Source organism: Talpa occidentalis, unplaced genomic scaffold, assembly GCF_014898055.3.
Source record: "Talpa occidentalis isolate TD23 unplaced genomic scaffold, MPIMG_talOcc4v2.1 talOcc4.11, whole genome shotgun sequence".
Taxonomy (NCBI): Eukaryota; Metazoa; Chordata; class Mammalia; order Eulipotyphla; family Talpidae; genus Talpa; species Talpa occidentalis.
Window position 1 is genome coordinate 46,990,826 of NW_023601104.1, and position 1,153,433 is coordinate 48,144,258.

The 1,153,433-nt window shown below is 37.0% G+C and overlaps 11 protein-coding genes, 1 long non-coding RNA gene, 1 other non-coding gene and 2 pseudogenes across 37 annotated transcripts in view; 8 read left to right on the plus strand and 7 right to left on the minus strand.

Annotated features, from left to right (window-relative positions):
• Window positions 1–344,426: 344,426 nt before the first annotated feature.
• Window positions 344,427–394,327, plus strand: G2E3 (G2/M-phase specific E3 ubiquitin protein ligase). Of its 6 annotated transcripts, none has more exons than XM_037503170.2 (17): window positions 344,427–344,527; window positions 350,284–350,371; window positions 351,095–351,200; window positions 356,549–356,589; window positions 363,301–363,398; window positions 365,519–365,620; window positions 368,124–368,248; window positions 369,507–369,672; window positions 375,581–375,687; window positions 376,628–376,744; window positions 379,690–379,814; window positions 379,918–380,050; window positions 382,270–382,577; window positions 384,079–384,260; window positions 388,198–388,370; window positions 392,208–392,398; window positions 393,767–394,327. In XM_037503170.2, exons 4-17 carry the CDS (start codon window positions 356,553–356,555, stop codon window positions 394,021–394,023), a joined length of 2,121 nt encoding a protein of 706 aa, XP_037359067.1. In that variant the 5' UTR covers window positions 344,427–344,527; window positions 350,284–350,371; window positions 351,095–351,200; window positions 356,549–356,552; the 3' UTR covers window positions 394,024–394,327. The 6 variants fall into 6 exon arrangements, with proteins under 6 accessions (XP_037359067.1, XP_037359069.1, XP_037359070.1 ...); XM_037503171.2 differs by lacking the exon at window positions 344,427–344,527 and adding an exon at window positions 344,743–344,884; XM_054689607.1 differs by lacking the exon at window positions 344,427–344,527 and adding an exon at window positions 344,901–345,041.
• Window positions 394,328–399,983: 5,656 nt separating this feature from the next.
• SCFD1 (sec1 family domain containing 1) lies at window positions 399,984–497,992 on the plus strand. 2 transcript variants are annotated; one of them, XM_037503174.2, is made up of 25 exons: window positions 399,984–400,072; window positions 404,846–404,916; window positions 406,864–406,952; window positions 407,414–407,504; window positions 410,967–411,089; window positions 412,283–412,370; window positions 416,061–416,150; window positions 422,409–422,464; window positions 426,821–426,906; window positions 429,777–429,876; window positions 442,059–442,198; window positions 445,511–445,601; window positions 446,003–446,076; window positions 446,724–446,805; window positions 461,270–461,366; window positions 467,542–467,612; window positions 470,168–470,247; window positions 473,504–473,566; window positions 475,529–475,604; window positions 478,997–479,050; window positions 485,992–486,044; window positions 487,924–487,957; window positions 489,766–489,831; window positions 496,174–496,242; window positions 497,924–497,992. In XM_037503174.2, exons 1-25 carry the CDS (start codon window positions 400,015–400,017, stop codon window positions 497,945–497,947), a joined length of 1,926 nt encoding a protein of 641 aa, XP_037359071.1. In that variant the 5' UTR covers window positions 399,984–400,014; the 3' UTR covers window positions 497,948–497,992. The 2 variants fall into 2 exon arrangements, with proteins under 2 accessions (XP_037359071.1, XP_054545595.1); XM_054689620.1 differs by lacking the exon at window positions 399,984–400,072 and adding an exon at window positions 400,541–400,603.
• LOC119238988 (uncharacterized) lies at window positions 485,586–581,320 on the minus strand. 2 transcript variants are annotated; one of them, XR_008549731.1, is made up of 9 exons: window positions 581,054–581,320; window positions 578,851–579,014; window positions 577,894–578,014; window positions 531,565–531,621; window positions 531,176–531,351; window positions 495,700–495,793; window positions 494,149–494,340; window positions 491,678–491,768; window positions 485,586–486,093 (listed from the first exon to the last, which is right to left on the minus strand). It is a non-coding gene; the product is annotated as an uncharacterized LOC119238988 (long non-coding RNA). The 2 variants fall into 2 exon arrangements; XR_005123722.2 differs by lacking the exon at window positions 531,176–531,351.
• LOC119238093 (60S ribosomal protein L7a-like) lies at window positions 498,527–523,055 on the plus strand (annotated as a pseudogene).
• On the minus strand, window positions 575,633–576,239 carry LOC119238987 (coiled-coil-helix-coiled-coil-helix domain-containing protein 2-like). The gene has a single exon (XM_037503175.2). The coding sequence runs from the start codon at window positions 576,204–576,206 to the stop codon at window positions 575,736–575,738; it is 471 nt and encodes a 156-aa protein (XP_037359072.1). The 5' UTR covers window positions 576,207–576,239; the 3' UTR covers window positions 575,633–575,735.
• A 2,995-nt stretch (window positions 581,321–584,315) lies between the features above and the next one.
• On the plus strand, window positions 584,316–596,999 carry COCH (cochlin). Its single transcript, XM_037503177.1, has 12 exons — window positions 584,316–584,342; window positions 584,660–584,718; window positions 584,797–584,850; window positions 586,989–587,145; window positions 587,911–588,044; window positions 588,562–588,624; window positions 589,244–589,288; window positions 589,388–589,535; window positions 592,752–592,855; window positions 593,544–593,770; window positions 593,922–594,438; window positions 596,474–596,999. The coding sequence occupies exons 2-12, from the start codon at window positions 584,682–584,684 to the stop codon at window positions 596,647–596,649; spliced, it is 1,662 nt and encodes a 553-aa protein (XP_037359074.1). The 5' UTR covers window positions 584,316–584,342; window positions 584,660–584,681; the 3' UTR covers window positions 596,650–596,999.
• Window positions 597,000–599,972: 2,973 nt separating this feature from the next.
• STRN3 (striatin 3) lies at window positions 599,973–683,306 on the minus strand. Of its 2 annotated transcripts, XM_054689666.1 has the most exons (17): window positions 683,010–683,306; window positions 651,231–651,334; window positions 650,742–650,815; window positions 645,644–645,725; window positions 641,679–641,852; window positions 640,613–640,742; window positions 637,908–638,049; window positions 632,886–632,996; window positions 621,351–621,484; window positions 619,890–620,065; window positions 619,659–619,706; window positions 619,257–619,378; window positions 611,630–611,797; window positions 610,057–610,197; window positions 605,363–605,470; window positions 602,051–602,137; window positions 599,973–601,930 (listed from the first exon to the last, which is right to left on the minus strand). In XM_054689666.1, the coding sequence occupies exons 1-17, from the start codon at window positions 683,289–683,291 to the stop codon at window positions 601,761–601,763; spliced, it is 2,253 nt and encodes a 750-aa protein (XP_054545641.1). In that variant the 5' UTR covers window positions 683,292–683,306; the 3' UTR covers window positions 599,973–601,760. The 2 variants fall into 2 exon arrangements, with proteins under 2 accessions (XP_054545641.1, XP_054545647.1); XM_054689672.1 differs by lacking the exon at window positions 632,886–632,996 and having other exon boundaries at window positions 599,975–601,930.
• AP4S1 (adaptor related protein complex 4 subunit sigma 1) lies at window positions 682,644–740,119 on the plus strand. Of its 4 annotated transcripts, none has more exons than XM_037503180.2 (6): window positions 682,651–682,907; window positions 697,621–697,828; window positions 701,726–701,812; window positions 702,721–702,789; window positions 706,738–706,819; window positions 714,152–715,968. In XM_037503180.2, exons 2-5 carry the CDS (start codon window positions 697,691–697,693, stop codon window positions 706,807–706,809), a joined length of 366 nt encoding a protein of 121 aa, XP_037359077.1. In that variant the 5' UTR covers window positions 682,651–682,907; window positions 697,621–697,690; the 3' UTR covers window positions 706,810–706,819; window positions 714,152–715,968. The 4 variants fall into 4 exon arrangements, with proteins under 4 accessions (XP_054545658.1, XP_037359077.1, XP_037359076.1 ...); XM_037503179.2 differs by lacking the exon at window positions 714,152–715,968 and adding an exon at window positions 708,935–708,960 and having other exon boundaries at window positions 682,656–682,907; XM_037503178.2 differs by lacking the exon at window positions 714,152–715,968 and adding an exon at window positions 715,978–718,860 and having other exon boundaries at window positions 682,680–682,907; window positions 706,738–706,749.
• Window positions 719,085–805,199, minus strand: HECTD1 (HECT domain E3 ubiquitin protein ligase 1). 5 transcript variants are annotated; one of them, XM_037503184.1, is made up of 43 exons: window positions 804,896–805,199; window positions 803,330–803,594; window positions 782,836–783,070; window positions 779,042–779,269; window positions 777,147–777,428; window positions 776,774–777,044; window positions 775,616–775,692; window positions 775,431–775,529; window positions 771,909–772,023; window positions 770,895–771,069; window positions 764,974–765,112; window positions 764,615–764,785; window positions 760,757–760,979; window positions 759,804–760,067; window positions 759,623–759,699; window positions 755,883–756,017; window positions 755,024–755,170; window positions 753,467–753,561; window positions 752,795–752,900; window positions 750,632–750,766; window positions 749,384–749,523; window positions 748,782–749,105; window positions 746,613–746,779; window positions 746,336–746,512; window positions 742,489–743,184; window positions 741,612–741,833; window positions 738,732–738,865; window positions 737,721–737,843; window positions 734,993–735,149; window positions 731,791–732,013; window positions 730,594–730,648; window positions 730,197–730,379; window positions 729,610–729,817; window positions 729,436–729,521; window positions 729,099–729,226; window positions 727,461–727,662; window positions 725,581–725,718; window positions 724,711–725,318; window positions 723,671–723,749; window positions 723,456–723,549; window positions 722,657–722,807; window positions 720,138–720,282; window positions 719,085–720,037 (listed from the first exon to the last, which is right to left on the minus strand). In XM_037503184.1, exons 2-43 carry the CDS (start codon window positions 803,467–803,469, stop codon window positions 719,900–719,902), a joined length of 7,692 nt encoding a protein of 2,563 aa, XP_037359081.1. In that variant the 5' UTR covers window positions 803,470–803,594; window positions 804,896–805,199; the 3' UTR covers window positions 719,085–719,899. The 5 variants fall into 5 exon arrangements, with proteins under 5 accessions (XP_037359081.1, XP_054545629.1, XP_037359079.1 ...); XM_054689654.1 differs by having other exon boundaries at window positions 738,738–738,865; window positions 742,489–743,325; XM_037503182.1 differs by having other exon boundaries at window positions 742,489–743,325.
• A 14,679-nt stretch (window positions 805,200–819,878) lies between these two features.
• LOC119238094 (60S ribosomal protein L6-like) lies at window positions 819,879–823,163 on the plus strand (annotated as a pseudogene).
• A 9,640-nt stretch (window positions 823,164–832,803) lies between these two features.
• HEATR5A (HEAT repeat containing 5A) lies at window positions 832,804–912,091 on the minus strand. Of its 6 annotated transcripts, none has more exons than XM_054689702.1 (38): window positions 912,010–912,091; window positions 904,196–904,364; window positions 899,401–899,601; window positions 897,379–897,590; window positions 896,347–896,455; window positions 891,820–891,969; window positions 890,968–891,142; window positions 884,549–884,706; window positions 883,072–883,327; window positions 882,164–882,319; window positions 880,341–880,591; window positions 878,776–878,887; window positions 875,974–876,126; window positions 874,406–874,505; window positions 871,336–871,445; window positions 870,826–870,989; window positions 870,565–870,740; window positions 869,840–869,945; window positions 869,059–869,249; window positions 867,453–867,612; window positions 864,343–864,532; window positions 862,717–862,886; window positions 859,713–859,739; window positions 857,496–857,634; window positions 854,474–854,653; window positions 852,515–852,754; window positions 850,765–850,946; window positions 849,153–849,221; window positions 847,721–847,900; window positions 845,526–845,748; window positions 843,301–843,549; window positions 841,606–841,733; window positions 839,962–840,109; window positions 838,855–839,127; window positions 836,883–837,107; window positions 835,258–835,409; window positions 834,592–834,805; window positions 832,804–834,296 (listed from the first exon to the last, which is right to left on the minus strand). In XM_054689702.1, exons 3-38 carry the CDS (start codon window positions 899,524–899,526, stop codon window positions 833,989–833,991), a joined length of 6,162 nt encoding a protein of 2,053 aa, XP_054545677.1. In that variant the 5' UTR covers window positions 899,527–899,601; window positions 904,196–904,364; window positions 912,010–912,091; the 3' UTR covers window positions 832,804–833,988. The 6 variants fall into 6 exon arrangements, with proteins under 6 accessions (XP_054545677.1, XP_054545664.1, XP_054545668.1 ...); XM_054689689.1 differs by having other exon boundaries at window positions 884,549–884,709; XM_054689693.1 differs by lacking the exon at window positions 912,010–912,091 and adding an exon at window positions 911,513–911,525 and having other exon boundaries at window positions 884,549–884,709.
• LOC119239659 (small nucleolar RNA SNORD78) lies at window positions 835,032–835,096 on the plus strand. Its single transcript, XR_005123937.1, has one exon. It is a non-coding gene; the product is annotated as a small nucleolar RNA SNORD78 (small nucleolar RNA).
• Window positions 912,092–935,095: 23,004 nt separating the features above from the next.
• DTD2 (D-aminoacyl-tRNA deacylase 2) lies at window positions 935,096–942,513 on the minus strand. Its single transcript, XM_037503189.2, has 3 exons — window positions 942,388–942,513; window positions 939,458–939,527; window positions 935,096–935,844 (listed from the first exon to the last, which is right to left on the minus strand). The coding sequence occupies exons 1-3, from the start codon at window positions 942,496–942,498 to the stop codon at window positions 935,519–935,521; spliced, it is 507 nt and encodes a 168-aa protein (XP_037359086.1). The 5' UTR covers window positions 942,499–942,513; the 3' UTR covers window positions 935,096–935,518.
• A 15,950-nt stretch (window positions 942,514–958,463) lies between these two features.
• Window positions 958,464–959,473, minus strand: GPR33 (G protein-coupled receptor 33). Its single transcript, XM_037501833.1, is given in 4 exon segments — window positions 958,464–959,225; window positions 959,228–959,295; window positions 959,298–959,428; window positions 959,430–959,473. Coding segments are annotated over 4 exon segments (1,005 nt in total).
• Window positions 959,474–1,023,435: 63,962 nt separating this feature from the next.
• Window positions 1,023,436–1,153,433, plus strand: part of NUBPL (NUBP iron-sulfur cluster assembly factor, mitochondrial) — a 235,721-nt gene continuing 105,723 nt past the window's right edge. For all 5 annotated transcript variants that reach the window (XR_008549746.1, XR_008549748.1, XR_008549747.1 and 2 more), the window contains exons 1-7: window positions 1,023,436–1,023,580; window positions 1,024,127–1,024,274; window positions 1,027,314–1,027,348; window positions 1,059,956–1,060,046; window positions 1,088,555–1,088,594; window positions 1,088,681–1,088,771; window positions 1,135,680–1,135,773. Coding sequence is in view for 2 of the 5 variants with exons in the window: in XM_037503190.2 (XP_037359087.1) it covers window positions 1,023,473–1,023,580; window positions 1,024,127–1,024,274; window positions 1,027,314–1,027,348; window positions 1,059,956–1,060,046; window positions 1,088,555–1,088,594; window positions 1,088,681–1,088,771; window positions 1,135,680–1,135,773 (607 nt within the window). In the remaining 3 variants the exon portion in view is untranslated. The remainder of the gene's footprint in view (window positions 1,023,581–1,024,126; window positions 1,024,275–1,027,313; window positions 1,027,349–1,059,955; window positions 1,060,047–1,088,554; window positions 1,088,595–1,088,680; window positions 1,088,772–1,135,679; window positions 1,135,774–1,153,433) is intronic.

The window sequence follows — 1,153,433 nt, forward strand, 5'->3', positions numbered from 1 at the left end:
TAATTTGCAGTAGTTGATATGCTTCTTTGGGAAACTCAGCTGAGTTTCTAATGAGTTAAAGTGCTTTGGCCCTTTTTTTCTTTTAAAGTTTTTTTTTTTTTTTTTTTTTTTTTTTTAATAGAGGCATGTTTTATTTATTTATTTATTTATTTTGTTTGTTTTTTTGTTTGTACATGCACTGGGTACAGTCAGAAGCGCGGGAGGTGAGAGAATTCACCAGAGCCAGAGCGGGGAGCAGAGCAGGCAGAAGGACCGAAGTACACTGCTGAGGGGAGCAGCGGGCGGCAGGAGAGGTCTGCGCGCCATGCGGGACCCTCCTCTGGTGGCCAGGGAGCAGCCAGGAATCGAACCGGCGCCGCAGAGGTCACCGGCAGCTTCGCAACCCAGCGCTCAACCGCTGCGCCACCAGGGAGGCCCATCTTTTAAAGTTTTTTTTAAAGATTTATTTATTTATGCATACAAGATCTGCGGTACAGGCCATAGATATGGGGGGTGAGAGGATCTACCAGAGACAGAATGGGGAACAGCACAGGCAGACTGACTGAAATACACTGCTGAGGGGAGCAGCAGGCGAGACAAGAGAGGTCTGCCTCACCATGTGGGTTTCTCCCTGGTCAGCCGGGAATCGAACTCATGCTGCAGAGGCTGTTGATTGCTTCATAGTGCAGTGCTTAACCCCTTGCGCCACCAGGGAGGCCCGGTCCTTTCTTTCTTGAATCCATGATGACCAGAACCATTTGCTGGAATTGAGAGATAAATTGACTACATTCGGCTTCTTTCTTTACTTTGTGGCCTAGACATATTTTTATTCTAACATGTTCCATAAAAAATTTGTATTGAGGGATACTTCATGATGAGGAAAATGAAATAAGTAAGTCCTGATTTTATTAAAATTATCCGCTGGTCAAGCCATCCACCACTACTTAGTACCTCCAATAACAGGGAGAATTTTTATGGTTTTCACCTCTTAGTTATGTTCACATTTTTGAAACATTTAGTACATCTGGTGCATTTCTTCTTCAGTAGTGCCCTAATTTCTCTCCTATATACTGTGACAGTGAGAGAATTCCGCATCGTTTCCTAGTGTTTCACTCCCTTGGGAAGTCTATCCCAGTCTACTCTATAAAATCTTGCCAGTCTTCTATTGCATGTCTCTGGACCCTGGCACCACTTCTGATTTAGTAATATCTAGTAATCACTAAAATATTTCCCCTTTCAATAATGTTCTCCTTTAAGTCAGGTGGCTATAGTCAATACTGACCTTCGCTGTCTCGTTTTCTTCTTCATCTCTCTCCAAAGATCTCATTCTTTCTCTTATATAAATATTTCTCCTTCTTGCATATTATAACCCCCTAGTTTCTGTTCTGACAATAAGACTGAAGTACACTCTGGCATCCACTAATTTTTTTCTTTTATGATCCCTAGAATTAGTGTCCTATGCCACCCTTTTAAATTCCCTAGTTCAAAATAATTTCAATGAGCAGTTTCTTTGCTTCATGTCCAAGAATATGCCTTCCCCCAAAAAAAGACTCCAATTTTTTGTAGTTTATCTTTTATTAAATTCCATCACACTTATAAGAGAAAATCCAGAATTTTGATCTCTGAATTCTAACCTACGGTCAGACTTTATACCTTTAACAATTCAACATCAGCTCAAGACCTTCTAGTAAAGGATAGACTCTGAAACTTTGGAGAAGCCACATGAATGCAAAATTATCCTTTCCCATTTCTTCTGTATGCTCCAAATGCATCATTTAAATGAATGAAATTCAGAGTATGTTCTCTATGCTGCATATGAGCCATGACAAAAGGAAGTCAAAGCTAAAAGTCAATACTCTTGAATAAGGATCTTAGGAGTAGTTGAAAGTCTTTCTCCCAAAAGTTTGCAGAAAACATAAAATAGGGCCTCCCTGGTGGCACAGCGGTTGAGCGCTGGGTTGCGAAGCTGCCCGCAGCCTCTCCAGCGCCGGTTCAATCCCCGGCTGCTCCCCGGCCACCAGAGGAGGGTCCCAGATGGCGCGCAGACCTCTCCTGCCGCCTGCTGCTCCCCTCAGCAGTGTACTTCGGTCCTTCTGCCTGCTCTGCTCCCCGCTCTGGCTCTGGTGAATTCTCTCACCCTCCTGTGCTTCTGACTGTACCCAGTGCTTGTATAAATAAATAAAAATAAATCATTAAAAAAAAAAGAAAACACATAAAATAGCTAATGAATGTTCTGCCTGCTCATATCTAAAAGGCATATTTCAATTTACCCTTTTCTTAAAATCATATTTTTATCTCCCCTGTACTAGCTTTCCACACACCTATAGCTGATCAGTCAATTTTAAAATGCCATTATTAAAGTATCACACAATCATAAAGCCTCAAGGTGCTGCCAGAAATTTTAATTTCAAGGCACTGTTTTGTTCCCTAACTGCTAGTCTGTCAATCTCTCAATGTTTTCAGCCAATGCACCATTTCCTAATAGTTCACTGAATTGAACTTACCTTGTAGATCACTGGCACCATTTACAATATGGAGAATGAGGTAAGAATGGATACCTTAAGAGAAGAGTAGGAGAAAGGGACTGAGCCAGCATGCCCAGTTCTGGAATACCAATTAGAATTCATTCTTGTCTCATTGGTGAAGAATGAGTGAAGGGGCAATAAGAGGTTGGTAGTGTTATTCTGTCTTTCCACATGAAGAAAATATGAACATGGAATAAGATTCCCAAAGCCAATAAAGTCTTGTAGAAACTGCATTAGCATAATAACATTAAAATTTTGAGATATGGTCAATGTTAATTTTTTAAAAAGGTTTTTTTTTTTGTAGTTTCTTCACATTAGGAATCTTAAAAAGTCTCTTTTTCTATGAAAACAGAAAGACATACTTTACTCCCTGGATGGACTGGGAGCCTGTCAGGATAGTGAGAGGGTCAGAAAAATATAAAAGCACAAAGAAGAGAAAAAGAAGAGAAGAGAAGAGAAGAGAAGAGAAGAGAAGAGAAGAGAAGAGAAGAGAAGAGAAGAGAAGAGAAGAGAAGAGAAGAGAAGAGAAGAGAAGAGAAGAGAAGAGAAGAGAAGAGAAGAGAAGAGAAGAGAAGAGAAGAGAAGAGAATGAAAGTCCAGAGAGGACATGGTGTCCTGGACTCCTAAAACTGACTAATATGGGAAAAGTAAAGACATGCTATCACCAACTTCTAGAATCGAGGAGTTCATAATGGCTTACTCTTGTAACTTTGGACTCCTCTGACCATAAGCTCCAAATTCACACTCACAACTGTGGACAGCAGTGATTGGGTTGTAACATCCATTTCACAGATCACAACTAGCACAAACTAGAGTAGATTAGATTAGAACAGAAAATATTAATGTGTAGCTCATGTAGTAAAGGTAAGTACTGTTTTGTGAAAATTTCATTTCAGTTTGATATTTATACATGTATGTACTGAGCCAAAAATACAAAATTAATTTTCCTGCTGTGACCTGTGGTCAAAATGTCTGAAAAACACTAGCTCATAGGACATATTCCTCTAAATGTCTTTCTGGCTCATCAAATCAAGGGAAAACATTTTACTTTCTTAGTCCCACAAAATCTCCTTGGGCTCCTGTAATATATAACCATTCACTTATTTCTGGAAAAGTGATAAAGTCATCATCATTTTCTCATAGCACAAATGCCTCTTGCACCTACAATACCATGTATGAGTAGTAGATACAGTTTTTTAGGGTCACCTGTATGCACTTTTATTTAATATATCTAATATATTAAGTATATAGTATAAATTGTTAAGTATGTACTAACATTTATGTGCCCATTTTCTTCCACCAGCTATATCATAAGTTCTTGGAGAGACAGTGTTTTTCTTTCACGTTTTTCCAAAGCTTAGCAGATACTGAGTTCCAAATAAATACACATTGAATGAATAAGTGAATGGATATTTGAAGGACAGCACATGAATCCAGTCAACTGTTAAATGATCCTATAAAATAAAGTTTTCCCCCATTAAATTCCTATTTATTCAAAACAATTTGAAAATCAAGTGCACCGATAAATTGATTATCCAAATTAAGTGAACTGCTATTTATGTTCCCAATATTTAACAATCTTCAAGCAATGTTCATACTTGACACTGTAATTATGTTGACTACACGTTCTTTGTTCTCTTATGGTTAATGAATTAATTCAGCTTACATAGATGGACATTGTTGACCACCTGTGTATGCAGGGTGCTGTGCTATATATTATAAGGCAAGAGAGCTAACGCATCCCCTCCTCTAAAGGAATTATTCTCCTATAAGCTCAGTGAAAATGGCTCTTCTCTTATTTTTTTTAAGTAAGATTCCAGTTAAAAGTTGCTTCAGTAGTGTAGATTCCAGATAATTGGCCTGTAGTGCACATTTTGCCTTTAGAAGTAAATGGAATCAACAAGAAGCCCTAAATTTCCAAGTAAGGAATTCCCTTTATCTATACAGACCTGATCTTGCACACTGCACACTGACATAAGATTATTGAAGAATCAATACTTAGCTGAACAATCAAATCCAGTGTACTTATTTATAACAACAGAATATTCACTATCGATAATGTCATATAACAGGTCCCTATTACATTCTGTCACTTTCTCAATCTCACAATTTCCAAAGCCTATGCTATCATGAATGCCACTAAGTTCACCCTGTGAGAAGTCCACATCTTCCAATTCCTTCCTTTTCTTCTATACTTCATTCCACAGCTGTGGTTAGCATATATTAACAATAAAATTACTATTTGTTTCATTTTTACTTTCAAAAACTCACCTGGAAGAGTTTTAATGGAGTCTACAGAAGAAGTGATGAAATTCAGAGAAAAACAAGCAGTCACTTAAGTGGAGAGTGGTGAATCCTTGCTATCTAGCTCAGTGTTTGGGAAGAAATAATGGTCTTCTTGTCCTGCATAGCATACTTTATTGAATGCTCTGATAAGAGAATATCTAATAAACAAGACACACACTTCCAGAAACTGTTAATTAACTCTTTTGGGCCTTTAGGCTATGAGTCAGCAAGTCAACATGGTTCCTACACAGTATGACACTCTTGAGAAATAAGAAGAATCACGAAGCTTCCAACAGTGATTAGCAAATTTAGTCATTTAGAACTCTGGCAACTGAACTGAATTACTACCCTAGAATGTTGTAGCAATTTATCTTTCCTGTAGAATTCAAATACTTTAAATCTGATTGACTCTACAGCATTCATACTTGGGAAAATCTTTTATTCATGCCTCCAAAGATGAAAGAGTAGACTAAAGAACCATTTTCAAGTCCAGTCAGAGAGGGCTAATGTTAGTCATCAGTTTGCACAAGCAACTATTTTTCTGGTAATGCCACTACCATGTAATTAGGTCTAATGTGACTCTCCCACACATACATATGCAAGGAAGGCTAGCTATAACCAAGAGTCCTGCCCACTCCTTTTTACTGGTTGAGAGAAAAGTGGGTTCATTCAAACAAGGGAAAATTCTTGAGAGATACATGACACAGCAGTTACATGGAGCCCTTGGAGTTTTCCTGTCAGTGTTCACATTCCAGTTCAGCAACATGAAAATATGATGGGATTGGTTTTGTAGATACCACTACCCTAAAATCTTCTCCCCAGCCCACTGAGCCAGAGGCTTTCACTGACCATTATGGAAGGAATGAAAAATAAAAGATCAGATTGTGAGTTTCTAATTTGTATAAAAGTAATAGCAGAAATAATCCTATATAATTCCAAATAAAGTTTTTGAAGAACTTTGTTTGAAAATTGGTTATTTGAGAATCAAAAATCCAAGCCCTTAAAAGAAATGGGCTTAAAGAATCTGCCAAAAACAATTCTTGGAAAGAAAATATATGAAGACCCGGACTCTCCTAAAAGACAGAGAAAATTAGAGAGATCAGGCTGATGATGAAATAGAGAAATGAAATGAAGTTACTTAGAAAAATGTTGAGAGGGCAGAAGGTAGAGATGTGATGAGGGTCCACACAAAAATTACCACACGTAGAACAACAGATTCAGTAATAAACATCCTATCCTTTGCCTGAAGAGAGTCCTCCATTGTCCCCCTCAGGGAGTTTAGTTCAAGCATGACTGTGCCTACCATTTTTTGTTCGGATTGGACTTCTCACAGATTGGCAGCATCAATGATAGTCACACTTTTTACTGGCAGTTCAGGGCTCCAAAAGACCAAGGTAGATGTCAGTCCTCTCAAGGCTAGGAGGGGAAATAGCATAGCATCACTTCTAACATAGTCTATTGATCAATTCAAAAGGACACAGTTCATTCAGATTCAAAGGAAGAGGAAATACATTGTACCTACTGAAGAGAGGAGTATCAAAACTTCAACCATCTATATTCTACCACATACCCTAAGGAGACATGATTGAACTCACAAATGAATATTAAGAAGGAACACTTGAAAATTTTTTAAGGTGATTGTTATTGAAAGGTAGAATAGTATGTGTAAAAGAACTTGGATGGGAACATAACATTTTCAAAACAAGGAAAAAGGTTAGGAGGGCGAGAACAAATGAATGAGAGAGCATTATTAAATGAAATATATGAAAAGGGAAAAATAATTTAATTTGTATGTTTTAAAAGTACTACTTTTACATAATTAGAAAACCCAAATTGTAATTTGCCCCAACACTCTGAATTCCTGATTCCTTAACACTTTTAACAATTTCTTTATATTCATTTCAATATAATAAGCTTGTATTAAAAATACTTAAAATGCCTAATTTTAGTATTTTCTTTGACTTCCTAATTTGAAAAAAATGAAGATTTAACTGCCTGAAAACATGCATCTACAGTTATCTTCCATCTTTCCCCAAACAGTTATATAACAATGATTTTTTAAATCAACAAACAACTATAAACCAGAGACACACTATGGGGGTGGGGAAGGGAAAGGAGTGACTGGGGTCAACATAAGGGTGGGTGCAATTGTGTGGGGAATATAAAAATAAAAACAAATTTAATTAATAAATAAATTAATAATTTCTTTAAATAAATAAATAATTTCTTTAAAAAAAACAATGATTTTTGAAATGTTTTAATTATTCCATAATGGTATTTAGAACTGACTTACATGTTATACTATTTTTATGCCTGTTTCTTTATGGCTTCTTGTTTTTATTTAAGTTATTAATTCTTTTATTGTTTACTTTACAAGGTACTGATTCTTATTTAAGTCCAAATTTCTTGGCAAATGCAGCAAATTCTCCTCATCAAAATATAATACATTATATCATATATCTTTAATCCTTTTTAAAAAATAATTTTTTGGAGCTATCCCTACTAAAGTTCTCTGACTTTCCACTACAGTCACACTGGTTGTAACTTAGCTGTGCTCCACAGAAGTCAGCACAGAACTCCCGTTCACCTCTTTTATTTGAAATTTCTTGTTACCACATTCTTTTATTGAATTCTTTGTTTTCCTTTTCTCTCTTAATGCATCATCACATTTTCATATACTTATTTCATATATTTGTTTTCTGAGATATGGTGCATAGAAGGTAAAAAAAAACAATTGTTTGATTTTTCCATGTAATAATTTATTCAAGATCAAAATTCAAGAATGTGTCTAATTTTCTTCTGAATTTAAAAAGCACTACTTACTTTTCTTTGAGATTTCAATATTATTATAGAGAATGTAAGTGTCATTAAAGAGGATCAATTTTTATATGACTTTTCTATTTCTCCAAAAACTTCTGCTTTATCATCTCTAGTATTTTGAAATGTGTGATACATTATGATGTGATCCTTTTCTAAACTTTCTGTTGGATTCTAGGTGAACTCTTCCCATTGGGAAATTCAAGATTTGGGATAAATTTGGGGGAATTTTATAATATTATTCTTCTGATAACTTATTTCTATAAATTAATTATGAGAATTCTTTTTTAGAGTGTCTGTTAATCAGAAATTCAAGTATTTTTGTTGTAGGAAAATTTCTTATATTGTTTTTTATTTTAAATAATTTCATACCTTTTTTCTGCATATTCCTTCTGGAACTTCTACACCTTGGACCTGGTTTGTCAAACATCTTGACTTATTTTCTCCCATTTCGATATTTTGATCTTGTTCTATTGACTGAGCTACTTCTACACTTTTAATCATTCAATCAGAATGTTTCATTTTTGGTATCTGTGATACTCAGAATAATTCCTTAACAAAAAGATATCCATGTTCTAATCCCTGAACATGCTAATAGGTTATGTTACGTGGCTAGGGCTTAAATTTATAGATGGAATAAGATTGTTAATTAGGGCCTCCCTGATGGCGCAGCGGGTTGAGCGCAGTGCTGTAAAGCTGTCCACAGCCTCTGCAGCACCACCAGTTCGATTCCTGGCCGGTCAGGGAAATTTCCATATGGCATGGCAGACCTCTCCTGTCTCGCCCACTGCTCCCCTCAGCAGTGTATTTTGGTCCTTCTGCCTGTTCTGCTCCCGGCTCTGTCTTGGGTGAATTCTCTCACCCTCTTGCGCCTCTGGCCTATACCCCAGTGCTTGTATAAATAATAAATAAATCTTTAAAAAAAAAGATTGTTAATTAATTAACTTTAAGATAGGGAGATTATCCTGGATTACAAGGCTGAGCCCAATGTAATTACAATGTGGAAGAAGAAGGCAGAGGAGTTAGAGCCAGAGTGATGCATGTGATAAAGACTCAACAAGTCACTGCTGATTTGAAGATGGAAGGGAGTCACAAGTCAAGGATTGCAGTCAACATCTAGATATTGGAAAAGTCAAGAAGACAATTCAGATCCTCCGTGGTGGCACAGGGCTTAAGTCTCAGCACTATCAAGCTATCACCAGCCACTGCAGCATGAGTTCAATCCCTGGCCAGGGAGCCAACCCACATGGCACAGCAGACCTCTCATGCCTCACCTGCTACTCCCCTCAGCAGTGTATTTTAGTAGATCTGCCTGTTCTGCTCCCCACTCTGCACCTCTGGCCAACACCCCAGTTCTTGTATGCATAAGTGAAATAAATATTTAAAAAAAAAAAAGAAAAAGAAATCAAATTCTCCCTACAGCCTCCAGAAAAGAACAATGCTCTACTTATCTCTTGATTTTAGCCCAGTGAGATTCATTGTAGAGTTCAGACTTTCAGAAGTATAAGATAATAAATTTGTGTTTTCTTCAACCACTAAATTTGTGATAATTTATTATAGCAGCAAGGGAAAACTAATGTTCTGTTCAGTTTCTAAAACCTTGCCTTGTTCTTGAATATTACCTTTTAATAGCAATCAGCATGGAACTTCTCTTCGGCATTTATTTGAATCTGCCTATTCTTAGAATAATTTACTTTATCTTTGAGGATAATAAATATGAAGTGTGATTTCTTCCATTATATGTAGTATTTCTTCTTTTTTCTCTGAAATCCTTTCTTTCATTCTTCTTGTTTCTTGTCTTTTTCTTTGTATATATTACAGTCTTTCCTTAAAAGTTATTGACTGTGAATTTATACTTAAGAGTAAGGCACTAAAGTGATCATTGGAAACTCTTCTTGCCAGGACAGGTTTATTGACCATTGGTTTTTACCAAAGCAGGTCATTCACTTCATTTCATCCAGATGCCAATGTCTGCATTGTTTTTCTCGTTATAGCTCAATAATCATGTAATTCTCTCCTCCTCCATGGGAAAAAGTGAGACAGGGTAGGATAAGATGCCAAGAATGTTACTCTAGGGAAGATTCTCCAATAGTAAACTGAAAAGTAGTAACACACATGTCCAATACAGAATTTCACTTAATTTACCTCATTCCTCAGCTATACTTTAGATCCACATCTCTTTGGTTTAACTTTGCACAAAAGTTGTCTTCTTGTAAGATGAGGGAATCTGTGACCCAAGTGTTCATCACATAGATTTTTTTAAATATCCTTCCCAGTTTCAGCCCCCACCCTGCCCTAGAGTATTCACCATTCTATATGTTTATAACACTGAATTTAGAAGTTCAAACTTGTTAGGTGTTGTGTTTTTGTTTTTTTTTTTAGTCCTCCCCCCGTGTGAGTAGATAGATTTCTACTTTCTCACTCTTCAAATTTATTTAACACCAATCCATCTGCTTCCCATCTTCCAAAATTTTATTGACATTTCTATCTGCTGTCATATCCTCTCCTGTGTGTCCTTGAAGCTTTATGCCTTCTAAAATGTATTTACTGATAGGTTGGGCAACTTATTTTCAAAAGAAGCGTATTTTCAATCTATCATGTATAATTGCAATTACTTTTGTGCTCTTTTATATTTCACACAATTTTATACAATGTACGTATATATTATTTTATAATCTCAAGAAACACAATAAATAATATTTTTAAAGAACTCACAGAATTGTAAACTATTGAAAATTTTAGGCCAACTCATTCTAAATTATTTATTTATACTGTTTCTTTACAATCTCCTTTTTTCTAACAATATTTTCAGGCATCTCTCATCTACATAGATGGCCCAATTATTCCATTTGATAATTAAAAAACATCTTATTAAAAGGTAAATACTATTTACATATAAGTTATTAACAATTCATACCTATTACATATGGGAAAACCAGTTTACAAAGTCAGAAACTCACAACTGAGCAAATTACACACTAAGACTAATGTATGTTTAGTACAAATTTATATACATTATATCCATGCTTTATAGAGGAGAAAATAGAGGATCAATTAGCTTAGGTACTCACCCCAAGTTTGTTATTCAAAAACTCATATACCTTCCATTGTGCCACTTACTTTTGTGGACCAGTGCCATTGTTTCAATAAGTAGTTATCTGAATATTCAACCAGGATTAACTATAGAAAAGCATTACAACAATTTTATGTCTTAGTTTTCTATTGGTAAAATGGGAAGCTAAAATACCTGTGTCCTTTTTTTCTTGTTTTCAGAATTTATATGAAATGGAGGTGCTATTAGTAAGACATTAAAAGATCAAAAGGGGGCTCTAGAATAATTTAGCATAATTTACTATAAAGAATTGTTCCCAGTTCAGGGTGCACCATGGTTTGGGCCCAGTCCAGCACAGGGAAGCCAGCAAACCTACCTTGTTGACAAAAGAACACCCATCCTGCATTTCACTGATATGTTTTAAGATTCAGCAGTTTCACTATTCTCTCAGCCTCTGTTATTAATAATGCTTAATTTTAATGGAAGAAGGGAGGATTTTGGTGTGGGTGGCTTGCTTCTTCTTTTTGTTGTTGTTAAATGTAGCAACAAACAATCAAATCAAAGGAAGAAGTATACAAAGAAAATGGGTCGTGAATAAACAAAAAGGTCAGGACTCATGTATTTAGTGCAATTTCGAGGGAACTATTAACTACACCATGATTGACAGATTTAACAGTACCTTCTGCTCTCTTTTGCCAGCCACTATGCAATTATTCCAGGTGTTGTAGTGGAATGACTCTATCAAATTTTATAGGATTAATCAGCATGTAAATGTTGGCAGGCTTCAGGCTTGGATCGGGACTTTCAGGTGCAGCACTTAGAACAGATGGAAAGAAACACTTCTTCATTTATTTTTAAAAAGGATTTATAAATTGACTATAGCTTTGCCCTGAGATAGAGGTCATTTCATGACAATTACCAATAACAATCTCTTTAAAGTATATCAAAAAATCATCTGTGTATTAAGAGGTAAAATGAATCTAGAATTTATAAGATGCATGAATATTACAATTCCATCTTTCCTCCTTGAAATCTGGGTAAATATTTTAAATATTACTTCTGTTGGTTTTAACTCCATCACATGCCATACATAATAAGTAAAAAGGATAAGCATAGGCTCTGATAAGTCCATCTGTCAAATATTTCTTTAGTGATGCCAAAGAGAAGTTCTTGAGGGATTTGAGACACTTTATGAAGCTCATTGTCTGATTACATAACTATTTGGCATAAACTCTTCTTCTCATGAACTTCCAATGGCTTCTAATTGTCTACAGCAGTGATTTTCAAATATTTCTTCTTGCCAAAGCAATTTAAGCACTCCATCAATTAACAGTCTCACTAGAGCAGGGCCGCATTACTGACGAGACATTGAGAGGGCAATGAAGTTTTAAAAAGCTCTTTTAGAAGTTTTTGGTACCCTCTCCTTTGACCCTAGTTTGATAAGCACTGACCTGTATATAAGATATGAATTTATATTACACAGACTTCTCAATTAAGCATTTATTCCTGCCCCTAATATCTTTCTACTCTTTCCCTTTCCAAGGCTTTCCCAGTTTGCAGGGTCTGGCTCAATCCCTTCTTCTCTAATATACTTTCCATAACCTCTCCCAAAATATGTCTTTGCATAATCTTTTTTTGTATCCCTTATTTGATCAACAAGATGGCAGATTCAAAACTCATTTAAAGTGAATGTATTATGTTCTGTAAATTCTGAGTTTATAGTCTGCCCTGATGAATTGATTTAGAAGCTTTACCATATTTATATGAAATACCTTTTTCATTCTTATTTTTGTTCTATTTTCTTTATCATTCTTAGTTAAGTAGTAATACGAGACCACTGGATTTCATTTCCTTGGAAGAAGTTGCTGTACCATTTTGGTCTAACACTCCATTAAATTTTGGTCTAACACTCCATTAAACGAGATTCAGAGCTGAAATGACTAAGTCTAACTAAGGACATTGTCCTTTTCCCACTAAAGATACTTATTCTATTTTATTAAAAGTTCTTTAAATCTTCTGTAAATTTATCAAGTAACTCCAGGTTTGCATATATGGTATTATCATTAGAATAAGCAATTGATTTAGCAAATCAATTTGAAAAACATTTATTTGGAGTATGTACTATATTATATGAAATACACTAGCAAATAAGAGTTTTTATCTTAAAGGACAAAAACCAGTAGCTAAAGCTGGAGATTAGATAGTTTTAAACTCCTTTATTCTAATAGAACATGGAGTCCAATAAGTTTTTTGATGAAAAGATAAACGAATGTAATATGATTTTTATTATTGTTATTGTGTCACCATTACCAAAAGGGGAAAAAATATCTCTCACATAGTACAATGTCACAAATATCTTCCCACATAAATCAATTTTTCTAACTGGACACAGCCTTGTGATGAACATTAAAAATTCAAATATTAATTCCAACAGATATGAGCATAATGATCCCAGAAAGTAAAAATAATAGGAGAACCCCTTAAAAGTGATCAAAATATGTATCCTGATTTTAGGTCTTAACATGAATTTTTAGGTGTTACAAAGAGTAAGACAGGTAAAATGATTCCAGTTAAAATTACTGTTTATAACCCTAGTAGTTCTCTTAACGTGTTGTATGAGCTTCAGATACCTTGGTAAAGGTAATACATAGAATTTCAATGTCTGGGCAATGTATAAAAACACAATTTTTAAGATTTGTGATTTAAAAGTACCTATATACCAACTTAAAATTACCTTTGAATATTATGCTGTCATCCATCTTTTCTCAGCTACATTTTAAAGTTCTGGTTCTACAACATTTAAAGAAGAGAGATGATGGTTTTAATATTAAACAAAACCTTCTCTGCTCATTTAAATGGCACTTACATTACTATATCAGAGACTGAGCTAGGCATAGCAACCAATCCAGGATTTGATTGTGTTTGAAAAGTAATCAAAATCCCAAAAGACACCAGAAAACTTTCCGAAGCCTTTCTAATTTGAACATAAGTTAAATTATTCATTTCTTCTTCTTGAGACATTCCTATCTTTGGACTGTAAAGCTCTAGTTAATTCTTAAAGAGTAACTCCCAGTTAATTGGTTAACTAACCATAGCCCACGGGTATAGTCTCTCATAACAAGCACATAAAAAAACAAAGGCGATACACAGCACAGTCAGAAGTGTCATGTTTTGTTAATCTTTCATCAGGCAATATTCTTAATGTGTATTTTTTCTAATATTTCAAGTTTAATGATCACTATGAGTGCCTTACTGGGTCCCTGCTGCACCCTGGGACAGGAAGGTGAGGCGTTATCAGAGTCCTCAAGCAAACAGCCATGAATTAGTCTGACCCCCTCATACCATTTCCTCCAGTTGTTCACTCCCATTCTAACTTCTCCGAAGCCAGCCAAATTCCCCCAAAGAAAATAAAAAGACTCTTCCTCCTTTCCAAAGCTAAGAAAATATCAACTTTCCAGTAGGAACCTCGTATATTTCTAGGCTTTTACCCCAGCAGATTCTCCAATATATTCCTTTACTAGATAGAAGTATGAATGCTTTTTAGAACATACAGATATCATTTGCAAAATACTTTTCATTACACAAACATGACCACACTGGAGAATTCTCCTCTCAGTCATCCTGTACAACACTGTTACCACATCCATCAGAGGGACAGGATTAAGATTTACCACAGAGTTTTCCCCTATGCCAATCCAGGTTCATAAAGAATGGTTTCCTCACAGACTTCTACAAAGTATGTTCCTATACTTGGAGGAAGATATCTCCATAGAAGAAATAAAGGATATCTTGTTACAGATAGAGACCATCTGCCTCTGAGCAACAATCATTCAGCTGAGAACTGACAGCGACTTGACTCAAAGCAGCCTGAGCTATTTCTACTGCCTAGTTAACAATGGGATAAGACCAAGTTTCCTTCAGCTTTTATTGTTTGCCCAGCTGAACTCCCACCAACATGCAACTTTCCTCTTTGTTTTATCTAATCAATTCACTCATTCACTCATTTCAGTGTGAAAATCCAACCTAATGTCTTTTCTGACCAGTTACTCAAGTTCAGGGATCATGCCTCCTATTTCTTCTTTTCCCCCAGTGGCAATTACCATATAACCATGTATCCTGGATGTGGTCTAGAATTGCTTCTACACTATTCAAATTGGCAGGGCCAGAAAGAAAGAGAGGTGGGAAACTTAAAACTTTATATTATAGACATTTTAAAAGAAAATATACTCAATGTAAAAGTTTTAAAATACATATTTTGGACTATTTCCTGATAAAAATTAAACTCCTTCTAACATTTAACTAGCTCCTTTCCAGCAATGCTATTCATGTAAAATCGTCTATAAACACTAGCTTATATCGCAGGAACAAATTGTGATAATTTTGAAAGAGATCAGACTGAATTTCATTTTATACTCACTGTGGCATTTTCCTTGTAATCTGGACCTTCACGTGTCTTCTAAAATTTCAAAATTCTTTTGGCAGTTTTAGTGTATATAATATTTCTTGCCAACTATAACCTATAAATTAGTTGTTTATTCTGGAAATCTTCCTTGCAAAGTAGCTTCCTTCTGTAAATTCCCATAATGTTAATAAAAGTTGTATATAAAAAGGGTACCATGATCATATAAGCCTTAATAACATCACTTAAATAAAACAAAGCAAAGTTACTCTATTACAGAACAACTTCCTAGTAGAACTTTAGTATGTTAAAGTACAGTGTAAATTACCAAGAAGAGGATATAAAGGGCAGCATTTCCCAGCGTCTCACAGTACTATTCAAGGAGCACATTTCAGGGCCAGAAAAATGCACGTGTGTGTACAAAAATGTCTCTTTGTCCAATGCCCTTTGTGGAGGAGTCTATGTTGTAGAAGCCCACATTCTGTTAAACACCAAAAGAGCTATTGCAAAAATTGTATTTGCCTGGATTACACCTGGAAAATATCTAGTATCCCTGGACAACATGTCTGCTTTATCCTTAGAAAACTTATTGAGAATTATTGACTAACTCTTAAGTACTTGAATAACATGAAGGTTCAGACTTTGAAAATTATTTCCAGCAAAAACAGCATTCAGTTCTCTCCTCCTCACTATCTACCTCATCCATCCATTCTTTAATTCTCTTCAAATTAAAGATGAAGAGAAGAATAGAGCATGCAAATGTCTTATATAATCCTGACAAAGGTAAATATGAAGAAAGGTTTAGAGACTGGATTGTCTGAAGCTCATGGAAGAGGTAAATGGAACTGAAGTTCTCATGCGTAGCTTGAGAATTAGAAGTTTTGCATCTCAAACTTTCTTTTTCAAATTTTTACTCTTATTTTCCCAAAGCAAATTAGACTTTTGTATAGATGCATAGCAAGTTATAAGATAAACCTTTTATTTTCCTCCAAACAAGACTACACCATCTAATGAGTTTCAATACTAATATTTATTTTTTTTTAAAAAAAGAAAAATTGAATAAAAGAAACTCATTTGATGTATTCTAGAGGCAAGAAAACACACTTCTTGTGAGTATTCACAGGATTTTTCATCAAATCAGTAGAAATATTTATGATAATAATCTTAGAGGAATATTCTTTAAACCCTCAAGCCATAATATCTTGTGATGATGCATCAAAAGCCTGTTGGAAACAAAAGTTTGGATTCAGAGTGGCATGTGGATACCTGTTTTTCTCAGCAAAATAATTCAGCCATTGTAATTATTTTTAACAGAATTGGGCTTCACACTGTGGGATAATGAGCTGGAAAATGTATTTGTTTTAAATAAAGGCATTTTCACACTACAAGAACACACAAACATCTACAAAACCCAAATGCACCCGTCCAGCGTGCCTGGTAAAAGAGCCAATTTGATGTTATTTCCAACTGTGTAGAAATAATTTGCTACAAATTCAGACTACAATGCAAACAGGTGCTTCTTGAAAGAAACCCCATGAGTCTGGAATTTCCAAGGACTGGGACAGCTGAGAAAAATGAAGACGTTCTTTTTTAATGGAACCCGAGCCTCTGGGGCTTATTTGAATACTGACTCCTTTAGGTTGCTCATCCGTGATCATAAGACTCATAAGGTTAGTCCCTCAAATTAACCTTCAGATATCAGCAGAGCTGTGGATTTGCCTTAGCAACACTAAGAAATCACATGTTACAGAGACTCTGTGAAAAAACGATTCCCAAACAAGCTACAGGAGGGAAGATAAAGGATCTCAGACACAATAACCTTCGCCCCAAATTCCAATGACTTACCGTTTGAATCAAGGAGACAAAGATGAAACCGAGAGACAGCAGTGTGGAAAGAACAGTAAGAATAATAAAGATGGAGCAGTTGTAAAGAGAAGGGATGGGACGAAAATCATCACTGTGGATTAATAAATTGATGTGAGCAGCAGATATAAAAGGTAAAAAGAATGCAGTTCAAAGAAAGAAATTAGAATTTATCATGTATTTTGAAGGAAAATTTGCAGGAATACAAAAATTATATAAGTGTACAACATTTATATATATATGTGTGGGACTCCCTGGTGGCGCAAGGGGTTAAGCACTGTACCATGAAGCAATTCGAAGCCTCTGCAGCACGAGTTTGATCCCCGGCCCACCAGGGAGCAACCCACATGGTGCAGCAGACCTCTCCTGTCTCTCCCGCTGCTCCCCTCAGCAATGTATTTCAGTCAGTCTGCCTGTTCTGTTCCCCACTCTTTTCCTGGTGAATCCTCTTACCTCCCATATCTCTGGCCTGTCCAGCTCTTGTATGCATAAATAAATAAATCTTTAAATAAATATATATATATATATATATACACACACAAGTGTGTGATTAGTAACTCCTGTTCAGTGTTAATAACGCTCGCGTAGATCTTTTTTTTAAAAGATTTATTTTATTTATATAAGAGCTGGGGTACAGGCCAGATGCAGAGGAGGGTGAGAGGATTCACCAGAGACAGAGTGGGGAACAGAACAGGCAGACTGACGAAATACACTGCTGAGAGGAGCAGCAGGCAAGACATGAGAGGTTTGCTTGCCATGTGGGTTGCTCCGAGGCCGGCAGGGATCGAACTGGCACTGCAGAAGCCTCAGACAGCTTCATAGTGCTGTGCTCTGCCGCCTGCGCCACCAGGGAGGCCCTCTCGTGTAGATCTTAATGTGCTGCTGTAATTTATTGGATTGTGAATGAGTTTCATGATTTTGGACCTTCTTTTGAGCAGTTTGGTTTTAAGATTCTGCCCTGACAATTCCAGTATGTGGGAGCTTCTTTATCCACCCCACCAAAACAATTTTAAGACACCATCTGGATGTTCTACAATTCAGTTCTCAACCTATCTACCTGGAGATGGCATCAGATCCACAGGCTAGGGTTCAGTTCTGCAAAACTTCCCCCACCACTTCATCCCCCATTTCAAACATCAATCTCAAATGAAAGTTATCAGTTGTGCTTCAGAATAACCAGGCTATTGATCAGGGGTTCCATTCACTGACCTACTCCATGGACTTTAACTTGCTAGAGTGGTTCACAGGATTCAGAAAAATTATATTCACTAGATTACAGGTTTACCATAAAAGGCTATAACTCAGAAACAACTAGATACAAGAAATGCAGAGGGCAGGGTATGAGGGAAGGGGCATTGAGTTTCCATGCCCTCTACAAGCATGCCCCTTTCTTCTTTTCTTCACTCACTCACCAACCAGAAGGCTCTCTGAGTCCTATCCTTTTAAGGTTTTGTGGAAGATTCCCAAGCATAGTTGATTAAATAGTTGATTAAAACACAAGTATAGCTGATTAAATGGTTGGCCATTTGTGATTGACTGAACTCAATATCCAGTTCCCCTTCCCTTCCAAAGAAGGGTGTGGTAGGATGAGGGGAGGTAATGAGGAGTGTTGGACTGAAAGTTACAATGCTCTAACAACTTGGTTGGATTCCATAGCAACCAGCCCCCATCCTTAGTTGACGTAAAAGGACAGTCCAAAAGTCACTTCATTAACACAAAGACAGTTCATATTGCTCTCCTCCCTTAGGAAATTCCAAGGGTTTTAGGACCTCTGTACTGGGGATAGGGTTAAAGATCAAAGATTTGACTGGTCTTAAAATCACAGTATCAGAGGTTTCCTTCTCCCAATCCTTTAAAAGACTCCTTTGCAACCAAACATTTACTCTGAAGTTCAAGACAAATTCACCAGTACAAACAGAACTTCTTTAGAATGCACCAGTGTGTCCTGATCAAATTCTCAACAAAGAGTTTCCAGGTAATAAATAATCCCAAGCAAGTACCTGAAAACATCCCAGACTTCTAAAATCCATTTACCACTGAAAAGGCAACGTGTTTTAGGACAGCCATTAGTACAGACCTGAGACTCACATAATCACATCAGTAATCCATAAACTGCCCAAGTGTCAAAACAAAGGTGAATTAAGTCACTGTAAGTGTCAAATATAGTGAGACCTTTTTCCTTTATTTTACATTATATACAAGATATACAAAAATGACCTTTACTAAAATAGCTTAATTTTAAGTTCTGGACCCATATATAGGAAGTAATTATGTTCCTTCTAGAATTGATGTTACTATTCTTTTGTTGATTCTTTTAAGGAAAGAAGTCATATTCAATAACACAGCACAGAGGTAGATAAAAATGTAAAATAAAGTATTTGAATTTTTTGCTACTGGGGAACCTGGCTTGAGTCAGACCCCTGCTTATCTGTAGGTTGCCAAGCAGAAACTTATAGGTAAAAATTAGCTGACTCAGCAATCCAGTGACTACAAGGAAAAAAAAGACATGTATTTGCCTCATGATTCTTTCAGGACACCCCTTACACGACAGCTTTCTGTCTGGAGACTTTCTGTTCACCAAGCATGAAGAGACAAATGAATTTAAGAACCTGTCCAAATGGCTCATAACAAATTACTGAAATAGAGACCACCTCCGTGTCTAATCCTTTAAAACCCCTCTACATCCTGACCCTGAAGTACATACCCACTGGTCTTGTACCTAAATCATGGTTCCTATTTTTGAATAAATGTCTTCTTGATTACACTACAGCCTGATTATTTCTTTCAGTTCTGTACTACTTGAATAAAGTTATCAGGATAGATTCTTCGTCATATCAACCTATCCTTGGAAAAAGTGCATTCACCTTTTATGGAACACAGAAAACAAGTTGTTCACTACTGACCCAGTTATCTTATTTTTTTTAAGATTTATTTATTTTTATATAAGAACTGGGGTACAGGCCAGAGGCAGAAAAGGAGGCAGAACAGGCAGACAACCAAAAACACTGCTGAGGGGAGCAGCGGGTGAGACAGTAGAGGTCTGCAGTGCCATGTGGATATCTCCCTGGCCAGCGGGGAATCGAGCCCATGCTGCAGAGGCTGCAGACAGCTTCACAGTGCTGTGCTCAACCTGCTGCACCATCGGGGAGGCCCTGCCCTAGTTATCTTATAATCCCAATAATTATAAGATTATTATCTTATAATCTTATAATCTCTGTCCAAGAAGAATGAGTCACATTATTAACATTCAAATCTTAGTGTTTTACTGAGATTCGTGATAGGTATGGGTTTAAAAATTTAGAGGTGAGGTGAATTGATTAGATGTGAATTTTTCCGTATTGTAACAAAAATCCCTGCTGGTAAATCAAGGAAGGAAAGAGGAGTCAGGATTCTGAATACCACTGGAAGTCTCAATGCAATTAAAGAGAGATTATAGAAAAGTGATAAGAAGTAACTATGTTCTTTGCAATATGTTGAGGAGTATGAATACTGACCACCTAATAATTCACAGTAAGTTTCTCACAAAGTTGTGTGACTTTATTTTGAACTAAAGAAGACAGCTTTCCTTATTTCCTATTTTTGGTTATTTAAATAAAAACATTGTATATGTTTTTTAATACTTAAGAATTTTTTTTCAGGTTTTTGCCTGTTACAATAAGGGATCATACACTTTACAAAACACAGAAATATCTTGTTCCTTTGGAAGAATGAATGACCTTGTACCTCAAAATATAAATCAACATTTCCTTGTATTTACTTCTCAGAGAATGAAGCACACAGTGAACTCTACCGCCTCATTCAGCAGTTAGAGTTTGTCCTTGACAAATAAAAAGTCCAAAAAGTGAGTTCCTACCCACAATATTAGAAAGGATTATATTTTAAGAAAACTGAGATATATATTCTGTTTATAAAATGGTTTAACTTGTCTGTTTAACAAATGGAATATTATTGTTTATGTATTTCTAGAAAATAGCATCTAAAGGGAAGCTAGACTCTATCTAAAACCTTCCAAAAAGGTGAAACTGATTCAGTAATTTTGGACTTTAATCTTTTTTGTAGCTATACTTTAGTATTTCAAAGTAGAATAATGCCTATTTCTATAATATTCACAGAGTACCATAAGGATAGAAAATAAAGAACACTTGAGATTCTATTCTTTCACTGAAGGAATAACATTCTAATTACTTTTTCTTCTGCAGATTTCTATTTTTAATTACAGAAGTAATATTAGAAAGTCTCCATAGAGGCATATGTTTTTTTAAAAAATACCATTTTACACACCCTTTACCCAAACTCTAATTCTCTCTTGAAAAGTAATTATTGGCCCATTGCCATTGTGGGGACCCGGTCTGTGACAGAGACCTAGACCACCCCAACCTCAGCATCCATTGATGGCTACAAAGGTAAATATAGGCTCAGGGTAAAGGGATGAAAAAAAAAATCTTATACACAAATGGGAACCAATGGAAAGCAGAGACAGCCAAACTTACATCCAATAAAATAGATTTCTAGCTGAAAAAAGGTAATAAGAGACAGGAATGGACACTATATAGTGATTAAGTGAACAATAACCAAGAAGACAGAACGCTCATCAATGTATACTCACCGAATGAAATAACACAAAAATATATAAAGCAATTACTATCAAATCTGAAAACACACATTGAGGGAAACACATTCATGGCAAGGGACTTCACCAATAGACAGATCAACTAGACATAAAATAAATAAGAACATAATAACTGTAAACAAAGTATTAGACCACATGGGCTTAATAGACACAGGGCACTGTGCCCCAAAAGAGCTGAATACACATTTTTCTCAAGTGTTCATGGAACCTTCTCCAGAATTGACCAGATATTGGGTCAAAATTCAAGCATCGTTACCAATACTTATAACAAATACTCTACTTTCCTACCTTTTTGCAATAAACTACCTACACTCCTTTTAAGGTTATTTCTCCACTTGGGCAGTACATCTAATCTTTCAAGGACATAATTCCAGAATACTTCCCTCTCTCTTATACCAGCATTTTTTTTTATTTTCCACTGTACCTTTCTCAACAACAAACATATATATATATATAATATATATATATGTCTCACATTTTTCAAAACACACACTTTTTCTTTATGAATTTGTCATGTAGCAATAGGTATTTAATACATAAATTAAACCTCTAAACTTACCAAAGCAAATATTAATTTCCATCATTTTAACAATGTTTATGGATTATTTGAGAATTGGGGGAAATGGAAGGAAAATCTAAACATACAGTGTTTGTTTTCAAAAGACTTAGAGATGGGAATAAAAACATCAGAACCAACATGGCTTTGAACTCACTGTTCTTGGAAGTTAGAGCAGCCAGGCTGGTGAGTAAAAATAATCAAGGCAATAATTGATTCTGGGCATCTTGCAAAGAGAGTGGAAGTGTGAGTTTAAATCCCAGAATTTATCCACAGTGAAAAAGAAGCCACCCTGAAATTTTTTAAATGGAAAGTGGCATGATCAAAATCCTTGACAGAAAAGTTAACCTCAACTTCAAATGAAATTAGATCGCTGATTACAATGCTAAGCAGTTACTACTGGAGCAAAGGAAAAACTAAGAATACCACTAATGGACAAAAACAGTAGAAAGAAAGGAGAAGTTTCAACCTGTGGTAGAAGAGGGTAGAAGTGAGAATCTTTCAGTTCCTTAAGCTTTTCAGACACATTAAACAAACTTTCTTTGTACTAATTACATTACCTTGTGGACTGAGATCTAGATGACTGGCACAACTGGCTTTTTCATTTTCTGAGTAATTTCCCCAAATTTATGAACTTTGAGAAGGCTTCAGTCCTGTGGCTTCAAGTCCGATCTCTGTTTAATTGATTCAGTTTATCATCTCACTTTTTCACTTGTCTAGTCTTTATACCGTAATGGCAAAAATGTGGAACTCACCCATTTCCTGGGTTTCCTCACCCCTTAAAATATATTAAATATTTCATATCCCTCTATCAGGCTTTAGAGTGTTAGGTAGGCTTTACTAAGGTTTAGGAAATGTTACAATATTTGATACCACAACAATGTAGTGTTAAACATTTGATAGTCCGTTCTTTAAAAATTCATTCAGCTAATCTATCCACTTGGGCTCCAGGTTCTTGCCTAAAATTGAGTTCTCACCATACTACCTTGCTTCTTTTTCTCTCCTTTTTCCACATCATTTTCCATTCCAAGCAATTTCAGGACATTTTTCCTAAGCAAAGATTGATTTCTCTCTCAGAGGAATTTCGATGTCAATTACTAGGTTAATTGGTATTTTACTTTGCTGCACTTGATTATTTGGTTGGTATATCACTTTCTTGATATTAAACAGGTAACACAAGTCAAAAGCTGAGAATTTTTATGTCCAGAAAGGGTGATGAGACATCATATAGTGTAGTAAGAACTCTACATGATACTACATAATGGGAATAAATCCAAATGCAAATATGCATACTAGATAGCATTGAAAGTAACATTACTCTGATGTTTGGCAATAAACAATATTAAGTGTTTTACCTTTCATGTATAAAGTATTTTTTTTATTTTTTATTTTTTTAAAGATTTATTTATTTATGCATACAAGAACTGGCATACAGGCCAGAGGTGTGGGGGGCGAGAGGATTCACCAGAGAAAGAGTGGGGAACAGAACAGGCAGACTGACTGAAATACACTGCGGAGGGGAGCAGCGCGAGACAGTTGCTGCACCATGTGAGCAGCTCCTTGGCTGGCCAGGGATCGAACTCATGCTGCAGAAGCTGCGGACAGCTTCATAGTGCTGTGCTTAACCACATGCGCCACCGGGAAGGCCCTATGAAGTATTTTAAAATAGCTACATAGCCATATTGATGAACAAAAGGTTTTTCTTTGTTTCTAACAGAATTCCAGCTAAATAAATTATTAAGATAAATCTAAATATCACTATTTTGTAGTAGTGAATGAAATCACTAAATCGGGGAATAACCATCAGTACATGAAACCACAAATGAAAGGTTGATGGAGAACTCAGATTATCACAATTCGAACTCTCTTATTAATGTCAGTATCACTAAAATTGGGCAAATAGCCATTACGTGTCTTCTAGGTTAAAAGATAAAGGCTAGCATATTCATGAAGATATTTTCATGTTTGAATTTGGGGAAAGATTAATTACTTCAAACTCTGATGTCATTATAAAATCATAACATGCTGAGTTACATTTATCTTACTTTCTAGTGTGTTCAAAATTACTGTTTTCATTCAAACAATACTCATGTAATACCTCCTATGTTATAGATAGAGAACCAGGATTCATGGATTCAAAAATGAAAGGATCCAAACTCCATTTTAAAGAGTTCACAATTGCATGAATGAACAAAATGCTCCCAACCAACACCAGAATAGGCAACTGCAACAATGAAGGCTATACAAGTTGTAACCTATTTCCCGGGGGGCTAACAGAGCAACCTTCAGAAAGGAGAGGATAACAAAGACCAGAAATAAATGATGAGCATCTCATAATTATACACCATTATACAAGGAATAACAAGTACAGAAACAAAAACAATAAGAAAATGCAGTGTATTCAGGAAATGACAAGTGGTATGGTTTGGCTATAATATAGGGTACCTGACGTGGTGAGAAAGGTTTTCTGGAGATAAAACATAAAGTTATTGGGGGCTAGATTGTTAAATATTTTGTGAATCATGTTAAAGATTTTAATTTTTATATAGACTTTGGTTTTCCATTGCCTTTCTTTAAGCAAAAGAATGTCAAAAATTAGCTTATGACTGAAATCAACACAGAAGACAATGGAAGATGGAATGGAGTTAGATGAGTAGAGGCAAGGGTCACTAGGTGACTGCTACAACTGATGATGAGAAGTCAAGTCAAACAGGAAAGGATGGATGGGAGATTTAGAAGATAGAAAAACTAACGTCCAAATTTTAAACAGAAACAAGGGAATGTGCCCTCTCTATGTTTATCAGTTCAAAAACTGTATTGAACATCTCTCCCAGAATTTCCTCAACTATCTGGTTGTTCTGATTACACAATAAGGATTCTTAGAACATTATTGATATGTCAATAATGCCTAGAAATGTGAATAAATAGGCCTGGGGTTCTAGAAGGTTCTTCTTTAGTCTCAGAAACATATTTTGTTTCAGAGTTTATGTACAGAATTAGAACCAGATTATTTATAGTCACATAGCATGAGGACAGAAGAGGAAAAAGGAAACCTGATGACAGGGATGTGGTGATATATGTTGGGATGTAACCTGCATTCTAATGGTAACTTTTAATAGTGCTCTTTTATAGCAGCACACTTATACCAGCTGTTGAGTGGATTTACTTAAATCCATTTTGGCCTGCGCACTTAGATACCATGTACCAATTTTAAGAATATTAATTAGGCCTGTAAATCATACAATATTCTGAAGCACATATCTTCAAAAGCAAGTACAAAGATCAAACGGATGGAAACTATATCTCACACCCAATGAATATTTGACTCTCTCTTAGTTCTTGAGTGCCTAAGGACTATTCAAGTCTGCATAATAAAACAAAACCATGCCTGATTGTAAAACACATTCATGAGCTTAGGGAACACACAATCGAATTGAAAGACAATAACCATACCTTCGTTTCCTGTAGGTAGTTTAACAATAAACATGGATATGTTTTCCCACCAGCTCTTCAACTGCTCCTATTCAGAAACACATGAAATTTTTTGCTTGTTTCTTCTTAGCTAATTCTATTGAACCAAGGATGATAAGCAACGCAGTTTTATAAGTAATATAAGTAATATCAAAATATCACTTAATGGTAAGAGAGGAGAATGAGAGTTAGGCAGGAAAAACTTAACAATGAAAGTGCTGAAGGGATAAAAGAAAAAGACTATATATATCTCCTCTTGAGTATAAATAATGCCCACAAGTTGGAGGCCAATGCCCACAAGTTCAAGTTCTGTAAAAAATCTATTCTGCTATAAGAAAAAGATAATATCCTGCCATTTACAACATGGATGGAATTACAGGGTATTATCCTGAGTGAAATAAGTCAGATGGAGAAAGAAAATTATTTCATGCATATGAAATAAATGGATAAAATAAAACAAAAATAAAATTTTAGACTGTAATGCCAATCAGTGGTTACCAGAAGGGAAGGGGTCAAAGGTCAGTGAATTGGGTTAAAGGGGTCAACTGTATGGTGCAGGACAGAATTGGACTTTTAGTCCTGAACTTAATGTAATAGATATATATGCTGAATTTATCGTTTGTATACCTGAGACTTCTTTAATGTCATGATGTAATGTTGTTTCAATAACAACATAAAATATAATTTTAAAGACTAATGTTAGAAACTTAAATTCCACAATAATTCAGGAAAAAGAAAAGAAAAAATTCCAAAGGAGAGATTTATCAGTGAGTCATTATGTTGGAAAACAACTGCAGAGAGTCAGCCAGATAAGAAAATGGTTATTACCTTAAAAGGAGACAATTAAAATAAAGTAAATTTTGAAGTACTTATTCTGCATGGCAAAACACCAACACAACACAAAGAATCAATACGCTGGGGCCACAGAAGCCTAATTTCAAACTTCCACTCTCCTACTTATCAGCAGGATGACTTGAAGCAAGTCATTTAATCCTCTAAACCCTGTGCTTATCTTTCACATGGAAACAAGAATATCCAGCTCAGGGCTGTGGGAAGAATTAGATTATATGGAGGTTAGGAAACATTTTGTGTGACTTCAGTGTGCTACTAAATGTAGTTCTGCAATGGGCACTAGTGGTGACTTGGTTACTTGGTATAATTGATAAGGTATGAATGAGTAAACTGTCTACAGAGGTAATTGAGAAAACTAAATGGAAAAATAAATTATATTAAAACATGAAAACAAAAGAAAAGTTTATATTTAGGATATAATAAGAAGTATGACATATAGGGCCTCCCTGGTTGCACAAGGGGTGAAGACGCAACCTGCCTGCTGCCTCTGCAGCATGAGTTCGATCCCTGGCCAGGCAGGGAGCAACCCACATGGCACAGCAGACCTCTCCTGTCTCCCCCGCAGCTGCCCTCAGCAGTGTCTTTCAGTAGATCTGCCTGTTCTGTTCCCCAGGCTGTCTCTGGTGAATCTTCTCACCACCCCCATACCTCTGGCCTGTACCCCAGCTCTTGTATGCATAAATAAATCTTTTAAAAAAAGTATGACATATAGTTAGTAAGAGCAAGTCAGCATTGTTTTGTGTGGATAAATTATCATTATTCCTCCAAGGCTATATTAAAAAAATGCTTTTTGCGGAGGTGCTCAGCACAATGTCAGATGCTGATATAGATAGCTTCTCAGTATGACCTGCCATGCATTTCTGAAGAGGTTAAGATGCCCAAGTCATTTCTCTTCATTTGTCCTTATTCTCTTACTCAATAAATGTTAAGTGAATGAATGTAAGAGTGAATCAATGATTTACTTGGATTAGAAGTCCACTTCCCACCCACCTTAATTCATGGAGTATAGTATTACACTATCAGTAAAATTACTGAACAAAGAAAGTCACAGTTCTTAGGCAGGGTATTTTTCAGAAGGCTACTCTGAATTAAATGAGCTCTATTTTACTTTGACCTGTTATTTAAATGTGCCATAAGCACATGCTGAAGTAGTGTCCAAAAGGCAAGCAACTTTCACTCTGTTTAATGGTTACCATTCATTATCCAAAGCTATTCCAACAGCAGAGAAAATCGTCCAGCCCTTGGTGACCTGAAAGTCCTCCAGAAATCAATTTGCATTTAGTAAAGCCCTGTCTCACAGAGCCTGCTTCTTTTCAAACCATCCCTTATGCTTTTTGTTTGTTTGATTGTTTGTTATGAATCTGATCCCTGTGAACATCTACAATGACTATCTGAAATATGGTAAAACTTCACTACAAGGTTCTTCACATTGCCAAATTTGGTTACATGGAATGTCAAATCACAGTATGTCACAACAGAGAAGGCATGTTAGGCAAGCCATTCCCTCCCACCATTGTTTTAATGAGACCCATATTTAAGGTGTTGATGATACAATGATCTCAAGATAGCTCCCTGTTGTCCAGAATTAATCAAGACACTGTCATTTCATGAGCAGGTGGCCTTCAATTTTGGTATTGCCAAAGACATTCCTAAACTCAGGCTCCCTATTTCCTAGCGCTAATCCTTAAAGGCAGTCCTAGAAGCAATTCTCACTTACTAGTGGGATCAATTTAGGAAAGTTACTTGGCCTCTTAGTGCCTCAGTTTCTTCAGCTGTAAATCAGAGATAATGATAGCACCCACCTTTGAGGATCGTGTTGGGAATTAAATGAATAAATACATATAATACCTTAGAGCAGGATTTGTTGCATTGTAAGAGTTCCAGAGGAAAACAGCTGTGAGGTATTTTAAATTTATTTTACTGTAGAGACACATTAGGATGTAGGACTATTGCCACTTGCACTTAATGAATTCTTTGGCTTTGAAGTGCAGCTTACTAGAAAGGTAAATGAATCAAACCATGTCTTCCATACCCTAAAAAGAACATGACAGAGAGGGATATGTATTTCCAGAAGAATCACAAGTATTTATTATCTGCATGGAAAGTAATATGCCACCAGGGAGCACTGACATTCTTTCACTTTATTCACATTAAAAGAACGTGATCTTCCAAACCACAAGCAATCTTACGCTTTAATATTGATGTCACAGCCCAGAACTGTGAAGGTGGATTTTGCATGAGTCTTAGATATTGGTTCCCAAAGCCTCCCATGTGGCTCTGAGAATTATATGCATTGATTGCTAAACATATAGATCTCAGGCCCCTTTTCTGAATATTTTCATTGAGGAAGTCTTCAGTTGAGGCTTAAAAATCTAGTAAATGTGAGACATAGTCCAGGTTTGAGAATTACCCCTTGCCAAACAGAACAAAAACATTTTTTCCATTGAAGAAGAAATAGACAATTTCTCTGAGAATATTAAACTTATTTTCTTCATTCAATTACAATAAGCCTTGGCTTATTGAATTTCTTCATCCTGTTCCAAAGGGACTACTCCTCCAAACTCTTCATCCTCAACTACATTCAATAGCATTTAATAGCAAGAAATCTAGCTTTCTTAGAGATTGTAGTGGATTCCATTACCTCCCTCTCCCTAATCTCAGTCCCTGGTTTTAGCAAGATAGACCCATCTCAGATTCGGGCATTGTTACGTGGAAGGTACTGAATGGGTCAAGCCAATCTGTGCATCCTGTCTTCTGGACCACAAGGATGATATGACTTTAATTTGGGCAAGTTGGTCTTAGAATGAGGCCAATACTGTGGCAAATCAAAAGCAGAGATAGAAAACTTCTGATTCACGTGATACCACTCAACAACTGGACTGGGTTTTGCCTCAACCTCACTTTACACGGAACATTTTACATATGTAAAGCAGAGGATTTCCTCTATTATTAAAATTGTCTGGAGTCACATTTGCTAGTCTTTGAAACCACAAGCATCTTCACCAACTGATAGTTTCATAATAGTTTAAAGCTCCATCATATCGATCTTGCTCTCAACATCACAGTCAGTCCTGTAACTCCAATGGAGACCTCTTTCCTGAACTCTGATCTCACATCTAATTGCTATTTGACATATATGATAAGATACTTAAAAGACCTCAAAGTTACAAAACTACTGACCTCCTTCTCCCTACTAGCTCAAAAACATGATCCAACTGAAGCCTTCTCCAACTCAGTTGATGGCAATTCCAGCTTTCAAGTTGCTCAGGTCAGAAGTTTGGAAAGCATCCTTGATTTCTGTCTTTTTCTTGTACTCTATATCCAAATTGTCAGTGAATTGCATCAGGGATTACCTTCAAAATGTACACAGAATTCAATGACTTCTCAAGAACTCAACTGCCTTTAACAAAATCCTTTAACAAAAGTTGGCAGTCAGAGGAGTCCTATACCCTCAGGAAGAGGCAAATCTTAGTCATTCTGAAGCACTCTTTTATTGTCTGAAAGCAGACTGTTCAAAAACAAAAAAAAATGGCTTTGTGGTAAATAAGGTGATGAATTTTAGAATGTAGCATCTGAGACAGGAAAGGTACATTTTTTAAAGCCACTAAACTTTTTTTTTTTTTGTCTTTTCCTTTGTCCTAGCATTACAGGTCTATGGTTATCTATATTCTTACCTAGCTTATTGTCTTGATTATACGTTAACCTCAGGGGCCTACTGACCCAAGAACTTCCTTCTCCAGTCCCCAAACTGGGAAAATCTCACTCCATATCCAATGAAGCATGAGGGTGAAGTCAAAAGAAACAAAGTGCAGCTCTCTTGTACACATAAAGAATAGACAGGAGCATGGTGTAGTGGAAAGAACACAGAACTAGATGTTAGTAAACCTGCTCCATCTCTTACTTAACTGGGCTAGCCCTGATAAATAATTTAACCTATATAAGTCCCCATTCCCTTATCTGTAAAGTAAGTATAATGTATCATTTTATTGTAAAATAGGAATAAAATAACACTTACCTAAACAAATTGATGACTATAAAATCAAAATAACTTATGGTAATAAACTGAAACATCTTACACAGATGTGAGAAAAAACTCTATTAAAAATGTTGTATAAGTAGCAGAAAGGACTCATTCTAATGATAGGGTTAAAATTCCGATCTTCATTCTTAATTCTCTCCTAAAATTTTCCATTACCTTGTATTTTATTTAAGCATATCTAAGAATGTCAAAATTGTATATTCATGTTTATCTGCTTTACTTGAGAGAGAAATTTCATGTTCCTCCATTATATGTTTTTATTTTTTTTTAGATTTATTTATTAATGCACGCAAGAACTGTACAGGCCAGAGGTGCAGGGGGTGAGAGGATTAACCAGAGACAGAGTGGGGAACAGAAAAGGCAGATCTACTGAAATACATTGCTGAGGGGAACAGCGGGCGAGATAGGAGAGGTCTGCGTTTAAAGCACACTATCTCTCATCAATCTTAGAGTACTCTCAGGGCACAGATCTGGTAGCCATTATTTGTATTGCATATTTGTATTGCATAGCCGTTATTTGTATTGCATGTATTGCATTATTTGTATTTTTATTGCATACAAAATTCCTCAAAAAATTTAAGCGACATCATCAAGGTAAGTAGATAATTAGTAGATAAGACTAGAAACAAACTATTGATTCCTGTCCCATCACTGTTCCTCCATTATTTACCTATCAATGTACCACATGTTTACCTAAAGCTGAATTTCATGTGATGATGTCTGCCTACAACTAAATTTTGTAAAGAATAAATAAATGTTCACTCTGGTTATTTCTACATTATCACCACCAAAGTCCACCACTTGTTCCTAACTATAGTATGTGTATGTGCAAGATGTATGTGTGTATGAATTTCAATTTGTCCAGGAAAGCAAAACATCAGCTATTTATGAGACAGAAAAACAGTCAGAAATCTGACTTCTGAGAGCAGCCACACATTCATTGTCTTTTGGGGATTTTAATTAAATTATTTAACTTAAGTTATGATTATGGTACCTTATTTCAAAATATAAATGTGATCATTGCAACATTTTTGAACTTTTAAAAGTCACTAAGCAGACTCTCAGAACTTCTCTTGTGGAATACACAATTCTAAATGATTAGCAAGCAGTCACATAACTAAACTAACAGAATCCACATTAACCACCTCTATGCAGTATCGTTTATCTCACAAATTGGTAGAATTAAATCATCCCATTAGAACATAGGAGAAGCATATTTTCCAGAAAATCAGAAGCTATTATATTCTTAAATTATTTATTAACTTGCCATGTTCCAAAAACTAATATTCAATATATCTAAAAGATAAGGTTGCTCTGGTTGTTTCCTTATATTAATATGTATTGCATTTACAATGGATGATATTACAACCTATGTACAATTTATTTTGAGAGAAGTGATAATTTAAGTTTTAATAGAATTTGTTAGAAAAACAGTCACTTCAAACAAATTTTAAATTTTCACTGTTTACAAAAAAAAATTCCTAATTTCTGATAAATTAGAAATTAGTCAGATGGGGTCTCCCCTGGTGGCGCAGCGGTTGAGCACTGGGCTGCGAAGCTGCCCGCAGCCTCTGCAGCGCTGGTTCAATCCCCGGCCACTGGCGAGTGTCCCACATGGTGCGCCAGACCTCTCCTGCCATGCCCACTGCTCCCCTCAGCACTGTATTTAGTCAGTCTGCCTGTTCTGTTCCCCGCTCTGGCTCTGGTGAATTCTCTCACCCTTCCGTGCTTCTGACTTTACCCGTGCTTGTATAAATAAATAAATAAATCTTTTTTTAAATTTTAAAAAATAATATAAAAAAGAAGTATATCTATGAATTAGGGCTTAATTAGGAAAACTGAACCCATCCTCAGTATTTTGACTAGAGAGAAACTCAATACAGAAATGCATATATGTGCACAACTCTTAGACGGTGTTGGAGAAATGAAAGTGGGGCCATTTTTCGGATATTCTGAAGTCAGGCGATCACAGGGAAGTTGCAGTTCATAACCTGAGCTGTCTGCAGCTCAGGTCTTTGGGTAATTTTCAGAAGTCCCAAAGTCAAAGAAAATCTTCACTGATTATCTTATTTAATACTTTGCTCTACGCATCTGTAGAAGGAAACTGCAAAGCAATGATGGATGTACTGTTAGTCAATTTGTTTAGAAAATCAAGTGGTAATACTAATAGAATCCTTTCAAATATAGGAAATTATGCATTGCCTAGCACTGTGGTCCCACTTCCCACAGATGTTTTTGGAAGTAATACATTCTGTGGAAAACTATACAACCTGATGTGACTTTGGCAATAAGTGAACTTGTATTATATTAAGGGGATAATCCTAAGTATTATCCAGAGTGGAGTCACAGATCTTGTCTCATCATGATCATTTGGAGTCAATCTATTCACCACTCATAAACATGTGCTCAATAGTTCCAGCGCTTGCTCATGTCAGTTTCATTTGAGGATCCTTTCTCAATCTGTTTTTCCCACATCTCATGATGTCTTTAATATCTCTCTACCTGGACCTTTTTGCCTTGACTACAAGCTTGACTTTGCTGTCTGTTCCAACATGCACAGAGATAAAATGCTGATGGCTCAATATTTTGTGTATGCCGTGCAAATTTATGTGTGACAAATCCATCAGGGACTGCAGGCAGGGGATGTGATAAAAATTCTCATTCCTTGAATCTACTAAAGCGGAAAAAGTACCAGAATGTGGCAAATAAGAGAAGCCGCAATAGTTAATTATCATGACACACAGCTCATCTGTAATTAATCCTTTTCTTCAGCAGGATTCTGCAACTGTAGCATAAAAAAAAAAAAAAAAAAAAAAACAGGTCAGATGATGCTTTAATTAAGGCTGTACAGTGTTGCTGCTTCTACAGCAACAAGAACTGTTTTTTGTCTATAGGTGTGTGTGAAGCACTACAAATATTTTCTTAACATCTTTACAGAGTGCTGTTTAAGCATCTTTGCTAGCATTATGTCTGGAGACAGACTGATTACAATTCAAAGGAGTTTTTCCGTTCTTCTCACACCCATCTTAGGAGCCACTAAAACAATCTAAATGTCATGCCAGTGGGAGGAGACACTCTCACCAAGAAGCTAGAAATGAAACATGAGGTGCCATTGCAAATGGGAATGGCACTGTCTTGAAATTTACAACCCTCTTAACCAGCTACCCAGGCTCAGATCAAGGGCATGTGGTGTACATTCACTTAACAAGATCTGACTGGCAGTGAATCCACTACTGTCATCTTGAAATATAGATCCCCAGCTGTGAGATTCAGTGGTGGAATTATATTGTGGGAAGGTGATACAAAAGGAAAATTTTAGAGTTGCCCTATTGTGTCTGCAATTCTTTTACAAATTATTACATGTAGTAAAGCTAGCAGTGTGACTTATCTAGATCTCATGGTAAAAAGGAGGGGGAGAGGCCTTCCTATGTTTACAAAGATATCACTATTGTCAAAGCAGAAAGTTGCACTGTGTGATAGGCAACTCTTTTCTGTGTTCTCATCTTCTTTGGTGAATGGCTGGTCATTTTGTCCAGGCTCACTACAATTAGAGTCACCTGAGTTATTCTCATACTAAAATCTGAGCAGTAATAAGTGTCACCTCCATGCCACATCAGCTTAGAATGGTTACGCATACACTATGTTATCTTTGTTTTGTTAGCCGGCTGAATTAAGAGGATCCATGGGAGTACTTCAAGACCCTAGAATTTTGTGTGGAAGACCCCCACCCATTCCACCACTGGACTAAGACTTCAGCAAGTTACCAATAATGTTTCCTGTAGTGCAGAGAAAAATGCTATGCACACACACTATGCCACAAAAATCTCACCAGATCCTGGCATTTAACCAGATGTCTTGCAAATACATATTACTTACTAATCACAGGAGAAAATAGGGAAATAATGTAAATACAAATAATGATATAGTACATATATGAGTCAGCATAGGTGCAGTGCTTTAACAACAACTTCCAAATTGCAGAGGCTTGGTTATTTGTCTCAGAATGCATAATAATAGGGAAGATACAGAAGCTATTTGGAAATCATCAGAGAAGCATAAAGCCATAAGATGTCCTTCAGCTCCTGCACTCACTCGATCCCACTAGGCCCTGTTCCCTACTGTGGCTGAAGTTGGTACTGGTACTTAACAACTAGCTTCGCCACTGAAAGTCAAATGAAGTTATGTTTCTTAGAAAACATACTGCCTCCATTTAGAGAGGCAGAATCCTAGCCACTAGACCATCAGGAAGTATGTGTCTCTATTTAGAAAACAGTGCAATTTTACCTTTCAAGAGATGAAGGTTATGTGGCCTGCTTAGTATTCACAGAACAAGACTCCCATGACTTTACCTTTTAGTCTTACAGTCCCAGCTTAATTGGACTCTGAAAGTTTAATGTAAGTAGTATATAAAAACTAGAAGGGAAAGCCCTGTTGCTAGCTTTCAACTGTTTCAGACCATGGAAATTGACTTTGACTTTTTTGTGAATATGTAAAGTCACCAGTATTTTGGCAAAGCTTACACTTCTGCTATACTGTGCCATATGACAGATGTGCCCACAAGTTCAGGCTCTCTGCTGCTAGAAACTACATGACAGTACTTTCTATAGTATGTCACTTAATTCCTATAGTAATTTCTATAGTATGGCCTGTACTATCTTAGTGTTAGGATAACATGAAGGTGGTAGCTGGTGAAAAGGAGATATGGGATATACTAGAAAGATTTTGTCATTTGTCATCATGACAGACACTAGAAGAAGAGTCCACTTGTGACCTACACACCTCTTCCTAACTCTTACTTGTTACCCATCCCCACGCACATTTTAATGGAGGGAGAGAAGGGGAAGAGACACAAAGCATGCAACATTTAACTGGTTCCACAAATTAAGACAGTCTTGAATTTTTTGTCTCCTTTTCATTATTACCAATAATAAAGCAAGTTCCCACACTTGGAATGAGTTATGCAAATATTCGGTGCTCTCTTTGTTGAAAAAATTCTTAGCAGCTGCTACTAGGACAGAATATAAGTAGCATCAGGTGTGTACTATTATACCCAGCTGAACAGCTGCAGCACTTACATTTAATTCCACCTGTTATACTTCACCCTTATCTCCCTGTAATAATAATGATTGCTGTATAAGGTTTCCATGAGGTTCTCTCGGGAAACCTTGACAATAATAATAAAGAATACATATATAGTCAAGAAAACACAGAGATCTAAAAAAATCTTATTCTAGGCAACGTTTTCTCAAATTCTCTTTGATCAAAGAGTGAACCAAGAGATCAGACTGCCTTTTTTTCTGTGCTGTTTATAGTCTAATGGGATGCTTGGAACTACAAAATAGAGTGGTGAAGGAAAAAGAAAAAACAAGATCCAAATACAGTAGTTCACATTTTAGATAATTACTCCTTAGAAAATAAAATCACTAATGTCATCCACCAATCAATAAACACTTTTGTTCTAGAATATGCTACAAAAAAAAAGGCAAGGACTGTAGGGTAAGTAAGGTATCAGGCTTTTCTACCCTCCTTCCATTAGGACTGATGATGGATCTGCAGTCCTGAATGCATGCCTGATGGCGGGCACCTGGAGTAGGGTGTGGGCATAGTAGGTGGATATACCTGGCCTGAGAGACTGAGCTTATAAGGGTGGTGTCACAGGGATGCCAGCGGAACAGCAGAGCCAGAGAGCAAAAGAGAGGCCATGAGAGAACAACGGAGAGCCCAGGAAGAGTGAAGACTTGCTGGGGGCTGGGTGCCCACCCCTCCTTTAACCTGCCTGCTCGACCATAGAAAACCTGCCCTGTTTCTTCCTGCCACTACAAGGACCCAGAACAGACAGCTGAACTGTTTCAGCTATGAACTGTTATTTGAAAAGATATTTTCAACATGAAAAAAAAATTCAGAGCATGTAACTCTAATAACAGGCAGAATTCACAAAGGTGAGAGATGGTTGTGGGCCAGCATAAACATATGAGTAGGTGTTTAAAGGGTAATTTTTAAGTTATCAAGAAGTAGTGACTTAGAGTTTCCGCAAGTTTTCTTCTAAGTCATGTGATCAGTCAATGGAACCATATCACTTAAGCTCAAAATTTAGCTCTATCAAAGCTCTATCAATGCTTTGATTCTCACTCTTTTCCCTTAAACAGTTCAACTCTGGGTATATTTCCAAAGGCATAGCTGATTATTTGCCAACTGAGGTAGAGTAGCATTTTCTGGCGCCTTAGAGATTCTCTGTTTATTTGGCTCTACAGACCTTTTAATTCTGTTGTTGTAGTCCCTAAAAAGAAATTCTCAAGTTTTTCCATGGTTGGTTTCACTAACTGTAAGGGGCAGGACAGGGCACAAGGCAGGTTTTCTGATCCCATGCAGATCGGGTAAAGGAGGAGTCAGAGTCCTCAGTAGTTTTGCAGGTTTTTTATTTGGGGTTCACCAGGCATATGGCAGGCAGGGGTGCTGGCTGGGGGGCTGCGAGGCTGGCAGGCCTCCCAGCCCCCAGCAAGTCTTCACTCTATTTGGGCTCTCCGGCGTTCTCTGCTTCTGCTTCGGCTTCTCCTTCAGGTTCTGCTGCTGCTGGCTGGGGCTGCTGGCATCACCCCGTGACGCCGCCCTTAAAAGCACAGTCTTAGCTCAGCTGAATCCCATCTACCTATGCCCACACCCTATTCCAGGTGCCCGCCATCAGGCATGCATTCAGGACAAGGATCCATCATCTATCCTGATGGCGGAAGGGCAGAAAAGCCTAACATTTTCTTTACCCTACAGTCCACCCCCTCAGGGTTTTCTGCCATACAGTCTATACATATATATATATACACACAATTTTCTAAGCAAACAAACAAAGCAGCCATGGCCCACAAAAGCAAATACATCGAATATAACAAAATACAATATAACAAAATACAACAGAACACAAATAAGTCCAGGCAGGGCACCAACCTAGTGCAAAAGACAATTATTGGTACCAGCAGATGAGCCACCAAATCTGCTGCCGAAGGCACTGCTCATACGAGGGAGGGGAATCACTCACGGCATCTACTATATCACACCAGGAGCCGTCAGGCTTCCTGGCCTTCTCTGGCTGTAGTCTCGGCTACAAGGCACACACCGCATCCACCCCCAGGATGCACTAGCTCTGGGATTGGCAATTTTATTCTGTTGCGGGTAATCGCCAACCCTTAGGGTTTCTGTCTGCAGTCTCTCCAACACTCGGCCTTCGTGGCCACCCATGCGACTCGCAGACCCCTGCACTCAGGCCAACCCACTGCACAAGCACATGGGTCGGGGATCAAAAATCTACATGCGGCTTGGGCTCCACCCCAAGCCACGTTCCCCACCCGTCCCCCAAGGACAGGTTCCTCAGCTCCTCACCCTCACTCAAGAATGAGCAGGGCATCACCCACAGGTGATTTTACGAGACTCACAGTTCTTCAGCATACCAAGGCTGCTTAACAGCCGCTCAGGGCTTCTCAACTTATCATCAGTACCAGCTTTTGCTTTCTTAGTTGGCTTTTCTCCTCCACCTGGCTGCTGGGCATACACAGGCTGCTTTTGGCCATATAGGCCCACTGGCCACCCCCAGATTCTCAAAAAAAAACATAACCTGCCAAGGTCCTCCGCCTTCTGGCAGGATTGTCAGTCCAGGTTTATCCGTCCATGTCCATTGGCCTCTCCCTGCGTCAGCAGCGGCCTGCTGCCTCAGGGGTCATTGGCTGGTCCTTTCCAGTGTCGTTGCCTGGTCCTTTCCGGTGTCGTTGGCTGGTCCTCTCGGGCATCTCCTCCATGCGAGGTCTCGTCCCACAGCTCCAGAACGAATCCACCTTCTGTGCCGCCATGGTGCCTCCAGCATCATCACAGTCAAACACAGTCTGTTCTCCTTAGTCCCTCCAGGTTTTCGGAGGGCTCCAATACCCGTCTACATGGATCTTGCCGACTTACGCCAATTGTAAGGGCAGGAACGGGCACAAGGCAGGTTTTCTGATCCCATGCAGATCGGGTAAAGGAGGAGTCAGAGTCCTCAGTAGTTTTGCAGGTTTTTTATTTGGGGTTCACCAGGCATATGGCAGGCAGGGGTGCTGGCTGGGGGGCTGCGAGGCTGGCAGGCCTCCCAGCCCCCAGCAAGTCTTCACTCTATTTGGGCTCTCCGGCGTTCTCTGCTTCTGCTTCGGCTTCTCCTTCAGGTTCTGCTGCTGCTGGCTGGGGCTGCTGGCATCACCCCGTGACGCCGCCCTTAAAAGCACAGTCTTAGCTCAGCTGAATCCCATCTACCTATGCCCACACCCTATTCCAGGTGCCCGCCATCAGGCATGCATTCAGGACAAGGATCCATCATCTATCCTGATGGCGGAAGGGCAGAAAAGCCTAACATTTTCTTTACCCTACACTAACACAACATGATAAAATACAGGCAAGCATCATAAAGATGATAAGAACCTAGGACACTGGAAGGAGGTTGCTGACCCTTGCCTCCTACTCTGGTTGCTGTATCCCATCCTGGGCATAAATTCCATGAATATACGGCCCTTGAGAAAGATTGATCCTTGAAGGTAAACACAGTTATAGAAAAGTCTTGGGGGATTTACTAGTAGACTCATATGCTGATCAGACATTAGAGCCAGTGAACCTGTACCTCAGACCTCACACTTTTCTGGCAGGATATGATTAAGAATGTACAATTGGGATCCTGCCCCTCCTTACTTTCCCAACACCCCGCAAAATAAAATTGCCTCTAACTTTAATTGTAATATAAATAAAGTTTGTTTTAGAATTTCCAACCCCTGAGATAAGTTTTTTCCTTTCTGCGTTCCTACTTTTTCTGTGTGGGGGTGAGAAAGTGACATTGCTGATGCTAAATAAAAGTTGACCAAGCCAGTAGGGACAAACTTTGGAGACTTTGTAATATACTTCAAATCCTACCATATAGATGGCAATATAATGCCTTCAGATAAGCCAATGTAGAGTAACTAAAAATATCGGGCTTTTCTGCCCTCCTGCCATTAGGATTAATGATGGATCTGCGGTCCTGAATGCATGCCTGATGGTGGGCACCTGGAGTAGGGTGTGGGCATAGGTAGATGGATTCACCTGGGCTAAGACTGGGCTAATAAAGGGGGGCATCACGGGGACGCTAGCAAAGAGAACAAAGGAACAGCAGAGCGAAACAGAGAGCGAAAGGAACAGAGAAGGCCATGAGAAAACTCCAGAGCCCAGAAAAGAGTGAAGACTTACCTGCTAGCCTCCCGGCCCCCCAGCACCACTCCCTGCCGGGTACCTGGTAATCCCAATAAAAGACTGCAAAAGCCACCAAGGGCTCTAGGACTCCTCCTTTTGCCCGTCTGCTCAAGTCCTAGAGATCCTGCTCTGTCCCCTCCTGCCACTACAGCCAACCATGAGCTTATGCACATAGAAAGCAACGAAAACTTGATTAATTTCTGTGTTGAAAGCTTGTAAAAAAAAAAAAAAACACTGAGTATTTAAATGATTCATTTCACTGCTTTGATGCTAAGTAAGAGGAAATCAACCTACTTTTCTATGGTCTTTGCTTCTGATTCACATCACAGACTGTCAGTTTCAGCCCTTGACTCTGACTGAGGCTATATCTAGTGTTTGCTCATCTCCTGGGTAATGTGATCCAATTTGGATAGTGGTTGTTTACAACTGCCCCTTTGTGACTAGCTAAAAAAGAGATGATGAACCTGTATCACTAAAATGGGCAATCAGCAGCCTCCAGAAATAAAGCAACGTTGACCTCTTTGTTGGTTTGAATGCACACTGAAACAGATAGCACCCCCTCCCAAAAGATAACATCTCCCCATCCCTGCTCATGCTCAAATACCCATAGTAGGATTACACTGGAATGTGCCAACACAGAAAGGCATGATTACACAGAATTTACAGATTGTTGAGAGAAGCAAGTAAACTGATATTATGTGATGATGAGCACTGTCCTGCAGCCATGAAACTCTAATTGAGGAATTTTGACTCATGTGAAACAACCAGAAACAATGCAAAATAATAAATAAATAAAAACAAGCTCCACATCATGTGGCAAGACTATACAATTAGAGCAACTCAGGGACAACTTTGATTACTAGATAAGATTTGAGCTAAGATCTGATTTTAAAATGGAGAGATATCTTTCTTTGGAAAGAAAGAGAAGCTGGCTTAGACTGGACCAAACAAGACCAATAGATGGAGACTCATTATTTTCATTCATTCCATCTGTTCATCAAATAAATGTGAAGCCACTATGTGTCAGGCAGTCTGTTTAGTGCTGAGTATACTGTATTGAGCAAAACATAGAAACCCAGGGGCAACAATAAAGGAAATGAGAGTGAAATTTAGGTGTATAAAATAAAAAAGGATATCTGAAAAATACCTTTCCCTACACCAGAAGAAGGCTATATGCCCGCTCTACAAAAAAGGTTATTGTTGGAAAGGACATTTGTCCAAGTTGTAAACAAGTAATAAAACAACAAGCCAAGATGGAATGTTCTTTCCTCATAGCATATATATATATATATATATAAAATATACACACATATATAATTCTATAGTATATATATATATATATTATTATTCCACAGTTAGTAGAATATTTACTCCTAAATGTCATTTACTAAATAATTACACAGCACTTGAATTCAAACTTTTGATCTAAATTTCACACAACTCTGAGATGAAAATGTTTTCAGAAGAGCTTGAGATGGTATAAAATATGAAGCATTTTCTTTGTAGTTGTATGGTATAGTAGAAAGAATTCAGGGATTGGAGTCAAAAGACTAACTTCAAGTCCCATTAGTACCATTTACTGGCTATGATCTTAGGCAAATCACCAATTGTTTCTTGAACTTGTGCTTGTGCACATGTGAAAAAATCCAACTGACAGGGTCACTGTGAGGTCCCAATGACATATCATGGCACAGAATAGATAACAAATGTTTTTGAGTGAAAGAAAGAGTAAAAAGAATTCTTTTGACAATCTTGATAGGACTTGTGCCCTGATTTCTCTTTCTAGGAGTAGTAATCTTTATTATAACCTGTTTAAGTGAAATTTACTATGTTTTTCAGCCTTGGAATAGTTTTTATTTTCTTCCTCTCTGCAGCATGCCAAATGGCCCTTACTGGAATCAAACCCATGCCCTTGGCATCTCAGACTATAGCTCATTCTAACCAAGAAAATGAATCCGCCTAACCAACAGAGGAAATGACTGCAGTATGCAGTGTGTAACTGAGCCCAATCCTATAGGCTAAGATGGAAGGCCCATTTTCTAAATTATGAGTGGATCTAAGAGAATGGAAAGGCGTGATTTGTGTCCCTTTTAAGGAAAACAGATATAATGAGTTCACACTTTCAGCTTCTACCCATCCAAACAGTGAGTTAGGAAACTACGAACAGTACTTCCTTCTAGAATCCCTTGTAACCAGACTTGCAGACATATCGTAGCCCTCACTTTCCTAAATTTTCACCTCTGTGTAATGCACACAGACATATGGGTAAATCAACAACAACCCTCAAGGAAGCTATAACCACCCAGCATGTACATTTTGCAGCTCCTTCAACTCGCTTTCCTTCCTGCCCATATCGGGTTTGAATGCCCGAATTTGTCACCTGGTATACAAAAATGCAGTCTAACACTGTATTTATTAGCAACCCCTTTCCCTTATGTTTAATTTATTGTTACATTTTTTAAATGTACAAACAGTTATACCAGTTTTATACACAAAACCACAGGTACCGTTTTGTATCTGTCAAAATTCCAGCAGCCTGTGGAGAGAGACAATTGAATAGGTGTCCTATGCTGCCATCTAGTGCTTTTGTTAAGACATGGGCTTGTACATGTTTCTGGAAATGAGGAAACAAAGGCAGCTCAAGGAGCCCAGATTCTGGAACAGCTACTGATATGCATTATTAAACAGATGCATTTATGACACTTGGACCATATTCCCTGGAACCAAGCAACTTAACTTGTTTTCACACAATGGCAGCTTACATCCCTGCTCTTGACTGGCAAAGCTCTGGCCTTCTACCCTGAAGGCACCTGGTTTAAATCCAAACTGACTGGGCAACAAAATGCCCTCTGAGCCTCTTTCTATGGCTCCCATCTGGCCAAGGATCTGCTGGCATGTGTCATCCTCCAGGAGAGACAGTTTGAACTAAATGCCTTGCCCATTACTTCAGTTTTGGGAGAAGGTACAAAGGAGTTGGGCAGCTTTAAAAAGAAAAAAAGTCATTTTCTTTAAAAATTGACTGAAACAGCAGCCATTTTCTTTCAGTGGCTAGAAGTAATGCTTCTGGATTTTCTCTTGCTTCTCAGCTTATATGATTTGTAGCACTGATGAGATCCTACATGCCTGGTCCCTCTATCAGGGAGTGTTCTTCGTGAGCTTAAAATGGATGGGAAACCGGGTCCCTAAGCAAATGTTTGAGTTGCCTAATCCTCCTGCATTTATCACAGGCCAAATCCGGGATGAGTGTTTGAGAATTCCTCTTCCCTCCAGTGCGAGAAGTGAAGTGCCCATGGGAGAGGGTATACCTCAGAGAGTCCCAACATTTTGATTTTGACTTTTATCAAGACTGTGCTTTGTATTTTTCAGAGGAGTGTTCTGTGCAGACGGCTAGTTTATTTTTCACCATGTGGTCTTTCTCCATTGCTGAACCCAGGGCAGTATTCTGCACCCCAGAATTGCTCGGTGTTAACTATTCATAAGTGAGCGATTTGGCCCTGACTATTCAAAAAAAAGGTTGCTGTAGTTGGAAGGGACAGATCTCTCTCTTTCTCTCTGATAGGAAAAAAACAGTACGCACGTGTGGGTGGGGAGGGAACCCTGTGTGTCAAAGCATCGTTTTCTTGTTCACTTGTTTGTTTACTTGTTTATTGTCTATCTCGCTGTACTCTACCCCTCACTAGAATGCGCACTGCACGAGAGCCAGAACATTGCTTAGATTCATGGATGTTGCCCGAGTGCTTTGCACAGTGACTGGCACATAGTAGACATTCAATACATATTTATTAAAGAAATAACTATTTTTTTATTAGGAAAAGAGGGTCCCTTTGGATTAACAGTTCCAAAAAGGAGTGGTCTGGTCCCTTCCAAAACAGCTTTGTGATTAGCTATGTTTTTCTCTGGGCCTTTTACTGCTCAGAATCCCTGCCAGGAAAGAAATGCTAAAGCTCCCATCTTTTAAATATGTAGATCCCTGACATTTGGTTGCTTCATGAATTTTGCATTGCATAATGACAAGTGTTTAATTTTATAAACTGCTCCTGTAATAGATCATTTTCAAGGAGAGGCATAATCTGGAAATGCAGTGTAAAGTGCTGTTGCCGAATTAGACAAATGTCTTCCCTGAGCCAGCGATCTTTTCCGTAGTAAATGTTTTCAAGCATTGACGGATTGGGAGCCATGGAAATAGTCTCAACACCCAGCTGGCTGACTGAGTCAGAAATGAGATGGTCCATGAATCCTTCTCTCTTCCAGACTGGTGTGTACCAACCCTCAGAATATCTCCAGAGTGAAGGAAACACAAACAATTGACTTGTTTCCTGAAGCGCAAATGGCCTTACCAAGTCTGATTTCTAATTCCTCTTGATCACCACAAAAATGATAGAGAGGTAGGGAAAAGAAATCATTATTTCTGAGTTCTAGAAAGAGGGAATTTAGTGTTTTATCATCTACGTTAAGCATCTATGCAATGCCACAAGCATGTGCTGGACTGAGGTTGTAATCAGAAAAGCCACGTGAATGTGTCAAGTTGTGGATAATTCATGCTTCATGGCCCACATTTCTGGTTGGCCCCAGAAAACTCACTGATCTTCTCTGTTCCTTAGTTTTCTTGTCCCCAAAATAGGTTTAATAGTATTAAATTTCTAACAAAATTCTGATTGAAAAAAAATTGAGATTAGTCTTCAAAAGATAGTGGTAACAAAAGCTATATGGCCTTAAAAATTGATATTGGCTTCATAAATTATATACAAAGATTGTTACAAGTATTTCCAAGACCACATTAACTGTGAAGGTACTGGGTAAGTTTAATACAAACAACTGAAGAGAAACTTTGGTGTGTCGAGGGTTAAAGATGCAAATTCATAACAAACATGGTCAATATATTTAATATTGTTTATAAAGAAAAGAGCTGTATCGGGGCCTCCCCTGGTGGCGCAGCAGTCGAGCGCTGGGCTGAGAAGCTGCCCGCAGCCTCTGCAGTGTCGGTTCGATCCCCGGCCACCGGCGAGGGTCCCACATGGCGCAACAGACCTCTCCTGCAGCGCCCGCTGCTCCCCTCAGCAGTGTATTTTGTCAGTCTGCCTGTTCTGTTCCTGCTCTGGCTCTGGTGAATTCTCTCACCCTCCCACGCTTCTGACTGTACCCAGTGCTAGTATAAATAAATAAATTAATCTTAAAAAAAAAAAAAAGAAAGAAAGAAAAGGAAAGGAAAGAGCTGTATCAAAAGAAATAGTTACCACAGTCAATCTTCAGGGAGATCTGTCAGTCAATAAGACAGACCTGTGTGGAAGACAGAATAGTGGGCAAGAATCAAGAGACCTGAATCTAGGTAAAACTATAGAGTGACTATGGCATCTCTGGCAAAAGAAATATTTTACATAGCTCAAGAAATATGCCCAATATCACACAGGTGGGATTTAAATTTCAGAAGTCAGATTCTAGAGTCACAACTTAACCATTATACCAAACTACTTCCTAACAAAATAATTTCTGGCCAATCACACTGAGTTCCTATACCTAAGTTTGGATTGAACTAGATAATCTCTAAAGACTTGGACACACATCAAATAAAGGGCTTATCTAGTATAGCATAACATACACACACACACACACACACACACACACATCCATCCATTCTTTCAGATCCGGTAGTCCCCATATTCTCTTCCCTGGTTGAGAGCACATCTTTGCCTACACAGTACTGAAAAGAGTTCCATAAACGGAATTGACCAGGAACAATTTGGACTCACCCATTTTGATATTCACTTGCTGCGTATGTGGATGGAAACTGATGCCATCTGGTTTTTACTGACTGTCCTCATTTCTAAGCAATTCTCCTCTTGTTTTGCTGATCCCCTGCCCCAATAACCAGAGCAGTTATTCCAAATATTGTCTGTTCCTTTTCACTGCCTAACCTGATTTACATTCCCTCCCCACCCCTCATCTCCAGAAGACAATCTTCATTTCTACATCTTGAAGTTGGTGTTCTGAGGACCCCTATTTTCATTTGGCAGAATTTATTTAAAATTTCACTATTTTTTTTCTCCTTCTGCCCATTTGAAAGGAAGTAGTTATCTTTCTTTTAAAAAACATTTCCTCTCTCTGTTCCATCTTACGGAAACTTGTTCTATTATTTCCCCTTCCTCTTACATTTTCCATTTTTAAAAATCTTCTTTCCACTTGCTAAGAACATACTCAAGTCAGGTACTGTAAGAAACCTGAACATGAACAAACATTGCTGAAGCTTCCTGCATGCTCTGGGTTGGACCATTAACATGCAATGTTTTATGTAGTACTCACAGCAACTTCAAAAGGTAAACCTTCTATTGGCAGGTTACGATGAAAAATAATGCTTAAAAACATTAAGTTACTTATTAAGATCATGTAGAAAATAGGAGGATGGTACCAGGATTTAAACCAAGTTTGACTCCAACTTAGATATTTTGTGCACCATATCTCACTTGTTTCTTAAAATAATTAAACCCGCCCATGCCACCAGGCTGTTTTACACTCTTTTTTGTCTTTCACTGTCAAACTTTAGTTAAATATGGCAAACATTTATTAAATGCTACTTAAGTGCAAATGGCCAAGCTATTGCTTCCTTGGGGGAAGACAAAGGAATAATCCTTATCTTTCAGCAGCTTGCAAGTTCATAAGGGTACCAGATATATAAATAACAATAAAATTAGGCAGAAGTCCTTAAAAAAGAGTTATTAGAACATCTGAGAATACAGATAAAGATCAATTAATCTAATTAAGAAGTGTCAGAGCAGATAATTTTATGATACTACTTTTTTAAGTGCACCTTGAAGCATTCAAACTGCTTCTTATTGACTTGCAATTCTGCCTTGGGAATATGTCTACTCCCCAATCCTTTACTTTTTATTCTCTCATTCCCAAACTATACTCCCACTCTTGCCTCAGAATTGGTCTCCCCAACTCCAGACTTTTCCACTCCAACATCCATCTTCTCTGCTGGATTGTCCTTCATTATGTCCAACTCAGATACACCTTCTGACCGTTGGTCCACTCCCTGCTGACCAATGAGTAGGATTGAAAAGATGAATCTGGTCCTCAATAATCATAGGTCTAGCCTATGGTGTTGTAACAAAGATGAATAAATGGGAAAAGATGTAAAAACCATAAATCTAAAGATAAGTTTCTATAAATCTTATTATATACCCTATAGTTGGGCTAGTGTCTGTTCCCTAAACCCACCTTTGACCTTAATTCCAGTTATCCCTGTTCCTATAATTCCTGTCTCCTCATTTCTAGCTCCAAAATTTTATACTATATATCTCTCAAAGCATCACCATAAAAGCCACAATCTTAAGAAAACATTTTCTGGGCCTCCCCTGGTGGCGCAGACGGTTGAACGCTGTGCTGTGAAGCTGTCCACAGCCTCTGCAGCGTGGGTTCGATCCCGGCTGGCTGGCGAGGGTCCCACATGGCGCTGCAGACCTCTACTGTCGCGACTGCTGCTCCCCTCAGCAGTGTATTTCATCAGTCTGCCTGTTCTGTTCCCTGCTCTGTCTCTGGTGAATCCTCTCACCCTCCCGCGCATCTGGCCTGTACCCCGGTTCTTGTATAAATAAATAAATAAATAAATCTTTTTTTAATCAATTTTATTTTTATATTCCCCATACAATTGCAACCCCCTTATTTTGACCCCAATCCCTCCCCTCCCCGCCCCCCACTCCCCATAGAGTGTCTCTGGTTCATAGTTGTTTGTTGATCTTGATTTTCACTTTCTTATAGTTATTCATTTTCCTGGTCCCTTATTTAAGTTTTCTAGATTCCTGCTATGAGTGAAGCCATTTGGTATTTTTCTTTTTCTTTATGACTTTTTTCACTGAGCATGATCCCTTCCAGCGCCATCCATGTTGCTGCAAATTGCATGTGTTTATCTTTTTTGAATGCTGAGTAATATTCCATGGTGTATATGTACCATATCTTCTTGATCCAGTCATCTATTTTTGGGCATTTGGGTTGTTTCCAAAGCTTAGCTATTGTAAACAGTGCTGCTATAAACATAGGGGTGCAGGTGTTCTTTGGAATTGATGTTTCTGTGTCCTAGGAGTGGAATTGCTGGATCATATGGAAGCTCTATGTTTAGTAGGTCAAGAAATCTCCACACAGCTCTCCATAGTAGTTGGACCAGTTTGCACTCCCACCAGCAGTGCAGGAGAGTTCCTTTTCTCCACAACCTCGCCAACATTTGTTGTTGCTAGTTTTTTTAATATGTGCCATTCTCACTGGTGTAAGATGGTATCTCATGGTAGTTTTGATTTGCATTTCCCTGGTTACAAGTGATGTTGAACATTTTTTCATATGCCTGTTGGCCATTTGCATTTCCTCTTCAGAGAAGTTTCTTTTTAGCTCTTCTGCCCATTTTTTGACTGGATTATTTTCTTTGTTGTTGCTGAGTCTCATCAGCTCTTTGCAGATTTTTGTGATCAGTCCTTTATCATTAGTGTTGTGTGCAAAAATGTTCTCCCAGTTGGTGGGGTTTCTCTTTGTTTTTGTTATTGTCTCTTTTGCTGTGCAGAAGCTCTTTAATTTGATGTAGTCCCAGCTATTGATCTTTGCCTTCACAATCACTGCTTTTGGTGATGTGTCTGTGAAGATGTCTTTGATGTGCATATCACGTAGTGTTTCGCCTATATTTCCTTCTATGTAATTAAATAAATAAATCTTTAAAAGAAAAAAAACATTTTCTGACTTCTCAATGAAAATGTCCTGAACATTCTCAGATCTTTAATTCCAAGTCTTCTAATGTATGTGTCACAATGAGCCAAGTATCATAGATAATTGATATACATATGTCATAGTTTCCCTGTTCAATTGTAAGCTAATGATCACTACATTCAGTGTTTTCTATAATGTAGGCACTCAAATACCTGTTGAATGAGAAACTATTTTTAAAAAATGGGAAGATTATATTGCTCTGTTTTGAAATAACTTCAAGAGAAACAAAGGGAGAAATTATTCATACCAGACCAGGGTTTAAAGGAGAGCATGAAGATGCAGGAGATACACATCTAGATAAATAGCACCACTGTGGTAACCATCATGGGGAGGGAAAAAATCAAATTTGTTCTGTCCAAGTCCTTTGCCTTCCCTTTTAATTCTTATTTTCAGTACCAACAAGCTACTAGATCACAATCATTAGATTTGCCATCTTTTCCCCAGAAATTCAGAATTCAAAAATAGAGGTTATTGTAATAATCAAAATGAGTAGCTGTAAAGCACACGTGTTTCTATTACTCCTCCTCAGTTCTCTCTCTCCCTCTGTGCTGTTTATCTCAAGTAACTAGGGGAGCTAGTTTAAGTGATATCGTGTTACAAACGGTTAAGTAGAATGATGCTGCTTTAAAGTTGGGCACAGGGAAATCTGGGAGCATGGTCAAAACCAAGGGCCTCTTTTGTTTGGTATAGTTTATGAAGTTCAGTCTGGCTGACCTCTCCAAGCTGATCATGACTCAAAAATCAGGCAGAAAGCCAGACGATCTCTGAGTTCTGACTCATGTAAACAGGGGACAGTGCCAAAGGCCTCCAGCCAGACCCAGGTGTGCAGGCTGCAGACCTGCATTCACTTCTCACTGACCCCTTGTTGGCATGATGTTACCTGTGGGTTCAACCATTACTACTGACATTACTGCACGGTGTTTGGAGAACAGGTAGTCAGACTCCTTTCCCCACTGTCACCTGGAATTCACATGAGGACTGAAAAGTGTGACTGATCATGTTAGGCAGTGGGGCCCACAATTCTAGCCAGGCTTTCTAGATTGAGCTCAGCTTTTATTACCTTATCACCCTTTGGCGAAAAATTTCAAAATGTTTCTCATAGGTCCCAATCTCACTTCTCTATTTTCTGGATTCCCTCCAACGAGTCACTCATATCTATAAAATGTTCTCCAGAAGTTTGTAAGAAAGTAAAGGATGGTGAGTTGATCTCATTTTCTGTTCATATTGTAAAAGTAAAATTTGATCTTAAAATGGATAAAACTTCACATCTGGAAACAAACTCAATGTAAAGAATAAAACTATTGTATAGGCTTCTTTATACTGACCTGGGCTGGCTCCCATTTTCCATACTCAAAAAAAAAAAAAAAAATCCCAATCCTCTTTTTGCCAGAAAGACCAGAATTAGGCCATAGGCAGTTTTAGAATAACTTTCTGGGTCCATGGATACAGCATTATGCTTGCCATCCTAACAGGGCAACAATTCCATCCACTTGTGTTATTGCAGAAGGTTTAAATATGTATGCCAGGTATGGAAGGGAAAGGGAATCAGAATCATTTTACTGAATCTAAGGTCAGTGGTCCTAAAACTGATAAACCCTGTATCTGCCAACTATCTGAGATACCTACCCTCTAAAATGTACTGCCCTAGAGTGCTGATTTGTGGGTCACCCACCCTCCTGGGCCTCTGACATTTCTAGGAATACTGATGGCAATTTTCTTTTGTCTAAACCTGGGGAAAAAGTCCCTGGAGAATATGTAATACCCATCTTGCTCTTTCTTCTATAAGTCAGCCCACCACTCCCTCTCCCTGTTTGGGAACTGTCAAAACCTAAGGACTTTAGTGTCTGGCTCTGCCTCCTCCCTCCTTTCTGAGGATTTTCTTCCACATGAAACACCAAAGCCATAAGTCATGGAGATCAGGCAGTTCTGAGCCTCCTGTAATCTCTTCATTGAAGGACTTTACGAAGTTGGAATTCACTCCAAATTACATTATTTAAGAATTTTAGTATCTCATATGGGGAGAAGAGAAGACTATAATTTATGCAGTTGGGCCCAGAGCACCTTTTCCTCTTAGACATTGTGACATAATATCTGAGTCCCAAGGTCTCATGAGATGGGGTTTGTGGACGCCATCCAGCCTGGCAGCACTGACTGAGGACACTTTGTCTTGGCTGTATGTGAAATAATTCAGGTACCCCTGGGGGTCGGTCTATTGAGTGCTCTCCCTTGATGTTTATCTGCTTATTCACATCTATTTCCTCCTACCCTGAAAAGGAATGAGTTACACTAAAAAAAATCATATAGTAAATCATGTTAGAATAATGAGTTAATTGGAGAAGGGATAAAAAATCAAGGACAGACAAATCAAATAAAGCCAGGAAAAAGATTAGTGTAGAGAATGCAGACCACGAATCATATAGCTCCTAGAAGTAGGCTACAAATTTGGCTGTAAGCTTGTGAGAAGCCAAACAAAGGAAAATAAAATATGATTGGTAGGGACCAGGATATAAAAATAACACAGTTGCCATAAAGAAGCCATGCTTTCCCTAGTAGTGCGTTCAGAGTGGAATGTCTTTCAGATGCACATAAAGAGAACACTGTGTAATGCAACAGACTTTGCAGTAACATTCCTGTGAGAAATAGAGCAAGTTTCAAGTGACCTTGTCCCCCAGCTTCCCTCAATCTAGAGAATGACATAATAGCAAAACACAGCTATCCAAAATCATTCTTGTATAACAAAAATAAATTAGTAAATAAATTTGGAAAAAATAATCTCCCGAGAGAGTAAAATAAAATGCTTGAGCTACCCAAGTCTCCTGTGGTTTGAATTGTTCTTATGGGGAAATATTTAAATATCATGAGAAATGACTAATCTGGAAATTCTGCAAGCCATTGTGTGTTACTACCATTTCTTTCAACGGAGTTTGATTAGAGTTGATTAACAGAGAGCTTGAGATATGTTTTTAGCAAGAATCTGAAAAGCTGGGCCTCCCTGGTGGCACAAGGGGTTAAGATGCAACTTATGAAGCTATCCGCAGCCACTGCAGCATGAGTTTAATCCCCGGCCAGCAAGGGAACAACCCACCTGGCACAGCAGACCTCCCCTGCCTCGCCCGCTGCTCCCCTCAGCTGTGTATTTCAGTCAATCTGCCTGTTCTGTACCCCATTCTGTCTCTGGTGAATCCTCTCACCACCCATACCTCTGGCCTGTACCCCAGTTCTTATATGCATAAAAAATAAATCTTTTTTAAAAATCTGAAAAGCCAATAATTGCTAACTAAAAACAGAGTCATCAGCTTTGGCCACCAACTCAGCAGGATAAAGGACCAGACCACATTTACTAAAGAAGGAGAAGGAGGAGGGGGTAAGGCAGGGAAGGAGGGAAGGGGGGGAAATGTGGTAGACAGACGGCCATAAGAAGATGAAGCAAGCAAGAGAAGCTGGAAATAAAATAATTGTGAATTAGATCTCTATGTCCTTAAACAAGCTCCTTAGATTCCCAAATCCTTGATTAATTCCATCTTCCACCAAGGAAATAAAACTTTTCATTTTCCATGGCTATGTTTTAAGAATGACTGCATTTTAATTTTAGGCATGCTGATATTTCAGGACATTTAAGGAAAGATATCTATAGCTCTTACATCTATTCAAGGTAATTTCAAGGTATTCTAGGTTCTTTCAGTATGAAAATGTTGAAGGTGCTATGTAAATGTAGGTTATTATTACAACTTAATGACATTCCCCTCAAGCAAAAACTCTAAAATCCACAAAGAGCAGAATGAATTCCACACACTTTTTATTATTTGGGGGCAATTAATTAACAAGCACACAAACAATTTACTCAATTACAGGAAGAGTAATACTATTAAAACATAAGAACCTAGAAATTCAATTGTGATTACTATCTTATCTGTGCCAAAGCAGGAAAGGAGAGCTGACCTCCCACATCCTATCCCCAGGATTCTTCCTCCCTCCCTCTACACATGCACACACATGTACACACGTACACACACACACCCCACGTACACACGCACACATACTCGAATGCAGGCATTTTAGGGGTTGCCATGTCCCCCAGGACACATAGGAACAAAGTCCATGTTAAGTTACGAATCAACATTTCCAGAAACACACTTTGTGAAACTACTGAAAGAAAATCACACTTGCTGCACACTGACCATTATCCACCGTCCTTCCCTACCAATGGTGCAAGAGGAGAGCAGACCATAAATATAAAATAACAAAATAAAATATTTTTAATGTATCAACTTCTATTTTACTTTGAAAAGCAGGAGCTTTTGAATCCAGTTTAGAATTATTTTTTTCTGGCATACAGCATATAATTGGGAAAGACATACCGGAATTACAGTAAACAGAGCAAAATAATCAGCCTTAGATGAACCACATGCCACAGTTAATCTATGTAGTAGATAATCAACCTTGGTAGAAAATGGAGTGCCGCCTCTGTTTGAGAACCTATGCAAAGTTATACAAAGACCTACAATCATATCAACATAAGTGGAAGTCAGTTATATACAGTTCAGTTCCATTTGAGTTTGTCTCTAAAATTGCAGTCTTTCTCCAAATATAGTTTTTCAAATGTGCTCATCACTGGTAACTTTTTCTCCCTCTATTTTGAATGTGTCTGTAATAACTGGAACTGGTTTGGTGGTCATCACATTAATCCAAGAATAAGAAACAAAAAGAATGATTCATTTCCTATTCTACAATTTTAAATACAAATTAACAAAAAAAAAAAGCTCCTCGAAATCTCCCTTATGGATTTCGATGGTTCAGAAATATGCAGAGCACTTGAAAGCAATAAAAGAAATAACCTAAGAAAATTAAGCAAAATGAATTTGCAATTAGTTTGTGAAATTGCGATAAATGCATTTTGAAAGCAAAGAGTAAAATGTAACTTTGTTCAGTATAATTTGAAATTGCCTTTTGTGCTTAATATAGTTCACTTATAATTAGATGAAGATTTTGTTCTGGTTTGAAACATTCAAAGTTCCATCTTGAGATTGCTATGTACTATGTACACAGAACTTTTCAGCAAGAAAGTCTGCTGCTGCTGCTGCCGCGTTTGCTTTGACAGCCTTTATCCTAGTTTTATAGAAATGAAAGAGTGAAAGAACACAGCTGGTTTGAACAATGGAGCATGTTCAACATTAGGCCAAACACTTTAGATATTGCAAAATATTGCAGGCTATATTTATAGCTCTTAGCCAGTTTTTGAAATTCATGCTGATACTGCCTTACTCCTGCTTATTGGACCAAATTGCCATTTAATAATTAAATTATCTTTTGGTTAAAATTTCTGCTTTCAAAGGCAATGATGCTGAGACTAACCTCTTAGCAATTTCAAAACAATGATGACTTTAAATGCTTTCTAAAATAAAGTATTTCAATATGTCTTTAAAATTCAAGATCATCTAGTTACCAAGGGAGTTTAAAAGACTTTTATGTTGATTTGCCTTATTTTTCCCCTAACAAAAAGGAATATCCGGCCTCTGATAACCTCCCTCCCACTCATGAAATTGTGCAATGACTCATATGCGAGCACCTTCCAGAAAACTGCCCAAGGGAAATCAGTGAACAGGCCTTCAGGTAATTGCCTATACTCTGTTTAAGCTTTCTCTTTCCATAGCAGTTGTTTTTAATAGAACTCTCTAGTTCTTTAATAAAATTATGTGACTTTGGAGAGTGCTAGCAGGGGCTCATATTTTTTCACATTAATAACATAAGACACATTAAGAAGAAGTGGATAGTGGTTATAAACTTTGTGACCACAAGCTGAACCAAAGTTTAGCAGGACAATGGAATTTCTACAGGTTTCTCAAATACCTGCAAGCTTCAAGGGTTAGTCACAATTCTACCCTATCCTTACAACCCAAAGTGAATGCCCCCTACATTTCTGCAGCATCTGTTTGTAAAACTCATTGTCATTTATCATCATTGCTGTTAGTGAAATCTTTGTGTACTTTTTACCTTCTGATGTAATAAGAATGTTAAGAAGGGCTAAAGAATAACTACTATGTGCCAAGCAATTTAATAAGTATTTTATATACATTTTTCCAGAAAAGTGGTTAGAAGGAAGAGTGTGAGTCTGGATTTCTATTATGTATTGATGCATAGCAATAAACCACCCAAACTTTTGGTAGCTTGTAATTTCTCACAGCCTGAAAATTGTGTAAGTAGTCTGTTAGGCTCATTGGTGACAGCTTGACTGGGGCTGGCAATACCAAAATGGTCTCACTTACATGTATTTAATTGATGCTGTCAATTGAACATCGAGTCCCCTCTAAATGGCCTCTTATTCTCCAGTGAGCTGACCTGGATGTCTTCACCTCATGGTAGTCTTGCCTTTCAAGACCATGAGAGGGAAGTGACATGGTCTGTTAGACCTAGGCTCCAGAACTCACACAATGTCACATGTACCCATGAACAGCTCAGATTCAAAGGAATAGAAAAATAAACTCCATCTCTTGAGAGGAGCAGCAACTTCATATTGCAAAGGTATGTGCACACAGAAAGGTATGATTCATTGGGAGACATTCTTACAATGATCCACCATATTATTAGATAAATCCTTCCTCTGAAACTTTCCACATGCGTGACTGTGAACAACGTGTTAACCTCTGAGTCTCAATTTCCTTATCTATGAATTTCCTTGAGGGTTTAAAAAGTATATTTTAGTCCTAATGTAGAGAACTATGAAATATGTATTAATATCTTCATTTTGCAGATGTGATATCGGAGGCTCAGGGAAATCAGGGCAGGAGTTTCTGTAAGGCTGAAGTTACTTTTTGAGGTCACACAACAAAATACATAGCACATTCAATACTCGAAGGATTTTCTAATTCTGGAGCCTGTATTCTTCCTAACATACTGTGTAGCTTCTTGTTAGTAAAAGAGAGTTTTTCTCGTGGTTGCATCTTATCAACCTTGGACAGTTGTTACTATAACTACCCAAGTAATATTTGTCAATTGAAGTATCAAGAGAACCTGATAAATTGCTGTTGACTTGTGAGTGAAATACTTACATAATACCTTTAAATCGATCCCCAGATATTCTGATTGTCCATGAAACAGCAGGTTTTGTTAAAGTCAGTCTTCCTACCCTATAAGAATAGTCAAACTCAGAAACAAAGAGGCTGCCACAGAGGACACTTTGTGAAAATTTGTGGTTCTTATACCTAACTACATGTAAGAATCACCTGGAAGCTTTTAAAAATCTCTTGGACAGGCTAGTTCAGTAAGAATTCAATAAGATTCAGTAAGAATCTCTGAGGATGCAAGGAAGACTCTTAGACCTGTAAATTTCTTTCAATGCCCCTGAGGCTGATCTGCAATATCAGCTGGATCTCTCTAGAACCTTTAAAAGAGCTAAGAGGTCAGTTCTATAGGAAGATAAAAACTCAAGAAGAAGACTAAAAACTTGAACCACCCAAAGCATATGAGTTAGGAACAAGTTGTGGCCTTAAATGTGAACTACAGAGAGCTGCTTTTTCTACTGCATTTACTCCCAGGAGTCACAGCAGTGAGTCAAACAGGAATTGAGTACCACCCATACACTTGGTGGTGGGTGGCAGGTGCGAGAAATGAGCCAGCAGCAGTGCACTAATAAGAGCTGTCGCTGATCTCAAAAAAAGCAGAAGACCATCAAGTTGTCTGCTCCCAAGGAAATAACTGAGCCTCAGACAAGAAGGACAATTGCCCTGGGTCCTGAACTCTGGCATTAGGTAGGAAAGGCTTATTAAACACAATACTTACTTCACTGAACTTTTCAAGGCATGAGATAACACTTTGTAATAAGTAAGTTGAAGGTTTACATGATCCATTTAAATCAAAAATACCTAGTGAATCTCATTTTTACTGTTTTATTACTTTGAAGATGTTAAGACCCATATCCTCTTTCTTTTCTTTTTATTTCCCATAGTACTTGATACACCTCCATACTATTGTTTCTGATGCTTTGAGAGACTTTCACCCACAGCCAACTTGATTTCCTTCCTTCATGATTCTTAACTTACTCTGCCTAGAGCAGAGTCATTTGAGTACTTATCTAACTCCCACTCTTCCCATTCCCAAATAAAGCACCCGGAGGGCAGGGGCTATATCTTTTTCATCTCAGAATCCTCCAACGTAACTGCCAAGGTGACAGGTACACAGGAAGCACTTGATAAATGTTTGTGGAATTGAAGTCTTCTGAAAGTGTTCAGAAACTAAAAGGAGAGTTGAATTCTTTGGGAATCCAATTGAACTTTAATCAAAAGAACTACTAAGTTTAGTTATTGATTGCTTTTTTTTTTTAAATGTGGATAAATTTTGTCTCTTCCTGGTCTGCAGGTTCCTCAGGAGCTAGAATATTCCTCATGACACACAATATTATATTTGACACATAGGACATTAAACAATATGTAATTAAAGAAGGAAACATCTATTACAAATAAACTAGGAAATGTTTCTACTCTTTCTACAAATCAATTATAAGAATCTATCAGAACATGGATAGTTTAGGACAGGATTCTAGACTATAGTTAGGACAGGGTTCTGACTATAGTTAGTTAGAGAAGGGGAAGACAAAAACATGCTAATTTATGTTTCCTCAGTTCCAAAGTTTGTTGAGAAAAATTAATAGTCATTTTTAAAACCTAATTTATTCCATACTTATTCATTCCAAAACTAAGGTCTTTAAATATTATCAGGGTTTACTCATCAGTATTGATGCTGTTGTTCACATAAGAGCATCATTACATCATTGACTCACTGATTGAGGGAGCAGCTTAGTTGAATTATTTCCCTGTTTCATTTAAGTGGGAGAAGCTGTGCACACCATTTCTATTTATTTATGCATACAGCATAATAATATGGCAATCCTAAAAATGATGAAATAGAGACATATTTTCAAGAGTGAAAATCTTTTTTAGAAAATAAAAAAAAATCCTCTCATGATAATTCATACTGAAACAGAGCTCAATAGCACACTGTTTTAAAAAGGACATTCTTCTTCCTCAAGAGCTCAAAATTAAGAATAAATTCATCTTATTACCAATATGTCTTTACAAATGTTCTTACCTCTACCTCAATTGTTTCTCATCTTCCATCCTCCTCTACCTTCAAGACCTAAATTAAATGCCACTTTTTCTATTAAATATCATTGACTTTTATTATCCATTCAAAAATAGTTGTTTCCTTGATGGTCTCATATCATGCTTTATACACTCTCATCATGATGATACATTAAAGTTATCCACCTATTCAACAAGCATAAAGTGACTTCTTATTTGTCAGGCATCATGTTTGGCATCAAGAATACAGAGAGTAAATTTAAAAAGAAGACAGAGAAGCCCAATGCTAGCTCATCCAATGATGTCATTATTTCTTTCTCTCTCTCTCTCTCTCTCTCTCTCTCTCTCATAGGCCATAGCCTTTCTAACATAACAAATGTCTGTTTCATCAGTTGAGTCATGGATAACACAGATATCACAACTTATCTTGCTGGGTTCCTTTTCTTCTCTGCTTTAAAGTCAACATTCCCCCTTCCCCTTTCCTCTGCTCCTCTTTTATGATCATTCCTGCTACATTTTCATCCCCTATGCATAAAATTGAGCTTATTATTTTCTCTATCCAAACATCTACTATCTCCCCAGACCTCCAAGATAGAAACATGGAGCCATCTTCAACTGTCCTCTTTCCCTGACATTGCATGTGTATGAAACAATTAAAAACCGGTGATTGCCTGCCTTAAATTACTACTGTAGTCATCCTCTTTCTCCATCTTCTATGGACTTTTCATCCTCTGCCTGGACTATTTCCAAAGCATTTCAACTGGTCACACTGATTGTAGGCCGTTCCCACACCAATTTGTGCCAGTTATCTCTCTAAAAGACAAGACCATTTCTGTCTCAATACCTTGCCTCTCATTAAAAGTTATTGATAGCTTTTCATTACCTTCCTAATAAGGTGCTAAGAAGTTCAAGCCCCTTATAGCATATAAGACTCTTTATGACCTAGCCTTAATTTTTGCCACGTTCTCTAAACTTACTGCCACTCACTCCCTCAACAACACACAATAAAAGAATCAGCATTACCCTTAGAAAATAATGATAGTGAAATATAAAAGGCTAAAATCTCACACACCATGTCCAGTTTTACTTAAGAAGCTAATATAAGGGATAAGAAATTTATCAAGCACTGTTCAAAGGAAAGTGATCTATTCCTTTAGTAACATGTATTCTAGTCACTATCACGAAACATAGAAAATAATGAGCATCATAAATTAAGTTGTGGCACCTGCTGAAAACTTTGCTTCCTCCCATGATACTCAGCTCCTACAGCAAATATTTTTATCATTTCTAGGACTGAATTGTGGAATTTTGAAACTAGAGGTAATACTAAAATAATCTAATCCAATGTCTTAACTTCTCAGATGAGAAGACTCAAGTACAGGATATTGAAAATTTTGTCCAAGTTTACACAAAGAATAAATATTTATTCCCTTCCCTCCTCCCAACAAAATAAGACAGCTTTATAACATTAGACAATAAGTTTGTTTATGCATTTTTCTTAAGAGCAAACTCATTCATATGCTATAGAGCCTCTGTTCTAATACCATTTCATATCTAAAACTCACTTCTTATTTTGCATTTTCAATTAGACACAAGGTGAAATGTCTCTTTATGGAAATCTTGACTCACTTTTACCTGTCGCTGTGGGTGTATTAAAGTATATGAAGTTATAAAAAGATATGAAATATGAATATAATCTAGTTTAATTATTTCTATCCTCCAAAGACTATGATTGCAGTTAGATGTCAGTGAAATCTCCAGTGGTTGAACTTCATGCTTAGAAAAATAGTGACTAGAAATAAAGGCTAAAGAAAAGGAGTTGATAAAGAGGACTAAAAAAGAACATTTATCCCCACCAAAAGAACATGTACTCATGATGGAAAAACTGTAGCTTCATATAGCATCAGAGTCAAAGATGATGACAGTATTTGGCAAAGTTAAGCCAAGCCAAGTTCAGTCAATTTATAGGCGAAAAAGCATTCAGAACATTTTTAATTGCTAACCTTACTTTTACTTCCTTTCAGTTCCTTTTCATTAGCCAGGGCACAAAACTCTTGGCAAGTAAATCACAACTGTACTTGAAACAAGATGGCCACTGAAATACAAATCTTAGAACAGGCCGGTGTTGATTGTCCTTCTAACTTTCAGGATGACTGATCTATATAAATATAATAATTTATAATTTTTGAAGCTGAGTTTTAAACATTCATATTTGCAGTCACCATTTTTGTTATGCTGATACATTTTGATCCCTGATTCTTCTATCTAAGCAATTAAAAACCAAAATTTTTTAAAACTCTGAATGGCCCATACTGTAGATAGTACCTTCTCTATCTCTGAGATTACTATGGATTGGAAAAGGAAGGGGAAATAAGGCTTCTGTCTATTTCCATTAGCTAAACAATTCTCCTGGACAAAGGTTTCTCAGGCATCGATCTCAATGTTGAAGGGTCTTTCTAGTATCTGCTTCCCGTGGTATTTCCCTTTCCTATGTTATATGGCTTGTCTTTCTTCTCTTTCATTTGCATCTTCTGGTTATGAGAATCTTTGCACTCACATTTACCACCATCCTCACCTTCCCAGTCAAGGCACAGGGCTGGAAGGATGATTTCACATACCATCTCACATAACCATTATATGCTAACACATGTGTGTAACAGCACTGAACCTATGCCCTGGCCAAGAAGGAAACTTGGTATATAAATCCATGTATATCCAAAGTATACAGTTAGGGGAGGGGAAGAGGGTGAGAAGCTATTAATTGAGCTGTAAACTTTGGAAGGAGCCTCATCTATCCAAATGTATTACTGACTCAAGAAAGCAACTGGTTGGAGTAAGAGAGAAATAATAAAATTACTTGAGACTCATATGCACACCCACAATTGACTTACCACCTCTTCTGTCATCACCAAAGCAAAATGAGTGTTCTTTCCTATCACTCTTGCCTGTCCCTTCTAGTACATTATTTATTAATTGACTTCTTTTGACTTATTTTTCACTTTAAGACTTCCCTACTTGTTTATTTTAGTCATTTCATAAGTATAAAAATTGCTGAATGGTTGACAATAAATAGCATAATGTTCCTGGATCATGTCCCTTTTTATGGATGATCTTGGTAAATGGAGTATCTAGAATGTTCCTCTCAATGTTCTTCTATGGCATCTATGCATGATACAGATCTTCTAGGCTAGAGCTAGTTGAGTGCAGACAGGGTCTAAATTCTATCATTGTGACCTCAAGTCATAATAGGATGTAAGGAAATAGGAAACTTAAGACAGAGTCTTTAGCATTATTCCCTCCAGTTTCATCCATGTTGTCCCAAGTGGTGAGAGTTTATCTTTTTTTATAGCTGAGTATTCCATCCATTGTGTTATGTGTGTATCACATATCCACTTGTCCGTCCTTGGGCACTTGGGGTGTTGTGTTGTTTCTAGCAAAATAAATCAAAAGGAGGAAGACATATAACAGATGGTATCACTTATAGGTAGAATACAGAGAAACAAAGGGTTAAACCAAACCAATAACAAACCCTAGAAATCTATCTGTAGAATTAACGCTACCAGAGGGGAAGGGGAAGGGTAGAGAACAAAATGTGGAGGGGGCCCAAAGAACTATGATGGAGCACTACAATACCTTGGTGGTTGGTGGGTGTGATAAAGTGACATATATCTGAAAAGGTATGATAGTATGCCTCTGAATCAGATAGTGCTGTATACCAATGTAGCTTTAATTAAAAAGAGAAGCTACATATATAGCTTTATATAATTCTTTTAAAGAAACCAAAAAAAAGAATTTTAACTGCCCCTCACCCAAGGATTCAATTCTTCTGAATGACCTCAGCTTTCCAAATCTCCAGGCTGTTTTTCTGAATTCACTTTTCTGTGAAGAATTTTTGAAACCAAAGCAATGGCAATGCATGCCAAGACCCTATTATTTGATCTTTTCTCTAATAGAAACTCAGGCTTACAATTAACCACAGTATAAAAGAATATTTAGTTTATTAAGTATATGGTCCTATTTTTAATAATAAAGAAAAAGAAATATTCTTCTGATTAGTCATTTCTGAAATGGATAAAATAGCATTTGCCTCATAAGATTGTGAAGTTTAAGAAAGATAATATATTTAAAGTGTTAGCACTTAGCATTGGTCCAACATATAAAATGTACTCTTACATCATGTATTGTTATTGGATCAGGGAATTTTGACAGTATTTGCTATCTATACATAGCAGAAATAATAGATTTCAATGGTTTATGCCTAAAACTCGGAATGAGCACATTGATAACTTCTCTATGGTGTCAAAATAATTAGGTGATTGACCTAATTTTTCATTTTTCAGAGAGTTAATGTGTTATTATGTAGACCCAGCCTTAGTGGACCATTGCTTCCAAAATAACTGAAGGATGAGCCTGCACACTTGACCTGCTTTCAGCCTTCCTGCTGAGAGTAACAGCAGAAAGCTTATTGTTGAGTTCATTTGGCATTTAGGCACTCATAAATATTAAAGAACTGCAATCCAATCACACTATCACTTCTCAACTTGTAAGTGAGTCTGTAGAGTTATTAGCTCCATGCTCAGTGACACAGAAGTTGTTTGGAAATTAAAGGGAGGCAAAGTTCCTCATTCTAATGCAGTTCAAATCCTCCATATTGTATAATGCTACAGCTTCCCTCACAGGGTTACTTTCTAAGGAGAATTTATTCCAAGATATAAGCTCTGTGGAGCACAAAATCTCTCTCTGGATAGTTTGTGTAAATTTGAACCTAAAAAAAAAAAAAAAGCTATAGTGAGAAGAGATCATATAAAGACTTCTTGATGTTTCTTATGACAATAATTTTCCCCTAATTCACAAAATTTGACTCTACTCTCCCACCTTCAGAAATGATAAAGATGGATAAGACTGGGAATGCTCATGGGAAACTGAATGGATAGCTTTACTGTCAAAAAAAAATGATGTAAGAAGATCTTTTGTGTTTCAAGAGTTGAGAAGGAAGGATTATCCAGTAACTGGGGGACTGAAGCAGACAAGTATTTCAGGCCCTTGGAAGGAATGGATGATTAGACTATTTCTGATACATTATATCTGGAATTGTGATGTCTTCCAAACACCTGTGTAAAGGATTGAAGAGCTGAGTTCTAAGAGCAGTGAGTGTGGGATGATCCAAGATGATCCTAGGCATTCTTAACTAAACATAGTCATTCTTCTTCTATTTCTTCTCCAAGATGACAACTTCCCTCCAAGAACTATGGGAGCTGGTGAAAGGATTTGGACCATAGAGATCAACACTACTGCAGTCTGTGTGGGACAGACTTGTTAATAACCATACTGGGTAGCACTTCAGGAACCAAACCCCAGGTTTATCCTGATTGAATACAGACACCTCAGTGAGGCTGTGTAAACACCCAAGAGTGGAGACAAAAGAGAAATTCAGGTTCTACTGAAGAAAAATAAGAGATATGACCATATCCCCCCCCAGAATTTTTGGAATAGTTCTCATGGGTTATGCTAGAACTACAATTTAGAGATAGCTCCAGCCATATCTTATACCACTGTTTCAATAGTTACTATAATTCATACCCATATGACTCTTATATGCTTCAGTTATATCTGGTTGATGCCCTACCTTCAAATCCCTGTTCCTGTCATTATAGAAGGAGCCCTCATTTAATCAGTTCTTCAAGTCAGGAATCTTGGTGTCAGCAATCAATCTTTATAACCAAAGGTAACCACGTCATTCCTTTACTACACTCTGACATCAGATGGCTGGTCAACCCAGTGAAGAGAACTTCACTTTCATTCAGTTCTGCACTCAGAGTTCCTGAGTCTAATTGTTGGGGCAGAGATATTTTCTGAGTAGTTTTGAGAGAAATTTTTAAGCAGCGTTTTGATTCAATTCAATCCAAAGAATTTAAATGAGTCACCATGCTTCATACACATCCTTGAAGGTGTTAATGGAATAAAGACAATATCAACAAATTAATTGTTTGGTCTTGAAACCAAGTTATTGATTTCTACTTGCACTACTAACCAAAAGTTTACTAAGATAACATCAACTTATTACAATCCTTAGTGTCTGCTCTAAACAATCATCATCTGTTTCTGTCCAGTGATGCAAATCAATCTGAGTCTTACCAGTCTCTTTCTATTTTTTGACTCCTAGACACATTCACTGTCTCTCTTTTCTCCTTTACTCTCTCTTCCTCATCCCCCACCCAAATCCTTGAATTATCATAAATTTTACTAAAAATAAAAGTGTTTTAAGAATACCTAATCTCTCTTCCCTCTTCCTTTCCCCAGGTGTTGGCATTGCCACCTGCCCATACTCCATACTCATCTCTAAGCACTTTCATGGGCTATCGAAGTATGTACTTAGGACAAATCTGGTTGGGTCTCATTGTAAGGTTTACTTCATAAGTTTTTAATATTTTGATGCTCCCAAGGAAATTTGCATTTTTAACAAGATGGTAAAATCTTAAGCAAAAGAAAGCAAGCTTTTATGGTAAATTTTCAAAAGCCACTGAGATATCAGAGGAGTCTTCCCAATATCTCTGAAAAACAATTTAATAATTAAAAAAAAACTTCTTAGTTTTTTCTAAGAGGCAACTGCTAACATTTCTTGGCCCTGATTTAGAGCCTATGCTGGAATTTGGGGGGATGAAGGCATTCTCTCACAAGAAGCAGAGATGGTGGTGCCCAGGAATCTCCAGAAGTAGCCGTAATTCTTCTGTAACATTCAAATACTTTACTGCCTGAAGGGTTTGGGAATGAAGTAGTTAATGCTCTTAAGTGCCCACCAAGTCAGAGTTAATGGGTCTTAACAGAAACTTGAGCAGGAGTCTAACCACCTGCAATCCACTGACCACTTTTCTGTGGAATCCTGGGTGGTCTGCCTAAACAGGTTTCCCCATGCCCTGGGGGACCTGAGATGCTAAGAATCCAGTTCAATAATGAAAAAAAAAAAAAAAAGAAAAGAAAAGAAAAGAAAGAATGGCTAATAGAGTTTCCTGTCCTCAGTTGGGAAGGGGGTTGGAGGAAGGAGGGAGGCAGCAGGGTGCTGGAAAAAAGCACAGCTGGTTATTAGATTGCAATGAGGATGGAAACCACTTACATTTTAGATTCTATATCATTCTAGTCACTGAAAAATGGAATTGAAGCCCACTCTTGACTAAACATGGCAAAGAGTAAGTTGCTCTGCTATTTTATCAAATTTTTAATAATTTGTTGATTTATCATTAAAGCCTTTTTAAAGCTCTGTGGTATTGTTTTCTCTATTATCTGAAGAGGTATAATAACTATTTAGTAGAAAATTTATATTTTTAAAGAAAAAGGAGATTGTATGTATAGACCATTTTACTGTACGTATTATGCATGTGTGTACGTGTGTACACACATGTATAAATAAACACAAACATAAAATATATATATTTTATATATATATAATAAACAGTTTATAAAACACTAATGAATTAATACCATGGTTTGACCAAATGAATTTCACAAGTTATTTCTCAGTTTACAGATATGGAATGGTGCACAGTATAACAATAGTGTAGGCTCTGTGGGAGGAATGAGAGGGTGAGGAATGATGAAGGCCTCCCTGAGCACACTCAGTCATTTCTCTAGAGCCTCCTCCAGTGCCCACCACTGAATCACATTTGTTTCTGACATTACAGCTGGCAATTTAAACAACCATGAAAGAAATTGTATGAGAAAGCTGACATTCCAGAAGTAAAATTTAAATCAGGTATCAAATTTAAGCAAGTGAGACATCTTAATGTATACATGTGTATGTGTGTTTGTGCTGGTTATCTGTATATTTGCATACACACACATGCAAGAGACATAGGTAGGAGTCAGTTTATTATTTAAAGAGCACGTATATTGAAGACAGAATTCAGACCTGATTCTGCTGCTAACCAGTTAATGAAGTAACTAGGCAATTCATGTCAACTTTAAATCTCCACTTACTCATCAATGAAATGAAGGAGTTAGATTTCTTCATGGTCCATTATAACTTTAAGATTTTTAAATATTTCTCTACAAAAAGTCATTATTAAGCAATCAGGAAGGACTCTTCTTTGATCTTACCACAATCCCATGATTACCTATGGAGGAATATCCTGGACTTTGGAGTTCATGGAGTCTATACAGTTGCATAGAGGGTAGAAGAAACTCCAGAGCCACTATCACAAAGTGCCTATTATGTCCTCAGGAGAGAGAACGTGGTATGTACTACAGACATCATATGCACTTGTTCTGTTAATTTTTCTTGCCTGTCTCCTGCTAAGACACAAGCTCTACAATGCAGTGAATATTTCACTGATGTGTCCCAAGTGCCTAGAATAGTGCTTAGTACATTGTGGTGCCTCATAAATATTTTTGGAATAATAACGAAATGTGGGATGGAGAAAGATTTACAAACAGTAAAGTCTCAATAACCCAGGATGCTCAAGATGCATTTCAACCTTCAGTTTCAAATGGAGGTTTCAAAGAAAATGGCTTCTACTGCCCCTGAAACACAGAGCATTCAGCTAAATAACCAGACCCTTCAGGAGTTTCTGAGAAGATTAAGACAAGGGGAAAAAGTCAGTTCCATATCCAAGGTTGCAAAGGCTGTTCCACATTCATCCAAACTCAAGCTCTCCTACACTGGTTTGTCAAATCCTTTATTTAAATATCTCATTATCTAAGACAATTTTGTACTTACTGTCATGAAGGCTTATGAAACCTGCAAACCTGTCTTGCTGGAACAGGTACAATTTAAGCCAGTGATTGTTCAAAAGAGAAAGGAAAGGTGAAGAATGGCACCATTGTGAAGATTTAGAGCAGGAAGGTAGACAGCCCTCGGAGCTAACCTCTGTTCTCAGGGTGTTTGTTTAGGCTCCTTAGACAATGCATGTAGCCTAAAGAAAGAGGGAGAAAAATTGCAAGTCTTCATGTATAATTTTTGTTGTTATATCTAAACTGATAGTTGAGGGCTAGGAGCTGAAACAATATTTTATAGAAGTATCATGTTGAAGTTTTTGCAGGTTTCAAAATATTTAAATATGTAAATTTCAATGGAGAGATGTTCAGATTTTTTGATAGTCTAATGATTTTAAGCATCTCATTTCTAGTCACACACTGACAAAAGATGTTCAGATTGCAGTGTGAGATGGTTTCTATGGTTACAGTTGTTTCCTAGCATTTTAGTGACATCTTTTGTGAGCATTGGCTGCTTCACTTATTTGTCACTAATGTATGTGTAGAACTATAGTTAATAGCCTTGGGCGGACAAAATTTTTTTTTCTGAATGGCTGTATTGTTTTTTAGCAGCATTTTTCAATAAGGTGACAATGCATTAGAATACTAATGGTATGTATGGTATTTTAAGATGTCAAGTTTTCAATAAAATGATAATGAAAATTTTGCATTTCATTTAATAGTTAAATATTCATGAATTTTCACAGCATGATGAACTGAGTGAAAAATAAAGAAACTGTATAATGTATAATACTAAACATCATAAATTAAGTTTCTTTTCATAGAAGCTATTCAAGAGTGTTTAATATATGGTTCTTCATGGGTTTAGACCAATCTGAGCTAAATTAAAGGCATCTAAAAAGGAAACTTGTTTAAACCAATTTAACATATTTTAACACAGCATGTTTACAATGTAACAATATAAAGGAAAATGACACATTACAAACAATATATACATTATATAAAAATTATGATGACTAAGTGGGGGATGTAATCAGCAGCAAGAATATTTGGAAGAAGTAAATTATGCAGTAGGAGATGGAGGCAAGCATGCAAGCAGAACCAGGTGACATAGCCATGAGTAATAGGATGACAGTAAGCAGCAGAAATTGAAAATCAAAAATTCTATCTAGTAATGATCTGTTTTGGGCATTAGGCTAATCTCTGAAGGACCTAGGGGGTAAACATCATGTCTCCCCTCTGGTCTTGGGCTGACGCAGTCTTAAAGCAAACGTTTGGGGGTGGAGGGGATTTTGCCCCAATATTAAAGGTTAAAAACTACCTCAAGGATCATTTTTTGACTGACAGCAGCACTCTATCTGACTACTCATTATAAAGGATACATCTATGGTGAGTATTGAAGATACTGTGTAAGGAGTAGAGCCACCAGAGAAGTGACTAATGCATACATAATTACTGACACTGTGATTTAGAAAACTGAGAAAGAAGCAGAGAGATAATGTCAATCACTGAATAGTCCACAACCTCTTCTGCCAACCTCCTGGCTAAGAATTATTCAGCTACTCTCTCCTGACTGGCTGGGTATTCTGTTGACCTCTACTAGGGCCATTTGATGGGACTGAGAGAACCATTAAGAATAAGAAGTGAAGGCAAATAATACTGAAGGCAAATGAAGACTAGAAGCAATACAAATCATAACTGATAGGTGCTGCTGATCTGACAATGTGGACTTAGGATGCAAATTTTTAATTTTATAGGTCAAGAGCATTGTCAGAGTATTGCTCAACCCAGACTGGTTAACTCGAGTTACCCAAGTATTATTGTCACTAATATCTTTAATGTCTAAAATATATGTTTAATAATATTTACAGATGGAACACAAAGATAATTCTTTCATAAAGTGTTTCACACATGAGAATGTTACTGCAAACTCTATTATCTAATTTAACATAATCCTTGATCAAACAAAATAGATGATCATTTTATGTATTAAGGTATTGAATGAAAATTAGTTGATAGAAGTAAAAAAACACAATTTCAGGATTCCTTAATTTTAATAGACTGCCAAAACCAAATTCATTTTAACATTGATTTTTTATAATAACACTCAGACTGGGTACATTTTGTTATTGGGTTTTCTGGCTCTACCACATAACTGTTGTACAACCTCACCTATCAAGCTCAGTTTCTTCATCTGTAAATGGGGATAACTGGGAGTATCTTAAACTTATATCCTTATATAAGGAGGGAATGTTGTGTAGATGAAATGAGATAAATACATGTGTAGCACTCAGCATGAAGCTTGTCAAACAGTAAGCACACAATAAATACTAGCCATCTTCATTGCCAGTATAATCAATGTTTATTCATTTAGAGGACACTAAATGTAGAACCAATAGCAAGATTATAGACCAGCAGAGAGAGATGCTAAATACTTTATTAGCACAAATATCATGAAACTGAGTATAGGTACAAATAGAGTCTTAATAGAGTCTCTTAAACTGGAGAAAATGTTCTGAACCAGAAGTCAGCAAAGTAAATTAGCTAATTTTCTGGTAATCAGCTCACTTACCCATCTAAGTAGGATGGTATTATTGATCTTTTCCTGGTCTAAACAGTGATGACTGTATCACTTTATGAAACCAGATCCTTAAAAAAGAATTTATAACAAAATCGGATAACTACTGTGTGACCCCACTTTTATGAGGTCCCTAGAATAGCTAAATTCATAGAGATAGAAATTAGAATAGTGGTTACCAGTGGCTGATGGAAGGGGGAATTTCCCTTTGAGATGATGAGATTTTTCTGGAGAGATATAGTGGTAATGTTTCCACAACAATGTGAATGTACTTAATGCCACACAAAGGCATGGTTAAAATGGTAAACTTTATGTCATGTATATGTTACCACATCTGTGTGTGTGTGTGTGTGTGTGTGTGTGTGTATCCAAGAGACATTTGAAGAAAATAGAATACATAGAGTTAATCCAGTAGATTAAGGTTAGAAAAATCATCCTTGTCCATAATTTTGGGCACTTAGTCAAATAGCATATTATGATTTTAGTATAAGTTTGCATGATGCCTGAGACTCTGATTTTGATTTTAAATATTATTTTATCAAAAAGTCCCTCATTAATTTTAGATAAACTCTTTTGGCTTCAGACTTAAGAATAAAACAATTACCTCACATCACTATCAAAACTGTCCACTTCAGTGCCTCAGGAAGTCTAATGAGACTATTGTGATCAGCACTCGTAGGAAGGCGATCTTCTTCTTTAGAATACATCAGTGTCTTACTCCAGAATAAGTGCAGAGAGCATTATCAAGACAAATTGTGGCTAATGCATTCTCCCTTATGCATTTCTAAGCTGATGACCAGCCCCATTAAATATCACCCTAAATGGCTTGGGAATGCTACCGAACATGAAAAAGAAGACATTTTCCTCCTGCATAAGTACAGCCAACACAAATGTCACCCAACATGAGACCTTCTCTGGCTTTTCTTCTTCATTCTGAGGTGGTTCTTGTATGTCTCAGGAGATGGGGAGCTAATATCCCAACTGCAGAGATTTCAAACAAGTAAAAGCTATGCATTATTAGCTAGGATTAGATCTACAGAAAATTTGATCTTTGGTTTCACGGCCTTATCCTTTCACCCAAAGTTACCCTGATTTCAAATAGCCCCATTTCTCTGTTTTATCAAGAAGTAGCAACAATCTACTACCACCACTGTTATTATGGCATTTCAATCAACTCATTTCATTGTGGTTTGAGAAAACACTTTGTTGAAACCCAAAGAAAAAACTGCCACGTTTCCATTCAGACATATGGCAGGGGAAAAAAGCTTAATAACCAGTAATCAGAGTCTGCCTTCTTTGGGTAGAATCCACTGTGGACAAAAACAATTTATGCTGCATTGGACAAAAATAGTTCATCGATGTTATTCTCCAAGAGATAGTAAAATAACTCCTTCTCATCTGAAATCCCAAAACTAAGGGGGAAAGAGTTCAGATAATGTTGGGATCGATAAAGTCACAAAAGCAGAGTCATGTAGGAAATACATCTTGAAATTACTATCTTGCTCTTTTTATCACAGAACTAACCAAAGAATAGTCAGGGCCATTATGAAGGGTAGTATTACAACAAGTTTTAGTTCAGGGAATCATCGAAATTAAAGACAACAAAAATATAATACATATCTACCTAGAGCAGTGATTGCAATGATCAACAATCTAAAGTGTTTTTCCCTTTCAGAAAATAGATCTCTGATTATTCCCCAATGCTTAAATAATTTAGAATAGCGAATCATCAAAATTTACCTTTTTAATATATTTTGAAATGACATTTGAATATGAATATATTTTACAGAAAATTAATTTAAGTAAATTAACAAGATTTCATTAAAGTCCAAATTCAGATAAAATTGATAGGTATCTTTTTCTTGAGACCATTTAATTCTCACGTCCAGAAGATTATCCTTGTGGTGCATGCCTTATCACTGCCACAGGCAAAAGTGTACATCTATCAAACTATCCTTTCTGCAAAGAGCATGTGTTTCACTATCAAAAGTTTTCTCTCCCTACACAGTGAATAGTGGGAGCTCTTATGTCAAATTTTAAAAAGTAAGTAATACTTGTTTCATTAGCAATATAATGATTCCTAAACTTTGTTGCCCATTAGAATGACTCAAAAAGACTTTCTAAAACCTCATGCCAATGAAATCAGAATGTCTGAGGGTGGAAGTTCAACAACATTTTTTTTTTTTTAACATTTTTTTTTTTAATTTTTTATTTTATTTATTTATACAAGCACTGGGTATAGTCAGAAGCGCGGGAGGGTGAGAGAATTCACCAGAGCCAGAGCGGGGAGCAGAGCAGGCAGAAGGACCGAAGCACACTGCTGAGGGGAGCAGCGGGCGGCAGGAGAGGTCTGCGCGCCATGTGGGACCCTCCCTCAGGTGGCGGGGGAGCAGCCGGGGATCAAACCGGCGCTGCAGAGGCTGCAGGCAGCTTCACAGCCCAGCGCTCAACCGCTGCGCCACCAGGGGAGGCCCTCAACAACATTTTTGAAAGATCCCTATGCAATTCCAAAGCACAATAAAATTTTGAAAGTACCAAGTATTCATTGGAAGTCAAAATTTGTTATTAATTATATGCCAATAAATCATCTCTTCATACCAATAATCAAGAGTTGGCAATATTTGGTTAGTTAGCATTATTTAATCTTTAATAAGCCTAGGAAAATCAATTCAAGGTGAAGTTTTCCATATAAATAATAAAAAGCATCTCTTTTATTATCATTTAAATAATATCATACTATGACCTTACTAAACACTTTCTTATTAAATATTTTATTTTTATGGTTTTATTTCTATCATAATTTTCCAAATGACGCTCATGTAAACTCTACATAGGGAAAAGTATATTCGCTTCTTACAGCAGATAAATTTTTCCAGGAAAGTTTGTACTTTATAAACGTGGCTTAGTTTTTCAATATGATTCAGCTTTGGTGACACAGGAGAAGATACAACCACACCCATTGTAGTCATTTATTTCTTTGTCTTCAGACTCCAAAAACCTAACTCCTATCTGGCAGCATTGTACTAAATCCTTATTTTGCACTGACCATTTGTTGATAATGCAAATATCTTTCCATTCAAAGCTCATATTCTTTATATTTTTATTAATGATTGACATCACCAGAGCATTTTTAAAAAGATTTATTTATTTATGCATACAAGAACTGGGATACAGGCCAGAGGTGTGGGGGGTGAAAGGATCCACCAGAGACAGAGTGAGGAACAGAACAGGCAGATTGACTGAAATACTCTGCTGAAGGGAGCAGGAGGTGAGACAGGAGAGGTCTGCTGCACCATGTGGGTCACTTCCCTGGCCAGGGATTGAACTCGTGCTGCAGTGGCTGCGGATAACTTCATAGGTTGCGTCTTTACCCCTTGTGCCATCAGGAGGCCCCCTCACCAGAGCATTTTTAAATCTATTTCCATCATCCATTAGTTTTTCCAAGAAAAGCAATTTCTATATTCTGATTGGAAAACTGAAATATCTACCAAGTAACCCTGCTTATTTTAACCATCCTCCTTAGACTTGTGTTTAACTAGCCCACTTCCTTGGCCTATATGCTACTGTGCCTTTTAAAGTATATATATTCAGAAATTCCAGTTCCTCACTCAGGGTTTCTGGGTTATGAAAAATTTTGGAAAAGGTAACTTTATTCAAAATACTTTTGTCACATAGGGTCTAGATGGTTTTTTTAGCTGGATATTTCCTGGTCTCTTTACTTTTCCCTGTCCAATAATTGATACATTCACAAACAATATAAACAGAAGGAAAATGAAATAGCCTCTTCAAAAATTCCTTAGATGTCATGAGAGATCATTAAAAACAGACATTAAAAATTTTAAATAGGGGCCTCCCTGGTGGCACAGGGGTTGAGACACAGCCTGTGAGGCTGTCTGCAGCCACTGCAGTGCAGATTCAATCCCTGGCCAGGGGGCTACCCACATGGCACAGCAGACCTCTCCTGACTCACCTGCTTGTTCCCCTCAGCAGTGTATCTCAGTCAGGCTGCCTGTTCTGTTCCCTACTCTGTCTCTGGTGAATCATTTCACCCCCCATCTCTGGCTGTATCCCAGTTCTTGTATGCATAAATAAATCTTTTTAAAAAATTAAATAGTAGGCTAACCAAGTTAATTCTTGCTCACATTGTGATTTCTGAATATATTTCTTGAAGCATATGTTTTAAGAGTTTGGGGTGTTTCCTTGAAGCTCAGAATATTATAGTTTCTAAGTCCCTACACAATACCTTATTCATGAACTATCCTACCATAATTCTAACTTGAGTTAACAATAAGTCAAGAAGTACTGAGTAAAAGTGCCTGGCACTGTGCAAGGAACTATGAAGAATGCAGAAGAAGAAGAAAAGCAGCCTGAAAATCACCCCTGGAATTTGTAACCTGGTTAAGGAAGGAAGATGTTATTAGTTATAAAGCACAACTATGGTTTGAACCACTGAGAAAGGAAAAACACGCAACTGATTAATTTTGACATGGCATCATATATGTCAAGATGCACTTTCACTTTAAGAAGCATTCTGGGGCCTCCCCGGTGGCGCAGCGGTTGAACGCTGGGTTGCAAAGCTGCCCGCAGCCTCTGCAGCGCCGGTTCGATCCCCCGGCTGCTCCCCCGCCACCGAAGGAGGGTCCCACATGGCGCACAGACTTCTCCTGCCGCCTGCTGCTCCCCTCAGCAGTGTACTTCGGTCCTTCTGCCTGCTCTGCTCCCTGCTCTGGCTCTGGTGAATTCTCTCACCCTCCCGCGCTTCTGACTGTACCCAGTGCTTGTACAAATAAATAAAAATAAATCTTTAAAAAAAAAAAAAAAAAAAGAAGCATTCTGATTTTAAAGATCTGAAAAATGCAAAATAAAGTGTATCTTAGTATCAGTGCAATAGGGTACATAGCTGTAACTATTAGGAAATAATATACAACAGTGCTAAATAAAGGAGCGCTTGTATAAACAGTGGTAAACAAAGGACTACTGCAAGAGAAACCATTACAACCTCTTGGATGGTTGTGGAATGACTAAAACTAAATGGAAACAAAAAGTCAAAAGCACTATAAAGTATAGAAGTTTCATATCATGTCCAGGAAGCAAATTCCTTCCATTTACTTTTAAGAAAGGTACATTAAATACCACACTCACATATGATCATTTCCATATCATACTTATCCTATTTCCAAAACATATTTCACTCCCTCCCCTTTTCTTCTTTCACACTTGCCACCACATTATTATTTTCCCTATCAAATCTCTCTAGGCAGTATCTAAATTAATCTTTACTATCCACAGCTCTGAGCACAATGATCCTAGCATTGTAGGGATGACAATAATGGCTAATCAGCAATGACTAAACTACTTAGCTTGGCATTCAAGGCCCTAGAAGATCTGACCCCAATATACATTATCTCCTACTCTTCCATTGCAATAGCAGTTCTCTTAACACATTTAGATCTAATTGACTCATCATATCAATGCTCTCTATTCCCTCAGTAAAACATGGCCTCTGTAAAACATGGATGATTAAATACTCTGAGCTGGCAAGTTATACAGTAAGTGTGCCTGTGCCCTTCTCCCACCAATTAGCTGTATGCCTGTCCAAACCTATTTATGCCAGTCTTGCTTATTCTTGCAATTATGTGATTTCATTAAATATGAAAACTGATAAAAATGAGTACAGAAAGAAAATTGTTTTTAGGAAAACTAAGTTACAGGCTCAGTTTAAAAGAAAAACCAAGAGGCCAATAAAAAATGGTGTTAAATTAGGACTGGGCAAGGCAGCTAAAACAGACTGTGAAAACAAACATTAAAAATCCTAGAAGGAAACCATACTCTGATTATTCTTAAGTGTCTTCCAGTTTCACTCCACTTTGAATCATATCAAATCTGGCATCAAATTGTGTGTTATGGATAGGAACTCCATTCAGTAGATTTGGCTACAAAAAAAAATTGGAAAATATATGTATGCCTAGACATTTTATGATAAAATAAAAGGTCTACAGTAACATTTTTAAATGTTTCCTCTACTGTTACACTTTTTGCACTAACTCCAGATTCCAATGCCAGAGGGGAAACCTGCACCTACCCAGGGATCTAACCAAATTTTAACCTCTTTCATGAAGAGAGCTTTCCCCACATTTCACTATTCAAATCTACCTGAGCCTCAAGAATCTGTGCAAATGCCCCAAACTCTGTGAAGTATTCCCTAAAGCCACCCTCAGACACCTGAGTTGTCTAATATCGTCTGCTGTGGGAACCTAGTCAAATGTATTAACCTTTTAGTCTCAATTACTTCCTTTGTAAAATGGAAATAATACTTTCTGCATAGGGTAGTTAAGGCATTTAATGCATAAAACACTATGCACAATGGTCACAATGTATATGGGTTCAATAAAGGAGAAACACCAATCTCCAACTACGTGTCTCTTTTGGATGCTTATAGTCCCTTGCTCTTCTTTCAAGATGCTTTTATTTTCTATTCTGTATTACAACAATTTCAGTACATGTCCTTCCCTCTCTATTAAACTACATATTCCGCCCCACGCCCACCCCCGGTGGCACAGCGGGTTGAGCTCAGTGCTGTGAAACTGTCCGCAGTCTCTGCGGCGTGGGTTCAATTCCCGGCTGGCCAGGGAGCTACCTATATGGTGTAGCAGAACTCTTCTGCCTCTCCCACTGCTCCCCTCAGCAGTGTTTTTGATCCATCTGCCTGTTCTGCTCCCTGCTCTGTCTCTGGTGATTTCTCTCGCCCTCCCACACCTCTGGCCTGTACCCCAGTTCTTGTATAAATAAATCTTAAAATATAAAAAATAACCTGCATATTCCTTCATTGCTAGCTACATAGCTGATAATTTATGTGATCATTTGCCTTGTAGTTAAATGAATAAATCATTAAATTAAATGTTACATGATAAATGAACTTCTGGTCAGATAAGTAAATAGATGTCTAGCAAATAAATAAGAAAAAGAAATAAGTCAGAGTATTTTGCATTTTTTTGCATTGAATTTCTACAAAATTACTCAATAGAATAGATAAAATGCTTAATTGTAGCATCTTAAAGATGGGTTCTTCCATATCTTCTTTTTGAATGACTTGATCTTTGTTTTCTTGTTGATTATGCTTTTCTCCTAAAAATGTTGACAGGCTAGATCACACCTGACAGCAGTCCTGGCAGCCACAGGAGAATTCCACTCTTTGCAATGCAACATTCTTTGAGAGGAAACTTTTGCCTGTTTTTTCCCCCAAAAGGATTGAAATTCTACATTCTTTTTAGTTGACAATTGACTGGAACATTTTGCAAATAAGTGCCAGGCCTCGATGAGGTGCAAAATACTGACTGTATTAGCTAGTTATTTAGAGAGATGTGAAGATGCTCTTGCCAACATACATTCAATTTAGGTTTTGGATGCTTTGCGTGATCTCCCATGCAGCACTTGTTTGAAAATGTTGGAATTTAATTTAAAAGTTTTCACATTTGTTTTTCGTTCTTATTTTTTAAAGTAGCAACAACTCTTTAGTTCTTTAGCGTATATTCTAGAGTTAATATTTACATATGTATGTTTACATATACATATGTAAAATATGAAGAAATAGGCTTACCGTGCTTTTCTATTCCTTTCCTCTCTTCTAATTTTTGTACTAAACTTAAACTTTCTCAGTCTTAGAATACTAAACTTGGAACTGCAGTGCTATTTCATAGAGATGACCTTTTTAGCTCTAAACACTTCTTGGATTAATTATGTGGATGCATATGAAATTTCATTATCAGATTATGATGTTGTTAAGGACACTGAAAAGCCTTTTATCTACCATGTGATGGCATAGAACCCACGTAAGTCATATATAACTAACACTTTCTTTTCAACTAGGATATAAGACTCTCTGTCCCTATCAAGGGACAAAACCCATTCCAAATTGTCACAAATTAATGTTCACAATAGTAACAACATCTTATATTTGTATATGCAGGAAACTTTTATTGCTTCTACTCTTCTAGTTGCAGATTTAGATACATATAGGTAAGTTTATCAAATAGTGGGCTAGCCTTAACTAAGACCTGATCATACGTTGTACAGAATAGGTACTACAATTATTTCATTATGACAAATGGGATCCCTGATCTAGGTTGGGACATGGGTGGAGGAAATCATTAGCAGGAGGGACAGAAGTTGGAAGAAGGGCAACAATAGGAACAAGGGCTAACTATAGTAGTCATAAAAGATCATAAAAAGCAAATTGTGGGCCAGACTGATTCAGAAATGCAATGGACAGCTTGCAGATGCCACTTGGCCTACTGTCTTCATACTGTTCTACTTTCATAAACTCAAAGGTATTTGAGTTTAGTATTTCTGCTAACTTTATATTCCCAAATTTATTAAATAACAAAGTCCTCCTCTTCCACACTCTGATGCTATTCCACTTTGTATGCGCTGTCTTCCAACTAGATTGTTAGCTCCTGATCATCCTCATACTGTCCTATATTCAGAAGAGAGTCTCAGTAAATATGTACTGGAAAGAAGGAGGGAAGAAAGGGAGGGAGAGAGATTTATTAAAGTCAATGGATTAAGTCATGTATTCCTGCTTAATTGATTTTTCCAGTTTATTGAGATAAAAGTAACATATTACATTGTGTAAGTTTAAGGTGTGCAACATACTGATGTGATTTGTGTATATATTGTGGATTGATAACCACAATCAATGTAATTAACATCTGTCACGTCACATAGTTACAATATGTTTTCTTTGTTATGAGAACTTTTAGGAAATTTTCTCAGTAAACTTTATAAAATATATAAAATATGTTACCTATAGTCTCCATGCTGTACAGTGCATGCCTAGAAGTTTATGTGTTCTGACCACTTCCCCCCAATGCCCCATTAATCTACTGTTTATGTATTGGTATATCAATGTATAAAGGATTCACGAGTTTTTATCTGCCCCTTTTTATTTCCCCTATCACTGAAATCCCTAATGGTGCAAATAATAAAAGCATTAGAGTTATGTTATGTCCTTAGAAAAAGACCATGATTTGAGTATGAAATAAAAACTTTGATTTGGGTAGGAAAGCTTTTCCTCTAGACCTTTTCCATGAGGACTAATTTGTTGTAAAATGATGAGCAGAGAACCTAAAGATCTGCAATAGAAAGTGGGTAGGTCCAGTGGGTGGGAAGCTCCATGGAAGGGTGAAGGGTACTGCAAGATACAGGATCAATATCTGATTACGCTCATTGAAAAATCACCAAAAGTATGACTGTAGCTGCTGAAGACAATTTTGAGTTGCTGATTTTGCCATCACCATTTTCTTTGGTGTACCTGGAGCCAAAAAATGTCAGTAATTTCTTCAGATACTCTAGGAAGTATAATGTAGGGACAGAATAAACATCAATCCTACTCTTGAGTGCTACTGAGAAATAATAGTAGGAGAAGAACCCCTGAAACACCATTAGGAATAATCATCTCCCCTTAGCCTCCTGACTAAATTTGCTAGGCCACCAAGAGGCAAGTTTTGGGAATATAAAAGCAGTGTTGGGGTAATGGTACAAGGAAACAAATGCTGTTAGACATTGAGATCTGCTGGGGTTGAAAGAATTCATGATTGGAAAAGTTACAATAATCAGAAAAAGAAAAGTGATAATTATGATGATGACTGTAGTGGTGGTGGTGGTTGTGATGATGTAGTAGTGATGATGATGATAATAAAAATGCTATGAATGGTTTGGTAAGGAGAAAGGAGCAACCAGCCAAGAGTGAGGATAACGGGGCACTAACTCAGCTCTATTATGCACCCACCCCATGACTTTAAACAAATCACTTAATTAATCTAAGACATTGCTTTTTCATATCTATGATGGGAAAATTAATACTATCCTATGTGCCTCTTGAGGCTGTTATATGGGCAAAGAAAAATATATATGAAATCACTCTGCACTTAGCAACATGCTTAAAAAATAAATGACGCAGAAATGCTCCATTGCCTTTGCCAACAGAGTCATCATGGTGATCTGCTGATCAGGTCAGTTACTTCCAGGTGGGATCATGTAACACAAAAGAGAGAAAGAAAGAAAACTCATATGTAATGGCTATTGAACTTGGGAGCTTTGTGTGAAATATGCAACCAAATATATGAAGTTTTAATAAGTGAAAGTTTTTTATTCAAAATTTAATGTAGCTCTTCTTATACAATTTTAAAAATAACATATTTTATGACAGTTGTATTTTCAAAGTGTTTTCTAAAATAATTGATCCACAACAGAAAATAAGTATTCTGCTTTATACTTAAGGATAAAAGGGGAAATATTATAGCTTAGAAGGACATGCTAACTAATCTTTTGAAAAATACAAATTTTAGTCTTTTGTTATTGTATGGCTCTGAGTGAGAATCTCAGCTTACCCAACTTCCAACTGATGATAGGAACTAGGTGATTTCCAAGGTCCTTCCCAACTCTAACATTTGATAATTTCCAAGAAGTTACCTATGCTTGTCCTGTTTCCAGATGGAGAGGACATCTAGTGGCAAACTTTTTTGAGCAAACCCTGCTGTGAACTCTGATGGCACTGGTTCTCCCAATATCAATGGGATGTGATAAACAGGGAATGAGGAAATGTGTTTTGAAAACTGAATATGATCTACATTAGAAAATTTTTGTTAACTCTCTTTTGTTATTCACAGGATGTAAATGTCAAAGCAAAAACTTGCAAACAGCATACAAATAGTTGGTTAAACTGAGAATTAGACATGAAACTGGCCACCCCTATTGAATGGGCTACCAAACACCAGCCAGGTCGTAGCTTGTGATCACAAAAGCTGAAGACAATCTACAATTAGGGGATAGCACTGGAGGTCAGCACCTATCACTGAAGACCAACTAGATGTCCTTGGTTTTATTCAGTGCAGTTTCCTGACCTGAGTAAATTCCTCTTTCTAAAGGTTGCATGCATAGCATGTTAGAAATTGCCATACAGAGTTCAAAGGCTTTAGGGTTGTTAAATAATTTTAGTCATTTATGCTGCAATCATTATCTTGATGTTGAAATACCCCTATGTATGATCCCATGTTGTTAGTCTGCCCCTCATAATTTGAAGCATTTTGTAATTGCATTCCATACAGTGGCCTTCCCCTTCATTAATCTTTCACACTCCTTTTAGTTGGTTTGGGAAATAAAAAAAATCTCCAGGGATGAAAGAATTCATGATTAGTTTCCATATATACCCATCTTACTTTCTACAATATACCTTTAGAAAAGGAAATCTCTTAATCTCCCCCCACAACTTCCTCTAATGTCTAACAGTTCTGTATCAGGAAATGCTTATATATAATTTCATTCTGTCTTGCATGAAAAAGGAACTTTATGTCTTAGTTACCCATATTCTATTATCAATGAAGACCCAAAAAGGTGCCACTGATTAAGGAGTTTGGCAGTTATTGGTCTCCATGGTCACCATCTCTCCCAGCACTATTCACACCATGTAACCCACGAATGTCCCTTTTTATGAATCTGAGCTTTGCACGTACTGTTCTTTCCAACTAGGATGGTCACCCATCCACCTACTCGCCTTCTCCTCTGAATCATCTGACTCACCTTATAATGTTTATTTATCTTATCTCCAACACCTGTCATAGTACCTGGAATAGAGAAAGTAGTCAAGAAATATTTAATAAATGGATAAATGCATCCATTTCAAACACTGGCCCCTCCCACTAGTTCTCTAAAACAATCTTTTTGCTTTCATATTAAAATTATGAAAATTTAATAAGCTCTTGATGACAATTTGGAAGCCTCACTAAGACCTCTCAGAAGGCACTTCTCTTGTGTTTCAGAATGTGTGTACTTTGCGTGACAGTCCAGATGTCAGCCTTTCCACATTTCCCCAGAATTACCTTGAGACGAATATGTCCCTCTTGTGTAGTTCCAAACCTTCTATCTGGGCAGGCAGCACTGTTGTTAGCTAACTGTCGGCATTACGCTGCTGTATTCATAAAGGATTGTCAGCACTGAGCAGTATTATTATGCGAGATCATTTGTTCATATAAAGACACATTAAACCTAGCAGTTGCTTTGTCTCTTGTCAAGGGAATTGTGTGCTGTTACATTAGAGATGAAAGTTTGCAATGTCAACCTGCTACTGCCGTTTATGCTACTCACTTTGGAAGAATAAACAATTCATGTGCTTTTCCTTCTTTTTATTCTCTGGTAACAACCTAACCACTATCAAACAGGACTATTACCAGTGTCAGAAAATTAATATCCCTAGGGGCAAGGGTCATTTCATACAAGTTTCTCTACTGAGGGTTTGTGTCCTGTGCTTTATTCTCCTTCCAGTGACTGGGGCAACACCACGCCCTGCTAAGAGGGTTCATACCACTCACCCCATGGGCTTCCAAACTAGTTTTCAGGATTTCCTGTTGTCTCATTTTACCAGGTTTCATATTAAATGCCCTCTCTAACACCAATTTCTTACTTGAGTTGCCACCCAATTGTTGTCAAAACTTTCAGAAACCTGATCTGTTGGCTAACATCACCCACACATGTAGGAGGTTCCCTTCGAGAACTGCACATCCCACATGGGCAGTCTGATTCCAAAGTCTAAGTCCTCCAAGTCAGCCTAATTCTGTAGATGTTAACTATACAATATCCTGAAACATGACATGTGATACGATTTGCTATATATTTCTATTTTTTTTTTAAAAAGGAAGAAAACAAGATTACCGAAAGAAAAACAAAATTCAGTTTTCTGCCTCTTTCCCCAAGATATTTCTCACACCCCTGCCCCATAAACCATTGTTTTGTTTTGTTTTGTTTTGTTTTATCTCTACCAGAAACCAAAATATCCAAGCCAGGCAAAAATAACAAGAACAAAAAGTTTAAAGAATCGAAGCTTTTGGGAAAGTTGGAGTTTCTGCAAGCCGAAGGTGTTAATATTAGCTTAATCATCGACCAGACTTACCTTTTTTTTTTTTTTTTTTTTGAGGCTTACTTTGGTAGCCTTTATTATTACTAAGAAATAGCACATTTTCAACACTATATTTTACCTCAGCAGGCCCCTTTCAACAATATATTATGGCTCTGTTATAAACTGTTCAAATTGCATTAATCACTTTCTCCAAGATGTAGGTTATAGCGGATAATACATTTTTAAGTTTGCTTTACTGCAAGACCTTTCTGACATAGGAGTAGCTTGTAAAGAGTCATCCCTTTCTATCCTGAGTCCAACATAGCAGCACATTTCACTTATTTTAACTATCTTTTGCTCCCTGTTGTACAATTACTTAGTGTTTTTTTTACACTTAGTCTCAAATTCCTGAAGGATTCAGGTAGTATAATAAACTTACTAGGCATCTTTCTGTCTATATCATCAATATATCAAATAAACAATGTGTCCATATAATTATTTTATTCGATTTTGGTTTTATTCACTGAGAGTTAGAATTTTACAGTTAAGAAATTCTTGCCTCCTCTTTAAGGACACATCTGACAGCAGGTGGCTTTCAAAGAGAAAAAAATGACATATAAGCCTATTTTTCTTGAAGTCAAATGGATCCTACTCTTTCACTCTTCTATAATATGACTCAATTAGAAAAATCTTAGGCAACGGGTATTTATTCTGTAAGTTAAAGTGCTTATGCTCTTGATCTAATGCTGATACACAAACTCATTTCAAATATCTGTAGTCTATAAATGTTTTGATTTTAATGAAGTTCTAGATCCAACACTTTATATTTTCTGAATAATTTTTAAATTTTCTATTTAAAAAACAATTTGAACATCTATCCTTTTAAAGTTATTTTTCTTAGTTTTTCACTTGAGCCCTCTGCTCTCTTTAAAAATATCTGTTACTTTTCAAAAAATCATTTCTTCTCTTTTCCCAGAACTACCATCATTTTTATGAGGAAAAAAACAATATTAATTGTCTACTCCTATCCCTCTCTTGTCAGTTACCGTGCCCAAGTCCTGTGAACTTGACTGATTTTGGATTGAATAATTGGAGCTTGCTCGGAGCACGGTACCTGGTTATGTTCTGTCTAGAAAGGGATTCCAAAGGCATTGTGTAAAGAAACAGAATAAGGAGTTGAATATATATGATGATAGAGAAAATGAACAATAATTATAATTAAAAAACTTAAAATTTTATGTAATGTCTCTAAAATAGAACATAGATATGAGCCATATTTCAACAGTTAAAAACACAAAGTGAGATGCTAGTATCTTAGTTTCTACAAATGGAGATGTTTATTAGGAAAACTTTAGAGAGCAATTTGAAAATACATGTTTCATTCAAATATTGCATGTACTTTGACTCAGTAAGTTTATCACTATAAAAGTACCATGCACATATACTAACACGGTATACAAAAATGTATGAATAATAGTTGTTGAATGATTGCTGAGCTCTAGCTCTAAAATCAGAGAGACTGGGCTGAAATCACAGTTCCATTATTTTCTAGATATGTGACATGGTACAAGCTATATAGCATGTCTATATTTCACTGTTTTGATCTGTAGTATTATATTGAGAAGTAATTGAAATCATGCCTATGAAGTGTGCAATAAAGTATCAGACATATGTATTTATGAATTATTATTCTTTGTCATGATGATATTATCATAAATGCTATGCATTATTTATTACAGCAAGAGATCTAAAAACAACCCCAACTATCTATCAGCTGAGGTATCAGTTAAACAAATACAGGTCCATTCAAATGAAATACAACATAGTATTAAAATAAATGAGATTAATCTGTATGGAAGTAGAGCCAAGATAGACTATTTAAAAAAATCAAGTTTTAATATTAGTAGTAGTACTCCATGTGTGGGAAAAAATATATTTTTACTAGTCTATGTCAAAAGGAGAAGAATATGAGCTAAAATATTTATAGTGATTATCTCTGGGGAGTGAAATAATGGGGCACTTTAATTTTTTATCTATCATAAATGTCTAATTTTTTTACAGTGAGCATGTATTTTGTTATTCCTAAAAAGATTATTTTTGAAAGAGTACAAATGAATTCAATATGTGATATAATCCTTCATACTGAATCCTCAAATCAAAAGAAAGAAAATAAAATGTGCATTCTTGCCAACTCTTAACAAAAAGAGTTGTTTCAAAACGAAATATTCAAGTATAAAAGGGAGCTTTTTTCCCCTTTGCTTTAGTTTACGCCTTTTGGCTTGTATTTGATCTACAGAGTATGTAGATCATGGAAAGAAAAACCCAATAGAGACGGATCTGTGCAAAATATATAGGAATATTGTTAAACAATTCAATATGAGTAGAGAGATCTAAATATTAAGCTAGCTAGCTACCATTTTCTGCATTTCAATTATTTATATGGGGGAATATCTAGATCATTTTCATCCTCAGATTTCTAGAATCTGAGCTCATGGAAAGTATTCACTAAATATTTATTAAATGAATGAGTGAGAGTAGAATCACTGACTGTTACAACTTTCAAAGCACTGGATTTACACGTCCTCTGTTGCCAGTTAGAAAAAATATGGGGTGGGGAAGGTGAAAAGAAATGAAACCCAGAGGATTTCCTGGGAAAGCAGGAGAGAGATCATAGAAAATTTAGAACTAGAAGACAACTATTTCTATGAGGAAATAATGCATCCTAGAGAAGCTAATTCTGACCCAGGTGGTCAGATTGCAGTGGCAAAATCAGGACTTAATGCATATCTTCCCATTCCAGTTCAATTTCCCTGCCTACCCAGGTAGTTACTGCTCACAAGAGTGTTATTACTTAGAGAAATTGACATATAGTCTTCCTTCCATAAAGAGAAGGAGGTGGTGGTTTATTCTCATCACATGATCAAAATAAGGCTACCTCGAGGCTGACTGATGTTTTCGTGTTAAATGTGCTTAAGAAAAAAATGAACAAGTAAGGCACAATGCTTTTTGAAAATATAATCCAGCTGAGTACATCATTAGGAATTTGGAAGCACGGTACTTTCTTCGAAGGGTTCTTAAGTTATCTTCTCCTGTCCATTAAAATTCCTTCCTACTCATTATTTAATGGTATTCCTTCTGCTTTAGGTATAGCAGCACCTATCACAGAGGAGATAAAATGTCAAAGAAAGGTAAATGGCCAGAAATGAAAGATTCAAGCAGAAGGAATGTACAGAAAAGGAGAAAGGCAACTCTGAGCAGTGGTAGGAATTCTACTTAGCAATATTTACTTAATGTGGTGGCAAATGTGAGCCTGACATAATACTTGAGGTTTTCAGGAAATCATATCAAACAACTGATATCTTATGACATCTGATATTTTCTCCCTAGATTCTAGCTCATCCAAAACTAAGCAAACAGAAGTGTGATTGATGTAACAGTATTATCTTTTACTTAATCCAGTCCCAGCTAAGTTTTTCCCTCTATTACCATGTTACACAAGGGCAACCCCACACTGGCAGTTGGTTGTTAATTACATTTGATGTGCAATAACACAAGAGAGCTAATTAACTTGCATCAAAAAAGCTTTATTTACTGTGACAAATTAAACAAACTCATAAAGTGTTCAGCCACAATGACTCTCAATTATCATGCAGTCCAAGTAATGTGGTGCAAACATATTCCCAGGCCTCTCTCAGGTATCACTTCAGTCTCGCAGCCCTTCTGCACATGTACAATTATAAATGAGTCTTTTTAATGAATAAAACTGAAAGTTAACTACTCTTTGTTTTGCTTTATTTTGTGTATGGGCATGCATGCATGTGTTGAGTATGTATGTGTTCTCTGAGGTACAGCTGAATATTTTGGTCATATTCAATTTCTTAATTTTTGCTTACTTCACAGTTCAACAGAGTTTTCCTAGATTTTAATCAGAGAACTTTTATAAAGTGAAAAGAGAAAAATACTCATCATTCCAAAGCCCTTGCTCAGTGCTAAGCACAGTTATCTAAAATTGGTCACCTTCATAGAAGTAGAGAATGAACAAAGTTCAAAGTCAGTAGAAGGAGGGAAATAATGAAAATCAGAATAGAAATAAACAAAAAAAGGAAACAAAAAATAAATACAAAAGATAAAGAAAGAGCTGGTTTCTTGGGGGAAAATCAACAAAATTAACAAACTTTTGGCCAGATTCATTAAGAAAAAAGGAGGAAAAGACTCAGATTAATCATAAATGAAAGAGGAGACACAGAAATGTAAAAGATCATAAAAGACTACTGTGAGCAGTTGCATACCAACAAACTGGACCACCTAGATGAAATGGATAAATTCCTTGAGCTATACAATCTCCCAAAACTGAGTCATGACAAAAAAGAAAATATTAATAGACCTATCACAAGTAAAGAAATTGCAAGAGTAATCAAAAGCATACCAAAAAGCAAAAGCCCAAAACCAGATGACTCAGTGGTAAATTCTACCAAACATTCAAAGAAAACCTAATACCCACCTTTCTCAAACTCTTCTGAATATATGAAAAGATGTAAACACTTTCTAAATCTTTTATGAGGCCAGCATAATAATAATACCAAAATTGGGACAACACAAGAAAGAAAATTACAGGTCAATTCCTCTGATAAGCCTAGATGCAAAAATCCTCAATAAAATATTAGCAATCTGAATTCAACAATACATTTAAAAAGGTCATACAACTATGACCTTTCAGGGATACAGGATGATTTAACCTACACAAATACATCAATGTGATTCATCAAATCAACAAAATGAAGGATTTCAAAAAATTATAATTTCAATAGATACAAAAAAGCATTTGATAAAATTCAGCATCCATTTATGATCCAAAGCTCAATAAAATTGATATAGAAGAAACATACCCAAAAGAGCAAAAGCCATCTATGACAAGCCCATAGCAACATCATACTCAATAAAGAAAAACTGAAGACTTTTCCTTTAAAATGAGGAACAAGACAAGGATGCTTACCCTTTCCATTATTACTTAACATAGTTTTGGAAGCCCTGGACAGAGCAATTAAACAAGAAAAATAAATAAAAGCTATCCAGTTTGGAAAGGAAAGAATAAACTGTCACAGTAGGAAAATACATAGAAAATTCTAGAGACTGCAAAAAAAACCCATTAGAAATATCAAACAAATATTGTAAAGCTACAGGTTTCCAAATCAGTATGCAAAACTCTTGTGTTTTCTACACAAACAATGAACCAGCAGGTAAAGAAATAAGGACAAAAATACCACTCACATGTATGGTATAAAAAGTATAAGGAATGTAAGAATAAGTTTTACCAAGGAAGTGACAAGCTTATAAGTTGAAAATTATAAAATACTGTTGAAAGAAATGGAAGACTACAGAAGAAATAAAAGATATTCCATGCTCATGGCTCAAAAGACGCACTATCACCAAAATTATCAATGACCTAAAATATTATATAGATTCAATGCAATCCCTATGAAGATCTCAATGACATTATTCACATAAGCAGAAGCAAAAATCCTAAAATTTATATGGAACCAAAAAGAACTAAAAATAATTTGAGGAAAAAAGAACAAAAATGGAATTATCATGCTCCCTGACTTCAAACTATACTACAAAGCTACTATAATCAAAACAGTATGGTATTGGAATAAAAACAGGCATACAGTATAATGGAATAGAATTGACAGCCCAGAAATAAAACTACACATATGTGGACAACAAATAAATGACAAAGGAATCAAGAGCATACAATGGAGAAAGGAGTGTCTTTTCAATAAGCAGTCCTGGGTAAAATGAACAGCAGCATATAAAATAATGAAGTAAGTTAGGACTATCTTTTAACATATGCTAAAATTAACTCAAAGTGAATTAAAGACTACAATATAAGCTGTAAAATCATAAAATACATTAAATGATATATAGCTAATAAGTTCTATGATTTTGGTCTTAGTGATGTCTTTGTGGATTTGTCTCCAAAGCAAGAATAACAAAAAAATATATAAACAAATGAAACTATAGCAAACTAAAAAGTTCCTGCACAGTGAAAGAAACAATAGAAACCATCATTAGAATAAAAAGACAGCCTACTGAATGGTACAAGATACTTTCAGAATATATTTGAAACAATGGGTTAACATCCAAAATGTAACAAATATAACAAATAACAACTCAAAACAACAACAAAAAAAACCATACAATCTGATTAAACAATGAATAGAGAATTTAAATAGACATTTCATCAACAAAGATATTCAGATGACCAACAGACACAAAAGATTTTCTAGATCATTTAATGTCAGGGAAAAGCAAATGAAAACCACAATGATGTGATTTCACCTCATGCCAGTTAGAATGGCTATTATCAAAATAAATAAGCTAATAAATGTTAGCTAGGATGTGGAGAAAAAGGAGTTCTCCATAAAGGAGTTCATCCATTGTTGGTGGAAATGTAAACTGGTGCTGCCACTATGGAAAACAGTATGAGATTCCTCAAAAAAATTAAAAATAGCAGTATCACATGGTCCAGTAATCCCACTTCAGGGTATTTACCCAAAAAACATTAAAGTACTAACTCAAAAAAACAAATGCACCCTTATATTCACTGAAGCACTATTTACAATAGCCAAGATATGGAAATGATCCAATTATAAAATGAAAGGATAAAGAAGACATGGTACATATAAACTATGGAATATTATACAGCCATAAAAAGACAATCTTGCCATTTGAAACAAATTGATGAACATTAAGGGGCTTATAGTAAGTGAAGTAAGTCAGGACAAAGACAAACACCATATGATTTCCCTTATTTGTGGAATATAAAGAAAACAAAAACAAACCTTTAGTCTCTGACAACAGAATGGTAGTTACCAGAAGGAAAGAACAGATGAAGGAATGGGTAAAAGGGACTAATTGGTTGGTAGTGGATGGTTACTAGATATTTGGCAATAGACAGAGCAATAAAATGTACTTTAAAATTGGTCCTCCCCTGGTGACGCAGCAGTTGAGTGGTGGGCTACGAAACTGCCCGCAGCCTCTGCAGCGCCAGTTCGATCCCCAGCCGCCGGCAAGGGTCCCACATGGTGCGACAGACCTCTCCTGTCACGCCCGCTGCTCCCCTCAGCAGTATATTTTGTCAGTCTGCCTATTCTGTTCCCTGCTCTGGTTCTGGTGAATTCTCTCACCCTCCCATGATTCTGACTGTACCCAGCGCTTATATAAATAAATAAATAAATCTTTTAAAAAAAAAAGTACTTGGAAATTATAGATACAATGCTGAAAACTAATGTTACCTCAACATTAAAAAAGTAAAATAAATAAAACTGGTCATCTTCAGACACTTCTAGCTCATGTTAACTCTTTAATAGAAACGTCAGTACTCCATGATGACTCAAACACAGGTGATACAAAACAGTTCCTTTCTCTAAGATTTGCTGCTGCAGCCAACAAAAAAAAGTAGAACTAAATGCCCTTGGAGCAAGTTTTCTTACTCTGCAAAAACTAGTTAAAATTTCTACTTTTCTTTGCAGAGTACAGCTTAAAATTCATTATCTGTGATAAATAATTACAAAAATACATTCTCTTTCTGTTTAATTTGTAATGTAATAATTTGAGGTTGGTAAAAGTAAAATGGAAGAAATACTGAACTTGAGACTGATAAATAACAACTAATTCAAGAAGTAAATAAGTGGCAGAACCAGGACTGTCTAACACAAAACCTTACACTCACTATTGTCAACAAAGTGGCTCTTGGCAATCACATTTCCTTATCTGAAAAATGTTGTAACATATGAGACATTGTTTATAAATGGGACTCACAGTAAATGAAACTGTAAACCACTGATATTATTATAAATACCTAATTGAATTCAACAAAAAGTTCACAATGAAAGTCTCCCAAGTGTCATCTTTCAATTATAGAGTTCCATATCTACAGGACAATAAATGATAAGGGGGAAAAAAATCTCTCTTAAAGAACGAAAGTTTTCCTTATCTACATGACAACTTAGAAGATCAGTGTATTTTATGGTAATTATTAGTCTAAGCACTTTGAGTAAAGATAAGAAGTACTGAGACCTAGGAACAAGGTCTAGGGAAGCTGCCTCTTCTATAACAATCCACTAGTATTTCTAAAAGTTTGCCACACTTGAGTTCTTCGTGGAGCCCCCCAAGAGAAATAAAAGCAAAAGACTGCCTTTGAGTTGATTCTCCTTTTAAAGTTAAACCAGAGAAGCCTTTAAAATTCAACTCAGGGGTCATGTTTGCTCATTTCCCATTAAACCTCAATGCATAAGGAAGTTATGCTTCCCAGAAATGGTTAGAAAGGCACTCTCAAGATAGGATATCAAAAAAGATAAACTCATGCAATTTGCAGCAACATGGATGGAGCTGGAAGGGATCATGCTCAGCGAAATAAGCCAGAAAGAAAAAAAAAAATACCGGATGGTCTCACTCATAGTAGGAATTTAGAAAACCTAAATAAGGGACCAGTAAAAAGACTAATTATAATAAAGTAAAAATCAAAATCAACAAGCAACTATAAACCAGAGACATCCTGGGGGGGAGGGGGGGAGGAGGGATTAGCATCAAAGCAAGGGGGGTGGGAATTGTATAGGGAATATAGCCAAAATGAAAATGCATACATTGTGCAAAAATGAAAAATGACATATATATATATATATATATATATATATAAAGAGACAGGATGTCCTGGTTCCTCACCCCTTACTTAACTCTTGACATTTATGAATATGCTACAGTTTGCAGACAAGGCCTAGAGTCACTTTGTTCCTGAAGGACTTTTATCCTTCTTTTTCCTAATCAGTGTTTTCATCTTCTGGACAGACATCAAGTTTGGGTGGGGGGTGGGGGGAAGGCTCCCAATAATTCATTGTATTTGGCAATAGCTCACAGTAGGGTCTGGTAAAGAAATCACAGTAGGATACACAGCTGAGTGTGGGCATAACAAAATGTCTTTTATTTACAGGAGCATAACCTGTAATATGCAATTTCAACATTGAGGCACACTGTAGTGAGTCTAAAAGACTGCTGACTCTCTAATGAAAACTTTGAGTGATTCCAAAGATCTAGGTTCTTGTGTAATGGGTGATTATTATGTACTAACAAGGCAACATGATTACTCCACCTCAGAATATTCATGTAACTCAATGGCACACTTCTACCTCTGTCAATATTTCCTGTTCAAGGCACTACAGTTCACAACTGTCGCATAGTCTCCTAATTGAAAAGATGACAAAAGACAGAACAGTTTGTTTTTCACTTATAGGTTTCCTTCAACAACTACATCTTATTTAAATGGTCCAAAGACCTACACTTCATAAGCAGAACCCATTGTGTCCGCCTCCACTAATTATAAGGTAAAAATGAAAACAGACTCAAAACATATAAAGCCTAAAATAAATCATTTATGCAAAGGGAGAGATACAACTAGTAATATTGAGAATCTTATAGGCAAGTCTACAAGGAACAATCTTATAGTTCTCTATCCCATCAGGAAAGATAGGCACATAAAAGGCTGACCAATTTATTATAAACAGGCCTTTTTATGCTAGACTGATTGCAGAGATGTTACTATAACGAAGAGTTCTGAAGAGGACATTAAAATACAGCCACAATGCCAAATGGAGTAGCTGATTTTTTTAGAGCTTTTTTTCAGGCTGAACATGACACTTCCTTCTGCGTATGGAAGTGTCTATGGGTGGCCATTAAATCAAACTGAGCAACTTACAAGCCTATTCATATTGACCAGAGTATGGTAGCTCATTTAACCAATTCTGCAAGTGCATATTGCAGAGATCTAGAGAGGATGTAAAGACCCTTCTAACACTCCTTGATTACAGTGCTCCCTGTGGGATGACAGGAATTATTCACCACCATCTTCACCCTCCATTTTGAATGTTAAGAAATTCTGAACCAAGCAAATGACAGTGCATTCCTTTCTGTTCTTTTCACTGAGATTGAAAGAAGTCAATCAAATCAATACAAATTTATAATTCCACCCCCTGAATTTTAGGGGCAAAATTAGAAGAAGACCCCCAAATCTCTAATTTTACCCCACTTCTTGCTAGGTCTTTATTATGAAGATGTTCCTTAAGTTGCAGTGGACATCCTACCTCTCTCAGGGTCAGGAACTAGAAAATACCTATATGACTTTGGCTTTTTTTAATTTCTAATTTTATTTTATTTTATTTTATTTTTAAAGATTTATTTATTTATTTATACAAGCACTACAGTCAGAAGTGTGGGAGGGTGAGAGAATTCACCAGAGCCAGAGGGGGAGCAGAGCAGGCAGACTGATGAAATACACTGCTGAGGGGAGCAGCGGGCGGCAGGAGAGGTCTGCGCGCCATGTGGGACCCTCGCCCAGCGGCTGGTGAACGAACCAGCGCTGCAGAGGCTGCGGGCAGCTTCACAACCCAGCACTCAACTGCTGCACTACCGGGGAGGCCCAATTTCTAATTTTACTACCACTTTTTGCTTTTTGTTTTAATGTTCAAATTATATTATCTTTTTATTGAGGTAATATTTGTTTGTATCATTGCATATGATTTAGGGGTATTGGTTAAAATCTCTTTAGATATGTTACCACACCATGCCCACCAGAAAAGTACCCACTATCCTTTACCACAGTCCATTTGGTCCCTAACCTCTTTGCACCCTACCCCACAGGACCCCTTCTGGGAGCAGCCTCAATTCTCCTGAATTTGACTTTTTTGACCATAAGATCCCACAAGGTTTTCCACTATTAATGAAGCAGGAGATGTTAATGTGCTTTTCTTTACAAAATTCAAAATTAGGGCCTCCCTGGTGGTGCAAGGGGTTAGGACACAACCTATGAAGATATCTGCAGCCACTGCAGCACGAGTTCGATACCTAGCCAGGGAGCTACCCACATGGCGCAGCATACCTCTCCTGACTCGCCCGCTGCTCCCCTGAGCAATGTATTTTGGTCAATCCTCCTGTTCTGCTCCCCACTCTGTCTCTGGTGAATCATTTCACCCCCCACCTCTGGCCTGTACTCCAGTTCTTGTATGCATAAATAAATAAATCTTTAAAAAAATCAAAATTAGTTGATTCTCCTAGTCTGAAACATGCTTTAGGATCAGAATTAAGGTCTCCTACCGCTCTCATTTTTTTTTTTTTTTATCTCAATGGGGTATGTTCTACCATTGCAAATTGGTTGTGACTCAGGAGAAGTCTTTGGAGTCTGCAGGGAAATAGGGAAATGTATTAGCTTGTCTGTTTTAAGAATATACTAGAAATTAGAAGTTTAATGGAAGATGGGAGCATAGTTTCTATCAAGGAACCACAGTGAAAAAAATACAAACTTGGTCCATGCCCATTGCCATTATTTAATTCATTCAAGGAAATGCTTTCTATTATTTTCAATAAAAGCCAAGTTTTCATACATAGAGAACTGATTTTTAAACACTTTATGAATGCAATAATCATCAATCTCAATTAATCAGGTAAAGAATTGATTGTTCTGGAGACTATTGTTTTTGTTTGGAAAAAAAAGAAGTATATTATAATGCTAAATTCTCCTATGAAGTTCCAGAACTGATTCTGAATGCAGTATGAAAACTGCTTGAGGAAAAAAATGTCATGCACACATACAAAATGTCTCCTTTCAAAAATACTAATCTATGACTTTATATACTTATTAAAAATTGGCCAGTGACCAGATTGCAAAATAGTTAACAACAAATAGCCACTTCTTCACACAAGAGTCATTAACAAAGTAAATACTGCATGTCAGCCAGCCATTGTGTTAGCTTGGGGATCCAAAGATGATTGATATGTATTTTCAAGAGGATTATAATATAGTGAAGAAAAAGCCATGAAAACAAACAATATCATAATGTGATTGATATGGGAGACAACGGTACAGAATATAGGGAGCAGAAAGGAAAGGGAGTGCTTAATAATAATATAATATTTTTACACAGTGTTTTCCATGTGCCAGACTCATCCTACATAAATTAATTCATTTAATCCTCATAGCAGCTATTATAACGTCAGCATTGTGTGTGAGAAAGAGTCAGGAATATCTGTCTATGAAATAATATTCAAGAGGAAACATGGTGATGAGTTAGCAAGACATAATTGAATCATAAATAGTACGTCATTAATAGTGAATAAAGTGCTGGGTAAAGAAGGGGTGGAAGCTGGGGTGAAATAGGAGAGATCTTATATCTATATTTGTATCTATATCTATATCTGAAGGGATCAGGTCATTGAGGGCTCTGGATGACACCAAAAGGGGGTTAAGATTATCATGTACATAAAGGAGAGCTGTTTGAGAATTCTGAACATTAATCTAAGCTACATACCACCTAACACAGCCAATCACCTAGTTGAGGTGGCTTTCAAAGACAAGGATAAGAATTAAGGCCTGAAATGATCCATCAAGGTATCAGCAAAATAGTGTAAGCTGCAATGCCTCCAAAACAAATGTTTTGCTTAAAAGGGCATGCTGAATATCTGGAATCGGCTCTCCCAAGATTGTGAAATAGTCCATTTAATTCTACTAAGAAAACCCTGTTATATAACCTTTGACTCAGTGTCAGCACTCCACTGAGGACCCTTAACCATGGGAACTAATTCCAGTCAGAACCAAAGCTTCTTTGTACAGTTAAATGAATAAATACATTTGAACCTAGGTGCTGACTTCTTATCAGTCTGTTGCTAAAATACCAAGAGTCATTTTAATGGGATTTCTAGTTAACGATTTTTTAATCTGTTATAACATTTAAATTAGACAAAATTCAGCTGTTTGAGTGCCCTCTGACAATATTTTTTCTCTCAGCTCCATGACTGTTTTATCACTCCATACTCACTTGACCTAATCTGTATCATCCTTCACTCTAAAATGTTTATACTGTTAAATGAATTTTTAATCTAACTTTTACAGCATTCAATTTCAGTTTCATCAGCCATCCACAGTGTAATATCTAATGTTTTAAAATAATCTAGACAGTTTAAAAAAACCGGGGGGAGGGGGTAGAATTGCCGTGTTATGAAGCAAATGATTAATTAAAGCAAATTAGATTCTGGCAGCTCTTGCTATCATTATCATGTGTTCCCCGACTAGACTAATAAATCTTTGTTGAGAATGTGTGCTTTCACAAGGTTCAAGAGTCACCTGGGAAAGGACATTATTGACTAATATTTTTGTATTGCTGTTAGTTTTATATTCTATTACCCTATGGAATAACAACTAATATTTTTCAAACATTTAGAGCGGATTCACAAGTCTGACTTTGCTCACTATAAAGAGGTAGGTTTGAGAAGGGGAAAAACTCAGCAATTTCTCTGTATATTTGTGTAAATTACAATTAACCAATATAGATAATATGTTGGCAAATGCTAGGAAATCTAAAATAAACAACACTAGGTGCGCCTGCTGCATAATACTGTCCTCGCTGTGGCACAGTCCCGGGATTTCAGCAGCTGCAAACGTTCTCTAAACCACACAGCACAGCTCTCTATTTCAGAGGTTTGCCTTCTTTCCTAGTAACTGGCACTTCCACATTGAGAAAAGTAACAATGCCGAGGCAAACAGCTCTCTAAATCCAACCAAATGCTGCTGCCATGCAAACTAGACAGACTTTGTGTTGTTTCTGAAGGCACAGAAGGGAGATATTGACAGCTATTTCAAGAAAGGGACCACATACTCGCCTTTATTTCGACTGCTCAAAGTGCTGTCACTTATATCAACCTTTAATAATTTTTTCTAAAATCAACTGTTGCATTTTTCAAACATATACTGTTTATTTCCTCACTCTTAGGTTTTAAAGTATAATTCCTATAATTTTCACATTTGCTTCACTTCAGTTTAGCCAGCTATGTCCTTTTTGCCCAAATCCAAGCAAATGCCAGTGTAAACTCTAAGCTCAGTTCTCTGTGATATGTAGTCCTTGCAAGTCGCATTGTCTTAAAACTTATCAGGAGAAGGGGCAGATTTATTAGAAATCTGTGATATTGTGTCAGAAACAAACAACAAAAAAAGTCTTACAGTAATAGCATAAATACCAGGAATAAATTTGCCTTGAGGTTTTTTAAATAAGGGGGAGGGTGAGAACATAATACCCGAAAGTGAAATTTTAGATTGTAACAAAAAATCACATGATATTAAACATTTATACAGGTGTTGAAACAATGTGCTCCATAAAACTCTGGATACAGAGTTTTAAATTAATATTTTCAGGTTTCTATATGTGTTTAACCTCTACCCCCATCCTACCTCTGTTAATTTCCACTTCTAAGGAATTAGGATATAGCTATCAAAAAAAACTAAGTAGACATTTAAATATGTACATACAGCATTCTTCCATTTGAAGCTATGATTATGAAGTTATGATTATGAAGATTATGAAGTTAGCTATGATTGCCCATCAAAGTAATTTCCTCTACCCGCTACCTCTGTTATCCTTCCACCCTCCATATTTGAACATGTTTCTCTTTTCTTTGGGTCTCCTTTTTATCTTTCTGCAGCACAGCTTCCTGGTGCCCTGGCAGACTAGAAAATAGCCTACAGTCTTGCTCAGTATGGCGGCACATGCCCATGGCCTGGGTGTTTTTCAGACAGTTTAAAAATGATCCAGTATTGCATGAGTTAAAAAAAATTCCCCCTGGAAAAGCTAATTATTGCATGCAGATACTTCTTTGTGTGATCAAGGAGGGGACAATTTAATAGGCTCTGTAATACAACCAAGAACAAAATTGCTTTAAAGGAAGTCTCTTGTTGAGTGACAACTCTGTTGCCTGAGCCAATTAGGTCCCAATAAAGAGTGTTGAATTGGCTCCTGCTTTCTCATTAATTATGTTCTGTCACAGACATGGGGCTTGATTTAGCAATTTTGTATTACATTAAGATACTGAAAGGCCGGGAACAAATGGCTCACTCTGATAATAGGCATTCTCTACACGGTGTGACATTTACTATCCAGCTGTCCGTAAGGCAGCCTAGCACTTCAGTTCAGGGGTTTATTTGTCATTGCTTCAAAGGGACACTCAGCTTTTCACAAAAAAAGAAACAGAGAGGCTAATAGATAGGACAAAATGTACTGCTGATATGCTTTATTAGAGATAGGATGCTAGGGTTTTGCTAACAAGCTCATCCGTTGGGACTCAGCCGAGTTTGCTGCCAATCATCCTACACACAAAGGCACACTAGTTAACAAGGAGAAATGAATTACAGACACTTATTCTGCCGGTGGGATCACAAATACACCAATCTGTGAAAGAGGCACAAACTCCAGAGACAAACTACATATTTGTCAATAACCTCCTAGAAAGAACCCTAGTAATTCTTTGAAGACCTTTGATTTAGCTTCGCTCTACAATACATGTATAGGAAATGTTTTCGTTACCATGACATTCTTTCTTTGTTATTTGTACAAATTTTCATCACATTAAAAACAGAAAACTGAGGAGGTCTGCAAATGTTTTAGTAGGTATCTATATACTACTTTTCATATCCCACCACAGGGAGCTGCTGCTTTAGTTATTTCATTAAGAAAAACAGAAAATTAAATCTTTAAACTTTAGGTAATCTATCAGTGCAATAGGAAATAATCTATAACTCAAAATCTTTCATGTATACCACTAAAAGAACAGGCTAGGAATGATGTGAATACCAAATCCCTCTGGTTAAATAACTAGAAGATTTTTTATTATAAATATGTGTACATATGTACCACTGTGTGTATATATATATATATATACACCTCTCTATAAAATCTTTATAGAATATGCACATATATACATACATACATGATTTCATAATACATAAGCATGAACCTAAATTAATGTCTCCATATATTAAATATAATCAAACATCTTATACATTCTATTCATCAAACTGAGCCAGATCTCCCACTGTAGCATTGATCAACATTTTGCCATTTCTATTATTTAAGCACTCTCTTGCAAACATATCATAGAGAATGGCCTACTGTTGATTATAAAAAACAGCCACCTCCAACACCAAGCTTACTTACTGACCACATGAGATTAATCAAATCTGAATATGTCATTTGCAGATTAATTACAAAATAGCTCTCTAAAATAGTTCCTAGAGACAGTGTACTGTTCACCTGATTGCAGGCTGCATCAATTCACTTAATTTATTCTTCCTACCATCTTGGATTATAGCAACTTGAAGATCAACTATGAGAGGTAAAAAAGATAAAAGTAATTTTACCAGACTTCCTTTCCTCAAATAGAAGCTCAAAGAAGATCTGTTAGGCTCAGTTTCAACTTCAAGGAGAGCCATCAGATCCATCCCTCTATCTCTCCAGCTTTTTACCTTTTCATGAGGCTCACAGCATCCTGTACATATTATTAAAGGTATAAAAGAAGTATGGTGGCCCCATAATTTCACTTGTTTCCTCAAAAATTCTCCCACTTGGACCCTCTGCCTCTTCCAATCACCTGTTCAGATTCCTCTGAATCTGAGATCCTAAAAAATCCCCTATCTTTGCTGACCTACTAATAATAATAGGGAAAGAAGATCATGAAGCAGGGATATAGGATGGTTATATGCTCCAATTGATGTGTAATGCATTCCTTTCTCGCTTTAGTCCTCATAGGCAGAAAAGAATAGGTAAAAAAAAAAACCCTTTAAAGGTATAGTATTTACCTAATGTAATCCCTAAATATTTTTTCTAGTTTCCAAGAACTATAAAAGAAAATTTTCATAGTGCATGCTCCAAATTCTCTCCTTTATTTTAAAGTAATTCCTTTATAAAATGGAAGAGGAGGGGAAAAAAAGAATATTATGTGAAAATACAGTGTTGATTTTTTCCCTCTCCACCCCCCCAAGAAAACATCATATACAAAAAAAGCACTTACACATTATTTTTCAACATCAATAATACCTATGAATTATATATTTTTAAAAAGCATGTGTTGAACACAGATCTGGTTGAAAGAGCTTAGAATCTAAGGGAACCATGAAATACTTTTTTGCTCTCTGAATGAAATATTTTTTGCTCATGTTTCTACTTTAGAAAAGCCTTTGCAATAAATAATATGCATAATAGAGGCAAGAATCATTTTATCCTCGCTTAGCAGGAGCTTTATCTTTGCTATTCAGGTACTCTATAAGGTTGAAATCTTTTCAAAAGGCTGAGCCCCCCTCAGGCTGAAGCAAAGGTATTTATATAGACATTAAGTATTTATGCAGCAATTTATATTTTCAAAGCCCTTTGTAACCATTCATTAGTTCATCCAAATAACTTCCTACTGAAGTATGTGAGTGCTTTGTTTCCCAGGCACAGAGAGTTGGGTTCTGGGAGGTGACTGACACATAGAACAGAGGCCTTAGGTCACACATAAAGAACAATTATATTTTAGAATGGATTTCCTAAAGGGTTTTGTAGAACCTTCTCTTCTTCAAATATTTAAAAATAGGTTGGACCCCTACTGAAATGCTTTAGTTATGACTTTGCTATGGTTTATCTACAAGCAGAGGAATTGAGCAGATTATTCCAGCATTGCAGCTCTAGCTTTATATACATTCTTGAGAAATTTATGCCTACAGGACAGCTCAGGAGGAAGCCAGAAATCAGAGGATAAAACTAATATCTTCACCTAGGGGGCTGAGTCTTGCTAACATGAAATATTATGAAGGGACAGTTGAGGGAACTGTGACTTTAAAGACATTTTCTTGGAAATTCACTCCCACAGCTATGCCAAGGCAGATGTAGAGAGCAGAGCCCAAGCTTACAATTGTGTTCATCTCCAAAGATCCCACACTGCATATGCATTAATTTCCTACTAATATGCTGATTCCATCTCTATTTCCTAGCTTAATTACTGCAGTAGTTTGATTCTAAAGATGGACTCCATAATTCCTTTCTTCCTTCTACGACCATGTGTTTTCTAGCATCTGGGTTGCCTGCAACTGCTTTCATCACTAGACAAGAATTAAGTGGTGGTGTACCAGCAATAGACCTTGAAGGGCTGGCGACTTCATCTTCCTCTCTCTTGGAATGCTCCCTCTTGGAGCACTCTTGTATGGAATCCTTGGCCTCCATCTAGGAAGTCCAAGTTCCGCTGCTAGAAAGAGAGACCACATGGAAAAGGACAGACGCACCAAAATGTGAGTGAAGAAACCACTTTGGATGTGCAGCTCTGTCAAATCTTCTGATGACTCCATCCCCCACTGCCATGTGGGTCTCAAATTAGACCACAGCAGACTACTCAATTGCCAGAACTGTGAGATCATAATAAATTGTTGTTGTAAGCCATGAAGTTATAAAAAGATTGTAAATAGATAACCAGAACAGCCACTGTCAATGTTGACTTCTCCATCTACCTATGTCCTCACAAAACTATGAGAGAAAGTTAGAGGTTGGTGGAACTAGGCTGAACTAGACAGATAAGGCTTTTGAGAATTGGCAACATGGTATAGAAGACTAGAGTTAGTCTTACAAAATGTTGGGCAAGGGCCTCCCCGGTGGCGCAGCGGTTGAGTGCTGGGTTGTGAAGCTGCCCGCAGCCTCTGCGGCGCCGGTTCGATCCCCGGCTGCTCCCCGGCCACCGGAGGAGGGTCCCACATGGCGCGCAGACCTCTCCTGCCGCCCGCTGCTCCCCTCAGCAGTGTACTTCGGTCCTTCTGCCTGCTCTGCTCCCCGCTCTGGCTCTGGTGAATTCTCTCACCCTCCCACGCTTCTGACTGTACCCAGTACATGTATAAACAAAATAAACAAACAAATAAAATAAATAAATAAAACATGCCTCTATAAAAAAAAAAAAAGGCAAAAAAAAAAAAATGTTGGGCAAGTTGGTTAACCTCTCCTAGTATCAATTTCATCTGTACAATGGAACTAATGATATTATCTCAAAGTATTATGAAGATCTAATAAGCTAAAGGGTGGTAAGCACCTAAGACAGTGTTCAGGCAGATCTTAAATTATTATTATTGAAGTGTTATTATCATCATTGCCATCATTGTCATTATTAGTACTGCCTAATCATGCTAGACTCCATTTCAAATATCTGATCAACCAGGGCTAATTGGACTGTAAGGAGACCAGTGACCTAATCATTGCCAGTCAGATTCTTGATACTTTCAAATAGGAAATGAGATTGAGAGAAGTCAATTGGCTTTTGTGTGCAGTTCTAATGAAGAGTATGTAGGGAGGGGGATAAAAGTGATCCAAATTCAACACTGTGGGCCAAGAACAGTGAAAATCATGAGAGAGAGAGAGAGACAGAGACAGAGAGACAGAGACAGAGAGACAGAGAGAGAGAGAGAGACTTTCCTAGAAACCCCTGTCTTCCCAAGTTCTTTTTCTTGCCTTTACCTGAGAGTCAGTTGTAACCTTTCACTTGGTTATATAAGATTCACCTATCTCCTTACAACATGGTCCCCTTTTCTCTTGAGCTAACTTAACTTGGTTCTGTCATACATCCAAAGAATCTAAACAAAAGAAGGATTGCAAGAGGCAGCTTCAGAAAGAACACTGTCAGTGACCAGAAAGAACACTATCAGAGACCTCCTTACACCAAAAAGCACACAGGATCCAGACTGAATCCACTGAAACAGTACCTAAACCTCATATATTCCCTGCTCTCTATCACAAAGGCTATCTTTTTTTCAAATGGCCCAATGGACTCTTTTTTTTTTTTGGTAACATTTATTGAGATATAATTTTTATTTAAAATTACTTATTTAAGGGTTTTTAGTATATCACCCTTAAAAGAACCTTCACATCCATTAACTGTCACTTTCTACTTTTCTCCCACCTCTACATCCCTCTGTCTTAAGCAATCACTATTTTACTCTTGACATTTAATATAAATGGAATTATACAATATGTGGCCTTTTGTGACTGGTTTCTTTCACTTATCATAACATTCCAAGGTTATTCCATGTTTTAACATATATCAATACTTCATTTGTTATCATTGATGAATAACTGTATGCATATTTCTCATTTTATTTATCCACTCATCAGCAAATGAACATTTGGGTTGCTTCCACTTTTTTGGCTATTATGAAAAATGATACTATAAAAACTCCCATACATGTTTTGTGTGGATGTATATTTTCACGTCTCTTCAGTATATATCTAGGAATAGAATTGCTGGATCATATGGTAACTCTATTTTTCAAAGTGGAGGCACTATTTTATATTCTCTCCATCAAAAAATGAGGGTTCAGATTTTTCCCCATCCTTTCCAACATTTGTTATTCTGCTTGTTTTAAATATAACCACATTAAGTTTTATGTATTTCCTTGATGTCTAATGATGTTGGAATCTATGATCATTTGTACATCTTCTTTGAAGCTATGACTATTCATCTCATTGGCTTATATTTTAATTAGGTTGTTAGTCTTTGGGTTGTTGAGTTGTACAAATCCTTCATATATTATAGTTATGAATCCCTTATTAAACATAAAATGCGAACATTTTCTCCCAATCATTGGATTGCCTTTTCACTTTCCTGATGGGATCCTTTTGCCAATATGACATTGTAGTTTTGTTGTAAGTTGAAATGAGAAAAAAAAAAGTGAGCAAAAAAAAAAAAAAACCAACAAAAAAAAGGTTGTTTAATGTTGATGAAGTTCAATTTATCTATTTTATGGCTCCTTATGCTCATGGTGTCATATTCAAGAAACCATTGACGAAACCAAAATCACAAATATTTACCTATTTTCTTCTATGAGTTTTATAGTTTTAACTCTACATACATATCTTTGATCCTTTTAAGTCCATTTTTTATTTGAAAATGAGGATTCAACTTCATTCTTTTGTATGTGGTATCCCGTTGTCTCAACATCAGTTTTTGAAAAGACTTTTCTTTGCCACATTGAATTGTTTTGGCATTCTTGTCAAAAACCAAGTGTATAAATGTCAGTGTTTATTTCTGGATTAATTCTGTTTCACTTATTTACAGGTCTATCCTTATGCCAATATCACATTGTAGTTTTGTTGTAAGTTGAAAATGAGAAATGTGACTCTTCCAACTTTGATTTTATTTTTCAATAGCAGTTAGCTATTCTAGGTTCCATGACTTTCCATATGAATTTTAGAATCAGTTTGTCAATTTTTGCAAAGAAATGAACTAGGGTTTGACAGAAAATATGTTAAAATATGTTAAATCTGTAAATCAATTTAGAAAAAAACTGCGGTCTTAACAGCACTAAAGCTTCTAGTTGATGAACAGGGGATCACTTTCCATTTATTGAGATCAACTTCAATTTCTTTTAACAAAGTTTTGTGGGCTTAAGAATTTGGTTTTGCCATAAAATACATAGAAGGTAATATAGGCGAAACACTACGTGATATGCACATCAAAGACATCTTTACAGACACATCACCCAAAGCAGTGATAGTGAAGGCAAAGATAAACAGCTGGGACTACATCAAATTAAAGAGCTTCTGCACAGCAAAAGAGACAATAACAAAAACAAAGAGAAACCCCACCGACTGGGAGAACATTTCTGCACACAATACTAATGATAAAGGACTGATCACAAAAATCTGCAAAAAGCTGATGAGACTCAGCACAAACAAAGAAAATAATCCAGTCAAAAAATGGGCAGAAGAGCTAAAAAGAAACTTCTCTGAAGAGGAAATGCAAATGGACAACAGGCATATGAAAAAATGTTCAACATCACTTGTCATCAGGGAAATGCAAATCAAAACTACCATGAGATACCATCTTATACCAGTGAGAATGGCACATATTAAAAAAACTAGCAACAACAAATGTTGGCGAGGGTGTGGAGAAAAAGGAACTCTCCTGCACTGTTGGTGGGAGTGCAAACTGGTCCAACCACTATGGGGAGCTGTGTGGAGATTTCTGGACCTACTAAACATAGAGCTTCCATATGATCCAGCAATTCCACTCCTAGGTATTTACCCAAAGGACACAGAAACATCAATTCCAAAGAGCACCTGCACCCCTATGTTTATAGCAGCACTGTTTACAATAGCTAAGCTTTGGAAACAACCCAAATGCCCAAAAAATAGATGACTGGGTCAAGAAGATGTGGTACATATACACCATGGAATATTACTCAGCATTCAAAAAAGAGAAACACATGCAATTTGCAGCAACATGGATGGCGCTGGAAGGGATCATGCTCAGCGAAAAAAGCCAGAAAGAAAAAGAAAAATACCGGATGGTCTCACTCATAGCAGGAATCTAGAAAACTTAAATAAGGGACCAGGAAAAAGAATAACTATAAGAAAGAAAATATCAAAATCAACAAACAACTATGAACAAGAGACACTCTATGGGGGGTGGGGGGGTGGGTAGGGGAGGGATTGGGGTAAAATAAGGGGATTGCAATTGTATGGGGAATATAAAAATAAAGTTTATTTTAAAAAAATAAAAATAAAAATAAAAATAATTTGGTTTTGCATTTGTTTTTGTTAAATGTATTCCTATTTATTTTTTATGCTTTTGTAAATGGAATTGCTTTCTTGATTTCTTTTTCAGATTATTGCAAAGATATAGACATATAATTTATTTTGTATATTGAGCTTGTATTCTGCAGCCTGACTGAGCTTATTAGTTTAATAGTATGCAGTGGATTGTTAGGATTTTCCATATACAAATTTACATCTTCTGAAAATTAAGATAGTTTAACTTTTTCCTTTTCTTTTTTTTTTAAAGATTTGTTTATTTATACAAGCATTGGGGTACAGGCCAGAGGTGTGGGAGGGTGAGAGAATTCACCAGAGACAGAGCAGGATGCAGAACAGGCAGAAAGACTGAAGTACACTGCTGAGGGGAGTGGTGGGCAAGACAGGAGAGGTCCGAAACCACGTGGGAATTGCCCTGGCTGGCCAGGAATCAAAATGGCGCTGCAGAGGCTGCAGACAGCTTCACAGCGCTCTCTCAACCCACTGCACCACCAGAGAGACCTAACTTTTTCCTTTTCAATGTGAATGCTTTTTTTGTTTCCATTTTCTTGCATAATTGCTTGGACTAGCACCTCAAATACAATGCCTAATAGACATAATAAGAACAGATGTCTTTGTCTTGTTCCTAATATTAGAGAAAGTAGTCTTTCATGATTAAGTACGCTGTTAGTTTTTGGTTTCCAATATCTTCTTGGCCACTAAATTTTCTTGATATCAAATATTCATGTATACAAATATGACTAAACATGCTAACATTTTATAGTCTTCAAAAGCTATTAGCCTTCCATATTCCACCATATTCAAATAGATACAACAGTAGCAATTTACATTGGGTTATAGGAAGAAGTATAAAGGAGTGAGTCTCATAAAATAGTCCTGGATATTCACTTAACTTTTAGCTCTATTTGACCCTCACTTTCCTACAAACTGAAGATACCAGCCCTAATACCTACTCCCATTTTGTAAGAATCACATGAGTAAATATGAAAAGCACTTTAGAAAATGTAACAGAAAATTCAGAGATTATTCCTCCTAAAATATATAAAGACATGTTCTCATGTAGATCTACCAAATATTGTTAAATAAATCAATTTATTTACTCCCTTTAATATATAAGTGATTATTCTGCATTATGGTTAAAGTAGGTATTTTTAGTTTCCATGCTAAATAAAAGAAAATTTTCTTTAAAACTTATTTTTAATGCAGAACTATAATTTACACTCAGCCTTTAAACATTTTTCTGCATCTTTTAAAAGATGAAAAATTTTACCTAAGTCAGGGGATATATTTTTAAATGACTCACCAATTAATTTTCACAACATATTTTTAGACTTGTTATTGCTAGAAACATGTCAGTTAAAAATCTTTTTCCCTGTTTCATCATTTGTAAATTCAGTAGATTAAAATGCATAACTATAAATCATTTCCAATAATAAAATTCACATTTTTCAAATTCAATGAAGAAGCCTACGTAAGGTTTATAAGCTGATGTGAACTTCTCTAAGTACTAATTCAAGTAGTTGTCTTCTATACTTCATTGCCTTTTCATTTCAATTTTTTTAAATTTGTTAAGTGGTGTTTTCAAAGTTTTTTTAGAAGTCAGCACAATTTTTGCCTTTGATATTACACAGATTACCTGCTTTCCAATATTTAATTATCTCTATCATTATAAAAAGTTTTCACCTAATGAAATTACTTAAACAATGTTGTATTAATAGAAAACATTATTCCAGGATTAATTCCCAGATGCCTTTGAAGTATACTTACCTGCATTTACCATAGTGCACACTACTGCCTTATAGCACTTTGATTTACTCAATAAATTATCAAAATGTGGGCCTATGTTGAATATTTGCATAAATTAGGAACTGTCAATATCACTTACTCTAAGAAACCATTTTGATATATCAGCCTAAATCCTACTCCTCTGACATATGTTTACACAGCTGCCTATTTTTCCCTTTACAGTAGTAAGTACCTAATTTCACACTTTGGGTAATAATATTAGTATCTGTCTACTCTCTAGATTACAGGCACATCGCTTCCCCCAGTACTTTGTATGGATGAATTAATGAAGTAATACATCATTATTGAAGTATAGTTCTTTACATTCCACTTATTTTCTTTTGTCCATCAATAATTAAATTTTGCAAGCTTCTCAATGGAAAAGGTTAGATATTATTTTTCTTTGGGCCCAACACAGAGCACAGTACTTAAGGATTAATTGAATAAAATAGAAGGGAGGGTGGAACATAGCTTTAGCTGAAAAGTCTTTGTCAAACCCCAAGTCTGCTAGAATAAGGCTACTTAGGATTGGGCAGGGCAAGGAAGGGAGTTCAGAGCTACTCCTACAAAAGCTTGGCCTCCAGATTCAACAATTTTCATATATACATCTGTCTTCCTACCTTGCTTCTGTCTTAATTTCTAGAATACAGCCCACCTTGGTTTGGTAATTTTTGGTTCCTCTCATCTGTCTAATTTGGCCCTTCTTGTTTACTAGAGACTAAACATCTTTCCATGGAAGAAGGTTTGACCAAGCTTCCTGGGCTCTAATTCTCTGTTGCCTCAGCCAGACAGTAATCATTGTAGTCATCTCCCAAGAAATCCTCCTGCTCAAATTTAATCATTCTGATTTGGCTCAAGAAAAAGTCCCCAGTACTTCCATCTTGTTTGCATATATAAAAATCATATTTAACTCAAATCCTACATATTATCTTAAAATCAGTTTAAGCAAATAATATGGGTTAGCAAGAGGCCCACTGTGACATTGTGCCCACTGAATAGCCTAGATTTACAACACAACCAGTGAAGCTACTTATTTCTTCCTGAGACTATGTGTCAATCTAAGTAATAACATCCAGGCAATAGTTGGTTAAGATAACTCATGTCCATTGACAGATTTACTTGTCATCCTAACTAAAGTCAAAAAAAAAAAAAAATGAAGGTACACACTTTAATTTTGAAAACATGTTATTTCAGAAATAAAAATGCTTTATTAAAATACAGAATTCCTTTATTAAAATAGGAATTCCATTATTAAAATAGGAATTCTGTACCAAATTATACTTTTGGTACATTTTCACTTAAAGTAAGTCAACAAATCACAAAATATTAATAGTAGTTAATTTGGGAAGAAGTGATTATAGTGGGGGAAAGGTTAAGAAAAACTGTCACTTTTTATTTTGTGCCTTTCTGATCACTTTGAAGTTTCCAACCATGTCTATCTACAACCTTTATTATTCTTAAATACTAGCAGGGATTATCTGGGTAGAGACAGTAGAGCATATTTTCAATATCTTCTTTATGTTTGTATTTGAGAAACAAATATTTGATTTCATAAAGAAGGCACAGACTTTTTGAATTAAGAATAGGAGCAAGTATGTCCTGGCCAATACAGAGCAAGTATGTACTGGCCAATTTAAAATATGTTTATTCACTGCCTAATGATCAAATATTGATGATCTAACTCAAAGTGTCCCATCAAATTGCTACAAAGCAGTCCCAGGCTTCAGTTAACAAAGAGGTCTCACTGAGAGGGATTTGCTTCACCCCTAGCTCTTTTGGCTTCAGGGAAGTAATTACTTTCTCAATAGTAAACACTGAGTCAAGTACTTGCTACGTTCTATTTATACAAATATGACTTGGTGTTAGCTCTTGCTCCCAAATTACCTTTAGTATTAATATAATGGAGGACAAAGATAAATATTTTTAAAAAGCTAAAATATTGTATGACAATCCATAGAATTCTATATAACTAAATATTTCATGTACAACACACCAAGGGTGCCCAGAGGAAGGAAGAATCATGGAAGATGACAGAGGATGTTTCATTGAAAAGATGTTGCCTAACATCTTATGATGAGGTCAGACAACAAACTATTTAACAGGGAAACTTTAAAATGAGCTACTGGGTCTCCCCGGTGGCGTAGCGGTTGAGCACTGGATTGCGAAGCTGCCCGCAGCCTCTGCAGCACAGGTTCGATCCCTAGCTGCTCCCCAGCCACCAGAGGAGGGTCCCACATGGTGCGCAGACCTCTCCTGCCGCCCGCTGCTCCCCTCAGCAGTGTACTTCGGTCCTTCTGCCTGCCTCCCGCGCTTCTGACTGTACCCAATGCTTGTATGTATAAATAAATAAATAAATAAATAAATAAATAAATAAATAAATAAATAAATATTAAAAATAAATTCTTTTAAATAAATAAATAAATAAATAAATAAATAAAATGAACTACCAAAACAGCATGACACTCAAAATCTTCCTCACCCTAGCCTTAAGCTGTTTTTAACTTCATCTCCCACTGCATAGGCTCATAAATACTACATTCCTGCCACATGAAAAAAGTCACCAAACATACTCCACATTTTCTTTTTTTTTTAAAGATTTATTTATTCATGCATATAAGAACTGGGTACAGGCCAGAGAGGATTCACTAAAGACAGAGTGGGGAGCAGAACAGGCAGATCCACTGAAATACACTGCTGAGGAGAGCAGCAGGCGAGACAGAAGAGGTCTACCACACCAGGTGGGTCACCTCCCTGGCCAACTCACTCGCTGGGGATCAAACTTGTGCTGCAATGGCTTCAGATAGCTTCATAGTGCTGTGTCTTAACCCCTTGCGCCACCAGGGAGGCCCCCACATTTTCACTGGGTTATTGTGCTGGTGCTCTTTCCTATGGGTTGAATGTCCAGTCATTGTTTTGTTTGCTTATTAAAATCTATTATTTTCTTAATTAATTTCATCTAAATGCTTCCCTGCCTGAAGCTGTCCATCTCTCCCTTCTTCCTCTGTCACCTATTTCATTTGCTATATACCAGTTGTTGTTTTAAATCCTTTATATGTATTGACTCATTTAATCCTCAAAACAACTATTTTATATAAGTACCAATACTGCTCCCATTACACAGATGATGTTAACTGTTAAATAACTTGCTCAAGATCATACAACAATAATGGCTTCAATTTGTGGAAAATCAATTGCTTTACACCACTGGTTTACTTTCTACTCATAACTATGTAGGAATTATCATAACTTTATCCATTTTAGAGGTCAGGGAATAGAAACCTCAAGAGATTAATAACAAGCTCCTGCTGTAATAAGAGGGTGGAACCAGGATTCAAACTCTGTCAATCACCCATCTCACTCCCACCACAGCTGTAACATTCTCTTTTTTACCCCACTTTCTAATCAGGCCCTTGGAAGAAAGAAATCCTCATTATATAGAGGCCCAGACATATTCTGGTGCCCAAAGATACTCAAATCTCATCCCCAGACCATGATTCTTGCCATCATACTGTCTTGTCTCCCTCAGAACCTAGAAGGAAACTGATAATTGATCACTCAAATTGTTAACATCCATTGTTAACCTTGACCTGCATGACTGCACTCTGGGTGTTCTTCAAGACAAGATACAGCCTCTTGGAAGAGAAGGTAGCAGATATGTGGCAGATGGCCAAGAATTTGCTATTTAGACATGCTCATACATATGTATATATAAGTACCAAATTAACCTATGGAGAATTGGGATACTTAATGCATGAATAATAGCCTACAGATTTCTAATAAAAATGAGTAAATGCAGCAATTGCTGAGCCAATATAAAATCTAAAATATGCCTAACAAATGGAAGAATAATAAATGATCATCTCCATATGCTTCCATTTCATGTGAGCTGAGCTGCAATTCTTACTGATTCTGTCATCCTATACAAACTTTTTAATGTTTTACCGCTCCTTCCTCTAAAATAATGATATTTAAACAATGGAAATTCTTGTAGTATTTCCAAGGAGAAGATAAACCTTGAATTATTTTATACATGAAAAAAGCTAAATAAAATAGCAGCGTTAAACTCTTAGAAGTTCTTTAAATCTTTTTCATCAGATTTTGCATGGAGATTGTACCTTATGGTGCATAGGAGTGGTATTTTGTTATTTGTCAGGGGAGTTGCTTGACACCTTAATATGTCTGTGGACTTGTTTTTAAAATGAACATATGATGAAGTGAGAATCGCTGAATCCCAGCTTCTCAAATACTGCCTAACATCACAATCCAGTTACTCGAATAATATGGATATGTGGTTAGGAGAATAAATGTCAAATTTTACTAGCATCTTAATTTTTCAAAGCACTTCACAGTTTATGAACTACTTTCACAAATATTGTTTCAATTTGATCATTACAACAACCCTACAGGGTAGGGAAAAGTAGGATTCATATTCCAATATTACATGTATGCATTGCATTGTACATTCAGATAGTGATTTCCCAGATTTACACAGCTAATATAGTGGCAAAGCCACTTGCAAATACTTTAAGCCAAGTTTGTTTCCACACACTGTTTATCTTTTGCATAACCATAAAGGATATTAGAAATCATACAATTTCAATTCCCACAAGTCATAGATGAAGAAACTGAGCCCCACAGAGATACAATGACTCAAGGATATTGACCAGTTAGTGGTAAAGTCCTAGAAGCCAAAATCTCCTGCTTTGGCAAGAGCAATTTTCATTAAACTATATTAACTCAATTGAAGGCATCCTATTATGAGAGAAAACAGAAAATGCTGATAATTTGGCTATTCATTGCCTCAGATTTCCTCCCTATGGATAACACTTTGGGTGTGACTACAAGTTTCTCATAGAGTCCTGCAGTATTTTGTTGTGCTTCTTGTAATGATGTGAAAGACCCAAGTACATTAGGAAAGAAACAGTCAGACCTACAACTAGCACTCCCATCAACACACCTACTACCGGACCCTCATGAAATTCTAGATCTTAGCAGTACCTCCACAATCTGCATTAATGCAGAGAGAGCTACTTCTTGAAGAGGTATGGCAGGAAGAAAGGTATGGCTTAATCTGGCAGGGGGCTTTTAAAAAGGCAACTTCTGATTGTATTTAGAGATCTCATGTCTCTACATAAACCCAACTGCCTATAATGAGCCTAGCTCTTCAACAAAGGTGCCTGGGCCCACGATCCCCACAAGTACTCTGCTCCCCAGTTAATTTGACACCCCTGTCCAGCATTGTGGGAATGAGACCACAGCCTGTCCTGTCTGACAAGATGGGTTGAGAGTCTCTGTCAACACCCATACTATTTTGTACCACAGACTAAAATACTTACAACATTATTCTTGGTGATTTTTCTACTATAGAAGTAAAACTCTGGGGTCTCCCTGGTGGTGCAGTGGTTGAGCGCTGGGTTGCAAGCTGCCCGAAGCTTCTGTAGCGCCGGTTCGATCCCCGGCTGCTCCACGGCCACCAGAGGAGGGTCCCACATGGCGCGCAGACCTCTCCTGCTGCCCACTGCTCCACTCAGCAGTGTACTTCGGTCCTTCTGCCTGCTCTGCATCCTGCTCTGGCTCTGGTGAATTCTCTCACCTTCCTACGCTTCTGACTGTACCCAGTGCTTGTATAAATAAATAAATAAATATTTTAAAAAAAATTCTCTTTAAAAAAAAAAAGTAAAACTCTGAAAATTTAATAAATGATTTCTTCAAAGTTATTGGCCTTTATAAAAGAGTCTTAGTCACTCTTCTGCACAGCATTCAAGAGAATGGGCTTTGGACTTAGACATTTGATTTAAATCCTAAATATTTCATTTATTAGGAATGGGATCTTAGACAAGTTTAGACTTCATTAAACCTCATCATCTATAAAAATAATAATAATAATCTGTTTTTCAAGATTATCAAGAGGATTAAATGAGATTATATGTATGCTATAAGCACAATACCTGGCATTGGATGAACATTCAATAAATAATAACTATTGTGATTTTTTTCTATAAAGAGTGTCTCATTTCACAAAGATATGATAATGTCTGCCTTTACAAATATGATGATTGAGGCTCAATATGCTCCCTGGGTAATTAATTGACATTTATTCATTCTTTCATTTGGCAAACACTGAAAAAGAACATACCATGTACTAAACTTTGTCATTTGCTATAATGACTAACACTCTCTCCACTCTCAATGGATTCGGAGGTAAATGGATATTTAATTGAATTATATACATCAATAAAAAATCCCTTGTACTTCTCTTCTATTCCTTATAAATGTATGCTTTCTCTGATGGCAGAGATGACATCTAACTTGTTCAGTATTAAGGAACCTACTCAATTCACTACCTGACACTCAGTAAGTATGTGCTAAATTGACTTGAATTAAATGGAATCATTCTTCCCAGGAAGCATTAGTATTTAGGATTAAAGTATTTAGATAATATTTTGAACTCTATAGCTTATTTTTTTAAGACTCATCATCTTTTTATTTCATTTTCTCAAACAAATACTTCTTTACGAAAGATAGGCATCAATATTATTATTATTCTGCATGCAATATATTAAGCCTATACAAAATTAAGTAGTAAAGTTAAATTAGTAACAAAACTGAGACTTCATTCTGGGGTACTGGGAAGTACAAATATTGTAATGACATACCGACCATCAACCAAATGACATTCTGAACTGGGTATGACATCAGTTACCTTTATGGTATTGGAGACTTAATTTGATATTACTGACATAGCAGGCAAAAGGAGCCTTTATTCAGAATTATGTGGCTATCTCACTGCAGTCTATGGATTCCTTTGTAAAGGACTTTTTCAGAAATGTGAATTATACAACAAAGAAATATTCCTGGCCATAAACTTACCCTTCAATTCCATCTCTTATAGGTCTTGAGCTTCTAAAAGTATCTTTACCTTGTCTGGTCAATAACAGAGATTGGAGAAATTTCAGACAAAAGTTCTGAGGCTAATAAACTATGAGATAATATTCTATTTTTAAACTTGTGGGTCCATAACACAACTTCTAGGAAAGGGACCATCCTCTATAATGACTATTTACATTAATCATTAGCCATAGTTCACAAACAATGCAATAATATGCAATAACAAAAGAATAAAAAACTAAAATCCAATGATAAAAGACTATAATTCTAATAGATATTCAGGACTTCCAGTGGCTAATTTCAAGTAGATGTCATCTGATTGCTTCTTAGTTTATTTATAAATGCAGAACTTTCAACTTCAACTCGTTAATCTTAATCTTACTAGCACAACTGCATAATATCTTTATGATTGTATTCTCTGCTTACTGTGCATTTAAGGCTAACTTCTGGATAACATAAAGTGGAACATAGGATTGAGCAGATGATCTTGCTGATTCTGGCAACACATTTCTCATTTTCATTGTAAATGGTGTAACAAAAGGTAGATATACATTCTAGTTACCTGGGGAAAGAGTTCCAGGAAGAAAATTCACAGCTGACTATTATTTTTTGTAATAAAAGAGATGTAAATGAGACAAGGGTAGACAGGATGAAGATCTGATTGGAACAAATTTCACAAAATACAGGCTTAACTTTTGGGGAAACTAGGCATCCTCTTCTGAAAAATTCTGATTCCTGGTTCTCTGCAATTTTCTGTCTTTGCCCTAGACTGCGGGCTTAAGTGAACCTGAAGACTTGAGGCCCGGGATCAAATTGTCAATGGGTTTGTAAATCATTACATTAAGGTGATATGTGAAGTAGAAAATTAATTTATAAACCTTTTTTATGAAATATTACGTCCAAACAAGCACAAATATTGTTGCACTTAGTCCCTGTAATCTGAAAATTGTGTTTCAAGGGACTAGACAATATGAACAAGCATTATAAAGCAAACAAATAGAATACTTTGAAGCAAAGAACAAATCAAATGCTTAATCCAACTGAGAACTTCTCCCAGAAGGATGCTTGACTTGATTTTAAATACATGTGAAGACATAAAGTTTATCAAGGTTTAGCAAAAACCACAGTAAATCCTCCTTATTATTTTATCCATAAGTCTGAATGCTAAATAATTCTAGAAAGGAATTAGAAATCAAAACATACATAGAAGTTCAATATAAAGTAATGTTAAAAGGCTGTTCTTCAAACAAGTGGCAATTATATCACAATTCTTTTTTTAATTTTTAAGGTGCATCAAACCTGTTAGTTTATCTCACTTGGTTTCTGGCTCGGAGTGAGTATTTCATTAATCCCAATAACATTAATAAATTCTAATAAGCATTAATTAAATATTGGAAACCTCTTTGCTAGATGCTTCAAGACACAGGACTATGACCTTCTTGAGAGCAAGAACAGGGTCTTATTTATTTAGTTGAGGAATAAAAATAGTAGAGAAACTAAATTACCATGCATGGTATAGACAGTGTGAGAAATGTAGAAAACAAATTGCTATGCTATTCAAAGCAGGGGAAAATCACCACTATTTGTGAAGACCAAAATAGGCATCGTTGAAGAGGCAGCACTTATATGAGCCCTGATGGATGGTGAGGATTTTGATGGGCACCGAGGCATGGTTAGGAATGACAAGAAGAGAAGCAAAAGAACATGGTAACTAAAGCATGAGCTCTGTCTGGATTCAAATTCAGGTATACTATTGATCAGCTGTGTGACTTACATAATGACATTTAAACTGCCTCACCCTGATTTCCCTATTTTAAAATATGCAAATAATAATGCATTTTTTCATAGGACAGTTGCAATAATTAATTCAATTATCATACACAAATTGCTTAGATTACTGCCATGAACATAGTTAAGTCTGATAAAAGAGTTTGCTATTATTCTCTGTAGAACAAAGGTATGGCTAAAAGAAAATGTGGAGAACACAAACAGAGAAGCAGTAAAAGTCAAAACTAGGGATAAATTATAGCCTATTGTGAAAAACATTGAATATCATAGAGGAGTTTACTCTAAATTATGTAGGTAGTAGGAAACCAATGGCATTTTGCTTTCATTTTGCTTTTAACTTGGGGACCAGATTAAATTAGAGTTGCACTTTTGGAGGATTAATCTGGCCTAAGACAGATTGGTGGTTTTGTAGACCAGATGTGAGGAAAAGCTTCTGCAGAAAGCAGATCGGAAATTTAAGAGACTTAGCTAGTTATATTTGGGGGAAAGCATGTCCTGAGCAAACTCCGCACAGGTTTGGTGGACTCCGCCCCCAGTCCAGATCAAAGCCATCAAGACACTGGGAGCTATAAATCCCATCATCACTGAAGGGAGGGTTGCTGGGACCTAAAGGTGGAGTTAAACAGCCAGGTTTGGTATAAAAGAAGACATGTGGGCCTTGGGGGACCTGTTGGCTTCTTGGCTCTTGGCTTGACTCTTAGCTTTTCACCGGCTCTCAGCATGCCATTGGGATTCCAGGTCAGTGGAAATGGTAAGGTGCATTCATCAATTTATCTCCCTCTCTTTCTCCCTGAGTTATTCATTTTTTCACTTTCCCTTCTTTTGCAAATAACCCCTTTATTTACCTTTTTATGTGTGCCTGCAGTTGAGATTTTTTATAAGTCCCTTTAAGCACAGGGGTGAGGACCCACAGTCAGGCAGCCCATTTCAAATCAGGGTTGCCCTGTAACAATTAGAGTAGCAGTGGTAAGAACAGAAAAGAGAGACAGATTCTCTCATTTGTTTATGACTAAAAATTAAATACTTAGATATTTTAAAAGGTTACTGATGACTCTGTTTCAAAATCTATGAGACTTTGATGTAATTAAATAAAATAGGAAAGGCAGGACAAGAAAGTTTCATGCAGTGACTATGATCAGCTTGCCTGTGGATATGCTGTGCTTAAGATAGCTAGAGGACATCCTACTGGTATATAAAATTATATATCTAAAGATGACAATGTGAAATTATTTGTACAGATATAATAGGTGAAGAAACTAGAGTAGATAAGACATTTGGGAAAGAGGGAAAAAGAAAGAGAAATGACTCTAAGACCAAGGACGACTAGAAAGCAGGCAGGGACAAAGTAAGGGCATGATAAGTAGACAAAATTACATGTGCAATCACCCAGCCCTACAGGCATCAGTTGTTCATCACTATTCTCTTTATCTTTATCTTAATTTCTTACCTTATTTCCCATGGGGACAATCCCATTTAACTGAAATCCTATAGCCTTAAGAGAAGAGAAATATTCTTCCTGAACTTGCTATGCTTTTCATGACTTTTTCTCACTGTGGAGAAGTCATAAATACCCTCCCTGAATGCAAGACTTGACTTAGTCTCAAGTACACTCTGAACCTATGAAAATTAAATTCTAGAAGCATCTCTCGTGTTTATGTTTATGCATATGCATATAAAGATGCTCTCTCTGACTTATTACCTGATCATGATGCTGATGATAATATCTAGAGAGCTATGCTTACATGTAACTCTTTGTATAGTCACTGCATGTTAACTCTTTAAAAAGGAAATATTTCCTATATTTTCTCTTCTTTTTGACATCAGAATGTTCCCACATCCCCAAAGCAGAATCTGTAGAATAAGGGGAACTTGAAAATGATAAAAATCCTTTTCCCCAAGGAAATCAAAACTGGGTATATCAGCTCCAAATTGGCATTTGTAGCCCCCAAATACTATCTCCTTCCCTCCACATAGTCAACTCTTTCTGACACATTGATTCCATTACATGGGCTTCCTATTAAACTTTCTCCAGACCCTATCAATGCCTATCTGCTGTCCCAGGCCACATGTCTTCAATATCTCACAACCTCAATATCTCTGCCCACAGCCCCAGAATTTATGCTGAGCTAACCACAAATTTTGTCTTTGTCCCTTCCCTTTTCTCCTTTTATCACCAGAAAGAGACCTTTCAGTTTAGTGTGCCTCTCAGATCATCTTATAAACAAAATTTGGTCCCATACCATTATCTTTGATCAGTTCTTAGCTATAAATTTTTCATTTACTTTTCTGTTTACTATTTCATATTAATTTAACTAGAATTTATCAAGCACCTAATGCTATAAACATTTATTATTTTCAAATATATTTCTTCTCTTTGGACCCTCTAATTTTGCTTTGAGAGAACTACTTCATTACCACTCCTAATAGAGGCAGATTGGATCGAGCCCCAGAGGTAGAATATGTGATCTGGGCGTGAGTATAGAATTTCCTAACCTGGAACCAAAACCATTTGTATAGGATTGAGCAAATGAACCAATATAGCCTAGTTGGGGCGGGGAGGCATCCAAGAAATTCTGTGGGAACCACAAAGAGACTCTCTTCTTAGAGACTAGGTGCTATGATGATAGTTGAAGTTCCTTGGGGTCACCCCTGAGGTTTTCAGGTAAATCAACCAATATATCATTCCTTTAAAAAGATGAATCTAAAAAGAAAAAAGAAAAAAAAGTAGACTGATATTCATAATAAGGTTTTTGCAGGAAAAATAATTGTACTATAATTCTATAGTCAATCTATAGTGTATGAAGATATTTTAAGCATGTACATATCTCTGAAATAAAGAATTTCATTACTAGAAAAAAAAAGATGAATCTAATTTAAGTTGGTTTTCTGCTACTTACAACCATTTCTACTGATGAATCTATATGGGTTAAAATGCAATCATAGATACAAATGAAATATAAGTGTTTCTGCCCACAAAGAACTCATAATATAACATATAAAATAGACATAAAGATCACAAATTATCATAAAGCAAGAACTAGAAGGTGCCTTGTACTCCAAGTTTGAGCTATTTCATTTTCCAGATGAAGAGGTTGGGATATATTCACATTCAAAGGATTTCCAATTGGTACCATTCCACCAGAAATATAAAAGTAAACACATAGATATGCTCCAAACTTGACAGGAGATTGCATTAACTTCAATAGAGTCACAATAGACAATAATTCAGCAAAGAATTCACATCTATGAATAACACTGAATGAAAAAAGTAAATCACAGAAGACTACATACAATTTATCATTTATAACAAAGTTCAAAAACAAGACAACTTTAGTTTTGAACAGTGGCAGTATCATAGCTAATGATATTTATCAAGGGCATGATTATTGCTAATACAAAAACAAGCAAACTTTAAAATTAAGTTATGGGTGAAAGTAAATGTGTTAAAATTATTTTTAAAACACAATTCAGGTTAGTTACCTGGGTGAAGAGTGGATAGTAGTCAAGGGTTTGCAATGAAGGAGTGACCCTACAGGGAGCTTCAATATTATTGGTAATATCCCACTGCTTAAAAGTAATGGTCCCTTTGGTGTCCCATTTATAATTCAGCTTTTTACAACTTACATATAATATATACTTTATGTAACAAATACTTTTTAGAAATATGCTATCTCCTTCTTATTTACTTTCCATATTTATTATTTATCACCAGACATGTTGACCCACATACTATTATGGTTTTAACAAGTCTTAGTATGATTAATTATCTGAGTGCATCGTCTAGATTTAATGCAACTATAACAGGAGAAGACTTTAAGTTCAAACTAACATATTTCCTTCTTGATTCTGTATTTCTACAACGCGATTTCTATTTCCAGGGTGATTTGATCTTTAATACTAAAAAGGGAATTCAGAAAATGATATGTATATCATTAATCCAAATATACATATAAACATCCCCAAAACACTGGTCCAAGAGTTCTAAAATTCCTCCCATAAAAACAATACAGGAACGATTTGATGATATCCACAGCTGCAGTTGTGTTGAACTCCTGGGTTTGTTGCATTTGAGTTTAATTATTTCTAATGAAATATCTCCCTGTGTTTGGCCCCAACTAAGGTGTAGGATCACTTGAGCTGCGCTGGCAAGTCTCAACTTGAACGCACAAGTGGCCTCTCTAGCCCACAGGCGTGCTGCCTGACACCTGGTTCAGGCAGACAGACAAAGATTAGGGTTTGTGGGTGTAACTCAGTTGTGTCTGACAACATCAGTCAATGCCAAGCTGTGGGGACAATTGTCAAAAATGTAGGTTCAGGTCTTGCTCAAGAATTAGCATTTCATCCCATTCAATCATGTTACCAAGTATCTACCACATACAAGGCACTCAACCAGGTGTTTGGAGTAATTAAAAGGATGAGACCTAGTTCCTGCTATGAGAAATTATTCCTAGGGTATATATTGGAGCACTGGTTCTCAAACTTTATTGTATCAGAATCACCTGGAAGTTCTGTTAAAACACAGTGTCCTGGGTCCTTCCATCAGAGTTTCTTTTTCAAAAGATCTGAGTTAGGGCTTGAGAATTTGCATTTTTCTTAAGTTATGCTGATGTTGCAGGTCCAGGAACCACATGAGACCAACTGTAAGGAATTATTTCAGAGGTCCAGGAAGTCTCTCAGTCATTGCAAAGTTGACTTGGAACAATTTTTCTTCCAAGTTTATAACAAATATATTCTTAGAATATTATTGGCATTAATAATTATAACAATAGTTATTATTGCTGACACTAATGCCAAGCAGAGATATTTATTTTATGTGCAGTGCTTCAATGGATTTTCATGGAAACTAAATCATGTTGGTATTATCATCTCCACTTTATAGATGAGGAAATTAAGGATTGGAGACGTTAAGAAACTTGCCTTAGACCAAGGTTTCTCAATATCAGCACTTGATATTTGGGGCTAAAAAATTCTCTGTTGGAAGGTGCTGTTCTGTGCATTTTAGCATACTTAGCATCATTTCTAACTTATATTCATTAGATTCCAGTAGATTCCAGTGTCCCCAGACATCCACTGTCCCCATCTATGGTTAAGAAACATTGCCCAAGAAAAATAGTTTTGGAAAATTCTAGCCATTTAGCATACTCATTTCAGAAGCATGGATTGTTAAAGCTGGAAAGAGATTATCTGAATGAATTAACTTACTTTGAGATCAGGAACTCATGGTCCATAGAGTAATTACCTGTTGTGGTAGAAATCATTTGGAATTGGGACGAATACTGGCTTCTACAATGCACAAACTTTTCTTCATTTTGCTGCCCCATTTATTCCAAAGAAATATTGCCAGCCCATGACAAATGTGTTTTATTCCCTGCCAGCAAATACTCAACAAATGACCTGGCTCCTTCTCATTGCATGCCACAGAATGAATGAGAAAACATAGTGGAATCCCTGAGGAAGTTTTATAAAAAGGGCAGGTCCAAACAGAACAAATTGATGGGAGCTGGAGACACTCATGTAAACCTGCCTGGGTCTGCCTTTCAAAAAGACAGCTATGATGGTGAAAATACAGAGTTTTCCCAATATAGAGAAATCTGGTAATCACATACAATTACAAAACCTATAAATGTTAGCAAGTTGAATCACTCATCCAACCAGTTTTCCTTGTCCACAGTGCAAATTGCAATAATTGGATGAAGACATCTGCACTATTTTAACCTGTCATGTTAAATATCTGTATTTTGTAACTCATCTTGATAGCTAATTTTCATGGAAATATGTGTTAATTGAGCAAAAAAAGACATCTTTAAGATGGTTATCATAAGATAATCACACCCTAGGGCATTATGAGGCAAGAGGTACTGCTCTGGAGCTGTGATTCTCCAAGGATATGATTATCACATGATAGCTGCCACACCTCCTGAAGCGCTACCTCTCTGGGCTGCTTCCATCTGACTCAGGTGGCTGGTATCCAGTCCCTCTGCTTCTCACAACATCTCATTCATCTCTTCCCAGGAGGCTGTGAGGTTTCTCAAAATTAGTACCTTAGGGCAAGAGACAGTCAAGAAAATAGTGCCCTTCAGAATAAGATGATCAAAGGGAAAGTTAAACATGGTTTTTTGGAAAAGAGACACACACACACACAGATTCAGATACTGTTTCAGTGACCATTCCTTCCAGACCCCAAATGGACACACCTACTCAGTATACCCTCATTCTTATATTGTTATCAGGTCATTGCCACCCAATCACCCTCTGCTTATAAAGTCTATCCCCTTTTTTTACATGAAAAAAAAAAAACCTTTGATTTTTATCTAGTCATGCACTGCCCATGTGTCTAGTCAAGCGTCAGGGTTTCATTGCCCTCCAAAGACTCTTGTTTAATACATTGCATTCTTCCAATTCTAAGAAAGTGATGCAAAAGACAATTTAATGGACTATCATCAAAAACATAAATTTGCAATGTTGTAAATGTCCTTTACTCAGTTATGACAATTAACTCCTGATATTTAAATCAGTCAATTTGTATACAAAAGATTTCGAAGTGTTAGCAGGTTATTTGGTTATATACTCTGACAAAAAGCAACAGATCTGCTCCACTGACAGTCACAGTAGGCTTAGAAGTTCTAAAATTAATGTATAAATCATAGCAATATTTCTTAAAAGTAGTACTACAGAAATCAATATGGAATGAAAACTACATTTTCTTTATTTGAGCCTTTCAATTTTTTTTTCAAATAAAGAGTTGCTATTATTACAATGTTTACTTTTGAATACATAAACTGTGAAATAATGGCAAAAACACTTGAAAAGTAGCCAGAAGATAAGAGGAAAAACTCTATCAACTGTATCCTAGATTTTCTTTTAAAAAATGTGAAGTGCTTTAAAGTCTGCTCTTTAAAACTCCAGTTAGAGAAAGGAAGGAGACTGTCAATCTGTGGTAATGTATAAAGATTTGAGGTGCTGATGCATTTTCCTGCTCTGAGTGCATGAAGTCTTCTTTGTTTCGGGTTTCCTTGGCAACCCTTCTCAAAGTGTATACAGGAAGAGCAGGTCCTAAATGGAGTCTGGTCTGAAGAGGGCCTTAAGTCCCCTATTTTTATTCCTTCAGAAGTAGGTGTGTGTAATGAAGGAGTTACAAGAAAGAAGAACACATTTTCCACGTTCATGGCTACCTACGGGAAAGTGAGCTAACAATGGTTTTTGAAAGACTGTTGTTTTCTTGGCTATGATACATCTAAGGAGACATGGGCTTCCTAGAAAATTCCTTTTAGAGACCATTTCCATTTTAGAGCTATCAATAGCCAAAGATGAGAAGGAGCTATTTGCTTTGGGGGATGGACGCTCTAACTCCAAGTGATTTCTCTTGATAGGAAATTTTCACGATGTTATCCTCAAGGACAAAAGCTTACCAGAATTGTAACAATTGACTTTCTCATTTATAAAGGCAAAACCTTGCTTAACTGTTGTGTATTTCTAAGGCCTCAACTTCCTAACCTCTCAGTGAGGCTTTAAATCTACTACATTACTGTAAATGTCACCAAAGCTTACACAGGACCAGACTCGATGACCTCTTCCTACACTTACCCTTCACTGCCTCTGCTTGATGGCCTTCTTAAAACTTTCTTCTTACTTGGCTTTGTAACTGCTGTTTTCTCATATATCATTTTCTTATCTTTGCTGACAGGTCAAGACTTGTTGGGATAAGGCAAGTGTAAGGGGCCAAATTTAAAGAAGGACCAAAAAATCTTGGTAATCAAAGAGATGATTCTTTAATGAAATATTTTTAATAAAAATTAAATGCAATAAAATTAATGAACAAAATATCAGAATTATAAGTAAAATGGGCCCCCTGATGGTTAGATTAAGTCATTTTATTAAATACTTACAGTTTCTTCTTTCCCTACTCCACAACACCATGCCCAAACCCTAAAATTCACATTCAGAATTCAATGGAGACTGTCTTCTTCAATTCATGTATTATGGGTTTTTCAATGCAAAAATTATGAGTTTTTTAGTCCCAAGAATTTGAGGGATTTAATACTGTATTTGAACTTATAATTTTCTTATTAATTTTTGTTCAAGTTGTTTTCTGTCTCTACCAGCAGTCCTATATCTTGTTGGGAGTTAATATTCTTGATGCTGTTCTTCTCTGATCATTGCTAGGTCCCCTAGTTTCCTTTGCCAAACTCTGACTCATTCTTAGACTACCTGCCCAAAGTTTGGGGTGTCCTAAATAGAAGCATTCTGTTTCCACAGATCCTCTCGAGCAATTAATTTGTCAATAGGCTTCCTGGTTATTGGAAGGAAGACTCCCCGTCTACTACACTCCCTCATGCAGTCAGGGCTAGAGTTCCCACAGACTCTAGAGTGTGGTGCATACAGTGACCTGCTTAACTTCCCCTCAGATTTTGGGAGCCAGTAAAGTCCGTTCCCTGGGGAGAAGGGAGCATTCTTTGTTAGGAGGTATTTCTTCATTATGATTTCTTACTTAGAGTGGAATTGGACAAGGGGCACTATCTATTCATACAAGCTCCATCTTTTCACAATTGAATAGGCATTCAAGTTTTTCAATCCCTGAAACATTTCTTTCCTCTTTTCTTATTTCAGTTAATGTCATTGGGATCTAGTATCACTGTTCTGGTGTAAAGTGTCAGTTATTTTTCATAGCTCCTTTTCCTTAATTTTTTTAATTGGGGTAATGTTGATTTAGAACACTGTATAGATTCAGAGATATAGGATTACACCTTTTCAGAAGTATGTTACCTCACCACACCCACCAACAAAGCACAGTTAATCCTCCACCATTGGGTCAGTCCCACACATACTTTGTTCTCCCTTCCAACTCGATCCCTCTGGTAGTCTCAGTTCAACAATCAGATTTCTAGGGTTTGTTACTGGTTTAGTTCTGTCGGACCCTTTGTTTTGTTTCTCTATATTCCACAAATAAGTGAGACTATCTGCTATTTGTCTTTCTCCTTCTGACTTATTTCACCCAGCATTATCCCCTCTAGTTCCATTCATGTTGTTGCAAATAGGAAGAGTTCATCATCTTTTTTTAATAGCTGACTACTATTCCACTGTCCTCCTCTTTCAATTTGTCTGAAAGAATTTTAGCTGCCATACCATTTTTCAAGGCTTCATTTCCTTCAGACTAAATTCTTATATCCACTTCATAACTTATTTCTTTCTAATTTATTCTTTATACTGTTGGCAGGTACTATATACTAAAGCACAATTGGGACTAAGTGGTTCCCATTATGTACTGAAATCAAATCATCCAAGATATTTTCCCATATAGTTTAATGAATTTATCACATATGTGCTCACACACATGCATACTCACACACATACAACTATACACATGCACACAGTTACTCCCCCGGGACATTTTTTTAGTTATGGTATATGTGTACATATGTATACATACACACTCAACAGATAATATAAAGACATTTCCATCTAAATGCAGAAATCATGTGGAGTTGCTTGTTTTGCCCTGCCTCTTAATCTGTCTTTGAAGAGTAGATATTATACCAGATCCAAAGATCCTATCAGCGCAAAAGGAAGTAGATCCACAGAGAAAAGTGCCATTCAAGATAAGGTTGAAATCACGTAAGCAACACATTTCAAGTCAATGTAAATAATCAGGCTTTAGGGAGAGGGGGCAGGAAAAAAAGCAAGTAAGAAGAAAAATAAGCTAAGGTATCTTGGCATTATACCTGTGGCTTCTTTAATCTGGTTTCTACCTAACTACAAACAATTCTCTTTAGAACTTCCCCTGAAAATAGTGAAGGATGGAGCCCAACAAGATAATTGTGAGAGTGGGCCTCCCCGGTGGCTCAGCGGTTGTGCGCTGGGCTGCGAAGCTGCCCACAGCCTTTGCAGCACTGGTTCGATCCCCGGCCACCGGGCAAGGATCCCACATGGCGCGCAGACCTCTCCTGCTGCTCCTGCCGCCCGCTGCTCCCCTCAGCAGTGTACTTCGGTCCTTCTGCCTGCTCTGCTCCCCGCTCTGGCTCTGGTGAATTCTCTCACCCTCCGTGCTTCTGACTGTACCCAGTGCTTGTATAAATAAACAAATCTTTAAAAAAAAAAAAAAAAGATAATTGTGAGAAAAAAATACAAAAGCACACAAATCCTTTAAAAATTTTCAATAAATCCATATTCTACCTTTAAAAAAGTGAATACTGGGCTAAGATTTAAAAAAGGGCTGTCCCAAAGAGCAAACTGCAAAACTAAACAGCTTAATCACCTCCACCCTCTGTATCCACCAAAAAATCCATGAAGTAAAGATATTATCTTTGGCCAATTTTTCCCACTGTAACTGCCCTTTCAGAATCACCTTCAAACACCGTGTCAGCATCCTTAAGGTTGAGAAACTTCTTCAGCTGCTCCCCCAGCACCCTCTGACCTGAGTACCAGCCCATCAAAACATTTAGCTGCTGTTCCCTTGGAATCCTGCACCTCTCCATTTGGCAATGTGTGAACAGGATCCACAAATTTTAATTCTTACACTGAGTGAGCAAAATATTTGAATCCACATAATGCATAAGATTCTTTCTAACAAGTTTTCTTATCAGATAACATAACACCTTGAGCCAATTAAACTATAACAAAAAGAGTTTTAGGAAGAGTTGTTAGCATTGGGAATTTCACATCTCAGGTGAAGGGTTTCTTGTTTGTTTCAGTTTCACAAATCCCACCAGAGTGTGGTCCAACATTAGCCCAGTGCATGTTCCCAGCAATATTCATTGTTTCATCCAGACTGAGAAATTGAAGCTGTCTCAAGTTCAATGCCACACTTCCATCAGTTCCTTCCAGTTAAACTGATTCACAATCAATTGTTCTAGATCTATGGTTAGTATCCATGTGCACAAGATACACAATTGATTCACAATCAATTGTTCTAGATCTATGGTTAGTATCCATGTGCACAAGATACCATGTGCACAAGATGGATGATCTGTGGATCATCATTGCTGAGCTGAATGGCTCACTAAGGGTCTATATTTCTTTTTAATTCTGGCCCCAGAGTGCTAGCCTAACAAAACCATGCATACACTGAGATGGAAAGGTCAGCAGACATTTAGTTTCTGCAAACTCATATGAAAACCAAAACTTTGGAGAACTAGGGGTTTGGAAAAATAACCCCTTTACTAATATTGCCTGAGACAGATTGTCTGTATAAGACTTAGATCTGACCCACTATAGAAGTGTAATATTGGGGCTTATCTAAAAAAACAATATGTATATCATAAATTCCTGCTTAAGAGGAGTTAATGTTGTGCTGATTTCTACAATACATGGCAGGAGTTAAAAGCACTTTGTACTGAGCAATCTACCTGTGGCAAAGAATTTAACCTCTCTGATTTCAGTTCCTCATTTGCCATTGCTATTAACTCTCCATGGGCCTGAAGGCGATCTCAGCCCTTTGTGTTAATTGAGGCTGCTGGAGGAATAGAACTACTGACCTTTTAGTTACAGAGAGCGATAGGCTGTGGTTCAATAATATGTTCCAGAATTAGAAATTGCTAATTAAACGTGAATCTGCAGAGGACAATAGAAGGGAAGGACAAAGTCAAAATTCCATTTTAGACATTTGGGAGGATCTGAACAACTAGGCAGCTTGTAAATAACTGACTAGTCACAGGAGACAGAATTCTGTGTTCTTTTATTTACCATCCATTGCTTAGTGCACCAGGCTGTTTTGATGAACATACAACTGATTATTCCTCTAAATTCACTCTAGCAGACATGACAGAGGATGATTCCAAAAGTACCATGAATGCATTTGTCAAGAAAGAAATGGGTTAATGTCAAGAAGCCACCGATTCTTTTGAATTCCAGTATCTAAATGGCTATTGTTCCTCTCAGCACAGAATTTTCTAGAAGACAAAACACACACTAAAGCTCTAAAAAAGAAAATATCCATTAAAGATACAAAGAAACTGGGACTCCACTAATGTAATATGAAAATTCAACTTGCAAGTAAGATGCCAGAGTTGGATTGATTGCTGTGTACAACAGTGACATGAATATAAAGACTCCCTAAGGTTAAATTGGGCTCCTGCATTGAAATTCTAATTAGAAATATGAGTGCCCCAACTCTGTGAAAGTACATGTGTGTTTAATTATTCTCCTTTTTCACCTTATCTCTTCCATTATTTTATACCCTTTCCCCTCCTCCTTTCTTGCTGTTCTCAAGCAATCCCTGCTCCTTACTTAATCTAAGTGTAGGGCCTTTCTTTAGGTTGGCATTAATTGACAAGCAGTGTTTAATTATTATTTTTCATGTCTGAAGAGAGCTAATATTAACTCTCCATGGGCCTGAAGGCGACCTCAGTCCCCTTGTTTCTTGTGGCACTGCTCAGCCTTCATCATTGGCATTTCTTTAGTCAGACAGACATGCTACATATTCTTCTTCATTTTAATAGTATATACCTATATTTGTATTAATTGAGGCTTCTGGGTACTTTACTCATCTTCTGCCATTGCATCTGTAAAATTAGCATTTTAGACAACAAAGATAACTCATCTTTACATGATTCAAGTGGTATATTGGAAAAAAAAAAGTGTCCTTGATTTTAACCTTGAGTCTTCTTAACACCAGGAATGTGCACTTATCAGATTGACATACTTATTTCACACCCACCCAGCACCTGATGTTGTTCTATATTTGATTAACTAAGAATTAGGAAACTCAAAGAATCTATAAATCATATGCTTATGTATTGGTGCTCTGAATTAAGACTGAGGACTCACATATTGCTTTACTGTATCAGGCATGCCAAATCTAACTAGTCGACCAGCACAATGGCCAACTTTATGAATAAAAGTTGGGAGAGACTCTTGATATTAAGCATGAGACAATGTGCCTTTCAAAAACAGACATTTTATTCTGTCTTCTTTATCATTTTATTGTTATCATGAATCTCAAGAGTAGATTTATTCAGGATATTTTCTGACTCAGAAAATAAAAGGCAAAGAAGGTCATGACCTGAAATCTGTGGCTTCTCCTAAACACTTCCAGGGTAAGAACAGGACCTGAATAACCACAGAGAAATGGCAAACAAAAGTTAACCCCAGTGAGTTACAGGTCAAATCCAATAATAACAGTTAAAATAGAACAGTGTCAAGGATTAGGTGTAGAGGAACAAGTAGGAATTCTAGGTACAGATCAACAGATGTTAAACTAGGAAATTCAGGTAAGAAAGGTCAAAAACCAGATGCAGGTTTCAAGATTCAGACTTCCAGGCATACTTATCTCCCCAGAGTCTCAAAGTCATAGATGGCATTTAGAAGTATCAGGACAAGCAGGGGGTGCCCAGAATTTAGAGTTAAAGAACCAGAATCCCAATTCTCGCTCTATCATATATAAAGTACATAACTTCTGGCAGAACGTATCTTTAAGGTTATTCTAAGAAGGATCTTTCTCATTATAATAGGACTAAATGAGAAATACATGGACATTTTAAATATTTTCTAAATTTTAATTTTTATTAACTTGAGACACATATTCCCTTAGAAGGAGAGGAAAATAAGACTTTGAGTAGTATTGCAGTGCAGCCACATATAGATTTAATGTGATCTTTATCTTTTGTTAGTTTTGCCATCTGTAGAACATTCAAAAAGAAACAACAAACTTTCAAAAACAAGCCATTCATAAACCAGGAACTTCTCACATATGTACTGTGATTGAAAGCCTTCGACCTATTATTTCCCATAAGGGGCAGAAACTTGGAAGGGATCCCATGTTGAATGTTCTTCTTTCAATCTAGACATATTAACTTGCCTTATTAGTCATCAAGTAAATAAATCACAAACTCGGTTTGTCTCTGCCAGGCTCTACATATACCAACTTGCATGCTAACAGCATCAAAGAAAACAGTAACTGTATTTTTCTTTAAAAACCAGTTGTTCTTAAAAGGTATTTCTGGACCTGCAACAGCAACATCATATGGAAACATCGCATGAAAATGAAAATTCCCAAGCCCTTCCCAGACCCACCGAATCAGAAACTCTGGAGGTGATCAGCAATCTGTGTGTTAAAAAGCCTTGCAGATGATGATGATTCTGATGTTGCTCCACAGAACTTTGAAAGCCACTGCATTAGATGGAGAACAGAAGTAACTCATAACACAGTGTTTTCATTTGTAGGTTATTAAGGGAACCTAACTAGCTTTAACAGGTTTTATTATAAATATCTGCAACTAAAAATCACAAACTAGGAAACGAATGACCAAGACAACATAGCACTTTAATTTGTTTTTTAGGCTTATTGTTTAAGGAAGTTCAATTTTCCACCCTTAATCTGAATAGATGAATGTCTTGGTCAAGTATAATTTCCTCTAATAGTTGAGTAATTCAAACACTCCCATAAAATTTGAGCATATTTTTATTTACTAAGGATTCTAATCAAGGTGGAAGCTCTTAAATTAGTCTTGGTAATAGAAATGTAAATTAAACTCAGTTCATTAATTTCAGCTACATGCTTCCTTGTTTGTCTTTTAATAGTATTTAAATCTAGCTATTATGTTAATACCTTGCTTGGTAAAGTTTACAATATATTTTAATAATATAGATGGTTGTAAAATCACAATTTAATGGGGTAGGACAAGAGAAAATAGATTTTCATAAAAAAATACAGGTTAGGACTTTTTTCTATATGATAATTAAAAGAAATCTTATTTGACCAATGATTGCCAAGAAAATGTCAATTTTTCTCCTTTTACCCATATTAACAAAGTCAGCAACACAAGTATCAACAGAGTATAAAAATCCTCCAAGAACCAATCAACCAAGTCTCCTTTCATAAATACTATATTTTAAAGTAATATGTAAAAATTAAGCTTTACTGCATCTATTAGAACATCATATATTTTGCAACACATTTAGGCATGAGGATAAGGACTCAGAGCTCTCTACTGTAGAATTTCTCCAGCCTACTTCACACGTCTGGGTCAATGGAAATGATGCCCAGATAGTACCTGAGGAAGTGCTGGATAAATATTTGCATAATGACTTCAAATTTCCTGAAAGTTGTTCATCAACAGTACTGATATTCAATGCAATCTTCCCACCACATACTCTAGTTTGTGAAGTTAAACATAAAAGCCACCAGAGCAAACACTCCTTGAACTTGTTCTCACCCATCCTCCTTGTGATAATATCTGGAACCCATATCAAGGTTTCCTTCTGTTTTCCTACTCCTCAACTCCCAATAGCATCCACCTAGGAAAGTCCAGCTGTGCCCTCCAGCCAGATTATCATTTTCTTGCCATTGAAATTGCAGCAGAATTTCTAGCTCTTTTTATCCCCTTACTTAAAATTTTGCTCCACACAGCTTGGCATGACTCTTCCTGCTAAGGGAAAGTTCTGTGTCTTCCCAATAAAAATTGGAAACCACAGAATAATATACCTAGCCTTAGGGGGTCTACTGATAAGAAAAATCTAGAATTTAACAGGTAAATCTTAGAATTATGGTATTAAGAAAAGGGGAGGGAGCTGCTAAACTTATGAGAATGCTATATATATCATGAATCATGTAGGTATAAAACTTAACATATCTAAATATTTTTTAAATAACTCTTTATAATAACATTTTATAATTACAGTGGGACCCTCTGCTGTGTGAATTATGGTGTATTCATGGTTAGTTGCATTGACTGCACTCAGCTTTTAGCCATGTGCCTAGCAACACACTGGGTATGAATTAATGTGCAATAATTCATCGCCTGTTGTGCCTTATTAAATATAGCATTGATTCAATTTTAGAACTGCAACATAATGACTCAAATATTTTTCAGAATGCTAAGTGCCCCATACGATTTTCATTTGAGCGCCTGTTTTCACATTTGCAACACTCACTAACAATAGTAATATTTTCCTACCGCAGAGAAAAAACATGCAAATGCCCACCAAAAAATAAAATCAAATACCAAAAGGAATTACCTCCTGAATGGCCCTGTTTCCCCCAATAAATGTCTCAAAAAACCTGCTTTAAATGGAGGGCAAAATACTTTTTTTATTATTTTTCGAGCGATTTGAAAAGCTACTTTCAAAAATTCTCAATTTCCTCATTCAACATTATCCTGTGATTCAAAGCAATATAGTAGTATGTCGTTTTAGAGGAAAAAGTCTCTAGCAGCAAGTCAGGAGAGCTGTGGCCCAGTTCTCATTCTGCCAACTTACTCTATACTTGCCAAAAAATTACATAATCACTCTGTGCCTCAGTTTCTTTACCTGAAAAATAAGTTCAGTACTCTTTTCTTATTTTTTATTTTCTTGTTATTGTGAGAATAAAACATGATAAATCTATGAAAACGATATATAAATATAAATTGGTATAAGCAATGCTTCTAGTTCCATTCTAAACACATTTTTAGCTAAAGAGATTTCATATCCACTGTATCTCACTGAAAAGTCTTAACAATACTATGAGTAGATAGGTAGGTAATATTAATCCCATTTCACAGCTGAGCTTCAGCTACAGAATGTTCTTCCTCTCAGTGGAAGATACACATGAAGTAGCAAAAGACCAAAGCTGAATAAAGTATAATTTCCAGTGTCACAGCTCTAGGACCTTACATCCATTGACAGAGAGAGAAAGAGACAAAATGACAGAAATAAGAACAGCAAAGTTAAACCCCAAATTTAATTTACAGTAGATAGGCAGACCAGATAATACATTTATGCCAGAAGGTTGAGCAACTACCTTGTCTCATAACGTCTGCTTGAGCCAGTGAGAAGCCTACACCACAACCTCATATAGCAGTTTTCAACTACATCACCATTCTATAAATAGTAGTATTTGGTCAGTCCAAATCTCATACTGCCATACTTATTTTAAACATCTTTCCATGTCTTCATTTTCAGAATTACATTTTTAAATGACTTTTATTTATTTTAAACAAATTAGAAGATCTATATTTTATTCATTACAGGACTTTCCTGATGTTACAAGCTCCATATTGTTTGTTATAGACCGTACTTCTTTAAGAATTCCAATATTCTCTAAACAACCCAAATGCCCAAAAATAGATGACTGGATCAAGAAGATGTGGTACATATATACCATGGAATATTACTCAGCATTCAAAAGAGATAAACACATGCAATTTGCAGCAACATGGATGGCACTGGAAGGGATCATGCTCAGCGAAATAAGCCAAAAAGAAAAAGAAAAATACCGGATGGTCTCACTCATAGCAGGAATCTAGAAAACTTAAATAAGGGACCAGGAAAATGAATATAAGAAAGTGAAAATCAAAATCAACAAAAAACTATGAACCAGAGACACTTTTTGGGGGGTGGGGGGCGGGAGGGGAAGGATTGGGGTCAGAATGGGGCGTTTGCAATTGTATGGGGGAATATAAAAATAAAATTTAATATTAAAAAAAAAAAAAAGAATTCCAATATTCTCTAAGGAATAATGTACAAAAAAAGTAGTGATAAAACCAGTATCTCACTTCTAGCTAATGCTTCTCACTGCCATTTCCAGCATGAAACCATCCCTGGTACCAACGCTGCAAAAACTTTAAAAATCTGACCCAAACAATTTAATTTCATTTGTTTCCTTTAGAGTAATTCAGAGCAGTTTTCTAACTCCAGCTTCATCATTACTAATATATGGAACTGGGAAAGTGACCCAGTCTCTATAAGAAAGTTATTTAATTGAAAATGGGGTCTAATAACAGTTTCTAAGTATAAAGTATGAGGATTCAATGGAATAGCCTATCTGAGCCACTAGAACATAGCCTGACACACAGTAAGTATTCAAAAGAACTGGCTAATATTGAGTTCTAGAAACTATTGCAGTTCAGCCTTCAGATAAGATATGGATCCAATGCCACTTGTCGTGGGCCAGATGTATCTCAAGATTCTTCTCTGAGCCTATATTACAGCTCCATAATTACAAATTTTATTAAATTTTGTAGTTTTCTGTTATGCTCCCAGTGTTCTATAATACAGTGCTCAATATGTGTCTATGATACAGTTCTCATTATGCCTTCACCAAATTACTTGTATATGTATCCCCTCCTCTACATAGTAAGCATGGGAGAGCAGCAAGGACAATGGACTTTCTTTCTATCCAGATCAAGGACTAAAATAATGTTATATTTTTATCTACCTTGGGTCCAAAAAAGGTCTGTTGAATTGTACTGAAGATAAATAATCTCAGTAATGTATTTGCTGTGAGATATAGGTTTCAGACACCGTAAAGGCAGGTATCCACTGTCAGCACTCACTCATGGTATCAAAGCAGATGTTTTAAACTAATGCAATTATTGCTTTCTGTTCTGAGTAGTTCCTGAGGTATGAGTGAAGGTCATTTCTGCACATAAAACACATTTGGAAAATTAAATGGCTAACCCAATTCAATCATAAGTGAATAGTTAGTGTTACTTTGGGTCAGGTTTTTTAGAATCCCAAAGATTCTTTTTCGTACTGGAAGGCAAAGGGTTAAGCTCTCCAGTATTCTTAACTGCCAATGACTTTACCACTCTTCCATGCAAAATAAAAGACCATTTAGCTTCCTTTTGCAATTATCACCTATTTGAATTCTGGTAACACTTATTTAGTTAGCAATCTATCTCTTTTCCCTGTTTTAAAAAAATAAATACCTGAGTTTATTTTTCTTTTATACATTGATATGAGGTAGTCATGATTTTGATCTTCCTTATCACAACAATGGGGCCTTACCGAGATGCAAGTCTTCTGAGGCCTGATCTCCTCTTTCCACAGATGATTAACCAGAGAAAGCAGGAAGACCTGAGAAGGCAGGCATTAGGCATGAGGAAGCTGGCCTTGTTTCTGAGTACTAAGATAGGTAGACTCCCTGCCCAGTCATAATGACAGAGAATATGGAACGCACAGTTGCAGAAGGGGTGATGACAACTCCTGAACAAGTGGATCTCCATTTTTTCTTTTATATGGAACTCTGCTATTTCTCCCACTTTCTTATTGATCTCATCAACCACGTATTTCATAACTACATCAAACTATAATTGCACTGATTTCTTTTCTTGTAGATCATGCCTATAAAGTTTCAGAAACAAGCAAGATAGACCAAACTGTAAATATATCCCTGTCTCAGTGAAACCCTTTTGCATGTAACATGGAAATTCAGCCATCATCACCCTGCCTCCCTAGAGAAGTGTGTACCCTATTCTTCAAAGTATCTAGAGTACATATTAGACAGAAGAGTTAGTGGCATTGCTAAAATACCCTGACAGAGGTGAATAGTCTTTACAGCTTTACACACACACACACACACACACACACACACACACACACACACACACACACTTTATCTCCACATAGATCTTTATTCATCAAAAAGCTTTTCCAGCCTTCTTTGTCAAGTGAGTCTCAGAGACCTTTTTTCCACCTCCATTGTAGCTGTTGCCATTCTCCTAAACTCCAAGTGGGCCACCAAGTCTATACCATTTCATGATTCTTTTGGAGGTTGTCCCACAGAGTTTCCAGAGGCAATGGAACATAATGGTTGTACTTGTGGACTCTGGAGCCAGATAGCTAGATCTAAATTATATCTCAATCACTTATAAACTATTTGTTTTGAAACGAGTTTCTTAATCTATCAATATTACAGTTCCCTCATTGAGGATGATATCAGTGTTGCAATATCAGGTTACTAAAATTTGAAATAAAGTATTACATACTAAGTACTTAGAAAGTATCTATCATATAATAAATGCTCAGTAAATGTGCACTTCTAATGATGTCCTATACTCTATCATTCCCACAACCTACTTGATATGACTCTGTTATTGGTTTTTTACTAATCTTAATTTAAAACTCAACCTCATAATTTCTTTATCTTGTGATATATTTCCAAGATATATTCCCCTTTTTTTCTTTTCAGTGTTCAAGATAATTCAGTTGAATAAACTTATGATGGAACAGGGGACAGAAACATGTAAATCTTCCCCAAAACCTTTATTTTCATACCTCACAGATTTATGATTTTCAGGATTAAATAGTACCTGATACATAACAGGTATAGAGACTAAAACAAATAAATTTGCTCACTTTTCTCATTGAACACACAATGATTAACCCCAGAAGGGAGAATTTTTTTTCCTTCTATCCTACTTACTCCAATCAATTCCTCTACCACAATGCTCAAAGAATATTCCAAACTGTCAAATGTGAGTTACTCATCTCCCCAAATAGGCTCAAAAACACAATATCATGTCCTATAATTCTTTGGATTATTTGAGTGTCATAAACTATAGAGCCTAATTCACTAATTCAACTGTAGACAGAGATGGGTCTCTTCCTTCTGAAGAATTAGAATGCTTTCTTTCCTGGGTTTCTAGCCACCAAAGTCTCCAGCTAATAATTTTGCCTCCATCCATACCTTACTGGTCTCTTCGTCAGATCTTCCCCCTCTATTCAAACACTAATTGGTGATGTGTCCAGCAACTTGGTACTTGGTATTCTTCCTCTTCCTGCATGATCACCTTCCATCCCATGGCTCCAAAGGCAGTCTATGCCTTCAAGACAGGCCTCTCCCTTGAGATCTAGACTTCTACATTCAACTGTACTCTCACCCTCTCTATTCAGATGTCAAGCATATATTTCAAATGAAACACATCCCAAACAGACCTCTTCATTTCCTCTTCAAACCTGTTCCTCCCCTAGACTTCCCACAAAATATATGAGAATACCATTCTCATAGTTACTGGGACATAAAACTAAGCCTCATCACTGATTCCTTACTTGCACATGCCCCACATCTTTATCAGTCAACAAGTTCTGTATATGTCCCAAATCTAAACTCTGCTACCAAACTAATCCAAGAAGCCATCATATCCTAACTAAACTTATGTAATGGCTTCCTAACTGGTTTCTGCAGTACCTTCTCTGGAACCCTAAGAGAAGTCCCAAGGGGAATGGAAGTCCCAAGGGGGAAGATATTTATCTTTTTTGTTCACTGCTTATCCTTGGCAACTAGAATAGAACCTGGCATGTGATAGGTACTTAACAAGTATTTGTTGAATGAATAATGACCTAATTAAATTATTCAATGAGCATCTACTTTATGCTTGACCATGTGCTGAGTTCTGGGAACATAACAAAAAATACAACAAATGTGGTGGCTTGTGCCTAGTGAGGAATGCAAACATTCACCTATATAAACATTAACCAAAATAACAGAGCTACATAGGGCCTCCCCTAGTGGTGCAGGCAGTTGAGCGCCATGCTGTGAAGTTGTCCACAGCCTCTGCAGCACCAGTTCAATCCCAGCCAGCCGGTGAGGGTCCCGCATGGCATGGCAGACCTCCCCTGTCGCACCCACTGCGTCCCTCCGCAGTGTATTTCATCAGTCTGCCTGTTCTGTTCCCCACTCTGCCTCTGGTGAATCCTTTCACCCTCCCACACATCTGGCCTGTACCCTGGTTCTTAAATAAAAATAAATTTAAAAAAATCTTTAATAAAAAAAAAGTTATTAAAAAAACAGAACTACATAGATATGATGGTTAATTTTATGTGTCATCTTGGTTGTGTCACTGTACCCAAATATTTGGTTAAACATTATTCCAGATGTTTCTGTGGGGGTGTTTTCTGGGTAAAATTAATATTAAAATCGGTGGCCTTTGAGCAAAGATTACCCTCCATCCCTTAGATGGACCTTATTTAATCAGCTGAAGGTCCTATTAGAACAAAGGCTAACCTCCCCCAAATAAGAAAGAATTTTGCCAACAGGCAGCCTTAAGATTTGGACTGCAGCACTGGCTCTTCCCTGGGTCTCCAGCCTGCCAGCCCATTCCATCAGATTTTGGATTTGCCAAGTCTCCAAAATTGTGTGAGTCAATTCCTTAAAATAAATCCATCTCTCTCTCTTGCTCTCCACTCTCTCAAAATATATGTGTGTGTGTGTGTGTGTATAGATATAGATATATATGCACACATATATATTTATACATGTATATACACAGACACACACCCTGTTGTTGTTAGGAGAACACCTCCTGTTGTTCTGGAGAACCCTGATAATACAATGGGGAAATGAAAGGTTATGGGGGCACACCTTAGGGAGTGTTCCTAACTTACCTTGGGAAAAGTGACGGCCTTCTGAGGAAATTACATTAGGGAAAGATTTACACCGTGGACAGATGTCAGACAGCAGCAGTATAAAGGGAAAGTCAAAACTATTCCAGGTATATAAGATAGCATTTTCAGTGACCTACAGTAAAAGAAGTACTTTCCAGGCACTAAGAAGTTCAGCATGAGGCAGTTGATCTCCCTTATGAGAGATGCAACCTAGATGTTTCATTTGGCAGCTGCATGCTCAGAAAGTCATGTATACTGTCACTTAGTCCCTCTCAGCAGAGGTCGCAGTCAGCCTGATCCAAAGAAAAACACCATAAATATTCATCTCTCCCGTTGGCAAAGTTCATGCCCTCCCTGTCTCCACACAGGGATCTAATCAGTGAAGTCTGACACAACTCCAGGCTGCAAACACTCAAGAAAACAGCAAAGTCCTCATGAGAAGAGACCTAATTCAGCCTCGGAGTAGTCCAGTCAGCAGTCACTCTGTTCTGAAACCTGTCAGACTGTGATGCTGCTCAAGGCTGTTGTTTTGACATTAGCTTGACACATTCACATGTCGCCCTCATTGTGTGAACTCCTACTCAGTGTTTTGTAATAACAGCAAAGGCATCAATATTTAAAAACAATCAAATGTATGTTTGGTTTAAATAGGCAGTTGAGCCACAATCACAAAGTCTCTATCTGTATTTGCCTGTAATATATTTTTTAAATTAACCATTCATATGGGAAATCTCTTATCTACATGAATTCACTATAGGACAGTAATTTAATGGATCCAGGTTCTACTGTCCTCTACTCATAACCCAAGTACTTTCCACTTTATACCCACTTCCATCATCACTTAAAAGACAACCTAAGATTCTCTAGATATATAACAAAACTGCTCATAAGGTACAAATTCCTTTTAAAGACATCCACTTTATCAAGTCAAAATGCTGAATTTATTCATTATTCTCTCTTCTGTTTGGCAAGTGTAGATGAGGACTTATACCAGGTGCCTGTGGAAGTGGCTGAAATGCCCCCCAGTCCCACCACATATATCCTCAGTCCCTTCCATTTCTTTCCTATGGTACATTTCTTTTTTGCCAAGAAACTGAGGCAAAAGGACTGGAAGTTACCCTATAGGCTTATGGGTATGTCCACCCACCTCAATGATGCCAGATATTACAAGTTTAATCCAATATTCTTTCTGAGTTGTCAATCCTGGAAACTTAAATAAAAGGTCAGCTAAACAACCAGTCTTGTTGGTTGCTTGAAAACAGTCTTTGAATCTTTAGACAAAACTTTTGACCTAGAACATACTCAAGAAATAGGTATACCCCCTGTATTCATCCTCACAGGTTGGTTGAAGTCCAAAGACCCTTTTAGAAAGTCCCCAGTGGCATAATATGGTTCTCTATATATCCTCAACCCTGGTAGACCCTAGAAAGTTCTCCCATCTTGTACTCTTAAATTTTGGCATTCCTCAAAGATTGAGTAAAGGAAGAAACAGGCATCTGTGAGTTACATTTAGTATTTTAAAAGCCTAATGGAAAACATACATATAACTAAAATAAACATAAATATACTTACCAGGTTTTCTTTGATTTTGTTTTGTTTAATTTTCATGGCATTATGTCAAATCAATAACACTGATTATCATGTCAATCAAAAATTCTGATTGGCAGTTATCCCTAGCTTATCCTAATAAACAAACAAACAAACAAAAAAACCAAAGCAATTATTACTTGATAAATGCTATTTGGTAAGTAAAGTAGTTAAGGCGTGAAGTCCCTGAGGGAAGAAAAAATTGTTTAAAAGACCTGTGAATGACAAAGGGAGGAGCCTTTGTCCTGATGGTACTTATATCTCCATCTGTCTACACAATCTCCCTGGATTCACTTCACTGGAAATGATCCAGAGTCAGGCCAAATGACTTAGGCACACACCAAGCTTGAATAAGACCTTCCTGGTCCCCATGTGCCTCCTCTCCACCACCTCCTACAAAGGCCAAGTATAGAGCAGGAGCTACCTGGACATCAAAGAAACAGATTTCAGAGACTAACCATGAGTATTCTCTCCAGAGTCAAAATACAGGAGTCCTTTGATGCTCTCCTTTAAAACATAGCTTCAGACTACATCGATGGCATGAAAGGTGAGAATTATGAGTCAGTCTCTGATTCAATTTTCCAAAGGAGACCTTGATGTAGACCCACTGTTAGAAATATCAAATACTGAAACAGAACATACACAGTGGTTGACTTACCTGAAAATATAAGAACTTAATTTTCCTTTCAGTGTTTGGTTTGCTTTAGCTACAGTTAACCACCTCATTCCTGTATTGTCTTAAATTTCACTAATAGTGAAAGTGAGCAGTGCTTTCTTTGAGTACATCTGTGAAGTCACCAAAGTGGGTCTTAATACCCTCAACCCTTTGTCCCAACTCTTTGACCTTAGGTGACCCATATTCTCCAGTTACATTGTTTCTCAACTGTGCTCCTAAAAATATATCCTAAAAACTCAATCATGTGAGGTTCTAAATGATAGATATGATTTAACCCGCTTCTCATCTTAGGGGTACTCTTCTCTAGACTGAAGCAGGGATCCAGATGCTTTTGAAAAGTGGAACTGAACAATCCTCTCCATTTTGCTAATGTTTATTTCCATGAATAACATTCATGGGAACTTTATAGAAGGTTCTTGGGGGAAGGGAGAAGAGAGTCATATGAGTTGATATAGGGATCTCCATGGACTCGAGCCTCACCTGCCTTCCTGCCATATAAATATAAAACCCAGCCTAGTGGCCTGATTTTGAGAACTTGTAAGAGAGAGGTTAATGTAAGAAACAGGAGTGTCTGTTTATCAAAGGCTGTGATAAAGAGTCACTATGCCAGCTCTGTCTTAGACCACAATCTGCAGGATCAGGCCAGCCCCCTCGGGAAGGGGAGTTGTACTGGCAAAGCAGCCTGGTTACAGAGGTCACCAGGTGAACGAAGATGTCCAGGCCCTTTGATGAGGAGACCAAATCATCTGAGCTAGGAGCACATATGAGAACCACCAAGCTCCAGAAATAACTAAAGAAGACTTGGATATGAGTAAGGTGTGGAACTGAAGATTATTGAAACTTAATTAACAATTACACTCAACAAAATTTCTTCCATAATTGTATAAATTAGGAGAAGTATTTATGAGAAACACTGGCCCATCTTACAGCTCAAGCTCACCCTTTTCAAGAAATCTTTCATTAATTGTGCCTTCCAAATAAAGTATATTATTAGTAGCATCATCACTATCATCATTCGCATTTATAGTTTCACCCTATTTTTCATATCTTTCTATTTTTCAGTCACTAGATGGTATGGCAGTAAGTGCCTTTGAATTTGGCATGTCACTTTCCTTATGCAGCATTTTAGTTGCCAGTAGCAAAGCTTGAACTTAAATAAAATAACTATGACTATATATTGGTCCTGCCCATTAATGCCAAATGAATGCACTGCTATATCAGTAAATAGCGAAGTCATTATGGAGTGTTACTCAAACCCTGACAAATGAGCCACTTGAGTCAGATTGTTCCACAATCTCAGTGCCTGCCTTTGCGTGTCATCTAGAAAGGTGATGCTTTGAAATCGTGTTAAAAATTTTATTCAGGGATATTCTCTTCACATTGTGTAGACAGGAAAATAGGAAGTCCTGCTTCTCCAGACTCCTGTTCAACCCCTGCAGTTTTCCTCACCTTAGATGATATATTCAAGTCTTTGATTCATTTTTTTCCATATTATAACCATCCCTTTCACAGCTGGGGTGAAAGGAAGGAGAGAAGAGTGTTAGATAGCTTCAGGGAAAGTCTTAATTTAAGAATTCAGAAACCTTTTAAAAGTGGCGTGCTAAGGTTTGGGGTTCTTTTCTTCCATTGTGTCCAAAAGGGGCTATGCCACTAACACTGGCCCCTTCTGTCCATCACGCCAAGAGAAATCTGGCCAGGTGCTAGTGTGGCTTGGCTAAAATTGAGCTGCTCACTGTGGTCTTATTACTATGATTATTCATTCAAAAATCATTGAACACTAGCAGGTATTATTTTATTTAATCCTTTCAGCAGCACTAAGAAAAGCAGGCAACATTACTAGCACCGACATTGCACAAGAGAAAAATGGGATCTTGGAGAGCATTAAAAAAAACTCATCTATAGTCCCACTGGCAGCATGAAGAATTTCAAACCTGAGTCTGCATGTCGCCAAGCCAGAATGCCACCCACATGTCAATGAAAGGCCACCAAGGGGAATCTCTGCATGAATTATATCAACATTTTATAGGGCATGAGGCAGAGGCTATGCTGTGGTAACATTACCCCATCCCCTGCATATCTGTGGGAAGCTGATCCAGGGCAAAGCACCCTTCCCTAACTAGATGGAATATGCTGCAGAAAATCTTTCTCCTGTTTAAGATCATTCAAATTCCCACCCACCCCTGCTTTGACATTGTACTTTGACAAAGGAAAGTAGCAACATGGCCAATGTTATCAAACATCAGTATAGCTTCTTTTTAAGACTGTGGTATCTGTCCTCTTGATTTGAAAGTCATTATAGAAAATCTGCCAAGTCAACCAGGAGAAACTTTACCACCAACAGAAATCAAACTTGCAGACAGACGTGTCTATATTCAGAACCCCTGCTCCCAAGCACTGGGCAAAGAAGAGAGAACTAAACTGTCAGGATATAAACATGTCTGTCTCCTGCCTACTCAAGTTGACAGGATTAATGCTCTATGCACAAAAGGCTGCCTTTTTATTTTTTATTTTATTTTTTAAACAGGGGCAGTAGAAGAAGCCAAATGAACAGCTAGACCAATGGATTCCAAATTGTGTTTCCGGGAGTCCTGGGGTTTCTGGGGATGTGTCACAAGATCATCGAAAATGAAGGAGGAGAGGAAGAAGTGAAAAGGGTGAAGGGCAAGCCTTTCTCCTGCGTCTTTAACCAGTGTAGTTTGTTTTTATCTATTTCTCACATTAGGTTTCTTTGAAAGATTTCACTCCCTTAATTTTTGAAGTCTACTTATTTAACTACAATTTTGCTTCTAAACATTTTGGTTTGATTTAAATCTGCAAGTTTTAAGCCTATTTTAGAACTCAACTAGATTTTGATTTTTTTTATTTTTGTAACTCCGAACTTTTATTTCAGAAATATTTGGCTGTAGAAATGAGTCAGACATCTCATTTTAACTGAGACATTTTGCCAAACAAAATGAAAAGAAAATATGAATATTCTTTCTTCTTGAAAGGGAATGTTGCTAAAAGGTCTGACTTTTTTGTTGTTGTTATAAGAAATTCTTGATGACTTGGGGGAAATATAACATTGGAAATGGGGAAAAGAGTAATACTCTGCCTCTATTAAAATTTTAATTTGCATTTTAAAAGATGTATTTAAATATCTCACCACTAAAAGTATTCTCTACAGTCTAGATCCATAACCTAGAAACCAATAAATCCAGAGGTAATGAAAATATGAACAGAGATTTCTGCCATGTTGAAAAATTCCCAAGTTCCAGTTTGGAATTTTGTCAGTTTTAAAATGCAAATTATTAGTAAAAGTTATCATCTTTGTACAACAATATGGGCCCCATTAAAAGGTTATTATCCTAAGACTTCAATTCACACTAATTGTAATTATTGCTCTAAGTTCCTTATGTACATTATCTTTAATATTTATGGTAATCTGAAAAGAGAAGTATTATTATGCCCATTCTACAGAGAAAAATGTTGGGACTCTATTATAAGTAAAATGACTTGCCTATTACCATTATAGCCAAATAAATAGTAGAACATGACTCTAAGTGCTTCCTTCTAACACATCACGTTGTGTCCCATGAGATTAGAAACCATATATCTACTAAGGGTATGACTTAGCATCACTCCTATTAAGCTCTTATATATGCCAGGCAGTGGGCAAGGCACTTTACTTCCCTTCCCTTTACATGCAGTCAAGTGCCTTGCCCAGTGCCTGCAATATAGTAATACTTCAAAATGGCATGAGATAAATACTGTAATTATCTCCATTTTATAAATTAGGAAACTAACTGAGGCTTACCATGATTAAACCATGTTACACATCTTGAAATACATTAAGCCAGATCTAAAGTTCAGATCTGTCGTATTCCAAAATATTTAAAAAAAAAAATTTATATTCCCAAAGGAAGAATTTTTCTCAAGGAACTATATGCCTAGTCTCCTGAAGCTTCCATTGTTTATAATTTTTATGAAACTCATCTTCTGAAATTGCCTTCTTAGAAATAATTTGTGAACCCACATAGAAAGAATTATCCCCTTAAATCCACTTTATAAAGAAACTATATTCCCCAATGACTCTGAACTATTAAATATATCAAATTTACTCTCAAATAATTATTTGACACCATTGAATATTACCCAGTGAATGTGCCCCTGACTTCAAAGCAACTCCAAAAATGTTCTGAATAATGAAAAAAAAATGTTCTGACTAATGATATCACCACTGGACTAAATGTATCATTTTACTGGGTGCCTATTATGAAGGAGTGACATTCACTTAGGTATATAATTTCTGCATTTTTTAAAAAATCATATCCCACAGTTCATGATTATCTCTTAGTGCCATTGTTCAACCAGCCTCCAGTCCCATTTCTACACTGTCTTTCCCCAGATATGTTTTCTACAACTTCCCCTACAAAATGATTAATTGAAGAAAGTCAGACATCTCTGTAGGAAAGGAAAATTAACCTACAAAATGGAATCAGTGGCAGTGATTCTTTGGGAGAATTCCTAAACACCGAAAATTTTCTTCATAACAACTCAGAAATTTTACCTTCCTTTTCTGAAAGAAGAAAAGTTTGATCTGACAAAATGGTCCCACATTACCCTGGAAAAGATAGAACACTTCCAGTACTAACCTCCATTTTGTGGAAACCTCAAAAGAACAAATAAAGCCTGTATACCTGTAGCTACTGAACATGTTGGTTAAAATCAGTATAACTTTGAAATTCCAAATCACTCATTGGATATCACTTTTGTGCTAAAATCCCACTAAGTTGGGGCGAGATTGGCATTTAAACAGATGTCAGCAGTGTTTTGGGAAATGTAAATTGAGGTACAGATGGTGACTGCTAGGGAGTTAAGAGCATCTGTGTTCTATGAAAAAAAAAACTATATTTGTGAAAAAAAAATTTTAAATAATAACTAAAACTCCCAACTTGATTTTGAAAGAAAACAAGAAAATATCCTCGTTGGATGGCACTGTTTGATAAGTTTCTTATCAAATCAAAGATGATTCCAATTTCTAGGTCCAGGACACAATTAGATTAAAAATGGGGAATTATATCCAAAATTAGAATTTCTACTCCAAAAGAACAACTATAGAACCTGAAAAAAGATTGTTGATTCCTTTATTTCAGTGAATTTTGTACCTTAATGCAAACTGTAAAGAAAATATAAGCTAACTACCATGCAGTGGTGGTGCCTAAGTCAAATTCTGGCACTTCTGCTTTGTACGTGACTTTAGGACATATTGTTTAACTTTTTTATGCCCAATTTCCTGATTTGTAAAACGAAGATAAAAATAATAGTGCCTGCCCTATTGGAGTACTGTGAGAATGAGAACTGTATGTAAAGGGCTTAGAAGTTCTACTGCACAATATCAATAAATACTATCAACAGCTATTATTATTACAGAGTTGCTTCCTAATTCTGGGAGATATACACAGGCCTGTATTACTTACTATCACCTCACTCCCATATTCTACCCCTGTCTTGACTTAGAATGAACACAACCTATAATTTTGGATCTCATGAACAAGTGAATCCATAGTTCACTCAGAGCATCAATGGTCTAGCAAAGAACATTTGTTTTCCTTTCTAATAGGTCTCTAGATATTTCCCATCAAAAGAATCAGCCACTCCCAACAGGAATACTTGCAGTTTTTAGGTTGGGCCCTTCTGCAAGATGCAGAAACCATTCCAGGTCACTGGGATAGTTCAAAAGGTTACATTCCCACTAGTGTGACTAGTGTCCTAGGGACCAAAGTGTGCTAAAACAGTTTTCCACTAAAAACATAACTGAAAACAAAAAGAGACTGAATCAAAAATCTCTCTAGTTTATGTATGGATTTGTTTGTTTGTTTCCCTTTAAGGATTCTTCATGCTAAACTTCTCATATTAATCCAGTTTTTCAATGAGTTTTCTCCTTCAAGGAAAATCAAGAAACCAAGAGGTAAATCAATTCAGTCAGATTAGGAAGCTATGTAGGAACCATATAGAAATCCAACTCCCAGGTTAGAGTTTAGAGTGCTTATACACCCTGCCTGATTGGAATGAGTTTATGAATTAGATCCTGTACACAAATGGATGCATTTAGCTTCGTTCACAGCACATCCGCAAACTCATTTACTGGATCCATAAGCACTTGTAAACATTGCTAATGGAGTTTGCTAAATGAATATTATAAACGTAATCCAAATGAGCTCTCCATGGAAATTGCAAATCATATGAAAAATATAGTGCATTTGGTTATAGCACATTTCAGTAACAGTATATTTTAGTTAATTGTGTTAGTATATTATACTTGGCTAAATGTCAGTACTGGCACCTAGAGAAAAAATTCATTCTTCCAACTTGCTTAATACTACTCAACCTAAAATCCTGACTCTTACATAGGCCATCAGTCAAAGGTTCTTTATTGCTAAGGCCCATCTTCCTGGTTGACACTGTATTCCTGAGGGGAAGGCAGAGCACTTGAAAAACAGTTTAAATTACTTTGGCTCCTGGGCATATCAATATAATTCCTGAAAAGTTTCCAAAACGTGCATTGGTGACCTGAAACAATTACTGCTACTTTCAATGGGATTGACCCAAAAGTTATGTTCTTTAATTAATAAAACAACAGTACATAGGAAGTTTTAACATATGGTAGCCTTTTTTCTTTTTCTCAAATATGGTCATGTTTCAACTATGTGTTCTATAATTTAGAGTTACTTTATTTGAATTCTGTACTCAATTTACTTTTGGTCAAGTACTTTGCTTGACTAAAGAAAGCACAAGCAAGCCAGAAATTGATACTTCCAAAGATTTTCTTTATCTTGATAATGACTTATTCAGGCATTAGAAAACAAAAATGCAACTCAAAAGTGAGAGCCTGATGCTTTTAAGAGTTCAGTTCTCTCAAAATGTAAACCTCGTTTTTTGTTTTTTGGAATGAGAGAACGAATATACAAGTGGACAATAGCAGACTAAATATAAAAATAGAACAATAACAATCTGAAGCAACTTACCCACAAAATCAACTCATTAACTGTAATAGCCAGCATCCTATTGGTCAGACTTACAGAAATCAGACTACTATCGCTAGCAACCATTCAGGGATCTAATAATCCCTGACAGTCAGTTCAAAATACCCAGTACTTGTTTAACAAATTTTAGTTCCCAGTTCCAAGGACCAACCAATCATTTAAGATGCCTCACTTCTAATTAGCCCACTTACAGTGTCTCCATGCTAACAGTTTTCAATAAGAACATATCTGAAGTCTTTTTTTTTTTTTTTTTTAAAGATTTATTTATTTATTTATACAAGCACTGGGTACAGTCAGAAACGCGGGAGGGTGAGAGAATTCACCAGAGCCAGAGCGGGGAGCAGAGCAGGCAGAAGAACCGAAGTACACTGCTGAGGGGAGCAGCGGGCGGCAGGAGAGGTCTGCGCGCCATGTGGGACCCTCCTCCTGTGGCCGGGGAGCAGCCAGGGATCGAACCGGCGCCGCAGAGGCCGCGGGCAGCTTCGCAACCCAGCGCTCAACCGCTGCGCCACCGGGGAGGCCCATATCTGAAGTCTTTTCTTTGTTTCACTGTAAAGTTTTCCCATTCCCTTGTCTGCTTTTAAATATTTGTCAAAACACAAATAAACAAGTGACTGACTCCCTTGCTATCGCAAATTTTGAAGAAATGAACTTTGCTTTTTCTCATTTGATTGGTCTTCATTTATTTCTACAAGGACAACCTAAATTATGTTTTTGAGTGTACGCAAGCAAAATTTGCCACCCCAAAAGATGTCTTTTTGGCAAAAGGTTGATTTCATGGGAGGTCCTCTGACGGCTGGTAAGAGGTTGCTTTTGAAAAAAAATTTACATGTAAATTTCTGTAAGGGTGTACACTGGAAAGCCCTTATCTTCTAATCTCTTTTCAAAGAAGATGGCAGAATTTAAAACTGCATAGCTTTATCTACTGTGCCTTCCTCCTATAACCTACCTAACTGATCTCCCCTGGAAGTCTTTCTGTCTTAGCTAAGCTACTTAAGATGGCATCTAAAACCATGCAGGCAAGTTATGCAGTCATGTTCTGTGTCTCCCATGTATACAAAATGCTACATGTTATTTTTACACTTTTTTAAATTTTTTCTCTCATCAATATACCTGATGTTTGTTTGGTTACTTGGCAGCCTAGAAGAACCCAGAGGGGTATCGGATGATTTCCTTTGTAACACAACATGAGACAAAACAAATCGTCAAGACACATTTCATTTTGTTTAAGGAAAAGACTGGGATTTATGTCCTGATGAAGGGTGTCCTTTGAAACATTAAAGGGTCTATAACATTCTGGAAGAAATTATTCCCAAGAACTACTGTCATATAAATAAACAAACTTCCCAGGTTAAAAAAAAAAAAGTATGATTCAAGCAAGAATAGACAATCATAAAGCTGATTTTTCAGTAACTAAGTTTTCTTGAGTCAAAATTCAGCCCAACTAGATTATTACTCTAGTTACTCATCACTAGATTCAGCTCTTTTTGAACTCATCCTGCACATGATTTTTCAGTTCATCCTTCAAAACAAATTCTAACAGTTGAGAGCTACATGTATACACAAACATAACTATGGAGATAGAAACCTTCCCACGTTCACTCTCCACCTCCTCAATATCCATGCAAACAAGTCCCCAGGAAACAAGAGAAGAGAATATGTGGTCTCACTTTTTCTTTTTTTAACTTCTTACGTTGTTTTATCTTTATCCCATTTTTTTCTTTTTTTAATGTGTATAGAGTTCTCAGGCTAAATGGAGACTGGAAAACAACAATAAAAACTTAACTTCTTTGGTTAATGTACTGAGAAAACAAAAATCAATAAATTATTAATATACTAACCAAAAGTCAATATAAAAGTTTTAGGAAAATAGGTCATTTTTTTTTACTCAGTTGTACCAAATAAAATGTTGGTGTTTGTGATTTCTGTTAGTTTAGGTTTTTGTTCTGATTTTAAAGGTATTTTCAGAATTATGTGGTAACCTGGAAGTGTATCATTATGAACACTAATTATCACTATATAAGTTAAAGCACAGACAAACATCATATTTGGCACAGATAAAAGCGGTTTTCCAAAGATAAGTTTTCATTTTTCCCAAAAATGCCACCAACTTATTCTACTTTGAACGTACTCAAGACACTATTTGAAGATAAAAATGTCTTGATTACCCACGTCTAGAAACTACAGTACAAAATGTGAGTGCTTATTTTCTCTTTAATGGGCATGCTTCAGATGCCACTGAGTCAAAATGCCTCTCTTTTATATCACTATAAGACTTTGCAACAGATTTTTAAATGTGACATAAAAATATTCCCTTCATAATGAAGCTTATCCTATATTTTATTTCTAATCAAATCAGTTCAGCTGGCCTTCAATGCATTTTCTGTTTCTTCCATTACATTTTTATGATGAGGTGACAAAACTCAACGTAATATTCTAGACAAGGATATGCTGTCAATTTATATAATGGCACCTTAATATTTTCTACATTATTCTCACTCTTCTTCCACTGACTTATTTTTAGCATTGTTGCACATTGAGCAAAGCTCATGATCTTTTTCTTGGAAGGTTATGGCTAATTCAATATCCATCACTGTGTATGATTAACTTAAATTGTTCTTTCAGATGTGCATCACCTCACACTTGCCTGTTTCAAATTTCATCTTCATCATATTGTCCAATTACCTAGTTTTGTTAAGTCTTGCTGAAGTACCTTGTGTTCCTTATTGGACTGAAAATTCAGGGTCATTGAATAATAGCACTCCTTTATTCACCTCAGCTTATAAATGGTTAATAAATATATCCAACAACAAAAATCTTCTCTGGTACAGATCTCAAGGGCATTCTGCTATTAACCTCATTCTGCATCTACAACTGGACCCAACCTGCATTCTCTCAAGGTTCTTTCCTGGTCTTTTTAGTCCTTGCTCTGACTTTTACCTCTAAGGGCTACAATGACAAAGTATTCTTACCAGGTGCTTTAAAGGTAATTTATAAAAAATGCCTGTATGGATTAAAAAAAAAAAAAAGCTCATATGCACTCCTGGCAGTCCTGTGATCAAAACTTAAATAGCAACAACCAGTGCACACAATATTACAGCCAAAGTTATGCTGATGAGTCATTTTATAATCTCCTTATTATCTTTTTATATTCTTCAAATATGAAATAGCATTATATCAAATAGTGTTATATATATCAAATAGTATTATATTTTATATTATCATATTATATTCCCCTTATTATCTTTCTTCCATTATAGAAAGAAATGCTTCTTACTTCCATTATAGAAATAAATGCTTCCATTCTCTTCCTTATTTATAAGCTCTCTGGGCTCCTCTTATTAGGGTTTTTATAGTATTTGGACCTAGCATCTGCCCACTCTGTGTCCTCATCTGTTTAAAGGAGTAACTGGATTTGACTTGAAAACTGACATTACTCTAAACTGGTTTAGAATTTATATAGACTACATTCTTTCTCTTTTTCTAGAAAAACAACGTATCCTAAAGAAAAGAATAAGGATTCAATGTCATGAGTGTAAAAAAGGAAAGGAAAAAACCTTTCCTTGAAAAAAAAAAAAAAAAAAGGTTTTACACTGTTGAATGATTCAATATGAGAGGTCAATACAAAATGCCTCCTTATGTACACTGGCCAAGCAAGGAACAAAACGTCTCTTAAATAACTGGTTATTCACTTCCAAGACAGATTTTGACTTATATGCAACTTTCTAAGAAGTCACCTTCAACCTCAAACAACAAGGGACATCTCTGCACATGTTTGGCTTCTATAGATATGAACTCTTAATGTAGGTTCAGTGTTTACTGCGACCTTGTCATGTGGACTGGGTAGATTTTTTGCACTATAGCCATACCTAACGTAACCCCATCTTGTGTCCTCCCACATAAATTCTAAAATGCCCCTCTAGAGCTCTAAATACATGGTATCTTATTTAATCCCACAACTTAACGTCTGAAATCACATAAATAAAGAGTGATCTATTCCATTAATCTTTGCAATTAAGCAAGAGATAAAAGAACTGAGTGGAAGAAGCAGTAATCCAGACAGGACATGGCATCCATTTCAAAACATGTCTTGTACTTTGAAACATCCTAAAATCGCTAATGATAAGTCACTTAATGGCACAAACTCTTTCCTCTTTGTCTCCTGAGTTTGTCATCTGGGTAAGCAAAGAAGCAATAAAAGGCTGCCCTTTTAAATTATAAAAGCAATGCAGGACAACAAAAGATAAAATAATAATGCTTTACAGGGCAAGGTTTATCCCATGGTTCTCAAATCCCCTCCCAAACCTAAAACTGAGAGTTCTGTTCCACAACCAGATAATATATAGATACAGAGTAATGTGTGCCTGCTACTTCAAAGCTGTGATGTGCTGTAAAATCTTCCTTACTTGTAGGTATATATGTATATCTATCTTGATGAGTGGTTAGGAGCAATATCCATTTACACGAACTAATCACCACTTCCAACATATAAAGTACTTTGGACTGTGCAAAGTAGAGAGAAAATCAAATCAAGCCAAGACTCCAAAAAAGGTGAATTTCTCAGAGATAGATAATAACTGGTGAGATTTATTGAAAGTGTTTTATTCTTATTTCCTTCACTGTCCAATGGTTCCAGGCATTTGGTTCAATAAGGAACTTCTTCATCAAGTTAAGTAAGCTTGTGTCCCCAGCTGGCCATTCATTTATTCATTCAACAAAGATTACTGACTGCCACTAAATGGCATTAATCATAATACACATTGTATAAATGTTTAAGCAGGTGTCAAAACTGAATAAAGGTCAACCCTCAGGTCCCACATTGTCACCCTAATTTTACTTTGACGTTTCTATGATTTCTAGTTATTCTGATGATTGTTACCACACAGAGAACAGTGGTCAGATATTTTCTTTTTTCCTTCTTGGGTTTTCCCTTTCCTTCTCCACCTGTTTTACAGAGCATGTAGTCATGCTAACCAAATCACCCAGAATGTAAACGGCAACAGCATGGAGAACATGTTTTGACTCTGGCTAAACCCCAAGAACTTGAACAGTCATTGAAGATATTCACACAAAAACCTGGCTGATGTCACCCATTCTTGGCATCAGGATCCCTGAAATTCAGTTCTAGTGAATTTCTATTTTCAAATCTACTTAGTGAAATGAAAATCTACTTAGTGCACCATCAGTACATTATTCTTTAATTATAAGATTCTATTGAGTTTCAGGTATAATCTCAAAGGGAGGGGCCCTCAGGGAAGAAACAAAATTCTAACTTAATAAATACATGTTGCTAAAGGGTCAGAAATTAGGAGGTGAATTCATTTTTGTTTTCCCTTTATAATGACATACATTAGTAGAAATGCTTCAGTTTATTTTTGCTTTTAATTTGAATTGGTGACATAAAAATAATTTGAATTATTGATACTACTAAACTATTGTTTCTTCTGAGACATAAGTTGTCACATTAAGATATTTTAATATTTTTTCTGATAACTCAGGAAATCTCTGGTACTTATAGTAGAATTCATGCCATTAATTCCTATCTATAATAGATTATTTTATCACATTTTATCATATTAATATGTGAAACTATAGCATTTTAATTTTACAAAATGTTTCTCCAATGTTTTCCAAACATGTATCCCTACCTGCAAAGTCCTAAAATTGCTCTACATATTAAAGCCACTATTTCCTCTTGATGAGGACTCTCAAAATCTCAAAGGGACACTCAAATTGTATTTGTCTCTTTATTTCTTGCCTAATCTCTGGTCATTTTTTTAATGTTTTGGCTCTTAAAAATTCACCTTGCTGAGTTTTTCTGGAGTCTTTTCAATTAAGTAACCTACATATTAGCCAGGACAGGATGAGGGAAGGTAATAGAGTACCTGCCCAAAAGTGTAGACTGGAGAGAAAGAGGAGTGAGGATGGAAGAAAAGTTATAAAAGGTTTATTATGGTGGTTTTGATGAGTAGTTAAGAATACTGACTTTATGCTTCTGGATTTGGTAGGGTTGTCTGACAAGAATGGTTGGGATCTGAGAAATTAGCCATTGGGTCTCTGGCATACTTCCTATCTATTACTGTATTCATGCAGAGTGCTAAAACAATATTGCTGAACACTTACTCACAATTCTCTCAATCTCCTTATTCCACTGATTCAATTTGGCAGCAAAAAGGATGAAGGAAGGAAGGATCACAGAACAGGGAGTGGCGGGGGGGGGGCAGAGAGAACATTACATGAATTAAAACCCTCATAAAAGGCCCTTTTATGATATCTTGAATTCTGTTATTCACTCCTTTAGAAATTTATTTTCAAATAAAGACATTCCACCTATTCCCCAGAACTTAGCACAAATCCTGGTGGAATCCAATATTGGGAAAATACAATATAAGGAAACATATAAAGTTTCTAATAGAAAATGAAATTGTAATAATATAAGTTATGTCAACAAGTTCTTCACACTGATACAGAAATATATTACCTTTCCTAAAGTTCTGTGAAACAGAGGCAAAACTCTTCCTCAAAACGACATAAAAAGTGAATGGTAACTACAGTTATTTGCGCCCAATTTTCCGACCAGCTGCGCCTTGTTGGAGTCCTGCCCTGCCCCTACTCGGGTCTTGGAATTGAGAAGGACTCCGCTTGCAGCCTGTTACCTAGAAACTAGATCAATGTCTTGAGTATCATAAAGGAGGCTAGTTTATAATCCTGTATTTGTGTCTCCAACACCCCTGGCTTTAGCATCTCATGGAAATCATCTCATGACAGCAGTGAAAAGAAATGAAGTAAAGATTTTCTCACTTCTTACTTCAGGCACCATGGAATGAGCTAAATACTCAACAGTTGGGCTGCAAAAATCAGTGATGATATACATAAGAACAAAAATAACTGCCAAAAAAAAAGGTGTTTATTAAAATGGACCCAACTCTAAATAATACTAAAGTTGCAAGAAAAAGAATAACCAAGACTATCTACAATATTTTCCTTTATACCTCACAGTGTGCAGAATGGGGTGACTGTCCTATTTCAAAGAGTCACTTACTAAAGAAGTCAAAAGTGATTATATAGTATGCCTGATAAAGAAGTCATAAACTGAGTCATTAAGTCCCCATATTTCAAAGGCCCCCAAATATCTGACCTAACCTCAAAAAAAAAAACTTTTTCAGAACAAGAATGGTATAAAATACACACAGAATGTGAATAACATTGACTAGGAAAAACAATATGACATTATTTAAATCCATCCGTTCAGACACTCATCCACAGAACTAGAATCATCTGAGCTCATTTTTTAATGGATACAAGAGTCTTGCATTTAAACTTCAATATATCATCAACTCGTCATTGTCTTTCAGGCTTTTAGGAATGAATTTCTAACATGTCCTCCTATTGAAATATTGTGATTTTGAATTAAAACAAAAGTCAGTACTATGTAAGATGTTTCAGTAGTGGTTACTTCCAACGCTCTGAAATTCTTGATAACTTGTTTGGGACATAAAGGTAGTGACCCAGTGCCCTGATTTTGGTCATCATTTCATAAAAAGCCAATTTAGTTACTTGATTTAAAGAAAAACATTCAAGTTTGAAGCCTGAATAGTAAATATTTCTATTCAAAGTGTGAACACAAACATGTTTTCTTAACAGTTTATCCACTGGGAAATATTTTTAGAGATGGGTGATACTGTTCTTGCTCTAAGTGCTCCTAGAGCAAAAAAAAAAAAAAAAAAAAAAAGTGTGTGATTTCTTTCAAACGCAAGGAAAAGCATTAATTGAAAAACCAGGTGCCAAGAACCTGACAAAATTAAACTATGCTTCCAGTGTCCTTTGTTTCCTGTTTCATCTTTGTGAGCCTGCCTGGGCTATGTTGAGTCCCTCCCCTGTTGTCTGTTTCACTGTATGTTGTACCACAGATAAGCCCAGAGCATCATACACAGAGGCCCAGAGTTATTTTAATTAATAAAAAACAGCATTCAAAAATTAAAAATCGGGACTTTAAAATGCAGAGTCGTAATACCAGGAAAGGTACCCTTTCTTTCTTTTGCTCTACCGGGTAAATTATAGTGGTTGTTGGTGTCCTATAATATGGAAAGTGGAAAATGCCAGAAATCAAAATAAAAATAAATCTTTATTATAAAAAACTCTTGTTGCTTGATGTGGGCCTGTATTTATATATACCTTTCATTTAGTATGACCTTTGCTGTGTCCTACAGGTTCTGGTATGTTATATCTTCATTTTCATTCACCTCTAGGCATTTTTTAATTTCTTCTTTTATTTCCTGGTTTATCCAAGGTCATCCAGTGGTGTGAATCTACACACTTTCCTGTTTTCTTTTTAAGGTTTTGTAGGGTAAGGTTAAAAGTATGGGCTTTTCTGCCCTCCTGCCATTAGGATAGATGACGGAACCCTGTGGTCCTGAATGCATGTCTGATGGCAGGCACCTGGAATAGGGTGTGGGCATAGGTAGATGGGATTCACCTGGGCTAAGACTGGGCTTTTAAGGGCAGCGTCACGGGGACACCAGCAGACGCCAGGAGAGAAGCAGAACCACGAGAGAAAGCAGAACGAAAGAGAAGGTCAAAGAGCCCAGAAAAAGTAAAGACTTGCCAGCCTCCCAGCCCCCCAGGACCCCTGCCTGCCATGAACCTGGTAAATTCCAATAAAAGCCTGAAAAGCCACTGAGGACTCCAAGGACTCTCTCCTCCTTCACTTGGTCTGCTGGATTAGAAAACCTGCAATGTGTCATTCCTGCCCTTACAGTTTATTGCTACTTTGATACCATTGTGATCAGAGAATATACTTGATATGATTTTGATCTTCATGAATTTAGTGACATTTGTATTGCATTCTATCTTAGAGAATCTTCTGTGTGCACTTGAGAAGAACGTGTATTCAGTTTTTGGGGTGTGTGGTGTCCTACATATGTCTGTTAAGCCCATGTGCTCTAATTCCTCATTTTAAGTGTTTCTTTGTTAATTTTCTATCTGGTTGATCTGCCCATTGGTGAAAGTGCATTGTTGAAGTCTCAACCAAGTGCACTGTTGAAGTCTTTTTAATCATTACAAAGTTTTTTCCTATACTTGCAGCATTTTCTTTCCGGAAATTTTGAACTCTATCTGACAGGAAGATAAGATCTGGAGCGTTGTTCCCTCCTTGTAGTGACATACTCCTTGAGGTCTCAAGTTGCTGTGTGTTATGGGCTTTGTATGAGTGTGGGGGGGTGGGGAGGGTCTGCCCATTTTACTTGTATAAAATCTCCAAGGTTATTCTATAATCTCCAATGTATCGAATTGGAAACTTCAGCAGAAGCTCAAGAAAGCACACTGCACAGAGGACAGGTACCACTACTGACTCCTCACACTGCCAACCAGCAACCAAGAAGTCCTTTGTTCACAGGCTCTGCTCACTGTGGTTACTTGTGGTCTCTGACTACATGCTCTGAATGCAGGTCCAAAGGTCTTGGTGGAGGAGGATGTGTGTGTACATTCTTCCCAAAGCCCATGGTCTAGAACCCTCCCAATCAAAAAGGACATGTAGGCAATAAGTCCTGAGGTGCTGCACTCTTAAGCCCTGCGCAGCAAAGCAGGCAACAGAAATAGCACCAGTTCTAGACCTGCCTTTGGTTACTTCCCCAAGGTGGGCACAAAGAAATTCACTAGATAGACAAAGTTCACTGTGGCTATTTGGACTTTCCTTTTACTTTCTAGGTATAGGCCAAGATGTATGTATGAAAAAACCCTTAGAACCATTCCTGGCACATAAGGGGCACTTAATAAGGTTTATCTCTCCTTGTCCTCCTTCTATGTTATTGGACAAGGAGCACACTCATGGCTTTAAAAGTAGATGGCATTTATTTACTTACTTTAATTTAGATAGTAATACCATTCTAGTGAATACTGAAACTCAAACATGGGTGGTCCCTATCAAAGATTTAATTGTGCTAGCTTTGCTTCATTCCACAAATTACTTACAACATCCCGTTTTTATGACATGATAGTATGACTTAAACTTGAACAATTCATGTATACAAGTGATGACATTTGGCTTCAATTACAGTTCTTGACCTAAGTCTTCTGTGTAAAATGCAGAATCAATCAGCTCTAGCCGAGTAGGTGAGTTGGTTATGATAGAGAAATTAGGTAATAAGGGAAAATTGGTTTTTTTATTTTATTTCTATATTCCCCATACAATTGCAACCCCCTTATTTTGACCCCACTCCCTCCTTTCCCTGCCCCCCCATAGTGTGTCTCTGGTTCATAGTTGTTTGTTGATTTTGATTTTTTCTTTCTTATAGTTATTCTTTTTCCTGATCCCTTATTTAGGTTTTCTAGATTCCTGCTATGAGTGAGACCATCCGGTATTTTTCTTTTTCTTTCTGGCTTATTTTGCTGAGCATGATCCCTTCCAGCTCCAACCATGTTGCTGAGAGCCATGGAAAATTGTTTTTTACTTCAAAATCTCAGGTAAACTAACCCAATTTCAGAGAGGATTACTTTGGTTCACAGGTCATATGTTGGACAGTCATGGTTTTTATAAAATCCTTGCTTAAGAATGTCTAATGTATTGTTGGCCCTGTTTTAAGCATATTCTTTGTCCTCTTAGCTCTGTGAGAGCCTGACACCTCCCTCTCTGTTCCATGCTGATTGGTATTTGGTCAGTTTTTTATCAGAGCTGACTTCCTGATAGCAGAGTTCTGAAATTACTTAAATTGGGCATTTGGGCTTTCTATAACAACATACATTTGGTCAGCCAGATTTTTATTGTTCAGACAATTTCTGATCTTACTTGATATTACACAAAGTCCTATAACAGGAAATTCCAGGGGTATAACACTGAGTAGAAACATAACCTGTTTTTATATACAAAATCATCCCAGTGAATGGGATGTATAGGTGACACTATGAGAAAAATGTATTTCCCCATCTTTAAATTGATAAAGGAGTACCATGTTGTTTCCTAGAAGATTATGGTCTAATAACTCAAAAATTTGTCTCCAGAATTATTTCTTTTTGGCTTTATCAAGTATCTCCCCCTACCTCCAGCTCAGCAACTGGGATTAAATCTTATCCTTTTACTGCCTCATATGATTTTTTTATTAATATATGTATACATGCATCATACTTACATATAGAAAACATATAAATAAAACACATTTTACATAGACATAGATGCATGTATTTATATATCATTAAATTTTACCATAAGAAACAGTGACACTTGCAGGAATTCAACTTAAATATGGCAAAATTGGTTTTCTAATTAAGTCACTGCATGTTGTTTTTCTCAGCAGCTCTGCTCTCACATGAATCCCTTCCTCTCCTAAATCCCACGCACCATCCATAGCTTGTTCCCTTCCTTCCCACTGTGCCATCCTTTATCAACCGGAGCAGTCAAATCAACCCTTGGAGTGTTCTTAAAAGCACCATATGCCCAACAGAAGAGCACTTGAATTACTCTGTATACAAGAACCTGCTGTACATCACAACAGATTATTAACAGAGACTAAAAACTAGGACATGATGTGATCTTTTAACCCATCAGAAACTGTCACAAGAGCACTCCTTGGTCCATTTATTCTATCTCTTAGAATCTCATTCTTACCAACTAAATTTAAGGACCTACAGGGTTCTTGGATGTCAATGATTTCTGACCTAAAGCTAGCTATTCTGCTGCTTTCTTTATAGACACCTCTTTTTGAAAAAGAGAGAGTAGATGTGAGCAAGCTGGCATCTCCATAATGAAGGGGGAAAAAAGGGAAAGCAAAGAAATTATTTTAGTAATTTATTCAGTGACTCTTTTTGTGGGGCTTCCCCCAAAAGAAAGAGGTAGTGACAGAGCAGAGATGATAAGTTTAAGAACTTCAAATAACATGTAAACTTTTAAAATCATAAATATTCCTGATAGATCTTTTGAGTTCAGTGACTTAGCTTTTATATTCAAGGCCTTTCCCTGACTGTGAACAATTTTCAGATTTTTCTGCTATTTTTTTTCTGACTTCCTCAGGCTTAAAAATTACATTCTCTTTTATGGGGACCTAATAGCCTAAGGAAGTCTGCATTTCATTCTCAAATTATTCTGGAGAGAAAAACTGGGGAGACTCCTTTCACCCTTGTGTGCCTCCAAAAAGTCACTTTGAAAGAATGCAGGAATGATAGGTCATATATGATAATGCTTGCCCTACAGACAAAGTATGTGATAAATGAGATTATATGGTAGAGCCTAATAAAATGTAGCTGGGTCTTGTGAAATGTAGCAGCGACACAATAATGTTTCTTCTCAACTGCTACATTTCACATGTGTGGACCCTTGAAGCAGCTTTTAAAGGAATGGTTGCACAGGTACACCAACATGGGGAGGAGTTTACTACAATGACAGCAATGATAGAATATTACAATTTTGGGCCTCGCTGGGTGGCACAGGGGCTAAAGACAGCGCTATCAAGCTGTCGCCAGCCACTGCAGCATGAGTTTGATCCCCGGCCAGCAGCCAGGCAGCAACCCACATGGCACAGCAGACCTCTCCTGCCTCGCCCACTGATAACCCTCAGCAGTGTATTTCAGTGGGTCCACCTGTTTGGCTCCCCACTCTGTCTCTAGTGAATCCTCTCACCCTCCGCACCTCTGGCTTACACCCAGTTCTTGCATTCATAAATAAATAAATCTTAAAAAAATTATAATTTTATGGGCATGTTCCTTATATACAAACATTTTTCCTAAAAAATAAATTTAATTTCACAGGAATGAATACTCTAGAGCGGCTATAATATTAACTGTAGTAGCTAAAGACATACTACACTTCAAGATACACTGAAACACACATATCATACATATCGTATAACTACCTCTCTGCTGGATATATAAAATTACAAAGGCAAATAGCAAAAGCAATCCTGAAAGAAATGAAGGGATCACATTATTTAGCTATCAACTATAATATAAAGCACAGCAATTAAACATTATGGTACTGGCATAAAAATATGGTATTGGCATAAAAATTTAAAACAATATGGTATTGACATAAAAACCCATTGGAGCAATGTAACAGAATCAAAATCCCACAAATAAATCCATGCAGTTGGCAATACTTAATTCACAATAAAGAGGCCAGGACCACACAATGGGGAAAGAAGAGTCTCCTTTAAAAAAATGTGCTAGGGAAAACTGGATAGCTACACATAAACGAATGAAGTGGAGTCACTCCCTGGCTCCCTGCATGAATGTATATTCAAAATAGGTTAAAGACTTATATGTAAAAACTGGAACAATAAATTATATAGAAGAAAACATTAGCAATATATTTCATGACATAGATGATAAAGACATTTTTTGGAGACTTAATCCCTATGGCAAGGAAATAAGAACAAAAATAAACAATTAGGGTTACCTCAAATTAAAAAGCTATTATGCAGCAAAAGAAAATGTAAGTAGATTAAAAAGACACCCCATTGAATGGGAGAAAATGTTTACACATTACACAATTGACAAGGGGTTAATATCCAAGATATAGATATAAAATATCACAATTTAAAAATAACAAAAACAAACAACCCAGTTAATAAGTGGGCAGCATATATGAAAAGACAACTGAGCAAAGAAGATATCCAGAAGGCCAACAGACACATGGAGAAATGTTCATTATTACTTTTAATAAGGAAAATGCAGGTTAAAACTACACTGACATACCATCTCACACCTATGATTCAATAGCACACATTAAAAAGATCCCCAACAAGTGCTGGAGAGCATGTGGAGAAAGACGAACCCTATTACAATTACACTGTTGGTAGGAATTTAAACTGGCACAGCCATTTTGGAAAGCAATTTGGGCTTACCTTATAAAACTAAAAATGAAAACACTGTGTGGTTCAGCAATACCACACTTGGGCATCTATCCAAAGAACAGGAAACCATCAACTCAAAAAATTACATGCTCTATAATGTTTATTGCAGCACTATTCACAAAAGCTATGTCTTGGAAACAATCTAAATGTCCACTGATAGAGACTGGATATAGAAGGTGTGGTATAGCCACACAATAGACTGACTCATGTAAGAAAAACAAAATGCTACCATTTATAGAAAAATGGAAGAAGATCAAGTGAATTATGTGAGTAAACCAAGTCATAATGACAGGAAAAATATTGGATTTTTTACATAACAGATGATTCCACAAAGCAAAACACTTACAAAAGTGAGTGGATACTAATAAATTAAATGATATTTCCAAGGTTAAAAGGAAGAAGGAGATAAGAATGGGCAAGGGATAGAAATGATGGTGATGGGAAAAACAAACTTTTCTAAGTCACTTTGTTTACTAGTACCCTATCTCATAAAAAGTTAAAAAGAGGAAAGTAATTTAACATTTAGCATATCAAATTATACTCCATGGGCATTTGTTTTCTAACATACCTTATTTGCTAGATACATTAAAAAACTCGGCTATGAATTATTAGTACTAACATTCCTCTAAGACGAATATTGCTCTTTCTTGATGTAAAAGAAAAAAATGTTATTGAGTTGAAAGGCCTAGGTTTAAGTCCCACTGTTCTACAACTGAAACATACCACTTAGCCATGCTGATCCTGTCACAATAGCTTATAGGGACATCTTGAGAATCAAATATTCTGTGGGGTGTCATACTAATTAAAGATGTTAGTGTATAAGGCTTTGGGTCCTTAAGAAAAGTTAGGTAACTTACCTACGAGGCCATAATGGATGAATTATATAGAGTCAAAATGCTTTCAAGGCTGTGCTTGTGTCTTTGGCATCCCACTGAATTAATATTTCCCTCCCTCAGGAGGAGATGTGTTCAGATTATAAGCATATTTTATGCCTACATGTAAAATACTTAGGTCATATATTCATAAGTATTTTATTTTCATTCTATATGGCAGCATTAATTGAACAAGCATAATAATCTGCCACATGGCATATACAGAGCTAGTCTCTATGAATTCAGGTAATAAATATGGATAGGAACTTTTTTGTGAGGGGGAATAACAGGATCAGCAGATGCAAAATTCTAAGTAATTCAGCAGATCAAGGTGCTCAAGATAAAATTATGTTTCTAAGCAATATGAATTGTTGATAAAGGAGAAAGTAAATATAAGAAGCTATTGTATCCTCTAAGCAAGTTAGGAAAACGTCTTATAAGCAGTTTAAATCTTCTCCTGCTTACAGCTTCTGTATATCTCTACATTAAGGTTCCTACAGGAAAAGAAAGAATAAGACACTGCCCAAGGATACACCTTTAGTAAGGTTCTAACTTTGTATGCTTTCCAGGCCTGAAAACTACATCTCTCAAGCTTCCTTGAAATCAGGATTTGGGCTACAAATTATGTTTCCCCAATTAAGTCACTACATAAGAACGAAAGGTGGCAAGCAAGGGCATGGTGGCAGGAGGTTTTAAGTCCACTAATCAGTTTCCAGTTTCCTGGGTGTCAAGAGGCAGCTTGCATCAGTGGCAGGAGCAGCCACATTCTGTGTTCCCCAGTCAATAGTTACCTGGATGTTGAGAGGCAGTAGTGGTGGTTTCCAGACCCCAGCTTCCTGATACCTGGGTTGCGGCTATAGCAGCACGTTCTGGAACTACAGAATTTCATTTGCAGCTCCCTGCTTCCTTCCATTCCTAAATGCAGCAGCATAACAGGGGCTCAGTTCTGTAGTATGCTGGGAGTCATTCCCAGAAGTCAGGTCTTGAGTCTGTTCTCCCAGTCTTCCAGCAATTTTATAAGTACCCAAGTACCTGTTTTACACACCTTTCTGAAAAAAACTAGAGCAGATTCTACTTTATGAACTAAATGCGCATGTTTTAAACTCAAATGCCTACTTCAATTAATTGGTAATGGCAGCCTAGAGCAAAGTCTTTAGAACTTTGAGACTGAGGTCTAACTCCATGGAAAAGATTTTCTTTTCTTGGCTGGAGGGCCTTACACATTCATTACCTTAATATACATCAGCTTCACTTAACAAATTGCTCTGTGGGTGTGTGTGGGTGTGTGTGTATGTATGAATAAATATTAAATGTGAAAAGAAAGGTAAAATTTCAAATTTTCATTTTTACTCAGAGATAGTGAATTAGGCATACCAAATTAAACAAAGATGGCATAGAGGAAAATGTTATTTATTCACAGAAATGCTAATTAAATCATATGCAAGTTACAATTTATACTCAAAATAGCAAAAGTTACTTCAATACAGTCCCACTAGTCTAAATCCAATCTTCAAGGATACAAAGGTCTGGCCATTTTGTTCTCTGAACTTGTTGAATTGCTCACTGCTTGAAATGATTTTAAAGGATTAGCTTAAAAGAAACTTTAAATCAAAAATCAAACTATTAGAAAAGAATACAACAACAACAAAAAATTCTCTGTTCCTGTTACTTTGTAATTATTTACCTTGATAAGGTAGGTTGGTGAGGGGTCTTTTCCATTCTGTAAGGCAATCATTTTTTTTCCTGAGAGTGTTAATACTTCAGTCATTTAAGCTTCCTAATTTGATGTTTTTGGTTAAGAAGGAAACCTTAAGTGAGGAAAGGAAATGCTGAGAGGAAATTACTTGAACAGAACTTAATAGTTTTGTGATATGAAGCTGTGATCACATTTTTTTCACAGTATGAGTCAGTCATATAAATGTTTGGTTTACTTAGTTTCTTAATTTGATATGAGACTAAACTCAGAAAACTTGTCAGAGAAAAATGTTATTTTTCACAAGTTAAACTATATTGATTTCATTATTAATATATATCTCATAATTGCAAGTGAAGCTGGTTTAAGAGGACTTTTGGTCAGCACAAAGCTCATATTTTTAAAGTATGTTTTTAAATGAATTACTGGCCTGTGTTATAATTTCAATAACCCTGGGTACTACATGGGGATTTGAAGATCATGGTTATAGTTACTATTAGTGTCAATAGAATGTAAGTAGGGTTCATTATAAAACTCTCTGGGGTTTTCTAAAGTGATTAGATTCTCCTTGTAATCCACAAAAAGGAAGTCTTCAAAAGATAACAATTCAATGAGATGAGATGGGAACCATCTGGTTCACTTGTAAATCACATTCTTACATTTTTGTGATATGTCATTACTGTTCTTTCCTATTAGTACCAGAGGATGAAATTCAGGGAGGTTGGTATTTACTCTTACCTTTTTCATAAAAATGTTAGCGTAGTCTCCAACCTAATGTCTGGCAAAGACCCCCAGCAAATCCAATTCCTCGAACCACCTTTCTTCATGCAATCAATCTGGTTTGTCCCCTGATAGTTTCAAGTTATGAAGAAATACCCAATACTAGTTTCTTTTCCTTTTAAGTTTTATATCAGTCTTTTTTAATTGTCTATTATCCACATATTATTCTCCTCAAGCATAAAGAATAGGTGGTAAACAAGTTGATATCTGGAAGGCTCCCATGACCAAGAATATCTCCAACTTAGGTGCTACAGCAATTTAAAAAAAAATCTACTATTAAGAAAACAAACAAATTTAGCTCCGGGTAGCAAATGCCAACCAATACTGCCCTGATCAACTTGTATCAATGCAAAAACCTAAGAAATCCAAAGATCCTGTGGGCACCTTTGAGTTATGGCATCCTGTTTTTAAATACAAAAACCCTTGGGAGGGGTAACACATAGAATGCCTATACCTTATAAGAAATTAGTTTGGTAAAATCTCTTTCCAGGTGGGTATAGGACAGCATAGGGTGAAGGACCTTTAGGGTCTCCTGAAGTTGTGGGAAAGAAGACAGTGCTTCATGTAAGTCAGATTTGATTTCTTTCTCCCTCAAAGGAATAAATATTCAAGTGAAATCTGTTTCTTATGTCAAGGGTGTGTTTCCCATGGAACTCAATTACCTAATTCTCCTTCTTTCCTCTTGTGAGGAGAATTCTTCAGGTTTCTCTCCACCCTACCAGACTCTAAGCACAACCCAGAAGCATGCTTGAAACAGTAAGCAAAGTAGGAAACGCCTGGGGTTTGGAGACAGAGGAAGCTGGGTTGGAATCTCAATTCTGTCACATAGCATATGATCTGGAGCAAGTTACTTAACTTCTCTGTTTCTTCTTCTCTGTAATGGAACTAATAATACCCACTTATAGAGGTTATGATAAGCAGAATAAGCACCCCCAAAGTTTGTACACACACCAAACCCAGAACCCGTGAATATGTCACTTTACATGGCAAAAGAGACTTTGTAGGGTATGGATTTCTACATGGGGAGAGTATCCAGACCCAATCTAATTACTTTGAGTCATTAAAAGTGTAGATCCTTTCCAGGTTGGGGTCATTATTGTGGAGCAAAAAACAGAAATGGCAGAATGAGAAGAACTCAATCTGCCATGCCTGGCTTTGAAGATGTAGGAAGCAGGGCATGTGACAAGGAATAACAGGCAGCCTTTGGGAAGTGGGAAGAGCAAGGAAACATTCTCCCTCTGAGGAGAGGAACACAGTTCTAGAGAGGAACACAGAACTGATGACACCTTGATTTTAGCCCAATGGTTCTGAGAGACAGAACAATTAGAATAAAAATATATATACTGCTGTAAGTTATTAAAGTTGTGCTCATGTGTTTCAGTGGTGATAAAAAGTCAGTAAAGAGGTATAAAAAATGTCTAAGTAGAGGACTTACCACAGAGGCTGGCATAGAGGAAACCCTAAACAAATATTAGTTTCCACCTACAATTTATCTGGGAAATTATGAGACAGACAGACAGACAGACAGACAGGAGGAAAAGAAGCAGCAGCAGCAACAGCAGCACATTCTATGTACCAGAAACCATGAGTTCTAGGACTCATGGAGTTTACAGCCTAATCAAAAGAACAAAGTAATTTTATATACTGGGGTAACCTTTCACTTATTATACACGCCACACACAAACAGACATTTGTATTTTTCAACTATTGTGCCACAGGCTTCCACACATTCTTCCTTATATACATTAGCAAGATTCACCAGCAGTTGCATATCTCTTAGTCTTTGACCTGCTGGCTTGGGGTGAGTTTGCTTCTGGAGAACTTTAAATGCAGAATATCAATGTTTTGTTCGGCACTCAGGAAGCAGATGAAAACTAAAAGTTACTGAAAATTCAGTCGTAATGTGCCAGCCTCTGATCATAACCATACAAAATCCAAAGGTCCAGCCAAAAAAACACCAGTGTGAGCACTGAAGGGTCACAGAGCAGAGAGACTCAAATCAACCTCTTTAAAGGGTTAGATGGAGATAAGAAAAAGAGGGGGAAAGTAACTTGCTGGCATGTCCCTTAACGGTTTCCTAGCTGGAACTATTAAGTTCAGATTCACAACACTAAGTGCAAGTGAGCCAGGGCATAAATTCAGGCTGTTCTTTTAAGAAAGGAAGCACTACAGAAGAGTCTGTGTAGACCAGCAGAGCCACCTGGCCTTGCCTTCCCAGCTCTAGTTTTCCCAAAGCACTTGCTATTTTATGTAATGAACTAAGGTTACTCAGACCTACAAAGGAGATGACGCAGTTCTCTGGCTGGCCCATGGGATATAACACTACTGGATACAGAACATTATCAGCCCACGCAAGGTGCTACAGGATTTTCTACCCTACCTACTCCTTATAAGATTAAAGTAATTCTGCTTCTACAAGTCAGATCCCCTTTCCAAAGGTAAGAATCCTACCCCAGACATGAGCATGTGAGAGTTAGTATCCCATGAAGTGCACTTAGAGAAAAATATTCTCACATTGTGGTGACCCTTAGAATTTTACTTTGCTTCCAAGTACCCCTTTCTGCTATATTTGAATCCCAGTGAATACAGAGACCTACTAGAGAGGTGCAGACTTTTTATTAGTGCATGGTCTCTAGTTAAATAGGCTATTAAGGGTTCTCAGAAAGGAAATTGCCAGTCTTACAAAGTGATGCTTGCCCTATAATTGTAGCATACCACTGTCTAGGAAAATCAAGCCACAATGTCACAGAAACCAATCATTTCACTCTGGAATGATTCTGGAAGTCTGTCAGTTTGGTGGAGCTCTCCTTGCTTCCTGCTTGTCTCTGTGTATACATACCTGTGTGATTTTTTTCTTAATGTTTACTGATATCAAGGCATTGGTATAAAAACAAGACTAACCGTGTACAATTTGGGCTTCTGGTTTCCCACATCTTCCCATCTCCCTGAGCAGCTGGCATAGCTGGAGAACTGTTTACTCCATGGCTTATTTCCCGCTTATCTTTGATGTCCCAGGATGTCAAAGGTTGTAAATTTAATATTGATTTTATAAAATAGTTTTACTCTAACATGTCAGTTATGATTAGCTTCAACCTGGAAGACGCTCAGTCAGTGATCTGGATTTGCACGCAATGTGGCTCCCAGCTCTCAAACTCTGAGTGAATGCTGTATTTATTAGAGTGGTGATGGTTTACAAAGGTCAGAACAGACCCCAACCCCCAGCTCTCTCTTTCTTCTAGTCACCAGCACCTGGGTCCTTACATTAAACTTGAAAAATCTAAGTAGATCACAGAAATGTATCACTTGCTGGCATGTCAACAGACAGAATAGTTTATAGATCACATTATACCCCAGTGGCTATAGCCAGAGAGAGGAATGAGAAGTCGTCCTTGGGTTTCTACCCCTCTCTTTTTTTTTCTCTCTCTCTTTTTTAAAGATTTATACTTATTAATTTGTGCATACAAGAACTGGGGTTTAGGCCACAGGTATCGAGGTGAGAGGATTCACCAGAGACAGAGTGAGGAGTAGTACAGGCTGATCCACTGAAATACTGCTGAGGTCCACCCCTCCCTTACTTCAGTCCCCTAATGCCCTCATGTTCCACCACCTGGACGGTGGCTATTATAATTATAGTAATAAAAGTTGGCATTTATGAACACTTTTCATGTGCTGATCACTTACTAAGCATCAAACCCTATACTAAGGGTTTGTCACGTAGCACATCATTTAATCGTCACATTACTCCTGTAAAGCATTTCATATTATCATTATTATTATTTAATACTGTCATTACTCCCATTTTACAAATGAAGGAACCAAGGAATGCCCATAATGACAATGATATGACTTTTGAAACTGGAATTCAACCCCATGCAGTCTGACCACCCCCCTCTTTCCAGAGCCCATATTCTTGTCCTCAATGCCATAACTGCCTCATCAGAAAACTGGGAAATGACATTAATGCTAAAGTGATACCTTTGGCTTAAGTTAATGTTCTCTGTCCTTATTTTTTTATATAAACTTATCTTGGGACAAAAGAATAGAAAACATCCCCAAATTCCATTTCCTTTCTTAAGAAGTAGACAACTAGTATGTTTATTCTCCTCTACCAGTCCTCTCTCCCTTCTCATATCCTGGAATAATTCCATTTTGGAAGATGAAGTTCAAGATGCTGACCACTTTGTGGAAGAAAGCTCTTTTCACCGTAGGTGCTGCAAAGGGACAACACGACCTTTTCACCCTGGAGAGTCTCAGCACACATATTTTAACATTGCAGAGGCTAATTCACCAAAAGGTTGACAGAGAGCACTTGGACACTTTATCTAATAAATTAATTACACTCCTTGAGCCTTACCTGTGTGCTGATATCCTCCATTTCTTCCCCAAGTTTGAGACAGATCAGGAAAGGATGTGTCTTGGATGCTTTTTCTGATACTTTCTATATTCCTTCTTCCTAGATATTAATAGAATAGATTAAGGCCAATTAAAAATAGTTGCAAATTCTCTGATATGACTCCCACCAAGAGGTGAGATCTCTATCCTATTGATGTTGGGCAGGCCCTATAACTGTTCTGACCAATAGAATACAGTGGAAATAATGATGAGCACACTTCTGGACCCAGGTAGTAAGATATTGGTAGCATCCATCTCTATTTATAGACCATGTGGGAAAAGTCTAACCACTGTAAGACCATATGGCAAGACCCTGAGACTACATGTAAGGGGAGAGGGGCCTAGTTGAGTCTGCCAAGGAACCAGATATGTGAAAAATTGTCTTGAACCCTCCACATCATTGCATATACCAGCTGAATGTCACCAAATTATGCCAATCACATAGAACAGAACTGCCAGAATTCATGAACCACAAAATTATGACATATAATAGATGGGGACTGTTTTTGCAGTAGTGGGTAAAGCAGTAGACAACAGGTACATTCACATAAGTGGATCACTTTTGTTTCTAAGGTTCCTGGACCTAATGCATGCCCTGATAGATGGAAGCCTGCTCTATCTAGTCCAATTCGACGCATTCAAACACAGGGAAGAGCATGCTACCTTCTCCAGATAACCAAATGCGTGACTTAAAATCATTTCTGCAAGACAACCAACCACTGATAATACTGTCCTGTGGAGCAAGCACTGTGTAACTGATTACACACTGTTAATGAAAGATTAATCCTTTACTATATTAGCATCTCATAATTCACAGAACACTTAGAACTTAAACTAAGCACATTGAGCTTTGCTTTGTGTTTCCTTATAATTTCCTCGGTTATTACATTATTTTCAACAATCAGAAGGTAAAAATGTCTTCACTTCAGAAGTTCATAGAAAGTCCTGCTCTCAGGCAGATGATAAAACACAGTTGTTGTAAGGCCTAACCATTATGGTGTAAGGTAGCTCTTTTAGTTAATAGCTTCCAAATAAAATATCATTCTTCTATTCAATTACATGGCTTCCAGGATTTTCAGAAGAATGACTAGAAATACTGATTTCTAGAAATTCCCCCTGTAAAGAGTTATTATACCTATGTAGCTTCCTACTTTTCCCCAATTTAAACATATTTCTGTACAGTGAAAATTTGGTCAGTTTTGAAATATTCCAGATTCAGAACTGAAGCAGTTTAGGACAGTGAGGCTGAGTCCATTAACGTAACTGTAAAGTTTTCAAGATTTTCAAAAATATATTGGATAAGGGCCTCCCCGGTGGCGCAGCGGTTGAGCGCTGGGTTGCGAAGCTGCCCACAGCCTCCTCGGCGCCGGTTCGATCCCCGGCTGCTCCCCGGCCCCGGAGGAGGATCCCACATGGTGCGCAGACCTCTCCTGCCACCCGCTGCTCCCCTCAGCAGTGTGCTTCGGTCCTTCTGCCTGTTCTGCTCCTCGCTCTGGCTCTGGTGAATTCTCTCACCCTCCCGCGCTTCTGACTATACCCAGTGCATGTATAAACAAAACAAACAAACAAATATAATAAATAAATAAATAAAAACATGCCTCTATAAAAAAAAAAAAAAAAAATATATTGGATAAAATCTACATATAAAAACTTTAAAACCATTTTCCAGTGAGTAAATGTTATTCAAGAAGTACTTCTTTTATGATAAAACAGTCTAAAGACACTAAATGTAGTCTATCTTCATCTATTTCATTTTATAAAATGTTTAATATTTCCTTTCTCCTAAAATCTTTCAAACTTAAGATGAATGATCTGACATAGTCTGCTTTAAAATAAGCAAGAAATTCTACAGATTCTTCTAGGTGTATGTGAAAAAAAAATTTTTTTAAGATACACGATACACAGGCTTTGGAGGGAGAAAGTCCTGGATTTAAGCGCCAGATTTGCCAAGTACTGGGCGTGTGCTTCGCGCAGAGTACTTCAAAAGCATTCTTTTTTTTTTTTTTTTTTAATTAATAAATTTTATTTTTATATTCCCCATCAGCACAGGCAGTATCTCTTAACCTGGGGAGCGCTGTGCTAAAACTAGGACTTCTGCGAGAACCCGGTACACATGGTCTCCCTCTTAATTTCTCTGGGCCTCCCTGCCCCTGCCAACATGAGACACCCACCTCCGGTGACTGTTGTAGGATAGGAAGGTGCCCCAGCGCGCACGCGGTGGAGAAGTTGGTGTGTACAGCAAGCTGTTATCGTTGCTATTGTCACAGCAAAGAGTAATTGTCCTTTGCATAAAAAGCCTGGTGATATTTTTCTGTCTCCAAGCCTGCTTTCTTTTCAGTCCTTTTTACTGGGGCCATGGCAGGCAAACAGCCCAGCAGGCCTGGACTCAGCACCCTGGCGCGCCAGCTTCCCAGCAGCCCAGGCCGCAGGGCAAGTGCGCGTGCGCAGTCTGCAGTCTCCACCCTGGTTTACCCTGAGGAGCGATTCTTCTTCGCTGCAGGGCACAGCAGTTGGAAGACAAAGGCGAGTTTTAAGGCTCCCTCCTTAAGGCTGAGCACACAGTACAGTCCCGGGACCCACAGCAGGCGCCCGTTCAAGTAAGCTCCTTTGTTGTTAACTTTCCGGCCATCTCTTTCACTTTCCACAGCTTCTCACCCCTGATCCTTGGACCACTTCGCTAACGAATTACATGCCACAAGTTCAAGAACTTTGCTATCCAGGGGAAACTGGGCCAAAATATTATCTTTCGAAGGAAATTGTTAACTAGACAGAATTGTGTTACTGGCTTATTTCACTGAGCATGATCCCTTCCAGCTCCATCCACGTTGCTGCAAACTGCATGTGTTTATCTTTTTGATTGCTGAGTAATATTCCATTGTGTATATGTACCACATCTTAGGAAAAAGACTAAGTATAATAAGGTAAAAATCAAAATTAACAAGCAACCAGAAACCAGAAACACACGGGATGGGGGGGAGAAGGGATTAGGGTCAAAATAAGGGGGATGGGAATTGTATGGGGAATATAACCAGGATGAAAATGCATACATTGTGCAAAAATGAGAAATGAGGTAAAAAATATATAAAATAAAAAATAAATAAATATTTGAGTATAAAAAAATGTGTTACTGGAGAGGTATATATATTTAACCATAAAATGAAATAGTATACAACCATTAAAAGGAAAGAAAATCGATCCAGTTAAGACATTTTCGTGACATATTTCATGACATTGTTCTCTTGAAAAGCAAGAGGCAGAGCAGTGTATGTGATTATTACATTAAAAAACAACTATAACCTCTCAAACTGTCCTATATCCATATATCAATATGGTTGTACAAAAATGTATATAAGCATTTCTTTTTAAATTATAGATAAGTAAAATTAAAAAATAAATTATATCTATAAACCTCAAAAATTATTAATAGTGTGTTAAACATGTGAAAACGGAAGGGAGGAGGTTAGTAAAACCAGAAAATGACATCCTCGAAAATCAAATCTATGATATGGTAATATTATTCTTTTCAGGTGTAATTGTTCAAATATGTGTACATGCCCATGACAGATGAAAGAAGAATAGTCACAAACGTCCAAATGGTAATCACCACTGGGATATGGGATTTCAGGTAGGCTTTTACTTTCTCACACTTGAGTTCATTTTTGCAAAAAAAAAAAAAGCATCGATTGATTATATAGTCAGAAAAACATTAAAACAATAAATAGCAAAACAAAACCAAAAAAAAAAAAGCAGCAGCAGCAGCAGTTTGGCATAGTGATAAAGAATACAGACTCTGAAACCAGACAACTACATTCATGTCATTGCTCTGTAACTTATGGTTGTGTGATTTTGACAGATTATTTCTCTGTGCTTCAGTTTCCCCATCTATAAATGGAGATAAAAAGAATATAGTCCCTACCTGATTGGGCTATTAAGAAAATTAAGTGGGAAATATAAACAAAGCTTTCAGAATGGTGCCTGGCAATAGTAAATGCAATTTTAAAAGTTTAGGTATTATTTTTTTTATAATTGATTCTAAAAAGAAAATTAGCCAGAAGGCTTAGAGAATACAGGCTTTAATTAGGCAGAGAGAAATGATGTCCCTCACTGTCATCATGGCTTTGATGACCATTCACACATAGCCACTCCATTCGTGTAGATAAGGGAACTTCTGCTTCCAGGAAGAAAGAAAAAAGAAAGAGAGAGGTAGGGAGAAAAGACTGGAAGAAAGGAGAGAGAGAGAAACGTAGGATAAGAATGAGGAAAGAGAGGGAAAAGGACACAAAATAGGCCACAGGTTCTAGTAAGATGCTGGTGAGACAAAGTAGGCAAATGTCCTCCTCCTCCCAGGCATTCAAATTGTCCAGAAGATTCTCTGCCCAGCTTCCTGGTCATCTCCATTTGTCAAGAAATATGCAAGTTCATGTTGGTGATTTTTTTTTTCCCATAATTGAGATGCAACTGTTAGTAAAGTTCGGTTTGGTGACATTCATGACACATTTCCTAGATACCAGATAAAAAAATACTTTTAATTAGTTATAAATGAGAATGTGTACACAATTCTGAAACTGCATCTTCATCAATGTTTGCTTCCAACTATGATACATGTGACTACAGTGCCAATTCTTATTAACTGTGCAGTGCAGTGTGCATGACTCATTTCCCCATATCTAGTCACAAAAATGCTTCTAATTAGCCATAAATGAAAATGTACACACAATATTTCCAATAGCCACTCTGTTCCTATCAAAGTTCACATCAGAGAAAACTTAAACTGTTGCCACTGAGCTGCCTGTCTCCCATTCCAGCAACTCTTATTTCAGAAATGCTTAGAAAATGGAATCTTTAGATCTTGCTAGGTAAACAGATCTGAGGTAGATTGATTTCAACCCAAGTCCTTTATTTGATATACATGTGCTCTTAAACCCACCTAAAATGCATACCATAGCCATTTCAAAGGCAGTGATAAAATTACTTGGTTAAATATTTTGGCTAGATTTCCTGTTTCCAGAGGTCTGGGCTTTGTGTTCTGTGGCTTCTGCATTTGCACATGGGACTCAGAACAGTATTAAATGGCACCGCATCTGCCAACCTCCATAAGAACTGTGCCCCACAAGGAAGGCCCAGGTACCATTGGCTTCTGTGAGCCACACGCACCAACGACTCCAAACCTCAATAACTGCCTTCAAATTCCCAGACCTTTAACTTTCTTCAGGAATCCAGGCTTTAAGCTTCTTAAGGTGATCACAGACCATTAAGTACCGCCCTCAGTTCAAAGTGTGGAAAATATAAAATCACTGTAGTGATTCAGATACTCTCCAAACTCAAGGCTGTGAAGCATTCTGACCTGCTCTTAGATTTCTGTATAATCTCTCCATCGTTTTATAACAGGCTGTATCTGTGCAAATGGCAATCTTTTACAAGTCATAAGGCCATGATTTGTGCATGGCATATCACAGTGAAAGGGGGGCTTTATGTGAGGGGAGGAAAAACAGTTCTGTTAAACTTTGCTTACTTTCACTACCTTTAAAAACTCATTAAATATGATTCTGTCTTTTACTTGCCCGAGTGTTTAAAACCCTTTTTAATGAAAAATTCTAATCCTATATAATCACACCATAAGTACTTTCTTTCTGTTCAAAGAGGAAACAGTGTTAAATTTTAATGCATACCTCTGGCAGGCTATAATAAAAGTGTTCAGTCTGTTTTAAATCCGATTAGTGTAACTGTTACAGATTAGAGAAAAATCCCAAGTGATTGGAGCAAGTGCCCAACTCAAGGAAACTATTTTAGGGTCCGGACCTGATCATGCCAGACCCAAAGGGAACATCAAGACTTTTGAGTTCAGCTTACCCAAAGTTTGTTGAGAAACTAATAAAATAAGGCCCTGTGCTAGCTATTACAGGGTTATAAAGATATGCATGCAGTTGGGAGGCAGGTAAAAACAGAATGCAACCCTGTATACGGTGACAGAGGGAAGAAAGGGAGAAATGGGGAAATGTGAGAGAATAAAAACTAAAATCACATCCTAAAGAGAGAATAGTTGAGATTTCTTAGAGGATATCACTTCTAAGAAAGCCCTTAAAGGATGGGGAGACTCTGCCAATGAGTACACACAGACATCCTCCTAAAGAGGGAAAGGGCATAACGTTTTTTTAAGAATTAAAGTTCATTTGTTCAAAACTTAGAAAAAGGGAGAGGAACTTGTCCTTGTCAAGGACTGCTATGTAACATCTACCAGGCACTGACATCTGTCTTAATTAGTCCCTGCAAGTACCCCAATGAACTGGGTATTATTATCTGCATTGTAGAGATGAGAAAAGTGAACCTAAGGGACTGTCAGACTTACCTGAGATCAAACAGCTAGCAAATGGTGACACTTGCTTGTCTTCATATTTAGTCTTAGAAACTCCTTGAATCACACCTTCCTTTTTTTTAGCCATCGCTAAGACCCCTCTTGTTAACAACTTCCTTGATGATGAGTTAGAAATGATATTGCTGGTCCCTGAATTCATAACATTCTGCAGTAAGTGGCACTTACTGTACCCTGGTTTTTACTGTTGTCTTTTCTCATGTATATATTTACCTCAATGCTTTATAATTGGTAGGTTCAGTTGTGTAGAGCGTGAAAAACCTTCTAAAGAGAAATGTGTGTGTGTATATATATATATTTATACCTATACACATGTTTATGTGTATGTGTATATATATATATATATATATATATAAAGTATATAGATTGAGACATATGAGAGACTGTTCTCCTGCCCTCCTCACTTTGCCTTCCTCCATAGTCTAAAATATGTAGAGGAAAGGGTATTTATCGAAACCCTAAGAGTATGTGACAGAATGTGTGAAGCACCAGTAATGAGTATTTCAAAAATATTCCATCCATAGTTCTAATTTCCACCCCATGTAAGGTAAGAACCATTAAACTAGCAGGATTCAAAACTAGGTAATTTGATATATCAGGTTTCAGCTCTGCTTCTTTGTGTGATCCTTACCCTCTCCTCTCCGAGACCCAATTTTATCATCTGTAAATTGAAAACCATTGTATCTACTCTACCTCCATTTTATTAGCATATTATGTGGATCAAATGAAAAATCTTATATAATGGTATGGTATCAACCCTTCTGAATTAGAAACACTTTGAAATAAGTGCATTTCCTACGTGATTGTACACAGTGGATATTTAGTAATAGGTGTTGATTCATAGATGGATTTCAATGTCTTTCCCTTGGGGAAATAGCATCCCCACCTAGAGGTCAAGGAAATTGTAATATTTTCTACCTGGAACATTTACCTCCAAATGCCTCCCCTACCTGACTACATTTTAATGACATTGTCTCCTTGAAAACCATGGCTGTGTGGTTCTTTTTGCTTCTGAAATGAGCTTTGTGCTCCATATAATCATTATTCACCAACCTCTTTCATGTTCTCCATTCTGTACCTCCAAACCTAGATGCTCACCTGTACCTCTTCAAATTCAAAAAGATGTAACTCTGCCTTAGATAAATTAATGATTACACTGGAGTAGAGTACACATTTTACCTTCAAAAAAAATTTTTGTTATGCGTGATAAGAAAAAAAATTAATTTCCTCATCTAAAAAAAGGACCAGGAAGGGGAAATGAAAGCCAAATGCAACCCCCACCCCACTCCCCCCAGTAAGAGAAAGAACTGCAAAAAAAAAAAAAAAGATTCATGAATGCAAGAAGAAATTAAAACAAACCTGCAGGCCCTCATAAATACAGCAATCAGGCAGCTCCATGCATGCATCCATATTTGAATTTTTATTTTACATGAAGTATTTTTGTATCTGCTTTGCCTAAATTTGGCCTCTTACCAAACCCTAATGACTCTACTTTATGTTAAGCTTTTCCAAGGATCTAAACTTAAAACTAGAAGGGGAAAAAAATCTGTTAATTTATCTTGCAGGAAAAGGTGTTATAATTTGAATGAAAAACAGCAAGCAGACAGATAAAAAAGAGCTGGCACAAAGCTCGGGCAATCAGTAACATTTTTTGTACCTGCAGGCTGAGAAATTGTCTCCAGTGTTGTATGATGTTATTACCATCACCTATATTCACTTGTACATTAGGTTCAAGCATAATTGTGTGAAGATTTGAATGTTCTCTACAAATTTACTATTTTATAATAAGCTCATAATGTTAAAACAGTATATGTGTTCACAGTGGTACTTACACTCTATTAAGCAAACAAATCAAATCATTTTCTTTGAAATGCTAAGTACCTACTTTGACCTTTCTGCAGACCCAGGTCAGTTCTGAAATGGCCCATTAGTAGTCTTATCTCTAACCTTTCTGCCTTTTATCCCATCCCTTAACAAAACTCACTGACCATATGACCTCAACATTTCAGAAACTCCCCTTGTCCTATTGAAGGGTTTAAGAGAGAGTGGAGCCACTATAAGCTATATGAATATTCATGGTAATCAAAATATGCCTAGGAACCAGAAGGCAGATATGGTATCTATCTAGTTCATAAATCTAGTTCAGAAAGTAAAATATAGGGCTTGGTAGAATGTGAGTGAATTAAAACAGTAGGAATATTAAAACCATGCACAAGCAAGAGGCAAAATCATTGACACAGGTAAATGCAAGTTTAGAGGTTTTGACATTGAGTTTAACATGAAAATAAAGAGAGGGTAGTGTTGCCAATTTTAGAAGGCCTGTTTGGTACTCTTATTTATTTTAAGAAATAATTTAATAGCATTTTAAAAAATGTGGGTACATTGTAAAAATAATTTCAAAAACACACAAAAGCAGGAAGAAAAAAAAATCTATGCTTCTATCTCTCAGAAATGGTCCTTGTTATTGATTTTAGATATTATTATTCCTGTATTCTTCTATGAATGCTTTAATGACTTAAGCTGTCATATACTGATTTTTAACTTACATTTTTTACTTATTGTCTTGTTAACATTTTTCCATGTTATTAAATATTCTCTAACTACAATATCACTTTAAAAGCTATATAGTATTCCACTAAGCAACACTGTTACCTATGGATAGACATTCAGATTGCCTCTGCAACACAATTAAGATGGTGATAAACTTGCAGCAGGTTCTTTTTGAATGCTAAAGCATATCCATCTGCATAACTCACAAGACATTTTGCAACCCTTAAAGCTTCTGACTCTTGTGAATTTAGTGACTCAGATTTTTCTATTTACTTACACTTAATTTTTAGGCTATATTACACACATGCACACACATGCAAACACAAATACAAACATACACACACACATTTTGCATCGAACTAAAAAACTCCCTCAAAATAACTGAATCTCCATCAATTAACATTCTGTTTTTGTATGTGTGCTTCATACATATTTGTTTCTGTATCATCATCTTTATAGTAAACATGAAATAATATACACATTTACGCACTGCACAAATACTTGCACCCAATCCAAAGACCCTTCTCATTTATTTATTGATTCTTTCAGCATTTATTGAACACCAATTGTATAAATTATACTGTACCATGCTGATGACAGAAATATTTAAGCAATTTGGATATGTTCTTACTGAAAAGCCAGAGCCACCAGGAAATGTTCATGTCTTTCCTGTATTTCCCTCAATCATCAGAAGCAATACTTAATTTATCTTAATAAGGTGTCACGCTAATTTTAAGTGGAAAGAGGACCTTTCCCAGCTTGTTGACCAGTTAATTAATAACAGGAAACTAATATCTCTCTTGACAGTAGTATAATTTGCACCAATTTGGCCCAAATCACCAGAATTTCCAGAAGTTCCTTGCATCTGTGGCCAAGATAACAGCAAATAGATACCAGTTATGCTGTTATACCAGTTAATTGATAAATGATGGGCAAGTGAACATGTATATCAACAGTCTTGCAGGGTCCCATCACCCTCCCTTGAAGTTTTAGGACCTGCCAATCAAGATCCATCCAGTAACTCATAGATCTTCATTCTAAACTCTGCTTCTCTATTACATCATTTCACTTTTTAATATGTCTGTATTTACCTTTTCAGTTTTTCACTAGCTCTAAACCTGAGACTGTACCCATTCTCTCTCCAACATTCAAACACCCATCAGGCTAAACAGTGGCCCTCTTCTAGTAAGTACTTGAAAGAGTACTCAAAGCCAGCCTCCTCAAAATCTTTCCTGATTGATTGAAAGGAAAAGCAGCTTTCCAGGGAGTTCCATCTCAACAGCATGCCATTCCCCATGGAAAGTGTATCTGGATATAGATAGTGTTGTTACATATGTATGAGAATATGTTTTACTTATTCACCTGCCTTTTTTCAGCCTGATTGTAAGCCCCTAAAGACTGAGAACATGTTTTCTCTCTATTCTGTAATGATCCCACCCCCACAGAGTCACACTGCTAAATGTTGGTACCACCTTTCTTCAGAGCAACTACAAGTAATTACAGAATTTTAACTGGCTATGTCTAACTGAGACTACAGATTTTCAGAAGTGGGAAGCAATGTTGGAAGTTACCTAGTCCATCACCTTCGCTTTTTTAAAGTGAAGGTAGTGTTTACTTCCTACCAGACACCCTGTAAACTCTTTTTTTGTGAATTATCTCATGTGATCCTCAGAGAAACTCGTAGAGTAAGAATGCTGAGTAATCACATTCTTGTGTGCACACCAAAACCCTCCTTATGCATTTTTACAATAAAGTATACATAAATGAATGAATAATAATATATCAATCTAGGATTAGGACCAGAATGAAACAGGAGAGACCCACAAGATGCAAAATTTAAAGAGCACTTGTCTCAGGGTTTGCATGTACCTCTTAAATTTTGCATTCTAATTGCCTTTGTTGACTCACTCTAGTCTCGGCCCTAACCCAAACCATATTTGCATGGCAGCTACCGCTCTGAATCTATTTATGTAGCTAATACAATCATATGAGCTAGGTGGCATTACCCTTAGTTACAAATGTGGAAATAGAGATTAATATGCCTAACATATCTGGCATTCCTGGTGGCACAAAGGGTTAAGCACAGCACTGTGAAGCTATGTGCAGACTCTGCAGTTCCATGCCCGGCTGGCCAGGGAGCTACCCACATGGCACAGCAGACCTCTCCTGTCTTGCCCACTGCTCCCTTCAGCAGTGTATTTCAGTCAGTCTGCCTGTTCTGTTCCCCACTCTGTCTCTGGTGAATCCTCTTACCCCCTGCACTTCTAGCCTCTACCCCAGTTCTTATATGCATAAATAAATAAATCTTTAAAAAAGTATGCCTAACATATCGTAATTAGTGAATGATAAAGATGGTATTCAAATCCAAGCATTCAAATCCAGATGGAGGTAGACAGACAATTGAATGAATATAAGAAAGAAGGAATGCATGGCTATCAAGCCCGTACTGGAAGTTCTAGGCAGAGCTAAACCCAGAATTCTGATTTTTCTGGCTCTCAATGTAGTACAGTCCCCCCAACACACACACCTCTGAGGATCAAGCTTTCTTTGATGCATTATCCAATTAAATGTGAGAAATTGTTGACTTCTCTTCAATTGTACAAATAATTTTTTAAAGCTGTTAAAACTTGAAGTGACACCTGTAAAAGATACCTGTCTGTAATTTCTAACATTAGTGAATGGTTTTTCTCCAATTATTTACTTTCCACAGATGAGTCAAAGTCAAATTTTCAAACTTTTAAACATTTTAGTTTTAAACTTATAGTTTTATAAACTATACGTACAATTATGAGCTTCTAGACTGCTCATTTTCTACCAAAATTCACAGACTCCAGTGTCTGCCTAGGTCTTTTCCTGGACTCTTCCTAGGTTGTTTCGCTGGCTCTGGCAATTTAACAGATTCTATATCCCAAAGAATAGGGATTAACTTCATAATGGGATATAATGCTTCACAGAATGTTGTTACTGTATCTTTCATGAAGCCTTTTTTTTTTTTTTTTGTTCTGCCTTAATGCTTTCTGCCCTTAGTAAAAATTTTGAATTACCTTGCTAGTTTATTTTACTTGCTTCTCAACAAGAATCAGGGGTCAGATAAATTCTGTCATTTTAGTTGCCATTGATACTCACTTAGTTTTTCACATTTCCTAATCTTCAATTCCTAGATACGAATCTGATTGGCTGAGATAATTTTTCCAGTCATGCCAACGTCTCCTATTATTTGCTGCCTGCTTCCTATGGACTGATTCCCTGTAAACTAACAGTCCATTTATAACCAAATTAGATGAGACCAGGGACAGGGTCTCATGAAAGAGAACTTGGCAGTTTAGGGCAGCTTCATATCAAATGGTACAAATTGAGAAAGCAAAATATATAAAGGCTAAGTGAGAAATCTTTTGTTGTTTATACTTTAATGGGTTATTTCTGAAACAATTTGAGGGTAGAGGGAGTCTCTGTGAATGAATTAGTAGTAAGTTGATATTTTTAAATTCTGTATTATCCTCTAAACAAAAACTAGAACAATGATAAAACTTTGAAAAATCAGAAAAACGTTGTCATCAAGAAAGTGTGGAAAAGGAATTCAGTATCAGCAACTGTTATGAATGGGTTAGAAAATGTGATGTGCTATATGCTTTAGCACTCAATATGAACAGGTAAACCCAATTTTAATCCTCTTAAGCATACATCTAAGAAATTCATGGACACATCTGACAAAATTTCACAGTTGGATGGATCATTTAATACATCAGGCATTTTATCTGAATACATTTGTTTCATGTCTTCTTAGAATTATAGTTTCTGAAGATAATACTTTGCTATTTATTTTAATATAATTTGTTTATGTATATTTTATATCATCGTTCATTTTTTGTACAATGTTTGCATTCTCCTCTTAAGTGTCATCTCCATAGAATTCCCACCACCAATTCACCTGTGCACCATCACCATAGTCCCCCGTGCTCTCCTTCCCCTTCCCTGTTTTGATACCTCTCCCTTCCCCATCTTCTCCCTCCCCCTCACCTGAAGAATGTCTCTGATTTATAGTTGCCTGTTAATGGGGGAGAGTGGTTGTCATTATTTTTTCCCCTGATCCCTTATTTGGTTCCCCTACATTCCTCATATAAGTGAAACCATCCAATATTTTTCTTTTTCCTTCAGACTTATTTCACTGAGCATAATCCTTTCTGGCTCCATCCATGTTGCTGCGAATGGCATGCGTTTATCTTTTTTGATTGCTGAGTAGTATCCCATTGTACTTTGCTATTTAAAATTAGATTTTTGCAGCATCTAACCCCACATATCAATTTAGGCAATAAATAGAATAGTATAAAATGTTCAGAAATATAAATATATGTACTTTTCATACTCTTTTTTATAATTTTCCTTTTTAGTCCATTTCACTATTTCAGGGAAAAAAACATGAACCCATATAGTATAATGAAACAAGTTTAGATCTTACAGCTAGATTGCTAAGTGGGGCTGATTTTGAACAAGCTTCTATGTGAATTTAGAAATTGTTTATCTGATTTAACCTTACAGATCTCATTTTGTAAATTTTTATAAGTATTATGTAGGAAGTATATAAATAATATATAATGCCAGCACTTGTCAGGCATTCTGTATGGTAACTTTTATTTTATGTATATTTTTGGACAGACAACTCATGGTGTAGGAAACATGACAAATTGACATAAAATCATAGAAATTCAATGTAAAATGTGGCCAGTATACACAAATCAAATATTGAAGGGTTAGAGATCAATCAGGATAGGCTAAATTAGGCTGAAGTATCAAATGAAAAACCCAGCTAGCAGGGGTTCAGCTTCAGCTACTCAGGGATGGGGCTGACTGAAGTACTAGCGTTCTAATAGCTTCTCCTTTGGAACATGCAGATTCCTTGGTCACTAGCAGGGTAAGAAGGTGTTTGAGGGCTTCTAATCACATTGTGAAGCACATATTGGTAAAGAAAAAAATATATATATATATATATCACTTCCACCTACAGCTACTTGCAAAATCTAGTGAACATGGCATCTTACTGCAAGATGGTGGAGAAATGTAATCTTTCCCTACACCTGGAAGGAAGAGTATGGGATGTGATGAGCACTACAAGACCCTACCACAAGACATTGTCTGTTTGTGCAAAAGAGTGTCAAAAAGGAAGCCTCCAGGTTTCGAAATAACTAAATGGCTATTACCCCAAATTGTTTTTATTCTATTTTTTAAAGGAACTGTAGAACTGAGTTTATAATTAAGACTTTTTGGAACCTTTTTTTTTTTAAGATTTATTTATTCATGCACACAAGAACCGGGATACAGGCCAGATGTGCGGGAGGGTGAGGGACTCACCAGAGACAGAGTGGGGAGCAGAACAGGCAAACGGACCAAAAACATTGCTGAGGGGAGCAGCGGGCGAGACAGGGGAGGTCTGCTGCGCCATGTGGGTTGCTCCCTGGCCAGCCGAGGATTGAACTCGTGCTGCAGAGGCTGCAGATTGCTTTATAGTGTGGTGCTTAACTCCTTGTGCCACCAGGGAGGCCCAGCCCTGGAATCATTTTTAAGAAATGTGTTTTATCCTCATGCTGACTTAGCACAGGTTAATTTGATCTGTTTGGGTATGGGGGAAAGCTTTATAAATAATCATTGCCAGAATTGCCCTAAATAGACCAAAATAAAGGAAGTTGTCTTCCAGAAAAGAACTTTGTACAACAAAGTGTTAAATGAAATACTACCAGGCAAATAAGGTAATGCTCTTTTGCTGTCTAGCACCACGTAAGATGCTAACTGAAAGAGTAAATAAAAACACTCAACGTGCATTTAACTTTCATAATTTACCTTCTGCAAGGTTGATTTAGAGTATGCAGAATATGCCACATTATTTAGGCTGTAAAAAGGAGCTGCTTTACACTACCTGCCATGTACAATTATAATAATCTGTCAGACAAATATAATTACAGAGTGTGATGTCTGTGAAGCCTTTGATTGTGTGGTATTGTCTGCTCTGCATTGTGGCACAGCATAAACAATTGTACTCTGTGGTAACTCTCAGCCAGGACTAATGCTCCACATTAGGAACGCCCCAGCAAACAGCACAGATGGTTGGATTGGGATTTGAGATTGTTGGCTTTGTTTGTTTGTTTTTTCCCCCAGGACTTTTCCAAGGGCAAACTTGACCACAATAAGCATTCTGCAATACAATGTGGTAGGTCTCCAAGATATTAATAAATTATAAAAGTGAATGGGGATGGAAATCTAATGCAGGGTGTAGTGAGTTAACAAGGACCAACCATTTTAGTGATGAAAATTAGGTTGAGAAAGGAATGCATGATCACTTTAATGATTATAAAAAATGAAGTGACATACCAAGAGTTTAAAAGATGAAGTTATTATTTTGTAGAATAAGTTGTAATCTGCTATTAGACTTTCATGCCAGCTGAAAAAATAGGAAAAGTAACTGTCATTGGAGTCTTTGCATAATGATATTTAGTTAAAAGGTATATTTAGGGGTATATTTGACTTCAACTTAGTTAGTGGTCTTGCCATACCATCAGTACTAAGATGGATCAGGGTACTTTTAATTTATTTTTCAATATAGATGATAGCATCACTATGATCCACATACCCAGAGACTTTGCTGTAGCACTTCTCTACAGGGGATACCTTTTTCTCTTTAAGATGAGACTTGGCTCAGTAGGTTTTAAGAGGTATTAATTTATCAAATTCTGTTCTGTTGTAATTCATGTGGTAGAGAAACCAATAACACTGAACCTAAGTAAATGGTCAGCAAAAAAGAAGGGTTTGGATTTGGCATTTTGTTTTCTATTAAATTACAAATCTCTTAACATTCTGATGATATCTGAACCAGCTCCAAAAGATCAAACAAATTTGCACTAATTTTGATCCTTTGAAGAACATTAATTTTCTGTTCCTTCTGGCCATATGTGAAAAGAATTCCAAAGGTGAGTTCTTATACTGCGGATACCTCTGGATTTATCCACCATTGAGAGGGAACATTATTTTCATAATGTTTCAATATTTGAGTCTTCTAGTATAAGTCCCAAGGAAGATAACAAAATAATCACAGAATCAAGAAATCTTTGCATTGGAAAGACCTCTGCCCAAGAAGAAATGGTTACTCCAACCTTTGGTTCCCACAATACCCTATATTTCTCATGGTTATTGCAAGAATAATATGCCTACTTCTATTGGTCTACAAATTCCTTGAGACCATAAATTATAGTTAACTCTTCTCTGCCTCCCTAATGCCTAAAACAGTGCCTAAGTTAACATGAATAGCTAAGTTGATAGATGAATAGATGAGGAAAAAGTACTTTATTATAATAGTGGCTGTCCTTTCCCTCCAGTCCATTTTGTGTTTGAAGAGTCAAGTGGTTTCAGAGAAGCTTTTATCTCTCATTCCGGGTGTGAAATACATAATCTAGATTAAACCAATTAGCACATTTCATCTAGTAACAGGTTTTGACTCTGCCTGGGTATGTGACTTAAGATTTCAGTTTAGAGTACAGTTCAGGATTATTTTTAGAAGGAAGATCAAAGATGTCCTTTTGGGGTATAAATGGATGTCCTTTTCTCGGTATAAGTGTGGAAACATGCATTCCTAAGAGATAATAACAGCCATCTCAGGACCATAAGGAGAGCAAGTCTTAGGAAGGAGCCAACATCAAGAAAGGTTTAGAGACAGAAACTGGAACCCTCATTTGAACTCAGTCTTACTTCTGGACTTTCAATTATAAAAAAAAAAAAAATTGGCCTATTTCATGTCAGTCTGAGTCAGATTTTTCTGTTTCTTACAACATGAAGCATCTTGATAAAATTGTGAATATCACTGTTGAACAGATGTGAGTTGAACAAATGCAATGTATTTCAGAAATATTGGCAAGCCCTAATGGAAGCCATTCTACAAACCAAAAATGATAAAAACTCCTAATATTCATTTCTCACAGGCTTACTTAAAGAAAATGCTGATTTGAAGTCTTGTATAGGAAATATATAGTTGACCCTGGGATATCTACTTATGTCTAAAGGCAAGAGAGTCCTCAAAAGTTATGTCAAAAAAGTTCCCACTAACCAAAGATGGGACACCTTGAGCATCTAAAAATAACAATTTTAGGACCTCCCTTGTGGCGCAAGGGGTTAAGCACTGCACTATGAAGCAATCCACAGTCTCTGCAGCACGAGTTCGATTCCTGGCTAGCCAGGGAGAAACCCACATGGCTCAACAGACCTATCCTGCCTCGCCCGCTGCTCCCCTCAGCAGTGTATTTCAATCAGTCTGCCTGTTCTGTTCCCCACTCTGTCTCTGGTGAATCCTCTCACCCCCCACCCACAGCTCTGGCCTGTACCCCAGCTCTTGTATGCATAAATAAATCTTAAAAAAAATAATTTCAGTGGATTGAAATTAATCAAATATGTTAAAATCCACACATTCAGAATGGTGCAAGAGGAAACAAACCTCACTGATCTTTGATAATATTAGGAGGCCACCTAAATAAAGAGAAACAAGCATTTAATTTGCCTTTCTGTCTGAGCTGTGCTCACAGATGTAATAGAGGTTAAGTTTCTCTCTATTGATATGTTCCAGCAAAAAGATGAGGAAAACTCCATGTTGCAAACTCTTAATGAAATAATGGACTTAGGTAATAAACATCAGCGGCTGCTAACATTCCCCCGAGTAGGGACAACCAGACATTATGAGCCTCTTGATGGAAATACACCATACCACCTATGAAGTACTCTTGCCAAATAATCAAACCTGAATCAGATCAAGCCTCTTAATCTGTCATAGGAAATAAAAAAAAAGATACGCAATCAACAGAATATGGGAAGCCCTATAGGGAAAATGACCTAATTTTCATAAACAAATCACAAGAAAAAAAGGGGGGATAACTTATAGATTAAAAGATTCTTAAGAATCCTAACTGCCCAATGTAATGTACCTTGTTGACATACTCATTTGAACAAACTGCTAAAAATAATGAGACAGTCAGAAAAATTTGTTCCTGACTGAATATTTGATGATGGCAAGCAATTAATTTCATAAGTATACTAATGGTGCCATTGTTATTTTAAAAAAGATTATCTTTTATAGATTCATACAGAAGTAATTACAGATACAAAGATATAGCATCTTTAATATACCAGAAATGGAAGAGAGGGAAAGTAAAGAAGAAATAAGATTGGCTGAGTTCATTGTTGAGTGCTGTGTAGGTGAGGGTTCATTATATTATTCTTTCTAATCTTGGGTCATATTTAAGATTTCCCACAATAAAAAAATTTAAGGGCCTCATTCTATAATAGTGCAACATTATGCACACGTGCCAGCCTAACTTGGTTTCATGTAAAAAAAGCCAGTCTTTTCAATTATGGTCTAATTTCTCCACATTCTAATTCACCCACATACCTAGCCACAGTTACCGATATCTGCATGCCTTCTTCCCAGACAATGGGCATTATCCCACACATGCACACTCATTCCTATGGAGGTGTCATAGCAAACCCATCATTCTCCCAGCCCACACACAAAGACTTCATTTTTATAGAAATGGTTTTCTTTCATTCATTCCCTTACACCTCTTTTCTACTTCTACCACAGTGTTCATTCTGACTCCCACATCTGTCTTTACAAAATGATCATACTTCCTAACTCATGCAAACAGTATATAGCCAGTTCTAAATTAAAAGAGTTCCACCTTTCTGCGGGCCTCTCTACATAATCTGGCTGAGTCTAAACCTCTTAAGTGAAATGCTCTCCTGGAAATGAAATCTGCTTTCTATGTTCGTCTATTTTATTTCAAACTCAATACAAAGCTATAGTCCCCAAAGAAAAGTTATGCTGGAGTTAGGTTCACACAATTTCCCTGAAATGTAATACGAGATTTAAACACAGATGATATGACTGGTTAATAAATGTCACCATTGAGTGGCTTTGTTCACCTAATAATATCATCCAGATCATTATAAACAAATTGAAGGGGTTCTTATGTGAAACAAACACGGCAGGACTTATTCCTGCGTAACACAAGACCGAGGCAGGGCAGCCAATCCTAACGGCCTGCGAGAAGGGGCAAGGCTGGCGTGCAGCTTTGTGGAATCCCGGGAGGATTTTATTTCCAAATATAAAATTCATGCCATGCTCACAGGCAGAACCTTAGAATAGTCATAATGATCTAATGGCAGCATTACTATGGAAGGCTGCTACTAATACTTTGAACTACTGCCGTTCTATACAGATCCAGGGATATGATTTCAAAGCTCATGTGGAATGAAGATTGCCCCAACTGAAAGCAATCCACCTGAGTAAAAAGGAAAGGAAAGAAAAGAAAAGGGCAGAATGCAACTGAAGCCCACAATTTGGGATTTCTAGGATGGGGAGGTCGGAGTTGGTTCTTTGATTGTGGGGTTTCTTTTATTATTGTTGTAGTTTGGGGAGGGAGTGGCAAAGAAAGAGAAAATGTCTCTAAATTAGAAGGCATTGCCTGCCTTTGACTTTTTGAATTACCTCTAACTTAAAGACTATAATATGTTTATTTTCCTCTTCCAAGAAGAGAGGGGTGGTAACTGCCTCCATCACCCTCATGCTCTCCTCCCGCTGCTCATGAGGGGATAAGAACTCATTGATGACAATCCCTTGTTGTCTGTCTGTCTTCAACTCTGATGGCAAAAAGAAGAGAAATAGCGTATTAACTGTGATGGAGCTGGAAACCCCTGTAAGTCCTGCCTAATAAATACCCAGGACCTGTTGGGCATGTCACTTGACATTTAGATGCCATGACTTGTTATATTTCTAGAAATCAAAGGAAAAATCATATCCTTTGCAAACAAGAAAACTACATAACATTTCAAATGCCAGTTAAATGCCATATTTATAGGTAACCTTCACTGTTTCAAAGCTAACCCTACAATTCTTTTGGAGAGAGATTCTAGCAGCTAACAGGCCTGTTAAACATCCACGCACACAACACACGCACACACACACGTCATTTTTAAGTGATGCCGAAATTTCCTTCTTTCAATAATTTGCAGTTGGAATTCATAATTTTAGCAGTATTTCTCACATATAATGCCAAATTTGGTAACACCCACTTAATGTGCATTGTAACATGTGTTTAAGATACATTGAGCTCTGTGGAGAAAAGGGGCTATAAAAAATCTAATAAATAAGTAGATGATTGACAAAGGATAATATTAGGAACTCATTTTTTAAACTTTATAAAAAATACATGCATGTGAGTTAATTTGCAGCTAGATCATTTCCTTGGCAGGTAATGTGTAGGGATCCCACATGCCCCAGATTTTAAGATTCTGGATTATGAAAAGAAAAAGCCCATGGTCCACAGAAGCTCATTCTGAGAATGGAATATTTCTCAACAAGAATTCAAGCAGAAATCCCAATTTTGGCCTTAAAAATGCATTTACTTATGCTATTTGGATTGTGAAAGAAGTTGAAATATAGAAAAAAAGTAGAGTTATAAAGGGCAGCTGAATTCAACCACATGGCCAAATTTGAATCAGCAAACTGACATTCTCTGAGATAACACACATTATGTCCTTTAAAATTAAAAAAGGAAAATAAGAGCCAAATATCATTACTCATTTGTTATTTTCTGAGCTGGTTCAACTCAAGAATGCATAATTTCTGGTTATAATGCAAACTAAGGAAGGATGGAAGCCAGATATAAACAACCTCTTCCTTCTGGAGTAAAATATATAGCTATCCAGGGATTTAATGTGATTATGAAAAGAGACCATACATTTTGAATCTTGGCTGCTACAAAACCTGACTTGGCAATCTATAGGTTGATCATCAGAGAGGTAAAGAAGCAAAGGTGAGTCTATGAGGACTGGTTAAGAAAAGGAAATAAGTATTCCATAAGAAAGCAAAAGTAGGTAAAAGTTTATCATAAGCAAAGTAGGCTGATGAGGGTATAGAAAAAGATGTCGCCAGTAAAACAGTGTAAGATTATTTAAGCTAGAGCATGACATTTGAAACTTCACATAGAAGGGTAAGTTTCTAATGCATTAGGCTTTGGGGTTTTATATATATATATATATATATATATATATATAGAGAGAGAGAGAGAGAGAGAGAGAGAGAGGACACTTTTTTCTCTCTCCTTTTTAATTTTTCTTTGGTGATTTTCTGACTGTTATTATTACCGAGATATACACACAAACATATATAGCAATTGATTAATTTGTTTTTTTTGTAGAGATACTTTATGTAATTCAATTCCATACCATCCTTTATACGTGGCATATGTAGAATGTTGCTTATATCAAAGTCATTTGTTACATTAATGTTGTTCTGATTGCTTAAATTTCCCTGTTTGCTAAGTTTGGAAACATTTAACATACTACCACACCACTGATGACTTGATTTTACAATTTCTGTTTTCTTATTCTAAAAATATAATATGATATATATATATTCCTAATTATAAGACGAGAGACAGCTACCCTGAGAATGTGAAAAAACAAGTTTGAGAACCAAGCCAATATACAGAGGATGAAAGGGTAGAAGGAAAACAGCTTGAATTATCATTGATATTACTGTGCTATAAATCAACCCAATAGTTGTCTGCTTCTCCTGAACCTCTTTTTATATAAGATCATAAAATCTTTTTATTATAGAGGCTACTTTTAAGTTCAGTATTCTGTTTTCTGCATCAGTACTAATACAGTAAGATTTGAGCTTTCCAAACCCTAATCCCTGAAAAACTTAGAGCATGAAGTTTATGCCAACAGATTTAGGGGTAAAGATCAAAACCAGCTAGATACAAAAGCTGATTCTTTGGGAAAAGGAGGAGTGGGGAAAAAGAGAGAAAACTAAGATATTAGAATTTTCTGATAAATACACAGTGAGAGTTGACAGGTAGTTAAGAGAGTTCATGCTTGATAGCCTTTATTTTATGTAAAAAGTAGAAGTTAGCATTCATTTTATAAGAGTAAGAGAAGCAGACCATGATTTTAAGAAGGGAAGTTATATGACCAGTTTGTATTTTAAAACAGTCTATCTGGTAGAGGTTCAAGGGATAAATTAAAGAGAGAAGATAAGAAAAGACTAGCAGCTGAGTGATCCATGGATTGATGATGGATTGATGCAATCATTCAGGGAAAAAAATCATGGAGGTCTGAATGAAGACAGTGAGAAGGTACTAAAACAACCCCGTAGATGTTTATAAGCCAATCATTGTACAAAATGACTATTTAGATATTGGCAAGGAGGAAGGGACAGGAAAAAGAATATGATGTCAAGGACTAACATTAGAAACCTCAGCTGAAAGGGAGATGTTTGGGGACAAGATAATGAGCTTAATTTTGAAAACATTAAATATAGATAAAGTTATTGAAAAAGTTATAGATTTAGACAGAAATTGATATACATATAGAAATCAATTGCATTTGTGGATCAGAGTTCAAGAGAGAGGTCTGACCTGAAAAGAGAAAGTGGGGAGAAATTTGCTCCCATAAAAATTGTTGTTGAAACAGCACATCTGTGAGATCAACTTATATGAGTGTAGGAAGATTTTTTGTGGTCTTTGTTTCTTGAAATTAATCAATTATTTTAATTAAAGTTACATGACTTACATTATTGTTGGTTTTTTGAAAGCACAGGATCCTCCCCCTCCGGTATCACCTTTGTTTTTAATACACTTCCTATAACTTACCAATTTGATGACCTTCACTCTCTTCAATGATTCCTAATTGTCTAGCCTACATTCATACTTTGAGTTAACATCATTTTCACTCATTTTGTGTTCAGAAGTCAGAGAAGCCCCAGAAAAATCACACACACCATGGAAACCAAGATCCATTATAAACATCATGAATCCATTAGTTATAGTTGAAGGTTTTAAGAAGGTTACAATGAAGGTTTTAAGACTACCAAATGAATAACTTAGTAGAAGGAAACGTAGTAAGAGTGAAAATCCCCTTTTGTCAGTTCTGACACTAGTCATATTGAACAAATTTATGTAATATCTTGTCACCAATTTTAGTATTTATTATGACTATGGTATAATGTTCTACTGTGTTCTTTACAGTCATCCTACATACACAGATACATATACACATGAGATTACCAAACATGTCTTTAACCCATTTGAATGCTTATACTATAAAGCACACATTTCCGTTTTTTCCTTACAGAAAGGCAAAGTTTTTCTTATAGTATCTCTCATAAATGACCTTAGTACTGACCCAAATATAACCTACTAATTACCCTCTGTGTACCTTCCAGGCCCTGATTAGTTGTATTTAGCATTTGTGTGAGACTGTGATTCTACTCTGGAAATCTTCCGTATAGCTTGTAATTCCCAGTGGAAAAAAAAATTGCTGTGACCTATACAGTTGGAGAAAAGAAAACACAGCTACACTTTTCCAAAAGCAGAACAAAGCAATGAAATAACATACCTTTCACTGGGGACTTGGTGTTATCTGAAACCCTATAATCCACATCCCATTCTGCTTCTTCAATAGGTTGGATGATTTCAGTGGGCGGGTTGGAGAACTAATCAATTTTGAAACAGCATCTGCAAAAATAGATAATGTTCATCTAAAGGGCAACGTAGTCATAAAACCCTATAGGGTGAGTAAATAAACACACAGGCTTTGTGTAAAGGGGTTCCCCTAGATGAAATGGCAATGTAGTACTGGCAGTGTGATATTCCATCAATACAATCAAAAGAATTTATCAAGCACCAATGTTAGGATGAACTATGTGATTAAACTGACATAGTTCCTGAACTCCTAGAATTTATAATGTTATCTAACTTCCACACCCACTATGGAACACTTAATAACCTAAAATTCATTGGTTCCACACTAACTTTTTCTCCCAAATTTCTTTTTCTCCTGTGCTTCCTATGCTAGGGAAGGAATCCAAGACACCCAAGATATGTCTCTCTCCTTCACTCCATGTATATAATTCATCTTTAAGACTTGTTGGTTCAACTTCCTAATTATGTCTTAATCATTCATTCCCTTTTCTTTCATCTCTATCCCCACTACTCTGTTCATTAAGAATGTTGTGATGGCAGTTGCCTGAATCCCCTTCTCTAGTTTATCCCCAACCTTCCCCTGGAGTGATCTAAATTTCAAGTATCAGTATGTTGTTCATCTGCTCAATATCCACAAATGCCTCCCAATTACCTATCTTGTTAAAAAAAAAAAAAAAACTCCACGTTTTATTTCTTGCTACTTCTATTCTCTTTTAAAGCCTCAACTCAAATATAACCTTTCTGTAAAGGATTCTCAGACTCATTCAGTCACTGAGCAAATATTTATTGAGCTCAAACTTCATGTTATGCATGGACTTGCACCAGAAATAGAGCAGTGATATAATTCTGACCTTACAAAGTTTGCAGTGGCAGGAAGTAATAGTGAAGTGTGATGAATACTGTGAGGAACTAACAGACCATAAGACAAATAAAGTCCAGTGACCCCAACATTTAAGATGTGAGTAGAAGATGAAAGATGTTCAAAGAACTAGATAGTAAGGTGGAAAAGAATGTGACACTTTGGAAAGCCAAAGACTTTGAAAAACAAAATATTTTGAAAAGAATGATTATGAGTATCAAATCCTACCAAATTGTCAAGCAAGTGGGTCTGAAGATTATCTTAGAATTAAGTGGGAGAAATTGAAAGTAATATTGGTGGGATGATAAAGGCAAAAGCCATCATGGAGTTGAGTGTGTTGAGGGGTAAGAAGCAAAGAAAAGGAGACAGCAAACAAAGATTTAACTGTAGTAGAAAAAAGTGGATTTGATAGTTGAGAGAAATTTTAGGTTTGAAAGAAATTCCCCCCCAAAGTCCCATGCAATTTATGGGACCTTCATAATAATAGCAGTTAATGTCTTGCATTGTTTGGCCTTCTGTTGAGCATTAGAAAGCTGGACACACATCCTTTCATCTTTATATCTCCAACTGTTAGGCTCAGGTAGAAATAAACACTCAATAAATACTGGCTTAAAGGCTGAATTATCAAACAAATGATAAACTCTAATCCCAGTATGAGGTTCATTCTTCAGTTCCCATCCTCCTTGACTTGTCTCCATATTCCTGTCAACTCCTCTTCCTGATTTGTAGCCACAAGTGTCCCACAGATTTCAGAACCTTGGACCCTTGCTCTGTCCTGTGTGTGTTCTTCTAGCCACTCTTTTTTTTTTTTAACAGTTTTTTTTTTTTTAAGATTTATTTATTTATTTATTTATTTATTTATACAAGCACTGGGTACAGTCAGATGCGCGGGAGGGTGAGAGAATTCATCAGAGCCAGAGCAGGGAGCAGAACAGGCAGAAGGACCGAAGAACACTGCTGAGGGGAGCAGCGGGCGGCAGGAGAGGTCTGCGTGCCATGTGGGACACTGCAGAGCCTGCGGGCAGCTTTGAACCCAGCACTCAACCGCTGCGCCACCGGGGAGGCCCATAGCCACTCTTAATATTTTCAGCAGTTAAATCCCAAATCTGTCCCTCAACCTTATAATTTTACTTTCTAGCTTACTTTAGAGCCATCAATGACTGTTCCACCAACATCTCAAACATAACATACATGCAGTTGCATTCATCACTATTCTCAGTTTAAGGCAACCCGTGCAACTTCCCTACTAAGGCTTTTTATCAAAAAGGAGTATTTGAGGGCTGTTCTGAATGTTGTGCTCCTCTCCTTGTTTTTTCAAATACAGTCACACATGATAAGATTCAAGTATAGACCTTTCCATCTTCACAAAGGATAACCTTTCCTTTCCCCTCCAAAACAGGTTGTTACTTTATTATTTGCTCCAACAAACTGTATACCAGATGTTTGTGTGACAAATTACAACTCTGAATTCTTAGCCCAGTGTTTTGTCTGAGGAGCAGACAAGCTTAGACCTGGCTATCTACTGTAAAATAACCTACAACATTCAATTATTTGTAATTTTTATTCACTTTTCTCAGTCTTTGATACTCTGGAGTGGTTAAGGTCTTAGAGTTATGGGCTTATACTAAATGATCTTAACATATGCATACTCTATATTATAATACCTCTGCAAAAAATGTAGATAATGGGAATATTCTCTCGACTGAGCAATACAAAATATCCATTAGAAGTATTTGCTTTTTATATGTGTGGCACCAGTTTTTAATAGGCAAGTCTCATGCCCTCTATGATAGATAATATAAAGACAAGCAATCTTTCATATACAATGTGATTTTTTAAGGATAATTTAAGATCATTTAGAATCAGTCATTGATTTTATTTTAGTTAAATGTTACCTAAAGAATTTTTAATGTAATAACATAATTATCTTTAAAGTACTGTTTTGAAATTTTTCTCAGTTATCTCAGTGTATGTATATTTTTCAGATAATTCATATTTAGAGGACACCCTAAGAAATAATCAGTGTTCAGTGGGGTCTTCATTAATACTTTTAGTTTCACATGTACTAACATTTTGCACACTACTCTGATCAGTTCTATTTAAGGGGAAAAAACTTTCCTTCTATGCTGGTTAGTTTATCTGAGACAAAGATGGAGTTGGAAATATAAGAGATAAGCCTGTGAAAAATACAGGAGTCTAAGCTGTTTTTGAATGCACCGTATTAAAGGTACAAGACATGCTGATTATCCAGATCAAAGAATTTGGGAAGGGGGAGTGAGAGGCTAAAGCCACCCATTGGCAACCATTAACTTAGTCACAGAGTGGTTGTTCAGTTAACACTAGCTTATTTGAAATTTAGTTGACCAATAGCAGAGTTAAACATACACAAGGTCACATGCTGTCTGTTCTATATCACAAAGTACTTTCTGAGCACTTTCGATTTAAAGAAGGCAGTCTAGGCACAGTTCATGGACTGAACCAGGAAGAGAGTCCACAGCCCTTGCCCTGCAATCCATGATCCTAACACAGTGCTTTCTCTCTCTCCTCCCCTCCCCCTGCTCCAAAGCTTGATATGTGTTGAATACACTCAGTAGTTCTCAACATGTTTTTTCCTTACAGTTCTTTATTAGCAACATTCATTTAGGTTTTGGACTCTTGTCAAATGTAATGTGAATGGAGACCAGATGCCTTTTCTGAACTCAACAGAACAAGAGGAGAGTCACAGAGCCCATCTTGCCACAATCAAAACTAGTGCTTACAACAACACCCACTGTTGGTGACAGGCTGTGTGGAACAGGGCCAGTGCTGATCTAGCAGTATATGCCAGCTCAATGAGTCAGAAAAATGTTTCAGATGTGCCAGGTTGTTCAGAAATTCCCATCGGTTCCTGGGCAGAATAATTGTTGTGTTCCCCCAAGAGCTAGGAATCAAGATGAGAAGCAACGTCCTTTGGATGGTGTGTGTCATTCACATCCCTTGCTGGCAGCAGAGGACCACTGCTTTTAAAAGGGTACCACAGACTTGCATGAAGGACTACAAAGGCTAGGGCTGCTGGCAGCAATTCAGAAATACAAGGATAGGGGAGAATCAATTGTGGGAAGGAATTCAAGGCGGACAAAAGGATTAACAGCAAAAAGATGCAGGGTGTAGGGGGACAGATGATTATCGTTTGCTGTGGGTTTAGCAACACTGACATGTTTTTATGAATATTTACAAGAACATTTGGAAGCTGTTTCTTTTGCCCACACAGCTTCCACCCCCAGCCCTCTTGGTAGGAACTGCACCATATTTAATAAGACTGGGAGTGGGAGGGGGAACCAGGTTCTCCTTGCCTCTAGGTTGCCGTCACCTTGCCTAGTTGCCAAGATTCTGGGGGGCAAATATAAGTAAAGGGAAGTTGAAACGAGAGGCCAGGCCTCATTTTCTCTGCCTGTAATAATAAGAAGCCTGTTTATTAAAGAGAATGAGAAGTGAAAGAAATGGTTGTCAAAAGACATGAAAGCAATGAAGTGAGAGTCTCAGAAGAAAGATCTATTTTGATGCCAATGTTCTTGCCTTCTTCATTAAAGGAATTTACTCACATCTCAGAGTCAAATGAATTGTCAACAAAGTCACATCAATACTCAGTTCTTATGAGTGTACTGATAAATCATTCCCTGTCCTTCCTGACACTGGCTCTCACGCCTCAGTCCACTTCCTTCTACCATCACCTTCATCAAAAGAGCCTTTTTCTTCCTTGATTTCTGAAGTTTTTATCCCCTTCAGCATTTCTTCAAGTGTATTTTGAAGCAGAAGATAGCCGCAGTCAAGAGCGCACTCTCTGAAACTACACTGCCTGCATTCTATTCCAAACCCTATCATTCTTTTTTCCTAACCTCTTTACTTTTTCAATTATATTTTTTATCAAGGTAATGATTTACAGCACTGTACATGATTTAGGGGTATAGGTGTACACCTCTTCATGTGTATGTGGCCGTACCACACCTACCACTGAAGAACCAATAATCCTCTACCATAGTACATTGGACCCCCTTCCCTCCTTTAGGGCCCCATACTCCACCTTCCCCTCTAGTAGCCTCAATTCTATAATCAGATTTCTAGTGTTTGTTTTTGATTTAGTTTTGACTGTTCCTTTGTTTTATTTCTCTGTATTCACTCTCATATGAGTGAAATCATCTGGTATGTGTCTGTCTCCTTCTGACTGATTTTGCTCAGCATAATCCCCTCCAATTCTATCCATGTTGCTACAGGTGGTAAGAGTTCATCTTTTTCATAGCTGAGTTGTATTCCATGTGTGTGAGTAGGTGGGTGTGCACGCACACGTAATACCTCTTCTTTATCCTCACATATGTAGTTGGATACTTAGGTGGTGCTTAGAATTCAGCTGTTATGAATTCAGCTACAGTGAACATAGGTGTGTGCATTTCCTTTCAAACTAGTGTTTTTGTATTCTTTGCCTAGGTACTTAGGAGTGGAATTGCTGGGTCACATGGTAGATTTATGTTGAATATTTTGAGAAACCTCTGTACTATTTCTCATAGAGATGTAACCAGTCTACCATCCCACCAAAAGTGTATGAGGGCTCTGTTTTCTCCACACTATCCCCAATATTTGTTTCTAGTCTTTTAATATGTGCCATTCTTACAAATATAAGAATGGTATCATAGGTGGTATCACATTGTGAGGTTTGATTTGCATTTACTTCCCTAATGATAAGTGATGGTGAGCATTTTTTTCATGTGCCTGTCAGCTAGCTGTGTCTTCTTTTGGGAATCCCTTGTTTAGATCTTCTGTGCATTTTTTGATTGAGTTATAGTTTTCTTGTCATTGACTTGTATAAGTTCTTTGTAGATTGTAGATACTAGCCCCTTGTCAGATAATGTGCATATATTTTCTCCCATTCAGTACATAGTCTTTTCATTTTAATGACAGTTTATTTTTCAATACAGAAGCTTTTTAGTGTAGTGCAGTCCCATTTATTTTTGCTTTTGTTTCTCTTGCAGTTGGAGTCATTTTCCCAAAGACATCCCTGAAAGAAGTGTCTCAGTGCCATGCCTATGTTTTCTTCTATGTATTTTATGGTTTCACATCTGACATTTAATCCTTTAATCCATTTTGAGTTAATTCATGTATATGGTATAACATAGTGGTCTGGCTTGAGTCATTTACTTATGGCTGTCCAGTTTTCCCAATGCTGTTTGTTGAAGAGACGTTGCTTTCTCCATTATACACTCTTGACTTCTTTTGTCATAAATTAACTATCTGAGTAAGTGTGGGTTTATTTCTGGACTCTAAATTCTATTCCAATTGTCTGTGTGTCCATTTTTATTCCACTGCCATGCTGTTTTGATTACCATAGTATTATAGTATATCTTAAAATCTGGGCATGTGATACCACCTTTCTTTTTCATCAGGATTACTTGGGCTATTTGTTGTATTTTGGGGTTACATAAAAATTTCAGTAATTTTTCTATTTCTATGAAGAAATGCTGTTGAAACTTTGGTAGGGATTGCATTGAATCTGTATATTGCTTTGGGTAAGATTACCTTCTTAACAATGTAAATTCTACCAATTTATGAGCAAGGAATATCTTTCCATTAAAAAATCTCAATATATTGGGCCTCCCTGGTGGCACAAGGGGTTAAGCACCACACTATGAAGCCATCCACAGCCTCTGCAGCATGAGTTTGATACCTGGCCGGCCATGGAACAACCCACATGGCACGGCAGACCTCTCCTGACTCCCCCACTGCTCCCCTCAGCAGTATATTTCAGTCAGTCTACCTGTTCTGTTCCCCACTGTCTCCGGTGAATCCTCTCACCCCCCCCCCATATCTCTGACCTTTACCCCAGCTCTTGTATGCATAAATAAATAAATCTTTTTTAAAAAATCTCAATATAATATATTCACCTATAAAATGGAGCTGATAATAGATAAGAATCAATGAACTACACCAAGAAAAGAATTTGGCATAATATAGGGGCACAAAAAATGTTATGATTATTATTATCATTTTAACTGCTACTGCAGATTATCCTTAACTTTCATACACTAACAATATTGCATATGACCCATGCTTTCATACATCATACCCTGGTACTCCTAAAATGTTAATTTCAAACTTTCAAACATTAACTCACTCACCACAATGTCTAGTTTCTCTGCACACTTAATAACCAGCTACTAAAAGAGGACAGGACATTTTATTCTGTGGTAGTATTAACCATTGGGACCATATGTGGAATTGATGAATCATGTTAAGGTCTATTTTTGTTTTTATTTTTTTAAGACTATCCATGCTGTTCTCCATAGTGGCTGCACTAATTATATTCCCACCAGCAGTACACAAGGGCATCTTTTTTCTCCACACCCTCACCAACACTTCTTTTTACCAGTCTTTTTCATGTGAGCCATTCCCACAGGTATTAGATGATATCTCATTGTGGTTTTCATTTGCATATCCATAATAAGGAATAATGGTGAGCATTTTATCAGGTAGTTTTTGACCATTTGTGTGTCCTCTTTGGTAAACTGTCTATTCAGCTCTAATGCTCATTTTTTTAATTGTGTTATTTCTTTTGTTGTTGCTGTTGTTGTTGAGGTGCATGAGCTTTTTATATACCATGAATATTAAGTCCTTGTTATTTTCTTCCCCCATTCTGTAAGCTCTCTTTATATTCTGTTAATAGTTTCTTTTGCTGTGAAGAAAACTTTTAATTTGTTGCAGTCCTAATTGTTTATTTTTGCCTTTCCTAAAGGCATTGCTAATAATTATAGTATAACTTTTATGATTTCTGGTCCTACATTCAAGTCTTTTATATATTTTAAGTTTATTTTTGTATTCAGAATTAGCAAGATATTTAGTTTTATTATTTTGCATTTGGCTGTCCAGTTGCCCAACACCATTTGTTAGAGAGATTTTCCTTTCTTGATTATATGGTTATGGCTTCTTTGTCATAGATTAAGTATCAGTGTATGTTTTTTTTCTGGTTTTTTGATTCTATTCCATTTATATGTGTGTCTATTTTATTCCAGTACCTCACTGTTTTATTTACTAGCACTTGGTAATACAGTTTGAAGCCAAGTAACATGATGCCATTAATACCATATCTGTAATTTGCATAAAAAATGCAAAAACATTCATTTAAAGAGATTTATGCACCCCTTTGCTTATTGTAACATTATTTACAAGAACCACAAATAACCTAAGTGTCCATCAACTGATGAATGCCTAATGAAAATATGGTATATATCCACAATATAATACTCCTCAGCTATTTAAAAAAAATGAAATCTTATATCAAACTAAAAAGCTTCTGTAAGCAAAGGGTAACCAAAATGAAGATACCCCACTGAATGGGAGAAAATATTTGTATACCATACATCTCATAAGGAACCAATATTGAAGATCTACAAAGAGCTCACAAAACCCAACAATAACAATCAACCCAATCAAAACATGATCAGGAGAACTAAATGGATACTTCTCAAAAAAGTAGCGCAAATCACCAACAAGCATATGAAAAAATGTTCATCATCACTTATTATTAGGGAAATGCAAATCAAAACCACAATGAGATACTACTTCATACCAGTGAGAATGGCCCATATTAGAGAAAGGAAAAAAAACAGAAACAAGTATTGGCAGGGATGTAGAGGAAAAAAAGAGCCTTCTTACACTGATGGTGGGGCTCTGCTTGAGCCACCATGAATGGTGTGTAGAGGTTACTCACAACACTGGAAATGGACCTACCATACATCCTGGCTATTCCACTCCTAGGAAGCTACACAACAAACACAAAAACACTAATTCAAAAGGAAGCCTGCACTCCTATGTTTATAATAGCCAAGCTATTTACAACAGTATTACAAAATCCAAGAGATGGAAACAATCTAAATGCCCCAAAACAGATGAATGGATCAAGAAGGTGCTGTAATTATACACAATGGAATGCTAGTGGTCAAAAAAAGATAGTCAAGCTATTTGCAACAAAATGGAATAATTGGAAGGGTTGACTCTAAGTAAAAAGTTGATCATAGATATCAGGCATCCAGGAGGGAAAGGAGAGGGGTGAAAATAGATGGGGGGGTGGGGAAGAGGGAGAGCGCCCATAATCCTACCATGTGGAACAACATGGATAGACCTAGAAGGCATTATGTTTAGTGAAATGAGCCAGACAGAGAAAGGTAAATACTCTGATTTCATTCATATATGGTATATAGAGAAAACAAACAAACAGATGAACTCAATTTAAAAATATAAACTTTTGGATTATAAGACCAATTAGTGGTTGACAGACATGATGAACGAAAGGGTTGGGTAAATGAGGTAAAAGAGCAAGTGTGGTGAAATATACAATTGGACTGTTAGCGGTGAACTCAATATAGTCTATACATGTACTGATTTTCAATGTTGTACACCTGAAACATATAATATTTATAAAACTGTTACTTTAATTAAAAAGAATTGAGCTCTATTTTCTCTCAATAGTGTTTTGTAGTTTTCAGTGGTCATTGTGCAAATTTTGTCAAATTTATGCCTCAGTGTTTCATATCTCTAATGCTACAATAAGAGGCAATTCCATGTTCATTTCATTTATGATCATTTACTTCTAGTAGATAGAAACAGAATTGTTTTTATATATTAACTTTTTATCTTACAATCTTTCTACTAGCTTTTTTATCAGTTCCATAGGATTTTGAATATGAATCATCATGTCATCTGTGAATACAGTTTTACTTCTCCCTTTTTAATTTGCATGTCTTTTCCCCCCTTAAGTTATTGTACTGACTAGAATTCCTGGTTCAGTGTTAAAAAGAACCAGTAAGAGGGCTGGGAATTTTAATTTAGATAGAACTTACAAGCTAGGAATTTTTCCAAATGTAAACTACTTAAAGGGGGCTGGAGAATCACAAATATGGCACCCATTCTTGGAGAGATGGGCAAAGAACAATGGAAGGAGAGTGAAAAAAACCAAAATAGTACAAAACATGTCCTCTAAATTGTTACCCACTTTGGGTCTTTTAACAGTAGATTAAGTAAATGGACCCAGTTAAGTGTTAAAAATATTTATCCTAAAGATAGGAAAGTAAACTGAACCACACACGTGAATTTACTCTTCCTTAGGAAAATTTAATATGTTTTTTAGGCATTTATGATAATGACTATTGATTCACTTTTTTACTTCTAATTAGATGACAATGAACAGTTTTCATTTTGTGCATAGAGAAAATAGCAGTGATTCATAGAATATTTACTATGTGTACATTTATATACATGTATGTATGTGTGTGTGTATGTATGTATATATACACATGTATATCATTCTTTGTCTGGTTTATCATTAGTCCAAGCCATTTTCATTAATCAGTAGCTTAATTCTTGCTATAGGCTCTATTTTGACTTATTTATATAACAATTTGATGCTAATTTTTTACCTTTTTAATATGCTGATAACCAAACCATTTTACATGGCTTTTATGGAAGCTAGATGAGTCATTCAATTCATTTTGATTTTGTTTGCATACTTGTTAGCTAACACATAAGTTTTGATTACAAATAACATATTTTGTGTAAAACAAAAAGAATTTTATCCATTGATTCATTGATAAACATACCATGCCAGTACATTCATTTAAGTTAGTGATTAGAGTTAGGTGAATAATAAAGTCAGAGCTAATATATGTGTTAACATGAAAAAACAAGAAAGGAGGAAATTGTCATGTATCTTGTCTAATTCACCCAAAATAATATTTTTAAATTTGCACCTACTAAATGGAACTACAATCTGGAAAAATGAGCCCAAAGGAGTTCAGTGTCTAAGCTTCTGATATTCAAACTGGCCAAAGCATATGAGAAAATTGGAGATTCACCAACGACATACAAGCCAGAACAGGTTGATCATGACTGTACTCCTCAGTGCTACAAGTGCACATACACTGTTTCTATGTAGTTTAACATTCTGATTAAAAATTTGTGTTGTTAATGGCTCCACCTCATAATATCCACAGAGAAGCCTTGATAGTGAGCAAATGATCAAAATCAACGTCAATGTGCAAAATAATTTAAGTCAAAATACACATGACCCAAGCCTTTTAGTCGGTAATGAGTTGTTTTAATCATTCCAAATTATACTTTAAAAAGTTATTCAAAATTCTGAGTGAATAAAATACCTTTTTCTTTCAAAATCTTTCTGATTTTGAAATTAGCTTGTCAAGGCCAAAATGATATATCATTACACACCTCCAGTATGACTGCTTTTCAAATACAAAATGCCTATAACAAAAATCGGATCTCCCTGATTAAATTAATACTAGGCTTTTGTGGAGAAAAATTTTTTAATAAAAGACATATTTTAAAATATAGTCACTTGCATCAAGCCAGACATTTTCTTTAAAATCAACACATTTCAAATAAAAGTATTCAAGTTTTATGTTCCTAAATGCAAATGAGTTTGGGTTTTTTTTATGTTATAGTTGTGCTCCCAAATTATAGGTGCATGAACATTGACCAGTTTAAAGGGTGATCCTAGACAAAACATTCATTATAGTCTCAGTGGTACTAAAAATAGGAAAGCAGTGTTCCTACTGACATTGAATCTTTGTCTAAACTACAATAGCCATGGGCATTCTAAGAATGTATTTCCCCAAGGTGGGGGAAACAGAAAATAGCTTGTCCTGGTCCTAATTGGCCTTGATCAAATCAAGTCTCTTACTTCTGCTGCTGCCCCAGCACAGTGCTTTATGCAGTCACAACTATTCATTAAGCAGACAGTCCTAGAGATAATTTTGTTGTAGTTATTTTATTTACCATATAAAGATAATGTAGGAAATAATAAGCACAATACAAAAAAATCAAAAAAGAATTGTGGAGGGAACCAGCTGATGAAGAAGTTTATTACAAAGTCTAGAAAAATACAAGTGCATACTCCTTAATATTAATTTTACATTTTAAGCGGTTTTCATTATGATACCTTAAAAAAGAAAACAATATGCGAACTATGTGCCTTTTTGTAAATCAAACTCTTCATGGGCAGGGGATGTTCACACCAAGAGCAGGAGTTTTATAAGCTAACAGAGAGAAAGAAAATAATAAGTATCCACAATCCTCTCACCAGAGATGACACTTGAGCTGGTTAATTTCTGTTTGCACTTCAGGGTCCAGTCTGCACAGTTCTCTGCCTTGTTCTGTACACCAGAGAAGACTGATTTCTAGGGATTGCATTTCCAGCTCACATACGGTGTGTCTTGAAGGAGATCAGAACAGGAAAAGAGCTTGGTAAGATCTTCCACAGCTTCAACTCTCTTCACTTTGGCGATTGTTTGCTGCTCTTACCTGACTAGGGCCTAGGCTTGGTAACACTGCCTTCTGTTGCTGGGCACCTTACCACCCCCTCTTAGCTCCTGTAACTCTGCCCACACCCCAGGAATTGTTCCTTCTTTTCTTCTTTCTATTCTTCATACTATTGGGTATCCTAATCTACCAGGAAGGTTGTTGTTTACATTTGTTATATTTCCATTCAGTGTTTTAAACATAGTCATTTAATCTGTTTTACACAGTATAATTCCCCCCATATTATTGAAAACTTTTTACAACTATCATGTATGCAACCTAATTCACTTCTTGTTGAACTACCCGTTTTCAATAACATAAATAATGCTGTAAAAACATCTTTGGTTTTAAATTATTGTTTGGATGCCTGATTCTTTCTGTGGGATGAATTCTTAGAATTTAATCACTGGATCAGAATGAGAAAACCTTCAAAAATTCTTGTTTTTACAGTTACCAACATAAGTACTCACCATGCCACATCTTTGACAGCACTGAGTATTAATACTTTTCATCTTTATTGATCTTATAAATGAAAAGGCATCTGTTTTTTCCACTTTTGTATTACTTTTATAAGGAGATATATATATTTTAGCAGTGGTTAATCTTTTCCTTTTTGTAAATAGTCTTGCTTGTATTCTTTGTTGTTTAAAATGCTTTATTTTGGAAATTTTTGAATATATTAAAAATGTAGAAACTGCTATGAAAAGTCTCCATGAATATATTACCCAGCTCTAGCAATCATCATTTACAATGCCTTTAGAAAATTCTTAGACAAAAAGGTGAAAAGCACAGACCAGGATTCTATAAAAAGTAATGTTTCCCCATTTCTGATGCCCAGACCCCAAAGCTGCTCACTCTCCATAAAATAGGCTGCTTTATAGACCACTCCCAGTTAATTCCCAACAGCCCTTGTTGCGTCAATAAGGTGCTCATATATAATTCATTCAAGGCAACCTGCTACCTAGGTGCCAAATCTAGGCTCAGCAATGAGGTCAAGATTTCTTTACTAAAGAGAACCAGGTTTTAAAGCAGAAACTGATTACTTTGCTCTGCTGCAGAATGCAGTGCAGGTAGGGTTACTAAAAAATGTCTTTTACCCCCTTTTTAATCTGAGTATGAAAAACAAAATTTGATCAGGAACTGAGACCCACAACTACTACACACCCCTCGAGCAATCCCTACCCTACCCTATATAGTACTGATGATAAAGGAAGAGGGTAGGGACAGGTCAGAAGAATAAAAAGCCACCCAATGGTGTCCTGGCTGGTCCTTGCCCTCCAGGTGGAGGCTGACAGCTTCTCAGGTGACTATAGAAGGTACTAGGCAGTAGAAATGGTGGGGAGCCAAGAGGGAAAAGAAAACTCTGGTTGAAAGGACTTTTTCCCTGTACCCCAGAGAGGAAGATATATCACAAGAATCAAATGGCCAACCAGACCCAGTAGTTCTCAGGTAAGGCCAGACTGAATGGAAAACTTTCTGATGCTAATTCTCTTTTCTTCGGATTCTTCTTTCCTCAGAGGGGAGAGAAGTGACCCCCAGGAGAGACAGAACTCACCAGATTCATTTACCTTGCCAGTTTTACTTATGACTTGTCTAATATACAATAACGAGACCATGAATCCTGTGAGGAGGATGGGAGGGGATCAGAATTTTTGGAAGCTACTAATGGAAACAGGCTAGAATGCTCTCCCCGAGGGCCTCAAGTTCAGGCTTGGGCAACCATTTCTCATTTTCTCCCCTGTGTCATCTTGGGCAATTACTTGGAAACCCACACCTCATAGGATGGTAAGGAGGGCTCAAGGAGAAAGTGCAAGTATTGTAACTGGCACAGGACCTAGGATGTAGGAATTGCTCCATAAATTGAAGCAGTTACCTGCTGTTTTATTGAACACAGAATTTATTCTTTGTACACAGACCTGGGATTTTCTTGTGTAGTCTGTTAGTTAGATACAGATGAACTGTTAGTGTTGATGTGAATGCTACTTTTCTTACCATTTCTGAAAAGGAGTGGAAATAAATCCAACAAAATACTCACTTACTCACACTTTATCACACTGGTCAGGCTATAATGGATGTCTCTTTCCCCCAGATGTGACCTTGAACTCTGAATCCCTGACTGGTGGCTTCTAGGCTCATACAAACAGAGAGGGAGGCAGAGCGGAGCATGAGGTCCAAAGCCTTTCCCAGATGGAAACAAGGTTGAAAGATTGTGACAATGCGAGGGAACAACTGGGAAAAATTCTATGACAACAGTTGTTTGCAAGGCTGTTTTATATAGAGACATTAGAGGTCCTGTATCCTTTGTTCCAACCTTTGCCTGCAGAAGGCAGAAGACCACCACAGTGTACAGCTGCTTGGAGGTAGTGATATTGGAGCAATCATAGAATGGCCTGTGAGTAGGCAGGTGCACTTGTGGTTTAGCACAATAACACTGTATTATTTTTTTATAATCCTAAGGGTAGATGGGCAGCTCTGCTAGTCTCTCTGGGGCTCACTCATGTGGCTTCAGCTAGTTTTATTCTATAGTCAGGCATAAGTTGCCTTAGAGTACATCCCAGGAATCTGTTTTAGTCAATTATCCAGGTAATGCTTATGTATACTAATGTTGGAAAAGTAGTGGCATTAGAACAAATGGATTTGAAGCACAATAAAACACATTTATGACCCAGTTTTCTTATCAGAAAAAAAATGCTAATAATATCTGCCTTGCCTACTTCAGCAGCCTGTTTTGAATATCAAGAGAAAATGTTGCATAGAAAAGCAGGCAATAAGATAATGATGACTATGGTAATGTCCACGATCACAAAATTTATTAGTAATAGAATCAAGACCAAAACAGCTGGCTTCCTGGTCTTAAACCTTTTCAAGGACAATCAGAATTGGATTAGCAGCTTTTCAGTATTTTCCAGATCTTCAGAACTACAGCAAACTGCAGTACTGATTACAAAGAACAAATAGTGGTATGTGATGCACTCCCAATAAAACAAAGAGCCCCTTTCCTCTCTTCTCTCATTTCTCAGTGGCACAGATCCCTCCATCCCCTAAACAAGCTCACCCATCAGGGCATGGTCGTCTTCCCTTCTTCATGGGAAAGAATTATTGAGTGGGAAGTGTTCAGGATGAGTGAGTGTTACTGGGGAGTGGGAGGTGGAGTGACAATCCTGGCCTAGATTGTGTTTTTCAAGTTTGATGCATGTCAGTGGAATGGCATCTACAGCCTGCTGAAGCTTTTGGAGAGTCAGAATTTGAGAGCTGGTGGGTGAGAAATTGCAATCTCTTCCTGATTATTCACCTCCTCCAACCTATATTTTTAATTCACCCACTCTTAATTCTAATCTTCCCTCCAAGAAATTTTCTAAAACTCAAAAGCCTGTTTTATCAGCTTCTTCAGCCTTCCTCAAACTCAGTTTAATGTAGAAAGAAGGTAGTAAAGTCTAGATAACCCCCTTTTCCTATTTAATTATAAACCCAGTTTTCCACCAAGTTGACAGGGGGAAAAAAAGAGATGTATCTAGGCATTTTTAAAAAACAACTCAACTTATAAAAAAAGAGGTAGCACAGACTTCTGGGTCCAAAGCCCAACACCATCCCTTACTGACCTTGAACACAACTCTCTTCTTCATTTACTATTCTGTGAAATGAGGTAATGATGTCATGTGGGTTATATCATGTAAAGATGTCATGTGGGTTATATGATGTAAAGACCTTAGAACATGCAGCTACCATTATAGATTTTGCCACATCTTACTTGTCCATACTAGATTACCACAAGTACCTATCAAGTCTCCTTCCCTTAGTCCTTCCTTGTATCTGATTCATCCTCCCATGATGCCCTTTTCAATCATCATTAAGTTTCCCTTCTCCTACCTTAAGGAATATATTACCTATTACACAAACTCTATACTTCTTGGCTTAGCATTGAAGACACTTCTCAACAGTTCCTTCCAACTCTTTTCAACCACATTACCCAATATGTCTATAAGAGGGTTTCTTAGGGCCTCCCCAGTGGTGCAGCAGGTTGAGCGCCACGCTGTGAAGCTATCCACAGCCTCTGCAGTGTGGGTTCGATCGCGGCTGGCCAGGGAAATACCCACATGGTGCGGCAGACCTCTCCTGCCTTGCCTGTTGCTCCCCTCCACTCTGTCTGCCTGTTCTGCTCCCCGCTCTGTCTCTGGTGAATTCTCTCACCCTCCCACGCCTCTGGCTTCTACCCCAGTTCTTGTATAAATAATCTTTAAAAAAAAAAAAGAGGGTTTCCTACCCACAGCAATAGTAACATTTGTCATGGGAAGCCATCCTGTACATTGTATGATGTTTAGCATCTAGATACCTGTAGCAACCTTTCAGTCATGAAACCACAAATGTCTCCAAAAATTGTTGAATATCCCCTGGCAGATAAAAAGGCCTCCCAGTTGAGAACCCATCACAGTCAGTAAAAGTCCTTTTAAGAATTTATTTGATTAAATTGGACCCATTCAAATAATCCAGGATAATCTCTCCATCTCAAGATTCTTAACCTTAATCACACTTGCCAATTTTCTTTTGCCATATAAGATAACATATTCACAGGCTCCAGAGATTAGAGACAATTAAGTTAAAATAAACAACCCATTGTTCTGCCTACTACAAAAAGTAAAAAAAAAAATGTGAATAATAGGTAAACCTGGATTATATTCACATTAATAATGTAATGTGAATTTCTGAACACATTTTCTCCCTCATCCTTTAGCTGAGCAGCACGATAACTCTTCATCCTCTGGACTTTCGGATGTTAACTGAATTTCTATAGACTTTTATGACCATCTGCTTTACTGACCAAGATATTTCATGACTTCACACTCTCTTCTCTGGCTTAGAATAATCAATATTTGAAACAGATGGGATGAAATCTTTTGAAGTTTTTTCATAAGTTTAGCAAAGGAAGTTAGAAAAATCTAGCAAACTTGTAATGCTACCTCCATATTAAGTATTAATATGTACACTATCTTTATATTAAGTATACATACCAGTAAGTGTTCTGATTACTTATATAAGTATACAAGAGGGTGGGAATGGTATGGGGACTATAACCAAGATGAAAGTGCATACATTGTACAAAAATGAAAAATGATATTAAAAATACATAAAATGATAATAAAAAAGTGTATAATAGGTGTTTAACTAAAAGTGGGCAATGAGCTTCGCTTAAGCACTAGTGCCTTAGAGATGACTGACAGCAGGGGAGGCAGGGCCACCACATAATGTGGTTTATCTTCAGCGCAAGGTACCCATGCTTTAACTCCAGTCCATTATCTTAGGACTAGCTATCCAGAAGAAGGGACCTTTTTTTAGATTTGCATAAAGGTGTCATATGAGATAATGGTGACCTGAACTGAATGGCATTTAGGAGGGATAAAATGAGCCCTTGGCAACTGTGTACAGGGGCACAGTTAATCATAGCTAGGACACTTGGAGAAGCTACACATATACTATCCAAATTACTCTAGTTCCCTGCTGGAAGAATATGGAACAGCCGGTAGAACAATATAGCCCCTACCCATAGCTATATAGCTGGAAATATGGCTAGGGCAAAGGCAAGTTCTGAAAAAGTCTCCAGCCTACCATGGTCTCTACCTTAGCATCTATCCTCCCATTCTATGGTTTGCCAGATATACCATGAATTGTTCATTGTAACTCTATGGTTGTCTTACCAACCAATATAGAGCATTACATACAGCAGCTTTTCTATCAGAGATACAAAAAATACTGGCTTAAATGAGAAGTGCCTCCCCAAGTTAGACTTCTGTCAAAGTAGACCTTACTTAAATCAATTATTGCTAAGCATCTCATCTTATTTAATATCAAAATATATTTGACTAATCTTAATATCAGCCAGTATGTAATTATACCAAGCCATCAAGTCCAGAGACATAGTTTAATAAATAATTTGTTGATATTATGATATATGATAATATAATGTTACTATGCTTCCAGACATTATGGCTACCCTGTAGATAAGTAGATAGAGAGGGAGAGAAAACGGGGGAGGGGGACAAAATAAGGCATTAGAAATCACCCAGCATAACCTTATATACAAAGATAAAATTCATCATCATCAAAAGAATTCTTTGAGATGCTTTTTGTTAAGCCCACAATTTGCTTGTTCCCATGCAAAAATGCACTATTCAAACACTGACAAACAATATCTAAGAATCCCTAGTAGAGATAATGCTATACCATTGGCTTGTCATTCATTTTAAGGACTTTTTATTGTAGAATAGGAAAGATCTGATAGAAATGATTATGGTTCTGTAGAAATATATATTTCAGTAAAATCACACATTTCTACAGATCCATACACTGAATGTCTGTTTCTTTTAGAAAATCAAATACAAATAAATGTTGTTGGAAAGAAATGTTATTGGAATTCATTTCCAAAATCTTTCTTTTCCTTTTGTATACATCTTAGAAAAAAGGAAATGAAATCTTTTACAGAGCAGTGAAGTGAGAGTTTATTCTACAACACTAAGATTTTGAGTAAAAGTACATTTTAGCTCAGTATGCGGTGGATAAATATGCAGGTCACAGATTGCCCACAGTTTACCTGATTAGGATTTACATGTTCCTATCAGTTTCTCCTCATTTATTTTGAGCATATCTCTATATATAATTCCACTATTCTCTGAATTTTCCAACCACCATGTCTTTGTACAGACTCTCCTCACTCTCTAGATCCTCCTTAACCCTTTATCCATCTGACAAGCTCACATTCATTAATTTAGTCCCAGAAAAATGCTGTCTCTTCTTATTTCCCTGGCCACACTCTCCTCATTCTCCCTCCTGTGACTGCAGAACTACTAACTTTCAATTCCTGTTTCCAAAGCATTTATATTGCCTGTATCTTGATGACAGCACCTATCACAATGAGTTGTTATTTGTGTGTATGTACATAGGCCACTCACCTCTAGGCAGAGCTTCTTTTTTTTTTTTTTTTTTTTTGCTTTTAATCCTTTTATTTATTTATTTATTTATTTTTTAATAATAAATTTTATTTTTATATTCCCCATACAATTGCAGCCCCCCCATTCTGACCCCAATCCCTCCCCTCCCACCCCGCCCCCCTAAAAGTGTCTCTGGTTCGTAGTTTTTTGTTGATTTTGATTTTCACTTTCTTATAGTTATTCGTTTTCCTGGTCCCTTATTTAAGTTTTCTAGATTCCTGCTATGAGTGAGACCATCCGGTATTTTTCTTTTTCTTTTTGGCTTATTTCGCTGAGCATGATCCCTTCCAGTGCCATCCATGTTGCTGCAAATTGCATGTGTTTATCTTTTTTGAATGCTGAGTAATATTCCATGGTATATATGTACACATCTTCTTGATCCAGTCATCTATTTTTGGGCATTTGGGCTGTTTCCAGCTTAACTATTGTAAACAGTGCTGCTATAAACATAGGGGTGCAGGTGTTCTTTGGAATTGATGTTTCTGTGTCCTTTGGGTAAATACCTAGGAGTGGAAATGCTGGATCATATGGAAGCTCTATGTTTAGTAGGTCCAGAAATCTCCACACAGCTCTCCACAGTGGTTGGACCAGTTTGCACTCCCACCAACAGTGCAGAAGAGTTCCTTTTTCTCCACACCCTCGCCAACATTTGTTGTTGCTAGTTTTTTTAATATGTGCCATTCTCACTGGTGTAAGATGGTATCTCATGGTAGTTTTGATTTGCATTTCCCTGATGACAAGTGATGTTGAACATTTTTTCATATGCCTGTTGGCCATTTGCATTTCCTCTTCAGAGAAGTTTCTTTTTAGCTCTTCTGCCCATTTTTTGACTGGATTCTTTTTTTGTTGTTGTTAAGTCTCATCAGCTCTTTGCAGATTTTTGTGATCAGTCCTTTATCATTAGTGTTGGGTACAAAAATGTTCTCCCAGGTGGTGGGGTTTCTCTTTGTTTTTGTTATTGTCTCTTTTGCTGTGCAGAAGCTCTTTAATTTGATGTAGTCCCAGCTGTTTATCTTCGCCTTCACTATCGCTGCTTTGGGTGATGTGTCTGTAAAGATGTCTTTGATGTGCAAATCACGTAGTGTTTCGCCTATATTTCCTTCTATATATTTTATGGTTTCAGGTCTTATGTCTAGTTCTTTAATCCATTTTGAGTTGATTTTTGTGTATGGTGTGAGGTAGTGGTCAAGCTTCATTCTTTTGCATGTAGCGACCCAGTTTTCCCAGCACCATTTATTGAACAAACTTTCTTTGCTCCAATGCATAGTCTTTGCTCCTTTGTCAAAGATTAGTTGACCATAAATCTGTGGGTTTATTTCTGGATTTTCTATTCGATTCCATTGGTCTGTATGTCTGTTCTTGTTCCAATACCATGCAGTTTTGATGATTATGGCTTTGTAGTATAGTTTGAAGTCTGGGAGTGTGATGCCTCCATTCCCTTCTTTTTTTTTCAGGAGAGCTTTGGCTATTCGGGGTTTTTTGTGATTCCATATGAATTTCATCAATAATTGTTCTATTTCTTTGAAGAATGACATTGAAATTTTGATTGGAATAGCATTGAATCTGTATATTGCTTTTGGAAGGATGGCCATTTTAATTATGTTTATTCTTCCAATCCATGAGCAGGGATGTCTTTCCATTTCTTTGTGTCTTCTTCTATTTCTTTTAACAGTGTTTTATAGTTTTCTTTGTATAGGTCCTTTACCTTTTTGTTAGATTTATTCCCAAATATTTGATTTTTTTGTTTCAATAAAAAAAGGGATGGTTTTTTTGATTTCTTCTTCTTCAGATTTATTGTTTGTGTATAGGAAGGCTACTGACTTTTGCGTGTTGATTTTGTATCCTGCCACTTTACTGAACTGATTGATGAGTTGAATTAGTTTTTCTGTGGACTTTTTGGGGTTCTCTATGTATATTATCATATCATCTGCAAATAGTGATAGTTTAACTTCTTCTTTTCCTATTTGGATTCCTTGGATGTCTTTCTCTTGTCTTATTGCTCTGGCTAGGACTTCCGGTATTATATTGAAAAGCAGTGGTGAGAGTGGACATCCTTGTCTTGTTCCAGATCTTAATGGAATTGCTTTCAGCTTTTCACCATTGAGAATGATACTGGCTGTTGGCTTCTCATAGATGGCCTTTATGATGTTGAGGTATGTTCCTTGTATCCCAAGAGTTTCAAGGGCTTTTATCATGAATGGGTGTTGCACTTTGTCGAAAGCTTTCTCAGCATCTATTGATATTATCATATGGTTTTTATATTTCTTTTTGTTGATGTGTTGGATAACGTTGATTGATTTTCAGATGTTAAACCATCCTTGTGTCCCTGGAATGAATCCTACTTGGTCGTGGTGAATTATCTTATGGATGCATTGTTGGATTCTGATAGCTAAAATTTTATTGAGGATTTTTGCATCAGTGTTCATTAGGGAGATTGGCCTGTAGTTTTCCTTTTTTGTGTTGTCCTTGTTTGGTTTTGGTATTAGTGTAATGTTGGCTTCATAGAACGTGTTTGGTATTGTCCCTTCCTTCTCAATTTTTTGGAAGAGTTTGTGAAGGATAGGCACTAATTCATCTCTGAATGTTTGGTAGAATTCATTTGTAAATCCATCAGGTCCCGGGCTTTTGTTTTTGGGGAGTTTTTTGATTACCATTTCAATTTCGCTGCTTGTAATTGGTCTGTTTAGGTGTTCTATTTCTTCTTTATCTAGCTTTGGGTGATTGTAGAGTTGTAGGAATTTGTCCATCTCCTCTAGATTGTTAAACTTGTTTCCATATAACTGTTCATAGTAGTTACTGATTATTCTTTTGATTTCTTCTGTGTCCGTTGTGATTTCTCCTCTTTCATTGATGATCCTGTTTATTTGTGCTTTCTCCCTTTTTTCCTTTGTGAGCCTGGCTAGGGGTTTGTCTATTTTATTGATTTTTTCAAAGAACCAGCTCTTGGTTTCATTGATCTTTTGGATTGTTTTTTTAGTTTCAATTTCATTTATTTCTGCTTTTGTTTTTATTATTTCTTTTCTTCTACTGGTTTTGGGGTTTTTTTGTTGTTCTTTTTCTAGATGTTTGAGCTTCGAGATTAGGTTGTTTTCTTTGAGTTCTTTCTTGTTTCTTGATGTGAGCTTCTATTGCTATATATTTTCCTCTTATTACTGCTTTTGCTGCATCCCATACATTTAGGATATTGGTGTCCTCCTTGTCGTTCAATTCAAAGAATTTTTTAATTTCTTCTTTGATCTCCTCATTAGTCCAGTGGTCTCCAGTAGTGTGGTTTTTAATCTCCATGAGGTAGGAAAGTTCCTTGCCTTCTTTTTATGGTTTATTTCTAGCTTGATGCCTTCATGGTCAGAAAAGACGGTTGATATGATTTCAATCTTGGTGTATCTGTTGATGTTTGTCTTGTGCCCAGTATGTGATCGATCCTGGAGAATGATCCGTGTGCGCTTGAGAAAAATGTGTACTCCGTTTTTTTGGGGTTTAGTGTTCTATAGATGTCTGTTAAGCCCAATTGCTCTAGGTCCTTATTTAGAGCTTTGGTTTCTTTACTTATTTTTTGTCTTGTTGATCTATCCATTGTTGATAGTGGTGTGTTGAAGTCTCCCACTACGTATGTGTTTTCTCTGATGTCTGTTTTCAGAGAGGATAACAGTTGTCTGATATATTTTGGTGCTCCTTCGTTTGGTGAGTATATGTTAATGAGTGTTATTTCTTCTTGAAGTATTGTCCCCTTGATCATAATGTAGTGACCATTGGGGTCTCTTTTTATCTTTTTGAGTTTGAAATCTGTTTTATCTGATATAAGTATAGCTGTTCCTGCTTTCTTTTTTGGTCCATTTGCTTGTAGGATTGTTTTCCATCCTTTAACTTTGAGCCTATTTTTATCTTTTGTAGCTAAATGTGTTTCCTGGAGACAGCAAATGGTTGGGTTTTGTTTCTTAATCCAGGCTGCAACTCTGTGTCTTTTTATTGAAGAGTTTAGTCCATTTACATTTAGAGTTAATATTGATATGTTAGCATCTGTATTTGCCATTGTGTTTGTCTTTCCTTTGATTTTATTATTTATTCTTTTAATATCTTTTTTTTTTTTGGCCTTCTTTCATTGTTATTCGTCCCTCTGAGGTTCTGGCTTTAGGACTCCTTGTAGTATTTTTTGGAGTGGGGGTTTAGTTGCAATGAAATTCCGGAGTTTCTGTTTGTCTGGGAAGGTCCATATTCTTTCTTCAAAGAGAAAGGAGAGCTTTGCGGGATAGAGAATTCTTGGTTGGCATCTGTTTTCTTGGAGTCTGTTGACTATGTCCTCCATTCTCTCCTTGCCCATAGTGTTTCTTCGGAGAAGTCTAATGTCAGCCTGATTGGCTTTCCTTTGAATGTTATCTGTTTCTTCCCTCTTGCCAGCTTCATTATTTTTTCCTTGTCCTGGATTCTTGGGAGCTTTACTATTATGTGTCTTGCTGTATTTTCCTTTCGTCGTGGAAGTTTGGTGTTCTTCTTGCTTCTTGTATATCAATTTTCAGCTCCTTCTTCACATTTGGGAAGTTCTCTTCAATTATCTCTTTGAATATTTTCTCTGTTCCTACATCTCTCTCCTCTCCTTCTGGTATTCCTATAACTCTTATATTTCCTTTCCTCATGGAGTCAGATAGTTCCCGAAGTCTTTCTTCATTCTTTTTCCTTCGTACTTCTCTTTCCTTTTCTGTTTTGGTTCTTTTTATTTCTGTGTCTTCAAGATTACTTATTCATTCTTCCATTTCGTCTATTCTGCTTTCATTGCTTTTCCCAGAATTCTTTAGTTCTTCCATTAATTCTTTGATCTCCTGCATTTCTTTTACTTCCCTCTTTAGGGACTCAATTTCATTCTTCTGACCATTGTTTTCCCTCTCTAGGGACTCAATTGCATTCTTCTGATCGTTGATTATTTTTCCCTTATCATTGTTTTCCTTTATGACTTCTGTCAGTTTTTTAATCACGGCAATTTTAAATTCTCTTTCTGGAAGGCTCAGAAGTTCTTCCAAGTTACTGTCGTTGCAATCTGGGGGCTGCTTTCCTTTTTGTGGTGTGCTTTTTCCCTGGGGAGTTGCTAGGTTGCGTGTGGTTCTTCTCCTCCCTACTGTCTGTTTTCTAATTTGCCTTATGCGTTGGGACACTGTGTAGTTGGGACTGGCCGGCATCTTGGGTGAGCTTCTCTGCTCTCCTCTGGTTCCTCCAGGAGTCATCTGTCAGTTTCAAGCAGTCTTTACTGGAGAAAGGTCCCTGTTCTAAAATGCCAATGTGGGGACACACTCCCCTGTGCGCCTGGTCTGCCCCGGCGGTGGGTTCCTGCTCCCCCTCTGGGCTTGGACTGCAGGCCAGAGGGGGTCTGGCGTGGGCGAACTTCCCCCGCTCACCTCTGGCTCCTGAGGAAGCCTTCTGCAGGTAGTCTTTACTGAAGAAATGTCCCTGTTCTAAGATGGTGATGTGGGACACACTCCCTGTGCGTCCGGACTCAGGCACACTCTTCTGCGCGCCTGGTCTGCCCCGGCTGTGGGTGCTCGCTCCCCTGTGGGCTCAGACTACTGGTCGGAAGGGGCCGGCGTGGGCTAACTCCCCAGCTGGCCACTGGCTCCTCTAGGCGCCTCTGCTGGCTTCAAGTCGCTAGGTGGCGCCAGAGATCTCTCCTGGAGCCCTTGGGGAGCTGATTTTCCACCCCGTGGGACAGGGAATAGAGCGGGAATGGTAGGGTAAGCCTCAACGGCTTTGGGGTGCTGTGTCTGCCTTGTGCCCCACCGTCGTGGGGAACCCACGCCCCTAGTTTCGTGCCCCGGGTGTCAGTTCCAAAGCCCTCAGTTCCAGGACTCAGGCTGTAGCCCAGTTCAGTGGCGCGGGAATGGCGCCTTTTGAATCCCGCTCCGTGCCTGGGCGCCTGGGCCTGCTCACTCAGTGAGGGCCTCCGCGCGTCTCCCCGCAAGCCTAGGTCGCAGGCGCAGGGACCTGGGCAGCTGCGATCTGGATCCGCGTTTGCTTTTCAACTGCACTGCTTTTCCGCGCGCGATCCCGATTTCCATCCGCACTTGGTTTTCCAGCGCGCCGCTGTTCCGCGCAATCCTGACCGCGATCCGCGCCTGTTTTTCCAGCGCGCCGCCTTTCCCTGCAAGCTTTCGGGGCGACCCAGGGCTGTGTGCTGGTACTGGTCTCCTCCCCGGGGGCGGGGCCTCTCTTCAATGGCGCCCGGAGCTGGTGCTGGTCTCCTCCCCGGGGGCGGGGTCTCTCTTCAATGGCGCCCGCCGTTCGCTCACCTCTGCGGCGGATCCTGCGGGGTTCTCCACAGCTCCCGTTCACAGGGTGTGGTGGCTGCAATAGTTCCTTTCCACTCACAGTCCCGCTTGCTGCGTCGTTTGTTCTTGTGGGCCGTTTTTGTTTGTTGTTTCCCTCCTCTCTGCCGGTCGGAGAGTGCCGCCTCTGTGGGCGGGGGAGGGGAGCAGGGTTCTGCGCTTTCCTCCCTTCTAGTCCTCTTTTATGGCCACTTTCTTCTTCGGGCAGTTTGCTGGCGTCACCCGTTTATCTTCCGTGTCCCGGTTCTCACTGGGACCTGCCGCTTTTCCTCCCTATTAACTTTTTTTAATGGGAGATCTTACTCGCAGCGTCTCCTCGCCGCCATGTTGCTCCGCCCCCCTTTAGGCAGAGCTTCTTGAAGTCTGAGTTTTATTCCTCATGTTTTCATAAGCCAGCACATCTCCTGGCATAGTCTGGTGAATTGATTGAACAGAAGAAACATGTAAGAGATGAACTTTCTTTTCCCTAAGATTATATCCATTTGAAAGAATGTAGAAATATCTTTACAAGACCAATAATGAGCTTAATGGTACTTAATATCAATTATGTTCAATCTTCAATTTTAGAAATAGCTTCAGATTTAGGGGTTTTTTTAACCAATGGCAGTTAAACAAAGATATTAAAGGAAATTTTATTGCAGGAATTGCTCAAATTAAAACAGGTTTGAGAACAAATCCAATTTAAAGACATGCCATTTACTTCTATTTACCTATAAGATATTTAAAATGGAACACATTGGGGCAGAATAAGAAAAGTCTCTATCTTTGAATCATGAGGAAGGCTTTTTTACAGCTTTACAAACAATGTGCTGCATTTGGTTGTTCAAAAGTGCAAATTATCTCAGATAATTCAACTGCCATAGATTGCTAACAGTGATGATCACTCAAATGAACCTATTTTGCATGGAAAGCTGTGATACTAATAGATTGGGAATAGACTTTCCAAGGTGGCACAGTTGGAATAATTTCCCTAGGTCTTTCTCCATATAACTCCATGCTCCCATTGTGATGGGCAGCAACTCAGTGCACCACTTGATGAGGAAGCTGTACCTCTTCCAATTAGGATTGTTCTGAGGTGTGAAGCAAAGATCTTTGCAATGAATTTGTGGATAAACTAGCACTCTATAATATTCTGATGAACTTTTGTAGTATAAAATAATAAAATTAGACTAAAGAACCAATCCAAAAATAATAGTATATCAATACCTTTTCATATCTTCAGGCTCTTTATTTTGTCTCTAAAACTCTGTCTTAAAGATCTTAATGCTGATGTTTCTAGCTGATCTCTGAGTCCTTGATGTGTGAAAACACTTGGGCTTCTTTGTGCAATTTGTTTGTCAAAGGATAAGTTCATTCTTCAGTTACCCTGAGGATCTTTAAGTAGGGCCTAATTTTTCTCTGGAGTCAAATTCTTCTCTCACTTGAATGGTTATGTGAGTATAGTTTTTATTTGAATAATCAAGAGATTATGTTTTCCTGCACTTTGAAAATAATGCATTCTGCTTTGAGTCATTTGTAAAACCAGGTTTGATTTTAGTGTAAACCCCATCAAGTTGCTCAGATGATGGGTTTGGGGGGAAAGAAAAGAACTGGACATGGAAGTTGGTCCTCCTTTTTTAAGCTATATAATCCTTGTTCAAAGAAAATCTTCCACGTGTGAAAAGAAAAGTTTTTTTAAAAAATATACAGCATTTGAGATGGGAAAGGATCCAGGATGCTCCAACCATCGTGTAGGTCCCACTTTATACCTTCTTCTGCTGCTGGGCTGTTTTATTGTCTGTCCATGAATACTTGATTGAGAATTGAAATGCCTTGTTTTTGGCCCTCTACATTTAAATACAAAGAACTTCCATTTCAAAAAGCACTTCTTATATAGAGAACAAGAGGATGGCGTAAAAGGATATAGAACACACAAGTATGTGCTGCTTTTATTTTCCATTATTTGAGTCTTAAACAAAATACTATTTTCCTTTTATACATAGTTTATTTTTTATTTTAATTTTATTTTTATATTCCCATACAATTGCAACCCCCTTATTTTGACCCCAATCATATACATAGTTTAACTCTCTGTAGAAATTTTGATCTTCTGAGACACTAAATCCCCTCGCCAGGTCATATGAGAAACAAAATAGAACCAAACAAAGATACATGTAGTCAGAAGATCATTGTGGAAGTCTGGCATCATTTTTATTACCATGGAAACTTTACTGAGTGTCCACCTCCTGAAACCAGCATTTAGCTATTGTTAAATGAAACTGGTGACATTAGCAGCACAGTGCTGATGTCCACAGTCGATTAAATTAATCCACATAAAAAGTCCTTTATGGAAGTGCATTTCTACTATCCACTGATGAGAAAGTTGGAGAATTTTTCACCACCTATGTAAAATGTAAGATTATCCCTAACAAACATTGTTTTTACCATCACAGAATAAATAATTCTCTCTAAGAGACAAGGGACATTATCCCTCCAACTGATATCCCTGGGCAATTGGTTTTCGCTGGAACCCAGAACTTGTTCAGGATCCCTAGACTTGTAAGCAAACTACACCTCCCAAGATTCCAGAAGTTAAATTGTAAAACTGCCATTGGCCGCCGAAGTGCCCCATCATCCTAAAAGCAGCTAAAGAAAAGCAAAGAGTCATACATGAGGAAATCTCCATAGAATTATCAGTGGGCTTTTCACCAGAAACTTTACAATTCAGAAGAGAATGGCATGGTAGATTCAGTGTTCTGAAAGAAAAAGACCTCCAACCAAAAATCCTCTACCCAGGTAGGCTAACACTCAGAACTGAAGGAAAAATAAAGAGATTTACAAACAAAGTTAAAGGAATGCATCCTCTAAGCTAGCCTTACAAGATATATTAAAGGGACTTTATAAAATGAAAAGAAGCTTAAAAGCAACAAGTCTCTAAAAATAGAAAATATGGGAAGGAGGAGTATAAAAATGGGAACTCATGTGAGGAGTTAAAGATTAACCTGCTTTCAGTTTGACATAGGTTGTAAGTGTAGAAGCATATATATAAATAACATGCTTTCAAATATGATGGATTGAATAAAGGACCTAATGAAAGAAATGGAAAATATTGCATCATAAAGTAACTGTTACATTGAAATGCATATAAAACTGAGTTTGCTATACTGGGTTTATAAGTGATAATTGATTGCAAATTATATTGACAGTTATTGAACATAATTATTCACCACAGGAACCATCCTTAATCAATTAATCAGGGCACAATTCAACTTCACGTCTTGCACGTGGCAACAACCAACCTTTTTTTTTTTTTTTTTTTTGCATTTTTCCCTTTACCTACTTTGTTTGCTGTTGTTGAGACATTTTAACTAATTAGATGTTAATTCTTAGCAATAAATGAAACCCTTAAGGTGCTTAAATAGTAAACTCCACAATAAAACCTGTTTATTGCAGAACATTTCCCTCAGACTCTCAATAAATCTCCAGAGATTACATCCAAAGATGGTTCCAAAGCCCTCCTCACTGATATTGGCCAGGAGAGGCATCTCCAAAGATTACTGTAGGACCAACTCTGTTGTATTCAAATTTTAAAGTATAGAAACCATGCTTTTTGAATTTTCATCTGCTCCAACAATGAAAAGGATAGGTAACATTAGACACACACTCACGATTCTGACCAGGTTGAGTGATGACTGAAAGCTTACAAAGTAAAATTTAGAAAGGAGAAAAGTCAAGTCTTGTTCTCAGTGTTAGTACAGAATCAAAGCCCACTAACAGGATGGTGAATATAAAGAGTAAGAGTGCACACATGAAAAGAGTCCAGCTGTTTCAGTTAACATCATATAATAGAAATCAACAGTGAAATATAACAAAAAATGCTGGTGAATAATTGGTCTGCGTGCATATCTGTAGAGTTCAGAGTAAGAAAAATGAAAGTCCTCTTGCTCTCTGTCCTGGTCAGACTCCAGACATAGTATTGTATTATCACCAGTGTTACAGCTTCAAAGGAAATTAAAATACTGAAATGTATATAACAAAGGATTGTAATTAGAGTATTGAAGCATTTCAACACCAGATCATGCAAAGAATGATGAGGGGAAAAAAGATATAGTATCTAAGGAGAGAAAAGTTAGGAGAGATAGGAAGATTGCCTTTAAAAATTTAAGTACAGGGCCTCCCCGGTGGCGCAGCGATTGAGCGCTGGGTTGCGAAGCTGCCCGCGGCCTCTTGCGGCAGCGGTTCGATCCCCGGCTGCTCCCTGGCCACCGGAGGAGGGTCCCACATGGCGCACAGACCTCTCCTGCCGCCCGCTGCTCCCCTCACCAGTGTAATTTGGTCCTTCTGCCTGCTCTGCTCCCCGCTCTGGCTCTGGTGAATTCTCTCACCCTCCCGCGCTTCTGACTGTACCCAGTGCATGTATAAACAAAACAAACAAACAAACAAATAAATAAATAAATAAAACATGCCTCTATTAAAAAAAAAAAAATTAAGTACCGGATGGTCTCACTCATAGCAGGAATTTAAAAAACGTAAATAAGGGACCAGGAAAAAGACTAATTGCAATAAAGTAAAAATCAAAATCAACAAGCAACTATAGACCAGAGACACACTACGGTGGTGGGCAGGGGAGGAGAAGAGGGATTAGGGTCAGAAAAAGGGGGTGGCAATTGTATGGGGAATATAACTAAAATGAAAATGCATACATTATGCAAAAATGAAAAATGATGTAAGAATTATATAAAATAAAATAATTCATTAAAAAAATTATAGAATTGGCTAGAAAAGGGCAAAGATGCATTCTGAGCAGCAACTACAAAAACATGGAGGGTTAATTGACAAAAATTTAAGGAAGGCAGTTGTCAGCTCATAGAAGCCCAAACGCTTGTCTCATGGACATGGTTCTCTGTTGTCCCCAGTCTATGACCTAAAGTGCATTCCAGCCTCACAGTTCTAGGATTCTGTAAAAGAAGAACAGATGTGTCAAATTTGTTATTACACTGAATTTTTTAAGTTCTTTCTTCTATTGAAAAATCAAGAACATCTTTGCAAAATAAAAATAGAATTTTATTATAGCAGTACAAACATTTTATGCCATTCTTTATAGTTTCAAAACTATGAATATCCAATCAAACTTCATAATTGCTTTCATAAATGCCTAATTAAACTATAAATATTATTAAATATACCCACGTACAATAAGGAATGGAAACATCTGCATGAAAAATGAAAAATTTAGACTAGCAGCTGGATATTTTACCTACACAATAATGCTAGACACCAAGATATTCAGAAACATCAAATGCTGATAGAATTTTGGCATGTCATCTGGATATTTGACTCTTCTACTTACATTTCAAATTTCTTCTTAGTTTTTTTCAGTTTCCTATTTTTTGATGGAAGTGTTTTATATACTTCACTGGATAGCATTGTTTAGTCAAAGATAAAACAGTTTCTCCTTTTCTGCCAGCTGTCCCATCTCTAATCCGATACCCTTCAGTTCTCTCTTCTACTGGAATATCAAATATGCAGGAAGACTCAAATAGGAGCTATTGGAACACACCACTATATCCCCCCTTTATAATTCGTGATGGCTATCAGAAAATCCAAACAGGGCCTCCTCTGGTGGTGCAGCGGTTGAGCGCTGGGTTGCGAAGCTGCCGCAGCCTCTGCAGCACCTGTTCGATCCCCGGCCACTGGGCGAGGGTCCCACATGGCGCGCAGACCTCTCCTGCTGCCCACTGCTCCCCTCAGCAGTGTACCTCATCGGTCTGCCTGTTCTGTTCCCCGCTCTGGCTCTGTTGAATTCTCTCACCCTCCCGCGCTTCTGACTGTACCTAGTGCTTATATAAATAAATAAATAAATATTAAAAAAGAAAAGAAAAGAAAATCCAAACAACCTGGCTCAGTACCCTTCACTGTGAAATGTTCTTCAAACTACCCCACCCCCACCATATTTCTATTTTAGATGCCAGTAAAAACATTTCTAATTCAGTATCTTCTTTGACCTCAGTTTCCAGCACACCAGTTCTCTTGACTTGCCTGATGACTTGTTTTCACTATACTTACAGTCAAAGTCATAATGATAAAAATAATAACTCCACCTTAATGAGCACATGTGTTCAACCATTACTTTAAGTGGTTTGTATAAATGAACTCCTTTACTATTCACAGAAACCATGAAACGGGTACTGTATGTTCGTTTTACAGAGGGGGACACTGATGCAAGGGAACTTAATAACTGCCCAAATTCTCATTCTCATAGATTGGTACCCTAGATCCTGAATACATATTCAGGTTTTCTAACTTGGGAGCCTCTCTGTCTTAACCACTATGCTAAATGCCTGAAAAATGCTAAAATTAGTCTTTTCTACTCTAGATATTTTGCCAAAATTCAAGTATTCTCAAACTCAAAGAAGATGGCTATAGTGGATTCCTTCCATGTTTTGAGAAGGATCTGAACCCTGCCTCTTCCTAGAAGCCTCTATCTACTTATCAGAAAAATTACATTTTGTCCTATTAGAGCAGTCCATCTGGCTTCCAAGCATTTGTCCCTTGCTTGTTCTCATTATAATACAAATGTAGCAGGTAACCTTGTCCATTTAAATGCATTTGTACTTTACAGAGGTTAATCTACATGAATGAAATCATTTATTCATTCATTCAACAAATATTTTCTTAGCCACTGTAGGCACTGATGACACAATAATGAATAACAGACAGAAATCTCTGCCCTCATAAAACTCACATTCTTATTGGAGAGATATGGTAAGCAAGATAAATAAATAAATTATGTGGTTTATTAAATGATGATGTGTTAATGAAAATATAAGGCATAGAAGAAAGAGATCCAATGTCAGGTAGAAGTATGAAATTTTAGATTATGGTGTTCAGGAAAGATGAACATGACTTTTAAATAACATCCTGAAGGAGTGAGGAATGCAGTCATGAGATGTGTAGGAAAGGAGGATTTAAGACAGAATAGCCTAAGGTGACAATATACCTGGTATGTTCCAGAAATAGCAGGAAATGATTGGGACTAGAGGGGAAAAAATAAGAAAGTGGCAGGAACTTGGTGGGAGCAGGTAAAAGGAGGGGAAGGGGTAGAAACAGAAGATAAGGGCATACAGGTAGAGGGAGCTGGGATGGAACGAGTTCTAATTATAAAGAGCCTTATGAGTTTATGAGTTTGGCTTTCATTTAAGTCAACTGGGAAGCAATTGAAGGGTTTTGAGCCAAGGAATGAAAGATCTGAAATATGTTCAAACTGGATCCTCTGGCTGCATATCAAGAACTGACAATGGTGGGTCAGGGGTAGAAACAAAGAGACTATATGGGAAGTTATCACCATAATTCAGGTGTGAGATAGGGGTGAGTTGCTCGAGGAGTAGCAATAGGGGAGATAAGAACTGATAGAATTCTGTATATGTTTTGAAAGTAGAGCTGATAAAATTTGCTGAAAGATGTGAGATATGAAAGAAATTCAGGAGAAAAAAAGAGTCAAGAAACACAAATTTTGGTCTGAACAAATAAAAAAGGGTTGATTAAAAACTCCTTGAAGAGAGAATCAGTGACACATATTCACTTAATACATAATGAATATAAATTTTAAAATAGTAAAATGAATTGAAATTCCTCTGGAAAGTGTTAAGTATGTGTAAAGCAAAAATAGGATAATATGAAGGTGTGTGATTAAAATATAGGATATTTCTCCATTTAAATATGACATTGATAGTGCCGTGTACCCAGTAAATAAAAAGAAGGCTTAATTCTTTCTACAGAGGTATTCAGATAGCAGATACTGAACACAGCATTAAATATTTGCCAGAAAATCTGATAGTCAGATTTTGATATTTATTAAGGACTTTCCATATTGAGTTTAATTAAGGATTTGATTATGAATTCTACCTTGAAGGCATGATTACTACTTATCTCTTCACTCTTGGGCCAAAGAGAATTACAGATGCTGAATCTCTCTCTACTGCATCTATGAAATAGTCATTAGTTTAAAAAGGCATCTCTTTCCTTAGTGTTGAAAATTGCCTAGAGAAATTTAACTCATTCAGCTTTTATAGTACCCTGTCTTGTAAGGAATACTGGGTATATTTTTAATATTATAACCAAGAAAATAGATGAATCATCACAACTAATTTTCTGATAAATATGCAATTGTCTTTTATTACCCCTTTATTATTACATATTAGGCATTTATTCCTGTTAATACTGTAAAATAATGGCGGGGAATAATGCTGCTTTTTTAACATTTTACTACTTACTTTCATAACTTAGGGCCTTTTCCTAGATTTCCCATTTCTAGTGTGTCAATGGAAAAACATCACTGTAGAATAGGAGACTCACTCTTTAAGGAACCCTATTGTTAGCTAACTATCTTGAGTATCATAAAGAGCTGGAGGGTGATTGCAGTCTATTTTAACTCCTAGAAACATATTAAATTTATAAGGAGTCATATGACTATTTAACAAGGAAGGAACTCCTGGAACATAAGTAGTGCCTCTTCTCTAAGGAATTGGAATACTAGAATATCTAAACTGGCAATGTATGATAGCTCCACAATCCCTACACTGCCTTTTTCTAATTGAACATTCCTACCCTATCTCTTCCCTCCTTCCCGCTCAGGACTTACATTATTAACCCCAGAAATATTTAGAAACTCTGGTTTCCCTTGAAGATGTATGAATGGTTAGAGAAGCAATAATCATACTGTACAGTCAAGTGGTAGGAGGGGGAAAAAATTAAGGATAAATACCTGTTTTTGCTCTTTCTTTGCAAATGATCGGAAAAAGTCACCCAAATGCTAATGAATTTTAAGACCATCATGTGAAATGAATGACCAAGAAAGCAGAGATTGAAATTGATTTAATCCCAACAATTACAGCAGATACAAATTTTCAAGTCCTGTATTCTGGTGTGTAAAAATATATCCTTTTTTTCTCTGTAACACCACACTTTATGCCTAGAAACCCTCCCTCAGTGGTATAATAGATGTGCAGGCTTAAATGTGCTCACAAGATGATTATGTTCATCTCTTCCTAGATCCACATTCAGTGACACCACATTGATAGTTTGAAATTGGCCATAGGGGTAATAATTTATACTATGGAAATCAGCAATTGTTAAGTTTGGTTTGGTGTTTTCCACCAGAGAGCCAGTTGTTAAATGTTTACCAGCATACTGTGTTCTCCCCTGTGATAGAAATGCAGTCCTAGTCAATTATGAATACGCTTTCTTCCCTTTCCTTTTCCCTGTAGGAACATTTGCATTCTAAAGTGCTTATAGATCATTCATGTATCTGGAAAAGAAATCTAGTCATTAACCAGAATCTGTCCACTATGGCATCTTCTGCAGTCATCATATAATTCCATCCTGTTCTCAACCAACATCCCCTCCCATATTAGCAACCATCAAGGTATCTACAACTCCACTCTCCCCTGTATTGTGTGGTCCAGTCTGCCTGCCACTATGCTCATCCAATAGTCTCGATTGGGAGGTTCCTTTACGTACTCTCCTTCTGCTAACTTCTGCTCACTTTTCTCAAGCAACAGAAAAAATGTGGCAATTCCAACATGCTACTCTTAGTCCGGGAAGTGCAAATTTTGACAGACTCTCTCAAACATTTTCAGGCCAGGTGTAACTTGTCACCATAGGCACTATATTGCTTCTACCACATCAGGGGTGTGGAAGAACTCTTGGCCTTGTCCTTTCTCACACACTCACCAAAAGATAAGGCACACATCTCCATTGCTCCTCATGTCAGGGGAGTTGATCTCTCTGCCCTGACACTCTGCTGAGGTTTCCTTCTCAGTGACCTGTTGTTTTCTGACTGTCTCTCTAACCCTCAACTATCTCTTACCCAGCCCAAAGAAAGTTTTTATTTTCCCCACAGGGTTGGGCAATCTGTAGGAGACAGGGCAAGGGAGCAGAAACCTAGCTTGTTAAGTATTTTTCCATACCTATCGTTTATATCAAGATCTTAACTCTGAGTATATTTGGCTTACAGATGACCTCCTTGGCTATGGATATAACCTCTTGTTTGATTAGGTGATGATGTTAGATATTCATTCCTGTTTCTTTCTCTTACCTTAAATCCTCAATATAAACATACCCATTTTTCAGGAAGGGAAAAAAGACAATGAATGTTATTTCATCTACCACCAGTGTAAAAATATAACATGAAAGTTTATCTCATCAGTTAAAATAGATACGAAAGGAAGGTTATTTCCTCTGATTTTTCTCTGACATGATTCTTGATCACTTTAGGTTTTATGCTTTATTCCCTTCTTTATGTTTATCCTTGAATTGTCATCTATTAGTGACAAATCCCCTCCATTTCAACAGTGTCCTTCATGCATGTAACCCATGGTAACTTGTTCCTACTGAACCATGGCCTAGTTTTAATCTTCACTCCTTTCTCAGGATTCCTGTTAGGAGCTATCATGTATTCAGATAATTTTTCAATCTCCACATTAATTGTTGATTTCTATAATATTCCTTTCAAAAAGACAGCCTCATCACAATGCTGGAAATAACTGTTTTCAGACATCTCTGTAATTGTCTTACACATAATAATAAATATAATTATAAGAATAATAACAATAAATTACAGTGCATCCATTTTGAGTATTAAAATTAGTAGAATCAGTTTTCCTACCAATATTCTTCTTTGAGAATCACTTTCAGAACTTAAAAACTGCAAATGTTTATTTTTATCAAAAAAAAGATAGGTAGTTTGCTAACTATATTTTATATCGGGAATAAATACAAATTTGTGAATGAGAGAAATGATTTACTGCCAATCATATGTCATTGTTTTAAAGGTAAATGCGAGAACTTTTCCTGAAACAAATTTAAATAAAATTAAAACCTACCTTCCTCTCTCTTAGGCAAACTCTTAAGTGTAAAAAATGAAAAGCAAGGGATTCACTTTCATCTGTATAAAAATATATGCTGAAAAAATTATTAAAAATAAGAGACTGTGTGTCCATGCTAAATGCCAAATGTTTGGTAGCAACAACAGAAAATGTAGACTATAAGAGGTTACAGAAGGAAAGGATCAATCTGGACTAAGACTATCCCTAAAACTTTCAGAAGGAAAGGAGACAGAATTTAAAATGGGTTTTTTAGGACAGGTAGGATTAGTTGTAGAGGAAATAGGAAGCATATTTTAGTGAGGAGAGTAGCATTAGCATGGAGAACATGCTGTGTTTTTAAAAAAAAGAGTGGGGCCTCCCCTGGTGGCGCAGCGGTTGAGCACTGGGTTGCAAGGCTGCCCGCAGCTTCTGCAGCGCCAGTTCGATCCCCAGCCACCGGCAAGGGTCCCACAAAAAAATAAATAAATAAATAAATAAATAAATAAATAAATAAATAAATAAAATAAAAAAGAGAGTGAATGCATCTAGTTAGGACAGATAAAATAGGTGACCCAGAAAGATAAGACAGGAGAACTAAGTGTAAACCTCAAATATACTAGCCAAAAAGTAAAAAGACAACCCACATAATGGAAGAAAATATTTGCAAATCATATGTCTGATAAAGGTCTAATATCAAGAATATATAAAGATTACTTACAACTTAATAGTGAAAACACAGATGCCCCAATTAAAAACTGAGGAAAATATTTGAATTGACATTTCTCAAATAAGATCTACAAATGGCCAATAAGCCCCTGAAAAGATGTTCACTATCATTATTCACTAGGGAAATGCAAACCAAAACCACAATGAGTTACTATTTCAAAGACACTAGGATGATTATAATTTTTTTTAAAAGACCATCACAAGTATGATAAGGAAATGAAGAAATCAGAACCATCATACATTACTAGTGGAAAACAGTGACAGTTCCTACAAAAGTTGTGTATGTACAACCATATGATCCAGCAATTCCATACCTAAATATGTACCCAAGAGAAATAAAAACCTGTGTTCACAAAAAACATTTTAAGTTCTTAAACAAAAAGGCACCCTACTAAATGGGAGAAAATATTTCTACATCATATATCTGATAAGGAGCTAGTATCCAAGATCTACAAAGAACTCGTATAACACAATAAAAAAAAAACAACTCAATCAAAAAATAAGTAGAAAATCTAAATAGATACTTTCTCCAAAGAAGACATACAAATGGCCAACAGGCACATAAAAAATTTTCAAATGCAAATCAAAACCAGAATGTGATAGCACCTCACTCCTATGAGAATGACCCATTGTTAAAAAACAAACAAACAAATAACAAATGTTATCTAGGGTTTCAAGACAAAGGAGCTCTGTTGGTGGGAATGTAGACTGCTCCAACCCCCATGGAAAACAATATGGAGGTTTCTCAAAATATTTAAAAGAGATATACCATATGATCAGCAATTCCACCACTTAGTATTTATCAAAGAATGCAAAAACACTAATTCAAAGGGACATATACCCTTCTGTGCTGATTGCAGCACTATTTACAATAACCAAGCTATGGAAACAACCTAAGTGTTCAAAAACAGATGAGTAGATCAGGAGTATGTGGTGTGTATACACAATAGAGTACTACTCACCTATTACAAAAGATAAATTCTTACCTTTTGCCACAACATGGGGAACTAGGTGGGAATTTGCTAAGCAAAGTAATTCAGAAGAAGAAGGACCAATACTAGATGTTGTAACTTATATCTGAAGTATAGAGAAACAAAGCTAAAGGTCAAACCCTAGAAAACTCAGATTGCTGGAAGGGGAGGGGGAGAATGGCGAATAAAGTGGGGAAGGAGCACAGTAGTCTATGGCAGTAGACTGAGTGATTTGGTGGTGGGTATGGTATGGTAAGAGCACCTGAAGGGGGAGATCCTATACCTCTAAAGCACAAACAACATTGTAAACTAATGTTCCCTCAATTTAAAAAAAAGGTATAAATACAAAATGGAATACTACTCAACTGTAAGAAATAGGAATTCTTGCTATTTGCAACAACATGGATAGAACTAAAGGGTATTGTGCTGTTTATTTATACTCAAGATAATAAATTTTAATTTGTGATAAAGATAACACCTTTTTCCTGTAATTGTTTGCTCCTCACCACTCTAAACACCCCTTCTTTACCTCCTGCTCCCTAAGTGAGAGATCTCTCCCCAAAGATGTATTTTTATCCTAAAAGGTATTGATGTTCTTACCCATGATTTCTATAGGACTTGAAATTCTTTCCCCAGCATCTCTTCACAGCTTCAGTGCCTCACTTTTTACTGTTGCACCAATGTACTGAAATGGCTGCTCAGTCTTAGTGTGACCAAAACTAAACAGACTTTCTTCTGTATTTTATCTATAGTGATCTCAATATCTTCACAACCACTCCAACTCAAGAATTAGAATAATACTTCCTTAACTTTTTTTTTGATCAAATCAGTTGCTACAATTTGTTGATTCTACATTCATATCTCTTGACTTCTATCCCTGTTGCCCTTGCACACTAAAAACAAACTAATGTTTGAAAATGTCTTTTCCAACTTTTCTATCTAAAAGTGATCTCTACCTTCTTTAAAAGCTTATCATGCTCTGTCTACACACTCACATTTTCAAGAATCCCAATAAAGTAGAGAATCTGTAGTCCTCTCTACTGGGAAGCTCTTGAAGTGAAGAAACAACACTAGAATATACTCTGCAGTTTAAAAATTTTACTACATTGCTTTGTACCCAACTATTGGAGTGTTGGAAAAGTCATGACACATAGAAAAAAATACATCATGATTTTTCCGACAAGCCGATAGTTGCTAAAGGAATTTAAGAAAGCTAGTGTGTACACACAGTAAGTCCTGTGTAACTACTTGTTCTATGAATAAATTTCACATTATCCTTCCCCGCCACCCCACAAGAACTTCTGTCTTAAATATTGCTAATAGTTTGCGACCAGAATTCAGATGATCCAAAAAAAGAAAATACTTATCACAGACAGGCTTCCTACTTACTTATATCCCGTGTGTGCAAATGAAAACCCATCTAGGGCCTCCCTCATGGCCCAGGCGGTTGAGCGCAGCTCTGTGAAGCTGTCCTCAGCCTCTGCAGAGTGGGCTCGCTTCCCAGCCGGCCAGGGAGATACCCACATGGCACAGCAAACCTCTCCTGTCTCGCGCTGCTCCCCTCAGCAGTGTATTTCAGTCAATCTGCCTGTTCTGTTTCCCGCTCAGTCTCTGGTGAATCCTCTCACCCCCCACACCTCCAGCCTGTCTTAGTGTGTATACATGAATAAATAAATCTTAAAAAAAAAAAAAAGAAAGAAAGGGGGGGTGGAAAGAAAGAAAGGGAAGGAAGGAGGGAGGGAGGGAAGGAAGGAAGGAAGGAAGGAAGGAAGGAAGGAAGGAAGGAAGGAAGGAAGGAAGGAAGGAAGGAAGGAAGGAAGGAAGGAAGGAAGGAAGGAAGGAAGGAAGGAAGGAAGGAAGGAAGGAAGGAAGGAAGGAAGGAAGGAGAAAGAGAGAGAAAGGGAGAAAGAGAGAGAGAAAGAGAGAGAAAGAAAGAGAGAAAGGGAGAGAGAGAGAAAGAGAGAAAGGGAGAGAGAGAGAAAGAGAAAGGGAGAGAGAGAGAAAGAGAGAAAGAAAGAGAGGAGGGAGGGAGGGAGGGAGGGAGGGAAGGAAGGAGGGAAGGAGGGAAGGAGGGAAGGAGGGAAGGAGGGAAGGAGGGAAGGAGGGAAGGAGGGAAGGAGGGAAGGAGGGAAGGAGGGAAGGAGGGAAGGAGGGAAGGAAGGAAGGAAGGAAGGAAGGAAGGAAGGAAGGAAGGAAGGAAGGAAGGAAGGAAGGAAGGAAGGAAGTCTAGACCAAACCAAGAATTCCCCTTCCCTCTGTTATTAGCATGACCATGAAGTTCTTCATCCACAGAGGAGATGCTATTGATCACCCTTACTGCAACGGGCGGGGTGTTGATCAGGATCAGATCAGACCTTTTGGCTCCTGGGGATCATCCTCTTACCCAGGCATCCCTTACATCCCTCTGCTTCTGTACATATCCGGTCCCTGCCTCTCATTCCAGTCCCTCAGACATATCATTCAATTCCCTGCCCTACTGGAAATTATTCCCTGGCCATAGGAACCACCACCAGTGACTTCAGTCCATAGCTCTCTAAGTCCTGTGGTCACAGAACAAGGGAAAGTGTTCCTTTTCCTCCTTGGGATGGGGAGAATGATCTGCTCTGACATTCTAAGGCATTCTGAATATATTTTCTCATAGAAATAATATTTAAAATAAAAATTACCTTCTGCATTTCAAATACATTTCACATGCTCACCAAGAAATTCAGTAACTTATGTTATAATGTCTTCATGGGAATATGGCTTCTGAATTTTAAACATGAACTTACAAATGAAACTAATGGTCAAATGGAATATTCATATATTGGGAACTTCATTTACACTTGAGTAACATTATTATTATCATTAGTATTTTTCCTCGTTGTATTATTATTCATTCTAAACTCTAGTCTATGTTTTGTTGCTATCAGTAGTTCAAGAGATTAAATCAGTGCAATCCAATAAAAGGTAAGACACAGTTTCCAAAATTTCATCTCTAAAAGTTAACTGGAAGGACCTTTTATTGGATTGCACTGATTTAATCTCTTGAACTACCGATAGCAACAAAACATAGACTAGAGTTTAGAATGAATAATAATACAACAAGGAAAAATAATGATAATAAAAATTTAGAGATGACATTTTGGAAACTGTGTCTTAGGATTTTTAGGGTTAAGAGAACAAATATTTAGGGTGAAACCCAAATGAGTACTTGATTTTCCAACTAACTTAATGTGTGAACTTTTATTGATATAGTTAGTTATGTTTTTAGTATTAAAATGAAGAGAACTTTTTAGCTACCCTTCAATCTGCTTCAGATTTCTCCCCATCACCTTAGGAAGATGTTATACTGCTGACGACTAGGTGTGATTTTGTCACATCAAAATACATATACACCTGTGCTTAAGACAGAAAGGTGATTGTGAATAAGACTCGCAGTTCGTAGGTACAGCAGGATGGTACAGAGCAGAAGGTTTGATAATGAGAAATTACAGTTTCCTGCAATTCTTGAGGACTGGAGGGAGGGAATTATTTGCTTTATGCTGGCAGCAATTTCCCTAAACCCTGTGAGATGACATAGCTCAAGCTGTTGCAAATGTAGACAGAGAAGCTACCAGCCACAGTTCTTGGTTGGAGCAAGATTCCCTGGGGCATGAAATATATTGAAAACCCTTCCTAAATAGGATTGATCACTTAATTTGACTGTTCTAGAGAAAAATCCTGCAAGGTCTACAATTTTTATCATTTGTTCACAGCTCTCTGGAAGCTTAATAATGACTTCTACCATATATGTATGTGTTTGTATGCATGTGTATTTTTGATTAGATAATTTAATTAGACATAATCCTAGATATAATGCAGTCAAAGCATTAGACACTACTTATCGAATCATCCTTAGCTTGGCTTTTACAATATGCGATCATAATCAGCAAGCTCTTCCTCTGAGGAAAAATTCACTCTTTTAAATGCATAATTATGTCATTTTTCCAAGATGGGTATGGAGATATCAACCATTGCCACCAATCTGCAAAACAAAACAACCAGCAGCATAAAGACAACCTTCATGTTTAAAAACAGAGACGTTGATAGCTGTTTTGTTAGCTGCACACTTTAGTTTGAGGGGTTAACTTTTGCCTCTCACTTACACTTTTTCTTTCATGAATGAGCAATTAATTACTTTGCTGCTGTCGCTGTTTCAGCGCTTCAATTTACAATAGCCTTTTGTTTTCTTGCAAACGAAAAGAGCTTTGAAGGATTTCAATCTTCAAAAACATGGAACACTTTCTTTCTCTTTATTTCTGAACACAAAAAAAGTGTCTATTCTTATGTATATTTAATAACAGGCTTCCAAAAGAACCTTATTGTGCACCTTAACATGATCTGATTGATTCTTGCAGCTAAGTCAAAGGAACCATACAAATCCTAGTTCTGGGAAACGTTTTCTATTTAAAAATTTTAAAGTGTAAACTTTATAATAAACTAGTAAAGAAAATGTAAATATGTTGTATTTCATTTTAAATACAGTTAAACGCAGCTTAAACAGAGCCAACTCTTTCCAGATGATACTGTGACTTGTATAATGAAGTACATCATCTTAAGTCACAGGAAGTTCAGTGCAGTTACAGTTTACAATTAAAGAGAAAATTCTGTATATCCTTGTTTAAATGTGTTTAGCTCTTAAAAACAAAGAAATGCATGTATATGTGTACACACACATGCTTATAAATACTCTTCATAGACAAAGGAAAACAATACTTGGGTATTACCTGATAGAATCAGTGGATATTGGGCCTCCCCGGTGGCGCAGCGGTTGAGCGCTGGGTTGCAAAGCTGCCCGCAGCCTCCGTGGCGCCGGTTCGATCCCTGGCTTCTCCCCGGCCACCGGAGGAGGGTCCCACATGGCGTGCAGACCTCTCCTGCCGCCTGCTGCTCCCCTCAGCAGTGTACCTCGGTCCTTCTGCCTGCTCTGCTCCCCGCTCTGGCTGTGGTGAATTCTGTCACCCTCCCGCGCTTCTGACTGTACCCAGTGCATGTATAAACAAAACAAACAAACAAACAAACAAATAAATAAAATAAAAAAAAATGCCTCTAAAAAAAAAAAAAAAAAAAGAATCAGTGGATATTGATAATATCTGAGCCAACAATCCCTAATATCTTTCCTTTATTCCTTAGAGATGTAGATAGGGCAATGAATTTGACTTACGTAATAAAACTTCAGTTGTCCAGAGTAGTTGCATAATTGAAATATCCTAGTTAATTTAATAGTCTGATTAATTTAGCACTAGCCAATATATATTTTGTTTTGTCCTATTAAATTAAAAATGTGAATAATTCAGTTCAACATAGAGAACAAATTCCACCATTGGTGAAGATGAACTAAATTTAGAAGTATCCTAGTCTTGCTATTTAAAATATCATAGTCCTAAGACAAGTTTTCATAATACTGGCGAGGGAATATGCTCATGGGTCTAGATACATACACACACACACACAAACACACACCCCACCAGTTGATAGAGTTAAACTCCAGCAAATTGAGAGTATAGTATAGTACTGCAACTTGTATTTTACAAGTACAGTATTTTGTGTTTTTAATGTTAGTGTCTTCTTCCTGTGCACTGGGGAACTTTATAAGGCATATTCCTTATCGCTTATGTCAAAATCAGAGTAAGACAGCAAGGTCAGGTGTATGCTTACTGATAACCCATTCGGCTTTTGTCTATGGTTATCAGAAACTGCTTTCACTCTGGTTGTCAAGATGACTGCTGTTAATGTCCTGGGCTTTGGGGATACCCTCAGTCACCCTTTATTCAATCAAATAGGGATTCAGAGTCAGTCTATTAAGTGATTCCTTGGTAAATATTGAGAACCAATTAAGACTGAGGTATGATTAGCTATCTGTACCATCATGAGATTCAGGGCCTCCCATGGAGACAGTGGGAAGTCAAGTGTCTATGTTCCATCTTGTGGGAAACTGGGAGAATTTGGTTAAAATTTTGGCCAGTAATCAACTTTATAATATTGCGTTTCTTCCTTAATAGGACTACACTGAAACACTCATATAAAATATAATGGTCCATTTGAAAATATCTGCTATCTCTTATAATTTTTTAATATCTTTATATAACCATAGAATAATATTTAACCAATTCCATAATGTTGGTTTTGGATAGTTCCCACTTTTACATTAATAAGCATCTCTGTCATGACTATTCCAGCAGTTATACTTTGAAGAGAGTAAAACTCAATGGTAAAGAGTGCCACCTTTGGTGCCCAGCAGACTGAGGTCCAGGTCCCATCACTTTCTAATGGTGCGATCCTGGATAAATCTCTTAACATCGCTAAGCTTTAGTTCCTTCATGTGTAAAAGGAACATCATTTCACCTAACTTTTAGAGCATTTTTGAGGGCACAATAAAAGTCCATGTAGACTTATAATTTGCTGGGAATTAATGGGAATTCATGTTGATTTGTTCTTAGCAAGATAATTATACTTATTTCCTTAAAATAAGTTTCTAGACATGGAATTATTTTGTCCATGAACATTTTTAAGATTCTAGATGCATGCTGCTTTGTTGCCCTCAAACTGCCAATTCCCAGTAGCAGTAGCAGTATATTGTAACTAGGTATGCATTTCTTTGTATTTAGAATTAACCTGCCAAGTCCTGAAGAGGAATCCTAGGTCTTATGTCATTCATCTCTTTTCTCTAGGTGCCTACCACAGGGACAGATACACAACACATGCTCCATCAATGTTTATTTAGTGAATATATTTTTTCCTCCTACATAAATAAGCACATCTATTTTTTTTAATGCACCACCTTTTCAGAGCCTACTCATTAATTCTGGAGAACATTGTTGGTAAATCGAATCAAGTAAGCAGCACAGTCAGTAGCAGTAGTTCTGCTTTCTACTTGTAGAGATTCATATTCAATAGGGTACCAGAAATCTGAATTTTTATTCACCACCCTCTGACCACTCCCATTCCTGACAGAGGTAATGCATGTATTCTGCTTTGATAGGCACTGGTGTCAGTAGTTTGTGCGTCATGGTTTCAGAACTATGACTAAAACATAACCAAGCAAAATGCCCTGTGACTAACACATAACCAAGCATGGTAGGAACTGAATTGGTCAGATTTTGACAGAAAGTAAAAACTGTGTTGTCACTCAGTCTCATTCTATTTGATCCGGAATGCCCACAGTGGGAATGGCCTTCAGAGAGGGTGCCAGCATCAAATCCCATGAAGGCAGAGTTAAGTAGCTTCTCAGTCCGTCACTTGCTGTCATTTTCTGGGCAGCCCAAAACCAAAGGATCCAGATGAAGTTTTGAAGAAGGTGGCCCTCAGAAGCTTCTTTAGGTCCAGAAAGATGCCTCAAGGGTCACCTGCAAGTCTGGAAACTAAGACTTAGAAGCCAATGCTTCTGAGAAAGAGGCATTCAAAGCGAAAAGACAATGATACCAGACAATGATACCAGACAACTACCAGTTCATGTAGTTTTGGCTTGTGTAGTTCTTGGTACATCTATATCAGCTCTTTTTAGAATGAATCCCAATTACCCAATGACACCAAGCATTAGATGAGAAAACAGATGCTATCATACATCACTTTTCTCTTCTTATGTAATATAAGAATAGGTTGTTAAGAGGATTACATTTGCAGAAAGCCTGTTACATAATGCAGGTGGTCAATCATTTTCCTCCTCTTTTACTTTCTTCCCTCACCCCATCCTTACTTCCAATCTCTTTCAGTGCCTTTGCTTTTTAAATAACTGACAAGAATTTGTTGAAATACGGAGTATACAGTAAAATATAAATCTTCATTCATAACCTCAATGCATTTACAATCTGATAGGAAAGGAAAAATAATACACGTGTAACAACTGGAGAACATGTTAACATAACTGTGTTTATTAAGTAATTCAATTTATTCAATTAGCTAAATTTTAACTTATTAAAAAGTATTTGTTCGATTATCCTTAAGTACAATAGCAATTCAGAAAAGGAGGAATTTCTAGGGAAGACCCTAAAGATTGGTCAGGGTTTAATCTTGGCTCTGAAATAAAAACATTTTATATGTTCCTTATTATGTGTCAATTATACTAAATTGATGGGTTTGTATTTTATATTTATCATTACTTGCTTCCTCTTTATGAACATACTATTTAGTTTGCACAGAGGCAAAGACATAAATGAGAACAGTGGCAACTCTGAAAAAAGAGAAATGTGGGGATTATAGCATGCATTATTCAGGCAAAACTGCTCTACAAATAAGCCCTTTTGACCCCCCAACATAACAGGTTTTTTCCATACTTTCCCATCTAAGTCAATTACAGTCTTTACCATACCACCTACACAATTCAAGTTTCTATCACTTACTGATAGAACAATACAAACCAAGTCTAAGAAGTAGTCTGTATAAAATCATGGCAGGTTATGTTCGGAATAAGGCAGTTTTTTTTTCAAGTTATAACCATGGAATTAACCTAAACCAAAAATTCCTTGAACTGTGAATGTTGCCAGGAGGAAGGAATGCAGTGAGTGTGAGATAGGAAAATAAACTGGTTTTGGTGACAGGTTACTAGAATTTGAGTTCATCCACTCACCACATCCATGCCACTTGGCTGTATGACTGTGGGTAAAATATTTAATTTTTATGCATTTGTATCCTCTGTTTAAATTGAAATTATAAAAATGCTTGTAGTACAAGATTTTTGTGATGATCAAGGGAAATAATGTAGTTGAATATCTTTGGAAATTATAAAGCATTATGGAAATATTGTTGCTGCTTTTATTACTATTTGGAGAACTAGGTATTCTTCTAACAGGATAATATATTTAGTTTTACTCAGAAAGAAATGATTCCTATAAAGTACATACTTCATCTTTCTTTAGGCATACTAACTAAACTTTAGCTCTGTAATCAAGTTTTTGCATTTAGCTCTTTTCCATATAAAGCTTATTTGTGATTCACAGTCAGATTCCTTTGCCTTATGAGGATGTTCAGAACACCTTTATCTATCCTGGAAAATAGTATTTCAGAAGCTGTTGCATTTTTCTCCAGACCTAAGTGCATTTTTTCATTTACCAAAGAAAGATTACATGGCCAGAAGAATTAGTCAATTGCTGCCTCTTTAAAAGACTTTCTTCTCTTCATCATTCCTGGCTTGTGTTAAAACCAGATGGTAAAACCAAGACTGGAACATCCTTTCGTGTCCAGAAGGAGGCCAGTCTGGCCAAACCATTGTCATTCTTGTCAGCCACCAGAGTCAAAAACATTTTTATAGTTAATCATCAGGAGTGCCTACTGGCTCTAACAGCCATTTATACAGTATTTGTCAGCATGAAGGTTCCATCCACACCACAGATGACGCCATGTCGGCACGAAATGTGTTCCACTATCCTTCAGCAATGAGCTGAGCAAATTTTCATGGCTGACTCCCAAAGCAAATGACAATATAAAATTTAGTGCTGGACTTCTTTTTCACCAATTTGTGTGGATATCAATACCTTTCATTTCTAAAAACTAGCCCCCTTACAGCAAGTTTGTCCTGGACACAGAAAGTTAACCAACAGCAAATTACTACAAATATTTTTAAATTAACCTACCTAAAATGAACTTTGTTTCAATAGATGAGAAGTTGCAGTCTTAAACTTTGAGGAGGGAGCCAGAGTAATTTTATAGAAAGAGCTCACCAGTAAAATCTTGCCTCAGTAATCAGTTATAGCAAGGAGACAGGGAATATGAAAATGATATGATTATAACAAATGCACTATGCTTTAGAGCTAAAATAGCAGCGTTTTAGTGGCCACAGAAAAGGAAGGCACTGAATAATAACAATTTAAAACATGTCAAGGAGGTGAGCTTATCAGACCTTGTATGCAGCTGATAGAAAATACTCAATTTTCAAGTACTATAAAGCAGCAAATCCGGATATCTGGAGAGGGACATCCAAAAGCAACTTCTCCACTTTGCAGTTGCAGCTTGTCACCGTATCAGAGGGACTCAGATGAATATTTCATGTGAAAGGTTCAAGTAGAAAAATTTGAAGGAGATGCCTAGGGCAGCAGAACTAAATTGCAATTATATACTACAGTATTGCAAGAGGATCTAACACAGATTTGACTTCTTTGTATGATGAAACTACATATTCAGGGTGCAAACCTTAGAAGCTTCAGGTCATAACTGATGAAGATTTGCAGAAACTAGAATCCATACTGAGGTTATTCTTCCTGCCATGATATCTACATCCATAGTGTTTATAATTCATAGTTTTTGCACAAAATAAAATAAAATAAAATTTGTTATTTGTTATGCTAAACCTATTATTCTCCAGTAATGGAAGTTAAGATTATTGATCAGGGCTAAGATGCAACCTATGAAGCTGTCTGCAGCCACTGCAGCACAAGTTCAATTCCTGACCAGGCAGGGAGCAACATACATGGTGCAGCAGACCTCTCCTGACTTGCCCCGCTGCTCCCCTCAGCAGTGTACTTCAATCTGTCTGCCTGTTCTGTTCCCCACTCTGTCTCTGGTGAATCCTCTCACACATACCCCCACACCACTGGCCTATACCCCAGCTCTTGCATGCATAAATAAATAAATCTTTCAAAAAAATCTTTTAAAAAAAAAAGATTTATTTATTTTATACAAGAACCGGGGTACAGACCAGATGCGCGGGAGGGTGAGAGGATTCACCAGAGCAGGGAACAGAACAGGCAGACTGATGAAATACACTGCTGAGGGGAGCAGCGGGCACGACAGGAGAGGTCTGTCTCTCCATGTGGGACCCTCGCCTGCTGGCCGGCTGGGATACCAACACTGCAGAGGCTGTGGACAGCTTCACAGCTTGGCACTCAACTGCCTGCACCACCAGGAGAAGCCCAAGAAAAAAAAAAGCATTATTGATCAAATGTATTTATTTACTTCCGGTTAGTTAGAGTTGAAATGTGACCATTAATCCTTTATTTTTTCCTTTAAAAATGTTTCAGAAATTATCTGAGATATATGGATGATGATGGAAGGTTACTGGTTTGATTTCATTCCTATCTTTTGGCAATTAATATTGGCTTTTTTCCCGTGCATAGTGCTTATATCAGTAATATACTCTTTGTTAATTTTAATTTGAATTTTTGTATTTGCATGATATAATAGCCATTAAAATGGACAGAGAGAATTTTAAATTAAACAATAGTCGGAAAACCTGAAAACTGTGAACAGATTAGCATGTGCTATTTAAGAGAGTAACAATCGAAACAAATATTTTAGAAAAAGACGAAAAGGAAAGACGAAATGTCATTTACTGCAAAATGGAAAGAGTTCAACAGAACTATTAGTAAAAAGCAAGTAAGAATGACAAAGACAAATACTGGACATTTACATAGAGGGCTACTGGACAAAGCAAAATACTTATGAAAATTAGCAGATGGTAATAAAGTGAGGATTTTGAAGTTAAGAGAGGGTGGGGAGGGAGAAAGGGTCAAAGTTGGAAAAAAGAAAAAGTAAAAGAACCTGAGAAACGTAGTCAGATTTTTGTTTACAAGCTGTTGTGTTATGCTTGTTGTCCCATGGTGAAGCATAAGAAAAATAATGTATCACATCTTAAAAAACCAAATACCACAGTAGAGAGCAATAACGTAGCAGACAGTACAGATTTCTTTCCAAGAGCCCAATGCCTAATTTAAATGTCTTTTGGTTGGCCAATCATTTTCATTCCCATGCCAGCATGATTGGAAACAAGCTTCCTCCAACCCCCCACTTCAGTTGTTAGCTGAGCCAATCAGCAAATCAAGACCAGTTTTGAACCTACAGAGTAAATAAGTTCATACATTTAAAGAAACATGACTCTCTAGCTGTCCTTTGTTAGATTAGAGATGCATTACTTCATTTCTCAAGGAAAAGTTACTTATTTTGCTTTCTGAAAGATAAAGTGAGCTTTAAACAGCTTTACAATAATTTAAATGTTCTGAAAAATCACCCCAATACTGAAAGATATTTCTACTCATTAATCAAGAAGCTAGTCATTTTGGGATGGAAGCTGTGTCAAGTTGAAAATTATTCAGGAAGGAATTTCAGGATTCTGACCTTCTTTTGCTCCATGTATTATATAAAAAGAGAGCTGAAAATCACCTGGCAATAATAATTTAGAAAAATTTAAACAGGGCTCCTGATAACAATTTTCTTCTCACATTTATATTAAGAAGCTAATAAAATATAGATTAAATAAAGCCAAAGCATCCATGTAAGCCTTTACTTGTTATGTAAGAAACCAGAATCTTATGTAATATGCATTTTCTAGCTAATTCTTCAAATTTTGAATGCTTTGTGTGATACCAAGGAATACTGAATAATGGGGTTTAAAATGTTTTTAGAAGCTGTTCGAATATGTGCAAAGCATTTGAGCTACTTTTATCAGTAGTTTGGTGACATCTAGTGGAAATAATGATTTGCAGCCTACAGGACTGAGAAGTTCAAATCCTATAGCAAAAAGAAATTATTTAGGACCAAGACCATTTATAAACAATTGAAGACATATCCCTTCCTTATGGCCCAAGTAACAGGTGTGAACAAATTTAGCTAATCCTTCTGAAGAATAATAACTTGACATTCATGTGAGTTACTGTAAAAAATTTTCTGATTATAAAATACATGTTCTTTGTAAAGAAATTGGAGTAGAGACACACAAGAAAACAAAAATTATCCATATTTTGGGGTGTGAACACCATTGATATTTTATATCTTTTCTTCCAGGTATACATATTTCAGCTGATTTTTTTCACTAAATTTAAATATTCTGAATTTACAACTTTATATCCTAATTTTTTAACATTATATCCTAATTTTTTAACATTCTAAGAACATTTTTTGCATGTTCTCAAGTATAAAAATAATTTTAACTATGAGAAGCAGAGAACTATAATATTACTTATTTTCAGAATAGGAAGCCATACGCCTATAATTTTGTGAATTGTATGAAGATTCGGGAATGATGTAAAACATGATTCTAATCAAGTTCTTTTATTAGTACAATTTGTATTTTTTTAAAGATTTATTAATTTATTTATGCATGCAAGAACTGGGAGCAGGCCAGAGGTATGGGGGACTTGTGTTATTCACCAGAGACAGAGTGGGGGGCAGAACAGTCAGATCTACTGAAATACACTACTAAGGGGAGCAGTGGGAGAGTCAGGAGAGGTCTGCTGTGCCATGTGGGTTAGCTCCCTGGCCCTGGATGAACTCATGCCACAGTGGCTGGCGATAGCTTGACAGTTCTGAGACTATAACCCCTGTGCCACCCTTGTGCCACCAGAGAAGACCCATATTAGTTCAGTTTTTAAAAAGACTATACTATCCAAAGAAATGTTAGATGTGCATTTTAGGTCAATAAAATTTTATTAAGAGGACTTAATTACAATATTACTAGACCCCAAGGTATTGAAAATGAGTGAGATCCAGTACCTTAGCAGTGAGACAAAAGTGATCTCAATGGGAAAAATGAAATGAAATTTCTAAATGATGAATTGTGATCAAGATATCGTAGTGCAACAAAGAGGAATTTATAATCTTTCAAAGAAAAGGAAATGGGAAAATCCTCCAAGAGGAGGACAGCTCTGCAGGACTTTAAAGAATGAATAAGGATGAAGGCTATTTTATATAGAAGAAAGCCTGGGCAAAGACAGAAAAGCATAGAATGGCTTGGCGTAGGTTGGTGTCCCTGGAGAAAGTCGTAATGACGGAAGAAGTGACTGGAGAGGTGAACAGAAGCAGATGGCTAGGAATCTTTATCATGGAGGTTATGAAAACCCACTAAAAGTTCTTTTTTAAGGACAGTAGCATGATTACATTAGCATTTTATAAAATCATGCTGACTGAAATGCGGAAAATGAATAGGAAGGGAGGAGACCAGCTAGTAGGCTGTCTCAACCGTTCACCAAGGAATAGCAGTGAGTTTAGACAAAAAATAGAGAGCTGGAGTTTCTTTAAAGGGGGTCAAATGTCTAAATTTAAATATGCTGGGTGAGGGAGACATAGATGCCAGGAATGACCCTGGTTTCTACTTTAGGTGACTGATACTTAAAATTTGCATTCAGATAATTAAAAGAAATTGTTTATGATTTTAAGATTATGCAGAGCAATATATTTTAGGATTGGAAAAATCCTTATTTATCTTAACATTATATATTAGGTAGCAGAAAAAGAGGTATTCACACCTTGTAAGACTGGTTCTGGTTATCAAATAGGTTTTCTTTAGCAGGTAGGTCAAGGAAAAAACCGTCAACACAAAAAAATATGTCTCCACACTCATTGAAAAAAAAATGCCTCCACTGTAAGCAGAGTGGTTAACATTTCCAATTGGCCTCGGTATAGTGCCAAGACTCAGGGGTGAGAGGAGTACTAAAGAGGCTAGACACATAATCAAGGAGACTCAAAAGAAAAACTAATGTTAGTTGTCATAGAAATTCATCTAGATAGCTTGGCATTAGAAAGAGTAAATGACCAGCTGAACTCTTTGGTCTTGAGAAGACATTTCTAAAATGTAAGGAACATCAAAATTATATCATTTGAAACTGTCTGCATTCCACTGTGCATATATTCAATACATCATACCTACAAAGTTCAGAAAGAACTGGGTCCCTGAATAATGGTCCACTAGTCATCTAACTTACTGTGTCAACAAGAACCATTGCCGTGTTGTGCCCTTGCTATGTGCTCAGTTCACCTGCTGCCAGGCAGCGGATGTTTCACCTACCACTGGTGGAGCGCTCACCTTGGGCTAAGTGCTTTACAAACATTATCCAGTTTAATCCTTTCAAAATCCTATGAGTTTAGCCCTATGATGCTTAGGGAGGTTAAGCCATTTACCCAGGGTCACCCAGCCAGTAAGTGGAGAAGCTCAGATTCAAATCCTAGTCTCCTCTAGCTCCAGAACGGGCCCTTAGTCATCATGCTGACCTTGCTCAGCACTCCTCTTTTTTTTTTTTTTTAATCAAATTCGCCTAAGTTTTATTGTTATTTCATGCTTCCTGAACAGGAACCATGCATCCACTAACTGAATTCTGCATATCAACATAGTTTCATTCCCATTTCAGACTTGTGGCTGCACAACTGACTTTTCAGTGTGCTCTTATTTTGTTTCAGAGCATACAGAGCTGGTGTGTGAGAGACAGGTGGTAGCCAGTTGCTATGGCAATTGACTGTGATTAATGATAAAGGATAATTATTGTAGCAAATTTCTGTTTAGCTTGAAAATCTAACTTGCCCCCTCCCCACAGGGGGCACAACCCTTTATACCTTCTCTACTCACAACAGCCCATCATCTTGCATAAGCTCTGCCTGGACCATTCCACTTTGCTGCAAAGAGCTAAGTAAAGCTTGACGCCTGAAAGATTTAAGAGACAGAAAAAGAGATGAGTCATAGAAAGAAAACTCAAAAGAAATAAAAGATATATGTTTCCCTCTATACAGACTGTCTAAACTTGTTTTTGCTTAATTAAAAATATGAAGAAAATAATCCCAAGTATTACACATTCCTGAACCATATTTAATTGTTGTTTAAATGGACACATGTGGTTAATTGCTAGATACTAAGACTGTAAGATCAAATAATATTTTTAAACTGACTTAGAAAACCATAATAAAAATGAAGATATCCCAGAACAAGTGATTCCAACAAATCTATACACTCAGTATTATTTACAAACCTTTCTTAGTCAGCTTATAGCCCTTGTGATGGGGAAGCTGTGTTTGGTATGTCAGAAGCAATGCAGAGTGAAAAACTCAGTACATTATAATTCAGTGTTCAATAAAAGTTTTAAAAGGACAATTTCTACCCATAGTACATTACAGACGACAGTAGATAAATATTATCATAAAAATAGATGCCAAAATACAAAACCTAGAAACTGGGAATCAACATAAAATCAAACACCTATTTAGTCTCTTGTTTCTTTCTCCCCCTAATCCGAGGCTCCAAATACTTTTCCTCTCTTTTAAGTTTCATTCTAAATGAAGCCCAAAATTGCTTGACACTCCACTGATGAATCTACAGGAATTGTTCTCACAAACAAGGAAGTCTAATGATAACACTGTAGTCTAAGGCCTGTTTCATAATTATCTTTTTCTTTTTTCACTCCAGTTCTCCCTTACACTTAACACACAGCCTAGAGACAAGTGGAAAAGCTTTGGATCTATTCTAAACATGAATATATATATATATGCTCGTCCTTGGAGATTAATGTGCCAAAATGTCTGGAATCCTATCCCCAAAGGCTCACCTGTTAACTAGGGTTGTGTTTTTCTGTTAAAACCTTTTGTGACCACAGAGTATCTGAGAGAGTTTGGGTGGGAAACAACCCAAGGGCTGACTCACCCGTACACAGCGTGCAACACTTAGATGGGAAGGGAAGAAGGTTCACCATTATTTGAATCATCAAATCTGTGATTGTGAGAGTCACAAAGATTCAAGCACCCTGGAACCTACAACTAAATGACTAGGTTCATAACCCAAAAGCAAACATCTCTTTCACTCAAAATAGGTTGATCCTTTTTCATTTTGAGAACCTGCAACTGACAGGAAGAAGATTGGAAGTTACATACAAAAAGTCATATGCAACTCATCTGTTGCATTTCTGTTCAGTGGTATAGCAAATTAAGGGCAGGAAATTTGGCAGCAGAAAAAAAAAATTGAGAACAGAGTGGAAGTGAAAAAGGAAAACAGAATAAACTGGATTTGAGTAGTTTTGGCTTGTAATCACATCCTTGTGCAGTTGGGCTGTTACTGCCCTAAAAAGTTGACTAGCTAATTTTTGGGTAGGAGGAAACTTTCATCTGTTTTGTTCCCTGATATATCCCAAACATCTCAAAAGGGCCTGGTAAATGACTAACTTTTGATGAATACTTGTTGACTATATGAATATTAGTTTAATATACGATTCACTTCATTTTATGCCATTTTAATACTTAAATCTTTCCATCTTTGTTTAAATTAAAGTAACCAACACTGCCTAGCAGAATATAAATTAGTACCTGGATCATAGTAGCAGTAATAATAAGAAGCAAATTAAATAAAATCAGGCTGAAAATTTAAGATATGGCCCTGACTGCCTAACCTACATCCAAGAAGTATTTAAGACTGAGGCTAGTTGTTTCACTCCTGGAATTCACTTTTGCTAGTTGAGACAAAAGGCACAGGTCTTGGGCCTCCCCTGGTGGCACAGGTGGTTGAGCGCAGCGCTGTGAAGCTGTCCGCAGCCTCTGCAGCACCGGTTTGCTCCCAGCCAGCGGGCAAGGATCCCACATGGCGTGGCAGACCTCTCCTGTCTCGCCCGCTGCTCCCCTCAGCAGTGTATTTCAGTCAGTCTGCCTGTTCTGTTCCCTGCTCTGTCTCTGGTGAATCCTCTCACCCTCCCATGAATCTGGCCTGTACCCCGGTTCTTGTGTAAAAAATAAATAAATAAATCTTAAAAAAAAAAAAAAAAAAGGCACAGGTCTTATTCCATAGTCCTTTCCCCATGGTCTCAGAAAAGATGTTCCATGAGGCCATGGGAGGGGGACTCAAAAAGCCCCCATCTATTGGTGAAAAAATTGGTGGGAAGAACAGAGGTCTGAAACCACCTCACATCTCCTAACTCTGCAACATTTAGAGACATTTAGAGTCGCCAGGAACTTGGGACTCTTTGTACACAATAATTGCTCCCTTCAGCTTCATTCCTCCCTTTTCTCATTGACAACATACTGACTTTGTCAAAGAAGAAAATCATATGTGAGTGTTCCTGTTTCTTAATTCACTTCCTCTCCCTCAACCTTAATCCTACTATAACATTAATTCTCAACCAGGGGCAAATTCTCCCCTGCCCTCCAGGATACATGGTAATGTCTGGACATATTTTTCATGGGACAACTAGGGGTGTACGGACTGCTCCAAGCATATAATGAGTAGAGGCCACATATTTACTTAACACCCTATAGTGTATAGGATAGCCCCCCACAAAACAAGGAATTATCTGACCCAAAATGTCAATAGTTTTGAAGTTGAGAAACAGTATTCTCCATTATGTGGCACTTACACTGTACCAGGTGCTATCGCTGAATGCTCTTTGAGTCTAATTTCAATCTACATAAGAATCTCTGAAGCAGACCTTATTATTCTCATTTTACAGATGCAAACAATGGAGACTTGCCAGGTTTAAGTAACTTGTCCCAAAGTTACATGGCCCATGAATGGCAGAACCCAGATCTACCTGATTCAGAAACCACACACTGCTGCCTCTTACAACTTGCCACCAAGGTGAGTTCAAACGCTCACTATCCCCTAGCAGATCATTTTGCTAACCATGCACACTGCTCACTCCCAGAAAGAAGCTCCAATTGGGGGCATGTTTAGATACTATCATTAGTTCACATTTTAAGTCATTCAAATAATAGTAATGGATACATTTGTGACCTTGATTTGTGCCAGGCACTGTTAATAAACACTTCACTTCCTATGTATTAATTAACACATTGAGTCCTCCAAACTATCATGTGAAGTAAGTACTAGTATTGTCCTCATTCACATAGGAAACTGAGGTTCAGAGAGGGAGACCACACAGTCAGGAAGGTACAGAGGTGAAATATGATTCCAAGAAATCATATTCCAGTTTCTAGAGTCCACCTTAACCATTACTCTGTTTTACCGACTATACTAACAGCTGAAGAAGCATCCACATGAGCCACTCGGTGGGCCTCAACCCCTGTTTCCTCACAGCCTGCCCTGCAGTCTTTGCTGCCTTCATTGTTCTTTGTTGAGCTGCCAAGACCTCAGTAGATCATGATACTGAAAGTGGGAAGATCAGAAACTAACTCCTCCCCAGTTTACTAGCCCCTGAAGGCAAACCAGCATCACCCTCACTTACTGCTTTGAAATTCTCTTTCATTGTTTGCATAAAATTTCCTTTTATTAAGTGTGGAATCCAAAAAGGTTTTCAAATAATTACTACAGTTAGTCTAAATTTAAAAAAGCTAAGAGGAAAACTGTTTGCAATTAGGATTTGCATAATTTCTTTAACACTGCCTAAGTTATCTACATTTGCAGTTAAAAGTAGGGCAGTATTTTGGGTGAAACAAAATGAAATCCATTTGCCAAGTTTGCCCTGACCTACGACATTTCTTTTAATTTAAAACACCTAAACTTATTATGGCAGCCCAGATAATTAGATACTTGACCACTTTTCAGAGAATATTTTTCAATAGCCTTGCTTATTATGTCTTAAGTGAACTTTATGAAAGCAGAAAGGTTAATTTATAGGCTTTCAAACATGAGTCAGGAGATCTTGTGAATCATTTTCCTCATATATGGCCCTCACTGTCTCACAAATTCCAGCAGAAGAACATTCAACTCTTCTCACTTAAAAAAAGCATATTTTATGGATACCTATATATAACTATAAATTAACGTAAATATATACATTGCCTGCTGCCAATTAGTATACATTTAGAAGCAGTGCCCAATAACCCTGATGATAAGTGAAAGTACATCAGTGATGAGACATCCCTAGGAAACGAATGGGAATCTCAGCAAGTATTTAACTTAAGAGTAGGTGGAGGAACTCATTACTGGCCTGGCTTGTTGCCTTATTCTGTTTGAAACCTTGATTAAAGAAATAACAAATGCTGAATGCTAATTAAACTGTTTGACCAATTTCAATAAACAAGTAGGTCTAATTTGGGGAGTGAAGAGAGAGGGATGAAACACTACAACTCTGCTATTCATTTTCCTACATCAGTTCTTTGATTCCTGCTACAAGGGTTCATGTCCCCAAAGTCCTCCAGATCAGCAGGGTAACTAAATCCAGGGTAAAAGAGAGGAAAATATGTCAACTTGGTGAAGCACCCTACGAGCTAGAGTTTGCAGTCCTCTCTGAGCAAGCAGCCTGTGATTGCGGCCTGTCCTGCTCCTAGACCCTCACCAAATAGGGCATGTTGTAAGTCAAGAAGAGTGTGTAGGGCCTCCTCTGGTGGCACAGCGGTTGAGCGCTGGGTTGCAAGGCTGCCCGCAGCCTCTGCAGCACCAGTTCAATCCCCGGCTACCGGTGAGGGTCCCACAAAAAAAAAAAAAAAAAAAAAGAAGAGTGTGTATAAGTATAAATAGTCTTTCCTGGCTTGAGCAGGCAATGCTATTCCTTTAGTTCAGTGCACACACAGCTTGGAGGCCAGTGTCCTGGGCATACCAGTTGTATCTCCACATAAAATGAGTGTCGGCAATACCCTAGTGTATAATATTGTCTATTAGACAGAGCATAAAGGCCTGCACTGTGTGTACATACCGTAGCCACACAGAAAACATTACCAAATGAGCCTGCTTTTAGCCCACTGCCTCATACAGTGGTAATTAAGGAGAACTGCTTTTTGATTTGCAACTATTTGCTGTTCTGCAGGAAAAACAGAGCTTAGACCATCTTGTTCCATTTGTTGTTGCCATGCTTAATCTTCTGATTCATGAGGAATTATTACACCCAACACCTATGGGGAATTTAATTGTTTGGCTCCTTTTCCTCTGGCAAGTATAATTATGGAGGAGGAGGATCTATAGATTAACATTTTTAAAAAGCTTCGTCCAAGAAAAAATAAATAAAAGGAGGTGGAGTTTTTTGTAAGACCTCGCATTGAATAACATCCAGGGTTGGAACAGTGCCAGTACTGAGCTTAATAGAAAACATCAATGCCTAAATGGGAGGTCAAATCAGGGCCACACAACCTAGAAGTTTGATCCCATCGCCATTAGCTTGGAGATCAGCACACCCCACCTACCCTATGATATTTCTAAATAATTGGGATACATTTTTGCATGTGTGGATGAAAATGTGAAATGACGTTGTTTTGAATGAATTAGAAATGGAAATGTTTTAAATCTGTTTCCATTGCTCATTAATGGTGAAGTTATATTTTTCTGCAACCATAAAGATGACTACAAGAGCTGCATTCCTCTAATAATTTAAAAGGCAGGAAAGTTGCCTTTTTCATATTTCATATTGTATCAATAAACTTTTGGGTGCTGCTGAGCAGTTGGCACGCAGACAGATAAAGAGGACTGTAGTAAGACACTGTAAGGGCTCCACCCATAGTCGTAGGACTGTTCCATTTCTGTAGCCAATATCTAGCTTCCAGTATCAGCAGTTCAATATCTGAAAACTTTTTATCGAACTGTAGAAAGTCATGCTGTTTATAATGGCAAGCCAGTGACTCTCAGAGCTGGTGAATAACTAGCCCAGTCCCCTCACCCCTCAGGTAGGATCTTTTGCAATATGTGTCTTAAACCCTTTGAGATCCAGAGTTTCACTATCGGATTAAGTTCCAATTGCCTGTGGTTGTAGTTGGCGTGATAGTTCCATTTCTTGACTGTCTTTCCTTTTAATCACTCACTACCTCTTTACAGATAGTCTCTGCATCTGGATTCCTTGTCTCAGGATCTACTTCTGGCGAACCCAAATAAATAAAAGTTTCTACATGAGAGGAAAGAAGAGGAGGTAAGGGGAGGGGTGGGGAAAGAAGGGCAAAGAGCTAGATTGATCACATAGTAAATGTAATTACGTGGCTCAGAGGTATCATATTTTAAGAAATGTGTTTTGTGTCTTTGTTTATGATTTCTTATCCCTGGGCAAGCCCATATTATAATCTATTGTATGCCTACTATGAGCCAGGCAATGACAGAGCAACAAATCAGAAAATTCCAGCTTCCATTCTAATATATAGAAAATCATTTACAAGTCTTGTGGTACTAAGTGTTGCATAAAAAATAAAACAGGATACCACAGACTGGCAGACTCATAGCAGAAATCTGTTTTCTCACAGTTCTGGAAGCTATATGTCCAAAAGCAAGATGCTATCAGGGTTGGTTTCATAGAGACATCTCTCCATTGTCCTTCTGTGAACATGGAGATAAACTTCTGTTGTCTGATCAAGACTTAAAGGTGATATAGAGTATAATTTACTCATATCAGTAAAAATGTATATCCCATTTTTATCATAGATATACCCTCTAATAACTAATGTAATTGTGTATAAAGTTTTCAGTTGATAACAGAAGATGATTTTAACTCTTAAAAGTCATGTTCTTAAACAGAAGCAAGAAGTAAAACATTGTGTGGGAATCCTAACCAACCCATAAGAGAGCAGCAGACCTTCAAAGCTGCCATGCCATGACCTGATGGGTTTCAGAGAACACAAATCTTTTAGAAGAAAAATTCCCATATTAATTGCTAAGCTGTTTTTAAGGGCTGCCTGCTCTCTCCAAAACATGGCTGGCTCTCCTTCAAACACTGTTCAACCTGACCAAATCAGGGGCTGTATATAGACCACACATATCAAAAAAAAAAAAAAAAAAAAAAAGGAAGAAAGAAAAAAGACAGTCCACGCCTTCAGTATAATTATATGGTACAAATAATAAAAGAGTTTTTGTTAACTACCAGCTCCTTTTGCAGACCCTATCAAATATCAGAGAGGGTATAATGCTGTAATTGCACCTATGAACCTGTGTAACATTTAGACAATGAGTTCCAAAGGTCAAGATACGTAATATATATCCAATATATTTCTCTGATGAGCCTAAGAAGTTTAATATGATATGAAATGAAACTAAAAGCAGAACATGTTTCTCTGTAAATGATATTAACTTCTTTCTCTATTACCCAATGCCAGAATATTGTTTATTTTGAAAGACTAGTATCAATTGCTTAATTAAAATTTTACTCTGATTACAAAAGAATTTTATTCAACATGTGTTTGGTTTAATTTTTAGTCAACAATAAGTGGTTCAAAATTTCAAGTATGTTTTTGTTTTTGATACTGAGATCAAACTTCAGTGATATTATCAAATACAAATTGCTTGGTCTTATCAGTAATTACCTCTTTAATGTTAGAAGACCCCTTAGTGTTCTATTTACAATTTTTCATCCAGTCTTTTGACTGTAAATCCCATCTGTATCCAGTCACTCACAAAACTACGTCTTCAGCATAGACCTCACTCCTGAACCTAGGATTCATATATCTGATTATCTATTTGAAGTCTCTACTTAGCAGTCTAATAACCATCTCGAGGACAACATCCCCAAAACTGAACTCCCAATTTTATCCCACCAAATCTGTTCCACCAACAGCCTTTCCCATCCCAGTTGATGACAGTGCCATCCGTCAATTGTCCAAACCAAAAATCTGTGAGTTCTCTCTTACTCCTTATTCTTTCCTTTTCTGTTCTTTTCCTTTTTCTTTCCTTTCTTTTTCTTTCAAACCACATTCAATCTCCCAGAAAGATGTATTGATTCTACCTTCAAAAGATATCTAGAATGCAAACTTTTCTTACCTTCTCTACTATTACCATCATGGTCCTGGATTATTTCAGTAGCATTTCAATGGGTTCTTCTGTTATACTTTTGAATCCTACCACCACTACCAAGTCTGTTTTCACTACCACAGCCAAAGGAAACCTTTTGAATATGTCAGATTAAGTCACTCATCTGTTCCTCTTCCTCTAAATAAAATATAAAATTCTAACATGGACTATAAGGCTCTAAGTGATAAGGTCTCTAATTTCTCTCTGACCAACTCTATTCCAATCACATTGGTCTCTTTGATGTTCTTCAAACAGGCCTGGCAAACTCTCTCATTTGGACTTTGGTACTATCTTCTACCAATAATACTCTTGCCTGATCCCTATGTGCAGATTTCCTTATCTCTTTCAATCCTTTGCTCAAATTGTTATAGGACAGGGAGAGGGGCAACCCAAACCCCACAAACCTGCCTATTTTAAATGGGTTCTGCCATCCGCCACATCAACACAAAACATAGGAGACTTTAATGGGAAGGAACTTTAATAAAACTAGGAAACAATACAGGAAAGGCAAAGAGTCTAGTTTCTAAATGAAGCACCCAAAGTTACCTATCCCCTCGTGGGTAAAAGTACATCCATATGGGAATGGCCCAGAGCAAGGCCCCAAAGCCTGCCACAAGTCTAAAGCATCTTCCAGTGGGGACCCACAGAAAAGGGTCAGAAACCACCAGACAAGCCCGGAAGGAAAAGAGCAAAATCAACATCAAGATAAAAGCTGCCATTGTCACCTCCCCACGGGTCTCACCCACATCTGTGTCACCCAGTCCACGACCAAAAGACAAGCGCAGTTTCTTCACGTGTCTCTAGGCTCCATGCGCCTCCTGTAGGTCTCCTTCTGGCTCCATCCTGCTTCCTTCCTTCCTCAGTCTCCTCTACAGCTTCTTCTCTCCCTGCTCAGCTCCACCCTCCCTTGGGTGGGGCAGGAAACCTGGAAACTCCCCCTTTCCTGGGAACCACCCTGTTACAAAATGTTATCTTAATGACTCCTGCTTTAACCCACCTGTTTAAGGTTGCAACTTGCTGCATCTTCCCTCACACCCTGATGCCCTTCACTCTGCTCTTTTCTCTTTCACCACCTCCTAAATATTATGAACTTTAATTATTTTTGTTTTCATTATTTTTCATCTTAGACTGTAAGGCCCATGAAGATAAGAGCTTTCTCTGTTTTGTTCACTGCTGTATCCAAACACCTAGAATAATACTCAGCATAGTTAATATTTCTGGAGCACCCTTCTATTAGCTAGTTGGTGTGCCTCCGGATTCTTGAATAGTTTAGTAAAGCTAACTAGATATTTAATAACAAATACATACATGCATGCATAGATATTTGTAGAATGGATACAGTGTCTTTCTTGATTTCTTTATCCAAATAGAGTTACTAGAGTTTTGTAATAAGAAAAATGAATCATCAAAGAAAAGGGACCACCCATGGAACTGCAAAATAATAATATGTAATAATAAAGTCAACGAAATGAATTTTGAATTTTAAAATGCCTACAATTTTATTTAATGATATGTTTGTGAGAAAAAATACCTAAATCTAAATAGATGAATATTCTTTCAGTTCAAGGATAGACAAGACTTGGATTTATAGTGCCTGGGTTATTTCTAACTCTGCCAAGGTGTAGGTGTTTTGTTCAGTGAATAAGCAAACAACTTCTGTACAGTGAACAGACGATCACAAGGCTTATGGCCCTGTTGGACATTATCTAATTATATATCTAGTCCAGCATTCTATTAAATTTCCTATTGGGACCTAGCTTCACTTACTGGCTCCCTCATTGAACCTATAAAATGAACAAAATCTTTGAAATGTTTTCATTTTAAATGTCCATGGGAGTTGTGATTAGCCTCTTTGAAAATTACATATTAATTTTAATGATCAGTTATCTTTTTCAGTATTTGGGAACTACTGCTAAATGACTCAAAGATGCAAGATTATTAGGGAGAACATACTAGAAGGCTGTATCAAGTTCATTAACAAAAAGATTCAATGTTGTAAAGATATCATTCTTCATAGGTTAATTCGTAAATTTATCTGGTGAATCTTCTCACCCCCTGCACCTCTGGCCTACACCCCAGTTCTTGTATGCATAAGTAAATAAATTAAAAAAAAAAGATAAAACATTTGTACTAGAAAAAAACTAGAATGATTGCTTCATATCCTTGAAGTAGGGAAAACCTTTCTAACTGTGACACAAAATCTACAAGTCCCTCCCCAAAATAATTGGTAAATTTGAGTCCTTTCCAACAGACCCAGGGTTTCCTCTTACAAGAGACTCCCCATCAACCTAGCTGATCTTTCTTGAAACTGAACTGCAGCCTGAAACTCTTACCCATTCTTCTGTTCTTTCCCCTTCCACAGATATCTGGTTCTCAGTAGACTGTAGTTAACCTTCTGAGTAGTGGGACATGAGGCAGATATGGAATCACTGGTGTTATTTTTGAATTGTACAAATGTATATTCAAAAGTTAATAAAAGTTCTCTAACAATTTTTTTAAGTATTTCCTACAACAGTATCACCTGTCCTGGGCCTCATTCCTGGTCCATTGGAAAGGTATATCTACTGAAGATTCAGGAATCTGTATTTATCATCCTGTATTTACAGGATGATAGTATTATTCATAGTTAAAGGAGTATAGTATAAACTATAAGATGAGCGTGAACTGGACCAAAATATAAACATTGTAAAGTGAACTGAAAGAACCAGAATGACCTTCATACTTAAACATCAAAAGTAAGTGATACAACTCATTGAAACAAAGAACATATGGATTAGAAACAAACAAAAAAACAGAAAGAAGGATCAAGCAGTCAAACACCTATTTTGAGTTTTTTTCCAGGACAGAGACATCATTATTCAAGGACTTCAGTTATTCTGGTTCCACTGAAAAAAGCAACACTGCCCTAAGAAGGATGGCTTAGATGTCTTCTTGCTACCATTAAGCATTCATGCTTATGCATTTATTTGATACAATGCCCACCAAGCAACTTTGTAATGATAATTTGGGTTCCCACATAGTTCTGCCTATAGGAAGAGAAAAATATTTTCTTTTTATTTTAAAATATTTATTATTTATTCGTGCATACAAGATCCAGGGTACAGGCTAGATGTGTGGGAGAGTAAGAGGATTCACCAGCGACAGAGCAGGAAACAGAACAGGCAGACCAACCTAAATACTGTGCTGAGCGGAGCAGCAGACAAGACAGGAAAGGTCTGTCTGCAGCATCATGTGGGTATCTCCCAGGCCAGCAGGGATCGAACCCATGCTGCAGAGGCTGCGGACAGCTTCACAGCGTTGTGCTCAACCACCAATGCCGCCAGAAAGGCATTTTCTAAAGAAAAACAGAACTATAAGAGCATGACAAACACCATTTTAACTCACAGTTTATTTTGTTCAACTTAAGCCATTCTTTTTACACACTATTTCTAGAAGTACCTGTATTTACTTTGTTGTCATTCTCCTCTAATTACTGACCTATGATATTCCAGTCAAATATTAACTCTATAAACTCCTTGTTTATAGTTTTATTGCCAACCCTATTTTGCTAAAATGATCAAAAAAAAATAGCAGGTCTTGTTAAACATAAATGCAGCAGACTTCAATTTCTATTACAGAATTTAAGTCCAGGTGGTTACTAGGGTATTAGAAGTATACCTTTAAAGAATACATTATTTTTAATTATCTGGTACCATTGTCATGAGGTCACAGAATTGTAGGCATTATTTTGGAGCATCTCTTTTCATGGAATTTTCTAAATCAAAGAATTAGTGACGTTTTACTATATGGTCTTCACCCTATTGATGACCCTTATTTACCCACTGCATTTGCTTGCAATAAATAGCTAATGGCCATTTTTCTGGTTGACTTTCCTGAGTAACTAGTAAGTTTTAGCTTCTCAACTTTAACTTTAAAGTCCAACTTTATAGCTTAAAAAATGGGTTTGCAGTACATTGCTCTTTGGCTCAACAAAAAATTATCTCATTCGTTGTTTTGGGGGGCCATTTACTCTGTATCTCTAGAGGCTTAAAATACCTTGTTTCCTCTACAGGCAAGTGAAGATAAAAATTATGTGCTTTACTGTATGATCAAACTTGGAAAAAGAGGAGGTAGAGAAGAGATATTTCAATATACTTTAAGTATGTTCTTCATTCTGAATTTCACCAGTGAAATCCATGTTAGAGGATAGAATTCATATGAAAGCACTGTTCTCATTATGTCTTCACTTTGTATGCAAGCTTCAGCTGTGTTACTTTTATTCCCATTTTCAGCAAGAATTCAAGAAAGAATGAAAGGATGGAAACTCAAATAGAATGACTAAACTGTAATACAAAGATAATGAACTCCAGTGCAACAGGACAGCAAATTAGGAAGCTGGGAAGTTGTTAGCCATAAAAAAGAAAAAAATAAAGAGCTTTATTTTCACACTTTTAAAGCATTCTTTGGAAACCAGGAAAACCTAGTGATACAGTTAACGAAGTTAGTCTTGGTGTAATTCTACTTTCAAAAGAAAGCCACGCTTATATTTTAAAACAACACTTATATTTTATGAACAGAGAAGAAGGGGAAGTGAGAGGAACATCAATATCTCCAAAAGCATAATGATAACAAACCAATCAGAAATAGTTTAAGGTCTCCATTCACCTCGTGCTTAGCACTTTACAAGACTGACAGAGACCTGGGTAGGAGCAGCAGTTAGTACCAGAGGGATTCATATGCTAAAATGAAACTCCTGATTCCAAACTGAAGGGAAAAAAACAGAATAAAACACAGACCACCCACCTACTCAGAAAACAACTTAGTTTTGTAACAGGGTGGTCCCCAGGAAAGGGGGAGGTTCCCTGCCCCACCCAAGGAAGGGTGGAGCTGAGCAGGGAGAGGAGAAGCTGCAGAAGAGACTGAGGGAGGAAGAAGGATGGAGCCAGGAGACATGTGAAGAAACTGTGCTTGTCTTTTGGTCGTGGACTGGGTGACACAGATGTGGGTGAGACCCGTGGGGAGGTGACCATGGCAGCTTTTATCTTGATTTTGATTTTGCTCTTTTCCTTCTGGGTTTGTCTGGTTGTTTCTGACCCTTTTCTATGGATCCCCACTGGAAGATGCTTTAGACTTGTGGCAGGCTTTGGGGCCTTGCTCTGGGCCATTCCCATATGGATGTACTTTTACCCACGAGGGGATGGGTAACTTTGGGTGCTTCATTTAGAAACTAGGCTCTTTGCCTTACCTGTATTGTTTCCTAGTTTTATTAAAGTTCCTTCCCATTAAAGTCTCCTATGTTTTGTGTTGATGCGGCGGATGGCAGAACCCATTTAGAATAGGCAGGTTTGCGGGGTTTGGGCTGCCCCTCTCCCTGTCCTATAACAGTTTGAATTCAGTTTCTTTTGTGCCCTTCTCTTAAGTAACTCACCTGGAATCTTAGAAAGGGTTGCCGTGAACTCATCCTAGGAGAAGTTTTCCTGCATAAGTCTTAATCTTCCAAGATACTAAATTAAGTCCAAGACTCTTCTGACTTAAGGGTATAATGATGCACTGGTAATTGATTATAAGTGGAGCATACCAAAACAATAGCAAACATACCAAGCTCTGGAATAGCCTTTTAAAGCTGCAAAATTCAATTAAGAGGTTGCGCTGAATATTCCAAGTGATTTTGAGCTCCCAAAGAATTTTCCTGAAGGAAAAAAAGCCTCAAAATCAAGATGATCTTAACACATACTTCAGCTAAGATTTTAAATCTGATCAAATACAGTTAATGAAGAAAATTACTTTTTATATTTTTCTTATTATCATGAAGGTGTTTTCAGAAAATTATTTGTGAAACTCCTTTTTTTTTTTGTTCTAACCCAGCAAGCTAAACATGTTCCATTTATTTTTAAATGAAGTGAAAATTAGCCAGGTGTGTTAGATAAGCTTTCTATACACAGGTCTAAATATTGACAAAGGGAAATGTGTCACTGGAAAAATCATCAGTCTGGCAATTATCACGTTAGCATGTTAAGTGGAAAAAGATGTGAAACTTCCAAATGTGTCAATACAGATTATTTCATTTCCACCAGCTATCAGCTATACTGTGAACATCAGTTCTTTATTGTAGATTGAACAAGCAGTTCAGCTAAAGAAATTTCTACTCTGTGCCTAAAAAAGTCACAGTCTGGTGTGAAATCACATATGTTTCTAGCTATTGCTTCAAATGACCTAAAAGAGAGGAAGGGAGTGCAAATGCTGGCAAACATAATTTTCTGTGTTGTTATTTTTTACAAGTGAGTCTAAGCTCCTCTCTCTCATTGGTTATGTGGATGTTCCCTGCTGTTCTCATTGGTCCCAAGCTCACAATCCATTCAGAAACTAGCAGCAGCACTTGCAAGGTCAGATTATATTACTATACTTAAGGGGCTGAAGAAACAGAGGATCTCAGTAATAATTCTCATTGCAAACTTCAGAACTGCACCTGATTAATTTTTGGTGTTACTGAGAAAGAATCGGGTATATGGTAAATATGGGTAATATGAAATGCTATCTTTATAACACTACATGATAAGACTCTGCTAGAGCATTCCTCAATGACATATTGGTCTCTTCTTTCCCCTTTTTCTATTTTTTACCCACATCATTCCTCTTTCTTTATGCTCAGTGGGATTTGCTTCATTTCTTACTGCTCATTGTGTTAGGGGGAAAAGGATGTCCTAAAGCTAATTCCATACAGGCTTTGTGGACTCCACCCCCACCCCAGGCCAAAGCAAAAGACACTGGGAACTCCAAATCCCATCACCACCAAAGGGAAGGTGGCTGGGACCTGAGGGTGGGGTTAAGCAGCCAGGTTAATATAAAAAGCAGACACGTGGGCTTTGGGGGATCCCCATTTTGGCTCTCCACCAGCTCGCAGCATCCGGACAGCTCTGAGAGTGACTTTGGGTTTCCAGGTCGGCGGATCGGGTAGGACGCATTAAAGACTTTATTTCCCTATTTTCTCCCTGAGTTGTACATTTTCCTTATTTCCTTTTCCCTTGTAAATAAACCTTTTATTAACCTTTTGTGTGTGCCTGTAGTGGAGTATTCTTAAGTCCCTTTTAAGCGCACAGGTGAGGACCCACAGCCAGGAACCCGTTCAATATCGGGGCTGCTCTATAACAGCTGATTCTCACTAACTAATCATGACTTGTCTCTGGCTTCACCAAACTCCCACATACTAACTTGTCAAACTCCCTAAAAACATGAAGTACCTTCTCTTGCCATTGATTTTTGGGTCGGGGACAGGGAGGGGGTTTGTGGGGTTTTTGTTTGTTTGTTTGTTTTTGCTATTTTCTAGATCCCTGCTTATTTCAAGTTCGTATTTGGTTACCCTAATAGTGTTTGCTTTGTAACCATTTACTTGCTCCTTAAGCTTATAAACTTGGCTTTGCCCTACTACTTTGCTGAAAGTTCTCTCTTAAAGGTCACCACTAAACTCCTCGAATCTAATGACACTAGATGAGCACTCATCTTTTTTTCCAGGTTGGACCCTATAGGTTCCTTTGTTCACGCTTTCTATTCCTTTTCACACTGATGCAATGCACTTATCTGACTGCCACTATTTCCTGTTTTTCCCACTTCCAGAAGTAAGAATCTCCATAATTCTGTTCTTAGCTTGGACCTAAATCATTTCCACAGCTTCAAGCTCACCTCTGTTGTGACAGCTTCAAAGCTTGCACTTCTGACTGAAAACTCTCACATATAAAATACAACCATTCCAAATATTTGCTGAGAATCTGTATCTTTATTCCTCCTCAAATTCAGTATATCCCAAAATAAATTCATCATCAACCTGCCTCTCCAACTAAAATTCCAGAACTAACCCTGTTAGTAGGACCATCAACGATTCAGGTCTGAATTCTGTCATCTTGGACTCTCAACTTCATTCTCCATTTTCTATAAATTACTTGAACGTGTGAATTCTTCCACTCTGATATATTTTCATCCAATGCCACCATTCTAGATAAAGTGTTTTTTTTTCTTTTGTCTGAACCAGTTATCCTCAAAGTGAACCAACACATCAAAATCACCTGGACACAAGTTAGAAATAAAAATTCTCAGACCCTCACCCTATGCCTGTTTAATCTGAAACTCTGGTGGTGATGCCAGCAATCTATGTTTTAAAAATGACTACAGCTGATTCTGAGGTACACAAAAATTTTGAGAGATCTGCCCTAGATTATTGTAGGTGACTTTTAACAGGCCTTTTTGTCTCCTTTTCCATACCCTCCACACATTATTACTCTAACAATTGGCTTTCTAAAGAATAACTGGTCATGCCACTTCCTTGATTAAAAAAACAGTAATATCATCAAATAAAAGCCAACTCTTTATTATAACATCAAAAGCCCTCCAGGAGATTTAAAGGAGGTATAATCAAACAGAAATTAAGTAACTAGATTTCTCTACTCTTTTTTTCCACTTTAACCAAGTGGGATCCTTCTACCATTTGCAGTTTCTTATTTGTTAGAAAGAACAGCTGAGTAAAACCAATACATGAGTTAAAGGAACCAAAATACTACCAAAATGCTATCGAAGTAAAAACCTCTGAGCTACAACAGATGCAAAAGAGAAATCTTATCTGAATTCTTTTATCTGACTAAAAAATGTTCTGTAAAACTTTAAAGAGTCAGCTCCTATAAATTGCTTTCCCATCTCCAAGGAGATTTTCAGTCTGTGAGGCAAGTGACCTTGAGAACCGGGACATTCCAAAAGACCTGGATAAACAAGTCTCATCAGAACCTTCCATCATTAAAAGTCTTAGCTTCTCCCCCTCTTCACCTAGCCCTTATTTGACTGCTACATAAACCTTTATCAAAAGTGTTCCAGGAAGTTAACCTCTCTATAAGAGAGAGGGTAATTATATTACTCCTACATGAGTAATAAACTTTTCTCCAGTAAATATATCATGTGTCAGTTAATTCACAGACCCTAAGAACTAGAACTTAAGGTGGTAGAAGAAAAGTTTTCCTTCCAACTGAGTGTTCATCTCATCCGTTGATTTTGGTCATTGGGGAGGATTATTATTGAAACCTAAAGCAAACTAATCTTAGAGCCAAAATTGTGAAAGTGATTTTAAGAAATCCTTGTGAATATTTACAGTGCTAATAATAAGGGTTTTATATCTATCTTAAGTTACCAGGAATGTGTTCAAGAATAAGTTTTAAAAACAGAAGCAAACTGTTCAAGAGAGAATAGACATTATAAAAGCCCTCTTAGCCAATGCAGTAGTTACTTCATAATTTCCTCTAAGTATCCATCCCTCAAAAACATAAGTCAGAAAATTAGAGATGCATGCCCCGTGGACTCCTCATTCACATATATAAATATTTGTCATTGTTCAAAGTATGCCCAAACTATTAAGGCCACATAATGGAACTTGTATACAAAGGAGAAAAAAGGTCCACAAACCCTGTCTCCCAAAGCAACTAAAAAACTGGACAATATTGGGCAAAACAATCATTTCAGTTCTCTGAAAATTGACTGCAGTCAAATAAAGGATATAAAGAATGTTGACTATTATAAGAAACATAGAGAACAGAGGTGCTGTTGCCCGGCACTTCTTGTCTCTTTCCCACCATCACCAGTTCTGTCAGTGATGTAGTTCTACTGGGGCAGGGCTGGTGGTTAAACGGTTACAATGGACAGAGGTAAATATTATATGATAATTAAGGGACCAATACATCAAGAAGAAATAACACCATCAATGTATATACAGCAAACAAGACCGCATCAAAATATGTAAGGCAAAAAGGAAACAATAACTGTAATCAAGGAATTAGACCACATAACTTTAATTGACATTTTTAGGGCACTGCACTCCCAAAAGCTGAGTACTCATTCTTCTCACATGCACATGGATCTGTTTTCAGGGTAGACCACATGTTGGGTCACAAAAAAGTAGTCAATAAATTCATGAAGATTAACATTATATCAAATATCTTCTCTCATCACAATGGTATCAAAATAGAAATATACCACAAAAAGAGAGGAAGAAATAGTGGAGACAAAACAACACACTACTGAATGATTATTGGGTAAATGAAGAAATTGAAGAAGCAATTAAAAAAAATACCAAGGCAAATGAAAATGAAGAGACAATGTACCAAAATCAATGGGATACAACAAAAACAATACTTAGAGGGACATATATATATATCAATACAGACCCACATCAAGAAATAAGAAACTCTTTCTCTCTCCCCATTTGGTGGCCATTTGGTGAATGCTTCTGGATGGAGGCATCCCACACCTAAGAGAGGAAGGTAGTGACTGCAAACAACATGAAAAGTTTGAGAGTTGGGCCTCCCTGGTGGTGCAAGGGGTTAAGCACCATATTATTAAGCAATCCACAGCCTCTGCAGCATGAGTTCGATCCCCAGCCGGCCTGGGAGCAACCCACATGGCGAGGTGGACCTTTCCTGTATTGCCCGCTGATCCCCTAAAGAGTGTGTTTCTGTCAGTCTGCCTGTTCTGTTTCCCGCTCTGTATCTGGTAAATCATCTCACCCCCCACATCTCTGGCCTGTTCCCCAGCTCTTGTATGCATGAATAAATAAAAAAAAATAAAAAAAAAAACTTGTGAGAGTTGATGAATTTTATGCTCCAACGTGTTATAAAAAGTGGAAAGTATGTACTGGTGTAGAAGCAGACTCTGAAAATGATTAGACAAGACAAAGCAAAAGTGGTCATCCTCTCCAACAATTGCCCAACCTTGAGGAAATCTCAAATATAGTACTTCATCATGTTAGTCAAAACTGGTGTACATAACTATAATGGCAATAATATTGAATTGAGCACAACTTGTAGAAAATAGAACAGAGTATGCACGGAGTATGCACACTGGCTGTTTTTGAGCCAGGTGATTCTGATATTATTAGAAACATACCAAAACAGATTGGTAAAAAGTAAATTATGAGAATTTTTCTCTAATAAAACTGGCCAGAGTTGTCTTAAAAAAAGAAAAGCAACAAGAAAGGTGCAACTAAATAATTTTACCTCTCACTTTAAGTAATTATAAAAAAAGAACAAACAAAACCAAAAGTAGAGGGGGAAAAATCATAAAAACTAGAGCAGAAATAAATAATACAGAATCAAAAAGACTGCCCGAAAGATTAATGAAACCAAAAGCTGATTCTTTGAAGAAGAAAAATTCAACAAAACAGACAAAATAGGTAAACCTCTAGCTTGACTCACAAAGAAAAAGGAGAAAATGCTAACAAATAAAATCAGAAACAGAAGAGAAGTTATAATACAAATCACAGAAATACAGAGAATCATACAGGATTACTATGAACATGTGTATTGCAGTTAATTGAATAGCCTGGATAAATTCTTAGAAATATACAAGCGTCTAAGACTGAATCAGGAAAAAATAGAAAACCAACAGACCAACTAGAAGCAAAGAAATTGAAATGATAATCAAAATCTCCCAAAAACAAATGTCCAGGGTCAGAGTTTTACTAGCAAGTTCTACTAAACCTTTAAAGACAAACTAATTCTATTCTTCATAAAAATCTTCCAAAAATGTGTACAAAATTCTACAAATTTGATAAATATTACTGAATTATACACTACAATGGGTGACTGTTACGGTATATAATTTGTATCTCACTAAAGCTATTTTGAAATAGTTATAAAACCCTGTAAAAAATACAGGGATGAAATCAACTACATAAATTAGGTACCCTAAGTTCTGTTCCACTGATTCTGCAAAAGTGTAAAAAATCATGTAGTTCAAGATTGAAAATAAATGTGAGAAAATTAATAACATTTTTGTTATAAATCAACCAGTAATGCCACTTTAGTTAATGCCATTGTTACCAAGTTACTTTTCTGTTTAAATGCTTAGCCAAGCTAGTTTATTCATCTCCATTCCCATATGGCTTTTCATCAGTTGGTAGAAAATTTTCTGGATTCAAATATTTTAGCCAATTAAGCCTTCCTTCTTTCTACTTATGATTATTTGGAAAGGATATCTAAAAAGATAGTCATCTTTCTCTGTGATAATCTTCTGGGAGCCTCTATATCTTTGTGCCTTTTTTTTTTATGTTCGCTTCTGTCCTACTGCTTCTTCTATCACCCAGCTTCAAATTTCTGAGACATGCTGCAGTCATTATACAATACATTATTGTGAGATCAGTGAAATAACCAGGAGTAACTACTTCCTACCCAGCTAACAGAAGTTCCTGGAAATATGGCTATGTATTCCAAATCCGCTCTGGTTCTAATTGTATTCTGTCGCCAGCTGGTTGTGGTTTTCTGTTTCACGTTAAACTTCAGTGAAAATGATTTTGAATTGTGTCTAACTGGAATGGACAAAAGAGTGACAGTGATTCCAAGAACACCCTAACTGACATCCGTTTCACCAGGCTGGTCTAAATAAATTGAGTAAAATGAATACTGAGAATGTAGGGATCTACCTTTTGTTTCCACTTCCCAACAAGAACTGCCTGGCTCTCTATCCAAGCATGCTCTTCCCTGCACCTTATATCCTTTCTTCCTCCTCAGTAGATAAGAATTTAGTCCTCAACTTGAGAAGGGGGACTATGATGGGGACAGGAGCCGGATACCAATTGTGATATATCTAATTTCATGTTATCAATTATAAAACTATAGAGTTTTACTAAGTCTAGAAATCAAAAGAGAATTTTGAATTAAGTACAGAAAAGTTACAGGATTCCAGTTCAATGTTAACATTGTGGTCATTGTGGTTGACTTAAGATAATTTGACTAAGTTAATCTAGGTAACCAATTTCTCATTTCAGTTATTGACTGGGAGTGAGCACATGATCCAATCTGGCAATTGCAATATAAAAGATGTTGGAGTGGGGGCTTCTGGAAAAGTATTCGTCATTTCCAAAAAAAGAGTGTCAAAGCAGACAGTTCCTCCCTTTCACCTGGAGGTTACTAGGTCTGGCTAGGAAGTTTGGAAATGTGAAGGCATCTTGTGATATAATGAAAACCAGTAACAAAGATTCTTTCCTTGACCAAAATTTAGTCAACCTCTTTTGAGCCTTCTGCCAGAATCGACTCAACCTTGGCCTTCCATCTCCATTCGTGTAGAGACCAATTTCAGTAATAATCATGCTAAGTCAGTTTAGCTAGAATCCCCTACCAAATTTGGTATCTTACAAAATTACTCATCTTCCAAGTAATGTCTGATTATCCTAGCCTGTCTTCAATAAGAATTCTGTTAGTTCAGTTTAGCAAGGAATTACTCTACCCTTTTAATCATTCTCCATTTACTAACCTCCCATCCTGCTTCTTGGCTTTTAAGTGTCCATTTTTCTTTGTGGTAGTCAGAATTGAGCTGATTTCTATAATAGGTCTTTTTTCCCATATTGAATTAGTTTCTGCTTAAAATATTCTCTTATTACTGTGACTGCTCCCCATAAGAAGGATCTAGGCCCTTAAAGACTTTTGTGAGCTGCTTATCATCAATAACCTCTGAGTCAGAAAGGGGTTGTTTTGTTTGTTGTGGTTTTTGTTGTTGTTTTGGTTTGGGTTTAATTTTTGTAAATTACTGCTAAAATATATTAACACAATGCTTTTGTGTGTCTGTTAAACCCAGGCTTTCAATCCTGGACTATAAAGATTTTTATAGGTTTAATTACTACCATTTCAAAAAAAAAAAAAAGGTAGCAAATTGAAGAAGAATAGGAAGAGGTGGTTTAAGTTGTAGGATGACTCTACTTAATTGTACGGCATCCTTTTTTCCCCGGTTTTTTTAAGAATAAGAACTGTATCTGCAAATGTTCTGAAATCAAGGGAAAACAAAAAAAAAATAAGCTTGCCTATAGCATTAGGGGTCCTGGACCCCAGGTTGAGGCATTTACCATTTCACATTATCTGACCAACCACACCCAGTGATCCCTGTGGGAAATTGCCACTGATCTTGGCCCAGCAAGGTGCCCAAGAAGATTCCCCTCCCACCCATTAGAACAGCACATAGCCCTTGAAGAATATGTTAAATGCATTGCCTTTGTAGAACATTTTACTTGCTACAGTACTTTCAAATCCATTAGCTAATTGCAATCTTCAAAACAGTGCAGTAAGGTAGACATTACCCCGATTTGACAAATGACAAGTGCAGAGTGCATGGAGAAGGTGAAAACATTTGCTTAAAATAACTCAACTAACTACACTATGAATAGTCCATAGCTTGAGATTGCTTGCTTAGAAAAGCAAATATTCCCTGATCCTGTTGAATAAGGGCTCTCTTCAGGATTTTCCAAAGATCAGAAGGACCACAATGTCTCTGAAAATACAGAGTTGCAGTGAGTTTATACATTTCCTACCTTTAACCTTTGCTGCAGTGAGTTTCTATTTTAGCCTTATCACTTTCTGTATTTCCACTGAAGGGGAGCAGAATATCCCATCCCAATATAAGCCTCTTTGGATAAGGACTATCTTTACTTGGTTATCTTTTTTAAAATATCAGACACAAAAGAAGCTCTGAAAACCAAGTAAAAGTTACCAGCCTTACCCTTGTTTACTGTGTTTTGCCTGGTAACCTCTCATAACAGACTCCTCCAACTCCCACAAAATCTTTTTTTTAATGTATTTATACATACAAGAACTGGGGCACAGGCCAGAGTTGTGGGGGGTAAGAGGATTCAACAGAGACAGAGTAGGGAACAGAACAGGCAGATCGACCAAAATACACTGCTGAGGGGAGCAGCGGGGATGAGTCAGGAGAGGTCTGCTGTACCATGTGGGTAGCTCCCTGGCCAGGGATCGAACTCATGCTGCAGTGGCTGCAGATAGCTTCGTAGGTTGCATCTTAATCCCATGCACCACCAGGGAGGCCCCTCACACACAATCTTTTGTCTTTATTTTTTTCTGGTTTTATTTTTTTATTTTATTTATTTTTTTTTTAGAGGCATGTTATTTATTTATTTGTTTATTTATTTGTTTGTTTTGTTTATACATGCACTGGGTACAGTCAGAAGCACGGGAGGGTGACAGAATTCACCAGAGCCAGAGCGGGGAGCAGAGCAGGCAGAAGGACCGAAGTACACTGCTGAGGGGAGCAGCGGGCGGCAGGAGAGATCTGCGCGCCATGTGGGACCCTCCTCCGGAGGCCGGGGAGCAGCCGGGGATCGAACCGGCGCTGCAGAGGCTGTGAGCAGCCTCGCAACCCAGCGCTCAACCGCTGCGCCACCGGGGAGGCCCATGCTATTTAAGGTGGTGACAGGTCATTTCAGAGAGTTACTCAGTTTTCCTGGCTCTTTCCCATTATATAAGAGGGATACATGTTATTAAACTTTGTTTTGTTTTTCTCTTGTTAACCTGTCTTTTTACAGGGGAGATGAGGAGAGTCTCATCCAAGACAAAAGAAAGGTAGAGGGAAAATGATTCCTGACACACCATCCTCTATTGCTTTTCATCCATTCATCATTCCATATGGCCTTTCGCCATGACCAAATAATACAGATACTCTAAGTTTAATGGAAATGTAGAAAGATACCACCTCCAACATCTTCCTTAATTTGATAATTTACTATAATGGTTGCAAAATTTAGGAAAACAGTTTACTTACTAGATTACCAGTTTATTTTGAAAGGATAAAACTCAGAAACAGCCAGAAGGAAGAGCTATATAGGACAAGGTATGTGGGAAGGGGCACAGAGCTCTATGCCTTCTCTAGGTACACAACCCTCCTAGCATGTGTTCAGCAACCCAGAGCCCCATATTTTAGAATTTAGTTGAAAACTTCATCACATGGGCTTGGTCATTTATTATCTCAGTACCTAGCCACTTTCCCTTGCTGGAGGATGAGAGGTACAATGAGTGTTACAAGCTACTTATCATAGCTTGATCTCTCTGGTAAATAACCACCATGCAGGAGCTTTGCAGGAGCCCACCAACTGTTGCCTCATAAGAACAAAAAGATTCCTATCTAGGAAATTCCAAGCTGTGCCAGAATCAGGTTCAAAGACAAATGTTGGAATATAAGATGCTCGTAACACCTTTATTGCTTGGGAAATCACAAAGCTTGTAGGAGCCCCAGCCAGGAGGGAGAGAAGGCCAAAATATTTATTTCTTACTGTCACAATATCACACACTTAAAAAAAAAAAAGCCTGTTGCCTGCTGTTGCCCTACCAAATTAAAAAAAAGGAAAAATTAAGTTGGTCTATACTTTTTAGAATGTTTAAAAATTTAGATCAAAAAGTAAATTTCTTAAAATAAAAATATATCAAAAAACTAAATAGCCAGTTTAAAAATATTTTGTTAAATTTAATCCTTTTTTAAAATTTTTTTTCATTCTTTACCATATTATAAATTTAACCCTTTTAAAGTTAGAGTTTATGTCAAACAGCTTATGTCCAAGTGCTAGGGAGGGGGAAAATGCTCTAAATCTATTCCTCCTTTGATTACCATTATAACACATATTTTTTTCCCCAGAATTTCTCTGAACCAGAAATAATAAAACTAGCAGTATGGATTAGTATATACTTTGCTACTTTTTGTGTAATAGAAGCCACTATCTGTTCATTCTTCAGTTACTGAAGGCAGGTATTGTGTATTTAAGAGTACTTTAGCTATGTTTTATTATAGTCACCCTATAAGAAATATTTTTCATATTCAATTATGCAAAGATTGTAATTGATTCACCCTGTCTTTTACATTGGGTATAATATACAAAGTGTTATAAAAAGAAATTGGCTAGGGAATTACCTTTGGAAATGAAAAGGTAAGGAAAGAACTAGTAAAATTTCTCAACAAAAACTTTGAATGGGAAGCTTTAGAAAGAGAGAGAAGACGAAGATTAAAAACACGATATGGTAGGGGCCTCTCCTGGTGGCACAGGCAATTGAGCGCAGTGCTGTGACGCTGTCTGCAGCCTCTGTAGCGCTGGTTCAATCCTGGCCAGCTGGCGAGGGTCTAACATGGAGCAGCAGACCTCTCCTGTCTCACCCGCTGCTCCCCTCAGCAGTGTATTGCAGTCAGTCTGCCTGTTCTGTTCCCCACTCTGTCTCTGGTGAATCCTCTCACCCTCCTGCGAATCTGGCCTGTACTCGGTTCTTATATAAATACATAAATAAATCTTTAAAAAAACAAACTATATGGTGGCACACGGAGTTAAGACGCAACCTATGAAGCTGTCTTCAGCCAATGCAGCATGAGTTCGATCCCCCGGCAGGGAGCTACCCACATGGCACAGCAGACTTCTGACTCACCTGCTTCTCCCCTTAGCAGTGTGTTTCAGTCAATCTGCCTGTTCTGTTTCCCACTCTGTATGTATAAATAAATAAATAAATAAAACATTTTTTTAAAGATTTATCCATTTATTCATACAGGAACTGGGGCACAGGCCAGAGGTGTGGGGGGTGAGAGGATTCACCAGAGACAGAGTAAGGAACAGAACAGGCAGATTGACTGAAACACAGTGCTGAAGGGAACAGCTGGCCAAGGCAGGAGAGGTCTGCTGTGCCACGTGGGCTGCTCCCTGGCTGGGGATCCAACTCATGCTGCAGCGGCGGTGGATGGCCTCACAGGTTGTGGCTCAACCTCTTGCGCCACCAGGGAGGCCCAATAAATAAATCTTTAAAAAAACACTATATGGTGGACAGAATATGATTTGCAAGTTACTAGAAAGCTGACTAGATGATTTCTGACACAATAGATTTTCTATTTCTATAAGATTCTAGACAAGTATGTAGACTCATAATCACTTTTAAAGTTTTATTTAAAGTGTTGTAGAAAATAAAAAGTAAAATAACCACTGCAATTTAGTAAATTTATAAAGAAGTTTCTTGAACATTTTTCAGAAAAATACTTTTCTATGATATTAAATAAAATATTTTAACTCTAATATCATAATTCTGTTTTTATATTTCCATAAGCATAATAGGAGTTTCTAACAAAAGAATTTGAAACAAATAGTACACCTTGAATACAGCCGAAGAAGGAAAACCCAAACCCTTTAAAAATTATAATCAATACCTTTAGAGAAAATACTTCCATTAAATTAGAATTGGAAGCATTGAAAAGGGGGACTTCTAAGAATATGCAGAGGATTGCTTTGGAATTAAGTCAAATCTTAAAATGTTAGTACTAGGATGAGGAAATAAAATTGAGTAAATCCCCAGGTATTACAGAAGGATCAGAGGAAATCAAAGGGAGGAAATTCTCAAAGATGTGACACAAACTTCCTCAGAACTGAAGAACATAAATTTCTAGAGAAAAACAGAGCCCATAATGACTGAAGGGTCTGACTAAGCTTCATTATATTGAAATTTCAAAATACCAGCATAAAGTAAAATATTGTTTATTAGCAGTATGAATCTAGAAAATAGTGTAGCAATGGCATCATTCTGAGGAAAAAAAATATTTTCAACTAAAAATTATATAAGTAGTTGCTCTCTCAATTAAAGGTAACATTAAATTAAAGCTAATTCAAGGGCCTCCCCGGTGGCGCAGCGGTTGAGCGCTGGGTTGCGAGGCTGCCCGCTGCCTCTGCGGCGCCGGTTCGATTCCCGGCTGCTCCCCGGCCACCGGAGGAGGGTCCCACATGGCGTGCAGACCTCTCCTGCCGCCCGCTGCTCCCCTCAGCAGTGTACTTCGGTCCTTCTGCCTGCTCTGCTCCCCGCTCTGGCCCTGGTGAACTCTCTCACCCTCCCGCGCTTCTGACTGTACCCAGTGCATGTACGAACAAACAAATAAATAAATAAATAAAACATGCCTCTATAAAAAAAAAAAAAAAAACCTTTAAAAAAAAAAAAAAAGCTAATTCAAGCATCTAAAACTAAAATTTTTGCCTCCTATACACTGTTTTCCAGGAAGTTACCAGAGGATATCCTTCAGCAACATGAGAGAGAAAGAGGAAGACATGTATTTTAGAAAACAAGGACTCTTAACACATGAGAACAATGAAAAGAAATTCAGTTTGACAGCCTAGAAAGCAACTACTCCAGGTGGAAACAATAGGGAAGATGATTTTTGTAGGTATGCTCTCAGAGCAGGAGGTTTTTTTTTAAATCTTTTAATTTACATTTTTATTAAGGAATATGTCAGACTCATATAAACAGCAGTATAATGAACCCTTACATACCCATCAGTTTCAGCAGTTATCATCATTCTGTGATTCTTGCCATCTATAGACCCACCTATTTTACCACCTGTTCTTAATTATAATTTTTAGGGAAAATTTGCATGAATTTAGATACACAGATCTTAGTTGTAAATTTTGACAATGGGTATATTCCAGTCACTTTCAAATTCCCCAGAAAGTTCCCCTGTGTCTCTTTCTAGTTGAGTTTCCAGTGTCAGTCAAGGTCGAGTCAGGAAATAGAATCTTGACAGTAATTTGAATAAATAACATTTATGCTAGTCTAATAATTATAATAAACTCTTTCTGTGATCATTTTTATTTGTTTTCTTATATTGTTGTTAATATTTGGACAGTATTTGATTTCTCCCCTCAGGTATGGTCCCTGTAGTTCTCCCACCACTACGGCACCCATGATCCATCCTTGTGCTCTTCCAGCCCATTTAAGCCCTCTCTCTCTCTCTCCCCCCTCCCCAGAGCAGAATTGGAACTCCCCAAGTGTTTAAAATTGTTTCTATATATATTTTTAAATTGTTCAGTATATAACAAAAAATATATAGTGATAAGTACATAGAAAATTAGAAAATTTTCAGAGAATTATTAACTATAGCTAAAATTTTTTTTTAAGATTTATTTATTTATACAAGAACCAGGGTACAGATCAGATGTGCAGGAGGATGAGAGGATTCACCAGAGACAGAGCAGGGAACAGAACAGGCAGACTGACTGCAATACACTGCTGAGGGGAGCAGCGGGCGAGACAGGAGAAGTCTGCCACGCCATGTGGGACCCTCACAAGCCGGCCAGTCGGGACCGAACCGGCGCTGCAAAGGCTGCAGACAGCTTCACAATGCTATGCTCAACTGCCTGTGCCACCAGGGGAGGCCCTATAGCTAAAATTTTTATTGCCTGAAAATGGAATCTACTTTTTCTGCGGTCAACAACAGTTTTATAAGATCATTACTATTGAATTAAATAAAAATAAAAATAAAAATTAAATAAAAATCATTATATAATTATGTGGCAAGTCGGAGAGGGAATGAAAGATGCAGAGGAAAGTAGAGAATAGTTAAAATGTCTGTTACCATCATAAGAAATCAGTAGATATTATTAAAACTGAAAAACTGATACTTACAGGAGGTAGGAAAGGTTAGATACTTATCATTTTATTATAAAACTGGGAGTTCAGTTTGGGGCATAGGGAGTGAGTTAATGTATCATCTTATTAAAAACATGGTTTAATTTTCTAAACAGTAATTAAACTATAGAAATGCCCCAATGTGGTAGTAAAAAGGGGGCAAGAAACCTAGAATGATTCCAGTTATTCAACTCCAAAAAACTGACCAAGTCTCTTTATTCCAGTTTCCTTATTTGAAGCCAGGGCTCTAAAAAATTTCTCTCAGTTTCACTCTTAAATGCTCATATCTGCCTCTTGCAGTCAGGCCATTTCTTATGTTTCCCTTGGATAATCAGAAAAGAAATCTCAATGAACAGCTTCTTCTCCAGGATCTTAAGTACTCAGAAATAAACATATTCTTCTCTGACACAAAGATTTTAGATGCTATAGACCTACAAGAAATAAAGATTACCAGGTATTAAAAACAATTCCATGCTCTGACAAGATTTTAAATGACTCACTAAGTTATGGAGATTTTAGGCAACAATTTATCCTGTTCTTAAATTTTAAAAGTAGTTGTCATAGCAACTCCTAGACACAGCATATGGTATGTCTGGTACCTCCAAGTTAACAGAGCAGATTCTTGATGAATTTTCCTTACAATATGTTGTGAACTTTTGTACTTTTTAGTGTTTCAGTGGGCAGTGTTATAAGGTGCTAGTATTCATTGATAATATCTATAAATCTTACAGTCAATTTTTAAGCATTTTTCATTTGCAAACAACAAACTTTCAAGGATTTCTTCATAACAAAGTGACTACAAACTTGTAGAAATAAATAAGCAAATGCAAAGGTAATCTTAAGTGAGTAAGAGTAAATAGAGAACAAATAATTTGGAAAATATTCTGCTCATTCATAGTGAAAAGAAGGAAAATGAAAGCTAGGTACTGTTTCTCCTTTTATCGAAATGGAGTTTGTATTAGTACTGCCATTCTATAAGTAACTTGGTTTTATAAATTCAAAGCTTGTAAGATATTCTTACCATTTGGCCTCAGAATTTTATTGCTATAGATCTGTCCTAAAGACAAGATTTTAAGAATACACAAAGATTTAAAAATAAAACGAAATATACAGATTTCTATGCAAAGATTTCTGAGAAGAAAGTTATTTATAAGAGTTAAGAATTAGAAATAATCTTAATATACAGTAAAAGGGATTTAAAATTAAAAGTTATGTAAACACTCTCCTCTTATTGGACATTTAGATTTGATGCAATGTTTTCGATTATAAATTTTGCTACAATTAGTTATGATATATTTTATTGCTATAAATTATAACACTATAAAATTTAGTAAATATATGTATATACTATATGTATAGATGTTAAATAAAAATGGGTTTTTAAGCATTTTGACAAAATGAAAAATCAATTTATAATGTATTTGCAATGCACTGAATGTATGCAATCATAGAAAAAAAGCAAAGGTTATATTCCATCACCACCCCCCGCCCCCGCCAAAAAAGTGACTGTGATGAGAATCCTAAACTGACTCTAGTGACTCATGCTCCCTACCCTCGAGTGCAAATGCCACTACTGACTTACCTCTAACTAGTAGAATATATGACAAAGCTAATGGATGCAATGTAACTCCTGTGATTGTATTACATTATATAAGACTCCAATTTAACAGACTAGAGGAATTTTATCCTGCTGTCTTTGAAAATTCAAACTGCCATATAGTAAAGAAATATGGACAGCCATTAGGAGCTATAAGCAATATTAGTCTGGAAGATAACCTCTGGTCAAGAAACAGCCAAGGGCCCCAAAACAAGCAACTGCAAAGAAGTGAATTTTACCAGCAACTTGCAGATCTTTCCCTAGATGAGCCTTCAGATGAGAACACAACCTAGCCAACACTTTGATTGCAGCCTGGTGAGATCCTGAATCTTACAACTTAGCTTTACTACTTAGAAATTTTGATCTCAATAACTATGACAATAGATGCTGTTATTTTAAACTAATAAATTTGAGGTAATTTATTATGCAGCATAGAAAACAAATAAAGTGTCTCTAGAAAGCAGCATATTTAACTAATTTTATTTCTTGTACCTTTCTAAATTTCCTAAAATTTTATAGTAAGAATTCCATTGCTTTTAAATGAAAAGATGTTATTTAAAAAAAAGTATCTTCTGCAAGTTTTTAACTGGTTTTGAATTTGGCAAAATAACAGTTTTAAAGTGTACAATGAAAATATAGCACTAAGATTACCCCAGATTTCTATTTTTTAAATTATCTTAACAGAAGATTTTATTTAAATCATAGACTGTTTCTGAAATTTTAAGCTTTCTATATTTAATAATGCCTGCTGGGAGAAAAAAAAAGAAATCATACTTTAAAATTTTTCTTTCCAATTTTGACCATGATTTAAAATGGAAAAAGTTATGTTGATTGTGGCTAAATGTTCTCATTTTTAGAGACCATTATGCACTTCAAATTCTCTGTTGGCATTTTAATTTCATCTTACAAAATAAATCCCAACTGACAACAGAATAAAGCAAATTCTAAGTCAACTAAGCGAAAAAGTGTCACCGCAAACAGAAAGAATTTTGCAAACTGATGCAACATTTCATATGGCTCCTGAACCTAAATTCCAAAGTTTCTCTGGGGAAAAAAATTATGTGCATGTGTGTATGCATGCATGCATGTTGTGGGTAAAAGTTAACAACTGCAACCATCTCCACAACTTACTGACTATGACATAATGTTATTATTCAATTGGGTACTTTAACATAATTTTATTATTGTAGAAAATTCTTGCTGAAGAAGTTAAAAATTGCAGTAACTAAAACTTGTTTCAGGAAATTCCCAAAATTCCAATTAACTGTTATTGGAATAAATACCCACTTCTCATGACAATCGTTAGCTTAATTAAGCTCCTACAGTGACTCCTTACTCTTCAGGATTTGTTTGAACTCCTTACCTTGCTATATCTGCTAATTAGAAAATATTACCTCATGAGTTTTGCCCAATCCTAATCAAGCACTAAAAGTTCTATCATAAACCCATAAAATTTTGTAAATATGCCACTCTTAGTCTCTCTTCTCAGAGATGTTACTAAGACTGTCAATTTAGTGATTCCCCCATACAACAGTAAACAAATTGTGCTTTGCTTTATTTACAGCCTTTTTTAATATTATTTCAGAGTCAATATTCAACAATCTTAGTGAATCCATCATCATACAATAGCGCCTCCAGAAGGAAACAGAGTACTCCTCAAAAGCCCTTTGAGTCTCTTCCTCAAAGTTTCCATGATGACAGTCTTAAGGTAGGTATACATGGGGTCCACTCTTTTCCGTGTAATTTCCCCAAATGTGAGTTTATTTTGATTTCTTGCAATATTAAACCCTTCCTAGAAATTCTTTGATTTATCTGATAAGATTGCAAAATTTTCATTCTTGGTGAAACCTAATTACTGAACACTAAATAATTACTTTGTCTTATCATTTTTCTGTTGTACATCTGTGAGAGAAAGTTCGTAGAGAAGAGGAAGGCGTAAGTCCATGATAAGACCATGCATTGAGCTAGCCTGTGGAAACGTAGTGGTGGAAGTGGACATCCTTGTTTTATAGCTTGTCTTAAAGGAACAGCCTTCAGTTTTACACCACTGAGTATGATGTTAGCTGTGTGTTTGTTATATATGGCCTTTATTATGTTCAGATATATTCCATCTATCCCCATTTTTAAGGGTTTTTTAATCATTAATAGATGAATTTTTTCAAATGCTTTTTCTGCATCTATTGATGTGATCATATGGTTTTTATCTTTTGTCATTGTAGTGAATTACATTGATTGATTTTTGGATATTAAACCATCCTTGCGCCCCGGGAATAAATTCCATATGGTCATGATGTATGATCCTTTTAATGGGTCCTTTGTACATACTATCTTTGATATCACTGCTTCCATGCCTTCTCCAGATTATTAAATCTCCTCCATCAATCATTTTACCTCCTACATATCTGTCATTTCCTTACTTAAAGATTCAATTTAATTTTAATTGTCATTGTTTTATTTCTTGGGTCATTCATTTGTTTTTCTGAGTTTTCTTCCAATTCGCTAAATTTCTTCATCATGGCAATTTTGAACTCTCTATCTAATAGGAAGATGAAATTTTCCTTATCTTTGTAGTTTATCTGATGTAGTTTGCTATATCAAATACTGGATTCTTGAAAGCTGTTCTTTCCTTGTGATGACATGTTCCCTTGAGGTCTCAAGGTGTCATAAGTTGTATTTTTCCATCTGCCCATTTTGCTGCTCTAGATTTCTGTATATGTTTTTATTTGAGTATCTGTAATAATAGCTTACAGATTTGTAGTACTACTGCTTTTCTAGCAAATGGTACTATGGCTTCGTTTTGTCTTTTAGCTTTTCCTAGCTTTCTAAGAATTTAGATGTGTGTCCTTTCCAGACATCCACAAATTCAAAAACCTGATTTTGCAGTTTATGAGTCAGGTGTTAGTCTGGAGGAGTCCAATCACTGCTGGGGAAGGGGCTGGTTCATGTTTGTGGTGCCACCATTATCCCTCTCCTTTCAGGTTCCAGACCAGGGTCTCTGCTTTTATGTACTCTCAATGGACTTCACAAGATCAGTACCAGACCTGAGATATGGGGAAGTGGCACAGAGTACTGTCTTTGTTCTTTTCACTAGGAATCTGGCCAACTGGGAACACCCGAGCTTTTCCATATGTATTTCCTCTCAGTCAAGGGTGTATGCTTCCACACTCTTCAACTCTCCCCTTCCCAGGGCTACTGTGGTTTGTATGGCAGCCTCTCTTCCTGGACCACAGCCTCCAGGAATTTTTCTCCACCTACCTCTTAATTAACAGAGCATGAATCTCATCATTTCTCTTCTGTTGTGTTCCATGCTGATCTCTGATGTCCAAGGTGTGTTCCAGTTTTGCCCTAAGATATGGTAGTCCCTGGGGTAATATGTCAAATCTGGGTTAATTTTGAGATTACTCTTCTGAGAGTAAAGCAAGGAACCTACTCTGATGTTGCATTCAAAAATTATTATTTTAAAAGAGCTTACCAGTACAATAAAAGTGAACATTGAAAGCTTACCAAAAATATGACCGGTATTAGCTCTTCAAATATCAACTCCATATTTGGGAAATAACACATATAAGCATGCTGTTTTGCTTCTTATTTAATCACATTGTGGTGTTTTGGCTAATCTAATTGTGAATTAAAATTTTAAAACAACTATAATTGTGAGTCATACATAAAATTAAGAGATTCTGTCTAAGCTCTCTTTGTTTCCCATTCCCTATAAATCTTTTTTAAAAAGGCTTGCTGACATCTGTCTGAAAACTAAGACTCTAGAATCAAAACTTTTGTTTTTCCATTTTTCAATATTGAAAGCCTATTGCTTTTATAAGTAAAATTTTTTTTATAAAAGAATCTTCCTTTGGAATTGACAAAGACCACGTAATTCTAACAGTCCATTGATCACAGATTTTATTTAAACCTGCTGCCACCACAAATCAATGCTAAGTGAGCAATAGGTAATGTTTTCCCATGCCCATATTTGATTTCCACAATTACATTCCATCCAAACCAATATTCACACATTGCAATGTACCTCTGTAAGAAAGGTCTTGCTCTTTTGTTTTGTTTTTTAAAGAGAACTCTCAGTATATATTCCACTCTATATAAATGATCTATAGCAAAACCATACAACAGCTTTAAACATAAAACATAACTTCCTTTAAAATGTAATTTGAAATTACTGTATTTGTTATCGATGTAAAATGCTAGTAGGATTACCTAAGGAAAATCTAGAGAAATATGTAACAAATAAATTAAATATTCTGTAGGTCTAATGACTGAAATATGATACATATAGAAAGCTAATTCTGTTCAGGATTCTTTCTTTAAATAGTTTCTGATTCCCATACTAATAGTTTGGATGATGATAAACCAAACAGTATTGAATTCCTCTTCTCTTGCCACCTGCCAATCTGGGTCTCTTTCAGAGTTGCCTACCTTGTGACTGACATCACCATCTTATCCAGGCTGGAAGTCGTCTGTGACTCCCCCTCCAAGTCCTGAGGGTTTGCCCTCTGGTTATCTCTCAAATCTGCCCAATACTGTCTGCTTCCACTGCAAGGGGTTAGCACCTTTAGCCTGGACTACTACTGGAATCCGTGATTCTTTCTTCAACACATTCTCCAAACTGCAATCAGATTTCCTTTTTCTGATTCCAATCTGCTATAACACCTTCCCATAACTTGCTGTCAAAAAATAAAAGGAAAACCATTTAAGCTAACAACTCAAAGCTAAATATTTCCTTGTCAGGCAAAGAAATACCTGTAAGTAAAGAAATTCACTGAAAGAGGAAAAAAATCACAAGTGCCAGAAAGGAGGAATTTATGATGTTCATACTAACTAAGGTTTAGTTAACATTTATGATAATCCACAATCCACATTATGTATTTTGTTAAATTATCATCTTCCAGTACTTACCATAGTTATAGTTAGGCACACATGACAAATTGCCCTACTATAACACAAGATAAATTAAACTCAAATTTATCTCTTAAATGACAACACCTTAGTCAAAATACCACTGGGTAGTTTCTAAACAATAGAAATTTGTTTCTCAGTTCTGTAGGGTAGAAGTCTGAAATCAGGGTGTCATCATTGTTGGATGAGGGCTCTCTTGGGGGTTGCATACTTCTCTCCTTGTATGCTTGCATAGTGAAGAGGCTAGGGAGTGCTGTGGGATCTTTTTTATAAAAGCACTTACCCCATTCATGAGGCTCTATCATTATGACCTAAGCTCCTCCTAAAAGTCCCTTCCTAATACCATCTTATTGGGCATTAGGTGTCAAAATATGAATTTGAGAGGGACATAGACATTCAGACCATAGCAGATAGTGAACAAGATAGCACTCAAAGGGAAATAGAAGAACTAAACAAAAATTTGGGAACTGTTTAAAAAATGGATGGTGGTACTGATTTAGCAGGCTAAGGAAAGCATAAACTTAAGCTTGTTGGTTCTTATTCTCTCCTCAGAACCCTTAAAAGACAGAAATTAGAAGCACCTGGAACTTTGGAAATGGTGTAATATATGTCTAAAGAATGAAAATGTTGACAGATAGAAAGGAATGAAATTCCCAGATCCTCTTCTGAAGGACCAAGGTGAGTTCCTTTCTCTCACTCTGGCATAAATTGCACTCTGGGAAGTTAAACCTTAAGAAGTCTGGTCTTGGGTCAGAAGGAATGGAGGCTGAGGATTTTCACAACCAAGAACTCTAGTGAGGGCCGCTGGCCTCTGATATGGTAGAAGGCACCCAGCAGTCAAGTCAATCATAACTTGAATAGGAATTTCACCCTCATCTCCTATGCAGAACTTCCCACAGGCTTCCATCCCTGTGCACACTGAGGCAGGGCAATTGGTGACAGGGGAAGCCCACAATGGGCCTTGTCCAGTGGTGGTTTTGACCTATTATCTCAGGGTCAGTCTGCTGCTGGCTGCCTACATTATGTCAGCTACTAAGACATGGAGGGCAGGTTCCACGTTAGCTGCCCCAAGAACCCCAACTCCCAAGATCCAGAGCCATGAACAGCCTTGAGGCAGGATTTCAACTCAGACATTGCAGATATAGAGAAAGTCAGTCACAATTTAACGCATGAAGACCATCCTATGGTTGTTAAGTTTGTTGGCGAGAAGGAGTCAGCAAAACTATAGGAGGACATGAAAGTGAAGGAGCACTTGAACGAGAACATTGCTAGTAGCCTCTGGAGCCCCAATCTGTGAACAGTCTCAGATCAGCAGTATCTCCATGGCTAGTGGGAGTATGAAGATGATCAGTTTCATAGAAAGGAAACTCCAAACTTCAACAGCTGTGAAACCAAGCTCATCACAAGCCACATCCAGAAGACAAAGCAGGATGCCTCTGGAAGCTTCTCATCCCCACTGATGATGTAGAAGCAGTGGAGAGAGCAGAGCCAGAGCCCGCCTCCCAAGTTAGTGCAGCTGCACATGCAGCTGACAGAAAGAGTCATTCAAGCACAGAAGATGGAGATTTTGTCCACCCTGGGTGAAGCTGGGGATGTTCTCATTCCTGCACAGAAAAACTAATCAAACAGTTTAGTAAAGTAGCAGGATATAAAATCAACACTCAAAAATCCTATTCACAAACAATAAATCTGAACAAGAAGAAATCAAGAAAAAGAAATCAAGAAAACTATCCCTTTTATTATTGAAACAAAAAAAAATCAAATACTTGGGAATAAACTTAACAAAAGAGGTAAAGGACCTATAAAAAGAAAATATAAAACACTGTTAAAAGAAATAGAAGAAGACACAAAGAAATAGAAAGACATCCCCTGCTCATGTATCAGAAGAATTAACATTATCAAAATGGCCATCCTACCAAAAGCAATTTACAGATTCAATGGTATTCCAATAAAAATTTCAATGACATTCTTCAAAGAAATGAAACAAATATTGATGAAATTCATATGGAGCCATCAAAACCCCCAAGTAAGAAAAAAAAAAAGAAGGAAATGGAGGTATCAGACTCCCAGACTTCAAGCTATACTACAAAGCCGTAATAATCAAAACTGCATGGTATTGGAACAAGAACAGACACATGGACCAATGGAACCAAGTAGAAAATCCAGAAATAGGGCCTCCCCGGTGGCACAGTGGTTGAGCGCTGGGTTGCGAAGCTGCCCACAGCCTCTGCAGCAAAGGTTCAATCCCCGGCTGCTCCCCGGCCACTGAAGGAGGGTCCTGCATGGCGCGCAGATCTCTCCTGCCGCCCGCTGCTCCCCTCAGCAGTGTACTTTGGTCTTTCTGCCTGCTCTGCTCCCCGCTCTGGCTCTGGTGAATTCTCTCACCCTCCCACACTTCTGACTGTACCCAGCGCTCATAAAATAAATAGATAAATAATTCTTTTAAAAAAAAAGAAAAAAAAGAAAATCCAGCAATAAATCCACAGATTTATGGTCAACTAATCTTTGACAAAGGAACAAAGAATATGCAATGGAACAAAGAAAGTTTGTTGAATAATTGGTGCTGGGAAAACTGGGTCGCTACATGCAAAAGAATGAAGCTTGACTACTACCTCACACCATGCCCAAAACCAACTCAAAATGGATTAAAGAACTAGACATAAGACCTGAAACCATAAAATATATAGAAGGAAATATAGGCAAAACACTACATGACATACACCTCAGTAACATCTTTAAAGACACATCACCCAAAGCAGTGACAGTGAAGGCAAAGATAAACAGCTGGGACTACATCAAATTAAAGAGCTTCTGCACAGCAAAAGAGACAATAACAAAAACAAAGAGAAACCCCATCGACTGGGAGAAAATTTTTGCACCCAACACTAATGATAAAGGATTGATCAAAAAAATCTATAAAGAGCTGACGAGACTCAAAAAAAAAAAAACAAAGAAAATAATTTAGTCAAAAAATGGGCAGAAGAGCTAAAAAGAAACTTCTCCAAAGAGGAAATGTAAATGGCCAACAGGCATATAAAAAACTGTTCACCATCACTTGTAATCAGGGAAATGCAAATCAAAACTACAATGAGATACCATCTTACACCAGTGAGAATGGCACATATTAAAAAAAACTAGCGGGCCTCCCCGGTGGCGCAGCAGTTGAGCGCTGGGTTGCGAGGCTGCCCGCAGCCTCTGCAGCGCTGGTTCGATCCCCGGCTGCTCCCCGGCCACCGGAGGAGGGTCCCACATGGCGCACAGACCTCTCCTGCTGCCCGCTGCTCCCCTCAGCAGTGTACTTCGGTCCTTCTGCCTGCTCTGCTCCCTGCTTTGGCTCTGGTGAATTCTCTCACCCTCCCGCACTTCTGACTGTACCCAGTGCTTGTATAAATAAATAAATAAATCTTTAAAAAAAATAAATAAAAATAAAAAAAACTAGCAACAACAAATGTCGGTGAGGATGTGGAGAAAAAGGAACTCTCTTGCACTGCTGGTGGGAGTGCAAACTGGTCCAACCATTATGGAGAGCTGTGTGGACGTTACTCTGTCTGCTAAAGATGGAGCTTCCATATGATCTAGCAATTCCACTCCTAGGTATTTATCCAAAGGACACAATTCCACTCCTAGGTATAATTCCAAAGGGCACCTGAACCCCTGTGTTTATAGCAGCACTGTTTACAATAGGTAAGCTTTGGAAACAACCCAAATGTCCAAAAATAGATGACTGGATCAAGATGTGGTACATATACACAATGGAATATTACTCAGCAATCAAAAAAGATAAACTCAGGCAATTTGCAGCAACATGAATAGAGCTGGAAGGGATCATGCTCAGTAAAATAAGCCAGAAAGAAAAAGAAAAATACCACATGGTCTCACTCATAGCAGAAAGTTAGAAAACCTAATAGGGGACCAGGAAAAAGACCAATTATGATAAGTAAAAATCAAAATCAACAAGCAACTATAAACCAGAGACACATTACAGTGACGGGAGGGAGAGAGAAGGGAGTAGGATCAAAACAAGGGTGGTGGGAATTGTATGGGGACTATAACCAAGATGAAAATGCATACACTGTGCAAAAATGAAAAATGATGTAAAAAATATATAAAATTTTTTAAAAATTTAAAAAAAGAAGGGGAAGGTTGATGTCCCTCAGCCCTTCAAACTGGAACACTTTGCCAGGGAATACTCTCAGCATTACAGGGAGTACTTAGATGGGGTGATCTTTCCAAATGGGAAAATTTCTCATTAAGGAAGACAGGAGAAGAGGTCTCCTGAAGTCTGAAGATGTGGACATAGAAAACCTTCCTGAAGCAGCACAAGCAGAAAGACCCTGCTGTTCCATGAGCTGGCGAAGAGCAAATTGCTTTCTATGGCTCTGCTGGAGGACTGCGTAGGCGAGGTGGTAGACACAGGTAAGTGTGATCTTTCCACTGAGATGCTGCAAGAGACCATTAGTACACTGCAGCAAGCCATGTTAAAGATTTCTCAGCAGAAGAAGCAGATTCTTGTGAAATCCCATGAAGTACCAACTCCAAGTTCGGCAAAAAATTACCAGGACCAAAAGGTCAAGGCGTCCATCTACCTTGTCAAGCTGCTCTGTCCCGCTGGGATGACTTCACATTTGTGAATGTCACCACAAGCTTCATCATTGTGGTCAGGAAGACAAGCTGAGCTGAAGGTTCTGAAAGACAGACAGGGGGCTTCTCCCAAAGTGACACTCCAACCCTGCACTTGGCAAAGTGAATGAACCTCACAAGAATTCAGTATAAGAGGAGCTGCAGGAGTGTGATGCTGATCACTACATCGTCCTGATTTGTGATGCTGGCTTCCAGTTCAGGGCACTTTTATTACTACTGGCCAGACACTGAAGAAATCCACAAATTAATTGGCACGAGACCAAAAAGCATCATCAAGAAAATGATGGAGGGCCTCCCCAGTGGCGCAGAGGGTTGAGCACTGCACTGTGAAGCTGTCCGCAGCCTTTGCAGCACGGGTTCGATTCCCAGCCAGCCAGGAAGAAACCCACATGGTGTGACAGACCTCTCCTGCCTTGTCCACTGCTCCCCTCAGCAATGTCTTCGATCCGTCTGCCTGCTCTGCTCCCCTCTCTGTCTCTGGTGAGTTCTCTCACCCTCCCGCGCCTCTGGCCTGTACCCCAGTTCTTGTATAAATAAATAAATAAATCTTTAAAAAAAAAGAAAATGATGGAAAATTTGTATAAATGCAACTCAAAACAAAAACAGTTCCACTTGATCCCAGCCAAAACCTGTGGTCAGTGTGTCCATAAACATTTGTGGCACCCCAGCCACCCATGGCATGAAAAAACAGGTTATAAATAATACCATCTGGGCTTACAGGATCCATATTTATTATTTTCATAACTTGCATATAAAGTTTGCAAAATTGCAGACTTTTTTCAAAGAGGCTTCTGGACAGCAAAAGAAAATCCTCCCTTAGCTATTCCCTCCCCATTGCAGGATGCAGGAGGCGGGGAGAACACTGGGTCGTTCTAACTCTCCTGTTATTGTCTCAGCTGACCTCAGAGGTTTTCATATGAGGGCTACATGGGAGTGAGATCTCTGGGTCATGGATTCCTTTTACTTAAAGTGTTCCTTTAGTATAAATCAAACATGATTTATTTTGTTTTCTTGCCTCTCACATCATCCTCTTATTCACATAACGTGACACCCCTCTTGTTGGCCAGTGATAATATGAGATTATAGGAATGAATTTAGATATGGGGTCAAGGTGTTTGAATACCTTTCAGAAATGAATTCATATTGGGGTAATCTTTCTCTTTTGAGAAATGATGTCTTTATTGATTGACATAGCCAATGTTTACATTCAATTCTAAAATTTCTTTAAAAAATCCTTGTCCCCCGATGATCAGAAAACATTTACTGAAATACAGGTTCACTAAAAGCTCTGAAATCTTCAAATCTGTCTTCTGCTAAAATAGCATTTACAAATATGGACATAATTCTTTCTGACCTATGATCATGAGGATTGTAAATGGTACTATTAACTAGCATTTCCAAAGGTTCCCCATCTTGCTTAGTATAAAATCTGAATTCCTTAAAAGACTCACAATACCCTGCACACTGTGATCTGTGCCATCTTTTTCAGCCTCAAAAACCCTGTACTCCCACTAACACAGAAGATTCACGGCAAGTGTTCTTCCCTGTGTTTGAAATGCTTTCCTTCCCACTCCTCTCATTAACACCTGTTCGTCTCTTAGGAAACAGAGAGGACATCTATCACCAAAGCATATCAGGTAGCCCTATTACATTTTGCATGACACCCCATACTTTCCCTTCATAGCAAATATATTTTGTAGATAACATGTGTGATGTAAAATTATTCATTTTATATGTGCCTCATTTACGACCCTGGAAATGCCACGAAAGCTGCACAATTGATGTTTTGCTTGTATAGTTTCCCCAACAGAGCATAGTTTGTAATGGCACTAAAATATTTGCTGAAAAACAAGTGACTTATTGTATAAATTAATAACTATTTTCAATGTGCTTGAAACTACAGCAATGAAAAAGTCATACAGGAGATATATTATCTTTGATAAAGAATAGAATAGAATAGAATCTTTGATATATGGCAACAGAATAAATGTGAAAGACAAAAGAAGGAAAAGTGAACCTTAGGTCTGTTATATAGGTTTATGCAACTAGGAAAGGTATAGGACCACTAAGATAAGTAAGAAAGTTGGAAAGAGGTATTATTTGGATAGAGAGATGGTGAATGTGGATTTAGACACGTTGAATCAGAGGAGCCAGTTCCATTTTCTTTGAAATTGCTAATATGTGATTGGTAATATAGGCATATAATTCTAAAAAGTGTCTGAGATTAGAGGTAAAGTTATTTTGGAGTTATTTTAGTGTTGTCAGATACTCTATTTACATATTTTTCCGGGAGATGTATGTTCTTTTTTTTAAAGATTTATTTATTTTTATACAAGAGCTGGGGTACAGGCTTGTGAGGCGCTGGAGGCGCAGGAGTGTGAGAGGATTCACCAGACAGAGAGGGGAGCAGAACAGGCAGACGACTGAAATACACTGCTGAGGGAAGCAGCGGGCACTACAGGAGAGGTCTGCCATGCCATGTGGGCATCTCCCTGGCTGGCCAGGAATCAAACCCACGCTGCAGAGGCTGTGGACAGCTTCACAGTGCAGCACTCAACCCCCTGCGCCCCGGGGGAGGCCCCAGATGTATACTCTTAGTGTATCCTACATTTACTTTTTGTAAGTCATCTCATACTTGTTCATCGATGGTCTTCCCCCACTCAACTGTAAATGCCATGAAGACAGTTTTGTTAGGAAGAGACTCACTAAACATACTACATTGTAAGGGATTCTGGGCACAGAGAAGTTAGGAAAGCTAGACTTCCGGTTGTTGAATGGAGAAATGTCCCTTTTCTCCAATGGCAGTGATGGCAGCCACACTAGAGAAATTTCCATTGCACAGCAACTTAGCATTGTCCCACCAATGTGACGAACAAATAAACTTAACTCACTCAGTTGGCTAGTAACAAGCTGTAGTTAAAATATGTGTTTCTCAAATACCTTCTCTTATTATTATTAAAACTACAACTTAGGACCTCCCCTGGTGGCTCAGGCAGTTGAGCTCAGCTCTGTGAAGCTGTCCACAGCCTCTGCAGCACCCGTTTGATCCTGGCAGGCCTGTGAGAATCCCATATGGCGTTCCTACAGAACTCTCCTGCCTTACCCGCTGCTCCCCTCAGCAGTGTGTTTCATTCAGTCTGCCTGTTCTATTCCCCTTCCCCCCTCTGTCTCTGGTGAATCCCCTCACTCTGCGCATCTGGCCTGTACCCTGGTTCTTGTATGCATGAATAAATAAATCTTAAAAAAAAAATAAAACTATGACTTATATTTCTGGTAATTATCCATCCCAACCTACCCTAATGTAAAACAGATTATCCTGCTATTTCAGGTATGCTGTGGATGTAAATTTGCCAATTTTTGAAAGTACTATAAAACTTTTGAGATAGAATTTGACCTAGATTCTGAAAGTATCCACCCAGATAGAGACTTACTGGTACCTTCCCTCTCTTATTCTTGTACCCAGAGATTTATGTCTCATCAAGGTCATTAACATTGGTTCTGAAGTTCAAGTAGTAGACTCTTTGGTTGTTATATAGATATGACTTAAAGAACTTCCCAGAAATTCCAAACATTGGCAAAAGTAGACTAACTTTATGATTAACACATCAGCTACTTACAGATAATATGACAACTAGGGCCTTATTTTTAAATAATTTAATTTGATGAAAATATATCCACATTATTTCCCTTTATTAATGTTTTTGCTTCTTGGCTTCAGTTCAGTTCACTGAAATATTTGCTTGAAGCACACAGGAATTTAACAAATATCTCCTAAAATGAACTGAAAAGTACATCATCATCCATTAATGGTAGATAAAGTGATATGGAGATTACCTTTAAACAAAAGTCTAAAATTTTTGTTAACCCGTTAACATTAATACAGTGTTGATCTACTTACTCTGGTTTTCTTTTTGTGAAGTGTGCTATATTGTGAAACCTAAAAAGCAATATTGAAAAAAACCTAAATTACATGCTTATATTTATATAAATTATGTAATTGTTCATATGGTGGATTATTACATAATATTACCAATTCATTAGTTACAATAAAATTCTTTTCCTAAGAGTTGTATAAAATACACATGGAATTACTACATTTTTAGTTTTTCCCCTATGGTATAAATCACTTTTCTCTGCCTAAGATGTCACTGTCTCTCCAGCAGGTTAATCCCAGGAGGCTTAGCAACTATAATTACTACATTTAAATATTCTACATATCTGTCAAGACTTAAAAGAATTCTGTGGTGTCAGTTTAAATATAAATATATATAATTCTAGTTAATCATCACTTAAGGCAGTTTTGAAAACCACATTACTTACTGTTGCAAATTTCAATGTTATAGTGCGTATGTTGTGTAGAATGCTATATTGCAACTCTCTCTATTGATTTATTGGTTAAGAAAATGTCCATACTGATTCTGCCAGGCATAAGTGTTCTCTTTATACAGAAAATACAGTTTCTCACTGAGGTAAACTTGTCAAGATCATTTCATCTAATCGTTGAAGAGAAAAGAACACCAGAAAAATCACTTTGTGCTTTACATAGAGCTCAAGTGAGGTTGGAAATCTCATATAAATACAGTATTTCAAGAAAATACTAGCAAAACATATTACAAGCTTTTCATTTGTTTCCCCTACTTCTAAAGAAAACCTTTATATTTACCAGTGACCATACTAACGGTCAATAGCTTCCATTCTTCTTTTGCCTTTTAATGTAAGTGCAGATTTTGTGCATTTTGTAATTTCATCTTATAAACAGCTTCAATGACCCTGCAATGAAAATCAAGCATTTTGATGGTATAGTAACTACACCTACATAATTTTACACTGGGATGGGTCATTGGGTTGCTATATTTACCTTCAAGTTAGATTTGTTCATGTGTCTGTATTTATTTATCCTACTTGAATAGCCCTTACAGTGAAGATAAAAGTATAATTATTTGTACAACAATGAAAGATTCAGGGTGCCAGAACCTAATATCCTAGTGCCCAGCAACCATAACTAGCACCAGTGAATAGCACTTCAAGGCTTTTAATCTCCATGACAACCTACCTTGCCGTTCTTCAATAAAATACCACTTTGCATGCATACAAACATATTCTTTATGCACACAGTCTACTTGTTAATAAATATCACTTGTACTGAACACCAAAAAAACCCTTCCTTTTAAATAACTCTGAGTTCTCCCTATAAAACTAATTAATTGAACTGAGAAGGAACTTAATTTATATCTTTACATCCATAGCACACCTACACAGTAAACCACCAAAAGACTTTTTGAAATAGATGTTGAAACTGATACCTTATTCATTGTGAAATGCTATGGAGACACTATCCCCAAACCCTCTTGGGTGTTGTGTCAATAATACTTTCTTGTGGTGAGTAGGTAATTTCACCTGAGATCTAGTGGTTGCTGATGTTCTACGATAAGGAAATAAATACTGCTGTAGACTTAGGATTTTTTGTTTATTCTACCAAATGTTGAATAATTTCTTAACTTTTAGGATAAGATTGATAAGTCTGTTGATTGTTCTGATTCTTGATTTCTTAGGGACACACTTTTGTTCATTTTGCTCCTCATTAGTTTTTACAATCAGGAATAGCTGAGGCAACACTAGAAGAGAAAACTAGGTGGTGATTTTCTCTGGCCACTTTACTGAATGGCCCTGGGTGGAAGATAAAGTAATAAAAAAAAGTTATATTTGAGATGGTCTGTTGATTTTGTTTATCCGTATCTCATTTTTTAACAGAAACAAAGTTGTGTTAATGCATAGAAGCTTACTTCTTTTTAGATAGTAGTCTAGGATGGTTCTGTGTAGATCAGAGGGCCATCAGAAGAGACAGATCTTAGAAATCAGAGAACCTGGTGCAATGTACAGGCCATTAAAAGCTCTGATCAAGATAGGACACAATTTCATTTTTAGGTGATGCTTTGCTTTCTTATGAAAATTATTTCTCCTTTCATGTCTCTGGCCCCTTTTTAAAATGACTCCTTTAATGTCTTACCTACTTAGCAGACTAAGGTACTCTTAAATATTTTACTGGCCACATAGAACTCTTTGTAGATTTGGGAGAAAATATTTTAATGTAATAATCCATATCTAAAGAAAACAACTTTAAAAAATAGACTCTCAGACATTCTATAGGAGAGGAGGAGGGTGAAGGATCAGGAGAGGGGTGGAAAGAGCACAAGGGACTATGGTGATGGTGCATGGGTGAATTGGGGGGAATTTCATGGGGAAATCATATGTTGTACAAAAATGAAGGATGATGTAATAAATATATATAAAAAATAGACTCTGTAGTCTTAAGTTTCCAAAAACTAAAATAATGTGGAAGCAAAACTTAGCCTTAACTCTTACTATCTAGGTAATTTCTGCCAAACATTTAATTAAAATGTCAATTCATTATTTTCTTTGAAGTTTACAAAAGAAACAATTAGAGAAACATTTTTTATAGGATAGCACATCTAGATTTTTTTCCTGAATTGACTGGTTATTTGAGCATTAAAAAAAAATACTTTGAAGTATACTAATTGTGACATAATAACAATGGCAGACTACCCATTTTTTTCCAGGATTATGAGAGTATAGCAAATAGGCAAACTTTATAACATCATAAATCTAGTGTTGTGAGGATTTGGGCAAGTGACTAACAATGGTGGCTTTTTTGCTTTCATGACTGCCTTTCCAACTTGTTTTTGACCTCCTTAAGATTCAGCACTGTGTGCCTCTCTAATGTTCTCTAATTTGCAAAAAGTGGCCACCACATAAAAAATACCTCATGCATGTCTGTTTAATCTAACCAAATTTAATTCCAAGTAAAATCACTTTCAAGCACAACATTCTAATCATTAGGTTCTAGCACATTTCTTATTTGGTATTGGGTTAGAAGTCTTCTGCATTTAGAAGATTTAAAATTGGTCCTCTTAAGCAATTTCCAGTCGCTTTGATTAGTACATTAAAGCTGAGTATCAACATTTCTATTTTTGTGTCTTTAAATATTGCTATGAATAGTAATAATGCATCCTCAGCAGTAGTAGTCTTTTTCACTGACACTATCATGGTGCGAAAAGCACTATAGTAAGACCCAGTAACTCTGAGAAGAAAAAAAAACATTTCTCCCACTACTTTTAAGTGAATACAATTCTTACAAAAATGTGTCCCTCAAAATAAGTTTTTATATGTACAAAATAAGGAAACCATAAAAATTCCCTTCTGCCTTCAAGAAAAATAAAATTAAACTTCCTTCCCTTCCCCCCCCAAAAAAGCATTCTATTATTTGAAAAGTCACCAAAGAAGACCTCAGATGATTAAATTTGTCATGCATTCTGATGATTCAAAACACATGCAACCCTTAGTGCAAGTGCCGCACAGCTAAAATGTAAACTTACCTTTTCTAGTTTAATCTCAATAAAGCTAGTAAAATTTCTTATGTAAGCAATAAAATAATTCGCAGGCCTCTTGTAGCCTTGTTTATGATGAGTAAAATAATTAAGATGACAATTGTTTTTCCCATCCCAAAATTCGCTCCCAACCAGCCAGTAGTTTAATGTTTACATTTCCAGTGTGTCATTCTACAAAATTACTCATGATTGGGTTTCAACAAAGTGATGAATGTGTAAAGGCAGCCCTGCCTCAATTCTTTTGTTTATGTAGTCTTTATGGCTTGTAGAGCCAACTGAACACTCTTTGAGCTCAAATGGAGATACTGGTTGCCTATGGGTAAGCCGACCCTAAAACTAAATCCCTGTTTTTTTAATGGTGCAAATGGTGTAAATGATTCTACCAACACTAAGTTGAAACTGTCAACCAGGAGGTCACCGAACAGGAAGTTTGGAAAAGATGCATATAATCTGCTCCCTTGAACTAGTAACAGCCAGATCTAGCATACCACAACTGGTTGCCAACTATTTCTTAGGAATTTTTTTCCTGATTATAAAAATAATTGGCACAGAAAACTGAAAATAATTAATAATAATAAGATGTGGAGAAAATAGCTTCTAGAATTCTAAAGGCCAGTAATAGTCATTTTTAATATGATATATGGTACTATGCCTACCACAAGAACACCTTGTATATAACTCTAGAATATGTGGGTTTATTTCAGTATACCTTTATAGAAACCACTGCTAGTGGGGATATCAGAAGAAAAAGAATTTGGAACTCAAGGGGAAAATAAAAGAAATTGGCTAAGACTTTATTAAGGATTTAGCAATGAATTCTTATATAGCCAGAAATGGAGGAAAATAAAATTGTAAATAGAACTGTATTCCTCCATCTGTTAGTTCAAGGAAACTAAGGATGACCAAGGAGCCTAAGGTCTGCATTTTTTTTACAAGATAGCATTAAGATGAACATCAGCTAATCTTGTATATTGATTTTAAAAAGATAAGTCCAGCTAGGCTAGCTTACTTAAACAATGATCACCCAAAGATTTTTCCATTTCAGATATCCAAATAACTGCATGTCTCTGACACCAGAAACATAATTCTAGAAGTGGGAGTTGACAGTTCTGAATCATCATATCACAAAGGCAGTAAGGTCAGAAAAATGTAATGCTTCTTATTATGCATATTATCTTCAACATAGCAAAACGAATTTGCAAGTATTTTGTCATAGAATGTAGAATGAAAAAGATATTGAAGATGATAATAAAAACTATATTACAAATTCAAGAAATATAAAATGGCATTGGCAATTGCCTTTTGGAGAATACTTACGTCTTCACTTTTTTTTAATAAATCTCAAAAAGATTTTCAAAGTATTATATAGAGTCAACATACTCACTCTCTATAACTCCAAATTATGGAGACTCTCAGAATCTTAATTTTTATATTTGAATGCTGCTTTTTTATAAATTTCTCTTAAAATATGTTCTTTGCTTTGATATGCTTTTATTAGTGAGATGATTCATTATGTAGTATCTTTCTACATAGTCTGATACTACCCAATTTTTTCAAATAAACATTTTTACTGAAGTATAACAGGCACAATAAAGAGTACATCAATCATAAGTGTCCAGTTCAGTGGTATATCATAAAGTAAGTACATACATATAAACAGTTCATCCTTATGCACTCATCCAGCCCCAGTGTCGACTCTCCTCCCAATGATAATCACCATCCTAAAAACAAACATCATAAATCAGTTTTGCCTTTTGAACTATAATATATATAACTGAATATATATAACTGTAGCCATTCACTGTGCATTTTTTCATGTGACTAGCTTTTCACTTGATATTTTTTGAGGAAGATCACTATTGAAGCACATAACAGTAACTTTTATTTTCATTGCTGTATAGTATTCATCTGAACATTTTCTATCACCACTTTTATCCAATATACATTTTATGTTTATTGTTTGCCTTTGCTTGAAATTTATTTCTGTCTTTTTTCTTGAAGTATCTCTTCCGGACAACATATAATTGGGTCTTGCTTTTTTAAATCAGTTTGACAGCTCTGCTTTTTATTTTAATTAATTCTAATATATTCTGTGTAGTCAAAACAATCTGCAAAACCTGGTATAGTATTATTTAACCCAATAATAATATTTTATGATTATATATTCAACCTAATATTTAATGTAATTACTCATTTGTATGGATTTAGACCCAACATTTTATTATTTGTTTTCTAGCTGTACTTGTATGTTTTGCATAGATATTTGTTTTCTAGTGGTTGATTTAAAGATATGGCTCCTTTATCTTATTTTAATTTTAGAGTCAATATTTACTACTTTAGTGGAATATGTAATCTTGCAACAGCATAGTTTCATTTACCTCCTAATCCTTTGTGCTATTGTTGTTATAAAAGACGACCAATACATAAAGCAATATTTAATTTTTGCTTTTAATAATGACTTTTTAAAAGAAAAATATATGGCTTTTTTATATTTACTCAAATATTTATTATTTCTAATGGTGCCCATCTGTTCCTGTACGTACAAGTTACAAAATCATGTCATTTCCTTTCAGCTAAAGAACTTTCTTTAGCATTTCTTATATTGCCATATTATGGTAGCACATTCTCCCAGTTTTTGTTTATCTTCAGATGTCTTTCAACTTCCTTTTTGAAGGATGGTTACTCTAGTTTTAGAATTCTTGCTGAGTTTTTCTTCCAATGCTTTTAGATGTTATTCCATTGTAAACTGACCTTCCAGTATTTCTCCCCCAAATTTCCAGCTTCTCTGCCAGCTTAGAACTCTGTCCTCCTATCTTGAACTAGTTACCTAGAGCCTGGTGCAAATTGACATTTACTCTGAGACAAAAAGATAATCACAAATCTCAGTGGCGGCAGTTCCTGTCTTTTAGTGACTACCTCCAGTAACTCAATGCTTTGTTGTTCTGAGGTACTTTCAAAGATTTGGTGAGTTTTACATATACTTTTATATAGTAAAAGTTCATATATATTATATTATAATCATTATAACCATTATATAATGATTATAATCATTATATATATTATATATATTCATATATATTATAATCATTATCTGCTGGAAGGTTATTTCTGGATAAATTAATCTGCCATTTCTAGAAGTCTAAATCTAATATATATTTTTAATGTTCTGGTTTTTATATCCTAAATCTTCTATCTTCTGACTTTTTGTGTGATATTTACTATGTGTGTGCTTATCTACCTGATGGATGTGTTCACTACATCTGTTTTGTATTTGGATTCAGAGCCTTTAATTTGACCTTCATATTTCTTTTGTGAAGGGTACATGTTCAGTCTTTTGATTCCCACTATTATTCTGTGTGGTCAGCGCAATCTGTAAAACCTAGTACAACATCATTAGAAAAAATAAATAAATCATTTTATACCATAAAGCCAAATTAAGTCTTAATGAATTCAACTTTTAACAGTATAATTTGAATAATATCTTGCTCATAGTTGATTTAAAATTCATTTCCTTGATTTTTCTCATTAATTTTTTTTATTCTTCATATACAAAAAATAATTTTAGGATTACTACAGAAATTTATGAATAAACATTGTGTTTCTCATTTTTAAATTTTGTTACAAGTGCATTCAATAGTGTTTTATAGTATTTGAGGAAAAAGTCCCCTTTTACACATATCACACTAAAGTTTGTTCAAGAAAGATTCAGCCAAAGTTTCTCCATTTATTCATTAAATATATCATAAGCATTAATTATATTTAAGGCATTGTGCAAAGCATAAGGAATACTAGGATAAATAACATTTCAATCATATCCTCCAAAGTCTCATAATGTATTATATTATTAAGAAAGGCAGAAACAATTAATGGAAGAGGTAACAATGTTTCCAAACATTTTATGAAAACTTTACTCTGATACAAAAAGCAGACAAGTACATCACAAAAAAAGAAAACTACAAACCAATATACCTGATGAACATAGATGCAAAAATCTTCAACAAAATCTTTTCAAAGCAAAGTAAAAAATACATTAAAAGATCAAAAAGTTGTATTTATTTACACAATGGAATATTACTCAGCAATCAAAAAGGCAAACTCATGCGGCAACATGGATGGAGCTGGAAGGGATTGTGCTAACCAAAAAAAGCCAAAGGAAAAAGATAAGTATTGAATAGTTTCGCATATATGTGAAATATAGAGAAACCAAACAAAAGGCTAAGAAAAAGACAAAGCTAGCGGGTCAACCATAGATCTGAGGCATACAGAAATGGATAAGAGTCAAATAGGAGAGAGAAGAATGCAAGGAAATATGGTATTAGTTCACAGGTGATATGGTGGTGGGAGAACTATGGGGTGTACACCTGAGGGGAGAAGCCACCTATTATACAATTTCTAAAATTAAAATTTAAAAAATACATTAAAAGGATCATACATCATAACCAAGTGATTTTTATTCTAGTGATGGAAGGATGGTCCATTATGTACAAATCAATCAATATAATTCACCACATCAACAAAAGGAAAGATAAAAATCATATGATTGTATCAGTAGATGCAGAGAAAATATTTGCAACATCCACAGTGCAGAGGGAACTATAGGGGATTATGCTAAGTGAAATAAATCTAGTGAAGGAAGACAAATACTTGATTATTTCACTAATATGTGGAATATAAAGAAACAAAACAAAGAAACACACAAAACTTAGCCAAAATAAACCCTAAAAATATATTGTACAATCGAAGCTGCTAAAGGGAAGGTTGGGGAGTCAGGAATAAAGGTAGGGGAACAGGCCCGGTAAGCCTGCGCGGAAAGTGGCGCGCCAGAAAAACAGACGAGGAGCGGGATTGCGCGGGGAAAGCGGCGCGGATTGCGCGGATCGGATCGCAGCTGCCCAGGTCCCGCGCCTGCGACCTAGGCTTGCGGGGAGACGACCTAGGCTTGCGGGGAGACACGCGGAGGCCCTCCCGGAGTGAGCAGGAACCAGGCGCCCAGGCAGGGGAGCAGGATTCAAAAGGCGCCATTCCCGCGCCACTGATCTGGGCTACAGCCCGCGTCCTGGAACTGAGGGCTTTGGAACCGAGACCCGGGGCACGAATTAGGGGCGTGGGTTCCCCACGACGGTGGGGCACAAGGCAGACACAGCACCCCAAAGCCGTTGAGGTGTACCCTACCATCCCTGCTCTGCTCCCTGTCCCACGGGGTGGAAAATCAGCTCCCCAAGGGCTAGGAGAGATCTCTGGCGCCACCTAGCGACTTGTAGCCAGCACAGGCTCCTGAAGGAGATAGTGGCCAGCTGGGGAGTTAGCCCACGCCGGGCCCCTTCCGACCAGTAGTCTGAGCCCACAGGGGAGCGAGCGCCCACAGCCAGGGCAGAGACCAGGCACGCAGAAGATGTGCCTGACACCGTACGCGCAGGGAGTGTGTCCCATCACCATTTTAGAACAGGGACATTTCTTCAGTAAAGACTACCTGCAGAAGGCTTCCTCAGGAGCCAGAGGTGAGCGGGGGAAGTTCGCCCATGCCAGACCCCCTCTGGCCTGCAGTCCAAGCCCAGAGGGGGAGCAGGAACCCACCGCTGGGGCAGACCAGGCGCACAGGGGAGTGTGTCCCCACATCGACATTTTAGGACAGGGACCTTTCTCCAATAAAGACTGCTTGAAACTGACAGATGACTCCTGGAGGAACCAGAGGGGAGCAGAAAAGCTCACCCAAGATGCCGGCCAGTCCCAACTACACAGTGTCCCAACGCATACGGCAAATTAGAAAACAGACAGTAGGGAGGAGAAGAACCACACGCAACCTAGCAACTCTCCAGAGAAAAAAGCACACCACAAAAAAGAAACCAGCCCCAGATTGCAACGACAGTAACTTGGAAGAACTTCTGAGCCTTCCAGAAAGAGAATTTAAATTGCCGTGATTAAAAAACTGACAGAAGTCATAAAGGAAACAATGATAAGGAAAAATAATCACGATCAGAAGAATGAAATTGAGTCCCTAAAGAGGGAAGTAAAAGAAATGCAGGAGATCAAAGAATTAGTGGAAGAACTAAAGAATTCTGGGAAAAGCAATGAAAGCAGAATTGATGAAATGGAAGAACGAATAAGTGCTCTTGAAGACACAGAATAAAAAGAACAAACAAAAGGAAGAGAAGTACGAAGGAAAAAATGAAGAAAGACTTCGGGAACTATCTGACTCCATGAGGAAAGGAAATATAAGAGTATAGGAATACCAGAAGGAGAGGAGAGAGAAGTAGGAAAGAGAAAATATTCAAAGAGATAATTGAAGAGAACTTCCCAAATGTGAAGAAGGAGCTGAAAATTGATATACAAGAAGCAAGAAGAACACCAAACTTCCACGACGAAAGAAAAAATACAGCAAGACACATAATAGTAAAGCTCCCAAGAATCCAGGACAAGGAAAAATAATGAAGCTGGCAAGAGGGAAGAAACAGATAACATTCAAAGGAAAGCCAATCAGGCTGACATCAGACTTCTCCGAAGAAACACTACGGGCAAGGAGAGAGTGGAGGGACATAGTCAACAGACTCCAAGAAAACAGATGCCAACCAAGAATACTCTATCCCGCAAAGCTCTCCTTCCTCTTTGAAGAAAGAATATGGACCTTCCCAGACAAACAGAAACTCCGAATTTCATTGCAACTAAACCCCCACTCCAAAAAATACTACAAGAAATCCTAAAGCCAGAACCTCAGAGGGACGAATAACAATGAAAGAAGGCAAAAAAAAAAAAAAAATTTATAAAAGAATAAATAAATAAAATCAAAGGAAAGACAAACACAATGGCAAATACAGATGTTAACATATCAATATTACTCCTAAATGTAAATGGACTAAACTCTTCAATAAAAAGACACAGAGTTGCAGCCTGGATTAAGAAACAAAACCCAACCTTTTGCTGTCTCCAGGAAACACATTTAGCTACAAAAGATAAAATAGGCTCAAAGTTAAAGGATGGAAAACAATACTACAAGCAAATGGACCAAAAAGAAAGCAGGAACAGCTATACTTATATCAGATAAACAGATTTCAAACTCAAAAAGATAAAAAGAGACCCCAATGGTCACTACATTATGATCAAGGGACAATATTTCAAGAAGAAATAACACTCATTAACATATACGCACCAAACGAAGGAGCACCAAAATATATCAGACAACTGTTGTCCTCTCTGAAAACAGACATCAGAGAAAACCATACGTAGTGGGAGACTTCAACACACCACTATCAACAATGGATAGATCAACAAGACAAAAAATAAGTAAAGAAACAAAAGCTCTAAATAAGGACCTAGAGCAATTGGGCTTAACAGACATCTATAGAACACTAAACCCCAAAAAAACGGAGTACACACATTTTTCTCAAGCGCACACGGATCATTCTCCAGGATCGATCACATACTGGGGCACAAGACAAACATCAACAGATACACCAAGATTAAATCATATCAACCATCTTTTCTGACCATGAAGGCATCAAACTAAAAATAACCATAAAAAGAAGGCAAGGAACTTTCCTACCTCATGGAGATTAAAAAACACACTACTGGAAGACCACTGGACTAATGAGGAGATCAAAGAGGAAATTAAAAAATTTTTTGAATTGAACGACAAGGAGGACACCAATATCCTAAATGTATGGGATGCAGCAAAAGCAGTAATAAGAGGAAATATATATAGCAATAGAAGCTCACATCAAGAAACAAGAAAGAACTCAAAGAAAAACCTAATCTTGAAGCTCAAAGATCTAGAAAAAGAACAACAAAAAAACCCCAAAACCAGTAGAAGAAAAGAAATATAAAAACAAAAGCAGAAATAAATGAAATTGAAACTAAAAAAACAATCCAAAAGATCAATGAACCAAGAGCTGGTTCTTTGAAAAAGAAAAAAATAAAGACAAACCCCTAGCCAGGCTCACAAAGGAAAAAAGGGAGAAAGCACAATAAACAGGATCATCAATGAAAGAGGAGAAATCACAACGGACACAGCAGAAATCAAAAGAATAATCAGTAACTACTATGAACAGTTATATGGAAACAAGTTTAACAATCTAGAGGAGATGGACAAATTCCTACAACTCTACAATCACCCAAAGCTAGATAAAGAAGAAATAGAACACCTAAACAGACCATTACAATTAGCGAAATTGAAATGGTAATTAAAAACCTCCCCAAAAACAAAAGCCCAGGACCTGATGGATTTACAAATGAATTCTACCAAACATTCAGAGATGAATTAGTGCCTATCCTTCACAAACTCTTCCAAAAAATTGAGAAGGAAGGGACAATACCAAACACGTTCTATGAAGCCACATATTACACTAATACCAAAACCGAACAAGGACAACACAAAAAAGGAAAACTACAGGCCAATCTCCCTAATGAACACTGATGCAAAAATCCTCAATAAAATTTAGCCATCAGAATCCAACAATGTATCCATAAGATAATTCACCACGACCAAGTAGGATTCATTCCAGGGGCACAAGGATGGTTTAACATCCGAAAATCAATCAACGTTATCCAACACATCAACAAAAAGAAATATAAAAACCATATGATAATATCAATAGATGCTGAGAAAGCTTTCGACAAAGTGCAACACCCATTCATGATAAACCCTTGAAATTCTTGGGATACAAGGAACATACCTCAACATCATAAAGGCCATCTATGACAAGCCAACAGCCAGTATCATTCTCAATGGTGAAAAGCTGAAAGCAATTCCATTAAGATCTGGAACAAGACAAGGATGTCCACTCTCACCACTGCTTTTCAATATAATACTGAAGTCCTAGCCAGGGCAATAAGACAAGAGAAAGACATCCAAGGAATCCAAATAGGAAAAGAAGAAGTCAAACTATCACTATTTGCAGACGATATGATATTATACATAGAGAACCCCAAAAACTCCACAGAAAAGCTAATTCAACTCATCAATCAGTTCAGTAAAGTGGCAGGATACAAAATCAACACGCAAAAGTCAGTAGCCTTCCTATACACAAACAATAAATCTGAAGAAGAAGAATCAAAAAAAATCCCTTTTGTTATTGAAACAAAAAAAATCAAATATTGGGAATCAATCTAACAAAAGAGGTAAAGGACCTATACAAAGAAAACTATAAAACACTGTTAAAGAAATAGAAGAAGACACAAAGAAATGGAGAGACATCCCCTGCTCGTGGATTGGAAGAATAAACATTATTAAAATGGCCATCCTTCCAAAAGCAATATACAGATTCAATGCTATTCCAATCAAAATTTCAATGTCATTCTACAAAGAAATAGAACAATTATTGATGAAATTCATATGGAATCACAAAAAACCCAAATAGCCAAAGCTCTCCTGAAAAAAAAGAAGGGAATGGAGGCATTACACTCCCAGACTTCAAACTATACTACAACAAAGCCATAATCATCAAAACTGCATGGTATTGGAACAAGAACAGACATACAGACCAATGGAATCGAATAGAAATCCAGAAATAAACCCACAGATTTATGGTCAACTAATCTTTGACAAAGGAGCAAAGACTATGCATTGGAGCAAAGAAAGTTTGTTCAATAAATGGTGCTGGGAAAACTGGGTCGCTACATGCAAAAGAATGAAGCTTGACCACTACCTCACACCATACACAAAAATCAACTCAAAATGGATTAAAGAACTAGACATAAGACCTGAAACCATAAAATATATAGAAAGAAATAGAGGCGAAACACTACGTGATTTGCACATCAAAGACATCTTTACAAACACATCACCCAAAGCAGTGATAGTGAAGGCAAAGATAAACAGCTGGGACTACATCAAATTAAAGAGCTTCTGCACAGCAAAAGAGACAATAACAAAAACAAAGAGAAACCCCACCAACTGGGAGAACATTTTTGCACCCAACACTAATGATAAGGACTGATCACAAAAATCTGCAAAGAGCTGATGAGACTCAACAACAACAAAGAAAATAATCCAGTCAAAAAATGGGCAGAAGAGCTAAAAAAACTTCTCTGAAGAGGAAATGCAAATGGCCAACAGGCATATGAAAAAATGTTCAACATCACTTGCCATCAGGGAAATGCAAATCAAAACTACCATGAGATACCATCTTACACCAGTGAGAATGGCACATATTAAAAAACTATCAACAACAATGCTGGCGAGGGTGTGGAGAAAAAGGAACTCTTCTACACTGTTGGTGGGAGTGCAAACTGGTCCAACCACTGTGGAAGCTGTGTGGAGATTTCTGGACCTACTAAACATAGAGCTTCCATATGATCCAGCAATTCCACTCCTAGGTATTTACCCAAAGGACACAGAAACATCAATTCCAAAGAACACCTGCACCCCTATGTTTATAGCAGCACTGTTTACAATAGCTAAGCTTTGGAACAACCCAAATGCCCAAAAATAGATGACTGGATCAAGAAGATGTGGTCCATATATACCATGGAATATTACTCAGCATTCAAAAAAAGATAAACACATGCAATTTGCAGCAACATGGATGGCGCTGGAAGGATCATGCTCAGCGAAATAAGCCAAAAAGAAAAAGAAAAATACCGGATGGTCTCACTCATAGCAGGAATCTAGAAAACTTAAATAAGGGACCAGGAAATTGAATAAACTATAAGAAAGTGAAAATCAAATCAACAAAAAACTATGAACCAGAGACACTTTTAGGGGGGTGGGGGCGGGAGGGGAGGGATTGGGGTCAGAATGGGGGGGCTGCAATTGTATGGGAATATAACAATAAAATTTATTATTAAAAAAAAAAAAAAAAAAAAAAAAAGATAAGTATAGCCGGGAGGGGAGGGATTGGGGTCAGAATGGGGCATGTGCAGTTGTATGGGGGAATATAAAATAAAATTTATTATTTAATAAAAAAAAAAATAAATAAAGGTAGGGGAACAATAGACTATGGTGTAGAATTATGAGTACTTTGGTGGTAGATGTGTTGTGGTAACATACATCTGATAATCATATACGGTACTGTATAGGTATTGTATATGTGTATATACAGCATTGTATATGTAAATCATAGGTATATATACACAGTATTATACATGTAAATCATATACAGTAATGTAACCCAATATTACCTCAATTTAAAAAAAATGCAATTTAAAATAAAATAATATAAAATGGATAATTCTTTTTAAATGACCACAAACTTCAATGAGTGTGACTGGTGATAAGCATAAGAAATGATAAATTCACAGGATGGATTTAATTCTGCTTAGCAAGATCTATAAAGTCTATATAAGGATCAACAGTTATGCATGATCTTCAAAGATAACTCTGTTTGCCAGAAGCATGAACTTGAGGGAAAGCATCTCAAATCCAGGGCACAACTAGTAATTTCTCATAAAAGACTAAGTGATCGAGAAAAGTAGAAGATGAGACTAGAAAAGTACACAGAGACCAAAAAAAAAAATCTTGTGACTTATGCTTGCATCTGAATTTTATTCTTTTTTGGCTAGAAAACACAAGTTTAATTAAAAAATAAGCAAAGTTAATATTTGTAACTTGAGAGTTGAAAATATTTCTGTGTTCCTCATTATTTCCAAATTACATTTAAAACCCAGTTGGAATTAAATTTGGGGGAAAAAGTCTTTGCATGTAAATTTGGGGAGACCTGACATATTTTTCTTTTTTTCTCTCTCTCTATATACATACATATATATAATGACTATACATGTATACACACATATATACATATGTATGTATATATATTTTTATATCATTGTTCATTTTTGTACAATGCATGCTTGCATGCTTTGTCTTCCCATAAAATTCCCACCACCAATTCATCCATGAACCATCACCATTTTTTTAAATTTTATTTTTATATTCCCCATACAATGCAACCCCCTTATTTTGACCCCAATCTCCCTTTTCCCCACCCCCCCATAGTGTGTCTTGGTTCATAGTTGTTTGTTGATTTTGATATTTTCTTTCTTATATTTATTCTTTTTCCTGGTCCCTTATTTAGGTTTTCTAGATTCCTGCTATGAGTGAGACCATCCGGTATTTTTCTTTTTCTTTCTGGCTTATTTCGCTGAGCATGATCCCTTCCAGCGCCATCCATGTTGCTGCAAATTGCATGTGTTTATCTTTTTTGAATGCTGAGTAATATTCCATCATGTATATGTACCACATCTTGATCCAGTCATCTATTTTTGGGCATTTGGGTTGTTTCCATAGCTTAGCTATTGTAAACAGTGCTGCTATAAACACATGGCGCAGGTGCTCTTTGGAATTAATGTTTCTGTGTCCTTTGGGTAAATACCTAGAAGTGGAATTGCTGGATCATATGGAAGCTCTATCTTTAGTAGGTGGCAGAATCTCCACACAGCTTTCCATAGTGGTTGGACCAGTTTGCACTCCCACCAGCAGTGCAGGAGAGTTCCTTTTTCTCCACATCCTCACCAACATTTGTTTTTGCTAGTTTTTTAATATGTGCCATTCTCACTGGTGTAAGATGGTATCTCATGGTAATTTTGATTTGCATTTCCCTGATTACAAGTGATGGTGAACATTTTTTTATATGCCTGTTGGCCATTTGTATTTCCTTTTTGGAGAAGTGTCTTTTTAGCTCTTCTGCCCATTTTTTGACTGTATTATTTTCTTTGTTTTTGTTGAGTCTCTTCAGCTCTTTGTAGATTTTTGTGATCAATCCTTTATCATTAGTGTTATGTGCAAAAATGTTCTCCCAGTCGGTGGGGTTTCTCTTAGTTTTTGTTATTGTCTCTTTTGCTGTGCAGAAGCTCTTAAATTTGATGTAGTCCCAGCTGTTTATCTTTGCCTTCACTGTCACTGCTTTGGGTGATATGACTGTAAAGATGTCTTTGAGGTGCATGTCATGTAGTGTTTTGCCTATATTTCCTTCTATACATTTTATGGTTCAGGTCTTATGTCTAGTTCTTTAATCCATTTTGAGTTGGTTTTTGTGTATGGTGTGAGGTAGTGGTCAAGTTTCATTCTTTTGCATGTAACGACCCAGTTTTCCCAGCACCATTTATTAAACAAACTTTCTTTGCCCCAGTGCATATTCTTTGCTCCTTTGTCAAAGATTGGTTGACCATAAATCAGTGGGTTTATTTCTGGGTTTTCTATTCGGTTCCATAACCATCACCATTTTTTGATGGAACGTCAGTGCAAGATTTTAAACAGAAATAACAATCAGATTTGAGTTTATGAAATACCACTCTGACTGTTGTGTTGATGATAGATTATATCAGAGGTAGGAAAACTTGTTTACAAAGGGCTACAAGTAAGTATTTTGGGTTTTGTGGACCATGCAGTCTCTGTCATAACTACTTAACTCAGTTGTTATAGGGGAAAAACATCCCTAGACAATAGGTAAAGGAATAGGAAGGCTATGTTCTGATACAATTTTATTTTCAAAAAAAAAAAAAAAAAAGCAAACCAGGCAGCAGATTGGATTTGGCCCATGAGCTGTATCATTTGCCAACACTGGATCAGATGATTGTCCCAAAGCAACAAGATCAGTTATGAAGTGACTGCAGTAGTCCACATGAATGATAATGAGTGTTTAATTGGAGCAGTGGAAATGAAATTGCAGAAATGGATACATCAGCAGATTCATTAAGAAAGTAGAAATGGCTGCATTTGGTGTCCAATTGAAGGTTGTGGCTGAGGCAAAAGGGCTCCAAACTTTATAGTTTATGGAGAAAGCATATTGCCAACAATAAAAATATTTAAAAATAGAAAATTAGGAGTTCAGTGATACAAAGACTTCACCAGATCATGAATTACAGACTTTTTTCAATTGTTGCGTTACACTAAGTATTTTTCATCACAAATTATGTAATAAAGACATTTTAATAGATAATTATATGTTTCTACTTAATCTGTGGGATAAGTTTGTAGTGGGAAATTAAAATCTGCTCACTTAAGTTGTATATGAGCTAACTCACCACTTCTGTATTAAGTTTCCTTAAAAAAATAGAAAACTTTAGGGTCTTGGTCTGTCTTATTCCTTGCAGACTGCTTGAAGTAAGGAAATTTCTGGCAGCTTCAAGTCTATGAAACACAATATGAAAACATTTTCTCATACACTTTCAAGACCCTGTTGACAAAAACGAGGTTGTTGGACCATACAAGTAACTCAGTGTGGCGATTCCTGGGTAACACACTTGATCTCTAACACTTTAGTAAGAATAAATATCAGATCATGTGACAGGGTGGTGTTTATGGTGTAAAAACACAGAAGACAAAACAGATGAAATAAAACCGCAGAAAATTAATCATTATCCTCATTATAGTGAACATTATAGTGAACGTAATATATGGAAGTCAGTTGTCAGTAACTGTTTGCAAAGTCAGTTGGTATTACATCCATTATCTTTTCTTCCCTTATCTTTTTCCTCTTTTTTTTTTTGTATTCTCCCTACTGTATCTTTTCTTATTCTTGTTCTGCCTTATTTCTTATTCCCAAACTTCCAAATTTTTAATTTTTAAGGCATCTTTATGCTGTTTTCCTTAGTGCTTACGTTAACTTACATTCCCATCAATAGTACACAAAGGCATCCTTTTCACTATAGCCTTGCTAATACTTGTCCTTTTTGTAGTAATCATTTTCGCAGATGTAAAGTGATATCTTGTGGTTTTGATATTCATTTCTCTAATGATGAGTGATACTAAGCACCTTTCCATGTATCTGTTGGCCATCTTTATGTCTTATGTGGAAAAATGTCTGTTCACAACATCTATCGATTTTTCAGTTGGATTACCTCATTTTTTTTTTTTTGCTATTGAGTTAGAGTTCTTTACATATTTTGGATATTAACCTCTTATCAAATATATGATTTGCGAATATTTTCTCCTATTCCTTTATTATCTAGAAGCTTTCTAGATTGATACAACCCAACTTTTTTTATTTTGTTACCTTTGCTTTTGATGTCAAATCAAAAAAGCCATTGTCAAGAAAAATGTCAGGTTGCTTACTAAGTTTTTGTCTAGAAGTTTAATGGTTTCAGGTATTCCATTCAAGTATTTAATCCATTCTGAGTTAATTTTTGTGTAGGGTATAAGATTGTGGTCCAGGTGTATTCTTTTGCTGACATCAAAACATCTTAAAAGAAAGAAAACCTTTCTCAGACTGAAAATGGTTTGCTGTCTGAGTTTTCCAGTTTTCCCAACACCATTTATTGAAGAGATTTTCCTTTCTCCTTGGTATATTATTGACTCTTTTGTTATAAATTGATTGACAATATGTGCATGGGCCTATTTATAGGCTCTGTATTGTTTTCTTTTGGTCTATACATTTTTATGCCAATTATATTTTTTATATTTTTTTTAGCTTTTTTTACAAACTATAGCTTTGTAATGTAGTTTGAAATCAGGGAACATGATGCTTGCAATTTTTTCTCTGCAAGACTTTGTCTATTCAGGGTCTTTCATGGTTGCTTAGAGATTTTAGGATCATTTTCCCAACTTTCTATGAAATAGAAATAGACACCTCTCCATGATCGTTTCTTCCCACAATTTTGGTTCATATTCTTTTGAATCTTTCTTCATGAAACAATGGTTTCGTAATATTCTCTACAAAAAGAATAGTACTGCTATAAATCTGTGCCCTAAATACAGGAACATGAAATAAGTTCTATCTCATGTAATTCTAAATAAAGAAAAAAATGAGTGACACATTTCTAATTGTCCCTGCTCTATTGCCAAATATATTGCTGATAGAAGAAAAATTCCATTTTTATTAGCATCAGTGAGCATCAAATCCTACAATTTCCCACCTGTGATGACTGAAATAATTTTCTACAGCTTAGTCCTAGTTTACATACTTTTAAGAGTATTTCTCCTGCACTGCTCACATATCACTACTGGTAGTCTATCATGACAATACCAAGCAGAGGAGGAACACTGCAGGCTTAAAGAGAAATGGCACTGAAGGACTATGAACAGTGCTTACTCATCTAATTAACATTTCAAAGAAAATTGATAGCAAGAAATTGTGCTGACCTGTGAATTTACTGAGAATAGGAGCAACACACTGCTTCTCAGACAGCAAACCATTTTCAGTCTGAGAAAGGTTTTCTTTCTTTTAAGGTGTTTTGATGTCAGCAAAATTGTGGAAAAACCATTAGTCTTCAGTATTTCCAGGTAATAACTTTTGCTTATATTCCTTTATTCCTTTGAAAAATCCTACTTTCAGGTAACAGTTAACCATTACTGCACACCAAACTCTAAATGACTAAGAAGAGAATTTCTCACTCTGTATCCCTTGGAACACTAGTTCCAGCAATATTGTGCTACATGAAATGACGCACACTCTTCTTTTAGGAGTCAAAAGACATATTAGTATGTTAAGGACTCTGCATTTTGCATAAATAAATCTTTTTAACCTTATTTAAACAAGTGTTTCCCAAATTGATATGACTGTGAAGCTACCTATCCCCCAGTCCTTTCCTGGCTATGATTATTGCCAGAATATTTCTTTCAAAATGACTTAAAAAAAAAGGATTTCCAAGAATAAAAATATACTTAGGGAAACATCAGTAAAGTTTCCATGAATTAAGGAAATGAGGAATTAAGGGTGTGGCATTTGTGAGTTTGTTTTGTTTTGTTTTGTTTTTTGTTTGTTTGTTTGTTTTTAGTGGAACTGGCATAGAACTAGTAATATTCTGTGGACCAGGTTTGGGAAATAACTTCTCCCAAAGAACTCTGAACCAAAGCTATGATACTTCAGACCTGGAATTTTGGTTGAATAGAGAGTAAGTCTTCTTATAGTTCATAAAATTACATCAGGTAGGCAATCATTTGTCATTATTCAGTATAAAGGCCCTGATCAAGTCCATTGCTGTGTCACTAATTCTCAAAGGATATGAATAATAATTCAGCCCATTGATTTCCCAGGCACAGGGAATGTACTTCAATGTAGCACACAGAAAACTATAGCAGATTGGATACGTTGTGAGCCACAGGCAAAATAGTCTAAGTTCAAGTACTTACTGAATTCTACTTGCCAGTTTTCATGGCATATGTGATATTTTTAGCTAATTAGTAAGTCATGAAATCCAGCAATAGTACGCATGTTATATAAGAAATATGCTACTGTATTGACAAAGATTCTCTCCTGAACCAAACCCTAATCAGTCTCCTTTGAGAAATCCTCTCACCTAAACTCCAATTTTGGACTTCTGTGTCTAGCTTCATATATCCTGCTTTTAGCAAACCCCTGTTAAGTAAGCTCAGTAAGAATCTCTACCTTCGATTTCTGATCTCTCACCCTATGTGCAAATTACTTATCCCCCACCCTCCCCAGGTAATACCTGATCACCCTGGCCTGACTTCAGCAAGAATCCTTTCAATTCAGTTTTGCCAGAATTCCCTTACCCCTGTTTACTCTTAGTGATTTTCCATCCACTGACCCTCACCCTGCTCCCTGACTATAAATCCCCTCTTATCAAGATGCTATATTTGGAATTGAGCCCAGTTCTATATTGAAGTCTCTCTTCCCATATTGCAATAGTTGTGGAATTTTTAAAAAATGGCTTCAAATACTGTCCCGCTCCAGTTTTTCTTTAACAATATGCAAACTTCAGTAATTAATTTGAAGTAGAAAGTAATGAACATTTGCATCAACTTGGAAAGGGTTTATTAAAAGTACTTGAGGATATTGAAAAACTAAACTGACAGTTTTAAAACACAAAGGCCTCTGTTTATCCATAAAACATACATATGATTGCCACCAGCAATTTTAAACTTCCTTTATGAGTGAACCTCTGTCTGCCCCTCTACAGAGTGAAAAGAGGGTTCAGATTCCAGGCCTACTCAGTTCTTGGCTCCTCTGCTAAAACTGCCAATTAGAGCACTTTGTCATATGGACATCTGTCCACTGGATTGAGACCAGCTCATTTCACAAAGCAGTTGTCAAATGGTATCAACTTTCTATGACAACCAGTATTGGATTCAAACCCATGCCCTTGGAGGTTGCGTGACTTCCTCTCCTATCCCTAAGGCTTTTAAATGCCCAGAATGTAGGCACACAAATTTTCAAAGCTAACTAATTATAAAATCAGATAGTCATCCTCATTTCCTTAATTCATGGAAATTTTACTGATGCTTGCATTTATTATAGAAGAATGATTCCCTAAGCATATTTTTATTCTTGGAAATCCTGGTGTTTTTTTTTAAGTTATTTTGAAAGAAATTTGTAAATTTAACATTGTGTCAATGACTGTTTTTTGGGGACCTACTACCAGTTAGGCAGTGCGAAAATACAACCAGTTTCCATTTGTTTTTTCCCTGAGCATATCTGCTGAAAAGCTGATAAATTCATTTCCTCTCTTCGCCAGAAAAATTCTTTTTTATTTTTAATTCAGTATAGTGCAAGGCAAGAGGAGCAAAAAAGTTTTTAGAGGGAAAGGTAATGTTTGAAGTTACATTAGTTTGAATGTAGTTTAGTTTCTCAACTATATATAATTACTTTGAAGGGGGAAATCATAAGAATAGCTTTATTGTTATATTTTTGCCAGTGGGTGTATGAAGTGATTTTAACTTACAGGTAATGATTATGTAATTGTATTGATACAGGGCATACCAAGCTTAGTGAATCATCCAGACTGACAAGAGGAGGTGTAAAAATTCTGCGGGCTTCTTTTCTGTTTCATATTCCTGCCTTTACAAAGGAGAGAAGTCTTTCTCTCAGGTTGGGGAAGGCGGTGGTAAGTGAAGCTCCAAGATCATAGATATAAATGCGTCAAGAGATGTGTCAATTTTTGTGATGTGATTTAAAAATTAATCGGGTGATGGTGAAACTACCCAGCACAAATGATGTCTGTATCATAAAAAATGCAATGCAGATGGCTGTCAGGAGCTACCTACCATTCAAAGATGAAGTTCTAAACTTTACAAAACTGAACTAAGATACAAATTAATTTCACTGATTTGTTCCATGTTGTTTGTACCTGTTTTACCTCCTTAGGACATATTTATTGCATAAACCCAACCATTTATTTGGACAGGAAAAGCAACACAAACTATAAAGGTCTAGTGGTAATGCTGTATTCTTAGGTAATTAAAATTTCTACTTTTGCAACCAAAGGCCCCTGCAGTCATAGCTGATTAAAAGTACAAAAATTTAGATCTGGAGAATAATTGTGCCAAAGACAATGCTTGACCAAATGTAATTAGCTGAATTTAGATAAATTCTCAATCTGGCTTTCTTTAACTTGAATAGAAAAAAATCACACACTTCATTGAACATGAATGGATTTGAAAATGAACATTTGAATTATATGTGAGGATATTTTCCCAGAATAATAGGCCTAAGATTTTTTGATGTGACAAAGTAGAAATTTGTTGACCTTAGAACTATATCAGCTTTCTGTTTTTACTCTCTAGTTCTATTTGCTGATTTTTGTTAATATTTATAATAATAGAAGTAGTAGGTGAGGGAAAGCAGGAGAATAACAGATCCATTTAAATCTTTACTCTTTGTTTTTTTCAGTGCTTCTTGTTCTTTTTCATAGGGATAATTAGAGATAAATGGTATAGTATTATATTTGCTCAGATAGCAATACAAAAATGCCTATTTCCATCATTTTCAGTAATAGACTTTCAAGCTATATTTTCCTCAAACTTGATCCTCATTATTCCGGTAATATTTAAGCTATTAATTTCTCCAGAGAGTGCTTTTTGAAAATGGTAAATTATAAGACAAATCCCAAAATTACATTTTCTTTAATTTACAGTATTGTTCAAGCTCTACTGTTAGCATAAATGAATAGTCTGAGCTGCAGCCTGAAATAAAGCCTTAAGCATTAAACAGTTGGCTTGGAAACAGAAACATTAAGAATATGATTGAAATTTTTTTACAGAAGATGAAATAACAGCATGCACAAAAGCTCATTTATGATAATTCTAACATTTCTGCTAGAGTTATAGAAAAGTAACAACATTTACCCAAAAAAAAGGAAGAAAGAAAGAAAGGTGAAGGGTTTCACTTTCTAACCAATTGCAATGATACCAATTTTACCCTTAGTAAAAAGTGATTTTCACAGTTATATAGATTCATTTTTTTCTAAGTTGAAAGTTTACCCTGTTGAAGGAACACAAAGAGCTTTTCAAAACAAAAGTCAACTAAAGCAGAAAGTTGTTGTGTTTGATGTCTAAAATGCACTCCTGCTATAAACATGTAAAAATAACAATAAATTCAGCTAAACTGCATGTTACATTAAGAGATATTGAATCTATAAAGACCTATAAACATCAGCAAATGTAGCTTATTTTATTATAAAATATATTAACTATGCTAATGGGTGATGAAATAGTAGGCAATTAAATCACTGAGTCAGTTTCATATCACATTAGTTATATCTGCTAGTTTTAGTTTTGTTTGCCCTTTTTAGGGATGGAGGCTGCAGAAAGGAAAATAGAAAATATTTTTTATAAAATTATGAAGACCAGTCTTCTTAACAATATTGATAATCTGATAAATTGCCAATGATAACCATCTGAGGCCTAAACAGGCACTTGTTATTCTTCAAATGGAAAGCTACAAATTCTTTCAGACTAAGAAAATCACTTCCTCCATCTAGTGGTAACTGATTGTAATTCTCCCAAATTCTAAAATACATTTCAACTTCTTAAAAATGTTATCTTGTTGTTATACCCAAGCTTGTATCTGAAAATTATATTTATGTGGGAAATTAAGCTAAGTTTTGCTACTTTTCTGAAAGATTTTCCTATAGTCTGAAAGAAGGTGGCATTACTATCTGCAGTAGTTCACCCTTGAGTCAAAAATGAGTAATAGGGGTTTCCTGGTGGTGCAAGGGGTTAAGCACAGAACTATGAAGCTATTCACAGACACTGCAGCACGAGTTCCATCCCCAACCAGGGAGCTAACCCACATGGCACAGCAGACCTCTCCTGTCTCACCTGCTACTCCCCTCAGCAGTGTATTTCAGTCAATCTGCCCGTTCGGTTCCCCACGCTGTCTCTGGTGAATCCTCTCACCCCACCACCCCCCCACGCCTCTGGCCTGTACCCCAGTTCTTGTATGCATAAATAAATAAAACTTTTTAAAAATGAGTAATAGTTCCAATTTACAATCAGTCAGGAAAACCTGATATACAGATATAAAAAGGTGAATAAAAGAGGACATGTATTAATTACCAAATGAATGATAATGGCAGATACTACATGAACTCTGAAGAAAATAGCTTTTTGTTGATAACTGTTGGTTGAAAAAGACTTCAAGGAATAAATGTAATTTAAATAGTCTTTAAAGAGATGGCAAGAATTATATAACCAGAAAAGACAGAAAGGCCTTTCAAGGTTTGGGAGTCAGGGAATAATTTACAGACAAATTTGGAGAAAAGAATGTATCTGGCTCTGGAATTTTGGGAAGACAATGGGTATACTCTTTCTCTGCAATGACTGAATCTAGGTGTGCAGTCAAGAGGAGTTAGTGTAGGATAGAAAGTTATTGTAGATTTGTTAGAGAGGTAATATAGAGTGTCTTGATGTCAAAATTAAAAGTTCAACCCCAGGAATTAATGATGGTGATATCCATACACCATCACCAATGGTGGTGAGCCATACATTGTTCATAATCGGCTTTGGTGTGTTCAAGAATTTCTTGAAATAGACAAATTTTTCTGTGTATTCGCATGTGTGCATTTCTATATGGAAATTGTCCCTAATTGTCATCAGATATTCACTGGGGTTCATTGCTTTATTAATAGGCAATTGCCAAAGATTTTAAGAAGCAAACTGACATTGAACTTTGGAAAGATTCATCTGACATTGGTGTGTAGGATAGTTTGATGTAGGTGGAGGGTTTACTGATATTTGGACTGATATATTCCCCCTAGCACAGACATATTGAGATATCTACTGCCCTGATTACATGGTGCTTTGTTCTTCCCTTTTCTGAGCACTTAATAATTTGTTATGAGATGTTGTATGTCTGAAATCAATTCTTTTAACAGAGGTATTTTTTTGAAGATTTATTTTTTCATACATACAAGAACTGGGGTACAGGCCAGATGTGTGGGAGGGTGAAAAGATTCTCCAAGGACAGAACAGGGAACAGAACAGGCAGACCGACTGAAATACACTGCTGAGGGGAGCAGTGGGTGAGACAGGAGAGGTCTGCCACACTACGTGGGTATCTCCCCGGCCGGCAGGGATCGAACCCACTATGCAGAGGCTGCAAACAGCTCCACAGTGCTGCGCTCAACTGCCTGCGTCACCAGGGAGGCCTAAAATCAATTCTATGATAATTTGTACACCCATGCAAGTGGGCCCTTCAAAAATACCCATGAGCTTGAAAAAAATTTAGGCATCTTTGTCAACTCTGATGTTCTTTCTAACTGCATTTATACTTGGGATTGAGACCTTATAATGACAATAATAATCATAAAAGTTTTCATTTGTTGAGGACTATATACCAAGCACCAAAGTAGTTACATTTGTTCACTGATTACTTATTGAGTGCTTATTATGTGCCAGGGAGGTTGTTAGTAATAATTCTTTGGATAATCCATGGTTAATGATATCTCTATAGTTTCACATATGAGGACACTGGAGTTTAAAAGTATTAAGTAACATTCCAGTAGTCATCTTGTGGATAGCTGGGACAGCTTTGATTTTAACCCATACCACTCTGATTCAGTGAGATGTGTCAGAGGTAGAACTGAAAAAGTATTTGGCCAGGATGCAAGATTTCTGAATGCCTGTTATCTTATTCTGCCATAGCTATAACTTTCCTTTCCCTTCTTTTCCTTGACCCTCCATCCAAACTGCCCTTACCCTCCTGGTACCCTTGCAAAATATCCAAGGGATATAGGCACAGAGCCCAAAACCTAGAGAATATGCCTTCTTTATTACTGTGAAACTTTTGTCCAATTGCAGGAACTGTAACAGGGTGGTCCCCAGGAAAGGGGGAGGTTCCCTGCCCCACCCAAGGGAGGGTGGAGCTAAGCAGGAAGAGAAGAAGCTGCAAGAAGAGACTGAGGAAGGAAGGAAGCAGAATGGAGCCAGGAGACCTGGAGGAGGCGCGTGGAGCCTAGAGACAAGTGAAGAAACTGCGCTTGTCTTTTGGTCGTGGACTGGGTGACACAGATGTGGGTGAGACCCGTGGGGAGGTGACAATGGCAGCTTTTATCTGGATGTTGATTTTGCTCTTTTCCTTCCGGGCTCGTCCGGTTGTTTGTGACCCTTTTCTGTGGGTCCCCACTGGAAGATGTTTTAGACTTGTGGCAGGCTTTGGGGCCTTGCTCTGGGCCGACCCCATATGGATGGAGTTTTACCCATATGGATGGGTAACTTTGGGTGCTTCATCTAGAAACTAGACTCTTTGCCTCACCTGTATTGTTTCCTAGTTTTATTAAAGTTCCTTCCCATTAAAGTCTCCTATGTTTTTGTGTTGATGCGGCGGATGGCAGAACCCATGTAGAATAGGCAGGTTTGCGGGGTTTTGGGCTGCCCCTCTCCCTGTCCTATAACAGATTTGGCGCGAAACTGTCATACTGGGCATTCATGGACAATGCTGCTGACTAATTGTTGCTTCTCTTACAAACATTGAAACCCTGAAAAAAAGACTGTCTACTAAGATTGCACCATGAGATCTCTGCCACCATAGATATGGTGGAATAAAAATTAAAAGGGGGGATTGTAACAGGGTGGTCCCCAGGAAAGGGGGAGGTTCCCTGCCCCACCCAAGGGAGGGTGGAGCTGAGCAGGAAGAGAAGAAGCTGCAAGAAGAGACTGAGGAAGGAAGGAAGTAGAATGGAGCCAGGAGACCTGGAGGAGGCGCGTGGAGCCTAGAGACAAGTGAAGAAACTGCGCTTGTCTTTTGGTCGTGGACTGGGTGACACAGATGTGGGTGAGACCCGTGGGGAGGTGACAATGGCAGCTTTTATCTGGATGTTGATTTTGCTCTTTTCCTTCCGGGCTTGTCCGGTTGTTTGTGACCCTTTTCTGTGGGTCCCCACTGGAAGATGTTTTAGACTTGTGGCAGGCTTTGGGGCCTTGCTCTGGGCCGACCCCATATGGATGGAGTTTTACCCACGAGGGGATGGGTAACTTTGGGTGCTTCATCTAGAAACTAGACTCTTTGCCTCACCTGTATTGTTTCCTAGTTTTTATTAAAGATCCTTCCCATTAAAGTCTCCTATGTTTTTGTGTTGATGCGGCGGATGGCAGAACCCATGTAGAATAGGCAGGTTTGCGGGGTTTTGGGCTGCCCCTCTCCCTGTCCTATAACAGAACTAGTAGCCAAGTTCCTTTTTATAGCTTGGGTTTCTCAAATAGTTTTCCTAAGAAACTATTTAAACGTTGTTAATTACTATGCCATATTAAGTATTTCATGACCAAAAATACCATAAAATGCTACATTATATATTTCTGGCCTACTGTTTTAAAAAAAAATCAACAGATTAAAAACTGAGAAAGTTCTGCAGGAAAAGAAAGATTGGATAAATCTGATTTAAAAAGTTTTTCTCAAATTCGTTTGACCAAGAACACTCTTATCATGAAACTCCTACTGATATATTGCAGAACCATACCCCACATTTAAAAAACTTTGGCTATCACAATGACAGACTTAAGCCATCTACAATGCTAAAAACAGACCCACGACAATGTTACATTGTATTGATGTAGCTTCTTCAGCACCTACAAAATAGAGTTTCTCTGACCCCAAACATTCCATGTGTTCACTTTTCCTATATAACAGACATTCAGTGTGGTACATAAAGAATATGGTTACAAGACTCACACTCACGAAGAATAACAAAACACTATTAAATTTCGGAATAAATGTGACCATTGCTTCAACCCTTTACAAACAATGCATCAATTGCTTGCTTAAAAACATTTCCCAAACAAAATCAATGCAATCAATTCCGAAAATATTAAGATCTAGACCCACATAATTCTGACCAACCATAATCTATAGCAGAGAAAAGAAGACAAGAAAAAAGAACAATTTCCATTTTACTGGGTTGCTAGTCAATTCATGCCCGTTGTCACAGAGTCCCCCAGTTGTGAACTTGTTTCTCTTGGAAGAAAGAACCTGCGAGGAAGTTAGCTGTGGCCATAGAATTCCACATCCTGAGCGTTGAGGGAGTAGATGGGAGATACATCATTTAGCATACTGCCGCACTACCTCTCCCAGAGAATACTTGAAACTTCTGTTTTCTTTCAAATTTGTAGAAATTTCATTTTGGGGGCCTCCCTGTTCACGCAAAGGGTTAAGACGCAACCTACGAAGCTGTCTGCAGCTGCTGCAGCACGAGTTCAATCCCAGGCCAGGGAGCTTCCCACATGGCGCAGCAGACCTCTCCAGACTTTCCCGATGCTCCCCTCAGCAGTGTACTTCAGTCAATCCACCTGTTCTGTTCCCCACTCTGTTTCTGGTGAATCCTCTCCCCCCACCCGTACCTCTGGCCTGTAACCTGGTTCTTGTATGCACAGATAAATAAATCTTTTTTAAAAAAAAAAGAAATTTCATTTTGGGCACCTCAACTCATAACATCTTTTCTAAAGCCCCATTCTCTACCTATTACCTATCCCACAAATTTAGAATCTCAAATTTTCTCTTTCCATTTCCCTTTGATTACTGCATTTCTGGCACCCAAGTCTAAAATGACAGTGGATTCCCACTTGAAAACCGCTTCCCTACAGTCTTTTGAACAAAGATCACCACATTTATAGCAGGCAATTCACAAAACCCTTAATCGCCTGCATTTCTTCATCCCAAACAAAATCCTGTGATGTTGATGACCTAGGGCTGCTAAGAGATGGCTACCCATGCCTTGTCTGAACTTTCTCACACCATTCCTTACATTGTCTATAGAGAAGTGTTATTGTTTTTGAAGTCTGTGGGTTTGGAGTGCGGGGCCCTGAGGTTCACTCTGGGAAAGCTTTCACCAGAGCTCCTTTTTCAGTGACATGCAGCGAGTTTCCCAGGGGAGTTTCTCCATGAGACAGAGACATTTGTTATATTTACAGGGTAGGTTTATTAGGGAAGGGATAAAACAGTTAAAGACACTTGCATAGACACAAACGGGCAGGAAGAGCTGCCCCAAAAGGGACAGGTTTGCTCAAAGAGGCCTGCATGGTTGCAAGCCGGTGGCCTTGACAGGTCACAGGCAGGCAGGAAGCTGCTGCCCTGCTGAGGGAGAGAGTTGGTGAAAAGATGCGCCTGCATAGTCACAGGTGGGCAGAAGGAGTGCTGCCCCCAGCCAGTGCAGAGACTGCACTGATAGAGTCTTCTGTTTGTGAGGGGCTCACTCATTGTAAACTGTCAGTTCCTTGCTAATTTTGGATAACTATGTAGAATTTGAAAGGGACCGAGATTCTACAATGGCCTCAATCTCCATATCTTTACCTTTGGGCCTGTGCTCTAGACAGAGCTGATACCTGCTTGGATGTTATGCTTTGTAATCTAGGCGTCGTGTCTGTGCCATCAGTGACTCGGGATACAAAGGATACTCCCATACTAGGGTTGTCCGTGCCTCAGGATACTAGTTTCTGCATCTGTGTTGATGGTTATGCTAATCTCTTCTGCCCCCACCTTCTTGTGTGAGCCAGGTTTCTGGTCTTGTGGTGCACCTCCTTTTCAGTGTTTTGTCTATTCTTGTCCTCCATCAGAAGCACCTTAGTCCCACATTTGCCTCACGTGAAAAGAATGATTCAACAGTTTTCTGAACTGGACCTACTGGTGGTGATCTATTTAAAGAGTCTAATGATATATGGTATCTATATGCTTGTTATATAATCTCGACCTGCATTGCTATTTTCAGTTGAAATCCATAACAGAAGTCATTTAGAAAAAACAGATACAAAAAATGGAAGAGAGGAACACAGAAAAAGCTTCATGTTTTCAAGTTTACTGGATTATTTGTCACGTTAGCTTGTAGAAACAAACATCTTTATGGTGAGAAACTCTAGAAGGGATTTGTCATGAGATTATTTTTTTTACCATTATTTGGTAACTTAATATTAGGAAACTGCTTTAATCTTTGTTTTGTAAAAAATACAAAAAGAGCTGATAAGGTTCTTAGCTTTAAAAGACATAGTCTCCCACCTTCCATAATTTATTTTGATACTTATATGTATCCCACAGTATTTGCTACTAACACTACATAATGAGTGGCAAGCTCAAAGTTACAATAAATTATGCATAATTTAGTCTTTGGAAGGTCTATAAATACAGTGTGAAGTGTTCAGCTTGTTACTTGATGCAACATCTGAAATCAGATTGCTTTGATGCAAATGTTTATCTCAACGTTATAATTGTGGCATGAATTCTTCTGAATTTATTTTGTTTGCAAAGAGCATTTTATTAATTAGTTACGCCAGTCTCAAGGGTATTATATTTTTTTAGAGACATCAGTGTCAAAACCTCTGCAAATATAAAATGACTCATTTTTAAAAGAAGAGAAGTTTTATTAAAAGATTTTTTAATACCATTTGGAGGACATAAGTACTAGACCCACTAGAAAATAAATTCCTAAAGGTTTTATTTTCCAAACATCTTTTAAGCATTGAAAAATTTAATTTTAGTGTTTATTGCTTCTCATTATCCCATGTTCTTTCTTTTGACAAAAATCAGAGTACAAGGATCTTATCTTTGGGTTCAGTTGTTATAAACTAAGATGACTCAATCACAGCTCAGCCAGGTTAGGCCTGCAGTGCTTTGCACAATGTTCTTAACCTCCATGTGTTCAGTCTCCTCATCTATAAAGTCATAGTTATCATGCTTGCTGGGACTATTGTAAAGATTGAATTAGTGTTAGGGGGAAAAGAATGTCCTAAAGCTAATTCCATACAGGCTTTGCGGACTCCACCCCCACCCCAGGCCAAAGCCAAAGACACTGGGAACTCCAAATCCCATCACCACCAAAGGGAAGGTGGCTGGGACCTGAGGGTGGGGTTAAGCAGCCAGATTGGTATAAAGCCAGACACGTGGGCTTTGGAGGGGTTCCCCCATTTTGACTCTCCGCCAGCTCGCAGCGTCTGGCCAGCTCTGAGAGTGCCTTTGGGTTTCCAGGTCGTCGGATCGGGTAGGACGCATTAAAGACTTTATTTCCCTATTTTCTCCCTGAGTTGTACATTTTCCTTATTTCCTTTTCCCTTGTAAATAAACCTTTTATTAACCTTTTGTGTATGCCTGTAGTGGAGTATTAATAAGTCCCTTTTAAGTGCGTGGGTGAGGACCCACAGCCAGGCAACCCGTTCAATATCGGGGCTGCCCTATAACATTAGTACTTATAAAGTACTTGTCTGGCACATAATAAATGCCCTAAAAATGTTAGATAATATTATTTCTAAAATATTTAGTGACTGATTTTCAATTCTACATTATTTAACTCCCTTTAGACATTGGCATTTCATAACCAGTCTCTTCCTTGGAATTTACTCTCCCCTTTATTTCTGTGATACATCTTGGTCCTGATTTTCCCTCCCACTTCTCTAATCTCTCCTTATAAGTCTTCTTACCTATAGCCTTGAATTCTTATGTCAGTGTTTCCATTTATACTTTCTTCAGACCTCTTATCTTCAATCTTAAAATATACCTTTTCTGGGCCTCCCTGGTGGCACAGCGGTTGAGCGCTGGGTTGCGAAGCTGCCTGCAGCCTCTGCAGCACCGGTTCGATCCCTGGCTGCTCCCTGGCCACCCCCCACCCGCGGCCACTGGAGGAGGGTCCCACATGGCACGCAGACCTCTCCTGCCGCCCGCTGCTCCCCTCAGCAGTGTACTTCGGTCCTTCTGCCTGCTCTGCTCCCCTCTCTGGCTCTGGTGAATTCTCTCACCCTCCCGCCCTTCTGACTGTACCCAGTGCTTGTATAAATAAATAAATAAAATAAATCTTTAAAATATACCTTTTCTCTGTATGATAAGCTTCCATTTTCTTGGCTACTTCTTATATACTAATGGCTTTTAAACTTGTGTTTTTGCCCTATACTCTCTTGATCTCTGGAGCCATGTATCAGTACTTCTAAAGCCTTAGCAATTTATGCCCAAAAGGCAATTCCCATTTAAATAAAATGTTTAATTATGAGGTTGAGGAGGAGCCCCAGACTATCTATAAAATTTTCTCTTCAGAAGGAAGAACTTCCTCTACCCTCTTAAGCTCAATGTTTGGGGCCCTATAAATTAAACTAACAAAACATAGAAAAGAGGTTTTTATTCACGAACATACATAGAAGTTCACAGAGATATGTGACTCAAAGAGATGATTACAATTTGGGGGCTTATATAACATATTAGTATGGAAAGGATAGAGGCATTTCTGGGAGAACAAATGACTTCTTAGAAGTGGGGGGGGGGTATTTAAGAAAAACAGAGTTTTTTTGAAAGATAAGTGGGCCCTTAGGAGAAGACATGAAAAATATTGTTACAGGGCAGGGAGAGGGGAACCCCAGACCCTGGAAACCTGCCTGCTCTAAATAGGTTCTGCCATCCGCCACATCAACACAAAACATATGAGACTTTAATGGGAAGGAACTTTAATACAATTAGGAAACAATACAGGAAAGGCAAAGAATCTAGTTTCTAAATCAAGCACCCAAAGTTACCCGTCTCCTCATGGGTAAAAGTCCACCCAAGCAGGATTGGCCCGGAACAAGGCCCCAAAGCCTGCCCCAAGTCTAAAGCATCTTCCAGTGGGGACTCACAGAAAAGGATCAGAAACCACCAGACAAGTCTGGAAGGAAAAGAATAAAATCAAAATCAAGACCAAAACTGCCACTGTCACCTCCCTGCAGGTCTCTCACCCACATCTGTTCAACCAGTCCACGACCAAAAGGCAAGTGCAGTTTCTTCATGTGTCTCTCGGCTCCATATGCCTCCTCCAGGGCACCTTCTGGCTCTCCATCCTGCTTCCTTCCTTCCTCAGTCTCCTCTGCAGCTTCTTCTCTCCCTGCTCAGCTTCACCCTCCTTTTTGGGTGGGGCAGGAAACCTGGAACCTCCCCCTTTCCTGGGGACCACCCTGTTACAATATGACAGTTTTGTGACTGACTTGGTGTGAGGCCAATTTCTCATAGGCAGGAAAGGAAGGTAAGAAGAGAAGAAGGGAAGGGACCAGAAAAGGGGAGGGAAGAAAAAGGGGAGGGAATTGCTCCCAGGCATGAGATTTAAGAAAAGTGAGTATTATTGGGAGGCTCTGCTTTTAGGCAGATAAGAGATTTCAGGAACTCAAAGCATTCAGCTTTAAATAACTTTCATGCCACAGTGGCTCATTCTGAATCTCTTCACTTCATAATTAACCCTTCTTTCTCTGCTTCCTCCCATACTTACCCTTGGAAAACCAAGCAACTGCAATTTTCAAGTAGAAAAGAACTGGGATATAGGACACTCTAACCTAGTGCTTCTATTGCTGCCAAGCTATGCTTGCTGTATTTGAATAGTTATGGATAATGATGATAATGATCATGACTATTAGGTGACATCTCCTAAGGTGGTCTTTGTATGCCCACTTGTCAAAATGTGGGAGATGTTCTAGGATAGTACAATGTATATAAGGAAAAAATTGTCACGTTGTCTAAAGTTGTGACTGCACATATGATGTGGCTAAGACTTGGGAAAGATTACAAAAGGGTAAAGTGATTACTGCAAGGACTGGTCATGCCAGTCAAGAGAGAAACAACCTTGGATACTGGCGAAGAAACATCTTAGCCCCAAGAAGGTCAGCAGTTGGGTAATATACCATAGATCTTTCTTTTTTTTTTTTTTTTTTATGAGGTCTAAGAACCTCTTCTTTTTTTTTTTTTTAATAGAGGCATGTTTTATTTATTTATTTGTTTGTTTGTTTGTTTTGTTTATACAAGCACTGGGTACAGTCAGAAGCACGGGAGGGTGAGAGAATTCACCAGAGCCAGAGCGAGGAGCAGAGCAGGCAGAAGGACCGAAGTACACTGCTGAGGGGAGCAGTGGGCGGCAGGAGAGGTCTGCGCGCCATGTGGGACCCTCCTCAGGTGGCCGGGGAGCAGCCGGGGATCGAACTGGCGCCGCAGAGGTCGCCGGCAGCTTCGCAACCCAGCGCTCAACCACTGTGCCACCGGGGAGGCCCTACCATAGATCTTTCTTAGGTCTTGTGTACAAGGCATTTTGACTAATTTTACCCATCCCCTCATGGACAAATACCCAGCAAAACAGGGTTGGCCCTAAGCAGGGCCACTGACACCTGAAAACTTGCAACAAATCTAAGGTAGACCTTTTGGTGGGGAACCACAAGAAAAGGATTAGGCAGATCTCAGAGAGCTGGGACCAAGAGAAACATTGAAAATACAAAATGCAGCAAATAAGACACCAGAAAGTCAGAACCACAGCTACCAATGCCTCTGCCAAGGACTAGGAGCAGCCTCCCCATGGGTTTTTTATCCACCTCTCTTCCAAGTGTCTCTACAAGTCTCTCCTCCACATGTGTTCTCCAAGTCTCCTTCCAAGCAGTCCCAGGGTGCAAGTCATGCCACAGAAGCAAGAGACTGGCCTACCTGCCTTTTGTCTTATATATATCAGCTCCACCACTAGTTCCCAGTAGCTCCCCTGCTCAGGAAGTCTGATTCATGACATAATGGCATATGTAAGCCAGGGTAGCTGCATGTAAGTGGGAATAGGGGAAATAGTGCCTCCTTTTTGTGAGGTGTATCTGTAACAGGCATAGAAGCATTGCACTTTTTCCCCATACCTTGCCCTGTGTATTTCTTTGGTCTGACGATTCCTGAGTTACATCCTTTTATAAGAAATCAGTAATCTAGTTAAGTAAACAGGCTTCCGGAGTTCTGTGTTCTCCTGTAGAAAATTAATCGAACCCAAGGAGGGGGTCATGGGATTCTCTTATTTATAAGCAGTAGGTCAGAATTACAGAATAAAACCTGGACTTTCAACTGGTGAAGTCCAAGGAAGAGATTGCTGGAACTTCTCATTTCTAGCCAGTCAGTGAGAAGCATGGGTGAACTGGTGATAAACCACTTTTTACTGGTGTCTAAAGTTGCTGGAGGGAGGGGATATGGGGTAGGAGAAATTGCAGTCTTGTGGAACTGAACCTTTAACCTGTGGAGCATGATGCTATCTATGGGTAAATGGTGTCATAATTAGTTTGAATAGTTGGTGTCTAAGAGTTATTTGGTGACATGGGAATATGACCTCCACCACCCACCCCTGTCTCTGTCGCACGCTCAATCTCTCTCTCTCTCTCTCTCTCTCTCTCTCTCTCTCTCTCTCTCTCTCTCTCACACACACACACACACACACACACACACACTGGAATTGAGTCCAGAACTTTCTTTTAGGTGTGCCAGAATGTTGTCCAGATGTGGACATCTCTTATGTCTCTTATATCTTCTTTTTTTTTTTAAAAAAAAAAAAAAGATTTATTTATTTATGCATACAAGAGCTGGGGTACAGGCCAGAGATGTGGGGGGTGAGAGGATTCACCAGAGACAGAGTGGGGAACAGAACAGGCAGACTGACAGAAGTACACTGCTGAGGGAAGCAGCAGGCGAGTCAGGAGAGGTCTACTGCGCCATGTGGGTTGCTCCCTGGCCAAACTCATGCTGCAGAGGCTGTGGATTGTTTCATAGTGGGTGCATAACCCCTTGCACCACAGGGAGGCCCTTCTTATATCCTCTTGGCTATAGGAAGGTGTACCTGGGAGCAATTGGTCTGAACTGTACCAAAGCTCTCATGTTTTCTACTTCACTTCTCTTTTGTCACCATCTGGAATTCCTTTGTGAGCCTTCTCAGCCATTCTGGCACACCTAAAAGAAACCCTGATAAATGGGAGGACAGCAGTTTGAGAATAAATGTGACCTTCTCTTTTGTCTCTCTACCAAGTATTCTAAGGCACATTCTACATTGTTCTAATCTCACCTGCCCCATCCTGGAGAAAGAAAATGTCATAGAAACTAAAGCTGAGAAAAATACCTAGATGAAGTAAGCAATGAAAATGGAGGAGAGAAAAGAAGTTCTGGCATTCTCTCAAGGCTATGCTAGTGTTTTATATATCTTTATATGCTTCTAATAGTTAGCTTATTGTAGCTGCTTAATATGTGCTGGGGGGAAAAATCAGTATATAGAGTACATAGGGTGAGAATAAAAGAATGTATTTCTGGCATATATGACTTTAAATCTTTATGGGAGATCTAATACATTAGCTGTCTAGAAAAATCTGCTTTAAAAATTTTATTTAAAATTGGTAACCTAGAAAAACACCATGTGTGGTATTTGGCTTCTAATCAGAATTTTTATTGAAGTAAATGTATTATTTCTTCTACAATGAAAATTTTTATTTACATCTCCCTGCAAGCAAAATGTTAGCAAGAGTTAGCAAGGGTTGATTGGAGGCAAGAAGATAGCAGGAGGGAAACTGAATGAATATGGCAAGGACTCTCCTCCTGCTGTTTTTACTATTTTCAAAAAGCAAATGAGGAAGTATGGAATTAATTTAGTGAAATGTTTAGTAGTTTTTAAAGAGCTTAGTTTCAATATAAAAACATTGACATGGGCTATTGATGTGAATTTACTTGAATAGATGGAAACAGTGAAACTTTATTCAAGAATATTATAAACAAATTTCATGAATATTTATTGCAAAATCTACCAAATTATAATTCTTTACAAGTGCTTTGTTCACCTAAAATTTCACTGTCATGAAGTCATTGCACAGTCAGAGTCTGGAACGCCTGGTATAAATATTTACTAAGTGAATTATAGTCAAGGGAGTTTTCCCACTAAGCCAACTCCCTCTGATACCACCAGGGTTTTCCCTTCTGTACCACCAAAACCAGAAGAACTCAGGGGCCCCATCCTCCAATAGAAAAGGAACTTACTACTAGTATTCTATAAAATAAGATGAAAGTGCTCATACAATCATGTCATTAAAAAGGCAAAGCATGTTTATTTGGGATCAAAGAATTGTAACTCAGAGAGCACAGGTTCCGGTTAGGAATCGAGTCCCCAGGAGGGATCTGGGTTGGAAAGTTTCTTACAAAGAGTAAAAGAAGGACAAGGTAATGGGAGATAAAGTAATATCAGGTGAAGGAGTCAAGGTAAAATGGTCAGGTGGAGAAGTCACAAAGTAAAAAGAGGTTAAAATTCTTGTTATCAGTCTTTAAAGCAGGACATTCTCCTTTTTCTTGGCTTCTTGAAATGTTGAAGGTTTAACTCCAACATCTTTTTCTGCACTGTCTCTCTGACTCTCTGACCTTATATATAGTGGCTCTAGAGATGTCAACTTTTTGTAAAGTGCATTAAATTAGGTGATTAACAAAGCCTTGGGGCAGTCTTGCATGTCCTGAGGAAGTAGCAAAGAGCTTTGGAAGGAATCAGGCATATATGCATCTGTTTCATTCTGTTATCTTTGTTTTGGCACCAATTACATACTTCTATTCTCTCAGGACCCAAATATTTAATCTTGAGACATTTAGCTAATATGTGAAAATAGTAAAATGTGTATTCATTTCTGCTAAAACAGAAATAATTTGGAAAAAAAAATGCTGTCAACATAGGTAAGAAGTTCAGGAAAGAAAGAAAAGTACAAAACTGAATGGATAAGTCAGAAAACCATAAAATATTAATGTTGGAAGTTGCTATAAAATAGTGGTCAGAAGAGTAAAAATGGTGGTGGTACAATGCAGAAGAGTAAAAAAGTCTTCACAAATCATTGGTTCATAAGTGAGAGAAAGGAAGAGAGGGAAGAAAGGAGGGAGGGAGGGAGGAAGGAGGAAGGGAGGAAGGAGGAGGGAGGGAGGGAGGAAGGGAAGAAGGAAGGAAGGAAGAAGAAGGAAGGGAAGGAAGAAGAAGGAAGGAAGAAGAAGAAGGAAGGAAGGAAGGAAGGAAGGAAGGAAGGAGGAAGGAAGGAAGGAAGAAGAAGGAAGGAAGGAAGGAAGGAAGGAAGGAAGGAAGGAAGGAAGGAAGGAAGGAAGGAAGGAAGGAAGGAAGGAAGAGTATAATGAAGAGTGACATTATTTCCAGGGTTTCTCTTTGTGGTAATCAAAATGTCCTAAAATGAGATTATGGTGATTTTTGAGCAAATCTGTAATTATCATTACACTGTACATCTAACATGGGTGAATTTTACATGTATAATTATATCTTAATAAAAATGATTTATAAAAGTTAAAAAGAAAAGTCTGATAAATTCAGGAGTTTGCCAAACACTGACAAGCTAGAGAACTGCATTGTTCTGATGGCTAGAAAGATGGGTGAACATTGAAGAGTTAATTGAGGATCTTGAAGAAATAGTGACTTTCAAAGATCGTCTCCCCCCTACTTGCACCAGATCTTTCCTTTGCTAGAAAGCTCTTATCACTCCTCCACCCACTCCCACCTTCATATTCACAAGACTGCTCCTCTAGATCATTTATATTTCTGGTTCATAAAACACTTCTCTGAATGCTTAATCTAGAATAGTCACCCATTCACTCTATATTTCCTATATATTATTACACACTATGTTTTAACTCTTGCATTGCAGCTTTAACTATCGGATGTGTTTATGACTTGAAAGTGTTTATTTATTTGAAAAATCAAAACCCTCAATACTCATAACTTATTTTCTACATAAATATGATTTTATTCTTCTGCTATCTTCACTAACAAAATTTTATTATTCCTCTGTCTTCTTTGACATTATTTTTTTTAGGAAACTATTGTCCAAAAAGATACATTGTAATTATTTAAAGTAGTTTTATTTATAATTTACATAGAATAAAATTCACCCATTCTAGATCTACAATGAGATGGCAGCTACTATATTTATAGACTTGTACCAATTCATTACATTCTAACTTTAGGACATTTTGATTACTCCAAAAAAAGAAAAGTTGTCCCCATTAGCAGTCACTCCCCATCTCTTCCTGACAGCCCTAGAAAACCACTAATCATTTTCTGTTTCTATAGATTGGCCTATTCTGAACATTTCCTATAAATGGAATCATGCAATATGTGATCTCTGTGTCTTATTTCTTTCACTGAATATAATGTTTTTGAGTCTCATCAATCTTTTAGCATGTATCAGCATTTCATTCCTTTGGATTGTTTAATAGTATTCCTTGTGTGACTATACTAATTTTTTTTCTCCATTCACCAGTTAATAGACATTTGGGATTGGGATATTTCTCCTGTAGGGTTATTAGTAACAGTGCTGCTATGAACATTTGTGTACAAGTCTCTATGTGAGCATATACTGTCATTATTTTTTTACAGAGATTCTTAAGACTAAATTAAAATTAGACTTGCTGCATCATATGGTTACTCTATGTTTAATACTGTAAGAAACTGCCAAACTGTGCTTTTAACCATTTAACATCTGCAGGAGCAATACATGAAGGTTCTGACTTGTCCACATTTGCCAACACTTTTTTTTTAACTGTCACAATTCTAGAGATTATATTTTATTTGACCTTTGGAGTTTTTAATTGGAATTTCCCTACTGTCTAATGAAATTGAGCTTTTATGTGCTTATTAGCCATTCAGTCCTTTGTCCTTTCATTCAGTTGCTTGTCTTCTTATTCTTGAATTATAAGTTCTTCTTTTATTTTAAAGATTTATTTATTAATGCATACAAGAACTGGGGTACAGGCCAGAGGTGCAGGAGATTTAAGAGAATTTACCAGAGACAGAGTGGGGAGCAGAACAGGTGGATCTATTGAAAAACACTGCTGAGGGGAGTGGGAGGCAAAACAGGAGAGGTCTGCTGTGCCATGTGGGTTGCTCCCTGGCCGGCCAGGTATTGAACTAGTGTTGCAGTGGCTGACAATAGCTTGATAGCCCTGTTCCTAACCCCTGCGCCACCAAGGAGGCTCCAGTAAGTTCTTAATATATTCTAGATCCAGGTCCCTTATCAAACTGTGTGATTTTCAAATATTATCATCCATCCTATGTGTTTATCTTCTACCTTTATTAGTGGTATCCTTTGAAGTGTAAATGTTTTTAATATAGATGAAGTTCAGTTTATTAGAATCTTTCTTTTATCATCTGTGCTTTGAATCTAAGAATTCATTAACTAACCCAAGTAATGTTATAAATTCCAATTTCTAATTGCTCTAATTGCTAGCATGTAAAAATACAATTAATTTCTGTGTTTTGACCCTATATTAAAAAACCTTGTTTAACTCATATTATCTCTAGTAGTTTGTAGGTTCTGCCAGAATTTTACATAGACATGTTATCTACAAATAAAGTTTTACCTATTCCTTTCCTCTATAAATGCCTTTATTTTCCTTTAAAGGTTTTGCTCTTAATATCAGTTTTTGTGCTTTTCATCATTTGTTTGTATTAATCTAACACGTGGCATATGAACTAACGAAAGCATATGTTCTAAATGAATCTTAAGTTTGTATACATTTTCCTTTGGGAGATGTCCAGTCTTCCTTTGCACCAGTTTCTTGCAATGAATCAGTTGTTTTCCTGAATAGCTGGACTCAATAATAGGGTAAATATTTAGATGGCAAACACCATAATATATCAAATAACTATAAATCTAAAATCTCCTGTGCTGTCGTCACTATGATAGATGATAATTGGGGTGCTTTTATAGGAGCTAGCTTCTATAACCAATTATTTACAGCAATAAAACTTCAGAGCACTCAAAGGATCAGACAGCATATAGTTAGAGGCTATGTTGCCACAGACTTTACAAATAAGACACAACAACTCTCTTTTGCTCTAAATCTTTCTATTACTCTAAAGCCTCTCAATGCTACAAATGACATTGCTTGATGCCAAACCATTAGTGATACCAAAAAGACTATCACACTATTTGACAGTTTCTGGGAGGTATGTTAACGGAAAACAGATCATTTAGTGGCCCTCAATGACTGGTATTGGTTTTGTGATACAAAAGCCTACTGGCCACTACCTGAAAACTGGGCAAGGATTAAGGTTACTTGGTAAAATGATGCCAAACATTAATCAGAGTTTATTTTAGACATCAGTGTCATCTCTTGGAAAAGAAATATTTAGGTAACAATTAAGCAAGGGAAAAAACCTAGAGCTTGATTAGATTCCCAAATCCTCTCTACTTAAGGGGGATTCTTAACTGATTTTGTTTCTCCTCAGTTCTCTAGAATACATGCTTTACAAAAGACCCAGAAAATTGGGAGGATTTTACACACTATGTTTCAGAGAATAGCAGAAGTGTTGTATAATGCCATCTGGACTATTGAACTCCTTGCCTAGGAGTAGGTTCATAAAATTGAACTTAGTGCTTCAGAATAGAGTCACATAGATATGATATTGGGCTCTCAAAGGGAAACTCGTGCTGTGTTAATGTGTGTATCATGTGTTTACATGCCTACATATATCTCTGCAATCTTTAAAGCTAAAAAAATGATCAAGGAGGCAAACAAAGAAATATGATATCTTCACAGTGGTGTAGGCTATTCTCTTGATTTAATTTTGGTACCCTTGATCCCTGGTGAGAAGTGAACTTTGAAGTCCAAACATGATCCTTGTCTTAGCATCTGTCTGTGATGCTATGTTCATGTATGTTTTTCCAGAGTGTTACATGATGCTGTAAAGCCAGTGTGCCATCAAATGATTCAATAAACAATGGTAGTAGAACAAAACAAAAACAACATTAACAACAACAGGGGGAAATGCAAATCAAAACTACCATGACATACCATCTCACACCAGTGAGAATGGCACATATTAAAAAAACTAGCAACAACAAATGTTGGCAAGGATGTGGAGAAAAAGGAACTCTCCTGCACTGTTGGTGGAAGTGCAAACTGGTCCAACCACTATGGAGAGCTGTGTGGAGATTTCTGGACCTACTAAACATAGAGCTTCCATATGATCCAGCAATTCCACTCCTAGGTATTTACCCAAAGGACACAGAAACATCAATTCCAAAGAGCACCTGCACCCCTATGTTTATAGCAGCACTGTTTACAATAGCTAAGCTTTGGAAACAACCCAAATACCCAAAAATAGATGACTGGATCAAGAAGATGTGGTACATATATACCATGGAATATTACTCAGCATTCAAAAAAGAGAAACACATGCAATTTGCAGCAACATGGATGGCGCTGGAAGGGATCATGCTCAGTGAAATAAGCCAGAAAGAAAAAGAAAAATACCGGATGGTCTCACTCATAGCAGGAATCTAGAAAACTTAAATAAGGGACCAGGAAAAAGAATAACTATAAGAAAGAAAATATCAAAATCAACAAACAACTATGAACAAGAGACATTCTATGGAGGGTGGGGGGTGGGGAGGGGAGGGATTGGGGTCAAAATAAGGGGATTGCAATTGTATGGGGACTATAAAAATAAAATTTATTTTAAAAAAATAATAAAGTTTAAAATTCTCAGATGTAAAAAAAAAAAAAACAACAACAGGGAATCTAGATATTTATAGAGATTGAAAAATTAAAACCCACTCCCAGAAATCTGTTCACAACTATGCCCCCTCAAATAAAATGGCCTATAGAGGTGAATTGTCTATTCTTCAGTTTAAATTGAAAATTACCACAAAGGGGGGAATATTGAGAACCACCTATATGCATCCAGTTTGCTGTCTGTACTAAGATGACTTCATTATTATGCTATCTTCATAATAACACCTAACTTTTCCACTGTCCTCTCCAACTTTATTTTACAATTTTAAAAATCTCTTGGGCAGAAAGGTGAATGTTGCAAAGGAACTTGCAACAACTAAACTTGCAGGAACTAAAATCAGACTCTTCAACTTAGTATCAAAAGTACTAACTGCTTTTTTCATTGAAGTACAATTGGTATAGCATGGTATTTGTTTCAAGTGTGAGACATAGTGATTTAACATTTGTACACACTGCAAAATTACATCAATGATAAGTCAGGTTACCATCTATCACCATAGAAAGTTACAAAGAATTTTTTCTTGTGAAGAGAACTTTCAGGGGGCCTCCCTGATGGCCCAGGGAGTAAAGTCTCAGCACTATCAAGCTATAGCTGCCCCTTGCCAGGTAGCTAACCCGAATGGCTCAGCAGACCTTTCCTGTATTGCCTGCTGCTCCCCTCAGCAGTGTGTCTCAGTAGATCCGCCTGTTCTGCTCCCCACTCTTTCTCGCTGGTGAATTCTCTCACCCCCTGCACCTCTGGCCCACACCCCAGTTTTTGTATGCATAAATAAATAAAATAAATATTATTTTAAAAAGAGAGAATTTTCAAGATTTACTCTTAGCAACTTTCAAATATACACTACTATTGAATATACTATTGAATATAATCAACATACAGCACATACATTGCATCCCCGTGACTTTATTTTGTAATTAGAAATTTGTACCTCTTAATCCCTATCATGCTTTTTGCCTACCCTCCAAAAACTCTGCCTTCTAGCAACCACAAATATGTTCTTTCTATCTATGTGTTTTGTTTCATTTTGTTTGCTCATTTGTTTGTTTTTTCAATTCTATCTGTAAGTAAAATCACATGGCATTTGTCTTCCTGTGACTTTTTTCACAGTGTAATACCTTCAGGGCTGATCCATGCTTTTGTAAATCGCAAGATACTATTCTTTTTTTCTGACTGAAAAATGTTCATTGTATACTGCCTTTTCTTCATCCAGTCATCCATTTATTGACACTTAAGTTCTTTCCATATCTTGATTGTTGTAAATAATACTGCAATGTATTTTTTTGAATTAGCATTTTCATTTTCTATAGATAAATAGCCTGAGGTAGCATTGCTGGAGCATATGCCAGTTTGTTTTTTTTTTAATTTTTTGAGCAACCTTCATATTGTTTTCCCATAGAAGGTTCACTAATTAGCATTTCCACCAACAAATCACAAGGGTTCCCTTTTCCATGGACTCACTAACACTTGTTATTTGTGTCTTTTTGAAAGTAGTCATTCTTAACAGGTATAATGTAAATATCTCACTGGGGTTTTGACTTGAATTTCCCAGATAATATTGAGCATCTTTTCATATGCCTGCCAGCCATCTGTATATCTTCTTTGGGGAAATATTTGTTGAAATCTTCTGCCAGTTTTTATTGAATTGTCTATTTTTGGTATTAAATTGTATTTGTTCTTCTTAAAAATATGATTTTCAAATAACTTCTCCCATTTAGTAAGTAGCTTTTATGTTTTGTTCAATGTTTTCTTTGCTCTGCAGAAGCTTTTTGGTTTGATGTAGTCCCATTTGTTTATTTTTGCTGTTGTTGCCCTTGTCTTTGGTGTTAAATCTGAAAACTCACAGTGAGGAATTAACTGCCTGTGCTTTCTTCCAAGGGTTTTATAGTTTCAGGTTTTGCATGGTAGTCTTTAATCCATTTTGAGTTAATTTTTTTGTATGGTGTAAAATAGTGTTCCAGTTTCATTCTTTTGCATGTGGCTATCCACTTTCCCCAACACCATTTATGAAAGAGACTGTCTTCTCCTTTGTATATTTCTGCCTCTTTTATCATAAGTTTATTGACCATATATTTGTGGGTTTCTTTCTGAGAAATACTTAATTACAACTACTCAGATCTCTTTTTAAAGCCCTTGATTTAAAATCTTTACCTTGCTGGGTCTCCCCTGGTGGCGCAGGCGGTTGAGCACCATGCTCTGCAGCGCCGATTCAATCCCGGCTGGTTGGCGAGGGTCCCACATGGCGCGGCAGACCTCTCCTGTCTCGCCCACTGCTCCCCTCAGCAGTGTATTTCATCACTCTGCCTGTTCTGTTCCTTGCTCTGTCTCTGGTGAATCCTCTCACCCTCCCGCACATCTGGCCTGTACCCCAGTTCTTATATAAATAAATAAATCTTTAAAAAAAAAATCTTTACCTTGCTTTGTCCACCAATCTTAAACTTTTATATTATCATTATTACCAAATCCTAACCAAGTCTTCCCACTTCTATTTAAGATTAACTTAACTTAAACACTAGAATTTCTTGCTCTCTCCCTTTAGTGATAGAATGAGGGCTCTGTCAAAGTTTTATTTTCCTTTATCAAGCTAGGAACAAATACTATTTTGTCAAGAAATTGGCATTATTTTGAAGGAAACTTTCAACAATTTGATTATAGATTTCTATTCCACTATTGTGTATGCTACTTGAGATTAGAGGCCTTGCTTTATTTGTTCATCACCAAATCTCCAATGGCTAGAATAGTTCCTACAGTATGGGGAACTCAATAAATATTTGTTAAGTGAAAGAATGAGTGTTAAAAGCATTAGAGGAACTGATAAAAATTGTCTACAGAAGTCAGTAAAGATGGAGGAAAGCATTAGCAAGTTGTAATCCTCATAAATTTGAACTGTTTCAACAAAGAAACTGCTGAATTACTTAATTTGTTTAATACAATTGTGAAACTATATCCCATACTACTGTATACATTATAGATTTATATACCCACTATACATGGAAATTAATAGGGATTTTAGGGAAGGTTTAGTTTGCTTAATCATAACCTTCTTTTTTTAAGTTTAGAACCTAATTCCCTTGCAAGATGTAATTCTACATACACACATTGAATTGTTCCTAAAAGAGAAGCATATTAAAGATTGGTCTTCTTCCTACTAAACATAGAGCTTCCATATGATCCAGCAATTCCACTCCTAGGTATTTACCCAAAGGACACAGAAACATCAATTCCAAAGAACACCTGCACCCCTATGTTTATAGCAGCACTGTTTACAATAGCTAAGCTTTGGAAACAACCCAAATGCCCAAAAATAGATGACTGGATCAAGAAGATGTGGTCCATATATACCATGGAATATTACTCAGCATTCAAAAAAGATAAACACATGCAATTTGCAGCAACATGGATGGCGCTGGAAGGGATCATGCTCAGCGAAATAAGCCAAAAAGAAAAAGAAAAATACCGGATGGTCTCACTCATAGCAGGAATCTAGAAAACTTAAATAAGGGACCAGGAAAACGAATAACTATAAGAAAGTGAAAATCAAAATCAACAAAAAACTATGAACCAGAGACACTTTTAGGGGGTGGGGGCGAGAGGGGAGGGATTGGGGTCAGAATGGGGGGGCTGCAATTGTATGGGGAATACAACAATAAAATTTATTATTAAAAAAAAAAAAATAAATAAAGATTGGTCTTCTTGTTACAGGGAACTTCATGAAAGGGGGAGGTGCTATTTCTCTACTAACATGCAGACACCTTTGATTACAAGTCCCAGTATACCATGAACTAGACTTCCTGGATGGGGGGCAGCTGGGAAGGAGAAAATTGGAACAAAGGGAAGAGGAGACACATGGGAGTAAACACATGGGGTAGAGGCATGTAAAAACACTTGGAAGAGTGTGGGAGAGAGGCATTGTGGGCAGGCTGCTCCTGGTCCTTGGTAGAGGCAATGCCAGCAGTTCACTTCTAGCTCTCCTGCTGCCCAAGCTCTCTGAAACTTGCTTAACCCACTTTCCTGTAGTTCCTTTCCAGAAAGTAACATAAACATATGGTAAGATTTCAGGCCCCAGCAGACCCACTTTAGACCAAACCTGTTTGGCTGGGGGCCAAACCTGTTTGCCCATGAGGGGATGGGTAATTTTTAGAGTTTATTGGAAAATTATTATTTGAAATCCTTTCTTTGCTCTCTGTGCACACCAATCCTATTAAAAATCTTTCATACTAAAAGTATGCTTCCCTGAACATTGTATGCAGGGATGGCTGGAACCCTTTATAGAGTATACACTCCTTAACAGTTTGGGGTCTCTGAATACCTCTCTGTCACATGCTAATATCCTTTATTAGCTCTTTCCAATTTGCAGGGGATAGTAAAATAACCTATCTTTTATGAAAGGATGCTCCTAAAGTGATGATGAAATACATTTATTGTCTTTTGGTATTCTTCCTTGTGTTAAGGGTTGAATTGTATGACCCTACAGAAGCTATGGTGGAGTACTAACTTCCCGTACTTCAGACTGTGACCTTATTTGGAGCTAGAATCTTTGCAGAAGTAATAAAGTTAAAATTAGGTCATTAGGGTGGATTCAAATCCAATATAACAAGTTCCCTAAAACAGGAGTGGCAGGTAGGTGAGGGACTGGATGCAGATTGAGAGAATGCCATTTGAAGATAAAGGCAAAGATATGTCCACAAACCAATTAATGCTGAAAATTACTAGCAAATCAGTAGAAGCTGGGCATAGTCATAGAACAGTCTTCCTCACACTTTAGGAGAAACGAACTGCCACACTTGATCTGAAACTTTTAGCCCACAGAATGGTGAGATAATAAATTTCTGTGGTTGAACTGTTTGTGATATTTTGTTAAACACAACATCAGTTTACTGACCTCTAAAATTCAAAACCTAGAAACTGTTCTTTAGAGATTATCTAATTACTCTTAAACTTCTTGCATTACTTTACGCTCTTAAACACTGTAGACACCAAAATATTTTGTTTATGTGACTTATATTAGAAATTATAATAGAGAAATTTTAATGTGTATATTTCATTTTAAAATAACAATAATATACCCATTACACTTTAATGTAGATATTTTTATTTTCCAAAACAAAAATATCTAGGGAGAAGTATGGAATTGCTTTATATTTATGCAAATCTCTTATATGTGACTTAATAAGTACAATTAGATTCTCATATCAGTTTTTCCATTCAATCTGTTGTAATATCACACCTTAGGTAGCCTCCAGGAAACTCCATTATACACTTGTGAGAGAATGCAAGTGAAAAAAAAAAGCAATCTTACTATTATGTAAATGATTTGACCTCAAGGACCACATTTCAAGAATTGCGGATTTAATTCAACCTTCAGGCTAGTGCCGGGACTCCTCTCTGTACTAACCTGACAAAGCCTTTACCAAAACCTTGCTGATATCTTAGGTCCTTTAACAAATTAACATCCTACAGTTCTATAGATGAGAAAACATATTTCTCATAAAAACCAACTATATGATTATCAGATTATTTTAGGTTACAGTTCTTATAGCTACTCTGATCTCTTAAGGGGTGTGTGGATTAAAATGTTGTCATGTAAAACAACAGATATTGTATGCAAACAAACTTTAAAAAATCCAGTTCTGCCTTCTGGGGTCTTGGTTAAATTGCTTAACTGCATGAAGTCCTAGTTTCACCATATATTTTCTTTTTCAGGATTAAGTAAATCAATGTTTTGATAGCTTTAGGTCAGTTTTTGGAATATTGAAAATATTGGATAAATGTGAGTTCCCTTACATTTTCGAAATCATATGTCTTTCATTATTTAATCTAATTTATTTACTATCCCCTGATTGCTCCTTTATGAAACTGCACACATTCACTTGGTATCTACTACTGTATAAATAATAAAAAAGATGTGAGCCACCTCTGAGATACCAAATTTGCTAAACCCAAACTGTTATAGAGCAGCCCCAATATTAAACGGGTTCCTGGCTGTGGGTCCTCACCCCCGCGCTTTAAAGGGACTTATTAATACTCTACTACAGACACACACAAAAGGTTAATAAAAGGTTTATTTACAAGAGAAAAGGAAATAAGGAAAATGTACAACTCAGGGAGAAAATAGGGAAATAAAGTCTTTAATGCGTCCTACCCGATCCGACGACCTGGAAACCCAAAGTCACTCTCAGAGCTGGCCGGACGAGAGCCAAAATGGGGAACCCCCCCCCCCCAAAGCCCATGTGTCTGCCTTTTATATCCACCTGGCTGCTTAACCCCACCCTCAGGTCCCAGCTACCTTCCCTTTGGTGGTGATAGGATTTGGAGTTTCCAGTGTCTTAGGCTTTGACCTGGGGTGGGGGTGGAGTCCACAAAGCCTGTATGGAATTAGCTTTGGGACATCCTTTTCCCCCTAACAAAACTATAAAAAAAAAAAAAAAAAAAAAAAAAAAAAAAAAAAGAACAGGTAGGGTTAGATAGCAAATATTGTTATTAGCTTACTGCAAGTTTTCGCTATACTTTCAGTTTATTAATTTAGGTTAAGTACACATATAACTTATTAAAGCTAATCCTTTAGCACTTTATTATGCTTTCACTAAAATGGATAAATTTTTCAGTTGGCCAAGGCAAAAAGTAGACAGCATGTCACTAAGAAATGTATCATTCACTCTGCAGGAAAGAGAAAAAGAGCAGGAGACTAAGGAAGGAAATGTGAGTATAATTACCATTATAAGTATCCTCTCATTTAAAATTCACTACAGGGCCTCCCCGGTGGCGCAGCGGTTGAGCGCTGGGTTGCGAAGCTTCCCGCAGCCTCTGCAGCGCCAGTTCGATCCCCGGCTGCTCCCCGGACACCGGAGGAGGGTCCCACATGGCGCGCAGACCTCTCCTGCCGCCCGCTGCTCCCCTCAGCAGTGTACTTCAGTCCTTCTGCCTGCTCTGCTCCCCGCTCTGGCTCTGGTGAATTCTCTCTCACCCTCCCGCGCTTCTGACTGTACCCAGTGCTTGTATCAATTAATCAATCAATCAATCAATCTGTATAAATAAATAAATAAATCTTTAAAAAAAAATAAAATAAAATAAAATTCACTACAAACCTATGAGGTAGTTATGGTTTATTTACATTTTATAAATGAATAGTGATATTCAGAGGGTTGGGCTCTTTCTTCCCACTTAGCTTGTAAGTATAGAGCTAATATTTAGAGCCAAGTCCATTTAGATCAAAAGTTTCAATATTGTACTACTATTTGACTCCTTAAGGAATTTAAGAACAGCCATAAGGTTCTAAGCAAAGAACTAAGCTAGTGCCTGCTCCCTAAATGGTAATGCTGTGTCCTAGACCTTTGTGAGAACTTGAAGTTTTCTTTCACCTCCATCAAGATATGCAGGTGAGAAGCTCATTATAACTGAATTGCTTTATCAACTCACTTGAGAAGTCATTTTCCTCAAGTATTCTGGGAGGGATTGAAAAATCAAAGTACACAAAAATAAACTGAAAACAGTTTTGATTGCCAGCAATTGTATCCAAGAATTTTTAAGATTCAGTTCAAACATGTTGTTCATTACTTGATTTATTCTGGGTGGAATTACCAATGTGTGTGACTGTATTTGGAGTAATACTCAACTGGAAAGAGGCTCTGATTTCTGTGTAAACACTTCAGGCCAAAAGACAGCAATTAAGAAAAACAATCCAGACAATCAATTGTTTGAAACACCAACCTGGAGAGGATGATTGTTGACATAAACATATTTTACCTTTGACCTGTATTAGAACACCATGTCTCCTATTGGCTATAAGCAAATTTTGAGCCCTTCTTGCTAAAATCATGCAGTTTCCCAGCAGGGACAGTTATCATTCCACAGCAGTGCTGTTAATATACATACTTATTATCCCAACAACTTGAAATAAGAGACCTGAGATTGCTCTTTTGGGTGGTGCTTCCTGCTGCCAGAAGGTGGTGTGTTTGACTTAAAAGACACTAAGGAGATTCAACTTGAATGCAGCAGAGGTTGCAGATAGCTTCACAGTGCTGTGCTTAACCACTTGCGCCAACGGAGAAGCCCAGGATCAAGAAATTCTGACTCATATGAAAGACAGAAAGTGTTAACAGAAATTCAGTGTCATTAACCTATGGAAGGATTGAGTAGGAACTATAAAGTACATTGCTGAAAAGTACAATTTAGTCCAACAATGTGTATTGATTCTATCAGTATTACTTTTAGCAGAATATTGTACTTTTTAAATTAAATAATATCATTTGTCATTTTCATTTGTATGTCTAGGGATTAAATAGCCCTCGTTTTTGAGGTACCAGTTTAGGAGGCAAAGCAACACAGCTTTGTGAAGCCTCTAAACTATTTCTTTTTTTTAAAATTTATTTTTAAGGTTTATTTTATTTATACAAGAACCAGGGTATAGGCCAGAGATGCAGGAGAGTGAGAAGATTCACCAGAGACAGAGTGGGGAGCAGAACAGGCAGTCGGACTGAAAGCACTGCTGAGGGGAGCAGCGGCGAGGTAGGAGAGGTCTGCCACACCATGTGGGATTCTCCCTGGCCGGCCAGGAATCGAACCCACGCTGTAGAGGCTGCAGACAGCGCTGCGCTCATCTCACTGTGCCACCGAGGAGGCCCCTTGGTTGTTTATTTCTAATGGGAATGCTTCAAAAAGCACTAGTCTATTTATTGATATATAGGAGAATCCCATAGTTGAGATTTCGTCAACAAACTACTTTCCAAAGGATTTGTAGCAGTGTATGCCCCCAGTAGATGAGACTTGGCCTTTTGCCACCATCACCTCCCAGTATTGGATATTAAAAATTGTTTTTATTTTGGCAATCCAAGAAAGGAAAATTATTTTAGAATTATGTAATAGTAAGATTTTTGTTTGTTAACCTTTAGTATTTAGTAATTTCCTTTTTTAATGAACTGCTAATCCACTTCTTTTGCCTACTTTTATAACTTTTTGAAAATATGGAGTTTCATTTTTTTAACCTTAGAGTTATTAGCCTTGTATCACATGTATTATAAATATTTTCTCAACGTTTTTCTTTTCTCTTTTAATTTTTTGTGGTGAATCTTGCCAAGTAAACATTTTAAACTTTACTAGTAGTGTTTTAGGAATGGAAAAGTTTTTCTTCTCTCCTCTTTTTCCACTACTTGAAGTTCTGCAAACTAAGCTGATAAAAGACAGATTAACAAGAGAAAAGCATAAAATTTTTCTTTAAAAATTTTACATGCATGGGACTCCACAGAAAAGAAGTGAAAACCAGAGAAATGGTTAGGTTTGAAGGCTTATATACAATTTTAACACAAGGTGATAAATTGTGAAGTGACTAGGCCAAGAAAGAAAAAGAGGTTTAGCTTCAGAAAGAGTAATTGATGGGAAGGTAGATATATAGGGGGAAAGGAATGATAGATAAGAGTTATTTAGTAAGATTCATCTTGGTGCCAACTCCCTTTCTGCCAATAAAGAGGTATTCACCCCATCCTGGTACAGGAGAGGGGAAGGGGAAACCTTCACTATGGGAGATTTATGCCTTGCTTTTAGTTAGAAGGGAGAAAGTAGACAGTTCTTTCTTTTACCTTTTCATTTACCTTCATCTCAAAATAATCTTTATGCCAAAGTGGCATGTTTTAGGTTGCCATATTCTTTTATTTTATGGCTTCTACGTCTCCCTCTTCAAGAAATGTCTTCTCGGCCTCCCTGGTGACACAGCGGGAGAGCACTGGGTTGTGAAGCTGCCCGCAGCCTCTGCAGCACTGGTTCAATCCCTGGCCAGCCAGCCAGGGTCCCACATGGCGCGCAGACCTCTCCTGCCGCCCACTGCTCCCCTCAGCAGTGTGTTTCATCAGTCTGCCTGCTCTATTCTCCCCTCTGGCTCTGGTGAATTCTCTCACCCTCCCGCTCTTCTGACTTTACTCAGTGCTTGTATAAATGAACAAATAAATAAATAAATAAATAAATAAATAAATAAATAAATAAATAAATCTTTAAAAAAAAAAAAAAAGTCTTCTACTCTAGCATCACAGTTATTCTTGTAATTTTTCTCCCAACACATTTGTTATAATTTTTATATTTCAATTTTTTATCCTTCTAGAATTTATTTTTGGCATATGGTGCAAGGTAAAGTTTTAACCTATATCTCCCAGAGCCAGTCATTGGTTTTTTGTTTTTTTTTTTTTTAAAGATTTATTTATTTATTTATTTATTATTTATTTATTTATTTATACAAGCACTGGGTACAGTCAGAAGCGCAGGAGGGTGAGAGAATTCACCAGAGCCAGAGCGGGGAGCCGAGCAGGCAGAAGGACTGAAACACACTGCTGAGGGGAGCAGCGGGCAGCAAGAGAGGTCTGAGCGCCATGTGGGACCCTCCTCCTGTGGCCGTGGAGCATCTGGGGATCGAACCAGCGCTGCTGAGTCTGCGGGCAGCTTTGCAACCCAGCGCTCAACCGCTGCGCCACCGGGGAGGCCCCAGTCATTGGTTTTTCTTGTACATTTATGAATGAAACCATTCCTTTCCCATTAAACTGAAATCCACTTTTTTATTAATTATTATAATATTAATATTCTATGTAAAGTTACATTTTTCTGGATTCCCTATGTATTTGTCTTCTTTTTTTATTTAAATATTTTATTTTATATAATTCTTACATCTTTTTTCATCTTTGCACAATGTATGCATTTTCATTTTGGTTATATTCCCCATACAATTGCATCTCCCCCCTTATTTTGACTCTAGTCCTTCCTTTCCCCGCCCCTCCCTCCCCCCTGTATTTGTCTTCATTTTATGCTAATACTTTTTTAACTTCTACTCTTTGAGCATAGATTTAGGTTGTTTTACTGTCTTTAGAGACAGATTGTGTACTCTCAACCTCTGCTAATCTTCTGAAATGTCTTAATTCTTACATATTCATCTTACATTTACAAATATTGAAATTGTTTATGTTGTCCTATTACACCTTTTAATATCAAATTATACCTCTCTTTAAAGTTTATTTCTAAGCATTTTGTTTTTGTCATTCATGTTGGTTAGGATAAAAACCTTTCAAAGTAAGTTCTAGACACTTTTCTGCCAAAGCACTTTGTATTGACTCCAGCATATGAGCAAATAACCACTGGTCCCAAGAGTTTTTGTTTTGTTTTCAGCTGCATATGGCGTGAATAAGAGGAAAACAGGGAAGACAGAAACTTACATTAGCTTTGATTCAAATTTCCAATGAATTTGGTTCTGTTAGTTCAGATTGTAATGTCTTTGTCATTTTTCTACAGTCTTCGCAGCATTTGTAAAGTGAAATATTAATGTCAATATATGTCACTTGATTTTAAAAAATGATTTGTTATCAAAATGTTCAGTCTGATGGCCAGATTTAAATACCTCCTATATTAAGTATTTTCTTCAAAAAGTTAAATCCATATGTACTTAGTCTTCTTGATTTAGTCAGTGGGTATTTATTGAAGATTTTCTTAGTCATGAAATGCATTCAAGCATTACTTGAATTCTGGATGTATTCAAATTTACCTATACTCAGTGTAAATAATGCAAATAATTTTAATATTTCACTCAATAAACACCAACCCAAGGGAATTTGTACAATTAAGGCTGGCTAATCATATGGGAAATGTCTATCCATGACTTTAAGAGGTCATCAACTGCTGTTGAGAAATTAGTCTTATTGGTCTGACATAGCAGAGTTGCTGGGTAATGATAACTTTGTCGACATTTTGATGTAAGACATTAAAGAACTTAATAAGTGTCCCCTAGAAAGAATGACTAAGGAAAACTCAGTGAATAAACATTTTTTAAAACTTACCTATATAGTTGTATAAAAAGATCATATAATTTAATATATCCCACTTATAAAAATAATATATATTTCATATAATATATATCAATAGATAATCACAGCTATGAGTTTCACATATCAATATAGAAAACATTTTTGTCATGTATTTTTTATTTGTGGGACTTTGCAAGGACAATTTGAGAATATTTTACTTTTGCTTGCTGACTAACCTGAGAATTCCTGTGAAGCATGAAACTTAATGGTGGGAAAATACCAAAAACTGTGAAAATCAGGAAAATATATAACATAGCTTCTGCCTTCCAGAAACTTGAAGGAACAATATAGAATAGGGCCATATTAGAAATGTGAGATGTGAAATAATTTATCATGAATGAAAAAATATGTGGTCATACCATTACTATGAAATTGTTAAGTGAATTAATGAAATGACAAACTATTCTATACATTTATTAAGCCTGATTTCAAATCCAGAGTATAGGGAATTTGTTTTCTTTTAAAACAATGAAAATTGGGCCTCCCCAGTGGCACAGCGGTTGAGCACTGGGTTGCGAAGCTACCCGCAGCCTCTGTAGCACCGGTTCAATCCCTGGCCACCAGCGAGGGTCCCGCATGGTGTGCAGACCTCTCCTGCTGCGCCCGCTGCTCCTCTCAGCAGTGTATTTCGTCAGTTGGCCTGTTCTGTTCCCCTCTCTGGCTCTGGTGAATTCTCTCACCCTCCTGCGCTTCTGACTGTACCCAGTGCTTGTATAAATAAATAAATAAATTTTTTTAAAATAAGTATATGTTAAAAAAAAATAAATAAAACAACGAAAATTGCAAGAGTAAAACATGCTTGTTGTTTTGAAAATTCAGCTGATTATAAAGTAAAAGTAAAAAGTCTCTTTTCATCCTCATTCACCAATGGAACTCCCAGAGACAACTCTTTATAGTTTGCCTATCCACTTCAGAAGTGTTATATGCCATATACATAATTTTAGAGGAGACCACATACAGTCCTTCCAAAACTGACCTTCATTTGAGTACCTACTAATTATTTTTAGCACTTGCACGTGGCAGTAATATTACTGCTAAAGTACAGTTTATTTAATCATTTCCTTATTGTTAGACTTTTAGGTTATTGTTTTCCACTGTTAAAAAACAGTACCTCATTTAGTAACTTTACACCCCCTTGTGTCCGCCGGTTGTCTGTAAAATTAATTCCTAGAAATGTAGTGAATCTTTAAAGCTGCAGTTTTGACCCAGACTGAAGTTGTTCTGTCGTGACTTAGTTTGTACTAATCAGTGTAGCTAAATCAGTGTTACTAGATGTTAAGATGCTCTGGTCTCAACGAGAAAGATGAAAGTTGTTTAGTTCCCCACACCCCTTTTTTTGGTTTTGTTTTTTGTTTTGTTTTGTTTTGTTTTGGAACATGTTCAGCTCTTCCTTTCCTTTCTTAAAGCTCCCAGCTACATCCCTTCAGAAGCTCAAGCTGTTTTGGATTAAGTATATATTGTGCGTCCTTCGTAAAGGAAAATGACTCTTGTCCTAAGAACCGCAGAGGAGAGGCAGCAATCTTGAAAAACGATCTTGTGTCACAGGGGAAAATATTTGCAGTTTTCTAACATTTATTCTCAAACATTTTATTGGGACCAGGAACTGGTCCGACTCCTCTTTTCAGTTTGTGGCTGGGCTGGACGAGGGTGATCTGTGGTCTTTTGTCCGCCTCAGACCGGAGAGGGGGAGAGGCTAAGTCTTGACTGTGCCGGGATAGAACTGAATTCAGGAAAACTCCGTGACCGAGCGAGTGACGGGGGTCGTTTTCTCTACCCGTCGTAGCTGTTGCTTATGAGAGGGTAACCGTGAGGGGTAAAAAAAAAAAAAGAAAGAAAGAAAGAAAAAGAAAAAAAGGGGAAAAAAAGGAAAAACAAAAGAAAAAAAAAAAAAAAGAAAGTCCCGGTTTTATTCTTCTCGTCCTTGAAGGAATGAACTTCAGCACGTCTCCGCCCACTTCAGAAACAAGAGTCACCCGACAGAAACAGAAACTCCGACCCGCGCCCGGGCTTCTCCGTGAACCTGAACGGGGGAGACAAAAGAAGCCGAAGCGCAGGGGAGACAGCCCTGAGCGAGCGCCCAGCGGGAGAGGAGCCGGGGCGCGCCGCGGGCCCCGCCTCTCAGGTGGTGGGGCCGGGCGCTCCTTCCGGGTTGCTGCGGAAGTGGCGAATTTGAATCCTGTGGCCGTTGGGTGGGGCGGCTCGCGGCTGGCGCGCGGCGCGGCGCTGAAGGGAGAAGTGACACGCTCGCTCGGGAACTTCTGCCCGCGCGCCTTGTGAGTGGATGCGGGGACGGGATGAGACGCTGCTCCAGCGGGAGCAGCGGGACCGTGGGGTGGGACTGGGGGTCGGGGGGCAGGATGACCTAGCGGGGGCTTGGTGCTGCCTTCGGGGGTGCCGGGGCGGGGCGTCGGGGCCGTGGGGGGGGGCGGGCGTGGGAAATCGGGGGTCCGGGAAGCGTTTCCCGGCTCCGCGCTGCCGGGGCACACGAGCCAGCCCCGAGTTGGGAGGGTCCCGAGGCCTGTCCTCCGGGATCTCTGACTTTCTGGTAATCACAGTCTAGTCTTTCGGCCAGTGTGGCTCAGATGTTGACGCTTCCGTCGTAAGATCTAATTGCGAAAGCGTTTCCACAGGTGAAGGAATTTTCCTTTCTTAAAGATGGAAGGTTGGGGGCGTTTAGAATGTGGAGGCGTTTAGAGGACTCCGTAGCCCCGGAGTCCTCTAAAGAGGAAGTCTTAGAGGACTTAATTACTCTGTACCGCAGAGCAGTGACAGTCTTTGAAATGCCTGGTGGGGATTTAAACTGAAATCTGAGTATCCTTTGTATTTAAAACCCGGATATTTTCTTTCACGGTTGACTTTTTTTCGTGCACCGCAAAAATCCGAGACTCTTGCTCTTTTAAACTGGCTGTAATAAAAGCACGATTCACAAGGGTCTTAGTTTGCTAACAATAGGGATAAGGTTTAGTTGGTTCCCCAGACCTGCAAAGTCCTTCTCAATCTGTTTACGGTTATTGTATCCAACCAGCGTCTTCATAATATTCCACCATTTTCTCAACCTGTGAGGGTCTGTCCATACTACCTCAGTTCTCCAAATCACTTTTTTATGCTTGCTTAGCCATCAACCTTTTTTATTTCACCTTAACATTTTACCCAGTGGGTTGTAAATACCTTCCTTAACTACTGCACACAGAGGGCTTCTGCTTGAGTGCAATTTAGTTATAAACATAGAACTAGACTGAGAAGCTTTTGCTTTATCTGCACTTCTTGGTACAGAACAGTGATTTTGCTCTGAAACTTCTGATCAACGAGTGCTTGTTATTTTAACAGTTTAACACACTGTATCTAGTCAATGCTGAAAAACATAAAATGCTGCTTTTTTCCTGGGTAGTGTAGTAGAGGGATTTCAGTGATTATACATAGTTTATAAATTTGACAAATATGGGTAAATAATTAAATCATTATGTTATAGAGCAACCCCGATATTAAACGGGTTCCTGGCTGTGGGTCCTCACCCCCGCGCTTTAAAGGGACTTATGAATACTCTACTACAGACACACACAAAAGGTTAATTTACAAGAGAAAAGGAAATAAGGAAAATGTACAACTCAGGGAGAAAATAGGGAAATAAAGTCTTTAATGCGTCCTACCCGATCCGACGACCTGGAAACCCAAAGTCACTCAGAGCTGGCCTGAAGCTGCTAGCTGGCGGAGAGCCAAAATGGGGGAGCCCCCCAAAGCCCACGTGTCTGCCTTTTGTATCCACCTGGCTGCTTAACCCCACCCTCAGGTCCCAGCCACCTTCCCTTTGGTGGTGATGGGATTTGGAGTTCCCAGTGTCTTTGGCTTTGACCTGGGGTAGGGGTGGAGTCCACAAAGCCTATATGGAATTTGCTTTGGGACATCCTTTTCCCCCTAACAATTAGTTCAGAAGACATTTCAAGTGGGAAAAGATTTAGTGATTTTTTTTTTAAAGTTACGTTTAATTTCCTCCTGGTGCATCTTTTTAATTAGAAGGATAATGTATGTTAGGCATGTTAAAAATTAACTTTATAGTAGAGAATTTAGCTTTATTTGTATGTGAGTTTGTTTCTACTTTCATTCAATTTCTAAGCAAATATTGGAGAATGAAAAACAGAAAAGCTTGTGTTTCCTTTTCAGTTTGAACAGTCAAGACTTTTATCTCACCTCGACCACAAATTTTTCTTTAAAAACCTGCTCAACAGAGTGGGAATGTCATTCTAAAAACCGGTGGGTATATGTACTCCCATCGCACACACTTTCTCCTGCAGTAGTCTAAGTATTTGAATCTGCTTAATATTTGATGAAAGCTAGACCATTCAAAGCCTCCCTGGTGGCACAATGGGCTAAGCACAGCACTGCGAAGCTATCAGCAGCTACTGCAGCATGAGTTCGATTCCTGGCTGACCAGGGAGCTACCCACATGGTGTGGCAGACCTTTCCTGTCTGGCCAGCTATTCCCCACTCTGTCTCTAGTAAATCCTCTCACCTCCCACACCTCTGGCCTGCACCTGAGTTTTTGTATGCATAAATAAATAAATCTTAAAAAAAGAAAAAGAAAGCTGGACCATTGCTTTTTTTGGATTTTGGAGTTGTGCTGGGATGACAATGGAATTATGGCAGAACAAGTAATGGCCTAGGGAGCTAATATGGGAGTGTAGAGGGCAGACACCAGTTTTCTGAGGACTAGTTATAAAATAAGTCAATATAAACTTGTAAATTTGTTGTTTCTGCTTTTTTGTTAAAACTATTTTTTAGAACAGATTTAGGTTCACAGCAAAATTGAGGGGGGAATTATAGGGAGTTCCATTACTCCTTGCCCCCACAAATGCATTGCCTCCATTATCAACATTCCCCACTAGAGTGGTACATTTGTTGACAATTAATGGACCTACCTGGAGATTTCATAATCACTTCATAATCATATACTTCATAATGATTTAAACTTCCTAGTTTTGATTTCTTTGCTCTTGGTGTCATACATTCTATAGATTTGGACAAATAATGATTATCCATCATTATTATATATAAAATATTTTCACTGTTTTAAAAATCCTGTGTTCAACCTTTTCCCCCTCATCCCTTTTGAAACCACAGATCTTTTTACTCCCTAATTTTGCCTTTTCCAGAATGTTATTTAGTTGCAGTCATACTCTATGTAGCCATTCAGATTGGCTTCTTTCATTTTAGTAATAATATTTAAGATTCTTCCATGTCTTTTCATGGCTTGATAACTTTTCTTTTTAGCATTAATACTCCGTTGTCTGGTGGTGCCACAGTTTTATCCATTTGCCTACTGAAGGACACCTTAGTTGCCTCCAGGTTTTGGCAGTTATGAATAAAGAGCCTATAAACATTCATGTTAAGATTTTGGTGTGGACATAAACTTTCAGTTCTTTTGGGTAAATGTCAAGGAGTATGATTATATTATCACTTGGTTGTATACAGTTCTTTTTATACATTGTTGGATTTGATTTACTAATTTTTTTTGTTCTATATTGATCTGTAGTTTTCTTTTGGTATTTTCGCATTCCAGTAATGCTGGCCTAATTGAATGAGTTAGGAAGCATTTTCTTCTCTCTTCTGAAAGAGATCATAGACTTGACATAATTTCTCCCCTAAATGTTTGGTAGAATTCAGCAGTGAAACCATCTGGGCCTGGAGTTTTCTGTTTTGAATTTTCATTCGTTTTGAGTTAATTTTTGCTTATGGTGCAAAGTAAGAGCCATCCTCATTCCTTTGCTTATAAGTACTCATTTGTCCCAAAATCATTCCCTGAAGAGACTATTCTTAACCCCATTAAATGGTCTTGGCACCCTTGTCAAAAACTAATTGATCATAAATGCATGGGTTTGTTTCTGGTCTCTTCTACTGCTAGGTATGCTGTCCTTTTCCCAGTACCACCCAGTTTTGAGTAATGTAAATTGTTTTGACTATTTTGAGCCCTTTGCAATTCCTTAAGAATTTTAGAATCAGGTTTTCCATTTCTGCCCTCAAAAAAGGCATTTGGTTTTGATAGGGATTGCTTCAAATTTGTAGATTACTTTGCTACCCAAACAGAATATTAAGTCTTCCCACCATAGACTCAGTATCTTTTCATTTAATTTAGATTCTCTCATTTCCTTTAGCAGTGTTTAGTAGTTTTCAGTGTACAAATCTTGTACCTCTTTAGCGACATTTATTCCTAAGTGATTTTGTTCTTTTTGATGTTATTGTCAATGGAATTGATTCCTCAATTTCCTTTATGGATTGTTCTTTACTGTTGTATAGAAATACAACTGATATGTGTGTGTTGATCTTGCATCCCACAACTTTGTGGAGTTTATGTATCAGTTCTAACAGTTTTGTGTGTGTGTGTGTGTATACAGGTGAATTCATTGGGGACATAAAAGACTCTGTCCCCTGAAAATACATTTTCTTCTTTCAATATGGATGCTTTTTATTTCTTTTCTAGCCTAATGATTCTGGCTAGAACTTCTAGTACAATGTTGGCTAGAAGTGGTACAAGTAGACAAGATCATTTTGCTCTAGTTCTTACGTGCTTTCCAGATCTTATTAATTTTCAGTCTTTCACCATCGAGTGTGATGCTAGCTGTGGGTTTTTAATAGATGCTTTTTATGTTGCTGAGGAAGTTCCCTTTCTGGTTGAGTGTTTTATCATGAAAAACTGTTGGACTTACAAATGTCTTTTTCTGCATAAATCAAAGTGTTAACAGGATGGTCCCCAGGAAAGGGGGAGGTTCAAGGTTTTCTGCCCCACCCAAAGAAGGGTGGAGCAAAAAAAAGAGAAGAGACTGAGGGAGGAAGGAAGCAGGATGGAGAGCCAGAAGGAGACCTGGTGGAGGCGCATGGAGCAGAGAGACACGTGAAGAAACTTGTGCTTGCCTTTTGGCCGTGGACTGTGTGAAACAGATGTGGGTGAGAGACCTGTGGGGAGGATAACAATGGCAGCTTTTATCTTTATTTTGATTTTCCTCTTTTCCTCCCAGACTTGTCTGGTTATTTCTGATCCTTTTCTGTGGGACCCTGCCGAAAGGTGCTTTAGACCTGTGGCAGGTTTTCGGGCCTTGCTCTGGGCCAATCCTGTTTGGGTGGACTTTTACCCGTGAGGGCACAGGTAACTGGGTGCTTGATTTATAAACTATATTCTTTGCCTTTCCTGTATTGTTTACTAATTGTATTAAAGTTCATTTTCATTAAAGTCTCATATGTTTTGTGTTGATGCGGCGGATGGCAGAACCTATGTAGAGCAGGCAGGTTTGCAGGGTCTGGGGTGCCCCTTTCTCTGCCCTGTAACAAAGGTAGACTTGTGGCCTTTTTCTGTTAATGCAATGTATTGCATTGATTTTCTTGTATTCTGGAATAAGTCCGACTTTATCATGGTATATTATTCTCTTCACAAGGATCTAGTTTGCTAGTATTTTATTGAGAATTTTTGCACCTATATTCTTCTTTTTTTTCCCCCCTAAGATTTATTTATTTATTTGTTTGTTTGTTTATTTATACAAGCACTGGGTACGTCAGAAGCGTGGGAGAGTGAGAGAATTCACCAGAACCAGAGCGGGGAACAGAACAGGCAGACTGACAAAATACACTGCTGAGGGGAGCAGCGGGCAGCAGGCGAGGTCTGCGCGCCATGTGGGACCCTCACCGGTGGCCGGGGATCGAACCGGTGCTGCAGAGGCTGCGGGCAGCTTCTCAGCCCAGTGCTCAACTGCTGCGCCATCAGGAGAGGCCCTGCACCTATATTCTTACGGGGTATTGATCTGTAGCTTTTCTGTGATGTCATTAGCTTGACTGGGGCTGGAGGCTTTTCTTCTAAAATTACCCATTCACATGACGGCAGGTAAGTGCCTTAATTATCTGCCAAGTTCCTCTCTAAGGATTATCTTGAAAGTCCTCATGAGATAGCAACTACCTTCCTTCAGCACAGGTGATTCATGATAAAGAAGAGTAAGGAGTAAGTCACAATGCCTTTTATGACTTATTCACACATTGTCATTTCTGCCAGACTTTTTGGTGGAAGGAAGTTACTGAGCACAGCCTGTCAAAAAGAGAGAACTCAGATTCCACCTTTTGAAGGAAGGAGTATCGAAGCTGTGAGTATCACTAACTGAAGATAAGTAATGAAAGAGACTCAGAATACCTCTTGACTATAGCTTTCTGGAACTCTTCATTAAATTGTTCATGATTTATAAAGAAAGAGAAGAAAACAGTTTGATATTATTTTGAAGACCAGGTCCATTGTTAAGACTTGGATTGTTATTAAGATAGGAACTTAACTTAACATTGTTTTCCTCCTTCCACACAGGAAGTCTTAAAATTCATGTACTAGAAGGAAAACAAATAACAAAATCCAAACATGATTTCAATTACTGTGGTACATAAAGAAACAAAACAAATGAACTAAATAAACCTTTAAGCTCTAAGATCAAATTAGTGATTTCCAGAAGGGAGAGAAGTGGGAAATATTATAAAATGGGCCAGTTTTACAGTGAAGTGGTGAGAAAAATGACTCAGTGGTGAGCATAATGTACTATAAACAGAGGTTGATTTATAATGGTGCATGCCTGAGACTTATACAGTGTAATAATCCAACGTTCAATTAAAACTTTTAATATGTGAAGTCATTTTTTTGATGAAGATTTATTTTGAAGAGTGTTTGAAATAAAGTGATCAACAGTCAGAATTTAGAAACACTTGAAACAAAACTTTCATTTCTAAATCTTGATTGTGGCATTTTTTCTAACTGCTAACCTTTACATTATATTAATGAGACACACATTTTTCTTTATCTTGTTGATGGATATATGGGTTTCCAGTTTGGAACTGTCACGAAGAGGGCTGCTGTGAACATTCTTGTATAAAGTTTTCTGCCTTGGATACATTCCTGTTTGTGAAATCCCAGCATCAAAAGCTTGGCGCATGGTGGGTATATGTTTAACTTTTAAGAAACTGCTGAAACTTAAAAATGATTATTCCAGTTTACATTACTGTCACCTCATGAGCTTGAATAACAACAAAAGGGAGATGTAGAGACAGGAAAGAAACCTGGGTGAAAAAATCTAACTTGACCTCCCACAGATGTACAGAGCTAAAGCTATGTCATCTGTTGTTTTACTTACCTAAAATGAAGTCAGACGTCCTTTATTTACCCCTTCATCAGGCTCCCCTTTTCTTGGGTGTAGGAGGTCAATGTCCCGTGGTTTTCTTCCAAGCTGATCATGGTGGGGTCATCATTTGTTGCGTCATGGGGCAGCAGCATTGGAAGCAATGCGTGATGAGAGAAAGAACACTGAAAGTCCAAGTGGAGAGAGGCCTAGAGGTGCCTACATATAAAAATTGGCAGTCTTAATCTGCGGGAAGACTCATATTTATTTAAAACCAGGTTCAGAGAAGATGGGCACGTACTTGGGGAAATGTAAAGGATAGGGGTGCATTACCGGGATGTGTTACAAGCTAGGGTGGCGTGACCTGGGCTCTTGCTTGGTGGGGGCGGGGCTCCATAGTTCCTGCTAATCAAAGCATACTATCTCTAATCCCTATTTTTACCTAACTTTATTTTTTTTCTTTTTAAAATTAATTTTAATCATTGTTCATTTTTTAAGCAATATTTGCTTCCCCCCACCCTCAGTTGTAGTCCCATAGAATTTCCTTCACCAGTGGACCCCATGCACCATCATCAGAGTCCCCTGTACTCATCCCTCCCTCCCTCTGATCCCTCGCCTTCCTCCTCCCCTGTAGGATGTGTCTGATTTATAATTGTCTGGTTTTGCTTTGTTGTGTTTTGTACTGTTATTATTTTTTTACACTGATGTCTTATTTGGTTCCCCTGTATTCCTCCTATAAGTGAAGCCATCTGATATTTTTCTTTTTCCTTCTGGCTTATTTTACTGAGCATAATTCCTTCTAGCTCTATCCACGTTGCTGCCAATGGCATGAGTTTATCTTTTTTGATTGCTGAATAATATTCCATTGTGTATATATGCCACATCTTGTTGATCCAGTCATCTATTTATGAGCATTTGGGTTGTTTCCAGGTTTCACCTATTGTAAATAGTGCTGCAATAAACATAGGGGAAAAGGTGTTGTTTTGAATCAATGTTTTTGTGTCCTTTAGGTAGATCCCTAGGAGTGGAATTGCTGGGTCATATGGTGGCTCCATTTTTAGTAGACTGAGGAACCTCTAGACAGCGTTCCATAATGGTTGGACCAGTTTGCACTCCCACCAGCAATGTAGGAGAGTTCCTTTTTCTCCACATCCTTGCCAATATTTGTTGTTGCTAGTTTTTTTTTTGATATGTGCCATTCTTACTGGGGTAAGATGGTATCTCAATGTGGTTTTGATTTGTATTTCCCTGATTATAAGGGTGTTGAGCGTTTTTTCATATGCCTGTTGGCCATTTGCATTTCCTCTTTGGAGAAGTGTCTTTTAAGTTCTTCTTTCTTGACTGGATTGTTTACTTTGTTTTTGTTGAGTCATATGAGTTCTTTGTATGTCTTTGTGATCAGTCTGTTATCTGTTGTATGGAGTATAAAAATTTTTTCCCAATCAGTAGAGTGTCTCTTTGTTTTGGTTAATGTCTCTTTTGCTGTACAGAAGCCTTTCAGTTTGATGTAATCCCAGGTGTTTATCTTTTCCTTGACTTTCTTTGTTTTGGGTGATACTTTCTGCTAATATTTACAGGCAAGGTAGTCTAGCTGATTTTGCTAATCTGACCATAATGTCTGCCTGCTGTTTTCAGCAGATAATGGTTTCCCAGTATGGTCCTCATACCAGGACTTTTGCCCTGGTGAGAGGCCCCCTGTCTGATTCTACATTTGAGCTTAACCAGCAGAAACCCTAGTCACCAAAACAATAGGCCTAATAACAAGGAGGGCTGGGACATTACCAGCAGTTGATGACAATTTCCCTGTTGTTTAGTGTTGGTAGTCTTTTTAATATATTGCTGTTATTGTGGGTTTGAAGTGTTCTTTTATAGTGGTTCAAATTTTTATTATCCTGATTACCAATGGTTTGAACATCTATTCGTGTGTTTGACCATTCATATATTTTCCTTTGTGAAATATCTGTGCATGTTTTTTGCTCATTTCTCTGTTGGATTGTTTGCTTAAAATTGTTGATTTGTAGGAATTTGCTATGTATTCTAGATACAAGTCTTTGTCAGGTACATTTTACAAATATTTTCTCCCAGGCTGTGCCATCTATATTCACTTTCTTGATGATATCTTTTGATGAGTAGAAGCTGTTAAATTTGAATATAAGTACAATTTATTTGCAAGGTGCAGTATAGATTAAGATTCATTTGAAATAGACAACAAATTCATGAGAAAGAAGCTAAGAATATACAATAGAATAAGAAAGTCTCTTCAATAAATGCTGGAAAAACTGAACAGCCACATGCCAAAGAATGAAACTGGATCACTGTCTTACAGCATATGCTGAAATTAATTCAAATGGATTACAGACTTGAATATAATACCTGAAGCCATAAAATACATAAAGGAAAACATAGGCGATAAGTTCTATTACATCAATCATAGTGATGTCCTATGGGTTTGTTTCCCATTGGCAAGAAAAACAAAAGGAAATACAAACAATTGGAGCTACATCAAACTAAGAAGCACTGTACATTAAAGTGAAGAGGAATTTTCATTTGAATTTTTATTATCCTAATTACCTACTGAATGGGAGAAGATATTTTGCAAACTATAAACCAGACAAGGGGGGGTTAATATCCAAAATATATAAACAACTCATGTAACTCAACAAAAAAACCCATATAACCCAATTAAAAATTCAGCAGAGGATCTAAATTGGCGTTTCACCAAAGAAGACATGTGGCCAAAGGACACATGAAAAGATGCTCTGTGTTGGGCCTCCCCTGGTGGTGCAGCGGTTGAGTGCTGGGCTGCGAAGCCAGTTCAATCCCCGGCCGCCGGGCTAGGGTCCCACATGGTGCGACAGACCTCTCTTGCCTCGCCCGCTGCTCCCCTCAGCAGTGTATTTCGTCAGTCTGCCTGTTCTGTTCCCTGCTCTGGCTCTGGTGAATTCTCTCACCCTCCTGCGCTTCTGACTGTACCCAGTGCTTGTATAAATAATACAAGCTTATCATAAGGGAAATGTGTTGCTTATCATAAGGGAAATGCAAGTCAAGAACACAGTGAGGACCTGCCTGGTGGTGCAAGGGCTTAAGCAGGGAGCTATCCACATGGTGCAGCAGACCTCTCCTGTCTCACCCGCTGCTCCCCTCAGCAGTGTATTTCAGTCAGACTGCCTGTTTTATTCCCCACTATGTCTCTGGTGAATCCTCTCACCACCCTGCACCTGTGGCCTGTACCCCAGTTCTTGTATGCATAAATAAATCTTTAAAAAAATGAGATTTCACTTCACACAAGTTAGAATGGCTAACAAGTCAAGAAATATTAAATGTTGGTAAGGATTTGGAGCACAAAGACCCCCCTAGTACATTGTTGGTAGGAATGTAGGTTGATGCAGACTATGGAAAACAGGTATGGAAGCTCCTCAAAAAAATTAAAAATAGAACTAATAGAACTACCATATAATCCAGTGATCCCTCTTCTGGGTATTTACTTGAAGAATATGAAACACTATTTCAAAAATATATATACACTCCTGTGTTCATTCTAGCCTTGTTGGAAATAACCCAAGTGTCCCATCATGGATGGTTGGATAAAGAAGATGTAGTTATACAATATATGCACAATGTAAAACTACTTGGCTATAAATAAAAAGAAATCTTGCTATTTGCGACAACATGGATAAACCTTGAGGGTATTTATCTATGTAAAATGAGTCAGAAAAAGGAAAAACAACAATTTCACTCATTTGTGGAATACAAAGGAAAAAAACTAAATGAGTAAAACAAAAATCTTTAGACTGTGACTACAGAAGGGTGGTTACAAAAGAGAAAGGTACGGGGTGGGGAACAGGTAGAAAGGGCTAACTGGTAAGGCTGTAGGTAGTTACTGGAGATTTGGTGGTAGGTATAGTGTGATTTTATACAGTTTTTGAGGTGAGAAACTGTACACTTGAAACCTGCATACTAATTTAAACTAATGTTAACAAAAAAAGGTCATTTGTTTTCCATATGGACATTTAGTTTTTCTAGCACCATTTTTTGAAAAGACCCCTTTTGCCTGTTGAATTGACTTAGCTATTTTTTAAAATTCAGTGACTGAAAAAGTGATCTACTGATGGGCTCTTTATTTTTGTTCTACTGGTCTGTGAATAAGAGTTTATTAATACTTAGAAAAACTATCTAAAATGCTTATTAAATATTGACACCTGGGAAAAACTTTTCCCATTCATGTTAGGATAGCATTTCTTGTGATCAACCTATAGCTGATGATATTTGAAGACTTTCAACTTGATCCTCCACATAGTCCTATGCTACTTTTTGTGTCATGTGAAATTGTTCACTTTTTAATGTTTATATGTAGAGATGAGAAAAGTCTCGTTTGGTACTGAGTTCGTAAGTGTGGGTTTTTTTTTTTGGTTTTGTTTTTAAGTAACATAGTTTTTTTTTATATATATCTTTTTTTTTTTTTTTATTTTTTTTTTTTTATAGAGGCATGTTTTTATTTATTTATTTGTTTGTTTGTTCGTTCGTTTTGTTTATACATGCACTGGGTACAGTCAGAAGCGCGGGAGGGTGAGAGAATTCACCAGAGCCAGAGCAGGGAGCAGAGCAGGCAGAAGGACCGAAGTACACTGCTGAGGGGAGCAGCGGGCGGCAGGAGAGGTCTGCGCGCCATGTGGGACCCTCCTCCGGTGGCCGGGGAGCAGCCGGGGATCGAACCGGCGCCGCAGAGGTCGCCGGCAGCTTTGCAACCCAGCGCTCAACCGCTGCGCCACCGGGGAGGCCCATTTTTTTTTTTTTTTATATATATCTTAAGAAGCTAGATAGACCATCCGATTATGCTCCAAGAGAAATGTCCTGGATCCTTGCTATGGGAAGGGGAAGAAGAGAAGATGTAGCCACATAAAAGTCGTGATTTTTTTTTAAATAATGAAAATTTAATAGAACCTTGCCCTGTCATTATTATTTTTATCATATCTATCAGTTCATTCAGCAGATACTTATTAGCACTGTACTGAATGACAAGGGCGTTTTACAGAGACATTAACTACTAAAGTAAGAAATTATTAAGTAGCTTATTTGTAAACATGTATTAACTAAATTTAATTAAAATTGTTACCTTGAGACTTTTAAACTTAAGATGGCTATATTGTCTGTTCTTATTTTTCCTAGTAAAATGAATGAAAAGAAACCTGATGACTTACAGAACCTAGGTAAGTAGTGACTTAAAATGTTTTCAAATGTAGCTTAAAATATTAGGATACTTTAGTCTTGATTTTGTTGTCCAAAACCTTTTTAGACTGTTGTACTATAGCAGTAATAGTTAATTCTCTGATGTATACTTAGTTCATCTATGCATATGATAAAATAAAACATTGTGTGTATTCACTCCAACAAAAATCTGCTTTAAAAGAGAACTGTTTACCAAATTTTAATTGTGGAAATGTGTATCAGGTGTGGCTTATTTGAATTAAACAGTATTAATAAATATAGTTTTTCACTTTTTTGTATAATTCTTTTCTTACAAAAGGAAAAATCAAGGTGAGAATATAAACAATACACAAAAGTTTGACATAAAAAGGAAAATTTAAATGCTCACCACAATCTTAATTAGATTAATTACTTTTAAATGCTGTTGCTTCATTTATTAGTTATAAACAGTATATATTGACTTACTATCATGGGTAGTGAGAAATTTCAAATTATTTTTTGTTCTGTCACTACTTCTCCTTCATTTACCCTTTTTAAGGTTTCATTTTATTCCCTCTAAAAATATTACACTGAATATTTTATCTCTTGACCATTACTAAATAGAGAACATCTGTTAACCACACATCATTCTGGATAAGATTTGTACTCTCAAACCTTCTACTTTGCTTTCCGACTTTTTACTTATAGACTTCTATGCTAATAGTTCTGAAACGTAATGGTTCATGGTTGTCTTCATGTGTTTGCCAAATGCAAGTACTACGGGTACTATTATTTTTTTTAACCTCAGATTGTACATATCCCATTTGTATTTTACCTGATTGATTCATTTTTTTACGAGTGTTTTTATTTCATTATTGTAATATAATCAGTGTCATTTACTATAGCAGAAGGTGTACCTAGTAAATACGATATTTTACTAAATTTTTAGAGTTAAAGTTAAAAAAAAAAAAAACAGCAAAAACAAATGAAAACAAAAGCAATCTACTTACAAAAACACACACCTGAAAACTAATCTGTTCTATATCCAGGTTCTCCATACTAAGGAAGAAAGGGAACAAATGGAAAGACACCTGTCAATAGCATATAGCAGATTGCACCTTCCTTCAGCATTAAATATGATGACACCTCTGTGTAGTCTCAGTGTAATTCTTTGTTCCACCCATGGCTGAAAGTATAGACACTAGAGTGAAGGAAATAAGATGGGAACTGCTGATCTAAGATGTTCAATAAGCAAATGATATTGCTGGAGTTAATATGGTCAGTTACTTTGGTGTAATATTTCCCCTAATATTTTAAAAGATTAGGGGAAGGGATTTTCATTTATGGCTTGTCTCGCAAAATTGGAGAGATGAGGGGCAGCTTTTAAGGGGACTATTTCAGTTAGTTATTAACTTATGCACTTTCTTTCCAATCCTGTATTCTAACTTGTGAGTAGTCTATTAAAAAATACAGTACCTTCCCAATATACAATATCCAGTGTTATTCTAAGTAAATAAAACTAGCTGCTGTAATAGATAAACTTTGAGGTTTTACTGTTTTAAGTTAATAAAAGCTTATTACTTATATTACATCCATTGTGGATTGATTAGAGGAGATGGGACAAAATGGAACTGTCTGTTGCATGTTGTCATCTATAGATTTAAGCATCTTCCATTTTGTATTGAATTATTACTTAGCAAATGATTTTCTCTTTGTTTTATTAGTATAGTTATACTAATAAATTAGATTTTCTATATATATCGACATCATAAAATGGAAAAGATTGATAATTATAATTAAACTAACATTTATTTAGTTTTAGCCTTGTTAATTATGTTATTATATACTATCTCATTTAATCCTCTTAAAGCATAATTTGAGGTAGAGACGATTGTCCTCATTTTTAAATTGAGGAAACAGAATCATAAAGTGTATATGTGACCTCTCCAAGGTTATAGAGTATAGAGCTGAGTTTTAATTCAGTTCTCCCTGACTCTACAATTTGCCTTTTAAGCATTATTAATTGTGGTAAAGTAGATAAAAATAGAATAAAATTTACCATTTTAGCTATTTGAAGTGTAAGCTTTGGAAATGGTATTTAGTGCATTCAGAGTGTCTAGCTTTAAAATGCTTTTATCACCCTAAAGTAAAACACTTTATATCCATTAGGCAGTTACTTCTCATTTCCACTGTTCTCAGACCCTGGAAGCCACCAATCTGCTTCTTAGTCTGTCTCTGAATTTACCTATTCTGGATAATGTAATCCTGTATATAAATGTAATCATAATTGTGCTTGGCTTCTTTTACTTCACATGTTTCTAAACTCAACTATATGGTAGCATGTGTCACTATGTCATTCTTTTTTATAGCTGAATTGTATTTTTTTACATGAGTATATATTGTATTTTGTTTATCTGTTCGTCCATCTCTTCGTGGATATTTGTTTTGTTTTGTTTTGTTTTTTACTATCTCTTTTTTTAATTAAGTTTCACAATTTCTTTTTTCTTTTTTTATTGCGGCAGTGGTGGTTTATAGCACTGTGTTTTAGAATACAGTTTCACGCTCTTCAAATGCACATTGCCATGCCATACCCACCAAAATGCTTATAATGCTCCGCCACAGTCCACTGGACAGACCCCTTCCATCCTTTGTCTTCCCCTTTCCTGGTCACCTCAGTTTTGCAGTTGAATTCTAAGGCATGTTTTGGTTTGGTTTTCCCATTTTGTTTTGTTCGTTGTAAGGAACTCTGCAACCATACCAAGGCCTGAGTCTTTTTTTTTTTTTTTTTTTTTTTTTTTTTTAAATTTTGTGCAGAAGAGCTGGGTGTAAGCCAACGGTTCAGGAATAAGGGAATTACCAGAGACAAAGTGGGAAGCAGAATAAGCTGAAATAATGCATCTAAGGGGAGCAGTGGGTGAGACAGGAGAGGTCTACTGCCCCATATGTGGGTTAGCTCTCTGACCTGGGACTGAACTCAGGCCAAGGCAGTGATAGTACTGAGATTTAACCCCTAGGCCACCAGGTGGCCCCCTGTTTTCTCTTTTTGGTTGTTTTGAAAAGTACATAAACATTAGTGTTCAAGTATTTGTTTGAATATTATTTTCAGTGCTTGGGTCTACCCAGGAGTGGAATTGTTGTTTCATATGGTAACTACTTAATTTTTTGAGTAACTGCCAGACTGTTTTCCAAAGTGTCCTACCATTTTACATTTCTACCAGCAGTACTTAGGGGTTCCGAGTCCTTGCCATCATTTGTTATTATCTGACATTTTGATTATAACCATCTTAGTGGTTTGAAGAGATAATTCGTTGTGGTTTTGATGTATATTTCCTTGATATGACTAGTGACATTAAGCATCTTTTGATTTTATTGGCTAGTTGTATGTCTTCTTTGGAGCCCATTTTAAAATTTGGTCATGTTTTTGTTGTTGAATTGTAAGACTTTCTTATAGATGCTATATATATATACCTTATCGGGTATATATTTTCCAAATACATTCTCCCAGTCTATAGATTGTCTTTTGACTATTGATAGTGACTTTTATTAATTTTTTTTATGTCATGATATCTGAAACACCATAGCTAAATCCAAGATTATCAATATTTTCCCCTATGTTTTCTTGAGTTTTTATAGTTTTGGCCCTTACATTTAGGTTTTTTAAAATCTGTTTGAATTAATTTTTATATATAGTGTGAGATAAGGGTTCATTTTTATTATCTTTCATATTGCTGTCCAGTTGTCCCAGTGCCACTTGTTAAAGACTGTTTTTTCCCCCATCGAATTGTCTTGGCCACCTGTTCAGAATTAGTTGACACAATTGTATGGGTTTATTTCTGTGCCCTTGTCCATTCATGTGTGTGTGTGTGTGTGTATATATATATATCTCTACCCTTATACCAACACAACACTTGATTTCTGTAGTTGTGTCGTAAGTTTTGAGTTTTCTCTTTTTTTCCTACGTGAGTAGTTACAGGCTTCTCAATTTTGATTTTTTTTTTTTTTTCAAAAGAACTTTGACTTTCATTGAGATTACAGTTTTTCTTCTCTGTTTTATCTCTAATCTTTATTTCCTTGCTCCTGCCAGCTTTGGGCTTAGTTTGCCCTGCCTCTAGTTCTTTAAGGTTAAGTTTGGGTAATTGATTTGTAATCTTTTTTCATGGAGGCTTGCATAGGCCTAAAGATCAGTCAGAAATGAAATCTTTTCTGGGTTTGCATTCAACACTAGGCATATGAATGCCCTATGCTTTTCAGTATTTGCAAGAGTTTTCAAAGCCTTTAATCTCAGGGGGCCTCCCTGGTGGTGCAAGGGGTTAAGCTTCCCACATGGCACAGCAGACCTCTCCTCTCCTGTCTCGCCTGCTACCCCCCTCAGCAGTGTATTTCAGTATATCTGCATGCTCTGCTCCCCACTCTATCTCTGGTGAATCCTCTCACCTCCCTCCCACCCCCAGCACCTCTGACCAGTACCCCACTTCTTGTATGCATAAATAAATAAATCTTTAAAAAAAAAAACAAAGCCTGTAGTCTCCCATGTATTCCCTTCTTCTAGCCTTTTCTTTTCAGGTCTTTTTGATCTTTCACTTGCTTACCCTGTCGGTTATACTTTGTTCAGGCTGCTGCAGCTATCAATAGTATATCTGTCTTAAATTGAAAAATGGTCCAGGTCCAGTCCTGAGGAAGTTCTGAGGAGGGTGAAACAAGGGCACATATCTGAGCGTATACTTCAGGGAGACTCCACACAAGTCAAAACAATCAAATTTCTTTGATAGCACGTCCATATTACCTTCTCTTGGACAATCCACACCAAGAGCTTGAACCACGGTACCTAAGTACATGGTTCAGCTGGAGAGTGAAGTATGGTAGGGTAGATTAAGTTAGGATGTCATAAAACTCTCATCAGAATTTACTTTTTTCTCATTAAACATTTTCCTAATTGTATTTTTAAAAATTAGATTTCAGTGTTTCTTAAAAAAAGTTGATTTCTGACTCTTTCTGGAAGCTTAATTATTGCTTTTTTTTTTTTTAAGATTTTTATTAGTTTATGCATACAAGAGCTGGGGTACAGGCCAGAGATGCGGGGGGTGAGAGGATCCACCAGAGACAGAATAGGCAAAGTGACTGAAATACACTGCTGAGGGGAGCAGTGGGCAAGACAGGAGAGCTCTGCTGCGCCATGTGGGTTTCTTCCTGGCCGGTTGGGGATCAAAATGCTGCAGAGGCTGCGGATTGCTTCATAGTGTGGTGCTTAACCTCTTGTGCCACAAGGGAGGCCCAATTATTGCTTTCTTGCAAGGATAGTTCTATTAGAGTTTCCTAACACATTATTTTCAGTAATGTTACTTTACAAGTTGCATTTTATTTTATTTTGGTAAATTTGCTTTAAAACATTCTATATGGTTTAGAGATAAAGGATCACCCTTCAGGTATATATTACTACACCACACCCACCACCAGGGCACCCATAGTCTGCTACTAATAGTCCTTTGGGCCCCCTTACCCCTTTCCTCTTGTACTCCCCGTCTGCCTCCAATAGTCTCAATTCTATAGTCATATTTCTTTTTTCTTTTTTTTTTAAGATTTTATTTATTTATTTATACAAGCACCGGGTGAAATCAGAAGTGCGGGAGGGTGAGAGAATTCACCAGAGCCAGAGAGGGGAGCAGAACAGTCAGACTGACGAAATACACTGCTCAGGGGAGCAGCTGGCACGGCAGGAGAGGTCTGCGCGCCATGTGGAACCCTCGCTGGTGGTTGGGGATCGAACCAGCACTGCAGAGGCTGCAGGCAGCCTCGCAGCCCAGTGCTCAACCGCTGCGCCTCCCGGGAGGCCCTGTAGTCATATTTCTAGGGCTTGTAATTGGTTTGGTTTTGTTGGACCCTTTGTTTTATTTCTGTATATTCCATCTGTGAGTGACACCATCTGGTATTTGTTTTTCTCCTTCTGATCATTTAGCATAACCCCCTTGGGACCCCCCTTCCATCCATGTTATCACAAATGGCAAAAGTTTATGTTGTTTATATAGCTGAGTAGTATTTTATTGTGTATGCATAGCATGTCTTAATCCACTCACCTGTCTTTGGGCACTTACATTGTTTCCATAGTTTGGCTATTATAAACAGTGCTGGTGCCATTTAAACTGCTCACTGGAATTCATCAAAGATTAAAGAGGGGAAAAAAGTGAAGTAACATTGTTTTAGATGTAGGTTTTAGGAGTTGCTTTTTCTGTTGCTTGTGTCTATACAAGCATCTTCTTTCCTTTTCCAAATAAGCCTGTTCTTTTAAGATGTTAAAAAAAAATGGTAGGTTTTAGGAACTTTCGGTTACTGACACAATATAGTGTGGTTTGTTCTCTCAAAAAGAGTTGAATACCTCAATTGAAAAAAGCATCAATATCATTTTTTTTTTTTTAGTTTTAAAAATTTTTTTTTTAAAGATATATTTATTTATTTATACAAGTACTGGGTACAGTCAGAAGCGCGGGAGGGCGAGAGAATTCACCAGAGCCAGAGCAGGGAGCAGAACAGGCAGACTGACGAAATACACTGCTGAGGGGAGCAGTGGGCGTGACAGGAGATGTCTGTGCGCCATATGGGACCCTCGCTTGGTGGCCGGGGATAGAACTGGTGCTGTAGAGGCTGCAGGCAGCCTCGCAAACCAGCGCTCAACCGCTGTGCCACCGGGGAGGCCCAGTTTTAAAAATATTTTTATAGCTATTTGCTTTTCTCACTGTTAGCTTGTGTCTTCTGTCGAAAAAATGATGACTGCCCTAATAAATATGGAGAAAAGAAAACTAATGAGAAATGGAATGTCACTGTACATTACTATTGTTTGGTGAGTATTATTTATAATTACAACCTAGAAATTTGGTATTCTTCTAAAAAGAATTAGAATTAGATCTTGGATGTTTTCTGAGAATTCGATAAATCATGTACTGGATCTCATTTTGTCAAAACATAAAAAATAAGACTTTTCATTTTTCAAATTGAAAGATTCTGAAATTACTTGGTATGTATAAAGACTCATCCTCATTACTATTTATTTTTGTCTAGTTCTTTTAGGGCCTAAGTGGAAAAACGAAGAAAATGGTTAGGTTTCTAAGGGAGTTGTTCTCTTTACCACTTTGTTTCCATTGTTGTTTAGTGATAAACTTGTTTGAAGGTTTAGGTTTAGAAGGAAAGTATTTTACTTTGCAGAGAACCTGGAATGAAAAATTCTAACTAAAAGTAATAAATATGTGTGGAGAAGGAAATACGTTAGTGAAATAGGTTAGTGTATGGATTACACAAAGGAAAAATTGATATCATACAAAGTCTTCCCTCCACCAACTTCTCACTTCAGTGAATCTGTGCCTTCAGATATTAGTGGCTACATTACAGCTTTAGGTTGGCAGAGTTACATTTAGTACATATTATTTCTTAACACTGTTATTTTATAACATTGTTATAAAACAAATTATTCTCAAATTTAGCATCTTAACCAGCATCTGTTATCTCAAATTCAGGGTCTGTTATCTCTAATTCATTGTCTTCCTGGGGTTACAATGGCAGTGTTATCCAGGATGTAGTCATCTGAAGGCTTACATGTACTGGAGGATATACCTCTATGGCTCACTCACGTAACTTATAACCTCAATTCATCCTTACAATTGCAGGAAGCCCCACTCAGTTCTTTACCTCCTAGGCACTTCTATAGGTCTGCTCACAGTATGGTGTCTGATCTCCAAGCAGGTGATAAGAGAGGAGGGGTAGAGGAGAAGGATAAATATACAAAGACAGGACAAATATGATGTAGTCTTCAGTCACATACTGCTTTACTGTTGCATTGATACTGTATGTTGAAAGTGAGTCATTATCTAGTCCTATACTCAAGTTGAGGGAGGCAATTAGAGCCCACCTCTTAAAGGAAGGAGTATCAGCACAGCTGTGGAAGTCTATTTTATTTTGTAGCACAAAAAAAAAAAAACTTCATTTTTAAAAAAAATTTCTTTTACTTTACATGCAGTGGAATTAGGAGGGGTTTTTTAATTAGTTGGTGGGTTATTAACTAATTGCTAAGTAAAATATATCATTTGTGATTTTCTTTGGGATATATTATATTGAGTAAAATAAGCCTCTTTAATCACACATTTGAAGCATTTTTTAATACTTGATGCTTTTAAATTACAATTACATCAAAATTTCCCTTGCATTGTCTTATTTTAGTAACATGTAAAAATTTAAAAAATAATAACCCTAGGCTCAACCCCTATAAAGATTCTATTCCTTGTGAACAGAAAAATATAGTAATAGAACTTAAGACCTGAAAGACTTAATTAAGAGACAATCAAAATCCAAAATTTTTGTGTTTAAGGAGAGAGACATTAAATTATTTGCTTAGGGCTTCAGAACGTTGGACACAGATTCTGATTTGTAAGCCATGATTTCTCATTCATGGTTCCATGCTTTTTCTTGATTGAGATACCCTTAACATATTTAAATTGAATTAAATATCTGATTTTTAAAACTCAGTTAGTCTTAGCTACAATGTAACAGGATTACCTATAAACATGCCTTTTATGACTCATAGTCCAGCTGGATTTAAAATTAGCTTGAAATATCACTGATAATCTGAATTACCTTCACAGTACTATATTTTTTAGTATTTTTCAGGATTTGCCACTCTTTTTCCTTGAAACTTATAAGTGTGTTTTATTTTCTTCTAAGATGTTTTTCTCCTTCCTATTTTCTAGAATAATTTAAGAAACTAGTAGTTATATGAGCTCTTAATATACAGTGTTCTCCACATCACAGAATGTGAGTAGCCTCTTACTTAAGCCATTAAATAGAGATGATGGATAAAGAGGTGCTTGAAAATTGAGTTTTTTTATGTCTGCTTTTCTTGGAATGTTATGTATTATTTTATTCCAAACAAGTTTCTTAGAGTTAATTTTCTAATTAAGACTATATTCATAGTTGATGTCAAGTGGAATTTGGCAAAGAGGTAAAGAAGAAGAAGGCGTTTATGGTTTTCTGATAGAAGACATCAGGAAAGAAGTGAATAGGGCTTCTAAACTGGTAAGTAAAATTTTACTCATTTTACAATAAGTACCATAAATATTGTTATTACTAGGTTAGTCCTTTCCATCAATTTCTCCATTAAAGTTTATAAGACTTTGATTTTACATTTTAATATATTGTCAAATATAGTGAATTTTAGAAAAACATCTTGTATTTTTATAACTGAAAGAGAGCTTAACTGACTCTGGATAATATATATGGCAGTAATGATTTCACTTTCTTATCTTATCCCAACCTATCCATCAGTTTTCCCACTCTTACTATCAGAATTATGGTCATACTTCCACCCTGCTGTTCTTCAAGCCCTCAATTTGAGTCAACACAGTCATACATCCTATTTTCATCCTAACACCTCAGTAGCTGGATTAGAACTATGCTTGAGGTGGAAATTACACAGGCCATACAGATTATAAATTTGTGATCTCCGTACCTCTCGTGACCCTTCTGTGGCATTGTATGTTTGGGTTCAATGTCTTTGCCTTTTTTCCAAATTAAATATTCTAAAATTTAACCCCTGTTTAATCAGTTGTAATTTGTGAATCTTCTGTATGACAGCTACTGTATTATATGCAAGGAAAAAATTATAGTTCTTCATATGGTTTGTGTAGAACTATTGAGAGAATGAGAAGGTTAGAAACAGGGAGTTCTGTTCAGAAAATGTCATGCTAGAATTAATGGTTTCCATAGTGGAGCAGTTTTGGATAGTAAGAGGATTCATCATTGTTCTACAGGAGATGAAGAGCATTGTCACAATTAGTTGTAGTTAAAGAAAGGTAATTCCATCAATGCAGAAGTTTAGAATAAAAAAAAATTAAATGCAGACAAAGGGGCCAAAGAATTTTGGTGACAGAATAGATACCGTTAGACTCAAAAGACCAGATTTTAAAATATGAAGATAGAATAGTGGCCTGTAGTCTGCAACTGAGAGCTAAAATAGTAATTTGTTTTATCCCCCTCTTTCCCCTCTCTACATCCCACTCATTACCAAGTAACATCCTTGGTAACTTCCTTACCAAGTCTGCAAATTAAGAATAGGAAAATAAGCAGCTTCATTTGAGAAATTGTATAAGGGAAGTATAAAAAGACCTTTATTTTAGTTGTGGCAAAGGAATGGAGGCAAATTATTTTTGAAGATGTTGAGGATGCAAGGGAATTGTTGAGAAAGTAGTGGATCCAGACATGAGGGAAAGCCTTGAGAAAGAGATAGGTTACAGTGGCATTTGTTTAAGGGTCTTGTGAGAATATTAGTATCAAAATTACTCAGCCTTCTGGATGACAGTGAACCCGTTGTAAATGATGGCCTTTAAAATCGCCCTTATGGTTTGGAAATAACATCTGAATCCTCTCTGAGTATATTTTGAGAATATTTGATCCTAAAGAGGTGTCTCCATTATGACCTTACTAGAATTCCATGTTAGTTTATTGGCACAGCCTCAGGCTGACAAGATACTCTAGGTCCTGGTGGAACTTAAGGGGTCTCAGCAGTTAAGACCATATAATCCTTTTATCAATGACTGTTATAATGGTTCTAAGATGTTTTAGATACTGCTCTACTTTTAGCAATGATTGATTCATCTAATAGTCTTTCTGTTTATATACTATTATTATATTTCAGTTAGTAGCTATAGTATTATATTCATTTCCTAGGATTGCCATAATACATTACCACAAACTGCATTGCTTGAAACAAATTCTCATGATTCTGGAGACAAGAATAAAAAAAAAAAAAAAAAAAGTTGTCAGGATTGATTCCTTCTGTTAAACTCTGAGGGAAAATCGATTCTATGCTTCTCTAAATTTCTGGTGACTCCTGACAACCTTTCACATTCTTTGGCTTGTGGCAGCATAATTCTATTCTATGCTTTCATTAATGCATGACTTTCCTCTCTCTCTTGGTCTAAAGTTTCCCTCCCCTTTATCATAGGACACCAGTCAGTTGAAATAGGGGCCACCCTAAATCCAGGATCATCTCATCTTGAAATACTTAATTTACTTAATCTACAATCTACAAAGACCTTATTTCCAAGCAAGGTTACATTCTTAGGTACCCAGAACTAGAACCTCAGCATAAATGTTGGGGGGCACTATTTAACCTATTATGAGTATAGAACACTTTCATTTGGTTTACAGTGGTATAGCTAATTTTTTTTACACATTACTTTTTTTAGTATTGTTTTGCTGTTCTCCTTGGTGAATACTTAGTAACTTACTATCAAGACTCAAATGAGAGTTTATGCATAGTTTATAAACCCTTCATATTAAAACATTTTATTTAACAAATAACAAGGAAAAGAAGCTTCATTCTCTGCATGTTAGATTAGAGATATTTATCAGAAATTCTTATAATAGAATCTTTGGTGTTGAACAATTTTTATGTCTAGCTGTTGTGTGATTAAAAAACAATTTGAGACTTCCACCAAGAAATATTCATAACACCTTGGTCATATGATAGTATTCAAATTTTGTATGTTATAATTCCTATTTTTATATTTTCTTCTAGAAATGCTCTATTTGCAGGAAAACTGGTGCTTCAATTGGATGTGTAGCACCTCGGTGTAAACGAAGTTATCATTTCCCGTGTGGACTTCAGAGGGAATGTATTTTCCAGTTCACTGGCAATTTTGCGTGAGTTAACTAACTATTGAATGTGAAAGATGGATGTTTAAGAAAAGTGGAAAATAGATACTATACCACGATAATATATAATTCCTTTGTAAATTTTCTTTTCAACACTGTGGAGTTTTTACATAAGAATTATGTAATGTCTCCCCTCCTTATAGAGTCATTTTTAAAAATTGCCTTGTTTAAAATGGACTTACCATTGAATCTTTAACTTTCATTCTAAAATGTGAGAGAGAACTGTTAATTTCTACCTTATATATTCTAAATTTATGTCACTCTTTAGGTTCAATAGTGCACTTTTCTTTCATGGGGTCATATGTATTTCTCATTGGGTAAATTGAAGGTATGTTAATTTGGTAGAATCCAAAAAATAAATAATATTCCCTGGGATGTCCCTAAAAATACTTACTTCCTGAGTACCACTTTAAACATCAAGATTTGGGGCTCCCCTGTGGTGCAGTGGTTGAGCGCTGGGCTGCGAAGCTGCCCACAGCCTCTGCAGCGCCAGTTCGATCCCTGGCTGCTCCCCGGCCGCCAGGCAAGGGTCCCACATGGCTCGCAGACCTCTCCTGCCCCCCGCTGCTCCCCTCAGCAGTGTACTTCAGTCCTTCTGCCTGCTCTGCTCCCCGCTCTGGCTCTGGTGAATTCTGTCACCCTCCCGCGCTTCTGACCTGTACCCAGTGCTTGTATTAATAAATAAATAATTTTTTAAAATAAATAAATAAATAAACATCAAGATTTTATGAGTTTCGGCATTTCGTATCATGAGTATTCTTTTTCTTTTAGTCATGTTCTTGACTTGTTTAATGGATTATCACCATGTGAGGAAACTACAGTTTAGAAAAAACAATTGGAAACAAATTTTTTGTTGATTAAGATGTAATTATTTGTATTTTACTGGTTATATCATGTATAACCAGTTATATGAACTAAAATACTAAGTTCCTTCAACTTTGTACAGTGTTGAGTACAGTGGTTTGTACTGTCCAATACTCTGTTGCTAACACACATGGGATTCTCAGCATAATATTACTGAAATTCTGTAAGGTAAGTCTTAGCACCAAAAGGTTCATATTTTAAAAGTCCAGCTCTTCTTGGTCATAGGTTGTGAGTCTGATTTATTTGTTAAGGTTTCAATCTTCTGTAAGTTAACAATGAAAGGGACATGAAAGAATTTTCTCTTAAAAATGTGAATTGTAATGCTAGCCTAGTAGTGCTTTGTAATTTGTTAGATGCTATTTTAAATAATTTATGTTTTTAGGTCATTTTGTTGGAGCCACCGACCTGTTCAAATAATTACATCTAATAATTATAGAGATTCCTTACCATGCACTATTTGCTTGGAATTTATTGAGCCTATTCCAACTTACAGCATATTACTAAGTCCTTGTTGTAAGAATGCTTGGTTTCATAGAGACTGTTTACAGGTAAGACTTGTTGCTTACTGATTTGAATTTTAAATGGAAAAGAATTGATCTGTGTATTTTAGCACTTATTACATTGTAACTTTTAAAAGTCATTAAAGTCATATTAATATATGCAATTACTATTTTAATGTGCACTTTATATTCTGTCTTTTAAATACATGTAAAATTTGTTGTTTTTACCTAGGTGTTTTGTTTGTGTTTCATAGTAAATAAATCACAGGTTTAAATCCCCTAATTCATTTACATGTTTAAGCTACCAAGATATATGAAATGATAATTTAACTCTCAGCTAAGGTATTTAAATGCTAAAAGAGACTTTTTTTAAAAAACTATGATGAAGACTTTATCTTAACTTCTTGACAGGGAACTGATTACTCTCTAATGAAATAAAAGTATTCATTGAGAGTCAAGGCAAACCTAGTGACAAGTTTTCAAGTAAATGATATATAAAATACAGGATTTTAAACATCATACTTTTTGATTCAGAAGATGCATGAAAACTTTCAAAAGACCCCAGTTATTAATAACCTCAGTTATGTAGTATGCATTGGTAAAAGTGCCAACTGATAGATTTACAGCTAATAACATGCCAAGTAAAAAAGGATTTGCTTAAGTTTAACTCTGGTGTTTAAAGCTTGGCTTTTATTGTTTAGTAAAATGAAATGTTATTATTGATTATAAATTATCAATGAAAGGAGCTTTTAAGGCTAGAGATAAGTAAACTCTCTTTGGTTTCATCAAAGTCTTGAGAAGCACTAACCATCAAAATAACAAGATTTCCTTAATTGATTACTTTCTATTCTTTAAATATGAGCATTGAACTATTATATTTAAGATTATTCAGTTAAAAGTAGCAGGATGGAACCTATTTTACTAGATATTAGAAATTCTGTTAGTTTTTACAAAGAAATGTTTCTAAAAGGGAATACAGAGCACAATTCATAAACAATGTAAAGTGTCATTTATACCTATAGAGGAAGAAATCATATCAGAATCTTTAAAAAGTGATTTATCTTAATTAAGGGATTGTATTTAAATGAATTTAATTGCTATGATATATATTGTTAATTTTGTAAAAGTATGTTATTTTGTAATAGTATATAACAATTTTTTTTTAATTTGTTGATGCATGATAAATACATTTGCCTTGTTTACATATTAATAGTCAAAGAAGTTCTCAAATTTGAGCTCAGGGCTTTTTTGTGAACACCCTGAAAATACCAAGTTTCTAATTCTGTCTTTGAAAAGTAGAAATAATATTACTAACAAAAAATGAATGTCTACTTTATGCATATATAACAATCAGAAACACATGGACACCTGTCTGTGATGTAAAAATTAATAAGCAGTTGTTACCTGAATAGAGAAGACAATGCTAATTCTTCAGTCATATTCTTTAAAGGAGCTCCAGAGATACTTGTATATTAGGATTTTAACTGAAATAGTAAATGTAGTCTAACCGGTCTAGGTTATTGTTAACAATACCTGAAGAAACCACTTTGAAAATCTTTGTATTTCATTAGTATAATAGAAGGAATAAACCTATGCAATAGTATGAGAATTATATGTGTCTAAGCAAATTTCATTATTTGCAACTACTACAAATGCTGTATATATTGGTATTTTGTGTGAATCAAAACTTTTCACTCCATATATCTACAGATTTATCATTATTATTATTCACTGTTGAATTTCCCCATCATTGCTGTGGTCTTATTGATATAGGAGCAGAACCAATCTACATTCTCTCCACTGATGTATTAGAGTTCCTTCACTTTCAAGTTATTTGAACCTGAATTTCTTTCTTCACTTCTTTCTACACCATCCACAAATCATTTCCTAAGTCTTATCATGTCTACATAGTAGCTATATTTTGTATATCTTTTTTTTGCTATGTTTTCTTTTTTTTTTTAATTAGGATTTTGGGGTTACATTTTTACTCTATATTATACTCACCTTCCACCAAACCACCCATGCCAGTATCCTATCTACTTCTATCCCCTGTTCCCTCCTCTGTTTCCCTCTGGTAACTAGAACATATTTTTCACTAAGTCTAAGATTTGTTTTCCTGTATTTTGCCAGTCTATGTTTATTGGTTATTTATATTTCACTGATAAGTGAAATCATCCAATATATGTCTTTCAGTTTCTGACTCACCTCAAGGTCTATCCACTTTGTCCCAAAAGGTACTACTTCATCATTTTTAATACCTTTCATTGTGTGGTATTGTATTGAGTATATATTCAACAAATTCTTTATCCATTATCTGTCAGCAGGCATTTAGTTTGGTTCCATGACTTGGCAATTGTGGCAGTTTACTGTACATATTTGTGTGGGTATATCTCTGGGCTTTCTGTTCTATGCCATTGGAATGAGTTTCTTTTTTTGTTCCAGTACTGTTGCTATATAGTTTAGCTTGAAGTCAGGGAGTGTTATTCCCTCTTGTTTTTTTTTCTTTTCTCTCATGATTGCTTTAGCAACTCAAATCCTGTTGCCATTTTATACAAATAATTGTTTGATTTCTTTGAAAACAGTCATTGGGATTTTAATAGGTATTGTGTTTAATCTGTAAATTTCTTGAAGTAATACGATTGTTTTAATGATATTTATTCGTCAGTCCTTGAACTTGGGACATTTTTCCATTTCTTGTGTCGTCTTCTATTTCCTTTAACAGAACCTTGTAGTTTTCAGTTCTTCACCTTTGTTGATTCCCCGCTATTTCGTTCTTTTTTCTATCTCTTTGCTAAAGAACTCTCTATTCCTGAATGTCCTTTCTAGGATTTTACACCTGCCTACCTGCCTTTGATTGATCTTCCAGTAGTTCATGTAGAATATTTAATATAAAAAAAATTTAATGTTTTTTCAAAATCTTTGGTAGGTTCTCTATTTCTGTATCCTTTAAATATGACCTGAAACTTTTGTTTTTCTCTTTTTCATCTTTGTTCAGACGTTCCTTATTTTCTAGGCATGTATATTGCCTTGTTTGGTTTTTGCGGTTGGGATATTGTGGATTTAGTTTTGTTTCTCCTTAGTTAGCCTTGATGTGAGGTGGAAGTGGGAAGAGAGTCTGGGGCTTAAATACTCAGTCTCAGTTTTGTTGAGAAGTGAAGTTTGTCACCTCTACCTTCTCTTCATTCTATAGCAAGCTCTGTTTGGTGCTTTGGTTGTCCTAACTTCCGACTCTGCCTTCCCACTCTGCCTCCCTGCTGCTCCATTCTGCCATGGATCATGATTCCTTGAAGCTTGAATCTCCTGGTGAGAGCGTCTAGATCTTGCCTACAGGGCTCATGCTCTAGGATTCAGTTGGGCATGACCAGCAGGGAGCTCCTGAGTGGGTTTTGTGCCCTGTTGGCCACCTATGGTCATATGCAATGGCTGTCATCACTGCTGCTGCCCCTCCAAGGGACCCTGGCTGTAAGTCCTGCCTGCCTGGTTAGTACTTTCCAAGAGAGTGGTAATGTTCTGTTATCAAATCCTCCTACTGCTGTTGGTCCTACTTTGAGCCCTGCCTGGCTCTGCCTGAAGACTCTGATCTCTTACATTGGGAGGGGGTTGGGAGGAGAGCTATCCTTGCCCACATTGCATCTCAGAACTCAGTGTCCCAGGCCAGACCTACACAGTATCTCAGCACTCTTTTTCTGAAAAGTTATGGTGAAAATCACTGTGCACTGGGAGTACCCTTTAGAGTCATCAGGCCCTACGTCTGCTGTCCCAGCCATACTCCCCATTGCCTGCTTTGTTTTTTCCCCCTGTAACATGCCACCAACTTTAGTGCTAGTTGTTCATTGGAAAGTCCTAGGACTTTGTTAGGGAACTTCTATATCTTCATTTGAGCAATTTTTTTTCAAGTTATTAGCGGAGGAAGTTATCCCAGCCTCTATTCTGCCATCAGCCGTCATGTTGGTCTTTCCTAATACCTTTTGCATTAAACCCTCTGCTTAGGGCCTCCCTGGTGGCGCAGTGGTTGAGCGCTGGGTTGTGAAGCTGCCCGCAGCCTCCACAGCGCCGGTTCGATCCCTGGCCACCAGCGAGGGTCCCACATGGTGCACAGACCTCTCCTGCCACCCACTGCTCCCCTCAGCTGTGTATTTCATCTGTCTGCCTGTTCTGTTCCCCTCTCTGGCTCTGGTGAATTCTCTCACCCTCCTGCGCTTCTGACTGTACCCAGTGCTTGTATAAATAAATAAATCTTTAAAAAAAAAAAGGGGGGGTGGACGACTCCCCTGTGGTGCAGCAGTTGAACGCTGGGTTGCGAAGCTGCCCTCAGCCTCTGCAACACTGGTTCGATCCCCGGACACTAGGTGAGGGTCCCACATGGCGCACAGACCTCTCCTGCCGCCCGCTGCTCCCCTCAGCAGTATACTTCGTCAGTCTGCCTGTTCTGTTCCCCGCTCTGGCTCTGATGAATTCTCTCACCCTCCCGCACTTCTGACTGTACCCAGTGCTTGTATAAATAAATAATAAATAAATCTTAAAAAAAATAAATAAACCCTCTGCTTAATTTAATTTCAGATACTTATTAAAGCTGTACTTTTATTGGAGCCTACTAACTTACTTTCTCCTGCATTCCTTATTCTTTATTAATTCTTCACACTACTGCCTTCGATTGACTTGTCTAGCCTTATAATTTAGTTCATTATGGCTAACATGTAACTCCTAAATATATTAGTTAGCTCCCTGATCACATTTGTGTTCTCTGGTCACTGAGACTTGATATATGCTATTCCCTTTTTTTTTTTTTTTCAATTTTCCTGGAAAACCCCTGTTCTTCCAAATATGGTGAGTTTTGACCTCACCATCTATGTGACATTTTATCAAGCTCTTTTATATATATATATATATATATATATATATATATATATATATATATAAGCTTAGTACTTCTTCCTCTCTCTTCCATATGTATACTTTTAAAAAAACTTTCATTGTCTAGATTATAATTGTATACTTGTATATATACCCAAGAATTCCTTGAAGTAGGATCTCAGTCATTTTATGTTTCTATTTTTTGTATAAAGTACAGTGTTTGGGACTATAAAGTAAGGTATACATACTTGTTAAATGAATGTGTCCTATTAATTTCTTTAATTAGGGATTAGCTACTCTTTCTGGTAAGTTTATATTTGTCTCCTTCTGAATACCCTCTTATAGCTTCCCTGATTGTATTTGCTGAAGCAGTTAGAATAGGTTTTATACTTCTCCCCTCTGTGGAAGAAAACTAATTTAGAGATTGAGTTAAAAGCAGAACTAAGGGGCCTCCCTGCTGGTGCAGTGGGTTAAGACACAACCAATGAGGCTGTCTGCAGCCACTGCAGCAAAAGTTCAATCCCTGGTCAGGGAGCTACCCACATTGGCACAGCAGACCTCTCCTGACTCGTCCACTGCTCCCCTCAGCAGTGTACTTAAGTCAATCCACCTGTCCTGCTCCCCACTTGGTATCTGGTGAATCCTTTCACCCTCCACAGCTGTGGCTTATACCCTATTTCTTAAATAAATAAATAAATCTTAAAAAAACAAAAAGCCAAAACTAAGGATACGTTGTATGTAACATTTAAATATCCTTCCTAGATAAGTAACTCAAAATTTTTATGTTTTGTTCATGCAGAGTTATAGGCAACACAATATTTGGGACCAGAAGTGACATTAGATACCAAAGATTAAGATATTGGAGGATAAATGTTTAAAAAAAAAAGTCAATTTGTAGGCTTAAATTTTTTCAAGCCATGGGTGGAAAAATCTCTAAATTTTATTAGTTAGATAACTTACTTTATCAAAGGTTGAGAACAACTTGCCTAGAAAATAAGTTTTCACAATATGTTAAGGAAAAATAGCACTTGTTTTGTTAGCGATATAATTTATAGCCTAATAGCCTGTTTGACTGTTAACAATTTTCTATTTTCCACTGTAGGTTCAAGCAATAAATGCAGGAATGTTTTTCTTTAGGTGCACAATATGCAATAATAGTGATATATTTCAGAAAGAAATGTTGAGAATGGGAATTCATATTCCTGAAAAGTGAGTAACATTTAGCCTTCTGACAAAAAGATGTTTTGGATATACGATTTTAAACAAAGGAAATAATCATTTGTGTCTTGATTGTGAACAGGGGGTAAGCAACCATTTCAAATAGAAACAGGTTAAACTAGCTCCATCTCCTGCCTCCTCTACTTCCCCAGATGGTCAGTTCTTTTTTTTTTTTAAATATTTTATTTTATTTAATTCTTACATCATTTTTCATTTTTGCACAATGTATGCATTTTCATTTTGGTTATATTCCCCATACAATTGCACCCCCCCCCTTATTTTGACCCTAGTCTTTCCTCCTCCCTCCCTTCCCCACCCTGTAGTGTGTCTCTGGTTTATAGTTGCTTGTTGATTTTGATTTTTACTTTGTATTAATTAGTCTTTTTCCTGGTCCCTTATTTAGGTTTTCTAAATTCCTCCTATGAGTGAGACCAGATGGTCAGTTCTTAAGAATAGGGACTTTGACTTAAATATCACATTTGTTGTTTCATAGTCTCTAATAAATACCTCAGTTGTATATAATAATTGATTGATTGATGCATAAGTATAGTAGACTTCAAAATGGTATGTATAAATTATCCAAGAGAATCAAGATGTGGTTTAAAATGTATGAGTCGAATTATCTTAATATTTAAAGATAAGAAATCCAGAAATAGTGATACTAAACTTGAAACACAAAAGTTAGAAGTGAAATACTGGGAAAAAAATAAAGCTTCCGAAAGTTTCTACTTAATTTTTCATTTAGAATTAAAAATTTATTGTGAGACTAACTATGGGACAAAAGACACTGATGGATTTATATCTTGATGAGGATGAATAATCATAAAGGAAACATTTTTTTTTCCCTAATTGAAAAGCTTCTATTTTTAGATTTCATTATCCTTTTGTTAATATTTTAGGTCAAAGTATATTTTATTTGCCTTATTTTCAGAGATGCATCCTGGGAATTAGAGGAAAATGCTTATCAAGAGCTTCTGCAGCACTATGAGCATTGTGATGTCCGAAGATGTCGTTGCAAAGAAGGACGAGACTATAATGCACCTGATAGGTATATCTAGAAGTTCAGTTGTGCTTAGTGTCCTTAACTTGAGCAGAGAAAGTAGGTTTCCTAACTAATTAAATGTATAGTTTTGCTTTTACTGTGTTTGAAGCTTTAATTTGAGATGAGGCATATTTATTAAGTGGATATTTACATTTGTTTACAGAGAAATTACCATCAACATAGTTGTAACTTACTTCTGTGACTTGTTTTCATGAGGCTCTATTTTCTAGAGCTGCATTGTCTTATATATATGGTAACCACTTGCTGCATGTGACTTGTGAGCACTTGAAAAGTGACTGTTCTAAATTGAGAGGTATTGTAGGCATAAAGTACACACACCAAAGACTTACAATATGTCTTAGTTTGCTAGACTACCATAACTAAATACCACAAACTAGTTGACTGAAACAATAAAAATTTGTTCCTCACAATCCTGGAGGATTAAAGGTATTTGGAGGTTAGGTTTCTACTGAAGCCGGTCTTCTTGGTATGCACATGGTCCCTGCTAGCTGTGTCCTTACATGATTGTCTATCCATCTGTGTCCCTATCTCATTTTCTCCTAAAGATAACAGTCACATTGTATTAGATTCCACCCATATGACCTCATTTTATTGAAATGATCACTTTCAAAGCTCTGTTTCGAAATACAATCATGTTTCAAGGTATTGGGAGTTAAGACTTCAACATAAGAATTTTGGAGGGATACAATTCAGCCCTTACCAATAAGAAGAAAGAATTTAAAATATATTGTTAATAATTTTTTGTAGTGATTACATGACAAGCAAAATGAAAATATTTTGGGGATATTCAAATTCATTTTACCTGTTTCTTTTACCTCTTTAAATCTGGTTACTAGAAAATTTTATCTTTATATGCATACCCACACATACACATTTATGATTTGCATTGAACTTCTACTAGATGGCACTGTTTTAGAGGCTACTTGAACTAAATTTAGTCTAGCGGTGTTTCTTTTCGATCACTCTACGGGGATTTGGCATTTAATTTTTTTAATTACTTTTGTAATCAAAGATATAAAATGTCAGTAGATATTGGCTCTAATCTTAATTAGCAGTCATTCTGTGCTTTGTATGTATACTATTGCTGTACACTATTGCTGTGTTGAATACTAGAAATCAAGAGTTTCTTCCATTTTTTAATAATGTGGAGTAAAAAGTAACATTTTTATCAAAATTTATGTAGGAAATTTCAGTAATTTTTAATCACAGTTATACAATCTTATTTAACATGGCAAACTGAAACTTAAAGTATAGAGCAGAATATCAGGAGCCTTGTTTCTCATGGTAAGCGATTTGGCTGGCTGAGGGGTACTACTTGTTGTGAAGACTCAGCTAAAGTCTTACCAACTTTGAAAGTATCCCCTCAGCAGCTCTTCCCACACTTGATTCCCCATTCTGGGTTGGGTTTTCTTCATTGTGTTTATTCAAATGTAGTTAATATTATTTATCTTTTCCATTAGACTAGAATTCTTTAAGGGCAGAGTCCTCATATAAGATGTCAAGAACGTGAACTCTTGCTTATGTTACTTTACTTGGCAGCACAGCTTATTCATTTGTAAACAATGGTAATACCATCTCAAGGGTTATAAGGAGGCAGATGGGCTCTTGTATATAAATATAGTTTGTAAAGAAAAAATATTCAAGTTCTGAGAAGCAGTGTATTCATTGTTACTGATATTTTCCAATTCATTTTATGCTTTTTAATATATGTTTTTTGTATACCACTGTTCATCCATTCAGTAGCTGCCAAACACTTTTTATTTTTCCAGTAACCTCTTGCCCTTGCTATCCCTTGCCATATTTCCTAGGACATGAATACCTGCTATCTAAATGTCTTCTTTCAATCTCATTCCCTGTCATCCTAGTGATAAAGGGGCAATTTAACTCTAACATAGCATGGTGTAGTAGTTAGGAGCATGGGTCTGAAGCCAGGTAAATAATTGGAAGCCTCACTCTGAGACTTACAGTGTACTTGTTTGAACAAATCAATTACCCCTTTATGCCTTCCTTTTTAAAATGAAGGTAACATTAATGTGGAGATTAAACCTTTCAAGTAAAGAGTGTATAATAAGCACTCATGTTAGCTGTTATCTTCATCACCAGTTGGCAAAACTTTCAGGGAAAGAGGGAGAAACCCACCAAAAAACACACCCACATATCCATGTTTTGAAGATTTACCCATACCTACCACAGGGAATGCTGTCCATACGCTCAGTGAGCCATATCCATTTCTACAGAGAAGGTATGCCATAACCAAATGAGGAAGAGCCTTCACACCCACACTCATACTCAGAAGTGTGACTATGTGCTGGCAGGTATCACATAATACAGTGGGAAAACATGGGGTCGGAAAAGAGGGGTGGGTAGTAGATAAGGGAAATGTGAATATGGGCCAAGTTTTAAGTCTGGATCCTGTTGAGCTGCACAATACTTGAAGTGTCTGAGCAAGCTTATTGTAGAAAGTACTTGCCTTGAAGAGGAAAGATAATATTTTTGGTAAGATAATGTATTTACTAAATGTTTCTTCTATACCAAACAAACTAACAGTAATCTCCCCATGAACATAGTTATCACCAAATATAAAAGAAAAAACATCTCCTGTTTAATCATATTATTTTTGATGTTTATATTCTTTGTGTGTGTATATATATGTTGATAGCATTTTAAGTATATGTAAGCATGTACATGCTTACATTTTAGGTATATGAAATTAGAGATTATTTAAAGGAGAATGTTACAAACATAATAAATGATGTAGAAAAAATACTTCAGGAAAAAAGTAATACAGTATCACAGCAGATTGTTTTCCCTCCTTTGATAAGAGTTGGTTGTGTGTATGAGGTGGAAATATGACCTGTAGTTGTGCTGGTGGTTGCAGTTAGAGCAAGCTAATACTAAATATAAACCTCTGCTTTTCTTAATCTCCTCAGCAAGTGGGAAATAAAGCGCTGTCAGTGTTGTGGTTCTAGCGGAACACATTTAGCCTGTTCCTCGCTACGATCATGGGAACAAAATTGGGAGTGTTTGGAATGTAGAGGTATTATCTACAATTCAGGTAATATTTTTAAATTTTGAATAAAATTTTAACTCAAGTGCTTATTATTTTAAAGTGTCTACCTGTATTTCTGTTATGCTAACATTGGGTTTTAAATCTGCAGGGAATTTCCAAAAAGCCAAAAAGCATTCTTTACCTGGTTCTAATAATGTGGGAATCACTGATTGTTTGTTGGAAGAATCGTCACCTAAGTTACCCAGACAGTCACCTGGATCCCAGCGTAAAGATCTGCTGAAGTGTGTATTTTGAATTAGGAAAAAATATAAAAATCTATTTTAAGAAAAATTTGATAGGAGGCGGCTATATCCACCTAGAACATTAGTTGATCTTGTAGTAATCTGAAGTATTTTGCAAACAGTAGGAACCAATACATGATCATGTTATCAATGTAACCAGCATTAATAAAAGAAAACAAAACAGGATGGATGGAATATAAAATAACAGACTGTTTTATAAATAGAAAGAATGTATATGAAATATTATCACAATGTTAATTTTTTCTTACAGGTCGTTTTTAAGATAGTTAAAAATACTAATAATGAAATGATTTATTAGTTTTAATTCCTAATCATTTATTTGTTTGATATGTTGTCTATGTTAGAGGTCTAAATGTCAGCTCTTTAGAAAGTCATACTTGCTAATAATATTGCATTAATGTATTTCCTTAAGATAGCAAAATATAGAACTTTCAAACTCAAACATTTAAAAGTAAAGCTAAGATTATAGCTTTACTATTTCAGGTATTTTTTCAACTGAAATAAAAATTTTTAAGTATATGTGGCTTTGCAAAGGAGTTCATAAAGCCTTGCTGTAGCCAATAGGGAAAAAACAGGCAAAAGTAGCATTAACTAAACATGATGACATGCCTTCTTGAATATCAAGTTAAAACTTAGAAAAATCGAGTGAATTTTTGTGAAAATATTTGATAGCTAGATTTGTAGAAATTTGTAGAAGTGGGATATGAAATACTTTTTAAAAAAGAATTGCTGTTTTAAGATACCCCTTGTTATAACTGAAAGTTTTCTTACAAATTTTTAATATTATTTTTAGTATTTAAAATGTTCACATTACTTTTAAATAATTTTAATATTTGGAATTCTAAAGATAATACACCAGAAAAATTTGATTCCTTGCTCCTGTTTTAATACGCTATCATATTTTAGAAGAATAGCATGGAGACGGGAGTAAGGATTCAATCCTCTATAGGAGGGTATATTTCTGAAGGATCACCTTCCAAAAGACAGGGTTTCCTTCAGTTTGAGTTAATGCAAGTAGGGAAATGATAATGTTAGAAGAAAAAATGATGTTAGTGTATGGCTTTGTAATGTCTACGGATTGGCCATTTTTCTACATCAACTATAAAATTTTCCTATGAACGTTGCCTCAAGTAGGGTTATTTTGAGTCAATTAATTCCAATTACAGTTGGAAAAATGGGAGGAGGAAGCATTTGAGTTAGTCCCTATACTCTCTTAGAGAACTTGTTTAGATACAGATTGTTAACCCACATGCCCAGAGGTTTTGATTCTGTTTATTGCTGTGGAACTCAAGAGTTTGCATTTCTAACAAATTTTCAGATGCTGCTGCTCTGATTTGGGATCCACTTTGAGAATGACTGGTATAAACTAAAAGATACTATTTAAAGAATTGTGAATTATGTTTAAAATATTAGCTCTATGCTTAACTTTATGATTAAAAATATATACTCTTTAAACTATCATTCTCCTCATATAGTAAGCAGAAGTAATATTGACTCTATTTTAAAAAGATCTAGTAGGGCCTCCCTGGTGGCGCAAGGGGGTTAAGAACCACACTCTGAAGCAATCCACAGCCACTGCAGCATGAGTTTGAGCCCCAGCTGGCCAGGGAACAACCCACATGGCGCAGCAGACCTCTCCTGACTCACCCACCCGCTGGCTCCCCTCAGCAGTGTACTTCGGTCAATCTGCCTGTTCTGTTCCCCACTCTGTCTCTGGTGAATCTTCTCACCCCTCATCTCTGGCCTGTACCCCAGCTCTTGTATGCATAAATAAATAAATCTTTAAAAAATTAAATTAAAAGATCTAGTAGACATAAAATAAGTTACAGTTAAGCAAGTATATGTTAGAGCCATTTGTGAGGAAGAGAATTTGAATCCATTTACACTAAATCCACTAAATTGCTCAAATTTGAACTGATCATTTATCAATCTTTTATAATATTAGGTAATTTTAATTTGGTCGGTGATTGGGAAGAGGGAATCAGTAATTTAGAAGCAAGGTTTTTAAATAATTGGGTTTGTTTCCAGTGACTGCCATTGTCTGCTTTTGGGTAGGAGTTGGAGAAGAACTTCATTCTTTTTAATTTTTTTATTTTCTGGTTTTTTTTTTTTTTTTTTTTTTTTTATTGACTGCAATTCCTGCGTGAAATAAAGAACTTTAAAGTACTTACCTCTGTGTTTAACTTCATGTTTTATAGGCAAGGCAACAAATTTAGAAGAGATATTTCAACTATATTAATAGAGTTAGGATTCCAAATTAAAAAGAGAGCTAAAAAATTATATATCAACAAAGACAATATCTGGAACAGTGCCTTAGAAGAATTCAGAAGTCAACAATTTAATCCCACATATGCAATTGAAGTAATATATGTTAATGAAAATAATAATTTTGGAAGAGAACATCCTGGTTCAAAGCAAGAATTCCTAAGTCTCTTAATGCAGCATCTTGAGAGCTCACCATTGTTTGAAGGGTCCTTGTCAAAGAACCTGTCTCTGAATTCTCAAGGTAATTAATTATTTTCCATACCATATGTAAATAAAAAGCTAGCTGGTTAGAATTGATACTCAATACCTGTGATAAAAATGTGTATTATCATTTCTTAATAAAATATTGATAAAGTCACAGGAAAGGGGAAATTTTAAAAAGTAAATTTTGTAGTGAAACATTTATTATTTAAAAATATCCTTATTCATAGCAGTATCCTCCTTGAAGTGATCCTATCATTAAGTGTAACTTCTTAAAAATGCATTTTTCTAATTTCATTTAAATAGAGTAACCATATGGGAAGGATAATAATCTGAACCCATGTTCAAATGTCTGGAATTTGAAGTTTGCATGTTTCTTTACAACCTAGCATTTTTTTATAACATAATTTTCTAATCCACATGTAAAAGTATTTTTAATGTACTCTTTAAGAATTTTTTACCCAATTATGTATATGATATTTTTCTGGCTTTACTATTGAAACAGAACTAATGGGATTAAAACCAGGCATCTCAAAAACTGGTTGATTTTAGCATTAATTTTTTTTTTTTTGGAACTTTTATACGAAAACTTTTTTGCTCTCCTAGAATATTCAACAGAGTGAGAAGATTTATTCCATTCTGTTTGAGTTTTCTTTTATATTCCCTAGAACTTTTTCACCATTGCCTGAAGCATCACTGAGATAATATACAATAAAATTCTATACTCTTTTAAAAAGAATTCCAAATAATCAATGATGTTGTCAGTTTTGCTGCAGTGAGGAGAGTATATGAATTTAAGTCACAAAATCTACATTCACTTTGAATACCTCTAGATCAGTAATTTTGCGTCCTTAGATTAACTACTTAGCTTTTCTGTATATCAATTTCTTCATTTGTAGAATGTAATATTATATGTAGTGTATTAAGATGATTAGTTCAAACATTGTGTTACTTATTAATAAAGAGATTTGAACAATCTTAACACCTATATAAACAGCTTAAAAATATTCATAGCCTTTGAACTACTAATATCATATGTAGCTTTATCCTAATCAAATACTCAGCTCTATACACAAGAATATTTGGATTTTGACCGTCACATTGTCTCATAGTTGAAAATGTTACTTAGTCAAGGTAGCCAGTAATAAGAAGGTGATTTATGTTATAGTACATTTGTAAATTAATCCTAATGAATGATTTTAGCTAATAGATTTGAATAAGAAAAAGCAGTAAGTGTGGAAAAATAGAAATCAAACTATGCGTGTAATTAGATATACACAAGAAAAATACACCAGAGTGTGTATACTGGTTATTATGGTGGTAGAATTATGGGTGACTTTTAAAACTATTTTCTGTATTTATACTTTTTCTATAATAGGTTATTATTTTGTATTAAAAATTTTTAAGTGAGGTTTATATTTTACATATGATTATAACTTATATGAATTAGTATTTTATATTTATATTGTGCTTAATTTACTACATATAATGGTTATTATAATAAAAGAATGTATTGAATGTATTTTTATCTGTATTTACAGCTCTGAAAGAGAATCTTTACTATGAAGCTGGCAAAATGCTTGCTGTTTCTTTGGTTCATGGCGGTCCTTCACCTGGTTTCTTCTCTAAAACCTTGTTTAACTGCCTTGTTTATGGACCAGAAAATACTCAGCCAATTTTAGATGATGTTTCAGACTTTGATGTGGCACAAATTATAATCAGGGTAAGAAATATACCTATTTATTAAGACATAGACTGCATTCTAGGTTTATTTGAATATATTTGATGATCGCCAATAAAATAATAGTGTTTGTAGGGTAGTTAAGGGGTGTGGCTATTTCTGCTTACCAGCCTAGTTATAGTCAGTTAAGAGGTAGATATAAAAGTCAAAAACTACAGATCAAAGTGCCAGGATCAATGCTGATAAAACCAATTGGAGAGTGTGACTTCAGTTGGTGGTCAGCCTAAAAATAGTTAACCATTTATTGAGCCCTACAATACACAGAATGAATACAAATTCATTGTGGGGCCATAATGAGATAAGTATCCTTATGATACCCTACTGATTGGGAAACAAACTGAGGAATGAAAGACATACAACTTTTCTTCCTTCCACCTCTCTAATACTTAAACATACCCTATCTCCTCTGAGTTAAGTAGGCAGGATAGTTTAAGGTTAAAAGCAAATAGATGTTCAGGAGTTAGATTTTACTTTGAAATAATTATCATCAACTGTGACCTCAGGCATGTTATTTAATCTTGTCAGGCCTCAGTTTCTAAACCACAAAGTAAGCACTTTGGGCCATAATAATCCCATTTATTTTGCCCAGATTTCTCATCCTAAAATGGCATTTTAAGTTGACCCTTCAATTCAACTTTTCGTTTTCTCGTTACCAGAAATATACTGTAGCTCAACTTCATTGTCTGTATTTTCTCTTTCCTATTCATTTCTTCTACTAAAGTCAGGTTTCTCAGCACCACTCTCCAAAATTAGCTAGTTTATGAGCTTATATACAGATAAAAATCTCCATATCCAAAGGCCTTTTATTCCTAATTCCACTCTACATTTATTTTATTATACTCTCCTCTTTTTAACTACTATCGTCTTTAATCCTTCTTTTTACCCCTGAAACTTAGGCATTTTTAAGTATAAGCTTAGACTATTTTAAGTTCCTGTTGTCCAATAGCTCTTATTCTATACATCTGGCAAACTTCCTTTTATCCATAGCCTTCCTGAATGACCAGACTTTTATTTTCACGTCCCTAGACTTAAAACCAGAAAAAAAATCTGGTTTTGTTAGTACATGGAACCCAAAGTGTTTATGACAAAACTAATGTTTCCCCAGAATTTTTTTAATTGCCTGATTTTCTTTCATGTTCAAAATAGTTCTTATTTCCAAATAATTCTGAAGAAGGGATTATTTTCATTCTTCCAGACTCCTTTTACTGATGTGAATCAAGTCACTGTGGCTTTTCTTCCACCGTTCCTTATATCTAGTGTGTCTATTATATCTAACTCAAATTATACCTAGGGTTTAGACAATTAAAATATTTTTCTAATCTTATTTAGAATGATTATTTGAGAAGTACAGTTTTTGACAACATTGTTTTCCTTCAGAATCCTCAGTAATTTCTCATGACTTAGTGTATAGAGTTAATGCAAGAGCATTAAATGCTCAGGATTTTAAGACTTCTCACACATCTCATGGCTTTATCTACTCCAGATTCTGGACTCCTATCCAGAAACTGATTATTCATTTAGCCAACAAATACTATGTTCCCTATACTGTTTTATTACTCCCTGACTCCTTGGAACTTATGTTACAGAGAGTAGGACAGAAGATAAAAAATACACAGTCATGTAGCAAATAACATTTCAGTCAGTGATGCATGGTGATTCCAAAATTCCTATGGCCTAATGAAGTTACATTGTCAAGACAATGACTATATTTTGGGGTAGGGGTTGACAAATTATGGCATGTTGAGCATTTTAGGCCAGCCACCTCAAAGATCTCTTTATTACTGCCTCTCTTGATAGCATCATTTTCTCTGTGTGTGATTTAATCTTGTGTTCTGTTCATCATGGCCTCTAAGCATGCAAAATACACTGCCACTGTTGCCAGTAAGAGGTCACATTGAGTGATTGACCTAGAAACAAAAAAAGTGAATAATGTTTAGGATAGTGAAAAATCAATGTTGATTATTGCTCACCAGTAAGGCATATCATTCTACCATACCCATAATCTTGAAGAAAAAGAGCGAAATGACAGAAGCTCTCAAAGGATGTACTTCATTGAAGCATCAAGAATAACAAAATTTTGAAAAAGGCCCGTTTCAGATATGGATTGAAGACCAGACACACAAGTTGTATTCCTCTCAGCACATGATGATCAACCAAAGCAGAAAGTTAGTATATTGAAGAAAAAGGCTGGATGTAACTATAATGTTGAAATCACTGATACCTCTGGGTGGTTTAAATGACTCAGGAAACATTTTATAGAATGTGAAAGTAAGTGGTGATTCTGCAAGTGCTGCTCATGTAAAGGTAGCTGAAAATTTTATGGAAACACTAACTCTTGATAAGCTAGCTGGTTGTGGAGGAAAATTACTTTTGTCAGAGCAAATCTTCAGTATGGATGAAATCTTCCTATTCTGGAAATAGATGTCTGAAGAGCTTTCATGGATAAAAAGGTTAAGTCAATGCCACGGTTTAAGGCTTGTAATAACGGGATAACAGCCTTGCTTAGGTGCAGTATTGCAAGCTGCAGATTAAACCCTTTGTGATTTAGCTTGCTGAAAATCCAAAGATCTTTGAGATTATTATCAATAAGTACAGACTGTGAGTAAATTATAAGAACAATGAAGTCATGGATGATCCAGTTTCATTCTCCAAGATGCACTCCTGATTGCTATGCCAGTGAAATATACAAGAACTGTTTGGAGAATAACATACATTTCAAGATTTTGTTTACTGTTGATAATGCTCCTGGACACCAATGAAATGATTGTTGTAACCCTGTCATTAAGTGAAAAAGCAAACAATAAGAAAAAGGAGGTAGATAATACTTGAGGTATAATGAGTTAAATAAAGACAATGACTATGTTTTGGGGTAGATGTTGACAAATGGCATGTAGTCCAAGCCTAGGCTACTGCCTCTTTTTGTAAATAAAATTTTATTGGAACACAATCACACCCATTCATTGCCTATCTGTGACTGCCTTCACACCACACTGGCAGAGTTGCACTGACAGATGCTGTATAGCTCACTAAGCATAAAATTCTATCTGACCTTTACAGAAATAGCTGCTGTTTTTCAAGTACAATTGTGAATGCACCATGTCATTTAGGGAATTGGATTCCTTCCTCTCCCTGTTGTGTAATGACTTAGGATATTGTCTTCACCTGTATAACTGATGCTTGCTGTTAAGTGAGAAAGCGGAAGTAGAGTGCAGGGAAGTTTGACACATTTTCACTCACAACTCTCAGTCACATGTGACTGCAGCCAGCTGCAAGGAATGTAAGTTATTTGCCCAGCTAAAACTTTTGAGTGGTGGGTTTGCAAGGATGAGGCAACATATTCCCAACTATTAGCCTCTCACAGATTTATAAAGTATTTTGTACAGGTTAGTCAGGGAAAACTCCTGAGCTGTCAGTAGAGCTCTGAAATGAATGCTAAAATCATGTAACTGGGAGAATTTTTGGAAAAAAATAGTAAGGAATTTTCTATTCAAATGGATGATTCAGTGCTTCCTATCTTTCTCTATAACTTCTTCCTGGCACATAAATGATCAAGTATTCCTTTGTTTATATATATATAGAAACATTTCCATATTTCTCTGAAATATACTTTTGATTTATCCATCTTTTAAGTCTCTGTGGGTATTCTTACTTCTTCATGAAATCTCAGGTCATAACGCTTGCCTCTCTAGTGTTTTATAACTGTTTTGTGTCAGTCATTTCCTTTTATGTAAATTATGTATGTAAATAATTTCCCTTTATGTAATAGTATTAAAGTGGCATTCTGGAAACAATTCTTGGCATACATTTACTCTACTCTTTTCAAGAATTGAGTATAAAGTAATTTTGTTGGAAATGTAAATGTTGTTCACATATGGTGAACATGTGAACATGTGAATTGAGGCTATTTTCTTCATTTCAGGTAAATACTGCAACAAATGTGGCTGACTTAAACTCCATAGTTAATGATTGCTATAACTACCTAGAACTAATTGGATGTCTAAGAATTATAACATCATTAAGTGATAAATATATGTTGGTAAAAGACATACTTTTTTACCATGTAATTAAGAGAGTCCAAGCACCCTTTGAAAGGTAAGTTGTTTTTATGTAAAATAATCTCTCAAATGACATGTTTAAAGTGTACTATGTGGGATATGTTTTAAAAAATATAAATGCTATTTTAAAATAATGCTTTAAAATTAACCTCTAAAAGATGATTATTATTCTGACCATTCCATACAGAGTGGAGAACTATTTGATGCTTAGGTAGGAAAGTAATCATTTTCTCAGTTGATAATTATTTTTCTAAATAATTTTTTTTTTAATTTTACCATTAGTAAACTATTGAATCTCTACGCATTCATTCCATTACTAGTGAGCATCTGTCTTCTGGGTAATAGGTAGTAAGCATTATTTGATCAACAAGGTAAGGCAGGTGTGATCCTTGCTCATCTTTAGGTTAGAATACCGATCTTAAAACTTGCTTGTATCTGTATACTCTTCCTTTTTAAAAAAAATAATGGGAAAAGTAAATGAAAATAGGTGGAATGATATAACTGTGTAATCACCATCCAGATGTTATGATTATGAACCTCTGACCAATCTTACTCATTATACCTTACCCTTGTTATTAAATCCAGTATTATTTTTTTAAGAAAATGCCAAACATTTTAAAGTTCTTTTTCAGTTTCATAATCATTAACCCATAGCCTTAGATATACTTAATATGTTCAAAACTGTTAAAATTGTAATCCTTACTGAAATTCTTTACTGTCTCATTGTTGACCAGTATCTTTATTATGTTTTGTGTACTTTTGATGTTAATACTAATAACTTTATTGTATATGGAATGACAAGGTATTTACTGTCCATTTTGTACATTCTGGCCCAAAATCTTTGTTTCTTTCAACGGAAAATGGGTTTTTCAAAGCCACAATCTGGATACGGGAATGCTCATTTTGCCATGTTTCTTTTCAGTAGCCCAAGAGTAGGAAATACAGTAGGGTTCTGTTTGGTTTTGATTTTTCAGCATAAAATACACAGTAAGTTTATGCTGATACATTTGTTTATTATATTGAGGGAACATTGGTTTACAACACTGCATATAATGCAGAGTTACACTCTTTATGTATGTTAACCAAACCATGCCTACCACTAGTGCACCCATAGTCTGCTACCAAATCCAAATAGCATGTCAATTAAAAGAACAAAGTGAAAAAAATAGAGAAGAGAACAAACTGAACAAGACAACAAAGTATTGTTACATTGATTTAAAATAGAAAACAAAGCAAAACATGAAATGTGGAAATCAATCAAATAGAAATATGATCAAATACTTCCATTTCTAGATGTTGTAGAGTGGACATACTCTCTCTGTTCTGTTAAAAACGCGATGTTATATGTAAAACAAACATAACACTTTGAAAGGTAGAGAGATGCAACATACAGTTGGGTATTTCAGAACCCAAGGAACAACATAATATATAGAAGAGGAAATCTAGTCATATAAAGGAAAAGTAGAAGAATTTGTCATCAGTAGACAGACCTAGTCTTAAAAAATTGTCATAGGAGGGCCTCTCCCACTGGCACAGTTGGATCCCCGGCTGCCGGCGAGGGTCCAACATGGCGCGGCAGACCACTCCTGTCTCGCCCACTGCTCCCCTCAGCAGTGTATTTCATCAGTCTGCCTGTTCTGTTCCCCACTCTGGCTCTGGTGAATTCTCTCATCCTCCCGTGCCTCTGACTGTACCCAGTGCTTGTAGAAATAAATAAATAAATCTTTTTAAAAAATTGTCATAGGAAGCTTGTGAAACAAGCAGATTATTAAAGATGGAATTTTGGAATATCAAGAAGGAAGAATAATAAGAATAAAAGCTTATTTCCTTCCCCTCTTCTGTTTCCTAAATATATTTGATGGTTGAGGCAAAAATTGTTAACATCTCTTCTTAAGTTGTTCACAATTATATAGAGAAAATATCTAAGAAATTACATTATGAATAGGGATGAACAAAGGCACTGAAAGGTAGTTAGTTAAGGTTTTCATACTTGATAAAATGTTGACACCAGTAGACAATTACATTCTTTAAAATCCACAACATAATGTTTCAAAATCTAAAAAACATTATAGGTACTCTCTGGTGGCCCAGGCGGTTGTATGCAGCACTGTGAAGCTGTCCACAGCCTCTGCAGTGCCGGTTCAATCTCCACCAGCCTCGGAGCAGCCCACATGGTGTGGCAGACCTCTCCTGTCTTTCCTGTCTCGCCTGCTGCTCCCCTCAACAATGTATTTCATTAGTCTACCTGTTCTGTTCCCTGCTCTGTCTCTGGTGAATCCTCTCACCCTCCTGCACACCTGGCCTGTATCCTGGTTCTTGTATAAATAAAATAAATATTTAAAAGAAATTTAAAAAATATCTAAAACATTATAAATAAAAATTGATTTAAAAGAAACCCACAGGAATTAAAAAAAAAAAAGAGGCAAACATGATTATGAAAGTGATTGTTAAATGCCAGTTGGAGAAAACAAGAGCTCTGTAAAGGTAATATGAGAATTTGCTCAAAGAGATTGAAAGCCTCATGAAAGTTAGAATAATAACACCCTTATATATAGTTAACTAATAAACATGAGAGTAGGGCAATACTATAGAAAGAAAATGCTGCTTGAGGAGTTTCTCAGGTTCATAGGACTAAATGAACCAAACTAGTATACTCTGATGAAACTAGTATATTCTGATGAGCAAAAAGACATTATTGGAAAAAGAAGGATCAGTTATATACAAAGCAGTTCTTCCCTTTAGATCATTGACAATAGCCAAGGTAATAACTTCACAGAACAGGTTATATTATCATGCAAGAGTGGGAAGGATATAGAGACATTGAATTGACTTTATGGTACCCAGTAGTCTCTTAGATGTTTTTCTGGGCTTGAGATGATAGTTTTACAGTGATGAACATACACCTGCTAAATAAAGCCATGGGAGAGGGAAAGGAAGAGAAGATACCTTGTTACTAATTCATGAGGAACAAACAGCAACATTTAAGCCAATGGAAAAGTAAAACCAGCATCAATGAAAAGTTCCAGCCAGAGAAATAAGGGGACGCCGGGAAACTGGTGCTGTAGAAAGAAGTCATTCGTAAACTTAGGTCTGTTTTTCTTTAGATGTAGATAAGAATTGAGGCAAAAATAATTGGAAATTAAGAAATAGTAGTGAATATAATTTTAGTAGGTTGTCTTGAAGGAAATGACGATGGGATTGATTTTTTTTCTCAAAGATGAGTAAGGTAAGCACCTTCTTTTAATAAAGCACTTCCGTTTAAATGCTCTCGAGGAAAAGCCAATAGAAAGGGAGATTAATCTATGTGGCAGAATACCTATGGAGGTGGCTAGGAAATCCAGAACACAGGTAAGGCTTATTGTGTCCAATAAATAAAAACGGTGCCTCCTTTGCCTGTTATTAAGAGTGTGCATTTTAAAATGTGTCTTTAATTGTACATTCAGTTTTGCTTATTTTCCCATTGGGACTCTGAGAAAGAATTTATATTTTTTTGTAAGTAGGGAAATCAGTTTTCTGGAATGTCTATTGAAAATATTTTATCACTCTTTGCAATCTGTAGACTTCATCTTTATAGTAACTAGCTGGAAGTGTAAAATACTTAAGATGGCTACTTCTTTCCTCTTAATTAAAAATTCTTAGCTTAATTTTTAAAAGATTCTATAGTCAAATTATGTAGGCATATAAAATTCATTTTATATTAATGTATTTACTTTTTATGGATTTGAAGGTATCATAGGGCATATAGTATATTCATATTTTTACACATTTTTCTCACATCTATGTATATATGGTAGTAAATTAGCTGGAAGTGTTAATTCCCTATAGTAATACCTAACGTGTGTGAATATTGGCTCATTATTTTTCTTCTCTTAAGTTTTAAGCAGGGTCTGAAAACTCTTGGAGTTTTGGAGAAAATTCAGACTTACCCAGAAGCTTTTTGTAGCATCTTCTGTCATAAACCTGAGAATCTTTCTGCAAAAATCCTTAGTGATCTTTTTACAGTACACACATTATCTGATGTACAGGTTTTGAGGTTTTGGAACAGTTACTTACAGGATGTTGAGGGTATGTAAATGTTTTATTTAACTGTCTTAGAATGTTTGCTTGAAGATATTTTGTTTCTTTGAGTTCCAATTTTTGATAGTAAGACTTCAGTCTCCTAACTCCATATTTACCAAAGAAAACTTATTTCAAAATAAGTCCATATGACTGAGTCAAAAATTATGAGGAAAGGTTATAAAGCTATACTGTATATTACAACTTTTTTCCCATAGATAATTTGAGGTATTATGAAATCTTCCTAGAAAACATTAAATATATGGATGATAGCCACAGCATAGAATTGCTTCAAAGCTTGTCATCTACAGGCATACCTCCTCTTAACTGCTCTACACTGTTACTGTGTTTTTGTAAGACCCTTCAGTGAAAAGATTGTAATTAGCTTAAGCCTCTGGTGATGGTTACCTTTTTTTAGCAATAAAATTTTTTTTAAGGATTTATTTATTTATGCATACAAGAGCTGGGGTACGAGCCAGAGGCATGGGGGGGTTGTGGTGAGAGGATACACCAGAGAGAGTGGGGAGCAGAACAGGCAGATTGACCGAATTACACTCTTTAGGGGAGCAGTGGGCAAGTCAGGAGAGGTCTCATGCACCATGTGGATTGCTCCCTGGCCGGCTGGGATCGAACACTTGCTGAAGAGGCCAGACAGCTTCATAGGTTGCGTCTTAACCCCTTGTGCCACCAGGGAGGCCCAGCAATAAAATTTTTTTAATTAATGCAGTGTACAATTTTTTAGAAGTAATGCTATTGTGCACTTAATAGACTACGGTTAGCATAGCTTTTATATATACTGGGAAACCAAAATGGTGGTGTGAGTCACTGTATTGCGATATTTGCTTTAGTGCAGCGGTAGAACCAAACCTGAAATATCTCTGAGGTATGCCTGTATTTGATCTTTTCCATTCTTAAATTGAATTATTCTTCATCCATTGTTAGGGCCAGTATAATATAAATTTATCACTGAGCTTTAGTCGTGTAAAGTCATTTGTTTAATTTTATGAGAAATTTTCAGTTGAAATTTTGTTTAGTTAGGGTAGTTGGTGGTTTTACACCATTAAGTTTTCTCTTTGTATTTGTTGAACTAGTTCATCAAATAGTGGTTATCTAGAAGTGGTTTTAAATTGCTTTTAATATTATAGCCCAAAAATAAGGAATCTCCAAATTCATTCAACTAAAAGATTTTATGTGTCCTACATTGAGATTCAAGTAAATGTTTGTTGAATGCAATGTTTTCTTTTCATAATCTGACTTAGTAATTTAGTTTGCCTATAAAGAAGGGAGTCTCTGTTTCCATTTTAGTTGGGGAGAGTTTATGGTTGTAGCAATATAAACCTTGGATTTCTTTTTCTCTTTTTTTAATAAATTTTTCAGATGGTAAATCTGTAACAACAATGGAAGATATTCTTATTTTTGCCACTGGTTGCAATTCCATTCCACCTGCTGGATTTAAACCCACTCCTTCAATTGAGTGCCTGCATATGGATTTTCCTGTTGGAAACAAGTGTAATAACTGTCTAGCTCTTCCAATCACCAATTCTTATAAAGAATTTCAAGAAAATATGGATTTTACCATAAAAAACACTCTAAGACTAGAAAAGGAATCAAGTTCTCACTACATTGGACATTAAAATGTTCAGACAGAGAGAGATGCTTCTTTAAAAGCTGCTATTGGTATTACTTCAGAAATCTGTCATCACTTTTGGACACAAGTGTTAGCTTCAGGCCCAATAAAATTCATGATGTGTATATATAAAGGAATGTTTTGGCCATGAAAGCTAAAAAAATTTTTAAGGATGTACCAGTCAAGATATTTTTCTATTTTCATAATATACATGCTTCATAAACCTCAATATAAGTACTTTCAGAATGACTGTACAGACTTTCTTCAAACATAAAAGCGTGGTATATATAGAAAAGAAGTTCTCATACTCAGAAGTTTTTATAAATTAGGATTAACTGTAGGCTATGCCACAATGATTTTTCTAGTTTTAATGCTATTTTCAAATTATTACTTTTAAAGCATTAAAAAGAAAAGCTAATTGCTGAATTCTGTAAATGAACAGCATATATTCTGGGGTATGTCTTATATGTATTCTTCTTGAGGATGATTGTTTAAAAAGTGTTTTGGTTATTGATTTATATGAAAATAGACTCGCACTGCAATTAGACTATGCCTAATGAGAAGTATTATGTAAAAAGCTGAATTGCACAAGTATTCTAGATTCTATGGACATTCTATAGCTTTAAAAACACTTCTGAGGTGGATAAAATAAATATAGTAGAAAATGCCTAAGAAAGTGTATTCTTTAAAACCTTGGCTTTGGTCATAGGATTTTTTTTTTCTATATCCCACGTGTATACCACACGTGGTAAACTACAGTATGTCTGGTCCCTAGTCATTTAGGTATCTGAATAATTTTTGGATTGCCATGTGGTACATTTGGCTATTTGTTATTTATTATCAAGATGGTTATAAGACAGGTAATCAGGCACCAATGCATTAATACCATTATCTGGGCTCTTGAAAGATACCTATTATTATATAAGTAGATACCTGTTATTATATAAGAAATATAGAAATATGTAAAAAAAAATGCAAGTGGCAGGAAAAATTCACTCTGATTCACCATGCAAAGATCTATATTTCTATGTATCCTGTAGATGCTTTACTTATATTTATTTTTTAACTATCAATGTTACTAAACGGCAATATCTAAAAACAGGAAGTCGTGTAATAACAACTTAAAGATATATGATCCCATAATCATGTTATTTACTGTTACAAAAGAAGAAATTGGAAAAAATCTGGTGTCCCTAATCAAATATAAATGAGTTTTCGTCAAAGTAGAGCATAGGAGAGATAAATCACTGAGAGGTAAATTGCTTGGTTTTAACCACATTTTTCCTGATACACAAAGCAAATGCCAGTTACTGTCATAGTCTCATCCACCACAGGAACACCCTTAAGTTATGGTTATTTAAAGAAAAATAACAAAACTGATTTGAGACGGATACTCTTTTAAGCCAAAGGCAAACTAATTACATAAACGTAGTATTATGTTATACTTTTTATACTGCAGACCCAACAAATTAAAATTCGTTTGAACTTCTAAATTTTTAACATTAAAGAAGGGCATTTCTTTGTCTTGTATGGAATTCTGTTAGATTATCAAAAGCAATTAAAGAATCAATTATTAAAATTAGTTTGAATATCTAATATGAACTTCAGACTCATCATGAAGCAACACTCACATTTTGTTTCAAATGTTTTGAAAATTAGGTATTTTATTTCTTAACCTAGTTGTAAAATTTTAAAAACTCAAACCAAAAAACCCAATGAGAGCTATTTTCTAGTTATTTGTAACTAATTTGTCTCAGCATTGTAATTAAAGCTGATGCACACACATTTATTTGAGGGAGTAAGGAGACAGCATATTTGAATTGGCTACAATTAAAAACAGTATTACAATTCATCTTTTCACTTATGTGTTAGGCAGGGCCTTTAGGATATGATGGTGTAAATAATAATTTAGGACATTCACATTTCAAATGAAGCATATATATTCATAATTGCAAAATGATTTTAAGAATATTCCAGTTGTATGAATTTTGGAGAAAATGTTATTTTCTGCAGTATTACTATGCTCAAATGGTTGGAATCATGATTGTTCTTTTTCTATTATAGCCAGTGTACAATTCTTATGACTTGATTTTAAAAAAGAAATATGCTGTAAACCTTTATCAATGTGTATATGTATTTTTAAAATGTTTGAATCATCTGAATGACAATAGTTTGTTTTTTCTTGCTCTCAATATCAAAGAAAATTATAAATTCACCTGCATTGCATCTCATGTTAATGATCTTGGGTTAGTTTTATATGCATTGCTTTTAAACAGTATTTAAACTTTTTTTGGTGTGGGCATCATCTGAGTTTTCTTCTGTTGTACTTAGTCATTTACTATTTTAATATTTAAGGTAAAGAATCTTTAAAATAACTCATTAGAAACCATCTTCAGGGCCTCCCCTGGTGGCGCAGCGGTTAAGTGCTGGGCTGCGAAGCTCCCCGCAGACTCTGTAGCGCTGGTTTGATCCCAGGCCTCCGGCGAGGGTCCCACTTGGCGTGCAGACCTCTCCTGCTGCGCCCACTGCTTCCCTGAGCAGTGTATTTCGTCAGTCTGCCTGCTCTGGCTCTGGTGAATTCTCTCACCCTCCGGCACTTCTGACTGTACCCAGTGCTTGTATGTATAAATAAATAAATCTTAAAAAAAGAAAAACCATCTTCATTTTTCACTTTGTAACAATTTCTGTATTATTAAAAAAAGGCTGTTTTGGGTTAAGTAAAAAAGCATTTTTCAAGAATTCACTTTTCTATTTTTATACCAGAACTTTTACATTTTCCCCTTAATTGTATGTAAACTATGGGAACTTTTTTTTACTCCATTCTGAATGCAAAGTAAAGGAGAATGTAAGGTTTGTCTGACATTGCCTTTCGTATTGGTATTAAATGAAATGATCAGAACAGGATTTTTTATAAACATGGTTTTATTATATAATATGCTTCATTGTGACTTAAAATCTATGAAATGATGTAGTTTTTATGCCTCAAGTTATACAATAAAAAGTTTTATATTTCAAGTAATGCAGTATAAGCAAGGCTTAAGAACACATTTGGTTTAATTGAATGTATATTACCTGTAGTTTAGGAAAATTCAGATTGCTTTGAATAGATAGTTTCCAAGTTCTGATTTTGACAGTTAGATTTTCTAATTCCCAAAAATATCATAGTACCTACTGTATGCCAGGTATTGTGCTAGGTGTAGTTTGGTATCACTGTTCCCCTTTTTTTTAAAAACCAAATGATGTAACCAAAATATGACTCTGAAAATGAAGTTTTCTAGATATTTATGCCACTGCATTTGAATGATTATATATATAAACTATGTAACTTGTTAGGATTTAACAAGGTTAAGAACCTGACAGAGCTAAATAAATACAAGACCCTTTGGTCCACATTGAGAGATTATATAAGCCAGTTACTGTCTTGGACCTGGGAATCAGTTTTAAATGAGCTGTTCCTAGGTATTATGTTAAAACTATTCCTTTTTTTATATAAAATAATTCCGGGGCCTCCCTAGTGGCACAGAGGGTTAAGTCTCAGCACTATGAAGCTATCTGAAGCCACTGCAGCACAAGTTCCATCCCCAGCCCGGGACCTAATCCACATGGCCCAGAAGACCCCCTGTCTTGCCTGCCTCTCCCTTCAGCTGTGTATTTCAGTAGATGCACTTGTTCTGCTCTCCATTCTGTCTCTGGGGAAACCTCTCAGCCCCCCCACACTTTTCACCTACATCCCAGTTCTTGGGTATGCATAAATAAATCTTTAAAAATGAAATAATAGTCCATAACAAGCCAAAAATATGGAAAGGTAGAGTCAAAAGATAATAACTAATAGTTAATCTGATTTAATAATAACCACCAGTCAACCTTAGAGGGACTCTACTGCCACTGTTCTTCTGTAGGACATGCTTTCTATACATTTATTGCCCACACTATTTCCACCAAGGACAGTTTTTACTTCATATGTACATACTGTGCATAATTGTTAAACATTGACAGTGTTTTAGTATGAGTAGTCAGGAAGGAATCTTATGATGGAGCTGAAATAGATGATAGATTTGCATTTGAAAATAGAAGTATCCAAATGACTAAAATTGGGCTCTCAGATGCTGGAAGGTGGGAAAGCTGTGTTTTATATTCCCTGGAGAGTAAAGTTAATTAGAACTTTCTCCTAAGGCAAGAAATGTTATTTTTGTTTAACTAGAACACACTCTGTCATTGATTCTTTGAAAATATTTATGATACGACCGAATAAAGCAGTAAATATTCCCGTTAATTTTTTAGTTACTGTCAATGAGAGATGATGCAATTCTTAATGGGAAATAGGTTCATAATCTTTTACTAAGCTCTATTTTCCCAACCCCCACCCCCTCCCAGTTTTCTACACCTTTCCTTGAATTTGACTTTAGATTCTACATGTAAATCTTACAGTAACTTTGTTATGCTTTGTGATGATCTAATATAACATGCTAATCTGTAACTATAGTTAACATACAAGTAGAACTTAAATGTTTTCACACACACAAAAAAATGAGAGGTGATGAATGTGATAGTTAACTAGGTGGGGGATTCTTTCACTGTATACAAAATTATAAGATATTTAAAGCGTGCATCATGATGACTTGGTGCATGATGCACGCTTTAAATGTCTTATAATTTTGTCAGCTGTACCTCAAGCTTAAAAGTAAATTGCACCAGGAAAGGAAAAAAATGTGGGTTTTAGGACGTTTTCCTACTGGCATTAAAAGAATTACCTGTTTTCAAGTTTAATAAACTTACTTGTGAGATAGAGAAGTTAGTGTTTTATTGTAGGATTTTGCTTTTTATGTAATTGTCGGGGTAGCAATTCATTTCTCCTTATTTTTTCATTTTTGAGGCACCATATTTCAGAATTTGGTGCAGTTTCAGAATGGACATTCGACAGCTAATAAAACTTCATCAGTAAACTTGAGCACAGGAAATGAGTTGTATCCATTTTTGACATTCAATAAAACATAAGCATTAGAAGTTATGACTATCTGAAACATTTATCATTATGAGACTTCAATTGTACATTAAAACACCAGCACTAAGGACTCCCTGGTGGTACAAGGGGTTAAGCACCGCACTATGAAGCAATTCGCAGCCTCTGCAGAACGAGTTCCATCCCAGGCCAGGGAGCAGCCCAAGAGGCGCAGCGGACCTCCTCGCCTGCTGCTCCCCTCAGCAGTGTATTTCTGTCAGTCTGCCTGTGTGTTCCCCGCTCCGTCTCTGGTGAATCCTCTCACCGCCCCCCGCCCCCACCCAGTATCTCTGGCCTGTGCCCCGGCTCTTGTATGCATAAATAAAATTTTTTTTTTTTAAAAGCACTATCCTCTCCCCCGCAATGTTTTGTAATTTTGCAATTGCATCAAGAAGGGAAATCCCAGTGCGCTCTTTTGCACCTCCCAGGCGCCTGTGACTGGTGGCAAAACACCATAAAGCTAGACCATTTTGCCAAACAATGAGATTGAGAAATCTACTTGATTAGGGCAACGTTGCAAAGTCGCCGGTTTCCCGGAAAAAGAAGATCGCTAAAGCACAGCAAACAAGAGGAAGCTAGCGTTTAAGTACCTACTTAGTCCCAGAAGTTTAATTTCCTTTAGTCCTGTGATAGTTACACCCCTAGAGTTTTCTCATCATTTAGTTAACTACCAAACATAAGTTCAATTTTTTGATAGGGTTATTAGAACTACACAATGCTCCTAAGAGCTCAACTTAAAAGCAGCTACTACTTGAAAACTGGCTTCATTCGATAGAATAAAATTACCGCAGCTGAAACACTGGCAGTTGATTGGACTTCACGTTCTCCGAGGACCTCAGATTTGAGTCTCCGAGTTATGCTCACAGATCGGAGGGCGTCCTCTTGGAGCGTCCGCGTCCCCATCGCAACCTCTTCCAGCCACGCCCCTCCAGGTTTTGCTTCCGGGGCGGTCGGGGCGGCCACGTCATCCACCGGCTCCGCTCGCCAGCCGGGCAGTGGATGGTGAGAGTCAACATGGCGGCACCTGCGGCAGCCAGTATTCGAGAGCGACAAACAGGTACCCCATTAGTTCCCTTCTTGAGGTTTTGTGCCCGCCTTGAGGACATGCTCATGCTGTGCTTGCCTTCACTGAGTCGCGTTGCGTGGAGCTCAGAGACGGTCTTCCAGGTGTTTAGTACAGTTTCCACAGCATCGACAGCCCCTCCCCTTTGAATTTTTAGGAAAGAGATGCCTTGTGCTAGACAACTCAGCCCCGTAAGTGTAGTGCAGGAGAATGGGTCTGAGCGGTGGGCCTGTTGCTAACGTCCTGTGCCTGTCGCTTTTCTACTGAACTCAAAAAACTCTCAGGAGAGATCTGGCAGCTTCCATTCGCCCCCTCCCCCTCTTTCTGGTGCCTCCTTTGAGTTCTGAGGGTTTGTTTCCTTGGGTTCTCTTTCACTTTTATTCTTGAGTCATTTTCGAATCTACCACCACAACTGGAAAAGTTTGGCTTTCTTGCTAAAGCAGTTTATCTTCTCTCGTTTAGACCTGTCTTTTGGGGGCCATCTGAAAAGAAATGCCTGATGGAATGGAATTGAAGAATAGCAAAGTAAATGAATAGCTTTTACATTTGAACAAATTAGTGTTTTTAAACTGTTATTTCATATTTAATGGAGCGCGATTATTGGCTTGCAGCGCAGTGAAATATGACTTAAAATACTTCTTTCCTTGAGCTCGATATTCTCTCTTAGGTATTTTTTTGCCTTATTTTTTTGTAAACTTATGATGAAAACTTGGCTTATACCTGTCAGCTGCAAACTTAATGGCTTACACCTGTTAGCTACAAACTAATGGTTTATACCTGTTTACTAATTATCTTGTAAGTTGCACACTTTTATTCTGAGGAACTAATAGAAATTAGCCATTCACAGTGGGCATACTTGGAAATTCTGTCTCATGTAATTGTGGTATTTTTGCATGTACATCCAATTAGAAAAGCAATTGGTTGCAATTAATATGACCTTCAGAAGGGATTTGGTTGCACTTAATACTTTTGAATTCAAGGGAAAAACAAAGATAGACTTCAATCTAATAATGACACACAATGCATGCTGAGTTGTGTTCTGCTTTTCCCATTAGATAATATAAGGTTATGGGCTTCCCCGCTGGCGCAGCGGGTTGAGCGCAGCGCTGTGAAGTTGTCCCGCAGCCTCTGCAGCGTGGGTTCGATTCCTGCTGGCCAGGGAGAAACCCACATGGCACAGCAGACCTCTGCTGTCTGGCCCACTGCTCCCCTCAGCATTGTATTCCATTTAATCAACCTGTTCTGCTCCCCACTCTGTCTCTGGTGAATTCTCTCACTCTCCCACGCCTCTGGCCTGTACCCCAGTTCTTGTGTAAATAAAAAATAAATCTTTAAAAAAAAAGATAAGTTATTAGGTGAATTCAGACATACCATAAAGTCTAAGGTTTGGGGAATATCTGCCATTTGTTTTATCAGTATAAGCAAATGGAAGCCCTATGTTTCCATATAGCATTGTTCTGCTAGCTGGATGAACTCAATGAATTAGTTCATACTACATATAAAAAAAAAAGCATCAAAGAAGACAGTACAAAGAAGCTTACTGAAAAATAACATTTTATGCTAGTAATTTTTATTTGCAGAAACTTTGTAGATTTCAATTTCTACTGAAATGAACTTCATTATAACAAGATTTCACATCATTCTAAATAGGTTATGCCATACTAATCATTTACCAAATTAGTACCTAGTTGAGTTCTGTCTTGTTTTCAGAGAAAGTTAAATCCCTTTATATGTGGTATGGTAGTAGAAGTAACCATTTCCCTAATGCCTATTGAGAATGTTTTGGGAAATAATAGTAACTTATTTGACAGAGAGAAATTTTATATATATATTTTTTCCTTTACCTGTTTGAAGACTCTTTATTCATCTCTGAAGTTACCTCAGAAGTCATCTCCACTGTGTTTCTTGGAACTCTCCTGTATTCTTAATTTTAGTTCAGCAAGCAGAATCTGTGTTATCTTTGTCCTTCATGCATGTTTCCTCTGCAGGTTCTTGCCCAACTCCCCCACTTCTCAATATTGGGGAGCTTCAGGTCAGCTGCTTGCTTCTTCTATTGCTCACATTTAGCCTCTTGCCTGTCGGTACGATCTATATCCTGATGATCCCCAAGAGTGTTTCTCTAGCGTGCACCTCTCCTCTGAATTGAGTCTACCCCATGCCAATTAATTGCAATTCAGTCCTTACAGTTGCTCAAGTCAAACATTTTGAAATTTTCTTGACTTTAGTCTTTCATGTCTCACTTCAGATCCAGCAGTAAATCGTGTTCTGAAAATAAGTCCAGGATTGAACCATTGTCACTGCTATCACCCAGGTCCAAGCTACTGTGAATTTCTACAGTAACCTATTTGTTCTCCTTGCCTTTACATCCCTGCTTCCCTTATTTTTATTCACACAGTACCCAAAGTGATCTTGTTACATATTTTTTCAAATCTTCCCATTTTGATAACCAAAGTAGTCTTAACAGTGGTCTCCAATGCTCTGTATGATCTGGTCCCCACTTGATTTTCTGACCTCACACTGTATTAGTCTCCCCTTTCTTTGAACAAACCAAAATGTTCCAACCTCAGAGCCTTTTTACTTTTTTCCTCTTTCTGAAATATTCCTTCAGATGTATCTGTATGTGTCATTATTTATTTACTCAAATGTTACCTCAAGAAGACTTTTCCTGATTATTTTATTTAAAATAACACATAACTCTCTTCCCCCACCCCTTTTTTTTCCTCTGTATCACTTATTGTGATCTCACATACTATGTTTTACTTAGTTTGTACTCTTTGTGTTCCAGTGAGAATGAAAGCTATTTGAGGATAGCTGATTTTATTAAGTTTGTTGTATTTGGTGCCAACAGCTAGATCAGTGACCACCTGTAGGATATGTGAAGTTGATCAGGCTTTTTGCGCCACTAGCCTCTGTGGCTATCACCTATGGCCTTGATAGTGCTAATGCAAGAGGTGCTTGGGAGCGTGGGCGCAGGGCACATGTGCCTGATTGTGGGCACCTGGAGCAAGGGTGTGCACGCATGCGCAGTTGTGCACACCTGAGCCTACAGTTCTGGGATATAAGGGTGGCATCACTCAGAGATGGGAGGATGGTTGCAGCAGGATGGCTATGAGAGGGTGAACTGCTTGACTACAGAGAAGCAAGACCGCGAGAGAACACCAGAGAGAGCCCAGAGGAAGAGTAAAGATTTCTAGGGGGCTGGAAGGCTCCATTGCCTGCCTCCCAGCTGGGCCTGTGCCTGCCTCCTAGCATGCCAGACCCCCTGCTTGGTATGCCTGAGTACCTGGTTCCTGGAGAGAGCATTAAAGCCTGTAAGAGCCACTGAGGGCCCTGGGACTCTCCTTTATCCATCTGCCCAAACACGTAGTGAATGTTGCCCCATGCATGCTGGCAAAACACCACCAAATGGGGCCTCCTTGGTGGCCTTGGGTCAGGTCTCAGTGCTATGGCTTCTAAGGCCTGAGTTTGATTCCCAGCCTGGAAGCTAACCCACATGGCACAACAGGTCTCTCCTGTGTCGCCCACTGCTCCTCTCAGCAGTGTATTTCCGTAGATATGTCTGTTCTGCTCCCCACTGTGGTGAATTCTCTCATCCCCTTCACAACCACCCCTCCCCTGCACCTCTGGCCTACACCCCAGTGTTATGCAAAAATTAATTTTACAAAATTTTTTTTAAAAAACATGGTAAACACTCACTGAACATTTGTTGAATGAATAATAAATTTAGTTGCCAGTATTTGTTTAGTAAATGAAGAAAACATTCCAGATAAGGGTAAAACTACTTGAACCAAATCTAGGATTATGGATAGGATGTTTAGTTCTAATAAAGAAATCTGATTTGTCATTTCAATTAAAAGCAATGATTTAAAGCCTTTGAGAGCTACTCTAGTAAAAGTAAAATTACGTTTTTATACATTCTCTGAATACAGGACATATAATTTATTAAATTCACTGTGTCAAAATACCTGTTAACAAGTTAGCCAGGTTTCAGAGTTGAGGGAATTCACCTGGACGGAGCTGAGAAGACCAATCTGGAAATACTGGCCTCTTTCACTTAGCTAATGCCTACCTCTGGAGAATGCAGTACACCTGGGCTCTCATGCAGTCCAGGCTATGGTTCTTTTCTAGCTGTCCTGTGTCAAGAGTGTGAACAGATTGCCCTAGAAACAAGATTTTCTTTTGAGCCTTGAAAGCCAGGATCTTGTCTGTTACCTGGAGGTGGAGGAAGAACTCTGCTAAAGCACAGTGGGAGAGTTAATTGTGGATCACTCTGTGTTGTGAATTGATGCACAAGTGGTTTGATATTCTTTAGTTCCCTGGAAGGAGAACTAAATCCAAATGCTTTTAAAAATTAACTAGGTAGAATTTAGATTTTCAATTCTTTAAAAATTTAGATCACCTAACTGGTACCTTCCCTTGAATATTCAATCATCTCAAAGTGATTATTTAAAAATACACATATATTATCATCTCAATAATAGTAGTATGGGATCATCAAGAGAAATGGAAAAGGCTTTTTTCTGAATATTTTTTACAGTTTTATGTAGTGACAGATGGCTATTGTATTTTAGAAAATCGCCCAAACACTTGCCAATTAGCTGTTGGTAAAATGGTCTTTTACAAAGCCTGATTCTTGTTCTACTTAGTCATTTGATCAGTTTTACTAGAGTTGATTTCTTCATTTTGTTAAATAATAAATGTTTGGGGGGGGTGAAATCCTAGGAAAAAATCAGTGGTAACATTTAATAAGACTATTTTAATTTTCAGTGGCTTTGAAGCGTATGTTGAATTTCAATGTGCCTCATGTTAAAAACAGCACTGGAGAACCAGTATGGAAGGTAAAAGTTTTTGTTTTAATGGGGACTGTTTTCTTCTTCTTAGTCCTTATTGATGGTAATTGGCAGGAATGTCTTTTTAATTCTGAATGGTAGCACATTCAATTGAAATGTATGAAGATTTTTTTTAATTTAATATGCATGAATTTAGTTGTAATGCATGAATATGTTATTTAACATCCTACTGGGCATATTTTTTATAAACATTTTGTGTAGTGAGCTAGGCAATGATAATTGTCATTTTAGGTGAGCCAGCTGATGTCTTGGGTGGGGCCTCACTGATAGGTCTTTCTTCTGGTTAATGTGGTGTTCCTTAGCTTTTGCAAGAAGAGAATTGTTTCTTGCAAGCTTGCTCAGAGTTAGTCAAAAGGACCAGTCCATTTTTAACAACTCATGAGAGAATGATCTATAAACCAAAATGTATGAGAAAAAAGCTGTCAGTAAAACTGTTAAATGGACAAGAAAGCAATCTATAATCTTTCTCCTTTTAGAAATGCTGAAGAATCTAAAAATTCCTATTTTGAGCACCTTCATTTTAAACTTTATGCTATTCTATCTTCAAAGAGATTATACAGTTTAAACATATTGGTTTACGATCATTTTATACTTGGCTGAAAACAAGTTAACTTGGTTAGAATTTCGGATGTTTTGAAAATTCTCATAAATTCTTTTAAGTCCTTTGAGTTTATGCTAAGATTAAAGTCATCTGTATTGAATTCATAATTTAAACTTCAGCATATCCCCTAATTCACCCCTTCCTACTTATTCATGGGCATCTTCTTATTACACTTACATAAATTGTATTTACTTTTTCTAAGGGCTATATATTTTAGCTTTGAAATTAAATAGCTTGAGAATTTCTTGTGATTTGAGTCAAATTCTTGACCTAGCATTTCTATATCACAAGATTAATAATATGATGTATTGAGATTTAAAAAGGAAAGATTTTTGTGTTCAATTTATAACCTCTTGTTAATTGAGCAGAAAGATTTTTGGCATTCAAGAAAGCCAATGTTTTTAAAACAGCATGTTTAAGGTGTTGTAAAACACACTTACTAGTTGAAATGTCTTTTTTATTTGCCTTAACTCTAAAACTGAATTTGAATTAGGAAACCCTGTTGGATTTCTTACCACATCTCAAAGGTGTCAGTTTTATTACTTTTAGAATGTAAGGAAGTGCATGTGACAGAATAAAGCTAATAGGTACTCATTAGGAACTTAAATTTAAAGTAAACATTTTTTAGGACGCTAAGCTGCTTAAATTAGAAAGTTTTCTTATAGCCATTGAACTTGTTACAAATTACTTTTGAGAGTGATGATTTTTACTTTTTCAGAAAGAACATATTTGAAATAAGCTGTGAAGTTTATATGAATGTGCTGTATGTTCTGACATGAAAATTTTATACTTTAATATGTTTTATTTAAAATAGAAAAAGTATTTGATAGGAAGAAATTTATGTAATTGTTAATTTGTTGTAGCCTAAGTAATAATGCTTTTAAGAATGAGTTACTGCATTGGTAAATAATGATATGAAATACTAAATTGAAGTAAGGTTAAGAATTGAGTATGTATGGGGCCTCCCTGGTGGCACAAGGGGTTAAGACGCAACCTGCAAAGCTATCCCACAGCCACTGCAGCATAAGTTCGATCCCTGGCCAGGGAGCTACCCGCATGGCACGGCAGACCTCTCTTGACTTGCCCTCTGCTCCCCTCAGCAGTGTATTTCAGTCAGTCTGCCTGTTCTGCTCCCCACTCTGTCTCTGGTGAATCCTTTCACCCCCCCCCACGCCTCTGGCCTGTACCCCAGTTCTTGTATGCAAAAATCTTTTAAGAAAAAAAAAACTGAGTATATATGATTTAATAAAATGTTCTTCAACATTGTCTTAGTATGAGTTCTCTATTTACTGTTGATTGATAGTTATATGTAAAGAATACATTTTGTGTACTAGGTGCTCATTTATGATCGATTTGGACAAGATATCATCTCTCCTCTGCTATCTGTAAAGGAACTAAGAGACATGGGCATCACTCTGCATCTGTGAGTTGTAGCTTATTTCTAATAGTGACATTTGTTTTCTCATGCATAATTAAAGATTTCATATACTTTTCATTTTAAAAATATATTTGATTTTATTTATGGTTAAATTTTTCTGTTGCTCTAAAGATTTTCAACTTCCTGTTTTCCTACTCTTTCTTCCTACTCACTTCCTCCCACCATATTTCTGTGAAAAATGGAGTAAAATTGATTTTGACTATACTTTAGTTCTCATTCAGGGAGAATATTAATAAAAGAGAATGTCTTACTCTAAGAAATAAAGATTAAAAAGATTAGGATTTTAATATTAACACTGGTAGGAGGAAGTTGGGTTAACTGATGAATCACAACAAAAAAGTCACTGTCCTTGAACTTGTGAACTGGTGTGAGAAATATTGCTTTAAATTATCTTTTCAGATAAGTGACTAAGAAAAAATGATTTTTATGTACTTTGTATCTTTTAGGCTTTTGCATTCTGATCGAGATCCTATTCCAGATGTTCCAGCAGTGTACTTTGTAATGCCAACTGAAGAAAATATTGACAGAATGTGCCAGGTAATGAGTTCTTATTTTCCTGACAAATGTGGCAACAAAATTAGAAAAAAAAAGCCATTCTTATGTTCAGTATGAACAATCACAAAGTCTTATTTTTCCACTTTGAATTTTGAGACTACCTTTGAATTTTAAATAACCTGAAAGAGTAAAAGTTTTTTGGCTGAAGAAGGATTATATTGATAAGATTGAGTGACTATAATAAAACAGAAAACCTAATTGTATTAGCTTTAAAATTAGGGATTTATTTTACTAAAAGATGGGAAGTCTGGGTGTAAGAAGGCCAAGTAAGTATAGCAACTCTGTAAGACAATTAAAGACTCCAGCTCCTTCTATATTTTTGATCTATCATCTTTGTCAGTTTTCACTCTTGTTTGTTGCTTCATAGATTCAAGGTGGTTTGTAGCTGCCACGTAGACCTCACATCTATGTTCACGGCAAGCATAAGCAGGAAATGCACAATGCCAATACTGACTGTTTATTTTGATCAGAAAGTTAAACTTTCTAGCAACTACCAGAAGTCTTACATCTGTGTCTCACTGGGTTAGGGAGACTGTAAAAGTTAATATATAGATAGTGTGTCACCATCCCAAACAGAGCTGGATTCTTTTAGCATTGAAAATTGGGGAACTAGACATTGGCTAGGTAGCTATTGTTGTCTGCTACAAGACACAAGTATCTTTACTTGAATACATATTGACTATTGTATCAAATTACTACTTAAATTATCAGGTTTGTATATTTTGTGTCCTATGAAGCTTAACGAAACCTCTATTCCTCTTAATCCTGCATAAACTTGGCAGTGCCCCTTTAAAGGGTTACTATTTTCCAATCCCTTCCTCTGTCATCTTTTTACAACAGCTTCATTGAAATATAGTTTGCATGCTATACAGTTTACTTATTTAGATTGTATAGAGTGTATAGTTCAGTGGCTTTCAACGTAAATAGAATTGTGCACCCATCACTGTAGTCAATTTTAAAACATTTTCATCACCTCCAAAGAAACCCTTTGGTGTCTTTAACTCTTAATCCCCAGTCCTCCCACCTCCTCCCCTACCCTACTTGTTTCTGTGTGTCTATTCTGGATATTATATATGAATAGAATCATATATTTTTTAATAGAATCATATATTTTGAATAGAATCATACTGTTTTATTTGTGTCTTCTAAGATTTTTAGAGTTTTGGCTCTTACATTTATGTCTTTGATCTTTAGTGTTAATTTTTACATATGACATGAGGTAGGTGTCCAGCTTCATTCTTTTGTGTGTGACTGTCCTGTGACTGACAAACAGCATTTGTCAAAGAGGATTTGTCAAAGAGGATTCTTATCTCCCAATGAATGGTCTTTGCAACTTTGTCAAAATTAGTTGACAGTAGATACATTAGTTTATTTCTGGAATTCAGATCTATTCCATTGATCCCTATGTCTGTTCTTATGCAAATACTACACTGTTTTGATTACTATTGCTTTCTGGCAGGTTTTGAAATTGGAAAGTTTAGACCAACTTTGTTCCGCTTTTTCAAAATTGTTTTGGTGTGATTAATGCAAAATAATTTAGGATTAGCTTGTCCATTTCTGTAAAGCGTCACCAGGGTTCTGATAGGAATTACATTGAATCTAGATCAATGTGGAGAGAATTGCCATCTTCACAATATTTTGTGACCCATGAACATGGGGTATCTTTCCATTTATTTAGATCTTTTCATTAGTGAGTTATAGTGTTCAGAGTCAAATTTTGTGTTTCTTTTGTTAAACTTATTCCTTCATAATTTTTTTCCTTCATAATTTTTAATCCTATTGTGAATGGAATTGTTTTCTTAATTTCACTGAGAGGATTTTTCATTTTCCATTTACACATAAGCAGTTGATTTTTATATATTGATCTTGTCGCCTACAACTTTGTTGAATTTCTGTGTCTTTTTGAAATGGCTCTATCATTCTTTGACTAATTTGGCATGGTAGGATGTTCCAGTCTTATCTTGTTCTTTCTCTATCCCAGCCCAAGATTCAACCATTTGTTTAAGGAGCTCTGGTTGCTTTTTATTTATTTATTTATTTTTAAAAAGATTTATTTATTTATTTATACAAGCAGTGGGTACAGTCAGAAGCGCGGGAGGGTGAGAGAATTCACCAGAGCCAGAGTGAGGAGCAGAGCAGGCAGAAGGAGCGAAGTACACTGCTGAGGGGAGCAGCGGGCGGCAGGAGAGGTCTGTGCACCACGCGGGACCCTCCTCCGGTGGCCTGGGAGCAGCCGGGGATCGAACTGGCGCTGCAGAGGCTGCGGACAGCTTCACAACCCAGCGCTCAACCGCTGTGCCACCGGGGAGGCCCTCTGGTTGCTTTTTATAGAGAATGATATTTAGAAGCAGTGTCTAGGCACCAAGTGTACCCATTGCTACTAAGGTGTCATGCTCTTATACCACCTTAATGAACTAGGAAGTGTATGCATGTACATATGTGATTGCACATATACTTATATATTTAACTCTATAAATCTCTGTATCCACCTCTAGATAGATTGAAAAGATAATCTCCAAAATAGTTTTAATTCAGAAATACAGGATTCATTCTAATTTTTCTTTTTGCCTTTATAAATTTGTCATTCCTTTCTCTGATGGTGAGAAGTATGGCTTCTGTTATCCTCAACATATTTATTTTCACCATCCTCTCAATCATCAACACCTTTAAACCAATCTCCCAACCTTTGTTCAACCACTGCCCTTTTCAGTCACTGTGCTCACAGGCTCTTAACACCTTAGTTTTTCACATTTTAACATCTCTGAAATCAGATGCATCTTAAAATTAATGATGTGTTAAGAAATTTTATTGACAGTGCTACTTTTTCTTAATGTTGCATAAAATAATGGTGCCTCTTACAATTGATTATATTTTAGTTTTGAGGAAATAATGGTATTTTTATTATTTGTTTGCCTAGAGTTTAATAAAAGAAAGAAGTTTAAGAATTTTCATAACTTTAAATTCTGCTACTCTTGCATGATTGAGAAGAAATGCATCTATAAGTGAGCACTGAAAATAATGACATTTCTGTGCACAGAGAAGGAAGTATTTGTTGTATTGTCACATGACCAAAGCAACAGATGGTGATGGTGTCGGCCAGATATAATAAATATTTCACTATATAAAAGAGCCACTTCTGGATATACTTAAGAAAAATGCCTATGTGCAGTGTTGTAAGATTTTATTGATAGCTTTAAATGTGACTGGATTGAGTAATGTTGATCATTTTATTTTAATTTAAATTAGCTAATTATTAAAATAAGTATTAGTTACATCTACTAAAACAAGTAACCAGTACTGTTTTTTTCTCTTGGGGTATTTTTGATTATCATTAATATAACCTTGTATTCTCCAAAATCTTATTCTTATAGTATCTAAGAGGTTTGTATTCTTGATCACCCTTTATACTATTCTGTAAAAGTGAAGTATTCATTGTATTTATAGGATCTTCGAAATCAACTCTATGAATCATATTATTTAAACTTTATTTCTGCCATTTCAAGAAGTAAACTGGAAGATATTGCAAATGCAGCATTAGCAGCTAGTGCAGTAGCACAAGTAGCCAAGGTAAGAAATTTTGATTAGCTGATTACATTTTGTTAATCTAAAATTTAATAGTATCCTATGACTTGTTAATTTTCATAAATGTCTAATTCACAAAGAACCAGAGCAACCTAAGAAATATTTAATCTTTTAGAAAGAGTTCTAATGTGAATTATCTTCAGTGTGAACTAGACAAAATAAACCAAAACTATTACTCAGTGAATTTGAAAGACAAAATAAAAAGCAGTATCAGTTTTGCTTTAGACTGGAATTTGCATAATTTTTGTATCTCAGCTGAGTTCAACGGTTGTCATAATATTGTACTCAAAACATGTTGACATTTGTTTAATCTGTAAATGCTTTAGTCACTATGCTATCTCCAGATCTTTCATTAGAGAAAATCCAAAAAGGCTATGTTGCACATTATAAGAAAAAAGGAATTAACAACAGGCTATACATCATTGTGATTTTTAAGTCAAATTGAGCTTAGTTATAAATAAATTTGTAAAATCTAGTCCTGATTATGACTCTGTGTACTCTGTGCTTTTTGAATTTGATCAAAAAAAATGAAAGTACCTATGAATGATGTAGGTCTAATAAAGGACTGAACAACCACGTATTTACTTACTATTTTTTCCCATTGATTTTTCTTTCTTAGATTTAAATGATCCACTGCTCCCTGTGATTAGTTTTTGAAGCTTGATGTTCTTCCTCTTTCAAAATTTATTGTTAATTTTGCATAAAATAATAGGAATGGTTTTCAAGTTGTTTTAAATTTAATGTATTTCAAGTAGTTTTCTCAATTTTTCAGTTGCTTGTGTTTCTAAAGAAACACTGTATAAAAAATTCATGGTGGGCAAACTTACTATGATTTCTTGGGAAAATGTGATGTTAAAGTGAATATAAAAAAATAAAATTCTGTTTTCTCCCTAAAATAGATATACAGTCCCATCCCAACCACGATTCAAGTTTTTATGTCTTCCAAACTTTTGTATTCTGAAAATGTTATTCTCTTCCTGACATTCACTGCCCAAAGACTTGTTTTTATTGATTTTTAATATTAACTCCTCATTCTTGCCCAATTAGGCAGTCTACATGGTATGATATTTTACTTATTGAATATAATTATAATTTTTTCCAATTTTACTACTGGAGATTAAATGTGCTTTATTATGGCTGTATTCTAAAACTAATTTATAATCCTGCTCTTTTTCTAGGTTTTTGATCAGTATCTCAATTTTATAACCTTGGAAGATGATATGTTTGTATTATGTAATCAAAATAAGGAGCTCGTTTCATATCGTGGTATGTAATGATAGGACTATTGTAATTGTTAAACAAGTGAATGGTATGAGATAAATAGTGAACACGTTTCAGTATACTCCAAAACCAGTTATCTGTACAGCAGTAGAGATGTAAAAGATTTTAGAAAGCACACAGAATGAAGTCTCAGACTGAATTGTCACATATAAGCAGTATTCAGTAAACCTGTAAGCTTACTGGAATACCAATTCTTTGCTCTTTTAGTTATCCCTAGAGCAACTTGCATGAAAGGTTCAGTCATAGCAAATACGACAGTGTTTTAGTAGTAGGAATCAGTTAATATTTTAGTACTTCCAGACCTCCCTGGTGGCGCAAGGGGTTGGGCACCGCACTGTGGAGCAATCTGCAGCCTCTGCAACATGAATTCAATCCCCGGCCGGTCAGGGAGCAACCCACATGGCGCAGCAGACCTCTCCTGACTTGCCTGCTGCTCCCCTCAGCAGTGTACTTTGGTCAATCTGCCTGTTCAGTTCCCCACTCTGTCTCTGGTGAATCCTCTCACACACACACACACACACACACACACACACACATATCTCTGGCCTGTACCCCAGCTCTTGTGTGCATAAATAAATTTATTTTAAAAAAAAATACATATTTTAGTACTTCTACCTTGGACAAGAACAAGTTATTTTGCTTCTCTGTTTTTACCCTCTCCATTTGTACAATGTGGACAGTAATACTATCTACCTCATAGAATTTTTGTGGTAATTGATTGGGTTTAATGTATGTAAAATACCTAGAAAATTCTCTGGCACATTATAAGAAATGTTATCAATGCTGCTCCTAGTGTTTAGTGACCGAGGACTAGGAAGGCCAGGTATTCTGTAGTGTGTTAACCTTGCTTTTATATAGAAATTTCTCTGCCCGAGATGCTGGTATCCAATTACAAAGCATTGGTATCCAATTATAAAGCAGTGGTCAGCTGCCTTAAAGAACATAACAATCTTTTGGTTTCACTGAGTTCCATAGCATACTTTCTTGTTGAAATTAAACAGTGTTCTTAAAAGAGTATATAAGTATTTGTTAAATTGCTATGCAAGAGATATTTACCAGTAGTTGTCTACTTATAATTAGTTGAGTTTTAAATTAATTAGCTACTTAATTGAATTACATATTTAAAACCTAGTTTCATTTAAATCTGTAAACTAAACTTAAAAATTTTATTTTATTAGTAAAATCAGTTACATAAAAACAAGCACCTTTACTTTTGTTTGATCAGTTAACTCAGACTTAATAGACTGAATTCCAATCATCCTCATTTTTTTTTTTTTTTTTAAAGCTCGGGTACAGGCCAGAAGCGTGGGAGGGTGAGAGGATTCACCAGAGGGAGCAGAACAGGCAGATGACAGAAATATACTGCTGAGGGGAGCAGTGGGCATGACAGGAGAGGTCTGCCACACCATTTGGGAATCTCCCTGGCCAGCCAGGAATTGAACCCTTATGGCAGAGGTTGTGGACAACTTCACAGTGCTGTGCTCAACCTGCTGCACCACCAGGGATGCCCCCAATCATCCTCATTTAATTAGCTTAGCAGATTTTAAATTCCTTTAAGCACTTTTTTTTTAAAGATTTTTTTTTTTTTAATACAATAGCTGGGTTACAGACCAGATTCACGGGAAGGTGAGAGGATTCACCAGAGACAGAGTGGGGAGCAGAACAGGCAGACAGACTGAAAGCACTGCTGAGGGGAGCAGTGGGCATAACAGGAGAGGTCTGCCATGCCATGTGGGAATCTCCCTGGCCAGCCGGGAATTGAACCCATGCTGCAGAGGCTGCGGACAACTTCACAGCGCTGTGCTCCACCCACTGCCACTGGGGAGGCTTCCTTTAAACACTTTAAATTGCTTCAGTATATTAAATTTTCTTAAGTACTTCACATACTAGAAAGAAGCAGATTTACAAATCCAGTAATTTAAATAATTCTGAAAAATTTATCAGTCTAGCTTTATTTTTCAAGTACTTATTAAATTTTATATCTCTCAACCCAAAAAAAGTCTAAAATTATTAATTTTAAAGTGTAACTCGATTCATTTTCCAGGTTATCAATAATGTAATTATAATAACAATAATCTATAAGCATTTATATTTACCCATGTGATTAATTGCCCGTATTCTCAATAGTATAATTATAATAGTATATTGCTTTTATAAGCATTTGTTATATAAACTCATTTACTCCTTAGAAAACTTTGTGATGTAAGCAGTATTATTTCCATTTTCCAGGTTAAGAAACAGGACATATTAAATAACTAGAAATAAGTTATGAAACCCAAGCACTCATTTAAGAGATAGTGCACTTAGCCATTATGTAATTTCATACCAAATTTCTCAAGTATTGTCAGTGCTTTAACTGACAATCTGAAACAGATTGTTCCTAAAAATAAGTATGTTAATGCCATGGTTTTGATTGGTATCACCTACTTTTTGTGGACTGGGAACTTACTCAATTGAAGAAGAGTTTTCTTGTTAGACTCATGAGACCCATCTCAGATTAATCAGATTGTTATCTCAGTAGAGTTGAGGTTATTATTGAATAGTTTAAGATTGGTAAGCCATTATATAATTACATAATTAGACCTCTCATTCAGAGGTGTGGGAACTAGGCTATAGGACCTAAGAACTGGAGACTTCTATATAGATTTTACCTGTAAAAGTGATTGACACAACCAAGTATTCCCCTGATTGGTCTCCTCTGAATAGTATTTTTATGCCATTTCTGTCATCTGATTTGATAGATGGCAGCCTGCAACATCAAGTGTTAGCGCGTTTCCCAGTCCAGATTCTGATTGCTTGGTTGAGTTCTTTGTTATTGTTTTATTTTCTGCATAGGCAATATTTTCTTTAAATATTTTGACATATCCAATTGGAGCGCCTTGTCTCTCATGCTAACACAAATTCTGTTGTTAAATTTAGTATTTTTCACATACATGATTGACAAATTAGAAATATATAATGTTTTAGATAACATAGACATTTGTTATTGGAACAAATAGTGAACATATACTTTGTCAAATTCTGGACCCTAGCTATTGTGAGAGATGAGATGAATAAGGTAAGATTTCTGACTGTCAGGGACAGTCTTCAAGGCAGTGTTTCTTAAAATGTAGCTGTATAAATCACCTGTCAAAATTTCAGATTTCTTAGAATTATTCCAAATACATTGAATTGAATCTGGGAAAAGGGCTAAGAAATTTTTTTTAAATAAAGTTTGGGAGCTTATATACAGTCAAAGAGAGCAGAAAATATAGGCAACTTATTATAATATAAATAAAATGATATGTAATATTGGTCTTGTCATAATTGATTTACTTTGTCCTGTGCTGGTGGTAGTCAGATAATAACATCAGTAGTTCTTTGAGGCCACCTACTATTTGTGAATAAAATTATGGAATACAGTATTTATTGTCCTATGTGCTCTGGCAAAACCTTCGTATAGCTTATGTCGTGAATTTTTTTTCTTACTACTCTTCATAGTACTGCTTTGATTACAATCTTTAATAGATACTTGTTCACATTAAAAAATGTTAAAGCATTAAAACTCTGATGTACAAAATAATCTTAGTATTACATATGTTATCAAACTATATTGATTGGAAGTTCAGTAATAATTTTAAGGGTTTAATTGAGAAGACTTGGTCACTTATTTCTTCTTCACCTTTGTTATTTTAGCCATTAACAGGCCGGATATCACAGACACAGAAATGGAAACTGTTATGGACACTATTGTTGACAGCCTCTTCTGTTTTTTTGTTACTTTGGGTAAGTTTTCACACCTTTCTGACTATTCAAAGGAAATTATTTAGCAACTGATTAGAATGACCCCCCTTTTTTAATCTGGATCTGTACAGACTTTTTGTCCAGAGTTGGCATAAAATCTAGATAGTACGCTATATAAGATCATAATTCTTCTAATAATTTGAGTTTTGTGTCTTTTAGTTATTCTTAAGTTAGTATTTAGCACATATATTGAGTTGTTTCTTTAAACATCTTTGGTAATGGTAACTTTTTTTTTTAAAGACTTATTTATTTATACATACAAGAACTGGGGTATAGGCCAGAGGTACGGGGAGTGAGAGGATTCACCAGAGACAGAGTCGGGAACAGAACATGCGGATTGACTGAAATACACTGCTGAGGGGATCAGTGGGCGAGTCAGGAGCAGTCTGCTGTGCCATGTGGGTAGCTTCCTAGCCAGGGATCAAACTAATGCTGTAGTGGCTGTGGATAGCTTCATAGATTGCATCCCAACCCCTAGTGCCACCAGGGAGGCCCAATTGTAACTTCTTTTTTTTTTTTAAGATATATTTATGCATACAAGAGCTTGGGTACAGGCCAGAGGTGTAAGGTATGAGAGGATTCACCAGAGCAGGAAACAGAACAGGCAGATCGACCGAAGTATACTGCTGAGGGGAGCAGCGGGCGAGGCAGGAGAGGTCTGCTGCACTATGTGGGTTGCTCCCTGGCTGGCCGGGGATCGAACTCGTGCCACAGTGACCCCAGACAGCTTCATAGATTGCGTCTTAACCCCTTGTGCCACCAGGGAGGCACCCCCAATTGTAACTTTCAATGTATTGTTTGATTGATTTGGTGACTTCACTTACATGCCTATTAATTTTCTTTTAATGTATTATTATGAAAATTTTCAAATACACTTCTAAGTAGAAGGATCTATGCCTTGTAACAAGGCTTACTCCCAAGACTCCAGAAAACACATTTATATATAATACTAATCTACTGTACTCTCAAGGTTTTAAAGCATAAAAATTTTATCTACACTGTGTTTAGTATCTAATGCTTTTAGTTTATGCTTTACTATTACACCTGTTTAGAAATATAATTGCACTTTTGAGAAAATTAAAGAGATACCATGCACAGTTTAAGATACAAACAAAATTTGAGGAGAATGTGTGTGCAGATTTTGAGATTTCCCTTCCAGAGATTTTTTCCCTTTAATTTACTGCCCTGAAATTTTGTGTTTGATTCCTCCACTCAGTAACTCTTCTGTTTTCTACTTAAGATCTTTTTCCTGTGTGCCAAGCAAACTTGAAAGTACCCTCACAAGGAAAACCGGTGGAAAGCATATCTTACCTTTCAAGTATATCTTTCCCAGAGTTTTACCCTCTTCCAGTTTCTGATGATTTTGATCACTCTCAGTTCCTTCTAATAAGGTTGTTTTTTGTTTTTAAGAAAGCACATGTATACAACTTTCAGTTGACAGACATATAGTTAATCTTTGTATCTTGCCATATTACATAATCTACAACATTTTGTAAGTACTGGGGTTATTATGGACATTAAAAGTTATTTTGCTTGATGATAGCTATGTTTTCAAGGAAGGGTAGACTGAAAAAGAGAAGTCTTAATAAAGACCACTATAGTGTTAATGCCGTCTTTATGTAGAGTGCCAGAAAGTGATTTTTTTTAAAAGGAGAATTTGAAATTAATGCCAATTTCACATGGGTTGATAACAAATTGTCAAGGAAAAACAAAATTAAGAAAAGTATAACATCCTATTTCCGAGTTTTTTCATGCCGTATATTGTACTTATTTAGATTATATGTAGAAATAACCTGAAAGCATCACATATATAATTTTTAATGGAGATTATTTTTTTAAAGATTTATTTATTTATGCATACAAGAGCTGGGGTACAGGCTAGAGGTGTAGGGGGTGAGAGGATTCACCAGAGACAGAGCCGGGAACAGAAAAGGCATATCAACTGAAGTACACTGCTGAGGGGAGCAGCAGGCGAGTCAGGAGAGGTCTGCTGCTCCATGTGGGTTGCTCCCTGGTAGGCCGGGGATCAAACTCATGCTGTAGAGGCTGCGGACAGCTTCAGAAGGTGCATCTTGACCCCTTATGCCACCAGGGAGGCCTAATGGAGATTATTTTGTGTAGTTGAAGTCGAGTATGTTAGCTTTGAGTGTTTCTTTTTTTTTTTTTTAAGTTTTATTTTTAATTTTTATTTGTTTGTTTATTTTTATTTATACAAGCACTGGGTACAGTCAGAAGCGCGGGAGGGTGAGAGAATTCACCAGAGCAAGAGTGGGGAGCAGAGCAGGCAGAAGGACCGAAGCACACTGCTGAGGGGAGCAGCGGGCGGCAGGAGAGGTCTGCGCGCCATGTGGGACCCTCCTCCGGTGGCCACGGAGCAGCCAGGGATCGAACCGGCGCTGCAGAGGCTGCGGACAGCTTCGCAACCCAGCGCTCAACCGCTCCGCCACTGGGGAGGCCCAGCTTTGTATGTTTCTGATATTTAAATTTTTATGACAAGGATATATAATAAATTTGCTATTAGAAGAAAACAAAGATTTTAAAAATCTCCTGATATTCCACATTTTTATTTTTGTAGTTGACCAAGCATTTTATATAAAGGATCTAAAATGCAAAATTTTAGCATATAAATATTGTTGTGTTCTTTGTTATATGCATTTTCGGACAATTAGATTTTTTTCTATTTTAGGATTTCAGTCATTTTTGAATGTATAAATGACATATTTTCGTTTCAGATACACAACATGATGATTTAATATTTGTATATTTTCAAAATGATCATCATAGCAAATTTAGTTAACACACATTGCCGTACATAGTAACAAAATTTCTTTTCTCATCATGCACACTTTCAAGATTTTAAGATTTCAAATATGCAGGACAATAATACTGTAATAATTATATAGTTAATAATACTAACTGTAGTCACCATACTGTTTATTACATGCCCATGACTTATTTTATAACTGGAAGTTAGTACCTTTTGACCGAGTTTCTTCTATTTCACCCATCTTCCCCAAGCCCCAACTTCCAACAACTGCTAATCTGTTTTCCGTATCCATGAGCTGATTTTTTTTCATTTTATTTTGGTTTTAGATTTCACATCTAAGGTGAGATCATAGAGTATTTGTCATTCTCTGATATTTCATTTAGCTAATGCCCCCAAGGTCTATCCATATTGTCTCAAGATGGCAAGATCTCATTCTTTTTGATGACTTCTATTTTTATACCACATCTTTTTGTCCATTTAATCCATCAATGGGCATTTTTGTTGTTTCCACATCTTAGCAGTTGTAAATAATGTGCAGTGGACATGGGAGTACATCTGTCTTTTCTCTTTTGTGCTTTTCTTTAGGTAAATACCAAGAAGTAGAATTGCCAAATCATGTGGTAGCTTTATTTTTCATTTTTTGAGCTCCTCTACACTATATTTTCCTTAGAAGGTGCTCCAACTTACATTCCCACCAACTGTGCACAAGAGTTTTCTCAATATTCCCACCATTTGTTTTTTCTTGGTTTTTTGATAATAGCCTATACTGACAGCTAGAAGGTGGTATCTTGTTCTGGTTTTTATTTGTATTTTCCTGATGATTAGTTATGTTGAGCATCTTTTCATATACCCATTGCCTGTTTTGTCTTCTTTAGAATAATATCCATGCAGATCTTCTGCCCATTTTTTAATAATTCGTTTGCTGTCAAGTTCTGAGTTCTTTATTTAGTAGCTCCTTATCAGATACATGATTTGTAAATATTTTCTCCCATTCAGTAGGTCCTCTTTTCATTTTGTTAATGGTTTCCTTTGTTGTCTAGAAGCGTCTTAGCTTGATATTGTTCCACATGTTTATTTTTGCTTTTGTTTCCTTTGCTTCCAGAGTCAGATCCAAAAAAACCATCACCAAGATTTACTGGCAAAGAGCTCTAGTGCCTATGTTTTTTTCTAGGGCTTTTATGGATTCAGGTCTTTCATTCAAAATTTTAATCCCTTATGACTTAATTTATGTGTATAGTGTAAAATAGTGTTCCAGGTTTATTCTTTTGCTTGTGTTTGTCCAGTTTTTCAAACACCATTTTTTTTTTCCTTTACCAAGGTAACATTGGTTTATAAAACACTATGTTTTATTTAGGAGAATAGGTTCACACCTCATTAGATATATTTTCTCACCCCATACATACCACCCAGCACCCCAGAACTTTATTAAACATAGAACATTGTGTCTTATTCTACCTTTGTTCCTACCCTCCTCTTCTAGTCATCTCAGTTCTGCAGTCATATTTCTAGGACTTATTTTGGTTTAGTTTTGTCTGTTCCTTTGTTGAGGGGTGGGGAGTTAATTGTGTTTTATTGTTTGTTTTCTCTATATTCCATATGAATGAAATCATCTGGTATTTACCTTTCTCCTTTTGACTGTTTCACTTAGCGTAATGCCCTCCAGTTTCAACTACATTGTCACAATGGGATGAGTTAATCTTTTTAATAGCCACGTATTATCCTATTGTGTAGATATACAACACCATCTTAATCCACAGTTCTATTCATGGACATTTAGGTTGTGTCCATAGCTTGGCTTTGTAAGTAATGCTTCAGTGAACATAGGAGTCCATATATAACTGTTCAAATTAGTGATTTTTTTAATTCAGGCAGATACCTAAGAGTGGAATTGTGGGATCAGAGGCAGATCTACTTTTAATATTTTGAGGAACCTCATACTGTTTTCCATTGGGAATGGACCAGTCTACATGTCCGCCAGCAGTGTATTGAGGGTTCCTTTTTTTCCATCTCCTCACCAAATTAGATGATTCTTTTATTTGAAAGATTACATTCTCACAGGAGTGAGGTGGTATCTCATTATGGTTTTTCATGTGCTATTGGCCATCTGATTGTCTTTAAAGAAGTGTCTTTTTAGCTCTCCTGCCCATTTTTTCATTGGATTCTTTGCTTGCTTTCTTGTTAAATTGTATGAGTTCTTTATAGATTTTGGGTATTGGTCCCTTTTCAGATGAATAATGTGTGGATACTTTTTCCTATGCAGTATCTTTTTTTAAAATGATTTCTTTCTCTATTCAGAAATTTGTTAGCCTGATGTAATCCCATTCATTTATTTTTTGCTTTTGTTTTCCTTGCTCTGGCACTTTTTATGAAAGTGTCTGTCCTCCATCATGTATATTCTTCACTCCTTTGTTGTAATGATAAAATTTATAGGCGTAAGAAAGAAAAATTAAGAGGTCTAGTAAGTTAAGGCCAGTTTTTTTTTTTAAATTTTATTTATTTATGCATACAAGAACTGGGTGCAGGCCAGAGGCACAGGAGTTTAGAGGGGGTGTGGGGGCGAGAGGATTTACCAGAGACAGTGCGGGAAATAGAACAGGTGGAACGACCGAAACACATTGCTGAGCGGAGCAGCAGGCGAGCCAGGAGAGGTCTGCTGCACCATGTGGGCAGCTCCCTGGCTGGCCTGGGATCGAACTTGCACTGCAGAGGCCAGGACAGCCTCATAGTGCTGTGCTTAACCCCTTGCGCCACCAGGGAGGCCCCAAATTAAAGCCAACTTTTAGGAACATTTTACGTTATGTGAAGAACCGGTTTTCTATTATCTTTAAATTTATATTTTTTAAAAAGACTATAATCCTTATTAACTTGGGAAAAAAAAAAAACACTACCAAACTTCTGAATTAGCTACGTAAGCTCTTTTCATTTTTTTTAAGTCAAATGAACGTGAACCCTGTGAATAAAAAGTAACTTGACTCTTTGACACTTCCTGTAAGGCATCAAAATGATGTTTTAGTCATTCCATTAAAAAATCTTGTCATAAACTAGCAGGCAACTATAAATCAGAGACATTCATCAGGGCAAGGGAGAGAGGGTGATTAAAACATGTGGGAAGAGCACAAGAGACTATGGTGATGGATCATGGGTGACTTAGTGGTAGGAATTTCATGGGGCTTACACCTCAGAGGAGAATGCAAACTGTACAAAAATGAATAATGATGTAAAATATATAGAGAGAAATATAAATAGAAAAAAAAATCTTGTCATACTCATTGGCCAACATCATATAAGAAGGTCTTTATGTCTCCCCAATGTTTATTTAAGGGAAAAGTCCATTTTTGAAATCTTGCTTATAACTCTTGATATTATAAATTCTTTTATTTGTAGCCTGAAATTTGATACATCTATTGTTCACTTTTTATAAGTATCTTAATTGCTAAGATCTGAAATTATTGCTAACATCTATTGTTAAATAGGTGCTGTTCCTATAATCAGATGTTCAAGAGGAACAGCAGCAGAAATGGTAGCTGTGGTGAGTTCACACAAATATCCATTGGGGATAAATAATATGTCAATTGATTTCTGTAAGTACTTCAGGTGGTTTTGTTAATATTTAGTGTGATTCCTATAGGTTATATAAAGTACAAAAGACAAATATTTTTATTTATTACTTTGGAATTATACCAAAAATAAAAAGTTATCACTGGGAATTTCTAGCATGATGACATAAAATGTTTTCTCTAATGTCCTCCTTCAGTCCTGTTTCTTTAGTAAAATGAATATTCCTTCTCTCTCTAAGAAGAGTGTAGACAAGTAGATTCCCCCCAGATCATTTAATACTTCATTTAGCAAATATTTATTAACAGTCATTATTTTGAAAATGGTATAGTGCATTTTGTCTTCCCACTGTATTGGAATAAAATAGTTTAAGTTGAGCATTTAAAAATTTGCTTCAAAATTAAAAAAATAATAAGAGAACTCCAGGAAGATGGTATCAGAATAATCTCCCTACTTTGCTCAGGGGAGAATGAACTGATAGTGCAGTTGGGGACTCGACACAGAGGATCCTGCAACATGGATCAAAACTGAAGTGCCTTGTGATAACCAGGGACCTACACTGACTGTGTGCAACAGAGGAGATGGCTGAAGAAATTCAACTCTGGGCAGCAAAAGCATGAGTGGGGGAGAGGCTTCTGCCAGGGTGGAAACCGTGGTCATTTATGCCTGCACTCGCCCAGAGACTGCAAAATTGCTCTAGTGGATGTAACCATGGGAGATAATTAGATACTGGGATGAACTAGGTGCAGGAAGGACCGCCAGTGAGGAAGACTATGCTTAGAAAGTCACAATTCCTCCCTACCTGTTTCCCCCAGTAGTGGGTGGATGAGGGGACTGCATGCATACAGTGAGACTGTGTTGGATCATGCCATGGCTCCGCTGAAAACTTAGTCCAGAAACTACAAAGATGCTGGTCTGATACCCAGAGAGGAGAACTAGCAACAGTAACAGCGGCTCAAGGCAGCTAACAACAGATTTGTTTTCCCTGACATACACCACCATCTACTGGAAAAGTGGGAGCTCTGCACCCTTAATATTTAGAAAGCAAATATGAGATGAAAAAACAAACTGCAACCTGAGTTCTCAGAAGAATACTGCACTACAGAAAGAGAATAAATCTCCAGAACCCAACCACAAAAATGTGGAAGATCTTTTCTTCTTATCAGGTAGAGTTCAAGTTTGCCCTGGTAAAGAAATTCAAAGAAATGGAAAAGAATACAGAAAAAAAAGCTCGTCAGAGATATACAAGAAAACTCAGAAAATAATTTAGTGTCCTGAGATACGAAATTAACAAACAGAAGGTCAAAATCTTTGAAGTTTTAAGTAAGAAAATAACGGATATGCAGGCTGTAAAATCAACAGAGATGATAAATTCTGGAGAAAGCACATTTTCTGAGGCCAACATTACCACAATAACAAAAGCAAACAAAGGCAACACACACACCCCCAAACCAATCTCCCTAATGAAGATAGACACAGAAATTCTCAACAAAATGTTAGCAAACTGAGTTAAACATGCATTAAAAGGATCATAAAACCATGACCAAGTGGGATTTATTCTGGGAAGATAAAAATGGTTCAACATCTGAAAATTATTGTAATTCACCACATCAACAAAAGAAAAGATAAAAATCATACTACTATACCAATAGATGCCCAAGAAAGCATTTGAAAAGATTTAACATCCATTTATGATATAAAAAACTGAAAAAACTGGGGATAGGTAGAACATACCTCAAAGGTAATAAAGGCCATATGACAAATCCACAGCTACGATCATTCTCAATGGTGAAAAAGCATTTCCACTAAGATTTGGGTCAAGACAAGGTTGACCATTTTCACCACTATTATTCAATATAGCATTGGAAGTACTAACTGGAGCAGTTAAGCAAGAGATGATTTTAAAGGAATCCAAATTGGAAGTGAAGTAAAGCTGTCGTTATTTGTAGATGATACAGTAATATATATAGAAACTGTAAAGATTCCACTAAAAGAACTAATTGAAGCAATCATTTCAGCAAATTGGCAGGTTACAAAATCAATACTCAAAAATCCGTTGCCTTCCTATATGCATACAATGAGCTAGAAGAGAAATCAAGAAAACACCATTTACAATGCATCAAAATGAATTACATACCTAGAGGTAAACTTAACACAGGAGGTAAAGGACCTGTACAAAGAAAACTCAGACATTATTAAAAGAAATAGAAGACACAAAGAAATGGAAAGAGATTGCCTGCTTAATGGATTGGAAGAATTAGCATTGTCAAAATGGCCTTCTCACCCAAAATAATATACAGACTCGATGCAATACTTATCAAAGTTTCAATAGCATTCTTCAAATAAATAGAGCAAACATCACTAACATTCATATGGAACCACAAAAGACTGCAAATATCCACAGCAATCCTGACAAAAATGAAGAATGGTGGCATCACATTTCCAGATTCCAAACTAATCTACAAAGCTGTATAATCAAACAGAATGGTACTGGAGCAAAAACAGACACACAGACCAATGGAATAAAATTGAGAGCCTAGAAATAAACTTCACCTGTATTGATAATATATGATAAAGTTGCTAAAAATATCCACCAGAGAGAGAGAAGCCTCTTCAACAAGTGGTGTTAGGAAAACAGGATCACTATCTCATATCACACATTGAAAACAACTCAAAATGGATCAAAGACCAGGCTATGAGACCTGAAACCATAAAATACATAGAGGAAGCTTAGGCAAAACTTTCCACAACATAGGCTTCAGAGATGTCTTTGTAGATTCATCTCCAACACCAAGGAAAACAAGAGAGAATATAAACAATTGAAACTGCATCAAACTAAAAAGCTTCTGCACAGAAAAAGAAATTTCCTAAAGCAAAAAGACACCCTACTGGATGTAGTCCATATGTCCAACAAGGGGCTAACATCTAAGATCTACAAAGAACTTGTGCAGCTCAACAAGGGGAAAAAACAGCCCAGTCAGAAAAAGGGCAGAAGAGCTGTATGTCTTCCAAAGAAGACATCCAGATGACCAACAGGCACATGAGAAAGTGCTCATCATCACTTATGGCCAAGGAAATGCAAATCACAACCACAATGAGATACCATCTCAAGTGACCCATATGGAAAAGACTGGCAACAACAAATATTGGCAAGGATGTAGAGAAATAGGATATCTCTTGCATTGTTGGTAGGAATGTAGTCTAGTCCAGTCTCTGTAGAAAACACTATGGGGGTTTCTCAAAATATTAAAAATGGATCTACCATATGAGCCATAGTTCCATTCCTGCGTGTATACCCAAAGAAGACAAAAACATCGATTCAAAGGGATATGTACACTCCTATGTTCATTTTAGTACTATCACAATAGCCAAGCTATAGAAAAAAGTCCCAAAACAGATGAGTGGATCAGGAAGATGTGGTATATATCACAATGGAATATTACTCAGTTTTTGTGTGTGTTTGTTTTTTTAATGTAGACTCTTGTTATTTGTGGCAACATAAACAGAAGTGGGAGGGATGGTGCCAAGTAAAATAAGTTAGGAGAAAGACAAACATCAGATGGTGTCATATATGTGGAAGATAGAGCAACAAAACAAAGGGTCAGGTAAAGCCAAACCAGTGACTAACCAAAGTCTGACTGTAGAACTGAGGCTACTAGAGACAAAGGGGAGAAGTGAGACTAAAGTAGAGAGGGAACACATTGGACTATGGTTTTGGACTATGGGTGTGGGTGTGATGTGGTAACAACCACCTGAAGGGGGACTTCCTATACCTGTAAAGCACAAACAACATTGTAAATCACTGTTACCACAATTAAAAAAAAAAAGTCAAATTAATAAGGGATAAAACAAAATGTAGAATTACTGTAAAAGGAAAGAGGGTAAGTGTTGTGGGAAGGTGAAGTAGGATACATTAATATTTTGGAGTATTATTAGCCCAAATGAATCATTGACTGGTGGAGAACTGCTTTCTATCACATATTCCATTTCTGCAGACACTTGCAGCTACCACTATACTAATGACGTCATTGGTACATCACAATCATGCTTCAGAAGTCAGGAGTGTGTCACTACTACAAAGGATTTTGTGTACATAAAATAAAAATAGTCAACAAACTGTGCTTGTCAGTGAAATCAGGCCAGAGTCACAGTAGAAAAGTCTTTAAAACCTAGTTATGATGATGTTATTAAAATAGTAAGAATTATAGAAGTACTAAAGAAAATAAAATTAGACATTAGAATGCTTTTTTGGAAAAAATTCAGTTTTTAAGTTATGGAATTTTATAAGTCCTATGAAAATAAAGAGGTCATCTAAAATTTGATTTTTCAGAAACTAGATAAGAAACTTCGGGAAAATCTCAGAGATGCAAGAAACAGTCTTTTTACAGGTGACACACTTGGAGCTGGCCAATTCAGGTATTGTTGGTTTTTATACTTAACAGAACTTGAAAATGAAACATTTGTAGAGTTTTTGGTTTTTATTTTTTATCGATAGAATACCCTTTACTTGTAATTGATATCTGTTTTTTTTTTTTTTTTTTTTTTTTTAAATATTAAATTTTATTTTTATATTCCCCCATACAATTGCAAACGCCCCATTCTGACCCCAATCCTTCCCCTCCCGCCCCCCACCCCCCAAAAAGTGTCTCTGGTTCATAGTTTTTTGTTGATTTTGATTTTCACTTTCTTATATTCATTTTCCTGGTCCCTTATTTAAGTTTTCTAGATTCCTGCTATGAGTGAGACCATCCGGTATTTTTCTTTTTCTTTTTGGCTTATTTCGCTGAGCATGATCCCTTCCAGTGCCATCCATGTTGCTGCAAATTGCATGTGTTTATCTTTTTTGAATGCTGAGTAATATTCCATGGTATATAGTACCACATCTTCTTGATCCAGTCATCTATTTTTGGGCATTTGGGTTGTTTCCAAAGCTTAGCTATTGTAAACAGTGCTGCTATAAACATAGGAGTGTAGGTGCTCTTTGGAATTGATGTTTCTGTGTCCTTTGGGTAAATACCTAGGAGTGGAATTGCTGGATCATATGGAAGCTCTATGTTTAGTAGGTCCAGAAATCGCCACACAGCTCTCCATAGTGGTTGGACCAGTTTGCACTCCCACCAACAGTGCACAAGAGTTCCTTTTTCTCCACATCCTCGCCAACATTTGTTGTTGCTAGTTTTTTTAACATGTGCCATTCTCACTGGTGTGAGGATATCTGTTTCTTTTTAATGAGGCTTATACTAATCAGAGTTTGACTCTTGATTTTTCTTGAAATAGAAATGGAATATTTTGTTTAAGTTGCCTTCTTATGATAGAAACTTCTGTTTTGCATTTTATCATCTTTAGGAGAAATTTTGTATTTTTGTGGCTGTAACAGTCAGAAGCCATGGCCTTTCAGTTATCACTAAGCCTCTTAGTAATGAAAAAAAAAAAAAATTAAGTGCCAAACTTCTGATGCTTCTATTTCTACCTATATTAAATAGTTTCCAAGTTTTCATTGAAATGCTTGTAATTTAAATTTGCAGAGCATTTGTCATCATTAGCATGTCTAGCATGAGTAGATAATGCCAAAGCTGACAGCTGTTTAATTATTATTGACTAGACATGCTAAAAAAAAAACCATATGTATAGTTTATAATATATGTATCTGTTGAACATTAAAAATAATAGTTTGGAGTTGAAGTCAAACACCCATATATGTGAAAATTACATATACTGAAATGGACAGTTTTGGAAAATTAATTTTTGTCCTCAGGCTTAGGTAAATTAAAAGGCAAAGCCTGTGAAAATGACCTTAGACAGTAAAGCTTCTGTCCACAAATAATAATTTTATGGTGATCTTCCATAAATTTCAAATCAATTTTTATGCCTCCTAGAGTTTATGTACTATTCCTCTAATTTGGCATTAATGCTAATAATGTGTTTCAATTATTTGGTCACTCTCTCAGCTCCCACATTATTTTAAGCTATTCTGTGATATGATTGCTGATCTTAAGTGTTCTTCAATATGTACTTCATTAAGTAGAGCAGAAATACTAAATTCTCACCTGATTTTTTTTTAAACAGTAGCAACCACTGTGCCACACCTTACTTAATAGTTGTTTTTTATAGTACTCTGACATAGGCTTTAAAAAACAATATAAAAACGCTTTTATTTGGATAGTTAAAAAAATTAATTTGGTGTCAACAATCTTGTTGAACTGTTGTTAAATACATTTTAACCTTATCGTGGGGTAGTAATCCTCAACTTGGAGCAATTTTGCCTTCAGTGAGACATTGGTAATATCTGGAGATATGTTTGATTGTCATAACTGGGTAGATGCAATGGGATACATTATAGGATGCTGCTAAAATCACATCCTACAATCCCCCATAACAAGACGATCTTGCCGAAAAAGTAATGCTGAGTTAAACCCTGCTGGAGACTGTCCTCCCTAGCCTTCCACATAGTTCTAGAATAATAAATGATAGGCAGCTGCCACACCTTTTTATTGCAGTCTTATAGTAAATACAGTTAGGAAATGCCACTGTCCTACACCCAATAGGATGTAATGAGTTACTAAAATGGTCAGAGATTTCTTGCAGGAGAAATTACAGTTAATATAATCAAATAGCACTGCCTTTAAGAATTGATGTGTACTACATAATGCCTCTAATGCATATAACTTGGAGACACATAACCAAATGACTTTGTGCCCAAATGCTTTAAGTGTTTTATCTTTCACTTCTGAATTATAATAATGGAGTTAAACAATATATGAAGTATCTGTTAAGTGATTAATATAACTTGGTACCATTATGGCATGTTTTAGCTTTATATTATAATGGGATAGGGTTTCTAGAACCTGCTTTTTTGACTATGTTTACAGATAAACATAATTTATGAAACATTTGTATAGATTTATAAGTCCTGCTTGCCTTTTCCCAGATGCTAAACAATGACTATTCCTTTTCTCACTTTTTTCCAAAATGTGAAATGGAAATCTCAGTAGAATCATCTTATTCTTTGACAACTAAGTATTAGGCTGTAAAAGTATTTGTATAGATTATTTCCCTTAAGAAAATTTCCTAAATAAGACTTAAAATCTAGCATTATACTCAGATAGTCTAAAGCACTATTCTTCTAATTATGCTAAAAGAAAATTTTTAGAGCCAGGTATTATAAAATGTCAATATTATTTTTCACATCACAATGACATATACTGGAAAGTTAGAAAAATTTAGATAGATATACTAGTATAAGCGTTTCGTAAATTTTTTTTAATTTTTTTTTTATATATTTACAGCTTCCAGCGGCCCTTATTAGTCCTTGTTGACAGAAACATAGATTTGGCAACTCCTTTACACCACACTTGGACATACCAAGCTTTGGTGCATGATGTACTGGTAAGAGGCTAAATATACCATTTATTAGTAAAATGTAGTAGCATTTAGTGATCACTTTAATATAAAATTAACATGATGACTACAGAAACACAGATGAGAAGAGTGGAACTGAGAAATAGAAAAATTGATGGATTTTAGTATCACCGGATGTGGATGCTAGATTTGGTGAAAGAATAGCAAAGCATTAAAGTTTGAAGTTATGGTGTTATGATTTTTAAAATATATAGGATTAAACAGTGATATTGTGAGCAGTGATGGGGAAAAAAGGAATGAAGGCAAATGAGTGACTTTTTTCATACTAAGTTCTGTATGGAGAAAAGCTATTTCTCCCTTTATGCTGTAAATCAAGTAAGTCTAATGATAAATAGTATTTTAATAAAACACTATGTTTTCTGAAATAATTCCGCATGTGTAATTTCATACGTAATACAAAAAATTCTGTCTGTGCAATACTCATTTACTAAATATTGTGTCTAGCATGTGATATACACAGATCAATAAGACACACCCCTGATCTTCAAAGGCAATGGGAAAAAATAGGTATACAAATAATTCCTGTACAGTACATTGTGTAATAAAACCAGAAAAATCCCTGTTTGATAAGTAGAAAAGCTGGGACACCAGAGTTAAAGGAATTGAACCTAAATTATTGGCTGTGCCAAGTCAAGCACTCTAACAACTCCCATCCTAAACCTCTAGGGATTATAGCATATAGTAATATAACTAAAGTTGTGGAAAATATCATATAGATAGTTGAGACATGCAATAGATGGTTTAGGCTTAACAATTTATTTCTTTAAAACTCAGATTTTAACTATGAAGTATTTCTCTAGATAAATCATGTTTCAGGATTACTGATCTTGTGATGTTTTGTATACTTCTCTATCTTGTGTTCTGTGCCATCCTAGACTCTGAGTGTCAAGGAAGTAGTAGTCAACTCTCATTCATTAGAGAGGGCAAAAGAATCAAGGAACTGTTGAATTAAATTCTGAGTAATAGAACTTGAAAACTCTTTTCTGAAGGTCAAGTGAGAGATTGGAAAGAGGAATTTAGTTCAACTAATGTTAATAATAAAGCAAATTAAATTCCTTTTTCCTGGAGCTTATATATTCTAGTAGGAGAGACAGGCAATAAATAAAATAAACAAAATACGTAACATTTCAGAAGGTGAAAAATACTCTGGAGGAAAATAAAGTAGGTAGTGGTGAACTGGTTTGCAATTTTAAAATAGGAAAGAACTCATATTAATAAAGATACATTTAAGGAGCGATCTAAAGGAGATAATCTGGTGAATTATGTAGCTATATGGGATTCCTGGCAGAAGGAATACATTATTCCTGACAGAAGGATGCCTAATAAGTTTCAAAGATTTCAAGGTGTCCAGACCAAAGTGATGCCAGGAGAATAACAAATGAAATTAAAACTATAGAATAAGACATAGGCCATTATAAGGCCTGTTGACTTCTAATTTAAGAGAAATGAGGAGCCACTTGCAGTTTTAAGTAAAAAAGTGACATCTGGTGCACATTGTAAAAGTATCAGTTTTGCTGCTGTGTTAAAAACAGACTCCTTGGGGGCATAGGAAGAGTCAAAGACATTAGGAGTCTAGGGCAGCTATCTCAGCAAGAGATGATAATATCTTATACTAGGATGGACGTGATTAGGGTCGTGATAATCTGTTGAATTTAGAATATAGGATTTGCTGATGAATTGGATATGGGCTCCAAGAGAACGAGAGGAGTTAAGGATGAATACAAGTTCAGGCCTTTGCAAATGGATAGACATTTATTGAGATGGCAGAGACATGGCAGGGGCAATGTTGAGGGAATGATCAGGTGTTGAATTTTGGATGTGTTAAATGTGGGATGCCTAATAAATATGCAAGTGTAGATAAATCAATATGAAGTTAGATATATGAGTCTGGAGTTTAGGAGAAAAATCTGGTCTAAAGAAGTAAATTTGGGAGTACTATCTATATGTATGGTATTTATAGCCAACAGATACGATGAAATCATCAAGGAAATTAGTATAGAAAAGATCTAGGGCCTCCCCGGTGGTGCAGTGGGTTGAGCGCATTGCTGTGAAGCTGTCCACAGCCTCTGCAATGTGGGTTCGATTCCCAGCTGGCCAGGGAGATACCCGTGTGGCACGGCAGACCTCCTCTCTTGCCTGCTGCTTCCCTCAGCAGTGCTTTCGATCCATCTGCTTGTTCTGATCCCCACTCTGTCTATGGTGAATCCTCTCACACTCCCACACCTCTGGCCTGTACCCCAGCTCTTGTATAAATAAATTAAAAATCTTTAAAAAAAAAAAAAAGAAGAAGAAAAGATCCAGGGATTTGAACTTTTGAGTAATTTCAACCTTTAGAGGTCAGAGACATGAATAGAAACTAACAATGAAGTATTTGGGAAGAAGCAACCAGTGAGATAAGAGAACTAGATCTGTGTTGTTTTGGAAGCCAGTGAATTAAATCTTTCAAAGAGGAGACAGCGATCAGCCCTTATAAATGCTGAGGCCTAAAAAGCACCATAGCATGTGACTGTGTCACGGTTATTAGTGACTTTGGTAAGACAAGCTTCTTACAGTGTGGCAAAACACTGGAAAGTTTGCCCATTGCATAGGGGCAAAACACTGAAGTGGATTGAAGAGAGGCAAGAGTGAATATATATAAATTAAAAGAGTTTTGCTGCATAAGAGAGCTGAGCAAAGGGATGATTGCTGGAGGGAGATCTCATGTCAGAAAAGATTTTTAAATGAGAAATTACTATATGTTTGTGTATTGGAATAAAAAAAAAGTCAATAATGAAAGTTATGCGGGTCTGTAGAAGGCATTCTAGAGTATAATGATTATAGACCAGAAATTTCTCAACTTTGGCATTCTTGACATTTTGGACTAGATGACTCATGTAGGGGTACTGTCCTATACGTTGTAGGATGTTTACAGCATGCCTGGCTTCTACCCTCTACAGGCCATTAGCACTACCTCATTTGTAGACAGCCAAAATATATTCACACATTGTCAAATATGCCCAGGCGGTAAAGAGGCAAAATTGCCTCTTAGGAACTACTGTTACAGGCTGTTAATAGAAATTTCAAAGCTGGAGTTGTTTTAGAGAAGACAAGTGAAGGACCCGTCTCAACCCCAGGTCCAATGCATGATATATGTGACAAGTTTTAAATAAACATGATTTTGCCATATGAGAAGGCTACAGGATATAGCCAGCAAGATAATATAGTGGATTAAGAGAAGATGTTCAGAATATGGTATTTTGATGATGACTAAATATGAGTTCCAGAGGGTATGACAGAAAGGAGTCACAGAAAGGAGTCAGGTGAAAATGAAAGATGAGATCTGAAGGGGGGTAGCATAAAGAGTCATGGAGGGAGAAATAGCCATGATGATATAGTGTTAATGGTTTCAAATTAGATTTGATTTTCAAATTAGACAGTTGGGTGGGGATAAGGGTTGAGGGTCTTAGAACAGCAGATTATAGATTATGATCTCTTTATTCCTGCCAGTGGTATGTGGGAAGCTGTATAGAGTACTGAGATACTGAGCTTTATCATTCCTGAACTCAAAGCATTCCTGGAAGAATTTAAAGTACATGATGCTTTGAGTGTTGGAGATAACACATATGTTCAAGTTATTTCAGTGTAAAAGAATCCAGTGCATTATGGGAAACATAACTTGGAACAGAGATTTCCCCAAAACCAAAGGAATACTGGTCCTTGAGATTTTCACTGAGTGAAATTTTGCAGAGCAAAATAAGAATAATTATTATTTACTACTCTTTGAAATGAAAATATCCTTTTAAAAATGCAAGATAGAGTAGATCGTTTGGTGTTTTGGGTTTTTTTTGTTTGTTTGTTTGCTCTAATCATCTTCATTTAACAGAAGAAAATGTTGGCAACCTTGTGTCTGTCTCTAAAGAATTTAATTCAGCGTTTATTATGTGCCTCCTCTGTACCAGACATTGTGCTAGTCACTGGAATACGAGAGGAACAAAGCAGATGTGATCCCTGCCTGTATGGAGGTATTATGGATCCCTTTGGACATTTGGGGGTTTTTTTTGTTATTATCATAAATAATACAGAAATACACATCTGTTATTTTTTAGGCTGGGTTCTCAGATCCCATATTATCCTTTAAGCAATCTTTTCTTAAGAGCATTGTTATTGGAATATGTAGAGTCCTTATGAATTTGTCTCTTTGGAAAGATAGGCTATAATAAGCCACACAATTTATGTTGATTTAAACCTGTTCATCAGTGTAGTTTCTAGATGTGTAAAAACTATAGTTGATATATCAAAAATTGTAAAGTTGCCATCTTTTGATTGTATAAGCTGCAGTTTTTGAAGTTTCTTCTAAGCTTTAAAAGTTATTAATTATACCTGTTATCTCCACAAGATGGTGTAAAAGTTCTAGCTAGGAAATGTTACGTTGAAATTGTAGCTTGCTTTTTGTATTAAATATCTTTGCCTGAAATTCTGGAACACTGATAATATTTATATATCAAACCTTAGAAACAACTGTTCAAATTCATGCAGCGTCCCTATTTGCCAGAAAGATGATTGTTGTCATTAAAATGAGAAATAGACTTTCTTGGTGAAAAACTTAGCGGTGTCCCTAATTAGAAAGTCATGTCTTTTTTTTAACTGTATCTTAGTTGTTGGAGAGGTGGATATGATTCTTCAATTACAATGAGTAGTTTCCCTCCAGCTAAGGGGTAGACATTTCATCTCACTGTGTTGTCTTTTTTTTTAAAAAAGAATAAGTTCTATATTTATTTATTTATTTGAATTTATTTTTTTAATTAATTAATTATTAATATATATTTTACAATATTGTTCATTTTGGTACAATGTTTGCTTTCTTTTCTCAGGTGTAGTCCCCATACAATTTCTTTTCTTTTTTTTTCTTTTTTTTTTTTTCATTTATATGGAGTACTTTATTTTTTTTTATTTTAATTTTTTTATTTTTATATTTCCCAAGCAATTGCAACCCCTTTATTTTGACCCCAATCCCTCCCCCCCGCCCCCCCCATAAAGTGTCTCTGGTTCATAGTTGTTTGTTGATTATGATTTTCACTTTCTTATAGATATTCATTTTCCTGGTCCCTTATTTAAATTTTCTAGATTCCTGCTATGAGTGAGACCATCCGGTATTTTTCTTTTTCTTTCTGGCTTATTTCGCTGAGCATGATCCCTTCCAGTGCCATCCATGTTGCTGCAAATTGCATGTGTTTATCTTTTTTGAATGCTGAGTAATATTTATTTATTTATTTATCCATACATACATACAAGCACTGGGTATAGTCAGAAGCACGGGAGGGTGAGAGAATTCACCAGAGCCAGGAGCAGAGCAGGCAGAAGGACCGAAGTACACTGCTGAAGGGAGCAGTAGGCAGCAGGAGAGGTCTGCCCAGCATGTGGGACCCTCCTCCGGTGGCTGGTGGCCAGGGAGCAGCCGGGGATCGAACTGGCGCCGCAGAGGCTGCGGGCAGATTCGCAACCCAGCGCTCAACTGCTGCGCCACCTGGGAGGCCCTCACTGTGTTGTCTTTTACTGGAACTTTATTTTTGAAAATATTATGTATCCTTTTTGTGCCTTTCACCTTCTACTACTGACTCTTATTTGAAATTTTAAATGAGTATTTATTTATGCTAATATGCATAGAGACTTTATAATATAGTTTATTTTTTTCTAGCCAAATTAATGTATACTTTTTAAAAAGTTATTAGAAAAGCATTTTAGAAGCAGTCATACTCTTTTTTTTTTTTAAAGATTTGTTTATTTATACAAGCACTGGGTACAGTCAGAAGCACAGGAGGGTAAGAGAATTCACCAGAGCCAGAGCGGGGAGCAGAACAGAAAGACTGATGAAGTACACTGCTGAGGGGAGCAGCGGGCCCAGCAGGAGAGATCTGCACGCCATGTGGAACCCTCGCCGGCGGCAGGGTATCAAACCGGTGCTGCAGAGGCTGCGGGCAGCTTCGCAGCCAAGCTCTCAACCGCTGCGCCACCAGGGAGGCCCAGCAGTCATATTCTTAAAGATGTATGCTTCCAGTGTCTCTGGTTTATAGTTGCTTGTTGATTTTGATTTTTACTTTATTACAATTAGTCTTTTTCCTGGTCCCTTATAAGGTTTATATTTTCTTATCTTTGCCTTGCCCTGTGGTTTCCTGATAATTAATGCCTAACTGTAGTTCAAAGTTACATGCTTTAAGATCAAGGTTGATCCTCCAGTCTTTATTAACAGAATTTCTAGAGCAACAGTGTATTGGACTAGGTTCAAGCACTTGTCTAAAAGTCAAATGTATAATGTAAACATTTACTCATTTAATACACAGATTGTTCAAAACTGAACAAACTAGTTATTTGTGGAAAGTCCCTACTTAAAGTGTGTAGGTTATGTAAAAATCCAGAAGACACTCTTTGTTTCATTCATTTTTTAAATGATTGCGGTTTTGTATATTTCTATATTACTGTTTCTGAACTTGGATTAAAATTTTGTTTATTCTAAGGGCAGAAAAGAGTATGTAGTATTTACTATTTTTAGTATATTTACTAATCTACCATTTCCCCCTTATGTCCTAGTTAAGATGTAAGATTTTGAGACATTTATGTTACCTCTATGATGGAGCATTTAGTTTCTTTTTCATAAATGATTCTTTAAAATATTCTCAATTAGATATTTCTTTGCTTTTTTTGTCTCTGCATAACTTTTTTTTTTTTTTTTTTTAAAGATTTATCTATTTATTTATACCAGCACTGGGTATAGTCAGAAGCATGGGAGGGTGAGAGAATTCACCAGAGCCAGAGCGGGGAGCAGAACAGGCAGAAGGACCGAAGTACACTGCCGAGGGGAGCAGCGGGCGGCAGGAGAGGTCTGCGCGCCATGTGGGACCCTTGCCCGGAGGTCGGGGATCGAACCGGCGCCGCAGAGGCTGAGGGCAGCTTCGCAACCCAGCGCTCAACCGCTGCACCACCGGGGAGGCCCTCTGCATAACTTTTTTTCCTTTTCTCATCATTAACCAAAGTTTAGTGTTTTCAATCAGTGCTGCATGACAGAAATACAAGCTGCAGATGTAATTTTAGATTCTAGTAGCTACATGAAAAAGAAACTAGTTTTATTTTTGTAATGTATTTTATATAACCCAAGATATTAGCATTTAAAGCATCAATTATTTTAAAGTGAGTTAAGCAAACAGAAATTAGTTTTTTCTCATATCAGGAAATCTGGCAGTAGGTAGGCAATTTCAGCATTGGATCAGTAGCTCAAGGTTTTCAAGGTTAATATCTTCTTTTTTAAATTATTTTAGATAATTCTTAAATCATTTTTCCTTTTTGTACAATGTATGCATTTTCATTTTAGTTATATTCCGCATATAATTCCCACCTGCCTTATTCTGACCCCAATCCCTCTTCTCCTCCCCTCTCCCCCCCCCCAGTGTGTCTCTGGTTTATAGTTGCTTGTTGATTTTGATTTTTACTTTATTACAATTAGTCTTTTTCCTGGTCCCTTATAAGGTTAATATCTTCTTATCTTTGCATTGCCCTGTGGTTTCCTGATAGCTGCTGGAGGAAAGCACTGGAGGCAATATTGTAAATATCTTATTGGCAGGAGCTGTGTAGAAGGGCATTCATAACTTTAAGAGTGACTAGAAAAGCAAAAGATGAATCTTTACAGTCTTGAGCATAGACACTAGTTAGGAGATGAAAGTTGAGATTGAGGGGGTAGATAGGCCACAAAAATTATCTTCAAGTATACAAATATTTGTCATATGAAAAGGAACTTTCCAGGTAATTAAAACCAATGAGCAGGACTTTCACAAGAGCAGTAATATCCAACTAAGGGCTAGGTAACAGAGCGATTGACTATTTCGGACACTAATGAACTAGTCTTAGAAATACTCAAATGAAAGGTGAATGACTTCTTGTGAAAAGTAACACATGAAGGATTCCTGATTGAAAAGGAGGTTGAATTAGAATGAAAGCAAAAAAATGACACTAGCTGTTTGCTAACAGTCTATAGTATTTCTCATCATTTGCAGGCACACTTGCTCATCATCTGTGGAGGTTTTCCAGTTCATAGTTCCTAGAGTTATAGGCAACTCTAGTAAGAGTGAACATGCTTATCAATGTGTCCCTGACATTGCAAAATTTGTATAGAATGCCTTGGCCTGAGTTAGGTTAGTTAGGTTGTCCTACACAGTATGAAACAACCTTCAATCATCAGTTTTGGGGTTTTGTTGTTTTTTTTTTTTTTTTTTTTTTTTTTTTATAGAGGCATGTTTTATTTATTTATTTTGTTTGTTTGTTTTGTTTTTGTTTATACATGCACTGGGTACAGTCAGAAGCGCGGGAGGGTGAGAGAATTCACCAGAGCCAGAGTGGGTAGCAGAGCAGGCAGAAGGACCGAAGTACACTGCTGAGGGGAGCAGCGGGCGGCAGGAGAGGTCTGCACGCCATGTGGGATCCTCCGCCGGTGGCCGGGGAGCAGCCGGGGATCGAACCGGCGCCGCAGAGGCCGCGGGCAGCTTCGCAACCCAGCGCTCAACCGCTGCGCCACTGGGGAGGCCCTGGTTGTTTTTTTTTTTAATCTTTTTGTTGTTGTTCATTGTATTTCTTTTTCCTTGTCCAATAATGCTACACAAGATGGGAACTCTGCTCAGCATAATCACAAATTCAGGGTGATGAGACCCCATCTCAGTGCATACTTTAATAATTTCTATGGCAAGGAGCAAACAATTGTGAGTTGTTTTTTCAATCCTGTATCATTGTTATGAATAAAATAATAATTTTATTAGGGAATATTTCCTATAAAAACACAAAGAGAATACTATATTGACTCTCTGTATGTTTTGTTCAGCTTCCCAGGCAGGTTATGTCTTAAGCATTTTATCCCAGGTGTTATATGATCTTCAAGTGTAAATACTTTAGCATGTATCTTAAAAAAAGAAACCACACATATTTATATCATACCTAGCAATTAATTATTCTTAAGTAATATCTAATACCAGTTAATTGTTTGATAGTCATTGTTTCCTAAATACATTCAAAGATGCATCTTTACAATGGGTTGTTCAAATAGGGATCTAAACAACATCCATACATTGCTTTGGTTGATATATCTTAAGTTTCTCAATTCTCAACAATTTTTCTCTTTCTAACTCCCATTACTGTTGCCTTTTTTTGGCTGAAGGAATTGGGTTGTTTTTCTAAAGAATCTTCCACATTTCTGCATATGGTTGATTGTAAGTTTGTGGGGTGCAAAATGACATGTTAGGGTCTCCCCTTGTGGCGCAGCGGTTGAGCACTGGGTTGCAAAGCTGCCCGCAGCCTCTGCAGTGCCGGGTTCGATCCCCGGCCGCCGGTGATGGTCCCACATGGCACACAGACCTCTCCTACCGCGCCCGCTGCTCCCCTCAGCAGTGTATTTCATCAGTCTGCCTGTTCTGTTCCCCACTCTGGCTCTGGTGAATTCTCTCACCCTTCCGTGCTTCTGACTGTACCCAGTGCTTGTATAAATAAATAAATAAATATTTTTTTAAAAAATGGCATGTTAGCATCAGTAGCATTTCCTATAAAACTAATGGATTTAGAGACTTCACTAGGTTTGACTCAGTTCTTTCCCAAAATAAAAGTTACTTTTATTTTCCTTGGCTTTTTCCCTTGCATAAATGTAAATCTTAGCTCTGCAGAAGTGTCACTTACATAATCCCAACACAATTTTGCTAACATTAATTCTGTTGGACTCTATTGGTGTGTTTTAACTTGTGAAAGGAAAACAAGACTGCTGAAGACTTGTTATCAAGGTATTTAGCACTACCAAATGGGATTTATTTATATCTGGTGATTTGGGGCACCATTGTCCAGTCTTCTAAGTCAGGAAAAAGTGACTGTCAATAGAGACAGATTGGAGCCTATCATGTTAAAACCAATTCCGTTGTCTTTTTTTTTTTTTTTTTTTTTTTAAGATTTATTGATTATACAAGCACTGGGTACAGTCAGAAGCGCGGAGGGTGAGAGAATTCACCAGAGCAGGGAGCAGAACAGGCAGAAGGACCGAAGTACACTGCTGAGGGGAGCAGCAGGTGGCAGGAGAGGTCTGCGCGCCATGTGGGATCCTCACTGGCGGCCAGGGATTGAACCGGCTCTGCAGAGGCTGTGGGCAGCTTCGCAACCCAGTGCTCAACTGCTGCGCCACTGGGGAGGCCCTAATTCTTTTGTCTTTTATTTGTATATAAATGGTTGGGTTTTGTAACACGATTGAGTTCAGCACAGAATGTTCTAATATCTCAATATTGAGATTCAAGTTATTTTTCCTTATTTGCCTGGCTATCATACAAATAATGAAAATGTTCTTGCTGCCCTTTTTTCCCTCAAAATACTAAACACCTTTTATTCCTTTATCATTTTGTATTTTCATTTAAGTATCCCATCAGTACTTCAGTAATAATATACTGTACTATTTTCAGAGCAGTAATTTTGCTAACAAATTATTTTTATTTTGGATGAGCTGTGTCATCTCCATGGAATTATGTCACTAGAAATACTAGTGAAGCTTAACTATTTAAAAATATTTCTCTTCTTCAGTATCTTTGTTAATTTTTAAAAGCAGATTTTCTCAGCTGTTTCTCTTACCATCTATTATTTTAAAAGGTTTTCTACAATTGTGTGTTATATTTACTTTCCTCCTATATGGATGATTTGTTCTGCAAAATGAGGTCATGTTATGGAGTTGAGAAAGTGAGAGGAATTAAATAAGGTTACTAGTATGTTTATCCTCTGGTAATATGAGGAGTCTGTATGGAATACATAATCGCAACAGGTTGAAATACAACATTGTATGCTGTTACCTTTCAAGTCTTGTTACCCCACTATTTCAGACATCTATATATTTTGTACTAAGGTTTTTATGTCATCGGGGAAAATGACGAGATAATTTATTATAAGGAATTTGAAAAACTTACAAGCTGTTTAAAGATCTAGACTGAGTAATGACTTTTACTGGGGAAATTACATTGTAATCAGCACAGGCTAGATAATTTCTCCATATACTTTCATTTCTTACTCATGATTCATTTAGTCACTTATTGATAACCATGTTTTTCTCTATAGCTCACTATTCTTCAGAGTAAAGTTCAATCATAAAATATTATTACATGAAGGAACCTACAGGTCTAATGCAAGGAGTAAGGGAAAGGATAGAAAAGTTCATCACTTTTTAAAAAAAAAAAAAATTTATTTTATTTGTTTATACAAGCACTGGGTACAGTCAGAAGCATGGGAGGGTGAGAAAATTCACCAGAGCCAGAGCGGGGAACAGAACAGGCAGACTGACGAAGGACACTGCTGAGGGGAGCAGTGGGCGGCAGGAGAGGTCTGCATGCCATGTGGGACCCTCGCCCAGCGGCCGAGGATTGAACTGGCACTGCAGAGGCTGCAGGCAGCTTCGCAACCCAGCGCTCAACCGCTGTGCCACCAGGGAGGCCCTTCATCACTTTTTCAATGTTTGTTTTTTGAGAAAGGGAAAAAAAATTAAATTTTGAGTGAGTAAAATTAGTTCTAGGCAGAAAAGTTTAGCAACTTTTAGTATAACTAGCTCTTAAAATTTATGTCAAAGGTAGTATTATTATAGCTTCTATTGTAATTTTTTAATACAATCCATCAATCTAGTAACATCTGAATGTTAAGGCTCTCCAAAAGTTTAAAATTATGTGAAAATTTTGTTACCAGAAACAACTAAATTTCAAGACATCTGGTCAAATAGTGCCAAATATGGATCTCTATGAGGTAGATGTACATGTACTAATAGAATAAAAGCTCAAAAAAATATTGAGAAAAGTAAGGTATAAAATATGCAAAATATAATTCTGTTCTTTATAATGAAAAGCATGTATATAATGACATGCAAAAATAGTTTTCTAGAAGGATGCACAAGAACTTTAATTTTTACATATTTGAAATTTTGATCGTATACATCTACTTGAATTAAAATACATAAGTAAAAGAATCAGTTGTATATAAGAAAACTTTGCCGGGCGATTTTTAAATTTTAGAGCTATATTTGTTTGGAAAAGAAAGCAAGAATCTATATTGATTATTTTCCTGGTTGTTTGAAATGTGTAGTTCTTACATTCAGAAAACTTAGTTAAAACAGTATTACTCTTTCCTAGGATTTTCACTTAAACAGAGTTAATCTGGAAGAATCTTCAGGAGTGGAAAATTCTCCAGCTGGTGCTAGACCAAAGAGAAAAAACAAGAAATCTTATGATTTAACTCCAGTTGATAAATTCTGGCAGAGACATAAAGGAAGGTAAGGAAGAAAAATATCAATAAGTAAGATTTGCCCCTTAGAAAAAAATGAAGATGTCACCTAACCTAATGCATTTAAGAAAAATGAGAAAGGGCATGTTGGTTTGTCTGTACAATGAGTAGGAGCTATAATTTGTCTAGAACTATGTACCTCTATTGCTTGATTTCTACATTGTGTTTTATTAGTTGTAGGGTCTGCTTTCCTTTTTAATATGATTTTTTTGGCATTCACATATAGTCTTTATAAATTTTATTTTCTCCCCTCTGACACTATAAGACCCTTCATGCCTTTGATTAAAAAGGGATCTTGTGATGGAAACACTGGAATGTCATTCTTTTTGTTCCATGCTTGTCTTCACACAAACTACTCTAGAGAGAGTAGTTAAGCCAGAAAACCAGAGATTTATTCGAAGTACATAGTAATTGCCCTTGCATTGCTATGTACCCTTAAATTTTAGGGTACTTCATGGGTTCAGTAACTTTTTAAAAAGTTATCCAGTGACCATATGGCCAAAGAAATCATTTTAAGCAAACAAAAAATCCTGAGATGACAGTGGCGAATCCTAACTGCTAGACCACCAGGGATCTTCATTACTCTGAGATGAAAAGAATATTACTCGTCAACAATTATGAAAATATATTATCAGTTTGACTATTTCAGGTGTTACTTTTTTATCCATGCCCATGTCTTTGATATGGATGTTCTTTTTTGGCCTAATTTATGTTCAAAGAGAACTAGGATATAGACCTGGTTCAACATGATAGGATATTTTTATGGTTTATATATATATATATATATATATATATATATATATATATATATATATATATAATTTGTTTTCAATCTAGAAAATTACATTGCTATAAAAAATAATTTGATTTTTTTTCTGCAGAGAAAATTTACTATCTTCCTTTTTCTAACTATGGCAATTTTAGATACTATTACCATTTATTTTATTTTATTTTTTAATTTTATTTATTTAAACAAGAACCGGGGTGCAGGCCAGATAACGCGGGAGAGTGAGAGGATTCACCAGAGACAGAGTGGGGAGCAGAACAGGCAGACTGACAAAATACACTGCTGAGGGGAGCAGCAGGCACGATAGGAGATGTCTGCTGCCTCATGTGGGACCCTCGCCAGCTGGCTGGGCGGGATCGAACCAGCACTGCAGAGGCTGCGGACAGCTTCACAGCATGGTGCTCAACCGCCGGCACCACTAGGGGAGGCCCTTCCATTTATTTTAAATAATTTCCTTCTCTTTGGAATTCCATACTCTACATTTCCTTCTAGAATGATAAAGTATAAAAACTTACATTTACATTGTTTATATAAAATGCAAAATATTGTGTTAATTTTTAAAATTGACAGTCTCAAATAGAAAAAAACATTAGAACAAACTCTTTAAATATAGAAATTTTTAAATATTATTCTATAACACATATTTAAGAACAGTCGGAGGGGTTAGTTGAATAGTAAGAACATTAAATTTTCATTTGTAAATAGGAATAGCCCTGAGCAGCCCTCATTCTGTTACACTACAATATATTATAGGCACAAAAACACGAAAGTAGCAGAGTTAAAAAAGTTATTAAAATTTCTCTGTACTTCAGTTACCTCATTAGTGGAAACATGGAGTTGATAATTTTCATTTTGCCCCATATCAGACAATTCTTGTGAAGATAAAATGAGATAATATAAAGAAGTAAATTGCCCAAAGTCATCCAGCTTTCACTGGTAAAACCCCTGGAATAGAACTCAGTTCTGGCAGGTCCCAAAGTCTGTTGTTACAGCTATTGATCATGTGTTTCTCAACAAGACTGTTGTCAGGATTAAATGATAGAATAGAGACAAATTCTTGGCAAACTATTTGGCACACAGTAAGCACTCAATAATGGTAAAGTTATTATTGTCCATTAACCCTGAGAACTGAAGCTACTGAATATTTTAAGGGTTGTCTCATTCAACTGGCACATTTGGCAGATGACAGTAGGACCCTGACAGGATAAAAGCTTGTCAATAAAGGTAATTAGATGGAACAAAGGTGTCTGACTCCCCAGTGCAATGTTGAGACCGCAGTGTTATTTTTTGCCAACATAGACTCTACTGGAGCTTCGGTTAGTGCTTACATTGTCATATAGAAGGGGACTGATTGTATTCCTCATAATCCTTTCAGCAACTTCTGTTAGTCTCCATTTGATGAAATGCATTGACCATCAGTAAAGTTTATCAAGGGTCAGAGCTGAGGAAGGGGAAAAGATTTTTGTTGCAGTGCTCATGAGACATGACCTTTTCTTTCTTAAAGGAAAAAAAATCTAGCCTCCCCTAACACTGTAGATAAAAAAATATTCATGTTAGGAACCATTTTATGGTCAACATAAATCCATCTAGAATTGTTGAAGATTAGTATGGCATGACACTTTTCTGTGTCAGCTGCTCAATTATTGTAGATCAGTTGTGTCTGAAGACTGTTAAATTATTGCTAAACTGTACTTGCCTAGAAGAAGGTATCATACTTAGACCAACAAAAATGTCTATATTCTGTTTTTACCACTATCCTAGAATACTGAGTTTACAGAGTCATAAGATTTGTTTTTCACAACTACTTGCATGTACTATTTTTAAAATGCCATCTTCATCATAATTGCATGAACTTTCTGACATTAAATGTTAATTTGGATGGTTATAATTGATGTTTAATATACCACAACTCCTGTATTTTTTAGGCACTTTAATATTTTACTTTTTCTTACAGCAAATCAGTGAAGAGAAAATGTGGTTAATGAAAAGAATAAAAACAAATTTTAGATTTGTTTAGATGTAAAAGTATTGAGATGTTCATTTTAAACAATATCTATAGCATAAATAGATGTCACAGAGACATGTACTTGTATTTCTGCTAAATGTTTTCTGCCTGTTACATATATGATATAATCAGATACTAAAAGTGCATTTAAGGGCCTCCCCAGTGGCGCAACGGTTGAGCGCTGGGTTGCGAAGCTGCCCGCAGCCTCTGCAGCACCGGTTCGATCCCCGGCTGCTCCCCGGCCACCAGAGGAGGGTCCCACATGGCGCGCAGACCTCTCCTGCCACCCGCTGCTCCCCTCAGCAGTGTACTTCGGTCCCTCTGCCTGTTCTGTTCTCCGCTCTGGCTCTGGTGAATTCTCTCACCCTCCCGCGCTTCTGACTACCCAGCACTTGTATAAATAAATAAATCTTTAAAAAAAAAAAAGTGCATTTAAAATAACAACGCTCACACAAAAATCTATCTTTTACTATCATGCTCATAGTTGCTCTCTTGTAATACTGTTTCAGTCCATTCCCAGAAGTTGCAGAATCAGTTCAGCAAGAACTAGAATCTTACAGAGCACAGGAAGATGAGGTCAAGCGACTTAAAAGCATTATGGTAAGATTCTGTTTGTTTTCTTAGAATTATATGGAAGCAGAAGGACGTCTAGAAAGAGAGAGATTAGCTTTCTTCCTCATAAAAACTCAAGGTCATTTATGACCAAAAAAAAATTCTCAACTTATATAAAATTTTTTTCAAAAAGAAATTACTGACAAAAGGAACAAATAATTTTAAGAATAATATGAAGTTAGGATTTGAGAAATTATGTGTATGACTTCATTTTAGATGTATATGTTCCAGGGTTTTTCATTCTACTATATTTTAACATCAAATTTCACCTCTATTTACTACTTCTTTACCTGCAGAAAGTCTCTGTGCCTATTAATTTATTTGAAAATGCCAACTCATCCCCTTTTTTCAGTAGAACTTTGTTACTTGTTCTTTTTTTCCCTTCCCAGGGACTAGAAGGGGAAGATGAAGGAGCCATAAGTATGCTTTCTGACAATACTGCTAAGTTAACTTCAGCTGTTAGGTAAGTAAGCAATATATCCTCTTTGAAGTCTTTCTGTTGATAAGATTTATTTTGGAAGTTAAAAAATGGGTTAGTGTTTTTAATAATAGGAAACAGTTGATTATTACTTTCAAGTTTAAAGTACTAAATCGTGATTTTTAGTACATCCAAACTGATTTTAGTTCATCTTTTATATATATCAAATCATTTGCTTCTTTCACTAGTCGAAGTTGTATAATGGGGATACTTTTGCCAAGATACTGTTAATGATAAAGTTACTAATTTTATCATTGCTATATTGTTTTACTGTAAATGTTAGGCAATTTCTTTTTGATACTTTAAATGCAGCTAGAGAGAAAACATTTAGAAATACAGGTGAAAAATCATATTTCCATTAATCTGATTTTATTCTAAACCTCCAAATTTTAAAATCAGAAAATGAAATGGTAGAAATGATATTTGGAAGGGCAGATTATAAGAAGCATTTCACCTTTATTACAGTTGTAAATTCTGTATGTGTTCAAGCCTATACATTAAATATAGTAGACAGTTTTTAATTTGTCACTTGGTCACTGTTTACTGTTCTAAGTTTCTTTAGTGTGGGTATTATTAAAAAACTGTCACTTTATCAGAAAATTTGTTAACTTTCAAATTTTTGATATTTATAGTTCTTTGCCAGAGCTTCTGGAAAAAAAAAGACTTATTGATCTACATACAAATGTTGCCACTGCCGTTTTAGAACATATAAAAGTAAGTTTTATACCTTGCACCCTGAAGTAGAGCTTGTATTCATGTAGATTTTATGCTTTGTAAAATGATTTCATATTTATTATCCCATTGAGCCCTCTTATGTAAAATGAAATAATTATTGACAGCAGCATTGTTAGCCTCATTTTTTGCAAATGAGAAAACTTAAGAACTAGTAGAGATTAGTAATTTGTCCAGAGTCATACCTAAAAGTAAATAGAAATTAAAATATCTGTTATTTATATTGTTGCACTACTTCAATACTGTCTCTACATATATTACTTTTTTTTTAAAGATTTATTTATACCTAAAAGAACTGGGGTGCAGGCCAGAGGTACGGGGGTGGGGAGGAGAGTGAGAGGATTCACCAGAGACAGAGTGGGAAACAGAATAGGCAGATGGACTGAAATACACTGCTGAGGGGAGCAGCAGGGTGAGTCAGGAGACAGGTGAGGTCTGCTGGGCCATGTAGATTAGCTCCCTGGCTGGGGATAGCTCTGTAGTGCTGAGACTTAACCCCTTGCGCCACCAGGGAGGCCCCAACATGTAGTACTCTTTTAACAGCATACGTGTATCTAACCATCAATAACACATATTTAGGTATTCCTTTTACTTAGTACAAGCTAAAATACCCATTAATAACATTACATCATTCTGTAATTTGGCTATGAACCATTTAGTTTGAGTCTATTAGCATTCAAAAGCTTCTTATTCTCTCTCTTTGTATTGTGATTTTGAAACAAATATGTGCGATCATCTGTTATCATAGTTCTTTTCTCTCATTACTTTATTATATAGTTATCCCATATTAACTTGATTAGTTCTTCACAGTTTTGCCTTCACTTATTCTCTAAACATGAAGCTGAATTCTGCTGGCAGATTGATCTTACATTAGGATGTGGTTATTACTGTCCCTTCATTCCATTTGAAAAAGCTTTGTAAATATGTTTGCTGCCTGTAAAATATGTTGATAAGGTCTTAGATTTGTGAAAAAGGACCTTAAACTTTTTTCTTTTTATTTCAAAAGTCATAGAGCATTAGACAGAAGCTAATATGATAGGAAATGATATTATGAAGCATAGAATTTAACCTGAAAATTTGTTACATTGACAACCTAATGTTTTTCTGTTCCACATATGATATTGATACTTGCCATTTTCATGTACCCACAGGAATAAAAACATAATTGTGCATATGTAGGCAAATTTACTGATATTTCCCTTAGATATGTAATATCTCTATAAAGTAGAAAATGGTGACTCAAATTTGTTTACCTGAGGTAATTTTCTCCTGTGGAGATAATATATATAAACAGGTGAAATATAAAAGAGAGCTATATTGAGAATTTCGTTGGGAAAGAAAAGGTTCTCTTTGCTTACAGGGCTAAATAGGAATACCAAATCTAAAATAAAAAGCTATGCAAAAATTTGTTGCACTAAGGCAAAATAAGTTTCTGGTTTACATCTGTTAAACTATAATTATGTAATAAGGATTTTATGAGCCATTAAACAAATTTTTTGAGTATTTTCGGAATGTCAGTATGCAAGGTGCTATATGTGAAATAAATAACAAAAACAAATTCTAAGAATTTGTGGCAATTGTTCATAGTCCTGTGTATGCTTTGAGATTTAAGCTGTTCTGTGGATTTGACAGTTTTTTTCATTGCAAGTTTTATTTCTTATATTTTACTTTCTAACCTCAGTTCCCACAATCGTAAAACCAGAAAAATGGCCAAATTCAACTCCTGCTACCTGAGTTGTGTATCCAAAATAACTAGTTGTTATACCTATAAGGTCACATGCACATACGGAGGAATAAAAATATAATCTCTAAATTAAAAATTTTTTTTAAAAATTTAAGATGGGAAGTCATTCAAAATTAATGACTTATTCGTGTCTTAAAAAGTGAATGAAATGAGGAATATAAGGGATTGCTGAATTCTGGAAGTAAGTATAGAACTGGAAAATGACTAATATAGCTATCTAATTAAAAATGTTTTATAGGGCAAAATTTGCTTATGAAATTCTTTATGATTCTTAATTATAATTTTGAAGTAATGATTTTGAGTTTTTCAGAATCTGTGCTAATAGAGTCCATCTGCCTTAGATTCAGTACTGTTTTAAGACTCGATCACTTGGCTGTATATAAAAGAAGCTATTCCAGAACTGCTGAGTGGTCAAGTATCTTATGCTAAGAAATTTTTTTTTTAAAGATTTATTTATTTTTATACAAGAGCTGGGGTACAGACCAGAGGCATGGGAGGGTGAGAGGATTCACCAGAGACAGAGCAGGGAGCAGAACAGGCAGATGACAGAAATACACTGCTGAGGGGAGCAGTGGACACGACAGGAGAGGTCTGCCACACCATGTGAGATTTTTGCCGGTGGGGATCGAACTGGCACTGCAGAGTGCTGGCTGCGGACAGCTTCGCAGTGCAGCGCTCACCAGGGAGGCCCATTATGCTAAGAAATTGATTTGTCAGTCAGGGTGTTAGGTGTTTATATGTAAAAACTATACATTTGGAGTCATTATTTTGCCTTAATTCAAAGAAGATACCCTTCCTAACAGAAGCTGATCTAATGAAACTGCTATAAAAGACATGTACTTTCAGAGGGAAAATAATATCAGATATAGGATACACTTTTTTTTTTCCCACTTAAAACAATAGAAATTTATTCTCTCACAGCTCTAGAGGCTACCAAAATCAAAGTGTTCACATGGCCATGTTCTCTTTGAAAGTTCTGGGGAAGAATTATTTCTTATCCCCTCTGGTGTTTGTAGGCTCCTCTTGGTTTTCCTTGGCTTGTGACACATCATTCTAATCTCCACATCCATCATCACAGCTTTTTCATAAAGTCCCTTCTTTTAACTCTGAATTTCTCTTTTTTATAAAGTTTTCTTTTTATTTATATATTTTTTAAGTCATTGTTCATTTTTAAACAGTTTGCTCTCACCCTCCCCCACCTCCCCACCCAGGTGTAGTCCCCACATAATGTCCTTCATCAGTGCACCCATGTACCATCACCACAGTCCCCTGTGCTGCTCCCTCCCTCCTCTGTTCCCTCTCCCTCCTCCTCCCCTGCAGGAGATCTCTGGTTTATAACTGTCTGTTGTTGTTTTGTTGTGTTGTGTTTTGTATTGTTACTATTTTTTTACACTGATGTCTTATTTGGTTCCCCTATATTCCTCCTATAAGTGAAACCATCCAGTATTTTTCTTTTTCCATCTGACTTATTTCACTGAGCATAATTCCTTCTAGCTCCATCCACGTTGCAGCGAATGGCATGAGTTTATCTTTTCTGATTGCTGAATAGTATTCCATTGTGTATATATGCCACATCTTCTTGATCCAGTCATCTATTTTTGGGCATTTGGGTTGTTTCCAGGTTTTACCTATTGTAAATAGTGCTGCAATAAACATAGGGGTAAAGGTGTTCTTTTGAATCAACTGTTTTTGTGTCCTTTAGGTTTATCCGTAGGAGTGGAACTGCTGGGTCTTTTGGTAGCTCCATTTTTAGTAGACTGAGGAACCTCCAGACAGCTTTCCATAGTGGTTGGACCAGTTTGCACTCCCATCAGCAATGTAGGAGAGTTCCTTTTTCTCCACATCCTTGCCAACATTTGTTGTTGCTAGTTTTTTTGATATGTGCCATTCTTACTGGTGTAAAGTGGTATCTCATTGTGGTTTTGATTTGCATCTCCCTGATTATACAGATGTAGAAAATTTTTTCATATGCCTCCTGGCCATTTGCATTTCCTCTTTGGAGAAGTGTCTTTTAAGTTCTTCTGCCCATTTCTTGACTGGATTGTTTACTTTGTTTTTGTTGAGTCCTGTGAGTTCTTTGCATATCTTTGTGATCAGTCCCTTATCAGCTGTATGGAGTACAAAAATTCCCCCCCCCCCATCAGTGGGGTGTCTCTTTGTTTTGGTTAATGTCTCTTTTGCTGTAGAGAAACTTTTCAGTTTGATGTAAAACCAGGTGTTTATCTTTTCCTTAACTTTCTTTGCTTTGGGTGATGAGTCTTTAAAGATGTTACTGAGATGTATGTCTTGTAGTGTTTTACCTATATTTTCTTCTCTATATTTTATGGTTGCAGGTCCTATGTCCAGATCTTTTATCCATTTTGAGTTGATTTTTGTGCATGGTGAGAGAGAGTGGTTTAGCTTCATACTTTTGCATGTGGTGGTGCAGTTTTCCCAGCACTTTATGGAACAAACTGTCCATGTTCCATTGCATATTCTTTGCTCTTTTGTCAAAGATTTGTTGTCCATATAAGTGAGGAGACACTCTTTTCTTACTGGTTGTTCTAATAAGCATAATATGCAAAGGTTTTTTTCAGATGATTGCTGCAGGAGCATATTTATCTTAAGCATTTACATATAAATTAGTTTGTGTATAATAAACCACATGCTTTTTAAGAGTTATCTTGATATAAGAAGTTCTGTTAGTATAGAAAAATTTAAATGTTTTTGTAATGTTTGACCATCTAGGTGTTCTCTCTTGTCAAAACTAGCTCACACTATTGTTTCTATTATCACTACTCCTACTAATAAAATTTCTTCTTGGCTTTCCATAATTGTTAAATTTCTGGTTTTATAATACTTTCAAGTGGCTTGTTTATCTGTGCCATTACTGCTATGCAGCTTCCTCTGGCTATAATGTTGTTATTAGAGAAGTATTTTTCTCCATGATCTGTTGGTATTTTCATCAGAGTTTATTGACTTTCTGAACTTTACTTCTTTGTAAACATTAATTTATCTAAATAGTAAATATTTTATTATTAACAAGAACATTATGACATTTTATGCAGAGATCTCAGAACAGTGCTCTAGATATTTGTCTTTTATTACAGTTTTTCATATTACTCCTTTGGAGAAATTTAGATTATAGCTGCTGCTTACGTTTTCCTTGCATCATTTTCTGGAGCAGACTATTAGATTAAATTGATTTCATTAGAAATCCTAACAACTATATGGTAAGCAATGTTTTGGTAGAAAGTTGAAAGTAGCACACCAGTTTGCAACTTAGCAGATATTATCACTTAAGTTTACTGATACTCTAAGAATTTTAGTGGCTGAGGTAGTTAACATTGGTCTAGTAGATTAAAGAATAAGTTGTGAATTGTCATTTATTTTGAGTAGCCCATCTTTATAGATATCTTTTTTACCAGTTTTCATCGTTAATATAAATATCCCTTTCTCCATCTTCTGATTGTTGCAGAATGGCTTCTACATAAGTAGTTTGTAGACATACTATATTTTAATTATTGTTAGCCCACTTATATAGTCAAAATGAATTAAGTAGACCTTAGATAGCATCAGGTAGCATCAGATACCCAAGAACATGGAAAGATACCTACATTTAAGTCACAGTAGGTAAAATACAGAAATGGTATTATGTGCTCACATCCTAGAGAAAGAACTCTATATCTGTATGCTCCATCCTGATGTAGTGGACAAAAAAAAAAAAAAGGCTGTTAATAAGCTATTGTACATTAAGACCTCAATGGTGTTAGATTCTCATTTTTGTTTTACTTGTTCTTGTGGAGAAAATTAACTTACATCTGAAGCCATCATTTGATGGAGTAAACATGTATTACCTAGGTCTACACTCAGAACAAGGTTTAACTCTTCCTAGCAATGCAAGGTTTTAACTACAAACCCCTCTTCCAGGAGACTAATTTTTTTTGGCTTTACTTCTTTATCTTTTTTTAGGATGAGAAAAGCTTACAAAATAAAGTAGAAACACTTATCTCCACTTTGTCCACACATCAAATTAACTAATGCTCTGTATTGCCGCTACAAAATCTGGAGGCTTACGGGCCACATTATTAACATGCTAACAACTATATGCTAGTATGAGTCACAAGTTGAATTTTTTGCTTACCAAGGAGTTATTTGTAATTTTCTATCCATGTTAATTCTATGAGTCATAAAACATAATTTCTGTAAAACTTAAGTTATACAGCTTTGAAAGACTAAATGAAGATGGAGGTTTAATTATTATTTAAATTAGTAGTTGGTAAAAAACCTGAAAGATTGGAAAATCTCAAATAATGCGATATTTAGGTTGCTTTACAAATACCTGTCTTTTGCTGTTGTTCCACTTTAAAGAAACCAAAACTAGAAATCATAAATAATCCCTTATTACCTGAGCTTTATGCAAGAAAGAAAAAATTTTCAGTCATCGAACCTCTAACTTAAAGAAAAGATCATGAACCCACATCAGGAATGACAATTGTGCATTTCATATCTTGAATTAAAAGATACTATTTAAAATGTGTATGTACAGTATGCATCTTTTTGATAATTCTTTTATTAGCCAACTTAATTAACTGGTCACTGCTCTCCTGATCACAGCAGGGAAAATACCTTTCTAGATTTAGAAATCAGAATTATTTTTGGCTGGATTTTGATTAATCTGTTAAAGCTTATCTCATGTACATGTACTTATGAACATTCTTTTTTTTTTTTTTTTAAACTTATGAGCATTCTTATAATGAATTGTTTTTTCTTTAAGGCAGGAAGACTGTATTCCATAGCAGAAAATCCCCATTGGACAACTATCACTATCTTTATCTCTTCTCAATCCAAATAAGATCAGTCATTATCAGAACTTGAAGAGCTTTCTTTAAACCAAGTGTAACCAAAGTTAGTTCTTGAATTATTGAAATTTCCTTTAAATTCTCGTTCACTATGCATACTTCAAGACTACTATCATATCTTAAAAAAAAAGAGTGCTGTGAAATTAACTTTCTCTCTATGCTCTCACTTCTTTGCCATCTGCCTCTGTGAAAATGAAACATTGCCATTAGCACAAAACAGTTTAATAAATTCACAAACGTTTTAAGTTCAAAGAAATAATGATTTCTCAAAATTCAGTGAGAAAGTAAACAACCCAAATATAAAATGGGGTAAAGATTTTGAATAGCAACTTGACTAAGAAAGATATAGTAGGTAAGTGAATTCAACGTCACTAATCATTTGAACAGTGCAAACTAAAACCACAATGAAATATTACTACACACCTATCAAAATGTCCAAAAGTAAAAAATTAATCATGGTACTTTTGCAGAAATGCAGAGAAACTAGTACTGCGGTAAATGAAGTAGAAATGTAAAATACTATATCCATTTTGGAAAATAGTTTCTCCATTTCTTAAAATGTTAAACACAAACATATGATCCGGCCATTCCACTCTTACCCAAGGTAAATGAAAGCATATATTCATTGTACTTGAATGTTCATAGTACTCTGTTATACCCCAAAACTAGAAGCAACATGAATGTCAATAAGTGAATTAGATGAACAAATACAGGTATATCCATATAGTGAAATATGCTTCAGCATGAAAGGAAGATTCTGTTGATACATACAACAGTATGGACAATTCTCAGAATAATTATATTGAGTGGAAGAATTATATTGAGTGGGAGAGTGAAGTACATGTTCTATGATTGCATTTGCATGAAAATTACAAAAATATAAGCTAATCTATGACAGAGGAGAGATCAATGATTGCCAGTGGACAGGGAGAAATAACTTGGAGGGTCGAGAGAGGCATTACAAAAAGGAAACTTTCATGGATGATAACTTATATATTCATTATCTGGATTGTATTCATGGTTTCATGGATGTATAGATATGTTAAAACTTAAATTCTCTGCACTGTAGAGTGGTTATATTTTAAGTGAAAAATTCAAACCAAGTTTAGTGCTCATCTATTTAAAATCAATCATTTTTCAGATTAGAAAACAGATTTTAGTTTAAGTCATTGAGAAAGCCAATGATGAATTTCAATAATGTGAATTTTTGGCATTTGTTTTAAAATGTCCCAGAATAGCAAGAAGTAGAATAGCCTGCATAATTTGTGAGTGGGTAAATTCAGGAAATTCTTACAGATTTTCTTCTTAAGGTAATTTTCAGTAGGATAAATGCAAAGACTAAATTCAGAATTAAGATAAAGAGTAAAATGTTTAAGAGGACAGATGGTTTTTTTTTTTTTAAGTAAATCTCTCATACTTGATTTATTTATACCTTGACTTGTTCTACAGAACTTGAGGTAGCTTACAACTCCTTATGGAGTTTTGTATTCTCAAGCATAGCATCCCTCAGATCATAATACTTGGCTGACTAGTACGAACATGTCAGTGGGTTTTTCCCCCCCCTTTAAAAGGGAAGGACACCCTTTTTGTGTGAACTTGTATATCAGGTAATATAACATAATAGATCTATTCTCCCATTTTAAAGAGGAAAATGAATCTTCTTCGTTAACCTAGTTAGAGGTTTATCAATTTTAGATTCTAGTGATTTTCTCTGTTGACGTCTTTCGAATTTCATTGATTTCTATTGTAATTTTCATTTCATTTTTTTATTTATTTTATTTATTTCATTTTTATTTTATTTATTTATTTCATTTTTTATTTATTTTTATCTTTTGCTTACCTTGGACTTAATTTGCTCCTCTTGGGTAGATCTTTTAAGAGTTTAGCACATTGGTGGTACAAATTAAATCTAAATACTTCTGAGATTTCATAAGATTACAATAGTACAAATGCCATGTAAACCTCTCTTTTCTGCAGAAATAGTAAAGATAAAGCAGTTTTTAGTATTTCATTGTAAGTTTGCTGATATTAGTATTTTTGATATTTGATTTGTCATCTATAAATATCACCTTATATACATTAAACTTGTTTATCACTTAGATCATTTTAGTCAAAATTTAAATGTTTTAGTAGGATCCAATATATAGAATAAATGTATAGGTTAAGTAGAGTTGTTTATTTTAAAGCAGATTTAAGGCAACAAACAATATGTACAAAAAAAATAAAAATTCATAATGAAATAAAATGCCCAGATTAGTTCCTGTATAGATAAGTACAATGGTAATTTTGAAATTTGGCTTTGAATTTTCTGGCAACCAAGATAAAAGAGAGAGTAAATGATTAAGTTTTAAAAAAACTTATCAGAAAATAGAATTTGTTTTTCATTCTAGGCAGTGTTCCTCAGTATCATATTACAAAAGGAATCCATTATATTGGCCATTACCTAGAATAAATTAAGTGATGTAATGTTGCAGTACCTTAATACTAGTTACATTTATGGATTACACATGGAAACTTTAATGAAAGTCTAGGGTGTATAGTATTAGAATATAACTTAATGAGGGCAGCTCTGCGAGTAAGGGAGTGGGGTCTAAATTTATAACCATCTAGTGTTTTGTTTTTTTTTAAAGATTTATTTATGTATGCAATAACTGGGGTACAGGCCAGAGGTGTGGGGGATGAGAAGATTCATCAGAGACAGAATGGGGAACAGAACAGGCAGATTGACCGAAGTACACTGCTGAGGGGAGCAGTGGGCAAGTCAGGAGAGGTCTGCTTTGCCATGTGGGTAGCTCCCTGGTTGTGGATCGAACTCCTGCTGCTGTGGCTGCGGATAGCTTCATAGGTTGCGTCTTAACCCCTTGCGCCACCAGGGAGGCCCCATCTAGTGGTTTTTCTTTAAGATTAGAATTCTTAGTATCAAGAGTGGAAAGGTTTTTATAGTCTTTTCCATAATAATGTCACTTTTTCCAATTGGACTTCTAATAAAATAAGCTAGATAGCAGAGAAGTGGAAGTTACATGCTGTGCTTTGGGTCTGGAATGCTAGAAATTTGGTGTTCTGGTTGAAAGAAAAATGCATATATTTGAAAATGAAATAATCAGATAGTAAGGTTGATAGTCTTTTGTTGTAACTGAAGATCCTAATCGGGTCTTATACCTTGATATTATACTCTCCCACCTCTACACAGAATGAGGAAGAGGCATAGGGATAAATTTTATTTGTGATTTCTGAGTCACTCAGGCATAGGAGCCAATGCTCCAGGAATATTTTCAACCACCTGTTACAGACCACCTTGACATATAATTTCATGAGTCATCTGTTTTTTGTGCAACATAATTTTTCAGATTGGCAAACCCACCAGTATGAAATGCAGTGAAATATACACCTAAATAAGAAAATTTATTAATGTGATATTTTGTTATATTGGGCAAAGCAGCTGAATATTGGAGAATTCCAGTTATCTTGCAGCGTATAAAGCAGATAATTATGAACAAGTTGTCACAATGAGTTTGTACTCTGGTGACACATACAGACCACATACTATTATAATACAGCATTATAGGGACTGACTTTCTGGAGGAAAGGATATCGAAGTATGCCCTGAATGATGAAGGAACTAAACGTGAAAGAAAAGAAAACAAGACTAGCTTACAAGTAATCTTCAATTTAAGTGTAAGTCATATCCTAAAAGTATAGTTAAAACTCATTTTAGCTTAGGAGAGAGTATACTGAAAAGTGAAAAGCCTGACTGTCTCCTGATGACTCTGAATATCGGGGGGAAAAAACACTGGAATTGTTTTTAAATTGGGTCCTCTCTTAGAAAGTCGTTTACAGAGATTTTTGAGAGATTATGCTCTGAGTTCCATGCATAGTCCTTTAGTTTTTTTGTTTGTTTGTTTTAAAAATTTATGAGCTGGGATACAGGCCAGAGATGCAGGGGAGGGGGGGGTGAGAGGATTCAGCAGAGACAGAGTGAGGTGCAGAACAGGCAGACTAACCGAAACACACTGCTGAGGGGAGCAGCAGGCAAGGCAGGAGAGGTCTACCTCACCATGTGGGTTGCTCCCTGACCAGCCGGGAATCGAACTTGTGCTGCAGAGGCTTTGGATTGCTTCATAGTGCGGTGCTTAACCCTTTGCTCCACCAGGGAGGCCCCATAGTCCTTTAGTTTTCAGCAGTATTTACTTCATACTCACTTTTTCTTGGTATTTATTAAAGCTTCCAAAATTGGCTTACTTTATACAATACTTTTTATATTGACATTACTTTGCTTTATGTTTTTAATTTATCTGTTGTCTATGTAACTATTGTTAATCAACTTGTATTCTCCTTTGCACACATATTACATAAGATATTCAGTCATTAGGGTTAAAAAACTTGTTTCTCCTATTTCCCCTTACTTCAAAAATTTGAGAAAGGACCTATAGATATTATACCTCTGGCCAACATAACCTTCTGCCACATATACATAAATTATGCTTACTACCAAAAAAATCAAATATGTACTAATGAAAAATATACTTTCTTTCATAAAGCATATTCACAAGAAGCAATAAATTATTCTTGAGGAATATATAATTTTCTCTACTCTTTATCTGTGGTGTACATTGGAGTCTGACCTGGATTTGAATCTCAACTTTCTACTACTACTCTCTGGTAACCTTGAATAAATTTACATTTCTGTGTGTATGTTTCTTCATCTTAAAATAGAACTAATAACCCCTAGCTCAGATTACTGTTTGGAGAATTAAATGAGATAATCTAAGTTAGTAATTGTTAAACACTATTCTCTGGAACACTAGAGCACAATAGAAACATTTAATGGGTCACTTGTATTTATGTTTAGGGTTCTGCAGATTTAGTTTGAGAAAGAGGGCCATGAAGTCCTCTGCTAAAAACATTTGAGAGTTATAGCTGTAAGTAAAGTGCCTTGTTCATAATAGGTTTGAACAGATAACTAGTTCTCTTATGCAAGTTGGAAAATACCTACTTAACTATTTTCCCTTCTGTGTTAGTATATTGAAATGCTAAGTTATTTTGCTTCATTGATAAAATACTCACATTCCATACAATTAACCTAGTTAAAAGTATACAGTTCAGTAGTTTTTAGTATATTCACAGAATTGTGAAATGATGTCATTTTGGAACATTATCATCTCAAAAGAAACTACCCATTAGCAATCAAACTAACTTGCTTTTGGATTGTTTACATTGCTCATTAAACATTAGAGTCTAAGTTAATACAGCAATAAAAGCAAAATAAGCCTGATATCGATACCTAAATAAATCAGTAAACCATGTTTCTTCACTAATGTATGCAGGTACAGATATTAGATTCTCATTGTGGCATTTAGCATACAGTTGACTACTAAAGACTATACGTTTTTCATTTCTAGAATTTCATCTGTCTACTTTCATGACTTATAGATGACTGCTTGATCTGCGTATGTCCTGCTCTTAACTTAGAAATTCAATAAATATTTCACAAGTACTTGTTATGAGCCAGGTGCTGTTAGAATCTAGGGTTAAATGATTAGGCACATTCTAGGGAGTTTGTTTTGTGAAGGGTGGCATATGAAGAAAGCAGAATAATATATAATGTGTTCATTGTTATTGTGGAGAAGAGTATAAAGTGCTGTCAGTTCACTTTTTTTTTTTAAGATTTATTTATTTTATATAAGCACTGGGTACAGTCAGAAGCGCAGGAGGGTGAGAGAATCCACCAGAGCCAGAGCGGGGAACAGAACAGGCAGAGTGACGACGTACACTGCTGAGGGGAGCAGTGGGTGGCAAGAGAGGTCTGCGCACCATGTGGGACCCTCGCCCAGCGGGCGGGGATCGAACCAGCGCTGCAGAGGGTGCGGGCAGCTTCGCAACCCAGCGTTCAATCGCTGCGCCACCGGGGAGGCCCTGTCAGTTCACATTTAAAGGAGTAAATAAATTCTTCCAGTGAAGAAAGTCAGTGAGGGGAAGGCTGAAAAGGAGAAAGAATAGAAATTGAAGAAAGAATTTCAGAGGAGTTCGACAAAGAATAAGTAGAATTCCCTGGGCAGGTGATAGAGGAAGAATATATTCTAAAAACTAAGAGAATAATCTGGGCCTAAGTCTAGAGGATTAAAAGCATACATAATGTTTAATGAGAAGTCTTCGTTATTTGCTGGGAGTAGAGGAAACTGAACCTAGGGAAATAGTGGTAAGACAGAAAAGATTGATGGGAGCAGATTGTAAAGACCTGAAAGTTTAACACCATCTTTTATTACCTTGCCCCTGCCGTTTCTGGCTACTGATGAATAATAGCCTTTCCCAAGATATAATTTATAATTCATGTTAACATAGTTCCTGCTACCCTTATCCTAGTTCCCCAGGAGTAATCTTTGACTTTACTTTTTTGCTCCCCATGTTCATTCTCATGTTAAATTGTTAAATATCTGTTTCTTCCTATTCCCACAAGCACTTCCATGGTCTCCTTTACATTTCGTTTGTCCATTTTTAATATTCTGCTTTCCCCATTCCTAGGACTGGGATATTCAAGTAGCTTTATACAGTAACCAAAATAGTTTCTATATCAGGAGCTTAAGGGTGTAAAGAGAGTTTATAATAAAGAAGACTCTTACATAGTTGTAATATATATTTATCAAGAACTCACTGATAAATTGTCTATGTGCTAATGTAGGATTCATTGTTGAGTGAAAATATGAGAGGAGTATAGTTAATGTTACAGTCTATGTCAGAAAGTGTGGGGATATTCCAGGATAAACCTTATTTGCTTATATTTGCAAATATAAGCTTATATAAACTGAAAAACTATATAAGAAATAAAGTAGCAGTCTGTAGGAACAGCTAGAAATAGAATGAAGAGGACAGGTAAGAAATGAGACTGGTCAGTGTATAGCTATATATGTTGTTTTGATTTGACTATTTTGTTTAAAACTCTGTCCTTATATGCCACTTCAGGGAAGTGGGATTGAGGGACTCTGATGTATTTCTTATAGCTTCATATATGAAATCATTCCTTAGTGTACAATTCAGATAGCTCCTCTCTGATTATGCCTTGATGTGATTCCTTTAACTTAAGTGAACTCAACCCAAGTCCCCAAATCCCTTTGAAAACTCAACACAAAATTTATTACTTCCTCCTCCGCTATTTCATTTTGTTGTCTTAGCATAATATATTTATGCCCTACATTTATATTTTGATTCTTATTTGGTGGCTCTAAGTATTCTAATTTCATGAATGGTTTCTACTCCCAATCAGAATAACACTTCATGAGAGAGCATGTTCTTTGCTTTTTTGTATTATCTGAAGCATATTTTAAGATACTTGATAATGAACATTTTTATTTACTTTGGAGGCTGCTAAGATGTTAATTTCATTTCAATAATTTTAATCAGATTTTAAATTAAGATGTCATAGTAAACTGTTTGACTACTTTTGTATTATCTAAAATTTCAAAATAAGTTGGAAAATAAGGAAAAATAATTTTATTGAAAAGCCATTGGAAATAATTTAGGGTTACTTTCTGTGTAGTTAAAGTGAAATTTGAATTTGTACACTAAAAAAATAAATGTAACAAGATCACCTGACTTGTATTTGCATGGAATATAATAAGATTTATGTGCTAGTTACTAATTAATACAGTAATTGAGTTTTGTGAGATTTTTGTCTTTGCTAATATATAACATGTCGGTTGATTCTGAATTTCATAAACAAAATACACTAAAATAGTCTATTGGTTTTACATTAAGTATATGATCAAAATTCTATTAGAAATTGAGACTAGAAAATTGAAACTTAAAAATTGATAGATATTTAGTATATCCTTATTAATATATTCTAATGTGATATATTTTGAAACAGGCAAGAAAACTGGATGTATATTTTGAATATGAAGAAAAAATAATGAGCAAAACTACGCTGGATAAATCTCTTCTAGATATAATATCTGATCCTGATGGTATGTACCATAAATCTGAGGTTGATGTAGTTTTCACATGTGATGAATCCAACACTTTAATTTGAATAGAATTATTTTTTTTCTTTCTTTTTTTTTTAAAAAAGATTTATTTATTATTTTTATTTATTTTTTTTAATAGAGGCATGTTATTTATCTATTTGTTTGTTTGTTTGCTTTGTTCATACATGCACTGGGTACAGTCAGAAGCGTGGGAGGGCGAGAGAATTCACCAGAGCCAGAGTGGGGAGCAGAGCAGGCAGAAGGACCGAAGTACACTGCTGAGGGGAGCAGCGGGCGGCAGGAGAGGTCTGCGCGCCATGTGGGACCCTCCTCCGGTGGCCGGGGAGCAGCCGGGGATCGAACCAGCGCTGCAGAGGCTGCGGGCAGCTTCGCAACCCAGCGCTCAACCGCTGTGCCACCAGGGAGGCCCAAGATTTATTTATTTATATACAAGCACTGGGTACAGTCAGAAGCGCGGGAGGGTGAGAGAATTCACCAGAGTCAGAGTGGAGAACAGAGCAGGCAGATGGACGAAATCCACTGCTGAGGGGAGCAGCGGGCAGCAGGATAGTTCTGCGTGCCATGTGGGACCCTCGCTGGCGGCCAGGGATTGAACCGGTGCTGCAGAGGCTGCAGGCAGCTTCACAGCCCAGCACTCAACCGCTGCGCCACCAGGGGAGGCCCTGAATAGAATTATTTTTAATTTGAATTATTTTAATTTGAATAGAATTATTTTTCTGACAGTCTATGCTAATAATGAGGTAACTAAATGAACCACTTTGTCAAGAAGTTAGCAGTTTTTGGGCCTCCCCAGTGGCGCAGCGGTTGAGCGCTGGGTTGTGAAGCTGCCCACGGCCTCTGCAGCGCCGGTTCGATCCCCGGCTGCTCCCCAGCCACTGGAGGAGGGTCCCGCATGGCGCGCAGACCTCTCCTGCCGCCCGCTGCTCCCCTCAGCAGTGTACTTCGGTCCTTCTGCCTGCTCTGCTCCCTGCTTTGGCTCTGGTGAATTCTCTCACCCTCCCGCACTTCTGACTGTACCCAGTGCTTGTTTAAATAAATAAATCTTAAAAAAAAAAAAAAAAAGAAGTTAGCAGTTTTTAAAGTGGAAAAATTATTTGCATTTTATTTTGGTGAACTTTTCTTTAATGATTTTTAAATACTTTTTATATTCATTTGCTTAAAGCAATACACCTGAAACTCAATTTCTGCTGGTTCCAGCAAGATTTTAAGTAACATTTGAAGCAGAAATTTTAGTGATACCCTTTCTAATTGCTTTGCTGTAATTATAAAGAATTTCCTAAAAAGATGTATATAAAACTGAATTCTATTTTAAATGTTTAAGGAATTTACTTTTAAGGAATTTCTGTAGTCAGTCCCAATTTTTTTTTTGTGTGTGTGTGTGTAAAGAACTGGGGTGTAGGCCCAGAAGTGTGGGGGATGAGAAGAATCACCAGAGGCAGAGTGGGGAGCAAAACGGGCAGATTTACTGAAGTACACTGCTAAGGGGAACAGCAGGCAAGACAGGAGAAGTCTGCTGACCACATGTGTGTTGTTAGCTCCCTGGCCAGGGATCAAACTCAGTCCTAAGAGGTGATAGCGCTGAGACTTAACCCCTATATCACCAGGAGGGCCCTGTAGTCAATCCCTTTATATTTATCTAAATATTTGTGTTTTAGTTTTTTCTAATATGTATATATATTCATACTTAGACTGTGTAATTGTAATGACTGCTTTCAATTATGATGAGTATGGTATCTACACAGGGTTTTACCCTCTAAAATTTTCTAAACTTGAGATACATGTTGATCATTCCAGAATAGTTTTCAATTCAAATCTCATCCCTTTTCCAAAAATGAAAAACACCTAAACTGTCAGGCTTATATTTTACAAATAAGCTGTTTGGCTGAATGATGATGGTTTTTGAGTTACAGTTTTGGTATGAATTTTAGGCTTTTTTCTAGATTAGAAAAAATTAGAAATTAGAATTTTTCTAAAATTAGAAAGTAATAGAATTACTTTAGAAGTTAGAAAGTAATAATTAGAAAAGTAATAATTTAGAAATTAATAATTAGATTAGAAAGTAATAATTAGAAATTTCTTCAGAGCCCAGTTTATATGTAAACATTTCATTCCTAAGTATTGTCTCACGCTTTTGAAAAGCTGAGTTTATGGTAAGAACATAACATTTGGAAGGCATTTGCATATTATAATAAAATAAAAGCAAACTTTATGTAGTCATCACTTCAGAGTTATTTCTTATTACTTAAAGTTTAGAAAGTTGAATCAAATATCAGGACCTTTTTTATCCTTTACCTTTTTTTAAACAATTTATTTCTAAAGACATTAAGTAAAGGTGGGCGTTCAAATAAAGTGGCGGTTTGGTGCCAGTGTAGCCAGTGTATCACAGAAAACATGTTGGGACCTGAGCTGGATGAGGAGGGCATCTACACGTGGGCTAGAAAGGTTTACAATCTAGCAGAGATGTAAAAGTTCAAGTGAGCTAAACAGTGTCCACATATGGGAGTAGTCCAGCACTAGGTATGAGAGCTCTAAACAGACAGATTGAGGAGGGTGACCCTACACAGGGGTGTCGACCCATGTAAGGTGAAAAGTGTCATCGGACATATGGCTGGGTCCACTGTAGAGAATCAGCCCAAAGTGAGAGAAAAGGCATCCAGGTAGGCAAGGATATGGTACTAGAGATGGGACACTTGTTACATACAGGAAACTGGTTATTTAAGTAAATACATCAGATAACATAAAGGGAGTCCAGTTACAAATATGAAAGGAAGTTATGGAAGGGGGGCAATGAGAATGAACCCTATAATGTTGCATTGGAATTGGAGGAGTTGGTATTTAGTGTCTTTATATTTGTCAGAAAGGGAAGTACAGATATATGCATATGTGTGTGCAAATACATGTGTATTTCCTAATGCTGCCAACAGAGCAGAACTGGAAACAACAGTACCCCAGCATTAAAGAATTTAGGTTATAAATACCATTTCCACTAGGACTTACTGGAGTAGTGATTGGTTCCAGGACTGACAGAGAAAGAAAGTATAAAATGTACCTGGAAAATATTGTGTCAGAAAGCAGGGAAGTATTCAAAATGTGATGAGACATGTCAAAAGCTAGAAGTCAGCTTGAAGGGGCTCAGGAGGACAGGTCATGACAAATTGAGCATCAAAATGCAATGAATGAAATGGGAAGCCATGATTCCATACAGATAAAATATTGGCACAAAACTAAAATTTTACAGGATATTTACAGTTTCAGAGTACTGCCTGCAAAATACTTATTAATTACAGACAGAGAAAAATAAACTTTATAATGGAGAAGACTGATAGAGCCTTTATTAGGCGATCAGAGTTAGCATTAGTAAAGAAACATTGAATTAGTATACCACCTAGCTGGATGCAATATGAAGAATACAGGACTACTTGTGATATTTCTGATAGTTACATAACCTAAATCTAATCATGAGGAAATACAGTCAAAACTTATTGTGGGATATTCTACACAGACTACTAGACTGTCATCTTCAATAACATCAAGACCATTGAAGTCAAAGACTAAGGACATTTCATACAGAAAACTAAAGAGGCATGACAGCTATATGCACCACATGATTCTGAAACTGAACCTTTTGTCATAAAGGGTATTATAGAGACAGTTGGTAAAACTTGGAATGGCATCTGAAAATTCAGTGGTCATAATATATCAGTGCTACTTTCCTGATTTTGATTGGAGAATGTTTTGACATCTAGGAGTGACGGGACAGGGGTCAACAACTTACTTTCAAATTGTTCAGGGGCAAAAGATCTCTGAATTATAATCAGACTTTCTTTAAGATCTGATTACTCCATGAGAAAACTGACTTTAACAGAGAGTAATGTCAGTATAAACTTACCTGTGACAGAGGATCCAGGTTCTAGCTCTAGGCTCCAATATAAGCACAGTTATAAAGGATACATTTTTACTATCTCTGTTAGGTTCCCCTTGCCTAATGCCATTATAAACAGAAGGATGCTCTCAAAAACTTGCCATCTTATTACTCCTTAAAACCTTTGCAGAGGTTTTAGGACATTCAATAACACTGTAGCAATTATGAAATGTTTCTCTCCTTGAAGAAGAGAAGGAACAGTGAAATAAGCCAGAAAGAAAAAGAAAAATAGTGATGGTTTCACTTATAGGGGGAATGTAGAGAAAACAAACAGGGGGTCAGGGGAAAAAAATAATCATAACAAATTAAAAATCAAAATCAACAGGCAAATATTAATCAGAGACATTCTGCAGGGGAAGGAGGAGGGTGAAGGATCAAAATGGGTGGGATGAGCACCAGGGACTACGGTGATGGTGCATCCATGAATTGGTGGTGGGAGTTCCACGGGGACTACACCTGAGAGGAGAAAGCATACATTGTACAAGAACGATGTAAAATATATATTTAATTTTAAAAAAAAGAGTAGTAACTGTTCTGTCTTTAACAGTGTGGGTATCTACTATTAGAAAAGACAGCTAGACATAACTGTATTGAAAGCAACAACTGAGGCCCACAGATCCCTGAAACTCTGAAGGAGGGCAATCTTTCTCTCCCATCTCAGGAACCTTGCTCCAAAGAGCCCCAGGACAAGCCCCATTACTCTTTTCTCTTTGTCCCCTCTCTCTTACTGCTTGGTCATAGTTACAGGAAATACACAGAAAATACAAGCCAAAGTTCTCTGGTCATAGTTCCAAAAAGTGAAGGCCAAGACAACTGGAAAGTACCAGGGAGACTGTAGGAAGGAAGAAGCTGAGGAAAGCAACCCCATAAAGTTGTTTATGAATTCCAGGGCTTTCCCTCTAGCTGAGTATGCCTGAATATCATCATCCTAAATAGCATTCCAAAGACTGAGAGGTAAAGACGAGACTACCTCCCAGATCCCATATTTGGCCACTAGGCAGTGGACAAGATAGCAGCACTGCAAAAGGTTTTGAAAATAATCCATGATGGTACCACAACCCACATAAAACTGCTAAGAACACTGACCTGAACCCAACCAGGTTAATTACCCACTGAAACAAAAATAGCTTTTCTCCTAGGATTTAAACAAGATGCTTAATCCTATAACCAAAAATTCATATTGTACAAAATACAATATTTATTTGTAAATAGAAGAACTTTGGAGAACCTATCATTGCTCTTTATTGCTATTCTTTCTCATATTTAGGGAGTAAGAATAATTTGACAATTGATGTCCTAGATTTTTAACTATATTTAAAAAAGTGATGGCTCATTAATCATTTTTGGGGGAAAAGTCTAGTTTTTATTATACAATAAGGTATAAAATTCTGAGTTCTTGCATATTTAGGACACACATTGGCAGAGTACATGTACTGCTATTTATTGAATAGTGAAACTGAGTTACCCGTGACCAGCGGATTATCACTTTCCACTAAAGCATACCCTGTAGCAGAGGGGAGAATAAGAGAGTTTCTCTGGACAGCCAAGGCTACGGGGAGTAGGAGCTCAAAGCACCCACTAAGGCAGAAATTTCTTTGAAATTGTATGTTTCGTCTTAAAATTTCAGGCAAATACACTCTGCATAATATAACAATGTTTATTTTATTAGAAGTATATGGGTTTCCCAAATCTCATAATTCCCTTCAGAAAGAGAAGCCAGGTATATTTAGTGGCTCCAATTTGAGAAGTATGACTTTAGGCCCAGCTAGATGATTTTAGACAGTAAGGTTTCATAACCCACTACTACGGTGACCATACAGCTGGTTTCCCAGGGCAATCCCACTTCTATGCCAGTTGTCCTTACATTATTGCCAGCTTCCTCTTTCAGTTTCACAAGTATTCTTTTAGAATTGTATGGTTACTCTCCTATACCATTCTTTCCTTTTTAAATTTATATCTGAAAGGCAAATCTCAACAATATAAACAGTTTCGAAAATAGAATGGAGATACTTCTATATCCCATTCTTTAATCCCATAGTATTTAGTCTTTTTTCATAGTTGTATTTTATGTGATTGTAATTTAGTGCTCATAATTTTAGTATCAGTTTAGTCAAGAACCTTGTTATCTTGTCACTTTTATATATGCATTGAAATCTTACATATGTGTTGAGTGTAATATCTAACAACCAGAATTATGAATGTCTTTAAAAAATCTGCTCTCCCCCTCTGTAGCAGGAACTCCAGAAGATAAAATGAGGCTGTTTCTGATCTATTATATAAGCACACAGCAAGCACCTTCTGAGGTAGGTCCTCTGCATTCAGTTATTGGAAAGAAGGGGAAACTTATGTATGTATGTTTCTGTAAAAATAGAAGTAAAAATCACTATTGGCAAATAACTACTCATTCGTTTGTTTAAAAGAAAAACAATTTGGTAAGGCTGGTACTATTTACTCTTTAGTATAATGGCAGTATTTATCTTCACCAAGAGAATTGTCCACTCTTGAAATGTCTGACCATTTTTAAATCATTGGAAAATGAACTAAATTCTAGTCACCAAAGTTCCTGTTTCTAGAAAAGAGCTATTCTAAACTAAGTTAGCGATGTTTTTTGAAAGATTGATCTTATCATGTCTCATATGATCTTAGAAATTCCATTTCTTTAAATAATAGCTACTAATATTTATTTGCCTTTCAAGGAATTTATCTTTAACCTAAACTTTAAAATTGGTAATATTTTAAGATTGTTATCAAAAGAAAGTCCATTATAGGGCCTCCCTGGTGGCTCAGGGGTTAAAGTCTCAGCACTGTCAAGCTATTGCCAGCCACGATGCAAACCCATGTGTCTCAGCAGACCTCTCCTGTCTCACACATTACCCTCCTCAGCAGGGGATTTCGGTAGATCTGCCTGTTCTGCTCCCACTCTGTCTCTGGTGAATCCTCGAGCCCCGCCCCCTCCACCTCTGGCCTACACCCCAGTTCTTGTATGCATAAATCTTTAAAAAATAATTTTTTAAAAAAATGAAAAGAATGTCCATTTATAAACTACAAAGGAGTCACTTCTAAAAAAAAATCCATAATTCCCAAAAGCTATGTAAATATTGTATTTAATAATATTAAACTTCAGGATTCATATCTGTCATACGTTTTATATAAAAATAAAATTGAGGGCCTCCCCGGTGGCGCAGCGGTTGAGCGCTGGGTTGCGAAGCTGCCCGCGGCCTCTGCGGCGCCGGTTCGATCCCCGGCTGCTCCCCGGCCACCGGAGGAGAGTCCCACATGGCGCGCAGACCTCTCCTGCCACCCGCTGCTCCCCTCAGCAGTGTACTTCGGTCCTTCGGTCCTTCTGCCTGCTCTGCTCTCCGCTCTGGCTCTGGTGAATTCTCTCACCCTCCCGCGCTTCTGACTGTACCCAGTGCATGTATAAACAAAAACAAAGAAAGAAAGAAGGAAAGAAAGAAAGAGAGAGAGAGAGAGAGAGAGAGAAAGAAAACATGCCTCTATATAAAAATAAATAAATAAATAAATAAAAATAAAAATTAAATTGAAATACTTTATACTACAATAAAATAGTTACTTTTATGTCAACAGATTTTTAGGAATGATTGGAAAATAACATTTTCTTTTCTAGAATTTTTTTCTCACTGAAAGGGTATTATGGGTAATCTTGTTTCCTTTTCTGTAATGAGCCATCAATTGCACATTGAAGAAAGAAGATTTTCAAATATGCATAGAAAGTTGATTTATTGTAAAGGAAAACAGTGATTTGATATCTGTTTTTGCTGGTTACAAACCTGTGAACTCTTTCAATATTAAGTCACTGTGATCTCATTAGGTGAGAAACAATCATAGGCACCTTAGAGATGAAATCTGGAATAATAGGATTGTTTGTGAACTCCATTCCTTTGCTTGTAGCAATGTCTTAATATCTGATAGATTGTAAGGCTTCTTTTGAACAAAATTCTTTGGCATGTTAAAGCAGCAAATTTAACTCATTGTTTTTTAGGCCTACTTTACTTTGTCCTGGGAATATATCTCTTGATTATTATTTTAATTCAGTAGGTAATCATTTTCCTTCTAGAACTGTCTCATTAATGGGGGTATACTTAGAGGATTTTAGTAGCCCATTTGCCATATTTTGTAAAGAATATGTGACTTTAAAATTTAAATTCAGTATTCCCTTAATATCACACCATTATTTTATTTTTGGTAAGGATTATGTCTTTTCATAATTCTGTCATTAAGAAGCATGAAGCAAATTATGACTATGGATGTTAATGCAAAGTAGTAAACATCTCTGGTTGATAGTGAGCTCAAAAGTTTCTCTGTTGTAATATTTTTAGAGTTGAGTAACTTGGATGATAGGCTTATGTAACTTACACAAATTCAACTAGACTTACCAGAAAATTTAATAAAGAAAAGGAAAGTAGTGAATTGATAAGTATAATGTACCTACTATTCAGCTAATGATTTTGAACCTCTAGAGTGACTATGAGCTGGGAAATCTGAATCTGATCCACTCAGGCAATGTCATTCTCCTTATATTTCTGGCTTTGAAATATCCTTTGTCAAACCACATCTTTCATTTAATGCTTATTCTGAGGAAAGTAGTCTTTTTCAACAGAGGAGGAAAAAACTGACTCTGTTGGACTTACTGAAGGATCTCAAAATACTTTACAGATGAATTGGGAATCTGTCAAAGGTATTTTTTATTATAGAAAATACTACTGTACTGTGCTTGGGTGCCTCAAATTTAAACTCATATCTTTGACCTAAATTTTTAGCTAATCAAATGACAACAAACTAAATGCTCTTCTTTTTCATGAAAGTGTAATTTTTTGTCATGTCCTCCTTGTTTCAGGCTGATTTGGAGCAATACAAAAAAGCTTTAACTGATGCAGGATGCAACCTCAATCCCCTGCAGTATATCAAGCAGTGGAAGTAAGTTTTATTTTCTTCATTAATTCTTATCATTTAGGAAAGTACATTAGAGGCAAAGTTCCCAAGAAAATGGGAATGCTACTAAGAAAATTCAACAATGCCCGCCTTAGTATTTGTTTTATTCAGTGGCATAGATATTCCCTTATCTGTTCCACCCCATCCATAACTTATAGTTTACAGAGAACAGTGTTGCTTTTTTTCCTAGGCAGGTTTATATTTTCTCTACTGATAAGGAAAATCAAAGACTGAAATGTTTTGGGTCAAATGTCTCTAAAACATTAAAAGAAGATTTTAATTTAACTAGTAATCAGAGAAATGCAGATTAACAAAATGCAAAGATTTATAAAATACTGATGCATTTATATTCTGCTATTAAAAATATAAATTGTCACAGTTTTTCTGGATGGTATAAAAAGTTTTTTAAAAAAAAGCTTTGAGCTAGCACTTCTTCTCTTAAGGATTTATTAGAATTGTAAAATCTTAGAAGCAATTGTAATAATGAAATTTTTAAAACCAACCTAAATATCTAATAATGGGATCGGCAAACAAATTATGGCATTTCCATAAGAAATATAGTTGAATCTTTAGAAAATCATATTGTAGAAGATTTATTTAACTGGGAAATATCCATGCTATACTGTGAAATCGTTTACAACACAATTTGTTTGATAAATGTTTTCTTTATCTCTGTTCCTAAGGACTCTCTTAGGCCTTCAGGCTATAAGAGCAAACACTCTATGGAAGGTCTCTGTCTGCGCTGAATGTGCAGTTGTGTGGAGAGAACAAATAAGCAAACAAATAAACAGTGTTTTAAACCATATTCAGTGATATATATATGGAATAAAACTGAGTGATAAAGTCTTAACTTGTTGGGAGTGATAACTAAATATGTTGAGGGGATCAGGGATGTTTGAGCTGAAACGTGCATGGCATTTTTTACAGCCTTATTTTATCTATTCATTTGTCCATCCCTCTCTCTGTATGTGCACACACATATCCCTATAATTGCATAGCTGAAATGACATGCACTAAATATTAATATTGGGTAATTCTAAGTGGTAGGATTTTTTTCTTTCGGTACTTTAACAACAACTTTACCTTCAAAATATTTATTAAAATATTTCTTTAAGACTACAAGACTCAATATGCTTTCTAATCTCAGCTGTGTGAAAAAATATGCATAACGAGAAATATACCTCTGGTTATTTCTGACTTGTGTTTTTTACTATCTGTGTATTTTTTCAAATTTTTTTTTATTCAACTGTATTCTTGTAATAGAAAAAAATATGTAACTTTTTGGGCCTCCCCTGGTGGCGCAGCGGTTGAGCGCTGTGCTGAGAAGCTGCCCACAGCCTCTGCAGCACCGGTTCGATCCCCAGCCGCCAGTGAGGGTCCTACATGGTGCGCAGGCCTCTCCTGCCGCCCGCTGCTCCCCTCAGCAGTGTACTTGGGTCCTTCTGCCTGCTCTGCTCCCCGCTCTGGCGAATTCTCTCACCCTCCCACACTTCTGGCTGTACCCAGTGTTTGTATGAATAAGTAAATAAATCTTTAAAAAAAAAAAAAGTGTAAGTTTTGTTTAAAAAGAGAAGCTAGAAACTATCTTTTCTGAATTTTATATACATATACATTTACACTTTTGGTTGTATGGCATATGTCATTGTGTTTTATACTTAGGACAGTGGAACTCCATCAAATATTTAGCTGTAAACAGAAAGGCAGTCTTGGGCATCATTTTATTTCTTCACAAAATACATAATTGCCAATTGGTAACATGTTTATTTTCAGTTACAAAAACTATACCAACTCATTAAAGAAAATTCTAGAAAACTCAAAACATCTAGTGAGAAATAATCATTTATCATAACCTTACCATCCAGAGTCTAGAGTATACACTAAAGTATATCCTTTTATATACATATTTATTTGATGTATGTAATTATTTTATTATTATGGATACTGTTTGTAGTCTTGTTTTCTAGTGGCTTTCATCATATCTTTTTTATAAAGGTTCTTTTTATTCATTTATTTATGCATATAACTGGGTTGTAGTCCAGAGGTGCATGGGGTAAGAGGATTCACCAGAGACTGAGTGGGAAGCAGAACAGGCAGATCTACTGAAACACTGCTAAGGGGTGCTGCAGGCAACAGGAGAGGTCTGCTATGCCCTTCGTGGGTCAGTTCCCTGGCTAGGGTTTGAACTCGGGCCGCAAGCAGTGATAACGTGATAGCGCTGAGACTTAACCCCTATGCCACCAGGGACACCCCATGTCTTATTTTCATTGTCTTAAAGAATTTCTAGTAGTCATATTTAGTGCTTGAAACCTCTAGTTTAAAGAAATCCTCAACAGGGCCTCCCTGGTGGCGCAGCAGTTGAGCGCTGGGTTGCAAAGCTGCCCACAGCCTCTGCAGTGCCTGTTCCATCCCCGGCCACCAGGCAAGGGGCCTACATGGCAGACAGACCTCTCCTGCCACCCACTGCTCCCCTCAGCAGTGTACTTCAGCCGTCTGCCTGTTCTGCTCCTTGCTCTGGCTCTGGTGAATTCTCTACCCCACCCATCCCCCACGCTTCTGACTGTACCCAGCGCTTATATGAACAAATAAATCTTTAAAGAAAGAAAAGAAAAGAAATCCTCAACATTTAGAAAGACTGGAAAGTAAATGACTAGATGCAATTAAATATAAAAGAGTGTGGTATAGCTATAACTAAAAGGAAAATCTTGGGTAGTAGAATAAGTGCAGTTATTTAAGAAAAGTGGTTTTGATCTGAGTCTTAAAAGGAAGAGTACAATGTCTGTTGAAGTAGTCAGTGAGTTTATTCCAAAAAGGGTAGCATGAGCAAAGGCTGGGACTAAGGGAGTATGGAATATAGAGAACAATAAAGAGACTAAACTCTATCAGTACATCATTGTTCTCTTAAGACATCAAGTCTATTTCATGTTGATGATCAGATATACAAAAAGGTCAAGGAAATATGTGGTTTGAGAAAGTAATGCATTTGTGGTTTTCTAAAATTCTCAGTGTGTCACCACTGGTGGTACTGTATATTTTATATGATTGTAGATTATATAATGAATGCTTATGTTATCATTCAGTGCTAGGTGTGCTAAAATATTGTGTTACATTGGTGGAAAAATTCTCTTTAGAAAAACTGTCTGCATAATAAAATGTTAGCGTTAGTCAACAGATATTTTAATACCATGATACTATATGTTAGCTGTGATAGTCAGCTTTTAAATATACATTTCTTATTTCATAGAGCTTTTGCCAAGATGGCCTCAGCACCTGCCAGCTATGGCAACACTACCACAAAATCAATGGGGTAAGTATTTTTAATAATTCTGATTGAATAAATCTGGTACCCAGGGCCATAATTAAACAGTCATGCTCTAAAAATACCTTGTCCGCCACTTAACAATGTTTTCATTGTGATAATTAATATCAACATGCCTTATGTGTCTTTAAATAGTGTAAATTCTCATTTTATAATGCAAGCTAATAAATTTTACATGGTATGAGTTGTGGCTTTACTGCCTCATTCTTAATATGTATTTTTCAGTTTTTGTAAGATATATGAAAGTTAAAGCTAGTTTTCCATCAATGTTAATAACTAGTCTAGTTATTGAAGCCAAACATGGAAGCCTTAGTTTCAAGATAGACCTAACTAAGCATTGCCACTAAATAATCAGGAAGTCCCCCGGACTGGTTATTACCGCTGACTCCAGCAAATCCCACAGAGTTTGCATGATTTTCAAAAGAGTTAAACAAGGTAATTCTAACTATTATTTTCCATACCACACTAGTTTCAAATTCCCAACTTATTTTTAGTTTGAAACAAAAGCATTGAGGCCCAGAAGACAACAGATTTATTTTAGCCCAACCCTGAGCTACTGATTTTAATGAAACAGTTACCACAAATCACAAGCACTTGGCCTAAAGCAGGACCTACTAGGTGCAAATTGGCAAAATGAATCCAGTTGGCCTCACCTTCAGACACTGTTGTACAGGTCAGCATACTCTCTCATAGTTGCCTGGTGCCACGGAATTGCCTCAGAACTATTAACTTCAACAGAGATTAATGTTAACTACAACAGAGATTATGGCAAGTCATTTGTTGATGTTAAGTTTTTTTTAAAGATTTATTCATGCATACAAGAACTGGGGTACAGGCCAGAGATGCAGGAGTGTGAGGGGATTCACCAGAGACAGAGTGGGAAACAGAACAGGCAGATGAACTGAAAACACTGCTGAGGGGAGCAGCGGGTGAGACAGGAGAGGTCTGCCGTGCCTGGTGTTATTTTTATTAGAAATTGAAATAGGCAGCTTTTCTCCCAAGACTCTACCTGTGACTTATATAGGTGCCTATCTTTTTCCTAATAAACCTGTCCTTTCAAAATGTTCAAAAAAAAATCCCTGCTGGTACAAGGGAGGAGCAATATGGAGCAATCCGCAGCCTCTGCAGAATGAGTTCAATCCCCGGCCGCCAGGGAGCGACCCATATGACGCAGAAGACCTCTCCTGACTTGCCCACTGCTCCCCTCAGCAGTGTATTTCAGTCACTCTACATGTTCTTTTCCCTGTTCTGTCTCTGGTGAATCCTCTCACCCTCTACCCCCACATCTCTGGCCTGTACCCCAGCTCTTTGTATGCATAAATAAATAAATCTTTAAAAAAAAAATTCAGACAGGAAACATTTCTAAGAGTTAAGGTAAAATTCATTTAGTGTATTGTGCTTCACATTTTTATGTTACAAATTTTATATACAGGGGAAATAGTATACAATGCAAGATTGTATTTAGCTGTTATGATAAAGAGAACGTAGTTAACTTTTGACTTACTCATAATACTTAATAGACATGTGTTCAATTTCTTAGTGTGTTTTGAACTCCAAAGCAACTTGTCTGAAGTACTACCTTTCATTTTATTGTTTTATTATAATATTTAATAAGGCAGTCAGAAAAGAAAGGAATTCTCTTCAAATTGTAATTTATCTAAAAACTATAAATAAGGCTAAGCAATTAAAATGTATATTTTAAGGGCATCTCTTTAGTTTTTTTTATATTACACTAACAGTTATTGACTAGTCAGCATTTTATTACTAGTTTATTGATAAAATTACAACAGTGATAACTGTAGAAGCAGAAATTCTCATCACTTCAGCTTAATGAAAGCAAAAGTGGTGGGTACACTGAGCATCAGTGGTTTGAATTCAGGCAGATATTTTATCTGTAACAGATGGAAACTATAACTTTTATTTAGTGTGATCTTCCTTTTTTGGTCCTAGCCTCTTGTCACGAGTCATGAACACAGGATCACAGTTTGTGATGGAAGGAGTAAAGAACCTGGTATTGAAACAACAAGTAAGTGCATTTGTCAGAAAGGTACTAGTAACTTTTGAACAAATGTTAGCATATTGATCAGCTACAATAACTTCTAGATGTGTCCAAGTTATAAATACTAGGAATAAAATAAAATCAATGAGTCTTTGGAGAATATTTAAAAATACGAGACTATTTTTACATGTGTAATTCAGAACTCTGTAATATTTGCTTATTTGGATATTACTCACATTTTGATTTTCCTTTAATGACCATCAGATTTGTAAAAGTACATTAGTTGAAAAATGAATTTAATCTATTGAGAATAATGGACCACTGCATAGTATATGCCATTTTAGGTTTTATCATATATTAAAGGAATAAGCTGGTGAAGTTAGTAGTATGAAGGCCAATGTAAAGTAGAATAAGAATTTTTTTTTTTTTTTGAGGTCTAGTCCTCATATGGCTCAAAGGTTTTTATTTTTTTTTTGCATATGTATCTTTTATTTTTTTTTAAATAATAAATTTTATTTTTATATTCCCCATACAATTGCAACCCCCCCATTTTGACCCCAATCCCTCCCCTCCCACCCCCCAGAATAAGATATTTTAAGTAGAATTTATGTTTTGGGATAATGAAACTAACTTCATTTCACACTTCATGTTATAAATAACAGTCTTAATTTTTTTTTTAAATATTTATTTATACAAGCACTGGGTACAGTCAGAAGCGCGGGAGGGTGAGAGAATTCACCAGAGCGAGGGGGAGAGCAGAGCAGGCAGAAGGACCGAAGTACACTGCTGAGGGGAGCCGTGGGCGGCAGGAGAGGTCTGCGGCCATGTGGGACCCTCGCCCAGCGGTCAGGGATCGAACTGGCGCTGCAGAGGCTGCGGGCAGCTTCACAACCCAGCGCTCAACCACTGCGCCACCGGGGAGGCCCAATAACAGTCTTAATTTTACACATAGGACATTTTAAATTATTTTTACATTTCTCCTATTTTGTAATTCTGATATGTAAGAGTGTCATCATTGATTTAGTTTCTTGTCAAATAGGATTTGTTTTTTACTTATTATGGAAATTTTCAAACATATCTTTTGGCACATCAGACACTCCTAAACCCTTTACCAATCTTATGTAGCAACCTGTACAGTAATGTTTCTCGTATTTCTAAAGTAACCATATCCAAGAACAATGAGCATAGTAATTTTTTAAACAATCAATGGTTTTTCAGTTGATTAAATTTCATTTAAATATTTTTATAGATATAGGTACATAAATTATGTTTCAGGCTGTTGATATTTTGTTCTCTGTTACAGTTCAGTTTTTTCAATCAGTAAAAGTTGAGTAATCTTGTATACCTTAATCTTTTTTTAATTAAAATCTGTCATACAGTGTAACACTGTGTACTTAGTGACAAGGCCTCATTTAGGCAAAGAGGCTAGATAAAGCATTTGACAGAGAGATCTCAATTGTTTTTTGAAGAATTCATTCTTCTGCCTTTAAAGACTTTGTGTATTTTCTTTCTTGTTCTCCTCATTTGAAGATTCTGAGACAGTATGTACATATTGTATAGAAAAAGCAGAAAGTACAGCATTCAGTGGTAGATCATTCTTTTGGTTTTAACTGATTATAAAATCCAGACAAAACAAAGAATTTTCTCTTGGCTCATGAACTTTTGAAACATTCTTATATTATGTAATGATCTATTCCCTGGCAGGTTCATCAATACAGCAGACCTATAAAATAATAAAATTTAATCATACCTTTTAGAAAAATCTTTATAGTAAATGAAGATTTATCATGAGATAGTGTGTACATATTCACATTTCCAATTTCACAAATATATAAAAGTAATAAAATCAAGGTACTATCGGTAATAAAACTCCATGTACAAATCTAATAGTATAATTCAAGGAACTAAACAGTTAAATGTAAGTAGGGAAATGCATATGAAATTAATTTCTGAAAAATCATGTAATTTATAATGTTCCCTTACTCCAGAATTTGCCTTTTCCTGTTACATTGCAAAGTACTTCATCTTTTGTTACTGTTACTTGGAACAAATATACCTATAATTTTTTCTTTTGGATAAAAATTTTTAGAGATTTAAATCTGCAGCCAATTAAGTTTCTAGACAGTTATGGCATACCTTATTTTTATAAAAGCAAAATTTTACTTGAAAAAAATTAAAAGTTGAAATTTTGAACTACCTCACTGTTTTTTTTTTAATGCTAAACAGAATTCAGGAAGTACATTCAGTCAGCTTGAACATTTGGTGCTTGTGTTTATATTTAAAAGTTTCTGGCCAACACAAATAACAGAGAATAATGAAATAGTTTTAATTTTATTTGCCTAAGATCATCTTAAAAGGTTTTTACTGATCTAGAGAAGAAAGAAATGCATAGTCTCAGTAAAGCAGCATTTTCCTTAGTGATAGTCCTTTCTAGTAACAATAAAAAGTTTTATGACCTAAGGAAAGTTAAACTACTTCTAAAATGATAATGTGTTATCTACAGTTATTTGAAGAATCAGACTTAATGTTGTCTTTGTTGGATGAAGTCTCTACAATACAAAACTCTTCTTTCCAGAACATCCTGTACAGCTCACAAAGGAAAGATTGGTTAAAAGTGGGCAGAAAGTACCATCCCAGTAGTAATGCACAATGAATAAACATAATAGTCATTTAGTAAATTTTCTGTACTCCAAGTTTTGCTATGTTCAAAATAATGATAAAAATCATGAGATTGAAATGTAACCCAAGTATTTCTTATCCAGGGCATAAAACAAGTCAAAAAGTAATCTTCTGCCACTATTGGTGTTATATATTACATGTTCAAAGTGGAACTTGTTCTGTAAGAGAACAAGCAGTATGTCACTGAAAATTTGGAATTTATCCCAGAAAAAATTTAAATGGTCAGTAAAGTTGTTTATGTATCCATTTCCCCATTCTTTAAAGATCACAAGTATCTTCTTTGCCCAGAAGTGTATGTGTTAAACATGAAAGAGCTCTGTAGGTCATTTAATCTCATACACTTTCACAAACTTTAAGTTACTTTTTTTTAGAGAAACACTTAAGAGTCCGAAGAAAATGAAAAAAAAAAAAAAGTCGGATTCTTATCAAAACAAAAGCTTGCAATTACTAATTACTAGTAGTAAAAGACAAACATCCAACTAAGTAAAAAGCCCAAATGTATGTGATCTAAAACCTGGCTACAACTACACTTACAAAAAGAGTTTCGGATTTAGAATTGTAATTTTCTGTGAAAAATTGAGTAGTGCCGAGGATATTATATTATGATTTCATTCACAGAATACTTAATCTAGAATGTATTCAATTGAAAGGTAAGTATATAATGATTCAGTACTTTTGTTATGGAGAAGAACTTCGAGGTGTTATTCTAATATTTAACAAAATGCTAATCTCTTCCACAGAATCTACCCGTTACTCGTATTTTAGACAACCTCATGGAGATGAAGTCAAACCCTGTGAGTAATAAACAATATTTTATTTGTAAATTCTTGAATGGCTCATACTGACAAGTATGAATGGCAATAAAGTCAGAGTTTGTTGTGGGCTTTCCCAAGGCAGACTACATGAGAGAAAGGAAGGTCTGTGTTTTTAAAAAGCCTTTTTTTGGCCATTATCACATAATAGTAATTGGTTTTCTCAGCTGCTACAACCAGTCTGGTCATTTCTCATGTAAATTAAATGTAGATTATACCTTATATAAATCAAAGGAAAATATATTCAACTGGAGCAAGTTTCTATAAGTGAAAAAGAACCAGTGAGCATCATTTGTTGTAGTATAAAGAGTACCAGACCAATTAAATTTTATGAATATTAAATTTAGCACATAGTGAATTTTTTTAGGCGCATGAGTTCAAATGGCACTAAATTCTTTTGGGCTGAAAAAGTAAATTGAGAGAAATTGTTGGATAAATAGACAAGTAGGTAAATATTGTTAGCATTTACTTCAAGAATGAGTTTCTAAGCTATGTTTACAATTCAAGGAAGGAATATAAAAATCACAATCTGTTTCCTACAACAGTCCATCCTGTTACTGTGGCAACTAGAAGGTGGTTATTATCACAAGAGTCTGCAGTTAAAAAAAAGGCTGAATGATACTTCACACATAAAAACACTAGTTTGGGTTGATCTGGATCACTGAAGACTTGGCACTGAGACTCATACTCCAGCTAAGGAGAGAGTGAAAACAAAATCTTCAGATTAATGTCATTTTTTGGTAACTGTTAAAACACGATTATGGTAGTACTAAAGGAATAAAAGAGAAACAGATTTTAAAATCTACCCATGAGAAAACAGATACATAATATAATAAAGTATCCAAGGGAAGATAATTAGAAAGCAATGAGGGTATTGTCTATAATATACATTATAGACAATTATATAATGTCTGTAATTGTCTATAAACTAAAAGGGTTGCATTCTTCCGCCTGAGAATTGATACAAAGAAAATGGTATCCAGTGTAGTAAACTAGTCTTTGTCACTACATCCTGGAGTATATAGAGAGGAAGCACTTGTTGATGTGGTATATATACACAATGGAATACTGTTCAGCAATCAAAAAAGAAACTCATGCCATTCACAGCAACATGGATGGAGCTGGAAGGGATTATGCTCAGTGAAATAAGCCAGAAAGAAAAAGAAAAATATCAGATGGTTCCACTTTGGGGAGGAATGTCAGGAAACCAAATAAGGGATCAGGAAAAAAATATATAATAAATTAAAAAACAAAATTTATAGGCAACTATTAAAGACACTGCAGGGGTGGGGGAGACAGAGGGATCAAAACAGGAGAGGGAAGAACACAAGAGACTAGGATGACGATGCACAGGTGAATTGGTGGTGGAAATTTTGCGGGTACTACACCTGAGAGGAGAAAGCATACATTGTACAAAAAGGAAGAATGGTGTAAAATATATATATATATATATATATATATATATAAGTATATATGTACAGTTAAAGAAAGCACTTCTTAAAGAGCTTGGTAGATGTATACTTTTTTTTTAAAGATTTATTTATTTATGCATACCAGAAATGGGGTACAGGCCAGAGATGCAGGGGGTGAGAGGATTCACCAGAGACAGAGTGGGGAACAGAACAGGCAGACTGAGTGAAATACACTGCTGAGGGGAGCAGTAGGTGATTTAGGAGAGGTCTGCTGCACCAGGTGGGTTGCTCCCTGGCTGGCCCGGAATCCAACTCGTGCTGCAGAGGCTTCAGATTGCTTCATAGTGCCGTGCTTAACCCCTTGTGCCACCAGGGAGGCCCGGTAGACGTATACTTTTTTGCGTGTCTTAGAAAATACTACCTTGTAACAGGCAGAAATTACTGAAAGATAATTATCCCAAGCAATAAAAATTTAAAATATTAAAAAAATGCAAAAATTTCAACAGGTGCCAAATCCACGAATAAGAAATTGAGTATATTTTCTGTCCCTAATGTCCAAGTTAAAATGATGAATAATGACAACAGTAATAATTGCTTGCATTTATTGCATATTTCTTATATTTCAGGAACCATTCAAAAACATTTTCAGATGCTATCTCATTTAATCCTCATTAGAACCTTCCAAGAAAAGTACCACTTAATCATTTTATAGCCGAGGAAACTATGACACAATGAGATCAATTAACTAGCCTAAATGTACATTGCTAATAAATGGCAGAACTCAGCAGACCACATTTTTTGCCACTATGTAGAGTTTAAGGAAGCATTCGAAGTAATTTAACAATGGAGGAGAGAAAAATCAAGAGTTGTCAAGTGGTTTTTCCAAAGTCACACTATTTTTAGTAGGAAGCCAAACCTATCCCTATATTCCTGCCTACTGCTTATTCCAACATACACATTCCTCCTACAACATTTCTCTCTTATCATGGACACATGGGCTAAGTATGGGTCTTATTTGGATGTTTCTCCACCTTGTATATGTTCATTAATCGGTTGTGTTGACTGTGACTTTATAATGGAAGGTACATTACTGCACGTAGGTATTTTGCAATTAATTAGAAAGTAAATTTTTCTGCTCTGAAAGCTTTTCTTATTCGTCTGCATGTGTGAGCTGCCTGCAGTCTAATTCCCCTCTTCTTCCCAAGTGAACTGACTTGGAGGCACTGAAGAGATTAAAAAATAAATTAGCAAAGTGTCTTAATAAGACCTGACTAGTAATCTTGACTATCTTATTCAAAGGGTTTAAAAACCTATAACTTAATTGTACATGCATTCTTTGCAGTTACATTTATTAAGTGTTCTCTTTTGATTTGTCTCAAATAAATTGAAAGTATTAAGACATCAGCTAGGTTTCATCCTGCCTTTGTTATTCAAAGTGTTAAAGGATTCTGCCACCACATTCCAGTTCACAGAGAGCTAAGTGTTTGATGAGCATTTTCCACTATGGGTAGTGGCAGCACATGAGTAGTTATTGATCAGATTTGGATAGTGTCAGCCACACTCCAGAGAAAAAAGAGCTCTTTAACCAATTGTGCTATGGAACGACAAGGAGGCAGAAATTAAGAAGAAACTACATCACGAGCAGTAAAGCAGTACTTTTCAGCACCTTTAATATCAAGAAGTTGAGTTTCCAGTTCTGTGTAGAGTTGTACAACCCCTTAGCCACACCTTCTGATGAGCTGTAAAATCCAAAATGTTTGGATTTGTAAAGATTTTGTATATCTTGTTTTGTGACAAGACTTCACCTTGACTCAAGATGAGCCTCTTTATCTTACCTTAATATTCATATTCTTTTTTTTTTATTTTTTTTTTATTTTTTTATTTTTTAATTTTTTTTTAATAATAAATTTTATTTTTATATTCCCCATACAATTGCAGCCCCCCCATTCTGACCCCAATCCCTCCCCTCCCACCCCCGCCCCCCTAAAAGTGTCTCTGGTTCGTAGTTTTTTGTTGATTTTGCTTTTCACTTTCTTATAGTTAATCGTTTTCCTGGTCCCTTATTTAAGTTTTCTAGATTCCTGCTATGATTGAGACCATCCGGTATTTTTCTTTTTCTTTTTGGCTTATTTCGCTGAGCATGATCCCTTCCAGTGCCATCCATGTTGCTGCAAATTGCATGTGTTTATCTTATTTGAATGCTGAGTAATATTCCATGGTATATATGTACCACATCTTCTTGATCCAGTCATCTATTTTTGGGCATTTGGGCTGTTTCCAAAGCTTAGCTATTGTAAACAGTGCTGCTATAAACATAGGGGTGCAGGTGTTCTTTGGAATGGATGTTTCTGTGTCCTTTGGGTAAATACCTAGGAGTGGAATTGCTGGATCATATGGAAGCTCTATGTTTAGTAGGTCCAGAAATCTCCACACAGCTCTCCACAGTGGTTGGACCAGTTTGCACTCCCACCAACAGTGCAGAAGAGTTCCTTTTTCTCCACACCCTCGCCAACATTTGTTGTTGCTAGTTTTTTTAATATGTGCCATTCTCACTGGTGTAAGATGGTATCTCATGGTAGTTTTGATTTGCATTTCCCTGATGACAAGTGATGTTGAACATTTTTTCATATGCCTGTTGGCCATTTGCATTTCCTCTTCAGAGAAGTTTCTTTTTAGCTCTTCTGCCCATTTTTTGACTGGATTCTTTTCTTTGTTGTTGTTGAGTCTCATCAGCTCTTTGCAGATTTTTCTGATCAGTCCTTTATCATTAGTGTTGGGTGCAAAAATGTTCTCCCAGTTGGTGGGGTTTCTCTTTGTTTTTGTTATTGTCTCTTTTGCTGTGCAGAAGCTCTTTAATTTGATGTAGTCCCAGCTGTTTATCTTCGCCTTCACTATCACTGCTTTGGGTGATGTGTCTGTAAAGATGTCTTTGATGTGCAAATCACGTAGTGTTTCGCCTATATTTCCTTCTATATATTTTATGGTTTCAGGTCTTATGTCTAGTTCTTTAATCCATTTTGAGTTGATTTTTGTGTATGATGTGAGGTAGTGGTCAGGCTTCATTCTTTTGCATGTAGCGACCCAGTTTTCCCAGCACCATTTATTGAACAAACTTTCTTTGCTCCAATGCATAGTCTTTGCTCCTTTGTCAAAGATTAGTTGACCATAAATCTGTGGGTTTATTTCTGGATTTTCTATTCGATTCCATTGGTCTGTATGTCTGTTCTTGTTCCAATACCATGCAGTTTTGATGATTATGGCTTTGTAGTAGAGTTTGAAGTCTGGGAGTGTGATGCCTCCATTCCCTTCTTTTTTTTTCAGGAGAGCTTTGGCTATTCGGGGTTTTTGGTGATTCCATATGAATTTCATCAATAATTGTTCTATTTCTTTGAAGAATGACATTGAAATTTTGATTGGAATAGCATTGAATCTGTATATTGCTTTTGGAAGGATGGCCATTTTAATTATGTTTATTCTTCCAATCCATGAGCAGGGGATGTCTTTCCATTTCTTTGTGTCTTCTTCTATTTCTTTTAACAGTGTTTTATAGTTTTCTTTGTATAGGTCCTTTACCTCTTTTGTTAGATTTATTCCCAAATATTTGATTTTTTTTGTTTCAATAAAAAAAGGGATTTTTTTTTTATTTCTTCTTCTTCAGATTTATTGTTTGTGTATAGGAAGGCTACTGACTTTTGCGTGTTGATTTTGTATCCTGCCACTTTACTGAACTGATTGATGAGTTGAATTAGTTTTTCTGTGGACTTTTTGGGGTTCTCTATGTATATTATCATATCATCTGCAAATAGTGATAGTTTGACTTCTTCTTTTCCAATTTGGATTCCTTGGATGTCTTTCTCTTGTCTTATTGCTCTGGCTAGGACTTCCAGTATTATATTGAAAAGCAGTGGTGAGAGTGGACATCCTTGTCTTGTTCCAGATCTTAATGGAATTGCTTTCAGCTTTTCACCATTGAGAATAATACTGGCTGTTGGCTTGTCATAGATGGCCTTTATGATGTTGAGGTATGTTCCTTGTATCCCAATAATTTCAAGGGCTTTTATCATGAATGGGTGTTGCACTTTGTCGAAAGCTTTCTCAGCATCTATTGATATTATCATATGGTTTTTATATTTCTTTTTGTTGATGTGTTGGATAACGTTGATTGATTTTCGGATGTTAAACCATCCTTGTGTCCCTGGAATGAATCCTACTTGGTCGTGGTGAATTATCTTATGGATGCATTGTTGGATTCTGATAGCTAAAATTTTATTGAGGATTTTTGCATCAGTGTTCATTAGGGAGATTGGCCTGTAGTTTTCCTTTTTTGTGTTGTCCTTGTTTGGTTTTGGTATTAGTGTAATGTTGGCTTCATAGAACGTGTTTGGTATTGTGCCTTCCTTCTCAATTTTTTGGAAGAGTTTGTGAAGGATAGGCACTAATTCGTCTCTGAATGTTTGGTAGAATTCATTTGTAAATCCATCAGGTCCTGGGCTTTTGTTTTTGGGGAGGTTTTTGATTACCATTTCAATTTCGCTAATTGTAATTGGTCTGTTTAGGTGTTCTATTTCTTCTTTATCTAGCTTTGGGTGATTGTAGAGTTGTAGGAATTTGTCCATCTCCTCTAGATTGTTGAACTTGTTTCCATATAACTGTTCATAGTAGTTACTGATTATTCTTTTGATTTCTGCTGTGTCCGTTGTGATTTCTCCTCTTTCATTGATGATCCTGTTTATTTGTGCTTTCTCCCTTTTTTCCTTTGTGAGCCTGGCTAGGGGTTTGTCTATTTTATTGATTTTTTTAAAGAACCAGCTCTTGGTTTCATTGATCTTTTGGATTGTTTTTTTAGTTTCAATTTCATTTATTTCTGCTTTTAATATTCATATTCTTAATAGCAGAAATATTAACATGTTAGGTGATGGGGTGCAACCCACTAGAAGTGTTAATTTTTGCACAATATTTACCTAATTTTTTAATTCAAAATTGTGAAGTACATCTAACTCTAAAAGATTGAAATAAGAGTTTTTAAATCTGCATTGGTATTCTGTATAGTCAATGAATTATAGACATGTAAAGATACTAAAATTTTAAAAACAAGAGTACTTATGCATAAGCTCATAAGAGGTATATTTTCAAGACACATAATGCTGAAGAGTTTGGGCACTGAAGAGATTAGAAAAATAAATTGATAACTAAAATAAACTGATAACTAAAATAACTGGTTCAAGTCCTGGAGTTCTCATATTTAATAAACCATGTGACCTCTGTGTACCCCGACTTGCCCGTGTGAAAAGGATAGCAATAACTTATAGATGTTATAGGGATTAAGTGAGCAATTTCCTCTAAAGCACTTAGAACAATGTTTAAAACATAACAAATGTCTGGTAAATATTGGTATTGGTTGTTAGACATAATATCAAGTTAATAGATTCATCTAAGCCAAACTTTCTAAAGAGAAAGCCCATAGTCATTACAAAGTATTTTTGTTTTTTGTTTGTTTGTTTGTTTTTAAAGGAAACGGATGACTACAGATACTTTGATCCCAAGATGCTGCGAGGCAATGACAGGTAAACAGCTCTTTCCTTGTGTAATTTCTTCTTGGACTTCCCCTCATCCCTGTCAAGAAAGGAAATAGCAGGTTTTTTGTTATAGGTCAATTGCTTCCTACTCAAAAGTCATATTTCTAAAACTGGTAAGTAAACATTATGTATACTCTCATTACCCAGGGAGTCAGTGGTACCTGCACTTACATTTTGATGCTTTTCCTACCCAACATATACACATAAAAAAATACATTTATATGCCTTGGGTTTTTTTTAATGAAATGATACTGGTATTGCAGACTGTGTTGCAGAGGGGAATTTAAATGATGTATGTATATGATTTTAAACAAATATTCATGTTAGACCAAATGAAAGGATGGAAACTTGTTCTTTTATGTTTATTTCTGCTTTACAGTAAGCATGTGTGGAATTTGCTTACTTTATGATGGATGTGATTTTCAAAATTTAGTTTATGGTAGGTATAAAAAAAAAAGGCCTACAGGATAAAAGAAAGAATTTGCAAAATTTGGAGGGAGAAAAAACTCAGCACCAAAACTGGACAAAGTTGGTCCTTCCCTCTATATGTAGGATCTTTAGAACTTTGTTTTTGCTAGGTAGGAGAGACAGATAATCTGGTTCCTAAATAATTGATGATTAGGCTGTTTTGGTAACTTAAAAGGTTATTTTTTTTTTTTTTTCTGAATTTACCAGAAATACTGCCAAAACTGCAAAAGAAGCTGCTAGTAGCAGGTGACACGATTAACAATAAATTTTTTAAAAGGAAAAGATGAAGAGTGATGACTTATAGGGCTTCTTTATGGAGCTGATAAAAATGTTCTGAAGTTAGGCCGTGGTGATGGTTGTACAGCTCTACCAATGTAAAAACCTGATTGTACACTTTAGAAATGCATTTACAACACTTATCCTATCTTGCTATCTTCCAGCTTATGTTGTTTCCATCTTTGTATTTGCTTCTTCAAAATTAACAGAAAAACTCTCTCAATCTTACCTGTAGTTTCTGTATTATTATGAGGCGGGTATTAGCTTTGAGCATACAGAGCTCAGCTTTTGATTCTTAATAGACATAACCTTCTCCTGAACTATCTCACCACAGTTAGACATTGTTTAGTAATACTGTGCAGTTCTAAGTCTCAGTCTCCTCCTGCCATGTCTACTCATAGCATTTCAGTTACATGGGTTTCTGTCCCCTTCCATGGCATTCAGACAGGCCATAAAAAATAAGAAATAGGTGATGGAACTGTGGAATCAGCCTCTGAATAATTAAGGGGAGTCATAATAGTTCCTTTCTCTTGGTTAAGATTTTTAAAATTTGCTTGAGGAAAACCCAAGTTGTCTTTGTAAGAGCCTATTGTAGCACTCAAAACAAACCTGAGAAAAGCTGGAAAACTTTATTAAAGATCTCTTAGACAGCAAGGGAATGTTTTCAAAATATGTAAGTATATAAATAGGTAATATGTGTAATAATGATGTGTAAGAAATAAGCCGGGCAAGATGGAGAGACCTCTTTCAGCCCCCTTTACCTTTCCAACGTGTTTTCCTTCTTGTATGTTTACGTGTTTTTTTTCATACAGACTATATTGAATATAGTAAAATTTTTAGTTTATTATACCCAGTTTTCCTTCTCAGTCTTTTCCTCAGTCTTCTTAGAATTTTATTTTAAAGTCAAAGTTTGCCCCATTCCCTTTTAGATAACGAGACAACCTCTTTTAGCAACTTCTTCTGCATTCTCACTCACCACCTGGCTGTATAAAACTACAGGACTCGCCTCAGAGAAGATGAAGGGAAAGAATATTGTAACTACATATCTCATAGTGTGTGCCTATTTTTTTCCATAATAAAAAGTCTTGGATGAAATTTTCATTATTTTTTCTCTTTATTACAGCTCAGTTCCAAGGAACAAAAATCCATTCCAAGAGGTAAGTTCCATATAAAAATTATTTGTCTTTTAAAAGGAATAATGAAAAGATACCAGTCTTGAGGACTTCTACATACTTTAATCATCATAAAGCCACGTTTAAGACAATTTTGATAAATCCAATTCTGTGCACCCAAAATTGGTGAACACTGTATATATGTTTTAGGAGTACAGACTCACACCTCTTCAAATATGTTACTACACCGTACCTACCACCTGAGTACCAAAAACACTACCACAGTCCATTGCATTCCCTCCATCCTCTGCTGCCAATACCCACCCTCTCTCCAATCCCTAGAACCTCAGTTGGATTCTAGGGATTTGATTGGTTTTGTTTATTGGTTTCTTTATATTCCACGAGTGAAATCATCTTGTATTTGTCTTTCTCCTTCTGACATGCTGTCTTTAGCATAATCACTGTCAGTTCCATTCATGTTGTCATAAAAGGCATGATTTCTTGTGTTTTATAGCTGAGTAGTGTATCTACTCATCCAGCATTGGACACTTAGGTTGTTTGCATAACTTGTAAACAGTGTTGTCATGAACACAGGAGTGCATATCTTTTCTGACTTGGATATCTCATGTAGAATTACTAGATCTTAAGGTAGCTATTTTTCTTATGAGAAATGTCCATACTTTTTTCCAGTGGCTGGATTGTTTACATTCCCACAGATACCTATATATCAGGATACCTGTTCTCTACACTCTATGATCTAGTGCCAGCACTTTTGACTGGTCTTTTTGGTATTGGTCATTCTCACAGGTACGAGATGGTATTGATTTGCACTGCCCTGATGATAAGTAATGAAGAGCATTTTTTCATGTTCCTGTTGGCCATCTCTCTGTATGTCTTCTTTGGAAAAGTTTTCTTTAGGCAAATATATTCAGACCTGCCCATTTTTTGATTGGGTTATTTGTTCTCTTGTAGTTTAAAATATTGGATATCAACCCCTCCCTCTTTGGGGATACATGATGTGCAAATAGTTTCTCCCACTCAGTAGGACATTTCTTATCAACTGTATTGTCCTTGTTTGTGAAACTGCTTCTACTTGGAATATCTTAAGCTTTAGAATAACTGACACAAAAGTAATTGACAGAAGATATCTTTGAGATTGTGGTAAAAGTTTTATATGGGGCTTCCCTGGTGGCACAAGGGGTAAAACACCGCACTGTGAAGCTATCTGCAGTCTCTGCAGCATGAGTTCTATCCCCGACCGGCCAGGGAGCAACCCACAAGGCGAAGCAGACGTCTCTTAATTCGCCCACTGCTCCCCTCAGCAGTGCATTTCAGTCAGGCTGCCTGTTCTGTTCCCCACTCTGTCTCTGGCGAATCCTCTCACACACCCTCTGGCCTATACCCTAGCTCTTATATGCATAAAGTTTTGTATGTATGAAACTTTTTTTCCTAAAAGATTCCAAATGTTTGAAAATATGTGTATTTTCATGTTTTGCTTTGAAAAAAACTGCTCACAAAAATTAACATAAATTGAAATTATGTACACGATGAATTATCTAGTTTTTCCTACCTGCAATAAATAACCTCAAATTTAAAAAATACCCTTTGGATGTATACTAACACTTAAAGAATAAGACTTTATTTTCCTCTAAATTGTTAAATCTACTTCATTTAGCACTTTTTAAAAACTTAGTAATTATGAGGTACTTAGAATGTGACCTTTTGCTGCCTAGCATTTTTTATCTAAATTGTATACTAAACTTCCGACTGTAAGCCAAGTTGCTGGAAAGTTAAAATTCTGTTTAACTATTATTCCTTTCAACTTACTGGTTTTTTCCTGTATGCATTTTTAGGCAATTGTTTTTGTGGTGGGAGGAGGCAACTACATTGAATATCAGAATCTTGTTGACTACATAAAGGTACATTTTGGCTTTCTATCATATTTTATAGTTCTGTGTCTTTTAGAATACGCGCATTCTCTGGTGGCTATTCCGATTCTTTCATAACACCGTTTCCATAGAGACTTTTTTAAAAACCTGCATGTAGGGCAAAATGGACATATGTTACTGCTCTTCTAGTTCTGTCATTACATTCATTCCCGGCCTAACATAGTATTTTATCTGGAAAATAATGCCTTACTCAGGTAATCTACTTTCCTAAGTATCCATGTTAAGTTGACTTTAGAGATCTCAAGCTCCTTTGCCAAAAAAATTCCTTGCTGAAATGACTTACTGAACCCACTTACCTGAATAATAAGCATTTTTCTCCTCTCCTGTTGACTTAAATCAGCAACACACATCTAAAAAGCTTGAAATGTGTGCTGCTTCGGTAAACTTTAGAGCTAGTAAATTAGATGTGGAGTGCTATTCCAAACTGACAGCAGCAGAGAGTGACAACAAAGGAAATGGTTATGAAGGAAAAGGGATACTTGAAGAGCAAAAATACTATTTTAAATATAGGGAAAACAGAATTAGCAGTCATTAGAATGATAAGTAGTTTTCATTTGTTCACTTAATAATGATTCCATTATGTCCTATGTTGTGAGGCTTTAATAAAAATAGAGGGTCTTTTTATAGATGGAGGGGAAAATAGACATGTCTCAAAACCCACCAGGGGTTCTATTTCAGTTTTATCAAACATGCTTCCTCTTTAAATTGTGTGTGAACCACCCAGACATATATGTAAGCACCTTGGTGTGAGGGGAGCATCTGTCTTGTACAGGAAAAGGTCTTTTAAACCCCTCTGATTATATAACTAAATTCAGGTTACACACAATCAGGCTCAAAAGCAGATACCAAGAGAACATAACAAACCAGGTGCAAACTGTCAATCTGTACAGTTTCTATAAACAATGCTGACAAGCTAGTGCAGGTTGTTTCTGGCCTGTGGCCCTTATAAGGACTGTATTAATCATAAATTGGTCTCTCATTCAAGTTTGACCAAGGATCAACTGGCCCCAGGTGTTCCTAGGGATAAACACAGGGTTGCAATAGACTAGCTGAAAATAATCCTGTACTAAAACACATTCCACACACCACAATTCTTGGTTAAGCTTTCTTAATTTCAGCATTCTTCTGAATTTTTTTTTACATTTACAGAAAAGGATAAAGACCAAAATACTAATTGTTTATGGAACTGCAATGACAGAAGTATAGGTATAATTTTAAAGAAGCATTGCAGTTTACCAAGTAGTCCAGTGCAAACTTGTTTAAGTCATACATTAACTTGACAACTCTTACCTATTTCGTTCTCTGATCTATCACTAACAGCAGAAGAACATCAGGTCTTTATCAGTGGTAAATATGTAAACCCACCAATTTATCTTCTACTTAGTTTCAATTCACAAAATTTTTTTGCCTTTATTACTGTCCACCCACAAAAACAGGCATGCAGCAGATATTAATATGTCCCTTCTATCCAGGCACTTTCCTTAACAGATCGTCACTTTGGTTCATAGTTATATAGTGGACTATGCCCTGTTATTGAGCAAACTCTTTTGTATGCATTTGAGTGGCAACATTATCTTAATTTTGCTCCCCAGGAGTCATCTAGATAAAAACCTATAAATTAGAACCTATAAAAGATTTTTTTTTTTTGGTGGGACCCTCGCGGGTGGCCGGGAATCGAACTGGCGCTGCAGAGGCTGCGGGCAACCTCGCAACCCAGCGCTCAACCACTGCGCCACAAGGGGAGGCCCAAAAGATTTTTTGAAAGCGTTAAAATTTTGTGTTTATCCCCAATTTATTAACCATCATTAAGACATACCACATGGATAACTGCTGATTAAATCCTTAAGACTTATCTTGAACCTTCAGCTTCATACAAAGGAGACAGTTTACACAGACCTCATGGGAATCTGTAAATATAGACAAGAGTATTAGTCTCTTCCTCTTAGCTTCTAAAAGGTTACAAGATAATGTTAGCTTTCCCTTTTTCTTCTGTTCACATATTGGCTCCCTTTCTGAGAGTCAAAACTTCTTTTCCCTTGCCTTTAATTTTTACCCAGACCTTGGCCCCTGGTTTAGACCATCGGACACAGTAAAAGGACTGATCCGTAGAGCTGGCAGCAGTAAGAGACTGGCCAGCGCTTCCCCATTACTATTCCCACTCCTGTGAAATAGGATTGGGTAAGGGCAAGGCTGTAGTACTGGCTAGGAAAGATGCAGAAACCATTAATTCTAGCTCAGGTGAAAAGAAGAAACAGCCCATTCCATCATTCCTCATATTTAGAGGTAAAGTCTTGGTAGCATGTTTGTAAATGATCCTTCAGAACTTGTAAATGTGCAAGGCTTGTGCCTACAGGATCAGGCAGAGAAAAAGTTTTAGTAATGCAGAAGTTTTTCTCAGTTCCTCTGTCACACCCCACTCTTGCCCTCCTTTATTATTTCCGCAGTATTTCGATAATCTATATCCACTGTTGATGGCTCGTCTGATTCCATGCCTGTTATGCTTTTTAACATACATTCCATCATGCAAGCAATAATGTCTCTTGTTAGAGATTGGCTCAATTTGGAACATAGGGTGTTTCAAATATCTCTTCCAATTTTCAGTCAGTGTTTGATAAGGTAAGTCTATGGATTGTGTATTAGGAGGTTTTTTTTAATCAAGTGATACATTAAAAAATGTACAAGTTGAAACTTTCTACTGTGACATCTAATAGTGTTTGCTTCATTTACCAAGTATACAAATCCAATTCCAAACTGAGTGTCAATTTTAGATGAAATTAATTGCTGTTCTCTTGGAACCATTAATAGGCGTATGTAATTCTGTGTAAGAATGTATTTTCATCTCTCAAGAATATGCCTCGGCGTGGAATTGCTGAGCCATGGTAACTACATTTATCCATTTGAGGAACTGCCTGCCTGTTTACAAAAGTGTGCCCCATTTTATATTCCAACCACCAATGTATGAGGTTTCAGATTCCTCCACATTATTGCAATACTTGTTAGCTAACTGATTCCTAGCCTAGTGTGTATAAAGCAGTGTTTCATTACAGCTTTGATTTGCATTACTCCAATGACTTATGAAATGAAGCAACTTTTCATGTGCTTATCGGTCTCCTTTGTGTGTTTCTGGAAAAATGTTGAGTTCCTATGCCCAGTTTTGAATTGGTCATTTTGCCTTTTTCCAGTTTCCAAGAGTATTTCATATATCTGATAAGAGACTTGTACCTACATTTTAAGATTTGCAAATATTTCCCCCCAGTCTCTGGGTTGTCTTTTCACCTTCTTAATGGTTCTCTTTAAAAGTATGAAAGTTTTATTTGATGAAGTCCATCTTATCTCTTTTGTTGATCATGCTTTTTGTGCCATATCTAAGATTCCATTGCCAAATTCAGGGTTCTGAAGATTTTCTCACATTTCCCAATGATTTTATAGTTTTTGGCTCTTAGGACTTTGATCCATTTTGAGTTAATATCGTATATACTATGAAGTAAAGCCTAGCATCATTCTTTTGCTTATGACTACTCATGTTGTTCCAGCAGTTAACCCTAAGTATATGGGTTTATTTCTGGACTCTCCATTCCTGCTGTATACAGGGTAGACTTTCGTACAGTGCTACACTGTTAATTTCGATTTCTTTACAGTAAGTTTTGAAATAGGGACCTGTTAAATGCTGTTACTAGAATTTTTGCATCTCTATTTACCAAATCCTAGTAACAGCATTACTATGATTTGCAAATCAAAACTGTAATGAAACACCACTTAGATTTTTGCATCTGTTACCAGAGATACTGGTCTTCAGTTTTATTTTTTATTACCTTGTCTACTTTTTTGTATCAGTAATGTTGGCATAATAAAATGTGGTGGGAAGCATTCCCTCTCTTTTATGAAGACTTGAAATGGACAGGTTCATCTTTAAAGGTTTACTAGAACTTAACCACCGTATCCATCTGGACCTGGCCTTTTTGCTTTTATTGCTTCAGTTTCTGTGCTTGTAATTAATCAAGGTCTGAGACCTGATCTTGTAGCTGCTGAGTAGGGGAGTGGCAGGTTACTATTTGTCCTCCTCTCTGGAGTTTCTGACCAGAGATCTGTGCATTCTCACTAGGCCGCGCAAGGTTGGAGAGTGGAGCACAGCCTCGTACCCTTTCCTTATTTTCACTGGAGCTCTGCCACCTCTATTTCTCCAGTCAAGGGAATATATCTTCACACCATTATGCTCTACCCTCCCCTGAGTCACCAGCCATGGCAGTGCTGTGGTATGTACAGCAGCCTCCAAGCGTCTCCATATACCTCTAGGTCACTGAAGTGAGTCTCTGGCACAGTCTGTACACGTGCTCTGATGTTCAACAGGTGTTCTAGATTTTCACCCACAGGACTCTCTGGGTACAGTACTTCACTAATGATGGTCTGAACAGTGAAGCAGGGAGCCTCTTGGTGCTATCTTGAATGTGCCTCCCAATAGCAGACATTCTTCTCCCTGACCTTACGGGCAAAGCATCCAGTCTTTTACCATTAAGTGAATATTAGCTGTGGGTTTTCATAGAGGTTCTTTAGAATAAAACTATTAACTACCCAGGGCTTTTTTTAAAAATCCTTATTACTCTTGCTGTTTCCCTTGTTTTGAATAATCCTAATCTTTTTCTTATCATTCAACCCCATTCATGACAAGACTTTGGCTATGCCTACTACAGACTTAAAACCAGTAATTCATTTATACCAATTCACTACAAAATGAGCAAGTGCCATATTTGCTGGCAAGACCAAAAAATACGTAACTGATTAGTTCTAAATAACATCATTACTAATTTGAAAATATTGAAGTTGTCAATGAGCAGATATAATAAAAAAGTAAATTTGACTTAAACTGGATTAAGTTAATATTGGTACACTGAATTAGTGTATTGTTACATTTCATGCAATCAATTTTTCATGGAAGAACTATCAGGTTTGCACTGGAATATTAGTAAGCTGCAATGTTAATTAAACCTACACCTTAGTGGATAAGCACCAAATATTACATGTGGTATTATCCTTTATCAATCTTTTTTAATAAAAGTAGTGCCCGGTGGGGGAAATGTAGATTATATCAAAGTACAGTATTAATCTCAGCTAGTGTATTTTGACCTTGTGAGCGGGCAGGCAGCTTGCACTAGCTTGTCAGCATTTTTTAACAATATGTAAAGAGTGATGGTTTATGCCTGTACTCAAGTGGGATCCTAGAAGCTATACCTAGACATTTGGTTCCCAGGCTTTCTTTATCCTTCTATGCCATGACTTCTACCTTTATTAATGCCTTATCGAGTATGTCCGGTGTAGCTTCACGCTTCCCAGCTACAGGCATACCTTGGCTGATTATGCGTCACAGATACTGCTTTGAAGGTTTGCCTTTCTTACATCAAGCAAATCTATTGGCACCATTTTTCCAAAAGTTCAAGTGATGGATAGCATTTTGTAGTTATGCTTTATTGTGCATATTTTTGTTTAAAAAATAAAGCATTAAAGATTTTATACAATGTTGCACATTTACTTGACTGTGGTACAGTGTAAATAACTTCTGTATGCACTGGGCAAAACAGAAAATTTGTGTGACTCATTGTATTGCAGCAGTCTAGAAACAACCTGTCATATGACCAAGGCATGCTTGTGCACAGTCCTGTGTAATGCTGCCTCTGCCACCATCTTGTTTGAGAAAATGAGTTAGATGATCAAGCTAGGCCATTTATTCTTACTATACAGAGAAATATCCTCTTGTGTTACAAAAACCACAATTTTTTTATGAATTATCACAATTAATGTTATAGAATAAATTTTTACATCACAAAAGAACAATTATGAATTTACCTTCAAGTTCACAGTGCATGAAATAATTTCAGCAAGAAGAACTTACAGAAATTCTCCAGTTTCAAAGTTTAGTCTGCTGTAACTAGGTTCCAACCTAGGAATGAACTTCATAGTTACAAAATGGAGCGGGATAAATTACTTAGTAAACATAATATTGCAGAAATAAGTACGATCAGTGTAAAAATGTGCAGTCTTACAATGGAAGAATGTTGCCGTAGATTTTATAAGTCAGTCAAAAGATTCCTTCTAGTTTCAGTGCAAATGGTACAACAGTGCCTCATAAAACTCTTGAAAAAATACTGTGTCCATTTTATTCAATTTTAGATTAGAGACAAGTACACAAATCTACACATCTCCCCCCTCCCAAAAAAAAAAAAAAATGAAAAATCTTACTAGAATTAATCTTCCTTCTTAGGAATATTGAAACTGTCACTTGGTATTTACTTGTGTCTGAGTTCTCTCTAATTCTTACAGGGGAAACAGGGCAAACACATTTTATATGGCTGCAGTGAAATTTTCAATGCTACACAGTTCATAAAACAGGTAAGTTTTACCTTTTTTTATTTGTTCTTCTAATGTACCCTAACTTACTATCGGTATTTTTGTGAAGAGAGCAAGAGAATCATAGAACTCTGTAAGAATGTAAGGTTTTGCCATAGACAAAAGAAAGCTCTGTTAATGTAACATTTCCATTTCCCAAGTCTTTATGAAAAGGTAAATTCAGAAAATTTAATTGCAGTTAGGCAAAATTCAATTTAACACTTGTCCATGTGTCTGTCTTTAACCAAGGTTATCACAGATGCAAAAACTTGAACATTCGCCTTGAAATAAGTTAATGCAACAGTTGAGGTGTAGTCTAATTCTTTTAGTATTTTTCCCATTAATGGTTTTAGTAATTACATTAAATTTAGCTTTTTTCAAAAAGCTTTAACTACCAGGGATATTCAGTGGTCTGACCAGTAATGTCCACAGCTTTGCCTGTCTGCAATAAAAAGTATAACTGCACCTTGTACTCATTTTTAGCAACTGTTTCCGAGCATCATTTCCCAATACAGTTCTTCCACTATGTGATTCTTGCACTTTTAACCTTAATGCAGTAACCTTACGATGAGAATTTTCAAACATAGAAAAAAGCTGATATAATTTATACTCATTAACATTTTACGAACTACAAACCTACCCCATCTATCCATTCTTCACTTTATTCATAACTCCAATTTTTTTCAAAGTAAATTGCAAAATATTAGTACATCTCCCTCTTAATATTTAAGTACCAATATCATTATCTAAAGTTATTTCTTTAGTTTTTGTTTGCTTTATAGCCTGTGAAGGTGATATTTACAACCGTAAAATACACAAACCTAAACATATTCCTAAGTTTTGTGAGGGTTTTTTTTTTGTTGTTGTTGAGATTTTTACTTAATGCATACGAAAACTGGGGTGCAGGCCAGAGGTATGGAGATGAGAGGATTCACCAGAGCGCGGGGAGCAGAACAGGAGGATTGGCTGAAATACACTGCTGAAGGGAGCAGTGGGGAGACAAGAGGTCTGCTGTGCCATGTGGGCTAACTGCAGTGGCTGGCAATACCCTTCTCACACTTTAAAAAACCTGCACCACCAGGTAGGCCCCACATTCCTCCCTGGTTCACCTGAGTAGCTGAAACAACATTTAAGACATCGGCCCTCCCTGGTGGCGCAGTGGTTGAGCGCTGGGTTGCGAAGCTGCCCGCAGCCTCTGCAGCGCTGGTTCGATCCCCGGCTGTTCCCCAGCCACCGGAGGAGGGTCCCACGGAGAAGGGTCCCACATGGCGCGCAGACCCCTCCTGCCGCCCGCTGCTCCCCTCAGCAGTGTACTTCGGTCCTTCTGCCTGCTCTGCTCCCCGCTCTGGTGAATTCTCTCACCCTCCCGCGCTTCTGTCTGTACCCAGTGCTTGTATGTATAAATAAATAAAAGACATCACACCATCAAGTTCCCTCATGACCTTTCCTCTACACTGTTCATACCCAGAATCTTTATCCTTAATTTGTACTTCAAGTGTTTACATGTTTTTTCCTACCATGACAGCTCTTTACTGTCAGTTTTTTAAATATCTATAAACATTACCCTTAAGTTAGTGAATGAAAGAGGAAGCCTAAAATTTACCATGATGAAAGTATGCTTTCTTAAGGTATTTACTTATATGTTTAAATGGTGAGGTTAATATATTATTATGTTTTGTTATAGCTGTCACAACTTGGACAAAAATAAAGAATCTTAACATGAGCATCGACTTGGAAATTGGATAAATGTAAATAGAAAAAATCAAAGAGCCAGGTGTTTCCCCCATCATTGTCATAACAGTGAAACTTATTTGTTAATTTTTAAGGAAATTCTATACTTAATACAATGTGCACTAATTAAAATAAAGCATTTCAGAAATAAACTTTTAACATTGTACATTCTCCTGTTATGTTTGACAAAGTACTATCTGAGCAGAATGACTAACATACAAATACATAATCCAGTCAAGGAATATCTCTTGCTTGTATGTATTTTAATTATAAAATGACCTTTCCTGTAGCTTGTTGGTTCCTCCGCATTGCCTCTAAATTTTAAATAGAGATTTTTTTTTAAGATTTATTTTTATTTATCAAGAACTGGGGTACAGGCCAAAGGTGTGGGAGGGTGAGAGGATTCACCAGAGACAACAGGGAGCAGAACAGGCAGACGGACCGAAAACACTGCTGAGGGGAGCAGCAGGCGAGACAGAGGTCTGCCACGCCAAGTGGTGATCCCCCTGGCCGGCCAGGAATCGAACCCATGCTGCAGAGACTGCGGACAGCTTCACAGCGCTGCACCACTGGGGACACCCCTTATAATGGAAATTTAAACGCACTTTAATCTTCCTTCTTCCTCTGGCACACCTCTGTTCATTTTATCACATAAAACCCCTCCTTTATATAAATGGCAACCATCAGATACTAATAACATCCAAAATGAACAACATTTAGTCCATGAAGTTCTAATAGTAAAAGTCCTAATAGTAAAATTTGATGCCTACAGTCTACAGCACCGAGAAGAAATGTTAATTAACCATGAATAAAACAAGTCAGAATTCCTCCAGAGAAAAAACTGTCCCTACTATAAAGAGCTCCTTCTTCCTCATGAACTACGTCAAGTGGAATCCGTGATATTTCAGGTACAGTAAGATTCCCAGGACTGTTTCTCTCCATACCTGCACACCATCCCCTTGAGTCAATGCCATACACCAAAGTACAGGTCAAGAGAAACAGTTCTAGTTAGGAGAGGTCTGCTAACCTGAGGCCTGGAATAAAATTTAAAGCATGTTTGAGCTAATAGACTAGCAACTAAAACATTTCTCACAGATCTGGAGACTGGGAAATCCACGATCAAAGGGCCTGCAGACCCAGTGTCTGGTGAGCGCCCTAAGTTGGCAGCTATCTTCCTACTGTATCTTCACATGGTAAACAGTTGACTGTGCGCTAGACCCTTTATACCCTTAGAAGGGCCTTATTCCAACCCCGTGACCTCATGATAACCTAATTACCTCTCAATCCATCTTATCAGGGATAAGGGGTTCAACATGTAATTTTGGGGGGGTGGCACAAAGATTGAGTCCACATCACTACATCATCTCCCAAGGTGTCCAAAGTAGCTCATACTCATGCTTAAGGAGAGAAGAATATTATGTATGGAGACAAGAGATTAAAGTTTTGATAAAACAATGTCCCTTGTGGATCATGCTCAGCGAAATAAGCCAAAAAGAAAAAGAAAAATACCGGATGGTCTCACTCATAGCAGGAATCTAGAAAACTTAAATAAGGGACCAGGAAAATGAATAACTATAAGAAAGTGAAAATCAAAATCAACAAAAAACTATGAACCAGAGACACTTTTTTGGGGGCGGGGGCGGGAGGGGAGGGATTGGGGTCAGAATGGGGGGGCTGCAATTGTATGGGGAATATAACAATAAAATTTATTAAAAAAAAAAAAAACAAAAAACAATGTCCCTTGTTTCTTCAGTAACACAGAAGTCAGACTTCAGCAGTTTGTTTGGGAAGTTTTTGTGAGGTTAAAACTGCATAAAAGCCGAAGGAAGGTGGTCTCTTTTCATGCTGTGTGAATATTTAAAAGTAAGTTAGCTATAACCACATCAATGATTGTACAGTAATTTTTGTTTTTCAAGTTTGCCTTAAAATTCACATAAAACAAGATCACTGCCAAGGTTCTGAGACAGAAAACTTTCTATGAGACCTAGAAGTGTGGGACCTTTTGGGAAATCTTTCTGGAGAAACCTTGGTCTAAGGTGAATGGGTTAATCAGGCTTTTTATGCCACTAGCCTCTCGATCACCCCTGGCCTTGATCGTGTTAACGCAGAAGGCACATGGGTGTGGGGCACGCATGCCTGATTGTGGACATCTAGAACATGGGTGTGTGCGCATGAGCAAGTGTGCACACCTGTGCCTAAGAGTGAGGGGATAAAAGGGTGGCATCAGCCTGGGGGAGGGGAGCTCAAGTTGCTGTCTCCCTGCTGGCTTGTTTCCCTACTTACTATTAAAACCTGTGAAGATGATCCCAAGGGCTCCAAAGGTCTCTTTTAAACTGTTAGAACCGATGGTGACCCCACCTAGCCTACAATGGTTGCAAAACACTTGCCCTTTCTCAAACTGTCCACAGCTTAGCCCTGTCTTCTGGTATGGGTGACCCAGCATGGCCACCCAGAATATTACAAGGGCCACAGTGGCTGCTATCTCGGACTGGGTAGTTCAGCTCCTCTGTACCAGCAAGCCCCGTTTTAGCTGTCTCTCCCAAAAGTGATTCTCAGAGGAATTGATTCTTGCCCTGGGAAAGCTCAGATTCAGGTGGAAGTCAACAGGAAAGGAAACTGCTCCACCAGGTGATCTACAAATTCACATCGATTAATCTTCACAACAGCACTAACAACTTGGTGTGGTGATACAACCCTAATTTTATAAATGGAAACAAACTCAGGGTTTAGTTTGTTTGACCTTGCTCAGAATCAGAGCTAGCACATGGCAGAGCCTGGTTAAGGAGCACCTGGCTTGGAGTCTTGCCAAGCCACTCCTCACTGATCAAACTGTCAGTTTATCTCATTTTTTCTCCTGTGTGTAAAGAGTTGTACAGAGTTAGGGGCATATAACATGGGCCTTCAAAATGCTCACGTGAACCAGCCAGCTCAGGAGGTGCAACAAAACAAATACCTTACCTAACAAGCTCACACAAATGAATTGGCAGGCTTAGCCACCTGTCTGAAACAATTTGAAGACTGGCCTAAACATGGGAAAGCTCTGCTCAGTTGGCTTAAATGGAGCTCTGCAGTGAAAGGGAAGACAAAAAAAAAAGGGGGGGGGGGCTAAGAGGAAATTCAGGTAGAAACAAAAGTTTGCCCTGAAATGGAAGCTTCTATTTCATCACCTCACCACCAGATAATTTTGTACTTGACAATAGCAAGACAGACTCACATCCTGGTGTGCTCAAAATTGCGAATTAGACTCACGTCCTTAAAGTTTATAATTTTTAGATATTAAATAAAGTGAAGTTGTATGTGAAGATTTCAATTAACTTAAATATGCCCAGATCAGATTATGGGTATTTGCAGAAAATTTTTCATGATTTTAAATTGCAAGTCACAAAGCAATTTGACTCCAGTGCCAATGAGACTGTCTGAGGTGACATGTGAAGAAAGAAAACTAGAAACTGAATTTCTGACTGTTGGTTGTCACCACAGTAAAATATAGACTAAGCAGAGGGAACTTGGAACTATTCCACTTCACTTTGTTCAACTATCCTGGGTTCAACAAAATCATGGGATCTCAAAGACTAATAGCTGAACAGATTCCTGGATGTTGATGTGTGTAACGGCCTTAATTGTTGGTAGGTGCTTGGACAATGGAAACCTGAGGGTGATTATAAAGTACACCGGTATCAGCCCCATCAGGGTAGCTCAACTTCAAGAGGAACTGCTAAGGTTTCTAAAAGCTGCTTTTTATACTAAGATGACTTTGTATCCTACGAATCCATAGACAAGCTACATGAATTCTAGGACCTACCTCCTAAACCACCATGGCTCAGTGACAATAATATGTTGCTTTCCCAGAATCATCTTCCCTGATTTTTGTCACCCTAATATTTTCTTCCTTTTCTCTCACCCATATGGCTCACGTAGAGCTGACACCATTCCTGAAAAAAATAGGTTCGACAAGTAACCATCCCAGTAAACGACAATGCTGAGGTCATGCTTGAGAGGCAAGGTGGTCGCCTTTTCTGCTGGTTTTAAACAGGGGTGCCTTCAAATGTGGTAACATGGTTGGAGCTGGAATGGATTTGCTCAGTGAAATAAGTCTGAAGGGAAAAGAAATACCAGATGGTTTCACTTAAAGGTAGAATATAGGGAAAAAGACCACAGGTTAAGCAGGCCTTAAACATAATGCCACAAATGTTGCCACAGATCTGAGAACGAAGCCAGTGCAGAGCCCAGAGATGAAAGCCCTGGGTCTATCATTAGTATAAACTAGTGTTCAGGGAAAAGACAGACCCAACTTTCAAGAGAGATGCAAAATTCCAATGGATGATTTACACATCCCAAGAAAGTCAAAGAAATACAAACCTGACAAAATACAAGAAACAATGATTTTCAAACACTGGGCATCAGGAAGCACAATGAGACCTAAGAAAAGGAAAACAAACATGAGCCCAGCCACTGCCCCAGCTTACTTTCTGGAGAAACTTTTCAAGCTGCATTACAGGCAGGACTAGTGCAGAGGTCTCCAAGTTGAGGAAATGGAGTTGGGCATCTGGAGGAGGTTGGGCAGCAATGAAGTGAAGAGAGCTACATGAGAGTGTGGAGATTCCCCACAGGATCAGATAAAAATATTCATCAGTGCATTTCTGTGAGGAAATGATGCAAGGTCAAGAAAGTAGCTAAAAGGATACAGGGAGCAGGAACAATCTCCTTTGCTCACATGGGGCCAGGGATCAATTGCATTCTAATTCAGGGAGGGTGATCAGAGTAGTCAAAAAGGTTTTGCCTCAGTGATGGAGAAAAGCATCTAAACTCTGCTCTGGTTCCACCTAACCAAACTCAAAAGCAAGACCCAAAAGGATCCAACTATTTCCAAGAAACGATCACATACAAGAGAGCTCAAGAAAAAAGAAATACAAAAAAATATACGCAACACCAAAAGTTAATGCAAGGAATTCAGTCAAAACTTACAGATAAAAAATAAAACAAAAAACTCATTAAGAAGAGAAATTTTCAATAGAACAGACCCAGATATGCCAGGCATGGTAAACATCGCAACAAAGATTATAACTATAGTCCTCTGTTCAAGGAGGAAGCCTGAGCATTAAGTAGAGATGTAGAAGATATTTAAAACCCCAAATTAAACTTCCAGAAATGAAAAAAATTCCATATCCGAGAGAAAAAAATTACTGGATATATTTATAGACTGGTAATATTTATTTATAAGTTCAACTTAAAGCTTAAGGAGAGCTAAGTTTTTTCAGTTTAGGTTTAATGAACCAGAATTCAACTTTTCAAATAAAATATAATTCCTAAATATATCTCATAACCAAAAACTTATACTGAAGACATACCTGAAGCCCTTTTTTAAAAAAAAAATTATACCTGAGACCGTAAGTTCATTTTTTAGCTTAAAACAGTTTGAAAGTATTTTCTGCCACTTGCAGTCAGCCAAACTGGTTCTGAGAAAATACATTCTGTTTCACAGACCTGCTCAAACTTTTGCTGACATCATGTGTGATGCAGACCTAGAGTCATACTTGAGATGTGCCCACAGAATACAAACCACAACTCAATAACTTTCTAGTCTGGTAAAAACCATAATTCTCAATGACTTTTACTAAATTTGACCAATAACTTACACGAGACTTACAGCTATGAACTTTGGTGAGAAAAAAAATGATTGAACATTTTTTGACTACTTTTTTGTGCTGCTAAAAAGTTTTGAATTATCACTCCTGTGGCAAATTTTTAAATTATGCCAGTCATACATGATTTTCTGATCACTAGCCTCTAAAAATTGGATTATACATTCCTCAAGTGTCTACCGTCATTAATATTCCAAGACTACAAATTCACAGAAAGCTGACTTCTAAATCTGTATTCCAATCTGAGTTAAAATACACTGAAAACCAGCAATATTCAATTGTATGCATCATATCTATGAGAGGCAAAGAAGAGGAATGAATGGTTCTAAAACTTCCGTAACCTGACAAGGACTTTGTTAGGTGCTCTAACAAATTACTCATTTAATCCTTAAAAACTCTAAGAAATTAGATAATATTATTCCAGCTTCACAAATGATAAAATGTAACTTCAGACTTCACCCACTTAATCCAAGGTCATTTGGTTAGTAAGTAGAGCAAGCTGACCTGGTCAGATCTGAGTTAGAAACTTTTCCATTTGAAATGAGGAATTAGAAGATAGTAGGGATATTAGCAATTAGATGATAGAAAATGTAGATGCTTCTAGCAAATTATTTCAGTCAAATGACTTGTCTCTGTCTGCTTAATAACCAAGACTGGTATTTAAAGTAACCATTTGAAGGAAGGACTCAATAAATGATCCTAGTCACATGAGTCATTCACTGACTCCACTTCAGAAATCCAATAAGGCCATGTGCCCTCTTTCATTCATCAAGTTAACAAACATTTATTAAATGACTTACGTAAAAGATACTCTGGAGATGCTAGAATTACAAAGATGAAAGGCAGATTTATAATTTCCCAAAAGTATGTCAGTGACTTCCAGTCACCATATAAGCAAGTAAGACATCTTCAGAAATGGAGTTTCTAGATCATAATGCAGGGTGTAGGTTGTCACTAAGTCCCTCAAAAATAAGCTAATTTCTGTTGAGTTCAACGAGACCTTGTACAGGTCCATATCCACTTATTCCTAGTAATTACCTTTCTATCGTAGAAAGAAAAAGCTAGTTCCAATATCTGCCCTAAATTTATGTCAGTGCTTTTTTAGGGCCATATGAAAACATCTTTATTAAATAAATTATTACATATCCTACACCATGGAACCCCATGTAGTTAAGTAATGAGGAAACCCTCACTGTACTAGGAGGTGGTCTAAAGAACCACAAATATGTTAACTGTGTTAAAGGTATATAATATGATGCTGCATATAGTATGATGCTGTCTTTGGAAAAAAAGGGCAAAAAGCATATATACTTATTTATGAGCAGAATATCTCAAAAAATTATTGTTTGTCTCCTGGATAGGAACTGAGTGCCTGGGGTACAAAAATGAGAGGCACATCTAGAGGCTTTTCATTGTATACCTTTTATATATTTTGAATTTAATATAACATGTATATCAAATTTAATATACCATGATATATTTAATTAAAATTTACAGAAAAAAGCTCTTGAAAGATGAGAGTTTTAGCTCACAAGATCTAAACACAAATCTGAGGGAATCTTACATTTCCATCTTATTTTCTCTGTGTAGCATTTAATAGCTGTCTACTCCCTTTTTGAAATCTCCTTCAGCCTCCTTAAAAATACCAAAATGGAGTCATTTGACTTGCAGCCTGAAATTTGAATATTCTGCACAAGAATCGAGGTAAAGTATCGCTGGCGTTGTCATTGAGTAGTTCATATAGAAAAGGCTAGATCTACTCTATCTTACCACTAGTGCAAAATTTAGAATTCTGCAGTATTCAATACTACAAAGATTGTTACTATGTCCATTAATGACTACACTTATGACTACTAATGACATTAATTACTACATTAGTGCCAGTAATAATTAAAAATCTACAACTGAGCATCTGGAGACAGGCTGCCTAGATTCAATCCCAACTTAATTAGCCGTGCAGCCCTGGGCAGGCTTCATCTATGTGTTTTGATCTCCCCATCGAAAAGAAACCACTGTCCAGCTTCATAAGAGTTGTTGGGCAGATCTGCACATAATCCATGAAAGTGCCAGTCACAGGGCCTGAAGCTCTGTGATCTCAACTATGACCAGGTGCTTTGCTATATGGGGGAGAACCCTTGCCATCCACTCAAGAAGCTGTACCCCCAGAGACATTTACTTCCACAGGGTGCTATGGGTTCCCAGAGACAAGAACCCAAGAAGCAGTCTCAGCACAAAAACCTTTGGGCTCAATGTGGCCACATCTGAGATGTGCCCAAGACCTTTCTGAAGACTCTGGTGTCATTCTGTTGTTCAAGAAGCCTGTTACATGCCATATAGAAACCAAAACGCATAGTATGCACTGACTAGTGATACTTGAAAAAGAGGACAATATACAATCACTCTCTTTGGGGTATATTATTCTCTACTGTAATTATTCACATGATCTAATACATCATAATTTCACATACATTACTTGCATAATTGTAATCATTTTAATAGATAATAGGGAATTGGAAACAGTTTGATAGCATTGTAATACAGCAACAGTATTTCCTTTAAGGTTAACCTATAGGACTGATCTCTTGGTACTCCATATAGACATATGTATTCTTTTTTTTAAAAGATTTTATTTTTTTTTTTAAAGATTTATTTATTTATTTATACAAGCACTGGGTACAGTCAGAAGTGCGGGAGGGTGAGAGAATTCACCAGAGCCAGAGCGGGGAGCAGAGCAGGCAGAGGGACCGAAGTACACTGCTGAGGGGAGCAGCGGGCGGCAGGAGAGGTCTGCGCGCCATGCGGAACCCTTCTCCAGTGGCCGGGGAGCAGCCGGGGACCAAACCAGCGCTGCAGAGGCTGCAGGCAGCTTCTCAACCCAGCGCTCAACCGCTGCGCCACTGGGGAGGCCCTATTTTATTATTTTTATGCATACAAGTGCGCGGGGTACAGGCCAGAGGTGCAGGGAGTGGTCAGAGGATTCACCAGAGACAGAGTGGGGAACAGAACAGGCAGATTGACTGAAATACACTGCTGAGAAAAAGCAGCGGGCGAGTCAGGAGAGATCTGCCACACCATGTGGGTAGCTCCCTGGCCGGGGATCGAACTCGTGCTTTCAGTGGCTGCGGTTAGCTCCATAGGTTGCATCTTAACCCCCTGCACCATCAGGGAGACCCATGTATTTTTTTTTTTAAAGATTTATTTATTTATGCATGTAAGAGCTGGGGTGTAGCCAGAGGTAGGGGGAGGGGTGAGAGGATTCACCACAGACAGAGTGAGAAGCAGAACAGGTAGACTGACTGCAATACACTGCTTCAGGTGAGACAGCAGAGGTCTGCTGCGCCATGTGGGTTAGCTCCCTGGTTGGGGATGGAACTCATGCTGCAGTGGCTGCAGATAGCTTAATAGCTCTGTCTTTAACCCCTGTGCCACCAGAGAGGCCCCAACAGATGTATTCTTTCCTCTCTCTTCACTGACTCAGCTTCTGCCTATATAGAACTGCTGGCATTTTCAATGTTTGAGCCCTCCTATTTTTCTTGCCCTATTCAAGGTCAACACCACTCGCTCACCTACATCCCTGTCCTTCCTCATACACTCTGACATGTGCAGCGTATTACCATCCACTGACACTTGTCCTTTGTGGGACTGAACTATGCGTGGGCCTTCAGTTCTTCCTCGTCTGTACACTGTAATGTGCTACGTTTTTATTCCGTCGTGTCTCCTTCGCAAACTCCTCAGTTTAAAAACAAACAAAAACATACACCAGTAGCAGCCGTTATAGTTGTTACCTGCCAACACCAGGACACAGCTCTAGATCTGCCCTGATTCTGGACAGCAAAGCCAGGGTCTGGGCCCCATTCTACACCTCACAGCTGCTAAAGTGAAGGTCAAAGGGACCATCCTCCTATGTGTACACATCCTATTTCTCCAGTTAGGAAGGCAAGTCTTACTATTCTCTGTGTAGGCGGCAGTTCAAACATCTCCACTGAGGGTACCACAAAATGTCCCAAGTTGTCTCCAAGCTGTAGTTACAGGAAGGAAATAAATAAGTCAACCAATTTTCTCATTCCTCAGGTGTCATCTGTGATTTGTTCCGCCTCTCTCCTGGCACGGCATCTGATGTGATCACTCCCTGTCTGTGGGGGATGCATGCCAGCTGTCACCTCCCTCTTGGCTGTCCATGTGGCCAAATCTGCCAGTGTCCACGCCCTGTGTATCTGCCTTGGCATGGACTCTGAGTCCTGACCAGACCAAAAGTCAGCTCCAGTGTCTCAACGAAGACTGGAGTTCAGCCTTACGGGCACTGGTATTCAGACTCCCTGAATTCAAAGAAATGTTGGGTGGCCAACAACCCTGATGCCAACAGCAGAGTGGACGTGGCCCACAGACAATCCCTGGCCCCAGAGTGCCTGTTGCTCAGGTTTCCAGTAACCTGCTTGTGTTTGGAAGGAAAGAAATCCAAAGGCGAGTGTGAAGGATGCAATTTTGAATCTGAAGTTGGTAAAAATAAGGATAACAGTTTTCAAAAAGTGGAAATAAACTCCCACATCAAAAGGATCTTTGTCCTATGTTGTGTTTAGGTAATTACTCTTCTCACTTCTCACTCAATGTTTTGCCTCCTCCATCTCTCTCATGCCTCACCTTTCATATCAACAGGGAAATCCACTGGTTGATAGGTTTACCCCAAATATATCCAGAAAATACAAGTCCACAGATAAACAAAATTGAAGTTTCCCCCTACTTTTAAATATTCCAATTTAATTCACCTTCTAATCCAGGTGTCCCCACACACTCCCATGGAGAGGCTACTGCATCAACCACTGGACCCCGGGCTATGCCCTCAACTTTGCATAACGGGGCTGTATTTAATATTCTCAAAAAGTATGTGAAATTATTTCATTTTAAAGGAAAGAAAAAGAAGATGGTAATAAGTGAATGTTACCATTGCTTCACATTCCCTTAGACAAAAATTTTGGCAACTATAAGATTAGAGCAGCACAGGATTGAAAAGGGCCCTTAGGGACCCAATCTAACTGCTCAGATCCCCTCACAGCCCCCTCCCCAGCCCAGTCCCACAGGCAGCTGTCCCTCATAGTCAGGGCTGTCCTTTCTTCCTGAGGGAGGCAGAGGCACCCTTGAGTCAGATTATAAGATATTCTACTCTCAGATAGGCACAAATTAAATTTCTGACACTATGCTTCTTTTCATCACCTGAATATAAAGGTTAGCAATCTGACTTGAGAGAAATGCTTAATAATCAGCCATCAGAGATCAGTTAATTCTAGAACTTGTGGGTGTAGAAAAGCAGGTTTCTTGCAGAGAGAAGCCTCACTAATTCTCCAAGTCTTTGTTTCCACAGAGCCACAATGGCCCGCAGTGTTTGAGCTCCATGTACCGAAAACCATCTCCTCTGCAGAGTAACATGGGTGCAGATGAAGAACATAACCTATGAATAAGTAGGTCAGATGGGAGATTCCAAAGAAAAGGCACAGAGCACCCTGGGGAGACAAACACTAGGAGGCTTTGTCAGCACAGGACAACTCAGGCGTTACCCTGCAGCCGACCTCCTTGTATTTTCTCTGGTGCCCCTTGTACCTCAAGAAGTAGGTCTTGTGGTCAGCATCAAAGGAACAGTGGGGCTCAGCTTTAAATGAGTACAGGTGGAGAGGCTCATGTCATGTAGAAAGAATGGGAAAAGGAAAACCCAAATGCCCCAGAGAAGTTGTGATAATCTTAACTACAGGGTACAAGGTTCTGTCAGAAGAAATTATATCAGCTACATACACATACACACGCAATTAATGACCAAGATCTTTCACTTAACTCCTTAGGAAACCCTGGATCAGTGGAAGAACTATAACATCACCAGGAGTGGTGGGGGAGGGGGATACTACACTTCCAAATTACAATGATGTAAACCAGTATCACCTAAATAAAAATTTTTTTTAATCTTCCTTATGTAAGAGTTGCTAAAGCAATAAAAGCTCAACACAGACAGCCTAAAAAGGCTTGAAAATACCAAGTATGATGAACTAGCAGAAGCATCAGTTATTTCAACTTTCTGGGGACTAAACTGTTTTCCAGTCTCACGAGGCCCAGTTACAGAACCAGTCTGGATCCCCATGGGCCTGACAATGGGCACCTATGGGAATCCGCACAGTGAAACTGTCCATTCTTTGGGTTAATCTGACTCTCTAACCATGAAGTTACCTGCCATCAAAAAATTATGCTGCTACCAAAAATAGATGACTGGATCAAGAAGATGTGGTACATATATACCATGGAATATTACTCAGCATTCAAAAAAGATAAACACATGCAATTTGCAGCAACATGGATGACGCTGGAAGGGATCATGCTCAGTGAAATAAGCCAAAAAGAAAAAGAAAAATACCGGATGGTCTCACTCATAGCAGGAATCTAGAAAACTTAAATAAGGGACCAGGAAAATGAATATAAGAAAGTGAAAATCAAAATCAACAAAAAACTATGAACCAGAGACACTTTTTGGGGGGTGGGGGGTGGGAGGGGAAGGATTGGGGTCAGAATGGGGCGTTTGCAATTGTATGGGGGAATATAAAAATAAAATTTATTATTTAAAAAAAAAATTATGCTGCTAAATGCTATTCCAATAAAAATTACAATGTCATTCTTCAAAGAAATAGAACAATTATTGATGAAATTCATATGGAATCACAAAAACTCCGAATAGCCAAAGCTCTCCTGAAAAAAAAAAAAAAAGGGAATGGAGGCATCACACTCCCAGACTTCAAACTATACTACAAAGCCATTATCATCAAAACTGCATGGTATTGGAACAAGAATAGACGCAGAAACCAATGGAATCAAATAGAAAATCCAGGAATAAACCCACAGATTTATGGTCAACTAATCTTTGACAAAGGAGCAAAGAATATGCATTGGAGCAAAGAAAGTTTGTTCAATAAATGGTGCTGAGAAAACTGGGTCGCTACATGCAAAAGAATGAAGCCTGACCACTACCTCACATCATACACAAAAATCAACTTAAAATGGATTAAAGAACTAGACATAAGACCTGAAACCATAAAATACATAGAAGGAAATATAGGCGAAACACTACGTGATATGCACATCAAAGACATCTTTACAGACACATCACCCAAAGCAGTGATAGTGAAGGCAAAAATCAACAGCTGGGACTACATCAAATTAAAGAGCTTCTGCACAGCAAAAGAGACAATAACAAAAACTAAGAGAAACCCCACCAATTGGGAGAACATTTTTGCACACAACACTAATGATAAAGGACTGATCACAAAAATCTGCAAAGAGCTGATGAGACTCAACAACAACAAAGAAAATAATCCTGTCAAAAAATGGGCAGAAGAGCTAAAAAGAAACTTCTCTGAAGAGGAAATGCAAATGGCCAAAAGGCATATGAAAAAATGTTCAACATCACTTGTAACCAGGGAAATGCAAATCAAAACTACCATGAGATACCATCTTACACCAGTGAGAATGGCACATATTAAAAAAACTAGCAACAACAAATGTTGGCGAGGATGTGGAGAAAAAGGAACTCTTCTGCACTGTTGGTGGGAGTGCAAACTGGTCCAACCACTATAGAGAGCTGTGTGGAGATTTCTGGACCTACTAAACATAGAGCTTCCATATGATCCAGGAATTCCACTCCTAGGTATTTACCCAAAGGACACAGAAACATCAATTCCAAAGAGCACCTGCACCCCTATATTTATAGCAGCACTATTTACAATAGCTAAGCTTTGGAAACAACCCAAATGCCCAAAAATAGATGACTGGATCAAGAAGATGTGGTCCATATACACCATGGAATATTACTCAGCATTCAAAAAAGATAAACACATGCAATTTGCAGCAACATGGATGGCGCTGGAAGAGATCATGCTCAGCGAAATAAGCCAGGAAGAAAAAGAAAAATACCGGATGGTCTCACTCATAGCAGGAACCTAGAAAACTTAAATAAGGGACCAGGAAAATGAATAACTATAAGAAAGTGAAAATCAAAATCAACAAAAAACTATGAACCACAGACACTATGGGGGGTGGGGGGTGGGAAGGGAAGGGCTTGGGGTCAAAATAAGGGGGTTGCAATTGTATGGGGATTATAAAAATAAAATTTATTTTTAAAAAATTTAAAAAACATTGATTTAATAAACAATGTAATGATTCGGAAAGGATGGGAAAATAGTAAGAGTGTTATTCACGTGAGGTTGGAGCTAATGAGAGTTAAAGGGTGTTAATAGATTATCTCTAAAACTTAAAACTGTCTCTAAAATTAAAAACTAACAAACAATATAAGCATATTGTTCAGACCTATAATGTCCAAATCAAAAGGCACGACACACATGTGACAATGGAGCACTTCAGGTGTCGCTAGTGCAATAAGGAAGTGAATTTTTAAATTGATGTAATTTTAACCGATTAAAATTTAAGATTTTTAACTCAAAAAAAAATTATGCTGCTAAACAAGTGATCAGAGTTGCTCTACTTCAATGAAATTATTTAACAAATGGTTATTTTTTCCAAGTAACCTTAAGACATAGCAGTGGCAAAGCGAGAAGCAAATGGTAGTTGATTTATGGGGAACACTTTTAGCCTAGCTTTTCCATTCAGATTTTGCCATATTAGTATTACTATTCTTCATCCCCTATCTCACCAGTACTTCTTTCTAGCCTATCTCAAATTTTTCCCTATTCATGACCTTGCTTTTCACCTGCCAAGGAGATTGTAACACTCTTGGGAGTTGCACAGCAGAAAGCACAGATCAAACAAACCAAAAAGCCCAGAACTATTACATTAGCTGTAACCTTCTACTGCCATCTCGTTCTTGAGAACAATGTCATCTCTCTTTTGGCTGATGTCTTTCTCTGGTTGTAGATTGGCCCAGGGAAGTGGACATCAGCAGCCTGGATGCATTTTCAGGTGCTGCAGATGATTCCATAGAATTGAAGGTTTGTCACCAGGGTTTTCACTGTCTTCTGAATTTTTTAATTACTATTTTATTTTATATAATTCTTACATCATTTTTCATTTTTGCACAATGTATGCATTTTCATTTTGGTTATATTCCCCATACAATTGCACCCCCCCTTATTTTAACCCTAGTCCTTCCTCTCCTCCACCCTTCCCCTGCCCCCATAGTGTGTCTCTGGTTTATAGTTGCTTGTTGATTTTGATTTTTACTTTGTATTAATTAGTCTTTTTCCTGGTCCCTTATTTAGGTTTTCTAGATTCCTGCTATTTGTGAGACCATCCGGTATTTTTCTTTTTCTTTCTGAATTATTTCGCTGAGCATGATCCCTTCTAGCTCCATCATATGTATCCAAAACCCCAGGCATGAGAAAAGCAGGAAAGAATTTTGGTTAAGGCAAGCAGTGTGCTTGAGTGGTGGGAGAATGGTCATGTTTGTTGAAATTCAGAAGTCCATGCCAGGGTTTGTCTTCTGAATTTTAACAAACATGACCATTCTCCCACCACTCAAGCACACTGCTGGCCTTAACCAAAATTCTTTCCTGCTTTTCTCATGCCTGGGGTTTTGGATACATATGAGACTAGAAAAATCTTATGATTCCTCAGCTTGGCCTCTAATTTGTTGCTGTTATTAGGAATGCCTGAAGCAATTTAAAACTCTTTTAAAGAAAATAATGTTTCTCTAGGTGTAAGAGGTAACAATATATTCCTAGGGTCTCTCCACGATACCAGATCTTGACAATGCCTGCTACAGACCTAACGAACTATGGTTTCCAATATATAAATTACCTATTCATTAAAATACAATATATGGTAAGCTGTTTTATTCATCCCAATATCTCCACCACCCACCATGCCTGATAGATGAAAATGACTCAAAAATGATTAAAAGGTAGAGAGAGAACAGAGAAGAAGACTAAATGAATGAATTTTAGGACCAGATATCAAACCTGAATTCCATTTCATTGTCTCTTAACATCCATCACCACATGAAAAGATGAAACCCAAAATGCCTATCTTAGTCTTGACTTTTCCTGCCTACTACAGTCTTGTTTCAGGTCAAATTATTCTTTGACATGTAAGTTTTGTGATACAAAAAATACAGAAGAGAATAAATCAAAGTCCTCAGCCTATAAGTGGGACCAGAACTCATTTGTTTTAACATATATCTGTAACAATATGGCTATTCCCTTCACGTTTTAAAGAAAATTTCTGGAGAGGTCACTAGGATGTGTGGTCTTACTAGATATTCTCTTAAATGCCCCCTACTGAGAGTTATTCTAGAACAGAGCTACTCTGGCTATAATAAGCACAGGAATTACTTTTAAGATAAAATTTAAATGTTAAATTATGTAGCAGAAATTTCTAAAAAAAAAAAAAAGTGACTCTTACTAGCCAAATAAGATCTATTTTAAGAATTGGCAACATCTTTAGTTTTTCCCAATGTGGTTGAAAAATTGCACATACCGCACTTTCAACTACTTCACTGAAGTTCAAAATCAACATTAACATGGGAGATGGAAGTTAATTTTCACTAAGATTTCCCTGAAAGTCAGGACAGGGTCTTAGCAGAAATAGCTTTGGAGAGGTGAACAATGTGAACTTTATTCCTCATGGCTAACAAGCAGGATAATATTGCATATAAAAAGTCATCCCTAAATTTACAAAAGGCCAATAATACTGAGAAGGATACTAAATCCTCACAAGTGAAAGTAAGATCACTCTCATTGTGTTCATTTTCCATAGAAAGGACAAAAAAAACCAAATCTGGCAAATTACCTATTATGTTAAAAATATAAATTCTTTATCAAATTACAAATTCATCACGATTAGTTGATAGTGATCGATCATTCAACACTATGTGCCTCACTTTGGCTGATATAACAAAAGACTACAAACTAGGTGGCTTAAACAATTATCATGTTTCTCACAATGCTCAAGGTTGAGAGATCCCAAGACTAAAATGGGAGCAGATCCAGTGTCAGGGCCAACTTCCTAGTTTGCAGACAGCTATCTCCTAGTTCTATCCTCACATGGTGGAGAGCAAGCACTCTGGCGTCGATTCCTATAAGAACACTATCACCTTCTCCTATGTTGTCCTGTCAGGAGATGTCTTAGATTTGTGTCTGTCTTTTGGGTCTTGGTGGCCCGACTTCAGGCCAACTCTGTTTGGCTGGACATTTACCAATAAGGGGATGGTTAACGTTGAGTGTTTCATTAGGGAACTATTAACCTTTCTTCTCTCTCTACACACACCAATTCTATTAAAGATCTCACACACTAATAGTATGCCTTGACTTTTTGCAGTGGCTGGCAGAATCCCTTTAAAGCAGGCAAGTGTGAGCATGCCAGTTTGGGGGTCCTGGGGTTCCCCTCAGTCTGCCAACACTTTTAACTTTATTATATTACACATTTGGATGGTGCTTACACCTTCAAATTTTAAAAACCTTCGGTATTATTGTCCTTTTTCTTCGGATGTCCATCAGAGCTGTCAGAGACTTGGTTAACCTTGGCCCAAACCCACGTCACAGGTTGAAATAGTTAAAGCTTTTCTCAAGTTGTTCTTGCAATTTATTCCTCTCATTGATTCCATGCCTGGTTGCCCTCTCCAATTCATGTGCATTCAGAGTCCAGGCTGACATTATATGTATATATGTGTGTGCGCGTGTGTGTGTGTGTTCATGTATTAAAATACACAATATAAATTTACCACTTTAAATTGTACAATTCAGTAATTTTAAGTACATTCACAATATTGTGTAATTATCAACACTTCTAGTTCCAGATCCTTTTCATTGCACCAAACAAATGTCATAACCTCTAAGCAGTCAGTCTGCATTAGGCACTAGTAACTACTAATTTGCTTTCTGTCACTATAAATTTGCCTCTTCTGGAAACTTCGTATAAATGGAATGATACATGTGGCCTTTGGCACAGTGCCCCCAGTAAGGCCACATAATCCAGTAACATCTCCAAACATTTTTTTCTTTCACTTAGCATATGACTCATTCACATTGCAGCATGTAAGACTACTGCATTCCATTCAATGGCTGAATAATATTCCATGGTATGGATGTACAATATTGTATTTGTCCATTCATCCATTGATTGGCATTTGGCTTTGGCTGCTGTGTATAGTACTGCTATGAACACTTATATAAAGGGTTTTGTTTTTTTCCTAATACCTATTTTAAATTGTTGTCTACAGAAGTTTGCTTTTGTTTTACGGCCATTCATTCCAAGCAAGACATGAAGTTAATAACTTGACTGATGATGTGGGCGATCATAAGGAGTCAAGATTAGTCACATTACAAAGCAAGCTGCTTTCAATCATCTCTCTGGTTCTAGCCTCTTGATCTCCTGCAGGGACCACACATAAATTTACCTTCTTTTCACCCACATTTGTTATTTTCTCAATGAGGTCCCCTGATGTCTCTCCTTTTTATTTTATAACCCAGGAAATTTTGTCAAAGGAACTCTTCTAAACAAAATAGGCCTTTGCTGAATATATTTTTTTCATTGTTACATAGGAACCTTTAAAGAACTGGCAATAAGCTCAAAAATCCAAGAAGTCAGAAAATCATACCAGCATGGGTTTCCTATGATGAGGGGAAAGACATTCACTGGCATCACAGGTAATTAAATCCTGCCTCTCAGGTAACTCAGTATACTAGTAATCAGTAAAACTGGGATCTAAACCAAGAAAAGCATCTTTGGGGAATATGACAAAAACAGAAGGTAAAGACAAGGCAGTAGACAAACAAGGCGCTAGACAGTCTAGATGTTTAATGAAGACCAACACATTTCACAGTCAGCATCTGTATTTTCCCTATGGAACACTAAGATATAGGGTAATACCATAGAAAAATCTAGGATCTAGCTAAAATCAAAATGGAAGAATCAAGGTCAAAATGACGGCACTGGGATGGAAATGTTCCACTGTTCAGTCTGAACAGTGCCTGCTGCAGCATGAAAGGGAAACAGAGCAACTTTCCTGTTGAGTTTAATATAGCGAATTGGTTGACACCTACTACGACGCCTGCCAGACTTTTAGGCTCTCCTCCCTAACAGGATACTCTCCACGCTGTCACCAGGATTACCCATATCAAATTCATATCTGATAATAATGATGACCCAGTAAGCATTTTCTATGGGCCAGGAATTACTGTAAGCATTTTACATACATTATTTCATTCAATTCTTACCTTACAAATGAGGAAACTGAATCACAGAAATAATTGGCCCAATATTACACAGCTAGTAAAGTTAGTGATAAGGAGACTGGAGTTTAAAACTGATTTTGTCTGAACCTTGCTTTGTTTGTCCTCAACACTGCCATTCATTTACTCTACTCTAAGCCAAAATCTTGGCTGTATAAAACTGACTTAAGAGAAAAAGTTTATTAAAAGAATATTAAGTGCAACAACACTAATGATAAAGGACTGATCACAAAAATCTGCAAAGAGCTGATGAGACTCAACAACAACAAAGAAAATAATCCAGTCAAAAATGGGCAGAAGAGCTAAAAAGAAACTTCTCTGAAGAGGAAATGCAAATGGCCAACAGGCATATGAAAAAATGTTCAACATCACTTGTAATCAGGGAAATGCAAATCAAAACTACCATGAGATACCATCTTACACCAGTGAGAATGGTACATATTAAAAAAAACTAGCAACAACAAATGTTGGCGAGGATGTGGAGAAAAAGGAACTCTCTTGCACTGTTGGTGGGAGTGCAAACTGGTCCAACCACTATGGAGAGCTGTGTGGAGATTTCTGGACCTACTAAACATAGAGCTTCCATATGATCCAGCAATTCCACTCCTAGGTATTTACCCAAAGGACACAGAAACATCAATTCCAAAGAGCACCTGCACCCCTATGTTTATAGCAGCACTATACACAATAGCTAAGCTTTGGAAACAACCCAAATGCCCGAAAATAGATGACTGAATCAAGAAGATGTGGTACATATATACCATGGAATATTACTCAGCATTTAAAAAAGATAAACACATGCAATTTGCAGCAACATGGATGGCACTGGAAGGGATCATGCTCAGCGAAATAAGCCAAAAAGAAAAATACCGGATGGTCTCACTCATAGCAGGAATCTAGAAAACTTAAGTAAGGGACCAGGAAAATGAATAACTATAAGAAAGTGAAAATCAAAATCAACTAAAAACTATGAACCAGAGACACTCTATGGGGGGTAGGGGGCAGGAGGGGAGAGATTGGGGTCAAAATAAGGGGGTTGAAATTGTATGGGAAATATAAAAATAAAATTATAAAAATAAATAATCTTAAAAAAAGAATATTAAGTGCAAAAAATATGTAAAATTTAAAAAGAAAATGCATACATTGTACAAAAATGAAAAATGATGTCAAAAATATATAAAATAAAATTTTAAAAAAAGAATATTAAGTGCAGTATTGCTTCTACTAAGATGTAGAAACCCACCCTAACAATACAGAAAACTGAATAATTTAGCATACAAATTTCTTGGACCTATCAGAATATAAGGACCTGCTAAAAGCTGTAGGTAGAGAACATATAATGAGAAAAGCCTCCCAGTACCGTGGGCCACTTAGGAAGTCTAAGTTATCAGCAGTCCAACACCAGAGGAACTTAAAGTCTGGTGCGCTGAAGGTAAACATACTAAAAACAAAATTCAAGCCCATCTGAACTCACTAGATTGACTCAACACTCCGTAACAATGGTCTAACAGGATAAAAATTTTGCCAGTTTCTATTTACATCACTCTACCTCTCTAGACACAATGTGCAACATCCAGTTAAAGCTGGAAGTAGTATCAAAAACAAGAAAGCACCCATTTTTGAGACATCAAACTGTAAATATAACCAGACCCGCAAGTAAATCAAATGTTGAGACTATCAGAAAGAAGTTTAAAATTTCTGTAATTAATATGTAGTTACTATGTAACTTAAGGTTTATACCTATGTAGAAGGAAAATATACAACAATAGCACAAAGGATGGCAGGGAGGAAAGGAAAGGACAGTGTTAGCAGGTTAAGTGTGAAAATTCGAAGATGTATATTGTAAACCCCAGAGCAAAAACTATAAAAAATACATCTAACTAATAAGCCAATAGGAGAAAACTGATGGAATTTTAAAAACACAGTAAGTTTGATAGAATACCAGAATAGAGAATAAAAACAAAGATATGAGACAAGTGGAAAACAAATAGCAAGGTGGCAGATATAAGTTCAACTATATCAGTGATGTACATCAAATGTACTTAATTAAAAGGCAGAGATGGTCAGAATGAAAGAACAAGTTATCAACAAGGAGCCAAGAAGAAGCCACTCCAATGTGCATGGCTAAATTAAAAGAATGGGAAAAGATCTATGGGAACAATAATTAAGAGGGAGCCAGAGAGGCTATCCAGATGTCAAAAAAAGAATGTCACAACAAAGAATATTTGTCCAGATGTCACAACAAAGAATATTTCCAGAGGTTAAAAGAAGCGTTATCTACAGGAAAAGGTCAAGAAGACAGCGATCACACATGACTTTGCACCTAATAACAGACCCATTAAATATATAAGGAACAGTTAATAGAACTAAGAGTAAAAACAAATCCACAACTATATATGGCAATTTCAACATATTCTTTTAGTATTTGATAGAATGACCAAAAAAACTAGTAATGATAAAATCACTTGAAGAGCTTTATAAATGTGACCTAATTAATGTTAATAAAATATTCCACACAGAAGCAGTGAACATTTTTTCTTCAAGTGAACACGGACCGTTCATCAAGACAGACCACATTTGGAGTCATAAAAGAAATTTCAACAAAATTAAAAGGACTGAAATCAATACAAATGTATGTTCTCTAAAGAGGCTGGAATTAAGTGAGAAATCAATAACAGAAGAATATCTGAAGATCCCCAAAGATTTGGAATTAAACACACCTACTCCTAGATAACCTTTACATCAAAGAAGAAATCGCAAGAGAAATTAGTTATTACTTTGAATGAAGTGAAAATGAAAACACAACATACCAAAATTTTGTTGAATGAAGCAAAAGCAGTATTTGCAATGAAATTCATAGCATTAGTTTATATTGAAGTCTTAAATCAATAATCTGTTTCTATATTAAATTATCAATATTAGAAATAAAAAAATCACTATAGATCTTACATATATTAAAAGGATAATAAGGGGAAATAAGGAACAATTTAAGGCCAATATATTAACTTAGATAAAATGAATAACTTACTGGAAAGACAAACTATCAAAAAGCTTATTTAGGGAAAAAAAGGTAACATGAATAACCTAACCCTATATTTATTAAAGAGACTGCAATTCTAGTTTTAAAAATTTCCCACAAAGAAAGTATCAGGCCCAGGTGAGCTCACTGATGAATCCTAGCAAACATTTAAGAAATAATATAAATTCAACAGTCTCTTCCTAATTCATTATGTAAGGCTATCATTACCTTGACACCAAATTCAGAGAAAGATGTAAGAAATTAAAAATAAATGTACCTCCCTGGTGGTGCAAGGATTTAAATCTCAGCACTATGAAGCTATGCGCAGCCACTGCAGCATGAGTTCAATCCCCAGCCAGGGAGCTACCCACATGGTGCAGCAGACCTCTCCAGTCTTGCCTGCTGCTCCACTCAGCAGTGTATTTCAGTAGATGTGCCTGTTCTGCTCACCACTCTGTCTCTGGTGAATACTCTCAATCCCTGCATCTCTGGCTGCACCCCAGCTCTTGTATGCATAAAAAAAATTAAATAAATGCGAAAAGTTCTCAACAAAACATTACCAAATTGAATCAGCACAATAAAGACTACTCCCCCATGACCGAGCAGGATTCAACACAAAGTTGGTTCAACATTTGGAAATCAATTATCATTCCAACACATTATAAGAGGGAAATTCCATGATATCAATAAATGCAGAAAAAACATCTGACTCCATTCACCATCCATTTATAATAAAATCTCTCAATAAACTAATGTAAATGACATGCCTGAAACTGGCATACATATGAAAACCTTTAGGTAACATCACTTATTGGTGAAAAACTTAATGTTTCACTTTAAAATTAAACCTTCTCTCCACCAATAACTCAAAAGTCTCCTATGTAACATTCTCCTCTGAGAGGAGGTGCACTGGTTCACATTCTGCACAAAGAAAAAAGTCAGGCTATCTGGGATTGGAACATCTTTTTGTTACCATGAAGTCAGAAAGCTTTAAAGGAATCAGCAGTGCTAATTGGACCAAGTAACCAACCTCACAGTGCAGCAATAATTTTTTTATTGTCAGTTATTAGAACAAATTGGATCTCTGAAAGGCCACGAATTCGTGACAATCCAAGTGGAAAAGTTCCAAATAGTAAAAAGCAGAGAAAAGATTTTAAAACACCTACGAACGTTTCACTTTTTCATTCTAATAAGTAATGTAAACACATATGGGTACTTTTATTCTGACAGGTCTGTTTACAAAGTAGATGTACATACTGTTCCACCTGGATAACAGAAACAACTCTCAGTCCAGGGATAAGTCAGATAGTCTCAGGCATCGTGCGGCTTTGTTCTGATTGTGTGGGCAGAACAAGAAGGGCTGCTCACACACAAGTGCCAAGCAGATGATGAGAACGGAGTGTATTCCAAGAACCAGTCAATGATTCTAGAGCCCTGCTAACTCCACAGACTCAACTTCTTCTCTACTAGGAAGTAAAGCCTTCAGTGAACCAAGAAATATACCAAAATAATGTGTTAAAAAAAAAACATGAATTTCCAGCATTACAAAATGCTCCCCTCAATGTCTCAAACACAACAGTGTGTTATATAATGCAAAAACTAAAAACTGTGAGAAAGGTATGACTTCTTACAGACATAACAAAAAGCATATTGAAACTGATGATTGAAATCCAATAAAATCAACTGAACTAAGACAACACCTTATTTCTTTCAGACTGAATTTTTGAAAGCCCAGAAGAAAAAAATATTACAGAAATCCTAGGAGGGTAACGAATTGCTCTCTAAGACATTGGAATTACTCACAAGAGTCAGTCATACTAAAATTTTAGTCTCAGTTTAAAATGGTAAGGATATTCAAGTTTATAAATACTCAAATATTCAAGTCAATTTAAAGTTTTATTAAGTATAAGACTTTAATAAATTGAACATTAAACAAAAAAATTAAGTCCACTGTCATTACTTCTATTCAATATCCTTCAGGCAGAAGTCCTAGCCAGAGAAACTAGGCAAGAAAAGGAACAAGAAAGCATACAGATTAGAAAGAAGCAAATATAACTTTCTTTATTCATAGATGATGAGATTATTTCCATAGCAAATACCAAAGAATCTATTTTTTAAAAGCTCCAAGAAATGGCAGGTGATCTTAGCAACATACAAGGTCAATATCCAAAAATCAATTATGTACACTAGCCATAAATCACTGAAAAATTTCAAAGCAGTATCGTTTAGAAGCACATTATAAAATGCAATAACTAAAATTACAATGAAAAACCATACCTACTAATATGACAAATTGCTCTCTTCTGCAGCTACCCAAGATCCTGAAAGGAAAGGAGCCCAACAGGAAGAAGATGGCCCCTGCCACTGCTGTCATGAAGAAGCTGGAGGCCAAGAAGGTGGTAAATCCCCTATCTGACAAAAGGCCCAAGAATTTTGGCACTGGGCAGGTCATCTGGTCCAAAAGGGACCTTACCTCCTTTTGTCAAATGGCCCCACCACAACTGGCTGCAGCAGCAAAGGGCTATCCTCTATAATGGCTGAAAGTGCCTCCCACCGTTAGCAGTTCACCCAGCCCTTGGACAGCCAAAGAGCTACTCTACTGCTTAAGCTGGCTCATAAGTACAGAGACCAAGCAAGAGAAGAAGCAGAGATTGTTGGACTGGGCTGAGAAGTTGCTGATAAAGGGGATGTCCCCACTAAGAAGCCATCTGTCCTTTCAACAGGGGTTAATACTGCCACCACTTTGGTGGGGAATAAGGCAGTTCGCTTGTTGGTGATTGCACAAGATGTGGATCCCATTGAGCTGCTTGTTGCCTGCCCTGCGTCAGAGTAGGGGTTTACCTACTTCATAATCTAGGGGTAGTCCAGGCTAAGGCATCTGGTCCACAGGAAGACTTTTACCACCATCCACTTTCACAGGGTTAATTCAGAAGACAAAGGAGCCTTGGCTGAGTTAGTGGAAAAACCAGCACCAATGACAATGGCAGACATGTTGAGATATCTGCAGTGAATGAGGAGGTAACATCCTAGCTAAAAATCTGTGGCTGGCATTGTCAAACTGGAAAAAGGCCAAGACTAAAGAAACTCACCACCAAACTGGGCTAAGGGTACACTGTCATGTTATTGTGTATAAAAGACAATTCTCCTTCATAAATTAAAATGATAAACTAATCTGACTGAGGATGCAGGGCAACTGGCATACTTTCACATTTTGCTAATGGGAACACAAAATGGTATACCCACTATGGAAACCAATATGAGAGTTAGCTTATAAAATTTAATATAGTTTTAACTATATGATCCATTCCTAGGTATTTACCTAAATAGGTATTTACCTATTTAACATAATGTCTCTATGAGGACTTATACATGAATGTTCACAGATGCTTTAGAAGCCAAAAAAGGGGGGAGGACCTAAATGTCCATCAACTGGTGATTGGATAAACTGTGATATAACCAAATAGTAATCAACTAACAAAAAGGAATGGACTGCTGTATATAATAACATGGATGAATCTCAACATTACAGTCTAGTATAACTATAGTTAAGTAAAAAAAAAAAAAAGTCAGACATAAAAGCCTCATAATGTCTGATCCATTTATGTGTTTGGAAATGGCAAAACTCCAAGGACACAAACTCTGATCAGACTGGGGACTGGGGATAGGCAGAGGAGACTGACTACAAAGAGGCACAAGGGCACTTTGGGAGAGGATGAAAATAGTCTCTCTTGTGATACTTGTTGCACACATGACTGCATTGTCAAAATTCACTGAACTATGAAGTTTAAATGCTACATTTTTTTAAAGTTATACCTCAATAGACGTGAAGGGAAAGGAGGGACAAAAGCGAGGGAGGGATAGGAGGGAAAAGAGAGGGAAGGAGACAGAATGGACAGCTCACTGACTGTCCTGGAGAGCCAGGTTGGAATCAGCCAACAAAGACACCCCAAATCATGCGGGGAGATAGTGGAGTAAGGACATCACTGCTGCTGAAGGGCCAAGACACCACAGCTTCTACTCCCACCCTGGCCCTTGGGTATTTGCTCCCTACTGCCTTTAGAAACTGATGCTTCCATCTCCAGAAATGAATTTTGTTTGAGATGCCTGCATCTTCATATCATCATTTAAGATCTAGTATAGAGACATCTGACTGACAGAGTCTAGGCTGTGTGACCGTTCCTTGCCTGCAAGTAAGACTGGGCAAGACAGCATATAACACTTTCAGCTTCTACAGTGGGGATAGACTGTATCGTTAAGTTGAGGAATTCCTCTAACACAGAAAGCAGGTCCTCACCATTTGCCCAGCATTAGTTCTTTGCAGGGTACCCAAAAAAGAATAAACATCTACTACACCTCCTACTTCATGGATCCTGATTAACAACTTTAAATGCAGACCCAGTGTTTATGGGATAAAGTCTGAACCATTTATGTGCAATCAAACCTCATCTGGATCTGACTGGTTGGCCTCAGTGCCCCTCTCACACTACCAACTGACTAGTTCCAGTTCCCAGGTAATGTCACTGCCCCCCTCTTAATTTCCTCGGCTTTGGGACTCTGATATGCCTGAAATGTCCTCCTCCTCCATCTGAGGAGTTCCCAGTCATCTGTTAAAGTCTACTTCATGGAAACCTTGTCTGAGTCTTTGGGCAACATGACCAGACCTTCTACACTCTGCTCCAGGTAAGAAATTAAATGCTTAGGGGATAAGATTTACCCTTTAAAGTCAAAGAAAAGATATGTTTTTGAAATAAGTAAAATATAACTCTAGTCCTATCATCAAAAGTAGTAACAAAATTTTTTATTTTTTCTAAAAATTTTGAGGTCATTAGATGACTGTTGTTTCAACATCCTTACTCCTCACAGTGTTCTGAAGATTATCTCTAAGAGAATGAGTGAAGACATATCTACAAATTTTCACTAAGGCAAATGACACAGAAGAGAAACGTCCTCAGATCCCAAAGGGGCCCAAGATCAGGTCTAGGCCTGGAGCTCAGATGGGAACAGAGCACGTAGTTGAAATCTGTTGTGAAATGCTGCTCACTGATAACTAGAAGAGTCCACAGTTAGACTGGAGAGCCTAAATTACTCCTTGCAAAATGAGTGAAATATATTAATAGCTAATAGACCCAGCTGACTTGAAACTGAAATAATTGCCTTAGTCATATTTCTATGCCCACCCACTGACACAGGCAACTCTATCACACATGAAGAGGAGTGGAGTTCCAGAACAGAAAGTGCCACAAACAACATTCTTGAAATGGTGCCCACTGGAACTCCATAATTCCCTGATGTAGGGATTTGTTTAGAGATAATCTTCAGAACATTGTGAGGAGTAAGAATATTGAACCAGCGGTCATCTGATGACCTCAAAATTTTCGGAAAAAAATAAATTTTGTTACTACTTTTGATGATTGGACTAGAGTTATATTTTACTTATTTCAAAAACACATCTTTCTGTTCCTTGACAACTGACTCCACCATCTCCTGCATTTCACACCCCCAGGCTGGGTAACTGGTACATGTGCTAGGAGAGAGTTCACCGACCGATCCACTCCATTTCACCTGGACCTCAAGCTGGCCTGGCATTCATCTCTTTATTTGGGTATTCTTCCCTCCACAAAGATGCGTTCACAATAATTTATTCTGCCTTCCTTGTTTAAGATGGCAGTGTGCCCTTTGCTCTCTTTCATCTTTGCTTTTCCCTCTACAGTAGACTTCTGAGCAGATAGGATTTTGAATCTCATATTTGTTAGAGTTTTTATTTTCAATTCCATGTCTAAAACTTCTTGAAGTCTGTTAAGTCCCTCAGTCCCCCAACAGAGTGCATGCCGCCGTCTTCGCAGGTGGCTTCAATAATCCTCATGTCAGTTAACTGACTGGTTATATGGAAAACAAATGTGTTCAGGCCACGTTAAAGGAGCCATGGTGGGCATGAAAGAGCCCCTGCCATACCCCATCCCACCTTCAGAGAAGGGGCACAGCGCCTCTTCCCTATCTCTACCTCGTGGACCTATGAGTTGCTCGCAGATCAAGGGAGATGATCCAACTGACCCGACTCCCAACAACTAGTCCTAAGAACAATCACAGCAGAAAATAAAAAAAAAATATTTTCCCCCACGGGAGAGAAAGCTGAAATTATTAGCAAAGAAAAATGCCAAGAGATATCATTGCTTTCCCCCCCACCCCCAACCAGCCTCTCCAGGCTAGAGAACACGTACCATACCCATTTTATCCCAAGAGAGAAAAACTTTCTATAACCTTACAAAAAAAGTTACATAAACAACACTATCTCCTTTGTTTTCTTTTTTACTTTTTAAGGATTGTTTTGAAAATAATTTTACTGATCCAGGAGCCAAGAACTGTTGCTCATTCTTGGGCTGTTGGATGGCCCTGCTGGCAGGGTTGTTTGTTTGCCTAAGATTATTCATGTTTGCTGGGGACACACCACACACACACACAGCTCTCCAGTACTTAAAAAAGACCATGACAACAAAACAACCTCTCCTTGAGCCTGGGACTGGGCCTGAGCAGTACCTGTATGGGATTGTTGGCCTGGAGGGGCAGCAGTCTGCTCGCTCATGTATTCCCCAAGTTCTTCAAATAAGGCTTTCCCTTGTTGAGGGTACAAAGGTAAAGAGCATGAGGGGCTCTGAGTCTATTTACAGCAAGCAGACTGTGAGTGTTGAGAGACAAGCAGGTGGTGGACAGGAAAAAAATGAGAGATAAACTGCCAGGGAAAACACATCAAGATAGGGCTACTTGTCTTGAGGTTAATATTTTCAGTAAAAGGACATATCCAAAAAAATCACCCAGTCAAAAACAAACCCTAGAAATCTGTGAAAGTGAGAATGCCAGGAGGGAGCGGTGGAGGGTGGAGAGAGGTAAGGACGGAGGGGACACAATGGTCTGCCATGGGGGGCTGTGGGTGTGTGGGCGGTGGGTGGGTGATAAAGAACATCTGAAGAGCTGCAATCCTGTATCTTTAAATAATACACTGTGGTGGACACCAATATTACCTCAGTAAATTTAAAAATTTTTAAAAAGTAAAAGCTAAAAAGTCAGTGGTTTCATCTATACACCACAGAAACCTTGTAAGGTCTACATGTACATTTCCTACTCAAAGGCAACTAAGATGTTTCAGATTAACCTGAAGAAAAGGTGACACAATGTTGCTCTGAAGTATCGCTACATTTATGCAAAATAATAAAATATAACCTATTGGGAAAGGAATTTGAACAGCACATGAAGTTTATGCTTTGTGTATTTAAACTTCTTTAAAATAGAAGCATAAAAATTTCTACAAATATAGGCTCCCCAATTCAAACACACAAAATAAGTAACTCTGAGAACAAAATTGAACTTTAAGTGTCCCATGCATGTTCTTTGTGAGGAAGTTATCTTAAAATATTTCTCCTACTCAATCACAAGCCTCTGTGATTTGAATTTTCTTTTTAATATAGTCATTTTATATTAAGTGTTCTTCCATCACAAAAGGATGAAAAGCAAAACTGATAAGTTATATAATATATAATGTCAACACGTTTTTAAACACACAATTTCACCTCAAAATTAATCAAATCCTTTCCTGAAATACTTCAGCTGCTCAGGGGTAGAGAGTCATTCACTGTTCTGATCTCAGTACCGACCATAAAGCCTGCCTCATAGTAGGGCACAATAAATATTAGCTGAGTTATCACTACTGATGCCGGCGTGTGTAACAACTGCTGCCGCTTTACCACGAGTTCTTGTCTCGCGAAACCGTAGAAAGGAATTCACAGACTTTTTGGAGTAAGTAAGCAGAGAGAGACAAATCTTGTCTTTGAAAGAAAAGTTTATTTAGGAAGAAAAGAGACAAAGAAGAAAGACTCCCAGGTATAAGGTACCTGGGAGGGGCCGAGATGAGCCGGTACGGGATATTACATTGGCAATATATACTTTTTCTCCCTCATTATGTTTAAATTTCACTCTCTCGCTCCCTGATTGGTTAACTCCCAGAGGGTCTCACACTTACTAAGTGGGGGAATTTCACATTCTTTATCTAACAGCTTTCCCTTTCTCCACTTGTCATGCTTGTCACTTTATCTTTATGGCCTAGTCCTCTGGGTGAGCATCTCTACACTTTATCTTTATGGCCTAGTCCTCCAGGTGAGCATCTCTACATTGAAGTTAAACAGCTGCCCTTCTAAGTTGTCCATAAATTAAACCACTCTCCATTTCTCTAGTCTCCACCTCCCTTTCTCACCTGAAGAAAACCAGGACCATTGTTAACAGTATTAATATTGTCCGTGGCCCTGGGATATTTGTTTTTCCTAATGGAGTTGGTTACATTCCCTTGGTTGTCCTTATCTCTGAAGCCTCCCTAAATTCTTCAGAGGTCCCCTCCTGCACTGTCCCTGAAACTGCCTAATAACCCTAGCTTGCCCTGTGTCTCACTACTATGAACACACACACACACACACACACACAAATGTGCAACCGTCAATCCACCTCTGGGTAATGCCCTTCCTGCAAACACGGTCAACAGAGCAATCTTCTGAGCAGAGGGGAATATTTTTAAATTGGCACGTCAACATTTAAAGAATGAGCTGAGGGTTTGTACTTGTTGATTTACAAAAACACATCGATTTTATTCATTTTGAGCTGAGAATCAGTTTAGGAACACAAGAGGAGGCAGAAATGTAGGCATGTTGATTTTTCAGAGACCCTGCCAGTCAGCAACTCCTATACTGCAACACAAATGCATTCTTTGCTGTTTTCCTTGGAAAATCATAAGAGTGTGCACTGAGTGTGTCTTATCAGCTTCCAGGTGTAGGCAGTTCGCCCAGCCACTTCAAACAGGGAAGCAGGGATGGGGAGGCTCAGGCTGGGATGGAACCCAGGATGATTCCGCTGGGGTGAGGGCCTTCTCAGATACAATCCCCGATTATTTCCATGTCACCTGAACTTCCTGCTGTTTCCTTTGATTTTTTTTTTTTAAGATCCATGGTAACACACATAATGAAGGATTTGTTTACTCTTACAGAGGAAATAACTGAAAACAAATAAATAGGCTGCACTTCTTACTCTACCTAACCTATGATGACCCTTTGTGATCCTGCTGATTGAAACAAATGAAAGAGATCATCCCCTAGCCTGAAGCTGATCGCCTGCAATGAGGCTTTTGTATTTACACAGTGTTTCAAAGGCTGTTTGACACTCATCTGAAATCACCCACTGCCCCCTTTCTCCTCCTTTGTGTTCAAGATTAAGATTTTCTTCCTGTGCCCCTCTCACAGCAGCACATTTGCTGGGAGGGAAGCACATTTCTGACTCTTCCCTGTCCTCTCCTATTTGTTTTGGTTCTTCTTCCATCTTTGCCACTGATGCACTGGGTTTTCTCTAGGGACTGATCTTCTGACTGGATTGCTTTTCTGACACCTTTTAAGTAGCTGTGCCCTTTCACACTGAGTGAAAACTGTTCCTTCGACCTTCTCCCCTACAGCTTCAAAATCTACAACAACCTTCTGAAAAACAGTATTTTTCTCGCAGTGTCAAGAGTAAAATCTAGCAGTGATTCACATATGGTACTGAATTTTAAGCTGATGATTCCCACGTGTGAGTTACTGCTGGATTCTACTCTCTTGAGTTCTCAGACCTGTTTTGCTATTTTCTGCAGTGCTGAGATGTGAAGCCCTCTTTCACGCTCAGAAATTCAGGCTCACAAACTCCCAGGACGCACTGGAAGTCACGCTCCTTTCCTCCTGTCCTCTCTCAAGTCCCTGAGAAAAGTCTCCTGTTTTAGTTTCTCAGTCTCAATGGTTGAGTAACACTGTAGCTACAGACTACAAAAGAGTTGGAAGGAGATGGTATTTGCTACATAATAGGTAGAGGAAAATGGCAAGGAATAGTATCAAAGCTTAGTGGAAAATTTTAACACAATTTGAAGAACCTTTGAGACTTACTAATTACATCTGTTTATTAATTTGTTCACACATCTATTCACACAAGTTTCAAGTGCATATTCATTGTCATGCCTTGTAGAAGGGGCTGGGGAACAGCTTTGATGATTCACTTGCAGCATAAAAACTTACCCCAGCATCCTCTGATATCATGTGTGAAATTTAGAGTGCTCTGACTTCATCAATACAACATCACGGTGGTATAATTTATTTCATTAATAATCATTATGCCATCCCTCTTACGAGTACAAGTTTGCACATTTCCCACACCAGAGAAACAGCTTTCTCCATATTGTCCTGACATGTAAAGGCACTCTGAAACAGTCCCGTTTTGTTGATCATCTACATACTAGAACACAAACAACCGATCCAGACCCATTTGGTGCATCAGCTTGGTAATCAGACTGAAGCCAAAGGCCTGCTATGTTCACAGAGCACCCGACCAACTCACATAGAGACCTGCCAGCCAGGCTTCCTGGTAACACAGAGCCAAACAGCACCACCGAAGTCTGCCACACAGGCAGTATAATGTCCAAAACACATGGGTCATCCAAGAAATATGAAGTTGAATTAATAAGGCCAGAATTCCCTTTGAAAGGCCAGCAGACAGCATGGCGCCAGCATGGTATCAAGCTCCAGACCAACATCAACTTCTATAAATCAGTGGTAGCATCTAACCTCTTTTGGTGCAGGGTAAATTTGAACCTACCACAGATGCCACATCTGTCTTCTTCAGCAGTTCCACTTGAGTCACCTTTCAGCACTCGTGAATATTAGACACCCAGCACATCCAAAGTCATAAAAGTCCTGAGATGGGATTGGTCTACCACACTTAAAGCCACATTTATTGTGGACCACAAGGGTTCACAGACTGGTCAGCCACAGCATAAAAGCATGCCCCCTTCAGAGGGTTGTTTGCTGGAAGAGGGCATGAGGGAACCTGCTTAGGTGGTGGTTAAGAAGTGATATACAATTTCTAATTAACACAGAATGAATTTCACATTGTTTCTTAGAGAACAAGGGAGTTTATATCAGGTTTCTTGGTGGGTTTTTTGGGTGGCAGACAAATCTTTTTTTTTTTTTTTTTTTCTTTTTTTTGATGGGACCCTCGCTGGCGGCCAGGGAACAAACTGGTGCTGCAGAGGCTGCAGGCAGCCTCGCAGCCCAGCGCTCAACCGCTACGCCACCAGGGGAGGCCCAGTAGACAAATCTTAATCTCTTACTCTACTAAATACCTTCTCACCTCCTCCTCTGCACCACACTGAAACAACTGATGAATGAAAGTAAACGCCAAGCCAAACCAATATTATCAACTCATGCGGACAAAAGCTTAAGAACACACCTCTACTATGTAATATTTCTCTTAAAGTAACTAGAAAATAGTCACGTACTTACTGTAACAGTTCCTAGGTCACCTTCCCACTTCAGAACTCCTTTCCAAGTGTGGAAGAAGTGAAGTTGCTCAGGCTTTTACGCTGCCAGCTTCTGACTATCACCTGCAGCCTTGATTGTTTTAATGCAGGAGAAGCTTGGGAGCGTGGGCGCGGTGCACGCTGCCTGATGGTGCACACCTGGAGTGTGATGTGGGCATGCATGACTGTGCACACCTGGGCCTAGAGGCTGAGGCTATAGGGGTAGCATCACTCAGCCAAAAAACGGCTATAGAGGAGCGGCTATGAGAGGAAGAGACCACAAGGGAATCCCAGAGAGAGCTGGGAGAAAAGTGTCAAGATTCACTGGGGGCTCGGGGTCCTCCTGCCCCCCACCCCAGCCATCCTGCTCACCTTGTGCCTGGTTGCCACTGCACCAAGTTTCTAGGTCTTCACCCAAAGGCCCTTCTGCTAGAAAAGGGCAAAGAAAAGAGATTTAAAACTAAGCCAGGCTGAACTACTTTACTAATGAGGCATTCCCAGTAAAGCCTGCAATCTATAACTCTTAATTATGAGCTACAAAGTAAGAAATAAGGAATTTCAACTCTGTGTTGGGGAGGAGTGAAAAAAATAATTAAGAAATAATGCACTTTTACATTCATGTCCTCTATTTAGGAATTAGAGTTCTTACTCCAAAAGTTTAGTGTTTTCAACTATATTTCAACTGTACTGAATTTTCAACTTTGAAAAGCCAATGTATGCCATTTCATGACATAAACTCTCAAATGATAGCAATGTTAAAGCCTAGGTTCTCAATAAAAAAGCCCAGAGGTAGTGGTGAGCTTTAGATTCTATTAGAGTTCATCTAGTTTATCCACCCCAACTTCATAGATGAAGGGACAGAAGTGCCCTATGGATTAGTACAAACTATCACAGGCAATGCAATGTTACTGTCAGACACACAGCAATCCGAATTTTGCACAAAACTCAAGGACATCTGAAACAGCCTCCCCACTATACTGGCTTTGCCATCTTTCCAGAACTACATCTGGTTTGTGGAAGATTTGAAAACGGTCCAGAAAAGACAGTAAAAGTTCCTGGAAGAATGGAAAGAGGGGCCACAAAGAAAGATGAGAAACAAATGGAAGTAGAACAAAGAATCCTGTAGATGAGGTTGCTGGGTAAATAAAGATGTGCCACTGTATGTAGGTAAGGATCTTTTAAACTATTTCTAAGTGGTATACTTCAGAAGCATTAAGTAATTCATATTGTTGGGTGTTACCATCCTCAGAACTCTTCATACAAAACTGAAACTGTACTCATTAAACAATAACACCCACATCCCTCCCCCCCCAAGTTCCTGGCTACCAATTTACTTTCTGGCCTATGAGTTGGAGTACTTTATATACCTCACATAAGTAAAATCACACAATATTTGTATTTTTGTGACTATCTTATTTCACTTAGCATAATGTCCTCAAGCTAAAGTGTTATTTTTAAGAGGGCACTTAACTAGTCTTAGCTGAGGAGTTGACCAGCTGTTTTCCATCTTCCATAAGAACAAACAAGAGAAAATTAGTTCAAATGGCAAGGGTAGAAAAGCTGTCAGATGCTGGAATATAAACTCTTTTAAAGAAAAAAGTATTCTTTAGCACTTACAGAAGGGCTATAAACAATATGTTAACACATATTAAGAGGACTTATTTCCTTATGATAAGATCTCTTAAAATTATGAAATTAATTCAACAAGGCCCAATTGAGTCTCTGACTATAATGATGTGGGAACTACTAAAGAAACAGAACATATTGTCTTTTTCCTTGAAAAACATACAATTTATTCTAAGCATAATATAAATTCCTTCAAATTCTTGTGTTACTTACCATTTTTACAATAAGCCAGGGATAGCAAATGGCTTTCAATTCAAGCACCAACTCTTAAAACTGTTTAGAGACTTTTTGAACCCCTGTGATGAATTCTGAGCCCAAGACTGAGCATAGAAGATGCTCTGATTAGTTATTGTAGTTTGTCATGGGTCAAAAAGAGACAAGGATAAGAGTGTCATCTCCTTGCCATTCCTACAAAACTCTTATATTTTATTATGCATAATTGACTGTTTCGTGCTGATCAGTATTTGTTTCATGTTTGTCTCCTTAGCTAAAATGAGCTTCACATCAGCCATCAGTGCTGCATTTTCTACTTGTTTAGCATTCTCACAAATATAGCACAATACTAGGACCATAGAAATACACAATAGTGTGCCAAGAAACAGGGAGAGGGGTTCTGGGAGATGGCACTGTAGGAATCAGCAGCGATCTGTCTGCCACTTTGGCAATAAAGCACAGAATGTATCTGTATGATGTAACTATTTTGGAATTATGGAGTCTATTGAAAGCTTGAAACGTCCAACAAAAAATTTAGATGGTAAGTAATGCAGGAAAAGAGGGAAAAAAATTGTAGGTATAAAGAAAATAAATAGCAAAATTACAAAGAAAGACCCTCCTTATCAGGAATTACTTTAAATGTAATGGGTTAAACTCTCCAATCAAAACACAGAGATTGTAAGAATGGATATAATATACAATCTAACTCCATGTTGTCTACAAGAGACTCACTTGAGATTCAAAGACACAAACAGATGAAAAATAAAAGAATGGAAAAATATATTACATGCAAATAGTAACCAAAAGAGAGTAGAAGGGTAGTTCTACAAAACAGACTAAATTAAATTTTAAAAGCTTACAAGAGAAAAGAATATTGTATATTAGTAAAAGATTCATTACAAAAAAAGAGATATAATAATCACAAGTATTCACATACATAATGACAGACCAAGAGGAATTTATTTCAGAATGTAACATGAAAATTGATCAAAGTTCCAATGTTACCTCAATAAAAATAAACTATTAGCTCACAAAATAAAATCGGTCAACATTATACACAACATTACAGAAAGAAGGAGCAAAACCCTACGGTCATTTAAACTGAAAAAGCATTGGACAACATGTAATACTCTTCCATGATAAAACACCCAAAAATTAGGAATAGAAGGAAATGATTTAAAAATAATAAAAGACATATAGAAAAAAAAAATGCAAATGTCATTCCCACTGGTAAAAGACCAAAGCTTTTCCCTTAAGGCCAGAACAAGACAAGGACCCCACCCCTTCTATCAATAGAGTACTGGAAGTTTTAGCCAGACTAACTAAACAAGAAAAATAAATAAAAGGGACCCAAACTGGAAAGAAGTATAATTATTGCTGTTCACAGATGATATGATCTTAAATATAGAAAACCTTGAAGACTGCATCACACACACAAAACAAATAAAAGCTATCAGAGCTAATAAGTGAATTCCACCATATAGTAGGATACAAAGTCAACATACAAAAATCAGTTGCATTTTGATATATTAACAATGACCAATCTGAAAAGGAAATCTAAAGAAAATTCCATTTACTCTTGTATCAAAAAAGAATAAAATACTCAGTAATTAACCAAAGAGATGAAACACACATACATTGAAAAGTATAAAACACTGCTGAAAAAAAATTAGAACAGCCATAAATAAAATAGTTTGTGTATCCAGCCTCATCTGCTACCTCTATCCCTTTCTACTTTTAGTCTCTAGCAGTAATAAAGTTCTTGCCATTCCCACAACACATAACTTTCTCGCATACTTCCACGTGCTGTACCTTGCACATACTCTTCCCTCTGCCTGGCCTTGTCCACCCAGTATTTGGCCATCATTCTTCAACTTTCAACTCCAATATGAAGTCCTCTAAATTACCTACAACAGAATGCATCTCAAATAACCTAAGCCTGAGGGAAATTTACTGGGTGATGTAGGTAAGAGAATCCCATGGCAGGTCATAGATGTGGTTTAACATTTCCTTAGACCCTATACCCCAGCCTAACTTCTCAATCCAAAAGGTTATTTACTTTATCCTTCTGCTTTGCTTCAAATACTGATTCAGTTGAGCAGTTTAAAGAGAATTTTTAAAGATAATAATAGCTATAGCAATCTAGATAGACGAATTAAGTATAAAAGAGGTTCTGCCTAGTTGGCTGTCCTATTACGTCTATCAATGACCAGTTTTATCTCATAAGCTCTTTCACTATAATAGAAATAAAAGTAACACATGAAATACTTAAAACTGACCAAAAATAACTGATACAATTAATGGAATAATTTAATACATATTTGTTATTTCATACTTCAAAAATTTGAATCAATCATTGAGCATCCATCATTATTAAAAATGGACCTGAGTAAACATGTATCTGCACCTTTTTTGAGTAATTTGATTTATTAAATATTTTGAAGTCAAAAAAAAAAAAACACAAAACAGAAGTAGTCAGTGAGAATACGGTGTTTCTAAAGATGACTCCAAAATGCTCTCTGATCTAGTTTTAAATGCCTCAAGATGCTATCCTAGTAATAATAAAAAAAAATCATAACATAAAAAAGGAAGAAGACAAATAACCTCTGCAAAATCAATTAGCTGACCCACCCAGGGTAGCGAGAAGCCAAGGGTAGTTGTAAAACATCTGTGTAAGAAAAATATAAAAAGCATATGATCTTGCCTATTTCCAGAGTTACCATAGAAACAGATCTTCCCAAGAATCTCCCCTCTCTTCTATTTAGGTGATCTGCAAACTAGAGTTCTGGACCAAATTTGAGCTAACACTTGTTTTATAAAGTTTTATTAAAATGCAAATGCAACTGTTTTTAAAGATGTATTTATTTATGCATACAGAGCTGGGGTACAGGCCAGAGGTATGGGGGGTGAGAGGACTCACCAGATACAGAGTGGGGAACAGAACAGACAGAATGACTGAAATACACTGAGAGGAGCATCAGGCGAGACAGGAGAGGTCGCCTGTGCCATGTGGGTCACCTCCCTGGCCGGGGATGGAACTCATGCTGCAGTGCCTGTGGGTAGCTTCACAGTGCTGCGTCTTAACCCCCTGTGCCAAGGAGGTCCCAAATGCAACCTTTTTTTAAAAAAATGTATTGTCTACAGCTGTTTTTATATTACAGCTATAGGATTAAGTAGTTGAAACAAAAACTCTTATTCACAAAACTGAAAATATTTACTATCCAGTTTTGTTCCAGGAAAATCTTGTTGCCCTTCACATACAAACTACTAACAACAATTAAGAGGTCACTAGATTTCTACAATAATAGGGGATCACATCTATTTTTTCAAATCTAGTCATGAATTTGACAGAGTCTCTTAGTGAGATACCAAACTTTCTTCTTCACTTTTTTCACTTTCATAATTTGGAGGTAGTGTGAGGGATATAATATGTTAATGACAGATCAATATGTGTATTAGATCAGTAATGATGACCTTGAACCCAAATTGATGAGATTACAGTGACTGAAGGAAATATATAAGTCCTTAGGACTTCACTGTTTGTGCCCACCCCAGGGAGGGATCCAACAATAACATGCTCATTAGTCATTTGCACATTGTTTTTTAAACCTTCACTCTCCCAGATCCTGTATATATTTATTGGGATCAAATGCTGAAAATCTCAGCCATCAGAAAATGCAAATCAAAGCCACAATGAGATACCATTTCTCACACACAGCCTGGTTATATATATTTAAAAAAAAAAGACAACAATAACACATATTAGGAATGTTAAGGAGAAACTAAAGCCTCCTCACTGTTAGTGGAATTGTAAAATGGTACATCCACTTTGTCAAAACAGTCTGCAAGTTTCTCAAAACGCTAAATTACTCTATGACCCAACAATTCCACTTAAATATATACCCAAGATAAATGAAAACATATGTCCACACAAAAACTTGCACATGAATATTATTAGCCATATCATTCATAAAAGTCAAAAAGTGGAAATAATCCACATACTGATTAATCAGATAAGGAATGGATAAATGAAATCTAATTTACCTGTGCAATGGAATAGTATTCAACAATAAAAAGGGATGAAGTAGTGATGATACATTCTATACTATGGATGAAACTTGAAACATTATGCTAAGAGAAAGATGTAAAACAGACTCTGTTTGACTAAATTTTAGTTAGGCTCCTCAAAGCCTTTTTTCAGCTAAGGCTCATCATGGGCCTGTCCTCAGATCTGTATAGTCCTGTCTTGGAAAGAATCCTGCTAAGTAATTTTAGCAAGAATCTTCAACTTCAATATCTCATCACCCTCAATACCATTTCAAATTCCTTATGCCCTATGCCCTATGCCCTGGCCTGTCTCCAGCAAGAATTCTATTAGGTCAGTTCAGGAGGAAATTCCCCTACCCTTGATATTTCCCCTTAATAATTTCCATCTGCTGACTAACTCTAGCCCCCCACCACAATCTCCTCCTTAGCAATGAATCTCAAGCGTAGTCAGAATTGAACCCAAGTATATACTGAGGTTGTTTCTCCTATGGCCATAGTTTCAAAGAGGTGGGGAGGGAGCTGTTTTATTCCACTGGAGCTTTGGTTTTCTTTAATAGAAGCAAGTCACAAAAGGTCATATATATGAAATATTTAAAAGAGACAAATCTATAGAGATATCTGTCTAGGTACAGGGAACTTAGAGGGTAATATCTAGGTATTTAGTTATTGTCTAGGTGTAGGGGAAATAGAGGTTAATGGCGGGTCTGCTTGTGGGTATAGAATTTCCTTTCAGGGGTGATAAAAATGTTTTAAAAAGTTTTGAAGACTTATTTGTATTTATTTATGCATACAAAAACTGGGGTGTAAGCCAGAGGTGGGGGGAGTGAAAGGATTCACCAAAGATGGAGTGGGGAGCAGAACAGGCAGATCTACTGAAATATACTGCTGAGGGGAGCAGCGGGTGAGACAGAAGACCTCTGCTGTGCCATATGGATTAGCTCCCTGGCCAGAGGTCGAACTCATGGCACAATGACTGGAGATTGCTTGATAGTGCTGAGACTTACACCTGCACCATCAGGGAGGCCCTGTTTTAAAATTATGATGATGGTTACACTACTGTGTGAATATATTAAAAACTATTAAATCATACATTTAACATGGGTGAATTATATGGTATATGAATCATATCTTAATAAAGCTATTTTTAGGGCCTCCCCGGTGGCGCAGTGGTTGAGCACCGGGTTGTGAAGCTGCTCCGCAGCCTCTGCAGTGCCGGTTCGATCCCCGGCTGCTCCCCGGCAACCGGAGGAGGGTCCCACATGGTGCGCAGACCTCTCCTGCCACCCGCTGCTCCCCTCAGAGGTGTACTTTGGTCCTTCTGCCTGCTCTGCTCCCCGCTCTGGCTCTGGTGAATTCTCTCACCCTCCCGTGCTTCTGACTGTACCCAGTGCTTGTACAAATAAAAAAATGGGCAGAAGAGCTTAAAAAAAAAAAGCTATTTTTAAAAAGACTTCTGGTTATGTTATTTGGATGATTGAAAAGGGGAAATTCAAGTACTTTGTGAGCAAGATTTTTAGGATTTTTAAAAATTAAAATAGATTAAGATATTAAAATAGATTAAGATATTACAGAGCATATTATGGTTTCAAAAAGTAGTAAGCAATACTAAAAACAGATCTATAGAGTGTAAAATATAGCAAATGTTTTCAGATCTTTATCTGATTGTGACAAGTAGTAATTACAGTGGCTCCTTTTAAGTGTGAAATATGGACTAGGCCATAGGCTGATGTTTTCTACACATTTTCACTGTACACAACCTTGCCCCAAAATATGTAATACTTATTTCTACTTTTAAGTGAAGAAACAAGTCAAAAAGTTAAATGGCGGGCCTCCCTGGTATCGCAAGGGGTTAAGCACTGCACTATGAAGCAACTGCAGCCTCTGCAGCATGAGTTCGATCCCTGGTCAGCCAGGGATCAACCAACATGGCAAAGTAGACCTCTCCTGTCTTGCCTACTGCTTTCCTCAGCAGTGTATTTCAGTCAGTCTGCCTGTTCTGTTCCCCACTCTGTCTCTGGTGAGTCCTCTCACCCCCCGCAACTTTGGCCTATACCCCAGCTCTTTTATGCATAAATAAATAAATCTTTAAAAACAATTAAATGGCTTAACCCTAACTAATAAGTTGTTAAACCCAACTTTTAAAACTACCCATCTTTACATCCTATGCTATGTGCTCCAAATTAATATTTTTGGAGAAAAATACCTGTTGATAACAAAATTCAAGAAAAGTAATATTCTTCTATTTATACATATTAGAAATGAGATCATGTTTAGTATAGGATCTTGCATAAAATAATCATCCAATTGGTATCATCAGTTATTATTACTGTAATGTTATTATTTCCAAATTTAGTAACCATTTTACCTTACTCATCCCTTCAAAACCTTCTGCAGCCTTATGTATCAGTGATTATCTTTCTCCCTAAAACTTGATCTTCCCTGGAATTCCATGACAGTGCATTTTCCTCATTTTCTTCTTTCTCCTCTGACGGTTGCTCAGTTTCTTAGACATGACTCAAAAAGTGTGATCCATTAAGGGAAAAATGATAAATTGAACTTTCTCAATATTATAAACATTTGTTTTTCAAAAGATACCATTAAGTATAAGAAAAGGTCGAGAAAAATGTTTCCAAATTCTGTATGTCATAAAGGACATATAACCAGAATATGTGTGTACATTCTTACAATTTAATAAGACAAACAACACAAATGGGCAAATGATTTTAAATGACACTTCAAATAAGAAAACATATGAATCACTAATGAGTATATGAAAAGATGCTCAACATCATTTGTCATTAGGAAAACACAATTAAAACCACAGTGAAGTACCATTACCCACTCACTGGAATGGCTAAAAGGATATGGAGAATGGGCCTCCCTGGTGGCACAAGGAGTTAAGATGCAACCTATGAAGACAGCCACAGCCACTGCAGCATGAGTTCGATCCCCAGCCAGGGAGTTACCCACATGACACAGCAGACCTCTCCTGTCTCACCCGCTGCTCCTCTCAGCAGTGTACATCAGTCAATCCACCTGTACTGTTTCCCACTCTGTCTCTGGTGAATCCTCTCACCCCCCACACCTCTGGCCTATACCCCAGTTCTTGTATGTGTACATAAATAAATCTTAAAAAAAAAAAAAAGGATATGGAGAATGTTCCTACATTGCTGGTAGGAATAGAAAATGAGACAACTTTGAAAACAGCTTTTGCAGTTTCTTACAAAGTTAAACATAAATTTACCATATCACCTAACAAGTCAATTCCTAGGTGTCTACCCAAGAAAAACAATACCATACTGCCATGCAAAGTCTTTGACACAGATGATCATAGCAGCTTATCCAAAACAGCTCCCAGCTGGAAACAATCCAAATGTCCATCAACAGGTGAGTGGATGAACACAATATGGGATATTGCTGAACACCACTCAGCAGTATCAGGTAGGCAGGTAGGTAGATGGATGGATGGATGAATGATAGAGTAGACTGATGGATACAACAGTATGGATAAATCTCAAAAACATCATGTTGAGTGAAAAAAAAGTCACTTATATATGATCCTATTTGCATGAAATTTCTAGAAAAGGTAAAAATGAACAGAAAGCAGATGAGCATTTTCCTGGGCTGAAGGTAGGAGGAGGAATGACTGCATACAAGTATCATGGCATTTTTGGAGGTAAGTAAATTGGAGTACGTTTATGGTTTCATAACTATAATAATTTACTAAACATCATTACACTGTATATTTACAATAGATGAAATTTGTAGCACATAAATTATTCCATGATAAAGCTGTTGAAGAATTTTTTAAAAGAAGAATATTTTAGTAATATTTAGACATTTTAATTACTGAACTACTTGAAGGACTAAAGTGCAGAAAACTTTTCATTATCTGAAAATGACTAGAAAAGGCAGAGAATTACCCACGATTTCATCTAAAGAGCAGGGGAGAGCTAAACCTACAAAAGTGTAACTGTAGTTGAAAACAAGGGGAAAGCATGGAGCAGAAGCAATACTTGAAGAGATGACAGATTTTTTTCAAAACCAGCAGAGATTTAGGAAGTTCAACCAAAACCAAAATACCTCTTAGTAAAACTTCTGAAAATCAAAGAGAAAAAGAAAGCCATTTTAAAAGCAGCCAGAGATGTAAAACTCACAAAGAAGTAAAACTAAACCATATTTTTAGGGATGCATACATAGTTGGTGTAACTTCTTAAGAAAGGAATCTTTTTGATTGGATCAAGAAGATGTGGTACATATACACCATGGAATATTACTCCACATTCAAATAAGATAAACACATGCAATTCGCAGCAACATGGATGGCGCTGGAAGGGATCATGCTCAGCGAAATAAGCCAGAAAGAAAAAGAACAATACTGGATGGTCTCACTCATAGCAGGAATCTAGAAAACTTAAATAAGGGACCAGGAAAAAGAATAACTATAAGAAAGTAAAAAATCAAAATCAACAAACAACTATGAACCAGAGACACACTTTGGTGGGGGGCAGGGAAAGGAGGGATTGGGGTCAAAATCAGGGGGTTGCAATTGCATGGGGAATTTAAAATTTAAAAAAATTTTAAAAAAAGGATCTTTTAAGAAAGGAATCTTTCTTAAAACAAAGGATGATAGGGTGTGTTTTGAATGGGGGACACAGGAACTTCTTTGTGCTGGTAAAGTTCAATTTATTCATCTGTATGGTGGTTACCCGAATGGCTGTCATATAAACGTTAATATTCAATAATATACAGAAAAGCTGCACACATGTGTTGCCTGGGCTTTTCTGTATATATCTCACATTACACAGTAAAAGGAAAAAAATTAAATAGTATCTTTGTAAATATATTTTATAAGTGTTATTGTTGGTTTTTCCCTTAGAGACTGTTTGCTGACAAAGAGTACTTTCTGGGGAAATGTTTTCCATGTTGGTGGTTTCATTAGCATCATCACAGTGTTATTTTGACCTGTAGAAGCTCTTGCTCAGAACTTAGAAATATCCACTTCTTGCAGTGCTCTACCAATTAAGAAGCTTCACCAGCGTATTTTCAAAATTAAGAGAATGGCTGGTGAAAATGGCTACTAAAATACAACTGCAGAGCCAACAGAAACATATACTATAGATAAAGGATAATATTTTGCAATGAGTAGGTGGGCAATTTTTATCGTTTTTGGCACGGAAATTTGTTAATTTCAATATCTGCCTAAGAGTTATTTATTTTTTAAAATGAAAACAGATTTTAATGCATAATACATTTTGTTGTTGTTGGTTGAGTCTGCATAATTAGTCTCTTAGCCTGTCTTTCTTAAACCAGCAGAAAACTATTTTGTATACCAACCCTAGGTCCCATATGTAAACAACCCATTTGAACCTGTGCCGCAGTGGATCACAGCATAGTTAGTGCCTTTTTATTTATTTATTTGTTTGTTTGTTTGTTTGTTTATTTTAAAAATTTATTTATTTATACAAGCATGGGTACAGTCAGAAGTGCAGGAGGGTGAGAGAATTCACCAGAGCCAGAGCAGGGAACAGAACAGGCAGATCAACAAAATACACTGCTGAGGGGAGCAGCGGGCACAGCATGAGAGGTCTGTCGCACCATGTGGGACCCTCGCTGGTGGCCAGGGATTGAACCAGCACTGCAGAGGCTGTGGGCAGCATTGCAGCCCAGCGCTCAACTGCTGTGCCACCAGAGGAGGCCCTTTATTTTTTTTAAGATTTATTTATTTACACAAGAACTAGGGTACAGGCCAGAGTCACGGGAGGGTGAGAGGAGTCACAAGGGACAGAGTGGGGAGCAGAACAGGCAGACGACCGAAAAACACTGATGAGGGGAGCAGCGGGGAGACAGGAGGTCTCCGTGCCATGTGGGAATCTCTCTGGCCGGCCAGAATCTAATCTGCACTGCAGAAGCTGCGGACAGCTTCACAGTGCTGCACTCAACCCGCTGCATCAATGGGGAGGGGAGGCCCAGTGCCTTTTCATTTAATTCCTGATTTTTCATTGTCTCTGAGCCAAACCCAGTTCTTACAGTCTGTCCAGTTGCGAATTTGTCTAACTCATATGGCTTTCCTGATGAAGTCAAAGTTCTAATGCTCCATTTTTATTGGGGAAGGCAGACAGAAGGTAGAAAATTGTAATATTTTAAGAGCCACTTCACAGAGCTAATGTTAATCTATATATCACAACATGGATAACTGAATCTAGATAATTATTAAACTCCTGGATTCCATCTGAGATTTGGAAATACCTTGAAGTGTCAAAAAAGAAATAATTCAACATTTTCTCCTAGTCTTGTGTGAAAGTTCAACTATAGTCTCATGGGACAAACTTACTTCTACAGTCTTATTGTCTTCCATTGACAGAGTGCGGTTCTTAGAAGGAAATATTCTATAAGCATCCCTAAACTGCTTACTTTTAATCCACCTCCATTGTGTGTACAAAGATTTACTAACCTTCCTGAAAGCTTCTCTGGTGCTTTAAGGAAAAATGTTTGTTTTATAAACAAAAGTTTGTTTTTGAAATAATCATACCAGATTTACTGGGAGTGTGAGTTAGAGACAGTGCATACACTGTCCAAAGGTTCCCATATACACGTTCTCAGATCTCCTCCAGTCAGGGGTTGACTGCACCAGCTCACATCAGAAATGCTGCCTTTAGGACAAACCACATTTTATCCTACCATGACAGTCTTCTAAATTTATGTTAAAAGGGTTTCTTGTCTTTAATGAAAATGAGGTTGATAAAACATTGTGGTACTTTTAGTGGTCTTATATTATTCCCTTAAACATTTTTTTGAAATTTTTTGTTTTTTTAATTTTTTTATGATTTAATTTTTTGTTTATATCTTTTACATCATTGTGTATTCCCCGTAAAATTCCCATCACCAGTTCACCCGTGAACCTTCACCATAGTCCCTTGCGCTCTTCTTGCCCCTGTTTTGATCCTTTTTCAATACTACTAGCCTGTGATATTTAAAAGTCTGGGAACCATATTTTCTAGATGATCTCTTCTGAATCCTACAGCTTTTTTGTTGACTCACACACTATTACAACCATCTAGTACCACATTTTATCCTCTCTAACCAACACCATTGTATTACATATTCAACTTGTTACTTCTTAAAATGTCCCTCAATAAACAGACTACAGTGGCAAAAACAAGACAAACCAACAAGCAGTTTTTTGTTTCTCTCTGCTTCCTCCTCTATTGCTTTCCCTGCTGGCATTTCTGGTTCACCAAATGAAAAGTCATGATAAGAGCAGGCATTCCTAAAATCAATCAGTCGCTGTCTCTCTCTCTCTCTCTCTCTCTCTCTCTCTCTCTCTCTCTCTCTCACACACACACACACACACACACACAAACACACTCTTACACACATACACAGAGTGGTAAGGACAAAACAGGAAATAACCTCTTAAAAAAAATTTAAGTGCACAGTATCTGTTCTTTTTCCCCACTCATTCTTCTGGGAACTGCTGCCTTCAGACTTTAATTACCACCTCTGTGCTGATGACTTTCAACACTTCAGATCTAAGAGCTTAAACCACTGAGTTCCAACACTTCACAAACCATCTGTCCTGGGATGGCCACCATCAACTCAAACTTTCCATCTTCCAAAATGAACTAATTCTGTTCTCCAACAAACCAGCTTACCCTTGCAAATTTCCATTTTCCACCAAGCACTTTGATGGCAACAAAAATCTCATTGTTCTTTTATCCTTCCTTCTCTTTCAACTTCTAAATCCAATCATCACTCAAATCATTTTGCTACATTTTTCAAAATTTCAACACAAACTTTGGAGGAAAAAAAAAATACACACCTACATTTGACTCCATAGTCTGACATTTAATAGCTATGAGACCTTTGGACAAATTACTAACCATTATACACTGAAGGTCTGTGTCCTTCCAAATTTCATTATGTTGAAACCCTAGCTCCTATTTTGATGGCATTTGGAGATGGGACATTTGGGAAGTAACTAGGGTTAGATGAAGTCATCAGAATGGAACCCTCATGATGGCATTAATGCCCTTATAAGAAGAGACACAAGAGAGTTGACTTGCTCGCTCTCCACCTATGCACAAAGACAAGATCAATGTGAGCACATAGTGGGATGTGGCTGCCTAGGGAAAGAGGCGAGACCTCAGAATTAAACCTACCTTGCCAGTACCTTGATCATGTATTTCCCAGCCTCCAGGACTGAGCGAAATAATTTTCTGTTTTAAGTTACAGTAGCTCACACACACTAAAATAAAAACATGCTCTTTGCCTTTATAAAATGTGACAGTAACAAATGCCCTGCTGGCAAATATTAGTTCTTTATTTTCTCTATCTTCATTACTACCTACACATCTCAGGCCCTCATCTGCTAGAGACAACCACCTAGCCAAGTTTCCTATTTGTACTCTTTCCTTGTTCCTGTCTACCCTGCAAACTACAATCACATTAATGTTCAAAAAAATCAAATCAACCATGTCACTCCAATTTCTCAGACTTGTTAATGGCCCCCCAGTTCACTACTAGAGAAAATTTAAATTTCCAAGTCTGGCATCAGAGTATCTCAAAGTATCTCTAATACTATCTACTCAAGTCTCTCTGAAGAAAAGAAAAACTCTTCACTTCTACAGAACGGTTTTTACTAATCCCTTTCCAACCTAGGCTGGAAGGTACTTTGTCTCCCTTCTCTCTACATCTCTTCATCTCTTCTTTAATTTTCCCTCTTCCAGTTGTTCCAGCTGAGTAAGTTTCTATGTTTCTACTTCTCATTTTGATGCATAAGTACATGCTACCTTTCATAGCTTAACTGCTTCTAGTAACAATAAATTATTATCTTAAGAAAGTAGGTTTCTGAGGAGCAAGACCCATTACCCATGTAATATGTGATTTTTTTCTATAATCCTCAACCCCCCAGCACAATGATCCATGGTCAATTTTCAAGAAACACTACTGAATGAATGTAGTCTGGCATTGCTTGATATGCAGTTTACATTTTTTAATTATAAAATATTTCAAATATATAGCACTATATAATGTCATGCTGTCAGGTTTCTGAATTTTTAGAGATTTATTTTATTTGTTTATACATACAAGAACTGGTGTCGAGGCCAGATGTGGGGGAGATGAGACAGAGTGGGGAGCAGAACAGGTGGATTGACTGAAATACACTGCTGGGGGGAGCAGCAGGTGAGACAGGAGAGGTCTGCTGTGCCATGTGGTAGCTCCCTGGCTGGGGATTGAATTCATGCTGCAGTGGCTGGTGACAGCTTGATAGCACTGAGACTTTAACTCCTGGGCTACCAGGGAGGCCCCCAAATTTTTAAAGCACATAAAACTCTGCAGATGCAATTTAAGTCTTATGGGCTCTTTTCTGCTCCCATTTCCCATCCTCTTGCCCTAGAGTCATCCATTTAGATATGTGTCCTAACCATCAATGCTTTAATACTTAACTCACATATGTGTCAATAAATGCTGCTTTTTGTGTTTTAAAAGTTTTCTCATATTCATTCCTCTAAAAATTGCTCCTTTCAAATCCTTATTAAATTCTGTGATTTGGTCATAAATAGTTCAGTAGTTTTACTATCCACAATGTCCATTTTATGACTATACCATAATGTATTTATCTACTTCCATAATGATGAACATTTATTTCCAATGTGGTCAACACTGCAATGAATATTCCTAAGAATGTGAGGCAGCCTACTTCCGAAGCAATCAGACCCACACATAAAGGCAATAATGCCTTGGCAATGGCTCACATGTGTTTGCCAACTTTTCAAGTATTCTAATCAGGCTTTAGGCTGGTTCATAATATTCCACAGCTGGCATAGCATAACAAACAGGACCTAATTTCCAAGTCTCCCAGTCTCACTATAGTTACTTTTGTCTTCTTCCTGAAGACCACCAACCTCAAAATATTAGTAATTACTCTATCGCTCATTATTAATACACCACAGTTAATACCCACCAACATTTTAAAAATGAGAACTGTCTAGGCAAGCATCTCTTTTCCCAGTCCCAAATTTTTTCATGTCTCATCAGCCATTATTGAAGAAATATTTATTGAACTCAGCAGTGTTAGGAACTGTTCTAGGGACTGAGAATCAAGTGGTAAAGCAAATCAAGTGGCAAAGCAAACCTGCTCCCAGAGCTGGCTGGCATTCTGATAGAAAAAGACAGCTATTAAATAAATAAGTAAACATAACATATATCAATAAATGCTGCAATAAAATTAAAGTGGTGATATGGCAGAATATAATGAGAAAGGGAATCGTAAATGTTCTCAACACAAAAAGAAATATAAATTATGTGACATGATGAAGGTGTAAGCTAATGCTATGGTGATAATTATTTTGCAATAAACAAATGTATCAAATCAACACAATCAATAAAATAAATGTTAAGAAAATAATTTTTTAAAAAGTGGTGGGGCAGGGCATCCCTGCTGGCACAGGGGGTTGAGCCCAGCACTGTGAGGCTGTCCGCAGCCTTTGCGGTGCTAGTTCAAGTCCTGTCTTGCCCTGAGCAACCCACATGGAATGGCAGACCTCTCCTGTCTTGCCCGCTGCTCCCCTCAGCAGTGTGTTTTGGTACATCTGCCTGTTCTGCTCCCCCTCTCTCTGGTGAATCTTTTCACCCCCACCACCCCCCGCCACGACTCTGGCCTATACCACACTTCTTAAAAAAAAAAATAACTTTAAGAAAAAGGGGATGGGGGAGACTGTGGCTATTCTAGACCAGTGGTGTGCAGCAGAACTCTCTGCAATGATGAAAACAGTTCTATAGCTGCACTATTCAACATGGTAGCCGCGAGCCATACTCAGATGTGGCTAATCTAACTGAGCAACTAAATTTTTAAAATTTAATTTGAACTATTATAAACCTAAAGGTAGTTGCATTTGCCTAGTAGTTACGGTACTAGATAGGGTAACTTACCCCATGTCACAATACTAGTAGTAGTATATTAAATTTGGACCCAAATATTCTGGTATCAAGTTTACATTCATAACCACTACAGATATTGTCTCTACTAGGATATTAGCTAAAAAGAGGGATCCTAAGAGACTTTGTTTCTTTGTTAGTTTGATAATAGAACCTGTTTTTATGCTGATGAAAATTAATCACTAGAAAATGAAAAAATGCTGATGATGTCAAAGAAAGAAAATGAAAAAAAAAGACATCTTGAAAAGATGAGAGGAGATGAGATCCAGAACAGAAGGGGTTGGCTTTTGATAGGAACAGTGGGTTTCTGTATTACTAATACAGGGAGGCCAGAAATTGGGGCTGATGTGGTAAGCAGATTTGGAGACAGAATAATAAAGGAATGTCTGTTGTTGCGCTATCTCAATGAAGTGCAAGGCAAGATTATTAGCTAAAGGTGACAAGAGAGAAAGAAATGAGAAGTCTGAAAAATGAGGTAAAAGTATGAGTGACAATTTTGGAGAATGGTAAGTATTAGGTAGTTTTGAATGCCTATTTGAGATCTGTCATCATGAATTTTAAATGAAGACACCCAGAATAGTTGCTGTTTTTTTTTCCCCAGCTATTTTCATTGACTGGGTATAGGCACTGGGTAGTTGGGTAAATAATTATGTGGAAGAATTACAAAGAAGGAAAATGGAGTTAGGGGTGTTTGCAAGGAGCAATCACCCAGGGAATTCAAACTGAGTGAGAAAGGAAATTAGAGTGACAGTGAAAAAATAGTAAAGTCTGTAATTCTAATCAAAATATAAATGAAGGATAGGATTGTTTTGTTTTTATGGGACTTACTAAGCTTTCTAAAATTTGTATGAAAGCACAGAAAGTGAAGACGATCCAGGGCAATCTTTGAAAACCAAACCAGGGGACTTGTCATACCAGATATCAAAATTATTTATTTATTTATTTATTTATTTATTTATTTATTTATTTATTTATGTATACAAGAACTGGGGTTACAGACCAGAGGTGCAGGAGGGTGAGAGAATTCACCAGAGACAAAGCAGCAAGCAGAACAGGCAGAAGAACCGAAATATACTGCTGAGGGGAGCAGCGGGCAAGACAGGAGAGGTTTGTCACGCCATGTGGAAATCTCTACGGCCGGGTGGGAATCAAACCGGCACTGCCAATGGGGAGGCCCCTTAAGATTTATTTTAAAGATACACTAAATAAAGGACCTCCCTGGTGGTGCAAGGGGTTAAGCACCGCACTATAAAGCAATCTGCTGCCTCTGCAGCACAAGTTCCACTCCGGCCCTCCAGGGAGCCACCCACATGGCAAGGCAGACCTCTCCTGTCTCGCCCGCTGCTGCCCTCAGCAGTGTATTTCAGTCAGTCTGCCTGTTCTGTTCCCCACTCTGGTGAATCCTCTCAACCCCCACATCTCTGGCCTCTACCCCAGCTCTTGTATGCATAAATAAATAAAATCTTTTTTAAAAAAAGATATACTAAATAAAGCAGTATGCTAATGACCACAGAAACCAATGTAATTTTGGTCAGAGATAGGTAACAGAATAGAGAGCAACCTGCTACAAATCTGTTGGGATCAAGCCAACAAAGGCAAATAAGCAAAAGACATAAACAGGCATTTCAAAGAAGAAATATGTATGACTCAGAAACATAAAACACAGGGCCTCCCTGGTGGCGCAGTGGGTTGAGTGCAGTGCTGTGAGGCTGTCTGCAGCCTCTGCAGCACCGGTTCTATTCCCAGCTAGCCAGGGAGATTCTCACATGGTGCGGCAGCCCTCTCCTGTCTCTCCTGCTGCTCCCCTCATCAGTGTATTTCAGTCCTTCTGCCTGTTCTTCTCCCTGCTCTCTCTCTGGTGAATTCTCTCACCCTCCTGTGCCTCTGGCCTGTACCCCAGTTTGTATATAAAGAAATCTTAAAATAAAAAGAATAGTCTCTTTTAAAAAAATAAAAATTACTTTAAAAAAAACACATACTCAAATTCACTACTATGTATGGTAGAAAGATGAAATTTTGTACCCTTAGACTGGCAAAATTTCAAGTGTTCCATATAAAAGACTGATGAGATTATGTAATATTGAGAACTCTCATACACTTGTGGTAGAATAGTGGAAGAAGTCACAGAAAACTGTCGGTTATAATTCCATTTATATTACATATAAATGCAAAAAAAAAGAGGAGGACTGGGATTCATTTAAAGGAACAGGTGATGTGTGCCGCAGCTGGATTTTAGAATTTGACCAGTGACTACCATGTCAACCCCCCCACCCTCGACCCCGCCTTGGCACAGGTTTGTTATTCTATGGTATAATTATCCTCTCCCTTTACCACCATAGTATCATGGGTGTTGAGATGGCATACACACTGTCTTTTAGCTCAAAGTGTTCACATTAATAAAAACCATACATAAGATGTGATATCCAAAGAATTATACCTGTACCTGGTAGATGACAACAACCTGGACTTGGAGCCAATCCTAACATGAAAGGAGGCTTTAGGGATCTTGGGAGAAAATGCATGTAATTTGCATGTAGGGCAGATGTGAATTGTGACAAAAGAAAAAACAAGGGAAGAAAGTCAAACAATGGCACCATCAATTCCTTCCCTACTTGCAATTTCATATTGTCCCTCAAATCAAAAGGTGGTCTTAGTGCCCATTCTTCGAATCTTGACAGGTTTTAATGACTTACCTTAACCAACAGAACACAGTGAAAAATGAAGTTCCAGGCCGTTTACAGATAGGTTATAAAAACTTCACAGTTTTGTACCTTAGAATATATGCTCTTAGCACATTCCTCCAAGAGCCCTGAGCCACCTTGTAATAACCCCAAACCAATCTTCTGAAAAAGAGGTGGGTGGAGGGGCACTGAGGATACCAGACATGTGAGTAGGACAGTCCAGCCCAGTGCAGTCATCAGTCACAAACTGCAACTGCATGAGAGATCCCAATAGAGAACTGCCCAGCTGAGCAGTCAACTCTCAGACCATGAAGAAAATAACAAACTGTTTTTTAAAACCACTACGTTTTAGGATATTTGTGACACTACAACAGCAATAGATAGCCAGGCAGCATGGTTTTGAGACCCCTTGCTATCCTCATCAGTCTGTTCTATTTATGTTCTAAATTTTTCATTATTAATGTTGTCATAGAACAGCATTTGTTATAATCCTGCCTGTTTTCCAAAGAGAGTATATCCTGTTATGTTGGAGAGTTCCTTGTTTTGACAAATGCCTCGATGGATTTGAAATTATATAAACTTGGAGATAGGGACAGGAAGTAGAAAGTAGGCACAAGTTGAATCGCTCTGCTTTATAAAAGAATCTGAAATACCTGGGGAATTTTGAGGAGAGGGGAGAAACAGGAGTCAGAAATGCTGGTAAAAGTATCAGAAAAGTGAAGAGAAACAATGTTCAGTGGGGGCACAGCAGCAGAGACAACAAAACCCAGAAAAGTCTAATACAAGGATTAAGTTGTTAATTTTGGAGTATACAATGTAAAACCTCTCCCTTGCCTTATGCCATCTCCAGTAACATCTACATTGCTCACTCTCTATGTGAGTGGCTTCTTTATTGAAACATCAAGAAGTCATATGCTAATGTGCAAGCATGATGGAACAGAAGAATGATGGGCAGTCAATATCTGGGTTACATTTTATGTAAATATTTAGAACAGGTACTCAATTCTCTAAAGCAGGATATTCAAACCCAAAACTGAAATTCATCCAGCCATAAACATTTAGGGATAACATTAAATAACTTCTGAGTCATTAAACTAACTCTTATCTAATATCTAAACTAACTAACTAAACTAACTTATCTAAACTAACTCTTATCTAATATCACAGGAAACAGTTAAACATTTTGTTGCTATCCAGATGCTGTACACATAACTGTCACTCCTCTTGCCTGCCAGATTAGCAACCCTATACAAAAAAAAAATCTTTAGATTCACCTGATATCATGTTTTTAAAAGCATGCAGCTTCCCTATGTGCTAAAAATAAATTATCCTTTTAATTAATCATTCTACAATGGTTGACAGCAATTGACATTAAGTCCACCTATGGCTGCCATTTATAAAAGTTTATAAAGTGTTCATTGCTGCCTGAAACCTGGAGTGCTTATTAATCCAGTTATATTTGAGAGAGAATTTTGGCAGAATCAGGATACTACTGGATTTTCTCTGATGACCTTGGTCAACCCCCATGGTAACATGGTACAGATATGAGGTATGAGTTTGCACCTCAGAGGTGAGGACTCCCTCCTACTGGCTACCTGTAAAAATTATAAATCTGAGTTCTGTCTGAATAAGGCATTATCCTGAGAATAGAGGCCCCTGGCAAACATCTAATGCTGAATTCCCTAATGAGGGTTTTTGACACCTCCAGTGTCAAAACCTTACTGCTAGTAGTTTTACCTTGCAAATTTTTTAAAAAATCATAGTGGTCAATCATTTTTTTTAAAGAACAGAGCAGTGAAAAACTGAAGTGACAAGGACTAGCTGTTTGTGACTATAGTAGTAGAGTACAAATTCAAGTGTGCATTTGAGAAAGAAGAAATGCTGACTAAAGCTGCTGACATGAAAAAAGAATTTGACTCTGAAATAAAGCTGGAAAGGCAGAATTGGGGCAAGTATAATTCTCAGTATAAGAACAAATGTCTGGACATGATGACAGATTTAGAAATTCAAATGAAAAGCAAATAAAAGAGAGGGGAAAAATCTGGCATTAAGGCTAGGTATTTCCCTGAATGTATGGAACTTCCTTCCTATTAATACACAGACCCTGAGGATCTTTTTCCTTACATCTCTTATTACTTTCTGAAGATAAACTATTTCAAACAGTTTGGCTCTGTGATTGGTAAGATGAATAAACATGTTTTTTCAGCTTTAACAAAGGTAAGAGATTGAGGAAAGTGAATCACTGCCTTAAAAAAATGAAGACAGGGCCTCCCCAGTGGTGCAGCGGTTGAGCGCTGGGCTGCGAAGCTGCCTGCAGCCTCTGCAGCACTGGTTCGATCCCCAGCCACCAGCGAGGGTCCCACATGGTGCGCAGACCTCGCCTGCCACCCGCTGCTCCCCTCAGCAGTGTACTTCGTCATTCTGCCTGTTCTACTCTCCGCTCTGGCTCTGGTGAATTCTCTCACCCTCCTGCGCTTCTGACTGTACCCAGTGCTTGTATAAATAAATAAATAAATCTTTAAAAAAAAAAAAAAAGATACATCCATATGTAGGAACTAGCATGTGACTGTAGAATGATTGTAGAATGACTGTTGAAGGTTGTTTAGGTTCTAGTGTGAACCTTTCTGAAAGAAAGGTTCAGATACCAATGGATGGCTCATTTATGCCCATTCCCAGGATACCTCTCTCCTTACCTACCTCTTCATAAAGGAGAATGCATAGGTCACATAATCTCTTCCCACCTCTCCCTGGCTGAAAATTGTGTGTACTGGAACATCCCTCAGTTCCTTAGTTGTTGGACAAAGTACAACAGAGGGAATAGTTCCTTATTGTTCATGCTGTAGTGCACTCAACAAACACTTATTAAATGCTTTTTAAAACACATTACTTTGGGGCCTCCCCGGTGGCGCAGGGGTTGGGCGCTGGGTTGCGAAGCTGCCCACAGCCTCTGCTGTGCTGGTTCGATTCCCCGCTGCTCCCCGGCCACTGGAGGAGGATCCCACATGGCGCGCAGACCTCTCCTGCCGCCCGCTGCTCCCCTCAGCAGTGTACTTCGTCAGTCTGCCTGTTCTGTTCCCCGCTCTGGCTCTGGTGAATTCTCTCACCCTCCCGTACTTCTGACTGTACCCAGTGCTTGTATAAATAAATAAATAAAATCTTTAAAAAAAAAATTAAGAGGATAGTTAGTCTTCTTCCTACCAGTTGCATTATCTTGGACAAGTTACTAAGCCTCTCTTTACTTTCTTATCAGTGAAATGAGATGATAATAATTGTGATGATATTCACAATTGAATGTTGAATTATAATTGTGATAATCCGTGGCATTTTTATAGAGATACAAGGAGATCATCCATGCAAAGTTTGGCCAATATGCTCAACAATGTTAACTACTGTCCCTGAACGGATGGGGACAAAGTTCTTCCTGATGCCACTCACCCAGTTCTGTGCCGCTTTCTAATCTTCACTCATGGCAGATGTCCACTGCATCTTATTCATATCCTTTTAAAATCTGAGTTTGTTAGAGGGCGCTATAGAAATAGAACTTTCGCTTTTTTCTTCTTTTTTAAACTAGAGCATATATGACTGAAAATTAAACTCTTTGAAGAGTCTCATGTCATAGAATCATTCCCATCTTTTGTCAAATTAAATGGCACTAAAAATCTTCTTACCATTTTCAAATAATGAGTGGCAATGGTACACCAAGTACGTTCCACAATAATTTGGTGTAGAAGTTACATAAGTCTTTTCTCTGTTTTGTACTATTTACTCACAGGTAATTCACATAATCTAGGACCTCCCTGGTGGTGCAAGGGGTTCAGCACAGTGCTGTGAGGCTGTTTACAGCCTCTGGAGCACAAGTTCGATTCCCATCCAGCCAGGGAGCAACCCACATGGCGCAGCAGACCTCTTCTGACTCGCCCACTGCTCCCCTCAGCAGTGTATTTTGGTCAATCTGCCTGTTCTGTTCCCCACTCTCTGGTGAATCCTCTCACACACACCCCACACCTCTGGTCTGTACCCCAGCTCTTGCATGCATAAATAAATAAATCTTTTTAAAAATTAAATAAAAGTAGTAGGACTAAAAGTTGGTTACTCTTCCAATATAATAACTTGTTAGTTATTTGTATGCTGATATCAACTTTTCCCCTTCAGCTCTACTCCTCACCTTTTTCTGTGCCACAAGAGGTTGCCTGTGTGGAACCCAATTAAGTGGCTCCCTTACTCTCTGGCTTCTCAGTGGTTTTATTTATTTTTTTAAAAGATTTATTTATTTATTTATACAAGCACTGGGTATAGTCAGAAGTGCAGGAAGGTGAGAGAATTCACCAGAGCCAGAGCGGGGAGCAGAGCAGGCAGAAGGACCAAAGTACACTGCTGAGGGGAGCAGTGGGCGGCAGGAGAGGTCTGCATGCCATGTGGGACCCTCCTCCGGTGGCCAGGGAACAGCCAGGGATCGAACCGGCGCTGCAGAGGCTGCAGGCAGCTTCGCAACCCGGTGTTCAACCGCTGCGCCACCAGGGAGGCCCTTCTCAGTAGTTTTAGCTAAAGAAAAACATCAGTAAAGATTTTGAATTAACAGAGAAAAAAAATTAATTAATATGACTAACTTGAAAAAGAAAAGAAAGAAAAAGAGAAACACCAACAAAGGGGCCTCCCTAGTAGCCCAGGCGGTTGACCACTGTGCTGGGAAGCTGTCCGCAGCCTCTGCAGTGCTGGTTCGATCCCTGCCGGCTATGGAGATACCCACATGGCATGGCAGACCTCTCCTGTCTCAAGCGCTGCTCCCCTCCGCAGTATATTTCATCAGTCTGCCTGTTCTGTTTCCCACTCTGTCTCTGGTGAATCCTCTCACCCTCCTGCACATCTGGCCTGTGCCCTGGTTCTTGTATAAATAAATAAATCTTTTTAAAAAAATTAGAACAGAGGTCACTGGCATTTAAAAAAAAAAAAAAAAAAACACCAACAAAGAATCAAAGCAAAGAAGTGGTTACCACAGACTGGCTACATCCATAGCTCATCCAAAGGCTACATTTCCTATCAGGAGGTCCCCTCCACACAGCTCTCCTAGATGTGCTGCTGGTCATTTCGCCCTTTGCCCCTTTAGAACCAGCTGTGGTGTCCCTTACTGGCTGACCTCCCAATAAGGTGCAATATCTCTTGTGATATCTGTAACTTCTACCCACACTTCATAAATCATTTCTTTATTAAAATCTCCTTAAATTTCTCATGTGGGGCTGCCCCTGGTGGCACAGCAGTTGAGTGCTGGGTTGCGAGGCTGCCCGCAGCCTCTGCAGTGCCAGTTCAATCCCCGGCCACCGGTGAGGGTCCCACAAAAAAAAGGAAAAAAAAAATTCCTCATGTGTATCCTGTTGGGATCATGCTCTCTCAAAGTGTTTCCACAGAAGACTTAGTGCTAAAATGTACATTAAAATGTTTTAAACTCATCTGTCAGTGTTGGAAACACTTGATGAAACCAAAACAAGTAAGCTATTCATATGTTATATGTTGCATTTTCCAGACTTTTTGAACATAGAACTTCCTCCTAGCCAAAGAAACCTCTTTATCAAGGTAACCAGATACAATTACTGCTTATCCCTGAGTAGTAAGCTTCACTTTCCTGCCGGCCTACAGAGTTATATAAATAAATCAACCACATCTTTCCAGGGGAACCATGGTTATCTCATATTTTTGATACTACAAAACCTGCATCCCGAAACCCCTGCACATTCACTCTGTTCCTGAGCACAACTCACATGTGGCCTGACATGACCACCTGGCTGTGAGTGCTTGTGATGAATAAACCTGTTGACCTAGTCTGTCCAGCGTTGGGTGCTGGGTGTTCAAATATCCTCATAACTCTACAGGGGAAGTCTTTCCTTCACCAATGGGTTCAACAGGAGGCAACACAGAAAGGTACAGACCTGGTATGAGAAAAACAGGCATAAAGGAAAAAGTAGCTCTATCTTGCCTTCGTGGTTTTGAGCTAGGAAGTAGTGTAGACATGGATGACTGAACAGCACATGATATTTAGCGTTAGTCTATCGTTGACAGACAGGTATGAGGACAAAAAATTTCCAATTTTTCAAGTTTCCTAAAGGCATTAGAAGCCTGGATTTTATGTTCAATGCGCCACTTTGTGGGTGCCAGTTTTTTAAGAATTTGAAGTCTAAAATAAAAGACCAGTCCCTAGAACACTACTCTGATCCCAAGACTTCCATAACATTCTGCCATTATGCCTTTTATATCATGAGCTTTCCTTTCTAATACATCTACTAACATTGCTGATTCAAGTTAGTTTTATCATACACTTAAAATTCAAAATCTTAGTCATATTCATCCATAAGAGTCCATAATGCATTAGGGTGTTTGTTTTTCTTCCTATGAACAATTAACTACAGTGAATCTGGTCAGATTTTATACTCCATCAATTACTAGGTTCATGATGGGTTCTAATAATATCCTTCCAGGACTTCCCAACCACATCAAGCTTACATTTTAAAGGGCTGTAAGAGAAAGAAGAGGAAGGAGAGCTAGGAAAGAGAAGACAAGAATAGATTGTCACAAAGCCTAAAATACTGACTCTCTAGTACATGACAGGAATAGTTAGCTGACTGCTGACCTGGAGGATAACTTCATCCAAGCGAGAGATGAGGAAAAATGTCAATAAACAGGGGCTTCATCATGGCTGCTTACTCCTTTAACTCTTAACCTGTTATTCACAAGGCTGACCCCTTGTCTTGTTCTAGCATCAACTCACAGGGACCTCTTCAGAATATCCTCTCCTGAGCAAATATAAAGTTCCTGAACTCCTAGCTAGTCACTTTTTATCTGTTCCACTATTTTATTTTTATTAAGATATTTATCACTAACTGATGTTTCATGCTTGTTTGTCTGTTCTGTTGAAATGTAAGCTCCTTGAGACCTTATTTATCTGTTCTCCACTGTATTTCTAATGTCTGGAACAGTCAAACATAGAGGATACACTGTAAAATGCTTGCTAACTGAAAAGATGTCACAAAAAATTGGGACAAAAGGGACAATTGTATAGGGAAGGACAGAATTAGTCTTTTAGTGGTAAACTTACTGTAGATATACACATGTTGATTTTTACTGATGCACACTTGAAACTTATAGAATGCTATAATATAATGTTACTTCAATAAATTTCAATATGGTTTTAAGGGTATGCAACTAATAATAATTCATCATGCTATATATTTGTTTCATCCAATTTCTGTACTATGTTGTATATTATAATGAAAAATTTTTTAAAGACATCAACATTATAGTATAGAGAAATTCAGCAGTTAAAGGCCAGAGTTATTATTGGATACAATATGTACACAAGTTATTCTTATATAAATAAATGTATTCCTGCAGTTTTCTTGACCATACTGAGGAAAGGGTTGGATGGTGGAGAAAACATGTGAAGTGTCCTAGAATTACCAGAATTTAATCCAAAACTGTCAAGATCTTTATATTTTCTAACAAAAGTTTAAAAAGAAACTTCTTTTTTAAAAAAAAAAAGTTAATTGTTTCAATGTATCTTTCTTTTGGGTTCTCAAGACTGTGTAATGACTTTCTGAAATAAAAGTATGCAAGAGCATATTAATAGGCAAATTTAAATATTTAATTTCTAAGGACTAAAGCACTGTAACTTTGTTAGAATGATTTCAACTATATTTACAATTCAACAATATTACAACCTAATTTTAAGAACCCCAAATGTCAATGAGGCTAAAACTCAGAAGATAAAACTTCAAGCAAAGGACAAAGTGAGAACCTCAATAAATTTTGGGGTCTAATTATTCTTCAACTAGATTAAACACTTGTCTTCTTCCACAGCAGTTAAGATTGCCTGCCTTATTGTTTTGTTTGTTTTAGGTTGTGTATTTAGGTTGTGTATTGTGTAATTTCATGTCCAAAAACAATGTATTTGCAAAAAATTATACTAGAGATTTGAATTCCACAAGTTTTCTTTAATTTTTTGCAGTTCTTATATCATCTTCCCCCAAAAAAGTCATTAGTGTTTGCATGCTCAGTGAAATGAAAGGTTTGCTAGAGGGATTCCCAAAAGGGAAGAAAATTCAACCATTTGAAACCAAGTGCTTTATAAAACTCAAGACTGAGTCTTCAAAGTCAGTCTTCACAGTCAACATGAGCCAAAAAAACCCCATGCGTTCCTTTTCAAAATCACAAATCAGGAACTCAAAGATCATTCATCAATGCCATTTCTCTTTGCTAGCAGTGCCAAGAATCTTTTTTTAGCTTTTCAATTTTTAGCTTTTTAAAAACATTTTGGTGTTATATTTTTGCTCTTCCATATGTGCAAATGTTCCACTCACCTTCTACCAAACCATGCCAGGATTTTAATAAATTACTTCAAAAGTTCTACAAACATGTTCCTCAGTGAATGTGTGAATTGGGTCCCTCCCATAGAGGTTAACAATTACTGAAAATGCAACCCAGCCCAAATCCATTAAATACTTTTATTATATATATTTTTATGTATACATATACATACATATGACATAGATAATGGTTTAGAAGAGTATGTCTTCATTATTATAAACTGTACTTCATTATATAAGGTACTTATCCTCACTGATGGTTGACTATGTAGCATATTCTATATTCAGGGCTTTATATACTTCCTATTTAATCCAAAAAAACTCTGCTAGGCAATAATCATTTCCCCCATTTTACAGTCAAGAAATAAATGCTGAGAGAAAATATGACTTACTCAAGGCCTCATGGACAAGAAGTAAGCAGATCTAGACTGCCTATTCACCACTTCAAGTTAGCTGTTTTCCCTGCACTGAATAAATGTAAAGAAGCTATCATGTCATCAGAAAATTGCAGGAAAGACTACACATTGTCCCTTCCAGGAATACTTGCATGCCCTACAAAGGCCAAATTCAGATTTGTAATGGGGAGAGGTACTTCCACTCTCTCCTGTTAACCACCAGGACTCACTGTGAACTAGGGCTGTATGTCTCATGAGAAAAAGCAGATATTAAAAAACAATGAAAATATGTGTATATTTTAGAAAAGTCCTTCAAGAGATTCTGAAGTCCTGGGGCCTGAACCAAAAGCTCAGAATCACTGAATAAGGATGGAAGAATTTAGAGAATTTCTTCCACCTGTTTTTTGTAATACTGCATTTATCTTCTACATAGGCAATTAAGTTACCGGCTCATTTACTACAACTTCCATCACTGGGGCCCTCAAAGGTATTTTATCTTGCTGAAATTTCCAAAACTGTATGGTATAAGCTTATGTTCATTTCCAAAAGAACATTGTTTATTTCAGTGTCAATGTAGTTTTATTCTATGCTTCCTTTTGGCCATTTTTTCCATTATAGGATTATTTTTATGTTATCTTTGAATTGAAGAAAAATACATATATACAGGCACAAATATTCACAGAATTCTTTGCAGATTCAAATATATGTGTGTGTGTTTATTTAAGCAAAATAAGATAAAGAACACACTCTGTACCTATCAATCTAAGAAACAGACCATTGCTAGAAACTTGCATCTACTGTGCCCTCCCCTTGTGGAACATGCCCTCCCTTATTAGAATTTCACAGACTATATGTGAGAGTGTTAACTGATTATGGTGTTGGTGGGTTCTTGTCCTTGTTTTTACTTCCTTTAGCCATTTCATTCAGTTTTGGATTAGGCCCTTTGGATATTTATTGCTGACTGATGGAGTTGGTCTCTATTTATGTCAATAGGACTGAACTATCATTTCCTTTTTCATAGTGATTTTGCCTGGATTTAGTACAAAGGCAACAGAGGCCTCAAATAATGAGTTTGCTATTCTCTGAAAGAATTTGTATTAACTTTGCTCCTTGAAAATTTGTTTAAGAAGCAGAGACCTCACAACCTCTTACAAGACTCTGCCAGCGCCTGCCCAGACCAGAAACACCCCAGGCCTACATCAGGGAGGATGTCAGAGAAACCAGAGACCTCACAACCTTCTGCAAGACCTGACGGTCCATGCCAAGACCAGAAGAGGTCTTGAGACTTTCTGTGTGACCCTGGCTGTGCCACCCATATTGGTGACACCCTGTACTTATACTGGGAGGGTGCCAGACTGACCAGTGGCCTCATGAGACACTACTATTCATTAGGTATACTACTACTGTTTTTTTAAGATTTTTTATTTATTTATACAAGAGCTGGGACACAGGCCAGAAGCGAAGGAGGGTGAGAGGATTCACCAGAGACAGAGCAGGGATCAGAGCAGGCAGATGGACCAAAAGCACTGCTGAGGGGCGCAGTGGGCAAGATAGGAGAGGTCTGCCGCGCCATGTGGGTATCTCCCTGGCCAGGAATCGAACCCACAATGTAGAGGCTGCAGATAGCTCCACAGTGCTGCACTCAACCTGCTGCACACTGGGGAGGACCTATCTACTACTTTTTCGCATTTTCCAATTCCTTTTCTCTCTCTACTGTGGTGAATAGTGGTTGTACCAAATCTACTATTAAGCCCATTCATGGAGCTTTTAAACTTTGCACAATTCTGTTATCTGCTTTCAGAAATGTCTGTTTACTTTCATGTCCACTTAGTCATTCCTGATAGTCTTTTGTTACTGACAATCCTGAACTGATGTCTAAACTGAAGGGTCTAACTCTGTTGCAACTTCCACCACTGTTTGTTTTTCCTCCAGACTCTCATTGACAATGGCTTGCCTTCCATGATCTTTGTGAAATGATGGCTTCATCTGCAAACTGAATTGTTGATGACTTCCTCCAGAGACAATTGCTTCCGCTGTTGCTTTTGTTTCATCTTGCATCTTCTGCCAGCAGATACATGCAGTACTGCCTGGGGCTGACATCAGCCCCTTTTGAGAATCTAAGCCTGCACTGGAAGACCCAGGCTCAATATCCTCAGCTGGCTACTGGGCCAAGTCCCAAAACCTCCAGAGCAGTGCAGTGGTTGGCACCTGCTCTCAGGGAACATTCACTGCATGCTCTCATTGCACACTGCTCTACTGATTATTGTACTTGTGGGGAGAGGCTTCTTGGAGACTTCTACTCCCTCTGATGAGACAAAAGCTGCTATAATGCATGTGTCACACTGCTAGACTTGGACTTCCCAGCATCTTCCCAGTGTTGCAGATCAAATTCCATAAAAATTGCTTATCTCAGAGCATTCTTAATGCCTCTTCTGTTAAGACTAAATTCTAACTAACATTCCTCCAGTGTTTTTTTTTTTTTTATTTAGCTTTATCAATTTTTTTTTTTAAAGTCCAGAATGTCTATATGACACTTTTGTTCAACCAGCAAACCTTTCCTGTGCCCTGCTACATGCTAGGCACTGTTCCAGTCTCCAAGGACCTTTAGGGGAAAAAAATGGTTTCAAGGAAAGGCAAATACAAAAGAATCACAATGTTATCAGATAAATTAAATGACAGAAGCCTGCACAGATCCAGAGAAAATACATTTAATCAAGGTGAGTTTGTTAGACAAGACTTTCAAATGGAGTCTTAAATCACTCAACTTGAGAAATGCAGGGTCTCTTCTTAGAAAGGGTTTGTCTTGTTCATGAGCTGTGTATTGATAATGCTTCACCACTTTTCTCTACCCTAAATAGAAATACCCTCTATTGTAGCAGTCTGTGCTATATTTAGTTTGAAGAAGTGGTTAATTTATCAGAACATCCATTTGTCATATAAAATTAAAGTTGTTAATTTAGAATTAACTGGTTTTGTAATTCTTTATTCTTTATAAATGTTTTCATTTTATAAGACTAATAAAGGAAATGTATACTAATATACACACACACACATATTTAAGTACCATTATCAAATAACTAAGGCAAGTCAATAGCAGATGCTGAATTTTTTTCTTTAGGACATGTCTCCACATTGCTCAGGCTTCAGAAACATGGGGCATCATCCTTAACAATTTCTTCTCCCTCATCATCCTGACCCTCCCTTAAAAGACAAACAATCACCAAATTATGTTAAACATCATGAACATCTTTCCTCTCCTTTCCATCCTTCCAGTGGTCTGTCATCAAGGATCTACATCATCAGATGGGAGCCCCTTCCCATGTGGCTTCTCTGCACGGTTTTGGTCTTCTCTAAACAGTAATGACAAGGAGTTTTAATAACTCAGACAAAGCACTCAAAAGCTCTTTCCTCATTCTCTTCCAGAGCTCCTCAACTTGTTAGTCTAAAATAACTGCTTTAGGGCCTCCCCTGGTGGCGCAGCGGTTTGAGCGCTGGGCTGTGTAGCTGCCAGCAGCCTCTGCAGCTCCGGTTCGATCTCCGGCCGCCGGCAAGGGTCCCACATGGCACGCAGACCTCTCCTGCCACCTGCTGCTCCCCTCAGCAGTGTATTTCATCAGTCTGCCTGTTCTGTTTCCCGCTCTGGCTCTGGTGAATTCTCTCACCCTCCCGTGCTTCTGACTGTACCCTGTGCTTGTATAAATAAATAAATAAAACTTTAAAAAAAAAATAACTGCTTTAGAATACCACTGTTATTTTCACATGCCACTGATATAAACTAATCCCTCAGATCTATTATTGATTTCCTATTCTTTAAAGAAAAATGCCAAATCTATTGATGGGTTGATAATTTTGGAATGAGACAACCTGCTGAGCAAGATAGATTCACTCACTCATTTATCAAATATTTATCAAACAACAATAGCATGCCAAAGACCAACTGGTATTGGGAACCGAGAAGTGAACAAAGTCTCTGCCCTCAGAATACGTACATTCAGTGGTGTCAGATGGTTCAATAAAGAAGCAGATGATATAAGTTCTTATATAATAAGTACTATAGAGAATACATACCAGGGTAAAGAGAGCCACAGGGGGTGGCTATATTTGGTAGTCATCTCTGCAAGTTCTCAGATAAATAGGGAATTTTTCTTGGCATTCAGAAGACTACACTAAAAATTTCTGAATTCTTCTATCTTCCACCTAGATTTTAAAATTTTGGGGCTCAGGCTTAGTATCTGATTTATTTTTTCCTTTTTATACCATATGGGAATGATTAACAATTACTTCTTTTCCATAGAATTATTGAAAACAAAAGCACCAATTCCAGATATGTTATTTAAATAGGAGGAAACTCAAAGATTCTTTAATTTTATTAATTACTAAAGTCTTGTAACTACAACAGGTTTACTATGCCAGTAAGATAAAATATAGTCCTGAATATCATTCTTCCATAAAACAGAAGGAAATCCTGTCATTTGTGGTAACCTGAAAGGATACTGAGTGCAACAGGCCAAATGAAATAAGCTAGATGAGAAAGACATATACCATCTGATCTCACTTATCTGTAGAACCTAAAAAAAAAAAAGAACCCTGAACAAAAACAAAATGAGGTCATAGAGAGAATAAATTAGTGGTTTCCACAGGTGGGGAGTGGGTGGTAGACAAAATGGGTGAAGCTGGTCAAACATTACAAACTTCCAAATATAAAATAAGTCAGTGCTGGGGAGGATATGAACAGCATGGGAACAACAGTTAATAATAGCGTATTATATATCTGAAAGTTACTGAGAGCAGATCTTAAAAGTTCTGATGACGAGAAAAAAAAATTCTAATTAGATATGGTGATTGGTGTTAACTAGACTTACTGTGATGAATATTTCACAATTACACAAATATCAAATCATTTAGTTGTACACCTGAAAGTAATGTAATATAATATGTCAACTACATCTCAAAAAAATAAAATAAAATAAGGTCTTGACTACTATGTCTCACCCTATTTGGCTCCATAATGGTTGAGATTCAGGGATCCAGTCTGTGGTATTAGTCAAAAGTTGTCTGAGTGTGATGAGATATTCAGGTCAACATTTCTGACCTGGCATCTCCAGATCTTTCCAGGAAATTGAAAAACTCCCAAGGTGTAATAGAAACCATATGGTCAATCTATCCTCCTAATATTCTTTCAACAGGATGTTTCTAGGTTTTGGCAGTTAATGAAATGATAAGAGTTCTTTTAATTTACAGTATTGTACTTCCTAGCAAAGCTTATTAAGTATAGGCATTTGAAGGGCTATCAGGAAACACAGAAAATTAGGGCTAATATCTACAAAATATATCTAAAGCAATGTTTCCCAAAGTGTGATTCCCCTATCAGTGGCATCGGCATTATCTGAGAACTTGCTAGAAATGAAAACTTCACAGCACTGCCCCACACATACATAAATTATGGGGTAAGGGCCAGCAATATAGGCTTTCAGAACAACTCCATAAGGTTTAAGAACCACTGATCAAAAGTATTTTAAAGAGACATTGTCAGTATTGCCAAGAAACAGCAAAGTAGTTAGACAAGATGCCAGAAAATTCCAAGAATCTGATAGAAAAAAGTAAATCACCAGATACTTCTTTGCTTGTTTGTTTCTTTTCTAAAAAATGGGTGCTGGTAGCATATGGAATCACTTAGATTTCCAGTCTAAGTAGCTGGCCAGAATCTGGGTCCAGATCTGGATAGAAGGCAGGCATGTTGCATAGGCCAGAGAAGTGACCATTTAAAAAAGTTCCAGAACACCAGCAGATTTTTATATTTTATGGTAGAATTAGCCATTCTCATGCTCCACCCATACTACGGCACATTAAAAACACAGCCATCTGCTTCAAATCCCACCCTGCTAGTAAATTATTTTCCCCACCAACACCACCAAATATGGCACACATTTAAAAGGACGTCATTGAACTTTATGGATCTGTGTTTTTTGCAAATACAAGGGCCATTAATTGCATCTACAGCTGTGGCCTTCCCCATGCTAAAACATGTCAGGCTGCCAGTAATACATTTTCTGGGAGATTCAAGAAGAAAAGTCTCCTTTTGTCTTTCTTTCTGTAGTGGCTTCCATAAGCACTCAGACTCCACCAGCATAGGAAATCCTATTCCTTAGTATTTTGTCAACAAAAATAGGAAACAAAAACAAGCAAAAGTTTACCTCCTCTGTGATAACCATCATGATGCACTTGGTAGAGAAATACAAAACTTATAGTCGAACACACCTGTGGTGCCTATTTCAGAACACTGGACTTAGCTATAATAAAAGTTACTTTCTAGGGCCTCCTCGGTGGCGCAGTGGTTGAGCACTGGGTTGTGAAGCTGCCCGCCCGCTGCTCCCCTCAGCAGTGTACCTCGGTCCTTCTGCCTGCTCTGTTCCCCGCTCTGGCTCTGGTGAATTCTCTCACCCTCCCGAGCTTCTGACTGTACCCAGTGCTTGCATAAATAAATAAATAAATCTTTTTTTTTTTTTTTAAATAAATAAATAAAAGTTACTTTCTAGGTTAATTTCAAAGAGTAATAAAGATCGGGTTCTACAGCCTTGGGCATCTGTGAACTTCCTTGGCAGGCAAAATGATAAAGACATTTGGTGCCCCATCTCCCCATACATATACTTCTTTCTGTAATCCTCTCCTATCTTCAGGTAAACTACTTCACTATCCATATTCAAAAAATCAAATTACTACACCTTTGCAAAGTCCCACTCATCACCTTGACCCAAATGTCTAAGGCTGTGTAAAAACAGTATTGTCAGATTTCATAAATGTGCAATGATGACTCAAAGTGAAAAGAGACATTCTGTCACAAGGGAAACAGTACTTGTCAAAAAAACTCATATTAAAATCGGGTAGCTCTCAGATTATAGGTTAGAGAGCTTTATTTTTAGAGATAAGTTTTCTATTTTGTACTGGCTCTAAAAACTAAATTTTAATAAGTGGTACTTTGTTTCAAAATCCAGGGTTAGGACTTCACTATTACAAATTCATTAAAAATTATATTTGCCAATAATTAAGAAAATTTCCATTTTTAAATAGTTTTCATTTTTAGACTATTCCACTTACTCTTAAAACTGAAGAGCAGTTAATTTTTTGTACTGTGAAACACCTCATTCTATTACTGTGTCTGAAATAAACCAGTTTACATGTTTTTTACACTCAAGTATCAATCATAAACCACTGGTAAAAATGGGTACACCACCTTCAGTAAAGTCAACATCCTCAACATTGTAAAATACATATCTTTGAATCATCTCCTTCTAGAAGTCAAGTTCCCAGCTTTTCTTTGAACTTTTCTCTCTTCTTTTTTTTTCTCTCTTTCTGTTTCTCCCCAATAACAAGAAGTCTTAGGAAAATAAACTAAGGGAGAAAATATTTACAGGGTATGATTCAGAGAATTTCCATCTGGGACTCCTCCTACTTGAAGAAAATGTTTACTAGTTTTGTCTTCCCCTCACTCCAGGTATAAAGGTCCCCTTGGTTTTCTCTCCTTTGTCATCTTACTGATGACCATTAGGCCACTCTGTGAGGTAACTCTAGGGGAAGAGTGATTGGCTGACAAGGGCAGGTGGAACAGCATGCCCCAACAGTCCTGCCAGGAGAAGCAGACAGCAACACAACCTGCCCTTTCCCCTTTCTCTCCGAAACACACCATCAGATAATATTTATATGGAGGGAGTAAATCTCTATGGATAGAACTTGGTTGATATCCCCTGTCCTAGAAGGGGAGATATTTTCACCAAGACCTAATAATAAGAACCTCTCCTAGCAATGGTGCACATCAGTCTGACATCTCGGCTGGCAGGTGGCAGCTGACATCCAGCATTGTCAGGAAAGTATTTTCCATCAGGCAATACAAGTTGTCCCCAGAGTGGCCCAGCAGCATTCAACCCAGTATGCCAAAAAAGTAACAGATTATAATTCTGTGGTTAAAAAGGAAATCAGCACAACTTTCTGGGAAAGAAGAACTTCTTTATAGGGAAAAGAGAGAAAGCTACCTAGAGAATGAGAAAGAAAAAAAGCCATAGGAGGAAAAGTTCTGGAAACTTGTAGAGAAAATTATAAAACTTAGAACTATAAAAGAATATAAAACTGCATACAAAAGAAGGCATAGCTGTAATTTATTTTATAAAATGCTTAACAATGAGGAATTGTGCTTAAATATTTGAGAGCTATTTTACAATTCACTCAAAAGCAGCATAGGGCAAAGAATGAAAGGTTTATAAAGCCAAGAACCTAATGACAGTACAGGTGATAAGCATCAAAATGGATCATTGAGTAACTGTGAAATTTAATTATTTGAGGAAAGGTAACTTTTTTAACTTTGACCAGATAGCACCTATTATATTTACCACTTTATAGTTATCTGTCCTGACTACTTTGTAAGGTTGTGACAAATAAGATTAGCATGTCTAGACCAGAATGGGTAAGAGCCCTGTTCTTTCTCTTTAGTTATCTTTGTTGAATACATGCTTCTCACACTTCACTATTTTATATATGGCATCTAGTTTAATCTCTACGACAATTCCTTGAGGTTTGTAGAGAACGTATTTTGGATCGGGGCACCACTTTCTGAGAAAGTAATGTTTATGCTAAGAACTGAAATATGAGGGCCTCTCTGGTGGCGCAGGCAGTTGAGCGCAGCGCTGTGAAGCTGTCTGCAGCCTCTGCAGTGCCGGTTCGATCTCCATCGGCCTTAGAGCAACCCACATGGCGAGCAGACCTCTCCTGTCTTACCCGCTGCTCCCCACAGCAGTGTATTTTGTCAGTCTGCCTGTTCTGCTCCCCGCTCTGTCACTGGTGAATCCTCTCACCCTCCCGTGCATCTAGCCTGTACCCTGGTTCTTGTATAAATAACATAACTCTTTTTAAAAAAAGAACTAAAATATGAGAACGAGCCACTAAGTAGAGCGAGAATAAGACTTTTCTAAGCTAAGGAAATGTTCCATTTCACACTGTCAGGCAACACCCATGATGCCAAAGGTTAGTCGTAGGTAACAGAGGTAAAATGGTATAAAACATTAACTCCTGTAAATGTATTTTTAAAAGATGCTAGTTCCCACTTTAGAAAATCCACTCACAATATGCTGCATTACAGTAAGGGTGAGAATGGAAAGATTTTATTTAGCTCATTTACTTGGAAGAAAAAGGTTCCAACATTCAGGAAGCTGAGGCACTGGTTATGTTTGGGAATAGGTGTCCAGATGTTTTCATAGACACATTCTCCAACAACAGAGCTGATAACTAAAATATACTATGCTGTGTTGGTAATACTGAAGCAAAAAGCTGCCTTTTCACCATGACAGATAACTGAAATGAAGTATTTTCTGAATAAACATTTTTAGTTTGCTAAGTCACACAGACAGCTTTCATATTATGCATCAAAACAGACAACCTTTTCCAAGTTTAAAAAAAAATCACAGCGATTTTTAAATAAAACATTAAGCAAATAAATATAAACCTGAATATCTCTGAAGAGTAGACTTTGGACTAACCTTTGATGATTGATTCTAAACCCATCTATGATAATTATGAAAGGTAATATAAGTGAGGTGACTGAAATTTCTTATATTACAGTTAACCCTAGATTTTTCAGCTTTTGAGTATTTAGGTTGTAAGAAATGTCAACCCAAGATAATGGAAAAGGGCAAAAACAGACAAACAACAAACACACAACAGAAAATAACCATTCAGGGAGATTGCATCTATGGCTTTGGATGAAAATGCAGAAAGAGGAAAGGAAGCAAAGAAAGCAACTGACACAACCATTGATCCATCATTTAAATTCACTGAATTTGCATTGGTTTGCAGAGTAGAGAATTTTGTCCTTCTTTTGTCCATGGAAACTGATTCACAGCAAAATTATGTGACATGTCCAGGATCATTAAACAAACAAACAAACAAATAGAATAGGTGCCAACGTTTGAATGCAGATATCTCATGATTACAAAGTTCAAATGACCAGAGTAGATGAGCTTGCTCCTACCCACCTCTCCCATCTTCTCTCTCTTCTCATCACTCACATACTCTCCTGTGTTACTCAGCAAGGCAAATTCTTCCCTTCATCACAACTAAACTGCTTTTTCTTTTGTTTAGAAAACTCTATTCCCATTCTACCTAGTGGCCCATTCTCATCTTTCAGTCCTCAGCATAAATATGGCTTCCCCAGAAAGCGGTGCCCCAATTCAAAATATATCCTCCCATGATCCCCTGATATATGTCTCCATAATACTAAATTAATTTTCATTTCATCTGCCATATTTTTGTAATTATACCTTTAATTGTTTCCTCCTTTAATGCTGCCTTCCTCACTAAACTCCAAGTTTCAGCAATATAGAGACCACATCTGTTTGCTCTTGACTCTCTATCCAGGACCTAGGCTTTGTGTCTTTTAGATTAAGTCACTGTCAGGGAATTTGAGTTTCTTTGTCTGAAAAGTAGATATTCAATAATAATATCTATCTCATAAGGTTTTGAGGGCAGAACATAATAGGGGAAGTCACTAGAGTTGTGCCAGCCCACCAAAGATGCTAACTCAATACTTGAATCTGAAATCAGAAGCCCAAAATTTGAAAGAATTAAAGAAATGTAAGAGCTCTGTATCTATCAGAATAGTTTATAATGCAAAGAACAGAAAATTCAACTCAAACTGGCTTAAACAATAATGGGAATTCACAGGCACATAAAACCAAAAAGCTCACTAGAGATGGAAGCACCACATATCACTCCCGTGAGGTCCAGCTGACTTCTCTGCGGTTCTCCTGGCTCTGCCCTAGTCCATATGTTATTCTTCCTTAGGCTGGCTTCCCTCACTCTGTAACATACTTGTCAGCAGCCATGTGAGGGACACACTTTCTCCTTCACATTTAGGGAAGAGAGAACATGGATTCTCACAATAAAGAAGAGTGCTCAGTTTGGAGACCACTGAACTCACTCTAGTGATTAGGTGAATGCCAGGCACTGCATGCACAACAGGGGAGAGTGGGTAAGGAGGTGCCAGACACTGGAAAAGAGTGAAACGAGTGCCACAAAGACAGCCACAAGGCAGCACCAAAAAATGCTCAGTGAGCGACGATGCACTCCAAAGATTTTTTTTTTAAGGAAATAAATTATCTTACGAAAAACAACTAAATTAGAATAAATCATTTTGGTGGGGAAAATGTTGACACCTACATTATGTCATAGTTTGTAGAAATGTTAAACTTATTTGTAAAATTTAGTGAGTAAATGCCATGACCTGAAAATAAACATACAAAAAATGTTGACTTCTGAGATATCTAGGATCCTAATGAGCTCAGATGGAAGGGAGTAGGGGTGGGGATGGAGGCAGCAAGGGCTGTCTGAATGCCCAACAGGAATCCCAAGAGTAGTCCCTCTCAGGACTATCCACTGCCTCCCAGGAGCGCCTCTGAGGCTGAGCACCACCATCTTCAAAGCTGCTCTGAAGCCCCCAGAGGGGAAAATCATTCAATCCTTCAATCCAGTTCCTACAGATATAAAATTAACTGGACAAGCAGAATAAAAACTTCCCAAGAGTGGGAAAGTTTTAAATGATGCAAGTTCCTCTCCTTACTTTTCCACAGGAAATACACAAACACTCCATCAGTGCCACTGGAATGGCAGAAACAATGACACAAACATTTTCTCTATTTAGAAAGAAACTAAAAGTCCCAGTACAAGCAAGTCAACTGAAGATGATTTCCTTTTGAATAAAGCATTTGATTGGGTCTTGGGGCATGTTTGGTTGTAAGGATTTGAAATCCACCCAAGGTCCTAAAGCAAAAAAAGGAAATGTATTGGATCACTACCCAGTATTTCCCGATCATGAAGCACAGCTGGCTTCAAAACGGATTGGATTCACTTGACGAAGAAGAAAATGCCAATTGCTTTAGTCTTCTCCACAACAACCAGCTTTTCTGAATTAACTATGGATCCATCCTGGCTTTACATATTCCTTGTTTAAGATCCACTACTATAAAGCTGAATAGTTCCTACAAGCTGATTTCAAAGTTATGGGGAAAAAAGCCCACTGTTACATTAGATGTCTGTCCTTGGCCAATCAGCTATGGCTGGGAAGGGCTGGGTCAGCAATTCCAGTTCACTGTGCACTCAGGAGGGGGTGTATCAGCTGACTGAGAAGAGGAGCATGAAAGTCAAATGACCAGAGTGCCTGTCAGACATGTCAGTCCTTTCATCCCCTATCAAAGTACAGTTTGTTACATGACTTTATTAAAAAAAAAAAATCACAGAAATAGGTACCAGTACAGGAACATGGACTAGGTCTGGAGAACTAATCTCTCAGATAAAATTGTATGTATCTTTTATAAAGCACAACTTCTTAGTGCTGCGTATTTTCACCTGCCAAATAAAGATAATCACAGTTGTCCTTGTAACTCACAGGATTATAGAAAGGATAAAGAAATAATAGACATGAAAGCGCTTTACAACATTAAAATGATGTTCTTTATACTCAGCACACTAGAAAGCTTCTCTTCTGAATTCTAACTCAGTCTTCGCTGTTTCTATGGAAACACTTGAGTTCAGGGATCATTTGTCAAAACAGCCATTTTAGGTTATCTCTCTAGGTGGACAAATCATAATTTTGGGGTGGCGTGTTTTACAAGCCATGTGGTTACATAGCATACACATGGAAGATAGGAGAAAGAAGAGCTACAAAGATTACAGAAAGGCAGAAAATTGAAAACAACCAAAACACAAAGCAAAAAACAAGAGGGAAACATCCTCAAGAAAACAAACATATCTATAACAGTTTGCAATGATTTGTATTCCCTGTCCACTAAGGACAAAAGGAATGAAAATAGGTGACAAATGATGGATTTGAATAAGAGAGAAACTCCTGGGAATGAGGGCAGCTAAGTATTCTTTACTAATAAAATTATTCCCCGACTCCTTCCCAAGCAGCAAATGACACATTCTTTGACAGCAGGATTTTGTTGCCTTCATCTTTGTTTCCCCAGCACCCAGTGCAGTGTCTGCCCTATAAGCACTCAGCTAATATTGTTGAAGACCTGAATGCTCAGAGGCTGAGAAGGTAGCAAGAGACAACAGCCATTTTTATCCTTTCTCTATGCAAGAAATTAGTTCCTTGGCACCAAGGAGGAGAAGGGAGACATTTCATTTAACTTCTCCCTACCAACACAAAATGTGCCAACAGTGAGAATGCTTTTGCTTTTGTGGACCTAGAGGTGATCCTCAAGTACAAAGTGTTCCTCTACGCTGTTATTTTTTAGAGTAGCCTGACATTTCTACCAAAGTCTTTTGCTTTATGTTTTATGGCTCTTAGTCTGCTCATGTCATTGGACTCGACTTGTCAACAATCAGCAGTCCTTGAGACTGTGTTCAGAGAGCGACCAAGCTTCCAGTACTGCAGAAAGCAGTATGGCCAGTGCTCAAGAGACTTGGAATAGATCTGATCTTAGCAACAACTGGTTATCTAGACTTAGGCTCCTCATTGAGCTTCTCTTGATCTGCTTCCTTACTCCTAAAATGAAGAAGTTAAGCTAGGCGTTAGAGAATGCCTCAATTCCTTTACTGTATGGTATCAAGCCAGGCACCAGATAAAAAGCAAACATGGTATTTCTTGTATTTTTAATTCCATATTTTCAGCAACTTCTGAGTACATTTAAAGCCTGAATCTTATTTACATCTGAGGCACCTGTTTTTTTTTTTTTTATCTCTAAGAGGATGGGTTCATCTTCTTCATCTCCATTACAATGAGGCAAACATGACAACATAAAAACAATTTTTTTTAAATAAAAAAGCCAACTTTACTACCAAAATAACTGAAAGAAAAAAGTCAAAGAAAAAAAATATTTTTTAAAGATTTATTTATTTATTCATACAAGCAGTGGGTACAGTCAGAAGCGAGGGAGGGTGACAGAATTCACCAGAGCCAGAGTGGGGAACAGAACAGGCAGACTGACAAAGTACACTGCTAAGGGGAGCAGCGGGCAGCAGGAGAGGTCTGCGCACCATGTGGGACCCTCACCCCGCGGCCAGGGATCAAACCAGCTGCGGGCAGCTTCACAACCCAGCACTCAACCACTGTACCACTGGGGAGGCCCCAATGAAAAAATTTTAAACACAAACACAAAAGAGCAAAAATCCAGCCTGGGGCCTTCTTGGTGGCACAGGGGTTAAATCTTAGCGTTATCAAGCTATCACCAGCCACTGCAGCCTGAGTTCCCTGAGTTTGATCCCTGCCAAGGAGCTAACCCACATATGGTACGGAAGACCTCTCCTGTCTTGCCTGCTGCTCGGCCTGTTCTGCTCCCTAATCTGTCTCTGGTGAATCCTCTCACTACTACCACTACCCTCCCGCACCTCTGGCCTACACCCCAGTTCTTAGATGCATAAATAAATAAAATAAATCTTAAAAAAAAAATTCCAGTGTGTCAAATATAATAATGTGTAATTAACACATCACAGTTGAATTACTTCCAGTTCAATTTGTAGCAGGTCCAAGCAAATAAACATTACTAAACATATAAATGATCATCTCAATTATGCCTCAATCCAAAACAAACTTTTGACAGAAGGAAAACATGTTGCTCCAAAGAATAAACTGGAACAGAGCAGAACTTTCTTTAGCCTTTGTAGAAATATTAGGTTTGCAAATGTCTTTTAAAAAAATTACTAGATTCAAATTTACTAGAATAATCTAACGTAGCCTTTCTAGTCCATACTCCAAGTCCTAATGTCACAAGGCATCCATGGTAGAGAATGGTTCTTTCAGAATCATTCTTGAAAGAACTCAGGAAACCATTTCTCAAATTATTTACTATAAACCCAGTTCAGAAAAGCTGATTTAACAAACTTAATACTCAGTATTCCTTATACTTCACCTCTTCACAACAGTCTGTGTTCTCACAAGCCATAGGAATATGATGACAGAAATGGATCAAGTATTAGCAAAATATACACAATGAGGAAAGCTATAGAAAATGACTGGATTCCAGGGCCTCCCGGGTGGTGCAAGGGATTAAGACACAGTACTGTGAAGCTGTCCACCCCTGCAGCATGGGTTTGATTATGGCTGGCTGCAGAGCTACCCACATGGCACAGAGACCTCTCCTGGCTCGCCCACTGCTCCCCTCAACAGTGTATTTCAGTAGATCTGCCTATTCTGCTCCCGGCTCTGTCTTTGGTAAATCCTCTCTCCCCCCACACCTCTGGCCTGTATCCCAGTTCTTGTACGCATGAATAAATAAATCTTTAAAAATAAAAAAGATGACTGGATTTCTAAAGAAAAAGCAAGCAGATCAAGATAAATTTTAAAAGACCTGTATATCAAAAGAGATTTAAGAACATCAAATAGGGCCTCCCTGGTGGTGTAAGGGGTTAAGCACTGCACTACCGCACTATGAAGCAGTCCGCAGCGTCTGCAGCACGAGTTTGATCCTGGCCGGCCATGGAGCAACCCACATGGTGCAGCAGACTTCTGCTATCTCACCCACTGCTCCCCTCAGCAGTGTATTCGGTCAATCTGCCTGTTCTGTTCCCCACTCTGTCTCTGGTGAATCCTCTCACCCCCCCCCCACCCCCCGCATCTGTGGCGTGTACCTCAGCTTTTGTATGCATAAATAAATATTTTTTAAAAAATCAAATAATTATAATGTACAAACTTAACTTTGATTTTGAATCAGTAACTCATTTAAAAACAAAATTTATGAGACAACTGAAGCAACATAAACCTTAAGTGGTTATGATATTCAGGAATTAATTTCTAAGCATGATGATATTAATCTGATTATATTTAAAAAGAGTCCTTTTCAAGGAGAAATCTTTCAAGATTAAGGATTATAATGTCTGCATTTCTTGACAATCAGGGACATGTACAAGCACAGAAGAAATAGAAATGGCCATAAATTGATCATTGTTCAAGGAGGAAAATAGATTTAAAAAAAAAAAGTTTACTACACTATTTGCTCAGTTTTTGCATATGTTTGAAAAGTTCCCCTACAATATTTTTTTTTTTTTGGAAGAAAATCACCTTATTTTAATTCACAAACAGTAGCGCCACAAAAGCAGATTTAAGGAAGTCAAACATTTTCCCCATCCCCAAACTCAGTATCATTTCAGTGAACTTCTAACAATACCGTCTTCCATTGTAATGAAGCCATTAGTGACAGATTTAGCTGGTAGCTTTATACTTGCATTTCACTATCTTTTATATTTTTGTATTAAATTAACTTCGTCAGGAGAGATGATTTTCCATGCCTTCAATTTGAACTTCTTGATTAGGCTAATCCATTTGCAAATCTGCACTGTTTGAGCACCTCACTGAAACCCTCACAAAGCTTGAGGTCACCCTGGTTCTGGGCACACTCCAAAAACTGCTTCATCTCATAGTGGCATGGGCCAAACTGCTGCTGCTGCTGCTGGTATGCTGGCTGGGTTCCCTGAGGTTCCTGGTAAGTGATGTCAGGCCTTGCGGGCTCAGCATTACTACCTCCACTGAAACACCCAGTGATGGCATAACCTATTGTGTATCCAAGAGCAGAGCCCACAGCCACACCTGCTGCAGTGGATGCCATCTGGGCCATGAGGCCTGGCTGACGAGGAGCAGCAGCAGGTGTGCCAACAGCAGATGGGGGAGCTGCTGCTGGTGGCTGAGCTGCAGGTGGTGGCCTGGATGCAGCTCTCATCTGAGGTGCCCGGCTGGCTGGAGAGGCCATGTGGGAAGTGCAGCTACAGCTTCCACGCAGCATCACAATGGCACGGTGGCTCAGCGTCAAGAACAGCGGCACTCGAGACCCAAACTGCCTACAATATTTTTTTTAAAGAAGAAAACTAAACCCAAAATACAATACAGGTTTCATGCATAATTTGAATGAACTCTGATCTCATAACAGCTTTTATTACAATTAAAAAACTACTGATCTTAAATAGTCCAATCTAAAAACAGCTGAAATTTGTGCTTTTCTTCTGCCATCCATGGAAATGATTTTCAGTCCCAATGAAATTTTAAATAATTGTGGCATTCCTGGGTAACATAAAGCTCAGGAAATCTCATTGTTATATCTGTCATACTTGGTGCAGCATTTCTATTAGAGATGTTCTTTAGCATGAAATGTTAGCAAGCAATTTAAATAAATTTCATTTTTAACTTTCTGAAGATATTGGCAAATCTTCATTCAGGCTTTTGGCTTTCAAAGGCTGAAGAAATGGTCAAGTGTGTTTTTGTGTCCTTTTTAAAACTCTTGTTGAAGAAAATGTCCTTTTTATTGCCTAGAATCCCCTTTGTATGTCCTACATTAGCAATTTTTTTTATACCTCAGTTCCAGAAAAACACTTTGTCTTTCAAGAGGGCTAATACTCTAATTGTTCAATAAATAATATAATGCAGTTTCTTTTTAGTCCAACTTTCCAAGAAACTCAACATTAAATACAATTACTGCTCTGTCTTATTATATGTCTCCCCTTTCATATGTTTTAAATCTTTTTGTATGAGTCACTTATTATAAAAAATGTATTCTTTAGAATTAGTAATAATGTCATCGACATTTTATCCACATTTTAACATTTCTGAAACTATTATGCATCTTATAATTGGTATAGTTTTCACGGAAGTATTTTTTCTTTATTTACAATTACATCAATAATGATGTCTTGTATTTTATTGCAGTTTAGATTTGACAAAATATTAAAATGTCTTCAATAATTATTCTGTAATATGAAAATACTATTATAGCAGGACAATAAAACTGGAAAAACTACGGATGGATTTAAGCTTTATTAAATATCTCAATTTATCTGTATTATATTTCAAAGAGCTTTGAAGAGTTTGTATTGCACTGACATTTAAAAATTAATGTGTAACAAAGGAATTGGACTTTGCTCTACACAATTATTTCTAAACATTTTGCATTTTGCATTATACTCTTTGTTCCAGTAGAAAATGTTATGTGAACTTCACATGAGCAACACTATCAACATATAATTCCCCAGAACCACATGAACAAGATAATTTATTCAGATCCTAATAAGACTCAACAAAGCTTATTGGATCAATGACTTCAAGTAAGCACCACTGTCATTATCATTTGACCACAACAAACAAATCAACCACATTTCCCAGCGAGGAGGAGAATAAAATGTTCCACAGTATGTACATTCTAAAAATCATTTCTATAGTGCACCCCTGAAGAAAAGCCTTGGGATCAGCACTAGTGGCTACCTGTCTTAGAACTAACTGAAATTTTGCTCTTGACAGATAATATATAAACATATTTTAGAAATTGTTTGACCTGAATGTTACTAATATGGGCATAACCTGCTGCATTTTTGTTTGGCATTCATAATAATATTTTCTAGTTATCTTGTTATACCAACCTAAAAATCATGTGTTTCTACTGAGGATATACCAATTTCACAGATCTCAAGGAAAACACATACCTAGAAGATCTCACTAGTCACTTGCACTCCAGGACTTATTCCTTCTTTTTTCTGTAGTCTTATAGACCTTGTCATTTCCACCACCACTGGCATTTGTTTAAACCTTTCCTTGTGGTTTAGACTATAATGAGAGAAAACACAGTATAAACCTGTGGTTAAGGATGTGGATTTTAAATACCCAGACTCAAATCCTAGGCCTACCTTCTAACAGTGTGACTTGGGACACATCTCTTAATCAATCTTGCCATCATTTGTAAAATCAGGATGATTTCCCCCTTGCAAGAATGTTACTAAGATTTTATTAGAACATGTATGAAGAGCTTGACACAGTGTTAGGATCATTATTGTTATTAGAATTTAATTACACCTTTGCCAAGAGCCAAATGGGCAATTACCTGGCCCAAATCTGGCAGTGAGAAAGAAGGGTAAGCTGTCAGCAGACAACTCCCAGCAGTGGAAGTTACAGGCCATCCTTTATAGGATGGAATGACTAATACCCCACTCTATTCTCCAGAGCATCATGCAAGTTTTTGGAAATGTACAGAGTACAGCAAATAGTCTGTGCATTCAAGGAGCTCACAACCTCATATAGAAGAATTCCCACATGCAAGAAATACATAGTAAATAAATAAATAGGAGAGAAGAGACAAATCTCCTTTGCAGAAGAATCACCAATCTATTTCTGTAACTATTCTACTTTCAAGGAAGTTGAACATAACAAAGAAGACAGCATGGAAAGAGTGGAGGGAGAAAGAGTAACGTGCCTGAAGCAACCTAGCAAACAAAACCTCAGTTAGGTGACTAATGTTAACATCAACACTTTTGTATATATCTTTGATATGAAGTAATGAGAATGTTACTTCACCTCTGTGGTCTTCCTCCCAAAACTCATAACCCTGGTTGAATGATAAGAAAAACACTAGGCAAATCCCAATTGAGGGGCATTATACAAAATACCTGATCAGTACTCTTCAAAACTGCCATGGTCATCAAAATGAAGAACATCTGAGAAAGTGTCACAGCCAAAAGGAGCCTAAGAAGTCACATCAATTTAATGTAATAGTGTATCCTGAATGGGGCCCTGAAATAGAAAATGGGGCCCTGAAATAGAGAATGGGGTCCTGAAATAGAAAAAGGACATTAGGTAAAAATAAGGAAAATTGAAAAATTTATAGACTTTAGTTAACAACAATCTATCAGTATTGGTTCATTAATTGTAACAATTGTACCATACTAAAGTAAGATGCTAATAATGAGGAAACTGGGTATATGGGAACTTTTTGTGCTATCTTAATGATTTTCTGTAAACCTAAAAATGTTCTGAATAAAAAGTTTTTTTCAAAAAAAGGTGAAAATGGCATGACAAACTGAGGCTGATTCCTTCATTCAACAAATATTTCTTGAGTACCTATTATGTGCTAGACACTTTCCTGGGGAATGGGGATACAGAAAGGAACAAGAGAGAAAGATCCTTGACCTTGAGGAGTTTATATGGGTTGTGCTCAGGGCCTTGTAGAACTAATTATATGTTCCTGTAGTTGTAGCATTCCTTGCTTAGGAGGGAAGTTTCAGTGGCATTCCAGGGGCAATGGGACTTTCACTACCTCTTGTGAAGAAGGGGTAAGCATGGCCCAGGGTCAAGTTTAGAAGTGAGAGGTGAACAGAAAACAGCCTGTATAAGAAAAGATGGGTGCTAGAACAACTGGGAGCCAAGATGGCACAGCCAGAGTTTCCTAAGGCCTCCAAGAAAACATCACAGCACCTGAAGAATTTTTATGCCCCGGGAGCATTTGCACAGTCACAGAGCATGGCCAATGGAAGGTTCCTTCCAATTGCTTGGTCTAATTCCCTTCACTTTATAGGAAAGGAAACTGAGGCCCAGAAAAAGAAAGTCACAGGCTATCTGAATCAATTTTTAAATTTTCACTCCTCAGAGACTACGAACATTTATTCTACTACTAGAAATCATCATAAACTGAAAGATTAGATAGAAATACTTGCTTGATGTGTGAAACAGGAAGGGAAATCAGGGAAATTAGACATAAAATGAACAACGATGCAGGTTAAATAAGATAAGTAATAGGAGTTTCTAAACTGATTATCCTCTAACCAATCAAAGAAACTTATGAAATACTGTAGGTTAAACTGTAGCCTTCCTAAAAGGGAACAAAATTGATTTAAGGTCATTCCAGTGAAATAAAACTGAGTTACTACGTATTGCATTAGCTCAGTAACGTTTGCAGGGGAATTGAAGTGGTATAAGAGGTGGGGCAGGACTGATTTTTCTTTAAATAAATAACAACAAAAACATAAAACTTCAGGGTAACAACAGAGTCACAATCAGGTAAGAATAGGACAGAGGGGACCTGTAAACTAATCTCATCTCTGTGGCAATGAGCCAAATCCAAACAGATAGCATGCTATTCTTGAGAAACCCTTTTAAGGCTGTCAACAGCATCCTAAAGCCTCCAGATTCCACTTAGAATATCAGTTTTGGAGGCAGCTCACTCCCTTAATAATGTTACCCATTCTGCACAGAGTTAGAAATGTGACCAGACAGCACACTCAGAGAAAATTACTTTTGAAATTGAGCTTTCAACCTTTCTGTTAAGGATTGTTTTTAAACAACCATCAGGCCAGAAGATGCTTCTATGTTTTATCAGGGGAACACAGTAGGCACATTTAAGGTGAAATTTTAACGAAAAGTTAATGAGAGAAGAATGAAAAATTAGAATTATTAGCTTAACCTCTAATATTTAACTAAGTATTATGCACCTGGGGGAGCATATTAAAATCATCCAGAGAGCTTTAAAAGATTTCTAATGCCCTGGCCCCATCCCAGGTCAATTATTTTCCAGTCTCTTGTGGGGGCAGAGGACTCAGGATTCACTTCTTTTTAAAGCTCCCCAGGTGATTTCACTGTGTAGCCCAGTTAGAAACCCAATACTCTACGGGGAATTAGTCTAAATTCTGAATATCAAATATTCTTAATTAATGCAGGATAAACTAACGAGGTTTATCCTAGTAGTACAATACCCTGGAATTCCACCCAATAGAATACAAAACTATAATTTTAACAACATGTCTTTTAAAGTTAAACGTTCTCAGATTTCCTTGACTTTCCTCTCTTCTCAGATATTTCCACAGTAAAAGCTACTACCTCTTGGGCCTCCCCGGTGGCGCAGCGGTTGAGCGCTGGGTTGCGAAGCTGCCCACAGCCTCTTCGGCGCCGGTTCGATCCCCGGCTGCTCCCCGGCCCCGGAGGAGGATCCCACATGGTGCGCAGACCTCTCCTGCCACCCGCTGCTCCCCTCAGCAGTGTGCTTCGGTCCTTCTGCCTGTTCTGCTCCTCGCTCTGGCTCTGGTGAATTCTCTCACCCTCCCGCGCTTCTGACTATACCCAGTGCATGTATAAACAAAACAAACAAACAAATATAATAAATAAATAAATAAAAACATGCCTCTATAAAAAAAAAAAAACCACAAAAAAAAAAAAAAGCTACTACCTCTTAAGTTCAGATATTTTCCCCTCAATATACTTATGGTGAGCACAAGGTACAAACTAAGGGAGAAAGAGAAATTTTACCCCACCTGCCACACCCTCCTTGCTTGGCCTTTCAAAACATAAAAAAAAGATTAATTTCTCTTAAATGTTTCAAAACAAAATAATTAAAATGTATCTTTGGGTAAACTCGTGAAACTCAATGAGGTATTTCCTTTATTTTTTAATAGACACAGACTCAGGGTCAATCACGGAAATAGTTGCATAGTTTGGACTCTGCCAAAAGGCTCAGCGCTATTACATCATAACCAGGTGATGCCCTTTGGGAGTTCTGAATAGCATGCACCCCTGTGGCCACCTAGGTATCTGCCTGCTGAGCTGTGGGGTGGTAACTTCTCCTGGATGCCAACTCCCCCTATTTTATGTAGTATCATGACAAATAGACCCACCCTAATTGGAGGCGGTTATCCAACCTTGATTGAAGACACTCAATAAACAATAATGAAAAAAGACAGCTATAATTATCCTGCAGACTTGAAATTTCCCCCAAGGACATTATTAGGGGTGGTCACTAGATTACTGGATTTCTAAGAAGGGAGAAACTCTACCATGGAAAGGATTAAATCTTTAAAGAAGTCATGAAAATACAACTCAATTCCCACCCCCTCCAAGTCCACAAATGTTATTTAATGCGCTTTTCTCCCCAGAAAACATTCAGGGAGTAAAGGTTTAAAATAAAGGCAGACCAGGCCTCCCCGGTGGCGCAGCGGTTGAGCGCTGGGTTGCGAAGCTGCCGGCGACCTCTGCGGCGCAGCGGTTCGATCCCCAGCTGCTCCCCGGCCACTGGAGGAGGGTCCCACATGGCGTGCAGACCTCTCCTGCCGCCCGCTGCTCCCCTCAGCAGTGTACTTCAGTCCTTCTGCCTGCTCTGCTCCCCGCTCTGGCTCTGGTGAATTCTCTCGCCCTCCCGCGCTTCTGACTGTACCCAGTGCATGTATAAACAAAACAAACAAACAAACAAATAAATAAATAAATAAAAACATGCCTCTATAAATAAAAAAAAAAAGTGTTAAAAAAAAAAATAAAAAATAAAATAAAATAAAGGCAGACCCCCCAGTTGACTAGTATAAACATTGACTCATTCCTGATCAAGAGGCTCATCATTAGACTATTACAATATTTGCTTCCAGGTGGTGGTGGTAGGTTTGCTTTCCTATTATAATATAAAATGAATGGGAATAGTATTCAGCAATAAAAAGGAGGTACTCATACATGCTACATGGATGAATCCCAAAAACATTATGCTCAGTAAATGAAGTCTTATATTTTATCATTACACTTTTACGAAATGTTCACAAAAGGGAAATCTACAGAGGCAGAGAGAGATTGGGATCAGAGAGGTAGTTGACTGTCAATGGCCAGAAGGGGTCCTTCTGGGGATAAAAGTCTTGTAAAATTAATTGTGGTAATGGTTGTAAAACCATAAACTCACTTCTGAAAACAGGCAATTGCACGCTTAAAATAGATGGGTTTATGGCATACAAATTGTTGACTAGTCTTTGGACCTAAATAAAATTCTATTCTTTGGACTAAATAAAACTGAGTAAAACAGCATAAGGCAACCTCTCCTGGGTCTGCTTCCTCAGTTGCCAAGCAGATCAATTCACTGTCCTGCGAATTCGTGAATTTGGCTCTTCCACTTCCACCCGTAAAAAGTTATCAGGAGAGAGGAAAGAGGGAGGGGGTTGGAGATGAGAGATGGCAGGAAGGGAGGGAGGGAGGGAGAGAGAGAGAGACATATTACCAAATCTCATCTCATATTACGTGCAATCTCGACACCAGGTCTAGGAATTTGGAAGGCAATGAATCGTAAATATCCTTCTTGAACTAGAAAAGAAGAAAAAGCCAATGTAATGAGGTGCCCAGGACACCTCATAAGGGTTGTCCTACCCATTTCACTAAAGTGAGTCTGAGGGGATGGGAGGGGTATAATCCACTCCCACTCCAAAAGAGACCAAGGGGAAGGCTGGATGCCTAAAGAATACCAATCCCAGGGCCTCCCTGGTGGCGCAAGGGGTTAAGCACCGCACTATGAAACAATCCACAGCCTCTGCAGCACAAATTCCATCCCCAGTCAGCCAGGGAGCTACCCACGTGGTGCGGCAGACCTCTTCTGTTCCCCCCCCCCACTCCCCTCAGCAGTGTATTTCAGTCATTCTGCCTGTTCTGCTCCCCACTTTGTCTCTGGTGAATTCTCTCACCACCACCGCCCCCCCCGCCCCCGCGTCTCTGGCCTGTACCCCAGCTCTTGTATGCATAAGTAATTAAGTCTTTAAAAAACAACCACCAATCCATTGGCCAGGGTTTCACACAAATACCGGGCATATGTTTATCAAACCCACCGTAGGCTTTACATTAGAAGGAACTTGCTTTCCAGTGGGGCCGCGAAGTTGGGAAGTTTTGTTCTGAGGCCGCGCGGACGCGGTAGCGCTCCCGGGGCCCAAGGCCGCTCAGTGGGCGGCGGCGCCCAGGAAAACGCGGGTCTCCGGGTCGCCGCGAGGGGCGCGGCCCGTCAGGAAGCCTCCCCCCGCCGCGGCCCAGCCCGCACGCCCCGCGTCGCCTCACACTCGCTCCACGGCCCCTGACGCCGGCTCCAGTGGCGTCCCAGGACGCCGGCCCCGGACTTCGCGCCTCCCTCGGGGACAGCCGTGGCGTCCAGGTGCCCGAGCCGCGCGCCGCGGGGGGAGGCGCCTCGCTGGGCCGCGCCCGGGGCCGGAGCGTTTGGGGGGGCGAGGGCGGGGCTGGACGGCCGCCGCCCGGCCCGAGGGGCCCGGCTCCCAGCCCCCTCCCCCGGGACCCCGCACAGTGCTCATGCGCGCGGTCGGCCTTATAGCGGCGGCGGGCGGCGCGCTCTCCGCACTCAGCGCAGCCGGGCGCGTCCCCTCAGGTGCAGAGCCCCGGCCCGCCCGCCCGCGCGCCCTGTCTCTCCTCCGGTCTCTGTCTGTCAGGCTCCGCACAGCCCCCTCCCCGGGGCCGGCGTTGCCTATCGATTCTGGGCTTAGCTCGATTTGCAGTCGGAGCGTCGCCTCCAGATCGAGAGGGGCGCTAGCTCGGGCGCAGCGGCGTGTGCGCGCTCCTCGCTTCCCGCGGCCGCCTCGAGGTTTCCGAGGAGCCGGGGTTGGAGCAGTGGGCGAGGGCGGTGCGGCGGGGAAGTCGGGACCTGGGTTCCCCGGGCGCCTCCCTCGCATTCTCCCTCTCTCGCAGGTGCGGCTATCCCTCGACTACCATGTCTGCACCCGGGATCCCGGTTCTCTGCCTTGTGGGTACGCGCCCCTCACAGCGCCTTCTCCCTCGCGCCCCGCGGGGTGCACGCTGGAGCTAGCCCTTGTCCTCCCTTGCAGGTGTGTGCCTGCTGCTGCTGCTGCTGCCCGAGCCTGCGGGCGGCGTGGGAGCGGGTAAGTTGCGGGGTCCGGGGTGGGGGAAACCGGGCTGCCTGCAGGCGGTGGGAGGGGCTGAGGACCCGCTGCTGGGTCGCGCCGGGATGGGGCCCCAGGACTGGTGCCCGGCGCCGGGGCTGCAGGGCGCGAAGGTTGGAGCAGTTGTGGGCGCGCCTCCGTGCGTAGCCTCGGCCCACCGACTCCACTTACCGCTTTCTGCCGCGGGCGCGGACCCTCGGGTCGGATGGGGACTTTCTTTTCAAGGAGAGGAGGAGGAAGCCTTCCCGCACCCATACCCGCACCCCGGGAGCCCCCCGCTAGCCGAGCTGACGGGCGAAGGTTGAGGCGGGAGATACCCGTTAAGCCTCACGGAGGGGCACACTAGTTCCCGTCTTTCGCTGTGTTTGGAATCAGGGAGAAGCACCCCCAGACCGGACTTCAGACTGTCAAAGCCGGCCAGGAGAAGGTGGTGGGGGGGGTGAGAGGGAGAGGAGAGGAGAGAGGACCAAAAGTCGGAGACGCAAAGGGAGACACAGAGAGAAAGACACGAAGTCTGAGACAGGCTTACCTCGTTGTCCCATTGCGTTTTACCCCCTGGCAGTGTTTCTAGAAGTGATCTCTATTAAAAAAAAAAAAAAATTCGTGAACCATTCAAGACAGTCTAAAATGAGTTTGTTTCATATGTAGAAGTCTGAGTATGGATGTATGACCCTGTGTGCTTTCTACAATAAAAAAGGGCAAGCTTTTCCCCAAAATCTATCATTTGCTTTCCTTGAAATAGAAATGAAGGTAAGTATTGCATTGGGCTTTCTTTGGCATAGCCCCATGTCCTCCCCACTACTCACTAAAGTCGATGTTTGGCAGCTGAAGGGATTTCTGACTTCACTAAAAATGAAAGATTAAGGTTTTTTGAGCATGGGTATGAGATTCCTAGGTATAAGGTTACTGTTTTTGCAAGGATTTCAACTCCCCAGTTACCTGGAGTGTTTCAGAGTTAAGGAATTGGCACTGACGCTGCCATCCTGTGTTCCCTTCCATGGATATTTACAGGCCAAGATACAGGCCAGGAGACTCAACACAGAAGCTCTAGAAGAGAGTTATTGTAAGATGCGGGCTACTCAGTTGGGTAGTGATACCAGATAGTATTATGTCTTGGGGAAAAAAGTGTGTTTTGAATTAGTATTGGTTTTAAAAAGATTTGGATAACCACAATTTCCTATGTTTGGAAAATAGTATTTAATAACTTTATTCTCAAATATTCACAGTAAATTGATGAATTAACATCAATTTACATGCTACTAATGGCTTGTTACATGCTACTAATGGCTTGTTTCTACCTCGCATCTTTTGTAGTAAAAACTTTCTTTATTCATCAAATAAACTTTGTCAGATTGTCTAAAACTTGAGAGTTCCTTCTAAAAATGCATTCATTTTTATGCCTCTCTCAACAGAGCTGGAACAGAAATAATCAGTTTCAATTCAGATAAAATGTTCCATTGTGCAGACACTAACTTCACTGTTTCCTGTCCTGCAGGAGTTGCAGGATGCTCCTTGGGCTGTGTGAACCTTGAGTAAATTAATCCCATGTTTTTTCATCTGTGTAATAACTGAACTAAGTGACATTCTATAAACTGAAGCATCTTTTTACTGGGGTTGTTTAAATTAAGATATAATTTTCAGAAGGAAAACTGGTATAAGTGGTCTGCTGAAGCAAAGGATGACAAGAAAGGTTTGTTCACATGTCTGTGAAAATATTCCTTAGAGACTCGACCCAAATTTACTATCTTCTCCTCAGGCAAATACATACACAGTTGTCACCAGAATTGACATTTTTATATTTCTAGGATGAATGTCAATGATGGAAGTTATATTCTAGTTCTGATATATTTCCAATAATGTGTTTCCAAACTGATAGGAAAAATCGGAGAACATTTTCCCATTTGACTGTACAGTGGCTGAAGACTATAAATTAAAACGGAAACTGGTTTTTGGCTTGCTAAAATCTGGAATGGTGTAGAATGGAGAGTAAATCAATTTTTTTAAGAAGTGCAGAGATTAGGGAAGTAAAACTTAGATTTTTTTTTTGATTGTCTCCCTCTTGCCACTCCCCTAAAAAATCCTAAGAGTGGTTACTACATTCCCTCCTTTCTCTTCAGTTCCCATTGCTATCACATGCTTTACTAGAGGTCTAGACATCAGGAAAGAGAAAACAGATGTCCTCTGCCCAGGAGGCTGTCCTCTTGAAGAATTCTCCGTGTTTGGGAACATAGTATATGCTTCTGTATCAAGCATCTGTGGAGCCGCTATTCACAGGTAAGCCTAAATATGCCAGGGAGAGAGAAATGCAAGTGTGTCGTTACTTCTTTTCCCTGGTTAAACATCTGAACCACCCACCCTCACTCCATTTTCTTTCTTTTGGTGTCAAATTTGGCCATAGAAAATGGAGAATTTATGTAATTTTCCTGAATTTCCTTGAATACCAACTATAAAATGGAAGATTTCTCACTAAAGACAAATTGTATTATCTCACTAGCTAGATTCCTGTGATTCTAAAACATTCCGATTCATGTAATGTATCACTGAATTTTTTACTGCGCCAGCCATTGTTTTAACTTCCACAATTCTACAACTACACAAGGCAGATAAAATTTTATGGCAGCTTTTTAAGTACCTTGCCCAAGGTCACCATTTAAGCTGTTTAAGTCCAGATCTCGTTCCAGGGTCCTCTCTGCTATCCTACAAGTAAATGGCCAGTGTGACCTTTTTTTTTAAAATGAAGTCCAACATTGTATATATCTTAGGAAATAGAAAATTGTTTGGTGCTCTTATCTGTAATAAGAGGGAATGGATACAAGTGTGTTTTTATCAACACTTAAGTCTGACATCGGATAACTATTTTCCCAGGCAGATTGTGTGCCGATGTAAGCATTTTTTTTTTTTAAACTGGCAACATCTTTAGATGACTTCCCTGCTAACCTATTTTCTTGATTAATCAGATCAGTAGCTGCAATGTGAAACTATGTCAGTTGGATGTCCCTAAAAAAGTGTGCAGTTTCAGTTGTAATTCCTGTATTGCAGGGGAGTAATTAGCAACTCAGGAGGACCTGTGCGAATCTATAGCCTACCAGGTCGAGAAAACTATTCCTCAGTGGTTGCCAATGGCATCCGATCGCAAACCCTTTCCAGATGGTCTTCTTCTTTCACAGTGACAAGTAGGTATAATTACATTGTTTTTACTTTTGTGTAAATATTACATCCACCCCCCCCCACACACACACAGAAAGAAGTTTTCTGCTTCCTTGAGTTCATCTCTGACTCTGATGGAAAAAAAATCTGTGATCAGTTCTGAATAGGTCAACTACTGGTTATAGTCAGGGGACCTACTTGGTTAATGATTCTCTGAAGCCAAATTATGGTGAATAGGGGAAAAATAACTTTGCTGTCAGAAGATGGCAATGGAAAATTGAATTATTTGCAATCAGGTATCCTGACATTTACCAAGTAACACTAAATTGAAAAACTAGTAAATGAATATGAATCCATTTTTGATCCATTTAAAATATAATGGATAAGATCTACTTTGGTTCTTTGAAACTAGCATGCAGCAATTACTCCTGCAAATGCCATCACTCACATTACAATTATCCTCCCATAAAACTCTAAATTAGATTCATTATGCCATGATTGTAAAAGAGGTGGAAAATAATACCCTTCTGTTTATTTTAACAGAAGGCAAAAGTGGTACCCAGGAAGCTACAGGACGAGCAGTGTCCACAGCACGTCCTCCAACAGGTATGAAATATGGAACTTAATGCACAGCATTTGAAAGTTAAAAATGTGTTGCAATAGAAATGTCCTTTTTAAAAAAAACTGATGTAATAGCAAATATCTTGTTTGCTGCTGTATTACATAGGAAATACTCAATTTTATATTTCAAATTTCTTATTCTTCAGTTTTAATTAATAGCTCTACCACCAAACATTTTTTTGAGGTTCTGCCATTTCTTCATTTCTCCCTGATTTGATTAGCCATGCCCAATAACTGGTTAAAGTATTTTGAACTTCTCATTTGTCTCATGAACAAAAGAAATTAGTGTGTTTCTATTGCTGGGATCTCTTTTCTAAGACTGTGGCAGTTTTTAAAATCAAAGAAATTAAAAACATTAGAATCTGTGAGTTTCTAATACTATCTCAACTGTGGGTTTGGAATATTAAAGTCCCAGACAGCTACTGTCCCGAATTGTTTCTTTGTTGGGGGCACTGTGTCTTCCATCCAGAAAATCATCAGGAAATTAAAATTGAAGACATCTTTTCAAGAATGGTACTGCTCATCATGAGCTTTTCTCCATTTGGGCTTCTTGTTATGGAACTGGTTTTCCGTTTGCTAATGTCAATTGTTTACTTTGTTTCAGGTAAACGACTCAAGAAAACATCTGAGAAGAAAGCTGGCAATAAAGGTAAGAGTACAAATGCCCAGATACCATTTGGGAAAAAACATTCTCTTCCTTCTTTCCTCTTGAAACTGCTTAAATAAAGACTTGTTTGGGTCTCCACAGACTGTAAAGCAGACATAGCATTTCTTATCGATGGAAGTTTTAATATTGGGCAGCGCCGATTTAACTTACAGAAGAATTTTGTTGGGAAAGTGGCTCTAATGTTGGGAATTGGAACAGAAGGACCACACGTCGGCCTTGTTCAAGCCAGGTACCAACCTAGTTAAAATGAGGAGACGTGAATGATGACAAATGATCAATCCTTTAAGTAGGTTCAATATAAACATGGTGAGTTCTGAATAATCTGGATTCCAAACTATAAATTCAGGATTTAAGACTGCCTGGGTAAATCTAAGTGCTTTGTTTTCGAAATAAAATGATTTAGAGAATTATATATTACCTATATGAGTACCAGAAGATAGATTAAAAGATCTTATTGTTCATACAAATTACCTCTGCACACGACGATGCTTAATTCCTAATCTTTCTTCTGTGAAGCAGCAGTGATGTCTATTTCTCCTCTCTATTCTGTCATTATTCTTTTTAGCTTTTTCCATATTCCACTGACTAGAGATCTTAAGTGTGTTTTTATTCATTTAAAAATATGACTTTTCGAATTTTAATGTGCTTATTATAGGAAGTTTGAAAAACATAAAAAAGCACAGAAAAAACAAATTTCCCCAAGATATCATGAACTGTAAAAGGTTTTACTCTCTTCCAGTATTTTAATAAAATATTTGGCTGTACTTATTTTTCAAAAGCTCAGTCTATAAGAATGATCTTATATTCTGTTTTTTCATCCTTTAACATTTTGAGCATTTTACCATGCCATAAATATTCTTCAAAAATGGTATTTTGTAATGTTCTATTCTTTTGCATAATTCCTTAGCCATTCTTCTACTTTTTCACCATTACACTTTACATTGTGATAAACATCTTTAATCCTTTTGCATTCTTTGGTGACTTCATTAGGCTGTTTCCTAAAAGTGAGATTGAGCCAAAGAATTCTGACATATAAGGTTTCTGATGCAAAGTGATCCAGTTCAAATTAGTGTCAGCAGTGCATAAGGGTATCACTTACTATTCCAAATATCAACTTATATTTTGTTTTTATTTTTTACAATTGTTTTTTTTTCTTTTTTAAAGATTTATTTATTTATACAAGAACCGGGGTACAGGCCAGATGTGCGGGAGGGTGAGAGGATCCACCAAAGACAGAATGGAGACCAGAACAGGCAGACTGACTGAAATACACTGCTGAGGGGAGCAGCGGGCAAGGCAGGAGAGATTTGCTGCACCATGTGGGTATCTCCATGGCCGGCAGGGATCGCACCAGCACTGCAAAGGCTTGGAACAGCTTCACAGTACTGTGCTCAACCGCCTGTGCCACCAGTGAGGCCCTACAATTCTTTTTTTTTTTTTTTTTTTTTTAAAGATTTATTTATTTATACAAGATTGATTGATTGATTGATTTATACAAACACTGGGTACAGTCAGAAGTGCGGGAGGGTGAGAGAATTCACCAGAGCCAGAGCGGGGAGCAGAGCAGGCAGAAGGACCGAAGTACACTGCTGAGGGGAGCAGCGGGCGGCAGGAGAGGTCTGCGCGCCATGTGGGACCCTCCTTCGGTGGCCGGGGAGCAGCCGGGGATCGAACCGGCGCTGCAGAGGCAGCGGGTAGCTTCGCAACCCAGCGCTCAACCACTGCGCCACCAGGGAGGCCCCTCTTTTTTTTTTTTTTTTTTTTTTAAAGATTTATTTATACAAGCACTGGGTACAGTCAGAAGCATGGGAGGGTGAGAGAATTCACCAGAGCCAGAGCAGGGAACAGAACAGGCAGAGTGATGAAATACACTGCTGAGAGGAGCAGCGAGCAGAGCAGAAGAGGTCTGTCGCGCCATATGGGACCCTCACCAGCAGCTGGGGATCGAACCGGTGCTGCAGAGGCTGCAGGCAGCTTCGCAGCCTAGGCTCAACCGCTGCGCCACCAGGGGAGGCTCTAAAATTGGTTTTTAATTAGATTTTTTGGATGTGAAATTTATCTTTTTGTTGTTTTCCATATAATTTAACCATTTGTCCTACACTTTTTTTAAATAGAGATTTCTTATTCCATTGATTAATGACATCAATTTTATGTATAAGTTTGGACAAGTCTGTTTCATGATCTATATGCCAATTCTTACATCTTTTTGAATATTGTAGCTTTATTGTACATCTCATCATCCCAGAGGGCAAGTTTCCCTAAATGCTTTTCTTCTTATACTGTTCCTTACTAATTTTACCCAATTCTTTTTCAAGACAAAGAAAGACTTATAAAAACAAAGACTTATAAACACATACAAAGACTTGCTTCTTTAATATACTTTTTGCCTTATAGTTTTTCTATTTTAGGAAGAACATTAGAATAAACTATATGACAAGTTATACATTTAAGCAGAATAGCTGACCATATTAAAGATGTAAAAGTAATCATAAGGTGAAAAGGTTATCAACCCATTAAATCTGATTTTGTGACCTAACAGTCCATTAAATATAAAGAAATTATGCTACCACATATGCAGAAATAGAATCAGTGCTTGTTCCTCAAAAATCCTGACATAATGGTAATTCAAAATGAAATAATGAAAAGATCTTAAAATTTTGCATTTATGAAATGACTTATCTAAAAACTAAACACAAGAAATTGTGCCTTGTTTTTACTCAATATAGTCTCTAATGAACAGAGAACAGTTACAAAAGTGAGCTAAAATTGCTTTATTATTAATTATGGAAAATCATAAATCTGTTATAGTAGTTTTAAAATTTGGCTGTCGACATCTTAATAAAAAAGTCAGTATTGTAATACTCTGCAATTCATTTCCTTTTAACATTTCTTATTTTAAAAATGTCAGTCATAGTGTCATTTAAATCGCCTTTCTGACCAGAGACCTGGGTTAATGGACTTATGTTCTGTGCTTCCACAGTCCCTCATTGGGGTAGATCTCACCACCTTCCAGCTGTCTGGTGCCCAACTCTGCAGGCTTCTATGAAACCCAGTGCCATGAAACCAGACCTGGTTTCAGATGTTCCTTATTAAAATGTGGCTATTTTTATTGGGCAAATTACCTAATTTTTTTCAGTTTCTTCATTTATGAAATAACTTCTACCCTGTAGAGTTAGATGAGATTATACATATATGTATTTAGCATATTTCCCAGAGTATAATAAATCCTCAAGGTAACAATTTTCTTTTGTTATATTCCTAAAATATCCCTAAAAATTCAAGAAGAAATTTCAAGCAAGGATGCAATGCCTTAGTTGACTGCTTAGTTGAAACTAAGAAGAAACTTGGGCATTGTCTAATTTAAAGACTTTCTTAAAGTTATATAATTTGCCTGTTTTACCTTTTCAATACTCTATGGATAACACTGTTTTCATTTTTCACTTAGTGAACACCCCAAGATAGAATTTTACTTGAAAAACTTTACATCAGCCAAAGATGTTTTGTTTGCCATAAAGGAAGTAGGTTTCAGAGGGGGTAATTCCAATACAGGTAAGTAGAGCTTTGCACCTAGTAGATAACACAGGACAGGGTTATGAATTACGACTTGTAAAAACAGTATTATGGCATTTTGTATGAGCCTATGTGAATCTCTACCTCCTGGTACTGGATCTTAGCTAGGTCTACACTTTACCATTTGAGATAAATATACCAAAGGGTTAACCTAAATAAATATATGTATATATAAATGCCTTGTGATTTATACACCTATAGTGCATAGGGCAGATGTCACTTTAGAAAACTGCTTAGTTTGTAAAAAAGCAGCAAAGACCAACAGACTTGAATGCATGTGTGCAAATGTGATGGCAAGAACTAGAGCAGCGCTGTGGACCCTTTTAGAGAAAATTATTATTCTGAGTCTTTAGAAGTACTAATCTGTCACTAAGAGGAGGGATAGAGCACAAGTACAAGAGCAGGAGTCAAATTTTGTGTTCTGACCAGTGATATGAGGAAATGAAATGTGAGACTTCTGGGAGATAATGAAGTATTATTGGTTATGAAGACAAAAAAACATGCCTGATGGATAATTAAACTTTCCCATCTGGTATGTGTCTATTACAGAACCAATTTCTATGTAAGTTAAATTCTTAAACTTAATGGCATCAGATTGATACAGGGATATAGAAATGTCATTTGAGCAGTGATACTGTTTCAGTTTATTTTCTATTTTCTAACCTAGGAAAAGCCTTGAAACACACCGCCCAGAAATTCTTCACAGCAGACTCTGGAGTGAGAAAAGGGATCCCCAAAGTGGTGGTGGTATTTATTGATGGTTGGCCTTCTGATGACATTGAGGAAGCAGGAATTGTGGCCAGAGAGTTTGGTGTCAATGTATTTATAGTCTCTGTGGCCAAACCTATCCCTGAAGAACTGGGAATGGTTCAGGATGTTGCATTTGTTGACAAGGTAAGGAGATGAGCGGTGTCTTTGGTTATGGCAGTGATTCAGTGTTGGGACTCTAGGTGTAGTGCTGATCGGTCCATATCTAGACTATTTAAAATATTTCTGTAATTCTAAAGCTTGACCCCATTGATTATCTTTCTGTCTCCCACATTAGGCTGTCTGTCGGAATAATGGCTTCTTCTCTTACCACATGCCCAACTGGTTTGGCACCACAAAATATGTAAAGCCTCTGGTACAGAAGCTGTGCACTCACGAGCAAATGATGTGTAGCAAGACCTGTTACAATTCAGTGAACATTGCATTTCTAATTGATGGCTCCAGTAGTGTTGGAGATAGTAATTTCCACCTTATTCTGGAATTTGTTTCCAACATAGCGAAGACTTTTGAAATCTCAGACATTGGTGCAAAAATAGCTGCTGTACAGTTTACCTATGATCAGCGCACAGAATTCAGTTTCACTGACTATAGCACCAAAGAGAACATCTTGGCTGTTATCAGAAACATTCGCTATATGAGTGGTGGGACAGCTACTGGTGATGCGATTTCCTTTACTGTCAGAAATGTGTTTGGTCCCATAAGGGATAGCCCCAACAAGAACTTCCTGGTAATTGTCACAGATGGGCAGTCCTATGATGATGTTCGAGGCCCTGCTGCTGCCGCACATGATGCAGGTAAGATCCTTCTCCTTTGGAAATTGAGAGATTGAATGAAATTAGGATCAGATATAAATTTAAGCACTTATTTTACTGAACAAAAACTTGCAGTGTGAAAATCATTGTTCTGAAATCTTTGCCCAGTATTAACTGACTTGTCAAAGCTGCCCTACAATTTCAGTCTACAGATAAGGAAATAAACTTTGACAAATTCAAACAGCAAGTATAAGTGATGAGGCCAGTATTCAAACCCAGGAACCTGGCTGAATCTACACTCATAACCATTGTATTGTTGGGGGAATTGCCATAAAAACTTTGTCAAGGAAATACGTGGCCATGTTTGGCTCAAAATTGGAAATATTGCCCCTTTCCCTGGTCAGCTTCTCTTAATGTAGTATCAATCTACTTAAAATTTATCCTAGCCTTTCAAAAATTATCAGTCTGGTGAGTTTTCTAAAATGAGTCACCACAGATTTTAATCCTATTCCATCTACACTTTTTTTTTTTGAGATCATGAACACTGTGATGTTATGAAAGAGTATAAAATGGTTTCCTTCCTCACTTACCCCTTCTTTAATATCACTTATGGCAAACATTACTCTTGAAAACATTAACATAATGTGTTGAGATCAAGAAAACCAAGAGCTAAGGTTACATTTCCTGCACTTAACTCAGTAGTCAACTCATTTAAAAACAAAAAAGCTAATTTGGAAGGGAACAATCAAGTCTTGCTTTTTTTTCCTGTCATCTTCCCTATTTAATTCTTACGATTTAAACTTTTACCTTTTAAAAATTAGCCCCACTGCTATGTATTTACATAATTTGGGGGTATCGATGGAATATTAAGTAGGATAGAGAACTGACACATGCAACTTAAAACTACGTATGCTTGATTTTATATTTTAGCAACTATTTTCAAGACTTGTCAGCTCTATTCCTGAAGAACATAGCTTATTGACCTAATTTGTGGTTAACAGGGGTGAATTGAGGCTAAATGAAATGGCCTAATTCAAATGAATTTTCCCTGTGATTAATTGAACTTCAAGAGGTTGGGCCACACTAGTTTGATGAAAATTATAAAAAAAACAAAAATTTTAGGGACAGGTCACAAAAATTTTTTTAACTGTAATTCTATATTGGACCTGAACTTGAACATGTTAACGAAAAGTGAGGAAAACTGAGGGTAGATCTTGACTTTTCCTCTTTCTTGCCAGGGAGAAAGGATTGGCTGCATGGTTACCAGAAACTGTTTCAAGTAGCTTTTACATCATCTAAACTTGCTTTATCTTTATCTTGGGTATTCACAAGTCTGAGCACTCTATAGCGCTAGAATGGGGTTACTGATACAGAACATCACACTAATGTAGTAAGATACCTAACCAAAATGTAGAGCTGGACTAAAAACCTTCTAGTAATTCAAGGGAATGCAGATGGCATGTGTCAATCTAACTGAAAGAAACCATTCTAGCTTCATACATTTCACTGTTCGTATTGCCAGATTTTTGCTTTGGGATTAAACACAACTTCTGACAACTGATCAATTTGCCAATGTAACATGATGATTGAAATGGAAGGGTTATTTTTCAGAGTACCAGTCACATTTCTGACAATGTAACAATCTTAAAAATTTTCACCATTTATGTACTCCATTTTTGTGCCATTCTTTATATGTATTGGCTGTGGCTCTAGTATAACTGCGTGTAGTACTGATAGCAGGCAGTCTCATTTCACTACATCTGTTAGCTGTAGCATTTGGTCTGTTACTCATTAGATATTATCAGGTTAAGAAAGTTCCCTCTACTTCTGTGTCCTATTATGAGTGGATTTTTTTCCTATCAGTGATCGTAATGATTTCTTTTATGCTACTGTGGTCAATTACAGTGGTGGCAAACCTGGTTTTGACCAACTGCTCAGCTACTGTCAAACCTAGTATTTATAGTAGTCTTCAGACATTAATAGTTTTATCTGCAATTGTGTTCTAATGTGTGAAAAATACCTAATTTTAAATATAACCTGGAACTTGGTTTTAAATTTTAAAATATTTTCATTGTAGGTATCACCGTTTTCTCTGTTGGTGTGGCATGGGCACCTCTGGATGACCTGAAAGATATGGCTTCTAAGCCAAAGGAATCACATGCTTTCTTCACAAGAGAGTTCACAGGATTAGAACCCATTGTTTCTGATGTCATCAGAGGAATTTGTAGAGATTTCTTAGACTCCCAGCAGTAATGATGACATTTTGACAACTGAAAGAAAAGTGCAAGGCACCAAATGTATAAGTGTATTCTTGTAATGCTGCAACAATATATAGATTACTAGGATGAGATACAAAACTATTAAAGATGTCAACAGCTATTTTAAACAAACAAGCATTCATTTAAAGCTACTACTTTCTAATTACAATTTAGACTTAATTGTTCAAAACATTCTGCTGAAGCTTCATAATCATGACTCTTAGAAACTCAGGAAAGAAGAGATATTATGGATTAAAATATTAGTTCTAACATGCCTACTACATGTATACATATGCAAATTCCAGAGCTCTTAATAAAAGAATTTGATACTTAGAACAAAAGCAATATTCCTTTTCTAATCATTCTGTATTGAATATAAGGAAAAAGAAACAAATAGAAAGCATTTTTACCCAAGTAGATGCTGTCTTAAAGCCAACAAGAGCTATTACTTGATATACAAAAAAGCTATAATTATGTGTCAAGCTTCTTCTGTAGTGTACATAACTGAATTACACTGAAGATAGGATTGTCTGGTATTTTTCTATTTATATCCTTAATTTTATATGTGTACAGATATATTTAGCTTGTACTTTAAAAGTCACCCATACACTTAAAAAAATGTTAAACTGGTCAATTTTTACTTGCCACTTATACTTTAATTAGCTTTTAGAAAAAAAAAAAAAAACCCACCTATTTCAAATAGGAGACCTGCAGGAAAAAATACTATAGTTGAATACTTAACAATAAAACTGTTAGTGACGAGTATTCTAAGATGTCTTTTTCTTACTCCAACGCCTCTTTATAGGACATGGTAAAAATTCTGTATTCACTAGTTCATTTGGAAAGAATTGCCTTAAAATCATGTAATAAGTGTATTTCCTTTTTTTTGGTGAGAACATATTTGAATTATTTTATTTTATATAATTCTTACATCTTTTTTCATCTTTGCATAATGTATGCATATATTTCCTTTTTTACTGTTCTAGGATTATAACAACTGCTACCTAATATGAGACCTAGTATGAGATACTTTTAATTACTTGAATTCAACAAATTTTTTGTAATTAACAATACTTTTACTTAAATGTGCTTATGAAGATGGTTCCCAAGAAAAGTGAACATCAGCAGCAGTCTTTCTGCCCACCTATGACTATGCAGTTGCTCCTTTTCATCAACACTCTCTCTGCAAGGCAGCAGCCTTCCTGCCTTGCCTGTACCAAACTGGGCTTCTCTTTACTGACCTTCCTCAGCAGAGGCAGCTCTCCTCAAGGCCGCCCACCTGTGACTATCAGTCCTCTCTCTTAGCAAACCTGTCCCTTTTCAGGGCAGCCCTTTCTGCCCCTTTATGTCTATGCAAGTGTCCTTTATTCTTCTCTCCCATTTATAATAAACCTGCCCTTTTGGATTTAAAATAAAAAAACAGTGAACATCAGAACTCCTCTAGTGGGACTTCACCAAGAACTCTCCCCTCAAATGGAGGTGCTCGATTATCCCATACTACCTTGTACTGACAGAGCTATCATACCCCCTCATCCACCTGTGCACCACCTTTTCTCCCTTTATATATACACCAGTCCTAAATGAAATGGTTTACAACCAGTTAATCTACAAAAAAATGTTAACTGGTTAAAATAATACACTCCAGGAAACTTTTGAGGATTAATTTTTTAGTTCATGTAAAAGGAATGAATTGAAATTGCCTCTACACTACACAAAAACTTAACAGTATTGGAAGACAAAAACACTCCCCCTCTTTTAATGTTTTATTTTTTAAGATTTTATTTATGTATGCAAGAACTGGGGTGTAGGTCAGAGGTGAAAGGTGTTTGTAAAGATTCACCACAGAGTGGGGAGCAGAACAGGCAGATCTACTGAAATACACTGCTGAGTGGAGCAGCGGGCAAAAATGGAGAGATCTGCTAAGCTGTGTGGGTTAGCTCCCTGGCTGGGAATTGAATTCATGGTGCAGTGGCTGGCAGATAGCTGATAGTGCTGAGACTTTAACCCCTGCACCACCAAGGAGGCCCTCCCCCACTTTTTATAAGAAGCTGCAAATACAAATCATACAAAAGGACAATTTTCATTATTTAAATAAACAATGGCTACACTTAGCTGAGAGTACCCCGTAAAAATTTAAACCTAAATGAAATCCAGTCTCCAGTTATTAGCTCTTTTAAAAGATTTTTTTCTCTTTAATTTTATAAAGGACAAATTTGTGCAGTATCTGAGGTAACCTGGGAAGTTAATACTTCACTTAAAAGTTGCGAGAGCAGAAAGTATCACTTTACTAAATTACTATCATGTTTTTACAAGTGAACAGTCAAAATAAAAAACTAAAAGGGAGGAGAATAAGAATATTTTAAAAAATACTTATACCCCAACTTTAGCAGGCATATCTAAATTTCAAGTATGTTAGCTCATTTATAAACTTTAACACATTAAATGAAATGTATGCTGGTTTTCAGTGGATAACTTGTTGAAATATTAGAAAAGTACATGAATAACTAAATTAGAAAGAAGTTTGATTAAATAATGAGAAAGTCAACATATTTAAGTTTGCATATAAAAATATTTTTAAACTTTATGTACAAAGCAGTTATTTAGTAGTCAAATGAATCTATGTAATTTCCCATAAGTCACAAATGGAAGCACACAAGTAAAATGAAAATAAGACATTCTTTTTGCATACTTTTAGTCTCTTCCAAATGTTTAAATATAGAGAAAAATATAACCAAAGTAGGTAAGATAAAAATAAACATATATACTAATCTTCATTCAGCTTTAATACATTCTGAAAGAGATAATAAGAAGTCACATTTCAATTAAACAGTAATGATTATTGATTATTATTTTCAATAGCTGCCTGAAATAGTACTAGCTGTGGAAAAGTTAAAAAAAAAAGGAAAAAAATACTCCTTTTGTTTATTGACTCTTCAGTTCATAAAATCCCCAAAATTAATATTTTAAGAAAATTTTTGAAGTTTTACTGTTTTATCAACAGTAAGCATAACTGCTACTTGGAGTTTTATGGTAAATGAAAACTTTCTCTATATACATACAATGTAATTTTTTTTACAGTAGGTATTCAAGTAGAATTTTGTCACCTTTCTATTGCTACCTTTTAATTCCACTTGCAATTCTCTTCAAATAAAAAGGATGTTATTTATTGAAGGAAAAAGTTTTAAGATATTAATACTTACCAAATTTATAAAGACAACCTTTAATAAAAAATGCGGTTTATTCTTTGCTAAATTCTTTTTGTGGAAAAAGCTATGGCCAGATAGGAATGACAACACTATTAACTAAAAATCGTATTTAATAAGTAACAGGATATTTAAGGAAATGATTTACAACTGTATCTTTGTAGGAGGTTAATTTTTTGTTTGAGTTTCTAACTTATTTCGTTAAATTTTTAAATCCCCAAATGGAATGAAATTTAGAAAGGCATTCTTAAGTTGTTAATTATTCTAATCTTATTAGGATATCAATAAGCAGTGCAAAGTTTAAAAGAACAGCATAAAAATGAAGGACTCACTGAGAAATTATCTCCATTTCCTAGTTTAATGATGGAGAGTAAAGTATTGCACTTTATTATTCAACACAAAATAATGTAGCCAATAGTAACATACAGGTACACAATTTAATATTTATTATATGCATTTTATATACATTATTTTTCAACAGCTGTGTGTTAGCTAAGTGGTACAATCTTAAAAATTTGCTGATTCATAGTTTGTAAAACAAAAACCTTACAAAACTCATCAAAACTCGCAAACCGATCAGAAAAATTTTTTGGAAGACTAGAAAAAATACTTTATTGTCTTAATCATGCATTACACAAACAAAATCTTTAGTTACACCATAAAATTAAGCACATCTGAAAAAATAAAACAGGGATAACTAATCCAAACACAGCAGATTTCTGTATCCTGATTCAACTATTTTTTATCCTATTTGTAATGCAAATAAAGTTTTACGCCAAATATTTTTAAACAAGATAGTTTTGTTTGGAATCATGGTAAACCAAGATGTATATGGGGGAATTACCTTGGTTTGTACCTTAAACTATAAAATATTCCATTTTTTTAGTCTATTTTAGACTATTCAAAGAATTCCAAAATAGATATACAGGTTCCTTTAGCACATTAATAAAAGGATATAAAGACCGACAAAAAGTGAAATAAATAATAAGCTATTAGCAAGATGGATAATCCTTGATAAATAAACTTGTAAATACAGTAAGATGTACAAAATATCACATAGTGATAGGATGCCAAGATTAGCTTTTTTTTTCTTTTTAAGAGTTCATTTGGAGTACTAAACCCCATTGGTTTCATTTTAATACACTTAATAGTCCTTGGTTTATAAAGAAGACAAGTATGTGATGATGAAGATTTAGAATCTGTATGGAAGGACTTAGCTGAGCTGTATTAGGCAAAAGAAGGAAAAGGTGTGGTTACACGGCAGCGGGTCAGTGAGATCTCTGTGTTTTAGGGTTGTATTAATGCAGAAAAACTTCGATACAATCTTGAGCACTGTTGTGACAGGCTAAATATATAAAAAGACTTATAAAAACTAGAATTTTATCCAAACATTTTGTGCAACTAATGCTAAAATATTTTAAGTTAAATTTTCTTTTTTTTTTTTTAAAGCAAAATAAGTTTAAAAGGGAATCTGTGGCATTGAACTGATAAACAGAAGATCACTAAGAGATGAAAAAAAGCTACTCTTGGAGCTCACTTCCCCCCCACAAGAGCACCACATTCCTAACCCTAAGGCAGCACACAGAGTCCAAAATAAGTCTTTTTGTAAGATCAGACTCCACACTGGCTTAAAGATATCTAAAAAACAGACATATGCTCAGTTCATATCCATTATAGGCCACAAATACTGGAGTCCTTTTTTCGTCCCACAAAATACAGTAATTACAATTAAATTAATGAGCCTGACATTTAGATGTGATTTCTACCAACTTATGCCTGCCCCAAATAGCCTTCACCAGGTAGAGCACATGTAGTGTCATATCAGTAACAATTTTGATGGCAGTGATGCAGACCCTCTTTCTGTCCAAGTAAATCGGTTGTTAGGATGAGAGTTTGGGTTGATTCACACAAATACTTTAGCAAGGGCATCAGCCCCGGCACTGGCAATATATGCTTTTGATGGATGGAAAGCAACATCATAAATCGATTCATCTAATTTCTTCCTATGTACTGTTATTTCTTGCACACAAGTCTTGCTGTCTAAATTCCACAATCTAATAGAACAGTCATGGCCTGTAAAAAAAAACAAACAAACAAAAAAAACAAACAAACAAACAAAAAACAAATAAAGTATGTTATTGAGCAACAATTCCTTTAAAAAGTTTGTCAGCAATTGGGGAAGTTCAGACTTACTTCCAGACATCAAATAGATTCCATTAGGATCTACTGCTAGACTTGTAACAGCATCCAAATGAGCTACCATAGAATGGATCATTTTACCTAAATAAAACATAATAGAGAAGATTAAGTTTCAACAAATAGTTACTAACTCGAGAGATCAGAAACCATAACATAGGATCAACAAAAAGAGACATACACCTGCCTGCACAGTATTACTTAAGTAAAAAAACTTTTTAAACAATCACTATAGCAATAATACAAAACCACAACATAATCAAATATACAGAAAGTTCCTCTGAAAAACATAAAAAATCATATTACTTTCTGGCAGTACTAACACTTCTATGTTGAAGATAAAATTAAAGTCATCATTTTAAATCACATTTACTGGTTTCTCTTTAGTAGTAAAATTAACTGTAATATTAAAGATTCTTTTCTGCTATCCCAAGAATAGAAATCATTCAACATACTACCCTCAAATGCTTTGTCCAAAGTTGTTCATTTATCAATTTTAGAATCCATTCCCTTCAGTAATTCCGTTTAAAAAAATCCTGGATGTGGACCTCCCTGGTGGCACAGTGGGTTAAGCACCGCACTGTGAAGCAATACGCAGCCTCTGCAGCACAAATTCTATCCCCAGCCCGCCAGGGAACATTCCAAACGGCGCAGCAGACCTCTCCTGACTCGCCCACTGCTCCCCTCAGCAGTGTACTTCAGTCAATCTGCCTGTTCTGTTCCATTCCCCACTGTCTGTTCCCCTCTGGTAAATCCTCTCACCCCCCCGCATCTCTGGCCTGTACCCCAGCTCTTGTATGCATAAATAAATAAATCTTAAAAAAAAAAAAAATCCTGGAGGGCCTCCCTGGTGGCACAAGGGGTTAGGACACAACCAATGAAGCTACCCGCAGCCACTGCAGCACAAGTTCCATCCCCAGCCAGGGAGCTACCCACATGGCGCAGCAGACCTCTCCTGACTCACCTGCTGCTCCATTCAGCAGTGTATTTCGGTCGATCTGCCTGTTCTGCTCCCCACTCTGCCTCTGGTGAGTCCTCTCATCCCCCACACCTCTGGCCTGTACCCCAGTTCTTGTATGCATAAATAAATCTTTAAAAAATATATTAAAAATTTTTTTAAAAATCCAGGAATATGAAATGTTTCACTTCCAGGAAAATAATCTCGAAACTTGAGATTAAATACCAAACATCATTAGCTTCCCTTAAAATTTAAATCTATGGTCTCTCTTGATTCACAAATTTAGTTCTGACTTCACTCCTAAGAATCCTGTATCCACCAAATTTAACGTGTTAAAAAACAAAGAGTTCTTTCATACAAATAGCAGATCTATTCATTTTCAAGTTTAACTATAGCCATCCTGTCTGTGCACTAAACTAACTCTCATTTTCATGTCATTTTCAACCAACCTTTATCCACATAACCACAAAGTCACTTCAAAATGTGAGCTACCGGTGGTGCAAGGGGTTAAGACACAACCTATGATATTATCCGCAGCTGCAGCACAAGTTCAATCCTCAGCCAAGGGCTACCCACATGGTGCAGCAGACCTCTCCTGACTCGCCCACTGCTCCCCTCAGCAGTGTATTTCAGTCGATTTGCCTGTTCTGCTCCCCACTATGTCTCTGATGAATCTTCTCACCCCCCACTCCTCTGACCTGTACACCAGTTCTTATATGCATAAATAAATAAATCTTTAAAAAAGTGAGTTATCCCTTCATATTGGACCTTAGAGAGAGAGGTACTGGTAACCAGAATCATAAAGCTTCTAACTTCTCCTAAGAAGTAAGACCCCCACCCTCTTCACAAACATATACTTGTAGCTTCTCATATTTAACCAATTTCACTTTGGCCTCATGCCTCTGCTACCACCCATCCTTTCTTACCCTACCAAGATTAATTCATTCCTACTATAACTGAAGAACTAGAGGAAACATACAGACATCTGTTCTCCCTTCTTGGCACCTTTAAGCCCTTTGACTGGATAATCAATACAGTGGGCTTCTATAAAATGGATAGGACTGATATACAAAAGTAGTAGACTGGAAGGAAACTGCATGGGTTTGAATCCCTAGCTGGCAATTTTTCTCTGCTGTGTAATGGTACACAAACTAATGTCTTTAAGATTTCTATTTCAATTTCAATGTGGAGGTAACAGCACTGTATCTACTTTATAGAGTAATTAAGAGAACAAATATGTAAATATATTACTCAAATAGAACAATGTCTCATTTATAACAAGCAACATAATCTGTACTTTCAAAGAGCACAGGACATTTTGTTTACCAAGCATCAAAAACTGCTCAAAGAGTTCTGCTAGACAAATGTATTCACAACCAATTCAGAACCTTCTTCCTTTAACTCTTTTCTTGATATATACCTCACTTGTACTAACTCTCCCAGACTCACTCACTAGCTCTGCTTCTTGGGCATATTACATGTTAACTCAAATTCATACTTTTATCAAAATTTTAAAAGTCAAGCACCTTAAAGATCTCTCTGGAACTGTGGAAAATGGAAATTTAAAATCTAACAAATGTTCTCAATATATAAATCTTTGAAACATAAAGCCAGCTGACTATCCATTCTGTTCCACTTGTTCTAGTGAGTTAAAAAGAAACTGCATTTAAATGTTATTTGAACAAAGGTATCTTATGTAAGGCTCTTAAAGACTAAAAAATTTCTTGCCCTGTAATAACATTGCAACTAATATGTTAAGTTACTTATTCGTAAGTCTTTTAATATCCCTGGACTGCTTTAACTTCTTTTCAAAGAAACCTCCCTAGGTGTCAGACCTTTCCTGAAAGAGAGCAAGCAATATTTTATGTAATATTCTAGGTAATAACAGATGAAAGAGCTCCTTAAAGAAACAATTATATGGCCAAACTTAAATTTTATTTGGCTCCTATATAACTAAGTTTCTTTACAACAAGAAATACAGGGAAGATAACAATTTTTACTACATCATCATTTCATCCACTTACAAATAACTTTAAGAACACATTTGAAATGCCAAACACCAGAAAGACACCTCGCCTGCCACTAATTCAAAAGAGAATATGAAGGAAACTTTCAAATGGAAGGATTGATATTAAGTAAAATGACATATAAAAATAAAAGTTAGGCAAGACAATATACTGAAGGATAATGCTCAGTATACACTGTAAGGTGCTATATTAAATGAAATAAAAATCTTAGTTCAAATTGTTTAACTTGGCAATTTTGAAGCTGAAGTCACTATAGAAAATAGCATTTTTAAACATTTTAAATTTACTTATTATTAATATGGCTGAAAATAAGAATCTACTTACCCGTTTTATTGTCAAAAAACTTGATGTGTCTATCTTCGTGAGCAGTTATTGTAACAGGAAGTGTGGGATGACTTACTACTCTGTTAATATGATTATTGGATTGTAAACCTGAAAAGAAAAATGCACTAACATTCACACGTTCAATTAGAAGTTTGATATTAGACTTATGGACAACTAATCTTTGACAAAGGAGCAAAGAATATCAATGGAACAAAAACAGTTTGTTCAATAAATGGTGCTGGAAAACTGGACTGCTACATGCAAAAGAATGAAGTTAGATTACTACCTCACAAAATGATGCACAAAAACCAACTCAAAATAGACTAAAGAACTAGACATAAGACCTGAAACCATAAAATATATAGAAGAAAAAATAGGTAAAACACTACATGACATACAACTCAATAACATCTTTAAAGACACATAACCCAAAGCAAAGATAGTGAAGGAAAGAATAAACAGCTGGAGCTTCCCTAGTGACAAAGGGGGTTGAACATAACACTGTGAAGCTGTCCGCAGACTCTGCAGCAAGAGTGCGATCCCTGGCCAGACAGGGAGCTACCCACATGGTGCAGCAGACCTCTCCTGTCTTGTCCACTGCTCACCTCATCAGTGTACTTCAGTCAGTCTGCCTGTTTTGTTCCTCACTCTGTCTCTGGTGAATCCTCTCACCCTCTCCTCCCACACCTCTAAACTGTACCCCAGTTCTTGTATGCATAAATAAATCTTTAAAAAAAAAAAAGGTCAAGAGCATTGACTACATCAAATTAAAGAGCTTCTGTACAGCAAAAGAGACATTAACCAAAACAAAGACACACCCCACTGACTGGAAGAAAATTTTTGCACACAATACTAATGATAAGGGTCTGATCACAAAGATCTACAAAGAGCTGAGGAACCTCAACAAAAACAAAGTAAACAACCCAGTCAAAGAATGGGCAGAAGAGCTAAAAACACACTTCTCCCAAAGAGAAAATGCAAATGGCAAACAGGCATATGAAAACATGTTCAACATCATTCATAATCAGGGAAATGCTAATCAAAATCACAATGAGATACCACCTTATACCAGTGAGAATGGCATGTATCAAAAAAACAAGCAACAACAAATGTTGGTGAGGAAGTGGAGAAAAAGGAACTCTACTAAACTGCTGGTGGAAATGCAAACTGGCCCAACCAGTATAAAAAGCTGTATGGAGGTTCCACAAACTACTGAAAATGGAACTTCCATATGATCCAGCAATTCCACTCCTAGGTATCTACCCAAAGGACACACAAACAATTCAAAAGGACACCTGCACTCCTATGTTTATTGCAGCACTATTTACAATAGGTAAGCTATGGAAACAACCCAAATGCCCAAAAATAGATGACTGAATGAAGATGTGGTATACATACACAATGGAATATTAGCAATCAAAAAGGATAAACTGTGCCTCCCCAGTGGCCCAGCGGTTCAGCGCTGGGTTGCGAAGCTGCCTGCAGCCTCTGCAGCGCCGGTTTGGTCCCCGGCTGCTCCCTGGCCACTGGAGGAGGGTCCCGCATGGCGCACAGACCTCTCCTGCCGCCCGCTGCTCCCCTCAGCAGTGTACTTCAGTCCTTCTGCCTGCCCTGCTCCCCGCTCTGGCTCTGGTGAATTCTCTCACCCTCCCGTGCTTTTGACTGTACCCAGTGCTTGTATAAATAAATCAATAAATAAATCTTAAAAAAAAAACAAACCCAAAAACCAAAAAAACCCAAAAAAGATGAACTCATGTCATTTGCAGCAACATGGATAGAGCTGGAAGAGATTATGCTCAGCGAAATAAGCCAGAAAAAAAAAGAAAAATATTGGATGGTTTCACTTATAGGAGGAATGTACAGGAAGCAAACAGGGATCAGGAAAAAAAAATAACTACAATAAAGGAAAAATCAAAATCAAAAAGGCAACCATAGACCAGAGACATTCTGTAGGGGAGGAGGAGGGAGACAAGCATCAGGACAGGGGTGGGAAGAGCACAAGGGACTATGGTGATGGTGCACAGGTGAATTGGTGGTGGGAATTTCATGGGGGAAATCATATATTGTACAAAAATGAAGGATGATGTAATTTTTATATACATATATATAAAAGAACTTTATATTTTTATATATTTTTCATATATATACATATATATAAGAAGTTTGATATGAGCCTTCTTAGACTCACCAAAAAAAAAAAGTCAATAGAGTAAAACTTTTACACAAAACAAAAAGTCTCAGAAGCAAAATAAAACTTTTTTTTTTTTTTAAGATTTATTTATTTATGCATACAAGTGCTGGGGTACAGGCCAGAGGTGTAGGGGTAAGAGGATTCACCAGAGACAGAGTGGGGAGCAGAACAGGCAGACTGACTGAAAAGCACTGCCAAGGGGAGCAGCAGGTGAGGTAGGAGAGGTGTGTTGTGCCATGTGGGTTGCTCCCTGGCGGGGGAATTGAACTCATGCTGCAATGGCTGGCAATGGCTTGATAGGGCTGTCTTTAACCCCTGTTCCACCAGGGAGGCCCTAAAACTTCTTTTAAAAATAAATGTTGCATTGGTGGTGCAGGCGGTTGAGCGCCACACTGTGAAGTTCAGCCTCTGCAGCGCAGGTTCGATCCCAGCCTACCGAGGAGAAACCCACGTGGTGCAGCAGACCTCTCCTGTCTTGTCCTCTGCTCCCCTCAGCAGTGTATTTCGTCAGTCTGCCTGTTCTATTCCCCACTGTCTCTGGTGAATACTCTCACCTTCCTGCACATCTGGCCTTACCCTGGTTCTTGTATAAATAAATAAATCTTAAAATAAATAAATAAATAAATGTTTCAACTTTTACATTCTGTGATTAGGATGATCCTATGCTCCAGTTTAGAAAAAATTTAAAGTATTTTAATGTAGACTGTCAAGTAAATGTAATTTGAAATTCTTAGAAGACCCACAATAATTACTACTTATAGTAAACTACCCATAGAAGAATTATAAGCACTTAATGAAAAATTCATAACTGATAATTAGATGTTTGTAAGGAACTGCCCCCAAAGCTAGCAACACTAACAAAAGAGCCCAAAGAACTAGAAATAATGTTCTTTAGAGATGAGGCATTTTCTTTGCTACCAAGCTCTTAATATTTTATTAGAGATGAGGGAAAATAAAAAGCAATCTAAACAAAGGGGAAAAAACGTTAGACTTACAGTAAACCATTTCACATGTATTAAAAAGAGCTCTCAATTGAACTTTAAACACATTAAAAAAAAAAACACCCAAATGCCCAAACCATACATATGGTTACCTATGTAAGAGGAGAAAGGGAATAGGGCTGGGGAGACATCAGGAAAGATAACTGAGTAAAATCTGGTTCAAGACTTGATCATAGAACCGTTTAAACAATTTTACATAATTATAAAATGCTTTTTTAAATAAATAATCAAAAGAGATTAAAAGTAAATCGAACAAATCAACTTAACTACAAATCCAACTGGTAATAAAAGCACCATAAAATGTACTATTTCAAGTGACTTTAAAGCACAGTAATTAAACTGTTCATCCCTAATGGAATTACACAAAGTACAAACTATTATCAGTAATTAAACTAGAGGTGGTCATGTTGGTATTATTCTGAGATGATTGTATGTGTGCCATGGAATAAATCAAACGAGATCTAATGAGATCTAATGATAACTTTGCTGATTAGCATGGTTAAAATAAAGTTGAAATATAAAAATCCATGAGATAAATTTGAATTTGAACCAAATACATTTATATATTACTTTATTAGTTTTGTCTTTTTAAAAATCCATTTCTAGCCCTCCTAAATGATAAGCAACTCAAGAGCCAAGAAAACCATGAGAATCAAACCAATAGCTTAGAACTTTACATTGCAATCTCTAAATGGCATTTTCCACTAAAAGTAATTACGGCTCCTCAGAGATATGAGCACAAAATAAATAAGATGAACCTAGAAGATCTTTCTGCCATATTAAAAAGAAAATCATCAATGACAACCAGAGTCATGTCAAAAGGATTTAGGAATCAACTTGAATAAGCTCCAAATGGCCTAAATTGAAACAACCTGAGCAATAATAAAAATAATACCTGCCATGAATTGAAATATGTTAAATATATTTATATCTAAAAACATTATGATACTAAAACAACACCCAAAAGACTCACTGATCACCTTTAGAGGCTGTTAAGGAGCCAAGTCATTATTTTGAAAACTGGTAAGTAAAGTTGGGGAGGAGAGAGAGGGTGATAGTAATAAATAATTTATTTTGTCTTTTTTTTATAATCAATCACTGACTCTAGGGTAACCAAATTATTGATATAGGGGTATTAGGGGTATTCCATTTTACAGAAATATTCTAGTTAATAAATGAAGGACAGACTTAGAACATCACTTTTCAAACATTAATGAATTAAGAGCCATTAAAAAGACTAAAAAACCTAAGAAAAAAGATGAATGCTATTTATTTCTGATAAACAATAAAAGATGAACGATATTTACTTTTGATTACTGTGAAGCAGTCTTGCCAAAAACATTCACCATTTTCAAAAAGAACAGTAAAAACACTGAAACTGAATTTCAAATTTTCCAATCCTAAAATCGAATAGTCAAAACATTAATATTAACTAAAGATTCTACCCTTCTGTTGTATAATAATCCTTTTTCAAGGTTTCCCCCAAAACCAAGAAAACTTACCAGAATCTATCTGTGATGAAAGTATCACCAATGACTGCGATGTTTCTAAATCATAAATGACGGTATTACCAGTGTTGAAAGAGGTCACCATATGAGCTGGATCACAGCCTATGAAGTCAACTGAAGTCGGTATTCCATGCTCTGAAAGAAGCCCAGAAATACAGTATAAATACAATTTTTTTTTTTAGATCTCTGCTTTTTCTACTAAGAAAAAGGAATTCAAATATTCTTGAAACTTTAATAATGCAAAGGAATGCAACTGTGCTAGGATGATGAGATACAACAGGTAATTCTTCCTTATTTAAAAAGTTTCTCTAACATTCTAATTACCATTACAAGAAAAATAAAGAGAGGGCCTTCCTAGTGGCACAGAAGTTAAAGTCTTAGTGCTATCAAGCTTTCGCCAGACACTGCACTGGCCAGGGAGCTAACCCATATGGAACAGCAGACCTCTCCTGCCTTACCTGCTGCTCCCCTCAGCAGTGTATTTCAGTAGATACGCCAGGTCTTCTCCCCACTCTGCCTCTGGTGAATCCTCTGACCCACCACATCTTTGCCCTACACCCCAGTTCTTATACACATAAAAAAATAAAAATCTTTAAAAAAGAAAGAAAATAAAAATAAAGAGCGATCTAAGAGTAGACATGTGCAAAAATTGTTTGTTCTCCAATGCATTTTCTTCTAAGGAAGAGAAAAAAAAATCCTATGAGTGTTCTGGCCCCTGTGACAATTTTATTTCTTACAGCAAAATGATGAACATTCTCACATCATTGTCTTGGGAGACTATTCATTTGTTTGAGACCCATAATAAGCCTAATCACATAGCTAACACAAGTAAAATTTTTGGATCTAAGAACATGAGGTTTAGATGATGAAAAACACTGATGCAGTACTTTTTACAGCAATTTCTCTTGTTACTATATTAAATTCAACTGGCCAGATCAATGCATAACTAGGTAAAATCTGAGGTCAAGCAATTACCTGGATGAAATCAGGTAAGAATCCAAATTAATTTTTACCTCAAAAGCTTGGGTAACTAAAAAATTAGAATCACTAATAGGTCAAAGAAAGTCAACAGAATTAAGCACACCATTCATCTAAAATGTTTTTAAACAATACATTTAAAAAATTTTTTTTTTTACTAAGGTAGAACTGGATTAAACACTGTATATGATTCAGAGGCATAGGCTCACACCTCTTCAGATGCATATCACTCCACACACAACAAAACATTTCTTACTAAAAAGATCTGATTTTAAAAAATAATCTAAAAATATTATTTGGAAAATGAGATGAATACGTGTGTGCACGCGCACACATGCATATGTGTAAATGTCAAAAGGTAAATTGATTCAAGCCTTCTTTGAAAGGAAGGATTTTTAAATAGGACATGTTCTGGAAAAGGTTAAAAAGCACTGATTTACAGGATATACTTACTTGATTATTAAAAATAACTGCAATAAAATGATTATCACAGCTTTACAAAATTCTACAATGTATCTGTTGGAGTAGTCAAATTAAAAACATTAAATGAATGAAACAAGCTCTTTTCAGAGAAGGAAAAGTTACTTACCCTTGTCTCCATTGTAAGTGCAAATACATGGCAATTTTTCTTGTGGATTCCATAACCTAACAGTGCCATCTGCTGAACAAGACAGTAACTGATTTTTTATGCCACTATATGCAAGACCCCAGACAGCATCTGTATGAGCAACTAAAGTGCCAGCTAGAACATTTGGCTCTGGAAAGAAACAAACAAACAAAAAAGGTTAAAAGAAATCTTTTTGCATATAAAGATAACTTACCATGTAACTAAGTCATAAAGATTACATGTAAGAAAATATTTAGGGCTTTCCCAGTGGCACAGCGCTGTGACGCTGTCTGCACCTCTGCAGCATGGGTTCGATCCCAGCTGGCCAGGGAGACACCCACATGGGGCAGCAGACCTCTCCTGTCATACCCGCTGCTCCCCTCAGCAGTGTATTTCAGTCAGTCTGCCTGTTCTGCTCCCCGCTCTGTCTCTGTGAATTCTCTCACCCTCCTGCGCTCTGGCCCGTACTCCAGTTCTTGCACAAATACAGTAAATCTTTAAAAAAAAAAAATTTAGTGGTCATAAAAACACAAACAAGTGTACACAGTGGCATCTCTAAATGGTGGAATTGGGGCCTCCCTGGTGGCAGAAGGGGTTAAGTCTCAGCACTATGAAGCTATCAGCAGCCACCACAGCATGAGTTCGATCCCCAGCCAGGGAGCTACCTGCATGACGCAGCAGACCACTCCTGTCTCACCCACTGTTCCCCTCAGCAGTGTACTTCAGTGACTCTGCCTATTCTGCTCCCTACTCTTTCTCTGGTGAATCCTCTCACCCTCCTGCGCTCTGGCCTGCAACTCAGCTTTCATATACATAAATAAATCGTTAAATAAAAGAAGTAGTGGAATTATGGCTATTTTTATCTCCCACCCAATATTTTCTCCTATTTTTCACAATATCTCATAAGGAACATATACTTCAAAAAAAAAAAACAAAAAAAACAAAACAGCTTTATTAAATCACAAGGAGAAACAACCTCATAGAATGGCCTGAATAATCAGACCAGAAGAAACAAGTGTTGATGAGGGGTTGTGGAATAAAACCCTGGGAGACTGCAGGTGAACAAAGACTTATGTACACTGCAGCATTATTTACAAGCACCAACATAAGAAACAACCTAAATGTCCAATGACAGATAAGTGAATGAAGATGTGGCGTGTATATGTACGGACACACACACAGGAATACTACCTCTCTATACAAAGGATGAACTCTTGCCATTTACAACATGGATGAACTAGAGAGGATTATACTAAATGAAGTCAGGAGATAAAACACAAATACCAGATTATTTCACTCACATGTACAAGATAAAATACCACAGGACTTTGTCCTCTCTTCTTATTCTACACAATACATTCTCCCTATGTTATATCATCCATTCTCACAGCTCGATATTGAGATTACCCACTTGATACTGATATATCATAACATGCCTAAAAAATGAATGTACCACTTTATATCTTCTCACAACCATTGTACCCTCATTTCAATAATGCTAACCATTACACACTCAGTCGCTTCTGAAAAAAAAGCAAAAGTAGTGACAATAATATTTTGAAAGTTGTGGGTTTGCTGGGCTTAAAGGACTGCTTAAGCTGCCGTTCTGGCTATGCAGTTTGGCCTTTTCAGTACAAAGTCCATTTGGCCCAATCAATCAATCAATCAATCACCTAAACTTAAAAGAATGCAAACTACCAACCCTGCAAAGGTTCCTCTCAAGTTAAACAAGAGCAGGATGCTTAGTTCCCTGGGACAATGAGTATACATCACGAAGCATGACAAGGAACACCTGGGAGCCATAGACTGCTATGTAACTTTGCATCCCAGAGACTGATCAGTGAAATACCTTGCTAATAAGATCAAAACCAAGCTTAGATTAACGTAAGCATAATTCACTTCCTTGTAACTTTTTTCTCTTTGTTCTCCTGCTCTGAATAAGTGACTCTGTAAAGTCATGAAGTCAATAAAAAGGCCAGGTTTTGCCTTCTTAGCAGCATCCTGGCATAACAGCTTGCTCCACACTCCCGTTTCTTTGACAGTGTGGTGTTGCCTGAAGCAACAGAATGTCATGCTAATAATTGTATAACCCTGTGAATATAGCAAAAATTACTGAACTGTATACTTCAAAAGGGTGAATTTTGGGCCTCTCTGGTGGCGCAAGGGGTTAAGCACCCCACTAGGAAGCAATCCGCAGCCTCTGCAGCACAAGTCCAATCCCCAGCCGGCCACGGAGCAATCCACATGGTGCAGCAGACCTCTCCTGACTCCCCCTGCTGCTCCCCTGAGCAGTGTATTTCAGTAGATCTGCCTGTTCTGTTCCCCACTCTGTCTCTGGTGAATCCTCTCACCCCATGCATCTCTTGCCGGTACCCCAGCTCTTGTATGCATAAATAAATCTTTTTTTTAAAAAGGGTGAATTTTGTGACATAAATTATCACAAAGCTATAAAAAATATCAAATTTCACTCTTCCATCACTTCATTGATTCACTCAATTGATTATGTGTATTCTACCATACTCAATTTATCTTGAATCCATTTTTCTCCAACTGCTCTACTACCACTTTTCTAGCACTCCAACACTGGCAACATCATCTCTTACCTACTCAATCACTACATCACAACCACACTGCAACACTGCATTGATACTTTTTCTCTACTTTTGGTTGCCCCATCCATTTGCCTTCCAACACTCATAGCCACCTTTTAAAATTCTGTTTATCAGGGGGCCTCCCTGGTGGTGCAACGGGTTAAGAGGCAACCTATGAAGCTGTTTGCAGCCTCTGCAGCACAACCCACTGCTCCCCTCAGCAGTGTACTTTGGTCAATCACTCTGTCTCTGGTGGGTCCTCTCACCCTCCACACCTCTGGCCTGTACCCCAGTTCTTGTATGCATAAATAAATCGTTAGAAAATAATAAAATAAATTTCTATTTATCAGGTAACTTCCTAGCTTAAAACTCTATACTAAAAAGATCCCTTCTAGGCCTCCCCAGTGGTGCAGCGGGTTGAGCACAGTGCTGTGTAGCTGTCCACAGCATCTGGAGCACAGGTTCGATTCCCAGCCGGCCAGGGAGATTCCCACATGGTGCAGTAGACCTCTCCTGTCGCCCACTCTGCCTGTTCTGTTCCCCACTCAAGTCTCTGGTGAATCCTCTCACCCTCCCGCACCTCTGGCCTGTACCCTACCTAGTGTATAAATAAAAAATAAATCTTTTAAAAAAATAATAAAATAGAAAGTTCCCTGCTGTGCCTCGCAAATGTTGATATCAAATTTGTATGCAATGAAATGAAGAGCACTTGGATTCTTTTCAAATGAGCCTACAAAAGACCACTGTTTATGTAGCCATTATCATACTACTGAACATTCATTTTTATAATTATAAACAATGCTACTATAAATATATTTGAAGAAATGTGCAAATACTTTGATAGGTTAGACTTCTAAAAGTGATATTTATGAGTACATAATATCTTTTCTTTCAATTAAATATCTGCCCTCTAAAAAGTTGTGCTGGTTTACACCTTTACTGTGCCCATTTGATTTTTTTTCAATCATTTTTGTTAAGGTAACAATACTGTCATAAAATTTACAAATATAAGGTTCCACTTCAACAGCTGTATGTTCCCATACCACACCCACAACCAAGGTATTTATAGTCCTCCACCATAGTGCACTGTGCCCCATCTGCCTAAGCTCTCAATTGTTCCCTTTCTCCACTGGTAGCCTCAACACTTTTGGTTAGATTTCTAGGATTTGTTTATGGTCTAGTTTCGTTTGACTCTCTATACTCTACATACAAGTGAAACAATCCAGTATTTCTGTTTCTCCTTTTGGCTTCTTTCACTTAGCATAACAGGTCCATCCATGTTACAAATGGCCAGTGTTCATGTTTTTTGTTTTTGTTTTTTTTTTTAAAGATTTATTTATTTACTTATTTATACAAGCACTGGGTACAGTCAGAAGCGCGGGAGGGTGAGAGAATTCACCAGAGCCAGAGGGGAGAGCAGAGTAGGCAGAATGACGAAGTACACTGCTGAGGGGAGCAGCGGGCGGCAGAAGAGGTCTGCGTGCCATGTGGGACCCTCGACTGGCGGCCAGGGATCGAACCGGCACTGTAGAGGCTGCGGGCAGCTTCGCAACCCAGCGCTCAATCACTGCACCACCGGGGAGGCCCCATCTTTTTTTTTTAAAGCTAAGTAGTATTCCATTGTGTATGTGTGTCTATCGATATATCTATCTCACATCTTATCAACTCATGTGTCCTTGGGCACTTAGGTTGCTTCCATAACGTGACTATTTTAAACAGTGCTACAATGAACATATCCATTCATATATCCCTTCAAATTAGGGTTTTTGCATTTTTTAAAGATTTAATTATTTATGCATACAAGTACTAGGGTATAGGCCAGAGGTGTGGGAGGGTGAGAGGATTCACCACAGACAGAGCGGAGAACAGCATAGGCAGACTGATGAAATACACTGCTGAAGGGAGCAGTGGGCGAGACAGGAGAGGTCTGCTGCGTCATGTGGGTATCTCCCTGGCTGACTAGGGATTGAATTCGTGCTACAGAGGCTGCAGATAGCTTCATAGTGCTGTGCTTACCCCCTTGCATCACCAGGGAGGCCCTAGAGTTTTTGATTTTTCAGGTCAATACCTAAGAATGGAATTGCTGGATGGTTTGGTAGATCTACTTTTAAAATTTTAAGAAAATTCCAAACCATTTTCAAAAGTGTTGGATCAGTCTACATGTACATCAACAATGTATAAGGGATCCTTTTTCTCTACATCCTCATCAACACTTGTTGCTTCTGGACTGTGATATGGGCCATTCTCACAGATGTAAACTGGTATCTCACTGTGATTCTGATTTGCATTTCCTGGGCAGTAAATGATTACTGAGCATATTTTAATATGTTTATTAGCCATGTGTATGTCTATTTAGCCTTTCTGTCCATTTTGGAATTTTTTTTTCTTTTCTTTTTGTTAAGCTGTTCACATACCTTTATAGATCTTGAATATTAGCCTCTATTCACTTGACAATGTGCGAATATTTTCTCCTATTCAACAGGATGTCTTTTCATTTTAATGACAGTTTCTCTTGCTATTTTGAGTTTTTTACTTTAATGAGGGACTATTTGTTTCTGTTTCTCTGTGGTTGGAGTACAATCCCTCAATACATCACTGAGGTCAATGTTGTAGAGTTTTGCATGTTTCTTTCATTTATTTATTTTTTAAAAAGATTTATTTATTTTATACAAGGACTGGGGCACAGGCCAGATGTGTGGGAGGGTGAGAGGTTTCACCAGAGACAGGGCGGGGAACAGAACAGGCAGACTGACGAAACGCACTGCTGAGGGGAACAGCAGGAGAGACAAGAGAGGTCTGCAGTGCTATGTGGGTCCCTCACCGGCCTGCTGGGATCGAAGTGGCACTGCAGAGGCTGTGGACAGCTTCACAGCGTGGCGCTCTACTGCCTGAGCCACCAGGGGAGGCCCTGCGTGTTTCTTTTAATGTATTCTATGGTTTTAGGTCTAAGATATCCAAGTCTTTAATCTATTTTGAGTTAATTTTTGTATATTGTGGGAGATCATGGTATAGTTTCATTCTTTTCCACATGGCTGTACACTTTCCTAACATCGTTTGTTGAAGAGATTTTCCTTTCCCCAATGCATATTCTTAGCTCCTTTGTTAAGTGTGGGTTTACTTCTAGCTCTCAATTCTACTCCATTTGTATAGACACAAATTGGTATTTTAATTTCATACTGTTTTGATTTCCTTTGTAGTATAGTTTGAAATCAGGAGTGTGATGCCACCATTCTTCCTTCTTTTTGTCAGAATTGCCTTGGTTATTGAGTGTCTTTTGTGGATCCATACACTGCTCAGTAATGTTTGCTCCATCTCTTTGAGGAATGCCACTGAAACTTCGGGATTGCATTTAATCCATATATTGCTTTGGATAAAATAGTCATTTTAGTAACATTAATTCTTTCAATCTATGAGCAGGGTGTATCTTTCCTTTCCTTTTCCTTCTTCTATTTCTTTTAACAATGTCTTCCAGTTTTTACTCTACAGGTCCTTTACCTCCTTGGTATTTAATTCTCTTTGATGCAATAGCAAGGGGGTTCTTTTCTTGGTTTCTTTCTATTCATCTTCATTATTTGCATAGAAGAATGAAATTGATTTTGTAGCCTGCCAATTTACTGTAGTGATTTATTGTTTCTGATAGTTTTTTAGTGGATTCTTTAGGGTCTTCCATGTATATTGTCATGTCATTGCAAATGATAATCTTTACTACCTCCCCCTAATTTCGAGTCCTTTTATGTATTCCTTGTCTGACTGCTCTAGCTAGAACTTCCAATAACATTGAATAGCACTGGTGAAAGTGGACACCCTTGTTTAGAACTCGATCTCAGAGAAAAAGCATTCACCACTGAGTATGTTGTTAGCTGTGAGTTTGTCATACATGGCTTTTATTATACTTAGATATGTTGCTCTTACCCCCATTTTCTGAGGATTTTTATCATAAATGGATCTTGAATCTTATCAAATACTTTCCATATATCTACTGATAAAATTACATGATTTGCTCTTTCCTTTTTTTAATATGATGAATGATACTGATCAATTTTCAGATGTTTACCATACCCCCTTGCATCCCTGCAGTAAACCCCACCTAGACATGTTTACTACATATTGAAGGCATTAATGCTAAGATTTTGTTGAGGACTTTTGCATCTATGTTTATCAGGGATATTGATTTGTGATTTCCTTTTATGAAATGTCCTTGCCTTTTTTGGGGGGAAGGGGAGAAGAACTGGGGTGTAGGATACAGCTGCTGAGGGTGGGGGTGAGAGGATTCATCAGAGACAGAGTCGGATGCAGAACAAGAAGATTTACTGAAATACACTGCTAAGGGGAGCAGTGGGTGAGACAGGAGAGGTCTTCTGTGCCATATGTGGGTTAGCTCCTTGGCTGGGTATCGAACTCAGGTCATAGTGGTGATAGCACTGAGATTTAACCCTTATGCCACCAGGGATTCCCACCATGTCTTTTTTTGGTGTCATGTAATGTTGGCCTCAAAAATTGCATTTAGTAGCATTCTCTGTGCTTGTATGTACTTCAGAGAAGTCTGATATAAGCTTGATGGAAGTACCTTTATAGGCTATCAGCTTTTTTCCCCTAGCCACTTTTAATACTCTGTCTTGAACTAGTGGAAGCTTCACAACTATGTGTCATGGTGTAGGTCTCATTTTATTTAGATAATCTGGTATTATTCTAGCTTCATGGACTATTTGTTTCTATAGTCTTCCATTATGTATTTCTGAAGTACATATACTATTTTAGTTTAAAAAATTATACCTTATATTAAATTTTATTCTTTTTTTGGTAACTGGAACTGAAATTAATCAATATTTTGATTAGCGTAGTTTAAAACCTTTGGACACCAGAGAGAAAAATACCAATTTTCAGGCTTAAATGTTCATGCCATAATTCTTATTTTTTTCTCATTAATAAAACAAATTACTAGTAAATGGAAAAACTGAGTAGATTAAACATGTTTTCTCCATTCACGTAAAAAAGTACATTTTAAACCTTTTACTTACCATATGTATCATATGGATCCACATTAGGACTAGGCATATTCCACCACTGGATGGTTGCATCAATACCACCACTAAAACATTGTTCTCCATTAGAACTAATAGCTAATGATAGAACAGGGCCACTAGTATGGAGAAAAAAAGGAGAAAATTACTTATAAATTCTAAACTCACATCCCCACTCCCCCAAGCTCTGAATTTATGAAGTATCTAAACACTATTAAGGTAAACATAAAATCTTGAACAGCAGTGATATCTTCTAATAGAATTATTAATGAGAACATTCAAATAAAATGTCTTCTTTAGTATAAAACAAACATTGTAAGAAAATTACAAGGTTTGAGAATAAATAGTAGTTATTAACAATTATGATAGGTAATTAAGTACTAATTCAATAAAACTTACATGTGGGCCCTAAATGTGTAGATAGGCTCTACATCTAAAGAGGCACTCCTAAAAGAGGGGGAACAAAAAGGGTAGGAGAGAAGAAGGCCATTAAATAACAATAAATCACTGGTGGATATTTAAGAGTCACAAGATTAAAGGAGTGCATAAAAGATAGTGAGCCATAAAGAATAATTACTTATTAACAAAATTGGAAAGGAAAAAAACACAGGTTAACATTAAAATACTTGCTTTTTGGCAGGAACTGTTTTTTGCAAGTTCCAAAGTTTAAGAGTATGGTCCTCAGAGGCAGTAACCAGCACAGGTTCTACAGGATGAAAAGCTAATGCCCGTACTCCATCAAAATGACTACGTAGTGTATACTTGGGGTTCCATGTCTTTCGAAAGGCATCTTTATTGGCAGGCAACTAAAAAGAAAGGAATGTAATATTCAGGGGTGAAAACAGTAAATTGATATGCCTATGGAGTTTCTGTTTGCTTGTTTTGGTGTGTTTAAAACATATATTTAAAAATGCTTTGCTAACCATCCCAGTGGAAATTTAAAGTGCCCTAAAAACTATGAAAAATCTTTACCCTTTAATAGGAACTAAGAAGAACCATTTCATTAGCTTTCAATTCAAATACCTAGATCAGAGAGTCCCTTAATCTGTTTTACCTAGTCATCAGGCTAAACCTAAATTCCTATTAACTGTCCTATGAGAACAGCTAAGAAACTAAAATGCTGCAAGACTTAAATGAAAATGAATTAAATAAAGTACTATCAAAAATCCAGGAGAATAATATTAACAGTACAACTGTCATTCAGAAAATTGCACATGAAAAATTTAAAGGCAGCAAGTTAAGATTTTATCTTCCAGATGTCTGAAAAAAAGAAACTTAAGGAATATTTTCATTAATAGTGATATTAATATTTTTTATCTTTCACCTTCATTTCTCCATCTGTAAAGATAGGCTGTGAAGCCACATCTAAAGTAGTTGTAAGTTTACTAGAATTTACTTACTTATAAACATTAAACATATTAATGAGAATAATCCAGCCCATCAAGGTTGGTATCTCTAAAAATACTAATATAAGCATAAAATGTAGAAAAGGGGGATTTTTAATAAAACTTTAAAAATGCTGAAAAACTATGAAAGCACTAGCATAAAAATCTAAATAAGAATAGTTAGCTCTCAATTGAGTGTTTACAAAATATTTAATCCAAGACTAGTTTTACCTCTAATACTGCCTTCTAATCCTTTCTTTAAACCTCTCCCCATCCTCAAATGATTACAATACTCAGGAAATGGCAAGTTAACATTAACAGTATCCTTAAAAATGTGTTTTTTATGTATTATTCTGAAGCAAATAAGTGATTCTAGCTGTCCAATTTTTTCTTGTTAACACCAATATGGCTTAATTTGAGTAGATAATTAAGACATGACTACTCAAGATAACTTTATTCACCAATATTTTAAAGTAATCAATCACCCCAAACTCCCAGCTAATCCACCATAATACTTAAGAAAAATTTATATAAAACACAAAAAAAGTACTTATGAAAGATTGTGTGTCACTTCACATCAATATACTGACACGCTTAAACTTATCTTTTCCATGCACCTTGATATTAATTCTTTTATAAGTGTTTCCAAAAAATAAAGGCGCCTTCTATTAAATCATTAAAAAATTAAAAATAAAACTGCACTTACATCATAACTATAGTCTGCATCATTTGTTACCGTCAAGTCTGCAAGGTCTCCAAGGCCCAGTACACTTAACAAAACATCATCAGAACCCATAATAAATGACTTGCCTCCTCCAGATGGAAACGTTATTGGTTCAGCTATAAAGAACAAAACCGCTTCTTAAATGCTGAAACATCATACAGTACAAGACAATATTGTGGGGGAAATGTAAGCACTTAACAGTTATAATATTCAGTAATAATTTATTTTTATTTTCCCACTTCCCTCCATATTCTTCTACTCAAAAAACCTATTAACTGAATAGTAATAAACAAGTGTTGCTTTGTTTACTTACAAATTGCAACATAATCGTCTACAAATGAAATGTGCACTAAATGTTTTTAAACTATATTCTAGGGTAACAAGTGGGGTATAAAAGTTTTATCTATTTAAATCACTTTTATTTATCACTTAATTGGTATAACATATATAGTTTGACATGTTAGTAAGAAACAGGACCTATTTTGACTATATAAAGGTATTAATTATTGGTTTCAGCTATTTCTGGGAACAAACCTCTACCATCAACCTCAAATAACTCATACAGTACTTTAAAAATACAATAGGTTGTTTCTAAGTCCTTCAGTTTTAAAAAATCATATTTGCTTGTAAGTGCTAGGTATTCTAGTTACTGATAAAAATTATTAATTAGCATTCAAATGTAAACAGTTTTCAGTCTGCAATATAGCATATCAGTTTACTGAAATGAAGTCTGAAGTTGTTCAGATTCCTCCAAAAACAGCAATGATCTAGGAAAAGGGGAGTTCTACCATCAACAATGTCAGCTTTCTTTCTGTAAAAGGTTAAAAATACATGTGATCTTTAGAACAACTTCCAGTTTTCAAGCTTTGACTATGATTTTTACTTCCTTCTTATTTACCATTATAGTTCTAAATTAAAATAATTAATCTATAATGACTGACTAGAACTTTAAATTTCTGCTCAGAATTATTATTGCTAGCTCAATTTCAAATTAAACTCAGGTGAAAGCTTCATTTACTTGGTTTTCTTATATCATGTGTATTATTCTAGCTTTCCTTGTTAGTATTACTTGTTCCAATTATGTTACCTAAAATGTATCTTTTTCTCTAAATATACTTTGATTATGTAAACCCTGTCATATTTGAATAACTATATTGTTAGATAAATATTTTGCTCTAATAGTTATAGCAAAATTTCAAACATGCTTCAAAACTAAAATTTTATATGCAAGGGGAACGCACACAAGTCATTGTGATACAAAACCAACTCAACATATCAAAACATTTAAAATTATGAGCAAGTTTAAAAGGGAAATGTCTAAAATCTCAAGCTGATTAATTTTGAAAAGCTTCCATAAAAAAGATTATTTAAATTTAGTGACTACAGGAAACACAGCAAGTGTAATGAAATTGTCAGTCATCACTGATAGACAAAGTTATTATGAAAAACTACATGTCAATTTTTTCTAAATAAATACTAATGCAAAAGTAAAATTTATCTCTATTTAGAAATGTTTTATTTATAATTTCAAGGTAAGTTACATAAATTGGTATTTCTAAAAGTGAGTTGGCAACTGAGCTAGAGTAAATGTGATTGAAAATAAACAAAGGGATGGATACTAGTATTTAATCTTTCAGTGATTTATACTTATTTAAACTGAACACTCTGTGGCACTGATTCTCCCTTACCAATATCTAGTATGCAGGTATTACTAATTCCAGAAGCAGCCAAGAACTATAAAATTAACAGTTTAAAATTATGTTTAAGAACAATTATAAAAAATATTTATTCAAATCATTTTTTAGTACAGGACTCAGAATTTGTAAAACAAGTTAGAACAAAATGCCCTAATTAGTCTGACTCACAATTATACAAATAACAACACAATCATGACAAAAGCCCAATAAAGTAACTTTAACATAACAGTAAATTATTTTGCATTACATATTTGTCTAGAGATATTTCTGACCAATGTTTGATCAATTTAGGGGTACATGAAGGCAAGTGTTGAGCACTATTACATAGTTTTATTGGAGTTTCGGATTAAGTGTATGAAACAAAAAGTTGGCAGTAGGCTCGTTTCTAATTAAGCATGTATAATTTTCTTCCTATCTCTATATAAACATAGGCTTATATAGAGCAAGCTATCCTATACGTTCAGCATTAATTTACATATGTAGCTATGTGAAAAATATCTTTTAAGTTGTATTTACTACTTTTCATAATCATGTAACACTGGGGGACAGAGTAACCACAGTAGAGAACCAATTTATTTGCCCTTGTTTCCCTGCAGAGAATTAATTTCTGTTCTATGAATTCATTTTACTAATATTAATAAAATTACCTGCAGCAAGTGATTACATAAACAGTAAAAACATCATCAGCAATTCAAAGAAAAATAAAATTAAAAGCAGTTTTAATTATATAGAAGTTATCATTAATGTTTATTATGTAATAAAAATTAGACACTCTAAGAGAATTTATCAAACAATTTAAGAATACTATTATCATTTCCCTTTACAGAAATCTTAGAGTCTACAAAATAGGATCTTGTAATAGTCCTTTTGCTTACAACTATTCTTCCTTTTTATGGACATTAACAACCAAGGAAATCTGTAGCTCAAATATCAAACTTTTCCTTTCTTTTTCTATTTTATCAAACATAAAGAACATAGTCTAATAAATAATTCCACTATTCTAATAGTAACATAGTATGTCCTATGCTTTTACTGAAAATTTGAAATGCCAGTTTCTATCCTTGAGAACATTTTCTTCTTTGTAACATGAGGTATGACATGGACTTCAACAGAAGAGGATGAATTTGAGGTTGCCACCAAAAACAGATTTTTAAATCTAATGTTTCCCTCTTTGCTCTAAGTCAAAGTTGAACTTTCTTTTAAGTAAATTCTAATAAGATTTACCCTTTAAAATGTATTGTGAAGATGGCGCTTATCAAATCTTCCCCCTCCTCCTTTTTCCATCATTCAAGCACACACACATATAAACACACAAATACACAGAGCTCTCAAAAGGATTTTGTGTAGGGTGAGGTGTATATGGTTTTTTTTCTTTTTCTTTTTCAAGCATCTATGAGGGTCCTCCTATTTCTGCTAATAAGGCTTCATCTTAAACTGCAAAACCTGCAGTTTAAATCAACATTAACTACAAAAATCTTAGCAATAAAGCCAATTTTCATAGTTTTACTTGGCAAAACAGACCAAAAGCTCAGAAGCTAAACCATTATTAAATGCATAAAATGAAAAAATGAGTTGAACATGCACTTTACAAACTACTTCCTAAAGTAAATCAGAAAAAACCTCATCGTGGAAAAGTATGGAAAAATCAAGATCATTTACTTTTCCCATTGCTATTCACATTTTAATAAGTCTTGTTTGGGTTTTATTACTTTAATGATCTTTATTTTTTCCTCAACTTTTCTTACAGATTATAGTGAAGGGCAAATGCATGCAGAGATTACTGTAAGAGGCAAGTGCAAAATTACTGAATTATAAATGTAGGGAAAAGGTGCTATTAAAAGAAAGCAAGCTATATTCAATTGTTGATAGGGGCATCAAACAAATTCCTTTACACAGCAAAAGGAAGGTGAATAGAACATGTGCACATATGGAAGAACAAAAACATAACCCCAAAATTAAAATGAAAACGTCAATGAAATTCAATCTATATGCCAAATTACTAATCAAATTCTCTCACATATATCAAATATATCACAACAGTCTTTGGTAAGAATTTGGTCGTATTACTTAAGCTATAGTTTAACTAGATCTAGAATTACAAATTAGTGAAGTTTATCTACATATCAGTTAAAATCAATTTGGAAAAAATACCTAAGTAGTACCTTCATTTTCTACATATACCTAATTTAAACGAATTTTAGAAAATTCACTACCAAGTGGTGTACACATAGGCCCAAGAATAACAGTGCTGCCTTATTCTAGAAGATTAAATTAGATAAGATATTAATATTTCAAGAAATAATTAATCTGTAATAGATTTGTAAAGTTCTAAGCACAATGTCTGGTGCTTAGTATTGTCTCCTAGTAAGAGCTCTTATTAAACAACTGCTCCTAATGAATAATTAGCAAATTACAATATTAAGGAGATGTTATCTGAGTTTTCTGCAATGTAAATAAACATAGTAGCTAAATTTCATCCTCTGCTCTTGCATCTTCATGATCAATCATTCTAGTAGAGAGTGACTAGACTCATTAAAGATTCCTGAAGGAATGTGGGACAACTTATCATCTCCCAGATTATCTATCATGTCATAGAGTTTTTTCCTGTTGATTCCTGTAAATTAATGCCAGCAGTAGAGGTTCACTTGATGGTAACTGCCTCACTTGCCAGCAGGCCTTAAAACCACTTTGAGTAACAAGCAGGTTATTTTTAAGATAATATGAGGTAATTAAAGATATCTTCAGTTTTCATACCAAGTCTCTAATCCCCCCCAAAAAAATTAAAAGGACCTAAATGATTAAGATACATAAGCAGAATTGATTCTTCTGTCATTTAACAGAAGTTCTGTAAGCTCACTTCTAGATGGTACTATTGAAAGAGAAGAAAATTTTGGTGTTTAAGGTTAATGTTTAACAGTGTAAAGAATAAAACATGAGGCTTGGGCCTCCCCGGTGGCGCAGCGGTTGAGCACTGGGTTGCGAAGCTGCCCGCGGCCTCTGCGGCGCCGGTTCGATCCCCGGCTGCTCCCCGGCCACCGGAGGAGGGTCCCACCTGGCACGCAGACCTCTCCTGCCGCCCACTGCTCCCCTCAGCAGTGTACTTCGGTCCTTCTGCCTGCTTTGCTCCCCGCTCTGGCTCTGGTGAATTCTCTCACCCTCCCGTGCTTCTGACTGTACCCAGTGCATGTATAAACAAACAAACAAATAAATAAAACATGCTTCTATTTAAAAAAAAAAAAAATGAGGCTTCACCAAGTTAATTCACTATTTAAAAAGTTAACAAAGAAATGAGTACGAGTTATTTTTATGAGGATACAATTAACGTTCCCTAGCGTTTATGTGGATATTTTCCTGCCACATTCATAAACATTTGTCACAAACAAATCAAACCCAATTTTTCTCAAAAATGATTTTTATTTCTCACAAATTTGAAAAACCTGATTTACCTTTGAACTCTTGAGATTCTCATAATGTTCTGAAAAGTCAATAGCTATACATTTAAGGGAAGAATTTCAGCTGTTGTCTGGATAGGTAAGCCCAAAATACTATACAAAACTCAAAAGCTTCTGCAGTATTTTGGAGTCTCTCTGTTCTGACACTGAAATTTCAGAAATGGCAGAGGAACCATTTTTCTCATATACTTAAAAAAAAGTTTTATTTTAGAATGTCAGAAAAAAATATAAAAAAAAGTCTTCTCATGAATGTAAACACAAAATAGGCAAATCAAAGATGATCCATTATGACCTTTACATAAGAAAGTTAATACTGTAGTAATGAACTAATTGCGATGCTATACAAATTACTTGAATATTAGTAACTCTATAGGAACATTTTGTATCTCTAACAGAATGCTTACAAAATGAGATTATAAGACTTAAAGGAAATAGGCAAAAATCTTATGTTTAGTAGTAGTTCTATTTTATATTAATCCCTAACTACATAGATATGCTTAAGCAACTCTACTTATGGATGGAAATATTCAATATATCAAGTAGTCTAAATTTTCTAACATAATTATAACAAAGAAACTTGGTTTTAATGATTTTCCACTTGACATTGTTAAAAAAAAAAACCTCATACACAAAAAATTAAAAACTGAATGTTCAACCATCAGTTAAATTCAACATGAAAGAAAATGTTAATGTTATTTCTAACAAAAGAGATCTCCTGGTGTCACTATCATTGATTTGGTTTTTCTTAAAATTCTGCAGTCACAGCTTAATTCCTCTTCAACTTATAAAACAGGGAAAAAGGAGATTTTTTTAAAAGAAACCTCTTTTAGAATAACCTTCAGATTAATCTCTATTGACTTTATTCTAATAAAAACTTTCACTCTTACAAATTACTGCAATAGATTCCAAACTGCTTTCCTAACGCCAAGCTCCATTTACCTTCAAAGTTGAATAAATACTACTGCTAAATTAATTTTCCCACAACTATCACATTTTTTCTATCACCCCTTACTCTGGCATAAGTGATACTTCAGCACTCTTTGCATCAAGTTAGCTAAAATCTTGTATTTAAACCTGATTTTCCTCATGATCTTTTTTTTTTTCCTCTCCAATCTTACCTTTCAATCTTCCTTAATACAAATCTCCCAATTTTTTTTATCAAAGTTATTTCTTACTTTGTCATGCCTGTCCCCAACAATTCCTCAGAAAGGTGGGGATACTCTACACACAGACACACACACCCCATCCTCTGACATTCATCTCAGTCTGTCAAAACTCTACCCACTGCTCCAAACCAGTTCTATCTCTTCTGTGAAGCCTTTGTTGGCCTTTCTTTACTCTAATAATTGTAAGTACCATAAAACGTGACTTTATGAGATATTCTTATAATTTCATCATGACAGCTGTTAAATATAACAAAGAAAAAAAAGATTTGCCATTATAGATAATGTGACAGCTTAATCTTCCTGAACACAAGCAACAGGAGATACAGAAAGGAAAAACTGAGACATCAATAAAAGCTGCTATTCAAGCTGAGAATCCAAAACGATGTAATGATAACCATTTTTTGTTGCACACTAAAACAATCTGAAGCATATGCCATGTGGGTAAGATGGAACATTTCTGCTTTAATTTTTGTTTCTTAAAAGTTGCTAAGAGAGGGTCTCCCTGGTGGCTCAAGAGGTTAAGACACAACCTATGAAGCTCATCGCAGCTACTGCAGCATGAGTTCAATCCCCAGCCAGGGAGCTACCCACATGGCGCAGCAGACCTCTCCTGACTCACCTGCTGCTCCCCTCAGCAGTGTACTTCAGTCGATCTGCCTGTTCTGTACCTTACTCTGTCTCTGGTGAATCCTCTTACCCCCCACCTCTGGCCTGTACCCCAGTACTTGTATGTATAAATAAATAAATTTAAAAAAAAAAAAGGCTGCTAAGACAGGAAAGATATCACTACATACATAAAGTATTATCTAGCTGTATTTCATAGTATCTTTTAACTACAAATTTAAAGCATCAGTTTTCTCCTTTTTTAAAAAAAAAAAAGACATCTATTTATACACACAGGAACTGGGGCACTGGCCAGAGGCACGGGGTGGAGGGGGTTGGTGGGGGGGAATGAGAGGACTCACCAGAGACAGAGCAGCAGAACAGGCAGACTGTCTGAAATACACTGCTGAGGGGAGCAATGGGAGAGACAGGAGAGGTCTGCTGCGCCATATGGGTAGCTCCCTCACCAGCCGGGGATTGAACTCACGCTGCAGAGGCTGCGACAGCCTCACAGTGCTGTGCTCAACCCCTTGCGCCACCAGGGAGGCCCAAAGCATCAATTTTCTTTTTAAATACAAATACTGTAAATACAATTTACAACAAAACACAGTATCAAGCAGAAAATTAAAATTTCATTAACAATAATGAGAAAACAGTAATGATACTATTAATGTAACAAAATTATCATATATAAGATTGTAAAACATACTAGGGCATAACTGAAAACTCAGCAAGCATTAATTAAATAAAAAACAATTCTCAATTATTGCTGGAATCTATAAAAGAAATTTTTTCTAAGCTTTACAGAAAACTGTTATTTTTTACTACCATGAATTATAAAACATAACACACCTAACTCTTAAACGAATGCCTAATCCTCCAAATAGACTACACCACAATGAACACAAACACTGATTATGCCATATGTAAACCAAACTATGAACTGATGATTAAAGGTTTTCAAATTCACTTACAAATACACATATTTGTGACATATGAAATTCACCTTTCTGGGTATACTCTATTACTATAATTAAATATAGTATTTTACTAAATGTAATATTTTCCCTTTCTCAAATGTTCTTTCCTTTTATTAATCAACCCTGTATTCTGAAGCAAAACCTACTGATAGCAGAATATCTTCAAAAAAATAATTTTAATTTAGAATAAAAATTTAGTTACGTTTACTAGATTTTTTCCATTTTCTATAGTTCTAATTAAAATGAAGCTTTCACATGACAACTGTCAAAATAAATGACATTATAGTATTAAGGATAAACAAGCAGTTTAACTGCAAAGTGATTCTACAGTACAAACAGAGTGTAATGATTTTCTGACCCTCACCAAAATACCTAAATTATTATCTAGGTGGGCTATGGAAGTGGAATCCGAAGAACCAAATGGTCTATTGTAAATGTATGACATTAAAGCCAGAAACATAAAACAAGTTCATTTTTTTCATGAAAAGAGTATCATGTTTTTGTCTTTGATATGATGCACAAGAGAGAAGATTAAATCACTTTTATGGGCTCATCAAATTTATTCTTTATGCTAAGTAAAAGCAGCTTAATCATCACAGATGTAATGGGCATCAATTTGTTTTTAAAAGCCCTGTGAAAGTTATTGCTATAAAAGAAAGACTTCTTAAAATGTACTAAATGTGAACTAAAGTCACACTTTACAAAATTATTAAATTTCCTAGTGATAGTTTGTCATGTTTGAACTGGAATAACAAATACTAACATGAAAATTAAAGAAAACTAGAAAATGGTCTAGAGAAACTTATTTAAAATGTGTATTAAAAGAAATACAGAAAATTAAAACTTCCATTTTCCATTGTATTGATAATCAAGCCAGAAGATGTATAGCAATTCCATTACATCAGTAAAGGAAAGATGGGGAATGGCAAATAAATTACATTCTTTACAGGAAGACAGGAAAGCTTAGACCAATGAGAATTAGAAAAAGACAAGTTCATCCAACTAAGAGCCAAAACTTTAAGCATACACATTCTCAGAATGCAAAATGATGAAATGGGGAAAGCTTACAAATCTTTTGAAGGACATGAAATAATCTAATCTTTCTAATCAGGCTCAATTTTATAAGTATAAAAGGAACAAAAACAACAAAAAACTACAGGATCACATCTATCAAAGGAAGGTGTTATAATCCAAATTTTAAATTTTTCATTGTTAAAAACACAAAACATACATATATTAAAGGCAGTCTTAAAATCACCTTGTGATTTTTAATTATCAGCTTACATGTTTTTACTGAAATAAAAAAAAGAGAGGAAAAACAGAAATCAAAAAAAGCTAGAGCAAAGTACCACCAGACCAAGATTTTAAGAAAACTTTAATGTCGGACTTGCCCATGTCACTGACCAATTACAAAAAACTTAGCAATTAGTGGAAAATAAACACAATTGAGTTTTACAACTAATACATGCTAAATATTAATATTTAAATGATAAGACTTGCAGGTGATCTTCACTTTTTTCTTTATACTTTCACCTGCTTATATTGTTTGAATAACAAGCATGTGTTATTCTTATGGTTATATAGACAAAGTTCATTTTTTAAAAAATACAGACATAAATCAAAGGGGGTTAGCTGAATAATACAGTAAGTACCCAGCTAAATAAAATAGTATTAAGAAATGAAAACTTCAAGTCATGGCTCTAGAATCCCCATTCAGGATTTAATAGAGAAGTTTTGCCTGGTGGCATATTAAGTTCTCCAATATTTTGTTTGAAAAGAGGGTAGCTTGGTTTAAAAAAATGTTATACAGTGGAACATTGTTTTGACATGAAATGATGTTTCCTATGAACTAATTAGCTAAGTAGACAAATAAAACTACATGCTATGGTCATATTAAACAAAATTAAAATAAATTTTATGGGATTTAAAATTTTAGTTTGTTTTTAATATTTCTTAATGAAACAGGTACATTTTAAAATAAAAATGTATTTTAGAAAAACATAACTAAAAAAAACGTAAGTTGACTTTAACGATATTCTTTCAGGAAAGAAGTACAGTACTTATATTTTATATTAGAAACAACAACACAATCTAACATTTTCTAAAGAAAACTTCGGCAGATAAATCAATTTATAAATAACGTAAGTAATCTAACATTAAAATAATTTCTTTAATCCAATGAACATTAATGAGAATATTCAGAATACTTATAATTCAATAGTTAATGATATTTGTGAGTTACTATCATTTTGCTACTCATAAATTATTTGATTTCTTTTTTAAAAGACATAAAGCCTAAAACTCTAAGATCATTGTATCTATATTAAAATAGTCAATCATGCAAAAGTACTTTTACATTTCCACATGCATGGATTAGAGATTAGATAGGTGGGTAATGTTAGTGCTTAATAGTCCCTGCCCAAGATTAAGCACTCTAAAATACAATAAACAATTCACCATACAGTCTCAAACTTCTGAGAATAGTTTGTCTTTTCACTCACAAGCAATAACATAAGTTAGCATAAAACTATAAAACAAAATTACTTAACAGATAAAATCACCCCAAACACTTTTTAGTCTCCACGATAAACTATACAAAAAATGCTTACTGAAAGGAATTTAAACCCTTTTCCATTAAACCTGCCATTCACCCCACTTTTTAGTCTCCACGATAAACTACAAAAAATGCTTACTGAAAGGAATTTATTTAAACCCTTTTCCATAAAACCTGTCATTTAATAAACTAGTGTATTTGTCACCAGAAAAAAAAGAGTATGAAAAGATGCCTGTATGGTGTTTGCCCTTGTGAGTTACTGTTTTTCATCTTGATATCATCAATAAAATAGGCTACCAGGAATCAATGGCCAGTTTAAAATAGTTTCCCCAACATAAATTTCAAGTTTCTTTAATATTCATAGGTCTGAGGAGGTTTTTTCATGTACTTAAGTTTGAGTCACAAAAAAAGAAATGAATTACTTCTTTGAGATGGATGCTACATAGCCAGATTTATATTTTCACAGGACCTTGGTCAGGATACAAAATAGTGAAAAATACATTCAGACAGGGTGAGGGAAAAATACATGCAGACACCAAAAGACACTCAGCTATTGAGTAAATAAATGCTACTGTCGTCACTACCTTTTCCTCTGATCTCCTTACCAGAGAGACAAGAAAATACTACTCCAGAGAGACTGTCTTGTTGCTGTTGTCTATAACTGGATTAATGTCAGAAAGTAGAAACCATGGCAAGGGCTTTCCTACTCACTGTATTTCAGGATTTCCAAACTTAAGAAATGTAACCTGTAAATGAGTTGGTTATGCCCTATAATATAACAGGGAAATTTATTCTTTCTCCCAAAGACAATATTCTTTACAAACTTTTCAATAATTTTTTTCCTTTATCCATATCCACATATTTAGAATGATTTGCCACTCAGTAACAGACACTAAATCATATTCAACTAAATTTCAATTACACAACAAAGTTTCAAGTTAGTTGCCCCTTTTAGGAAAAAAAAAAACTTACACACACACACACACACACACACACAAACAGACTCGAAGAATTTTTTTCTCTCAAAGATTGGTATACAAAAATTATAATAGAATCTGCACTTACTCTTTACCCCTTTCTTCCCCTTTCGTTCCTTCTTGTACTGTTCCTTCAGTTTACTTATTAGTCCCTGGTCTACATCCCAAACCTCAGTAGTTGGGGAGAGGTCATCTTTATCTACATGCAGCATATTATTAAAAGAAAAAGAATCAGCAGTTGGCAATGCAAGGTGTTGGCAGTAAACTGTTACAGCTTTACATAATCATAATAAAAATGCACTAATAATAGCATATATTCAAAATACTTTAAAGGTGCAGCCTCAGTTTTAGTAGTCACAACTCAAAATCTAAATGCCCATCTCACAAATTTCTAAACATTTAATATTAACAATAGTTAAATGATGCTTTCTTTCTATGAATCACAAATTTGAAGGTTATTTTTCTTTCAATAACTGATATTCTTTCAATGGACTGACATTAGAAATCTTATGTTGTAAAAAAATAGATCACTGCATCTTTATTAAAAAGTTAATTTAAAAAAATTATTCAGCCAGCATCCTAAAAGCAAATGAACAAATTACATGCGAACTACTCATAAAAGTGCAAGCTGGAAAGGTCAGTGACATTTTATTGATGACAATATTCATGCTCCTTACGTCATACTGATTGTGCATGCAAAGGATAACTACACTAATGGAGAGGCATTCTAATCCAATATAACACATACATGTACTTCCAAAATACAGTATCTCAAATAATCCATAAAAGCATTCAGAGAATCCCACCTCTGCTCCCATCCCACCAAATAGTTCAACATCTCATTACCTTCTTCCATTGGTCTACAACTAAGATTGTAACTCAAATTCCACAGAAGAATATTCTTAGTTTTTTGTTTGTTTGTTTGTTTGTTTAGGGTAAGATAAAAGCTATGACAAGCAGGGAACAGTGAAAACTAAACTGCTGGGCATCTGCTAAAGATGATACTTCAGTTATTTCAGCTAACAAATTCGTATTCTTTAAGTAAATATTTGTGGCCTGGAAAAAAAATGTCGTCTATTGCAAACTGGAAAAAAAGACAGCATTGAAAGTATTTTAAATTATTTTAAGTATTAAGGATTTTTCTTTCTTTTACTTTATTAGGAAGTTTAACATCTGTACCAAGATGACCAGGAATTTAGATAATCCAATTTAATAAGTTCAGATGACACTATTTAATAATAAAAAATACAGAAAACTAAGGCAAGTCAAGCAATAAAATCAAAGGATAAAAAATATTAAACTAGTGGTATTTCATTATATTCTAGTTCACAAGTCTTGCAGGCTTGTTAGGCTTCACTGTTTTAAACTATACAGTGGACAAGGAAAGTCTTTTTTCTTTCCCCTATAAATTGCAATAGGTGGCAAAAAATAAGCAATTCTCAGAAAGGCACATAGAAATCCAATTACTGTATTTTGAATTTCCTACAATAATGGTCATCACTTTATCCCAACATATATACCTATGATCACAAGTAGTCCTAAAACTAAGCTAATTAGCTAAATTAAATTTCCTCAAACTAGGTTGCTCAAGATTAAAATTTATATATGAGATTATATGTCAAATCTGCAAGTTGTAATATTATTTGAAATTCATTTTCAATACTCATTTAAAAAGAAAGTTCACTTTTCATATCCTCTAATCATAAAGTTTCCTGAAAACTATTCTATTATTCAGTATTGTTCTGTCAACTTACTGAATACTCCAGTAAAAAAAAAATGTAACCTAAGGGATTAATCATTTGCACTCATCTAAAAAAGCCAGTAACAATTCTTATTTTTAAAAGTGACTACTAAAAGCAAGACAAATGACACATTTTGAATAATTACTTTTTAAAGCTCATAAAAATAAACCAAAAAAACCTTAAGCATCATAAACTTTAAACAGGCATTTAGAAAAATTAGCAAGACAGTTTTTAAAAAGATCTTTTTGTGGAAAAAAATAAAGGTGTGAATAGCTCTAAAGCTGCAAAGGTCAGTGGAGTGAAAAAGCAAAGGGAGTAAGAAATAATGTTTAAGGAGAAAAAAATATTATTCGCAAGATACCTCAAGTCTAGAAAACAAAGGTAAACTGAGGCAGCGCAAAGAACAGGTTGGTGAATGCATATGTGCACAAACATCCTGAAAACTTGCCTGGTAAGTAACAGCTGATTTGAATACTGCTTATAAGAAAGAATTAAGAGCAAAAGGGAAGAGGCAGCATAATCTTCTACATACTGTTTTTTAAAAAATCTAGGAGGGGAAAAAATACCATGAAATGAAATTAAATCAGTTACAGGAACATTTTTGTTTAAAAGAAAACACAAAAAAGCACCCAAAAAATTGTCCCTTAAATATTCAAAACAACAAAAGCGTAAAATTCTAGTGTGGTAATTCTAACTACCAAAACATAGAAATTAGAAAAACTACTAAGTGTAGCATAAATTTGCAAATAGCTTTACTTTATGCAAACAGTACTGGTTATGTTGAAATACATTCAGGTACTAATTACATTTTGTAATCTGTAAGTCTACACAAATCAGTTTTAAAGTACAGAAAAAATAAACATCCTTAAAATAATTACTTTCCATAAGAAAAATAGCAAAATTAGAAATGTCCACTAACATTTTTGATTTTGAAAAGAACTAAAACTCAGAATAACATAGATGACAAGAACAACAGGATTAAAAAGCTTTCTAAAATGCAGTGATTTCATACAACAAAAAGATTCAAAATTAGAGGTATCAGGGTAGACTGTAGTATATAAAATAACAGATCCATTGTAGGTGGAGTACTGATTATGTTTTATTAGATTACACACACACACATACACACACACGTGTCCTTTACCCAATAATTTAAGTCAAAACTATCACATTCCCACATGAGTTCAAATTTTAATTAATGTGTTCATATATTTATCCTCCTTATTTTGAAAAAACTAAATAAATATACCAATTGAGTAGAAATAATCAATTTCAGAAACACTACACATATCCTTTGACAGTTTTTGGTCCCAAAGGAAAGAATCTACTTGAATCATTTTGTAGGTGTGAATACTTTTTCTCAATAACTTAAAATGCTTTCAAGATGTTCCCGTCCTGGCTGAAAGAAGAGACTGTCAGTAACTTTCATTTACACAAACAGATTCAGGTCACTCTCAAATATTAATGGTAAAAGTTAATAATGTATTGAGTGACATTAGCTATTCACTAATTAGGACTTCTCTTGAAGCTGTGTTCAACAGTCAAAAGATTTGAATAGAATGACCAAAATAATATACATAGTACTATGATAGTTTGATCAAAGAAACAATGTTATAGAAACCAAATTACTGAAATTTTTTGTTTATCCGTTTGACCAATGGTTAAATTTCCAACAATTCTAGGCTAAGAAAATAACAATAGATATACCAAGATGTTCAAAATTGTTTCTGATGTTTTTTTTAAAAACTGAAAATAATGAAACTGTGCATCACTAATAGGGTCATGGTTAAATAAATAATGGTTGTATTGAAAGACTGCTATACAACTATTAAAAAAATGCTGCAAAACAACATATTAAGTGAAAAGTGTGGGTTATAAATCAGCACATAGCAAAATTCTTTAATACATGTTTATATTTAAATGTTAACCATGATTCTCTCTATATAGTAGCTAATGATAGGTGATTTTTAGTTTGCTTTGGCATATGTACTTGTGGGTTCTAAAACATACAAGAATTATGAAATAATTTATATAAATATATTTTAATAATTATAAAATAATCCAGGAAAAGATAAATAGTACTTTAGAATTCACTAGAAAAAGATAATGCATTTGCAATATTGAATGGGTTCCACAGAAGTTAAAAGAAAGCTTAGATACTTTCACTGTTTCTCTTAAGCAAAGCTAATTCTTCAGAAGGATAAAAACTAGAATATAACAATTAATTTTCAAATATAAGTACAAAAATGTACTAGAAAGTAATTGTGGTTTTCATGTTTTCAATTAATGTGTCTCTTCTTGTTCCACTTAAGAAATAAAGATCTGGTAAACAAAACTTGAGATTTATAAACAATGAGTAAGCTGGTAACAAAATTTAGATCTTGTTAGTACACAGTTTATAGCTAGCCAATAAATACATTATTTATTATATTAGTCTCCACTGCTATTACCAATATTGAGTTTCAATACATAAATGAGGCATTTTTAAAATCCAAGTGTGTTTCCTATCTCCAAAGCCATTTAAAAAAATCTAAGGATAATTTCTCTTGCTAATAACTAAGCAACTTAGTGTTCATGTGAAATATGCATTAAGGTATTTAGTAATAAAATTCTGTAAGCAGAATCTGAGTGCTATCTATCAAGTAACAGTCATTAAAAGATGACTGAACAAACACTTAAAAGAAACAGCATACTAACCTCAGCTATAATCTTATAGTATTTTTTTTTTTACACTTTTATTTTACTTTCTACTAGGGCATTAAGAGTATAATAATGAGTATAAGCAGAATTGAGTTTTCTCCCTTCTAGTTAAGGCTGAATTATTCTTAGCATTATAATCACTTTTAAAGGCTAGGCCCTAATATTTGCATACTGAATATTTTATGTAACAAAGTTTAATACCTTCATTAAAACTTTTTCAATACAGAACTATAGTTCAATTATTAGCAGCTTTATTATTTCCTAGTGGTAAGTCAGGTATCACTATATAAGCATTCTGAAAAAAGTCTTCTTGGAAGCTAGATACATTACCAAATTAAATAAAGGGAATGTTTACAACTGTATATGAACTTATTTTTATTAAAATCTACTAAGAGGAAAAAAATTGGATGTCTAAATTGACATGATTCAACATTGAATCAAGACAAATTTAAAAATCAAAAGCCACCAAAGTCATATTAAGTATAAGTTACCAAATCTACATAAACTGGTACAAATTATTTTGAAGTTTTTCAATACCACTTCCTCTTGTTCTTAGTTTAGTTACCACCATACAGTCAGGATACCCACATTGCACATATAATAGTTAATAAAAATTTATCTTTTAGGGCTAGATGTTCTCCCACCCCTGTATTTCTCTATCGCCTTACCCCATTCTGTGCCATCCCCTGAACTCCGTGCTTCTCCAGCTCCTTCACCATCTTCAGCGTTCACTAAAAAATCAAATTCTTTCAGTGCTTCCTCAGTATCAGGATCATCAGTTAGGTCAGCAGCTAAACCTTCATTACCTATCTGTAAACAGATATAAGCCAAAAGTATCCTAATTTTTAAAGAGGTCCATTATGTTTTCACACAATTAACCTAACATTGACACTCCAATTTTTATTTTTATGTAAGATTTTATTTATGCATACAAGAGCTGGGGTGTGGGGGGGGGGAGGAGGGAGGGAGAGGGAGAGAGAGGGAGAGAGAGAGGGAGGGAGAGAGGGGGGAGACCGAGAGGGAGGGAGGGAGGGAGAGGGAGGGAGGGAGGGAGAGCGTGCGTACGTGCGTGCGTGTGTGTGTGTGTGTGTGTGTGTGTGTGTGTGTTTGTTTTCACCAGAGACAGAGTGAGGAACAGAACAGGCAGATCTACTAAAATACACTGCTGAGGAGAGCAGTGGGCAACACAGGAGAGTTTCTCTGTTCCGTGTGCTTTAGAGCTACCCTGGCTGGGAATCAAACTCATGCTGCAGTGGCTGAGGATTGCTTCATAGTGCTGAGACTTAACTAACTCTTGCACCACCAGGAAGGCCCTACATTCCACTCCAGTTCTTAAACTACGTAAGTTGAAATTTTTAGATTTTCCATGTAGTTCACCAATCTCAAATCATACCCTGGAAAATTCTCAACAGTGTTTTATAAAAACCAGTTGTGGGCCTCCCCGGTGGCGCAGCGGTTGAGCGCTGGGTTGCGAAGCTGCGCGCGGCCTCTGCGGCGCCGGTTCGATCCCCGGCTGCTCCCTGGCTACCGGAGGAGGGTCCCACATGGCGCGCAGACCTCTCCTGCCGCCCGCTGCTCCCCTCAGCAGTGTACTTCGGTCCTTCTGCCTGCCCTGCTCCCCGCTCTGGCTCTGGTGAATTCTCTCACCCTCCCGTGCTTCTGACTGTACCCAGTGCATGTATAAACAAAAACAAACAAACAAACAAACCAGCAAACAAATAAATAAAGTATGCCTCTATTAAAAAAAAAAAAAAAAAAAAACAAAAAAAAAAACCAGTTGTAAAATGTGAAACAAATAATGCAATACCAGAATGTTTAAAATGCTTATCAAGAATAGTTAATCTTTAATTGGAACAAATTCAGTTACCTCTTTTAAAGACTATTCACTCACTTACACTCTGATACAGTATCAAGAACTAACAGGGCCTCCCTGATGGCGCAAGGGGTTAAGACTCAGTTTGTGGAGCTGTCCACAGCCTCTGCAGAGCAAGTTTGATCCCATGTGGCCAGGCAGCAACCCACATGGCGCAGCAGACCTCTCCTGACTCACTGCTGCTCCCCTCAGCAGTGTTTTGGTAGATCTGCCTGTTCTGTTCCCTGCTCTGTCTCTGGTGAATCCTCTCACCCTCCAGATACCTCTGGCCTGTGCCCCAGCTCTTATATGTATAAATAAATAAATCTTAAAAAAAAAAAAAGATGATACTAAATAAAGGCACTGTTTCAATTAAAAAAAAAAAACTAAATTTATTCACTGAGAATGGCATATATAGTCCATAATTCATAGCCATATGGCACAGCTAATAAGGATATTAACTGTTAAGTCAAAAACTATCATCATTATAATAGTGATTTAATTCCCAGAACAGCAAATAGTAAATGAACAACAAAATAGCTATTCACTTAATAGAGTATGTCACGCATAAAAAACATGGAAGAAAAGCTGAAAACTTTTTGTGGACTAGGAGTCTGAGGAACATTAGCTTTTTCCCCAGTGTAACATAGCACCCCAAAGAATCAAAACCGAACCATTTTTTTTTATACTATGAAAATTCACAAATGGATCATCTAAGCTACTTTTGCTCCTATAGTTAACACACACCTCCACTAGTACAGATAAACTTATTTTTTATGCTTATGGAAAAAGTTTTTTTTTATTAATTCTTACCAAAGAATGTGAATATTAACACAAATATTTAGAATCTGCAGACCAAGAGTGAGAATATCTTTATTGTAGCTTCAATTAAATTTAACCTTACTTGCCATACATGACGAGAGACTTAAACAGTGATTCTTAGTTGTGGCCAGAGTGAAGAGGGGGTTGATTTTTTTTTTTTTTTTTAAAGATTTATTTCATTTATTTATTCATATAAGAACTGGGGTATGGGCCAGACGTGCAGGGGTTGAGAGGATTCAACAGAGACAGAGTGGGGAGCAGAACAGGCAGACTGACTGAGGGGAGCAGCAGGCAAGACAGGAGAGGTCTGCTGCACCATGTGGGCAGCTCCCCGGCCAGGAATTGAACTTGTGCTGCAGTGGCAGCTGATAGCTTCATAGTACTGAGGCTTAACCCCTTGTGCCACCTGGGAGGCCCAGAGGGGGTTGATTTTTAAAAAAGTTTTCAAACCACCTGACTTGTCCTATAAACGCAGGTCTTTCCTTGATATTGGCTATATTTGAACAACACAGCAAATAGTAATTCCTACTACATGTGGTTAATTCAATAAGACTGACTATAAAACTTTCAAGTGACATGGCAAAATAAAAACAATTACATTCCCAATGTAACGCATGTCATTTTGAAAATCCTATTCCAAGTAGTGAGTATATATATTCTACCTATTAAGGAATTAAGGAAATAAAATCAAGTTCCTACTTTGTGTTTATTCATTCGATGTTTGTCTTTTCCTTCTGGGATGCCTTCAATCATGTCATTTTCCTCTTCTTCATCACTGTCGTCAGCATTTTCAAAGAAATTGAATGTCTCAAGTACATCACCAGAGGGCCTGTAAGAGGGGAGTAAAAAAAAAAAAAAAAAAAAGGTGAATCCAAATACATCAATTATTAATTCTAGTATGTTTTTTGGTTCCTACTTTAAAACAGTAATTGATGGTAGTATAAAATTCATAACAACCTATTTACATTGCATCTAAACATTTTACAAAACAATATTTTGAACTTTTTTTTTAAAGATTTATTTATTTATATAAGAACTGGGGTACAGTCAGAGGCACGGGAGGGTGAGAGAATTCACCAGAGACAGAGTGGGGAGCAGAACAGGTAGACGGACCGAAGACACTGCTGAGGGGAGCAGCGGGCGAGTCAGGAGAGGTCTGGCGTGTCATGTGTGTATCTCCCTGGCCGGCCAGGAATTGAACACGCGCTGCAGAGGCTGCACACAGCTTCACAGAGCAGCCCTGCTCCCCTTGGCAGTATATTTCAGTTGATCTGCCTGTTCTGTTTCCCACTGTCTCTGCTGAATTCTCTCATCCTCCATACCACTGGCCTACACCCCAGTTCTTCTACACAAAAGTAAATAAAGTCTTAAAAAAAAATTGGGCCTCCCTGGCGGCACAAGGGGTTAAGCACTGCACTATGAAGCAATCCGCAGCCTCTGCAGCACAAGTTCGATCCCCAGCTGGCCAGGGAGCAACCCACATGGCGTAGCAGACCTCTCCTGACTCGCCCACTGCTCCCCTAAGCAGTATACTTCGGTTAATCTGCCTGTTCTGTTTCCCACTCTGTCTCTGGTGAATCCTCTCACCCCCCCAACCCCTCATCTCTGGCCTGTACCCCAGCTCTTGTATAGATAAGTAAATAAATCTTTACAAAAAAAAAAAAACCTTAAAAATTAACAGTAGTAATCTGAGACTAGTAAAGAATCTAGAGATTCAAAATACCCCTTATATAAACAATGTTAACCTATTAAGTAAATATCAAACCTTTTGATTTCTTGTCCTTTTTGCTTAGGAGATTCACCTCCATTCAGGATCTGTTCTAAATTCTTTGTTTCTACTGATCCATTTGGTTCTGAATTGGACAGTCCAAGTAATGACCTTACCCGCTGAGACCGTACATCTAATATTGTATCTGTGTAACCTACTTCCTGAAGATATCTGTAAGAGAAAATTAAAAATATTAAAATACACGTAATGTTAACAATTGCTAAGACTGAAAAACATGTTAATAGATTTTGAGAAAAATCCACAATTATAAAATAGACTCCTTTTTTTTTATTTTTTTTAATTTTTTTAAAAATTTTATTTTTATATTCCCCATACAATTGCAATCCCCTTATTTTGACCCCAATCCCTCCCCTCCCCGCCCCCCACCCCCCATAGAGTGTCTCTGGTTCATAGTTGTTTGTTGATTTTGATTTTCACTTTCTTATAGTTATTCATAAAATAGACTCCTTTGTCTCAACTTTTTTTTCAACATAGACTAGTTCTAAAAGAATAAGGTCAATTATAAACAAAACTGTAAATAAGAAAACATACAGTACGGTAAATGCTGAATAAGGGACATTTATTCTGGAAACTAAAAAGTCCTATAGCCGTAAAAAGCTTTCAGGAGTTCACTATATTATATAAAAAATTAAGATGTGCAAGAAGTGGTATAGAATGAGTAAAACCATACTTCGAAACAGTGATATGAACAGGCCAGTTCTTCTAGGATCTAAGCTTTTAAGACATTACTGTGGCCCATGGTCTTCAAATTTTCTATCTATCTAAACTAGGGTACTTAATCTGGAATCCAGGATGAGATGGGAAGAAAAGGGACCAGATAATGACATTCATATAGATCAGTCACAATGGCTGTGTCAGACAAAAAATTTCTTCCTTATTTGATAGGGTAAGGAAAATGCCTTAAGTACTGCTGATAAAAGAACAAAAAAAAGGTAAAGGTAAAGATCAGGAGGTTCATTAGGGCACTAATATAGTAAGAAGTTGAATAAAAGAGTAAGTTTGAGATAAATAAGCAAAATATAATCCTAGTGACTTAGTGTACAAATAAATATAGCAATAGAATAAAAATGATACAAGAATTTTGGTCAATTTTCAGCCTTCTAGCTTAGGTGGTTCGATGGTGGCTCTGTTTAATAAAACGATGAAAAGGAATCAGAATCCAATTTAGCAGTTATCTATCAGACAAACATAAATCTATACAAGAAACATTTATTAGGGAAAGGGTAAAAAGGACCAAAAGTTCAGAAAAAATGAACTAAGCACATAAATTTGGGAGTCACTAGTGCTTGGTGGTATTTGAAGGTAGAGATTAAAATGGAGTTATCTAGATTTAGAAGTCAGAGTTTGGCAGTATTTGAAGTCACAGATTTAAATGGAGTTGTCACCCAGAGAAAAAGAATAAATAAGAATAGAAAGCCTGGGGGCCTCCCTGGTGGCACAGCGGTTGAGAGCTGGGCTGCGAAGCTGCCCGCAGCCTCTGCAGTGCTGGTTCAATCCCTGGCCACCGGGCGAGTGTCCCACATGGCGCGCAGACCTCTCCTGCCGCCCGCTGCTCCCCTCAGCAGTGTACTTCAGTCCTTCCGCCTGTTCTGCTCCCTGCTCTGGCTCCGGTGAATTCTCTCACCCTCCCGCACTTCTGACTGTACCCAGTGCTTGTATAAATAAATAAATAAATCTTTAAAAAAAAAAAAAAAAAAAAAAAGAAAAAAGAACAGAAAGCCTGGGGATAACAATAACTATGGGGATAACAATAACTAAGAATAAGAGGAATTCAAGGAAATGAAAAGAAAGTACTTTAGAAATGATAAAGTGGTATCATGGAAGAAAAACTTTCAAAAAAGGAATAGTTATTCTGAAATGTTTCTAAACATGAACAAAAAAGGCATCACTGTCTATGACAATTACTTCTGTAGAGTATCAAAATGGAAAACAGAACAGATAGTTAAAAATGAAAAAGGGAAGACGATGCAGATGAACTACTATTAAGGAGTAAGGGTGAGAAGTGACGGAATATAAATCTAGGCATTGGGATTAGGCATTTGTGAAAGATACTATACAACTGATTTCTCTAGTACAGTCTTACTCTTCTACAAAATGTGATTACCTTTCAGGAGAAACAACTCCTATCACAATTTAACCTTGTGATACGAATGAGCCGACAAGAGCCATACAACCCAGGTTAAAAAAAAATCAAAAACTGGTTGGTGAGTAATTATGGGATCACATCAAGTCAAATGCTATCCTTAGAAACTAGTCTAGATTGTCCCAACATCTGGAGAAAAGTGATGGTAGTGTAAAGAAATAAAATTGATACACAAAGGAGCAGAAAACCAGAGAGTAAGAACATATCCCAGATGTTTTTCAGTCCCGCAGAAATCTTCAATGCTACACCAGCACTTTTTTTTAAAGCAAAGGGAGAGTTTTATTTAATAAATGGCACACATTTGCAGCTTCTTACATCACCAATGAATAAAATTTACTTATTTTATCATCTCATTTCCCATCTCACTTTTCTCACAACTTCAGGTAGTGTTTTTCTTATTTTAAGTGAAATTCATGTAACACAAGTCATCATTTACAGTATAAAGTTCAGTGGCATTTAGTGCTTGCTACTCTAGTTCTTCTAAACACAGTTGCTCAATTCCTCTCTAAATTCTCCTAGTTACACCAACATCTTTCCATTGATAATCTGTTCTTACTTAAACTTATTTTAGTCACTAGGAGTTCAGATTTTAACTCTTGGAGTGGATAATGCAAAACTGAAGTGATGATATGAGGGTGAAATACATTTAAAGAAACGAAAGCAAAATGTTGAGAGCTCTCACCTGATAGCCTTTATATTTTCAGTGAAGTAGAACCTGAGGTCCTCTAATGAGAGTAAGGGAGAATGAGCAGAGATGTTGTGTCAGTTTAGAATATCTACTGAAAGCAATGGGAGCAGGAGATGACTAGGGTTTGCAGAGAAAGGTTTTCAGCAATGTTTGGAAGGGAAATGGTATTCACACAATTCTGTGATGTTTTTCCAAGAATTAATAAGAGAAAAGCTACAGATAGTAAAACTGATCAAGGCTGGGGTTTCAGGTAAGTATAGCGAAAAGACTGGTTGGGAAAGGAGTGGAGTGGCAGCAAGAAAGCTAAGGGTACTAACAAAGGGTAATGGGTTCTGGGGCCCAAACTGAAGTTAGAAAAATAAAAATAATCATTGGTACAGGAGTTGAGGAGGGAAATGAAGTCAAGGATCTGAACATCAAGATAAGATTGAAGGGCAAATAACATGGAGTAAGAGTGAAAGAGGTAAAATATACAATGACCATGAAAACATAAAATATTCAAGAAGTTTTAGTAAATAACAAAACCAAGCATCTGACCATGCTTCACTGGGTTCCTGATGGAGGGTAATGATGTCTATAGTTGAGGACTGAGTAATTACAAGTTATCCAGGACATAGATACAAATGTAAAAGCTTTTAAAATAAAAAACAAATTCATAAAAAGACCAAAAAAAATTTACCACAAAAGTACTTCTAATATAGCAAAGAATTCAAATTTCAAAAATGTTTCTCAAAAACTCAAGTACAAGTAGAATTTGACAAGTCATTTCTAAAGTTTTGAATAACTAGTTCAATTCCTTCTCTACTTAAAAGAGAAACCAAATATGTGAATTTTCAGTGATGGGAATGAGAGAGTATTTACAAGCACAAATTCTCTATTTTTTGTTCCAGCATTCAAATCATTCACTCTTAAGAAAACATTCTATCCTGTAAAAAATAAAACATCATTCTGAAACTCAGAGAAAACTTTAGCAAGATCCCAGTGTTAATAAAAGATAGCAATATGAAAAATATACATTGTCCCACTACAATAAATAATTACAAATTAACTGAAGGTAAACACTCTCAAAGTAGATTCTTAAAGAAAGCTGAAAATGAACCATTTACTCACTGTCTTAACAGTTGTCTTCCTTGCTTCCACGTTAACTGGCTATTCTGAGGTGCTGTGGGAGCCTCTGTGTCTTTGGTTTCTTCTAAAAATTTAATAAAAGTGACATATACATTACTTTAACTATTGAAAGTACTGCCAAAGTTTCATTAAGGATAAATTTCCACAAAAATATACCTAAAACTTTATAAAGGACAGAAGTTAACTTTCATTGCATATTTACCACAGATCACTCATTGCGTGTTTGTCCCAACAACCCAAACACTTACGTATTACCCTCCTCATTTTAAAATTGGAAACGGGGCCTCCCTGGTGGCGCAACAGGTTAAAGACAGCACTGTGAAGCTGTCCGCAGCCTCTGCAGCATGAGTTCGATCCCGGCTGGCTAGGGAGCTGTGCTATGGCACAGCAGACCTCTCCTGTCTCGCCCCCTGTCCCCCTTAGCAGTGTTATTTCAGTCAGTCTGGCTGTTCTGTTTCCCACTCTGTCTCTGGTGAATCCTCTCACCCCACCCACCTCCTGCACCTCTGACCTGTACCCCAGTTCTTGTATTCAAAAATATACATCTTTAAAAAATGAAATAAAATTGGAAACACCCAAGTGTACATTAACTTTTACTACCAGAGATTTAAAATCCAAAAACCCAGAATATGAAGTATTACTAAATTAAAAATTTTAAATACTAGAATTCTATTGAGTTGAATGCTTTTGAAATTCAAAGGTTATGTTGAGTAAATTACATAAGCTTTCAAAATCAACATTTAAGAAATTATATATAAAAACTAATGAATAATTTAATTTTGAGTCTTTATCAATGAACTCTAAGTCTATACTATAAGACTTCATTTTTAGAACTAAAAGTTAAACTAGAAAATCATTTTTACTATATGTGAAGAATTATATTTTATTCTCAGGTCACAATGTATATGAGCTCAGTAAACGGTATAATCTCAGATAAGTATCACAAGAGTGAAATTTAAAATGATTTAATGGCACTAATGACATTCTAGAAATATTCTCCCATAAATTCCTACTAGGTAATAATGAAATTAAAGAAGATGGGGATGATCATAAAAGATTAGTCTTCACATGTCACACTAAATGCTGAGAACTGTGATAACAGCTCAGAGTTGTTAGGTTCTTAAAGACTCTTCAGGGTCTCATGAATGAATACTTAGTGGTAGTAATTCAAATAGTCTCTGCAGGCAATAATTCTCTAACTCTAAAAATTCTGTTATTAATATCTTCTTCCTCCGAGGGATTGCTATGATTTCTAGAAATAATCATTTCATTTGAATAGTTCCCCTATATCTTTATGCCACTTTAAAAATCATTAAATATGACAATCATTGGAGAAAAAATACATTAAAAAAATAAAATTGCTAAAATCCTTTTACCAAGTGTTAGTTACTAATTGCGACTGTAACATTCTATATTTTCCTTCTGAAAATATATATATACAAGCTTCTCTCCTTTAGAAAAGGGTGAGAGGTAATGTGTATTATACTGCACTACAAGCAGCTTTTGGCATTTTATCTTGAACATTCTGTCTATAGCAATACAGATTAACATCATATTAAAGTATGTAATTTTCCATAGAAAGGATGCCTATTTCATTTAAATAGTTCATTAATATTGAAATTAGTTTCCATTTGTCACAATTATAAATAATGCTGCTAAGGGTATTCTTGAAGTACACACATGGTAAGAGTATATACAGCTCAATGAATTTTTTAACATTCCCATGTAACCAGTACCTAGATGAAGAAACAAAACTATCAGAATTCCAAAAGCTTCCCCTGTGCCCTTTATTAGTCACCAGATATTACATACTCTGAGAAAGATATCAATACTACCCTGATTTCTGAAAAACAGATTTTTTATTTGATATAAAAATCAACTTTCAATTTTATGTGACCTGCCCATGCTGTCAGGTTTAGTTTGTTAACTTTTATTGCTAAATAGTACAGTTATGCTAAAATATCCCAATATATTTATCCATTCTAATGCTGAAGGGCATTCAGGCTGCTTCTTATTTTTTATTATTAAATAATTGTGAACATTCTTATATAAACCTATGATGACCATAGGCACACATTTTAAAGAGCAGAACACTTAGGATTAGAAATACTGGGTCACAGGGTATGCTATGTTCCCTTTAGTATAACAATGATAAATTATTTCAGAGCAATTTTATCAACTTACAATTCAAATACCACTTAAATCTACAAATAATTGTTCAAGAGTTTGTCAACACTTCTGGTAGGTGACTAATTGTTCTGCATAGTGATTTTAAGTTGTGTTTTCTCTATTACCAATTATATTGAGCATCATTTCATATACTTACTGGTCATTTGGATATCCTCTTTACATATTTAGATACAATTCCTTTTATAGCACTAGGAACAGGAGATGTGTGTGTCTGTATATGTGTTTTTATATATATATATAAAAGAAGGTAAAAAACCATGTATACTTTGTACTTACATCAAATTATTTTGCATTTTCACAAAACACTTTTAGTATATAAAAGGCAATACTAATTCATTTGATGTTTATCTCTATATATACTTTGATATAAATAACTATCCTATTTTGTTTGATTGTAATTAATTTTTCCTATCCATTTGTTTTTACATTAAACATTCTGAATAGTTTTTCTACATCAGTAAAAGCAATCGACTTTGTTATTATCATTTCCTATAAATTACTTGATTGGTAAATTTTTAAGTTAAAAAGTAAATAAAAAGACTTCTTTTGATCTTCAATTGCCGGAAGGTGAGCTTTATCTATTAATGACTTTGCCTTTACAAATTACTGCACTGAGATCAGCTAGCCAATACTGACTCTAGCTTCAGGAACAATGTGACCACAACTAGCCTTCTTCCTCACATTACACAGACCAAGTTATAACAGACCTCAAGTTACAGAAAGTGATTGCTTATTTTCTGAATCTTCTAGTCACATTAGAAAGAAAATGTATCAGGGCCTCCCCTGGTGGCACAGGCGGTTGAGCGCAGCACTGTAAAGCTGTCTGCAGCCTTTGTAGCGCGGGTTCAATCCCGGCCGGCCAGGGAGGGTCCCACATGGCGCAGCAGACCTCTCCTGTCTCGCCCGCTGCTCCCCTCAGCAGTGTATTTCGTCAGGCTGCCTGTTCTGTTCCCTGCTCTGTCTGTGGTGAATCCTTTCACCCTCCCGCGCATCTGGCCTTACCCCGGTTCTTGTATAAATAAACAAATCTTAAAAAAAAAAAAGAAAGAAAGAAAATGTGTCAAAGAAAAAGTTCTGGCACCATCATTATTTTTTATGAAGTCGTGTATTCCCTCTAACTATAAGGAATGGAACTTCTGTGGTAAATATGACTTTATATACAGATCTTCCATCTTTTATCATTTAGTGTTGATTTTCTAAGAAAAAGATCATAGTATTGTTCTCTAGCATCAAAGTGAGCCTTCATAATTACTGAAAGCCAGATAAAAGGAAGTCCATATTGTCCTACCAGGGTCTTTGATTTTATATATGTAAAAACAAATAGAAAATATAAGAAATGTTTCTGGGGGCCTCCCTGGTGGCACAAGGGGTTAAGACTCAGCACCATGAAGCTATCAGCACCTACTGCAGCACAAGTTCGATCCCCAGCCAGGGAGGTGACCCACATGGCACAGAAGACCTCTCCTGACTCTCCCGCTGCTCCCCTCAGCAGTGTATTTCAGTCAATCTGCCTGTTTTGTTCCCCACTCTGTCTCTGGTGAATCCTCTCCCCCCTGCACCTCTGCCTGTACCCCAGTTCTTACATGCCCAAATAAAACTTTTTTTAAAAAAAAAAAGAAATGGTACTGCTGCTTCAGGTTGGTACTGATCCAAAAATAAATCAACTGATATATGGAGTGTTTGTCAAAATTAAACTAAAGTTCAACTACTAAATTTTTTTAATTTACTATTTAACACACAACTAAAAAATTCATACATAAATTTTATTTCACCTACCATATAAGCTTTGACTTTATTAGGCATGAAAATAATTATGAAAGGAAAAGAAACACTGTGTATCCAAGTAAAGACATAGTTTTTTCTTGTCTAAGTAACCAGCCTCCAAGAACAGCACAGAATTCAATTTGATCACACCATCAAAAATGTATATGTGTTCCCAAATATACCCAAGAAAAAGTGCTAGTAATATTCTCAAATATTTGTATAATATAAATCTCTATTTCCCTTACTAATTAGATAGACTTTTAGCTAAGCAAAGTGAAATCACATGGAACGCTAAAATTAACATTAAACTGTTAGGCTTTCCTATATCCTGCTCTCTCTCATCCCTGCATACTGCTTATCTTACAATAGCTATTCAGTAAACAGCAAGGCCAACTGGAAATAATTTTTTCCTTCTCATCCTTATTTGGGCACTTGCAGTTTCCAAATTCAATCAAATATATAATTTCTTTAAAACTAAATTGATTAACCACAGCTTCTACAGATAAAAAAATTCTAATTTAAAAAAAAAAAGCTTGGGCCTCCCGGGTGGTGCAAGGGGTTAAGAAAGCACTATGAAGCTATCACCAGCCACTGAAGCACAAGTTCAATTCAATCCCCAGACAGGGAGCTAATCCACATGGCAAGCATACCTCTCCTGTCTCGCCTGCTACTCCACTCAGCAGCATATTTTAGTGAATCTGCCTGTTTGTTCCCTACTCTGTCTCTGGTGAATCTTCTCAGCCCCTGAACCTCTGGCCTGTATGCATAGATAAATCTTTGCCCCCCCCCCAAATTAAGCTTATATATAGGATAGAACAAGAATTGCCTAGAGATGGACAAAGAGCTAATTCATTACTTTCTGTATTAGAAAAACAGACCCAGTTTCATGCAGGTTTCAATACAAGGAAAAAACTCTCAGGATTAAGATGCAGGTAAAACTACCTGCTAGCTTTTATTCCTTTATTCTTGTCCCCTAAATCCTAGACTGTATTACAATAATCAACAAACTTGACTAACCATTCTAGAAAATCAGAAGGAGTGTAAAAAGAAGTCTCTTACAAAAAATAGGCTTAAAACAATTTTTCTTGAATAGGGTAGTGAAGGTTAACAGAAAAGTTGAGTTTACCTGATTCAAACGTTGGCATTTTCAAATCACCTTGGTTAAGTTCTGTGCCATATTTTAATTTGTGATATTTTGCCCTGAAAATTTAACAATAATAGTTAAATAACTACTGCTATATCTTTTTCCAAAGACAAAATATAATACAAATCTGTTTCTTTAAACTTTATTTGCAAAGGAAGAAAAAAAATGCACTGCTATAAAAGAAAATGACACACTTCTTAACAAGTAAAGATAAATTTTTCCTGTCTTTTAAAAATCCTTTAAAACCAAATTCCAAAACTTAGATTCTATGTCACAAAAGATATTTCAAGTTAAAGACTTTTAATCTTGTTCTCTTCTTTTCCCATATAGGAAGCAAATCAAAATATCCTCTTGTATTTTGGGTAAGGTTTTATATCTTTTTGAGTTCTCAAATATACTGCATAATGATATAAAAGAGAATACTGCTATTCTACCTTAATTTATTCATGTAAAAACATGAAGCACACATACCTCTCCTGTTTTAATGCATACTCTAACATCTTTATTCTTCTTACTAGATCTTTCTTCAAGTTTTCTTGACCTTTTCTTTCTCCTTGCAAAAATGCTATCCGGGCCTAAAAATATAAAAGGTTCATTTACTTTCATTTTTTAACTATACACAAGAAACTGAAGAAAGGAAAACAATAAATATAAACTTCCATACTTTGTTTATATTAAACATTCAAAATTCATAGAAGCAGTCCATCAAATTTTCCCTGATAACACATTTAAACTATAAAATCGCTATTTGCTTTTAACTTTTAGTCTCTAATATTAATAGTCTAAAAATGAAATTTTCATACATAAAAATTACACCTATTCCTAACATACAACTCACCAAGAACTAAAAAATATTAGATTCACATGTAGGTATTTTTTCAAAATAAGGTATTAGTTATTTCAAAAAACACCATTATTTCAAAAGCATTTCTTTTATGAAAAAAATTACAATATTTTCTTTCTACCACCTGAGTTGAAATTGTTTCAACTTTTGAAACAGTACCAGAATATAACAAGTCCTTTCTCTGTGAGAGGAACTTTTTCTTTTTAATTCCCTTCTTCCTCAGTGAGGCAATTTTCCCATCCTTTCAAAAGGCCCTTCCTAGCATGTCAGTTTCATTTATCCAGCTCACATTAAAGACTAATATTTAAGGGCCTCCCTGGTGGTGCAAGGGATTAAACAGCACTGTGAAGCTATCCGAAGCCTCTGCAGCACTAGTTTTTTGATCCCCGGCCAAGGAGCAAACCCACGTGGCACAGCAGACCTCTTCTGTCTCACCCACTGCTCTTCTTAGCAGTATATTTCAGTAGATCTGCCTGTTTTGCTCCCCACTCCCTCTGGTGAATCTTCTTTACCCCCCCAACCCAACACCTCTGGCCTACACCCCATCTCTTAAATGCATAAATATATCTTAAAAAAAATGCATTTACTACTGAATCATACATTTAAAAATGGCTGTTTTAGCCTAATTAAAAATTTATTAAAATATAAAATCTTTTTATTCTCAAAAAAGCAAACGAGATGGAAAAAAAATTCTCATATACATGAGAATGGGGCTCATAAATATAATACATAATGTCTTCCTAACCCCTCCCTCACCAAGACACACCACCTAATTAAAAAGCCTAATGAAAATTGTTCAAAGATTTACACTATACCAACATCACAAGATTTCAAAATGGCCAATCAAGATATGATACAGATCTTTAACTGCATTAATATTCAGGAAAACACAAATGAAAAAAGCCAATAAAGTAACAAAACACTACATTGGCTAAAAATTTTTCAATTCGACTACCTCACTTCAGAGAGAATGTCCCTATGGGGGTAAAAAAAATCCAAAAACAACAGAAGTTGGCAAGAGTGGAGAGAAAAAGGAGAGCTGGTATACTGTTGGTAGGAATGGAGACCAGTCCAGGCACTATGGAAAACAGTATGGAGGTTCCTCAAAATATTAAAAATTGATATACCATATGATCCAGAAATTCCAATCCTAGGAATCAACTTGAAGAAGACAAAATCACTAATTTGACGTGATATGTGTACTCCTATGGTCACTACAGCACTATTTACAATAGCCAATTTATGTCCAAAACAGAGCAGTGGATTAAGGTGCAATATACATACACAATGGAATACTACACACCTATATAAAAAAGAAAAGATGAACTCATGGGCCTCCCTGGTGGTGCAAGGGTTTAAGCGCCATACTATGAAGCAATCCACAGCCTCTGCTGCACAAGTTCGATCCCGATTGATCCCCCGTTGGCCAGAGAGCAACCCACATGGCGAAGAAGACCTTTCCTGTCTCGCCCGCTGCTCTACTCAGCAGTGTATCTCAGTAAGTCTGCCTGTTCTGTTCCACACTCTGTCTCTGGTAAATCCTCTTACCTCCCGCCCCGCATCTCTGGCCTGTACCCCCAGCTTTGTATGCATAAATAAATAAATCTTAAAAAAAAAATAAAAAGATGAACTCTTGTCACTTGCAACAACACAAATAGAACTAGAAAGCATTATGCTAAGTGAAATAAAGGGGAAACAAAGCAAAGGAAATCATTAAACCAAACAAACCCTAGAAATATGACTGCAGAATTGAGACTACTGGAAGAGGAGGAAGAGTTGGGACAAAAACAAATGAGGGAGGGCACCCAGTAGTCTATGGTAAAGAACTTGGGTGGTGCTTTGATGACATACATCTGAGAAGGAATGAACCCATTCCCCTAAATCATATACAGTGTTGTAAACCAATGTTAACTCAATCAGGAAAATTTTTAATGAAAAAATTATCTGAAGATATGAATTGATAGAAAATCTTAATAAACTGGTATAAGGATAAGCTCTTTGAAAAAGTTTTTGCATTAGTCATTAAAGCCAAGATACATTAAAGCCAAAAATCTCTAGATATGTATCCAACAGAAATGTATGTGCAGGGATACTAGGAGATATGTGAAAAAAACATTCCTAGGACCTTTTATTATAATAGCCAAACAGTCTAAATATCTATCAATTAGAAAACAAATAAATTGTAATATATTAGCACCAACAGTGCACAAGGGTTCCTTTTTCTCCACACTCTTGCCATCATTTGTTATTTCTGGCTTGTTTTTGTTTTTTTGATAGGAACATTCTCACTGGAGTGAGGTAGTCACATTTAAATGTTTTTAGCCAATGTAGTGTTATATTACTTTATTAGAAACAAACAAATTATAGCTACACACAACACAGGTAAACCAATATAATGTTGAAGGAAAAACGGCACCAAAGATAACATTTCGATTCCATTTGTACCGAAGTTCACTATCAGGAAAACTAAAATAATGCATTTGAAAAATGCACACTTATACAGTAACATATAAGGAGAAGCACAAACTCAGGACAGGGCTACCTCCATGAGTGAAAGAAAGGTGATTTGAAAGGACAAGTTGTAAGGCTTCTGGAGTTCTGAAAGGGCTCTATTTAACTGCTCCAAGAGTGTTACCATCATAGTTCATTTTATAATAATGGTTGATATAAGTATGGTGGTATCAAATATAAGTATGGTGGCAGCAAACATTTCCGGGTAAATATTATAGTTCACAATTTTAAATTTTAAAAATGTTAATCTCACCCTTGAAGGTCAGATTTTATTTATTTTTTTGCATTTTAATTTTTTTAATTAATTTTTCTTAATTTTTTTACATTGTTCATTTTTAAACAATATTTGCTTCCCCCTCAAGTGTAGACCCTATGGAATTTCCTACCCCAATGCACACATGCATCATCACTTCAGTCACCTGTTCTCTTTCCTCCCTCCCTCTGATCCCTCTCCCTCCTCCTCCTGCAGTATGTCTGAAGGTCAGATTTTAAAAGTATATTTTTATTGAGATGATAGGTCATAAGGAGAAAGAGGTTCTAAAATGCAATGCATAGTTGGCTTCAATCAAGAAAGGACTTTTTTAAGAAGCAAAGTTTTCTATTTTTCATATTTGTCCAAATCAGCTAATTTTAATGTTTATAATTATTTTATTTCAAAATCATGAGAGTAGATGATTAACTTGAAACTCATTACGACAAACATACAGTACTGGCAGAAACAAACTTTCATAAATTTGTTTTACATCCATCTCAGTAAATTAAGAGTAACGAGATTTGTTGATTAAGATAACTTTTCTTTCTTTGAATACATGGAAAGATACTCTCATTGTGACATATTTATCATCTGAGTTTATTAAAAAGTCCGAATGAGATTTATCACAACAAAAGCTACATAACTGATATTTCACAATTGTTTTGACTGAAAGACCACTAGAGGTCACCAGTGCAAAACTTTCGACGCTGCGCGTAACAGCATGAAGTTATTTCAGTTACTGTAGTTTCCGATGTTTCTAAAATAAGAGTACCTTACCTAAAACAAAGAAAAACCACTTAAACAAAATTTGTTTTACCAGAAAAATGTTGTATTAGAAAAAATTTAAACAAACACTACATAAAGGTGGGAAATAAAAGCTTAATTATTTTTAAAACACTTTTTGGGCACTTACTGAAAAAATGCTAAGCATTTAGCAACTACAAGTTAAGGAGCAAACAAAAAAAAAAGAAAGGTTCGGAAGCAAATTAAAAGACAAACTCAGATTAACAATAACTAATGATAGGGCCTCCCCGGTGGCGCAGCGGTTGAGCGCTGGGTTGCGAAGCTGCCCTCGGCCTCTGAGGCGCCGGTTTGACCCCCGGCTGCTCCCCGGCCACCAGAGGAGGGTCCCACATGGCGCGCAGACCTCTCCTGCCGCCCCCTGCTCCCCTCAGCAGTGTACTTCGGTCCTTCTGCCTGCTCTGCTCCCAGCTCTGGCTCTGGTGAATTCTCTCACCCTCCTGGCTTCTGACTGTACCCAGTGCATGTACAAACAAACAAACAAACAAATAAATAAAACATGCCTCTATTAAAAAAAAAAAAACAATAACTAATGATAAATTCACCACACTATTTCAAATAGGCTCTCAACAAATACTAATAGCCTCTTACCCTCCCCCCCACCTCCCTTAGTGGTCAATTAGAATTATATATGTGATTCTATACTAATCATTGAAATATATGTGATTAACACGATTCAGCAGTAAATAAAGATAGAATTATAAAGAGTGAGCTGACCCACTGACATTTTAGATAAAACATCCTATAGAAAATGCATACCCTACACAAGTTTCAAAACCTAGCTACAAATAAAGGAGCTTAGAAATTAAAAACACACCCACTTAGACCCATTCAGTGTGATGAAACATGGCACAAAAATCTTTGTATATAATCATTTAACACTACAAGCAGTCAGTTCCCCTACTGAACATGGTGCATACGCAAGTCAAGTCTTTTTAAGAATAAACAAAAAGTTTGCAACAGCTTATAAAATTTTCTATTATTACACTTTTCCCAATTTTACAGATAGCTAAGAATTCCAGGGAAAAGAGAAACTTTAACAAAACACTAAGACCTCCAAAGGTAAATAACCTGTATTTTATTTTCATTCCTCCTACTTAAGAGCTTAAAACAAGATTAATTAAAACAAAACCACAATCCTCTAAAATTCCAATGTCGTTTTAAAAGGCAATAGTTGTTAAAGCAGAGGAATTTTCAATATTTAATTATCAACTCTGTATTCTAATTAAGTTCTTAATTATCTGGCATTTGAAAGCATTAAGCTCCAGATAAGTCCATTTTCCATAAATAGAGGTTTATACCCCTTTGAGGTATAAAACTGTAAAACATATTCAATGGACTCTAAGTACACATTTCCTGACATCTTGACCATTTTTTAAATGTTATAAATAACATATACAAGTTCATAAAAACTCTAAAATACTGCAAAAGCCAGTAACATGATATTGTAGCACCAACTCAAATTCTAAATAACAAGATATTAACAACCTGAAATGCAGAGTCATTTCCCCTATCAGAACACTATATTTAAAAGATTCTATTAACTTTTTTTTTGGTCTTCCAACTTTTCTTGGTCAAGTCTGTGATCCACAATCTCTCCTCTTTTCCCCAATCATGCTATTTTTGTACCAAGCTGGGAATCCAAATTATGTAAGCTAAGAATAAATGGATCTTGCTACTTCTAACACATATACTTTTTACATGTCTTTGAAAAGAAAATGAAATTTTTTAGAATATGGTTGGGTATAAACTTAAAAAAAAAAATAAGTGGAAAAGACTATACAAGTGACTTTCGGCTTTGATTTATTTTGTTTTTTTTTTTTTTTTTTTTGCTGACAAGATTGATAACTATGATAATTATAACTATCACTGTGTTTCTTGAACAGAACTTGTAAAACTCTTGGAATTTCCTAATCAGAGCAATGAAAGTATCTTATATAAAACAGCCCCTTCAGCCACATGAGTATGCGGAAAGTCCCTTAATATGAGAGCTGGTTGCCAGAGGAACATATCTAGAATAGAGGGATAGAATTTTCAATCTAACTTCCAAAGCTATAGAGAGAGGAGGACAGATTCTGTTGATTCACCAATGTCTGAAAGATTTAATCTTTCAGGTCTCTGTAATAAGCCTCCATTAAACCCTTTAGGTTTCTTTTAAGAAAGGGTTTCAGAAGAATTTTCCAGTTGGTGAACAAGAACACATAACATGCTGGAAGTGTGGTGCACCCCAAATGCCACAGAAACAGAAGTGCCTATGCCTGGGACCCTTCCAGAATTTGCTCTACATATCTCTCGATCTGGACATTAATTATCTCCTTTGTAATACAGGAGTCTTTATAATAAATTGGGAGCTACTCTACCAAATTAACCAAACTTGAGGGGGTTATGGGACTCTGATTTATAGGCAGATGCCAGAAACACAGGCAACAACCTGGGATTTACAATGAGTGCCTGAAGGCAAAGGTAAGGGCATCTAGAGAGACTGAATCCTTATTAAACTTTGGGCTGTTATCTCCAGATAGTGTCAGAATTGAGCTAAACTATCAGACACCCAGTGGATGTAGCAGAACTGCTCAATGCATAGAAAGTTCACACATTTAAAGTCAGAAACAAAGTGGTTTTACAGAATACTGAGAGTAAAGGAGACATATGGGTGAGTTTTTCCTTATAAGTACATCCCCAAGTTTTGCTTAGAAATGATGTGCATTTCAAGGGACTGTGGTGATGAGTCACAAGTGCTATGGGGGTGGGAGAACTATGGGGACTACACAAGGGGAGAAATTAAATATTGTCCAAAAATTAACAATGCAAGAAATAAAAAAAAGTACATTTGACTGAAACATCTTCAAGAACCCAAGTGAATACACCAATAGTAATAATATTTGCAAATAAGATGAGTACCTAACCTAAATGGCAATAAACCTTTTACTTAATTTCATTATTTGTTTATTTTTCAAATTCTGCAGAAAGTTCCTTAAAAGCATAGGTTACATCATTTTATCTGCCTAGAATACTACCCTAGTATCTTACAAATTACATTTTCCATTCTGTATAATTCATAGCACCAGCTAAATATGTGTTGAATAAATTGTTTCCCTAAGTATAGGAAATAGAAAAAAAAAATACCACACCAATTGTAAATTAGATATATAACCGACTCCTAAACCTATAATGCTACACAGTTAATAAAACTTAAGGAAAACCAATCACAAACCAATAACCAGACTTACCCAAAAAATGCAAAAGCTTAAGCTATAGCCAATCAAAAATCATCTTGCTTTGCTTCTGTCTCTTCTCTATAAAAAACTTTACCCTAACTTCTGTTGGTACAGTGCTCCTAACCACTTCCAGCTTGTCACTATTCAATATGCATTGATATTTGCTCAAATAAACTCTTAATTTTTAAAATGCCTTAGTTTGTCCTTTAAAAGCCTACAATTCTGACTATTAAAAGGTGATGTGGGGGCCTCCCTGGTGGTGCAGGGGGTTAAGAATCAGCGTTATGAAGCTATCCTCAGCTACTGCAGCATGATTTCGATCCCCGGCCAGGGAAGTGACCCATATGGAGGCAGCAGACCGCTCCTGTCTCAACCCCTACTCCCCTCAGCAGTGTATTTCATGCCCGCTGCTCCCTTCAGCAGTGTATTTCAGTCAGTCACCTGTTCTGCTCCCCTCTGTGTCTCTGGTGAAACCTCTCACCCCCACCTCAGCACCTCTGGCCTGTACCCCAGTTCCTGTATGCATAAATAAATAAATCTTAAAAAAAAAAAAAGTGATGTGGACTAGGAAATAGAGGGAAAAAACTCTCTCCTCCATGAAATTTTAAGCTGCCTGACTAAAAGTACTTGTATTCAACTTTGTATCTCCTAAAGCATACTGCACATTTGTTTAAATGCAATACATTTAATGCAATTTGTTAAATCATGTTGGCAGGTACTAGTGGTTGAGGATTATTCACTGAGTCAGTGACTCAGAATATAATGCTACACAAAACCAGTTCAACCCCTACTTTCAGAAAGCTAACTGCCTACTGCGGGAGTAATTAAGTACACTAGGCATGTGCAAAGCAGCTTAATAAGTATCACAAAAAGGAACCTCACCACATAGGAGGAGTACCTGTTTTATACTTGCAGTCTCAAAGACAGTTTTCCAGAGGAAAAGATAGTTAGCTTTACACTACAGAGAGAAGACAGTTCAAACAGAAAAGGAAGTGTTCCATGTAGAGAACAGCATGTGTGAGGATAAAGCAGATAAGCTAACTTTACCTGAATTTAGAGAAACAAAGTGTGATTGGAACTTTATGTATCTGACTGAGATAGGGAGGAAGGAAGTGGAGAGGAAGGAGAAGAGAAAAAAAGGAGATGAAGTTGTATGACTAGCAGAAGTCATAGTGTGAAAGGACTTATGAGAACTATCACTAAAAAGCAGTAGTTGAATTGATCAGTTTCATACTAATTCCACATGCTAGGATATCATCTGGCTCTTCACTTAACTCAAATAATATCTTATTCATTCAGAATACTTAAATATTAACATTGTCAGTATCGCTAAAATATTAAAATTTTAGTATGGAAAAAAAATGTTTTCCCCTAGTGAGTCCCCTAAATCAAAAAAAATATTGCTTGACACCACCCAAAATAAATACAAATTATGTCCCCATAGTTAAATGACAATTTTCAGTTAAGATTCAGATCCAGAACATGTTTAAGATTATCTACCATTTAAACTAAAATATTAAATTTTAAATTCCAGCACTTGCAGCTCTTATTTGAAAAGTATATGTTTATTGTATGATCCTGCCAGCAAATAGTGAAGTTTCCATGATCTGATAAACCAGTCATCAGGAAAAGTTTCCAAAGCTAGCTGTGGGATCATCTTCCAAGGTTAAAAATAAATCAGATTCATCATCTGTCCAAAATGATTTCAGGAGTGATGAAAATGATATATTCCAGAACTTGACTATATTGCTGTTGTTGTTATTGAAGCATCTAAATTTTTTTTTAGCACTGTTTACAAGAACAAGACAATTTTAAAGGCTACAAAAAACTCCTGCTCAGTTTTAGAATACTAATACTCACTTCTTGGACATTGTAAGAAGTGATTAAGGAGTAAGATAAGGAATGTCTATAAAAGGATGCTAGTCTGGGAGTTTGAAGACCTACATTCTAACCCTTACTTGTTACTAACTTTATAACCCTTATCTCTCCTGTTCTCAGCAGGCATGCGTCAAAAAAAAAAAAAAAAAAAAAAAAAAGGCTGATTTAGATGACTTTCAGCTTTATAGCCCTTTCTCTCTTGTTCTCAGCTTCATCTGTCAAATGAAAGAGTTGATGTGTCTCTCTAAGATTTTGCAGATGTAAATTCCAGCCACTATGATTATGATTTTAGGGTTCTGTAATGACATTTCTGGTATTAACTCATTATACACATTAATGGTTAACATATAATGGTTAACTCATTATATACACTGAAACCAAAATAGCTCAATTTTTTAAAAAAATGTGAGTAATTATTTACTTTATAAGTGATAGAATAGCTTTCTCAAAAAAGGCTAATTTTAACATTACCACAATTTTTTCTAAAATTATAAACATGAAACTAACATGAAGCTATATGTAACAGACACTGATGTGTTGCCCAGCTCAGATGCCCCTTCAGAAATAAAAGACTTTATAATCCTGTTACAGGGAGGGCTGCTAGAAAACAGCCTTCACCTGTCAGGCCTTTTCAGGAATGCCTCAGCAAAGGACAGCTGCTTGCCCAAGTGGCCTTCATTAAGTGACTGATCAAAACAGAGATATAAGGACCCAGCATCTTGTCACAAGTTTGAGGGTTATTTCAGCTTCAGAGTTCCCTAAATGGAGGTTAACTGAAACTTCTGTTTATACTTACAATTAGTATCTTTTCCATTCTTTCTACAGAAGTGGATCCTAAGAACGTTCCCTATTAAACTTCTATACTCTATTTCAGTTAGCTTCTTCAGGGAACTCAACTTAGAATCACTAGTGACAGGAGTGGTACAAGGAAACAAGTTCTAAATTGAAGTTCCTGAGTTGAATCACCATCTACCTAATCACCTAACTGCCAGAGAATCCCGTCTTAAGTGGTAAGTGGAACAGTGTCCCTAACACAAAGTGGCAATGCAACAGTTAAAATTTTTACTGGAGGTAAATTGGGTATTTTCCAGGGGAATGGAATGATACAGAAGGTGGCAATGTTTTATAGAGGGAACAGGTTTTATTACATATTCTTCTTCTGTTTATTTTACAACTCTTTAAAAATGGGACATTACATAAAACAGGCAGGTCTGGGACTGGATTTGGCCTGCAAGCCATACTCTACAGATTTCTGCACTAGAAGGTGTAATGTATCAGATATTTGAGAACTAAGAGAAAAACAGTAACTATGAGGACCATGAAATTGGGTTATTATTAAAGTAATTGGGCCTCCCCGGTGGCGCAGCGGTTGAGTGCTGGGTTGTCAAGCTGTCCACAGCCTCTGCAGCGCTGGTTCGATCCCCGGCTGCTCCCTGGCCCCAGAGGAGGGTCCCACATGGCGCGCAGACATCTGCCACCCGCTGCTCCCCTCAGCAGTGTACCTCGGTCTTTCTGCCTGCTCTGCTCCCAGCTCTGGCTCTGGTGAATTATCTCATCCTCCCGCGCTTCTGACTGTACCCAGTGTTTGTATGAATAAATAAATAAATCTTAAAAAAAATAAAGATGTAATTTAGGGCTTCCCTGGTGGCGCAAGGGGTTAAGACGCAGCACTAGGAAGCTAGCCACAGCCACTACTACATGAGTTCAATCCCTAACCAAGGAGGTGACCCACAAGGCGCAGCAGACCTCCTGTCTCGCCTGCTGCTCCCCTCAGCAGTGTATTTCAGTCCATTTACCTGTTCTGCTCCCAACTGTCTCTGGTGAATCCTCTCACCCCCCACACCTCTGGCCTGTACCCCAGTTCTTATATGCATAAATAAATAACTCTTTAAAAAAATAAAGATGTAATTTATAAGATAATAACACAAAGGAAGCGAAAAGGAATAGAGCTTTACAGGAGAAAAGTTTCTGAATGATACTATAAATGGATATTAATCTGAAATGGGCAAGATGTTAATTGTAATCCTCTGGACTACCATTAAAAAAAAAACTTAAAAAGAAAAAAACAAAAAGGAAATTAAAATGATATCTCGAAAATGTTTAACACATACACACACAAAGCCAGAGAAAGAGAACAAAAGGTACTCAAGGAAAATTACTGTTTCCATAGTAACCTCAAAACCAAATCCAGTTCTTACCTCCCTTTTCTGCTTTATTTTTCATCCCAGCACTTATAACCATATGACAAAGTTTCTCTAACCACTAAAATATAAGCTCCATGAAGGCAAGGGCTTTATTTTGTTTATAGTTTTATGCCCAGTGCCTTGCACACAACCTATCAACTAAGTGCTCAATAAACAGTAAATGAATGAACAGTAGAGATAAAACTTGTAAGAAATCTTTTCCATTTTAAGAGCAATCTAAGAGAAGTGGATAGTATGCACACACAATTTGTAGATCTGGTAGCAGGAATATAAAGAACTTCCCATCTGATAGGTTTCTATTTTCTCTGTTAAGTAGGAGGTAATGACATCTGCTCAGTTAGAGGGGGAGGTGGTAGGTTTAAAGATTTGCAGGGTACCTAGTTGCCTTGCACACTTCTGCTGAAATTGATATCTAAATCAGATTCAAATTCTAAAAGATTTGACTGGGGAACTACTGCCTTGAATCAAGTGATTTTAGGTGAAAGTGTCCACTAAATTTTAATGCATTCTTACAAGTTAAAAGTGTTCAAACTACAGAATACACAATTTGAAAAAAAAAAAAAAAACAATATGGGGTGCAACTAAATCAGTGTAGGTTCACTCACAACCCATTGCTGCTGTTTGCCCGTGATCCAACTGTATAGTTTCTGGCCAGTGACTCCAGGTTTTAAGTAATTTCTAAGTATTTGTTTTGTACACAATTTTACAATCTTCAAAGAATTTAAAAATGACATCCTGTTCAGCTATTTATACTGGGGTCCATATGTAGTTTTATAAGCTTTCCTGTTTGTTTGTTTTTTAGTTTTGCTTTGGGTTTCGTGACTCATGAATTTAATTGTAGATACGAAATTTAAAAGTCGAATGTTAATAAATTTCAGTGTAGTGCTGCAACCCTCAGAGACAATAAAGAAAGGAGTCTCTAACAAATAGTGCTGGGTTAACTGGGCAGCCACATATAACAGAATGAAGTTGGATCACCAACTCTATACACAAAAATAAATTTAAAATGTAGATGTAAGATCTGAAACAAAATATAAAGAGAAAAACATTGGTGACACCTTTCATGACATCAATGACAAAGACAGCTTTAGATTTCATCAACTACAGCTATGGGAAGTGAAAGCAAAAATAATTGGGAATACTTCAAATTAAAAGACTTTCTATGCAGCAAAAGAAAATATAATACATTAAAAGTTCCTAACACCCTACTAAAAGGAAGAAAATGCACATCACACCAGGTGTTAATATCCAAGATATATAAAAAAACTTTTACAATTTAACAACAACAAAACAAAACAATTAATAAATGGCTATCAGATCTAAACAGACAATTCACCAAAAAGGATATCCAGAAAATCAAAAGGATGTGGGAAAATATTCAACTTCATCTTTAATAAAGGAGAAGCAGGTCAATACCACATCATCTAACACCTATGAGAATGGCATATTAAAAAGACCCCCACCAATAACTGCTACAAAGGGTGAGGAGAAAAAGGAATCCTATTACATTGTTGGTGGGCATGTAAACTGGTCCAGCTATTTTAGAAAATGATCTGGATTTACCTTTTAAAAAACTAAAAGCAGGGGCCTCCCTGGTGGCGCAGGGGGTTAAGATGCAACCTATGAAACAATCTGCAGCCACTGCAGCACAAGTTCGATCCCCAGCTGGCCAGGGAGCTACCACATGGCACAGCAGACCTTTCCTGACTCGCCTGGGGCTCCCCTCAGCAGTGTACTGCGGTCAATCTGCCTGTTCTGTTCCCCACTCTGTCTCTGGTTAATCCTCTCACCCCCTGCATCTCTGGCCTATACCCCAGCCCTTGTACACATAAATAAATCTTTTTTTTAAAAAAAACTAAACTAAAAGCAGAGGGCCTCCCTTGGACATAGGGGTTAAGTCTCAGCGCTATCACCTCTACCGCCTGCATTCGATCCCTGGCCAAGGAGCTAACCCACATAGGGCGCAGCAGACCTCTCCTGTCTCACCCATTGTTTCCCTTAGCAGTGTATCCTCTCACTCCCCTCACCTATGACCTACACCCCAGTTCTTCTATGTAAAAAAACCCCAAAACACTAGAAACAGAAATACCATACAGCCCATCAATTCATTTGTGCACATCTATCAGAATGTAAAACCATTAACTCAAAACATTATATGCTCTACAATGATTACTATAGAACTATTTACAACAGCTTGTACAAGGCAGTAATTTAAGAGTCCATTGATAAGAGTCCTGGATTAAAAAGATGTGGTATATCTATGCAATGGAATACTATACATCATTAACATAAAATGTTGTCATTTACTGCAAAATGGAAGGAGTTCAAGAGAACTGCGCAAGTCATAATGACAAATTGGATGTTTACGTAGCAGTCAATTCAACATTACATACAATAAATTAGCAGACACTAATAAAGGAAGTGAGGTTTCTGGGGTTAAGATGGAAGAGGGAAAAAGTGTCAATTAAGTTAAAAAAAAAAAGACTGAAATGCCTTGTACTCAGATTTTGAGAAGAGCACCATACCAGACGAAGAGACTACAGCCTGCAAGTAATAAATTTATCAATTTTATTAAGTCATTTATACTAAAGGAATTGAATGCAGTCTTGAGGAGGTATATGTACACCAGTGTTCTAGCAGCATTAATCACAATAGCTAAAAGGTAAAAGCAATTGAAGCATCCATCAAATAATTAACAGATAAGCAAACTGTGGTGTCGGCATACAGTATTATTCGGCCTTAAACATGAAGAAAATCTGGGCCTCCCTGGTGGCGCAGGGGGTTTAGTAGCAGTACTGGGCCTCCCTGGTGGCGCAGCGGTTGAGCACTAGGTTGCGAAGCTGCCCGCAGCCTCTGCAGCGCTGGTTCGATCCCCGGCTGCTCCCGGCCTCTGGAGGAGGGTCCCACATGGCACGCAGACCTCTCCTGCCGCCTGCTGCTCCCCTCAGCAGTGTACTTCGGTCCTTCTGCCTGCTCTGCTCCCCGCTCTGGCTCTGGTGAATACTCTCACCCTCCCGGCTTCTGACTGTACCCAGTGCTTGTACAAATAAATAAATAAACAAACAAACAAAAAAAAAAACCAAAAGAGTTCTCCTTAAAACAAACAAAAAAAAAGTAGCAGTACTATGAAGCTATCTGCAGCCACTGCAACACCAGTTCGATCCCCAGCCAGGGAGCTGACCCACAATGCGAGGGCAGACCTCTCCTGTCTTGCCCACTGCTCCCCTCAGAGTATATTTCAGTCAATCCACCAGTTCTGTTCCCCACTCTGCAACAGAAGTCTACACAGGAAGTCATCTGGAGAGCTCAAAGAAAATTTTGTGCTCAGAGAACCAATCACATATAAACAATTAAAAATTTGGAAAAACAGGGCCTCCCCGGTGGCGCAGCGGTTGAGCGCTGGGTTGCGAAGCTGCCCGCAGCCACTGTGGCGCCGGTTCGATCCCCGGCTGCTCCCCAGCCACCGGAGGAGGGTCCCATATGGCGCGCAGACCTCTCCTGCGGCCCGCTGCTCCCCTCAGCAGTGTACTTCGGTCCTTCTGCCTGCTCTGCTCCCCGCTCTGGCTCTGGTGAATTCTCTCACCCTCCCGCGCTTCTGACTGTACCCAGTGCATGTATAAACAAAACAAACAAACAAAATAAATAAATAAATAAAACATGCCTCTATAAAATAAAAAAAAAAAAAAAAAATTTGGAAAAACAAACCTATGGGAAGCTAGAACACATAAAAACACACTGTTAATGAATTTTAAAAAAGGGGGGCAGGCCATTCTGAAGAATGGAAATGAAGATGAGTTTCAAGAAAAGGGGCAAAGCTCATAGCTACTATTTCCTCTTATAGTATCACTCTTAAACATATAGGGCTTCCTGGTGGTGCAAGGGGTTAAGACACAACCTATGAAGCTGTACATAGCCGCTGCAGCACCAGTTCCATGCCCAGCCAGGGAGATACCCACATGGCACAGCAGACCTCTCCTGACTCATCTGCTGCTCTCCTCAGCAGTGTATTTCAGTCGATCCACTTGTTCTGTTCCCCACTCTGTCTCTGGTGAATCCTCTCACCCACTACACCTCTGTCCTGTACCCCAGTTCTTATATGCATAAATAAATCTTTAAAAAAAAAATAAATATAAGCAGATAGTGCATGTTCACCAATACTTGAGAAAAGGTTGATGTGAAAAAGAGGCAAAAGAAAAAAGAAACTCGGAGAAAACCAACAATTCAGAAAAAGATAACATCAACAATTAAAAAACTACTATCCTTAAAAAAAAAAAAACAGACTAAAAACAAATGCCATTGTTTTTAAAAAAATTCAGACAAGAAAATGCTTTTATAAATTTTAAGATAATAGGATTGGAAAATACAGTTAAAGAAAATATCTCAAAACACTGGCTATATGGAGAAAAGCAGGAGACAGAAGGAAAAATAGATCAGCAGACCCATTATCATTTGAACAGAAAAAGTACTGTAAGGACTTGCGACTACAATAATGCTTCTCAAAGAAGAGTGGCATAGCCACCTTTTTTAGGGGGTGTTCTACCAACCAAATATAAGAAAAGACTTTTTTATTATTATCTATTTTTTTACATTATATTTTTTAATTTAAATTTTATTTTTATATTCCCCATACAATTACAACCCCCTTATTTTGACCCCAATCCCTCCTTTCCCCACCCCTCACCCTCCATAGAGTGTCTCTGGTTCATAGTTGTTTGTTGATTTTGATATTTTCTTTCTTATAGTTATTCTTTTTCCTGGTCCCTTATTTAGGTTTTCTAGATTCCTGCTATGAGTGAGACCATCCGGTATTTTTCTTTTTCTTTCTGGCTTATTTTGCTGAGCATGATCCCTTCCAGCTCCATCCATGTTGCTGCAAAGTGCATGTGTTTCTCTTTTTTGAATGCTGAGTAATATTCCAGGGTGTATCTGTACCACATCTTCTTGATCCAGTCATCTATTTTGGGGCATTTGGGTTGTTTCCAAAGCTTAGCTATTGTAAATAGTGCTGCTATAAACACAGGGGTGCAGGTGCTCTTTGGAATTGATGTTTCTGTGTCCTTTGGGTAAATACCTAGGAGTGGAATTGCAGGATCATATGGAAGCTCTATGTTTAGGAGGTCAAGAAATCTCCACACAGCTCTCCATAGTGGCTGGACCAGTTTGCACTCCCACCAACAGTGCAGAAGAGTTCCTTTAATAAAAGACATTTTAAAAAGACAATCCTTTTTATTTCTTTCTTTAAGATTTATTTATTTATGCATACAAGAACTGGGGTACAGGCCAGAGGTGCGGGGGTGAGAGGATCTACCAGAGACAGAGTTGGGAGCACAACAGGCAGACAGACCGACTGAAATACAATGCTAAGGAGAGCAGCAGGCGAGTCAGGAGAGGTCTACTGCGCCATGTGGGTTGCTCCCTGGCTGGCCAGGAATAGAAATGCTGCAGAGGTTGCAGAGAGAGCTGTTTAACCACTTACACCACTAGGGAGGCCCAGACAGTCCCTTTTAAAATGAATTACCTCTTATCTAACTTTTGTCAAGAAATTAAAGTATTTAAATGAAGGATTAAGCCAAGAAAGAAGGCAGAATGGGATCCAGTTAAAGACAGCGAGGGGGAGTGTCCCAACTCTGATAAGCAGACAGAAGTTTCATAGTAGTAACACTATACCAAACAAGAAGATAGCAAACTAGTTTCAGAATAACAATTGTAGAACAAGTTTAGATCAGAGCAAGGGGACTGATAGCTCTTGAAGGTAAATGGTCCCCCTTCCATACAAGAGCAGAACTGATGAACAATGTGAAGTTTGAGTTTGAAAGATTTGTAGGAACTTTTCAAAAAACAGAAAGGAATTAAATACATGAAAAACTAAAAATGTTCAGAAAAGGCACAGTATTCACAGTATACTTCCTGATCCACAAATTACACATTCATAACAATGTAAAATCTAACCACTTAACTAATTTTACTCCCTATACTAGAGTATGATGAAAGCACATGTAAGAGATGTGATAAACTTGGCTACCGTAAGTCAAAAGGTAATATTTAATATTGCCAAAGACAAATAGTTATATAATTCTATTAAAAGTAAGGAAGAAAGGGCCTCCCCGGTGGTGCAGCAGTTGAGCCCTGGGATGCGAAGCTGCCTGCTGCCTCTGCAGCGCAGGTTGGATACCCAGCAGCCGGGCGAGGGACCCACATGGCACGCAGACCTCTCCTGCAGCCCACTGCTCCCCTCAGCAGTGTACTTCGGTCCTTTTGCCTGTTCTGCTCCCCGCCCTGGCTCTGGTGAATCCTCTCACCCTCCCGCGCTTCTGACTGTACCCAGTGCTTATATAAATAAATAAATAAATCTTTCAAAAAAAAGGAAGAAAATGTCAACAAAGCATTGAAAATGACTGCTTTTGGAAAGCTGGGCTATAGAGACAGAATAGGTAGGGGACAATCTATTTTGGCCATAAGCTTTCTGGTATTTGGTTTATGTGTTCTGAGAAAGATTAAGAAATGACAGTTCATAAATGTAACTCTTAACACTGTTTTAAAAATGAGGTAATTTAAGTATATTGAAATGGAATTTTTTTAAATTATAGCATGAGAATATTGTATTGATATATGCACTCAATAATTATTTACTGCAATAAATAATTATTAGGCATTTTCTAGGCACTGGACACAAATGGGTATGAAATGATCCTTAACCTCTATCCACTAGACATCAGTAGCTTACACCCCATATGATTGTGATAAGCAAAAATGTCACCAGATACTGCCAAAATGTCCCAATGGAGCAAAACTGCCCCAGTTTAGATTCATTGCTACATATGTATAGAAAAAGTTCTGAAAAGATCCTAAAAGATTAAGATTACAAAAGAAGTCACTTTTTTCATATAAATGTGTTAGTTTTATATTAAAAACTAGGGCCTCCCTGGTGACACAACGGGTTAAGACGCAAACTATGATGTTGTCCACAGCCTCCACAGCACAAGCTTGATTTCTGGCTGGCCAGGGAACAACCCACATGGCGCAGCAGACCTCTCCTGTCCCGCCCACTGCTCCCCTCAGCAGTGTACTTCAGTCAATCTGCCTGTTCTGTTCCCCACTCTGTCTTTGATGGATATTCTAACTCCCCACACCTCTGGACTGTACCCCAGCTCTTGTATGCATAAATAAATCTTCAAAAAAATATTTAAAATGTAAATTATAAAATAATTTAAAATAATTTAAATATAAAATAATTTAAATTATAAAATAATCTAAATACAACCACAAAATTTTACACCATAAGTTGTTAAGTAAAGGAGGATATTTGGTAGTTTTTAAAGGTATCAATAAAAAAAGGAAAAGGGGAAAAGATAAACTAGTACATATAAACTTAGTAAATATACTAAGTTCAGGAATGCGAGGGTGGAATTTGAATTTCTTGAGCATTCACAGGGCATGAGAGTGAGCTGTCCTATATTTTGCTGCTGGATTGGAAACTGAGTACACAGTTGACTGACCTCTTGGATACTTCAATTTTACCAAGTTTCTAGTTCACTAGTATTACTGTCATTGTGGTTGTCTTCATCATAGCTTTATATATAAATGAGAGAAGAAAGGGACAAGTCAGCTCAACAATAAAAACTACTTCAGGAAGTTAAAAAATAAATTGCAGTTAGTTCTTATGATTGCAGATTTTCTCTTTCTCTGAAAGTTTCTGGAGATGGCATGCTCAAATTAAAAGCAGAGAGAATTTCGAGAAAGACCTAGATGAGAATGTGATTCTCACGTTAATGCCATTTGATTAGGAACCTACTGAAAGAATAAACCAAGTGTTTCTTCAACCGCAGAAGTCAAGTCTAATAAAAACAATGAAGTTGGCACAATCCTTCCTTTGCTAATAATTTTGCCTCCAATTAATAGTTTATCAGAGGCTCCAGAAACATGTTTACTGTGAAAGTAGCCAGGATATTCCTGAAATCCCACAGGTCACAATACAGTCATGTTGAAGAAAATGCAAGAGAGCAAAACCCACAAAAGCTGTTGAGAAAAAACAAGAGACAAATGCAGTTGAAGTGAGAACTTCAGTTCAGGAACACATGTTGGCATCAAGGGCAAGAACTGCTGCAAAAGACATTCAACCCAAAGCTGAGAATTTACACCCTACTCCTACTTCTATTGAAATTTTCTGCCTCAAGTTTCTGGTGCAGTGTAGTGTGTGGTCCATGACAGACCTTTCTTCACAGACACAAATGGTTGGGTTCACCTAAGATTCCATGCAGTTCAGGCCTAGGTGCCTGACATTCCAAGCGGGTGATCTCTCCCAGTTATCAGCCCACACCTAGAATATAATGTTATACACTGAATGTGCTAAGAGGAATAAGAAGGTGATGAAAAGATTATTTCCAAGGAATGAGAAGTAACTTGGTTTGAACATACCAAAGTCATTACTTCTGGGTGAACCATGTCTTAACAAAGAATAAATGGAGAGCCAACAGCGAAAGTGATTTATATCCCACTGATTACAGTGCTGTGTCCTAGTCATCCTCACTGTTAACTAATGCCTTGGGTGACAGATTATGAATGTCTGGATTCTGTACATGAGTTTGTCAAAAAGTGACCGCTATTGCTGCTTCATGCACAGAGCTAGATATAAAACAAAACAAAAAACTAAGTTCAACAAGCTGTTTGATGATAAACTATTTTTTCAATAATCACTATGTACATAAGGAAATAATTTATTTCTGACACATGAATTTTAATAAAATACCTATTTCATGTATGTACTACAAATATTACATTTCAGCTTCTCATATCCAACAGCTTCATGAAATGTCCTCAGCAAATTCACTCAGTTAACAACTATTTAGCAAATATGTATTACATGTCAGGCCCATTACTGTCACACTGGGTATACAATGAATTAAAAAAAAAAAAATAGGTCCCTCCCATCTAGTCTAAAAGTGGGAAACACAAGCAAATTGAAGTTTAAAATTATAAATTTCAGGGCCTCCCTGGTGGTGCAGCGGGTTGAGCACAGCACTGTGAAGCTGTCCATAACCTCTGCAGTGCGGGTTCGATTCCCGGCCGGCCAGGGAAATTCCTATTTGGTGTGGCAGACCTCTCCTGTCGCGCCCGCTGCTCCCCTCAGCAGTGCTTTTGGTCTGTCTACCTGTTCTGCTCCCCACTGTCTCTGGTGAATTCTCTCATGGTCCCGGGCCTCTGCCCTGTACCCCAGCTATTGTATAAATAAATAAATAAAATTATAAACTTCATTGTGTTAAGAATGAGGTGACCAGGCTGCAGTGATATATTCAAAGTATAAAAATTCATATTCCTGATCTCTACTCCCACTCCTTTTTTTTAATACAAGCTTATGGAAATCTGGCGCATTTTTTAAAGCTCTAGAAAAAAAGCAACAGAACAAATGTTAGTTTAAGTCACTCTGAAACACTTATTAACTGATACCACTGTGAGTGGCATATTATTATAATCATCTACTGCTTCTCTATCCTACTATTATTTTTCTATTTCATCTTTTTCTTTGTTTTGTCTTTCTTATTCCTTCATTCTCTAGTATTTCAGTAAGACAAAGCTTAAATGAAACCAAGCCCTGGTTAATAGTTTTCAAACTGAAAACAATCATGATCCTCATTTAAATTCAGAGTAAATGCAAACCATGAATTAACAAGGTATTATACAAAATTTAAGAATTGTTTTATAACTGCTAAAAACAATTATAACAAAGCAAAAAGCATCACAATAGTTTACTTTGAAGCAGTGAGGCTGGCTGCTTGCACATTTAAGAAAGAACACAGTAAAGCTATGTGAAAATTTAACACAATCTTACAGCAATAGTGGACTAGTCAAATCAACTATAACATTTCCATCCACAAAGAATACTGCGCAGTTGTTAGAAAAAAGTAAAAATGTCACTTCTAGTATTTTAATAAGAAGCTTACAATGATCTCCATAAAGACAGACTTGGAGGGAGATATATATGTATGTATGTATGTATATATTCTCATATCTATCTATCTATATGGTACCAATGTGGAAGTAAAGGCAGACAGGCTGATGGTGAATGCAACACATAAAGATGATCCAAAATTTCACTAGACAGTTTTAAATGCTTCTTCAGTGAAAAGTCTTCAGTGAAAAGGCTGAGCTAATCAGTCATTTGTTCACAATTCTTTACACTAAGATGGGCCCAATGAAAACAGGTACTGGCCTTCCTTAAGATGTATAACATGTTGGGCCTCCCCTGGTGGCGCAGTGGTTGAGCGCTGGGTTGCGAGGTTGCCCGCAGCCTCTGCAGTGCCGGCTCGGCCGGCTCGATCCCCGGCGAGGGTCCCACAAAAAAAAAAAAAAAAAAAAAGGTTGTGTAACATGTTGGTCACAAAGCCCTCATGAGCTCCTGGCTTCATTACCTATTAAGTGTTTAATATCGTTCAAGTTATTTAACCCTTTGTTATGTTTCCTTCTCCCTAAAATGGAAATAATTTTTACATATAGTATGAAAATGAGAATAATTCCCAACACACTAAAAGCATTCAAATGTATAAGTGATATTTTTCTTTTTATGAATACATAATGCTTTCATCTATGCAATCAAAACTATTCAATACAATATTTCAACTGAAACCAACAAAAATTCATTGCATATTCACAACCCGTAAATTCCTGTTAACAAGTGACTTCAATGTAATAGAAAATCAAAAATTGAAAATAACAAAATACAAAAAGTCCAAAATTTAAGTATTCACAAGGGCAAGTCACTGTGAGTGCAGAGAAAGGAATTAGTATTGCTAAAGCTTACAATACCAACAGAAGAATTGAGAATGTTGATAGGAAAGAGGAAAGAAACTTAGATTACACCAAATCATTCAGAGCTTTTTAGTCATGCAGGGTCCCAAACTTGATCAACAATTATTATCACTAGGTATACATTTTATTTTTTTTTAAGAATAAAGATTTTTTTTTAAGATTTATTTTTTTTTATAAGAACCGGGGTACAGGCCAGATGTGCGGGAGGGTGAGAGGATTCACCAGAGACAGAACAAAGAATAGAACAGGCAGACTGACCGAAAACACTGCTGACGGGAGCAGCAGGCGAGACAGGAGAGGTCTGCCACGCCATGTGGGTATCTCAGAGGTTGGTGAGGATCGAACTGGCACTGCAGAGGCTGTGGTATCTCAGAGGTTGGTGAGGATCGAACTGGCACTGCAGAGGCTGTGGACAGCTTCACGGCGCTCACTCAAACACCTGCACCACCAGGAAGGCCCTATGTATACATTTTAAAAACAACTTGAACTACTATATCACAACAACCAAGAATGGAATCTGAGAAGCTGTATTTTTAAAGCATCCCAGGTGATCATGGTAATTAAATTTGGGTATACCGCAAATTTTACTCTTACAAATTACAAATTTTACAAGTATCTCCACATAAATTTAATCATTGCTTTTGACAACCTTTCTGAAAGGAGAGTCGAAAGCAAGGTTCAGTAGCCATTTCTTTAAGTTATTAAGAACCTTATATGGGGCCTCCCCGGTGGCGCAGTGGTTGAGCGCTGGGTTGCAAAGCTGCCCACAGCCTCTGCAGCACCAGTTCGATCCTCGGCTGCTCCCCGGCAACCAGAGGAGGGTCCCACATGGTGCACAGACCTCTCCTGCCGCCCGCTGCTCCCCCCAGCAGTGTACTTCGGTCCTTCTGCCTGCTTTGCTCCCCGCTTTGGCTCTGGTGAATTCTCTTACCCTCCCGCACTTCTGACTGTACCCAATGCTTGTATAAATAAATAAATAAAATAAAATAAATCTAAAAAAAAAAAAAAGAACCTTCTATGGTAGCTTTTTTAAAAGTAGATTTATATAATTAACATTATTATAATGTCGACTGTCATTTACTGAATAATTATTCACAAATCAACAAGGCCCAACAACATTCCATTCCAAAACAAAGCAAAAGTCAGGAGGCAGGAGACAGAGAAAACACAATTTAAAAATAGCAAAAGATCCAACTATGCACCTTACCAAAGAAGATAGATGACAAATAAGGATATGTAAAGATGCTCAACAGGGCCTCCCTGGTGGTGCAAGGGGTTAAGATGCAAGGTATGAAGCTCTCTGTAGCCACTGCAGCATGAGTTCGATCCCCAGCCATGGAGATACTCACATGACACAGCAAACCTCTCCCTTCTCATTTGCTGCTCCCCTCAGCAGTTATTTCACTCAATCTGCCTATTCTGCTCCCCACTCTGCCTCTGGTGAATCCTCTCATTACCTACGCCCCAGTTCTTGTATGCATAATATTTTTTAAAAAAGATGCTCAATAGCTTATGTCATTAAGGAATTATAAAGATGGATACATGGCATTATACATTTGTCAAAACCCAAAAGAATGTACAAAGACAGAGTGAATTCTAACACAAACTACAGATTTTGGTTGATAATGATTGGCTGATGATTCATTAACTGTAACAAATGTACACACTGATGGGGCTGTTGATGGTGGAGAAGGCTTTGTTGGGGAGGGATTATTTGAGAATTCTGTACTTTCTGCTTAATTTTGCTATAAACCTAAAATACCTTTAAAACATAAAGTCTATGAGAAATAAACAGCACATAGGGTGGAGAGGAGAGGCCAGAGAAAAGACAATTTGGAATCAGAAGAAAATTTAAACAAATTCAAAGGAAGGCTTTTGATAAAACACAATCCTTAATAAAAACATTTCAAAGTTGGGAGGAGGGTAGGGGCTAAGGGTGACCATGGAATCCTCCTGCACTGTTGATAGAAATGTAAAATGGTACACAGCTTTGAAAAACATTTTGTCATTTCCTCAAAAAGCTGAACATAACCCAGCAACTGTACTCCTAGGTACAACCCCAGGAGTGAAAAGGCATGTTCATACAATAACATGCCTAAATGTTCACAGCATTATTCATAATAGACAAAAAATAGAAACATACAAACGTCCTTCATCAGACAGGCAGACAAAATGTCATAAATCCATATGACAGAAAATTATTCCACCACAAAAGGAATAAAGTACTACCCCATGCCACAACATGGATGAACCTTGAAAGAATTGTTAAATGAAAGAAGCCTGTCACAAAAAGCCACATGCCATGTGATTCCATTTTTAAAGAATGTTCAGAATAGGCAAATCCAGAGAGATAGAAAGTAGATTATTCTTTTTTTTTTTTTTTTTTTAAAGAGGCATGTATTTTAATTAATTAATTTATTTATTTATACAAGCACCGGGCACAGCAGAAGCGCGGGAGGGTGAGAGAATTCACCAGAGCCAGAGCGGGGAGCAGAGCAGGCAGAAGGACCGAAGGACACCGCTGAGGGGAGCAGCGGGCGGCAGGAGAGGTCTGCGCGCCATGTGGGACCCTCCTCCGGTGGCCGGGGAGCAGCCGGGGATCGAACCGGCGCTGCAGAGGCCGCGGGCAGCCTAGCAACCCAGCGCTCAACCGCTGCGCCAACGGGGAGGCCCCAGATTATTCTTTCTATCATAAAAACAGAAAATAGTAGCTGTCAAAAAATAGGGGAAATTGGGACTAATTGCTACATAGCAAGGTTCTTTTGTGAAATAGTGAGATTATAAAATTAAACAATGATGACTATACAACACAAAAATACATTAAAAAACAAAGAAATCACTTATTTTAAGGGGTAAATTTTATATTATATTAATTATAACTTAATTTTTTTTTATACAAGAACCAGGGTACAGGCCAGATGTGCGGGAGGGTGAGAGGATTCACCAGCGGGGAGCAGAACAAGCAGACTGACTGAAATACACTGCTGAGGGGAGCAGCGGTGAGACAGGAGAGGTTTGCCACGCCATGTGGGTTGCTCCACGGCCAGCTGGGATAGAACCAGCACTGCAGAGGCTGCAGACAGCTTCACAGCACCGTGCTCAACTGTTTGCACCACCAGGGAGGCCTCTATATCTTAATTTCTTAAGTTTTGTTTTTTTTAAAAAAAAAAAAAACTAAAGGTGGGCCTCCTTGATGGCTCAAGGGTTAGTCTCAGCACTATCAAGCTATGGCCAGCCACTGCAGCATGAGTTCAATCCCCAGCCAGGGAGCTAACTCACATGGTGCAGCAGACCTCACTCACATGGTGCAGCAGACCTCTCCTGTCTCGCCCACTGCTCCCCTCAGCAATATATTTCAGTAGATCCACCTGTTCTGCTCCCCACTCTTGTTTCTGGGAAATCCTCTCACCCGCCCCCACCTCCAGCCTACACCTCAGTTCTTGTATGCATAAATAAAAATAAATCTTAAAAAAAAAAATCAAAACCTAAAGGTTGCCCTAGTGATTGGAAGTTGCAAAGCACTAACATCAATAGCTGCTGACACCAAAGACAACCCTTTGTGCCTTCTAACAGAGGACCTCACCACCAGCTATGAACTAGTCTTGCCACCTGTCCTCTCCCCCACCAAAAGAAAATAAACCAATTCTGATTGTGCCCCTAGATACAATTAATCTTGTTACAGGGAAAACAAGACAACAAAACATGTTAAACTATACCACTGGGAAGCACTCTGTAAAAGGTATACTCTGGGGCGAGTGACCTGAATTCTCCAACAACAAATGCAAGATAAAGAAATATGGAAAGGGGGCCTCCCCAGTGGTGCAGCGGTTGAGCACTGGGTTGCGAAGCTGCCCACAGCCTTTGCAGCACCGGTTCGATCCCCGGCAGCCAGGCGAGGGTCCCACATGGCGCGCAGAACTCTTCTGCCGCTCGCTGCTCCCCTCAGCAGTGTACTTTGGTCCTTCTGCCTGTTCTGCTCCCCGCTCTGGCTCAGTGAATTCTCTCACCCTCCCGCGCTTCTGACTGTACCCAGTGCTTGTATAAATATTGTATAAATAAATCTTAAAAAAAAAAAGAAAAAGAAATATGGAAAGGGTTTTTTTTTTTTTTTTTAAGATTTATTTATTTATGGGCCTCCCCAGTGGTGCAGCGGTTGAGCGCTGGGTTGCGAAGCTGCCCGCAGCCTCTGCAGCACCTGTTCGATCCCTGGCTGCTCCCCGGAGGAGGGTCCCACATGGCGCGCAGACCTCTCCTGCCACCCGCTGCTCCCCTCAGCAGTGTACTTCGGTCCTTCTGCCTGCTCTGCTCCCCGCTCTGGCTCTGGTGAATTCTCTCACCCTCCGGAGCTTCTGACTGTACCCAGTGCATGCACAAATAAATAAATAAATAAATAAATAAATAAATAAATAAATAAATAAATAAATAGATAGATAAATCTTAAAAAAAAAAAAAAGATTTATTTATTTATGCTTACAAGAACTGGGGTATATAGGCCAGAGGTGTGTGTGGGGGGGGGGGGGAAGGATTCACCAGAGACAGAGTAGGGAACAGAACAGGCGGATTGACTGAAATAAACTGCTGAGGGGAGCAGTGGGCAAGACAGGAGAGGTCTGCTGCGCCATTGTGGGTCACCTCCCTGGCCAGGGATGGAACTCTGGCTGCTGACAGCTCCATAGTGCTAAATTTTAATCCCCGTGCCACCAGGAAGCCCTGGAAAGTGTTTTAATCACAATGTGTTATTTGAGTCCTGACTGAAACAAACTGTCCAAAGATAACATAAAATTGGAAATTTAAATAGTAGATATTTGGGAACACTAAGGAGTTGTTCATTTTTCTTAACAATTTCGTATACAACTATAATAATGATTTTAAAGTCCTTATCTTTAAAGTACATACTGAAATATTGAGAGGCAAAATTGTATTATTCTAGAATTTGCTTCGAATAACTTGGAATGGGTAAGAAGTGGATAGACATTAAGTAAAATAAGACTGGTCGTGAGCTGATATTGTTTATGGTGAATGACAGGTGGGAGATCAAAGACACATTATTTTTGAACATTTTTAAAACTCTCCATAATAAAAAAAATTAAAGCAAGGATATACGTAATACAAACATATTAACAATATTGAGGATAAACTTTGACAGGGACTTAGATAGAGGGAAACTGTCAGATTATTCCAGAAATTTCAAGACAGAGGAGCCCCCTGCATTAAACCAGTGGTAGTAAAGAAATGAAAAGCACAGGTTAAGTCAGGGCTATTTCCTCAGGCAGTAACTAGGCTTCATGTACATTGTAGGCAATATTTTTTACTCACAATTTTTTTTTAACTAGAAAAGCTCCACAGTTTTCGTCATTTATTCAAAGGAGACTAAATCTCCAAAATTAGTAATCACTGAACTAAAGTGTATTTTAGGATTTGAGGCTCTCCATACTAAATAGTGCCCCAATTTCCTTCCCCACAGTACTGTTCCTTTTGAATAATTAATAGTCCAATTTACACACTTTCAATAAAGCTCTCTCCTGCTTTAGAACTGCTAATACTGTCTTCAAATTGGAATACCTATGTTTAGGTATTTATACCTCAAATCTAAAAGTATACTTACCCCCTAAGGACTTTATGAGAATTAAATGAGGACTAAGACATGTATTAAGGCTGGGCAGAGAGAAAGTGCTCAGTAAACATTATCTAGTGGAAACTTCATACACAGGTTGCCCTCACCATTCATTTTCTCAGCCTCTTATTAAATTCTGATTTATCACATTTCATTTGCTCGGTACAAACACTAAAAGTAGTACTCAAATATATTCACTGAATAATTATACTGCAATCAATAAAACTCAAGAGTCAACATATATGGGGAGTATCACCGATCTTTCTAGCAACTAGTGATGGGAAAGATGATGTTAACATTAAAAGGGAATAAAGGTGAATGAGTAAATTGGGTGTTTTGTTGGGGTAAGAGGAAGGCATTTGAGATGAACTGAATAAAAGGATGTTTAAGGGAAAAAAAGTGGAAAAATTACATTATAGCTAAGTAAAATACCTCTTATTAACTAAGATCTTCAAATGGCAACACATAATGTTATGTCTTATCTGTATACCAGAGTGTGCAAACACAAACACTAAAAATTTAAATTTGCTAGAGAATTAATGGTTTTCAATACAAATTGCAGGACTACATTTTCTATGTCATATTTTCATAGTTGGCAAACAAACATTCTGTGTATACAAACATTTTGCGGCAAGACCACGTAGGTGATGAGAAGTTTTCTTTTAGAAGGTACAAAGAGCTGTCTTTTGTGGTGTCAGCAGCTCTTGAAGTTAGGGCTTTGCAATACTTATTCATTAGGGTAACCATTCATTTTTTAAAAAAATTTGTTAAGAAATTACTACATACCAAAACATGAAAAATATCAGTACATATTTGTAATATAGTGGGGGGCCCACTATACTTTGCTGAAATGCACAAAAGAGGGCATGACACTTAGTGAGAGGCAAAGAATTATAAGTCACAACCTATTTCTATGAAAAAGGCTAAGATAACAGTGTAACAGTGGTTACAAGAATAGCACAGGCTTTGAACTCAGATAAACCTGGGTTCAAATCTCAACGACAACCCTTAATAGCTGGGTGACCTTGGCAGATATTTAACCTAAATTTGCCTCATCTATATAAAAGGAATGATACCCTCTTCATGAGGCTGTAGTGCTGATTAAATGGCAATTGTAATTTTTTTTTTTTTTGAGAAACGCTTTTTTTTTTTTTTTTTTAATAGAGGCATGTTTTATTTATTTATTTGTTTGTTTGTTCGTTTGTTTCGTTCATACATGCACTGGGTACAGTCAGAAGCACAGGAGGGTGAGAGAATTCACCAGAGCCAGAGCGGGGAGCAGAGCAGGCAGAAGGACCGAAGTACACTGCTGAGGGGAGCAGCGGGCGGCAGGAGAGGTCTGCGCGCCATGTGGGACCCTCCTCTGGTGGCCGGGGAGCAGCCGGGGATCGAACCGGCGCCGCAGAGGCTGCGGGCAGCTTCGCAACCCAGCGCTCAACCGCTGCGCCACCGGGGAGGCCCAGCAATTGTAATTTTTACACAACATGAACTGTCAAAACCCCACAAACACTCCATTTTTCCAAGCCTAGACCAAATCAATCCAATCTTTTGGAGGATGAGGGGGAAACCTACTCGCACTGTTATTTGGAAATAACTGTTTTACAGCCTTACTAACAATGTTTTACCAAGTCCAAGACAAGGAACCACCACAAAAATAAAAAAGCTTTTAAGAAATGATCCTTTGGTTTAGTTACAAGTTTCCAAGACAGACCTCTACCCCAAAAGCCTTTTACAAAGGACAGGAGCGTAGTGAAAAGTTACAATTAAAAATCATTCCCAGAAGTCAGGAAAAACGTAATTTCATACTGAAATTTCACATTAAAATTAAAATACCTTAGCTTCTTCATACTCATTACTGAATAGTTTTACTGTTGAACACTTAAAATATATATGTAGATGAATAGTATATTCAAGGCTGTATACAATAATATTTAAGTGGTCTTAGTTCTATGGTATCTTTCTTAAAAATAAGTTTAAAATTAAAACCTGTGATTCACTTAAACGCATAAATTTTTTATTCAACACATACATTTTTTAATATACACATCACACGCAATTTTACTAAAGACATGAAAGCAATTTCAGTATTCAAGAAGCAAACCTGAAACTTTATTAACTGATGCAATAAAACATTTTAGAAAAATAGAAAAACACAAACACAATAATAAAACACTATTCTAAAAGAATCAGCATGAAATAATGAAAATCCCTAGGAAAAAAATTGGTAGAACTGCTTCAAAATAAGCAAACAATAAAAGCTTAGAATGGCTGTATAAGAACTAGTATGCCAACAGATCAATTGAAAGCAAAAAAGCAAAAGAATATTTCTTAAAAGACTTCTGCTGTTGCCAAAAGACTTAGAAAACAAGGACTAGGACAGACAATATGACCTCGTTTTGCATGTAATTTTCCTGATGTAAACACAAGACATTTCTCAGCTACTGACATTAGTGAGGCTTATGAAGGACTAAAACAATTTGCGAAGGCAAAAAGTGGTAAAATACAATCTTTCCTACAACAGTTCAAAGGTCACAGATACTGGCTCAGGGATTGGTGAAGTTCAGTATTATTTACTGAGCCCAAGTAAGTGCTTTTGTAAGTGCAATTTTTAAGACTGCTTTACAAATTTCTTTCAACCCGATTATTAAATTTACAATATGGTGTAAAAAGTTGTATAGCAAAACTGGAAGTCCCAGAAATTTAAGAGCTGACTTTACACAAGTTAAAAGAAACAAGAGATTTTAACATAAGCATTTTGAAGCTTTATTTTTAAAAGTCCAGTAGTTTATCAAAGCACAATTCTAAAACATTGAATTGACTAACAAGTGTTAATTTATAATTAACTTTTTCAAGACTGTGTCAAATTAAGTAAGTATTCACCCTATTTTTAAGTTGAACTTTACTCTGTAGTGTCGAAAGTTTGCTAGCTCACTGTCAAACTGAAGAGATATTTGAAGACATCCTTTCTAAATCCAATCTTACTTGTTTCAACACTACATTTTCCAAGCATGTATGTCAGCAAACAATACTACTTACATTCTAAATATACACAAGTGTAAAGAACAGGTGCAACAATATTTAGTGCATGCTTTTTTTCTTCTAAGCCTAAATATGCCCTGGAAAGACTTTAAAAATAAACACAAGTAACCAAAAAGTTGAATACTTTTAAAAGATGCAACCATTCTCAATTCCGAATCATGAGTCCTTACACTACCAGCACCTTCCAAAAGTTATGTAAGCCAGCCTACAAAAGTTTCACCTTTAAGGAACAGAGTCGGACTCAATTAGAAAGGGTCCTGAGAACAGTTAACTTTGTTTTACATGCCTGAGTTAGTAACGTGAGACAAGTTCATGAAGCTGATATGTTATCTCAGTCCTTTCATAAAAACAGCACAGACAGTATGATTTGGCTTTTAAAGAGCAAAAGATACGGAGTAGGGGGAGGCCTGGTGAAGGATACTCTTGAAAGAAAAATTTAGGACAGAGAAACGTTGATGAGTCTATCCCTAAGGAAAGAACTGAAAGGAACGGTAAGGTAGCTTAAGGTAAAGTTAGCGCCGGGAAGTGAAAACTTCACAGGTGAGCAGCAAGCCATTGTACTAGCAAGAGGCAGCCCTGGCAAGTAGCGTGGCTGTCAAGGGGCAAGTGCGTACCAACTCCGGGGGAGGGGGCCAGAAGTGCCAAATCGGAAACGGGGGTGATCCGGGAAAGGGTGGTAAGGTGCCCATTCCAGTGCCTCTCCTGGGGTCTCCATTTCAGGAGGCATCAACGGAATCAAACGCGGTGTCCGGCAGCACACGCCGGACAAACCCACGGCGGAGCTCAGCCCTCCGCTCCGGAGGCCGTGGCAGGCAGCCTCCGGAGGAGCCCCCGCAGACGCCATACTAAAAGCCAAAATGGCTGCCCCAAGGAAGGCTGCACCGCGCAGCTAGTGAGAATTGGGGAACAAGCTGCTGAGAGAAAGGGGGAGGGGGACTCTGGGAAGAGCCGTCGCCAGAACCATCGCCCCCCGAGTCGCACAGGTAGGTTCCTCCGGGCCTCCCAAGGTCGCGGGCTCCGGCTGAGGGGCTCCTAGCCCCACCCCCCCGCCACAGCCGTCCCGTACACCGACCCCAGCGAGGTACCTGCAGTTCGGCCCGCTCCACCTCCCAGTGCGCCCGCTCCATCTCGAACCGAGCCCACTCGTGCTGGATGTAGTGCAGGATCCCCGGGATAGTGTACTGCTGCGGCCGGGACAGCTCGGGGCCTGCCGCGGGACCCGCTCCCTCGGCGGCCGGAGGACCCCCTACTCCCGCCGCTCCATTTCCCCCTGGAGAAAGGCTCATGTTCCCCCCCGGTCCCTGCTGCTGCCGTGGAGGGGCCGCCATCCCCGGGCCGCCGCCACCGCCGCCGGCGAGCTCGTCCATTGTGTGTGGGGCCCCGGCCGGGGCGCAGGGCGAGACGCCGATGGCTGGGGGAAGGGCCGGGGAGGGTGACCCCGCGCTGGCGGCGGGGCGGAGGCGGCCTGGGAGAGGGGCGAGGTGGGGGTCGCTGCTCTGCGCCTGCCGTGGGTCAGAGCAGGGAGCCGCCGGCCGCCGCCATTACAGTCCCTCCTCCATCTGCCCGTCTCACTACTTTAGGGGAAGGGGGGGGGCCGCGGCGGGAGGGGAGGGGGGCAGGGTTGGGAAGGGGCGAGACGTAGGGCCGTCGCGCTCCCGCGCAGCATGCCGGGTAGAGAACGCCGCTACCGCCGTACACCCAGTAGCCAAATAGAAGCCGGCCTCGCCCTACGCAGGCGCACTGTGGACGCCGTCGGGAGCGCCGTTACGGGGCGGGGAGGGCGCGCCGGTCCGCCCTTCTAGCCCCTCCGGGCGGCGAGCGACGGGCCCCAGACTCTGGTGCTCCGGCTCCGACTTTGGGGAGCGAGTCCTTCTCTACTTTCCACGTTCACTTCCCTCGCTCTGGCCATTCGCCAAGCAAGGGTCTGAGCGGCGTCCCGGGCCTCCGGGCTGGGCTTTCATCGGCCCGGGGGTTTTGGGCGACCGCAGCTGGTCGCGGATTCCTGACGTTTCTTTCGCATTCCTTGCGTGTTTCTGGCGGTCCCCAGGGTCGGGCCTTTTTCTCTGCCTGTCACTCGCTCTTTCTCCCGTTTCTTAGCTCCAGTTCCTCCTGGGATTTTGGGGAGTTTCTATTTTAGCAAGTAGCCCAGGACCTTCCGGATGTGGTGGTTTATTCCCCGTCTCCGTTTCGAGCCGGGGCTTTGGTCTCCGTCCCATGCTTGCGGTCACTCGTCGCAGTCACTTTCCTTCCTCTCTTCTTTCCTGGTCTGGGATGGTGGATGTTTTTGGCTTTGGGGAGGGGACCAGGAGCGATTGGTTTGGGGGTTTTTTACCCTCCCGCCCCATTGGGAGGAAAGGGGAGGTAATGAAATACAAGATCTTGATAATAGAGGGAGAAAAATAGCTTCGAAGAAGGGTTAGAGGAACAATTTGATGTTTTAAACGTGATTGAGCTCACAAATATTGATAGTGATAGCAGAGTGTTTTGATGGAAATAGGAAATAAAAGCACCGTGAATACAACTAACACTCCGAGATGAAAGAGTGAAGATAGTTTCCTGGTCATTAAATGTTGTTTGACTGACTAATATTTCACAAAAAAGAATTTTTCACTGCCAATTAAATTTCCGCTATGGCATATACTCGACCGCTTGGTGTGTTTTCAAGAAGATAACTTCTCCTCATGTCTGCTTTACTCTTTTTTTTTTTTTTTTTTAAGATTTTATTTATGCATAGGAGAACTGGGGTACAGGCCAGAGGTGCTGGGGGTGAGAGGGTTCACCAGAGACAGAGTGGGGAACAGAACAGGCAGACTGACCGAAACACACTGCTGAGGGGGAGCAGCGGGTGAGACAGAGGTCTGCTGCGCCATGTGCGTGGCTCCCCGGGGGACTGAACTCGTGCTACAGTGGCTACACACGGCTCCATAGATTGCGTCTTACCCCCTTGCGCCACCAGGAAGACCCTGCTTTACTCTTAATGAGAGTGGATTGCACTTGGTACTCATGCTGCCATGGGTTTTTTACACATGAATTGAGGTCTTATGTCACAGTATTATGAACTGTTACTCCATATTGTTAAAGTACAGTTCTGCGTTTTACAGCAACCAACATACAACTGTTAGTTATGTCCTTTTAAGGGGTTTATAGCACCTCAAAAGTTAAGAACTATTCTGCTTCAATACCCATATACACCAAAACACATTTGTGAGGGGTGTGGGCGACCTCCATGATATTGGCATCAGAGGAAGACAAATGTGGTCACTTACATTCCCACTGGCACCTTAGTTCAAGTAGAATGGATTTATAAGACTTTTTTTTCCTCCCCATCCACCTTCAAAAGAAATTACTCCATTTCTTCTAAATGGCACCACATCCAAACTATAGTCCCTGGCTCCAGTCCCTTTCTCAGTAACCTCTATCATATTTCTTCCATTATCTTCACTCTTTAAAGTTTCCCATCTTTACTCTTTCCCCACTTAAACCACTACCACTGATGGCCGAATCTCCTTTAAAGGCAGATCTGATCATGTCCCGGCATAGCATATAAGGTCCTACAAATTCTAGATCGCCCCCAACAACTACTCCACCATCACACCATCATGCCGGCCCATTTTCTCTCCAACCAGACTACACTGCTTTTGGTTCCTCAAATACATAATGCTGTTTTGTTCCACAGTGATTTGATACACTGTGCCCATTGCCTTTTCTTCCTGTCTTCAAAACTCAGCTCAAGTATTACTTCCTCCAAGAAGCCTTCCAGATCCCTGAATTATAATTCATAGAGATTGTATCCCAATGATCCCTGTTTATCTCCTAATACTTAACATTACATTGTATTTAAAAGGTGTATGTATATACTGATCACTGACACTCATACTAAACACTCTGAAAGGAAGACCTGTACATATATCAGCTCCTGGAGATCTTCACTTATTTTTAATTTCTCAATTGGCTACTCTTTTTCAGATATTCTGCTAATCCCTGGTTATTCACTGTGATCCAAACAATCCCTGCCCCTCACAGATTTTACAGACTGGTTTTAAGTAAATGACTTGGCGCCAACCATTTGGACTTCCTCAATATCTTGTCCAGATCTGTTTTAAAACTCTTGTTTAAAACTTCATGTATCCTCCCTGTTTGAGGAATTTCAATTGAACATGTCTTTAAAATGGTTTTATAAAACCATTTTGCTTTAAAAATGGTTTTATATAAGTCAATAACACATTCTTTTGCCATGTTCTTCCAGATCATAGAGTCATTTAGGAGGTTTGCAGCCTCCTATAGAGGCAGAACCAGTGCTCCTCTTGTTCACAATGTCTAGGGCGGTGAAAACCAGTAAGAAGTGTTTGATAAGTAACTTAAAATGAAACTAATATGAATTTTTTCCCTTTACCTCAATCATTTCTATTAGCTTCTGCTACCATTATACCAACCATCTGTTATGGTTCAGTGACCAGAACAGCTGAGTATTAAACATAAAGGTCACCAAGATTTTCTCTCTATGTTGAGAGGATATTTTTTACACTTAATGATGTATGCTTTGCATCCATGATTCCTGAGGACACTTTGCAGTGAGCTTCTAGAATCTAGTCCTCTGTAGATAATAAGCTTTCCCGGGCCATTTTATCATCTACAACTCGCCTAACTGGAACCCCCTCCCTAAACTATGACTGAGTCATTCATTTCCTCTCTTCAGTCTCTCCTTTAAAACTTACTATTTAGGGCCTCCCCAGTGGCGCAGTGGTTGAACTAGGACCTCCCTGGTGGCACAGTGGTTGAGCACTGGGTTGCGAAGCTGTCTGCAGCCTCCACAGCGCTGGTTCCATCCCCGGCCTCTGGGCTAGGGTCCCACATGGCACGCAGACCACTCCTGCCGTCCGCTGCTCCTCTCAGAAGTGTACTTCGTCAGTCTGCCTGTTCTCCGCTCTGGCTCTGGTGAATTTTCTCACCCTCCTGCGCTTCTGACTGTACCCAGTGCTTGTATAAATAAATAAATAAATAAATAAATAAATAAATAAATAAATAAATAAATAAATCTTTTTTTAAAATTTAAATATTAAAAAAATATTAAAACTTACTATTTATTCTGTATTTTGTATTCTGCCCTATTTCACTAGTCTTATTCATCCCTACTGCACTCACTGTTTCAATTTCAATGTACTAATGTTGATCTTCAAGAATGCCTGCTTGGGGGTCTCCCTGGTGGCGCAAGGGGTTAAGTCTCAGCACTATCAAGCTATCACCAGCCACAGTAGCACAAATTCTATACCCAGCCAGGGAGCTAACCTACATGGTGCAGCAGACCTCTCCTGTCTCACCCACTGCTCCCCTCAGCAGTGTATTTCAGTAAATCTGCCTGTTCTGCTCCCCGCTCTGTCTCTGGTGAATCCTCTCACCTTGCACACCTCTGGCCTACACCCCAGCTTTTGTATGCAAAAATAAATAAAATAAATCTTAAAAAAAAAGAAAAGAATGCCAGTTTATAGTGTTACTTCCCTGGACTCCCCTATGCCTTTTCTGTATTTCAATTAATAAAGGGAAAATCCTGTCATTGGGTGTATGGGGGGAGGAGGAGAGGTGTAAAGGGGATGAAGAATGCCTGTTTCGATCTTTTTTATCCTAATCAGTTTAGAATTTTAAGTTTTTTTTACAACTTCCCATTAGCTAAGCTTAGACACATAAATGCTTATTCTAGCCAACCAAAAAATTATTTTATATGACAGTTTCACAGTGTGGCGCTCAACCGCCTGCACCACCAAGGAGGCCCAAAATTAATATATTTTATGGCCCTATATTATGGCAGCAAAAGTACATTAAGGAATTCCAGGCTTCAAAATATTAAGGGTGGTTAACACTCAGATGCCTTTGTCCTATTTATTGCAATACCTGATATACAAAGAGTTTTAGACCCTGCCTTAAAGAACTGCATGACTCTGTAATTACTCACCTGAACAGCCAGTTTTATACTTTGCTGACTTTGTACCTAGCGTCCTTCTAACAAAGAGCTCATACTGGTTCACAAAGTCATCTCTTCGCGTCATCTAAAAAGATGTGACAAGTACTCTTGGGGGAAGGATCAAGGGATGTGCAGAAGCTGAGATAGGAGTTCTTGGTAAATTTCTCAAGTCCTTAGTAGAATAGGAAGTGGTTCTCTTACATCAGTGAGTGAGTATGTGTGTTTGGAAACAAGAAACAAAATCTCCCTTCATTATTCTGTATCCTGTTGTCCTATTACTATTGACTCTGGTTTCCAAATCATTTGCATGTTTGAAATCCTTTTTTTAGGTAGTTGGGGGGTTACTTAGTCACTTGGGGAAGTTACATATTGTTTACATTTATAAATACATGAACAAATGAATATCAGTGCTCAGAGGACGATCATTGAGAAGAGCTGGCATATGTTCAAAAACCAAAGGTGCAATCTTTATAATGCAGATGGAACAGAGAAGGAGGCACCTTTGATGTGCACCATGGCTTAACCTGCCAAATAAGATCAGATATCTGCTCCTCATTACAGTAATTGCCTATGGCTAAGAAAATTATAGAAATATATGCAGAGCTTTTGAACTGTTGACATAATGGATTGTATGGGAAAGAAAAAGAAAAGGATCTTCACAGCCACCAGAACCTTTAGGAAACTCAACTTGCTATATAAAATTCTAGTCTAAGTTCATGAATTGTCTCCTGGGTAATATGAGTCAGAAAGCAGTAAGTTCTATTAATATTGTATAACCACTAACTCTTAGAGATGTCAAAATTGGTGGAAAAAAAAAGATTGATTGGAGCCAAGTCCCTCCTGGACATTGGCTAAAAGTTAAAATGACCAGGTCTGTGAACATGAGGACCAAATGACTGGAAAATGTGAGTGAACGGGAAATTGCCAAAGCTTTCCTGGGTAATAATTTAACAATCTTGGAAATGTGGTTTTTCTCCTGTTGGAGCAGTAGAGGAGAATGTTCAAAAGAATGATACCCAACATGCATGCCTTGCCTGGGAAAACTGTAGACATTGTTTTCTTTGGACAATGTTTCAAATTTGACAACAATTCACAAAAACATAACCCTTATTTTTTATGATACATTTTAAAACATGGTAACCTTTAGTTTTATCTTTTTATTAATAAGGCATATGACAATTCAAAGAAAAACATTTTAAAATTCTATAGAGCCTTTAAAAATAACATTGCTTTTTACATCTTTTGTTTTATAGGTTTTAATGTAGTAGTCATATTTATATTGCATAGACTTTTTAAGTTTTCCTTTTGGAAAAAAAAATCATGCAAAAATAGGAAAACAGTGAACTCCTATTTTCAGTAATTATCAAGATTTGCTATTCTTATTTCATCAATTCCACTTTTTTTCTTCAGTGAAAGTAAATTTTTTTTTTTTTTTTTTTTTTTTTTACTATTACAAAAGTTTAACAAGGCAGCTCTCCCACCCGCCTGTGACTATGCAGGTGCCTCTCTTTTTCTTTATCCTTTTCCTAATAAACCTGTCTTTTAAAATGCGAAAAAAAAAAAGTTGACTGTGAAAATGTACATGACCCAATTTTTACATCAGCTCTAAACAGGCCCTTTAGAGAAGAAGTTGACTTACTGATGAACACAGTCTTTGTTTAGTCTCATTCCAAGGTTTCTAATGATGCTGCTGTTTCTTCACGTTGCCACCTTTCCAGTATTGTTCTGCAGGCACTAGTCATTGCCATCCACAGATTCATCCGCCACAAGATTCATAATGGGATTTAAATCCCTACAATAGTCCTTGGATGTGCCTGCCAGCTTTTAATTTCAATAAGAACTTACTGTCCATAAATTTTTTCAACTTGAGAAGGTAAACTTTGCTCATACTGTCTAGTCATCCAACTCAACTCAAAGATGCCTTGAAATAGAATTCATGGCCTCCCTGACATTCCCACTGCAGGCCCGAGAAATGCTTTTTTTTTTTTAAAGATTTATTTATTTATGCATACAAGAACTAGGGTACAAGCCAGAGGTGTGGGGGGCGGGGAGTGAGATGATTCACCAGAGACAGAATGGGGAGTAGAACAGGCAGATTTACTGAAACATACTGCTGAGGGTAGCAGCGGGCAAGTCAGAAGAGGTCTGCTGTGCCATGTGGGGATCTCCCTGGCGGGGGATCGAACTCATGCTGCAGTGACTGCAGATAGCTTCATAGTTTGTGTCTTAACCCCTTGCACCACCAGGGAGGCCCCCAAGGAATACTTTCAAATAAACTACAGACAGAATGTTACTTCATTGGTATATACTTCTGTAAATACCTTTAACAATTTAGTACCTAAAAAAAAAAAAACTTAATACCGGGCCTCCTCTGGTGGCGCAGCGGTTGAGCGCTGGGTTGCTAGGCTGCCCGCAGCCTCTGCAGCGCCAGTTCGATCCCCGGCCACTGGCGAGGGTCCCACCAAAAAAAAAAAAGAAATAAAAAACTTAATACCACATCTACAAAATTAATCATAATTCCTATATACATTCTAATTCCTACTCCACATTCACTATCCTCCAATTATCCTTCACAAGAGTTGGCAATTTCAAATAAGGATCCAGGCAAAATCCATACATTTCATTTAGTTGTTATGTCTTTTTAAGATTGATTTATTTATACAAATAAGAACAGGGGTACAGGTCAGAGTTGTGCGGAGTGAGAAGACTCACCAGAGACTGAGTGGGGAACAGAAAAGGCAGATTGACTGAAATACACTGCTGAGGGGAGCAGTGGGCGAGACAGGAGAGGTCTGCTACGCCATGTGGGTAGCTTCCTGGCAGGGGATCAAACTCCGGTCACAGTGGCTGGTGATAGCTTGATAGAGCTGAGACTTTAACCCCTTGTGCCACCAGGGAGGTCCTAGTTGTTATATCTTCAGGTCTGTTTTTATTTGCCTTCCCCACAACTCCTATCATCATGCCATCTATTCGAAGAGTTGTTTTTTTTTTTTTCCTGTAGAATTTCCCATATTTGACTGATTGCATTTCATGGTATTGTTTTGCATATTCTCTTCTCCATTTTTCCTATAAACTGGAAGTTAGATCTAGAGGCTAAGTTTGATTACAGGTTTAAATCTTTTTGGCAGAAATACTTCTCCATTGGGGATGCAATGTAATTCCTATCAAGTCATATCAGAAGACACATAATCTATAGTTGTCTCAATTTTGGTAATGTACTATAAACTTGATCAGCCAGATATATCCATTATCTAATCCGCTAGCTGTCTTTTAACACATATATTGTGTTCTATCCTCAATAGTTTCTCCTCAGTTTGAGGTCTTTCCTTCTATGATAGAGCTGCTACTGGGTGTTGCATTGTCTTGAGGGTTCTGGAATTTGCCCTTTCCTTGCCCTCTTTGGCAGACCCAACCCTGACAAGCCTCCTCCCAATTCCTTCCCGTGGTTCTTAGATTCATTCATGGCATTATCATTTTCACATCATAGAATTCTCACTTCAAGCCAGGGGAGGGAAGAGGTCTCTTTCTTTGGATGATGACGTGTCAGTAATTTCTGAACTCTTTGGCTCTTTGGACCCTTACAAGTCTACTTTTATGAACCTCTGCTTCTTCTAGCATAGCTATGGGCACCCTCATACTTGTTGCAATGGATAATTTGACCTACCCATTTATCTTCTAGAGTGCCAATGGATACCTTTCACTTGGTTTTTGGTAAAGACATTTGCCTGTAGAATTTGTGTGTGTGTATGTGTGTGTGTGTACATGCACATGCATACATCCTAAGTGTCCTCACCATTTTTTGTGGGAGGATACTGGACGGTCCCAAGAAATACTCTTTTGCTGTCACTATTACCTTTCCATCCTTCATTCTTGGCATTTTAAGTATGAATATCCTCTGGGCAACAGTTGGACAGGCTGTTGTCTGACAACTTTAATCTCCTATGTGCATTATTCAGCAGGAGTTGTAACATGTTGCTACACTTATTATGAAATTCAGAAAAGCAGAAAGTGCCTTTGGACAAAGGGCAGCTAAGCAGGCCACCTGAAAGGCTCTATCCTGACATCTGATCTGATTGAGAAGGATACTAAACTCAGATATTTGTCTGTATACTTCCTTGGACAGCATTTGCCTGGTATGTTTTATTTATTGGAAGTAGAAAGGGAGATTAACTGAACTCACTAAGAAAGCAAATCAGACTTAAGGATTTTGGAAGTTTAGGTCTAATCACAAATATTAAACACACTGTACTAAATGTAGTATTATGATCTGTCCTAAATTCTCATTATCGGATTGAGCCATTTCTGAAGCATTAGGCTTATTGAGATCAGCTACGAGTAAATAATGTGTTAGAATTGTGCTTTTTGTGAGATGCTCCAGGGACTATTGAAACTGCCAAAATATGTATATTAGCCATTTATATAATGATATGGCACTTTACCTCTGTGGTCTTCCTCCCCAAAACACATAACTCCAGTCTAATCATGAGACCATCAGACGAATCCCAATAGAGGGACATTTTATAAAATAAATGACCAGTTTTCCTAAAAACTGTCAAGGTGATCAAAAACAAAGAAAACATGAGAAACTGGCATAGCCAAGAGAAATCTAAGGAGATATGAAGATGAAACATAATTTGATAAACTAGAGGGAGCCTGGAACAGAAAAAGGACATTAGGGGAAAGTAAGGAAACCTAAATAAAGTGTAGACTACAATTAGAAGTAATATATCAATATTGGTTTATTAATTATAATAAATGTACTAGGCTGACATAAGATATTAATAATAGGAGGAAATGAGTATGGCGGATATGGTGTGTTGTATCTCTGTCTTTGCAACTTTTTCTATAAGTCTAAAACTTCTAAAAAATAAAATATATGAATTAAAAAAATAACTAGTGAATCACAACCAGCATTTTTCCTCTTCATGTCATTATGGCAATATTCAAATATACTGCAAAGTTTAAGGAATTTCACAGTGATTGCCTAAATACTCACCATTTAGATTCTACCATTAACATTTTATTATACTTAATCATGTATCTATCTGTCTATCCATCATGATTTGATTTTTTTTTGGCTGCATTTTAAAATAAATTATGGTGATGTCAGTACATTTTCCCCACATACTTCAGCATGTCTATCATTAGAGTATTAGTTTCTTCTTATGTAAAATTTACATATATTAAATACTTGAATCTTTAATGTACATTTGGTCAGTTTTGAAAAATCCATACATCTGTGTAACTCCAACCCCTGAAAACCGCATGTTTTACAAAATTAAATGTCACAGAAAACACTGTGTGACAAGTAGTACAAGTTAGTGTTGTTTTGTGAACTTGCGTTTCAAATATGTATGCATTTGTATACTGGATCACCATGTAAAACTTAGCGTCACATTAAAAAAGTGAAAATCGGGCCTCCATGGTGCTGCAAGGGGTTAAGCGTCAGCACTGTGAAGCAATCTGCAGCCACTGTAGTATGAGTTTGATCCCCAGCCAGGGAGATGAACCACATGGAGCAACAGACCTCTCCTGTCTCTCCCACTGCTCCCCTCAGCAATGTATTTCAGTCAATCCGCTTGTTCTGCTCCCTACTCTGTCTCTGGTGAATCCTCTCACTGCCCCCAACCTCAGCACCTCTGATCTGTACCCAGTTCTTGTATGCATAAATAAATAAATCTTTTTTAAAAAATCTTAAAAAAAAATGAAAATTGTTGGTCAAAATTGCATGTAATCAAATAATGATTATATGGGGGGACAGATTTTGTAAGACAGAGTGATAGGTTCAAAGAAAGGATAACCAGCTGTTTTTGGTTAGAAAGAGGGGGTTGAGAAAGTCAGGAAAGGCTTTATTGAGAAAAGGCAATATATTGTCATAATTACATTCATTGGCCAATGCTTACATAGCACTCACTGTGTGCCAACTGCCAGGCACTGTCTAAGACTTAAATGTACTAGCTCCTCCAACGCTCACAATCTAGAAGTAAATGCTAATATTCCCATTGTACCTTAGACCGAATACAAAAAGATTAAGTGACTTCCCCAGGATTACAAAATTAATAAATAATTTTAAATACTATTAAATATTAAATAAATATTATATAAATAAATGCTAAATATTAAAAAGCTCCAGGTCTCACTTTTGACTATTATATTGTCTGAGTATCACTATATATTTTCTTGGTGGAAATTTGTTTTTTAGCTTTAGGAAATTCTATTTCAGTCATTTTTATGGGTCAAATATATTTGTGTCTGATATTATTTGCAGGGGTGTGTGTGTCTGTGTTACAGTTTTGGGCTTCATAGAAGCATATAGAACTAGAAAGTAGTATCATATACTAGTTTGATTTCTAGAAACTTTATGCTCTACTATTTTCATGTGGTAAATTGTTTGTTTTTTTTTACCAAACTAATTGTGCAGTAGCACTGGAAAAGAAAATATTGACTTAATGTTCCTAAAGAACCTGAAATTGATGGTTATTAGTCTTCAGTGGACATTTAATAGCACTAATACATTGAGTGAGGCAAAGGCATCATTATGAGTCATGAGTCCAGGATTTAGGACTGAACTGTACATCCCAGATTATTAGTTTTCCCGTCAGCAAAGGGAGTGCACATCACGGATGACAAATATAAGGTGCATGTTACCACACCCTACTGCCTAACCCACAACTGACATCACTAATCATTCAGGGCATCCTTTTGTTCAGAATCTGAGAACATCTCCAGAAACCTTCCCAACACACTGCTCAGAACACAGCTAATCACCACTGGCCTCCAAGTTGAACTCTATGTCATCTTGGATATGTCAATCAGTAAAGACTATTCCAGTTCTAACTCCCAGAAATTTGAAAACTGGGGGCCTCCCTGGTGGCGCAAGGGGTTAAGTCTCAGCACTATGAAGCTATTGGCAGCCACTACAGCACGAGTTCAATCCCCAACCAGGTAGCTACCCATATGGCACAGCAGTCCTCTCCTGTCTCGCCCGCTGCTCCCTTCAACAGTGTATTTTAGGCCATCCGCCTGTTCTGCTCCCCACTGTCTCTGGTGAATCCTCTCACCCTGTCCCCCAAGCCCCACCCCGACCTCTGGCCTACACCCCAGTTCTTGTGTGCATAAATAAATAAAAACAAATCTTTTAAAAAATAAGAAAACTAAGCCCAATTCAATATGTACTTACATCTTTCCAGTCATTTTTCTCTAGGCATTAAGCTTATGTGAATCTACCAGTCCCCCTTGTCTTGGGTTTTAGGCATCCTCGCACCCTTTGTGCAGTGCCTTCCCCCAACAAAGTTTCCTTTCTGTTTTATTGATATTTCATTATATTCACACAGCTCCTGGGTGTGGAATCTCCCAATTCAGTGGCCATTGAAACATCTTCCCCAGCCTCATGTGCTACTGAATGCTAGGAGTTTATCAACAGAAGTTCATACCTGCTCACTGACCACTCCCAGGACTTGTCTAAGCATATTCCTTCTTTAGCCTACTTGAGTTTCATAGTTATTTCATCTGCCTCCTCCCTGATGTTGGTAATTGGGATGGGTGTTTAAAGCCTTTATCTTCAGTAGTCAAATGTGTACTAGTTTCTGAGTCTTTACATTGTCTGTTTTGGCTTTGTTTATTTTATAGTAGAAGTGCTTTAGAGTTTTGCTTGTCCACTTTATTACCACTGTGTAATCCTACAGTTATAAATTGTGTAACTATTTCTGTGTGTCCAAAAAAAGGGGTGTATTCAAGTCTTTAGATGCCTTCAGCTACTATTTTCAAGACTTGCATCCTAATGATTATCAATTCGACATGTCCTTGTCTGTCATCCTTGCTCTTGAAGCTGGGGGAAGGGATGCTGGGCTTGTAAGGTGGAAACCAATTTGATCCCTTGGTATAACATCTCAACAGGATCTTTTTACATCTCATTTTACCACTTAATGCAGCTAGGGCATTTAAAGGTAAATGTTTGTCTGTGAGTACCTTTAAGACAATGTTTTTTTCTTTTATCTGGCAGTTGGAATCCAGGCAATGGGGTTGTACTTTCTACTTTCATAAAGATAGTTTTAAATAATTTGGTGGTATTCATAATTTACTAGTCACCTGCTATAATGTACTGACAATAATGTACGAGAAGAATCAAAGCAGCACTTTATATAAAATGATTGAACCAACACAGAGTATGTTGCAATTCAGCCTACGGTAGTGAGTTTGTCTTCCTGGAAAAGGGAGTGAATGACCACAGGCCTCCCCCATGGCACAGCTGTCATATCCCCAGCTGAACTCATCTAGATAACATCCTGTTCTGCACACTGAATGAATGCAGCAGCCCTAGACTCTGCCAGACGGGACCTGGCTCTTTCTAGCTGTTAGTTTTTGTAATTGTTGTGAGATCACCACCTGTCTGACAGTGTTGAGGAAACGAGAGATGAGCTGGGAGGGCAAACATATAATATCACAGTTGGTCCTAATATATTACCCCATAATCTGTTGCCACTTTTCTGTGAAATTATTCCATATTCAAAAGTTCATTTAAGAGCTATTGTTAACCTTGATTCTTTGCACTGGTTCGTCCATATATTACAAAATGTGAATATATTGTCACATGAGCCAATGAAGCAGCTCTGATTCTCATATGAAAGGACTTGCCATTGGTCAATATTGTACTCTTTTGCACTGATTATTTAAAAATCAATATTAATTGTAAGTGGAACAGTCGTGAGATTCAGTACAGCTGAATTAGTATAAAATTAGGAGGATGGACCCCTGAATATTGGAGACAAGTTAGGGGATGTCATGGATTAATGCATGTGCTGGGCCTCTGAGCTGCATCTCACCCTCACACAAAGTGATCCAGGGACTTTGGGTGTCTTCACATGCCTAAATTTCAATTTGCTTATATTGAAATGTGGATAACTGAAGTACCTGCACCAAAGAAGTGTGAGGATTAAATTTATATATATATATATATATATACATAATATATAAATATATATATAAAATTCCTAGCATAAGATCTTACAGTCCTTGTTTGAAGGCCTTACTAGAGAACTTTGACAAATACTTGATATTATTACTGCTGGTTCCAACACTAAGAAAGTAAAACTTCATGTAGATCTCATCTCCATTACTCATAAAATAAAGTTCATATTCCTCAACATGCCTTCTAAAGCTAATTTCATCTTCATTGAGTTGCTCATGTCCTAACACCAACCTTCCTACCCCCACAATTGAACATGACAGTTAATTTTCCAGAGCTTTCATATCCTGTTTTCTTTGCCAAGGTTTCTCCCAGATTATTCTTCAAGATGTTCCTTAAATGCCCCTCCTCTGGGGAGCCATTACCATCTCTGCTGTAACAGTCTTTGTCCATCCCTTTTGTGCACCCATAGACATATACCTGGCCCAGTTATAATTCATAATTTTGGAGTGCTGTTGCTTACCTATCTAGCGCATTTGCTAGGTGTAAAGATCAGAAGTCATTATTTCTTAATCTGCACATTCTCCTTTTGGTGCCCAAAAAGACTGATGAATCAATTGAACAAATATGAGTGGAGGTACTGTAGATACTCAAAAATGTTTGAAAGATAACTAATAAAAATTTATGTTTAGTTATTAAAATCTCATTTAGTTCATAGGAGGAGAGACCTGGGTTATCTGAAGAGTTTGCTTCCGGTTCATCTCTAGAACACATTTAGTATGAATCTTTGAGAAATCTGATCTTGCTTTTTTTTTTTTCTTCTTTTATCCTTCAGATTCAAGTTACAGCCACCCCCCTTGCTATACCTTTTCAACTGCATTGGAAAAATACTGGTCAAGAAAAAAATGATAAAGTTTTTCCTCATGGTGAATAAACAAGGGCAGACCCGACTTTCTAAATACTATGAACATGTGGAGATTAATAAACGAACACTTCTGGAAACAGAAGTCATAAAGAGCTGTCTTTCCCGATCCAATGAACAAGTAAGTTTCTGATTCTTTTCTCTCTTTAGTCACTCAGTGGCAAATGTGTTATTATTGAGTCTCAAAGACCACAGTTTTCTTTGAACTACATTCTCTCAACTGCTATTGGAGAAAGTAGTAAGTGAAGTGGAAAGAAGACTGAAGCACGGGAGCCTCCCTGGTGGCACAACGGGTGGAGCGACAGCACTGTGAAGCTGTCCACAGCTGCTGCAGCTCCCGACCAGGGAGCTACCCACATGGCGCAGCAGACCTCTCCTGTCTCACCCAGTGCTCCCCTCAGCTGTGTATTTCAGTCAGTCATCCTGCTCTGCTCCCTACTCTGTCTGGTGAATCCTCTAACCCCCCACACCTTTAGCTTACACCCCAGCTCTTGTATGCATAAATACATAAATCTTTAAAAAAAAAATAAGGCTGAAGCATAGCTCTCTTTACCTCTCTATAAGGAAAATATAAACAAGGAAAACCTGGAAAAGTCTTGGTTTCTTATTTAGGTCAGCGTCGCTGTCTCAATGCACTGTGAAAGTGGTTGCTCACATTTATTCCAGCTGATGTATTTTCTTTTTCTGTTCTTATGACTTCAATCCTTGGAACTTTTTAGGCATGTTCATAAGCAGGTAGCTTTCTTTAAGGCAACAGATCAAGGCCAGGAGACTGGGATAGAGGTGGATACTCAAGACCCAGTTTGTGCCAGAGCATAATAATGTGATTCTGGTGTGGAACATAGTATTTTCTCCTTATTGTTTTTGTAAATTTACCACCAAAACAACACTGGAACTAATAATTTAAAAACAAAACAAACTGGATTTCAGCTTGTCTTATTTTATCATGTAGATAGGAAAAATGGAAGTTAAAAATTAATATGAAACAATAAATCTATCCATTCTGCCAAAACTTGAGGTTAAATAAAATCATTAATAATACACAGGAAGGGCCTCCCTGGTGGCGCAAGGGTTTAAGATGCAGCCTATGAAGCAATCTGCAGCCACTGCAGCACAAGTTCCATCCCCGGCCAGCCAGGGAGCTACCCACATGGCACAGCAGACCTCTCCTGACTTGACCGCTGCTCCCCTCAGTAGTGTACTGTGGTCAATCTGCCTGTTCTGTTCCCCACTCTGTCTCTGGTGAATCCTCTCATTCCCCACACCTCTGGCCAGTGCCCCAGCTCTTATATGCATAAATAAATAAATCTTAAAAAAAAGCATCTTTAAAAAAAAATAAATAAGGGCCTCCCCAGTGGCGCAGCAGTTGAGTGCTGGGTTGGGAAGCTGCCCGCAGCCTCTGCAGTGCCAGTTTGATCCCCAGCCACTGGGTGAGGGTCTCGCATGGCGCGCAGACCTCTCCTGCCACCCGCTTCTCCCCTCAGCAGTGTACTTTGTCTGTCTGCCTGCTCTGCTCTCCTCTCTGACTCTGGTGAATTCTCTCACCCTCCCATGCTTCTGACTGTACTCAGTGCTTGTATAAATAAATAAATAAATCTTAAAAATAAATAAATGAACAATACACAGGAATTTTAAAACTGAGGTTTTTTTGCAAAGACTTTTCATCAGAGAATTACTTAATTCAACTCATAAAACGCAGATCGTTTGGAAATGACTGAACAAATTGAGGCAAAATCAGAAAATCTGTTTAGATCACTTAATTTTGCCAATTTCCATTTCAATGTATGTGTAGAAGGACTGTGGGAACTGCTGCTAAATCATAAAATATAAAGCTACATCAGTGCTCAGAAGTTATGAGTTGGAATTGTTTCTCTTGGCTTCTAACTTGATTTTCCAGTTGGAACCTCTCAGAGTCATCTTTGAATCACTGCTTTGGCCTGCCATGGCACATACTGCTTCATGTAGTTGTCAAAAGGAAACAGAAACTATTAAAGGTCTATGGTAATAGCCATGTACTTAAGTCACGATAAACATACTCTAGAAGCATTCCTATTTGAGTCTCTTGGCAGAATGCAGGCACTCCACAGTTTCAAACACCTTAATCACTGATAAGTTACCCTTTGAAATATGTTTTTTAATGACTAAACTGAATGATATTTTTAAAGCATTCTAAATTACTTTAGATTTTCAAAGGAATCCACTGGGTTTTTGGCATAATCAGGCCCCAAAGTAACAGTCTCACCTTCGTTTTTATTTTATCCACAAAGATACTTTGAAATTTTTAGGCCTCCCCGGTGGCGCAGCAGTTGAGCGCTGGGTTGCAAAGCTGCCCGCGGCCTCTGCGGCGCCGGGCTCCGGTTCGATCCCTGGCTGCTCCCCGGCCACCGGAGGAGGGTCCCACATGGCGCGCGGACCTCTCCTGCCGCCCGCTGCTCCCCTCAGCGGTGTACTTCGGTCCTTCTGCCTGTTCTGCTCCCCTCTCTGGCTCTGGCTCTGGTGAATTCTCTCACCCTCCCGCGCTTCTGACTGTACCCAGTGCATGTATAAACAAAACAAACAAATAAATAAAATAAATAAACATGCCTCTATAAAAAAAAAACAAAAACAAAAAAAAAAAGATACTTTGAAATTTTTTTTATGTCAGAAATTCCTGAGAGGCTTTGAAAAATGTTCCTCAGTTCTTTCAAATAGGTTGCCTTTCCTTGAAAGATCTAACGGAGCAGATATCACAGTGGCTCTGTGAGCCAAAAGCTACAGAATGGTCCTGATTTAAAATAAAAGTCTCACATCCCTGCATTTTTTCATACTGTCAAATGACATTCCCATGGAAGAATTTGCATAATCAAAACTTGACATTCATTTCTAGGTACATTCAGGTACCTGAGATTAAGATAGCCCAGCATAAAAAACCACGGAGCTCAAGCTCCATCATATTTGGTAAGTCACACTAAAAGTCTAAAAGAAGGGACAGCACTGCCTTCAGCCTGCTGTCCAATCCCTGCCCCTCATACCTTCTCATGACCATCTGTATGATGGCTTTAGGAGAGAGGTGAATGGGAAGGGAGCTGTTTTATCCACAAGTCAATGATGGTCAGCTAGTTGTTAATTTATATTAAGCAATGCTTACAATGAGAGATTTTACCTAGTATCTGCCTAACAAAAGCCATCTTTAAATGATTTATATGATGACTTGTCCACAAAATCTTTTTAATGGGCCTAGAAAAAAATTAAGATTTTAATGTTGGCATGTATATATACTATTTGGCTCCTCAGTGACTATTAAAGAGTATAAAACTGAGACTCTAATTGCTTCCAAAAGAGCCTAGAGGAGGTGAAAAAGAAAACCTTGATATGTTTGCTTATTTGCATGTTAAAGGCAGTATAAAATGCTGACTATCCAGTAGCTCTGCCTGCTGATTTCCATGTGGAATCAAGTTAAGAATGAGGAATAGGGTCCTCCCCTGTGGCACAGTGGTTGGGCGCTGGGTTGCAAAGCTGCCCGCAGCCTCTGCAGCGCCGGTTTGCTCCCCGGCTGCCAGCGAGGGTCCCACATGGGGCGCAGACCTTTCCTGCTGCGCCCACTGCTCCCCTCAGCAGGGTATTTCATCAGTCTGCCTGTTCTGTTCCCCGCTCTGGCTCTGGTGAATCCTCTCACCCTCCTGTACTTCTGACTGTACCCAGTGCTTATATAAATAAATAAATAAATAAATAAATAAATAAATAAATAAATAAATAAATAAATAAATCTTAAAAAAAAAAGAATGAGGAATAGAAGTGGAAACCTATGTGAACACTCAGACCCTTCCCCCAAAACACCTTCTCCACCTACCACTAGAGATGCTTCCAAGTTGTCCCTTGAATATTATGAGGACAGGCCAATAAGTATTTGCAACATTTTAATGTATATTTCAAGGAATGTGTTAACAGAATGTCACCTCAGAACCCAGAAATGATGCATATCATTTTGAAGAAATTTCTGTCAACTGTAGGAATTAATGTCTAATTGTGTTTTGTTTAGTGCTCCTTCATTGAATATAAGGATTTTAAGCTGATTTATCGACAGTATGCAGCTCTCTTCATTGTGGTTGGAGTTAATGACACTGAGGTAAGATAATAGAGGAGTCTGAAAACTGCAAGAAAATTAGGAATAATAGTCTGAATTTTATTTCTCCTTAATTTGCCATTTTCTTCCCTGTTTGCCTCACTAAAAATAATGTTGAAACTTTTAAAGAATATTGATTTCTATCAAAACTGGGGAAATTGTGTAGAAGAGAAATCGCTAGGATGTTTCTTGGATTCGATGAGTGGTTTGTGGAGAAACACAAAACCACAGATTACCTTTCTCGACCCTTAGCAATACCAGGGTCATGCCCTTGTTCCTGGCCACAGTGGGGCAGTTTGGAGAAGTGTAGTTGTGCGATTAAACATAGGCTGACATATCAGAAGCCACATGAAACCACACATATGATTGTGCTATGACTACATCTCCTCAGATTTAGTTCACCTTTTCAGAAATGTCAGTGTCAGATCAACGGTACTTACTGTCATGGAATATCTAAAAGGGTGTTTAAGATCTAAAATACCTTGAAATCTCAGCTGATTTTTTTTTTTTAATCCATGACCAGACTTTAAGGCAGTTTTCCCATATTCACAAGTAGAAAAATGATGACCTGAAGAACTTAAAAAATTGTTAGCCAAGTGGTGATAAAATTAGGGAGTAGAGCTCAGAACCTTAAACACTAGACTCAATCTAATTTCATCTAGCTGGATTCATCGTGGACTTTTAAAAAATCTTAGAAGTTACGGTTTTCTACAGTTTCCCTACCAATAAGCTTCCTTTAAGCAACCAAGAATAGAATTATTCTATTTGTCAATAGGAAGCTGCTTTGCTCACGTTATCTGTTCACTAAGCCACGTGTTCGAAACCCTGTTTCCTGCCTGGGCAGCTCCAAGTCTGATTTATATCTACATAAAGCATATTAAAACAAATTGTACCCTTCTTTTTTATTTCAGAATGAGATGGCAATTTATGAATTCATCCATAACTTTGTAGAAGTTTTAGATGACTACTTCAGCCGAGTGGTAAGTCTAATGACTAAAAGATATGTTTTTGTCCACAACCAATTTCCCAGATATGGTTCTATATTAAGAAAATGTGTTAATGGGCTTACCCGGTGGCACAGCGGGTTGAGCGGCAGCGCTGTGAAGCTTTCCACAGCCTCTGCGGCACGGGTTGGATCCTGGCTGGCCAGGGAGATGCTCACATGGCGTGCAGACCTCTTCTGTCTTGCCCACTGCTCCCCTCAGCAGTGTATTTCAGTCAGTCTGCCTGTTCTACTCCCTACTCTGCCTCTGGTGAATCCTCTCACCCTCCCGCACATCTGGCCTGTACCCTGGTTCTTGTATGCAAGAATAAATAAATCTTAAAAAAAATAAATTTAAATAGCTACATGCAGCTGGGGTTATATTGGAAAATATAGCTCTAGCACTCTTAAGGTAAACTGATTGCACTAGATGATTCAGAGCTGGTCATGATTAGCCATTTTAAGTCAACACCTTAAAGAAGAATTTCCCAAAATAGGAGTGTTTTAAATCTGGGAGAATAAAAAGTCGGTATACGCACCATTTTGCTAAGGTTTTTTAAATTATTATTATTATAGTTGGTAACTGAGAATAAATAGCAAGTTGCTAAATTCTAGCTGTAATTCTAGGGGGAGAGTCAGTGACCACATAAACCACAAAAGTAAAGATTAGAATTTAATTTAAACCAGGTGATTATACAGGACTTGGACAGCACTAAGGAATGACTGGGTTTGGGATGACAATAGGAAAAAAAAGAGTACTATGGGAAAGAAAATAGAATCTGTCCCCTGCATGGAGAATGCCTTGCTAGCTAGGATTTATTTTTAGGTTTGTGAGTTTGAAACATTCTTTCTGGGGCTATTTTTAATCATAGAATTTTCAAATCTTAAATTTGGAGATGAGCTTCATGCTGTTTGGGCTGAAAGAAGCATCTTACCAACGCATTTCCAAACAAGAAGTCAACCCAATTAGCTTCAAAGGAGGCAGTTTTGCAAGAATGACAGCTGTTGCTGTTGAGGAAGTGGATCCAGGTTTTAAGCCTGTGTCTAATAGACCTTAAGTCCTTTCCAATGTGGATTTAACTCTTTACTGTTATCCTCCTCTGTGACATTTTTGTGACATAAATATCTGCTTATTGGGAAAAATTAAAAAGATTTATGGGCAAAAACAAAGTGGGAGAAGACCATCACTAAGCCCATCATTTATTGATGTATAATGTTAGCTACCTTTCCTTTTAGACCTTATATATGTTCTTATCTAACTTTCTCTCCATATATGTGTGTGTGTATATATATTCCGTATATATGGAATAATACCATATATGCCATTATATGACTTGCTTTTATATTTAACTATATGTTGGTACTTAAGTGTATTTACGTGATCATTTGTGGATATACTGTAATTATTTAACTCACCCCTCCCTGAGAGACACTTATATATAATTACATATCATTGTGTATTATTGTGTATTTTCTTAGCATACACTTCTAAAAATAATTGATGGATTCAAAGAGTGTGCACATTAAGGTTTTTGGTGCACATGTCAAATTACCTATCACCTGTGAAGGTTGAGTTAGTTTATTACCTCAATATCCTTTTCTTAAATTGAGGTACAATTGACATATATTAGTTCTAGTTGTGCAACATAATTATTTATTTGTTTATTTTATGACCATAGTTAAAAAATAGGTAAATAAAATTTTTGTTTAAATTTATTTATTTTTTATTTTTTTTTATTGTTATATTCCCCATATAATTGCAGCCCCCCCATTCTGACCCCAATCCCTCCCCTCCCGCCCCCCTAAAAGTGTCTCTGGTTCATAGTTTTTTGTTGATTTTGATTTTCACTTTCTTATAGTTATTCATTTTCCTGGTCCCTTATTTAAGTTTTCTAGATTCCTGCTATGAGTGAGACCATCCGGTATTTTTCTTTTTCTTTTTGGCTTATTTCGCTGAGCATGATCCCTTCCAGCGCCATCCATGTTGCTGCAAATTGCATGTGTTTATCTTTTTTGAATGCTGAGTAATATTCCATGGTATATATGTGCCACATCTTCTTGATCCAGTCATCTATTTTTGGGCATTTGGGTTGTTTCCAAAGCTTAGCTATTGTAAACAGTGCTGCTATAAACATAGGGGTGCAGGTGTTCTTTGGAATTGAAGTTTCTGTGTCCTTTGGGTAAATACCTAGGAGTGGAATTGCTGGATCATATGGAAGCTCTGTGTTTAGTAGGTCCAGAAATCTCCACACAGCTTTCCACAGTGGTTGGACCAGTTTGCACTCCCACCAACAGTGCAGAAGAGTTCCTTTTTCTCCACACCCTCGCCAACATTTGTTGTTGCTAGTTTTTTTAATATGTGCCATTCTCACTGGTGTAAGATGGTATCTCATGGTAGTTTTGATTTGCATTTCCCTGATGACAAGTGATGTTGAACATTTTTTCATATGCCTGTTGGCCATTTGCATTTCCTCTTCAGAGAAGTTTCTTTTTAGCTCTTCTGCCCATTTTTGGAATGGATTATTTTCTTTGTTGTTGTTGAGTCTCATCAGCTCTTTGCAGATTTTTGTGATCAGTCCTTTATCATTAGTGTTGGGTGCAAAAATGTTCTCCCAGTTGGTGGGGTTTCTCTTTGTTTTTGTTATTGTCTCTTTTGCTGTGCAGAAGCTCTTTAATTTGATGTAGTCCCAGCTGTTTATCTTTGCCTTCACTATCACTGCTTTGGGTGATGTGTCTGTAAAGATGTCTTTGATGTGTAAATCACGTAGTGTTTCGCCTATATTTCCTTCTATATATTTTATGGTTTCAGGTCTTATGTCTAGTTCTTTAATCCATTTTGAGTTGATTTTTGTGTATGGTGTGAGGTAGTGGTCAAGCTTCATTCTTTTGCATGTAGTGACCCAGTTTTCCCAGCACCATTTATTGAACAAACTTTCTTTGCTCCAATGCATAGTCTTTGCTCCTTTGTCAAAGATTAGTTGACCATAAATCTGTGGGTTTATTTCTGGATTTTCTATTCGATTCCATTGGTCTGTATGTCTGTTCTTGTGCCAATACCATGCAGTTTTGATGATTATGGCTTTGTAGTAGAGTTTGAAATCTGGGAGTGTGATGCCTCCATTCCCTTCTTTCTTTTTCAGGAGAGCTTTGGCTATTCGGGGTTTTTTGTGATTCCATATGAATTTCATCAATAATTGTTCTATTTCTTTGAAGAATGACATTGAAATTTTGATTGGAATAGCATTGAATCTGTATATTGCTTTTGGAAGGATGGCCATTTTAATAATGTTTATTCTTCCAATCCATGAGCAGGGGATGCCTTTCCATTTCTTTGTGTCTTCTTCTATTTCTTTTAACAGTGTTTTATAGTTTTCTTTGTATAGGTCCTTTACCTCTTTTGTTAGATTTATTCCCAAATATTTGATTTTTTTTGTTTCAATAAAAAAAGGGATGGTTTTTTTGATTTCTTCTTCTTCAGATTTATTGTTTGTGTATAGGAAGGCTACTGACTTTTGCGTGTTGATTTTGTATCCTGCCACTTTACTGAACTGATTGATGAGTTGAATTAGTTTTTCTGTGGACTTTTTGGGGTTAAAATTTTTTTTCTCATGATGAGAACTTTTAAGGTCTGCTCTCAGCGAATTTCAAATAATATAGTATAGTATTATTAACTATAGTGACCATATTGTACATTATTTCCCCATGACTTATTCTATAATCTAAAGATGAATAGTTCTGGTCTGTAAAATTCCTCTAAACTGTAGTCTTTCTTAGTTTGTTAAATCACAATTCCCAAGGTAGGGCTCTTCTCCTCTCAGGTGTCTGCATACTGAGGCCCTCTGCCACCTGCTTCCAGGCTTGCCGCCAGAGCAGATGCAAACCCTGCTGAGGGCATCGTGTTCTGGTGTCTCTTTCTCATCCTTGCACTTTTTCTTCTCTTTTCCAGAGTGAATTAGATGTATCCTTTTTCAATAGTGTGAGCCAAGTTTTCCACAGTCCTTGGCAAAGGACAGGCTAGTCTTGATCAGGTAAGTGTCAAAGGGCAAGAAGATGATTCAGCAGAATCCAGAATGCTACTTCTCAACACCCATGACAAGGGAGCCAGAGGTGCAGGTGCTTTGCCAAACTCCTTCCCTACTCTTTTTTCACAAAGACCATTCTTACTACATTTCTTTTATTTTTCAGACAGGGAAGTAGTTAATGTTAACTATTAACCACTATATATTAATTTAACTTCTTTTAAGCATGTAAGTTTTTCAGGATTTAAATAACACAGCCGGAAAGTACTTGGTCCTCCCAGAGAGGCTAGCTTTCCATGTCTCCAGGTTATAAAACCTTCTTCTCCCTTTTAAATCAAAATATTCAAAGGCCCCAACAAGCATGATTTGCTTAGAATACTTCAGGCCTGTGGATTTTGGCAGGAGCCCACTGGGCTTTGTGTGAGTACTCTAGAGGCAGGTTGACTTTTAAGTTAATGTTTTACTTCAAAAATCTGCTTACCATTTCAAAGCAATAAATAAAAAGTGTCCTTTGAGAACACATCAAGCTTGAATCTAAAATAGTAATGTTGATTATAACACGTGTATATATATATATATATATATAATATGTTCATGTATGTGTGCGTGTGTGTGTGTGTGTGTGTAAATAAAAGACACCTTGTCCAAAATGGACAACTACTATTGATAGAAAAGTCAGCGATGTTGATAAATATCATTTGTAGTCTGTATTTAGATGCCTCTTTAACTGGGGAAATCTGAGTGCCCTCTTGTGATGATGAATAACCTAAATGTATGATCCCTTTGACCTAGGCTAGATATTAGACTAGATCTAAGACCAGACTGAATATTAGGGTATATTTTCACTCAGCATGTAACATTCCATTTTAACCAAGCCCTATAAAGCAATTCAAAATAAATCTCTTCCACAGTGCTTTTCATTTAAAAAGTTACTAGGGAGATAGCAAAGCTAATAGACACTCTACTTGAGTATAGAAAGCCAAGTTCAGCTTTCGGTCCTGCTACCAACTGGTTGTATATATTGGGCAAGACACACAATACCCTCACCTCAAAATGACAGAATTAGATTAGAAGCATTCTGGCACCTTCTCAGTCTTAATATTTGGTGTTGCCATGACTCTAAGTAATTCCCAGCACAGGAAGTGTGTACTATTCAGAGAATTAAAATGAATCAGATATAACAGGTATGAGAGTTGGACTAGTCATTTTGATGTGTCTTAACTAGAAGTTTATTAGAAATAGAAACCAGTTTATTTTTGTTCCCTCTGGGGTATAGCATAGGTTCATGTAATGAATTCCAGCATTCTTGTTTGAATTTAATTTTCACACGAAGGCACTTTATTTCTGTCTTTCTCCATATTTTATCAACACCAATGGTGAATTTTTTTTGCTTCCCTTCTTCTCTGGCCAAGTTCTGCATTTACTGTCCTTTGGAATTATTCGACTATCCATCTGACAGATTAGGAATTTTGCATCATTAGAGAAGGGAATGAAATATCTCCAGACTTGGAAATACATATTTTCGCTTTGGGTATAATTTCGTGTGGACCTCCACTGGAGCAAGTAGCATGGCATGGGGCACCTCTCTTTTACTAACATTCTTAAAGGGTTTTCCACCCTTAGCCATCTGGGGAAAAATCAAATTAAAAACCCTAACTCCACTTTGTCTCATAATAGTTCTTTTTAACTATTAGTGTCTAGTATCTCTATAGACTAGTTACATAATAGTAACGCAGGGGGGCCTTTCACAGGTGCAGCCTCATTTTCCTGCTTCCTCTAAATTACCACTTTGATAACATGAAACCAGGAACCTGCTGGAGTAGTTACCATTATTCTGGACTGCTCTGCCAGGATAGCTTCCTTAGGCCTTGAAAAGTTAAGAAGGGGAAGATGATAGAGAATTGCAACCTAGATCTGGTTCTCCAAACACTCAGAGCACATCATCACATCGTCATCTCAGTTTGCTCAGGCTTAAGAAAGCCTTCCTTGTCAGCCAGCCCACATGGAATATACAATTTAAGGCTCAGTTTGAAGTAGTAACAGGAGAACAAAGTCGAATTTTAATGGAAGTCCCACAAAAGCCCTTCACTTGGAGTTTTTCTGTTTTGTTTTGTTTTCCCCTAGAAGCTTTTAAGAATGGGGCAGGTCCGGTGGCGCAGTGGTTAAGTGCTGGGTTGCAAAGCTGCCCGCAGCCTCTGCAGAGCCGGTTGGATCCCCGGCTGCTCCCCGGCCACCGGAGGAGGCTCCCACATGGCGCGCAGACCTATCCTGCCGCCCGCTGCTCCCCTCAGCAGTGTACTTCGGTCCTTCTGCCTGCTCTGCTCCCCACTCTGGCTCTGGTGAATTCTCTCACCCTCCCGCGCTTCTGACTGTACCCAGTGCTTGTATAAATAAATAAATAAATCTAAAAAAAAAAAAAAAGAATGGGGCAGGTTTCCAGAACCTGCAATGATTAGACTTTGAGAAATAAAATGCACCATTTCTATTTCTCCCTAGTATAGGCTTGTTCTACTTCTACTAAGATCACAAAGCAAGACAGACGGGATTTAAAAAAGAAATCATTTAAGCACAAGAAATCAGGACAGAAATTTTGGCTTGTTGAAAACACTTCTAAGTGGAAACTGTGGTGCAGTGGTGTCAAGCAGACTGTACCCTTGGGACCAGGCACATCATTGACCTAAATCATTCATGTGCCTTGAATAAGCTCCTATACACTCTTAACATTTCATATAGTTTCTATAAGGAAGTTTGCCCTATCACAAACCTTGGTAGACTTAAGAATTCAATTCCATGAATTAAACAGCTTTTAGGAACCAGTCAATGAGCTTCCCAAAATGTCCTCAGCTTGGGAGTTCCAGGTTTGCTGAATTCTCCAGACAATTCATAATTCAAAGGAACTGTCTCCATCCCCTTCTGCTAACTAGTTGAAAAGTGGTACCATTGAACACTCTGTGTGGAGAATGTCTAATTCCTTCTCATCCCAGTGCACACCTACTGTATGTATTAAGGTACAGAAAATCTTAACAGCCTTTTGGTATTTGTGCCTTTAAATAATTTTAAATACTTGGTTAATTTTGACTAGACTGGAATATAGTGGTGCTATCTTTAGATCTGGACAACCAGAGCCCCATTCCTGGGCTGTATGATTTAGAAGGGCCCTACTCTAACTCTCCTTCAGCAGCATCTTTCTCCACGGGGTGAGGATGCTTACCCAGCACTTACAGGGACCCCTCACCCACTTCATCACCCTCTGGGCCCCCAGGATTTACTGATACCCAGACATCCCATATCCTACTACTAGGACCTATACAGGCCTCTACCTCACCAGCACTGGGGGAAGAAATGAGAGACTAGAGTGCTGATGGGATATGTCAAATGTATACATGAGTAGTGGGGAGCAGGCCAGGTTCCCTGTTTATATTCTTATGCTCCCAAACCTACAAAATAAGCATATTCTTATGCTCCCAAACCTACAAAAAATATAATCCAGAATGTTTTCTTGACTCAAAAATATCGTTAAAATCAAACATCTTTAGAACACTTTTTTTGAGTTCAAAACTCAAAAGCCTGAGCGATTAATTCTAGAACCTTTTTTTAAAAAAAATATTTAAAAGAGCAGGATTATTAGAGAAGGGGACAGAAGAGTAAAGGACACTTGCATAGACACAAGCGGACAGAAAGAGCTGCCCTGAAAGGCACAGGTTTGCTGAGAGGGCCGCATGGTTGCAGATGGGAGGCCTTAAGGAGAGCTGCCTCTGCTGAGGGAGGTCAGTAAAGAGAAGCCCCAGCATGATACAGGTCATGGGCAGGCAGGAAGGCTGCTGCCCTGTGGAGGGAGAAATTTGGTAAAAAGAAGTACCTGCATAATCACAGGTGGACAGAAGGACTGCTTGATTCTAGAAACTTAAAGCTCATGTGGGTGATGTAAAAGCATCCTGATTCATGCCCTCTATTGCAATTGAGTGTAAGAGATCAAGGAGCCTCTACAGTGCTTCCTAGAGGAATGAAGGCACCAGTTAATAGTAATCAGCACCACCAAAAGTTGCAGTCAGGACCTGATCAGCACCTATGGTGCTGGGTGCTCATGGTGGGGCATCTATAGTTCCTTCCTTATCTTCCTGATATCTCAAACTCTTCTAGAGGATCAGAAACCAGAACACAGCTTCTCTAAGTAGGAGATAATTTCAGCCTGACTTAATGAGCAATCACAAAACTACTTGTTCAATTAGGGACTATGGAAATACTGGCAAGGTGAACAAAGAAATTCTCCAGGGAAATCATCCAACACTGAGGTGGCAGCTTCTAAATGAACTAAAATTTACTCACTGTTCTCAGAAAGGTACAATCATGAAGTCATTACAGAAGGATTTCTTTTGAGGTATGATGGAGCATGACTACATCGGGTACCACTGATAATATCATCAAAGAGTATTTTGGAGCTGGAAGAAACTTATACAATCATCAGGGTAAAATTTCACTTTTTCCAGGCTGTAACATGTCCCAATCCATAGAGCTACTTTGGGGCAGAGCTGATCCAATCCCTGGGTTACCAGGACTCTTGACTCTAAGGCTATAAATTAGATATAATGCCACATTTGACACTAAAAAAATTCATATCATCTGGAGTATATTGTAGCGATTTAGCCCCTTACAAAACTTTTAGAAAGTACCTGTAACTGTGGTGTCTTCGTGTCAGTATTTTCTTGAATTAGGGAACAAGTTTTAGAAAAACACCAGTTTTGGTTGAAGTGATCAGAAATGAAAACTCTTGACAATATCTGCATATCTTTTGAAGACCGTATGCTCCAAAAGTAGAGTTCACATTCAAAGATTTCTAAGTACCTTTTTTTTCCTTTTGAAAATATATAAATTGAAAGCAGAGTAGCAATGGGTGAGAGCTGGCAGGTGGGCTGGAGGTAATGTGTTGCAGCTAGGTAGGTATTTGGGGAGTGCAGGCACTGGGAGACAAGGGGGCCAGGAGCCTCTCCAGTATGAGAGTTCCAGCCAGTGCTGTTATGAATATGAGTCTCGGAATTATCAGCAGTCCCCCAAGAAGTCAGCTGTTCACTGGCAAGAGGGTATAAATGTTCCAGATTAAACAGTTCTGCTTTCCAGGTTTTTGTGGCTACCTCTGGCCTTAACCATCTAAGTGTGTTCTCAGAGTCCCTTCCTTAGGTACCATATCCATCCACTGCTGTCTCTCCCCACCGTTCCCCACTCCTTTTGTTCCATGCTTTTGGGTTCTGTTTTACTCGGGAATAATAACAGCAAGTTATATGAAGCAAGCCAGCGGGGGGTGGGGGGAGGAAGAAAGACTCATTTACCCTAGCCCTCCCTGAGTGTCATTTATTTTACATAAACTTATATGAACTTCAAAGAGAATTACACCTGGGGCTTCCCTGGTGGTGGTTGAGCGCAGCGCTGTGGAGCTATCTTCAGCCTCTGCAGCGTGGGTTCCATCCTGGCTGACCAGGGAGATACCCACATAGCACAGCAGACCTCTCCTGTCTCACCTGCTGGTACAGGTATAGGGCAGGCAGGAAGGCTGCTGCCCTGTGGAGGGAGAAATTTGGTAAAAAGAAGTACCTGCATTATCAGTGTGTCTCAGTCAGTCTACCTGTTCTGTTCCCTGCTCTGTCTCTAGTGAATCCTCTCACCCTCCTGCACATCTGGCCTATACCCCGGTTCTTGTAAAAACAAAACAAAACAAAACAAAAAACTCTTCAAACAAAATTACACCTAGATGTTGCTCTCAGAATATGAATAGGTGTTTAAGGAAAACGTATTAAAAAAAAAAAAAAACACTTAGGTACACTCTTTTTCAATTAATTGAAAAGGTAAATTAAGAAGAGCCTAAAAGTGAACAAGACTATCTGAAAAGGAGGCTATTCAGGACCATGCAGACTCTTCCTGATAGCCTTCTATACAATAGTATTCAATTTTCTGTGGCAGCTTATCTAATTTCATGGGAAATGGAATTTAAGTAAGTTAAGAGAGCATGTTCTTTTCCTACCCTACTTAATGTAGTAAAGAACTGAGCTTAGCTAGGAAAAAAAGGGGATTTGTGACCAAAATCGAGTTAGAAATTTTTAGATTCTAGGCTAGACTCCTGCAGTTTCTTTTTGGGTCCCATTTGAATGGCTGCTGTTCAATTTTCTCTTACTAAAAAGTAACTAGTTCACCATAGTGGTGTTAAAATATTTGTAAAGTGTTTTATGATGCAGAAGTCAAAAATTCCAATTTAGAATCTATAAACATCTCAATCACTTTAAAAAATTGATTTCAAGTGGCACTACTGTAACTCGGTCCTGTGATACACTCCAATCTACATTACATAGAAACACAGAAAGGCCTCTTGGGTTTCAGTGTGGGAGAAAGCAGAGCTTTAGTGAAGCTGTTCTTTGGGAAGCTATTTCTATTGGCGCTAATATGAGCTCCAGTCTTAGAATGCATATGAAGTTAAAACAAGTTGTCTTTTTTTTTTTTTTTAAATTTATTTATTTATTTATTTATTTTATACAAGCACTGGGTACAGTCAGAAGCGCGGGAAGGTGAGAGAATTCACCAGAGCCAGAGCGGGGAACAGAACAGGCAGTCTGATGAAGAAATACACTGCTGAGGGGAGCAGCGGGCGTGGCAGGAGAGGTCTGCGCGCCATGTGGGACCCTCGCCAGCGGCTGGGATCGAACCGGCGCTGCACAGGCTGCGGGCAGCTTCGCAGCCCAGCACTCAACCACTGCGCCACCAGGGGAGGCCCCTAAAACAAGTTGTCTTAAGAATCTGTCAGTCAAATTTAATATAACCTGAAGGTGGGAGCCTTTTGAAAGAGTCATCTCAGCTCACATAAGTAAGCCAGTGGCTTTGGTCTTTCTCACTTCTTCATTTAGATGTCAGGGTTGAAGTGTTTGTCTATGTTTATTGCCATGGGGCTTGGCATATAGGGTATTTCTTGGCCCCTGTTCTCTTGGCCTATAGCCTAAATGCCATTACTATTAGCCTCACCAGTGTGTACAACTTACTCACAAACCAAATCAAGATGTGAACAACTGGATTCTTATTTTGAAGGAGTCACATGATTCCAGAGGGAAATCAGCTTTCAGGCATTTGCCTCACATTAGATTTGGTCTGTGGTTTCCCTATATAGTGCCAGAGCGCTGTGTGATTATTAGGATTTTGAGCCAGATATCCAGATAGACAAGCAGTCACATGCCCACGGTACAGAATGACCTCACTAACTCATGTTTCCAGGATGTTGGGAAATTCAGACTTGCTGAAGGACCTTGTCCTTCAGGATATCCATGGTTGTTATGATTCAGCAGTATATTCTAATTTGAATTTCAGAACAATTGACCAGTTGCTCAAGTGGACATCTGAGTTGCAGATCACCAACTTGCCAGAGCTGGAGCAAGTCATCAGAATAGCTTGATCCCTGAGCCAATTAAAATAGAATATATTAAAATTAGATTTCCTTCTGTCTGAAAGAAAATCTTCCTGGATAATATTTTTGAAGACATTGAAGTTTTCATTGCCCTTCATGGGATTCTGCAGGCTATTTTTCATGCAGCCATTAGTGCTCCACAACTCTGCCTTTCCTTGTACCTGGCTATCATTCTCACTGTCTTGGCTTCTAAAGTTCTGGCTTCTGTGAACAGGAATGAGTCAAGGGCTTACTATTCCAGACCCAATTTGACCATAGACAAAGCAATCATCTATATAATTGGAATATATTTATTAATAGGCATCTGAGAATAAAGCTTTTTTTTTTTCTGGGTCACTTAAGGACAGTTCCCATGGGCTCCTGAAAAAAAGTTTATTCTGCTTGAGGACTATTTGCACAGAGCTTAATGAGATATTAACACAGAAACTAATAGAAACTTAAAAGTCATTCACCACAGTTGCCTCATTCTCTGTAGATGTACCTCACTAAACAAATACAATATAGACTTGAACATCTGGAATAAAAGTCTAGTAACAATTCACTTTATAAATATTAGCTTATTATGAACTCACATAGTGCATTTAGTCACTTGTTTGAATGAAGTTTGTCTATTTGAAACAATCTGTCATTTGTTTTTTTATTTAAAAAAATTCCAAGATCATGTTCTTTAAATCAAGATGGAAAACTTAAGCTATTAAAGTGTAGAAATAATCACTGTCAACATCACATTCCAGTTCTTTTCTATTCACAAAAATGAGCTACTCAAATGAAGGGATCCTGAGGGAAGAATTTGGCTTTGATTTACACTAGACATTGTAGTCTAACAGTATTTTCTTCTTGCCCCATGCCCTGTACTAACTTTCCAATAAGAACATCAGTCAGTTAAATTGGTTTCATAATTCTCAAATGATTATTTTTAGAACTGTCTATTTAGAAAAGGTATTCTTATGAAACTCAGAATTTTTATCTAATTGGGCACTGAATCAGCATGCCTTGCCATCTTCATTTCTCCTTAGTTTTTGTTTGCATGTTGATAGAGAAGATAATTTACAATGTACGGTTGCAAAGGTGTTTTGTTTTTAGGTAGAGGTTTGGGGGCTTAGGGTGGATGTATGCTCAGTAGCCTCAGTCTCCTGTCTAGTCTGGAAGCAAAGCAGTCAAGCCCACGCTTTGGACTTTAATTCCAACTCTGACAATGACCTTGTACAAAGGTTTTAAGCCTGTTTGCTTATGTGTAATATTAGGCCAATGTAGCATGTACATCCTAAGAGTTGTAGGGAAGACTGAAATAATCTATGTAAAGCGCTGAACACAATGTCTGCAACATAATGAGTATTCAATAAATCACTACTATTACTATTGTTAATGTTATCTGGGAAGATAATGTTGTTGAGATCATGTCATGATCCTGCCAGCTGTCATTTGCTTTGTTCTCCAGCTCTTAGTAGATTCCCTCTCCCTCTGGTACAGCCATTCCATTTCTATGCCTGTTACCCAGTTAGCTTAACCAACACAAAACTAAGGGTGTATATGAATATGAAGGTAATAAATTTCTAACATGGATATCAATTTTAAATTTAATTTCATTAATAATCCAAAGACCAAAACAGAGAAAACCTCATGCTTAGACTAATTTACGCTGGGAAAGTTACAGGCTAAGTCATAAATTATTGCTTAATGAATGTTATCATTTTTATAACTCAAACTACTTTTCTTAACGTGATCCTAGATAATGTTTAATCTAGATAAAGTACACATCATTTTGGATGAGATGGTCTTAAATGGATGCATTGTGGAAACAAATCGAGCAAGAATTCTTGCTCCTCTGTTGATTCTTGATAAGATGTCAGAAAGCTGAGTAATAATAGAAGGTCCTGCCAGACAACATCGACTTACAGGAAATGCGAAAACCAATGGAATACCTCTCAACATCTGTAGCCCCAAAGAATCTGGAAGATCACGCATTGCAAAGTAAGGTGTCCTTCCAAAGACTTAAAATTAAAATAGGTGTTTTACATAGTTCCTAAATAAAAAACAAAACTGCATTTTAAAATACAATGCATGAAGAAACCTTTTCTCTAAGCTGAGAGACAAGTTTTATTTTCTAACCATAATAAGCATTTTTTCTTCCCCCTCTTGATTAAACTTTGTTGCATTCTGAGGGAACCTTTTTTGTCTCTGTTTTCCTTTGCAAACTTAAATTCAAAAATAGTAGCATGGGGTGGAAAGATAATTGTGGGAGCTCTATCGTCAACAAAATGTTAAAGTTGACTTAAACACATATAGTACTTTGAATAGTTTTCTGAATGCTATTTTCTTCCCTCGTAAGTTTTAAAAGTCAGAACTTTTCTGTGTACCTGACGAAAACCGCAGAATCAAAATTTATTTGCCAATATCTAAAGCCTGATATTCATTGGGTACTAAGCAATTACAGTGCTGTCACATAATTTATACTTTCTATCAACTAATGAATATTAAAAAAACAACCCTTTTAACTAGCCTTTATACCCTATTTTAAAGGGATTGTCTTATTAGACCCCTTCTCCTACAACATCTTGAATCAAAGAAAACTGCAAGTCACTGTAAAAGGGCAATGCCCTGAGCCCCTAAACCTTTCTATATGCTTTTGCTTCCCAGTCAACAGTACACTATACAGAAATTGTCCTAGGCAATGGAGGAAGTAGGCATTCTTGGCACATTTAGATATTATTCCATCCCATGGAATCCAAGAGTTTATTAATCTGTAACACTGTTTTGCAAAAGATAACATAAATGGACATTCTAGGCACTGATGATTCATTTAGTACTGTATTGAGCTTGCTATAGCTCGGTGTGTAATTTGAAATTCTCTTTTCTAAAAATCTATTTACATATTTATCATTGTTTGCATCTATAAAGACCCAGGCAACTCACCAATAATATACTCCAACCTAAATTATTTTGAATTTATACAATAAGTAGAGGAAAGGTGCTGACCTGCTGGAATAGTGAGTGGTATAGCATTAAGTAGTCAGGGTCTTGGGAAAGCCCAGTCTAGATTACAGTGCTTTGGAGGTCTTTCTGAGACATAATAGTTGGGGAAATACTGTCCTAGTTGGTAGGCACTTAATGAGTAACGCATTCAGGTAACTGCTGAAACTGGTACACCAGAAGTAACTAGGGAGTGAACAAAATTAATTTTTGGGTCACACCAAAATAGCATTTGAATTACACTCTGGCACAGATTTTAGTACCTTGAGAGAATAACAATTTAAAAAAAAAATACTAGGTAGATAACATAGGAAAATACACTCAAGAACACAGAATATATGGAGACCCCAGTAGATGTCACATAACACTTGACTCATAAGAAATCAACTATGTGACTGTTCTTACAGATTGTGTCATCATTTTACTTCAGGTTCATTACCAGTGGCTTTCACACCCATGAAATTTATGTCTCAGACTGATTTTTACCTTGTCCTTGAACCTTTCTTTCTACAGGAAGACTCCTGATGTTTCACAGTTACTGATTTTATAAGACTCATCAATTTTACCTGAGGTAGCAACATTCTAGATCAAGATTCAGCAAACATTTTCTAAAAGGGCCAGATAAATGTTTTAGGCTTTGTGGGCCTTATGTTCTTTTATAACTACTAAATTCTGCCATTGTAGTTTGAAAACAGCCATAGATAACACAGAAATGAATGAGCATGGCTGTGTTCTACTTTTTCTTTTTAAAATTGTATTTTTTATTGAGATAATGTTTTATAACATTGTAGATGATTTAGGAGTGTGGCTGTGTGCTAATAAAACTTCATGGAAACTGAAATTTTAACTTCATGGAATTTTCTTTATCGTAAACTCTGCTCTTTATTTTTCCAACCACTTTAAAATTTTTAAACCATACTTTGGTCATGGGCCATACAAAAACAGGTGGTAAGCCATAGTTTGCAAACTGCTATGCTAGTAAAAGCTGGCCACTACAGACATTAAGAGGCTTTAAGTAAAGGCAATACTGCACACATCTGGATTTTAATTCTAACACTAATATAAAGTTTTGGTCATGCATCCATGACTTGAGACAATCACAGTTATTTTTTAGATTAAAGCATAAGTCATACATTTAAATATTGCTGTTTTATTTTAACATTAATTCTCACAGAGAACTGTGAAGCTAACAATAAGGTAAATTATTTAAATGCTGCCACTAATTACATAGTCACAACATTCTCACTCAGAGGATAAAAACAGTACTCAAATGACTGACTGTAGTGGGAGAAAATTTCTTCTAATGTAGAAAGGGATCATACCTTTAAATAGGTAAATAATGGGCAATTTCAAAAAATGCTTTTCACTCCTAAAAAGCCATATGGCCAAATCAAGTCTAGCGACACTTCTTTCACCTATACGCACACGATGTGATAAATCACAGGAATCTGGAAAATGGAAAGAGAGTCCCTTCTTCAAAACCAGGAAATATCAGTATCCTGGAAGTTTCTTTGCACACTAATACAACATTCAAAAATCATTCTTGGATCTTAGATTTACACATCCCTACAGATACAATAGTAAGAAGTGAACCTGGTATTTAAAAAAAGTTAACACAAATAATGTGGCTGTTATTAGCTGAAGAATACCTTAAGACTGAATACAACAGTTAAATCACAAATTAAAAATGTGAACATACATTTTTTTCTAACCTTCCAGTTTCAGTAAATGTATTCACTGTAGAAAAATACATTTCTTCATGTTGTAATTTCAAAAACTTTAATCTCAATGATTCAAAATGAAAAGCATCTGGTTAAACTCGTAGGTCTGATGGTTGCAGTGAAATATTCACATGACACAATTTTGTACGCTGCAAACATTTTAATGATTATTGTTGAGCATACATTTTGGAAAACTTTTACGTCAAACTGCAACAAGTTAAATAAATGTTTATAATATACAAAGAAAATACAACCAAAGTAAAACTTGCTTTAAGTGTGCCTTGCACCTAAACCAGTGTTTTTTTTCCCCCTTAATATAGCTTTACTTTTGAGCTGCACAAACACACTTAAGATTTTGATCTTTATAGTATGGCATTTAGGAAATAAAAATAAACTCCCACCTCGAGGAAATAAAAAGATTGTGCATGATTATATGCCAAACGAGAGAGAGAACACTAGAATACTCTGATAGTGCAGGCATCAATAAAAAGGAAAAGAAAAAGCTTGAGATGCTCATTAACTCTCTATGTTTTAAAGAAGTAGGATTTTTGACCAAATAGCTTAAAAGCCAGCAGAACAGGGATCAGTGATGGCAACTGTAGTGTATGAAGTATGAAATGACAAACTTTACACAAATACACTGTTAGAAATTTACCAGTGAACACTGAAGATCTGAGAAGCTGCTCTTTGGAACAGTCAAGTAGGACCACCTTATTCCAGTCACATAAGCCCTTGTAGCAACACAGTGTTCTGTGCTATATACTTGCTGGCTGGGTAGTTAAAGGATTGGTTTTGTCATTAGCAGCTAACAAACTCATTCCACATGTTCTTAAAGCCTTAATGGTGGAAAAAAAGGCAAGTGTCATTAGCGTGGAGGATCATATACTTCTCTGCAAACAAACACAAGAGGCTTCACTAGTATTTTTTAAAGTCTCTGATGTCTCCATTGCACTTCAAAACTCAATTGAGATGAAAGCCCTTCTCCATTGTAGCAGCTAGCAGACGCTCTCGCATGATCTCTTCCGAAGAATATTCAGGCAACTTAAGGTAATGCACACATGTATTCACTGATGGATAGCTTGCATCAGTAGCATCAACCTACAGAAAGAAAAGTGACAATAACAGAAGACCATGGCTTTAGATATTTCTTTCTTTCAATCCTTAAGTCATTTAATTACTTAGCTGGAGAGTTTTTTACCTTGCGTACAACTGTGAGCCTGGGATGTAGGTTAGCCAGTCCACCTGGGGGTAATGTTGAACAACCAGTGGTAAACTGTAGGAATGCTTTCCTTTCATCTGAAGACATGCCACATAAAACCCTCACAAACCTCAGGAAACCAGGACTACAAGAAGAAAAATATATTGATTTGACATCTGATTTAAATGTAAAACACTAGCATAACTTTGTAAGCCAGCAATCACCCCAAAACCCAGTTGTCAGAAGAACACATGCTGGAAGAACAGCACTAGCTAGAGACTCTTGGGTAAGTATGAAATAAGCTGGTACAAGCTACTTTAAAAATATTCTTCAGGTGCCTCCCCGGTGGCGCAAGGGGTTAAGATGCAGCACTGTGGAGCAGTGCACAGTGGCTGTGGCACAAGTTCGATGCCCGACCAGGGAGGTGGCCCACATGGCACAGCAGACCTCTCCTGGCTCATCAGCTGCTCCCCTCAGCAGTGTATTTCAGTCAATCCCTCTTTTCTGTTCCCCACACTCTCTGGTGAATTCTCTTAACCCCCGCAACCTCTGGCCTGTACCCCAGTTCTTATATGCATAAATAAATGAATCTTTTAAAAAAGATATTCTTCAAAGACTGTCTTGTACTTATAAATGGTAAGAACTAAAATAGTGAAAGAAATATGGAGATCAAATATATTATCCAACAAGCAGCAAATCAGAAAAGCTCAAGATGTATTTGCATAATTAATCCAAATATAATTACCAAGAGATACCTGAAATAATTTTCACTATAGTGAAATAAACTGCTATTGTGCCTAAACACAGATGATTTTCATATTTTTTTTCATAATTTTAAACTGAAAAAGTCCAAACTTAAAGATGCTGCATGATTTCATTTTTTAAAATGAAAAAATGGGGCAATCGGGCCTCCCTGGTGGCACAAGGGGTTAAGCACCACACTATGAAGCAATCCACAGACTCTGCAGCACGAGTTCGATCCCTGGCCGGCCAGGGAGCAACCTACATGGCATAGCAGACCTCTCCTGTCTCGCTGCTGCTCCCCTCAGCAGTGTATTTCAGTCAGTCTGCCTGTTCTGTTCCCCACTCTGTCTCTGGTGAACCCTCTCACCCCGCTGCATCTCTGGCCTGTACCCCAGCTCTTGTATGCATGCATAAACCAATCTTTAAAAATAAATAAATAAAGCAATCAAAATTAATCAATAGGGATAGTGATTTTCATAACTAAAAAATATGATGTGGAACCTGTGGAGTTGTTTCTTGTTCTGGGTTCCAATTACACTGGTATATTTATGAATATGAAAATTCTCCTGGAAGTACATGTAATTTGTGCATTTCTGTTATGAGTCATTAGAAAGTTTACTTAAAAAATAAACAACAAAAAAGCTATATAATCATTATTTAAGTTTAAAATAATTTTTATTACATCATTTATATAAATTTGGAGACTTAAAAAAATAATACAGGGTCTTACTATATAGGGTATAGTGATATGAAAGGAAAAAAATCAACTAAGGAACTGATCCAGATTAAAAACACATCACAACTAAATGCAGTGTTAAGATATAAGGGAATAGGGGTGAAAGCACTCTTTTTTAATTTTTTTTTTCTTAAGATTTATCTTCTTTATGAATAGAAGAACTAGGGTACAGGCCAGAGTTACTGGGGTTGAAAGGATTTACCAGAGACAGAGTGGGGAACAGAACAGGCAGACTGACTGAAATACACTATTGAGGGGAGCAGTAGGCAAGACAGAAGTCTGCTAAGCCATGTGGTTATCTCTGGTGGGTCCGGGATCAAACATGTGCTACAGAGGCTGTGGACAGATTCAGTGCTGTGCTTAACAGCTTGCACCATCAGGGAGGCCCTGAAGAGAGTACTCTTTAAGGACATTACTAGAATACTCAACAGATCTAGAAGAGGAACTATACACTAGCTAATAGCATAATATGATGAACTTGCTAGCTAGTGTATGTGGAAGAATATCCGTATTCTCTCATAATGCAAACTAAAGTAATACAAAGTAAAGGGACATGATACATGGAATTGAGTGTCAAATGATTAAAAAAAGAAATAGCACTTCTCATTGTATACAGACATATATTATGTGTATGTATAAAGAAAGACAATATAAAGGACATACAGCAACATGTTAAATACTGACGACTATGGGAAAAGGATAAATGGAAATTTTTTCAACTATTCTTTGATTTTTCTGTAAGTTTGGCATTATTTGAATATTAAAGGCTAATATAAAAGCAGTAAATCCTAAAAAACTTTTACAATATTTAAAATAATGAGCAATTAAAATGCAATGAAAAAGGAATCATAATAGTCAATACACAACTGTCTTTTTGTATAAGCTCAGCATTATGAATGGATATGCATCTGGGTTACTGGTGAGAATTAACTGATTTCTCACTTTATGAACGTAATTCAGAGTTGGCTTTCTTTAGAGAACCTGCCATTTAACACAGGAACATAAACAAATTTTGTTGTAAGAAAATACCAAAACATACCTGTCACGTGTATAACCCAGCTTAGGTTCTGTGTAATTAATAATATCCTCTGCTGCCCAGGATGGTGATTGGTTTCCACAAAGAATCATTTGGACTTCTTCATGGCTGAAGGAACTTAATTTCTCCATTGGAAAAACTTTATTAAACCCATCTACATTACATACATGGCAAAAAATAAAAACAAGATACATAACTCTAACGTCATTGCAAAATACTGAATTTCAAATCAGATAATATACTGATAAGTGTTTGAAAAAACAAATATAAATTAATTTGAAATAAAAACTGCTTGCATTTTAAGTACAGAAATTTCTGCTTAATATCTTATCACAAATATGAACAGAGAATAAATAATTTAGTCACTAAGTGGTAGCCAAGTTCTAATAATTTCCCAGCCAGTTTCTCACATCATTTATACAAGCCAACTAAAAGCAGTGTTCACATTTTCAAAACTATATAGTAAGTGACAAACACGCTAATACACATTCTTCCACCTTCACCTGAAAAACTTAGGTCCTAACACAGCTTTAATTCATTCTGATCATGTAATGTGGAAATATGCAATCAAGACTAAAAGAATGTCCCCCACTGCTTAGGATAAGTAAGCCAAAGGTAAGCTATAATTTGAGGAAATTCCAACCTGTTTTGGGTACTTTGTAGGACACCTCACTATCTGCAAGACAAAACACTACAGGGCAAATCTAGAGATTATCAGCAATTCTTAACCATAGCAGGGCCTAAATTTCAACTGTCCCAAAGTAAAAGAAGAGAACTTAAGCTAAAGATGCTTAAAAATTACCTCTAAAGGCTTCCATCTGTTTTTGAATACCCGTATGCATACAAAAGTCAAACATCAAATCCACATATTCTTCTGCATTATCCATTGTTATCATCTGCAAAGGAAAATTTGCCAACATTATTGTTACTTTCATTATCTAGGAATATTTCAGTAGCACTTAGTCCTCATTAATAGGCTATTTCTGAATTCAGCTATATTAAAAGCAATGTTTTTACCTCATCTTCACCACTTGGCTTGAGATCTACTGCTGTAAAACCATATATTCTTGAGGAAGGGCAAAACTGAAAATTTAAACTGGGAGACAAAAAGGGATATTAGCTTAACATTTACATATCAATGATACTGAATCATTATTATATAGCTACCAAAATCATGGAACACCCCCCACAAACACCCCCCTAAAAAAAAAAATCCATATAACCAGCTAAGATCTTAAGTATATGTGATCTTTTTAAATGCAAATATCTGTGCACTAAAACCATTAGGTCAAGTGTTATGAAATCTAACACTGAAATGAATACATAACACTTCTACCTTTCCATATTCCACTTCTGTGGCACAAAATAATGAACTAAAGATGAACTAATGATTATCACAGCAACATATTTGCAAAAAAAATAAAATTTTTGCAAAAAACTATTACTTCACTAAAGATTCAGCTCATGCTCCCAAATCAAATATTGACTACGTAACAATTTATCAAATACAAATTGTCAACATTATCAACAAAGGGAAGGAAGGAAAGAAGGGAAGGAAGGAGGGAGAAAGGCTAGAAGAGTAAAAAAGCAAACCTTTCAGTTAATGCCAAATCACAGTAAAATGTATTATATACATGTAATAACTCCATGTATATAAACAAATAAAATACAATCAAAATATGTGCAGTATCCACCCAATTGATGGATGCAATGATTGGGGAAAAAGTTTACATACAAAGCCAACTATTTTGAGCTTTGCCAAGTATACTATATATGTAGGTAATGAATTTGTCAAAATATTTTTGGCACTGGACTTTTAAACACAAAATATGTATATTTATAAATCTGATACCTTTCAGAAATTTGATGATTAATAAAGTATATTCTAGCATTGTCTTTATAATATTAATAAAAATTCAAACCAATAATCAGTATTTCCTCTAGCATATTGTTTTACTTAATAGACTATTCACTCAGTATATTGCAAATTAATGGAGTCAAAGAAATAAAAAAGCTTTATAACTTATTAAGTTATAGACTGTATACATGAAGCTTACCCTAAATCCTCTATGCTAAGTGGAGGCCCAGAACCTGATGGATTCTTCAATACTAGCTCCTGTAATTTTGTATTCTTTTCATCTTCAGAAAGACCTTTGTTGCTCAAAATCTGGCGCCTTTTGATTGCAAGGTCTTTAATTTCTTTTAAAAATCTGGCCCTGTGTGGGTTTACTAGTTCAAAGTCTTCCCAAGTTAAAATTCCATTAAACCAAGCTGGGGGCTTTGGTTTGGGGGGATCCAGAATAAACTCTGATTTCGAATCCTCTTCAAAGCTTCCTACTGAGAGTGAATCGTGACCTTCTTCTGTAGAAGCTTCAGACTGACTTTCAGTACAGTGTAAGTCTCTGTCTCCACGTGATTCATAAATCAGTTTACTCATATTGCTTTTAATATCGCCCATACACATAAGTTTAAAGAAAGGTTTAGAAATAGGTAAGTCCACAAGTCTATTGTCTTGAATGCATTTGGCCAAGAAAATTCCAAGGAAGTGAAAAAGTTTTGTGATCCTTTCAAGCTCATCACTATCTTGTGGAAATGGTGCTGTGAACAGTCCACATGATCTCTGCACATAGTATCCAGGAGGTTTCAATCCCCCTCCAAGATCAACCTAATTTTTGAGAGGAAAAAATGTAAATTAAAGGTCCATACACATTAAACATCCTCATCAGTTTATCTAAAAGTACTTACATACACACTTTATTAGTTTTTGCTGACTAAATTTTATCCTTTATAACCATTTTAATAATATCAAGATTATTTAATTAAATAAGTTCAAAAACCCAGCTTATGTTCTGAAAGCAAAATCTATTTTTAACACTTCCTAAAAGCAGAATCACATGTCAAATCACAAAATGATAAATAAATCTTACATGACGAGATTCATCATCCGGAAAGTTATCATCACAAAGCCAAGCTCCCAAATCAGTTCTCTGGAATTCTGCTGCAACCAGAGCATAAAACTCTAATGTGGGTCCCAAGCCTGTTCCTTCTTCTCCTAAAAATTCAACCTAAAATATGAACAAATACATTATGGAGAAAGGGAGCTTTAAAACAAATTTTTTTAATGATACAGTCTTTCCAAAATATGTTATATCCAATCTAATATTCTACTTTTTTAATAGCAACAATATACACACAACACAGAAATTTTAGTTTTTCTAACAAGTGTCTATTTCTTGTTCACTACTATGTGTTTAATACTGTGGTGAGCAGTGATCATACATTAATTTGCTTCTCATAACACTAAAAAAATTACCTTCTTTTTATACCAAAGAAAATAAAATTTCAGATAGAAAAGTTAAATCATTTGCTTAAAGAAATGATAATACACAGATATGTATATGTGTCTATGTGACCCAAAACCTACTCTTTCACTTATTTCTCACTTAAGGCAATCATTTTAAAGGCATTTATCCATATTCTACCTGTTCCAAAAATGACTTCAGGCATTTTACAAAAACATTTAGTGCAAGTGAAAAAAGAAAATTAGTAATTGAGAATTATCTTAGAGGAATATATGGATAAGAAAAATAGATGAAGGGGGCCTCCCCAGTGGCGCAGTGGTTGAGCGCTGGGTTGCGAAGCTGCCTGCAGCCTCTGCTGCGCCAGTTCGATCCCCGGCTGCTCCCCGGCCACCAGAGGAGGGTCCCACATGGCGCGCAGACCTCTCCTGCCGCCCGCTGCTCCCCTCAGCAGTGTACTTTGGTCCTTCTGCCTGCTCTGCTCCCTGCTCTGGCTCTGGTGAATTCTCTCACCCTCCCGCGCTTCTGACTGTACCCAGTGCTTGTATAAATAAATAAATAAATCTTTAAAAAAAAAAAAAGAAAAATAGATGAAGGCAAAGAAATTTTAAAGTGAAAGGCACAGAGTCTATCATTTCTGAAGATGTTATCATTTGTCATGATTAATTTGTGATTTAAAAAAATAACCTAACAGATTCACATACGTAAAAAGTGAAATATTTCTTCCACCACTATCCCTCACAAGGAATATGTATATAGGCTACAATCCACAATGCCCACAATAACAGTTCTACAGTAAATATATTAAATTTCATACTGCCTTTATAGGCCAATGATAATACCAAACACAATTTAAATGAAATATAACAAAACAGTATGCCCCCAAAATGCAGCTTAGCATAGCTTAATGTAAAGGTAAAATTTAAAGTGGAGTATCAAAAAGAATCCTTTGTATTATTTGGTCCAGGCTTTGTTAAGAAATGGATAGGGGCCTCCCTGGTGGCGCAACGGTTGAGCACTGGGCTGCAAAGCTGCCCGCAGCCTCTGCAGTGCTGGTTCAATCCCTGGCTGCCGGGCAAGGGTCCCACATGGCACGCAGACCTCTCCTGTCTCGCCCGCTGCTCCCCTCAGCAGTGTACGTCGTCAGTCGGCCTGTTCTGCTCCCCGCTCTGTCTCTGGTGAATTTTCTCACCCTCCCGCGCTTCTGACTGTACCCGGTGCTTGTATAAATAAATAAATAAATCTTTAAAAAAAAAAAAAAAGGATAGGATCCTTCGAAAAGACCAAGTTTTTCCCCACCTCAAGAATAAAGATACTCTTTGTTGCTCATTAATGAGACCCCGACTCCTGAGGAGGGGAACTGAAATCTGCTTATGAAAGACACTCTGCCAGAAAAAAACCTTGGCAAGGACAGCAGAGAAATCCTTTTTCACTTCTACCTAATGCATTTTTTTTCCAATGGAAAATACACATTGTCTGATTCTGACACTAAATTTTATATAAGGTACCTCAAGAACTGATTTCCGATCTGCATGTATTTGCATGACATTCTCAGCCCATTCCATTAGTGATTCACCACGTGGAACTTTCACTCTTTCATGTTTGAGGCGACCAACTCGAAACTCTCCAGGATCATCTCGCCTTACACTACTTGTGGTCCTTGTTCTTTCTACTGTGGCTTCACGTCGGTTTTGTAGCCATACAATTGCTCTGAAATAGAAAAATATCTATGTAGCTATAGCATGCAACAGTTGAACATACTTCTAAACTAATCAAACATTTAAACACAAGTTTTAAAAGCATTTATTGGGTAATAAAAGTCACAGTTTTCTTTGTATAAATTATTGCTTCCTATCTTAGGTTAAAATAAACCCTTTATTATCATCTTAATTAAATAAACTGAGAAAGTACTGAGTCTATATTTCCCCTCTTTACTTTAGCAGTCAAGTCAAAATAAAGGTCTTTGTGGACGTCCAAACCACATATAACACAAAATTAGACAAACTAATAATACATAAAAAGAGACATGTATTCCTAACAGGAAACAAAAAATGATTATGCTATATTTACTACTATGTAGAAACTGAAAAATAACTATCAAAATATTATGATTTTAAAACATTTCAGAACTTATCGAGGGTGGGAGAAAAAAATCTTAACTATGAATAAGAGCTATACTCATTGTGTACTCTTAATTTTTTGTAATCAGCTAAATATTTTATGAATCAATTTTCTCAGCTATAAAACAGAAATCATATCCAATGCCTATTAATTCCAGGTGTACAAATGTTTTGTAAGTGGTATAACATGGCACAAAAAAAGGACTTAACAGGGAAAAAATCGGCTCCATTTTAAACTATAATCATCCAAAAAATATTTATGTACTGCCTGTAGTGTGATAAGCATTGCTTTAGGAACTGAACTAGAGCTGAGAACAAGAGCCAGAAATTCCTGCCCTCTTACAACTTTCATCCAATGTCAGGAGACAGAAAAACAAAAAATAAGTAAAAAAATATGTATAGTTTGTCAGATGGTAGCAAGAGAAAAATGATAGCTAGAATAAAGATGTATTTTATTGTTAGTAAACTATTTGCAAACATTTTATTGGCTATTCCTAGGAGTTTCAACAACTAATAATTTACATAAGCTGAATTACTAAAAACTGTGTAGTAAGTGCTAGCTGATAGGAAACAAAGTACTCTAATATATACTAAGAAAGAGCACATATCCCACTTGGAAACAAAAAAGATGCTTAAATGTTGGGCCTCCCTGAGGGCACAAGAGATTGAGCATAGTGCTGTGAAGCTGTCCGCAGCCTCTGCAGCACGAGTTCAATTCCCAGCCTCTCCTGACTTGCCCGCTGCTCCCCTCAGCAGTGTACTTTGGTCTATCTGCCTGTTCTCTTCCCCGCTGTGTCTCTGGTGAATCCTCTCACCCATACCTCTGGCCTGTACCCCAATTCTTGTAATCATAAATAAATAAAACTTTAAAAATAAATAAATAAATGTTGGCAGCTCTTTATAAGAAAATTTATAGAAGATAATACATTTCCTCTATCAGTCTTCATGTAAAGTTTATCTGTACATTTTGAGCTTACATGACAAAAGTATATGTACTCTAAAAATAAAAAAATACATAATCTTTACCTCGATGCACCAAATGCTGTACATGTAAAATAAAGCTGTCTAGTTTCAAATGGTATGAGAAAAGGACACTTGCTGGTTAATTGTTCACACCAATCTGGCAAAGCCCCACTTGCCAATGCCAGTGGTTCCTGCAAGTTAGAAAACAACAATGTTTTAAGGCAATTATTAAAAAAAAATGCTTAAATGTGATTAAAGAAATGAATGCAACGAGCTATAAGCGCAAATCACTGAATCAAAAGGAAGGGAAAGATGGTGGGAGGTAGAAAAGGAAGGAGAGGCAATAATTTGAAAGGTCAACAGTTAAAGAATGAAGAGCTCAACTATTTTATTTTATTACCTCAATCTGCTGCAAAATTTTTGTTGTGATTTTTTTGCTAGTGAATTCATCTGGTGGAAAAGTAAACTGAAGTTGTTCATCACCTTCTGTAAAATTAGTGAATATTAATAAAAATGTACACTGACTTTCTTTTAAAAATGCTATTTAAATGAAGCAAGTTTGTTTCTTACAGACCTTCTTGGGATAATCTTGAATAAGGGTCACTTGCAACTATATACAGAATACGCAAAAGCTGAAGGACATCTTCTACTCCACAAGAATTCTGTCCATTTCCTGCTTTGGCCTGAGGTTGTTCTTTTGTCAAATTAAGAATATCACTACTTTGAAGAGTAGAAATGGCTCCCTGGTTTAACCCAGACTTTGTTCCATGCTCACAAAAATCCTGTAAAAACAATTAGTAAAATTATTTATTAATCATATTTTCAATAAAAGCAATGCATCATAGTATTACTTTGAAAAAGCTGGAATTTCAAATAGCCTTTTTAAGTAAAAACAGCACCCAAGTTAAAAATCAATGCATTCTAAACCATTAAAATTCCCAAATAAAACATAACCACTATATGCCACAGTTAAAACTATGTAATCAGATCCAATGCCACAAACTATATTTGAAATTTTAGCACTGGCATAGTAACTTAATTCAACCTCATTATTAAAATATGTCCCAAGGAAACTCTCTTCCTTAAGAATTATTAAAAGCTGCAAAACAAAGCACAAAGCCATTCCCAATCAAAACAGTGTTTTGGTGCCAATATATATACCTTATATGCAGCTATGAGCTGAGAACAATTTCTGTTTTTCCTAATACTTTTATTAGTGCCAGTTAATTTCCAGTGGCGCAGGAAAGCGGCGTCTGCATTCTTCTGCAGGTAGGTTATCAAGTCATTCTTTGGTAATTCATCAGTGCCAAGGTACTGTTCCACATGCTCTATAGACCAACAACCCTACAATAGGAAAAACCAAATGTTGGCCTTTCCTGATTATAAAGTCTATGCTAATTCACATGCATACTTGAGGTAGCTTTAGGATCATGCATTTAAGCTAATCTAAAGAATTCATGTTAGTGGTTTTCCTCTCAAATGTTCCAAATGAAACAATTTTCTTGTTTTTCTTCACCTAAGTAGCCAAGAATAAGAGCAATTTTCTAAAATAACTTACCATTTTTCCATTTTCCTTTTCTTTGTCAGAATCCTTCATTTCTCTGTACATGATTCTAGACATGAAGATATTATTCAAGTTAATTCATAAATCAAATGATTTGTGGTTATTCCCATAAGGATTCAATTCTTTAAAAAAATATATGAATGACATCTTTCATTAGCCATATGCTTACATTAAACAGTGAACTCAGAATTTTTAAGAAAAAGTAATAACTTGTTAACAGAGGAAAACATAGCAGAAATCATATTCTTGAAAAAGTTATAGCTTGTAAATATGGAATTATAGCAAAGAAATCATACATCAAACCTACATTAAACCTTTTAAAAATATAAATAAACTATATCATGTGTTGTAATTTTCATATATTGTTATAAAAATAAAATGAGATGAGACGTGTTTTGCTCATGTTTACATGGAAAGAAAGGTAAGAATACCAAGAACCAGGAGCACTTATGTTCATGTAAGGAAGCTGAGATCAAATGTTAAACTCCAACAAAAATTGAAAGGAGGAAATGCCATGATGACCTTCTGTTCTATCTCAAGAATACCTAGATTACTTTATTGGATGTTATGTAAGTTTATCAGAGATATTTAAAGAACATCAGAAAAATATACTGATAGAAGTTGCATAAGGATGACTGTGATATAATTATATTAATGACTGAATATTTTATATAAATTAAAATGTAATATATTATTTAATAACAAATAATTTACTATAGAAAATACCGAGCACTTATTACATCACAAACAGCACTACAATGCTGTTTAGTGATACCTCACAACCACTCTCATTTTACAGATTAGGAATGTGAGGCAATAAATATTAAATAGATATGCTCAAAGTCATTAATAATTATTTGACTAATGAACAAAAATAGGCAGACCCCAGAACAAATGATAAATAGAAAATATTTAGTACTTCAAACGAATCTCAGTCAAACAGTTCAACAATTAGCATATATAGGAATTAGTCTAAATTCCAAAACTAAATTAACATATACAGGAATTAGTCTAAATTCCAAAACTCCTTCTAGTTACAAACCTTAACCATTCTCCATCGAGAGTCAGAAATGCTTTTATCTGATCCTATAAACCAATTAGAACCAAATCTTTTCTGTTCCTATAGTCCAAAATACAGAAATACAATTCTTCATGGCTCAAATAATATGAAAGAAAGTTAAAATTTCTTACGTGTATGTTGGCTCCCAAATACGTCTAAGCTTATCTGATTTCACATTGCCATTACAAGATAACTGAAGCAGTTTCTGTACATAGTAAAAGATGGTTGATCTGAAATTAGTGAGTGGTAATTCAACCTCACGAGTTGTTCCAAGACCTGTTACTTTCAAAGTGAGGGCTAATCGAGGTGACGGAGTACATTCAACTTCTTCCAAGAGCTCTGAATGAGGTGTTCCTAAAAAATATGAAAGACATAAAAAAAATTACACATTTGTTTTCAAAGGTTGGAGACAAAGCTACATAATATCTAAATCCTTCTGTTATATGTTAGCTAGAGATGTCAGCTACATAAGACTCTTCTGGCCTCAACAATTTTGTTTTGTTTTTAAATGGGAATAATATACCTATTACTTAGATTATTAGAGTATTAAAATATATGTATATGATAAGGATCTCCCATTTTTAGCATAAAACATATGCTAACTATATGAATATTTTGGAAACATTTTACTTTTATAAATGAGAAACTACTCATACTCTGGGTCAACCTTTTCCTTGTAACAAATGAGTGGGTTGTGAGGTAAACACACAACATTCGGCACACACAACTGGGTTCACATTTGGAGATGTATCCTCTTTTATTAGCTCAAAAATCTTCCCTCACATCATGATAGAGACTTTGAAAGTATCCTTTTATTCATTGAATGACATTCCACTGTACCTTGAACCATATCCCCATTACTTTACATAAAGAGAAAAATAGGCACTTGCATAGCTACAGATGGGCAGAGCGCTGCTGCTGCTGCTTTTGAAAGGGAAAGGTTTGTTAAAAGAGATGCTACACAGATAAAGTAACACAGTCTCAGGACAAGAACTGTTTTTATTTATTTATTTAAAATATTTATTTTTTTAATTTATTTATACAAGCACAGGGTACAGTCAGAAGCATGGGAGGGTGAGAGAATTCAACGAGCCAGAGCGGGAAGCAGAGCAGGCAGAAGGAGCGAAGTACACTGCTGAGGGGAGCAGAGGGCGGCAGGAGAGGTCTGCGCGCCATGTGGTACCCTCCTCCGGTGGCCGGGGAGCAGCCAGGGGTCAAATTGGCACTGCAGAGGCTGCAGGCAGCTTCGCAACCCAGCGCTCAACCGCTGTGCCACCAGGGAGGCCCAAGAACTGTTTTTAGTGGGAAAAATATACCAATTTCTGCAGACTGTAAAGCTATTATTCCTTTAATAAAATTTCTAGTAGTAAAAACTTTATTAGAAAATATGAAATATATTACCAAAGAACTCTGGCAAATTTGTACCTATTTATACTTGCTAGACTAGGCTTTCCTTATGAAGGGATGTTGGACCCACCCTCACCATAGAATACTGTACAACAAAGTATACTTTCATATTTACCATGGTATATATCAATTAAAAAAAACATTCCACATTTAACATTTTATTCTTTATAGATAATACACTGATTATAACAGCTGACATTTACTAAGGTACACATTAGGTACAATGCTAAGCACTTTAATTTTACCTCAATCCTCTTAACTATCTTCCAAACAGGGACTATTATTTTCACGTAAGAGATGAAGAAATTCAGGTTACATAGATTAGATGATTTGCCCAGTGTATTAGTTTCCTATTACTGTTGCCACAAATTACCACAAACTGGGTATGTTAAAACACAAATTTATTATCTTATAGTTCTAGAGGTAAGAAATATATTTCCTTACTTTTTCTACCATTGAGAGGCTGCCCACATTCCTTGACTCATGGACCCTCTTCATTCTGATTTTCACTTCCTATTGCCAAATCTTCTCTAACTCTGACCCTCTTGTCTCCCCCTCTTATGAGAACACTAGTGATTATACTGCGCTTTCCCAGATAATCTCCCCAACTCAAGATCACTAATTTAATCACATCTGCAAAGTCTTCTTTGTCATGATAAGATAATTAGTGACTCTGTGGGGCCTCCCCCGTGGCGCAGCGGTTGAGCACTGGGTTGCGAAGCTGCCTGCAGCCTCTGCGGCGCCAGTTTGATCCCCGGCTCCTCCCCGGCCACCGGAGGAGGGTCCCACATGGCGCGCAGACCTCGCCTGCCACCCTCTGCTCCCCTCAGCAGTGTACTTCGCTCCTTCTGCCTGCTCTGCTCCCTGCTCTGGCTCTGGTGAATTCTCTCGCCCTCCCGCGCTTCTGACTCAACCCAGTGCTTGTATAAATAAATAAAAATAAATCATAAAAAAAAAAAGATAATTAGTGACTCTGGAGATTAGGGCATGGGTATCTTGGGGAGCCATTAGTGTGTCTACCATACTCAAAATAAGAGTTACAGTAGTTGCCACCCAGCTGGCTGACTCCAGAAGCCGTAACTAAAACTACAATATAGCCTTTCAACACAGAAGTTGAATAGGAGTAATCCTTAGTAATTTTCATCCATTCTATTTTCTTTTTTTTTCTTTCTTTCCTTTTTTTTTTTTTAAAGATTTATTTATACAAGCACTGGGTACAGTCAGAAGCGTGGGAGGGTGAGAGAATTCACCAGAGCCAGAGTGGGGAGCAGAGCAGGCAGAAGGACCGAAGCACACTGCTAAGGGGAGTAGCGGGCTACAGGAGAGGTCTGTGCGCCATGCAGGACCCTCCTCCAGTGGCCGGGGAGCAGCCGGGGATCGAACCAGCGCTACAGAGGCTGTGGGCAACTTTGCAACCCAGCGCTCAACCGCTGCGCCACCAGGGAGGCCCTCATCCATTCTATTTTCTAATAGAATACAAATTAGTCACCTTCAATGAGGTTGCTTTAAAAAATACCCATGGCCTCCCTGGTGGTGCAAGGGGTTAAGATGCAACCTATGAAGCCATTCACAGCCACTGCAGCATGAGTTCAATCCCTGGCCAGGGAGCTACCCATATGGCACAGCAGACCTCTCCTGACTTGCCTGCCGCTGCTCCCCTCAGCAGTTTATTTCAGTCAATATGCCTGTTCTGTTCCCCATTATGTCTCTGATGAATCCTCTCACCACCCTCGACACCTCTGGCCTATACCCCAGTTCTTGTGTGCATAAATAAATCTTTTTAAAAAATTAAAAATATCCAAATATTGTAATGGACATGGGGCCAACATACAGTTTTTCTGGTACAAATATTATCTTACTTTCCCAACTATATACAATTATCTCATTCAGTACCTATTAAATCACAAAAACTAAAATATACTGTACCTGGGGGTGGAATTTCTAGATCAGTTGTCTGCTGGACATTAGTACGACCAGGTCTAGGATCAAAAGCAGGAACCAAAGCAGAAAACTGCCGCTTTAGCACATAATCATCATCCCATGTTCTCCTGCGTCCTCCTTTAGTTTCATACTCCTCTTCTTCCTATCAAAATTCCATACACACAAACATTACAAGACATTCATTATTGCAAAAGTGGCATGTAATTTATAAAATAAGCATCTGTTAAATACTTCTCTATAGCTATTATACTTCCTTATTTAGCTACATTTCTTAAACATTAAAATGAATAAAACAAACACTTAAAGGGACACACATTTCTTACTGATTTATCAAAAGCAAGCTGCATTAGTGGGGTTACAAAAATCTAAATGTGATAAACTGACAATGAAACCTACATATACATTGTATCAATGTCCTGGTTTTGATACTGTACAGTATGTAAGAGATAACCACTAGAAGAAATTGGGCAAAGGGCACAAAAGACCTCTCAACTATCTTTGTAACTTCCTGTCAACCCAGGAACCTATAATTTTCTAAAATAGATTGCCTTTTTTATGTAAATTGTATGACATGCTAATTTATACACAAAATAGATATAATGTTTGGGAGTGGCTATAAATTATTATAGGCAAATAGATCAAACAAATTTGACAAAGTGTTGGTCACTACTAAAGTCAAATCACAGGTTCATGGGGTTTTCAATGAACTATTTTTTTTTTAAAGATTTATTTTATTTATATAAGAACCAGGTTTCAGGCCAGAGGTGTGGGAGGGTGAGAGGATTTCACCAGAGACAGCAGGGAACAGAACAGGAAGACTGACGAAATACACTGCTGAGGGGAGCAGCGGTGAGACAGGAGAGGTCTGCTCGCCATGTGGGTTGTTCCGAGGCCGGCGGGGATCGAACCAGTACTGCAGAGGCTGCAGACAGCTTCACAGCGCTACGCTCAACAGCCTGCGCCACCAGGGAGGCCCTCAATGCACTATTCTTTTTATTTTTTTATTTCAAGACATGCACTTTTTTTTAACATTTATCATTTTTAACATTTTTTTAGACAATATTTGCTCCCCACCCCTCAGATTGAGTTCTCATAGAATTTCCTTCCCCAAGGCACCCATGCACCATCACCACAGTCCCCTGTGCTCCTCCCGCCTCCTCCCCTGCAGGATGTCTGTTTTTGCTTTGTTGTGTTTTGTACTGTTATTATTTTTTTTACACTGATGTCTTATTTGGTTCCCCATATTCCTATTATAAGTGAAACCATCTGATATTTTTCTTTTTCCTTCTGGCTTATTTCACTGAGCATAATTCCTTCTAGCTCTATCCACATTGCTGCCAGTGGCATGAGTTTATCTTTTTTGATTACTGAATAATATTCCATTGTGTATATATACCACATCTTCTTGATCCAGTCATCTATTTTTGGGCATTTGGGTTGTTTCCAGGTTTTACCTATTGTAAATAGTGCTGCAATAAACATAGGTGCTCTTTTGAATCAGTTTTTGTGTCCTTTGGGTAGATCCCTAGTAGTGGAATTGCAGCATCGTATGGTAGCTCCATTATTAGTAGACTGAGGAACCTCCAGACAGCTTTCCACAATGGTTGGACCAGTTGCAGTCCCACCAGCAATGTAGGAGAGTTCCTTTTTTACTGCATCCTTGCCAACATTTGTTGTTGCTTGTTTTTTTGATATGTGCCATTCTTACTGGTGTAAGGTAAATATCTCAGTGTGGTTTGGATTTGCATTTCCCTGATTATAAGGGTCAATGCACTATTCTTTCTACTTCTGAGGATGTTTGAAAAGTTCCATAATGAAAGTTTTTTAAGGAACATTTTCTCTATCACTATTATTATCAATAAAAAAGATGAACTATTTTTTCTAGCAGTTATAGTGTCTAGCATTTATAGTGTCTCCATGACAAAATAAATGAGTTGCATCTTTAGGGGGAAAAAAAGGTAAATCATAAATGTTATAAATTTCTGATATAAAATTAAAATCAATAATTATGTATGTATGTACTTACACGAACACACAGCCCCTTGTTTGACTAACTGAATCTAAATTTAAAACAAATCAAACTGACATTTGACAGCTCTAGAGTCACAATGTCTAGAGGTTTTTTTTTTGTTTTTTTTCTTTTTACATTTTAAAAGGACAGGTTTATTAGGAAAAGGAGAAAAAGAGAGGCACCTGCATAGTCACAGGTGGGCAGGAGAGCTGCAGAATGTCTAGGTATTTGTCCTAGATCCAAAATATCTATATGTAACTTTTATCAGTTATTTCGTTGGGGCTAATAATATACCTCAAATGGTTGTTGAAAGAGTAGAATTAAGTAAAATATGTTAAGTATTGAGGAGTGGCCACCACTTAATGATCAAAATAAGTTACCAAACAGACTAATATTACTACTGTTACTACTACAAAAGTTATGAATCTTAGATAATAACTATTTAACCATTGTAGTATATGTTTACTACCACCTAAATAGCAAGGTGAAAGGGTTTCAAGTAAGAAACTCCTGTATGCATTATGCATTAGCAATCATGAACTATACTTGAAATACCCACACAGCTGGGTAAGTTTTTTATTATTAACTCTATTTGGTAATTCTCCCCCACTGCCCTGTATATTTTTCTAGGCATTTTGATTGGTGCTTTACCATGAAAGGGGGAAAAATATACTGCAAGAAAGATACACATGAGGATATTACCTGTTCCCCAATAGGTCGGCTCCCTGCTCCAGCAGGGACCTGTGGTAGCTGTGACGTGACAGCATGGTGAGTTACATCAGAGCGGGAGCCAGCTCGACGCTGCAGGGATGGACGTCTCAAAATCTTAAGTTTAAAAAAATGTGAAGACATATCTAATTATTTGACCTATATATATCTCCATACAGCCTTGACCTGAAACTATTACCCAAATTACTAAAACCTGATTTAAAAACTTTATATTCATTAGCCATCTTGTTATAAATTGAATGTTTTAAGTTCATCATATATCATTTACTAACCTTCACAAGAAATATGCTAATGTATTATATATTTTCTAGCAACATATTCTAAGTATTTCTTTGCCCCATTAAAACTCAACTAAGAAACTTTTTGAAGTATAACAACATTTTATAGAGACAAAAATATATACAAGAAATTATATTAAAGGGTATTTTGAGGCAAAAGTTTGATTCAAAGACAGTGATGGTAGCTAATACACTGAAAATTCTGGATCATGTTGCCTAAGCTTGGGTTTGCATATCTCTCAGTTCTGATAAGGACCAATTTCTTTTTCTATGCCTCTACTTACATAATCTCTGTGTAAGTAATGATGAAATTAAATCATAGATACTGCTTATGTGACAGTAGGTACTAAAAAATTTTAAGTATTATTATTGTGGAAGAACCATGAACTCATATCCTTTAAGATTACTGCAAATCTTAAACCTGTTAAGACATCAACATGTGACATAACCAACTTATTTTCTTTCAAATGAATCATCTTCTCATCAATGAATGCCTCCTGAAACTTATGCAAATGCTATGATGCAATGTTACTTGAATTTAAAAAAAAAAAATGCTCCAAATACAAGTCTTTTCCTAATTAACCATATTCTCACCCTAGTACCCTATTTCCTTGCTTCAAAGTTTAATCAGGACTTTGCTTTTCCTCTCTTCCTTTCAATTATTAACATCCTATCTTAGTTAGCAGAAAGGGGGACTTCTCTCTACCATAACCTCCTCGTATTCCTGGTCCTCCTGATTGTCATCCTCATTCTCATCATCTTCTTCATCGGGCTCAGGCAAGTCCTCATCATCATCCAGCTCAGCTAGCAGAGTGCTGGCACGGCAGCTATCCAGGAAATCTAGAGGACAAAACCACCAGCCTCATTCTCAGAACAACTAACAGGCATAACAAAATAACTTTCTATACTGGTTTTACAAAACAGTAAAATTCAAGAAAGACAAGATCATAATTAGTGATTCCACCCATCACTACATGTACAGCATGGATAAAAATGACAGTCACAAGCATGGCAGAAAACTACGTAGGATAAACAATGACCATAAATAAATCTGAATCTGCAAAATCATAATATGGAAGGTCAAGAACACCGGCCATGTTAAAAAATAATAATAATCATATTCTCATTCTCAGCATAAGTCACAAGATGAAAAAGATAATGGAAAGGGAACACATTGGAGATATTCACTCTGTCAACAAATACCTACTGAGTACCTATTATGTGCAAAGTCTTGTGTCAGGCACCAGGTATATCTTTGTAACAAAACAGACTAAGGTTTGAGCCCATGTTGAGCTTATAGTGAAGAGGCATTTAAGGAGTAAAGGAATGAAAGGCCAGGATTTGCTGTATAAGCTGGTTCATTAATGACAATAACCATGAAAGGAAATGCCAATTTACTTACAATTAAGGAATAACAAATGTACCATATTCCTTATTATCTACATTATCTTCCACATAAGGAAGTTCAATAAACTTGAATTGTTTTTTTCTTCTTCCTTAGGATCTCTCCCCCTCACTCTCCCAGTGAAGATATTGTCAAATAAACATTGTCCCACATAATGAAAATATAAAAACTAAAAACAGTAAGAGGAATAATGAAATTAAAACAGGAAAAGTTTTTACTATATTTGGAAGAAAAGAAACTTCTATGGGTTAACAGATCATACACTCCGCATTTAAGAAGAAACCCAGAAGACAATGCGTAATTATTTTGAAACTAGCATTTGCAGACCTCAGAAACAAATATTTATTTTTAAGTCTAAAAATGACTAAGGATTAAAATTTCAATAACTGTTAGTGGATGGCTAGTAGAAGAGGTTGGATACTATATTCAATTAGTTTCTGAGGAACACAGTTTTTTGTTTGTTTTTTTTTTTTAATTTTTACCATGCCTGCTCTTTTTTTTTTTTTAAGATTTATTTTATTTATTTATATAAGGACTGGGTACAGCAGAAGCACGGGAGGGTGAGAGAATTCACCAAAGCCAGAGTGGAGAGCAGAACAGAAAGACTGACGAAGTACACTGCTGAGGGGAGCAGCAGGTGGCAGGAGAAGTCTGCACACCACGTGGGACCCTAGCCCGGCAGCTGGGGATCGAACTGGCACTGCAGAGGCTGCGCCACCAGGTGAGGCCCAGGAACATAGTTTTTAACACTAACATTCCAAAGTGAGAAAGTGTCATCAAGCAATGGTGAATCACAGCTAAAATGACAACACATTTTCCTTAGAGACTATCATAAATTAATGGCATCTTAAATTTGATGAAATATATTATTCCTAAGACCTATAAGATGCCATCCTGCAAATTAGAAAGCAGTTCTCATGAACAGGATATTACTTTTAAAGGAAAATTACCTAATTTTATATACTGAAATTCCATCTCATGTTATAATCCATTGATGTCCATTTTCCCCCTTATCTTCCCCTTTTTATCAGAGAACAATAAAAAATGTCCCTAAAACAGTAAGTTTGTAGAAATTATCAAGCACGTGTTATTTTTATACTTCATAAAAGCACTCTTAAGAGTCCTCTAGTTTTAGGAATGTATAAAAGGAAATTCAATCAACTACAAATAATTTTTTTAAAAATCAATTATTAGCCCTAATTCTTTAATATTTTTTCTCACTAGCATACCCATAACTTTCTTAACCTTCAAGAACTGAAGCTTGAGGTTAACATAACACAAAAGAGGGAGGAACAAAAGGCCCCCATGAGAAAAACTAAGTAGAAAAGTGCTTATTCAATGAATATATAGCTACTTCATGGTTTGGAGAGCTTCAGGGTTTGTGGACAAAAATAATCCACCTACTAGGAAAGTTCCCCAAACTCCAAAAGGACAGGAGCTCCTGTGTTCAGGACTCTTCTGGATTTTACCCTATGCATTCTTTAATCTGAGTGTTCCTTTTCATAATTAACTGATAATCTAGTAAACAAAATGCTTTCCTGAGACTAGCAATCAAGTCTGAGGAGAGGGTCATAGAAAACTTTACTATAGATAAAAGCATAGAAGTCAATCTGGGGTGGCTAAAGGAATTATAGGGAGGGGTGCGGCACACTTAACCCATGGAATCTGAAACTACCTCTTGGTAGAGCCAGAATTGAGTAAAATTGTAGGACTCCAGCTGGTATCTGAGATTTGCTTGTTATGGGGAAACGTCACACATATTTAGCAATCAGAGGTACCAGAAGTGTTTTGTTGAATACTGAGAATAGAGGAGACACAACGGAGTGTTTTCCCACTTACATTATACTATACTGGGAATCTAACTTTAAAAAGCTTATTACTCCATTAATTCTATTCTTCCCTGATAAAGGTAGTAAATAGCTTCATTATTGTGGCTCTTCTAATAAAACTTCATTAATGACAAAAGTCAGAAAAGAATGGCACATAATAGTTCCTTAATGTCCGTTTACAATCAGGTAATTTCTTAATAATGTTTCATACCATTGTTTTTTTTTTTATTTTAGATAAAAATGCCATATTTCTAAGACTAATTCTTTTCTAAGTTGAAAAAAAAAGCACAGCAGAAAAATATAATGAAAGTATCACTATATAAATAGCTAAATATTTTCAGCTATAACTTACCATATAAAGAATATTCTGCTTCCTGGCCTGTGTCACTCTCACTGGAGGTTGACGTGAGGCTGGTGGTTAAAGTATTACTTAATGACTGACCAACTGATAAAACTGTTGTCGCTGTAGCTACATTGCTGCTGCTAGTAACACTGGATGTTGACATAGTCACTGTTGATGTAGTACCAGGTGTGGTCAAATTAGGGAAACTCTGTGCACCCATAAGAGGAGAAGCTAAAGATAAAAAAGAAGTAAATGAGGAAAAATAGATGGGATTGTATAAACCTTAGAAAAAACATGTTTTATATTTAGAAGGTAGAATGAGATCATAAAACACAATAATTATTAAAACACTATAAAGCAACAACTTTGGGAACCCAACTGAAATCCAACTAAAATTATATTATGTTTCAAAAAATTAATTCTAATCTTTAAAAAAAGTGAAATAGGCAATGAAGTAATTTCCATTATTTTCTAAAGGAATTACTTTGACTTGTTAGTAGCTTAAATTAGAAAGCTATTATCAACTTAGGGCCTACGTAAGTTATACCAGTGTGACGCTCTGGTCTCAGCTGACTATGATGACAGTTAATAGTCATTTATATCCTCATTCATCTGTGCTTAATGATTTACCATGAAGTGGAAAACAGAAGTGACTTATTATTTCATCCTTTCAGAATAAAAAGTTCTTTGTCACACCTGATCTAGAGTCTGAAAAATTTGTGATGCTAGTAACCTCCATACACATGAAGTGTTAAATTTGACATAGTTCTATTTAACATGGTTACTAATATAAAGACAGCAGTCAGAACCCAGAGAATAAGAAACTCTACTTTGCATCCCTCGGAGTGGAAAAAGCATTGGGTTCCATAAGGAAAAGCTCACTTACTTGCTGTGCTCATCACATTCCTCCCCAAAGTATTAGTGTTGTTATCACTGCTGCTTCGGCTTAGATTCATGTTGTTCGTGGCATTAGTCCGTGCTATATTTGCCACTCTCCTTACAAAACTCTCCAAACTAGATGTTTCTCTTGAGGACAGGTTAGGAACACTTGCACTAGAGCTCATAGGGGCCCCAGCAGCCAATAAAGAACTAACTGACAGTCTGTTACTTGCTGAAGAACTAAGGGGTCGTTGTGAAGCTGCTTCTTTATTAGTTAATTCAGATACTGAACTAACATCAGGAGAACTAACACTAACAATCCCCATGGATATTGCACTAGACTCCCCAGGAGTACGGACAGAACTATCAGGGCCTAATTTTCTTTCAGCATTTTCACTTCCTGTTTCCGCTGTTAAGGTGCTGGTGCTTGCACTGGAAGATGACCCTACTTCTGTTTGAGGGACGTGTTCAGCAGATGAAAGAACAACAATTGGTTCATGGACATCAGCTCCTGAAACTATACTGTGTTCCATTACAATTTCTGATCTCCGTTCCGTTTTGGTCGAACCCAAGCTGATGTCGCTGCTACTGGCCACGCTACACACAGAACTGCTGCTTCCTTTTCTACTTGAGGAGCCTGCAGCAGCAGATGTCTTGTCTGGACAGTTGTTTTTCACCAAGCTGCTCCATGATTGCGTTGTGCCTGAAACAGTGGATGAAACAGGTTTGGGTGATGCCACTGTATCAGGGTCGTACCCTGGTGCAAGCTTGAGGTCAAATTTTCCTTCTGCGCCCATACGGTAAGAGTTTGAGCCACCAGCATCCCAGGTGACATCAATCCAGCCTGGAAAGGGACAGGAGTTTGTGAGACCCAGCAGAAAGCAGATAGGAGCGTGTCAGACAGTTGCTCCACAATATGGGATCAGCTTTTCATCACGGCTGTACTTCTCTGAGTTACTATAATCACTTAAGATCTGCCAACTAAAATTAAATTCTTCCTTTTATTTTCTAATTTCTGAACTGTTCACTCTGGTGATTTTTTCTAAAAAAGAGTCATATTTACATCTATTGGGGTATCTTTTAAAAGGAAGAACTGCTAAAAAAGATTGATATGAATGGTAAAATACTGCAATTTCATCAAGTATAAATTAAATCTAAGTAAAAGGTTTTATAGTTGTGATTACATGGTCGTCAAATGGTCTTTATAGAAAAAAGTGCTGGTTTACCATTAATTTCTAAGTTTGGGCTTAATCCTGTAACAGACAAAATAATTATATATTGCTGCAAAATTGTTAGGTCACTAGCTCAAATAACACTAAGTTAGCATTTCGGTTGTGTTCTCAAAGTTCAGTGGGTACTTGGTTCTTTTATGATCAAGTATAATAAGTTTGAAAAATTACAGAAAATTCTAAAAACGAAAAGTAAAACTTAGTACACTAAGTTCTTTTATTAGAACCTATATGCTAAAACTAGTAATGTGTAAAGAACTAATGAGCATAATGATATTCAATCTATATGTATTTGTACTTGGAAAAAAATACTTATTTTTTTTTTAAAAATGGTAACTTCCAATAGCAATAAAATAAATTGCCTACTAGAAAGGAAATTAATAAAAATTTTACAACATTATTTAATTACTTCAGGGAAAAGCACAACACATAACAAATATTTTTTTTAAATATAGTAACTCTTTATTTGTAAGGTTAAGAAGTACTTTACCCATATTCGCATATATTCCCATGTGTGTGCATGGATGCACATTCACATGTAAGATCCATATATGTTTGTGATGTGGCTCAGACAGGTAAAATGCCTCTGGGGATTATCTGTGTATAAGCTCTTTGAGAGGAAAAGTATTGCCCCAAAACTACATAATCTAATTTAGATGAGATTTCAAGTTCTCAATTTATTCCTTATGTTGAAATAACCTCTGAAGAACCAACAATTAACGATCTCTTCTGCAATATGGAAAAAGTATAAGAGAAGGGTTTAAAAACATATCCCAATCACAAATAAAATTAAGATCTGTATTGTATTAAATGGTTAAAAAATATATATACTGAGAATTTATTTTACAGCACTTATCCAAATTTTATTTGTATGTTTATATTTTACCCAGAAAGCAGGGGGAATCATTCTTTTTTGTTGACCATTGAATACTGGAAGTCTAATGAAGAACTTTTATATAGTCAGCATTCTAATTTATGGAATAAATGAAAAAAATTAAGGTATTCCTACCAATACACAGATTCATTAGAAAGGAAATATATTTGACTGATATAAAATGGAAAAATAATTTTAAAATGTAAACCATTCAAATTAGGTTTGAGAATGTGTTTGAACTGATACCTACGGTGAATTTAGAAAGGGTAGATGCATACTATCCTTAAGTATATAGGTAGAAAACTCTTAACTACTCCTATGCCCAAAAAAGTAGATTAAAAGACAAAGAATTAGCAATAACTAGCCATATTTAGAAATGAATGGCTTACGTATTTGAAAACTAAGAATCCTCTCTGACATAAAGATTTTGAGGTATGACTTAAAAGAAATGGCCATTTAGATAAGTCAAAACTCTGGTTTTCTACATTGTCAAATCAGCAAAGCTAAGCCTTTTAATATGAAAAATTCTGAAAGTAAGACTCCAATTTTTCTACATAGTTGCTTCCAATCCAAGAATAATGAACTGCTTTCACACATCCCTAATTAGCCAACATACTTCAAAGCAAAACAAACAACATAAAAGAGAAAGAACATATAAGTATCAGTAAGATATCTAAAAACAATATTTGAAATTTCTGAGTTAAATGGTATTATTGTCATCTCAACTATTATGATTCCATCAATTTAGCAATTACATATGTGCTTGTTCACTATAAACCTGCTTTGGTTATAATGATTTACAATTACAGTATGACTATATAGAAATGCAATAGGAGAGAAATGCAATAGGTAGTAAGATAATTCAAGGAACAGAATCTTAAAATAAGTTAAATAAGTGTCTTTATTACATAGAACATATTAAGATATTAAATTTTAGTCATTTTCTAAACACTGTCACTTCTATTATAGCTCTTTAAATATTTGATATGAGTTGAGACTAAGAATATTTTACTCTTCTTTTTCTTTTTAATGCTAGGCAAAATTTATAAAAACCCATTACTGTTTAAGCAAATTAGTTGCTAAAAGTCTTTTAAAGTCATAAGAAAAAAATGGTAATATTTATAGTTGCAGCTGGGAGTTAAAAGCAATTTATCAAATGTGTCTGTCACCCTAAAATCTATAGCATCCAAGATTAAAAATGAACTTGATTTAAACAATAAACTCTGAAAACATTGAAGTTTAAAATCCCCAAAAAAGATGGTAGACTAAGAAACAGCATGAGATATCTTAGTAATATATTAATAAATGAAGAGGCGATCATTTTGTTCTATACTTATTGAAAGGCAGTAACTAAAAATGTTAAGGTTTGTATTCTGTATAACTTATAATAAACTGTTATTATCTGATTTCTGTTAGGCTAACAAACACAGAGCAGCTTAAGAAATAAAAGCGTAAGAAATAAAGATCAAGGAAACTTAAGAATAAACAAAAATAATCTTAAAATGTGTCTTGAGTGTTATCAATTTATGTCAATTATTAATCATCTCAAAGTATTAACAATAAATTTGTAGTCAAATCTAAGAATAAAATTCTCCTTATTTCTAAGTAAGTGATTTTTCCATTTTTAATGTAAAATCAATAGATCAATCTCTTAACATACTGCTGGCACATTTATACATTATGTCAAAATAGTAACAAAAATTCATATAAGTATTCAATCTCTCTACCACAAATGCTAAGCACCCACTCACCATTATGCAGTTCTCCTGTTACAGTGCCTTCTCCCTGTGGACTACCATCCTGATCTCGCCATTTCCAATCAAGGCCTCTGATCACACGAGCTCCTGGAACCATGTATTTCAGAACCTGGGAGCGTACTAGACGTCTCTGTCTTCTAAGATTAGCCTCTGCTTCCTTAGCTGCTTTCCCTGAATGTAAAAATAAGAGAAATGTGAACAAAATCACTCTTTATAAATTATAAATGTAATTGTTTTAGTAAATTAGAAAAACTAATTATCATCTCTTTACCTAGCTGATCTTCACATACTCCATTTACAGTCCCATAAAGTTCGAATCCAGATAGTGAGAGATAGTGGGTTTGTCCACTAGCATTCTTCCCCATTTGTTTAATTCGCACATGTCGCCACCCTTGTTTTTCATCCTTTGGTGGATCAAAGGGCCAGGTTGCTGTTGACCTATGAGTGTGTAAGGGAAAAAATTGTGTAATGTTTTAAAACAGATGAAAATATGTACAAAGTAGAAAATATTTCTTTTTACATAATATAGAATGATAGGAAAATTAAGCTTTTAAAGTCAGTCAATAGTTTGTTACAAGAATCAAGAAATCAAAGGAGAAAAAAAAGTAGACAAGAATGAAATGTTTAAAATGTATACTATTAATTTGACTCATAACATTAAATCATTTATGATTAATATAACCCAAAGAAATGATATAAAAAATTTTAAAAGTAATATGCTTTTATGATAAAAAAAGATTTTTAAAAAATTTTGCAAAAAAGAACTCTACTATACTGCTGGTGGGAATGCAAACTAGTCTAACCACTATGGAAAGCTGTGTGGAGGTTTCTCAAAATACTAAAAAATGGAGCTTCCATATAATCCAGCAATTCCACTCCTGGGGATCTACCCAAAGGATATAAAAACATTAATTCAAAAGGACACCTGTACCCTTCTGTTTATTGCAGCACTATTTACAATAGGTAAGCTATGGAAACAACCCAAATGCCCAAAAATAGATGACTGGATCAAGAAATGTGGTATACATACACAATGGAATATTACTCAGCAATCAAAAAAGATAAATCATGCCATTGACAGCAACATGAATGGAGCTGGAAGGGATTATGCTCAGTGAAATAAGCCAGAAAGAAAAATATTGGATGGTTTCTCTTATAGGAGGAATGTAGAGGAAATAAATAAGGGAATGGGAGGTAGGGGAATGGGGGAAGTAATTATAATAAATTAAAAATCAATATCAACAGGCAACTATAAATCAAGGACATTCTGCAGGAGAGGAGGAGAAAGAAGGATCAAAACAGGGGTGGGAAGAGCACAAGGGACTATGGTGATAGGACATGAGTGAATTGGTGGTAAGAATTTCACAGGGATGACACCTGAGGAGAGAAAGCATACATTGTACAAGAATGATGTAAATTATATATAAAATAAAAAGACAAAATAAAAAGAAAATACAAAAAAAATTTTTTATGAAGTTTTAAATACTATATTACCTATTATCCTAAAGTTATGAGGGTTCTTTCATACTACATCAAAATCAAACAATAACTAAACTCCAAACTCAATCTACACCTAGAAATATGGCATGATATATAACCAAAATTTATTACAATTCAATTTTCTAGAAATATAATACTGACATTGTCTTTATATATGTATGTTTATGTGTGTGTGTATGTATTATGGATGGATATATTATGTGATGTATTTATGGATGGATGGTTAATGTAAAATTCAGGGTGATACATAAAAAGAAAAACTTCTAAGTCAGCCATAATTCTAGAACAAATAATAGTGATGATTAATTTGCTAAAAATTCATCTCTATTATGTGAATAAAGGATGATAGAAAAAGTTTACTCAGTTTTTACTAGTGTATGGTATATAATATATACATATTATATACTTAAAGCTACGTAGCAATTTCTTTTTAAGTCAGTCAGCTTTTTACTAATGTTTAAAGTTTTAGACAAAGTTGTGGTAAAGTAAGTATTTTAAAGTTTTAATTCCTAAATTATCAAGTGATATATATTTTTAAAGATTTATTTTATTCATGCGTATAAGAACTGGGGTGCAGGCCAGATGTGCAGGAGGGTGAGAGGATTCACCAGAGACAGAGCTGGGAACAGAACAGGCAGAATGACCGAAATACACTGCTGAGGGGAGCAGCGGGAGAGACAGTAGAGGTCTACCGCGCCTTGTGGGGATGTCCGTTGCCGGCCAGGATCAACCTGCGCTGCAGAGGCTGCAGACAGCTTCACAGCGCTGCGCTCAACCGTCTGTGCCACTGGGGAGGCCCTCAAGTTATGTTTTTTTTTTAAAGAAAGAAAATCTTGGTTCAATATCTCATTAAGAAGAGAGTTCTAAGGGTAAATACAATCATAAAAATAAACAAAGCTCTTTATTGAAGTTTCCAATTTTCAAAGACTCCTCAACTAACCCTGGTTCATTGAGACTGCAGTCATCAACATGGGTATACAAAGAAGTCCAGTTCTGTCCATCTTTGGATACCTGGAAAACCCAATTTCTCAGTGCGGATCTTCCATAACCACGAGCATGACGAAGTGTATATGCTGATGGTATCACCCAAAGACCCAGATCTATGGCAAACCAGGCATTTTTATCATCATTGCTATGACAATTTAAAGCTGAATTATCACGACTTAGTATGTCTTCTAAGCGGCCATAGGGTAGATTTCTTCCTTCTGATGATGTTACTACTACAAGTCCATAAGCAGCTGGATTTACCCACTCATATGCGGTTCTAGACAAAGATTAAAAAAAAAAAAAAAATCAGCAGTTAACAATAGTAAGTATTTGCAATTGTTCCAAATAGCTTTTTTCCATATAAAATAAAATTTAAAACCCTGAGTTTAACCTGTGAGACAAAATACCTTAAAGTGCAGGATAATCAGAATGGGTAACTATTTATTCTACTACCTAGACTTTTATTTTAATCTACTACCTAGAAATTTATTTTACTACCTAGATTTTTTCTTTCCAGGTGAATGTTATCACTCTACATTAAATAGAATGACTTACTTGGCATTAGTACCAATCCAATAAATGATTCCATTTTCATCAAAATCGTGCTGGTGCCGAAATATAAAATTTTGTCCTTCTCTTAATTTTCGAACAAAAACAAATGACGACCGATCAAAATCATACCACTGCTTTGCCACCTAAATCAAGAAAATATGCAAGACACTCACCTTAATACGTCATTTTCAGGTCTATTGTCCACTTTTTTCTAAACCCATTTTATGTAAATTGTTTTATTGTAAGTCATTAAAGAATATTTGAGGAAAATACAGGAAACAAATTTCCACAACAAAGTACCCCAGTATTAAAATCACAGTATTTCTGTAGTCCATTATCTTAATAGGATAAAAGCCTTTATACCATATAAAAAACTTTTTTTATCAATCTTAATACATTTTAGTAGTTGCATAATATTGAAATAAATAATTTTCAACGTGATATTCCTTTATTGACTGATATTAAGGTTTTCTTCACTATTTGAGTATTATAAATATATATAAAAAACATCTTTATGAACAAACCATTTATGCTGTATAAAGATGATTTTCTTAGAATAGATTCCAAAAGGGGCCTTCCTGGTGGCATAAGGGATTAAGTCTCAGCACTATGAAGCTATCTGCAGCCACTGTAGCCTGAGTTCAATCCCCAGCCAGAGAGCTAACCCACATTTGGCAAGGAGACTTCTCCTATCTCACCCACTCTCCCGCTGCTCCCCTCAGCAGTATATTTCAATAGATCTGCCTGTTCTGCTCCCCACTCTGTCTCTGGTGAATCCTCTAAGCCCCCACCCCCAGCCTATACCCCAGCTCTTGTACGTATAATAAATAAATCTTAAAAAAAAATAACAGGGCCTCCCTGGTGGCACAAGGGTTTAAGCTCCACGCTATGAAGCAATCCCGCAGCCTCTGCAGCAAGAGTTTGATCCCCAGCCAGCCAGGGAGCAACCCACATGGTGCAGCAGACATCTCCTGACTCTCCCGCTGCTCCCCTCAGTGGTGTACTTCAGTCAATCTGCCTGTTCTATTCCCCACTCTGTCTCTCGTGAATCCTCTCACCCCCTACATCTCTGGTCTGGACCCCAGCTCTTGTATGAATACATAAATCTTTAAAAAATAAAAAGATTCCAAAAAATGGATTAGAGCAAAATGTATTGCCATTACTCTGCATACATACTTCCCAAAGTACTTTTCTAAAGGGCTAAATCATAGCAAAGAATGCTTATTTCAGTATGCCCTTGACAGAGCTCACCATTTTCAAGAGATACTGTTCCAGAGATTCAACTGTAGCTAAAGGTTCCATCTTCAACATTCTGCCAGTTCTGTCTATCAATGCAGTTTCACCAGGTGCACGTTCCAATCGAAATCTTAATCTTCTTGTAAGTATCTACACAGAAATGGTCAAAATACTTCAGAAAATACCTTACTTTTTTGCTAGGAACTATAAAATGAGGTATATTACGTCAACACAGGAACTGAAATTTATGAAGTATAATCATAAAGGAAGGATTAATATCTATTTTCTATATTTTTAAAGGTGTACTGAATAAGAGATACTGGTTTTTAAGAAAGTAAACTAAGCTACATTTTCTAAACGAGTTCAAATATACATGGTTTAAATAAAATTATTGGAGGTAATACATCTCTAACAACTTACAATTTTCCAGGAAGATATGAAAATTAAATAATTAGCTTATTCCTTTAAAGCTACAGTTAAATAATCTATGGCTAATAAGCTTTTTAAAATACAGAAAGTTACTAATCCATGTTTTAGTAAGCAGCAAATATGAGGCAAGCAATTTAATTTTAGCTTCATTTCTATATAAATCTTAACTAATTCCTATAGAAACATAATTAAATCTTTACATGTGCATTTGGATAGCAAAATCACTTTAGCCTTCCTGCCTTTGAGTCTTAAACAGGGTGTACCTAGGACTGTTAAACAGTCACAGAGAGTTATTTCTACCTTATCAAGGATAGAGCCTTAAAAAGGAAAAGGCCAGACCAAAAAATCCTCTTGATCCTCTATATTATTTTCTCTGAAATACAAAATACAAAATGGAGTTCTATGTTTGGTTTAATATATATAGAGAGAGAATAATAGAAAGATACAAAGACAGATATGATTCTAGGCAAATAATCTATATTGTAATTCTGTAACTCCTTGGACAAGTTTTGTAGTCTGGGAGTTTAGAGGCTTTGTTAACACTACAAGGTTCTTAGGGGTATGGCAAGTTTTTTTGCCCTGAGAAGACAGCTACCGATTCTTAATCACTTATTAAAAGCTACAGTTAAAAGAAACTACTCCAGGGCCTCCCTGGTGGAGCAGAGGTTAAAGACATAGTGCTATCAAGCTATCATCAGCCACAGTAGCATGAGTTTGATCCCCAGCCGGCCAGGGAGCGAATCCACATGGCACAGCAGATTGCTCCTGTCTCGCCAGTTGTTTCCCTCAGTATTTCAGTAGATCTGCCTGTTCTGCTCCCCACTCTGTCTCTGGTGAATCCTCTCACCATGCTCCCCAGCACTTCTGGCTTACACTCCAGTTCTTGTATGCATAAATAATCTTTAAAAAAAAGAAACTACTGCATGCAGTGAAATTCAGAATAGATTGGATAAAGCAAGATTCAAGGCCAAAGAATATATGAAGAAGTACTGTGTGACCCAAAGAAAATGTGATAAAGATTTATTTGGGTTAGGATATTAGCATTCAGAATATTTGTTCTGTCATTATATATTTGAATTTGTTTAGTCTTTATATATTTGCTGCTAACAACAAATGAATGAATGAGAGTATCAACCAAATAACATCTAGCAAGAAAACAAACTTTTAATAAAAACCAGGTAATAATGACAGATTTCTGAAGGATCAATATTAATAGCTAAGGTAGGCTAAGACCATGTCTCTAACCAATGAAAAATCAAAGAAGAAAACAATGATGAAAGTGTCTTCATACTTCTCATATGCTAATACACACAAAGACAAAGGAATTTAACTCCTAATTCCAGAACAAAAGTAATTTTTTCCTGCCTTTTTATTCATGTTTTCCTAATTATTATTTCCTACAGTTATCAAATGAGTTATTATTTACAATATTTATTGAATGAATAAACACAGTATTATCCACAATAATTTGATTAAGCAAAACAGAGTTGAAATACCAATACATTCAAATCATTAAAAGAACCACCAAATGGAACTTAAGGTAAAGTCTTTAACAATTATGCAAAATTGTTATTTAATACAAAATATGAAAGGAAAATGCTCCCACTCTATCTCTGGTGACTCCTCTCACACAACACCCCCCCCCAACTCCACACCTCTGGCCTATACCCTAGCTTTTGTACGCAAAAGTAAATAAAAAATTTTAAAAATGCATTCAGTTATAACAGCTACTGCATTTTTCATGATTACCTGAAGGTTATATGTGGATCCTGGTGTATCATACAAATGGAGAGGTAGACGTTCAATAGATTCTAGTACAGCTATTAACTTTCGAATTAATGCAACTGCTGGTCGACTGTGAAGAAAAATTATGAAGAGCTTTTATATAATTTCATGCAAAAAAGTTCATACTTTGATGAGCCTCATCAATGCAGCTTCTACAAATTATCTAATGGTCAGGATCTCAAACTAGATCCTCTCCCTTTTTTCTCCTCATCTATTTTGAAGAAAATGCCAGAGAGCATATCAGTTCATACAGAAATGTACTGAATATGTAAACTCTGTAAAATAATTCTTAAACAACAAAGATACCATATCACACCTATAAAAAGAAGAAAAATTATCATTATTGCCAAATAGTTTACCAGTGTTCAAATTTCCAATCATATCTTAGAGACATGACCACAACTTATGTGGTGAGCTGTATTTGTAATAGATAACGTGTAAATTATTTCTTGCTGTATTGGATTAAAAAATGTTTTTAAAAGTTTTTATTATACATTTGTAATAAATGCTATTTTTCTATTGAATAAAAGAGTTCCTGTTTTGTGTATAAACACTGTATTTAGACTCTCTTTTAAAGAAAATATACCAATTTGTAAACACTGCCAAAGTCATATTAAAAGAAATCTGGGAATTTACCTTTCATCATCCTCATTTTCACTAAAGGCTGTTTTAAAAACATTTATTCTTTCCACAAGCTGGCTACAATCTTGTTTCATATCTAAATCCATGCTCTAAAAGAAACAAAAAGGAGAAAATACCAAAGAAGTTTTAATGCTGTTACTGAAATGTATCAAAAACACATGCAAATATGAACTTTAATATATATTATAAAATGAACATTATAATCTAAGAGACATCATTATTGCCTTTCAATTAAAATTTCTTTTACTATATGACTCGTATACTATGGCTAATAGATTTTTTTTTCCTTCTTCAATGTTACACTGTAATAGCAATTACACTGCTAAACAATTTTTCCCAAAATATGGTATACAGGCAATTTCAGATTATTGCATTTTCCTTTTTATGTACTATTTAAGAATGAACATTTTTCATTTTAACAGTACTATTTATTTTAATGAGTATTAGAAAAATTATAATGGGCATATAAAAACAATTTTCATAGGTATTAGTGATAAAATACAACAATTTTAAAAAACGAGAATAAATACAAATAGTAAAATTAATGAAGGAAATGAAACTGACAGAAGCTAAAATGAATCTTGAGTGTATATCACCACATATAATGATTAAAGTCAAGAAATGAAAAATGAAAATGGAACTGAAAGGGGAATATGCTTCTTTTATATTTTATACCTCTGTTAAAATTTGTTATTATAAATATATATGCTTCATTAATATAAAGGAAAAATTTTTATCACAACAAATACATAGTAAAGGTAGACTACATTGAAGAGACCCATAAGGCAAAGAGCAAATATCTGTCAAATACATATACTTCATAACTGTCATTGTGCATAAATTATGTGATAGTTAATTTTATTAATCATTTATGTAAATAATTTAGGTACTTAAGAAAAGCTGACAGACTAACTCAATTTTATGCAAATTTTAAGGAAATTAGAATAGTGAATAATGTTAAATCTTAGCCCAAAGTTAGTAATTTGTTGAACAAAATTCAGGCAACTCAAAAATAAGACTCAGTTGTTCAGGTCAATGGGCTTAAACCACTGAGATAACTTAAAGACTAAAGAAATTATAAACATCAACATTTAATACACAAGTTTTTAAATAGCAAAGCAAACAAAGTAAGACTGCTGAAAGTGTAGCCGCCAATAATTTTTAAAACTATAGGGCCTCCCCGGTGGCGCAGCGGTTGAGCGCTGGGTTGCGAAGCTGCCCGCGGCCTCTGCAGCGCCGGTTCGATCCCCGGCTGCTCCCCGGCCACCAGAGGAGGGTCCCACATGGTGCGCAGACCTCTCCTGCCGCCCGCTGCTCCCCTCAGCAGTGTACTTCTGTCCTTCTGCCTGCTCTGCTCCCTGCTCTGGCTCTGGTGAATTCTCTCACCCTCCCGCGCTTCTGACTGTACCCAGTGCATGTATAAACGAAACAAACGAACAAATAAATAAATAAATAAAAACATGCCTCTATAAAAAAAAAAAAAAAAAAAAGTTTAAAAAAAAAAAAAAAAAAAAACTATATACTTTGCTTTGTACTGCTTCATAAACTTACGTTGTTTAAAACAGTAAGAAGTGCTTGCACCAAGCCACTACTGCACATTTCATATGGTGATATTGTGTTTTCATCCTTCAAAAGTACAATTAAATTTTCTAAAGCTGTCTTCATTAAATCTCTCCACGTGTTCTCACCCTCAATACACTAAAAGAAAAAAAAATTTAATGAAGACAAAGAAACAGATCTTAATATACTTTATTTATCAGAACACCAATTACCATGAAAATAAATTAAATAATAAACATGATTATGGAGTTGAAATATTAACTCAAATTATCTCTACTAGCATAAATGAATCTTTTTGTAAAAAGCAGATAAAAAGTATTTTTGGTCTCTGTCATACCCATTCAATACTGCCACAGACTGAGTGTTGCATGGCTGTGAGCAATAAAACTACTTATGGACACTAACATTAGATTTTCATATAATTTTCCTGTATCATGAAATACTATTCTTTGAGTGGTTTTCAACCACTCAGAAACGTAACAACCATTCTTTTCTTCTTCTTCTTCTTCTTCTTCTTCTTACATTATTGTTAATTTTTATACAATATTTGATTTCTCCCCTCAGGTGTAGTCCCTGTAATTCTCCCACCACCACAGCACCCCTGAATTCTCACCATAGTTCTTTGTGCTCTTCCTCCCCTGTTTTGATGCCTCACCTCCTCTGCTGTATGACTCAGATCTATGGTAAAAACCATCCTCACCTCACAAAATCACAAAAAGGTGGCAGGCTAAACTTAACCCACAGGTGCTAATACATTGACCCCCAAATCAATACCAAGAATATAAAAGACAAAGAAAGGGAAAAAATTAAATCAAGATCACTGTGTAATAAAATCTAGAGGCTAACATACTTGTCTATTTGTATGAAGTTCCCAAGATGACTCTAACTGAGTTGCTATATTTCTGAGTGTTACCACTACTCCGCGAGGCATGCTTTCAACAGCTTTAAAGTGGTCATCATATAAATCTCGAGCCATAGTTCGTACCTATCAAAATAAAGATAGCAAATGAGGATATTCACCACAATCAAAACACAAATGTGGATATTCACTACAATCAAAAATTTTATCGACTCCCTCCTTTTATCTATCACTTCTAAAATTAAGATGGTTGTACTATTATCAACTTCCAAAAAATTGTTGCCACTTCCATTCATATATGTCAAAAAGTTCTAATGGTTGAAAAATATTCTAATATATTTTAGCACTATTAAATAAAAGAACTCATAATTTAAATTTCTGGTTACTTAAACTTTGTATTGACATACCAAATAGGAGTTTATTTCACTTAAATTTATAAAACTTGTAAATAAAAGTAACTTAGTTCTCTTTTTTAAAAGTAATGTTTATAGTGAACAAATTGAAAAACATAATTAGACCAAAAATAAGAAAATTGAGCTATCTGTAATTACATCAACCAACTATGAGTCTTTAGGTTTTGTGTCTTTATAAAATTTATATTATTCATACAATGTATATAAAAATTTCAAATATTTACCTATTTTACTGTAAGACGGAATGACCATATTATCAATTTGGGCACCTATTATCTCTCATTTAAGTTAATATTATTTGAGAGAACAACCGTAATATCTTAGGCTCGGACCTGATGAAATTTAGTGCATAATACTCTTTAAAAATATATGTTTAGGGCCTCCCCAGTGGCGCAGCGGTTGAGCGCTGGGTTGCGAAGCTGCCCGCAGCCTCTTCAGCGCCGGTTCGATCCCCGGCTGCTCCCCGGCCACCAGGAGGAGGGTCCCGCATGGCGCGCAGACCTCTCCTGCCGCCCACTGCTCCCCTCAGCAGTGTACTTCGGTCCTTCTGCCTGCTCTGCTCCCCGCTCAGGCTCTGGTGAATTTTCTCACCCTCCCACGCTTCTGACTGTACCCAGTACTTGTATAAATAAATAAATAAATAAATAAATAAATCTTAAAAAAAAAAATGTTTAAATAATGTAAACTTAGGTAATTTCATCTAAATCACAAACATAGCATAACTAATATAATAAAAAAATTCAATCCTTAAATGAATAAGCAGTATTTCTTACTATTCTGGTATGTTCTTTCAGAATAAAAAGATGAGCAAATTCTTAGTATTAGACAACAAATACCCCCTTTATAAAATTGCACTAATAAATAAAAACTGAGGTTAAAACTAAGTTAGAATTATTTTACTTAAAATAGTTTTAATATATACCTTTTTCATACACAGAACAACAGCCAGAAGAACACTGAGTTACCATTATTTTCATGAAAATGAATCAATAATTTTTTTTTTTTTAAGAAACTGAAACTGAGACAGTTTCTGTTCATTCATCAACAGCTTTCTTTCGTATTGTGAAATTTCAGTTCCCTGTGAGTTATTTTAGATTTGGTAGGTAAATACAATTTACCAGGTATTCCAGAACTTCTGAGATAGGTAAACGTTCATTTGTTTAAAATAATACCAAAACACAATGTTGAACTGCTGTGCAGTGCCCCTAAGCTTAATGAGGCACATGTGTCTTGTGGAGAAAATACCTGTGTTAAATAAATATCATTCAGGCATGACAGTTCTGTTGGGCAAAAGTTCAAGGCTAATGAATCAACAATATATATTAAATAGGCTGGCTCTAAACAGAAATAAATATATAGGGGCCTCCCTCGTAGTGCAAGGGGTTAAACACAGCACTGTGAGGCTGTCCACAGCCAGTGCAGCACAAGTTGGATCCCCAGCTGGCCAGGGAGCTGCTCACATGGCGCAGCAGACCTCTCCTGTCTCGCCAGCTGCTCCCCTCAGCAGTGTATTTCAGTCAGTCTGCCTGTTCTGTTCCCCACTGTCTCTGGTGAGTCCTCTCACCGCGCCCCGCCCCTGTACCTCTGGCCTATACCCCAGTTCTTGTATGCATAAATAAATAAATCTTTTTTTTTTTTTTTGTTCCTCACCAGCGGCCAGGGAACGAACCGGCACTGCAGAGGCTGCGGGCAGCCTTGCAGTCCAGCGCTCAACCACTGCGCCACCAGGGGAGGCCCAATAAATAAATCTTTTTTAAAAAAAAAACATATAGAAAAAGGTAACGTATGGATCAGTTTACAAAATGTAATCAAAGGTTCACAGGAACCTAATCCTTCATTTACCTTAGGAGCAACAGTTTAGTGTTGGAACTTTATAGAACATAACTACTGTAAACAATAAACTACATTCACTTCAAATTCCTTTTAGTATTTAAAATTTATCTTCAATTGAAATACTTTCTCTAATGACCTTATGAATTAAAATTAATCTCTGGTTGCTCAAATTCTTTTTAGAAAACATAGATATGATAATGAAATTATATATATATATATATATATATATATATACACACACACACAAACACTCTCTATCACAAAAGAGTTAATTTATATTTACCAAAAATAAATAAGTTACATTCTTTCCAAGGTTTAACATCTGGAAATATCTTGGGGATGACCTAACACATTAACAACTAGAAATAAAGACATGAACATCTTTATATATTTTTCAAATGTTCCAAATAAAATTCATTCCTATTATTTCTATGGTCAAAGTCATAAAAGCATAAGCATCCACTGTTATAAAACAAGTACCCTCTCTTAATCCCAACCATCTACAAGCATTATTCTCATACTACATGGAGAAACAATTTTACATCACTGTTATAGGTTAAAAAGAATTTGGTCACCAGAAAATATTGACTCGAACTATGAAGTTATTTTATTTTCTCTTTAAAAATATGGTCCCATAAAGGGAAAGAGCAATTGACATAATAAAGATGGATATACTTGTCATATTTAAAAGTACACAATATAAATGTAATAAATTTTAAAAATTACTATTGCCATTTTGAAGGTGGAGTCAATAACACCAACTCCTATGTGTTTCTGAAACTGTGATTTCATCTAAGATGATTAAACTATCAAAATAATATGAATCTAGAACTGAGTATTAAGTTCTTTTTTCACAAAGTGTTAAATCAGGATTGCCAAATATAATGAAGCCTTTTCTTTTTTTTTTTTTAAGATCGATTTATGTACGCATATAAGAACTGGGGTGTGAACCAGAGGTGAAAGCGGTGGGGGTAGGTGAGAGGATTCACCAAAGAGAGTGGGGAGCAGAACAGGCAGATCTACTGAAATACACTGCTGAGGGGAACAGCAGGTGAGACAGGAGAGGTTAGCTCCAAACTTGCGCTGCAGTGTCTGGTGATAGCTTGACAGAGCTGTGTCTTTAACCCCTGCACCACCAGAGAGGCCCTAATGAAGCATTAGCAATCCCATTACATCACTAATATTACTATCAATAATAATTTCAGTATGAATTTAAAGTTTGTGAAATAAGGTAAATAATTTTAAAACAACTTACATTTCATATTTTTGTCCCATTAATCTCCACTGTTTCTGTTTTAATCTTGGTGCTTAATATATACATAGAATATAAATGTATTTATGAAAAATAAAAATGACCACAGAAAAGACAACTAAAATTAGGTTAGATTAAGGTATCCTGCATCATATGGATCAATTTTTAAAATGCTTACATCATTGAAACCATATCACTATGAAAAAACAAAACATTAAATCCCATAAATATACCTTTTGCTTTGTTTTTTCTAACTTAGATTTCAGTTTTCTGCCTCTTTTGCCAGTCCAACCAGTCACAAATTCTGAACCTTAAAAAAAAAAAAAAAAAAGGACATTTTACAAGAAACATTTTACTGCAACTTAACATACTCATTTATTCTCATCAGCTAAACTTACATTTGTACATACTTACCTAGAGAAGTTTCTGCAGTAAATGAATGTTTGGTTCCTCTATTGGATTCAAATACAAAACCAGGTAAATCTTCTTTCAATATTGTTGCTTGCTGACCGTCTGAATTATGAATAGCAATTTCTCCTTCTTTCAAACATGTTAGTGACCAATTCCCTACAGTAAGTTTAGTGGGTCCTGGTGCTGAAAGTATAGGCTGGCTTGAAGTAGATGGCTTTACTTGGCCTCGAGCTCTTTGTAACTTCTCTAAGAATTCACTTCTGCTTTCTATAAAGAAAAGAGTACTACTTTAAAATCACATTCTTTTCTAATATCCCAACTATTTTTTTAAAAAAAAACTTAATTAGCAGAGTTTTGTTCTTTGGTATACTCTCATTGGTTTGATGTGTTTTTTTAGTTCAGGCATAAAAGCAATCCTAGTAACATAATTTTCTAAAGTATAAGGAGTTTGGAAGAAATAAAACTAAGATTGCATCAGGTGTACAATTCATCATTACATAAAAATAGGTCAGAAAGGTGAAAAGTAGTAGATGATGCTATTATTCCTTGTCTCACATAAAAAAAATTTATGAAATGCTTTGATATTATAATTTTTTGTTTATATTTAAGAAACTGGCCATATAATAATAAAGCACGTGCTATTTCCATAATATAGTAAAAATATGAGCAAAAATACAAAGAAATTACTAAAACATTTTTTAAATTTTATTTTAGATATATTTCACATCATTTTTCCTTTTTGCACAACGCATGCTTTCTTCTCTCAAGTATAGTCTCCATAAAATTCCCACTATGAACTCAACTGTATACCATCACCATAGTCCCTTGTGCTTCCCCCGCCTTGCTTTGATACCTCTCCCTTTCCCCTCCCCTGCAGAATGTCTCTGATTTATAGTTATCTGTTAATTCTGGAAAATATTTTACAAAATAGAAATAAAATAGAAATAAAATATTACCTGAACTATCCGATCCACCTTCAGGACTACCACTTGAATACATGGTGGCAAGTTTCCCATCCAAGATGAATCTGAACCATCCATTACTGCCATTAGATAATTCCAAGGCTGCTGCATCACTCCATATATATAAGCAGTCCCTTCCCCTAATGATTGACCAGTCTCTCCAATGATAGGGTTTACCTTGCTGCAATTCTTTGGCATCTTCCTGTGGTTCATCTTCCTAGAAAATGTGTAAAATTATTCAATGTCCATCAAAAGCGAAGGACAAAGATATTTTCTGAGGAAATCTTATGTCCTACATTTTCATTTTTTAAATAATGTATTTTGAAAAGCAAAAATTTAACTTTGATGAAGTACAATTTATTGATTATTTTGTCCTGTTATAGTATAACTTTTTAAATGTCCTAACTAAAAACTTTTTTTTTAAAGCTCTATTTATTTATGCATACAAGAGCTGGGGTACAGGCCAGAGAAGCGGGCGGTGAGAGGATCCACCAGAGACAGATTAGGGAACAGAACAGGCAGACTGACTGAAATACAATACTGAGGGGAGCAGCAGGTGAGGCAGGAGAGGTCTGCCTCGCCATGTGGGTTTGTCCCTGGCCGGCCAGGGATTGAACTCGTGCTGCAGAGGCTGCGGATTGCTTCATAGTATGGTGCTTAATCCCTTGTGCCACCAGGGAGGCCCCTAACTAAAATCTTGATCAAGTTTAAAGTCACAAGATTATCTTCTAGAAGTTTAAATTTTTAGCACTTACATTTCAGTCTGGTTGTTTTATGTTCATTTATGTATATGGTATATATAATATGTAATAAGGGTCGAGATTTTTTTTTGGCATATGCTATACACTTGTTTAAGCATGTAAGCACTTTTGTAAGCACTTTTTTTATTATTTAAATTTTATTTTTATATTCCTCTTACAATTACAACCCCCTTATTTTGACCCAAAGCCCTCCTTTCCCCGCCCCCCCCCCCATAGAGTGTCTCTGGTTCATAGTTGTTTGTTGATTTTGACATTTTCTTTCTTATAGTTATTCTTTTTCCTGGTCCCTTATTTAAGTTTTTTAGATTCCTGCTATGAGTGAGACCATCCGGTATTTTTCTTTTTCTTTCTGGCTTATTTCGCTGAGCATGATCCCTTCCAATTCCATCCATGTTGCTGCAAATTGCACGTGTTTATCTTTTTTGAATGCTGAGTAATATTCCATGGTGTATATGTACCACATCTTCTTGATCCAGTCATCTACTTTTGGTCATTTGGGTTGTTTCCAAAGCTTAACTATTATAAATAGTGCTGCTATAAACATAGGGGTGCAGGTGTAAGCACTTTCTTTGAAAACAAGCTGACCATAAACATGGTTGAATCATCAATTCATCTTTTTTTTTTAACTTTTTTTTAAAGATTTATTTTTATTTATACAAGAACTGGGGTACAGGCCAGAGGCATGGGAGGGTGAAATAATTCACCAGAGACAGAGTGGGGAGCAGAACAGGCAGACGACCGAAAGCACTGCTGAGGGGAGCAGTGGGTGAGACAGGAGAGATCTGCCGTACCATATGGATATCTCCCTGGCCAGCCGGGAATCGAACCCATGCTGCAGAGGCTGTCCGCGGCCTCAACATGCTGCGCCACCGAGGTAGGCCCTGAATCATCTATTTATCTTTTCATGACTACCATACATTATGATGTCAATAAGAAGAGTTAAAATTTACCACTGTATGTATTTCAATTTTGTTCCTTTTCAAAGCGGCTTTGGCTAGTGTAGGTCCACTTCATTTGCCATATAAATGCTAGAATCTGCTCATTAATTTCTACAAAAAGTTGCTGAGCTCTTTACGTATTTCTTGAAAGAAAGAATTCTAGATGGATGAAACCATATATTACTTCTTGTTTTAATTCTGGTTGAAACCCCCAGTAATTTATGATATACAGACACATATATTCATCCCTCAAGATTCTACAATTACACATAGCCCACCATTCTCTCAAAATTGTTACTACTCTACTATGTAATATTTAGTAATATAGAGTAAGCACTCACAAAGTTATGATTAAACAATGCTTGCAATCTGAACAAAGTATATTTCAAATTTGCAAACTAAGGCAAGATTATCAGTGCACATTGAAACTAGTGGATAAGTTTAATGAGGAACAGCATTTTACATAGTTTCAAATTTCCTACCCACATATTATTAATTACAGAAAGACAAAGAGTAACTTTATAATAGAGAAATCTGGATAAAAAAAAAACATAACCAAGTGATCCAAATTGAAATCATCAGCAAGGGAGTAAATAGATATCATGTGCCTCTAAGGTACATTATGAGATGGACATAACATCACCTTTATAATCTTCCTGCTAAAAACATATAACCATTGAATCTGATCAGGAATCAAATCAGGAAGAAATATGGCACAAATGCTGAAAAAGGGTATTGTCAAAGTTAACTGGTCTGACCTCGTTAAAAATGCCAAGGTTGTGCCTCCCCTGGTGGCGCAGCGGTTAGCGCTGGGCTGTGAAGCTGCCCGCAGCTTCTGCAGCTCCAGTTCGATCCCTGGCCACAGGCTAGAGTCCCACATGGCACAACAGACCTCTCCTACCGCACCGGCTGCACCCCTCAGCAGTGTGCTTCATCAGTCTGCCTGTTCTGTTCCCCACTCTGGCTCTGGTGAATTCTCTAACCCTCCCATGCTTCTGACTAAACCCAGTGCTTGTATACATAAATAAATAAATCTTTAAAAAAAAAAAAAAGTCAAGGCTGGGCCTCCCCGGTGGCGCAGCGGTTGCACCTCTGCACCACAGGTTCAATTCCTGGCCAGCAGGCGAGGGTCCCACATGGCATGCAGACCTCTCCTGCCATGGCCACTGCTCCCCTCAGCAGTATATTTCATCAGTCTTCCTGTTCTGCTCCCTGCTCTGGCTCTCACTCTCCCACGCTTCTGACTGTACCCAGTGATTGTATAAATTAAAAAAAAAAAAAAAAAGCCAAGGCTATGAAAGAAAAGAAAGGTTTAGAAATATTCTGAGAACACCATATTCTCAGAAATATGGTAATTAAGTGTAATATGTGCTCCTGGTTTGGATTCTGGACCAGGAAAAAAAGAACTGCTAATAAGGAAAATGGCAAATATGAATATGGTCTCAGACAGAATAAGGCACAGTTTTATAGAAACATTAAATTTCCTGATTTTAGTAAGATTATGCAAGAGAAAGTGCTGGTTATTTAGTGAAGTTTTTAAGTGGGCAAAGGAACTCTATGTGTGCAGGTTTTCTCAAATAACATCCTCAAAATGTTATGCACACATACACAAGTATCTGCAAACAATAAAACAAATGGGATATCAGTAATTAGCGATTTTGGAAAGAGGATATGCTCATATTCTTTACTTGCACTTTTCTGTAAGTTTTAAATTTTGTCAATAATATGCTTTGCAAGAAAAACTGACCACATTAAAAAAATAAGCATATAGCCTCCCCGGTGGCGCAGTGGATTGATCACAGCACTATGAAGTTGTCTGCAGCCTCTGCAGTGCAGGTTCGATTCTAGGCCAGCCAGGGAGCAATCCACATGGCGTGGCAGACCTGTCCTGCCTTGCCTGCTGCTCCCCTCAGCAGTGTCTTTGGTCTGGTCTGCCTGTTCTGCTCCCTACTCTGTCTCTGGTGAATCCTCTCACCCTCCCGCACCTCTGACCTGTACCCCAGCTCTTGTATTAAAAAAAAAATCTTAAAAAAAAAGTAATAATAACAAGCATCCAAATAATTCATATTATCATTATTTTGTCAACCCATCTTGGAATTGATTTCCTCAAAAGAAACATTATTTCTGATACCACAGTAATTAAGAACACTCACTTTTTCAGGTTTGGATTCCTCTTCATTTTCATCATCAGAGGAAGGACCTGCCAAAGTTGACACTTTGCTAATTACACCAAGTCTGGCTAGCTGATCCAAAAAAATATCACCACCTTTATCTACTAAATCCCTTATGATCTGCAAAGCCAACAAGTGGCCATCATCATCATCCTAGGAAGAAAAAAAGAGAAAATTAAGGTAAAAATGATACTAAGTTTAGGTGCCTGGAGTAGACAAGTCCAGTAATTTGCAAAAACAAAATGATTTACTGAAATAAACACAGATTAAATTATTTTACTGACCACTATCTAAGGAATAGTAAAATTAGAGAAGTTTCAAAAAAGGATAAAAAACCAGACCTCTTGATCAAGGACAGTTGCAGTGATTTCTACAAGTATTGTAGGCAAATTGTGACCAACATCAGAATCACATACTTCTTTTAATAGTGCTTCAGAGCAAAAATGAATCATTTTTCGAATCAATGCAAGACTTGCTTTCCTAGAAAAGTTAAAAAAAGAGAGAATTTTAGGAAGCCATGATTAAGAAGCTACAATGAGACAAAATGCAATTATAAATGAATGAAAACACAAACATCCTATGTCAAAGTTATATATTATATTGCTAAAAATTAAACTACAAAAAATTATGATATTAGCACAAGTATGTTTCTAATGTAATTCACTTATTCTCTATTATTACTATATTAAATTCATCAAAACTGATATTTAAAATTATATTTAATGTGCTATTTTATCTTATATTAAATGACATAAGCATTAACATATGACATAATGACATAATTTTAAAAAATAAAGTACAAAGTAATTCAATTACTAAGAAAATATATGGTAAAAACTGTCAATAATCTAAAATTACCCATTACCCAAAATACAAAGTTCTAACATCTAGTAGTTCCAAGGGAATTCAAATTTTGAATTAAACATTTTTCTTTCTCAAATTTGAACATTTTTCTTTCTCAAAGTTGTCTGCAGCCTCTGCGGTGCAGGTTCGATTCTAGGCCAGCCAGGGAGCAATCCACATGGCGTGGCAGACCTGTCCTGCCTTGCCTGCTGCTCCCCTCAGCAGTGTCTTTGGTCCGGTCTGCCTGTTCTGCTCCCTACTCTGTCTCTGGTGAATCCTCTCACCAGAGAGGATTCACAATTCTAATATAGTTAGAATATTCATTCTAACTATATATGAAAGTAAGATAACTTTGTAATCCTATGATTTGAGAGGCTTCTGACACAGCTGCAATTTTCTACAGCAGCAGTGTCTGCTTTATGTATTTCATAACTATCTCTAACTGAAATTCAAAACACTATTTTTAATTTTTTTTTTAATTTATGCATACAGGAACTGGGTTATAAGCCCAGAGGTGCGGGGGATGAGAGGATTCACCAGAGGCAGAGTGGGGAGCAGAATAGGGAGATCTACTGAAATACACTGCTGAGGGGAGCAGCTGGCAAGACAGGAGAGGTCTGCTGCGCCGTGTGGGTTAGCTCCCTTGCCAGGATCCATCGAACTCATGCAGCAATGGCTGGCTACAGCTTGATAGTGCTGAGACTTTAACCCCTGCGCCGCCAGGGAGGCCTAAAACACTATATTCTTAAATATTTCAAATTCAAATACATTATGGAAAGTGGTAGACAGATGGAGGGGAAACTGTCCTAACAGTTCTAAGGAGTAGTGCCTTGCAGTTCTGTTAATGGCTATTTATATTTGCTAATAGTTATTATTTATATGTATATTTGGTTGTAAAACTGGTATTTGTGCATGATAGTTTCATATCATGATTTATTTCAATTAAAACAGCCTAGGAATAGCCATGTGATGTCTACTCTTGCTATCATATGCTGAGCAATTATGAGACAGGGACCCTATTCTATTATTTTAAAGCTAAAAAATATGAAAACATTAATACTAACACTAAAGAAAATTAAAATGAAAATAAAAACACTATACTTCATTTAACAAACCTTATGAAGTGGGTTTTATTATTTATTAGCTCAGCTTATCAGATTGTAAAACTGAGGCAAAGAAAGGTAAGCCTAGTAACACCACAGTTTAATAAATTACAGAGCCTAAAGTCAAACTCATCTCAACAAATACAGCATACATAACATAACAGTTTTCTCTCTCTCAAATGACTAGGAAACCTTCATTACATTTCATTCATATATTTTATCGGCTTTATTTGGGCATTCTAACTTCATTGATTTACTGATAAGAACTTTTGTATTAGTTATCATAAACATTTAATTGCTGAAAGTCTACAATATTCAGATTTTCCTTTTATTAGTCTCACCTATTTATTCCTCCAGATGAAATTTATGACCTGTCAAATTCTACAACAAATTTTGCAGTTATCTTCTTTAGAACTGCATAATCTATAATTTTGGAAGAATTACTATCTTTTGATTACTTAGTATTCTCACCTAAGAACAATCCCTCCCTTTATCCAACCAACCCTACTTTTCTCTCAGTCAAAATGTGACTTTTTTAAAAAATAAATGAACCCTCAAAGGATTTCTTTTGCTGAAAGTGGGCTAAATTTTTGCCTAGTTGTTGATGCTAACTCCAAAAGATATTTACTAAACCTCTTCAAAAACAAAGTATGAAGTCCTCAGTCTACTATCTTATAGACATACATTGTAATATATATTATATAATCTAATCATTATGTTATGTACCTTAAGGTAATATAATGTTACATGTCAATTATACCTAAATAAAAGTGGGAGAAAAATCTCAGAATAATATTAGAACAGCCAGGTTTTTACAAACTACTCCACCATAATAATTCTTATCCTTTGTTTTGAAGATTTCACTGATCTTTTTGCCTGCCTTTTATATCTTAGACATAGTACACTCGTTGATATTAATAATAATAGCTAAAGTTTATAGAGACCATCCTTTAACTGTCTGATCAGAGTACCTGTATTCTGATCAAATTGTAAACTAAAATGGTAAAGAATTAAGTTGCAACATATTTCACCCCCTTGTTTTTAATATTGTTAAATACTTTTTAAAAAATACTTTTAAATACCTTAAAAAAAACCCCATCTTTCTATAAATAACTCTAAAATATTAGGCACCATAGTAAATACCTCACAAATGTCTAATTTTTAGTATCATACCTAAACAGAATTAAGTGTAAGTTCTCATCCTTAGATACATACCAAATGAGATCAAACAGTTACGTGTCTTACCCTTGCCACCTGTTTAGGCAGTAGCAACACTTTGGACCCACTTTGAGCTATATCTCAGAGTCTGAGCTTCTAACCTATCATGCTATCTTCCTCACCACAATTAAATGTGCCTGCTAATTATTACCTGGGAGAGAATTCTGCATCGAAAGTGCAAAAGTAAAACTGTGTTATATCAATCTTCAAATATTTTACAGGATAGAAAACAACCATCCATGAGAAGACTGCTATTAGGTGGCATACTTTGTAATTTTCTGATGGCCTTATCAAGGAGCAATTCTACTCCAAATACATCTAGTTCACTAAAATTTTCAGACCAAGGCATCATCTAGTTCAAAACTGAACATGCTCATTCCTTAAAATGATTCAAATCATGTTGTTTGTGTGTGTATTTGTGTGTGTGTGTGGGGGGGGGTGTTTGTGTATGTTTTAAATAGCCCCACTAGGGCCTCCCCAGTGGCTCAGCGGTTGAGTGCTGGGTTGCGAAGCTGCCCGCGGCCTCTGCGGCGCCAATTCGATCCCCAGCTGCTCCCCGGCCACCGGAGGAGGGTCCCACATGGCGCGTAGACCTCTCCTGCCGCCCGCTGCTCCCCTCAGCAGTGTACTTTGGTCCTTCTGCCTGCTCTGCCTTCCGCTCTGGCTCTGGTGAATTCTCTCACCCTCCCGCGCTTCTGACTGTACCCAGTGCATGTATAAACAAACAAAACAAACAAACAAATAAATAAATAAAAACATGCCTCTATAAAAAAATAAATAAATAAATAGCCCCAATAACACCTATACCACTGGAGCTATTTGGGGAAGAATAAAAGCCAAGTTCTTAAATGTTCACAGTGAATTATTTTACTGCCACTTTTCTCCTATTTAAAGCAGACTTTTTGCACAAATTTCAACATATAAAGTTGATAATTAAGAGCACTACAAAACTACATGTTTTAAAGAAATAAAAAAAAATCAAATTCTTAGTCAGCCAAAAATTTGGCATTCTTCACCTGTTCATTTCTTTCATCCCTCACATCTAATTGATACCAATTTCTATGTAAAACATTTCCTGACCTCTTGAATTTGTTTCCACCAATTCAGTCCCAGCAACTGATTTAAGTTCATGCTACAAAAATCCTGAAGCAGTCTTTTCATTCATACAGTCCTCCTTTGTCCACCAGGCTACTAAATTACCCTTTATAAATGGCAAATTTACTGTTTCAAATTTCCCAAGAAGTCTTTAATGAGTCTTCTTTAATTGTGGGGTAAAGTCCAACTTATTATCATGGACTACAAAGAACTTCATAGATCATAAAAGGATTCTATCTACCTTTTTAAAACTTCACATACCTATACTCCATTAATAGAGAAATGTCTGTAATTATGAACACCCTCATTCAATTATTACTGGGAACCTACTAAATATCAAGCCCTATCCATATTGTTCCTTCTCCTTGAACAAATACAACAGTATATAAGATTACCTCTCACAGAGCTTATTTTAGGGAGACAAAAACTCAAAGAGAAAAATTTGCCATTTATAAATTATAAACTCTGTGAAGACAGCAAAATATAAGAATTGATGTGAAAGGTTTCCTAGGGGTAAATTTAAATTGACTGGACAAATGTCTATGTATATAACATTTGAACTAAGACCTGAGACCTGAATGGCAGGAAATAACCAACCATTCCAAAAACATAAAGAAGGGGAAATATGTGCAAAAGCCGTAAGTTAAGGATATATATAGAATATTACAAAAGTAAAAAGCAGGCTAACAAAACATAGGTGTCATGCGCTAGGAATTACTGAGTAGCTAATACTAAAATAGGTCAAACAACTGGGTGGGGCTTATGTAAAACCTTACAAGCTTGAGAGGTAAGGAGTTAGGTTGGGAGATACTGGAGGGAGCTCACCAGAAAGAGTTGTGAGGCATTGTGATTAAAAAAAAAAAAAAAAAAATTCAACCTAATATATAGGAACAGATTGCAGAGGGGCAAGAGAGGAAGAAAGATGAGTTAAGGGGCTAGTACAGGAGTCAAACCAAGTTGTTTTTTTTTTTTTTTTTTTTTTTAAAAAGACAGTATACTGGGGCCTCCCGGGTGGCACAGCGGTTGAGCGCTGGGTTGTGAAGCTGCCCGCAGCCTCTGCAGTGCCGGTTCGATCCCTGGCCCGCGGGTGAGGGTCCCCACATGGCGCGCAGACCTCTCCTGCCGCCCGCTGCTCCCCTCAGCGGTGTACTTCGTCAGTCTGCCTGCTCTGCTCTCCCCTCTGGCTCTGGTGAATTCTCTCACCCTCCTGCGCTTCTGACTGTACCCAATGCTTGCATAAATAAATAAATAAATCTTAAAAAAAAAAAAAAAAAGAACAAGAAACATGATAGTTTATCTGAAAAGGCAGTAAACGTTTTTTTTTTTTTTTTTTTTAAAAAAAGACAGTATTCTGGGTGAGAGTATTTGCCAAAGAGGGACAGAAATGGCAAGACTAGAAACAGCACAGAGGGAAAATCTCCAGGACTTGCTCACGAACTGACTCATCTCCATGCCTTCGCACATACTGTTGTCAACTGATCCTTCCCAAACCTATCTGAAAAACTCCCAGGTATTTCTTAAACCTTAAGTTAAATCTCAATCCTACATAAAATCTCCAATTTGCCTAGTCAAATTAGCTGTTACGTCATCTACACTTGCAGAGAACTCTGATTATGTATTTAATCTATCACTTATTATTTTGTTACTACTCACGTCTTGCTTACTAGCAAAGGTACAGTTAGAGAGTCAAGTGTCATTGAGTAACTCCTCCTAAGACCATCTAGCACTGACTCTACAAAAAAGGCCATCATAAAGTTAAAAGCATGTTTGCTATACATATCAAAATTTATTTAGCATTGATATTCAGAGAGCTATAAAAACTGTATTAGGAATCTACTCTTCATGATTTCTAAACTCTATTAACACAGATCATCAGAAGAAAATATTTAACTCTAATATTTATTTTTACCATACCCTTTCAAAATTAAATTCTCAGTTAATTCTGGAAAAGGGAGAGAACAGGCATACTTTAACCAGTAAGTAAAAATAGTATAGGTAATTACCTTATTGAAGGCAGCATAGTTTGCTGAAATGTTTGTGCAAACACTGGCAATAATCTTTTCAAGTATATAGGTGCCATTTCTGGATCTCCTTTTGGCTCATTACATTCTTCTTCATCTTTGTTTGTATCTTTCTTCTTCTTATCATCTCCTTTATTAACTGGACACATCCAGTCACCTGCAGACAAATATTGTTCAATAAATAATTGCTTGCAACATTTTTATAATGAGGAAAAAAGCACCAACATGTTCAAACTATAATTATTTCTTTCTAACAATAACTAAAATAAAATTAGGATGGTCTAGTAAAAGTGTTTATAAGAATACAAAAGAGGGCCTCCCTGGTGGCGCAGGCGGTTGAGCGCAGCGCAGTGAAGCTGTCCGCAGCCTCCGCAGTGTGGTTCAATCCCGGCTGGCCAGGGAGATGCCCACATGGCACGGCAGACCTCTCCCATCCCGTCCACTGCTCCCCTCAGCATTGTATTTCAGTCAGTCTGCCTGTTCTGTTGCCTGCTCTGTCTCTGGGTGAATCCTCTCACCCTCCCACGCATCTGGCCTGTACCCCGGTTCTTGTATGTATTAAAAATAAATAAATTTTTTTTAAAAAAAGAAAGAAAGAATACAAAAGAACCTTAGTATGTCCAATGAGCTGAAATACAAACTAAAAAGATGTTTTTGGATACTCTACTTGATTCCAAAAGTAGATTCTATATTCATCTACTCTGAAAACTTAAAACATTTGGTCAAAGTACCCCAAATATACAATACACACTATTCTTTATGATATTTCCATATGCCTTAAACTTTTGATTTGGTCCTTTTAGAATCATGCAGTCAGGTCTCAAAGAACACAGAGGAGTACACTGTTAAAAGCTTATCAAAAATAAGAATATACATATTTATTTTACTTCACAGGAATAGTTGATTTAACATTACTGTTTATATAAATAACTAATTCTAAAGAAGAGAAGGTGAAAACTAATAGCAGATAACTTAAAAAGAAACACTACCACTCACCTGGAGACTGAAGAATAGCTACTACTTCACTGTGACCCCTTTCCCGAGCTTTATCTAATGGAGTTTTCCCATCTTCATCTCTCAAATCTGGGTTTGCACCATGTCGTAACAGAGTCTAGAAAAGCATTAAATTTGGATATAACAATTAACACCTCATTTCTTCAATATCCAACTCTGCAAACAAAAGGCTTACAGAATTACAGATCGTCCTCAATAAGATGGGGTTAAATCCCAATAACATCCATCCTAAATTGAAAATAGAAGTTAAAACCATTTTCAACACAGTACACTGTAAAATATTGATGTTTATCTTTGTGACCACATGCCTGGGAGCTGTACCTCACTGCCATTGCCTAGCATTAAAAAAAATATGGCAGGTCGTATTTCATTAGTCCAGCGAAAAGATCAAGATCAAAGTTCAAAATTTGAAGTAGAGTTTCTACTGAATGCACATCACTTTCTCACCACCATAAAGTTTAAAAATCTAAGTTGAGACCCTGTATTCAACCAAGCAGGTACCAATCCAAACCTCCGCCTTTGCACATTTCACCTTAAAAGTGCTCTACTTGTATCTTGAAGAAATCAGATTCATTTCAATGGCTTATTAACTAAAATTATGTTCATGTCTGAATCTATCATCTCTATCAAACTCCTTCGAAATTCTTTAAGAGAGTTACTAGTATTCAGTTTGTGATGTGGTAAATATCTTTTCCAGCCAATCACCAAGTTAAATCAATTCTTCTACAACGGCTTTAAATACTAACTTTTAAATAAATAAATTCACACTGTTAACCAAAATTTTATCAATAATGTACTCCTTCCCCCTCAGAATGTTCTTTTGGAAAAAGAGTATGTATCACAGTTTTTCCTATAAGCATTAGAGCTACAGTTTTTTGACCTTTGTTACAATGTAAAAAATATATATCTTACACATACATGTCAGATAAGGATAAAGCTGAGGTACAGTTGATATATCTGACAAATAAGTGAATACATATATCTATATATCAACAATGTATGCAGCACTGGCTAAAAACTCCAAATTGCTAGGCTCTGAATCATAATAATTCAATATTTTATTAATTCTAGATGCCACAGATTATTAATTAAATATCACGAGGAAAAAACACAAATTAAATTTTGCAACAGTGCTTTCTTATTGCTCGGAATTTTTTTAACTTATTGGAGGAACTTTCATATATTAATTGAACAAGTAAAAAGATGAAAATATAACTGAAATATAAATACTTCTGTGACTTTATATTGACAAAATTCTTCATAATTACTTACATTTTGATTCATTGTTACCAATATTTGTGTTTCTACACTCAATGCTGCCATCCATGCCATAAAAAGCATGATGATGCAGCATTTCTAAGAATACTCTTCAACAGGATTTTTCTTTCCAGTTACTAAAATTCATTTAACAATTTTTGTTGCATAGATAGGTAACACTGCTATTCCTAGCTGGTCAACAGCAATTATAAGACATTTCCCTATTTAAGAAATGTTAAAATGTATATGGGGGGGGCCTCCCCAGTGGCGCAGCGTTTGAGCGCTGGGTTGCGAAGCTGCCCACAGCCTCTGCAGCGCCGGTTCAATCCCTGGCCACCAGGCGAGGGTCCCATATGGCACGCAGACCTCTCCTGGTGCCCGCTGCTTCCCTCAGCAGTGTATTTCGTCACTCCGCCTGCTCTGCTCTCCCTTCTGGCTCTGGTGAATTCTCTCACCCTCCCGCGCTTCTGACTGTACCCAGTGCTTGTATAAATAAATAAATATTAAAAAAAAAAATGTATATGGAATGGTGTGGGGGAACTGGGAGGTTTATCTTAGAATGAAAAACAAGAACATGTGAAAGTTTAATGACAATGACATGTCAAATGCTTAAGACACTGGATAGTACAGAACAAGTACTCAATGAATATTACCTACTATATCACTATTTGAAAAGGTAGCTGTAGCTCATTTTGGGCTGATAGATAATCAAGATAAATTAGGGTTAAGACACAATTTATTTGGCTCTTTGCTCCTACTCAGCCACTCAAAACTGCAAAATAGTATGTCAAAAGAAAATGGCCCCAAAAACTTTTATCATCCTTAGAAGTATCATTCTCACTAAACACTTAAGTCAAATTCACAGAATTCAGTTTTCCCAGCTTTAAAAGCTGTCACCAAAAAAATTTTATAGTGCAAAGATGACGACAGCAGCAGCTATCATTTGAACATCTATGATATACCAGCTGCTATATAAAAGCTTTTCAAAGCTGTGTGGAGGTTCCTCAAATTAGTAAAAATGGATTTTTCCATATGACCCAGTGATTCCACTCCTAGGAATCTACCCAAAGGACACAAAAACATTATTAATTTGAAAGGAAACCTGCACTCCTATGTTTACTGCAGCACTACTTACAACAGCTAATATATGAAAACAACCTAAACGCCCAAAGTCAGATGAATGGATGAAGATACAGTGTGTATATATACACAATGTAATACTATTCCACAAATAAAAAAGATAAAGTCATATCATTTGTAGCAACATGGATGGAGTTAGAAAGGATCATGCTCAGTGAAACAAGTCAGAAGGTAAAAGAAAAATATCATATGGTTTCACTCATAGGCGGAATATAGGGAAATCAAACAAAAGGTCCAAAAAAAAAAAAGCCAAAACTTGCAAGCAAACTATAGATCTGCGCATAGAGTGGGGGAGGGGGAAGGAGAGCAGTCACAGCAGGGGAGGGAAGAGCACAAGGGACTATGGTGATGGCCATTGGGTGATATGATAGTGAGAGATTTATGGGGACTACACCTGAGAGGAGATTTCAAATACTGTACAAAAATGAACAATAATGTAAGAAAATAAAATTTTTAAAAAATAAGAAAAATAAAAGCTTTTCAAGTACTTCATTATCACAGTAATCATTCTAGAAATATATACAAATTTATTGATAAAATCTCAAGTCAAACTTAAGTAATGGGATCAAGGCCACCAAGTTTTACTAATGAGCCAAGATTTTCTAATTATCACAGTTTTTCATGTTAAAAATGTATACACACTTGTTGATAAAACTGCAAGTCAAATCTAAGAAACCTGCTCAAGGCCACCGAGTCTTTTTCATCAATAAGCTGAGACTTGAATCAAAGTGCGTGTGACTTCAAAGCAAATTAACATTGGATCATGCCAAATTACTTCACAATATAAAAATTCTAGAGACCTAGATCATACATTCAGGTCAATACTTTTCATTTGCTCTCCCTGGGCCTCAATTTCCCCTACCTTTAAAAAAACCCTCCAAAGTTCTTTGTTAAACTAAGAGTCAAAGATAGTATGCTTCTTCCACAAAGAGATCATTTGCTTTATTGATAAATAGAAACAACAGCAACATGTAGAAAGTCATTCATTGCTAAGAGAAATTAGAAAGAGCCAAGTGTTCAACAAGAGATTAGTTTTTATATCATTCTAATTTTGGAACTATGGAAATGTTAAAAATTAAATTAATAATTGAAAAACCTGGATTTTACCTTTGCTACTTGAGGTCTTCCAAAACATGCAGCATAATGTAATGATGATGACCTTTGACCCCTATTAACATCAGCACCTCTTTCACAAAGAAATTCTACCTGTAAAATGATGAAGAATGATAAAAGTTGCCTTACTAATATTTCTATCTTTGATTTAAAACATTAGCTTTTAATTATTAGCTTACCATTTCCTGAGTTCCAAAAGCAGAGGCCCAATTTAATAAAGTCTGACCCACATCATCCATAAAATTTACTTCAAAGGCTGGAAATTTAAAGAAAAAAAATTTTTTAAAAAGCCAACAAAATAATACAGACTTTTCCTAAAGTTGGAACTATTTAAAGATTGTTACTACTAATACTGTCTAACTACAGGGCTCCTTTTACATATTTAGGTCAACTATGAAGTAGTAAAAAAATAAATAAACCTAAAGTCTGCTAAAAAAAGAATTCTAAAACTTTTAAACCACTAAGGATTCATGAGAAAAAGACTAGGTATACAGTACAACTCAACAGGGTATTAGTTGCCTCATATCACAAAACTTTAGAAAAGGAACTAATCCATAGCTATAGTTAAAAGAACACAAAAACAAATTTGATGACCAAGAAACACCTTTCACCAATTTGTTTGCTCATCACCGCAAGAAGTCTAAAAAAATTTATTATATGTTACTGTAATTTACTCATGTCAGTTCCATCAACCTTGAGAGAACAACAGCTTTTCAACCTGTAATTCACCTTTGAATTGACATGATAATCTGCTGGTAATATAACAGGTAAATTTCACTTATTCATTCACAAAGACCCAAGTCTTACCATGCACCAAACTGACAACCATACACATGAAGATGGGTGAGAAAGTGGGGATGCAGGTAGGGGGATAAAGGAGCCAACATTCTGTTATCTAGCAAAATTGTTAAAAACTGTCAAAAATTGGGCCTCCCCGGTGGCGCAGCAGTTGAGCGCGGTTACAAAGCTGCCCGCAGCCTCTTGCAAAGCTGCCCGCAGCCTCTGCAGCACCGGTTCAATCCCCGGCTGCTCCCGGCCACTGGAGGAGGGTGCCAAATGGTGCGCAGACCTCTCCTGCTGCCGGCTGCTCCCCTCAGCAGTGTACTTCAGTCCTTCTGCCTGCTCTGCTCCCTGCTCTGGCTCTGGTGAATTCACTCACTTTCCCACGCTTCTGACTGTACCCAGTGCTTGTATAAATAAATAAATCATAAAAAAAAAAAAAATCAACTCCCAGACATTTAAAAAAAAAAAAAGTCAAAAATTTAGAAACTAAAAATTGCTTATATAATTCCTTAGCTCATGGGTTTTAAAAAATATTTTAAAAAGTAATTTCCAACCTCCTGTGTCAATTGCATCTATAAGTGCATCGGTATCTTTACTTCGAATGCAGTCTATAAGCTGCCGATGTGAACGCTCCCCAGAACTATCCAATCTCCGGAGTCCTGGGATTCTGCCTGTAGATCCAGCACTAGACTTTGGCAAAGCCTTTCGCCCTTCAAATAATAGCACCAAGAGAAGGTCAACCAAGCGCATGGTATCAAGCACACATCTTTCATCACCCTGCAATGCACTTTCAATTGAATCTGGAAGCTCTGATCTCAGGAGATCCTAGGCAAAAAGTAGGAAGAAAAGAGAGCTCAATATATTTGCATAATAAAATATATTTTTTCTGAAAGATTACAAATCAAAGATTCAAAAAAATACTCTTACATGTGTTACCACTGGAGAGCCTCTGCAGAGCGTTGAGAGCAGACTTACAATTGTCGAAACCTGGTTACTCAATTTGGAATCTGCAGCTGTGGAAGGTGCTCCTGTGGTACTACGACCTGGTTTGCAGGCTGACGATGGCCCTGATACAGTACCACCAGCAGCAGCCATTCGAGATAACAGTTCCTCAGTTAATCCATGCTTGGCTAATGGAGCTGGGTCAACACCACGACGAGTAAATCGGTCAGCTAGTGATGCAAAACAGCGTAGAGCTCCATCTGAAACCTAAGAATATGAAGATATGAATATGGACAAAATTCACCTATAAGGGTCTAGAATACTTATTTGAATAGAGACTATAGCAAAGACATGACATATAATCTGTCTAGATTTAAATTCTGGTTCTACATTCTGCTTACTCTATAACCTAGAGATGATACTTAACTACTCAAGATCTCAGTTCCCTCATCTGTAAAATGGGGATAAAAATAACATCTATAATTAACTGAACATAAATGAGAGGATGTATGTAAAGAACATAGATGGGCAATATTAAACAGTATTATGTACAACTATACCAAGATAAACTATGACTAGCAACAAAAAATAATGGACATTTGAACGGTAAGAAGATATTACAAGTTTTTATTTTCCTTTTTAAAAAGTTTTTATTTTCTAAAGTATTTTGATTCAACAAGTTTACATATAAGAGTATAAATATTTTGGTTTTTTTTACTATAATGACATCATTTTTAATCAAAATAATTGTGCTGAATCAACAAATTACAGTGAAAGAGTACCTTTTACACTTGATCTTAGCCAAAAGGCCAAAAAGCAATGAAAAGTGCACCTTTTAGAAGTATAAGTTAAGAGTATTTATTTCTGAAACATTTACATTTTAAGAAAAAATACATAATACTTTTATAATTTAAAATGTTTCACTATGGGGCCTCCCTGGTGGCGCAAGGGGTTAAGCACCGCACTATGAAGCAATTTGCACTATGAAGCCTCTGCAACATGAGTTCGATCCCGGGCTGGCCAGGGAGCAACCCACATGGCGCAACAGACCTCTCCTGACTCGCCCACTGATCCCCTCAACAGTGTACTTTGGTTGATCTGCCTGTTCTGTTCCCCACTCTTTTTCTGGTGAATCCTCTCACCCCCTACATCTCTGGCCTGTACCCCAGCTCTGGTATGCATAAATAAATCTTTAAAAAATAAAAATAAAATAAAATGTTTCACTATGGGGGCCTCCTTGGCAGCACAAGGGTTAAAGTCTCAGCATTATCAAGCTATTGCCAGCCACTGCAGCACAAGTACAATCCCTGGCCCCACTCTGTCGCTGGTGAATCCTCTCACCACCCCCACCTCTGGCCTACACTCCAGTTCTTGTATACATAAATAAAAACAAATCTTTTTAAAAAACAAGATATTTCACTGCAAAAAAAAAAAAGAGTACATATAGAAATACAAAAGAAAAGGATGGAATTACACCTCTACTTCATCAAGTGAAATTTTCAAATTACAGTGTATTAGTTATAAATGGGTTCGCTATAAATCGCTTTTTTTTTTAATTATTTTTTTTAAAGATTTATTTATTTATTTATATGAGCACTGTGTACAGTCAGAAGCGCGGGAGGGTGAGAGAATTCACCAGAGCCAGAGCAGGGAGCAGAGCAGGCAGAAGGACCGAAGTACACTGCTGAGGGGAGTAACGGGAGGCAGGAGAGGTCTACGCGCCATGTGGGACTCTCCTCTGGTGGCTGGGGAGCAGCCGGGGATCAAACCGGCGCTGCAGAGGCTGCGGGCAGCTTCGCAACCCAGCGTTCAACTGCTGCGCCACCAGGGAGGCCCTATAAATCGCTTTTTGAAAATAAAGTATACAATGGTTTACTTACCTGATGATCTTCATGTTTTAATAAACTAGAGAGAGATTCTACACAAATTTCTAAAGAAGAATCTTGAGGTTCCATTTTGCCACAGAGTCTTGACACCACTGCCATGGCAGAATGCAAGGTATCTTTATGAACCAGGTGTCCACTGTCACGAATGAAAGTAAGCACACAATTTAAACCACCAGCCTCGAAGACTGCTCCTGATTCACGAGTGCATATTAGTTCTAACACCTACAACAACAAAACAAAATCAACAAAAGAATACAGTAAGTCCAATTTACATTTTCTAGAATCAGAAAAAACCTAACACACTCTCCAAATTTATCTATAGTCTTATTTTTAAAAAGTAAAACAGAACTGATTTTAAAATTATATTTTATTTAGCCTAATATAACTAAAGCATCATCATTCTCATATGTAATCAATATAAAAACTGTTAGGTATATTTCATTCTTTTATGTATTAGTCTTCAAAATCCCATTCATAGTTTATACTTACCACATATTTTAATTTGGGACAGACACATATGAAGTGCTCAATAGTAATATATGGATACATTATTGGAAAGTGCAGGTTTAGATGGTGAAATCTGCATTGCAAACTAAAGAACTACAAGCCATTTTTAGATGTTTGCAAAAGTCCTAGTTATTGGGCCTCCCCGGTGGCACAGCGGTTGAGCGCTGGGTTGCGAAGCTGCCCGCAGCCTCTGCAGCCCGGGTTCGATCCCCGGCCGCCGGGCGAGGGTCCCACATGGCGCGCAGACCTCTCCTGCCGCCCGCTGCTCCCCTCAGCAGTGTACTTCAGTCTTTCGCCTGCTCTGCTCCCTGCTCTGGCTCTGGTGAATTCTCTCGCCCTCCCACGCTTCTGACTGTACTCATTGCTTATATGAATAAATAAATAAATCTTTTTAAAAAAAAAAAAAGTCCTAGTTATTAAAAAATTTTTAAATAAATGTTAGCTCTTGGTATTATTCATCATCCTCAGCTACTCTATAAATATCAACATATTAAGTCAACTTTTATTTTCTAAATTATGTTGTGTTTATGGTGATTATATTAAACTAGAGTTAACAGCATCCACAGATCTAGAGGCATAGCAGAACTGTAGACATTATTCTGTAAGCAAGAAAAATGTTTTAAACAGAGATATATATATATAGCATAATCAAATTTCCAGTTAATTACTGTGGGGAATGGGATACAGGGAGAGTACAGAGGCAAATGCAAAAATTCAAACATTAATATTCAAGAGAGGACCAAGGCTTAACTAAGACAGTATCAGTGGAAACAAACAGGAAGAAATAAACTAGGAAAGGATTCAATTGTTAATTATATGAGTGGAGTAAAAAAAAAGTATATAGAAGGATAAAGCATAGGTTTCTGTCTTGAGTGCCTAGGTGGAAGTTAATGCCAATTATCAAGAGTTTTCCTGTAACAAAAAATAAAGTATTCAGATATCCAGTTGGAGATATTCAACAAGTCTTTCAATATCGAGTCTATGTCTTAAGAGAAAGTTCAAGTGTAGAGATAAAGAAGTAACAGACAAATACATAAAAATTATATTGATGAGACTAGGGAAAGATTAGTTGTAAGAAGGCAAAAGCAGAACCTTACAAAACACTACCACTGAAGAATGAATTAGGTAAGAATTACCTACAAAGGTATGGAGAGAGGAGTAAGGTATAATAGACAAGAAAACATTTGGAAGTACAGATCAATAAATAAGCAAAGAAGTCAAGTCTCAGTCCTGAAAGAAACATGAAATGATGTTATCAAGAGAATAAAAGGATAAAAGTTCTGAATAGAAAAATGGAAACTCTTCCTCTGAAGTTAGATACAGATAAAAATCTATAGACACAAACGCAGAAAGTCAAGATGTTAACACCTAAAATAACAAGTCTCAAAGTGTGGGGAAAACATTTTCTGAGAGCCTGGAGTTAGAACTTTTTTCATAATAATACTATAAAAGTAACTTTTTCATTTTCTCTCAGAAGTATAAGGAATTTTACAAAAGCTACATGAAGTGTGATATAACGACAGACCAAATGCAGAGGCACATATGAAGAAGATCTAGTTGTCGCCTTCTACTGAGACAAATATTTTTTTTTTTTTAAAGATTTATTTATTTATAGAAGCACTGGGTACAGTCAGAAGCGCGGGAGGGTGAGAGAATTCACCAGAGCCAGAGCAGGGAGCAGAGCAGGGAGAAGGACCGAAGTACACTGCTGAGGGGAGCAGCGGGAGGCAGGAGAGGTCTGTGGGACCCTCCTCCAGTGGCCGGGGAGCAGCCGGGGATAGAACCAGCGCTGCAGGGGCTGCGGGCAGCTTCGCAACCCAGCGCTCAACTACTGCGCCATCGGGGAGGCCCGAGACAAATATTTTTAGGGAGAGCTGCAAAAATGCTTAAGAATGCTAATCTTCTCATTAATTTCCTATTTGCTTAGGAAATTTTTTTTACTAAAAATATAATACATTAACATTTTATTATTTTAAAATAAGTTAGTATTTTAAATCACTCAATTTTAACATCTAATATGGTAAATGTAATTAGATATAATCTACATAAACAAAAGCTTCTTGGGGGGGGTCCTCAATAATTTAAAGCTTGTAAAGGGATCCTGAAATAAAAAGTTTAAAAATTATTGACCTATAGCAGCAAGAATCATAAGATTAGCAGTAAAAGTAAAATCAAAATACGTTCACGGAATAGTTCCAATATAACTCTTGACCAGTACTGAAGTTTTCAGTGTCAAATAAAGTTTAAAATTTTCCCACTACAAATAAAACAAAGCCGCCAACTCTAAATGGAGCATAGCAAAATAGTTAAAAGAAAAACGATATTGACAGCACCTATTTCGTATGGAGGTGTCATGAAGATTAAATGAGTTAATAATATATGTAAAGTACTTAGTATAATGTTTGGCACTGGTGGTGTTAGTTGTCAAGGTTACTGCTGCCACTTTAAAAAAAAATCATTTTGGGGGCCTCCCCTGGTGGCGAAGTGGTTGAGCACTGGGCTGCGAAGCTGACCGCATCCTCTGCAGTGCCAGTTCCATCCCCAGCTGCTGGCAAGGGTCCCACATGGCGTGCAGACCTCTCCTGCCGCGCCCGCTGCTCCCCTCAGCAGTGTACTTCGTCAGTCTGCCTGTTCTGTTCCCTGCTCTGGCTCTGGTGAATTCTCTCACCCTCCCGTGCTTTCTGACTATACCCAGTGCTTGTATAAATAAATGAATAAATCTTTTTTAAAAAAAAAATCATTTTGGATAAAAACCTATCTCAGAGCCTCCCTGGTGGCACAAGCAGTTAAGACTCAGCACTAATGAAGTTATAGGCAGCCATGCAGCACGAGTTCAATGCCGGCCAGGGAGCTAACCCACATGGCACAGCAGACCTCTCCTGTCTGGCCCGCTGCTTCCCTCAGTAGTGTATTTCAGTCAATCCCCCTGTTCTGCTCTCCACTCTGTCTCTGGTGAATCGTCTCTCTCACACACACCCCCACACCCCCACCGCAGTACCTCTGGCCTACACCCCAGCTCTTATATGCATAAAGAAATGAAATAAATCCTTAAAAAAATAAAATATCTCAAAGTGGCTACCAGGAACCAAAGAGCATAGATGCAGTTTAGAAGAGCATTATCAGTGACCTACAAATTACCACAAAGATTTCTTTTCTCAAGTCACATGAATCTCCTCTGAAGTCACATGGACTGTGACTTCCAATGTGGAAAGAGTTTTTTTTTAAGAAAAATATATTTTTTATTCTCTAAGCGATCTTGAAATAAGGCAATAAATACTTACCTTTACACATTGTTCAGCTAAGTCTCTGCTAGTCCTGTTGTTTAGTTCAACTACAACCAAACGATTACAAAGTGCTTTTATAGCTCCATCTACCCCAACAATCCTCCGGGTACATTCTGCAGATACATCCAAGTAGTATGTTATAGCACGGGCTGTCACCTCTAACACATTGTCTGGAGCACTTTCATCAAGAAATATTTTGCAGAGGGCTGGTAAAAAAGTTCGAGGGGGACATCTGTAGTAAAAGAAATCATATTACACTTAGAATCACTAATTTCTTAACATCAAAATATTAAAATAAATATAAGCTATAATACATCACTTCTTACTATGTCTGCGCAAGTAATGTTTCTGACACTGTCTTTGCATCCATAACAATACTCACAGATTAGGGTCAGAAAAAGGGGGGTGGGATTTGTATGGGGAATATAACCAAAATGAAAATGCATACATTATGCAAAAATGAAAAACGATGTAAAAATTATATAAAATAATTTATAAAAAGATCCAGAAGCAACTTAAAAAAAAAAAAACAATACTCATAGACTGATTTCATTATTGCTGAAAATGTCAAGTTGTAAACAGTTTTAAGTAGCAGTATTAACTTGAAACCATGTTAAAAAAAATTCCTAATTCAATACTGACCCCAAACATCAACTATCTATAAAACCTACACTAATTTCTTCAAATAATTAAGGGATATGTTCACATACTTAAAAGTTCACAAAAACAGTATCCACCTTATTTATTGTATTTTATTTATATAGTGTAATTTATTTCCTTGTTTACATTAAGAGTTCTTGAAGGCCAAGGATATTATTCAATTCATGTTTTATGCAAACAAGTGCTGACTGAAATTTAAGAGTCCAGGGCAAAACAGAGAACAGGTATTGTGACCTTTCTGATTCTGCTTCATCTGTGAAGCAAAAATAGTATCTACATAAAACCTACTTTATAAGGCTATTATGAAGAATAAATGACATTATGTACATTAAACATTTACCTAAGTACGTTGGCACCATATTAAACTAACTTTACCTCCCCTTTCGTCTGATGAATAGTCTAATGCCTGCTACATAAACCTGCATAAGACAGTTTTATCAAAAACAGAGTTTGTGGGCCTCCTGGTGGCCTAGGGGTTAAATCTCAGTGCTATGACCTTAAAGGCCCACCGCTACAGGCTAAGTTCCATCCCTGGCCAGGTAGCTAACCCACATGGAGCAGCAGACCTCCCCTGTTTCACCTGCTGCAACTCTTAATGTATTTCAATAGATCTGCCAGTTCTGCTCCCCACTCTTTCTCTGATGAATCCTCTCACCACCTGCACCTCTGGTCTATACCCTAGTTCTTCCAGCAAAAAAAACAAACAACAGAGTTTGTGAGATATCAATAATAACCTTTCTATTTAGCAATACTTAAAAGTATGAAAGATCCTAATTTACATTTAGTAGAAATCTCAGTTATGTGACATCAAATACATTCTCTAACTTCTCTGAATAGACTACACTGTAATAGGGCTACAGATAACACGCTAATATTCTCAACATTTTGGTGGGATGATCTTTCCTCAAATTTTTAGAATGTGCGTATCTTTAGTAGTTTTTTTTTTTAAAGATTTATATTTATTTATGCATACAAGAGCTGGGGTACAGGCCAGAGGTGCGGGGGGTGAGAGGATTCACCAGTGACAAAGTGGGGAACAGAATAGGCAGACTGACTGAAACACACTGCTGAGGGGAGCAGGGGAAGAGTCAGGAGAGGTCTGCTGTGCCACGTGAGTTGCTCCCCAGATGGCCAGGGGAGCAGAGGCTGCAAATCGCTTTATAGGTTCCGTCCTAACCCCTTGCGCCACCAGGGAGGCCCTCTGTAGTTTTTTTTTTTTTTTTTTTTTTTTAGTTATTTTTGCATAGAAGAACTGGGGTGTAGGCCAGAGGTGGGGTGTGTGTGTGAGTATTCACCAGAGACAGAGTGGGGAGCAGAACAGGCAGATTTACTGAAATACATTGCTAAGGGGAACAGCGAGAGAGATAGGAAAGATCTGCTGTGCCATGTGAAGGCCAGCTCCCTGGCAGTGGATCAAACTCAGATCATTGGGAAGATAGTACTGACTTATTCCCTAGGCCACCTGGGAGGCCCTTTAGTAGCTTTTTTTTTTAATACCTGTTTGAACATCAGTGTAACTCTATAGTTATAATCTGCTTAGAAGGTATCAGTTTAAGGTGTCAAGCAGCAGGAATATTTAAGAAAATTTTAGAAGACTTCTTAGATTCAGTATTTATCAGTTACTGGGTTAAACTCAAGTGGTTTTTATTAGCAAAATGAAACTATGGCAAAGTAGTCACATAACTTAATAAGGTAGTCAAGTACTATAAGTAGGTTCATATAAAGTTCTGAGAAAGAATGCTCAATTCAGGGGATAGGGATAAAGGAAAATCTCACAAAAAGAGAAGAAAATTAATTTAATCAAGGTATTTTTCACCTTGAAAAGTTATTGCAAGGATTTAAAAGATGATCAACAAACCATATGGTAGAAGTTGGCTAATCAAACAAGTTCTAGCATTCTAACAGCACATGCAAAGGATGGAAGGATGGAGACTTCGATTACATGAAATGGCAGACTATATTTTCCAAAGATATCCACAGTTGTTTCTATCCTCATATATTCATAAACAGACATTTTAATATTTTTGAATTATTGTACCTTGCAGATAATTTTTTTTTTACACAAATTGAAGGTTTGTGGCAACAATGTATGGAGAAAGTCTATCGGCACCATTTTTCCAACAGCATGTGGTCACTTCATGTTTATGTGTCATGTTTAATTAATGTATGTACATTGTTCTTTAAGACAGTAAGCTACTGCACACTTAAACAGATTACAGTATAGTAAAAATAACTTTCATATGCAGTGGGAAACCAAAAAATTCCTGTGACTCACTTTACTGTCATAATCACTTTGTTACAATAAAGCCTGAACTGAACCCACAATATCTCTAGGGTTTGTCTGTATTCTTTTTCATAATGTGACTTTGATATCTTCCCTTTGAGAGGGCCTGTAAGGGCAGGACAGGCCACAGTGCAGGTTTTCTATGATCCAGCAGACCGGGTAAAGGAGGAGTCAGAGTCCTCAGTGGTTTTTGCAGGTCTTTTATTGGGATTTACCCAGTACACAGCAGGCAAGGGTGCTGGGGGGCCGGGAGGCTGGCAGTCCTCCCAGCCCTCAGCAAATCCTCACTCTATCTGGGCTCTCCGGTGATCTCTGCTTCGGGTACTTCTTTCTCGGCTTCTCTTTCGGCTTCTGTTCGTTCTTGGCTTCTACTGGCGTTCCCGTGACACCGCCCTTAAAAGCACAGTCTTAGCCCAGGTGGATCTCATCTACCTATGCCCACACCCTACACCAGGTGCCCGCCATCAGGCATGCATTCAGGACCGCAAGGATCCATCATCTATCCTGATGGCGGGAGGGCAGAAAAGCCTGACATTTTTTCTTTACCCTACAGGGCCTATGTTCCCAACCCTTGAAACTGGGTAAGTTTATAATCACAGTAAAAGTCATCAAGTTGTGCCTTCTAAAGCTAAACTAATAGAAGCTTCTGGATTCTCCTGGAATTCTCGCTTTTAGAATATAACCACTATGCTATGAGAAAGTTTACACTGCCACATTATAAGGTGACATGCAGGTATTGCAACAAACCAACCCAAGAGAGGTCCCAACTGAAAACCAGTATCAGCAGCATGTGAGAGCACAAGTCATCAAATGATTCCAGAGCCTAGGCATCAACCTGTTATGTACAAGATTATAATACAAATATTTCTTAGAAATTGCTTATTTTCTGGGCCTCCCTGGTGGCGCAAGGGATTAAGACGCAACCTATGAAGCTATCCACAGCCACTGCAGCAAGAGTTCAATCTCCGGCCAGGGGGTTACCCAAATGGCACAGCAAACCTCTACTGCCTCACCTGCTGCTCCCCTCAGCAGTGTGTTTCAGTAGATCCACCTGTTCTGCTCCCGACTTTGTCTCTGGTGAATTCTGTCACCCCCCACAAGTCTGGCCTGTACCGCAGTTCTTGTATGCATAAATAAATAAAACTTAAAAAAAAAAATTTGCTTATTTTCCTAAATATCATATCATGACTATCTTTCCATATTAATATAAACAGAAATGGCTTGGTCTTTCTAATGTCTACATAATTTGCAATATAATAAACAGCCATATAGTATTAACCATTTAAGTGGTTTCCAGTATTTAACTACTAAGAAACTGATGCAGTGAACATTATTACATCTTTTCACACTTGTTACAGTATTTATGAAGGAAAGATTCTGTGTTTCTATGTGCACATTTTTAGCTTGACAGCTATCAAAATGACTTCTAAGAAGACTATGTCAATGTCTAATCCCACTAGAAGCACTTCACAGTACCTATTTCCCCACTCCTAGCCCAAACAGAATTATTATTACCTTTGAATTTTTGCTAAGTTGATAAATTATTTTTAAACTTTACTTCATAAAATTTGTCTATGACAGAATTAACAAGCTTTTCAAATTAAACACAGAATATTTAAGTCCCCACTAAGAAAATTATTAACAACCTAAAGTTATATACACAAACACACACAAAGACCTTCAGGATATAGAAAGTCTGATCGGTATAGCAAAAGACAATAATAAATCCTCAAATAAGTTCAATAATCCTTATTTTCTTTAAATAGTCTAACAGATGATTTCCTTATGAATATGGACTTGAGGTAAATACGAAACAAAACTAACATAATAGACATATATTAACATCACTTAAAATTTTCTATTCTCATTTCCCTTTTAAAAATCAAAATTTAGGGCCTCCCCAGTGGCGCAGCGGTTGAGCGCTGGGTTGCAAAGCAGCCCGTAGCCTCTGCAGCGCCGGTTCAATCCCCGGCTGCCAGGCGAGGGGCCCACATGGCGTGCAGACCCCTCCTGCTGCGCCCACTGCTCCCCTCAGCAGTGTACTTCGTCCGCCTGCCTGTTCTGTTCCCCACTCTGGCTCTGGTGAATTCTCTCACCCTCCCGCACTTCTGACTGTACCCAGTTCTTGAATAAATAATCTTAAATAAAAAACAAAAAATAAAAATAAAAATTTACTAACCTATCTACCCATTTGTTCCTGTAAGAAACGGTAACTTGCAACATTATTTTCAACTATATTTTCTACAATCAACTCTAAAATTTAAAACTCTCAGAAACCACAAGGTACAAAAACTTATCAACATGTACCATCAGGGAAATGCAAATCAAAACCACAACGATATACCAGCTCTCATTTGTGAGAATGGCCCATATCATAAAAGAACAGAAACAAGTGTTGGACATGGAGAAAAAGGAACCTTTGCACACTGGGTTATTACTGGGAATGTAAACTAGTCCAGGCCCTAAGAAAAGTAGTATGGGACGTTTCTCAAAATATTAAAAATAGATATACCATGTGATCCAGCAATTCCACTCTTAGGTATCTACCTGAAGAATTCAAAAACATTAATTAGAAGGGATATATACAATTTTATCTTCTCTGCAGCACAATTTACAATAGCCAAGTATGGAAACAACTGAAGCGCCCAAGGATATATGAACAGATTAAGAAGATATGGTATCTGTATGGAATACCAATCAGGTCTAAGAAAAGATGCACTCTTTCCATCTGCAACAACATGGATGGAATTGTAGGGGATTATGCTAATTAAGCACAATAAATCAAAGAAGACCGTACCATATGGTTTCACTCTATATCAAATAAAAGCAAACAAAAAATCAACCCTATAAATCCGAGTGTAAAATTGAGGCTACCAGTGGAGCAGGGAGATGTGGAGTAACAAAATTAGGAGGGAACACAATGGACTATGGTGGAGAACTTGGTGGTAAGTTTGGGGTGGTAATATGTATCTCAAACACTGTGATCCTACACCTCTGAATTATATAGAGTGCTATAAATCAAATGTTACCCCACACACACACACAAAAGCAGTAACACTGTGAAATTAGTTATGAGAAAGTAATTATTTACAAACATTTTTGGTTACACTTCTGTAAATAATTAAATATTATTTCAAATAAGAAAACTCGGGCCTCCCCTGGAGGGGCAGCAGTTGAGCACTGGATTGCGAGACTGCCCGCAGCCTCTGCAGTGCCAGTTGGATCCCTGGCCACCGGCGAGGGTCCCACATATAAGAAAACTCTGATTTCCTCATATATCTAATTTTTATTTATTTTTTTAAGATTTATTTTTATTTATACAAGCATTGGCATACAAGCCAGAGGTGCGGGAGGATGAGAGAATTCACCAGAAACAGAGCAGGGAGCAGAACAGGCAGAAGGACCGAAGTACACTGCTGAGGGGAGCAGCGGGCAAGACAGGAGAGGTCTGCCTCACCATGTGGGAATCTCCCTGCCCGGGAATTGAACTGCCACTGTAGAGGCTACGAACAGCCTCACAATGCTGCACTCAACCTGCCGTGCCACCAGAGAGGCCCATATATATATATATATATTTTTTAATTTATTTATACAAGAGCTGGGGTACAGGCCAGAGGCGGGAGAGGGTGAGAGAATTTATCAGAGACAGAGCAGGGAACAGAACAGGCAGACTGACTGAAACACACTGCTGAGCAGCAGGTGAGACAGGAGAGGTCTGCTGTGCCATGTGGGTATCTCCCTGGCCGGCTGGGAATCGAACCCAGGTTGCAGAGGCTGTGAACAGCTCACAACACTGTGCTTAACCCACTGCGCCACTGTGGGGAGGCCCCCTCATATATCTAATTTTTGAAGTCGACAGTTCAAAAAAATCTATCAGGCAAAGATGTATCTCCCAAAATGTATATACAAACATGCTCACTGCAACATAACCTATGTATCTACTAATAAGCACATGACTAAGTATAAGACACCCACATATTAGCAGATTTTGTAAAGCTAATTCTAAGATCTTGCTATGATGCAAAAATTGCTTGGCAGAAATGTTAAAAGAAAAAAATCATATCTATTATGGTGTTTATCATAAAAATAAGCAGAGAAGAAATTAGAATAAAAAGTTAAAGTGGGGGCCTCTCTGGTGGCACAAGGAGTTACATGTCAGCACTATGAAGCTATCCACAGCCACTGCAGCACAAGTTTGATCCCCAGCAAGGGAGGTGACAGCAGATCTCTCTTGTCTAGCCTGCTGCTCCCCTCAGCAGTGTATTTCAGTGGATCTGCCTGTTCTGCTCCCCACTCTCTCTGATGAATCCTCTCACCCCTCCCCCGCACCCCTGGATTACACCCCAGTTCTTGTATGCATAAATCTTTTTAAAAAAAATTTAAGGGCCTCCCCGGTGGCACAGCGGGTTGAATGCTGCACTGTGAAACTGTCCACAGCCTCTGTAGCACGGGTTCGATTCCTGGCCGGCCAGGGAGTTACCCACGTGGCGTGGCAGACCTCTCCTGCCTCGCCCACTGCTCCCCTCAGCAGTGTCTGGGTCCATCTGCCTGTTCTGCTCCCTGCTCTGTCTCTCGTGAATTCTCTCACCCTTCCACACCTCTGACCTGTACCCCAGTTCTTGTATAAATAAAATCTTTAAAAAAAAAACTAGTGCTGGGCCTCCCCGGTGGCGCAGCGGTTGAGCGCTGGGTTGCGAAGCTGCCCTCAGCCTCTGCAGCGCCAGTTCAATCCTCGGCTGCTCCCCTGCCACCGGAGGAGGGTCCCACATGGCGCGCAGACCTCTCCTGCCGCCCGTTGCTCCCCTCAGCAGTGTACTTCGGTCCTTCTGCCTGCTCTGCTCCCCGCTCTGGCTCTGGTGAATTCTCTCACCCTCCCGCGCTTCTGACTGTACCCAGTGCTTGTATAAATAAATAAATAAATCTTTAAAAAAAAAAAAAAAAAAACCTAGTGCTTAAAAATAAATAAAGTTAAAATGGCTTATTTCTAGATGGTACAATCATTGGTAATTTTCGTTCTCTAAGGCTCTCTGATTTTTCCAAATTTCCAAAACAAATGTATTAGTAACTTCCCAAAATAACTTTAAACTTGGGACTAGTTAACTGGTACTAATAAGTTTATTACAGCCTCTTTCTCCCAGTGATTACAACCAAAAACCTTGGACAGAATGTAAAAATGTAACTGAGGACCCTGAAAAGTAGACAAAACAGACAGAATGGGAAAAGAAGGCAAAGCTTAAGTAACAACCCATGAGGGAAGGTAGTTTCACAGGGTTTATTTCCTCTCCTCTTCTGGGATTGGCACCTGGATAGGCAAAGTCCCCTAAGTATGTGACAGAAACACACAACAAAAACTTTGAGAGAACCAAGAAATAGAACCTCTGTGAGCCAGAGGATATGAGGAGAAATTCCTGGGATTTTTTACTCCCACTCAGACCCCCCGGCCAGTCACAGCATATAAGCCCCAGACTAGACCCTACATGATGCACACACAGTGCAGTATAGGTAGCATGTGTATCTAAAGCCCCAGAAGAACTGGGAACTAAGAGAAACCCTTAGTAAAAGAGCATCAGAGGAATTCTGTAATTTCCACCACCCCCCTTGCTATTTTCCCCTTAATGGCAATCCCAGAAAGTTACTCACAGCACAAAGGGGAAGAAGAGTGGAGGGTGGGTGATGGGGGTATTATAGCTAAAGCTGCAAAAGAGCCTCAGTTATTACAAAGAGCTTTAGTGCTGAAAGATATGGGCAAAATCTCCAAGAGAAAAGACTAGAAAAAGGATCCCTGCCAGACAATCCTAAATGCTCCTCCAAACAGCTCATGTGAGAATGGTGTTAAAGAATAACAAAGATTTTGACAACTGAACTGTAACATAATCCATTTCTCAAGTACCAGACTAAACTCTGAATGACACATGCCTAGAGTTGACTCAAACACCTTAACAAAAGCAACAAGATCACTGACATTGGCATTTCACCCACAGAGGGCAAGACAGAACTTGCAATCAAATTCTAACAAGGCTGACTGCATGCCAAAACAAATAAATGAATGAATATTCTGCTGAGGGTTTTTATAAAGTCCAGAGCCTAACAATGTAATAGTCCAAATGTCTAGGAATAACGTGGGAACACAAATTAGTATAATCTAATTTGACCAAGTCCAAAAAAAAAAAAAAACAAAACCCAAAAGTCAACAGAAACAATCCTGAGGCAACCTAGATGCCAAAATTAAGTTGCATCTGAATCAGCTGTTATATACTCCACCAAGTAAATCTGAATATTCTGGAAATGACTAGAAATAGCTTTCAAAAGAGAAATAGGGGGCCTCCCAGGTGGCAGAAGGGTTAAGTTTCAGTACTATGAAGAACCCCAGCCAGAAAGTTAACCCTTATGGCACAGCAGACCTCTCCTGTCTTCCCCACTGCTCCCCTCAGCAGTGTATTTCAGTTAATCCGCCTGTTCTGCTCCCCATTCTGGCTCTGGTGAATCCTCTCACCACCCCCACACCTCTGGCCTACACCCCAGTTCTTTAAAAAAAAAGATTGTTGACTATATTAATAGCAAAGCAAACTTCAGAACGATGATATTATCAAAAATAAAGAGGAACATACATAATAAAAGGGTCCATTCACCAAGAAAACTCAATCTTTGTTTTTTTAAAGATTTATTTATTTATGCATACAAGAACTGGGGTGTAGGCCAGAGGTGTGGGGGGTGAGAGGATTCACCAGAAACAGAACAGACAGAATGACTGAAATACACTGCTGAGGGGAGCAGCAGGTGAGACATGAGAGGTCTGCTGTGCCATGTGGGTAGCTCCCTGGCAGGGGATCAAACTCATGCTGCAGGGGGTGCCAATAGCTTGATAGCACTGAGATTTAAACCCCTGTGCCACCAGGGAGGCCCAAACTTAACAATCTTAAAGGCACTTTAAAGACCTCACTAATAGTTTCTAAATACATAAAACAAAAACAGAACTTAAGAGAAAAAGGCAAATCTAAATTATACTCAGGGGACTCCCTGGTGGCACAGCAGATTGAACACAGCGCTGTGAAGCTGTCCGCAGCTTCTGCGGTACCAGCTCGATTCCCAGCCAGCCAGGGAGATTCCCATATGGCGCGGGCAGACCTCTCCTGTCTTACCCCCTACTCCCCTCAGCAGTGCATTTCTGTCCTTCTGCCTGTTCTGCTACCTGCTCTTCTCTGGTGGATTCTCTCACCCTCCCGTGCCCCAGTGCTGGTATAAATAAATAAAATCTTTTAAAAAAAATAAATTATACTCAGAAACTTCAATATTTCTTTCGGTAACCCATAAAACTTCAATTTGCTCCTTCAGTAACTCATAAAACAACTAGTACTAATTTGACACAGACTGCTCCACCCAACAACATTCTTTCAAGTGTATGTGGATCATTTACCAGAAATAGACTATATCATGGGCCATAAAACAAATCTTACTGAATTTAAAATAATTAAAATATAAAGTATGTTCTCTGAACACAACAGTACCATAAAAATATCTAGAAAATTTTCAAATATGTGGTAATTAAGCAACACATTTTTAAATAACCTAATATTTTAATCTTATTAAATCAACCAATTGTTTGACACACTACTGAAACTCAAGAAGAATTAAGTAAACTGAAGAGTCCTACCTCATAAAAATTTAATTACAGTAACAAAACCTTCCAACATTTCAATTTATTCTCTTATGGATATATCTTCTCTCTCCTGGTGTTTATTTTTTAAAAATTTGCCTAACCTAAGGTCAGAGAGATTTTCTTCTAGACTTTATACACAATTTTACGTTTTACATTTAGGTCTCTGATTCATTTTTAGTTTATTTTTGTCTGTACTGTGAGGTATGGATTAATTTTTGTTTTGCATATAGATATCCACTTGATTCAGTATCTTCAAAAAAAAATACCCTTCCTTTGAACTGCCTTTATATCTTTATTGAAATAAGTTGTCCATGTATATGTTAATCTTTTTCTGAACTTTATTCTAAGTCATTGATCCATTCATCTTTAAACCAATACTGCAGTATTTTGATTACTGTAACTAAATAAGAAGAATTAAAACAAGGTAGCTTTTGTCCTCCAACCTTATCAAAGTTGTTTTGGCAAAGCTGTTTTGCATTCCCATGTGAATTTTGAAATCAGTTTGTCAATTTCTACTTGTCAGATTTAGCTCTAATAATTTCAGACAAAAACTCAAATAACACATTAAAATCTATATGGCTAATGTTTGTAACAACTTTAGTCATGATCACCCAAATTTAAAAAAATCTAAATGTCCTTCAAGAGATGAACAGTTAAGGGCCTCCCTGGTGGCGCAAGGGATTAAAATGCAACCCATGAAGAGACCTGCAGCCTCTGCAGCAGGAGTTTGATTCTCGGCCAGGGAGCTACGCTCATGGCACAGCAGACCTCTCCTGACTCGCCCGCTGCTCCCCTCAGCAGTGTATTTCAGTCAGTCTGCCTGTTCTGTTGCCCACTGTCTCTGGTAAATCCTCTCACCCCCCACACCTCTGGCCTATACCCCAGTTCTTGTATGCATAAATAAATAAATCTTTAAAAGAAAAAAAAGAGATGAACAGATAAACCATATGTGATGTAGCCATAACATGGAGTACTACTCAGCAATTAAAAGAAAAATTATACACGCAGCAATATAAGTGACTGTCAAATGCAATATACTACATGAAAGATGATTCCATTTCTATGACATTCTGGAAAAATCAAAACTTAGCTTCAGAGAACAGACCACTGGTTGCCAGGCGTTAGTGTTGGGCTTCATTTCAAAGGGACAGTTCTAGGGACTGTTTGGGGTGATGGAGCTATTACGAATTTCAATTGTCACGGTGGTTATATTAGTCTGTGTATTTGTCAAAACTCAAACTTTGCCATATGTAATTTAAATAAATTTAAGAAAAAATTAAATATAATGCATATATATATTATAATAATCAGTTTTCCCTGAATAGTGCTAAAAATACACATTTATGGCAGAAAATTTTACACACATTACTATTAAAAATTATCTAAAATTTTAATGAGTATTTCTCTCTTATACTAAAGGTAGAAATTATCTTTATATTTTAAATCCAGCACTACACTAAAACTCATATTTATAAACTCAAAGGTAGCCTAATTAGAAAACCTTAAGAACACTCGCCTACACTGTAAGTTATCTATAATGGTGAATTTTTACTAAATAAGGTCTGTAAAATGTGTGCTTTCTTTATAAACAAAATTTTAAATGAAAGACTAATAAATTTAGTCCTTAAAGATAGTAAATAAACTTCATCTTTTGAGCCATTTCATCTTTTATTCCATTATTGCTCCTGTTCCCAGCCTTGACTCTGAAAAGGCTTGATTAAAAATAACACTCCAGGGCCTCCCTGGTGGCGCAAGGAGTTAAGATGCAACCTATGAAGCAATCGCAGCCACTGCAGCACGAGTTCAATCCCCAGCCGGGGAGCTACCCACATAGCGCAGCAGACCTCTCCTGACTCACCTGCTCTTCTCTCAGCAGTGTATTTCACTCAATCTGCCTGTTCTGTTCCCCACTCTGTCTCTGGTGTGTTCTCTCACCTCTCCCCCCACACCTCTAGCCTGTATCCCAGTTCTTGTATGCATAAATAAATAAATCTCAAAAAATAATAATAATAACGCTCCACCAAACTGCTGAAAAAAAATGGTCTTCCCTCTCAAAGGAAAAATTATAAGTGAAATTCCAAAACATAAATTTGCAATTCATTCAACAAGTATCCACTGAATGCATTTTTTATGCCAAGTACTTGCTAGGTCTGGGAGGGGAGAGGTGGGTAGCATATAAAGATGAGTAAGTCAGTCCTGCGTTCTTAAGAACTCACAGCTCTAATCACAGAGTCAACAGGTTTGCAAAGTATACATATATTTTGCTATAAAAACAAAAGTGTTCAGCTTTTTACGTTTTTTTAAAATGATAGACACTTTGTGAAACAATGAAAGTTCACAGATGCTCATTAAACTATGGGCCCCACAGCTCAAGGTTAACAGAACACTAACTGACAGAATGTTTCTCATCTTCCAGCATCCCTATCCACTATCCACTGAAAAGAAGCACATACACAGTTGCTGTCTATTTACAGAAATTCATTTATTTAACTTTTCAGGACTACATGTATTTGACACAACAAACATCCTCTATCCAAGGAACAATCAGCTAGCAAAACCGGTCAAAGAAAGTAATTTCACTTCCCTACCACTCTGCCATTGAGAAAACAAAAACAATATGAAAAAGGCACGTATATTAATGGAAGGAGCTAAGAAAACTATATATTCATGCTTCACTGTAAGTTACTGCTGCAGAGCATATATTCCTCTTTCTCCTGCATACTCCCCAACCAGCTTCATGATTCCAAAAATACTTTCTATAGGAATTTTAGGCATAAGTAAAAACAGGCACAATGTAAAGAATTTCTTCAATTTGTTTTGAGGTCTGGATATTAGCAATTGCATGAGATGCACTATGCTTAGCAATGGTGGGGAAAAAAACAAAAAACGAGTAATATATACATTTGAGAATGCAAGCGAGATTTTTGAAGGCATTTAAATTTTGCCCACTAAATAAACTCAGTATTCATAAAAATGAATGCTAAAATCAAATCATTATTTTAAGAATCAAAGGAGGAGATAGTTTAAAAACTATAACTCTGGGTATACTTAGCTTACAGGCAGGGATATCTATTTTACAGCTACAAGCACTATATGAACATAACCATTTCCCCATACCAATCCTAGATACTATGGTTCATTTTTAATCTCTTCTTTCAGGAGAAAAGAGATACCATCACACATAAATCCCTTCAACTTTTTTATCATCAAACCATAAACATCTACATCTAACCTCTCTACTTTGCCTAAACCCAACTTCTCAGTTAATGCACCAGAGAGCTGTGCTACTGAACATGAGATTTCAGAGCATTACCTGGAAACTTGCTAGGAATGTACAGTACTAGGCACACCAGACCTACGGAATCAAAATTTGCAGCTTAACAAGATCCCCAGGTGATTCACATTATTCACAAAGCCAATTCTCTCCCAGTTTCTCAGAATCCACTATGGATTATCCAATTAATTAATCTTTAAAAGAAAAACTCCCACACTCTTATTCCAATATAACTTGTAAAAAAAAGTTTTCCTGTCTCCATTTCTTCCCGTTCTACTTACTAAACCCAATCAAATTTGCCCTTTACTACCATGCCACTCAGTTCTCAGAGCTTAAGAACGTGGCTAATTCCAAAGAACATCTTTAGTCTTCACCCTCTAGATTGCTCACCAGTACTCAAACACAATTATTCTTCTTATTCATTTTTTTTAAATATTAAATTTATTTATTTATTATTTTAATGATGGGACTTTTTGTTTTTAAGATTTATTTATTTATACAAGCACTGGGTACAGTCAGAAGTGCGGGAGGGTGAGAGAATTCACCAGAGCCAGAGCGGGGAGCAGAGCAGGCAGAAGGACCAAAGTACACTGCTGAGGGGTGCAGCGGGCAGCAGGAGAGGTCTGCACGCCATGTGGGACCCTCCTCCGGTGGCCGGGGAGAAGCCGGGGATCGAACCGGCGCTGCAGAGGCTGCGGGCAACTTCGCAACCCAGCGCTCAACCGCTGCGCCACCGGGGAGGCCCTATTCTTCTTATTCTTGAATCACTTTCTTCCCTGTGCTGACATGTACACTGAGGGTGCAAAAGCAATAGTGGATGAAACTGCTAACACTTTTAGTATGAATCAAGGCAGTGGCACTAAACTGTGCCACTAGTAATTGTATCCTTCACTACCAAGTTCTGGCTTGTGGGAAAAACCCATTTTCACTACAGACTAACTTTGATGAAGAAAAAAAGTATTACTATTAATAACTGCAACCCTTGAATATACATCTTTATATTCTACTTAAGGAAATGAGAAGCAAGCATAAAGCTCTTAATGCATACCAAAAGAATGGCTGTGTCAAGGAAAAGTACTTGTATAACTACTGAAGAGTTAGACACTTTTCTCATGCAACACTGTATTTACTTGAAAAAATTCAAACTGGTTATTCAAACTTAGATATCTGAAAAATATTTTCTCAAAAATTAACAGTCTTCCACCTCAAGAAAAACAACTGACAAGTATTTGTTGCCAAGCTAACAGTGAATTCTTCAAGCAAAAATTACAATTTTGGAAAATGTGTTATCTGCCATCATGAGCCTGACAGTTTCCCAATATTTAAAGACTTTTTTGATGAAATCAATAGATTAACAAATATTAGGTTGTGATACAGTAGAATGACACATATCAGCATTTGGAACAGCTGTGTAATCAACAGAACAATATTTTTCACATGACAAGTACATGATAACAATCATGGGTTAAAAAAATCCATTCACAATCATGGGTTAAAAAAATCCATTAACCAATCATGGGTTAAAAAAATCCTGGTGGCACAGGTGGTTAAGACGCAGTACTATGAAGTAATATGCAGCCACTGCAGCACGAGCTCGATGCCCAAACAGGGAGGTGACCCACATGGAGCAGCAGACCTCTCCTGTGTCACCCGCTGCTCCCCTCAACAGTGTATTTCAGACAATCTGCCTGTTCTGTTCCCTTGTCTGTCTCTGGTGAGTCCTCTCACACACACCCCACACCTCTGGCCTGTACCCCTGTTCTTGTATGCATAAATAAATCTTAAAAAAAAAAATCCATTCACAGTACAAACAGACTAATAGATTTTCTTTTTTTAAAGATATATTTATTTATACAAGCACCGGGGTACTGGTCAGAGGCACGGGAGGGTGAGAGAATTCACCAGAGACAGAGAGAGAGCAGAACAGGCAGAAGGACCGAAATATACTGCTGAGAGGAGCAGCAGGTGAGACAGGAGAGGTCTGCCTCGCCATGTGGGAATCTCCCTGGCCAGCCGAGAATCAAACCCACGCTGCAGAGGCTGCAGGCAGCTTCACAATGCAGCGCTCAACCCGCAGCGCCACCAGGGAGGCCAGACTAACAGATTTTAATATAAGAGTACAAAGAATTCACCGATATGATTTCAGAATCCACATTATAATTAACACTTTAAAAATGATCACTTGTCCAATTTAGGTATGGTACCAAGTAATATGCATAATATGAGAACAATTACTGAAATATTCCTCTCTTTTCCATCTACATCAAAGAAGGATCTGTTTTTCATTCTTTCAATTAAAACAACATAATACAACAAAGCGAATGCTGAAGCATATATGAAAATACAAATAAATCCAGGGCCTCCCTGGTGGCACAAGGGCTTAAGTCTCTGCACCATGAAGCTATTAGCAGCCACTGCAACACGAGTCCAATCCCCATTCAGTCCCGGGCCATGGAGATGACCCACATGGCACAGCAGATCTCTCCTGTCTCGCCCGTTGCTCCCCTCAGCAGTGTATTTCAATCAATTCACCTGTTCTGCTCCCCACTCTGGCTCTGTTGAATCCTCTCACCCTCCCCCTGCACCCCACACCTTTAGTCTATACCCCAGCTCTTGTATGCATAAATAAATAAATCTTTTTTAAAAAATGCAACTAAATCCAAACTCACAATCTCAGTCCCTTAAAAACATCATCCTCTTTCAGTGTTCTTTCAGTGTTTATTTTCTTTTTTTATTTTTTTTTTCAGTGTTCATTTTCACTGAATGGCATCATCAGCCACTGTAACCTTAGTTATCCCTGATAACTTCTGTCTCTTATATCCCATCACAGAAGTTCCCTTTTCCAAGGGAAATATATTCCAAAGCCCCCAATGGACATTTGAAAACACAGATAGTCAGTCCCAAGCCCAATACATACTATGTTTTATTATATACATATATACAAGTGATAAAAATCAATTTATAAATTAGGAACAATATTATTAACAATAGTTAATAATAAAATGGGACAATTATAATATCTGTAATAAAATTCATGTGAATGCAGTCTCTATCAAAGTACCTTATTATACATAGTTTCAGAGCACTGGTAACTGAAACAATGGAAAGTAATACAACAGATAAGGGGGCCTACTATATTTTACCCCCCAAATCTATCTTAAATCTATCCACTTCCTTCTACTTTTATTACAATAACCCTCTCTCCCTGGTCACAGTCTACCAAGTACAAGCATACTACTTTCTGTCCTCTGTACCCAGGTATTCAACACTTTCAATGCCTTCCCATTGCTCATCAAACCAAATTTACTTAGCATCTACAAGATTCCATGTGACCTTGTCCCTACCTTCAACAAGACCTTTGGCTTGATCCAGTCACACTTTCTCCAAGTTCTTCAATTATGCCATGCTTAACCCCCTTCAAATTCTTCATACAATGCCTTCCCTCTGAAAACCCTTTTATCCTACCTCCTCTTACCTCATTTCATAAACTCTTACTCATCCTTCATATCGCTAAGAAAAACCACTTCCTCAAAGAAGGCCACTCTGACTATCCCAAGCCCTCCAGGTTGTCCTAACACCTTGAACTTTTTCTACATGGCATTAATCCTGGTTTGTAACCACGATTGTATTTTTATCATTATTTAATGTTTGTTCTCCCAATTAGACTACAGGCACAATAAGGGCAGAGACTATATCTGTTCTGGTCAGCATAGCATTCTCACATTTGAAAAAATAGAGACACAGTTTCCTTGGAATCCCTCAAGGATACACTAAGTAGTTGCCTCTGGAGAGAAGACATTGCCAGGGTATATAGTAAAGTGAGACTTACTTTTTACTGTCTATCAGTTTGTGCCCTCATAATTAAACATTTTTTTAAATAAAACTTCCAGCACCTGAAAGCACTACCTCTAATAGTCCATTTTGTAGATGTGGTAGAGAGATGAGATTCTTCTCAGAACTTAAATTATATTAACAATTACATTAAGTATAAAGATTTATTAATAACAGCATCTACAATTGTTCAGGATTTATCACCTTAAAATGTATGATGAGCATCTAGTTTGATATGAATGTAAAAGTACTCATTTATAACTCATTAAATTTATAACTTGTATTAAATTTAACTCAATAACATCACAGGCAAAAGCAAAAACTAACTTTGAACTTGGATTTGTTTCTAAAACATTACCTTGGTAAGATATTAATCTGAAATATCACAGCTTCACAATAAATGTGTATTCTTTAACTTTAAAAAGTCTGTTAAAACTGATACAAAAAAGTGGACATTATATAGTTCTAAGTTAAAAGAAAAGAAGTACTTAACTGTTACGTGAAGGCACTATTTTATGTATTTCACATGTACTATCCCAACTGATCTTCACAAAAATCTGAACTCGACAGTCTATTCTATTCCAAAGGCCATCATTTCTACCATATTGCCTGCCTTTCCTGACAATCAGACATAAAACTATTAATATAAGCTAAAAGGGCAAAAGTATGTCTGAACATATAAACAACTTTTATTTTATTCAGTTTAACTATTCTTATGAAATCAAGTTGGTATGGGAAATAATCACTAACACTCAAAACACAACATTACATTGCTTTCTTTTGACTGTTTCAAAGAATTGTAAAAGACTCTCCAAAATCAATTCAGTTTCATTAAATAAGGTCCCCAAATAAAACTCAAATTAGATGTGTAATAATAATGACATAAATGGGTAGTTCACTTTATTCAAAACACTTTTCATATACATTCATTTCTTTAATTCTCCCAAGGAGCCTACCAAAATAAGATACAGAGGAATAAAGTAAGATTTGGAGAGACTAAACAGAGCAAGAATCTGAACCCAGGTCTCTTTTGCAACAACCCATTCTTTCCACCTCTCCATGCAGCCTCTCTTGTTTAAAGGGACCAAGACAATTTTTCCCTATGTCAATAAGAAAGTATGGCTATAGAATGAAGAAAGCAATCTGAAAGTCTATAAACAAAATTGTAACAAATTTAATCAAATGTGTTTTCCATAGACAAATAATTAGTATGCTACATGAAACAGGGTTAACCATTCTAACTTGAAATACTCTTGTACCTTCACTTTTGTAAATAAAAAATATAAACATATCTGATTTTAATTTTATCTTCTCTCTCATATTGTACTAAATATACAGTCTGGAAGGGAAAATGTGGAGAGTAATCATTGTGTTAGCATAGTAGGATTTTATATAGGGATAAATTTAACATTTTAAAATTTCCCTTTAATTGCTTAAATGTAGTAACACTTTTTAAAATGCCATAACAAAGTGCTCGCTTCGGCAGCACATATACTAAAATGCCATAACAAATACCTCTACTATATGCTAGCAGTTAACAGAAAATATGAAATGTTGGATGATTTGAATGGTAAGTATGACTTAATTTTTAAAATACCAAAAATAATTCTCAGATTAATGAAAACCACCAAATATTTATATGAACGTCAAAAATGTAAACTGCACTTTTTTTTTATGAATCCTGTTAAAACAAGTGTCGAGAGAGGCTAAATTATTCTTATGTACTCAAAATTTATCAATAACAAAAACTAGTTGAAATAAATGGGCTATTTAAGAAACATTGTTTATAAGGACCTTTATTTTAACAGTATTGTTTTAATGGGATCTACAACTAATAATAGTTATCCATTTATTGATTCATCTTAATTATGCATTCAAAATCAAGACAATTAAAAATACTATTTAGTCAATTTAGTAACAACCTTTATTCCCTCATCAAAGAAATCTACACCAAATTTTATGTCAACATCTCATTTTCTAGTTGCCTCATATTGGCATTAAAACAAATGCAGAAACATCTGAGTTTTTCCTTACTTTATACTGGGATGCAAAATTATGGAAATATAAACTAGTAAAAAACAAACACATTCTGCATTCAGAAGAATGTTTATCTGGGGAAGTATCACATAGAAAGAAAAACATGGTATCAATGGCCGAAATATTAGTGAATTCTCTTCCATATTTTGCATAAATTTTACACTATATAAAAATTACTTTATGAATAAAATTCATATCTGAATAAATTATTTATAAACTCTCTAAATTTCAAAATCTGTTTCTCCTATTCTGAAAGGTATGCTACATGGGTAACATCACACTTATACCCTCCAATGTGAAATTTAGAAACCGATGATTTGCTTTAACAAAGTACACTGTATTTGACAATACTAAATAAGAATTGGACAGCTGTAAACATGTTCATTATTATGTTTATTTTCATGTCAATTTCAAGCCAACCTGAAATAGCTACATTGAAAGAAGATAAATATTTGTATTATGACATATTTTTAAAATGAATCAACGAAGCTATGGGTTAAAATTAGTATTTCCTAATAATTTCCATCAATTACATATTTGTGTCATCACAATTATAATTACTGGAGTTAACTTCACCTGACAGTTTTTGTTTCTGAGAAGTGCAAATGGCAAAACTACAGAAACTTTAAAAAAGAACAGTTTTAAAACTCACTGAAGAAAATTCTACACAAGATGAAGTCAGCAAATGGCTGGAAAACAGATGTGACTACAGCAGCCCCAAAGGAAGATGATGAAGGGATGTACTTACGTTTCAAAACAACGATCCACGTTGTCAGACATCAAAAGCAGCATGCATAGCTGTTCAAGGGCTATTAGTTGCATGTCCCTTTCATCTCCTTGTCCCATCTGTAGCCATTCTAGCAATGTATCCGGATCCACATCTGCCATGGTTCTTTAAAAAGCCTTTGATTAAATTAAAAAAGTACAGGACTTTAAACATCCAGGACTAATCAGCTTGAGTTTATAATTTTTTTCTTCCACATCGGCTGGAACCAAGTTTTCGTGGTGTCCTCCTAGAAATTAGAAAAAAAAAAAAATCGTAAGTATGTTTGGATAGTGTTTGATGAAGTTTTTCAACTTTCCTTATTCTGCGAGTTTAACGTTCATGTACCATACTAAAAAACAAAACAGTTTGCACAAGAACACATAAGCTGATTAGGTTGCTGCTTAACTGGAAACCAGAGCTGTCTTTGTCAAAGACAGTCAAAGCTTCGGATCCCACTACTGCTATCACTAACGTCTGTGCCAAAAGGCAAAAGAACACATTACTAAAGGTTCTTTTTCTACCAGCAAACTTCTTTCCCGTCCCCTCGCTAACCAAAACTGCCCCTCTCTACCCAAAACTGATCTTCAGATAAGCGTTAGTCAATATTTTGAGACTCTAAGCACTTTGATCCAATCTTCCAAATTAAGTTTCTCCTTTAAAATTACTTCCAATTTCACAAAGTCTGCTGACTTCTCAATTTACTTATTACTATTCTTAAGATACCCAAACAATCGATAACTACATACACGACCTATGAGTAAAGACTCAGGAATTTTAGCAGTCCTGGCAACTCTTCTAAAAACTTTAAAAAGAAATGCGAAAAGTAAATGCTACGTTATGGCTCCGAATACAGGCCAATCGACGGCCTTCTTTCCCCATCCACACAGAATGGGACATTTGGTGAAATGAAAAACAAAACAGAGAAAAAGCCCCAACAGTCAAGTCATCACAAAAGCTCCCAAGCCCCCAGACAGAGAGCAGCTTTGGGCCCCACGTAACCTGGCTTCAGGTGTGAACCCAGCCGCGGATCCCGGTGGGCACCCAACGGCGGCGACCAGGAGGGATGACCCAACACCCCAGGCCCTCCGCGCCCGAGGCGAGAGTCTCAGGCCCCAAGCTCAGGTTTCCAGACACCAGACCCCGCTAAGTTGGCTACCTGTGCCTAGGAGGAGGGGGAGGCTATGGAGGAGAAGCAGCAAGTCTTGGTACCCGAGCGGAGGCCGCAGGGCCGGGTAGGGCGGCGGGTCTCCCGGGAGCGGCGCCTAGAACTCCGAGGCCCGGTGGGACGTCCCAGGCCCGGCCAGGCGGCGAACCCTTCTCAAGGGCAAGGGGGGGGCCCGACTTCGGCTCTCGCTTGGGCAAACCCGGCCCGGCCGCACGCAGGGCCGGGGGAGAGAAACAAAGAGTGAGTCGGCAGCAACCCCGTCGACCTCGCCCCGGGCCCCTGTCGCGCTCCTAGTCCGCCGTCCGGCGTCGCGGATCCCGGCCCCCGTCTCGGCTCCTGTGGCTGCCGAGGCGCTCCCGCCCCCCGGCCCCTCAGACTCTTACCAGGGCCTGTGCCCCAAACCGCTCCGGTCCAGCTCCAAGCAGGCCGCGGGCGGAGCCAGGCCCAGCCGCGGCCCTCGAGTTCCCAGGAAGCCGCAGGCCGCGCAGGTCGAGCCGGGCAGGCGGCACAGGAAAAGCCGCGCCTCGTCCCTCCCCTTCCTGCGCGGGGACCTGGTGACAGGGAAGCGAGAGGTTCCCCGAGCGGCCGCGGCGGCGGCGAGCACACGTCTGTCCCCGACACGCGGCTCCTCAGGCCCGCAGCTCAGTGGCCCGCGCGGAGCAGCTGGCGGCGGCTGGGGGAGGCCGCGTCCATCGCGATCCGGGAGGGGAAGGGAGGCGGGTCGGGCGAAGCCGGGCGGGGAAGCCGCGGAGGGCAGCGGAGCTCGGCTGAGGCGGCGCAAAGCCTCGCTCTTGGCGGCGACCCCGCCGGCCGCCACGTGGGGCGCTGCGGAGACGGGTCGAGCGGCTGCGTGGGGAGCCGACCAGGGCGCCCGGCGGCCGCGTCGCCGCCCCTACCCGGGCGCGCTAGCCCCCCGGGCCTCCGGCTCCCGGCCTAGACGGTGTCGCTTTTCGGCCGTCCTGGCGCCTTCTCGTTTCTCTGTCAGTCCGGGCGCGCTCCCAGGACCCCGCGCACAGCGGTGCACGCGCGCTCAGCTGGTCTTGCACGAGGGACACACAAACACATACACACACACACACACACACACTCCCCCCCTGCTCCTTGAAGGCCCCCACACGGGGCGTCTCGACTGCCGCCCGGCCTGTCCCCACCGAGGACCCGGCCCAGGCGCCGCGTACCCCGCCACGAGCTCTCCCCTCCCGCCCGCCACCCTCCTCGGGCGCGGAAGTGCTCGGCGGGAGGATGGGCGCCTCCCTTCGGTCCTGGGAGGCAAACCGCCCACGGTCCGCCACACAGAAAGGCTTTCACCACAAGCCTGGGAGTAAATAGTGAGTAATATCGCCATCGCACAGATGAGAGAACTGAGGCGCCGGGAAACGGCCGTCCAGGCCCCACGGTGGCCCCGGGAAGCGGCAGCGCTGGGATCTCTTGACTCTTGCCTGTGGCTTGTGGCCACCGGGGCGTCGTGGTTGTTCCCGTCCAGTGTTTTATTTCACGAGCACTGGAAATAAAATATGCCTGTTTGTAGAACTTCCTGGGAGGTATTTGGGATAAAATTAACCACAAACGTGGCTATAGCTTTTTTTTTTTTTTAAGGGAAAAAAAAAGTGAATCTTGGTTTGTGGGATGAGTAAACCTCTGCCCCAGACCCTCCCCCTGTACTGGGGCTTTTTAAATTTTGAAAACAATAATGAATATTACTGATAGTATTTTAAGGTAGGACCTGTCAATCAGAGCAGATGCTGCATATGTTCGAAGAACTAGTATTTTGGAAAATACAAGTCCCATAGGTTTTTAGGTCTCCTATTAACCAATCAAATCAGGAGAAAAGGGTAGAACCTTGCATTATCTTGTCAAAACTATAACACATGCGAATAATGATTTAGTAGAAATGACCGTGACTTGGAGCTGGCAGGGAAACCATTGAGGAGGAGGTGGCATTATTTCTGGACTTTGAAGAATGGGTAGAATGTGGACACTGCAAAGGAGAGGAAAGAATACAAGCAAAGCCTGATATCTTCTGAGACAAAGGAAAGCACTTGTGCCACCAGCAAAACAAAACAAAACAGGCAGATCTAGCAAGGTATACTGCTCTGCACTGTCTCTGGTGAATCCTCTCACCTCCCCCGCCTCCCCCCACACATACTTTTGACCTGCACCCCAGCTCTTGTCTGCATAAATAAATCTTTAAAAGACAAAACAAGGGCCTTCCTGGTGGCCTAAGGGGTTAAGCACCACACTATTGGGCAATTCGCAGGGCTCTGCTGCAGTTAGATCCCCTGCAGGCCAGGGAGCAACCCACATGGTGCAGCAGACCTCTCCTGTCTAGCCCACTGCTCCCCTCAGCAGTGTATTTCAGTCAGTATGCCCGTTCTGTTACCCACTCTGTCTCTGGTGAATCCTCTCACCCCCCACATCTCTGGCCTGTACCCCAGCTCTTGTATGCATAAATAAATAAATCTTTAAAAGAGAAATAAATAAAACAAAAACACAGCCTTAAGTGAAAAGAAAGAAAAAGGTTGGGGCTAAAGTAAGCTGACCTTGAATGCAGATGCAGAATTTGCATTGAGGTAAATAACAAATTCTAGATTAGAAGAATGCTGAGTGGAAAAATTAAAGTCTTAGGAAGATTTATATGGCAAGGATGACAAGGATTTTAACTGGAAGGTTGTTGAAGGGCTTGGATAGTGGATAAAGGGCCTAGTTATTGGCAAAAAGAATGGAGAAGAAATAAATATTAATATAAATTTTTAAATGTATCAGAATTTAAATGATTAACTTCAAATTTTTTTATTTTAATCTACAGAGAGGACTCAGAAGCTGGGAACATGATAATACTATTAACGGAAAATAGAAAAGTTTAAGAAACAGCTGCACTTTTTTTAATGTTTTAAGGTATATTTCCCTTTATTCTCTAACATCATGGTCTATATCACCCTCTTTCTACCCACAAAATTAATGACTATAATATACTTTAAAGATATACTTTAAAAAAATGTATGTATCAAAAGCTTTGTTATTTGGAAGCATTTCAAACATACTACAAAACGTCTGTTTGGGTATTTCTTCAACTTTTGATGTGAACTACAAGTGTCCCTGGCTTCTCTTAACTTCTGAGAGAATCTGGGTATGAAAGAGTATGGTCAACCATTTTGGAACAGTGGAAATTAAATCTGCCTGGAACCTAGGGTGGAGTTAGTGACCAGAAAAGATCATTGAGATTAGTTGGAATCAATCTATAAAGGGTCTTGAACAAAAGGGTCTTCTGCTCTTCTTTCCATGTCTCACCTCCAGGCAAAACAAATCCAGTCTCTTCAACTGTTTTATCCTTTATCCTTCAACTGCTTTATCTTTCTTAAACTGCTTTATCCTTCTCTTAACATTCATTAAGTGATTCCTATGCTTATGCGTCAAATGTGGACAGACCAGGTTAGAGGCATGTAGTCGTTGCTTTGGGTTGGGAAAGTGGTAGTCAAATCATTTTTTTTTGGCTCACACGGAGTTCCCTGAAATATCAAGCCAGCTTTCCTTTCATATTGATTTAGCAATTAATAGTTTCATCCTTAATGCTTAGATTAATTGAAATTCATCTAATTGGTTTTTTTCTCAATACAATCTCTTTGAATCCTGATTGGATAGTACAACATATCAGACATCCCTCCAAACTCTAATGTAATAATAGTGAATTGGATATAAGTGTTGGGGGGAATATGGCCCAAGTTTGTGATATGGTGTATCATAAACTTCTCATGAAGCAGTTATTTACCCATTAAATTACATTCTCTGAGTATGGCTGTTCGGGTGATGATGACTTCATCTAACTGCTTTATCACTTGCCCATTTAGATTCTCCTCAGCAATACAAATTTTAATATATTTAATAGGTGACAATATTATGAATATTTAAAAAATGGAACCTTGCAGTACAGAATGAATGGATTTGTCCCTAAGGTTTTTTTTTTTTAAGATTTATTTTTTATTTTTATTTATTTGTTTTATTTATTTATACAAGCACTGGGTACAGTCAGAAGCGCGGGAGGGTGAGAGAATTCACCAGAGCCAGAGCGGGGAGCAGAGCAGGCAGAAGGACCGAAGTACACTGCTGAGGGGAGCAGCGGGCGGCAGGAGAGGTCTGTGCGCCATGTGGGACCCTCCTCTGGTGGCCGGAGGAACTCCGGGGAGCTGCCGGGGATCAAACCGGCGCTGCAGAGGCTGCGGGCAGCTTCGCAACCCAGCGCTCAACCGCTGCGCCACCGGGGAGGCCCTTGTCCCTAAGTTTTTAAAGGAAATCTTTCCAAATGCTTTCTTGAAATTCATTTATTTCAATTATGGCATCCCAAAAATGACATCTGGGCACGTTTGCATGAAGGATGTACAGTATGTAGGGACTATTTTAATTTTTATTTTTTGAAACCTTTAAAAGTTGTTTTATGTATTTATTATTATTTTTTTTTACACCAGAACATTTATTTCCACAACTAATCATTGAAATCCTTAGGATGGGCTGAAACTGTCCTCTTGGGTTTAATCCCAGAATCCATAACTGAAACTTTGATATACAAGTTTAAGATGCCGCATTCAACTGTTTCCGGTGGTATTTCATCTTTTATTTAAGGTTGGCACTCCACTTATACTTTCTCTTCTGCTTGGCAGAGTGGCCAGTTTTGCCAGGGGTTAACTTCTGAAGGTGGTAGGCCTCAGCCAAGGCACTACTTATGCATTTTATTGTGACACTTTCCAAATGGTGTTCCCTTCCTCCTCTCACTTCTGCCACCTAAACCAGAAAACAAATTGAAATTTTTTCAAAATGTCTCAACTTATTTCAAAATTAAAAGCTGGGGAAAAAAGACAGTTTAACTTGAGATGACAATTCTTAGTGATGCTGTTTTCTAGGAATCACTCTTCTTTTTTAAAGGTTAAAAAAATGAGGTACTTAAAAGTAAATTCTAGGGCCTCCCAGGTGGCGCGGCGGTTGAGCGCTGGGTTGCGAAGCTGCCCGCGGCTGCGGCGCCGGTTCGATCCCCGGCTGCTCCCCGGCCGCCACCGGAGGAGGGTCCCACATGGCGCGCAGACCTCTCCTGCCGCCCGCTGCTCCCCTCAGCAGTGTGCTTCGGTCCTTCTGCCTGCTCTGCTCCCTGCTCTGACTCTGGTGAGTTCTCTCGCCCTCCCGTGCTTCTGACTGTACCCAGTGCATGTATAGACAAAACAAACAAACTAACTAACTAACTAACTAAATAAATAAATAAATAAATAAATAAAAAACATGCCTCTATTAAAAAAAAAAAGTAAATTCTAGAACTTTCACAATTTTTTACAAGATTCATTTTGCACATTATATTTTCCTTGCTAGCAAAGCCAAAAAACAAAATAACAAAATAACAAAAAACAAAATTTTTTCCAGGGCTAAAAATAAAAAAGCTCTTATATAATTTGCTAATTCTTTATAAACATTCTCTGCCCTTTGTCCAAAGGAAATTATTCTTGCTAATTAATTAAAAGGTTGTTATTTTTTATTAGCATACTTCAATGAAGTAATAGTATACTTTATAACCTTAGTTTAAAAACAGTAGGATCTGGTTTTTAAAAAATTTATTCAATAGAAAACTGTCTAGAAACTATCTTCTGTAAAGAATTGTATTTTCTACATAGAAGGAAATATAGGCGAAACACTACATGATATGCACATCAAAGACATCTTTACAGACACATCACCCAAAGCAGTGATAGTGAAAGGCAAAGATAAACAGCTGGGACTACATCAAATTAAAGAGCTTCTGCACAGCAAAAGAGACAATAACAAAAACAAAGAGAAACCCCACCGACTGGGAGAACATTTTTGCACACAACACTAATGATAAAGGACTGATTACAAAGAGCTGATGAGACTCAACAAAAACAAAGAAAATAATCCAGTCAAAAAATGGGCAGAAGAGCTAAAAAGAAACTTCTCTGAAGAGGAAATGCAAATGGCCAACAGGCATATGAAAAAATGTTCAACATCACTTGTAATCAGGGAAATGCAAATCAAAACTACCATGAGATACCATCTTACACCAGTGAGAATGGCACATATTAAAAAAAACTAGCAACAACAAATGTTGGCGAGGTTGTGGAGAAAAAGGAACTCTCCTGCACAGTTGGTGAGAGTGCGAACTGGTCCAACCACTATGGAGAGCTGTGTGGAGATTTCTGGACCTACTAAACATAGAGCTTCCATATGATCCAGCAATTCCACTCCTAGGTATTTACCCAAAGGACACAGAAACATCCATTCCAAAGAGCACCTGCACCCCTATGTTTATAGCAGCACTGTTTACAATAGCTAAGCTTTGGAAACAACCCAAATGTCCAAAAATAGATGACTGGATCAAGAAGATGTGGTACATATACACCATGGAATATTACTCAGCATTCAAAAAAGTTAAACACATGCAATTTGCAGCAACATGGATGGCACTGGAAGGGATCATGCTCAGCGAAATAAGCCAGAAAGAAAAAGAAAAATACCGGATGGTCTCACTCATAGCAGGAATCTAGAAAACTTAAATAAGGGACCAGGAAAAAGAATAACTATAAGAAAGAAAATATCAAAATCAACAAAAAACTATGAACCAGAGACACTCTATGGGGCTGGGGGGTGGGGGGTCAAAATAAGGGGGTTGTAATTGTATGGGGAATATAAAAAATAAAATTTAAATAAAATGTGAAAAAAAATACTGCCTTTTATGTTTATGTGTGTATTTTACTTTTTCCAGTATTCTCTTTATATCGTGTACTATTTCAAGTTGATGAAAAATTTCAAAATACTGAGTTCACATGTGTTATGTCCTTCAGATATTTCCCCTTTCAATGTTTTGGTTTTTTTTTTTAATATTGCAATTATCTAAAGCAATGTATATTAGTAAAAAGTCTGATGGGTTATGAATCAAAACTCCTAGCATCTCCTATTGGTTTTTAGTCCATTGACAAATTTCATAATCTGGATTAAGTCATTTAGTGATGACCTGGTCTTCAATTTCCTTAACCCAAAAGTAGAGAGAATAGCATCTGGCAGTATTTGACTGCTGATTTCAAATGTACCACTCTCTGAAAGTATAGTTCCTACTACGAAGAGAAAAGCACTCTTATTAATTACAGTGTAGCAGCTAATGTCAAAAAGGGTCAAAACCTTTATAATATTATAGACTAGTATTTCAACAATAGAGAGAAAATGGCTGAGAATAAATAAACATGAAGGCTACTTTAGATGACCTATTGGTATTTGCAATGTACTTTTAAAAAAATCCTTCAACTTGCAAATTTTTTCTAGGTACATTTCTAAAAGAAAATATAACTAAAAGAATAATCTCAATATTATTCCCAATATCATGACAACATTCCTCAATTAAATTTATTTGTAAAAATCTAGCTATAGCCCAGTATAGGGATTAGAATACCTCAGTGAGCCAGTTATTTGAAATTAAATTGGAAAAGAAAAAACGATGGAAGGAAGGAAAGGAGGGAGGGAGCAAAATGGGAAAAAGAAAGGCTTGAGTCTTCAGGGTAGAATTAATAAGTTGTCTTAGTCTCCTGTTTCCTGGATGTAAGGTCTATGCTTCCTATCACTTTTTTCTGTTTTGATTTTTGGGAAGAAAATAATATTCACTTGGAAGTGATTCTGAAAAAATTGAGTATTAATTTTTTTTAAAAGATATATTTATTCATACAAGCACTGGGTGCAGTCAGAAGCACGGGAGGGTGAGAGAATTCACCAGAGCCAGAGCGGGGAACAGAACAGGCAGACTGAGGAAATACACTGCTGAGGGGAGCAGCATGCGCAGCAGGAGAGGTCTGTTGCTCCATATGGGACCCTCGCCGCTGCCAGGGATTGAACCAGCATTGCAGAGGCTGCAGGCAGCTTCGCAGCCCAGCGCTCAACTGCTGCGCCACCAGGGGAGGCCCTGAGTATTAATTTTAAAGAGCCAGAACCACCACCATTTAGAATGTGCAGCCCAGCGGCCCATAAAATCTATTTTGGCTGTTTTATTATTTCTTAAATAATAAGATAATGTTGAAAATTATATCTGTATTCCTAGGGATAAAGGTGAAATTTTTCACTATAGACATTTAAGGATTGAATTTTAGCAGGGATACCAATTACACCTAGACAATCAGACAGTTGTTGGTGATTCATTAAAGGTAAAGTTTTGGCCTTTTGCTCCTGTTCAATTTGGAAGCACCTTCAACACAGGATTCTGACCATGATGATTCCTGCATATTAAAGAAAGAACAAGGCAAAGTACATGATCTTGTTAGCATATACTGCTATGATTCAAACTTCTACAAAGATACTTATCCTAAGGAACGTGTCCTCATTATTGAAGAAATGCAACTAGATTGACAGGACTGTAATCTCTATTAAATATTGCATCAATTTCCATACGATCCTACTTAATCAATGGTTGGCTAGCCTTTGTCTTACTTTCTTACACTTATTTAAAGCATGTTCTTTATAACCAAATTAGAATGAAATATATTTTGCTGTTCTTTCCCATGCAAAATAAGTTTTAGTTGGCTCTTCTTATTTGCTTTAGCTGAAAATCCTTTGTCTTTTTACTAGTGCTCTTTCTTACTAAGAAACAAAAAATGCATGTGGCCTTTATATTAGTGATAGTATCACACTATGTACACAGGGGAACTGGAAGACTAAAAATAACTAATCTAAGTTCAGTAAGTGCACCGAATTATAGGTGCTGAACATGCCCACAGATTTAACAATCTGGGTAAGGTAATGTTTAGTCTCATAATAAATCATTGTTAAAATCCTGTTCTCTTTTACCCCGTAACCTGGTCATGGCTGCAGAGTTTTTTGAAGAGGTAGCTTGCAGTGTTATGAAACAAGTCAGAGAAACTTCTTTTCATAGTGATTTCTTTGGTCAAATGCATTCTGTATTGTAACATTAATGAAATTATAACAGATTTTTTTAACAATAATGTTCCTGCCTCTGTGAGAGATTTATTTCTTATTGATAGAGTCACAGAAACAGAGTTTAGTTTTGATTAGTTTATTTGTTCTAGTTCTTAAATTCTAAATCTTAAGAATAATTTATTTGTAGCTACAACCCCTAAGTGTCCAGCTTTTTATTCATATTAGAAATAAAGATGAAAGTGACTACTACCCCTATCTACTTCTGATTCTCTCTCATAGGTCCACCCCCCCTCAACTCCCCATTCCCTCATGTTACACAACATTAGGGAGCCGAGAACATAATGTCAAAGTCTTTCTAAAGACAGTGGGTGATGTTTACACGCTTCAGCTGCTGGCACTGACAAGGTGACTGGAGTCAAATGTAAACCATGGCATTTGTCGTTCCCAGTCAAATGTATTGTGTAATGGGTAGCAGTGGGCACTGTGTGAAAGGTTGCCTAGTACACCACGCCAGCCTTAGGATTAGTCAGCTTCTTGCTGTGAGGTGTGTGTGACCAAGATACTGGAGATCGTTGGTGATGGAAAGGCAGATTGGCCAATGACGGGAACTAAAAGAAGGAGGAACTCAACTCCTGGCAAGCAACTGAAACTTAGCACAAGTATTTCATTCTCTGCGCTACAGAGACTGAGAGGCTGCTTAGAAACATGTGAATGAAAGATGTTGTTTTTTGACTTTTTATTGTTTTCGACGGAAGCTTCTCCCTCTATAAAACCTCAGGAACCAGTGCAATTTCTTGTTATAAATATTAATTTGTAATGAGGCAAAAAATGCTTTTCGGAAAAATCTTATTTTTCTTTTTCTAATGAAAGGTTTATTTAAAATAATGTAACCAGACCAAAGAAAATTAAGGAATAAAAAGCAAGGGGAAAAACATTCATAATATCTTTTGTTAAAAAGAATCATGATGTTAAAAGAACTATACATTCTTATTTGATTTGCTTACATGGTTGTAGTCGTGTTATAAGTTACTGTTATAAGACATGATTTTTTTTTGTAATTTATCATAATCTTTTCCCCATCATAGTACTATATAATCATATTTTAGATAGCTGAATAATATTCCATTCAGCAGATAGTTAAACCAATATTCACTTTAACTATTCCATCAAATTGCTTTCATTACATACTATTGTTATTATAAATAACACTGAAATGACTAGAACTTGAAGCACAGATATTTTATTTATTTATTTATTTGTTTGTTTGTTTTTAAAAAAGATTTATTTATTTATGCGTACAAGAGCTGGGATACAGGCCAGAGATGGAGGGAGTGAGAGGATTCACCAGAGACAGAGTGGGAAACAGAACAGGCAGATTGACCGAAATACACTGCTGAGGGGAGCAGCGGGTGAGTCAGAAGAGGTCTGCTACGCCATGTGGGTTGCTCCCTGGCCGACCAGGGATCAAACTCGTGCTGCAGAGGCTTCGGACAGCTTCATAGTGTGGTGCTTAACCCTTTGCGCCACCAGGGAGGCCCTGAAGCATAGATATTTTAGAATAAAAAATTTTTTACATTAAAGTGATTAATATCAAATATAAATGGTATACAAAGCATTTGTGAACAGCTTAAAGATTAGTTATAAAAAGAGCAGCTGAATATTCACTTCCAATTTAAGAAATAAAACATTGCCTCTTAGAAACCCCCTGTGTGCCTCTCTGGTCACATCCTGCTCTATTCCTCCTCTTCAGAAATAACCAGAAGACTAAATGCTTTGTTTATTACATAATTTTTTCTTATTTTATATTTCCCCTTAGGATAGATTCTTTCTAGGAGAATTTAATAATTAAGGTGAATTTGTTACATATTAATCAAGGCTAGTTTCTGTTGTACATGGAAACACATTTCTCCTCTAGAAATTATCAGGCTTGACACACCCAAGTAGAAAGGGTGGACCCACAGACCTGAGAAAAACTTGCCTAATAAGGAGGTACACTCTGTGACATTTTTCTGCAAGAGAAAAATAAATTTAATTATACATACAAGGAGTCTCACAATGATATGAAAGGTCATTATGAAAGACAGTAAGGAAAATGAGGTGTCTATATGTCATCCTGTACTAAGGAGAAGGTGCCAGGGGCCTGGAAATTCAAAGGGAACATACCAGCAATTCCTTTAATTGTGGAAACACAGTACCCTAGCTGGCAGACTGCAAATATCTGAAGACACCCAGAATTGGAGAACTGGTGGTTTTAAAATATGTGTGCAAAGCAAATTCTTTGACTGTCTTCCCATCAAGAGCTGGATTCTAATCCCCCTTCTCTGCAATATGGGCTGGCCTTGGTGATTTACCTCCATGGAATGGAGTGTGCCACAACATGTGTCATAGTGATGGTGTATGACTTCTAAAGCTACATTTGAAAAGGGCACTGCAGCTTCTGCATGGTTCTCTACAGAGACATTTGTCCTCAGAACTCAGCTACCATGCTGAAGAAACCCAGTGTATGTAAGTGCCTATGTATGTGTTCTGGCCAACAGCCCTGTTGAGGTCTCAGCTGACAACATCAACTGCATTTGTCACCAGACATTTGAGAGAAATCTTTGACAGGACAGTATCCAGGCACCATTTGACTTCAATTGCATGACACAGCCTAGCAATCCCCAGAATGATCAGATATAATAATAATAATAATAATAATAATAATATGACAGCACTAACAAGTGATTGTTGTGGTTTTATGCCACAAATTTTGGGGTAATTTGGTTGACAGAAATACAGAACTCAAACTTCTTGATTGTTTCTTCCCGCAGTTGCCATTAATTAATAATAACTATTCATAGGGTACCTTTTCTGTGCCTGGCCAGTCCTACTGTGTTTCTTTTCCCTTCCCTAATGCCAGTGATTTTGTTCTGTGACCCAAGAATAGAGTTAGTCCTCAAAAATAAAAAAATAAAAAATAAATAAAAATGACACAAAAATACAATAATAGTCCAGTCCCTGTGGTGTGCCTGGACTCACAATTATGGAGAAATTCAGAAGTCAGCCTTACTCTGGGGCTCCCTTGGGCGAATCATTTCTGGGGCTGCTGAGGCATTGTGCCACTCATAATGGTGTGTCTCTAGCCAAGGACACAATCTGATTGAGAGCCTGAGCTGAGCTAATTGAAATGGCGACAGGCCCAAGGTATTGACAACGACTTTGGGTGGGAATTGAGGCTGTTATGGCTTGTGTCTACAGTGAATGCTAAGGAAATGGGGAAGGAATAGACACATAAGAGAAGGAAGAAGAGTAGAAGAATTTATGGCAATAAGAAGAGGGAGGAGAAGAGGAAGAAGAAGCCTACCGGAAAAGAAAGATCAAGGAGTTAGGATATCAAAGGAAACAGCCAGAAAGAAATTGCCGTATTTTAAAACATGCAAACATTGAAAGAGAAGCTCTTAATAAAGAAGATCTAAAATATATTAGCACTTATCATGTGTCAAGTATGTTTTAACTATGATCTAAATGCTTTAATTATGCTCTCAATCTATTCCACACCCTTAAGAAATAGCAACTATTATTATCTGCATCCCATTTTGCTGATAGGAAAATTCAGCACAGAGAAGTTAGGTAATTTGTCTGAAGGAGTGGTAGAGCTGGGAATGAATTTGAATGCATATGGATCCAGAATCTGCTCTTAATGACTAAATGATCCTTTTTCTCATCATATGCTGTTTTTGAGGCTGAGATGTATTTGTTCTTTCACAAAACAAAGAGAATATAAGAAAAAGAAAGGGGTAGAGGTAAGCAAAGACAAGATGAGAGAGAAGGAAACAAAGACCATAATATCAGAGGTAAGAGATAAAAGCTGTAAGGCAGAATGTACAACATGATTCTATACATGCACACATATTCCTTAGAGGGAATAAAATAATTTTGAAACTCACTGGTGCTTAGTTTTTGTAGGATGTTTGCTGTTAATATTTCTTTTTCAGAATACTGTTTATAACAGGGGTGATAGAACGTTGTTCCTTGGGACAGGGAAAAAGTCCTATAATTCCCTAATCCAAAATCTAACACTGGGGGATGTTATGAGGGTCTACATTGGTCAGGAGACCTGAGAAAGGACCCCTTTAGAGGAATTTCAGTATGTATGTAAGAGTCAGTCCCTGTATATACCTCGAAGAATGGCCCATCTAGACTTAAAAAATAAAGATGATAAGATGAGGCCTCCAAATGACAGCCCTCCACTGAGAAGGTTCGCACAGATGATTAGACAGCAAGCTGTGTTCACAGCCTTGTACATCCTGCGAAGGGAAGACGCAGAAAATCTCAAGTTGGCAGCAGGCCCATTCCTGCACATCCTGGAGAACAACCTGCTAAACTTCGTGGACCCTGCAACTCCTCCCAGCAAGACCAGAAAACTGTACCTCTCTCTGACTCTCATGTCTCTCTTAATGGCCTTGCGGATTTTTGACAACAGATGGTCCCCATGCTGTTGACCTGATCATGGAACTATACTCGCACAAGGAACCTAAGGAGTGGTTTGCTCAGCTCTATTATCACAGGGAACAGCAGGTGCTCGGAGGTTACTCTGACCAGCCCTGTCCACTGGACAAGATCTTGAACACCATATCACTTTACATCTTTTTTTTAAAGATTTATTTATTTATTTATTGAGATTTATTTATTTATTTTATACAAGCACTGGATACAGTCAGAAGCGCAGAAGGGTGAGAGAATTCATCAGAGCCAGAGCAGGGAGCAGGACAGGCAGAAGGACCGAAGTACACTGCTGAGGGGAGCAGCGGGCGGCAGGAGAGGTCTGTGCGCCATTTGGGACCCTCTTCTGGTGGCCGGGGAGCAGCCGGGGAGCAGCCGAGGATCAAACCAGTGCTGCAGAGACTGACGGGCAGCTTCGCAATCCAGTGTTCAACCTCTGCGCCACCGGGGAGGCCCTTTAAAGGTTTATTTATTGGGGCCTCCCTTGTGGTGCAGGTGGTTGAGCGCAGTGCTGAGAAGCTGTCCGCAGCCTCTGCAGTGCCGGTTCAATCCCCACCAGCTGCAGAGCTACCCACATGGCGCAGCAGACCTCTCCTGTCTTGCCCACTGCTCCCCTCAGCACTGTATTTCAGTCAGTCTGCCTGTTCAGCTCCCCACTGGTCTTTGTTGAATCTTCTCACCCGCCTGCGCACTGCACATCTGGCCTGTACCCCGGTTCTTGTATAAATAAAAAAAACACATTTGTTTATTTATGCATACAAGGGCTGGTACAGGCCAGAGGTGCATGAAGTGAGAGAATTTACCAAAGACAAGAGTGGGGAACAGAACATGTGGATCTACTGAAATACACTGCTGAGGGGAGCGGCAGACGAGACAGCAGGCTGCGCCATGTGGGGAGCAACCTGGCTAGCCAGGGATCGAACTCGTGCTGTAGAAGCTGTGGATTGCTTCACAGTGCTGTGCTTAACCCCTTGCGCCACCAGGGAGGCCCTCACTTTACATCTTAAGCCCAGAAAAATATTGCACACTCTGCTCTCAAGCATAGCTCATAAAATTTGGAAATGGAGAGCGATTGCTTTATAGAAGCACAATGTATTTATTTAATAAAATGCGTTTATACACACACACACACACACACACACAGAGTTTTATATTATTCCTCTATTGTCACTGAGGCTTATCAAAACTTTTCTAAGTTTTAAAATTTATCCAATTCAGTCCTTCACAGTAGAAATGTACATACAGTGGAAATGCATGAAGTCAGCATATAAACCTGAGTAAACAAATTATAGAGTCTCAGGTCAATGTAAGAGTCACTGATTTATGACTCTCTGTTTTTGCCTCACTTTACTTATATTAGTGGCTTGGAAAGCATTTTCCAAACTTTGCTCCAAGTGATGAATGGGTTTACTAGCTAGGCCACAACGTTGCTCCAGAGACTGTGTCCAGCTTCCTGGGTACTTGTAGTTAACATCCCCCAAATCAAAGGTTGTGCTGGCAGTTTGGGTTTCTAATTACTGTTAAATGTTGTTTCATTTTTTGGAAAATATCTTCAAACATCTAATTTGGGAGGCCAGAACCTCATTTCCACTGGACTATAAGTGATATGAGTGTAACCACCATCTCACCTCTCCTAACTTCCTCTCACTGGGAGATAAATCTTTCCTAGAATTTTGGACCTTTGCAGGTCAGTGCCCCTTACATACTACCCTTGAATGAATGAAAGACAAGCTGAGAAGCAGAGACTACTAAACAGGAGAAGGGAAAAGAAGAGTGGTGAAAGGCAGATAAAAATTCCTCTTGGCTATGAAGGAAAGGCAAAAGGTTTCAGTTCTCTTCCTTGTGAAAAAAATGGCCAGGAATCCCAGAAACAGGCTCACAGCAGTGATCCTGACAGGGCATGCCACACTTCTCAGATTGGTCAGAAAACTGTCAAGCTTATGAGATATCCAAAGTCTTTTTTCAGTAACACCTAGAATGCCAAAGGCAAGGCAGGAAACCAGCTGCTCCTCCAGACTTCTTGGGGGAGGAAGGTAAGAGTTCTCTCCATTGTTGAGGAGAGAACCTGCTTCCTGAAAATAGAGTTTCCATATTTCATCAGAAATATCTGCATAACCTGATTGGTTATATTTCACAAGGTTCTGATGATGTTCTCTGTTATCAGCATGAAGTGACAAGTAAACACAAATCTGCTCCAGCATGTGTAATGCCTGGGTACACAAAGCATGGTATATACTAATCTCCATCCGCACGACGGTAAGTTTCTGGTGCTGAGAAGTAGCATTCAGTGGACACAGAAGCACTTGTTTATTTGTGCAATGGTTACTGCTTTCTTATGGAGCCTTACTTTAAAGTGTCTATTTACGGTTTTGAAATTTGAAAATCACAACTTTTTGTTGCATTTTCGAAAAATGAGCCAATTAAAGCTAAGTATTAAAGAAAATTGGATGATTATCAGATATTTGCCCTCCCCCCCAAAAAAATGCCAGGTTTAGCTGAATTTACTAGTTTTACCAAATCTTCAAGGCATATTTAATATCTCTCTTATGCAAATTGTTCTAGAAAATAAAAAAGTTAAAAAAATGGCCAGGTCACTTTTAAGGGCTAAAAGTCTTGATTTGAAAGCCAGATGAAGACAATACATGAAAAGAAAATTGCTAGCTCTGGGCCTCCCTGGTGGCACAGCGGTTGAGTGCTGGGTTGCGAAGCTGCAACCGGTTGCAGCGCCGGTTCGATCCCCGGTCACTGGGTGAGGGTCCCACATGGTGCGCAGACCTCTCCTGCCGCCCACTGCTCCTCTCAGCAGTGTTCTTCGTCAGTCTGCCTGTTCTGCTCTCCACTCTGTTTCTGGTGAATTCTCTCACCCTCCCGCACTTCTGACTGTACCCAGTTCTTGTATGGATGAATAAATAGATCTTAAAAAAAAAAAAGAAAGAAAATTACTAGTTCCAAACACTTATGATTATAAGTGTAAATAAATTCTTAAGTAAAATATTAGCTAAACAAATCCAACAAGGCATTTTTAAAAAATCATGTATCAAAATTTAGTAGTTTATCTTAGAAAAGCCAAATTGATTCAAAAATGGAAAAATCCATCAATGTAAGTTACCACATAAAGGAACTTAAAAAGAAAAATCATTATCTTAGCTGAGGAAAAAAATTTTGATAAATCTTAAATGCCTACTTATGATTTAAAAAAATAAAAACAGGAACTCTTAGTAAACTTGGAGTAGAATGGAGTTTCCTTAATCTGATACAAGACTTTATACCACATTTATACACACCTTTTAAAGACTGGAGAAAAATCATTGTAATTTAGCATAGTGCGTGTAGGGGAGGAAAAATAATTTTCCTTCTACTTCTCTGAGTTCTTAGCTGAGACTCCTGTAATAAAAGATTAATAAGAGACAAACTCCGAAGTTTACTAGCATATAGCCTCACATGTACAAAAACAAGAAAAACAAAAGCCCGGGGCTGGATGGCTTTACAAGCAAATTTTATTAAACCTTTAAAGAAGAATTTATGCCCATCTTGTTCAAATTATTTTTAAAACTTCAGGAAGAAGAATGGCTCCCTAGTATATCTTACGGTTCTAATATAACCCTAACATCAAAACTAGATAAAGACAGCACAAGTGAACTGCAGACCAATTCCCTGATGGACATTGATTTGAAAGTCTCCAACAAAATACCAGCTAATTTGTTAGCAATACATTAAAAGGATTGTATGTCATCATCAAACTGTGTGCTTAAAAAGATGTAAATCAGTTATTTAACATGTTATATCAATGAAAGTAAATATAAAAATCATATGACAATAGCAGGAACTATACTTGAGGGAAGAAATCAAATACTGTCCAAAAATTAGCAACAATGTAAGAAAATAAATTAAAATTTTTTGGAAAAAGTTAAAAATATGCTACAAAAATGACTAAAAAAACCAAAAATCATACAATATCAATAGATGCAGAGAAAGCATTTGATAAAATTCAGCATCCATTTCTGATTTAAAAAAAAACACTAGACAAAATGGGAATAGAAGGAACCTACCTCAACATAACAAAGAACAGATATCACAGACCTATAGCAAATATAATACTAAATGTTGAAAGATTGAAAGTTTTCTCTTAAAGATCAGGAATAAGTTGAGTTCCTGCTCACTGTCACTTTTGTTTAATTTAGTATTGAGGTTTTAGTGAGAACAATCCAACAACAGGAAATAAAAGGAATACAAGTTGGAAAAGAAGTGAAGCATTATTTGTAGACAATATGATACTATATATAGAAAATCCTAGATTCCTCCAAAAAGCTATTAGGAAAGAAAAATGAACACAGCAAAGTTGCAGGTTACAAAATCAACATATAAAAACCTACTGCATTTTTATATCAAACAATGAACAAAAGAAAAAAAATAAGAAAAAAATTCCGGTTTTTTCCACCTTGCAAGATCGAAGGTGGCTACTAAAGAGAAGAAACCTGAAGCCAAGAAAGCTGATGCTGGTGGCAAGATTAAGAAGGCCAAGGACAGAACCCCTAAGAAATGGAAGAGGAAGCCCCACTGCAGGAGAAACCCTGTTCTAGTGAGAGGAATTGGAAGATATTCCCTATTGCTTTGCATTCCAGAAAGACCAAGTACAAGAGGAAGTATCCAGCAGCTAAATCCAGGATTGAAAAGGCAAAGAAATTTCTTGCTACTGTCACAAAACCAATTGGCAGTGACAAGAATGGTAGTACCCAAGTGGTTAAACTTTGCAAAATATTTACATATGATCCTTCTGAAATGTACCTCAAAAGCTGGTGAGTCACAGCAAAAACCCCTTCAGTCAGCATGTGAGAAATCTGGGAGCTGGCATCACTCCTGGGATCATTCTGACCATCTAACAGGGTAGCACAGAGACAAGAGGGTGATTTCTTGAAGCTGCTGGGAAGAGACTTGCTTCTGCTTGTGACTGGACTTTAATCCAGTTACACTAGAAATTTGTCATCGCCACCTCAACCAAAATCAATATCATTGGTGTGAAGATCCCAAACATCTCACTGATGCTGACTTCAAGAAGAAGCTGCATAACCCCTGACACCAGAAAGGTGAGATCTTCCCCACAGAGAAGAAGAAATGCGTGATTACAGTGCAGTGCAAGGTTGGTCAGAAAGCTGTAGACTCATAAATTCTGTCAAAAATCAAAGCTGTTCTCAGCTCCAGGGCTACCTCCACTCTATGTTTGCTCTCACAAGTGGAATTTAACCTCACAAACTGGTATTTTAAATTTCCTACAAAGAATCTAATTAAATTAAAAAAAAATTCCACTCAGAATTGCTTCCAAAAGAATCAAATACTGAGGAATTAGCTTAACCATGTGGTGGACTTACACAATGAAAACTGTCCAATGTTATGGACATAAGGTTATGGACATTAGGTTATGACATAAGGAGGGGGAAAGACATTCCATTCTCATGGATGGGGATCAATATAGTCAAACCAATATAGCCAAAATGACTATTCTAAAGCAATATATAAATTCAAGGCAATCCCCATCAAAACAATAATAAATTTCTTCAAAGAAGTCAAACAAAAAAATTACAATTTGTATGGAAGTATAAAAGGCCTCAAATAGCAAAAGCAATCCTGAGAGAAAAGGAGAGAAATGAAGGCATCATGGTACTCGACTTTATCCTATAAAGCAACATTTTTTTTCCATTGGGATCAGAGCCTATAGCTCTAGGCTTTTTGGTTGTAGTAGAAATACCACATGCCATGACCTAGAATATTTGGGCCCAGATCTCCAAGTGAAAAATGACATTTTCCTAGTCAGGCTAGACATCCACACCATCCACAGGCAGTATTTCATCTCCACATTAAGCTGTATTATGCCTAGGAAGCAAAGTGGTATACATTCTGGGTAGAAGAACTTAATGTGTCTATGAATCTCTTTAAAAAATGGTGCCTTAGATTTGCATTAGATTTGGAGGGGAACACAACATTGGGTACAAATTCACTGCAGGGTAACAAAAACTGCTTTTAGAGAACAAGGATGAGGTAGCAAATAATCACATGACGTCAATTCAGAGATCAATTAAATATACAGAACTTTACTATTAAAAACTCAACGACAGTCCTTGACCATCATAAGCCTTCTGAGCTCATCACATCACAGCTCATCACAAACTCCCCATCTTACAGGAAAAAAAAGTGGGGAGAATTTAGTGCATGTCCCAAGCACAGTACGTGATTGGAGGATGTTTCTTGAGCAAGGCAGCACTGACATCTGGATAGAGCACTGGATGCCTGAACTTAAGTTTGGTAATTCTGGTACACACTCAGCCTCCCTGGTGGCACAAGGGTTAAGATGCAACCTATGAAGCTATCCGCAGCCTCTGCAGCACGAGTTCAATCCCTGGCTAGGGAGCTACCAACATGGTTTCCCTAATTACGTAGGGAGACCTCTCCTGACTCACCTGCTGCTTCCCCCAGGGGTGTACTTCAGTTGATCTGCCTGTTCTGTGCCCCACTCTGTCTCTGGTGAGTCCTCTCACCCCTGTACCTTTGGCTTGTACCCCAGTTCTTGTATGCATAAATAAATAAATCTTTTAAAAAAATAAAATAAAAGCTCTTCTTTACCCATCCCCAGTTCCACAGGTTGAGTAGTTAACACACTCAATGGCTAGGGGATGGGGCAAGTGGCCCAATCTCACCAATTATGAGAAAATTGGCTGCCTGCCTTGGTATACAAAGCAAACCAGCAGATATCGTCTTAATTTCTTCATAGTCCATTAAGTAATATATAATACTTTTCAACTGAAAGAATTTAAAGTAACGTGCTCATAGCCTTCTTATTTAGCTGGTCTCTTCCATGATGATTGTGTATCACTAAAAATATCTTCAGTAGATATTCATAGATCCCTTTACTACTACTGTCTTGATTTTGTAAAACCAGTAATTATCATTTGAGTCATAAGTAATCTCTAGATAACTAATTAATGAATTTATAGCTAAGTTTCTTTTGTGAATAGCCTTAGAGTCTACTAAAATAGAGCTTGCAGAAAAGGGAGAGGAGTACATTTAGTTGGGGAAAAATACTACTATTTGGCACATACTTCTTAAACCAGTTTTGCCTGATTTTGGTGTGTTTTTTTGTTTGGTCAAGGGTGAATAAGGGACTTTGTATAATGGCTGTACTAATTTGCTGAGTGAGAGAAGTTCCTTGATTTGTTACTTAGTTCCTTAAATAGCTTTTGTTAATCTAGCTCTTTTGACTTTATGAACACTCTATCACCACTCAATATTATTTGCGACTGGTTTTTGGATCCAGCTGTTTAAGAAGGAACAACTGGGGAGGAAATTGGGCCAAATTTATTCTATGAGGTGAGACTGAAATAGGAGTTGATCTTAAGCATGAAGCCAAAATGAAATCAGACACACAGAAAATGTACAAGGTGATTATGAAGTTTGCTTCTACATTAAATATAAATCTGCAGCAAGCTGCATCTCTTTTCAGAGTCATCACAGGGCCAGCTGGCAGCCTTTGTAGTGCCTTGCAATATTCAGCTGTCTTCCCTCTTGATTCAAATAATCCAAGAATACTTTTCTTGAAAGCCATGAAAATAGGACAACAGAGTAAGTTATCAACAATAGTGGCAGCACTCCAGTTTTATCTGGTTACTTATTATCATTTCATTATATTATTATTATTATTAAAAATTTAAAGTCTTCTCTAGAAAGTTGATTTCATATGTTCTCATACTGGAATAAATCTATTTCAGAGGATGCTAAAAATCTTTCTGCCAAGCTACTTTTGAATGCAGTTTAAACTGGAAAGGAACCTTCATTGGGATGGTGGCCAAGAAGTTAGTCAGTTGTAGATGTAGCTTAAAAGGTCATTGACTCACTTGAAGAATGCTGGCAGCCTCAACATTTGCTATAAATTCCTCTCATTTGTCAATTGTTTTCGAATTTCTTCCCCACTGGGAAGGCCAAGAATGTCTCGTGCCTGAGTGTACCATTCTCAGCTGATCTCTCTTTCCTTGAGATGTTAGGAATGATGCCCTGCAGTGTCCCCTGTGAGTCACAGGTCAGGAGGTATGAAATCTCCCAAGCTCTTTGCATATAGACTCCACCCTGTATTTCTGTGATTCATTCCACACTCTCAAGAGGGCATAACCAGTATGCCTGAAAAATACCTGGGTTTTAGACCCTTTCACAAGAAGGCATCTCAGAAAGCCTGTCCAGGAGGGTTTACTCAATACTGAGAAGTTTCCCAAGACACAGATCTTCTAGTACTGAAACTGAGAACCTAGGCAAACTGGGATGAGTGGTCATACTGTGCTTAATTATTTTGTAGGAGGGTGACTTGCCTAACAAAATTAGTCAGTGGCACATATGGAATTAGTCTCTGGAGTCATTGGTGTTAGAGTTCAGTGCTCTGTCTCTGCTGGAACTTCCTTATATTTCCACAGTTCATTGCACACAATAAGTGCGTAAGTTTCTGTTGTAGTTGTTTTAATTCTTGCCAATTTTCTCCCCTGGATACTGAGTTTTTAAGATAGCACAGATTGTTAGGGATCAATGCTTTTCATAGACATGATCATTCCTAATTAGCAATGCATCTCATTCAAGGTCATCATAAATCAACAGCAAAAACAGGCCTGTACTTCTAGACTGAACAAAACAGAGTGAATGAAGGGGAGGAAGCTTAGTGAGCAATAATACAAGTGGTTAAGAAAACACATTTTTGCGTAATGATGAAGAGACCCATGTGTATAGGGTTGGCTGAGCAACACTGCAGCAGGGGGCACACAGAAATACAATATGGGTGTAATACCAGAGAAGGATGTATTATTTCTTAGTCCTTAGAGAAAGATTATAGTATAAAGAAAAACACCATTCTGACAAGGAAAGAAAGGTAACCATAGAGATACACACACACACAGACATACACATGTGGTAATGACCATGTGATGAAAAATTGTATCACCTGACATTCATGGTTTTGTTTTCCAGGGACTTCAAAAGAACCCAAGTCCCAGCAGTATTCATTGTCCTTTTAGGTCTGAGATCTGTCTTGTTTTTCTTGCCAATTTCCTCCCCTGGAAACTGAGTTTTTAGTAAAATACTGTAAATTACTTGCAATCATAAGCTGTTATACCTAGATCTTTGTGATGACTTAAACACTTTATATTACATTCAATGCTTAATCTCACCTACAAGAGGTAGGGGTGTTGTCCATGAGGAAACAGAGAAAGCATTAGGAATGTAACTCTGACTATTGATGGGAGAAGTGACTCTTGGAAACAAGGGTCCTGGAACTATGCTCTTTATTGTGGCCATCTTCAGCAACTCATTTTGTGGGACCAGCGCTTTGCATCTTCTTTGCTTTATCTGCAATGGAGCCCAAGGAAATGGTACATGGAAAAGGAGCAGCATAAACAAAATGGAAGTGACTAAGGTGTTTTGATACATTAAATTGGGTGTTACTCTCAAAATGGAAACCAGGAACCTACTTTTCTATTCCACCACACCTTTTCCTGCTGGTGATCAGAGACCTGTTCTTCTGACTAATCCCTGAAAACTCAGAGGCTGAGCTGACCTACTTTGCACATGCCTGTTATGGTGCTGATCAGCCTGCTGCTCTTCTGTCGGTTGAAGGCCACACTGGATGGTGCTTTAAGATAGTGCTCCTCAAAAGAATGGACTTGTGACCACCTGTCAAAGCAAGAAGGGGATGAGAAACAAGTGCTTGAAAAAATGCATATTTATGGACCTTACTCCAGACATTCTGAATCAACTTTTTTTAAAAATAAAACTTTTAAATTTAGAAGTTTTAGATTAATAGATTTCTCCTTAGTTTTTTTTTTAAAAAGATTTATTTATTTATGCATATAAGAGCTGGGCACAGGCCAGAGATGTGGTGGTGGGGAGGCGGTTTGAGAGAATTCACCAGAGACAGAGCAGGGAACAGAACTGCTGAAGGGAGCAGCAGGCAAGTCAGGATAGGTCTGCTGCGCCATGTGGGTTGTTCCCTGGCAGGCTGGGAGATCAAACTCGTGCCCAAGAGGCTGTGGAGAACTGCAGAGGCTGCGTCTTAACCCCTTGTGCCACCTGGGAGGCCCAATTTTCCCCTAGTTTTAACTTAATGCCCTTTTTCTGTTTCAGGGTCCCACCCAGCATACCTTAATCATCATGTCTCTGTAGGCCCCTTTTGGTAGAAACAGTTTTACAAACTTTGTTTTTGATGACTTGCCAGTTTGGGAGAATAGTAAGCAGGTGTTTTGGTTTGGGTTTGTCTGATGTTTTTTCTCATGATTGGATTGGATTATGGGATTTGGGGAAGAAAACCACAGCGATAAAGTGCCATTTTCATCAAATCATATCACACAGATATATTATCAATATTGACTTATTGCCATTGATGTTACTCTTGATCACGGGGCTGAGGTAGTGTTTATCAGGTTTGTCCAATGTAAAGTTACTCATTTTCCCACCCCTTTTCTTCAAAAGGAAATCATAACCCATATTTAAAGGGCAGAGAATTAAGTTTCATCTCCTGGAGAGTGGAAGAGCTACATCATTTTGGATTCTTCTGTATGGGGGATTTGTCCATTTTCCACCTATTAATCATTTATATCAGTCTAGATTTATGGCTAGCTTACACTTTGATATATCCCTACTTTTTTTCCTCTTAGCACTTTCTGGCTTTTTTGGGGGGCTGAGGGTAGGAGAGGGCACTTATTTTTTCATCAGACTTTCCCGGTGTTCCCAGGTACACTGCAATATAAGTGGTTATTGACAAAGAAGAATTTCCCACATTTGTGAGATCTTGAGTCACATGGGCACTAGTTAAAAATAAGGGTCTTAGGCCCTTTCTCTGGAGGTTCTGATTCAGTAGTTCTATGGTCAACCCCAAGGATCTGGATTTTAAAACAGTTATCCTCAGACGACATAATCAGGCATGTTTGGCAAACACAGCATTGAGGGATTTTATTTTTTTTAAAGATTTATTAATTTAAGCATGGAAGAACTGGGGTACAGGCCAGAGGTGCGGGGGGCTGGGGGGACAGAGGATTCACCAGAGACAGAGTATGAAACAGAACAGGCAGATTGACTGAAATATACTGCTGATGGGAGCAGCGGGTGAGACAGGAGAAGTCTGCTGCGCCATATGGGTAGCTCCCTGGCTGGCCGGGGATTGAACTTCTGCTGCAGAGGCTGTGGACAGCTTCACAGTGTTGTGCTCAGACACTTGTGCCACCAGGGAAGCCCATTAAGGGATTTTAATTAAGACTTTTGAGTGAGGCTTAATTTAGATAGACAATCCATAGTATTAGAATAATGCTATTCAGTTGGGGTTCCAAATATTTTCAAGTGCACTAGCTCAGATTTTGGCTCCTGAGAAAATGGAATGAAATTGATTAGTTTGGGTTTTGGGCATGTGTTTGCTCAGAGACAGGATCTAGAAGTTCCAGCATTATGTTAAGGATGACTAAGGAGATAACTTCATATTGTAGAAAATTTTAAATAAACTTGTAAATATTTCTACAATATTGAGAAATCAGAATGGCCATTTTAATAATGAAAAGACAAAGCACTGCAATGAAAAATTTAGTAAATGGCAGAGTAACAATATAGCTGACTGGAGAAAAGGAAGTACATGGTCTAACCACTTCTCATTTGACATTGACTCATAACAGGTCTGTTGACCACTGCAACAAAAGCATTTCCATAATTTAGAAAATCTATTTTTAAAAAGCTTTTGTATTTAAACAAAGGTCTAGATAGTATGTTTTCATTACCCAACATTCTAGAGAAAGAAGGTGTAAGACCAGTCACTGGCAATTCAGGAAACTGTGACCACTCCTTTAGCATAGCTTTCTTCGGTAGTATCAGAAACAGGTAACCAACAGAGACATATAGGCCTTACTGTTCAGCAGAGAGCCTTAGTTTTGGTGAACATGCCCATTTTTTCCCTGAGGTCATTTGCTTGATGCTTCTACTTTTCCATAGCACTTAAGTGTGCCTGTTTAAATGCTTTAATGTTCCCCTAGATAGTAAAGTCTGTTTTATAGAAATAAGATTTTGAGTCAATGCTCTATTAATAAAAATCTGTTCTAGCCAATGTTATTTTTTAAGTCTTTCCATACTCAGTGTTTTTTTTTTTTACTTAAAAACTCAATTTTATTTTTCTACTGTAGACCAAGACACCTGACACATCACCATTTGTTTTGTAATGGATTGTCACCTCTTTTGCAAACTATAGAATACATCTTTGTTTGTCACAGATATGCCCACTTTCTGTTTTACTAAGAGAGAGGTAATTAATCTTGCAACAGTCTCTTTCCCACAGAGGAATTCCAGACTTAGTTTTTAAGCAGTGGGTTAAATGAGACTCAACTAGTAGTTTTAGCTGTTTCTTCTCTTAAAAATAAAGGTCAAGACAACTATTTGTTTTTCCCAAGTTGCTAATTATTTAATTTACAGAGTTACAAAGTTAAAGTACACTTATTTTACACAGCTAAAACTGGTTAAAATAAAATACAAAGACTTTAAATGTATTTTTCAGTTTTAACTACTTACCTTTAAACACATGAATACTTACATGAATATATAATTGTATAATCCCATAAATACTGTAGAGGGCACAATTGAAAAAAATGCTACTCTATTAGCTAGGGATCTTTTTGGTGGTAATTTGGAGAATGTAACTGAAAATATCTTTCGCAAGGAAATGAAGAAGGCTCCTGAAGAAACCTGGAGCACTGATCTAAAAGGGTGGTCCCCAGGGAAAGGGAAGGTTCCAGGTTTCCTGCCCCATCCAAGGAAGGGTGGAGCTGAGCAGGGAGGAGAAGCTGGGTAGGAGGCTGGAGGAAGGAAGCAGGATGGAGAGCCAGAAGGAGACCTAGAGGAGGCACATGGAGCAGAGAGACATGTGAAGAAGCTGCACTTGCTTCTTGGTCTTGGACTGGTTGAAACAGGAGTGGGTGAGAGAACTGTGAGGAGGCTAACAATGGCAGCTTCTATCTTTTTTTTTAAAAAAGATTTATGCATACAAGAACTAGGGTACAGGCCAGAGGTGTGGAGGGTGATTCACCAGAGACAGAGCAGGGAACAGAACAGACAGATCTACTGAAATACACTGCTGAGGGGAGCAGTGGGTGAGACAGGAAAGGTTTGCTGTACCCTGTGGGTCACCTCCCTGGCTGGCGATCAAACTTGTGCTGCAGAGGCTGCCAATAGCTTCAAACTGCTGCGTCTTAAACCCCTTGCGCCACCAGGGAGGCCCCAGCAGCTTTTATCTTGATTTTGTTCCTGTTCCACATGTGTTGGGCCCCTTCTGCCCTTTTCCTATGAGTGCCCGCTGGTGGTGCCTTAGACTTATGTCAGGCTTTTGGGCTGGCTTCTTTGGGCCAACCCTATTTGGCTGGGCATATAACCTACGAGGGGCTCGGCAAATTTGGGTGCTTGATTTGGAAACTACTTCATCTCTTCTTTCCCTTGTCTTCTCTATATTGCACTAATTGTATTAAAGTTCCTTTCCATTAGTCTTATGCTCTAGAGTATGTTTTGTTTTGATATGGCAGATGGTAAAACCTATTTAGAGTGGGCAGATTTGGGGATCCTGGGGTGCCCCTCATCCTGCCCCATAACATTGAGAGAAAAACTACACTTTACAATGGAATCAGAATCACCAGAGTACTTTTTCTCCAGCATGAGCCCCTAGGAGGGGTTCAAATTCCAGCAGTTAAGCCTCAGTCTACTTATCAGTACGAATATAATTACTAATTCAGAGTTAAACAAGGGATTCATTAAAAAAAAAAAAAAAGACTAGGATAGTACACAATTCAAAGTTCCAAATTCCATGACATTGGACACATTTTTCTTAACTATTGACATTCATATAGCAACTTTAGTGCAAGTAATTTGGGACACCATCCCACTGTGATTAGTTAAAAACTTAATGTTTAAGAATAAACTAAATGAAATAAAAACGGACAAAATACAACACTCCCCAAATCAAATAATTATATTCCAAATACAGTGGAGTATTTAGTCATAAAAAAAGATGCAACCTTACCCATTTGTGACAAGATGGATACACACTGAGGGGATTATGCTAAGTGAAATGAATCGGAAAAAGAAAAACAAATCTATATGACTTCACTAATCTATGGAATGCAAAGATAAAATAAATGAACAAAAGGAAAAACAAAACTCCTTAGACTGAGGACAGAATGGTGGTTACCAAATAGGATGAGTGCAGAGAGAATAAGAAAAGAGGGGCTGGTTGGTTGGTAGAGCAAAGTGATGAATGGTGACTGAACATTTTGTGATAGGCATGGTGTGGCATAAACAGGTGCTGAGATGAAAAACTGCACACCTGAAGCTATACTATACAGTGTTGTAAAGTAACCTCAATTAAAAAAAAAATATTCTAAGGACCCAGTTCATCATTTGCCTTGGCAAAGGAGGAAATTTCTAAGCTAAAATCCATCCAGTGTAATCCAACATTCCTAAGTACCTAGAATGTATAAAGCACTAATTGAATACAATTAGATAGCAGTTACATTTGTTTGGCATAAGAGGGGGGAAAGAAGTATAAGGAAATTACCAAGAGGAAGTAACATTTTAAACCAGGCCTAAAAGAAGTGGGGGGGGGGGTCTTCATATAGCACAAAGGAGACTGGCATTCAGGTGAAAGAAAAAATAAGTATATACCTAACCTCAGAGAGACAATTTGGGACATAGGGAATCTGAACCATTGCAAAGAATGCTCCAAAGAAAGAGTTCCTCTCAGAAAAAAGGCCAAGTTACAGAGAAAGGATATTACTTGCTCCAGAGAACTGATTTTCTAGAATCTATGAAACTGACCAGCCAGCCTTTGTGGGTAAATAAATTACAATTACAAGAATGATTAAGAAAATTAGCTTTATTTATGTAAATTAGAAAAACTGTAGTGTTAGAACTTGTCAAATGTTTTCATTTTCAACAATTTACAAGAGTATATATGTGTTTATATATACATATATATACATACAAAGATAATAAAATAGAGTACATCACATTGCTCTTGCTTAACTCCAAGTGTTTTCTCAATTCTGAACATGCCCCTATTAGTTCAGTTTTTAATTTGTAACGGGGAAATGCTTTGTTTTGACATAGTACTTGATTCAGCGTATAACAGTGAAGTGGGAAAGAGTTAACGATCAACAGTTAAAAAATATTTTTTCAATCAATGACTTTAATCTTAGATTTAAAATTTTTTTCTATATTAAAATGTTTTAGGTTAAAAAGATTTATATTCACTGATGATCTAAGTTTGTACTTAATTTGATATTTATATAAACTCATAATAGACCTAAATATATATGAATCTATATTGAACCCATCAGTATGAATGCTTGCCATAAAGGAAAATGAACAAAATTGTTAGGAACAGAAGTAACAGAAAATCCATTTGAGAAACTGAAGTAGAGATGCCCTTTTCTATATAAAATGAGTAATTTTTCAATTTCTGAATCCAATACAAATGAAATCATGGTGAAAAGTCCTATTAAGAGATACCAAAGCTTATGACACACTGAAGGGCTGTAACTGACCTGTTCTATTATGTACTGGATAATTCTAAACCAAGTTTCCTAAATAGCTTTCCAATCAATCATGTTGTCTGAGCTAGCCAAGACAGTTTAATACAATTACTGAATATAGCAGAATTTTAAATTACAATTGAGGTACAACATAAATGCGGATAATTTATACTAGAGTCACCTCTATCTGCTGTAGTATTAATACTCTGTGTGTATGGGCTGTGAGAAATCCATTTCATTTTTGAAGTATTGGATTGTTTAGTAAGTTCAGTTTTTAGCACTTTCTTGAAATTTCTGGCAAGAATTCTGACAGGTCTCTCTTTTTATTAAATGGAAAAAACTCACAAAAAACATTAAGTTTTATATTACTTTGAAATGTTACAGCTATTTAAGTTTAAAACTGTCAACCAGACCTCCAATTGCACTTGTGTCTAAAATGTCACTTTTGTTCCCAAAGAGAAAGAAATAAACAAGTAGTTTATTAAGGTGCTTGCTATTTAAAAAAAAAAATAACATTAGAGGAAATTGGTCTTTAATTGGATGGTTGAATTCTTCCCAGGGTTCTTAGCATGTTTAGATGTTGGTATCTTTACTTTGACATTCTCTTGATTGCCCTTTATAGCAGCCTCAAGGCGGGCTTTCAGGGCTGGAGAAGAAGCCATTACACTTTTAAAAACAGATGAATACTGAGGCCCAATCTGCATAAGATTTTGCAAAGCAAAATCATGTAAATTTCTCATAATGGAAGTTGCTGATCCCACAGTGTTCTCATCCAAAAGGAAGGAAATAAGGATGGGCAAAAGACATGCCACCAGCTGAGCACCTGGAAAGTAGACAAATGATGTTAAGTTCTAGGCTTAAGGATGTAAATGTTCATTAAACGAAGCTGTAAATGCATCTTATCTGTACACATTTTTCCCCTTAAAGGGAAAACAATTTTTCCAATTTCTTCTTCCAAATTAATACTAAGTATCATTACTTGGGGTTCAAGTAACACCGCCTTTTAATGGCTGTGACAACATAATGTTAAGTGACTGATTGTTTTACATTTTAAATAACATTAACTTTCTGATTTGGGACAGATTCTGATTTAGTATAGATTTAGTGCTGACACTTACGATGCTGCTCTTCTGCAATGGCTACCAGTGCTTCCAAGACTTTTATGCCTTCTTGAAATATCTGAAGCTCAGTAGTGTCTTCAGGTTTCCTCTTGTCTATTTCCTGCAGTTTTTCCACAATAGAGGATACTAAAGAGTGAATGTATGGGTAGGAAACAGCTGGATTTGGATACTGAAAAATGGAAAGGAGGAGCTGATAGGTCTTGATTTGTACCTGAATCAGAGAAGAAACAAACAGTATAAACTATAAATATAAATTTATACTTATACTTTAATGTAAGTTTTAATGTGCATTTTAAGAGTAAATAAATAAAAAATGTAAGTTTTATAAAAGATCCTTAAAAAGTATTTAAATTTGTTTTTATCTTTAATTTTGGAAGCCAAGTGCTAACAAGTATTCAAACTTGAATGCTAACACTGACTGTAATAATTTAGAGTGTTTGTAATGATGTTGAGCAAATGTCTGACCTGAATTGAGCATGTAGACAAATTTAACATTGAAGAGAAGAAAAAAAAATAACTTAGAGTGGAATGAGAGGCATGTGGGTGTCATAGGGAAGATGAGTGGTTCATTTTTCATTTCTTAGGTTCTCATTCCCCCCTTCATGTACCTCTCTGTAATGCAAATATTCCGATTACAAGTATCTCTCTGTCAAAGTCACTTACCATAGGGTCTTTTATCTCAAGAGTAGCCTTAAATTTCTCTATACAGCGCTTCTGAAGGCATGGGATGGTGGTAACTTCTGGACTGGCAGACAATATAAAGACTGTGATAGCAGTAAGTAGACTCACTTCGTCAAGTTCCTGGTGTGTTTCATCTATTAAAAAGGAATGATCTCTATTATCACCTTTCACCACCATCCTATTCATTCCTCCCAAATCTACATTCTCATACTGCTGTATGCTGTCCCCAAATGTACTATACTGTTTAGCTTTCCAAGTATACCCTGAAATGTGCAAGGTGCCTAGAACCATTTCTATAACATGTCCATATGGAGAATGCTTTCTAATCCTTTGAGAAATTGACTCCTCTGAGAAGCCTTTTGTGGTAGATATCAAGATTCCCTTTGTGGGCAAGGCCAGAAACTTCAGGATTGGCCTTGGCTATGGAGTTGCCTTGACTGAGATCACATCCTTCCTGGGACAGCTCACATCTGAGACAGAGTATAAAGGCAAGCCATTTCTGTCCTAAGTGAGATACTCTAATGGGTACTCTCCAGAGCTCTCCTGATAAGTTTACTGAGTTTCGTTGTGGGCCCACAATAGAGTTTGAACTCTGTGCAATATTACTTTCCTCTATTTGTTTCACAGATGTTTCTCAGTAAAGCTTTTGGTCCCCAAATTCTATCTCTTTATGAGCTTCCAGAGTACCCTACCTGTGATACTATCTGATTCATGTGAACAGATGATTACTCTCATTTTTACCAGTTAATCTTTTTTATTGTACAAGAAATGCAGTGATAATTAAGATATTACCATTGCCTTCAAGGATCTCCTTATGGAACTAATCATACCCTATGGTAATTTATAGGCATTAGGCTCCACTAAACTCCCAGTTTTGGACACAAAGCATATGGTGAATAAGTACTGTATTCAGATGAAAACTTTTTACTATATGTAATCAAATATGATGAATTACAACATTTATAAACAGAACAAGGGAGGTAAGGGTAACCTACAATATGTCTAAGGACTTTATACAATCACTATAATGTAACATTGAAAATGAAAATTACACATTAATAAGAGTAAAACAACGTTTAATGGATACTGTACATTATATTGGTTATCATTTATTGATGTCAGGTAATAAGCAATACACTTTTCATATGTTACTGCTCTAACAATTTCCTGCAGCATAATATCCTTATTTTGTTAATGAGAAAACCAAGGTTCAAAGACATTGGATAATTTGGGTAGTCAGCTAGTAAGTGTTGGAGTGAGGATATAAACCAGGTTTTATTTTATACTTATGTCATGCTTATGCACTTTTATTATATTGTATTATTAAAAAGTTCTGTCAACTAGTCATAGGTCATACTCTATTTTAAAATTAATACATTACATTTTAAGGTCTCTCACTGTCAGTGGTTAGTTAATTGTCTTAAAGGTTAAAGATACTAAAATGAGAATATAGATTTTTCTATTAACTCACACACATATATGTAGTGAATATGGTCTCTTCCAGGTGAAAGTAGCAAAGATGATCAAGTAAATAGCTTATTCTCACAAACTATTCCTTTTGCTTTTTAAAACAAACTGAGTATCTGTCTCCAAAGAGTCTTAGTTACCTGAATCCCAAGAGTCAAGAATTGTTGTTAAAGCACTACGGAGAAGATCAGTCCAAGCACTATGGCTCTTTTCTGCTCGGGCCATGGGAGAAGATAATATTCCTTTCAGAGCCTGTAAGGAAGCTGCAACCGTTGAAGATAACTGGCCCCCAGGTAACCTCACAGCAGTTTCTCTGAGGACCCCAATTGTGAGGTACAATATAGTAGGGAGAACTGAGATACTTCCTGTAAGATACATTTTTAAAAACAGTCTATTTAAGTCTCTATATAATTCCTAAAAAGAAATCATCAATGAAAAGACATATCAAAGATTTCTGGCTTTTAAGATTATTTTTCAGAAAGAGAAATAAATTACTTTAACTTCTTATTTTATTTGGTAGTTGAAAAATTATGAATTTAATATTTTAGTGTGGTAAAATATATGCAACATATTTACCATTTTATTTTTTTATTTTCATCTTTTAAAAAAAGATTTATTTATTTATATAAGCACTGGGCACGGTCAGAAGCACAGGAGGGTGAGAGAATTCACCAGAGCCAGAGGGGAGAGCAGAGTAGGCAGACTGACGAAGTATACTGCTGAGGGGAGCAGCAGGCAGCAGGAGAGGTCTGCGCGCCATGTGGGACCCTCGTCTGGCGGCCAGGGATGGAACCGGCATTGCAGAGGCTGCGGGCAGCCTTGCAACCCAGCGCTAAACCACTGCACCACTGGGGAGGCCCCTCATAGTTACCATTTTAAAGCATGTAATTCAGTGGCATATACAATCATGATGTTGTGCAACTGTCACACTCTTCATTTGAAATTATTTTAAACTGTTTTCAAAGAATCTGTAGTGATCCATTCAATACATGATATTAAAGTTTTCATGATCAGTAAGGAGTGGAAAAATTAGTTATGTTTAAAATGAAAGGGAAGAGACTAAAGCTAATGTGGTCAATTTAACTTTCCCAGAAGCTACTTAACAAACTCATATAGTCTATCTTTACCCTGCTAGTCACTTTTTCTACCTCGCTTAGTATAACGCAGTGTGTGTGAACAAGGAATATAGGTTTTAATTTAAATGGAAACTTAAAGTCATAAAATAAGATAGCATATAAAATGGTGGAGACACATGTAAACAGAAAAGTGATTACTAATTAAGAAGTATCTATTAAGTACTGAGTACCACCTATGTGCTAGGTAAGATTTTCTAGAGGAGACAAAATTTCATTGGAAACAAGACATCTCTCTCTCTCTCTCTCTCTCTCTCTCTCTCTATATATATATATATATATATATGTCTTCTTTATATAATAATAATTACATGTATCTCTACATGACATGTTAAAAAGCACATATCTACATATAGAAGCTACACACACACACACACACACACACGACTCAATATGAGCTAGAGCTTTTAGGGGAAGTCTTCATAGGTTTGAAGATGAACTTCAAAGAAAGGCAAAATTTTTAAAAGGAGGGAAGGTATGGGGTCATTGCAGATCAAGTAACACCATGGATAATAGTACAGAACAAAGATGAGCACATTGACACTGAAGGAACCAGGAGGAGGCAGTGAATTAGCAGAGCCCTAAACGCTATGGAGAGCCTTAAATGCTATATTGAAAGTATGGAGTTGATTCCAAACAGAACTGGATATAACCACAAACTTCTGTCATTACTGAGGCAGGGAAAGTTCAGTAGATACTGTATCCCCAAAATGTGCAAGAACTAGTATCTTTTACTGAGTGGTTTAAAACACTCATACAAGAGCATAACTATGTATAGTAATGCTCTCTCTATATATACTTTCATCTTTTTAGTAAAACAAATTATTAGAATGCAATGTTAATCATAAAGGATTAAAAACAATACCTAAACCTTTGGGTCAGCATAAATTTAATGAGAAAAGGATTAACAACCATTATCTCCAAATAAAACCATTTCTCTTTTCCCAGATCAAGTAAATAATCACATTCCACAGCATACCTTCAGGAGAACAGACAGCAGGAAGTTCAGAGAGGATAACTAATGCAGCTGAAACCAATCTGCTTCCATCTTCTGTTAGCATCTGTGGTTTTTTAGCTTTTATTCCTGGGCTACCTGTCAATTTAGGATTTAGTTCTGGGAGCTGTCTAACTAAAATGCATACACACAATTCCAGTGTTGCAAAGACCAAAGACTTCCCAGGCACAAGTCCACCTGTGTCCTTTCCCTCTCCAAACTCTGGCAGGGTTTCTTTTTCAGCAGCCCCGTCATCAACTAAAAGACAGAAAGAAATAATGTTGAATAAATACCTCATAAATGTTTACTTTGCTTCTGACCAATGGCAATTTAGCTCATTTCTGTTGTAGATAACACATTTAAATGCTAAAGTCTTGGGTGTTAAAGACTGAAAGAGAAAGCAGTTATGGAGGTAAAGGCAGCTGTCTTTAATATGATCTCCTAATGCAATGGATCAAAAGAAATCCTTGGTAACCTCCTCAGGTTAACTCCTTAAAATATTGTCTGGTTAACTCCTTGAGATTGAATATGTGATCTGATGGAGCTTGAGCACTGACTTTGACTTCACTATTGATAATAACTGGGTAAAAAATTAGGGACCAAGGTTCCTATGTCTTGAAGAAACTGCTATACCAGTCCAGGACTGACTACCTCTAAACTTCTTTTAGATGAGAGACTATGTCCTTGAAGTTTCAAATCTACAGCACAATATTGGATTTTCTGATATATGAAATCAAATATAAGTGATAAACTCTCCAATACTGTGTTACACTTGTAAGCAAGATATTTAATTACTTTGCAAACCTAGGCAATAAAAAACTGTCAGTACTTCTTCTCATGTACATCAGTAAACACTTATAACTAAAGTTAAGTACTCAGTAAGTGTGGGGAATTTTTTTTTCCTTCTAGAGTTGTTAAGACTCCCATTTTCCCAAGGAATAATAGTTTGCCTACTGACAATACCCAAGATGTTACCCAGAGATGTTTCATTTGTACTGCACACAATCGATTATCATAACAACATGAACTCATAAGCAATACTTAAAAAAATGATGTTATGCAATAAATCTGGCATTATAGGTTAACATTCACCTTCTGCACTTCGTCTTTTCTCCTTCACATGTTCTTGAGCTGCACAGATGATCTGCCTTACCACTTCAAGTGAAGCCAATTGAATGGAAGGTGATTCTCTAGTCAAAATAACTCGATGTAGTACATTCAATAACTCGATACCCAAGTCCTATCAAAGAAAATATTTAGGGGAGACTCTATCAAAAAAGGCATAGTTTCGGGCCTCCCTGGTGGCACAAGGGGTTAAGATGCAACCTATGAAGCTGACCGCAGCCAATGCAGCACGAATTTGATGCCCGGCCAGGGAGCTGACCCCACATGGCGCAGCAGACCTCTCCTGACTCGCCTGCTGCTCCCCTCAGCAGTGTAATTCAGTCAATCTGCCTGTTCTGCTCCCCACTCTGTCTCTGGTGACTCCTCTCATGCCCTGCACCTCTGGTCTGTATCCCAGTTCTTGTATGAATAAATTAATCTTTAAAAAAAAGACATCGTTTCTTTTATTTTTAAATACCAGTGTTAAATGCCATGACAAAATTTAGAAAAAAAGAGAACTTAAGAAATTTCTCACAAATAATAACAGTGTTAGTGCAATGAAGTTATATAATACTTTCCCACTTTAAACCAATTACAGACTGGCTTTTGTTCTTTTTTCCTTTTCCAAATCTTACAGGAGATGGCACTATGACACAGGTTCTGAACTGGGAAAACAGTTCAGGAAAGAAAATTTCTGTAAACACTTATAACTAAAGTAAGAAAATTCCCAAAACAAGAAGAGAAATTTAGCTAACAGAATATGAGATCTGCCATGTAGATTCCCACCTTATATTAAGGTTTTCCAGTATAATAAAGAATTATGGAGAAGTATAGCATTGAAAGTAGATGACAAGTAAGTATGTAATGGATCTCTTTCTAAAGAATAAAACTTAACAAAAAATATTTCATTTTCTCCTTGTCCTTTCATTACTCGTGTGACTTTCTTTAATCTTTCAAAATTACACCATCTGTTTTTCTTAGCATCTAGGAGTCAATGATAAAAACTTGATACATTGATAATGCATGATGGTAAGGGTTCTTGGGAGAGCAGTTAAAGGAAGTGTCATACTTTGTACAGAGATCCTTTCACCATGGTCACAACTGGATCAGATATTGGTAGGCTAGCTCTTAAAAAGCCTGGAGGGAGAATTCTGTCAACAGAAATACATGTGATGGTATTAGGAACAGATAGTAACTACACAAACCAATTAGATTTTTCTCTTGGAAACTGGAATATAAGATACAGATGTATGTATCAAGAGCAGGGTGCACTGTAACAGAAAGAGACAAGAAAAGAATGTCCTCTACTACTGTAGAGGACAGTGCTATGCTATACAGAATCTTCCATCATCACAGTTCCACTAAAGAGTATCTTTATAGAATAGTGAGCTGGTGTCAAGAGAAGTAAGTGCAGCAGAAGCAGAAAGACAAAGTAGTAGTCAGAGGCATGATTGCTCCTGGGTAAGCACATGATTGCTCCTAGTGTTCCTGTTCTAAGTCCTAGTGGTGCCACTGGTTATTTTTCTTTTTACTTCTCTGTGTTCATGCTCTGTTCACTGTAGTCATCTGGACATGTTTCTGTCTCTGCTCCTTGAATTCTATAGAAGCCTAACAACAAAAAAAAGAAATCACCTGATCACTGCCAATTTTAGATCTGGGCCAAGGAACATCTAGAAGGGCCTGTAATGCATGTAAACAAGCAGCAATGCTTTCCATAGTTGCATCTGAGCGTAAGGAACATAGAAATTCCACACTGATTCCTGTAGAAAGCAGAAAAAGAGGTTTTTTTTAATGAGATTCTAAGTTTATGAAGTTAAATAATTGATTTTCTATTTTGATATGATATACAAATAAGCTTAGTAAAAAGGTAACTGAAATAAACAACAAATTTGAGGCTAAACAGTTAAGTGATAAGGCAAATCTTTTAATAATTTGCTTTCATCTACATGTACAAAAACAATCTCAATTAGGCATGTGCACTATTGAGCAGTTTGAATAGTTCAAACATGCAAAACTGCAATAAAATTGCACTAGAGAACATAATGTGCAGTTTCATAACTATATTTTGACTAAAACTTATAGACATGCTACTTTACATATATTATTTCATTTCATTCTCGCAATACCTGATGAAGCAGATACCACTCTTTCTGAAGTAGGACAATAGCACACAGAGCTTATGCAACTTAATTTGCTCAAGGCCTGTTACAATGGTGTACACATCAAGATTTGAAGTTAGGTAAGTTACGCTCCTAATAACTCTGCCATCCTTGATTCCATGAAAGTTTGTTTTTAAAAGGCTCTTGCCTCAAGATAAATGGAAATAAAATTTTATTATGCCCAAATATAAAGGAAATCTAGTCATGTCTGTCCTGGGAAGGAATAATAGAAGTTCCATAATTCTTTCTTGATCATTTACATTAATAACCCTCACATTTCCTTAATCAATAATTTCTTTATAGGTCATGATCTAATGAGTTATTTCTCCAGAACTATGTTAAATATGAAAAAACATTTATTCCATTAACTTTAGAAAGCTACATCAATTTAAAATTAAAGTTTCAGGGAAACCAAAAAATGGGTTAAACCTAATAAATCTAAAAAGTCTTTCATTTTTGACCTTAATCTGTATCTTTAAGCATAATTTCTTGAAGCTTGTGATCTTTGAGAACAGGAGGAGAAACCTATCAGTATATTGATTTTTTAAAAATATACTGAGAAATTCAGAACATCTGTCAATGCCACTGGATCTTTTAAAAATCATGTGGGGCCTCCCGAGTGGTGCAGTGAGTTGAGCCGCTGCACTGTGAAGCTGTCTACAGCCTCTGCAGTGCAGGTGTGATTCCCGGCCAGCCAGGGAGAAACCCACATGGTGTGGCAGACCTCTTCTGTCCCACCCGCTGCTCCCCTCAGCAGTGTCTTTGGTCCATTTACCTATTCTGCTCCCTGCTCTGTCTCTGGTGAATTCCCTGACCCTCCCATACCTCTGACCTGTACCCTAGTTCTTGTATAAATAAATAAATCTTAAAAAAAAAAAGTCATGTGGAAAGAACAAGGAATCTCTTATAATTTCTATAATTCAAATCTTCAAAAAAAATTCTGTAATTCATTCAACATAATGCTGAAGCCAATTTGTAACTAGGGATGTTATACAATACAATAAAATGTTCAATTTTACAAAATGTATATATACAATTATACTCAATTATATCAAGGCTACCAATAACAAATAATGAGATGACTAATAGTACCAAGAGCTGACAAGAGTCTGACAGTAACAGACAATTCAAGAAAAATGCTACAGTTAGAAGCTTGTCTTTTACTGACCTAGAATAAGATGGAACCTATCAGTGTAGACATCCTCAGGGGACTTGACTGTAGCCCCAGATGATGACCCCTGATACATGGAAGTTGGTGTTACAGGTCTTGAGAGATTAGATGCTCCTTCATCTGAGTCAGCAACAACAAAGTCTGTGCTTGTAAGCCACAATGCTGTAGCATGGAGGATAAACGCCCAGGAGTTATAATAATGCAATTTTGCATTTTCACTTGTCTCTGCTGTGTAGAAAGCACCACCTACAAAAAGGGGGACGCAAACAGTTTCAGGAGGAATAAGAGATTAAAGTCACCCTACAATTTTTCTTTTCTTTGTTCAGAGATTAGGATCATTTTCATCATTCCCAAAGTTCCCTTGCGACCTTTTCTAGTCACAAAGTCACAGCTTTTCATTTCCAGAACGCCGGAGGATCCTCTGTGCTCCGAACGGTACTGACCTGGCCAGCCGGCTTACGCAGGCTGCCTGGTGTGGTACCCCCACCCCGGAGAGGTCACCACATCAGAGAGGTGTACGTGCGGACACATGGGTGCAGTGCACTGTGGCCCAGAACTGCCGATCAAACGATCCTCCTGCCTCAGCCTCCTAGGTAGCATAGGATTACAGGTGCGTACCACAAAGTCACAGCTTTTACCCTACAGCTCAAAGCAACTACTTTCTGACTTTTATTACCACAGATTAGTTTTGCCTGTTCTTAAACTTCCTATAAATGGAAAACCATACAGTTTGCACTAGGTTGTGTGTGAGTTTTGTTTAGCAATGCTTGTGGGGATTCATCCATGTTGCTAGGTTATCAATATTTTGTTATCAAATGTTTTTATTTATCCTGGGAGTACAGTAACTGGGTTAGCTGGTTGATATATTTTTACAACTTTTTAAGAAATGTCCAGGCTATGTCTTCACTTTTTATTTTTAACCATATTTTAAAACAAATGCATGATATATACATTCATATTTAAAACAAGATTAATATCTACCTCCAAGATTTACATACTTCAAGATTTAGATTACCTTTTGCCTTTATTAATCTATTACAACTCTATGGCACCACATATTCTTGACCCTCCTATAATTATTTCCTCAAGTTAGTGTAAATCACTCCCAAGCATAGCCTTACACTTTGACAACAGATGTTTAAATTTATAAATAATGTCTCTATTTATTTACTTAAAAGGCATCATACTGTATGTATCCTTTTTAACTTTTTTTTCATCTACCATTGCTTTTGAGATTTCCTCTTGTAATTTATTTTTGCTAAAAAATTGACTACAAATCTGTTTGTTTCCATTATTTTGCTACTGAAAAATACAATAAACTCTATATACTTATACATATATCTATATATCTGTGTATAATTCCAATAAAATTCTAGAAGTTGATAAGCTGACTTTAAAATGTGTATCAAAGGATTAAAAAAATCCATTTTAAAGTAAAATGAAGATTGAGAGGCTACAAATATCCAATCTGTAAGTCTTTAATAAGACTGTGAAATTAGATCCCTATCCCTACTCCATATTCACAAAATAAATTCCAGTTGGACTAAAGTCCAAAATGTAAAAAACTAAATTGGAAAGCTTATATGTCTTTATGATCTTAAGTAAAACACAAACAACAAACAACTGATTACATCCATTTTAAAAAAGTAAAAGAAAAAACAGGCTATAGACTAGAATATATCTGCAAGACATATAGTCACAAAGGAACAGTAATTAAATATATATAAAGGATTAACAAATCAATAAGAAAATGACAGACACCAAGTGAAAATGGGGCAAAGATTATGACTACACAATTTATGGAAGAAGAAACTTAAACAGTTCATAAACATGTGAAAAAAGATTGTCAGTCAAGGAAACAACAAAAGAAAACAATGATACATAATTTCATATCCATCAGTTTGGCAAAAATAAATTATTAAAATGTATAATGGCAGATGTAGAAAGACAGAAACATGCTGCTGGTGGGTATTACACATTGTTATAATCACTTTGGAGAATAACTTGGCACTACCTTGTAAGATTACATGTGCATGCTTTACAACCTAGCAAATCAACTTGAGGGTGTCTACACTGAAGGAACTCTCACATACTTATTCTATGAATGAGAATTTTTCTGAGGAAAATGCTTCAGATAAACATTACCTACTGAAGGGGAAGTTTTCAAAACACAAGTTACTGAAAGTCATTCTAGGAATTATGAAAATATTTTATTCTCTCACCTTCAACAGGAAGTTGGGAGGAAAATTCTGAAGGCAAAGTCAGGAGAGCAAAATCCTGAAGTGCAGCAAGCCAGAGTCTACTTAGTGTGCCTAGGTCAGTGTGGACTAAGTCAAGCAGTCCATCTGATGAATATGACCCATTTCTGACACTTTCTTCTGAACAGGTAGTAGTCTTCAAAGGTTGTTTGTGGTTTTTATACTTTTCCACAGCAATTACATAGACCTTGTAAAAGTTAAATTGTAAATAGAAAAATCTTGTACCCACTGAAAAGATGCTATACTTTTATAGAACTAGAGTTAACTTTGAACACAATGGACTTGAAATGCATTATGATACCAAGAAGGTATACATTTACACCCACATACACATTACTGGGATAGAAAGACCCAAAAGTATTAGCTTCAGCAAGATTCCCTGGGGATAATAAATTATTGACAAATACTGCTGCCACTTTGCAGTTTTACAACTATGACAACTATAACTAAATGATGACAGCACTCTTTCAGTAAGCCTAGTTATGGCCTTACAATCCACGTGAACACATGGCTCCATGTAGCCATCTCTGAATTAAAATAATCTGAAATACTGAAAATATTATCTTTCAAAGGACTATAAAATGTTAAGTTCTCAACATTGTACACAACACAATCCTTTTATCCACAACTCTAAAATGCAAAAAACCTCTAAAAAAAGTTTGTGGGAAACTGAGTGGCAAAATTGAATTTATGCAAGGTTATTTATAATCTCTACTCAACACAATGTGTATATTCAAACATATCACTACAGATATATTAATGTGTTTGATTATAGATTCTATGGTATTGCCCGGGACATCCTGCATGGATATATGGAATATGCTCCATATTACTTTTCAAAAGTCCCTGAAATTCTGAATTCCAAGTATAGCTGGTTCTAAGGATTTCAGATAGCAGATTATGGACCTTAATCACACAGAACCTGTTGATCAGCCATTATCTTTACTGAGAAGAAAACAGGCAGAGGCAATGGTATTAAGCAAGAGAATATGCATTCAATTTATTAGAAAGTACACTATACCAGCAAACAAATCCTGTAATCCAGAGATTACGGATCTCTGGATTACAGGATTTGTTTGCTTTGCCTAAGTATGCTTAAAAGCATTTAGAACTGACTGTTAAAGAACATCAGACCTACCTTATTAAATCTAGGCAGAATTACTTTCTAACTAAGGTTTGTCAAAAGAAGAGAGTCTATAATTTTCAGGTTTTAAATAGCTCTAAGGAGGAAACCTTTTCTTACATATTGGTTAATTCTCTCAAATGCAATCTGAAACCATGGACTTTCATTAAGCATGAATAAATATATCTTTAAAAAAAAAGATATATGAACCAAGTTTGGTAACTGCTGAAGCTGAATGATAGATATATGTGCATTCATTATATTGCATTTTATCTACTTTCTGGACAGTTTATCTACTTTTATATGTACCTGAACAAAACTGCAAATTTTAACCAATGTAGCTTTCCTCCTGATTAGGAAAGGAAAGAAAGGAAAGTGCAGCATTATCCCATAAGATTTCTTTATTTTTGGAAAAGAAAATGAGTATTTAATATTCAAAGTCATTTCATGAAAGAATGTTATAAAAAAACAGTATCTGTTATGAACTTCACAGAACACAAACAAACCTTATTTCCAATAATTCAGATTTTAATAAAAGTTGATTTCCATAGACTATGATAATACCTCCCTGGCTCATAACTGGCCCTGCTTATCATGACTGTCCCTGGCTGAAAGTAGCAGATAACAGACAGTAGAAAACACTTCAGAATGTTGTCTTTTGTTAATCTTAAAAAGGGACTTACTTGGGCTTCCCTGGTGGTGCAGGGGTAAAAGACATAGAGCTATCAAGCTATAGCCAGCACCTGTGACATGAGTTTGATCCGCAGGTAGGGAGCCAACCCATATGGCACAGCAGACCTCTCCTGTCTCACCCGATGTTCCCCTCAGCAGTGTATTTCAGTACATCTGCCTGTTCTACTCCCTACACTGTCTCTGGTAAATCCTCACATTCCCCACACCTCTGGCCTGTACCCCAGTTCTTGTATACATAAATAAATATTATTAAAAAATGGACTTAACTGTCTTTTAAATACCTTCAGTACATTTCCTAAGGTGTTTATTAACAACTTCCAAACTTTCAATTATAAATACTAACCTCTGCCCAGGCTTTTAGCACAGCTAAGATCTCCATGGTAGAAGCACTTTCATTATATATGTGACTTAAAGCTTCTTTTCCAGCCTGAATTTTTGTTAGTGATGAAACAAGCAACTGATGAACTCTTCGGAGATCATTAAGGTCACTCACAACTCCACTTGCTATCCAGGCACTGCAAACCTGGTTTTTAAGAAAATCAAAACTTACATTTAAAAATTATAAATATCGTCCTTTCTATGAGTACAGCAGAGTTGAACTCTATCTTGAGAATTCAGACACTGAAATCAGTTTGCTATCAAAAGACCCAACAGACGCTGCTGATAATCAAACACCAGCATTTCAAAAGGAATGAAGACTAAGATGAAAGGAAACCAATACTACGAAATATATAAACAAGGAGTTAGATGTTATTAATATGGAGAAATGAAGTCATGAAAGGTACCACTTTCATAAGTGTTGGAATTAACATTTGAATTAAATCTCGAATCTTCATCTTATTTTAATATCAAAGATTTATTGCATGATTAATATAACTGTTGAAAGATAAAGCATGTAACATTTAAAATCCCAATGAAGATTCTGATTCTTTTAAAGATATTTAGAATTTTACTGAGCACTTATGAAAAATGCTCAGTCTCACTTGAAATACAAATTTAAAGCTATCCAGAAATACCCTTTTCCCCTTGTCTCCATGACACAGAGAAAAATTTGACAGTTCACAATGCTGCTGAGACTAAGGGTCAATAGGAACTTGCATAAGCTGCTTGTAGGAATTTAGATTGGTAAATCCTTATAAAAATGCTCTTAAACACAGCAATTCAATTTTGGGGGTTTATCTCAAAATACACTTTGATTCAGTGAAATGACCTGTGCAGAAGGTCACTCACTGCAGTACAATTTGTAACAGCAAAAGATGAAAAAAATCCATCTATCCACCACAGGTTAAATAAATTATGGTAGTGATATATTGTATTACCAAGCAATTAAATGAAAGAAGAAAGAAATTCTCTAAATTTAAAAAGCAAAGGAGGGGCCTCCCCGGTGGCGCAGCGGTTGAGCGCTGGGTTGTGAAGCTGCCCGCAGCCTCTGCAGCGCCAGTTCGATCCCCGGCTACTTCCCGGCCACTGGAGGAGGGTCCCACATGGCGCGCAGACCTCTCCTGCCACCCGCTGCTCCCTTCAGCAGTGCACTTCGGTCCTTCTGCCTGCTCTGCTCCCCGCTCTGGCTCTTCTCTTACCCTCCCACGCTTATGACTGTACCCAGAGCTTGTATAACTAAATAAATAAATCTTAAAAAAAAAAAAAAAAAGCAAAGTAAAAGAAATACCTGAGATGAATGGATAAACAATTAAAATGTAGAAGGTTGATATAAAAAAACAAACCTGAGGAATTGTTTTGTGAGACCTACTTTATAATCCTTTTAAAGCATTTACCTGACATGCTTTGGCAGTGACATTAGGTGGTGTCTCTGAAGTGAAGGCTGGTCTAAGTGCTGCTCCTACCTGGCAAGAAATTATATGGCATATCAAACATGAATAAGATAGCATAAACTCCCTTTTAAATTAATGCTATTTAAAATGTATTTATAGGGTCTCCCCTGGTGGCGCAGGCGGTTGAACGCAGTGCTGTGAGGCTATCCGCAGCCTCTGCAGCACTGGTTTGATCCCGGCCAGCCGGCGAGGGTCCCACATGGCGGCAGACCTCTCCTGTCGTGCCCGCTGCTCCCCTCAGCAGTGTATTTCATCAGTCTGCCTGTTCTGTTCCCTGCTCTGTCTCTGGTGAATCCTCTCACCCTCCTGCGCGTCTGGCCTGTGCTCTGGTTCTTGTATAAATAGATAAATAAATCTTAAATAAATCTTAAAAAAAATAGATATATTTATAGTAGATTTTGGACACCTATTGCTTTTGCCTGCCCTGCATATTTTCCCATTTTTTTCTCCGTTTTTAGAAAACAGCATCCTAATTTTCCTTTGGGGAACCTTCTCTCTCCATAACTCGTAGCTCCATGTTGTTGTGACAGAGTTAATAGCACTGGCTGGCTTTCAGCTACCCACATGGGGATAAAGGAAGTTCTCTGTAAGATTATTGCTGGGAATCCTGGGAAAGAAACATTATCTCTGTATAAGACTCTAGATGCTAAGAGAACCATCTTGTGACATCATGACAAGAGCAAACTTGAGACTAGAGCCTATAGAAGAAAATGGCACCAAGATTCCTGAAAACAATTTTCCTTTTCTGCTGAAGTGAGCTGTAATTGTATTTCTATCATTTGCAATTTTAAGAAGGTTAAAAATATAACTGCATTAATTAAGCTGAATTATATAGCATTTTATTCTTAGTTTCATGTAACTTCAGTCCCTTCATTTTGCTTTTTCTCTAAGCTTACACTGGCATAACCCACTGGGAAGACGTGGTGGAGACTGCTAACCAACTGGTGAACTGCATGGCTCGGGTCCCCTTAATTGCTAGTGATTAGAAGTTGCCTCTGAATCTTGAGTAGTCACCTTGAATAACGCTGCTGGAAGACTACACAAGTAATGTGTTATCTTCCTTTGCTTCCTAGATTACTCAACACACCAGTAAAACACCATTAGTTAAAAAGGATTACAGAACCAGTAACAGGATCCTGAATTCTTTTCTAAGTTCAGGATACCCCTACCAAAAAACCCCAAAGGATATTACATTTAATATTTTATTCTAGGAGTAATGGAGTGGTGATAAAACATAACATGTGGGGCCTAAATAGAATATTTAATAATGATTTAGTGTTAGGTTAATTCAGATATTTTGAAGAATTTTATTATCAAATTACCAAGGTTTTAATTATGAAAATTAACCCTTGAAGTTCTAAAAGACTTGTTTTATGTACCATTTTTTTTTACTTGAAGATTTCTTCAAACATATGCTTTTTCTATATACTGACCATACTGATGACATATTAGCAGTGATATATACCCCTTTCTTTATTAAGAGGTGACATGCCAACTGGTTTCTCAGACTTTTTATCTGGAGTGTAATCAAATTGTCTAATAGAGAAGTGCTTACATTGGCTTGATACTGTTCCAGAATTACATGACCTGGAAATTCTGGTTCTGGAATAGCTGCAAATCTCCGGATAACAACTAACAACATTTCAAGGCCAGAAAGACGAAGCTGGTCACTGTGATCTGTGGCTGCCATAAAAGCCATGCGAATTAAATCGGCAAGATGTAGCACCAAAAAGTCATCTACAAGAATAAAACACAGCTTATCAAGAAAAAGAACATGCTAGAACTACTATATATGTTAAGTGATAAAACCAAAGGCAGAAATAGCATTCTTTAAACCAGTGCTAACAGTAAATTCAATAAAAATTTTGTTCAAGCTTTCTGAAAAAAATATATTAGAAAGTGCCTAGGAGACATTAGGCTTTGATCAATTAGGTAGCAGTTTATTCTCTTATATCAAGTTGAAGCTAAAAGTTAATGTTCCTTTTTTTTAAAGTGAGTCACAGTTCTTTATATGGATCAGATTATCTTTTGCAAGTCTTTTATACCACACATACAAATTATGAGAGTATAAAAATTTATAGCTATAAAATTATAGATGAGAATTTCTTTCATGCCTATAGCACATTCTTTGATCTAATAATTCTACTGGGGAGAGATGTAAGACATGTTAATAATAAAGTCCCATTAATAAAGTATTTAGAGTTATAACTAACCTCTACCTTTATTTAAAACTAATTTAAAAGAAGAGTAGATGTAGTTCACACTGAGGAAACCAAATCACCTTAGCAAGTACCAATTATAATTTATTTGGGAGCACAGGAATGAGTCGGTATAATATACTATTTTTATACTTATCAGTATCTAGCACAGTCCTCATGACAAATAAGAGTCAACAATGCTTGCTTGAAAAATCATTAAAATAGAGACAGCTAACATTCTCTTAGACTGGCAACAGCAACATTATGCTCTCTAACTTTTTAATATGGTAAAGACTATTTCCAAGGCATTTTGATATCTGCACTGTATGTTTGAATATATGTGCTTAAGTGAGTTAAAAAACGTAGACACCTAACCACAAAACACATATTTAGGTTAAAAAAAAAAAAAGAAGTAAAAATGATTTTACAATCAGGTCTCATTACACTGAGATAGCCTCAAATAGTTAGGTAATAGCCAAGAAACCAAAACTGCTCTAAATTATAATTCAGAAAATAATTTTCACAAACTGGCTAATACAGCACTTTCAAAAACATGACTATTCTCTATAAACTTAACTCACTACACATGTCCAGTAAACAAAAGTGAATGTCAATTTAAGAACTGATATTCATTAATCATAAAAAATACTAAACTTAGGGCCTCCCTGTTGCCGCAAGGGTTAAAGACACAGCACTATCAATCTATTGCCAGCCATGGCAACATGAATTCGATTCTTACGCAAGGAGCTAACCCACATGGCACAGCAGATCTCTCCTGTCTAGCCCGCTGCTCCCCTCAGCAGTGTATTTCAGTAGATCTGCCTGTTCTGCTCCCCACTCTGTCTCTGGTAAATCCTCTCACCCACCCCCGCACCTCTGGCCTACACCCCAGCTTTTGTATACATACATAAATCTTTAAAAAAATATATACTAAACTTATATGTTATATAAATACTGTGGTCAAGTTTCATAACTGATTTGGAAGGAAAAAAGCTACCCTTTTAAAGCTATCCTTAGTAAATTTTTTTTTTAAATTAATTTTTAAAAATATAAGCAGAGAACATTTCAATGCATTTCATTTGGTCTTTTCATTATTATATTACTTACTTCTTGAATCTCTTTTTTTCATTTCTTGTGCTAAACCAACATCAAAATGTGCACTGTTTGCATTCTCACACTGGTTAATTATCCTACAGACACATTCAGCAGCAAAGACTCTAGTAGCCCATCGGGGATTGGTAAAAGGATGGAATCTGTCATCATTTCTGGCTGTCAGAACTGAAGCATCATCCCCTTTATCTCCTTCCTCTTCTTGCATTGTATCCACACAAGTTACAGTGGTAAAGTCTTTTATCAAGGGAGAAAAAATGTAATTACAATAAATCGGAAGATATGTTTATAAAGGAACACAAATGACTTCAAATTCAGACTAGTGTTAACCATACATCTTTTAACAACATAAAATAATCATGTCTACTAACTATAGATAACAGTGGCATCTTAAAGAAATGCTTTAGAGTTATTCTATGACAAAATAACAAAAGTTCTCACATTCTACTCAAGTGAAAAGCTGAATGTGACAGATACTGGGGTAATTGTAATTTCTATGTATGTAGATAAATGTACTTAAGAAAAATGAAAATTCTCTGGTGGGAGTATGATGTAATATTCTGGAGATTTTTTTAAACACTGGGATTGTATATGGATTTCAGAAGGTTCTTGAACCCACTGAAAATGCCTGCAAATATTTTTCTTAGGATAGACCCACTGCTGTCATTATAGTCTAAAATTGTCTTGATGGGCAGAGTCACAAAGTAGTGAATTACTGCTTTTTCATATTAAATGTCAACTTTTTAAGAGTTTAACCTGACCCAAAGAACTGGTGCTCTAAAATTAACCTATTTTGGGGATGCCCTGGTGGTGCAAGGGGTTAAATCTCAGCACTATCAAGTTATTGGCAGCCACTGCACCATGAGTTCGAGCCCCAGCCAGGGAGCTAACCTACATGGCACATCAGACCTCTCTTGTCTCCTCCGCTGTTCCCCTCAGAAGTGTATTTCAGTAGATCTGGCTGTTCTGCTCCCCACTCTCTGTCTCTGGTGAATCCTCTAACCCACCCCAGCACCTCTGACCTACACCCCAGCTCCTGTATGCATAAATAAAATAAATCTTTACAAACTAACCTATGTTTCTTAAATATGTCACATACCTATTTTTTCTCTATGTATTTGCATATATATTTTAAAAGTATGCATATTTCAACTTAGGTACTGAAATATAGTGGAAGGTTAGACTTTAAAAATCATGCAGGCTAAGGTTTGAATCCATCTGTGTGTATATCTTTGGGCAAGTTACTTAACCTTTCCAAGTCTTGTTTTCTCTGTGTACAACAGAATAATACTGCCTATTCAAAGGATGGTTAAAGTATTAAATCAGACAAAACATGTCCAGTACCTGGAATAGAACTGGTTTCTTTCCCTGGAATAGAACTGGTTTCTTTCTTTCTCTCATTTATTTTCTCTTTTACTCCAAGGATATAGAATTTAAGACTCTAATATATCTTCTTTAGTAATAATTACCTTGTACTAGCAATGACAATGGGAAATAACACTATTTCCTAACACTACTTGAATTTAAGTGTGGAAAAACTGGCTAGCTCAAAATGCCATAACCGGTGAATTTTCTACTATGTTGATTTGAGGAAATCTTTCTAATACATATACATATATATATATATATATATATATATATACACACACACATATAGTAAATATATATATGGAAAAAAGGTGCTACTGTAAGTTAGCATAAATAATAACTACTTTTTAATTTTATACTGGAAAGCCATATAAGACAATCAAAAAAGGGGAAAAAACAGGTGCAAGTGTTGGGTTTATATTACTCAAACTTAAAAGTATTCTAAAATACTAGAATTTTCAGTTGAAGAAATCAACAAGGAACTACAACCCAAAATTCAAACAAGATTCATGAATTTCACTGGTAAACAATTTTATATAATGTTTTACTTTTAATTTTATATTTCAAATGGTACTCACTGATACTTACCAGCAGATGCAGCAAGTACATCTTTACAAAGCTTTAGCCAAAAGGAGAGTTTATCCACTGCCATAGATGTGAGCATATGATTTAAAGTCTCTTTGATATCATGGCATAATCTCTGATCTGTCTCTTTGTCTAGTAAGGTCAATAATGCCCCTTCAAGGCCCACTTCTCTGATGTTAGCATCTGACAAGAAGAAAATCGATGATCTAAGCAGTACAGAAAAGAAAACTGCCACATGAGAAGCACACACCTTCACTGTTGTTAAAACATTATGTGCAAAATACATTTAAAGAACTAGTCCAAATATTGTGCCTTACCCTATTGAGGTCTACTTTAGTTGACTATTAAAGTTCAGGATTATTTATGATATTGCACAGTGATTTTTTCCTACAATGTCACTGAAATATAAATCTTTATTAAGAATTAGTAATGTGAAAAGCACTAATACGAAAGAAAACCTGCACTCCTATGTTTATTGCAGCACTATTTACAATAGCTAAGGTATGGAAACAACTCAAATACCCCAAACAGAAGAATGGATTAAAAAAATGAGGTATATATACACAATGGAATACTATTCAGCAATCAGTAAAAGATAAACACATGCCATTTGGGCAACATGGATTACACTAAGTAAGTTACAAGGAAAAAGATAAATATAAATAGAGGGTGGTTTCACTTTTATGTGGAAGAGAAACTGAACAAAGGGTCAGGAAAAAAAATCCTTTCAAGCTGACCATAGATCTGAGGCATACAGAAGAGGAGGGAAAGGGAGGGGGTCAAAATGGGAGGGAAGAGCACAAGGGACTATGGTAATGGATCATGGGTGCTATGGTGATGGGAGAACTACAGGGACTACACCAAAGAGGAGAAATCAAATATTGTACAAAAATGAACAATGATGTAAAAAAAATATATATATTTTAAAAAAGAATTATTATTGTTTTCCTTAAATTAGGTAAACATTTTTTATCTAGTTAACAGTCAATGTTTATAAAATTTATACAATGCTTTTGGTATGATTATTTGTCCTCTAGTTAATTTTGAATAAATAATCACAAGCTTTCTTTATTCTGATATAAAAGCTTTAAATTTATTAACATGGGAGTGTATATATATGTGTGTATTTGTAAAATGAGTGTCAAAGGTAGTAAGTAGGTGAATCTATGTGTTCACAGCACTCGTTTTTATGGATTTGAAAAATTACAAAATTAAAGAAGGAATTATACAAGTTCTTTACTGTAATTTACTCACATAGCTAACTCACTTATTCCGAGAACATGAACACACATATTTAAACAAAGCATAGAGCAACATATATAATTTCAATGATGAAAATAAACTCAACATCACTTTGGGAAGGATATCTTACATTCATTGTTAGGGATTAAAATTTCTTTGGTTGGGCCTCCCTGGTGGCACAAAGGGTTAAGACAGAACTGTCAAGCTATCCGCAGCCTCTGTAGCACGAGTTTGAGCAAGGGAGCTACCCACATGGCGCAGTAGACCTCTCCTGTCTGGCCTGCTGCTCCCCTCAGCAGTATATTTCAGTCAGTCTGCCTGTTCTGTTTCCCACTCTGTCTTTGGTGAATCCTCTCACCCCCCACACCTCTGGCCTGTACCCCAGTTTTTGTATGCATAAATAAATAAATCTTTAAAAAAATTTCTTTGGTTAATGTAAATAATCACAGAAAAGTTTTCAAATGAGTTCTGCAACCTGTTTGATGATCACTACATTAGAGATCGATTAACACACCAGAGCAAAAGTTTTAATATAACGAAACTGAGATTTTATAACTTATTTATTTATTTCAAAGATTTATTTATTTATGCATGAAAGAACATGAGTAGAGGCCAGAGGTGAAGAGACAGAGTGGGGAACAGAACAGACTGATTGAAATATACTTGTGAAGAGAGCAGCGGGTGAGGCAGGAAAGGTCTGCTGCGCCATGTGGGCAGCTCCCTAGCCAGCTGGGGATCTAACTCTGCTTCAGTGGCTGTGGACAGCTTCACAGTGCTGTGTTTAACCCCTAGTGCCACCAGGAAGGTCTGATTTTGTAATTTAAAGAGCTCAGCATGACAATGAAACACATTATGGATCTCAGAGCTTTCTTTAAATACCGGAAGGTTTTGTGAAGTCCGAGACCTGCTAAAAGTACTTTGGACACTATAGCCATATAAGATATTACCATTACTATTTTGGAAATTTGATTAAGTTACAAGCATGTGCATTATCACATAATTTTAAAATGAAGGGATATATTTTATTAAACCAGATTTCAAGGAAAGATAAGTATATATGATAAATTATTTATGGGCTAAAACCAATTTCAACAGGTGTGAAAAAACTTACTGTACACCAATGGTTCTGAAACTTCAGTAAAATCACAACACATATTGCCAAGATCACTCTTAGATTTCTGGTTTAGCAGATTTGAGAATGGGCCAATAATTTGTATTTCTAACAAGTTTCCAGGTGTGATGGATGGAGATCTAAGTTTAAGAACCACTATTCTTAACCAGTAATGGAATTGTTTGGAATAAAAATTGTTAAGAATTGTCTCTTATAGATTTGAGACATATATTTTAATATTCAGTTTTATTTATTTATTTTTTTTTTAATTTTTTTTTTTTTTTTTTAATAGAGGCATGCTTTATTTATTTATTTATTTGTTCGTTCGTTTTTGTTTATACAAGCACTGGGCACAGTCAGAAGCGCGGGAGGGCGAGAGAATTCACCAGAGCCAGAGCGGGGAGCAGAGCAGGCAGAAGGACCGAAGCACACTGCTGAGGGGAGCAGCGGGCGGCAGGAGAGGTCCGCGCGCCATGTGGGACCCTCCTCCGGTGGCCTGGGAGCAGCCGGGGATCGAACCGGCGCCGCAGAGGCCGCAGGCAGCTTCGCAACCCAGCGCTCAACCGCTGCGCCACCGGGGAGGCCCAATATTCAGTTTTAGACACTCATGTTTACATGGAAGATTTAAGATTAAAACAGTCATTTGAGCTGGATATAATTTGATAAAATTACCTAGAGTCAAGTCTTCTCTGTAATTCTTAGCAAGCATAACAGCATGTTCTGAAACTTCAGTTGCTTCTCTCTGCACAAGCTGACGCAAACAAGCCAGTACTGCTCTTCTTAGTAACAAATAAGGACTACAGAGATTTACCTGAAAAATACCATTTAGGGAATGAACGAGCCGAAATTCTTGGTGGCATTCCATAACTCAAATGGACATTAAATGGACCCTTCCTGCTTCTGTCCAGCCCATTAATTGGGCTAGTCACAATTTATTAAATACACAGAAACTTCATTAAACTATTCTAGTACATATTTTGATTGTAGAACTTAGAAATAGTGTAAAGAGTAATACATATACCAGATAATGCAATATTTATAAATAAATCCAAGCAAAAGCCTCTTGACAGTGTTAAAGGCACAAAATTTATGAGTGAAATAGTTTGAAAATATACAGTTGAGAAAGAATTTATTTGCAGTTTATACATATGTGCTCATGCAGCTATATTATATTTTAGAATTTTCTTAAGTGGAAATTTATGCAAGTTATATAAATGATACAGCATACTGGTTAAAATGGAGGCTCTGGAGTCAAGCTGTCTCAGTTTGAGTCCTAGATCCACCACTTACTGTGTGACACTGAACAAATTATTTAACGTGTCTGGTGCATTAGTTCTCTCATGTGTAAAACAGAGATAACAATACCCCCAACCTTACAGAGCAGTTGTAAAGGTAACATAAAGAAACATGCAAAGCACTTATTAGCATAGTATAATACCTGGCAAACAGTAAGTGCGCAATAAATGTTAGTTATGATTAATACAGTCTCTATTATTAGTATTGTATTCAGATACCAGAGAGAATAAGTAAATGCACTTTCAAACAAATGCATTTTATTAAGTGTTTTACTCAGAAAATATATTCACCAAAAATGTTTTCTAGAGACAAATAATATAGATAGTAAATTATATATGTATAGCTACTAACATATGGATATATGTGTATATATACACACATGTTAGAGATGCCCAAAATGACTCAATGCTTCTGAATACAAATTCCTATTTTGTGATTTCATATGCAGAATAAAAATCTAGAGTTTCGAAATTTATTTTGTTTTAACTAAGAAAGTAAAGACCAGTTTGGTATAGTCTATGACAATGCACATGTGTCTTAAGATAGGGATTTTCAAAGCAAATTTGAAAAATAATGGCAAAATTCTATAGCGATCTTAAGAGCTGGCGTATGTAGGAAAACCAGAACCGAAGTAGGTGAATTTGTTGAAAAGAGCAGAGGCTGAATTCTGAGAAAAAGAGTAGGTAGAGGGAGCTGGGTTTTGATATGCAAAGGGAGCTAAATCTGAAATTTTATCAAGCTAAAAGTTTGTTAATATATAATCAGTGAAACATATGAATGGGAGCTACTTTATAAACATGTTCTATTATGCCCTCAAGCCATATCATGAATTCAAAAGTGGAAAGAGGAATGCCATTCACAGACAAGTCTAAAGGTAACGTCATTCTTGTCATGCTGAAGAACTCTGTTGTTAGAAACTAGTAGAGAGGATAACACAGAAGTTAAAAAATAAAGATTAAGTTTACTCATTTTCAAAATTAAGGCTGTTTTTAAAAACAATGACAAAAAAGGATTCCACAAGACAATTTTAAATAAAAGTTAATCCATCTGCTAGTTATTTTAACTAGAGTCTTACAAGCAGATAATATAAGGCCAGGTGCAGCATTTATTCAAGCCGGTCAAACAATCTTTTAGAAAATGCATGCTTGAAAGTACTACTTAAATGCTTGATAGAAAAAAGACTGAAGATTGTCACACAAAGCAAAATGGGACACTTAATACCTATGTCATTCTCCAGCATTTACATTGGGTAGCAGAATAGAGTGGTTTAAGGCAAACAAACCAAGCAGGCAAAACACAAAAATTAAATCAAACTGTAGTTACGTTCCTTTGTGAAATAAGTATGTTAAATATAAATGATATAAAATTAAGTGCAAGGAATAAATGCACCAGTTGGAGAAGGTTAGCGTGGATTTGTTTGCACTGGTATGAAATAAACACCATGTAACATGCTTCACATACTGGACTTTGCAAGAATGGTTAGCTTAGACAAAAAGATGCAAAAGAAAACAAAAACATCTACAACCAAAAAAATGACACAAAAACAGCACTGCAAACCTCAAAAAATTTAGGAATCAAGGGACAGGGACCTACCAACACAGAATTATCCAACAAGATCTCCTGCACAAAAACAAATGACAGACCAGTCATGACAAAACCAAAAGATAAATACTAGGATGACTCTGACAAGAGTCAGCTAGGTATTAAATATGAATGTTGATAGAACTATCATCCAAATTGGCTTAGCTTCAGCTTTCAAAATATACCATAAACACTTCATTTACCAATTTAAAATATGAGTTGAAACTGGCATGTTTAAGGAAAAAAAAAAGAGTTGAACTGAGATCTTGAAAATCTTCAACTCACGATGTTAGGATATAAAATATACAATAATTTTAAAATGTACATCTGTATAATTAGGTTTTCTTTTGGACTCTACCATTAAGCCCAGTAATAAAACTAGATCAAACAGACATGGGTGTGAGAGAGGTAACTGGGATAGTATTCGCATTAATAGGTGTCCAGCAAGGGACATAGTTAATGGTTTACCTCATCACAGTTACAGATTATTTTCACCCTTGGAAGCCAAGTTTTAAAACTCAGAATTGCTAGTGTAGCTAAGGCCAAGTTCAGAATGGAATTTAAAAAGCATGCAATTAGAAGACAATTCTTTCTAGTAAAATTCTTTCCTTATGATAAAACGAATTCTAAATATTCAGGGAGTTTCAATTAATATGAAAGCACTTCATGCTAAATAATAAAATTCTTTGGAGAAAAGAAAACACACTATGATAACAATTTTTAAATAGGATTTTTGTATAAGAAAGATCATTTTACAGTGTAAACATTTATGAGTAACATGAATAAGATTTTTAATCATTACTAATATTGTCTTAATTGCTCTGAATGTACCTAAAAGAAAAATGTGGTAATAGCCTCCAGTCTTTTTTATGTTACATCTTTCAATATAGGAAAATTAAAGAGTAATGAGTTTGATCAAATAAAATTTATCATGAATTGGTAGTCTTCCTTTTTTCTTAGTAAATTTTACTTAATAAATGAATTCATTTATCAGTTAAAGGCAAAATTTTAAAAGGCCATTACAATTCAAGAAGAGAAAATCACAGTATTTACTTTATTTATTTATTTATTTATTTATTTATTTATTTAAAGATTTATTTATACAAGCACTGGGTACAGTCAGAAGCGCGGGAGGGTGAGAGAATTCACCAGAGCCAGAGCGGGGAGTACAGCAGGCAGAAGGACCGAAGTACACTGCTGAGGGGAGCATCGGGCAGCAGGAAAGGTCTGCGCGCCATATGAGACCAGGAGAGGTCTGCGTGCGCCTTGTGGGACTAGGAGAGGTCTGCACACCATGTGGGATCTTGAGAGGTCTGTGCACCATGTGGGACCCTCCTCCGGTGGCCGGGGAGCAGGCAGGGATCTAATGGCGTTGCAGAGGCTGCTGGCAGCTTCACAACCCAGTGCTCAACTGCTGCGCCACTGGGGAGGCCCAGTATTACTACATTTAAATGGAGAGCGAAAAGTGGGTACTTTTCAGTAGTTGGTTTTGACAATGGTTCCTCAAATATAAAGAATAATATTCCTGAATAAAAGTTGTTGAGTGAAAAAGGTAAAATCCTTTTTCAGTAGTGCTATTTTTTCCTCATACATTTTTAGTCTGTATTGAAACAAGACAGGAATCAAACTTTCTATGAGAAAAATCAGCCACATTCTCTTTTTAGGAGAACTACATGACTTATCAAAACCCACATAAAGATTAAAATAACCAGAATTTAGGGCCTTCCCGGTGGCGCAGTGGTTGAGCGCTGGGTTTCGAAGCTGCCCACAGCCTCAGCAGCGCCAGTTTGATCCCCGGCTGCTCCCCAGCCACTGGAGGAGAGTCCCACAAGGTGCAGCAGACCTCTCCTGCTGCCCGCTGCTCCCCTCAGCAGTGTACTTCGCTCCTTCTGCCTGCTCTGCTCCCTGCTCTGGCTCTGGTGAATTCTCTCACCCTCCCACGCTTCTGACTGTACCCAGTGCTTGTATAAATAAATAAATAAATCTTTAAAAAAAAACCAAACACCAGAATTTAAATTACATGTTAAGAAAATAAAAACGATTAGTTCTTGAGTAGTTATTAAATACCTAGGACATGTGCCTACACACACTTTGTGTAGTCATGTCTTATGGACAAGGTAACTGAGGCAAGAAGAGTTTATGGACTTCCCTACACAAAGCTACAAGGTGGAAGAGGTAAGAGCCATCTATAAATACAAAGGCAGTATGAAATAGAGGGTGGACGTGGAGTACAGAAACCTAGACTCTAGATTAGAACACCATTACCTAGATGTGTTACCCTGGGCAAATTATTTGGCTTTCTAGTCCTCAGTTTATCTTTTTTATTGAGAGTGCTGGATTAAATAAATTTCAAAATTCTTTCATGGCCTGAAATACTTATTTTGCCTCAACCTTAAAAATGAAAATCTGTCTAAAGTAATGATTCTCAACTGTCATGTTACTAAATGGGAATGTGCTATGACCATTACCAGAACAGAAAACATTGAAATGCAATAATGTCAAGTTTTAATTTCAAATGCAACTCAATTTTTGAGTTAAGTCCAAATAGACATTAGTGATGTTCAAGGTAAATCTTAAAACTTCTGATGATTATGAACCACCTTATCAGAACTTTTAGTTCATTGCCTTCATTTTTTATATTCATTAGGCACATTATGACAACCAGATACTGAGGGATATACTGCTACAATATTAAGGAAAAATGTTACTTGTTCATCTAGGATGGAAGGAACCTTACAAATGATTATTTGAAATAAAAAAAATAACTGTGTAATTTTTCCATATTCTATATAGTATTTATATAATACATGGTGCATTTAAGCATCCGATATATGTTTACTGATAAATAAAAATTAAGGTCAACATCAATGGGAGAAAAATAAAAAAATATAAGATTTATACGAAAATTATTCTTCAACTACCAAACAAAGATTAGAACTGAGGGAAAATAGTTATTGCACACAGCCTACAGAAAATTAAAATAAACCTAAAGACTCATTTATAATTTTATACTCACACAGAGGCAGCTGACGAGGCTAGACAAGTTGACATGTCTTGGAGCAAACATATGAAGCTGCTGAAGGCAAGAGATGGCCTGAGCTTGAACAAGGCAGTCTGAGTTATCTTGCATTACTGCGCAACCCAATAGACAAGATGTCCTTAAGGTAGAAATTGAAGTACTGTTACCTAAAATAAAAGTAGAAAACTTTTTCATAATTGTTCTAAAAAATGGTTACTTGTTAAACACATAGAATTGGATTTAAAATATTTTTTGAATTTTAAACTTAAGAATCACTAAATTTCTGGGGCTTCCCTGTTGGTGCAGGGGTTAAAGTCTCAGTGCTATCAAGTTATGGCCAGGCACTAAAGCCTGAGTTCGATCCCCGGCCAGGGAGCTAACCCATATGGTGCTGCAGACCTCTCCTGTCTTGCCCGCTGTTCCCCTCAGCAGTCCCTTTCAGTAGATCTGCCTGTGCTGCTCTCCACTCTGTCACTGGTAAATCCTCTCACCCCCTGTACCTCTCGCCTACACCCGTTCTTATATGCATAAATAAATCTTAAAAAAAAAAAAAATCAGTAAATTTCTTCCACAAAAGCAGGAATAATCTAGGTGACAGACTTTTAGATTATATTATTTTTAATCTGAAGATTTAAGGCAACACAAATCATTAGGGAAAAAAGAACCTAAGATTCTCAATGTGCTATATTAAATTTTCATAAAAAGTAGAGTTAGAAATACCTAATTATTATAAAATATCGCCAATAAAATTTACTTAATTACAAAAAAAAAGAAATACCTAATAAACAGTATTAGTTGAGAGCTACTTTCATATGTCAAAATCATATATTTTGCATTTCAACAGGCCAGAATATTTATGCTTTTAGAGTCAATCATTTATTTCTTAAAAGGGTCAAGAGGTCTTTAAAATATTCCACTTCAGGGGCCTGCCTGGTGGTGCAAGAGGTTAAGATGCAACCTATGAAGCTATCTGCAGCCTCTGCAGTACAAGTTCTATCCCTGGCTGGCCAGGGAGCAACACACATGGCATAGCAGACCTCTCCTGACTCGCCTGCTGCTCCCCTCAGCAGTATACTTCGGTCAATCTGCCTGTTCTGTTCCCCACTCTGTCTCTTGTGAATCCTCTAACCCCCCCCCACATCTCTAGCCTGTACCCCAGTTCTTGTGTGCATAAACAAATCTTAAAAAAAAAATTCCACTTCATGTCTATCATTTACAGGGAAGTATTTTTTGGAATTACCTTTCTCAATATGGTACTCATCTTTTCAAGGTAAAATGAATTAGACTAAGTGGCATTTAACAAAATAGTGAGCAGCTTTTAACTTTTTTCTCATTTGACAGAGGAGGAAACCAAAGGTCAGGAACTTAAACATTTTCCCAAGGTCACCTAATTCAGTGGTGCTGAAGCTTACACTAAATTTCTTAGTTTCTGTTTTTTCTATTGTCATCATCCAGAAGTCAAAATCTCCCTAAGACTACTCTCAATATATTGCCCATGTATTTACACAGAACATTTTGCTAAACTTCACCTCACTGACAATTATTTCAGTTAGTAATAGGAACTGCATTTGTCTTTATCTGTATATTACTAATGTGAAACATCACAAAAGCAGCTATGCATACCTTGTAGCTCTGGACCCAAGGTAGTAATGAGGGCATTCAAACAGCGACCAAGACTTTGGTGAACTTCAGCATGAGTAGGAGGTACATTTAACAACAACTTTATAATAAGAGAAAGGGTAAGTTCCACATGTGTATAATAAAGTGGGCCAGCAGAATCAATAATCAGTGATAGAGAATGTAGTGCCCAGGTCTGTGAAGACATAAAAAATTTTTTTTGAATGTCACAGTGACATAAAGAATATATACATTAGGACCTCCCCGGTGGCGCAGCGGTTGAGCGCTGGGCTACGAAGCTGCCTGCAGCCTCTGCAGCACTGGTTCGGTCGCTGGCTGCTGGCGAGGGTCCCACATGGCGTGCAGACCTCTCCTGCCGCCCGCTGCTCCCCTCAGCAGTGTATTTGTCAGTCGGCCTGCTCTGCTCCCCGCTCTGGCTCTGGTGAATTCTCTCACCCTCCCACGCTTCTGACTGTACCCAGTGCTTGTATAAATAAATAAATCAATCTTTAAAAAAATATATATATACACATTAAATTCTTTTCTTGAAGGAAGTGATAAGATATGTATCTGCCATTACTAATTTGGAAAGAGAAATGGAGAACTTTTGTAGTTTAGGAAAATTTTTCTCTTTAAATACCTACTGAAAAACCAATTTAGGATGGGATATGTAGAGACATCTCGACACCAAGAATTCTGACATGTTTGGTTCTTTAGTTAACAGCTTGAACTTAATTTAGTTTGTTGAAAACTGTTTATTGTGTAATCTACAGAGAATGAAAATTCAAGTTTTTAAAAGATTCAACAAAATCCACACCTACATATAATAATACAGACAAATCTCAAACAATGCTGAAGAAAATTAGACATAAGAGTGCATATAATATGAACTCATTGATATAAAGTATAAAAACATGCAAAACAAATTTGTGTTGTTGCAAATTAGAACAGTTATGCTCAGTGGGACAAACAGAAACTAGAATGAGGAGTATATTCAGAATATTTAATAACGTTCTGCTTTTTTAACTAGGTGCTGACTATATGTGTATTCACTTTGTATACTTTTATTCAGAGATGCAAACTTAAGACAGGTACACTTTTATAATTTATTTCTAAAATAAATATGGTTTTTTAATATAATTATATATTTTATACCAAACAAAGAAACAAAAGCAGCTTTGAGCTAAATCTGGCCTGCCACCTGTTTTTTTCTAAATAAAGTTTTATCAGAACATGATCACCTCAGTGGTTGGATGATAAGTGTAACACGTTCCTAGTAGTATACTGTCTACTTTTATGTATGTGTGAAGTTTCTGTAACAAGAAGTATACAAAAATTCTCCCTTTAGGAAATCAACTGAGAAAGTTTTATCCCTCTTATCAACAGATCTGTAAGAAGACTTATTGTACTTTAAATGCTACAAAAATAAAATCCTACCTGTTAGGTAAGAGATAACAGCAATTAAGAAAAATAAGATTGAATGGCATTGGAAGCCATGAAAACAGCACTTAATCAACAAAAAAGGTATTCAATATGAAAGCATTTGCATTCAGAATAGAGTTCTTAAAGGGGAGAAAGAGGAACATAACACAAAAATTACAGCATTTAAAAATGAAAGAACTGAAGACCTCCCAAGTCAATTCAATCAAGTATTAGATGATGTGCGGCAACTACTAGCAATTCAATGGAAAAAAGTTAACTATTGATTAGGAATCTTGAAACTTACAAGATGGTTAAAATTGGATCTCGAAATACTAAAAAAATTGGATTATCAAGCAGGAATAGAAAAGGAGAAAAACAATAGGAAAAATATAAATGGAGACATGAGAATGATATGCATGGAAACAAAGTCGGTAGATCATTTGTAGAAGGCGGTCTGTACTTTGGGGTAATAACAAAAATGGTTTCTGGGCCAGTTAATGGGACTTGAATAAACAGCTATCTGAAGAAGCATTAAGAGGTCTGCCCAGCTTTTCAGAGGGAAAGTGACAAGACGGAAGTCTTTCAGGAAAACAAATTAGGCGTCATATCTGGAGACAGTAGACATACTTAGAAGCAGACAGATGTCAGGTGAATGATGATTATGATGAAATGGGTAAGATATGTACTATATTGTGGTATAGTGGCCAAGAACATGGGTCCATGATTTGTGTTCTTGATCTGATTCTATGATTTATTAGCTTTTTAGCTATACACAAGTTACTCCGCTTCTGCAAGCTTGAGTTTTTTTTTTTTTTTTTAATATTTATTTATTTATTCATACAAGAACTGGGGTATAGGCCAGAGGTGTGGGGGGGGGGGTGAGAGGATTCACCACAGACAGAATGGGGAACAGAACAGGCAGACTGACTGAAATGCACTGCTAAGGGGAGCAGCGGGCAAGTCAGAAGAGGTCTGCTGTGCTATGTGGGTCACCTCCCTGGCTGGAAATTGAACTCATACTGCAGTGGCTGTAGGTAGCTTCATAGTGCTGCCTCTTAACTCCTTGGGCCACCAGGGAGGGCCCTGTAAGTTTTGGGTTTTTAAGCCTCTGCATAATGGGAATACACATCCTAAATTACTGTAAGTACTGAACATGTTAATATGTTTATGTCTGCTACCTATTAAACTCTCCAAAGAAGATCCATTTTCAAAAAAAAAATTAGACTTTACCTCAGACACTATGAGTGTGAAGTAAAGACAGTGAAATCTTGTACTTTAAAAAATCTAGGGCCTCCCTGGTGGCGTAAGGGGTTAAGACGCAACCTATGAAGCTATTGGCAGCCACTGTAGAATGAATTCAATCCCCGGCCAGGGTGCTACCCACATGATGCAGCAGACCTCTCCTGTCTCGCCCGCTGTGTATTTCAGTAAATCTGCCTGTTCTGTTCCCCACTTTGTCTCTGGTGAATCCTCTTAATCCTCCCCCTCCGCCCCGTACTTCTGGCCTGTACCCCAGTTCTTGTATGCATAAATAAATAAATCTTAAAAAAAAAAAAACTATCAACATTAACGATAGCTCTGACATTTATTATGGAGGGGGAAATTATTTATAAATTATTAGTAGTCAATAGAAACACAATCTTCATGATTTACAAATTATGAATTTCAAGGAACATCTCCCATTGGGGACTTACCTGCACATCTGGAGAAGTGCTGTCCTGAGACAAAGTATTCAGAATTCCAACACAAGAACTCAAATGTTGAGAAGAACTTATTCCTCCTAAATACCTATGTAGGGATCCTAAAGCTAATGAGTGTCCTGTTCTGGTAACCACATCCCTTGCTGTTTTCAGTCTGTAATTATGGAAATAAAAATAAATGATAATCACTGAAACAAAACAAATGCATGTACACTGTGTACAGGCAAAATTTTTCTATGAAGAGTTGCAAAATTTACAAATAAACTTACTGTTAACTGGAATAACCTTAAAGGTATCTTGAAAGGAAAAAACACTTTAAATGTCTTCACATTATCAATTATTATTTCAATATGAACAATTTGATGTCTTTCAGAGATATACATACTGAATTTATATGGCAGACATTATCATTTTATCATTAAGTTACATTTTAAAAATTCATATTGCTGAAATACTTAATTCCATATAGTTTTTTTTTTAAATATTAGGGTAGCCCCATCAGGTATTTTTTTTAAAGATTTAATTATATATACAAGAAACAGGGTACAGTCAGGTGTGCAGGAGGGTGAGAGGATTCACCAGAGACAGAATGGAGAACAGAACAAGCAGACTGAATGCAATACACTGCTGAGGGGAGCAGCAGGAGAGATAAGAGAGGTCTGCCGTGCCATGTGGGTATCAAGCCTGCGCTGTAGAGGCTGTGGACAGCTTCACAGTGCTGTGCTCAACCACCTGCGCCAACAGGAGGCCCAAAATAGGGTTTTAATTCATTAACTTTGATTTTTAAATTAAAATATAAGAAAAAATAAATATTTAGCAATAATATTTTTATGTATTGGGCTAATTTAAGCTCAACAACTTTGAGATTCATGCTCTCAGTTCCTTCTTTGCAGATTAAAAAACAAAAATACCCAAAATAACTTTAATAAAGCGCCTATTAAATGGAAGAGTTGGGATTTGAACCAAGTTAGAAATTTAATTCCAGACTTCAGACTTGGTCTGATTAACCAAATCAGACACATTGACTAGAAGGTCAAAGTGTTACCTGCATTACTACCACCATGAACTTTATATGTAACTAATATGACCGTGAACTTGTGTATATTGTTTTATTTTTTCATATTATTTTCATATTTATGACTTCTAACTTAATATTCTTAAGGAGGTAGGGCAGTATTAACAACCTCTTATTTGAAAGAGAGAAAGACCAGTTGAAAACTAAAAAACCTTCTCAAGGTCACAGAACTGGTTGAAATGAAAATATAGTTTATGTTTCCTAATCTGCAGTCTACAGAGTGTTTTCTCTTTTCCAATGAATTGTTACTCCCTCCCATCTGTTTTACATGATGATGCTCCTTTCATGTCTCCATATGAGTCCCATTCCAATCATTTAATGATCTTCTATTAGATAAAAACTAAAGCCAGAGTAGTAATAGTTTTATGCTCTAATACAAGCAGGTCAAAGGGGAAATCGCCTTTATTTTAAAATAACCACATTTGCCTTTCTTTTTTTAGTTCATTTCAGAATAAAGTCTCACTAGTTCCAACAAAGCAACAAGTTTTGACACAGCCATCAGTATTAAGTAAGAAATTCACTTACTTGTCAAAACTAACTTGAGCTAATGAAGCAGTAAAAGTTCCATCATCAACCACTTGGGCTAATCTAGCCCATGCCTCTGCAGCTGCACATCTCAAGAGGGGGTTGGGACTTTCTAAAGCTCCCACCACTAATGCTAGAGTAGGTCTTCTCATTTCTTCTGGACCTAAATTTCTCTTGGAACCAGCCACATACTGAAATATGTCAAAAAAAAATCCAATTTTATAATAGTAATTTTTTAAAATCCAATTTGGAATGTATATTCTGGTTAAGCAAATGTGTTCATGCTTGGATTACTACTTAAATATCAGAAGACAAAAATTCACCGTAAACATACTTTTTTCCACAAAATAATTCAGAATTTTAACATACTTAGAAATCATGTGATTATCTATTATTAACGTGACAGCATACAAGGGTTTAGCAGAGCATTAATAGGGATGTCCATAAATAAATGACCAATGAAGCATAATAAGCCATAAATGCAATAAGTCAGATTTGTTCCATAGGCCTTAGTGTGCTAAGCCCTTATCTTGGATGAGGGCTCAGTGAGTTAAAGCACAGCTCTAAACAAAAATTGTAGGTTTGATTTCTGAATAGGAAATTTTATATGAAGAAAAGGGGAAATCCAAATTCTGAAACAGTTTCATGAAGACATTAAAAAATAAAAAAGCAAGAGCCCTTTAAAAATACCTTTCCCCAACCTATTGAGTTGAGCATCTATCACAAAATTAAAAAAGCAAACATATGCATTTTGGAAAATAAAAAACCAAACAGAAATTACCTTCAAGAAACTAGATACTGAAGAAACAACATATAACTGAATTACTTGCTGACGAGTTCCTTTTGCATGCTTTATGCTGTCCAGAAGCTGTTCCAATGTAAGAAGCCTAACATCAGAAACAAGATTTTAAAGTAAATAGACAAGTTAGTGGATTTGTTATTAAAGTCAGTCAAAGGGCAGTACTGAGCATCTGCTAATTTGTTTGGTTGCATTATTTTGTTGGAATTACTAACATCAGATAAATAATTGTTGAACACACAGAAGTATTTTAGAAAAATATATCATAACCAACACAAAAATATTTTTGATTATATGGGGAAGAAGCGCTATTTTGTGGAAAAAAATAACAACCAACATATACTTAATGAAGATTTATATGGGCAAATTCTCAATGACTATTTTAAACACAACATATCTAGAAGTTATTTGCATCAACTTTTTGTTCTTACTACTAGAAGGCACTAGTGAATCCAGTAAGATTCACTACTTACTGGATATACTACTTCATTTTAAAGGTAGCATCAACTTTTGTTGCCTATAACTTTTGAGAAGCAGCACAGAACCCTGAATTATAAGTCTTTATCTTGCCTTAACCTGTCACCTATAAGAAAACTCTTATAATAATGAGACCCCCCTGATGACATTCTTCTTAGCCACAGTCTCTGTTATGCATTCATCAAACCAATTACTAATCCAAGATAAGTCAACTATTGAAGATGATTTACCTCTGAGTTTCTGCCACATGAGCACATACAATTCCAAAGAGCTTGACTGCAGAGCTAATAACTGATAGCGTTGAGGGTAGGGGCTTAGGCACTGAATTCCCCTCTACATCCCTCTCAAAAATAGAGTAAGGGTCATACTCGAGACTTCCACAAGTAACACCATTACCAAGCAGGAGCTTAAATGGAAAAAAAAAATGATATGTAAGGTTTTAAAACCATTTTTTTCAAGATTAAAGCAGAGTTACTGCAAAGTGACCATACCTGTTCTTCAATAAATCTATGGTCAGTCTCTTGTAACAAAGGACTTAGTATCATAAGATCGTCCTGATGACAGAGGGATGGAAGCAGAAATGTGGACGTTGCCACCTGTGTATCAGGAGCAGTCAAGTCAGCAGCCAATTCTTTGAGGATAGTGCACAGGTTTCCTGTTGAGTCAGAGAAAAATAGTACATTAGTAGCAGTGAACTGGTAGAGTATGAGGTTAGAAGAGTCCAGGTTGAGCCTTCATCTACACATTGAAAAACTACAATCTATCATGAGTAAAGATTATATATATTCTCCTTGAGAAATGCCCTAAATGAGTGACTTAACTCTGTGCTGCCAGTGAGAAGACTAAGAATACAAACTGAAAAGAAAACTCACAAAGTATGTGTGTGGGGGTGTGTACCTTATGATACTGAGTAAATACTATCATCATTATAAAAGCAGACTGAAAAAATTTGTATTAGCATTAACTATAAATAGCCCAACATTACGGTCTAAGGTACATACCTTCATAGGTTTCAGGAGGTAATAAAATCAATAGTTCATAAAGCCTTTGTTTATAAACTACTGATGGCATTTTCAAAGGACTTCCATATGTTTTTACTATTGAAGAAAGCCTTCAAACAAAAGGAAAAGTATATTTTAAATGTGCACGTTATATAACAATCTAAAAATATCAAACCCATTGATATTAGCCACATAGATTATTAATATATAAAATTAGCCACATATATTATTAATGAACATTAGTGCTGCTTTAATTATTTAATAAGTTGTGATTAAAAGTGATAAGGATTACACATGTCACACATGGAAGTCATTCTGCTATCTTTCCTATCATACTTGGTAAAACACAACTATAAATTCAGCTTTCATTTCAAAGATCGTAAGTATTTTGACTAGAAATGGAAACTGACTAAATTTCCAAAATTCACAGGTTCACATTTATAAGCTCAAAAGTCTAGTATGTAGAAAATAAGCCAAAACACTTAACAAGAAACAAAAATACATAAAGAAAAATCCAAGTCTGTTAGAAACTTGATTTGTAATGTTATCAACAAAACATGCAAAATCAAAACTAATTCTCTTTTAATAAAGCACAAGTTCCATTCACAAGAGCGCTTATCTTTTTTTTTTTTTGATAATCTTTCTTTACTTTCATGTACTATTTAAAGGTCAAAAGTATAAAATAGTACACATAAACCTCAAGAAAACAAAATTAAAAAAAGGCCACTAAAGAAACACATAAGAAAATGAAAGGGAACTCAAACATAACACAAACAGAAGATATCAAAGCATAAGACAGTAAGAGAAAAACAAAAGAAAAACTGTAAAACCACTAAAAAAAAAACCCCAAAACAAAATGGCTAGAAATATCTTGATAATTATCTAAAATGTAAATAGTTACAATTCACTAAAAGAGAGTGGCTGATTAGGTCAGAAAACTAACTTATTGCTGTCTACAGGAAACTCATCTTTTAGCTCTACAGATAAAAAGAGGCTTAAAATAAAAAGTTGGAAGATATTCTACAAGCAAATGATAATTAAATGAAAAAGATAGGTGTAGCTATACTTATATCAGATGAAATAAAAAAGGACAGGGATCAGCATCAGTATTGACTAAGGGGTTAACACAAAGTATCACATATTAATATATATGCACACTAAATAATGATTACTAAAGCAACTCCAAGAAATTATAATGAAATTATAAAGAAATTATAATTATATTTCAAAATACTCAGAACTGAGGAAATATGAACAGAACATATTAATACTTTCAACATCTGGAACTTGGAGGGAAATGCATGGTCTTAGCTCATATTAGAAGAGAACAAAGAAATTCTATAAACTGTTCAAATTAAGGGTTTAGAAAAAGAACAAGAATGCAAGAAAGCAGAAAGGAGGTATTAGAATAATGAAATAGAAAACAAATCCAACATAAGCAAAATTATTCTTTGCAGATTAATAAAATAGATACATCTCTAATGAAATGAAACAGGAAAAACAAAAGAGAGCACAATGAAAACTCATCAGAGATGGAGTAGGGGCTTACAGATAAAATAGATTTAAAAAAAAAAAAAAAAGAGTAAGAATAAATTTATGCCAAACCATTGGAAGGTGAGCTGGGGAAAAATTCTTGACAAACACTTGCTACATTTGACTTAAAGAAGCAAAACTAGACACCTCAAATACTCAAAAACAAAGAAATGGAATATGTAGTTAAGAAAAAAATATTTCCAGAAAGAAAATATGAGGTCAGATAGAAAAATAGTTGCTAACAAAATTTCATAGGACAGTTTTCTACTTTTACATACTTCTCCACAGAACTTGATGAAACATTCACCTGTCTCATTCTTCAAGGCTAGTAACATTTTGATGAAATTTTGGCAAGGACAGTTCAAGAAAATTAAAGGAAGTGGATCAAAGGGTATTCACACATACTCTTTGTAGAAATATGAAAGAATTTTGGAAAATAACACAATAATTCATTGATAGGAGGATGAATACACTTTTGTATTTTCACACAACTAAATATACTGAAATCAAAGGAAAAAACACACATAGATAAAGTTTAGAAACAATGCTGATCAATCAAAACTAAACAATGTCAGATTTAGGGAAACAAGTATATGCGACACCCTATTTAAAAAATGTAAGGGAGTAACAATTAAATTCAGGATATAAATTCAGGGCAGAGATTAAAGGAAGGAAGAAAGAATATTCCTGAAGAGGGACACACAGATAACTTCAACAATATTAATATTTTAGTTCAGAAGTAGCTAAATTTGGACCATTTCTTGGTTTTTAAATATATTTATTTACATATTTTGTATATTATTTTATAAATATAAAAGGAAAATGTGGAACACAGCCACATTCATTCATTTACAGATTCTCTATGATTGCTATGAGCTACAGCAACTTACAGGAGGATGTGCAGCAGGGATTGTATGGCCATAAATATTTACTAAAATATTTACTATCTGCTCCTTTACTGCAAGTATTTGCTAATCTCTGTTCTAGTTTGTTTGATCAACAAGTGTTTATAATATTTTATAAGCCAAGTCCTAAGTGTATTTTTCTGTATATATAAAATGATTTCATTAAATATTTAAAAAAAATTTCTCTAAATAGTTATGTTTTATTAATTTTGAAATTATAAGCGCTCATGACATATACTGGTTTTTCTTATGTCTTCTTATGTAGGTATAAATAAAATACATGAAAACTATAAACAAAAACTGAAATTGTTAACAAGCATCTGGTTCTTACAAACACAGAATAGTACCGATAGACCAATGAAAAGCGTAACTGAAAAGGTTCACAGGCTTAATATTTAATTTCTTGGTTAAATCTGACTGTATGGAAGTAACCTTTTCCCCTTTTAATATATGTATTTTTTCAAGATCCCAGCGTACAAAAGAAGTCACAAAACTTCCTCTACAAAAGGAAAATTATTCACCAACCACAGAAATGCAGCCTATTGTTAATACAATTTAAAATATATTACATGATCAGAGGATAACTGATTGCTATTACAAAATTTTATAAAATCTAAATAGTGGATCCTTACTGGGTAAGCAAATCCACAGCACAAGGAAGTGGTGGAAGAAGATGCTGAATTACTTCCTCAGTAAGGAGATCACCACAGTGGGAAACAAAGCTCTTGATAGCTAGGAAAAAAACAGATTTTACTAAGAAGAGTAATGAACCAATGAAAAAGCATTCAATGAAGGTACAGTATTTGCATAATAAATTTTTTTTGAGGAATAAAGAAATATACTGAAAACAGGAAAATTCTTGAAACTCTACTCAAACTAAAACTTCCCAGATTAAGAGACCAAAAACTAAGTTAATAAAATGCCCTGAAGTTTTATTCAGTCCTTGAGCTCAGTAGAAGAAATTAGCCCTCAAGTTCTAGCTCTACACTAGTTCTGCAGAACATGCTGACTTTTCAATCAGCATATTAGTTTTATAGACATTACCTAAAACACAGAATCTTTTAAAAGTAATTATTTCAGGGCCTTCCCGGTGGTGCAGTGGGTTGAGCGCAGCGCTGTGAAGCTGTGCGGCCTCTGCAGTGCAGGTTCGATCCCAGACGGCCGGGGAGATGCCCACATGGCGCGGCAGACCTCTCCTGTCTCTCCTGCTGCTCCCCCCCAGCAGTGTACTTTGGTCCTTCTGCCTGTTTGGTTCCCCGCTCTTGTCTTTGGTGAATCCTCTCATCCTCCCGCACATCTGGCCTGTACCCCAGTCCTTGTATAAATGAATATATCTTTTGTTTAAAAAAAAGTAATTATTTCATATGTAGATGTAGAATAAAATATTTTAAAGTTAACCTGATTTTCAAGATTATATTCAAAATTGCTTTTCTTTTTATACAATAAAAATGTCATGAATAAACAAACAAACCAAAATCAATGCTTCCATGTACTTTCAGGAATTCTACCCTTCTTCCTTAGTTCAAATTTTCATGATGGACACCATTCTTAATGGTCCATAGATTATAAAAGGATATAACTTTCATACATAACAAACTAAATGGAAACCATGCTTAATCAGTGCTAATTAAACCCATGCCTAGAATTTCTAAAAAGAGGAATGAATGCCTAGTTAGGACAAAGCTATTTTGATAAACCTCAACTAAACTGTATCTATCAATAGTTAAACAAGTATTATCCTAAGAATTAGAACTCTTACATTTGGTTTATTAAATCATACTCCGGGGCCTCCTTTGTAGTACAGGGGTTAAAGACAGCGCTATCAAGCTATTGGTAGCCACTGTAGCATGAGTTCAATCTCCGGCTGTCCAGGGAGATAGCCACATGGCCAGTAGACCTCTCCTGTCTTGCCCGCTGCTCCCCTTAGCAGTGTATTTCAGTAGATCTGCCTGTTCTGTTCCTCACTCTCTCTGGTGAATCCTCTTACCTCCCACACCCAGTTCTTGTATGCATACATAAATAAATCTTAAAAAAAAAAATCATACTCCATTATTATCAACAACTAATCAATTATGTTCAATTACAAAAGTCACTGGAGACAGATTTTTTTCCTCTTACATTAAGTAAAACAAGTTAAGTATACATACAGATGAAGAATACAGTAAGTCAGAGGAAAGAAAGAGGACTAAATTCAACCTACCACAGAGTGCACCGGCTCTTCCTTCCAAGGTTACCTGCCATGTAAATGAATCTCCTCGACTCTTTTCTGTTTCTAGATCTTTAGGAGATACTGGAAAGACGCATTTCCACAATAGCAGAATTCGAGCAAGGTGGTGACTAACCACTGCAGGACCTGGAATTTATTCAACTTGTCACTTGTAAAAGAACCCAAAGTGGTTAGTCTTTAAAATCTTATTATTAAGCAAGAACTTCCTATCTTTAAATATTTTCACTCCCTAGTCTAATACTGTTTCTTTTCTCTCCTTCTGGTATCAAAATATATACCATACCACTAAATGAATTACTCTGTGAAGGCACTGGAGTATACAGAGGTAAAACAAAGAAATAACAATAGGGTCTGGGTCCTAAGGGTCAGCTCTTTCACTAGAGTTGTGATTTAAGACATAGTTTCTTTTATCTGTGAAGTGAAGCTCGTACCACCTGGCACTGCATGTCTCCAAGGGTTTGTCAGATCTAAATGACAGAGTGCACTTTAAAGTACTCTCAAAAACTGCAATGTACCACATATAAGTAAGGCACTACTATTCTAGTAATAAATAACTACATCCCGAGAATAACTTTTGATAGCAACTTGTTCCAGCCCAAAAATCAGATTGATAGAGCTGAATGGAATTCTTTTTAAAAGACTTCAGGACAAAAACATTTATGAACTGGGGGTTCATGAATACACAAAGCCAGAAAAGAAAGGCAATGTATAATACTATTTTATTTGATGACATAATCAATTAAGAAAAAAGAAAAACAAGCTTAAAACCCAAAACCCCACAGCTTTACTACTCAAGTAATTCTCTTTAAAATTCTCCTATAAGTACTCCTTACTTATAGGAGAAACATTTTCTGCTGTTTTATTTATTTTCTTTCGGTAGTATGGCAGCACAGCACTGGGTTCTGGAAGATCACCTAGACTGACATCTTGGTTCCATCCACTTAGTTGCTACATAAACTTGAATAAATCACTTAACTTTTTCTGTGCCTCAGTTTCCTCATCTATGAAAGGGAATAACAGTATTTAACCTCACTCGGCAGTTTATGAGGTTTATATAGGTTTATGTACAGAACAATGCTTGCCTCAAGATAAACATCTATGTAATGTTTGACATGCAATTATCATTCAAAAATTTCCTTACTTGCATATGAAGAGGTGAGCCTATAGTCGAAATGAAAGGACAACTGCAAGTCAAACTTTTTTGGTAAGTTGATTATGTATATGCAATAAAATATCACTTTTTTTTTTTTTTTGCAGAGAATGGATGGTTTGCAGTATTCTTTTAAAGGAATTACCTTCCTTCAAAAGTTTTTGTTCATTTAACTATTGCATTTATTAAGTAGTTTATTTCCCCCTTTAACTTGCCAAGAACTGTTATAGCAGATGTGAAACACCCAGTTAAAAGAAAATAAAGCTGACTATATTATTTTCATCCCACTGTGAAATGATGATCTATACCAGGGGTCAACAAATATTTCCAGTAAAGGAGCCAGAGTACCCATTTTTTGCTGTGAAGGTCATACAGTCTCTGGAGTAATTATTCAACTCTACCACTGCATTGCTTAAAAGCCATAGATAACACGTAAACAAATGAGTGTGGATGTACTTGACTAAAACTATGTGAACACTGAAAACTGACTTTTATGTAATTCTCATGTGTCACAAAATACTTTTTTTCCTCAACCATTAGAAATATAAAAACCAGGGCCTCCCCGGTGGCGCAGCAGTTGAGCACTGGATTGCGAAGCTGCCCGCAGCCTCTGCAGTGCCGGTTCGACCCCCAGCTGCTCCCCGGCCACCAGAGGAGGGTCCCACATGGCGCGCAGACCTCTCCTGCCACCCGCTGCTCCCCTCAGCAGTGTTCTTCGGTCCTTCTGCCTGCTCTGCTCCCCGCTCTGGCTCTGGTGAATTCTCTCACCCTCCCGTGCTTCTGACTGTACCCAGTGCTTATATAAATAAATAAATAAAAATAAATCTTTAAAAAAAAAAAGAAATATAAAAACCATTCTTAATATTCAGGCTGCATAAATCAGGCAGCAAGCCAGATTTGGTCCCTACGCTAAACCTTGTTCTAGCCCAACAAATCTTTGTAATCATTTAAAGAATATTGCTTGAGGTGATTTTTCATTCATTTATGAATGTTTATTTTTAACTCCTACTAGATCAAATTACTTCCTAGGTATCAAAATTACTGATCAAATTCAGCGAGTTTTATATTCTAGCAGTAAAGAGATGACTAATAAAAAACAATTAAAATACATCTATAATAAAATGAGTTTCAAAGTTACAGGATTTAAATAGTCATGACAGTAAAATAATTACTGATCTTTTAATAACTATGAGTCCTATCCCCGTCAATGTAACTATCTTATTGGTACTGCCAATTCACAGGACAATTACAGAACTGAATTCAAAGACTATGGTATATTTTCTTACTTACCCTTACATTGTAAAGAAATTTTTTTCTGAAAACGGATGTGAGTGATTTTTGGAAAAGTCACAGTCATTCAGAGTTAAGCCTGCAGGATGATCAAATTAGCTTATCCTATTTTAGGATCACTGGTCTCAAAGAGAATTTCAAATGGGAGATCTAAAATGTTTTAAGCAATGGAGGAAGTATATGGCTTCCTAAGGTCACTACCAAAAGAAAAAGGCTTGTGTGGATATTTAAATTCTGATACATATATTATAAGTTAGTCTCATCAACTCATACATTAGTCCATCTTAAAAAAACATACAGTAGTGTGGCTATATGAAACCTTCCACAAGACTTACCTAATGTCATCAGGGCAGTAATCAACAACCATCCAGCTTGCGTGCGCTGGGTTGAAAGACGACTATTTTGAGTAGCAGAACACAGCAAATCCTCTGCTAAAGTCATAATTATCTATTCACGTATAGAAAAACAAGGTTAAATAAAACACATTGCTTTATTGACTACTGGGCAAAAATGACAGAAATAATATCTTTAAAAATAAACTCATTTTTTTTCATATAAAAATATAAGTGATAAAGGATTTTCATATAGAATCTACCATAGGTCAATGTCATGCAGAACTATAAAACAATTAAGTTTTCAAGAGTGGTATATTGTGCACAGCAACCCTACAATTCTTTGAAGAGTACATAGGACAATACTATATGACTGTTTAAGTTGGATTGTATAAAATTTGAATTTGATTTTAGTTTTAAGATCTTAGATCTGTAGTTACCAAAGAAAGTTTCATTAAAGGAATCTCTCCCTTTTTAAAATTTGGATGACTTCCTTGTTTACTGGCATGGCAAATAATCCAGGTTTATATTGTACATTTCCTGTCCCAGACCTAGCATCACCAATCTTTCAAGGAACCTTGATTGCTTTATAGTTGGAAATGGTATTTGGAATCATAATCAGGAAACTAGGAGTTTCTCCTACTACTGGGATGCCACTGTTTTTAGTTTTTTCACTGGACAGAGAGAGGACATAAGTATTTTTGAAAAATAGAAATTATAAGATCATTCCAATATTTTAAATTCAAATTTAACATGTGGGATTTTAACTTAACTTTCTTGATCCTATAGCTATAGCTTTTTTTAATAAGGAAAATCCTGATGCCTAAAAACATGAATTACCTACTTTAACTTACTATATGTAAACTAACTTCAGAACAATAGCACCATCGGGGCCTCCCTGGTGGCACAAGGGGTTAAGCACAGCACTACGAAGCTATCCACAGCCTTAGCAGCACGAGTTCGATCCCCCAGCCGGCCAGGGAGATACCCACATGGTGTGACAGACCTCTCCTGTCTCTCCCGCTGCTCCCCTCAGCAGTATATTTCAGTCTGCCTGCCTGTTCTGTTCCCCACTGTCTCTAGTGAATCTTCTCACCACCCCACTACACACCTCTGGCCTGTACCCCAGTTCTTGTACGCATAAATAAATTTTTAGGAAAAAAACAATAGCATCATAATACCACTAAGTATAAAATTATTAAATAAAATTTAAGATTTCTTTTGCAGCTCTGTTTGTCCTTCACAGTACACATTTATATGCACTTTTATGGCAGTACTAAATAGATAGCAAAACAAAACCTTCAGAAATAAATTCTGTTACTAAATGGATATACTTCTAACCAAAAGTACAGAAAGCACTCCTGTTTAATGTGTTTAACATATTTTTAAACCATCCATTCTTTTTTATAGCCATTATGTTGATATTATTTAATACTTAAGTAGTAGTACAGTTGATAGCTTAGAAATTTGTCCTTGCATGGATGTGACTGAGTGATACACAAGTCAAAATAATGCTTTTAGAGAAAACTTGAAATGCAGTAATTGGATGTGGAAAATGAAATCATTACCTTGCCCTTTCCATGAGGAATTCCTAAAGGACAATGTTTTACTGCTCCCAACAAAGCTGCCACAGCAAAACTAAAGCCAGTCACTGCTTCTGGTGAAGATTTAAGTATAGTAAGCCGTTCAAGGCAACGATCTAAGAGAGGTGTTAGGTAGGAAGGTGATGCCACAGCAATGCAGTGTAAACACCAAGCTGCTGCTAGTTGAACAGAAATGCTAGGATGAAGAATAACTGAAATGACACTGTCTAGAATGCCTAGAAGGACAGAATAAACAAATGATGACTTAGCTTCAGAGATAAAACTCACTCATAAAACAGATAAAATAATAAGTATTCACACAGATATAAAATAAATTATCTTTATCAAAGGTGAAATCAGACTTTAAAATATTGATACATAATGATAAATAATTTTGTATACCCAAGAATTACTTCTACTAATACAGCTCATGAAAACTGGCTTAAATGAAATCAGTACATAAAAGAAAATTTTTAGTTTCCTAAATAAGCCATTGTTCTGTTTACTTTATCTTGAGATCATTATTAATTTGGGGATAAAAAATAAAAATTGTCAATAAACAACAAAAACACCTTAAGAAGAGCTCTAACATCCTTTATCCTCTATTTTTAAAAATCTCTGTGGCACTTTTACCTACATAATTAGTATACTTCTTATCTACCATTCTGTTCTTATCTGAAATAAAATATTTAATGACATCAAGGCTTCAGTAGGTACTCAGTGGGTCACCAACTATGAAGACAGTGGAGTACCACTACCATTAAGAGGAATGTTTATACTTGCTTTAATTCAACATAAAAATTCATCAAAACATGTAGTTGACTGCTAATTAAATATTATGTTGTCTAGAATAAATATCTTGCAAATTAAATACAATGTAAAGTTTCAGTCAGTAAGACATATCTATGACAAAGGACAAAAGCCATTAAAAATGATATTAAAAGTCAATTAAATAAAAGAAACCAGTCACAAAAGATCACAATACTGTGTTAAGAAATGTCTACAATAGGCAAACCATAGACAGAAAGTAATCAGTGGCTATCAGGAGCTAGAGAAAGAACAAATGGGGAGTGATTGTTAATGGTTACAGGATTTCTAGGGGTAATGAAAACATCGAGGAAATAGACAGTGGTGGTGATTGCAATATACTAAAATTTCCGAATTGTATATTTTAAAAGTATGAACTTCTGGGTATGTGAATTATTTCTCAAAGCAACTAAATAAATTTCAGAGAAAGAACGAAAAGAGAGACATCTGGAAAGTAATTTTAAGGAAGTAACTGCTTGTGCCATACAGAAACTATTTTCACTGCAGATTAAGAGTTATGAGCGAGGGCTGATGTCTGCTTTTCCAGGCTACGGTAAATATCTCCAGGAAGGGGTTTTGGGGGTGGGAGGTATGGGGGCAGGGAAGGCTTAGAGAACAACCTTTAATTAAAAAAGCAAAAAATGGGGCCTCCCTAGTGGGTTGAACACCGCACTGTGAAGCTGTCTGCAGCCTCTGCAGTGCGGGCTTGATTCCTGGCCCGCCAGGGAGAAATCCACATGGCGTGGCAGACCTCTCCTGTCTCACCCGCTGCTCCCCTCAGCAGTGTATTTCAGTCAGTCTGCCTGTTCTGTTCCCTGCTCTGTCTCTGGTGGAGTTTATTTTTAATAAACTTGATTGTATATATTTCATAAAACATCTCCAAAAAATCCACAGACTCTATCATAACTGAATTAGATGAGGGAGATCTCTTTGCTTGAGAAAGAGGTAACTAGCATAACAGCAAAGACAAGGTATTCAGACAAGTCACAAACATTAGATACCTGCACTTGAATCCTGTAGTAAAGGGGCAGCTGTGGTGCCAAGACTGTGAATAAGGTTTCCAAGCTCTTGTAAAGCGCACACCAGCATATGCTGGCTGGCTGTGACATCAGTGGAGCCAAGCCGGGTTTCCATGTTACCATCACTCATTGCGGCATCTGATAGAAATGTAAGAATTAACTGTGTGTCACTGTTTTATTGAAATATATTCTAGGAAGTGGGTGTTAGAAGCAGCAAAGTATAAAGGCAAAGATAAACACCGCCACTTGATGTGGTGAAGATATGAAAATCTTCAGGCAGTAACTGAAATACTAAAATAGGGACTTGCATCAATAAAGAATTGAACTAACATAACTTAATCCAGTTCAAGCAACCTGATCATAGATCCCTTATTCTCCCTTAGCAATAGCATTGAAAAGGAGAACTTGTGGGCCTCCCCTGGTGGCACAGCAATTGAGCGCTGGGCTGCGAGGCTGCCCGCAGCCTCTGCAGCACTGGTTCGTTCCCTGGCCTCCAGCGAGGGTCCCACCAAAAAAAAAAAGAAAGAAAAGAAAAGGAAAGGAGAACTTGTGGAAAACTAAGGAACATTTTCTAGATAAGTATAAAGGACTTAAGACAGCACAGGAATTAGGGGGAACTATTTCAAAAGCTGATCATGTGTCAACTTCTATAGGGAAGATACGAATTCTGAGGAACTATTATTACCAGTCTTTGAGACTTAAAATAATTTCATTTGATAGCTTTTACCAACTCAGACAATTTATCTCATCTATGTATTAATTACCTTACCCTGAAACAACTGATGCCTATTAAAAAGTTTTGTATTAATATACTAATATACCAGTTTTGCTTTTCTAAAGGGATAATTCCTTGAGGCATTGCTAAAACAACTTTCTTAGTAGATCCATACCCACGACTTTCTTGAACTTCCAGATAGCCTGGCAAATATCCTTGGCAGCAGCAATCTGAGCTTTTTCTCCAAGAAGGCCTCCTATAGTAGCTCGAAGGATAAAAGAAACGCATCGGCGACCACAGACAGCATCAATCTGAGTTTGGGTGGCTTTAGGGTGTGACTGTGACACAAGGCTTAGGATATGAGAAAGAAATGCAGCAAAATTTTTCTCTAACCATGTTCCTCCTAGTGTTGAAACAAACACCACATATGCCTGAAAAGGAAAAGGAGTTTTATCTTCAAAGTGAAATTATTTCAAGTCTACATTAATATTTTCTCTTTAATATAGTAGGAAGAACTTATTCACATTTCTTTCTATGCTTACCTCATTTATAGTCACTTTTGCTATATAAATATAGTACTGTTTTGTTTGTTTATTAAACCAAGATGGAAGCCGGAAGAGTTTGAACTGAGACGTCATTCATGTTGCTCATTTTATTTTGGTCAGACTGTGCAAAGTTTCAGGATAGTCAAATTAGCTAACATTTAAAATGTGTCTATCTTTTTTTTAAACAAAGGTGTCAGATTCTTTAACATTCTGAACAAGAAAACCAAAATCAAACATGAACACATTGTAACTATTACCTATGTTCCAGCAACTTAACTCTAAGGGAATTTTAGTTCTAGAAACTTGAATGGAACATTTATAGTGATGAATCACTGTTCTTTATTTTCATGAATATTAATGGTATGTCTTACTGCAGATACACAGATAGTTGTTTTCTATGTAGTATGTTTTTTAGAAACACATATTTTACAATTATACAGGGATATCACATTTTCATGAAATCTAATAAACAGTATAAAACAATGAGGACACATGTGAATTTAGAAAAATACAGGTTTGCTTTAATCTATAATGACATTTAGAAAACAAGATAATTCAAGGGAAAATACAGAGACCTCTATTTTGTTATGTTCTAAAATACTTTCCCCAGGATTTAGCTTTTGAATTTTGTTTGGGTCTGAAATTAAGCATTTAAGTGCATTATATGCTATAATCTTTAATTAGGAGAAAAAAACCATATAAGATGGAAATACAATATAGCCTGTACTGAATAATAGAAACTTAAAAGCTTAAATTTGCACTGTACAAGCACATAACACAAGACATACAAAACCCTAGAAATAATCAAAAATTGCTGTTTGTGTTTCAAAGTAAATAAACAAAAACCTCCCATTATTAGGAACTAAAAACACATTGTGGATAGTAGTCTAGTGGATTCTGTTTGAGGTAAATAAAGTTCTCTTACTTGTAATCTAGTTTTGGCCTCACCATATCTATTTATAAATATGAGAGCACAAGTGATCACCTTACCTAGTATCACTTCTGCCTGGAGTCAGATACTAAAACTTTCATTATATGCCAGTGAGAATCACATTCTGAGTTATAATTCTGAGTTATAACACAATTATACTGAGTTATAATTCTAACCTGAGTAACTCCAACTCGAACATCCCTACTGACTGAACTGGTTCCTTTCAGCATATCTCCACTGGCTCGAAGGAATCCTGAACTCCCACGTAGAAACCCTGTTCCTAGTAATTCCAGAACTTCCTCCAAAGATACTCTGCGAATACTTTGACGTGAGGCTGCTGTAACAAAGAAAAATGTGATTTGCATTTTTACAGACTAAATTTTAACTTATGATCTTGATTTGCATGATTTTGATCAGTACACTAGTAGAAACAAACTGTAATTCCAAACAAAATGAAAAATTTACAGGACATTATACATATTAATACACAAAATGTTAGGCGTCATTGGTGGTGCAAGGGGTTAAGGCTCAGCACTATCAAGCTATTATTGCCAGCCACTGCAACATGAGTTTGATACCTGGCCAGGAAGCTAACCCACATGGCACAGCAGACCTTTCCTGTCTAGTCTGCCGCTCCCCTCAGCAGTATATTTCAGATCTGCCTGTTCTGCTCCCCACTGGCTCTGGTGAACCCTCTCTTCCCCCACACCTCTGGCCTATACCCCAGTTCTTATATGCATAAATAAATATCTAAAAAAAAATAGACAAAATGTCACACTAGGATTCAGATGTCAAGTCATAATCAATTCTGAAGTATCTTACACAAAAGTCTATGCCATTTTGAGATTATGCCCTCCCTTAGTGCACGCCTTTCCTCAAAGAAGTTAAAAGACTAATGTTCTTGGGCCTCTCGCCAGTGGCGCGTGTTGAGCACAGTGCTGTGAAGCTGTCCTCAGCCTTTGCAACACCGATTCGATTCCCAGCAGGCCAGGGAGAAACTCACATGGCGAGGCAGACCTCTCTTGTCTCGCCCGCTGCTCCCCTCAGCGGTGTACTTTGGTCCTTCTGCCTGTTCTGCTCCCTGCTCTGTCTCTGGTGAATTCTCTCACTCTCCTGTGCCTCTGGCCTGTACCCCAGTGCTTGTATAAATAAATAAATCTTGAAAAAAAAAAACACAAAACACCCTTTAAAAATTTTTTTTTAAAAAGGCTAATGTTCTTCAAAAACAAGAGAAAACATAACTGCCCTAGTTCTTCATGAATGAAAATGCTATACAGTACTTTGAAATTTTTTTTGAAATATTAAAAATGCCAAAATCATAATTTTATTTTTCTAAATGCTCTATAACTCTTTTAAAAAAAGATTTATTTTATTTATGCATACAAGAACTGGGGTACAGACCAAATGTGCAGGAGGGTGAAAGGATTCACCAAAGACAGCGGGGAACCGAACAGGCAGAAGGACCAAAGTACACTGCTGAGGGGGAGCAGCAGGAGAGACAGGAGAGGTCTGCCGTGCCATGTGGGCATTTCCCCAGCCGCTGGGATCGAACCTGCACTGCAGAGGCTACACAGCTTCACAGTGCTGCGCTCAGCCACCTGCAGGGAGGCCCCTCTATAACTCTTAATGAAACATATAAAGTAACCAGTATGTTCTATTTTTTAAAATTCTCAAATAAGTTTGAAGAAATCAAAACTATAAATTACAAAAACTACTCAGTTGGGCTTTCAGCTAAGAGAATAGTGAGGGCAGAATGTTTGTCTTCAGTTTAACACGTTGAGTTTCTCCTTGTGATTACCTAGGGAATATTACATTTAAAAAAAACAAACATTTTCTTTCCTTTGATTCTTCTAAAAAATGGTCACAAGTGACCCTTGTTATTTATGCAAATCACACTTGTTATTTATGCAAGTTACTTTGCTTATCAAAGTAAGATGGAAATAATCATGTGAAACAAAAGAAAGCCTCTGTTGGCATTTAGAAGAAAAACATTAGTGAATAATACAAAATTCATGCCTTTATGGTTCATTAATTCTAGGAAGGAGAGACAAACATAAACATAGGAAATGACTAAATATACATGTTAGAGTTATTAAAAGTTAAGCAAAAAATAGAGTAGGGCAAATGAGGTGACGAATATGGGGATGGGCAGAAATGGTGCTTGTGATTTTAAAATAAAGGATAGGATTCATTGAAAGGGTAACATCTGAACACAGCTTGAGGGCAGTGAGGGAATTAGGTACAAACATATCTGAAAAAAGTTTCTAGGCAGAGGAAATAGCTAGGGCAAAAAGGATCTTAAGGGATATGATCTCTAGTGAGTTCAAGAGAGCTATGTGGACACCTTGTGCTGAGAAGTGATATAAACTGTCACTTTGCTGCTATTCTGTGCCGTGAGGGAGAGAGGCAAATCGATATAGTGAAACCCATTAAGAGCAATTTAGTAAATTAAACAAGAGGTGATAGATGAAGGTGATGACAATGGAATATACAGATGCACAGATGATTTTTTTATAAAAAAATCTCAAAATTTTGTTAAAATATTAAAAATTTTATAAAAATCTCAAAAAAATAAAGTGAGCTTGTCATGTTTGTCCACTGTAAGATTATCATTTCCCCTTTGTAACCTGCGTTGTGATACTCAAAAAGAAACCATCAGGAATTGTACAATTCCCATATACCCTTCATCCAGACTCCTATTTTCCTTATTCATTTTTAAATATACGTATGGCCATTGGCCATAGAATGGCCCTATGTTTGAGTTTACATAACGTTCCCTTAGAATTTTTGGCAGGAAAACTACACAAACATAAAATGTATAATATCCTTTCTCAATGCATAGTATCAATAACCACTGTCAGGCATGGTGCCAGTTTGTCCCTACATTGGTGACAGTATCTTTGATCACTTGAATAAAGTGAGCCTGCCAACTTTGTCCACTGTAAAATTATCATTTTCCACTTTGTAATTTCCTCTTTGTAACCTGTGTTGTGATACTTTAAGAGGGCATAATATCCTGTAACTCATCAAACTTTCATACCAGAATATACTGAGGATTCCTGCCTAAAAGCAGCAAAAAGGAGCACTATATTGATTACAAAAAGGCCACTATCTAATGAGCATTCCTTCTATATCTGTCGATATTACACCATAAACAAGAGCTTTCCCTTCTTTATTTACTTATTTTCAGTATGTACTCTCCTTTTCCTTTTTTGTTTAATAGGTTATAATCCATTTCGGTCATTTTTAATTTTGATTCTAATACTGTCTTGGATTTGACAAGTGGTAGTTTCCTTGGAAAGTTGGCCAGTGGAAGCTCCTTATTTTTGGCACAAGATTTTCTAGGTTCACTTTAGACTGTTCCTGCCTCAAATTAAGAATCAGTCATTTCTCCAAGGAGTCCCAATTTTTGGAATGTTTTTAAATTGTCAAGTAGAATTGATACTGAGAATAAAAAGAGAAGTCACAGACGACATCATGAATTTTGGTCTGAATACCTGGAAGGACAGAATTGTCATCAACTTAGTTTAGCAAGACTGCAAGCAGAGAAGGTATGTGTATGTGTGGGAGACAAGTTAATTGGAAACATCAAGAGACATCCAAATAGAGAGATCACACGGGCAGCTGGATATCTGAAAGTGAAATCCGGGCTGAAGATATAAATCTATGAATCTCTGATATAAAGATGGTATTTAAGCCATGCAGTTGGAAAAGCTGCCTAAGAGAGTGAGCATACATAAAGATCAGGAAACCAAGTATTAGGCTTTGGACTTCTTGAATGAGAATCATTGAAGGCTGAACAGAAATTTCTTGCGAGGAGAAAGGAAAACCAATTGCGCATGAGATCTTTAAAAGCATCTGACAAAAGGATAAGAAGGAGCAGCTGAGTTCAGTATTGCTGAAAGGTAAAGTAAGATAACTGAGAACTACCCAATGGCTTTAGTGAGGCTATCCTAAGATAAATTCCAAAAAGGCTGGGTCTCTCATCCGTTTTCCTCAACAATATATCCCCCTAGAAGCACTCAATGAATATTTATTTACTGAATGAATGAACGCACAAGGAGGGCACTGGTAACCTTAATAGAGACAGTTTTGGTGGAGTGACTAGGGCAAAGAGCAAAGTGAAGTGGGTTGCAAGGTGTGGTAGAAGAGGGACTAAAGGCAGGGACCATCAGTTAACACTGCTGAGAAACGGTGCTCTCAAAAAGAGAAATGTGGCTCCAGGTGGCTACTGGGCTCTTATGTAAGGTGGGAGAAACGAAGCAGGTTTGTGCAGGGAACAATCCAACCAAGAGGGGAAATGTGGCATGAGAGAGCATCACAGAGCAACACCCTCAAGCAGGTGCTCTAATATACATGGAGAGGATGGCGTTACCAGAAGATGGTACAAGTGATCTTTAGCCACCACGCACAAGTTAAGGATATTGGTATAGATGCTCATAGGGAGGGTAAATGTGGCAGGGGAACTTAAAAGAATTTAAATCATCAAGCAAAAATAAGATGGGGAAAGAGGTTTTAAGGCAGGAGGTATATAGTCCACCAGAAAGTGGGAGTCGATGGACTAGGAAAATACGGTATGACTGCAGTTCACCATTAAGAACCTATCTGATGTTAGTGGCAAGAAGTAATTTTACAAGATTATGTAAATCCCTGACAACATATACCAATGCTAGGAAAATGTCATCTCTGCTTTTTAAGACCATTGATGTAACACACCATCAATTTGAAGTCTGAGAGTTTTACTAGGGAAATCATTTTAATTTTTACCTCATAACCTTTGCATATTGTGGTTGAGTGCACAAATGCCCACTGTGTTAGTTTTCCAAATGATTAAGCAGTATGCTGCTAACTATTAGTCTTAAAAAAAGTCATCGAGATCACTACACTTGCACAAAAATAACTCAGTTACATTGTAAGCTAGAACATACAGATGCAAGATGATATAATTTCTAAAAAAAGATGAGGCAAAAAATTTTTTTTTTTTTTTTGTGTGTGTAGAAGAACTGGGGTGTGGGGGGTGAGAGGACTCACCAGAACATGCAGATTTACTGAAATACACTGCCAAGGGGAGCAGTGGGCAAAACAGGAGAGGTCTGCTGCTCCACATGTGGGTTAGCTCCCTGGCTAGGTATAGAACTGAGACCCTAGGGGTGATAGCGCTGGGACTTCACCTTTAGGCTACTGGGGAGCCCCCATTATGCAAAAGTGTTTTTAGCGTGGGTGAAGCTGTTCAGATTAGAAAATGCTGGTATTAGAATTGGTGCTACTATAGGAATGTATATATTTAAATGTTATTCACATTTGCCAGGCAAGTCTACATTTTTATTTTCCTTTGTGTATTAGTACTAATGATATAGCTATAAATTATATATATTTACAAATAATTCACATTTTCAAAAGGATTTAAATAAGTCTTCTAATTTCAACTTCTTATATGAAAAAGATTAAAAATTAAATAACTTAAAGAATTTTTTTTCCTAGTTTGAGGTTTTTTTTTTTAAAGATTTATTTATTCATTTATACAAGCACTGGGCACAGTCAGAAGCGCGGGAGGGTGAGAGAATTCACCAGAGCCAGAGAAGGGAGCAGAACAGGCAGAAGGACCGAAGTACATTGCTGAGGGGAGCAGTGGGCATCAGGAGAGGTCTGCGCGCCATGCGGGACCCTCGCCCGGTGGCTGGGGATAGAACCAGCACTGCAGAGGCTGCGGCCAGCCTCGCAGCCCAGCACTCAACCACTGCGCCACCATGGGAGGCCCAGTTTGAGGTTTTTTTTGATGGCATTTTCCTTTTCCAATCCACCTCCACCCCTTAAATGAGTCTTTCGAAAGAGTCTTTTGAGATTAGAAGAACCACAATAAAATTTAAAGTTCTTACTATAAATTTTAAACGTTTGAATCTTAATTAGAGAATGAGGGGATTATATAACTTGTTAGTGTTTCCCAGATTAGTCTGATATGTTATACTCTCTGTTCTGTCATCTGTGGCTGAAAAACACTAGCTTTTAGAAAAAAACAGAATCCTCCTTTATTAACAATGAACAATTTCTAAAGCAATGATTTCCCATACAAATTATCTGGGGAATCTCGTTAAAATGAGAATTTGATCCACTAAATTGGGTGGGTTTTATGAACACTACAGAATAAACCCATGCACATTTTCGTTTCAAATGCACCCCATCCTTGATTACTGCCTAGAGTGTATAAATAGGAATAAGAACATAAAGCAAATTGTCCAAATATGGTAAACTGTAAGTCTCTGTTGTTTGGAATTCTTTACACCATAGTTCCATTGTACCAGCTAGAAAATTCCAAGTATGTAATCAGATACATGCCTCTTCAAAAAACAGCCAGAATTTTAGATGACATCTTTTATTGAACAACACTTCACAATTTACTTTTTTAAAAAAAGGCCTCAAATTTTAACTGAGTTGTTTGAAAATGAAAACTTGGAACCCACACCAATGTTTCAAATTAAAATTGATTTACATTCTGCCTCTTTTACAAGGAATGGGAAACAATAACCTATTCTTGCTTAAATCAACTGGGGAAAAAAAAATCACAAAAGACATTCTGAAAATAAGTATATGAACTTACCTGCTCCTGAATGTTTAGAAATTAAAGCTTTAGCTAATATTGTGCCTAGCAGCTTTGAAACTGAAATCCGCACATCATAATTGGAACCTTCAAAGGACTTAAAGCATAATGTGGCCACACTATCCAAGTCTGTACTCCACATAAAGATGGCCTCATTCTGAAGTTCAAGGAGACACTATTGAATTGGAAAAACAAAATTTAATAAACAGCAAATTGTTAGGTCAGAGCATATAAGTTGTAGAAACTACCAAGATAACAAAAATAAAACACGAATTCAAAGTATCTAAATTATGACTGCAGAGACAACAAATGAATACAGATTAAATCATAAAAACTATACTAAATGTATATGTGTCCACAATGGGGTGGGGAGGACCCATTTCTAACTCAGCAGTTATAAAAAATGTCTTCAGAATCACTATGTTGGCTATGAACAGTTATGAGAATAATTCTAACATAAACAACTTTACTGCATTATCTAACAGACTACATTTTTAAAAGCATCATAAAAACAAAGACAAAAAATAAACTTTCAAACAACATGAAAGTTACATGTAAATTTTAGTTAAAACCATTAGAGAGAGGAAGCAACAGAGTGGGATGAATACTGGAAACCGGAACCTGTCACCTTCCAATAATGAATTTCTAACGACTTGAAAGATAGTAGGGAAATTCATATAAATTTCTGGGCCTCAGTTTCCTCAACTTTTAAAAATGAGATAGTTAGCCCTGGCTGACTATCAAGGTTACAGCTCTAGATCATGTAGATATTCCTAGTGTTTTTACAGGAATAAACTGGCTAAACTTTCTTTACACTAATTTTTTAAAGTCTACTTTATTGGACTATTTTACCTTTGCAGCAGCACAACGAACAGCCATGGACCTATCTGTTAAGCAGGATCTAGCAGCTTTATAAACATCCCTGTGGCAAGGTGTTGCACCAGCTCCTAGCCCATTCAATATGTTTTGTAGACTCAGCATAATCTCATATCGACCTTGAGACTACCAAAGAGAAAAGAAAAAAATTTAAATAAGGAAAAAAGTTCACTGTAAAGAACAGCAGTAAGCACTGAAATTTCTCATCTATTAGAGAAATATTCAGATTTTTGTAAACACTAACCAACCCGTTTTGACATTAACATTATTGGTTGCTATTTTATGAAGTGTTTACTATTTCAAAAAGTATTTGTTTTCATTACATTTTCATATAATATAAACATACAATACAGGGCTTATGTGGAGATTAAATGAAACTGTACAGGAAGTGCCTAGGACAAAGTTTGCATATTAGCAGGCATTTAAAAATGGCTGTAGGCCATAAGATGAGGTAACATGTTAAGAGCACCGGATGTGTCCCCCTTCCACCTATATGCTGTTGGACAAATCTGTATTCCTCTGTTAAATGCAAATAATAGTAGCTACCTTATAAGTAGTAGCTACCTTATAAGGATCAAAAGAGTGCTTAGAACCATACCTGACATCAGTAAACGGTTAAAAGATTTATAGCTATTAATATTTTATCATTTATTGGTCCAAGTAGTTTAATGGTTAAGACTGTAAGCTTTAGACTTAAGACCTGGGTCTGAATCCTGATTCTGACCCTTAGTAGCTGTGTGACTTGAAAATGTTCTTACTTATTTCTTCATTTAAAATGAGAATTAGACAAACCTCAAAGGGCAGGTGGTAGAAGGAAATAAATAAGTGTGGTAAAACACTGAGTAGAGTGGCTGGCATAAACACTCAAGAAGTTGTAGCTGAGGAGACAACTTGTTCTAAAAAATGCCCCAAATAATTTCTATAGTCCAGGCCACTGAAGGTAACCAAAGTGAAGGAAATAAAGAACATCAAATACCACTTTCATGGTAATGTTGTTATTTTATCTTTGTTAAAAGAAGCTCAATAAGTAATTATAAGTGGACATTAAAAAATGGGTGCTAATGAGAAACTTCTAAACTTTCTTATTATCCCAGTTTCAAATATTCTCTATTACTGGTAGGCTTGTGTATCAAAGGTGGAGATCCCTTTTGCTATCACCAAAAAGCTGTAGTAACTGATCAACTAAATTATAAAGGTAAAGAAAAAAATTTCATTTATTGCTTAAAAAAATATTAAGCAATAACTTCATAATTTCTGATACTTGAGGGCAATCCTGTTAACTATGGGGCCTAAAAATTATTAAGCAATGGAGTTAAGAGGAAAAAAGTGGCTGTTTTTCAGTAAATACAAGTTCTTAAAAGGTGTTGGCTTTTACATAAAACTAGATTTACAGATGTTAACAGTCTCTTCTGAATCATAATCTTTCAGGAAACTACTGCAGAGAGGTGATCTGCTGTGTAGATTCTGACCAGTTTTATATTACGAACTTCATTTCTTAAAGTTCTTGAATCAGTTACATTCTTCTTGAATTTTCCTTTGTTTTATCTTGGTACTTAAAAAAAAAGTGTGCAACTAGTATGTTGTTTTTATACTTACCATTAAGGACGATATTGGCAGTAGGTTTGTAGTATATGACTTTTATTGTACTGACGTATATTCCTTCTATATCCATTTTAAGAGATTTTACTAAAAATGGGTACTGTATATTATCAAATGCTTTCTCTGCATCTGCTGATATATCATGACTTTTATTCCTTTTTTTACTGATGTAATATATTACGTTAATTTATGTATGGTAAACCATCATCCTTGCATCACTGGAATAATTCCTACATGATGGTATATGGTCCTTTTAATGTATCTGATATTTACCAGTATCTTGGTGAGAACTTTTCTTATCTATATTCACCCAAAGATGCTGTTCTATAATTTTCCTTCTTTTTTTTTAAATTTGCTTGTCAGGTTTAGGTAATGTTGGCTTCAAAGAATGTGTGAGGAAGTATTCTGTCTTAGCTTTTTAGAAGAGTTTAAGTAGAAGAGGCATCACTTCTTGGAAGGTTTGATAGAATTCACTTATAAAACCATCTGGTTTTGGGCTTTAGCTTTTTGAGGGATTTTTGATTTTTGTTTCAGTTTCTGTAATTGTGATCTATTCAAATTTTCTGTTTCAAAGATTGATCCAATTATTTCCACATAGTTGTTCTTAGTAGTCTCTTGTGAGACTTTGAATTTCTAAGGTATCCGTTGTAATTTCTCCTCTCTTTTCTATTTAAGTTTTCTATTATTTATGAGCTTAGGTAAAGGTTCATCAGTTTCATTTGATCTTCTCAGAGCATCAACACTTGGTTTCACTCATCTATTGAATGGCCTTTTTGATTTCCATTTCATTTATTTCTGCTCTAACTTTAATTATTTGCTTCTTTCTAATACCTTGGTTTTCTTGTTCTTCTCCAAGCTGCTTTAAGAATAGGTTAAATTATTTTAACCTTGAGATTTTTATTTTTTTTTAAGATTTATTTATTTATGCATACAATAGCTGGGGTACAGGCAGAGATGCAGGGGGTGAGAGGATTCACCAGACAGAGCGGGGAACAGGAAAGGCAGACTGTCTGAAATACACTGCTGAGGGGAGCAGTGGGTGAGACAGGAGAGGTCTGCTGCGCCAAGTGGGTTGCTCCCTGGCCGGCTGGGGGTCGAACTACTGCTGCAGAGGCTGCGGACTGCTTCATAATGTGGTGCTTAACCCCTTGTGCCACCAGGGAGGCCCAACCTTGAGATTTTTAAACTTGAGATTTTTCTAGTTTCTTAATGTAAGCCTGAACTGCAATCAATTTCCCTTTTTGTATTGCTTTTGCTGTATCCCATAGATTCTGATAACTTCTCTCTTCATTTTTGTGATATTTTAATACTTTAAAGGTGCTGAATTACCCTTAAGTATTAAGAACCTTAATTTTTGATGTACAAACATATAAACACTTTAGTTTTAATCTTAAATTGATTGGTAAAATTACAGTAGGTAAGAGATCAGAGTATCTTTGAAGTCAAATGAAGAGACAGCTATAAAAACAAAGGACAGGGCCTCCCCGGTGGCGCAGCGGTTGAGCGCTGGGTTACGAAGCTGCCTGCAGCCTCTGCAGCACCAGTTCGATCCCCGGCTGCTCCCCGGCCACTGGAGGAGGGCCCCGCATGGTGCGCAGACCTCTCCTGCCTCCCGCTGCTCCCCTCAGCAGTGTACTTCAGTCCTTCTGCCTGCTCTGCTCCCCGCTATGGCTCTGGTAGATTCTCTCACCATCCCGCGCTTCTGACTGTACCCAGTGCTTGTATAAATAAATAAATAAATCTTTAAAAAAAAAAAAAAAAAAAAAAAGGATATTCCACAGTGACAAGTGATATCACAAATCAATGATGACATTAAGGCTGAGAATATATTTCCCTGGCAATTAAAATATCATCTAGACTCTGGCCAGACTATGTCCTTCACACTTCTCACACTCTTTCCCATCTGATTATATTCCTTACTCCTTTTTCATGCTGGTACAATACTAATTATTCCATCAAGTACACAGTAGTTACCAACATGTATCTGGATCCTTGGTGATCATCCTAGGTGATCTCTGAAAATGGTTCACTACTCACTTGACTCAGATAACCCTACGAAGTCATACAAATCAAGGGGTTCAAACTTCATATTCATCTTAAGAATGCTTGTGTGAAACTGCCCAAGCCATCAAAAGTATCCATATTCAAAAAGCCACAAGATATCTGAAGGACAGCAATCATTCTACAGAAACAGTGCTTGCATTCCATTCTTACAATGATGAAGCTGGTAGGTGTGCCCAGGCCAAATAGGGGAGCAGCACTCAGGGTTGATGGTCAAAGTGGAGTGCTGAATTTTTACTACATGTACTTAAAAAAATGCAGAGTAATGTCAAACTTAAGGGTTTAGATATAGATTCTCTGATAATTGAGCACATATAGGAAAACAAAGCTCCAAAGGTGTGCTGCAGCATTTATAGAACTCATAGTTAGATTAACCCAGACATGAGCCACCTCTGCCAAATTAAATGATCCTTACTAAAAAAGAGCAGATTGTTCCTAAAGGAGAAGAGGATGCACAGAATAAAAAGATATCCCAGAAGAAAACTAAAGAAACAAAAACTTATGGCCTGAGAATAAGCTCAGCATAAAATAAATGGAAATAGAAGTAAAAAATAAATAAATAAAAAGATTGAATATATAAAGTTATATATGTATCACACAGAAATATTCCACATATGGATATATTTATATACACACACATACATGGGTATATTAATATACATAGATTGTATACATATTTACATATATATTTACATACACACATATACACCCATTTCACTTATGGGCATTAATATTTATATACATGGGTATGTTTGTCATAAAGTTCTCTTATTGGTTCAAGAAGCTATTAACACCTACTAAAAAATCTCTTTTTATCGTTTAGTCAAACTTGGAGCTACTTACCTCGGCACTCTTCATAGCTTTAAGAATGTTCCCCACTGTATCAGTAAAGGTGTTACCCAGTATTCTACCCAACTTCTTGTACAAGGTACCCAGACATACCACAGCAGCACTGAAACAAGTTAAATTAGAAATTAGTCATGACTGAAAACATAGAAATTAAAAAAGAAATCTTAAAATATATAAAGCAGACTATCTGACTTTACTTTTAAAGGAGAAAATTTCCCAGATTCTACTGTTAAATCCTACGGCATGACACTTAAGTATTAAATAATTACACTTTCAATAACAGGAATTTTAAAAAGATAGATCAATCTTCAATTAATCTTAATCTCAGCCCAAAGATCTCATATTTGAAATTTTTTTAAGAAAATTTTTCTCAAACTATCTAGACTGTACCTTCATCTATTGAATAATCAAAAATAGACTTAAAGATAAAATATAAGAACAAGAAATAAAGTTTTCATTAAATTTGAAAACTTTATGGAAAAACATTGTCATAATCTCCAGTTAGAACAAAAATTTCTATAAAATTAGTACAGTGCAACCATACATACATGGTTCATAGCTTCTCTAAAATAACAGATGATAAAGTGAACTAAATCCTGTGGAAAAAGAAACTAAATGTTATGCTTATGATGTTAGAATAATCCTCTTCTATTAGATATTTGCCATTAATTTTTACTATGCAGAACTAAAACACTACCAGAACATTCAAGAATGTGAAGAATTTAAAATACCATTTTCTTAAACATTCAACTGCTAAAATTTTGGTGAGAAAGTTTTAATTCCCAAATCTAGACTTCACATGTGTAAAATTTTCTTAAAGAATGCTTCTTTTTTCCCTAAGGAATGCTTCTAAATCAAAAGGAAAATAGTAGACTTTTGCAAAAAAGAAAAAAAAATAGATTTAAAAATGAGTTAAGCTGAATTTGTACTGTTTCAAAATTATTACCAAGCAATGTGGATTCTTTTTTTAAAATGACACAAGGAAGCATTGCTTTGTTTTCTGTTCAGTGTTAGTATTTAACTTACAGTTTAGTAGGGAGATAACTTGGAGAATCATCTTTACTACGAATAAGATCATTACATTTATCGATTGTCTCATAAACAGAGAATGTGTCTCCAATACTATAAAGAATGCCCAGATTCTTTGCAAGGAGTTTGCGGGTCGGAGGCCCTGGGGAGCTGTTCAACAAAGACAGGAGCTGTTCAACAAGGGTCTTTTGCTTCTCCCTTACATCACTCTGGAAAAGAAGTAACAAAAGGACAATTCAAAGACAACAAAGTTACATGTATTCCTCTAGGTATGATATGTCTTTCATATATTCAAAGACTAAAAGATTTTAGAAAAACACAAAATTATTTTGACTAAAATTACAAATAAGTTGGAGGTGCAGCCATGGCACCTAACAGGTAGTTTGTTGCTGTTAATACTTCAAAATAATTTGTGGATCACAATATACTGGGTTCTATTGCGCTTAAATCCTCCTTATTGTATTTGAAAGGGAGGGCAAATTTATATTTTACCTTGAATTTTTTAGTTATTAAGCTTCTCCACATATTGGCATAAACAAGCAGCAAACCGATTTAATGTACAAGCTGAGCTTATAATGGTTACCTCTTTTATTCAAATCTTTTTCTAGTGATAATTCAATTTTATTTTTGCAAGTTTATGCATGTAAATGCCAGTAAATGCCATTATACCTGCCTGTTCAGTGCAAAAGGAGGGCAGAATATTATCACTACAAAGGCAAAGGTGCTCAATGAGGCACAAATTACTGCAACTAAATATTTATTTATTAATTTTTTATTAAAAGATTTATTGATTTATTTATTTATACAAGCACTGGATATAGTCAGAAGTGCAGGAGGGTTACAGAATTGACCAGAGCCAGCGCGGGGAACAGAACAGGCAGATCGACGAAGTACACTGCTGAGGGGAGCAGCGGGTGGCAGGAGAGGTCTGAGCGCCATGTGGGACCCTCGTCTGGCAGCCAGAGATCGAACTGGTGCTACTGAGGCTGTGGGCAGCTGCGCAACCCAGCACTCAACCACCGTGCCACCGGGGAGGCCCCTATTTATTAATTTAGTATACAGATTTCTGTCTTTTGTTAAATTCTAAATGTTTCAATGAGTAGTGTTTTATTCTAATTTTGCATTATATATGGTATTGTTATTGTGAAGGAGGATACCTTTATTGTTAGGAGATCTATGTGCATACACTGAGAAGTAAAGTACTACTTCACAGGGTTCAGTAAGTTATTCAATCAAATATGACAAAATGTTAACTGCTGAATATAGGTAAAGGGTATGAATAATTGTTTTCTCTCCTGAACCCATTCAATTAACTTTTTTTTTAAAGATTTATTTATTTATTTATACAAGCACTGTGTACAGTCAGAAGTGCGGGAGGGTGAGAGAATTCACCAGAGCCAGAGCAGGGAGCCAGGCAGAAGGACTGAAGTACACTGCTGAGGGGAGCAGTGGGCGGCAGGAGAGGTCTGTGCGCCATGTGGGACCCTCCTCCAGTGGCCGGGGAGTAGCCTGGTTTCGAACCGGCACTGCAGAAGCTGCCAGCAGCTTTGCAACCCAGCGCTCAACTGCTGAGCCACCGGGGAGGCCCCATTCAATTAATTTTTAAAAGGTAAATACATTTACCCAAAGAGTCTTCAGTTCATATTTCCTTTAAAGAGTTCACACCTTTTTAAAGGTGAAACTCCCAAACATTACTTAGCACTTTACCACACCTGGGATTCATGCATGTGGGGATACACAAGGTATCGAAGATAACAGAAATGACATCTAACACAATGTGGTTTGTAGTAATTAATGTTTGATATATTTTAATGTAAGATCCAAAATATTGGCTAATTTCTTCCTGCTTTTCTGAACATGACAACCTTCTTTTAACATTTCATTAAAAAGTCTTAACAAGGTCTAACGTTTGAAAGTTATTTTTGGTTATTCTGGACAGAACTATAAAAAAAAAAAACCAAAGGAACCAGGCATTATCTGGCACCTAAGAAAAAACCAAGTTTTTGCAATTGTACCTACCCTGCTGGTTGCTAGCAAGAGCTTCTCCAAATATCTCAACCAATCAAAAATAAACTCTGCCTTCTGAACTTCCCCCAGTTGATTGTACACTTCTTCATTCAGCAATAAACTATGAGCTAATTCCATTCCTTGCAGAAAACTTTCCTAGATGTTCACGATTCTTCTCATTAAACTTTAGTCAATACACCTAAGAATACAAATCTGTAATACAGGAAAATGACATATTTCAAATGGACAGTAAAAAGGCAGGCAATTACAATACTGGAAAATCTTCCACAGATGAACACAAAGCATAATTAAATGTATATACCTTTTATAATGGCACTAAAGTAAAACTAGGAAAATCCCAATACTGAATTCTAGTTAACATTGGCACAAAATCCACCTTTGTATTTTGTATTCCTTTTTAAGAGTTCAGATAGGCAAAACATAGTAGCATTATTGACATTCAAATGTAAAACATGCTAAACTGAGGACACAATCAAAATTCCAAAAATTTTAAGGTTACATTACTCAAGTGTTAGATTTTCAGTTTTATTCATAGTATAAATACCTTTCAACAAAAACAGGTCATGTGTACATAATAAAATGACAAGCTGTTTAGACCTACTACTAAAATTCTATAGTAAAACTTGACATCTACCTGAATCATTGCCTATTACATAATATTGTCCTTTACCTGGAGATTCTAACCAGAAGCAAAGACTCATACCCATTAGTATCTGTTCTTCTACCATAATAAAGACACTGCTTGTAGAGTGCTTTCTGAGCTTGAAGAAATAATCCCATCTCAAACAGTATAGTCTTTATCTCTGTGAGTCTTGTGAAAGCACACTCCTGTTTTTGAAGGCATTGTGACAGATACTGTCCAGGGAATGTAGCAATTAAGAGCATATCTACTCTGACCCAGATCCAATGTAGCCTTTGCCTTCACTTTTGTTGTAGCAAATAATCAACAAAAGACAGAGGAGATATTGGTTTTTTACACTCATGAGCATCTCCTGGGCACACTGTGGTGTCTATACACAACCACACACATTTATAAGATGCTATTGTGATTATGGATTTTTTTAAGAAATACATACTCAAACATACAGGAATAAAGCAGCATGATATCTGTAACTCATTTTCAAATAGCTAAGTAAATCAATCAACCAGTTACAAAATATGGCTAATTATTAAGTTTTAGCAGGTAGTGGGTATGTGAGTCATCATTTTACTATTCTTAAATTTTTCTGTATTTTTTAAAAGATCACAACAAAACATTGGGGAAGCCATTTAAGAAAAGAAATACATACAAACTGGCTTTGAAAAAAATCATTACTACTACTTAAAGGAATGACCGCCATCATTAAGAATATTAAACAAAGAAGTCACCTTATACATAAAAGATGGGTACTCCTATTCACTAATGTATCAAAACCAAATTTGAGTAAAACTCCAAGTTAAATAAAAACAGGTAATAGGAATTGCATAGAAATATAGATAGAATGCTAAAGGTGATTAAACTAAAACATTTAAAATATGTAGTACATATTATGAAGTCAATAAGTAGACATAATAGAAAATCAGTTGAGAAATGAGGAAGAATTTTTCTTTCTTTCATTTTTTTCTCTCCATTAGTGTTTACTGGCAAAAAAAAAAAAAATTTACCTAGAATATCAGAGCATCATGATTATTAGATGATGGATAAAAGCCTGCTTAAAACATACTACTCACAAACTGTTGGCCAAATTTGGCATGCACTGCACTGATGAAATGTTTAGTTATTAATTTTTAAACACAAGATTTTACATGAAAATCTGGGTCGGGATCACCTTATAGCAACAAATAGCTGAATCTAAGAAGCCAAAGACACCTTTCTACCCACCCACCATAATCTTCTCAAGCCTCTCTGCTCTTTTACCCATCTAAATTGCCCCTCCCAGTCAGTCCTTCCTGCCTCCCCAATACCACCCACAATCAAGCATTTAAAGTTCTCAAAGAAAAAAAGAAGAAACACATATATATCTATATTATTTTATCTATATATCTATTATATACATCTCTATATATTGTCAAAATGCCAATTTTAAGGAACAAGAATAATTGTAAGAAGAGACAACAGAATTGACAGAGACAAGATGAATTTTAGATACTTGTTTAAAAAACTCTCTTAAATTATAAAAGTGAATTGATCAAAATATACAGAATTATTAACAAATGTTTGAGAAATAATTTCTGGATGAAGCCTAGATATAAAGACGGTGAAAAGCAAGTTTGCACTCAACATTTATGTGTAAGGGGCAAAAATACAACCTCAATATAACAGAAAAAAATGTCTTGTAACCACCAGGGTTGACTCAAAATCCTATCTTAAGACTCAAATTACCCTTTATAGAAGGTCATTAGAACTGCTGAAGAGACATTTTTTCCTTAGGCAGCAGCAATATTGTGGTGTAAAATGATCTATCAAGAAACAAAATAGCTAACACAATGCAATAATAAATAATTCAGTAAAAAGCTTGAGATCATAAGAAAGGCATAAAATTATCTCCAATGCCCTCAGTATATTTCTCATATAAATTACCCCAAAAGGAAGTAGACAATTCATATTGGTAATCCCACATTTAAAACCCCAAGTCTAAAATGCACCTGTATCTACAGATATGCACTATCAGTGAGGTAAGCAAATGCATCTTGCAAGTAGCAGATGCTCCTACTTTCACCTAAAATTTCAAATTTTAGGAAGATAAATACAAATACAGTCAATCTACTACATGCTTTAATATAACCACAATCCTCTAACTATACCCAGGAATGCTTATTTTTTTGCTTATTTTGAGGGGCATGTAATAATTTTTTTCTCATAATTGACTTTCATTTTAAAAATATTTAAAATTTCTTCCCAATTATGTTTATTGAGGTAAAAATGATTTACATAGGTGTAGCTACTTTGGGGTTATAAGCCTATACAAATGTATGCTTTTACCCCATACCCACTCCCAGTGCCTTAACAATCCTCTACCGTGATCCACTGGAGTCCCTATGTTCCCCATTCTCACCCCTCTAATACTAAATTAAAATTGTTGTTACATTAAAAAAAACACATTCAATATTCAATAAAAGGAAAAATTGCATTTCAAGATAAAACATGAAACTTTAAAGAAATTCTGAGCATGACCATACCTTTCTATATTTCTTTAACAAAATCACTCCCCTCTACCAGTAAGAATACTAGTTAGGTAGAAAAGTTTAAGAACCACTAAGGTATACTAATAAGCTGAACTACATGAACTGCCAATTTTTAAGTCAAAATTGGCTGAATATAGGCAATTTCATGCAATTCAACCTAAATATTATGTTCAGCCTTCTTCACAGTGTATAAAAGGATAATAATGTCTGTACTTTACATAGTACTCTAAACCCAGTGACTTTATTAGTCTAGAGTAATTCATATGTATACATTTGGTTGACTTCTGACTGAAAGAGGAACCAACAAGGGGCCAATTTTCTAGGCTCAAAGTTTGCTACAGTAACTTACTCCAGAGTCATCTCCAAAAGTTGTGTTATTAACAGCGTTAAGTCAAATTTACAGAGACAAGGAACTGAAGGCAATTTCAATTTAAAAAACACAAAACAAAAAACAGGGTATTAATTATATCAATCCAGATAAATCTGTTGACATAATTTTCTCTAACGTTTAGAGATTTATTTTGCTAGAGATGGGGACGTGTTAAAATTTCTGGGGGTAAGTCTTCCTAAACTTTTTTTATCATTTTAGTTTCCTTTTTTTTTTTAAGATTTTTATTTATGCATACAAGAAGTGGGGTGTAGGCCAGAGGTGTGGGGGGGGGGGAAGAGGATTCACCAGAGACAGAGTGGGGAACAGAAATGGCACATCTACTGAAATACACTGCTGAGGGGAGCAGCGGGCAAGACAGGAGAGGTCTGCTGCACCATGTCAGCTCCCTGGCTGGGGATGGAACTCATGCCACAGTGGCTGGCTATAGCTTGATGGTGCTAAGACTTTAACATTTGCACCACTAGGGAGGTCCTTCTTTAGTTTCTTAACATGATTTATCATATCATTTTAAGTCAAGAGGAAAATCACATATAATCAGAGAACATCAGACACAAAAGTAACACAGGTTTGTTAGTTTTTTCTTTCCACAGCACAGAGAGACAAATACACAAAATGTATGTGCCACTAATGCAGTCAATTCTGGAACAAATATCAAGGGCCTCAATTTTTGAAATAAACCTCATATTTAAACTTCAATTATAGAGGATCTTCAAATACTGTCCTTTTTTCCATCATTATTTTATAGTAACAATGCTAAGGGAAAAAAACTCAATTCCCAGTCCCAGTCCCTGTCACTATGGAGTCTGCACATCCTTCCCATGTCTTTGTGAGAGCTTTCTTCAGGTACTCCAGTTCCTCCTACATACCAAAGATGAACACAGAAGGTTCAATGGTTTGTCCAAACTGTCCTAGTCTGAGTGACTGGATGTATGTGTGTGAGTATGCCTTGCCTTGCACCCTGAGCTGCCAGGATAGGCTCTGTTCACACAAGACCTTGAACTAGAATAAATGGATTAGAAAATGAATGAGTGAATGAATATAAATCATTGTTTAATTGGTAAAGGTGCTTTGGATCTTTATGTAGAACTTGCTAACGTTATTGTGACCAGAAATATGCCAAAAGAACTTAGCTTTTATTTATATTAATCAGCCTACAGTAAAGTTAGTATCGTTATGTCATTTCATGTAAAATCAGTTTCCAAGAACCCATCAACAATGGTGAGGACTTACTGTACTTTTCTTTGATTGTCACTTCTCTAAAACACATCACAACAGCTTCAATCCAGCCTTCAGTCTTTAGTTTCTCAGTTTTGTACAAAAAGCTTAATGTAAATGAAAAAAAGTCTCTCAAGAATCTCCCAAATTTCAGGACACAGACATAAATCTTAAAATGCAAAACCTAAAAAAAAAAATAAGACAATAACAGCAATTAGCTTTAATCTAGGAAAAAACTGAATCATTCTATCTTAACCTAAGACTTCTTTTTGTGGTTCAGGCTGTGCAAAATTATGGGTTACAGAATAAAAACTCACAAGTTATACAGAGCATTAGGTCATGCTTAAGCTGTTGTCTAAGAAAGGTTAGAGAAAAAATGAGGTCATCTTTTTAAACTGTAGTTTAAATATCCATATGGCTTGCTGACACACTTATCCACTACACTTTACTGGTTTTAGGGTAAAATGAATATTGAAGCAAATTATTTCTAATTTTTGTGTTGTTAGTAATGTTTTATCTTCACTTTTAAATCTTGCCTGTATTCCTTCCATCTTTGGAAGGAATATTTTAAAATATTTCAATATTTAAAAATTCATTTACAAAATCACTTCCTTCAAGAAGCCTTCAAGAATTCTCCTATTCTTACAGTTTCTACTTAGTGTAGCTCTTTTTCCATTATTATACTTCTTGAAATAATGTCTGGCTTCTCATAATTTAGATTGTGAGATTGTCCTGGTATTTTTCCAAATCATGATTCAAAAATTTTAAAGATGATTCTGAGAGTAGCAGCATTACGGCTAATGTCTTTTCTTTAGTGTCCTAATTTTTTAGTGGTTTAAACTTTAAAATTAAACCCTTAAAAACCAATAAACAAATTGAACTTCTGTTAAGATTCCAACCTTTTAAAATTTGCAGTACCATTTGTCAGGATCATTCTGGTAAAATCACAAATGGGAGGGATACACATATAGCCTACTGTAGTTCCTGACTACCCCTTTCACTTTACCAATGGTCTCCCAAACCACAAAATCAAAACGGCAGCTATTATTCCCTGAGCCAGAAACTTTTCAGGGACTTAATATACATTATCTTTAATCACCACAAGGAAGATATCAGTGGTTTCCATTTTATGGATAAAGAAACTATTAAGATGCTAGGAAACTGAGCTGAGAACAAACCTAGGTCTCTGACAACAAAGTTCATTCTCATTCCTCACTGGTGGGAAGAATTCCATGGGATGTGGGGGTCAGGGAGAGAGGGGACATGATAGGGTTTTTTTTAACATTAAGATAAGACAAGGAACAAAAATGTGTGAAACAAACAAGGTATTGAGGGGAGAAAACTGAGTAGTGCTTTATATTTGGGCTCTTTCCTACCCATTTCCCCCTACATTTTTCAATAAATCACAAAATTGGTTTTTCTCCCAGCTCCACCCAAGGATAAGGATAAAACAAAAGCAAATGCTGGGAAAAGAGCAAAGGTAAAAACACAAATGAGATATGTGAACTTTTAAAATTAAGGAAAGCGAAGCATGTTAATAACAATGTAGATTAGTGGTTCTCAACTTTGGCTGCTTAAAAAAACACCAAAGTCAAGCCTAACTTGACTCAATCAGAATCTACAGAGGGGGGTGCTATGATAAATGGATTATTTCATTTAATGATATTATTAATCTAATGGCACATTATTTATAAATAAGAATGCCAAGACTAGGTAATACAGACAATTTTAATCACTGAGTAGAATCTACTACTCTCATAAAATCCATATATTAAATTGGGTAAGAAAGATTTATCCTGATATTATTTTTAGATAAACCTACAGCAATTGGAAATGCTTAAAAAAAAAAAATAGCAGTGGGCCTCCCCTGGTGGTGCAGCAGTTGAGCGCCGGGCCACAAGGCTGCCCGCCACCTCTGCAGCGCTGGTTCTGCAGCACTGGTTCGTTACCTGGCCACCGGCGAGGGTCCCACCAAAAAAAAAAAAAAAGCATGATCAAAATGATAAATGTTAAAATGAAAATAAAAGTAAAAAAAATAGCAGGATCATGACATTGAAATTCAAACCTATGATATCTTAGTCTTTCTAATTCTCATAACAATCGTAATAATAAACTAGTAGTTAATACTTTAAAATGTTAATTGTACACTACTGATTTAAGCTTGATAAGAATTTGATTATGCTGAATGGTTAAAAATTACATGTACATTAAATCTAAATAGGATAAATACAAAAATATTTATAGCTAATGCTGAGATTTTAGAAAAGCTGGTAGTTTCATAGTGACAGTACAAACAAGTCTGTCTTCTGGAAAACAGAATTCATCAGAGTTCATAAAAGTATCAAAACCATTTGGCAAGAACATCCAATTTTTGAAAATTCATGCTAAAGAAAAAGGAAATATTAGAAGCCTAAGTGTAGATTACAGCACTATAAAAATAAAAACTGGTAACTTTTAAGTCTGAAACTAGAAAAAATGGTTAAATAAAGTTTGATTACAAAAAAATAGGTTCTCATTAAAAGTTTGAATTACAAAAACAACAAGTGCAAAAAATTTTACATAACTGTTAGGAGAGCCACACCTGTGAAAAGGGTTCCCTAAAAAGTGTTCTGTAGAATAGTGTCCAAGAAAGAAGATAACTAGTATGTGGGGTAACCTCAGTCCAAATGCTTCTGGGAAATGCCAGGTGAGCAGTTTTCTTTCCAAAAGAGCATCTCCATACAGGTAATATGGTTATATTCACTATGTATTGCCAGGAGGATGTGTATGCTTGATGTTTCTCAACAAATTTTAACTACAAACTTCTCTACCTTTTTCTTTCTCGCCTCCCCCCCATATGAATCTTATGAAACTGGTATTCTATAGTATACAATCTTTGAAATAGTAATTATTAAAGACTTAATATAAACCAAAAAAATTCCATTTTCTTCATACTATGATAGAATTTTTATTAAAAGGATATATAAAAAGTCAATATACTTCTACGTAAAAGTGTCCATTTCTGATTAATATTTTTAAATCAAATTATCTAATATTCTCAATTCTAAATGTAAACAGGTGGAATCTTAGCTACTCCTGGAATATGAATAAAGAAAGGATTGTTTTAATTAACCTAGTTTATACTTATTTATAAGTTCACATAAATATTTGTATTAATAATAACCTTGTATTAATAATACTTTAAATTTTGACACCACAAATTTTGACTTTTCCAAATCAATTTTTTAGTTTTGTTGAACCATAAATTTTTCACTTTGACTTCTGGAATTTGAATACAAATTCCTATAAAATCAACTTAATTCATACTTCTTAAGTCATATCATAAAAGTCTAACTTCAAGGTGCTGAAGGCACAGCACTAATACTTTAATATATAATAAAAATACATTCAAATATATATTCAGATATATACATTCTTGAAATACAAGAATACAGTACCAAGATTCCAAGAATATTTCCTGCAAACTTGCTAGGAATGGAGAGAATGCTGCTTCCCACCACAGCATAATAAAAGCCAACAGCTCAATATTCACAGCTCTAAGAACTAATGGGGGGCACATCCTATACAGGGAAGTTAGGATGGAACAGAAAAGAAAGGGATTACAGGACATGCAAATATATAAGAAGTTGGGTAAAAAAAGGACCAGAAGTAGAATGCAATTGACTCTGCCCTCTTGTTTTTCCAAAGCACTGCAGATTACACTCAAGGGATGAAAAGAATGGCAGAACCTGGATTCAGTGGACTTGTCAAAGCAGGCAGAGGGTCGCAGTTGAAGTACATGTAAGTTTTTCTAGCATTTCTCATCCAGATTACAAAGCGAACCCTGAAGGTTAAAAGGAAGTGGGGGCGAGTGAAGGCTAAGGTTACACAGTTCAGTAGCAGCCAACTTTAAAAAGGCAGTAATAGTAACAAGAAAAGACACTTAAGTTTTTTGAGGGATCAACTTACTAGAATCTTTAATTTCCTATCTCTCTTAATTCTCACAACACACAACCATGAAAGTTAGATATTATTATCCTCATTTTACAGATGACAACAATAAGAAATATGTCCAAGGTCCAGATGCTTTTAGGTCATCTGTCTCGTCTGAATGTCCATTTTCCTTTAACCACTTCATACAGTCTCTTCATATAATCTCTAACAGTCTTTACTGAGAGTTATTGCCATAATGTTAGAACAATCTAATCTTTGTAACTTTGTTGTTTTTATCACTTCACTCTCCTCTTACTTCTCAGTACTTTGAGTCTTTTTGTTAAAAGTGTGAGGCCTTCTAAAGGCATCAGCTTCCAGAGGGCCCTTACCAGCTAGATAATAAAGCAGTAAGTACTGAAAGTGTCATTTTAATCTTTGGTTATTCTTGACATTTTTTAGTAACTCTTCAATTGACTGCTCAAATAGGTACCAAGTAATGAGACTGCTTAGGTAGTGACTTTCAGATGAATAAGGTGGAAGATAGAAGAGTAAAATTTCTCATCTTAGTATCTGCCTTTTGTCACTCTTAAATGATCAAAGTGAAATCTGCCTTCCCAAGGGGAGATGGACTAGTTTGGTGTATGAAACGATGAGGTAAAATTTTAAAAGCTGTTTAAAAAACAACACACAGTAGTTAGATGTTTCAAAGATCATTATTTCCATCCAAAATACTTTTTTTAAGTATTGGTATTTCAATGGGTAATTTCAACTTTCTGATTTTGTTTACATAACGAATGTATTTCTTGTATTGAGTGAGGGTGTTTTTGCATGATACACAAAACAGGAATACATTCAACACACAGAAACATACAGATGCAACAGAAAAGGATATATGAGGATTATCTGGGTAATAAGTACTATTAAGTTCCTGAAAAGGTACATATAAAAAACATTTTTAGTGGTATTAGAGCCATACAATGTTTTTTTCAGTTTAACCAAAGTACAGCTTTAAATATTTAGAATTATCACCTCCTACAAGTTTTCCTCCTTACCTGTCACATCACTCACTCCAATTTCTTAGGCAGATAACATTAATATATTGTTTCAGTATAATTATATTATGCTTCTTTTCTCAAAATATCTTTTAAGTGATTATTACTTAATAAAAAAGTCCAAACATGATTCAGAATATATGTTTCAGTTATACTCTTGTCAGTTATCCATTTAGACAGTTCCAATTTCCCATTTGGGCTTTACTGTAAATATATGTTTGATTTCATGTATATAGTTACACTTCCAATAATATCCTATCTGATATTTTGATAAATTGCTAAGTCACTAGATAAAGACATAATTAAAAAGTAATTTACTGTTCCTCATGACAAACATCATGAATGATAAATTAAAAAGAAATCTAGGGCCTCCCCGGTGGCGCAGCGGTTGAGCGCTGGGTTGCGAAGCTGCCGGCGACCTCTGCGGCGCCGGTTCGATCCCCGGCTGCTCCCCGGCCACCGGAGGAGGGTCCCACATGGCGCGCAGACCTCTCCTGCCGCCCGCTGCTCCCCTCAGCAGTGTCCTTCGGTCCTTCTGCCTGCTCTGCTCCCCGCTCTGGCTCTGGTGAATTCTCTCACCCTCCTGCGCTTCTGACTGTACCCAGTGCATGTGTAAACAAAACAAACAAACAAACAAACAAATAAATAAAAAACATGCCTCTAAAAAAAAAAAAATAAAAAAAATAAAAAAATAAAAAAAGAAATAAATAAAAAGAAATCTACTACATGAAAATTTTCTCACATATCTATATTTAGACTAAAAATTAGATAGTAGTTAGAGACACATTAAAATCCTTCTCTTTATCTAGCCTTTCAAAAGACTGGAATTATTGTAAATGAAAACTTTATACTAGGTAAATGTAGCAGAAAAACCATGCCTCTCTTTCATCATTACACATCTAGGACTTACAGTTTACCTGACATAATACTGAAAAAACAAAATTAAAAATTAAAACTGAACTTAACCTACTTCCTCTTACAAAGATGCAGTGACTAAGAGTTCAGAGTTCTAATCCAAGGGTCAGACTAAATTCAGTTTGTGTTATATACAATCACAGCTATTCAGAAACAATGCATGAACAGTTATAACCAATAGATAAACAAATGTGATTTAATAAAACTTTTTCACAAAAACCAGCAGCAGGATGAATTTGATCTGCAGGCTGTCAACTGCCTATTTGCCTACCCCTATTCTTTTTTATTATAGTTTGGGTTTACATTTTTACTCCTACATATGGCCCACCCCTATTCTAATCCAAAGAATTTAACACTACAATTAGACAAGGAATTCAACTAAATGACATAGGCAAGTCTTCCTGCAGATGTCACTGGTTAACCAGGACTTACAATAATTTAGAATTCAAAGAGGCATAAACAAATACAGACTTTAATCCTTTATTTTATTCATAATGTAGCTAAGAAAGGTTCAGAAAGATTAAAAATTGCCTCAATTTTCTTTTTGAAGTAAAGTTGAATGGAAAGAAGATAGGTGCATTGGTTAAAGACAAAAAGCACTTCAGTTTTTTTCTTGGGCAACGTAATCATTACTTGTGTAATAAAAAGAATTTTAAAGGTAATCTGCATTAAGATTTTCTGTCACTAAAGTCATGTATAATGATAAATTGAAAAAAGGAAAAGTAACATAAGCTCTATAAATAGTGTAGGAGCTTCAGCCAAAATTCATGTCTCCTGACAGTTCAATCAGGAATCTTTTCCTACATTGTAGCAACCTATATAAAAAAATAACTATTTTGAGGCTCATTCACCCATCAGTACTTTTTCCAACCGTCACTATTCTTTTATTCTGATTCCTTTGTCACTATTCTGCTTACCCATTAAAGAAAATTAAAAAATGACATTAAAATGTAAAACAAATCTCTGCTTCAAAGCTGATCTAAAATCACTTTCTCAAAGACAAACTTTCTAAGACATCTGGAAAAAATGGTTCAGGACAATTCTCTTCCCGTTCATTTCTTGCTGAGCTCAAATGCCTTTCTACTTCCTTACTCCTTAAATAAATCTCGCCTTATTTTTGAGCTTCCTTTCTTTCCCCCCTTTTATCATTTTCTCTGATCTACACGTTCCTTTAGGCGCCACACACAAAAGGTGAAATATATGTTGAATCAATAAATGCACATAAAAGCTATTATAACGATGGCCGTTAATGAAGGCGCTCAAATCATTTGGCTGTTAACCTGCCTTGACAGTTACAAAAATGATCTTAAACTTGCCTGAAGTACACATTACTGGAATTAGTTAAGGACCACAAAGCGCTTCACAAAGTTTCTCAAGACGTTATAACCACCACTTCTGAGGAATGACAGCGGGCTGGCCTAGAGTAGGATAAGAAATATTGCCTCGTACAAACCAAAAGCTTTTCTCTCCTTCCAAGAAGGACTGAAACTCAAGCTCAGGCACAAAATCAACTTTCCTCTGCTCCCTCCAGGGAACGCCTGGAAGTCAGCGCGCGGGTGTCCGGGCGAGGCAGGGGCCGGCGCCCCGCTCGCAGCTGAAACCGGGCGCGGCGGGCGCCGCCGGGGCGGGTCCGGGAAGCGGCGAGTTGGCGAGGCGGGCTCCGACCTCGCGACCTTCCCCGCACGCCCGCGGCCCCGGGCGCCCGCGGGCGGAGTCCACGCCTACCTGTTGTACCCGGGTGGAACGGGACCTTCCCGGAGCCCGGCGGAAAGCCACGACCGCACTGGCCAGTCCACCGGCCCCGCGCCGCGCTTCAGCCCCTTCTCCGCGGGCTGAGACACCTACCCCCGCCCGCCCCCGCCCCAACCCGCACCTGACCGGAGCCCCAGCTTTCTCACTCACTTCACTGCCACGAACACCGGCCCCCGCCCCCCAAGTCTCGCAACTCACCGTGCGGGCCCCGCGCCTCGTCCCTCCAGCCCGCGGCGAGTCCGGACACCGCCCCCTCCCGCCGGGGGCGCGTCCACTCTCCGGGTTCCCGCCGGCTCGCTCGCTGGGGACCCCCTCGGCTCAGCTCCCGTCCCAGCCCCGTCGCGTTACCCGCTCCACACCGCAGCAGGGCAGCGCCGGGATTTGCCAGCGGCGGCGACGGAGAGGCTGTGGGGCGGGAGGGGCGCGCTCGGGGCGGAGCCGGAAAGCTGGAGCCGCCGGCGCGCCGGGGGCCGACGAGAGGGAGCGCGCCGGGCGCCGCGCCGCGAATCCAAGGCCCAGCCAGCTGCCTACCGAGTCATCGAGCGCCCACTCTGGCAGGCGTGGCTGCTCCAGCGCCGAAAGAGCGATGGGGGAGGCTGCTGTCCCGAGTGCAGACCAGGGTAGCGGCTTTGCAGTCTGGAGATTTAGGGCACAAGTGTTTTTTATGGGCAGCCAGATTTCGAGGGGGGTGGCATTGGAGCACCTAAAGTCCAAGACATTACTGGAGCCTGGAGAGAGTGCGGTAGGGAGTGATGTGGGTATGCATGGTGGAATGTTAATCGTGCAAGGGAACTTCCTTCCGAGAGCCTTGTAATCTTACCTCTTCTTTTTTCTGCCTGACATTCTAGGGCTTGACTTGTTCAAGGTTACACTGTAAGTCAAAGGCAGAATTTGGATTTACAACTTCTTGCTTCCAAGTCAAGAATCTTTTTCCACTATACTCAGAGTTTTTAATGTAATTTTTCAATTTTTATTTTGAAGCAATCTCAAACTCACAAATAGGTTGCGAGTGTAGTACCAAGAACATTTTTCCCGAACCATTTGAGATTTAATTGACGATGAGATATCACATTGTGTTCTAGTGTGTATGTCCTACTAATTAACAACAACTATCAAACATGTCATACATTACATTTTTGTTAATTGTCCCGAGGAGGTTCTTTACAGTCAAAGAATTTCAGTTCAGAATCAAGCAGTGTAATTACTTGTCGTGTATCTTTAGTTGCCTTCAATCTGGAACACTTCCTCAGTCTTTCCTTGATTTTCATATCCTTGATTCTTTTGAAGAATCTAGGTCAGATATTTTATAGTATGTTCTTCATTTTGCATGTCTTGTATTTCCTCAGGATTAGATTCAGGGCAGGTATCTTTGACAGAACTTTCACAGGAGTGATGTTGTGTTCTTTCATTGCATCCTATCAGGTGGCTCACAATTTTAATTTGTCTCATTGATATTTATTTTAATAAGTTTTTGCCAGTCTCCTTCACTCTAAAGTTTCCCTTTTGTCTTTTGTATTAAGTACTTTGTGGGAGAGTTTCTCTGAAATTATTCAAATATCTTGTTACTGATCAAACTTTCAAATATACTTAAATCAGCGTGAATTCAGTTACCTATTTTTTAAATTTCATCATTATTTATTTTAATGCTCAAGTTGTCCTAAGTTTGGCAATTGGAGCCCCATTCATGCTGGCTTCTGTGTCTTTTCATGTGTTGAAATTTCTTTGCAATTTTATTTTAGAATATTTCTAAAATACAGACAATCATTTACATAACATATTACTATTCTCCGCCCTTTTGACACATCTGTATCATTTTTTGAGCACTCCTTTGCTTTCTGGCACAGTAAGATGCTCCAATTTCATTTATCCCCAGCTTGGATGCAGCCATTTATTCCTGAGCCCTCGTTCTTATGGGGGAAGGGATGGCATTTATTTTTTTAAAAAAATTATTTATTTATGCATACAAGAACTGGGGTATGGGCCAGAGATGCGGGATGTGAGAGGATTCACTAGAGACAGAGTGGGGAACAGAACAGGCAGATTGACCAAAGTACACTGCTGAGGGGAACAGCAGGCGAGTCAGGGGAGGTCTGCTGTGCCATGTGGATTGCTCCCTGGCCAGCCAGGGATGGAACTCATGCTGCAGAGGCTGCAGATTGCTTTATAGTGTGGTGCTTAACCCCTTGTGCCACCAGGGAGGCCTAAGGGATGGCATTTAGAAGCACTAGGCATGCCCATCTCTGTTGGGATATCATTGTTCAGGCTATCTCAGTGGATGCAACTAGGAAATGACATGCATTCATACACTTATGCATCTGTTTATATATACTCACACACTAACACACATTTACAGCTATGTTTTTTTAACAATATATATTTAAAAAAAACATATGTTCACAATAATACCACCAATCCAGTATCACACTGTTCATTCTGGTTTTCTCCCTTTCACATTCATAACTCCTCCCACTGAAAGAACCTGGATCTTATTATCCTTGAGATAATTACTTATTTGAATACCTCCCTATATTTAAGTGATCAAAACTGCCAACTCTTCCTTTGCATTATGCTGTCCTTACCCTACTGAGATTCTGAAACCCCTAAATTAGCCACTGCAAGAACCCTCCATTCTCTTCCTTACCCCAGCTCCAAACTCTGTGCCCATGTCCACTCTAATGCCCTCTCCAGGCCGCTCAGGCACCAGTATCCCTTACAAGCATTCCCTTAAGCATCCTCCTTACTCCACTTGATATCTATAGACTCTCTATATAACCATCTATACCTTATATCTATATAGATGCAGATACATAGAGAGCTCTATAGATGTAGGCATTTCTATCTTTATACACATGTGTGTATGTACACGCTATAAAGTACCCTGAGAAAGATACAAAAATATTATGGATTCTGAAGGAGAGACCAATTACTACACAATCCAGTTGGGAAGCTCATGCACTGTTTAAAGAAAGAGATGACATTAAAATGGACTTTGAGGGTCTCCCTGGTGCTACAGGGGTTAAAGTCTCAGGGCTATCAAGCTATGGTCAGCCACTGCTGCATGAGTTCGAGTTTGGTCCCTGGCCAGGGAACTAACCCACATGGTGCGGCAGATTTCTCCTGTCTTGTCTGCTGCTCCCCTCAGGAGTGTATCTCAGTAGATCCGCCTGTTCTGCTTCCCACTCTCTCTTTGGTGAATACTCTCACCCCCTGCACCCCTGCCCTACACTCTAGTTCTTGTGCACGTAAATCAAAATAGATCTTTAAAAAAGAAGTACTTAAAACTGCATAGATTTTAATCTATGGTGGCAAGTTAATTAAAATACCTAACCTGGAAGCAAGCAGTTAAACTCAGAGCTGGTGCTTCAAAGTAGGAATACTGAGCACAGGTAGATCTACAGCTATGCATTTGATAATACTTTACACAACAATTGACTGCAATTATGTTCATACCTGACTAGAAGATGTAAAGTCCTATATAATCACTTATTATCTAATCTGGTTAAGAATGCAGTCATTTATGACATTCTTCAAAGAAATAGAACACATATTGATGAAATTCATATGGAGCCACCAAAAACCCCTATTAGCCAAAGCTCTCCTGAAAAAAAGAAGGGAATGGAGGTTTCACACTTCCAGACTTCAACCTATACTACAAAGCCATAATAATCAAAACTACATGGTATTGGAACAAGAACAAACACATGGACCAATGGAATCGAATAGAAAATCCAGAAATAGGGGCCTCCCTGGTGGCGCAAGGGGTTAAGCACTGCACTATGAAGCAATCCATAGCCTCTGCAGCCCGGCTGACCAGAGAGCAACCCACATGGTGTAGCAGACCTCTCCTGTCTCACCTGCTGCTCCCCTCAGCAGTGTATTCATTCAGTCTACCTGTTCTGTTCCCCACTCTGTCTCTGGTGAATCCTCTCAACCCCCTGTATCTCTGGCCTGTACCCCAGCTCTTATATGCATAAATAAATAAATCTTTAAAAAAAAAAAAAGACAGAAAATCCAGACAGAAAGAAAAAGAAAAATACCAGATGGTCTCACTCATTGCAGGAATTTAGAAAACCTAAATAAGGGACCAGGAAAAAGACTAATTATAATAAAGTAAAAATCAAAATCAACAAGCAGCTATAAACCAGAGACACACTGGGAGGGGAGAGGAGGGAGAGAAGGATCAAAACAAGGGGGGTGGGAATTGTATGAGGACTATAACCAAGTTGAAAATGCATACATTGTACAAAAATGAAAAATGATGTAAAAAATATATAAAATAAAAAAAAGAATGCAGTCATTTACATGTATAAATATTTATATTATGATTTTTTCTAAATTTGCTGCCATCTATTTAAAAACAAGCCACTTAACCTTTCTATGCCTCAGTTTCCTCCTCTGGAAGATGAATAGGTCATGTTAGAGGGTAGGTAAGATCTCCTTCAGTTTTAAAATTCAAATATCCTATTGTCACTTTTACAGAAAATCTCTCCAGAGTAGCTATTATTTCAAAGAAATAAAAACTAAAACCCAGAAACAACTAAGTGATTTGTTCATGTTTCAAACAACATTCCAGAAATAATATTGTAAAATCAGACCCTCTGAATACTTACCTGATTATATTTATCATATTATCAGGGCACCCCATATTTTCAAAACTGTATAAAATACGTTAAACTAACAGCACTTTCCAAATTCTTTCTTTTATAAGTATGTAGTTGCATATTTATTTTAAAATATTTTCATTAACACTAACTTGAAAATACAGTTTTTTTTTTTTAAAGATTTATTTATTCATGCATACAAGAGCTGGGGTACAGGCCAGATGTGTGGGAGGGTGAGAGAATTCACCAGAAACAGAGTGGGGAACAGAACAGGCAGACTGAATGAAATACACTGCTGAGGGGAGCAGTTGGCAAGACAGGAGAGGTCTGCCATGCCATGTGGGATTCTCCCGGGCCTGCCAGGATCGAACCAGCACTACAGAGGCTTGGAACAGCTTCACATCGCTGTGCTCACCCGCCTGTGCCACCAGGGGAGGCCTGAAAATACAGTTGTTTTTAAACTCAAGGAAATAAACATAATCCTAAACTACCTCCATATGACAATTGTTTTCATTTTTTTTGAACTGTTATTCACTTGTTTAAGCAAAGTTTCATGTATGTGGCACATCAAATTTATATTCATATTAATTTCATATAAACATAAATTCCTGGTATAACACTCAATTACATGGACCCAAGGGGTAGGGAAAAAACTGCTATCACCTAACTATAATAGGTGTATTTAGCGAGGAATAAAGAAGACCTAAAATGATTGTGTAGTTGGCTATGATCCCCCCATTTCCCTCATATCTGGCTTTAAATCTCATGATTAGAATCATTCCTCTGATTTTCACAAGACAGAGAAAGAGACTTCAGGAAGTCAATGTTAAGATGCTCTAACCTGGAGTGGGAGAGAAAGTCCTGGAGATCTCTTCTGGCGTATCCCTTTAATCCAGTTTTCACCTTGGGAGACAGGGAGGATATGATCCTGAAGGATGAAGCTATAGGACGGGAAGTTTCCGGAAGTTTTCCTTAGAACAGGGGAGTATTGGGCAGCAACAACCCTATCATGGCCAAGGAGAAAGGGCTCTGGAAATGGGATTCAGAGCAGATCCGGAGAGGGAAATGAGGTGTCTGTGGGGAATCAATAAAAGCAGCACTGAGAGGAATGAGAAGAGTCCTTGGTCAGCTTGTCAGTTTTTCCCTGCCAGAAAGTTCCTGATGGAAACCACAGGAAACATCATCATAAGCCAAATTAATCACAAAGGTAATCTATCAAGGTGAAGGAGCAAAATTTAATAACATAAGCAGCTCAGTTCTAAACAAGAGCAAAAACCAAAAAAATGGGCTAGATCGAGTCAGAGCCAGGGCTGAAGAGAAGGGCTATCTTTTAAATATTACACCAACCCTCAACTTTTGCTTCAAACTCTTCAGGCAAGTCAACTGTTAACTGCAGACAGGTAACTTACAAAATAATTTAATGCTTTCATTTAGGGATGTTTCATTCTTCACAAGTAGCAGATAAGGTATCCCACCAAAACCTTACTAGTTGGAGACACATTAGAATGTGAAAACAGATGATGTATGAACATCCACTTAAAAATCAAATATACTGAAAGACTAAACACACAAGATAACATAGCTATATTAAAACCCACATAATGTGTTTTAAAATTCACAATCCAAGACTGTTTAGTTCAAGATTTTGAACTTAACCAGTAAAAGGGTAAAACTCTAGATGATCAATAAATAGTATTCTTTCTGAAATTTCATATATGAAGAAAAATTATACAGGATATTATAAAATAACTTAGGGAAATTCTTATGTTACTATCTTTTTATATATATGTATCCACTACTAACTTTTTTGGGTCATATTATTCTTGAAGCAAATTCTAACAAAAAATTCATTTATATGTTAAACTTCTTGTTTTGCTACAAATTTAGAGACAGGAATTGTATCTGGATGCAAATATTTAGCAGACCAGTATGAAAAATAGCTAGATATTAAATTAACCATGTAATATGGTTAAGGTAATCAGTGGAGTAGGAGTCATAGATCAGAAAGAAAAAGAAAAATGCTAATAATATGGAATAGAATTATATACTCATGAACTCAATTTGCCAACCTACAGGCACTCACAGACCAGAGCACAAATCCATTTATAGACCATACTTGCTCATCTTAATAATATTTTATTGACTTCCACATTTTCTCCTTTTGTCTGCTTCATCTCTATTACACTTCCTGAGAGGACAGTTTTTTAAAAATTTTTCTCAAAAATTTATGATAAATATTAAGTTTTAAGAAAGCAAAATATAAAATCTTTGTACTAACTGAACTGTCAAAATATGCATGCTGATTGTGAATAAAAATTTTAAGATAATGAGTAAAAATGAAATAATTGTTTTAAACAGAGACTGGTGATTTTTATCTTTTCAGTAGTTGTAATTATTTTTATGCTGCTGTCACAAAAAGAAAAAAGGAAACAATTTTAAAATGTTTTCTCTGCAGTTTCCTGGCATAATTTGCCCCCACTTGTAAGGTACAGGACACAGAGTAGATATTGAAAAAAAATTTGTTGAATAAGTATGCAAAATGTCAACTACAACTGCTGGCAGATTTCCATTAGAGAGAAGCTATAATAAATGATGGCACTGGCTGTGGTTCAATAAGGATAAAATAAATCAGTATTTACTCATATACCTGATCATGGGCTTCTAATTATCTGAGACTGTTAGGAGAGTGTTTGTATAATTTGTTGACTATTAGCACAATTTTGAGAGTGAAATGGGGAGCTATTTTTAAATATGCTGTATTCTTAACTATAATACCTAAAACACAAGCAAATGGAGAATAACATAAATTGGAATTTATCTAAATTAAAAACTGTTATTCATAAGATATTATTTAAGAACTGAAAAGATAGACCAAAAAATGGGAAGAAATATTTAGTGATAAGGGTCTAATATCCAAAATATAAAAAGACCTCTTACAAACAACAATGAAATATAAATAACCCAATTAAAAAATGGACAAAGAATTTGAATGGCTGTATCTCCAAGTAAGATATACAAAACAGGAATGAGCGCAGAAAAAGTGACATATCACTTCATAGACATGAGGAAGTTTAGACCAAAAAAAAAAAAGGAAAAAATGGTATTTGGGGGCCTCCCCGGTGGCGCAGGGGTTGAGCGCTGGGTTGCGAAGCTGCCCGCAGCCTCTGCAGCACCGGTTCGATCCCCGGCCGCCTGCGAGGGTCCCACATGGCATGCAGACCTCTCCTGCCGCCCGCTGCTCCCCTCAGCAGTGTACTTCGTCACTCTGCCAGTTCTACTCTCTGCTCTGGCTCTGGTGAATTCTCTCACCCTCCCACGCCTCTGACTGTACCCAGTGCTTGTATAAATAAATAAATAAATCTTTAAAAAAAAAAAAAAAGAAAAAAAATGGTATTGGGAGGAAGTAGAGAAATCAGAACACTCACCCCTGCTAGTAGGAATGTAAAATGGTGCAGCTGCTTTGGAAAAATTTGGCAGCTTCTCAAAAAGTTAAACACGGTTAGTATATGACCTGTCAGTTACACTCATAGGCATATACTGAAGAGAATTAAAAACTGAAAGTGTACTTGAATGTTTATAGTAGCACTGTTGATAGTAGGGAAAAGAGGAAACAATGTTAATATCTATCAAATGAATAAATAAAATGTGGTATAGCCATAAAATGAACATTATTTAGTCACTGAAGTAATGGTATATGATACAACATGAATGAACCATGAAAACATTATGCAAAGTGAAAGAAGTCAGACACAAAATGTCAATTATTGTATGATTCATTTATATGAAATGTCCAGAAAAAAGCAAAATAATGAAGACCAAAATAGATTAGCGGGTGCCAGGAAAAGAGGGAAGAATGGAAATGGGCAGTGTCTTTAATGGGCACAAAGCTTTTTAGAACGATAACATGGATTAGACGGTGATGATACACAGTATTTATGGTTATATTAAACAATATACCAAAATCACACAACCTTGTGAACGCACTAAAAACCTTTGAAATAGACATTTTAAAGTGGCAAACTTTTGTTTGTGTGAATTATAAATAAACAAAAGATGCCTACTTGTTTTTCTCCAGGACAAAATGTTTAAACCTGAAATCTAAAACTTTAAAAGAAAGGCTATACTAATACTGTATAATGCTCCCAGGTCTTCTCCATTTTGTTTCATCTTTTTCGAACAATAAGATGCCAAAATTTCATATTTTTATTTTATTTATATTATCCTCGTTTATCTCTCCTAAACAATACTCAGTAATAATTAATGTTTTGGTTGTAATTATCATCCCTTCTCTCAATTCCTTTTGTTTGATTGCTGATAAACCATATTCAGCCAAAAATTAGAATTATAATTTCAATCACTTTTCTTCTCTCACCCCTTGGCACTCTTGAACACTTCTCAATGTCCTATCTCCCTCATTATGTGTCTATGGTAACTTTTTCTACTTATGCTCTTTTTCTTACAATTCAGATTCACTGACTAATCACTTTGTTTTCCAAAATATCATCCTTTTGCTGATGAACTTTCCCATACTCCCCCTAGCAATCTTGTTGCTGCACAGACACCTGACTTCCTTCTGACCACACAGGTCCCTTTAAGTAAATGTGATTTCTGTTTCAAAACCAGGAAATGGAGTTGACATTCCCAGGCTCTCTGAAGGTTTTCGACTGTGGTTTTCCTTTGCTTCTGCTCTAAAGTTCACATCCTCTTGAAACATCACCCCTATCCTCTCTGCCTTTTGCTGACATTTGTTTCACACTCTCACAGTGATCAAAGATTTGGACACAGGGTTATGGATATTTCTCTCTATTTTGAGTCGTATCAATCAATCTGTGTTACCTTAATTGTCTGAATGGGGTAGTTAGCTAACATTAGCTTTTAAATTCCTTGACACCATCCATTGCAACTACACATTCCCCTGGCCTCATCCTAGATCTTGTTCTCACTCATCATGGCTCTACTGCAGTGATTTCATTCTGTGACCTGTCTATAATTCTTTTTTCACATTTCCTACTCTTTGGGCTTCCCCTTCTACCTTCATAAAAGTACTAGTCATTTTTACCTCTTTCCTAATCTGGTCTTTTAGCTCCTTGCTGATTTTATTCTTTTTATCTTTTCTTTGTTTAGTTTGGTTTATGAGGTCATTTGCTTTGAACACTTTTACTAATGTTCATAATTCTTTCCTTTCTATAACCTTGGCAGACTACAATTCCTCTGCCAATCCCTGATTGTGGATCAACCCAACCATCTGCCTTTTCTTGAACTGCCAAGAAAATTGTGTAACTGTGCTTTCTAATTTAATGCATTATTTGTGTAATTTCTAGCCTCAGGTAGTTGGCTCACTTAATTATTTTCAAAAGTGGCTAAATCAAACATTCACTACTGTCCTCCACTACAACTCCATGCCATCTTCCTCTCTTCCAGATGGTCAAGTCTTAAGTGTTTATAGCAAAAGTAGAGGGCATGATTTCTGAATTCCATTAGATTTCTCCTTTCTACCCTCTGCAACCTTTTCCTTCTATCTCAGAGGATACCCAAAGTGTTCTAAATGCATCGCTCGACTCAGGCTTTTGATATGGGATTTTGGTCCATACAGTACTGCCTCTCTTCTCGCTTTCATTTCTCTATTTCCTTTAAGAACATCCTCATATTTTCTGCATCTGAAAATAATTCCTTGAATGCTGTTTTCCTGCAAAACTACTGATCTTTCATTTCCTTCATCTTTAACTTCCTGAAAGAGTATATAATATAGCATCTTTATTCTATATTTTCTTAGATCCCATTTAATCCTCAAAATATTTAGTTTACATAATCCCAAAAAACTTGTGCTGAATAATGTTCATCGTACTTTCTAATTGTCAATCCTCAATGTATTTTTCTTTTTTAAATGACTTTTCCAAAGTTATTTCCTATTTGACCATTCCAGTGGATTGGGTATCATCTATCAGAACCTACTTGAACAGAATTCTCCCTTCTCTTGAATCTCATGACATAATTTTCTTCTAATTTTTCTACCACCTCTTTCCTTCCCCTTTGCCAGTCTCTTGATGGCATCTCTCACTGTCCTGACAGTTTCTTAAGCATTCAGCTGTCTACTGCATCTTGACATCATTTCTACGTACTCTCCTAGACCACTTGGCATCTACTTTGGTAACTTTTTAAAAAGTGTCTGTAGTTCAGGAGTTTAAGTATATTCACATTGTTGTGAAACACAGTCCCGCTTTTTCATCTTGAGTGAAACTCTATACCTATTAAACAACCTTTTTCCCACCCCCTCTCTCAGCCTCTGGTAACCACCATTCTACTCTCTGTTTCTATGAATTTGGCTACTTTAGATACCTCATATGAATGGAATCATCCAATTTTTTTTTTTTTTTTTTTTTTTTTTTAGTGACTGACTCATTTCACTTAGCACAATGATCCAAAGATTATTCATGCTGTAGCTTAACAGGATTTCCTTTCTTTTCAAGGCAGAATAACATGCCACTGTATGTATTTAACATATTTTGTTTATCTATTCATCCTTTGATGAACATTTGGGTTGCTTCCACCCGTGGCTATTGTGAATACTGCTGCTATCAGTATGGGTATGCAAAAATTTCTTCAGATTCCTGCTTTGAATTCTTCTGGATATATACCCAGAAGTGGGATTGCTGGATCATGGAAGTTCTGTTAATTTTTGAGAAAATATGATACTATTAACTTTGGTGACCTTATCACATATGTGCAACTAACTTCCAGATCTATATTCTGGGCCCTAATCTCTCTGCCTTCTGGAATAAAGAAATGAACTGATAAAGGTAGGGAATTCATTTTATCATTTTATCCCCTGTGTTTCTTCTGAGTATATGCAGTAGATTGCATATAAATTTTCATTAAAAATGCTATACCTGGGGCCTCCCTGGTGGCGCAAGGGGTTGGGATGTAACCTATGAGGCTCACCCCGGCCCCTACAGCATAAGATCGATCCCCGGCCAGGGAGGTGACCCACATGGTGCAGCAGACCTCTCCTAACTTGCCCACTGCTCCCCTCAGCAGTGTATTTCAGTCGATATGCCTGTTCTGTCCCCCACTCTGTCTCTGGTGAATCCTCTCACCCCCCGCATCTCTGGCCTATACCCTGGTTCTTGTCTGTATGGATAGATAAATCTTAAAAAAAAAAAATGCTATACCTTTTGGATACCTGGGAGAGCTAAAGTCCAAATATTTTTTCCTACTGATTATTGTGTAATTTAGGATGAATCACTGTTATAAGTTTAATGGTTGGTGCTTTACAGCATAATATCTGTTTGCTTCTAACATCTACCAATGCATTGCACATACTAGGTATTATCTGGTTAATGATCTCAAGTATTAATCATTTTGAGAGTAGCAGTGACATAACCCATATTGAAATGCTTGCATAATTGCTTTTTCTTCTTTGTAAATGAAAATATCAGGGGCGAAAAGGAGAGAAAAATAGAGAATTAATATCTCATTACTATACTCCTAGACATATTTTAGGATAAACACAAATACATGGGCTATATATTGGATGAACTATATTCTGACCCTATGGCCACAATAAATAAGAACCTGCCAATAAAAATTTTGGAAAGTTTAGCAAATGACAAATTTATACCACCACAGAAAAAAGAAAGGGTTTAAAAAAATGGGGGGAAGGATACAGATACTCAGCAGTTGTTATTTATGAGACAATAGCAAGAACACTGAGTAACATTTTAAATAATATTCTGAAATCATGTGAAACTAAAATTAGACTCAGATTTATAGTGGAAAAAAACACCACCCAACACCAAGGTGATTGAGGGCACACAATTTAATCATTGCTTAAGAGACAATCAGTTTTCTCTTTCATTAGTAAATACGCATGTGAGACTTACAGTAACTTCTGCCAACTCAGAACCCTGAGAAAATAGTCACTTTCTTTATAAGAGGAAGAAACAACAACGAAAAGGAATGCAGAGTGGCAATGACTCAAAGTGGACCTGGCAGACTCTGAACACTGATATCACCAAGGAAACACAGAACTATGTAGCAGCAAGGGCTGAGCAAATGCCTGAAGCTCATTCTATGGTTCAGCTTTTAATCAGCTGAAAACTAATGAGATAAATCAAGAATTTAGCTGTTTTTCAGATAAAGTACTTTGTTTTAATTTGAAGAATTAGTTCAGTCTCAGTTAAAGTAACCTATTATGAGTTTGGGGAAACTGGATTTGACTTATTTTATTTCAGCTCTTGGCAAGTCTTCCAGGATTGTATGCTGTCTACCTATATTACTGAGCGTTTTTTAACATTAATTTATTAGTAGTACTATTTATTTACTTTTATTTTTTGGACATTATCTGACTTTCCCTCTCAGGTGTGGTCACCAAAGGGAATTTAGTTATTTTGATGAGTAATTTGTATACCATTTGAATGAAAAGAAACAACTATAATTCAAAAGAACACAAACCTAAACATTTTCCAGCTCATGTGACTTAAGTTTAATCAACCCTTATAATTTGCAAGATCTAGCATCATAGTTCCACCAAAAGGTAGAGCTGAAAGTGATCTTAATATCTGTCAGGTTTGAGTCCCTCCCTTTTAGCATGAGTCCTGGAAGGATTGAGTTACCTTGGAGTAATGTAACACCTACAGTGCATGGAAAAGCTGAGACTATCCAACAGAGACCTCATGACTCCTGGTTCAGAGCTATTACCACTGAACACTCAGTTGTCAGATGCTAGTCAGTCTAAGAGTCACAGGTGGGAAAAAAGTGACTGTTAACATGCATGTTCCTTATACAGAAATAAAACATAAGGATCAGACAAAAACAAAACCAGTCACAAACCCTAGATTTATTTTTTTTAAAGATTTATTTATTTATGCATACAAGAGCTGGGATACAGGCCAGAGGTGCGGGGGGTGAGAGGATTCACCAGAGTCAGAGTGGGGAACAGAACAGGCAGGCAGACTGAAAAACACTGCTGAGGGGAGCAGCGGGCGAGTCAGGAGAGGTCTGTTGCACCATGTGGGTTGCTCCCTGGCTGGCTGGGGATTGAACTCGTGCTGCAGAGGCTGCAGATTGCTTCACAGTGCTGTGCTTAACCCCTCGCGCCACCAGGGAGGCCCCCCAAACCCTAGAAATTTGATTGTAGAACTGAGGCTACCAGAGGAGGAGGAAGGGAGAGCAAAGTGAGGAGACCACAGAAGATTGTAGTGGGGGACTATGTGTGCCTTGGCTGTGAGTGTGGTGTGGTGACATACATCTGAGGAGGTGTGATCCTTTGCCTCTGAATCACATATGATGCTGTAAACCAGTGTTATCTCAATAAAAAGTGTATAGCCCTAGGCCTCATTTCAGAAATGTGATTTAGTAGATCCCAGGTTGAGATGCAGGAATTTGCTTTTTAAAGAAATTTTCCTACTAATTTCTACTTAAGGTGCTTCTTAAACCACACTTTGATAAACTTCTAGAGAGCTAGACAAATAATGGGGTCACTAGACTCTTCTAATCTCAGGTGCAGACTGCCAGGGGGTACTCCACTAACCTAACTGGAAAAGTAGACAATTTATTTCTCCCATGTACCATTATTTGGGATCTTTCTTTGAAGAAGAAAGGCACAGGGCCTCCCCGGTGGCGCAGTGGTTGAGCACTGGGTTGCGAATCTGCCTGCAGCCTCTGCGGCGCTGGTTCGATCCCCGGCTGCTCCCCGGCCACCAGAGGAGGGTCCCACATGGCGCGCAGACCTCTCCTGCCGCCCGCTGCTCCCCTCAGCAGTGTACTTCGGTCCGTCTGCCTGTTATGCTCCCCGCTCTGGCTCTGGTGAATTCTCTCACCCTCCCGCGCTTCTGACTGTACCCAGTGCATGTATAAACAAAAAACAAACAAACAAATAAATAAATTTAAAAAAAAAACATGCCTCCATAAAAAAAAAAAAAGAAGAAGAAAGGCACAGGGAGTAGAGAGGCTTTTCTAGAAGTATAATGGAATCGAGGCATTTGATGAAATGCCACAGCACCATTTCATCTAGGTCTCTGAGAGGAGAAACTAATCTGTAAAAGCACAAGGGGAAGAAGAAAAATTAATCAAAAATACTTGGCAAACGAAATAACCACATTCTTGGAGTGGATAGATAGATAGTAAGGCAAATATAAAAGATGCTACCTGTAGTATCTAGCTAGTGGGTACATGGGTGTTACCTATGTAACATTTTCATCTTTTCTGAATGTTTGTACCTGTTTCCCCAATTCCTGAGCCCCAGCACATTGGTGTTTCCATTTACTTCTCCCACTTTCTCCATCTACCTGTTGGTCTGATTTTCTAAACTTTGTCAACTTTCTCTCTTTTGTTACTCTTAATTTGGCTGGAATTCAAATCCTTTGTTACTCTCTACATCCCCTGTCACATAGATCTTAATTTTCGGAGTTATACTGAGGTGTCACTGCTCTCCTGACCAGATGAAATCTCTTCCATCTCCAAATCTCCCCAGTACTGTTTTTACCCCTCTTTTGGAAACTCTAGTTTTCTGTGTTCCAGTTAACTATCTGAACATCCCAATTAGGCAATATGTTCCATGAGGATAGAAACAGCTTCTTTTTTAATGTGCCTTTTATACTTACAAGAATAGCACTCGGTAAATACCGATTAAATCTTGTCTATTTCTAGGACTTCAACTACCATTTTTATAACTCTCAAATCTATACTCACTCTGCTCTGAGTAACACATCTTGACATGTCTACTTGGATAAATCTTCAGGTGCTTCAACTCAATATATTAAAATCCAAATTCACCCTCTAATAACCACATGTAACAATTTATAGTGATTTTGGTTATAAATAGCCCCTTCACAACCAATCATCAGTTGCCCTGAAGACTGTTTTTCTTCAAAACACCTTTCACTATTCCAGTTAAGTTTATTTCCATGCTCATAGCCACTATCATGTTTTAAGTGACCCATAGTATCCTATATCTACACTACTCAAAAAAAAAAAAAATCTTCCTGATACCAGATTTTCTTCTGTTTGTGATTCTTATGTATCACTGCCAGGTCTATCTGCCTACAAACTGTTTTAATTATGTCACTGTTTACTTTAAAAGTCTTCAATAGCACCTTACTATGTATTAGTCTAAAGTTTGAAATGGTCTCCCCAATCCTTTCTACCTATAGATTTTCTACCCATTCTTCAAGCACTGGCTCAAGTTGCCATATCTGGTTTTTTTTTTTTAAGATTTATTTATTTATGCATGCAAGAACTGGGGTACAGGCCAGAGACATGGGGTATGTGTCAGAGGATTCACCAGAGACGGAGTGGGGAACAAAACAGGCAAATTGACTGAAATACACTGCTGAGGGGAGCAGCGGGCAAGTCAAGAGAGGTCTGCTGCACCATGTGGCTTGCTTCCTGGCTGTGGATCGAACTCGTGCTGCAGTGGCTGCGGATTGCTTCACAAGTTGCGTCTTAACCCCTTGCGCCAGCAGGGAGGCCCCACCGTGCCTGTTTTAACACAAGGATTCAACATTCCAGCCAGAAGTAACTTCTTCCTCTGCTGTTACTCTATAGCTCATAGATAGCATCATTCCGTTATCACTGATCACATATTGCTAGTACATATCTCCACCTATCATGTCCCCTATTAAATAAGCTCATTAGGGTTAAGGATCATACTTTGAATAACTTGCTTTCCACGGCTCCCAGTTCTTCTACTGACTGGAAAAGATTCTAAAGACCACAACCGTTAGGTAGAGAGCAACTCTCTGTGGTGCAGTATCATGCACATATTGAAAGAACATTTTCAAAATCTGGGATAAAAGAGAAGAATGTATAGAATGCAAAGATATATAAGCCATGAGGACTATCTGAATGCAGGAGATAAGATAATCCAGGTATTAAGCAAACTGAAGATGTTCATCATCTTCATAAAGAGACCTACCTTAGACATGCAAAGTACATTAAAAGAATGTCTGAAATAGAAAGTGTGCCTTAGTTTATCTATGTTAGTACAAAGCTAAGTAAACAATATCTTAAAGTTGGCGCCAAGGATGGATTTTTCTAGTATGGTCAGACATTCCCTAAAGATATTCCATCCCTCCTATTCAGAAAAACAAGTCCACAATTACTTTCCCAACTCTAGGTGTTTATAAAAGTATCTGTTCTCAGACACTGTTTCATAGGGTGTGGTGCATTCTCTGCACAAATTCTTTTTCTCACATTGAGGAAAAAGTGGATGTAATAAGTCAAATTTTATTAAACTTCTTAAAAGAAAAATGCTTGCTAACTCAGTGCGGAGAATTCATTCATTGGAAAGTACAATAAAAGTAGGGTCATATTTATCACAAATTGGTTAATTTGCTTTACGTTATAATTATATATAGAACTGCTTTACTTTGTAATTATATATAGAAGGGCCTTAATAAAGCTTAGTGTATCAAAATTCTTATTTATAAGGAAAACAAATTGACATTTTTATTTGGTTCAAAATAAGTTTGTTTTACAAAGGACTCAAGTACAAGTTTGCTTAAATGAATGTTTCTTCTGTTATTTTAAGAATAACTTGCTTTTTTGTGTACTTTCTTTTAGATTTGGAGCTATTTTCTATACAGTTATATTAGAATGAAGTCATATTAGAATATAGTTAATGTAGAATGAAACTTAAGAAAATATAATGTGACCACCCTGATATAATAAAGTAATAAAAATATAAGTAGCAATGCCTACATTTGTATTGCAACTCCAAAATTCTTAGTTTCTGGTGTTATCTACTGTATTAAAGCATGGGGTGACTCTACAAAACATGCTTCCTGCATTCCGATCTCTCTCTATTTCTTAAAAGCAAAGAAATCTACATGTAAAGTACTGATATAGCTCTTGATATAAATCAAGCGTATTCTGTCTGCTAACATAGCAACATTTCAATTCAATACTGAGAATTATTGAGCACAGTGCTAGGGAGGCACTGTAGGAGATAAAATATGCTGTGCTAGGAATGCCCACTATTACATTGTCTCTGTTCAATATTATTTATATTCTTGCAGTCAAAACCTATAAATGTAAAAATATTAAAAGCCAAGTACTCTATCTCGTAAGATACATAAGTGTCAAGATTAGGGACAACCACAATGCCTAGGAAGATACAGGTAAAAGAAGTTACTTGGGGACTACGTCGGGGGCAGGGGAAGCAAATATTGTTTAAAAATGAACAATTTTTTTAATAAATAATTTAAAAAATATTTAAAAAAAAGAAGTTACTTGGGGGTAGAAGAGATTGACATGAGCTAGGTAAGGAATGATGACAGATTTAGAGCAGAGTGGAAGGCAATTTAGGTATGGGCATGATCTAAGAAAAATATAGAACGCTCTAGTAGTCAGAGATAGGGTCAGGAGAGAGATTTTTAAAACTTTATACAAATCTGAACTTAATTCTGAGTAGCTGGTCCTGAGATTCCTTTGTACACAAGAATCCCCTGGGGGGAGGTTGGTCACTAGATAGATTTTAACTCCAGAGATTTTTTTTTTTTTAAACCTTCATGGTGTTTAATATTTTACAACTTAAAGGAAAACAAATCCATTAAGGAAAATCTCTTGACATTTTAATTAAGTATGAGATGGTCCCAGAAATGCACTTATTAAAATGTTACACTCCCCAGGTGATTCTGGTATAGGTGATCCATTGGCACACTTTGAGACACTCTGTGCTAAAAGATTAAGAATCTCAATTTTTTAAGTTTTATATTATTTTTAAATTGAAGTAATATTGGTTTATCATTGTTTGTATTTTGGGAGTAGAGGGTCTTCCCCACCTTTATGTGCCATTACACAGTGTACCCGCCACTAAAGCACCCGTAATCCACCACCATAGTCCGTTGTGCTTCCACCTCACTTAGGTCTTGCCCCTCCCCCACTCTTCTGCTAATTTTTGCAAATTCTACCCCAGTATCACATAAGCACAAAAAGGCCTAACTGGTAGGCCCAGAGGCTTCTTTACAGTCTTTGAAAAGTTTTTTCCCCCAGTATTTGGCGCTGGCTTTGTCACTGCTTATGTCTTGAAAACTATCTTCAATTAACAATTTCAGGCCCTCTATAGTGTCCTCTGGCTTCACATACATTGCCCTTTCTTTACACATTTTCTCAACGTTTTGACTTTCGTCCTCTACTATTCTTTCTGAATGATTTCATTCACTTCTAGGAGTATGGAGGACCTCCATGCCAACTTTTCAAGTTTAGACTTTGTTCTCTAGATAAAAAAAGTTATTATATAAGTTTCTGACCAGTGGAATATCACAGAGAAAGTAATGTTGTAGGAACATTACCTAGGAAATGTTCTGCAAAAACAATTGTAGAGAATAATCAGGAGACCATCAAAATAAATGTACATTTAAAGTCATCACCAATGGTGGCTTCAGAATGAATGTTACTTTTGTTTTCTAGTACTTCTTCCCCATCAAAAACTGGTCTTATTCCAATAAATCAGGAGGCAAGGCACTTCTTGCCTTGAAACACTAGTTTCAATTACATAGGGTTTTTCCCCAAACATAAATTTAACTATAGCAAATCAGCTCTCAAGTAATAATTGTATATAATAAAAATTGGACATTGCTTCATTCTTATACACCATTGTGAGTTCTTATTCTCCAAAAATAAGTGGCATTGAACTCTATATTTGGTCCTTATATTTGATGTTTACTTCTTTCATTATATAGATAATAAATCATCAATACAGATATTATTCATAAAAGGCAGAACTGCCTTTGATTTCAGCTAATGAAGGAATGGTAAAAGTTTTTTACTTCACCTGAATATATTCAAGATACTTAAAGCCACATTCACTGATAGTGTTATAGTGGAGAAACCAAAAATCACATTTGCGCTTATGGTAGCCAGTGCCATAGGGAAGTCCAATTTCCCCATGGGGCTGACTAACCACGCATGGCTCTGTCCTAAATTACGTAGGGCACCAAATCTGTTATAGAGCAGGGAGAGGGTCAGCCCAAGCCCCGCAAACCTGCCTATTCTAAATGGGTTCTGCCATCCGCCGCATCAACACAAAACATATGAGACTTTAATGGGAAGGATTTTTAATAAAACTAGGAAACAATACAGGTAAGGCAAAGAGTCTAGTTTTTAAATGAAGCACCCAAAGTTACCCGTTCCCTCGTGGGTAAAAGTCCATCCATATGGGATTGGCCCAGAACAAGGCCCCAAAGCCTGCCACAAGTCTAAAGCATCTTCCAGTGGGGACCCACAGAAAAGGGCCAGAAACAACCGGACAAGCCCGGAAGGAAAAGAGCAAAATCAACATCAAGATAAAAGCTGCCATTGTCACCTCCCCAAGGGTCTCACCCACATCTGTGTCACCCAGTCCACGACCAAAAGACAAGCGCAGTTTCTTCACGTGTCTCTAGGCTCCATGGGCCTCCTCCAGGTCTCCTTCTGGCTCCATCCTGCTTCCTTCCTTAGTCTCTTCTGCAGCTTCTCTCCCTGCTCAGCTCCACCCTCCCTTGGGTGGGGCAGGGAATCTCCCCCTTTCCTGGGGACCACCCTGTTGCAATAGTATATGTCTCCTGCATAGTATTTTCTTTTTAAATATTTATTTATTTATGCATACAAGAACTGGGGTACAGGCCAGAGGTGTGGGAGGTGAGAGGATTCACCAGAGACAGAGCGGGGGAAAAGCATAGGCAGACTGACTGAAATACAGTGCTGAGGGGAGCAACGGTGAGTCAGGAAAGGTCTGCTGCACCATGTGGGTAGCTCCCTGGCTGGCCAGGGATTGAACTTGTGCTGCAGAGGCTGCAGACAGTTTCACAGTGCTGTGCTTAACTCCTTGTGCCAACAGGGAGGCCCTCAAACATAGTATTTTCTATAATTGAATGCTTTAAAATTCTAAATGTATAGATAACACAGTATTTAGAAATATCCTAATGAAACAATCTAGAACCTTACAAAAATAGAAGCAGAAATCACCTAAATTAGGTACAACCCTACTCCCACCTGATTCAGTAAGGAAAAAAAAAGGGCCTTCCTGGTGGCGCAAGGGGGTAGAGACCCAACAGGTTCAATCCCCGGCTGGGGAGCTGCCCACATGGTGTAGCAGACCTCTCCTGGCTTGCCCGCTGCTCCCCTCAGCAGTGTGTATTAATGGATCTGCCTGCTCTGTTCCCCGCTCTGTCTCTGGTGGGTTCTCTCATCCCTCCCCCCAACCTCTGGCCTGTACCCTAGTTCTTGTGAGCATGGATGGATAAATCTTTAAAAAAAAAGGAAAAAGAAAACCAATTTTTGGCTCTTCTTTCTCAAGTGATTCACATTGGGAGATGCTATGCCTTTATCAAGATCAATTGCAATTTGGACCTCCCCAGTGGCTCAAGGTGTTAATAAGGACTGCAACATGAAGCTATTCAAAGCCTCTGCAGCATGAGTTTGATCCCTGGCCTGCCAGGGAACTACCCACGTGGCACAGCAGACCTCTCCTGTCTCACCAGCTGCTCTCCTCTGCAGTGTATTTCAGTCTGCCTAATCTGTTCCCTATTCTGTCTCTGTTGAATCCTCTCACCCCCTCTCACCCCCACCACCCCACACTCTGTCCTGTACCCCAGTTCTTGTATGCATAAATAAATCCTAAAAAAAATCAATTTCAATTTTAAGAACTCTCACTATAAGTAGTCATGATAATAGAAATTATTCCTCCCTATTGTATGACCTTGGGAAAATTACCTACACATTATTACTTTCACACTATTCTCACATACTGTGAAGATTAAATGATATATTCGTTGAAAGTTCTTTAGTTCTTTGAGCACATTGGGCCAGAAGAGCACAGAAAGCCATGGCATAGTTATTTAACTATCTACTATTTCTTTTGTCTTTTCCCTCTTATTTCATTTCCTTGGAAATGAAACAAAGTTGGTAGTCACCTTCTGCTTAATAATGTTTCATGTACTTGAAATTATTATTCTCCACAAGTGTCTCAAGCAAAATATTTTGAAAATTGTCTGTATTATAAAACACCAGTCTAGGGCTGTGAGTCAGCATTTCACCTAAACAGAAAATCAAAATGATTTAAATAGGTAAAACATAATCTTTCTGAAAGACATGTACACTTCCTTGGAGAAGCTTAAAGAAACTGGAATTTGCAAGTTTATGAATAGTTTATTACATTTCAATAAGTATATTGTGAATCAATAAAGCAAAAGTTAAGGACAGTGGGCTCATTGCCATGGCAGTTATTGATTCTTAAGTTCCAAAATAGAATAGTACAGGAAAGATATAGAGAAAATAGAATTTTTTGTGATGATAAAAAAAACAAGTATCTTAGGAACATAGACACACCTAAAGAAATTACTAGACAAAAAGGAATTTTTAGCAGTTACTTAAGATGTTTGTTCCAACTAATTTCTTTTTTTTTTTTTTTAAGATTTATTCATACAAGAACCAGGGTACAGGCCAGATGTACGGGAGGGTAAGAGGATTCACCAGAGACAGAGTGGGGAACAGAACAGGCAGACTGACTGAAATACTCTGCTAAGGGGAGCAGCAAGCGAGACAGGAGAGGTCCGCCCCGCTATGTGGGTATCTCCAAGGCCGGTGGGGATCGAACCGGCACTGCAGAGGCTGCGGACAGCTTCACAGCACTGCGCTCAACCACCTGCGCCACCAGGGAGGCCCAAACTAATTTCATTTTTATGGTAATTAGAAATATTATTTTGTTTTTCCTCCCTAAAATAGCTTTGCAGATCAAGTCAGAGGACTTTGCAAAAACTAATTATTACCTTTCACTGATTCATTTACTCTTTTGACTTCCTATATATTTTCTTCTCTTGTCTTTGAAAAGTCTATCTTATTAGATGTCTATCTTTTATCACTGCATCAGTCAGTTCAGGCTGTCCTAACAAAATACCAAAGACTGGTTGACTTAAACTCAGAAATTTACTTTTGTGTAGTTCTACAGACTAGAGGTTCGATATCCAGTTGCCAGTCGAATGGTTTCTGGTGATGGTCTTTTTCCTGGCTTGTGGCCAACAGGGAAATGACACACTTCTAACTGTGTCCTGGTGAGGAAACAGCAAGCTGTCTGGTGTCTCTTCTTTTAAAGACCAATTCCATTCTGATAGTCTCACTTTCATAACCTCATCTAACCCAAATTACCTCTCAAAAGCCTCGTTTCCAAATAACATTAAATGATGGATTAACCCTCTAACAGATTAATTTCAGGGGCACACATTCAGTTCAGGCATTCACTAATAAGAAAATATGATACTGACTCCAAATCATTATATAGATAATATGGAAATGAACAAGCCTATTTGTTTTCAAACAATTCCAGTAGAAATCTTCCTTTTCTCTTCTTTTCACAACAATCTAATTCAACAGGAAAAGAACACCCTAAAAAATTAAGAACTAACACGAATTTCATGAAGCAGTAACTTTTAAAAGACAATGATAGAAAGTGAGATAAAATTGATATGGTTAAAAAGAATGAGAAAAAGAATATTAACTCATCAGTTTATTAAATAAAAACTTTTAATACTATACCTTGTTCTTATATGAACTAAAGATTCCAAAATAATTTAAAGCACTTGTTTGTCATTGGAAATATAATACACAATACCATTTCTATATTAGATTTTCATGATATTACTAAAATAATAAATCACATTATTTTTCATTTAAAAAATGGAAAACTGAAATAGTAAAACAAAACTGACAAAATTACAATTGGTTTGTGCTGAGTTTTATCTAATTTTAATACAAGTAGTATTTTTTATTATATACTGCATATGTTTGAGAGTTTAAGATATTTATTTTTCTTGGTTGAACAAAACTCTTCATTTGAAATACTTAAAAACAGCTCTCTGAGAACATTTCCAAAGTGACCATTAAGTGAACAGAAACAGTTTTCAAATTTTTGAGCAGATGTTTAGGAGAAGATAGAATGAAAGGTGACAGATCCAGTTTAGGTGAGCTAGTGAGGCCATCCAATTAGCAGGTTACAGTTATAAATGGAACCCATGGTTTTCTTGTCTAAAAATGCTGTAGGCTTGTATTTTCAGGGTGAAGGAAAAGAAAATGTAGTTATAGCCCAGATCATTTTATACTAGAAAACAACTGTGGAAACTAACTTTAATTTTTCAAAACTCAATTAAGTGTGTGTATGGTCCATTGGTATCCAGCTTTAACACCTGCCTGTTTCCATAAGTGCCATGTTCTACCACAACACCAGCTTCAGCACACTTGCTGTTAGAAGCTAATTCTTTTTTACATAGAGTCACAAATTGGGAATAAAGTTCTAACCCTTCTTCTTTTCCAGAGTTAGAGTGATACTGCATGTTTCTTCCTTTAACTCTCCCCCCGAGGGTGGCTTGAGGGATGATAAGAATGCTGCCAGGTAGATCCAATATAGAGACGTTCTTGCCATTTTCTGTCTCACTTAGTTTCACATTTAACAGGGTATTAACTGGGTGGGGAAGAAAGAGAAAACAATTTGAAGTGAAAACAAAAAATACCAGCAATTTATAGTTGATCTAAAATCTGATGTTTAAAACTCAGTTTGTTGGCTCATGCTTCTAACCCAAAGACTCTATTTAAATTTTTATAACTGATTTATTAAGTGAAATAACATAAGCATGAAAAACAAGGTAAATTTCATGCAGGAAATGGCATGATACTTTAAATCTGACTTGGCAGTTAAAATCAACTAACAGTTTATCTAGAAGGGACTGAAGAATTAACTGAATACTGAAGCCTCAAAATATTATTGCCCCAAAGAGAGAAATGAAATTTTAATCTCTTGTTCCTCATTATATTTCATAAGTAAATCCCACTGGAGAAAGACCATAATAAATCCTCTTCACACCAAATTCTGCTTCATAAGAACAATAAATAAAAATCTTATTGGATTTTAAACTTTGTTGCCTAGAGTTCTAAGTTAAGACAAAGGTTCTAAGTTCAATACCATTACAAACCAAGTAATTTTGCAGTTTCATAACCTCAAAGGCACTATTAACACAGAATAATTATTTTTCAAATATAATGCATAGGAGAAAGGTAGAAATGAAAACAAGAATCACCAGACATTGTTACAACTGAAAAAAAAAAAAAAACAACCAAAAAAATATAGCTGGTGGCATGTTCTTCATAAAATACAAGAAAATATGGTATTATTATTTTTATGGCATTTATGAAATTATATTTATTGCTAGTAAGTGTCAAAATCACCATAAAATCTATGATAAAAAATCTAAACTTAGAAAACTCATAACATTAACCATTTTCAAAACAATAAACCAAAAAAAAAAATGTGCTTAATATAAATAGCCTTAGGGTCTCACTTCCTACACTGAGGGTATAAGTAACTGCGGCTTACAAAGAAAGGTCCTAAGAGAACAAATTATAAAAGAAACTTATATACCTCTCTCCTGTCCAATAATTAGACTTGAAAAGGCATACTTTCTGGTGGGATAGTCAATGGTTTCAATATTAGAGGGTCTACTATAAATATTAAAAAGGATTCAGGGAATTAACCTGGTAAAAACCAGCCAAGGTGAACACTCAATTCCTAAGCTATACATTAGCACTATCAATTTTCACTAAACTAACATCTATTTTAAAATACCTCTAATCTTCTTGGGCCTCCCCGGTGGCGCAGCGGTTGAGCGCTGGGTTGCGAAGCTGCCCACAGCCTCTGTGGCGCCGGTTCGATCCCCGGCTGCTCCCCGGCCACCGGAGGAGGGTCCCACATGGCGCGCAGACCTCTCCTGCCGCCCGCTGCTCCCCTCAGCAGTGTACTTCGGTCCTTCTGCCTGCTCTGCTCTCTGCTCTGGCTCTGGTGAATTCTCTCACCCTCCCGCGCTTCTGACTGTACCCAGTGCATGTATAAACAAAAAAAAAGAAAGAAAGAAAGAAAACATGCCTCTATTAAAAAAAAAAAAAAAAAAAAAAAACCTCTAATCTTCTTTATTACAAACAGAACTCTGCTATAAAGCCAGTGGTACTTATTGCTTGCATCTAAGGAAACTAACTTTCTAGAGCACATCTATCTAAAGGAAATCACTATCCAGCTATATGGGCTTCTGGCTAGTGACAGAATGAAGAGGCAATTTTGGAGTAACAAGCCAGAGAAGTAAGTACAATTTATTATACTTCCACACACCACCCTCTACTGGTTATAACTGAGAATTCAATTAATGCTGTTGGAATATAAATATAAGTATATAGAAGGACATGAATACAAATACAAATATCAGTAAGTAGAATTAAAATGAGACAATGAATTAATGGCATGTTGGAAACTCAAAGATCCTAAGACAGATTATCAATCAAGTATCTCTAATGATCTATATGGGAAGTGAAGCTTTGACAGGTCCCTGGAACTCAGTTCAATTACACTGAATTGAGAAAAATTCTGCACATTTCTATGTCAGCCATGCTATTTTAGGCTTTAATGAACATAACTGGTTTTCATACTCCCAAGGTTATGTACAATGATTTGATTGGGAAATCTCAATTTATGTATTTATTATCAGCTGGGATTTAAGAGAATCCCATCACTCTGGCTTACTTTGCCATCTGGAATAGAGGGAAGTATAAGCTAACACTGTCAATAACTGATGAACTTATTTTGCTTATACTTCACACCAGCAGAATGTGGTTTTTAGAGTCACAATTCTTTATTGAGATACATGATATATAAAGTTTTTTTGTTAGACTACTAAAAGGACCTTCTTGATGTTTTCATTTCACCACAATCTTATGCATGTATTTAAGGTGAACTCATTTACACATATTGGACCACATAGAATTTAATCACTGTAAAGCAAAATGCAGCTTGGATTTGGTTGGTTCATTTGATCTTATTATAATTAACATCTATTTAAAAAGACATAAATTAACTTTAGAAAATCAATTTTAAGTCACAATGACAAAAATTCTCCTCCTGTTTTTAAAGATGTTTACCATACTTTAAAATATTTATTTATATATTTTTTACATCATTGTCTACCATAAATTTTATAGTCAATAATGATTTAATTCAAGGAATAATATGAACTCAGGAAAATGGACAGGATGTCCAATATTCAAGCATCAGGACCTGGCAAATCATCCTCATTAACAGAAGTCGTCATTTCATTTTCACCTTAAACCCTTCAAAGATCCCTATTATCATCTGGATTTAGATTTCAAATTATTAGTTACTGGCTCTCTACCCTTACCTTATTACAATCCCTTCAAAAATCTAGTTTTCATTCTCTGACAAAGTTGCCAATCATGTTGGATATCTCAATATAAAATTCCCTCTAGGAACTTCAGTTCTTTTTTTTTTTTTTTTTTTGTCTAAGCTGATCCTTTTATTTAAGGCTTTGGAGGTGTGGGGGATAATTATTTTATCAAATACTGTCTGGAGACAATGTATTACTTGATTTGGTATGTCTGAACCCATGTAATTATCACAAGGAATACATAGGGGTATGAACTAGTTAGGATCCTTGGAAGTTGCAGGCAGGTATGTTACTGTTCAGAGACACACATTAACTCTGCTTTCTTTGCCCCTGGAGGAGGTATGATTATGATGATATTGAGCTTGGTTCAAGAATCAGCAGAATCTGATTATGTTTATATACATTTCCTACAAACCAGTGCATAAATGGTAAATGTAAATTCTTTCATAATAATAATTACATAAGTCTGAGTTGTCCAGAGTTGATTCCATATCTATAACTACAGTGTCACCTATATGGCCCTCTTAGGGACTCCAGGAGATAAGAGAGACTATATTAAGAAATGTAGCATCTGTTTCTCCCTATGTGGCTACCTTACTTCCAACAAGTTTGTGTATCCTTGACGAAAACTCAGTGTAGAATGTGTTTGTGCGTATGCGTGTGTGAATGAATGTACATCATACTTGCTTACCTTAAACTCTGGAATAGGTAAATAGCTAAAACTAACAATAGTATAAAGTAATTTAGAACTGACATACCAATGTAGTTAAAATTGTGTTTTTTGCCCTTTTGGTTCATCAATCTATTGTTACTCAGTCTTACTCTTACAAAGAAACAGCATCAAACACCTACCCATTTTGGGAAGAAGTTCTTTGTCAGCTCCCTTGAAAAAGCACACATAGATCACTAATCCTCTTTGAATCTGTAAGAAATCACCACAGTAAACTCAGAACTTCTATATAGATACAGAGCTAAATAAATACTATTTCATAACTGTCACAGAGGTTTAAAAGCAAAGGAAGAAAACTTAGTTTCTTACAACAGATTTGATTTCTTAATTGATTATGTGAGAAAATAAAATCTTTTTCAATTACCTCAGATATAATTTCTATAAAAAATGAAGTTTAATATATAGCTAACAGCAGTGAAGACCACAAGTTGTACCTTTAAACATTTACTTCTAATCATAATCATTAAAACGATGAACTAGCTTCCTTCTCTATATGGCTAATAGACTTAGAAACAGTTTGTGAGGCCACATTTATTCGACTCCAAATGAATTCACATTTACTACATATGGCTGACATTATCAACAACAGTGTGATTAATACATCATGATGTCATCACTCTTTATTTCTCCTAATTCATTTACTTGTAGATAATGAAAGTAAGACTGTCAATAAACTCCAGGAAACTGTTCAATTATTTTTTTGTCAGTTGTTAATGCTTTAAATAAATATAGTGACTAGGCCTTGGAAATTGCATTTATGATACTAAGTTCTACATTTATTATCAGGAATGAAAGCTTATTTATTTTCTATGACTTAGATGTTTATTAGTACTTGTCGGATAGATACACCGTAGAAAAGGGACATTTGATAAATTTGATTTTGCTAAGTGATCATTAGAGTTCTGATTTTGTGAATAACTTTTTGAATCATTAAATTTTTGATTTTGGATATTAATCTTGTTAAGTCCATGGGTTATTATGAAGGTTATATGAGTTAATACTTGTAAAGTGTTTAAAACAGTGCCTGGCTCATAGTAAAAGCTATATAAATGTTTATTAAATGAGCATGTAAAACTCCCAAAGCACTTTACATACAGTTTTGCACATGACAGGGACTCAACTAATCTGTTGCTTTCATATTCAACTGTATATAACAGACAACATGTGTAACATTAATAGTATTCTAAGTCAGTATAAATGCAACTCTTCACTCATACCTGATTTACCTGGAAAAGAATTAATTTTTTAAAAGTACAATTGTGCTTCTGGGACAAGTGAGGGACTCTAATGTACAACCATAGTAAGTTAGCAGGCTGAATGATACAGAGAGCTGTACCATGGTCACAGATCTCTCCACTGGGGTTGTTTCGGTGTGAGCCAGTATCTCAAGCATACTCCTATGTGGACACTCCCAATGTGTCAGAATTAAATATCTAATTATTTGCAGAAACAGATACCTATTCTTTCCAATCAGCACACTACCTCCTCATTAAGGTATTTTCTTTCGGCTTATTCCAATAATAAATTTTAAGTTGTGAGCTACAAATTCCCCTCTTCAAGTCAGAATCACTTCCCTAGTAGCTTCTTTTGGTATAAAACATTTTAAATATTCTCACTGTAGCTTTAAAAAGTTCCCTTCCTACAAAGAAAAACGTTTGTGACAGCAAAGATCTAGATGAATGAAACTAAGAACACACAAAGTAGTTTTCAAGTCTTCTGACAATTGAAACAATTTTTTAAAAAAACGTTAGAACTTTTAATGATAGGGAATAGTATGCTTAGGAAAGAACTTACTTTTTCACCATCTAATTACTTGTCAGCTCCATATATTAATTAAGTCATGTGTGGGAGTGGAAGAGAAAGCTTTAAAATAGCTTTTAAAGTTTATAAACACAAGATGATAGTTTTGGGAAGGCTGCAATAAAATATCTGCAATTTTGCAGAAGGAAATATGGCATGAAGAATATAAAAAGATAAAGCAGCAAGCAAGAACTCTAAATGATTAATAGTTTATGATTTATAGTTTCATAAGGCAACCATAAAAATTGGCAATTCTTTAGATAGGATGGTAAATATATAAAAAATAAAATTTTTAAAAATGGAAGAAAAACCAAGACCCCAGAAAGATTATAAAAGAACATGAAATTCTGAGAAAGAAAATGGGAGAGGAAAAATAGGAATTTTTATGTTTATAAATATTTCCAAATCAGCAGAAGTTAACTGATTCTGATTTAAGAACACTCATGCACATATCTTAATTTCGAGGTGGTACTGAAAATAATGATTAGGATTATATTAAAGGATGCTATATTGGGACCGATTTTGACAAATAAGATAAGTGAATGAGACTCTCCCACGTTACCTCAAGTCTTAATTTTGAACTAATTAAAAAAAAAATTCAACTTACTTCAAAAATAAGCCAGGGGCCTTAAAGGACATTTTATTAATATTTATTTTCGCACAGCCTGGGGGCAGGCTGTCTTCAAAATACACAAGTAAAAAGAAATCATTGGTGTGTTTTAAATTGGAGGAAATGTATTCGCTAACAATGAAACGTTATTATACAAGCTGGAGTCTTTTTTTTCTAGTGGGAAACAAAGTTCTTAAAGTCTCTTGAAAAAAGAATGGTATCTTGGGAAATCTCATTTCACTGCTAAGACCTAGCCTCTCAGTCAACATTAAGAGGGAATCAGAAGGGATCCGGTGCACAAGTCAAAACAGACCTTGAACACTGGCAACAAATGTACCCTACAAGATCCAATCAGACCAGGCCAGGACCCCAGTCGCCCCAGCAAAGGGAAGGGCGTGGCAAGGCCTTTCCTCTGTGGAACCGAGAAGTTTGAGACAATGTAGAAGCTCCAGAAAATCAAGTGTGAATGGAAGTTCAAATTCCCGCGGTCCTCCCAAACCGGGGCCTCGGCCCCTCGCTGCACACACTTGCCAGACACCACGCCATCCACTCGGGGCAGGCGGGGGTACACCTTATCGAGACAACTCGGAAATAATAACCGTGCACCTCCCAGGATAACAGGAGCTGCGGGACCGACGTTACCTCCACCCACTGTGCCTCTGCGTCCCGCTCGGCGGGGCGTACTTGCAGCCGGGCGTGCAGGCACTGCTGCAGGAGCGCCCGCGCCTGAAGTGTCCGGCCGCTTTCAGCCATAGCTGGAGCCAGCGCGGCATCCGACTGCGCAGGCCCCGCCCCCGGCGCGCTGAGAAGACAAGCTGGACGCGGCGTCCGGTCGCCAAGACCGCCTGTGGTCCCGCCCGTAAGGGGCGGGGCCTCTGCTTGGCTCTCTGATGTCCCGGATGTAACGTCATCAGAAAATTGCCCCTTAGGCAGAAGCTACCCAATGCTTTAGGTTTTTAGTGCGTAGTTTTAAACGAGTGAAAAACAAAAACAAAAACAAAAACAAAACAAAAACAAAACAAAAAATCCCCAACGCTTTGGATCTCTTCCCTACGTGTCTCTTGAAGTATCCAGACTTTGAGAACACTTTAAGTTCATGTTATGCCCATTGTCAAGATAGGTAAAGAATGGATCGATTGAATCACAACACAAATGGAGATGGAAAAGCTATAAATCATCCCGCATTTTTTTTAACCCCAATTAATAAAACAACCGTGCCTCTTCCACCAGGACCATTATAAGTTATTTGGATTTAGCAGTTAGGGAAATGTGTTGGTATGCCATGTGAACACGCTTTTGGAAATCAGTCCTTTACAAAACACTCTTGCTAGGCATATTCTTACCTGAGAAAGTGTGTGATTGTTAATATTTTTTTTTTAACGAGCTACTAACACAGAATTGAAATGACATTCTGATGCACATGATATCAAATTCTGTGATGTGAAGTTTCCTGTAGGGCATACTGTATTAGAATGTAAATAAAATTAAACAAGGGATTGATTTTCTTTCCCACATAATGTATTCCTTGAACTTGCATCCGATTAGCATTATTTTTCTATGGGCTTGGAAGGTTTAGAAGAGGAATAATAGTGTTACCCTGATTGCATTACCTAGGTCATTGATTTGGGCTCAGTTGGTACAATATGCCTAAACATTCGTGTCTGTTGTTTTAGAAGATGACATCACTGATAGTGTTGCTATCCATACAAAGTAGTGTGGTTGAAGAAAATAATCCATGCGTAATCAACTTCCTTTCTACACAAAATTGAAGCAGTTTGTTCGCTGGTTATTTTGCAGCCTGCCTTACACATTTTTGTTAAACAACAATAACAAAAAAACCCAAAAATTCACATTATGTTTGATTCCTGCATTGCAGAGTTTCCTACATTTGTTGATACTGTCTGCAAAGCACAGCTGAGTGGCATTGCTTAATGTCTGCACCTTTGTGCTATTATAACTATTGAGTCTCTTTTCTCTTTAACCCCCAGACTCAAGTTTTACAGGACTAGGAGGAATTTTAGCATAGAGGCCCTCAGTTTTGACCCAGAATAAGAAAGGACTGTGATGTCTATTTGTACATGGGTCCAGGAGGCAGGAAAGTCTCTTGAAAATAGGGTGTATGGTTCCCACAGATCTCTAATTTTGAAAATTGGGAAACACTTCTGTGAATAGATGGAATCTGGTTGGTAATGGTTAGCCTTTCAAAACTCACCAATTACTTTGGCGTTTCTGTTAAATGAGGATCTTCTGGACATCAATGTGAATAGCAATAGGTTGCCACTCATTTAATCTTGCTTTCTACCTTCAGATGGCAGGAGAGAGTAAGCAGTAAAGAGAAAGTGTTTCCTATTTTACTTTTTTGGTCATCTAGTCTCTTTCCACGCAGAATTTAAGAAGCAAAACACACATGCAAGACACACATGTAGTGCAATTACAAAATGTGAATGAAAATAAGGCTTTAGGAGTAAAGAAAATAGAATTGTGTCAATAAGTTGCAATGAGGGAAATAAGGAAATAGGATGATGATTTTTGACTGGACTGCTGAGATGATGCAGTATGTAGCAAAGTTTTCACAAATATAGAGCCTCCCTGGTGGCGCAGCGGTTGAGCGCTGGGTTGCGAAGCTGCCCGCAGCCTCTGCAGTGCCAGTTCAATCCCCGGCTGCTCCCCGGCCACTGGAGGAGGGTGCCACATGGTGCGCAGACCTCCCCTCAGCAGTGTACTTCGGTAGCTCTGCTCCCTGCTCTGGCTCTGGTGAATTCTCTTACCCTCCCGCGCTTCTGACTGTACCCAGTGCTTGTATAAATAAATAAATCTTTAAAAAAAAAGTTTTCACAAATATATAACTTTAATTTTTGTTATAAAACAACTATATCCATGGTATGTAATGCTGAGATGGACCAGGTTGTAAAATTTGCTTTAAATGAGAGGTAAAAGGTAAAACACAGAATTATATTGGCTCCAGAACACGGTGGTAGTTCACTGGAACATAAGACAACTTCGCCTTGTGAGTATATGAGAAATAATTTTCTGGGCAGGAATAGTTCTTACACAGCTACATAGCTGAAAGGGGACCATATAGTTAGCGGGTTAATTGTGAATCTATTCTACACCCTATGAGATGGCACAATAATTTATTTAGGGGTGTTTTAAGTTACTTAATTCATTCAAATTGACTGCCCAAACTAACATGCAGAAGTGTTTCATAAACATGAAAACTCTGCAAACTATTTCTAAAGATCCCTTAATACTGAGCTTCCTTTCCTTAGTAAAGAAAAAGGGGTAAAAAAGAGCACTGTAATCTATTTCATAGTTCTTGAAATAAACAGAGCATTTCCTAAGATTCAGCTCTAAAATAAGGCTCTTTCTGTAGGTTGTATGCAGGGGTGTGTTAGTCCGTAGAAGTAGAGTCAGAAGATGTAGATGTCATTTAGGGAAATCTGGAAGAAATCTAGCCCTCTACTTCAAATTCAGAGATTTACTTTTTTCAAGCTTAGAGAGGTGATCAAGTTCTGAGAAATTGGTTTACACTAACTAAAATGCACATGATATTGTGGTAGAACTAGAATATTAATTTATTCATTCATAATGAAAAAAATGTTTCTAGGATATAAAGTGCCAATTCTAACATAGGCATAATTAGTACATTTTCCCCCATGGTCTAGCATGGGAACCTAGATCATATTCGAAAGTACTTTTATTAATTTTCTATGAGAGATAGTTTTCTACCAGGGCATGTGAAACTGATATGTGAAAGACCCATGTGAATTCTGGCTTCAAGACACCGCCACATGTTTTAACACTGTGAAGAAAGAAGACACAGATGGATTTAAATAACAACCTATAATTAAAAAGTCCAAAGGCAACAGCTGCATACTACAACCATGGTTTTGTCTTGGGCCTACTTCTTACATAGGGAGATACATAAGCCCATAGGCCCATTTATAGTTCAGTTGAAAGCCCTCTATACAGACATACAGAGCCTGGGAAAATGATAGTATCCACCTTAGAGTTTAGTCTAACTTCAAAACACATAGTTTGTACAACCAGGTAGGGGTGGGATAGAGTTTAGAAGTTGATATCGATCTTTTGTTCAATTTGCTTTTTTAAATTCTTATCTTATTACTCTACCATTTGCTGCTGTGTTGCCTAGGTAACAATAGAACAAGTGCTTTTAAATCTAGGCAATGATTTTTTTGGGGGGGCAGTCTATAAAATCCCTAGAGTGGGCTGATAATTATCTTGATCTTTGGGTTATTTCTCAGTTCATAGTGTTGTGATAGCTAAGCATTGCTTAACCTTTTGAATCTTTGTATACGTCTGTTAGCAGTTTTGTCAAGTCAGCCCAGCCTGCTGTAAGGGGGAAATACATATATAATTTTGACATATGCTTCTTTCGTAGGAAAAAATGTGAAAGATTTTGAAGTGGGTAAAAGAGATTTCTAGATATCTTTTATTTGTTTTTTTTTTAATTTTTTTTTTTATAGAGGCATGTTTTATTTATTTATTTATTTGTTTGTCTATACATGCACTGGGTACAGTCAGAAGCACGGGAGGGTGAGAGAACCCACCAGAGCCAGAGCGGGGAGCAGAGCAGGAAGAAGGACCAAAGTACACCGCTGAGGGGAGCAGCGGGCGGCAGGAGAGTTCCGCGCGCCATGTGGGACCCTCCTCCAGGGTCCTGGGAGCAGCCGTGGATCAAACCGGCTGCCGCGGATCCAACCGGCTGCCGCAGAGGTCTCCGGCAGCTTCGCAACCCAGCGCTCAACCGCTGCGCCACTGGGGAGGCCCTCTAGATGTCTTTTAATGGATAGCTGGAGGCTCTGGGGATTACCTGGGCCTATAGAACTCTATAGCATTTGACTTTGACTAAATTACAACTCTGTAGCGAAAGGTTAACTTTTTGAACATTGGTAGTAAGCAAATCATTCCTGTTCATAAAATGTAAAATTGTGTCCAATGGAATGCAAATGATCATTATTCTGTGGATACTAAACATTCCTTCCCCACCCCCAGTTTTGCATCCATTTGTAAATTCACTCCAACATTCCTGATAGACCATAAATGTGTAGCCCCTTGAGTTCTTTCTTTTTGGAAAAAATCAACTTTTAAAATTTAGAATAGATTTAGATTTTTAGAAAAGTTACAAAAATAGTGCAGTTTTCTCATTTACCTTTCACCCAATTCCCCTAATGTTGACATCTCAAATTACTATGGTATATTTGTCACAGCTAAGGAAGCAGCTCTGGCACTTTTTAAATTTTTTTTTTTGGCAGTAACATTGGCTTACAACATTGTATATGATTCAGAGGTGTAGGATAACACTCCTTCAGAATCTATTACTATAGCATACTCACCAAAACAACCATAGTCCTCCATGATAGTCCTTTGAGCAACTCCAAATTTTGCTCTCCACCTTCTCCTCTCCCACTTTGCTAGCTTCAATTCTATAGTCAGATTTCTAGGTTAAGTTATTGGTTTGCTTTTTGTCTGATCCTTTGTTACGTTTCTCTCTCTTCCACATGTAACTGAAATCAATGTTATTTGTCATCTTCTTTCTGACTTGTTTTGCTTAGCATTATCTACTCCAATCCCATTCATATTTTCTAAAATGGCAATTACTCATTTTTCATAGCTGAGTAGTATTCCAGTATGTATATAACCTCATTCATTAAACTCCATACTTTATATTTTATTAGTTTTTCTCTAGATCCTTTTCCCCTGTATCCCATCCAGAATGTCATGCTACATTTAGTCATTAGGTTTCCTTAAATTGTCACACCCTCTGACTTTCCTTGTTTATGATGACATAACAGTTTTCAGTCATGTAAATTGAGGCAGTTGTTCTATTGGAATTTGATGTTTTATTTTTTCTCATGATTAGGTAGGGGATATAGGTTTTTGGAGGGAGATCACAGAAGTGAAGAGTCTTTCTTATTATAGCATATCAAAGGTATATGCTGTCAACATGTCTTATTTACTGATGAGTTAACCTTGATCACCTTGCTAATGTAGTGTTTGCAAAGTTTCTCCATTGTAAAGTTAGACCTCCCTTCCTCTTCCCTAATTTACTCTTTGGAAGCAAATCAATAAACACAGCCCATTCTCAAGGGGTGGGGAAAATCTGCAAGGTACTTGGAGCTCTTCAGTACAGGGGATTTGAACTTTCTTTTGAACTGCTTGTGATATATTACTGGTTCCTTCCTTATTGAGTTAAATATTAATGAAAAATCTTTGACACGTGGATTTTATATTTGTGTGAGACTTGTGATTTTATTCTCTTTTAAAAATTATCCTGTCTTACATTTATACCAAGAAATGTCATGGGAATTATTTCTTGTATAGTTTTTTGAAATCCATGAGTAAGTGCCATAAACAAATACGTTATCTTGAAAAGATATTGAATATTATTTATAGTCAAAGAGAAAAATATAAATTATTTTTGTCACACTGACAACACCAGTCAGGGTTTCATCAGCAATCAAATAACACACACAATATAGGGCAACTTGAGAAACTTCATTTACAAAACACTTTAAAAAAGGCTGGGTGTAGGGCCTCCCTGGTGGTGCAAGGTATTAAATCTCAGCACTGTGAAGCTATCAGCAGCCACTGCAGCACGAGTTCAATTCCTGGCCAGAGAGCTGACCCACATGGCACAGCAGACCTCTCCTGTCTCTCCCCCTGCTCTCCTCAGCAGTATATTTCAGTCAATCTGCCTGTTCTGCTCCCCACTCTGTCTCTCATGAATCCTCTCACCACCACCCCCACCACCTCTGGCCTACACCCCAGCCCTTGTATGAATAAATAAATAAATCTTAAAAAAAAAAAGGCTGGGTGTAGGGGAGTCACATGGGGGGTAGAATAATAACCCAGGATGTTACTGACCTCAAAGAGTGTGTCCTTTCCCCTCTAAAGAAAGAGCTCAATGGAGAGCACTAGGTGTAGTTGAACCAGGCAAGGCTTCCACATGAGGGAAGCAGTGCTAGAAGGGGAATTTAGCTTGGCTCCTCCAGGAGAATTAAGAAGAGATATTTAAAGGGTAAGTCCATGAGGTGGGGAGGAGAACAATATCGTAGCTTGTTCTGGGTTGGGCTACAACTGGGCATGTGCAGACAGGTTACATTCCTCTGTACAGTGGGGTTTGGCCTTCTCTTTCCACTGTCGGGCCTAGGGGAAATTTCCCCAGCCCCATCTGTGTTCTCTGTGGTTGGATAAATTCTAAAAAGTGATGAATCAGATGAAGGATATTTATCCTGTGTGTAGGGAACTGAGGCATCAAGGAGAGGAGGGTGACTTTACATGACAGACAAGAAGAGGGTACCTCATCCTTACCCTGAGAAGAAGAGGATCTTAGATGGAAAGGGCATTTGCAATTTGGGATGTGGAATGATGGGAGTAGGAACTAGTCAAACCAGTCACCACTCACCTGGCTGCCATAAGACTCTGGGATCAGGAAGACTTTATGGATACTGGGGAGACTGCATTTTTCTATGATTAGTCTGTTTATGCCCATTTTGTTGTTACTTATACATTGTTCTGCTCATGCTGTGTGCCCATTAGCATTGGGGGACACAGCATGGGTTTACGAGCAGCCCAGATCATTATGTAACCTCTGGAGTTATGAAATATCAGACACATGTACTCTCTCCTCTGGAGAAGAGATAAGTGAAAGGTTCGGCGCGGTAAAGAAAAGGAGAGCCAGGCTAAATTTCTCAAAGGCAGGGAAAATTTACTGCGCCCCGGGCATACCTCACGGACCCAAGATGGGGGTCAGTGAAGCCTCGCACGTTGTCAGGAGGAGGCAGGCTTTTATAGGGTGAGGAGAGGTCAGGTGGGAGACTGGGCTCGTATGGTGGGAAAAAGTTTGTAGGGGCGCGGGGGAGTTTCTTTGTCTAAGAAAAGATTTGTAGAGTTGGGGAGATTCATTGTCTGATACCTCTAGGCAGGCTTCCGCATTCCTGTTCCCAGGTGGGCTTCCTGGTGGGTTTTTGCATTCCGGCCTCCTGCATGAACCTTTGTAAAGTCAGGACTGGACCAGTGCAGGTTTTCTGATCCCATGCAGACCGGGTAAAGGAGGAGTCAGAGTCCTCAGTGGGTTTTTTGCAGGTCTTTTATTGGGGTTCACCAGGCACATGGCAGGCAGGGGTGCCGGGGGGCCGGGAGGTTGGCAGGCCTCCCAGCCCCCAGCAAATCCTCACTCTATCTGGGCTCTCTGGTGATCTCGGCTTCTCTTTCAGCTTCTGCTGCTTCGGCTTCTACTGGCATCCCTGTGACACCACCCTTAAAAGCACAGTCTTAGCACAGGTGTACCCACTCCAGGTGCCCGCCATCAGGCATGCATTCAGGATCACAGGGTTCCCTCATCTATCCTGATGGTGGGAGGGCAGAAAAGCCTGATTTTTTACCTTACCCTACAACCTTTCAATAAGATCTTCAAAGATTGCTTAAAATCTGGTCTCAGACTCTCTTCAGAGTCTTGTCCTTAGGGCTGGTTCCCTTGTGCAAGCAACTGAACACTCTTCATTTGGGGTTTACAACATGCTTGTTAATAACCTACAACTAGAAAAGGTGCCCCTAAATGACATTTTTCTAGGTCATAAAAGGGGGAACAATGATTGAGTCTCTGATTTGGAAAATGGCAGAAGCTTAGGACTGGACGATCTCTTCCTTGATTAGAGAAAGGTTAAGGATTTAGCAAGAACAGAAGCTTCTCAGCCTCAAGGGATTTCAAAGCTCTTAACTCAAAATACTCTGCATGCCACAGAATTGTATGTTGAGAACAGTTCTAAGAATCTTAAGGTGGTCTTATTCAGGCAAATTTACCACCAATGTGATCTTTTCCTCCCAATAGGGAAGAGGACTTATAAGGGGAGCCATGCCTAGAAAGCCTAAACTAAACCAAGCTGGGGAGACTGGCCTCAGCTGGAGAAGAGTGTGGCCCAAACAATTTGGCATAAACTGGATTTTCAGAGCCATACCACATCAAGGCGATTTTATTCTTAGAAACCACTGATTCTTCAGAATACCTCTCAGTGTCTTTTCTCTTTATAGCATTTCCCATACATGTTATGCCTACAGGGTTTCCAAAATTTGCTGCTGGTTTGACTTTCAATACTAAGTTTCCTTCCACTAGGTTGCAATCAAGTCTAAAACTCTTGAGTCCTGTGTTTAGCTGCACTCTGCTGGCATGGAGCTGATTAATTTCCATTAACTTGTGAATGAAACTTAACCTTTTTAAAAGGTATATTTGCATTTTAATAGCAGTCCCTTAACACAAATTAATCTCTAATTGGTACAATGTGTGAGTTACTTTTTATGAAAAAAGGAGGGGGAATTACTCCTTCAATTTCTAAGTTTAAAAGAGTTGCTACTCTCAGAGCTTCTGGATTCTCACCTTCCAGTCATTTCTCAGCACAATACAATTATACTTCTCTTCCTGAAGGTAATCACTCTTCTCACAAGCTTTTGAGGTTAAATTCAATGGGCATATTTCATTCCTCTTCTTTAGCCATTCCACATGCCCTATGTCTTGAAAAGTTGCCTTCCCTGACAGGCGACATGGTTTTCCTTCTCTCTCTCTTCTAAAGTTTTCTATGTGGGACCACCTCCTCTGCTTACCTCTGAAGGTGTTTTCCCTAAGGCTCAGCTTTGGTCCTCAGTTTTCTCACTGTGCACACTTGCCTGAGGCTATGTCTCTGCTCTTTTCAGTTACCATTCATTCATTCATCCATTCAATATTTAGGTATTGGGTGACTATGTTGTGCCAAATACTTTTCTAAGCAATGTGGATATAGCAGTAAACAAAACCACACTCATAGAGAATGGAAAAAGGCAAATAATGCACAAAATAAATGTAATCTAATCTAACATCAGGTGGGGTTAGGGGTATGAAGAGAAACAATTACTAATTTAAAACAGAACTGGATAGGGTGCTTGGGAGGCCTCATGGACATATGACACTTTAGCAGAGTCTGTATGAAGTAGGAATTTATGTACATGTCTGTAAGTTTCTAACATCTTGAGCTTCAGAGCTCCTTTATCCAAACACCAATATCCTACCTGGCTGTTATTCAGGCACCTGAAAGTTATGTCCAAGACAACTCATTATCTTTAGCTGACCTTTTTTTCTTTTTCTAGTGTTCCCTATTTCTGTAGATGGCATCACCATCTGTCTCCCAAGACAGAAATATCACATTCTATCCATCATCCACATTTTACTTCGGAAAATTCCTACATTATGATGATTCCTTTTCTGCCCATGAAAAAATCAGAACTTAGCTTCCCTGCCTCCTTCTCGGCTAGGATGCAGGCATGCCAATTAGATACTCTCATGTTAAGATGGAATTTGGAGGTGAGCCATGTGAATAAGCAGGCTCCACATAAGACCTCCATTTTCTTGATGTTGGTATTGGCAGAGCTTTCAGGCACAGCAGAGTTCAAGATACAGAAGTGGTATTGGTGGAGTAGCAGTTGCAGTAAAATCAAGTTGTTGGAAATTTGGGCTCAGTGGCAGCAGTAGTAATAGTTGGTATTATATACTGAAATAGAGAACATCAATGATGGATCCTGAAATGGATAGTTTTGTGGTTTGTACTAGTCCTGGGAGTTTAGCTGTGAATGTTTCTCTAGTCATTCCTGTGATTCTGTGAGCTCCTTAAAATCCTTTAATAAATCAACTCTTAGTTAAACTGGCCAGATGAAGTCTATTGTTTGTAATCAAAAGTGCTAATCGATACAGGAGTCATCATCAACTTTCCTCTCTTCCTTGACACCTCAACCAGAAGAATATACTAGACAAGATCTTTAGTTTTCCCTATCCCCACTGCCACTTTCTTAGTTCAGTACACATCATATGTTACCTGGATTCCTGCAACACTGTCCCATTTGATCACTCACCTCAAATTTGGATCTCTCCACCATGGCAGCCAGAGTCATCTTTTAAAAATACAAGTCTAATTCTATTACTTTTTGACTTAAGACCCTTCAGTGACTCCCTAAAACTCTTAGGATAAGGTCTAGGATGGAGTCCAAATGCCTTAATATGGGCCTTTGGGATATCTAGTTCTGGCTGACCTTTCTAGATCATTTTGGCTTTGCCTACTTCTCACACCTCTGCTCCAATCATACTCTTTTCTTACTCTGGCCTATCAGGAATAGATCCCCTGGGATCCTATTAGAAATATGGAATCTCAGGCCTACTCTAGACTGACTGAATTAGAAGCAGGATTTTAGCATGATTATTGGGTGATTTATACACATATTTAAGTTTAGATAGTGCTGCTGTGTAGCTCTGTGCTCTTTTCCCTTCTCAGACTTTTATGGTATCTTTCCTTTTGTTGTATTGTCTTTCTTCTTTATATGTTTAATACTATTCAGCAGGGTTCATCTGGAAAATCTTCTCTGACTGCTGGAGACTGGTTTGTGGGTTTTTCCATGTTACCCTAAACATAGCACTTACTCTCTTGCACTATAATGACTACTTTTTTTTTTTTTTTTTTAAATAGAGGCATGCTTTATTTATTTATTTATTTATTTGTTTGTTTGTTTATACATGTACTGGGTATAGTCAGAAGCGCGGGAGGGTGAGAGAATTCACCAGAGCCAGAGCAGAGAGCAGAGCAGGCAGAAGGACCGAAGCACACTGCTGAGGGGAGCAGCGGGCGGCAGGAGAAGTCTGCGCGCCATGTGGGACCCTTCTCTGGTGGCCGTAGCAGCCGGGGATCGAACCGGCGCCGCAGAGGCCGCAAGCAGCTTCGCAACCCAGCGCTCAACCGCTGCGCCACCAGGGAGGCCCTACTTTGTTTTTTTAAAAAAGATTTATTTATTTATACATACAAGAATTGGGGTACAGGCCAAAGTTGTGGGGGTTGAAAGGATTCACCAGAGACAGAGTGGGGAACAGAACAGGCAGATTGACTGAAATACTCTGCTGAGGGTAGCAGTGGGTGAGTCAGGAGAGGTCTGCTGTGCCATGTAGGTAGCTCCCTGGCTGGCCGAGGACCTAACTCATGCTACAGTGGCTGTAGCCAGCTTCATAGGTAGCATCTTAACCCCTTGCACCACCAGGGAAGCCCACAATAATTACCTTTTTACTCCTCTTTCGTTTCTGCTAAACAGGGGCTTTCTTATCTTGTTGGATTTTAGAGTCAATCTGAAAACTTTAAAATATACAAATTCCTGGTTCCTGCTCCAAAAGATTTTGGGTATAACTGACTTTGGTAAGTGCCAAGAGACTGGTATAAAAAAAATATCCTAGATGATTATAATTTGGAGCCAAATTCAGAACAACTATACTAGACATTAAGTTCCTTAGGGACAGGGATTGTGACTTATTCACTATTTTAGTCTCAGAGCCCACTATAGTGCCTGGTATATAGACTACACTAGTAAATCATTGCTGCCCTCAGTTTTCAGAAGTATGGGATCAGCTTTGTGTTGTACATACAATCTGATCTTATATCATTTCCATTTTACATATGTTAGCATCTCGGCATTAAAACAAAGAGCCATTTCTGGAGAAAAGAACTTGAGCTGGTGTTTGGAACATGACTGTAATCACTCTGTACTCTGTTCTTGAGACCATTTGAATTTGATGTAATGAAACATGATTACATAATTGAATGCTAAGAGTTTGGAAATGTTGTCTCCACATACCGATTCCAAATAGCAAATCCACTAATTCTTTGTATATGTAACTCTTGGGTCCTGGATATTTCAGTAATGGGGAGGTTGATAAAAATCAATACAGCTATAACAAGTAGCTTTTATAAAATTTAGCTATGGGAAGTTAAAAATAACATTTTGGGAGACTTTTCTTATGTTTATACCTTATTTTAAAATTTAAAGCATCTTCTTTAAAAAACCCTCTTAATAATATCTTAAATTTACTTTTTATTAAAGTGGTATTGTTTACAGCACTACAGGTTTCAGGTGTGCAGTTTCTCATCTCAGCAACTGAATTTTTCACACCACCTGCACTACCAAATTGCTTGGTCATCATGCGCCACCAACCAGTAAGCCCTCTTTTCCAGTATCCCCTCAACCCTTCAGCCCCAATTCCTTTCTGGTAAACACCAGAGCCTAAAGGTTTATTTTTGTTTTATTGATTCATTTGCTTTGTTTTTCACATTCCACAAATGGGTGAAATCATAAAGCATTTGTCTTTCTCCTACTGAGTATAATTACCTCAAGATCCATCTGTGTTGTCACAAATGGCAACACTTGGGCCTCCCTGGTGGTACAGGGGTTAAAGACAGTGCTATCAAGCTATCACCAGCAACTACAGCAGTAGTTTGATCTCTGGCTATCCAGGGAGCTAACCCCCATGGCAGAACAGACCTCTCCTGTGTCACCCGCTGCTGCTCCCCTCAGCAGTGTATTTCAGAGGACCTCCCTGTTCTGCTTCCCACTCTCTCTGGTGAGTCCTCTCATCCCCCACACCTCTGGCTTACACCCCAGTTCTGTATGCATAAATAAATCTTTAAAACAAAACAAAACAAAAAACATATGGCAAAACTCCATCTCTTTTTTATGGCTGGGTAGTAGTTGTGTGTGTGTGTGTGTGTGTGTGTACACAGTGCTATAATAAACATAGTACTATATAAAATATGTTTATAATAGTGCTATAATAAACATAAAGGTGTACATATTTTTGAATTAGTGTTTTCATAATGATACCTTACACTTATGAAATGTTTTATTGAAGCCCAGAAAATTTGGATAATGGGTCCCGAATATAACACTAAATTAAAGACAAAGTTACTTAAATCTCCTAATTACAAATTAAAAGTCATTTTTTTCACTTTATATGTGGATGCTGACATTTTGTTGGCACTTCTGTTTGATTTTGCAGCCAAAAAGGTGACTTCCAGTTTCTCTAAGATTGTGTAGGTCTGGGCTACTCCTGACAGTGATCTCCGACAGTGACGATAGTGGTGAAGAGCCTGAGTTATAGCACCAGACTGCCTGGTCTTATAATATGGCTCTTCCAACTGCTTATTATATGGTCTTGGGCACGTGTTTCAATTTCATAGTCTGTAAATAAGGATCATAGTGTGGTATAGTCACAGAATTGCTGTAGGATTAAGTGAGGAAGTTAGAATTATGTTCTGGGCATAGGTGTGATGTCAATCTTTGTGAAATAAAAATATGGTCAATTCTACCAATGAATAGCTAATAGTCAATAGATATTCTATCTATAAAGTTTAATTGATACAGATGAAGAAATTTAGGTCACAACGTATACACTCAGTCATTTTATACCTAGTCATTTTTCAAGTCACATACTGTGATTATCCATGTTGTGTTTCTGTTAAGTATCTTTTATGGGATAGCAGTTGTTTATAATATTATAGAAAAGAAATAGCAGGATTGAAGGCTTCCTTCTGTCTTAGGGAGTTTACAATCTACAGAAAGATGGAAGACACCACATAAAAAACCCCCTAAGAACTCCTTGTTTGTTATTGTAACAAGGAGGAGGCAGACAAAAGGCTATCTTTACAGCTTCTAGGTTTCCAAGATAGGATTCTTGTTTCAAGGAGTTACATGTTCCATCCAATAATGTTCTTAAGTCCTGTATCATAAACCTCAATGGACTTGTCAGGGCCTGAGATGTGACTAGGAAGAAGCACCTAGCCCTGTGTTGCAGCAAAACTCAGAGTCACAGCTTGGTCTTCAATATGGCTTCTTCCTCTCTAGGAGATCTGTTCAGGCTCCAAAAGCTTGAAATAGGGGCCAACTATGAAAGCTTTCATCTACCTGAAGATTTTTGTCCTTCATATTAGCAGTAAGAGACCAAGTTTCCATTGCCTAGAAAAGCATGGAGGCCAAATCAATTAGAATTTCTAGGTCATCGAGCTACTAATACTTTTCTTCCCCCAAAAGTTAGTAATGAAAGTTAATTTCCCTTCCTTTCTGTAACTGCTTGTAATTAATATCCATTTTTGGGACTTTCTGAGTAGAATAAATGCCTGTGACTGGAAAGCTTTATGCAAAGTTAACTGGAGTATTTAAGGATTGTGTGCACTGTGACCTAAATCTCTTCATTCTGTATCAATTAAACTCTATAGGCAGAACACTACTGATCGCTACCTATTTACTGGTAGAACTAACTAACTAAATAAAAGGTGATAGATCAGTGATACTATGTGGGTTTTACTAACTTAGGTGCTGTAATATATTGCAAACACCTGAAATAAAACTTGAAAAGTTGAAGACAAATTGACATTGTTATTGCTATTTTAAAGTTAAATATAGTAGCACATCACCTAGACCTATTCTTAAATATTTATAACTGTCTTTATCCCATATTTCTGAGAAAATTTAATCTCTAGGTGTTGAATAGAGACATTTATGATATCTTTATATTTAACACTAAAGCAATACCTTACCATGGAGATGACAAGATGAGTGCCTTGTCATCTCCATGTTAAATTTTGTCCATATCAATTAAGTTAATAGCACCTAAGTTTTCTAGAAGATTCTGTTTTCTAGAAGATTCTGTGACAGAAAATTCAGATCAATGGATTGAAATTCTGATAGCCTCAAAAATCAAAGGTTGTAGGGGGTCGGCTTCCCTGGTGGCACAAGGGGTTAAGTTGTAGCACTGTGAAGCTATCCACAGCCACTGCAGCATGAGTTCAATCCCCAGCCAGGGAGCTGACCCACATGGCACAGCAGACATCTCCTGTCTTGACCACTGCTCCCCTCAGCAGTGTATTTCAGCCAATCCACCTGTTCTGTTTTCCACTCTGTGTCTGGTGAATCCACTCACCCTCTGCACCTCTGGCCTGTATCCCAGTTCTTGTATGCATTAATAAATAAATCTTTTAAAAAAGTCAAAACTTGTAAATCACATTTGCACACATTTCCCATTCATACTTAAAGGCTAAAAGTAATAAATGTTTGTAAGGATATGTGTGTGGAGAAACTGGAACTTTTATACAATGCTGGTGGGTATGTGACATGTTCTAGTCACTGTGGAAAAGTTTGCTAGTTTCTCCAAAAGTTAAACACAGAACTACCATATGACAGTAATTCAAAATAATTGAAAACCACAGCTTAGATACTGCACACTGTGTTCATTATAATTTTATTCACAGTAGTCAAAAGGAGGAAACAAGCCACATTTTCTTCAGCAGAAGAGAGAATAAGCAAAATGTTGGACATATATATACAATGAAGTATTATTTAGCTCTGAAAATTGAATTATGATGCATGCTGCAACATAGATCAACATCGAAAACATTATGCTAAGTAGAATAAACCAAATACAAAAGTAGAAATATTTTATCATTCTGTTTATAGGGAATACCTCCAATAAACAAATTCATAGAGACAGGTATTGGAGGGCATGAGGAGATAGGGAAGGTGAAAATGAGGAAATATTGCTTCATGGCTACAGGGTTTCCCCTTGGGATGAACTACAAGGTGGTGACTGTCACACAACCTTGTGAATGTAGTTAATGCCACTGAAATTTACACATGGTGAAAATGGCAAACGTTATGTTATATTGTGTTTTATTGCAATGAAAAAGAGGAAAATATTATATCTGCAGTATCACCTATTGATTACAGTCCTTTTAATATTAATGGAGCTTACTATAGTAAGCCTAGATATCTAAGTTGGGAATATAGTATACAAAAGCAGAAGATAAATCTTTGGAGATGTTAATTGACCAAGAGTTCATGTTTGCTCTGCAATCCAGAATCTAAATTTAGGATTTTGAATTCAGGTTTTTTGTCCTTTCTTTAGAGGACTCTTCATTGAATGTAGATTCAAACAGTGTAAGAATGGACTTCTTGAAGACCATTTTGAACTTCTCCCCAGTAAATAGGTAGAGTGTGGGAGAAAAAATAGTATTGAAAAAAGTGGTTATTACCGTATGTATCATAAGCAACTCTAAAAGTATCGATTGTTTCTCAGTGATAATTAAACTCTGGTACACATGGTAGGGCATCCAACACACAAAGAAAGAGATAATGGCAGTCATCATGACCCTGAAGGGCTTTTTGGATTTAAACAGGCCCTTCTCTTTCATCTTGTTGGCTACCCTTTTGTAACAAAAGGTGATGATGAGGAAAGGCAGAAGGAAGCCTAGCAAGAAGCGGCAGATAAAACAGGCTACATGAATCTGTTTGCTTAATATTTGCATCTTTTTGCTTTCCCAGTTACTAGACACAGCATAGTTATTCTGGCAGGTCACTGTTCCTTTAAGATCATAACGTGTCCCCCTGAAAACCATACAGGGCATGCTGAGGGCAATGGTAGAGACCCAGACTCCCAGGATAATGCTGGAAGTGCAGCGTGGGGTCCGATGCAACTGTGACCACACCGGATGAAGGGTGAGAAGATACCCATCCACACTGATGGTCGAGAGAAAGAAAACAGAGGAGAACATCCCCATAGATAAAGTGCTGTTAATGACCTTGCACATGAGCGTGTTAAAGATCCAGTGATTGTTTTTTAAGAAAGAAGATGGCCAAAAAATGGCAAAGTCAATGTGGAAATAAAATACGAAAGAATGAGATGAAAAAATAAGAGCGTACTGTCTTTTTCATTTTGAATTTTAGCACCCACAGGTAGAGACCATTGGTGATAGCACCCAGTATACATGACATGAACAAAAAAAGGGCAGTGATAATTTTTGAGGCAGGAATTGAAAAGTGAGTATTGTTTCTTTGTAGAGACATGGAGCAAGTTATCAGTGGAATTGATCAGATCCATAATTTCCTGTGGAGTGAGAAACTGAAAACAACAACAACAAAAAAGAAAACGTTAAATATAGAAATTTTTGCATTGTAACAGTCAAAATTACAATATTAAAAATTTTTTCCTAAAGTCTTATTTACAAAATATTAAAAAAAAAACCCTTTGTTTTGCAATTAATGTTTTGTTTTAAAAGGACCACATAATTACAGCACTGGAATATCGTGAATAAAATATGTATTAGAAAAACAAATCAGGGGCCTCCCCGGTGGCGCAAGGGGTTAAGCACTGCACTATGAAGCAATCCGTAGCTTCTGCAGCACGAGTTTGATCCCCGGCCGGCCAGAGAGCAACCCACATGATGCAGCAGACCTCTCCTGTCTTGCCCGCTGCTCCCTTCAGCAGTCTATTTCAGCCAGTCTGCCTGTTCTGTTCCCCACTCTGTCTCTGGTGAATCCTCTCACCTCCCGCATCTCTGGCCTATACCCCAGCTATTGTATGCATAAATAAATAAATTTAAAAAAAAAGAAAAGAAAAATCAATATGGCTAACCTTTGGAGATTTGCTAATATTAGTGGTTGAAATGTAGCTAATACACATTATAACTTTTGCCCATCATTTCAGGGTAGAGTTAATCATTACCAAGAAGTGTTCCTACATATGCTTTGGTTTGGTCATGTAATCTGCATGGCTAAATATCTCACAGTCTCTTTACATATATAAAATATATACATATATTTTAATTTTTTAAGATTTATTTTATTCATTTATGCATACAAGAACTGGAGTGCAGACGGGGTGAGAGGATTCACCAGAGACAAGAGTGGGGAGCAGACTAGCAGGCTGATTGAAATGCACTGCTGACGAGAGCAGTGGGTGAGGCAGGAGAGATCTGCTGTATCTTGTGGGTCAGTTACCTGGCTGGGATGGACCTCTTGCCGCAGTGGCTGGCGATAGCTTCATGGTGCTGACTTAACCCCTTGTACCACCAGGGAGGCCCTATACATACATTTTTAAAAATAGATTGCAAATATATAAACAAAAGAACATACAGGTAACACCCCTGTAATTTTATTAGCTATATATATCTGTATTAATATGTAGCTTTTATATCTATACATATTTTGTATTTGTTGTTTAAAATGACAATATTTTTAAATGGCAAACAATATTTATATAATCACACAAAGCGTATTCCCCCCCTCCCCCCCTCCCCAGTCTCACTTCTGTTTTTTTTTTTTTTATAGAGGCATGTTTTTATTTATTTATTTGTTTGTTTGTTTGTTTATACATGCACTGGGTACAGTCAGAAGCACGGGAGGGTGAGAGAATTCACCAGAGCCAGAGCAGGGAGCAGAGCAGGCAGAAGGACCGAAGCACACTGCTGAGGGGAGCAGCGGGCGGCAGGAGAGGTCTGCGCGCCATGTGGGACCCTCCTCAGGTGGCTGGGTAGTAGCCGGGGATCGAACCGGTGCCGCAGAGGCTGCAGGCAGCTTCGCAACCCAGCGCTCAACCTCTGCGCCACCAGGGAGGCCCTCACTTCTGTTTTGTACGAGGAATTAAATCAGATTAATTTGAGCATCAAAAATAGAAAGATTATATATAAAATAATATTAATACTAAATAGAAATAACGTTTGGGATGTTTTGATTTTGTTAAAGTTAATTTAGGTAGCTTAAGAGCTTTTCTTTAGATATCAAGGGGAAGTCTGACCCTTCTTGATGTGTACAACTTTCTGAATAAAGTAATGTAGAGGAAACCCCTTTTGGGAAGATAACGTAGAAAGTAAAGAGGGGAGCTCTTGCCCCTCCTTAAGCTGAAGCCAAAGCAAAAACATTGGAGGCCAAGAAAGCAGTGCTGAAGGCATCCATAGCCATCGGGAAAAAAAAAGAAGAAACCTCACATTACCCACCTTCCAGGGGCTCCAGACACTGCGACTTTGAAGGGAACCCAAATATCCTCAGAAGAGCGCTCCCAGCAGAAGCAAGCTTGACCAGAACGCCGTCACGAAGTTCTCCCTGACCGCCGAGTCAGCCGCGAAGAAGAAAGTAAACAACAACGCACGTGTTTTCATGGTGGATCTCAAGGCCAATGAGTACCAGACCACAGAGGCTGTGAGGAAGCTCTGTGGCACTGATGTGGCCAAGGTCAACATCCTGACCAGACCTGATGGAGATGCAGGCATAGGCTCCACTGACTCCTGACTATGGTGCTTTGGATGTTACCAACAAATTGAGATATAAACTAATTACAGCCGGCTAATTCTGAATATATTCTTTTTCACCATAAAAAAAGGCAGTGTCAGATCAATTTATTTGTATAAGACTTGGTCTTAATGGTTGTTAGTGAAATTGAATAACAAAAATAACAACTGATACAAATTAGTGAAGTAATCATGGGGTATTATAATTATATTTCTCCCATGAACTAGTTATATACAGCAAATGCTATTATCTAGTATTCTAGCACTCAAGAACACAGTAAGAACTGATATTCCTATGGAAGGCCTAGGGCACAGTAGATTGTTAAATACCTTTAGAATTATCAATAAAAGAGGAAACTGTATTGTATAGAGCAGTAGTTTTTTTTTTTTTTTTTAATTGGAGAAGGCAAAGAGGTAAAGAAGTCAGGGAACTGATGTTTATCCAATATTTGTTATATGCCAGAAGCTTATCATCAATATCATGTCCTTCTGCCCTCACAAAGGCAAACATTTAAACAGAGAAAATGATGCTCATGAGTTTTAAATTTCTGACTCATTAACATCTCCACAATGTCTGCATTATGGCAGGTGGGGAAACCTACTGGTGTTTTATGTTACTGCTTTGAAGACTGGTAATTCATCTGTAATGTTTTGTTGAAGCTCCATGAATAAGAATATTGGATTATCCAAAATATCCCATTTCTTGAAAAATGGTTCCTATAATATTGAAAATATAAACCTCCAAATGTTTTGGAAAATAGTTATTGTAACAGAATCATAACAACAAATTGGTTTTTGATAAATTGGACAAAGCAGTGAAAATTATGAATGATGTATTTTTTTTTCACTGAGTAAACATTCTGAGAATATAGACAAGACAAAAATAATAGGTATGAAGACAACTGTTGCAAGTTACTTCTGCCTTCTAAGGGCGTTGCAAATTTTTTCTCTGAAGTAGAAAGTGGTTCTCTCTTCAGGAAAATATCTTAGTAATCTGTTTTGGAAAGAAAAAGTGAAGTCCAAGGACATGGAATGGAAAGGCAATAATGAGTAGGACAATGCGAGCCTGAAAAAGGTACTGTGTGAAGGTCCTGGAACCCTGAGAGAAGGGAGGAGGGGTAAGGACCAGGAATAGGAAAAACATAGCAGGAGATTAGGAGGTTTGAAGAGAGCAGAAATGACACAGGGGTTTTAAAATAAGGAATGTCTAATATTCTGTTTTAATCCATTTGCTATGCTTTGACATGGTATAAAGTCTCTTCTCATTAATCACAAATGTCTTGTGTGGTTGGTTGCTCTGGGGAATCAAAGGAAAAAAGCTTGTGTTTCCTATTTGGGGTAGAAAGCAGAACCCAGCAGCAGGAGGTGAGATGTAAATGAGATGATGAATATAGTAGAAATTGGATAGATACTGGGGCATGAATAGCCAAGGAGAAACAAAATCCTTTAAGAATTTCTGAGACTGTGTATATGGACTGAGTTTGTCTATTTGTGTGTGTGTGTGAGAGAGAGAGAGTAAATGTGTGTGTAAGAGAGAGAGAGTAAATATTCCGTATAACTGTGGTGTACTTAAGTGGTTATATGATCTCTGTGGTGTGTGTTTGTATCAATGGGGTATGTGTGGAGCTCTGCATGTGTGTGTGTGAGTTACGTATCCTTGTAGTGTACTTCTGTGTGTCTTTATTTGTGGGTGGTCTCTATATAAGGTGTTTGGTATCTGTGGTCTGGATTTGTTTATTTAGGTAGTGTATATATGTATAGTGTTAGTATGTCTATGCCATGTGCACGTGTTTGTGTGTAAGTACGTATGGTTTCTTTGTGTATGTGCAATGAAAAACTTAATACCTGAATTATATAGGGAAGAGTTTTAAAAAAATGTGTGACTGAGCTCTAGAAGGAAACTGAAAATAATGTAGCACTTGAGCAAAATGAACATTGGTAATGATTCTGAATATTATATAGTTTTCTAGGAACCTTGGTTTATTGCACATAAATAATATAAATTTATTGAATATGTATTAGTGGGGCAGAGTTCAGGTTCTGGAATTCTGTAGAAACGGGTTTTAATTCTACCACATTTTAACCCTGAGTTTGGACTCCTGAGTCTTTTTCATCTTCTAAAGCCCAATTAGTTGCTATGAAAACTAAATGAGTTTATGTATATAAATTATTGTTTCCTTAACATCACATATTAAGTGTTCAATAACTTTTTACCTATTATTTTGCTCAACTTATTATAGTAAACCAGTAATAGTCTCATTTTGCTCTTTTAATGAGACAGGTCAGATTTCTTTTCTCCTCAAAGCCTCCCTAGAGTTTCCACTCTAGAATTAAGTGAAAAAGTAAAAATATCAGCCTACTGGGACAGAAGTTCTCAGTTTTTTTTTTTTAAAGATTTATTTATTTAGGAGCAACATGGCGGAGAGGAGACGCTGCGAGTAAGAGCTCCCATTAAAAAAAGTTAATAGGGAGGAAAAGCGGCAGGTCCCAGTGAGAACTGGGACACGGAAGATAAACGGGTGACTCCAGCAAACTACCCGAAGAAGAAAGTGGCCATAAAAGAGGACTAGAAGGGAGGAAAGCGCAGAACCCTGCTCCCCTCCCCCACCCACAGAGTCGGCACTCTCCGACCAGCAGAGAGGAAGGGAAAAAACAAACCAAAACGACCAACAAGAACAAACTACGTAGCAAGCGGGACTGTGAGTGGAAAGGAACTATTTCAGCCACCACACCCCGTGAACGGGAGCTGCAGAGAACCCTGCAGGATTTGCCGCGGAGGTGAGCTCCAGGCGCCATTAAACAGAGACCCCGCCCCCCCAGGAGGAGGCCAGGACCAGCACACAGCCCCGGGCCGCCCGGTAAGCTTGCGAGGAAAAGCAGTGCACTGGAAAAGCAAACGCGGATCAGGATCGCGTGGAAAAGCGGCGGGCTGGAAAAGCAAACACAGATCGGGATTGGGATAGCGCGGAAAAGCAGCTCGGTTGAAAAGCAAACACGGATTGGGATCGCGGCTGCCCAGGTCCCCGCGCCTGCGACCTAGGCGTGCAGGGAGATGTGCGCGAAGACCCTCACTGAGGTGAAAGTCCCTCACTGAGTATCCAGGAACCAGGCACCCAGGCATGGGAGCGGGGTGCAAAAGACGCCATTCTGTGGACACTGAACTGGGCTACAGCCCGCGTCCTGGACCTGAGGGCTTTGGAACTGAGATCCGGGGCACAAAATTCGGGGCGTGGGTTCTCCACGACGGTGGGGCACAAGGCAGACACAGCACCCCAAAGCCGTTGAGGTTTACCCTACCATTCCCGCTCTGTTTCCTGTCCCAGGGGGTGGAAAAAAAAAAAAAAAAAAAAACAGCTCCCCAAGGGCTCTAGGAGAGATCTCTGGCGCCACCTAGCGACTTGAAACCAGCAGAGGCTCCTGGAGGAGCCAGTGGCCAGCTGGGAAGTTAGCCCATGCCGGGCCCCTGCCGACCAGTAGTCTGAGCCCACAGGGGGAGCGAGTACCCAAAGCCGGGGCAGACCAGGCGCGCAGAAGAGTGTGCCTGAGACTGGACACGCAGGGACTGTGTCCTGCATCGCCATTTTAGAACAGGGACATTTCTTCAGTAAAGACAGCCTGCAGAAGGCTCCCTCAGGAGCCAGAGGTGAGCTGGGGAAGTTCGCCCACACCAGAACACCTCTGGCCTGCAGTCCAAGCCCAGAGGGGGAGAGGGAATCCACCGCCGGGGCAGACCAGGAGCACAGGGGAGTGTGTCCCCACATCGGCATTTTAGAACAGGGACTTTCTTCAGTAAAGACTGCTTGAAACTGACAGATGGCTCCCGGAGGAGCCAAAGGGGAGCAGAGAAGCTCACCCAAGATGCCGGCCAGTCCCAGCAACACAGTGTCCCAACGCATACGGCAAATTAGAAAACAGACAGTAGGGAGTAGAAGAACCACACGCAACATAGCAACTCCTCAGGGAAGAAGCATACCACAAAAAGAAAACCAGCCCCCAGATTGCAACGACAGTAACTTGGAAGAACTTCTGAGCCTTCCAGAAAGAGAATTTAAAATTGCCATGATTTAAAAAATGACAGAACTCATAAAGGAAAACAATGATAAGGGAAAAATAATCAACGATCAGAAGAATGAAATTGAGTCCCTAAAGAGGGAAGTAAAAGAAATGCAGGAGATCAAAGAATTAATGGAAGAACTAAAGAATTCTGGGAAAAGCAATGAAAGCAGAATAGATGAAATGGAAGAACGAATAAGTTCTCTTGAAGACACAGAAATAAAAAGAACGAAAACAGAAAAGGAAAGATAAGTACGAAGGAAAAAGAACGAAGAAAGACTTCGGGAACTATCGGACACCATGAGGAAAGGAAATATAAGAGTTATAGGAATACCAGAAGGAGAGGAGAGAGATGTAGGAACAGAGAAAATATTCCAGGAGATAATTGAAGAGAACTTCCCAAATGTGAAGAAGGAGCTGAAAATTGATATACAAGAAGCAAGAAGAACACCAAACTTCCATGACGAAAGGAAAAATACAGCAAGACACATAATAGTGAAGCTCCCAAGAATCCAGGACAAGGAAAAAATAATGAAGCTGACAAGAGGAAAGAAACAAATAACATTCAAAGGAAAACCAATCAGGCTGACATTAGACTTCTCTGAAGAAACACTACGGGCAAGGAGAGAGTGGAAGGACATAGTCAACAGACTCCAAGAAAACAGATGTCAACCAAGAATACTCTATCCCACAAAGCTTTCCTTCCTCTATGAAGAAAGAATAAGGACCTTCCCAGACAAACAGAAACTATGGAACTTCATTACCAATAAACCCCCACTCCAAAAAATACTACAAGGAATCCTAAAGCCAGAACCTCAGAGGGACGAATAACAACGAAAGAAGGCAAGGAAAAAAAAAAGATATTAAAAGAATAAATGAAATCAAAGGAAAGACAAACACAATGGCAAATACAGATGCTAACATATCAATATTAACCCTAAATGTAAATGGACTAAACTCTTCAATAAAAAGACACAGAGTTGCAGCCTGGATTAAGAAAAAAAACCCAACCTTTTGCTGTCTCCAGGAAACACATTTAGCTACAAAAGATAAAAATAGGCTCAAAGTTAAAGGATGGAAAACAATCCTACAAGCAAATGGACCAAAAAAGAAAGCAGGAACAGCTATACTTATATCAGATAAAACAGACTTCAAACTCAAAAAAATAAAAAGAGACCCCAGTGGTCACTACATTATGATCAAGGGGACAATATTTCAAGAAGAAATAACACTCATTAACATATACTCACCAAACGAAGGAGCACCAAAATATATCAGACAACTGTTGTCCTCTCTGAAACCAGACATCAGAGAAAACACATATGTAGTGGGAGACTTCAACACACCACTATCAACAATGGATAGATCAACAAGACAAAAAATAAGTAAAGAAACTAAAGCTCTAAATAAGGACCTAGAGCATTTGGGCTTAACAGACATCTATAGAACACTAAACCCCCAAAAAACGGAGTACACATTTTTCTCAAGCGCACATGGATCATTCTCCAGGATCGATCCCATACTGGGGCACAAGACAAACATCAACAGATACACCAAGATTGAAATCATACCAACCATCTTTTCTGACCATGAAGGCATCAAGCTAGAAATAAACCATAAAAAGAAGGCAAGGAACTTTCCTACCTCATGGAGACTAAAAACCACACTACTGGAAGACCACTGGACTAATGAGGAGATCAAAGAGGAAATTAAAAAATTCTTTGAATTGAATGACAAGGAGGACACCAATATCCTAAATGTATGGGACGCAGCAAAAGCAGTAATAAGAGGAAATATATAGCAATAGAAGCTCAAGAAAGAAGAAAGAACTCAAAGAAACAACCTAATCTCGAAGCTCAAAGATCTAGAAAAAGAACAACAAAAAAACCCCAAAACCAGTAGAAAAAAAGAAATAATAAAAACCAAAGCAGAAATAAATGAAATTGAAACTAAAAAAACAATCCAAAAGATCAATGAAACCAAGAGCTGGTTCTTCGAAAAAATCAATAAAATAGACAAACCCCTAGCCAGGCTCACAAAGGAAAAAAGGGAAAAAGCACAAATAAACAGGATCAGAAATGAAAGAGGAGAAATCACAACGGACACAGCAGAAATCAAAAGAATAATCAGTAACTACTATGAAGAGTTGTAGGGAAACAAGTTCAACAATCTAGAGGAGATGGACAAATTCCTACAACTCTACAATCACCCAAAGCTAGATAAAGAAGAAATAGAACACCTAAACAGACCAATTACAAGCAGCGAAATTGAAATGGTAATCAAAAACCTCCCCAAAAACAAAAGCCCAGGGCCTGATGGATTTACAAACGAATTCTACCAAACATTCAGAGATGAATTGGTGCCTATCCTTCACAAACTCTTCCAAAAAATTGAGAAGGAAGAGACAATACCAAACACATTCTATGAAGCCAACATTACACTAATACCAAAACCGAATAAGGACACCACAAAAAAGGAAAACTACAGGCCAATCTCCCTAATGAACACTGATGCAAAAATCCTCAACAAAATTTTAGCTATCAGAATCCAACAATGTATCCATAAGATAATTCACCACGACCAAGTAGGATTCATTCCAAGGACACAAGGATGGTTTAACATCAGAAAATCAATCAACGTTATCCAACACATCAACAAAAAGAAATATAAAAACCATATGATAGGGGCCTCCCCGGTGGCGCAGTGGTTGAGCGCTGGGTTGCGAAGCTGCCGGCGACCTCTGCGGCGCCGGTTAGATCCCCAGCTGCTCCCTGGCCACCTGAGGAGGGTCCCACATGGCGCACAGACCTCTCCTGCCGCCCGCTGCTCCCCTCAGCAGTGTGCTTCGGTCTTTCTGCCTGCTCTGCTCCCCGCTCTGGCTCTGGTGAATTGTCTCACCCTCCCGCGCTTCTGACTGTACCCAGTGCATGTATAAACAAAACAAACAAATAAATAAATAAAACATGCCTCTATTAAAAAAAAAATATATGATAATATCAATAGATGCTGAGAAAGCTTTCGACAAAGTGCAACACCCATTCATGATAAAAGCCCTTGAAATTCTTGGAATACAAGGAACATACCTCAACATCATAAAGGCCATCTATGAGAAGCCAACAGCCAGTATTATTCTCAATGGTGAATAGCTGAAAGCAATTCCATTAAGATCTGGAACAAGACAAGGATGCCCACTCTCACCACTGCTTTTCAATATAATACTGGAAGTCCTAGCCAGAGTAATAAGACAAGAGAAAGACATCCAAGGAATCCAAATAGGAAAAGAAGAAGTCAAACTATGACTATTTGCAGATGATATGATAATATACATAGAGAACCCCAAAAACTCCACAGAAAAACTAATTCAACTCATCAATCAGTTCAGTAAAGTGGCAGGATACAAAATCAACACGCAAAAGTCAGTAGCCTTCCTATACACAAACAATAAATCTGAAGAAGAAGAAATAAAAAAAACCATCCCTTTTATTATCAAAACAAAAAAAATCAAATATTTGGGAATAAATCTAACAAAAGAGGCAAAGGACCTATACAAAGAAAATTATAAAACACTGTTAAAGGAAATAGAAGAAGACACAAAGAAATGGAAAGACATCCCCTGCTCATGGATTGGAAGAATAAACATTATTAAAATGGCCATCCTACCAAAAGCAATATACCAATTCAATGCTATTCCAATCAAAATTTCAATGTCATTCTTCAAAGAAATAGAACAATTATTGATGAAATTCATATGGAATCACCAAAAACCCTGAAATGCCAAAGCTCTCCTGAAAAAGAAAGAAGGGAATGGAGGCATCACACTCCCAGACTTCAAACTATACTACAAAGCCATAATCATCAAAACTGCATGGTTTTGGCACAAGAACAGACATACAGACCAATGGAATCGAATAGAAAATCCAGAAATAAACCCACAGATTTATGGTCAACTAATCTTTGACAAAGGAGCAAAGACTATGCATTGGAGCAAAGAAAGTTTGTTCAATAAATGGTGCTGGGAAAACTGGGTCGCTTCATGCAAAAGAATGAAGCTTGACCACTACCTCACACCATACACAAAAATCAACTCAAAATGGATTAAAGAACTAGACATAAGACCTGAAACCATAAAATATATAGAAGGAAATATAGGCGAAACACTATGTGATTTGCACATCAAAGACATCTTTACAGATACATCACCCAAAGCAGTGATAGTGAAGGCAAAGATAAACAGCTGGGACTATATCAAATTAAAGAGCTTCTGCACAGCAAAAGAGACAATAACAAAAACAAAGAGAAACCCCACTGACTGGGAGAACATTTTTGCACCCAACACTAATGATAAAGGACTGATCACAAAAATCTGCAAAGAGCTGATGAGACTCAACAACAACAAAGAAAATAACCCAGTCAAAAAATGGGCAGAAGAGCTAAAAAGAAACTTCTCTGAAGAGGAAATGCAAATGGCCAACAGGCATATGAAAAAATGTTCAACATCACTTGTAATCAGGGAAATGCAAATCAAAACTACCGTGAGATACCATCTCACACCAGTGAGAATGGCATATACTAAAAAAACTAGCAACAACAAATGTTGGCGAGGTTGTGGAGAAAAAGGAACTCTTCTGCACTTTTGGTGGGAGTGCAAACTGGTCCAACCACTATGGAGAGCTCTGTGGAGATTTCTTGACCTACTAAACATAGAGCTTCCATATGATTCAGCAATTCCACTCCTAGGTATTTACCCAAAGGACACAGAAACATCAATTCCAAAGAGCACCTGCACGCCTATGTTTATAGCAGCACTGTTTACAATAGCTAAGCTTTGGAAACAGCCCAAATGCCCAAAAATAGATGACTGGATCAGAAGATGTGGTACATATACACCATGGAATATTACTCAGCATTCAAAAAAGATAAACACATGCAATTTGCAGCAACATGGATGGCGCTGGAAGGGATCATGCTCAGCGAAATAAGCCAAAAAGAAAAAGAAAAATACCGGATGGTCTCACTCATAGCAGGAATCTAGAAAACTTAAATAAGGGACCAGGAAAATGAATAACTATAAGAAAGTGACAATCAAAATCAACGAAAAAATATGAACCAGAGACACTTTTTGGGGGGTGGGGGCGGGAGGGGAGGGATTGGGGTCAGAATGGGGGGTTGCAATTGTATGGGGATATAAAAATAAAATTTATTATTAAAAAAAATAAATAAAATAAAAAAAAAAGATTTATTTATTTATTTATACAAGCACTGGGTACAGACAGAAGCTCGGGAGGGTGAGAGAATTCACCAGAGCCAGAGCGGGGAGCAAAAAAGGCAGATGGACCAAAATACACTGCTGAGGGGAGCAGCAGGCGGCAGGAGAGGTCTGTAGTACCATGTGGGTCCCTCGCCTGGCAGCTGGGTATTCAACCGGCACTGCAGAGGCTGGGGGCAGCTTCGCAGCCCAGCGCTCAACCGCTGCGCTACCAGGAGAAGAGGCCCTCTCAGTTTTTTTTTAAGATTTATTTTTTATTTATACAAGATCTGGGGTACAGGCCGGAGTTGCGGGAGGGTGAGAGGATTCACCAGAGACAGAGGAGCAGAACAGGCAGACAGACCGAAAGAATTGCTGAAGGGAGCAGCAGGCGAGATCATAGAGGTCTGCCTCCCCGTGTGGGATTCTCCCTGGCCACCTGAGAATCGAACTGGCGCTGCGGAGGCTGCAGACAGCTTCACAGTGCTGCGCTCAACCCGCTGCACCCCTAGGGAGGCCCAGAAGTTCTCAGTTGTATTTTCTTTTTGTTTAGTGATATCTTTGGCACAAGCTGCTTTCAGGAAGACCCCATCTCTTTTTGGGGAATCCAAATTACTATGGGGGATCCTGCCCCTAGAACTTTAGGAAGCTGATTATCTGGAGTTTCAGTAGCTCATCATCAGATAATAGTTTTTGGATAAATCTGCTGACCCAGGGAATCTTATCTTGGATTTTCATCCTCATGCTCCTTGGTCCTGGGCAGGCGAAAGGGACTCTGTGTGAGCAGTCCTCTCTGGGGAGAGAGGCAAAATCCAGTGACACTATGCCTTCATTACACCTACCTTTCTTCTTGCTAAGCTACTTCCTAACCCAGAACCTGCTATTTAAATATTCAGTGAGGTCTCGCCCTATTCTGGTTCGTTTTTCTGTGTAATATATTGCTCTAGACATGGAGGAAGAGATGAATACTTCTTCAAATCGTTTCTCCATTTTAAGAGGACATTTTAGATGTTTCATAGAATAAGTTATTCTATTTTTAAGGTTATTAAGCTTGTTTCAGGTGTAAAAACACTGATTAATAATTTCTTTCTCATATGTAGTCATCCCACCAGGCACCCACCCTGCCTCAATCTAGGATCTTCATTAGCATATGGATGCTTGGTGTTGGGTTACACAGGGAGGTGGTAAATATCAAGCTTGGGAAAAACAGAATCTGGAAATCAGCTACCTAATCTTGGTGAGAAAATGGCCAGAAAGAAAAACTTAGACACTGCGTTTCATATTAAAATGGAGCATATTTAGTTTGGGAGATGAAACCTGAGAGGCAGAATGATCTGCAATAGTACTATTGTTGAGAATAGTTGAAAAGAACATAGAGTTGGTTCCTATATTTTCGATGATGATCTCATTTTAAGAAAATTCTACAACACAGGTAATATATTTATGAACTGAGTGAATCCTACATTTTGTATTTTCCTCTCTCTAATTCATCTCTGGAATTCTTTAGAATCAGCTGCTGTGCTCACCTTAGTATCCTGATTTCTTCCCTGCTGGCTTTCTGCTTCATCTTTGCATTGCCAGTGGAGAAAATACATCAAAACCTCTTTGTGGCTTCTTCAGTAGTGAAGCTTGAGAATCAGCTACCTGCTTAGATTTAGAATCTTAAAACTCTCAGTTAAGATTTCAAATCTTAAAGCTCTCACTGCTACTGTAACTTATTAAAAATAGGCTTAAATCTGCATTAATTCATTTGGATCTGTGACCTTCAAGGTACAAAAACTATTTTCCTTGCTTCAGGATAAGGATAGATTTTCAAATTGTTGCTTCATTTTACAAGCAATTTCTTGCCTGGTTTTCATGCCCTTTGGGTTTGATCTGGAAGCAACCTGAGACATTATTTGGTCCAAACCCACTACTTTAGAAGATTGGCAAACTGAGACAGAGACAGTTTAAGAGAGTTTAAGAGACACAGAGAGTTTAAGGACTCCTTGTACTGCCCTATGCTATTTCATTAATAAAAAAAAAGTGTTCTGAACCAAGTTCTTCTTCCTCCTTCCATTATACTCTATATTTCCAAAGTCTACCATTATTAAAGTTCATAAATAACAACAATGTTAGGGATCAATTTTTAATCCTCCCTAAATATGTACAAGGGCTGCTATCAATATTAAACAGCCCATACTTGAATTCTTCCATAACTCCTCAAAAATGCTCTCATTAGGGACTCTTCTCCTAAATAGTACTTAAACCAATATTATTAACTCTGTAGGGAAGTATACAGACATGTTTGAGGAAGCAATTTCTCTTCTGTGGCTTTTATGAAGTGACTCTGTTCACTTCACTTTTCATATTTCAAGTCAAGCCAAGTGATTTCAAGAAAAAGGCTAAGGGAGACTGAAACTGTTAAATGTTTTGATGCAAATGCAGAATGAAATATGTAGAAATGCAGAAGCAGATGGTGTTGCTGAATCAAATACCTGAAAGTTTAGGGAATTCATCGATGCATACAGTTCTTAGACCTGGAGGAGATGAAAGAGTTGATCTGATCTAATTTCTAATTCTGTAGGTAAAGAGACTAGGACTTAGAGATATTCGAGAACTTGTTCTAGAGTCTATTATTAGCTAATAATAGACTTGGGGTAGAAATAATGTACACTGAAAATACTGATGTATGAGACAGAGCCGAATAGAAAACAAAATCCTAGAAATATTTATATGTGTACATATATATATCTCAACTCTGCTACTTACCACATGTATGTGTGTGTATGTGTGTGTACAATATATATGTATATGTATATATTTAACCTCTTCAAGTCTCAGTTTCCTGATTTGCAAATGCAAAGAATTGAAAAATTCTCTTAAAATATTCTTTTGAGGATTGAATGTAGTGTTACTGGTAAGAGCTTAGCATAGTACCTGACACATGATAAGTATTAAGTAAATAACAGCTAATATTAATATTATGTATGTTGTAACAGAGAACACTAGCAAGCCCAGTGGACTGGAACAGATCTCTGAGCAGTGCAATTCAGGAAACATTTATCAGGTCTCTAATGCATACCAGACAGTGTTTGCGAGTGGGGAAAGCAAAGTAAATAAATCAAAATAATTGATCTTTGTATTTATAGTTATTTTTTAAAAAATTTATTTATGCACACAGGAGCTGGGTTGTAGGCCAGAGGTGGGTGGAGTGAGAGGATTCACCAGAGACAGAGTGGGGAACAGAACAGATAGATCTACTGAAACACACTGCTGAGTGGAGCAGTGGGCGAGACCGGAGAGGTCTGCTGCTCCATGAGGGTCAGTTCCCTGGCCAGGGATCAAACTCGTGCTGCGGTGGCTGTGGACAGATTCATAGTGCTGACACTTAACCCCTTGTATCACCAGGAAGGTCCCTGTATTTAAAGTTATTAAAGAAGATAGCAGAACTGGATATTGAGGAGAATATATTCGGTGCCTTGGAAACAGTATGCTTCCAGACCTCGCAAAAGGGAGCAATGCTTCATCCATCTGACCTAGTTCTGCACTTTTGAGATCACTTCTCACTCTCCTCCACATGCCAACACAGTGGGAGCAACAATGTAGTTACTAGCCTGGTGATTTCCATTCTGCCTGAAGTTAGAATCACCTGGAAGTCTTTTAAAAAATGCAAAGTATTCCTGAGATTTAATTTATTTCTCTAAGGTTTACCAAGTATTTACAGTATTTGAAGCACTGCTCTGACCATAGGCAATGCAGAGGAGACTCGTTCTCATAGAGCTTACATTCTAATGGGGAGAGAGGATTAATAAACCAGCAAATAAAGAAACATCTAGCACCACAGTATTGTAAAGTATTAAAACATAGAAATAGGGTGAGTAATGGGGCAACTTGCAAAGAACTGTAAGTAGATGATATTGACAGGGATGACACAAAGGCAACAGCTATTTGGAGATTAAGAGCAAGATCATTATCATATCTTGTGCCATGTCTGTTTCCCTCATTTTGGTCCCATTTCTACCTTTTATCTGCTCCTGCCCTCCGAATTAGGTCTCCACTCTTATTGGAAGCTTTGGCTGGTGACATTTCAGCTTTTTTCTGTGGTTTATGGCTTGCATTCTCCTCCTTGGCTGGTCCTTGTTGTGATAGCACACCTCGGCCGGATATTCAGTTTTGTTCAGGAGTCTCTTTGTTGGGTTCTACGCCTAGGCTTATTGGACATGATCCACCACAGCCGTGTCTGTACAGCATGCCCAGAACTGCTGGAAGGATGAATTAGGAAGACAGGTGGAAGATGAGGATGGGAAATTGGGCAAAAGCTTATGTGTGAAAGGACTTGGAATCAGGTTCTGTGTCAGGGGAAAAAAAGCTTAGGTTTAGGAGCATAGGTGGGGAGAGATTTTCTACAGGATTGAAAGAGATAAATTCTTACCTAGATTTAATTCTCTGCAAATTCAAACCCAAGGTAATCTGAGAGTGGAGAGAGGGAGAATGTTGGAAAGTGATGAGGTTTAGAATTTCTGATGAAATTAATGAGACATATAAAAAGTACTGAGTGATATTATGGGTCTGTTTGAAATTTGTGACCAATTATTTGTGTGTCTAGCCTCCCAGAAAGGAGGGGAAATACTTTCTTGTGCAAATTTTCTCCCAATTTGTGCCCACAGGTCTATAAACACTAAGGCAACTCAAGCCTATCTTGGTTTAAACAATGTGGATTGTCATTACGGCCATACCAATTGGTAGTGTTTACCCGACCCTCCATAACCTCTATAATACATAAGTATGTATATGTGTGTCCATAAAAACAGTATCATCCTAAGCATCTGCTTTAGTAACTTTTCTTATTTGAAAATATGTTAAAATTTTATCCATATCAATAGACTAATCATCTAATAAATATACATTTATATTGTCTTAATAACTATTTAATATTCTATTACAGTTTTTTTAAGATCCAATTTTAGTTACTATTTGTTCACAAATTTGTATAATTTTGGGAGTATAGCTTCATACCTCAATATGCATATGTGCTTCCCTCACCCATCACCAGAGTTCTAGTACCATCATATTATCAAATCGACCCCCTCTACCCATTGAATGGCCTCTCTTTTTATGTGCTTCTGGTAAACACTATTTTTCAGAGTCTATGAGTTATTTTGTTTTATTTTTGTGGCAGGTTATTTTGAGAATTAAATGAGGTAAAACATGTGAACACAACTGGCATATAGGAATTTAAAAACAACTGCAGGATATAAATGGTACTGAAATTCAGATTTTATATAATTAGTGAACTTGCTGATCTTTTCATATCTATCGTTGCTAGCCAGCCACTCTCATGCTGGCAGTTTCATATGTCTGCTTCTTATGTCAGGACTAGCAAGCTTTTCACTGTAGATACTAGAAAGAAGGTGGCTCAGGGACCTGAATGGAAGATGTAGGTCACAAAGACTATCTTCACGGTAGATAACAGAATATTTTTTTAAAAGATTTATTTATTTATGTACACAAGAGCCGGGGTACAGGCCAGAGGTGTGGGGGGTGAGAGGATTCACCAGAGACAGAGTGGGGAGCAGAACAGGCAGACTGACTGAAGTACACTGCTGAGGGGAGCAGCAGGCGAAACAGGAGAGGTCTGCTGCGCCATGTGGGTTGTTCCCTGGCCATCCGGGAATCAAACTCATGCTGCAGAGCCTGTGGACAGCTTCATAGGTTGCGTCTTAACCCCTTGCGCCACCAGGAAGGCCCTAGATAACAGAATATTGAGGCTCTGTAGAGTGAAGAAATGTATATTACACTAATTTAATACTTGGGAAGCCAGGAGATTGCAGAGGAAGGAAAAACTCAAGAAATTACTTCCCAGAGCAGAAAGTTAATTTTTATCTCTGTGAAGTTGTTCATTTCTACCACTACCATTAGGAAGTGTTTATTCCCTTTCTAATGGAACAAAACTCAGTTAATGACCATCTGATTTGGGGAGAAATATGAAGATTATCAGAATAGGAGGACTATTCCAGGTTCCCACTTGAATATCTGTGTTCCTCCTACTACATTCTAGTTTTAAAATAGCCCTGTTAACATTACAAGAATTATTTTTGTAAATGATCTTGGCTGCAATTCAAATCATCATATGTAACATTTGCTAGGCTTGTTCATGCTATCCCCTGAATTTTACTGAAGATAGTTTGGGATGGAGACAGATCCTAGTTGCTGAGCTGGTATGACATCTACGTCACATGAAGTAGGGTCTAATATAGGAACTTTGAGGCCTATTGTAAAGTCATCTCTGCTTTATACTATACCTCTTGGTAGGGATGCTCAGAACTCTGAGTGTTGGTGAAGACAGATCCTGCTAGAAAAGTATGTTGTATGTTTGGCATCTTTTGGTTCTGTCCCAATGGCTTCTCCATCCACGTCAATTGATGTCTCTATTCCTCAACAGAGGGAGCTGTACCTACTGAAAGAGAGCAACCATCATATGTTCAACTGATATTTATTGAAGGTCTCCTGTGTGTCAAGCACAGAGCAGGACTGTGGAGAGAGAAGTAAATGAGACAGGAATGTTTCAACTTCTATGGAGCTTCTGAATTAGTGGAAAACGCAGGAGACAGGAAGCAAATAATGACAGCTAGTCTTACTGATAGAAATGTAAAATTGAGGGCCTCCCCTGGTGGCGCAGGGGTTGAGGGCTGGGTTGCAAGGCTGCCTGCAGCCTCTGCAGCGCCAGTTTGATCCCCGGCCACCGGCGAGGGTCCCACACAAAAAAAAAAAAAAAAAAAGAAAAAGAAAAAAAGAAATGTAAAATTGACCTAGACTAGGAGTTAGGGGGATTTCCTTGAGGATGTGACATTTGAACTGAGTTTTGAATTTAGGTGGGTGATGAGAACAAGGGACTAGCACTTGCAGCAAAGGAAACACCTGTGGAAAGGCTAAGACCTGTTTGAGAACAGAGAGGAGTAGAGTAAGGCAGGAGGGCAGAGTGTTAGGGACAGGGTCAGGAGGGAGAATTGCACAGGGTCAAATCACGTAGAACTTTTTAGGCCACACTAGTCACACAGCATTTTAATTTTAGTGTGGTGGGAAGTGGGTTCATCCCATAGGTATTTGGTTTCTATGACAAAAATACCACAGATGGGTGACTTAAACTACAGAAATTTGTTTAATTACTCATGGTTTCAGAGGGTGAAAGTGCAAAATCAAGGTGTTCCTCTGAGGACCCTCATTGTAGCTTGCAGATGGATCCCCTCATGCTGCCTCCTCACATGGTTTTTGCCCTGTGCACACATGTCCCAGCCTCTCTTTGTGTATCCAACTTTCTTTTTCTTATAAGGATACTGGTCAGATTAGATTAGGGCCCACCTCAATGGCCTTGCTTTAACTTAATTACCTCTTTAAGGGCTCATTCTCCAAATGCAGTCACGTTCTGAGGTACTGGGGACTTAGAGATTCAACAGAGAGACATATTTTGAGGGGACACAATTCAACCTCTAATACCATTTGTGTGGTGGTTGTGGATCAGGGAGGAGCAAGAGTGGTGACCCACAGGGAACTATTGTGAAAAATGACAGGACCTGACCAGGGTGTGTGTGGTGCAGATAAAGCAAAGACAACAGGTTTGAGAAATATTTCAGTGAAGGATTGATGGGTATGAGGGTGATGGAGAAGAAGGAGCTAAAGATGACTCCTAAATTTCTAAAGATGACTCCTAAATTTCTGGCTTCTGCATCTGGCTGGCTGGAGATACAGTTTATTTAGAGAAAAAACAATGAAGATGGAAAACAAAGATGGTGGCAGGATGGAGAAATGATGAGTAGGTTGCTTAGGGGAGAACGAATCAGTCTCTAGCACAGAGTTAAGTATCATATGAATCATTCTTTAAAATATACAAAGATGCTGTCATTTGGCCCTTTTTCTATTTTATTTTCTATGGAAAAAATTTGTAGCCCTTTTATAAAATGTAGTCTTAGCAAACTTTTTTAAAAATAAGATTTATTTACTTATGCATACAAGAGCTGGAGCAGGCCAGAAATGCGGAGGGTGAGAGGATTCACCAGATACAGTGGGGAACAGAACAGGCAGATTGACCAAAGTACACTGCTGAGGGGAGCAGCGGGCGAGTCAGGAGAGGTCTGCTGCGCCATGTGGGTTGCTCCCTGGCTGGCCGGGGGTCGAACTCATGCTGCAGAGGCTGTGGATTGCTTCATAGTGTGTTGCTTAAACCCTTACACCCCCAGGGAGGCCCAGTCTTAGCAAACTTAAAAGTTTGTTCTCAAAATTTGCTAGACTATGAGTTCAATAACTACATATAGTTAACATTATAAAATATTTCTTTAACAGTTTTCCATATTCAGCTTGACTTATGAGTTAATGTGCTGAAAGAGATTGCCTAATATTCCTTCCTGAGGTTAAAACCACTCCTTTATAAACTTGCAGTTATAAGTTTAATTATGGAGATGTAATGTACAGCATGGTGACTTGAGTTAATAATACTGAATTATGTATTTGAAAGTGGTAGAAGAGATTTTATTTTATTTTATTTATTTTTTTTAAGATTTATTTATTTATTTATTTATACAAGCACTGGTACAGTCAGAAGTGCGGGAGGGTGAGAGAATTCACCAGAGCCAGAGCGGGGAGCAGAGCAGGCAGAAGGACTGAAGTACACTGCTGAGGGGAGCAGCGGGCGGCAGGAGAGGTCTGCGCGCCATGTGGGACCCTCCTCCGGTGGCCGGGGAGCAGCCGGGGATCGAACCGGCGATGCAGAGGCTGCTGGCAGCTTCGCAACCCAGCGCTCAACCGCTGCGCCACTGGGGAGGCCCGGTAGAAGAGATTTTAAAAGTCCTCATCACAGCCATAAAAAATAAACACATGAATAAATAAATTCTCTCTCTCTCTCTCTCACACACACACACAGAAGTTCTCATCATAGGAAGAAAATTGTAACTATGAAAGGTAATGGATTTTTAAAAAAGATTTATTTATTTATGCATACAAGAACTGAGGTACAGGCCAGAGGTGCGGGGGGTGAGAGGATTCACCAGAGAGAGTGGGGAACAGAACAGGCAGATTGACCAAAGTACACTGCTGAGGGGAGCAGCGGGCGAGTCAGGAGAGGTCTGCTGCGCCATGTGGGTAACTCTCTGGCTGGGGATCAAACTTGTGCTGCAGAGGCTGCGGATAGCTTCACAGTGCTGTGCTTAACCCCTTGTGCCACCAGGGAGGTCCACAATGGATTTTAACTAGACATTGTGGTGATCATTTCACAATAATACAAATATTAAATCATTATGTTTTATACCTGAAATTAATATAATTATATGCCAATTGTATCCCAATTAAAACAAGTCAAAAATCCCACTCTTTTCATTTCCTTCCTGCATGCTAAAGCTTAGTAAAAGATAAAGTCTAAAAATAGTCTGTAAACTCGCATGTACATTATAGAACAGAGAATCTTCTTTCTCTCTCTCTTTTTCTCTTAGTAAATTCATTTGTTTTCTTACATCTTTGTTCATTTTTGTACAGTAATTGGCTTCTCCCTTCAAGTGTAGTTCCCATATGCTTCCACCACCACAGCACCCATGAACCATCACCACCCTTTCTTGTGCTCCTCCCTTCCCTGCTTTGGCCCCTCCCTCTCCTTCCCCTTCCCATGCTGTGTACCTCAGATAAGAGGGTCTTTTCATGACAGTCCAGTGTGTAGTGGTCCCTTAGTGAGAGGAAAAGTGTTAATAGTAGCTGGGGAGCTGAAAGTCAGTGTCAGGAGGCAGAATGTGCTGTGGCACCAGGGTTAAGGTCAATGCTGTCTTTAAAAGAAAGAAAGTGGAGCTCCTGAGTTGGAAGCAGACTGGAACTAGGTCAGAGGCTGGGGACGAGCTGTGTCAGTCCCGGTAAAAGAGATTCGCCTCAAGTGGGCTGCCCCACATCACCTCAAGGGCCAAAGAGGAGATGCCATCTTGCTGAAAATTAGCTGTAACAAGTTAGGGTGACTAACAAGTCTGGTTTAACTGAGGGTAAAGGAATTCTGGGAGGAGGAAGTTTCAGTGTCAAAATTAGGCAGCCCTGGGGATGAGTAGGTTACCCTATGAAAAATTCTAATAGGGCCTTTGGTCCTTGAGTGGTCTTAGAAGAAATAGCTTTAGCCTAAAGCAAACAAAACTGCATGACTAATGCCATAACCTTCTTACAACCACTTACTTTATATTTTAATAAATTAAGTAATTCATGTTTTTAATAAAAGACATCATCAGAGTGATAAAATGTTCTTGTCTGCTAGGGACAGTTCCAAATTAATGCCTGTTGTCCCATGTTATTAATAGTGTTCTCTTCAGTCACAAAAATGCCCTGATTTGGATGACAAATTATACAGCCACCTGATTTTTAATAAATGATCTTTCTAATTTTTAAATTTAGTGAATCTTGCAAGCAGGCCAATCTTTGTAGCATAATGTTTGACAGTGTCCTTTTATGATGATTCACTATTTACTACTTTTAATAAATAAGATTAAAAATGTTAAAGCTTTTTTCCTATTCATTAATGTACTTGACCACAGCTCCACCTCTGATATTGGACTATTACACATATTTAGCTCTTCTTTATCTCACTCTCATTTGACCATCTCATTATTTCACAAAAGTAGCAGAGTTTAAAATTTTATTTCAAAGTCAGCAAGTTTTCCATAACATTTTGTAAACAAGAAGTGAGAAGCCAAAAAGGGAACATAGCATAACAACAAAGAGCCATGCAAATTAAATGGGGATGGGAGGAGAGGGATTATCCTATCAAGGAAAATTTTTAAAACTTAAATATTTTTAGTAATGCACTTGCACAATATATCATGTAATTTGTTATGAAATCACATTTTTCTGAGTATGAAATTCATTACATAGAATGTCTAAAAAATTATTAGTATAAAATAGAAGTACTTACTGTTCAGGTAATATAGAGTATGTGTGACAGTTAAAGAAACTGTATCCCAAATAAACCTCTTCTCAGATTATGAGACATGAATGAATACATTTTATATTTATTTACACCAAAATTCAAAGTACACCACCAACTTTCACTTTCATTTAAATTATCCTTTGCTGGTTTTCCATTTCAACGAATGTAACTGACCACTAGAGGGAGAAAGAAGAAAAACTTTGAAAATTTTGACAAATCTGAAATATTGGTTAAATGTCAGTAGCAAAAGGTACTATTACAGTGAAATGCAGATCAAGGAAGACACTAAGCAGATACTACATACTACTGGTTGTTGGAGAGAAGTACTAATGTAATGATGTGTCTTCTCTGAAGCTTGAGGAACAAGTTCAATGATTGACAAGCTAAATTATAGTTTTGTTCAACTTGTGCCTTTGCCCAAAATGTAAGTGCAATAAATGTATTTAATAAGGATGATTAATGAAAGGATTAACTACTCTACACTTAAAAAGTGGGAAAAGTTGCAGTAAAGGAAAAATACTATTGTAATCAAAACAATTTCCCTATACTTGGTACTAAGTGCCTCTGGCAATTAATACTTAAAAATGCAGTTAAATACACCTATACACCTATGTTTATTGCAGCACTATTTACAATAGGTAAAACCTGGAAACAACCCAAATGCCCAAAAATAGATGACTGGATCTGGCATATATACACAGTGGAATATTATTCAGCAATCAAAAAAGATAAATTCATGCCATTTGCAGCAAAGTGGATGGAGCTAGAAGGAATTATGCTCAGTGAAATAAGCCAGAAGGAAACAAAAAATATCGGATGGTTTCACTTATAACGGGAATATAGGGGAACCAAATAAGACATCAGTGTAAAAAATAATAAAAAAAATAATAACACAACAAAGAAAAAACGGACAATTATAAATCAGAGACATCCTGCAGGGTAGGAGGAGGGAGAGGGATCAGAGGGAGAGAGGGAGGAGCACAGGGGACTGAGGTGATGGTGCACAGGTGCAATTGGTGAAGGAAACTATGGGGACTACACCTGAGGGGGTGGGGGGAAGCAAATATTGTTTAAAAATGAACAATGATGCAAAAAAATTTAATAAAAGATGCAGTTAAATATAGAACATACTTGTTTCAACAATGACTAAAAGTTCTAGCTGGCTAAATGTGTATCTATCTTAAACTACTCAATATGGATTTATCAAGACAATTTCCTCAACTCTAGAAAATGTTTTTGAACTATGTTATACAAGAACTTTTTGTATCCTTTTGAAAGGAAAAATATATAAAATATATTTATTTCCACAAAATTAAAGAAATAGGTACTCAGTGTAAGGTACTCAGGAGATTTAAGGTTGAATTGGACATGAATCCTTTTCTCAAGATATCCCCTTTACAATGTGGGACATGCCATTTGAGAAACTACCAGGACACTGTGGATGTTGAGGAGGAAAAGTTCTAGTTTTATATTTTGGTGGGAAGTGGTCAGGGGTAGGGACTGGGAGGCAGGAGGAGTCAGAGAAGACTTCATGAAAGATGTGGGCAGGGCCCAATTTACTTGGGATTTAGCAATGCAACAATTTCAGGAAAAGCATTTCAGGGTCAGGCAGCAGAATTTGCTATAGCATGGAGGTGAAGTCCTGCTGGGAAATGCAAAACGTATCAATACACAAACAGAAAAGAGGAGAGGAGAGAGGGTCTAAAATGACATTAAGCCTGGGTCAACATGTGAAATATATTTGGCTTAGCCTGTAACTGTTTGTGATAATTTTATGTGTCTACTTGATTGGGTCAAAGGTGCCCAGATATTGGTCCAGATTTCTTTTGGGTGTTTCTGTGAGAATGTTTTTAAATGAGATTAACAGTTAAATCAGTAGATTGAGTAGGCAGATTGCTTTTCTTAATGTGGAGATCTGTCCCCTTTATCTAACCAGTTGCAGGCCCTTATTAGAACAAAAGACTGACCATATTTCCCACCTTCATTCCCCAAGGGAGAATTCTGCCCGATGGCTTTGAAGTGGAACTAGAACTTCAGTTCCGCCAATTTTGAATTTGCCAACCTCCCTAAGTACTCAGCCAATTGTTATATTAAATTTTTATTTCTGTTTTTTTCCTCTCTCTCAGTATATCTTGTTATTTGTATTTCTCTGGAGAACCCTGTTTAATATACTGCTAAAGGGGAGGGGCATGTTCCCTGTCCCACTCAAAAAAGGGTAGAGCTGAGCAGGGAGAAGGAAAACTGGAGAAGAGACTGGGAGAAGGAAGAAGCAGGATGGAGAGCCAGAAGGAGACCTGGAAGAGGCACATAGAGCAGAGAGACATGTGAAGAAGCTGTACTTGCTTCTTGGTCTTCTACTGGTTGAAACAGATGCGGGTGAGAGACCCGTGGGGAGATTAACAAAAGCAGCTTTTATCTTGATTTTGATTTTGCTCCTTGTGTCCTAGATGTGTTGAGTCCTGTAGTGCCTGGAAGGGCACAGAGCTCTATGATTGGAGCAGACCTGGTAAAGGAGAGTCCTGGAGTCCTCGGTGGCTTTCTCAGGCTTTTATTGAGCTTTTATATGTAGTGGGGCAACCAGGTACACGGCAGGCAGGGCAAGCCCCCTGGCAAGTCTTCACTCTGGGCTCTCTGGCATTCTTTCCTCTTTCTCTCTCCTGTTCTCTCTCCTGTTCTCTCTTTTGGCCAATATAAAGTACTGCAGCCATGGCTCTCAGAAGTAAACAATACAACTGAATATAACAATGTAATGAAAATGCAGATGCCCCCATGGGGTAGGGCAATCCTAATGGTGGGTGGGCAGAAAAGCCTGAAAATCGTTTACCCTACAAGCCCCTTCTGCCCCTTTCCTCTGGGTCCCCACTTAGGAGATGCCATATGCTTGTGGCAGGCTTTCTGGCCTCAGTGGCCCTGCTTTGGGCCAAGCCTGTTTGGATGGACATTTACCCATGAGGGGATGGGTAACTTTGGGTGCTTGATTTGGAAACTATTATTTTCCTTCTCTTCTCTTTATTGTACACTAATTGCATTAAAGTTCCTTTCCATTAAAGGTCTTATGCACTAAAGTATGTTTTGTCTTGATGTGGCAGATGGCAGAACCTATTTTGAGCAGACAGGTTTGTGAGTTCTGGGGTGGCACTCACCCTGCCCTGTTACACTAATCCTGCCTACAAGTAAGCATCTAATAATCTACCAACAAATGTTTGTTTGGTCCCATTTTGATCCCAGTGCTATGTGGAACACTGAGAGAATTACTGAAATACCATCAATTTACAGAGCATTCTGATATATATGAGAACTACTTCAAAGAAGAAAAGGTATCATGCTGATAAAACTTATTGATTTAAAAATAAAGGTTCTGGGGCCTCCCCGGTGGTGCAGCGGTTGAGCGCTGGGTTGCGAAGCTCCCTGCAGCCTCTGCAGCGCCGGTTCGATCCCTGGCTGCTCTCCAGCCACCGGAGGAGGGTCCCACATGGCGCGCAGACCTCTCCTGCCGCCCGCTGCTCCCCTCAGCAGTGTACTTCCGTCCTTCTGCCTGCTCCGCTCCCCGCTCTGGCTCTGGTGAATTCTCTCACCCTCCCGCGCTTCTGACTGTACCCAGTGCTTGTATAAATAAATAAATAAATAAGTCTTTAAAAAAAAAAAAAATAAAATAAAATAAAATAAAGGTTCTGACAAGGAGGACACCAATATCCTAAATGTATGGGATGCAGCAAAAGCAGTAATAAGAGGTAAATATATAGCAATAGAAGCTCACATCAAGAAACAAGAAAGAACTCAAAGAAACAACCTAATCTCGAAGCTCAAAGATCTAGAAAAAGAACAACAAAAAAACCCCAAAACCAGTAGAAGAAAAGAAATAATAAAAACCAAGGCAGAAATAAATGAAATTGAAACTAAAAAAACAATCCAAAAGATCAATGAAACCAAGAGCTGGTTCTTTGAAAAAATCAATAAAATAGACAAACCCCTAGCCAGGCTCACAAAGGAAAAAAGGGAGAAAGCACAAATAAACAGGATCATCAATGAAAGAGGAGAAATCACAACGGACACAGCAGAAATCAAAAGAATAATCAGTAACTACTATGAACAGTTATATGGAAACAAGTTCAACAATCTAGAGGAGATGGACAAATTCCTACAACTCTGCAATCACCCAAAGCTAGATAAAGAAGAAATAGAACACCTAAACAGACCAATTTACAATTAGCGAAATTGAATGGTAATCAAAAAACCTCCCCAAACACAAAAGCCCAGGACCTGATGGATTTACAAATGAATTCTACCAAACATTCAGAGACGAATTAGTGCCTATCCTTCACAAATTCTTCCAAAAAATTGAGAAGGAAGGGACAATACCAAACACGTTCTATGAAGCCAACATTACACTAATACCAAAACCGAACAGGACAAACAAAAAAGGAAAACTACAGGCCAATCTCCCTAATGAACACTGATGCAAAAATCCTCAATAAAATTTTAGCCATCAGAATCCAACAATGTATCCATAAGATAATTCACCACGACCAAGTAGGATTCATTCCAGGGACACAAGGATGGTTTAACATCCGAAAATCAATCAACGTTATCCAACACATCAACAAAAAGAAATATAAAAACCATATGATAATATCAATAGATGCTGAGAAAGCTTTCGACAAAGTGCAACACCCATTCATGATAAAAGCCCTTGAAATTCTTGGGATACAGGAACATACCTCAACATCATAAAGGCCATCTATGACAAGCCAACAGCCAGTATCATCCTCAATGGTGAAAAGCTGAAAGCAATTCCATTAAGATCTGGAACAAGACAAGGATGTCCACTCTCACCACTGCTTTTCAATATAATACTGGAAGTCCTAGCCAGGGCAATAAGACAAGAGAAAGACATCCAAGGAATCCAAATAGGAAAAGAAGAAGTCAAACTATGACTATTTGCAGATGATATGATAATATACATAGAGAACCCCAAAAACTCCACAGAAAACTAATTCAACTCATCAATCAGTTCAGTAAAGTGGCAGGATACAAAATCAACACGCAAAAGTCAGTAGCCTTCCTATACACAAACAATAAATCTGAAGAAGAAGAAATCAAAAAAACCATCCCTTTCGTTATTGAAACAAAAAAAATCAAATATTTGGGAATAAATCTAACAAAAGAGGTAAAGGACCTATACAAAGAAAACTATAAAACACTGTTAAAAGAAATAGAAGAAGACACAAAGAAATGGAGAGATATCCCCTGCTCATGGATTGGAAGAATAAACATTATTAAAATGGCCATCCTTCCAAAAGCAATATACAGATTCAATGCTATTCCAATCAAAATTTCAATGTCATTCTTCAAAGAAATAGAACAATTATTGATGAAATTCATATGGAATCACAAAAAACCCCGAATAGCCAAAGCTCTCCTGAAAAAAAAAGAAGGGAATGGAGGCATCACACTCCCAGACTTCAAACTATACTACAAAGCCATAATCATCAAAACTGCATGGTATTGGAACAAGAACAGACATACAGACCAATGGAATCGAATAGAAAATCCAGAGATAAACCCACAGATTTATGGTCAACTAATCTTCGACAAAGGAGCAAAGACTATGCATTGGAGCAAAGAAAGTTTGTTCAATAAATGGTGCTGGGAAAACTGGGTCGCTACATGCAAAAGAATGAAGCTTGACCACTACCTCACACCATACACAAAAATCAACTCAAAATGGATTAAAGAATTAGACATAAGACCTGAAACCATAAAATACATAGAAGGAAATATAGGCGAAACACTACGTGATTTGCACATCAAAGACATCTTTACAGACACATCACCCAAAGCAGTGATAGTGAAGGCGAAGATAAACAGCTGGGACTACATCAAATTAAAGAGCTTCTGCACAGCAAAAGAGACAATAACAAAAACAAAGAGAAACCCCACCAACTGGGAGAACATTTTTGCACCCAACACTAATGATAAAGGACTGATCACAAAAATCTGCAAAGAGCTGATGAGACTCAACAACAACAAAGAAAATAACCCAGTCAAAAAATGGGCAGAAGAGCTAAAAAGAAACTTCTCTGAAGAGGAAATGCAAATGGCCAACAGGCATATGAAAAAATGTTCAACATCACTTGTCATCAGGGAAATGCAAATCAAAACTACCATGAGATACCATCTTACACCAGTGAGAATGGCACATATTAAAAAAACTAGCAACAACAAATGTTGGCGAGGGTGTGGAGAAAAAGGAACTCTTCTACACTGTTGGTGGGAGTGCAAACTGGTCCAACCACTGTGGAAAACTGTGTGGAGATTTCTGGACCTACTAAACATAGAGCTTCCATATGATCCAGCAATTCCACTCCTAGGTATTTACCCAAAGGACACAGAAACATCCATTCCAAAGAACACCTGCACCCCTATGTTTATAGCAGCACTGTCTACAATAGCTAAGCTTTGGAAACAACCCAAATGCCCAAAAATCGATGACTGGATCAAGAAGATGTGGTACATATATACCATGGAATATTACTCAGCATTCAAAAAAGATAAACACATGCAATTTGCAGCAACATGGATGGCGCTGGAAGGGATCATGCTCAGCGAAATAAGCCAAAAAGAAAAAGAAAAATACCGGATGGTCTCACTCATAGCAGGAATCTAGAAAACTTAAATAAGGGACCAGGAAAATGAATAACTATAAGAAAGTGAAAATCAAAATCAACAAAAAACTATGAACCAGAGACACTTTTTGGGGGGTGAGGGGCGGGAGGGGAGGGATTGGGATCAGAATGGGGGGCTGCAATTGTATGGGGAATATAAAATAAAATTTATTATTTAAAAAAATAAAATAAAATAAAATAAAAATCAAGGTTCTGCTTCATTAATATATTATTAAAGTAAGGGAAAAATTATAACCTTGAAGAAAGAAGAAAAATAAATTATAACCCAAATAGTCTAATCCAACCAGATAGCATTTTGGTTGATTTTCTTTCAGTGATTTTTTTTCCCCTTACTACTTTTAATGTACATAAAATTTTAGTGTATATAGAATTATTTAGCTTATTTTTTTAACTTTTTTTATTATTTTATTTTTTAAGATTTATTTATTTATTTATACAAGCACTGGGTACAGTCAGAAGCGTGGGAGGGTGAGAGAATTCACCAGAGCCAGAGCGGGGAGCAGAGCAGGCAGAAGAACCGAAGTACACTGCTGAGGGCAGCAGCAGGCGGCAGGAGAGGTCTGCGCGCCATGTGGGACCCTCCTCCGTTGGCCAGGGAGCAGCCGGGGATCGAACCGGCCGCAGAGGCTGCAGGCAGCTTTGCAACCCAGGGCTCAACCGCTGCGCCATTGGGGAGGCCCCTTAGCTTATTTTTTTGAAGATTTATTTATTTATGCGTACAAGGGTACAGGCCAGAGGTGTGGGGGTGAGAACATTCACCAGAGACAGAGTGGGGAGCAGAACAGGCAGATCTGCTGAAATACAAAACCAAATCTACTGCTGAAGGGAGCAGTGGGCCAGTCAGGAGAGGTCTGCTGCACCATGTGGGTATCTCCCTGGCCGGGGATTGAACTTGTGCTGCAGTGGCTGTGGAGAGTTTCATAGTTTGCGTCTTAACCCCTTGTGCCACCAGGGTGGCCCTATTTAGCCTTTTATTTTTTGCTTATCATTATATCATGAGAAATTGACATAAGTGGAACCATTTCATTTATTTTAAATTAAATTAAAAAAATTTTAAGTTGTTGATACAGAGTTTAAGTTTTTTTTATATAAAATTATTTTAATCATGGTAATGTTGGTTAACAGTTCTAAAGGTTTAGGTTCACACCTTTTCAAATGTCTATTACCACACCATGCCAACCATCAAAGTGCCAGCAATCCTCCTCCATATACATTGGACCTTACCTTTATTCTTTGCCTCCCACCCTCCTTTTCTGATTGCCTTAGTTCTGTCATCAGATTTGTGTGTTTGTTTTGTTTTGGTTTTGTTTTCTTTGTTTTATATATTTCTTTATATTCCACACATCAGTGAAATCATCTGGTATTTGTCTTTCTCCTTCTGATTTATTTCATTTATTCCCCTCCAGTTCCATTGGTGTTGTCACAAATGGTAAAATTTTATCTTTTTTGTTTTCCAATAACTGAACAGTATTCTTATGTGTATATGCACCATGTTTTCCTCATCCACTCATCTGTCATTGGACACTTAAGATTGTTTACATATCTGGGCTATTGTGAATAAACCTGCAATGAACACAACTGTATCTCTTTGATTAAGTGCTTTTGCATTCATTGGGTAGATACCTAAGAGTGGTATTTCTAGGTCGTATTTGAGTTCTATTTTGAGAAACCACCATACTGTTTGCCAGAAAGATCGGCCCTGTCTACAAACCCACCAATAGTGTACATGGGTTTCTTTTTCAATGGAGCCATTTTTTAAATGAAGCCAGGCAGCCATCACAGAGAAAATGAATTTGAATTGTGCTAAAGATCTTTGCAATTGGGCCAAAAGCAATTGTTTTAAGAAATTACTAAGCAAACAATGCTTGAGCAGTCCTCCATATCATGTGAACTGATGATTTTGGACTTTTTACCAGAGGATAATATCAATAGGCAATTATATATAGTCGAGAATGGTTTGTTTGTTAACACAAATTAACTCTTTTCTTTAACCATTTACTGCATCTACCCTTTTTCCTACCATAAACACCCCCAACTCTTTTTCCTCCTTGGGACATTATTTGATTTTTGTGGCCCCAAATTTCAATTATTTGATCTGAATAAATGTGCTTTATTTTTTTATTTAAAAATATTTAAATATTTAAATATTTAATTAGTAAATTTTTAGGTTGACTTAAATCTTTAGTTTGACATACTAAACATAAATAATTATAGTTTTTTTTTTAGTATTTGGAATTACTTTATAATAAATTGCCAGAAGAAATATTATTTGATCACCAGGTATAAATATTTTTATGGCTAGTCTAAATTGTTTTCCATAAATGCTATACCAACTCATAAAACCCTGAATTTGCCTACTCAGTATTCATTCTCATTGTCATTTATGAAGGACTTCGTTAGGAATGCAACCTATTATGTCCATATGATCATCTTCTGGTCTATGAAGTTTGTTGGATTGAATTTCTGGATAGGAAGACTGTGATTGTCAGCACCACCAAGACTGCAAAAAAAAGGAAAGGAGGGTAGTTTCTCAAACAAAAAGTTAGGTACTGATATCATAATATGGTGGAAAGGCTGAAACAACCTGTTATCAATACCTATCTTATGCCAATAAAATGATCTTTATTATTATTCTCATTTACCTTTTTTTGAAGTTGGAAATTAATTTTTTTCATTTTTAAAAAATTTCCCCTTTTAAGACATTGATAGTTTATTGACAAATAACCACTATGGTTATATGTCACAAATCAGAGTTGAATATTCTCTTTATTTTTAACATAATGCCCATTTTGTGCCTGTGATCTAATAATCTGTATTTACAAATGCTAACCTCAAAGGATTAAAAAAATATATTCTTTATGATGTTTATGTATTCTAAATTCCCAAAATATGTGAGAACAGTGACAGTGGCACTAGACATAAATTTAACCAATAGGTGTACTCGAGTCATTTAATGTATTTAGTATGGAAAGGTAAAAAATATAGAGGGTTCCCCTTCTGGAAATTAACCTAATTGATTTTTATACAACACTTCATGAAAATTGTTCCTTAGCTATTACACTGGCATATTGGCAGTATGACTTGTTTCCCCAAACCCTGGATTATTAAAAATAAGATTTAAAACCTCATTCAGGATTTAAACTTTAGATTAAGAGCTAAAAGTAAAGCAAAAAAATTTTTTAAAGCAGCCTAGAGGATCTTCTGGTAAACTATAAATATTTTATTACCTTTTTAATTTACTAAAGATTCATTCAGTTGGTGTTTATGGCAATCATTTCATATATTGTTATGGCTCATATGGGATCTTAAGATTTTGGAGAACAGAGGCAGTAAGTGCAGATTCTCTAATTCTTTACTTCCAGGCTTTGTTGTAAGTGCAGCTCCATATGAGGTATGAAAGTAAGTCATCACTGTGCATAGCTTTGTCCCACTGAATCCCACCAAAATTAATTTAACTGCTCTTCATAGGAGGGAAGATTGGGGAAAAAAAGAGAAGATTGAGACTTAAAAACAAATGACGTTAGTTTACTTATGAATTACAAACTGCTGAAGAGTGGGAAGAATGTTGATCATCCATTCAAAATTGTTGCATTCTTCAGAAATTAGCAGAGTGATTTTCACACATTGTTTATTTCAATTTAAAATGTATTGCTTTTGGGGCCTCCCCGGTGGCACAGTGGTTGAGCGCTGGGTTGCGAAGCTGCCCGCGGCCTCTGCGGCGCCGGTTCGATCCCCGGCTGCTCCTCGGCCACCGGAGGAGGATCCCACATGGTGCGCAGACCTCTCCTGCCGCCCGCTGCTCCCCTCAGCAGTGTACTTCGGTCCTTCTGCCTGCTCTGCTCCCCGCTCTGGCTCTGGTGAATTCTCTCACCCTCCCACGCTTCTGACTGTACCCAGTGCATGTATAAACAAAAACAAACAAACAAACAAATAAAATAAATAAATAAAACATGCCTCTATAAAAAAAAAAATAAAAAAAAATAAAGTAAAAAAAAAAAAAATAAAATGTATTGCTTTTGAGCCTCCCTGGTGGCACAGGTGGTTGAGCACCGCGCTGTGAAGCTGTCCGTAATCTCTGTAGCGAGGGTTCGATCCTGGCAGGCTGGGGAGAATCCCACATGGTGAAGCAGACCTGTCCTGTCTCACCTGCTGCTCCCCTCAGCGGTGTATTGCGTCAGTCTGCTTGTTCTGTTCCCCCGCTCTGTCTCTGGTGAACCCTCTCACCCTCCGTGCATCTGGCCTGTACCCTGGTTCTTGTAAAAATAAATAAATCTGTAAAAAATGTATTGCTTTTACCCATTTATAAATAATGAATATTCATTTTAGAGATTTAAAAATACAAAATATCACTTGTGATAAAATCAACTTATTCATCACTGTCAATATTTGACAGGCACTGTAACTGTATATTATCCCTGGTAGTAGAATTAGATAAGTTTTAAAATAGTTTATGTATATTTTCCAAACCTGCTCTCTCTGTATCTCAATTTCTGTCTCTGTCTATATATATAAAATATATATTAGATTTTTATATAAATATATCAGTATTATATTATGCTAATTAACATATTAGCTATATACATATATAGATAATATATTAAGTGGTAATATATATTGGGTAATAAGAATAATCTTTTTGTTTCCTTGTCTTGGTTATTATGAATAGCACTACAATAAACATAGGGGTGCATTTTTCATTTTAGATTAGTGTCTTCATATTCCTTTAGAAATGGAATTGTTGGATCACATGTGGGTCTATGTTAAAATTTTTTGAGGAATCGCTATACTGTGGCAGCATGACTTCACATTTCCAAAAGTGTATAAAGGCTCCTTTTTCTCCACACCCTTGCCAACACTTGTTTCTTGTCTTTTTCATATCGGCCATTCTCACAGGTGTGGTATGGTATCTCATTGTGATTTTGATTTGCATTTCTCTAATAAGTGATGGTGAACAATTTTTCATATGCTTTATTGTTATCTTTATATTGTCTTTAGAGAAGTATCTTTTCAGATCTTCTGCCCATTTTTGATTTAATTGTTTGGTTGTTGAATTATATGAATTAATAGTGTCTATTGACAGATAATTGGATAAAGGAGTTGTGGTGCATACACATAATAGAATAGTACTTAGCTATAAAAAAACTGAAATTTTGCCATTTTGCCACAATATGATAAAACTTGAGATAATTATGCTAAGTGAAATTAGTCAGAATGAGAAAGAAAAATACCAGATGATTTCACTCATATGTAGAATATAAAGAAACAAAGTAAGTGAGCAAACAAAACAAAAGCCTTAGACTTTGACAACAAAATAGTGGTGATCAGAGGGGAAGAGAATGGGGGTGGGAGGAAGGGCTGAAGGGGACCTATTGGGTAGTGCTGAATGGTAACTAGACCTTTAGTGATGAGTATGATATGATAGATATATTTATTGAGGTGTGAAACTGTGCTCCTGAAACTTACATAGTATTGTAAGGAAATGCTACTTTAGAAAAAAAAAAGAATCTTTTGTGTAGAGAATTAAAAAGATATTAATTCCTCCCAAATTTTATAGTTATATCTGAGATAGATGTAGCTATTCAACAGATGGAGCTGTTTCAAGGCCTCAATTCTTGCATTTGATTAGTTTGCATTTATACTAGGAGTTAGGCTCTATATTCAGCTTTCACATTTATTTTTAAGTATTGTGCATTGATGCTTACTGAGCACTTTAGATTTATACATATTTATAAGTTAAAAGCTAATTTATTCTGTTTGGGTTTAGATTTTACTTGTTTCTTACCCATCAAAAAGAGAATGATCCTTTATTAGAATTCAGACTTTTCCAAGATCACTCCAACATCAAACAAGATAATCATAAGGAAAGCATCTTTCAATTTTTTTGTCTAAAAAAGCAGATTTATATAAAATTATTCTGACTGTTCACTTGACAAGATGCATTATTTTAAGCAGTCAAACAAAATGGTTTTGTGTGAAATCAAATGATGTCAACATATATTTACTGAGAGTCTATAGTTTACCAGGTCCTGAGTGGTTACTATGAGGTCAATGGGGAAGACTAGTGTAAAGTCCCCACCCTATAGAAACTTACAGCCTAACAGGGAGATAACACATAAAGTGGGGGAGGAAAGAAGCCTGGTGCACAGACATGTATGGAGCACCTACAATGGCCTTGGAATTGAGTGAGGTATTCCCACATCAGCTATCTCCTGCATAATCTACATCATTAAATCCCCTTAAATCGCTTGGTATGCTCTTTCCAACTCTTCACCCAGTGGTCTAGGCTTCAGATTTTCCTCAGTTTCTCCACCCTTGATCACCGTTCCCCTTCAACTGTCACTAAATTGCTCTAGCTTTTTCCTATTGCCTTCTCACTGGTTTAATTACTTTCTAGTCTTACTAGCCCATCATCTTTTTATCCCTCTTTTTAAAGAGTGGATTTTTTTATTTTTATTTTTTTAAATTTATTTATTTATAAAAGAACGGGGGTACATGCCAGATGTGAGGGAGGGTGAGAGGATTCACCATAGACAGAGTGGGGAACAGAACAGGCAGACTGACGAAACACACAGCTAAGGGGAGCAATGGGCGAGATAGGAGAGGTCTGCTATACCATATGGGATTCTCCCCAGCCCGCAGGGATTGAACCCACGCTATAGAGGCTGCGGACAGCTTCACAGTGCGGTGCTCAACTGCCTGCGCCACCAGGGAGGCCCAAAGAGTGGACTTTTTAAAAGGCAACTATGATTTGATTAATTGCAACTCTTTTGGGCTACAAGGAACAGACTTCACTTAAGATAACCAAAGCAGAGGGTCATTTATTATTATGAAAGCAACAGTGACTCTTGGGTCTCAAGGGTAGGGTTCAGATAGGTCAGGAGAACAGAATGGATCAAGAGTATATAGTCTTAATTCTTCTTTTTGTCTTTCTCTACATATTTGCCTCATTTCTTACTGCCGATCAACTCTTCTGGCTTACATGGTAGAAAATGACATACAGATAGACCAGGGGCTATCCCAGTTTCTGTTCTAAATTCCTCAGAGAAGGGAATAATTTGACCAGCCTGAATTAGGTGTCACCCTTAGATCAATCACCAATAACAATCAAAGTTATCTTGTAATGGCAATGCAACCATCCCCATGTTTTTGGAAGACAGGAGGGGAAGTTCTCAGAAACAGGGTAGCTAGAGTGATAAATCAGTACATATTTCTCTGAGTTGATTGGAACATATGATTGAGTCATGGGTAAAAATAATTAATGTTATAATGATCATTTTGGACCAAATTTTCAAGAATCTTTAGGTGAAGTTTAAAGAATTTGAACTTTATCCTAAAAACACTGGGAGGGGAGTATTACAGTTTTTTAAGGGAAATAACTAGATGCAACAGTATTAGAGGTTTACTCACAAAGTAGATTATATGGATTAGAATTGGGAGAAACTGAGCAGAGACTGCTTAGGAAATACGATGACATGGGCGTTGGAGGAATCTGAGTAAAAATGAGAAGACAGATTACTTGGATAAAATAGTGGAGTTTCGTTTTTTAAATGTTTGGAAGATTTTGTCATTATTATGCTGCTATGGAACACAATAATATAAAGATCAGATGTTTCATAATTCATAAGGGTAGATCCATGTAGTTCTGACAACTGTATCTTGTTTCTGACAGTTTTAAAATTTTCTTTCCTCTGGGAGACAAGGTATTTTTTACCCCTCTATCTCATCATTCCCACCCCAGCCTACCACATGTCGGGTATATATTATTAGAAATAGAAATAAAGCTGCAAAACTCCGGGGACTAGTTAGGCAGAGAGGCAGGGAGAGTGACAAATCAATGATGAATTCTTTTTGATTCAAGATTGGAGTTCCTGTAACAAGGAAAAAAACAGTATCATTAACTAAGAGTACTGGACAGTGAGTTATTTTTTAAAAAGCTCTGTCAAGCTTCCATAGTACTTTCTCTGTAGTTTATTTTAGCACTTATGACATTGCCTTATAGTTACATGTTCAGGTGCCCACCTCCACACTGAGCTGTCAACTTCTCTAGGGCAGTGACTCTTGCTTATTGATCTTTATTATCCATGTTATTCACCTAAAGCTTGCCTTAGAGATGCCAAACAAATGTTGCATCTTCCTCATTCAATTAATCGGTTTTTAAAAGTAGAGCTTATATTTCTTCATATACCCTGTTGAGCACTAAAGAGGGCTAATTGAACAAAATTTGCCAATGTATGAACTACCAGTATTTCTTCTGTTCTGGTTCTTCCAGATTCTTATGAGAATTGGGACCAAAAATGATGTGAGAGAAAAACAAAAGGGGTAAGTTTGGGTAAAATATTTTCTGGGGCTTGTGCAAAAAGGAATTGAGGGACTATAGGGATGTGTGAAGATAGGTGGATTGCAGAGAATATAAGGGGATATAAGAAGTGTTGGTATGAATTGTGTGTTCTCTTTTTAGTCTTCGACAAACATGAATAAAAGGTTTGCTTTTTTTTGAACTTCAGGTTGTGGATTGTGTTCTTTTGAGGATACCATCTGGGCTAGAACCACAAAAGTCGTAACTATGTAAGTTTAGTATTTATTTAGTAAGGATCTGTGAAAGGAAGAAGAAAAAAGAGCAAGAGAGAAGAAAATAAGGGTAAGAGGAAGGAAGGAGTAAGGAGTAAGGGCACATTAATGTTAGGTTTCATACAGGAGTTCCATAACTGTAATCATTATACCTTGAGTTCCAATTTAAAAGCAATAGAATTTATCTGAATTATATCTTAATTATCTCTGAGATTTCCAGTCAGGGTATGAGTGGTTATTAGTGAGATTCAAAATCATTAAGAGAAGCTCATTTGGCATTAAGAAATCCAGCTAATCTTTTACTATAAATGAAATGAACACAATAGCAATTCTCATTAAAGAAAGCAACCATTTAATGACTTAAATGCGTCAATTGTTAGTTTTCAAAATGGTAGAAACTAACACTCCTTTTCCCCACCCAAGGAACTTAAAATCCAGCATTTTTATTCGGAGCATCATTCTTATAATTAATAAAAATAATTTTTTTCTCAATTACTTATTTAGATACTGAGACTAATGTAGTATGTTGAACTATACCCTGAGGAACTTTAAAATGAAACATCAAAATATTCAAAGAGCAATAGAAATAAAATGAATTTCAAGAATTAATTAGTTATTAGGATCATGTGTAATTACTACTATTATGTAACATAATCCTAAATGAATAAATTATAAGTGTACATGAACAGGCTAGGAGCATATTAAAACTTTCTTGAGGCTTATTCATATTTTAAAAAGTCAGGCTATTGATAACAGAATCATAAATTTAAAACATAAAGGGACTTTTGAGATGATCTTTTTTAATCTTCTCATTTTCATAGGTTACTAAAATGTGCTATTTAGGTAGTAGCAAACTAGAGTCTTCAATGATGGTTCTCTACTGGGACAAGAGCTACTCTGGCCTATTCATTCCATGAACCAATCACTGCAACACACAACTGCAGAAACACAAAGAGAGCATCCATATATTTGGCATTTATTTTCTTCAGCTGAACTAACAAAACCTTGAAGAGCAAGGCAGTGTCTTTTTAAATTGAGCTTGCCTCTATGTTATAATGGTGGATTTAAAGACACTAGGTAACTCCTAGTTTTGGGGGTCAGAAGAGAATTGTTCTTAGTCTCATGAACTATGACCCAGTCATTTTCAGATGATTCAAGAGGGATTGTTTTTAGTGTGACCGGTCAACCTGAATTGCAAGATCTTCAGCAAAACAAGCTGATATACCCAGACTGGCCCATCTCTACATTTATAGACAGTAAGATACATGCTCTCTTGTGAAACAAATGAGTGAAGACAGTTCTATGAGTAAAGTGCCTTCAAATATCTGCTAAGGTGTATTTTTCCCACTCCTCAATCCTGTCACTGGAATGAATCCATCAGTATTGCAATTATTGGTTTCCATACCTTTCTAGATTACTAGAAATTAGTTTTTTGGGGTAGAGATAATCTTATTCTTTTTTCGTATATCAAAAACCTAGCACATAACAGATATTACATTAATTTCTTCAATTGAATATGTTGCTGATTTTTTTGATCTTGCAAGTCTTCATCATCTACAACTGGAAGAAGATATTTGAAGCTAATATTGAAACAGTAATAATAAGGTAAACATTAAAAAGCACTTCTAAAATTCAAGGCACTGGGAAGGATACAAAGTCGAGTATGACTTGAACTCTTGTTTGGAGAAGCTCATAAGCTAGGGACATAGTTTGCTAGAGCATTTATAACAAAATACACAGACTATATGTCTCAAACATTTAAAAAAATCACATTTCTGTAATCCAGAAGTCTGAGATGAAGGTATTGGCAGATTTGTTTTCTTCAGAGGCCTCTCCTTGCTTTGTAGGTGGCCACCTTCTCTCTGTGTGCTTACATGGTCTTTCTTCTGGGTGTGCATGTCCCTCATGTCTTTGTGTATCCAAATTTCTTGTTTTAAGAGGAAACTATAAGATTGGATTAGTGTCTACTCTAACAGCTTTGACCCATTATAAATTAATTTTCATTTGTGGTTTGAGTTGGGGTTCCAACTTCATTCTTTTTGCATAGGGATATCATGTCCTAGTACCATTTGTTGGAAAGACTTTTCTTTCCTTCACTGAATTGTTTAGGAAGGCAATCAAGGGAGTGTGACTACCTGTTGACCTGACAGCTGGATCAGGGGCTTCTCACCCCCTTTCTTTGAAATGAACATTATAACCTTGTCCCAAGTTGGGATGTGCATTCCTGGGAACTGCTCCAAGGAAACACTCTTGAGAAAACATGCTGTTATGAATGGTGTGTTGTTAAGAATATCTGGACTGCATATGTGAGTGAAAACTTCTGTATAAAATTTTCAAATTTGGGGGTCTCTCAAGACAACCTTTGCAAGTAAGTGGCCTTGATCATTAAAATTGCCACCTACCAATGTGGAGTTGTCTGCCTTTTTCTCCAGTCTCTCCCTGTCCTCCTTGAGTATGGGAGTGGGGGAGGAGGGGATGGTGAAGATGGGGGTTTATTTCAGATTACATTTGGTATACTCCTGAAATTGTGCCCCAACAATTGTCTTGGAACCTTGTTGAAATCAATTGACCATAAATGAGTGTTTATTTTTGGAGTCTCAGTTCAATGATCTACATTTATATCCTTATACTAGTACCACATTGTCTTGTTTAATATAGCTGTATAGTAGAATTTAAAATTGAGAAATATGAGTTCTCTAACTTTGTTTTTATATTTTCAAGATTGTTTGGCTATTTCTATATGAATTTTAGAATTAGTTTGTCAAGTTCTACAAAGAAACAGCAAGGGTTTTGTCAGGAGTTGAACTGAATCTGTATATCAATTTGGGAGGTATTGCCATTTTAATAAGTCTTCTGATATATGCATATGGAATGTCTTTCAATTTATTTAGATCTTTAATTTCTTTCAGCAACATTTTAGAGTTTTCAGAGCATATGTCTTATCCTTCCTTAATTATATTTATTGCTAAATTATTCTTTTTGATGCTATTGAAAATGGAATTGTTTCTTAATTTCATTTTGGTTTATATACATCGACTATGGAGAAGTAAAATTGATATTTGTATCATGCCATCTTATGTATTGTTTTGTTAGTTCTTTTTTTTTTTTTTAGAATAATGTTATTTTTATTTATTTATTTTTTTAAATAATAAATTTTATTTTTATATTCCCCATACAATTGCAGCCCCCCCATTCTGACCCCAATCCCTCCCCTCCCACCCCCGCCCCCCTAAAAATGTCTCTGGTTCATAGTTTTTTGTTGATTTTGATTTTCACTTTCTTATAGTTATTCATTTTCCTGGTCCCTTATTTAAGTTTTCTAGATTCCTGCTATGAGTGAGACCATCCGGTATTTTTCTTTTTCTTTCTGGCTTATTTCGCTGAGCATGATCCCATCCAGTGCCATCCATGTTGCTGCAAATTGCATGTGTTTATCTTTTTTGAATGCTGAGTAATATTCCATGGTATATATGTACCACATCTTCTTGATCCAGTCATCGATTTTTGGGCATTTGGGTTGTTTCCAAAGCTTAGCTATTGTAGACAGTGCTGCTATAAACATAGGGGTGCAGGTGTTCTTTGGAATGGATGTTTCTGTGTCCTTTGGGTAAATACCTAGGAGTGGAATTGCTGGATCATATGGAAGCTCTATGTTTAGTAGGTCCAGAAATCTCCACACAGCTCACCACAGTGGTTGGACCAGTTTGCACTCCCAAACAGTGCAGAAGAGTTCCTTTTTCTCCACACCCTCGCCAACATTTGTTGTTGCTAGTTTTTTTAATATGTGCCATTCTCACTGGTGTGAGATGGTATCTCATGGTAGTTTTGATTTGCATTTCCCTGATGACAAGTGATGTTGAACATTTTTTCATATGCCTGTTGTCCATTTGCATTTCCTCTTCAGAGAAGTTTCTTTTTAGCTCTTCTGCCCATTTTTTGACTGGTTATTTTCTTTGTTGTTGTTGAGTCTCATCAGCTCTTTGCAGATTTTTGTGATCAGTCCTTTATCATTAGTGTTGGGTGCAAAAATGTTCTCCCAGTTGGTGGGGTTTCTCTTTGTTTTTGTTATTGTCTCTTTTGCTGTGCAGAAGCTCTTTAATTTGATGTAGTCCCAGCTGTTTATCTTTGCCTTCACTATCACTGCTTTGGGTGATGTATCTGTAAAGATGTCTTTGATGTGCAAATCACGTAGTGTTTTGCCTATATTTCCTTCTATATATTTTATGGTTTCAGGTCTTATGTCTAGTTCTTTAATCCATTTTGAGTTGATTTTTGTGTATGGTGTGAGGTAGTGGTCAAGCTTCATTCTTTTGCATGTAGCGACCCAGTTTTCCCAGCACCATTTATTGAACAAACTTTCTTTGCTCCAATGCATAGTCTTTGCTCCTTTGTCAAAGATTAGTTGACCATAAATCTGTGGGTTTATTTCTGGATTTTCTATTCCATTCCATTGGTCTGTGTGTCTGTTCTTGTTCCAATACCATGCAGTTTTGATGATTATGGCTTTGTAGTATAGTTTGAAGTCTGGGAGTGTGATGCCTCCATTTCCTTCTTTTTTTTTCAGTAGAGCTTTGGCTATTCGGGGTTTTTGGTGATTCCATATGAATTTCATCAATAATTGTTCTATTTCTTTGAAGAATGACATTGAAATTTTGATTGGAATAGCATTGAATTGGTATATTGCTTTTGGTAGGATGGCCATTTTAATAATGTTTATTCTTCCAATCCATGAGCAGGGGATGTCTTTCCATTTCTTTGTGTCTTCTTCTATTTCCTTTAACAGTGTTTTATAATTTTCTTTGTATAGGTCCTTTACCTCTTTTGTTAGATTTATTCCCAAATATTTGATTTTTTTGTTTCGATAATAAAAGGGATGGTTTTTTTTGATTTCTTCTTCTTCAGATTTATTGTTTGTGTATAGGAAGGCTACTGACTTTTGCGTGTTGATTTTGTATCCTGCCACTTTACTGAACTGATTGATGAGTTGAATTAGTTTTTCTGTGGAGTTTTTGGGGTTCTCTATGTATATTATCATATCATCTGCAAATAGTCATAGTTTGACTTCTTCTTTTCCTATTTGGATTCCTTGGATGTCTTTCTCTTGTCTTATTGCCCTGGCTAGGACTTCCAGTATTATATTGAAAAGCAGTGGTGAGAGTGGACATCCTTGTCTTGTTCCAGATCTTAATGGAATTGCTTTCAGCTTTTCACCATTGAGGATGATACTGGCTGTTGGCTTGTCATAGATGGCCTTTATGATGTTGAGGTATGTTCCTTGTATCCCAAGAATTTCAAGGGCTTTTATCATGAATGGGTGTTGCACTTTGTCGAAAGCTTTCTCAGCATCTATTGATATTATCATATGGTTTTTATATTTCTTTTTGTTGATGTGTTGGATAACGTTGATTGATTTTCGGATGTTAAACCATCCTTGTGTCCCTGGAATGAATCCTACTTGGTCGTGGTGAATTATCTTATGGATACATTGTTGGATTCTGATAGCTAAAATTTTATTGAGGATTTTTGCATCAGTGTTCATTAGGGAGATTGGCCTGTAGTTTTCCTTTTTTGTGTTGTCCTTATTCGGTTTTGGTATTAGTGTAATGTTGGCTTCATAGAACGTGTTTGGTATTGTCCCTTCCTTCTCAATTTTTTGGAAGAGTTTGTGAAGGATAGGCACTAATTCATCTCTGAATCTTTGGTAGAATTCATTTGTAAATCCATCAGGTCCTGGGCTTTTGTTTTTGGGGAGGTTTTTGATTACCATTTCAATTTCGCTGCTTGTAATTGGTCTGTTTAGGTGTTCTATTTCTTCTTTATCTAGCTTTGGGTGATTGCAGAGTTGTAGGAATTTGTCCATCTCCTCTAGATTGTTGAACTTGTTTCCATATAACTGTTCATAGTAGTTACTGATTATTCTTTTGATTTCTGCTGTGTCCGTTGTGATTTCTCCTCTTTCATTTATGATCCTGTTTATTTGTGCTTTCTCCCTTTTTTCCTTTGTGAGCCTGGCTAGGGGTTTGTCTATTTTATTGATTTTTTCAAAGAACCAGCTCTTGGTTTCATTGATCTTTTGGATTTTTTTTTTAGTTTCAATTTCATTTATTTCTGCTTTGGTTTTATTATTTCTTTTCTTCTACTGGTTTTGGGGTTTTTTTGTTGTTCTTTTTCTAGATCTCTGAGCTTCGAGATTAGGTTGTTTCTTTGAGTTCTTTCTTGTTTTTTGATGTGAGCTTCTATTGCTATATATTTTCCTCTTATTACTGCTTTTGCTGCATCCCATACATTTAGGATATTAGTGTCCTCCTTGTCATTCAATTCAAAGAATTTTTTAATTTCTTCTTTGATCTCCTCGTTAGTCCAGTGGTCTTCCAGTAGTGTGGTTTTTAATCTCCATGAGGTAGGAAAGTTCCTTGCCTTCTTTTTATGGTTTATTTCTAGCTTGATGCCTTCATGGTCAGAAAAGATGGTTTGTATGATTTCAATCTTGGTGTATCTGTTGATGTTTGTCTTGTGCCCCAGTATGGGATCGATCCTGGAGAATGATCCATGTGCGCTTGAGAAAAATGTGTACTCCGTTTTTTGGGGGTTTAGTGTTCTATAGATGTCTGTTAAGCCCAAATGCTCTAGGTCCTTATTTAGAGCTTTAGTGTCTTTACTTATTTTTTGTCTTGTTGATCTAGCCATTCTTGATAGTGGTGTGTTGAAGTCTCCCACTACGTATGTGTTTTCTCTGATGTCTGTTTTCAAAGAGGACAACAGTTGTCTGATATATTTTGGTGCTCCTTCGTTTGGTGAATATATGTTAATGAGTGTTATTTCTTCTTGAAATATTGTCCCCTTGATCATAATGTAGTGACCACTGGGGTCTCTTTTTATTTTTTTGAGTTTGAAGTCCGTTTTATCTGATATAAGTATAGCTGTTCCTGCTTTCTTTTTTGGTCCATTTGCTTGTAGGATTGTTTTCCATCCTTTAACTTTGAGCCTATTTTTATCTTTTGTAGCTAAATGTGTTTCCTGGAGACAGCAAAAGGTTGGGTTTTTTTTCTTAATCCAGGCTGCAACTCTGTGTCTTTTTATTGAAGAGTTTAGTCCATTTACATTTAGAGTTAATATTGATATGTTAGCATCTGTATTTGCCATTGTGTTTGTCTTTCCTTTGATTTTATTTATTTATTCTTTTAATAACTTTTTTTTTTTTTGTCTTCTTTCATTGTTATTCATCCCTCTGAGGTTCTGGCTTTAGGATTCCTTGTAGTATTTTTTGGAGTGGGGGTTTAGTCTTAATGAAATTCCGGAGTTTCTGTTTGTCTGGGAAGGTCCATATTCTTTCTTCAAAGAGGAAGGAGAGCTTTGAGGGATAGAGTATTCTTGGTTGGCATCTGTTTTCTTGGAGTCTGTTGACTATGTCCCTCCACTCTCTCCTTGCCCGTAGTGTTTCTTCAGAGAAGTCTGATGTCAGCCTGATTGGCTTTCCTTTGAATGTTATCTGTTTCTTCCCTCTTGTCAGCTTCATTATTTTTTCCTTGTCCTGGATTCTTGGGAGCTTTACTATTATGTGTCTTGCTGTGTTTTTCCTTTCGTCGTGGAAGTTTGGTGTTCTTCTTGCTTCTTTTATATCAATTTTCAGCTCCTTCTTCGCATTTGGGAAGTTCTCTTCAATTATCTCCTGGAATATTTTCTCTGTTCCTACATCTCTCTCCTCTCCTTCTGGAATTCCTATAACTCTTATATTTCCTTTCCTCATGGAGTCAGATAGTTCCCGAAGTCTTTCTTCGTTCTTTTTCCTTCGTACTTCTCTTTCCTTTTCTGTTTTCGTTCTTTTTATTTCTGTGTCTTCAAGAGAACTTATTCGTTCTTCCATTTCATCTATTCTGCTTTCATTGCTTTTCCCAGAGTTCTTTAGTTCCTCCATTAATTCTTTGATCTCTTGCATTTCTTTTACTTCCCTCTTTAGGGACTCAATTTCTTTCTTCTGACCATTGTTTTCCCTTTTTAGGGACTCAATTTCATTCTTCTGACCATTGTTTTCCCTCTTTAGGGACTCAATTTCCTTCTTCTGATCATTGTTTTCCTTTATGAGTTCTGCCACTTTTTTAATCAGGGCAATTTTAAATTCTCTTTCTGGAAGGCTCAGAAGTTCTTCCAAGTTACTTTCGTTGCAATCTGGAGGGTGGTTTTCTTTTTGTGGTATGCTTCTTTCCTGAGGCGTTTTTAGGTTGCGTGTGGTTCTTCTACTCCCTACTGTCTGTTTTCTAATTTGTCGTATGCATTGGGACACTGTGTTGCTCGGACTGGCCGTCATCTTGGGTGAACTTCTCCGCTCCCCTCTGGCTCCTCCAGGAACCATCTCTGGCTTCTGGGGGGACTTTCTGCTGGTTTCAGGAAGTCTTTACTGAAGAAATGTCCCTTTTCTAAACTGGCGAAGCGGGACGCAGTCCCTGCACATCCGGTCTCAGGCACACACTTCTGCGTGCCCAGTCTGCCCCGGACGTGGGTGCCTGCTCCCTCTGTGGGCTCAGACTGCTGGTTGGAAGGGGCCTGGCGTGGGCTAACTTCCCAGCTGGACACTGGGTCCTCCAGAAGCCTTCTGCTCTTTTCAAGAAGTCTTAAGAAATTTCCCTGTTCTATGGGGTGTTAGTGACTTTTTTTCTGGTCACTAGGTGGCGCCAGAGATCTCTCCTATTGTCCTTGGGGGGCTGTTTTTCAACCCCCCCCACCTCCATGAGACAGAGAACAGAGAGCGAGAATGGTAGGGTAAACCTCAACAGCTTTGGGGTGCTGTGTCTGCCTTGTGCCCCACCGTCGTGGAGAACCCACGCCCAGAATTTCGTGCCCTGGGTCTCAGTTCAAAGCCCTCAGGTCCAGGACGCGGGCTGTAGCCCAGTTCAGTGGCGCGGGAATGGCGCCTTTTGCACCCGCTCCCGTGCCTGGGCGCCTGGTTCCTGCTTACTCAGTGAGGGGCTTTCACCCCGTGAGGGTCTCCGCGCGTCTCCCCGCAAGCCTAGGTCGCAGGCGCGGAGACCTGGGCAGCCGCGATCCCGGTCTGCGTTTGCTTTTCAAGCGCGCGAAGCGCGCCGCTTTCCCGCGCCAGCTTACCGGCAGCCCGGGCTGTGTGCGCGTCTCCCGGGGTCTTTGTTCTTCTCTAATGGCGCCCGGAGCTGTTAGCTCACCACCGCGGCGAATCCTGCAGGGTTCTCCACAGCTCCCGTTCACGGGGTGTGGTGGCTGAAATAGTTCCTTTCCACTCACAGTCCCGCTTGCTGCGTCGTTTGTTCTTGTTGGTCGTTTTTGTTTGTTGTTTTCCTCCTTTCTGCGGGTCGGAGAGTGCCGACTCTGTGGGCAGGGGAGGGGAGCAGGGTTCTGTGCTTCCCTCCCTTCTAGTCCTCTTTTATGGCAACTTTCTTCTTCGGGCAGTTTGCTGACGTCACCCGTTTATCTTCCGTGTCCCACTTCTCACTGGGACCTGCCGCTTTTCCTCCCTATTAACTTTTTTTAATGGGAGATCTTACTCGCAGCATCTCCTCGCCGCCATGTTGCTCCACCCCCTCTAATCTGTTTTGTTAGTTCTTTTAATTTTGGGGAGAATCATTAGGATTTTCTGTATATATATATGAGGTCATATCATCTATAAATGGAGATAGTTTAATTTTTTCCTTTCCAATCTGGATGATTTTTAATTCATTTTCTTGGCTATCTGCCCTGGCTAGAACCTCCAGGGTAGTGTTGATTAGAAGTGGTGAGAACAGACATTTTTACTTTGTTCCTGATCTTAGTGAAAAAACACCTGTCTTTCATTATTAAGTTTGATATTAGTTGTGGGTTTTTCATTGATGTCCTTATCAACGGCACTGTGGAAAAAGAGAGACAGCAATGTAGCAATGCAAAAAAGATACTGGTGAATCTTGCATGGAGGTCTCAAGTGTTGCCTTTTGGACAAAGCCCCATGGAGAGTGTAAAACCCAGGACTGTTCAAGGCAACCAAGAACCTGATTGTGCCATGCTCCTACAAGTGGAATTAGGGTTAAAAATAGAAAATAAATAAGTTGTAGGGAAATAAATGAAGATATATATCTTGCTCACTGAAATTGTGAACTGTGACTTATAATTATTATATTATTTTTAACCATAAAGCAGTTTTTATGTGGATTCTTTCACTCATATCTAATAATGGGCAATATAATAATTTCTAGTAATATACACTTTTGGATGCCAGTCCTGCCAATATGAATCAATCCTGTGTCTTAGTGAATAAAATTTTATTTTATTTTATTTTAAAGATTTATTTATTTATTTATACAAGCACTGGGTACAGTCAGAAGCGTGGGAGGGTGAGAGAATTCACCAGAGCCAGACGGAGAGCAGAACAGGCAGACTGACGAAGTACACTGCTGAGGGGAGCAGCGGCTGGCAGGAGAGGTTTGCGTGCCATGTGGGACCCTCGCCGGTGGCTGGGGATAGAACCGGCGCTATAGAGGCTGCGGGCAGCTATGTAGCCCAGCGCTCAACCTCTGCGCCACCAGGGGAGGCCCTTAGTGAATAAAATTTTAAAATGCTAAAACATCTTTTAGAATTCACATTTATTTGTTATGGAGTTTCCTGTGTATATAGCAGGGCATCTTTAATTGATTTGGAGTCAGAGAATAATACATTTATAGAAAAAGCAATCTCATTTTACACAGAAATCAATGACATTTTAGCATGTAACAGCTGTTAGAAAGCTGACAGAAAATTTGAATCTTGAAATATTCTTTTTTACACATTCAAAGGAAATATTTATTCATTTGCATAAAATTAAAAATTATACTTTCTTATTTTGCAGGACTGTGGTATAATCAGGAACAGGATTTCATGCAAAATGTGGACATACATTATGATTTTCCCAGCAAGATAATTACTACACTGCATTTTAATTAAAGAAAAAAAATCATCTAGGTTCTTGAATTTGGCCCCAGAATTTAAAAAAAAATACTTAAGATAACTTATTTACTTTTTCAAATATACTCATTTTCAAAAGTCTGCATTATTGTATCCATTTGAGCTTCATTTCTTTTTTTTAAAAAAAAGATTTCTTTATTTATTTATACAAGCACTGGGTACAGTCAGAAGCGCAGGAGGGTGAGAGAATTCACCAGAGCCAAAGCGGGGAACAGAACAGGCAGACTGACGAAATACACTGCTGAGGGGAGCAGCGGGCGCGGCAGGAGAGGTCTGTCACGCCATGTGGGACCCTCTCCGGGGGCGGGGATCGAACCGGCGCTGCAGAGGCTGCGGGCAGCTTTGCAGCCCAGCGCTCAACCGCTGCGCCACCAGGGGAGGCCCATTTCTTCTTTTTTCTAAAGATTTATTTATTTATGCACACAAGATCTGGGGTACAGACCAGAGGTGCAGGGAGTGAGAGGATTTATCAGAGACAGAGTGGGCAACAGAACAGGCAGATTGACTGAAATACACTGCTGAGGGGAGAGCGGTTGAGTCAGGAGAAATCTGCTGTGCCATGTGGGTAGCTCCCTGTCCAGAGATTGAACTCGTGCTGCAGAGACTGCAGATAGCTTCACAGTGCTGTGCTTAACCCCTTGTGCCACAGGGAGGCCCTGAGCTTACTTCATTTTTCCTTGAAAACTTAGAAAAGTATTGATATTGTGTATTATATGTTCTTTACTTTAAACAAATGGATTTTAATCCTGGATGCACATTAGAAACACCTAGGCAAAAAATAGTAACATCTGGACCCCAGGTGCTTCTGGGAGTGGAGGTTTGTCACTGGTATATTTTTAAAGCTCTCCAATGATTTTAATGAGCAGCCTTTATTGAGATTTGCTTTAAATGGTCACCAGAAGTAGTGAATTTTATGGCATGTAAATTATAACTCAACAAAATTGTTAAAGACAGTCATCACCAGTAGATATTTAAAATGTGACCAAAATAAAATGTCATATGAATGCCAGGTGCCAACAGTACCAGTTTACCTAGGACCAAGGACCTTCTCACATTTGGCACTTTCAGTACTAATTACAGGAAAATTCTGAACAAACTGGGAGAGTTGGTGACTCTATAACATGTAAGCGATGGCTGCCTGTATGAATGGTCTTTCCCTGTCCTTAGTTAAGTTTGAGGAGAGACAGATGGTACTACTTCCCGTCTAGGAGATACTTACTCTTGCTACTTATCTGCCACACATACTCACTCATTTATCATCTTGTCCTCCAGCTTGTAATTACTTTCCTAAAGACGATCAATGACTTCCTTGTCTCCAAATGCAGTGACTGACCAGTGTCTACGGGTGATCCTTTCCTTCATTTTTCTTTGCATTATGTGAAAAAGCATCAAACTGTCTTTCTTACATCTCCTTCAGCTATTCCTATTGTTTTGTTGATTCCATTTTTCTTGTTTGTCCCCTAGGAGTAGTTCATAGTTCTGTTGTTGACTCTCTTCTATACATGCTCATGATTTCACCTGATTTCTCTCTGTTTATAGAACTACATGTTGTCAGTTGCAGTTACCATGACTGGAATAGCCATTATCCCTTAGTAACAGTGCCTTTTGGGGTGACAAGAGAGATAAAGTTGGCTTACAAAATCTTAGAAAACTTTATTGTCTTCATGATGAGATTGGCATTATCAGGGCCAAGGGGGTGATGTAACATCTAAAACAGAGTCACTGGAATTAACTTTGACAAAGGTCAAAGTTAATATATTTCCTGTTCATGAATCTGTAAACTCTACTAGGAACTCCTCTTTATCTACCAGAATATTAGCTCCGTGAAGGCAGGAGTTTTTGTATGCTTTGTTCACTGCTGTATCCCTATTGCAGGCAGTAGTGCCTTCTCTGTGGTGAGTGTTCAGTGGATACTTGGTGAATGAATCTTAACCCAAAACCTGCCCCTCTCCTGGATTAATGCTCTTACCAGTGTTGACAGCAATACAATTATTCAGTATATAGAGACTCAAACCCTTGTAGTCATTTTTGACTCTTCCTTACCCTCCTCTGATATCTAATTTGGTAAACAAGTCCTTTCAGTGATGTTTCAAGATATTTTTTAGGTTAATGTCAGCCTTTTTGTTCTCAATTGCCACCATTATAAATTAGACACTTGAAAACTTTAGCTGAGACTATGAATAGAATCTATGAAATCTCATCTTCTCTAGGTTTTTCTTATTTTAATTAGTCCTACATACCACTGCCAGATCAATCTTACTTGGAGCTCAGTTCTCATTATGTCACTCCTTTCGGTGAGACTCAACACTGTTTAAATACAGAATCCTCAGCTGACATTTGGAGCATCCAAAATATGACCTCAATATGTCACTTCAGTTTTATATCCCACTTTTTCTTTAAAGATTCCTATGGTGCAGACTAAGTTACTTGTTCTTTGAATATTCCTTGAACTTTCCTATCTGTACTTTTCTCAAGCAGTTACTGTCTTTAGGAATGCACATTACCAGCCGATGCTTCTGGTATTTGCTCTTGTACAGCTAATAATATCCAGGATGAATACGGAGATTCTTTGATCAGTCTTAAAAATTGACTTACATTGGTAGATGAGAATTTAGCTCCTTTACACTATCATGCCTAACCTCTGTGTGAGACATCTGTTTACCCCTTCAGTTCTACTATCCACCAGCTCTGTTTTAGGAGTTTCATCTGTATGAACTGTATCTATGATGCCCATGCTCTGTTTTTCCAAAAATTTATTTTTATTTATGCATACAAGAACTGAGGTGTAGGCCAGAGGTGTGGGGAGGAGGGAGGTGAGAGGATTCATCAGAGACAGAGTGGAGAGCAGAACAGGCAGATCTACTGAAATACACTGCTGATGGGAGCAGTGGGCAAGACAGGAAAGGTCCACTGCTCCATACTAGCTCCCTGGGTGGGGATCAAACTCAGTGGCTGGCAATAACTTGATAGTACTGAGACTTAACCTCCTGTGCCACCAGGGAGGCCCCATACTCTAGTTTTTGTTGGATCTGGTCAGTGGGGAACAGGTAGGAAGTCTAAGAGATGGAAGTAAGGAATATTAGAGTTTTTATTCTCCTGACTCCCTTGCAGTCCCTCAAACAAAAGTTGTTATTCCTTTCAACGTAGCTTCCTCCTCACAATATTCTTCTTTGGGATTTTGGTAGCTTCTTCTTTCCTTCCTTCTTTGGACCTGTGATTCCCTTAGATGTAGCACACATCTCTGTAACTAAACTTTTATAAAGAAACCCTTCTGGTTTATCCTAATTTGAACATCCCATCTATTTCCTCTTGGGATCTGACTGACTGGCATAATCTCCTGCCATTCTTTTAATTTAGTTATATTAAAATTTTTGGTTTGATCAGAATTTATTCTTTATAATGATATGAAATTACAAATATCACAGTGTTCTCTTATTATATTTTCTTTCTAGCACAGTCTTTTATTTTTCTACAAGTTGGAAGGAAAGCAGTTAAACTTGCCCTGCCAGATTCTTAAACATCATTATTCAAGGACAATGAGTTCCATACAAACTGTAAGTTTCCTGACAATAAATTTGGAGGTTCCCATAAGCCCCTCAGGTTTGATAATCTACAAGGATATCTCACATAATTTAAGAAAGAGCTGTATTTAAGATTATAATTTTGTTATAAAGGATACAAATCAGACCCAGACAAGTAGAGGCATAGGGTGTAGTTGCATAAGAGACACCCAATATAGGCTACTTTGCTAACTTAAATGTGTAAGATGAAAGCAATCAAATTGAACCTTAGACTCATGCTCTGCTAAATAAAATGTTAACAACTGTTAAAGAAGGTAAAGATTAATACTGAAGATATTGACAGGGATATAAACAATGGGTTATAATTGGGATATAAACAATGAATTGGGATATAATATAATTGGGATATAAACAATGAAAATGGAATACCTTCTAATGAAAAATGTGATTTCAATAAAGTTCAAGAGAAGGGCATTGCATGTGTTTGTGGGCCTCTGAAATAAATTACTTTTAACAAAAGTTAATGAATCCTAAACTTATATGAGATGCTTAGAGGTAGAAATGCCTACTGAATTAAATAGTGGAATAGGAATCTAGATTTCTTTATTTCTTTACTTATTTTTTTAGATTTATTTATTTATGCATACAAGAGCTGGGGTACAGGCCAGAAATGCGGGGGCTGAGAGGATTCACCAGAGACAGAGTGAGGAACAGAACAGGTAGACTGTCCAGGCCAGCTGGGAAGATCAACGGGGTACCCGGGGGAGGAAGCAGGGACTTGGTATGGAACAGGGGTACGCAAGGAGTGGAGACAAAGCCAGGATCATCACCAGTCTCATTTATTCAGGAATGTGTACAATGTTATATAGGGTTCAGAGGAGGAGGTCTCTCGTTATCTCTAACAAGGAGAGACCACCAATGCAAACAAGCCACAGTAGCAAGCAGGGGGAAAGGTTCAGTCGTCACAATAGGAAACTTGAAACCTTCACTCGAGCTAACATTCAGTACCTGCTTCAGGCAAGAACCCGGATGTTCAGGTTTGGGCCCCAGGTGTGGGCCCCGACAGTAGACTGACTGAAATACACTGCTGAGGGGAGCAGCAGGCGAGTCAGGAGAGGTCTGCTGCACCTATGTGGGTTTCTCCCTGGCCAGCCGGGGATTGAACTTGTGCTGCAGAGGCTGCAGATTGCTTCATAGTGCGACACTCGACACCTTGGGCCACCAGGCAGGTCTGAAATCTAGATTTCTTCCCACAGAGGTGGTGCTTTTTTGTCAGGTGATTATCCTATGATAGCTGGCTCAAATGGAATCATGCTTTTCCAACAACATTCCTGTATAGGTAATGAGAGACCGATAGCTCCACTTTGCTTTCAACAATTTGCTCCAAAACAAACTGACATATTTATTCCTTATTTTCTTATTTAGAAATGGGACAAATAATAATTCCCTGACAACCTCATGGCAGTTGAACAAGATTGTATGTGTGAAAATGCTTTGAAAAAATTTCAAATATAAGATTCAGTATATAATAAAAATTACAGATTATTAATAAGTACTATAATATAGTACTATAGTACCATATATAAATAAGTACAGATTATGGTTCCATGAAGATTATAAGATTTTTCAGAGACAATTTTTGCAGAATCTCTGCTGTATTGTCTTAGCTTTTTCCCAAGGAATCTAATAGGCATTATTATATTTTTCTTGGGGTAGAGATAACTATATGACATGTTTGCAGGATGATTAATTGATGGCTTCATATGTCCTGAATCACTTTTCATCAGCTGGGCTGATTTACAACTATGCAGTTATCTGTTATTTCTAGTGCCATTGGAAAATTCTTGCTTGTATAACTTTGCATTTAATCTTGAGTACAAAAAACTGTTTTCTTCATGCTTGTATCCACATTAATTACATTATTGAAGAGTGATGATTAACTACTAATGCAGACAGAGCTGCAAATCTAATTTCTTATGTAACTGAGGAGAAGACTATTCGATTATTGAGAGAAGAGTAGAATGGTAGCACTATAATACTGTCTTTTATTTTTTTAATTTTTAAAAAAGAATTTGTTTATACAAGCACTGGGTACAGTCAGAAGCATGGGAGGGTGAGAGAATTCACCAGAGCCAGAGGGGAGAGCAGAACAGGCAGACTGACGAAGTACACTGCTGAGGGGAGCAGCGGGCAGCAGGAGGGGTCTCCATGCCATGTGGGACCCTCAGCCGGCAGCCGGGGATCGAACCAGCACTGCAGAGGCTGCTGGCAGCTCCGCAACCCAGCGCTCAACCGCTGTGCCACCGGGGAGGCCCAATACTATCTTTCATTAAGCAGAGCTATAATCCTGTTACTAAAGAGGTTTCAGTTGTTAGTTAGAAAAACAGAACTTGGTTTGTGAAGCAAAGGAAATCTTCAATTCACTGCTTTCATTTCCTATTATATCCCTACTATCAAATACTATATTATTTAATGGGATTTGATAGTTAACCTCTTAAAAATACGGCTCGTTGTTAGTACTCAAACAGTAAATTTAAAAACTCCCAACAAAGGTCTGAAATACACAAAGTAATTTTTTTAAAGACTTATTTATTTATGCATACAAGAGCTGGGGTATAGGCCAGAGATGCGGGGGGTGAGAGGATTCACCAGAGACAGAGTGGGGAACAGAACAGGCAGACTGACTGTAATACACTGCTGAGGGGAGCAGTGGGTGAGTCAGGAGAGGTCTGCTGCACCATGTGGGTTGCTCCCTGGCCGGCTGAGGTATCGAACTTGTGCTGCTGAGGCTGCAGATTGCTTCATAGTGCAGTGCTTAACCCCTTGTGCCACCAGGGAGGCCCTGAAATACACAAAGTATTTAATTTCTTAACAAAATATGCTTATTTTTTCATACAGCAAAAAAGAATTACTACTATAATTCGATTATATCTCATTATAAAAAGAAAAACTGCCTACCAGAAACTAATGATGAACAACCAAAATCTGGGTCCTGTGCATTAGTTATCTATTGCTGTGTAACCAATTACCACACCCCTGGTAGCTTAAAACAACACACATTTATTATCTTACAGTTTCTGTGGTTCAGGAATCAGATACAGTTTAACTAAGTCCTTTGCTTCATGATCTCTCACAAGGATACAATCAAGAGGTCAGCCAGAGGTGGAGTCAACTTGAAAGTTCAAACAGGAGAAAGCCACTTCCAGTTTCATGTGGTTATCGGCGACATTCAGTTCTGTGCAGGCTTTTGGGCTCATGGCGTCAGTTCTTTGCTGTCTCTCAGCTATATCTTGCCATGGGGCCTTTTCCATAGGCAGTTCACAACATGGTAATTTGCTTCATCAAAGACAGCCAGGAAGTTTCCTAGAAAGTTTAGGTTACAATCTTTTGTAATGTAATTGCAGACTTAATACCTTAGCATCTCTGTTGCAGTCTGCTGATTAAAAGCAAGTTACAGATCCTGCTCACACCCAGCAGTTGAGAATTATGCAAGGGTGTGGATCATTTAGGGCCATCTAGAGTCTTTTGGAAGAGAAGCAATTAATGTGACATATGACATAAGGTAAAAGGTATCCTCGTAGATGTCCACTAAGAACTGATATTCAGGACCTCCCCGGTGGCGCAGAGGTTAGGTGCTGGGTGCGAGGCTGCCCCGCAGCCTCTGCAGTGCCGATTTGATCCCGGCCACCGGGCGAGGGTCCCACATGGCGCGAAGACCTCTCCTGCCACCCGCTGCTCCCCTCAGCAGTGTATTTCGTTGGTCTGCCTGTTCTGTTCCCCGCTCTGGCTCTGGTGAATTCTCTCACCCTTCTACGCTTCTGACTGTACCCAGTGCTTGTATAAATAAATAAATAAATCTTAAAAAAAAAAAAAGAACTGATATTCAATTAACTCTATAATCCAGAAGGAATTCGTAGGAATGACAATATAATTTCCAGTTAGGTATATAATATCACAAATAAATATGTGGAAACTACTAAGTATATTATTTTCTACTTCTGCTCTTCTGCTCTTTCTGCAATGCTGTCAGCAGTGAAATGAGATAGCCTTACATCAGTCTTTGGAAAGAAGTAAAAAGTTGCACTTTAGAAAAGTAGTCGAGGGCCTCCCCGGTGGCGCAGCAGTTGAGCCCTGGGATGCGAAGCTGCCCGCAGCCTCTGCAGCTCTGGTTGGATCCCCAGCTGCCGGGCGAGGGACCCACATGGCACGCAGACCTCTCCTGCCTCCGGCTGCTCCCCTCAGCAGTGTACTTCGATCCTTCTGCCTGCTCTGCTCCCCGCTCTGACTCTGGTGAATTCTCTCACCCTCCCATGCTTGACTGTACCCAGTGCTTGTATAAATAAATAAATAAATATTTTAAAAAAAAGTATTAGAGAAAAGAGACTCTTATACATATACACATATGTATGCATTTTATCAGCAAATGATCCACTCAGCAAATTGTATTCATTTTTTTAACTGATATCTATAAAAATGGCATTCTCAAGAGCAGATTGCCAGCATCTTCTCCACAAAAATTGGCTGGGTTAAATAAAAAATTAATTCTTATACATGATTAGAAACTTTCAAGAGATTCAGTGTGGCATTAATGTAATAAGGTCATTAACTTTGAGTAATTGAAAAAAGTTCATTAGATGATTAAAAGAACTCTGTATTCTTGACCAAGTCAAAACATTAGCTTTTAAATTACTTAGAACAATTATGCTCCAAACGAACATTTTTCTATTCAAAAACATTTTAATCTGTATTGAAGACAAGAAAATCCTAAAAATGGGAGATGATCACTTTAATAGTGTTTCGATTATTGAATTATGGCTAGTGGATGGCCTTCAATAGGAATGAGTTCAATAGCCTGTATCATGGGTGATCACAAAAACTCTATTTTATTTTTATTGTGATATCACAGAAAAAGATGGAAAATAGATCCAAATACTGCCTGTACATTTGGTTGGTATGAATTGGAGCCCATCAAGCAGTTTAAGGAAGTCTAAAGACAAAGATAAAAGATATCCTTTTAAATTTTCAGACTACTCCAGAGCTAATTGATATAATAAGTCTTAATGTTGGCACTGTGATACTATTGCTGTTAGTCAGGATATAGAACATAGAGATTGTAGTGATTTGGTAGGAATTCTTCATTTACATAAATAGAAAAAATTTGTGTCTGCAATATTTATGACATAAAGTGTGTGGTCAATAAGTCCTAAACATAAAAGTTTAATAAATAAATCAGTAGGGCCTCCCTGGTAGTGGAAGAGTTAAGACGCAACCTATGAAGCTATCTGCAGCCACTGCAGTGCGAGTTCGATTCCTGGCCAGCCAGGGAGCAACCCACGCTTCTTGCTTCACGCTTCTCGCCCGCTTCTCCCCTCAACAGTGTATTACAATCAATCTGTTCTGTTACCCACTCTGTCTCTGGTGAATCCTCTGACCCCCCGCTGGCCTTACCCCAGCTCTTGTATGCATAAATAAATAAATCTTTAAAAAAATAAATCAGTAAAGTTTGGTACCAGAGTAGAATAAGATAAAATGTAATGCACATGATTATGGAGGTCATCCTCACATTATGGTAGTACCGTAAAGCAGACAAAAATCTACACTACCTCCTTTTCCTTGAAGAAAATAGAACCTCATGTCAGCTGAAGTGAAAGTTTGATATCTTAATGGGGTTATGGTTTGTCATTGCCCTTGGTATGTTCTCTAAAGTACACAGGAAAATTCTCTTCTTAATACAAAATGAAGTAAGTTTTCAGTGAAATCTTCTACAAAACTTGTGTTTTCTAGTCTCTAGAATAGAATTGAAGGGTAAGAGCACTTGACTGAAAGAGTACAGGTTTGGAAAAGATGAAACAAAAAAGCAAAAAGCAAAAGCTTAGAAATACCAGTGCCTTGGGTATCACAAGTATTTGCTTTGTGTGACAAATACTTTTTCTAAATTCTGACTATGCACTTTCTATTTCAGGATAGGATCTACTTTGAAGCCTTAAACATTCAATAAAAGACTATATTCAGCTGTAACTTGAGCTTTTTGACCTTTGCCCAAGGATTAAGTTCAATTTTGTAAGTCAGAAATTCAAATGTCACATCACCCTTGATTTATCCAATTTTGGATATTGGCATTTAGAAACCTATCCTGTCTCATTTTAGAGATGGATTTTTAGTCACTTGGAAACATATTCTAAGAAGTCTAACCAGTCTAAGTACGTACATTTGTTTGGCGTAACCTTTGATTGTAAAAGTGAGGAGCTTCTTTGAGAGGACTAGTTTATGTGAGCTAAAATACTGAAAGGTCAGCAAAGTCTTTGATATGGAAAATGCACAAATGTCCTAGACCAGGTTTCCTACAGAGAACCCTGTTCACTAGGAAGCTATTCACCTAAGCAGAGTTACTCTATATTTTAATGAGAAAATTTGCATTTGATAGGGGTAAAGACAGTTTCAAGCATAGTCCTGAGCAGAGAGATTTGGAAACAAATCATGTCATCAGCACAGTAAGGTCAGTTAATGGGGTTGTCACTTAGACAAGTCCACAGAGGGGTTGAAATTTTCATTTCCATGAGCCCTTTGTACAGGATGAGAAGTTCAGTTGGGGACAATAACTTTAAACTGAAGGAACTGGCACAAGTTTCTGAGCTTTATTTAGTATATTCAACAGAGATGGGAAACTGTTTTTGACATCCTATTCTTCCTTAGTGGGTTCAGCAAAGAAATGAGACATATTTTCACCTAACACTGAGACAGTATGAGGCTTATGCTCAGGGAATGAGGTAGGCTATTCAACTTTGTGGGAATCTGACCTTTCAGTGAGTCCTTGGTCACCTAAGGAGAGACTTTTTTAAGGGGGAGGTGTGTATAATCTAGCAGGTACAAATACTTCCTTTCTAGAAAGTAAAACAAGATAATACCCTGTATACAGTTAGGAGACAATCAAAGGATCCTCTTTGTTGTGCTCAGTATTTATTTATAATAATTTCTCTCAGAGTGGTAGAAACTTAATCTTGTTAAATACAGATTCCATCAGGGTTGTGCCTATGTAGTATCCAGATGTTCACATGGTGAGGTGAGTTTAATCCTCAAGGTCTCTATCCTGACCAGCATCTGTTGAAATGCCACTAAATAATCATGCAGATCATTGCCAAGCCTTCCCTTATTTTTGGCCTTAGGTTCTTTTCAAGTTTGGCTTTCTTTTAGCCACTACAGTGACTCCTTGCAGGGGGTAAACCCTATAATACTCCCGCCCCCAGACTGTTTGCTTAAACACAGCACTCTGTTACTTTCATCCTGGGGTCATGCCACTGCACTGAATTCTGTCTGGGACTGAGGTTGCTCTGTTCTTTCCTTTCCTCATTGAGGCTGAATCACGGATGAACAGAGGAGAGGGCTTAATCTTGGGTGAAGTGATAGTCACAGTGTATGGAGTTCCTTCTTAGGAGCTACAATAGGCCCAGACTACTTTAGCTTCGAAGAGTAGAAATCCTAATCAACAGAGAATTTAGAAATTAATTGCCTCACACACAAGCGCTATGGAGATGGAAGCAGTACTGACATACCACTTTATGTGACCGAGAATCTATCTTCCCGCCTTACTTCCCCTTCATGACCCTTAACTGTTGGATTTGTTGTGTTTTTCACCACTGTGCTTGTCATATTTACAAGGTGTGCTTGTCATATTTTACAAGATGATACCTCCAGGTGTAATATCCATGATCAAGATAGGGAAAAGGAGTAGCACCAACTATATACCACTCTATCAGAAAGTAAAAGCTTTCTCCTAAGCCATCCAGAAATCCACAGTATTTTCCTTATACCACATTGTCCAGAACTATGTTTACACATGCTCATAAATATGTCCAGAAATAGCCAGTAAAGCTAGAAAAGTGAGTATATGTATTTCTTAGCCCCTTTAAAATTGGCAAAAGAAACTGTGGGTTGAGAAGGTTATCAGGTTCTTTAACTGTTAGGGATAGAAAAGGGCTTCCCTACACTCCATCAGAGGAACACAGCATTTCTGCAATCCCACAGTGCTGCTGGGGCTATCACTTTGTTTCAAGCACTCTATAAGTTCTGGCAGGTCTGGGAAGCCTGGGGACTCTTTTAACTATTGTTTCCACCCACTCAAAAAGAGGGAGGAAGAAGTTCCAATTAGTCCCAGAATGAATTGGGAGGAACGATAGGAGCAAGGCATGTGTAATTAAGTGAGAGCCTTCTCCACCCAGAAAGGGGGGGGAAAAAAAAAACAACTTAAAATTACTACTTTACTGTTCAAGACAGCTCTCCTACTTTTTGAGAATGCCCACTGCTTCTGCAATATTCTGTTCTATGGCTTCCTATAAAACTTTGCTGCTGCCTTCATTCTGGTGCTTCATGAAATTTTTTTCTGGTAAGACACCAAGGACCCTCAGGTATCATGGTCCTCAATACCACTACCAAAATCTGGCTTTAAGAATTCATGAATGATCTACACAATATAGTCCAAAAAAAAAAAAAAAAAAAGAGAGAGAGAGAGAGAATTCATGAATGTCGGAGTGCTCACTTTTCTTCTATCTTTATTCCCTCTTATCCTAGAAACTTTTAGACAGTCTCTCTGGGGCAGGTATTAAATTGGTTTACTCAATATCCATTTCTAATCACCTTCTCCATTGTTTTCTTCTACTCTATAAGTTAGAGATATCTAAATGCTCAATTTTCTCAGCGTCTCTTGCTTCTAAGGGTCATTATATTATCTCATTCTAGCCAGTCTGGGGTGTATGTGACTTCTCTTCCCAAATAAAAAAAAGCCAAAGACTCAGGGGAGAAAGCATTTTGTCCTTGTCATTCTGCTCTTTTCCTGTGTGGAACTTAGCCTTGATGCCTGAAGGTACAGTCACCATCTTGTTACTATGAGGGGACAAATATAAGGACACCAAGGTTATGGAACAAAAAGAATGCAGTTGGTTTATAGTACCCTGGATTCACTGCATCACACCTGCATGGTCTACCTATGAACTTTTCATATGAGACTAACAGATCCCTAATTATTTAAGACAAAGATAGAATTTTCTGCTACTTGCACCCAAATATAATCCTAATATAGACAAGCAAGGTCTACTGTCTTTGCTAGAGTTGTTCCTGCTCTTCTAAACAGTCCTAAGATAAAAATTCAAAAGTAACAAAACAATCTATTTTTCTCTAACATTTTGCTTTGTCATAAAGTGCCACATAATTTGTCTAAATGGGGAAGGGTTATATGGGGTACAAGGAATTTAAGGGGAAAAATTTTTTTGATAAAATATCTCACCATAGTTGCAAGTACACAGAAACCTACTTAAAATAGGCTGAGGTAGAAAGAAAATTTGTTATCTCAAGCGTGTAAGGATAGGATGTATACATGACCCTCACTATGGACAGGCACCGGCACTGGAAATCTGTTAGGGACTATTGTAGCTGTTGTCCCTTTCTTATCTGGACACACGATCTCTGATGGTCTGCTTTATTCTTTCCTCTGGGCATTAGATTTATCTGCTCCTTTGTACATAAAACAGAAAACTCTCCCTTCAACTGTATAAATTCAAAGTAAGATTACATAACATCTCTTATTTTTTAAGTTCTGATTGGTCTAATTTTGGTTGTGTGTCAATCTTTAACCCAAATAGTGATCATGGTAATGGTGTCAAATAACTTAGCAATTCTTAGAAACTAAGGAAGAGTAATTTTTCTGAGAAGGGATCATGGGTGTGTGTGACTCCCCCCGCTGTGAGTTCATGTGAGTGGTTTTTGGAAAAGAAATGATGGACTTCTCTACTAATCTCCTGATATCCCAGTCTGCTGAAGGGAAACTCAAATTAATGATTTATTCATTCCACAAACATTGGTCTCACTTATTCTCCACCTTATGTTTTCTCTTGGAGAATGTCAGTTCCATTTTATGTATACCTAGGTGATAGGCTTTCTACATGCATTTTTATTTTATTTTATTATTTAATTTTTCTTTTAAAGTTTTATTTATTTTTGCATACAAGAACTGGGGTACAGGCCAGAGGTGGGCTAAGAGGATTTACCAGAGACACAGTAGGGAGCAGAACAGGCAGATCTACTGAAATACACTGCTAAGGGGAGCAGTGGGCCCCACAGGAGAGGTCTGCTGTGCCATGTGGGTTAGCTCCCTGGCCAGGGATCGAACTCATGCCAGTGTGGTGGACCTTCAGTATAGTAGTGCTGAGACTTAACCCCAGGCCACTGGGAGGCCCTACATGCATTATTTTAAATTCAATATCACAACAAGCCTATAAAAAAGTATCATCTATTTTATTGATTAAAAAAAATGAAAATTAGAGATTCAACCTGCTTCTGATGTTGCCCTTCCCATCCAACTTTTGCTTGGTTCTCATAGTGGTATTTCTAAAACACAAATCTGATCATGTTACTTTCCTGTTTAAAAATCCTACTTTGGTTCCCTTGGGATAAAGGTCAAATTCCTTTAAATGATGTAGAAAACCTTTTTGGAAAAACTTTTATCTTTACCAAACTGCATCCTCATGTCTTTCAGTTATGCACCTCACTCTCTATGCTCAAGCCATACAAGTTATTTGCAGTTTTTAACAGTTTATTTCTAACTTGTGCACACCAACCCCACAGTCTTTTTCCCAGCTGACTCCCATACATTATTCAGATCCAGAATGCAGTTTAGATATTACTCACTCCCAGAAGACTTCTCTGATTGTAATTTGGGTGTCCCTTTTTTGTTACTTCTGTAGCTCTCAGTGCTTTTCTCCTGTATTTATCACACTATATTTAATTGTTAACTCCTTCTGTCTCTTTTAGCAGATTGTAAAATCCTTGAGTGGAGGGGTTATGTCTGCTTCAGTGTTGAATACTTTTTGGTATTTGGTGTATAGCACTTCCTCAAAAATATTTGTTAAATGAATGACTGCAGCAGAAATCTAGATGAACCCACAAAATTACTGGAGATAAAGATATTCAACATTTCTTCTTCTGAAAATAGATTATTTTGACAGCTATTTCTCTTATTCCTATTGTTTTAACTTAAATTACAAAGATTGAGCAGACAAAAAGTTAAAAATTGATACTTACCTGAGAAAACATATCACAAAATAAGAAAGTGATATAAAATAATGAAAGTATCAAACCTATTGAAATATAAAAAAAAAACTGAGTGAAGCTGTGCAAAGTGGGAGGAAAAACAAGGAACTGCACTTTTTTTCAAAGCAGTAAATTGAATGTACTTTGCTGGTGATATCTCATTTAATTCTTAAAATACATCTTTGAGGTTGATATGTTATGCCGATATTAAAGATGAGTAAATTAAATGACCTTACAGCAAAATAAATGAAATAATCATACGTTATAGAGATAAGAAATGAAAAATTAAAATTAATATTAGAAGATATTACAAAGACTATGTTAAGGCAAATGATCGGACACAATAAATAATCCTGTTGCTGGGACTGGATTTCTGTATAAACTCTCCAGCAGTCTCTCCTTTACACTTTTAGCTGCTCTGGCTTTTACTCTTTTTGCTGCTGCTTTTCAACAGGATAAATACCACCTCCTCTCAAGTTTTTTTTTGCCTCAGTTAAATTTCTTCTTGAGGGAAACTTGCTTCATTAGACTAATTTTTTTGATTTAACTAAACTTTTTTGAGTCTAGCAAAGCACAGTTCAGGGAATTGTGAGTAACAGAAGCAGTAAATATCGACACTAAGTAGTAAAACGCTGCAAAATGCTTGTCCTTGGCTGCAAAGGAGACCCGGGCAAGATTCCCCAGCAGAAGAAACTCAGACTTGTCGCTAGGGTGAGGAAGCCGAGCGTTGCCACATGACGTCATCAGCACGCGCCAGCCGACTGTTTCCGGGCTGAGCGCGCGGGGCTGCGTTCTGTGCCATGGGGTCTTGGCGCCGTGTGTTGCATTTTGGAGGGGTGTCTCTTCGGGGTGGTAACGGGACCTATGCCCCGCGTGGGGGAAGCCGAGTGTTGGTTTGTCGGCGCCAGGTCCGTGGTGCTGAAGGGCGAAGGGAGGCGGGCGGGACGGAGGTATTGGAACATTGGGTCTCCAGGTGCTCTGGCATTGCACCTTATCAAGACTCGCCTCAACCCCAAGTGGGCTCGCCTTGGCTAGGTGACCCCTGTTTCTAGGCGGTCCCCCAATAGGACCAGGCCGGGGAGTGGCAGGACATGAAATTTATGGTTAGAATATGCATATATGACTTGCACATTGCTTTCTTTATGGTGGCTTATGTAGGTTTTTATAGGCTAAAAAGAAGGCAGACACTGAGGATTTAATTTCCTAAGGAGGCAGCTTTTTTATTTTTTAACGTCAGCATATCCTGGTGGATAAATTTCAAGTTAAACAAGATGTGTCTAGAATTGTGATTAATGGCCATATATAAATAGCATTAAAGGCCTAACTAGTGGATATGAACAGAGCTAGACTCGAAAGTCCTCTAAATCACAAACTTCGAATTGTTTTTACTTTTACAGCATGATAATGGAGATGACTTCTTTCTTTCTTTTTCTTTTTCTTTTTTTTTTTTTAAGTTAACTGATTCTGAAAGTGAGACCCTAAAACAAAGAAGAACACAAATCATGTCCCGAGGACTTCCAAAGCAGAAACCAATAGACGGTGTTAAACAAGTCATAGTTGTGGCTTCTGGAAAGGGTGGAGTTGGAAAGTCTACTACAGCAGGTACAGAAGAATGTTAATTCTCATCTTGATTATCACCTTATGTCAACTGAGAAGTGCACAGTATTAAAAAGTATTTGTGAAATTCCTAATAGCTATACAATTCCTTGGTGTCAGGAGTTGGTATTGAGAGCTTAGATTTTTGGAAATAGACAAAACTGTGTGTGTAACTGGGTCTTTTATTCCTTAACTGAAGAAAAGGTGGTCAGGTTCCCCATCAGATACTTACTTAACTGTAAAAATGGCACTGATGATACTAGTATACAAATTAAACAAGCGATCTACTTACTCCAGTGTCTCCTACATGGTAAATAAATACTCAGTGTTTGGTTGCTATTATTTTTAAAACATTTAGTAACTTGATTTCTCAGTTATTTCTAGTCTTTAATTTCCCCTCAGTCATTTTTTTTTTTTTTAAATTTATACAAGCACTGGGTACAGTCAGAAGCGCGGGAGGGTGAGAGAATTCACCAGAGCCAGAGCGGGGAGCAGAGCAGGCAGAAGGACCGAAGTACACTGCTGAGGGGAGCAGCGGGCGGCAGGAGAGGTCTGCGCGCCATGTAGGACCCTCCTCCGGGGCCGGGGTGCAGCCGGGGATCGAACCGGCGCCTCTTCCCTGCAGAGGCTGCGGGTAGCTTCACAACCCAGCGCTCAACCGCTGCGCCACCGGGGAGGCCTCCCCTCAGTCTTTATACATATAGCTGCACAGTTACAATGAGATTGTTTACATTATTGTGCCTTTTGAAAAACCTAACCATGATATAATTTTCGACATTCATAAATTCAATATAGATCTAATGTTAGAAAATGCTTGAAAACCTTTTAATGTTACTTTAGTTATTTAAACTATTTTGAAATTGATTGTAGACTTCATTTTGACTGAAGTGTTGCTTTTACAACCCACAAAGGAAGTGCATCCAGATATTAAAGTTATCATTCAGCACTAATAATCAGCTTTTCCCAAAATTTTTCAAAAGAAACCTTTTATTTCTTAAAAAAAAAAAAAAAAAAAGCTCCCAGTGAAGAAATGTGAAAGTCTAATGGCCTCCCAATCCTACTCAAATGAAGTAATTTTATTATAAATTTGGAGTCATAAAGTACTCATGTCTTATTGTTGCCTCATATTTAATTATCAATCATTTCAAAAGGAATGACTGCTAATTCAGGTCTTATCTGATCTATTTGTTTTTCAGCTGTTTGAAAATGACCCCTTATATATTTTAGTTAGTTTTGACAGTTTTAGACTGACCACTATCCATTGTGTTTGCTTGTCCCTTTCCCTTTTCCTTCCCTCTTAACCTCAGAGCCTCAGGATATTTATTGATGTCCACTAGTTTTTGAAAGTGTCAAAATTGTCTGCTTCATGAATGTCCACTTTGTGTTTTTATCATTCTGACTTACTTTGCTGTATATAATTCTCTCAAATTCCCTCCATTTTGTTGAAAATGGCTGCATTTCATCCTTTCTTTTGGCTATATTATACTCCATGGTATATGTATATACCACATCATTTTGATCCATTTGTCTGTTGAAGGAAACTTAGACTGCTTCATGCCTTAGCTATTGTAAATAATGCTGACATGAATATTGTAAAACATGTGGGGATTTTTTTGTTTGTTTATAATTTCATATTCTGTGGCTATCTGCCCAAGAGTGGGATTGCTGGGTTATATGGTATTTCTTTATTTATTTTTTAAGATAAATCCAGATTGCTTTCCATAATGGTTTCACCAATTCACGTTCCTACCAATAGTGTAACAGGGTTCCCTTTTTTCCACATCCTCTCCAGCACTTGTTGGGGGTCTTTTTAGTATGTGTTATTCGCACAGGTGTGAGGTGGTATCTTGTAGTTTTAATCTGCATCTCTGTGTAACTGTTGGTATTACATGTATTTATTCATCTCCCACTCTAACACAAAATACTTCCTGCTTAAATATGTATGCTAGAGGTATTTTGCATTAGAATGATGACATTTGTTCTGTAATTATGTTGTATAAATGCAGAAAGACTAAATGCATACATTAAATACTAAAATGCATCATTCACAAAAAGTTTGTGCTTAAAAGCTGGATTATGTTAACCTTGTGATGTTTTTGAAATTCAGAATTACTTTCTATTTTGTAAAAATTAATTTACCAAAGTGTCATGCCAAGGCTAAGTACTTTACTTAAGGTATTTAATTTAATTGTTAAAACAATTATGAAATACAAATACTCTCATTTTATAGAGAACACAAGCAGGGAGTAAAATTTCCTACTCAAATTTACGTAATAGAAAGTGGTAGATCAGGAATTGAACTAGGTCAGTCTTGAAGTTTACATTCTTAACTACTATAAAGGAAACAACCTCAGCATCATTTTTAGTCGACACTTACCTTTAAAAGACAATAGGATCAGGGCCTCCCCAGTGGCGCAGCGGTTGAGCGCTGGGTTGCGGCGCCGGTTCGATCCCCGGCTGCTCCCCGGCCACTGGAGGAGGGCCCCACATGGCGCGCAGACCTCTCCTGCGCCCGCTGCTCCCCTCAGCAGTGTACTTCGGTCCTTCTGCCTGCTCTGCTCCCCGCTCTGGCTCTGGTGAGTTCTCTCACCCTCCCGCGCTTCTGACTGTACCCAGTGCATGTATAAACAAACAAACAAATAAACACATAAACATGCCTCTATAAAAAAAAAAGACAATATGATCATATCCATTTTAATTTTTTAAAAGATAATTCTTTTTCTGTAAAATATGTTTCTGAAAATAATTGAACTATTTATACCTTAACATTGTTTTGAAAAACTAGTTTATTTAAATGAAATTGTAACAGATTATAAATGGGTTATTTAAAATGTTAATTTTGGGACAGGTATCTATTATGTTGGAATATTGCTTTCTTTTTTGTCTTTTTTACTTTCTACATTTCCATGTTCTTATTTTTATTAAGTAAGGGAGATACATTAAAAATTTCTGTTCTCTGTGTATTACATTGAAAATATTAAAAAGCAAAATGAATTCACCTTTTAGGAAAGTCACTACATTTAACTACTTGTTTGTTTTTTGCAGTGAACCTTGCTCTTGCACTATCAGCGAATGATTCGGTAGGTATTTATAAATAAAATGTTAATTTATTAAAATGTTTTTTAAGGTAACGATAAAGAGCATATTGATGTTTTTCATTTTCTGTATCTGAAGCCTAGTGTGTAGCTTTAATCAATTGCATGCCTTTATGGAACTCAAAATGCTGCTATAAGTATTGGTTATATTTAATAAAAATGAAAAGAGACCACGGGTTAAGGAATTCAGGCAGCCTCTGGAAGCTAAAAAAGGCAAGGAAGTGGACTCTTCCTGAGAGCCTCTAAAAGGCTCCTGCCAGCACCTGAAACCCATTTTGGACTTCTGTGACAATTTTTTTTATAGAAGTAGGATACTAATACATGAGGAAGTAAATTTTCTTGATTCTTTATTTGCCTTGTTTTTTGAAAGTTTAACTAGATGTAGAATTTTAGATTCAAAATAATTTCCTCTTCGTAACTTGAAAACAGTGTTCCATTTTTTCAAGTGTGCTGTTGAAATGTCTGATGCTAGTCTGGTTATATTTCTATTACCTTATGTCTTATTCTCCCCTGCCCCCAAGCTTTTAGGATATTATTTATTTTAAGGTTATAAGTGTCACAAAAATGTGTCTAATTGTTGCTTTACAAATTTTTACCTGCTTGGAAATTGGCCAAGCAGTATCAACGTTTGAACCTTTTTTAGCTTAGGGAAAATTTCTTCATTGATTACTCTTTGCGATGTATTTGTTCTTTCTCCAGAAATATATTAGGTAGATATTGACTCTTTGAACTTACTCATTTTTCTCTCATAGTTTCCAACTCTTTGTCTTTTGCTCTGTGTTTTGGGAGATGTCTTAGACTATTTTTCACATTATTGTATTGGGTTTTAGTTATTATTTAGGTTTTTTCTTAAATTGGAAAATTTTCCCAGATTTCCAGAACTATTTTTATTTTTCCAATTGTTGTCCTCTAAAAAAATTACTTGTACTAAACTTTTTAATCTCTGCTCTAATTGGAATTACTAAAAAATGTTTCTCTTGGGCCTTCTTGGTGGTGCAGCAGGTTGAGTGCAGTGCTGTGAAACTGTCCGCAGCCTCTGCAGCGCGGGTTCAACCCCGGCTGGCTGGGGAGAGACCTACATGGCACAGCAGACCTCTCTTGTCTTGCCCGCTGCTCCCCTCAGCAGTGTATTTCTTCTGTCTGCCTGTTCTGTTCCATGCTCTGTGTCTGGTGAATCCTCTCACCCTCCTGCACATCTGGCCTGTACCCCTGTTCTTGTGTAAATGGATAAATCTTTTTAAAAAAATGTTTCTCTTGATCTCTATTTACTTTGTTGGCTCTTAGAATATGATCCTCAGATCAGCAAAATCAGTAGCACTTGGGAACCTGTTAGATTTACAAAATCTTGGGGCCCTGCCTCAGACCTACTGGATTAGAAATCCTGGTGGTGAAGCCCCTCAATATATGTTTTAACCAGTCTTCTAGGTGATTTTGATGTAGGATAGTTGAGAACCTTGGATCTGGAGGTTTTTTAAAACTAAACTGCTAATTAAAATTTTGTCTTCTAATGTATTTATGATTTTTATTTAGTAGTTTTTAAATAATTTTTTTCTTTTGGTTCAATGGGAACTTGAAGAGAACTTGAAGAGAAGGGAGATTATCAGTGTGTGTTTAGGGAGCCTTATTAAAGTTAAAGCCAGTAATACGTTAGGAAAATATTTTTGTTAGGGCACTTATTTACCCTGGAGAAGGGTCTTTACTTCCTTAAAGGAAGAAATGGGGAAAATTCTGTGGTGGGGAGGGAATGTAGAGAAATTTGTTGGTGTGGGGTGTGTTAATTGGCTATCATTTTAGTCAAACCTTTCAATCCTAAGACTTTGTGTGGCAACTGTGTGATAAAGGATCAAAGGATAAAAAGAATATTTTTCAAAAGAGATTGATTCTTGGGCCTTCCCTGGTGGCACAGCGGTTGAGCGCTGGTTTGCGAGGCTGCCTGCAGCCTCTGCGGTGCCAGTTCGATCCCCGGCCACCGGTGAGGATCCCACAAAAAAAAAAAAAAAAACAAAAAAAAAGGTTGAGTCTTTCATGTTAAATGTTGCTTTTTTTGATGAGGTGGTAGCTCAGGAAATTTCTTGTTTTCTTTTTTTCTTTCAGGTAGCAAGAGGTAGAGGTAGAGCTTCATTTTTATTGCTTTTTGTATGTGACAGGCAAATTGGCAACAAAAAAGGAAGCAACAAGACTATTTCTAGACTGCTTTTTCAGAAAATATTCAGCATCCTTATGAAGTTTTAAACTTATTTGTAATCTTCAGGAAGGTTTCAGTATCCTGCCATCCTGATGAGGGTTTTTTTTCCTTTTTGTTCTTGATATATTGTAGCAGTTAGTATGGAAATCAGGAAGAAAATAGTCCAGAAATTTGAGCAGCTTATTATGATAATTCAAAGATAGTATGACATAATATGATATACTATAACCATTTGATTGGCTACTGTCTTGTCCTCTCTAATTAATTTATATATACTTAAGAAAGATGATTTTTATATAATTTTCTTGATTAATAGTACTTTTAATTAGACAGCAGCCTGTTAAAATTGTGATCTGTGCTGCGGACCAGCACAGCAGTAGACGATGAGGCCGTCTCAGGGTTGAGCAATCTGCCAGAGGATTGCCTGCATATAGAAAAGAAGACTATATCTTTTCTATATTTATATGTATATGGTGTAGTCTTATACTCTGTACTTCCCAATTTAAGACTTTCTTCATATTATCTTATTTAGAGGAAACATTTCATTTTTTAGAGGAAATTCAGGCTTCCTTTCAGCCTTTCTGTTTGCCTATTTTTTTTTATTCAGATGGTTTAGGTACAAGGACATTTATTGGGACAAAGTTCTGGGGTGTGTTGATTTATGATTTATGTCTTTAAGTACTCCATTTAGCATGGTCTCCTGGAACCTCTCTGGCCATGGAGTCTTATTCCATGGAGTTGTATTTTAAGAAGGGATCTTTGACCTATTTCTCATTAGGCCAAATTTGCTTAAGACTTGTGAATAACTCTTCTGTTCTATCTTTTCCATGGGTTGGTGTTTGCTCTTTTTTAGACTTGGAGAGGAACAATCTAATTTGATTAAGTTGTAGGACTAGGGAAAATAGGTCCAGAAGTTATTCATTTTACCCTTGATATGGCTTTAATATTTTCTAAACATGGGGCCTCCCCGGTGGCGCAGCGGTTGAGCGCTGGGTTGCGAAGCTGCCCGCAGCCTCTGCAGCGCCAGTTCGATCCCCGGCTGCTCCCCGGCCACCGGAGGAGGGTCCCACATGGCGTGCAGACCTCTCCTGCCGCCCGCTGCTCCCCTCAGCAGTGTACCTCAGTCCTTCTGCCTGCTCTGCTCCCTGCTCTGGCTCTGGTGAATTCTCTCACCCTCTCACACTTCTGACTGTACCCAGTGCTTGTATGTATAAATAAATAAATTAATCTTTAAAAAAAAATTTTTTTCTAAACAAGGTTGTGTAAACTCTGGGGGAGGCAGTATATAAGATAGTTCTTTGGGCTGTGAGAACTTTTTCTATTTGTATTAATTTTAATCTTATCTTTAAAAAATTGTGTTTTTTGTATATCCTTTGTAATTTATACCATGTTAGTATTGCAGTTCTAGCATAATTTATAATCATATATATATATATATATATATAGAGAGAGAGAGAGAGAGAGAGGGAAGGGATGTGTGTTTAAACATTTTTTAGTGGTTGAAATGTGTTAAAGTGTGTGATCAAAAAAGTTTGGATGTCATTGGCCTAGGCAAGAGGAATTTCTGGAATGTATCATAAGCCCAGTTCAAAGGAAGACTACTTGGTGGATTGAGGTAAAGGTAAAGTGTGGGTTTTCCCTTGTCTTTTGTACTTTCCTTGGGGACATGGGTAGCAGTATTTCAGAGCAGAATTTTGGGATCATGTATGCCATGCATCTAGTATTGTGTCCAGTGGTGTGTTGGAACTGACTGCTGCCTTCTGAGAGCCAATTGTTAAATTTTTGGGCCTTTTGCAAACCAGTTGATACCTTGTTAGCTTGGTATAGTTCATGATAGGAGTATCTAAAACAAATGAAAATTAGCAAATACTGAAAATGAGCTGGTTTTAAAACATTTACTGGCAACCATTGATCATATATATTGACAGCCATGTTTCTTGATTCTTCCTCCCCATCTTCTTAATAACCCTTATTGTAGATCTCATTGTTCTATAGTATAAAATTAATCACAATGGGATGAGCACTGAGACTGGGAGAGGGAAACATAAAGGCTACTGGAAACTTGATAAGGCCTCAGAGTTTCCTAAGTGAATTTATTTCAGTTCAACAAACTAATGCTAATGGCACTTTAAGTTTGTTTATATCTGTGTTTGCATTTGTGTGTGTGTATTTTGTTGTTGTGTGGTTGAAATAGGTTCAATAATAGTTTCATCTTTGAATGAGGTGTGAATTAAAGCAAAACTTAATAAGGTTTTATTGTGCTTCATAACAGAGTAGACACACTGTGTAATCTTACAGTTTTATAATCTAGTGAAGACCAAAGAGAAATAAATATCTTACAATGTAGAACTATATCCAAGGTCAAATACAGTGGTGCATTTATCTAAGATAACTAGCTCTTATTCTAGGGAAAATCAGGCTTTTTTTTTTTTTTTAAAGCATTTTTATGAACATACTGTATTTGTTTTTCACAGAACCTGTAATGTGTGCATGTGGTATTTATCAATTTTATAGTCATTATTGAGTCTACGCTATCTTTGCAACATTTCCCAGCTAGCTCTGCAATATTTTTCCAGTATGCATTTTTCTATTTCCACTATTCCCATTGTAATTAAGGCTCATGTTATTTCTGTTTGGCTCATTTAGTGACTTCTACTTCAGTTATACTCCAGCCCAAGCACTTATGTTAGTTTGGAGGATCCAGAAATAATTAGTCATATACACCCTGCCTTTGAGGAACTCACAAGATCAAAGACTAGCTGTTTGTGTCAGGTCTACTCAGTACATAATGCTAGATTACTCTTACTTAGAGCACTGTTGGAATCATTCCTTTCCTGCTCAATGTCATGCTTGAATATCTTTGCTGGTGTTCAAGATCTTCTATGATCTGATTTCCATTTGCCTTTCTGGGTTTATTTTCAGCTATACTTCTAAATGATTCCTGTGCTCTAGCAATCTGGGTTACTTTCCATTGCCAGTTCCAGCTGAACGGAACATATTCTTGATAGCTATAACCTTTCTTCTACATTTCTATTGGAGCATTCTCTTCACCTTTCAAGTGTATATGTCTTATCTTTCAGGCCATGTATGATGATGCTGCTTTTATCTCCCCAAGAGTGCTTGTGGAAGGGGTTGAATGATGACAGAAATCCAGACTATCCTTTTCTTCATGTGCCCCTGCAGGCTGCAGTCTAATTTACACAGAGGCACTGTATAAGCTAACCTTGCTCCTTAGGACAAATGTATCCTGAACTCCCCTCAAGTGAGAGTGCTTTTCCATCTTTGAAATTAAGTAGTACTGTTTATTTCTATTATTTGACCTAGGTGGCCATTCCATAGAAATGATGATAACAGGGCCTCCCTGGTGGCACAGGGCTTAAAGACAGTGCTATCACACTATCGCCAGCCACAGCAGCACAAGTTCGATCCCTAGCCGGCCAGGTTGCTGACCCACATAGCGCAGCAGACCTCTCCTATCTCGCCCATTGCTCCCCTCAGCAGTGTATTTCAGTAGATCTGCTTGTTCTGCTCCCCACTCTCTTTAGTGAATCCTTTACCCCCTGCATCTCTGGCTTACACCCCAGTTCTTGTATGCATAAATAAATATTTTAAAACAGAAATAATAACAGCTAATATAACTAACATTCATAAAACATTATATGTCAAGCACTGGTGCTCATAACTTGGTACTTAACTCATTTACTCTTCACAGCAACCAAATGGGAGTACACACTATTAATTACCCGATTGTAGATGAGGAAGAAGAAGCAACTGGAAACTAACTATTTCACTCAAGATCACACAGGCAGTAAATGGTAGAAATAAGATTTGAATACCAACCTGGATCCTGTGCTTTTAATACTTGTCATATTGCTACTATTTTAGTTAGAGTCTTATGATGAACAAGTATGTGGTCTTTACCTTGGCTACCCTTAGCAGCTAGCATGGGCTTTATGACTTAGGAAATATACAATACATGTTTGCTGTGGGGTAAATTGAGTGCATGGGCAGATATCTCAGATATCAGTGCAAAGTTTTGTTTTGCTTTGTTTTTTGAGGGGTGTTGTAGGATGAGAGGTCTGATGATTTAGTGGTCTATACACTATTCTTTTCCTGCTTCTTAAAAGACAATGATTCTACTTGGCCCTTTTCTCATTTTATATTCTTTGCTAAATAATTTCATCTTTTCTTACTGCCCCAGTTACTACCATGTATGTGTCCTGGATTCCAAATGCATCACCAGCCCAATTATCTCTCCATGTTTACATTCAAACCTGACACATGTAAAAGCAAACTCTTCTTCTCTATAAAGAACTGTCTTTGTTCTATGGGGTTATGGAGCTCCTTTTACCTTCAAGTTAGGCAACTGTTTCTGCTGCTTCTACCATTAAAAGTTTTCTAGAATATTTCCTCTCATTTCATTTCTTAATGTCACTAACTCATTCAGATCCTTATTAAGTGTCTTTTGTGAGGTGATCCCCACTTCCTCTTTGCTGTGATGTTTTGAGGAAAGGCCTTAACACTTTCCATACTGTTATTTTTAAAAGATATTTATTCAGTATCAGACTATTGCATTTAGCAATCAATAGTATGGGTGCAAAAAAGAGCAATCTACATTAATATCCTTTGTTGGGATGTTTTACACTTTCCATAAAATGGAAACTAAAATAACCTGTTATAACATTAGTCATAAATACAGTCATCAAGTTTTGCCTGTACATGAGTATTGTTTAAAACATAACTTCTTTATAGCAGCTAGGCCCTACTACCACTGTGCTTGGCTGAGTTCACAAATTGGTCATAACCTGTAGCTTCCCTATCATTTCTCTGATTCTCCACTTCTGCTAAGTGGCAGTTAATTAAAACTGCCTCCTACTTCCATAATTACTATAGCTGCTGGAAGCCTTGGTTTTGTGGTTTGGCAAGGTACTGGCCTCCATCACCAAAGGGGCCCAGAGCATCTATCTCCAAAGTTTCCTCCTTTCATGGGTCCAAAATTTGAAGAGTGATTATTTAATTGCCCAAATCACTGTAGCTTCCACCAGCTCCAATACTGCTTCCACTCCCACTGCCAAAACTGCTTCCACCTCTTCTGTTGTTATAGTTGTCAGGGCTGCCACTGCACTGTAACCACTGCCCTGGTTCTGTAACCCTGTCTACTACTTCTGTAGCCTCTGCTTTCTCCAGAGTAACCAGGGGCTGCCTCCTCAACCACCACCATTATCAAATCTATATAGCTATCCCCACTGCTACCATGTTCAACATCACCATAGCTATTATAGAAGCCACCTTGATTTGTGGAGTTTCCTCCACAACCCAAGTAGTCGTTCTCACTAAATCCATCTCCGTGGCTACCACTAAAGTTTCCAGAACCACTTTGACCCCTGATTGGATGAAGTACTTGCTATCTCTTGCTTAGCTTTCCTTTCTTTATGGTTGTGGCTATTCCCATTATAGTTTTTCTGAATGACATTCTTGCCTATAGAATCAAGATCATCAAAGGTTACATAAGCAAAACCTTTCTTCTTGCCATTGCCTCCATCAGTCATGATTTCAGTCACTTCAGTTTTTCCACACTGTTCAAAATAATCTCGTAGGTAATGCTGTTTAGTGTTTTCTTTAATGCCACCAGCAAAAATCTTTTTCACAGGTAAGGTAGGCATGAGTCTTTAAGAACCTTCTTCTGGCACAATCCTCTTTTATTCCACAACTCTTCTGCACACATAACCATTAATAAACCACCTTGTGTGGCTTGCATTCATGGCATTCACGTCCTTCATGGTGGCATATGTGACAACTCAAAAGCGTTTGGAATGCTCAGTGTTGGGAACTCTCATTACCATACAGTCTGTAAACCTTATGCATTGCTCAAAATGGCTTCTCAAACTAACCACTTGTTTTAAAGTTCAAACTTCCAATGAAGAGCTTCCACAGCTATTCAGGCTTGTTGGGAAAATGACTTAGATATGATGTCAGTGGAAGTGGAAATTATGATGCTTATTTGATGATGTCCAAGAATTTTAAAGACAGAAAGGAGTAATCTAACAAATGTATCTTAATACTGCCTACACTATTAAGAAAAAATGTTTACTTGTTTATCTCCTGTGCTAGTCTGTGAGCCTTCTGGGGGCAATGATCTTGGTTTTGTTCATTTATTTCCACCCTCAGTGCCTAGCTCATTGGCCATTCATAGTAGACACATGGTAAATATTGGTGATGACAGTGAAATATGTATGAAATATATATACACAGCTATGAAAACAATGTGTGACATATATATGGCAAATTCTAAGTAGTGTCGAGTAAATTGTCTATAATTTGTTCATTGCTGCATCGTACCTTTTTTCTTGAGCAAATGAAGTAATTAAAATCAAATAGGAAAATGTATGTGAAGTGCTCAGCAAAATGGCTGACACATAGCAAGTTTTAAATCACTTTTTAGTATTGGTAGCTTAATACAAGCTTTTGTAAATAATATTTTAAAGTAAAAATTGGTACACGTTTTACTTATTGACTATTTAGCAAACCTTTTTACGTATTTTCCATTGCTGGAATGGAACATTAGACTTTTAATTGGACTTAAAGATAGAAAAGGAAGTAACATTATCTTCAAAGAGTTTGTTTTCTTTGATTATATTTTTTTCCATTGAAGTTTATCTCAAAATATTTATTTTTTCCCATGATTGCATAATGTCTTTACACTTAGATGTTCTGCTTTTTTCCACAAATTATTATGTGTGGCTCTTTAAATATAATTAAGATTATCTTAAACCTTTGAAGTTCTCTGATCATGTTAGGAAAAACTAGGAAGCTTTAATTCAATATTTAGGTTTTGTTTTTTGAAAAGTCTAATACACTTGGAACAGAATGTATTGTGTGCCACCATTTAAACACTGTGGTTTTCTTTATTAATGGTTATGTGTGCAGAAGTTAACAATCTAGTGTTTTTGGTGATAGAACTGGACTTGATTCTAGCTTTTCTTCTTGCAAACTGTGTGACGTTTGCCTCTTAAAGTTGTGAGTAATAAAGGAAGAAAATGCATGTAAAGCACTTATATATTGCACATAAAGCACATAGATTAAAATGGTATCTGACACTTTAATATGTGCTAATGTTGATAAGAGTTATTTTGTTATAGTACTTCAAATGCCAGCTAGAACATATTATTATCATGCATTATTGATTATGATGTGAAATTGGGTTAAATACGGATGAAAGTGTTCATCGCACAATTACATAGGAGAAATCTGATGTATATGATTTAGTTCCAGTTCATAAAGTTGGGATTCATCTATTCTATAATGTCAGTGTTATAATGGAATTATGTTAACCTATTCTTTTTTTTTTAAAGATTTATTTATTTTTGCATACAAGAGCTGGGGCACAGGCCAGAGATGCAGCAGCTGAGAGGATTCACCAGAGACAGAGTGGGGAACAGAACAGGCAGACTGACTGAAATACACTGCTGAGGGGAGCAGCAGGCAAGTCAGGAGAGGTCTGCTGCGCCAAGTGGGTTGCTCCCTGGCCGACCTGGGATTGAACTCGTGCTGTAGAGCCTGCGAATTGCTTAACCCCTGTGCTTAACCCCTGTGAGGTGCTTAACCCCTTGTGCCACCAGGGAGGTACTATTCATTTTTTCTTGTAACTTGGAAGTATACACTTCTTATGAAAAAAATAGTTTGCTTCAATATTACAGTTAGCCATTCTGGAGGAAGGGTACACTATTAGTGTTGAAAATGTGGTTATTTAAATTTTTTTTTAAAGATTTAGTTTTATTTATATATGCATGCAAGAACTGGGGGTGTAGGCCAGAGGTACTGGGGTTGAGAGGATTCACCAGAAACAGAGTGGGAGCAGACAGAACAGGTGGGTCTACTGAAATACACTGCTGAGGGGAGCAGCGGGTGAGACAGGAGAGATCCGCCTTTCCATGTGGGTTAGCTGCCTGGCCGGGGATCGAACTCATGCTTCAGTGGCTGGGGATAGCTTGATAGTGCTGAGACTTATCCCCTTGCAACACCAGGGAGGCCCGAAAGTGTAGTTATTTTGTAGTCAGAAGGGAAAATGGGGAAGAGATCCAGGAGGAACAATTGCAAAATCATTACTTTTTGCTTATTTTTGTTTTCCACTCAAAGATAATTTTTGATAAGAAGTGTGTTTTTTTTTTTTTTTAAAGATTTATTTATTTATACAAGCACTGGGTGCAGTCAGAAGCGTGGGAGGGTGAGAGAATTCACCAGAGCCAGAGCAGAGAACAGAACAGGCAGACTGAAGAAAGTACACTGCTGAGGGGAGCAGCGACTGGCAGGAGAGGTCTGCGTGCCATGTGGGACCCTCGCTGTTGGCCGGGGATCGAACTTGCGCTGCAGAGACTGCAAGAAGCTTCGCAACCCAGTGCTCAACCGCTGCGCCACCGGGGAGGCCCAAGAAGTGTGTTTTTTAAATCTGTTTTTTTATTGAGGTGTAATTGACATATGACCATGTTAATATCAGATGCATAGCACGATGATTTGATATTAGTGTATACTAGTATATATTGCAGAATGATTACCATAGTAGGTCTAATTAACATCCTTTACCATACAAATTTACAAAATTTTCTTTTTCTTACTATGGGAAAATTTTTTTTTTTTTAAGATTTATTTATTTATTTATTTATACAAGAACTAGGGTACAGGCCAGATGTGCGGGAGGGTGAGAGGATTCACCAGAGACAGAGTGGGGAGCAGAACAGGCAGACTGAGGAAACACACTACTGAGGGGAGTGGCGGGTGTGACAGGAGAGGTCTGCTGTGCCATGTGGGACCCTCGCTTGCAGGCCAGGATTGAACCAGTGCTACAGAGGCTGCGGACAGCCCCACAGTGTGGGCGCTCAACCGCCTGAGCCACCAGGGGAGGCCCACCATAGGAAATTTTAAGATCTACTTTCTTAGCAACTTTCACATATGTAAGCAGTATTAACTATAATTGCCACATTGTACATTATAACTCCATGACTTATTTTATAATTGCAAGTTTGTATCTTTTGACCCCTTTTGCCCACTTTACCCCCACTCCCACCCCCTACCATTGGCAATCACCAGTCTACTCTTTGTATCTATGAGCTTTTTTTTTTTTTTAAAGATTTATTTTTATTTATTTATGCAAGCACTGGGTACAGTCAGAAGCGCGGGAGGGTGAGAGAATTCACCAGAGACAGAGCAGGGAGCAGAGCAGGCAGACCAACGAAGTACACTGCTGAGGGGAGCAGCGGGCGGCAGGAGAGGTCTGCACACCATGTGGGACCCTCCTCCGGTGGCCAGGGAGCAGCCGGGGATTGAACCGGCGCTGCAGAGGCTGCGGGCAGCTTCACAAACCAGTGCTCAATGACACTGCACCACCGGGGAGGCCCTCTATGAGCTTTTTTTTATCAATGTTTTTTAAGATTCAATATATAAATGAGATGATATGGTATTTGCTTTCTCTGTCTAATTTATTACACTTAGCATAATGCCCTTAGAAGACATTCCATGTTGTTATAAATGGTAAGATTCCATTGTTTGTTTGTTTTTTATGGCTGAATAATATATTCCATATGTCAGTGGATACTTAGGTGGTTTCCATGTGAGAGAAAGATTTTATAAGTGTATTTGTAATTCATAAAATTTGACATTAACTGAGGAGAGCCTCAGAAATTATGTTAGTAATTAGAGCAAAAGTCTTTACTGAAACTAAAAATTTTTCTCAGAATAAGAAGTGGAAACATTCATAACAGTTGATGGATTTTCTTATAAATATTTGTTAATTGTGATATCTACATATACATTCATACATACAGGCATACATGTTGGGGGATTATCAGCTTGTAATCAATGAAAAGATTTCTGATGAATTGCTTTTGTTCTTATTCCTTCATATATAGGTTTTTATCATTTGTTCATTAATTCATTTATTGATGGTCTGTCATCTCCTACGTACTCTACTTGGCATGGAGATACACAGTTGAAAGAGCCCTACCCAGGTCTTCATCTTGGTTAACATTTAGCCGGAGTAACTATTTGGGAGGTTGTCATTTCCAGTTGGAGTCAGGTTTTCTGTGTGATTTGATGAATCTTTGACTTGTCTCCACTCCTCATTTACTGCAGATGTTCTTTTTCTCAAGCCTTGTATCTCACTCCAGTTTTTTTCACTCTCAGAACATGATTTTATCACCTATTCCACATGAAAAATGGACTTTTAATTTTTAATTTTTTTATTCTCTCCCTCATCAAGTGTCTCTGTATCATGATCATGAATTTCCCCTTCTGCCTCAGAGAAAGAGAAAATCAGACCCAATACTTCTACCTGGAATCTTGATCTTTCACTTCATGCCTCTTCAAAGACTTGAATTCATTAATTTCTTTCAGTTATCTTCAAATTTTCTTTATTAATTTCTTCCCCTTGGTCTATAGGTCAACTGATCTTACTTCTATACACTGAAAAATAGGTGTATTTTTTGAGTGATTGAATGAATCATCAGACCTTCTTTTACCCCTGCTTCCTTCCCCTTGAGCTTCTGACCTCCTCATTAGTTTCTCTCTACAGCCATATTTGAGAGCATAGTCTGCACTGGTTATGTCAGTTTATTATTATATATTTCATTTATTTCTGCACTTCTGTAATTTGACATCTTATCACCATGCTATTCAATCTCTTCTCGCCTAGTTACTGACTATCTGCCAAACATACTTGTTTTCTTTCTTCTTTCTGCTCCATTTCTTGCTACCTTGGATACTGCTGACAGGTGCTGACACCTTAGAGAATCTTTATTTGTCTGACTTTTACCACATTCTGTCTTGATTCTTCTTTTTTTCTCTGACCCTTTCAGTTTCCTCTTTAACTTTTCATATTTTTCCATTCCTATACTTTTTTTTATTTTTCACCCTCTTATACGTTCTCCCTTTGTCTTCATACTGTTTTTTCAATATCTTTACTCAGTGTCTTTGTTGGTGCTTTACAGATATGTCAGATTTAAATTATTGAAATGGAGCCATCATATATTTTCTTCCTCTCTAAAATTCCTGTTTCTGTATTTCTTAATAATTCACTTGAATGTTATCACCCATTTCACTTATTTATTGATGTGTAACAAACTACCCACAGTTAGTGATTAGCAACAACCATTTTATTATGCCCACAGATTCTATGGGACAGAAATTAGGACAGAACACAGCAGGAATAGCTTGTCTTTATTCTATGATGCTTGGGACTTCATCAAGGAGGACCCAAATAAATAGGGCCTGGAATTATCGGAATACACTCACATGCTTGGATTTGGACTAGAATGATTTGAGGGCTGAACTCAGCTGAGATTGTTTATTGTAGTGTCTTTATCTGCCCTCTCCATATTGCATGGGCTTTGTCAGAGCATAGCACCCTCATTATATATTGACTTCCTATGTGGTGACTCAAGACTCCACAAGTTAGTATCCTAGTGATTAAGAAGGTAGTTGTATGGCCTTTTGTAACTTCGCCTTAGTAGTCATGCTACTAGATCTGATTTGAAGTAGTATGTGCCTGCCCAAATTCAAGAGGATGTGATATATACCTCACTTTCTGATAGGAGGGATATCAAAAAAATATGTGGCTGGTTTTAAAACCATCATATCAGATCTGCTGGTGTTGTACTCAGAAACCTTGACATTATCTTTGTCTTTCATTTTCTCCATCTCACTTAACTTTTATATGTAATTTAGTAAGTGCTGGCCATTTTATTTGAGAAATAGCTCTTTTTCTATGTTATCATGAACCTGTGTAAGAATTTTATCACCTTTCACTTAAGAATTTTCTGTAACCTCTTAATTTGTCTGTTTCATCTTTCCCACATTGAATTAAATAATGGTTTCTCATATTGATTGTAGGGTAGTTCTTATTGCATACAGGTTTTGTCAAAATTGCTTGGCTTATTTGTTAAAGTTTAGCTCTACCTAAATTTCCACTCTGTACCTGACTTTGCCTCAACTACTCCTTTGCGCTTTCTTGCACTCTTTGCCCATCTCCTTTCATCCATCAGGTTTCATATTGGATATTACTTCCTTGTGACGTCTTCTTAGTGCCTTCAAATAATGCCACTTCTTCCTTTTTTAGTTCATGTTTATCTCCTGCTATTAGAGTGTCTGTAACTTCTATAACATCAGAGAATACATCTTAAATCATCTATCTCCAGTGCCTTGGCCTATCATTACGTATTCTACTAAATGCTTGCAAAGTAGTTGAGAATAGATTGCACTTTGGTGGAATTTTCCAAAGTTACTGAGGCTTTCTAAAATATTTGTAAAGTTATCAAATCATTTTTGCCTTTGGAGAATTAAACTTAGCAAAACCTCTAAAGAGTTTATATTGTTGGGGCCTTCCCTGGTGGTGCAGCGGTTGAGCGCTGGGCTGCTAAGCTGCCCGCAGCCTCTGCAGCGCCGGTTCGATCCCTGGCCACTGGCTGAGAGTCCCACCTGGTGCACAGACCTCTCCTGCTGCGCCTGCTGCTGCCCTCAGCAGTGTATTTCATCAGTCTGCCTGTTCTCTTCCCCGCTCTGGCTCTGGTGAATTCTCTCACCCTCCTGCGCTTCTTACTGTACCCAATGCTTGTATAAATAAATAAATAAATCTTTAAAAAAAAGTTTATATTGTGTCACTCACCATTTTTATTTCAGTTAAAACATGTATGACAAATGACAAAATTTATATTTGAAATATTATTAATATTTGAAATATTATTATTCCCTTTCAGTTTCCTCTTTAACTTTTCATATTATTCCATTCCTATACTTTTTTTGTTTTTCACCCTCTTATATGTTCTCCCTTTGTCTTCATACTGTTTCTTCAACATCTGTCTTAAGGATAAACTTGAAATCAGAAAGTATTGTTTTCAGTTGTGGCATTTTAAAGCTTTAATTTTGGCCTTGAAATATTTCACATTACATTTTGTTCCAGCCTACTTCTTTTTGGTCAGAAACATGTGATAGTTCATTTTTGGCAGTTGCACTGTGTGAAAGGGCTGGGGTCAGCATTGCTATGCAGAAATGGGTCAATGAGTGTTCAGATGAAAGAGTCTTTATTTATTGTTGGTATAATAAGACAAAATAATTATAAGCTTGAACCTTTCGCCATGTTCTTGCTTCTTCCTTCATCTCTCAAATGCTTTGCCAAATTAACCACATCAACCAATTTTACAGAAAATGGATTGCTGTTTTAAATAGTTACTTCTTTGAGTGTTCTTAAGAAGCTTCTTCAGAAAGTCTCTTTCCTCTCTTCTGTTGTCATCCCAAAGAACATAAGAATCTTTTGTGCTTTGGTAAAATCTTAGATGGTTGCTTAAAGAGAGCAGGCAGCATATTCTCTTCAGTCAGCCATAAGGTACAGCTACCTATTTTTCATCTGAGCTGGAAGGAAGAACTCTATCCTGCTGTTGCTTTAAAAGATGATTTTATTACTGTCAAGACAGATAACAAGCTAGAATTTTCTAAGAGCAATAAATGACAAGATGGTTTATTGCCTGTGGCTCTTAAACAATGTAACATTCTTAAATTGAGGTAGGAAAGTACTCAGGTTGTCTTTGAAGAAGATTCTAGATCCCCTACATAAGGAAAGGGCTGTTCTCTGTTTAGATTGTTCCTTAATAGAGCAAAGATAACATAAAGGTTTCTCTAAACCCTGGAACAACCCATGCTTTCAAATATGTGCTGGAGTGTTATCTGGACTGTAATGGGCCCCTTTGCTAGTCACCATGGAAACTGACCACGGCTCTATCTAGTCTTATCCTTTGGGCTATTTGGTGAATTAAATAAAAAATAACATCTAACCCTATTCTCTACATATGTATTTTTAAAAAAATGATTAAAAATTCAGTTTACTAATCTGAGAATATGATGTCTTTATCATATTTCTGTTAGACTATTTAAAACATTGTATGCAAATATAGAGTATTTGACAAAGAAACATTAATGGAAATTCTTATTTGGACTGGCATAATTCTGTTGGTTTGTGATTTTGTCTGTTAACCTCTGTGCTTATGTATGCAACAGAATAACAAATATTGCTTATATATGCAACAGAATAACAAACTCTATTTATCTGCTTAGTGATGAAGAGGGACTTGTCATAGAAATTAATGCATGGATATTATTTTATTATACCATTGCCAAGTGAAATGTGATTTAAGTCATGGTGTCAGAGACATAAAGTTCAAAGCATCTGTGAGCAATTAAGGTAATCAAGTATTCAGGTATTATAGATGTCTAACAGTCCCTCTAGGAAAATGACCAATCTGTAGCTAAAGTTAGGGAAGGATTTTTATTTATGGTAATCTTTAGAAGGGAGATCAGAATCAAAGAGGGGAGTCTTGCTAGTGGCAAATGCAGGTGTTTAAGTTAAAGATGATAGCTTGGACTATGTACCTTGGAGATTGTGACAAGTACTGAGGTTCCAAAAATATTTTGAAGATAGTCCCAAGAAGACTTGATGATGCAGTGCCTCCCCGGTGGTGCAGTGGTTGAGCGCTGGGTTGCGAAGCTGCCTGCAGCCTCTGCAGCGCCGGTTCGATCCCTGGCTGCTCCCTGGCCACCGGAGGAGGGTCCCACATGGTGCGCAGACCTCTCTTGCCACCTGCTGCTCCCCTCAGCAGTGTACTTCGGTCCTTCTGCCTGCTCTGCTCCCCGCTCTGGCTCTGGTGAATTCTCTCACCCTCCCGCACTTCTGACTGTACCCAGTGCTTGTATAAATAAGTAAATAAATCTTTAAAAAAAAAAGACTTGATGATGCATCTTTTAGCATGCAACCAAGGGCTGCCCAGGGACCCCAAGCTATTAAGGGGTGCTCTAAAGGGATCAAGCCATCTATAGGTACAAAGACAAAGGAAGCAGACTCTTAGTGTGATATATCTTTAACAGAATTAGTGTGTGTAGGTTGAGAGGAGAAGAAAGGATATTTTTAATAAAGTTCTGAAAATTAGCTGTCCCCTTGTGGGCAAATGCCTAACCAAATAGGGTTGGCCCAAAGTGGGGCCATCGAGGCCTAAAAGCTTGCCTCAAATTCAAGGTACCTTCTGGTGGGGAAGCACAAGAGATGGGTGAAAGGGGTTAGTTAAGTCTGGGACAGGAGAGATGCAAAAATACCTATCAAAATAACAGCTGCCACTGTCTCTGACAAGAACAGTCTCCCCGTGTGTCTCTCCTCTACCTGTCTCCTCCAAGTCTCCTTCACAGCAGTACTAGGGTACAAGTCAAAGCTAGCCTGCCTTGGTGGTTTGTTTTGTGTGTGTGTGTATGTGTGTGTATAGTAAAATAATTTGCTTTTTAAGTGTATACTTAAGTGACATTAAGTCCTTTTATACTGTTGTGCATCACCCCTTTCCTCCCCAGGACTTGTCATCATCCCAGATTGAAACTATGTATACATCAAATAATAACTCCCTGCTCCTCATACCCTCTTCCCCTAGCCCATGGCAATCATCACATTACTTTCAGTCTCTATATGAACTTGAGTATTCTAGCTACCGCATATAAGTAGAATCATAAAATATTTGTCCTTTTGAGTATATTTGTATACTTTTTTAAAATTGCAGTTAGTGTAGTGCTTTGAAGATTTATCTATGTTGTAGCATATATCAGGTTTTCTATTTTATTTTATTTATTTATTTTTAAAGATTTATTTATTTATTTATACAAGCACAGGGGTACAGTCAGAAGCGCGGGAGGGTGAGAGAATTCACCAGAGCCAGAGTGGGGAGCAGAACAGGTAGAACGTCGAAATACACTGCTGAGGGGAGCAGCGGGTGGCAGGAGAGGTCTGCGCGCCATGTGGGACCCTTGCTGGTGGCCGGGATCAAACCGGCGCTGCAGAGGCTGCGGGCAGCTTCGCAGCCCAGCGCTCAACCGCTACGCCACCAGGGGAGGCCCAATTTTATTTCATTTTTTAAGTTTCCTTGTTTTGGTTTAAGAAACTGTGTGAATGATAGAGATATTTCCTGAGATAGAGTTCTGAAGGAGAGGTTGGTGGTTAAAATTAGTTCTCTCTACATCTGTTAAGTTTAAAAAGCCTAACAGACACCATAGTGGATATGTTGAATAAGTCCGTAGTTCAGAGAGAAGTTAAAATTTGGGGGTCTTCAGAGTATAGGTATTTAAGGCTATGGAATTGAAGATCATATGGGAAGTAAGAGTAAATTTGACAAAATGATCTTTTAACTCGTAGTGCATTTTAAAGTTATGGTAAAGGAATATGTATATATATTCATATATATATAGTTTCTAAGACTAAATTACTAAATCAATAGAGTTTAAAAATTGATAATTTTTTTTAAGATTTTATTTATTATTTTATGCACCCAAGAACTGGGTACAGGCAAGAGGTGCTGGGGGAGAGAGGATTCACAAGAGAGAGAGTGGGGAACAGAACAGGCAGGCTGACTGAAATATACTGAGGAGGGGAGCAGTCGGCGAGACAGGGGAGGTCTGCTGCGCCATGTGGGTAGCTCCCTGGCCAGCCGGGGATCGATGAAGTGCTGCAAAGGCTGCAGATAGCTTCACGGTGTTGTGCTTAATCCCTTGCACCACCAGGGAGGCCCTAAAAATTGATACTGGTTTTAAATGTTCTAATTGATATAGCACATTGGTTTTAAGCAGTTGACTGCTTGTTATTTTACTATCCATTTCCTTTACTTTATTTGGCTTAAAATAATGGTAAGATTTATTGTTTTAGGAGAGCTCTGCGGAATTAAAAAAAATTGTGTCAGGATGAATTGGGTATTGACTAGAATGGTATTTCCAAAAACTGCATAGCATAGAAATTTTGCCATGGTCGGGACAATTTGAAAATTAATAGATGCTAGTAATAATAGGATAGAGGGGGCTTGTTTATGAAGGGAGTATTTTAGTGAGCAAACACCAGCTGTGCATGACTAAGTATGGCATTCATCCAGAAGAAGGATGTTTTGGGGGAAATTTGTATACTTTTTTTTTAAATGCCAAAGTGGCCTTTTAGTTAGATTACTGGTCTCTTTTCTTTTCCAAAGGATTAAGTTTCAAAGGAAGGATCAGACTACTATGGTGGGGTGATATGGGGGTGGAGGACATAGTTGGAAGAAGAGTGATGTTTGCAACAATACTGGTGTAGAACTTTCCCTCGACACTGGTTCATAGGCATTGAACCAAGTACTTAGGAGCCAAATCTTAATATTAGTTGTTTTTCTCCATTTAACGAAAATTGCTCAGCTAATTATCTCCCAATTTTGTCTTTACAATGGTCATACCACAGAGCTTGTGAACATCAATTCTTTTAAAATAATTTTCCCCATTATAAATAATACTTACATGTTTTGAGCATCAGATCTTTGCAAAAGTAGTTTGGTAATAGAAATTGCTTTTATAATGGAGAAAAAGGTGTTTGGTATCATGTTACAAAGGATGTTATAAGTAATCAAAAGAAAAAGGAAAATTTGAGAATCTAGAGAGTGCCTAATATAATGTTAAAAGAAGGAAATTGAAATCAGGAAAGAATAGACTTGCTTGAAAACAAGTCCTATAAATGGAACTTGAGTAGCTAACATCTGCCTTTGACAAAACCCCTGAAAAGCTACTTCTCGTAGGCCTCGAGTTAGGGCTGTGACATTTTCATATTTGCCATGGAAATGATTGTGATAATATAAATGATGCTTTATTTTTATGTGTGATTAAATAGGGAAGATGGAAGACAGCTGTTGTTTAAATGCACATCTTACAAAACTGCTGGGAATATGACACAGGCAGTAATCAATCAAAGGTGGCAGAGGGTGTTGTTGAGGCTCATGGAGCAGGGGTGGGATAGTTAACTTCTCTTGTTTCTCTTGGTGACTTTTGGCTTTGGCTCTGGTAGAGTTATATAGGTTTACTGATTATGTCACATGGCTGTAGTTTGTCATTCAGTTTGTGAAACTGGAGAAGCCAAGGCATTTCTTTAAAGTGTGTGTATTAACTACATACTCAGATACTGTGGTAGGAATTTCAAGTAGAGTGGTGCACAGGACAGTGCATTTTATGTACTTCTGTGTTAAGTGCCGCAGGGGAGAAATCCCATTGTCAAGAGACCATGTAACAGGGTACTGATCCTAATCTGAGTGTTGAGGGAAAAACTCTTTGAGGGATTAATAGTAATCAAATTTGCCTTGCTCTTTGTCATATTACTGTTACTTTTTTTTTGTGGTAATAATTATTATTGCCTCAAATTCTTATTTATTTCTCCTCTCCCTCCATATTTCAAACTCACCCCTCCCCCACCATTTACCAGCCCTGATCCCTCTAGGTGGAATAAAATGTCTGAAGATCAAGAACCTTTGTGTCAGAAAACCCTGAGTGGAAAGGTGGAAAGGGAGAGTGGAGGAACCGAGGAAGGCAGTAAGGTGGCAGTTGATGTGAGAGGGAGTGTGGCAGCCCCAGAGATCATGTTGAGAATTTTAGTATTTACCCTAAATTCTCCTTTGGAGAATCCAGCTGAAGATAGAGTAGATGCATATGACGTGTACAGGAGTTTGGATTTTGTCCTGTGTGTGGTTCATGATAGAAATCTCTACTTTTTAAAGGTATGATATATAGTGATGAAGAGCAAATTAGATAGAACGGAGACCAGGGAGGCTTTGCAATGTCCATGAATCTTCACTTGTCAATTAAAAGTACTTTAAAGTAGGGGTTCATTATTTTCATAATAAGAATTCTGGAAGTTACAGAGTTGGTTAAAAAGCAACCTAACTATATGGCTGCATTTCTGCATTTTTCTTGGTTTAATCCATAGGGTCACAAGATGGCTCTCAGGCAATCATGAAGAGGCAGAAAAAGGGTATGTTCCCTTATTTCTTTTTGATATGGAAGAAAACTTTCATCAGGCATTCCCTAACTTTTATGACTAGGATTAGCTGCAAGGGAGGCTGGGAAAGTCGGGGTATCTGATTTTTCTTACCTTTTATTGGGAGATGAGTTCTGCCTATGAAAATAAAGGGTGACAGTAGATGGTACTGGTGGGTAGCAAGCTAGTAGTGTCCATAGATAGTAAAATCCGCTAGTTAGTAGACAAAAAGGCAAAGGAAAAGAAAGATTTAAGACAGATTAGAAGGGAAGGAGAAATTAAGATTACTCCACATTTTAGTGGTGAATGAACAGATGGTGGTTCCATTTGCCAAAATGTATTTCCCAATCTGAAATAGAATTCAGTGCTTACTCTATTAATAACACTTACTTGAGTTTAAAATTCAATAACTAGGGCCCTATAATCTCACCATCTAATCACTAAACCTGTTGGAACATGGAGGATGCAGTGGGAAGTGGTATGATGGTTTTTAAGTGCTCTTCTAGGCCCAGTGCCAGATTGCTGCATAAGAATCACCTGGAGAGCTTGTTAAATAAGATATAATCTCTGGGAATTGATATTTTTACTACTGGGATTTGACCATCAATTTTGTTAATAAGTTCCCCCAGGTAATTCTGATACATGACTAGTTTTGGGTATATTTGGTAGGAAAATTGTGGACTGTGGTTTCAGGCAAACATGAATTTGAATCCCAGCTTTTCACTTACTACCTGTGTGGACTTGGACAAGGCACTGGATCTCTCATAGGTCAGTGAAATATAATGGTAATAACAAATGCTTTACAGATATAATTGAAATATAGAGTTATATTTGTCATATGTCTGACATAATGCCTGGCACTTAGTAAAGACTTTGTAACTGGCTATTTTATGTGTGTTAGCCTCTAGTAAGTACTGTACATTGCATTTACTATAGAAACACAGACTTCTGTACAGCTAAAACAAAGAGAAAATAAGCACAAAATTGCTTCTTTTGTTACTTAGTATTCCTTGTAATCAATAATTGATTTCCATTTAATGAACCAATTATCATCTAGGCTTGAGCACCTGAGTCTTTGTTTTCTCAACTGCATTTTGGCTATATCTGTTCCATATAATATATTTAAGTATATAACTTAAAAATCAAATAATATACCAAAACCCCAAAATCTAGTTTCTCTGAAATATGCTACTTAATATTAATATAAAACCTTAAACTAGACATGGCTCTTGGTTTTATAAAACAAAAACCAAAAAGTAGACTATGAATTCAAAGTAGTAGGTGCACGTTAAAAATCATTTTGTTATTCTTATAGCTTATGATATTCAGTTGCCTGACTTAAAATTGAAGTGTTATTTTGGATTGTTGACTTGTGTGGCAAAAAACTACTTGGTGAGAATGCTTATTTCTCCTGTTTCAGTGCATAAAGAGGTCTTGTTAGTAGGGGAAAGACCCTAAATTTGGAATACCTAATGTTGAGCTGGGAATTTGATTTAATTTTCTCTTTGGAGAGAGTCAACCTGTTGTGATTATCTGTGGACTCTGAAGGTATGCTGCTTTGGGTTTCTCCCCAGTTTTTGCACTTGCAGTTCCCTGACCTTAGGCAAATTACTCACCTTACTGTACCTAGACATTTTCGTTGAGGATTATTATACGTCTATCTTATAAGGTTGTTGTGAAGATTTAATAAGCTTACATATGTGAAGTGTTTAGGAAGTGCCTGGCATATAGTACTATATAACTATTAGTTATTAACATTTCACAAGTTCACACTGCTCTTTAGTCTCACAAAAATCCTGTAAGGTGGATGTCTTCTTAATCATTATTTTATAGGTAAGAAAACTGAGGAGGCGAGGTTAGTAACATCTATAAGTACCTATTTAGTGATGTAAATCCTATGCTTCCTATGAATTCTATGCCTTTAGTATTAACTTTTTCAACTTTAGTGATGTGTTAATATTTTGAAAAAATCTGCTATTAATTTTTACTTTGCAATACTGTATCAATGTATACTTGAGATATTTAAAAAGATACTATATATTGCAGTTAGAATTTAACAGAAATTAATTGCTCAACTATAACATACCTGGATTTATGTAGTGTGATATTTTTATATTTTATAGGTAAGAAAGGTACCTTGGATTTTTCATGTTTTTTGAAATTTGTTTTTAATTTGTTGTATAGTTAACTAATATGTTTGAACATAGTACAGTTGTTTATTTCACTCATGATTGTGTGATCACTCACATAAAAACTCCTATGCAGTCTTTTTATACTTGAGAACTTTTCTGTGATTAGGTATATTGTCTAATCCTCAAGGTTCATATATTTCATAGAATATATATATATATATATATATATATATATGCTTGCTTATAGGTAACTACTAGTTGTATTAACAGTATTGACTTAAGACATGTGTCTGCCTCTTTGGCATCTTTTATAAGGGTAGTTTAGAGTACTGAATGAGGAATATGTGTCAAATATTAAAATGAAAGATGAAAGTTTTTAATTAAATGTGTAAAGGTGGCAGCATGTTAAGCTAGATCATAAAGCCTGTCTGATTAGATTGAAGTTACTGAAATTACATTCAGTAATTTTTCTAGTAATTTTCCCTTGTTCTTCCTTCTCTGTAAGCCCACAGACACACATACCATGCTCATCCAACATGATAAAATTGTGTATTAAAGATAATCTTCAACTAAGTATAAAGTTCCAAGCTACTTTTCTTTATTATCTCTGTGGTTTTAGGTAGAAAGCATTATGCACAATATGCTTTGCGATTTCCAATTAGAAGCAGTAGCAATTTTGTTTTCAATAGCTCTAAAGCTTATTGGCTGGATGTTTCTTCCTCAGTACCCTTTGGCCTACCTTTTAAATTTCTCTTGGTAAAGTGCAGCTTTCTGCCAGTAATTCATTCTCTCACTTTGTTCATGGAAGTTGCTGAATTTCATTAAGAGTTAGAAAGAGACCAGTTAGCCTAATTTTACTCTTAGTATATTCTTCCTTAGTTCCCTTTCATTTGTAACATCTTAGTGGCAAAGCTATTATTGCACATTCTTTGTATTTCATTATCTTATTCTGTCCAATAAGAAGTTACCCAGATCTTTCTCATATACATTCTATTTTTTTTCTTATTCACCCCCACTACCCTGCTCCCTAACTTGGCTTTTGTCAATTAATTTTCCTCTCAGTTTTTTTTCCTCAGTAAATTATTTCTCCTGACGCATCTCCTTGAGGAATAAGGAGGACCCTTAATCCTCAGTAGGGCAGTGTTGGAAGAGTCAATGAGAGGAATGTAGCTGAGGGCATATGAAGGAATGGATTTCAAAGCTGCTTGGCTCCTGTGATTTGAGTCTGAAGGGTGGATCAAGTACTCTGTTCATATCCAGTTCCTGGGAGTGCTGCATTGTTTTACTTTGGAAGAGCTGCTATCAGAATTATAAAAGCTTTTCCCTGCATTGTAGTTTTGTTAGGACCTTTGGATGGAATTGATGTTGGTTTTCAGTATCTTTACTGTAGTATTTTTATCTAATTTGGAGAAGTGTCTTATTTGGGTAGGAATTAAGGTCCATAGGTTCTGGCAAAAAAAGTGGTTGATGTCACAAGTAAGATGAATATCATTTTAAAGAGTTAGTGTCAAGAAGTATCATTTTATGCAGAAAAATCTTCCTACTTTTTCTCTATGTTTGAAGACTTTACTTATTTAAGGGCATTAATATTTTACAGGTCAAGGATTTAAGATTTTTATGTTCTTAATCCTACTTTTTTTAACCTGTAATTTTTATCTTTTGATAAGTATTAAATGAAAATGTAGACTTTAAGGGAATTACTTAAAGAAGATGTTGCCTTTCCTGCTCTGGAAGGAAAACACACACACACACACACACACACACACACACACAATCTCAAAACTCATATGCAGTCTTTTTACATTTGAAACCATATTGAGTCTATTTTTGCTAATGGGCAGGTTTAAAAATTGCCCTGTTTTTAAGGAGTCCTTTTATACCATGTTGTGACTTTAGTTTTCAGAGATTTAGTCAGTGTATGCTATAAAAAATATAGGTATCTTCCTTTTATAGCAGCTTACCATAGCCATCCTTTACATTAGATTTTCTTCCACAAAGTTCCTTTTTTCTAGAGTTGAGATCAACAAAAAATTTTCTTGGGGAAAACTGGACTGTACGGAAATTTATAATCCTTTCTTTAGCACCAGTATGTTTTTAACTTTATATACATTATCTAATTTTGAATCCTGTAACTTAAAATGTTAGTGTAGAAGTATTAGGAGAGAGAATTTGATGAAATTGTCAAATGTTAAAGCTTGAGTCGGGCCATCATAGGGATTTTATAGTAACCAATCCTGATACTCGACAGAGGAACAAATGAAGGTTTGTTCATTCACTCATTAATCATTCATGTATTCATTCAACAAATACTAATTTAATGCTTACTTCATTAGGTGGTTGGGGATATTCCTACTCTTATGGATTTTATAATAAATAGATAATAAAAAGTAGTTTGGGATATGGAGAGATGAAGTGTTTGAGTGTGAGGATGGGCTTGTAACAAAATAGGGAAGTCCATGGAAAGGATAACATTTCAGCACAGATTTAAAGGAGATGAGGTGTGGATAGTAGACTTTGTGACTGAGGGTAGAGTGTGTCAAACAAAAGGCATAGCCATTTCAAAGTCCATATGTGGGAGCATGTCTAGTTTACTCTTGAAGGGATAGTGAGAAGGACACTTGCAGCTTTTGGAACGAGAAGAGAGCCAGGGTAGGGTTGCCAGACTTAACAAATAAAAATATGGAACATATACTTAGTTTGAAATTTGAATTTCAATAAATGAGTACACACACATACATATACATATACACACACACACATGTCCTATGCAGTATGTGACTATCCATATGGCAGAATATCAACTGGTCTTAAAATTAAAATAACAAACTTTTCAGTGTCTTAGTTGATTACTATTGATTGGGCCCACATAGCAAATTTACATCTCTCTTTCCTCTATTGTCTATATTACTGTTTTTCATGTTGTAGTTATCATCTACCCCAGTGTGTTATAAATGCAATTTGTTGGACCCCAGCCCTGATCTACTGTGTCAGAATTTCTTGGAATTGAGCATTGTATTTCAGTCATTCCTCCTGTTCTCTCCCCACTCTGTCTCTGGTGAATCCTCTCACCCCTCCTCACCTCTGGCCTACACCCCAGATCTTATATGCATAAATAAATCTTAAAAAAAATAATTTCTTGGGATAAAACAGATTATTTTCATGACTGCCTACTATTCTTGGTTCTAGATGCAGAAGTAATCAGAACATAAAAAATCTTTACCCTAAAGGAATGAACATAGTAAATAGAAGATACACACACACACATACACACACACATATATATAATGTTAAATATTGATAGGGCTGTTAAGGAGGGGAAAAAAACACAATTGGGAAGAGGAAATGTCTAGTGTAATGATAAGAATGTTGCAATTTTGGATAGGGTAGCTATGAAGGCCTCACTGTATGGTGATGTTTAAGTCAAGACTTGAAGGAAGTGATACATAGAACTCAGTAGATACCTGGGGGAACAGGATTCTAGGCTGCAGGACACAGTTACTACAGAATTTCTAAGGCAGGCACACGCCTGTTTAAGACACTGTAAGTGGGCAATGTGTCTTTAGTGGAGTGATAAGGGCAAGAGGAGTAGGGAATGAAATTAGAGATAGAGAAGAGTGTCTGGCAATTGTTAGCAGCTAGACTTATGGTATATTGGAAAAAAAGCTTGGATTCTAGGCCCATCTGTGGCATTATCTCTGGGGCTGCTTCTTCACTAAAAAGTGAAGAGAAAACTGAAAATATTTCTTAGGTTTCTTTTTGCTCTAAAGTAGTCTTTAATTTGAAACTTAGTATTTCCATCCCATTTCTACCTTTTCAGCTCTTCTAGAAGCAATTAGTTGTTTATTTGAGATTTTTCTGTACTCTTCATGAGCTTATTTGTGTGCTCTTTCTTAACTGGCTTGAAAATTTAGATAGTCATTTGTTCTCTTTTTACCTTGTCCATATCTTAGTTTTTCTGACAATTAGATTTTTTCTTAATTCTCACTAATAAAAGAAATATTTTTTTCCTGCTAAGAGGCTGAAATACCTTTGAATAGCTGTTTGACAAGCTAGGCAGAAAAAGTAGGGACTTGACTCAATTCTACATTGAATAAATTCCAATTGCCAATCCAAGACTAATTGGAAATAGTGTGCAGGGAATCATGGGATTCTTAACTCTGGATACTTGCAGGGAAGGGACTACTTTTGGGTATGTCTTAGTATTAAATGAATGTTTACTTACAAATAATGGGGTGGGACTGCTGTAAGATATTCTTTTGATGGGTTCTATTAGCAGACAACATGGATAAAAGGAACATGTCATGAGCTTCATAATCTTCTTTAGTATAAATCTTGTTGGAAGAACAAAGCAATATCAAAACTGTTGTTGCTGCTTTTAAAATCTAACACACAAAAAAGAGGACTTGTAGGCTTTCAAATTGCAGCTTTCATGCAGTAGTAATGAAACAGTATAATCACTGAATAATTCTACCACCTTTTACAGCTTTCACAGGGTGTTATGAATTATAAAGAAGCAAATCAAAAAATCTGAACGGTTTATTCGGGTTTGATCTGTCTTGTTTTATGTCATCTGCTATATTTTGAGCACTGCAGGAAAATTAGAAAAAGGAGTATAATGTTAGGTACCAACAATATTAGATTAAGTTTATGATGACATTAAAGATGACAGCCATACTTTATAATTGTGAATTTATAGTTATTTTTGCTAATAATCATTTTCTTTATGTTATATATTTCGTGAGACTTTTATAATTATTTGTCTTTTGAGCCTGGCTGAAATTAAAGATAAGTAATATCCTAATTGGAGCTTTCTTGATTAAATATAATAATTTTAGGAGAATGAGGTGGAAAGAATTCATAAAATTTAGCTACTTAGACACTCAGCTGCATATATTATTTCATAGTTGCCCTACCTTGCTCATTTATTTTCCTACAGTGTAAAACTGTCTGTCTGGAAATTTAAGTTGAGAGACTATTTATACACTTAGTATAGGAACCAATTTAAAAATAATTGAGGGCCTCCCGGTGGCGCAGCGGTTGAGCACTGGGTTGTGAAGCTGCCTGCAGCCTCTGTAGCGCCGGTTCGATCCCCAGCTGCTCCCCGGCCACCGGAGGAGGGTCCTACTTGGCGCCCAGGCCTCTCCTGCCTCCTGCTGCTCCCCTCAGCAGTGTACTTCGGACGTTCTGCCTGCTCTGCTCCCCGCCCTGGCTCTGGTGAATTCTCCCACCCTCCCACGCTTCTGACTGTGTACCCAGTGCTTGTATAAATAAGTAAATAAATCTTTAAAAATAGTAAAAATAATGGAGTAAATTCTGAAAAACAAATGAAGTTTTATTTGGCATCTTTTGAACATTGCTGAATTCTAGACTTAAAAATATATTTAAGTGAATTCTTGTAGCTGTGGTAATTTTCCTGGTCCCGAAGCTCTGCTAATTCTAAGTACAATATGCCTTAGTTTATATAGACTTTGTTGTTTTTGTTTAATGAGCATGATTTTATTCATGATATATATAAATCAAAGCAAGACATACTAGCTTAGTTCCAGTGAAACAACCTGAGAAGTGTGCTCTATTATTTTATTATTTATTTATTTATTTAAAAAAAAAGATTTATTTATTTATTTATACAAGCAGTGGGTACAGTCAGAAGCACGGGAGGGTGAGAGAATTCACCAGAGCCAGAGCGGGGAGCAGAGCAGGCGGAAGGACTGAAGTACACTGCAGGGGAGCAGCCCGGGATTGAAACGGTGCTGCAGAGGCCGCGGGCAGCTTTGCAACCCAGAGCTCAACCTCTGCTCCACCAGGGAGGCCCTCTATTATTTTTAAAAACTAGCCAGTTAAAGATAAAGGGTAGTGAGATAGCTCCTCTGACACTAAAAGAGATGTATATGTCCTGCCCATTCTTGACTCTACTGAAATTATATTCTTGGGTGATTAAATAACTTGGCCATGAAAATTTAGTCTCTAAATCAGTATTGGCATCCTGTGGTCTGTGGACCAAATCCTTTCCTGTTTTGTAAATAAAGTTTTATTGGAACATGGCCGATTTCACATTTACATATTATCTGTGACTGTTGTAGTGCTGCTATGGTGGCATGGAGTGATTGCAGATCATATGATTCACAAGGCCTGATTTATTTACTATTGTTTGATTCTTTCAGGAAAAGTATGCTGACCCCTGCTCTATGTTTAAGTCTTGTAGTCAGATCATGTTAAAGTTGATGAAGTTACTATTTTTTGTTTGATTTCCCATTCTGCTTTATTCTAAGAAGGAAACTTTCGAAAAGAGGTCATTTTGAGTGTTATATTTCAACTTTCTTATCCATAAGTAGGTATAATATCATTTTCAGGATTATTATGAAAAGTCAGTGAGAAATGTAAATGAAATGCTTAGTAGGGTGTTTGGCAGTCAGAAGGAATTCAAGCACTGGGAGACATAATTAGGCAAAGTCTATGTGTTTATTTGGGTGTTTTAGGACGGCATGTTTTCACACATTTTGATTTATACACAGAGCTGTCTGTAGAGGCAAGTTCTTAATATAAACTTTCCTTCCTTCATTTTTTCCTCCCTACCTTTGTGCCTTTCTCTCTTCCTTTTTCCTTTCTTCCTCCATTATTAATACCTTCCTTTCTTGTTTCCTTTTTGGTGTGTGTGTGTGTGTGTGTGTGTGTGTGTGTGTGTGTGTGTGTGATAGTATTAAATGTAGATAAGCTGTTAACTTCTGGGAAAGTATGTAAAAAGCACAGAAGATTCTCCAATCTTTTGTTCCGTTCTTTAGGAAGCAGAGGAACTTTCTCCCTGCCCCTTTTTTTCACATGTGGTAATGTATTTGCCCACTATATAGGTACATAGAAAACCCATCCCTACCATAGCACATTGTAGGTCAGACCTTTAGTCTTGAACCATGATATCAGTAGTTCATTTTGATACAGGCATGCTTTTCTTTTTTTTTCTTTCTTTTTTTTTTTTAAGATTTCTTTATTTATTTATACAAGCACTGGGTATAGTCAGAAGTGTGGGAGGGTGAGAGAATTCACCAGAGCCAGAGCGGGGAGCAGAGCAGGCAGAAGGACCGAAGTACACTGCTGAGGGGAGCAGCGCACGGCAGGAGAGGTCTGCGCACCATGTGGGACTGTCCTCCAGTGGCCGGGGAGCAGCCGGGGATCGAACCGGCGCTGCAGAGGCTGCGGGCAGCTTCGCAACCCAGCGCTCAACCGCTGTGCCACCAGGGAGGCCCCAGGCATGCTTTTCTTCCAGAAGACAGGCTAAATAGGAAGGGACTTGAAGATATGGTGATGATAAGGTTAACCCTAGCAGTGTTACATTGCAAATACTACTTAGTTATTTTGTTTCATGAAAAGATAAACTTTAAAAGCTTGTTTTACTTGTCAGGTATTTTTAAAATCTGGGAACTGATGCCTTTAAATTATTATAAAACCAACATTAATATAAATAAGAGAGCAAGGAAAAAGAGTCTTAAATTTTTGTTGTTGTTGGCATTTATTATTATTTTGTGATAATTTTAGTTCTTATAGGTGTCAAGAGAAAATATTGGGAATATAGGTGAAATTCTAGGATGATAATTATAGTGTCATCAGATCCTTTGGTGATGGTATTATTTTGTTATATTAACAAAACCAGGCTTTCTTACTGAATGCTCCTACCCTTGAAAAGCCAATACTTAAATACATAAAACATGTTGTATGCTACCATTCTGTTAAAAGTAAAGTTTCCTTCCTATTTTTTTTCATTTTATCTATATAAGTGCTGGGGTACAGGCCAGATGCACAGGAGGGGAGAGGATTCTCCAGAGACAGAGCAGGGAACAGAACAGGCAGACTGACGAAACACGCTGCTGAGGGAGCAGCGGGCTAGACAGGAGAGGTCTGCTGCACCATGTGGAATTCTCGCCAGCCAGCCTAATCGAGCTTGGGCTGCAAAGGCTGCAAACAACTTCACAATACGGCGCTCAACCGGCGGCGGCACCAGGGAGGCCCTCCTATTTTTTTAAAGATTTATTTTATTTATTTATGCGTACAAGACTGGGTTCTAGACCAGAGGTGCAGTGGGTGAGAGGATACACCAGAGTCAGAGTGGGAAGCAGAACAGGCATATCTACTGAAATATACTGCAGAGGGGAGCAGCAGGTGAAACAGGGGAGACCTGCCAAGCCATGTGGGTCAGCTCCCTGGTCAGGGATCAAACTCATGCTGCAGTAGCTGGAGATAGCTTGATAGCCCTGAGACTTTAACTCTGTGCCACCAGGGAGTTACCTCCTTCCTATTTTAATACATTTTTTGGTTTATTTTGCAATAAGCTGAGATTTTGGTAGTGACAAGTTCCTTAATCTCTGTGCATCTCACAGGGGCATTAAGTGATTTTCTTAGAACTGCAATTTGAGTCAGTGCAGTTGGAAACATAATTGCTGAATTTGCCTTATTTTGTATATTTATAGAAACCAGAGAGTGAAGTTTAAGAAGTAATTTTGTGTCTGGAAATAGATAGATAACATGAAAAATGAGGGATTGTTTAGTGAAAACAGTTTTTTGTTTTTTCCTGAGGTTAAGTTTTATCTTGCCAGAATATAGGTAGAGAGAGAAGAGAGTTGTAAATTTTGGTGAAACATAATTCAAAGGCATATAGCTAAGAATAGTATTTTGTTTTTGCTTATGAGGAAAACCAGTAACAGACTGATTTAATTTACCAAAGAGAAAGGAGAGGGGGAGAAGGAAAAAAAGGCTTATTTGGTAATAGTGAATTTTATTTTCCTTTTCTTGGTTAAATGGCTGGATGCGACCAGTCAGGATAGTCTGCCCTGGAATAGACTATCCCAAGGATAGATCATCAAAGAAAAATGATTTTAATTGTTTATAAATTCTCCAGGAGTATCTTGGGTATTTAACTTTGACTTTCACATAATATGTTATCTCTGTGTTATGTCTACCACTATCCTCTGTAGCATCTCCATACCAGATCTGTATCAGAATTTCTCACTTGCTTTATTATGGCCCTTGTTTCTGTGATTTCCACCCCTCCCAGCTCCCCCTGCTTTATATTTGGTATGTTAGATGGGCTTTCCAAATGCTAATTCTTCATCTCCCTAGGGTTTTGTTTGTCATTATAAATCATTATTTTAATATTGTGAGAATGTAACTTGTGTTGAGGTCAAAAAGCCTATTTGTGAGCCAGTTTGGGAGATCTGAACCAAGGTGGGTAAAGTATATGCGGTTTTTTCTACTGTTATCTAGAAGAAATAAGTAAAACTACAAGTATTTACTTTAAAAAGTTTGTGCTCTTTTACCTTAATGTTGCTTTGTTTGAAAGTTTCGGTCATTATTCTGGAACGTTTTGCATATTGTCTTTGCTATAGTCAGACCTACTATTGCTTTGTGCCTTATCTTTGGTAAGGACTGGGAATAATCTTCCGGCAAATTATGTTTTCTTTCAGTCAAAGGCTGTTGGTTTGTTGGATGTGGATGTGTATGGCCCTTCAGTCCCAAAGATGATGAATCTGAGAGGAAATCCAGAGTTATCACAGAGTAAGTAAAAGACACATAAATAATATGATAATAGTTACACTTTTATTTAGTAGCTCCTAGGTGTCAGGTTTTGTGCCATATACTATGTGTGTTTTACACATAGCTAGTATAGTAATTCCAAAACCAGGTATGAAGCCATGCAATTTAGTTTTGAATCCAGCTGTCAGTGACTTGTGACTTTGAATGAATTGTTTAACCTCTTTATGTCTCAATCTCCCCATACATAAAATAGGGTTAATAGTTGTACTTACCAGATAGAAATGCCCTGACTAATCCCTGATACAAAATTGCTGTTATCTGTAATGCATTTAATATAAGTGTGATGCCTAGCACACAATATGTGATCAAAAGTTAGCTCATCGTCATCTCTTTGTATTAAATATGTGGTGGATTGGGAGTATATGAATGGAAAGAATATATTTATATTGGAAAAGGTAAAAATTATTTTCTTTTCAGATATTTGTTATATTTATCTTAAAGTGTTAAAAAAAACCCTCAATATTAGTTTTTCTCACCAGTTTTCACTGCTATTAGAAGGACAAGGTAATTTTTTTGAGTAAATCTTTAATATTTATTAGTCTTGTCATTACATTTTCTTACAAGATAGCATATGGGGAAAAAAAAACCCAGCAAAACAAAAACCAAGCTATCAAATATAAAGCTTTAAGAGCAAGGAAATGTTATGACCAAAAAATGAGAAGGTGAAACAACTGCTTATTTTTTCTTTAAAATTGTTGTTTTTAGGTGAAATTATTTTATTTCTAAATGGAATGATCGTTTCATTTTGATTTTGATTTTTAATTTTTCAATGATCTAGGACAAAGTATTTATTGAGGAGTATTTATTGGATTATCTGTATAGATAATAAAAGTATTTTTGTTGTTATTAAATGTTAGTTGTCTGCTATTTATGGTGCTTTTATTTGTGTTTAGCTGTTGGAGTCAGTTACATTTTAAGTTCTGACTAATTGTAAGACAGTAAATATTCTCCCAAACATTTTGAAGGAAACTTAAAGAACTATTGATAAAATTGACCTCAGCAATCTTATATTACAAGCACCCACTTAGTTGTTTTCTTCTTTCATGAAAATATTAACTTAAAAAGTTAAGTTATTCTAGTTTCTTTCAGTGGAATGCATATTTAGTTTGTGAATGTGATACAAGCCAGGATGTCAAACTTTCACAAAGAAGGAATAATGAATTTGCATACTTTAAGTGATACACTCATTATGTGTGTCTCTTGATTAAAGTAATATGAAAACTGGTACATGCAGCACATGAGTGATGGCAAAATGGAGCTGTTGGTGTCAGTCTTTTCTTAAGTCGTCTGTTCAGTCTATGCCAACATAAATACTTGAAGTGAACTTTAATTTCTTTCTTCTTGTTTTACTGAGGCTGTAGTCTTAAATTTTGTGTTTGCAAATTGGCTGCCATTAAATAGATTTTCTGGTAAAGATGAGATATTGGAACTCTTGGAAAGCCTGAAATGAGTACTTTTTTTGTGTTGACAGGCTGATCATAAGTCCTTCAAGAAATAAACTAAGCAATAAAGGCAATTACTTAGAAGAATGTGGATTCTTAAAAGCCCAACTTATAAATTATTTTTGAAATCTTAGATAAACTTGCCACTATTATACTAATTGGTGTCATTTTGACATTTTTGCATTTTATCATGTTAATTTATTTGGTGCTCTGTATTACTGCAAACACAACGCAATGTAAAATGATTTAATTAACAATAAAGAAAAACTGCGAATGGTTTGTTTTCAGCAGTTCAGATTTTGGGAAAATATAGACTAGTGAACTGAATCTCAGCATCATGAATGTTCTCTGTTCTTGGCCTTACTTAGCTAGACAATTTTAGGGGCAATATGATTTCATAGGACTATTCCTCTTTTCATTATTGAAATAGACATTTGGTAATATAGTTTTTGTCAATTCATTTTAAAATTCCCTGTTAGGGTTGGCAGATCATACAATTATTCAGATTCTCATATATTTTTCCCTTTGGGGTATATTGTAGAAAAACCACACACTTTCTGCAGTTATATACTTTAGCCTTATTACCAAGAGACATTTTATATTTGCTTCTAGAAAAGTAAAATAGTAGTTGCAGAAAAAAAATTTTATAATAGTTTTGGGTTTCTTAGGCTGAAGATGTTTATATCAGCTTTGAAAGGACAACAGTGATTTGTCTATGCTGTTTTGCAAAATTATGGTAATGGAAGTATACCCAGTTTGTAGAAAGAGTATTATAAAAGCTCTCAACATGTTGACATTGTAATGACTGCAAATGACCAGTTGCTTTGGGGACCTTATGGAATTTAAAATCCATGTGTAGGTGGGGAAACTATCATCAAGACATAATATATCTTTCTTTTAATGAACAAATACCAGTTATTTTTCTCTTTTTTAACTTTCCAAATAACATTCAAATTTCATATTATAATATCACCTATTATAACATCACAAAATTGTAGCCCTAGAAATTATAAGTAGATTTTTCAATTGAAACTGCAAATAACTATAAATATTTGCACATAGAAAAATGTGGTGCTATATTTTACTAATGTAATACTACTTTTTTGTGGGTTGAAAAGCATGTTGACAGTTTTCACATATGACTTATTGGTAGAAGTACCTGCTGTCTTTCACAGTTTTAAGGTGATAAAACACCTTTAATATACTTGTGAATTTACTACAGCTTAGTTTTACTAAAGAATGTTTTTTATTGTACTTAGCTAATGAAGTAGGAACTTTTTAAGGCATATAGAAAGAGGTTACTAAAATTGAAATGGCAAGTAATTTTATTGAGGATGACACAGTGCTTATTAATGATTAAATGTGAGACTTTTGAGTAGGATCCACTTGTCTATTCTATTGTTGTGGGATAGAAATTTTCCACTCATGTCACAGTATTCTGCTCTGTTTTAAGGTATTAAGCATTTTTTCCAGCTTAGGGATGAATATGTGTATATGGGCTTACATGACAGAGAAATTGTAGAAAGTTAGCACGGGAAAATGGCCTTTTATAATAGCACTCATCCCAGTAAGAATTACAGGGAAACAACTAAAATTTCATAAAGGTGATTTAAGTGCATATTATGTGAGTGAGCTCTGGTTATTCTTGAAGAGAGTGAGTGTGTTGAAGTTGTTGTCATGGATGATTAAATTCTGATCCAGTGGCTGGAGCTCCCAAATCTTCTGATTTATAATTTGCTTTTTTTTATGTCATTGTCTTGTGACCCTTCCTTGGGTTTCATTTGATACTAAAGACTCCTCTGATTATCTTTGTGAAAAATTCTGGGATGTATTCCATAAACACAGTGTTACAGGAATGGCTTTTTCTTTGCTGCTCTCTAGATCATGTTTATAAATACTCTTTTATACCTAGTATATTATGGGAAGGTGATATCCATAACATAATCAGGGGTTGAAGGAATCTTAAAAAGTTTTGATTTGCTCTGGCTTTATGCCCTTTTATCTTTGAAATATCTCACAGATGAGATCTCTGTTCTTTGAAGAGTACCATTACCCTAGTTTATCAAAAACAAATCTATCCATCTCTCTATCTGACTCATAGTTTCTTATATAGGGCATTGAATAGGACTGTTCAGTGTGGTAAACCTTTTCCTTTTGACATTCCTTAAGAATAGCTGGCCCCTTTTCAGTTTTACTTACTCTGCTACAAATGATCTGAGCCAGGGACAGCAATAAGTGAAGTAGATGAAGAAAGCCTTATTTAGCTGCAGAATAGCTAAATGTATTCCAGTGTCTGCTGCCTGTTAATTTTGGTTTCTTCCACAGGATGACAGCAAATGGTGTTGACCATGTATGGATATACATATGTAAAATAGGTCATACAGCTTTGTGCATCTGCCATAAGATGAGACTGGTGTTCTGTGATGCTTTACTTTTTGAGTTACAGTAGTCCTCCTTTATCTGAGTTTTCTCTCTCTAAGGTTTTAGTTACCTGCAGTCTGCCAGAGTCTGAGGGAGAGAGGTTATATTCAGATAACTTTTATTATGGTATACTTTTACAATTATTTTATTATTGTTGCTCTCATACTGTGCCTATTTATAACTTAAGCTTTTTCACAGATATGTATGTTTGAATAGGAAAATGCATGGTATACATAGTATATACAGGACTATTCGTAAAATGTGTACATTAGTAGTGCAGTGCATTTCTAATGTGACCATTATCTGTTAAGACTATGTGTACTTAACATTTCTTTTTTCCAATCTACTGCCAGGTTTTAAAAACCCCAACTTTTTTTCTTCTTATTTCCTAACTTATTGATCCTCTTCTATGCTCTTCAAAATTATCAGCACATTTTTGGTATCTTCTCTCAGAGAGAACAATTTAAAGAACTCTTGTTAGGTAGTGGGAGGCTTAACTTGCAATTATATTTATAATACTCTATTTTTATTTATGTGCCCTTTGAAATTTTTGGTTTTTAAAATAGACCCCATTATTGCTGATTCATAGGTACTGAATAATTCACTGGGTGCTTAAGAATTCTTTTAGGAGTACTTTAACAAAATACACATAGCTTCCTCCCCTCCCCCCCAGGTTGAAAGAAAGTCAAGCATTTAAAAAGGAAAGGTGGAAGTAGAATGTAAAATGAATTTGGAAGTAGAAGATGTGGGGACTATTCATCTGTGAATTGGCAACTTCATGGGAAAAGACAAAAGATCATTATCGTGACACTGTGCTTAGAAATAGGAAAACTTTCCATAGTGTAGATTTGGTGAGACTAACTAGAGAGAGGAATAGTTAGTGATGCTACAGAAAAAAAAAAGCAACAGAATCAAGCATCTTTTTCACTTTCCTTCAGAAACTCCCACTCTAGATTTTGAGTATATGGTATGCATCCACACAGGGTAATGAAATCTTGTTCATCAAGATTAAATAGGCTTTGTATACCCATATTCATAGCAGAGTTATGCACAGTAACTACGATGTGTAAATTACCCAAGTGTCTATCAGTGAATGACTGGATAAACAAACTGGTATATACATACAATGTAATATTACTTAACCTTAAAATAGAAGGAAATGCCAACATGTTCTGTAATGAGGCTGTACCATGAAGTAATGTACATTATGTAAGTGAAATAACACAATCACGAAAATGACAAATACTCTATGTTTATCCTTATATGAGGTTCTTAAAGTAGTTAACCTCATTGAGGCAGAAAGTACAATGAGTATGTCCTATAACTGGGGGTAGGGGAAAATGGGGAGTTACTGTTTAATAGGTATAAAGTGTTAGTTTTACAGGATGAAAGAGTTAAGGAGATGTTGATGGTTGGAAAATATGAAAGTATTTAATTTCAATGAACTGTACATATAAACTTAATTTAGATGGTAAATTTTATGTTACATATTTTACTACATTGAAAAAAGATTGGGGGAAAGAATGATTAGATAAATTTGCTTTAGCAATATTACCGGTATGGAAAATAACAATATAGGGTTTCTTTGATAGTGTCTGTGGTATTGATCTAGTGAATCAATCTGTTCTTTAAAACAGCAGTCATAGAACTGGGAGAAAATAGAATAGTAATGTTTCATTGGGTGACTTACTAAGATTAGCTATAATCTGCCTCTAATTTGTAGTTTGGAAACTAGTTTTGAGTTGCTGTGAATTGTAATCTAAAATTATGTTTTTATTTCATGATAAGTGGTAGAACTTACTACATTTAAATTTCTTAGCATTATCATTGCCAGTACTATGAAGTGCTGTATATGTTTCTGGCCTTCCATATACTTCTACAGCCTCAATTTCAACAAGCTTCAGTGAATACCAGTCACAGTCTCCTCTATTTCTGAAATATACTAAGCTCTGTACTGGCTCAAAGCCCTCACATAATTTATTCTTTCTGCCTGAAATATCTTCCAGCTCTGCTGTCTTCTGCTGCTCTACCCTCAACTAATTTCTACTTATCGAGTCTTTTATTTATTTAAAAATATTTATTTTTATTGAAGTAACATTGGTTTGCAACACTCTGATTCAGATTTATAGGGCCACTCCTCCTCAGATGCATCTCACCACCCCAGCCCACCTCCAAGGCACCCATAGTCTTACAGCATAAAGTCTCAGTTTTAATATTTCTTCTGTGAGGCTTTCTCTGACTCCTTAGTGTCCTTATTGTGACTTTAAGGATAGAGTTTTTATGTTATCTGTTTGTTTTCAGCTGCCCTACTAGAAAATACAACATCCAGGGCCTCCCTGGTGGTGCAGCGGGTTGAACGCAGCTCTGTGAAGCTGTCTGCAGCCTCTGCAGCGTGGGTTCGATTCCTGACTGGCCAGGGAGAAACCCACATGGTGTGGCAGACCTCTCCTGCCTCACCTACTGCTCCCCTCATTTGTTATAAGTTCGCAGAATGTAAGTTGTTTGGCATGGCAAAAGTGGAGAGACTTGTGGATGAGTTGCAAGAGTTAGGACCAGAAAGGAGGAAGAAGGTCCAACCATAAATGTCTTATGTTTATTTGAGGAGTTGAATTATAATTCAACCCCTCAATTGAGTTATCATGAATTTTAGGAAGGGCAATGCCATTGTCAGTTTTGTTTCTATGAGTATCACTTTGGTGGCAAAGTAGAGGAAAGGTAATAGGACCATATGGGAGGTAGGACCAGTTAGGATGCTGTTATAGTAATCCAGGTGAAATGTGATGAGGCCTGATATAAGCCTGTTACAATAGAAAAGGAAAGGAAGGGACCTACTTGAGAGGTGTTACAGAGAGTGAATAGGATTTGGCAATTCATTGAATATGAATGAGAAACTTAGGATGGCTTCTGGACTTTTTGAGGTGAGTGACTGTAGATAGTTGTGTCATTCATCAAGATGGAGCAAAATGGAAAAGGAATAAATTTAAGAAAAACAGTGATGGATTACAGCTTATGTTAAATTTGATGTCCAGAGTTAGTCAACGGTGATTGGAATATATTGAGAATTCAAATCAGAGGTTTGGGCCACATACAGATTTGGGAGTCAGCAGTGATAGGTGAAGTCATTAGTTTAGATCACTGATTCTCAACCAAGAGTGATTTTTGCCCTTCAGGAGACGTTTGGCAAGACTAGAAACATTTTTGATTGATTGATTCAACTGTGGTATATAGTGAATAGAGAAGGCCAGATGTTGCTAAGCATCCTGAATTGCACAAGGCATTCCCCCATCTCATCACCTCTCCCACTCCCCCTCGAAATCAAATTGTTATCTAGTCCAAAATATCAAATCTATGGGGTTGAGAAGTCTTGATTTAGATAAGGTAATCCAAAAGAATTTTAGAGGGTCTTAAGGTATAGGACTGAGGCTATTTGGAACTAAACTGAGGTAATCAGAGAAACACTGAGGAGGGTTAACCAGAGAAGTAGAAATAAGGAAAAAACTACACTCTAGAAACCAAGTAGGAGTTTTCGGAGGAAGTGTTCAACCTTTTCAGAGTAGCTAAATAAGAATCAAAATTTTTATTTTAGATTTCATAGTATGTCCAGGTTTTCGATTTATGAAACCATTATTTTCAAGACAACTTGAACAGCTTGTGTTGTGCTTCTTGAAGAAATATATTTTATAGCCTATATTGTATCTGGCCCTTGGGAATCATTTGCTGAGCATGTCTATAATGGTAGTATGCTATGCTCTGGGGAAAAAAGATGAGTAAGATGTAAACTCTGTTCTTTAGGTGCTCACAGTATAGTGGGAGAGATGGAAAATGTCAGCACATTAATTATCGCAAAAAGGTATAAATAGAGGATCATGGAAACTGGAATTTCTAATCATTTTGTGATGTAGTATAGATAATTCTGGACCCTGGTAAGGCTTCTGACTGTTGGTCACAAAAAGGAGAAAGAGTTGGGCATATTAAAAAAATTAATTAAAAGATTATATTTAAACACCTGAAGGTGGAGATCCTATAGCTCTGAATCATATACAGTGTTGTAAATTAATGTTACCTCAATAAAAAAAATTATAATAACAACTCTCAGCAAACTAGGAATAGGAGAAAATTTCTTCAATCTAAAAAGAGATTATCTTTTATTTTGATATTAAAAACATTAAAACTATGGGTGATATATTCTGTCTGCCATGAGTTATATATGTATATATACTTTGAGAGGTTTTATTTGTAAGTCACAATATAATGTTCTTCCTTACTCCAAAATAGTCTTTTACCTTCAGAATGTACGTGAGGATTATCATTCATCTCCTCTGTAACCTTCTTCCTTCCTCTCTGACCTTGTGTTTCTTTGTAATCCCAGGAAAAGGTAGTAGTAACTGAAGGCTGTGGAGAGTTGGAGAGTGACTGATTTGTGAGTTTGTCCTAGCTTTCTCTTACCAATTCCTTCTCTTCCAAACAAATCACATCTGTCTACCACCTAATCCCAAGTTGGACCAAGCTAGAGTGTGAGACTTTTTTCAAAAATTTATATGTATTCTGGGTTTGTAATTTAGATTATAAACCTGCTTATTCTACTCATCTTCTATTCAACACTCAACTTCTAAGTATTTCACTATTGCAAAATATTGTGTAATAGTTCTCAAACTTTTTGGTTTGTGTAGCCATCTGTGCTCTTAAAAATTATTGAGTCTCCCAAACAACTTTTGCTAATGTAGATCATTTGTGTTATTTTATTTATTTATTTATTTTTTAAATAGAGGCATGTTTTATTTATTTATTTATTGTTTGTTTGTTTGTTTTTGTTTATACATGCACTGGGTACAGTCAGAAGCACGGGAGGGTGAGAGAATTCACCAGAGCCAGAGCAGGGAGCAGAGCAGGCAGAAGGACCGAAGTACACTGCTGAGGGGAGCAGCAGGCGGCAGGAGAGGTCTGCGCGCCATGTGGGACTCTCCTCTGGTGGCCGGGGAGCAGCCGGGGATCGAACTGGCGCCGCAGAGGCTGCGGGCAGCTTCGCAACCCAGCGCTCAACCGCTGCGCCACCGGGGAGGCCCGATCATTTGTGTTAATATTTGCTAAGTTAGAAATTAAAGCTGAGAAATAAAAACTACTTGTTCACAAAATAGCAACAAACTCAAAGTTATTAATATAAATGATATTTTAATGAAAAATGTCTTTCTAAAGTAAAATTTAGTGAAAAGAATAGCATTGCTTTATATTTTTGTAAAAGCATTTTAATGTCTGGTTTAATAGAGATTGATTTTCATATCTACTTTTGCAATCAGTCTATTGTAATATGTTGCTTTGGCTGAAGTTTATGAGGAAAATACAGCCCCACATAGACATGTATTTAGAAAAAGGAAAGAATATTTTAATAATTATGCCAAATAAGCACAGATTTTCTTCACTCATACTGTATCAAAGTTTGACAAGCATTGTTTACCTGAAGATTAGTTGTATTGTGAAAGCTGAGACTATGTTTTTTTTTTAAGTTTTACATAGTTTATTTAAAATTTTTTAAAAATTTTATATTTATGTTAATGAACTTTTTATAGTCTTATATTAAAATCTCATCTATCTTAGATTTTTTTTTAAGATATATTTATTTATGCATACAAGAACTGGGGTACAGGCCAGATAAGTGAGAGGTGAGAGGATACACCAGAGGCAGAGTGTGAAACAGAACAGGCAGATTAACTGAAACACACTGCTGAAGGGAGCAGTGGGTGAGTCAGGAGAGGTCTGCTGTGCAATGTGGGTAGCTCCCTGGCAGGGTATAGAAGTTGTGCTGCAGTGGCTGCAGAGAGTTTCATAGGTTGCATCTTAACCCCTTGCACCACCAGGGAGGCCCTTTCTTAGATTTTGAATTGGATTTCATAACATCACTCATTGGTTATTTAGAAAATATTAGTTCATTGATTAATACTGGTCTTCCAAATGTTTGCAGATTTTATGATAGAATATTTTAAATACTCATTTGCTGTTATATAATATTTAAAAGATCCATTTGTTAATGCTGTATTATTATTGATCTTACGAGACAATTCTTTACGAATTGGGAAGCAGTCACAAACTCATGGTGGCTAAGATAAAAGGCTTTCCAAAATCTCTAATTTTATTCAAAAACTTAAATTTTGTCATAGACAATAAATGTTGTCAATTGTGTATTTTAAGTGCGGACTCACTTCATTTTTATATATCAAATATCTGAAATCTAATAGCAATTGTTTGTCAGTTTGTTTTTCAAGTGAAAATGTTGCTCGATGAAAAATACATGTCTGCAGCCTCTGCAGCATGAGTTTGATTCCCTTCCAGGGAGATGACCCACATGGCATAGCAGACCTCTCCTGTCTTACCTGCTGCTCCCCTCACAGGAGAGGGAGGGTATTTCAGTCAATCTCCTGCTCTGTTTCCTAGTCTGTCTCTGGTGAATCCTCTCACCCCCCTCATCTCTGGCCTGTACTACCCAGTTCTTATATGCATAAATAAATAAATATTTAAAAAAATTCATCTAGTTTAGCCATTGAAATTCAGTATGCACCACTTTGGTGGCGCAAGATATGAAGTCTCAGCACTATGAAGCTATCAGCAGCCACTACAGCACAAGTTTGATCCCCGGCCAGGGAGCTAACCCACTTGGTGCAGCAGACATTTCCTGTCTTGCCCGCTGCTCCCCACAGCAATGTATCTCAGTAGATTTGCCTGTTATGCTCCCCACTGTGTCTCTGATGAATCCATTCTCCTCCCCCTCCCCTGCACCTCTGGCCTGCACCCCAGCTCTTGTATGCATAAATAAATAAAATAAATCTTAAAAATAAAGAAATTCAATATGCAGAAAAGAGGTACTTTGTGTGTACTTCCTATTTTATAGCACAGAATGTACTCAAGGGTTATGACTTAATAAGTTCAATAATTTTTACTACTTCATCCAGGGCATTCTTCAGTGAAAATGGCATTAATTTTTGTAGTGCACAGTGGTGATGAATATGATAACTACTAGGACAGTTTGGTGCTACTGTCTTGATTTCTGCTGAAGTCTTGACAGTTTTACTTACTGTTGCTTTTAGATCATAAGGTCAACCTAGTGAAAGGCTAAATGATAAATGATATCTTAGCTTTATCATTTTGAATCATGGTGAATCATCTGAAAGATTCTTGGTAATCCCCAGAGGATCAGTGACTGATTGGAGAACAGATGGCTTAATGGAAAGTTCTTCAACCAAAAGTCAGAAGTCTCAGTTTTTAATTTAGAAATTCTTGCTATGGAAAGAAATTATTAATTTCATTCTTTTCCTTTCTTTTTTAAAAGTGATTTAGAAATGACTGCTCTACAAAGTAGTTTGTCTCTAATGCCTGGAAATACTATTTTAGATGCAGTACTTTGTAAACAAATCCTATAGACATTTGAACTAGGTCTTTCCGTTTATTTTGTTTACTCTTGGCATTAGGGTATGTGGTATTTATATCTTTAAAATTTCCTTTTTAAAAGTCTACTAGAAACAATAAAGGAGAACACTAAAGTGGCAGGATACAAAAATCAGTAGTCAGAAATCTGTTGCATCTCTATAGTATGCAAACAATGAATTGGAAGAAAGAGAAATTATAAAAAATCCTACTTACAATTGCATCAAAAAGGATAAAATACCCGGAAATAAACCTAACAAAGGAGGGTAAAGACCTATGCACTGAAAACTATAAGACATGGCTAAAATAAAATAAATAGAAGACACAAAGAAATGGAAAGATATTTTGTGTTTATGGACTGGAAGAATTAACATTGTTAAAATGACTACCATATAGGCCTCCCCTAGTGGTGCAGGTGGTTGAGCGCAGCACTGTGAAGCTGTCCGCAGCCTCTGCAGTGCCAGTTCGATCCCGGCCGGCCTGCAAGGGTCCCACAAGGTGCGGCAGATAGCTCCTGTCTCGCCCACTGCTCCCCTCAGCAGTGTATTTCGTCAGTCTGCCTGTTCTGCTCCCCACTCTGTCTCTGGTGAATCCTCTCACCCTCCCACACTTCTGGCCTGTACCCCGGTTCTTGTATAAATGAATAAATAAATCTTTAAAAAAATAAAATGACCACCTTACATAAAGCTATATACAAATTCAGTGCAAATCCCTATAAAAATTCCAGTAGGATTTTTCAAAGAAATTAAACAACCAACACTAAAATGTGCATGGAACCACAAAGGGCCTGAATAGCTAAAGCAATTCTAAGAAAAAAGAAGAAAAATGGAAGAATCATGAACCAGATTTCAAATTATACTATAAAATGATAGTAATCAAAATAGTATAGTATTAGAATATAAGCAGATGCACAGACAAATTAAATAGAATTGAGAGCTCAGAATAAAACCAGACATATATGAAAGTTAATTTACGGCAAAGGAGCCGAACATGTAATGGAGAAAAGACAGTCCTTTCAACAGACGGTGAAAAGAAAACTGGACAGTCACATGCAAAAAAAATGAAACTTGATTGCTTTCTAACACCATTCACAAAGAGTAATTCCAAATGGATTAATGACTTGTATGTAAAACCAGAATTCATAAAATACATAAGAAATGTGCTCCATGACATCAACCTCAGTAACATCTTTGGGGACTTGACTGTAATGCCAAGGGAAGCAAAACCAAAAATAAATGAGTAGACTACATCAAATTAAAAAAAATATTTGAACCTTGAAAGAAATCATCACAAAGATAAAAAGGCCGACCTACTGATAGGGAGGAGATAGTTATACATCATATATCTGAGAAGGGGTTAATATCAAAAAGGTAAAAAGACCTCATATAATTTAACAATAAAAAATATCCCAATCAAAAATGGGCAGAAGATCTGAATAGACATTTCTTCAAAGAAAACATAGAGGTGACCAATAGGCACATGATTTTCATCATCACTTAGTGTTAGGGAAATGAAGATCAAAACCACAGTGAAATATCACTTCACACCTAGAAGAATGGTCTTTATTAAATAGACTGCAAACAACAAGTATTGGCAAGGGTGAGGAGACAAAAGAACTCTGTACACCATTGACAGCAGTGTAAATTGGCACATCTTCTATGGAAAAAAGTATGGCGATTCCTCAAAAATTAAAAATAGAATTGCCATATGATTTAGTAATTCCATTTCTAGGTTTTATCCAAAAGATATGAAAACACGAATTTGAAAAGATATATTCATACCTATTTATGTACATTACAGCACCTTTGGCAATACTCAAGATATGCAAACAACCTAAATGACCTTTGACGGATGACTGGATAAAGAAGATGTGAGATATATATATATATATATATATACATACATACATACACATACACACACACACACACACACACATATATAAATTTTATAGTGGTGAATGATAACAGAATTTTGGTGTTAGGTACCATATGGTATAGATAGTTAATAAAGTGTGAAGCTATATTCTTGAAACTTGTATTGCAAATAAAAAATTATATAATACCTGAATGTGATTATCATCCACACAGACACTGCAGTCTTGTTGAATATAAACTATAAGATACAAAAGTTTTCCTTAAGCTTAGTTTGCAACCTGATTAATAAACACTCAAATAGCTGTATTCTTTATGCTACCACATAAGAGACCACACAGCAAGATTGAGAACTGAGGTAGTATAGAATGATTTTACGAAGATGTTAGAATTTTATTTGACCTTAATGGAAATGGGGAAATGATGTGTGCCAAGGTACAAAGAGAGCTTGCCATCCTTCTTGGCCAAATTTTCCCTTTCCCAAATAAATAGCTGTTCTCAGTTTCTCTCTTGCATTCTCTTTCCTTTCTGTGACATGGTTTTTCTTGTACTTCTTTTCTTTAGATCACTGTGGAACCTGTGGTTTATGATGCTATTAAGACAGTGTGGTGTGGTGGATTTTGGTCTTTGAAGTCAGACTGACCCAACTGCCAATTCTAGTGACACCATTTACTGCTGTGTACTCACAGTGAAGCTCCAGAACTTTGAAGGCAGTATGAAATTTGAGAGATAATAAACTTAAAGGTCCTCAATAAATGTTAACTATCTTCCCCCACTATTATAAGTAGTCAATAGCAACAGAGTATGTATTAATTAATATGATGGCATGCTGTGATGAAACTTAACTGTTAAACAGGGAGAGCAAACGAGTAACTGCAAAGGAGGCTTTAAGGTATAGTGGTTACCATGGCTTTAGAGTCTGAGATATTTGCAGTAAAATCCTGACTGCAACCTGTTATTACTTTTGTTTACTATGGGCAAGTTGGCTTAAACTCTCCAAATCTTAGTTTATTTTTATAATAAATGAAAATGGTTTGAAGAAGATAGTCTTAAAAAATGATTTGAAGAAGATAGTCTTAGATGATTGTGTTCAGTCCCATTGGGGCTATTGATTGACTTGACCAGTGAATGTCTTCACTTTGATGAACTAATCTTTGGTATGAATGGGGTTGTATTTTTAGGGTTGACATGGGGTTTGAATTTTTGGTATGAATGGGATTGACAATTTTAGGTCAGGAATTTTTTTTTTAAAGATTAATTTATTTATGCATATAAGAGCTGGGGCACAGGCCAGAGATGCAGGGGGGTGGGGTGAGAGGTTTCACCAGAGACAGAGTGGGGAGCAGAACAGGCAGACTGACGAAATACACTGCTGAGGGGAGCAGCGGGAGAGACAGGAGAGGTCTGCCATGCCATGTGGGATTCTCGCTTGCTGGCTGGGCTCAAAGCCGTCCTGCAGAGGCTGCGGACAGCTTCACAGTGCGGCGCTTAACCACCTGCACCACCAGGGAGGCACCATGAATATTTTAATACTGACCGTTTCAAAAGCTCCATGCATATATCTCTTGCCTAAAATACTTACTGTTTGGTCTCTTATAAAAAAAAGTTTGCCAATTCCTGTTACACAGTTAAGTTACTTGGAATCCTTTTGATTTTTTTCAGGCTTATATTTCAACTTTGCATGGGTCCAGTGCAGTCTTTCATGTAGGACTAGTTTATCTCCCGGTACTATGGCAATTCTCTTCTGTGGGACCTAACCTTGTATTGTGAAATCTTTACTCGGTGACTGGTGGAAACATAAATTATTCCCAGCCAGGTGTGATCTTCAGGAATTGTAAAACTTTCATCTGTGTTTCTTTTCCCAATCTCTGGAAATTTCTTCTCACTCATGTGCAGATGGATATTGGTGAAAGATTCCAGTGTTGTCTTCTCCAGTTCTCTGGAGTTTTTCCCCTCTGTGTTGCTACCTCTCTCTGATAATCTGCCCCACAACTTCTGTCTGTTTTGTTTTCTCCTAATTCTGCTTCTGTTTTCTTAATGCAGCAAGGTTACTTAGCTTTATTCCGATTGCCTTCCCTGTGCTGCAGCCCGGAAACTATTTCCAGTGCGGTAAATCTGAGCTTTCACAGGTCTCATTTCCTCGTTTCCCTGCTTTCAGGGATCATGGTACTCCTGTCTATTGTTCCATATTTCAAAACATAGTTTGATAGATTTGTCCTTTCTTAGGGCAATTCTAATAATAATAATTCTTATTTTTTTTTTTTTAAAGATTTATTTATTTATACAAGCACTGGGTACAGTCAGAAGCGCGGGAGGGTGAGAGAATTCACCAGAGCCAGAGCAGGGAGCAGAGCAGGCAGAAGGACCGAAGCACACTGCTGAGGGGAGCAGTGGGTGTGGGACCCTTGCCTGGTGGCTGGGGAGCAGCCGGGGATCGAACCGGCGCCGCAGAGGCTGTGGGCCGCTTCGCAAACCAGAGCTCAACCGCTGCGCCACCGGGGAGGCCCAATAATTCTTATTTTGAACAGAATCTGCTTCCTTATAACTTTTGTTTGCTTTTACTACTTCTACCCTCATGAGAACACCAAATTGAATTCTTTTTCCTTTGGTAACTTGTGAACTATTTCTACATCATAATCACAATCCTCAGTTTTATCTCAGCTAAACAATTTCTGGCATTCTGGTTGTCTTCCTGGCCATTAGTCACTTTGTCAGTGGCCCGCTTAAATGAAGCCGCCCGATTTGATTATTTCTAGGCATTTTTAGGAGTGATGTCATCAATTTACTTCATTTACCTAATGCAAAATAGTGAGCAATACAGTGAAAGAAGAAGAGTGAGAGAGTCTGTTCTTTAACTTCTTTCTGTTTATCCTTACTTAATTTCCTTGGTTATGGATATAAGTAAGGAAACAACAACTGGGTTCATCAGGCTCCCATAATCTCATATTCCCCTATTACCTGTCATTTTCTCCTCCTAAAATAAAAGTTCCTCATCTTCAAGATTATAAACTGTAATCACTGTGAAATAACCTACATTTATACATTGCAACTTCATCTAAACCTACTCATTTTCAGTAACCCTCACAGTTTTGGCAGTTTGACTTCTGTGACACATAGGTTCTCTTTTTTCTTATTCAACTTATTGCTACCCGTTGAAAATGTGGACTCTTTCTTGGGTTCTAAGAAACTTGGTCACTTTTGAAAAAGATTCCCTTTATCTTTTTATGGTTAATATAGCTGTATAAGCCATGATGGTCAAGTAATATATAATGGTTGTCATACAGGATTCTATTTTATAGCCATAATTTATATCATACCTAATTGTTAGTTATCATTTTATAAAAGCAGCAGCAATAAACTACAAACTAATTTCCCCTGTCAGTAATATGAATGTAGCATCGTGGCATTGAGCCAGATGAAAAAGATAAGAAAAAGAAAGCATAATCCAGTCAGTCAGAAAAGACATTAATTGAATTTGATTGTAGTGTTCAGAATATCAGCAGTTCAAAGCACATAATTAAATGTTGTGTTAAGAGGTTGCTTAATAAATTGAAGGAATGTTTGCTATTCTGGATTGCAAGGAAAGTCATGGGTTTGAAAAGTTCTGGTACTATTAAAAAATAAAAGCAAGCATGGTAACCAAATAGGACTCTCCTAGAAAGAGCCTCTAGAGTCTTTGACCCTGTCTGATTCTCTAATAATCTATATCCCTAAACCAAATCTGGTGAACAAGTTCCCTTTAATTATACAATAGATCTAATTCATTAATATCAACATTTTTGTACTAAGGTAAGCCCAAAGTTTATAATCATTGTGATGATAAATGCATATTTGTTTTTAAAAATGTAAGAGAGGGCCTCCCTGGTGGCACAGCGGGTTGAGTGAAGCGCTGTGAGGCTGTCTACAGGCTTTGCAGCACAGGTTTGATTCCTGGCCAGCCAGGGAAATACCCACATGGCATGGCAGACCTCTCCTGCCTTGCCCGCTGCTTCCCTCAGCAGTTTTCGGTCCGCCTGCCTGTTCTCCCTGCTGTCTCTGGTGAATTCTCTCATCCTCCTGTGCCTCTGGCCTGTACCCCAGTTCTTGTAGAAATAAATAAATCTTGAAAAAAAAATGTAAGAGAATCAAATGTTTAAATACTCTGACATTTTAGATTTGTGATTTTAACATGAAATGTTTAATTGATATTTAACAAATATTATGAACCAACTGAAAATATGTCTGATTGTGAGTGAAAGAACCCAACACAACAGTAACTTAAAAAAGATAGTTTTTCTTTCTTGTAGTAGTTTGGAGGCAATTAACTCAGGACTGATATTGACAGTTGTATTACACAAAGTCCTGAGGAACCAGTGTTTTTCCCAGTTCACTGATATGCCACACTTAGGAGGACTAATGTGAAAGACAAAAATCATTTGTTTAAGTTTGTAAATGGTGTTGGTGCAAATAATTGGATTTATTTCATTTATTAGTTTGGTTTATTTTTAAAATTATTTTAATGATTTACTATTGGTTTGCAATAATGTATAATTCTGGTTTACTTTGGTTTATTAAATTTATAAGAATTGCCTGGATATATAGAATGATTTTGGTAGTTTATAAAGCTGCTCTGTCAGGCATTTGGGACATTTGAGAGAATCAGATTTATTTGACTTGTAAAGGCAATTTAAAATGTATGCAAATTATTTTTAATTTTATTTATTTATTTTTAAAGATTTATTTTTTTATTTTTTTTAAAGATTTATTTACTTATGTACATAGGGACTGGGGTACAGGCCAGTGGTGTGGAGGGTGAGAGGATTCACCAGAGACAGTGGGGAGCAGAACAGACAGATTGACTGAAATACACTGCTGAGGGGAGCAGCGGGTGAGTCAGGAGAGGTCTGCTGCACCATGTGGGTCACCTCCCTGGCTGGGGATTGAATTTGTGCTGCAGTGGTTGCGGATAGCTTCATAGGTTGCATCTTAACCCCTACGCCACCAGGGAGGCCCAAGATTTATTTATTTTTATACAAGAGCTGGGGTACAGGCCAGAGGCGCGGGAAGATGAGAGGATTCACCAGAGGCAGAGCGGGGAGCAGAACAGGCAGACTGACTGAAATACACTGCTGAGGGGAGCAGCGGGCGCGACAGGAGAGGTCTGCCATGCTATGTGGGAATCTCCCTGGCTGGCCGGGAATTGAACCCACACTGCAGAGGCTGCAGACAGCTTCACAGTGCTGTGCTCAACCCACTGCGCCACCGGGGAGGCCCTGCAAATTATTTTAACTAGCTTTATATTTGGATATAGTTGTTTAGGGAAATTTAATCTGTAATGAGTAATTGAACACAAAAGGAAGTAATTGTTTTTATTTTTATACTAAATTATAAACTACATAAAAAATAACATGATTGTAAGGTGAACTTAAAGACATAAAAATGAGTTTAAAAACATAACACAAGTACCTGTAGGTAATCAATTTTTGTATAATAAAATCCCCCATAAACAGAAGTAGACAGATGAGATAACATACTATGCACATGGAGTTGAGGCCTCTAAAGTTATTTTTTAATAGCTCTTTAATCTCTTTAATATTTGTATATCTTTCATTATACTTTGACACATTCAGCTCTTTTTTGTTATTATTTTATTTTTTATTGAAGTACTATTGGTTTACATCCTTGTTAGTGATTTGGAAGTATGGAATCTCCCTCTTCAGGTGTAGTCACTGTAGTGCATCCACCACCAAAGTACCAATAGTGCACCATGGTCCATTGTGCACTCTTCCCACCCTCTTCTTACCTCCACTTTCCCCTCCTCCTCCTCCTCTGGATACCTGAGTTATGTGGTCATCTTTTAAGGGTTGATTTTAAAGTTTGTTTTGGTCTGATCCTTTGGTTTGTCTGTATTCTAAATATAAGTGACACCATCTGGTGTTTATCTTGCTCCTTCTGCCTTATTTCACTTAGCTTAATCCCTTTCAGCTCCATCTATGTTGCCACAAATGGCATAAGTCTATCTTTTTGATCACTGAGTACTTGCTATTCCTTTGTGTGTATATATACCACATCTTCTTGATCAGTTCATCTCTTTTGGGGCACTTAGGTTGTTTCCATAGCTTGTCTAGTGTAAATAGTATTGCAGTAAGCATGGAACTACAGGTTTTCTTTCAAATTAGTAGTTTTTTTTTTTTTCATTCTTTGGCTAGATACCTAGAAGTGGAATTGCTAGGTCTTATGGCAGATCCATTTTTAATTTTTTGAGAAACCTCCATACATACTGTCTTTCATGGGGTTTGGACAAGTCTACATTCCCACCAACAATGCAGCGGGCTTCCTTTTTCTCCACACCCTCCCCAGTACTTGTTTCTGTTCATTTTGATATGGGTCATTTTCACAGGTGTGAGGTATTATCTCCTTGTAGTCTTGGTTGCACTTCTCTGATGATAAGTGATAATGACATTTTTTCACGTGCATGTTGGCCATATGTGTGTCTTCTTTGGAGAAGGGCCTATTTAATTGAATTTTTGATTGCATTATTTGTTTTCTTTTTGATGTTTGTAGATTCAAATTAAAGATTCATTCTTTCAGTAGTAGTGATAGTTTTGTCAAAAATTTAGCTATGTATATGGGGAAGTCTATGCAACATGAACTAGTTGACTTTCACAATAAGTTCAAATAACTACAAATATGTATAACAATAGCATGTAACTTAGTTGTTTTTTATGGGAATGACTTTCATTGAAAAATGCTGTCTTCATATTTAATGTCCATTGCTTTGAAAACTAGGTATCAAAAAAGGGCCTATGTTTAAAAACTTTTGAAATTTGATACCATTCTACATATTTGGACATGTAAATTATTAAGTTATTTCTCAAATTATAATGTTGCTCTTTTAGTACAATTGACATTTTGTGGAAGGGACTATTGGATATTGAGTAATTTAAAATTTCCTTTCTCTTTAAATAAATGGTGGTATTTTTTCTTCTTCAGTAATTTTGAATATTTGTGTCCTCATTTTAAAGACACCAATATAAAAGTAATATTTTATAAAACTATCAAGTTTGTAGAGTGCTTCATTGAATAATGAAGTTTTTTCTTTGTACCAGAGATACCCATAACTGGGCCAAATTCTATGGTCTGCTTTGTAGGATTTGTTTTGTTTGAAGTTTATCTTTGTCTAGTGACTGTATGGTTAGTGTCTTCCATAGACTTTATGTGGGAACATATTGTGTGTGTTTTTCTTTGCCATTTTACCCCTACTTCCAAACCTTGTGCTTGGTGTGAAAATAAACCACAGTAAATGTTGAATGAGTGAGTGAAAAGACTTTTCTTAAGTAGTATGTTTTTGTTGATTCTTTAAAATAAAATTCATTTTTGCAGGAATATAATTTATATTTAGTTTTTCTTATGGTTTTAGCTATTTTATAAGTCAGTTGCTAATAATCTTAAATTGTATAGAATGGAATGTTTAGTATATGTGCTGCCGAAGCAAACACTAGAATGGAATGTTTAAAGCAGTTAATTTCCTAGAAATGTTTTAATCACAAAGCTGAAATCACAAAACTATCCAAAATTTACAAGGTTTCATTACCCTTTTGGACAATCTCCAGTTTACCCTGGGATCACAGACATGAGTGATTGCTTCCTATTACATCTTTTCTCTGTTTTTTTCTCCTTATACTTGATATATTGGTGATTTATAAAGGTTTCTAAACCTTTAGTGTAACTAAGTAGGTCCATGTAGAAAGGCTTGTTTACATAGTATTTTTATGAAAAGGCGTTGGCCCCTGAGTATTTGTAAATGTACTATCTTTTATTTTATAGTTATGTTTTTATTGTAATTTATATTTATTTATATTCCACAGCAATATCTTTTTATTATAGATTTTTTACATTCCATTTTTTTTTCCAGTAATCTTCTTGAAGTAGTTTTTCATTTATATGCTTGGTATCTTTCTCCTTCCTCTTAAAACTGATTTAGTTTATGTAATTCTCTAAACCACACTGGCATGAAGACTACACTGAAGGTAGTGTTTTGTCTTTGTTTTTTAATTTTTTTTGTACTATATTCTGTTTATGTTCTTGGTTTGTTTTTTTAAATGCTGGCAGTCAAAATTTTGTTTTAATTTTTTCATATCTAGACATTTTTGTTATTTTACAATATGTACATTAACGGCATTTTTGTGCAGTTTTGTGTTAAGCCCTAGTAATATGGCTAAGATTTTTTTCTTTTTCCAATTTACTACTCCTGTGTTGTTTCATTTGCCACTAAATATCTTCTTTTGTCACTGTCTTATGGGTATGTATTGCCAGTTTGTTTCGCATCCTAGATCTTTAGTACTTGCAATTCACTACTTTTGCTTAAAAATGAATTTGAAATTTTTAGAAACCAATGGAGTAATCGAAGAAAACCTGTTTTATATAGCATATAAATTTGTAAAGAAGCTGGAAATGTCACCATATAAATAGAAAAATTGGGGGTTATAGTAATTTAGTTAAAGTATGTATCAAAACTCAAAATAGTCATCTGCAGATTTATAGCTTGCAGTCACAACTAAGACCTTTCCATTAACTTAAAAGATGATTCACATTAATTACAGAATTACGTGGTAAATCAGAGCATGTTAGATCATTTTGGGGAACTTGCTTGGCTATCATAAATAAAAGGATATGTAGCCTTGAAATGGTATCTTTCCTTACCTCATATATGCTATATGACCTTAGACCTTCTGCTTCTTTGAATATGTATATGTTGGAGGAATATGGGCCTTAGGAGAACCAGAACTAGACTCAAATCCTTCCTGCTTTTGTTGCTAACTGTTTAACTTTGGGCAGAGTATTTCAGTCTTCTCAACTTTAACTGCTTCACATGGAATATGTCATATAAAGACAACTTGACCAAGACCACAGCTATTAAGTGGGTAATGTCTTATAATAAGTTGTATTTTGCTGCACTGAAAATACCTGGCTAACCAAAATAGGGTGTGCAGGCTTCTTTTAATATCTGCTGTTTTTTGACTGGCTAGCTATTTATAAAAAGCTTTAGCCATTTTATAAACATCTATTTTTGAGCACCAGCTATACTAAGCATGGAGAATATGGTATTTAGTTGGGAAGACAAAAATGATAAATAATCATACAGATAACATTTGTTGTGTCAGATGCTGGAGACGATTAGAAGAGGGAATGATTATGGAGATTATGGGGAATGATTATGGTGTGGAGAGTGCCAAGGAAGAAGGGGATTTAAGATAAGCAGAGAGGAGGTTGGGTATATAGCCTTCACTTTCCTCATCTGTAATACAGATAGTGCTTGCTTCATAGGGTTATTGTAAGGATTCTGTGAAATGCAGTGCTGTAGAGTATCTGCAGTGCTGTGGGGCACATGCTATTTTTGTTTCTCTTACATTGACTATAAATGGTTCCTTCTGTCATCTTTTAAATTTTTCCTTCCTTAATGCCTGACTACTCCTTTAACTTGGAAGTTAACACATAGTTTTCATCTTACATGCCAGCTGGTTACATTGAACATAAACTTGAAAAAATTCTAAGTTCTTACTTTGTTTTAGCAGGAAAGAATGTGATCAGTTAGTGATGCCAATGCAAGTATGAAGGTGGCTAGAGGCAGAAAATGCTGTATTATGAATTGTTGAATTAACAGTATGGAAAGCAAATATTTATCATCCTTATCTCGTCTTATTGTTGAATATCCTTCCTTTCACTTTTTCCAGTTAAACTCCATATTATATATAAATTGTCAAATTTCAGAAGTAGAATACCAACTTTATCTTTTTACTTCTAGTTACTTGGTAAAATATCTGCTGAATGATTATGTGAAGGAAATCTTAGCTCCAGAGTAGACAGGAAATTGCCCACTTTTTAAAATATCTCTTATACATTATTCCATTTATAGTCTAATGAGCAGTTTCTATTTAAAAAAAAAATACTTATATCATCTACATAGTTTAAGTTCTTGGTATGGTTTACTTGTCACAATGTTTTCCTATGGAAACCACCCACATGAGAAAATTAGAGTTTTGATAAGCAAGGGATGGGCTGGAAAAGAAAGGGGCATTTTGGTGGGGGGAAGGAAAAGATTGAATTTTCAGAAAGCTTTGTCAGAATGACTTTCAGCTTTGAGATGGTTGGGTGCCAGAGATGGGGCAGTAGGATTCCAAGATTGTGCAAAAAGATAAATGAAGGGACCAATGTTACCTCAATAAAGAAAAAAAAAGGTAAATGAACTTTTCTACTAAGTGATAAATGTAAAATTGTAAAAACATTGAAGAATTTTCTTTAAGTTCTTACTTTCTATTCCTTCTTTAGTATTGTATAGCCCCTTTCTTTCCACTTCTAGATAGTTTTATTATATTGCCTTTTAACTGTTCAGGTTGGTGCTTGAGTTTTGACCCATTCCATTCTCCTATCTTGACTCACCATCTCCCTAAATCCTTTTTATCTTCTAGGTAAACAAGTAGTTTACTGGTGGTAGTTACTGGCAGAACTTCCTCACCCAGCCACTTGCAGTTCTGGGGATAACAATAGTGGACACAATTCCTTTCTTGCATCTGATTTCTCATAAGAAAGGATGTTGGTTTTAGAAAGAAAAGAAGTAATAGGAAAGTGAATGGTAAGAAGGTGAAATTTTAAAATTTGCACTGAAGGCTCTTTCCTACTTTCTGAAGATTCTTTCACTTTTCACTTCTCATTAATGTGTAGATAAAGCAGGCTTGTTTTTATTAAGTTGATGTATTTATTTTATGTTTAAATAGTTCTTAAAATTGATTAAATAAGGTGATATATTCTTGGCTGCACACTGTTCTCATTTTAAAAAATGGATTTGACACTTATATGATTTCAATTTATAATTTTTTAAAGACATATTCATGAGCCTTAGTTTTCCACTATATTTAAAATGCTTCCTTTATTTTTGGAGCCAGGGAACAGAATAGAATAAGCACAGATTTTTCAGGCATATTGGTAATATCAAGTAAGTGGGATATCTGCGGCTTAGCTGATTCATGAATGATGGAATGATTACAGAAAAAAGATCTAACTCTAGATCAGATTTACCATTGGAACTTTTGGTAATGCTAACTTTAACAGAAAGATTTCAAGTAGCCTTTTTTTAAAATTGCCACTTCCTTTTAATCTAATTATTCTGTTTGATTTGATCACAGAATCTAGTGTAGCTTGGCAATTTATTGTAAAAGTAGTCTCTAAATCTGTTTGAAATCCTCTTAGTGATATACAGCCAATTTTTAAAAAAAGGTTTATTTATTTATTCATGCAAGAACTGGGGTATAGGCCAGAGGTATGGGGGGTAAGAGGATTCACCAGAGACAGAGTGGGGAGCAGGCAGACTGACTGAAATGTCTGCTTAGGGGAGCAGCGGGGTGAGACAGGAGAGGTCTGCTATGCCATGTGGGTCAGTTCCCTGGCCAGGGATCGAACTCCTGCTGTGGTGGCTGCCCATAGCTTTGTAATGCTCCAACTTAACCCCTTGCTCCAACTTAACCCCTTGCGCCACCAGGGAGGCCCCCATTCAGCCAATTAATTAAATTCATATCTATTAGAAATGAAAGAGCTTTGTTGTAATTGCCGGAGGAGGAGGGTGTGGTCATTCATTCTATGATTGGCATTGTGGCAATTGATGTTGTTTGACCACTAAGTATCTTTCATGCTTCAATGCATGGGTTATCATGAAGAGATGAGTACACAGGAAATAATGAGCTATGTTTTGATAATTTTGACTAATGATGGTCTCTTCAAAAAGCTATTATTCACAGGGCAGTGTGACTTTCTATATAAACTTTTTGATGTTTTCATGTAAGCTTTCAACCAGTAGTTAGTTTTGTTAGTTTTTCTATTAGGTTTATATGGAGGAATAACTGTACACATTTTCTTTTAATAAAATTTTAAGTCAAAGAAAATAATTTGTACCTGTAATAGGAGTTGTGGTTCAGAGTCTTTCCTTATTAATTTAAAATTATGGCTTTAGCCTGTGTCAATATTCAGTTCTGGTAGTTTTATTGATTAAAATGCTTTTAGGCAGTATTAATTTTGTTGATTGACATGTAGGAGACGATAAAGAAGAAAGTATCTTTAACTTTCTTTTTAATGTATATGCTCTACAAGTTTAGTAGCTCAGTGTTCATTTTTCCCTGTTAAATTTTGAAGAAACACATTTAACATTGTGATAAAATGTGCTCATATTGCTTTTGGTTTACAGTTTATCATTCACTGAAATGCAAGAAATATTTAAAATACACTTTCTCTGGGTTTAACATGCTGTTAAAATAAAGATTGTTCCTTTTGAGTTTCAATTTTGTGAAAAGATTTTTTTACTGTTCCAATGTCTTAGTCTGTTCAGGCTGTCATCATGCAAAATAGATTGGGTTTCTTAAACTATAAACGTTTATTTCCCATTTCTGGAGGCTGAGAAGTTCAAGATGGAGATGCCAACAGATTTGATGTCTAGTGAGGACCTGCTTCTTGGTTATAAATGGCCATTCATTACTGCCCTACAGGGCAGCAAGAACAAGAAGGCTCTTCTCGTTGGGGTACCTTTTATAAGGGCATTAATCCCATTCACTAGTGCACCACACTCATGGCGTAATCACCTTCCAAAGACTACACCTTCCTAATTCTATCACATTGGAAGTTAGGGTTCAACATGAATTTTGAGACAGGGGGAGACACAGACATTCAGTCCATAACACCTTGTTTCAATTTTCAGTTTGTGTTTGAACTTCTAGCCATCTTTTGAACAGAGTCAAATAACTTAGATCTTCCATTTCTAATGAAGGACTAAGCAAATAGATGATATCCATATTCTTCTATTTTATCTTGGTGAATTTTTGCCTATGACACATTAAAAACAAGATAAGGCTGTCATTTCCTTTTTTAAAAAACATTTGTTTATGCATAGAGCTGGGGTACAGGCCAGAGATGCGGGGGGTGAGAAGATTTACCACAGACAGAGTGGGGAACAGAACAGGCAGACTGACTGAAAAACACTGCTGAGGGGAGCAGTGGGCGAGACAGGAAAGGTGTGCCTCGCCATGTGGGTTGCTCCCTGGCCAGCTGGGGATTGAATTCATGCCACAGGGGCTGTGGTCTGCCCCATAGTATGGTGCTTAACCCCTTGCACCATCAGGGAGACCAGACGCTGTCATTTCTTTTGCAGGTTTTAGCCAATGCACTAAGACAAGAAAAAGTAGTGTTATTAATAGTGGAAAGAAAAAGACAAAATTGTCATTAATTACATGTAATGTATTTTTCTACCTAGAAAATTCAAAAGAAATAATAATAAAAAGGACCTCCTTCGTGGCCTAGGGGTTAAGCCTTAGTGCTTTCACTGCTATGGCCTGAGTTTAATCCCTGAGCATGGAGCTACCACATGGTGCAGCGGACCTTTTCTGTCTTGCACACTGCCCCCCTCAGCAGTGTGTTTCAGTCAATCTGCCTGTTCTGCTCCCCACTCTGTCCCTGGTGACTCTTCACCTCCCATACCTCTGGCATACACCTCAGTTCTTAAAAAAAAAAATGAAAAAACTTGCTAAGAAAAGGGGAGACATGAAAGATATATTGGGGGAAAAGATCACTGTAAAAACATTAGCAGTTTTCTCTTTCTGATTCTGGCAGTGTGGCTGACTATGTTCAGAATAACTTCTCTTGTAGCAGTATACCTTAAAATATTACATGGAATATTTGCAAAATTACTTTTTCAGTACATGATGGAGATAGTAAGAGAGGAAGGGCATTTCACAGAATTTATAAATAACAAGAAAGTGTGAGTTAATTGGTGTAGCTGTGTACTGGATTGATGTCTGCCCTGGTATTACTTGGTTGTCCTTGGTGCCTTATGGCCTGTATTGTATAGATCTGTGTATGAAAGAATGGAGAGAAAGTTTGGCACCTAAGGAGGGAGGATGTTTCAATGGAGAATCACCATGTAAACCTTTGGACACCCTGAAGGATGACATCCTTAATAAGTGACCAATAAAATTAATCTTGCTACATTGGTAATTACTTGTGGTATGTGTTGTATTTGTCCTTTACTCTGTGTAGAGTGGGAAAAAAATGGACAGCTAAAACAACAGATTAGATATAATTAAAGAGGAAATTCATTTACTGGAATGGAGATGAAGAGAAAAATACCTAGAATTTAGTTTATAGAAAAGCTGGGAAAAAAAATGGAAGTTTGAGGGGCATGCATAAAAAGACCAATGTAGGAGGTTTAATCAGATTTCTAGAAGGAGATAATGGAGAAAATCTGAGAGGCAGTATTCAAAGAGATAATGGCTGAACATTTTCCAAGATATAACTAAAATTCAGGACAATAGCATATGAATTGGCTTGGGAGAGAGTGTGACTGGATTGGAACTCTTCAATCAAGATGGAGGCATTGATAAACTTTACACTTAAAATTAGATGTGTTTAAGTACTGAGCAATCATAAGAATATAAACACACTGGATAATTTGTTCTTTTTTTATCTTAAAAATTTTTTTGAGGTAACTTTGGTTTACAATATTGTATGTGATTTAGAAGTATAGGATCACAAGTTTCAGTTTGATTTGTTTGACAAATGGTGAAAATGTAATGAGAGAAAGAGTCTGAAGAATAAGACTAACAAAAAAAAGTGAGACAAAGAGAAAGTATAAAGTAGAATGGTAAATATAAATCTAAATATATCAGCAATATAAGTATTGTACAACTCTCCAATTAAAAGAGTAATATTGTAAAACAAGAAAAAATAGAAGCAAGATGAAGCAAAACAAAATCCAGAGCTATATCTAAAACATGAAAATATACATGGATTAAAAGTTAAAGAATTGGAAAAGATCAATCAGGCAGAATTAAAGTGGGTATAGTTATATTAATATCAGACAAAATAGACTTTAAAGAGTTTAAAGCTAAAGTGTTAAAGAAGATAAGGAATTGCTCTCTATAACAATCTTGATATAGTGGTCATATATAGGACATTCTTTTAAAAAACTTTTACAAAATTGTGCACTGGGCCATGTAATTGTAGCTGTAAAAACAATTTCTAAATAACCGTTACTTGAAAAAAGAAATGAAGTACTGAAAATAACGTGCTCAGTGTTTAAGAAGTTCAAACCATACAGTAAACCCAAAGAAAGTAGAAGGAATTGATTAAAATGAATGAATTTGTAAACAAAAATATAGTAGAGAGGACTAACAAAACCTATATGTATTTCTAAGTTGGCACTCTTTGATAAGGAAATAAGACTTTATGAAAGTAAGTCAGAATATGTATGTATAATGACAATCTTCTACAAGAGATTTTTTTTTTTTCTTTCTTATTTCAGGTAACCTAATGAGGCCTCTTTTGAATTATGGTATTGCTTGGTGAGCATATCTTTTTTGCTTTATGTTACTTTTCTGAATAATATTAACTTGTGTAAATTAGTTGTACATTTCATTTACTGTTGCAGCATGTCTATGGGCTTTCTGGTTGAAGAGACTGCTCCAGTTGTTTGGAGAGGCCCTATGGTTATGTCAGCCATTGAGAAACTGTTGAGGCAGGTAAGAAAATTGCATTAAGTATCATTTTATTATTTGCACAAGGAGGTTAATGCTTTTGCTGATTGGAGAGTTGTTAAAATTTGTGTTGGGTTTGAAATGTTTTGCAAAAGAATTCACTTGATAGACTGAATGTATAATCAGGTATGTGGCGCCAGGACCAAATTTCACTGTTACATGATTAAATTTTTCTCTTTGCTTGTGAACATACCAGAAATACTATTTATATTGTCCTGTTGGTCTGCTGAGTTGCAGTAAGATGAGGAAATCTATTTTGTAAGTAATCTGTCTTCTTTAAATTCATGGTTAATTTCATTGTGGACAATATTGAGTTATAAGAGCAGTGTAGAAATTGCTCAGATGTTAAAAAACAAAACAAAACATGGTGCTTGTGATTAAAAATAACTTCAAAACAAAACAAAAATTTGTTTGAATTCATGTGGCTATGTATTCATGTATTTGTGCCTCATCTTTTGTCCAGTCAACTTTAATTTATCCTTAAGAAAAGGAAGAGAACAGTTGATTGGATAATCTAAAAATAACAGATGAGCTATATGTTGTTTGTAGGAATATATTTTATATTTTCTTTGTAGCTGTGAATTTATAAGCTCTGCTTAATCCTGTTTAAATTTATAATTATGATCTAGGTAAATATTATAAGTAATTTGGAATTTCTGTACTAACTGAGAACAGTTAGTTACCTCCTATTTATGTTTTACTTTGGGTCAGGCACCCTGTGATAGGTTGACAGTTCTAATCCTTGATAGTCCTATATTCACTTAAAATTGTAAAAGTAAGTAGATGAAATAATGTCTTGAATTTTAAAAACTCTTGTGGGTTTTTTTTTTTCTTTTACTATACATTTACAATGTGCTCTCTGGTCCCAGAATCATTCTTTGTAATTTGGTAAGGAATATGGTTTGTTAACTTTTACCAATAATTGCAACATCTGAGGGATAACTTATTTTTCTGGGTACAAAAGCAATAGTAAGGGAAATGTTATGGCTTTAGTTTGCCAGTGTTTAGTAATTTATCTGCTTAGTTTCATTCCACCACCCTCCAACCTCATCTGCTAAAAGGAAGGGAAGACTTTAATGAAGTTACATGATAAGTATATGTATGCATTTTGTGATGTTTGGTGAAAAAGCATGCCTGGCCATAAAATAAAAGTTAAATTTTTGTGATCAGTTAGGAAAACTAGGCAGGTAAATGGTAAAATGCCATTTTTAGTACCAGGTTTGTCAATATATCTTCCTTTTTATTCTCATGAATTTTGAAAGAAATTTTTATTTTTCATTTTGACTTTAAACATTAAGGGATAAACAGCTAGTAATTTCACTTGCTTTTTAAAATTTTTCTGTTATTTGTTAATATTCCTGAGTAGTTTTTTTCCCTCCTAAATTGTGTTTAATGTAGATATAATTAGTTTTACTCAAATGAGGAAGTGTTGTCTTAGAATCTTTGAGAATACAGGATATTGGGAAAAAAATTAATTTCAGTGATTAGAAAAAGAGCTATATAAAGGAAAACTTCAAAGGCTGGTCTGATATCAGCACCTGCTGTGGTCACTGTGTAAACCCTGGAGACCAGAGATTTTGGCAGCAGTTTCAGTGCTTTTGGTTCAGTCTCCAGTAACCCCAAATGTGATGCAGATGCCAGTTTTTTTCTAGGGTTCTGATAATGGCATATAATGAGTTGGTTGTTTCCTAGCAACAAAAGAAGCAGTTTCACTTTAGCTGATCCTGCAATAGGAATGAGACATTTTCCCTTGATAGTTGGTATTAGTGATTTCCCTGACAATGGAATTTCACTTCTGAATAAGGAATGTTCTCAGCCTTTGGTTTACAAAAGAATTTTGCTTTTGAGTGTGGGCTAAGCTCTGCTTAATCCTGTATAAAATGGAAAAAAAAAAACCCCAAACTGAGCCCCCTTAGCACCTCTCATGGGAAGAGCCAAAAGAGTTTGATACACCATTTTTTAAGGGGCAAGTGATTATACATGAAGGCTTAATAAATGTTTTTTTTCCCCTAGTGTTTTAATAGCATAATTAACAACCAAATTCTTTTCTGTATTTAATATATTAGGCAAGAGAGCTTTATTATTGCCTACGGTGTCGTAGGCAATAATAAACATAATAAACATAATAAACTTATGACATTTTATTTACTTGTACCATTTCAACATGGTAACTATAATAAAACCCTTTTTTCTAGTTTGTAACCCATTTGCTTTCTAAGTTTTCTATACAAAATTATTATACCAGTTATCGTCCTAGTTCACTTTAAGCCGTCTAACAGAGAATGTTTGATTTTAAATATTAGTAGTTGAAAGGCATGTGTACTTAGCTGAATCATACCTAAATCCTTCTTATTTGGCAGTGACAATAGATTTGGAGATTTTTTGACTCTTAAAGATTTATGGGGGCATAATAAAATTACTTTAAATGACTTTCTTTTAGTCATTAATTGTTTAAAGTTTCTAAGGAAATTTTCCATTTTCCTTTTTTTGACATTGTATAACTAATATAAATTACCTTACTCATCCAGATTTATGACACATGAAATATTGTATCAGAGTGTCCCAGACACTTATGCACAGATAAAATATTAAATGATGTTCTTATGATAATTAAATTAGCAATAAGTATACCCAAGGAATTATTGCCTTGCATTGAAAAAAAGAGTCACAGACTATGCATCAAGTATAGCTGAAGTTATCAAAAGTCTTTATTATCAGTTTTGAGCACCTGGCCTTATTCATTCCTCTCTGGGATTTTTACATCATCAGATACTTTCCTGGTTTTCATATTTAAAATACTTTATTAGCCTTCTAGGGCATTAAGGAATGAACAACACTAATTATTTCAGTTAGACAGGACAGTTCTGTACAGTCTCTCAGAATTTTTTTCTTTAAAAGCCCTTTAAACATGAGGAAATTTTCTATATAGTAAATTGCTCAGTTATTGCTATTAGATTTATTTGGGACCTTAATTTGAGGCTAAAGTTAAGTCTAATTTTGAATTCTCTCTTTTCTTTTACAACTATAGATTAGTGAAGAAATAGAGATATAACTAAAGCCCAGTTTTTGGTAGTATTTTTCTGAGGCATTCTTACCTAGTAATAACTCAGTTTTATTGATCTAGCAGGGGTTTCATTTGATCATCATGTATTTATTTATTTACTTATTTGTTGAATTGGCATCAAGTGATTATTGCTATAATTTAAAAATGTCTTTGGACTTTTTGTCATCTTCAGCAGCAGACATTTAGTGGCTACTTACTATGTTTGGGGCATTGATTAGATACTGAGGACACATGGATGTGTAAGGCATAGTTTCAGTTTTCAGAATTAAAAATAAAGCTTTTGGTTACAGACCCACTTTTTGACTTGTAGGAATAATGAAGATGTTTAGCTATGTTAGATTTTTTTATAATTTTTCAATATTTTACTTCAGGCAATCAGGTTGGAACTTACAGAACGAGGGTGTGTATTGTATAGTATTGACCATTCAGTTTGGTGGATACAAGGATATTAAATTCACAAATTTATTTAGGTTCTGTGTCATAGAAGGAAACCTCCAGCAACACTGAAAAAGAACAAGTTCTCAGAAGAAATTAGAAACAACCCATGAATATTAATTGCTGGCTCTTTTCTCTTACTTAACATGCCCTTCTTTTTCTGCTAATTATCAGAGATGACTTATATGAGTAACTCCAACTCATTGTGATGCTTGAAATATAATCAACTTTGAATATTGTGATGTCCTTGTTTTCACATATTGCTACTATAGATATCTAAGACAGAAAGCTATTACAGTTTTGTAGACTGGTACCAATTGTCCCCATTCCTCCACTCCAAGTCATTTATGCTAGATATCTTAAATGTTAGAGTAGAGCTGGTTAGTGTCATTACTTAACCAATTTACTCTTGTATTCTGGTCTCTAATACCACATGCGTAGGGACACTTTTCATCTAATAAAACTCCTCAGTAACCTGAAGGTTTAAGTAGGTAATTTTATCACAAAAACAATAGAAATTAAACAAGGCGACCAAAGTGTGAAAAAGAAAATTATTCTCCATTGTCAGCCACAGATACTCTCTCACTTCTTGTTCTGGATAGTTTTGGGTTGCAGCAATTTGTGAGCTGGGAGAGCTCTGCCGCTTTCAGTTTCTTTTCTAACTTGACACCCAGGGAAGTCCTCACTGTAGACCTCTGATTATATATAGCTGAGTCAAATTATTTTCTGCTCTACATCAGCCTTAGTCCTGGTACCTTTGGAAGATGATGACTCTTTACTATTCTTGGCCATGAATTTCTTGAAATCTTTCTTTAGGTTTTAGGTCTTGCAGTCATGTCTTGCTCTTTCCTGTATGCCCCCTTACCATTTGGTATATGCTTAGCTATTTCTTTATAATAGTTCTCCCCTTTGGGAGATTAGAATTTTTTACCTATATACTACAGATCTTGTAGACTTACAGAGTGGTTGAAGTTGTGGTCTCAAGTTACCAGTGTTTCTTCCTTACCATTATTACTTCCTTATCACTGTTTCAATTTTATGAGACAGTCCATTTTGTCAATTCTCTTTCAAACAAATCAGCATCCTGCATGCTTTCCACTTACATCAGAGCTACAGTTAGAGCCTGCCCTTAACATGAACTGACTGCCCAGGACGCCTATCACTTCCCTCTGGTAGATACTTCCCTCAAGTACACACTTCCCTCTGGCAGACAGACAAAGAAGGAAACATTAATAGAAAGCATTAATAGAAGCATTAATAGAAAAATGTGCTAGCCAGTGAAATGTATTGATCAAAGGGGGATAAAATGATATCAGACCTAATTCATTAGCAGCAAAAACTAGTGAATTCAAAATAATTTTTCTTGGAAAATAAATAAATTAAAAGTTGGCTAATTGCCACACCCTTATACTATCCCTTTTCTACCTTGAAACTTTGACTTTTTCCCTGCATATTAATTTTTCATCCTTAGCAAGGAAATGTAGTGAAACAGGATTCTTACTTAAAGAATGTAGAATGGAGGTAAGGGGCACAAGTTGACTACTGAGTCCAAATGGAATATAGATTTCATATATGATTTTTCTGGCATCTAAATACAGAAGGACAGGGGCCTCTCTGGTGGCACAGGGGTTAGAGTCTCAGTAATGTCAAACTGTCACCAGCCAATATGGCATGAATTCAATCCACGGCCTGGGAGCTAACCCACGTGGCTCAGCCCTGCTGTCTCCTGTCTTGCCCGCTGCTCTCCTTAGCAGTATACTTCAGTAGATCCACCTGTTCTGCTTCTCACTCTGTCTCTGGTGAATCTTCTCACCCCCCACACCTCTGGGTTACATCCCAGTGCTTGTATGCATAAATAAAAATAAATCTTTAAGAATAAATAAATAATTACAAAAGGACAATTGGAGTGTATGTTTTAGCTCCAGACCTAAATTTTAAAAGAGAGCAGACAAGGAAGAAGCAAGAAAGAGAAAGTTAGAAAAGTACCAGGAAATTGAAGTCATCATTGTGGTTTAAACTTGGTCAGTGTCTCATTATAACTAGAGATGGACTGGGAATTCTTTTGTGTCTACAATACAGAGAAACTTCTCCCATTTCCTTCTTTGTCTGTCTGCCAGAGGGAAGTGTGTACTTGAGGGAAGTATCTACCAGAGGGAAGTGATAGGCATCCTGGGCAGTCAGTTCATGTTAAGGGCAGGCTCTAACTGCAGCTCTGATGTAAGTGGAAAGCATGCAGGATGCTGATTTGTTTGAAAGAGAATTGACAAAATGGACTGTCTCATTCAATTGAAGCGATCAAAATTAATGCAAAAGGAAGCATTAATAGAAAAATGTGCTAGCCAGTGAAATGTATTGATCAAAGGGGGATAAAATGATATCAGACCTAATTCATTAGCAGCAAAAACTAGTGAATTAAAAATATTTTTTCTTGGAAAATAAATAAATTAAAAGTTGGCTAATTGCCACACCTTTATACTATCCCATTTCTATCTTGAAACTGCAGGAGCATTTCTTTTTCTTTCTTTCTTTTTTTTTTTTTTAAGATTTATTTATTTATACAAGAACTGTGGTACAGGTCAGAGGCACGGGAGGGTGAGAAAATTCGCCAGAGATGAATGGGGAACAGAACAGGCAGACAGAACAAAGACATTGCTGAGGGGAGCAGTGGGCGAGGCAGAAGAGGTCTGCCTTGCCATGTGGGCTGCTCCCTGGGCGGCCGGGAATCGAACCTGCGCTGCAGAGGCTGCGGTCAGCTTCACAGGGTGGTGTTCAACCCGCTGCACCACTGAGGAGGCCCCATGCAGGAGCATTTCTAACTTTTTCACTCTTTTACCTTGATAGACTTTAAAGAATAACCTATAATGATTTAAAGTCTTGAATGAGGGTAGTTATAAAAGGTAGGGACTTACCTTCTGTAGTGATAGTTAAGGGACCTTGATAAGGTTCTCATAGAATTACTTGGCCTCAGGAGAGCTTCTTAGAGATGTGGTCCCTTTTGCATCAGCAAGGGCTTCCTCTGTCTCCTCAGGTGCAAAGGGGAAATTACTAGGAAGAGCCAGATATCAGAAGCCTGCTGGGCCTGTTCAAGTTCCAAAATGATTTAAACATATTTTGAGCAAATTATGAGAAGAGTTATAGATTTATTGGGATTTCATAGAATTATGACCCCATTTCGTATTTAGACAAATACTGTATCTAATTGATTTTAAGATACATATATTTCAAATTTTAACATCTGTGAAATTGGAGTGCATTTTATAATCAATAGTATCTTAGCTTTGTGCCAGTTATTAACTTTTTTCCTCTGGTGCATATTAACTAATGGTGTATTTTCTAATCTGATGTTTTCTATTTTATGAGGTACAATAATTATTTTGTTGTGACTACTTTTATGCTGATTGAATTGTATTTTCACCTATTTCATAGTCACTGCAGAGTGATTCAGTTTCATTCATTTTGATCAGGTTTTTAATTATTTTTATTGTTGAAAGACTTAAATTTCTGGTGTCAGTTTTAGCAACCTGTTCATCATCTTATATCCTGTGCCGGCCTCTCCTCCCCCTCCAGTAACTTAATCTTTCCCCTTGTTACTTACCCAGAGATTGCCATCTTATTCTTCCTAACATAACTCTCATGATGTCAGTAATTTCAAGAACTAACATTGTCTCCCTATTACTTTTTAAAGCAATTTATGGGGCCTCCCTGGTGGTGCAGCGGGTTGAGCGCCTCGCTGTGAAGCTGTCCACAGCCTCTGCAGTGTGGGTTCAATCCCTGCCAGCCGGCAAGAATCCCACATGGCTTGGCAGACCTCTCCTGTCTCGCTCACTGCTCCCCTCAGCAGTGTATTTCTGTCGTCTGCCCATTCTGCTCCCTACTCTGTCTCTGGTGAATCCTCTCACCCTCCTGTGCCTCTGGCTTGTACCCCAGCGCTTGTATAAAAATAAATAAATCCTTAAAAAAAATAAAGCAATTTACCCTCTGACTTTCATTCTCTCAGTGGTTAGATTTTGTAAATTAAAAAGGCATGAAGCCTGCTCAGCGAAATAAGCCAAAAAGAAAAAGAAAAATACCGGATGGTCTCACTCATAGCAGGAATCTAGAAAACTTAAATAAGGGACCAGGAAAATGAATATAAGAAAGTGAAAATCAAAATCAACAAAAAAACTATGAACCAGAGACACTTTTTGGGGGGTGGGGGGCGGGAGGGGAAGGATTGGGGTCAGAATGGGGCGTTTGCAATTGTATGGGGGAATATAAAAATAAAATTTATTATAAAAAAAAAAAAGGCATGAAGCCTACTTCTGTGTACACTTTTGGTTCCTGTGAACCTTATTGAATTAAAAAAATTGTCATTATGTGATCATTCAAAGGTTGAAAACAGCGCTATACTAATTTACAGTCATAGGTGTTTGTGTGTGTTTAATACTTATTTCAGGTAATATTGTTAAACTTTATATTGATTAAAAGCCAACAAAAATAAATGACTCATGGAGAACTAAAATATCATTTTTAAAAAAATATCATTTAAAAATATCATTTTAAAAAATTTTCATTGAATTTTTTATTTTTTGGAAGCATTTTTAAATGTTTCCCCTTTTTTCAAAAAAATGAATGCAATGAAAAATTCTTACTCTATTTAAAAAAAAATATGATTCAGGAACAGCCAGATGGGGAAAAAAAAAACAAACAAACAGAGGGCAAGATAAGTGGGAAAGGTTGTGGAGCTTTCATGCCCTCTGCAAGTATGCTCTCCCCAAGTCTCCAAACTGTTCACCAACCTGGAAACTCTGTGAACCCCATCTTTTTGGGTTTTATGGTGGCTTTATCACAACGGCAGAACTGATTAAATCACTGGTCATTGACAGTCAGTTCAACCCTCAACCCCTTCACTCTTCCCAGAGGTGGAGGGATGAGTCTGAAAGTTCCAATCTCTCCTATCACAGGGTTGGTTCCCTTGGCAACCAGCTCTCATCCTTTAGTAACCTAGGGGCATTCCAAAAGTCAGTCATTAACATAACAAAAATGCCTTTATCTCTCTTAACACTTAGGAAACTTCAGGGGTTTTAGAAGCTTTGTGCCAGAAATGGGACGGAAGATCAAATGTATTTTTTTTTAAATCACAATATCACAACTACCTACCCTAATTCCATTTTAGAATGGATTTATATCTACTTTCTCCTTTCTTATTCTTAGGCTGCTGGGTGCTGCTAGAGAACTCCTTTTAATCAGCACTATAAATGAATGATTTCTAGTATTGATTGAATCCTGTTGCCCAGTAATTCTTAGGAAGTTTTTGCTTCTATTCTTTTTTTTCTCTTAGAAAACTGCTATCCTAGACAGACCTCTATGGCATTCTTTACAGGAACTATTTTAAAATATGCTTTGTTATTCTGATGACTTCTATGCTTCAACTTCCCTCTGGACTTTTATTGAATGATCCCCATTTTTTTCTTTTTGCTTCACAAAGAAAATTAAATTTATATGATAAAAATCTCAACTTCCATCTAGCCATCTTACAAACCTACCTGTATCTGATCTTATTCTCACCCTATTTCCTTTGACTCTTTCATTTTACTAACTCTTTCCCATCAACTTTTTAAACATATATTTGACAGACAGTATTGACTATGTAAAAGTCATTCCCAATCCTGTCTCCCTTATTACCTCAAAATAGAGTTTGGAAAGTCAATTTCTCAACATCTTTTGTAGTTAAGAGTAAAGATATGGACCAGTTTTAGCCAGTGAGATATAAGGGAAAGTCTAATGGGACCTCTAGGTAAGGTGTTTGCTTCTGAACAGGTGGACAAGATTTATTCATCCCTTTCTTTTTATTGGGACTGTATTGTGAGGATGCCATCTTGTGACAGAATAGGAAGATAAAAAGAGTCTTGGTCTTTGGTGACATCTCTGATTCTAAAAAACCCTACAGTTTTGTCTACTTTCAGACTTTTTGTTATGTAAACAATATATACCTTAATGGTGTAAGCATTGCTAGATTTTCTGTTACTTGCAGCTGAAGCATGGGTAAGTTCTCATGTGTAAGTTTCTCCCGAAGAGTGAAAACAAAAACAAGCAACTCTGTTTTGACTCTATTCTGTAGTATCTCGTCTTTCAGGTCTTAACTTATGTGTCACCTCCTTTGGGAAAGCCTTCTTTGATAACTCCCTCCTCCATACTAACCTCTTATGTGCTTGCAGTGCCTTAACAGGGCCATATTTCTTGTCTCAGACTTTGTACAGGCTGCTCTCTTGACCTTCCATCTCTTCCATTTCTCTACTCTTGTGCTGTTTACTCCTCTGAGAACCTATATTTTCTGTGTTGGGGCTGTGTTTCCCCCCATGACAACTACCTTCTTTTCACTTTGTGAAATTTGAAGCAATTCTGTTGCATTCTTGTGTTTTAGAAACAGAGTTTTTAACTATTTGCTTTTAATATGTGTCTTCTTCCCCCTTAGCCCAGGCCTTAAAAGAAAAAACAAAAAACTTTAAACCTGTTCTTTAGCTTTATGCTTCTCTAAGCAAGCTGACATTGCCTAACTTGATAATTGATTATGTGCCAGAAGTCAGCTGATGTTGTTTGTTTAAAAAAAAAAAAAAAAAGGCATTTGCAGCTTTCAGCCTTAGCCACTGAACCTGACAAGTTCTGACATCTCTTCTCTTGGCTGCCTCTCACTTCTTTTTCGGTTTCCATGGAAATGGACATCAGATCATAGAAACATAGTAAGATACTGATGGCTAATTGCTGCTGCAGATTTCTAAATTCTCTTTATCTGTAAAGTGATTATTGTAGTAACTCTTGTCCACTATGTAGCATGTTGTAGTTAGCCAAATATCTAAGGCGTTTCTAGATTTGAGAGCTAGCTGATATATACCAACTGATACTAACTAGTTACTAAAATGTATTTCCTGTTTCACCTCTCAGGGAAAATATATTTTAATTTAAGAACTGTAATCATGTTAGAGAGGAGCACTAGATTTCAAACCATTAGACCTGGCACTAGACTCAAATCTGCTACTGTCTTATCTCATTCAGTTTTGTTATACTTATTGAATGAGCCCATTGTTTCTGCTTAGCTCTGGGATTTGTTTACAAGTGTCCTAGAGAAAAAAAACCTGCCTCTGCTAATGTATTTTAATAGGAAACACAGAAATAAGACATAACTAATTTTAAAGAAATCAAGCCAGGTCTCTAAACACCTAATATGGAAAAATGCTTTTAATTCCAGTCCTTTATTTTCTATTTGTGTAAAATGATCAGAAGAAGGCTTGTCATATGATAAATGAAATTATGAGTCAGTTTCCCTCTCTCTCTCTCTCTCTCTCTCTCTCTCTCTCTTCTCTCTCTCTCTTTTTGCACATGTGACTTCCTTAGACAAATACCAACTATTACATGGCACAGTAAAATGATTAAAATTCTTGCTGAAAAATTCCCTTCATTTCCTCACTAATGAAGAAAGTTATTAAATTGCTTATCTAATTTGTGTTTTATTCACATCCAGCATGTAGGAAAACTTGACATAGCTATATACCTCTATAATAGGCTCATCTATATAGGTGGAAATTTAGAACTTGGAAAGCTGGACATTGCTAAATGCAAAAGGAATTGGTATACACACATAAAAAAATTAGTATTTGTTGAGCCACTTCTTCAGCATGTAGTATCTGCTCTCTATCAAATGAACTTGGGTAATTAATTATGAGCAGAATAAATATAGTCTTTTGTATGACTATACAGAATAAAACACAAATTTATGCCAAACTCCCATTTGTAGTTGCATGTATACAGATATGAACTATACAGAGAACATTAAATAAAGAGGGAAATAATCCACTTACTACTTTGTAATTGTGGTAAAATTTTCTAAAGGAAAAATATTGGCTTATTCAATTTGCTGTGAATTTAGTATTCCATAATGAACCTGCAGTAGACTTGGGGTCTGGTCCTGTCAAATTCTCTGTGATGTAGCTGAAGGCTTCATTGGACTTACAGTAGTTTAGGAAAAATCTTGTTTTTGTAAAAAAAAATATTTTATGCTTTTAATATAATTAGACAATCAGAAAAAAAAATTTCAAGAGAAAATTAATGACTCCACTATTGAAGTAAACTTCTGTTGGCTTCTTGGCATGTTCCATCATTTTTTGAAAGGTGTGTCAATACATAAGGCAAAATTGGGATAATGCAATGTGTGTTGCTTTGTAGCTTACTTATTTCATTTATCATATGATAGACATTTTACTCTGCTATTGCGTGTTCTTTTAAAATGATTTTAATAAATTATACTATCTTAAATGATTATTTAAATTGTAAACTTTTAAGCTATTTATGGATGTTAGATTGTTTTCTTACATGCAACTTTGAGCAGGAAGTCTAAAACTTTCTTTGTCCCTTCCATCAGTGTGGAAAGTACCTAGATTTTTTTTTTTTTTTTTTTTTAGAGGCATGTTTTTATTTATTTATTATATTTGCTTGTTTGTTTTGTTTATACATGCACTGGGTACAGTCAGAAGCGCGGGAGGGTGAGAGAATTCACCAGAGCCAGAGTGGGGAGCAGAGCAGGCAGAAGGACTGAAGTACACTGCTGAGGGGAGCAGCGGGCAGCAGGAGAGGTCTGCGTGCCATGTGGGACCCTCCTCCAGTGGCCGGGGAGCAGCTGGGGATCGAACCGGCGCCGCAGAGGCCGCGGGCAGCTTCGCAACCCAGCGCTCAACCGCTGCGCCACCGGGGAGGCCCGAAAGTACCTAGATTATCAGTTTTTCTAGTCTGCTGCTTCAGGAGCTTTTATTTTGATTTTATCCTTGTCTACCATATCTCCTAGTTTTCAAAACCCCACTCATTTTATCTCCAATATATCTCTTGAATTTGTTCTTTCACCTTTGTTCTCACTATTTATACTGTAATTTCAAGTTTTCAGGCCTGTCTCCCATCCAGGAATGGAGCCCAGGCTGCAGGGGCAGTGCTGATTCCCAGCCACTAGACCACCACGGCCTGGTGTCTCATGAAGCCGCAGCAGGAACTTGCCTGACCCTCAGGCCAGCAAGTGAAAAGAGGCAGATTTGCTTAGAGATAGAAGAAGTTTATTGAGGAGAAAAGGAACAGAAATAAAGTGGGACTCCCAGGCCATGGAACCAAGCCATGGAGGGGCAAGGGAGCCAAAGCAGAACCCCAGGGAATATTCACCTTCTTTCCCTAATGATTCCAAAGCACCATCAGTCTCTTTGTGATTGGTTAGTTCTTGGTGTCCTCACTCACTGTCTTATTGTCTCTATGCCCAGAACTAAGTCTCTGTGTCCCAACCCTTATCTTAGCAGACTTGTCTTTATTGCCCCTGTCCAGGAATGTCTGCTGTCCCTGGTCCTGGGGTGTTTGATTAACCCCCTTTGGAAGTTGTTGCCCTGATCTATGTAGCTTCCCTTATTCCTTTTGTTTTCCTTATCTCAGAAGCCTCTTTACCTCTCTCCAGGCCCCTGCCTGCACTGTCCCTGACTGCTTAATTATCCCTAACTTGCCCTCAGACTCACTATGATTGTAATAGTCTGCCTTCATCACCTATCTCAGAGCATGTAGTGGTCTCTTATGTATCTGGTCTTCCTGCCTTTGGCATCTTCTTTCAATGTATTACTCTTGGTTAAAGTTATCTTTCTAAGGCATAGATTTGGTGAAATAATCCCTAGATTTAAAGTTTTTGATAATTTTCCATTGTCTTCTATATAAAGTTGATTCCCTAGACTGGTATTCAAAGGTATTCATAATGTCTAACACTTTCTTTAAAAAAAGGTTTATTTATTTATGCATACAAGAACTGGGGTATAGGCTAGAGGTGTGGGGGGGTGGTGAGAGGATTCATCAGCGACAGAGTGGGGAACAGAACAGGCAGACTGACTGAAATACACTGCTGAGGGGATCAGTGGGCAAATTGGGAAAGGTCTGCTGCACCATGTGGGTATCTCCCATGCTGGGGATCGAACCTTGTGCTGCAGTGGCTGTGGACAGCTTCATAGGTTGCTTCTTAACCCCTTGTGCCACCAGGGAGGTCCTTGTCTAACACTTTTAACCTCATTTCTCTCTTCTTCACACACTCCAGTTATTCCACGCAGCCTTCCCTGATCACATCAAAGTGTTTCCTCACCCCTTTATATAGTTTGGGTCCTTTCCTTTGCTTAAAATGTATACCTCCATGGGGCCTCCCCAGTGGTTCAGCGGGTTGAGTGCAGCACTTTGAAGCTATCCACAGCCTCTGCAGCACAGGTTTGCTTCCTGGCCAGCCAGTGAGATACCCACATAGCACGGCAGACCTCTCCTGTCTCTCCCGCTGCTCCACTCAAATAAATCTTTAAAAAAAAAAAAAAAGGATACCTCCAACCTCTGGTAATTCCTTACTCCCTTTTCAAGTCTTCATCTCAAATATTGCTTATCTTTTAAAGCTCTGCTGCTCAGTACAGTAACCATCTGTTACATGTAGCTCTAAAATTAAAATTAATTAAAAAATTTAGTTTCTCTGTCATACTGGCCATATTTCAAGTGCTCAGTAGCCACATATGACTAGTGGTTATTATATTGGGCAGCATATATTATAGAATATTTTCATCACTGCAGAAACTTCTGTTGGATATCACTGCTAAAATAATTGATTTCCTCCTCAGGGCTCCCATAACTCTTATTTTAAAAGTCCTTGAATTCCTTTATGTAGTTAGGTGTTCTTTCATCTCTAGCACCTAGAATCGGTACATGGCATTTAGCTGAATTACAAGATGTGTTGACTGAATGAACAGATATTTAAAAAAATGATGTTAGTTGTTGGGAGTTATATGAAAAATTACAACATTAGAGTTCTTTCAAGTCTAGAGAAACACTAATTCCCTTTTGTAAAGTGCATGGTTATTAATTTTGTTTCATCAGTGACTCACATAGCGTTAGACAAAATGCTGTTTTTCTGATTCTTTTACCATTGGGGAATTAGGTTTGTTTCCCTTATATACTTAATATAAGGCCAACATTTTCTGAATATGTGGCAGGCTGTGGACATTGCACAACAATATAAAGCATTTAATGGTAGGTTTCACACTATTGTCTGAGTTTTTCCCATAACCTACCAGAACAGACATTCAGGGCTCCTTTATTTTATTTCATTTTCATAATATTTTTATGAGGTGAATTAATTTTTTTCCTTTTTTGCAGATGAACAGAGGCATAGAGAAGCTAAGTAGCTAGCTTAAGTGTCCATACAACTGGGAAGACGCTCTTCTATTTATACCTCAGTTGCCTTACAAGCCTCATTTGAATTGTTAATACATCCAATGATTCTGGGTAGCTTTGGTCATTCATTATTTTGTAATTGTTTTTGGCCAGAGTATGCCTAGGTTTTTGTTTTGATAAGATATTAAAGAAGGAAATTACAATGCCCCATTCTTTTTTTTTTTTTTTTTAAGATTTATTTATTTATTTATTTATTTATTTATTTATACAATTCTGACTGGGTACAGTCAGAAGCGCGGGAGGGCGAGAGAATTCACCAGAGCCAGAGCGGGGAGCAGAGCAGGCATAGGGACCGAAGTACACTGCTGAGGGGAGCAGCGGGCGGCAGGAGAGGTCTACGCGCCATGCGGGACCCTCCTTCAGTGGCCCGGGAGCAGCCGGGGATGGAACCGGCGCCGCAGAGGCTGCGGGCAGCTTCGCAACCCTGCGCTCAACCGCTGCGCCACCGGGGAAGCCCTAATGCCCCATTCTTAACCTCTCAACGTTATGTGAGTGACTGCTATAATCTGGGACGGGTACTGAGTTTGGGGCTAATGGAATCTAACCAAATCAGGTCAGACAAAACCATAAATTCTATAAGTAGAATTCCAGGAGCCTTTTGGAGGCACTTAATTACTTTATGAATTAAAATTATCATCTTATGCCACTGACTCTCTTGCTAGTGTTCAGACACTTCCCCACACCTATTAGCAGCATTTAAAAAAATCACACGTAAAGTGCCTGGCACAAAGTTAGCGTTAATGATGGCATATTTAATGAATGTATGAAAAATAACAGAAGTACAGGGTACTGGTGATAATAATAGCTAACATTGTTTGAATGTTTTTTATCTGCCAAGTATTGTGCTAAACTCTTTTCACTTCATTTATTGGTTAACCCATGAGCACCTTACAATGTTCTAGACACCATGCTTGGTGTGGGAGACAAGTGGTGAAACAAATTCTGCTTTCATGGATCATACTCTTTGGTAGGAGAGGCAGAAATAAATAAAAACATATTATGTTATTGGTTAGTGGCAAATGCTGTGGGGAAAAAAAGAAAAATAAGGCAATAGAGAATGGTCAGGGAAAACTTATTTGAGAAGGTGACATTTAAAACAGACTTGAATAGAAGGAATAGAGTGAGCCATTAATGGAAATGGGGAGAACTGTATGTTACAGTACTCCGGGAGGTTGAGGCTTGTTTAATGGTATAGATCCTCTCTGTTTTGTTAATCCCTCTGTTATATTGTATATTACCTGACGCCTATAAATAAATTATAAGAATATTTAGCATTGTATATTTTCCAGTGTATATGTTTCGGGTGGATGTTGTCTTTCTTAATTAGATTGTTTTCTTAATAGATCACAACTTGTAAAAACATATATAAAATATTTAATCTAACAGAAGTCAGTGCATCTATATGGAAACTATAGGTATGACAAGAGTATGCATATTCTTCTTAAAAGGCACTAGATACTAGATATTGTTTTATTACAAGGTTTTTTTATGCAAATATAAACTGCTTTTAGATTTTGCATTATTATAATGTTAGTTAATGATGAAAGCTAAATCATTAAATTAAAATGTGAGAACCAGCACAACTTTTAGGTATCATGGTATAGCAAAATTAGCCTTGACTTAGGAAAAGAACAAGATCTTGGAAAAACTCCTCTAGTCTTTCTGAGACTGATTTCTTCATGTCTAAAGTGAAGAGAGTATTATTTATTTTATTGAACTGTTGTGATAATTAAATATGATAATACATCTAACTTGTCAACTATATTGCTTTGTACAGGGATTTGTACATGTTACATTCTTTCTTTTTAAAAATCAATATTGTGGGTTCAAGAAAGGTAGCTCAAGAAAATTTATATAGTAATTATTAATCAGTATCCAATTCTTAAAAATTCATAGTATTTTTGCTCATTTCCTTCCAAGACATGAAGGATCATGTCTTTTGAAGAACTGTCAGAAGCTCTGGTGGAATTATTTTAGCCTTTAGGAAACAAAATTCAGAGATGCACAATAGCGGTCTCTAAATGTGTAAAAGGCTATCATGTGGAACATGAATTTGTTCTTTATGACTCAGGAGAGCAGAATTATGATCAATGGGTGAAACTACAAGGAAGGTTATTTTGAATCATTAAAATAATGACATTTCTTAATACAGAATGAATGCTCTATCAGTAGGAAATGTTTGTGAATAGCTACATCAGTTTTCTGGAATGTGTCAAACAATGAGAGTTTTTTATTTAGTTTGAAGGTTTTGTTTTTTTTTTTTAATCCCAGCAATCACTAGAATATAAAATAGGTGAATCAGAGATCTTGTATTTTTTTGGCAGTAAGGTATCCTCAGTGCCTAGTACTATGCCTGGAACATTTGTTAAATGAATAAATGAGTCCATTCTTCCTGGAGTTCATTTACATACTTCATTCCTTATGTTTACCTCAAGTTCAGTTCTTATTTTTTGGTTTGTGTGTTTATTTGGGTTAAAGATAAAGAAAAGTATAGGGAATTGTTACTTGGTAAGAAAACAAAGGAGTTAGTGGAAGGTTTCATAGCAGTGGCACTGTTGACATTTTGGACTGGATGATTGTTTTGGAAGAAGCTATCCTGCACATTGTAAGATTATTAGCAGCTTCTCTGGCTGCTAAGTACTCATCAGAAGCCAGTAGCACTCCTTTCCACAGTCATGACAATGAAGATTGTCTCCAGATATTGCCAGGTGACCCTTGGATAGCACATTATCCTTTGTTGTGAACCACTGTGTTAATGAATAACCCACTGGAGCACATCATGTAAACAGATTAATCCACTATTTTAATAGAAGAAAGTAGAGAAAAATGGAATTATTTAAGAAAGCTCATTGGAAATTCTGTGTTTTAAGATGAACTAGGCACTAGTTTCATGAAGTGTATGCTGAGGCTTGCGTCTGGCTTTATAATGGAGTTGTGAAGTATTGCTGGAAACATGAAGTTGATTCTTTACCTTTAACGTCTTAGCAAATGAATGCTCACCATATTTCCTTAATTATGCTAGAATTGTTTATGCTGGGTTTTCAGCACCAAATAGTTTTGACAACTATTATGTGTCGAAGTACAGATGTGGAGAATTTAAAAGCAAGAGTTGATGAAAATGGTAGCTTGTAACTATCAAAGACATAGATAATGTGTAGTGTAACAGCAGAAAAGGTAATAACAGCAGGAAGCTGAGCTGAAGCTGAAGGATTCTAGAAATAGGAATATTAAGATTGGTTATTTAATGTTACATATGTATGTAAGTATTTTAAAATTTACACTTCAGTCTTAGTCTAGTAGTAGAAACATCTAATGATGGTGTGATGTCATAATTAATTATAGTATATACCAGTAACATTGGAAGGTAATTACTTTTTAAATGTTTTTTAAATCTTGAGTTTATACTTCTTGATTTCCCATCTTCATTGGTATTTTCTCGTTTAAATGGTTTAAATGGCAAGCTCTAATAAATCCTTGTTTGTATTATATTTTAACTTACTATATATTTTTATCACATCACACTTTCTTTATAACATTTTACTGAACTATTTATGGTTCTGATTTAATTATAAGCTAGGCATTGTTGCATTTTTGATATACAACACTGGCATGCATATTGTGATGTAGTCATTTCTAAAATATAGTAGTCTCACCAGGCATTATTATAAAGAAGCATCTGTCAGCATTTCCATTATAAACCCTAATTTATTTTTAAGGAGTTTCTGACTTGTCTATTTATAAATTGCTTTGGGCTGAAACCTAGTATGGAAGTTGTCATCTAAAATCCAAGTCTTGTTATATTATAGAGGAAAAAATTTTAGCTAGTATTTCAATGACTTTATGTCACAGCATTTAAAACACTCATATTTTTAGCAGATTCATGTTCTTTTTACTTGATATTTATTTATTTCCCATAACCCAAGTGAGGAAATGGAAACTGACACTTAAATGGACTTGTTATAAAATTTTTGATAGATTTATTTGAAAAGCAGTTACTGAATAGATGCATTAAGTATTTTGTTAGAATCACCTTAGAACAAGAAAGTATAAAGCCATAGGAAATCAGATTCAGGTTTATGTGAAAAAGTGAAAATTGCAAAAGCATCAACTGTAATAATATTCTGGAAGCAGCTCTAAGGTTGAGAAAGTGAGTAACTCTTTAAGATGAAGAACTGGAGTTCTTAATCCCCTTGTCCCTCCTTTAGTGGTATTACTTTTCAATCACTAACCAGGTTAATTTCTGCCCTTTCTGTTTTTTTGTGAAATGTCATTGTTACTATCATTAGATGCTTCCATAGTGTCATTTTTTCAATTTTTAAAATTTTGAAAATCATTTGAAAGTCAAAGTTATCTGGCTTAGAATCTAAGATTTTGGTATCCTCTTAAGAAACTGACTTATATAAAAGGTGAACTTTAGTTCATGTAGAAATTTATACAAAATTAAAAGTATTAAGTTTAAAGATCAGGAATTGAATGAGTTAATTTACCTATAATTATTTAAAAAATGTATAGCTTGCCTTCTATAAATATCATAGGTACAATATATAATGATGAATGAAATAGGCACTGTCCCTACCCTGTTGTATAAACTAGTAAGGGAGTTAGATAATATACAAGTAAATAAACACAAAGTAAATAGCACTATTCGTATTGGTCAAGTTTAATAATAAATGGTCGACAACACAAGAACTTGTATTTAAATGTACAAGTTTTTCATTCATTGGAACAGAAAGATTAACACATATTAACGCATTATTACTAAACTTATTTCCACATTCATGAAGTATTTTTGCACTTGTATTTTTTTTTTTGCACTTGTATCTATATTTTTTAAGATTTATTTATTTATATAAGAGCTGGGGTACAGGCCAGAGGCGCAGGAGGGTGAGAGGATTCATCAGAGACAGAGTGGGTAGCAGAACAGGCAGATGGACTGAAAACACTGCTGAGCGGAGCAGCGGGCGAGACTGGAGAGGTCTGCTGTGCTATGGGAGTATCTCCCTGGCTGGCCAGGAATCAAACCCGAGCTGCAGAGGCTATGGACCGCTTCTCAGCACTGCGCCACCCGGGAGGCCCTGCACTTGTGTATTTTTAAATTAGTAATTACGGTTCCTTTAAACTTACTTTGGTGGGGCCTCCCTGGTGACCTCCAGATTAAGTCTCAGCACTGTCACTGCCAATGCCCACCGCAATAGCCTGAGTTTGATCCCAGGCCAGAGAGCTAACCCACATATGGCACAGCATATCTCTGCTGTCTCGCCTGCTGCTCCCCTTAGCAGGGTATCTCTGTTTTGGTCTGCTCCCCACTCTGTCTCTGGTGAATCCTCTCACCCCCACACCTCAGGCCTACACCCGAGCTCTTCTATGCAAAAATAAATAAATAAATAAAATCTTCAAGTGTTAAAATAAATAAACTTGCTTTTGTAAATTTTTCTTGTAATTGACCTTCTTAGATAGAGTCTTGTATTTGACTCTATTCAATATTTTCTAGGTATGAGGTACTGTTTTTCGTAGTGTTTGCACCTTCATACTGTTTTACTTTCTTATTGCATTGTCTAGTATCATCAGTTAAATTTTAAATAGTAACAGTGATTCTTTCCTTGTTTTTAACTTTGGACATTTTAATTATAATGTGCCTTGATTATGGCCTCTAGCTTCTTCCCGTTTGGTACTTTTTCATCTGATTCTTCATCAGATGGCTGTTTCTTTCCAAATGTTATAAAAGTTTTCAGCCTTTATTTATTTCAATAAGGTTTCTGCATCATTCTCTTTCTCTTCTCTGAGACCTGCAGTGCATATATTGATCTTTTTTGGTCTCCCATAAGTCACTTAAGCCATCTTCACTTTCACCCTTCTTTTTTTCCTTCTAATTGGATGAATTCCACTGCCCTCTTTTCAGGTTTGCTGATCTTTTGTTTCACTTGACCTAATCAGCTGCTGAACCCTTCTATTGAATTTTTCAGTTCATTTACTGTATTCTTTTTTTTAAAGATTTATTTATTTATGCATACAAGAACTGGGGTACAGGCCAGAGGTGCAGGGGATGAGAAGATTCACCAGAGACAGAGCGGAGAACAGAACAGGCAGACTGACTGAAATACACTGCTGAGGGGAGCAGCCGGCGAGACAGGAGAGGTCTGCTGTGTCCTGTGGGGAGGTCCCTGGCGGGGCCCGGGATTGAACTTGTGCTGCAAAGGCTGTGGACAGCTTCACAGTGCTGTGCTTAACCCCTTGTGCCACCAGGGAGACCCTCATTTACTGTCTTCTTTAGGTCTATGGTTTCTGTTTGGTACTTATTTCTGTTTTCAGTCTTTTTCTCTCTAGTTTCTCTCCCCCTCCTTTTCTCCCTCTCTCCCTCTGTCCCTAACCCCTCTTTCTTAATTCTTACTTTGTTTGTACATTGCTTCCTGACCTTCTGAGTAACTTCATAATCATTATTTTGAACTCTAAATCACTCTAGATCATTTTCTGGAGATTTATATTGTTCTTTCATTTGGAACATTTTCCTTGACGCCCTATCTTGGTTTCTTCACAGTAGATAAAATAGCCACAACTTATAGGTTTTTTATTTTTTTTGGTGGGACCCTCGCCGGTGGCCGGGGAACGAACTGGTGCTGCAGAGGCTGCGGGCAGCCTCGCAGCACAGCGTTCAACCGCTGTGCCACCAGGGGAGGCCCCACAACTTATAATTTTAACAGACTGATCTAGTGTAGGGGATAAACCTTGTCAATTAATCTATTGAACTCCTGGTTGTTTCTCAAATCCGATTGTCCAAACCTCCATCTTTATTCTTACTGGCGTCATTAGTTGAGGATATGCTCAGATCTTCACTGTCCCAAAGGGGAGAGTTGAACTCTCTCCTGTAGGTGCTGCTAAATGGCAACTGATTAGAAGTAGAACCCACAGGCAGAATTTAATCAAGTATGTGGTCAAATGCCTTCCAATGAAAGACTGGAAGATGGGTGTTTTTGCCTACTCCCTCTGTGTTGTAACCTGGAAGAATTGCTGAGCAACTGCTCATGCTCATGCCATAAGAACTGATTCTTTGTTACAGTACTATCTGACACGAGAAGGTAAGCCCCAGTGGTGTAAGAGCCAAGCAATCTGAGGGCCTGGCTCTTCTGTGGCTCCCATAACAGGTAGGTGTTAGATGTTCCATCTACTCTCCTTGTCAGGAACAATTTGGGAGTTGAGAGTTTTTCTCAATTGTATGGCCATTAAGGGAGTCAAACCACAAGTTACAAGTTTAAGAGGAGGTATTTGCAAGCGTCTGACAGGGGGAGAGAGTTTATGTGAAGAGTGTTGCCTTTCTTACCAGATACACAGGAGACACTTAGCTGGTTTCAGTTATTTCACTTAGAATTGCTTTTTGTGTAGCTGTACGTTCAGTGGGTCTCTAGGAGCAAATTTCAGGAACCTACAGTGTTGCTATCTTGGTCCTTTGTCCTTTTTCTTGCTGTAGCATATTTCTTTGTATTATATGCTATAATATACCCTATCTCCTGTTGATATTTTGTTTGTTTCTAGTTTGGAACTTACAAATAATTCTTGATATAAACATTCTTGAACATGTTTTGCTTTACACAGATGCATTCATTTCTTTTTTGGTATATATCTACAAGTAGGATTGCTGGTTTTTAGAGTAAGTGTATGTTTCTGCCAAGCAGTTTAGCAGAGTAATTGAACCAATTTTATGTCCAACCACTAATAAAAGGGAGTTTAATTGTTACACATCCTTGTTTCACAACCCTTAGTAAGGTCTCTCTCTTTGAGACTCTGTTCAGTATGCTGTGATAACTCATGGTAGTTTTCAAAGGCATTTCCCTGTTGAGTAATGTTTATTAGCTGTTTGTATATTCTTTTTTGTGTTTCCTGGTTTTTTGGGGGTCCATTTTAAAATTGCATTTTCTTTTTCATATAGATTTATAAGAATTAATTATACATTTTGTGCATGAGCCCTCTGTCAGATGCTTGCAAATACCTCCTCTTAATCTTGTAACTTGTAGTTTGATTCCTTTAATGGTATTTTCTTACATAAAATGTTCTTTGTTTTTATTAAATCCTGTTTGTCAGTTTTTTTCTTTTAGATTTATATGTATTATTTAAGAAATCTTTCCCTGACCCACTCAGTAAAATATCCCCCCATAATTTCTCCTAGAAGCTTGATAATTTCTGCTTACAAACTTAGGTCTATGAGTCTCACAAATTAATTTTTAAATAGTGTGAAATTAGGGTCAAGTTAAATTATATTTTCCATATGGATATCCAGTTGTTCCAACATTTAATTACAGTGGCACCCTGGTTATAAATTAAGTGACTTCATGTGTGATCACCACCTCAATCTTTTGTAGTGATCTCCATAAACATCCTAATTATACATATTTTCTTTAGGATATACTCAGCACTCACTACAGTAATGATTAAATTATTCTGCTAATGTTATGTTTAATTGTTGAATCCTCTTTATGGGTTGAGGGATTTTATTTAAATTCCAACATCTCTGGTAGCATTTAAAGCATTTTTAGTTAATTAGGAATAAGTTTTTTTTATTTCCCATATGAAGAAATTTCTGTGAAATGAACTCTGCTTTACATTTTTCTGTTTTATTGGTGTCTTTCTAGTATGATTTATGAAGATAGTTTACAAAGTGATATTTTATCGAATAGGTATATCCATTTCCTGTCTCATAAAAAGTAGAGTTTCAGGTAGAAAGTAGGGGTGGAGTAGAGTAGGGGAGTCTGTATAAAATGTAATCATTTTATCATTTTCAAAATTTTGGAAACTAGGCAGAGGATGTTTCTATTATACATGAAACTGGTATGTTAAAATGATTGGGTAGATGACTAGAGACTTTGAAAAATAAAAGTTGGTCAATAAATTAGGTTAGAAAATGGGATATTTATGAGTGTAGCTATATGTATGTTATGTTTATGTAAGAATTTTTTGGTATTGATTTTTAATATAATACATATTATATTGGAGGCAACCTAAAATAAAACATAAGCAAAAAACCCCCAACAAAACAAACCCTGAAACCAATCTAAGGCAGAAGATGGGACTGAAAAAACATAGAGGACAGTGATAGGAAAACCATGTCAAAATAGTAGAACAGATGTGACCTTTACTTACTTTGAATTCTGTCACAATTTACCTCATTTTCCACTGACACAGTGAAAACAATGCCATTTAACTATTGTACTCATGTATTGGAAGTCAGAATTTCCATCTTATCCAAAGCATCTTACAAATGCCTTGTAATACCTATCAAAATTCCAATGGAGTTCATCAAGAAATTGAGCAAACATTATTGAAATTTATATGCAACCACCAAAAAAACCCAAATAGCTAAAGCAATTTTGACCAACAAAAGGGGGAATGAAGGTATCATGCTCCCAGACTTCAAACTATATTACAAGGCCATAATAAGTAAAACAGTATTACTGGAATAAAAACAGACACACAGACCAATGGAATAGAATCGAGAGCCCAGAAATAGACTCACATTTATATGGGCAGTTAATCTTTGAGAAAGGAATTAAGAGTATACAATGGCGAAAGGAAAATCTCTTCAACAAATGGTATTGGGAAAACTGTTGAGCCACATACAGAAAAAATGAAACTAGACTAGTTTTTCACACTATACACAAAAATTAACTTAAAAAAATTGATTCAAGACTTGAACACAAGACCAGAATCCATAAAATAGAAGAAAACATAAGCAACAGTACCCCATTGACTTTGGTGATGTCTTTAAGAACCCAACTTCGGTGACAAGAAAAACGAAAGCAAATATAAACATATGCTACTACATCAGACTGAAAAACTTCTGTGCAGTGAAAGAAATTATGATTAAAACAAAAAAATCCTGCTAAATGGGAGAAAATATTTGCACATTATACACTTGGCAAGGGACTAATATGCAAGATCTACAAAAAACTCATAAAACTCAATAATAAGAAAATAAAGAACCCAATAAAAAAAGGCAGAAGATACTATGGAAAGCTGTATGGAGGTTCCTTAAAACACTAAAGATGGATCTATCAGATGATCTGGCGATTCCACTCCTGGGAATATACCCAAGGACACAAAACACTAATTGGAAGGGAAACCTATACTGCTACATTTATTATAGCACTATGTACAATAGCTAAGATATGGAAAAAACTAAATGCCCCCAAACATTTGAATGGATCAAGAAGATGTGGTGTATGTATATAATGGAATGCTATTCAGTGATCAAAAAAGATCAACTTATGCCATTTGCGGCAACATGGTTGAAGCTGGAAGGAATTATGCTAAGCTAAGTAATTCAGAAGGTAAAAGAAAAATATCAGTTGGTCTCACTTATAACAAATGGTCAGGAAAAAGACAGAACTTGCAGGCAAACCATAGATATGAGACATACAGCAGGGGAATGGAATGGAGAGGAGTTAAAACAGGGGAGGAAAGGGCATAAGGACTATGGTAATAGTCACAGATAAGGTGGTGGTGGGAGAATGATGGGAAGTACACATGAGGGGAGAAATCAAATATTGTACAAAAATGAACAATGATGTAAGAAAATAAAAATAATAAATTAAGAAAGTAATATTCATACTTTGTTTTTGCACAGGCAAAAAAAAAATAGAAACAGCCATGTAAAATGGCTAATGAAATACGAGCAGATGTAGAGTGTCACTTTGGGTCAGCTTTGGGAGGTACTGATCCAAATATCAATTTGGATCTGGGTCTTTGAGTAATTTAGTTAGCCAAGGTCCCTGAAGACCTTCCTTTGGATGTGGAATCTGAAATGTTAAAAAAGGTTGGGGTGGGGGGAACAGAAGAGTTAAATAGACACTACTCTAAAGAAGAAATCCAAATTACTTACATGAAAAAATGTTTGACATCAATTATCAGGGAAATGCAATCACAGCCACAATGAAGTTCTAACTTTCTTTTTGAAAGTAACCCATAAGGAAAAAAAAAAAAAAAGCAGAAACGACAAATGTCAGCAAGGATGTGGAGAAAAAGAACTCTCATACACTGTTGGTAGGAATGTAAACCGATCCAGCCTCTCTGGTAAACAGTATGGAGATTCCTCAAAATATTAAAAATAGATTTACCATATTACCAAACTTGTTATCATGAGACCATTCCTACTTCTAAATCTTATGTTTTAGGTTCCTACTCAGACTTTAACCTTCCAACTTTCTCATGCCCTCAGTACTCTCTTTTTAACATGATTGGCACCTTTATATCTTGATTCTTTACTTTCTTTTTGTCTACTTTCTATATCCTTCTTTGCTGAATCTGAAGTTTATCTCTATCTTTTAAACAATTTTCTCATCATTGTCCTGCTCATTTTCCAGATACCCACCACTATCAGAATTATAGTTCAGTCTCCTTCTCCATAGTTAGGTTGCTGAATATACCCACAGGAAATTTTATATTGCCCAGATAGGAGACATTTTAAGTTTGTGGTACCCATTCTCATTCTGGACTTTTTCCTTAATGCTGCTGTTTTCTAACCCAAAGTCTTCCTGGAAGAGGAATATACAGATTCCTTCCCATCATTCTCCCACCACCACCTTATCTGTGACCATTACCATAGTCCCTATGCCCTTTCCTTCCCCGTTTTGACTCCTCTTCATTGTTTTGCCTGGTTTGCAAAATTTACCATTAGAGAGGAAAGAATCTTTGAGGAATTGGGAGAGAATTTTTGTCAGAAAATCCACATAGAAATAAGGATGAAATAATGGAATACTATTGTTTAGAACTTGTTAGAGTAGTTAACAAATGAAAGAACTCAAAACTCCACAAGTGCCTCTGTGATACTGTTTTTCAGGCCTTGACCAGAATGTCAAGGGTTAGAAAAGCAGAAAAGTGGTGAGAGTAGACATCCTTGTCTTGTTCCAGATCTTAATGGGAATGCTTTCAGCTTTTCGCCACTGAGAGTGATACTGGCTGTTGGCTTGTCATATATGGCCTTTATGAGTTGAGGTATGTTCCTTGTATCCCAAGAATTTCAAGGGCTTTTATCATGAATGGGTGTTGCACTTTGCCAAAAGCTTTCTTGGCATCTATTGATATTATCATATGGTTTTTATATTTCTTTTTGTTGATGTGTTGGATAACGTTGATTGATTTTTGGATATTGAACCATCCTTGTGTTCCTGGAATGAATCCTACTTGGTCGTGATGAATTATCTTATGGATACATTGTTGGATTCTGATAGCTAAAATTTTATTGAGGATTTTTGCATCCGTGTTCATTAGGGAGATTGGCCTGTAGTTTTCTTTTTTTGTGTTGTCCTTGTTCGGTTTTGGTATTAGTGTAATATTGGTTTCATGGAACGTGTTTGGTATTATCCTTTCCTTCTCAATTTTTTGGAAGAATTTGTGAAGTATAGGCACTAATTCGTTTTTGAACGTTTGGTAGAATTCATTTGTAAATCCATCAGGTCCTGGGCTTTTGGATTACCGTTTCAATTTCGCTGCTTGTAATTGATCTGGAACAAGACAAGGATGTTCACCCTCACCACTGCTTTTCAATATAATACTGGAAGTCCTAGCCAGAGCAATAAGACAAGAGAAAGACATATAAGGAATCCAAATAGGAAAAGAAGAAGTGAAACTCTCACTATTTGCAGATGATATGATAATATACATAGAGAACCCTAAAAACTCCACAGAAAAACTAATTCAAGTAATCAATCAGTTCACTAAAGTGGCAGGATACAAAATCAACATGCAAAAGTCAGTAGCCTTCCTATACACAAACAATAGATCTGAAGAAGAAGAAATCACAAAAACCATCCCTTTTATTATCGAAACAAAAAAAAATCGAATACTTGGGAACAAATCTAACAAAAGAGGTAAAGGACCTATACAAAGAAAACTATAAAACACTGTTAAAAGAAGTAGAAGAAGACACAAAGAAATGGAAAGACATCCCCTGCTCATGGATTAGAAGAATAAACATTATTAAAATGGCCATTCTACCAAAAGCAATATACAGATTCAGTGTTATTCCAATAAAAATTTCAATGTCATTCTTCAAAGAAATAGAACAATTATTGATGAAATTCATATGGAATCACCAAAAACCTTGAATAGCCAAAACTCTCCTGAAAAAAAAAAAGAAGGGAATGGAGACATCACACTCCCAGACTTCAAACTATACTACAAAGCCATAATCATCAAAACTGCATGGTACTGGAACAAGAACAGACACACAGACCAATGGAATCGAATAGAAAATCCAGAAATAAACCCACAGATTTATGGTCAACTAATCTTTGACAAAGGAGCAAAGAATATACATTGGAGCAAAGAAAGTTTGTTCAATAAATGGTGCTGGGAAAACTGGGTTGCTACATGCAAAAGAATGAAGCTTGACTACTACCTAACACCATGCACAAAAACCAACTCAAAATGGATTAAAGAACTAGACATAAGACCTGAAACCATAAAATACATAGAAGGAAATACAGGCGAAAACTACATGATATGCACCTCAAAGACATCTTTACAGACACATCACCCAAAGCAGTGATAGTGAAGGCAAAGATAAATAGCTGGGACTACATCAAATTAAAGAGCTTCTGCACAGCAAAAGAGACAATAACCAAAACAAAGAGAAACCCCACCGACTGGGAGAACATTTTTGCATACAACACTAATGATAAAGGACTAATCACAAAAATCTACAAAGAGCTGATGAGAGTCAACAAAAACAAAGAAAATAATCCTGTCAAAAAATGGGCAGAAGAGCTAAAAAGAAACTTTTCTGAAGAGGAAATGCAAATGGCCAACAGACATATGAAAAAATGTTCAACATCACTTGTAATCAGGGAAATACAAATCAAAACTACCATGAGATACCATCTTACACCAGTGAGAATGGCATATATTAAAAAAACTAGCAACAACAAATGTTGGCAAGGTTGTGGAGAAAAAGGAACTCTTGTGCACTGTTGGTGGGAGTGAAAACTTGTCCAACCACTATGGAGAGCTGTGTGGAGATTTCTTGACCTACCAAACATAGAGCTTCCATATGATCCAGCAATTCCACTCCTAGGTATTTACCCAAAGGACACAGAAACATCAATTCCAAAGAGCACCTGCTCCCCTATGTTTATGGCAGCACTATTTACAATAGCTAAGCTTTGGAAACAACCCAAATGCCCAAAAATAGATGACTGGATCAAGAAGATGTGGTACATATACACCATGGAATATTACTCAGTATTCAAAAAAGAGAAACACATGCAATTTGCAGCAACATGGATGGAGCTGGAAGGGATCATGCTCAGTGAAATAAGTCAGAAAGAAAAAGAAAAATACCGGATGGTCTCACTCATAGCAGGAATCTAGAAAACTTAAATAAGGGACCAGGAAAAAGAATAACTATAAGAAATAAAATATCAAAATCAACAAACAACTATGAACCAGAGACACTCTTGGGGAGTGGGGGCGTGGGGAAAGGAGGGGTTGGGGTCAAAATAAGGGGGTTGTAATTGTAAGGGGAATATAAAAATAAAATTTAAATTAAAAAAAAAAAGAAAAGCAGAAAAGACTTAGTGTCTCTACCCACTTTTTTACATTCCTGCATCTCTATCCCAGTTCTCAGTTCCTTGTTCTTTTTCCTATTTGAAGCTTGATTTTTGTTTATTTTCATAATTTTGTTTCTACCTGATTTCTTCTAGATCTTGCAGTGGTTCATAACCTCTATTCATTGCTTTGCTATTAAATAGAGAAAAAAAGGTACAAGAAAGAAAAGTCATTATCTTACTATTGTTGCCTAGTGAAAGTATTTAAAATTTAGCTGGCATTTTCATTATTAATGTTTTCAAAGATTCCTCTGTGGGAGAATTAGCTCTGTAGCAAAGCTTCAGTAGGATTTTAAAAATTCACAAAATGTCAAATTTTCTCAGCATTTATTTTAAAAATATTTGTATTTTGGGTAATTAATGTCACATCTTGTCTAAAAGTTGTTTTTGTTTTGTTTCTAGACAAGGAGAGGTTAAGTTTTGTATGTATGTATTTATGTGTGATATGAACATTTGGCAAACAGTTCTTAGCTCATGTGAGTACTAAAGAAACACTTATAATTATATCTTCCATCAAGAAAGAATTGAGCCATTTTAGAACAGGTATCTTTGCATCCGGAACCTACCTAGACTGCGCAGAACTAGGAAAGGACTGCCCCCACAGCCAGAGGTGAGCTGAAAAGCCCCCACAAGCCAGGCCCTGTCTGGCTGCCAGTCAGTCCCCAAAATGGGATCCAGCGATTTGGAGCCCAGTGCGCCATCCAGCCACAGCCAGGGCAGTGTGTGGGACCGCAAGACCCACCTCTGGAATTAAACAAATACAGAAGGAGGAGATTTTCTGTGACAGCGACTACTAACATATTCATAGTACCACTGCCCTACTGGACTTCTGGCATAACAGTTTTTGACTCAATTGGACCACCAGTTTCCAACATCCCAGAAAGAGCACACCAAAAAGATGCTGGCCAGTACCATCGACACAGTGTCCCAACGCATAGGACATATTAGAAAACAAGCAGCAGGGAGAAGAAAAACTACAAGCAACCAAGCAAGTCCTCAAGGAAAAGACACACCACAAAAAGAAAATCACCCACCAGAATGCAACAAGAGCGTCTTGGAAGAACTTCTGAGCCTTCCAGATAGAGAATTTAAAATTGCCATGATTAAAAAACTGAAAGAAGTCATAAAGGAAAACAATGATAAGGGAAAAATAATCAAGGATCAGAAGATAAAATTGAGTCCCTCAAGAGGAAAGTGAAAGAAATGCAGGAGATCAAAGGATTAATGGTGGAGCTAAAGAACTCTGGGAAAAGAAAGAATTGAGAAACACTTTATAGATAAATGCACAGAGGAGAAGAGATTGTAAAATTATGAGACCTCCTTAAAGAAAATCTATGCAAAACAATGTATTTTATAAACATACAAATATGTATGTATATCTTTGTCCAAGTAAGTGTTGTTGTTAAAAATAGCTATTTGGAAAGTTGTCATAATAGTTGTTGAATAAAATGATGAAATGCTTTTTCATCCTAATATTTATTATTTGAGATACATATGAGATGCAAAGACTGGTGTGTTCCTTCCTTCTTGCTTCTTTGGGAAACTTTCCCTTCACAACACAATATGGGTTATAGAGTTGGGCTCGTTTTGCCAGTGCTGAGGTGATTCTTCTCATCATTGTCCGGGTATGGCATATGGGAGTCTTAGATCATGGCCTTTCTACCAGAAATATGCCATTATCTGCTTTTCTTCTTCACCATTTCTGAATGAGTAAACAGATCCAGAAACTTCTTCAAATCTGACTCTTTGTGAAGATAAATTTTATTCTAAGTAGATTTGCTTCTTTGCTCTTCTGTTCATTTCTTCACTTATTTCTCTATTCAATATTCAGTTTATTGTGGCTTGTGGAAAACATTAGTCATGTGGAAAACATTAGCTCTGAGATTGTAGAGAATAATATTGAGATGAACTTAGCATAATATACTTATTGTGGGATAATTCATTTTGAAATTTTACTTCTGGAGCTTCTATTTTAGAATTGCCTTTAGAATACATTTCAAAGTTACATATGTACCCACACATTTATCGTGTCATTTTAGTTGAGAAGTCAAATGAGCCTTTCCTCACTCTCTCAGGAAAGGAAGAGGTGAGAGGACACAAAATATCATCAGGTCTGGGTGAATCCAATGTGAGTGTTGTTCAGGGCCTAGTTCTCTACCAAGGAAAAGTGCTGATTTTCTTTGTTATAATCCTGTCCCTGCTCCCACACTTGTCCTCTAGTTTTTTAGAAGTTGTCCACTTCCTAGAATATCCCCTTTAGTTCTCTACCATTTCTACTCAGCGGAGACTGTTTATCCTGCTGTGGTATCAGGGTCCTGCAGGAATTGTCAGACAAGACTAATACTGCTTAATCATTCATATAGTAGGAACTTCCTTACTAAATTAAGCTCTGGATGATTTTTAAGATGTCACAGGACCTATGAGTTGAATATTAATACACCCCCCTCCCACACACACACACACACAACTTGGTCTGAATAGTTCTATCGGAGGGCCAGACACCTAACTGTGGTTTCTAGAGTTGTTTGTTTTTCCTTTGGCTTGACAGCCATTATTAGACAAGTTTGCATCTCCCATAGTGATGATGCCTATAATACTTTCTAGTGTAGACTCCAGGGCCTGCAAACTACCCAATAACTGTTAGTGTTGCTTTTGGATACTTCATATTTCTGTGAATGATTATGTTGGATGACAAATTTCAGTGATTTTAGTTATTATGAAAAGTAAGCACAAATTTAGGAGTATTAATGCAAGTTTAATGTTTATAAATATATATAGATATATTTGTCAATTTAAATGCATCCAGATCCAGTTTTTGAGAGAGGTGTTGATTCAGCATCTAGGGACTTCTGTGACCCACATTGCTAGTGAGTGTAGAATAGCTCTCCATGAAGGCGAGAATACCAGTCATGCTTTCATTTTTATAACAAAATATTTTTGCATTTGAACATCTGGTTTTGGAACACATGACTTTTTGATTCATGGATATTTGCTGCAGAGTTAACTTATATAATATATGATCAAATAACACAAGTCTAAGATGATTGCTGATCAAAAGAGCTGAGCTGAGGAATATTAACCAGTCATTCCAGAGTTTTCTTGCCTTGAATATAGATTATATGTGTAGTCTATATGTATGTAACTTATCTTCACAAAACCATGACAATATTATATTCTGAACTTTCATCATGAGTTCGTATCAGAAATGTCTATGTCTCTACTTCATCTGGAGAATGATTAGAAAAGGAATGGAGCAGTGAGAATGAAGGTAACTTGTTAAAAGGCAATATGTTACAGGAAAAGAAGTTAATAACTCTGGAGATGGGAAGTTATGGAAGGTCTCTTTTAATTGCCTCTATGTTTTTCAACAAATAAGACATATGATTGGGTCCACATGTGCCTAACCCTTTGCTTGACCTGAAGATACAAAAGAAAGTAAGACTTGTCCTCTGTTATTAATTAAAAGAGAGCAGTATGACTCTATTAGTGCATATTTCACCCATTTTTTGGTTTGTCCCCAACTTTTAGTTGTAGTTTTCTCAGTGTAGGTCTTCTCCCCATTTCTGTTTTATTTTTATGTGTCGTAGAATGAGGACTTGAGAAAGAGAGAAATGATTCAGGCTATTAGTTAACTTGTATTTTATTTTGAGAATTTGCATGTATTTCTTTACTCTATGCCCTATACATTAATATTTTGGAGTTACTGAGAATATAGATGCAAGGAGTTAATTCTTCATATCCAGATAGTATTGTTTGCTGGTGCCAAAGAAACTTAATTTTATTTGCTCATTCTCAAGTGGTTTGCTATTTTAAATATAAGAATCATCATACTGTATACTGTTTTGTTACAGTCTTGCAAAAGTATGCATTCACCATATAAATAATTTCTTCAATTAGAAGAGAGAATTCTCATGTTAAAATGTGTCTTGCAATTCATAATCTGATTAACATTAGTTTAGTTAATAATGAAGATTTATTGACTTCAGCCATGATATTTGAAATAAAAATTACTTATCTGGACACCAGTAGTAAAACCAAGGAAGACAATATATGGTCCAAATGACCTGTTGGTCATTATCATATTATTTAAGAAATAATAGCTTACTAACTATAGTAATTTCTATACAAGACACATGCTTGTATTGCAATTTTACCATGTTTTACTATTTTCCTTCTGTTTTATGGCATGACTTAGACCTCTTGTTGTGGCCTACATTCTGTTATATCTCTGTCTCTGGAAGCAGTGATAGTTCAGGGAAAATTATAATGCCAGTTCTATTGATTAATAATTTTTTGGCATAATTTTTGTTTGAGAGGCATATGATGATACTTAACCTTACTTAATATTCCTTTTCCAGTTTTGTAGAAAGCATACTAAGGTCTAGAAAGATGACTTGCATCAAGCTTACAAGTAGTATGTAAATTGGTTTGTTTTTTGTCTTCCTGTCCTTACCTCATGAGTGCAGGAACTTCTGGTATCTTGTTCATTGCTATGGATATATCCTTGCTGTCTAAAACAGTGCTTGGCAGATGTAAATAAATGTTAGTATTAATTTCTGAATTAGGGTTAAACTTCATAATGATTATTCTCTGTACTTAAACTCAGACTTTAAGCATGAATATTCATATGTGATTTGTAATATAAAGATAAATATGAAGACAGCATATACCTTTTTAGGCAAGAACAACTTTAGATACATTGCCATATTGACTTATCACTTACATTCATCAGGGTACAAAATTATTGTGGTACAAAATTATTGTAAACAAGCCTAGATATAATGACCAATGCACTTAAATGAGAATGAAGGAACAGATGTTCATTTAATGGTCTTTTAATGAGATGCATAAAATTCAGTCCATTTTCCTATTTCTTTGCAATTTAGTGTTTTCAGGTTTCTTAGATGTTTTGGGGCAGTAATTATGCAGTTTTGGAAGTGGGAAAATGCTGAAGTTGATGAGATAGAAATTAAGTTGTTTCATGTGTTTATTTTTCCCCAATCCTCAGCCATATTTGCCACCTAAATCTGTGCCATCTCCATTGCTGTCATCATACATCTATTCTTTAATCTTTCTCAAAATCCTTTATAGTAAAAGTAGGGATAGCTAAGAGCTCTGCATTTTAAAATTCTTAGTGGAACTCACTCATGACAGTTAATTTATTGTTTTCAGCTTTATAGGAGGCAGGCCTACTTAACAGGAACAAGGTATGTGTCACTAAAATGTAGATATTTAATTAGTATATTCAAGCAACAGATGTGGCTTTTTTCCTGCTCACTTCTTAGCCCTTATTTTTAGTCATTTACATATTTTTATTTGTATTTTGACCATATGTTTTTATGCTTAGTTTTATTTGTGAGGAATGCCCTTTTAATTTGTAAAGTTAAAAATGCAAAATCCATTTAACTCTGCTATGTCATCTAAGCACATGGAAAAATATATTTAAAAATTACTTGTTCAGATAATTTTGGAATGTAGTGACCTCAAAAATGGGCAAGTATTTTCTTAGCATTTGGTAGGAAGAATAAACATGGTATACTCATTGAGAAAAATTTTAATTTTGACTTGAATGATGCAACAGCTTCTCTTTAACATAATTTTTCAGTGTAACACTGCTACTCATTTATCTATGCTTTTTAAATATCTACACTCTCTTCTTTTGGAAAAAACTTCTATAAAGCAGACAAAGGTTTTTTATTATACTATTCTGCAGCTGTACTCTTTTGCAGGTACTATTTTAGGCAAGTTGTTTGATTGCTGAGTTTCAGGGTTTTTATCTGTAGAATAAGGACACTGGGCAATGTAATATCTAGCCTCCCATTTAGCTTTAAAATTCTCTTGTTTATACCACTATGAAATGAGGCTACAGAAGCATAGAAATGTTAAGCTGCTTCTCCAAGTCAATGAGTTAATAAATAAACCTTGATATCTGACTTTCCGATTTACTTGTTTATTGACACTTACATAACCCTTATGCCTATTACTAAATGTCTGCTGATTACTTCTTATTGAAAATACAGCAGTTTATAAAAATTATGCTGCAGATATAATCCCTTTTATTTTTCAGAAGCTCAAATATATTTATACTGTCTCATGTTTAAACCTTGCAATTTAGTAAATGCTTATTCACATTTAAATAAAAGGGGGAGGTCTTAAAAATAGCAAGTTTCCCTAGCAACTAGACACATCAGAAAACAAAACATTTCTGAACCTATGTAGTATGAATAACAAAAATAAACCAATCTCACTTGTAGTGAAAGGAAAAAATAAGAAAGCTTCTTAAATGACAATTTTTTCCATCTTTGTACTGATATGAAATTAGTATTTGAGTGTGTAGTAAACATCAGAATTGGACCTTTTTTGTTGATGTTGCCTCAGTAATCCCTACCATGAGTGTTTTAGAATGAAATTTTGTATTGGTTGGAAAGTTGGATTGGACCTTTCAATCTTCAGGGGATTGTGATTGCATCCCCTCCCCACTTTTTACCTTGTGACCATCCCCTCAACTTTTTAGGAATGCATCTATTTGTAAATTATGGCATTTAATATAGATAGCCATTAATACTTAGATTAAACTAGAATCAGTTATTTTAGGATGGCAATCAGAGTAGACTGTAGTTCAATACAAATTTAGATCTGAGTTCTTTGCAAAACTCAGCTAAAATTTTTAAAGGAAGTATGATCATCATATAAAATAAATTCATTAGAGGTACAAAGCAGCTTCCTTTTAGGGCCTCCCCTGGTTGCGCAGGGGTTGAGCGCTGGCCTGCGAAGCTGCCTGCAGCCTCTGCAGCACTGGTTAGATTCCCGACCACCGGGTGAGGGTCCCACATGGCGCAACAGACCTCTCCTGCCGCTCCCACTGCTCCCCTCAGCAGTGTATTTCGTCAGTCTGCCTGTTCTGTTCCCTGTTCTAGCTCTGGTGAATTCTCTCGCCCTCCCGCGCTTCTGACTGTACCCAGTGCTTGTATATATAAATAAATAAATAAATAAATAAATCTTAAAAAAAAAAAAAAAGCAGCTTCCTTTTAGCTTTATTCTTATATAAAGTGCTCCCTTTAAAAAAAGAAAAACTGATTAGAACAGATACTACACTTGATCATAGACAAAAGGATAAGTCAGAAGGAGAAAGATAAATACTGGGTGATGTCACTAATATGTGGAATATAAAGTAACTAAATTAATAGTCAGATAAAGACAAGCTAAAAAACTAACCCCTGATAGCTGACTGCAGAAGTGAGACACCAAGGTGGGAGGGAGTGGGGGAGAAGAAAAAAATCAGGAGGGAGGGAGGCATAATGGTCTGCAGTGGTGGAGTATGGACGAATGAGTGGTGGATGCACAATGATGGTAATATCTGATGAGGGTATCCCAATGTTACCTCAGTTAACAATAAATAAATTAATTAAAATAAATAAAAAAGAAGAAGAAAAGAAAGCTTTGCTAATGTTACCGGTTTATTGGCAAGAGAGTTCATGTTTCAACCTCTATATTACTTGAATTCTGAGCATTTCAAGCTAAAAGAACAGAGCTTACAGGCTAATCATCACGTTGCATTACCTGTGAGGAAGGAGAAACCAGGGTGTATATTGGTAACCTGTTTGCTGGTGCTGACAAAGGAGAGTTAGAAAGGCCTTTCAGTTATGACCATCTTTTAAGAATTGTGTGAATATTGAAAAACCCTCCAGGATTTGCCTTTGTGGAATTTGAAGATGCTAGACAGAGATGCAGGAGATACAGAGCCAGCCCTGGATGAAAAGTTATTTCTGGTTCCTCAGTGTGGATTGAATTATTAAAAGACATGTCTCAGAGATCTTGTTTTCATAGATCATCTGCCCAACTTCCCTTTGATCCCAATGATAGATGCTATGAGTGTGGCAAAAGGGGATATTATACTTATGATTGTCAGCACTATAGCAGTGAAGAAGCAGGTCATGATCTAGATCACATTCAAGATCTAGGTCATAATGTCACTTACATTGTAGGAGCTGATGGTGAAAGCCAAGGTCATCATTTCCCTGACAAATGAGAATTGTCTCTTTGAAGATTAGCTTCACTCAGATGATCTAAGTTTGGTTCTCTATAAAAGGATTGAGGTTATTTCCAATGGTGATTGAGGTCAAGATCAAGATCTAGTTCTTTTTCATGACCAAGAAGCATTCATTACCCATGAGGAAGTCCAAGAAGAAGTGTAACTCCTAAAAGAGTAGACAGCTGTTTGCAAGTTCACCTTTTAGGAAAAAATTATTTCGTTTACATTATTATAAGGGATTTATGATATCTGTAAAGAGTAATCTGGGAAGGCTATTTCAACAATCTAATGAAAATAGATCTAGATTATTATTGTAAATTCATAATAGTAAGATAATATACATTTAACTTGAATATGTTAATATCCTATGGTCTGAAAATGTGTGTTTTTATTGGTACATTTAAATGTTTCTCTCTGGAAAAAACATTTTTTGGTCATTTTGGTGCTTTTGGATAAAACTATCTTTTATTCACTTTTTTCTGTAAGCAAAATCCTCACCAATATTTTTCAATTTACACAAACAGATCATAGTCATACTTCCTTTTTGCAAGTACTTGAAAGGAACAGATGAGACTGCTAACATACAGAGAGGTTAATTGGCTGACCGATGGTAATACAGCTGATTAGTGACAAAGATGATTGGAATTTAATATGTCAATTTTTCTGACTATAATTCCTCTGTCTGATGAACAGATATCTGGATTCTTATCTATACTTAGCTATAATTGTCTTGATTTTTGCCCAAATTCTCCATTTCCAATGGTGTTTTGTTTAAATCATAATAATCAATGTCTGAATCAGAATTTAAAATCCAAAAATTGCGTTGTAATAGCTCATACTTAACATATAACTGCATGTGAAGCTAGTTTCTCACAGTTGGTTTCCTATTAGATATGATGTAGATCTTTAGATTTTTAGAATAAAATCTACTCAGCCAGTTTCAGAAATATGTTCAAAACCTGTAGGTATTAAAAAAAAATCTTTATCTTTCAAGCATTTATTCTGTTTTTAGTCTTTATAGGTTTTTTAATTTTGTTAACAATTGCTTGATATAATTTTCATTTGTAGATAATTGACAGAATGATGCTCATTGATTTACATACATTAATGTAATGTAATGTATCACATACATTACAATAATGTACCAGAATTTTATGGTACATTATTAAGGCCAAAATACTCTTCAACAAGAAATTTATAGTTAATATTTCCATGGCTACTAAGGTCCTTGCTTTATAATACAAAAGAGTCTTCATGGATCATGTAAAGAAAAAAACATTATGACATACCTTTAAAAAATTCATAAAAAAAGAAATAATTAACCAGAAAAGGAAAAAATAGAGTAAACGAATGTTTCTTCCTTTTGTTACTGATATTATCTATCTGAGTAAATAATTTTCTGTAGATCTACAGACTCTTTTTTTTAATATGTTTTATCATACAGTGAAAAAGTCTTGTAGTAAAATTCCTATGTTCTTGGGGTAAGGAGATTGTGCTAGCTAAACTCTTCAGGGTCCTGGGGAATAGTGATGCCATATCCCATTTTGTGGAGACTGAACATGTCTTGAATCTCACAGACCAGGATCCGTATCCAACTCCATCTCTCACCAATAGCATCACCATGGACAACTTTCTTAACTTCTCTAATCCTCAGAGTGTCTGTAAAATGGAGAATATAATACCTATTTTGTGATGTTACATCCTCATGTATGTAAAAGTATCTAGAGTTTACTTTATAATAATAGTCTCTCAGTAACTATTCATTTCCTCAGTTCTCCCTTACCTGTCACCCATGGATTATCTCACCTCTTCCCTATTCATTAACCCCGTTCTACTTGACAGACTTTAAGGTTCAAAGGTTGCACTTCAGATGACCGGTAACTAGAATTAAAGAAGTAAACTAGACTGGGGCAGCTTTTCAGATTATCCCAACCATGTATACAGTAATTGGGTAAATTAGTCTCCTGGAGCAATAACTAAGTATCTCTCAAATTCTATAATGTGCTTAAGAACTATCAAAACCATTAGACAGTGACCATAGATACACTCAATGGGACTCTGTGCAGCTTCTATGGCAGCTATAATTCTATTCCTTCACCTTGAATCCTCCAAAATACAAATATTTTTTCTAATGATTAAAAAGTAAGAGTATTACAGTTTTCCTTACTAAAGAGAATATTTCATGTCTACATGTATTTTACAAACTTCCAAATTAGGTTAATAAAAGTAATTTATAATTCTCATACTGAGGGGATTAAGCTTCATCTTTTCAAGAGGGTTTTTATTTTCAGGAGGGTTTAAAAAATTTCCTTAGTAAATTTTTTAAAAGCAAAATCATCTTGACTCTCTTGTAGGTTGGTAATATTTTAGGCCTTTCGGGTAGCAATTCTGCTATAACATCAACTTCCTGAGTTAGGAATGTCTGCATGTATAAGCATTGACCTGAAGCAGAACTCTAGAGCACTTAGTTCCCATAATTGACTGAAATACTGTTTCATTTGTGGTAGTGTCATTATTTTTATATTGTGGTGTTTTATTGTCTCAGCTGTACTATGACATTATCATGGGCACCTGTGGATTGGCATGGGAATTGTATAATCTCTTAAATATTACTTCAGGAATTAGGTACAAAGTTACCAAAAATTGATCCATGTCAACTTTTGAATGAGAAGCCATCTGTGAATTGATGCTCTTTCTAGGTTGTGAGGGTCATATTGCTCTATAATTTATTTATTTATTTATTTTATTTTTTAATGTTTTTTACATTGTTTTTTCATTTTTGTACAATGTATGCATTTTCATCTTGGATATAGTCCCCATAAAATTCCCTCCACCCATTCACCCATGAACTATCACCACCCTGAACGCACCTGATCTTGTCTGCTCTGTGCTTTTTATAGAACAACTAAGTAAGTGGGAGACAGTGATAAAGGGAAAGATAAAATTTCTTATTCTTTTTCTCCCCAAACATTACTGTCATCACTTGGGTTGATTGTGCCTTTGGAGGGTTTTATAAAGTAATTCCTGTCCCCCTTTCCTGAAGAAAGGAAGACATTTGGAAATTAGAGAACTTTATCTTTAAAAAAAACCACAAACATTAAGGAACACTATTTAAATCATTGTAAGTTGAATAATGTGTTCTCATTTTATAACTAGGTCAGCTCTTAGTCAAGATAACCTCAAGGATATATTTACTATATTTTGTTGTATCATTTATTTCTACTAGTAAGTAGGCCATCAACTCAAGTAAAATTTTTATTCACATGTTTATTGTGGTATTTATATTTAAATACTTTCACATTTGTAGCAGTTTTCTTCTTGCAACCAAAAAAAATGCATGATTTTATGAATAGGCCACTGGGCAAAACAAAAATTATGGTTCAGACTTAAAGAAAAATACTTTATATTCCATTTTAGATTCATTCACATGTAAAGGATGCCTCACATGGCAAAAGTTTAATTTTAGTAATACAGTACAATTGTAAGGAGTAACTTGACTCACAGAAACACTGAGTGATGTTGATTGAATACTCGTTAGGCATTACGGAGGGGATTGAATGTGAAGAAGGAGTTCAGAGATGCATACAGACTGGTATTTTTGGTCAGGGAGTTTTACATTGTAGTGTAAGCTTACAGTGAAGTTTGAGGAGATAGTTATATATAAAGATCTTAGAATTTTAAGAGCTGAAGACCCACTCTTGAATGCCCTGGAAGTTAGTTGAATCAGAAAGCCCAAGAGCTTGCTAATTTGCTTGACCAGTTTGTCCTTAGGGCCAAGTTAGATGCATCTTTTGAGGCAGTTGTGACAATGTTTCATGTCTAGGATTCTGAGCAAAGCACAAGTACTGTTCACCATTCGCGTAGCACTCACTATGCCTGACAGGGGCATATGACTGAACTTAAGTTATAGAACAGAGGTAGCAGCAAATATATGGCCAGAGTCAGACACAGGACACTCTCTTGATATCTGCTAATTATGTGTTAAGTAAGCATGAGAGTCAAAACCAACTATTCAGTCAGTAATTAAGAGAAGACAGGAAGGGAAGAGGCAGTGTCTAGCTCATCCCAACTTTCTTTAGATTTTACCCTGTCACCGAGGGCATAGTCTAAATACCATATGAATGGGCTATTTGGATAGCTCACTTTTAAATTATTCAGTAAAGTTCTTATCCCACTCTGCTTCATGATTTCTCTATTTGTTCTTATACCTTTTTCTTGTGCTTAGGATTTTAATTCTTATTGGTCTCTACTTTGACTCCAGCAGGCTATTGCTCTGCCTCTTTTTCTAGGTAGTGATTTTTCCCTCAGATTCCACATGACCCAGAGGCCACTGCTGCTTCTGTTATTTTCATCTGGCTCAAATTGGTCTCCTACCAAAACTAGGATGGCTGGGACACTCTACCTTTACTTTAGAGAATAGGTGTTAAGCCTATACTTAAACTTACTCTGTGTAGTGCTAATGATGGAAATTGCTACCGTAGGGGCTGGTTATAGTAAGCTTGAGCCAGTTGAAAAGACAAAACTGGAAATACATCTATGCATCTTTTTTATTCAGCATTTAGAACTCAGCCTACTTGTACTTGTGCTCCCAACATCCTCTGGAATAGACCTGATTATAGAGGAGTCGGTCAGCTTCATAATAGAACTGTCCCTGAAAGAAAGTAGCCCATCTTTTCCATTCATAGCACCGTAGTCTTTATAACTGATATCCTGAAAAAGATAAATTACCTTATCTGCATAAATGTAAGATACAATTTTATCTTCAAGTCATTCCTTAGAAATAAGGTAATTACCTTTATTTGAGTCTTTGAGTTACTTAAATAATTGGGTATTAGTTTGAATATAAAATATAATATATTATTTGGGAAGTTATATTAGCCTAAAATTAAATCAGTCAGTGCTAGTTTGGAATGTTTTTCTTTTATAAGGTTGCCAAAAATGAAAGAATTAGGTTAAAAGAGATTTAGTGGCCTAATCTTCTTTCAAGTGTTGGCTGTCTTAATAAAGAAGCAATTTTTAAAAAACAGTAACAGGGCCTCCCTGGTGGCGCAAGGGATTATAACAGACACAACCACCTATGAAGCTATCCGCAGCCACTGCCAGGGAGCCACCCACATGGCATCGCAGACCTCTCCTGACTTGCCCGCTGCTCTCCTCAGCAGTGTATTTCAGTCAGTCTGCCTGTTCTGTTCCCCGCTCTGTCTCTGGTGAATCCTCTCACCCCCCCACACCTCTGGCCTGATCCCTTGTATGCATAAATAAATAAATCTTTAAAAAAAAAATACCAGTAACATAGTTGTTATGTTGTAACAATTACAAATATATGTATATATTTGTGCATGTATATATGTATTGTATAGATAAAAAAAAACAGCTGTTTTGATGCTGTTTGAATGGCTTTGGACAAAAACTGACTGTTTTATACTGGGATCCAAAAGTCCTGCATCTCAAACACTTGAGAGGGAAGCACGGTGTTACTATGGAGAACAGGAGCCTTATGCAAAGCCTCTCTTGACAGACTCAGGTCTGCACTATTATCCCTAATCTGTACCTCATACCATCCTTCTCAACTATCTTGCTTACTTGGCTTTTTGTTTCTCTCATTATGTTGTTGATGCCCCCCTTTCAGATTTGATACACATGTTTGACTTCCTAACTACATTGCTGAGTTCTCTCCTGCAGCTCTGCTTCTTTATCCACAGGGTATCTCAGGCCTACCTTGGTAACTTCACTTGTAGACTAATTAAGTCTGACTTGCTGGGATCCTTTGAAGCTGGAACATGAGAAGGAGCTAGGAAGACTATACCGGTGATGGGGTTACCATGAGGCTAATGAAGCTTAAATTAGGATTCCACACGTATATGGGCCTCTGAAGTTCTGGGAGTTGTGGAATGTTCTAAGTGCATAGATGAAGCAGGTTGCAGTCAAGAAGAATTTCTGTGTAAGCATTTCTTTGATTCAGGAGATCTCTGAGAAAGGAACTTGAATCTCTCTGGTGATTGTTATGGTGATTTCTTGTCATATTCTAAATATTTGCTTTTATACCTAACTTTGTGTTCATAATCTTACTAAGAATACAAAAATATGTCTGTATATTTTTCAAATTACACAAAATCTGAATCTGCTATTGTGTTTTACTATATGAGATTTGGGGGATGTTTTGCTAGTACTTTCCTCCCTGCATTTAGTAACATATAAGTTATGTGAGTAAAGAAACATTAAATACAATCTAGAAAATCTTCAAATCATTCTACAATCAATGCTTTGGTGGCTCTTTTACAAGAGAACTTGAAACCTCCTGGCAGCCAGTATATTTCAATGTTAGAATTAGTATGTACTATAAAACTGGAATTCAGACACTGATTTCAGTTCAGTTCAAGTCAGGAAGCTTTTGTAGACAGTGTACTGTGTGTGATAGTTCAAATTCAATTTGAGTAATTTGAAATTAATTGCCTTAACAGTGAAGTATTTTTAGTTCCTTGGAACCTTAATAGCAGTTCTCTATAAAAAAATGGGAAATTGAAGCCAGTGTGATAAATATGATGAAATGCCAAGGAACAACAATGATAAATTGTTGGTAGCAGTCATTTGATGTTCTCTAAAATAAAGAGACTTGTCATTCTGCCACTGTTAAGAGCTTCAGTGCAGAGGAAATAAAATAAAAAGTATCCTTTATCTTTTTTTGCAGATATTTTCAAAGATAGTGGCCATTGGTAACTTTGAGGTAACTGTTTTTCAAACCAAGGAACCTATATTGAAAGTGAATGGATTTATTTTCATTATTTATCATTCTCTTGATCATTAAATCAGTATTAAATACTTATGTTTGAGAAATACAATAGAATTCCTAGAAGACAGTCAGTATTTAATGTCAGATGTTTATAAGTATTTTGAAGAATAATTTAGGAAGGAAAGAGATTGTTCTTTATGAGGGAGCTGTTTTAGAAAGGCTGTGCTAATTTCCGCGCTCTTCACTGAATATGCCAAGCAGATCCCCTTTTTAGGGCCTTTGCACTTGACTCATGTCTGCTTGCAATACCGCATCAGCTGTTTTCTCACTTCACTCAGGATCTGTCTAAAGTAGTACCTTTCACTATTCTTTCTCCCTACTATTCAAGTATTTTTCACTCCTGATGTTGGGGCTAAACAAATTCAAAGAAATTCCTTCATAAACCCTTTGCTCTCTGAACTCTTGCTATTTGCTCTCTGAAATTTAGGAATTGAGAAGATTTTAAACATGTTCTTGCTCTTTGATCTGGAAACCAAGTCAGGAACCAAATAATTTTTTATAAATTTATTTATGTATTTTACTGAGTTACATTGGGATATCCCCATCAGGATTTACTACCATAGAACACCCACCACCAACTTACCTATACTCCACCACCACAAACCATCATGCCTCTCTCCCTCCCTATTCTTTCCCTTTCCCCCTTGTTGTCTCAGTTCTGCAATCAGTTATCAAGTGTTAGTTTTTCAGCTTGTCTTTATCTGACTATTCATTTAGTTACTTTATATTTCACATGACACCATCTGGTATTTATCTTTCCCTTTCTGACTTATTTCCCTTAGCATTATTCTTTCAGGCTCCATACATGTTGCATGAGGTTATCTTTTTTTTTTGGTCACTGAGTAGTATTCCATTTTTTTATATCACATCTTCTTGATCCACAAATAATTTTAAATGGCTAGGAATACTTGTTTTTTTTCATAGTACTTATAACTCTCTGGTTTCTTTGTTTTTCTGTCTGCCTGCCTGTCTCCCTCACTAAAATGTTAGTTCCCTGATGGCTAGGACTTGTTTTATTCACTGTTCTATCCCCTGGAACAGTACCTGGTACCTGATACTCAGTAAATTTACGTTGAATAAATATGTTAATATGTGGATGAATCTATTTGGCCTAACATCATTTGAGCTTTAATTTTTAGAAAAAAAATATATGGAAAAGCCTTGTTCACATTATTAAATTTTAGAAGCAGAGTATGGAATTGCATACACAGAATGTTTTTACATTTAGGTTAAAAAAAAAACATTAAACCATTGAATGTGTTAATTTATTCATCCTTGAAAGAAAACTTACTTAGCATTTCCTGTATGTCCATCCTGTACTAGGTATTCTAACTCAGTTGCAGTTTCATAAGAAGACAGATTGGGAAACAAATAGTAAATGAAATCCACCCTTCTCACTACCTGCTCTCTCACTGTTATCTTTAAGTTTTTCACATTTACTAGGCTGTTTTCTTGCACATGTTATTTCATTTATGTGCTTAATATCTGTATTTTAAGTTTTATGAGCCTAAGGATGATACCATTTAATTATCAATTCTTAGCTCAGTGCCTAATATATAGTAGGTATCAATAAACTTGATTGGGTGAATGGTTAGGAGAAGTATATAGTAGGAACACCCTGTCTAATTTAGTAGAGATTAAGGGAGATTTGTCCAAGGAATTACATTTTAAACTGGCATCTGAAGAGCAGAGAAGAATTAGTAAGTGAAGGAGACCAGGCAGAATATTTCAGAACTTAAGCTCAAACTTTATCTTAAATGTAGTAGAAGGGTTTGAAACAAAAAAGTGGCACTACCAGATGTGGTTTTAGATGGAGTCAGTGATGTTGAGAACAAACTGGATGGGTGGTGCCAAAGCACAAAGGTTTTAGTTTAAGTAGTCATGGCCTGGAGTGGGTTCTTGGCAGTAGGGTTGGAGAGAAGTGGGTGCATTTGGGAGATTTTTGGAAGGCAGAATAAGTGACTGAGAATAATGAGGGAAATGGAAGAGTTAAGTCTGATTACAAGCTTCTGCCTTTAGGCAACAGACTATTGTGGAGTCATTTAAGATGAGTGGGAATTCAGAGGAACTAACTGAGGAGAAAAAATCCTGAGGTAACCTCGAAACCCATCTAAATTGAATCTGAGCTCAGTTACTAGTCAGATGCTCAGTTACTAGTCAGATAGCTGAATTTCTATGTATAGATATCTCGAAAAATGCCTGGAAAGAAAAAAATAAAAATATTAATAGCTTTGAAATTCTAGTTTTGTTTCAAAATTTTTATTATTAAGTTTTGGTTTTCATTATTAGTGTTTTATTTTTTTATGGCGAAAAACAATAAACTTTAAAAAATTATATTAGTATCTACCATAGGAAAAAGCCCAAAAGACAAGAAGCTAAGGCCTTCCTTCTTAGGTAAAATGTGGTTCTTAGTGAAAATAAATGATTGGTCCTGAATATAAGGTCACTGTGAAGTGGGTTCATCATTACTGTGTGTATTGGGGGGAGGGGTATGGCTAAGGGAGAGGGAGGTCCTAGGAAATTTAACCTCATCATTTAAAGGTCTGCACATATTTGTCCATGTATCCTTAACTCACTACAGTCCCTGGTACCTGGAAACTGTTCTAGTGAAAGCTATTTTTGTATATGTCATTGTCCACTGCAGTTATTGTACAGAGTGACTTCTGTAATAGGTGATTAATATTATATGAGAATATAATGATGTTTTCTTTGTCATCTTGGTTTTTAGGTAGATTGGGGTCAGCTGGACTATTTAGTTGTTGACATGCCACCAGGAACTGGAGATGTGCAATTATCAGTCTCACAGAATATTCCCATTTCAGGTAAATCTTGAAGTTTAAACTAATTTGTGCTGTTTTTGATGTTATGTTGTTGCCATTCAGAGAAAAATACATTACATGATAGGTTAACAGTTTTTTGTCTTAAAATTATCACCTTTAAATTTTCCGTTAGAGATCAAATTCAAATGAATTTTTCAAAATATTACACAATGAGTATTTTTACAAAAACATAAGGATACTTTGTAAAGATGGTGATATAAATCTGTGTTCTAGAAAAACAGTAGCACTTAACTGTTACTTTAGTAGATCATGACTAGTTCACAATCATGTTCACTATATAAATATTGTATATTTCTATAAAATAGCACTTACAGTGTAGTACCTGGTATGTGATTGCAGTAACTAAATATTTATTGAATAAACACTGAATAAAAGTAAATTTTAGGTTAATTTTGACTTTTTGGTACATACAATTGTGGTAAAAATTTATATTCTATTTATTTGATCAAATTGCTTTAGAGAACAAGTAATGATATGATGATTGAATTGGTCAAGAGAGCAATAAATATATATAGCTTAGATCAAGTATGCTAGTGTGTATCTTTTATATGTTATGAAATTTAAGTGGTAGTAGTTGCTTTCATGTTAAATCTGTTTCTAAGGATTTTCCTAAATTCCACTGAAGAAATAGTTATAAATCTTTCATATATAAGGACTTTTGGGAAATAATAGAATATTTAAATTTCTTTGCAAGTTATTTACTTGTAATAAATATCCAAGATATAACACTGATTTTTAATCATCAAACTGTTTTAGACTCTAGGTGTTGGATAAAATATATACGTACTTTAGAATTATCAATATTACCTTATTAATGTGAATAATTTGATGTTTAAATATGCCTATAACCTTACAGGTGTTTGAGTTTTTTCTTTGGCAAGCTAAGTTGTTAAATATGATCTGGGAGTGAAGTGAGTGACATGGAAAATGATGCATCCTTTTTGAAATCAGTGTGTTAAATAATTCACTCTTTTAAAGTAGTTTTGGGACTTTTATGTTTCTAAATTTTAAAATACTTAATGCTTATTTAATAAAATGTGGGTCTGGCATCTGGAAATGTCTATTGCAGGCTTTCAAAATGCTTATATTATTCATATAATACTATATTGATGAAATTGAGCTAAATTAACTTTTTTTTAATTTGAGTTATGACTTGATATCTTGAAAAGTTTAATTTACTTCACACAGATAAACTGATTTCCCTGAGCAATTTACCTTTGTTTACTCAGATAAACAGCTCCTCTATTTGGATAAGATTTATGATTATATCACTGTATTTTAATTTGTGTTTATACTCTTACATCCACAGTGTATAGATTGGGGCTATGATTTGCTTTTCCTTTGAGAATATCTTTCTTATGTTCAAAATTTAACCAGTGTACTTCTTCATTCCTTTCCTTTGCCAAAGAGTGACCTCTCTAATAGGTGATTAATATTATATGAGAATATAATATGTTAGTAGTGATTTTTTTTTAAAGATTTAATTTTTTTTATACAAGCACTGGGGCACAGGCCAGAGGCGCAGGAGGGTGAGAGAATTCACCAGAGACAGAGCAGGGAGCAGAACAGGCAGAAGGACCGAAGTACACTGCTGAGGGGAGCAGCGGGCAACACAGGAGTGGTTTGCCTCACCGTGTGGGAATATCCCTGGCTGGCCTGGAATCGAATGCGCACTGCAGAGGCTGCTGACGGCTTCACGGCGCTGCGCTCAACCCGCTGCAGCACTGGGGAGGCCCTAGAAGTAGTGCTTTTTTATTGTGATAAAATATATGTAGATGTTCAGTAGCTTTAGGTACATTCACATTGTTGTGCAGCCATTGTCACCATCCATCTCTAGAAGTTTCTTATCTTTCCACACTTAAACTGTAAACTCATTAAATATTGATTCTATTTCCCGCTCCTTGTAGTCACCATTGGTAAGCCACCATTCTCCTTTCAGAAACAGTAGTTTCTTTATATTAAGATGAGGGAATGGGGAATGAGGAAAAATATTTTATAAACATGCATTAAAATAATATAACATTATTTTATGATTTATTAATAAAATTTTTAATCAACAAACATTGAAAGATAGATGCTAAAGCACTATGCAGAATCCAAGGATAAGTAAGTCACAAGTTGTTTTCCTATAATAGAGTTCTTCACTTTTTCTGATTCTCAGACCTTTTTTGAGGATTTGAGAATATTATGGATTCTCTCCAAAAAAATGCATTTGTACTTAGAAACAGTAATTTTATGTGTACTTTGAAGAAGGCCACAGTCCTCAGTTTAAAAGCCCCAGCTCTAGAAGGCAGAGCCAGAAGGGCATGACTGGTAAGGAGGAACTTGGGGAGCTATAATGCCGAGTGTGAGAAGTGCTGTGTGAGAGGTCTAAGCCCTAAGATACGGGAATGAAAGGAAGAAGACATCATGGATTTAAGGGGATTTGTAAATTGCTCCATGGAGATGAGCCATAAGGAAGAAATATGATACATTCTAGAATATGCATTTAAAATAGCAACATACTTTGTTTGCTTTGCTTTTTTCTTGGTCTAAGGGGAAGAAATCTAAAAATGAAACTTTTAGAAATTTAAAAGTATTTCATGTACCAAGTCTGATGCACTTAAAAAAATATATAGCCAAGTCCTAAAGATGCTTTTGAAAAAACACACAAACTTGGTTATTTCTGACTTCAATTAAAATTTTGCTTACTAGAGGTGGGCGGAGCAACATGGCGGCAAGGAGACACTGCGAGTAAGATCTCCCATTAAAAAAAGTTAATAGGGAGGAAAAGCGGCAGGTCCCAGTGAGAACTGGGATACGGAAGATAAACGGGTGACTCCAGCAAACTGCCCGAAGAAGAAACTGGCCATAAAAGAGGACCAGAAGGGAGGAAAGCACAGAACCCTGCTCCCCTCCCCCGCCCACAGAGGCGGCACTCTCCCACCCGCAGAGAGGAGGAAACAACAAACCAAAACGGCCAACAAGAACAAACGACGCAGCAAGCGGGACTGTGAGTGGAAAGGAACTATTGCAGCCACCACACCCCGTGAACAGGAGCTGAGGCGAACCCTGCAGGATCCGCCGCGGCGGTGAGCGAACGGCTCCGGGCGCCATTAGAGAAGAACAAAGACCCCGAGAGACGCGCACACAGCCCGGGCTGCCGGTAAGCTTGCGCGGAAAGCTGCGCACTCAGCGCGCACTTGAAAAGCAAGTGCAGACCTGGATCGCGGCTGCCCAGGTCCCCGGGCCTGCGACCTAGGCTTGCGGGGAGACGACCTAGGCTTGCGGGGAGACGTGCGGAGGTCCTCACTGAGGTGAAGGTCCCTCCCTGAGTAAGCAGGAACCAGGTGCCCAGGCACGGGAGCGGTGCAAAAGGCGCCATTCCCGCGCCACTGAACTGGGCTACAGCCCGCGTCCTGGAACTGAGGGCTTTGAACTGAGACCCGGGGCACGAAAATTCGGGGCGTGGGTTCTCCACGACGGTGGGGCACAAGGCAGACACAGCACCCCAAAGCTGTTGAGGTGTACCCTACCATTCCCGCTCTGTTCCCTGTCCCACTGGGTGGGGGGAGGCAAAAAACAGCCCCCCAAGGACAATAGTAGAGATCTCTGGCGCCACCTAGCGACCAGGAAAAAAAAGTCACTAACACCCCATAAAACAGGAAATTTCTTAAGACTGCTTGAAAAGGGCAGAAGGCTTCTGGAGGACCCAGTGGCCAGCCGGGAAGTTATTCCACGCCAGGCCCCTTCCGACCAGCAGTCTGAGCCCACAGAGGGAGCAGGCACCCACATCCGGGGCAGACCGGGTGCGCAGAAGAGTGTGCCTGAAACCCGAGGCGCAGGGACTGCATCCCGCTTCGCCATTTGAGAACAGGGACATTTCTTCAGTAAAAACTGCCTAAAACCAGCAGAAAGCTCCCCCAGAAGACAGAGATGGCTCCTGGAAGAGCCAGAGGGGAGCGGAGAAGTTCACCCAAGATGTCAGTCAGTCCGAGCAACACAGTGTCCCAACGCATACGACAAATTAGAAAACAGACAGTAGGGAGTAGAAGAACCACACGCAACCTAACAACTCCTCAGGAAAGAAGCACACCACAAAAAGAAAACCACTCCCCAGACTGCAACGACAGCAACTTGGAAGAACTTCTGAGCCTTCCAGAAAGAGAATTTAAAATTGCCATGATTAAAAAAGTGATAGATCAGAAGAAGGAAATTGAGTCCCTAAAGAGGGAAAACAATGGTCAGAAGAATGAAATTGAGTCACTAAAGAGGGAAGTAAAAGAAATGCAGGAGATCAAAGAATTAATGGAGGAACTAAAGAACTCCGGGAAAAGCAAGGAAAGCAGAATAGATGAAATGGAAGAACAAATAAGTTCTCTTGAAGACACAGAAATAAAAGAACCAAAACAGAAAAGGAAAGAGAAGTACGAAGGAAAAAGAATGAAGAAAGACTTCGAGAACTATCTGACTCCATGAGGAAAGGAAATATAAGAGTTATAGGAATTCCAGAAGGAGAGGAGAGAGATGTAGGAACAGAGAAAATATTCCAGGAGATAATTGAAGAGAACTTCCCAAATGCGAAGAAGGAGCTGAAATTGATATACAAGAAGCAAGAAGAACACCAAACTTCCACGACGAAAGGAAAAACACAGCAAGACACATAATAGTAAAGCTCCCAAGAATCCAGGACAAGGAAAAAATAATGAAGCTGACAAGAGGGAAACAGATAACATTCAAAGGAAAACCAATCAGGCTGACATCAGACTTCTCTGAAGAAACACTACGGGCAAGGAGAGAGTGGAGGGACATAGTCAACAGACTCCAAGAAAACAGATGCCAACCAAGAATACTCTATCCCGCAAAGCTCTCTTTCCTCCATGAAGAAAGAATATGGACCTTCCCAGACAAACAGAAACTCCGGAATTTCATTAAGACTAAACCCCCACTCCAAAAAATACTACAAGGAATCCTAAAGCCAGAACCTCAGAGGGACGAATAACAACGAAAGAAGACCAAAAAAAAAAAAAAAAAAAAAAAGTTAAAAGAATAAATAAAATCAAAGGAAAGACAAACATAATGGCAAATACAGATGCTAACATATCAATATTAACTCTAAATGTAAATGGACTAAACTCTTCAATAAAAAGACACAGAGTTGCAGCCTGGATTAAGAAACAAAACCCAACCTTTTGCTGTCTCCAGGAAACACATTTAGCTACAAAAGATAAAAATAGGCTCAAAGTCAAAGGATGGAAAACAATCCTACAAGCAAATGGGCCAAAAAAGAAAGCAGGAACAGCTATACTTATATCAGATAAAACAGACTTCAAACTCAAAAAAATAAAAAGAGACCCCAATGGTCACTACATTATGATTAAGGGGACAATACTTCAAGAAGAAATAACACTCAATAACATATACTCACCAAACGAAAGAGTACCAAAATATATCAGACAACTGTTGTCCTCTCTGAAAACAGACATCAGAGAAAACACATACGTAGTGGGAGACTTCAACACACCACTATCAACAATGGATAGATCAACAAGACAAAAAATAAGTAAAGAAACTAAAGCTCTAAATAAGGACCTAGAGCATTTGGGCTTAACAGACATCTATAGAACACTAAACCCAAAAAAAACGGAGTACACATTTTTCTCAAGCGCACACGGATCATTCTCCAGGATCGATCACATACTGGGGCACAAGACAAACATCAACAGATACACCAAGATTGAAATCATACCAACCATCTTTTCTGACCACGAAGGCATCAAACTAGAAATAAATCATAAAAAGAAGGCAAGGAACTATCCTACCTCATGGAGATTAAAAGCCACACACTGGAAGACCACTGGACTAACGAGGAGATCAAAGAAGAAATTAAAAAATTCTTTGAATTGAATGACAAGGAGGACACCAATAACCTAAATGTATGGGATGCAGCAAAAGCAGTAATAAGAGGAAAATATATAGCAATAGAAGCTCACATCAAAAAACAAGAAAGAACTCAAAGAAACAACCTAATCTCGAAGCTCAAAGATCTAGAAAAAGAACAACAAAAAAACCCCAAAACCAGTAGAAGAAAAGAAATAATAAAAACCAAAGCAGAAATAAATGAAATTGAAACTAAAAAAACAATCCAAAATATCAATGAAACCAAGAGCTGGTTCTTTGAAAAAATAAATAAAATAGACAAACCCCTAGCCAGGCTCACAAAGGAAAAAAGGGAGAAAGCACAAATACACAGGATCATAAATGAAAGAGGAGAAATCACAACGGACACAGCAGAAATCAAAAGAATAATCAGTAACTACTATGAACAGTTATATGGAAACAAGTTCAACAATCTAGAGGAGATGGACAAATTCCTACAACTCTACAATCACCCAAAGCTAGATAAAGAAGAAATAGAACACCTAAACAGACCAATTACAAGCAGCGAAATTGAAATGGTAATTAAAAACCTCCCCAAAAACAAAAGCCCAGGACCTGATGGATTTACAAATGAATTCTACCAAACATTCAGAGACGAATTAGTGCCTATCCTTCACAAACTTCCAAAAAATTGAGAAGGAAGGGACAATACCAAACACGTTCTATGAGCCAAATTACACTAATACCAAAACCGAATAAGGACAGGGCCTCCCCGGTTGGCGCAGCGGTTGAGCGCTGGGTTGCGAAGCCTCTGTGGCCTCTGCGGCGCCGTTCGATCCCCGGCTGCTCCCCAGCCACCGCAGGAGGGTCCCACAGGCGCGCAGACCTCTCCTGCCGCCCGCTGCTCCCCTCAGCAGTGTACCTCGGTCCCTCTACCTGCTCTGCTCCCCGTCTGGCTCTGGTGAATTCTCTCACCCTCCGCGCTTCGACTGTACCCAGTGCATGTATAAACAAACAAAACAATAAATAAATAAATAAAAATTCATGCCTCTTTAAAAAAAAAAAAAAAAAAAAAAAAAAAAAAAAAACCGAATAAGGACAACACAAAAAAGGAAAACTATAGGCCAATCTCCCTAATGAACACTGATGCAAAAATCCTCAATAAAATTTTAGCTATCAGAATCCAACAATGTATCCATAAGATAATTCACCACGACCAAGTTGGATTCATTCCAGGGGCACAAGGATGGTTTAACATCCGAAAATCAATCAACGTTATCCTACACATCAACAAAAAGAAATATAAAAACCATATGATAATATCAATAGATGCTGAGAAAGCTTTCGACAAAGTGCAACACCCATTCATGATAAAAGCCCTTGAAATTCTTGGGATACAAGGAACATACCTCAACATCATAAAGGCCATCTATGACAAGCCAACAGCCAGTATCATTCTCAATGGTGAAAAGCTGAAAACAATTCCATTAAGATCTGGAACAAGACAAGGATGTCCACTCTCACCACTGCTTTTCAATATAATACTGGAAGTCCTAGCCAGAGCAATAAGACAAGAGAAAGACATCCAAGGAATCCAAATAGGAAAAGAAGAAGTCAAACTATCACTATTTGCAGATGATATGATAATATACATAGAGAACCCCAAAATCTCCACAGAAAAACTAATTCAACTCATCAATCAATTCAGTAAAGTGGCAGGATACAAAATCAACACGCAAAAGTCAGTAGCCTTCCTATACACAAACAATAAATCTGAAGAAGAAATCAAAAAAACCACCCCTTTTATATCGAAACAAAAAAAATCAAATATTTGGGAATAAATCTAACAAAAGAGGTAAAGGACCTATACAAAGAAAACTATAAACACTGTTAAAAGAAATAGAAGAAGACACAAAGAAATGGAAAGACATCCCCTGCTCATGGATTGGAAGAATAAACATTATTAAAATGGCCATCCTACCAAAAGCAATATACAGATTCAATGCTATTCCATTCAAAATCTCAATGGCATTCTTCAAAGAAATAGAACAATTATTGATGAAATTCATATGGAATCACCAAAACCCCGAATAGCCAAAGCTCTACTGAAAAAAAAGAAGGAAATGGAGGCATCACACTCCCAGACTTCAAACTATACTACAAAGCCATAATCATCAAAACTGCATGGTATTGGAACAAGAACAGACATACAGACCAATGGAATCGAATAGAAAATCCAGAAATAAACCCACAGATTTATGGTCAACTAATTTTTGACAAAGGAGCAAAGACTATGCATTGGAGCAAAGAAAGTTTGTTCAATAAATAGTGCTGGGAAAACTGGGTCGCTACATGCAAAAGAATGAAGCTTGACCACTACCTCACACCATACACAAAAATCAACTCAAAATGGATTAAAGAACTAGACATAAGACCTGAAACCATAAAATACATAGAAGGAAATATAGGCGAAACACTACGGGATTTGCACATCAAAGACATCTTTACAGACACATCACCCAAAGCAGTGATAGTGAAAAGATAAACAGCTGGGACTACATCAAATTAAAGAGCTTCTGCACAGCAAAAGAGACAATAACAAAAACAAAGAGAAACCCCACCAACTGGGAGAACATTTTTGCACCCAACACTAATGATAAAGGACTGATCACAAAAATCTGCAAAGAGCTGATGAGACTCAACAACAACAAAGAAAATAATCCAGTCAAAAAATGGGCAAAAGAGCTAAAAAGAAACTTCTCTGAAGAGGAATTGCAAATGGCCAACAGACATATGAAAAAATGTTCAACATCACTTGTAATCAGAGAAATGCAAATCAAAACTACCATGAGATACCATCTCACACCAGTGAGAATGGCACATATTAAAAAAACTAGCAACAACAAATGTTGGCGAGGATGTGGAGAAAAAGGAACTCTTGTGCACTGTTGGTGGGAGTGCAAACTGGTCCAACCACTATGGAGAGCTGTGTGGAGATTTCTGGACCTACTAAACATAGAGCTTCCATATGATCCAGCAATTCCACTCCTAGGTATTTACCCAAAGGACACAGAAACATCAATTCCAAAGAGCACCTGCACTCCTATGTTTATAGCAGCACTGTTTACAATAGCTAAGCTTTGGAAACAACGCAAATGCCCAAAAATAGATGACTGGATCAAGAAGATGTGGTACATATATACCATGGAATATTACTCAGCATTCAAAAAAGATAAACACATGCAATTTGCAGCAACATGGATGGCACTGGAAGGGATCATGCTCAGCGAAATAAGCCAAAAAGAAAAAGAAAAATACCGGATGGTCTCATTCATAGCAGGAATCTAGAAAACTTAAATAAGGGACCAGGAAAATGAATATAAGAAAGTGAAAATCAAAATCAACAAAAAACTATGAACCAGAGACACTTTTTGGGGGGTGGGGGGGCGGGAGGGGAAGGATTGGGGTCAGAATGGGGCATTTGCAATTGTATGGGGGAATATAAAAATAAAATTTAATATTAAAAAAATAAATAAATAAAAAATAAAAAAGGAAAAAAAAATTTTGCTTACTGATTTTTATTGTTTACTAATATTTTCTAAATTTTCTATAATGGACATATATATTTGTACAATTTAAGGGGTAAGTAAAAAGCACTGATTATTATTTATTTATTTTTATATGGCTTTTTACATCATTGTTCATTCTTCTTTCAGGTGTAATCCCCATAAAATTCCCACCCCCGAAATACCCATGAACCATCACCATAGTCTTTTGTGCTCTTCCCTTCCATGTTTTGACCCCTCACCCCCACCAGCTGAATGTCTCTGATTTATAGTTTTCCTGCTATTTTTGTCTTTTTCCCCCCTTGTTTGTTTTCCCTATGTTCCTCCTATAAGTGAAACCAGCTAATATTTTTCTCTTTCCTTCTGATTTGTTTCATTGAGGATGTTCCCCTCCAGCTCCATCCATGTTGCTATAAAATGGCATGAGTTTATCTTCTTTGATTGCTGAATAGTATTCCACTGTGTATATATACCACATCTTCTTGATCCAGTCGTCTGTTTTTTGGGCATTTAGGTTGTTTCCCTATCCTAGCTATTGTGAATAGTGCTATAGTAAACATAGGGGTGCAGATTTCCTTTTGAATTAATATTTTTGTGACCTTTGGGAAGATTCCTGGAAGTGGTATTGCTGGATGGGATGGTAACTCCATTTTAAGTAGTTTGAGAAATTTCCATATAGCCTTCCATAGTGGTTGGGCCATTTTGCATTCCCACCTGCAGAAGCACTGATTATTCAAAGATAATTTATATAAAGTACTGCCATGATGATTGCTTATTATTGATAAAAACCACCACTTAATTACAGTATTTCATATATTATTTTTCATATATTTTTAATATAAAAAATATATTAAATTAATGTAATAATAGTATAATACTATTTAATACTTTTTATATATATTCTTAACATATTCCCTGTATTTTTAAATCTTTTTTTTTAAAGATTGATTTATTTGTGCATATAAGAACTGGGGTACAGGCCAGAGGTGCGGGGTGGTGGTGGGGGGTAAGTGTGAGAGGATTAAGGGTTAAATAACTTGTCCAAGGTTATAGAGTTACAGTGGGCCATAGCTGAGTTTCACATTAGTTCATGAGTAAGGCTCATGTTCTTAACTTTTGCTTTATGTCAACATAAAACTGATATCAGTGAAAAGACTAGCTTTTCTACAGTGAACATGTATTCATTTTATAATTACAAAAAAATAGTGAACAATACCGAAATGTACATGACCAGGAATTTCAGAGTGGAGGAACATTCATATGGTGTGGTGAGTGTATGTGTGTGTGTTTTAGTTAAAGATTTAGTTACTGAGGTTTGGTTTAATTCAGGCCAATGCCACTTCACAGCTAAAATATTTAAGGAGAGTGGCCTCCCAGGTGGCGCAGCAGTTGAGCTCTGGGTTGCAAAGCTGCCCGCAGCCTCTGCAGCGCCACTTCCCAGTTAGATCCCGGCTGCTCCCCGGCCACCGGAGGAGGGTCCCACATGGCGCGCAGACCTCTCCTGCCGCCCGCTGCTCCCCTGGCCTGACTTCGGTCCTTCTGCCTGCTCTGCTCCCTGCTCTGGCTCTGGTGAATTCTCTCACCCTCCTGCGCTTCTGACTGTACCCAGTGCTTGTGTAAATAAGTAAGTAAGTAAATAAATAAATCTTTAAAATATATATATATATATATATATATATATATATATATATATATATATTTAAGGGGAGACCAAACTTGAGCCAGCTTGCAGCATTTAGAGAAAAGGGCACTAACCAGGGTTCTGGCCTGACTTGAATCACAGCTTTCATCAATTTCTATAATCTGGAACTGCCTATCAGAATCATGTCTGCTTTTCTAGGCCTAACTGAATTATCTGTTTTCTAATTATAAACCTGATTGTCTTTCCCTCTTATCATTGACTTTAGAACTCCTTCAAGATACTCTGTGTTCTACCTTTTCTTATGCCCCATATCCTATAAACCACATAAGAATTTTGGAGTCTGTTTTGAGCCCCCCTGTGTTTAGGCTTACCTCTGCTTCCCAGTAAACACACCTTCACCTAACCTGGGCTCCCTCCCCTAAAACCCTTTGTACTCACTGCCTGCCTCCCTTTACTTTCCAAAGCCTCTATCTTTTACCCTTACTTGGAACCCCCAGTCTGGGGCTAGCCAAGTCCTGCACACTTTTTATTTAAAATGTCTTTCCTTGCCATCTTTCCCAAATTCCCATTTAGGGATCATTCCTCCCTCTTTAGAATTCACATAGCTGGGTTTTTTTTTTTGTTTGTTTGTTTGTTTGTTTGTTTTTTTGTTTTTTTTTTTAACCACTGTTCTAACACTTCTCATGTTCTTCATTCAAAAACTGCATAATTGTGTTATATTCTCTACTAGGCTGTTACTCTGGGGAGGGCTAAGTCTCTATTTTATTCAATTTGTATTTCTCACAGTGCCAAATTCAGTGCCTTTCTGCAGCCACTCAGCTTATGCAATTAATATTAAGTGAATAAATGACAAAGCTAGTTAACTAGTTATTACTGTTTATGTGAACCGATTTGTTCCCCCTTATCTTTCTTACTATTTTGCTAACTCATTCCTGTGATCTTCCCCACCTTGACTACTTTTATGCAGGTGTTTTTTTTTTTTTTATGTATAAGTTAAAGGAAACGTTTATTAAAACCTACATTTTATTTCACTCCCCCTTTAAGAGAAAAATACTTTGATTTTAGGGTTTTATTTGTGCTATCTTCTTTTCTGTAGTATATATACATCCTTGTGGCACTTGGTGCCCTTTAGTATTAATTTTGTTTAGGTGTCTGGAATAGTAGTATGCCTGTAGACCCTTGTTTTTTGGTTACATGCAGACTGTATTAAATTACTAATGAGAATCACTAACGTTGTCCTTTGTAGGGGATGTTTAGCGGGTGCTAACTACCTCTTTGACTTATTATCTTTCTCTGTGAAACACTTGCCTACTCTACAGTCTTAGGAGGATCAAATCAGATGATGATACAAAACCTTCATCTAAAAGTTCATTTTTAGGAATTACTCGAACCCTTTAAAAGAGGGTTTTAAAAGAGGGGCAAGTACTAAAATGTTGTGAATTATAAAGAGCCTTTATATCAACTTTGCATGTCTTCAAGTCATGTAGAAAATAGAATTAAGTATTTTTTACTTGGAAAGGGATATCCTCTTGGGAAATTCCTGGAGGCAGACCTGGTCAAGCAAAAAGATCCTCTTTCCAAATGTTAATTAGAGGCTCTTTGTATTTGTTGCATGGGATGGATGAAAAACTCATTATAAGAAGAAACTTTAAAGAAAAAAATCCATCCTCTTATTTGTGTTGAAAGTATTATTTAGGAACAGTAGTGTTGACAGCAGTATTAGTGCCTAATGATTTAAATTTGAGCTTATATGGGCTACTGGATCATTACATATTATAAATACTTAATAGTTGTAATAATTGCTAAAGGCAGAGGAGACGGGATAAAAGATGGGAAACAACCAGTTGCAGTTTTTGGGCTGTGGTTGCTCTTGAGTTATTGAATTTGCCATAGGGAGAAGGCAGCTATGTCAGTGCTTGTTTTGTTTTGGTTACTCATACAGTTTTTTGCTTGTTTTTTTTTTTTATTTGTAATTTATGTATTTTTGTTGCCACTTATAGGAAGGATTTATTCCAGGTTTTTTTTTAAATGCATAGTGATAAACTATGAATTATATGTAGTGAATTATATGTAGTTTAATATTTGTGAATATTATGTAGTGTGAATTATATGTGAATTATATGTTATATATGTATATATATACATATAATTATATAATTATATGTTAATTATATGTAGTTTAATATTTCTTTAGAGAGCACTATAAGTGCCTTGAAAAATATCAATATATGTGCCATGCTAGCATTTGAATTCTAACAGATATTACCTAAAAAATTTTTTCTTCCTTTACTCCAACAGCGGACCTCTGTATGATTGCCTGAAGATTATCTTAATTTGATTTTAACTCTTAGTGAAGAGTTTATGCTTCAATATATATATGTACAATATATATTTTTTTAATTCATTTATTTATTTATTTATACAAGCACTGGGTATAGTCAGAAGTGTGGGAGGGTGAGAGAATTCACCAGAGCCAGAGCGGGGAGCAGAGCAGGCAGAAGGACCGAAGTACACTGCTGAGGGGAGCAGAGGGTGGCAGGAGAGGTCTGCGCCCATGTGGGACCCTCCTCCAGTGGCCGGGGAGCAGCTGGGGATTGAACCGGCGCTGCAGAGGCTGTGGGCAGCTTCACAACCCAGCGCTCAACCGCTGTGCCACCGGGGAGGCCCTGTACAATATTTTTTTAAGAGATGGATAAGTATTAGGAAATTGTTTATATCAAGGCGATGTATTAGTCAGGGTCCTAGCAGGAAACCTTGAAAGGAATAAGAGAACAGCATTTAAGGACGGTCTAAGTTACAAAGGTGTGTGCAACATTAAGGAAACCAACAAGTGATGGTAACTTACCCAGGAACTAGTGACAGTAAGAAGTTGTCACCACCCCTTGGTGGTGACAAGGAAATAAATTGTGTCAGTGGAACTTGGAGACTGCTTGGAGCCATGGAAGAGGCTGCCAAGTGGGAGCAATGGCTGTGAAGGAACATCAAGATCAGAGTCCCTCTAAAGCAGGGAGGGAGTGCTGTGTGAGGATGGTAATAATATTCCAATCTCCCACAGTCTCATGTCCTGCTAGCACCTCCCAGTGGCAGGTCTCTATTGAAAGTTCAGGTGATACAGTCCACAGAGGTCAGCTAATAGGATACACTGATCAGGGCAGAAAGGACTGGAGAATAAAGCAAGGCTTGGGGAGCATGTGGGTGGAGGAGAAAGAAGTAGAGTGCAGCAAACAAAAAATAATGAACCAGCTTCTCTTATTCCTGGTCATCATTATAATTGTGAATTAGTGACTTGGAATAGATGAAATGTAAAGATTTCTGCCTCTAAATGTTTGCAAGCTAATAACAGATACCAGTCAAATTAGTGAAAATCCACACTATCTATCAGGAGGCATAATTATACTGTCATCAGATTTGTGAACAGAAAATCTATATTTTAGAGAAGTAGTAATGTGAGTATATTTTTATAATGTAGAGTAACAAGTGGAAGAGTTTATTTGGATAGGATAAAGTTATGGAAAAAAACTTCCCCTTCACTTTATTAAGTAGGAATTGATGCTTGCATGAAACTTTTGGAAATTATTCTTGAAATAGAAGGGGTAAAGACTGAGCAGTTGAGAGGGGAGCCATCATGGTATGGCCTCTTCTTTGTTCTCTTTTAGGGAAAGGCAGAAGTGGTGCAGAAAATAGTCAGATGGTTCTAGTGTGGGTCCTGTTTTGATTTCTTTTTCCGAAAGAGGGAAAAGTTACTGTGTATAGCAGAGTAGTCAGCTAGATAATATGCTAAATATCCTTCGACTCGGGAGAAACTGCACTAGCCAACTGATGTTACATTATAAAAAATGAGATGATGCTGTTTCTTCCTAGCTAGGACCCTTCCTGTCTGGACCCTTTAGATAGAAGGAAATCAGAGTCTTTTCTTCATCTCATTCATTTAAATGTGTAGGGTTAGGAATTTTAAATTAAGCTGCCTTACTATTTTGGTCCTTATTTAAGTGAAAATTATTGTTTATGAAAAGTATTGGACTTGAGAAAAACTATATATGTCCATGTTGGCATTTTCCCCTTTACCAGCAGTTGACTTGACCTAATCAGATATCTTTTTTATGGTAATGTTCTTTGCCAATTTGGACAGTGGTTTTTATAATATGAAAACCCATAGGGGTTTGGAGGATTTGAAACTTATTGTTCCTGTGTTAAATAAGTGAATGACTATAGGCCATCAATTGAGATAGTTCACTTAATGGTCTGATATTTAGTCTTTCAAAGCAAAGGAAACAAAATGATTTCAGTTAGGTAAACTAAATAAAATATGTAATTGTTTTTCTAAATAACTTTTTTTGCCTTCTAAATCATTTTAGAATGTGGAAGTAATTCTTTGAAGACATCCAATACTAATCTTTGAAAAAATAGTTGAAATCTCAAGAAAAAATATTGAACTCTTTTGGATTTTCAGTACTATTATATTTTTCTACTACAGTATTGCAATTTATGACCTCAAACTCTTAAGCTACAAGCATGCTTGTACCCTGAAATTAATTCCTTAAGTCATAGCTTTTCCTAGTATTCAGAGATATTAAACATTCATTTATATTTTCAGTTTACAAAATGGAACTTTAAAGGTGACATCAATTTTGAACTTCTTCCAGATACACTGTCTTTCCATGCAAATGTTAAGCAGAGTTATATTTGGCAAGAATTGCATAATGCAGAACAGAATTATTGTTTTATTCTTCAAATTATATATTTTTCAGATAAACTTGCTTTGTTGTTACACAAATTATAGATAACTGTTAAAGACTAAAAACTATATTTCAGGGTGTTGTTACCTTTAAGACGTTCCTGGTACTGAATCTGAAATTTCAGTCAGATTGGAAATGAAATTATAAAAGTAAATGTAATTTCTGATCTAAATGTAAGAAGAAATAAACTTTTTTTAGGGCTTAATATTTGGGTCAACTATATATTAAAGTTATAAGTGCAAATAGCATCAGAATTATCAACTTCTGAATTATTTGACATGGAAAGGCCCAGGATTTTAAAAGCTTTTCCAGATGGTTCCTATTTAGTCAGCTTTCAGAAACACTTTGTCTAGACCAACTTATTTGATGTTTAATTTGTTGGCCATCTAACCTGTGTTTGGATGGGAAGCTTCTGGGATAGTTGATTCAAATTTTGTAGTCTAAGAATTTCTAGATAGTTCCTCATGACATGCCTTACATCTTTAAAATTCCTTAATGTTCTAATGTTCAGTGAATAATATAATGGCCAATAATCAGATTCATATTAAAAACTACTTTTAAATCCATTAAATGTTTATATGTATAAAAGTAAAGTTCTACAGCCTAGCATTTAAATATTTTTATACTTGGTTATAGATATTAGAAATATGATCAGTAAGTATAGCTTTGAAAATATCTTCACATCTTAAATATGACAGCATTTGGAAATGAAGCAAAGCTTTTCCATATAAAGTCTCAGTTTTTATTTCATAACATACACCTGGTTTAAATAAAGTTGGGGTAATCAGAGAATAGCAATTCTCCTCTCTGGAGTTTATATTAGAGAAAGAATGTGTACAAAAAGCAGTGTGTTCCATTATTAAACAAACATACTTTGGTGGTGGCCCACTTTTGAGCATGGGCAGGCTAGGCTGTATGCACATCTAACAGAATTTGAAATGCAAAATATTCCTCAAAGGTGTTTACTGATTGGCATGAAGGTGGATTGAAGACAGGAAATTGGGGATTTTATGTTACTGGAAACATAAGAAATAGGACTAAGATAAGAAAGGGGGATGGAAGGAGGGAGAGAGGGGAGGGAGATCTCAAGAGCAATCAAAAGAGAGCCAATTATGAGCCCAAGATATTTAAAATCTCTGAAAGCCTTACTTATCCCTATGGTGCATATGTGAACATGCCCCTAGTGAAGACTCTTAACATTAGATGAGGTGATCAGAAGTCCATTACCTGTTGACTCTTGTACTGAAGAGCCAATCTTTGTCTGCAAACAGCAAATATGCATCCAAATTCCTTTGAGGTACTTAAAATCTTAAAGTTCCTAAGTGTGCTTTCTTTTTCTCACTTTGGAATTCTGTAGTTTCCACCAATTTTTGTGATTTATAATTCTTTTGGGCAGTAGTTGACATATCTCCTATAATAAAACTCATTTCAAAGTGAGCAAAATAATGACTGATCCGTAAGTTAATCAAAGAATGGAGCACAGTGTCCAACATAGTGACTTGAAAAATTTATTTCTATTTCCTATCTAAACCCAGTCTTGTGGGTACATTTGAGGTGCCTCAACCTTTTTAATCATGTTTTATTTAATCTTACACTGGTATTAGTAAGTATTACTTGATTATGTAGCAAATAATATTTATATTTCAGGAAGTTTGGGGGTTGCACAGGAGAAAGACAGGGGAGAGCTAGAAAATATCAAAGCCATTGTACTTCACAGTTAATAAGCAATTGTTTATTTGATATTGTTTATGTTAACCTAGCAGAAGTTGAATGGTTATTTTCTTTTATTGCAGGTATATCTTTATATAAATTGAGGAGAATCAGCAGCATTAAATATTA

Excerpts from the sequence above, each read along its gene's own strand:
- G2E3 (XM_037503170.2), top strand. The coding sequence starts at position 356,553 with ATGAATGAAAAGAAACCTGATGACTTACAGAACCTAG. Across the intron at positions 356,590-363,300 it reads TGATGACTTACAGAACCTAG|CTTGTGTCTTCTGTCGAAAA; the intron begins GTAAGTAGTGAC and ends TCTCACTGTTAG. Across the intron at positions 388,371-392,207 it reads GTCCAAGCACCCTTTGAAAG|TTTTAAGCAGGGTCTGAAAA; the intron begins GTAAGTTGTTTT and ends TCTTCTCTTAAG.
- SCFD1 (XM_037503174.2), top strand. The coding sequence starts at position 400,015 with ATGGTGAGAGTCAACATGGCGGCACCTGCGGCAGCCAGTATTCGAGAG. Across the intron at positions 446,077-446,723 it reads AAGTTAACTTCAGCTGTTAG|TTCTTTGCCAGAGCTTCTGG; the intron begins GTAAGTAAGCAA and ends TGATATTTATAG. Across the intron at positions 475,605-478,996 it reads ACCTGGTATTGAAACAACAA|AATCTACCCGTTACTCGTAT; the intron begins GTAAGTGCATTT and ends TCTCTTCCACAG.
- LOC119238987 (XM_037503175.2), bottom strand. The coding sequence starts at position 576,206 with ATGCTGCGTGGAAGCTGTAGCTGCACTTCCCACATGGCCTCTCCAGCC.
- COCH (XM_037503177.1), top strand. The coding sequence starts at position 584,682 with ATGTCTGCACCCGGGATCCCGGTTCTCTGCCTTGTGG. Across the intron at positions 588,625-589,243 it reads CACAGCACGTCCTCCAACAG|GTAAACGACTCAAGAAAACA; the intron begins GTATGAAATATG and ends ACTTTGTTTCAG. Across the intron at positions 589,536-592,751 it reads GTCGGCCTTGTTCAAGCCAG|TGAACACCCCAAGATAGAAT; the intron begins GTACCAACCTAG and ends TTTTTCACTTAG.
- STRN3 (XM_054689666.1), bottom strand. The coding sequence starts at position 683,291 with ATGGACGAGCTCGCCGGCGGCGGTGGCGGCGGCCCGGGGATGGCGGCC. Across the intron at positions 640,743-641,678 it reads AAAGGACAAGAAATCAAAAG|GCCCTCTGGTGATGTACTTG; the intron begins GTTTGATATTTA and ends CCCCTCTTACAG. Across the intron at positions 638,050-640,612 it reads ATCGAATGAATAAACACAAA|ATAGGTAATGAAGGTTTAGC; the intron begins GTAGGAACTTGA and ends ATCTGTTTACAG.
- AP4S1 (XM_054689683.1), top strand. The coding sequence starts at position 697,691 with ATGATAAAGTTTTTCCTCATGGTGAATAAACAAGGGCAGACCCGACTT. Across the intron at positions 697,829-701,725 it reads TTTCCCGATCCAATGAACAA|TGCTCCTTCATTGAATATAA; the intron begins GTAAGTTTCTGA and ends TGTTTTGTTTAG. Across the intron at positions 702,790-739,963 it reads ATGACTACTTCAGCCGAGTG|GACTGGGTACAGCAGAAGCA; the intron begins GTAAGTCTAATG and ends TATTTATATAAG.
- HECTD1 (XM_037503182.1), bottom strand. The coding sequence starts at position 803,469 with ATGGCAGATGTGGATCCGGATACATTGCTAGAATGGCTACAGATGGGA. Across the intron at positions 750,767-752,794 it reads GATCCACATATAACCTTCAG|ATACTTACAAGAAGATTAAG; the intron begins GTAATCATGAAA and ends ATTTCTGTGTAG. Across the intron at positions 729,227-729,435 it reads AAATTTTGCAGCAGATTGAG|GAACCACTGGCATTGGCAAG; the intron begins GTAATAAAATAA and ends TCTAACTTGCAG.
- HEATR5A (XM_054689696.1), bottom strand. The coding sequence starts at position 899,526 with ATGGAATTAGCTCATAGTTTATTGCTGAATGAAGAAGTGTACAATCAA. Across the intron at positions 878,888-880,340 it reads TTCCTCATGGAAAGGGCAAG|ATAATTATGACTTTAGCAGA; the intron begins GTAATGATTTCA and ends ATACGTGAATAG. Across the intron at positions 852,755-854,473 it reads TGTACTTGCTGCATCTGCTG|ACTTTACCACTGTAACTTGT; the intron begins GTAAGTATCAGT and ends CCTTGATAAAAG.
- DTD2 (XM_037503189.2), bottom strand. The coding sequence starts at position 942,498 with ATGGCTGAAAGCGGCCGGACACTTCAGGCGCGGGCGCTCCTGCAGCAG. Across the intron at positions 939,528-942,387 it reads CAGAGGCACAGTGGGTGGAG|ATTCAAAGAGGATTAGTGAT; the intron begins GTAACGTCGGTC and ends GATTTCTTACAG. Across the intron at positions 935,845-939,457 it reads AGAACTTCTTCCCAAAATGG|TTAATACCCTGTTAAATGTG; the intron begins GTAGGTGTTTGA and ends TTCCCCACCCAG.